General features: G+C 46.9%; 1 protein-coding gene, 1 long non-coding RNA gene and 1 pseudogene across 3 annotated transcripts; 2 read left to right on the top strand and 1 right to left on the bottom strand.

Moving 5' to 3' along the window:
• Positions 1 to 281499: 281499 nt before the first annotated feature.
• LOC146829228 (UAP56-interacting factor-like) lies at positions 281500 to 1082904 on the bottom strand. 2 transcript variants are annotated; one of them, XR_014962204.1, is made up of 10 exons: positions 1082663 to 1082904; positions 966049 to 966177; positions 926734 to 926834; positions 881130 to 881248; positions 803589 to 803664; positions 759601 to 759650; positions 759047 to 759118; positions 604613 to 604712; positions 523655 to 523756; positions 281500 to 282486 (listed from the first exon to the last, which is right to left on the bottom strand). XR_014962204.1 is itself a non-coding variant. In XM_085607860.1 (9 exons), exons 1-9 carry the CDS (start codon positions 1082715 to 1082717, stop codon positions 282391 to 282393), a joined length of 798 nt encoding a protein of 265 aa, XP_085463986.1. In that variant the 5' UTR covers positions 1082718 to 1082898; the 3' UTR covers positions 281500 to 282390. The 2 variants fall into 2 exon arrangements, 1 of the variants encoding a protein (XP_085463986.1); XM_085607860.1 differs by lacking the exon at positions 523655 to 523756 and having other exon boundaries at positions 1082663 to 1082898.
• Positions 832244 to 837404, top strand: LOC146829229 (protein KTI12 homolog pseudogene; annotated as a pseudogene).
• LOC146829227 (uncharacterized) lies at positions 1082523 to 1108075 on the top strand. The gene is made up of 3 exons (XR_014962205.1): positions 1082523 to 1082611; positions 1107125 to 1107485; positions 1107838 to 1108075. It is a non-coding gene; the product is annotated as an uncharacterized LOC146829227 (long non-coding RNA).
• Positions 1108076 to 1153433: the final 45358 nt, after the last annotated feature.

Genomic DNA, 1153433 nt, shown 5'->3' with positions numbered 1-1153433 from the left:
CCAAGTAATTCCATTTCAGTACGCCAAGGCTTGAAGAGTTGCAAAAGTGCTAAATAGTAAAATTGCCTTTTATCTGGAGTATCGCAACTTAGTTTCCTGTGATTAATGAGATTTCCTTTACTGTGTCTCACCAAACATCCATCACAACCAATCACTGCGTATTTCTCTTCATTTATACTCTCTGTAATATTTCTTTTAAAGCTGTAGTATTGAAGGACTTCATAGGGACATATGTTTTCAAGATAGGGACTTTAGAATAGTACATATCCAACATGATTTTTTAACAATATCTGTGCTGTCCGGTTCATTTAATGCTAAATATTCGATTTCTTGTATAAATTTAAGCACTCGATTTCGTGTTGCAGCAAGACCTAGACTAACCCAAATGATTCCTCTTGACTTTGAATATAAACTTGCAGAGATCAACCGATCCGAACATTCGTAAGATCTAATCTCTCGATGGGACAGTATCTTCAAACTAAAACTGTACAATTTGTTACTGAGAGTCTTCTCTTGGGAAATTTCTTCCCACATTTCTTTCAACTCCGTCTCTCCAGATTTTGTTATACTATGACGTTACATACTGAGCATCAGCAATGGAATTATCCGCAACATACTGGACATCCATATTTGCATTCCAGATCGACTAAATCACTGGATTATAATCATTAATATACTTTGATTGTTCACTTCTTTTTGAATTGTAAGTATTTTTTGGAGATGTTCTAGTTATTGTATACCTCACTGCTGACATGAAACTGTTGACTCTTCCTTTGGATATTAATGGACATGGAAATCCAAAATGACATTTAGTATAAAACGTTTCCTTTGACTTGTATTTCCGTCGACACTATTTGCCACATCGATGACTTTGAAACTGTAAAACTTGTTGTCTTGAGGTATTTTCTTCTCTTGTTTTTGGTATAGCACATGTAACTTACCCTTCAATAGAGCAGCAGAGCGGCGGAGAGCAGAGGAGCAGTAGTTCGTGGCTGTGAATTGCCCGAGGCAGTGAGCCTCTGTGCACGGCAGCACATAGCAGCCGGGAGCCGTGAGAGCCGTGAGCAGAGCTGGGCACAGAGCAGGACACAGAGACACAGAGAGGAGAGCAGAGGAGAGCCGTGCCGTGTTGTCGGCCTGGCGGCCTGGCGAGGGAGGTCCGATTCGGTCCGAACTACTGTTGGGTCCAAGCACAGTCACAGTCGCGGCCACGCCAGAGGAGGTGGAGGTAGGATTACAGCTGGTGGCCACGAGCGGGGCGACAGCAGCGGGGCAAAGCAGCGAGGAGCCTGCAGAGAGCTCTGCTGCCTCATCACCGTACCACACTAGACTGCACTAGATTGCAGAGTCCGCAAGCTTCAGCCGCGTCCTACTGCTCCCCTTACCCTTCCCGCCGCAGTGACCTCGGTGCTCTCTACTACAGCTTGCGGAGAGGGGAGACGTGAAGGGGTGAGGGAAGTGAATAGGGTGAGGGGAGTGTTTAACCTCCTGCACGGCTCCCCACAGCACCTTAGCCTGGTGTGCAGCCGGCGAAGCAAGCACCTGCGACCTGTGACCTGCGACCTGTGACCTGTAACAAGCGGCCAGAGACAAGTGGCAGAAAGGAAGCAGAAGTAGAGCCGAAGTGTGGGTAGGGGGTCTCGTGCTCTCGCCCGCCCTCCTGCCACACTCTCCTGTCACACCCGGTCTACCCAAGATGAGATCTGGCAAAGTGAGGGCCCTGGACCCACAAAAGAAAAAGAAAAGCAGAGGGAAAACAACGATTGTAAACACAGACTATGAGCCTGTACCTAATCTGCTGTCGTGTAATCCTGAACCCACAACTGCTAGCACGCTCCAATCCACCTGCAAGGACCCTGACAGGACGGCCTGCAAACCTTTCGCAACCAGCCAAAGATAACGTCAAAATTCACCTACTTAAAAGACGCCGGCTCAGCGATCTTCTCAAGTAACATGAACATCGCTGGCCTTCCAACCCCCCTAAGTCCCCTAGTGACAGTCATCAAGGGCAATTTAACGGCGAATGGGGGGACTTGGACCTCCCGAAGCAGTCACACGTCAGCCAGCGTTACTACCAAGCCACCAGAGGAAGCAATCAAGTCCTCCCCAATCGAGCAAATGCATCAACACAACTTAGCACTATCCTACGTCGCCAAACCCAACGCTGCACATAAGCCACTGGACCTACAAGTAGAACTAATTGGAGAAAAAACAAGTAATTTGGACGATTCAAACGACTTAAGTGATTTGCAAAATAAAGTCAGTTTCAGCATTCCATGCAGCCAAAATGGCGAATTTTCAAACTACCCCAAAATGGCTAGCCCTACGGTTTCGAGGACGGAAGGAGTACTCACCATCCTTGGGGACGGCGCAATAGACTCAGCTAAACAGGAACAACATAGAGCGAGGAAACCGGACCCCACTAAAATTATAGAGGACGCAGTTGAGGCAGACGGCAGCACGAAAGAATTCTCCTACTTCGAGTCAAAGGAATGGGAAAATATGCTGCATTCATACGGGAATACCACCTTTGGACACCCGCCGCCACCAGCGCCATCAAGGCAGGACAAAAGCGCGGGCCCTTCACAAGAGATGGCAGGAGCCACGGCCCTTGAAATTCTTCAAAAGTCAGCTGACGCTATGACTTATCAGGCGAACAAAATGGACATCCAAATCAGCCTTCTAAACACACTTGCCGTGTATGTAGTCAAAATTGACGACAGGATTTCAAACTTAAACAGCTTGATCAGACGAGCCCAAGAAGAGGCAGACCGCCCGCAACAAGGATGTGACTGCACACCAATAGTGGAGAAACTCAGCTCACTCCCAGGGATAATGGAAAAGCTAGTGGTAGACCTTAAAGAAATAGCAAAAGTCAAACCCATCCCCGGAAAAGGCAGTGACGTCGACTTAGGAGACCCATGCGAAGATCCTCAAGTAACAACAGCTCCTAACTCAAGGCCAAGAGGGGATGAAGGGATCAACTCTCCTCAACCCCAAGATCTATCTGGGCTTGTGAGCCGCAAGAGGGAACAGCAATCATCTCCAGTAAACAGCAGAGCAAACTCTACCTGCCTCACTTCAACAGAACAAGAGCAGGGAGTATCATCGGGGAAGGGGAAAAGACAAAGGAAGCAGAAAGGACGAAATAAAATGAGAAGGGGAAAACAAGACCTAAGCCTCTACCCGATGTTCAATACCCTCAGACGTCCGGCAGCCACAGGGGTCGACGATCTAATAAACTCTGCCGTGCCACCAATCATAAGGGAAGAACAACCAACCATGCAAGATAGCGAAAAAAGGAAGAGTGGCTTCAGCCCTCCGTCAACGGAAAAGGACCCAGCAATGGCACCTTCAGGAAAAAGGGCGCACAGTGGGACAAAAGAGATAACCACAAGCACCCACCTGGCTCCTCCAAACACACCTATTATGCAGAACATCACGACCCAGAGCCAATCATCCTGCCCCATGACAAATCATCTCGCTGGTACCATGACCTCAAATCAGGCATTTACAATTAGCCGCGCCAATAACCAACAGGGCGCAATTCCAGCTAGTAGCAAAGGGACTGTGGGACAAGGGCTAAATGAAAAGCTCGTTGGAGCGCTGAATGAAGACCAAGCCACGGGCCCTCTGCCAAAAGTAGCTCACACATCTAGGGCACAAAGAACAGAGGCAACTCCAAGGACGCTAAGTACAGCAATGAGTGGGGACGCCCGCTTTACCTACTTTTATCCAGAATACCAGTCAAAAGGCAGCCATGACATTCTAAATCGTGGCAACATCATAAAGCTGATTCAAGCATCAGGTCTGTCAAACCAAATAACCACACAAGACATAACATCGATAGAATTCATTGCACCGTGTCAGGGCCAAACAAACGAAACAACAAAGGTCACCTGGAGCTCAGTAGAGGCAATGAACAACATCCTAGGGCAAACTGACACCTTTAAGCAATGGGGTATACAGATAAAATCGGGCAGGGAACCGGGTTATCCACACATTCTGCAGGCAAGCCATGGCGAGGATCACAGAAGACCAGGGAGGGGTGCAGTGTATTCGGTCCTCAGGGGTGCTTGCAACAAAACCCCCACTCCTGTTCACAAACAGAGGGAACCAAGAGAAGATGGTATTACATCACTTAGGGATCTGGAAGAGGCCGGATCATGGTCATGGTTGGCAGGCACCCTGAACACAACTCGACTTTTACGATGACAGCCCAACAGGGAAAACCGCCATGAAACGCCTCCCTTAAAGATCTGTTCATGGAACATCAATGGCCTAACAAGCAAACTTGAGGATAATGCCACAATTTCTTACTTCCAGGAATTCGATATACTACTACTACTACAAGAGACATGACTCTTTGAACCGCAGCACATAGAAGGTTTTAAAACCCATCACATTCCAGCCCATAAATTGAATCGGCCGGGAAGGGGAAGCGGCGGCCTTGCAATCTACATATCAACTAAAAACGCAGTTACCTCTTGGGATCTTCTGGGCTCACCACACTGTCTCCAATGTGTGGGAACTTCTTACACCCCTAGAAAAGGTCAACGCTGGATCTTGATCTTAATGAACGCCTACGTCCGCCCAACTAAAGCATCAAGGCAATCCTTTATAGAAGAAGTGATTGCGACAGTAGTGAGAGTGAAAACTGGACCCCTTGATCCAGAAATCTTACTAACCGGTGACTTCAATATGTGGCTAATGTCAGACTTAGAGAAAAACGAGGTCACCAAATCACATGACAGCACTTGGGAGATACCACCGCTGGTCCGCCCAGGATGGCAGAAGAACGATCCAAAGGGACGTTTCCTTCAAGGCAATCTTGAAAATCTGGGCCTCAGAGCCCTTAACGGACGCTTTCCCTCAGACAAGCCCCCTCGCTTCTCCTACATATCGAAAAAAGGCACTTCACTAATAGACTACACATTCGCCAGTCTCTCTCTTTTCCATCAAATAATAGATTTCAGTCTAGGGAGCAGAACTGAAAGTGACCATTGTCCCCAAGAAATATCGTTGAGGACCAGTGTCATGCAACTCGACGAAGGAAGGGCACTGCCATCCGAGAGTTTCACAATCAATCTAAAACGAATCAAATGCTCCTTCAATAATCTCCAAAAAGTAGCAATAGAGGCTAAAGGACTTATCGAGCGCCACAGCAGATGCCCGGATGACACAATCTCCAACTGGACAATATTTGCAACTGATCTCTCCAACAAATACGCGCAACCAGTAAAGCATGCGATCCAGACTGGGCGGAAGCAGACGCCCAGCTTGAATCTGGAGATACAAGCTGCAACAAGATCCATGAACCGGTCTTGGCGGGCGCTAAAAAGAGATCCAACGGACCCTACAAACATAACAAAATTGAGAGCGGCCCGCAGCCATCTTAAGAAAGCCAAAAGAGAGCTACGCAGTAATCAATGAAACTCGTTCTGGGCGAAACTACAGCATGACATTAAAACGAACAACTCCGCAAGGTTTTGGAGGACAATTAACAGTGCATCTGGGTGCGCATCGAAAGTCGCTTCATCAAGCATATTGGAGTCAGAATGGGCGGTGTTCCTCCATCTCCACTTCAACGATCGGGATGCAAATATTCAAAATCAGAGGCTCCAAGTCGAAGACAAATCGGCACATAAAGCAGCCGACTGGGCACTTGTTCCGAACATCACAAATCCGCCAATGAAAGTATGCTGGAACGACGAACCAAAAAAGAAAATAACAAAAGAGAGCCCTCTGCCTCAAAGCAGTATTGAAACTACAACAATCCAGAAGGCAGATATTGAAAAACTGATTAAAAAGGGACGGAAGGACGTGGCCCCAGGTCCAGGAGGAATCCCTCAAGCCTTGTTCAAGGAAGATGCATCTTTCTGGGCTGGGAAGCTAAGCACCTTATTCAATTCAATTTGGCAGAATAACATCATACCGCCCTCTTGGCGGGGATCTATTCTCGTACCAATCTTCAAAGGTGGGGAAAAACAATCCCCGAGGAATTACCGCCTCATTGCCCTCATCGACAACGAAGCTAAGTACTTTGCGGGAGTTTTGCTTAACTCACTCAGGGTATGGGCGGGGCGGATGACAACTCTGTTACTCCCCCGAATCAGACTGGGTTTACAAGCAATACAGGCACATCCGTCATTCTCATGACCCTCTCCTGTCTGATTGACCAAGCTAAGTTTAGCTCCTGCCCACTCTACATGGGATTTATCGACTTCCAAGCGGCCTTCGATAACGTGAACAGATCAAAGCTCTGGCAGAAGTTGTCCAGCCTCAACATTCCAACCGACCTCCTAAGAGCTATACAACTTTTACATCAGGACACATGGGTCAGGCTCAAGGTCGGGGACGGCTCAAAATTATCCCGCCCAATTCCAACGGGAAAAGGACTAAAACAGGGCTGTGTCCTGGCCCCGACACTCTTTAACTTATTTCTATCCGACCTACCAGAAGCTCTAAATAAGGTCAATTCTCATCCTCCCAAAGTAACCGGCCTGTTGTTGTCAAACCTTCTATACGCCGACGACGTGGTCCTTCTGAGCAAAACAAAGATCGGAATGCACAGGCTCCTGGACGCCACTCTTGAATATTCAAACAAGAACGAGCTTGTGATCAACAACAAGAAGACCAAAATCCTGGCAGTTCGCCCAGGGAAAGCCAAGACTTTGTCCTGGACCCTGAATAAGGAAAGCATCATTAAATCCAACTGCCACAAGTACCTTGGAGTCACATACAACAATAATGACAAATACAAATCCCACTTAGAAGAACAAAAAAGGAAGGGTGCTGCACTTGCTTTTGCAATTGGCTCAATCCAAAAGAAACTACAAGGTCCAACTCTTGCACCTACATTACAGGTCGCGCAGGCGAAAATTATCCCTACCCTAACTTATGCCAGCAAAGTCCTTAAAGGACTAGACAGCTGCCAATTGGACAAAATAATTTCAAAGATCTACAGATCAGTATTCAAGTTACCAACCCAAACATCACCGGCACAAATCAGGTTGGAACTTGGAATTTGCCAGCAATCACTTGCCAGAGCTATGACTTTTCTCATGTGCTGCCACGAACTAAGGTCATCTAAGGAGGGAAGTCTAGGCAACCACCTGTGGGCCAGTCTCGACACAAACACATGGCGAGCAGGTCACAACTATTTGGTAAAAGGCTTAACAACTTTAGGCCTAAATGATCTCTGGAGCATGCACATAAGCCAGAAGGAGTTCAAACGGCTAGCGAAAACAAGCACAAAACAACTTTCAACAGTGGAAGACAAGGCTCGCCTAGCCAAAAGAAGTCACGGGTGGCTGACGCTGCAATCCTACGCCTCGCTGATCCCACAGCAGTACCTAACTGTACCCTTTACTGCACAAACAAAACTAAGTTTCTTAAAATTGAGACTGGGCGTCATTAACTTGTTGGTTCATCTGCCAAAATGGAAAAGAGAGCATGGACGAGATCTCTGCCGACTTTGTGGGGATCAAAAAGAAGACATTATACACATCATATGTCTATGCCCAAAATTACTGACTAAAAGACGGGCCCTCCTTAATCACCACTGGAACACAAAAAAGATTAGAACTTGTAGAGCAGCAGTCTTGGCCTGCTTTGATCCTAAGAACACTAAATTAAACTGTGCTCTAGTAAGGTTCATGACTCGTGCAGAAAAAAAACTCTGTGAGGGACCCTTAGTCAGCGATCCTCCGTCAGCATAACGTTTTGGCAGGCTCCACCCGACATCCCTACTTTTACTGGACTAAATTAATCCTATTTTAAATGAATTTTCGATATTTTAATTTTGTACTTGCAATGGTTTTTTTTAATCACACAATAAAGTATTATTACTGTACTCTTCAATAAAAGATAAAACAGTCTCATCTGAATCAGTTCCAAACTTAGGTGCATCTTTGATCCACAAAAACATATGTATACGAGGAGCACCTCTAACTTGGTACTCCTTTCTCAAAAAGAAATCAATAAATTCTCCAAGAGGTGTTTTTTTTTTATTGCAGATAAAAGACATCAGAGCTTGAAACCTACGATTAAAATATCTGAACTCATTTACTGGATCCAAGGAACACAGCTCTCCAGCTGTTTTGAATTCAATGTTTTTAATATTTGTATATGCTTCTCGAAGAAATTCAAGTAAATCGTCCCATGCGTGTTCAGCACAGCTTAGCGTGACAAACCATGTAGGCGTTCCTAAGTTACTTAACATACATTTAAGTTCTCCAGGTCGACAATACCAATACTCATTAGTACCACGTTGCCATGCCATCAAATTAATCAATTGAGATTCTAAATGATCGTCTCTCTGTCCTACTTTGTCCATGAACTCCTTTGCAGAAACATGTTGAAGATGAATTCCTGTTTTTAATATGTGGTTCACTGCATATGAAAGTCCAGACAAGTCACTTTCAAACAAAAGATGAAATATTTCTGGAATACATTGTCGAAATCTTGGATCTTCGGAGTACAATCTTGTAAAATATTCTGATGCTGGAATCTGTACTGGTAGTTTGTCACATCGTCCACCTTTTCCAGTGGGGAAGAGCTGTGGAAAACAACGAGCTTTCAAACTTCTTGCCCCAAACACTCATGGGAGTTCCCTTTGTTTTCTTCATTTGGAATAATTCAATGGTATTTCCAATCACTTCTTTTGAAAGTAAAGGATGTACACTATAATGTTCATAAATTTCTTCACTTTTGGAGATGTCCACTTTTTCAATTTGGCCACTTGAAATTTCGCTATCAGATCCTAAAACTATTTCTTCTTCCACATACAAATTTTTGTAGTAAACATTGTTTTTTGTGAGATATAACATAGCTTTTGCACTTTGCTGACATCTACTTATTCTTGCTATATTTTCCGACTCTTTGTAGGAACACCATTAACTAGAATAAGTACAGGTTCAGTTTCCTCTCTCTCTACACCAATAGTTTCAAGATTTTTTTTTTTTTTAATTCTAAAGGTATATAAACAACTCTTCCTTTTAAGCCTCTTTGTAAATCTGATGGAGGCAGCTTACCTGTTTTAGGTTCCATACGAACAATAGCTTGAAACGGGTACACATATTGAATCAGAATGGACTCATACGTGTTTAAATCTACCAGTTCTGGGGGAATAGCAACCAACTCTAGGTTATTATGTACAGCTCTAGCTGGCATTTTGTTTTCGTCTAATTTGGTATAACAATATTTACAAATACATTGATCACTACCCAACTCAAAGCAATCTTCCATCAACAAATAAGCTCCAAATTCCTTCCACTTATTATTTTCTTTTTCACTTTTTAAATGCAGATCAACATTCCTAGTTTGATTTTTATGGTGAGTTCGTCGACAACAAATACAAACATTGTTTGGTCTTTTAAAACAAATTACCCTAAACTTCAGAATTTCTTTTTCAAACTTCTCAGTACTACTATCTTCCACGTCTTCTTCAACACCTACACCTATCAAACTCTCACTTTCTCTACACTCTTGTTCAGGGCCAAAGTTATGAAACTCTATTTCATCACAATTTATTTTTACATCTGATACTGATCCTTGCAAAAGAGCACTGTTTAAGTCACTTAAAAATATTGCAGGACTTTTTACATAGTACAATCTTCTTACTAACTTTCGCATTTGAGAGTGATGTACTGCTAACATTCTCAAATGATGAAAAACACTTCGACAAGTCACTTTCAAACAAAAGATGAGATATTTATGGAATACATTGTCGAAATCTTGGACCTTCTGAGTACAATCTTGTTGTAAAATATTCTGATGCTGGAATCTGTACTGGTCGTTTGTCACATCGTCCACCTTTTCCTGTGGGGAAGAGCTGTGGAAAACAACAAGCTTCCAAACTTCTTTCCCAAACACTCATGGGAGTTCCCTTCGCTTTCTTCATTTGGAATAATTCAATTGTATTTCCAATCACTTCCTTTGAATGTAAAGGATGTACACTATAATGTTCATACATTTCTTCACTTTTGAAGATGTCCACTTTTTCAATTTGGCCACTTGAAATTTCACTATCATCTCCTAAAACTATTTCTTCTTCTTCCACATACAAGTTTTTGTAGTAAACATTGTTTTTTGTGAGATATAACATAGCTTTTGCACTTTGCTGACATCTACTTATTCTTGCCATATTTTCCGACTATTCGTAGGAACACCATTAACTAGAATACGTACAGGTTCAGTTTCCTCTTTCTCTACACCAATAGTTTCAAGATTTTTTTTTAAATCTAAAGGTATATACACAACTCTTCCTTTTAAGCCTATTTGTAAATCTGATGGAGGCAGCTTACCTGTTTTAGGTTCCATACGAACAATAGCTTGAAACGGGTACACATATTGAATCAGAATGGACTCATACGTGTTTAAATCTACCATTTCTGGGGGTATAGCAACCAACTCTAGGTTATTATGTACAGCTCTAGCTGGCATTTTGTTTTCGTCTAATTTGGTATAACAATATTTACAAATACATTGATCACTACCCAACTCAAAGCAATCTTCCACCAACAAATAAGCTCCAAATTCCTTCCACTTATCATTGTTTTCTTTTCCACTTTTTAAATACAGATCAACATTCCTAGTTTGATTTTTATGGTGAGTTCATAGACAACAAATACAACATAGTTTGGTCTTTTAAGACAAATTACCTTAAACTTCTGAATCTCTTCTTCAAACTTCTCAGTACTACTATCTTCCACGTCTTCATCAACACCTACACCTATCAAACTCTCACTTTCTCTACACTCTTGTTCAGGGCCAAAATTATGAAACTATTTCATCACAATTTTTTTTCACATCTGATACTGACCCTTGCAAAAGAGCACTGTTTAAGTCACTTAAAAATATTGCAGGACTTTTTACATAGTACAATCTTCTTGCTAACTTTCGCATTTGAGAGTGATGTACTGCTAACATTCTCAAATGATGAAAAACACTTCGACACACTTTTCTAGAAAGACAAGCCAGAGAATAACCTTGCAAACCAGTATTTTTCCCACTATGCAAGGATCTAGTCCTTGCAGCATTTTAATCTTTTGTTTAACACTTTTTTTACTATACTCTCGTAAGAAATTTCGTAAAATATCAAGACTCCTGTCGTATACTACAAATACTACTACAATCCCAAGTATACACTGGGGCTTTAGTACGTCTAACTAGAACTTCATCAGCTATCACTTCCTCTAGATTTCTAGGAACCATCTTTTCTTTTTCAATTGCACAACCATTCTTCACTTCATAAGCACGACCATTGGTATCAAGTGCATGAACTAATGTATTGCTTTGAAAAAAGCTCGCTGCATTAAAAAAAGGCTCTGAACTTGAAGTGTGCTTCCATTCACCCAAAACAAAAATCACAAAAGTTAGTTCTGTTAATTACTCTCTTCTTTTTATTTTTGTCCTTCATAGAATGCATTGGTTTATCTAATGTTTGCATTCTCTTTAAAACTAAAATGAACAATTCTCTTTTTATTTCAAAAGCCTTTTCAACTATAGTTACAATCTGTTTCTTCTTTTTATAAAAAGCAGATTTTTTTTATATTTCTTGCCATCATTCAATAAACTGTGTAGTACTCTACTTTTAAACATATGTTCTCATTTCATCAAATCGAGTCTTTCTTCTTTTAGCATAGATTGTTTTATCAGAACGTGTTTTGCCATTAAATTGTCCTTTTTTCATTTCATTCTTCTTTGTTCTAGAGGTGTTCTTTTTATTTTCTACATCGTCAAAACCTTTTCTAGTACTTGAAAGTCTTTAAATAAATTATTTTGTTCTATTACCGCAAGACTTTTTCTTTTTGCCCACATGTTGTACTTGATTTAATTCCTGCTGATGTCTTTTCTTTAAATAGTATAGTTTTTTTTCGTTTTTCTCTTTTTCATTTTTTTTGTCATGGTAAGTCTTACTTAATAATAATGAAGACTATCTGGCAAAAAATATGAGAATTACATTTAATATTATTTAACTATACACTATACTATAAGACTACATAGGTGTTTGCATGAGTACATGGATAATGCCTGCATAATTTGTTTTGAGGAGTACATGGGGAGTGACAGGATGATTGCTAGACTGCATGGGTACTACCTGGGGAATTGAAGGAGCAAATGAGTAGTGTATAGGTGGTTTGAGGATTACATGAGTAATGCTCAGGGGTTTGTAGCAGTGTATGTGTTAGTGCCTGGGTCATTACATGAGTACATGGGTACAGACTGAATGATTAGACTACTGCAAGGAGAGTGCATGGTGAATTTATAAGTGCTTGGCTATTAGCAGAGTGATTGAATAAGTACATAGTACTGTAGGGTGATTGGGTAGTACATGGGAAGTGACAGGGTGATTGCTGGACTGCATGGGTACTACCTGGGGAATTGAAGGACCAACTGAGTAGTGTGTAGGTGGTTACAGTACTGCATGGGTAGTGCACAGGGGATTGCAGCAGTGCATATGTTACTGCCTGCATTATAGTACAACATGCCTGCAAGGGTAATATGTGGTGATTTACTTTTGAGCTACATCTTGACCATTCTATCTACAAATATGCGACAACATTAAACTATACCTCTCAACAGACTTAAGAAAGAAGGCTAATTAACAACACCTTTTATGAGCATGTCTAAAACCACACTTTTATTCTATATCTTCACCTTTGTATTTAAAGTTATATGGCATCATTCAACTATACCTTTGTTCAGACTACAAAAAGAAGTTTAATTAACAGCACCTTATTTCACAATTCAATCTTAAAATATGTGGCATCATTTAACTTTACCTTTGTACAAATTATTAAAAGAAACCTAATTATTAACACCTTATATGATCTTTCATAGCTTGAGTATGTGGGTACTGACTGAATGATTAGAGTACTGCAAGGAGAGTGCATGGTGAATTTATAAGTGGTTGGGAATTGGCGGAGTGATTGGATAAGTACATGGTACTGGCTGGGTGATTGGAGGAGTGCATGGGCAGTGACAGGGTGATTGCTGGACAGCATGGGTACTACCTGGGGAATTGAAGGAGCGAAGGAGTAGTGTGTAGTTGGTTAGAGGACTGCATGGGTAGTATACAGAGGACTGTAGCAGTGCATGTGTTAGTGCCTGGGTCATTACATGAGTACATGGGTACTGACTGAATGATTAGAGTACAGCAAGGAGAATGCATGGTGTATTTATAAGTGCTTGGGAATTGGCGGAGTGATTGGATGAGTACATAGTACTGGCTATACCAAAAACAAGAGAAGAAAATACCTTAAGACAACACTCCCCTGAATGTGCATTAAACATTCAAATTCACACAGATGTTTAGGATCATTCAAGTGTAGAAGTATGGATGAATGTAGGGTCAGTGATTTCCCCTTACGTCCATGTTGCTCATGTTGTGGAACTTGAGTCATAGGGTGCAACATTTTCGATTGCGCTCCGGGTGGCGCCGACACTACAATAGAGACACACCCATTAGTTACTTCCTTGTCCACCCCAGGACGGAACCACACCCAGAGCCCCGGGGTCATTGTTCACACCTCTACGCTGGACTGGCATACACCAGGCCAGCCCACTCTGCTTACTCCTATGGGGGGGGGGGACGACAACGCTCCATGTCCCAGGTCTTCCCTGTAGTGATCTCCTGATCACAGGTCTAGTTGTCAGCATGCCACAGCCACTCCCTCAGGGCTGGTTTACGCCCACATCACACCCATCCAGCACAGGCGTCACAGGACATGTGACCCTGCCAATAAAAAGGACTGGCGCACGTGCTGGATGTCATTTCCACTCTCTACCTGAGTGTGTCCGTGTGGTTATTATTTATGTATGAGGGCCTAGGGACCTACTATATCACATTCCCCACTGCCGGAGGTGACATGATGGCGTCCGCACCACGATATTCAATCATAAAGGGCCCATGACTACTTGAGGTGCACAGAGTTGGTGGCAGCCGAGGCACTTTGGCCGACACGGGCCTCCCACGACGTGGTGATGACTTGATGTGCACAGAGTTAGTGGCAGCCGAGGCATTTTGGCCGACAAAGGCCACCCGCCTCGTGGCGATGACTTGAGGTGCACAGAGTTGGTGGCAGCCAAGGCACTTTGGTCGACACGGGCACCCGCCACGTGGCGATGACTTGAGTTGCACTGAGTAAGTGGCACCAGAGCTGAGCGGGTGTGCAGCCTGTGAAGATGTGTAGGCCTTGATACGCCATCCTGGCAATAAGACCCGATTTGAATTGTGAGCTCAGCTGGCCCGCGTGTACACCAAAGGCGGCAGGCTGTACAGACATGACTCCTCGGCACGCCGGTGGCGGCAGGTGAGCATTGAGGTCTGGGTGCGCAGGGTTTGTCAGTCATCGCTGGGCAGCAGACCAGTCTGGGGTGCTTGCAAAAGATATAGGAATCATGCACACTGTCTGGGAAGTTTGCAACAACATTAGTGTACAGGCCCTGGTGGTGCCAGTTTTGCCTGCACATCGTTAGAATTCGTGTGGTTTCTGTTGCGGTGATTGTGTGCAGTGTCGGCAGGGGGCACAAGTAGTACATGTGTGCAGTCAATTGCCCCCAACATGTGCGGGAAGGCTCCAATTGTGTAGTTACCTTGGTTGGTCTCCAGCTGTTCTTGGGCAGTGTGGGTGAAGTGAAGCTGCAGGTGCATCAAGCTGTAATGAACTGTGATTCTTACAGGTATGATAAATCCTGCATAATGAGACCGTAACAAAAGTTTGTGTGGTTGTAACCTTCCTTTTCTTTCCTACGAAGGTTACGACCACACAATCTTCTGTTAGGGTCTTTTGTGCAGGATTGATCATACCTGTAAGCATTCCGGTTTGTCCAAGTGCAATACATTGTACCAGATTACGTTAACTGACCATACTAACACTTGACCATTGTTACTGTTTATCCAACAGGTTTCTGAATACGGACCTTTTGAATATTTAATTGTATTGGGATTTCCAGGACGATCTGCAGTTATTTGGATCCACAAGTTGCCCTGATGATGTTCCCCGTTGGGAATGTCACTCGTTTGATGTTTTTGTGTTGTTAATCTATGTTTTTGTAATAAAGTACCGTTTTTCCACTATTGTTGACTACTGGAATTCATGACCTGGTGCACACCCACTTCAGAAACCACATTCTTGGATCTGGAGAACAGAGGCGCAAGGCAACGACTGGGGTTGGTTGCGCAGGAAGACTACGAATTGGGACAAGCTTGTGGTGCGGATACAGGGACCAGCCGTTCCTTTTGTGGACATGCATCCAAAACATGTGTGAGGAAGTTTAATAGGGCTGACTCTGGCAGTTGTTGGTTCGAAGGTACCAGAGGCCAACAGGTGCAGCACAGCCAGCAGCTTTGTATGCGGAGAGATGTTGGCTGTCCGCTCTGTGGGTACCGTCTGCCTGTGAGCAATGTGGCATTAAGCACCAACATGAGAATGCGACGATAATTCTTTCACCACTTTTTGCGCTAAAGTGGCGATAAGTCCCCACTGTTAGGTTATAGGGCGGCTCTAAATTGAGTCCTTGTGTTTATTAGGAATTTGTTGTAGCTACATGCGAATCTCAAGAAAAGAGTTTAAAAAACGGTGAAAAAACAAGAAAAGTGGGCAGGGTACAAACACCTTAGGCCTGCTCAGAGGATCCCACAAGGACCCTCAGGGTCAGAAACATTGGGGCGTATTCTCAAGGACTTATCGCCGACTTATCGGCACTTTAGCGCAGCAAAAGTGGTGAAAGAATTATCGTTTCATTGTCAACCTGGTGCAAACTGTCGATATCGCCAGTTTTCCAGTGATAGCTTCCGCAAAAAACATTGCCACGGATGAGACCGACAACTAACACTAATGATATGCAGAGTAGGCGTCCCCATGCAAAAAAACACGAAAACACTTTTTTTGATTGTGTGCCAGGTGGCGCCGACACTAAAACACAGACACAAGCATTAGTTACTTCCTTGTCCAGTCCAGAACTGAACCACGGTGCACAGGGCAAATCCTGCACACCCCTACACTTACAGGGGGGATGACAAAGCTAAATATCCAAGGTCAGGAGGGAGCGCGAACCCTCCTCGGTGCTCAGATATCGAAACTTTCTTTTTCTAATTTCTCAGCAACTACTGAACGGATTTACACCATTTAACAAAAAGGGCTCTTTCTGAAGCAAGGGCTAACTTGTTGCCAAATTTGGTGTAATTCCGTTCAGCAGTTTGGGCTGTAGCTTTGTCTAAAATTTCCTATGGAGGACAGTTTTCGAATCCATTCTTTTTCTAATATCTCAGAAAATACTGAATGGATTCACACCATTTAATAAAAGGTCTCTTTCTAAACCACGACCTACCTTCTTGCCAAATTTGGTGTAATTCCGTTCAGCAGTTCGGGCTGTAGCTTGGTCTAAAGTTTCCTATGGAAATTAACATGGGAAAAACGCGTTTTGGGACCCCCCTTTTTTCTCAGCCCCCGCTTGACGAATCACCCGAAACTTTCAAGACGGAAGCTGACCGGAGCTGGTCACTTTTTTGGACAATTTCACAAAGATTCATCAACCGGCGCCAAAGTTATTGGGAAAAGAAACAACGCTTTTCCTATGGAAACTAGGTCCTAACTATAACTACCTACAGGCGACCGCCAGTAGGTAATATATATATTCAGGGATAGATGCATACAAATCATCATCTGTCTGATGGAGAGGAATACTGAATCCATATATAAGAAGATGATATTCTTTTATCCTCTCTAAGATGGCCGCCATGTGTATATACAAAACAATGGTGTTCTTTTATCCTCTTTAAGATGGCCGCAGCAGATCATGTCTAAAGCAGCTGTTCGTAAGTCCGTTTTCTGTGTTCATAACAAGAAGCGGAATTTGACGTGTACTTAAACTTTATAACGCTGACATTGACGAAGGCCATCATGGCCGAAACGAGTTTGTCAGCCGATGGGAGAAGAATAAAGTAATTTCGAATACTACCACTTGAGTGTGCGCCACACTTTGTTGCTTCAAAGTGTTTTTGAAAAATTACCGCAGTGCGCCACTGCCTGTGGCAGCACCCACCCAGAAGTGAGCGGCAGCTGTGGTGACAACTTTGGATCAATTTCAAAATATATATATATATAGCCACTCACACAGCCACTTACTCACCCATACAGGCAATCACACATCACCCACTCTCCAATACAGTCACTCACACAGCCACTCACTCACCCATACGGCTACTCACATACCCACTAACATATCCATACAGCCACTCACACACCCATACAGCCACTAAGACCTCCACTCACACACTGATAGTCATACAGCCACTCCAATGAGATAAGTTAGAAACAGTATGACTAATTACTAGTACTGAAAGAATAGTAATTTAACTTATCCTGTAGCTTAGTATATATTGTTAAGTCTCGGAAATGTTTACGAAAAACTTACACTCGCAGGATAATGTCATCAGTGATGTCCTTTGAGAATTTGTCAGTGATGTCACTCACCATGTCATTAGTGATGTAATATGTGAATTCATAAATCAGTGCATTGTGGGCTGTAAGTTATAGATAGCTCAGGTAACTATAACTCTTGAATTTCTATGGTTGTACGAGTGAAATCTGAACCTCACTATATCGTCTGTGTAACCTTTAGTTTTTTTAAGTGAATTTCTAAGATTTTTTAAATTTATTTAGAACTATAACCTGCAACCATTTAGAGTGAGTGTGTGACTAAGTGCATGAGTGTCTCAGTGGATATGTGAGTGTCTAAATGTGTGAGTGAGTATTTAAGTGGGTCTGTGAGTGGGTCTAAGAGTGTCTGGGTGGATTTGTGAGTGCCTCCATGTGTGTCAGTCTGTGAGTGCATGACTGTCTTGATGGGTCTGAGTGAGTATGTGAGTGTCTCACTGGGTGTGTGAGTGGGTTGATGCATGAGTCTTTGAGTGGATCTGGAAGTGGGGGTGAGAGTGTCTGAGTGGGTTTGTAAGTGCCTCCATGAGTGTGCCAGTCAGTCTGTGAGTGACTGCATGAGTGTCTGAGTGGGTCTGTGAGTGAGTCCATGAGTCTCTGTGTGGGTCTGAGTGGATGTGTGAGTCTGAGTGTGTCTGTGAGTTGGGTGAGAGTCTTGAAGTAGAACTGTGAGTTTTGAGAGAGTATGAGTGATTCTGTAAGTAGGTGTTTGACTGGGTCTGGAGTGGGTTTGAAAGTGTCTGAGTTGTTTTTTGAATGGGTGCAAAAGTGCCTGAGTGAGTTCGGCTCGTTCTCGCCCTTTTTACTGCTCACTTCTGAAATACATTTTGCCTCTCTCTGCTCGTTTCTGGCAATTATTTTGCTTCTTTCTGCTTGTTTCTGTCCTTTATCTTGCCTCTTTCTGCTCGTTGCTGATCTTTGTCTCTTTCTCCTTGTTCTTGACGTTTATTTTGCCTCTTTCTGCTCGTTGACCTCTTTTTTTTGCCTCTTTCTGCTAATCTATGACCTCTATTTTGACTCATTCTGCTTGTTTCTGATCTCCGTTTAACCTCTTTCTGCTCGTTGCTGGCCTTTATTGTGCCTCTTTCTGCTAATTTCTGATCTCTATTTTGTCTCTTTCTGCTCATAGCTGGCCTTTATTTTCCCTCTTACGGCTCATTTCTCAGCTTTTTTTTACCTCTTACTGCTCATTGCTGACCTTTAGCCTGCTTCTTTCTGCTCGTTGCTGACCTTTATTTTGCCTTTCTCCTCTTCCCTCAGGAGTGCGGGGTGAGCCTCAAGGCCCCCGCGGTCCCAGCTTGCTCTCGACTCATGTGGGAGCCAGCATTGCTCGCGCGAGCAGGAAGCTACTTGAAATAGCAGCTTCCTGCTTGTGGGAGTAATGTTTTCATCTGTTTCCCTGCACGCATATTTGCATGTAGGGAAGCAGGTGAAAACACCGCTTTCTGGAAGCTGGAGCTGTTTGACAGCTCTGGCTTGCTGAAAGCGGAGTTATGTTTAGCTTTTGGTTGGTGGGAGCTGTCAGCTTCCACCAAGCAAAAGCAAACAGCTACCTCCAGACAGTGGGCAGCTTGGGAGATAGCAGAAGCCAGCCCTGGGGAATGGCGGTCCCTAGGGCCATAAATGACTCCACGAGGAGGGCCACGCGGCCCTTCTCCATCGTAAAAAGTTGTCCCAGGGAGGTGGTGGCCCCTGGAGACAGAAGTCTGTGACAGACCCCCTACATTAATTTATTTCAGCCCCGGGGAGATGGTGGTGCTCTCCTTGCTGTGGGGGCCCTTGCAGGACCCCCGTATTCAATTTCTACGTTTTGCTCTGGGAGGTGGCGGGCCACAGGGCACAGCCATCCGTGTAGATATTTTTCAAGTGTCCTGGGGAGGTGGCGGTCCCCAGGACTGTGTGGGGGGGTAGGCAGGGCCCTGCATTAACTTTACGTGATTTGCACTAGGGAGGAGGCGATCCCTGGGGCGTGGTGGGGCCCAGAGAGCCCGCATGAAAACATATTTTAAAGTGCTCCTGGGAGGTGGTGATCCCGCAGCTATCATAAGTCCTAGGAGGTGGGCCCCCTTCTTTATATAAATGGTCATGCCCCCAGGACCTGGCCCATCCAGGGGCTAAAGATTATAGAAGCACCATAGTCCATGCTTCTTTATTTAAAATTGTCAGCCGAAGCAACAGATCCTGCTTGTCTGCTGCAGATAAAAAAAAATGTAAATGATTTTATTGCCCTGTGGGACCCCCCAAGTGGCCCAGGGGGTCAGCGTATTCCCTTCCCTCTCCCTTCTCTTTTAACTTTTTAAAAAAACTTTTATTGTTGGACTTGGCTGAAGCCAAGTCCCAAGATGGCTGCCAACTCTTCCTTGTTTAAGTGCTGGCATCTAATTACATTTCAGCATGGGGACTGTTTGACCCTTGGAGGTTCCGCGTCCATATATGTACAAATTTAGATTTCCTTTAATATTTCCAAAACTACTGAACGGATTTACGTCACTTTACAAAAAGGTCGCTTTCTGGGCCAACAGCTACCTTTCTGTCAAATTTTGGGAACTCTCCGTTTCTTGGCCCCCGCTTGACGGATCACCACAAAATTTGCAACACAGCAGTTGAAGCGAGCATCGTAATAGTTTTAAAAATTTTGTGAGGATTCATCAAAAGACACCATAATTATAGGTAAAATTAAAAATGTTCTTCCTACGGAAGCTATGCCCCAACTATAACTACCTACTGACGACTGCCAGTTGGTAATGATTGATCCAGCCACTCTGGAGTTGTGTTTCTGATAGCAAATTTTTATTACAGACAGATGAAAACAGATAACGCGTTTTGACTTTGAGTCTTACTCATATGACCACAGCAATTGTTTTGGCCTTTAAATAATATGTCAGTGTGGCTGTGTTTCTTATAGACACAGACAACAGATGCTAGTTTCTACTTCACAAGCATATAATTTGCTGGTCACAGCATGAGACACGGTGTGCATATATATACAAAAACTCATGTGGAACACTTAATAAAGCATAAACTTATCAATAAATCAGACAAACAAAACTACACCTATATATACAACAGATTATTGGTATATTATACTTTGTTTCATTGTTTTAGCTGTCACATCGGTAGTCAAAAGAAATACATTTACCATAGTCCCTTCTGGTTTTAACTGAAAAAAACATGGTCTGCCCTTATGTATTGAATTTGATTTAACAACAATCATTTAATCAATATATGGGCATAACAGATATGACAAAAATGGTCCTAATAGTAGGGGATATCAAATATGGATTTTTCCTACAAGCAAGGTTAATTCATTAGTAAAATTAGTAAAATCGATATATATATATCGGATCCTCAGTGCTCTGAGGTCAGAGCACCGGCAACGGGACCTAAGGGCTCAAGAGTGAGTGAGTTTTTATTGGCAACATGCAGAGCCTCCAACTTTTCATCAACCCACTGGGCAATACTGTGTGACAGCAGCACCCACTTGGTTATAATTGTAAATGGGAACACTGCAATAACCAGAATGCCTTGCTCATCGGAGCAGTAAGACAAGCCCCACTGTGGCGAGGAATTAATAAAGCTGAATGGTGCTCCACATTTTGCTGCTGTGTTTTATTAGTGCAAGGCTCGTGAAAAAGGACGAAAGTTTGAAACGCGTTTGGGCCGCTGAAGCATTGATTGAAAGCAAGAGGCTGTGATATTCGGCTTTCACTTACCTTAGAGAGCAACCGTGAGGGAGGGCGTCCTCACAAGTGGCAAACTTTTATGATTGATTTAAGCGGCCTTTGCTTGGTCGCGAGGACGAACCGCCGCTGAAAAGCGGATCCTCGGTGCTCTCAGGTCAGAGCACCGGCAACGGGACCTAAGGGCTCAAGAGCGAGTGAGTTTTTATTGGCAAAATGCAGCGCCTCAAACTTTTCATCAACTCACTGGGGAATACTGTGTGACAATTTTAAAGACAGCAGCACCCACTTGGTTATAATTGTAAATGGGAACACTGCAATAACCAGAATGCCTTGCTCATCGGAGCAGTAAGACACGTCCACTGTGGCGAGGAATTAATAAAGCTGAATGGTGCTCCACATTTTGCTGCTGTGTTTTATTAGTGCAAGGCTTGTGAAAAAGGACGAAAGTTTGAAACGCGTTTGGGCCGCTGAAGCATTGATTGAAAGCAAGAGGCTGTGATGTTCGACTTTCACTTACCTTGGAGAGCAACCCTGAAGGAGTATATATATATATATATATATATATATATATATATATATATATATATATATATATATATATATATATATATATATATATATATATATATATATATATATATATATATATATATATATATATATATATATATATATATATATATATATATATTATCTACTGGCGGTCGCCAGTAGATAGTTATAGTTAGGACCCTGTTTCCATAGGAAATCCGCAACATTCTATTTGGAATAACTTTGGCGCCGGTCGATGAATCCTCGCGAAATTTTCAAAATAGGTGGGGCGCTACGCTCCGCTCCTACCCTGAAAGTCTCGGGGGGATTCGTCAAGCGGGGGCTGAGAAAAAAGGGGGGTCCCAAAACGCGTTTTTCCCATGCATTTTTCCATAGGACCTTTAGACACAGCTACAGCCCGAACGGCTGAACAGAGTTACTTGAAATTTGGCAGAGAGGTAGTCCTCAGGTCAAGGAAGTGCCTTTTGTAGGTCTGGTGTAAATCTGTTCAGTAGTTCCTGAGAAAATAGCATTTAAATCAATATATATATGTGGGCGGAGCCTAACCACACATCTCATCCTGAGATCTGATTGGCTGTCAGCACTTCATCCAAGAAGTGTTGGCAGCCATCTTGGGACCAATATACATGATAGCACCTCATTAAAAAGCATTGCAGTTAATAGAAGATTTTAAGACTTTAGTTACATTATAAATCATTTGTTGATGGTACCATACTCATTTTAGGAATTGTGGTATGTTCTAAGGTGATTTCACCATGTGAAAAAGCCTTCTGCTGGGATATCATGATTGAGAGAAAAATATTTTCTCATGCTTTTACCACAGAGGTTTGGAAGGTGATCTATAAGCTAAACTGAGAGCTTATTTTCTGTAAATTCACATTATCTTTCTCAGTCATGTGAGAATGAAGTCTGACATTCTCAGTAAAACATGTACATCCAACAAGGGCAGAGACTGTCAGTTGATTCCTTTGTGTTCTACTGCAGCTTTCCAGAGTGTTCCAAAGAACTACTAGAGCGCTAACCGTCCTACTTATGATAAATGTATGGCACACCTGAAGCCATCTTGCTTGGATTAAAGTGGTAACTCTTAAAACATTTAATTTAAAAAGGAACAAAATGAGGTGGTTCATTTTTCCATAAAAAGTATGATTAGTGCTGCATAAAGAAAAATTAGGGCACATTTTGAGTGACTTCTCAAATCCTGGCATGCAGACTGAAACATGCACTTTCAATACCAGCAGCAGTTTTCCCTGGTGAGCAGTAGCTTTACTACAGTGATCTAATGAGCAAAAAGAGTGCTAACATTCTGATTTTATGGCAAATGTGTGACACATTTGAATGCCTTCTTGATGGAATCAAAGTAAAAAACTGAAAGTATTTCCTACTGAGGAGACTGCAGTAAATGAGGAAATTAGGAAACTTCATAACAAATAAGTCTCCCAAGATGGCCACCAGAGACAAAAGAGCCCAAATGTAGCCCAAATATCACCCAGATGTAGCCCAAGTATAGCCCAATGACAGAATGTCCAAGAATGTTCTTAAAAACAACTAGAGAACTTACTGTCTTCATTATGACAAAAGTATGGCACACCTGAAGCCATCTTGATTGGAATAAACTGGTAACACTTAAAACATTTAATTTAAAAAGGAACACAATGAGGGGGTTCATTTTGCCATAGAAATTATGATTAATGCTGAAGAAAGAAAATGAGGGCACATTTTGAGTGACTTCTCAAATCCTCTTCTATTTCATTAAAAAATTCTGACATGCAGACTGAAACATGCACTTTTAATACCAGGAGCAGACTTCCATGGTGAGCAGTAGTTTTACTACAGTGATCTAATGAGCAACTAGAGTGCTAACATTCAGAATTCATGGCAAATGTGTGACATATCTGAACACCTTCATGATGGAATCAAAGTAAAAAACTGAAAGCATTTCCGACTGAGGAGACTGCAGTACATGAGGAAATTAGGAAACTTCATAACAAATAAATCTCCCAAGATGGCCACCGGAGACAAAAGAGCCCAAATGTAGCCCAAAATCACCCAGATATAGCCCAAATATAGCCCAATGACAGAAGTGTGCAAAACACTTATTATTTTGTGTTTTTGCAGTGTTATATAGTGCAGACTTGTCAGGTATTGGAGTGCTTTACATGAGCATTGGTTACATCACACAAGAACAAATTCATTTTGGTTGTAGACATGGGGAGACTAAGTGATTTGACCAGAATCACAGAATGTCGAGCTGAAGCAGAAACTTCAACCTGGTTCCCCAGTTGCAAAGTCTGCAGTTCTGGAAGTAACACCAAATCCTCTCCCCTAAGTGCAACATTTAATCAAGTTGTCAACTAGATAAAAAAACATAAAGATAACAAATAATTTAAAAGTGCTTTGTCGCTATTTGAAAACTCAGAAAATATGTCCTTATTTTAGTCTTTTAGAGCACTAACCATAATTTTGATGCCAATAAGACCCTCTCATATATGTAATTTCTAAAGGAATGCTCTAGGTATTACAGTTTTGATTACATCAAGATGATGTCAGGCGCTCCACACTTTTGTAATAAATATAGAATGTTAGCAATCTAGTTGTTCATTAGGATACTGTTGAGAGGCAGAGGCCAGGGGCACGGACTCTGAAAATTGAAGGCAGGTAGGAGGGTGCAAAGGCAACAATTTAACCACACTGAGCAGGCAGGAAGGGCCGTGGAAGCACAACAGACTATGGAGGGCAGTGGAAAGGGGGGCAGGGGCAACAAACCAACAATACAGGACTTGCAAGAGAGGCTGTTGGAGGTAAGATCTATTACGGGTCAAGGAAGCTAGGGGCGGTCCCCAGAGCCCCGGGAGCCACCACAGAACTGAGCAGGAGAATGAGTCAGGGACAAAAGGGGCACCTTAATTTGAGCCGGGGTGCCTAGGAACGCTTGCTCCAAAAATGAAGAAAACAGACATATGAGACATGGAATTGGAGGCAGAATACAATGGCAGTTTAATGAGAAGATGCAACTTCAAAGAAACCGCAGAATAGAGACCTAAAGTACAAAATACAGAATCCAGATAATCATACAGCTGTCATGATATTCTCTGTATCTCAATTAATGGACTGACAGAGAGAGAGAGAAAACACATCTATAAATGCATCATGAGAAACAAGTTACACCAAGGAAAATGTTACCTAGGGACACTCACATTTACTCTTAGAGCAAGCATTCCTGCAATTACAATACAACATCTTTTAAATGCAAAAGTAAAGAGAACAATGGTTAAACATAACATGACATTTCATATAGGTAAAATAGAATAAGATACTTCAAGCAAAGCAGAGCAAGACATTTTAAGCAAAGGAAGACAAGAGCTCCCAGTTCTTGGGGAAAACCTGCACAGCCTGTTAACCTACATACAGACGGCGAGGTTGTCCGTCGATATCTGTGGGTGCTCCCTTTTTATATCATTTTGTGGGCTCCTTTGCACGCTACATCTACCTACGTATGCTACCCAAAAGCTTCGTCTGCAGATTTTACCAGACATTTCGTCATTTACCCACTTAATGCTGACAATGGACTGGGTGAAAAGGTCAGTCTCTCAGGCCAATCGCTTATCGTAAGTTCCATAGAGCAAGCAGAAAATAATGGGTATTGTACAGGAATTCAATATATTCATGTATAAAATCTCCTCAGTTCTCCTAACTTGACGCTCTGCGGTTGCCACTTCCTTAAAAGCGGGAAACCTGCCCAGGAAGCAAGTACCAGTCCAGGATGCAGCCTACTGTATGTCGACAGCTTCAGGGGGATGTTGAACTTTGATACCGAGCACGGAGCACTCGGGTAGGGTGGGGGCTACTAGTTTGGAGCAGAAGGCCTCGCAGACCTGCCTTCAGACTGCTATACACTAAAATTGCAGAGCTATGGTCAATTTAACAAAGAGGCCTACATATTGAACAGAAGGGCCTACACAGGGGTTTTATGCTGGCTGAGTGGTAAGGATGTCTCAGGATAATTATATAGCAACACAGGACCCGCTGGTCAATTTAATACGGCCTACAAATGCGGCTGGCAGGGCAAGGACAAGGGTCTCATACTTCAGGTGTGGACAGAACGGGCCAGGGGCCCCCTGTGATACAAAATCTACCCTCCTTCAAGGCTGTGGCAATGTAATAGACCATTGTGGGCAGAAGGAAGAGGCAATGGTAGTACAACCATACATGCCAACAGACCCGATTCAGCCAGGAAACGTCCAATGTTTTTAAGCTCAAATGGGCTTTATTTGATCTGTCTCCTGTCTACAATATCCTCTTTTTCAATGTAACTCAAAGGGGAAAATCAATACCCCAGTTTTTTTTCAAAATCTCCCTCTTACCAAGTTCAAAATGTTCGCAAGTATGGTACATTGGATCATGGAAGGAAATGGGATAGGGACATGGACTTGGATAACAGAGGACAGGAGAGACATGGAGAGGTGCACCAAACTGACCCTGCAGGGCAGGCATCAGGGTTTGCAGCAGCACAATACACCACACAGGGCATGCAGGACGCGAGTGCAGCACAACAATCCATAGAAAGCAAGAGGGAGGGGACAGGACCATGCACATGGACAACAGAGAACAGAGGGGCAAGAGGCAATGGTAGCTAGCTGACCATAATGGACAGACAGGAGAGAAGGCTGCAGCATAACAGACCATAAAGGGCAGGAGGGACGGATCAGGGGCATTACAATGGAACAGACAAGCCAGGAGGGAGGGAGTAGGGGTCTGCACATGTAAACAGAGGGCTGGGGGCAAGGGGGCAGGGCAGGAGCAGCAAGATGGCCATGGAGGTCAGGCAGGATGGGCACTAGAAGCAAGACACAACATGAAGAGCAACAGTGAGACTGTGATGGCATACACACAGACCATGGAGGGAAGGTGGGAGGGGGTCAGGGGCAGCTAACTGACCACACAGGGAAGGTGGGAGGGGCCATGGCAGCACAGAAGACCATGCATGGCAAGTGGGAGGGTTAGTGGCAGCACAATGGCTATGATGGGCAAGAAGGAGGGTGCAGGGGCATGCACAAAGGACGATGGAGGATAGAAGGGAGGGTCAGGACCTGTGCACAGACAAGAAAGTTCAGGGGAAGGGGCCTCACAACAGACCACACGGGGCAGGCAGGAGGAGCAGTTGCAGCACAACAGACCAGGGAGGGCAGAAGGGTGTGGCAGTACAATGGACCATGTAGGACAGGAGGAAGAGGATAGAGGCATGGCATGTGGACAGGCAGGGTGGAGGTGGCAGGGACAGGTTACAGTCATCTGACAATGCTAGGCAGGTGGGAGGGGAGTGGCAGCTCAACAGAACACTCAGAGTAGATAGGAGTGGCAGGTCCATGGGACATGGTGGGCAAAAAGGATGGAGCAGGGGCATGCACAAAGACATCGGAGGGCAGGGGGAAGGAGAATAGGGGCAGCAAGCTAAGCACAGAGTTTAAGCAGGAGGTCAATGATGGGGCATAGAATTGGGCAATGGAGGACAGGAGGAGTGGACTGGTACATCATACTAAATTGAGGGCAGTGGCAGCACATCAGACCATGCATGGCAGGAGGGAGGAGGCTAGTCCATGGATTCACACAACAGAGGATAGGGAGGAGGGGGATGGGGCAGCAAGTTCACTGTTCAGAGAAGGCGGGTATTAGAAACTTTATTGTTTTTAAAACATTTTGTCTGTGCAAACTACTTAAAATATGAACAAGTATGCAGCATAATCTCACTTTTATTCAGGAAGAAGAAGACGTTAGTGACTGTGATTTCGGGCTCACTTGGCAAAAACACCCCCTGACCCTCCACCCCCTATCGCAAAATGTAATGCCCGTGAAAAGGGTAGGTGAACACAGTGTTATATAGAACATAGTCCTGAGAGCACGATTGAAAATGAAAACTAGATATAGTGTATGGTATAAACAATGCACCAAAAAGTGTGATATAAGATGAACCAGGCGTGAAATATAATATGCAATACATTGTGCGCAATGACAGATTCATTGGAGAGCGCGAGATAGCACAGGCACTAGCGTGTGCTATGCGATATGCGCCTTGGAGTGTAATATGCACAGGGCAGTGTTGTGTAACCTAACTAGTCTCTAAAGTTGTAATATAAAATATGTGCTGGGGAGTGTAACGTTGCATATGCACTGTGACAAAGATATGGATCCCAAATTGTAATATGTATGGCATAGCACTGTGCGTTATAACATAGGCATCGAGGAAGGCACGTTAGATGGGGCAATATAACCCGTGCGAAGACAAGTGTGGCATGACATTTTCACGGGGTGGTGTTACAGTGCACATGGGCTAGAGAGTGTCATAGCATATGCACTAGCTAGTGGAATACAATACAGAGGTGTGTGGCACTCGGCAGGCAATGGTGGGTGTAACACAGCATTGGGCTCTGTCAGGAGCGCGCTGTGACTCGCAAGTGATGTTCGTCCCCTTTCCAGAGAGTAAAATAAAAAGTATTACACATCCGGCAGTGGATGTGTGTTTTATTAACTGTGAGGGGGGTTTCTTGCATAGTTTTGGTCGAATTTTTGTCGAATCCCCTTTGAATGGCTTGGTGTGCATGTGTATTAAATGTGCCCGTCAATAGCTACCCATGTTTGTATAAATAAACGACAAGGGTGTCTACCGGGATTAGGCACGGTAGAGCATCAGACATGTCAGAGCTTCACTAGTGGTGTAAATACATTCCACGTGGATTAATTGCATGCATAGTCGCCTTTTAATGAATATCACGCAAATCGTCATGGTGATAGGTACGTACGGTTTGTCCAGCATGTCCTAGGTGTGTCTATAAATATATATTTTTTAAAAATAATAAAAAACAGTGGCCGGCCCTGGGGATTGGGGTCAAAAAAATATAATTAGGAGACAGGCCCTGGGGGATGGGGTCATCAGGGCCAATAAATTAGAATAAGAAGGGGAACCACACAGCCCCCCTTCTTAAAAAAATAAAATAAATAAAAGACTGGCATCGTGCCGGAGGCCATGCCCCCTCCATGCAGCACTCTGCAAACGCGCCCCCAACAGGCATCTCCAGTATGCACCAGGGAGCTGCGCTGCAGACAGGTGTTCTGAGGCCAAGCCCCTTTTTACACCTCTCTGCAACACAGCTCTGTGGTGCTTACTGGAGGTACCTAGTGGTCTAGTGTGACCCTAGGGACCCTTAGGATTCAAGGGGACTTAATCTCTCAACTTAGAACAGCCACAGGGCACGTTTACACAGTGGTGAAGGGAGGGGACGGGGCCTGAGGTGACGTGTGCAAACACGCACCATGGCACGTTTTAAATTGGGGATATAATTTCCCTTCAATACTGAGGGCCCCTGGGGGCTAACTAGCCCACCAAGTGCTTCCAGTAAGCGCCACTGAGCTGCATTGCAGAGAGGTGGTCCAGGCCGTGCCACTTTTTACACCTCTCTGCAACGCAGCTCTGTCGCACTTACTGGAGGTACCTAGTGGGCTAGTTGGACCCTAGGGACCCTCAGGACTCAAATGAACTTAATCTCCCAACTAAAAACGGACACAGGGCGTGTTTACACAATGGTGAAAGGAGGGGACGGGGCCTGAGTTAACGTGTGCAAAAACGCCCTGTGGCCTGTTTTAAGAGGTAGTTTTAATCCCCATGCCCTATTATATACTAGGGGCTTATAGAGGAGGTAAGGCTAATCACAGGGGGACCCCTACGCATAATGTTCCCTAGTGTATGTAGGTGTTTTCACTGTATTCTAAGTGTCTTTTAACATAGCACTGGCTCTAGGACTGGTTAGTCAGACTCAGTTACCACCAGTATCCGTCTGAAAAAGTTGAGGGTACAGGATGATTTTGCAACAAGGCTTCTTTCTGCTCTTCTTTTTGTTCTTTCTGCACGTTATCCTTCTTCCTGCACTTATCTTCGTATTTGAGGACTTCTGTTGCTTCTTTCTGCACTTCTTTTGTTTCTTTCTGTGCATTTTTTCTTCTTTCTTCACATGTCCTATCTCTGTAGGCATAGTTAGAAATTAGCATTTAAAAAACCTTTGAAATTAACAGAAAAAACCATAGGTTTCAGGCACGTTATAGTTAGGAATTAGCATTTAAAAAACCTCAGAAATTCACTGAAAAAACCATAGGTTTCAGGGGTGTTATAGTTAGCTGGACTTTTCACTTGTACAAAACCATTGAAATTCCCCCGTTATAGTTAGTTCAGCTAACTATAACTCGCGCGCCCGCAATGCACTGCTGATGACGTCACATATTACATCACTCATGACATGGTCAGTGACATCACTCATGACATCACTGATGACATCTCAAATGACATCACTGATGACATCACTGATGACATCATCCTTGTGATAGAGTGGCAGACCTCCTCTCACCCTAATATAACCTTTGATACACACATTCAAAAATAGAGACTAAAATTTTCAAAACAATGGACATACCAATACCAGTTACAACAACCTCTTCAGTAATTCTAAGATCCACATACACATCCACTCATTCACCAACAGTCCAATACAGTCACTCATACATGTACTCACTCATCATATGTACTCATACACCTATACATCCTGTTACACAATGCCACTCATCCATAGTTACTCACACACATAGTCACTCATGCTAATAAAGAATCAAACATACATTTACTTGCATATACAGTTATACACACACCACCACACTTACTTCTACGGAAACTTACACATACTTAGTCTTTTAAACAATCACTTATAGAAACACATACTTATTCATACAGGAACTCTTTCAATCTCTCACTCTCACATATACTCACATATATACACCAATAGTCACATATACTAGTTTAAAACATATGTAGTTACTCATAAAGACACTATTGAGACAGTCATTCACTCACTAACACACCCATACACACACTCATCCACCCATACAGTCCTGCACACATACTGTGTTCAACACATACAAACAGTGAGTCACTCATTCATGCACCTATGCACTACGTAATACCCCCACCGAACCATGCAGACACTCAGACTGATACTCAAAAAACCAACTAATAACCTATATAGACACCCATGTAGCTACTCACCAACCCATGCAGCCACTTATACACAAAGTGAGAGACTGATACAGATATTTACATATTTAAACATTACTCACTAAGCCATGTATTCACTATGATACACTTAATCAGTCAGTTACACAATCAATTTTTCAAAAACAAATCATCCATTTAGACACTTATATACCCATTTATTCTTCCATCGACCTTGAGATATACATATATAAAACATATTTAATTTTCAGAATAACACACATTCACTGGATGATGTCATCAGTGATGTCATGAGTGATGTCATTTGAGATGTCATCAGTGATGTCATGAGTGATGTCACTGACCATGTCATGAGTGATGTAATATGTGACGTCATCAGCAGTGCATTGCGGGCGCGCGAGTTATAGTTAGCTGAACTAACTATAACGGGGGAATTTCAATGGTTTTGTACAAGTGAAAAGTCCAGCTAACTATAACACCCCTGAAACCTATGGTTTTTTCAGTGAATATATATATATATATATATATATATATATATATATATATATATATATTTTATATCGGGGCAGCCCATGCAGGAAATGGGCTTGACCCCCCCCCCCCCCCCAATCGGACCCCCAGTCTTCAAATTATGTGTTTTACCACTAATTTAACCTCAAGTGTAAATCCCACTAGATGCCAGGGACAAGTTTATTTTCTTGAAACAAATATGGGATTGAGGTGACCCATCTAGGGATTTGGCCTAATCCCCAATGCTAAAGCCCCTAATGTCGCCATACCTCCCTGTGACCTAGAGCATCCCCAACCTCATGGCATGCAAGAGGAATTTTGGATTCTTTTGGGCACTTGTCAAGGTTAATGGCCCCCATAATTAGGGCTTTGGGTCAGCCATAAGCCAAAGAACCCTACAAACCCTCGGCATTTCTGAAGCCTAGGAACACAGACGAATTTGGGGTGCTGTGTCTTGCATGGATCTTGCTACACTCTCTTACCCAGAGTGCACTGCAAACCTCAAACTTCACTAAAATTATAAATCTTCCTTGCATTTCTGTGAGGGAAAGTTCCAGAATCTGCACACTACCTAGTGTTGAGGTGGCACTGGCAATGGAAGGAATAACCCGGCAGGAGCAGAGTGGAAAGCTTTATTTTGGGAACATATTGGACATGTTTGGACATGATAATGCACATGTTTGGATGATGTTGGTCACCAAAACCACCATTTGCGGTTTGCTAGTGTTTGTTGCATCCCAGGGTGCCCTGGTAATGGAGTGATGGGCACCAGGTCAAAAGCTTCCCGTCTCAGATTGTTAGTGCGGCTATACAATGATAAAGCAAACCATCACGCATGTAGTTGTTCTCTTTCTCCACCCACTTGTCTGTTTGCTTGATTATTGTATTGACCAACTTTGTCTAGAAAACGGGTCTAGTTTGTACAGTCCAATGATGTGTTATAGCGCTAGAATGTATTGTGGAGGTGCCTGACTCGTGTCCCGACCGTCATGTCATCATCGTGATAATAAATCAGCTTTTTCCTGTTGGGCTCCAGGTCTGGACGGGATTTAAAGTTTGAACTCACTAAAGAAATGGGGTCAAGGATCTGAAAAACTGAAGGATGTTATGATCCATGTGTATGGTGACAGTGTGTTGAGCTCTGAGTAAGTACTGCCGCCATTCCTGAAAGCAGAGTAAAATATTGAACAACTCACGTTTAGCCACTGTGTAATTCTGTTTGGCAAGCAGCAACTTATTGGAAAGGTAGACACTGGGGTGCATATGTCCTGTCAAACTGTCGAGTTGTGATAAGATTCCCCTACTGCCACCTGCAAGGCCTCTGCCTTCACAAAGTACGGCTGTGTGGGATCAGGGTGTTTTAGTATCGGGGCAGACATGAATTCCTGTTTCAAAGAATAAAAGGCTTTCTCCGCATCCTGCAAACAAATGAAGGCTACTTTCTTCCTCAATAATTTTTTAACGGGGCTTACACTGTCAGAGAAAAGAGTGATAAATCTCCTATGTAAATTGGCAAAGCCCAAGAAATTCTGCACCTCTTTAATGAAGGTTGGTACCGGCCAATCCAGAATTGACAAGTGACAGGATGCAGCCTAGAAACTTGACTTTTTGAATGTGAAACGTGCACTTCTCTACTGTGGCAAACAGGGCATGGTCTCAGAGCCACTGTAAGACTGTTCGTACATGAGTGATATGATCAGTCATGTTTTGGGAATAAATGAGGTTGTCATCAATGTACACGATGACACATACATCCAGCAGATCTTGTAGGATTTTTAAAGAATTGTAATGCGGCAGGGGCGTTAGACAGGCTGAATGGCATGACAGTGTATTCCAATAAACCAAACTTGGTAAAAAAAAGGCGTCTTCCATTCGCCATTCAACCCCCTCCTTCACCCTAATGCAGTAACACGCCCTGGGCAAATCGAGTTTAGTCTATACTGTAGAGTCGCAAATCTGGTTCAGTAGGATGGGGACTAAGGGCAACAGGTACCGTATTTTATCATTACCATATTTAGTGCCCTGTAGTCAATGCAGGCCTGCAACTCGCAGTTCTTTTAAATCAATCAGCATTTGTATAGCATAGCACTATCAACCCTAGCGGTTTCTGGGTGTGGAGATGCAGTATCTCCATTGAACAGACAGGTCTTGAGTTTCTTTCTCAAGTCTGCCAGAGAGGGTGCTCTTTAGAGGTGGAGGGGCAAATCATTCCAGTTCTTGGCAGCGATGTAGAAGGAGCGGCCCCTGCTATGGCTGCAACGGCTGCAGTGGACTGTGCGCGGGCAAGTGAGGAGGACCGCAGGGGTCTAGACAGTTGATGGAAGTTCAGTCGATGGTTGGTGTAGGGAGATACTTGATCATGGAGAGCTTTGTAGGCGTACGTAAGAATCTTTAACTGGTATTTTGTCTAGATGGAGAGCAAGTGGAGGTTTCTGAGGTAGGAAGTGATGTAGATCCACTTGGGGAGGTTCACGATGAGTCTGGCTGCAGCATTCTGTATGGTCTGGAATCTTCTGAGGAGCTGGGTGGGGATGCGGGCATAGAGAGCATTGCGGTAGTCGAAGCGGCTGCTGACGAGAGCCTGAGTGACTGTCTTTCGGGTGTTGACTGGGAGAAAGAAGAGTGGCAAGGATGCAGGAGAAGGTCTAATGAACCATAACACAAATAACTCATCTAGGTAACTCTTTAGATGCTTGGTCTAAGGATCTGACAAGGCATAGATACGACTACAGGGGAGGATTGCGCCTGGCAGTAAGTCTATATGATAGTCGAATTCTTGATGAGGGAGGCAATTGCATTGCCTTTTCTTCATCAAAAACATCCTGTACATCCTGGTATTCGATGGGTAGGGAAGCTACAGATCCTTGTTCAATTGCAGCACAAATTACGGGTGATACTAATTCCTGTGCTGTGGCATAGCAATGGGTTCACCAATAGTGTGAGCCCCCCAGAGTAACCAAGGGCAAGGCCCAAACAATATTAGGGTTGTGGAGCTGGAGCCAGGGAACTCCTAATATAGCCCTGAACATAGGTGTGTCTATCAGGTCAATGGTCAGAGTCTCAGTATGTCCGTTGTCACATACCGCATCTCCCTTGTGCTGCCTGATATTAATTATGCCCGTAAAGGGTTCTGAGTCATCCACCGATCGAACAGGTTCAGGTTCTGCCTTTTTAATCCTAGGAATCTTTAAGGAGCTAGCAAGGATGAGATCTAAAAATTTCTAGTTGCCCCGGAGTTGAGGAGCATTGGCACTATTTTCAGCTGTTGTGGATAGATAATCATGGTTACAGGTATGGTTAGGTGTTGCTGGACATTTACCAAATAGAATGAGGTCTTATCTAGATATGCAATGTTAGACTTGGCATCCTTGGTGTGGTTTCCCCTGATGTTTTGTCTTCTGACTTCCGTTTTTTCTGACTTCATTTTTACTGGCTTTAGGATTCTGGGCACTTTACCACTGCTAACCAGTACTAAAGTGCATTTGCTCCCTACTCAAAACATGGAAACATTGGTTTATCACCAATTGGCATATTTGATCTACTTAGACGTCTCTAGTAAAGTGCACTTATATGCGCCCAAAACCTGTAAATTAAATGCTACTAGTGGGCCTGCAGCACTGATTGTACCGCCCACTTCAGTAGCTCTTTAAACATGGCTCGGGCCTGCCACTGCAGAACCTGTGTGTGCAGTTTTAAAGTGCCATTTTGAACTGGCAAGCTTACACCTCTGAAGACGCCGCAACAATCTCCTCTCTCATTCAAGAATTTAGAACATTCAGTAAAACCTCAGGAACAGTAACTCACCTTTTGAAACAATTAGAATATACTATGCACAAGGAAGTGAATCAGAGACTCCATGCTACAACACTTATTAAATACCACAAAATCAAACACATTCCGCGTGAATTAAGGATCTCATTGAAAACAATGGTTTTTAAATTTAACAAGAATTTCATGTCAAGGTGGTATGCGATATTAAACAAATGCTCGTTAGATCTAATTCTTTTAATCATTTAAGAACTCTCACAAATTTTGAAAGACCTAGCAACAGAAATTTATGATTAAAAAACCAAGTTAGAAACAAGCATAGAAAGTGAGACTTGGACAAAAACCATGAATGACATCAACGAGAAATTGGACATTACGTGTGAGGGATTCACGAACGTAAGCTTCGTAATTTAAAACGTGATACAATAGACTACAATTCTAGATGAGGTCTATACATGGGACGATGCCTATGCACAACGTCGTATTTTCAAAAAATCGAATGCATCGGCCTCAGAAGAAAGTGTAGTCACAGATAAGGATATATCACCTTACGTGTACCTGGACTACAGGCAGCTCCAATCACTGAGAAATCTTCAACTGGCATTTCAGTACCAAGAACCTCTAAGATAACTTTTTTAGCCACAAGCCATGCCGCAAACCATCCCCCGGACAATGCAGATTCCTCCACGAACAAAAACTCAAAACATGCAGAAGACAAAAGAAAAGCAAGCGATTCAAGCCAAACACTAAGAAGCCAGACTAAGATCTAGTCATAAACATATCTTACAGACAATAATTGGATTTGGAATTGTCAGTTTTAACCAAAGGGATGCCATTTGTTTCTACCTACTATACAAACACTTTGCAGACTGAAATCTCCTTATTTAAATTAATGCAGAAATTATGTTTAAGTTGATTTTTCCTCAATCTACATTCTCCTGAAATTAGTTTGTATGAACCAGAATGTAAGAAATTAAAAAAAAAGAGCAAGTTGTTGGCACCCCAATCACATAAAACCTTTGATGCTTTTGAAACTTTGGTATAAAAAAAGATTTGCAAGGTTTGCACTATAATGCACAAGCCAAAAGAACATGATACAAATTGAACTTAAGGTGTTGAACAAATTGTGGAAGGATAAGGAGATCATTTTTCAGTCCGCTGACAAAGGTGGAGCTCTGGTAGTCATGAACAGATCATACGACGAACCAAAAGTTCATGCCCACGTAACTGATGAAGACAGATACAAAGCTGGATTATGACCCCATGCTGGTTGTCACTAAAATCCTTGTGATTCTGTTGGACAAATCATTGGAGATGAGATGGATTATTGACAACACTCCCAAATTTCTTTTTACAGATTATCCCAACAGACCTCATTTGTACATGTTACCAAAAATGCACAAAGATCCCAAGAACTATCCATTGAGACCCATCATTTCTGGATGCAGTTCTATACATGACCCGGCAAATACCTAGGGCCAGATGTACAACACCCAAAATAGCACCTCGCTAATTGTATTTTGCGACTCGCAATTTGTGAGCCACTATTTTGGATGTGCAACAGTGTGTAACACACTGTTAGCGATTCCCAATGAGGTCGCAAATTGAGCGGCTCATGAATATTAATGACCTCTCGCAATTTGCGACCCCATTGGGAATGGCAGGCCCTTCCAAGTATGGTGGCCTGCTGGGCTCAGCAGACCACCATGTCGGGGATTGCTTTTAAATAAAGCCATTTTTTTTAAAAAATGCAGCCCGTTTTCCTTAAAGAAAACAGGATACATTTAAAAAATAAAAATAAACGTTTTCGTTTAATTTTTTAACCTCTTCAGTGCCCCGCCCTTTCCCCGCCCTGTGCCGGGCGTTGCATTAGCGGGCGGGGTTCATGACGAGATAGTCTCGTCATGGGCACAGCGCAACCGTGCTCCATGACGAGACTATCTCGTCATGGGCACTGAAGGGGTTAAGGGCAGGCAGTGGTCCCTGGGACCACTGCCTGCCCTTAAAAAACATTTTCACCTGCATTTGCAAAGGGGACCCCATTACCACCCTCTTGAAGAAGGTGGTAATTTGCGAGTGTTTTGCGACCGCAATTGCGGTTGCTAAAACATTTGTACATGGAGTTGTGCTCGCTATTAGGAAGGGAACGCCCCTTCCTAATAGCGACTCGCAATTCCAAAATAGCGATTCGCTAATTTGTTATGGTACATACTCCTATTGGTTTTAGCATGCACAAACCGGTTCCCAAACCCGTTTGGGCATGCAAAAACCATCGTACATCTGGCCCCTAGACTACTTTTACAGTCGATGGTCAGAACATGGAAATCCTACATCCGTGACAGCACAGATTGTCTATATCACTAACGAAATTAGAATACACACCTAGTCAAGATTTTTGGTTATGTACCATCGATGTTTCACTGCATACGTCAATTCCGCTTCAAGAGGGATTAGAGGCGGTTCAATGGATGCTGCTCAGTAGTGAAGGTGTCAGGATCACGGATCGACAGCGCACCGACTGCCGTGTAATCCATACGCGGCGGCTCAGAGCGCGTCTGCCCCAAGACTACCAGTCCCGGCGGGCGTTGCGAGAGATGTCTCACGTGACTCGCGCAACGCCCGTCGCGGAAGCAAAAAGGGCACAGGTCGACTCCTTTGGAGCCGATAATTCTTCCTGGCTGTACACGAGGAGAGAAGCACCGTAGTTTCAAGGAACCGGCCAGCGAGAAGGCTGCGCACCTTCCATGGGACAACAAGACTAACGAGGTAGGCGTGCTTAAGCTGATCCCTACCTCCGCTCCTCTGGTGACCGAGACCCGGAAACGGTGGGTCTCATGCAGAGGAGCATTCGGGTTTTCTAAAACCCTCGAGCCAGCCCGCCCCACTGTTGGAGGAGACCATAACTCGAGGGTCTCATGCGTTTCTGGTGTTAAGGCTCCTCACCCCTCCAGAAAGGCCTCATGATCACTCCGTTTGAAGGGGATCACGCAAGGAGGGGGGGTGTAAGAGCATGAGTGATTATCAGCCCTGACTTTCCCCGAGTAGCTAGAGATCACGCTACCAAAACGACACCATTGGCAAATAGTCATATCGTTCATAGACTGCATTTCGGGGCAGTAAAGACAGATGCCAGTGTGCGTGGATTATCTAGTGTGGAATTGATGCTGCATATTTAATTCTGGCATAACCCAGTAACTGGCAGAAGCAAGGCGTTTAGCAAGTCATGTTCCAGCAGCCAGTCATCATTATTGTTTCTTTTTTTGTGTTCCGTCTATTAGATATAGGAGAGAGCTTCACAAGAAGGGGTGGTGCCATACCCGCTGGGCATGAGAATAGTGCTTCATACACAAGTGGGTATAGGCAAGTGAAGAGACTGAGGCATGTCGTGTTCCATGTGTCATTATCACTGAAGTGTCGATCCGATTTGTGTGGTCTTTGTTTCTTTTGTTTTATACTAGTTGCCTGAAGCATCCTTGCCACTGCCTCTTGCTCTCCCCTATACGTTAGGCTTCACCTCCTTTGCTTTTCAGGTGAGCTGAGCGAGACAGTGTACGTAATGCTGGTTTTCATGTAAACTGTTGATACAGAGGTATTACAGGAACGGAGCTCATATGGTGTTTGTCTTATCTTGCTTTTCAGATCTCCCTCCCCGCAGTCCCTACCCTTTCCTTCCCCCGCTCGATTACCCCAACAGTCCGTGTTAACTTACATGCCGGACTTGGGGTTGTCCAGAGGTGGGCCCCTTTAGAGCATCAGCACAGCCCTGAGGACATCGGAACGGAGGAACCTGACAGAAGGTGTCAAAGCTAATAAGATTTTTTTTCTGGAACTTCTCCATTTCTGCCTTTTTCGAGGGGCAGTTCATTGTTTTTACAGAGGATGGGAACATCTATGGGGTTTTCTGGGGCACCATCATATGCCAATATTTTCATGGCGAAAATTGAGCAACAATTCTATGAGAAGAGAACACGGACAAACAATTTAATCTCTTACATGCGTTACCTAGATGACATTTTGGTCATTTGGAAAGGTACTTAAAAGCAATTGCTGGAACATATTATAGAACTCAACCAGTAGAATCCTCGCATTCAAATTATATACAACCCGAGTCAACAGAGCATTCATTTTTGGGACATTTATTTGGATGTGACACCAAAGGGTCTCACGACCAAAGTCTTTAAGAAACCCACAGACAGAAATAACACGTTTACATTATAATAGTTTTCATCCACCAGCACTGAAGCAACATCTGTCAATGTTCCAGTTTATTCGTGTCAAAAGGATCACCTCAGAAACAGACACTTGTAATTCTTCAATACGGGAGTTTTACTCACAATATGAGAAATGTGACCCTGCTAAGTTACTGGATAACGCTCTCCGAAGAATGCATACTATGAAACGCAGGAGCCTATTACAACAATCAATAAAACCAAGTCAACCTAGAAAGGTTTACGTAGTGAAGCTTTTCACTAAGTCACCAGCCATTAAACAAATCATCAACAAAAGATGGAAGGTGATTCAACAAGAATCGGATTTTGGAGACCTCTTCAAAGAAAAATCTTTATTTGTGTGCACACGTTTCAGAAATCTTAAAAAAATGTTAAAGACACTGTCCATTCCACAGACAGAACACCACAAAGAAATGTGCAAAAGTTTAAAATATATTCAAAGCAGCAACGTGATAATGGTAAACACACTATCACATCCACACAAAGGATAAACCATCAAGCTACGTCACACATTGGACTGTAATTCAGATACATTGATTTTGCTATTAAATGTCCCTGGGGACGCGCTCTCAAGCCATTAAACCTTTGTGACATTGGAATCGCCCGGAAGATTGCCGTGAGGGGAACGGCCCGATCTGGGATCTAAATACAGAGGTTGTCAGCGTTTTCGCCACCGTGAGGGGAACGGTCCTTTGAACATCATTTCCCGGCGTTCCTTGCTCCGGGCGCTAGCCGCTGACGTCACCTGGCAGCGCCCGGGCTGCATTTAAGCCCCCGGAGTGCTCCGCAGCGCGGGACGTGCCCAGGCGAAGCCCAGGCCAAGGGCGGGCCCGTTTAAGCCCGTTAAAGACCGGGTAAGACTGGACTGGGCCCCCCCTCTTATATTTTCTCTAAGATCTGCCGCCCTGTCACATGTTATATTTCTTCCAACTGCTTAACTGTAATCTGCTAATTGTCTGGTTTTACTATCTGGCAGTCCATATTGTTGTATCTTTGGTATGATGACTAGGGGTAGTAGGAGCAAAACTGCACATGGGGCAGTGCACGCATCTGGCCCAATCGATCAATATATTACTAGGGCAAATGAGGCGATTAATCAAGGTATATCACTTTTGGAGCGTAGGGTCTCTCAGGATTTGGCTTTAGCCAGGCGATCTTCAATAGGCCCTTTGGCACTAGCCAAGACACCCACAAACCTAAGGGATATTAGGCCTCTAATTGAAGTTCAAGCTGAAACACATGGTGTGCCAAACATGGTTGATCTTTCGGCATCTCTGGCTCTTTCGGACATGCAATTAAGTGAGGCACTCAAGAGGACGCCTGAACTTTTTACGAGCCCAAGGCAGGAAGTCCCCAATATTGAGCATTTAAGGGGGAAGAGGGAGGGTGCTATCCCAAAACGGAAGAAGCCTAGGGAAGCGAAAAAATGTAAACGTAAACCTAATAAAAAAAAAACCACTACTCGTACGCTAAGTAAAAATGCATTCACACAGAGTGGCTCAATTAACATAGTTACGGATATATCAGCCCTTTCCTCGAATCCTATCAATCCCAGTGAGCCTGGTAGTTTGGGTGAGGGTTGTAAAGTTTGTGAGGCTAATAACCAACTTCTACTTAGAGAACTCATTAAAATTTATATGCAACCCATAGAACTATCTCTTTCTAATATTGAAAAACAGATAGCTTCTATGAATGCATCTCCTAAGACACAGACGGGTGCTGGGCTGGCTAAACCAGGGGAGCCAAAAGCAACTAATATAAATCTAATGACGGAGCGGAAAGTGTCGAAAGCACCTTCTAATGAACCGAATATAAAATCAAAGCCACTGCCAGCTGCATTGAAGAAGGTTGTAGAGCCATCTAAATCCCCAGTCCCTTCCGAAATCACGAAAGCTATACCACTCAAACCATCAGGGCCAGCGCATAATAATGATAAGTATAGGGGTGAGAACGGGCACCGCATACATTTACCAGTAGAAGCAGACCCATATGTTGTGATTATGACCGGTGTTCCCGAGTTAAGCCCAAATACAGAGGAACCGACGTGGTCCTTAAAAAATAAGGTACAGCATTGGCTCACTACCAACAGACCGCTTCCACCTCTTTGCGGTAGTAGGATCCTAATGGTGCGTAGGGTGCCCTGGTTAGGAAACAAGAAGAAAATGACTCGGGGGGGACTGCGTCATAGTTAATTTTGACGACCCGCGCACGGCTGATTATATTTGCCGTCGTGGTATGTGGGCTAAGTAGGATGGAATAGAGATGAGAAGGCTCTCTTTCTTCTATCCCCCTACAAATTGTTGCACTGCTACCCCTGATAGGAGCAGGCCACAAATAAGTAATTGGAATAAAAGAAGGGAGTGGGATGATTGGTCAGGCTATGAGGGTAGAGATACAGTTCTTTCTGTAGGTTGGAGAGGCATACCAGTTGCCAATATATTCAGCAGCCTAGAAGCAGTGGATTGACCATTATCGTGCACAGGATATGGCCCTGAGGGCACTGAACACACCAGTCCCAAATCACCTCAATCTATAGATAGCTCTATGACTAATAAAAGTATAGGCACTAACTATATTACTCCATCCCCGAAGACAATCGATCAAGAAATCTTGCAGGCCACAGCTCCATGTCCATGCCCTACTCCTGTATCAGGGCTTAGTATTGTACAGCCTATGCCCTCTACTGATTTTACGTCCCCCGTTGCATCCATGCCCTCTATTGAATACCTGAGTCTCCAAAATAGTGATGCTCATGATCTTATGGGCACTTTAAAGATCTTAAGCTGGAACCTAGCAGGCATCCAAAGGAAATTGTGTCTACCAGAGTGGAATGCCTTAGTGGAGGCGCACAAGATCTGTCTGTTTCAGGAGACCTGGAGCTTAGAACCACTTTAGCGAGTGGGATATGTTACCTACTTTGTCCCTGCAGTACTCCCCAGAAATGGGAAGGGTCGTCCTTCGGGAGGCCTACTCATTTGGGTAAGCATCGCCTTAAATTGCCGCATAGAACCTAAACAAATTAATTGCCCTGACATTTTAGGAATCTCTTTTAGAGGCCCTCGTAGGGGACCAACCCTCGACTTGTTCAATGTATATGTCAGAGGTACTAAACATGGCTCTATGTCCCCGACAGTGTCCATTCTTGAAACGGAATTTAGAGAAAATTCAGCTGGAGCCCAAGTCCTGGTTGCGGGAGACTTTAATTGCACCTATGAGCCTCTCACAACAGATGATATTCTCGACCCGGGCGAGGATGACGCTAGATGGGGTATCCCAGTCCTAACCATTCCTCCGATTAAAAAATGGTCCCAAACTGCGATTCAGCTGAATTCCCTAACGTTGGAGTTCGGTCTAAGAGCCACTAATGGCCGTACAAGTTCAGACCCCACGGGCGCGGCCACATTTAATAGAGTTAACCGTACCTCAAGGATTGACTACATCCTGCTAGATTTTTCACTTTGGGGTCTGGTACAGGATATGTTAGTCCTACCTACTGTCGAAAGCGACCATAATTCGCTTTCCTTGTCTCTCAAAAATCCTTGGCCCAATGAAACAATTAAAACATCCCCTAAGCAAGCTCATAAAATCTCTGTCTCCTCTTGTGGGAGACGATTGAAGTGGAATTTGGTCTCAGCTGATGAAATCAAACTTAACACTATCAATGCATTGCTTATTGCCTCACAAATGGAGCTGGATAACATCGACCCGGCCCCTCCAATTTTCGGAAGGGTCACATCCATCTTTGAGGGAACCCTTAGGACTATTGGGAATGTATTTTTGAAAAATGAGCGTGTGGGCAAGAATACGGCAATTCGGAACCCTAGGGGTAAGCATGAATGGTACACATCTGCTTGTAGGCATGCAAAAACTCTTTTGATTAGGGCCATTAAAAGCAAATCTCAAGTAGCGATACAGGGAGCTAGAAAAAATTATAAGGAAACCCTGGCAAGTGCAAGAAAGGAGTGGGAACAAGAGTATTGGTGCACCTTGAAAGAGGCAAGCTCTGGGAAAGATTCAAGGCGCTTCTGGGATACAATTAGAGCCAAAAGTAGACCCGATAGCGACCTTATACAATGTAATATCACCAGCCAAGTGTGGGTTAATCACTTTTCCAAATTGTATACTCGCCAAACATTCGTACTATTACGCCCCTTAAGGACTGGGAGGTAGATTTAGCAGATCCCGTTTTTTCTATTAAAGAAGTAGAGTATGCAATTAGTACCATCATGCCCCAAAAAGCAGCCAGTCCAGATGGCATCCCTGGGGATCTGCTACGCTCAGACATCCCGAAATGGGGTAAATTCATCTATTGCCTGCTCAATGCTATCAGTAGGGGTGCACCTATTCCCACATCTTGGAAAGGGGCGGAGGTTGTTCCTATTTTTAAAAAGGGGGCCAGGGACGACCCGTCGAACTATAGACCCACAAGCCTGCTGGACATAACTCAAAAGGTAGTCGGCAAGGTGTTGTTGGTTAGAATATTACAATGGATCGGCGAAAACAACATCCTTTCTGACTACCAGGCAGGCTTCAGAGCAGGCACTGGCACAATTGAACAAGCTTTTAGATTGTTGCTAGTGTACTGGAAGGTGGTGGGCCTAGGCAAAGGCAGTCTCTATCTCGCATTTATCGATTTAAAGACTGCCTTTGACCTAGTACCTAGGGAGACTCTTTGGAGGGTCCTTGCTGACATGGGGATACCCCACTACATACTATTGTTAATTGTAAGGCTGCATGAAAATACCTTTGCCCAGATTAGATGGGGCAGGGACGGAGAGAAAACTAGCAGAATCCCGGTAGAGAGAGGGGTTCGCCAGGGATGTGTTCTAGCTCCCACGCTTTTTTCTTTATATGTCAACGGTGTGGTCGAGCATCTGCTGAAAGATCCTTCAGACGAACCATCCCTGGCGGGGGAGCGAATCCCTACCCTCCTCTTCGCGGATGATGCACTCTTACTCTCCAAATCCCCAATGGGCCTCCAAAAATTACTTAACAACTTCCAGTTTTTTTGCGTAGCCTGGTAATCAACACTGATAAAACGAAATATCTTGTGATGAACCCCCCAAAAAAACCTGTACGCCCTCCGAAGTTGAACGCCGTACCTTTGGGGAGGGTGGATGTGTTTGATTATCTAGGGATCCGTTTGTCGCATAATGTGCAGTGGGCTCCTCATTTATGTAAGATGCTGCTAGCCCATAAGAGGGTAGCAGCGCTCCTGTGCAATTAGACCTATAGCCCCTGTTATCGAAATCTATGCAGCAAGGGGAGTCATCTCTGCTCTTTATGGGGCTGAGCTGTGGGGCTCATGCAATACTAGCGAGCTGTCAAGATCTGAGAGGAAGTTCTGTAGGGCCATTATGTCACTTCCCCAAGGCACCCCTATGATTCCATTGATGCTTGACTTAGGTTGTCGTCCCATTGGTGATTTGGCAAAATTTCGACCCCTACTGTTATGGGCTCGGTTGTGGCGTGTCCCGGAGCTAGCTAAATATGCTAAAGGCCTCTCTGAAGTTATGTCACTTCCCGGGTGGCATAGGATAAAATGGTTGAGAGACATGAAAGCCCTCCTGTGCAATCTGGGGCTAAGTGTAGCCTGGGAAAGTAGGTCTTCCCCTCCGAAAGCAACACTTAAGACTCTATACTGGAACTGGATTGCGACCCAACGGAATACTAACTGTACACTGGGCAGACTCACGGAGGACTTTCTGAAATTCAAGGACTTGCCGATCTGGGAATTATATCTAGATATTATTGAGAGACCTTTTGACAGGACCCTTTATTTTAAATTCAGGTCCGGGACTCTTCCACTTCATGCTTTTACATCTCGGTGGAAACCCCCAGCCCAGAGTCTGTGGCACACTTTTTGTTCGAATACCAGGAGTATGTACACCCAAGAAGAAGATGGCTTAAGCAATTGTGTCGCTCGTTAGGAACCAGGCATCACTCTGAGGCACTACGTATTCTAATGTCGGACTCTCGCCCTTTGTATGCTTGTGCCCTTTCAAAATTTCTATCATGGGCATGGTGTATCAGAAGCAAACGGCTTAAAGAAATTGTTTAATTTGTTTTTAACAATTATTTATGATGTGCTTCTTTTTACTGAAAAAATTGGATTTTAAGGTTAAATGTAATCAAATTGTTTTTTAACTGTGAAGCTTTTATGATAAGTTTTTATCGAAATAAAGCCTTTGACTTGACTTGATTAAATGTCCCTGTGGCAACTGTTTGTCGGTATGACAGAACACAAAATCAAAATAAGAATTACAGAACGTAAGAGCATGATTAGAACAAAGAATCACAATTCTTGTTTTATAACCCATTAGCTTGACAACAATCACAAGATAGCTCAGCTCCGCTTTACAGTTTTAGAGAGATTTATCATCCAACCAAACACCAATGTACAAAAAATCTTAAAGCAGAGAGAAACTTTTTGGATTAGATATTTAGACACTTTAATTCCCAAAGGATTACATGATAAATTAGAAATGCTATGTTTCTAATAACATGGAGACACGCATAGTCATAAACATGTAAGCACAACTAGATAAATCATTCTGTAGTTTATTACATGTTCCAAAGACCTTCCTTGGTCAATGCAATTCACCTGTCAGAGGATGTAATACCAGTATGAACCTTTTGTTTTATTGTCACGAGTATCAAACATCTACATGTACCATGTTTATTTTATTTTCTTATTTTAGCCTTTCTCGCATGTTTTATGTTCACACTTTGTCACAAGCACTATCTTGGCCTATTTGGATGTAAACAGATAAATCATGTCTTTAACCCCTTCCATGCTCATGACGGAACGGTTCCGTCATGAGCATCGGTTGAGCTGTGCTCATGACGGAACCGTTCCGTCATGGCCCCGCCCGCGCTCGAACCCTTCAGCACCGCGGAGGAATCCGCGCAGCGCTGAAGGGGTTAAGTTGGGAAGCTCATTGTGTTTTAAGATTTGGCACACTTCATTTTATGTGGGTTTTTTTTGTGCTTCTATAGCTTATTATGTGTTGTTATGGCTTAAAGCATTCAAGCGAGTCCCGGGTATGAATATTCCAGTAGTCTGTTTTTATAGTCTATTATAATGCAACCATGTGACATTCCCATCCGGAGGTTTATAACCACAAATGGTGACAGGGTTGCATTATGTTCGCGATGGAGATTTAATAATATCAATATATTGTGTATCAGGCGGAATCGGGAGCTGAAGGTAAATAGATGAAATAGGTTGCAAAGCAAGACACCCTAGAGCCTATAACCATAGGTCGTATAATTAATTCACTCACTGCAGATACCGCAGATAGAAAGCAGTGTTGAAAGCAGCTACTTGTTGTTGGTGGACCCATGACTTTGTTCCATTTCCACTTGTGAGTACCCGTTCTGTACTGAGAAATAAAACATGATGTACATCTATAAACATGCAGTGATCTAGGCATGTTGACTCCAACCTTTTCTTTTTTAGCCATATGGAGTTCGGAAAGTGCCTCTTTTCATGACGAGACACAGAGCACGACTTTATCATAAAAGTAAGGATTGTGGTGCATGCCGGTATTGGACACTATACACAATTCACTGCGAGGTCATGGACTGTTTTTGGTTAGACCGGTCAGCGCTGTCTTTCAGCGTGTGTTAATTGTGGTAGAGATTTACGGATTCATTCATAGGTTTCAGTTTCCATACTTCGCATCACTTGGCCGTTTTCTTCTGTTCTTTTACTTTCCTTGCTGTTGTGTTCCACTGGTATATCAACCAAGAACTAAAAGTGATTATGTTACAAAGCATATTATTTAGAGCTTTGCCACATTTTTTTGTTGCAAAAAAAGTGTGCTGTTCTAAAAAAATTCTAATATTACTATGATTATATTCACAGCGGCCCCTGAAGAAGGATTAATCACCAGAAATGCATAGGTAATCTTCCATAAGTCGTATTTTATCCAGAATATAATCATGATAACATTGTCTGTACATACAATGTGATGTAACATTGAGGGCTGTTTATGTGCAAAAAAGTTCAATGACATTTTGACACTGAATATTTGCAATTGACTTGAATCAAGTTATTTATTAAATGTAGCGGTATTCAGCAGATGTTCTGTTAAATTGGATTGAATATATAAATATGTTGGTATCACACAGGAACCCAAGGGTCCATTAAGTTGTGAACATCGTATTGAGTTCACCGAGCGGTATACTTTGATGGTATACAAAGTTCACCAACTTGCCAGGCCCAAACCTCCCTTTTATTACATATAAGTCACCCCTATGGCAGGACCCAGGCAGCCCTATGGGCAGGGTACAGTGTATTTAAAAGGTGGGACATGTACTTTTGAGTTTTACATGTCCTGGTATTGAAAAACTGCTAAGTTTGTTTTTCACTACTGCAAGGCCTATCTCGCCCATAGGTGAACATTGGGATTGACTTAAAGAATATTTTAAAATAAATTTCTATTCGGGAAAAGATGGATATTTGGGGTTTAGTGTCTTTGGACACACAATTTAAAATCACAATGTATGGTGAAGTCGGATTTTAAATTGTAAATCTGAACATGGCACATTTAGTATGTTGGCATTTTCTTACTTTAACCATTATGGGCCTCTGCCGGTCTCTGAATACATGTCTGCGTTGGGTGACAGCTGGGCTTTGTGCAGTCCCTCCAGACAGTCACACAAATGAAGAAGGGGTGTGACATTTGCATCCTGATGGGCCATCATCAGGCTGATGGGCCTTCCTGAGGTAGATTGAGATAGAGGAGCTGGCACTTGCACCTAAATAGGGCAGTGCCTGTTCCCACACAAAGAGCTGCATATCCCTGTAGTGAGTCTGGAGGCAGGGCAGGAAAGGCAGGGACCTTGGGATCTTCAAATGCCTCTTTAATGTCTCCCCACTTCAAAGGTACATTTGGTAACAAGTACTGAATCCCTGACACCACCAAATCAGAACTTTGCTGGAACCAATTGCATTCTGCCTGGAAGAAGTGCTGGTGTGCTGTTGGAGGGACTGCCACTTTGCTACCTGCAATGCTGTGCTGGCCTGCTGCCAGCTGATTTTTGTGCTGTAGGAGGGACTGCCACTTTGCTCCCTATTCTGCTGTATTGTCCTGCTTTCTGCTGCTTCTTGCCTGGGAGTAAGAGGAACTGGACTTGCTCTCTACATCCTTGAACCTATGTTTCTCCTGTTTTCTGAAGGTTCTGGGACAGAAAACATTTCTTGCAACTCTGCTGGTGCTGCTGGACTCTGCCATTCTGCGAGTTGAACCCTTGCCAGAGGTGCTCCCCCCAGTCATGGGTCTAACAAGTGGGTTCTGCAACTGTTTTCTGCAGCAATCAACACATTGACACCTTTGTGCCGATCGGAACGGACACAATGCCCTCCAAAGCAGTGCCGATTTGACGATGATGCGGGCCCCATCTCTTAAGTTCTACGACGACACAGTGGCGATCCAAAGATGGCGCTGCGAGGATCGACTTCAAAGCAAGGGAGTCCTAAACACTGACGTGTCCTCTGTACAAGATACTTTTTCAGAGAGCCCTGCGTGGGTCCTGTAGCCAGCCTGCCCTCCACCTGCCTGTACTTTGGATTTACCCCATCTAGCGCGACCTCAAGTAACCTTTTAGCGCTATTTAATATTAACCACTGTTTTGGGATTTAATCTTTAAGCATCCAGACCTCGACTTCTACTGATTGAATGCTTGTTGTTTTGGTCTTGTTTTACTCCGATTTTCTCTATGTCTTTAAACTGGTGTGGAGTCTTTTGTGGTAACTATGTTACTGCAATTAAAGTGTGAACAAATACTTAACATATTGCTTCTTAAGTTAATCCTGAGTGCTTTGTGCCAAGCTACCAGAGGGCGAGCACATGTTAATTTAGAATGTGTATATGACTTACCCTGACTAGGATTGTGGTTTCTTCTTGGACAAGTTTTATACTCTGCCAACCAGAAACCTCAATTTCTAACATTGGTGATCAGCAGTGAGGATAGGGTTGTGTTTGTGCAGTACCTTATAGTAATTTGGTGTACACTACTACCCACATCTAGACCAATTCAAATCAATTGTCTTTGATTCCTATTGACAAATGTTTTCCTACTCTCTTTAATTGGCATTGATTGTGCTAGTTCTACCCTTGCCTGAGGTACCCTTTAAGTCCTGGGCCTCAGAAGTAGGTTCTGCAGCTGTTTGCAAAAAGCAACGCAGTGACACCTTTGCGCCGATCGAAAGTGACGCAGTGTCCTCCGATGCTGCCGCAGAGCTGATTCTTTGGCGACGCAGGTCCAGACTGCAAGGTTTGCTGACAACACAGCGCCGATTCAAAGATGCTGCTGCGAGGCTCAACTGACACAGCATCGATCCTACAACAGAGACTACGAGGCTTGACTCCAATGCATCGACCTGACTGCGTGAATCAGAACCGAAGCAGGGAGTCCCTGACATAGGCTCTTGTTCCATACAAGTTTTTTTTCATTGGGCCCTCTAGCTGGCCTGCTATTCATCGTGGTTGGGCTAAACTTTGGATTTCCCCAGATCTAACGCAACCTCAAGTAATCTTTTAGTGCTATTGACTTTTAAGCACTGTTTTTGGATTTAAAATTTTAAAATTCAAATCTTGACTTCTACTGATTGGATGTTTGTTGTTTAGGCTTGTTTTACTCTGATAAATATTCTCTATTATTCTAAACTGGTGTTGAGTCTTTTTGTGCTGTTTCCACTATATTCTGTGCCAAGCTACCAGAGGGTGAGCACACGTTAATTTAGGTTGTATATATGACTTTCTCTGACTAGAATTGTGGCTTCTGTTTCAACAGGGCCAACCAGAAACCTCAATTTCTAACACAAACCTGACCCATTGACCTCAATGCTAGCGGGGTCTCTTAGTTGTCCTGTAATGTATAGGTGGTGGTTGCTAAAAGTTTACAAAATTATTTTGGTTTTGCAGTGCATTCTTTAGTGGAATATGTCCCACCTTGTCGCAATAGAAGCATATATTTAGTTTTCTACTGTGCTCTTTTTCCTAGGTGGTCAAAGGACCACAGACTCTCGTGATTTAAATGGGATCGAAGTGTCATGACTTTTGATAAGGGGTTCTTTTCGTTGTGACCAAACTATTAACAGCGTAAGCTCTCCACAAGGTCTTTCACCTCTTTGCTCGGATAACCTGTGATCTAGGTGCATGACTAAATCAATAGATACGGAACAATTCAATAGGGGAGACACAATGTGGGCCAACGAATCCTTGAGTTCAACCTTTAAGCCTCTATAAAATATTGATGTTCTGTTCTCCTCTGGCCAGAGTTTCCATGCCTAACCTACTGAATGGTGTAATGTATAAAATCAAATCCTTACTTCCTTGTTGTAGGTTCAGCAGCTCATTATCACTCGCTTGAAAAAAGGTGTTTTGAGCAAAGAGACGATGCATCGTCTCCTTAAACCTTCCAAAATCATGCAAAACAGGGTCATCATTTCCAATGAGTGGGGTGGCCCAATTGGCAGCAGTGCCTCCATATAAGAAGAAATGATGAAGAGAATTCTAGCCGTATCAGTGGTAAATGCTGTGGGTTTGCTCATAAACTGCAACTGGCACTGAGAATGTGTCGAACTTGGGGCTATTTCCAAAAAAAGTGTTTAGGCTGTGCCAGCGGAACCGGTGTAAGTGTGGTGGCAGTGACATTCACTGGGTGACCACTTTCCTGGTTTGAGGAATTTATAGACTGTGCTTCTGGGTGGCCACACACTCCACACTGAGCGGGTCGCAAAACCGGACGTGTGCCTTTAGGCACAGCTCCTGTATTAGGTTGGCAAGGAGAATGACGGGGGAAATACCTGAAGTGACCTGGTTCCATAGGTTGATGTGACAGAGCAGACGTAGCCAATATATATCTTTAGGTTATTTATTAAGATAGTAAAGTCCATAGTATAGCCCCACCAGGAGCAGCCTGCTAGCTGCTCAGCCCATCCTCTCAACTGTCTCACACCACACCAACATTCCAGTCACGTCATCATTCCACATGGAACACTCACACTGGCTGAGCAGCTAGTTACAAGATACAGGAGAACAGTTAACCTTATATGAAGATACTACAATATCTCCCTTTTTTCCAATTGACAATAAAACAAGGAATACTAAAAGTACATAGCAACTAGACACAAAATATAAACGAGATAAATAGTCCAAATCCCAAGGGTAAGATGAATAAAATATACCACGAAAGGGAACCAGACTATAAGACGGAAGGAAAAGGATAAGAAAAGGATGAAAAATAAGAATGAACTATCACCATCCTCCTCTTATATTAAGACACAAAAGAGAACATTAAACTCACACACTATCACCAACCTCCTCCTTCAATGAGACACAAAAAACAATAAACTACCCAACGGAGATTGCAAAGACACCACATAAGATACATGTGAAAGAAAACACAGAGAATCACAATAGAGAACGACAAAAGATACTCTAGAAATTGTAGAAACATACAGGAAGAATCACTCCCAAACAAATACACAATGGGTGGATGTCACCCATCACTAAAACGTAGGTGGGACTAACACCCCCTAAACTGTGAGTATGAGGGACTAACACCCAAATGTACAGAATACAGAAATGGGACTAAAACCCACAGACTAGTGCAGCAAGCATAACAGAATTGCAGCACAGTGAGGCATCACAAGACAGATACCCACACACACAACAGCTAATGTTTAAATGAAGGGACTAAAACCCAACACAAACATGAAAAAGGTGGGACTCACACCCCCTTAAAATTTAGTAAAAAACAAATACCCATTACTAATAACATAGGAGGGACTAGGACCCCCTGTACACAGGGTAGATGGGACTAACACCCATTACCAATAACGTTGGTGGGACTAACACCCCCTAAACTCTGAGTATATGGGACTTAAACCCTAAACCATGACCTAGGTGGGACTAACACCCCCTAAACACTATAGGATTAACACCCATAACTGATTAATAAGTGGAACACTCACCCCCCATAACTGGGTAAAGGGGACTGACACCCAACTTCAAAAGTCACACCTGAGTAACTGAACAGTGACTTACGACATGGAAATAGGGCTAAAACCCATTCCCAATAACAAAATTTGGAGCACAACCTTCAGAATGACCAATGTACAGCATAACGTGACAAAACAAACACACTAGTGAACCAAAATGCAGCACAAAACAGAACGACAACACAAACTAGAGTGATTATACTAGCGCTTAAAAACTCTAGCACATAGCTATTGTGAAACAAGCGCCGGTGAGCGACCTCTCACCCGAGCAGTAGGTACGCTCCCAACTAGTGTGCACCATATAACTCCAATGAAAGACAGCATGGTCCGTAGGCATAACTTCACCGTGTGTTCAGTAACTGTAAATAAATATGTGCATGTGTACCAAAATCGCGTCACCATAACACACATGTACCTCCTGTGTATCACCAGCTTCCACGTGTGTATTTACTGCAGAGCGTCTGACCTGAAATCGTCCTTCACAGACATATTGTAGATCAACCAGTGCTGTAAAAACAGTCCGGTGCTATTAATGCTGGTCCTGCTGCATTACTCTTCATGACAAAAGACTTGTCCCCACACACAGCGTTCCTGAAGACGATGTGACACAACCCCGAGAAACTTTATTGAAAATGCCATGCACGTAAGGAAAAAGACGTGGTTGGGAAAATGAGAATGAGCGCGTTATGGCTTGTGAATCGATACCATCCTGTAAAGAAAGTGCAAACCGCAAGATGGCGGCACGTACAGAAGACGCAATGCCGAGTGGTTCACGGCGCGCTCCTGCACCAAAACGTCCTTAGGCAGCATGGAAGACCGGGACGGAAAGAAAACGTCATGGGAGACTCCTGAGCTGCTCCGTGTGACTCCACTAATCAGGTAAGGAGCGAGCAGTATTTCAAATTCAAATTAGAAAGTAACTGTCGCTCTAGAAACCACAACATATGAAATACCCCGTTTTTCTCTCTGTAATCAGGCAAAAATGGGGTGAACAAGCACTATTTGAAGTCTTCAAATCCTGCATTCACATGGAGGCAAATTACTTTTAAAAATGTCACTCAAAAACGAGGCAAAATGCAGAACGGCAACATGACACAGTGCTCTCATGAGGCATCGCTATAGATATAACACGGTTCGCTTGTAGCGCTAACACAGGGGAGCACTGAAAAAAAATGACTCACATCCAAAACCAAATGAAGGGAAGACTTGAACTGACCTGCTCTCTTCCTTAAAACTTGACAGCTTGCATTTTACCGCATCCCTAAGGCTGTCACTTGTTACTTTTAGAACACTTTACTTTGGTTGAGGCACAGTAGACGCTATTGTGGTGCTGCAAAACACCATACTTTAACACCGGAGCTCGATTTTTGCCCCCGAACATATTTTCCCAACACAACATCACGCACTCGGTGATTAGCCATTTCAGTTGGGGGTCGACTGGGGAACTCCTCTCGATGGAGACACTCTCCCAAAACAGCAAAACAGCACAGACAGTCACAATTACCTTGACTATAGGGGCACGTTGTCCTTTAGTACTGGAGGCTTGAAGTTGGTTGTTGTACTGACCCTCCACAGACCAGCAGGTACTTCTACACAACTGTCACAGGGGCCAACAGTGATCATAAGACAGCCAACTTGGTCGCGAAAACATCCAGAAGACAACTCAGGGAGACAACACGCTGTAGTTGAAACAGAACTGAAGCAAACTTCAGTGCTGCACTAGGGAACAACTTGCAGCTCCACTCCTTGCAGCTCCACTCCTCGCTCCACCTGGCACACAGAGGTATGGGCGACCGGTGTTGTGGTCACTGGTGGGGCACACGGTGCTAGAAGGTTCCGATGAAGAGTTTCTTTTCTTTAAGTCAACATCTTCAAGTCACACTAGATCAGTTACAGACCAGTCTATTCAGGTTACACGCACGGTTTCTTTAGTCCAACTCGTCGCCAATTGAAGTGACCTGGTTCCATAGGTTGATGTGACAGAGCAGACGTAGCCAGTATATATCTTTAGGTTATTTATTAAGATAGTAAAGTCCATAGTATAGCCCCACCAGGAGCAGCCTGCTAGCTGCTCAGCCCATCCTCTCAACTGTCTCACACCACACCAACATTCCAGTCACGTCATCATTCCACATGAACACTCACACTGGCTGAGCAGCTAGTTACAAGATACAGGAGAACAGTTAACCTTATATGAAGATACTACAATACCTTACCAATTCGTTTTAAAGCAACAGGTTTTTTTGTTGTAAGGGCTGGACTTCATGGGGTAAGTTGCCTAATGCATTCGCCAATTCTAATGCACTAGGGGCCTCCTTTGTATGCAGCTGAGCCAGGTTGTGAACGCTGAACAGCTTGTTCAAGTCTATTTCGTCTGAGCAGAGAAATGCATGAGTCTCGGCTTTTTGGCGTGCTACTCACCTGGCGCTTTTCAGCAGAGATGATGCTAAACCTCCTATCTCTCCTAGGGTGGTGTCTGTTCATGGAATTGTAACCATGAATCATCTGCTGTCTGAAAAGGAAAGGGGGATTGTGGCAAAATAACAGAGAAACTTGCATGCCTTCAAGATCAGGCACAGTCTTCTTGGAGTCGTATGTACGTCTTTTCTCAGTTCTATAGTGCATTATGTAGTGCACCGTGAGTTGTACTGCAAATAACAGGAGCAAGGTTGCTCAACAAGTGAGTAGCTGTGAAATGTTTCCTCCCATATTTCGCATGTGTACCAACAGTCACTTACACAATAATTTAAATAATAAACTGTTACCCTTGCAATTGTGGCACTCCTGGCAGAAGCTATATCACATTTTCACATACCATTCTAAGGTATATCTTATTTGTTCAACACTAGGCACAAGGTGCACAAAAGTGTGCTTTTGGATTCACAGACTACAGCATAATAAAGGATGGCAAATAAGAATGTCACTGGGCGCTAATACCAAGGTCTTAGTATGCGTGTTAAATAATACCCAGTCTCAATGTTCAAGAGCAGTCCTGTTTTCTCATTTTCAGCATCATAAAAACAAGTCTTTTGGTTAATACGAGTTCTGTTAGTGCACTAACCTTAAGGATGGTACTTATGCATGTTTCCTCCTTTTATTTTATATGTGCGGCGCTGGAGGGATGGTGTTCGCTGCATAACTGGATTTGCAGTGGAGAAGATGTCCACAGCGTAAGAGATTGGAAGGAGAGCAGCAATGCAGAAGAAGCTTGGCCGGGTCGTGGAGACGTTCAGGTGTGTTGGATTGCCAGGTCGTGGAGACGGTTAGGAGAGCGGGATTGCTGAAAAGGATGCATCCTCTTCAACCGGTGGGAAAGCCAAGCACTGCCTCGTGATTTGGATACAGTATAAATACCATTCCCAAATTCAAGACAGCAAGGCAATCTGAATATGAGCTGCCCTGAGGGACCATGAGGCAGCCCAAATGTGTGTGGTCGATCCCGCAAGCCCCCAACACACACAACATACAGGAGAAGAGCGAACACAAGGAGGTCAGAGTCATGACATCACTCAATACGTAACAATGGCTGCTATGAAGGAAACAATATATGTCTAATTTGGAGGCCAGAAACACTTTAAGTATACACAGGAGACATTAGTGCCATTTAAGAGAAGAATTCTGAACAACAGAGAACTACATTATCTCCCCTCTGCCTGCTGACAGGCATCACAGCTTGTCTGCCTCCAAAACCCTACCCACCTCCTGTTGTCTGGTCTACCAGTTTGTTCAAATGGTTTCCCCCATTATATCTGTACATCCTATTTCTCACTGAGTGTTACATCCTGCTCCGGCCAGCCACACGTCTACATTAGAGAAAGATATCTATGTTGTTGTGGCGAGGTCTGACCAGACAATAGACATGGAATTTTTGCCTCCAACCAAGGACACCTACTCAAATGTTTTATGTCGGTTGGGGGCACTGATTCGCTTTACATTTGAACAATTAACTTTGTTTTATACATTTACCTTTGTTTAAAGACTTTTTGCTGTGTTACAAACTGCTTAGGATGTGTTAGAAATGGGATTTCTGGTTGGCTAAGGCTTGCGCCAAATCCAGGCAGAAACCACCACTCTAGTCAGGGCAAGGGAGTTACACGCTGAAGATAACCCCTGCTCACCCCCTAGGAAGCTTGACACGAGCAGTCAGGCTGATCTCAGAGGCAGTGTGTTAAGCATTTGTGAACACATACAGTAATACAGTGACAACACTACAGATGGACAGCACACAGGTTGTAGATCAAAAATAAGTATTCTTTATATAGGCTTATTACAAGACCATAAACGACAAAAATCCACAAAAGTGTACTTTTAAATGGTAGAAATAGCTTAGTTCTCTTTAGATAGTAAATGCGACACTTAACGTTCAATGTACCTTTGGATGCGTAATGCTATACAAACATAAGAGTTGCAGGGAAGGTGATGCGTCGGTTCCCTACTGCTGCGTAGGAGACGGTGATGCGTCGGTTCTTCTCGGCGTGGGGAGGTGATGCGTCGGTTTTTTACTGCGCTTCTGTGGTGATGCGACCAGCAGCACCGTGATGCGATGACGATCCGATGCAATGAAACAAAATGGCGTCTTCTTCTTGATGCGACAACGAAGCGGCAATGCGTGCACGCCCGACGGCCGTGCGGTGACTCAGTGAATCTTCTGAGCCGCGACAGGCCCTGCGACACTCTTCTCCGGTGATGCAATGGCATCTGCTGCGACGTTGACACTCTTCTCATGTGATGCGAGGCGCTTCGGTGATGTGATGCGACAGCGGGGGCACCCTTACTCAGTGATGCGATGACAGCGGCTGCGGCGGCAACACTCTTCTCCGGTGATGCGGCGGCGTCTGTTGTGGTGGCGACACTCTTCTCCGGTGATGCGAGGCGCTTCAGTGATGCGATGAGGCCGCACCCCTACTCAGTGATGCGACGACAGCGGTGTCACGCTTCTCCGTGAGTCGCGCTTCCAGCTCCAGCGACACGCAGTCTTTCAGAAGGCCCAGCACAACAGTAGGCACTTCAAATTCCCAGCAAGGGAACGCAGGGGAGCTGGTTGGTGAAGTTTGTTATTCCGGAGACTTCAGCAAGAGGCAAGCTCAATCTTCAAGCTCTTGGAAATCCTTTACAAGTTGATGAAAGTAGCACAAAGTTCCTTTCTCCTTTCTTTGGCAGTCAGGCAACAACTGAAGGCCAATCCCCAAAACAGCACTCAGCTTAGGGATAGGCTCCTCCTTCTGTTTCTCTCTGGTTCCTCTCCTCAGCAAAGGTTCTTCTTGTTTCTCAAAAGTGATCTAAAGTTCTGGGGTCTGGGTCCCCTCTTTTATACACCAAAACCATTGTCTCTGAAGGCAGGGGACATCAGACGCACCACAGGAGGTGGAGCAAGCATTTTGAACGGCAGGCACAGCCCTATTCAGGTCCCAGGTGCTCCCCTCCCACCACTCTACATGCAGATGGATATTTTCAGCCCTGTGCTGAATCACCCTGTCTCCTGGAATCCCCCAGCCCCAGTCACTCAAACTCCAGACAAGGAATATACAACCTAGCAGAGGCAGGCTTGGCTAGTTATGCAAGAAAATCCCTACTTTCTAAAAGTAGTATTTTCAAACACAGAATGTTAAAACCAACTTCACTAAAGATGTATTTTTATCATTCTGAGTTAAAGCATACTAAACTCGAATTTCCACCTAGTTCCCTGAGTCAGTTAGGGTTATAAGATGTTATAATCAAACTGCCCATTCTGGCCTATGGGAAACAGGTAGCCTTGCAATAGTGAAAAACGAAGATGGCTGTAATTCACTATTAGGACATGCCACACACATCAGGGCATGTCCTACCTTTTACCAACAATGCACCCTGCCCTTGGACCTACCATTGGGGTGACTAATATGCAGAAAAGGGAAGGTTTAGGGGCTGGCAAGTGGGTGCACTTGCCAGTCTATGTGTCAGTATCAAACTGCACAAAGGCTCTGCAATGGCAGACCTGAGACACACTTTACAGGCTGCTTCTGTGGGTGGCACAATCAGTGCTGCCGTCCCACCAGCAGTATTTGATTTACAAGCCCTGGGCACACGCAGTGCACTGTACAAGGGTCTGACAAGTAAACCAAACCAGCCAATCATGGAGTCACTAATCAATACATCAATTTAACATAGACAGCATATGCACTTTAGGACTGATCGGCAGTGGTAAAGTGCCCAGAGTCATAAAACCAACAAAAAAAGGTCAGAGAAAATACAGGAGGAAGGCAAAAAGTTCAGGGATGACCCTGCAAAAAGGGCCAAGTCCAACACAACCCCCTTCCAGCCAAAACGCAGAGGAGACCAATCACTACCCTGATGGGCTTCTCTGCTTTGGGCGATAAAACATGGACCCTGGCCCACAACAGCAAGGGCATATTCCAGTTCTAAGCCAATCTGAACATTTTTGGATCCATCTGTCCATACTCTCAGGGCCCATCATGCTAACCCATGGGGAACCCTTCTCCTCACCTGTGGACACCATCTGTGCAGCACCTAACCTTAGCTTGCTCATGCACCTAACCTTAGCTTGTTCACAGGTGTGTACCAACAGACAGACAGCAAGCCACAGGGGCCACTGACAGTAGTCAGTGATGAGACCCATGCCTTATGCCTCTCAGGGCTCTCAACACTCTGTGGCGTCAGTGAGCGGGGGGCAGTAGCCCCAGGTGCTTGGCACACTTTGTCCACTCTCCCTCCTGTCAGGTCAGGTATGACATCCTGATACTGACCTACCAGCCCCGGGCCTGTACCCGGCGGCTGGACAAGAGACTGTGGTGGGCTCTCCCACACCCGGTCCTCCTCCTCGGGGCTCTGCACCCTCCCACTTGGAGTGGTACCCCTTCCAGAATTGTCAGGGTGCCTGTCGCAGGTGTCCTGCACAATTCGCCCACCAGTTCAGGGGTTCTATCCTGCAACTGGGCTTCCAGGTCAGGGGAGACACCCTGAACCTGGCCCTCCAACCTTGGGTTTAAACCCTCCAGTTGAACCGGGGTCAGAGGCGAGGACTCCCTCCCTCTGCACCCCCTTCCAGAGTTCGGCACCCTCCCATCAGGGGTGGTACCCCTAGAAGACCAACCGGTCAGGTCACTGTTTACAGTTGTCCCACCCTCACGGTCAGACAACACCTGAACCTGGCTTCCTAACCCAGGGACCAACCCCTATGGTTGAACACTTGCCCAGCACACCAGGACTTCATTGGGAGCACATATATTCCCCCCAGGGGTGTCACATAACTCATGTGTCGTGTGACAGTCTGCCTGGCGCAGATCTCCCAACTCCTGTCCATCTGACAGGGCGTGAAGATCCCCCAGGACAGAAGTGGTGTCGCCATGGTCACTCCTTGGTGACTCAGCCCTTCTGGCTGGCCCCTGACCCACTGGTTCTTCCACTGGGGATTCTTTCCCCCTCTCAGCCCCCACTCTGGACTTCTGCACCCTCCACTTAGGAGTGGTACTGCCAGACACTAGAACTGATGGAGGTCCACTTACAGACACTCCCAGCTCACCTGACACGGGGAGATCCCCCTCAATGGACGGTCCATTAGGACAGACTAGGCTCCCTACCTGGTGTTCTCTCAAGGAATCACCCAGTCCTGGAGACTGAGGTTGGGGCACTTCGGGACACAGCCCAGTCTCACTCCTTCTCCTGAGAGACAGGACCTGAGGCCTTCAACCTCCTGACTATAAGGGGACCTAGCCGGGCTACTCTGAACCACTTCCACCACTCTGGGTTGGAAGATACCAGAACCACTCCTCTTAGGATCATTCCCCAATGCCTCTTCAGACCCTCTGGAATCCACCAAAAGGTCTGCCTCCAATGTGAGTTCGCTGGGGTCAGAGAACTCACTCTCCAACAGGTGTTGGCATAGCACTGGAAAACAGGGAATTACAATATGCTCTCCCGCAATTGGATCACACAGCCCCCTACAAGGGTTATCCAAACTATCCTTCACCTCTCCATCCAGTGCCTCGCACACATACTTCACACCACTCTCTTGAGATTGGCAAGACAGTATCTGACTGTCTGTCACTCAACCCACACTCTTCTGGGCGGTCTTCACACTCACCAGGACTTCAACCTTTGGCGAACCCCTCTCCCTGAACCTCTCCTCTAGAGTCAGTGTCCCTCCCACCACTAGGACCATGAACCCCTGTGTCAGTTTCCCCATACAACTAAGGGACACTGCGCACTACTGGAGCTACCTCACGTCCTTGAACCTCCTGGTGTATGTTAACCCCCTCCTTCAAGTCAGGCGCCAAATCTCTAGATGTGTGTGCTACTCTCTCAGCACTAGAAAATTCAATTTAGCTGCCACCATCTGAGCTGGACTCCACCTCCAACTCAGCAAAGCTCACTTCCTGAGCTACCCAAATTTCTTCCTCTTAGGCGAAGGCCCTTTTGGCCTCCTCAAGCTTTCTCAGCTCATCAATCTCTCTCAGCTTCTGGTAACAAGCCAGAAACCAGTCATCTTCTTCAGTTTTTTCCTCATTTTTAGAGCACTCCTCCTCCTTAGACTCAACTGGTAGTGTTGCCTTCCAGCAGGATAACTCATACAGAAACAGGGATACCTCTAGATCCTCCCTGGACCTTCTCTTTGCAGGCAGCCCTCTTTCCTTGCAAAACACACGTAGCTCCTTCTTTGTGTAGACAAACATGTGCCAGAAGTAGAGTTCCATTTTGCAACAACTAACCAGTCATAGTATCAACAATACTTCCAGGCGGACACCAGAAAACAGAAAAACAGTGTGTGGCTGCGTTTGGTCTGCACTCACTAGTAGTGTTCACCCATCACTGTATATGAGTCACAAATTCAAGTCCAGAATCCTCACCGCTGACCACCAATGTTAGATTTGGGGGTCTCTAGTTGGCAGAGGTAGGTACATTTGACCAAATAGGGACCCTTGCGTCGAGTCGGGGTAAGAGGCTACACTCCTAAAATAACCCCTGCTCACCCCCTTGGTAGCTTGGCAGAAGCAGACAGGCTTATCTCAGAGGCAGTGTGTAAAGCATTTGTGAACCACCAAAGCCAAGCTTATGAGTATCAATCCTTCCAAACGTTTTAAAAACAACATTACCCTAGATGCTATCCCATTGGGCATTGTGGAGGATTTTGACTATCTGGGGATCCGCATCTCGAAGGACATGAGATGGGGCCCCCACTTAGCCAAAATGCTTTTAAATCACAAGCGGGTATCGGGGGCAATTCTGAGAGAACAACGCCCATCCAGATGCAGGCCTGTTGCCCCAGTGCTTGCTATCTATGATGGTAAGGCTCTCCCGTCTGCCCTCTATGGATCTGAGCTCTGGGGCTTTCAAAACGTTGGTAAACTTGTCAAATCTGAAAACAAATTCATGAGAGATATGACTTCCCTCCCCATTTCGACGCCTTTGAAACCCCTATTCTATGATCTAGGTAGACACTCGATCTTAGACATAGCACGCCTGCGACCCCTTCTTTTTAGGGCCCACATTAGAAGGACGGCTGAATTGTCCAACTACGCGCTTGCCCTTGATGAATTGATCCTAGCCGACACAGGGAGTAAGATTAAATGGCTATCAGATTTGCGGAAAAGTTTAATTGCTATTGGTTTCAAGGAGGCTTGGGATAGCCAGATCCCCCCAACAAAGCAGGCTTTAAAAAGAAATTACTGGGATTGGGTGCAGACACAGGATATTCAGAATCCCAAACTAGAGAAGTTAACAGAGGGATTTTTCCAGTATAAAATCATCCGCAAGCCGGAACCCTACTTGGAATTTATCCAGACTCCCAGAAATAGGGCCTTGTATATGAAACTGAGATTTGGGACTCTCCCGATCAACAGTTTCATCACAAGCTGGAGAGGTATAAATATGGCATCGACACCCTGTCCAGGATGTGCCTACCATAATGAGTCTACTGCACATTTTCTGTTCGCCTGCCCAGCTTATAGACTACCCAGAGTCAGGTGGCTTAAACCAGCTTGCCAATTATTAGGGCCAATGAGCCATCGTAATGCACTCCGCATTTTATGCACAGACTCATCAGACTTATCTCTGATATGCGGGGTGGCCAAATTTCTAGGCTCCGCTTGGCTAATAAGAACCAAGATCCTGGCAAGGAAGTCAACCAACCAAGTTAGTGCAGATGTGAACTGTGATTAGAATCCAGTCAATTCGGGGGCTAAATCCTGTTTGTAAATAATCCTGCCTCTTTCTTAAACAGTTTTAAGTTTTAAATTTTAATTGTTTTAAATTAAATAACAAAAACCACGTGATGGGAAAATTTGTACTGTACTAACTGTAGTAGATCATGATTTAATCGTATTTTATAATCTTGAAATTTTTGTCTTTTTTTTCTTCTTTTCTGGAATTTGTACAGCTTTTATGATGTTTTTATATATCGAATAAAGCTAATACTACTACTGCATTTGTGAACAACAATGACAACACTACAGATGGACACCACACAAGTTGTATATCAAAAATAAGTTTTCTTTATATAGGCTTATTACAAGACCGCAAATGACAAAAATCCACAATACTGTACTTAAAATGGTAGAAATAGCTTAGTTCTCTTTAGATGGTAAATGCGACACTTTACGTTCAATGTACCTTTGGATGCGTAACATTATACAAAGCGAAGAGATGCAGGGAAGGTGATGCGTCGGCTTCTTACACGCAAGAACGGTGATGCGTAGGTTCTCCTCGGCGTGGGGAGGTGATGCGTCGGTTTCTTACTGCGCTTCTGTGGCGATGTGACCAGCAGCGCCATGATGACGATCCGATGCAATGAAACAAAATGGCATCTTCTTCTTGATGCGACAACGAAGAGGCGATGCGTGCATGCCCGACGGTTGTGCGGAGACTCGGTGAATCTTCTGAGCCGCGACAGGCCCTGAGACACGCTTCTCCGGTGATGCGACGGCGACACTATTCTCATGTAATACGAGGCGCTTCGGTGATGCGATGCGACAGCACCCTTACTCAGTGATGCGACGACAGCGGCTGCGACGGCGACACTCTTCTCTGGTGATGCGAGGTGCTTCGGTGATGCGATGCAGTAACAGCGGCACCCTTACTCAGTGAGGCGACAACAGCGGCTGCGGTGGCGTCATGCTTCTTCTCAGTGAGTCGCGCTTCCAGCTCCCAGAGACACGCAGTCTCTCAGAAGGCCCAGCACAACAGTAGGCACTTCAAATTCCTAGCCAGGGAATGCCGGGGAATTGGTTGGTGAAGTCTGTTATCCCTGAGACTTCAGCAGGAGGCAAGCACTATCTTCAAGCCCTTGGAGATCCTTTACAAGTTGATGAAAGTAGCACAAAGTTCCTTTCTCCTTTCTTCGGCAGTCAGGCAACCACTGCAGGCCAATCCCCCAAACAGCACTCAGCTTAGGGATAGTCTCTTCCTCAGTTTCTCTGGTTCCTCTCCTCAGCAAAGGTTCTTCTTGTTTCCCAAAGTGATCTTAAGTTCTGGGGTCTGGGTACCCTCTTTTATACTCTTATTCTCTTTGTTCTCTGAAGGCAGAGAGGCCTTTGCCTAGTCCAAACCAGTTCTGGTCAGTCCTGGAGCACTTTGTTTACATGACTCCTCCTTTCCTTTGACAGTGTGGGCCAGGGACATCAGACGCACCACAGGAGGTGGAGCCAGCATTGTGGAGGGAAAGCACAGCCCTATTCAGGTCCCAGGTGCAACTCCTCTCACCACTCCCCATGTAGATCTCTCTATTCAGCCTTGTGCTGACTCACCCTATCTCCTGGAATCCCCCAGCCCCTGTCACTCAAACTCCAGACAGGGAATACACAAACTAGCAGAGGCAGGCTTAAATAGTTAGGTAAGAAAATACCTACTTTCTACAAGTAGTCTTTTCAAACACAGAATGTTAAAACCAACTTCACTAAAAGATGTATTTTATCATTCTGAGTTAAAGCATACTAAACTCGAATTTCTACCTAGTTCCCTGAGTCAGATAGGGTTATAATATGTTATAATCAAACTGCCCATTCTGGCCTATGGGGAACAGGTAGCCTTGCAATAGTGAAAAACGAAAATGGCTGTAATTCACTATTAGGACATGCCACACACAGCAGGGCATGGCCTACCTTTTACCTACAATGCACCCTGCCCTTGGGCCTACCATAGGGGTGACTAATCTGCAGAAAAGGGAAGGTTTAGGGGCTGGCAAGTGGGTGCACTTGTCAGTCTATGTGGCAGTACCAGACTGCACACATGCTCTGCAATGGCAAGCCTTAGACACACTTTACAGGCTTCTTCTGTGGGTGGCACAATCAGTGCTGCAAGCCCACCAGTAGTATTTGATTTACAAGCCCTGGGCACACACAGTTCACTGTACTAGGGTCTGATAAGTAAACCAAACCAGCCAATCATGGAGTCACTAATCAATACATCAATTTAACATAGAGAGAATATGCACTTTAGCACTGAACAGCAGTGGTAAAGTGCCCAGAGTCATAAAATCAACAAAAGAAGGTAAGAGAAAATACAGGAAGAGGCAAAAATTTCAGGGATGACCCTGCAAAAAGGGCCAAGTCCAACAGGATGGGTTTAGTTTTTAATAACGTTTTTAATTTCTTTTTCCACTAGTACATAGACTTATTTCTCAATGCTTATTTCATTTGCCCATCCCAATTCAAATTATATTTACTGTTCTGTTTCAAGATACTGAGTTAATTTCACCCAACTCCAAGAACTGTCCACAAAAGATTTTATTTAACAATGGGTATTATTTTTTTCATAACTCCAACACAAAAAAATCTTTGGTGTTCACATTGTTTTGCAAGTGGGTGTGCACATAGTTGTAGGAAATATGATATTAGTGTAATTGGCAAAGTATACAGTGTTCGTTAATTACATATAATTTACATAGCAATAAGCGCATTAAGGCATAAACAAGTGGAAGTTACGTGCTTCAATGCTTTTTTCGTGAAGGTGGTCAACATGTGAGAGTATTAGACTGAAAGATTAGTGAATGATGCTCAAGGCAAAATGTGTTTTTGAGTGAGGTATACTGAAATTTGGGGAATTGTGTTAGTGTCCCAGGAAGGAAGATGGTGGAGAAGCAGGGATTGTGACAGTGGTTTATCCATGTCTTTAACTATACAAAACAAGTTGCATTTTAGCTTGTGGTCGTGATTATGGAGGGAGGTGGAGATCTGGAGCAGGTGAATGCGCCTCAGGGTTGTGAGTGAGGGCCTGAGAGATTGTTATGATGCCTCAGTTGCATACTATGCATGCCCTGGCCCTGTAGATTGACACTGGCACTTGTTTTTCATTGCCTTCAAGATATCTAAAGTGCAACCATGTCTTGGTGACATTTATCAACCTTCTCCAAAGCACAGGTTTGCTTATCAAACATCTGAAGGATTCCTAGTTTACAATTTCACATGGGTTTGTACTCATGTCACAGATGACTTGTTTGAAACACTGATCCTCAAAAGGTACATAGTTTGGCCAAGGTCGACCCAATTCCCTACTAAACATGATCATCTGACATGGTAAGCAGATATCTCCAATCATGGAGAAGGTTGCCAAATGGAAGGTTGGGGAGGGGGTGGTTGTGATTGATGAATGGGGGAGAACTGCTCTTCAACAGGGTTGTCCTCTCCCTCAGATAACCAGAGTTTCACTTGCATGAAAGAAGGATGTAAATGAGTTAACTGAGGAACCAGTAGGTTGAGGGCGCTATGGAGTGGAGTCCTGCATAGATGGGACAAGCATCCGTGGCTGCTTAGCTGATGACTGAGGACTCAGGCGAGTCCTTGGAGGAAAACTGCTAGCTTGTCATGAGGCAGTCTTTAATGATGATTTCTGGGTGAGGTCAACAATGTCCTCCAATTGCCTCTCTCTTTCTGCAGTGGCAGCCGCTAAAAGAGCAGCAGAGTACAGGATTTTCTCTTAAGATTACACACCCTCCTCAGCTTGTGGACTGTGTATCATTATTGTAAAGCACAGTGTCCCCAGCACCTGAAAGAAGAAAATGAAAACTGAAGACAAACATAATTTGTGCTTAGAAATTCACCAGACATGTTTCACAGCTGATTTCTAAAAATAAAAAAAGTCATAATTTAACTTACTCATGTAACAGCACAATGAAACATCTGATCTTAATGGTTGATAGATATAAAATACAATTATTGCAATTGCACGTCAATAGATAATGGTGTAGAAACTTGCTTTGTGGATGGACCCAACATCAGATAATGATCCAGTGTTCTTGAAGACTATGATGCTAATATCTCTTCTTATCCAGCAGCAATAGAGAAGATTAATTCCAAAGCTGAGTATGGAAGAGAGGAGAACATAAATAGTTGACACAAATGATATCAATGCAGACAGATGAACATGAGACATGTACCACATTGCATTTACGAGTATTAAAAGGCATAAACATACATTGCTACTTGACAAAAGAGGGGTGTTATTTGTTCTGTCAGGTTGTTACTGGGCGCTCTCTTTATTTACGTTTATATGTATAGTGTTAACAAAATATATCGGAAACGGTGCCACAGGAGAGGGAGAAAACCCCTAAACCCTCAAGTGGTGGGCCACGGCCCACTGTATGAACAGAACACAAACTGTGCACACGTTAAAATCTGTGTGATACGCGTAATAGCATTTGTTTCAGGACAGATCCATACAACTAAGCATCTGAAGAAAATGAGGGACCACAAGTTAAAGATGTATAATCAGTCTTTCTGTTTATGACGAGTTCAGATGTTCCAGCCAGCCAACACGTGTTTCGTCATGGGGCACAAAAACCCCCGACTTCTTCAGGGCTGGTGAAAAAACATATATGGGGTACGTTTCACAGATATGTACACATTTGATTTGTTATTCTCCAAACACGTACACCCTTATGTGACAACAATATGCGATGGGACATGCTACCAACATTAAAACGTAAATAAACCAGACAAAAATTCCAAGTGAATAAGTTATGCTTAGAAAGGTCCATTGATTTGGTTGAAATCAAACACCAAAAGAAGTACGAATAGTCTTGACAAAGAAAGAAAAAATGAGTGCAACGCCAAGCATGCATAAGGTCTATATCCTATATTGTCGATATTATCTATATTGTGAACATTCGGCCTGTAAATACAAGTAATATCGCTGTAACAACATACCCATACAGACCAGTTGTGTATGACAAATAGGCACAGTATATCAGTGTGACTCAAAGAGGAATTGTGAGGTGAGTGGGTTAAGACCATTAATAAGCCACGCGTGAGAAAATAAACGTGAGGGCGGTTTAAAATAAACCCTACCTTCTCTTACTACGGCAATTATGTCAGACCTGTACAACCGTAAAGGAACCAAAAGGAAATGAAACTTCACAATTCACTGGGTATCAAATACCCTACTATAAAAGCAATATAACAATGTCAAAGAGAGTATAAACCATACAGCCAGGCTTACCTCAAACCTGGTTGTAATTCCGACCCAGTAGGTCTAAACACTCGAACGGACCGGAAGCGATCAATCCAGCAAGTCGAAAGGCATGATGCATTTTCTATTCTTGTAATCGTTTTGTTTACATGTCTGCTTTACTTTGTACTCTTTATGTTAGACCGATGTTGATACTCTGTAGGTGTTCAGCCGTACTTGATGACTCTGCTCATTTCTCATGCTTTGTTATTGTATTTATAATACGTCGCCTTATTTGTTCCGCTTTTCTCTTATACTACTCGATGCATCAACTGTTTTTTGCATTTTCCTGTGATCCATTATTAGTTTTACTATCTGATCATATCTTCATTAGCAAATACTTTGGAGTGGATATCTCTTGACAAACATCGGGATACAGCACACTATACCTCACACATGCGTATTTGAAAGCAAATCCCTTTATTCACGCTCTAGTGTTTCTCCCGGTTTTCACTATAAAAATCACTTCCGGGTATGCGCACGGTGTACACATGTAACCACACGAGGAGAGAATTATGCTGTGATTGATAGATGTACTCGTCTTGAGGTAAGGTTTAGCTTATAGATTTCAAGATTCCCTTTCCTTGGTATACATCCATGATAGCGAGTTTAATAGTGACCGGGTGCATACTTTTTACAGATCTTTACAGATTTACATCCGCTTTACTTGGATCTTCGTACTACTCGGGATTAAACTGCTTCCCACACTCCTTTCATTGATCGCTTCCGGTCCGTTCGAGTGTTTAGACCTACTGGGTCGGAATTACAACCAGGTTTGAGGTAAGCCTGGCTGTATGGTTTATACTCTCTTTGACATTGTTATATTGCTTTTATAGTAGGGTATTTGATACCCAGTGAATTGTGAAGTTTCATTTCCTTTTGGTTCCTTTACGGTTGTACAGGTCTGACATAATTGCCGTAGTAAGAGAAGGTAGGGTTTTTTTTAAACCGCACGTACGTTTATTTTCACACGCGTGGCTTATTAATGGTCTTAACCCACTCACCTCACAATTCCTCTTTGAGGCACACTGATATACTGTGCCTATTTGTCATACACAACTGGTCTGTATGGGTATGTTGTTACAGCGAAATTACTTGTATTTACAGGCCGAATGTTCACAATATAGATAATATAGGATATAGACCTTACGCATGCTTGGCGTTGCACTCATTTTTTCTTTCTTTGTCAAGACTATTCGTACTTCCTTTGGTGTTTGATTTCAACCAAATCAATGGACCTTTCAAAGCATAACTTATTCACTTGGAATTTTTGTCTGGTTTATTTACGTTTTAATGTTGGTAGCATGTCCCATCGCATATTGTTGTCACATAAGGGTGTACGTGTTTGGAGAATAACAAATCAAATGTGTACATATCTGTGATACGTACCCCATATATGTTTTTTCACCAGCCCTGAAGAAGTCGGGGGTTTTTGTGCCCCAAGACGAAACACGTGTTGGCTGGCTGGAACATCTGAACTCGTCATAAACAGAAAGACTGATTATACATCTTTACCTTGTGGTCCCTCATTTTCTTCAGATGCTTAGTTGTATGGATCTGTCTTGAAACAAATGCCAATACGCGTATCACTCACACAGATTTTAACGTGTGCACAGTTTGTGTTCCATAAACATACATTGCTAAGAAGGGTAAACTACCGTGGAGACTAGGGAAAAAGAACAAAGCAGTGTAGGTAAGTTGGTCATAAACATGCATGTGCAACAAATAGTAGAGGGGAAAACTGATACAATTGGGGTGTCCCCTGATGACATCTGTGGGGGCTATTTGCAGTGTGGACCAAGGGCTGCTGTCTCAATGTAGGTGACAAAAGAGGACTATACTGAGTAACAAGACGTCAAAACCGCAGCTTTATGAAGATAAAGTGGCATACCACACACACATAACATTAACGAAAAATCACCTTTCCTACATGGTAATAACTGGAATGAATATGATATTGTACTGACACTACGACGATATATCAGAGGAGTAGATACAGTCATTAAGGATAACTAGGAAATAAGCCTTTTGAGCGTGGTCACCCTGGATTTTTCACCTTTTTCTGTACTCTATATTACTCTGTGCACTTTATCCCTGCTAACCAGTAGTAAAGAGCCTGACCTCGCCCTTTAAACATGCCACACGTAAACTGCATCACCTATTGTGCCATCCACTGCAATAGCAGCGCACACGCGGCTTTAGGCCTTTCGTTGTAGCCTGACTTCAGCAGTGTAAAAACTGCAATTTGACCTCTTGGAATAAACCCTTTGGACAGGTCAGTCAATTATCCTATCTTTATTTTGGTATACTGCCATAAAAGAACAATAAAAACAATGATAGCAAGCATAGAACTTATAAAAACATATAATAAAAAAAATAGATCCTAATATAAAATCGAGCACTGATTTCTTTTACAGGAAAACAGAACAGAATACATTTACTACTCCAATCGGACAAATGAGACATATAATTTAAGCTCCACATTTGACAGGGGAGCTGCATCAACAAAAAGAGTTATCAATAATGCTGGTCCCCTCAACCAAATAAAGTGCATTAGTCATAAAAGGAGGAGAAATCAGTAGCAGTTCACAACCACAATGAGGCCTAGCACAATGTATTGAAAAATAAAAGGTATGACTATTCAACCCAACAGAATAAAATGCAAATGTATTTAGAAGGGATCAACAGCAGGGTAATGCTACTTCAAGTACACCTGAATTAATTAATTGTAAACTCAGATTATGCCTAATACGCCACATCGATAACAACTACCGCGAGACAGCAAAAACAAAGTGTTGTCTAGTGTCTGATTGCAGGATTTGAAGGGACTCCTACTGCTGGCATACTTGGATTGGCCACTTTTCCGTGCCATGCCTGTATGCTGGACAAATACAGAGGGCGTGTTCCACTATTTCCTTTGTAGTTCTACAAGACTGATACACCCACTTTATTGGACATGAAGTACGGCCCATTTGGAAGTAAATGAGAGAAGTGGCAGGGCCCCAAATGTAAATTGGATATAAAGCTTCCTTGCAAATGCGGGTCAAATTTGATCTAGATACTGCTCTGCTTTGTATTCAACCTTTATCAGGAGAAAGGTATCTGTCAATGAACCCAGAGAGGATCGAGTCAGGAGAGAGAGTGCAACTTGCGTTGGCCATAATTTCTCTTGAGGTCTGATTTGGGAATAGTTAGTACCACCCTCGGTTCCTCTCACAGGTCAAATTCTCCCTTTTAATTATTATGTCACCCATGTAAAGGCATTGTAGTTCACAGAGCATGTTGCCAGGTTTTTTAAAAATAGGACATGTGTAAATGTTTTGTTTACGTGTCCTTACAGTGACTAACATCTAAAAGCCATTTTTCACTGATGGAGGCCTAGCTATTCCATGTAAAAAAAACTGAGTAAAGAATAAAATCCTAATACTGTATCTCATGATAGGGACTAGTGAGAAAAATTATTAAACAACTATTTTAAATAGTTATTAAAATATTAAAAATCCTTGTTTACAGTTTAGTCAGATGTTTTATAAATATTACAGAAAGGTAAACTTTAGAAATTTAGCTTTTTTCTGCCTGAAATTCTTGGATGCTAATTTGCCCTCCAGCTTTCCAAGCCAGTAATTAGACTCCAATATGTGTGAAATGCCTCTCAGTATCAAAAAACAAGCTGACCTGAAATGGCAAAGATGATTCCTCTGAACCCAATAGAATATGCAAGGTGGGGCTCTGGGCTTCCTTTTGTCAGCACAGTGTCACATCCTGTTTGACAGGCCTGCTGATCCCCATGTAAAATTTGAAAGGGAATGAATAGGAAGTCAAATGAACTCTTCTGTATCTGTATTGTTTATTGTGCCTTTGTCCTACCAGACTTCTGTCTCTGGGTGTATTGTGGGTACAGCGGCTGCCTCAAATTGGATTTTACTGTTAAGATCTGGGAGGATGCTAGAATTACCACAGTACACTAAATTACACTACACACACATATACCTCAGAGCCCAAGTTTAGTGTGGACGAAGACTATCAGCATCTTGAAAATGCCCACAATAGATAGAGAACACTTTTGTAGCTATGGGTAACCTCTGGAACAACGCAGAAAAAATCTTCTCCACAACAGCAAGGAAGGACCTGATAGAGAGCTATACTGGGCATAAATGTGCCCAGATACAGGGGAGGTCTATGTCTGGCTCATTGACCTTAGGGGTTTTAGAAGTAAAAGATCAGTATGGACTAGAGCCTGCCCTGGATGACATTCAACCTGTCCTTGCCAAGAAGTTATATTTGTAGTTCAGGCATGGGGTGCTACCGTTGCGTGCTCTTACAAATAAATGGGTGGGATCATCTAATTTGGGTTGTCCGGCCTGTAACAATGCAGCAGAGATGGAATATCGTGTAATATTTGTCTTCAAGGATACAAGAGGGTGAGACACCAATGGCTTTTACAGCTATGTAGAAATATGGGAACCAGCCGCTGCACTGAGGTCTTTTGGATATTGAAATATGACACCTACATGCCTATTGTGTCCTCAATATCACGTCTTTTATTTTCTATGTGGTGTTCACATAGTGCCATCCTAAAGATGAGGATATAGGTTTTGCCGGTATATTATTATAGCTTTCATAAACCGGGCCCGATCTTTTTTTAACATGAATGAAAGTATTTTATGATTTTTACACCAGTATTTTTCATTATAATGTGCTGTATACGTTGATTTTATATTTTTCATTTTGTACATACTTTTGAATGCTACTAGGTAAGGAGCCCTATGTCAGCATCACGAACCCCGGTTTTGGAATACTGCAAAGACCTTTATGCTGCTCGTGTATTGCACACACACTTTACCAAACCCGGTTTCCGAATACTGTAAAGGCCATTATGCTGCTCATGTATTGCTCACGCTCTTTATTGAATCCTATAAGTATAGGTTAATCTTTGGACCCCTGAGGTTGGCATGCGGGATAGTAGAGTGTTTCATGTAATACTACTATAAGGTTACATCAATTCTGTGTAATATTGGTGCCTCACATAGAGCAATGACTGTTTTAACTCAATTGAATGAAATGTATTGTATTTTTACTTGTGCTTTTATGGCCATGCAGGCCGAAATAAAGACTTTTGATGATGATAAATATTACAGAAAGGTAAACTTTAGAAAGTTATCTTTTCCTGTCTGAAGTTCTTGGATGCTAATTTGCATTTGTCCTCCAGCTTACCTAGTCAGTAATTGACCTTCAATAGGTGTGAAATGCCTCTCAGTAGCAAACAGGCAGACCTGAAATGGCAAAGATGAGTCCTCTGAACCCAATAGAATAAGCAAGGTGGGGCTCTGGGCTTCCTTTTGACAGCACAGTGTCAAATCCTGTTTGACAGGCCTGCTGATCCCCATGCAACATTTGAAAGGGGACAGGATGTCAAAAAAACTCTTCTGTATCTACTGTCTTGTTTATTGTGCCTTTGTCCTACCAGACTTCTGCCTCTGGGTGTATTGTGGGTACAGCAGCTGCCTCAAATTGGATTTTACTGTTAGGATGTGGGAGGATGCTAGAATGACCATAGTACACTAAACTACACTACACACACATATACCTCAGAGCCCAAGTTTAGTGTGGACGAAGACTATAAGCATCTTGAAAATGCCCAAAATAGGTAGGTTTGGCCTTGAGAACTATTCCCCCATTGTTTAGTGAGTACCCAGGAGACATTTCCATCCACAAGCTAGTGCCAGGCATTTATGAGCACCTCCAGATTCCCACTTTAGAACACTTTCTAGAATTGCAGAAGATCAGAAGAGGGCTGGATCTGCTGTCTGTGTTCTGTGAGGAGTCTTGAAGGAGTGGACATTCTCCCTCTCGTACATAGTACAAAGAACTCAATCAATCATGGAATTGTAAGAGCGCTACTTAACCATGAGGGTCTCAAGGCGCTGAGGGTGGGGGGGGACGCAGATCTGTTAGCTGAAGAGCCAGGTCTTGAGGGCCTTCTTGAAGGTATACCGAGAGGGGGCGTGTCTGATGTGTGTTGGTAGCTCGTTCCAGGTCTTGGCCCCGATGTGAGAGACGGATTTTCCGCCTGCTCTGGCTCTGTAGATGTGTGGGGTTTCGGGCCAGTGCGAGGTTGGCAGATCGGAGGTTTCTTTTGGGTACGTGGAAGTTGATTCTGTCGTTGAGGTATTTATTATTATTATTATATATGAATTTATTAAGCGCGCAGCTACCCTTGGGTTTCCCGGCGCTAGAGACACAGGTAAGGAGTGAGGAGGTCAGACAGACGTGTTAAGAGACAATTACAGAGAAAACAGCCAGGTCTTAACTCCTTTCCGGAATTTAAGATAACACGTTTCAGACCGTAAGGAAATGGGGAGCGAATTCCAGAGCGCGGGCGCCAGGTAAGAAAAAGAACGACCACCAGCTCTGACACGTTTAAAACGGGGAACGGAAAATTTACATTGAGTGGAAGATCTGAGAATACGAGAGGGACTGTATTGATGAACTAGAGTGGATAGATAATGAGGGGCTTTACCAGCTTTAATACGGTGCATGAAGCATAACGCTTTGAATTTAGACCTAGATTCTATGCGCAGCCAATGCAGGCTGCGCAGGGAAGAGGAAACAGAGGAGGTTCTAGGCAAGTTGCAGAGTAAGCGGGCAGCCATGTTCTGGACCACTTGAAGCTTACGGGAGACCTCCTTGCAGGCACCCAGAAGTAGAACGTTACCGTAGTCCAGGCGCGATGTCACCAAGGCCTGGACCACTGACTTCTGGGTGTCGGAGGGAAGCATCCATATGATCTTCCTCAGCCACCTGATGATGGTGGTACATGTGGCTGCTACTTTAACCACATGTTGCCTCATGGATAGCTGATTATCAAAGAGGACCCCGAGGTTACGTGCTGCTGTTGTTGGCACCGGTAAAGGTCCCATTTGCTGGGGCCAATGTTGTGGGCCCCAGAGAGCAGAATCCGGACCAAACAAGAGCAGCTCCGTTTTGTCGCCGTTCAGTTTGAGTTTGTTAGACAGCATCCAGTTGGCAATGTCAGCAAGGCCAGAACATAGAGAGGAGGAAGAGGAGTGCTGATTCGAAGAAAGGGAGAAAATAATCTGGGTGTCATCTGCATAAGAAAAAATAGATAGTCCCGACTGTTCAGCAAGAAAAGCAAGAGGTCTTACATAAAGGTTAAAAAACAAAGGACTAAGAATCGAACCTTGGGGGACACCATAAGGGGAGTTATGAACAGTGGACACCGCAGAAGAAGAGAAAACTTGAAAAGTGCGGTCAGAAAGGAAATTAGCAATCCAGGCAAGTGCGGGACCGTCAATCCCGACAGACCTCAAGGCAGAGAGGAGGATGGTATGGGAGACGGTGTCAAACGCGGCACTCAAATCCAAAAGGATGAGTGCCACCGTCTCCCCTCTGTCTACATGACGTCTGACTGTCTCGGACACTCCTAGGAGGGTGGACTCCGTGGAAAAGCCCGCTCGAAAACCAGATTGGGAGGAATGAAGAACATTAGCTGATTCAATGTGAGTGGTTAGGTAGCGGTTAACGTGTTTCTCCAATATCTTCGAGAGACAGGGAAGCAGGGAGATTGGGCGAAAATTAGCTGGGTTACTGGGATCCGCGTTAGCTTTCTTTAGGAGCGGGACCACCATAGCATGTTTCCAGGCATTGGGGACAATTGCCTCCATGAGAGAGGCATTCAGAAGAGCCAGGATACAGTCAAGTGAGGTGTCGGCAAGGGTGCGCAGGATCTGCGGAGGCATAGGATCCAAGGGGGAGCCAGATTTAATCTCTGCCAGCAATTTCTGAAAAACGGGCATAGAGATAGGTTCCCACTTAACTAGTGGAGGAAATGACGACCATGCAGGAATATCCTGATGAGGAGTTAGAACATGGTTCAGTGAAGCGGGACTGGATGAGGCAGCCGACAGAACATCAAAACCCGTATAGATGTTATCAATTTTCTTCGTGAAGAAGTCCGCCAAGGAATTACATTGGATATTATCCAGACATGGGGCTTTAGGAGCACAGGACTTACCAGATAGTTCTTGAACAGCCCTAAAGAGAGCTTTAGGACGATTCTGAGCTTTCAATATCATGTTATTAACGTGATTGGCCTGGCGGTATTACATGAGGCGTGATATTTATGTAATGCGAGTTTATAATTCTCTTTGTCAGCCGGAGAATAGTTGGACCTCCAAATGCGCTCTAGTCTTTTGCAACAGGACTTCTCAGTTTTTAATTGTTCATTAAACCAGGGAGCAGGAGGATGCCGAAAGTTATGTTTACATTTACGTGCCGGTAAGCATAAGTCAATTGCAGAGGTGAGCCAAGTACTAATCGTCCCAGCATCATCCGTAGAAATAATCGGGAGAGAAGGCATGGTCTTTTCAAGGAGACTATTGAAATGCTCCAAATTGAGTCTTTGCCAATTTCTACTTATTCTACAGGAATGTGAATCAGCAGAAGGGCAGGAGGCACCCGGTATCTTAATTTGAAACTCTACAACAAAGTGATCAGACCAGGTGATGGGTCTGGAAGGAAGACAGGTCATATTAGCCAAATTAGTAAAAATAGGGTCTAATAAATTGCCGCCTTTATGCGTTGGACCCGAGTTAAGAAGACTTAAATTAAGGGCGGCAAAGTCCTGTATAAGATGAGTGCTAATGGAGCAAAGGGTATCGTTAAAATGGATATTCAGGTCACCTAGTAACAAAAAATTATTAGATTCCAACAGTAGGGGGGCGATAAACTCAGGAAGGGCAGCTGCCCATGCGCTGGCTGCACCTGGCGGACGATACAGAAGGGCACCGGACAGTGTAAACTTCGGAGATAATAGCAATCTAAAACTGCCTGCCTCGCAATTGGGGATATCAAGGTCTTCCCACTTGCAGGAATAACACCTCTTCTAAATGATGGCAATGCCGCCTCCAGCCCCAAGATTTCTGTTACGTCCCACAAAGGTGTATTCCTCAGGGAGAGCAGTGGCGATGTCTGGCCCAGAGCAGTCATTAATCCAGGTTTCAGTAAGAAACAAGGCCGACGGCCTGGAAGAAGTGAGAAGGTCAAATATATCTCTCTTGTGTTTAGGCAGAGATCTGCAATTTAGACTAAGAAAACTAAAGTCGGAAGAAAAGTCAGGAAGGTGTACTGTCACTGGACAAGAGATAGTAGTCCAGAAGGAGGACGAAAGAATATTTAGTTCTGATGGGAGAGATGTGAGAGTCAGAGCACATATAGGGCACGACAAGGGGGCATCATTACAGTGCAAAAAAGAACAGCATATACCTGGTAACGGTCGAAGGCTGTACAAACAAGAGCGGGAGTATGTAAGTCTAGGGGTCGTGGAATCAGGAGCAGGGGTTGCGGCCTCAGGTCCCGTCAGGGCGCGGACGGGCGCAGACGGGCTTGCCTCTGGTGCGCCTCCGGCGCGCCAGCGGCTCGCCCGCTGCGCGCCTGCATTGGCCGGAAATATATAGTCCCCGGCAGTCTGCCCAAGCTAAGATGGCGCCCAACGATAGGCCCGGACCAGGGGGAGGAGTCTCGCAAGGCGAGTGAAGGTTCAAGTTTTTAAAGTGCGGGTAAGTGGGCCGTGCGAGTGTTAGGTACAATAAATACAACTCAAATACAATTTTTAAAATTCAGCTACAGGAAATGTATATATAAAACACACACACAACAAAATTAAAAAAGATAGCTACTTATGAAAATAATAGGGAGCAGTACAGCTCTGAGGCATCCAGCCCTCAGGTCGAGCGAGTTAACAATCCGGTGCAAACATTAATGCAATGTCTCCTTAGCAAGCTAGCGCGCTTGCATTGGCCGGAAATATATAGTCCCCGGCAGTCTGCCCAAGCTAAGATGGCGCCCAACGATAGGCCCGGACCAGGGGGAGGAGTCTCGCAAGGCGAGTGAAGGTTCGAGTTTTTAAAGTGCGGGTAAGTAGGCCGTGCGAGTGTTAGGTACAATAAATACAACTCAAATACAATTTTTAAAATTCAGCTACAGGAAATGTATATATAAAACACACACACAACCAAATTAAAAAAGATAGCTACAGATGAAAATAATAGGGAGCAGTACAGCTCTGAGGCATCCAGCCCTCAGGTCGAGCGAGTTAACAATCCGGTGCAAACATTAATGCAATGTCTCCATTTGAGTCCATTGTTGTGTAGGCATTTGTAGGCATGAGTGAGGATTTTGAAGGTGACTTCTCTATGAGGAGCCAGTGGAGTCTTCGTAGGTGTTGGCTGATGCGTTTGTTTTGGGGGATGCCGAAGACCAGTCTGGCGGCGGTGTTCTGTATTGTCTGGAGTTTGCATAGTAGGGACTTGATGCCGGCGAAGCGTGCGTTTCCATAGTCCAGCCAGCTTGTGATCAGTGCGTGGGTGACAGTCTTCCTTGACTCAGGGGGGGATCCACTTGAAGGTCTTGCGAGGGTGTTGAAGCAGCTGGAGTTGACGGCGTTGACCTGTCCGTTCAGGATAAAAGATGCGTTGAATATGATGCCGAGGTTCTTGGCGTGGTCTGAGGGGGTGGGTGGGCTACCGAGGGCGGTCGGTCACCAGGTACTGTCCCATGCTGAAGGGGTGATGTGCGCAGTGCCTATATAGGTGCCATCTCAGCACACCAACATCGGTTTTTTTACTTGACTTTCTGTGCAAGAAGCCCAGAGCCACATCAGAAGGCTGTGTGAAAAAACTAAGGGCCTACAGGGACCTTCTTAGGTAGTATGGCCAGTTCGCAGAAACAGGAAGCTGGAAGGGTTGGTAAGGAATCTGCAACTAGTTAGAGTAACTACCAGATAGCGCTTTACCGAAGTTAAATAGCTTGTTCATCTGATAGAGACTTCCAGCAGCTGATTTCTTACATTAGACTATAAACCAAAGCAATACCCCCCCCCGGAGTTGAGAACTGGTTCAGACCAAAGACACCTGGAGAACTGGACAGACAAGTGCCCATCAAGACGTACCGTACCTCACTGTCAAGGCAGTAGTGTGTGGTGAACGTGTGCAAGAATGCCCACGTAGCAGCTTGATAAATGTCCAGGATGGAGACTCCCCGAGTTAATGCAGTGGTCACAGATTTGGCTCTAGTGGAGTGACCGTGCAAGACCTCAAGGGGTTGCTTTTTTGGCAACCGCGTAGCCAATTTTAATGCAGAGTACAATCCATCTGGAGATAGTCTGTTTCTGCACTGCTTTCCCCTTCTTCACGCCAGTCAATTCAACAAAGAGCTGATCATCCACCCACAGTTCTTTGGTGCAATCTATGTAGAACAACAATGCGCTTTCTGAGTCCATGAAGTGGAGTCTCTCCTCCTCCTTGGAGGCAGAGCAAAGAAGGTAGGCACTGTGATTCTTTGGCTGACATGGAAAGGTGTCACCACCTTTGGCAGATAAGAGGCATGGGTACAGAGAACCAGTTTGTCTGGGAAGAACCTGGTGTTCGGAGGGTGAACAGAAAGCGCCTGCAGCTCACTGATCCTCCTGGCCGATGTGATGGCCACCAAAAAGACGGTTTTGATTATCAAACGTCTTAGGGGGCAACTATGCATAGGTTCAAAGGTTGAGCACATAGAAAAGGTACAAACCAAATTAAGGTCCCATTGGGTATAACAAACAGTTTTGGTGGGAACATATGTTGAAGACAGTCAGGAAACGTGTCACAACAGGTGACTTGAACAGGGAGGGATGATCCGGAAACCGCAAAGTAGCCGAGATTGCTGAAAATTGGCTTTAATTTGTGCCCAGAGCAAGGCTTTGCTGGGCTAAAGAATAAACAAACATCATCACTTCAGACAAGGGTGCAGAAAGAGGGTCTGTAGGAAAGTGGGTTTCTTTTGCAGTCAACCCCCCCCCCTGCCAGATTTCTGTTGCACTTTGACTTGATGTGCCCTGGGTCCCTGCCAATGGGGTTCCCAGGGCTTGTGTTCTTTCCCAAAACTGTATATTTGTACCCACAATTGGCGACTCTCTGGTCACATGTAAGTCCCTTGTAAAAGGTACCATGGGCACCAAGGGCAGTGTGACCCGGGAAGGCCTCTAAGGGCCGCAGCACATATTGTATCACCCTTAGAGGTCCTGTTCCCTAACGCACACACACTACCATTGCAGGCTGCATGTTTTGGTGCTGATAAAAGTGAAGAGTCGACAAGGCACACATACCTGTGTGCCATGCCTGCAACCCACTGCCTACGGTATAGGTAAGTCACCCTACTAGCTGGGTGCACTATACCACAGGTGAGGGTACAGTTTCACGAGCACTGTACCCCTACAGTGTCTAAATCCATTCTTAGACATTATAAGTGCAGTAAAGCCATAAGAGTATATGGTCATGGAGTTTGTCATTACGAACTCCACAGCACTAAAATGGCTTTACTGAATTCTGGGACGGTTGGTAGCAAACTTCTCAGCATAATAAACGTACACAGATGCCTGTGTGGGATTTATTATACAATGCACTCAGAGGGCATCTTAGAGATGTCCCCTGAAAAACAACCAGCCTCTGGTGGGTTCACTGACTGGTAAACACCAGCCTGCCACCACAAGACAAGTTTCTGCACACCTGGAGTGGGAGCCTTCGCTCCCTGGGCCCAGAAACAAAGCCTTTCCTGGGCGGTGGTGTTCCCACCTTCCCCAGGTCAGGAAGAGCCATCTGTAGCAGGGGCACTTCAAAGGCCTTGCCACTTTTGCACCATAACCCCAAGCCTCTCATGCTATCAGGACAAGGCCTCGTTTCTGTCTCACCCCCTTTTTGGCAGGAAGACTGGCAGGAAAAATTCGAACAGCCCGAAAGGTGTTCCCACCTATGCCAAGGGCATTCATTAGTGTGACAAAACTCAGCTCCAAAGAAACATAACCTAGAGATGGCCGTTTCTCGGAATTGGCAGAGAATCAGTTTCGATCATGATACAAAATGGCACCCTCCTTTTAGCATGAGCTAAGCAATTCTAATATAATAATAAAAAACATATCATTCAATAAAACATGGTAAATTGATTTAGGAGCATTCCATATCCTCAGCTTCAGGGAGAGAAACAGTTAGGAGTGAAGAAGTCTCAAAAATACCCTTGTCTATCTGCATAAGATCGTTTACTTCCTTCTGGATCATAATTGTTGCATTGGTATCATGGATCAATATTCTCTTAGGGGTGAGAAGGGTGGTGCAGTAAGAGCAACATAAGGGGAGACACTGCACCAGAATGCAACAAGCAATCAGAATTACAATAAAATTGATTACCCTCTCAAGAATCCAACCCCATTCACCAAAGACGGACCAACTCCAATTCCCGCTTTCCATTCCTTTAACATTTTCCAAGGTGTCTAAAATATGTTGGGTGATATTCTTTTCCGTATTAGTGATCCAGACTACACACTGGTCTCCTACTACTGCGCACACACCACCGCTCTTAGCTAGGATGAAATTAACAGCATATCTAGTTTGCTCAAAATATACCTGCATACTTTCTAATTGGGTGGTGATGTCACGCAGAGCTGCCACTGTGGAATTAGACAGTATCTGCAGCTTGCATCCAAAGTATTCCCTAGCCCTTTCACCCCTGCCCTGGAGGTACCACGAAACGTAATAATGGAGGAAAGAATATACCCAAAGGCGATACCATTGCTATAGTTATTAACCTCAAGGTCTGTCACTCCATCGCAAAATTCCTTCGTCGGTGTTATTTTAACCCATCTTATATTTGGTTTACTATACTTACAGGGCACACCAAGAGGAAGCACCATTCCTAAAGCAACGTCCTCTGTACCATTATAAACGTTTGAGTAAGTACCATTAGACAGAAAATAAAACCCTGGATATGCATAAAGTGGTCCTTGATAATCTACAGGAGCATATCTGGTGTTCATTCCCACTGTCCTTGGATCCTTCTTTTTTACTAAGGACATTGTACTATTTACTATCCGTCAACATGCGGGTTAATACCCAGCCTTTGAGTGACTGTTAAATCTTATAATGCCAGCCCACTAAGGTGATGTTCTGCTACTCCATATACAAATTGTTACAGTACATATTAGTGTCGCAACCTGGATATCCTTCCCTCGTGGCTTCCTATAATACAAACGAGGACCGGGATATCCCATTTCAAACTCACCCTTTACCTCTATAAATTGGGGTAAAATTAAGTATAATTAAGAGTGAAAATGGGTAAGCAGTCCATAAACTTGTAACAGTAGGGTAACAAGATGTACCTTCACCTAAGAATTTCTTATGTGTATCTAGAAATACATTGCTCGGGACTGTACTTTTTGTATAAACTTGAGAAACAATCTTGTGTGTAGTACATGATGGTGCATTCTGACAACATTCCAAAACCCAAGACACCCCACCAAGAATCAACAATAGCAGTAACACAAGAACAGCACAAAGTATCTTTTCTTTGGTAGTAGACTAGAGTTTTGGTATGTGAACAAGGGGAATTACTGGCTGCTCTTCGTCAGCAACCCTTCTACCAAAGGGGTGCATAACGAATGATAAAGCAAGGGGCAAATTGCCAGCAAGAGAAGTATACAAGTTCCCAGTGTCCATCAGAGCCTCACTGGTACAGGCTCTTATTGTTCATCAAAATGTTGGTGCTCTTGAGCACCGGCGGTGAAGCTTGCTCTGTCCTAAGCTCTTCAATCAATCAATCAAATAATTTGTAGAGCGCACTACATACCCGCAAGGGTTCCAAGGCGCTGAGGGAGGGGAAAGGGGGGGTGCTGTTGCTACTGGTCGAACAGCCAGGTCTTGAGTTTTCTCCTGAAGGTTAGAGGGTCTTCGGTTTGTCGTAGGATGAGGGGGAGGGTGTTCCAGGTCTTGGCGACGCGGTGGGAGAAGGATCTGCCTCCGGCTGTGGTTTTAAGGATGCATGGGACGGTAGCTAGGGAGACGTCTGCGGAGCGGAGTTTCCTGTTGGGTATGTAGAAGGAGAGTCGAGGTAGGCTGGGCCGGTCTTGTGGAGTGCCTTGTGTGTGTGGATCAGGAGCTTGAAGGAGATTCTTTGGTCGACAGGGAGCCAGTGCAGGTTCCTCAGGTGGGGGGTGATGTGGTCGCGGTGCGGGACGTCGAGGATCAGGCGTGCAGAGGCATTCTGGATTCTTTGCAGTCTGTTGATGAGCTTGGTCGGGGCTTCGGCGTAGAGGGCGTTTCCGTAGTCCAGTCTGCTGCTGACTAGGGCCTGGGTGACTGTTTTCCTTGTGTCTGTCGGGATCCATCTGTAGATCTTGCGGAGCATATGGAGGGTGTTGAAGCAGGTGGAGGAGACAGCGTTGACTTGTTTGGTCATGGTGAGTTTCGAGTCGAGGATAGGGCTATTGCAAATATTAGCAGTAGTCTCCTCAACCACTCCCTTACTAATCAAATCCTGTATAATTTGCAATGAAGCTCGCTCTGCGGTATTTTATACTGGGGATAGGGGCAAAATAGCACCATTCTTGACCTGTATCAAAACCGGCGATATCTGCAACAATCCCACATCTGTGTCGCCTGTCACCCACAGAGTGCGTGGCACATCTTTAAACTCAACAGGAAGGGGTGCATCTTTGGACAAACACTGCTTAGCATGTGCTACATCTAGACCCATTATCATATAGACAACCTGCCGGAGAACAATAAATAGAGGCATGCAATTTCTTCAACAAATCCAAACCCATCAGATTTTCACAATTAGATGTCAACAAGAATGGAGAATTCACAGTGAAAGGACAATTAGTCAGCTCAAGAGGGTTAGAAATGGGGCTTACAACCAGTATACCAAAGAAACCAACCAACACATTATTATGGCCAGACAGAGCCGCCCCAGGGACCATATTTCGAGAAACCGAACTTTTTGTCGCACCTATCAGCCCCACGACCCGACAACCCCGACCTCTAGGGGCTGCTACCTTCGACAGAAGCACAGGACACTCGCTACACCAATGTCCCTCCTCTTTACAATTAGCACACTGATTCAGACCCAAGGGCGTAGTTGTTGGCTGCCTACCAGTACATGGAAGCTATCTGGCAGGACCACCACGTCCTCTCCCATTACCTCTAAAAGCCTGCTGTAACAACACCTTTGTCCTTAAATCCTTATGCCTCTTCTCAGTCCTTTCCTTTTCCTCATTATCCCTCTGCTCATAATACTGCGCCATATTCAAAATAACAGAAAGGGAAGATGTGGATCAGATACTTTCAGAAGCCTACAACCGAGCCGCAATTTCAGGAAGCAAATTAGAGGCAAATGTATGAACAACCAAACACCTCCCTCAATAGACAAATCCTGCTCACTGTAGTCCAAAAATGTACCTTCAAATCGGGTGAAGAAATCAGACACACTCATCTTTCTTCTGCCGACAGGCTAACAATTTATCCCAATACACCTTTCTTGATGGAATAAGAGAATGCATGTATGTAATGATGCGGCCTGGCAAAGCAAGTATCTCTGACCGAGGCTTATCACCTGGCTTTCTTTCCTGATCCCATACCCTAATTTGATCCCATGTACCAGCCAATTCCGCAACATGATCCTGTGTATGAACCTGCCTCCAAATATCAACCAGAACAAGAAGACCAAAAAACATTTCAATATCACTAAGAGTCATTACCATCGAAGAGGCAGCTTCAGTCAGTTCCTTATAATAAGCAGTAGGATGGTTTTTCCTAGGATCGGGCAAATGAGTCTTAACAGATAAAACCTCACTTCTTTTCCATGGAGTATAAACCCATTGTTCTTGAAAACGGGCAGCTACACCCGCTCGAGTAACATTACCACTCTGGTCCGTTAACTCTGGTATCTCTGGGTGATATATAGGAGGAACCTCTCTTATCGGAAACTGTGGTAAGAGTCTTATCATGCAACCTGCCTCTATAAGCAACCAACGTGGTAATGTTCTCAAAAACGTGGCCTGGGTCCAAACCACTGGCATACACATAATCATTAATATCAAATAAAGTTTGTGCCGCATCCTTACCAAAATGTTGCTGAAACATGATCTTGAGTATGAACCTGCTTCCAAATATCAACCGGAACAAGAAGACCAAAGAACATTTCAATAGCAACGAGAGTCATCACTGTGGAAGAAGCAGCTTTAGTCAATTCTTTACAATAAGCAGTGGGATATATTTCTAGGGTCAAGCAAATGAGTTTTGAGGGATAAAACCTCACTTCTTTTCCACAGAGTATAAATCCATTGTTCTTGAAATCGGGCCGCCACTGCCGCTCGAGTAACATTACCTCTCCCATCCATTAACTCTGGCATCTCTGGGTGATATATAGGATGAACCTCTCTCATTGGAAACTGGGACACAGTAGTGGGACTCTTCTCAAGTAGCCTACCCCTGTAAGCAATCAATGTCGAAACACTACCAAAAACTTGGCCAGGCTCCATATTACTAACATATACACAATCTTTAATATCATTTAAAATCTGTGGTGCAGCATCCTTGAAACACTGCTCCCACATATTAATAAGCATAACAGGCATATGCTTAAGGGCATGCTGTTGTACAAAGGGCTCATAATCTTTCATCACAACCCAAACACTTTCCATACTGTAAATGGGATTACACCACCACTGCACAGCCTGATTAGCCACTACCTTTTTCTCATCTCCCACTTCAGACCGCACATACAGACCCATGCGCTCTTTAAACTTTGTCCAGTCGCTATCCCCCAAACCCGCACACTGGCGTCCCATCACCCAAAGAAACCGGAGGATGAAAAAGTAACAGACGTGCCGGGCACTATTGATGCTGAGGGTTGTGTTGCATGAGAGAGCTGGCGAAAGGGATGCTGAGACAATAGGTGTAGCAGGAGTACCAACCGTCGCTGTTGCCACAGACGGCAAAGAAACAGAGGAAAGAGGAGGAGGAGGCGCCGAAGCCACATCCGTTAACATAACAACGGTGGACAAAGGGACAGAGACAGTAGACGCAACTTTAACAGGCGGCTGTGAGGGGGCCGGAACAGTGGGATATATCCTCAGTGGTTCATATGGAGGCGGGGGTCGGGCATCCAACAATTCTTCCACAAAAGTATCATCTTCCTCCTGAGCCAGATATGATTTGTCAATATGTAATCGAAACCTTCTATCTTCACATTCAATACCCTTCTCCTGCTTTTCCTTGTCATATGCTACAGCCTTTTCAGTCAGCGTCTGCATTCTCCATTTCCGGGCCTGTTGCTCTGCTTTCATTCGTCTCTGATTAGCTGCTTTTTGCCACGCCCTGAGGGAATCAACCATAGACTGCCTACTTCTTTTCTTAAACAACTGTTCTTGTAAATACTCAATCTTTTGTTCATCGAAAGTACCCGTCAATGGCCACTGCAATTCGGCATTGTCCCTCGTATATTTGTGCCATAATGTACTAAACATAATAGGGCCAAGACCATGCTTCACATAGATTTCAAAATTCAGAGAGCCTTCTGGAGGCGCCGGCTGACTTTCTTCCAATCGAGCATCAGTAGAACAACAACAGCACAAAACAAACAATTTACTGAAACTAGGCATTTTCAAAAGAAAACAAGTTCACTATTCTATGCCAAGCAAAACACTTACAATTGCTTTTGTCCGAAAAACGGTCTTTAGACCACACCAAATACAAACCAAAATGGTACCAAATCCACAAAGAACCAAAACAAACTCACCCGATATATGCAGGTCAAAGCGAATCTATTCTCCACTACCAACTCTTCGGACCAAATGGTAGATCCAAGGGTTTCGTCTTTCAGGACTCCAGTCGGGATGACCACTGGGCGAGGCACCGAACGGCGTGACAGAAGGGGCAGCTCTTCGTGCAGGGATCCCAGATCCGTCCGTCTGACCAACATGACGATGGCCTCGACCTCTCCCACCCCCCGTCCGTGGAAGGGAAAGGGCCACTCAACTGAAGGAGTCCCTGTTCGGGTGCCAACTAAAGGAAGTGGCCCAATTCGGGTCACTCACGACCTCTGTCAGCCTTCTACCACATAAAGAGTCAGTCAGACAGTAGAGAATACAAACCAATATCAGTTTATTCAAAGTGCGCTCAGAGGGGAGCCCTGTCTGCCCAGTCGCTAAGAGTGTTGCAGAGAGAGTCTGACTTAAGCCAGTATAACAATACATTATGTACATTTCAGAATCAATGAAAACACGCCCACTATGGATTTTTCCAGAGAAACGCAGTTGGACAGTAAATTACGAAGGAGTAAGTTTCAGTTCTGCAGCCGGGCACACATTATCTATCAGTCAAGGCCATTCCACCTGTGCCCGCCAATAGACAGATGGGAGAAGGCTTACATCTAAAGGAAAGGTATTCGCTAATAAGAACAGGGCATTCATTAGTGTGGCAGAACTCAGCTCCAAAGAAACAAATTAAAGAAGGCAGTTTCTCAGAAATGGCAGAGAATCAGTTTTGTTTATGATACAAAATGGCGCCTGTACACAAAATGGCGTCACGAATGCTAACTTACGTAAAAAAATATAAAAGCATAAATTATACTCTAACATGGGGTGAGCATACCAAGGGTGTAGCCACCCTAAGGGCAGTAGCCCATTGGCGACTACCTCGAGACTCCTATAACGCCCCTAAATACAGTATTCCTGCAACCTATGAAGAAGAGGGACAGAAGAAATCGCACAGCAGAGGATACTACAGATGACTGACTTGGCCCCAGGCCTACTGCCTCTCAGCAGTTTCAGGAGATCCTGCGCCAAACGTCGACCTGTCCTACAGCCAGCAACCTCCAAAACCCCTGGGAGGACTGACTGCCTTCAACAAAGAACGGATATCCTGCGAGCAATAGAAATATCCTGTTCAAACGAAACTCCAAAGACAGACTCTGAGCCTGCTGAGGACGAAGAAACTAGATGCCTGGAAACCACCACTGCATCTGTCGCCTACAGCCCTCTCTAGTCCAAGTGGCCCACCAGTCCCTATGAGGTGCCCCAGTGCTCCAGAGTCTGAGTCCACCATGGGTTGACCCCTCAAGGACTCCCCGACGTCGCCTGCAGCCTCTGCATGGAGATCCCCCAACCGTGAGTGGCCCGGTAAGGTGAAATCTGACCTCAAAAGTCACCCTGCGCCCTGGAGAAGAGGATCAGAGGTGCACCTACCTCCAGAGCACTCTAAATTACCTGTCCTGCTGTTGGTTTCCCGGGAAGACTTCCTGAACCGAACCTGCAGCCAAATTCCACAACCGGCAACCTCCATAGGACTGCTTTGTGCTCCAAACCTCTCCAAAGCACTCTGCACCTGGTGGCCCCTGAGTCGCTGGTGGTGTGGACTTGGTGCTGACCTGGGACCCCCTTTGCCCTGACCTTAACTTTAGGAGCTTGGGTCCCGAGACAGAGTGGCCTCCCCGTGAGCAGCCCCCAACCAAGGTGCCCCAGCCCTTTTGGCTAACATTGGCATCCTGCACTCTGCTGCCCTAGTACCGCTAGTGGTGCAATTTCAGTGCCTACCTAGACCTTGGGAAACCTTTGTCCTAACCCCTAAACTCCCATTTGTAAGACGTTTACTTACCTGTGAAACCGATAATCACTTTTCTCTCATAGGAACCCATGTTATGAGATTTTAGGTCTAAAAATGTTCAAAATGTTGAATTGCTGTTTGGTATGGGAGAAAATAACTAACTCAAGCCAAGAAAAGTCTTACTTACCTTGTATTGTGAGATCCTTATGTGTGGTAACTATACATACCACCCCCAGTACTCAAAGTAATCTAAAAGTAACTGAAAGGTAATCTAAAAATAATTATTGTGTAATGTAAACTGCTTTTTGAATCAATACCAAAACGTAACTATTGCAATTCAACCACAACTGCATTTCCTTGTGAAGTGCTGCATTTGAGATTATATTTTACTTACCTGTGCCAAGTCCTGATTGGTTCTAGAAATAAAACATAAGTATAACATTTTTAATACTTACCCAATTGGTCTGGATTCAGTCTCTGAGGGTGTGCCTTCAGTCATGATTGAGTGAATGCAATAAATGCTTAACACACCCTCTCGATAGGTCTAACTGCTCGCCCACACTACCACAAAGAGAACTGGTAGAACTTACCTAATTTAGCCTCGGCTATACCTCTGGGGACTCCCTGGACTCTGTGCCCACTATACCTTACTTTGGTATAGTAAATGCAAAGCCAGCTCCCTACAGGGGACACATGTTTTTCAGTGCACCAAGTCACAAACTTTTTCCAACGGCAGGCTTATACAGTCTTTGTAGAGGGACGTCTGGCTGCCAAGGTGACTTCATGGACTGTGGGGAAGGAATCCAAGACTCGCCACTGCCGCTGCTCATTCTCCATGCATGAAGGTGGAACATGGCCAGGGTCGGGTGCACAACCCTGCCTGTAGCTGCAGCAGTAGATACTCCTGAAGGGGCAGCCTGCTCAGAGGACCAATGCTCATGCTCAGGAGTTCAAGATACCATACTCTCCATGCCGTATCCTGAGCCTCAAGGATGACTTGAGCCCGGTCTGTCTTGATCTTCTTTAGAACTCCGGGTAAGAATGATATGGGCAGGAAGGCATACAGGAGTCTGGAGCCCCACTTGACATGAAATGCGTCTCCAAAAAAGAGCCACCTTGGAATTTCCAACGTACAGAAATGCTGACATTGAGTGGTCTTGGTGGTGGCGAACAGATCTAACAAAGATTATCCCCAGTCGTGGAAGAGACCTTGCACCACCTCCTGATGTAGACGCCATTTGTAATGAGGGAGGCATCGATGGCTAACTGTTTGTGCCCTGACCTTACAGAGCCTCCTGGCACAGGATCCATGACACCAACCTGTTTTTTTGCAGTTCCACATGGCAGTGGTGTTGTCCGTGAACACTTAACCAGCCTTCAATTGATGGATGGGAGGAAGGCTTTCAATACCAAGCGAATCACTCAACTCCATCATGTTGATATGGAGCTGAGACTCTGCTAGAGACAAGAGTCATTTGTTCTCCATCTGTCCCAGATGCCTGTCCCGAACCCAGGGGTGATGCATATGTCACCACTGTGAGATCTGGATGGAGAAGGGAGAAGGATCTTCGCTGATCCACTTAGCCACCACTGCAGGTCTTTTGCATTTCCCTCAGATATCTAGACCAAGTCGGAAAGATTCCAGTAATGCTGCAACCATTGGGACTTCAGATACCACTGCCGATCCTTCATGCTTCACCAGCAGGATGCAGTAAGCCAAGAGACCTAACAGACTCTCAATAACTTCCAGGATAGAGGCTGAAACATCGGGTTCATAGCCTTGATATCCTGGACTCGCTGCTTCGGAGGCGAGGTCTGGAATTTCACGGTGACAAGAATGGCTCCAATAGAAGAGAGAGAGAGTCAGGTATGACTTTGGCATGTTGAAGACGTTTGGAGGTTGCGGCTGCCGGTGTGGCAGGATGTCAGACTGGGCAGATTTCTGGCTCTTGGTCCCAAAAGGATTTTAAGAGTCAAGTGTACAGCCATGAAAGAACTGGGGAGCCTGCTGGCTGTGGTGGCTGGGTGTAAATGGATGCAGCTCGTAGTCCTTACCATAGCCACAGAAGGAGCAGAATAAGGCTGTGGTGAGGCCATGATGAGTCCCAATGACCGGGCGGTGGCCCTACTGTCTTTGAAAAGCTCAAGTACTGAATCTGCCTTGTCACCAAACAGGCGAGGGCCATCAAAGAGCATGTCCATAAGATATGCCTGGACTTCACCCGAGAAGTCAGTTGACCTCAACCAAGTTTGGCAGCGGCGCATCGATGAAGCAATCGCTCTACCCAACTAGTCTTCTGTGTCCGGTGGGAGGCGTATTGTGAACTTTGCTGCATCCCTAAAATCAGCAATAGCCTGGGCAGGATGGCTTGGTCCCCCTTCGAGATCAAGAGTAGCATTTGCACGACCAAGTTCCACACTATGAGGGTATACTGGCTCATGAGGCATGCAATGTTCATGGACCACAGAGCAAGGTTGGTGGAATATAAAATAATTTTATCAAAGGTGTCTAGTCTCCTCGAGTCCCTGTCCGGATGCGTGAAAGAGAACGCAGCAGGAATAACCTTGGATGCTGAGACCATCCTGAGCAGGCTCTCTTGGGTAGGGCACTGGGTGAGAAAAGCTGAATTCCCAGGTGGCAGTGGGCAATCGTCCTGTGCACAAAAGTGTCTGTTCAGCGCTTGGCCAAGGCCCAAAGCAGGACAGCAGGGGGCCTTTATTGAAGGGGGAGGGGGGGGCAGAGGTTCAGTGGGAAAACCCTGGGTTTAATTACCTCTGTCAAAACACTGGTCTTGACCACCACCAAGGGCAGGGTAAGGTTCAGGACCTTAGCCAACCTTCGTATCGCCATAGCAAAAGACGCCCCTTCTCTACATTAGGTGGAAAGACCAGACCAGTGTCTTGCAAGGTGTCCAGACCACTGGCATCAGCATGTTTCTCATACAGTTGTCCTTGGTCAAGGGCTCCTCGAAGAGGTCAGGATAACCATAAGGATCCTGAGATCCGCCCCAAGAATATTCTTCACTGAGCCTGTCAAAAAATTGAGGCACTGTCTCAGACCCGGATCGTCTTAGTCCGGTCGGTGCTATAGTCGACGTCGTACGACACCTGCCTGGCTCCCTATCGGAGAAAGGAACAGCAATGGGGTCGACGCAACTTAAGGAAATCAGGGGCACTGTGCCACTGAACTGGAATCTGTTGAATGGAATGGATTCGCAACAGAAGCCAGTACGCATACAGGAACAGATCCAAAGTGCCTGACTGTCGCCAAGGGACGGCAGGAATCCAGCTGGGCACCTTCTGAACCCATGGGGCTCGAAGGCACTCCAGAAGTGTAGTCTCACCAAGATTGAGGTGCATAGCCTCATAGAATTTTTTCAATTAGGCAGGAGCATAACTAGTGTCAGACTCCATGGGTGAAGTGGAAAGTGGGGCCTAGACTTCTGGTGTTTTTCCTCCACAGCGTCTGATGATGTGGACCAGTGAGAACACTTCAACTTCTTGGTCTTCTTCTTCTTGTTTGACTTACCCGATGAAGATTTTGACCTCAACGACAACCGACGTGAACAACTCAGAGAGCGGGCCCTGGACCTTTCAATCGACCGGGACCTGGACAGTTACAGAGTCGTCGGTTTCTGAGTGACAAACTACTTCAACACACGCCCCTGGAGCACTTGAGGGGTCACCGCACAGCAGTAATGAAGTCATGGTCGGGCTCCAGACAGTATAAGCAAACCAAGTGGGGGTCTGTCACAGACATTTGCTTGTGACAGACTCCACAGAGTTTAAAATCTACAGGTTGCTTAGGGGACACCTCTAAGGTAGCCTACCCCTGTAAGCAATCAATGTCGCAACACTACCAAACACTTGGCCAGGCTCCATATTACTAACATATACACTATCTTTAATATCATATCAAATCTGTGGTACAGCGTCCTTGAAACACTGCTCCCAAATAAATAATAAGCGTAGCAGACATATGCTTAAGGGCATGCTGTTGTACAAAGGGCTCATAATCTTTCATCACACCCCAAACATCTTCCACACTGTAAATGAGATTACGACCCCACTGCGGAGTCTGATTAGCCACTACCTTTTTTCTCCTCATCTCCCACTTTAGACTGCACCTACAGACCCATGCGCTTTTTAATTGTCGTGTTGTGCTTTTTGTTGCTATTTCTACTTGAAACTTAAAAAAATCAGATCTCTGGATCCTCTAGCTCTGTTATTTAGGCATTGTTTTGTTTATTAAATGTTACTTTATTTTTCTAATTTGGTTTGGGATTTTTTACTTTATTACTGTTATGGTATTGCATAAACACTTTACACATTGCCCTAAGTTAAGCATGTCTGCTCTGTGCAATAGCTACAGGGTAGAGCTCAGGTTAATTTAGTGACCTTGAGGGTTCACCCTGACAAGGGTTGTGGTTGTTCCTTTAGGTGGGTAGTCCCCCACCCCAAATAATAATACAATTTCTTACAATAACACATTTAATGTTTGAGTACAATGTGGACATGCGTGGCAGGAGACAAACCTATTCTAGTAAATGGAAGTTAAAATAGCTACAGATACACATTTTGACATAGGTAACCAAATACATGCTCCATCAATTGACTACTAGACTTGTTGAAAAAAACATGAAGAATGTGTTGCCCACATAGTGTAACATTAATATGATACATGTATAACACATCACATATATTGAAAGAGGTCTGGTTACCCCAAACACAATGAGCATGCAGAAGACCTATCAGTCTATACCATCCATCTGCTGTCTCTGGCCAGTCCATACGGAGGTTCAGAGTTTGGAACAGATGTTGATGTGATGGAAGTTGGTTAATGGGAGGACAACACAGAATCTTGAAAGTACAGCAAGGAAAATAGTATTCTAGATATTTAGTTTAGAAGTATTTTCTATCAAAAACATATTTTAGCATTGCCATATAGCTTAATAACATACTGGTGTGTGTTGTATGGCTATTTTGAAAGGCCCTCTGTGATGCCTGGACATGGATGGAACTACACCTGCCCCATCTGTAGCAACCAAAGCACTCATAATGGGGCTATATAAGAGAAAGAACGTGTAAAAATGAATATAAAGAGTTTATTGCTTTAAGACTTGGAACTTTAGTGCATGTGTTAGAGGGATGTTTGTGTGATATTTGTCTTTCTTTGTAGGGTGGGTGTAGGACAAAGTAGCATGAGTGTAAAATGAGAACTAGTTGGGATAGAAATGTATGGATATCTTACCTGGCCTAACGCTGAGATTCTACGGACAGGTAGCTCCTACCGTAAGTGAGCATGCATAGCACAGAGGACATGCTACTTGAGGGTGGTGAGACGGAGACAGGTCTACAACCAGGAATTGCCTTTGTCACCCGAATCCGGAAAACCTCTTCACCCGCTGCCTCTCATACTGCCATTTCTTATTAATGTCGCCCAAGATGTGTGCCGCCTTCCCAAATGCATTAACTAAGACCATAACTTCCTACAACAGGGCTGCCTTCTCAGCTCTGCTGAGGTTGCATGGAGGAAGACCACAAAGTTGCCTACCATGCCTGTCGGCTACTCAGTGACATACCTTTTCATTTTGAGTAAAGCTTGCTGCATCACGAAGTGTGACTCGTGCAGATCCGGTTGCTCCCCTCTGTTCTCTTGCTGGGTATCGTAGCGCTTCTCCCACGCTGCTTGTAATATCTGCATTCTTCAGCTGGACTACCATAGCGCCGCATTGTGCATTTGACTCGCTCTGTCCTCAGCGCTGCTTTGCTGCTTTGTGATTGCTGCTCTGTGTTTGCTCTGTGCCCAATTTCATAGCGCCGCCTGTCACTCTTAATGTGCTGTGCTCATAGCGCTACTCTATGTCAGCCATTTCTTTTATAAAATATATATTTTGATCATTGCGCCCCACTGCTCGCCCCAACCTCTCCCTGCGTTAAGTGTTTGTTGTTGTTGCAGCCATTTGCTTCCTGTGACGTCCTAGCCCGTCCCTCCAATCACGCTCCCGCCTCCCAGCTGAGCCTGCCTCCCACAGATAGATTAGACCGACCCCTCCCCCCCGAGAGCTGTGACCGTCCTGACTCGTGCAGATCCGGTTGCTCCCCTCTGTTCTCCTGCTGGGTATCGTAGCGCTTCTCCCACGCTGCTTGTAATATCTGCATTCTTCAGCTGGACTACCATAGCGCCGCATTGTGCATTTGACTCGCTCTGTCCTCAGCGCTGCTTTGCGATTGCTGCTCTGTGTTTGCTCTGTGCCCAATTTCATAGCGCCGCCTGTCACTCTTAATGTGCTGTGCTCATAGCGCTACTCTATGTCAGCCATTTCTTTTATAAAATATATATTTTGATCATTGCGCCCCACTGCTCGCCCCAACCTCTCCCTGCGTTAAGTGTTTGTTGTTGTTGCAGCCATTTGCTTCCTGTGACGTCCTAGCCCGTCCCTCCAATCACGCTCCCGCCTCCCAGCTGAGCCTGCCTCGCCCCTCCCCTTCAACTATCCACTTATGACAGTGGCTTTTGCGCGCAGCGTTCACGCGCAGCGATCGCGCCCCATTCGCGCCGAAGGTGCGCCAAAGGTAAGCCCGTCTACGCCCGTCCGCGCCTGGACCGCGCCCAGCGCCAGAGCCCCTGGTCCTCGTAATGCCCACCCCTCCCGCATTACTTACGATGCCACCACCCTCCTAGCCCTTAACCCCGGCCGTTCCCCCAACTGCGTCCAAGCGGCTCCTGGACACACCCATGGACCCTTTTCCTGCTACTCCTGCAAGTTCGACGGCACCAAGAACAACTCCTCATCTACGAACACACAACAGATATCCGATCCCAACCACCTACAATGCATCCTGCTCAACACCCGCTCGGTCCACAGGCACGCCATTGACCTCTGGAATCTACTCGACACCATCTCTCCGGACGTCGCCTTCCTAACAGAAACATGGATGAATGCCTCTTCAGCCCCAGACATCACCATTGCCATCCCGGAAGGCTATAAGATCATTCGCAAGGACCGTACCGGCCACACAGGAGGAGGCATCGCTATCGTCCATAAGAAATCCATCCGCATCTCAACCAGCTCAGACGTCAATCTCGCCAACTCTGAACACCTTCACTTCCAGATCCACATCGACCCCAAGACCACACTCAGAGGCACCCTCCTTTACAGGCCACCAGGACACCGCGCACAATTTAGTGAAGACATCACGGACTTCATCACTCCACACGCGCTCCCCTCCGAGGACTACATCCTTTTGGGAGACCTCAACTTTCACCTTGAAAAGAACAATGACCGCAACACCACCACCCTTTTGGACAACCTCGCAAACCTCGGACTTAAACAACTTGTCACTACCCCCACCCACATCGCAGGTCACACACTCGACCCTATCTTCACCTCCAGCAAGCATGTTTCCTTCAGCCACACCACAGCTCTCCTTTGGACTGACCACAGCTGCGTTCACTTCACCTACAACAAGCCCACATCCAACAACCACCCCCAACCCACTCTGCAAAGAAACTGGAACAAAATCACCATCGACCAGATCTCCTCATCGCTTCTTCAAAGGCCCCCCGCCCACTCCTCAAACCCAGACCAAGCAGCCACCAACCTCACCCAATGGTTATCCAACAGCGCCGACATCCTAGCACCACTGAAAAAACGACAAATCAAACTAGGCAGCAAGAAGGCCTCCTGGTTCAACGATGATCTTAAGAAATCCAAGAAACTCTGTCGCTCCCTCGAGAAGGCCTGGAAAAAAGACCCAACCACCAGCACCAAGGACGCCTTCAAAAACGCCACCCGCATACACCACCAACTAATCCGAAATGCCAAGAAAGCAGCCCTCAAGGACCGTCTAGATAACAACGCCCACAACAGCAAGGAATTATTCAACATCGTCAAGGAATTTACCAACCCCTCAGCCAACTCCAACGACATCACCCCCTCTCAAGCCCTCTGCGACTCCCTAGCCTCATTCTTCCACAACAAAATTGCAGTCATCCACAACAGCTTCGACAACCAACCCGAAGACCAACCCACCCAATCCCCTGCAGGACCCCCACCCCCCCTGAACATCCTCAATGACTGGAAGCCAATCTCCACTGAGGACACCATCCGTCTGATGAACTCTATCCACCCAGGATCCCCCACAGACCCTTGCCCTCACCACATCTTTAACAAAGCAGACTCCATTATTGCACCGCACCTCCGAGACGTCATCAACTGCTCCCTCAACTCCGCAACCTTCCCGGAAAGCTGGAAACATGCCGAACTCAGCGCCCTCCTGAAGAAACCCACAGCTGACCCCACCGAACTCAAAAACTATCGCCCTATCTCACTCCTTCCATTCCCGGCCAAAGTCATCGAGAAAGCTGTCAACAACCAGCTCGCCGCATTCCTCGAAACCACCAAATCCCTCGACTCCTCACAGTCCAGCTTCCGAGCCAAGCACAGCACCGAAACCACCCTCATCGCAGCAACTGACGACATTCGAACTCTACTGGACAATGGAGACACAGTCGCCCTCATCCTCCTCGACCTCTCCGCAGCCTTCGACACAGTCTGCCATAGCACCCTTCTACAGCGCCTCAAAAACATCGGAATCCAAGGAAAAGCACTGGAATGGATCACCTCGTTCCTCTCCGGAAGAACCCAGAGAGTCCGCCTTCCACCATTCAAGTCAGAGGCCACTGAAGTCATCTGCGGCGTACCTCAAGGGTCCTCACTCAGTCCCACCCTCTTCAACGTTTACATGAGCCCCCTCACGGCCATCGCACGCCAACATAACCTCAACATCATCTCCTACGCCGACGACACTCAACTGATCCTATCACTCACCAGAGACCCTAACACGGCCAAAACCAACCTACACGAAGGAATGAAAGAAGTAGCCGAATGGATGAAGCACAGCCGTCTGAAACTGAACTCAGACAAAACAGAAGTCCTCATCTTAGGTACCTCCCCCTCCGCCTGGGACGACTCTTGGTGGCCAGAGGCCCTTGGAAAAGCACCCATCCCGACGGACCACGCACGGAACCTGGGCGTCATCCTGGATTCCTCACTCTCGATGAACAGACAAGTCAACGCCGTTTCTTCATCTTGCTTCAACATTCTTCGCATGCTCAAAAAAATATTTCGCTGGATCCCTACCGAAACTAGAAAAACAGTCACCCACGCTCTGGTCACGAGCCGACTGGACTACGGAAACACCCTCTACGCCGGCACCACCGCAAAACTCCAGAAAAAACTACAACGCATCCAGAACGCCTCAGCCAGGCTCATATTAGACATCCCGCGTAAAGAACACATCTCTGATCACCTGAAAAACCTCCACTGGCTCCCCGTCAATAAGAGGATCACTTTCCGGCTCCTAACCCACGCACACAAAGCACTCTACGAAATCGGACCCGAATGCCTCAACACACGACTATCCTTCTACACCCCCTCCCGCCAGCTACGATCCTCCAACCAAGTCCTTGCCACTGTACCTCGCATCAACAAAACCACCATGGGAGGTAGATCCTTCTCCTACCTAGCAGCTAAAACTTGGAACTCACTTCCCACTCACCTTCGCCTTACTCAGAACCACCTAGCATTCAGAAAGCAACTCAAAACGTGGATATTCGACAAGTAACTCCCCACCCTTCTACAAGCGCCTTGAGACCCTCTGGGTATGTAGCGCGCTATATAAATCTTTTGACTTGACTTGACTTGACTTAGTTAGGCAGTTCAAGTGTGAGAGAGCAAAGCCTAGGGTGTTCTAAGGACTTTACATGCTTGAAGCACAAGTTTCAAGCTTGTGAAGTTTTCTTAGAGTGTAGACTATTTCCCTATTGCCTACCATTCAGAAATGTCCGCCCATTGGCAGAGATGTCCTTCTCATTGGCCGCAATCTCCTCAAAGGGCAGAATGTAAGACACAAGCATAAAGTTACTAGTGGTAAATTTACGGTTGTGCATCCAGTAGTAAAAGTCTCCACCCTCTCCAAATGAGGAAGTGGAGACTCCTACATCTACATCTAGGTGTAAATTTACACATGGAAATTGTGAATTCCATCCATGAGATTTGCACCCAGGTAAAGGAACAGATCTACACAGGATGAGATCTACACACAGAAATGTACCTTTGTGAATGCTTCTTAATATAATGATAGTGTGCTTTTCATGTGTGTGTGCGTATATATATATAAAATATATATTACCTACTGTACCAGTAGGTAGTTATAGTTAGGACCTATTTTCCATAGGAAATTCGCAACATTCTATTCCCAATAACTTTGGCGCCGATTGACGAATCTTCGTGAAATTTTCAAAACTTATGGCCAGCTCCCATCTTGAAAGTTTCGGGGTGATTCATCAAGCGGAGGCTGAGAAAAAAGGGGGGTCCCAAAACGTGTTTTCCCCAGGCAATTTCCCATAGGAAACTTTAGACACGGCTAAAGCCCGAACTGCTGAACGGAGTTACACCAAATTTGGCAAAAATGTAGATCTTGGTTCAGAAAGAACCCTTTTTGTTAAATGGTGTGAATCTGTTCAGTAGCTCCTGAGAAATTCAAAATGAAAAAAGTTTCGATATCTATGTTCGCGCAGGATCCGCGCACCCTCCCGATTGCGAGCTTTAGGATAATTGGCTGTTAACACTCCAAACCAGGAAGTGTTGGCAGCCGAGGCACAGAAAATCAGTGAAACAAGTGCGCAAAACACAAAAAGGGGGCAGGGTAGAAACACCCTGACCCCCTAGGCCTACTTAGGGGGTCCCACAAGGACCCCCAAGGCCCCCCCAAAAAATAATATTTTTTTTTAAATCGGCAAAATGCGCGACGGATCCGCGAATCCAGACGTGAAAAAAAAACGGAGCGCCGGCTCTCGCGCTTCGTTGCTATTTAGCCCCCGGGTGGGTCAAGTACCGGGGGCAATATGTTCATTGTAATGGGCGCCCAGAGGGGCCCCCTAGCCCTGGGGACCGCCACCCCCCGGGGCTTTTCTAAAATATGTGCGGGGGGCTCACAGCCTACCCCAGCCCCGGGGACCGCCACCCCGAGGCTTCAAAAATAAATGGGTGGGACGGCTCAAAGGCCCCCCCAAGCCTCGGGGACTGCCACCCCCGGGGCTTCAAAAATACATGTGTGGGGGGCTCTAAGGCCCCCCCAAGCCCCGGGGACTGCCACCCCCGAGGCTTGTGTTGCATTTAAAAAAACAAAAAAACCTGTGTGGGGGGCTTGAGCCCCCCCCACACGCCCAGGGGACCGCCACCTCCCCAGGGCTCTAAATATTAAAATAGGGGGGTCCGTGACAGACCCCCCAGCCCCGGGGTCCACCACCTCCCCGAGGCTTTAGGAATGTTGGGGGGGGGCACGCGGCCCCCCTCCTGGAGCCCTGTCATGGCCCTGGGGACCGCCACCCCCCAGGGCCGGCTCCTGCAATGTTCTGGGTGGCCCACCCCCGGAAAACTTGGTTTTTGGAAGAGAGAGCAGGAAACCTGCTCTCTCTTCCAAAAATCAAAGCGGATTGCTTTTCCATACGGGGAGCTGCATCTTAGCAGCTCCCCATGTGGAAAAGCAATGCCCCTCCAATTAATAATACATTTTAAAAATGGCCATGCCACGGGGGATGGGGTCCCCGGGGCCAATTATGGCCTTGGGAGGGGGGCCATGCGGCCCCCTTCCAATTTTTTTTTCAATAAAAAAGGGGTCAGGCCCCCAGGGTCAAAATATTAGGAAAAGAAGGGGGCCACACAGCCCACCTTGTTTAAAAAAAAAAAAGACCACATCGCGACGAGTCCCCGCCCCCTCCCTGCAGCACTAGCAGTCTGCAAATGCGTCCCCTGGTGCGTTTGCAGATGGGGAACTAATTCCCCTTGAATACCGGGGGTCCCTGGGGTCCAACTAGCCCACCAGGAACCTCCAGTATGCGCCAGGGGGCTGCGTTGCAGAGAGGTGTTCTGAGGTCATGCCCCTTTTTACACCTCTCTGCAACGCAGCTCTGTGGCGATTAATGGAGGTACCTGGTGGGCTAGTTGCACCCCAGGGACCCTCAGGATTCAAGGGGAGTTAAGCCCCAACTTAAAATGCGCCACGTGGCGCGTTTGGACAGTGGTGAAGGGAGGGGGCGGGGCTTGAGGTGACATGTGTGCAAACATGCCCTGTGACATGTTATAAGTTGGGGAATTAATTCCTCTTCAATCCTGAGGGTCCCTGGGGGCCAACTAGTCCACCGTGTACCTCCAGTAAGCGCCACGGAGCTGCGTTGCAGTCTTGTAAAAAGGGGCATGGCCTCTGAACACCTCTCTGCAACACAGCTCTCTTGCGCATACTGGAGGTACCTGGTGGGCTAGTTAGCCCCCAGGGAACCTCAGGATTGAAGAGGAATTCATTCCCCAACTTAAAATGCGCCACAGGGCGTGTTTGCACACGTGACCTCAGGCCCCCGCCCCCTTCGTTCACCATCGTGCTAACGCGCCTCGTTGTACGTTGGGGAATGAATTCCCCTTCAATACTGAGGGTCCCTGAGGGCCATCTATCCCACCAGGTACCTACAGTATGCACCAGGGAGCTGTGCTGCACACAGGTGTTCAGAGGCCACGCACCCTTTTACTGCTCTCTGCAACGCAACTCTGTGGCACTTACTGGAGGTACCTGGTGGGCTACTTTGACTTTAGGGACCCTCGGTATTCAAGTGGACTTAATCTCCCAACTTAAAATGGCCACAGGGCGTGTTTACACAGTGGTGAAGGGAGGGGACGGGGCCTGCGGTAACGTGTGCAAACATGCCCTGTGGTGTGTTTTAAGTTGGGGAAATAATTCCCCTTCAATTCTGAGGGCCCCTGGGGGCTAACTAGCCCACCAGGTGCTTCCAGTAAGCACCGCTGCGTTGCAGAGATGTGGTCCAGGCCGTGCCCCTTTTTACACCTCTCTGCAACGCAGCTCTGTGGCGCTACCTGGTGGGCTAGTTGGACCCAAGGGACACTCAGGATTCAAGGGGACTTTATCACTCAAATTAACACGGCCACCGGGTGTGTTTGCACACGTCACCTCAGGCCTCCCCCATCCCTTCACCAGTGTGCAAAGTGCAAACGCGCCCTGTGGCATGTTTTAAGAGGTCGTTTTAATCCCCCTGCCCTATTATGTACTAGGGGCTTACAGAGGAGGCCATGGTAATCACAGGGGTACCCCGACGCATGGTGTTCCCTAGTGTATGTAGGTGCTTTAACTGTATTCTAAGTGTCTTTTAGCATAGCACTGGCTCTAGGACTGGTTAGTCAGTCAGTTACCATCAATACCCATCTGAGAAAAATTGAGGGTACAGGATGATTTTGCAACAAGGCCTCTGTCTGCTCCCCTGTTTGTTCTTTCTGCACATCTTCCTTCTTCCTGCACTTTTTTTCGTCTTTGAGGACTTCTGTTGCTTCTTTCTGCATTTCTTTTGCTTCTTTCTGTGTGTTTTTTCTTCTTTCTTCTCATGTCGTACCTGTGTAGGCATTGGTAGAAAATAGCATTTAAAAACCTTAGAAATTCACTGAAAAAAACATAGGTTTCAGGCACATTATAGTTACAAATTAGCATTTAAAAAACCTTAGAAATTCACTGAAAAAAACCCATAGGTTTCAGGGGCGTTATAGTTAGTTGGACATTTCACTCGTACAAAGCCATTGAAATCCCCCCGTTATAGTTAGTTCAGCTAACTATAACTCACGCGCCTGCAATGCACTTCTGATGACGTCACATATTACATCACTCATGACATGGTCAGTGACATTACTCATGACATCTCAAATGACATCACTGATGACATCATCCTTGTGATAGAGTGACAGACCTCCTCTCATCCTAATATAACATTTGATACACACTCTCAAAAATAGAAACTAACATTTTCAAAACAATGGACATACCAATACCACTTACAACACACCTATTTAGTAATTCCAAGATCTACACACACACACACACACACACACACACACACACCAACAGTCCTATACAGTCACTCATACATGTACTCACTCATCATATGTACTCATACACCTATACACACTGACACTCATCCATAGAGTTACTCACACACATAGTCACACATGCAAACAAAGTATCAAACATCCATTAAATTGCATATACAGTTATACACACACCAGCACACTTACTGCTACAGAAACTTACACATACTTACTCTGCTAAGCCATCACTTATAGAAACACAGGCTAATTTATACAGGAACTCTTCCAATCTCTCACTTTCACATATACTGACTTCTATACACCAATACTCACATATACTAGTTTAAAACATATGTGGTTACTCATAAAGACACTATTGAGACAGTCATTCACTCACTAACACACTCATCCACCCATACAGTCCTGCACACATGCTGTCTTCAACACATACAAACAGTGAGTCACTTATTCATGCATCTATGCACTAAGTAATACCCCCCACCGAACCATACAGACACTCATACTGATACTCAAAAAAACAACTAATAACCTATATAGACACTCATGTAACTACTCACCAACCCATGCAGCCACTTATACACAAAGTGAGAGACTGATACAGATATTTATATATTTAAACATTACTCACTAACCCATGTATTCACTAAGATACTTAATTAAAAAAAAAAAAATCATCCATTTAGACACTTAAATACCCATTTATTCTTCCATCGACCTTGAGATATACATATATAAAACATTTAATTTTCAGAAAAACACACATTCACTGGATGATGTCATCAGTGATGTCATGAGTGATGTCACTGATCATGTCATGAGTGATGTAATATGTAACGTCATCAGCAGTGCATTGCGGGCGCGCGAGTTATAGTTAGCTGAACTAACTAGAACGGGGGAATTTCAATGGTTTTGTACGAGTGAAATGTCCAACTAACTATAACGCCCCGGAAACCTATGGTTTTTTTCAGTGATTATATATATATATATATATATATCTATCTATCCAATGAGCTGCAGTATGTTATTCAAGCAGAGTTCTGTTTTGCAAACCACAGGTATATACGAATTTCCCATTATACCCTACACACAAAAATCCAGTGATAAGGATGCTTCATCACACCTGTCGTGCAAGAAGACAATTAGGACGCCATGCTTGGTCACAAGCAGAGATGCCATTCATTTCCGACAGAAATGATCATCATTCCAAAGATATCTTGCCTAACAAAGCCTACCACAGACTGTGGTTTGAGCTAGCTCAAAGAAATTCAATTCGCTCTGGGCTTCAGGTATGTAATTTCTGCATTCTACCTCTCACAAGGGTCAACTATTTAGCTGCTAATGATTATTAGTAAGTTGTTTGTAGTAAATAGAAACACACAATTAATGCTAGTTTTCTTTACAGCCACAGTGTGATGTTTGGAAATGTGACTTTAAATATGTTCTGTACTAGTCCACCAGCATGTGTTTCATCCTCTGAAACGTTAGGCAGTTTTTAAAGCGCTCGATTACCGGGGGGTGCCTTGGTGCCATCAGACATATAAGCACAACTGAAAAACCCTAAATTAGATTTAGTTATTAAAAATCCAGCTTTTTAGTCCCTTTCTGAAAGCAAGCATTGTAGGAGCAGCTTTAATAAGGAGTGGGAGCAAGTTCCAGCCCTTGATTGGTCGAAGAACGAAGCTGCTATAGCCCTACTTAGACTTCTTGCATCTAGGAACTAACATTTTTTTTAGCTCCCTGAAATCGCAAAATTCCACTGGTTGGTACCACTTGAAGGATTCTCTTCGGAAAAGAGGACCCGGTTCATGGAGAGCCTTGTAGACCAACCAGAGTGCCTTAAATTTTATGTGATTCCAGATCTTCAATGGCCTGAGAAGCCGACTGAAACTTGGGAATGCCTGTCAGGTTGAAGAACAAGTTACTTACCTTCGGTAACGATGTATCTGTAAGAAACATTAGTTAGTTAGATTCCTCACCTTAGAACATCCCCAGGCGTCAGACTGGATCCGGAAGATTTTTCGTCAGCAATACCCCTTGCGCAGCTAGGCGTCGTCTGCGGCTCCGCGTCCGTCGTCGGCGTCGTGCGCCGGAATGACGTCGGAGTACTTAGACGCCGCCCTCGCGCGCTGACGTCAGTTCTTGTACATAGCTTTCCGCGCCAGGAACGCAGAGCCATGCAAAGACCGACACTGGTGCCATAAATAAAATCTAGGGGCCTGAAAAGGATAACCTTAACCCTAGATGTCAGTTCGCAGAACGGGGAGGATGGGTGGGTCGGTGAGGAATCTAACTAACTAATGTTTCTTACAGATACATCGTTACCGAAGGTAAGTAACTTGTTCATCTGAAAGAAACACGTTAGTTAGATTCCTCACCTTAGAATAGGTACCCAAGCAATACCATCCCCGGTGGTGGGTCTGCGAACCAAGATCACACCAGAAAGTCCTGGAAGACAGAACGGCCAAAGAAGCCATCCCTCCGGACTTGGCTGTCAAGGCAATAATGCCTGGCAAACGTGTGTAGCGAAGCCCACATCGCCGCCTGACAGATGTCCTGCAAAGGGACACCCCGTCCCAAAGCAGTAGTAGCCGCCGTGGCCCGAGTAGAATGGGCGCGCAGCCCAACAGGAGTGTCCTTTTTTGCCAAGGAATAACAAATTTTGATGCACAAAATGACCCACCGAGAGATGGTCCGTTTGTGCACAGCTTTCCCCTTCTTAGCACCCACGTATCCAACGAAAAGTTGGTCGTCCACCCGGAACTGCTTTGTGCGGTCCAGGTAAAAGGAGAGCGCACGTTTTGGGTCCAGACGGTGGAGCCTCTCTTCCTCTTTGGAAGGATGCGGAGGCGGAAAGAAGGTGGGCAAGGTGACAGACTGCCCAAGATGAAAGGGGGTCACCACTTTCGGAAGAAAGGAGGGACGAGGCCGAAGGACAACCTTGTCCGGATGAACAGAGAGAAAAGGAGGCTTTGATGATAAAGCCTGGAGCTCACTCACCCGTCTAGCCGAGGTGATGGCTACCAGAAAAGCAGTCTTAAGCGTCAGCAGACGAAGAGGACAATTATGAAGAGGCTCAAAAGGAGCACACATTAGAAATGTGAAAACAAGATTCAAGTCCCACTGAGGCATTACAAAAGGGACAGGAGGGAACGTGTAAGTAATGCCTTTTAGAAAGCGTGTAACTACAGGGGACTTGAAAAGAGAAGGCTGATCAGGAAGCCGCAAGAAGGCAGAGATGGCAGCAAGATAACCTTTCAAGGTGCCCATGGCAGAGCCCTGCCGGGCCAAAGAAAGAAGGAAGAGGAGAACCTCAGAAAGAGGGGAGGAAAGGGGATCCACAGCCTTTGCTGTGCACCATGCCACAAATTTGTTCCACCGGCAGGCGTATACCGTCTTTGTGGAGGGACGCCTGGCTGCCAGAATGATATCACAGACTTCAGGAGGCAAGTCAAATGGCATCAACTGCCGCCGCTCAATCTCCACGCATGGAGGTGGAGGCTGGACAGGTTCGGGTGGAGGACCGTCCCCTGCTGCTGCGACAGAAGATCCTCCCGAAGGGGCAGACGTATCGGAGGATCAGTCAACATACTGAGTAGCTCGGGATACCAGTACCTTCGTGCCCAATTCGGAGCCACCAAGATGACTTGGGCCCGGTCGTGCCTGATCTTCTTCAGCACTCTGGGCAGAAGTGGTATAGGCGGAAAGGCGTACAACAGACCACAACTCCACTCGCGACGAAAAGCGTCGCCGAGCGAGTGCCGCCTTGGAAATTCCAACGCGCAGAACTGCTGACATTGCGCGTTCTCTTCGGTGGCGAATAGATCTAACCAAGGCTCTCCCCACTGCTGAAAGAGACCTTGCGCCACTTCGGAGTTCAGACGCCATTCGTGATCCATCATGCACCGGCGGCTGAGTTCGTCTGCTCTGGCGTTCAGAGAGCCCGCCAGATGTTGAACCACGAGGGTGATGCCCTGATGTTCCAGCCACGTCCAGAGGCGCAGAGCCTCCTGACAAAGGGTCCACGACCCCACCCCGCCCTGTTTGTTGCAATACCACATGGCGGTGGTGTTGTCCGTGAACACCTGCACGACACTTCCCCTGACAGAGGGAAGGAAGGCTTTCAGTGCAAGTCGGATCGCTCTCAACTCCAACAGGTTGATGTGGAGGCGAGACTCCGCCGGAGACCAGAGGCCTCTGATCTCCGCCTCTCCCATATGGCCACCCCAACCCAGGAGGGACGCATCCGTCACTACGACATGCTCCGGTTGGGGAAGGGAGAGGCTCTTGCCCGTGACCCAATCGCGGTCCGTGAGCCACCACTGCAACTGCCGTGCAGTGCCCTCCGAGATCAAGACATGGTCGGACAGGTTGCCGTGATGCTGGGCCCACTGAAACTTCAGGTCCCACTGCAGAGCCCGCATGCGCCACCTGGCGTGATGCACTAGTAGGATGCAGGAGGCCATCAGCCCCAGAAGCCGCAACACTAGCCTGACCGAAACCCAGGATAGAGCCCGAAAGATGGGAATCAGGGCCTGAATATCCCGGACCCGCTGTTCCGGCGGATAGACCCGGAACTGCGCCGAATCGAGAACCGCTCCGATGAAGAGGAGCTTCTGAGAGGGACTCAGGTGTGACTTCGGCACGTTGATGGAAAACCTCAGCAAATGCAGGAGATCCGCCGTAGTCTGGAGGTGGGAGACGACTGTCTGGGGCGAGCCCGCCTTTAACAACCAGTCGTCGAGATAGGGGAAGACTGGAACCCCTGATCTGCGCAGATGAGCTGCGACCACCATCATCACCTTCGTGAACACCCGAGGGGCACTGGTAAGGCCGAAGGGGAGCACGGTAAACTGAAAGTGCTCCTGACCCACCGTGAACCGCAGGTAACGCCGGTGGGCCGGCAGGACGGGGATGTGGAAATATGCGTCCTGCAAGTCCAACGCTACTATCCAGTCTCCCGGGTCTAGGGCAGCTAGAACCTGAGCCAAAGTTAACATCTTGAACCTTTCCTTCCGGAGGAAGGCATTAACGTTCCGGAGGTCCAAGATAGGGCGTAGGCCCCCTTTGCCCTTCTTGGGAACCAGAAAGTAGTGGGAATAACAACCACGTCCTACTTCCGGGCACGGAACGCGCTCGACGGCCCCCTTGGCCAAGAGGGCCGAAACTTCCTCGTGGAGAAGATTCAAATGATCCCCCGAGATACGGTGGTTCTGCGGTGGCATGGCTGGAGGGGACGTCTCGAAGGGGAGGGAGTAGCCCCTTCGGATGATTTGCAGCACCCACCTGTCCGATGTGATGGACCGCCAGTGGTGCAGGTGATGGCGAACTCTGCCGCCCACTGGCGTGGAATGGGCCTGAAAGCTCGGACTAGGAAGGCTTTGAGGCGGATGCTGCCGGGGTGGATGTGGGCTGACCGCTTCGTCCTCCAGAACCGCCTGGGCGGAAACCACGTCCGCGACCGCGCGCAGGTTGGTTCTGCGGCTGGTGGCTAGGCGGACGTGAGGAGGCACCCCTTCCTTGGCCACGAAAGGGGCGAAAGGCGGAAGTTTGCGACCGCGGGGCCGAGAGGCCCAAGGACTTGGCCGTAGCCCGGGAGTCCTTAAAGCGATTCAGCGCACTGTCCGCTTTCTCACCAAAAAGGCGAGTGCCATCAAAGGGCATGTCCATGAGAGTGCTCTGGACATCACCCGAAAAGGACGTGGACCGCAGCCAGGCATGACGTCTAAGCGCCACCGTGGTAGAAATCGCCCTACCCAGCGAGTCCGTAGTGTCAAGCCCACATCTGATAGCATGTCGCGCTGCATCCCTCCCATCGGCCAGAGCCTGGGTAAGTCGTGTCTGGACCTCCTCCGGACACAGGGGCAGCACGTCCTCCACCGTATCCCACAGAGAGTGGGAATAACGGTCCAAAAGACAGGCGGTGTTCAAGGACCGCAGGCCCAAACTAAGGGAGGAGAACAGCTTTTTGCCAAACTGTTCCAGTCTCTTGGAATCCCGGTCCGGCGGAGCGGTCGGGAAGGAGGATTGGGAGGTAGAAGCCTGGATAACCAGGCTCTCGGGGGTGGGGTGTTGGGACAGAAAACTGGGGTCGCACGGAGCAGGGCGGTGGCGCCTGGCGACATTCCTGTCCACAGGATGAACTGTGGAGGGCTTGGACCAGGTGCCCTGCAGAACGTCAATGAGAGCCTCATTGAATTGCAGCAGAGGCTCAGTGGAGCTTGCTGCAGACTGAAGCACCTCAGTGAGGACGTTCGTTCTCACAGCCACGGCAGGTAGCTCGAGCCCAAGGGCTGCGGCCGCCTTGCGCAGCACCACAGAGAAAGCAGCACCCTCCTCCGAAGCCACAGTCGGAGGAGAGATGAATCCAGTGTCTGGAGAGGTATCCAGACCACTGGCCTCCCCCAGTTCATCTGCCCAGTCCTGAGACAGCTGAGCCTGAACGGCCATAGGATCCTCGGACCCCTCCCATTCGCCCCCGTCATCCGATTCCTGGTAATCAGGAGGAAGGATCGGAGCCGGACGATAGACATAATGTGTCTCCAGCGGCGCCGAACGCGGCGTCCATCGACGCCGTAACGGCGCCGGGCCCGGAGTGGGGCTGAACTGGGGCACGACGCGGAGCGGAGCCGGCGTCGGAGGTGGAACCGGTGTCGACGCCGGCGGAGGAGGCGTGACGAGGTCGACCGGCGTCAGCGGGGACTCGGGAACGGGTCCCTCGGGCACTGCCGGCGTCGAGCCCGGAGCCGTCGACGGCGCCGGGGCCGCCGGCATGCAAGGTTGCCCAGTCGGGTCCGCGGGGCCCGAAGGCGCGCCAGCGGCCGACGACGCCGGAGCCAGGTTCCTCATGGCCGAGAGGAAGGCACTGACTTCCGCCGGCGTCGCGTCAGTCCCAGGGACCGGCGGGTATGGGGACTTGCGCGGCGCCTGCGGCTCCGCTGGAGCCGCGGGGGTGGAACCACCCTGACCCTCGGCCAAGTCGCGCGACCGGCGAGGGGAGTCCGAAGAGCGGTGTCGCCTCTTGGACTTCTTGGAGTGCTTCGACTTACCCGAAGACTTGGAGCCAGACGATCGATGATGACGTCGGCTGCGCGACCGATCCTTGGACCTCCTCCTGGACCGGGATCGAGAGGGGCGCGGAGCCGAGTGGCGAAGCTCGAGAAGCTTACGGGACCGCTCCCGTCTAGCCTTCGAGGTCAGGGCCTTGCAGTCCGAACACGACTCCGCGTCGTGGTCGAGGCCCAAACAGTAAAGGCACCGGCGGTGATGATCCGTAACCGACATCAAGCGGTTGCAGTCAGCACAGGCTTTAAAACCAGGCATCCTACCGGCACCGGAGTCGAGACAAGATCAAAAAGGATCAAAAAACTTAGTCAAAAAAGACTAAAAGGGGTAGCTCTCCCGGATCTGCGCTTACTGGCGCGGAAAAAAGAAGAACTGACGTCAGCGCGCGAGAGCGGCGTCTAAGTACTCCGACGACGTCATTCCGGCGCACGACGCCGACGACGGACGGGGAGCCGCAGACAACGCCTAGCGACGCGCAAGGGGTATTGCTGACGAAAAATCTTCTGGATCCAGTCTGACGCCTGGGGATATTCTAAGGTGAGGAATCTAACTAACGTGTTTCTTTCAGATCTTTTTGTTTGATACACAAGTGGCCTGGTAGTCTGCCCAATGTGTTTATGCTGAATACATAGAATAGGTGGTAAATGTACAACATCACAGGCAAGTTAAGCTTAGCATTCTTGAACCAACTTAGTTTGCAGGCAAACAATCTGAGCCTTTGATAGGTTTGCTACTGAAATGTATCTGTATGGATCTGAAACATGTGAAGAGGTCATCTTATGAGTAAAAAGGTTTAAAGGCCAAAACTTGCTGGTTGATTGTTAAAGTGTGGATTGTCAATAAGGAACTGTTTCAGAAAATAATTACATGACTCCTTGTTCCCTACTCTTGCGGATGCCCCTCATTGGATACACAGGGAAAATGAAAATTGCCGGCACTGCTGCTATAAAAAGCAAGACTTGATTCATCATGTATGCCACTGTAAGATACTGCAACCAGCAGGAACCACAATATTACGACGAGCATTCTGGACAGGGGCATAAAGTCGTGTAGAACAGCTATCATAAGAGGACTGGATACCACTGACCCCCAAATGAACTGTAAACTGGGACTCTGTCTACTGATTCCAGGTCCAGGACGTCTTACCTGTGTCTCTTCATCACCCGCTGGTCTCCCCTTGCCGCCGCTGTCGTATTTGCTTTTCGGCGTGGCCGCAGCGAAGGGGGGACTACACCTTCCACCATCCTTTGCGGCAGGAAGCCGCACACGCCTCTTCCGCGCCCAGAGGCGCATTTAGGCGGAGGAGAGCCCCGGTGGAGCGGGGACTCAGTCTACTGATTCCAGGTCCAGGACGCCTTACCTGTGTCTCTTCATCACCCGCTGGTCTCCCCTTGCCGCCGCTGTCGTATTTGCTTTTCGGCACGGCCGCAGCGAAGGGGGGACTACACCTTCCACCATCCTTTGCGGCAGGAAGCTGCACACGCCTCTTCCGCGCCCGGAGGCGCATTTAGGCGGAGGAGAGCCCCCGCGTCGCGGGACCGCGCGCGGGCGGCGCCGGGCTAAGCCCGGGACAAGGGCGGGACCGTCTGTGGCCTTCCGGGGCTGGCCGCCGCTGTGCTGGGCCACCTCCCTTGATTTTTCACCAGGAAGTTTGATTCTTGCAATTGATTGTGAAAAGTTTGCTTGCTAGGTAAGCGGTGTATTATATAGCTTAATTATAAGTGATAACGTAAGGATGGGCAAAAATACACCAATGTCAACCCGCTCCACTGCAAGGAAAAAAGTACAACCAACAACTCCATTACCAAGCCTGACTGCAATAGACAGGATGTTACAAAAAACTATAGGGGTTGTTGTCAATGCAATCGAGAGCACAGAGAGGCGTCTCTCATTACCTCCTAGTATGTGTTTCCCAACTCAACTTATTCAAGATAATACAACATACGTGAATACTACCTTGACTACGCTGTACTCGCAGGAATCAATTCTTATGGACTCATATGCGGATTTTCCTGTCAAAGATTCTAATTGTGTTATCATTTCGCAAGCTACACCCCCTGCTGAGTTCCTAAGTCGGGAAAATAGGCTGTCTCTTACTCCCAACTTACGGTCAAATGAGGAATCTCCCCTTTTAATCAATGTGTCAGATAATTTGGAGGAGCGAACTAATTGTACAAATAATGATATTAATACAGTAGGAAAATATATAATGCGATTTCCCCACAAAGTTTACATGGGAAAGGCTCAAAAACTAAAGCTGTATCGAACAGGAATTTGCGTATTGCAACTAAAAATAGAGGAAAATCAAAAGGTAAACAGAAGAAAATAGTATCGATTTCTCTAAAAGAAAAAGGGGAGAAAAGTAAGCCAAAACTTAGCATAGAAACGTATAGTAATAATGACAGGCATACTGCGCAACAAGGAACATCATTGCTAGACTTGGTGGATCTTATGACTAAAATTGTGCAGTTAATGACATCACTTATTTTGCCAGTAGTAGGAAGACTAAAAGTACTTGTAGAAAAAGTAGAGGGTCTAGAAAAGCAGGGAGTTGCTAACTCTGACACACTGAAGTATCTGAGTATATTAATTAAGCCTATAGCTACTTCTAATTCTGGAATATCTGATTATGTTGTTAGCGATGTCTCAAAGCCAGCCGAAACTACAATACCAGTGGTAAACTGTGATAAGGGCCGTGTACTTCATACCACACCCATAGGGACTAAATTGTCAATCCATAGGGACTCGGGACAAGAAGGAGCAGAGAGGGAGATAGGTAGGGGATCCATAGGGAAGGAAGGTACGACAGACTTGACTGCAATTAATCGAGATAAGGTTATAAATACCTATGATAAGGCCAAACATATACATATTAATCTGCCCCCCCCCCCAGTCAATCCCTTATACAGTGGTGTTGGCAGGGGTGCCAGAGCTGAGTAATGGAAAGGGAGAAAACTATCAAGAACTTAAGAATAAGGTAATGTACTGGCTGAATCATAACAGACCCTTACCTGGACAAACACAAGTTGAGATTCTAAATGTTAGGAGAGTACAGTGGATTGGTCATAGGCAAAAAGACTTACCTGGAGATTGTAGAATTGTCAATCTCAGAGATAGAAGAGCGGTAAGTTTCATATGTCACTGGGAACCTAATTACGGTAGTGGCAAAATTCAAACTGTAGATTTGACTTATTTTTATCCATTATTGAACTCAAGGAGAACTAATACATGGTACCAAGGGGAGGATAGGCCTAGATATAGAGATAATCTTATTCCCAATGTTGATGTCCCACTAGCAAATAGATTTAATATCCTGCAAGGGCTAGAAGATATTGACTGACTTAAAAAAGATAGTAGGCCTATTGATTTAATCCTCAGCGGGCAGCCGGAGACTGAGGATCGAGGGGTGGAAAACACCACCATAGATATAGAGACAGATATGGTGGCTGCTACTAGCAAGATGCAAGGCCCTATGTGTCAATATAGTCCACAAATTGATGTACCTCAAGGGGATATAGCATATTCAAATAGTAATACTGATTTAGTGGTCGGTCAGAAAAATGGGGAGGTATGGTCATTTCTGAGTTGGAACATTGCAGGGATAAGATCCAAATTGGGTAATGAAAATTGGGAAAAATTGTTAACTAATCACGATGTTATAAGTCTCCAGGAAGCCTGGACAATCGAACCAGTACACATTAATGGATTTAAAACCTATTTTTCCCCGGCAGTTAGCTCACCTTATGGCAGGGCTAAAGGAGGTCTGTGTACTTACGTTTCAAATTTGCTAGTAAGCACCAAAATTTAACTAGTTTTTAACAACACGTATTATCATATTATTAGGATCACAATTAATAAAGGGATGACTTTAGTTTTGGTTAATTTTTATAATAACATCCAAGGAGAGGACGTAGATGATGTCTCTAGAATATTAGGAAGTAATATTAAATCTGCCATAGGGGGAAGGTCCAAGGAGACTTGTATTATATGGGCTGGAGACTTTAATTGCCCAATATGTAGGAACGTAGAGAGTGGGACATGTGGGGTAAAACTAGATAAAGATATTAGTATCAGTCACTTTGAACATTCTAAATGGGGGGACCATTTAAACAAACTTATATTTGACAATGATATGGACTTTGTTAATAGATTGATTAGTCCAGAAGTCCCCTTTCTTCCAATATTTAATGGCAGAGGGGCAAACACAACTATCGATTATGTCATAATGACTACTAGTCATGGGGGTATGATACAGGATTATAGTATTCTTGATTGTCCACTTAGCGACCATTTTCCTCTCACTTTTACTATGAGAATGAGATCTAATGAATTTTTTGGTAGGGCCAAATCAAACGTGTTAGTAGATAATATTACTATGGCCCGCATAAATGGATACGCTTTAAAATGGACAAAAATTACCCCAGATGACTTTCAGCAAAAATTAATAAAAAGTATGTTGCCCCAATTCTATGCATGTACTGATGAGAATATTGATGATTCTGATATGATTGATAATTTTCTGATGATTATTGCCCAAACTAGAAAGTTACTATGGGTTGATACTAGAGGTGGAAAAAAGAGGCAGAAGGGGTGGTTTGACTGAGTGTACAAAAGCATGCTCAAATCTAAAGCAAGCCCTACATGCCTTGGTGAAAGACATTGACCTAATCAGAAATTGCAGGAATGTTTACAAGCAAACCCTTAAAACTAGAAAAAATGCTCTAAAGAAAGAAGCATGGGATGCTTTATGTGAAGCTTCACTGAGCAAAGATTCTGCATTATTTTGGAAAGTTGTCAATGCCCCTTTTTTAAATCATAGTAACATAGACCCACTAGATGTGGCAATAACAGAGAATGAGTGGGTTGAACACTTTGTGAAATTGTATTCCAGTGAACAAGATAAGAGGGAATGTGTAAATGAGAATATCCAAACGGGAGCATGTATTTACCCCAGTAGCACTTTTGCTCCCAAACTTACAGTAGCAGAAGTGCACAAATGTATTGATGCTTGCTTGGGAGGGAAAGCACCTGGCACCGATGGGGTTCCGGTTGATTTATTAAAAAATAACAGGGAATTGTGGGCTCCTATTCTTACACGCCTTTTTAATGCCACTCTACACAAAGGTGTTCTCCCTTCGTGGCGTGAATCCTTGATAGTCCCTATTTTTAAAAAGGGCGATCGAGAAAATTGTCAGTGCTACCGCCCAATATCACTCCTGGACTCCACTGTCAAAATCCTTGGAAGAGTAATTTTAAATAGACTTCAAGTACGGGCAGAAGAAACTAAAATTTTAAGTGACTTGCAGTATGGTTTTAGGAAAGGGCTTGGAACAATTGAACAATGTTTGAACCTGCACATTTTAACTGAAAAATATACTAAAGCCAAGGAAGGTCGAATGTTTTTAACTTTTGTGGATCTTACCTCTGCATTCGACTCTGTAGTACATAGTAAACTTTGGCTAGTTATGGGAAACATGGGAGTAGACATACTAGTTATTAATTTTCTCAGAGAGCTCTATTCAGGAGCTTCGGCCAAAGTCAGATATGGAAAAAGTGGTGAATGTACCAAATCTTTTGAAATTAAAAGGGGTGTACGCCATTGCTGCGTCCTGGCACCGTTCCTTTTTACACTCTATATTAACAATGTGGAAAAAATTTGCTGGCTGAGTGTAGGGACGTGTCGATGGTGGGAGAAAGACCAATCCCAACCCTGCTATATGCAGATGACGCGGTCCTAATGGCCAGAACACCGCAGGCCATGCAGAGGCTAGTTACCTCCTTTTCTGACTTTATGAAACGGCTTGATTTGAGTATAAATTGCAACAAGACATTTACCATGCACTGTGGGTCGGGTGCACATAGAAAGAGAAAAGTAACTTATATTGGTTCTACCCCGGTAGAGGCTACCTTAATGTTTCCCTATTTAGGGGTTTTAATCGATAGTACAGGTCTATGGAACACCACAATTAAGACTAGGAAACTTTTGTACTGTAAATCTATTATGGCATTGAAAAACTTTAGCCGTAAAATATGGAGGAAACCAATTAAAGATATGTTGACTGTATATAAAGCGACCTGTGTAGCTATTGTTACATATGGGGCAGGCTTGTAAGTGCTCTGCAACTGGTCGAAAATAATTTCATGAAATATCTCTTAGCTGTTCCACAAAGTGTCTCGACATATGTCTACCATGTGGAACTTGGGGAGCCATATTTGGAAGACACAATAAAAACAGCCCCAGTTCTACTTTGGCATAGAATATGGACTGTGGATGAGTCTGGATTGAACCGCTTGATTATGGAAAATGCGATGGGATTAGAGAAGTGTGGAAAGATTAGATGGTTGAACTACATTAAGAATTTCCTCATGCTACTAGGCATGGGGAATTATTATCTAGAATCATCCTCCCTATGCAATATTTCTAGAAAATGTTTAAAAGAAAAATGTATGACCTACTTGCATGAGAATAGAATCAGAAATGAAATTAAGAAAACTACGGTGGCAGTTCATGAGCAAATCGTTTTTTGCAAGAACATACAGCCGTATTTGAAGTTATTAATGAGTGATCATGAAAGGTTTTTACTAACACGTTTTAGATTTAACTTATTATTTAGATCACTCAGCTTTCCAGTTATGAATGACTGGTCAAAAACTTTGATTAAATGTCCTTGTGATGATTTATCAGTTCAAAATGATATGCATATACTTTTTTTTTGTAGATTCTATACTAGACCTAGACGAATGTATGTATGTTCCATTGCTAAAGATAATGGAAATCAATCGCTGTTACCCTGCCTTTTTAGCTGTTCAGAAATTGGATAGTATTTTAACTGTTGTATTTATGTCCTCATTTTTTAAAAATGCTTTTAAATTACGAAAAACAATCGTGATCTGAACTTACGTGGAAATTTCTCCTTTTGGTTTCTTTGTACTTTTTTGTACTTTTATGGTTATCTTGTTATAATAACCGAATAAAGTTTATTTGAACTTTTTGAACTGTAAACTAATTACATGTTTACGTATTCATGGACAAGAACCGAAAGCTAAACCTGAGCAATGATAGAACACAAAAGCCAAAATAAAGTTTAAATGTCATTTTTATTCACATCTGACATGTTCCTTTATTGTATCACACTCCCTTCACCAAAATCCCTTTAAACAATAGAGAGGAAGGGGTGGACAGACAAGCCCTATAGGCTGTCATTATGTGTCTGCTAAAAAGGATACCGTGCCTTTAAGGAACTCTCCAGAGACCCCCGGTATCCCAGGATGCACAGCCAAAGCAAGTTACTTTCAGTTCTTTTTGAAGGTGTATAACAACAGGCCTGATACTGTCAGGTTACTCCACCGGGGAGGAGGGAGGGTCGCTTATGACTATAACAGAGATACCCCTACTACAGAACTGGAGTTACAGGTAAGAAACTACTCCTTCTGTAGTAGGGGATCTCTGTGTATAGTCATAATCTATGAATAGAATGGCAAGCCCATCCCAACCAACAAACAGCGGTGGAGTAAAAACCGAACACCAACAAATTACTGTGCAAACAAATTCCTCAGCGAAGCCTGTCCAACCTGCACATCTGCCCTAGCATCAGAGTCCAGGCAGTAATGCTTTGTAAACGTATGGACCGACTTCCAGGTGGCAGCCTTACAAATGTCAGCAATTGGAACATTCCTAAGCAAAGCAGTAGTCGCTGCTTTGCCCCTAGTCGAATGCGCTGTAGGCTTACCCCCCAATGTCTTATTAGCTTTCTGATAACAGAGCTGAATACAGGACACAATCCATCTGGAGATGGACTGTTTCGAGGTAGCTAGACCAGTTCTTACTGAACCATAATTTACAAACAGTTGATCCGACCTGCGGATGTCTTTTGTCTTATCTAGATAGAATTTCAACACTCTACACACATCTAGCGAATGCAGAGACCTCTCCGCCGGAGAGGAGGGATGCTGAAAAAACGTAGGCAAAGTTATCATTTGATTTACATGGAAATCAGATATTACTTTAGGCAAAAACTTAGGATGAGTACGCATTACCACTTTAGAAGCATGGAATACAGTATACGGCTCTTGACAACAGAGAGCCTGAATCTCACTTACTCTCCTGGCCGATGTAATGGCCACAAGGAAGGCAGCCTTCCAGGACAAATGCTGCAGAGAAGCCTTATGAATAGGCTCAAAAGGCTCCCTCATTAATCTGGACAACACCACGTTCAATTCCCATGCTGGAGAAGGTCGTCTAACAGGGGGAAACACCTTACGCAAACCCTCCAAAAAATCTTTAATCACAGGGATTTGAAAAAATGAGGTTTGGGAAGGGCCCTTTCTATACGCAGTCAAAGCTGCGAGATGAACTTTAATAGACTGAAAATTAAGCCCAGATTGAGCTAACTGCAGCAGATAAGACAAAATAACATCTTCTTTACAGGATGTAGGGTCAATGTCCTTTGCCGTGCACCATAAGCAGAATCTCTTCCACTTATAGGCGTAAGAAGTCCTCGTAGACGGTCTCTTCGCCTCTTTCAAGTTCTCCATACAGTCCTGAGGTAGGTTCAAGTGTCCATACTGTACTAGCTCAGGAGCCATGCTGCCAAACTCAAGGACGAGAGATTGTGGTGAACCATCTGTCCTCCGAATTTCGTGAGAAGGTCCGGCCGACACGGCAGGCGCCGGTGTGGCAGAACAGACCGGTGAAGAAGGACGGTGAACCACCATTGCCTCGGCCACTCCGGAGCAATCAGGATCATCCTGGCTCTGGATTGCGACAGCTTGATCAGCACCGCCGGAATCAGGGGAATGGGTGGAAAGGCGTAGAGAAAGCTGTTGGACCAGCTGATCCATAGGGCATTCCCCAGTGTCCCTGGTTGGTAGTACCTGGACGCGAAGTCGCGGCATTTGCTGTTTTCTGCCGTAGCGAACAGATCGATATCCGGAGTGCCCCACTCTGCGAAGACGTCTCTGAGCACGTCGTCGTTTAGCACCCACTCGTGATTTTCTTGAACGAGCCTGCTGAGCGCATCGGCTTGGGCATTCTGCACTCCCGGCAGATGGGTTGCCGTGATCGTTAGGTTCCTGGCCACCAGCCAATTCCAGATCGTCTGTGCCTCCCGAGACAGCGTGCGTGAACGGGAGCCCCCCTGCTTGTTGAGGTAGTAATATTGTCCGTCTGAACTAGCAGGGAGTTCGTCTTGAAGGAGAGATGGAACGCCTTCAGGGCCAAGTGTACTGCTCTGAGTTCCAAAAAGTTGATGTGGTAAGTCATCTCCGTCTGTGACCATATCCCCTGAATCTGAAGAGGGCCCGAATGCGCTCCCCAGCCCTGGAGAGACGCATCGGTCACTATGGTCTGGACCGGAATATCCTTGTGAAAGGGAGTCCCCTTGCAGACATTCTCTGAGGAGTGTAGGAGAGTAGGGTCTGCAATCCTATGATCACCCAGATTTTTTGCTTTTGCTTCATTGGTTTACGACTTTCCCTGGCTGTGGGCCTGCCAATCAGACCCACAGCCTAGCTGTTCTCTCTCGAAATTAATACACATGTACATTAGGTGCATCCACTAATTGGAACTGGGCCGCCTTGTCAGTCCCTGTCTCAGCATACCACAGGTATCCAGGGCATCGGTGTACCCAGGGCCTACCAGGGGCTGCAGCATGTATTATGCCACCCCTGGATGGCCGCCCAAATTTGACACAACTGGCTGCACGACAGCTGGGGCAAGGTGGTGTAATGACCCGTTGCTGTAGGTGTAGTATTCCTATACCTAACCCTAAAATGGGCACATGGATTCCTATCAGTCACTCCTATGGCAGGCCTTATCAATCCTGAAGGCAGAGTGCTGGGGATCATGTGGGACGGTGCTCTTGCGCGAGCTGAGCCCGTCGACGGCTTGCGGAGCCAAGTCCTAAATAGCCGTTCCATGGTGACGCGGGCCAACTACCTTTAAATGCATTATAATCCTTGCGGTTATTTGCTAACTTTGGCATCGCATCACCTACACATGTCGAGTAAGGTGTCATACGAATTGGAATACAAACCCCTCGCCAGTTCTGGCGACGGGGTTAGCATTCCACCCTTCTAGAGGGACACGACATGGAAGTAACCTTGAACCCCGGTTAAAGTTGACTCAAGCCTCAGCATCACAAAATGGATGCTGCCACCAGACACAAGTCTGACCTCCTGCTGCTGGGAGACCTTCCAGCGAGGGGAGCTTGGACAAAGGGTTTCCTGTCGAGGGCGGTGTTAGCACCATCCCAGACAGGGTTTGTGTATCCCAGGTAGGCAGGGCTGAAAGGAAGGTGATTGCAAGTGGCACCCCGGTGCTCACTGTGCATAGCCCGGCTCAAACCAGTTTCGGGGGCACGCCAGCCCCTGAGCTGGGGCGAAACCGGACAAAGGATAGGGGTGTAACCACCCCCCTCCTGGTCCCACCCATAGGTAGGACCTAGTCACGGGCCAGCCCCTTTTTCCTAGAATAAAGGTGGGAGCGGGTCCCCTTCCCAAATTGGATAATTCTGAATCTTGAACTACTTTCCAAGAAAGGAACTCTTGACTATTTCTGAAGACTCTCCCTTGTGGCTAAGGAGTAGCCACCCTGCACCAGCAGGCACCACCTAAGCGCTTGCGGTTTGCTGTACGTCTCTCCCACGGATCAAGACTGCCCAGCTCGACGAGACCCGGGTTCCCTGCCATCTCTGACCTCTACCTACATCATCAGCCCAGCTGAGATTCGTAGGTGTGACGAGACCTGCGGGGCCGGCCATCTTCAGAACCTGCACGACGCTTATCTAGCACGCCCACCGAGGGACCCTCGAGTGAGTGTACCTAGGGTTTGAGAAGCCCTAACCCTGAGCGGCTCCAGCACCGAAGTCCGCCTCCCCAGCATCCACGAGATCTGCGTGGGGGCCCTTCTGCTCCTTGCTGTTCACCGCGTTGTCCGACCACTCGCCGACCGGCTTGTGGCCCTCTTCACGACGCACCACGATAGTTTGTTTTCATCACCGGTCTGGTTGCTCCAGACTGGCCCTTGCTCCCCTTCAACAGAGGAGTACCTCGGACCCTCCTGGTCCACTCCAGACGCCATCTTGACTCCCCCGCGTGGGTTTGCCACTGCCAAGACCTGCTGCCCCACTCCTGGGCCCAGCATCATCGACAGCAGACACCTTCGTGGGACAGCTCGCCCTCCATCCTGGTCGCCGCCGCGCCTCCTGGTCCGAGGAACAGCCGAGTCCGACGTCATCCACTCACCTGGTCGAGGTGACTTCAGCCGGTACCTTCCTGGTACCCACACGATCGCTGGCTAGCGGTTGAGAACTGAGTCCCCTCTGCTTTCAGGTTTCCTTCAACACCGATCCAGGCTTGGATCTCGCTGAAACATCGACACTGGCCGCCTGCCAGCAACTTCTTCTTTCAGGCTCCTGAGACTACAACGAGGACTCCCGACATCTTGCTGAACCTCACGCCGCCGCAGCCTCTGGGCTAGGTAACTCGAGCATTTCGGTGCTCCATCGCAGGTTCGCTCTACAAGTGTCCAGTTCCTTTTTCGTTTAGTCCCACTGATCGGATCACTCCGGAATCAGCAACCCCAGACTCTAACCACCCGCATTTCACTGTTAGCGTAGATGGTTTCTCGTGCCCTTCGGGCATTTGTGTAAATTGTGCAACTGAAGTATTTTCATAAGAGTTTTGTAGTGTGCTTAGCTCCCTGACTCATAAAGAGCCAGGGTAGTCTTGTTATAAATAAATATCTTTTATTTTCATAACAACTTGTGTGGTGTCCTTTCACTTGACGTTCAAGGGGTATATGTGATGGTAAACAGCTGGCTTAACACGCCCTCTAGAGTTTAGCCTAAAGACTGCTCGTATCCACGCTACTAGGATAGCTGGTCTATAAGGTTGACTTACAACCAATCATCAATAAGGGTCGTTTGGAATGATACACAGTGATCACTAGAATAGTGAGCACTACATATCAGGCCAACTTCTCACAAGGAGCACCACCATTTCAGAGACTGTAGAGCGTGTTGGGACAGATGAATCTTGTCCTCCCAACGCCCCCGCCTCTGGTCCCATTGATCCTCCAGACATTCCTGCAGAGGCCTCATATGCAGACGTGCATTGGGGGTGAGAAAGATGCAGGAAGCCATCGACCCCAGTAAAGAGGACACCGTCCTCACTGTAGGTGAGTGGGCTGAGAGGAGGTGCAGGGCCTTCCCACGGATCGATAAGCGTCTCTCCTCCGAAGGACACACGCTTGCGTTCAAAGTATTGACTGAGGCCCCCAAGTACTGGAGACACTGCACAGGGATCGGCACTGACTTCGACATGTTGATGTGCAGTCCCAGGCGATAAAGCAAGGCAGCTGTCCTGTTGAAATGACACTGGGCTTCCTGGTACGTGGAAGCTTTGATCAGCCAATCGTCCAGGTATGGATACACAAACACTTTGTTCTTCCGCAAGTGTGCTGCCACCACTGCCATGCACTTGGAGAACGTCCTCGGTGCAGACTTCAGACCAAACGGGAGTACTGTATACTGGTAATGGTTGTTGCCTACCAGAAACCTCAGGAACTTGCGATGCTTTTGTGCGATCGGCACATGAAAGTAAGCGTCCTGCAGATCTATGGCGCACAGCCAGTCTCCTCGATGCAACTGAGGGTAAATCTGATGCAGGGACAACATACGGAACTTTTCTCTGCGGATCCACTTGTTTGCTTGACGCAGATCTAGAATAGGCCTGAACTCGTTCGTGTCCTTTTTTCTGACGAGAAAGAACCTGGAGTAAAGACCTTTTCCTTTTTGCCTCAAAGGAACAGTCTCTATCGCCTTCTTCTTTAACAGAACGTCCGCCTCCCACTGGAGCTCTCGCACCATGTAGGGAGAGCGCACTGGTCTGAATCTGTGGAGGCGGGCTGGTGAAACGAAGACTGTATCCATTGCAAACAATATTCAGCACCCACTTGTCCTGAGTTATTGTCCTCCACTCTGCCAGGTAGTATTGAATACTTCCCCCCACCGGAGCGGGTAACGGATGAGGGGGAAGTGACCTTTCAGGGCTTCGACCCGGCCGGGCCTTTGTTCCCCGACGAGGATTGATGCTGGCCTCTGCCCCTCTGACGCTTTTGAAAGGACTGCCTCGGGAACTGTTGTTGCTGGTGTTGTTGTTGTTGACCAGACTGACGCCCTTGGCCGCGTTGCTTAGAATAACGCCTGCCATAGGAACGGAATGACCTCTTCTGTTCCTTGGGTTTTTCCAACCCCACGGCCTTCAGGGTTTCTGCCTCGGCCTTCATGCGGGCCATCTCGTCATCCGCATGAGACCCGAACAACATCGTGCCAGAGAAAGGCAGGTTAGCAATCTTTTGCTGCGCTTCAGGTTTTAGAGAGGTAAGCCTCAGCCAGGAATGTCTACTCATGTGTACTCCATGACCGTACCCATGGGCCGCCAGCAACGATACATCCCCCGCCGCACTGATGATCTGGTTGGAGACCATCATGCCCTCGTTCAACACCTCCTGGAAGTCCTCCCGTTTATCCCTAGGCAGGGAGGCAGCAAACTGTTGCAGGGAGTCCCAAAGCGATCGGTCATAGCGACCCAGCAGAGCGGAGGCGCTAGCAGCCTTCATAGTCGTGGCCGACGTAGAGCACATTCTCCTCCCCAAGGAGTCCATCTTGCGACTCTCCTTATCCGGAGGAGCCGTGGAAGAGGGCGTCGTGGAGTGTTGTTTCCGAGCCGCAACCACAATGACAGAGTCCGGGGGAGGGTCCACCCTGAGGAACGCCGGGTCCGAATCAGGGGCCCTGTACTTTTTCTGCAACCGTGAGGGAGCAGACTTCACCACGGCTGGTGTCAAGAAGACCTCCATGGCTGGTTCCTCCAAACCTGGAACCAAAGGAAGGAGGGGGCGTAACAGGTGAGCCTTGTGCAATGTCTCAAATATCACAGAGGTAGTGGGAACCGGGACTGCTACTGAGATTCCCAATTTCGCCGCCCCCGTCATCAGTACATCCTGGAAAGTGGCAATATCATCCACCGGCGAGATTCTAGTAGGCGGTGTTTCCGACAACGAGGGGGAGAGCCGTTGTAGGAGAGTAGGGTCTGCTTTCTATGTTCACCCCCACTTTTTGCTTTTGCTTTACTGGTTTTCGACTTCGATGTGGCTGTGGGCCTGCTAATCAGACCCACAGCCTTGCTGTTCTCTCTCTAAATTAATACTATGTACTTTAGGTGCATAACCCATTTGGATAGGATCACCTTATTGGCCCCTGTACAGTGTACCCTAGGTACCCAGGGCATAGGTGTACCCTAGGCCTACCAGGGGCTGCAGCATGTATTATGCCACCCCTGGCCTGGCCTTCCATTCTGACACAACTGGCTGATCACTCAGCTGGGGCAAGGTCGTGTAATCACCCCTTGCTAAGGTGTAGTATTCCTATACCTAACTTACATATAGACACATGTGTACCTATCAGTCACTCCTATGGCAGGCCTTAACAATCCTGGAGGCAGAGTGCTTGGTAACATGTGAGATGGTGCTCTAGCATGAGCTGAGCCTGTCTGCAGCTTTCGGAACTAAGTCCTTATAGCTGTTCTATGATATAGCCTACCATATACTCTTAAAGTGCCTTATAATCTTAGACGGTTATGGTAACTATGGTTTGGCTTTATCGAAACATGTCGTGTAAGGTGTCTAACACTGTGGAATAATACCCCCATGCCATTTCTGGACATGAGAATATTATTCCCCCCTTCTAGAGGGAAAGACATGTTAAAATCATACTTCAACTGTTAGCCTCTGACCAAAGCCTCAGCATCACAAAATGGATGCTGCTGCCACGACACGAGTCTGACCTCCTGCAGCTGGGAGTGATCCCAGCCAGGGAGGCCTGGACAATAGGTTTCCTGCTTGGGGAGGTGCTAGCACCTCCCCAGACAGCCTTTAGTGTATTGGGGCAGGGTGGGCTGAAAGGAATGAGACATGCCTGGGGCACACAAGGTGTTCCTTGCATAGTCCAGTTCAAACCGGCGCTGGGGCACTCCAGCCCCAGCTCTGGCGCGAAACTGGACAAAGGGAAGTGGGTGTAACCACCCCCTCCCAGGTCCCACCCATAAGGCGTGACCTAGCAGGTATCCCAGCCCCCCAGATTAGTATAAGAGTGGGAGTTGGGCCTCAAGACTTTAGATTATCCTGAACCTGCAAAACTGAACAGAAACTCTGGACCTTCGACATTCGACGAAAGAAGAAGACTGAAGAATCTCCCTTGTAGCCAAGGAGTGGCTACCCTGTGCAAACAGGCACCATCAAGAGACTACCCTTTGCTTTGCCCACGTTCTACGAGGAACCGACTGCAGAGCCCGACCAGAGCCTTGACTTCCAGACTTCTCCGACCCTGATCCACATCGACAGCAAAGCTGAGATCCGTGGAGGCGACGAGCGACGTGGGACCGGCTACCTGGGAAAAGTGGCTAGTAACTTAAAGCGCAGCTTCTGAGGCACCCTCGAAGTTGTGCACCGGGGATTGAGAAGCCCCAACCCCAAGCACCATCTGCACCGAAGATCAGCCCCCCACACTCCACGAGTCCTGCGTGGGGCCCTTCTGCATTTTCCTGCTTGCCGCGTCTGTCCGGTTGCTTGCCCGCTGGCTAGTGGCCTTTGTGACGACGCACCCTGAAATCTTCTGCGCTGGTTTGGCTCCTCCAGACTGGCTCCCGCTTCTCTGCAAAGAAGAAGCACCCCAGACCTTCCTGGTCTGCACCAGAAGCAAGTCCTTCGTTCTCCGTGGGTTCCGCTTGCCAAGGCTTGGTGAGTCCTAGTCCAACTTCGACGCCGCCGACAGCAAGAGCCTTCGTGGGACAGCTCGCCTCCTGGTCCTGGTCGTCCTCGACGCTTCCTGGTCCTCCTGGCTGCAGCGACAAGCTTCACCTTCACCTGCAATCTTCACGACATCGCCTGGTTCCTTCCTGGTCCCACGTGGTCACTGGCTAGTGACCTTGACTCTGTCCCTTCTGCTTGCAGGTTTCCTCTCTTCTTGATCCCAGCCTTGGGATCCACCGGACACTCTTCACTGACTGCCTGTCAGCATCTTTCTTCAGGCATCCATAGGAGTCGACGACGAAAACGACGCATCTTCACCCCTATGCACCCGCAGCCTGTGGGCTAGGTAACTTGGGTACTCCGGTGCTCATCAGGATAGTGACTATCCTAGTGTCTAGTTTTCAAGTCTCAACTTCCTAGCTACTCCGGAAGTGTCCTAAATCTACCGTTTTCTAAACTGTACTATTGCTATTGACTTTTACGCATTACGCGTGAGTGTTTCCACTCTGCACACGAATCCCGTGGGCCTCCCACTTCCTAACTAACGCTAGTGTAGTGTAGCCCCAGCGATTCCCTAGGCCTATTCTATTTCCGTGACAGTGGTCCTTATACCACTTACTTAGTATATGGTTTGCGTGGCCCCTAGGGCCTAACTGTATTACTTACCTGTGTGACTTAATGTATGCATAAATAAGACTGTGTTGTACTTACCTCTAATCTCATAAAGAGTGCTGAGGGTTTGACTAGAATAAATACACTTTATTTTATATATATATATCTGTTGTGGTGTCCTTTCATTTGGTATTCAAGGGATTATATATGGTATCACAGCTGGCTTCACATGCCATTCAGAGTTTAGCCTAAGACTGCTCTTGTCCATGCTACCACTAGGATAGCTGGTCTATAAGGTTGACTTTACAACCAATCACCATAAGGGTATTTGGACTGATATAAGGTGTACACTAGAACTAGTGACATCATACATCAGGCCAACTTCTCACATTGGTGAGCAGCGGTTGGGATCTGAGCTTGCTATTGTAATACCATTGTAATCTTGAGATACTAAATTGAGAGATCACACAGATATTGTCTAGGTACATATAACATAGATTATAATACTTAAGTCCTACTGGACTTTGTAGTTGTAGGTTGAAGGGAGTAACACACCCTGACTACAACTACTAGAGAGGTTTAGTAGATACAACTAGTGTAGGTAGGTGCACACACCACACCCTCACTAGATCATGTCTCTGAGAGGAGATCAAGTAGATGCTCTCTCAGGAGGATCAGGTCTGCAAAAGACCCCCTCTAGATATGATACCTTAACATTCCAGGAGATGAGACACTTGTGTACCTCCAGAGGAATAAAACAGGGTGCAAACCCTACCCTCCTTCAGTTAAGACAACTCCTAGAGGAGTATGACATTCTTAGGGCATCTCAGGCAGGTACCCTAGGTACAGAGGAGGGTCTACCCACCACAGAGGAGTCAGAGGAGACTTCAGATGAAGAGGTAGACAGCCAGGGCCAAGTAGGAAGACTTAGCCAGGCTAACCTAAGCTTACATGGGAGTTTGCATGGGGTCCCCCCTTACAGACCCCCAAGTAGGCTTACACAGAGAAGCAGGAGGGACAGATCCCCTTCAAGGGAATCCATCCACTCCCATGTCTCTAACATCTCTAATGCTTCCTCTCACAGGGGAATGACTTCCCCTGAGAGAAAGGAGCATGAAGCCAGAATGAGGGAAGCTAATCTGAGGATTCAGAGGGAAGAACTTGCCCTTGCCAAAGAGAAGCTTGCTCTGGCTAGAGAACAAAAGTTGAGTGGGTCAGAACCCACTGGTGGCAGCAATATACCTAAGGATAGAGACAGGCACTATGATAATAGAAACCTGAGCAAGATTGTCCCTCCCTACAAGTGTGGGGATGACATCCACAAATGGATAACTGCTTTGGAGAGAGCTTGCAAAGTACAGCAGGTACCCCAAAGTCAGTGGGCAGCTATCTTGTGGCTCTCCTTCTCTGAGAAAGGCAGAGACAAGCTCCTCACAGTTAGTGATGAGGATGCAGATAATTACACTGTCCTGAAGAGTGCTCTGATTGATGGGTTTGGCCTAACCACTGAACAATACAGGTTGTTGTTCAGGGATACCCAGAAGACACAGACTCAGGACTGGACTGACTTTGTAGATTGTGCCACTAAGGCTCTGGAAGGCTGGCTAATGGGAAGTAAGGTTAAGGACTATACAGGATTGTATAATTTGATCATGAGAGAGCAAATACTTAACAACTGTCAAAACCAGCTATTGCATCAACACCTGATTGATTCTGATCTGACTTCTCCCCAAGAATTGGGAAAGAAGGCAGATAGATGGGTCAGGACTAGAGTTAAGCAGAAAAACCAGAACCAGGGCGGTGATCAGAAAAAGGCAGACCAGAAGGGTAATGAGCAGAAACAAAAAGACCAGAAGTCTTCACCAGGCCCCCAAAAGGCTCAGGGGGAGGGTGGTCCCAAAAAGGATAAAAAGAAAGATGGCCAAAAGAAACCATGGTGCAACTATTGTAAGTCCAACTCACATTGGTTTAGTGAGTGCACCAAAAAGGATAAGCCCCCAGCCACCATTGCCCCTAAGGCAACTGTACCCCCTAGTTCAGCTGTAAGTGGTGGTTCCCAGCAAAAGGGTGTAGTAGGGTTAACCCTGGGAACTGAGGAGGATTCTGGCCTAGTCAGAGTACCTACTCAGGCTGTTCTGATCTGTGATGGGGACTTAGCTTTGTCCTCTACTGTAGGCCCCAGTAACCTGGGCAAGTACAGACAGACTCCTTTTATCAACCAAAGAATGGCTCAGGCCTACAGGGACACTGGAGCTAGTGTCACAATGGTGACACCTGCTTTTGTGGACCCTGGACAGATCATACTAGGTGAGAATTACCTAGTGACCAACGCTAGCAATGCCACTACCTCCCATAGTGTGGCTATTGTTAACTTCTCCTGGGGAGGGGTAACTGGCCTCAAGAAAGTTGTTGTTAGTTCAGACCTTCCTGTAGAGTGTTTACTGGGCAATGATCTTGAAACTTCAGTTTGGTCTGAAGTGGAGTATAGGACCCATGCAGAAATGCTGGGGATAGATGCACATGTCCTTGCTGTGACCAGGTCACAGGCCAAAAAGTGCACCACTGAACAAGTGCTGGATCCTGAAACTATGGACCAGTCACAACCCAAGAGAAAGAGCAGTAGGGTTAAGGCTGTGCCTTCCCCCCTGCCTCAGGTGGTGGATCAGCCCTCCCAGGAGGATGATTTTGAGAGCCCTGAAGGAACTGTCCTAGAAGAACTTGAACCTGATCAGGTTGAGTTTCTTGGGACAGGGGGACCTTCAAGGGCAGATCTGAGGCAGGCTCAATTAGACTGCCCCTCTCTTGAACCCCTTAGACAGATGGCTGCTGCTGAGGATGCAGGGAATGCTCAAGGTACCCATAGAGTGTATTGGGATGAAGGGCTACTGTATTCAGAGGCTAGAGACCCCAATCCTGGTGCATCCAGGAGGTTGGTCATACCACTGAAGTTCAGAGGCTTCCTTCTCACCTTGGCCCATGATATCCCCCTTGCAGGACATCTAGGCCAGAACAAGACTTGGGACAGGCTTGTCCCTCACTTTCACTGGCCCCATATGTCAGAAGATACTAAGGAGTTTTGTCGCTCCTGTGTCACCTGCCAAGCCAGTGGCAAATCAGGTGGCACCACAAAGGCCCCCCTCATACCACTACCTGTGGTGGGGGTCCCCTTTGAAAGAGTGGGCATAGATATTGTAGGACCAATGGACCCACAAACAGCATCTGGGCACAGATTCATACTGGTGATAGTGGACCATGCCACCAGGTACCCAGAAGCAATTCCCCTGAGGACCACAACAGCTCCTGTTGTGGCAAGGGCCCTGCTTGGAGTATTCTCCAGAGTGGGCTTTCCAAAGGAGGTCATTTCTGACAGAGGTACCAACTTCATGTCAGGATACTTGACTGCAATGTGGAAGGAGTGTGGTGTTAACTACAAGTTCACCACACCCTATCACCCACAGTGCAATGGGCTTGTTGAGAGATTCAACAAGACCCTAAAGGGAATGATAAAAGGATTACCAGACAAGCTTAGGCGAAGATGGGACATCCTTTTACCCTGCCTTCTGTTTGCTTACAGAGAGGTCCCACAAAAGGGGGTTGGCTACAGACCTTTTGAGCTTTTGTTTGGGCATCCTGTAAGAGGACCCCTGTGTTTGGTGAAGGAAGGATGGGAGAGACCTCTCAGACAACCCAAACTAGACATAGTGGATTATGTACTTGGTCTCCGCTCCAGGATGGCAGAGTATATGAAGAAGGCTTCTAAAAACCTTGAGGCAAGCCAAGAACTCCAAAAAGCTTGGCATGACCAAAAGGCTGTACTGACTGTTTACCAGCCAGGACAGAAAGTGTGGGTGTTGGAGCCAGTGGCCCCAGCAGCACTCCAAGACAAATGGTCTGGACCCCACACTATTGTTGAGAAAAAGGGAGAAGTCACCTACTTGGTGGACCTTGGGACTCCCAGAAGCCCCCACAGGGTGCTTCATGTCAACAGATTGAAGGCATATGTTGACAGGGCAGACATGGGGCTACTCATGGCTACAGATGAGGGGCAGGAGGAAGAGAGTGACCCTCTCCCAGACCTGTTGACTCAGAACCCTGATGATGGCTCAGTTGATGGTGTGGTCTTTTCTGACAGCCTCACTGTCCATCAGCAACAGGACTGCAGACAGGTTCTGCAATCCTACAGACATATGTTCTCTCTGACCCCAAGTCAGACAAACTGGTGCACCCATGAGGTGGACACTGGTGACAGTCTGCCTGTGAAGAGTAAAATCTACAGGCAACCTGACCATGTCAGGGACTGCATAAAAGTTGAGGTACAAAAGATGTTGGAGCTGGGAGTCATTGAACCTTCAGAGAGCCCTTGGACTAGTCCTGTAGTTCTTGTGCCAAAACCTCACACCCAAGATGGTAAGAGAGAGATGAGGTTTTGCGTGGACTACAGAGGTCTCAATGCTGTCACTAGGACAGATGCCCACCCAATACCTAGGGCAGATGAGCTCATTGACAGACTGGCAGCTGCTAAGTTTTTGAGCACATTTGACCTGACAGCAGGCTACTGGCAAATCAGACTAGCTGAGAGTGCAAAGGCCAAAACTGCTTTCTCGACCCCAGGAGGACATTATCAATTTGTGGTAATGCCCTTTGGTTTGAAGAATGCACCTGCCACTTTCCAAAGGTTGGTGAATCAAGTCCTTACTGGGTTGGATGATTATTGTGCAGCTTATCTTGATGATATTGCTGTCTTTAGCTCCACCTGGGAGGATCACCTGGTCCACCTGAGGAATGTTTTAGAGGCCCTGCAAAAGGCAGGCCTTACTATCAAGGCCACTAAGTGCCAGATAGGGCAGAGCAAGGTTGTATACCTGGGCCACCTAGTTGGTGGGGGTCAGGTTCAACCACTGGAGAGCAAGATCCAGACCATAAAGGACTGGGCTCCTCCAACTACCCAGACTCAGGTCAGAGCTTTCTTGGGCCTGACTGGGTACTACAGAAAGTTTGTTAAGAACTATGGGTCCATAGTGACACCACTTAATGACTTGACCTCCAAGAAGATGCCAAAGAAAGTTCAGTGGACAGTAAGCTGTCAAAAAGCATTTGATGACCTGAAGCAGGCCATGTGCAGTGCACCTATTCTGAAAAGTCCAGACTACTCCAAAGAGTTCATTGTCCAGACAGATGCTTCTGAGTTAGGTGTGGGAGCTGTTCTTTCACAACTGAATGTAGATGGTCAAGACCAGCCCATTGCTTTTATAAGTAGAAGGCTGACCCCTAGAGAGAAACGTTGGTCAGCTATTGAGAGGGAGGCCTTTGCTGTGGTTTGGGCCCTGAAGAAGCTGAGGCCATACTTGTTTGGCACTCACTTCAAGATTCAGACAGACCATAAGCCCCTCTTGTGGCTAAATCAGATGAAGGGTGAAAATCCCAAACTTCTTAGGTGGTCCATTTCCCTACAGGGGATGGACTTCACAGTGGAACATAGACCTGGGACTGACCATGCCAATGCAGATGGACTCTCCAGATATTTCCACTTAGAACATGAAGACTCAACTGGTCAAGGTTAGTTTAATGTCCCTAAGTTTGGGGGGGGGGGGGGTTGTGTAGGAGAGTAGGGTCTGCTTTCTATGTTCACCCCCACTTTTTGCTTTTGCTTTACTGGTTTTCGACTTAGATGTGGCTGTGGGCCTGCTAATCAGACCCACAGCCTTGCTGTTCTCTCTCTAAATTAATACTATGTACTTTAGGTGCATAACCCATTTGGATAGGATCACCTTATTGGCCCCTGTACAGTGTACCCTAGGTACCCAGGGCATAGGTGTACCCTAGGCCTACCAGGGGCTGCAGCATGTATTATGCCACCCCTGGCCTGGCCTTCCATTCTGACACAACTGGCTGATCACTCAGCTGGGGCAAGGTCGTGTAATCACCCCTTGCTAAGGTGTAGTATTCCTATACCTAACTTACATATAGACACATGTGTACCTATCAGTCACTCCTATGGCAGGCCTTAACAATCCTGGAGGCAGAGTTCTTGGTAACATGTGAGATGGTGCTCTAGCATGAGCTGAGCCTGTCTGCAGCTTTCGGAACTAAGTCCTTATAGCTGTTCTATGATATAGCCTACCATATACTCTTAAAGTGCCTTATAATCTTAGACGGTTATGGTAACTATGGTTTGGCTTTATCGAAACATGTCGTGTAAGGTGTCTAACACTGTGGAATAATACCCCCATGCCATTTCTGGACATGAGAATATTATTCCCCCCTTCTAGAGGGAAAGACATGTTAAAATCATACTTCAACTGTTAGCCTCTGACCAAAGCCTCAGCATCACAAAATGGATGCTGCTGCCACGACACGAGTCTGACCTCCTGCAGCTGGGAGTGATCCCAGCCAGGGAGGCCTGGACAATAGGTTTCCTGCTTGGGGAGGTGCTAGCACCTCCCCAGACAGCCTTTAGTGTATTGGGGCAGGGTGGGCTGAAAGGAATGAGACATGCCTGGGGCACACAAGGTGTTCCTTGCATAGTCCAGTTCAAACCGGCGCTGGGGCACTCCAGCCCCAGCTCTGGCGCGAAACTGGACAAAGGGAAGTGGGTGTAACCACCCCCTCCCAGGTCCCACCCATAAGGCGTGACCTAGCAGGTATCCCAGCCCCCCAGATTAGTATAAGAGTGGGAGTTGGGCCTCAAGACTTTAGATTATCCTGAACCTGCAAAACTGAACAGAAACTCTGGACCTTCGACATTCGACGAAAGAAGAAGACTGAAGAATCTCCCTTGTAGCCAAGGAGTGGCTACCCTGTGCAAACAGGCACCATCAAGAGACTACCCTTTGCTTTGCCCACGTTCTACGAGGAACCGACTGCAGAGCCCGACCAGAGCCTTGACTTCCAGACTTCTCCGACCCTGATCCACATCGACAGCAAAGCTGAGATCCGTGGAGGCGACGAGCGACGTGGGACCGGCTACCTGGGAAAAGTGGCTAGTAACTTAAAGCGCAGCTTCTGAGGCACCCTCGAAGTTGTGCACCGGGGATTGAGAAGCCCCAACCCCAAGCACCATCTGCACCGAAGATCAGCCCCCCACACTCCACGAGTCCTGCGTGGGGCCCTTCTGCATTTTCCTGCTTGCCGCGTCTGTCCGGTTGCTTGCCCGCTGGCTAGTGGCCTTTGTGACGACGCACCCTGAAATCTTCTGCGCTGGTTTGGCTCCTCCAGACTGGCTCCGAAGCACCCCAGACCTTCCTGGTCTGCACCAGAAGCAAGTCCTTCGTTCTCCGTGGGTTCCGCTTGCCAAGGCTTGGTGAGTCCTAGTCCAACTTCGACGCCGCCGACAGCAAGAGCCTTCGTGGGACAGCTCGCCTCCTGGTCCTGGTCGTCCTCGACGCTTCCTGGTCCTCCTGGCTGCAGCGACAAGCTTCACCTTCACCTGCAATCTTCACGACATCGCCTGGTTCCTTCCTGGTCCCACGTGGTCACTGGCTAGTGACCTTGACTCTGTCCCTTCTGCTTGCAGGTTTCCTCTCTTCTTGATCCCAGCCTTGGGATCCACCGGACACTCTTCACTGACTGCCTGTCAGCATCTTTCTTCAGGCATCCATAGGAGTCGACGACGAAAACGACGCATCTTCACCCCTATGCACCCGCAGCCTGTGGGCTAGGTAACTTGGGTGCTCCGGTGCTCATCAGGATAGTGACTATCCTAGTGTCTAGTTTTCAAGTCTCAACTTCCTAGCTACTCCGGAAGTGTCCTAAATCTACCGTTTTCTAAACTGTACTATTGCTATTGACTTTTACGCATTACGCGTGAGTGTTTCCACTCTGCACACGAATCCCGTGGGCCTCCCACTTCCTAACTAACGCTAGTGTAGTGTAGCCCCAGCGATTCCCTAGGCCTACTCTATTTCCGTGACAGTGGTCCTTATACCACTTACTTAGTATATGGTTTGCGTGGCCCCTAGGGCCTAACTGTATTACTTACCTGTGTGACTTAATGTATGCATAAATAAGACTGTGTTGTACTTACCTCTAATCTCATAAAGAGTGCTGAGGGTTTGACTAGAATAAATACACTTTATTTTATATATATATCTGTTGTGGTGTCCTTTCATTTGGTATTCAAGGGATTATATATGGTATCACAGCTGGCTTCACATGCCATTCAGAGTTTAGCCTAAGACTGCTCTTGTCCATGCTACCACTAGGATAGCTGGTCTATAAGGTTGACTTTACAACCAATCACCATAAGGGTATTTGGACTGATATAAGGTGTACACTAGAACTAGTGACATCATACATCAGGCCAACTTCTCACAGCCGTCCATTGCCAGAAGAGTCCGTATACCTCGTGCCTCTGGAACGAGATCTATATCTCCGTCGTCCATGCCTTGTGTGAGTGGACGATCTGTGTCTGCTCCGTGATCTCCGGCGAGATCGAGAGCGTGACCTCAGTCTGCGTGGAGCCTTAGGAATCACCGGTAGCCGAGGAGACGGCGGGAGCTGTGGCACCGGCGGTGGCGGAGGTGGCGTAGGTCGCTTAGGAGGAGGAGGCGGAGGAGGCTTCTGAGGCAGCGGCTGAGGGAGAGGCTGCGGAGCTCCATCACTCCTTGCAGGAGAACCCGGACCAGCACTGTCCGGACTCCCGTCCACCCTTCTCTTCTTGGCGGGCCTATCCCGTGCTGAAGTAAATGAGGGGGAGCGCCTTCTTCTCCTAGATCCACGACTGGAGATCGTAATCACCGAAGACGTGTTACCAGATGTCCTAGACGTCGAACTGAGCGTCGACCTCGTACGGCGTCTCCTCGCCGTTGACCGCAATCTGCGTCCCCTCGACGTCGAACGGTGGCCCCTCGACGTCGAACGGCGGGTCGACGGAGAGCCTCTCGACGTCGACGGTGAGCGATGTCTCCTCGACGGCGATCTGCTTCGCCTCGACGGCGATCTGTGCCTCGACGGCGATCTGTGCCTCGACGGCGATCTCCTTCGTCTCGACGGCATTCGCCGGTGTCTCGGCGTCGATCCATGAGTCGACGGCGAAGGAGACGAGCGGGGTCGCCTCGACGGCGAGCTGCGCTGTCTGTGGGGCTCGGTACGACGTCGATGGTGTGTCGACGTCGACTGTGGAATCCTCGACGGCGACCTAGTCCTAGGTCTCGCCGGCCCCTCTCACAACGTCGAACGTCGAGAACGCCGAGATCCAGAGCCCTGGATCGACGGCGAACACACCGGTGCTTTACCTCTCGCCGTCGACGTCGTCGCCTTCGACGTCGAACGCGACCTACCAGCCGGTAGGTGTCGTTTCTGCTCCTTTTTCTGCCCGGAGGTCCCTCCAATGGCTGAAGCATGGGCAGAGGAAGGGGAATGGGATCCTCCATGCCCCGAAGTCCCACCTGTCCTCTGCTTCTCCTGTCCCTGGAGGCGAATCTTCTCTCTGTCCCTCAGGGTCCTCTTGGAGAAGGTCTTGCAGATGTCACATGTAGCAGGGACATGTGAAGATGATAAGCAGAGGATACAGACATCATGTGGGTCCGTCTTGGCCATTTTCCTCCCACACTCAGGGCATTTATCAAATAAAGCCATGCTAAGAGTGGGTCAAACTGCACCAAATTGCAGGATGCAGTAGAGAAAGGCTCTAGACGTCGAATGAACAAACTTTTCTATCAAAAAAACCAATTTTTATCCAAATATCCACCCAAAAGGGTAGAGCTCAAGCTCCAGGGTCCTGCTAGCAGGAGCCGGAAAAAAGAACTGAAAGTAACTTGCTTTGGCTGTGCATCCTGGGATACCGGGGGTCTCTGGAGAGTTCCTTAAAGGCACGGTATCCTTTTTAGCAGACACATAATGACAGCCTATAGGGCTTGTCTGTCCACCCCTTCCTCTCTATTGTTTAAAGGGATTTTGGTGAAGGGAGTGTGATACAATAAAGGAACATGTCAGATGTGAATAAAAATGACATTTAAACTTTATTTTGGCTTTTGTGTTCACTTCAGATGAAGTGCTGGCCAGTGCAGCCATATTGTATTAGGCTGTATTATTTTGTCTGTCTCTTAAGTGTCTTTGCAGGTTTGCAAATGCAGGACACCTTAAGAGATATTTTGATTGCTCCGGGGTCCCCGCACATGGGTGGGACTATTCATAGATTATGACTATAACAGAGATACCCCTACTACAGAAGTATATTTTTATAATTACATACATTTTAAGATGTTTTTAGAGAAATGTAACTTTAACGCAATATGCTCTTTTTAAAATAGTGTTTGTAATATTGATATGGTTTTAATTAACTGAACAATAAATAAATTCAAATACATGACTCCTTGTTTCTGCAGTGTATGTTATTCTGGCTCGTGAGTACACTGCTTTAGTGTGGTGAAGTGTGCCGTCATTTGGTGTTAGCGTCAGTCAATTCAGCAGAAAATGTGTTTTTGCAGTAGTTTCCGAAAATGCTTCACCATGTCTTATGCCTCCAGAGCCCATTGAGCATGGCTTCTATGCTCATCATACTCTGGCTATAGAACCCGCAGCCCATAACCGCTGGCATTTCACAGCTCCTAAAATGGGCATGGACTGGACATCTTCCACACCAAACCCTCAACATGACCTCTGAACTCACCACACGTTCTACAGTTAGCACTCTGCTTCCAGTCCCTGGGACTCCTGGCCCCTTTTATCTATAATCTACTGACTAGTGCTTCAATAAGCCTAGCTTATCCTCCCCATTCTTACAGTGACTTCAGTAATTTAATTGATCTCAAAGGTGAGGTCACCCATGACGTGTGAGATTAATGGCAATGCATTAGCAAAGTTATAGTTTTGTTCCTAACTTAATGAGCAAACTAAAATGGCGCTTACATTTGAACTGTAATCATTGGGGGCCTTTTCACAAAGGCATTGTGGAGTAAATGAAGTAGTGCTCCTGTAGAACAAGTTACTTAACTTCGGTAACTATATATCTGTAAGAAACATTAGTTAGTTAGATTCCTCACATTAGAATATCCCCAGGCGTCAGGCTGGATACGGAAAGATTTTTCGTCAGCAATACCCTTGCGCGTCGCTAGGCATCGTCTGCGGCTCCGCGTCAGTCGTTGTGCGTCGGGATGACGTTGGAGTACTTAGACGCCGCAGTACTTAGACGCCGCCCTCGCGCGCTGACGTCAGTTCTTCTTTTTACTGCGCCTATCCGGGAAGAGCATACACTTTTAGTAATTTTTTGACTAAACTTTTAGGACTTTTTTGGTCTACTCTCGTCGACTCGACTCTGGTGCCGGTAGGATGCCTGGTTTCAAACCTTGCGACTCCTTGTATATGTATATGTGTATGTGCTTATATAGCGCCGAATCACCCCTGGGGGTATCTCCGCGCTGTACTCATACCGCTGTAGGAACCCTTCCTGGCTATCCGTGTGAAGTGTCCACTCCTGGGCACCCCCATGGTGAAGCCAGGCATCCCAGCGCTGTTGGGGCCGTTGTGGAGACTAAGCAAGCTATTGCCCAGAGTTGCAGCGTGGGACCCATGATTAGAATAGGCACTGATGCGAGAATATCAGGTCCGCGGAATTTATAGCCCGAGACCCTGCCGCGTCGGGAATCGAACCCTGGTCCCGGACCAGTGCTCTGCATCGAGGTCTGCCACTCTAACCATTGATCCACACTTCTCCTTGTACATAGCTTTCCGTGTCAGGAACGCAGAGCCATGCAAGAGACCGACACCGGTGCCAAAAAATTCTAGGGCCCTGAAAGGGATAACCTCAACCCTAGAAATCGGTTAGCAGAACGGGGAGGATGGGTGGGTCGGTGAGGAATCTAACTAACTAATGTTTCTTACAGATATATCGTTACCGAAGGTAAGTAACTTGTTTTTCTGAAAGAAACATGTTAGTTAGATTCCTCACCTTAGAATAGATACCCCAGCAATACCAACCCCGGTGGTGGGTCTGCGAACCAAGATCACACCAGAAAGTCCTGGAGAACAGAACGGCCAAAGAAGCCGTCTCTCCGGACTTGGCTGTCCAGGCAATAATGTTTAGCAAACGTGTGCAGCAAGGCCCACGTTGCTGCCTGACAGATGTCCTGCAAGGGGACTCCCCGGCCCAGGGCAGTTGTCGCCGCTGTGGCCTGAGTGGAATGGGCCCGCAGCCCTACAGGAGGTTCCTTTTTAGCCAAGGAGTAACAAGCTTTGATACACAAAACGACCCACCGAGAGATGGTTCGCTTGTGCACCGCCCGCCCCTTCTTAGCGCCCACGTAGCCAACAAAGAGTTGGTCGTCCACCCGGAACCTCTTGGTGCGGTCCAAATAAAAGGACCGCACCCGTTTTGGGTCCAGACGGTGGAGCCTCTCTTCCTCTTTCGAAGGATGCGGAGGCAGAAAGAAGGTGGGCAGGGTAACAGACTGCCCGATGTGAAAGACAGTCACCATCTTAGGAAGAAAGGAAGGACGAGTCCTGAGAACAACTTTGTCCGGATGGACAGAAAGGAGGCTTAGAAGAGAGAGCCTGGAGCTCACTCACCCGTCTTGCCGAGGGGATGGCTACCAGGAAAGCAGTCTTAAGCGTCAACAGATGAAGGGGACAATTATGAATGGGCTCAAAGGGAGCGCACATCAGACATGTCAATACAAGATTCAAATCCCACTGAGGAATGACGAAAGGGACAGGAGGAAACATGTGAGTAATGCCCTTAAAGAAGCGAGAAACAACAGGGGATTTGAAAAGAGAAGGCTGATCAGGGAGCCGGAGGAAAGAGATAGCAGAAAGATAACCTTTAAGAGTGCCCAGAGCAGAGCCCTGCTGGGCCATGGTAAGAAGGAAGAGGAGAACCTCAGAAAGAGGGGCGGAAAGGGGATCCACAGCCTTTGCTGTGCACCATGCCACAAATTTGTTCCACCTGCAGGCGAATACCGATTTTGTGGAGGGACGCCTGGCTGCCAGAATAACATTACAGACTTCAGGAGGCAAGTCAAATAGCATCAACTGTCGCCGCTCAATCTCCACGCATGGAGGTGGAGACTGGACAAGTTCAGGTGGAGGACCGTCCCCTGCTGCTGCGACAGAAGGTCCTCCTGAAGAGGCAGTCGTATCGAGGGATCGATGGACATACTGAGTAGCTCGGGATACCAGTACCTCCGTGCCGAATCCGGAGCCACCAAGATGACTTGGGCCCGGTCGCGCCTGATCTTCTTCAGCACTCTGGGCAGAAGTGGTATAGGCGGAAAGGCGTACAACAGACCGCAACTCCACTCGCAACGAAAGGCGTCCCCGAGCGAGTGCCGCCTTGGAAACTCCAACGCGCAGAACTGCTGACATTGCGCGTTCTCTTCGGTGGCGAATAGATCTAACCAAGGCTCTCCCCATTGCTGAAAGAGGCCTTGTGCCACGTCCAAGTTGAGACGCCATTTGTGATCCATCAAGCACCGGCGGCTGAGTTCGTCTGCTCTACCGTTCAGAGAGCCCGACAGATGTTGAACCACCAAAGTGATGCCCTGATGTTCCAGTCATGTCCAGAGGCACAGAGCCTCCTGACAAAGGGTCCACGACCCCACCCCGCCTTGTTTGTTGCAATACCACATGGCGGTGGTGTTGTCCGTGAACACCGGCACTACACTTCCCCGGACAGAGGGAAGGAATGCCTTCAGTGCAAGTCGGATCGCCCTCAGCTCCAGAAGGTTGATATGGAGCCGGGACTCCGCCAGAGACCGGTGGCCTCTGATCTCCGCCTCTCCAATGTGGCCCCCCCATCCCAGGAGGGACGCATCCGTCACTACTACGTGCTCCGGTTGGGGTAGGGAGAGGGATCTGCCACTGACCTAATCGCGGTCCGTGAGCCACCACTGCAACTGTCTTGCAGTGCCCTCCGAGATCAAGACATGGTCGGACAGGCTGCCCCGATGCTGGGCCCACTGAAACTTCAGGTCCCACTGCAGAGCCCGCATCCGCCACCTGGCGTGATGTACCAGCAGGATGCAGGAGGCCATCAGACCCAGAAGCCGCAGCACCAACCTGACCGAAATCCGGGATAGAGGCCGAATGATGGGAATGAGGGCCTGAATATCCCGGACCCGCTGTTCCGGAGGATAGATCCAGAACTGCGCCGAGTCCAGAACCGCTCCGATGAAGAGGAGCTTCTGGGAGGGACTCAGATGCGTCTCCGGCACATTGATGGAGAACTCCAGAAAATGCAGGAGGTCGGCCATAGTCTGGAGGTGGGAGACGACTGCCTGGGGCGAGTCCGCCTTCTACAACCAGTCGTCGAGATAGGGGAAGACTGGAACCCCTAATCTGCGCAGGTGAGCTGCGACCACCGCCATCACTTTCGTGAACACCCGAGGGGCACTGGTGAGGCCGAAGAGGAGCACGGTAAACTGGAAATGCTCGTGGCCTACCGTGAACCGCAGGTAACGCCGGTGGGCCGGCAGGACGGGGATATGGAAATAAGCGTCCTGCAAGTCCAACGCTACCATCCAGTCTCCAGGGTCTAGGGCAGCCAGAACCTGAGCTAAGGTGAGCATCTTGAACCTCTCCCTCCGGAGGAAGGCGTTGACGCTCCTGAGGTCCAAGATAGGGCGTAGGCCCCCTTTGCCCTTCTTGGGAACCAGAAAGTAGTGGGAATATCAACCACGACCTACTTCTGGACCAGGAATGCGCTTGATGGCCCCCTTGGCCAAGAGGGCCGCAACTTCCTCTTGAAGAAGATTTAAGTGATCCCCCGACATGCGGTGGTATTGCGGTGGCATGGCTGGAGTGGTCGCCTCGAATGGGAGGGAGTAGCCCCTTCAGACGATTTGCAGCACCCACCTGTCCGACGTGATGGAACGCCAGTGGGGCAGGTTATGGCGAACTCTGCCTCCCACTGGCGTGGAATGGGCCTGAAAGCACGGACTAGGAGGGCTTTGAGACAGATGCTGCTGGGGTAGATGTGGACGGACCGGCACGTTGTGCCCCTGTACCGCCTCGGCGGAATCCACGTCAGCGACCGAGTGAAGGTTGGTTCTGCGGCCTGTGGCTAGGCGGACGTGAGAGGGCTCACTGGCCACGAAAGGGGCCAAAAGTGGAAGTTTGCGGGCGCGGGGCCGAGAGGCCCAAGGACTTGGCCGTAGCCCTGGAGTCCTTAAAGCTCTCCAGCGCACTATCCGCTTTGTCGCCAAAAAGGCGACTGCCATCGAAGGGCATGTCCATAAGGGTGCTCTGGACATCCCCCGAAAACTCGTGGACCGCAGCCAGGCGTGGCGACGAAGCGACACCGTGGTCGACATTGCCCTACCCAGCGAGTCCGTAGTGTCCAATCCACATCGGATGGCATGCCGCGCTGCATCCCGCCCCTCGACAAGAGCCTGAGCGAGCCGCGTCCGGGCCTCCTCCGGACACTGGGACAGCACGTCCTCCACCGTATCCCACAGGGAGTGGGAGTCACGGTCCAAGAGACAAGCGATGTTAATAGACCGCAGTCCCAAACTAAGGGAGGAGAACAGCTTCTTAACAAACTGTTCTAGTCTCTTGGATTCCCGATCCGGGGGAGCAGACGGGAAGGAGGTCTGGGAAGTAGAGGCCTGGATAACCAGGCTCTCGGGTGTGGGGTGCAGGGACAGAAAACTGGGATCGCCCGGTGCAGGGCGGTGGCACCGGGCCACGTTCAGGTCCACAGGAGGTACTGTGGAGGGCTTGGACCAGGTGCCCTTCAGAACGTCCATTAGTGCTTCATTAAACTGCAGAAGAGGCTCCGAGGAGCTTGCTGACGGTTGGAGCACTTCTCTGAGGAGGTTAGTCCTCAGGGCCACAGTAGGTAGCTCCAGCCCTAGGGCCTCGGCCGCCTTACGCAGCACCACAGAAAATGCAGCACCTTCCTCCGAAGCCATGGTCGGAGAGATGAAGCCAGTGTCAGGAGAGGTGTCGAGGCCACTGGCATCCCCCAGCTCGTCTGCCCAGTCCTGTCATAACTGGCCCTGGTGGGCCAGAGGGTCATCAGACCCCCTCCCAGTCGTCACCGTCATCCAATTTCTGGTAGACAGGTGGAATGATCGGAGCCGGGCGGAAGATGAAATGGTCACCCATCGGCGTCGGGAGCGGCGCCGGATGGCACTGCACCAGCACCGTGCCCGGACCAGGGAACGACATCGTCCGAAGGCGGCGCCGGGGGTGGCACCGGAGTTGGCACCGGCGGAGGGGTCGTGAGGTCGACCGGCGCAGACTGGGATCCAGGCCTGGATCCCGCGGGGACCTGCGGCGTCGGGACCGGAGTCGATGGCGCCGGGGCCGGAGCCGCCGGCTCGCTAGGCCTCCCAGTCGAGCCTGCGGGGCCCGAATGCACGCCGGCAGGCATCGACGGCGGAGCCAGGCCCCTCATGGCCAAGAGGAAGGCACTGATCTCCGCCGGAGTCGCGTCAGTCACAGGGACCAGCGGGTATGGGGACGGACGCAGCTCCTGCAGCTCCGACGGAGCCGCGTGGGTGGTACCACCCGGACCCTCAGCCGAGTCATGCGACCGGCGAGGGGAGCCCGAAGAGCGATGTCGCCTCTTGAACTTCTTACTATGCTTCGACTTAACCGAAGACTTGGAACCAGACGAGTGGTGATGGCTGCGGCTCCGCGACCGGTCCCTCGACCGGGACCATGAACGGCGCGGAGCCGACTGCCGGAGCTCGAGGAGCTTGCGGGACTCGGCATCGTGGTCAGCCCCAAGACAGTAAAGGCACTGGCGGTGATGGTCCGTAACCGACATCAGTCTGTGACAGGAGTCACAAGGTTTGAAACCAGGCATCCTACCGGTACCAGAGTCGAGTCGACGAGAGTAGACCAAAAAAGTCCAAAAAGTTTAGTCAAAAAATTACTAAAAGGGTATGCTCTTCCTGGATCGGCGCGGTAAAAAGAAGAACTGACGTCAGCGCGCGAGGGCGGCGTCTAAGTACTCCGATGACGTCATCCCGGCGCACGATGCCGGATGCGGAGCCGCAGACGACGCCTAGCGACGCGCAAGGGTATTGCTGCAGAAAAATCTTTCTGGATCCAGCCTGACGCCTGGGGATATTCTAAGTCTTGTCTTTGTGAACTGGTCTTAAAATATCGATAATGGAAATATTCAGGGAATGTTTATATATATATCAATCAATCAGTACATTTGTAGAGTGCACAATTCACCCGTGAGGGTCTCAAGGCGCAGGGGGCGGGGGGGGGGGGGGGGAGGGGGGTGCTGCTACTGCTTGAACAGCCAGATCTTGAGGAGTCTCCTGAAGGCCAGCAGGTCCTGGGTCTGTCGTAGGCGGATGGGGAGGGTGTTCCAGGTCTTTGTGGCGAGGTGAGGGAATGATTTGTTGCCGGCGGTCGCTCGACGGATGCGGGGGACGGTGGCGAGGACAAGGTCAGCGGAGCGAAGCTGGCGATTCGGGGTGTAGAAGGCGAGTCGTTCGTTGAGGTATGCTGGTCCGGTGTTGTGGAGAGCTTTGTGAGCGTGGGTGAGGAGCTTGAAGGTGATCCTCTTGTTGATGGGGAGCCAGTGTAGATCTTTCAAGTGGGCTGTGATGTGGCTGTGGCTGGGGATGTCGAGGATGAGGCGTGCTGAGGTGTTCTGTATGCGTTCTAGTCGTTTCTGGAGTTTGGCTGATGTTCCTGCATAGAGAGCGTTGCCGTAGTCCAGTCTGCTGCTGACGAGGGCCTGGGTGACCGTTCTTCTGGTACCGGTGAGGATCCATCTGTAGATCTTGCGGAGCATGCGGAGGGTGCTGAAGCAGGAGGAGGAGACTGCGTTCACTTGCTGGGTCACGGACAGTGCGGAGTCCAGGATGACTCCCAGGTTGCGTGCATGGTTAGTGGGTGTCGGTGCAGTTCCCAGTGCGGTCGGCCACCATGAGTCATCCCAGGCAGAGGGGGTGGAACCGATGATGAGGACCTCCGTCTTGTCCGAGTTCAGTTTCGGGCGGCTGGTCGTCATCCATTCGGCAATGGCCTTCATTACTTTGTGGAGGTTGGGTTTGGCGGTGGTGGGGGCCTTTGTGAGGGAGAGGATCAGCAGGGTGTCGACGGCGTATGAGACGATGTTGAGGTCGTGCGATCTGGGCGAGCGGTGCCATGTAAATGTTGAAGTGTGTCGGGCTGAGGGACGATCCTTGGGGTATGCCGCAGATGATCTTGGTTTCTTTAGAGCGGAAAGGGGGGAGGCGAACACTCTGGGCTCTGCCGGTGAGGAAGGAGGTGGTCCAGTCCAGTGCTCTGTCGCGGATCCCTGCGTTGTGGAGGCGTGTGCAAAGGGTGTGGTGGCAGAGAGTGTCGAAGGCGGCCGAGAGATCCAGGAGGATGAGGGCCGCGGTTTCTCCATTGTCCATCATGGCCCTGATGTCGTCGGTTGCGGCGATGAGGGCTGTTTCGGTGCTGTGGTTGCTGCGGAATCCGGATCCAGGATGTTGTTGTCTTCGAGGAAGGAGGTCAGTTGCTTGTTGACGATCTTCTCGATGACTTTCGCCGGGAACGGGAGGAGGGAGATGGGCCGGAAGTTCTTGAGGTCCTTCGGGTCAGCTATGGGTTTCTTGATTCCGGTGTGCTTCCAGCTCTCCGGGAAGGTGGTGGTCTCGAAGGACCTGTTGATGATTTTGCGGAGATGGGGTGCGATGGTGGAGCTTGCTTTGTTGAAGATGTGGTGCGGGCAGGGGTTGGATGGTGAACCGGAGTGGATAGTGTTCAAGATTTTGATGGTGTCTTCGTCATTGACGTGGGTCCAGGACAGCAGGGGGTCGATGTCCATGAGGCTGGGGGGCAGCGACTCTGAGGTGTCTGTAGGGGGTGTCCAGTTGCTGAAGCTAATAATATAATTAGTACAAATAGAAATAACTGATCCTTCTTTGCACATCTACTAACAGGGAGTTGGATGTTTTGTGGCGCTTTCACAAAGACATGTTACAGTACGTAAAACAATACTCCTGTATTGCATGTATGAGTACAGAAAGTAGTATTTGTGAATTGGGCTCCTATGTGTATACAACTGAAGTTTTCTTAAAGGAAATATTGAACTTTTTTAATATCAGATTATTTTCTGATATGAGTAAAATGCAAAAACTTATCTTAAGCTTTCTTCAGTGATCCTGTGGGGGAATAAGAAAGATGAACTGCTTTTGCATAGTAACGTGCATCAAGAATGCAGAGGTCACAGCAGCTATATACATCAGCAGACGTACTGTACAGCGGCACCGGCATAGAATTTAACAAAATATTTACTTGTCTACAAAGGACTGAATGCTTCATAAATCTCCTTGCCTTGTGTAATAATCCACCTGAACCATCTGCTACCATGCAGAAAGGTGAAAATGATGTAGTTCTACTCATATCAGAGATCGGATAATATTCACTCTGATTAGGTCATGTTTTGGAATCCTGCAAGCCTAGGATTATGCCACACTTTTGATTATACCGAACGTTATAGTTCCATCAAATATTTGAATATTCACTTACTGTGTTTATGAATGGCCTCTGTTAATGGCAGCTTTTTGCTCACAGTTGCGTTCCGAATATTTCAGTGGAATTTGTATGCCAGAGTTCTACTTGCAAAAAGAACTATTGATGGACAGAATGCAGAACAATGTCATACATTCACCCCAGTACAGAGATCTGGGCCTAAATCCATCGTTTTTTGCTCACCATGCCATTCCACTTTGGACCCAGCCATATGCAAATCAGCCTTGACCCTGTGCCCCATGGGAACAGTCCAGCCCGAACTGCCAGGCCAGGCCCTCCCTGGACTGGAAAGTGGCATGGAGAGCACGGGACTCACGTCTGAGCATACCCGTCCCACTCGGGGTGACAATTGCAAAAAGAACTATTGATGGACAGAATGCAGAACAATGTCATACATTCACCCCAGTACAGAGATCTGGGCCTAAATCCATCGTTTTTTTGCTCACCATGCCATTCCACTTTGGACCCAGCCATTTGCAAATCAGCCTTGACCCTGTGCCCCATGGGGACAGTCCAGCCCGAACTGCCAGGCCAGGTCCTCCCTGGACTGGAAACAAGCATCCTAGGACCGGTTTCGGGGTTTCACCCCTCTTCAGCCAGGATAGCTTAATTCCAGTGGCATGGAGAGCACGGGACTCACGTCTGAGCATACCCGCCCCACTCGGGGTGACAATTGCAAAAAGAACTATTGATGGACAGAATGCAGAACAATGTCATACATTCACCCCAGTACAGAGAGCTGGGCCTAAATCCATTGTTTTTTTGCTCACCATGCCATTCCACTTTGGACCCAGCCATATGCAAATCAGCCTTGACCCTGTGCCCCATGGGAACAGTCCAGCCCGAACTGCCAGGCCAGGTCCTCCCTGGACTGGAAACAAGCATCCTAGGACCGGTTTCGGGGTTTCACCCCACTTCAGCCAGGATAGCTTGATTCCAGTGGCATGGAGAGCACGGGACTCACTTCTGAGCATACTACTTGCAGTACAGTTAAAAACCCTACTGTTCTAAAGGTATCATGTCTTCTCTTACGTTAATTTTAGAGGAAATTTTTGTTAATGCTTTGGCAAATTTACTTTTGAGAATATATTCAATTTAATAAAATATTATTATGAATAATGCAGATTATATTTGCGTGCCAGTGTCGAGGTTGGCAACGGAGGATCAACACGACCACTCACTGTCTGACATTCTTCAGTGAGCACTGTGAAAATCTTCGGCAAATCACTTCATCTGACTATGCCAGTTTGTCATGATTATGAGCATCTACCAAATCCTAAATCAATACAGGTTTATATTTTAAAAATAGATGGCCACTGTAGGTTCCTTTCAGAGTCAAAATATGATGGGTCTGATTCTTGAATTTATTTACTTACATAAGTATGACTGACATGCAAAAGTTGGTTTTACACTCAAAAATATTTATTCACATGAAGAATTTTGAGTAAGCAAATATTCACAGGTGGGAGGTGAAAGTGCATGGTCTGGAATACCCTGTGAATTTGTGTACATCCCCAACCTTACATGTTAAATAGCATTCACCAACTCCTTTGCAAACCATACTCACCCTGGAATATGTTGAATATATTCCAGACAAGGTCACAGGTAAAAACCTTAAGAGTAAGAGATATTCAAAAAGACTGCCTCCTCCTCCAATAAATAAGGCAGTGGTGTAGGGAAAGGAGGTTCTCATACTTTCAGACTGGAGAAAAGGAATTCACTAAAATTCGCTAGGAGTATACTTTCTAGGAATCCTTCTGTAAAATTTTGTGAATTCCTAACATTCGCAAATCTGCATCAACGCAAGGTCAGTACTAAAGGTGCACTTTTATTACTTTATTCAAGAACGGGGAAGCCTAATTTAGTTTACGTTACCTTTAATGTCTAGAACAGGGAAGCCTAATATATTTTACGTTACCTTTAATGTCTAGAACAGGGAAGCCTAATATATTTTACGTTACCTTTAATGTCTAGAACAGGGAAGCCTAATATATTTTACGTTACCTTTAATGTTTTACACTGATTCTCCATTATTATTTATTCTATCCGGGCTACTCGGTAAGCAGGGGTTTATTCAGCATACACTGAGGTTGAGGGCCTTTTACCACTGAAGTCCCAGGGCTGACACACTATTAGCACTGCAAACTCGTCTGCAAGTACACCCTTTCTGCATTGAATATATGGTTCTAAAATGGGTGCTACAGGCTTCAAAACAAACAAATATTCAGTGTAAATCTGCCACAGGTGCAAGCTCACTGTAATACAGCACATGCCTATGTGACCCACAGGCCGCTCCATATATATATCTCACTACTATAGGTACTCAGGGTGAATCAACCCCACTGGTTTAAGTAACTAGCTGGATCTTTACTAGGGAGAGCCTCAAACTCGTACGACACAGATTACCTCACATATAGGCAGTGGTCGAAGTGCGGGGAAAAAAGTAGGGGAACTGTGGGCGGAGAATCAGAGGGCGGGAATAACCCAAGGATTGGCTCAGTGGGCGGAGCCAGAGGTGTGGCCAGAATGCGCAAACATCCCAATTTTTTGTATTTGTTTGGCATTTCACTGCCTAGTTTAATCAACCAATGGATACACATGATTATATAAGGTTATAATGAGTTATTGACATTAAAACACATTCACAAAGTGGGATATGCTTCTAATCACAGAATGTTCCAAAATGTAGAAGCACAAGCCATTTGTCGCCGAGCCGTGAAGTTTGTCATCAGCACTTCTCCCTTTTTCCACATCAGTTCAAACATGAATGGCAAAATATCCTAGTTTGCAAATGTTTTCTATATAATTATGGCTCTTCCATATTTGTCTCCTAATGGGAAACGTGTTGCATGATCTGACCATCTGACCATTTAAACTAATAAATTGTTTATAGCTCAAACGTATCAAAAGTTAATAAAACATGTGACGTGTTTTGCTGTGGCGTGGATGGCTTATTGCAAAGGTCGACTGATCACCTTTCTCACTGTTGCATTAGTATGTTACACTGGTACTAATAAGGCAAAATCTTTCCAAAGACTTATCATGTGTACACATGTCAAAATAATAAAATATCAGAAAATATACTGCATTACGCTGCAGCCTTTTTTTTAATGCATAATTTAGTTAACACTGCGGCATAATTGTATCCTACTTTGCTGCATATTTAATTCCAGTGGCCCCACAGCAAGCAGCACATGTTAAAAGTGCTTGTGAATGAAGCAGAGAGACTGAAGTTTGCGAACTTAGTTTGGTGTGCGCGCAAATTCTGCATTGCCAATCCCTGGTGAGTTGCAGCTACAACTTCTGAAACAAGGCCAATGGAGCTAACTATGGGTGAGGCAGACTGGCCTCAAGGGCAGGGCCGGCTTTAGCACTGGTGGTGCCCTGTGCATTAATGTTTGTTATTACCCCCTGATGGCCACCTCTGCCATGGATTACCTCAATACCACCCTTTAACAGTGCCCCTCAAGTCTCCATAACCACACTCTCTCTCAGATGCATTTAATTTGATTTACAGAGCCACTCATACCAGTGTATGGTGTCAGAGCATTTTACATCACACACATTACTCAGAGACAATCAATATGTGTGTAAATCACTGTATAGAAAATGTTACATAAGACTAAGGACTAAGAGGTGTAGGAGTCACATGACAACCATACTACTAGGCCGTATAGTTTGATAGTGATTGGTGCGGAGAAACACAAACTCAGAATTTAAAACGTAATACCATGGTTGGGGGTTCTCTTTAATAATCAGAATTAATTTCTGTCCAAAAGAACACTTTTTGCAACATTAGGATAATCAAAGACTGGGGGGAAAAACATAACGTTCTAATTTATACCTTGCAGTTTGTATACAACTCTTAGATGAAAGTTAACAGCTCAGTGTTGTATGTTAGGATTTTAACTTATAAACTGCCAGTAACAAAAGGATCTCGCTGACAAAAGCAGTAGCCCACTGACCTATTTACATTATGTGCACTTTGTGATCTGTGTAGGAAGGTGGAATCTGACTGCATGGTTGCCCCCACTTTTTTCCTGGTGCTTTGCTGGTTTTCGACTTAGTCTGGCTGGGATTCTGCTATTCAGGACCCCAGCCTATCTGCTTTCTCCCTTAAATTGATTACAAGTACTATAGGTACCCTCCAGATTGGATTCTACTATGTACCAAGGGCATAGGTACCCCAGCGCCCTACCAAGGGCTGCAGCATGTATTGTGCCACCCCTGGGAAGCCTTCCAAACCTACACCACAGGTCTGCTACTGTAGCCTGGGTAAGGTGGTGCATGCACCCCTTAGTGAGATATAGGTTCACTATATCTCTCCATATCACTGCACATATAAACCTATCAGTCACCCCTATGGCAGGCCTTACCAATCCTGAATGCAGGGTGCTGTGATTTATGTGAGAGGGTGCCCATGCATGAGCAGAGCCCCTCTGCAGCCTTCTGAACCTTTATTCCGGGGTTGTTTGTGATGCAGCCAAACCATACAGTCTTAAGTGCATTATGACCAAACGGTAAATGCTAACTTTGGGATGGCTGCACGGAAACATGTTGTGTTTGGTGTCAAACACCTTGGAATCATACCCCCACACCAGTAACTGGTGTGGGAGTATGATCCCACCCTTCCAGAGGGAGAGACATGACATCACCGGTATACCCTGTACCAGCTAACAGAGCGCTGGCATCACAAAATGGATGCTGCCAGCCACAGACACAAGTCTGCCCTCCTGCTGCTGGACGAAACTCCGGCAGGGGAGGCCTGGACAATAGGTTTCCTGTCACAGGGAGGTGTCGCCACCTCCCAGACAGGCTTTAATGTATTGGGGCTGGGTGGGTGCACTCCAAGAGTGCTTTGAAGTTCAGCACTGGGGGCACATTTGGTGTCCCTGTGCATAGTCCAGCTCAAACCGGTTGCAGGGGCTACCAGCCCCTGCTCTGGCACAAAACTGGACAAAGGAAATGGGTGTAGCCACCCCTCTTTCCTGACCCTCCCATAGGTGGCTCCCTAGAGATTGTCCCACCCCTTCCTTGGGTATAAGAAAGGAACCCCTGGCTAAAGGACTTTAGATTACACCTGGACGGAACTCTGATACTGAATCCTGGAACTTCGACGATCTACATCGAACTAAATGAGTGAAGAATCTCCCTTGGCGTAAAGGAGTTCCTTCCCTGCAATGCAGGCACCAAAGACACATCTGACCGGTTTGCATCTCCAAAGCTCCCGCTCACAGTGTCCTGTGACCTCAGTGACAGAGTCACTGTCGCTCTAGGGTATGCTGCTTCATAGGCCTGTCTGCAAGACTGGAGGTGAACTTCAGTATGGATTGTGGTGGACAAACCTTGAAAGTTAACCCACACTTGCCATTGCTAGGGTCCACCTGCTGGTGCTAAGACACCAGGGCTTCTAAGGTCTTGCTCAGCCTTCCAAGGTCTAGCAAAGGAATGTGCTCCCTCAAGAGAGTGGTCAGGTGGATTGGTTATTAAGGCTGAACCTGGTTCCCCAGTTCCATATTCAGTAGCTCTGGCCATACTGCCACATCCTCTTCCCCCACTGAGCACCATACTGCCCCAATGAGAAAAACTCACACTGCCTTCAACTACAACTCAATTGCTGCCGGCTATAAACACCTGGATGCGGCTCAATTTAAATGACGCACTAGACAAGAGCAATATGCGGCCTACAAAAAAGAGTAACAACATCCTGGAAAAGGCAAACCCTCGTAGGGAATGCAAAATTTAGCAAACCATGTGAAATGTAAGCAGGAACAACATGGTTACCTTAACGCGTTCACAGTCACTATTCAGAAATCAGTGAGCGCTTATGCCTGAAAAGTTATGGACATGACTACAGAGCCCTGAATGGACCCATTTCAATGTTCATTGCTTATATTCTTACAAAACGTAAGCAGTATGGTAAAAAGACCACATCCCTGGACGCAGAGCCGCAGTACACATTTTGTTTTCCAATCCACACTTTGCAGTACCTCCAGGATTGGTGCACTAGTTGCAAGCCCAGGGAAAACAAAGACAAGAAAACAAAAATAGCGCTTTAAACAAAAATAGCGCTTTACTGGCAAACTCTGTAAAAGTGGCGCTAATGTGTTAGGGTGTAAATAAAATCAATCTGGCCAGTTAGCTACCACTCTGTCTTACTTTAGTTATTTTTCATATTTTTAACCTTTAATTCCAGATGCTGCACTTTGGAATTAAAATACGACATTTCCAGCAAAAATGTTTTTCTTTTTGGATCCATTTCACAGGGGAGCAAATAAAAGAAAGGAGAGGAAAAAGTGTGGAAACCCCGCTTTGAAATCTCGGTTTTCTGTAAGAGAAGAACTGCTAGACAGAAAGAGAGGGAAGAAGGAAAGAGGGGGGGGGGAGGGGGATGGGCAGCTGAAGCGGCAGGGCAGAAGTGGACACTGTATTTTCTTCTCTGGGCGAGAAGGAAAAGCCCTTTGAGTCCAATGGGTGTTGCGCGCCTGGGTGATGGTGATTTCTTGGTCCTAAAACCATATTGAACTGGAGTCAATATTTTTGAATCTTTGGCCCACGTTTCCAGTCTTTTTAAAAGCACCCTACTCAACACTTTTATTGAAGAGTCCAGTAGTGATATTGGGCGATAGTTACATGCTTCAGAGCGCGAACCCTTTTTATAAAGTGGAACAATTAATGATTTGGCCCATGATGTTGGGAAATTCCCCATAGCAGCAATATTAAAAATTCTTGTAAGGATTGGTGCCCAAAGGTCCATTTCGTCCTCATATAAATCAATCGGAACACCATCCGGTCCTGGTGCCTTGCCCCCTTTACTGTTTGCCATCCCTTCACGCACCTCCTCGACACTAAGTGTTAGTGCAAATGTAGGCCACGTAAAATCATTAGGTAAAAAGGAATTTAAAAATACCTTATCCGGATTAAAAATGTTAGAAAAGTGTTCAATCCATTCCGTGCAATTAACATAAGACGTCAGTTCAGGAATATGATCATCCTTTAAAAAAGGGCTATTTACAATTTCCCAAAAAAGTTTTGTGTTATTGGTTTCACTTGCCATACTTACTTTGTCCCAGGCATCTGATCTCATCACCTTTTTGTGCGCCAGAACAGCTTGTTTATAATCGGTTTGCAGCTTACGAACAAATATTTGGTTACGGGGCTTAGTCCTTAGTGCTGATTTTAATTTAAATAATATCTCAGTACATTCAGAATCAAACCACTTCTTTCCATCTTGCATTATTTATATTAGAAAATTCCATACAGAACATTTCGGGGGTAGCCTCTTCACTAAGACAGTAATTAATACTGTCTCTGCATGTACTGACCACATCCAATTGTATCTTATGTGGGTCCATGCCATCCCACTTAATTCTCGTACCATTGGGCCTGATAGGGAGGATATCCAAGATTGTATGAGCAGTATTAGTCAATCTGTTGCCCCAGGCCAACAGGACTATAGAGGTCACTAACCACCTGTTCTGATATCCAAAGGTTCGTATATGGGCTATTCTTCGAGAATAAGATATGGTCTATATTACTATTTGCATTCCTACCAGTGAATGTTGGACATTTGATATGGCCCTTTCTCATAGTACAATCTAACAGCTCTAGATCGAATTTTGCCATTAATGTATTAAGGGTCATGCCATATTCACAATGTGGAAAATGTAACATATCATCCTTAGTCCCCACTGCAACAGTATAGGTCTTCATATAGCCACATGAGTTAGTATATGTAGCGGGGCACGCTTGAATATTAAAGTCGCCTGCCCACAAAATAACCGCGAGTTTAATTGAAATATTCAGTACCCTATCTATCTCTTTTTCCAGTGGATTTTTCCAGTGGATCTAAAGGAGCTCCCCTATCTTTATGAAAGTTGTTATTATAATGATTAATTAGCACCAAATCCTCACCCTTTGGGAACGATAGTCGCAAAACTTGACTATGATTACCAATAAATGAATAGGTTACAATTCTACATCCAATCATTTTGGTGGAAATAAGCATCAGTAATCCACCCTTTGCTCTACCTATTAGGGAAGGTGTAGCATTTAAACAATATGATGTATAGCCTTCGACTGTGACATAGTCTGTGCTCCATGTTTCTTGTAAGCACATTATATCGCTACCGGAAGTGATAAAATCCTGCCAAAAAGGCGTACCTAATTTTTTCCTGAGACCTGCGATATTCCATGTTGTCAGTGTATACCCTTCTTGTGTTATTGCTCCTTTAGCATTATTAGGGTTTGTGGGCACATCCACACTCGTTAAAGGCTCTGCAGATGTACTAGTGGTTAAAATACCAGTCTCATTAATAACCAATGTCTTACTCATCGTAATGGATCCATAAATAAAGAATGGGTATTACTTATTTCACTTTGCCTTGTTGGTAAATTAGAACTCACCATCCTCCCCAAGTCAGTGGTCCCCGCTATATTTTTGTGTCAATCATTGTCCTCCATTTGGGTCAAACACTGGAACCTATTATATAGTGGTAAAGGGGATCGCACTGGACGGGTTACCGATATTGTGAGCAACCAGTTGTTACTAGAATGGTAGGCCATATGGTCAATGACGGAGTTATTTACCAACGAGTGTCTATAAAAATAGGCAAGTGGCAATAAAGTTGTATTAAATTCCCGGCAAGAGGGTGGAGGGGCCCTAAGTAAAGTTTTATGGGCCCAGACCGGTGACCTAAAGTTAACTATGATACAGTCCCCGTCAAATGTTTTCATTGTGGGACCTATCCAACCCACTCTTTGTGTAAGTATAATCTGATCTGCGCCTAGTGTTGAAAAACCACAATTTTTAGTTAACCAATGAAGGGTTTTATTTTTGAGGGTTTCGTTAGTTTCAAATTGCCCTTCCCGTAATCTGGGAACATTACAAAGAACTGTAACATATGCTCCACATTCTGGTGGTAAATTCATCACAGGTGGTACGGTATTACCTTTAAAATCTTCTAGGTGACGTATACCCTTTATCTGGTCTGTTGTTTGGTCCCCTTGTTTCCCATTGCCTTCCATTAAAGTAACACCATTTTCCATCAATGCTTTGTCCTTTTCTTCACATCTTCCACCATCAATAGGACGACTAAAATTATTACTGATGGTTTTCGGTAAGTTATTTGGAGCTATACGTTGTGTAACTGTTCCCCCTGACTTATCCTTGGCACCCTCGGTCGTATGTGGGACAAATTCAGACGCAACCTTATTTAGAGTGGGTACAGATGGGGGGGCGACTGTTAAGACTTGAGTAGTCTTAGTTGGGTAGGGAGTTTGTGTTGTGTTGTTCAATAAAACCTACCCTAGCTTCAATAACATTAATTTTCTCACAAATTGGCCCTAAGAGTGTTGATAACAGCGTTTCCATTCTTTCCCAAAAACCCTCTTCGCTAACCTCATTCTTCTTTCCATTAAGCTGAACATCTATAACACTTGACTGACCTTCACATAGTTCCCCCTTTCGGCCCAATGAATTCAGTGCCGTTTTATGATGTTTTCGGCTACCTTTACCCCTATGTTTATGTACAGGCTGCTCCTTATTGATATGCTTTTGTTTACTTTTGGCTTTTTGCCCTCTAGTTCTAACAAACGAGATTTCAGCATTTGTCCTGTCCGTACATATAGTGTCAGTCAGCAATTGGGTATTATTACCATGAAAGTCCGTTGGATCATTAATAAGTTCTATACTTAAATCCTGCTCCTGCAATACTGGTGTGATAGAAAGTCTGCTTGCCAGGGGGGACAAATCCGAGTGCAAGATGTGATGATTAATAAGTGTCTCAGGATTTTTATCTGCACCTGGAAGTCCGGCATATGATGTCATTAACATAGAGTCAAAGGAATTAGCCATTACTGTAGATGAATTAACAGGTAATAAAGGTGGGGCTGAGCCAATAGGAAGAGAGAGGCGTCTTTCCGTGTTCTCTATCGCTGTGGCAACTACCCCAATAGTCTTTTGTAGCATCCTGTCTATGGCTGTTAGACTTGGAAGAGGGTTATTTGTAGATTTGTTCTGCCTGGTGTTCGGACGGGATTGTTCAGGGGCATTTTTCCCCATTGCTACTAACTACACCAACAATATCTCTGTAATAATAACTAATATATATAGGATGATCGTTAACTAGACCCGTAACGGGAATATGTACACAACCAAACCCGTAGTCACCTCAGCGTAATTTTCCAAGGGTAGGCTAGTCTTATCTCCACAACGGGCACACGTACGACGACCAGCCAAGGGGGGAGGCCCAGCCCTGCCTCTACCTGCCCCGGACGGCCACAGACGGCCCGCCCTTTGCCAGGGCTTAGCCCGGCGCTGCCCGCGCGCTGTCCCGGGACGCGGGGGCCTAGCCGATATTTAAAGCGCCTCCGGGCGCGTAGGAAGCAACGCCCGCTTCTGGCGCTAGGAATCCTGGGGATTGAAATCCCCCTCCGCAAGGCGGCCACAAGAGTGAGAAATGCGGCAGCGGGCGGGAGAGAAGACAGCCACAAGGAGGTCAGTGGATCAAGCAGGGTCCCACAGGCTAGTTACGACCACTGCATATAAGGCACTTGAAACGCATAAGCACACGTTGGCTGGTAACCAAAGCATGGGTGAACAGTTCTGCTCGCAGTTCAAAAGTGCGTGCTGGTGGCACGCCTCCGACGACTTGAGGTTAGTGCTGGAGCACAATGGAGTCATGTGGGCAGAGCCGGCGCTAGGTACCGGCAGTGTGGGCGCCCAGGACCTCCGCAGCCGTCTAACTACAACAGGGCCCCCACGAGCCCTTCATCCTGTTGAAAATGTGCCATTGTACGAGTTCCAGGTGGGCAGTCCCCTACGTTGGGGGTTGCAGTCATGGTGAAGCGGAAAAGACCCAAGGCGGGGCCCCCCCTCTCCTGGGCCATGCTGTCAAGGGCTGAAGGGCAATATGACTCCCTCATCACTTTCAGCTGTGCCAGACTGGGCAGGGCAGGGTTTCTGGCCAGTATCAGCTCTACTTTACTGACACATCTTTCTCTTAGCCTAATCGCTGCATCTGCATGATAACAGTGGTAAGGCCGATGCTTGAACTCTCCTGAGGTGTGAAGTGAGCCCTGTCCCTGCATGAATGAAAAGCAGAGCATCCTGCAGGGCTCACAACAAAAACAATCATTTGGAATGCAACGGGTCTCGCGTTTTTAAGATTTAGAGCTATTGGCGTTGTATAAAATAACCTGGTCAAGCAAATCATGTCTGTTTAGTGCGAGTGATGCTACTTGCTGATTTACCATGTGCGTGAATTTTAGAATGCATAGGGCCTTCAAGAGTGGATGCAGACAAGCAGCCTTAGTAGCAAGAAGGGAGGCCAGTGATCAGAGATAAAAAAAAAAGTAGGAGGGGCTGAGGGTGAGTGGAAGGAGGGGGGTTAGGAAAGCAGGTGAGGGCATGGTGGATTATGGGAACAATAGGGAGGAATGATGGAGCTAGGGCAAGAAGAAAAAAATGGCATTTGACGGGAGTTGTACCGGTGTGACTTGGACTGCAGGGCAGGGAGATCAGGGCATTGGTGGGGGGCAGGAAGGCAACTTCAGAGGGTGGAAGGATAATGTGAGAAAGAGGAGAAGAAAGAAATAGGAGAAAGGAGGGTACAGGAGAATGGAGAAAGACCAGAGGAATAGAAGAAACAGGAGAGATAAAGCAGGAAGAGAGGTTCATGTGCGTTGGAGTGGAGGTATGGCGCATTATTACTATACAAACTGGTTGTCACTCACTGTAAACCCATGCGCCTCGACCATGCAATAAAGCCGAGGCGATAGTCTGTGAAGCACCAGAAAACAACCATCTCTGTACCGGGCTTCCGCTCTCCACTTTCTCGCAGCAGGGAGGAGTTGAGGGCTGGGGCAAGGGGACGGGGAAATGAAGTACGATAGTCTGAGTCAGCTGAAGAAGGCCCTTCCTGTGAAGCAGGTTTAAATCAGCACTCTGCTTGGATTAGTGACACATTCACAATGGTGCCCTATATATACTGTTTTATTTATGACTACGGCGGCATCGTATACCTGCCAATTCCTTTGTTGGAGAGGAGCATGGGTACTGTTACTGGCATCACACTGGGCTGATGGTATACCCAGTTTAGTAGGCACTTGCCAAAAAGGAACAGACACCAATGACTTGCATGCATTGAAGACTCGCTCTTAGGGGTTGTAGTCCACAGGAAAATTCCTCTTACTGGCAATATACCTCATTAGGACTACAATCCCCAGAGGGGCTTCTAAAGCTACTTTTACAGATGGGGCGCGCTGGACACAGTGAAGCATACTGGTGTTAAAACTAGTGGTGGTAATGCTGCTAGCAAACCGCAATAATGGCTGCCGGCCCTTGTCCCACCATACACTTCAAGCGAACTACGGGTATTGAACATAAGTTTGGGATTTGTTTCCACCCCTACACACGATCCCTTTAAATGTCGTATTGAATTTCAAGAAATGATGCGAAAAATTAAACTAAAAAAATTCTTTGCAAATAAAACACAGGATCCTCCTTCTCGTTTTTGTACCAATCTACATCGGTCCTCACAGTTTTGTCCCTCTACTTAGTATCTAGGTCCTGAAATTTTGCGGTTTGAAAATAAGGTACTTGATGAAATCAATTCTTTGGAATCTAATGTACAACATCAAGGTTTTAATAACATGAGCAAAGAGGATTGGCGGGCAGTGAGGAGTTTACAAGACAACCCCTTGATCACTTTAAAATCAGCGGATAAGGGTGGCGCGGTGGTTGTCATGAATACTATTGATTATGAAAACAAAGTCATGAGACTGCTAGGCATGCGCGAGAATTACCGGACAGTGCCCCGTGACCCTGTAAATGAATTGCTGGAAATTATCAAGCAGTTTGTAGGTGCGGCAAAAGAGAAAAAGGAATATGCTACTTACCAGTATGCATCTGTTCTTGGCATGTAGAGCTGCAGAGCCACACACTTGGCATAGTAATCGCCATCTGGTGTTGGGCTCGGATGCTTGCAGGTTGTTGTCGTCTTCGGAAGAAGTCTTTGGTCACGAGATAGGTGACTCCTCCCTTGGACGACAGTGCGCATGGTCATCAACTCCATCGCAAGATTGTTTTTCGCCATGATGGGAAATGATGGAGTTTGTAGAAAAGAGAGAGATGTCCATGTGTGATGTCTAAGTAAGACAATGCTGGAACAGATACAGGTCTCGGGGAGGTGGGTGGGCGTGTGTGGCTCTGCAGCTCTACATGCCAAGAACAGATGCATACTGGTAAGTAGCATATTCCGTTCGAGGCATATGAGCTGCAGATCACACACTTAGGATAGACTATATAGCAGTATCTCCCCTAGCGGTGGTCACCTGTATCGGTTGCAGCAGTTTGAAATAAAGTTTTAAGGACAGCCTGACCCACAGAAGCTTGTTGCTTTGCTTGCACGTCAACACAATAGTGTTCAGTGAAGGTGTGTGTTGTAGACCATGTGGCTGCCTTACAAATATCTTCTAAGGGAATGTTTCCTAAGAATGCCATGGAAGCCCCTTGTCAGGGTCCGGGCTCTGAGATACCCGTGTTACCTTCTCCTCCCCTACTCACCGATGTTTCCACCTTTCAGTCGCCGGACCCTGCCACGGTTTGGATGCCGTCATCAGAGTCCCCCCCTTCCGGGTACTGGCCCTTTCAGGAACAGACCGAAAACTACGGACTCCGCCCAGGGGGGTGGAGCCCCATCATGTCATCCAACGTGAAAAGCTCGGCAGCCAATGGAGAGGAGGTCGTCAGCGGGAAGGAGGAAGTAGAACGGCGAGTCGAGGAATGGAGAGGAGACGAGGACGCGAGGAATACTGCAGTATCGAGGACCCCGGAGGACGAGAGTACAGAGGAGCCTGGAGGCCAACGATCCCGTGAAGCGCCCTGCCACGGTCCCGGAGGACGGTGGCTTGAACAGGTACGGCAGCGTTTGCTGGGTACCGGGAGGCGGGTCGATCCTAGAGCCGAGGGAGGAGTGGGGCTGCCCGGTGGGGAATCCTGACCACTGCGCGCTCCCCTCTCTCACTACAAGCCCGCTTGAGGTGGTGGATCCCCTCCCTTCACGACCCAAGGACCGATAGTTGGTGATATCCCGCACACCCTTCCCTTCACTTACAACAAGACCTGAAAATTCCTAATCGGTCTCTTTTCTTATTTTTGTTCCACCCACGTAACACCGCCAGAGGAAGACTGATTCCTGGTCGAGGGGACAACGCGAGCATCTTCAAAGAGGGAGCACTTATCCCCCTGGGGGAAGAAGCCCAAGACTCTCCCCCCCCCCCCCCCCCCCATTTTGCATTTTGGGATCATTTGTTGCCTGACTTTGACGTTACTTTATTTGGAAACCGAGACATTGGAATATCCCCCATTAAACAACCTTAAAAGTACCCCGCCTGTGTCGCGCTGTTTTCTGTCCACTCTTACACCCTATTTTGCGTGTGGAATGCGCTCTAGTGTGCGTTTAGCCTTGTGGTAGCATATTTGGATACATTTAACTATCCACCTAGCTATCCCAGATTTGGAAATGGGGTTGCCTTTATGTGGTGGAGAGAAGCAACAAACAATTGTTTTGTTTTGCGGAATGATTTGGTTCTGTCAATGTAGTAAAGAAGGGCTCTTTTAACGTCTAAGGTATGAAGAGCTCTTTCAGCTACTGAGTCTGCATTTGGGAAGAATACTGGTAACTCTACTGATTGGTTAAGATGGAACGGAGATATGACTTTTGGAGGGAATTTCAGGTTTGTTCTAAGAACCCCTTTGTTTCGGTGTAATTGTAAGAAAGGTTCTTGTATGGTTAAAGGATGGATCTCACTTACCCTTCTGAGGGATGTGATAGCGATAAGGAAAGCCACTTTCCATGTGAGGAACTGTAGTTCGCATTTATGCAGAGGTTCAAATGGGGGTCCCTTGAGTCTTGTAAGAACAATGTTTAGATTCCACACTGGAGAGGGTGGTAATCTGGGAGGAATCATTCTTTTTAGTCCTTCCATGAAGGCTTTGATCGCAGGTACTCTGAAGAGTGACAAGTGTTGTCTATTTTGTAAGTAGGCTGCTAATGCTGCTAGGTGGAGACGTATGGATGAGTATGCCAAATGACATCTTTGCAAGTGCAGCAAGTAGCAAATGATGTCCTGGATGGAAAAATCCAGTGGGTTTATATGATTGTTAGTGCAGTAAATGGCAAATCTTATCCATTTTGCAGCATAGCAGGCTCTAGTGGTAGGTCTTCTGGCCTCTCTTATAATATTCATGCAGTCTGGTGGCAGGTTGAGGTAACCGAACTCTAGGACTTCAGGAGCCAGATCGCCAGGTCATTTGACCTGGATCTGGGTGTCTGATTTCTCCATGGTTCTGGGTTAATAAGGACGGGGAGAGATGCAGTTTTTGGTGTGGAACTAGCAAGAGTTCCAGTAGTGTTGGGAACCACGGCTGGCGTGCCCATGTGGGAGCTACTAGGATCAGTTTGAGAGACTGTTGCCTGAGCTTGCGTTCCACTAATGGAATGAGGGGGAAGAGGCAGAAAAGCGTACGCAAATCTGCCTGACCAGTTCATCCATATCGCAATGCCCTTTGACTCCGGGTGGGGAAACCTGGCGGCGAAGGTTGGGCATTTTGCGTTTGTGTGTGGCGAACAGATCTATGTCTGGTTGGCCCCACTGTTGGAAAAAGGGCAGTAGGACTTGGGGATGTAGTTCCCATTCGTGGATCTGTTGAGTTTGTCGACTTAATAGATCGGCAATTTGATTGTGAACCCCTGGAAGGTGTTCTGCAAGTAGGTATATTTTCTGGGGAATGGCCCATCTCCAAATGTTCTGTGCGAGCTGGGACAGCTGGAGAGAATGTGTGCCTCCTTGTTTCTGTATGTAACACATGGCTGTCATGTTGTCTGTCCGGATGAGGACAGTTTTGTTCTGGAGATGTAGTTGGAATGATTTTAGTGCTAGGAACACTGCTAGCAGTTCTAGGTAATTGATATGGAGCACTTTCTGTTGAGTGGTCCATTTGCCCTGAGTGGTGTGGCCGAGGAGATGGGCTCCCCATCCTGTGAGCGATGCGTCCGTTGTCAGCACTATCTGTGGAAGAGGCTCTAGCAACGGCCGCCTTTTGGAGAGGTTTGTTATGTTCCACCATTTCAGAGAGAGATGTGTACGGCTGTCCACCAACACCAGATCTGTAAGTTGTCCGTGAGCCTGGTTCCACTGACGTGCTAGACATTCTTACAAGGGACGCATTTGAAGTCTTGCATAAGGCACAATGAAGATGCATGACGCCATCATGCCTATGAGTTGCATGAACACTATTGCTGGAAGATAGTGTTGGATGTTGAATTTTGTGATAAGAGCTTGTATATTGGCTATCCTGGCTGGGCTGGGATATGCTAGGGCTGTGGAGGCGTTTATGGTGACTCCTAGATACTGATGTATGTGAGAGGGTTGGAGATGAGATTTGGGATAGTTTATTGTGAATCCCAAGTTGTGTAAGATTTGGGTGATTTGGTGAGTGTGTAGAACACATTTGTTGAATGACTTGGCTTTTATCAGCCAGTCGTCTAGATACGGGAAGACATGAATTTGTTGCCTTCTGAGATGTGCTGCTACTACTGTCAGGCATTTTGTGAATACTCTGGGTGCGGTTGTTACCCAAAATGGAAGGACTGTAAACTGGTAGTGTTGTCCGTCCACTACAAACCTTAAATACTTCCTGTGGGCAGGATGTATGGGAATGTGGAAGTAGGCGTCCTTGAGATCTAGTGTGGCAAGGAAATCGCCTTGTTGCAGTAGTGGTAGCACTTGTTGATGTGTGATCATATGGAAATGATCTGAGTTGATATACAGATTTAGGGGTCTGAGGTAGAGTATTGGTCTTAGAGTCCCGTCCTTTTTGGGGATTAGGACGTAAAGTGAGCATACCCCTGTACCCTGATGTTCTAAGGAAACTGGTTCTATTGCGTGTTTTTGAAGCAATGAGAGAACCTCTTGTTTGAGGAGCGTAAGATGGTCTGGTGACATGGAACGCTGTTTGGGCGATATGTGTGTGTGTGGGGGGTGGGGTAGTTGTGAGTTCCAGGCAGTAACCATACTGGATAATTTGTCTTACCCACTTGTCTGTTGTGATGGAATTCCAGACAGGTAGGAACTGTTTTAGTCTTCCCCCGACCGGAGTGGAGGAAAGTCACTGTTTTGTGGCAGGGGAGGTACGAGTGTTGTTATTACCTCGTCAATTGTTGTTGTTTCCTCTGTATCCGCCTCTTAAATATCCTCTACTGCACGATGTTTGGGTAGCGGTTTTGAATGTAGAGGAGGTGTCCGCTCCCATATTTTTGGAGGCTCCTCTTCCTCACCAAGGACCCTCACAACGCCAAAACCAACATTCACGAGGGCATGAAGGCCATCGCCGACTGGATGAGGAGCAGCCGTCTGAAACTGAACTCGGACAAGACGGAGGTCCTCATCCTGGGACCCACCCCCTCAGCCTGGGACGACTCCTGGTGGCCGACCGCCCTGGGGACAGCACCGATACCAACCGACCACGCACGCAACCTAGGATTCATCCTCGACTCCTCCCTCTCCATGTCCAAGCAAGTCACCGCCGTCTCCTCCTCCTGCTACAACACTCTACGCATGCTCCGCCGGATCTACAAATGGATCCCGACCGAAACAAGAAGAACAGTGACACAGGCCCTCGTCAGCAGCAGACTGGACTACGGCAACGCACTCTATGCAGGAATCCCAGCCAAACACCAACGGCGGCTACAACGCATCCAAAACGCCTCCGCCCGACTGATCGTCAACGCCCCCCGCCGCAGCCACATCACCACCGTCCTGAGAGACCTGCACTGGCTCCCCATCGACAAGAGGATCACCTCACCCACGCACATACAGCACTCCACAACGCCGGACCAGCCTACCTGAACAGCAGACTCAGCTTCTACACCGCCAGCTCCGCTCCGCCAACCTCGCCCTCGCAGATGTCTCCCGCATCCAACGTACGACCGGCGGCGGCAGATCCTTCTCTTACCTCGCCGCCAAAACCTGGAACACCCTCCCAACCCACCTACGACAGACCCAAGACCTACTCGCCTTCAGAAGACTCCTCAAGACCTGGCTCTTCGAGCAGTAGCGGCACCCACCCCCGCCCCTCAGCGCCTTGGGACCCTCACGGGTAAGTAGCGCGCTTTACAAGTACCCTGATTGATTGATTGAAGGAGGGCCGAAAAGACCCACGTCATTGGGGAGACTGTAATGCTCCCATGGACTTAGCCGTCTGTGTCCTCCTTCATTTTTTCAAGGGCAGTGTCTACTGCTGGCCCAAAGAGTTGTTTCTGATTGAATGGCTGACTAAGTATGGTAGTTTGTACCTCTAACTTAAAGCCTGAAATGCGTAGCCAGGCATGTCAACGAAGAAGCACACTTGTGTTAATTGCTCTAGAGGCGGTGTCTAGCGCAAATTTAATTGCTGCATTTGAAATAAGTTTTCCCTCCTGGATAAGGTCATTTGCCTGGGTTGTATATTGGTCTGGCAGATGTTGTAAGAGAGCCTCTAATTGATCGTAGTGGGCCCTGTCATAGCGTGCTAGTAGGGCTTGGGTGTTGGCAATACGCCAATGATTAGCAGCCTGTGCTGCTACTCTTTTGCCAGAGGCTTTCAACAGTTTGGATTCTTTGTCTGGGGGTGGTGTATCTCCTGTGGTTTGGGAGTTGGTGCGTTTCCTAGCATTGGAAACGACCTAAGAATCCAAAGGGAGTTGCCCTTTGATGTAATTAGGATATTCAGGGGCAGGCCTATATTTCTTTTCTATTCTTGGGTTGAGAACCCTGGCACGAACAGGGTCTTTAAATACTTCGGGGCGTGTTTTATGACTCCTTTGATCATGGGCAGAATTTGTACAGACTTTTGAGATTTTTCAAAAGTGTCTAGTAGGAAGTCTTCCTCTGGTGCGTCTGAGTGCATTGTGACGCCGTGGTAAAGTGCTGCTCTATTTAATAATTGGCCAAACACCAGGTGATCGTCAGGAGGTGATGGTTTTGAGGGATATGGCTGAGGGTCAGGCATGTCTGGTAGAGGGAATGCCCAATCATCCAGTGGTGAGGTGTCTGGATCCGTGAACGGATCATTAGGGTCACCTCCACCCCCTAGGTCATCATCATCATCCTGTGGAGGTGATGTATGTGATGGAGAGGGTATAGGCAAGGGCGGTGTAGGCAGAGGGGATGGGATAGGAGGCAGTATAGGAGAGGAAGAAGGCATAGGGGATGTTGCAGAGTCCTTCCTGTTTACAGGAACTGGTGCAGGTGGTGTGTCCAGTTTCCGTTTTTTACAGGGCACCGCGGTGACATGTCCAGTCTTGGGGTTAATATAAATCTTTTTCTGCCTTGGGTCGATGGGATCTGGACGAAAAAGTTCTTGTTCTTCAGGAACAGTCTCTGGTACCGATTTTTTCGGTTCCGATTGAGGTTTTGGTTGATCGGTGGATTGTTTGGCTTTAGGAGGCGTATGAGAGTCCTTAGCCGTTGGTTTCGGTACCGATGATGGTTTCGGTGCCGATGTCGGTTTCGGAGCCAAAGGTGTATCTGTAGGCTTGGGAACCTCGGTGCCGGTTTATCTATTGGCCTTGGTGTTTTCGGGGCCGAAGGTGTCGGAGACGATTTCGGTGCCGAGTGGTCTTTTGTCTTCGTTGCCGGATGGGCAATGACATGCGGTTAGCTCGGTCCCGAGCTACCGGAAGGCTTATGTTTCTTCGGAGCCGAGCCTGGAGGCAGGGCTTCTGAAGGATGTTTTCGGTCTCGACTGGGGCCAGCAGGTGAAGTCTTGACCAATGCCTTTGGTTTTGGTGGGGTTGGGGCAGGGGCAGTAGTACTCACACATTGCCCAGGGGTGATGGGGTCGTCTGAGTTGTCTGCTTCGGAAATTATTTGTAGATCTTCAGAATCTTCCGGGACATCGGGGCCTTCATCAAAGATGTCCTCTGGTTCCGGAGCTGTTCTTTGTGCCATGATGTGTCGTCGAGCCCTTCGATATCGAATGGTCTTTTTGGATCGAAAGGTTGCGCAGGCTGGACATCTGGACTCTTCGTGTTCAGATGATAGGCACAGGTTACAGACTTTGTGGTGTCACTGTGCGGAAATTTTGCTCTACACTGGGGGCATTTTTTGAAAGGCGTCCTTTCCATGAGCCGTAAGCCTCACGGCGTGGATAGGCCCAGCGGCCCGCGTCGACGTCCGGAATAGAGCCGATGAAATCTATGTCGAGAATGAAGGTGCTTCGAAAAGCTTGGAATTGATATTTCCAACCGGAGCGGAAAAGTTGCATCCGAACCCAATGGCGGAAAAAAACAATCTAACGATGGAGTTGATGCCCATGCGCACTGTCGTCCAAGGGAGGAGTCACCTATCTCGTGACCAAAGACTTCTTCCGAAGACAACAACAACCTGCAAGCATCCGAGACCAACACCAGATGGCGATCTACTATCCTAAGTGTGTGATCTGCAGCTCATATGCCTCGAACATATTGTTTTGGGTGTACAGTCGGTCCTTGAGCCCCTTTCACAATTTGCCCATTTCTTTTTAAGAGAATCAGTCATCAAGCAACCCTCGTATGTTCAGGATACTAGGGATATCCTCAACATGTTGGAGGATACGGTCTTTGATGCTCAGCAGGAGTTTATGGTGACTATTGATATTGAGTCACTACACTTGCATACCCCAAGATGCCACGCTGGTGGCAGCGGCGCAGGCACTTGGGGGAGCAATAGTGGTTTTATGATACCCCACAATCCTTTGTTTAACAGTGTATTGAAATTTCCCTTACTCGTAACTATTTTAATCTATAATAATTACCTTTTTCTGCAAGTCTCTGGGACTTCTATGGGTGTGACCTTTGCGCCCAGTCTGGCCAGCATCTATGTGAGCCAGCTTGAGGAACACTGCATTTTTCATTCGTCAAACCCCTTCCAGAGGAATATTCGCCTCTGGAAGCGGTATATTGACGATGTTTTATGTTTTTGGTCAGGCACTGAGAACAAGCTACTTACATTTTTGAACTGGTTAAATACCTTAGATGGCTGCCTGAGGTTTACCTGGTCTTACAGCAACCATAAAGCAGTATACCTGGATTTGTATATTACAGCGAGTGATGACAAACTTGTTACCACGGTACATAAGAAGGCAACTAATATGAATTCGCTGTTGCATTATAATTCTTTTTATCCTCGGGCACTTGGAGATAACTTGCCTGTAGGACAGTTTCTGCGGTATCGTAGAAACTGCTCATCCAGAAATGTTTTACAACAGTCAGAGTTGTTATGTGATAAATTGGTTGAGAGACAATACCACAGACGAACAGTTAAAAATGCCAGAAAAAGGGCTTTGAATACTCTACGAAGAGTATTGTTGGAGAAAAATGTAAGAGCTAAAACTGATTGCCTTCCGGTAGTCATGACCTTTGATCCATTGGCGAGTAAACTGCGACAAACCATTCGTAAACATTGGGCAATATTGTCGTCTTCGGACTTTAAGATGCACCCACTGAGATTTGTTTTTAGAAGGGCTACTAACTTGAAGGACAAACTGGTACATTCACGCCCGAAACCAGACCTTAAAGTGTCTACACTCCCTGCTGGACATTACCTATGTGGATCTTGTTCGGTTTGTGATCTTATGGTGAGGACCAATCAAGTAGAGCTTGTTGATGGGAAAGATTGGTACCTGACAAAGTTTACTAATTGTAATACAGTGAACGTGATTTACCTGTTGACTTGTGGATGCGGCCTTCATTATATAGGACTCACATCCAGGAAAGTTAAGATTTGCATCCAAGAGCATCTTAGTACGATTAGAGCAGGAAAACTTACAACTAGATTCGTACAATATTTCTAAAATGAAAAACATGATGCCAGGTCATTGACTTGGACAGTGCTGGAGAAAGTGGTGGGCGATATTTCAAATATAGATAAAACATTATCCAAAAGAGAAGCCCGCTGGATTTTTTGGGAAAAAGCGGATCAAGAGGGGTTAAATGATTGTATAGAGTGGAACAGAGTCAGTTATTGACCCACTGTATCAGGGCTCTGATATAGATGGAGTAATTCTGCTTTCCTACTTGGTACAGCAAGTGGTGTCTTGTTTCATATCAACAATTCTCCTTGAATACATAATCTTTCAGTTACCTGCCTTGCGATTAGAGTACTCTCAATGGAATTTGCTTGGTTCACGACCATTGTGAGGGCATGATTATGAAGTGGTTCGTTGGAGATCTAGAGTTGTAGTATGTAGTCTGGGCCACTCGAGCTGAATAGGGTGTTCACAAACCCTTGCTGGGCGTAAACAAGAATTTTTTTTTTAAATAGAATGATCTGAAACAATTTAGATGCTGAACGAGAAAATGCTGAATACTTGCTTTAGAAGAACGCAGCTGATTTAAAACATGGACTTTAGATATTGTCAACATTGTCGGGTATGGTGTAAAGTACCGTTCCAAGATGGCGCCTCTAGTGAAACGCCGATCATGTGATCTGTAAACGCAGCGGTTTTCCCGGGTTCTGCAGCCATTTGTAAATGAGGATTACGCGTCTGAGCGTGAAGCTGGAATGAGACAAGGCTCGCCTGTATGACAAGATGCGGTAAGATCGTCATATTTTAAACAAGGAGCTATGGTGAAATAGTGAATACCCTTATTATAAAAAAGCGTGTGCGTTCCTAGGAACTTTTGTGTCGCTCCGAGATGTAATTGATGAAAATCGGAGCTGGCTTTACAGGGCGTAGTCTGAAATTTGAAAGTTATACGCGGCGCCCTTTGGACATAAGGTGACACTGGGTCTCTGCTGTGTGGATAAATAAGGCCACTGCGGTCTGGTTAAATTTGGACATCAGCATGTGAGCATGATACAAAGGTGGCGCTCAAACTTGAATGGGTTCTTTAAGTGTCCTGATCGTGTGGCGATTGTTTGAATTTACCTTTAGTCAAATACAAGTTGAGAAGAAGGTCGCACAAGAAGTTGCTAAAATACGTTTTTTCTTGCAGAATAAGGACAACATAAGTGTCTTTCTAATGAAATAGGGCTATTAAAGTCTGATAGCTCCTGTGTGACGAGGTGGCTAGCTGGTACGAGGGGCCTTGGCTACCACCGGGTAAATACAAAGAATATGGATGCTTGTTGATAAAGTTACATAGTTTGAATGAATGAATTGTAATCAGAATTCTGTGCTGGCTGGTTGTGTTTTTAACGAACCTCCTTTTGTTTAAACAGTCACTGGGTGTTTACAATAAGGGTCCAGAGAAGGTGGACGAAGTCCTCGTGCCCTGAAGAAATTGCCGCTACGATTGACAGGCAATGAAACATGTCGGCCCAACATTATTTGGTCTGCAAACATGCAGTATGTTTTTATTGTTAATAAGCCCGCAAGTTCAGAATAAAGTGGTCTGTTGGTGACTGTGGGTCTTATCTCAATTTTAACTTTCACGGGGTTGAATTGTGTGACAGCTACAACACATATGTTCACCTGTTTCACTGGTTTTCTGGACAGCAAGTTTTTGTTTTCCATGAGGTAGCAACCTATGATGACAAACGTGGGCATACCTGGTGATACGTAAACCAGTAAGCCCCCATTGGTGGTGCGCACCTGAGGTGCTACCTCGGATTTTCACAATTTTCTCACTTTTGTACACATTTGTGTGTCGTATATACCTGTCAGAGTATGAGGTATTTCTTTTGAACTCAGTGCCTGGTGACTCATAGGTTAGTTCTTTTTTATAGTAAAATATATGGCGATTATGAGTAGGGACGACAATCCCAAGAAAGAAAAGGGCTGTTGTTGAGAAAGAAAAAATACTTCTATTCCCACTCATGAAGTAATTAAAATTTGTTGCCATAACAGATTAGGTCTAATTGTTGTGGTTCATGATTACGAGTGGGGGGGCTACCTAATCTGATGCTTCTTCCCCTGAAACTCCTAATTGTATGGAATAATAAAATTAACAAACCTTCAACTCAGCAGTCCTTTGTGTACTGTCTGGAGCATGCACCCTCTTTCGAGGTCAGCAGGGGTCTCCAACCTTTTGCCTAATAGGAGCTACTTATGTTACATTAAAATCCTTTTGCGCTACTATTAGTTTAATAATAATGACCACATCAGACAAGATTACATTAGTGGTCATTGATGACCTTTTCTACTCCACTCTGTTTGGCTAATCTCTTTATTCCACCATTTACCATCACTTAATTGGACTACTCTGTCCTTCACCACTAACATTTGCATAGAATTGGAAAATCTAGAGAGCCCTTTTAGCAATTATTCCAGGTAGCCAATCTCTGCTTTGAATCTTCTATTAGTCAGCTCTTTGCCAACATTCTTTTCTTGGGCCTTCTCACAACTGTCCCTCACCTGTTCACGTTTCCCATCAGACACTTTCAACTCACACATCCTAGGTCTAATCAGTTTAGAAGCAGCAATCCTACCTTTCAATAGGGTAAAAGGTGACTCATTGATAATGGCACTCTGTGTGGTGCATAAAGCCCACAACAAATCTTTCAGTTCCTCCCTCCAATCCAATCCATTGGCTACCGATATTTGAATACTGCCCTTCATGACTCAGTTGCACTGTTTCACTAAACCATTACTTCAAGGGTGATACAAGGTGGTCGTAATATGCTTTATGCCTCAATGAGACATGAACCTTTGGAACTCCTTTGATACAAATTGCACCCCATTGTCGGTAATACGTTCAACTGGAGAGCCTGGTCTTGAAAACAAAAACTGCAGAAATTCTACCACCTCCTCAGTGTTAGCTAATTTCACAAATTGTACCTCAGGCCATAGTGCGCCATAATCCACCTACACCAACACATACCTATCCTGTTCATCCAATACATAGATTGGTCCAATGACATCCAACCTCAGTTTGTACAATGGTTTATCCAGAACAGTTATTGCTTCTATAGGACTCAGAAAGGTGACTTGAGTTTTATCTGTGTCAGCACACGCAACATATTCTCACACAAAATGTTCCACACCACGATTCACTCCCGGCCACCAGAAAATCTCCCGAATCCTTCTATTCATGACTCTCATACCCATGTGTCTTTCATGGGCCAAAGCCAACACATAATCCTCCATTTTCCGTAGAACCACAAACAAATCTGTTCTCATCACTCCCTTCTTCATGCTTAATTCCGGGAATACATGCTTGAATGAGCTCACATCTCCGGTCATATCTTTAGGCATCAACATACTAGCAACCTCCTGAATCGTTTCATCCTCCTGCACAGCTGTTACCCATTCCTCCTCCACTATAAACTCAAAACCAGACTCTTCCAAAGGAGCTACCACGCAAAAATCTTCCTCCCACTGAGCACCAGTTTGTTCATTCCTGAGCTGCAATCTGGACAAAGAGCCAGTAAAAGCATTTTTAGCACCATGAATATATTCCAACTCGAATTTGAATTCCATCAACCTATAGTGCCATTTCGCTATGCGAGGAGTGGCACCGTTCCTGGTAAACATTCACAAAAGGCTTATGATTCATGCGGATGACAAATTCAGAACCCCACAGATAATTTCTAAAATGGTCCTCACCCCACCAGCAAGCCAGAGCTTCACGCTCAATTACTAAGTACATTCTGCACCCGCAATGCTCATGACGGAAATGCCACTACCTCTTCTCCGTCATCCCTTTTCTATGGAAAGACAGCACCAAACCATGCTGACTGGCATCAATCATTACAATTGATGGATCACGAGTATCGAAAGACTGAAAGGGAATTGCATTGTCTAATTGATGTTTAATTTCCTTGAAATCCCGCCCCTGCTCTGAGAAACGTACAAACTGGTGATTCTTCTTCATATGTGCTCTCGTGTTATGGGTTTTACCACTGCAGTCCGGAATGAAACGAGTGTAGAATTCCAAAAAATGATTATAGCTGATCTTTATTTTGTGGAACTAAGAATTCCTTCATAGCCTTTAAAAAATCCTTCTTTGGTTCCAGCCCCCAAGCTGACAACTTGTATCCCAAGTAATCAACAACATCCATAGTACATCTGCACTTTCCCCTCTTCGAGGTAACTCCCCTCTCCGTCAAAATAGATAACACTCTGGCTAACGCCTTGTCATGACACTCCATATCTTTACCATGCAACAGAACATTATCCTGGAAGCACTTTACATTGGGAACCCCTGCAAATATAGCTTCCACCACTCTCTGGAAAAACACTGAGGACGAAGCCAAACCAAATGCCATTCTTTTAAACCTATAAGCACCAACTGGGGTCACAAATGATGTTAAATGGCTACTTTCCTTCTGTTAAGTGATTTGGTGGTAAGCAGAAGACATGTCTAATGTGGTAAAAGTTTATGTTCCCTTCAATGAACCTCACATCTCTGTAATGTTGAGTGATGAATGACTATCCACCGATATTCTTTTTCTCAGACCCCTAAGATCAATATACATTCTGGGAGTGTAATTTCCTTTCTTGGCTAAGACTCAGGGAGACAACCACAGCGGGCTCTCAATGGGCTTGACAATTCCTCTCTGATATAGGAATTCCAGCTCAATTCAATTCCTTCCTGATGGCAAAAGGTACCAGTTTTGGTTTGCGAATAAGAGGTTGGACACCCTCCTTCAAAATTATGTGATGTGAAAAACCTTTAATCTTTCTAAGCTTTTTGCTAAAAAAAAAAAAACTTCCTAAAACTTCCGGAATGGACGCACTCTAGCCTTCCCCACACACAGCCCACACTGACTTGCATTCATCTTTGAGCAACACCTGGTCAGAGCTGTTTGGGACCAAATTAATTCCTAGACTCTTTTACTCTGACCACCCCAGCAGACAAGATCCATGTTTTGCCACATACACTCTGGCAGGGGTAGAGTGCCCCTTAAAACACTATCAAATTCCTCCCCAACTAGCACCGGTTTACCAACATGGGCTTGTACTGAGGCATTTGTTGACTTTGATTTGCACACCATTGCAAAATTACTTTTCCTCTTGCACTCTGCACACTACCTGTAGACTGCCAAACACAAAAAGCCATTACACAAATGACTCCTGCTTACACATCTATAAAAAACTAAAGGTTTCCGTCTGTCACCCTCCTTTTCCTACTTTTTTTCCATTACTGTCGGCAACAACTAGATTTCTCCGAGATTCCAACACCATCTGATCCATGTATATTGCAGTCGTTTCCACACTCTTGGCTATCTCAAGCGCTTTATACAAAATCAAGTTTTCTGTGGTCAACTGCTTCTACTGGATCTTTTTGCCATTAGTTTGTTCCACTAACTGATCCCTCAGCATTTCATCCTCATAAATTTTATAGTCGCATGTTGCAGCTAAAACTCTTAGATCACTCATAAAAGCATCCACTGGTTCCTCAAGAAGTTGCATGCTCATATAAAATGTGTGCCTTTCCATAATGATGCTGCACCTTTTCTTCAACCTAGCATACGTTGTTTTAATAGCTGAAACATATTCATCTATTGCATCACCCGCTCCCATTACAGCAGTTACAGGCAAATTGTTTAAAGTAAAAGTTACTTACCTTCGGTAACGATGTATCTGGTAAAGACGATTCTAGCCGCAGATTCCTCAACGTAGAATTATTCCCAGGCGTGCGACTGGATCCGGAAAATCTTTGCCACAGCACCTCTGCGTGCCGGGGGTGGTACCACGCGACCCCACCCTGACGTCGTCCGCGGACGTGACGTCAGCGAGGTTACATAAGTCCCACCCCGGCGCGCTGACGTCAGTTTTCTTTGGAGAACTTTTCCGTGCTACAACGTGGAGCCATCACCAACAAAACTGTGAGAGTATGGGAACAGTGTATGAAAAAAATCAGTGAAACCAAAATGGGAGAAGCGAATGGCGAAGAACAGCAACATTAGGGACAGTGCCAAGCACTGCGTTACTGAAAATCATGGAAAGGAAAGAGCAGAGCACCACTGTGAGTAGCAACCCTGCAAGCAAAGGCGAGAACCTCCCTGGAAGCAGAAAAAAACATGACAAAAATGACATGGCAGACGATATAAAGTCAGCAACCACAATCTAGAACAGTGAAGGGCAACAAGTCTGGAACAGAGGAGTAACGAAAAGCACCCCAAGACAACACCATCAAGGAGTGTCGTATCCCCTGTAAGAAGCGAAGGGCAGAGGCACAGCCAAGAAACCCCAACCTAGAGGATTGCGGAGTAGTAAAAAAAAAACCAAGCAATGAAAAAGAGAGATTATAAGTAGGCCTCACACTGGAATAACCAGGGTGAAGGGATGCAGAAGAACACATGAACCTACCGTCCAATGACCACAGACAGAACAAAGCATCCTGCCAGGGAGGAAGAGAAAGAGAGCACCCGCAGGAGACAAATGCCACCCGGAGGGAGGCAAGTGCAGAAGAGAAGCTGAAGGGTCCTCTCAGAACGGGGAGAAAGGGCGGGTTGTGAAGGAATCTGCGGCTAGAATTGTCTCTACCAGATACATCGTTACCGAAGGTAAGTAACTTGTACATCTGATGGAGACTGCTAGCCGCAGATTCCTTAACGTAGAATAGATACCCTCGCCATACCCAGAGGGGAGGAGGGTCTGCGAGAGAACCTCACCAGCTTGGAAGAACACAGGGCCCCAACAGGGGATTTGGCATGGGGACAGGAAGGACGGCCCAGCCCCCACCAAGCAGAAGTAAGCAAGAACAAGGAGAAAAGAGTCCGCCAGAAAACCCGGAGGGCAGACAGCACCAAGCGAGTACCAAGAGAAGGAAGAACCACCCGCACATCCAAGGAGAAGAGGTGGAATGGAGGCAGAGCCCGCCCCAGGAGAACACACACAGCGAAGGGCACAGCTGAATGGTGTCTATCCCGAAGTAGGTGAAAAGGCCGGAACGGGTCCACAGTCGAGAAGCGCAGACATGAGAAAGAAGACACAGACGCGCAAAGCTCCAACAAACAAGGGACAGGAGCACACGCTGACACGGCGAGTCCCACGGAGGGGGACCAAAACTACCATGCACACGCAACAGCTGGCAAATACCAAGAAGCAGTGGCTCAGAACAAGGCAAGCACAAGAAAAAGACAGACAGGCTCCAGCCGGAAGGGCGGAGAACAAGGTGGAAACCCCAAGACACGATGCTGCAATCAGCATGACAAAGGTCAGACCGATGACCCAGAGGCGAAGAAGATAGAAATATCAAGGAGATGGAGACCGCACCAAGCGGTATACAGGGACGCCAGGAAACCGATAGGAACCTGAAAAGGTATCCATGCCCGCCCAGCTTAAAACATGGCTACACAATAGCCAACAATTACCCCACCTAGGGTATGAATCGTCCCTGAACAAAAACAGGTAAACACCTCTTAGAGGAACCCACAGAAGAGGTCAAGAACATAAATGACCTGTGGGAACACCACAGACGGCTTACCAAGCAGCCAAACACCTCTCAGGGAAACCCACATCAGAGGCCAAGAACCGAAAACACCAGTGGAAAACACCACCGACGGCTTACTAACCAGCCAAAAAAGACACAAAGGGCCCAACCTGAGGACCTATACTGCTGCAAAAAACACACACCACATGCTGAAGGGCTGAACCAGCAGCCAAAAGAATAAAGGGCCAACTGAAAGACACTGAAGGCACTCAAAGCCGCACACAACGGGCCAACTAAACCCTAAGGCCTCCCATAAGGCATCGGAGAATCGAGCTTACGGAGGACGACGGACCCCCGCAAGGAGTCTCTGAATAGCCGAGTCCGCGTGGGTGTGAAATAACAAAGTCCCATCAAAGGGTAAATCCACAAGACGCTCCCGAACATTCTCTGGAAAGACACCATCCCGCAGCTAAACATGGCGGCGGAGGGTCACAGAACTCGCTATAGCACGGCCGAGGGAATCAGAGACGTCCAAGGCCGAATGGAGAATGAAAGTAGCTAACTTCTGACCATCCCGCACATGGTGCCGCAGATCCGCGTGGGCACCCTCTTGGGAGGCTCGAGACAGAAGGGACTCCGCGGAATCCCACAGATCGGAAGTAGCCCTGGCCAACACACAGTGTTGAGGGCACGCAGAGCAGCGCTAGTGGAGGCGAAAATATTACGCCCCCAGGAGTCCAGCCATCGAGCCTCCCGTGACGGCGGAAGCAGCACGGACGGCAAGGAAGGAAAATCAGCCCGCAGGACAGGGCCCTGGGCCGTGGGGTGGGGAAAAAAACCAAAGTGGATCGTGCAGAGCAGGACGGTGGCGGTGGAGGAGCGGTTGAGGCACCGGATCACCGTGGCAGGGTGCCCCCAAAAGAGTTATGGAGCGACGGTTCAAATGGGAGAAGCGGATCCTCTCCACCAGAGCCCTGGTGGAGAACCTCTAACAAGTGGTCCGAAGGGAGTGGGGCAACCGGATTCCCCATCTTCAGAATGCCAGTGGCCGTGGAAATGGCACTGACAAAGGCCACACTCGCCTCTGTAGGGCGACGTGGGGGGGAAAGCAACTCCTCCGTGGGCGAAGGCTGCAAACTGAGATGCCCATCCCTGTGCCCCGCTGGAGGGAGAAAAGACCAGCCCCTGAGGGATGGGAAACCCACGGATGAGTGGGGGACCGGAGGGGTCTCTGGAGAGGGTGGAGAAGCCTGCATGGCAGACAACTGCAGGGAACGGAAGAGCGGGTCCGGAGGCTGTGGACGTGGAGACGGCATAGAACCCGCCCTGGAATTCGCTGGAGAAAAGGCTACGACGTGGCGTCCAGTCTCCGGTGAGGAGACGACAACCCTCCAGAAACAAAGGGACATCTGGAGAATAGTCGACAATCCGACCTCGGGACGGCGCCGGGGAGTCTACCACAGGCACCAATAAGTTCTCGACTGACGCTGAAGTGTCCACCAGCGGTGCCGGGTCGACCACCACCACGTGTCGCCTTGGAGAGGGGGGCGGGATCGCAGCCGAAGCGGCCAATGAACGGTGCCGAAAAGGCACAGGCTCGTCCCCCAACAAGGCAGCCGCCTGTGCCGAGAGGGGCCCGGGGAAGCGTCCTGGGTCCCGGCCTCCACCCGTGGCACTGCCCGTGCTGGGGAGGAAAGCCGTTGACGCCGGAGAGGCGTCGGCTCGGCCTCCGGGAAGACAGCAGCCTGCCCAGAGGACCGAGGGGGACTGGAGGGCGAGCCCCGAGTTCCGGCGACCTCCTGCGACACTGCAGGGAACCCCGCGGGGCTTTGTGGCGAGACCGGGACACCATGGGCCGAGGAGGGGAACCCTGAAGGGCCGCACCTAGACGACACCACACCTCCAACATCTGAAGTCGAACGCGTCAGCACCGGGGGCGAAGCCGCCAGCGAGTCTGCAGAAGGCCCAGTGCACAGCGAGGAATCTACGGACATCGCAGGAAGAGGAGGAGGGCTCAAGGAAGCCTGCAGAGCCGTAGCGTAGGCTTGCATCTGGGCCCACGTGGCCTCAACACTGGGAAACGGAGGATAGGGTGACGATAGACGAGGGCGCACTCTGCCGAAGGAGGACAAGGCCTCGGCGGCAAACTGCATGACTTACCTGCGGGCGAAGGCCGCCCATGGGGCCTCAGCGAAGGACGATGCCGCAGCCAGAAACGGCAGCCCCTGGACCCGTCCGAGATAGGAGAACCCTTGGCGATCCCCCCTCTGACAACTCTCCTAGGCGCTCCCTCCCCGCGCGGTATCATCTCCAAACTCTACACTCTTGAACATAGTGAAAAAGCGTCTTCCCTTAGCGGCATTAGACGAGCTTGGCAGGCTGACATAGAAACTCCCATCTCTGACGACATCTGGTTTTATTGTTGTAAGGTTACTCGTGGGATCTCCCTGAATGGCCGCCACCGAGTGGTTCATTTTAAATTTCTCAATAGAGTACATTACTCCCCTTTACGGCTTTTTAGATATGGGTTGTTAGACTCTGCCGATTGTGAGAGATGCTGTGCCCCACATGCAGATTTTTTCCACCTTGCCACAATTTTCCAGAAGCTTAGCGATATTCTGGGGCTACTCCTGACCCCAGACCCCCTGCTGACGCTTCTTGGCTACACCAGACCCCTTAAGAATGCTGTATGCAAATTGGCTGCCATGGGCCTCCTGCTTGCTAACGATGCGATGGCTGAGGGGACGCTGCGACGACACCGACCTGGACAAGCGGGCCAACAGCAACTTCATCCGGTGCTCCCGCCAGGACTTCGGTTTGAGATGCTGGCTAGCCTCGTAGTCCATAGAGTCATGGTGCTCGCCCAAGCACTAAACCACAAAAAATACTCCAATAGACCAACAAGTGGTTGTGGGGCTGAGAAACCAGACTGCAAGAAACGGGAATTATCTATGTGAGGATATACCTGGACTCACCAACCGGTAAGGAGGGAAGCAATTCCCTTTTTTTTTTTATTATTGCATTTTATTATTTCAACACAATAACAGAGAAAAAGAAAATGAAAAGAAAGCAATCATACAAAAAGCCGACATAACAAAAAAGAAAATTACAAAGTCAAGCAGTGAAGGCATTAATATGGATCACCAAGGTAAAAAAAAAAAAAACAATAGCAAGGTCACGGTTGTAATGCAGAGCAAAGGTGCAGGATAATATGAGTGGCAGCAAAGGTGCATGCAGTACATTAACAGACACTCAGTACATTAATGGTGAGGTAGTGCGACAGAACCATGCAGGCGCCAATAGCTGCGGACAAGATGGAAGCCGTGTGTCAGAAAGAACCAGGAGGAGGGTATATGCAAAACTATCCAATGAAGCAGTGTAGTGAGATCGTACAGTCACACTTTAGACATCAGAATCCTCCATTGCTGACTGAGCAGCAGCTCGATATTGAGCAAATAGCCCCCAAAAACTTTTAAAAGGGGGGAGCAGTTCGCAGTAGACATCAGATTGGGTGTTGCAATACAACAAGTCACCCGCAACTGTAGGTAGCAGGCCCCTCAGCCATCGCATCGTTCGCAAGCAGGAGGCCCATGGCAGCCAATTTGCATACAGCATTCTTAAGGGGTCTGGTGTAGCCAAGAAGCGTCAGCAGGGGGTCTGGGGTGAGGGGTAGCCCCAGAATATCGCTAAGCTTCTGGAAAATTGTGGCAAGGTGGAAAAAATCTGCATGTGGGGCACAGCATCTCTCACAATCGGCAGAGTCTAACAACCCATATCTAAAAAGCCGTAAAGGGGAGTAATATACTCTATTGAGAAATTTAAAATGAACCAGTCGGTGGCGGCCATTCAGGGAGATCCCACGAGTAACCTTACAACAATAAAACCAGATGTCGTCAGAGATGGGAGTTTCTATGTCAGCCTGCCAAGCTCGTCTAATGCCGCTAAGGGAAGACGCTTTTTCACTACGTTCAAGAGTGTAGAGCTTGGAGATGATACCGCGCGGGGAGGGAGCGCCTAGGAGAGTTGTCAGAGGGGGGATCGCCAAGGGTTCCTGTAAGTCAACCCCCAACACAGCCTTCAAAGCGTGCATAGTAAGAAAAAAATGAAACTTGGTGAGGGCTGAGTGTATGCCGTCCGTACCCGTCACCTCATCCCAGGTGCCCAACCGTCCTTGACGAAATAGATCGCCCATTTGATATATACGTAGTTTGTGAAGGGAATCTAGGGTACCTCTATCTGAGCTGAGCATAAACCACGGGCACCAGTCGATATGCATACGGGGCGAGTATAGTTGCGCCCCCTCATATTCGCATCAGAGCATTTCACGCGTGTACTACGGAGTTAATGGAGTCTAATACGCCACTTCGTCGAGTAGGGGCCTGTGTCAGTAGTCGAGGCAATGAGTAGGGGGCGGCGACAACCCTCTCAATGTGGGGATGGGGCAGAGCTTGAGGACCATGCACCCAGCTATGAGCGTGGGAGGCCTGCGCAGCCCTATAATACAATTCGAAGTTGGGGGCGTTAAGGCCGCCAGCGGCATACAGAAGCATAAGCATGTCAAAGGCAACTCGCGGAGTCTTGCCCTTCCATGCCAGTTTGATCATCAGAGATCGCAAGTCATGAAACAGCTGTGGAGGAACCACGATCGGTATATTGAGAAACAGAAAAAGTAGGTGAGGTAGCACAACCATTTTCTTCAAGGATACTCTGCCAACTAAAGATAGTGGGAGACGTATCCATCTGTCCACGTCATCGCCTATCTTCCCCATCAATGTGCCATAATTCGCCCTAGGGACCTCCTCGGCGTCCGAATGAACTTGGATACCTAGGCACCGCACCGGTTCGGTGGTCCACTGGAGTGGGAAGTCAAGAGGAAAGTGGACCGTGGTAGGTGTCAATGGGAACAAAATAGACTTATCCCAATTGATCCTCAGGCCAGACAATCCCCCGAAGCACAATACCTCCCGTATCACAGGGGATAGGTGGGTCTCGGGGTCTCTGATGTAAAACAGCGTGTCGTCTGCGTATGCCGAGACAATGAGGTTGTGATGTGGAAAGCGAAGCCCTCTGTGATTGTGATATTCACGTAATGCCCCTAACAGTGGCTCGACAGCTATCGCATACAGCAGCGGGGAGAGTGGACAGCCTTGCCTCGTGCCACAGCGGATTGAAAAAGGGAGGAAACCACATCACCTGTGCGAACCCGAGCCACAGGGGAGTTGTACAACACCGACACCATTTGTATGAATTCCTCACCAACTCCAACGCGCCACAGCGCAGCATACATAAACTTCCATTCGATGGAATCAAAAGCCTTTTTGGCGTCAAGGAATAGTGCGTCGGCTTTGACCTCTGGACGGGTATGCTGCAATGCGCCAAAAACTTTGCGGATATTTTGTGTGAGCGTGCGACTTGGGACGAACCCAGCCTGTTCAGGGCCGATAAGTTGGTGAAGGAGCGGGGCTAGACGATTGGCAAGGATCTTTGCATACAGTTTAGTGTCCACATTGATCAGAGAAAGCAGACGGTAAGAAGGGCATCTACGGGGGTCCTTGTTAGGCTTCAAAAGGGTGATAATTAAAGCCTCACGCATAGAGGGGGGCATGATGCTGTTCGCGGCCATATCGTGGAACAGCGTTATAATATGTGGGATGAGGAGACCACTGAAGGCTTTGTAAAAGGGGACTGTGAGGCCGTCAAGCCTAGGTGCGCTGCTTTCGCGCATAGATCCAAGAGCTAGTCATCTCCGCCGCTTCGACGGGGCGCATCAAGAATTCCCTGTGCCAATTTTGGAGCCAGGGAAGTTGTATATATTCCAAGTAATTGGTGATGTCATCGTCACTCGGGGCAAGTTTGGAGCTATATAGGTCCTGATAGTAAGATAAGAATTGCATATTGACATCAGTGGGATGCGTCAGAGTCGTCCCGTCGTCGCCTTCTATCTCAACAGCATCTCGCGCGTCCAGTCGACGGAGGGCCATCGCCGCCAGAACCGAGCCAGGCCTATCTGTTTCGCCATACGCTCTGGCGGTAGCGTATTTACCCATGTGCTTGACCTCGCTATCTGCGGCCTCATGGAATTCAGCCAATGTGGACTTAAGGAGTTCTCTCAGTTCAGGGTCATCTGAAAGAAGCAGGCGTGACTATATCTGAAAGCCGGGCCTCCAGCAATGTAAGGCGATCACGGATAGCGCAAAGCACTCCCGCATGTTTACTAATAGCAATACCCCGAATGAAAATCTTAAATGTTTCCCACACCGTCATAAAGGAGTCGACCAAACCCACATTTGTATTGAAGAAGGAGGAGACAGCCTCACGCAGTTCAGAGCGAAAAACAGAGTCCAGCAGTGAATAGGGCGGGAATCGCCACAAGAATGGGGGCAGAGTGCAGGGAGGGACCGCGACCGTGGAGTGATCTGAAAAAGAGCGAGCTAAAACAGTACACTGCAGCACATTAGGCAATAGGGATTGTGAAAGAAACCAATAGACAATTCACGTGTGGATGTCATACTGTGCGGAATAGTGAGTGTACCCTCCACTAGTGGCAGAGCGGGTGCGCCACACATCTGCCAATTGAAGCTGCAGGGCAATATCCAGCACCGCCTTCGCCGACGCAGAGAGTGAACGGGTGGGGCCTCTGGAGCGGTCGAACGTCGTGTCCATAACACAATTAAAGTCACCCCCCCAGAAGATCGGCAAATTACAGTGTGCTTTAATTAAATCAAAAAGGTATTGAAAAAACCCTGGGTCGTCGTAATTAGGGCCATAGGAGTTGACCACGAGGAACTCACAGTGAGGGCTGTGACAGTGTGAGATAACGAACCTGCCTGCAGAGTGTGTGTAAAGGGGTTAACTTGAAGCCAGCCCTAGGGTTAAGCCAGGTCAAAACACCCCTGGCGTGGGAGGTAAAGCAAGCCGCGTGCGAAAGCCCTGCTAGTTGTTTGCTAGTCAGGAGTGCAGTGCTTGTGGCAGGTGCATCTCTTGCAGTAACGCGACATCAATCTCCTTTCGCTTTAAATAGGCTATAACCTTCCTCACCATGCGCTGGTCATTGAGACCGCGAATATTCCACGACGGAAGGGTCAGATTAGTAGATGATTGGGACCTAGGTCGGTAATCACACATATCTAATGCTGACAACAACATGGGGAATCGCAACCTGCACTGCAGCAAGCTGGACATCTATCATGTAGACAGCACGCCTGCATGCACACCATAAAGCAACGGGAAAAGGAGGGACATATAGATCCTTCACATACCAAATGAGGAAATTGGCGATCCAGATAACGCAAAAAAAAGGAAAAAGAAAAGACAATCCATAAACACTTGCCACCCCCCACCCACGCCTTGCAATTCCCAACTTTGCGAAGGCAATGCACACCCCACCCAAACAACATAGGGAACCAGTCAACAAACACCTCTCGGGATCCCCAACCCATTGTAGGTAAATCAGCGGTTAACGCAAAGGGGCGGATGTTGCCCAGCCACACAAACTGAGCATAATATGCAAACACCGCCTACATGTAGCAGGTCCGCCGCAAGGAGATAAACAGATAGGAATGCCAAAGGGTCAAAGCAACGTAGCTTAGGAGGGCTAAGGCCCACTGGAGGGGAACGGACCCATGTGGAGCAGCGTGGGGAGCCGGCCACATGCATCAGAGAAAAGAAAACATGGAAGCGAATGAGGCAAAGCCCCACAAGGGGGAAGAACCATAGTGCTCTGGTAGAGCTTCACCAAGCATAATATGCGCCCCGCAGGGTCAACGGCGAGCCAGCAGGGAACACAATAATACATCATGGCACCATAAACAGTAGCAACGGAAAGCATATGGAGCACATAAGTAACACACAACAAATCGTTCAGTCATTATCGTCCAGGTGCACAGGAGCAGTAGACTGCAAGGAAGGGGGCTTCTGACTGCCCGAAGGTTTGTTGGCTTTCTCCCAATCTCGGACGGCCTTGTGCAAGGATTGCGGGTCGGAATAAATCCTGGGCTTGCCATCAAAAAGGACCTTCAGGCTTGCTGGGTAGAGCTCCATCTGCTTTCGTGCGTCGGTCTGGGATTCCTCTACTTCAGCAATGCGACGCTCCGCCATATCCAGGCGCTTTGCCTGCTTATCAACACGCTCAGATACACGGTCCATACGATAAGCCACCGTATCAATCTTAGAGTCTATGGCAGTGAGGCCCTGCTGCATTGAGGCGATAATCTGTTTTATGTCACCTACAGGGTCGTCGGTTGGGGCGTCAGTTCCAGGGAGGGTCGTGTCCACAACCTCCGCCCCCTCCTCAATGCGACGGGATTTACGGTGTTCAAATTGTAGTTTGGGTTGATTACGATCAACCTTCCCCATAATGGCGCCAGAAGGAGCAGGCAGGCGCAAAGCAGAAGAGGGGGGCGCTGAATCTCGGGGCCAAGGGAACCAAATTCACCAGCTCTAGTCAGTCGGCTTCGTTGCAGCAAGAGGAATGGAAGACCCAGAGCCAGGCGAGGAGACGGGCCCCCAAAGACAGGAAGGTGCAGCCCAAAGCAGCAGCAAACACAGCAAGAAATATGGTGCTCACCGTCAGGAGCCTTATACGGGCACGTCAGGCCGAGGAAGTCAGACATGCAGAGAGACCCAGGGAGGTGAGCAGCAGGAGGCAGCACACCCCAGTAATGTCCAGGCGCAGCGCGCCCACATGCGCCACCCATAAGCCCAAGGGGAAGGATAGGCGCCAGCTGCAGCGCAGGTCCACGGGGCAGCAGCATCAGATGGCAGCAGGGGGGCCCCCAACAGGCAGGGCGCAAGGCAGCAGAGGGCCAAGCAGGCAGCCCCAGGGGAGCACGAATTGGGCACACAGCACGTCGTGGCCTCAAGCCCCCTTACCGGTAGCAGGAGCGGCAGCCAGAAAACAGGAACGGAGCAGCAGGCTTCGCTCCAGAAGACGCTGGTCCGGATGTCTGGAGGGCCGGCTGGCACCAAACATGAGGGCGGGGATTCTAGGCCGCACCTCATCGCGGCTGCCGGGAGCCCGCGGCGCGGGAGGAAAACAATGCCGCCGGTGATCGGGAGTGCCCCCCGAAGTCCGCGGGCACCCAGGCAGCCGGCGCCAGCGTCTGTGTCTCGGCTGCGGCTGGAATATGGCCGGATACCTGGCGGATGGTGGCGGTGATGTGCGGAGCTCTAAGTGAGTGCGGCCATATTCTTGCCAGGCAAGCTCCGCCCCTCCAATTCACTTTTGTTTAGTTACCCTCACACACCCTAGTGGGGTCATGCTTCATTATCGGGTCACCCAGACGCCTACAAGTTGGGGTGGGCTCAACCACAGTGTTGGGAGCTCTTGTGAAAATGAAGACCAGGGGGATTAAAGATAAATACCTCAGACAGGCCCCGGTTTCCCTTTATTCATGGGTCTGTCAGGGGTATTAAAATAATTAAAATTCGAGTCAGTCGGAGTATTATGGTCCTATGACCCTAATGCCAACATGTTTCAGTCCTTGGTCGGCCGTAAAGGTCCTGGACTTTCTTCAGGGCAAAGATCATCCACCCTGGGGAGAGAAGAGGAAGGGGAGTCCCTATCCTGTGAATTTAATAAGGGCAGAGTAGCTGCTCCTTATGTGGATACTAGAGATGTATTAATCTGTCATATTTGGTTATCCATCTGTGAAAAACAAAAACAAAACACCATACATAATTTCATGAGCATACTTCATTTAGGTATTGCTGTCATGTAATTTCCCAGTTAGGTGCATTGGTTGAGACCAAACACCTAAAACGCCAAGTGAATGTGCAGATAAATGATCACGCTCTCACTTAACTTGTGCCGTTCACATCTATATCTGTAACATAAATTTACTATGTGTCAGATAAATGTAAGGTGGCGATTTCACTCGCAAACTGACGTTATCAGCAAGCCAGTGCGTGTGCATTCAATAGTGTCAATACCGAATGACAATCTCTACAAACAGCACTATGCTGCTATTATTCAAAGTGAAATATAAAAACATGCACTCACATCTCTTTATATAAAACCATCCAATTTCTTACCCAAGTTGAGGAGAGAAACCATTTCTCTGGGGACCACTAGGCACGATGGAGTAGCCCTGTAGTCAAACCCTATTACGTTGCCCAAGGATAGGGGAAGGGTAAAAAACCGAAACTCACGTTTTTAGAGAATAGGGCTCAGAGTCTCCCTCGAAATGCTAAGTACTGTCTCTATAGTTGCCCAATCACAAAATGTATCAGTACTTACCCTGTCAAGGGTCCTGCCCCGCCTTTACACCTACTTGGTCCGAGTCCCCGGCTTTCGCTCTGAGGTGCCGGGGGCCGGAGTTTAAATTGATCCATCTAGCGCAAGAGAAATGTGAATTGACATCCCCGCCCACTAAAATGTAAGCGCATTACAATGCACGTAACCAAGGCGTGCACTGCATATTCATGGAAGTTGAAGTTTTTTAGATACGCTCTTGTTTTGAGGACAGCGATTCATTTAGGGTATCTTAATGCACGCGTGCGTGCGAAGTGTGTGCTTCAAATTCATGGGAGTTGAAGTTTGTTATGGGTTCTAAAGGACAACGAATGGACGCGCTCAGTCAACGCATTGGTGGTCTCTTAACATTGTATGTGCGACGTGTCAATATGGATCATTGGAGTTGAAGTTTTTTAGTGAGATATAGTAACAGGCCAGAGAACCGTGATCAGTTGTGCTTGAGTTTTTACACCAACACTAAAGTCCTTGTCATGTGACGGGGTGGAAATCAAAGGGGAGCATGATGAATTGTGTCAAGGAGATATTTGTAGTACTAGGTCATCATGTTTGGAGAAGATCACAATGATAGTCATTCAGACTGATTTCAAGTGTTTTCAGGCGGTACACCCTTCTTTATTCCCATTCTAAGAATCTATTATGCAAATTACCTGTGCCTCTCAGTTTCTCTATGATGGTCCACCTAATGTCTGTGTCTTTATGTTGTTTTTCCTTGTAATTTATTGAGTTAGATCACTGATTCAGAATTACGGCAGGTGTGAGATCTTTGTTCCCACGGAGAATGTAAGCCAAGGTCAAGGGTCTTGGTATGTTCTGTAAAGGGACATACCACACATGACCCACAGGGAAAGTGTCCTGTAACTGGTGGTTTGTTCCACAGTGTGCCCTGAATGTTGGTTCTCGTTTTGAAAGTGTCAGTGTGAACCAGTGTATATCTCGGGCTTCTATTCTTCCTAAATGAAAACATAGGTTTCTCGGAGGAGAGTTTGTTTGATGTAAGTATGGACCATTTCTTGTTTATTATTTTTTTCACGTCATTAGATGACGAATTGAAAGAAGTGACACAAATTATCTGATCGGGTTGGGTCTTTTGGTGGGTCTCTAAAAGTGCCTCTCTTGGGGTGTTGCGTGCTCTTTTTTTGGCCTTTTCTATAACCTTCTCAAGATATTTCTTCTGTCCAACTTTAATGATGGTGAGGATTTCAGCTTCTTTTTTGTAATCTTGGAGATCAGAACAATTTCTACGCACCCTCAAGAACTGGCTCACCGGTAGATTTTCCCTGAGAGCGCGTGGGTGCGCACTATCAAATCTTAACAGGCAGTGTCTGTCTGTGGGTTTTGTATATAGTGAGCTGACCAGAGTGCCACCCGCTGCCTTTAAGGTGATGTCTAAAAAAGAGATTTTCTCTCTGTTCATATTCATGGTGAAGAGGAGATGAGGATTCAGATTGATCCAGTTTAAGAAATCGTTGAGAATGGAATGGTTTCCTTTCCAAATAAGAAGGACATCATCGATGTACCTGTACCATTTACATATGTTGTCTGTGTAAGCATTTGCGATCCATTTATGTTGGTCTTCAAAATGTCTCATATACAGGCAGGCCAAGCTAGGAGCAAAAGTACTGCCCATTGAAGTTCCGTGTATCCGAAGATACAGCTGGTCCTCGAACTTGGAAAAAATCTCCGTAAGAGCCAAACGTATTAGAGTGATGACCCACTTGATGGGTGCCGCCCAATGCCACTCTTCTTGTTTTAGGATGTCTTCTACTACCTTGATGCTCTCCTCCTGAGGTATACTGGTGTATAGCGCTTCTACGTCAAGACAGACCAAGACGTTTTCATTTGGGTCATATTCAATATGTGTCAAAAGATTGAAAAGGTGTTTCGTGTCTTGTACGTATGATGTTATGCGTGTGACCAGAGGGTGTAGGAACTAGTCTGCGTATTTCAACAGAGGTTCAAGGATCGATCCAATCCCTGAGACGAGGGTCTGCCCAGTGGTGGTATTCTGCCTTTATGAATTTTAGGTATCGTGTAGAACAGAGGTATCCTTGAGTCATCTTGGTTGAGGAAGTCGTGATCCTTTTTGGTGATCCACTCTTTTTCAAGAGCATCTGTCGTCAGTGCAGATATAGTAGTCTTTATCCGTTGTGTGGGATCCCTGTTGATCTTTTTATAGTATTTGGTATCAGCCAAGAGATCAAGACAGGCTATTCTATATGCATTTGTGCTCTTTATTACCGTAGCTCTGCCCTTATCTGCTGGTTTTATGATTATATCATTTCTGGTTTTTAGGGTTTCAAGGGCTAAACGTTCCTTGGAACTCAGATTGTTGAATGTCTCTCTTCTCGGTTGTAACAGTTCGACTTCTCTGACCACTGCTTCCTCAAAGGCTAAGACCTCTGGAGGCATCATTGAGGTTGGGGGAAAAAAGTGGATTTCGGTCTCAGGTTGGCATGACTATCATCCTCCGGTCTTTCTTTGGCTAGAAAGAAAGTCTTGAGGCAGATCTTTACTGAAGAATTCGCCTAGTTCACATTGTAACTAGAATTTGTCTAGGTAGGTGGTAGGGACAAACCCTAGTCCTTTTTCTAGGATTGCCATTTCGTCCGTAGTCAGAGTCACGTCTGTGAGGTTAACCACTAGTCCCTCATTGTGCTCGTGCCAGGTTGCTGTTGGCCCTTGGTGTGGCTCCGTGTGTTGATTGGAGTCCTGTCGTCTTCCCACTAGACTCTTCTGTTCCCACGTCTTCCTCGTTTGCCTCTTCTTCCGCCCTGTCCTAAAAAATGCTGGTTGAAGTCGGGCTGGTAGTAGGGTGCTGTAGAGTATTGTGGTGGTCCGTGGAAAAGAACAGGGCCAAATTGGCCCGGCCAGGGATACATCTGTGGATGTATATATCTCTGGTTAAAACCCCCTCTTCTGGGTTTTCCTTGCCAACTTCAATTGGATCCATCGCTGGACCAATCATCTTGTCAGATGATACCGACTGTCCGCTGCGTGAAGATCCAAGCACCACATGCAAATAGTGTGAGGATCCGTCGCCAACATCTGGCGTGCACGCGAAGTGCACGTCTTGAAGCCCGAAGGCATGGTACACTGTTCCCAACTCAAGGCACTGAGAGGCCTGAAAACAGGCCAAGGAGCACACGCCGGATCCGCGTTGCACGCGGAAAAGAAGGAAACTGACATCAGCGTGCTGGGGCGGGACTTATGTAACCTTGCTGACGTCACGTCTGCGGACGACGTCAGGGCAGGGTCGCGTGGTTCCGCCCCCGGCGCGCAGAGGTGCTGTGGCAAAGATTTTCCGGATCCAGTCTCACGCCTGGGGATAATTCTACGTTAAGGAATCTGCGGCTAGTAGTCTCTATCAGATACCTTCTTTCTTTCCATGACCAAAGAATGGCATAATAAAGCCAGTTTTTTCTTTTGAGTGAAAAACTCTGCTTCAATTGCCTCTAAATAAGCTTCAAATCCTTCTAACCATAATTCCCACTCTACAAGGTGATTTCCCAGTGTAAATAAAAAGGGGGGACGGAGGTAACACTGATTGCTACATTATGCGACTGAGAGGTGAAAAGAAACTTACAAATTGCCCAACAAACAGTTACACTTGAAGACAATATGCAGAGGAGCTACCAGTTAACTGTAAAAACATGCACAAATATTTGCTTGAATAAACTATTGTATGAGGATCTGTAGGTGTGAAGATCACTGACTAAAAGGCACACAAGTCGCTCGTTAAACTATTAGGGTGAGGGTATCACAGGCACGCTTAATTCTCATATGGTTATTTAATGTGTAAAAGGTGTGTGTATCACCAAAAAGTGCACCTAGTACAATTTAAAGAAAGTACAGTACCTCTCGTGTGAGTATCTCTGACACACACAGTACCACATGGTAAAAAGCTTTACGATGTTGGAACTCCTTGCACACTGTCTGGTAACAGATGACACCAGCAGTGTGCGCGTTGCCAGGATGCAGTTGACCATGAGCACAGGCTTTACTAAAATGGACATCGCACTGTACGAAGCTCGATGCCAGGATACCATTATCAGGGGATGCAGAGACGTCAGAGATGACGTTGCCACAACTGCCAGTGGCAAACTGACGTCACTGCCACAGCAGAGTCACCTCCAATATGAGTTCTGTGACATGTGCCACCATGACAACTATCACAAAGGTGGAATGTAGTGAGGATGTGAAGGACAGTTGGTGGCTGTTGCCTGCTCTGTCCGGTCCTGTTGATATGATCTTCAAATAAACTCTTCTTACTCACCTGAGTTTCGAGGTATTTGGATCCTTTCAAAAGTCCACTGAAATTCCTGTCTTGAAGCCTGGCTTTATGTTTCATAGTAAAGTCCTTTTTAAGCAAAATACCACTTTTGCCCTTGGGGTTGCTCACCATTCACAGCCAATCCCTTGAGTGGTTAGTGACCCATCTGGACTTGGTACGAAACAAGTCAGGTAAGAACTTCCCTGGAGTTCACACTATTGCAAAGCGATCTGTTGCCCAGGCAGCAGTCTAATACATGCTACCAGATGGACTCTGATCAAGGACTGCTCCAATTGCCTTGTCGGAGGCATAAGTCTATGTCATGCATGGCTATCTATAGTGGGTGCTTTCAGCAAATGTACACTGCGTCTTTCAGGATCTTCAAACCCTTCTGATATTTCATAGTCAAGTTCACCATTCTCGGGTTTTCTTGGATGTCAAAGGCAGCAATGGTGGTCCCAGAGTTCCCCTTAACATTCCTGTAGTACCTTGTGAGTCCTAAAAAGGCCCTCACTTGGGTTTGTTCTATAAGGACCTACCACTGTAGGAGAGATTGAATCTTTTCGTCCATTGAGCAAATCTTTCTGTTGCAGGCCTGATGCCAAAAGTAGAAGTATAACTACCTCACCCGACACTTAGTTGCCTGATGGTCAGATTAGCCTCATTAATCAAGACCAGAACATGCTTGATTTAGTTCAGGTAGTCCTCCTACCAATTGCTAAAGAGATCAATATCAACCAGGCAGAACTCTTCAAGCCCCAATATAATGTAACCAGGCGTTATAAAGTAACAGGAGCGTTGCTGAGAGAAAAATGCATTGTGTCCGGTGCCAGGAATGCAGTCTTCCCCTTGGAATTAGGTGCCAATGCAATCTGCCAATAACCATTGGACAAGTTACATTTTCTCAAAGAAAGTGCTGCACCTAGCCTATACAAAACCTAATTAGCTAGAGGAATCTGATGTACATCTATCTTGGCTACTTAATTGAATCTAATAACCCACAAAAATGTGTAGGACCACTCTAGTTGACAATAGTTTGCACCTATGCCCAAATAGGGACCTTTCCTTCCAGTCAGGATAAGGGGGATACCCTCCTAAAATAACCGCTGTTCACCCCCTTGGTAACTTGGCACGAGCAGTCAGTGTGTAAAGCATTTGCACATAACCAACAGTAATACAGTGAAAACATTACAAAAGAACACCACACTAGTTTAAAAAAATATCCAAAACTTTATATATTCAAAACTAGACCAAAATGATAAAAACCCAACATACAGTAATTAAAAATATGCACTTTGCAAGAATAACCTTAAAATGCAGTTCCTTAAAGTTGGTAGCTCCGTCCAGTAATAATGCATTACTGAGAACAACAGAATCCATCAGTTCCATCCGACCGCATAGGTTGTGGTGTCGGCAGACTCGTAAATAGTACCGTTTCTCTGCGGCTGATCACATTGGTGCGGGCCGGTTGTGGCAACTGTCGCGGTTGCGATATGAAGCGTAGCGGTGTGGCGCGCGGTGCCCTAAAGGCGTGCTGCAGGCAGCGGTTCGGTGACGGTCTTCCAGCGGTGCCGGTAAGACCAAGGCTGGGGTGCGGAGTGTGGAGGTGCTCGTTGCGGTGCGGACAGATCATGGTGCAGGCGACAGAGCCGGTTGCAGTGAGCTGGTATTGGTTGGTCTGGACTACAGTGGGGGATGGGGCGGTGCATCATAAGACATACGAGCGGTGCCTCCAAGCCACGGTGCGGTCATGGGTGTCGAAGTCAGCGGGCAGCGACCGCGTCGGTGAGACTAGTGCGGCTAAGTGAAGCGAGGTGGTGCGAAGTGCGCTGGTCACGGTGCTAGCACCGGCTTGGTGGTGGCGGTCGTCATCAGTGAGACCAGGGTTGCAGTGCGAGATGCAGCGGTGCCCTCTGCGGTGCCTTCAGGACACAAAGCTATTGGCGGAGTCGGGTGCTTTCACCCCAATGTGGCAACTGAAACTACGGTTCCAGGGGCGGTACCCAGAAGCTGGTGAAGTCTTTGCGGTCCCTGAGACTTCAGAACAGTAGGTAAGCTCTAATTCAAGCCCTTGGGGATACTCAGCAACAAGTTGAGGAAGTTCAGTCCTTTCACTGCTCAAGACAGAAGCAGCAACTGCAGGCCAACCCAGCAAAGCAACAACACAGTAAAGGGGAAGCTCTTTTTCTTGGCAGGTTCCTTGATTCCAGTGAGTTCTAAAGTTCTGGGGCATGGGCCCCAATGTTTATACTGCATTTATCTGGGTTCTCTTGGGCAGAGAATGTCTGTGCCCAGCCCAAACTAGTTCTGTCCTCTCTGGCTCAGCTTCCTGGCAGGAGGTGGAGACAGCATTGTCCAAGGCAGACCAGGCCTATTCAGGTGCAAGGAAATCTCCTCCCAATACTCCAAACGTAGCCCTAGGTCTGTTCAGCCCAGCCCTGACTCATCCAGGAAAGGCAGGACATACCTCGACCCCCCATGTGGCTGTCTGTGGGGAGTGCACATCCCCAGCCCCTGTCACTCCAAAGCCAGTCAATCCACAAACCAGCAGAGGCTCACAGGATGGCTAAGCAAGAAAATACCTATTTTCTAAAAGAGATATTTTCAAACACAGAACATAAAAATTATCTTTACGAAAAAATGCATTTTTATATTCTGAGTTCAGGCATACTAAACACCATTTCTCCATCAAGTCCAAATCGGAAGTTATGCCTATAAGATGTTATAATTAACAACTCCCATTATATCCTACGGGACAGATAGCCTTTCTCTAGTAAAAAAATAAAATACACTGTAATTCACTACCAGGACAAGTCACACACACCAGTGCATGTCCTACCTTTAACATACACAGCACCCTGCCCGCAGGCCTACCATTTACCACAAGAAATCACTATGAACATATTAAGTTCATCACCAATCCTGCCAGTGGAGGACCCTAGTTCTATATATACAGTGAACTATAGGAGGATAAAATGCAAAACAAACCAAACAGAAAAATTGCTGGCCTTGGCCAAGTCACTTTGAGATGATTTGAAGGATGCAGATACAAACATATCAAACATATCTCTCCTCGATTACCAGACAAGCAACTCAATCACGTGTCCATCCTGAAAAACTAACTTAAGGGAGCTCAAGAAAGCTATAAACAGCACGCTACGGAGGCTCCGGCGAACAGGCCTAGACCCCACTAACCAGAAGGAGCTAACACAACTAAAAACAAATAAGAAAAAGGTAATCTGGCAGGCAAAAATGGAAGCAGAGGACAAGCTACTACACAACTCAAAGACTAAGAACAGTGCAAGATTCTGGCATTCAATAAATAGCTTACAGAACCCAAATGAACAGAGTTAATTCACTTTAAACGGAAGTAGCCTGGGCAACCTACCTTTTGCAACACCAATATAGAACCTGAAGGATTCATGATTGGAAACTCTATACCTAGGTGTATTCCCGGGGTAACACGGCCTGATCAAACGAAATCACTAGCAAGAGCTTTTTTTCTCTTTTTCAACCAAACAGATCAAGAACAGGATATCGAAAGGCAGGCAGGAGGGCGCGCCAGGCCCCAATGGGATTACACCAATCCTGTTTATAAAAGGCCCAGACAATTGGGTGGCTGTATTATTACCACTATTTAAACAGCTCTCGGCAGGAGAAAGCATACCTGCTTCTTGGAAGGGGTCGATTATATCCCCAATATAGAAAAAGAGGCAACAAGAACGAAGCAAAGAGCTCCAGGCTGGTGGCATTATTAGATAACGATGCCAAATGCTATGCCGGCCTTATCCTGGAAGTTCTTATAGACTGGGCAACTGAAAAATCAGTCATCCCTATTAACCAGACTGGTTTCTGCAAGGGCATGGGAACTTCTACGAACATACTTACCCTCTCCCTTCTAATAGATGCTGTTAAAGCTGCAAAATTACCACCCTACATGTCTTTCATCTACTTCTCATTGGTGTTCAGTAATATAGACAGGAAGAAACTTTGGACTAAACTCAATAAAAGAAACGTATCACCTGCTCTCTTAAACCAGCTGATCCTCTTACATACTAACACCTGGGTCCAAGTGAAGCTTGGAGTTGGCAACTGCCTGTCCAGAAAAATACCAACTACAAAGGGCCTGAAACAAGACTGTGTGTTGGCCCGACTATTTTCAATCTTTTTATGGCAGATTTATCAACAGAGTTGGATAACTGGAAATCACATGCCCCAAGGATGGGCGGGCTCTCACTTTCCAATTTACTGTATGCCGGCGACCTTATTTTGATCAGTTGAACTCCGATTTCAACATCTATTAGATGTCGGGGTGTGGCTTGGGGAATGGAGTGAGCAGCACAGCTCGCGAGTCGGGTTGGCGAGTCGCCACTGAGTGCCATCCTGACGCCCTAGACGGGACAGAAGCCCCTACGGCACACCCTCATAACTATACTGAGGGAGGTGCATGTTGGAGATGGAGAAACCCCATCTCAAAGACCGAAAACGGGGGAATAGTAAAATCTGACCGTGGCCGAAGGTGAGCCAAGATAGCGGCGCCCATGAAGATGTCGCGGAGCTGAGAGGACAACCCAGCCGACAGCACTGACCAGGTGGCAGCGGATTGAGAACTTGAGTGTCCCGCCCCGCCACAGGCCCCAGGACAGAGCCCGGAGAGTCCCCAGGACCTTATTGTTGGAGCGGAGCAGAGGCAGATCTGCCAGAGACCCCACGTGGCAGGCCTGAGTAGCAAGCCTGATAACCAGGGCCGGCTTTAGTGCTGGTGGCGCCCTGTGCGACAATGTTTGTGGGCGCCCCCCCAATGACCACCTCCACCACAGATTCTCTCACTAGCACCCTTTAACAGTGACGAAGTCTCCATAACCACACTCTCTCAGATGCATTGAATTAGTTATATAGCGCCACTCATACCAGTGTAGGGTGTCCGAGCACTCTACATCACACACACATTACACAGAGACAATCAATCATACGTGTGTAAATCAGTGTATAGGAAATGTTACATAAGCCAAAGGACTAAAAGTGTAGGAGTCACATGTCATCCATACTGGTAGGCAGTATAGTTTGAGTGCTTGGTGTGGAGAAGCACAAACAAAGTCGAAAAAGAAACAGCATAGTTGGGAGTTCTCTTTAATAATAAGAATCGATTTCTAGCCAAATTAATCCTTTTTGCAACATTAATCAATGTTCCAATAATGTATACTTTGCAATGTGTATGCAGTTTTAGGGTGAAAGTTAATAGTTCAATATTCTATATTAGGACTAAGTTATAAATTGCAAGTGACAAAAGGATGTCTCTTTTGAAAGCAGTAACCTGCTGATCTGTTTACATCATACCCACTCTGTAATCTACTTGGTACACGTTCTTTGCAGCAGGCATATTAACCCTCTGCACTAACTTCACATAAGTCAAATCATCAACTATGCAAAATGCTGATCTCTCTCCAGGACGTTAATTAATCACAGGGGTTATTGTGACATTTATGTGAGGCCTGGTAATTGCTGGGGGAAAGAAACGCTGCAGCAGGTGCTTCAAAAGCATAATTAACTTTCAAACACGGCGCCCCAGGAAGCCAGCACCCGGTGCGGTGGCACCGGTCGCACCGCCCTAAAGCCGGCCCTGCTGATAACCAATGGTAAAAGCGAGTGGGGCAAAGAAGACAGTCCGGCAATTCCTGGAGAACGTTTCGCTAGTCCCCAGTAGGTGAGCGGACTGCAGTGGCATTGATGTGACCGGCAGCGGCCCACAGCGAAGATGGAGGCAGAGAGGGCCTCCCCTCCCCTTCAGAGTATGGTCCTGGAGATTCTGGTGGGCGCCTGAAGGAGAGGGAGGCCCAGAGGAGCCTAGTGAGAGCAATAAAGGCGAGGGATCTGGACCGCGCTGCAGAGGGTCCTGAGCATCTTGGAGACTGGGGGACCCCAGAAATTTTATGGGAGTGTGCCCCTCTGGGGATCATAGAAGTGTGCCCAGGGCCCAAGCTGAGGAGACTTGCAACGAGAGGCAGGAGAAGCAGCAGTCCTTGCCCGAGTAAGCGGCGAAGAAGCAACTCAGGCATTGGGACCTGAGGAGAAGGGCAGATGATCAGCCGCATAAACGAGAAGGCCTAACATAGCGGAGTGGGCCCAGCGCCGTTGACAGGGTCTGAGAGCGGGCCTAGGGTTCGCCTATACCAGTGACTAATATACAAAACAGGGGAGAGACCACCCCCAGGGTACACGGCTCCAGGGATCACACTGGTAGAACGCAGAGCCCCGAACTGCGCGTGGACTGGCGGAGAAGAAGGGCAAAGCAAGTGAAGTGGGCCAGCTTACTAGATTGCGGTCTGAAAGCCCGAGGTGGTGGCAAGCGATAACATGAGCAGTGCATAATGGAGCACTAGACCAGAACACAGCCTAATCCGGAGACCCCTGGCAGACATTGAGGAGAGCGGACTCAGGCCCACATTGAGAATATAAGAAGCACCAGAAAGGGCTTGTGATGAGTGGCAGGAAATTGAGGCAGAGACAGACGCAACTCGCCTAAGTGCGAGTCGGAGTACATAACAGATCGAAGAGCGCTTGCCAGAAGAGGAGAACCCACGTACAACGAAGACTGCCTAGAGCGTCCTATGAGAGCACGCTGCACCCCCAAAAAAGGACAGAGAAGAGACCCCAATAGAAAAATCGATGGAGGAGGGGGGGGGAAGACCCAGCCACAGGCGGAGCACTTAGGAGATCATACGCTACAGGACATTCTACAGGCCATCACCACCTCCAGGGAGCGCCTGGAAACCAAAATCGACTCACTAGATCTAGATCTGGGCCTACTCAGGAAAGATCACAAAAAGTTGTCAGGCCGTGTTAAGAAAATGAGGGCCAATTATCCGAGCCTCTGCTGGACATAGTAATAATGAAGCAGCAATTAGCAGCCCTCAAGACAAAGATGCGGACATTGGAATTACGAGCTGAAGATGCGGAAAATAGATTGCGCAGAAGCAACCTCAGAATCATAGGCCTGCTGGAAAAAAAATAGAAGGCCGCAACATGATAGACTACCCGGAAAAATGGTTGCAAGAGGAAGTAGCGCCAGACTGCCTCTCGAGCTTCTTCGCCCTAGAGAGGGCGCACCAAGTCCCCGCGAAACCACCTGTACCAGGAGAGCCGCCACGGGTGGCGATAGCGAAGCTCCTCCATTTCAAGGACATAGACCACATCCTTGCCCAGGCACGCGTCAAAGGAGACATAGCGTTGGACAATTCAATGGTGGGAATCTTCCCAGATTTCTCCCGAGATGTACAAAGACGGCGGGCGATATCATCTAGACGAAGAGAGCTGAGATCCACTAAGAGCAAGTTTGGAGTAACACTAGACACCCCTGACCCATCAATGAGGTACTGGGGTCGATGGAGGGGGAGCGCTGTGAGGGTTCCTTTGGGACCACAGAACTGAAGGGCGGCGGCAGAGACTGGGAGAGTGGCAGACGATCAGCCCGCCCCCCCCCCCTGCAATTGACTGATAGAACTGAAAGCAGTCACTTGACGACTTATAACTTTAGTTTGGATGGGGGGGTGTTTTCCTGCTTATCCTAGGGAGTGGTAGTTGGGGTACCTGTTCAAATTTAATATGAGGGCGGGGGGGAGGAACACCCTGAGTTGCAGCGCACAAAGCACTATATGGGATCGAGTGGGGTGAGGAGACTGCATAAGAAGGGTGGCGGGCAGAGAATTTTAACATCATCCAATGGATGATACACAGCAGTACAAATGCATGACTTGGAATATTAGAGGTATGCACACAATGAGGAAATGCCATAAAGTCCTCTCATACATTAGAAGGCAGGCAGCCCAGATAGCCCTATTGCAAGAGATGCACCTAAAACCTAATAGAAGCGGTTCAGGGATCAGTGCTTTTAAACTAATTAATCGGCATATGCGCGGGGGGCGTTAATATGGGTCCAAGCAGAGGTCCCATTCCAATTGACGGACTCACTGGTAGGTCCAGAGGGTCGCTTAGTAGCCATAAGAGGGCGACTAGAGGGCCGAGAATGAAGTATAATTAGCATATATGCCTGATGCAATATCTGACGGGCGACGTTAATAATGTGAACAATACGCTTCTAGAAAGATCTCAACCTCCACTGCGAAATTCCCCAGCAGCACGCGCCTCGCATGTGTTCACCACCTGGAGACAGAGCTGGGAAGTGATCGATGCCTGGAGAACCTTACACCCCCCAACATACGGACTACTCCTATTTTTCTGGGGTACATGCGCGACTAGACGCTTTTTTAAGTTCAGTAGAAATCCAACGCCACGTTGCCACTGCGGAATATCTTGCGTACACAATATCCGACCACAACCCAATGGTCCTATCCCTGAGATAGAGGCAGCCTGTATCAGCGATTCCCACATGATGGCTCTGCCTGGACACCCTGGAAAACAAGGTTTTCCCGACAAGAGATAAGGGGAGAGATAGCGCACTACTTTGAGGCCAACGCAGGGACGGCCTCTTCGCTGAACGCAGAGAGGGATGCCTTTAATGTGGTCCTGAGGGGCCAATGCATAACACGTACCACAGGCATTAGGTGCGTCATCCTGGGAGAAGTAGAGGGAGCAGATACAACCCTTAGGGGACTGGAACGTAGAAGACCAGAACACCCAGAGTTTCAGCAGGCAGTTTTATAGGCCAAGGTAGAGGTGGCAGGAATAAGACCCCGGGCACTGATAGCCTACCGGCGGAATTCTATGCAACCTATGTGGAAGAGCTGGCCCCCGACTGGTTACAATGAACCAGGAGGCCTGGGAAGCGGGCAGACTGCCGGAGAGCGCTAGGGAGGCTCTCATTATTCTGGTGCCTAAGCAAGGGAAAGAGACACACTACTATACAGCCTACCGACCCTTATCAATGCTAAACATGGATTACAAAATCCTAAGCAAGGTCCTGGCAATGCACCTTCTCCCACACATGCAAGGGTTGGTCCACGTAGACCAAGCAGGGTTTATCCCGGGGCGAAACACAGCAATAAATATTAGACGACTTCTGGCTGTCATGGGCTCCAGCGGATACGATAGGCAGGAGGCGGCAGTGTTCGCTGTGGACATAAGCAAGGCCTATCTCTACAAAGTCCTGACCAAGATGGGACTAGGAGGAGGCTTTCTGGTATGGGTGCGACTATTGTACACGTCCCCCACTGCCCGGGTGCACACCGGGAGGACCATCTCACCCAGACAAGGAGTGGAGAGAGGTACAAGGCAGGGATGCCCCCTCTCTCCACTCCTGTTCGCACTGGCCATGGAGTCGCTGGCGAGCAGAGAGAGGAGTGGGCAAGACTATAACGCCTGGGGACAGGAGCGGGACAACATTCTATAGCCCTATATGCGAACGACCTCTTACTATTTCTCAGTGACACAACGGGTGAATTGAGAGGGGAGCAGGGCATGCTTGCCAGGTTTGGTAACATATCTGGCCTCAAAGTTAACTGGCAGAAATCCAGCCTATATCTTATGACGCCCAGTGTCCTTCCGCCACCTGAACTAGAGAATCTGAAATGGGAGCCCAGCTGTCTGCCATACCTTGGAGTCAAAATATACCACGGCTCAGCAGAGTTTGTAGAAGGTAATGTGGGTAGAGCGATAAGATCAGTGAGGACTGCGATAGACTTCTGGGGAACCCTGCCGCTATCGGCAGCTGAACGGGTAGCAATCTTAAAGATGGTAGCACTCCTGCGACTGCTCTATTACTTCAGGACTCTCCCGGTGTGGATCCCGAGAGCAGGATTCAAAGACCTTGACTCACTGGTCACGTCATTTATCTTGGGGGCGGGATGCAGAAGAGTAGCGTTGACCTCCTTACAGCGCTTAGCGGTCCCCGACTGAGGTATATTACATAGCTGCCCAGTTGTACTGGCTGATCCAATGGCTGGCAGCGAAACGTAATCCGGAAAGGGAACGGTACCCGGCTTCACCGGATGCCACAGCCCTAGCGAAGATCCTACTGTGGGTGCGACAGAACGTATCAGAAGACACAACGGAAACCAGGGTGGTGGTGCGCTGTTGGGGTATTTACCGGAGACGGGTAGGTGCCAAGATTCCCTATTCCCCCGACCTGCCCTTCACAGTAATAAGTTGTCTGCCACAGGGAGAGCACTGGACAAGGTTCGAGGACTGGGAGGGGGGATGGACTGAAAGTGGTGGGGGACTTATACCAAGATTCTACACTGCTCCCCTTCGAAGTATCACCAGCAGCATATGACTTACCGGGAGGCCACTTCCTGAAGCATGGGACCCTTACCAGAAGAATTAGAAAACACGTGGGAGGCATGGAGTCGCAAGCACTAGCCGGATGTAGATATGTTGCGCTATCAGTGGGGAGGATCAAGACAGTCTCCAGCCTCTACAAGGCAATCAAGCAAGATATGCAAAGGCCGCTAGAGCGCATGCGATTACAGTGGGAAGAAGAACTGGGGAAGCAGATCCCAGGAGAGGGACAAGATCCTAGTGCGCACCCTGAAAGTATCTAGAAATGCGCAATTTAAATTAATCAATTTCTATAGAGATATTTTGGGACCGAGACAGCCGCATGTCCAAGATGTGGAGAAAGTGAAGCACATGTAATTCATATGTTTTGGAGCTGTGCCACACTACAATCCTTTTGGGAGAAGATAAGGCAAGTGGGGAGTGATCTCATTGACAAAGAGCTCCCACATACCTCAGGGCACTTGCTGCTAGAACGGTTCCCACATACAGCCAAAAACAAGATAACTGGGAAGTGGCAGGACCTGGCCAATGTTCTGGGAAAAAGAGAGAGAGACAGGAATTGGAAGGCACCAGGGGGTGGGGGCACAGATGGTTTACTGGAAAAAAGAACTCGAAAAGTGAGCAGGAGCGGAAGGTAGACTACTGCTCAGGAAATCATGATGACTGAATATCTGAGAGTGAATGCGGCACCCCGTGTGTTGATTGTACGCAACAAACCTTCCATCTTCCAGCAGGGCAAGGCATTTAAGAAAGATTTGTCCCTAATCGCGTGCCATTGCACAAGAGATTGGTTGGTACTTATCATAAAAACAGCGGCACAGCTCTCAAAAGAGTTGAAGGTTGAGATCCATACCATCGAGGTTCACCTAAAATCTTTCCAATCAGTCTCAGAGCTGTAGAAAAGACTCGAGGAGCGAAATAAAACCATGATCGATTTGGAAGTAACATTAAGAGACACGAAATACCAGAAATTCAAGAAGGATTCAAGGAATTTCACATGAGAGGGTCTACCCCAACACTCATAATGACGACAACTCAACAGGCAGAAACCCAGGTTACAAAACCGACAGAGGGATCAGAGCTCACATCTCCGATACGGGATACAACAGGAGGGGCACCTCCAGGAATAGGCACCAGCAAGGTGTAAGGAGGAGGACCCGAGGTGGACAAGGACATGGATGGCCTACCTTCCAAGGCCCCACATCCTTCCCTGCCCCCCCTTTCTTCTATGGACCACCACAGTTCCAACATCAACCCTACACATACTGGAACTCGGCTCAACAACCCGAATACCCGGGACAATCAACTCCTTTTTTAGGGAGAGGCAGAGGGACACAGACGAAGAACAAAAAGAGGACAGCAGGTACAGTTGTCATAACCAATGGAAGCTATGAAGATGACAACGAGGAGCATGGACACCCCGAACAAACCGACAACCAGCAACCACCCAGTCTAGTGGTCAATCTGTTGGGCAAAACTTTATCACCCACCCAGCTGGGAGTACTGGAAAAAGGCTTAGGATTTGTCCCCACACCAAGCCTGGACAAATTCAAGTGAAGCTGCGAATTGAATTAATTTATCCTGAAGATCAAACTACAGGTCTACTTTGTTAACAAACCAACAACAGGCACCAGACATGGAGACACAGGCCAACATCTCAAATTCAATTTCACCCCATCAGCCACATTGCCTGTGGAACTCCTAGCCTTTGAAAAAGCTATCTTAAAGTAAGTAGGGGAGATTGATCCTAGGGCCATCAAAATGTTCCACAACACGAGCAAAATTGAACATGAAGCCATCCAACAACTGGCAGACGACACCAGCTTAGTTGTGAAACCGGCAGACAAGGGGGGGGCGCCATTGTGCTACAGACCTCTGAGGCATACCGCCGAGAGAGTATGCGACCACTTGAAGATGAGAGGAGCTACTTGCACATCCAAGACGACTCTACAGAACGCCTAGGAGTAGGAATCGTAAGCATGGTGGAGGAGGCAATCTTGCACGATTGGATTACCAAGAAAGAAGGGGATTTTCTGATCAACACCACCCGATAACCCCTTATTTCTACACCATACCCAAGATACACAAGTCACTAGAGGACCCACCCGGACGACCCATTGTTTCCGATGTAGGATCCATACTGGAACCCCTTTCAAAATTTGCTGATGCATTTCTACATCCTCTGATACAAGGAACAAGGTGGTACTTTGTCTCCTTAAAGACTTGCAGTTCAACCCAGAAACTAGCATCCTCATATGGTTGGACGACGAAAGCCTATATACCAGCCTACCACAATAGGAGACCCTAGAAACCATTGAGGAGGTCCTATAGGAAGATAAATGGACCTACCACAAACCAAGACTTCTGGTGTTGGAGTGCTGCAAGTGGACCCAGACACAGAATTCTTTTCCATTTTGAGAACAACTTGTTCTGTCAACAACAGTGTGGCTGGATTATACGTTCACCACCTTGAGAAGCACAAAATCCTGATAGACACCCACCCATATTGCCAACACATCACACTTTGGAAAAGGTACGTTGATGATATTTTGCTAGTTTGGGAGGGCGAAGAGTCCAGAATGGATGAGTTTATTGCCTGGCTGAAACTGCTAGACATTTTTCTCAAATTCACTCACTCCATGAAACATTGCAGCAGTAATGACACTTAAATAACTCCTTAGCAGGTAAAATACACATCCAGACTTCGGAGACAGCAAGCCATACACCCTGGGCAGTATGCCTGGAATCAAATCGAGCAGTAAAACATTACAGAGGTGGTCACATACACAATTTAGGATCGGGGAGCTCCCCATACACAGCATTGGAATGGTGGTCTTGAGCTATCAGGTCACAGCGTTTGCCCCTACTTGATCCAGGATAGCTTGTCTCTCCCTACTAAGTTCCACTGTTGGAGAGATACAAATGTCTCCCCGATATCTATTCCAACGCCCCCACTTACGATCCCACCTCCACGGACAGCCTCTACTTTTGTAAACCGTTTTCTCCGCCACCATGGCCTGATCCATATCTGTGGCCCAGTCGCGGCATGGTTTCTACTCCCCACTTCTGGGCAATGTTCCTTTTTGCAATGGCCCAACCCCCCGCCACCCACTCCTGTTCCACCTGAATGAGGTCTGTATCGTCCAACACATTAAGGAGGTAGAGCTGGGGGGAAGGGGTGACAGGTTTATCTATCGCCCTCACCATCTGTCGGGTGACTTTTATCCAGTATTGCTGAATGTGGGGGCATGTCCATAGTATGTGCAGGAATGTACCGGTCTGGTGACAGTGCCGTAGGCAGAGTGCGTCTGGACGTCTACCCAATTTATACAACAGTGTGGCATCGAAATACACCCGGTGCAAAATTTTGAGTTGCACCAGGCGGAGTCGCATTGGTATCGCCACCTCACAAGGGGAAGCTAGAGCGTCAATCCAGTCGTCACCAGCCATTTCCTCCAAGTCCGCCTCCCATCTGGCCCGCAATTTATGCATTGGGTCGGTACGATTATTAACTAACTTTCTATAGGTCAGGGAGATAGCCCTGCGGTCCATAGGATCCAGCAGCAGCCTGTCCTCCAGAGGAGAGGAGTCCGGGAGGGGGGCGCCGGCAGGGTGAGCGCCGTCGATAGCATGACTGATTTGCAGATACCGATAATATTCGGAGGGCGCGAGTTGGTATTTGAGCTGAAGCTCTGCGAATGACGCCTTTTTGCCTTTAATCCATACATCCCCCACCGTAGAGATGCCAATAAGGTCCCATTTATCGAAACCTGCGCAGGTGCTCAGACGCCCCAGACAATCAGACTCCCAGAGTGGGGTGGCCTTAGTCAGCCGCCCACGCCAACCCATGCGCCGCTGGAGCCTGTGCCAGGTTTCCACCGTCCGGGCCGTAGGGCCAGTCAGGTCTAGTTTTTTGTGATTTGAGTATAGCGCCCTGTTGTACCCTCCCTTCCCCAAAAGCCAGTGGTCAGTGCGGAAGCTAGGATCATCGTGGGCGCCGAACACCCACTGGTTGATCGCGATCAGTTGAGCCGCTTGATAGTAGAGGCGTATGTCCGGCAGTCCTATCCCACCATCGTACCAGCCCATTGTGAGTTTGTGCATTGCGATTCTGGGCGATCCAGTGTCCCATAATAGACCTCGCAGTGCCGCCTCAATCTTCAAGAAATAGGAGTCGGGAATCTGGATGGGCGTATTTTGTAAGACAGAGGAAGCGAGGGAGGGCCAGCATCTTGAAAAGGGCTGCCCGACCCAAGAGTGTGAGGGGCAGCGTCTTCCAATGGGCCACATCCACCCTGAACCGCTGCACTGGGCCCCTTAGGTTGTGTTCGTGAAATAGGGACGGGTCCAGCGTTATAAAAATGCCGAGGTATTGGAAACCCTGTGTTACCACCGGAATGTTATATCCCCTGGGACTATGAGGCGGGTCACCCCAGAGGGGGTACATCTGGGATTTGGACCAGTTGATCTGGTATCCGGAGTGGGCCCCAAAGATATGAAAAATATGGAGTACCCGACGGACTGAGCGCGCCGGGGAAGCCAGGTACAACAATATATCGTCCGTATATAAAGAAATGCGGTCTTCATGATCTGGTGTCCATTTAAGGCCTCTGATTTCGGGGTCCCCCCGGATCCAGACCGCAAGCGGCTCAAGTGCTAATGCAAAAAGAAGCGGCGACAGTGGACAGCCCTGTCTTGTACCACGGCACAGGGAGAAGGTGCTCGAGTGGTGATTGTTAACTGAGACGTGGGCCGGTTATAGAGTAGTCTGATCCATCCTATCAGCCGGGGGCCCAGCCCCACGCGGGCCAAGACAGCGAAGAGATACTCCCACGCCACCGTATCAAACGCCATCCTGGCATCTAGGGCGAGCAAAAGTGCCTCTTCTTGGAGTGTTGCAGCACGGCCCAGTGCACCGTGAACACGGCGCAAGTTACGCACAGTATTAAGCCCGGCATAAACCCTGACTGGTCTGGGTGGATCAATGCAGTGAGATAAGGAAGCAGTTAGTTGGCCAGCAACTTGGCCAAGATTTTGGCCTCCACTGTAATCAGGGATATAGGACGGTACGAGGCACACTCGTCCTCAGGCTTACCAGGTTTGCGGATAACCACTATGGTGGCAGTGCGAATATCGGCTGGGAGAACGCCAGCATCATAGCATTCATAATACAAGTTCAGCAGGTGGGGCGCAAGGTTCAGAGCCATAGGTTTCAGGAGCTCTATCGGGATTCCGTTGGGACCCATGGCCTTGCCAGAACGGACGTCTCAGATAGCTTTTTGAATCTCCTCAATCGAGATATCAACCTCCATGGCCTCCTTGTCTTGCTGAGAAACACAGCGCATTTCAGTAGTGGCAAGGAGATCCGGCGCCCAGCGTGCCTGTGAGTTCTGCGGCGCCTTGTATATTTGCTCATAATACTTTGCGAACGTCTCCGCAATGTGAGGAGGGTCAGTGAGCAATACACCATCCGGCCCTTTAATTGCGCCCACCCACCGCGCTGCCATTTCCTTACGTTCTAGCCATGCCAACAGCTTACCGGTGCGCTCACCCAGCTCGTATATTCTGTGCCGGGCCGCCAGACTGCGCCGATTGGCCTCCTCAAAGAGCAGTTGTCTATAGTCCTGTCTCTTAACATTGAGTAAATGTTGCGTATCTGGGGCAGAAGTATGCGGAGCGCCGCTCTCGAGGTGAAGTATCTCAGTTTCCAACTCGCTCACTCGCCGCCTACGCTCAGCCCTGTGCCCCACTATCATAGACAGCACCCGTCCCTTGATGACTGCCCCGTAAGCGCCCCATAGCGTTAACGCCGATTCCACTGACCCAGTGTTTTCCTCAAAATAGTGATCAGTATCTTGCCTCAAGGAGTCTCTAATGTGTGGGACTTTCAGCAGCCAGGGCTGAATCATGATGGGACCAGGCTGCCGCCTCCAACGGGCGCCAAAGGTAGATTTGACCGGGGAGTGGTCTGATATCCCCCGTGCTAAGCTCGTGGACTCAGTGAAGTGGTGAATATGTTGGGCCTGGGTGAACAGGTAGTCGAGCCGTGAGTGACTGCCATGCACTCCCGATTGGAACATGTAAACGTGTCCCGGGGATGCGACCATCTCCAGATGTCAACCAGACCGAACGCCTCCGTGAAATTACGCAGCTGCGAACCATGTGAGGCTTCCCGTCGAGGTGGAGTGCGATCTATGGCACCGTCCATAGTTAAGTTAAAGTCGCCGCCCACGACCAGGGCACCCTCAGGCAAGGTCATCAAGAGTGTCCCTACATCCGCTAGGGTCTGGCGCTGAAGGCCTGGAGGTGCATAAACAGAGAGTATATTGAGGACCCTCCCTTCCCAGCTACCGGAGCAAGCTACAACCTACCCTGTGGTTCAGACCGTGTCATGTGTATCACATATGGGCACCTAGGAGGATCCCCACTCCCCTAGATCCTGAGGTGAAGCCGGAATGCGCTATCATACGATCCCCCTTTCTATCCAAGGCCTGGCATGAGTTCCCTATAAGGTGTGTTTCTTGGAGCATTACCAGGTCAAGCCGGTGCCGAGGAATGTACTGTTGCACTATACCCAGTTTAAGTTTGTCGCCCAGCCCGTTGACGTTTCAGGTCATAAGGCTAAGTCCCTGAGTCACAGCCATGAAATCCCATCAGTACTATCCTAGCCTGGTCGGAGTGCCCATCGCATCGCGGCCCCTCGGTCACCCCCGCACCAGTCCCCGGCTCGACAAAGGAGATAAGGCCCTGCGTCTGTAGGTAGGTATCCCACGTAACATATTGACAAAGAATGCCATTTGGTACTGCTGCAAGAAAACAATAAAAAACAACCCCCCCCAACAATCCCAATCAAACCAAACGACACCCCCGAAAAGGCATCTCCCTCCCTGCTTCCCTGCATAACGGGACTAAAACCGCCCGCCTCCCCCAACATGCAGAGCGCCTGTCGCCCCCCCTGAACAATTTAAGGAAACGTGTGCCGCCCCACTCCCCACAAATTGAATAACATCACATAGGATCCGTCCCCCACCGCCCGACCCCCCTCCCGCTACAGAGAATTCGCAACATCAATTGGACTGCCCGAGCCCCTCCGGGCCAGCACCCTCATAGCCGCTATTGTCCCCCCGTGATGTTTTAAGAAAACAGTGCCAACGAATGAATATACAGTTGAGAGCCTCTCAACGACCGTGAAGGTCAGTCCGCTGCCTCCCCAGTCTGCAATGGGAGGCCACAGTGCCGACCTACCAAAGGGCAGGACACTCTTCAGTTCCCGAGGCACACCCATACAAACCATACTCACATCGTGAAGGTACCCATTCGACCCCTGCCTCAAGTTAGTAAGGTCCGTTGTGGCCATTCAAAGCACTATACCCTTTTTACCATCGTCCAGAGTTAGGGTTCCCCAGCTGGACCCGGGGCCTCTGAGTACGATCGTGACGGAGAACGCCTTTGCGGACGCCAATCTTCGGCCCTATCCGCCGCCGAGGGTCTCTTTCTCTTCCTTTTGTCCACTGTGCGCCAGCCCTCCAACCAGTCCCAAGCATCTTCCGGGCGAGTGAAGAACCAGGATTTTCCATCGGCCTCCACGCGCAACTTGGCAGAGAACATCATAGCGTATTTAACTTCCTGTTCCCGGAGGGCCTTTTTTACCTCCAGGAAACTGAGCCTTTGCTTCTGGACTCTTAGGGTAAAGTCAGGGAAGAACGTGATGTTGCTGTTCTCAACCGTGACTGGTGGAGCCGCCCTCGCCGTTTGGAGAATAACATCTCGGTCACGGAAGTTAAACACTCGGGCAAGAAGTGGTCGAGGAGGTGCCCCCGGTCGAGGGCGGCCCCCCAGCACGCGATGGGCTCTTTCAATCGAGAAACACTTCATTCCTCGGGGCTGTAGGTGTTTGAGAACAAGGTCCTCCACAAAGAGGATCGCTGACTGTCCCTCCGCCCGTTCCGGAACCCCAATGATTCGCACGTTGTTCCGGCGCATCCTGCCTTCATAGTCATCCAGCTGCCGGGCCAGCGCTTCATGGGCGACACGCATGTCCGCGACCTCTCGTTTGAGAAGGCCAGTGTCACTTGACACAGTTGTTATTTCTTGACCTCAATATCTATGCAGTGGAAGGGTACCTGAAGACAATGACACACGAAAAACCCACCACCAAAAACTGTTTACTCCTTTACAATAGCTTCCACTCAAGACATGTAAAGGAGAATCTTCCTCTTGGCCAGTTCCTCAGGCTGAGGAATTGCACTGAGTACAGAGACTTCAAAAATACAAGCCAAAAGGCTTATCAGATAAACTACTAACAAGAAAAAAACCCAGCAGGTCTGTTATCAAAAGCAAACAAGAGAGCAGTCAATAACCATAGGGATGCCCTACTTGAGACACATTCAAAACAGGACACCGGAAAAGACAGAAGACCTGTGGAAAATGTATTTTTTATCTTGACACTCGCTCAGCCGTTTTGTACCCTGTGGAAAAGTATGTCTGCTATCTTGCCACTCACTCCGCCATTTTGTGTTTCTCCCACCCTTCATCACTGACCACCTCTCTGTATCACGAACGTTCTGGGGCTTCACTCTTGACTTGCCTCATTCCTGCACGTACGCCCACACCTTGTTCGTGCCCCGGACTGCCTAAAACTGACCAACCCATGCTCAACCAGTCGGACAGGGAGTTTCCCAGATGCTTGTCGTCCTCACCCTGCCCTTCGCCCTGCATGGCTTGACAGCTACCATCTCCGGACTTATCAGATTGACCTATGCTTGTTGTGTAATTATGGGTTTCACCTATGCCCTGCAGGGACCCAACAGTGACCATCTCTGCTAGCTTATCAGATTGACCTCTGCTTGTTGTGCACTTATGGGTTTCACCTATGCCCTGCAAGGGCCCAACAGTGACCATCTGCTAACTTATCAGATTGACCTCTGCTTGTATAATTGTGGTGTTCCTTGTTTTACTGTACACATCTCCCTTTGTATAATTATGGTGTTCATCGTTTACTGTACACATTCCCCCTTTGCATAATCATGGCGTTTTTTCTTTACTGTACACACAGGGGGTGGGGATGAAGGGTATATAAGACGTGGAACCAAAGTGCTTGGCAGATTGCCTCCTCAGACAAGCTGCGGGTGTCTGTTACCGATGTTCTCTCTCCATCTCATGAGATTGCAATAAATATCCTTTCTGTCGTACTCTAGTGTTGGTCTCCTTTTGTATCCCGAACCCGTGGACGAAGGGTGATCCTGCACCTTTGGGTGGTCTTCTGAGGAGACAACCAAATCCACAATTGATGCCCAAACGTGGGCTCCATCAGTGACGCGGCTGCCCGGTCGAGGGGTCCCAACAAAGTTTGAATGGACGGTGATGGGTATACATACGCAAAGAGACCCTCGTCTTCGTAGCCACCACCTGACCTTCACTGCATCTGAGGAGACCCCCGCAAGTGGCGCCGGTCCTGACTGGGGCCCCCGATAGACTTGGATGATCCTAGCAGCAGAGACACCGCCTGGAGAACGAGACAGAGGATTCTGGTAGGGTCGCTGATTTGCGACACCTTTTTGTTTGTATTTGTTTTGGTTGTCTGGTTCTTGTTTCACTCTTTGCAAAAAGTGAAGGTAAGCGGTTAATGTGGACTTTTTGTCCAGCTTTTAGAGACTTGTAGAGATGTTTTGGTAAGATAACATAGAAAAGCATGCCTGTATGTGGTAAATTTGCACGATGGTGTTGTTGCTGCACATCTCGATCAAAGGTATTGGAAGAAAGTCAGCCGGCTCCCCGGAGGGTACCCCGAATAAAGAAATATAGATAAAGTACGGTATTTCTCCCATAATGTACAGCACATTATGGAACAAATTCACGTCAAAAGATAGGGATAATACCTGGCCAAAATATGGCTCTTTTGACCCTCAGAAAATAGAGGCAGTAGAAGCTCAATTGCATAGGCGCAGATCTAGACAATCCATGTTTTATTCCTTGGGGTTATGGAAGAAGGAAATTATAGAAAGGGAGAGGAGAGCTCAGGCCTGATCCCAGAAGGCAGTATGGAAATCAGAGTAACAAAAAAATTGGCGGAATTACAACTTCAAATATTGCCTGTCTAGATAGAGAACATCAGCTAAATGCCTCTGGCCAGTATCCTATGCGATATATCCCCTTAGCACAGTCAGACCCCCATGAGGACGAATTACTTCTACACCCCCCCGCCACCACCATATCACGTACCGCCCCCTCTACTTCCCGCTGAAGGACAAAAACTCCCCGACGCTAACGGACAACAACCTCCCAGTCCAGACTTGCGTCCCGACCCTACAGCTCCACCCCCATCTCTCTCTGGTCCCGAACCGGGTTGATTGCAGATTGACACATTTGTCCAAAGTGCGGAGCGACGGATTCCCCCACATTCACTTAGTGAGGTCGCTCTAAATGCATGCTTGCGCAATTGATTGAATTGGAGACACTCGTCATTTTGGGAGATTGGAGACTGGGATTATTCGTTTTCTCATTTATTGAGGGTCCCCAACTTTAGGGGACAATGAGTTAACTAAGGAAATGCATTTCTCATTGTTATGTTGTTTTGGAAGTCCATATTTGGACAAATTGCTCCACTCCCCACCTCAAATTGGAGGATGTAGGTGAAATTTGGGGTGAATCTATGGAATAGGTTTTTTGGTATAAAATATACAAAGGACAATGAAGATTTGAGTGGCTGCTAGACGGCTCCTTAGATTTAAACAAAAATACAGTATTTACGTTTTTTTAAGGGGAAAAAAAGAAGGTAGATAAATGGGAAAGCTTTCGAAAATGGGAAGAACATGCACCATATTAGCAGGGCTTGAAAGAAAAAAAAAAAAAAGACTACTCACAATGTTGAGCAAGATTTAATATGGACGCGCTATTTTAGGGATTACCATAGCGAGTTGACAATGGGTGTTCTGCTTACTCAGCAAACTGAATAAGAAATAACAATGCTTTTAAATATTATCTTGCAACATTTGCTCAGCTTTCAGAAACAGAGGTCAAAAGTCAGTTTGTTTTTTGTGACTGAAATTAAAGGATTTTGTAAAGTGTACTGTGTGACGATTGCACTGTGCAAAGCATGTGAAATGAAATGCTGTAGGTTTTCTTTTTCCCCAACGCAGTACTGAAATAGCTAATAAGTGAACAGTTCAAACATTTCAAATATGCTTCACCAATTATGAAGACACAGTTTTGTAAATTTGTGTTGAGAGAAAAATTATTTTTATAGGAGCAGAACAAATTAGAATGGTTTGCTTAGTGATGTGCAAATTTTAGGTATTCTTGCTGAATGCCGATTTCCAAACATTGTTTGTGCACTGTGTACCTTTATCAGTAAAACTACATGTAAGTGGGAAACCTGTAAGTGGCCATTTCAATGGAGAATATGCTATCTGTAATGACAGTGCACTCCTACAGTAGGCTTTGTTTTACTAATATATTTGTGATAGGAGAGTTTTAAATTAGTACTATTCCTGCCCAGATGACAATGCTATTACCAAGTCAACCACCGCAAGGTCCAGCTAGTCAACAGCCTGACGCACCCCTTTCCCAGGATGCGCAAAACATTGTGCTCTAACAGGGATATGTGCAAATGCTAGCCCATTCAATTGGGCCCTTTGTTTCAGTGAAGGCGCATTCCACCCCAGGTTCACAGCCTGTTCGAACAAGCTTTCTGGGGACCAGGGCACTTAGGGGTCACTATGCTCCAATTGCATCAACTGGAGTGTTCCCTACTCGTTTTGACTCTTAGGATAGCAAGACAGGGCAGTCCAAGGCTTACTCAAAGAGGTGAGGTGTGGTTAGATAATCAGAATACAGCGCACACTGTACTGCCAGCTGACAAACTCAATGTCCAGTCAGTGCTTTACTTTTTATAAAAGAAAATCACTTTAATACACCCAAGAGAATTATATTACACATGAAATTAGGACAAACCAGATGTCTCTACAACCCTCTAGGCCAGAGTTCCGACCCCAGACAGTATTATAGTGCCTAGATGCAAAGCACTATAAAAACACAGTTAACATGAAAAAGTACAATTAGCATTGCCTTTTACAGACCATGTTGCACAGGGTTGTTCTCAGACATATTCTTATTATGAAAGTTATTTAAAATTGAACAAAGAAAGTACTGATAGAGTGTTATTGCAACAGGTTTTTGTAGGGGAGACAGAAATTAATGGGAAATATGCAGAAGAGGAGGACGACAATGGAACAGGGGCTGGTCAACCTTCACTGGATCCGGTGCAGCAACGTAGAAGAGGATTAGGCCAAAATGAGTGTGCCTACTACTTACAGGAAGGGTCATTGAAAGGATGAATGCCCTAATCTACAGGGCCAAACAACGGTGGCGAGAGGAAGGGGTAATTCATTCACAAGGAGTACAAGCAGAAGTGGTGCAATCACTTCTCAGACTAAGACTTCAATGTAGAAATGAAGGGAGTAGAGAACAGATGCAGAAGAGGAGAGGGAAGATATTGATGATAGAGTGTAACAGATTAAGATGAAGCCGAACCGAGGGAGGTAGATTTGGCTAGGACGAGGGCAGATGATATGGAAGGCTATGCATTACATTTTGACTTTTTATTGAAAACACCAAGCTCTATGTATTGACAAACAGCCTTTGCCAAGGCATATTTGCTTGACCTTGGATTCTATGAGAGAATCTAAGAATCAAAATATGGTGATCAAGATTTCTGCACTATAAGCATACAAACAGACAGAAGCTTTTACAATGATGACTACTGACATTTGGTTATAAGACCTTTGAATACCCTCCATAGGGCATTCTAGGAAGGGCAGAAGAAGGTTCATGATACCAATTAATACAGATGGCCCCTGTGTTACTGTACCACGGGGGGGGGGGGGGGGATTTTCTGGCATCCGTGTTCAAAGTACTATTTTATATATATCTACCTAAAAGAAATAAATGTATATGTATATTAATGTTTTTATTTCTAGATTCTTCAGAGTTGAAGAGAATATTGTTGTAACAAATTACATTGTAAGGTGGAATGTGCTAAAATGCATTCTAAATTCAGTGCATTCACCAGGGACCACAAAGGATGGATAATATATAGTAGAAATAATTTATGTATTGAGGTTTAGTAATGAGAATATGAGTATATGTAAATACAGAAGGACAGTGTGCATCGAATAACTGTGCTTCATGTTACACTGTTTTGGGATACAGCAGGTATAGATTTAATATGTCTTTCAGTATACAGGTGCAGTCTTTAAAAGTGTTTGCAATTGGATTAGAAGGTAAAGGATTGGCACAGTTTGACAACTACGAGTATTATGATTCCCAGAGGTGTTACTATGACAGAGATTTTCAACTGTATTTGCTGTTGGGACAAGCTATAGTATAATGTTTTAATCCTTCTTTTGCAGATAATGGATTTCTTTTTAAGCCAACAAATACAGCATGCACCATTAATATCACAACTATTGCAAGGCCTGTTGCTACCAAAGTTTTAATTATAGAATGTGCTGCACCCACCTCCTCCGAGGACTATGTATCATGGTTGTGAGTACACAATGGTTCAAATTGCTTCTACTACATACGATATCATGGTATAAAGATAAAGGATGATGATATGTACTATGACCCTAAGTATATTATTGAAAGGGCTGGGTGGAAGAAAAGGAAGAAGGGAACAGGGGGGGATGTATGCAAACAGAAAAGGAATATGGATAGGCCCAAATGGAACGATATGTTTACCAACGAAAATGCTTGCCCCTACTTTTTCGTTGGTTCATCACTTGTAGGACGTCAAGGAATTATCAGACTGTTTTCCTAAAGGTTGGTACAAAGTTTAAATTGGAAAGGGTACTTCCACTACCCCAGGCCACTTCTCTTTCCCACGTCAAATGGACTTCCTCAGCATGCCCCCTACTCAAACTACAGGTAAGTGTTGGTTACTGTGTGCATGTTCAGCACACGGAGTGAGGCATACCGATCCAAGAACTGCAATGTACAAATGATTGCCAAATACCTCCTGAAAGAATTCATACTGAGCTTTAAAGCTTTTCCTTCTCCATCACTTTGTTTTCTTCATACTGAGAGTGCCTAAGTAATAGAAGTGCTAGTAACCTCTCAAATTACTTAAAGACAGGCACCAACGGTTACTTTTTCTGTTAACAGGTATGACCACTAAGGCTCTGCATTGTTCCGAAGGAAAGTTTTGAAAAGAGTAAAAGTACAGCAGAAAATAAGACAGTCTTCCAACTAGTCACACGAACCAACGATTGGAACAATGCCTCAAGACTTTCTGCTTCGCTCCTGTCAACAGGAAGGACTGTGGGAAATGTATTTTTTATCTTGACACTCGCTCAGCCATTTTGTACCCTGTGGAAAAGTATGTCTGTTATCTTGCCACTCACTCCGCCATTTTGTGTTTCACCCACCCTTCATCACTGACCTTCTCTCTGTATCGCGAACGCTCTGGGGCTTCACTCTTGACTTGCCTCATTCCTGCACGTACGCCCACACCTTGTTCGTGCCCCGGACTGCCTAAAACTGACCAACCCAATGCCCAACCAGTCGGACAGGGAGTTTCCCAGATGCTTGTCGTCCTCACCCTGCCCTTCGCCCTGCAGGGCTTGACAGCTACCATCTTCAGACTTATCAGATTGACCTCTGCTTGTTGTGTGATTATGGGTTTCACCTATGCCCTGCAGGGACCCAACAGTGACCATCTGCTAACTTATCAGATTGACCTCTGCTTGTATAATTGTGGTGTTCATTGTTTTACTGTACACATCTCCCTTTGTATAATTAAGGTGTTGATCGTTTACTGTACACATCCCCCCTTTGCATAATCATGGTGTTCTTTCTTTACTGTACACACAGGGGGTGGGGATGAAGGGTATATAAGACGTGGAACCAAAGTGCTTGGCAGATTGCCTCCTCAGACAAGCTGCGGGTGTCTGTTGCCGATGCTCTCTCTCCATCTCATGAGATTGTAATAAATATCAGTGTTGGTCTCCTTTTGTATCCCGAACCCGTGGACGAAGGGTGACCCTGCACCTTTGGGTGGTCTTCTGAAGAAACCCCCAAATCCACAGACCTATCTCCATCACAACCTTTAACATTGCCTTTGATTGTGTTACCAAGATAGTCAAAAAACACTGGTGCATTCTAAACAGTGGAAAACTCAACATCCTAAAACCAATGTTCTCCCACAAAAGGGGGAGGTATTTCAAAGACATTTTGGTACTTATCCGCCCAAAATCAGTAACGAACAGAGAATCAATCAGTTTTGGGTACACCACCCACAGGCCATTACCCATGCCATAATTGTAGTGTGTGCCACCTTACCACCGTTACCAAGAAAGTGCCATTCAATAACGTGATGAGCTGGGAACTACGTAAGCTAGCGAATTGTAACACTAAAGGCGTAGTATACATGATAACCTGCCCATGCAACCTACATTATATGTAGGTATGACTACAAGAAAAGTAAGCATCAGGATATGCAAACACCGCAGTAACATCAGGTGTCACCGAATTACCACAAAAATGTCATCATTTTTTATGGAACATAAACATACACCAAACGACCTGAAATGGGTGATTTTAGAACACTTTAGTCACATTGATAATTTGGGACATAGACTATCGGAAAAGGAGCAGCAATGGGTGTATAAACTCTGCACAGACACAGAAGGATTAAATGACAATATCCCTTGGGGGCTCTTCATTGGCTAATCCATGAGGAGTAGCCTGTCTGGCTCTCACCAAGCCCCGAAACCCATCCTCTGTAACGATATACCACACACCTATAAACCATTGGTGTAGTGGTATAACCTGAAAGATCGTTATTCTTGAGCACATGATGGTCCAGCGCCGTTAGGTTATATTCTCCACCTGGGGACACGTGTTACATGTATGACTGGTTACCAGAGGCTACACAGTGCACCAGAGTCATCATAGAAATGCCCTGGACATCATAAGCGGAGTCCGTAGCCCAGCTGGAGCATGGAACGTCAGTAGTCATCAGGAGTAATGGACAAAAAAGAAAACTCCCAGGTTCAGGCATACTGTATACAAACTAATACTTACAGGGGTCACTTACTAACAAACAAAAGCACCCCCTCCCCCTGTTGACTCACCACAGTTTGGCCAATAATCCGTTTTAAACGAAAAGTAAAGGATCGGTATATTACTAAGATGGCCCGCCATTGTCCCAATGGGGCGGCCATTTTGTTTGATAGTACACGGTCTAGTAGTTTAGTAGGATGACAAGGCGCTTCCACGCCGATTGCTTCAAATAGCAACCCGGCACACACACGCATTAGTATGTGGTCTCCAGGGACAGAAGTAGGTAACGAACAGAGAGGCGTGCTTTGATGAAGGAAGTACAAAGAGAAGGGGGCCTTGCTGTACTCCGGTGAGGAATTGCCATCCCCACGTTTTTATCTTTAGAACAAAATGGCTAAATAAGTGACTTATCTCCATTTCAAGGGTGTGACTACAAGTCCCTTTACCCCTGTTGTTGACCATGAGGCAATAGTATTGCCTAAATAGAAGTATGTGTCATCAAATGCTACATGTATTTCACGTATTGTTTGTCACGTGGTGTATTTTCTCACTAGTTTTCAATAAAAGTGTTTTCACTGACATAGTGTAACACATTCACTTCACACTAGATGAGCACACAACATAGACACTAAGTGCACCCACTATATACGGGGTGCATTGATCTAGGTAAGAAGCTGCATGTATTTACAAGCCTATATGCCCTACCGGCTTGTCCGGTGGGCAGTGTTGTTTTTAAAGTATCTCTGCTTCTTCTTTTACAGATACAGAGTATCCTTAAGTAACCGTATGTATTTTGCATATACACACTAGGTGTGCACTTCACTGTATCCTCATTATAGATTTATTAGGAGTGGTACGAACAGGGCTGGACCCTATGTAGTCCTAATGAAAAGCTTGTAGGGGACACCTCGAAACATGTTGACACAGACGCAATACTAGGGGAACCAAACTCATAAGGACAGGTTTCTCCCTGGTATTAACACCTGATTTTATCCATACCAGCTAGGGGCGGGAATAAAATAGTAGGTCACTAGTTAGGTATTTGTAAGACTTATCTTCCTTCCACTCCACATCACTGCAACTCACATAGTCCATAACTAAGTGCTCCTACGCAGTTTGCAAGTTGCAGCACGCCTCAATCCGTAGAGGATTTAGAGGAACCCCATAATGAAGCATGCCACCTAGGGGAAACCCTGGTGGGTGAGGGGTCTCTAGAAAAAGAGTATTTTTTCTAGTAAGGTGATTACAACAAACTTTCGTTGAATCCTAGTTCCTCCATAGGTTGGTTTATTTCCTCGATATACTCAAATTTTGTGAAACTACTGCTCAGCAAAGCCAGTCGAGGAATAGGTAAACTAGATAGGGCCAGGGCGTGTGAAAACCTAGTGAGTGAACTGACGACAGCTAGACAGGATAGTAGCAGGACGGGCTCCCCACATCGGGCGATGCCGGAACGGGAAAGAGGGAGAGATGAGCACCAGGAACAGGGACAATAGGCACCAGATCATACTGAAACTAAAACAACTCAAGAGAACCCAACAATACCTAGGGATTTGACTATGTCCACTTAACCTCAACTCAAGGGGGGAGGGGACCTGTTTTGTTAGTAGGGGGTGTTAAACTAAGTACACCAGAGAGTAACAATATTGGGTAATGTATACTGGAAATGACATGAATAATGCTTGTGTATGTCAATAATGTCTTAAATCCTATTAAAATTGGGTTGTAAAAAAAACAACATCTTTTAGATGTCACCAAAAGTTTCTCTCATAAGGGTCAAAGAATAAACTTAGACAAGTCACAAGTGATGCGATTAAACCAAAAAACAGAATGCATCTACTCATCGTTGGCATTTGGTTGGTCAAACAATAGAAGTTGTCGAGGAATACAAGTACCTGGGGGGGTCATAATAGATAACAAAGGCACTTTCAAGGCACAAAAAGACACTATCAGGTGAAGAGGAAACTAGTGCAGTTGCACTGAAAACCATCAAACACAAAACTGCTGGCCGGAGCCTCGTGCCACTGCTCCAGGTGCTCCAAGCAAAACTCATTCCAACCATCACCAATGTGAGCAAGTGTCTGAGGGGAGGAGACGGAGACACATTGGACAGCATAGTCATAAGAACATTAAGAATGATATTCAATATACCTAAATACGCCTCGCCTGTTCAAATCAGATTGGAATTCAGACTGCAGATACAAGAAATTTCCCGTAAAGGTGCCTATGTCAACATCCGAGACATCCCAACCCCAGACAGCACCCAATAGATCAATAGGGCCGGACGACAGACACAACAAGTTGGGTCGAACACATATCAGGGAGATTGTATAACAGTCAGCACAATTAGCATAGCCCAGCGATAACTTAGGAGTAGTAACCACACACCCCTACACCTGCCGCCGTAGATTGCCAGATTACCACGCACATTCAAACAGAGGACCCCCCCTTCCCGCCTGCACCCCCCAGCCAATCCCAAATTATTACCCCAGTTAAATATCAAAGTTACTAGTTAGAGATACAAGCTGGCAGCTATGGTATCTGCACCAGTTGGTGGGAAGAGTATCCCATTCACCTGGACATTATATAATGGCTCCCAGTAACGACGCAGGCAGATATAGCTCCTAATCCAGGGGAGCATGTACACCGGTATACCACAGAAAGCACATAATCCACGCAGAGTGAATCAATGTGCAAGTAACATCAAGAATGTAATAAAGATAAGCGGCAACTATGTACAAAGACAACTACCAATACAAATGCTGTCTTAAACTATACACGTATATCTGTGCATGTAATTCAAGTAAAAAGTTCTGCCTAACTGTATCTAAACTGTTAAAACCTAATAAACAAATTTAAACAAAAAAAAAAGGTGTCTATGTCAAATGCTGGCATAAAATTAAAAGGGCTGACCCTGGATCGCTGAATACCCATCGATGGAAGGAAATGCAGTCAAAAAATAAAAGTGTAGCCATGACCTATTAATTAGCTTCAATAGATCGCTTGGGCCTAGGGGAACTTTAGGAGGCCTCAGGGACGTATGATAGCTTCAAACATCTTGTAAACAAGACAGTGAAAAGGGTGTCCATAGTAGAAGACATGGCAGGGCTCAAAGAAAGGGCCCATGGATGGTTTGTCATGCAGAGCTACATCAATCCCTCCCCCCAAACTTATTTAGGTCTTGGATTTACGAAGGCAACCAAGGAAACAGTTCTTCATTTCCGAATGGGCATTCTTCCGACTCTGCTGCGCCTGCCTCCTTAGAAACGAATACAGACTTCGACCATCTGATGCCTATACGGGAAAGCAGAAGAGAAAGTTCTCCACCTACTGTGCATTTGTGGAGCGCTGCAACCTGAACGAGGACTGCTACTAAAACCCATCTTCAAGATCAAGGGGATAAGGTCTTGCAGGCAAGCAGTGAAAGCATATTTTGGAGGCGGAGACATTTAGTTGATTTACCCCTTTGTACGATTTGTGGAGAGAGTATGGAAAACATTTCCAAAATGCAGCAGCTAACAATGCGGGCATAACCTTCACTGCTAAATTATCCTATTGCACAGCGAAACAATTACTCTTCCCTATCACATGGCCCCCTTTAGCCTGCTGTTCTCATACTTATGATGCGATTCCCCATCTTGAACATAGGAACTCTCTGGTTCGGGAGCCTAAAACTACTTGCATTGCGGTCGCCAGCGAAATATCACCTTGGCTGCCTGGAGAACAGTCTTACATGTTGAAGGCCCTGCTCCTTTTTTTTACTGTCTTTACCATTATTGAGTCTTAAAATCCATTATGTGTCTCTTTTTAATAGAAATAATTCTAAATACAAACCTTTTTTTTTTTTAGCAAATCTTCTTAATACAGGGTGCAAATTCAGTAGAACTGCTCTGTATTTATATATTACCTACTGGCGGTCGCCAGTAGGTAGTTATAGTTAGGACCGTGTTTCCATAGGAAATCTCAAAATTCTATTTTGAATAACTTTGGCGCCGGTTGACGAATCTTCGCAAAATTTTCAAAACTAATGGGGCGCTCCGCTCAGTTCCTACCCTGAAAGTTTCGGGGTGATTCGTCAAGCGGGGGCCGAGAAAAAAGGGGGGTCCCAAAACGCGTTTTCCCCATGCATTTTTCCATAGGGACTTTAGTCGCAGCTACAGCCCGAACGGCTGAACAGAATTATGTGAAATTTGGCAGAGAGGTAGCCATAAGGTCCATGAAGTGCCTTTTGCAGGTTTGGTGTAAATCTGTTCAGTATTTCCTGAGAAAATAGCATTTAAATCAATATATATATCTGTAAGCGCGCAGCGTGCGCGCACTGAGCAAGTCCTGTGCGCGCACCTTGCAGTGCGCGAGCGCACTTCTGATTGGTTGTTAGATGTCAGTAAACATTCGAATCAGGGGAAATCAGGAAGCGGCGGCCGCCATTTTGTCTCTCGCATAAAGAGGGGGTGAGAAACAAAGGGTGAGAACGTGAAAAGGGGGCAGAGTGGGGAGATATTGACCCACTAGGCATTGTAAGGGGGTCACAGTAGGACCTTGTAGGGCAAAAAAAAAGATTTATATTTTGAAAAAAAAACATCGCCGAGTGCGCGCACCAGCGCGCACCCGAAAATTTTTTAAAAACAAAAAAATAATAAAAATTCGCAATTAAGTAAAAAGATAAAAGGTGGCTCTAAAAAGAGCCCTTGTGTTTATTGTGTGTTTTTCGGTACCTACAAGTAAGTACCGATGCAGAGTCTAAAGTTCAAGAGGAAGACTCTGTTGGCTTCATCAGTGAAGTGTACACCATCTCCTCTATAAATGTCTTGCATGTTGTAACGCAAGTTGTTGTGGTATATAGAACCCATACCAAAGTCTCTGAGGAAAGCAGAAATAGATTTGTTGACGTGCTTCCTTGCTTTGTCAATCTGCTGACAAAATTGGTTGGACCAGTTCCACTTTTGCCTTTGGCATATGTTAGAATATACAAAGGCAGTTTTTGGAAAAATCGACATCAATTGCACAAAGGTGTCCTTAATAAGCATTTCCAGACCTACCCCAGTTAAAGTGCCTAGGTCATTACCACCACAGTGCACAATAATATGGTTAGGCTGTGGGAGATGTAGAAAGGTTTTCACCAAAGGCATTAATTGGTGCCACTTTAACCCTCTCTGACCAATCCATTTAATGTCTACATTTGGCAAAGCAAGGTCTCTCACCATACCTCTTTTTTCTGCAAATTTTTCACTCCAGAAGACATAGCTGTGACCTACAATCCACACTGTGAACATCTTCCAAGGAGATCTGGATGCACTCAGGAGGTGTCTTTCAGTAGAAAGGCAATATGAAATGAAAGACAGTTGAAAAATGGGGGCACACATAGTTTTTTTTATAAAAAGAACTCATTGGCTGCTTGAAACCATTCTACACTAAAAACTAGGCTGTATGTTTAAATTTTAAAAAGCATGTTTTGTATTGGTACAGAATAATGTGTTACCAAAGAACATTACTATGGATTGGCTGTTAGGTTTGAAAAGTCAAGCACTCTTGCTCTTTGGATTTGAAACATTGTCTGCTGAACTTCTGACCTCTCTCCTCACAGCAGTGTTCCATGACCTGTTGCTATGGTAGCAGGCAGGAGACAAGTTGGGGGAAGGGTACATTTGGAAAGGGGTTGAAGTTTTCAACCAATAGAAATGTGTGATTTCATTTGAAAAAAAGTGGGAAGCACTGAGATTTGAAATTAACATGTATATGTGTGAAAAAAGAGGGAAGCATTGCCATTTACTGGTTCTGCAGAGAGGAGAGAGGTGTAGAGCTCTGATATTCTGACTGATAGTCTGCTGTTTGAGTGGCACATTTCTTAAACAACTAACTAATTTTAAAGGTGAGTTATGAGTTTGAGAGGGAAAGTATGTGGTGATGTTTGAGATAAATATTAGAATTGTGAATCTTCTTCAAAAGTTATGTTTTACATTTTGAGGTTTGGGAGATATTTAACTGTCTTGAACTTGTAAGATATTAAGGACTATGTTTTCACCATAAGTTAATGTGTACTGGTAACAATGAGGAATACTGTTTTGTGCCTACCATCAAACCATGAGTCTGTGTGCAGAGAAGAATTGTTGACAGAGATTTAATTTGTGTTGCTGTTGAAAAGTAAGACTTGCAGTTGAAAGAAAAGGACAGCTTCTTTTTAATTGTGATGGTTAGGATTTAGCAGAAATCACTTTGAAAGAAAAGAGAGGAAAATGGTAGCACATTTGAAATTAGCATTAGTTCTGTAAGAATTGCAGTCCCAGGAAAGGGGCAGCCTGTGTTTTGTGCCTACCAACACAGCATGAGTCTGTGTGCATATAGGAATTGTTGGCTGAGATTTAATTTGTGAAGTTGTTGTTCTGTAAGGATTGCAGACCCAGGAAAGGGGCAGCCTGTGCTTTGTGCCTACCAACACAGCACGAGTCTGTGTGCATATAGGAATTGTGGCCAGAGATGTATTTTGTGTTGCAGTTGTTCTGTAAAACATGCACTTGCAGGAAAGGGACAGCTTGTTTTCTTCAAATGTGGTGGTTAGCAGTCAGCAGAAATCACTAAATCGCAAATGAGAGGCAAAAGCTACAACATTTGAAACCAATAGGGTAGATTTTCAATTCAAAATAGCAAAGGCACAGGTAGTTGCCATATATTCAAAACTGAAAATAACCCTTAGCACACATGCACTGTTACATACATCCCAGCAGTCTTCATGCAGTTTTGGAAGTCTCTTTGCTCCTCTGTCTTGTACCAGACAATACGCAGTCTCAAGAAACAAACTCTTGGCACACACGCAGCAGCTTCTCTCACACTCCCATGTGTAGTACTCAGGTCTGTGTGGTGTTTCAGATAGCACTGTGTAACGCAAACACATTCAACGTCATCAAGGTACATTTCGTTTGCTCTAGTGTAGTCACTCACCCAGATTGCACATGCTCATGGTATGATGTAGCTGTTAGGACATGTGGTCTTTTCTGCCTCTGTGATCTAGAAGAAAAATGTGTCAGGCTGTAACAGTAATTATCACTTGTTCTACCACAGTAGTAAATGTGCTTTGAAATTGCAAATCAAATTCTGTTTTCTGCTTAGATGCACACTATGAGGTTGTGTGCGCACAGGAATTGTGGCCCGAGATGTAATTTGTGTTGCAGTTGTTCTGTAAAACATGCACTTGCAGTAAAGGGACAGCTTGTTTTCTTCAAATGTGGTGGTTAGCACTCAGCAGAAATCACAAATAGCAAAGGCACATGTAGATGCCATATGTTCAAAACTGAAAATAACCCTTAGCACACATGCACTGTTACATACATCCCTGCAGTCTTCATGCAGTTCTGGAAGTCTCTTTGCTCATCTGTCTTGCACCAGACAATACACAGTCTCCAGAAACACACTCTTGGCACACACGCAGCAGCTTCTCCAACACTCCCATGCGTAGTACTCAGCTCTGTGTGATGTTTCAGATAGCACTGTGTAATGCAAACACATTCAACGTCACCAAGGCCTCCTTTAAATTGATCTAGTCTAATCACTCACCCTGTAACACATGGTCATGGTCTTAAGGAGCTGTTAGGACATGTGCTGTTTTCTGCTTCTGTAAATGATAAGGGAAATGTGTCAGGCTGTAACAGTAATTTGGTACTATTCAGGAACACTGTTTTGTTCCAAAAAACATAGCATGAGTCTGTGTGCGCACAGGAATTGTGGGCAGAGATTTAATTTGTGAAGATGTTGTTCAGTAAGAAATGCAGTCCCAGGAAAGGGGCAGCCTGTGTTATGTGCTTAAAATGATGGCATGAGTGTGTGCGCACAGGAATTGTGGGCAGAGATTTAATTTGTGAAGTTGTTGTTCAGTAAGAATTGCAGTCCCAGGAAAGGGGCAGCCTGTTGTGTTTACACAAATTATCCCTTAGCACACATGCACTGTTACATACATCCCTGCAGTCTTCATGCAGTTCTGGAAGTCTCCTTGCTCATCTCTCTTGCAGCTGACAATACATAGTCTGCAGAAACACACTCTTGGCACACACGCAGCAGCTTCTCCAACACTCCCATGCGTAGTACTCAGGTCTGTGTGTAATGCAAACACATTCAACGTCACCAAGGCCTCATTTTCTTTGCTCTACTCTAAACACTCACCCAGGTTGCAGATGCTTATGGTATGAAGTAGCTGTCAGGAAATGTGCTCTTTTCTGTCTCTGTAAACTATAAGGAAAATGTGTCAGGTTGTAACAGCAATTATCACTTGATCTACCAGAGTAGTAAATGTGCTTTGAATTTGCAAATCAAATTCTGTTTTCTGCTTAGAAGCACACCATGAGGCTGTGTGCGCACAGGAATTGTGGCCACAGATATAATTTGTGTTGCAGTTGTTCTGTAAAACATGCACTTGCAGGAAAGGGGCAGCTTGTTTTTTTTTCAACTGTGGTGGTTAGCACTGTGCACAAATTAGTAAATCACAAATGAGAGACAAATGGAAAAACATTTGAAATTAATGAAAAGTAAAAAATATTTTAATGAATTATAATTCCAAAAAGGATTTTTTTTAAGTTTCTTGCAGGTATTGCTGAGCAACAGTGAAAAAAAAATGCCTTTAAGGACAAGAAAGAGGAAAGAAAAGCAACAACAAGTATATCTGGACAAAACTGGGAAAAAACAAATAGGAGGAGAAGCTGGTGATGGCAAAAAGAAAAAGTCTACTGGTAAGCAGAGTAGAGATTTCTTAAAAAAGATTTTCAAAAAACAAAAAAATGGCAAAAATAACTGTAAAACAAACAGTGTTTTATGTACAAAGCAACAACAGTCAACAGCAAAAAAAAAAAAGCTAATGTACAATCAGAAGTATGTCAAACTGATTTAACACGAAAATTAGATTTTAAAAACATTCGTCGAAAAATGTTTCAGAGAAGAGTGATGTTAAATTTGCTAAAAGATGTGAAAAAATATAAGAAAAAAACAAAATTTATTAAGAATTTTTTTTTTATAGAAAATATTGTAAGTAAGGCTTTGGAAATAAAAAGAAAACTTTTTATTCTAATTTTGAATAGGATGCGTAGATTAGATAAATTAGTGAATGCAATGAAGTCACAAAGCAAAAGGAAAAGAAAAGTGAAAAAAGTAACTTTTGTAAAGTGTTCTTGGGAGAATGGAAACACAGTTCAAGTACTGAACCATTTTTTAATGAAGAGAGTTATCTTCAAAGTAATAGTTTGTTGCATGCAGTTGACACCAATGGTAGAGCATATGAAGTTAAGGATGGTTGTGTGATGGAAAAAGAGAAAATGGTCCCAAGAAATGAGGAAGAAGTAATGGCTGCTGAGGCTATGGGGAGACGTCCAAAAGCCCCAGTGTACACTTGGAACTGTAGTAGTATTTGTACTGTGCGTCAGGAATCTATTGATAAATTACGTGACTTTCTAAGAGAATATAGTAAAAAAAAGTGTAAAACAGAAGATGAAGGTGCTTCAAACACTAGATCCATGCAGAGTGAGAGAGAATACTGGTTTGCAGGGACATTCTCTGGCTTGTCTATCTAGAAAAGTGTGTAAAAGTGTTTTTTCATCATTTTAGGATGCTGGCTGTTCATCATACTGAAATGAGAAAGTTTGTGAGAACATTGTATTTTGCTAAAAGTCCAGCAGTAAAGTTGAATGAGTTGAATAATGCTCTGTTCCGTGGATCTGTATCAGATGTAGTGAAGGTTACTGATGAGATTCAGTTTTGTTACTTTGGTCCAGAACAAGAAAGTGCAGAAAAGGACACAGTAAATGAGGAAAATGAGGAACAGAATGTAGAACTCATTATTACTAAAAATTTTGAGGATGAAATGACAAAATTTACTATCATCTCTAATGAAAGACCAAATATTACTTGTATTTGTTGCCGCAGAAGTCATTATAAAATTCAAACAAGGAATGTTGATCTGTATAAAAAAAGTAAAAATGAAGATAATTATAAGTGGAAGGATTTTGCAACATATATATTTCTTGAAAATTGTTTTGAATTGGGTGAAGATCAGCGTATTTGTAAATACTGTTATAACAAGTTAGAAGAAAATAGAATGCCGACCAGAGCTGTACATAATAATTTAGAACTGGATGCTATTCCTGCCGAACTTTCTGAACTAAATACATATGAGTCTATACTCATTCAATGTGTTCATCCGTTCCAGACCATAGTACGTATGGAGCCCAAAACTGGTAAATTACCTCCTTCTGATTTACTGAGAGGTTTAAAAGGAAGAGTGGTGTATTTGCCCTTGGATTTGAAAAAAAATATGGAAACTATTGATGCAGATATTTTGGAAACTGAACCATTAGTTATTCTGGTTAATGGTGTACCTACAAAGAATAAGAAGATTTGGCAGGAGCTGGTAGATGTACGGAAAGTACAAAGAGCAAATTTATATTTGAAAAGGAATAATAAATGGTATGAATCAATTTATATAGATGAAGAAGAAGAAGATTTACAAGAAGACACAGAAACACCAACTGGTCAAATTGAAAAAGTGGACAAGTCAAAGGAAGAAGAAATTTATGAACATTTTAGCATACATCCTCTTCATTCAAAAGAAGTTATGGGAGACATTATTGATCTGTTTCAGATGAAGAAAGCAAAAGGAACTCCCGTGAGTGTATGGGAGAAGAGCTTGGAAGCTCGATGTTTTCCTCAGCTGTTTCCTACAGGAAAAGGTGGACGATACGATGAACGCCCAGAACAGATTCCAGCTTCTGAGTATCGGACTACAAGACTATATGCTGAAGATTCAAGATTTCGTCAAAGTATTCCTTATTTGTTTCATCTTTTATTTGAAAGCGACTTGTCTGCATTATCATATGCAGTAAATCACATTTTAAAAAGTGGAGTACATCTACATAATGTGTCTGCTAAGGATTTTATGGAGAAAGTGCAGCACCGAGATGATCATTTGGAAACACAACTGATCAATCTGATGGCTTGTCAGCGTGGGACAAATGAATATTGGTACCGACGCCATGGTGAATTAAAATGCATGTTACGGAATTTAGGAACTCCTACATGGTTTCTAACCCTAAGCTGTGCCGAGTACGCTTGGAATGATTTACTGGATTTTCTACGAGAGGCAAATTCAAACATTAAAAACATTGAATACAAGACAGCAGGAGAACTGTGCTCATTGGATCCAGTTAATGTTTGCAGATATTTCAATCATAGATTTGAGGCTATGATGTCCTTCATCTGCAATAAAAAAAATCCACCTCTTGGAGAAGTAGTGGATTTCTTTTGGAGAAAAGAGTACCAGGCAAGAGGTGCTCCTCATATTCATATGCTGTTGTGGATCAAGGATGCCCCAAAGTTTGGAACAGATGCTGATGAAGCAGTGTTATCTTTCATTGAAGAATATGCAACATGTGCTATACCTAAAAGAACAGAAGAGAAAAAGTTAAAAGAACAAGTTTTACGTTTCCAAAGTCATCGGTGTGGAAAATACTGTCGACGGAAGTACAAGACCAAAGATAAATTCTACACAAAGTGTCGATTTGGATTTCCTAGACCTGTTCTTTCAAAAGGAAGAGTCAACAGTTTTATGTCAGCTGTGCGACATACTATAACCAGAAAATCTCCCAAAAATACATACAACCTAAAAAGAAAAGAAGAGTCCAAATTTATAAATGACTTCAACCCAGTCATTTTATCCATGTGGAATGCTAACATGGGAATTCAGTATGTGGCAGACAATTCTATTGCTGTTGCTCGGTATGTCACATCTTACATCACTAAATCTGAGAAAACAGAATTGAAGGAAATGTGGGAAGAGATTTCTCACGAGAAGACTGTCAGTAAGAAGCTGTACAGTTTCAGTTTAAAGATGTTATCACATCGAGAAATTGGATCCTACGAATGCTCAGATAGGTTATCATCTGCAAGTCTTTACTCGAAATCCAGAAGAATAATTTGGGTAAGCTTAGGCCTTGCAGGAATGAGAAATCGGGTACTGAAATCTGTTGGAGAAATTGAATATTTGGCCGAGAATGACCCAGAAAGTACAGATATTTTGAAAACAAACATGTTGGACACATATTACCCAAAAAGTCATCATCTTGAGAACATGTGTCTCTATGAAGTGCTGCAGAACTACATTTTTTCACGGAAAGCCACAGAAGACATCAACAATGGAAAATATAAAGTCATTGGTGAGGAAGGATGTTTGGTGAAGCAAACAAAAGGAAGTTTGATAAATCACAGGAAGCTGAGTTGCGACACTACTGACAAAAAGGAATTTTACTACTTGGCTCTTTTACAGCTGTTTAAACCATGGCGTTCAGAGGACGAACTACTGGGAGAATTTCAAAGCTATGAAGATTCTTTTAATGCTAGCAAAGACAGCATAGAATGCAGTACTTTCACAACTTATGTCCAAATGTTAAATGAAGAAAATGAACAGGAAGCAAAAATTGCAGCTGAAGTAGCTAGAGACAGTTCTCAAGACAGCCAAAGTTCAGGAACACTTAGTCAAGATCCCCTAGGACAACCAATCATAGAAAATGAAGCTGCAGTAGCCATGACTGAAGTAGAAACGGCTATGAATCAAGCACAGGAAGATTCAATCGACTTACTAAATCTGGAACAACAACTGAATGAAGAACAAAAACAAATTTATGAAGAAGTCACCAAAAAAATTGATCATGGATTACTACATGAAAACAAAGAGTGCTCATGCACATCATTTGAACCAATCAGGATGTATGTGAGTGGACAAGCTGGAACTGGTAAAAGTTTCTTAATAAAAGTCATCAGAAGCTACCTACAGCAAAGAACAGCTTCAAATTTGTCTTGTGTGGTAACTGCTCCAACTGGGTTAGCAGCCTATAACATAAAAGGAATTACCTTACATCGCTTGCTAATGTTACCAGTGGAGCATGAGAACAAAATAGAATACCACAAGCTAACTGGAGAAGCATGCTTCGAAGTTTCAAGAGTGTTGAAGAAGATGCAAGTTCTCATTATTGATGAGGTGAGCATGGTTTCAAATTTAATGCTTGCCTTTGTGCATTTAAGAATGCAACAAATTCTTAAGAGAGACTATGACGTGTTATTTGGAGGTAAACACGTCATAGTTTTTGGAGATCTTTTACAGCTCACTCCAGTTAAAGGACAACCAGTGTTTAATACTGTGACACATGAAGACACGAAGAAGTCATTAGGAAGCATTGGTAATGCGAATATTTGTTCGTTCTTTGAGTACAAAGAACTCACTACCAATATGAGACAAGCAAACGACGAAGATTATGCAAGTATTCTGAAAGATATCAGAATTGGACTACTCACAGAAGTTGGCAAAAAAGCATTACAGAGTCGGTTGCTACATAATTTATTTCCAAATGAAGAAATAGTTGCAGAGAAGATATACCAGAACATTGCAGAAAAAAATACTGTAATCTGCTTAATGCCAACACTACGTGAGTGCTCAATATTCAATGAGGAACTTTTGAAATTGGAAAAGGAAGAGATTAAGAAAATGGAAGCAGAGGACAAAATTCAGCATGAAAGAATTACTTTTACATTAACAGGCAAACTGAAAAATAAATTGGATTCACTAGAGAAGAACATTTCCAAAACAGCTGGATTAGAAAAAAATCTATATGTTTGCATGAATTGTCGAGTGATTTTAAGGAGAAATTTGGATGTAGAAAAAGGTTTAGTGAATGGAGCTATGGGAAGAGTTGTGGGTTTTATTAATTATCAGAAAAAAGAAGGAATTGAATGTTTAAAAATAAAATTTGATCAGATAGAAGAAGTTAAAGACATTTGTCGTTGTTCAGTTCGTTTCATGCTTGTGAAAGACTTATATGTACGTAGGAAGCAGTTTCCGTTTTCTCTAGCATATGCTGTAACTATTCACAAGTCTCAAGGATTGACTGTAGATAGTGCTTTTGTAAACATTGGTTCTACTGTGTTCAAAGAAGGTATGGCATATGTTGCTTTGTCACGAGTGAAAACATTATCTGGTTTATTTATGATAGACTTTGATGACTCAAAAGTTAGTGCTGATACAAACTGTGTAAAGGAGTATAATAGATTAAGAAGAACCTATGCTCCTCATTTAGGTCAGTATCCTGTGATTGAAAAACATGTTGTTTCTCGGAAAAGGAGATTTGAAAATATCTGTAATGTGGATGAACAGAACAAAAAAAAAAAAAAAGGACAGTGATGTGATAGCAAGGAAAAAGAAAAAGGACAGTGTTGAAGAGGTTGTTGGTTGCCATTTTGAAAATAGCTCTGGTGTCAACTGCTATGCAAATGTAGTGCTGAATGTTGTATTTTATCTTGAAAAGTTGCTAGAACAGATAATAGTAAATCATGGAAAAAGATTGTGTTCTCTGCTGAGTCTCCTTTTTGAGAAGCTGAGTACTGATAAAACTGAAATAGAAAGTGCTACTGATGTTAGAAATCTTTTAGATGTATGTTGTGGTTCTACACAGTTTAAAGAAAATGTCCAGCAAGATGCACAGGAATTCTTAATATATATTTTGAGTCTACTTGAAGATGAAGGAGTAGAAGTAGAAAACTTATTTGGTGTCTCTTACAAATGGGAACATTGCTGTGAAAACTGTATGAACACATGTAGTAGTAATGTTGATTCAGAAAGGTTCATATTCTTACCATTACCAGAGAGTAAATCAGTGACTTTTAGTAAATTAGTTAAAGATGCCAATCACAACATGGAATGTTCTGAATGCAAATCTGACATGTTTTCCACGTTATTTTTACAGAAATATGGTCAGTATTTAATTTTAATGATGCAACGTTGTAGAGCTGATGGTTCAAAATTTGAAACTTTAATAAAGAAGTTTACAGGACAACAATTATCAATTTCTGGAAAAACTTTTGTTACAGTTGCAATAATTTTTCATGAAGGACCTACTGTAACTTCTGGACATTACACAGTTTATCTTAAATGTGAAAAAGGCTGGACACTGTGTAATGATTCCCAATTGATTTTCAAGCAACGTTTGCCTTATGATTTACCCAATTCTTATTTAATTTTTCTGAAACCTAAATTTTGAAAACTAAAAACTGCATCTGAACAAAGCATTTTTTGTAATTTTAAAGGATTATAATTGAAGATATCACTTAAAAAGGATTTTGAAATTACTATTTGGCCTAAAGGAAAAGTAATAAAAACAATTGTGGACTCCTTTGACAGAAATTATTTGGGCATGTGTGCTTTTGCGACAAGGTTTAAAGACAGTTTGTCTAGAAAATTTTTATTCATCTAGAAAAGTACTTGTAATATATATGTAATATTTCTAACAAGGTATATTTTAGTGAGGAAAGTTTTAGGGCTTTTTTTAAACAATCTTTCAGATTGTTTTTTTTTTGCCCGCTGTTAAATGATGAATACAATTGTTTTCACTATTTTAAGTGAAAAATAAAAAATTCTGAAAACAGCAAAAAAAGGGCAAAAATTGCTTTGTAAAATATGTAAAAACATGTAATGCTTTTTGTAATGTATGATTGAATATTAATACTTTTCTTTTTTTGCAGAACTGGAAAGAAAAAAAAAAATAACTCTGTTCCCTTGCAAAATACTTTAAAAAAAATTCTCAAAATTGTTTTTTTTTTTTTAAAATAAGTGAAAAATATTAGTATTTCTCAATCCTCCCTTTTCATGCTTCCATTTCTTCACCTCTTTTTGTACATTAAATTAAAAAAAAAAAAATAATAAATTTTTAAAAAAAGCCTTGGGTGCGCGCACCCCCCCCCCCCCCCCCCCAAAAAAAAAAAAAATCCCCCCCAAAAATTTTTGGGGTTTAGTTTTTAAGTGGCTCTTAAAAGAGCCCTTGAGTTAATGGAGGGAAACAGGAAGAGAAAAACGAAAAAAAAGAAAAAACATCTATGGCCTACTGCACTCATGCGCATCAAATTTTCTCTGAATGAGATCAAGACTGGTCTCACACACAGAAATAAGTTTACCGCAATCAGTGCAGCATGTGGACGACCTCGCAAAACAAGGTGGTCCAAAACGAGGTGTGGAAGAAGGCAAAGGCACCACTGCAGAAGAAGTGCTCGGCTGAGCTGCCGAAGATGTGCTCGGCTGAGCTGCTGCAGATGTCGTCGGTTGAGCAGGTGGAGGGTTTGCTCCAGAAGCTCGACGAAAAGTCACTGGATGCATTTTGTCAACATGCCTCAACATAGTGTGAATGCTAAAAGAATACTTCTTGTTAGGATTCCCACGTGACAAGACTTTTTGACAAAGTACACATGTAACTTTAGGTGCATTTACCTTTTTTTGTCCCTCTGGAAAAGTGAAAAACTGCCATATAAAGCTGTCTTTCTGCTTCCTGCTCCTCTGCCTCTCAAGAGTGTCCTGGTCACTGTCTGAAGATGGTTGCTGTTCAGCCATTGTCTCTCAACAACAGAATAGCTCCTTCTCCAAAGGAATCAGAACTAATAATGAGGGGAGTAGGTGTGGTTTGGGAAGAATCTGGAACTGAAAGTACTTCAAACCAATCAAAAGTGATGATTCTTGATCACATGACTTGCCATGAGGGGATTGGGTGTGGTGTTGAAACAATCAGAAACTGAAAGTAATGATAACCAATAAGAAGTGTTGTTTTATTATGCATATAACCCGAGGTGCGCGCACTGCGCAAGCTCCGAGCGCGCACCTCGTGATTACGCATGCGCGAACGCGTAGGAGCGCATGTGCATACGTCATATGCGCGTACGTAGCGCGCATACGTTGAACACGCGTATACGCGAACGTTATTGCGCGTAATTTAAGCGTATGCGGAAGTAAACCGCGTGGAGCGCGTAGGACGCACGCACGCATGCGTACGTACGTACGCATACGTAGTGGGTGTGCGCTCCCAGCGCGCACTATGACGTATATATGCGTACGTAAATAACGTACGACGGTATTCATAAAAAACTTACGAAATTGTACTAGGAGCGCGCTCCCCAAGAATTTATATAAAAAAAAAAAGTGGAGAAAAATTAATTGCAAAAATTTAAAAAACTGTTCAACTATATCCTATTTGAAATTTTTTTTAAAAAGCAAAAACAAATAAAAGGATACAGATAATATATAAATGGATACATAGGAATTTTATTTTTAATATAAATTTTTTTTTTAAATTAAATAATTCAAAAATTAGCATTTAAAAAACCGTACAAATTCACTGAAAAAACCAAAGGTTTCACACACGTTATAGTTAGGAATTAGCATTTAAAAAACCTTGCAAATTCACTGAAAAAACCATAGGTTTCACACATGTTATAGTTAGCTGGACATTTCTCTCATACAAAACCAATGAAATTCCCCCGTTATAGTTAGTTCAGCTAACTATAACTCGCGCCCCCGCAATGCACTGCTGATGACGTCACATATTACATCACTCATGACATGGTCAGTGACATCACTGATGACATCACTGATGACATCTCAAATGACATCACTGATGACATCATCCTTGTGATAGAGTGGCAGACCTCCTCTCACCCGAATATAACCTTTGATACACACATTCAAAAATAGAGACTAAAGGGAGGAGCCTAGCGCTTGACCAAGATGGCCGCGTGAGCTTAGAGCTCCCGAGACCCTCGCGCCCTCCGTCGACTATCCTGTCTCTAATCCTGACGGTATGCATGGCACCGTGTTGCTGAGTTATCAGGGAGGCGATTGACACTATCCGCGGTCGGATCGCCCATCGGGAACCGGACTTACGACGGGCGAAAGATTGCGGCCTAACTCCCGGAGATGCCAGGGGCTAGAGTTGGCAGGATGCCCGACTCCTAGTTGATCAACAACGGCCTGGTGAGGTGTGAACTGTCGGACGGAGGCCCTCGCTCTTTCACTTTCGGTTTCGTTCCCTTTGTCTGCCCGGACACTGTAGAGCTCTGGGCGGCTTTACAACCCCAGGGACGCTCGGCGGGCTACTCTGGCAGCACAAGGCGGACTTGCTCACTCCTTATTCCTCTCTCTGAGAGGGAGCGGTCTTCACTGCATTGGACTGCCTGGAGTCCATTATGTCGGGCAAGGCAGAAGGGGATCGGTTGAAGACTAAGTCCACCAGGCGGGGAACGTATTCCCAAGTCAACAGTATGGACCGCTACGCCCTCCTGAAAACATCGCCGAGTGGACCGAGCCAGGCGCCGGATGCCCAGAAGGAGGACTCGCCTGGGACACCGGAGCTATCCCTGCAGGATGTCATGGGCGCGCTTGACGGGATGCAGACCTCGATGGGGAGGCAATTCGAGGCCCTGGCGCATAAGGTGGATGCCATCCTGGTGGATGTCAATTTGATCCGCTCGGACCTGGGCAAGACAAACGAACGAGTTAAGAACCTGGACCACAAGACCACGGGCCTCGCTGATGATGTCGCGGATTTGCAGAACGAGGTCCGGAAGCTGAGGGCCGAGAGTGACCTCGCCGCTCGCCGGCTGGAGGACTTCGAGAGCCGGTCCAGGCGCAATAACGTGCGCGTCATCGGGGTCCCGGAGTCCTCGGATGAGGCTTCGACGGACCTGCTTGTGGAAGATTTGGTCCTCAATCATCTTAAGCCTAAGGGCCTTGGAAAGTTTTTTGCGGTGGAAAGGGCCCATAGGGTGCCGGGCGGGCGGCCCAAGGCGGGGGCCCCGCCGCGGCCGATTGTCGCCCGGCTCTTTCACTTTCGAGATCGGGACGCTATCCTGCAAGCTTCGAGGGTGACGGGCCCAGTCCCCTTCCAGAATGCGTCGGTGAATTTTTATCCGGACTTCACCCAGCATGTGCAGAGACAGAGGCAGAGCTTCCTGGGGGTGAAGCGGAGACTTCGGGAAATGGACCTGAAGTATGCCATGCTTTTCCCCGCCAGACTACGGGTGGTGCATGAAGATCGGACATTCTTTTTTGACTCTCCCGTTATGGCCGACGAATGGCTGGACTCTTTGCCCCGGCGACGGACCGGGGACGACACAGCCGAGCATGGAGACAGTGGCCGGAATGGACAGGGCTGATATCTCAAAGCCGACCTGACTTGATTTAACCATACTTGAAGATTTGAACAGAGTGCAGTAACTGTGGAGGGTTGCGGGAGGACGAGGGGTGCTCTTTTCCCCCCTTAGGGTACTTTTTGTAGATTTTTGTTTTTGTAGGGCGACAGGCACACTGCAAGTTGGGGGGGCTTTTTAAGCTGCAGCAGGGGTGCAGGGTGGGGGGAGTTTTTGGGATTTTGAGTTTGTTGTTGGGGGGTTTATTTCTGCAAGGCATGATGATTATCCTCAGGGCTGTTCCATGGTGGCGCCTCGGGTGTGGGGTGGGCCTCTTTCCGTTTGAGGATGGGGGGTAGAGGCTTAAGTGTTATAAGCTGGAATGTTAATGGTTTGGGGGATCGCATCAAGAGGGGGATTGTGTTGCAATTTTTGAAACGCTCAATGCCAGACGTTGTCCTGCTGCAGGAGACGCATCTCATAGGCAATACGTGCTATGCCCTGAATAGGAAGGGGTATAAATTCATTGCACACTCGGGATTCTCTTCTGGGTCCAGGGGTGTGGGCATCCTCGTTAGAGCATCGCTGCCTTTTGAGGTGGCCTCCACCATTGTTGACGATAGGGGGAGGTTTGTGGCGGTGGCGGGGCGGTGGGAAGGAAGGACTTTGGTTTTGGTTTCAGTTTATGTCCCGCCGGCCCTGCAGGCCTCCACATTTGCTGAACTGGGCAGGGCTTTGCTGACTCTCCCGGGGGGAATGCTGGTAGTGGGAGGGGATTTCAACGCTGTGGGTTCCGGACTGTTGGATAGATACCCGCCCAGGGACACAGGGGGGGCTCAGAAATGGCTTCCAGACTTCCTGGATACATTTGGTCTGATAGATTGCTGGAGGCTCCGGCACCCCACACAGAGTCAATACACGTTTCACTCCGGGGCGCATGGTAGCCTCTCCAGGATTGACTACCTGCTCACTCTGGCCGCACATGCCTCGTTGATATCCGAGGCGAGGCACATGGCACGCGGTATCTCTGACCACTCGCCAGTGTGGATCCGGCTGGATCTAGGTCGGGAGGGAGGATGGCCCCCATCAACCCATGGTATTTCCGAGACCCCAAGATGCGCAGCGCCCTGGTAAAGAAGGTAGATAATTACTTTAAGGACAATCTGGGAACCGTGGACTCGGCGGTGTCGCTGTGGGAAGCTTTTAAGACCGTGCTTCGGGGGGAAGCCCTTTCCCTTGTGGTGGCTGCCAAGAACCGGAGGGATGGCGAGGTGCGGCGGGTGGAGGAGGAGATTGCGGCCCTTGAGGGGGATATGGAGGAGGAGGTTACAGAGTCCTCATTGCATGAGCTTTGCCTGAAGCAGGCGGAGTATAGGGACCTGGTGACGAACGCCGCTAAGACCCTCAGCAGGGAACAACAGGGCCGTCTGTATGACGTTGGGGATAAGGCAGGGAAACTCCTGGCGTGGCTGGACAGGAAAGAGCGGGTCAATAGAGTGGTGCCAGAGTTGATTGGAGAGGGGGGAGAGGCGATCGTGGAACCTGAGGGGATTGTGAAGTGTTTCGCGGAATATTTTCATAGGGTTTATTCCTCTGTGTCGGACAGGCCGCCCGAGGACTCGTCTGATCTCCTCCGAGATATCGAGTTGCCCTGCCTCTCTGACATAGATAGGGACGATTTGGATGGTGATATCACGGTTGACGAGGTGGCGGGGGCGATTCGCGCGTTGAACTCGGGTAAGGCCTCTGGACCGAATGGACTGCCGATCGACCTGTACAAACTGTTCCCGGATAGGGTCGCCCCTCATCTGCGCGCCATGTTTTTGGAGGCGCGGGGGGATGGGATCCTTCCGTTGGACCAGCGGCTGGCGTCGATCGTGGTCATACATAAAGAGGGTAAACCCCGAGATAGATGCTCCTCCTATCGGCCCATTTCACTCCTCAACGCTGAGCCGAAAATTCTGGCCAAACTCCTGGCTACCCGTTTGATTAGGGTACTTGGCGATTTGGTCCATCCGGATCAATCTGGCTTTATCCCGCACCGAAATACAGCATTGAACCTTAGGCGTCTTCATGGCGTCATCGCCAGGGCGGGCACGCTGCGTGAACCGGCTGTTGTGGCATCTCTTGATGCCACGATGGCCTTTGACACGGTGGAGTGGGCATATCTGTGGGCCGTGCTGGCCAAGTTTGGTTTCGGTCGCGGTTTTGTGAGTTGGGTTCGGTTGCTGTACGAGGGGCCACTAGCGAATGTGGTGGTGAATGGACGGGCATCTACTCCGTTTCAGCTTGGTAGGGGTACCCGGCAGGGCTGCCCCCTGTCGCCTTTGTTGTTCGCCCTCGCCCTTGAACCGTTGGCAGCGTGGATACGTTGGCACCCGGATATACGGGGCCTTCGGTGGTCGTCGGATCATGAGGATCATATCTCGCTCTATGCCGATGATATCCTCCTGTATCTTGCCTCACCTAAGAAGTCACTTATAGTGGTCTGTGACGTACTCGCATCGTTCGGTAGGAACTCGGGGCTTGTGATTAATTGGGGCAAATCGTACTTGTACGTCCTTAGTGGCGAGGTCCCACCGATCCCTAGAACATGTTCGATACAGGTTGCCCAGCAGGGTTTTGTGTATTTGGGGATTTTTATATCCTTGGATCCTGCTGTGCGCTATGAGAGGAATCTGCTCCCCCCCTTGGCACGCTTGCGGCGAGATGTGGAAGGTTGGCGGAGGCTGCCGCTCTCCCTCGTTGGGCGTGCGGCCCTGTTTAAAATGATGTCTCTTCCCCGCTTCCTCTACGCTCTCCAGAACACCCTGGACTGGGTACCGGCCAAATACTTTCGGGAGGTCGAAGGCCTCCAAAGGACATTGCTGTGGGATGGGCGGCCGCGAATAGCTATTTCAAAGTTGACGCTCCCATGGTACGATGGGGGCATCGCGCTCCCAGACATCCGACGGTACTATTGGGCCACGCAGCTGAGTGCGATCAACCATGGGCTTTATGGCCCTGCCCTCAGCCCTGGGTATGCCATGGATAGGTGGCTGCTGCGCGGCGGCAACTACTACAGGGCGTTGTATTCGCGGTCCTTAGACTCGTCCCTCACGGGGCCCACAGGTGTGGCGGTGCGCGTATGGAAGATGGCGACTGACTCGTTGGGCTGGAAGGATAGGCTAACCCTCGCTACCCCATTGTTTGAATCGGAAAGATTGGGAAGACTCTGGCACACGAAGGGCTTTGATAAGTGGGACCTGATAGGTATATCCAAGGTGGGAGATGTACTGCATAAGGGGAGGGTGAAGTCTTTCGAGGAGTTGCAGACTGAGTTTGAGCTAGGGCCCTCAGAGTATTTCAGGTATATCCAGCTGCGTCACGCCCTCCGATCAGTCCTTGTTGAGGGTGAGAAGGTGCCGGAGTCCTCTCCCCTTGAGGACCGAGTCCTTGATGGTCATATGCCCGAGAGCACGATCTCGCTCATATATAAGAAGTTGATAAACGTCCGGGCAGACTTGCTGTTGGGGCTGAGAGAACAGTGGACCAGGGATGGTCTTGAGTTGGATAATGAGGACTGGCAGTCAGCGGTTTCTTCGCCTAAGGAGGTTGCGATCCCGTCGCGTCTGAGGCTGGTGCAGCTTAAAATACTGCACCGGGTGTATGTGACGGGGCCAAGGCTGGTCCGCATGGGATTCTCGGAGGACGGCCTGTGCAGAAGGGGATGTGGTATGGTGGGCACTTTCCTGCACATCATTTGGGAATGTGGTGTCATTGTGGAGTTCTGGAGGAGAGTCCATGCAGTTATGGGGGAGGTGATGGGCATTGTGGTACAGCCGGAGGCGCGGTGCTGCCTCCTGAACGTCTGGGGGCCCACTGACCTCGATGAGGCGCAGACCCAATGGGTGACTCTGGGTAACATGGTAGCAAAAAGGGATATCGCGCGGCTATGGGGCTCCTCGGGACCCCCTACACTGACCGCGTGGAAGGAAAACATGGATTGGAGCATGTTTAGGGAGAAGACTGTCTACTGCTCTAGAGGTCGCCCCCGGAAGTGGCATGCCATCTGGGGGCGGTGGAACCAATACAGGGGGGGAATATGTCTTGCCCCGGATCTGGAACCTCCCGAGGAACAGCTTTCCCCCTGACCTACTTTCCAGCACAGCTTGGTTTTAGTAACTGTTCTGGGCCTCTGCTGTTCCCCTTCTTCCTCCGTACACAGTCTTGTACTTAGTAGACGAGTGGGGTCCGGTCTCCCCTGGGGGCCTCCGCCATGGGCTCACAATGTCTTTGCCTTGCTGGGGTTTGTTGTTAGTTTTTTATGTGTGTATTTAAAATTGAACCTTTTGCATTCTTCTTTGATCTGCATTGGGGACACATTACTGTATCTAACTTGTTATGCTGCCGAACCTTCGGGCTGTCGGCTGAAAAGCTGTGTCCTGAATCTTGAAATAAAGGTTTTCAAAAAAAAAAAAAAAATAGAGACTTAAATTTTCAAAACAATGGACATACCAATACCAGTTACAACAACCTCTTCAGTAATTCTAAGATCCACATACACATCCACTCAATCACCAACAGTCCTGTCTGTACAGTCACTCATACATGTACTCACTCATCCTATGTACTCATACACCTATACATCCTGTTACACAATGCCTCTCATCCATAGAGTTACTGACACACATAGTCACTCATGAAAATAAAGAATCAAACATACATTTACTTGCATATACAGTTATACACACACCACCACACTTACTTCTACGGAAACTTACACATACTTAGTCTTTTAAACAATCACTTATAGAAACACATACTTATTCATACAGGAACTCTTTCAATCTCTCACTCTCACATATACTCACTTATATACACCAATAGTCACATATACTAGTTTAAAACATATGTAGTTACTCATAGAGACACTATTGAGACAGTCATTCACTCACTAACACACCCATACACACACTCATCCACCCATACAGTCCGCATGGGATTCTCGGAGGACGGCCTGTGCAGAAGGGGATGTGGTATGGTGGGCACTTTCCTGCACATCATTTGGGAATGTGGGGTCATTGTGGAGTTCTGGAGGAGAGTCCATGCAGTTATGGGGGAGGTGACGGGCATTGTGGTACAGCCGGAGGCGCGGTGCTGCCTCCTGAACGTCTGGGGGCCCACTGACCTCGATGAGGCGCAGACCCAATGGGTGACTCTGGGTAACATGGTAGCAAAAAGGGATATAGCGCGGCTATGGGGCTCCTCGGGACCCCCTACACTGACCGCGTGGAAGGAAAACATGGATTGGAGCATGTTTAGGGAGAAGACGGTCTACTGCTCTAGAGGTCGCCCCCGGAAGTGGCATGCCATCTGGGGGCGGTGGAACCAATACAGGGGGGGAATATGTCTTGCCCCGGATCTGGAACCTCCCGAGGAACAGCTTTCCCCCTGACCTACTTTCCAGCACAGCTTGGTTTTAGTAACTGTTCTGGGCCTCTGCTGTTCCCCTTCTTCCTCCGTACACAGTCTTGTACTTAGTAGACGAGTGGGGTCCGGTCTCCCCTGGGGGCCTCCGCCATGGGCTCACAATGTCTTTGCCTTGCTGGGGTTTGTTGTTAGTTTTTTATGTGTGTATTTAAAATTGAACCTTTTGCATTCTTCTTTGATCTGCATTGGGGACACATTACTGTATCTAACTTGTTATGCTGCCGAACCTTCGGGCTGTCGGCTGAAAAGCTGTGTCCTGAATCTTGAAATAAAGGTTTTCAAAAAAAAAAAAAAAAAAAATAGAGACTTAAATTTTCAAAACAATGGACATACCAATACCAGTTACAACAACCTCTTCAGTAATTCTAAGATCCACATACACATCCACTCAATCACCAACAGTCCTGTCTGTACAGTCACTCATACATGTACTCACTCATCCTATGTACTCATACACCTATACATCCTGTTACACAATGCCTCTCATCCATAGAGTTACTGACACACATAGTCACTCATGAAAATAAAGAATCAAACATACATTTACTTGCATATACAGTTATACACACACCACCACACTTACTTCTACGGAAACTTACACATACTTAGTCTTTTAAACAATCACTTATAGAAACACATACTTATTCATACAGGAACTCTTTCAATCTCTCACTCTCACATATACTCACTTATATACACCAATAGTCACATATACTAGTTTAAAACATATGTAGTTACTCATAGAGACACTATTGAGACAGTCATTCACTCACTAACACACCCATACACACACTCATCCACCCATACAGTCCTGCAGACATGCTGTCTTCAACACATACAAACAGTGAGTCACTCATTCATGCACCTATGCACTACGTAATACCCCCCACCGAACCATACACACGCTCACACTGATACTAAAAAAACCAACTAATAACCTATATAGACACCCATGTAGCTACTCACCAACCCATGCAGCCACTTATACACAAAGTGAGAGACTGATACAGATATTTACATATTTAAACATTACTCACTAAGCAATGTATTCACTATGATACACTTAATCAGTCAGTTATACAATCAATTTTTCAAAAACAAATCATCCATTTAGACACTTATATACCCATTTATTCTTCCATCGACCTTGAGATATACATATATAAAACATATTTAATTTTCAGAAAAACAGACATTCGCTGGATGATGTCATCAGTGATGTCATCAGTGATGTCATTTGAGATGTCATCAGTGATGTCATGAGTGATGTCACTGACCATGTCATGAGTGATGTAATATGTGACGTCATCAGCAGTGCATTGCGGGGGCGCGAGTTATAGTTAGCTGAACTAACTATAACGGGGGAATTTCATTGGTTTTGTATGAGAGAAATGTCCAGCTAACTATAACATGTGTGAAACCTATGATTTTTTCAGTGAATATATATATATACTTTTTTTATCGCAATGGTTTCACGCAAATAACGTTTTTCTTACTATCTAGTCCCACTGACAAGATATACTTATAAGATGTTACAAGTTTGATTTACAGGCCTGAGTATGCTCAGTGCACTTTACTAGGGACTTACTAGAAAAACAAATATGCCAATCAGGGAAACACAAATCCATAACACAATTTACAATAGGAGCACTTGCACTTTAACACTAAACAGCAGTGAGAAAGTGTGCAGAGACACTAAACTGGACTTCACTGGCATGCTCTCCCTAAGGTCTAAGTCTGCCACACAGGCCGGTGTCAACCCTAGGGTCAGTGAAGAGAGAACTAAAAGATTGTCCAAGAACAGCTCTTCACTCTTCTTGCTATTTAGGAGTCAAGGGGAAGCTTTACCCCTACCTTCTCTGCTCAAGGGGAAACTAAACTTCCACTGCCTAAACCATTGCCAACCTACCCACTGCAAATTCATGGCTGCAACCAGTTCACACAGAACCAAGAAAAACACTTCAGAAACTATATGTACTACCTTGAATGGACACACCACTTATCCTCCAAATCTCAGGAATAAGTGGGCTTCAGTAAGAACACCTCCTTACCATTGTAAAACCCAGTGGGGCTAGCCTGGAGGTTTCTCTTTGCCCTACTTATGTATGGCACCATTAGCTTCCTGAGGTCAAGCTCAGTCCACCACCACTTTGTAGAACAGGCCATACAGAACCTGTATCCCAGTGCATCCCTTACCAGTTAAAACAAAAAAGGTCCAATCAGTCCTGGGTCTATAGTATGTCTACGTTTCTTATTAACAGAACATCAAGAGCCAGTGGCAGCAGGAAATGCCTGACCATAGCCTCTTGTTGGCTCCTCGGTCAAGGTTTACAGGGTCAAGATAAAGCAGTCTCTATTCTTCATCAACATGGTTCCAGATCACGCTCTTGTTAACCTGTTCTGGGCTTCTTTTCAAAGACCCAAAAAGTGTAGGGGAGTCAACTTGTGCTTGGCAGAATTTCAAGTGGGCGAGACTCTCAAACTCTGGTAACAATTCATTTTTCAACAGGCTGTCCGCTTTGGGTGAGTCTTCCTTCTCTATGCCTGGAGCAGGGGTGATGAGCACTATAGCTCCTCCTTTCCCAGAGTTTGCCCTGGTCTGATCCCTACCCTTGCAGCTCTAGGGTGATCACAGTTTCACCCTGAGACATTCATACTCGGATTTGGTCAAAACAGCTGACATTGTCCAACCCAGGTAGGCTTCTGACCCCGATATCGATAGAAAATTCTGGCCCTGATGCGAATAGTCACATTTAGACTGTTGCCCAAAATACATCCATAACTGTTTCTCTCTCACCCATACATTGACCAAGAACTTGCCATTGACCTCAACAGCATAAATCATACAGTCTCCACCGGAAACTAGGCCAGTGCTATTGGCACCATAGAACCTCATTTCATGTTTGTGATACTTCCTCTCCACCAAAGTTCCGCAACATCTAGTACCACTCCAGACAAGAACATTCCTCCCATTGATACCCTCCTCCAGTACAAACCTCATGGTGTTTGGGTGAATGTGCTTGAGGGCATATGCCCCCCCAGGTCTCCTTTGCTACAAGGTTGAATGCCATATGGCTTTCTCTGGCCCCCTTGCCCAGATAGCAAAGTACTCATGAGCAGTTGCTGTAGCAGGATCCTTGGTAGGGAAATCTCTCTTGCAATACCCTTCCTTTTGACCCTAATAGCAAGTCATCTTTCCTCACTTTCTCCTTGTGCTCCTGGCTAAGAACCCAGTTCACTTTATATCTGTCACCAGCCCTAGACACTTAAGAACTAGTCTTGCCTTGCCTAACGGTTTAGACCCAGTCTCCTGGGAGTTCTTCCCCACCTTTGGCTTATGAGAACAAGTTATTTACCTTCAGTAACACTATTTCTGGTAGAGACTATCTAACCCCAGATTCCTCACCCTTTGAATATTCCCTAGGCATCAAACTAGATCCGGATAATCGTCAGCAGTACCCATGTGCTGCAGAAGGTGGAACCAATGCTTCGAAGTCAACGTCATTCAGTTTCAGACTTTAAATGTGCATGCCTATATAGGCGCCACCCACGTGCCCTGACATCAGTTGCTTTCTGGACTCTTCCGAGCCCACAGACCCAAAAAATCAATTGGAAGTGACTAGTGTGCACATTTCTAAATAGAGATCTTATGTGATGAGTCCAGTTTACAAACATAGAAATGGAAGAATCAGTGAGGAATCGGTCGTTAGAGTTTCTACCAGAAAGGGTTTTACCAACGTTAAGTAACATGTTCTTTTGAAAGACTACTAACTGCATAATACTCATATTTTGAACATATACCTGAGCAATACCTCCAGGGCAGTCTGTGAACTGTCTCAAACCAAAAAGTTCAGAAGGACCAGCCAAAGTGCCCTTTCCAGACCTGGCAGTCTATATACTGTAGTGGCTTGTGAACAAATGGAGTGATGCTCAGGTAGCAGTCTGACAGATGTCTAGAACAGGCACCCTGGCCGCCAACACTGAGATAGCAGCCTTGGCTCTGGCAGAATGAGACTACAAACCTTCAGGGGGCTGATTTTGGGGCATAGCACATATTAATGCAGAGTACGATACAGCGGGAGATGTTATTTTTCTGCACCGTCTTCCTTTCTTTACTCCAGAGAATCTGATAAAGTGCTGATCGTCCACCGGGTGTTCCTTGGTACGATAAATGTAGAAACGGACAGCTCTTTTCAGATCCACAGTCAAGTCTCACCTCCTCCATAAGGGCTGAGGCAAAGCAAATAATGCAGGAAGGGTGATGTTCCGACAAACATGAAGGGGAGTTACTACCGTTGGAAGGGAGTGGTCCGAACAGGTCTCAAAATACTGAGATAACAGTTGCACTAACCTGTTATCAAACCCAGCAGGAGCAATGTTCTTATGTACTTGCTGCCAAGGCCCAACTACATTCTCCAAAATGAAAGACGAAGGATATGAGAGATTCTGTGCTGTTGAGTCAACTACTTCTGTCACTGTCAGCCTCTGGCTTCATACTTGGCCTCTCATTGGAAGATGCATCTCTCCCTTCTCATTCTCTTGGACGGCTGCAGTTGGCATAGGATTCTTTTACTTGACTATAGGCTTCACCCTTTCGGGTTAATCTTTAGCCGTTTGTTAACTTTTTATATCACATGATGTGCACTCGCACAGTTCTAGAATGTAATCACACAATGTCACAAAAGTCTGTGAAATTTTACAAGTCCTGGTTCCTTCACCAAATTAGTTTTTTGCTTTTTCAATCAACGGAATAACCGGCAAGAACTTGCTTAATGTTCTTATCTTAATGCATGTGCACGTTTCCATAAAGCATATTTACTTATCGATTTCCATTTTTTTTTTACCCACAGGATTTCGTCTGGTCTGGAATAGCCAGAACCACAGTGGTGCAGTGCAGCAATGGTGATTCTCTCCAGGCCGTTGGCGGGTTGCAGGTAAGTTTGATCAGCTACGCTGAAATTACTACTCCTTACTGCAGGCTAAAATTGCCAGGGTGTGGGCTTTTATACCTCTCGGTGTTAAGATGGCCGCGACATTTTCCAGATCTCACGTGATCTTTCTAGAATGTTCCAGAATTATGCGGACAATAACTTGCGCACTCAGTGGAGCATGATGTGAGTACTCTATCAAGGCATAACCACAAAAGGCCTCAGCACAGGGAAACGGCATTTACTATGTGGTCAGAAACCCGCATGCCTTTACAATGCAGGCTTTACAACACATGCGTCTTTACCACATGCATATATATATATATACACAGACACACACACACACACATATATGATGTATATGTACCTTTTACGGGGGTAAGGGTATTTTGAGGGTTTAGGGTGGGTATGGGTTTTTGGATGGTATGGGTCATTTTAGGGTTTAGGGTGCGTGTGGGTTTTTGCTGGTAAGGGTATTTTAGGGTGGGGTGGGTTTCTGGTTGGCAAGTATATTTTTTGGTTGGGTGTGGGTCTTTAGGTGGGAAGAGTATTTTAGGGTGGGTATGGGGTTTTAGGTGGCATAGAATTTTAGGATTTAGGGTGGGCAAGGGTTTTTGGGTGGCAAGGGTAATTGTAGCGTTTAGGGTGGGTATAGATTGGGTGGCAAGGGTAATTGTAGAGCTTAGGGTGAATAAGGGTTTTTGGGTGGCAAGGGTATTTTAGGGTAGTTAGGGGTTGTGAGTTACTAAGGTGATATATATATATATGTTCACTGTAAAAAACATGTTTCAGGGACGTTATGGTTAGGAATAAGCATTAAAAAAACTGTAGAAATTCACAGAAAAAAAACAAAGGTTACAGAGACATTATAGTTAGGCTGACATTTCACTCGTTCAAAACCACAGAAATTCAGCCATTATAGTTAGCTAAGCTATCTATTACTTGCACCCCCACAATGCCCTTCAGAAGATGTCACATATTATATCACACATGGCATGGTCAGTGACATCACTGATGACATCTCAAATGACATCCCTGAAACCTGTGTTTTTTTTCAGTGAATTCAAAGGTTTTTCAAATGCTCATTTCTAACTAGCAGTCACGTCTGGGCCTACGACCAGCTCTCAGGAATTCCGATATGTAGGACTTACAAAAGGTTCCAGGAGGGATTCTCAGGCCCTAAGGTCCCTCTGGCGTAAAGTGGACTTCATCCCCCAAGCAGTAAAGCGCCAGGAGGGGTGTTTGCAGAGTGGTGGAGAAAGTGGCCGTGGCCTCTGAGCACCTCTCAGCAATTTAGCTGTGTGGGGCTTATGGGAACAGTCCAGTCCCAACTGTCAAGCCAGGTCTTCCCTGAACCAGAAACAAGCATCCTGGACCGGTTTTTGGGTAACACCCTTCAAAAGCCAGGCTAGCTTGAATCCAGTGGCAAAGTGAGTAAGGGACCCACGTCTGGGCATACCCTGCCAACTTAGTGCGAACAAAGCAAACAAAAGGAGATGATGGACGAAGGGCTGAAACTTTTCAGACACTCACCCCCAATCACAGATCTGGGTTGAATCCATCATCATTCTTTAGCTCACTTCGCCACCTCAGTTCAGACCCAGCTATATGCAAATCAGTCTTGACCCTGTGCCTCATGGGAACATTCCAGTCCGAACTGCCTAGCCAGGTCTTCCCTGAACCGGAAACAAGCATCCTGGGAGCTCAGCACACTATCTCTTATTTCAGCAGCAGATGACAAGAAAGAACCTCCTGCTCACAGGACCTGTATGAGGTTTTGCGCTCGAGAAAAGCAAGGATGCAACCACCTCCATCAAGAATTACAGCAATCTTTTCACGGTGGAAATGAGGGGAAAGTACACCTTCTTGGCCATGATCATGCCCACGAAGTTAGGCTGATAAATGTGACTTGGGCACCTGCTTTTCTTATATCTGTAAATCCCGGAAGTGGTGCTCCCCGGGGCAGGGGAGATGGGGGGGGGGGCGTACAGGCGCCCTCCCACACAATTAAAAAGTGGCTCCATGGTAAGTGAGAACAGAAGTGGAGATAAAGGGCAGCCATGCCTCTGTGTATCTGGATACTGTCCGATGTCAGAGGACCAGTCCGAACTCTGACAGATGGCTGCATGTATAGCAGCCGGACCAGATTTAAGAATGAGTCGCCTAATCCATAACCCAGCGGGAAACGACCTTAAAAACGAATCCATAACAAGTGTACTAAACAACGAATCCTCAACAACGACTTTTACCTTAACCACGACCTCATTAACCACTACTGTACATGAACAACAACCTTAACCACTACTGTACACGAACCTCAACTTAATAAACCAGAGGTAATTGTCAATAATTACATTTTTAATCTTAAATGCAAGTGTAATTATATTAAAATATTGCAATTAATGCCTCTCGGACCCACCGCAACCTGACGCATGAAGCTACCTACCAATACAGCATCATCGACTACTTCCCCATTATTTATTTTTCCGGTGGACCAGGAATGGGGTGGGGGGAGGAGGGGGGTAAAATACGTTACCTTTATCATTTTCCATTTTCTTTTGACTTGTTCAGCTCATATTCTCCTGTTTCTGTTGTAGCGGTTTACCGCTACCAATGTCATATTGCTCTCAAAAAGCACACGGTCTTGTTTTTGTTGCAGAAAATTCAATAAAAGATTTAAACCATAAAATAATTACAATTAGGAACGGGATGTAAAGTATTTAATTATAATCACGCTGGCGATAGATTAGTCTCTCTTAATTTAACGCGTTAGGCCAGTAGATGGCACTGTTTGTTTGTTTTTGACAGATGCAAACTTGATCTGTGCTCGATGCGACTGGTTGTCACATTTGAAATAGTTAAAAAATGGAGGATGGACTTTTTAATATGTGTAAAATAAGTTAAATCTTTTAACAAATAAAAACATTTAATGAAGTACATTAAAAATATAAATATGTAAGAACTTGCTTATTTTAGTATAGTTTTAATTCGTGCATTTTGTAAAATTAAAGATTTATTGAGTTAGCATTAAAGAAAAAATTGAAGAAACAGATAATGGATTAGTATTTTATAGTTTAGAAGAGTTCATTAGTGTCTTTTTGTAAGTTCGTTCGTATCTGAAATAAATAATAATTTGATTGATAAATGAGAATGTAGTGGTAGATGCGGGTAATATTGACATTGATTATTTTTTTTCGTGGTTTAGAAAGTCGTTGTAAAGAACGTAGTAGTTTGGCTTTGGTAGTGGATTAGAGTTCGTGGTATAGGCATCCATTGTTAAAGTGGTAGTTGTTCACTCATACATCCTAACCCCGCAGCACCTCAAAAAAGAACGGCCACTTGAGGGAATCAAAGGCTTTTTCTAAATCCAAGAACAGGCAGCTGGGTCGGGCCATACCTACGCTGCATAATGTTGCACCCTGAAGAGTTGCCGGATGTTGAGGGCCGTGCTTCTAGTGGGAACAAACCCATTTTGGTCGACATGCACTAAAGTCTGAACCAACGGGGCCAGTCGGGCCGCTATAGTGGACGCTAGGATCTTATAGTCCGTATTAAGTGAGGCCAGTGGTCTATACAAGCCCAGCCTTTCCGGGACCTGACGGGGTTAGGGAGAGCGATCAACAACGCCTCATTTTGTGAAGCAGAAAGGGTAGAATCCGTGAACGTGGCATCATATATCTTTAGTAATTGGGGCGCTAGAGTGTCCGCATAGGCTTTATAAAATTCTGCCGGTAAGCCATCCGGACCAGGAGTTTTACCAGACGCTAATGAGCGTATACCTGTCCAGATTTCCTCCGACAGAATGGGATCATTTAATTCATCTCTTTGCTCGGGCGTGATCTGTGGTAGGGTGACGGCTGCCAGATACCCGTGAATGTCCTCAGTGGTAGCCGAGATGTGTGACTTATAAAGTAGTATAGTGGGCCGTAAACTCTCGGTGTATTGCCTGTTGGAAATACAACACAACACCCTGTGCCAAGCGGAGTTAAGTGATGGGTGAGGGGTTGTCCTCTTGTCGGATCAGATGTGTGATTGCACTTAAGCTTTTCCAGTAACTTAGCGAGTTCCTCCCAGCTATGCATCAGTGGCCTGTGGGAGCCCGCAATCGCCCCTCTCTCATGTAATGCCAACTTTCTCCCCACAGCAGTGAGGTCCTTCTCCAGTTCTTTACGCATACCTGCCTGAATACCCAGGCAGTGTCCCCGGGTCACTATCTTTAAAGCATCCCATTCCACCAATGGTGACGAGGCAGTGCCTGCATTATCTTCAAAATATTGTGCTATGGCCGCGCCCAGTGACTCCCAAAACTCCCCATCTAGCAGTGTGTCTGGTTGAAGGCGTTACCTTGGTATCAGGGGCGTACCACTGTTCCAGTCAAGTTGTAAGGTGAGAGGATTATGGTCGCCCACGATATTGAGGATCCGTGACTACCGGTAGGAGATCATCAGAAACCATTATCCGGTCCAGGCAGACAGGGAGGCCATGAGCTCCCGAATAGAATGAGTACACCCTATCATGTGGGTTCCTGTGTCTCCAAGCATCCACCAGATGCCACTGTGCCGCCCAGGTATTTAAGGCCTTCATGGCGGCAGTCGTGGGTGCGCTGAACAAGGGAGGAAAAGAGCGATCCAGGGACACATCAAGGATGCCATTGTAATCACCTCCAAAAATGAGCGCAACCCCGTGCAAATTAGCTAATTTATTTGATAGAGCATTAAAGAAGGAAGCCTGTTCTATATTAGGAGCATAGAGTGATACAATAATGACAGGCTGGCCATCTAGTCAACCCGTGCATATGCAGAGTATCCCGTGGCGTGGAGCGGTCCTCTCTACCTTCTGTTTAAATGTTTTACCTCAATCCCCGACACATGTGTCTCCTGGAGGAGAGCGATTTGAATATGATGGCGCTTCAAGTATGAGTAAATGAGATATCTACGGGAGGGGCTGTGTATACCTCTTACATTCCACGTACCTATTTTGACAGGGGCCATAGCTTCAGGAATAGGTAAGCGTGTGGACCGTTGTTGGTCTGGTGGTAGCGGGGACAGGTTAGATACATTTCAGAGACAATGAACAATTGCAGACTGGCTGAGTAGCTGGGGTCTGCCAAATGTGGTCCTAGCGTGCAACAAACTAAAACATACAATGCCAAAAGGGCGAGAGTGCAACATGCAATCGTCAAAACAATACAAAGAAATGACATTTTGTCCAAACTAAGGGGAGATCCCCTCACATGTCGGGTGCTACTATAATGTATTATGCATCGAACGATAAAGACTCCCTCTCCCCGCATAAGAACTGAGCGTCTGGGCCTCTACAGCGGAAAGTAAGAGCCATTCTTGTGGGGAGTTCTAAAGGGTATGTAACTTGGGACTATATCCTCCCATGCCCCAAGTCCCATGCCATACCCTTCTATGAGATCGGAATAGCCCTCCTATTCAGCAGAGAAAGACCAGCCGCGTAAAACAGTGATAAAGTCCAGTTATACTTGCATGTCCCACGATGTGTTCTGGAAGCTGCGTATACGTGGTTTACTCGTGGAATCTACATTAGGTCATCGGACATCTGAGGGGTGACCACCGGAGCATTGTCCGATTCCTGTGAGTTCAGAGTGTTGTCCGATACATCTCCGTCGCACCCCTGCAGGCCAGAAGTGGGAGACGCATCCCCGAAAGTCCCATTGATTTCAAGTACTACCTGGAGAGCATCGCGTTGTTCCCGTTTCATCTGGTCCGGGCCGAGGCCCTGAGAGGAGTGTGTTTTCCTGTTTCATCTGTCCCTTCTGCGTCGACCAGGGAGGCCATCCTGACCTGTGCCGCTGGCTCCGTCACAGTGGGGGTGTCACCTGCAGAGTTACACATGACCAGCCAGTCTCCTGCTTCCCTAGGATCATCAAAAAAGTGAATTTTGCCATTTGCAATCACCCTCAGGCGTGCTGGGAATAACAGGGAATACTTAAGGCCCTGTTGCCGTAGACGGTGCTTCACTGCCATGTAGGAGAACCGCTGCCTCTGCACAAATGCTGTATAGTCTGGGAAAAACATGGAGTGGTTCTCCACTTGTACACTGGGCATTTTTCTAGTTTCTTGGAAGATAACATCCCTGTCTCTATAGTTCATCACTCGTAGCAGGAGTGGCCTGGGATTAGCACCTGGAGGGGGACATTTGTTTGGGACCCCGTGTGCGCGTTCGATGACAAAATGAACAGAGTGATCCCGCCAGCAGCAGGTCATGCAGCAATGCTTCAGTGTAGGCCACCGCATCCTTCCTCACCACACCTTCCGGAAGGCCCATCACGTGCACGTTGTTGCGCCGCGACCGACCTTCGGTGTTTTCAGCGCACTGTTCCAGGAATCCAACACGGTCCTTAAGGTCGGTTAGGCGTTTCTCCGCTGGGGACACCTGAGGGGAAATTATCTTCATGGTGTCTTCTACCGGAGAAGTCCTGCCCGCAAGCTTGCAGTGGTCCGCATGCAGGAGGTTCAGGTCTAATAGCCACCTTGTTAATTTTGTTTTCGAACAAATTGCGTGTCTGTTCCATGGTCTCGTGCAATTTCTCCACCGCTGCTAGGACAGCGTCTAATTTGCTGGACATTGTGTCCATTGTCGCCTCCCCAGACATCTGATCAGACTGCGCCTGATTCAGGGGGGGGGGGGGGGGGGGGCTGAGTTGGTGGACCTCCATCGCCCATCCGGGGTCTGCCTCTGTGTGACATAGAAGTGTCGCCAGGTGGGTGCAGATGACTACTTCAGATTGGGGCATGCAGGAGGAGGCTTGTTTCGCAGCTCGGTTCCACATGCAACCACTGCCCCGCGTAGGCTATCCGAGCAGAGCACAGTCAGAATAGACCAATCGGGGGAATGACCAATGTCCCTCCCAGCGATGCCTCTTACAGTGATAAAGGGGTAATAAGGCCAAGATCTCTGCTGCTTACACCAAACAGTAACCAGAGGCGGTCATGCAAGTGCTGGAGCAATGGCTCAGTGGTCCAGGTGACTTCCTGTTATTTGCGCACTACCGCACCTCCTGTGAGGTCTTCTGTGCTCTATTCCTGTCCCAAGAGTCTGTAATGCCCCCACATAATTTATGGACACCCGGTTCAAGAGGCCTCTTGTGTACAATCCCGCTCCCCGTAGGAATCCCACCGGCCGCGCAGATCAAGCACGGGCCCCAAGGCTCGGCTCACCTCACAGCGCCAGCACACCGATACCTGGAATCCCGGTGCTGCTTTTGACCTGCAGGGTTCTGGATAGGTCCGGTCGCCGTTGCTCCCCACAAGGGCTGGGAGATCCTCCACGGCGGTATGCAGGCTCCTCCGCTGCCATCAGAGTCCCAGTCCTGGCAGCCCTTACTTGCTCCGTATTGCATGAGCTTGAAACTGCACAATGAGGGGTCGTCACCATGCGTCATCTTGTGGGTCTGCCATTTTACGAGCCTCCCACGTAGTCTGGCTCCATGGAAGCCGAGTGCCCTAATGCATTGGCGCTTGTTATGAGTGAGTGTTCGGGGCCCCCCCAGTGATTTGCAGGCGGGCACTAGAGACTGAGCCAGGAACCAGGGGCTTTAGTACTGCATGCTCTCCTCGTCACGGCCTGGTGGGCGGAGCCCAACACCGGCATTTCCTGCAGGGAGCCACCGGACACGTCGCATCCACAGTCAGGCTCCTTCACCGTCACTACACCGCAGGAACAATGCTTTCTGACCGCTGCGGCCACAGGCAGCCCAGCGTGTCCCCGCTCTCAGCAGAGGGTAGGCGGCCCAGTATCATGTTGTGCCAGATAACTGAAGCGGGCAAGGGAGAGTCTACGACTGAGCTCTAACAGAGCACATCAGGCTCCATTGTCTACGTGGCCACGCCCCCAGAATTAACCACACTATACGAAGATCTAGTAAAGATTTACAGAACCCTTACACAGTTCATAATGTGAACACTCACAATTAACCCTGCACGGACTGCTCAAGCTGCACAACCCCAATTGGCTGTTAGAGGTATCAGTCTTCAAACGCTGAATGCCTTAGTGGGAAAGATTCCCAACAGTCAGGAGAAAACTATGTCTGGATAGCACGAAAAAAAAGCCAGCTTGAAGTGTTTTTTCCCCTATACAGGCCCGCAGGACAGACAGACTATCAACACTTTGCTTGCCATTGGGGATGGCTCCCCGGTGGAAGATTGTGCCACTTGGGGTAGAGTCTTTGCTACAATTTACACCAGAACTCATGGTACCCCTTCACTGGCTGTCTTGCCTCAAGTACTGAAACAAGTACAGAATGAGTACGGGGCATCACCTGCCCTGAAAATTGTGATGAAACTGAGGGGCAATTTTGCCGGATCAGCCATTATGTGAAGTAAAATAAAAGGGGAAACAGCAGCATTGGATATACACGAACACCTGAGGGAGTTTACTCCTGCACAGCAGGAGCAGGAATTGCCTACATTTATCGAAGAAACCTATGCTACGCTAGGTAGAGATAATTTGGGAGCCAGACCTGGGAAACCACAGGTCGAGAGTAATTCCGAAAAGGATAACTAAGCATGCACCCGATTCTTCTAAGAAGAAATGAGACAAACAAAAAAATAAAAAAACAAGGCACAATCAAGGGGTGGGTCTCCACAACAGGAAACCACTGACAAGTAATAGAATATAAGAAACCGTGATAATATTAGAAAGCCTGACCGGTATCAGGATACCGATTCATGTTCCTCTCATTCTTTTCAGGATTCATCCGATACACGTTCAGAGTGACGTGGACGGGCAGAGCGCAGATCAGAAGAGTGTGTGAAGCCGAAGAGAGACATATCGCACTTCGGACTATATCCTTAAAAAAAAAAAAAAAAAAAAAAAAGAAGAGGACAAACTAAAGACACCTAAATCTCAATTTTAAAAGAAGTTAGTAAGGATTAAAATAAGGCATGCCCTGGCTACTGAGGACTCTGCTTCTGAATGGGGAATGGGCAGTGACAATGCTGAACAGCTCAGCGGAAGTCACAATAGTTCGCTGGCACCTGATGACTTATCTGGTGGTAGTAACACTTAATGACCATATCATGGTGGAAACAACTGCTACAAGGGTATGTGTCCCACATTGTTTATATGAAAAACGCTTCTAATGAAGGGGGGGCATTATCAGGAACATCAAGTCTCTTTTGGGAGAGCCTAACATATGGTTACAACATTTTTTGGGCTGAAAAAAACTGGCCACCTGAGTTCGTAATGGAGTGCCCAATGGGGGAAATGGCAATTTTACTGCTTTCTCTGACTTCATTCCAGAGTCAGTTTAACATTCATACGCCAAGGAGTGAGCATAAGCACTAGCTCCGGCACTTAACCGCAATCATGTTGGATGGGATGATGCGTCTCCTAATCACGAAATACCATTAAAAGCAGTCCCTCAACTGCAGACAGTACCCAATAAAGCATGAAGCAAAAAAAACAAGTTAGGGAAATCCTTGAACAACTTGAATACCAAGGTGTTATAGAAAATTGCACCTCATCCATGAATAATCCCTTGTTTCCTGTAATACAACCAGACAATTCATACCGTCTAGTCTTAAATCAGACATTTAAACGCATCCACATAAAAAGCACACCGTGCTGCACTGATGAATATCATTGTGCTGAAAAAACAACAATAGATGGCTCAAATGGATTCTTCTGCCAGAATATAGCACCAGAAAGCAGGTTTTTGACAGCATTTTCAGTGCTAGATTCACAACGGCAATTTTGCAGTTTACCTCAGGGGTCTAAGTATAGCCCTGGGCTGTTTTAAGCCAGAGAGACAAAGTTACTTAAAAATTTCATGAGGAGGTATTGTCCTCTATAAACAAGTTACTTACCTTCGATAACGCTTTTTCTCGTGGATACAGTGTTTGTCTGTGGACTACTCACCTTTTCCACTGAAACTTTTTCCTAGCTCTCCCACATCGAGGACATCAAAATGGCACGGCTCCACTCACGACTCCGTATGACGTCATCGGAGCTATAAGAAAACCTCGTTGGCATGCTGACGTCAGTTCCACCCATTTTTCCTGTGCCATTTCGAGCCGAACAGGCGGGATGACAACATAATGCAAGTATACCCAGTATACAATATATACACGAATACACACATTATATAATTAAGGAGGAAAATCTAAAAACCAAAGCATTTCCTAAAAAACAGTATAACCAGCAAATGACATAGTAAAACATAATGCTATACCATGAAAACTTTTTGGTATACGTAGGTGGACAACCGGGAGGAGGGTAGATCAGTGAGGAATCCACAAATAGGTACTTTATCCACCAGAAAAAGCATTACCGAAGGTAAATAACTTGTTTTTCTGATGGATAATTCTGCCTGGGGATTTCTCACCTTTTGAAGTGAATCCCACAGCAGTCCTGCTCCCCGGAAGAGGGTGTTCACCCACTCATACCAAAAAGTTCTGCAGCACAGATCGTGCAAAATGGCCATCCCTCCTCACCTCAGAATCCAAGCAATACTGCTTCGCGAAAGTGTGGAGGAAGGCCCATGTTGCATCTTTACAATAGTCCACTACAGGGACACCCCTAGCCAAATCCGATGTAGAAGACTAGTAGAATGAGCGGATACCTTCAGGCGGCTCCTTCTTAGCCTGGGAGTAGCATATCTTGATACACAAAGTGATCCACATGGACAGCGTTCTTTTGTGGACGGCTTTGCCTTTCATCTTCCCCACAAAGCCAACAACAAGCTGGTTGTCCAACCTCGAGTCCTTGGTCCTGTCCAGGTGGAAGCTTCTCTTAGGGTCCAGGCGGTGAAGTCTCTCCTCCTCCTTGGAAGGGTGGGTGGGGATAGAAAGTGGGTAACGTGATAGACTGTCCTAGATGAAAGGGAGTAACCACCTTAGGCAGGAAAGCAACTCTGGTCCTAAGAACCATCTTATCCACATGAAATGAGGTAAATGGAGGCTTGGAGCTAAGAGCCTGCAGCTCACTCACCCTCCTGGCAGAGGGGATAGACACCAGAAAAAGTCTTAAATGAAAGCAGCCTCAAGGGGCAACTATGAAGAAGCTCAGAAGGAGACCCAGTCAGAAATGTAAGTACCAAATTCAAATCTCACTGAGGCATTATGAAGGGAGTGTGAGGAAACCTATTGGTAAGGCCCTTAATGAACCTCCTTACAATGGAGGACGTAAATAAAGATGGCTTGTCCGGCAAATATTGCAGGATGAAAATACGCATCCTGCAAGACGTTCCACATCCATCCAGTCTTCGTGCTGCAGCACCGGAAGAACCTGAGCCAGGATTAACATCTTGAACCTTTCCTGCTTGAGGCAAAAATTCAAGATCCTGAGGTCTAGGATCGGCCTCAACAGACCGTCCTCCTTGGGGATCAAGAAATCCTGAGAGTCGCACCCCTGACCCAGTTCCTGCTCTGGAACCACCTCTATTGCACCTTTCTGTAGTAAGGTAAGAACCCCCTGCTGCAAGAGCAACAGATGGTCCTCTGAACACCAGCCCTGGCGAGGCGGGTAAGTAGGCAGAAACTCCTGGAAAGGCAGGGCGTACCCATTTTCTACAAGATTCAAAACAAAGATCTGAAGTAACAGATTTCCAATTTTGTAGGAAATGGAACCCGGCCTCCTATAGGTCCAACATGCTCAAAGATGGGGGATCTAGAGCTGCTTCCCTGTGGTACCAGTGGTTGGGACAGTGGAGGAAGAGGAGGACTGTCGCCGGGAGGCCCCCGAAGTCTGTCACTACCCTTTACTTTACAACCTGTACAGAGTGGTCTGCTGCTGCTGCCGACAGCCTCGAAAGGAAGCCGCCTTCCAAAGACCTCGATATCTCCTGAATCCGTAGCCCCTAGGCTGGGACTACAGGCCCAAGGAACTTGTGGTAGCCCTTCTGTCCTTTAAACGTTGCAGAGCTTAATCTGCCTTCACACCCAAAAGCCTGGACCCATCAAAAAGCAGATCAAGAAGAGTAGTCTGCCCATCCGGAGAGAATCCCGAAGACCTGAGCCAGTCATTTTTTTTTAAATCGGTTTATTATTTTGAAATACAATACATCATGCTGCCATCCTTAGCAGTGTAACTATAATGAACATCACATTACAACTGCAGTACAGTTCCAGATAATTTCACAAAAGCCAGAGTATATAACACAGATACAGTGCAGGTCCTGCGGTAACCCCACAGCGAGTAAAGTCGCGTATCAACAGCAGCAGCAATTTAACTGGTGCTAAAATGTCACTCAGCATCCATAGATGGTGCTCCCGCAAGGAAATGTTTGAGCGGACCCCAGACATCCTTCGGCCTGGAAGACCCAGGCAACTCTTCTGGGTATAGTTCCAGATTTTCCCTGCAATATACCATATCCTTCAGCCACCCATCCAGCTTCGGACTAGCTCCACTGTCCCACGTGAACAAGGTGCGACGTTTGGCTAATAGCAGAGCAACCCTTACACATCTGCCCGCAATGCCTTTCAATTGAGGGACATAAGTCAGCAGACACACTGTAGGCGTACAGGGAAGTAGAGCTCCCGTCATTTTGTGAACGTGGTGCAGCACCTCCCCCCAATACTTAAATATTGGACCACAACTCCAGGCGATGTGCACGAAATCCGCACCAGACTGTCTACATCGTTTGCATTGATCCACCTCCCTCAGACCCATTCTGTGTAGCCTGGATGGGGTGTAATATACCGGATGCATGAATTTCAAATGAATAATGCGTAGGTTTCCCATTGGGCGTAAGGCGGCCCGTCAACTGACAGATACGCTCCCACTCCTCCCCCGTGAGCTGGGGGTCCAATACATCATTCCATTTTACAAGACTTTTATCATGGGCAGTAATCATCTCCTCCTGCACAGCCCTGTATAATTTAGTAATCAGTTTTTTCTTAGTTGGGGCCACTAGTAATAACTGCAAGGACTTCAGCGTTGGAGGTTCAGCAGGAAAACACGGGTAGTGATCCCTTATGGCACATTTTAGACGATGGCAAGTGTACAAAAACAGAGATGTGGGGTTCTGTATGTAATCTAAATCGCTATTTTCGAGATAGTGTCCCTGATTATATAAATCCTCCATGTGAGTAATGCCAGCTTCTTTTAGTGATTTTAGGGGACCCACCTCCTGTGAGACAGATAACGCCGCGTACAGTGGTAGTTGGTGTGCCCTGCGTCCAATCGACTGCCAGGCAGCAATAGTCATGTCCAGTGTGTTGATTTCCGTCTGTGGTGTGTGCCTAGCAACGTGTGGAAGTATTCCTCTGAGCGGAATGGGATGGGCGTCCCCATCCTCCACCGCAACATGTGGAAGAAAGTCGTATGTTCTGAACCAATAATACGCATACCGGGCCTGAGCACAAAGGTAATATACATAGAAGTCTGGCGCTGCAAAACCCCCTTTGTCATATGATCGTGTTAGTGTTTGCCAGCTAATTCTAGGCGGTCGTGCACCCCAGATTAAACGCAGCAGTTGGGTGCGCAGTGTTTTAAAAAATTGCTGAGTCAGTTTGACCGGTATATTACAATACAGATCTAGAAAGCGGGGAAGGACGACCATTTTTATCACAGCAATACGATCCGCTAGGGACAATGGTAAGTGTAACCATCCATCTACCTGTCGAACCAGTGTGTCATAGGCTCGACCATAATTTTCTCTTATCACTACTTCGGGATCACGATGTACCCATACCCCGAGATATTTAACAGGGTCTGTCGTCCATAGTAAGGGGTATTCCAGGTGGGGCTGGGATGTAATCGTCGTCAGCGGTATAACAACCGACTTGTCCCAATTGATCGCGAGTCCGGAGAACAGTCCGAATCTAATATACTCTCGGAGAACAGGGGATAGATGCTGCTGGGGATCTCTTATAAACAGGACTACCCTGAGCCAGTCATGCCTTCTGGTGGCCACAGAAAAACCTATCACCCTGGTCACAGAGTTTGCCGTATCCAGCTCTGACTGAATAACCCGACGGCCAGCTGCCTGTGTATCTGCCAACACTTCCAAGAAATGTCCACGGTCATCCTCAGGCAGCTTAGGAGCCACCTCTTTAGCAGAGTCTATCAAGGCGTGGATATACCTCCCCAACAAACATGTGGCATTGGTCGATTTCAAGACCATGCTGGCAGAGGAGAAAACTTTCCTGGCAGACTGCTCCAGTTTCTTTGAGTCTCTATCTCCTGGAGTGGCGGGAAAGGATCCAGCTGACTGGAAGAGCAAGAAGCCTATTCCACCAAGCTCTCCGGTGAAGAGTGAGCAGTAAGGAAAGCCAGATCACCCACATCTAGCCACTCTTCTCGATACAGCAGGGGGAGATAAGGGCTTCTGCCACACCTCCATAATTGACTCCGTCAAAGCCACATGGAAATGCAGCATCGGCTCAATAACAGAATAAGGAGAGAGTAACATCTAATTCAGGACATTTGACTTGACCTCTGCCGTGAAAAATTGAAGAACAATGTATCAGCAGCCTTCCTGATAACAAAATGGTAAGGAGCAATGTCCTGAGGAAAAAGCTTTCGGGGAAGAAAGCTTCCACTCAAGGGAAGTGTCCAAGCCACTGGCCTCCTAAAGGCCCTCAAAGTCATCCACAGAGGCGAAGATCTCCCCTTCTTCAGCCTGATCCTGACAGTACTCCTCCTCTAGCACTGTCTGGACTTCCCTTCTGGACCGCAACTACAAGATCGGTGGCGCCGGGGACATCGGCGTGGCGCCGGGGAAATTGGCTTCGAAGGAAGAAGGTGCCGGCCCAACACCGGAAGGTGTCGACCCAACACCAGTTGGCACCGGAGACTGTGGAACAAGCGTCAAAAACCTCAGTGCCGGGAACTGCCATGCAGGAGCCGAAGGCATGAAGGGCACGAAAGGCACCTGGGCATATTGCTGGGGGGTGCCCAAGTTTTAAGCAAGTAGACTCATGGGACCATACTCCGCACTGGTTGGGTGAGCTGCCTTGGCAACCATACCAAACATCGCATTTAGGATACGCAACGGATCCGCTCCCGGAAAGGGTGGATATGGATCCAGAACAGCCAGGTCTGGATCCGACCAAGGCTGTGCTGCGGGCTTTGGCGCCGGGGACAAAATAGGTGAACCCACAGGAGAAGACTCCCTGGGATTCGCCAGCAAACCTATCAGTTTAGAGAGCGAGCTGGAGTCGCCTGCAGAAAAAGGTGAAGGCGACAGAACAACATCTTTAACATGACGCTGCTTAACAGGAGAAGCCGGCCTCGAAGCCTGCCCTTCGCCGATCGATGTCGAGACCCATGTTGGCGCTTCTTTAACTTTAAAGTATGAGAAGTTGACAGCCTCTACTTGGACCTCTTGCGGCCCCCTCTTCTCATTTTTCGTTCGGGCGTGAAAAGCTTCGCCTCCCGCTCTTTCAGTGCCTTTGGATTCATCCTCAGACAGGACGAGCAGTCCACGACGTTGTGATCTGACGACAGGGACCAGAGTGTCATCATGAGGGTCCGTGATCAATCAATCAGGGTCTTTTAAAGCTCACTACTCACCCATGAGGGTCTCAAGGCGCTGGGGGAATGCAGCTCCGGGTCAGCCGAAATGCGAGGTATTAAGGCTCTTCCTGAAGGTGTGCAGTGTAGGGGAGTGTCTGATGTTGACTGGGAGCTCGTTCCAGGCTTTAATGTAGGAGAGGGCTCTTCCACCTGCGCTGGTTCTGCGAATGCATGGGGTCTTTGCTAGGGGGAGGTCGGCGGAGCAGAGGTTTCTTTTGGATGCGTGGAAAGATTCTTTTGTTGAGGTATTTTGGTCCGATGTTGTGGAGGGATTTGTAGGCGTGGGCAAGTAGCTTGAAAGTTACTCTCGTCTCGATGGGGAGCCAGTGGAGGTCTTGCAGATTTTTGGGTCATGAGCTTATGTCCTGGACTGCCGAGGACGAGTCTGGCTGCGGTGTTCTGGATGGTCTGGAATTTGTGTAGCAGGGATTTGTTGATTCCAGCATAGAGGGTGTTTCCGTAGTCCAATCTGCTAGTTATGAGTGCGTGGGTGACGGTCTTTCTAGCTTGGGGAGGGAGGGGGGAGGGGAAGATGCACTTGAAGGTCTTGCAAAGGAAGTTGAAACAGGTGTAGCCGACAGCATTGATCTTGCGAGTTCTGGTGAGGTAGGAGTCTAGAATGATGCCTAGGTTCTGGGTGTGTTCCGTAGGGGTGGGTGGGTTTCCGAGGGTGGAGGGCCACCAGGAGTTATCCCAAGTGGTGGGGGATAGTCCAAGGACGAGGACTTCTGTCTCCTCCGACTTCAGCTTTAGACAGCTGTTGCTCATCCAGGCTGCAACGTCTTTCATTCCTTCCTGGAAGCTGAGCCTGGTGTCTCAGGGTTCTTCATGAGGGAGAGGATGAGCTGGGTGTCCTAGGCGTAGGAAACTATCCTGAGCCCATGCTGTCTGATGATGGCGAAGAGGGGGGCCATGTAGATGTCAAAGCGCATGGGGCTGAGCAATGATCCTTGGGGTACTCCGTGATGGACATATGGCCCCCACACTCCCTGCAAGGCTTGAAACCTGATTTCTTCAAAGTAGCCATTGCGCTGCTGCACCATGGAAGAAAGCAGTAACAAAGTTATATAAAGAAAATGGAGAGTCCCAGAAAAAAACGTGTGTCGACAGCACAGAGAATAGGGAACCAACGTCAGAATGCCAACGAGGTCTTCTTATGGCTACGATGACGTCATACAGAGTTGCGAGAGGAGCGATGTGTGAGAGCTAGGAAAAAGTTTCCATGGAATGCTGGCGCAGGGGCAATTCAAAAGGTGAGGAATCACCACCTTTTGATATAATTAGGTTGGATAGAACTAGTGGTCAGGGGGGAGCCATTGCATGCCTATATCGTAGTAATCTAACAGTGAAAATCATTCATGCCGACCTCCTGCCGTCTTGTGAATATCTATGCATTGATGTGATGGCGGGCAACAAGCACACATGCAACCTACATACGTTATACTATCCCCCTCGGGACAACCTTCCCTTCACAGAACAGATCATGGATATTATTTCATCTAACGCAGATTTCCAGGGCACTCAGATCTTCCTGGGAGATTTAAACCTCCAATGGAATGATATAAACCATATGATTGTCAACAGCCTCAAATCCTTCCTACTTGACCTTAACCTTACCCAACTATACGACAGCCCTACGCATAACAAAGGAGCCATGCTAGATCTGGTCATTGGTAAGCCCAATTCCCTCCTCCTGGAGGCGATCCTTCCATGTGACTGGAAGGACCACTACTGCATCACCTTCCTTGTCCTTGAATCGTTAAGAGCAAGCAGAACCCAACCTAATAACCCAAAACAGTTGAAAAAGAGGTCTAAGGAACATCAACTCGCAAGACCTGACGGCGCTCTGTGATAGCATCTTGCCACCCCCTTTGAACATGTTGGATGTTCATGACCTGATGGCCCACTATAACCATGCAATTCTTAAGGTACTGGACTCAGTAGCACCACTTCAGCTTAAACGAGTGTCCTCTAAATGACCCAAACCATGGTTCAACGATACTCTTAATGCCGAGAAAAGAAATGTAAGACTTGCAGAAAGGAAATGGCGATCGCATCCCTCCCTTGAACATCTGTCACCCGAGATGCTTGCAAAGCACATATAATGAACGCATCAGATGCTCGAAGGTCACCTTCTTCAGAACTCAACTGGATCAAGCAAAAAAAGTCCAATAAAACAGTTCGAAATCATCAAGTCCCAAGCTAACAATCACCCTAACCTCTCCTCTACGGGTCAAGGGGCACTCCCGAACTGCGAAGAATTAGCGGTTTTCTTCACTGATAAGTCTACCAAGATTGAGATGGAATTAAGCTAGGCCCGTGATTTTTCAAAGTGTTCTCTGAACACCCTAAGCCCTTCAGAGTCGACTAGCACTGACCCTTCACAGCCCTTCCTCCCCAAAAAGAATGCATTTTGGAGTTTGTTCCAAACCTTGGATGAACCCACTATACGCAAAATGCTGTTGACGTTGAAACCTTCCAATCACTACAACGACCCTTTGCCATCGAACTTGTTCCCGGAAGTGAGATCCTCGTTAATAACACTCTGGACGACGATTGTCAATGCTTCTCCTATGCAAAGTGCTATTCCGGATTGCCTTAAATTGGGTCAAGTTACCCCGATCATAAAGAAACCAAATGCTGATCCCACGGACCTCCTTAACTTTCGCCCAATCACTAACATCCCCACCTTAGCAAAACTCCTGGAGAAACGTGTGCTCGCCCAACTATGTCATCAGATCGACCACTTCCAGCTCCTGGATCAATGCCAATCTGGTTTCCGCCCAGGTCATAGTACAGAGTCGGCGCTAACACACATCGTGGATGATGCATTTAGAATGCTGGATCACAATGAAGCGCGTCTATTGATCCTTATTGACTTCTCATCAGCATTTGATACTGTCAAACACGATCACTTAATTGACCTCCTGGAACATAGGATGGGGCTGTCTGGGCAGGATTTAAACTGGTTCTCACAACAGAACCCAAAGCTTCAAGGTGAAACACTCCTTGTGTCAAGGTTCAGCACTACCCCCCACCCTCATTAACCTGTTCATGGAGCCTCTGACCGAAATTCTCTAGGATATGATGAATGCCCTAGTCCTTTTTTGGGGACCATATAGTAGCGGAGAATAGCAACCGCAGCCAACTTCTGGCACCAGAACCATCTCTTTGGCTCCCTTGGCCAAGAGAGCCATGACTTCTTCGAGGAGCAGGGACAAGTGATGCTCCGTCAGCTGGTCGTAAGACAGTGGCATGGAGGGAGGGGTAGTCTTGAAGGGGAGTCAAGTAGTCCCTTCGGACACTGCAAAACCCACCTCTCCGATGTTATGGACTGCCAGTGGGGGAAGCGATGAAGGATCCTCCTACCAACTGGACGCTCATGATCTTTAAGGGTGAGATTAGGAAGGTTTGGAGGATGCAGCTGTCAGAGGGGGGTGGTGGATGGACCAGACCCCTGGGTACCTGACCCGCCCTCCTCCATGTAGAGGCTGGGAAGCATGCGCTGCACAGTATCTGGTAGGATATTGGCGCAGTTGGATGCCCCTTCCGTAGCTACGAAATGAGCGAAAAGTAGATTGGGAGTTAAGAGGGGGCAGCTGAGATGCCCAAAGACTAGGCCATAGCCTGGAACCTCCTTACGCTCCCCTTTCGGCAGGGGGGTCTCGCAGCCCCGGACCTTGAGTTGTATGCGTATAGTGCACAGGCCCAATACTTGCACTATTGGCATCACCCGATTCCCTACCAGCCTCACGTGGCCATAGAGATAGACGTGGCGGCTCCTTGTCCTATACGGACAGCGGTGTACCAGAAATACAAGCGATCCCAGGAAGACGTTAACACCGTAGAGATGGTGCGTTGGGCCTGGTCCAACATTGCGAGGCGTGCGGGTATAGTGGACCTATATGCCCCAAGTATGCCATTGGAAGCCAACCCTCTTCTGAGTCCGCTTACAGACGCGGCAGTAGCGCGACGAGCGCACACATGTGGCCTGAAGGTGGCGGGGGATTTATATCCGGATGACTCTTTTCTTCCGATACACTCTCTAGCCGCGGCGCCTGAGCCGACGGCCTCGGAGCTCCTCTTGTATTACCAATTGCGGTCGGCTTGCAGGCACAAATATCCCATGTTCCCAAAAGCTCCACCGACGCTGGCAGCTCTGGAAGACATTCTGTCAAACTCCTCCCCACGTAAATTGATAACACGCATCTATAGGACCACACAAAGCACGACACCTGTTGCGCACGTTGATTCCAGGACCTTATGGGAGGACGACGCAGGCGCCCGTATTACAGAAAAACAGTGGGAATTCTGTTGCACCCAACTCGAACACCTGTCGCCTAATTATAGACAGACTGATACACTTTAATTATCTACACAGGACATACCGCACGCCCATACAACTGTATAGGATGGGTCTCCGATCAGACACGACCTGTTGGAGATGTGGGGAGAGCGAGGCTACGTTCTACCACCTAGTCTGGACATATGGACCAATACACAGATTTTGCGTTACAGTTTTCAACATCATAGGGAAGATAGTGGGAGCGGCATTGGTACCAGACCCGCTTGTGGCCCTCCTGGGCTTTGTGCTGAATGTACCTAGGGCATCGCGTAAACTCATTGCCCTCTTATTATTGCTTGCCAAGCGCCAAATAGCGATACATTGGAAGAAGAAAGCTCCCCCGAAGGCGTCTGGCTGGGTGGGATCAGCGGTATACTGTAGGGAGCAACTGACTGCTTACTGGGACCAAATGCCGCAGCGTTCACGACCTGATGATGTGTGGCAGCCGTTGGTGGAGTGGCTTGCAGGAGCGGAAGTGGAGGGGGATGACTGAGTTGACTGGTCGGATGGCTGTTGATGAGATGAAGACCGGATAAGGCTGTCTCGTGGGGCGCGCTTGCGGGGAAGGCGCTAGCCTGGTACGAGCGCCATGTTAGCTGAAACTGCGTATAGCAGAGATGGGAGAACTAGTGCTTGTGCGGATCTGATGGTGCGAGGTCGCAGGATGGGGGCAGCTGGGATATTTGCCCTTCGTGTTGGCAGGTTCCTCCCTGACTCTAGCTCAAAGTTGGTGTTGTTGGACTGTTCACAAAACTGTTATTATTTGTGTTGTACTCCAATATACGATGTGGAATCGCTCATGCGGCTTGCCGCACTGAAAACATGCTGCCTGCCTCCGGGTTGTTGGCTGAATAGCAGTGTACGAATTGATGCGACAAAGGTTTTTGAAAATCAAAAAAAAAAAAAAAGGCCGTAGCCTGCGAGTCCGCCTGGTTTCCAGAGACAGGTGCCATCGAAGGGCATGCCCATTAGGGAAGCTTTTACATCCCCCAAAAAGCCAGACGTTCCCAGACAGGCATGGCACCCGAGGGCCACTGTTGACAAAATCGTGCTGCCCAGCGATTTGGTCGGGCCCAATAAACAGCATACAGTGAACTTTACAGCGTCTCTATCATCTGTGATTGCTTGGGAGAAAATGGCAATGGCCTCCTTAGTGACTTGTGGCATCATTGCTCAACTGTGTCCCACAGCGTGTGGGAGTAGCGTCCTGATATGCAGGCGGGGCTCACTAACTGCAATGCAAGGCTGCCATAAGAAAACATTTTCTTTCCCAAGCTGCCCAGCCGCATGGATTCCCTTTCTGGGGGAGTGGCAGGGATCATGCCATGGGAAGTGGAGGCTTGGACCACCAATCTCTTCAGGATTGAGCTCCACACGTTGATAGTTAATCCCAGCGAGCGCAGGATGTTCGCCGTAGTCTGGAGGTGGGAGACGACGGCCTGAGGTGAGCCCGCTTTCCGTAGCCAGTCGTCAAGGTATGGGAAGACTGACACCCCTGACCTCCGCAGATGAGCTGCAACCACCAACAGAACCTTGGTGAATACCCGAGGGGTGCCGGTAAGGCCAAAAGGAAGCACAGTGAACTGAAAGTGCTTGTTGCCTACTGTAAATTGCAGATATAGTCAGTGGGCAGGCAGGATGGGAAGATAAAAATAAGCATCCTGCAAGTCCAAATCTTCCATCTAGTCTCCTGGGTCCAAGGCAGAGAAGATATAAGCTAATGTGAATATTCAGAATTTCTCCTTTTGAGAAAGGGGTTGAGAGTGCAGAGATCGAGGACAGGGCAAAGGGAACTAGAAAGTAGTGGGAATAACAACCACAGCCTACTTTTAGGACTGGACCTCTCTCTAAAGCTTCCTTGGCCAAGAGAGCCGAGACCTCTTCGTGAATAAGGGACAGGTGATCCTATGTCCGCGGGTCATGAGATGGTGGCATGGGGGAGAAGTATTCTCAAAGGCGAGGGAGTAGCCACTTCAGACAATCTGCAAAACCTACCAGTCCGATAATATGGACTGTCAGTAGGGGAAGGATGGTGAATCCTGCCGCCAAACGGGTACCTAAGGTGGTATAGGGGAAGACTAGGAGGATTTGGAGACTCCTGCAGCAGTCGGACTGACCAGACAGTTGGGCACCTAATCCAAGAGGTCTGTGGGTAATGCACACTCAGCCAAGCAGATGCTGGGGAGCCTGCATAGCACAGTGGATGGGCAGGAATGGGCATGGCTCGAAGCCCCTTCCAGAGCCATGAAAAGCAGAATTAGGCTGACGTAGGGTAACAGAGGCCTAAGAACCTGCCCATAGCACGAGAATCCTTAAATCCCTCGAGCGCCTAATCTGCCTGGTCACAGAAGAGACAGTTGCAATTGAAGGGCATTTCATGAGGGAAGCTTGGACATCCCCCCTTAAAACTAGCCACATGTAAGTCTTAAGCGCCACTGTCGTGGAAACCACTCTGTTGAGCTAGTCGGTTGTGTCTGCATCAAATAGTGAACTTTGAACGTCTCTCCTGTCAGTGACAGCTTGGCATACTACAGCCCAGGCCGCCTCTAGGACCTGTGGCAGCACTTGTGCAACCGTAGCCCACAAAGTGTTGGAATAACAGCCTAAAAGGCACATAGTGTTCAGTGCCAGGCTGGCGGAAGAAAACATCTTCCAAAATGAGCTCAGCCTCTTGGATTCCCTATCTGGGTGAGCGGTTGGGAAATCGCTTTGGAAGTTGGAGGCTTGGACCACCAAGCCCTTCAGGGCTAAGGTAATGCGTTAGAAAGTTTAGGTCCAAGGAGCAGGGAGATGGCGGTGGGTAATTGTCCTATTTACAGGAGCCCCTGTGTTGGGTTTGGACCTGGTACCAAACAGGATGTCAGTGAGGGTGTCAATAAATTGAAGTAAGGGTTCTGACGTGGAGACCACGGTTGCAGCACCTCTGTCAAGAGATTAGTCTTGACTGTCACTGTGGGTAGTTGAAGGCCAAGGACCTCAGCCGCCCTCCATACCACCATTGCATAAGAAGCTCCCTCCACTGTAGCCACAGTAGAGGGAGAAAGCAGACCAGCATCTGGAGACATATCCAGGCCGCTGTCCTCACCCAGATCTTCACACCAGTCTACACTTAGTTCTACCTCAAGGGGCTGGGATTCTAAAGGGTCCTATGACTACTCCCAGTCTTACCTAAGGCCTTTCCAATAAAAATAAGGCTCAGACTCCGATCTAGAAGACAAGGCTCCTGCTGGTGTCGGGCGATGCCGCTCCAGCTCTGTGTTGGAGATGAAAAAGAGGAGGTCCCCGCCTGGGGCACTGGTGCCAGGGAAGGTCAAGATGGCACAACCGGCAATCTGTATCCAGGAAGGGATCCCTGGGACCCAGCCGGGGCTGCCGGCGCAGAACCAGATGGGGCCACTTCCGACTCCGTGGGTCATGAAGACGAGTTGATGGGGTTGGGCCGCCCAAATCAGAGGTGCATGGCCTCATGGAGCTCTTCAATAGGTTCCGTGGAACAAGGTCTAGAATGCAAAGAATCACTTGTCTCGATGGCCGACTGATGAGAAGAAGTTGAAGAGTGCTTCAACGTATTGCTTTTTTTTTGTGCCTCATAACCAAGTGTCCAGAGGACTTCGAATGGGACTAGGATGAAATCGGACGCCACAAATGATCCCAGGACCTTCCCCTCAACCAGGATCTCGACTTCCACTGAGTCGCAGGCTGGGCCGCTAGCAACTTCAGGGACCGCTGTGTTTTTTCTCCATGTCCTAATGTAAATGTTATTTATGTAAGTATGTTCTGAATCTGATACACCTTGTTTCACATTGTCTCACCTTTTGCACTAGACAATCATATGTGTATGATCTGCTTTTAAGAAAATACATAAATTCTTCATTTTTTGCTTAAAATAAATTAGTTTATACTATTTACTTTGAATATGTGTTTAGACTAATATATATAGCATTCACTGACATCCCAACGTAAAAAGGGATTAAAACTCTGAAGTTGTTTAGCTTTGTAAAGTGAGTAGTGGCAGAATCACTGTTTGTTCTAAGACATTCCTTGACACACCAGGAGGTAAACATGAAAAATAGTTGACAAAAACAATGAAGAAATCCCATCGAACAAGTTACTTACCTTCGGTAACGATATATCTGTAAGAAACATTAGTTAGTTAAAGATTCCTTACCTTTGAATTACCCCCAGGCGTCAGACTGGATCCGGAAAGTTTTTTCGTCAGCAGTACCTCTGTGCGTCGGAAGGTGGCGTCGGTTGGCTCCGCGTCCGACGTTGGCATCGTGGTCGCCAGGATGACGTCACGGCAGCTACTTAGACGCTGCCCTCACGTGCTGACGTCCGTTCTGTACATGACTTTTCACGCCAGAAACACAGAGCCATGCAAGACACTGACCACTGGTGCACAAAACTAGGACCCTGAAAGGATATCCTTAACCCTAGAAATCAGTTTGCAGAATGGGGAGGATGGGTGGGGTGGTAAGGAATCTATAACTAATGTTTCTTAAAGATATATTGTTGCCGAAGGTTTGTAGCTTGCTCATCAGAAAGAAACACATTAGTTATAGTTACCTTACCTTAGAATAGATACCCCAGCAATACCAAACCCGGTGGTGGGTCTGTGAACCAAGATCACACCAGTAAGTCCTGGAGAACAGAACGGCCAAAGAAGCAGTCTCTCTGGACTGGACTGTCAAGGCAGTAGTGTTTGGTAAAGGTGTGCAACAAAGCCCACGTAGCTGCCTTACAAATGTCATTTAGAGGAACTCCACGTCCCTAAGCCGTAGTTGCTGCCGTCGCCCTGTTGAAATGGGCACGCAGCCCCCTGGAGGCTCCTTCTTTGCCAGAGAATAGTAAGCTTTGATACACAAGACGATCCATTGGGAGATAGTATGCTTGTATACGGCCCAACTTTTTTTGGTGCCCACATACCAAACAAAACCTGGTTGTCCACCCAGAACTGTTTGGTATGATCCAAATAAAAGGAAGCGCACGGTTTCGGGCCAGATGGTGGAGCCTCTCTTCCTCTTTTGAAGGATGTGGAGGCGGAAAGAAGGTGGGCAAAGTGATAGTAGCCCGATGTGGAAGGCAGTGACAACCTTGGGAAGGAAGGATGGACGAGTCCTGAGGACAGCTTTGTCCGGATGCACAGCTAGAAAAGCTGGCTTAGAAGAAAGCGTCTGGCAGAGGTGATGGCCACCAGGAACGCAGTTTGAGAGTCAAGCGCCTCAAAGGACAGTTGTGAAGCGGCTCAAAGGGAGCGCACATTAAATAAGTTAAAACCAGGTTCAAGTCCCACTGAGGCATAACGAAAGGAATAGGAGGAAAGAGATAATATGCCTTTCAAGAAACGTTTTACAACCGGGGACTTGAAGAGGGAAGGCTAAACTGGAAGCCGAAGGAATGCAGAGATTGCCAAGAGATAGCCCTTGATAGTGCCCAGAGCAGAGCCCTGCTGGGCCAAAGAAAGAAGGAACAGAAGAATCTCAGAAAGAGGAGCAGAGAGGGGATCCACAGCCTTTGCTGTGCAGCATGCAACAAATTTGTTCCACCGACTGGCGTATACCATCTTAGTGGAGGGACGCCTGGCTGCCAGAATGACATCACAGACTTCGGAAGGCAGGTCGAATGACGTCAACTGCCGCCGCTCAATCTTCACACAAGGAGGTGGAGGCTGGACAGGTTTGGGTGGAGGACCGTCCCCTGCTGCTGCTGCGACAGAAGATCCTCCCAAAGAGGTAGACACGACAGGGATCAATGGCCATGTTGAGCAGCTCGGGATACCAGACTCTTGTGCCCAATCCAGAGCCACAAGAATGACTTGGGCTCGGTCGCGCCTGATGTTCTTCAGCACTCTGGACAGAAGTGGTATAGGCGGAAAGAAGTACAAGAGATGCAACTCCACTCGCGACCAAAAGCATTGCCTAGCGAGTGCGGCCTTGAAAATTCCAATGCGCAGAATTGATGACATTGCGCGTTCTCTTCGGTGACGAATAGATCTAACCAAGGCTCTCCCCATTGTCGAAAGAGACCTTGCACCACCTCCGAGTGAAGACACCAATCGTGATCCATCATGCACCTGCAGCTGAGTTTGTCGGCCCTAGCGTTCAGTGAACCTGCCAGGTGTTGAACCACCATAGATATGCCCTGATGTTTCCAGCCATGTCCAGAGGTGGAGGGCCTCCTGACATAGGGTCCACAACCCCACCCGCCTTGTTTGTTGCAGTATCATATGGCAGTGGTGTTATCTGTGAACACCTGCACTACTCTTCCGCGGACAGAGGGAAGGAATGCCTTGAGAGCAAGACTAGTCGTCCGAAGCTTCAGAAGGTTGATGTGGAGCCCGGACTCCGCCAAAGACCAAAGGCCTCTGATCTCTGCCTCGCCCATGTGGCCGCCCCATCCCAGAAGGGATGCGTCTGTCACCACTGTGTGTTCTGGACGGAGGAGGGAGAGGGATCTGCAGTTTATCCAATCCTGGTTCGTGAGCCACCACTGCAACTGTCGTGCAGTGCCCTCAGAGATCAGTACACAATCAGACAGATTCCCCTGATGCTGCACCCACTGGAACTTCAGGTCTCACTGCAGAGCCCGCATATGCCATCTGGCATGATAGACCAGCAGGATGCAGGAGGCCAAAAGGCCCATCAGCCTCAGGGTCATTCTGACTGAAACCCGGGATAGAGGCTGAAAGATCGGAATCATAGCCTGAATATCCCGGACTCGCTGTTCGGAAGGATAGACTCGAAACCGCGTTGTGTCCAGAACCGCTCTGATGAAGAAGAGCTTCTGAGAAGAAATCAGGTGTTACTTCAGCACATTGATGGAGAACCCCAGCAAATGCAGGAGGTTGGCCGTAGTCTGGAGGTGGGAGACGACTGCCAGGGGCGAGCCCGACTTCAACAGCCAGTCGTCAAGATAGGGGAAGATTGAAACCCCTGATCTGCGCAGATGAGCGGTGACCACCGCCAACAAGTTCGTGCACACCCGAGGGGCGCTGGTAAGGCCAATGGAGAGCATGGTAAGTTGAAAATGCTTGTGCCCTACCGTGAACTGCAGGTAACGCCGGTGGGTCGGCAGGACGGGGATGTGGAAATAAGCGTCCTGCAAGTCCAACGCTACTATCCAGTCTTCCGGGTCGAGGGCAGACAAGAACCGAGCAAGTGTCTACACGCTGTCCCCCTGAACCACGATGGTTGCTCCCAAGGGCCCGGCTGCGCCAAGGTTGGGTAACTTGCTGCGGCCTGTGGCTCTGGGCGTAGCCACGAAAGACTGCGCTGGGCGGGAGGAGAGGCCCAAGGACTTGGCAGTGGCCCGTGAGTCCTTGAAATGCTTTAAAGCGTTGTCCGCTTTGTCACCAAAAAGGCGGCGGCCATCAAATGGCATGCCCAACAAGGTGTTCTGGACATCCCGAGAAAAGCCAGTCGATCTCATCCAGGCGTTGCATAGAAGAGCTACCGACGTGGAAATCGTCCTGCCCAAAGAGTAAGCAGTATCCAGCCCACAACGGATGGTAAACTTCGCCGCATCCCTCCCGGCAGCAATAGCCTGGGAGAGCACTGTCCGGGCCTCTTCTGGAAACTGACGCAGCACCCGAGCAACCGAGTCCCACACAGAGAGGGTGGGGTGTTGGGAGACGAAAGTGGGGTCGCCCGGAGCCGGGCGTCGGGCAATCATCCTATCCACGGGTGCCCCGTGTTGGGCCTAGACCACGGGCCCAAAAGGACGTTGGTGAAGGCTTCATTAAAGGGCAAAGGGTCTCCAAAGAGCTTGCCACCGGCTGAAGCACTTCTGTCAGGAGGTTAGTTCTGACCGCCACCGTATGAAGGTCAAGGTTGAGGGCCTCGGCCGTCCTACGCAACACCACTGCGTATGACGCTCCCTCCTCTGTAGCCACAGTAGGAGGAGACACCATGCCAAGGTCAGGAGAGGTGTCAAGACCACTGGCATCCCCCTGTTCCCCTCTCCAGTCCTGCTCAGTATCTAACTGGTCAGTTAAAGGGTCACCTGACCCCTCCCAGTCCGCCTCCTCTTCCTCAGGTTGCCAATCTTGCCGAAAAGTAACCCCAGGAGTGAACAGGGGCAAAAAAAACCCGCTTGGCGCCAGAAGACGCCGGTCCGGCTCCACTTTGGCCAGGGACACGACCGGCATTGGTTGTGGTGCCGGAGGAAGCAGCGCCGGTGGAGGTGTAATCCGGTTAACCGGCGCCGATCCGGATCCAGGCCTGGATCCACAGGGGCCTGTCAGAGCCGGAGCAGACGGCGGAGAAGGCCTAGGTCCCCCAACAGAGTCCACGGGGCCCAAAGGCACGCCAGCGGGTTCAGGACGCCCAAAGATGGCATGCATCGCTTCGTAGAACGTACGAAGTTGGGCAGGAGTCGCTCCGGGCCCCAGAAAGGGAGGGAAGCCCGGAGTCGACTCCTCAGACTCCGCGCCCGGAGCTGCGGGAGGCACTGCCCACATCCCTCGTCGCGACTTCTTTTTGAGCTTCGACATACCCGACCCCGAGTGCGAAGACTTCGAGGAATGGTGATGGTTCCGCGACCGGTCCCTCGACCTCCCTCGTGACTGGGACCTCAAACGGCACGGAGCAGACTGCCAGCGCTCAAGCAACTTTCAGGACCTCACCTGCTAAGCCTTCAGCGCCATCAACCGGTAGTCGGAGCACGACTTGGGGTCGTGGTCGCGCTCCAGGCAAAAGAGTGATCCATAATCGACATCAGTCGGGTACAGGAACCGCAAGCCTTGAAGCCGGGCATCCCTAAGTGCACCAGGAGTTGTAGAGACTCAGAAAAGAAGTCTACAAAAGTCGAGAAAAGAGTCAGTCAAAAAGTGACTGGAGGTACCACTCTCTCTGAACCTGCGCTGGCTGGCGCAGAAAAAGAAAGAACTGACAGCGCGTGAGAGCGGCATCTAAGTAGCTGCAGCGACATCATGTCCGGCGACCACAACGCCAACGACGGACGCCGAGCCAACAGACGCCACCTTCCGACGAGCAGAGGTACTGCTGGCGAAAAAACTTTCCGGATCCAGTCTGACACCTGGGGGTAATTCTAAGGTAAAGAATCTATAACAAACATGTTTCTTTCAGATAAAACATAAGAGGGGTAGCTCTTCTCTGGATCAGGCCTGGCTGACGCACAAAGAAAAGAACGGATGCCAGCACACCAATGTGGCACCTATATAGGCACTGCAACTTCATTTCCGGTGATTTAGACGACTGATGCGGAGCCGTTCGACACCACCTACAGGTGTACAGAAGTACTGCTCACTAAAACTCTTACGGATCCAGTCTGCTGCCTGGGGAAAATCAGAAGGTAAGGAATCTGCGTCTAGAAATCTCAATCAGATGCAGTCCCAAGACACCAAAGCTAATATTTTGCAGTATCAACTGAAAGTTCGGCCAGGTCAGAAAGATCGTCTTTGTCCTTTTCCGACTGGGACTTCAGCTCCACTGAAGAGCCAGCATATGTAGTCTGGTCTGCTTGAGTAGGAGTGGGACCGCCCTCTTCCCAGCAACACCTCCTCCTTTCTAATTGGGAGTGCACCAGTCATTTGTTTGCACCCATCTACACTACAGCATCACCATCACCTTGATGGGTCACAGTGCTGCTGGCAAACAACACGGCCGGCCGGCCGGCCGACCAGAGCACCCTCCTTCTCAGGCCAATACGGTCAAGTCGGAGGTCTGTCGGCCCAAAGAATACTGCCCGCAACCAACAGACCAGTCATCTCTGGCAGGGTTGGCACAGCTCAGGTCTGGGGCATGCCCATCCTCTTTTTCCATATATTTGTGCCTGCTGGGCAGCCTGTTGTTCCAGGGGGACTAGACATTGGTGTTTTGGCCTCCTGCTCAGAGGCCTTTTCCATTTCGAGTAAGTGGCTCCTAGACATCCCCCTCTGGACAATTGAAGACTGCGACAATGGGGTCCTGGTGATAGGCCCACCTGGTGCAATTAAGTGGTACATGGTTTGGTTTGGGCGAATACTCTCCCTCTGCCACAACCCTGCATACCGCTTGAAATTTGCCCCAGCACACAGTCTCGTGGGGAGGCACCACCCCTATGCATTAAGTCAACATCGCCTGGTGGTGCAGCCTACTTCCACCTGCCCAGCTGTATCACGACGTAAGAGAGTGCAGTGTATGTGGAGACTGACCAGGGTCTTGCTGTCTCATCACTGTATACCTAGACGCACTTGTCGACCCCCTACCGCAGACTACCCCAGTGGTTTGCTCTACCATGAAAAGGCCTCTGGGGCCATGACCCGAGTGGGGTGCAGTGGAATAGAAGGGCGTGCCAAGCGTTACACAGATTTCACACTGGAGAGCTACCGGTCAGACCATTCTTGCAAGTTAGACAAGATACTGCAGGCGGTCCTGGACTTTTAATCTACCCTCTAATTCAAAATCGATGCCCTAGGAATTAACATGGGCCTTTTGCAGGAAGACGAGAAGAAGTTGAAGGAGCAGGTGGAGGACTCAAGAGTCTACGCTGGCGATGCTCTGGTTCAGCGGTAGCGGATGCAGACTCACATTCAGACCCTCCAGAAGGAGGAAAACTACCTCAAAAAATGAGTAGAAGACCAGGAAGGGTGATCCCGGCTGCATCAACGTTGCAGCTAAGAAGCACAATGTGACTCTTTCCACTTCCTTGCGGAAACTGAAAGGCTTACCAGTGCTGGTTCAGAGACAGACCTGTGAGGGTCCTTGTTGGGTCTGCTCTTTACTCCCATGTCCGCAGAGGACTTGATATGAGATGGCCTGTGCCAGACTTGGGCCACATGGGTTGCCTGGTCCCAGGCTGTACAAGCTCAACGAAGATTATGTAAGCACTTGTAGGAGGCTGGCTTAGTATATGGTGGACAGTTATTTAAGTGATGCACCTTGCACTAATCCAGGAAACCCTTATGGTGCTTTTAGTGGTCTTAGACAACCACAGAAAGCTCTCTAAATGGTAGGGGTGGAGAGCAGCCTTCAGTCTCATTTTGGAGTGGTAAGCAGCTTGGTTTTCCAGTTTGTAGTGTAGGTTAAATGAAAAAGAACCACATAGTGAATATATAAAAATATGTCTATTTCTTATACAACACTCAGTAATCCATTGGTATATTTCCTACCTGGAGATATAAACACATATACACAAAAATACTTCAATTAAGGTTAGTAGCAAAAAAACTACAGTGGTCTCCATGGGGAGACCAAATTAAGTACAAAAAAAGTGGAATGTGAACTATGACCGAAGTCGGGACATGGACCAGGAGACTCAGGAGCCGGGGACACAAGGAACCACCCAAGTACTCAGAAACCCACGAAGGATGTGGGCAGAGTAGATACACAGCTGCGTGTCCAATAGAAGTCAACAGGGAAGCTGCGGTTTATGAAGAAGGACCCTTCCCAGTGGACCCTGAAGAAACCCCGTGGAAGACAGAAGGTTGGAGAGTCACCGCACCCATGGATACCCCAGGAACCAGGATACCTACACCAGGGAAGTCGGGTGCATAGGTGCGAAGTGACATTGGAAACCGCCATAGACAACAATGGAGGACTTCAGGAAAGATGCCACTGGAGAAAACTGTGCAAGAGTCAGGTGGAATCGAAGGGTGGATTTCTGAAGTGAAGAACCTGCAAGCAGAGGGGACAGAGTCTATACCACTCGGAGGTGACCAGGAGGTAAGGAAGAGCAAAGCCCATCAATGTAGGATGGTTCAAAAGAGTTGACAGTAACCGTGTCGCAGCAGCTGTGGGGACCAGGTTTGCGCTGAGGAAGACCGGGAGCCATGCACAAGCTGTCCTATGTCGGACGTTAAGAAACAGGGGGTCTCGACTTCCGGCCTGTGGGTCCTCTCATGGGAGCCGAAGACCCTCAAGAGGCGTTGCAAGAGGACCTCGAGCAGCTCACAAAAGATGATGGCCCACGGTGCAGAGGATTTAGAAAAGATGCTGTACTTGGCAGGGAGAGTTGCTGAAGGCTAGGGCTTCTTGTAGCCCGAAGATCTCTGAAGTGCAGAGAAAACAAGCCTTGGCAACGGCAAGTCGACGCAGTGCACAGAGTTCCAGCGGTTCCGACAAGGGATACTGGCCTTCAAACTGCAGAGAAGACAGGTCATGCCTTGAGGGAGTTGCAGAACCACCACCTGTGTTGCTGAGCCTTTCGAAGACAGTGGGAAGTACAGAGCAGCAGACCAGTCAGCTTCGCTGTGGTGCCTGCAGATACAGGGGGGTGACTCCTGCACTCCAAGGGAGATTACTTCGGGTGTCCTTGATGCCACAGGTCTGTTAAAGATCCTGAAAGAAGCACAGACACAGATGACTAAGAAGAGTTGCAGAACAGCGAGACCAGGAGCAGCAGGAGTCTTCCTTGGTGCAGTCTCGGTTCCAGGGGAAGTCCAAGTGTTCAGATGGTCAAAGAGTGGCATGGTTTCAGGCATGAGTCTTGTTCCACGACAAATCGTAGGACCCACCCACAGGTAAGCCCTTAAATACCCTAGAAAGGGGGTAAGGTCAACTCAGAGGTCCCTTCCAGAGGAGGGCAGGACAGAAAGGGGGAGATACTCCCATGCCCTTTATCCAGTTTTGAGCTAGAGCAGAAGTCAAGGCCTCCCTAAACTGACTCAAACCATAGTATGCAAGGAGAGCACCAAATGTGGCCTTCAAAGCAGTCTGGTGGTGCTCGCAGGAGCTCCCATCCCAGCTAAATACACTAAATCCCTGTCTAGGACGTGGTCACACCTCCCTGTGACAGGAAACCTATTGTTCTAACCTCCCCTGCTCGAGCGTAGGTCGGCAGCAGGAAGGCAGGATCAGGTATGGGGTTAGCTGCTGCACTAGCTTGCTGGTTGACCCTGTAAGACTGTTATCGGGTGTACTGGTGGCTTCATGGAGGAGCCTCCTACCAGTGCATGGAATCATACCTCAATCATCAGTAACAGTGTTAGGGTATGATTCCAACATGTTTGACAGCAAACATGCCAGGTTCAGCACAGCCACTACATAGTTAACCATCGCTATTGACGGATGGCCCCTATATGTATCAAAATAGCGGGCTGCACTTACAAAGCCCAGAGAATCGACTCGGGGCTTTGTATGGGTGTCCTGCTCATGCAGGGGCACCTTCACACAAACCCCAGCACCCTGCCTTCTGGATTTGAAAGGCCTGCCTTAGGGGTGACATAGATTTTACATGTAGTGACCTAGAATAGAAGAAAACATCTATCTGTCGTAAGTGGTGCTAGCACCAACTTACACAGGCTGCAATGGCAGACCTGTAGTCACAGTTTGAGTGTTCTCTCATGAGTGGCACAATACATGCTGCAGCCCATGGGAGTGCCCTGATGTACCTGTGCCCTGGGTACCTTAGTACCATATACTAGGGACTTGTACGGGTACACCAGTAGCTAATTGTGGAGGTACAGAAGTACTTACTATGCCAATTTAGGAGTAAGGACAGAGACTGGGGTCCTGATTAGCAGGATCCCAGTCAGGCTAGTCAAAACAAAAACATACTGACACCAGCAAAAAGTGGGGGGTAACCATGAAAGCAGATGCTACTTTCCTACAGTACTTCTTCCTAATGAGTCATCAGTCGGGTCCTTAACTTCAGCGGTGGACTGGTTGAGTGGAGCTCCTTATTGAGTGACTACATATTGTGAATGATCTTTAATTAGGTTTCTTTGCATTTTTGTGCTACTGGCTGGGTGCCCGTTGTTGCACTGGCCTGGCAAGAGGTTATGGGAAGTTATGTTTGCTTTTCGATGTTCATCATTTTCTTTTGTGTTATCCGACCAGGTACTCTTTATGAACACCTTGACCCCAGTGCTATTATAAGATACCCTGACCCATGCTACTTGGGGGGTGGGGGACCTGAGGAGGACACACTTCAACTGTGTCCCAGATGTGAGACTGGATCATTCTCATATGCCTGTATCTGGCGTGCAGCCCCTAACCCTGTTTAAACACCTGCCGCAATGGCCATCCCAAACTCAGGTGCCAGATGCCTGGTGCAGCTTACACCCCCACAGCAAGGGAATATTCTTACTACTCCAGCCTGCCCGACTTGCACATTAGAACTGACATCTTCTACTGTATAGCCGCTGCACTCTTCAGTCTTCGGAGCTGAATACCTAGGCCGCACCTCTGACCATAGCCCGATTCAACTCCTCTTGACACGGGGACCTGAACGGCCACGCACGCCAACCTAGTGCTTCACCTATGATGCCCAACAGGATAAGGTGTTTCGCACAACACTCTCAGACAATATTGAATCGTATTTCAAGGAGAATGATGTACTGCCTCAGATACCAAGGTGGAGTGGAATACTTTTAAGGTGGTCCGTAAAATGTTCTGCGGCACCAACATAGTGTTGGAGAGGGAGTTACAGCGTTTGGAAACCAACATCAGAACGCAAGAATTAATATTTCACACTGACCGGGCAGCCTCTCTCCGATTAGCACAGGTCAAACCTGACCATATGGCCACTTTGACTAAGTTGGGCGCCCTCCACTACAGGGACTATATGGCTAGGAAGCATGAAAAGGGAGACAAGGACAGACTTTCGGTCTTTCTCGTCCATTCCGAATCCCCATCGCCACCATTCCGGACGACTCTTGCGACATTGTTAATTCTCAAGAGGCGATTAGCCTCGCCTTCCGCTCCTACTATAGCAAGTTGTACATAGTGTCTGCAGATGCCAGTGCATTATGGACGTTCCTGGATGGGATACACCTCCCTAGTTTGCAAGAAACTCACCGCGTGGAACTTGAAGCTCCCACAAAAGAAGACAAGATATCTCTCGCAATCAAACAAATGGAACATGGCAGGACTCCCGGCGCGGACGGTTGTCCTGTGGAGTTCTTCGCATAAACTTCCTAGCCGACCCTGTGCCCTCTTCTGGTTTTTGAATCTGCATATTCAGCGGGCATTCTCCCCCCATCTTTACGCTAGGCAATATTAGTAGTCATTCCCATACAGGACAGGGATCTCTTGTTGCTGGAATCATATCGCCCCTTGTCCATCAAACACAGATTACAAGATCTTGGTGAAGGTGCTGGTCAACAGGCTGACACCCATAGCTCAATATATGACAGGTCCCGCCCAGAATGGTTTTATTCCTGGTAGGAACATCTTGAATTTGTGCAGTCTTCATGCTGATGGACTGGGTGAAGAACTGCAGCACCGCCCCCTGATTTGCGCCCAATTTAGTGAAGGCATTCGATCCTCAGTGGTGAGAATACCCCCGGGAGATCCTTCGCCGACTCAGTACAGGGCAGAGGTTTCTGAAATGGAATGCACTGCTGTAGAGTACGCCGATGGTTGCTACTATGTGCTCCTATCTCTGACCCGATCTACATTGAGCATGGCACACAACAAAGCTGCCCCCACTCTCGGATCATTTTTGTGTTGGTCATTAAGGCCCTTGCATATGCGCTCCACACTAGGGTCCCCAAACTAGAGCATTTGGGTGGAAGACTGATGGCACATACTTTCACTATATGCTGATGATGCACTGGTGTATCTCTACAAAGATGTGGATAACATCCCTCGACTTGTGGACCTATTCCCTTTTTTTGGTGAGGCCTCTGGCCTAAAGGTAAATTAGGACAAATCCCATCTTTTTCCTCTGACTGCGACAACGTAGGAGCAGGGACTCCCAGCAGGGACCCCCCTCCCCTTGAGCTGTGACATCTTTAAGTATCTGGGGATTAGTGTTTACCATATGGACAATGACCTGGTGGATGGGAATATTAGGAGGGCACTGACCAGGGTGCGCAGTTTTCGACAGAGGTGGTTCCCAAAGAGAATAGAAACTCCCTCATGCGGTTGGCCAGGGCCTGCTGGGGCACCTATACCATCAACCATTGCACACATGCTCCTTATGAGCCAGGACTGCCTCTTTGGGCATTGCCAGGGTGTTCAAAACTTTGCGCTGGGTCAGCATTGGCCCAATGGACGAAGGCAGGCCTCAACTCTAGGCTGCTTTTGCTGCTCCTGTATGAGGGGTGGGCCTGTACTAGTTTACCCAAGTACTAAACTTTAACAGGTGGGGCCCATGTCTGCCCTCCCGAGATACCTGGCCTTCGCTCTCTCCTGCTCACTGCTTCCCCCCCCCCCCTTACTCGCTTGACGGGGTAAACCCTACCGGCACAGTAGATTTATCCTGACAGGATCAGTAGATCTCATACAACATTGCATCCCAACCCCTCGTCCAGCAGACGGATATGTCCCGCAATTGCATGCCGGTTTGGTTCTATTAGTTACAATTTGGTAACTGCAGGGCAACTTGCTGCCACTTACGAACGATGGGTAACTGTTACAGATCCTTATATATGCTGCAAGGTCAGGAGCCAACCAGTCTACGTAAAGGGATTTGGGTAGTGCTGTTCACTCTACCTGCTTGCAATGTCTGTAAACACCTGTGACTTGCGTTCTTTATGTAATATAACATGTATACGAATTCAACCATAAAATTACCAATGAACAATAAAAAAAAAAGTGGCCTTTGCTCATGATTTGGTTGACTTTGTTGCCTACATTCCTTCCCTGCTATTCTTGTATCTGTCCATCCCAGGAGCATTCTGGTCATACATTTTCGAACTGGATGATGCATCCTTCCACTGCTGACATCAGACAGTTTCCACTGCATGGCAAGGACTATTTTCTTTTTCTCTCTCTATCAGATCTCCATCCTCCTCCCATCCAGCGTTCTCTTGCCCCCAACTCTGCTTTATTTAAGCTTTTTGCTATGCACCAAGTTATTAGCTGACATTCTAACGGGCCGCAAGTGCACGCATGCACTACTTGCATCTTCAAATGGCATTTACTTTAACAAATCTCATCAAAGATCGCTCCCACCACTGATGCGCGCACATCTACAGGGAGAATATTTAATTTGCTTTACTTAAACAAAACCTGTTCATTCAACGATGGCTCTCTTTGAGTGCACTTTTGAATAGTTAACAAAATGCAATTTAAGGACAGCTATGGAAACTATCTAGGACAACAACAAGCACCTGTAAAAAAAACTAGTTTTTGCAAGCTTGTTTTGAACTCAAACTTTTGAAGATGACTGTCGGGAGTTCAGGTATTGTTGCAAGATTTGCTCCTGCTTCCGAGTAAACAGCCAGAGCGGTCTCGTCCGTGGCAGAGATGCATTTTCTGAGTCCTCCAATTCAATCTCTTTATTAGTTTAAAATAAGCAATACACAGTTATTGTAGACTCGTAGTAGTGTTCGCCTGCAACACGAGTCACAATAGAATAATATCATATCTCCTCAGAATTACAAACATGCATAGATGGTGCCTTGAGCATGCCAATGCACAACATTGATGTCATTATTACACCCACTATTAGAAGGCATGATTCACTGTACATTTCCACTGCCGCTCTGATCCTTGACACAAACATTTTTAAATAATTAGAAAGTAAACACCAGAGCAACACTACAAAAACATTGGGAAACGATCTTGCACAGGCAATGTTTATTTGATTGTATGTATTAACCCTATTGTAAAATACGGTGGATAGCACTGTACCAAAATTATGACTGTATATGTCGGTGTTATTGCCATAATTTAATCCATCTTTGTCCTGCATGTTTTTTATTAACCAGTTCACAACCGGTAATCTGTTTTATTTTTTTGTACAACACAATATTTGACAAAATAATTAAACCAAATATAACTTTTTTAAATTTAAAATATCGCCATTTCTCAGTATTTAAATCAATGAGTTCACATACTGGTACCCAGAAAGGAACATCCGAGGGACCATTCAGTAAGCACTGTTTGACTATCCGCTGGATTACTAAAGTACTGTAATTCTGTTCAAGAATTTCAAAAAACACACATAGGCTACAACTTTCCTAAACATTTTAAACGTTGCTTACAACTTAACACTGAAAAACGAATTACATTTCGCAAAAAACATTGTTTAAATATTTCAATCAGAGCAGCTGCACTTAAGCAAATTAAACTGTGATCTTTTCTAGAAAGCAAACAAAAAATGTATAATTAGATATATATGATTCAAATGTATTCTATTTTGAACTGGATCATTAAACAAGAGTTACTGTTCGCCCTCTGTCCGTCAAAGTCGTAAACGGTCTTCTAGTCTTCAGGGTTGAAAATCGTTCATTAAGTGTATAGTTCGTCTGCAGAAAATTTAATGTTAGATTGTTACAGCAACATAAATGGCCATTTTTGGACTTCAGAATATAACAGTGGTAGCAAAAGTACTTTGACTTTACATTGGTTGAAATTGTGTAATTGAGAAAACATCCAATTAAATAAATATAACAAAAAAAAATCTTAGTAACACCTTTTTAGCATAGTTCGCCTTCATATATATTCTGTAATGCAAGTGAAAATAAATGTCGCCCAATAACTTATTTAAAGCTACTGCACTAGTAAACACATTCACACTTACTTCAGTGAATAATAGCAAAGAATAGAAAAATCGAAATAGGTTAATGACTGCCCTCCTCCAGTCTGTGCTGCTGCCAGAGAAAGACAAACACCATAACTCTAGTTCGCTAAAACACTTTAATACCACTACAACAATGATGTGTGTGCCCCTCAAAATCCAAGCTCAGCCAGCTGGATATATTAACAAAATTATGACAGCTGCATGGAGGGCAAGCTCTTTTTTGTGTTCGCACATAACTTCTGCCGTATCAAAACATGTACCTGCATCCCAACATGTAGGTGGGGCCAAATGGATAAATTATTTACATGTAATCCTACTTCTCTTCCAGGGGTATCCTCATCAAAGTCATAAGCAAGGAATATTCCCGCCCGTGCACAGGGACCCCGGAAACTATAAAACATTATATATGAAAACATATATATATACAGCTATATATATTACCTACTGGCCAGTAGGTAGATATAGTTAGGACCTATTTTCCATAGGAAATCCGCAACATTCTATTTGGAATAACGTTGGCGCCGATGACTAATCTTCGTGAAATTTTCAAAACTTGGTGATTCGTCAAACGGGGGCCAAGAAAAAAAAGGAGGGTCCCAAAACGCGTTTTCCCATAGGACCTTTTGACGCAGCTACAGCCCGAACTGCTGAACGGAATTACACCAAATTTGGCAAAGAGGTAGCCCTCAGTTCAGACTCGTGCCTTTTGCTTAAATGGTGTAAATCCGTTCAGTAGTTCCTGACAAAATTAGAGGTAAAAGTACAAACATATCTATGGCCTCGGAGGATCCGCGCACCCTCCCAAACACGAGCTGAATGCTAATTGGCTGCCAACACTCTGAATCAGGAAGTGTTGGCAGCCATCTTGTGCCTCGGTAGAACCGAGGCACAAGAACTCCCCCCCAAAAAAGGCACAAAACGCGACAAGGGGGCAGGGTAGAAACACCCTGACCCCCTAGCCCTGCTCAGGGGGTCCCAAAAGGACCCCCAAGGCCAATGGGAGGATGCGCGCTGGATGCACGGATCCTCCCGCTGAATATGGAAATTTGCCCCCGGGGGGCCAAATTCGAGGGGAAACTAACAAAAAACAAAAAAAAAAAAAAGAAGGTGTGGGGAGTCCCAATCCCCCCCCACACTGCCCTGGGGACCGCCACCCCCCGGGGCTTAAAACAATTTGATGTGGGGGGCCCTCAGGCCCCCCCCCAGCCCCAGGGACCGCCACGCCCCGGGGCAACTTGTACATGTGGGAGGGGGGCCACGTGGGAGTCTTGTATAGGCCCTGTGGACCGCCACCCCTCAGGGCCAGCTCCTGCAGTGTCCCGGGGTGCCCACCCCCGGGACACTGCTGTTTGCAATGGCAGGGCGGGAGCCTCGCGGCTCCCGGCCTGCCATTGAAAACTGCTTTGCTTCATTGAAACTAGAGCAGGGAAATCTGCTCTCGCTTCAATGAAGCAAAGCAGATTGCTTTTCCACATGGGGAGCAGCAGGTTAGCTGCTCCCTAAGTGGAAAAGCAATGCTGGCTCCCGCAGGAGGACGGGAGCCGGCTGGGACCGTGGGGGGATTGGGGAACCACCACGGTCTCCAACGAGAGGCCAGGCCCCGGGGGATGGGGTCTCCGGGGCCAGAAGTGACCGGGAGGGGGGCCACGCGGCACCCCTCCCCCATTAATTAAAAAAAAAATATATATATATATATATATATATATATATAACAATGGCCGGCCCCGGGGGATGGTGTCCCCAGGGCCTTAAGTGGCCACAGGAGGGGGGCTATGCAGCCCCCTCCATAAAAATATATTTTTTTTTAAACAAAAGGGCCATGCCCCGGGGGATGGGGTCCCCGGGGCAAATTATGGCCTCGGGAGGGGGGCCACGCGGCCCCCTTCCCGACTTTTTTTTTTTTTATAAATAAAAATTGGGGGCAGGCCCTGGGGGATGGGGTCCCCAGGGCAAAAAAATTTGCAAAAGAAGGGGTGCTACACAGCCCCCCTTCTAAAACAAAGAAGAAAAAAAAAACGGGATCGGGCCGGAGGCCACGCCCCCTCCTTACACCACTCTGCAAACGCGCCCCCAGGCAGAGGGGGAACTAATTACACTTGAATACTGGGTGTCCCTGGGGGCCAACTAGCCCACCAGGAACCTCCAGTATGCACCAGGGGGCGGCGTTGTAGAGAGGTGTTCAGAGGCCACGCCCCATTTTACACCTCTCTGCAACGCAGCTCCGTGGCGCTTACTGGAGGTACCTGGTGGCCTAGTTGGCCACCATGGGACCTCAGGACTTAATCCCCCAACTTGAAACGCGCAACGGGGTGCGTTTGCACAGTGGTGAAGGTAGGGGGCGGTGCCTGAGGTGATACTGTGAAAACATGCCCTGTGGCGCGTTTTGAGTTGGGGAATTCATTCCTCTTCAACCCAGAGGTCCCCTAGTGGCCAACTAGCCCACCAGGTACCTCCAGTAAGCGCCACGGAGCTCCATTTTCACAAACTAAAAATATTCCTAAAAAATAGTCTGTATGACTTAAACACATTCTTTCAACTGTTTACAGGAGATTCGCCTGTGCTGGATCCAGGATCCACCACGGAGTAAGAAAAAGTAACAATAACACTACTTACCTGCTAAGTGAATTTTCTGCCATAGGATAACATTGGTGATTCTATGTGAAAAAATTTCTAAGTGTCAACTTTTAAAATACAATAATAATCCTTAAAAAACACGACTGTAACCAAAACGCCTTTAATCAACTGTTTACAGGAGATGTCCAAGGACTGAATCTAGGATCCAGCCCTGTGGTTAGAAAAGTAATCCATAAAGTAACTAATTGCATTTGACTAGAAATTCACATTGAGCTCAATGTTGCTTTGGGTTTGAAATTGTGTTGCTCATTGCAACAACTAACTACTGTACTTAAAAGTCTATTGCCTATTTGCAAAGTATTTAAACTAAAGTAATTCATTCAGAGAAAGTATATTTTGTATTGTAATGTATAACGTAATTAAAAAATAAAATATCTAAAAATAAACAGTTTAAAAAATGTAGTAAATCAGTACAACAAAAAAAATCAGTATAACAATTAATACATTAAAAATTGTCATCTACAAAACCTTTGAAATTCACTGAAAAAACCATAGGTTTTCAGGCCTGATGTAGTTAGGAATTAGCATTTAAAAAACCTGAGAAATTCACTGAAAAAACAATAGGTTTTAGTTAGCTGGACATTTCATCCGAACAAAACCCTTGAAATTCCTCCGATATAGTTAGTTGTACTAACTACATCTTGCTCGCCCGCAATCCACTGCCGATGAGGTCACATATTACATCATTCATGACATGGTCAGTGACATCACTGATGACATCTCAAATGACATCACTGATGACATCACTGATGACATCATCCACGTGACAATCAGATACACCTCATCATACACTACTATAACCTTTCATCACTCACTGTAAAATACAGAGTGCCAGATTTAAAACCATTGACACACCAAAACAAGTTTCTAAACACCCACTCAGTGATTCCTAGATCTATACACACATCTAATCACTTACCTATAGATTCACTCATACATGCCGTCAATGATCAATAGAACACTATGAAATATACTTATACACCTATATCGACATTACACACCAGCACACATCCTAATCACTTATGAAGTCATCCTACTCACTTATGCAAACAATGGATCATACTTACTTTTACTTAGCTATACACTTATAAAAACACTTCATCTATTCATATAGATAACAGCTCATACTTAGTGTGTTATAAAATCACTATTACAACTATACAGTTATCCATACAGTCACTCATACAATCACTAAGTCTTATGTATACTTATTTATATACAACTGACACATACACTGGCTTTTATTTTTCTAGTTTGTTGGATATGTACGATTGAGACATATTTGCTCATCTCCACACCCATAAAGATATTTACTCACCCAAACAACATGTAGTTTTAACTTGATATACCTACTGAATCAACTATTCACACATCTTTGGGCAGTCACACCCCCTACCGAACCACACACACATTCACTCTCTCATACAAATACTCAGTTAACTAATCAATAAATAATATAGACTTTCACGTAGCTAGTAACCAACTGGTGCAGCAGTTTACACAACAACTGACAAAGTGATACAGATATTCACACAGTTTAGTCACTATCCAATATATTTAGTGAGACACTATAAATTAGTCAAGTAAACAGTCAAATCACACTGCTACTAAATCCTCCATCCAGATATTTATATATCCACTCATTCTTCAATGCAAATTGCTATATATATATATATATATATAATACATATTTAAATAACGAACCAAACCACATTCACTGGATGATGTCATCAGTGATGTCATTTGAGATGTCATCAGTGAGGTCACTGACCATGTCATGAATGATGTAATATGAGACATCAGCAGTGGATTGCGGGCCCCCCAGATGTAGTTAGTACAACTAACTATATCGGAGGAATTTCAATGGTTTTGTTCCAGTGAAATGTCCAGCTAACTATAACACCCCTAAAACCTATTGTGTTTTCAGTGAATTTAAGGTTTTTTAAATGCTAATTCCTAACTATATCAGACCTGAAAACTATGGATTTTTCAGTGAATATATATATATATATATATATATATATATATATATATATATATATATATATATATATATATAAAATGTTGCCACACATCAATGCAGCCTCCATTAAGACAAAAAAAAAAGGCTAATCAATGCACTGACAAAACAGTTTTTGCCACCATAGAACATAGACAACAGGAGGTAAAAAAAACCTCCATCTGCAAAACAGCAGTCAATATTAGCCTATAGGCTGCATTGAACAACACTAGTATATAAAATAAAAGCAATAGTAAACATAAAAACTGGCACTGTGCCTTTAAAGCAGCCATGATCACTAGCTTCCCATCATGCCTCAGGGATGACAGTCAGGTCAGTGCTTTGCGAGACCCGAGGGTCAGCGCACAAAGATATGGTTTAAAGAAAAAATCTCATTTGCCTGGGGAGGCGGGTGGATTGCTTATGACTGTGATGAGGATACCCCTTGAAGCGAACTAGGACTACAGGTAAGTAACTTATCCTTCTCTTCCAGGGGATCCTCATCAATAGTCATACGCACTGAATCAAGTAGCAAGCCTATCCCCTGCCGGCAGACAAATGAGAAGGGAACCAACCAAAATTATAATGGCCGAATAAACGTTGAAACTAAATTCTCAAAGAAGCTTGGCCTACTTGAGTGTCTGCTCTGGTATCCGAGTTGAGACAATAGTGCCTCGTAAATGTATGTATCGATTTCCATGTGGCTCCTTTGCAGATCTCAGAAATTGGAACATTGTTCAGAAAAGAGACTGTAGCTGCCTTCCCTCTAGTGGAATAAGCCTTGTAAAAAGAACCAAACGGTTTCTGAGCCAACTGATGACTGCTTGATACATGACACTATCCATCTGGAGATGGAACGCTTAGAGGTTGGGAAACCTGCTCTGATGGAAGCATAATTTACAAACAGTTGGTCAGATTTCCTAATTGCTTTAGACTTGTCCAAGTAGAATTTCAAAACCCTTTTCAGGTCTAAAGAATGAAGCGACCTCTCCACTGGTGTAGAGGGATTAGGGGAAAAGGTAGGCAGCGAGATGGATAGGTTAACGTGCAACTCCGACACCACCTTCCGAAGAAAGGAGGTGTGGGTCCTTAAAGACTTTTGTGATGAAAAACAGTGTACGGTTCCTTAAAACATTGCGACTATCTCGCTCACCCTCCGGGCAGAAGTGATTCCTACCAAAAAAGCCTCCTTCCATGTGAGGTGTTGGAGGGATGCTTTGTGAATAGCTTTAGAAGGGGGAGCCATGAGTTTAGACAGAACCAGATTTAGCTCCGAGGGAGGAGGAGGAGTTTGGATAAGAGGGTAAACCTTCTTTAACCCTTGCAAAAAATCCTTCACCACGTGCAATTGATAGAAGGTTGAGAAGGAGACTGCCTGTATGCTGTAATGGCCACCAGGTGTACCCTTACGGAAGAGAATTTTAGGCCTGACGTGACTAAGTGGAGGAGATACGGCAAAATTACCTCCACTTGCCCCTTGGTAGGCTGAAAACCATTCTGAACATACCAAAATAGAAACGTTTCCATTTAAATGCATAAGAATGTCTGGCAGAAGGCCTTTTTAGTTCTTTCAAAATGCCCATGCAGTCAAGAGGAAGTCCTGCCAAGTTCAGCGAGGGAAGGGTGGGGTGATGAATGCTCCCGCCCATCTTGGACAGCAGGTCCAGTCTGCATGGCAGTCTCTTGTGTGGACATTCCGATAGGTGTAGGAGGTCCGGGTACCACCACTGTTGTGGCCAGTCTGGAGTGATCAGAATCATTCTCGCCTTGGAGTGGGAGAGCTTGGTTACAACCTTTGGGATAAGAGGAAGAGGGGGGAAAAGCGTAAACAAAGTCCCCGACCAGTGGATCAAAAGGGCATTCCCTCTCGATCTTGGTCGGTAGAACCTTGACGCAAAGTCGCACCATTTTTTGTCTCGTCCGTGAAAAGATCGATACTTGGACGACCCCACGCTCGAAAAATGTCTTCCTCCACTTCATCGTGTAGAACCCAGTCTTTTTTTTTTTTTTATAATTTTTTTTTAATTGATTCTCACAAAATTACATAACCAACAAAACAAGCCAGTTAATGTTACAGCCGATTTACAATTGTAGTGCTTGACACATCATCCGTGTACATACATCCTTAACAGTGGGGCTTTCTGGCAAAGTGAGAAACAAAGAGGAAGGTGCACCAGATAAAAAGAGTCCAAATCCAAACAAATGTCCTTAATGTTTCCTTTTATTTTCTTCTAATATGAAGAGATAAAACCCAGCCAACGCGTTTCGTTCCACACTGGAACTTCAAGGCAAAAATAAGTTCTTTATTTAATTCAGACGCAGAATGCAGTTTGGCACCATCCCGTATGCATGGGAAGTTCCCGAAATCGAAAATCCAGTCTATGAGTATTAGGCTTGGAAGGCGTTTAATATACCACAAGTTTTCAAAGAAGGCGAGTTTGTCTGTTTAGTACAGTTCATTTTTAAAACTCCATAATAAGAGCAGGATTAGAAGGGTTCCAAGATTCTAGGAAGTCCCATATACCGAACAACCAGGAAATGAGTTCGTTCCCGCGGAAAAAGGAAGATTTGTGCACAGGAATGGAAGAATAGTTTTGAGACTTTGGGATTTTAAAGTGCTAAACCGGTAGTCAGTCATAGCTTTTTGTCACAATACTTTCTGGCACAGTGATAGACACAGTTAAACAAAAGAAGAGTGTATCCTTTAGGACTGAGAATTAGCAAAGAAGTGAAAATTAGCAAAGAAGTGAATCACTGTGTGTTAAAAGAACCCTCACTCACCAACCTAGTTGGTGACATGCTTCTTCATAGGGTTCCCACCAGAGAGGCCGAATGCCTCTCTGGTGTGCTGCGACGCCTGATTTACAGCGGAGCTGGATTTGGAGAAGTCAGTGCAAATTGTGAAAGTGCAGTTTAAAAAGGTGTCACAATTTTATCCAAAGATAATTTTAATAATGGAAAACTGGACACAGTTAAAAAGGGTGAGGTGGACGTGTAAGCTCTGGCGATTATTAGACTGGCTACATCCTAATATATGTGAAGGGTGGTCAACATGTTTCTGCTTCTGGAGATATTAAGTGAAGCATTCGTCAGGACCTTTTGTGGACTACCACGGCGGTATGCGCTCGCTAAGGCGAACCCTAACCTGTGGTGTCTGGAACCGCTTGAACTTACGTTTTTTAAATGTGGCCTTCAGGATTTCTGAAAGCTTTTGAACTCTGTTGAAACAAAAATAATAATAAAAGACAATCAAACAGTAATTAACAACATAAATATCGACAAATAGACAATATATGTAGGATAAACATGTCTGTAAATGCTCTACACTGGTTTTTCTGGTATTGTATATAAGAGCACCTGCATGCATACAAATACTCTCAGTCGATACGAAAACAGTAGTGACTATATGACTAATAATTCGAATTAGAACACTCTTATATTTCAAGAGGAAACCTGACTTAGGGTTTTTCTAGTGTAAAGTCTATTTACTCTAGCTTAAACGTTTAGTAGGAAAAAGCGCCATCAACAAAACTCAGCGCCAAATTATTGTGCTGGGAAAAGGAGGGTTTAGGAAAGGTCTCCAAAAATGAAGACTTTCCATGCTCTGTTTAGATTGTAACGTTGGACTCTACCAACTATTTACTACGTCAAAGTCTTCCGCCCGGGGGACACCTCCTTCATCCCTCCTGAGGACTCGGATATTAACAGGTCAGTAGACCGCGAGGGTAAAAAAGGAAGTGTCGCGCTTGCGAGGGGGAGGGCGTGACGTAAACGCGCTGGCGTGTCACTGATCAGACGCGCGGAAGTGAAAAAAACGAAACACTAGACCGCTAGGTCAATACGGCGGGCGGTCTTAGTGGCTTGGTAGACAAACAATGATGATACATCCACCCTGAGTGGATCAAGTGGGGGCAGTTATAAGTCCAGACAGCGAGGTAGAAGTAGGAATAGTCAACAACATTATCAACAAAACTGGCCAATTTTCCCCAACCAGGGTGGCAATTTTCCCAACCAGTATCATCAACATCATCAGTTTCCTATGATGGGCTGGAATCCCGCCTTCATGCCAGTTCCCCCTTACCCTCAAAATATGTACCGCCCCCCTTTTTTAGAGAGGGGCTGAAGGGGACGGGGAAAGAGAAGAGGTCAAAGCCAGGTGCATTGGGAACAAGACGAGGCAGTGGCGAACAACACAAGGAGCAAATCGGGGGGACAACAAGCAGGCCCCAGCAATCAGAGACCCTAGTCACCAACCTTTCTTCCCTTAACCTCACAGAGGTTGAACTACAGGTTTTGGAAAAGGGACTAGGTTTTGTTCCAACAGCACGCTTAGATCGTTCCTGCCTGCATTGCGAACTAGCGGATTTCTTCCGGAAACTTAAACTAAAGTCTTTCTTTGACAAACAACTGTCTAATGTTTCTCCTGCAAGCACTAGTGACACAGGAATGCGCCTAAAATCTACATTCACACCACCTCCCCACACAGTTCCAGCAGATCTGATTGCTTTTGAACAGGCAGTTTTTAATGATATTGAGGCATTTGTGGATACCGGAACCTTCAAAAACATGAGTGCAGTCGAGTTTCAGGCATTACAAGCACTCCAGTCCACCACTACTATCGTCATCAAATCAGCAGACAAGGGCGGAGGCGTGGTTATCCAAGACACCTCTGCTTATGATAGAGAATGCAGACGTCTCCTTGATGATAGGAATAACTATACCCCTCTATTAACTGATCCTTCACCCGAATTAAAATCGACTATCACCAATCTAGTCGAAGAAGCAGATGCGAATGGGTATATAAGCAGGCACGAGGCAGACTTCCTCACAAAGAGTGAGGGCATAATTCCATACTTCTATACGTTGCCCAAGACCCATAAAAACAAAACCCCCTCCTCCAGGCCGTCCTATTGTTTCGGGTATTGGCTCATTGTTGGAACCACTTTCCATATACTGTGATTTTTTCCTAAAACCATTGATCCAGGCTACCTCCACTTACCTTAAAGACACTAAAAGTCTCCTGACTCTTCTACAAGACATCACGGTGGAAGATGACTCGACCTTTTTGGTTTCTCTGGACATTGAGAGCCTGTATACTAGTATACCCCAGGAAGACACCATTAAGGTCATTTATGATACCCTGGAGACTGCCCCTTGGGATTTTCAGACATCTAAACAATTTGTTGTAGAATGTGCCACACTAGCCCTGTAAAAGAATTTCTTTGAATACAAGGGGACCCTTTTTTACAATCCACCGGTACTTCGATGGGGAGTACCTTTGCCCCCAGTGTGGCAGGCCTCTAGGTCTACGATTTTGAGAAAAGATACATCTTGGCTTCTAGCAATCCTTTCTCATCCTTTATATCTTTCTGGAAAAGATATATAGACAAAGTTTTTTTGATCTGGCAGGGGCCTGAATGTCAACTTCTGGGTTTCTTTGATTGGATCAACACCTGTGATTCCAGTCTTAAGTTCACCAATTCCTATGACAAAAAAGAAATGATCTTCCTGGACCTGGTCATTACAAAATCTGAAGGAAAGCTGTTAACTAAAACACACTACAAACCTACGGCAAAGAATAACCTTCTGGCTTTTTCCAGTTTCCATCCCAGGCCTATGAGAGAGAATCTCCCCTTTGGGCAGTATCTCCGTATTAGGCGTAACTGTAGTCGAATGGAAGACTACCGCTCTCAATCAGCGGGTTTATCTGACAAACTGAAAAAAATGAGGATACCCTGACAAAGTCCTAAAGCGTAGCTGTAAGAGGGCTAAAAATCAACACAGACAAGCACTCCTTGAGGAAACCCAAAGACCAGTGGGGGAGGTCCCACTGACGTGTGTCACTACATTTAGCACTGCATCTAATGCAGTGACTAAATCAATCCGCAAACATTGGCGCATCCTGGAAAGTAACAACTTAAAATGGGAAAAACCTCTTCTCTTTTAAAAAAAAGCAAGAAGTATCAAGGACGCCTAGGACAATAATGAACGACAGGGGTGTGGAATTTTCCAAATAATCTAGTTGTCCAAGGGACAAAATGCCACTGAGATCTACATGTCCTGTAAAATCCACTTGTCCCACCTACCCCCGTTCCACATCAAACCTAAGGGCTCCGGCTGACAGAGAAACATTAATATATTTTTGCTTTATTAAAATCAGTAAACCATTGAATGCTGTGCAATAATAATGCTAAAGGAAAACTTGTCAAGCGATATTATCGCGTCCCTGCCCCCCTGCGCCCCCTCCCCTTAACCCTGACGGCAATTCTTTTATTTCTATTCCCCTTTTTTTTCCATTTTTTTGGGCTGTGTATTTATTCCCACAAAATACGTACATTTCAAACCATACGTAATGTACTAATTTACCGTCACCCTTGGCTGTGTATTTATTCCCACAAAATACGTACATTTCAAACCATACATAATGTACTAATTTACCGTCACGCTTGTAAAAACGTATGGGTGGGATATAAAAGGTGTCAGCCAGCGTGCCTCCTGCCATTTCCCCCTCACTTTTGCAGCTGGCCAGACGTGAGCCCTACGTTCCTTGCGAATCGGTAAGTTGTATCGAAAAAGAAACAGCAAAGTTGGGAGCTTCCTTTAATAATAAGAATCGTTTTTTCGCCAAATGTACCCTCTTTGCAACATTAATCAATTTTGTAATGTATATGTCGGTGTGTTTATGCAGTTCTGGGCTGAAAGTTAATAGGTCACTATTCTATATTAGATCTTTAAGTTATAAATTGCAAGTCACCAACGGATGTCTCTTTTGAAAGCATTAATCTGCAGATCTGTTTCCATCCTATGCACTCTGTAATAGACTTCGTACATGTTCTTTGCAGCAGGCATATTAACCCTCTGCACTAACTTCACCGAGGTCACAACCTCAACTATACAAAACACGGATCTCTTTCCAGGATGGTAATTCATCATACAAGTTTCCTACACATTTCTGTGAGGCCTGGTAATTGCCGGCGGGAAAAAACGCTGCAGCAGGTGCTTCGAAAGCTTTTAGTGCTGGCTGCGCCGTGTGCGACAATGTTTTTTTGCCCATAAGCCAAAGGAGTGAAAGTGTAGGAGTCACATGTCACCCATACTGGTAGGCAGTAGTTTAAGAGTGCTTGGTGTGGAGAAGCACAAACGCAGAGTCGAAAAAGAAACAGCAATGTTGGGAGCTTCCTTTAATAATAAGAATCGTTTTTTCGCCAAATGTACCCTCTTTGCAACATTAATCAATTTTGTAATGTATATTTGTCGGTGTGTTTACGCAGTTCTGGGCTGAAAGTTAATAGGTCACTATTCTATATTAGGACTTTAAGTTATAAATTGCAAGTCATCAACGGATGTCTCTTTTGAAAGTATTAATCTGCAGATCTGTTTCCATCTGCGGTATGAAGGCTCCGGACCCGCGATGTTAAACCCGCGTTGCGATGGCAGCGCGTGAATCTGAATTCGTTGTAATGGGCGTTTCCCCCATGAAGCGGTGGTACCTCAGCGCGCCTGCTTGCGATACGCTTTTTTGACGTCCTCATCTGAGGCGCCGAGGCGGGCCAGGCCTAGGCTTTTGTACTAATTAATCTACCCACGCACGGTTGCTAAAAATATAAATAAAAGAAAATCGCAGCACCTCCGTCACAATATCACACAATTCAAGCAGGCAAAACTGCTTATTTTACCTGAATGCTTATTGCAAGCCTCGTGGCGGCCACGGACTACTGCTTGCAGAGGCTGAGTGAAGTTTCACTCCCACAGCCAATCACTGGCTAGAGCCCAGTCATGGGCTGCTAGCCAATCAGATGCCCCCAAAGGCTCTATGCAAGCTTCGGATTGGCTGTGAGCCCCAGAGTGCCCACAGCCTGTTGTTTTAACGTGATTAAAACGTGATTAATGTCTATATGTCCGTCGGACATAAATAGACAATAAATCTTCTTGCCAGTCAATATAAACAACATGGTTCGGGCGTCGGGCGATATGATTCCCCCACCCCTGGAACGACTACACACCATCAGTGCTCCAGTCCTGGCGTCTCCCAAAAGTCTCAGGGCATTTTCCCTGCGGCTCGTGCAGCGTTTGTCATCTAACTAAAGCCACTAAGACCCTGACACTTGAACAAGGAAAAGTCTGGACCCAACGCGCACATACCAACTGCAATTCGTCCAATGTTGTATATCTGATTACGTGTCCTTGTGGCACTAGATATGTCGGCATGACGACACGCAAAATAAAGCAACGCATTGGAGAACACAGGAGTAACATACGTTGTGGAAAGAACATCACCAAACTAACTGAACACTATGCGCAAATCAAGAATGATATTAATGATCTTCACTGGACAGTGATCGAACAAATAAAATCAGGAAATGGGTCTACCAACATTTTATTTGAGAAAGAACAGAGATGGATTTACCGCCTTTCCACTCACACGCAGGGATTTAATGATAATATCCCCTGGGGTTCAGTACTCCGACGTTAGGCGACACCTCTGCACTCACATTTGTAGATATAACAAATCTGAACCATTCTCTGACACAATCAGCTTGACTGCGTTGTTTGTAACCTTTTTCCCAATTTATGAATTTGGACCTCAACCAGCACCTAGTGAGATTATTTCAGTCAGCTCCATATGTTTTAGTTTCCTTGCTTGAGCGTGCCCTGAATGAGTGTTTCTTAATTTGCACCTTAAGAGCCCCTGAAGAATACTGGTCATCTTGTTCTGTATAAGTAGGACTCGCATTGATACCAACTCCCTTTCAACACACAAGGAATAGCGAGTGAGTGTAGTAATGACAACAACTTCCCTCCATTCCCTATGTCCTTTTGGAATAAAGCAAACTAAAAACAAAATCTGCTTTTTGTCTTGCATAATACTGTTAAATTCCCCCTCTCTAGATCCATACCAACATTATATGAGGTAGGATAAGTTCTTCCTTTTTCAATCCTCGTGGTGTTTTATTTATTTATTGTCTGCCAAGCCACGAAGACCGCTCGCCGTAACGGGTTAGCGGTATAGTGGTTTTTTCACGTTCGCATTTGATTGTTAATACGCTAGCGCATTCAATTCCTTCTTTTTAGTTTCAACACTAACATCGAATGAGGAAGGATACGTTTTTCTTCTTCTTTTCTAATCCTCTAGGTGCTTTATTGTTTGTCTACCAAGCCACTAAGACTGCCTGCCTTATTGACCTAGTGGTCTAGTGTTTCGTTTTTTTCACTTCCGCGCGTCTGATCATTGACACGCCAGCGCGTTTACGTCACGCCCTCCCCCTCGCAAGCGCGACACTTCCTTTTTTACCCTCGCGGTCTACTGACCTTTTAATATCCGAGTCCTCAGGAGGGATGAAGGAGGTGTCCCGCGGGCGGAAGACTTTGACGTAGTAAGTAGTTGGTAGAGTCGAACGTTACAATCTAAACAGAGCATGGAAAGTCTTCATTTTTGGAGACCTTTCCTAAACCCTCTTGCCTTTTTCCTATTTAGAGTGTGACTACAAGTCTCGCCCACCACCAGGACTCATGTTGTGATGTGCAATCCCACTTCACGTAAGCGTCAATCTAATATCCAAACACTTCCATTTTCCCTGCCATTACGATCAGATCAAATATGATTAGCCCTATGTTCTTCCACTATATTTTAAGTCTGCCTTGTCGCCTCCTTTTCCCAGCACAATAATTTGGCGCTTAGTTTTGTTGATGGCGCTTTTTCCTATTAAAAGTTTAAGCTAGAGTAAATAGACTTTAAACTAGAAAAACCCTAAGTCAGGTTTCCTCTTGAAATATAAGAGTGTTCTAATTCGAATTATTAGTCATATAGTCACTACTGTTTTCGTATCGACAGAGTATTTGTATGCATGCAGGTGCTCTTATATACAATACCAGAAAAACCAGTGTAGAGCATTTACAGACATGTTTATCCTACATATATTGTCTATTTGTCGATATTTATGTTGTGAATTACTGTTTGTTTGTCTTTTATTATTATTTTTGTTTCAACAGAGTTCAAAAGCTTTCAGAAATCCTGAATGCCACATTTAAAAAACGTAAGTTCAAGCGGTTCCAGACACCACAGGTTAGGGTGCGCCTTAGCGAGCGCATACCGCCGTGGTAGTCCACAAGAGGTCCTGACGAATGCTTCATTTAATATCTCCAGAAGCAGAAACATGTTGACCACCCTTCACATATATTAGGATGTAGCCGGTCTAATAATTGCCAGAGCTTACACGTCCACCTCACCCTTTTTAACTGTGTCCAGTTTTCCATTATTAAAATTATCTTTGGATAAAATTGTGACACCTTTTTAAACTGCACTTTCACAATTTGCACTGACTTCACCAAATCCAGCTCCGCTGTAAATCAGGCATCGCAGCACGCCGAAGAGGCATTCGGCCTCTCTGGTGGGATCCCTATGATGAAGCATGTCACCAACTAGGTTGGGGAGTGAGGGTTCTTTTAACACACAGTGATTCACTTCTTTGCTAATTTTCACTTCTTTGCTAATTCTCAGTCCTAAAGGATACACTCTTCTTTTGTTTAACTATACTAGCCCAGGGGGATTAAGAGTGGCTCCAATAATTTCCCTCTCTCTCTTGTTGTTAAGTTATACAGTGATAGACACACCCATAATATACCTCCCTGGTTATGCTCGGGCCAGATCGGCTGATATGCCTACTTATTAACATGTGTAGTTATGACTGGGTCTTTCAGGTACAACAGGAATGATGATATCAAAAAGTACCCGCACACACCCTCCCCCGTCCGCAATTAATCAAACACAGTATCCATTCCCTCCCACATATCGACAAGGCACAAAGCTCTACCTTCCCAGTCTCACTCGTCCAATGCATTCCCCTCTCCATCCATACCTCTTCGCTCTTGAGTCCACTGCACAAATGGTTCCCAGATGTCCCGTGGACGGGAGGTCGGTGGCATCAATTCCCAAAATGTGTTCAGTTGCGCATGACCATAAGTCACGTCTGCCAACCATCTCTTCACCGAGGGCACCCGGTTTCTACCCCAGTATAGTGCCACCTGCCTTTTAGCAAAGAGAAGGAGTAAAGCATGTAGTTTGCGTGATTTAGGTGGAGTGTTCTTCACGTAGCCCAATATCCCCAATTCAGGGGATGGGGCATCAGTTTGCCCTACAATCTGATTAACCAGTGTAAACACCTGGGACCAAAAATCCACAAGGTTGGGGCAGGACCACGCCATGTGCAAGAAGAGGCAGGCTCACTACCGCATCTCCAACATCTGGCATCCTCCCTGAATCCCATCCTATGTAGAGTAATCGGTGTCCTATACAATCTGTGTAAATACTTAAAATGTATTAGCCGCAGTTTATAATTTGGAGAGAGCTCCGCTAGCTGTCCACAGCAAAAGGCCCACTGTTCTTCTGATAGTGGAGGGCCGAGCTCCTCATTCCAGTGTTGAAGGGATTGCGGTCGGACCACCGGTGCCGCGTTTTGCATCGATTTGTACAGTCTAGTGACCAATCTCCGGGGAGACGGGGAACTCACCAGGTCCTCCAGTGCTGGGAGGACCGGGGGGCCGCCAGAAAATTCTCACTCAGTGCGCGGCAGCCCGCCCGCAGCCTGTGATATAAAAATAATTCGGAGAAATGCACCGTCCGCCCCTCCTCCGCCACCGGTGGCTGCATAAAGTTATTATCTGGAAATAGGTCTGCGAACGTATGGAGGCGCATCCTCCGCATCAAGGGCGGACAAATTCCGTCCCCGATGCAGGGCAACAGCGGGTTACTCGTCAGGGATAAAGGCGGGGCATACAAAAGCGGCACGCCTGCCCTTCGTCGCAGTTCCTCCCAGACCCAGCGCAGCATCTCAGCAGAGTCTACATCTCCCTGAGGGCGACGCGCCTTCACACAAATGGCCACTCTCAGCGGGACTGGCGCCACAATATCCTGCTCGACAGCTACATGAGATTGGAAGGGCGTCGGCTGCACCCAGAAGTGCAAAAATTGGGTTTGTGCACAAAGGGCGTATAAGCACATGTCTGGAGCTCCCAATCCCCCCGGTTTTAAAGGCAAGGTCAGCATATCCCAGGACGCTCGTGCCTGGCCGCCGGCCCATACCAGCGTGAGCAGATGTGAACGTAGCGTTGCAAAGAATTGCGATGTCAACGGGACTGGGATATTCTCAAATAAATATAAAAATTTAGGCAATATACCCATTTTAACCAGTGCAATCCTGCCCGTAACGGATATAGGTAACCTCACCCATAACTTCAACTTCTCCTCCAGCCACGCAACAGCCCTTCCGTAGTTCAGAGTCCAAATTTCCTGAGGGACACGACTCAACCAGATTCCTAGATATTTAACAGCTTCCGTTTCCCACCTTGGGAGTATTGTGAAATTATCCTCGGGGTACTCTCCGTGAACGGAAAGACCACCGACTTGGACCAGTTCACCGAGATCCCAGCTAACCCTTCAAATCGGATAAATTCGCGTAGGACTATGTCCAGGTTTTCCTCCGGGTTTATAAAATAAAGTGTCACATCATCCGCATATAGTGATATCAGCAAACTTCTGGAGCTGAACCCTATACCCCTCGCCGTGTGGTGCTGTCTAATGCGGGCCGCTAGGGGTTCCATCGCTATAGCGAACAGCAGCGGGAATAGCGGGCATCCCTGTCGCGTACTTCGCAAGGTAGGGAACGGATCCGAAACCATTCCATTCACCCTGACCCTGGCGCTTGGCATAGTGTATAGCAGGCGGATCTTTCTAATAGCGGGCTAAAACCTATTCGACTCAGTATTGCAAATAAATATGGCCATTCAAGAGTGTCAAAGGCTTTAGTAGCATCTAAAAATACCACCGCGGCATGCACGTCCGGATGTAAATAGAGTAGGGTAGAAAAAATCGTACGGAGATTGTGGGAAGTGGAACACCCCGGAATGAACCCTGACTGGTCCAGGAGAGCTATCAGGGGTAGCATTGGTTGTATTCTGTTGGCAAGCAATTTGGCAAGTATTTTCACATGCACATTTATTAAAGAGAGGCCTGTATGAGTCCATCTCCTCCACCGGTTTGTCTGGTTTTAGCAGTGTAATTATCAGTGCTTCGCGCATTGTTGCAGGAAGCATCCCCGCCTCCAAAGCCTCCTCATAGACTGCCAACAGACTGGGAGCTAGTTCCTCAGCGTATGCCTTATAAAAGGCAGTTGTCAGGCCATCCGGGCTGGGAGCTTTGTCCAGGGGCAAACTCTTGATTACTTGGGCCACATCTTCCGCCGTTATCGGGAGGTCCATATATTCCCTATGGGAGTTATTAAACCAGACCAGCGCTATGGACTCTAAGAATTATTCCATCCCTTCCAGGCTCGCCTCCTGAGTGGCAGTATACAGGCCAGAGTAGAAGCTCGAGAAGGCATTCAGGATGCCATCTTGCCCCCTAATCGTGACGCCCGATTTCAAGCGTAGTTCGTGGATGTACGTCGCGGATCTGGAAGGTCTTCTCATATTTGCCAGTGTACGACCTGGTCTATCCCCCTCCCCATACCTCCTAGCCTCGGCATATTTGCCCAAAAACTTAACTTTGCGTTGTGCCTCTGCAGCATAGTCTAATAGCTTAGCTTTTAGTAGACCCATGGTGTCAGGGGTGCTTGTTTCATAAAAGATTTTTCCAGATCTTTTATGTTCCCTTCTAGGGATGCAAGCGTGCCTCGTATCACTCTCAACACTCCGGCCTGGCGGGCGATGACCTGGCCCCGAATAACCACTTTGAATGCTTCCCAAAGGGAGGATTCTGTATCCACCGAACCTGTGTTCAGCGCAAAGTACTGTCCCCCCTAATCTCTTCTTTAAATGCCTCGTCAAGCAAGGCATGCGGTGGGAAGCGCCAAGAGAAACCGCGCGGGGGCAGACCAGGCAACGACAACCTCAGCAGACACGGCGCATGGTCAGACAGAGCGTGGCATATGCTCCACTCCCGCCGCCCACAGAGCCACATTGTAGGAGAGTAGGGTCTGCTTTCTATGTTCACCCCCACTTTTTGCTTTTGCTTTACTGGTTTTCGACTTAGATGTGGCTGTGGGCCTGCTAATCAGACCCACAGCCCTGCTGTTCTCTCTCTAAATTGATACTATGTACTTTAGGTGCATAACCCATTTGGATAGGATCACCTTATTGGGCCCTGTACAGTGTACCCTAGGTACCCAGGGCATAGGTGTACCCTAGGCCTACCAGGGGCTGCAGCATGTATTATGCCACCCCTGGCCTGGCCTTCCATTTTGACACAACTGGCTGATCACTCAGCTGGGGCAAGGTCGTGTAATCACCCCTTGCTTAGGTGTAGTATTCCTATACCTAACTTACATATAGACACATGTGTACCTATCAGTCACTCCTATGGCAGGCCTTAACAATCCTGGAGGCAGAGTGCTTGGTAACATGTGAGATGGTGCTCTAGCATGAGCTGAGCCTGTCTGCAGCTTTCGGAACCATGTCCTTATAGCTGTTCTATGATATTGCCTACCATATACTCTTAAAGTGCCTTATAATCTTAGACGGTTATGGTAACTATGGTTTGGCTTTATCGAAACATGTCGTGTAAGGTGTCTAACACTGTGGAATAATACCCCCATACCATTTCTGGACATGAGGATATTATTCCCCCCTTCTAGAGGGAAAGACATGTTAAAATCATACTTCACTGTTAGCCTCTGACCAAAGCCTCAGCATCACAAAATGGATGCTGCTGCCACGACACAAGTCTGACCTCCTGCAGCTGGGAGTGATCCCAGCCAGGGAGGCCTGGACAATAGGTTTCCTGCTTGGGGAGGTGCTAGCACCTCCCCAGACAGCCTTTAGTGTATTGGGGCAGGGTGGGCTGAAAGGAATGAGACATGCCTGGGGCACACAAGGTGTTCCTTGCATAGTCCAGTTCAAACCGGCGCTGGGGCACTTCAGCCCCAGCTCTGGCGCGAAACTGGACAAAGGGAAGTGGGTGTAACCACCCCCTCCCAGGTCCCACCCATAAGGCGTGACCTAGCAGGTATCCCAGCCCCCCAGATTAGTAGAAGAGTGGGAGTTGGGCCTCAAGACTTTAGATTATCCTGAACCTGCAACTTGAACAGAAACTCTGGACCTTCGACATTCGACGAAAGAAGAAGACTGAAGAATCTCCCTTGTGGCCAAGGAGTGGCTACCCTGTGCAAACAGGCACCATCAAGAGACTACCCTTTGCTTTGCCCACGTTCTACGAGGAACCGACTGCAGAGCCCGACCAGAGCCTTGACTTCCAGACTTCTCCGACCCTGATCCACATCCACAGCAGAGCTGAGATCCGTGGAGGCGACGAGCGACGTGGGACCGGCTACCTGGGAAAAGTGGCTAGTATCTTCAAGCGCAGCTTCTGAGGCACCCTCGAAGTTGTGCACCGGGGATTGAGAAGCCCCACCCCCAAGCACCATCCGCACCGAAGATCAGCCCCCCACACTCCACGAGTTCTGCGTGGGGCCCTTCAGCATTTTCCTGCTTGCCGTGTCTGTCCGGTTGCTTGCCCGCTGGCTAGTGGCCTTTGTGACGACGCACCCTGAAATCTTCATCGCTGGTTTGGCTCCTCCAGACTGGCTCCTGCTCCTTTGAAAAAGAGAAGCACCCCAGACCTTCCTGGTCTGCGCCAGAAGCAAGTCCTCCGTTCTGCGTGGGTTCCGCTTGCCAAGGCTTGGTGAGTCCTAGTCCAACTTCGACGCCGCCGACAGCAAGAGCCTTCGTGGGACAGCTCGCTTCCTGGTCCTGGTCGTCCTCGACGCTTCCTGGTCCTCCTGGCTGCAGCAACAAGCTTCACCTTCACCTGCAATCTTCACGACATCGCCTGGTTCCTTCCTGGTTCCACGTGGTCACTGGCTAGTGACCTTGACTCTGTCCCTTCTGCTTGCAGGTCTCCTCTCTTCTTGATCCCAGCCTTGGGATCCACCGGACACTCTTCACTGACTGCCTGTCAGCATCTTTCTTCAGGCATCCATAGGAGTCGACGACGAAAACCGACGACACTTCACCCCTATGCACCCGCAGCCTGTGGGCTAGGTAACTTGGGTACTTCGGTGCTCATCAGGATAGTGACTATCCTAGTGTCTAGTTTTCCAGTCTCGACTTCCTAGCTACTCCGGAAGTGTCCTAAATCTATCGATTTCTAAACTGTACTATTGCTAGTGACTTTTACGCATTACGCGTGAGTGTTTCCACTCTGCACGCGAATCCCGTGGGCCTCCCACTTCATAACCTTTGGTAGTATAGTGTAGCCCCAGCGATTCCCTAGGCCTAGGCCTATTCTATTTCCGTGACAGTGGTCCTTATACCACTTACTTAGTATATGGTTTGCGTGGCCCCTAGGGCCTAACTGTATTACTTACCTGTGTGACTTAATGTATGCTTAAATAAGACTGTGTTGTACTTACCTCTAATCTCATAAACAGTGCTGAGGGTTTGACTAGAATAAATACACCTTATTTTATATATATATCTGTTGTGGTGTTCTTTCAGTTGGTATTCAAGGGATTATATATGGTATCACAGCTGGCTTCACATGCCATTCAGAGTTTAGCCTAAGACTGCTCTTGTCCATGCTACCACTAGGATAGCTGGTCTATAAGGTTGACTTTACAAACAATCACCATAAGGGTATTTGGACTGATATAAGGTGTACACTAGAACTAGTGACATCATACATCAGGCCAACTTCTCACACACATCACGAGAGAGTAACCAATAGTCCAAGCGGGACCATGCACAGCGGTGATCAGAGATACAGGTACCCTCCCTCAGCCCACCATGCCTGTCCCTCCACACATCAACCAACCCCTCCTCTGCAACAATCGCCCCCAGGGCAGCGCCAGCCAGTGGGTGCAGGCTACGGCAGCACCCTGTCTATCAAGGATATCATCCAGAACGGCATTAAAGTTGCCCCCCCCAGAGAATGGTACTACACCCAGCTGCCCTCACCATCGCCCAGACCCCGTGAAAGAACTCAGGGGAGTCCACATTCGGGCCGTAAACAGCCACGATAGTCACTGATATGCCACATAAAAACCCCCTTACTAATACATATCTTCCCTCTGGATCACATTGTGCCAGCTCTTCCTTCCAATCCAACCCTCGCTTAATCAATACAGCCACTCCCCGAGCGTAGGTGGAATACGTGGCAGAGTATTTGACCCCATCTGGCATGACTAAGACGGGGAGGCACCCAGATGCGTTTCCTGAAGGAGACCTATATCTATATTGTGGCGGGCTAAGTAAGCGTGTACTAATCTAGCCTTTCTGCAGTCATTCAGACCCCGAACATTCCATGTTAAGCAGTTTAAAACATTAGTGGATTTGTGTGTCATGTCTATAACAGAGCGATAGGTCAATTAACCACCACATTTCCTAAATATGACTGCGACCACAGAGCAGATTGTATTACTACTGGCAATGAATACCAAAACGGAACCCCAACTGCCCTCCCTCCACCCACTCCATCCTCCCAATCAGGTTGTGAATTACTCATCCCAAAACAAAAGTCATATAACAAATCCGGGAACCTTCCCATGGGGATGTGGCAGTGCCAGCGTCTACCCCATATAGAACAGGGTGGCCAGAAGATCTGCGGACAGCATGGCCCGCCCAAGACCACATTAACAAAGACAGGTACACATCAGCGTGGCTAGGACTTATTAAAGAAGGAGCAATCATTTGCAACAGTAAGGCACAAGTTTCGCAAGTGGCAGGACCACTGAGGCAATGTACAGTAATACGATACCCTTGTTAGTCATTGTCACTCAAATTTCCGTCTGCTGCCTCCGCACCCTCAGTTGGCCTTTTGGGCCTCCTTCCACCCACGTGCTTGGCAAATTTCATCGCCGACTTGGCATCCGTGAAGAAATGTGTGGTGCCCTCAAATGCCACCTTGAGTTTCGCCGGGTACAGCAATGAATAGGGGACTTGCGCTTAAAGGAGAAGTCTCTTGGCTGGTAGGAACTCCCTCCTCAGCGCCTGTACAGCTGGAGTAAAGTCCGGGAAGAAAGAAATGGTGTTTCCCTGATGCGTGACCTTGCCCTTCACTCTAGCGAGCCCGAGGATAACGTCTCTATCTTGGTAGTTTAGAAGCCTTGCAATGATAGGCCGCGGAGGAGCCCCAACCGGCGGTTTCTGGACCAATGATCTATGCGCCCTTTCCACCACAAAGACCGCAGAGAGGTGCGGGTCTAATAGTTCATGAAGTAAGTCCGCAATGTAGGTCTCCATTTTGGATATAGCGGTTGTCTCCAGAATCCCTGTAACTTGGAGGTTGTTGCGTCGCGATCTGGCTTCCAAGTCATTATTCTTCGCTCTAATGACTCCCATCAGTTTATCCATATGTAGGAGTTGCTGCTTAGTTTCAACCTGAAACTCGTGGAAGGCCGTGGTGCGATTGTCCAGCGAGTCCAGACGCGACTCATGCATGGCAACCTGTGACTTAACCGAATCAAGATGCGATGTGAGGGTGTCCAGTTTAGTGTCAATGTTGCGGAGACTAGACCTCATCTCTAGCATGAGGGTCCTCAAGTCCTCCCCTTGATCTTCCGCGACGTGTTCACGCCTGCTCTCTGTCAGCGTCTCGGCTTCGGACTCCGCATGCTTTGTCGCTTGTTTATGATCGAAGGTGAGCTTTGGCTGCTTTGTGTCGTGTTTCCCCATCTCGGCAGCTTCAGGTCACCTCTCCGAGCCACAAGATAGAGGAAAGTCGTCGTCTCCCAAAGAGCTCACCCTCCTTCACTCTGCCAAACCGCCACAATGGTCCGTCGGGTGGATCAGGTGCGCAGAATAGGTAGGACGTTCTCCCAGCTGCGCGGCAGGATTGGGCCAGCAGGCTCCACTCAACCACAGGAGCACAACAGCCACCGCACCCTAAGCAGGCCAGGCCTCAAATCTACCCTGTCGGCTTGCACACCACGAGCAATCCGGTGCAAGTTCCTCAGCAGTGCAGCAGACAGTGGTTAGGGGAGTATATCCGGGTCACAACCACTATATTGAAAGCCCAGGCGTGATTCCTCTCCTGCCCAATGACGGTGCCTTCAGCGACATGGCGCCAGAAGTCGTGCGGATAAACTGTTCACAGTCCACCCATGCCTTGCGCTACAGGTGCACACGCCACACACGGGGGAACCGGCAGCACAGCACCACATCCCAGCACTTCCTCAACACCCGACAGGTTCGCGCTCCTCACCAGCCTCCATGCGACTGCCCATCAGGTACTGCAGCACAGTCCGGAAATTCACCTCCTTTTTCCCGCCGAATAGGGTGCACACATTGGATTCCTTGCTGCGCCCAAGTGAATGGTGGTATCTAAATGCCCCTTCGCAGGTTTAGCAGCGCTAGCGGAGCAGCATCACATATGAATATAGCCGCACCAGGCCCGTGTCATCGCTATCGCCGATCCGCATCAGGAGCACCCCTAGGCGATCTGGAAGTGCAGCCCTCACTTCACGGCCACCCCGGGGCCTCGATCGGTTCTTCAATCGCCTCCGTCAGCTACCCCAGCAGACCAGCGGGGCAGCGGCAGTCACAGCAGCATTAGCTCGCGGGCTCCACGCGATTGCCCAGCCAGGTCCACATCGAGTCGCGGGTGAAGGATGGTCTCACCGGCAGCAGGGCCTCCGGCGGCACGGGCGCCCCGGGCTCAATTTACACGGCGCCGCACTCGGATCGGAGCGGCGTCCGGTCTACACGCCGCCAAGGCCCCAGCGGTCTGTAACGCCGTACCCCGATGCTCCACGTCCACCAAATTTCACCAGCCGATGCAGCACAGCACGCGCTAGCTCCGCAGTGGGTCCGTGCGGGCTCATCTGGTCCGAAAGTGCAGGATTTGGAGAGGATATTTTTCCGGCCGGCGGAGCTCGCTCAGATGGCAGCCATTTCCCAGCTTAGCAGGCCACGCCCCCCAACCCAGTCTTGTTGATCGCTGAAATGACGACTGAGGGAATTTGCTGGAATTTTGCTCTCCTGGAAGACGTATGACTGATCGATAGTTTCCTTGCTAGGAGCCAATGCCAGAGCACTTGAGCCTCCAGGGACAGGGAATGTGATCGAATCCCTCCCTGTTTGTTTGTATATTACATGGTGGTCATATCGTCCGTCTGGACTAGTTTGGAGCTCGTCTGAATAGAGGGTAGAAAAGCCGTGAGGGCTAGGTGCACAGCCCTTAGCTCCAGCATATTGATATGGTACGACTGTGTTTTGGCCGACCACCGGCTTTGAGTCAGAAGGGACCAATATGCGCTCCCCAGCCCTGGAGGGAGGCATCTGTGATTAGCAATTGAGTTGGAGGAGGTTGATGAAAGGGAACTCCCACCAAGAGGTTCTCCTTTCGCATCCACCATGGAACGGATGATGTGACTGCTGTTAACAGATGGATCTTAAAATCCCATCGAGCAGTCCGTTGAACCCATTTGTCTTCCAGATCCTGCTGTAAAGGACGAACCCCTCAGCCTGGCATTGGGGACGAGAAAGATGCAGGATGCATTCGACCCTAGGAGAGAGGCAACCTGTCAGACAGAAGAAAAGGTAGTGCAGAGGATCTGCTTGCCCTTCAGAGTGATAGATGTTAGTCTCTCCTCCGAAGGAAACACTTTTCCTATTGCGGAGCCTATTGTTGCACCCAGATCGTGGATTCTTCAAGTAGGATGTTGAACTGACTTCTCGAAATTGACATGATGGCCTAGCTGTTGGCAAAGGGCTAGACAGTGTTGGTAGTGGGCCCTCACACACTGGGGAGACGGGCCCTTCAGAAGTCAGTCGTCGAAGTAAAGGTAAACAAACATTCCCTGTCGCCTTAGAGCAGCTGCTACTACTGCAATGCATTTGGTAAACACTTGGGGAGCTGACTTCAACCTGAAGGGTAGAACTCTAAACTAATAGTGCTTGGGGCCCACCAGAAAGCGCAGGAACCTCCGGTGATGTCAGTTGACTGGAATGTGAAAATATGCATCTTGCAGGTCTATGAAACACACCCAGTCCCCCTGCTGGAGATGAGGATATATTTGATGAAGAGCAAACATGCAACATTTTTCCTTAAGGATGGATTTATTGAGAGCGCACAAATAAGATAAGATAGGTCTGAATTCTGATTTTTGACCTTTCTTTCTCACTAGAAAATACCTTGAGTATACTCCTTGACCCTGTTGGGATATAGGAACTTCTTCGATGGCAGATTTTCGTAGGAGAGTGGATACTTCCTGCTGTAGTACGCGGACTTTACTGGAGCGATCTCCTGAGGTTGATGACAGAAACGTAGAGAATACTCATCCTGCTGCATACCCTATAGCCATTGATCATTTGTGATGCTGCGCCACTCTTCCAGGTGGTTGGCTATACTACCCTCCCCCCCCCCCACTTGAGTGGTAACCAGCGACGGGGGAAGAGATTGCTCATTGTTTTAATGGGGCTTTTGCTGAGGTAGCAGATTGGCGTGAAGCCCCGCTCTCTCTGGGGGTAAGACGACCCTGATAGTAGGTTCTAGCTTGGTGCATCTACCACTGAGGGGTTTGAACCCTCCGATGGAAAGGGCGGCTGTCGTATGGCCTGAATCTGCGCCTGAACTCCTTTTTCTCCTCAAGGCCTACCGCTTTCAAGGTGTCTAGCTCCGATTTCAGTCTTGACATTTCACCATCTGTATGCATGTTGAATAAGAAAGTTCCTGAGAAAGGGAGATTTAGGATCCGTTGCTGAGCCTCGTGCTTTAGTGCAGTAAGCGGAAGCCAGGGTGAACGTCTGGCACAGATCCTGTGTGCATAGGAATGAGTAGATAGGGTTGCTCCATCAGCTGCAGCACTAATGATTTGAGTAGCCACCAAACCTTCTTCCAACACCGCCTCAAAATCTCAGCGGTCCTCCTTGGGAAGTATGTCCATATATTTTTCAAAAGAGTCCCACAAAGTCCTATCATAGCGCCCCAATAGAGCTGAGGCGCTGGAAGCCTTCAGCATTAAGGCTGAGGTACCACAGACTTTTCTTCCCAAAGAGTCCTGTGCTCTGCTGTCCTTATCAGGAGGCACTGTTGAGGAGGATGCCACTGGGTGTGTCTTTTTAGCCGCCGCATGATCACAGAGTCTGGAGATGGATCGGCTCGATGGAAAAGTGGATCCTCTTTTGGAGGCCTGTATTTTTTCAAGATCCTTGCTGGTCCGGTCTTGATAGTTGCCGGTGTGAAGAACCCGTCCTTAACAGGCTGCAGAAGACCCGGTACCAGAGGCAACAAAGGTCTGGCCGCTCCGTGGTGTAATGTCTCAAAAATCACAGAGGATGCGGTCTTGGGGGTAGGCATATCAATGCTCAGTTTTGCTGCCCCCCTGGCCAGTACATCTTGGAAGGTACTGACATCATCCACTGGAGAGACACTCAAAGGTTGACTGTTCGGGTCAGAGAATAGTCCATATTCAAAGACTAAGTCGAAGAAGGCGAATGTGTCGGTGATCGGTGTCTTCATCGATGCCCCTGAGATGAAGACCTCTTTCTTGAGGAAGTTGTCACTGTACGAGCCTGATCTCGACCCCTTGAGGGAGTGGTAGGCGAGAGATCTACTGCCTGAACCAGACGAGCCAGTGGTGACCAGTGCAGAGGACTGGAGTAGTCCTGTGGTTCCCTTACCTGCCCCGTTGTGGATTTCTGCCAGTGATGCAGTGGTAACACCCACCTAGGAGGGAGATGTACAGAGTGTGATTTTTGCATCCTTGTCTCCTCTTGTGTAGGGGCCTCTGTCTCCTGTAGACGGGGGCGTTCAGGAGAAGATGCTGGTCTGCTCGACGTCAACAGGATAATCTCCGGTGACCTCGATCGGTCAGAATCATGGGTCGGCTGGAGTGAGTGTCACAACGTCGAACTCTCGGCGTCGGGAGAGAAGGAACCGATGGAGTGGTGTACCAGCTGTGTGATAACCTTTGACGTTGATCTCGAAAGCGTATGCCTGGACGCTGATCGAACAGATGCCGACGGAAACTGATGTCTCGACGTCGGATGATGTGTTGCCGAAGGCGAATATCTACTAGAAGTTGACTAACGTCACTCCGGTGTTTATCTGGGCCCCAACGCTGATCATCGCCTGGTTGACGTCACTGGAGGGGAGCGCCTCGACGTTGAGCGTCTATATGAGGAAGTAAACGGTGTCCAGTGCTTCGATGTCGACATTCTATGCTTTGCCGTCGACTGAGTCCTGTTCCTCGACGTCAAACGTTGGGGCAACGCAGACGGCGACCGATTTCTCGACATTGAACGCGGCCGAGTTGACATCAACTAACGTGAGGTGTACCGATACCGTCGACGGTGGCGGTCTCGACGACGGAGGTACTCTTTTCTTCGCCGCTGGAGGTCGATGGGGAACAGTTCGGGACCTCACTAGTCGACGTCTATTTGGACCTCTTCTTCTGCCTCAAAGGAGATCTTCCTCTGGAAGTGAATTTCTGCTTCTCTGAGAGGCCATAGAGACAAATTCTCTTCCTCTCCTTGAGAGTACGCCTAGACAGCTTTTTGCAGTGTTGGCAAGCGTCAGAGGAGTAAGACTCAGGTAGGCAGAGAATACACTGCGTGTGTCAGTCTTGGCCTTATTCTTGCCACAGGAAGGACACGGGTCGAAAAGAGAAGGCATTTTGTGACAGAAAAATACTAAGTTTCTGTCAGAAAAGTTAGTACCTCACTCTACAAGGTGAAAAACATTAAGTGGAAGGTAAAAAATAAAAATCACTAACAGAAATTCAAAATCAGGCACAGCTGAAAACTCCAGGGTCCTGACTTAATGAACCGGAAATAACAACTGACCTAACTGTCACCCCTGAGGCATGATGGGAAACTAGGGGTCATGGCTGTCTTAAAGGAACAGTGCCCGTTTTTATGTTTACTATTGCTTTCATTTTCTATACTAGTGTTGTTCAATGCAGCTTATAGGCTAATAATGACTGCTGCTTTGCAGATGGAGTTTTTTTAAATTCTACTCATTAGAGAGTTCAAGTGATACTTCTCCTCCTGTTGTCTATGTTCTGTAGTATATGGTGGCAAAAACACTTTTGTCAGTACATTGATTAGCCTTTTTTGGTCTTATTGGAGGCTGCATTGATGTGTTGAAAAATTATATAGAGCTGTATATATATGTTTTCATACATAATTTTTTATAGTTTACGGGGTCTCCGCACATAGGCTGGAATATTCAGTGCTTATGACTATTAATGAGGATCCCCTGGAAGAGAAACCCTCTTTAGTGTTGCTCACATAATTGTCTGGCACCACAGGCGAGTAAGCATACTAATGCACTTGTTTTGTGACTTTTCTTAAAGCTGCCTTATTTGATCTGTGTGAACTTCATACAGCTTACAATTACTGCATGGAGAAATACATTCCTCTACAACCAGTAGAAATCTTGGGGTGATCCGTTCCCTTTCCTATACAGGAAGAGGGCTGGTGTGACTTTATAACCATTGCCAAGATGGAACATGTCTAATTTCAATTTACAAATGAAACCACAACCATTTCCCACCCCTTGCATGGAATTTTATACTGTGGATTTCTCCACACTTGTGCTCCAGAAATACACTTTAGTAAAACCATTTAAGCCAGTCGGGGATACTTTTGTGAATTTCTAGTAGGCACAAAGGGAAACATTTTCAGGCATAAACATGTTATGGCTAAAAACACTTTTAAGAATTGGGCACAGAGTATCCATCGAAATAACTTTACCAAAGGTATTTATCCGAAACTGAAAGTATATAAAGGAAGGCCGGAGGAACCAGGATGTCAAAGTGTAAACTGTCAAATCATTGCATGACCAATACTGTCTCCCTAACCTCCAAAGGCAGCCAAGAATGTCTTAAGAACATATCAGAAGACCTGATGGCCAAACACAAAACAAGTTAATATGTCAATGCCTGAACAGACCAGCAGATGAAGCTATATGACTTACAGAAGAAGTCCTAATTGGTTATGTGTTTTCCTACTAACTAGCTGTAAGCAAAATGTATGGCCTTTAATTTGTCCCATTTAATTTATCTGACATTTACTTTCACGCGTTGACTATGGCAGCATCTTTAATTTGTATGCATTTATTGAGTTACAAACTTTCTTTCCACAAAGCAATATAAAAACAACTTTTAAGGTAAGTATAATTTAGTACTGATGTTAACAACTCCAATTATTAAGAAATCATTTACGTCAATGTACTTCTATTAGGTAAGTCTAGTTAGGACCATAATTCTATAGAAAAAAGTTTTATTTTTTTCCCTACATCTTTAGCGCCAGTAGACAAATCGTCACCAAATTTTCATAAAAAAGTGTCATAGTGAGTCTTGTTGTGCATGAAAAGTTTTGGGGTGATCTGTCAAGCGGGGACTAAAAAAAAAATCTGGCAAGGGAGCCAAAATAAACATGATTTCCCATGCTAATTCCCGTAAGACCTTTGAACACAACTACAGCCCGAATCGCTGGATGGAAGTACACCAAATTTAGCAGGAAGGTAGTTTTTGGTTCACAGCTCACGCTTTCAGTTATCTGGTTTAAATCCATTTGGTTCAGTAGTAGTTTAGAAATTTAAGAAAAAGCAAATATGGATATATGGACAGAGCCTAAGCACAGATCTCATGGTGGGATCTGATTGGCTGCCAACACTTCAACAGGACGTGTTGACAGATAACTTCTGCAGAGTCCCACAAAAAAGTTAAAAAAAAAAAAAAAGAAAAAGAAAGGGGGCTGGGTAGGAACACCATGAGCTACTAGGTGTGGTGGTGGGGTCACCTGTGACCCAGACGGGCCAAAAAAAAAAGAATTTGCAGCAAAGACACAGCCGTTAATCTGCAACAATTTAAAAAAAAGTTTAAAAAAAGGTTGGCTTCTGCACTTGCTTTGAATACATGTTACTAGATTGGGCAGGTCCAAGGGGCATTTATTTATTTATTTTTTAAAAAGGTGGTGGGAGCACGGGGCCACCCACCCTAAGGCTCACTGAGCATCTGGGACCACCACCTCCAGGGTGCGCTTTACAGCCCTGGAGACAACCACTTCCCAAGGGCTGGCCCATGCAGCTCGAGGGGGGGGGGGGGGGGGCACACACCCACCCTCCTGGAGTCCTGTCTACCGCCACCCCCAAGGCTGGCTCCTGCTATGTTCTGGGGTGCCCACCCCAGGACATCAATGTTTGCTCTGACTTAGCGAGAGCTTTGACAGCTCGCGCCATGTCAGCAGACACAAACTCCGCTCTCATCAAGCGAGAGCTGTGAAACTGCTCCCGCTTGCTGAGAGCAGGGTTTTAGTCTGTTTTTCTGCACGCTCTCAAGCAGGCAGGTAAAGAGATGAAAGGATTGCTCTGACGGATTGGGAGTTGCATGTTTAGCAGCTCCTTGTCTTTGAAAAAAACAGCAGCTCCCACAGGCGGCGGGGAGCCAGCTGGGAACGCGTGGGCCTTTAGGCTGCAAATGCAGTCCCAAGCGGAAAAGACTCGAAAGAAGCAGAATAAAGGTCAGCAACGAGCAGAAAGATGCAAAATAAAGGTGAAAAAAGATTAGAAAGGCACAATAAAGGTCAGATCAAGCAAACTAAAGGTCAAAAATGAGCAGAAAGAGGCAGAATAAAGGTCAGCAACGAGAAGAAAGGCAAGATAAAGATAAGAAACAAGCAGATAGTGGCAGGAAAAAAAAGGTGAGAAACGAGCAGAAAGAGGCAGAATAAATGAGAGAAACAAGCAGAAAGAGGCAAAATAAATTATGAAGTCAGCAGGAAAAAAGCAGAAAACTAGGGCAGTAAAAAACAAGTTACTTACCAGTATTTATATCTTTCATAGATGCACATGCTTGAACCTTTCCTGTTGTCATGGTGGGAGTCCCACTGTACTTTAATAAGAAGTACATTAGAAAGCACTGAAAAAGTAATTTAATTTGTTGACCAATTTTCGTCCTTATAAAAGTATCAACCTTCAGCCAATGAGGTTTAAGGCCTGAAACCACAAGCCCCTACAGAACCACTATACCTCAGATTTTGAGCACGGGTGTAAATAAAAGACTAGTCATCATGAGGTATAAAATGGCCAGCCTAAACAAGGGGTGAAAGACACAATTTATGGACGGAATGCAGAACACATCAATACATTCACCCCCCAGTCAAGAGATCTGGGTTAAAGCCATCATTCTTTTGCTCCCCATGCCACCCCAGTTTAGACCCGGCCATATGCAAATCAGTCATGACCCTGTGCCTGATGGGAACAGTCCAGCATGAATTGCCATGCCAGGTCCTCCCTGGACCGTAAGCAAGCATCCTAGGACCGGTTTCGGGGTTTCATCCCTCATCAGCTGATTGTGAATCTATGAAAGATCTAAATACTGGAGAACCACAGTGTACAGGTAAGTAACTTGTCTTTTCCCCATTATGGAATTTTTCCTAAATTCACATGCTTGAATCAATATAGCTACAGAACAAGATAACAAAAAGAAAGCATTTGAGGCAAGCTAATATTCAAAAACTGAAGAAAAAACAGGTAATCCACTATGAAAACAATATATCCATACTATACACATATATATATATAAACAAGTGAATACCTATAGCCATATAGAGAATATAAATAACTTCTTTCCAACAGGATTCCGGATACACAGGAAGCCAATGATGGACACAGACCCAAAGTAAGTGCTTACAAATTTTTTATACTTCCATTGTCCTAGATACGCGTTTCGGCTCTGGCGAGCCTTGTTCACTCAACATGGATACATTTTTTTCGTGAATTTAAAGTGACTGTGCAAATTAAACTTTCCCCACGTGATCGGTACCCGTAAGGACATAGAAAAAATACTCATACAATATAAAATTCATAAAACCTGCATTTCGAATGGTAAATCATAAGAACATATAACTGTTTCTAGGTTAATTAAAATCACCAAAATTGTAGAGTTGCAAATATCATTTTGTTGTACTATTTGGTCATATTGTATTATATATGTCTGGGTTTAAAACCAATTGCTACTTGTAAATTCTCGGTCACCCTGGGGAAGAGCATCGATATGTGCAAATAACAATAGTGAAATCATGTGAATATCTACATTGAAGTTTTTTTGTTAAAACTCGAAACAAGTCATGAGTGCAATTAAATATTAAAACCTGAGAACATGTCTAAAGTTTGAAGTATGTTTGGGTAGACTAATAAAGTGATCGTCAGCATAAAGGTAAAATACAGTGTGTAAAGCATGATAAGTGAAACATAGTGTATAAAATATAAAACGTCAGGAAACATGGTAACGATATTTGTGACCTTTAGATTATGACCATATGCTTTCAAGCAACATGAATTGTGTTCTAAAGGTCCGCCAATGTGTGACTCTAAATATTGGCTGTTCATTCAGAAATGTGCAAATACTGTGCCCAAATTGGATAATAAATATGGGGTAATTAAAGAGAAAAAGTTTAAAATTCCAAATCCTAATTAAATACTGTAAAAGATGAAAAAGGCAAAGTCCTACCCAATATCAACTTGGTGATAACTCAATTGAGTAATCAACCAGGTTGGGTAAACTTGTGTGTATATATTCCTGTATGAAAATACTTGACATATTATAGACACACCTACATGTTATTGACAAGAATACAAATGTACAAATAAATAAATATATGAATATATATATAGATCTGTTACATTCCATAAAATCTTACATAAAAGACACATGTCAACCATATTTAATATTGAAGGATAAAATACCCTGTGTGTATATATATTGGACTGCCTCTGGATGATACATTGGTAGTGTTGCTGCATCTATCGGGCACAAATAAAGAATTGCATAGAAAGTAATTATAAGCATGTATAAAGATCTTACGTTACATTAAGACCGTTAGGGTGCTTGGTATCTAATTGTATAATGCATCTTGTTTCAAGTCTCCTGAATTTGTATTCACGGTCACCACCTCTTCTGCTAGGGGGTACTGCATCTATTACGAAGTAACCGAGATCTCTATTATTAGAGTGGTGGAATTTTTTGAAATGCCTTGCAACAGGGTATGTATTGTCTTCATTAGTGATTGCACGGAGGTGTTGTAAGACACGCTTGTGGACCTGGAGTTTGGAACTCCCAATATATTTTAAGCCACAAGGGCACATCAAAACATAGATAGCAAATTCCGTTTTGCAAGTTAAAAGTTTAGTTATTTTGTATTTCGCATTGCAAAAAGGGTGGTATAGGTCACCGTATTAATTCCATAAATACAAGCTTTACACGTCTTACATTTGAAGAGACATTTGTGCGTTTGTAACCATGAGGTTTTTTCCATGATTTCAGGATTGGTGGATACCAAACAATCTCTCATGGAGGGTGCCTTGCTGTAGGTAATGGACACCCTCTGCGGTAGCAGGGGTCCTATTACCGGATCACACAATACTAGCGGCCAACACGATTAGATGATTTTGTGAATTGCCTTATATTGTTTGCTAAAACCTATAATGAGGCGAAACTCTTCCTTTGAATTAGTTTTGTCAGTTCCATCACTACTCTCAGAGCTGTTAGCTGTTTGTTTATCCTGCAATAAAATCTTTCTATCCACAGCCATGGTTTTAGAGATAGCTAGTTCAATGATTTTTAATGGGTATCCCCTTTCTAAGAATCTGGTTTTACTTGATTCTTGAGCGACTGAGATCAGTTAAAGTGCTGCATACCCACTTTAATAACAGCATTTCTCCATATGGTATGCTGTTTATTAGGTGTTGAGGGTGGGAGCTGTCAGCATGTAGGATTGAATTGCCAGCTGTTTCTTTTCGATATATGCGCGTTTCTAATTTGTTATTATGCACATATATCTGTGTATCTAAAAGGTTAACTGTGGTGTCACTTATAGTAGCTGTGAATTGAAGATTTAGTGAATTGCAATTAATGTTGTCAACAAATTGTTGCGCTCCTTCTATGCTACCTTGTTAAACCGGAAATAAATAGTCAATGTAGCGGAGCCAGATTTTGATATTACTCTCAACTACATGTTGGTAATCTATATTGAGGACCAGCTCCTCCCCACCAGCCTATGTGAAGACATGCGTAGCTGGGAGAAAAGCTGGCCCCCATAGCTACTCCCCTCATCTGTTGGAAAAGGAGATTGTTAAACATGAAGATATTGTTCCTGAGGCAATACTCAATAATAGATATTAGCATTTCATTGTGTGACAAAAATTCCACTGAGCGTTGTGACAGAAAAAATCTAATAGCATTGATACCATCGGAGTGTTGAATACTAGTATATAATGCAGAGACATCGAGTGACAACAGGAGATAATCTTTTTGCCATTTGAAGCCCTGAATTTTTCTGATAAAATCACTCGTGTCACGTACATATGACGGCAATTTTTTAACAAAGTCCTGTAAAAAGTAATGAACATAAATGGATGTATTTTCTAAGAGTCCTTCTTTTGCAGTTATTATGGGACGTCCCAGCGGGTTGGAGATGTTTTTATGGATCTTAGGAATGAAGTAAATTGACGGCGTCGTAGGATTGTCCTTTAAGAATTTAAATTCATCTTCACTGATCAGATCTTTTCTTCTCCAAGATGATAGTTTATTATAATAATCCTGATAAGTTGATTTTAGGTGAGCCGTGTTGGTACGACTGTAACAGTCTTTGTCATTTAGTTGTCTGAATGCTTCTGTTTTGTAGTCTTCCTGAGACCATAACACAATATTTCCTCCTTTGTCGCTATTGCGTATCACAATTTCTTTATTGAGTTTCAGTTTTGTCATTAGATTGTTATATTTGAATTCTTTTTCACGATATGGTTTCTTGGCCATCATGGTGGATTTATTAAGTTTTTTTACTTATATATATATTACTATGACATTAGTAAATAAAGTGCACCTTACTAAAACATGCGTTGTAACACTGCTTGCCCAACGAACAAATCTCCTTTTCATGCTGAATCCAAACAGTAGCATCTGGTAAAAGTATAGAGATTCGACCATGTTGCTGCTCTACAAATATCTGGAAGCGATACACCAGTGAATAAGGCTGTGAAAGTAGCCATCTTTCTCATTACGCAGTCACTTACGAGGACAGCGGTCTTCCAGCATTTTTGTGGCATTAAGTAATAGCAGAAGATATTCAACGGGATATACTGTTCCTTGTTAGAGCGTAACCCTTTCTAGGAGGTGCAAAAGATCTGATCAGATTTCCAAAAGGGTTTTGTCTTATTGATTAGCACCTTAAACAGCGTCTTACATCTAGTGAGTGGAGAGCCCTCTCCGCAGGAGATGATGGGTTCCTGAAGTAGGTTTGCAATATTATGAGCTCATTCAGGTGGAATGAATTTGGAACTTTAGGCATGAACTTAGGATTTGTCCTCAACAGTACTTTATCCTGTTTAAACTGAAGAAAGGATTCAGAGACCGAATGCTTGAAACTCGCTTACCTTTCTGGCTGGTGTCATGGCCAGCAAAAGCGCGGTCTTCCAGGATACATATTTGATGTCTGTCTTATGTACAGACTCAAATGTGGCATTATGTGAGTGAGGACTGTATTCAACTGCCAGAGAACTTCTGGATGCTTTACCGGTGGAAACACCCTGAAATAACCTGCTTCATGATTCTCAGTCGGGATTTAGGATGGGCTATAGTACTGAGACTGCTCTGCTGGAGGTGGTGGAAACCATCAGAGAATCCCTAGACCAGGGTAGCTGCGCCATGCTTGTGCTATTGGACTTGTCCGCAGCCTTTGATACTGTCTCGCATTCGATTCTTATAGACCGACTGGCACAGCTGGGTATCTCGGGGACCATCTTAAACTGGTTCCGCTCATTTCTGGATGAGCGGTCCCAGCAGGTCTTTCTGCGCCCTCATGTCTCCTCCTCCTGTTCCATGGTATGCGGAGTACCTCAGGGCTCGGCACTTAGCCCCACTCTGTTTAATGACCATATTGCTCCTTTGGCATCGGTTGTGGAACACTATGGAGTGAGAACAATATAATACGCTGATAAGCAGCTTGTGTTTTCTTTTAAAGACACTGCAAAGGCTGCGATTGACAGCTTCAGGATCTGTCTAGCTAAGATTGCCTCCTGGATGACAGACAACTGCCTGAAATTAAATGCTGACAAGACAGAGGTGATCTTTTTTAATCAACCTTCACCCCCACCAGCTGGTCTCTGGTGGCCGATGCTGCTGAATCCCCCTCCTACCCCTGTCAACTCAGTCAGAAATGTAGGTTTCAAATTTGACTCAAAATTGGCGGCCAAGGCCCAGATTCGTCAAGTTTCCAGATCATGTTTGCGAAGATTTCTCACTGATGGGCTACCATAGTCCATGCCCTTATTACATCTCAGCTGGACTATGCTAACAGCTTGTATTGAGGTCTTCCAGCTGCTCTCACCCATAGTCTGCAGACAGTCCAGAACGCCACAGCAAGGTTCATAAGAAATGTGCCCCTCCGACACCACATTTCCCCTCACCTGCGTATCCTTCACTGGCTCCCAGTGAAAAGGAGAATTTCATTTAAGGCACTGTCTCTTGCTTTTAGAGCCACAAGAGATAGAGGTCCAGGATACCTGAAAGCGAGACTTCAGAAATACCATCAGTACAGGAGTCTGCGATCTAACTCTCAGATGCTTCTCCACATCCCTCGCTTTTCTAAAGCCAGGATTGGCGGGCGAGCCTTTGCAGTAAGAACAGTCGCTCTCTGGAATGCTATGACTAATCACCTGCGTAAAGAAGAATCAGAACCCACTTTTAGGAAGGCATTGAAAACATGGCTGTTTGACTTGTCCTAGCGCATCCCTTCTCCCCCTTTCAGACCACTTAGTGCCGGGACACCGCCGTTGGTGGTAGCCGAGCGCTCTATAAATTGCTTGGTATGGTATAGTAAAATGCCTTTCATGAATTCCTTTACTACTCTGAAGGACAAAAGCGATATTGCTCCAGGCTTTCTTCGATATCTAGAAATTGCATACTAATAGACGAGTGCGCCAATCCTGAACTAGCCAATTGAAGCAAATATGGTAATAACTGATCTGGTGTAGACTAAAAAGGATGCCGATTGTCGTTTACGCACCAGTGACAGAATTTCTTCTGTTTTGCAACTTAAGTTTTATTTGTGGTTAAAGCTCTTGAGTGTTCTAGAATGGATCTGCATTCTTGCGGAATATTTAGGGATTCGAATTCCTGGCCTTGAGGTGCCTAGCGGATAAGCTGAGAGACTTTATTTGTGGGTGTCCTTTCTGTCCTTCGTTCTTGGATAACAGATTGTGGATCAGTGGGAAGCGAATGTGCAGGGACACAGCCATCATCAGAAGTTCATAGAACCAAAATTGTCTCTGCCATGCCGGAGAGAATATAATCAGATGGCATTGCTCTGACTTTATTTTGGATAGTAATCTTGGGACAAGGGAATGGTGGAAATGCATAAGCAAACATTACTGTCCATCGTAGTTGTAGAGCATTCCCCCGGGACCCTTTCTGAGGGAATTCGGAAACATTTTGCATTTCTTGTTGTTCAGTGTTGCAAAAAGGTCCTATTTTGGGGTACCCCATCTTTTGAAGACCCAGGGCAGCTGTACCCGATTTTATTCCAATTCACAGCATTGGCTGGACCTGCTTAGAGGATCTGCCCAAGTGTTGTGTATGCCTGGGACAAGCTGCACTTTGAAGCGAGAAGTTGTACTTCAGCAACTACTGCCAGAACTCCTGAGCCTGAGATGATTGTATTCGTGATTTTGTTCCTCCTTGCTTGGCCAGGTTACACAGTGTTGATGGTGTCTGTTTTTACCAGAACACGAGAACCGCAAATCCTGGGGAGGAATACCTGCAATACTAGAAACACTGCCTTCAATTCCAGAAGGTTGATATGCAATTGTGTCTTTTGGGTAGTCCATTTACCATTCATTTCTAGTTTTTGAAGATGTGGAACACGAGAACCGCAAATCCTGGGGAGGAATACCTGCAATACTAGGAACGCTGCCTTCAATTACAGAAGGTTGATATGCATTTGTGTCTTTTGGGTAGTCCATTTACCATTAATTTCTAGTTTTTGAAGATGTGCCCTGCATCCATGAAGGGAAGCATCCGTAGTCATAACTTAACTAGGACATTGGGCCTCAAAGGTTTTTTGTTGTATTTCGGACCATAACAGGACTTCTTTCATTGCTGGGGCGACGACAATATCCTTGAACGACCCATCAGCCTGGATCCACTGGACATCCGGTTGTTCAAACTGTAGTTTGGAATCAATGGAATGCACGAGGATAGCATCCCAGCATGGACTTGTACATTGTTACTGAAAGACTATTTTTTGTATTCGAGCCGTTATATGCAAGATATTGTGAATGCGTTCTGTTGTAGGGTAAGCTTTCGCTATCTTGGTCTCCAGAACAGCCCCAATGACTACCAAAGATTGTCTTGGGATGACAGATGATTTTTCCATATTGATCTGAAGCCCCAGCGATTTGAAGTGGTTACGACAAGCCCATGAAGAGTTCTTTTGCTGAGTGATATGTAGACCCCTTGACTAGCCAGTCATTTAGGTAGGGATAAACCTGGTGCCCCTGCTGCCTTAAGAAGGTGGCCACTGGCGCAATGCACTTTGTTAATATCTTGGTCCCCCTTCGGAGGCCAAAAGGCAGTGCTTTGAACTGATAGTGGCACCCTGACACCTCGAACCGTTGACGCTTGATGTGAATGTGGATGCGACTAATCGGCGTCTGTGAGATCGAGATATGTCAAAGTCTCCTTTGTTGATCCTCAATAGAATCTCCTGCAAAGACGGCATCCTGAAGGGCTGTTTCTTTTCATTTCCAAAAGATTTTTATTGGCTGTTTCCAAATAAGGCAATACTTACAATGTGATAAAATAGGAGCATACGAAATAGACATACAAAAATAAACAATGAAGGTAAAACAATGATTAAATGCTCAGCAGAGGGCATTGATAACCAAAATGACATAGCGTTACATCCCGAATTAAACATATAAAACATATGTAGTATCCGTGCAATGCCCCTCAGGCGGTGACATCCGCTAGCGATAGCAGGAGAGGTATCCAGAAGACCAGTATGGAGCAGGACCGTGAGCATAGGTAACAAAGTTCACAGCGGTTTGTATGAACTAAATTAATGGTCGAGAGTGTCCCATATATGTCGGGTAGGAGAGCGCCACAGTGAGTTCTGGAGTGTGACATTATCAGCCCCTCTTAGATTGGTGACCCAGTTTAGCCAGCAAGTAAAGGAGGCTTTGCGGGTGTCCTTCCAATTACTGAGAATAATCTTGACTGCTGCAATTAGGAGTAGATCTAGGAGCGCCCTATCATTGTCGTTGAGAGACTCAGCTCTGAGGAAGCCGAAAGCTAGGATCGATAGTTACCTACTGGGAGAATATGAGAAAAGTTTAGATCGAAATGCAAAGACCTTATCCCAAAAGGGCATCACACATTCGCACTGGATCAATAAGTGTTCCAGGTCGCCTACTTTATCGTTGCAATTACAACAAACAGAATCCTCTCTGATTTTGTGAGAGTGAAGTCGCGCTGGTGTCCAGAATGCCCTGTGTAGCAACCAGAACTTCGTCTGGGAGTGTGCCGGACTAATCTTATATCTCATAGTTGATGACCATGTTTTGGTCCATTCCAATTCCGAAATCGGAAAAGAGGCGTGTGATTCCCAGAAATGTGCGAGTTGTTTGAGGGTGGAGTGGTGTGGGCGTATTAATTTATAGATCCAGGAAACCTGATGGCAGAGCTTATTTAATTTTGAAAGATAGCTCGGCAGGGAGGGGGGCATGGGCGAGAGTTTTGCTTTAGTAACGGCTGACTTTATTTTTAAAAAGTTATAGAATTCTAGTGGGTCAAGGTTGTGTCTGGATTGAACATCTTTGAAGGAGAGAGGGTATGCGCCATCAAACAGTTGTTGGGGGAAATAGATACTCTTTTCAACCCATAAGTCGTTGTGTAATGGTTTCCCTTTATAGAGAATTTTATGATTATGCCAGAGAGATTCTAGGTTAGACCGCCTAATACTTATGTCAAGGAGTTTATCAATCTTTAACAGAGCGGATTTTGTGTTCTTGAATAAGGGTTTTGAGCATGTGACCGTGTTGAGGCTTGCGGTCAGGAGGGCCGCTGGGGAAAGGGTTTTGATTTTTTCGAGGTTGGTGGTTTCATTGCGTTGGAGCGTCTCTAATAGGGTGCTGCCAAATTCAATCCCCAAATTTTTAATGTAACCTGGCTGCCATGATAGGCCAGAGTCACCCAGAATTTCCCTAGTGCTAAAAATATTCAGAGGTTTGACTTCGGACTTATCTCGGTTCAATTTATAACCGGAGTGGGTGGAGTATCTTTCGATGGTAGTTATGAGAGCCTTGATGGACTCGCCCGTGTTCTCTGTAACCACGAAGATATAATCTGCATATGCAGCAAGTTTCACCCGTGTTCCTCCGAAGTCCACTCCCATAATTTCGTTGTTGCGTTTGATATACATAATGAGAGGTTCTAGGGCCAAGAGGAAAGTGCAGGGGAGAGAGGGCAGCCCTGCCTGGTGCCCTGCACTGGTGCCCTGCTCCAAACGAAATGAGTCCGATAAGATGCCATTTATAGCAATCCGGGCAGTCGGATTGGAGTAGAGAGCCAGTACCATATTAATGTAAGTTTCACCAAGGTTAAAAGATAACATACATTGTTTCAAGAAGGACCATGACACCCTGTCTAACACTTTTTCTGCGTCCAGGGTAATGGCGATAGAGGGAGTGACCATTATATCTAGTGTTGTCGTTAGACATGCGGTATTTGAGGAACCCCACCTGAGAATTACTGATCAGTTTTGGGAGGATTGCGTTGAGTCTGTTGGCTAGGATTTTTGCATAGATCTTGCAATCCAGGTTGATAAGTGATGTTGGCCTATAGTTTTTTGTTAAGCGGGGGTCTTTTCCCTCTTTTGGAATGACAATGATAGTGGCTTCTCCCATCGATTTGGAGACAGAGCCCTCCGTGGCAATAGAGTTAAATAGTTTTAGTAGGGAAGGACTGAGAAACTTATTAAACTCTTTATAAAAGGTGGCCGAGAAGCCATCTGGGCCTGGGGCTTTATTGTTTTTGATGGATTTAATAGAGATCAAGAGTTCTTGGTCAGTGATGGGGGACCCTAGTGCAGAGCTGTCCGTCCCCATTAGTTTAGGGCAAACCTCTGTGTCCAATGTCTGTTTGTTCTTATACAGGTCCTCATAGTAGGCATGGAAAGTGCTTAGTATCCTGTTTTGTTTGGTTTGGATAGCATTACTTGAATCTTTAATCGAGGATATAGTAAATTGTTTCTGCTTATGTTTGAGGTAAAACGCTAGCAGTTTTCCTGCCCTATTCCCCTCGCATAATTTGAGTGCCTTGAATTTATTTATCCACACTCCGGCACGTTTGCTCACTATTTTATTGTAATCCTATTTCCTCCTAACTAGTTGGTCAAGGATGTCTTTGTTGTCCGTATTTGCGGAGTGAGATAATTAGAGTAATTTGATTTCTTTCTCTAATGCTTCAAGTTCTAAGTTTAATTTTTTGTTGATCTGTGCTTTGATACTTATAATGACGCCCCTAACAGTTGCTTTGAGTGCGTCCCATAGAATGGGGGTGTTTGTATTAGGGAGGTCATTTAGTGTGATGTATTCCTTAATTGCGCATTCAATCTTTAGTTTGTTTGCTGGATCAGAGAGTATGTCGTCGTTGAACCGCCAATGTTTCGGGGGTAGAACAGTGTGGGTACCTGCGAGTGTTGAACTGATGCAGGAATGGTCGGAGACCAGCCTGGGAGCTATATCTGTTTCCTCTATGAGATGTGTGAACGAACTGAAAAGCAGGATGTAATCAATTCTAGAGTAGGAATTATGTGGCGCTGAATAAAATGTGTAGTCCCTCACATCTGGGTGTTGGAGTCGCCGTGAGTCTCTCAGGTTAAACTTGGTGCATGTTCGTCTGAGGACCTCATGTGAACGAGAGGATTGGTATGTGCATTTGGATTGCCGGTCTATAAGAGGGTCCATCAGGAGGTTGAAGTCACCACTAACTATAATGAGGTCTTCCTGAGGTAGACTCTCAAGAGTATTGGAGACTGACTCCCAGAAATCGGGATCGTCAGAGTTAGGCCCATATATGTTTACTACGTGTATGGGGTCGTCACCTCTCAGTAGGTGAGTGACTAAAAGCCTTCCATCCGTGTCATGAGGGTGTGAGGTAGTAGTAATGTTGGATTTTTTGGAGATAAGAGAGATCACTCCTCTTTTCTTGTGGTCGGCCGGGGAATAAAGAACATGAGAGAACCAGTTGTGAAGGATATCATCCCCTTTAGATTTTGCTAGGTACTCAAAGACTTTTCTGCGCTTCACCGGGTGGTCAAGGCCCTTGACGTTCAAGGAAACAATAGTAAGGGTTTTAGTCTGAGCCATCTAAGGATCTGTTGTCGCTATAGGTGTGAATAGTATTGTGGTGGGTGTAGGTGCGGAATTGTTGTCTGAGTGAGTATGATGGGATAATCGTGTGTAACAGGTCAAGGGACTAAACATTAGAGGGACATTCCCCAAGATGGCATAGTCATGAGGTTTAATTTTGAGCCAACGTACAGTATCGAGCATATGAGATACTACATTAGAACACAAGTCAACAAGTAGACATAACTGAAATAAAAACAGATAGGAAACAGCCACATTTATAATTACCCCCTGTCCCCACCTCCCCTAGCCCTTCCCTCCCTCCCCACCTGAAAATACCTGAAACAGAGACTTCAGAAATACCATCAGTCCAATAAGCGTCCTCTCGCACTGAAGGCAGGCAGCCAGAGCAGCAAGACGCGCTCAGCTCTTCGTCCCTGATTTCTTTAATAACGAACTGGGTCCGAACTTGAACTTCTACTTTAATACATTAGCACAGACAGTGATTCGCACGCTTATTACACAGCTGTCCCAGCCGACTGATACGTGAACAGAGCGATTTGGTACGCTCTACCTGGGTGATCGCCTATACCCACAGCCGCTACACTGAAGCAATTTTCTCTTTTCTCCTCAAGAATTACTGGACTAATTCAGTTTGCTCACTCTATATGTCCTGATGATGATCTCGAACAATTGAGATCGAAACGCCGTTGACCTCTTACAACAAAAAAACTCTTCCTATTGTATAAAAAGTTTCTAGAAGAGTTTTCTACTATTGTCAATGCGATGCCGTAATTTTTAATTTCACCATCACCCTGCATGTCACGCTTTTTTCACTTGTGTGAGCACCTGATTATTGTGGAAATAAATGTTTTACATGAACTGACTTACGTCCCCATGTACATTGTTCTTGCTCCTTGAGATAATTAATTTTTCATCTCTTTAGCCATAGTGCTCTCCCTAGGATCACTTTGCATTTGGACCTTTTAGGCCACACCAGAACCTTTGTTCTTATACCTCATTATCTGCCCCAGGTTCACATATTGGGGTACGCTTGTTTTTTCAAACAGTCGTTAATGAAAGCATCATGGAGCAACCTGTGTTGATTTTGCTGAAACTGAGATCCAGAAGCCTCTGTTCCGTTGCACAGGGACCATTTCCGCCAATGGCCATAACGTCACGGTATGAACGAGTTGCATGCCCAAAGAACAGTCCTGGTAATGGGCCACAGCGTCATCAACAGTTCGAAATCAAGGGCAGCTTGTGATGGCGTAGCCAGGCAGATGTCCCAAGCCTGTTGAAAAGGGCACAGGATGCAATGAAACAACGGTTGTAACAGATTAAGTATAGTGGAAGGTTAAACAAAACTCGGCATCCAGAGCGCCTAGAGCCAACTCTCCAAAGAGCCATAGCTTGCGCTCATGGAACAGCTGCAGAGATGCATGGCCTGGAAGAACCAAAAAGCGAACATCCACTGGAGAATAGCAGGAACAGCACTATAACGCCCAAAAATCAAGACAAGCAGCAGCGGAAACACTAGACAAAAACAGAATGAATAAAAGCTGGTTTTACTCCAAAAATAGTTTGAAAAGAGGTCACGAGGCCAGAGCCCACAAGTTTTAAAAAAGTGTGTCAGGCCCATGGTATCAAACACATTAAATATTTGACGCATCAGTTCAACGAAATGTAGAGGGAGATGTGTGTTTAACAAGGACTATATTTCACTGGAAGTTCTCGCCACCTGCAACTCTAAGGTTTCGCAAGCTGAAGTGAGAGCCACTTCTTGTTGAAATAAGAACGCTAGGAGTCAGCTTAGCTTATTGAAGGAAAAGTTACTTTCCTTTCGTAACGATATATCTGGTAGAGACATAGTCTAGCCGCAGACTCCTAAACTTCGAATTAGAATTTCCCCCAGGTGCCAGTCTGGATCCGGAGAATCTTCAGCAGTACCTCTGCGCGCTGGCGGACAGCGCCGCATGGCTCCGCCCTGACGTTGTCCACAGATATGATGTTAGTGGAGCCATACAAGTCCCTCCCAACGTCAGTTTCTACGGTGAAACTTTTCCGTGCCAGAAAACGGAGCCACCACTAAAACTGGATGTGGAAACACTGTGCCAAAAAAGATCAAAACAATCTTTGAAACAATAAATAACAGATGATGTGAAACATCAGAAGTGGATTTTACAAGAAAATATCAAAGAAATAAAACAGAAACAAGGGTTAGAGGAGAGCTCTCGCCCTAGAAAATAACCCATATAAGGGGAAAGCCATACCCTTTTGATGAGTTAACCAGTAATGCAAATGAATGTTATGGTAAATCTCCACAAATCCTGCAACAACAGGGACAGTCTGACCAAGCACACTAAATATAATCCATTGACAGTATCAGTGTCAAAGAGCAATACTTTCAAAGAAACATCGTGGGGAGAAGGATATTAAACACCCCCTGTAGGAGAGTAGGATCTGCACCTTATGTTGCCCCCACTTTTTTTCTGATGTTTACACTGGTTTCTGGCTATAGTCTAGCTGAGACCCTGCTAATCAGGGCCCCAGCCTCTCTGTTCTCTCTAAACAACTTGGAGTGCATATTAGGTGCACTAGTGATTGGATACTGTGGTACCTTATGAGCCCCTAGTATATGGTACCTTAGGTACCAAGGGCATGGTTACTTCACAGGCCTACCAGGGGTTGAAGCATGTATTATGCCACCCCTGGGAAGCAAACTAAATCTGACACCAAAGGCCTGCTACTGCAGCCTGGGTGAAGTAGTGTTAGCACTCCTCACTGAGATATAGGTTTGCTATATCTCACCCTACACACACATTTAAACCTATCAGTCACCCCTAAGGCAGGCCCTATCAATCGTGAGGGCAGGGTGCTTGGTTTCCATGTGAGGGGGTGCCTCTGCCTGAGAAGGGCCCCTCTGCAGCTCTCAGTCTATTCTCTGGGGCAGTTTGTGAATGCGGTCAAACCATATATTCTCAAGTGCATTATAACCTCACGGTTAATGCCAACTTTGGAATGGCTGCATCAAAACATGTGTTTGGTGTCAAACGCTTTGGAATCATACCCCCACACCAGTAACTGTGTGGGAGTATGATCCCCACCCTTCTAGAGGGATAGACATGTACCTACTATGGAAACACAGTAGAATCCTAAAGAGCCCTGGCATCACAAAATGGATGCCACCAGTCACAGACACTGGGTTGCCCTCCTGCTGATGACCGAAACTCGCAGTGGAGGAGGCCCAACAATAGGTATCCTGTCACAGGGAGGTGTGACCACCTCCCAGACAGGGTTTAGTGTATTGGGGCTGGGTGGGTGCACTCCTAGAGTGCTTTGAATTCCTGCACTGGGGGAGCAGTAGGCTCCTCTGTGCATATGCCAGTTCAAACCGGCTCAGGGACTACCTGTCCCTGCTCTGGCGCGAAACTGGACAACGGAAAGTGGGTGTAGCCACCCACTCCTTTGACCCTCCCATAGGTGGGGGTCATAGAGCTAGTCCCTCCTTTTCTTCTAGTATAAGTTAGGGAACCCTTGCCATTGCAAACTAGATATCCCTGGACGACTCTCTGAGAAGAATCCTTGACCTTCGACGTTCCACTACCTCTGGAAGACGGAAGAATCTCCCTTGGAGTGAAGGAGTGACTCCCATGCTTGGCAGGCACCAAAACTTTGCATCAACAGTCGCAAACTTTCCCGCTCCTGCCGGAGTCCGAAGTCCCTGCAGCCCAGGAAGAGGATTTCCTGACTTCTCCAAGGCCATCGTGCGACCCCAGCGACGCTGAGGCAAGTGGACCCCACAAGTAACGAACCGCAATCCCTGGGTACCGTGCACTATTTTCAAGTGCAACCCCTTCACGACGTTCTACAAACTTGTGCATTGGACCACGTGTGGTCCAAGCCTCCAGCAGGATTTCCCCCGAAGATCAGAAGCCTACCCCGTCCCGAGTGACCGTGGGCCACTGTTGAGTGAATCCTCCCGAGGAGTCTTCGCGATCCCTTGCCGGTTGGCTTGTGGGTCCCCAGAAGACTTTTCTACAGTTCCAAAGGGCTCCCCTGGTTGCTCCAGGCCTGCCCTGACTTACCCTCGCTGGGTGAGTCCCTCAGACCTTGCTGGTCTGCACCTTTGACTTTTTGTCCTTTCCACAAAACTTGCTGTTACCAAGGCTTGTTGGCTCCAATCTGGTCACCGACACCGCAGTAAGCTGCAGACTTCGTGGGACACGCCGAATCCAGCTCCTGGTTGTCGTCGACGCCTCCTGGACCACGTGGCTGAAGAGTGAAGACACCCGTGATCACCTGAAATCACCCGACGACTGTGGGCATCCAGCTTCCTTGCCCCGGGTCACTGCCAAGTGACTTTGAACACTGTCCCCTCTGCTTTCAGGTCTTCCTTCTTCTGAATCCAGCCTTGGATTCCACCAGACACTTCTCCTGTCTTCACAAGCAGCAAGTCTTCTTTGACTTCCATTGAAAACGACGCCACGACCCGACACCAAAAGACACCTATGCACCCGGCTTCCCTGGGTGAGGTAACTCAAGCACTAAGGTGCTCCTGTGGGTGTTGGCTCTAGAACTACTTATCAAACAACGGAAATCCTAGGGTCTATAAAATTACCGGAAGTACCGGCAAACAAGAGAGTAAAAGCGCAAAGACAAAAAACACACAGCACCACCTCCAATTTATAAACTAGACTTGTGCGGTGATGATCAACCTATTCGGTAAAAGTTGGCAAACACAATGTGTCAAAGGGCAAATCCCTTTTAGGACGTAATCCCTCACTCACCAATGGTGACATGCTTCATCATAGGGACTCCCCTCCCAAAGGAAAATCCTAGTTCCTTTGAGGGCTACAACCCCCTCACTGAGAGGGAGGAGCTCAGGGATGTTTTGTTTAAAGGATCAACTAAATCCACATATGATGAGCTAGAATGTGTGAGTGAGGATGCAGCGCAAATAATAAAGGTAAAGAGGTGAGTATGTGAGATCGTGAGATCAAGTGATGATTAAAACTGGCTAGGAGGCATCAAAACTATGCTTTAATCGGGAGATGCCTACTGTCAGGATTAAAAAAGCAGTGAATACACCTGCGGTATGGATTTATACCGCTGTGGTGTGAGTTTAGATGGTCAACATGTTCCAGCCCAAGAAGACCCAAACTGGATCAGGCTTTTGTCAGGACCTTACAAACAAGCTACTGCCAAAATGAAGTGAAAAACTGAAAAGGATATGGGGCCAGAACCATGTCTTGGCCTCTCATAGCAACTGCTGATACCCGCCAATGCTGGGTACAGGACCTCACCTCTACCTGGCAACCGCTCAGGAAGGCAACACCGCTCTATCCGTCGGTACTGCTGGCCCCAGAGAGCCTGCTGCCGGAGGTATTGTTTGGGGATATTATCCTTAGTGGTCTTTAAACTTATTCCCTTGGACTCTCTCCTTGAACTGTGTGGTTTGTTAGTATCTAGAACTACTTACCCTGTAAGTGACTTGCTTGTAGACTCCTAAAACCTTACATTTCCAACCGCGACTTGCTCCATAGAAGTCAATTGGGATCCGCGGCTGTGTTCTCACACTGCATGCGTCTCCCGTGGGTCCTTTACTTACCTGCCTTGGGTGGATTAGTGAGGCCCCAGCGCTTCTGAAGACCCTAGGCCTTGTCTCTTCTCAATTCGTTATTCTTAAGTCTCTTTTTTAGTATATGGTCTGGTACGCCCCTAGGGTCCCAGCCATATTTGTGCTTGACTTATTGTGAAATGTTGATTTGTGCATATGTTCCTGACTTCTAATCTCATAAAGAGATTAGTAGAGTGTGTCTATAAATAAATACATATATTTGATATATACCTGTGTGGTGTCCTTTCATTTAGTAATTCAAGAGATTATAAGGTAAAACAAGCTGCTTTACAATCCTCTAAAGACTTAGCCTGAAGGCCGCTCTCCACAGCTACCACTAGGATAGCTTTCTTTAAAAGGTTGTCTTAAACCTATCTACTATAAGAGTCGAATTGTACTGGTGCAAGGTGTTCACTTTAACTAGTGAACAGCATATACCAGGCCAACTTCTCACACCCGCCAACACTGAAGTATACGCAGGGTGCAAGAGTGTGCATGCATAATTGTACTCAACACCCACATTCTGGGAAGAGTGGTGAAAGCAACAGTTGACACGGAATAATTTGACCGGGTCAAGGATTTTGTGTAGAACAAACCCCGATTGAGACAGAGATCACTGGCGTAAAGTATAGTAAGAATCTAACCTGAAAAGACCTTCGCAGAGCGGGGAGGATGAGTGGGGTGTTAAGGAATATGTGGCTAGATTAGGTCTCTACCAGTTTTATCGTTATCGAAGGGAAGTAACTTTTCCATCTGATAGAAACATCTAGCCGCAGATTCCTTAACTCAGAATTAGATATCAAAGCTATACCCATTTGGCGGAGGGTCTGCAACTGAATCCCGCCAAGCTCTACAAGAGAAAAAACAAGTTACTTACCTGTACACTGTGGTTCTCCAGTATTGATATCTTTTATAGATTCACATGCTTAAATCTTCCCCGCCGTCATGGTGGGAGTCCTACGGTAACAGAAGAAAATAGTAGTACTGATAACATAGACCTCCATAGAAATAAAATTCAATTGAGAACTCTTTCAACCTCATTTTATAATATCCAAAGTTCAGCCAATCACAGCAGAGACCTCAGAGTAATCCTCTCCCCAGAACCCCTACACCTCATATTTCGAGCACAAGTGTGAAAATACATATAAATATCAGGTACTTTGAGGTAGCATGGTGAGCCTAACCGGGGAGGAGGGCAGGTCGCATGTGAATCTATAAAAGATATCAATACTGGAGAATCACAGTGTACAGGTAAGTAACTTGTTTTTGTCCAGTATTGTTATCCTTTATAGATTCACATGCTTGAATCCGATTATAGAGCAGTATATGTGTATATATGCGTGTGTGTGTGTGTGTGTGTGTGTGTGTGTGTGTGTGTGTGTGTATTTCGATCACGGTTTAAACAAAATTGTGCTTCCACTGTATGCTATTTTTTCAAAACTGTATATGGCTCACGACCAGAATCTAGCCAAGATACCCAGTTCTCGTCAATAGGTACTATACATAGACTGCCTGCAAACAACTATGAACTCTTGTACAAAATATTCAAAAATATGGTCTTAAAAAATTGTCTTTATTTTATGAACTGCACACCTTATTCTTGTTTTCAAATTTAAAAATGAAATCTAAATGCACTTGGGTGATCAGTAGTAATTCATTCAATTATTGAGCACATAATGATCAATAAAAAAACTGTACCAAAAATTGACATACTATACGTTTACAACGTAATATAACTTTAAAATGTAGGGCCATTACAAAGTTACATGAGAAACTTTTTACTTTTAAAATTGTAAAAAATGAATTTTCACTTTCACTACTGCACTTTATCACTTGTATGTATATATAAAAATTGCACTTTTTTCTATGTCCATTAAATATTCCGTCATGTTGGACGGGTTTAAAAGATAGCTGTAACACAAGGTCATGTGACCAAGACCCCGTGTGAGGTCAAAACACGTGGAGTGGCTCCTTCCTTACATGATTTTCTGGGGAGGAATATATTATATATATCGATCTAGCTATCTATAGTTAGAACTGGGGGGTCTCTAGTTCTCTAGTTGGCTGAGAAGTAGGGACCCTTGCTTCTAGTCAGGGAAAGGAGGGACACACTCTTCGATAACCCCTGCTCACCCTCCGGTAGCTTGGCACGAGCAGCCAGGTTTATCTTCAAGGCAATGTGTGAAGTATTTGCAACCACACTCCCAGTAACACAGTGATAACACCACAAATGAACACCACACCGATTTTCTAAAAATAGCAGTATCTTCATCAAAAGAAATAAGATGAGACCAAACTATAGAAATCTAACATATGCGTATTCGTAATATTTCACTTTGCCGGTTATTAGGCCAACAATCACTTGTAGGTTCTTGCGGTATTAATGAGCAAGTCACGATGATCTAATGCAGCCCTAATGCAATGCTATGCAGTTTGTAATGTAGAAATAAGACGGTCCTTAATGCAAGTACTAGTGCAGTTCGCAACGCAGGAATAATGCAGTTCAAAATGCAATAATAATGCGGTTCGTAGTGCAAGAATAATGCAGTTCTTAATGCAAGAATAAGGCAGTCCTTAATGCAAGAATAAAGCAGTTCGTAATGCAAGGAACAATGTGATAAGCCAATCTGTGCGATCAGCTCGGGCACCACTCTGCCCCAAGAACAGAGACAACGGTTGTTAACTTAATGAGGCGGCCCCGGTACTGCTGGGGAAGGAAGGGGCCACTCGGGGACTTAGCACGTCTTAACGCGGTCCAGCAGGAGAGAGATTGGAGCACTCCTGTACTCCTCTTGCTCGCCTCCCCAGGACCCACACACTTGCTGCTCCCTACCGGAGTCCAAGCCTAACCTGGGGGGTGTGCTGCCTCGCGCTCTCTCTCCCTGATCGTCGGACGCCCTGCTGGGCAGTCCCGATGACGTTGCGGCTTTGTTGCTAGGCGACGCTGTAGCAGGATAGGTTACGGCACTGCCTTCTCCTTCGTTGGCGATCTTGAGCAGATTCATCTTGGCGAACAAAGATCACGATCCCTTTCACCTTGCAGCTACCTTAGCTTCAAGAAATCCGTTAGCATGTTGCGGCTCGGACCGGCGGCGATCCTTACTCACAGCCTCAGTTACGATGACGGTTCGAGCCACGAACAGCAATGCAGCAGCGTGGATGGTGTTTCACGCTGCGAGGCAATGCGGTCACGGGGCACCATGTAAACAGTACCACAGAGCACACAGCAGTCTCAGGCGTGCAAAAGCACACGCACTAAGCGTCGCTGAGACACGGTTGGAAATTTTGATGTCCCGGAGTTTCCACAACAGGGGACCAGATCTCCTCGGGCCCTTGAAGACAAGTTACTTCAGGATACAGCACTCAGCAAAGCCCTTTCAAGCAGGGGGACACATCACACAGCAAAGTCCCTTGTCGTCTTCTTAGTCAAATCAGTAAACTGCAGGCTAGCCCCAAAACACACAGCAAGGGCAGTCCTTTTCTTCAGTCTCTTCACCTGTTCTTCTTTGGCCGAGGTTTCTCTTGATCATGAAGTAGTGTCAATCCTTTTTCAGTCTTGAGTTCAGGGGGTTTCAGCTCTCACATTTACACCCCTAAATTCCTTTGAAGTCTGTGTTCAGGGGGCTCTGAGCCAGGTCCAAACCAGTTCTGGTGTCTTCCTGCCAGTGCACACCTACTTCCGTTGATAGTGAGGATCTGGGCCTCAGACACTCCGCAGGAGGTGGAGCCATCCTTTTGTGGCAGCAGCACAGCCCTCTGTGCATCAAAGGGGCTACACCTCCCACCACACCAAATGCAGGCCAGTCTCACATACTCCTCCTTGGTGTCAGGACACCTCCCCAGACCCTGTCACATCCAAACCCACACAGACAATACACAACCAGACAGGGGCACACAGGACGGTTAGGACAAGAAACCAGCCACTTCTAAAAGCGTGGTTTCTAAACACAAAATTTAAAAACCATCTTCACAAAAAGATGTGTTATTAAATTCTGAGTTCAGGCACACTAAACTCCATCTCTCCATCTTATGCCTATGGGAAGATATGCTGGAAGCATATCACACAGCATTCCCCATTCTGTCCTATGGGCAAGATGGCCTTGCAACAGTGAAAAACGAAATTGGCAGTATTTTACTGTGAAGACATGGTACATACCTCAGTACATGTCCTACCTTTCACATACACTTCACCCTGCCCAGAAGGGTACATTGGGCCTACTATAGGGGTGTCTGATGTGCATAAAAAGGGAAGGATATGGCCTGGTAAGTGGGTGCACTTGTCAGGAGAACAAGGCAGTTAAACTGCGCGCAGGCACTGCGGTGGCAGGCTGGGATCTCTTTTAAGGGCTACTTATGTGAGTGGCACAATTAGTGCTGCAGGCCCACTAGTAGCATTTGCTTACCAGCGTTGGCACACACAGTGCACTTTACTAGTAAGACTAACAATTATGGACAACCCATTACCATAACACTTTATACAGGGAGCACTTGCACTTTGACACTGATCAGCAGTGGCAAAGTGCCCAAAGCATCTAAGCCGGCAACACCATGTCAGAAAAAGCTCTAGGAGGAAGGTAAAAAGTCTAAGGAACTTTAGCCAAAAAGGGTGTATGTGGGGGGGGGGGGGGGGGGGGGAGGGGTGTGTGTGTGTGTGTGTGTGTAGGTGTAGGTGTGTGCGTAGGTGTGTGTGCGCGTGTGCGTGTGTGTAGGAGAGGAAATTGTTTGCCAAGGCACTTGGGCACTAGCTGAAATCGCATGATGAATTAGGCCACATGTGCAAGGGTCACGGGACACTGATTTGCAGTATTTCAACTGCCAGTGGAAAAAAGGTTGTGAATGAATATGTATTCTTACAAATATGCAATTATCATCAAAGACAAAGACATTTAAAACGGTTTTATTTCTTATTTTCAATTATACATACACATTGAATTTTGCTGGCAAAAAGGAAGTGCATGGCCGATTTTTAACAGTCTATTTTCGAATACCTCTCACTTTATGTAACCATGAAACCCCCGACAGTATGTTTACTGGGTTCAGGATGTTTTGAAAATGCAGCACTTCCGGGTGTCTGATAACTTTGACAAAGACCGTTTATGTTGAAACGCATCAGTCATTAAATTCTATTCATTGTTGAAATCCCTGAGTGCGGCTTTTTCCTTGTGCAGCGGCGTTCAGCAGACGCGATGACAATTGGGGATGTACGCGGGTCCTCTCCCCGCCTAGCCGGCACCAACCCCGAGTGGTGGATGCAGTCGGATGATAAGCAGGAACTGTTTGCTTTGCTTCACTTTTCCGACTCCTGCCACCATGAGGTAATTACAGGTCTTGCAGGAAACTGATTCTGGTGCGAAGGCCACTGCTCGGCTCTTGCCGGGGCTGACTGGGGGCTTGATAGCCGGACTCGCTGTTTGGAACAGCCATTGCAAGGAAGCATTACTGATTTGAACAGCAGGGGTGCTACCGCTTCCACTGCACACAGGAGTGTGCGGTGTCAGAGAGCGGGTAGAGGGATTTCAAAAAACGAAGACTACAAGATCAGGATTTCACTTGGATACGGCTACATGACAATAAATACCCATCAGTCATGTTTGATGCGATTCGCAAAAGACTGGACGTAGCCAAAACGTTATTTTTGGAAACGAGCAATGACACAGGAAGCGCGGCAGCGGGGGGCGCTCAGGCATATACAGGATGGATGAGATCATTGAAACAGGATCTATTCTAGCTAGAGAAACTACGTAAGAAAGCAGTTAACCATAGATGGGAGGTGATCTCCCTCGACAATTATATTGGAGGTGGGGAGAGTCCGCGAGAGAACTAAGAATCCTCATCAAACCAACTGATCAGAACCAGAGCCCGAAACTATTGGAGGAATGGTCACATCTAATGGAATCGACGTGCAAACAAATGTTGGGTCTTCTCTCTAAATATGCAGCCTTTGAACTCCAACAAGTCAGTGAAGACATAAAAACACTAAAAGACACCCTTGAAAAACATGCCTCCCAGGATGAGATTAGCACCTTACTTAAGGAAATGGAAGGGCGACTACTAAAGTATTAAGAAGGAATAAAATCACAGAAAAGATGGAAATTCGTAAGAGATAAGAATGACTACGCTTTGTAACGCATTCTTACATTTTGCAAAAAATACGAAACAGCAAGAAGGGATTTCAGACAAACAGAATCTCAACGGCAGCAGGAGCCAGCCACGTTGGAATCAAGCTTGGATGCATGCTCGGATCTAGAGGAACAACGGGGCAGCATGAGGACAAAGCATTGTTCACCACACTTGAGGAATATCATTTTTTTGGTACAAAATCAGACTGAAAAAAAGAAACCTCCAAAAGGAAGAGGAGGAAGCAACGTAAAAGAAAAGCCAGAAGAAGAGGCACAAGTGCAAGACAGCGAGAAGCCACATGGGAGAGGCACACTGCAAAGCAGACGAAACAAATGATCGGTGAGAACACAAACCTTCCTATATTTAAGCTATCTTCCCATGTCATTACCCAAGATGAACGCTCTGGTTTAGAACTTGGACTATTTTTGCCCTATTCCAGATTTTGAATATTCTCACACTCGAATTGACTTTTTTCTTCATAAGAAATCTTAATTTACTCAAGATACATACCCTGAAAAGAAGTAGGGACACCATGGAGGTGGCAGAGCAAGGGCCCTCAATGAGCCCTTTAACTGCAGTCTTATCCATGAGTGACATTGAGAATTTGTCTTCACTGAGAGAGGAATTTGGGACTAGGGACTTGGAAATGGACCGAGAGTTGCTCAGCAGTATGGGCATTGGCACGGAACAAAGACCAAGGAGTGACTTCAAGCCCAAATTCAAGTTTAATCCCGTAACCTTACATGATGGGATTGACACATACCATGAAACGGTGATACATGACCTAGTGGAGCTATGGAGAGCAGGAAACCATCAATTTGCTACCAACTTGACTGAGGGACAAAGATCAGAACTGAAATCCCTTAAAGAAGCAGACACGTTTGTAATAAAGCCATCAGACAAGAGAGGCAACGTGGTCTTGTGGGATATCAATAAATACAGACTAGAAGCCAAACAACAGTACTCGGGGAGCTATCTGAGATCTAGCTTGTCCCAATACAGCATGACTATTTTTGAGTACCATAAACTTTTGGAGAACTGGCATGGGCAAGGTTTACTGAGCCTAAATGAATTCCAATTTTTACTTGTTAAGAAACCATTTACCCCTGTTTTTTACATGCTACCCAAGGTGCACAAACACCCAATGGACCCACCAGGTAGACCCATAATTTTAGCGAATCAGAGTCTACTGGAGAACAGTTCCTTTTACATGGATTACTTTCTGTGCTCGTATGCAATGAATTTACCTTGCTATTGAAGGGACACCATGGATTTCATATCCAAAATACAGGAAATCCCATGGAAAGATTCTTACTTTCTTGCCACAGTAGATGTCGTGGCACTCTATACCTGCATTGAGCATGATCTCGGGTTAGAGGCATGCAAAGTTTTCTTTGAGATGTCACCAGTGATGTCAATGACCATGTCATGAGTGATGTAATAGGTTGTTGTAACTGGTATTGGTATGTCCATTGTTTTGAAAATTTTAATTTCTATTTTTGAGTGTGTGTATCAAAGGTTATATTAGGGGGAGAGGAGGTCTACCACTCTATCACAAGGATGTTGTCATCAGTGATGTCACTGATCATGTCATGAGTGATGTAATATGTGACGTCATCAGCAGTGCATTGCGGGGCGTGAGTTATAGTTAGCTGAACTAACTAAAGCAGGGGAATTTCTATGGTTTTATACGAGTGAAATGTCCAACTATAACTTTCCCTAAAACCTATTGTTTTTTCAGTGAATTTCTAAGGTTTTTTTAATGTCAATTTCTAACCATAACGTGCCTGAAACCTATGTTTTTTCAGTGAATTTCAAAGGTTTTTTTAAATGCTAATTTCTCACCGCCACACAGCCCCCCTGTGTGCCCTGAGCCCGCCGCTGCTGCCGCTCGCATTGGTTGTGTCCCGCTTCGATCGCCTGCATGCCGATCTGCTGTAATAACTACTGTCTTTTTCCTCTGTATTTTTCTGTGTCCCTGTCTCCAGCACTGTTATCCTTCCCCCTTGTGCCCTCATTTTGCCCAGTATCCCCTTTTGCCTTCTGTGACCCCCTGCCCGCTCCCCCCTCCGTATTTCCCGCCGTTGCGTCCCCACCCCTCTGCTTCCCATTCGCCGCCCCGCTCCCGCCTCCCAGCTGCTCCTCCCTCCCTCAGCCCCACATACGGAGGCCGCGCCCAAGGCAAGCCCATCTGCGCATGGACAGTGCCCAGCGCCAGGACCCCTGGCCCCGCGAACACCACGACACCAGCCTCCACTACGACTCCAACACCCTCCACGCGCTCAACGCCGGACGATCCCGCACCTGCTGCCTGGCCGACCTGAAGCGCGCCCAAGGACCCTTCTCCTGTCGGAACTGCAGCTTCACCAGCATGCGGCCCTCCAACCCACCCACCGAAGAACCCAACTTCCTCAGATGCATCCTGCTCAACACCTGCTCCGCCCGCAAACACGCAGTCGAACTCTGGGACCTACTCGACACCAACGCCCCTGACATCACCTTCTTGACGGAGACCTGGCAGATCCGCACCAACCCCAACACCACCCTCAGAGGCACCCTCGTCTACAGACCCCCGGACCCCGACCGCAGTTCAGCGACTCAATCGCAGACTTCATCAGCACACACGCCTTCGCCTCCACGGAGTACATCCTCCTCGGGGACCTGAACTTCCATCTTCGAGAAAAACGACTCCAACTCTTCCACCCTTATCGACAACCTCGCCAACCTCGGACTCAGACAACTCGTCACAACACCCACTCACTCCGCCGGCCACCCACGTCTCCTTCAACCACACCACCGAACTCCACTGGACCGACCACTGCTGCATCCACTTCACCTTCCGGAAACCCACCACACACCACCACACCCAACAGATGCCTCGCCACAACTGGAGCAAGGTCACCGATGACCAGCTAACCACCGCCCTCGCCCAGATCCCACCCGCAGACCCGACCGACCCAGACGCCGCAACCCATAGCCTCACAGTGGATCGACAACTGCGCCAACAGCCTCGCCCCGCTCAAGAAACCCCCCAACACCCACACCAGCAAGAGAGCCATCTGGTTCACCGAAGACCTCGAGGCCCCCAAGCGAACCTGCCGAAAACTCAAAAAGAACTGGACCCGTGAACAAACACTGGAAATCTACACAGCTCACAAGAACGCCAACCGAAGACACCACCACCTCATCAGATCCGCCAAAAGGACCTCCTTCAAAGACCGCCTAGACAACAACGCACACAACAGCAAAGAGCTCTTCAGCCATCATGAAGGAACTCTCCAACCCCAGCGCCAACACCAACGACATCCCACCATCTCAAGACCTGTGCGACACGCTGGCCACCTTCTTCCATCGCAAGATCACAGACATCAAGGACAGCTTCAACACCCGTCACCACTCTGTGGTAAATATTTCGTTACCGGTACTATTTTTTATGCGGTAAAGTCTATTAAAAATAACTCAGTAAAATGAGAGGCAGAATCCGTGGTATTAGAGGTTTAAAAAGGCTTTATTCCTATACAAAGGAACACAATTCGAATTGTTTGCGTTCTGTTCCATCACCACGAAAGTTCAGGAAGGAAGGGCATATATTATTGACAGGTAATCATTTTTATAGAAAAGGCATTACAGTAAAACAGATGCAGTAGGCGTATCAACTGATAAGAAAAATAAACTATGCATGCGTAACTAGAATAGGCGTAACTAGACAACGTCATCATACATGATGTCATTAGTGGGTGGATCCATAAGAGAATCCTGCAATGTCAGCAGAAATATTTGGCAGAGATGCGTGCGCAGTCGCATGACGTGTGATTGACGTGCAACTAGAGGGAGAAAGGGACTTGACATTTAGCTCTACATGTGGAGACAAAAGTCTGGGGTTATGTCAACCTAATCCCAAATCATATCTAATATCCTATGTTTAAAGAACTGTGTTATCCAAAAAGAGGTCTCTTAGGATAGAATCTTATTCTATACTGACTATACTGACTAGTGCGTGTACAAGCGTCTAAGTGTCTACACTAAATGCGAGGGGGTAGGAATATTCCATGGTAACAGGGCTACGAATTACTTGCATGAGGACAGCGAGGCCTGGCCCCTTTGCACGATAGCTGGAGGAATGTTTACCTAAACTGCTAGACAGGAATGCATCGGATGAGGGGCGGAGGAGATAATCTTGAAGGTGAAATACAGTTTTTGGCAGGCGACGGGCTGGATCAGGCACCGTTAGCCGCGCAGGGAGTAAGACAAAGTTCATGGTCACAGATGCAGGCTCAGACTGGAGCTTTCAGAGGCAGAAGACAGAAAAAGGCTTGATGACAGAATTGGGGCCTACTCGCCTGAATCTGTAAAATGTGGAAAGTGAACCATATAAAGTCGGTGGCCTTTCATACTTAGGAAAGGGATATCTGACCCATTCATAGTGGATCTGAAAGAGGACATGTTGACGGTGGACACACATATATTTGCGTCTTCAAAACTGGAGCAGGAGGGAACATACATGTACTTATAGCATGTACATGGAGCCGTTGGGGTCTACGATAGGGGACATAACTGATCACAAAATTCATATTTCCTCAACTCCAGCAACCGCTGAGATCCCTGCTCCCACGACCACCACCCGCCTGCTGGCCTGGACCAACATCAACGACGACGACGACACCATCAAGATCATGAACATCGTCCACTCCGGATCCCCGGAAGACCCCTGCCCACACCATATCTTCAACAAAGCCAGCAGCACCATCGCACCCCACCTCCGGAAAACCATCAACATCTCCTTTGAGGCAGCGACTTTCCCGGAGAGCTGGAAGCACGCAGAAATCAAAGCCTTACTCAAGAAACCCAAGGCGGACCCCAACAACTTCCGACCCATTTTCCTTGTGAAGGTCATCGAATAGGCAATCAACAAACAACTGACCAGCTTCCCCGAAGAAAACAACATCCTGGACCCGTCCCAGTCCAGGTTCCGCAGCAACCACACCACCGAAACCGCCTTCATCGCCGTCCCTGACGAAATCAGGAACCTGCTTGACAACGGAGAAACCACGGCCCTCATCCTCCTGGACCTGTCAGCCGCCTTCGACACGGTCTGCCACTGCACAATAAGAACACGCCTCCACGACGCCGGAATCCAAGAGAAGGCCTTGGACTGGACCACCTTCCTCCCTCTCCAGCAAAACTCAGAGCTTCCGCCTCCCCCCCTTCAACTCCGGAGCCGCCGAGATCATCTGCGGCGTCCCACAAGGCTCATCCCTCAGCCCAACGGTTTTCAACATCTACATGGCACCGCTGGCCCACGTAGCACGATGACACGACCTCAACATCATCTCCTACGCCGACGACACCCAGCTGATCCTCTCCCTCACCAAAGACCCCCACACCGCCAAAACCAACATCCACAAAGGAATGCAGGCCATCGCCGACTGGATGATTAACAGCCGACTGAAGCTGAACTCGGACAAGATGGGGGTCCTCATCCTCGGACCCACCCCCTCGGCCTGTGACGACTCCTGGTGGCCGACTGCACTAGGAGCACCCCCTACACCCACCGACCACACATGCAACCTAGGGGTCATCCTCAACTCCACCCTCTCCATGACAAAGCAGGTCAACGCCGTCTCCTCCTCCAACACTCTCCGCATGCTTCAAAGGATCTTCAAGTGGATCCCCACCGAAACGAGAATGGCGGTCACCCAGGCCCTCGTCAACAATAGACTGGACGACGGCAACGCACTCTACGCAGGAGCTCCGGCCAAACTCCTGAAACGGCTCCAACGCATCCAGAAGGCCTCCGCCCGCCTGATCCTCGCCGCAGCCACATCACACCCCGCCTGAGAGACCTGCACTGGCTCTTTAACAACAAGAGGATAACCTTCAAGCTCCTCACCCACGCACACAAGGCACTCCACAACACCGGATCAGCGTACCTCAACAGTCTACTCAGCCTCTAAACCCCCCACCCGCCAGCTCTGCTCTGCAGACCGCACCCTCGCCACCGTCCCCCGGGCGGCAGATCATTCTCCCACCCCGCCAAGACATGGAACACCGCCCCCATCCGCCTGTGGCAGACCGAAGACCTCCTAACCTTCAGGAGACTTCTCAAGACCTGGCTCCTTGAACAATAGCAGCGTCCCCCCCCTCCCCCCCAAAGCGCCTTGAGACCCTCACGGGTATGTAGTGCGCTTTATAAATACTATGATTGATTTCTAACTATAATGCATCTGAAACCTATGGTTTTTTAAGTGAATTTAAAAGGTTTTTTAAATGCTATTTTCTAACTATGCCTACAGAGATAGGACATGTCAAGAAAGAAGAAAAAAAAACACAAAAAAGCAAAAGAAATGCAGAAAGAAGCAACAGAAGTCCACAAAGATGAAGAAAATTGCAGGAAGAAGCAAGACGTGCAGAAAGAACCAACAGAGGAAAAGAAAGAGGCCTTGTCGCAAAATGATCCTGTACCCACAACTTTTTCAGACGGGTACTGGTGGTAACTGACTGACTAACCAGGCCTAGAGCCAGTGCTATGCTAAAAGACACTTCGAAAACAGTGAAAACACCTACATACAGTAGGGAACACTCCGTTGCGGTACCCCTGTGATTAGCATGACCTCTGTAATGCCCTAGTACATTATAGGGCAGGGGGATTAAAACTACCTCTTAAAACCCGCCAGGGGCGTGTTTGCACAGTGATGAAGGGAGGGGGCGGGGCCTGAGGTGATGTGTGCAAACACGCCCGTTGGCCTGTTTTAGGTTGGGGAATTAATTCCCCTTCCACCCTGAGGGCCCCTGGGGACCAACTAGCCCACTAGGTTCCTCCAGTAAGCGCCACAGAGCTGCGTTGCAGAGAGGTGTAAAAAGGGGCATGGCCTGGACCACCTCTCTGCAACGCAGCATAGTGGTCCTTACTGGAAGCACCTGGTGGGCTAGTTGGCCCCCAGGGGCCCTCAGGATGGAAGGGGAATTAATTCTCAAACTTAAAACACGCCAACAGTCGTGTTTACACACGTCACCTCAGGCCCCGCCCCCTCCCTTCACCACTGGGATTCACTGCATTGCACGAGGTTGGACCCCATGGCCACTGCCCATCCGACCACTGATCATCGCCCACAGGTACTGTTTGTCTTGGCCAGAGAAGCCTGGCAGCGACTCTAGCCCCCTGCAGATGGGCAGCGGTTGTGGCACAGATGCGGTTCTAATGTCTTCCCAAAAAGCACCACCTCACCCACCACCCCTCATCGATACTCACTCGGGCGTGTCTCGGGAGAAGGGCGGGTGTCAAGGGCGCGGCGGGCGCTCCATAGCAATAGAGCCAGCCTTGCTGCTGCGACTCTGGATCAGGAGATGCCGCGGAATGTTGGACGTTCGCCTTCTCCAACTACCCTCGGATTGCCTCCTGCAGTGCCAGCTGGCAGGGCATGCCGGCGTTCGTGCAGGGTATGTCACACCGGCCCTCTTCCTCTGGAGACACAAAGAGCAGCGGCCTCTGCATTGGCACAGCCACACCGTCCTCCACCAATCACCGCACGCACATCCTGCCCACCAACCAAACGCAGCCAATCAGCGGGGCCCCCTACTGCTTGCTACCTTGGGTAGCTGGGCTTTGCACCTGCTGCCCTGGAGCCTTTCTCCTCATCTATTTCATCCATCTGAAGATAACATCTAATAGGGCTCGCTTCTGTATTCCCCACGAGTGCAGTCTGCTTGTCCTTCCGACAGCACAACCCTTTCTACAAGCCTGTCCTTTCTCGACAGAGTTGGAGGTCTGCCACTCACTGAGAAACTTACCTACATAGTCTGCCAGAAACCACTACTTGCAGAGTATTATACCATAGAGCCTAAACTACTTGTGTTTTCATTTTCCTTTCAATTTTAACCCAAAAGATGACACGCTGTTTACTGCGATCCTCGCTGTATTGATCGAGTACAAACAATGTCCAATGAAAGTCCAGAGTGGACTAGTGTTTCGCAAAGATATGACTAACTCTGAACACAAATCAATTTGGCATTGACCCCGGGACCTGACCCACCCAGGGCCTCTTTAACAAACAAAGCGCGGGAGATCGCGCTTTTTTTTTTTTTTTTAATATATAATTTCGGCTGGATTTGCGCACCCAGCGCGAATTCGGCCAAAATAACAAATGCTTTTTTTGGCCCTTGGGGTCCATGTGGGACCTCCTGAACAGGCCTAGGGGGTCAGGGTGTTTCAACCCTGCCCCCTTTCCTTGTTTTTTAACCTTTTTTCCACCCTTTTTCTTGTGACTGGTTTACAGAGTCACAAGATGGCTGCCAACACACTCTGGTTTCGAGTGTTGGCATCCAATCAGAATTGAGCTAGTGCTCCGGAGGGTTCACGAATCTTCCCTGGTGCTCAGACATTTATTTTTATAATTTCTTAGCAACTACTGGACGGATTTACACCATTAAAAAAAAAAGGTCGCTCTCTGAACCAAGAGCTACCTTTTTGCCAAATTTGGTGCAATTCCGTTTAGCACTTCAGGCTGTAGCCTGTATTAAAATTTGCTATGGAAATTAACAAGGGGAAAACGTGTTTTGGGACCGACCTTTTTTCTGGGCCCCCGCTTGACGAATCACCCCGAAACTTTCAAGATCGGAGCTGACCTGAGTGAACCTTTTGTTGAAAAATTTTGCAAGTATTCGTAAAACGGCGCCAAAGATATTGGCAAAAGAAAAAACGCTTTTTGAATAATAACCAAGTCCTAACTACAACTACCTACTGGCGACCGCCAGTAGGTAAAACATATTTATCTATATATCTCTCTATAGATATATATATATATATATATGACTCTAGATGTTACATCACTCTATACGTCAATCAATCATCAAGACGGACTACGAGCAATGAAACATTTTCTTGCACAGAGGGGTGTCCTATTTGAGGACCACAGTAACATGCTAGCCAACATGGTTGAATTCTGTCTTACCAATAATGTGTTTCTCTTTGAGAATTCTTTATATCAACAACAACGAGGTGTCGCTATGGGGGCCAGTTTCTCTCCCAGCTATGCACGTTTGCATATGGGCTGGTGGGAGGAACTGGTCTTGACACGACAACACTCCATGCAACTCAGGAACAACATAGTGAAATGGATCAGATTTATTGATAACTTGTTTATAATTTGGAGGGGTGACACCTCTGATGCTATTTCATTCGTGGTCAGTCTCAACCAGAACAGCTTAAATTTAAAGTTTACAGCAGACATCAGTTCAGTATCAGTCAACTTTTTAGATGTGCAGGTTTACATCAAGGAGGGTCAGATCCAGACTACACTACATAGAAAATCAACAGCTGGCAATTCGACACTTCACGCCAGCACTGCACACCCGCAGCACCTCATACAGAGTATCCCTTATGGGGAGATGCTGCGTCTTAAACGTATTTGTAGTGACCACATGGACCTTATACAGGTACAGACTGCCAGTAAGAACAGATTTCTGGCAAAGGTTATTGACAAAGCTATTCAAAAAACTAATGATCTGGATAGAGCAACCCTTTTTCAAACAAAAGGAGTAGCCAAGGGAACTGAGGATCAATTTAGAATTATCCTGAATTACAGCAAACAGGGCAGAACCCTTAGAAATCTAATCAATAAAAATTGGCCTATTGTGTTGGGGGATCCCATCATAGGCCATTTACTTCCTAAAAGAGCGTCAATAACTTTCAGTAGAGCGCCATCCATGCGGGATGCATTAGTCAGGAATGACCTAGAAAATCAGACTCAAGTCACCTGGCTAAGTCAAAGAAAGGGGTTCTTTCGATGTAAATCGTGTAAAGCATGTCAACAGGGCGTTAACACCACTGCCTTCAAGACACCCTTTACCAAAGAAGAAATCCCGATCACCAAATATTTAACCTGTAAAACAGATCATGCCATTTATGTGCTGGAGTGCCCCTGTGGACTAAGGTATGTAGGTAGTACCATCCTACAAGGGCACAAGAGGGTACTCCAGCACCTTAGGGCAATTAAGAATTCTGACTCAGCGTACCCTGTCGCTAGACACATTGAGGACCTCCATAAGTCCGATCCCACTCTGTTAAAATATTTTCTGATCGATAATATTCCACACAAAAAAAAAAAGAGGGGGTGATAGGGTCAGAGCGCTTAGACAATTAGAAACCAGATATATCCTAAATTTGGATACTAAGCACCCCAATGGTCTCAACCAAACCGAAGACTTATACACTTGTTTGTGAATGTCTGCCATTAACATCTTTCGTCATAGCTAAATTGGGGTTAAAAACTGAATAAAGTAGCTTTACTGTCCAATAATCGAGCTTTATGGGAAAAACCAGATTAATATAAGGAAAACTGAGATCTATAAGAAAACTAATAGGATGGAACATTATGTCCATATTCTATATTTCCTCATGCCGTTTTTGTACATTTGTACTTCTCAAACAACCACACTAACACATCGGGTTCTTTTTTTTAAATAATTTAAAAATCATTTTTTGAATTTGGGGATAAAATGTACACATAGCACTAAGCACTTTAGGTAAGAAAAAGGATTTTCTTTTGTTTTTCTTCTCTTCACATACACTTACCCCACATGCAACCAAGAAAATATGAGGTTGTCAAATAGTGATCAGGACTTTTTTTGATTTCACCGTAGTGTCCAAATCATAACCAGTCTACTTAGACATATTGCTACATGGTATTTATACCTGGACGGTCTTGGTGGCATTTATACATATACATATACATGTATACATAAATGATTATGGCCAAAAAGGAAAGGTTTTTTTTGACATATCAGCAATATTTATGCTTTTAGCTTTTTTATTTATTTAAATGAGATTGATTTTTAAATTTGACTGATTGTGTCTAATTAAAATGTTAAAACTGGCCACACAAATATGTACATTAAATTGACAAGGTCGATTATTGTAGATATTTTAGCATTGTTGCAATAATTTTAACAATTTGCTATTTGCACACTAAATGAGACAACTCAAAAATGTATAAACTCACATGTGAAATTTCCTCTATGTCTATGATCGAATCGAACCTCACCTGCATGTCCCCTTTAAATGAATTATAAAAAAATGTAAAAAAACGCAATTTAAGACACCGCGAGATGTGTAGCGCGTCATGTGATCAAGGTCCTTTTGGGGCCGAAACGCGTCATGTCGATCGTGTGAGCTGAGGCTGAATAAAAACTTTTAATGGCGTAAAGGATTTTGTGGTCCGCACTCTGATTTGAGGCAGTGAAAATCACGGCTGCTTTTGGAGACTAAGCGCGATATATATATATATATATATATATATATATCTATGTATAGTTATAGTTAGGACCTAGTTTCCATAGGAAAATCGTAACATTCTTTTCCCAATAAGTTTGGCGCAGGTTGACCACTCTTTGCGAAATTTACAAAACTGGTGGGGCGCTCTGGTCAGCTCCTATCCTGAAAGTTTGGGGGTGATTCGTCAAGCGGAGGCCAAGAAAAAAGGGGGGTCCCAAAACGCCTTTTCCCCATGTTATTTCCCATAGGAAATTTTAGACACGGCTACAAACCTAACTGCTTAACGGAATTACACCAAATGTGGCAAAAAGGTAGCCCTTGGTTCAGAGAGCACCCCTTTTTTTTAAATAGTGTAAATCCATTCAGTAGTTTGAGAAATTTAAAAAATACGGAGCCTAATCGCACGAGCTTGGCTCTAATTGGCTGGCAACACTTCCAACCAGGAAGTGTTGGCAGCCATCTTGTGCCTCGCATCAAGTGAAAGTCAATGTAACTGCCACCAACAGCATTTGAGACGCATGTCCGCCTTTTAAAAGTCCGCTTTTTTCATTATAAACACAAGATTGCCTCCCGTACGGCTGTTCAGTATGGAGCGGTCAAATCATGTAAGTTACTGGCTGCATTGCGTTGTTGCCCTTATCTTTATGTCCTCTTTTTTCATTATAAACACAAGAATGTCTCCCGTACGGCTGTTCGGGACTTCACTTCTCCACGCAGAGTTAGCGCGGGCCTTGTGTGCTGGTGTCAGGCCGCACTACCATTGCCCCTTTCAGTTTGCTGTCACCACAGAGCCACCACTATGAATAGGCAGATGCTGAATGGCTTCCAGGACGCCTTAATCGAAGAAGGCAGCTTTCTCTTTACCTTCGAGTCAGTGGGCGATATAAATATAAAATATGTAATCAAATCAGCGACGCTGTCCTGAATGCACACTTGAGACAGGATCCTGATGCCAAAGTTGCCTGTGAAACCGTTTCAAAGACTGGCATGATCCTCCTTGCTGGCGAGATTACTTCTAGAGCTGCCGTGGAATATCAGAAAGTTGTCTGGGATGATATTAGCACATTAGCTATGACGATTCTTCAAAGAGATTTGACTTCAAAACTTGCAATATGCCGGGCGCATTAGAGCAACAGTCACCCGATATTGCGCAGGGAGTACATTTGGACAGAAAGAAAGAGGATATTGGGGCAGGAGATCAGGGTTTGATGTTCGGCTAGGCTACAGATGAGACCGAGGAGTGCATGCCTCTGACAATTGTTTTGGCACACAGGTAAATGCAAAGATGGCAGAACTGGGGCATAATGGCATTGCCCTAGCTAAATCCAGACTCCAAAACGCAGGTGACAGTGCAGTACATGCAGGACCGTGCATGTAGGAACGTGGAGCTGTTATCCCGGAGGTCTGTAGCTGCTCATTTTGATACCAGAGTATTCCTTTTTAATTTAAAAGATAGTTTGAGAAACTCACACTGCACAAGATCTTGGGCCGCACATAGCCTTTTTAACTAGATCCCAAACATTATCATAACTAGGTCCAAAGTAGTGCTTTAGAGAGCTGGTGTAGCTACAGAGAAATCAACTTTCTTCAGCGCTCGGGGTTAAACGGGGTGGAGACGGAAATACCTTTGTACTTGAATAATCTTTTTTCTAAATGCATAATTTATTGTTTCTGGGGTGTTATGGAGCAAGTACAGAGTAGCCATAACCTCAGATGGCAGCTTTTTTCAACTCCTGATTACCTCAACTGTTTCCAGCATTCTCTGGTAGGCCAAAGTGTTCTACAGAAAAGCCTTGGGTCCAACCTACAGGGGTCTGGCTGGTGTGAACTGTGGACGGTAAGGAGGGTGCAGCTCGGGCGGCTGGCTGGGGATGGCACGGATTTGGATAGTGTACGGAGAAGCTGGCTTGTTTATATGCCCTTCCTATGCTAGCTGCCTGATGCTACTGGTGCCTTCAGGCTTTTTTTAAATTGTCTGAGCTCTTCTGGGGGGAGCAAAAGTATTGATCTGAAGAGTATTAAATAAAACGACAGGTTCTCCCTTTAAAAAATTAAATAATTTGCCACCCATACGGCTGTTCGGTTTGGAGCTGTGAAATCATGTAAGTTACTGGCTGCATTGCGTTGTTGCCCTTATCTTTATTGCCGGTTTCTCAGTTTGTTAACATTACCTGGCCGTCCTCTGTTATAAGGCGGTTTATCACCTCAGGATGAAATTTGCTATGTGCAGGCACAAGCATTATACCGGCATGAGTTAATGTGCATTGGCCATTTTATTAGTTTGTAACATTTGTACAAGACCTAGCGCTTATTCTTTTAAGACTTTGAATTAACGTAAAGCCTTTAAACACAGCTTTAGATGAAACGCCCTGACTTTTAAGCTGCCCCAGTGTGCCACAGTCACTTCATGCTCCAATTCTGCATACCATCGGAATTATTTATATCACCAGCAGTAATTGACATTCACTTACCATCTATAATTTTTAAATACTTGAGGTAATCTGCAGCGTGCAGGTACACGCACAAGCTATTTATCTCTTATTATGTATCAGTGTGGCACTCAGTGTATATTGGCTTTAAATAATGCACATTGGGCATTTATAAGCTTGAAGCATTTGAAAAGATCTAATGCTCATTCATTACAGGCTTTTAATCAGTGTAAAGCCTCTAAACATGGCGTGAAACAAAACGCCCTGATTGTTATGTAGTTTTCATGTGCTACAGTCAGGTAATGCCATGCCTTTTTATCATGAGTGGAAGCAACCACACAATTTAATTGACAGCCACCAACAGCAGCAGTTGGGGTTAGTTTGCTGCTCACCTTTGTAAAATACATTTTCGTAACAACAATGTTTGTTCAGGTGATTATAATTTTGGTCCTTTTTTCACTATTTCTAAGATCCACATTTCATGCAGGGAGTCTTACCTGGCCTCTAATTTGATAAAGGGGGGAGTTTAGTGCCAACAATGGGTCAAAATCATTGCCTATCAGCCCTTTAAATTTACCTCAGGAAGATAATATTTTACTACCCATAGATTTAAGGGGCTTAGCGCCATACAACCATCTCATTGTGCACAACATGGCAAAGTGTACATGAACTTGTACGTACTAGTGATGAGCAAACTCCCACTTTCACTGGGCAAGGAGGCTCTACAATGTTTTATTATATCATAGTTTCTCTGGGTTTGGGAAATTTCAACCTTGAAGTGGGTGTCAGGACGAGTTGCTCTATTGACAACAACCCTATAACAGTTAATGTTTAGTTACCAGTAGTTACGTTACTATCAGTTATTTACCAAGGGCTAACTCACATTTTTTAATTAAGTCCAAAGGCTTAAGACTCAATTGGAAACTTCCATATCCTAGCAACAAACTATTGCTTCCACATGGGACGAAATGATCACTGCTACAAACCCCTGACCACTACGCATGCAGTCCTTTAACCACCTACACACTTGTCTTTCACACCTTCAATTACCCAGGCAGTACCTATACACTCCAGCAAACACCCTGTCGCTCCCCATGCACTCCTCCAGTCAGCCATCCAGCACCATGTACTAATCCAAACACTGTGCCAAAACCCAAACACTTATAAATTCACCCAGGCACTCTCCTTGCAGTACTCTAATCATTCAGTCAGTACCCAAGTACTCATGCAGTGACCCACTTGCTCCTTTCTACTGCCTCTTGCTGCATCCCTGTTGCTTCATTCTGCACTTTCCATGCTTCTTTCTGCACCTCTCTTGCTTCTTTCTGCACCCCGTTGTCTCTTTATGTAGCTCTTCTGCCTCTTTCTGCACTTTGTGCCTTTTTCTGCACCTCTCTTCCCTCTTTCTGCATGTCTGTTGCCTCTTTCTGCACATCATTTGCTTCTTTGTGCACCCCTGTTGTCTTTCAGCACTCGACTACCCTCTTTCTGTATCTTCCATGCCTGTTTTTGCATCACACTTGTCTCTTTCTGCACTTTTCTTGCTTCTTTTTACACCTGTTGCTTCTTTCAGCAATTCTCTTGCCTCCTTCTGCACCTCTTAGTTAGAGGTAGTTTTAATCCCCTTGCCCTATTATGTACTAGAGCCATACAGGGGAGGTCATGCAAATCACAGGGGAACCCCATCCCATAGTGTACCTGTAATGAAAGGTCTCAGATCTCCCCTGGACCAAGGTATGTACCGTCACTTTCCCAGGGAGAGAATATCAGTTTCAAACTTATGGAATATAACATATACACAGCACTTCCTAAGGTGTGCAAACTTTCAACACTCCCCCAAAGGCAAGGCAAGAAAACAATATATACACAGCACTTCTCTAGAGCGAAATATACTTTGCACATCACTTGCCAGGAGTAGAACAACTTCCTATAACACAATTACCTGCTAGAAGGGAATTCACCCATCCTTCTACAAAAGAATACTTGGCCAAGAAAAGTCCACACCTCCTGCTACAAGGAAAAGACGAATTGGTATATCTGGGATGTATTTATTAGTAAATAGCAACACACGGTAAGCCAAATGCACCTATCATAGCAGACTCTAACATATCAATAGTATGATTGAAACACAATCAAGGCAAACATATATATAGAAATATATATGTATGGATATAAGAATCAGAAAATAAGAAGGAAAGAATCAGTAAAGAATCAAGAGACAGTTAGTAGCAGAGACACCTCACCTACTGCTTCATCATTTCACCCCACTTTGCTCAAGGGGAGTCCATTGCTTGAACCGGGTGAAAGCTCAGAGGTGACACCAGCCTCCACTCTTCCGTGACAACACGTCTGCTCCACGGCGTGAACTTCCACCAGGCCAGTATAGGCTCCCCTTTTAAATACAAATTCAAACACAACGAAGCTTCTAGAAAGCCTCGCCCCCTCGTTCTCATGAGAACGCGTACCAGCCTGCTCCAAGGCCACTGCATCGGTTGATCAGGCCTTTGCTATGGCTCTGAGACAGACTATGTACATTCCTCTGATAAGAACCAGTTCTCTCTAGTCAGTAAAGTGCGAAAAACAGGAGAAGAGCAAAACATGCCCTCCCCACCTCTGTAGCTTCGTGCAGGCACAGAAAATAGCTTCAGCCATGAAAATGGAGTTAGTTAAGCCATGCACACATAGGCCAAAAGCAAGATGGAATCAGAAAAGCAAGGATGAGATGAAACCATGTCAAAGGCAATAGTCAGCACTGCCATAAAGCAAGGTAAAGTCAGAAATCAGAATGAAATGAAGCCATGTCAAAGGCAAAAGTTCAACACATAATTCACATAACCCAAATAACACTATAGACTTTATCCCTCAGTATACAACATCGAGCACATGTGTACAACACTGCACCTCAACATCCCATACCTTCTATTCTTGGCAAGACTATTCTACTAAAAGACAGCAAGATCACAGGACAGAAGAGAAGCATGGGTTTCTACCGTCCTGGTCTGAAGCCATAGTCGTTCCAATTTTTAAAAAAAGGAGACAGAAACGACCCCACCTGCTACCGGCCAATATCACTTTTAGACGCACTAATGAAGGTAGCAGCCCGGGCAATTTTAAATAGAATACAACTTTGGGTAGAAGAAAATAAGGTAGTATCACATTTACAATATGGATTTAGCCCTGGTAAAGGCACCATAGAACAGAGCCTAAACTTGGCCTTAGTCCTATCAAAATACACCCAGGCAAAAAAGGGAAAACTTTTCGTTACTTTTGTGGACCTGAGTTCCGCTTTTGATTGCGTGAACCATGAGACATTATGGTCTATTTTGTGTGAGATGGGTATAGATTTTAATATTCTCCAATTTATAAAAGCATTGTATAGGGACGTAGGAGCCAGGGTACGCTTTGGAAACAAAGGGGAGTGCTCTGATAAATTTTCCATTAAGAGAGGGGTGCGGCAGGGGTGCATTTTCACCCTATATATAAACTCTATTGGTAAACACCTAATGGAATCACAGTATGACTATCCGATGATTCGGGGAACTCCGGCCCCATTACTTCTCTATGCTGATGATGCGGCCATCATGTCTCGAACTAAGATTGGCCTTCAGAGGGCTGTCCTGAAATTCGCAAATTATATGAAAGAACGAGGGCTAAAAATTAACATCTTAAAAACATATACGATGGCCTGTGGTCCCGGAACAAAGAAAGCCCCTTGCTCAATCTTCCTAGACAACAAGAGGATCGAGACCACAGATCAATTTTCCTATCTTGGAATAAACTTTGATAGGAAGGGAAGCTGGCATGTAGCTATTAATGCCAGAAATTTAGCCTTCATTCAAGAAATAGGCGCCCTGAAAAAGTTCTCAGCTAAATTAGGTGGCAGACCAGTGAAAGAGCTGATTGAAATTTACAAAGCTAAATGCATCTCTACTGCCATTTATGGAGCTGGTCTTTGGGGCATTGAAAATTCACACTTGATACAAAAAACAGAAAATCAGTTCTTACGCTATTTATTAGGTGTTCCCACAACAACAGCAACTTATTTTATACATATTGAGTTGGGTATGCCGTATATCTCAGATGTTATTAAAATTGCGCCTATACTACTGTGGCATAAAATCTGGGTCACGCCTGAGACCTCATTAAACAGAGACCTAATCACAGATTGCCTTAGTCTCGATGGATTAACCAACATTAAATGGCTTACCTATGTAAAAAACATGCTGACTGACCTTGGTCACTGAGTTTTTCGCGAGGCCATCAAGTTTGGAAATGGTGCACAGAAAAACGTTGAGAGTTGGCTCTCAACCATCTAACAATTAAAAGATGGAATCTGGAAAAAACTAAAACAACAGTCACAGATTTCCAAAAAATAACCATGCATGAAGGCCTTCAAAGGTACCTCTTAATCCAGCCAAATTGCTATGCTCGAATGCTATTGACCCGTCTCAGATTTGGTAACTTTTTTCGTATGATTACTTTTCCTGCCTGTAATATTTGGTCTAATGACATTTTACTATGTCCCTGTGATGACACTTCTGCTCAATCAAATATTCATTGTATTTTATTTTGCAAATTTTACCAGTTGCCCAGGGGAGCTTTTCTGAAACCAATCTTAAAGGCTTGGGGAATCCGTACCTGCAGACTAGCCATGACTAGGCTATTACAATTAGAAAATGAACGTATTATCTCTGCAGTAACTAGCTTTTTAAAATTGGCCATCAAATTTCGGAACTCAATGCAACCATCCTAAAATGTACTATGTCTTTGATCATTTTAATGTTTTGATCTGTTTTTACCTGTATTAAATATGTACTGTATTTTCTTAAATGTATGCTTTTATGATTTTACTCTGAAAATCGAATAAAACCTTGACTGACTGACTGACAGAAGAGAAGCAGGCATATGCAAACCCATCCTACATTAAGGCTAGGGTAACATAACACTTAAAATCAGATAACATGGTGGTGGTTGAGGGTCATCATAGGGTGTCAGACAACAAAAGTGGCTCATTCACTACAGTACCCTAGTGTATGTAGGTGTTTTCACTGTATTCTAAGTGTCTCTCAGCATATCACTGGCTCCGGACCTGGTTAGAGTCAGTTATCGCCAGTACCCGTCAGCAAAAAGTTGGGGGCACAGGATGACTTTGCAACAAGGCCTCCTTCTGCTCCTCTGTTGGTTCTTTGTGCACATCTCTTGCTTCTTTCTATGCCTTTCTTCCTCTTTCTGCACATGTCCAACCTTTGTAGGCATAGTTTGAAATTAACATTTAAAAAACCTTTGAAATTCACTGAAAAAGCCACAGGTTTCAGGGAAGTTATAGTTAGAAATTAGCATTTACAAAACCTTAGAAATTCACTGAAAAAACCACAGGTTTCAGGGATGTTATAGTTAGTTGGACATTTTATTCGTACAAAACCAGAGAAATTTGGCCGTTCTAGTTAGTTCAGCTAACTATAACTCGTGCCCCGCAATGCACTGCTGATGACGTCACATATTACATCATTCATGACATGGTCAGTGACATCACTGATGACATCTCAAATGACATCACTGATGTCATTTGAGATGTTACGCCACTGGAGAAGAAGTACGTGGGCAGTACTGAGTTTCCTGCAAACAAAGATAAGAGGTCTCCAGTGGCGTGACATTTTGAGGAATTACATAGAAGCAATCGCAATTTATTGTGCTTGTTTGTAATTGATCGGGTCCCTTCAACTATTAGAGGTGGGAGAGAGGATCCGAAGATTGCGCCAATTGGAGTCTAAATACATTTTGAAGCTAGACACCAAGATCCCAGGTGGACTAAATTCTGAAGAAGAATTGTCCTGGTTTTTGGGTGATTAAGTATTAGAGAGGGATCTGAGTTATTTTCTATTTGTAAGGTTGTCAGTGGATTTCGAGTGGTAATCAATTTGATTTCCACATCATTCGGTCAGGTTGACTATCAGAAAAAATAGGAACAACTATTAGGATTATTCTCAGTGCACTAATTAGTATGTATCCGAATTTTAACAATGATATTAATTTGCACATTCACCATTGCACTATGTTGTTACATGCACTATTGCAATTGTTGACCGTGTCATGATATGTAAATTTGTTCCCCTTTTTAGGTGGTGAGACAATGTGGATACAAGAATATGTTGAAGAATTAATTCATCATTGTTGTTGCAATATATGATATGCAGTAATAATTATGCCCACTAGGGCAATTTGAATGGAATTCTCTTTGTTGAAACTTTGTTTACTTTCCCACTTGGGAATGATGTGGATATATGAGACTTATACCGGGAGTGATCTCTCATTAAATTTTGAAATGTTAACAAAGTCGCTTCACTTGCAGAAACTTGTGTGAAGGCTACCAATAATTTATAGTTAAAATGCCTGATAATATCCAGATGTCTCAGTGCTGTGAATAGAAAGCTGAACAGCGTTATGAGTAGCTATTTTAGCAAAAAAATAAGTGGGGATAACATTTAAAATCTACATAATGGGAAGTTTACGAGCTCCAATTGTACTGGCCACCTTGAGGGTGTAACCTTTGCTTTTACAGTTATGAAATCTATCGAATGATTTTGGAATTGGTAAAAAGTAATGACAAAAGCATTTTACTTACTTTTGGTAAAATCACCTTATAAAATTAGCAATACTCTTGTATTAAGCAAGACATCAGGGATATGGCTAGTTTTGGATGTTATTGCAAAGAAATGAATATCAGGATTGTATACAATCAGTTGGTGAAATTTGCTCGTACTCCCGTTTTAAAATGGCTAACACTTTTGCAACATGTAAAATGTATGTTTCACTGTCTTATTCACTTTTTATGTTGTCACGTTTAGCACGTTGAACGTAATTGAAATGGTGTATATATGTATCAAACTAAAAAAACAATGAATTTACCCGTGCTCAAGGAATTTGTCGCCGAAACGCTTTGGGTTTGTTCCGGCTTGTACCGAAAAATAAAAACTTTTCCCAAGCGCTTTGGAGTTCTGCATGTGTTACGGAAGGAGTGCACGCGTGCAGTTTGTGCGACGATTCAAATTGAATACAGGACCCTAATGAACTCCTATTTTTATCATGCTTTTCTTGTATATGCTTTTATGATAATTCTTATCGAAATAAAGCTTTTTGACTTGACTTGACTTGAACACAGGACCCTGACGTGCACCGCCATGTAAGTGTCCCGGCACAACTCGAGGAGGTGGAAAGGCAAGATATATATATATACACACACATATACATACACGAGTGGATGCGTGTGTAGATCTTGGAATTACTGAATAGGTGTGTTGTAACCGATATTGATATGTCAATTGTTTTGAAAATGTTAGTTTGTATATTTGAGTGAGTGTATCAAAGGTTATATTAGGGTGAGAGGAGGTCTGCCACTATCACAAGGATGATGTCATCAGTGATGTCATTGAGATGTCATGAGTGATGTCACTGACCATGTCATGAGTGATGCAATATGTGATGTCATCAGCAGTGCATTGCGGGTGCGCGAGTTATAGTTAGCTGAACTAACTATAACAGGGAAATTTCTATGGTTTTGTACGAGTGAAATGTCCAACTAACTATAACGCCCCTGAAACCTATGGTTTTTTCAGTGAATTTCTAAGGTTTTTTAAATGCTAATTTCTAACTATAACGTGCCGAAACCTATGGTTTTTTCAGTGAATATATATATACTTATGTGATCAAGGCCCGAGTGGGGGCTGAAACGCGTCATGGCGGACTGGTACAGAGAAATTTAAATAAAAATTTCAGTGATTGGCACCGAAGTCTTGGGTCCGTTCTTTCGTCTTCCTAAACAAGGCAGCAATTAGAGGCGAATTTACATTCACTTATTATACTATGTATACATGTGAAAATGTCTCGGTCCACCTGTTTGCCTCGGTGACACAGAAAAAATGGGTGGAACTGATGTCAGCACGCCGACGAGGTCCTCTTATGGCTCCGATGACGGCATACGGTGTCGCGAGCGGTGCCGTGCTATTATGACGTCCTCATCGATGTGGGAGAGCTAGGATAGAATTTCCGTGGAATGCTGGTGCAGGGGATATTCACCTACGTGTTCAGGCTAGTCCTTTGGGAGCAACTGTTTATGTTGCCACTCCAGAAACCGAAACCAGTGATCCGAGGGCAGAGGCCCTGCAGATGGCACACGAGGTGGGGTGCCCAGTCGTGTGCACCAGCGGGGCAGCGAAGTGACAAGCACCACAACCCACAAAAAAGGTAACGAGGGCACTGAATAACACAAAATCTTCTCTTTGCATCTGGCAGGAACAACAAAGTTTAAATGCCCTAGTACCAAAACGTAGAATTTGTGCTACAACGGTCTTCAAGAGGACATGCAATGCCGCTTCTGTCTAAAGTACCCTGGAGGCAGGTACGGTCATACTACGGTAGGACGCACACTCGTTGACCTCTCATGGCACTGCTCCACACGTCAGGGAGGACGCTTTCCATTAGCTATGTTTTCTGATGACATGTCGCGCCGGCCCGTCCAACAACAGAACTCCTTTAGATTCAAACAGACTCTTCCACTTTCTCACCAGAAGTGAAACCAGGCCACACGGACACTTTCACAATACAAAAGCTGGGAATGCACTTTGGTAAAAAAAAAAAAACACATTCCTTCCTCCTAATTAATCAAATACACGTCTCAATGAATAACAGGGGCTAGCTTCGATCGGTAATGAATATGCTACTTACCAGTATGCATCTGTTCTTGGCGTGTAGGGCTGCTGACATTCATATCTGTGCATAGATCGCCGCCTAGTGTTGGGTCCGGATGTTTGCACGTTGTTGTCCTGGAAGAGTCTTCGAAGTATCCTTGGATAGGTGACTCCTCCCCTGGACTACAGTGCGCATGGGCATCCTCTCCATCCTCAGATTGTTTTTCGCCATTGTGGCAGTGATGGAGTAGATACAGAAAGTGATGACCATGCTTGCAGTAATTCTGAGAGCTGCAGCTGCGACAGGCGCCGGGGAGGAGGGAGGGCGATATGAATGTCAGCAGCCCTACACGCCAAGAACAGATGCATACTAGTAAGTAGCATATTCAGTTCGAGGCATGTGGGCTGCTGAATTCATATCTGTGCATAGAATACATAGCAGTGCCCTCTATTGGCGGCGGCTACCCGTGCCAGCTGCAGCGGTCTGAAAAAGTGTTTTGAGAACAGCCTGTCCTACAGCTGCCTGCTGTTTTGACTGCACATCTACGCAATAGTGTTTTGTAAATGTGTGTGTAGTGGACCATGTGGCTGCTCTGCATATATCATGCAGGGGAATATTTCCTAGGAAGGCCATGGAAGCCCCCAACTTACGTGTTGAGTGGGCTCGTGGTGGAATAGTTAATGTGCGTTTTGCTTTTTGATAACAGATTTGAATACACTTAACTATCCATCTGGCTATCCCTGCTTTGGAGATGGCGTTACCTTTGTGGTGTGGGGCAAAGGCAACGAACAGTTGTTTTGTCTTCCTGAAGGGTTTAGTCCTATCGATGTAGTACATGAGGGCCCTCCGTACATCTAGTGTATGTAGTGCCCTTTCTGCAACAGTTTGTGGGTTTTGGAAGAAAACTGGCAGTTCAATAGTCTGATTCATGTGGAACTGCGATATTACTTTGGGCATGAATTTGGGGTTGGTACGTAGTACGACCCTGTTGGTGTGAACCTGTATAAATGGCTCTTGAACGGTTAGTGCCTGGAGTTCACTAACTCTTCTTAGGGAAGTGATCGCTACAAGGAAGGCCACTTTCCAGGTGAGGAATTGAATCTCGCATGAGTGTAGAGGTTCAAAGGGTGGACCCATCAGGCGTGTGAGGACCAGGTTGAGGTTCCACATTGGAGCCGGTGGGTGGCTTGGTGGAATGACTCGTTTGAGTCCTTCCAAGAATGCTTTGATGGCAGGCACTCTGAATAGAGAGAGGTGCTGCCTGGTTTGCAGATAGGCTGAGATTGCGGTCAAATGGACACGTATAGAGGTGTACGCCAGATTGCATCGATATAGGTGTAAGAGATAACAGATGATGTTTTGGATGGATGCGTCCAGCGGGTTGATGTCATTATTACCGCAATAAATGACGAACCTTTTCCATTTGGCTGCATAGCAAGCTCTGGTAGTGGGTCTCCTGGCCTCCTTGATGATGTCCATACAGTCAGGTGGCAGGTTGAGATAGCCAAACTCTAGGACTTCAGGAGCCAGATCGCCAGATTCAGCTGTTGCGGATCTGGGTGCTGAACCTCTCCATGGTTCTGCGTCAAATGCGCGGGTTTGATCCGCAGCCTTTGATGCGGCACCACGGAAAGTTCGAGGAAGGTGGTGTACCACGGCTGGCGTGCCCACGTGGGAGCAACTAGGACGAGTGTCAGGGAGTGTTGTCGGAGTTTGCGGGCCACTAGCGGTATCAATGGCGCTGGGGGAAAAGCGTACGCAAATCTGCCGGACCAGTTCATCCATATCGCATTGCCCTGCGACTGCGGATGTGGGAATCTGGCGGCGAAGCTTTGGCATTTTGCGTTTTTGCTTGTCGCGAATAGGTCTATCTCCGGATGACCCCACTGCTGGAAGTACGGTTGGAGTACTGATGGGTGTAACTCCCACTCGTGCATCTGGTGGCTGTGTCTGCTGAGCAGATCCGCCATCTGGTTGTCCTTGCCAGGGAGGTGTTCCGCCATGAGGAACATGTTCCTTTGAATGGCCCACTTCCACATGCTCTGAGCCAGATGAGACAACTGTGGAGAGTGTGTTCCTCCCTGTTTCTGTATGTAGTACATTGCGGTCATGTTGTCCGTCCGGATCAACACGACCTTGTTGCATAGATGTACTTTGAATGCCTTCATGGCTAGGAAGATTGCCATCAATTCCAGAAGGTTGATGTGCAACTTCTTTTGTTGTGTTGTCCATAGTCCTTGCACTGTGTAGTGGAGTACATGAGCTCCCCATCCCTGGAGAGACGCGTCCGCTGTCAGTACTATCTGTGGGACAGGCTCTTGGAATGGTCGGCCCTTGCAAAGGTTTTGTGGATTCCACCAATGCAGAGAGTTGTATGCCCGACCGCTCACCAACACTAGGTCCTTTAACTGTCCTTGAGCCTGATTCCACTGACGTGCTAGGCACTCCTGAAGTGGGCGCATATGTAATCTCGCGTGCGGGACTATGAAGATGCAGGAGGCCATCATGCCTATCAACTGCATAAACACTCGCGCTGGAAGTGAGTGATTGGGTTTGAACTTGGAGATCAGCAGTTGTATGCTGTTGATCCTCACTAAATTTGGCTGAGCTGTGGCCGCCAGAGTGTCTATAGTCGCACCTAGGTACTGTTGTACGTGTGCGGGCTGGAGATGGGACTTTGGATAATTTAGTGAGAATCCCAGACTGTGAAGAAGGTGAATGGTGCGGGACATGTGGCTTGCACATTGCTGGGCTGACTTCGCTTGAACGAGCCAGTCGTCTAGGTAGGGGTAGACGTGTATATGCTGCCTCCGTAGATGTGCTGCCACCGTAGCTAGGCACTTCGTGAAAACCCTGGGCGCTGTTGTCACGCCGAAGGGAAGGACTTTGAACTGATAGTGCTGCCCCTGAACAGTGAACCTGAGGTATTTTTTGTGTGAGGGGTGGATGGGTATGTGAAAGTACGCATCCTTGAGGTCCAGTGTGGCTAGGAAGTCTCCCTGCTTGAGAAGCGGAAGGACTTGCTGTAGAGTGAGCATGTGAAAGTGCTCTGAAAGAATGTACTGGTTCAGGGGTCTCAGGTCTAATATAGGTCTGAGCGACCCGTCCTTTTTTGGAATTAAGAAGTAGAGGGAGTACACTCCCGCACCCTGCTCGTGGATGGGTTCGACCTCTATAGCGCCTTTTAGAAGCATACTTTGCACTTCTTGCTGTAAGAGCGTTAAGTGCTCTGAGGACATAGGACGGCTTCTTGGTGGTATTGTGGGTGGAGTGGAGGTTAACTCCAGACAGTAACCGTATTTTACAATATCTTTGACCCACCTGTCCGTGGTGATGGAATTCCACGTGGACAGGAACCTTTGTAGCCTTCCCCCGACAGGTGTTATGTGGTCGGGAGGAAGGGAGAGGGCGTCACTGCTTGTTCTTGGGGGAGGACCTGGTGTTGCCGTAGCCGCGTCCTCTGCCCTTTGTGCTGGAGCCACGATATCCACCTCGGGTGTTTTTATCATAGGTGGTCTGTGTATTGCCTTTGTTATATGTTTGTTGTGACCCCTGTCCTCTACCTGCTCCCTTGTTTCCGGGGCGACGAAAGGAGCCGCTCCGAAAGGACTGAGTTTGTAGGGCGCCCATGGACTTTGCAGTGTCCGTGTCCTTTTTTATCTTTTCGAGGGTGGAGTCAACCTCTGGCCCGAATAAGTAGTCGGGGTTGACGGGCTGGTTCAGTATATTGTTTTGTACCTCAGGCTTGAATCCTGAGATCCGTAGCCAGGCATGTCGTCGCAGCATGACGCTTGTGTTTATGGCTCTGGCAGCCGTGTCTGCAGCATCTAGTGCGCATTTGATGGAAGCGTTCGTTAGTAGCTGTCCTTCTCTGATGAGCATTTCTGCGCCTTCCTTGAACTGGTCAGGGAGATGTTGGAATATTTGCTCCAGTGTATCATAGTGCGCTCTATCATAGCGAGCAAGGAGCGCTTGAGTGTTGGCTATGCGCCATATGTTGGCAGCTTGGGCGGCAACTCGCTTGCCAGAGGTTTCTAACACCTTGGACTCTTTGTCCGGGGGAGGAGCGTCACCTGTCGTTTGCGAGTGTGCCCTCTTGCGTGCATTCGCTACGACGATGGAGTCGAGTGGTAATTGTCCTCTGATGTAAGTAGGATCCCCAGGTGCTGATCTGTATTTTTTACCAATCCTGGGGTTTATCACTCGTGCCCTGGTGGGTTCTTTGAAAATGTCCTTGGCTGGTTTGAGGACCCCCTTCAACATTGGCAGAGTCTTTACATGTCTTTCTGAGGATGCAAAGGTGTCCATTAGAAAGTCATCTTTGATGGTATCAGAGTGAAGCTGTACCCCATGGTTATTTGCAGCACGTTCGATAAGAGCGTTGAACGCCGCAGTATCCTCCGTAGGAGATGTTTTTGCCCCATAGAGTTGTTGGTCCTGTGCATCGAGAGGTGCACTGGGGTCTGCAGGGTCGCCCCAAGTTTGATCAGGGTCCTGCTGGTCATCAGGGTCCGTGTCTACATGGTAGGGGACTTGGTCATCCATGTAGTCCTCTAATGCATCCGTATCGGAGCGTGTGGGGGAGAACCGGTGTAGATCCTGGTAGGATGAATGGAAGGGTTCATAAAGGAGTGGTTCCGATTCTGCAGGCAACTTCCTTTTTAGTGGGATCCTGAAAGGGTCCAATGGCGGCTCCGAAGTTATCCTTCGGTCGTGGAGAATCATCCTGCCAGTGTCGGCGTCGATGATACGTGCCGGAGACGTCTCAGCAGGTGTGACCGTAGGTTGGGTGACCCGTGTCCTGAGTTGGAACATTTTTGGGATTGTCGACGGAGGCAAGCCGAAGGTAATATTGGCCGGCACCGAAGAGGCTGCTGGAGCTCCGATCGAACCGGAACCCGACGTGTCCTGGAGGACAGCTGTGGTTTTGCTGCCTTGCGTCGCACCAGGTCGTACTTGGGGCGCCTTCGAGGCTTTGGCACCGGCCAGGCTCGGAGAGGCGGCCGTGGATTTTTTCGGCGCCGGCGGTTCATCGAGTCGAGGTGCAGAGATCACCGTCGAAGTCTTCGATACCTGAGGCTTAGGTGTCGTCGAGGGAGTGATGCGAGACACAGCAGGCGGTACGGCCCTTGGTGTCGTTGGTGCCGGTAGCCGAGCAAGTTTGTCGGTGCCGATGGCTTTTTTCCGTTTGTCGACTCCAACGTCGCCCGCTTCAAGTTCGGCACCGAAGTCCCTCTTGGTGCGGTCGGTGCCGACGCGGTGCGCTGGCGTCGAAGGCCTCGATCCGACCAGCGCCACTTTCAGTTTCGGTTTCGGTGGAACCGGAGTAGCTTTCGGTTTCGGTTTTGTGGTAGGGAAACCAGCCTGTTTATGTAGTAATGGCTGCCGCTGAACGTCCGAGGCCGGGCCCGAGGGCGGAGCCGAAGAACTGCGGGATGGGTCTCGGGTAAGGCCCGAAGGCGATCCCTCGACCGGAGCCATAGGCTGTGGCACTGGTGTTTCAACGGTTTGAACAGGTAGGCCTTGTTCATCATTGGAGCTACTCTCTTCGGCCCCTAAGGCCTCCTCGTCGTCTCCTACCTCGGTGTCGTCTTCACCTCTGTGGAAGAGTGACTCGTCTACCTCGTCCGATCCGGGTTCGTGTTCGGAAACGGGACTGGAGGGCAAGACTTCTAATTCCTCGACGTCTTCGGCCTCGTCGAAGATGTCTGTTGGGGCCGGTGCCGCGCCTCGAGTCTCGCCGCTCGTCGATTCCGCAGAGTCTTCTTGGAACGGAACCGGGCACAGGCCATGCATGTCGATTCGTCGTGGTCCGGCGAAAGGCATTTGTTGCACACCGGGTGGACGTCGATGTGTGGGTACTTCGCATTGCATACCGGACACCTTTTGAATGGCGTCCTCGATTCCATCGTCGAAGTAGTCGATGGACAGGTAAATGCGAAAAAAAAAGTCGGTGCTGAAAGTTAGTAAACTAACAGGATTGTATCGAAACCCGATCGATAAACAGTACCGACGCAAACTAAAGGCCTTTTGGCCTCGAAAAAATATTTTCCTAACTTGAGCTAAGATAGCACATCCGAACCCAATGGCGGAAAAAAACAATCTGAGGATGGAGAGGATGCCCATGCGCACTGTAGTCCAGGGGAGGAGTCACCTATCCAAGGATACTTCGAAGACTCTTCCAGGACAACAACGTGCAAACATCCGGACCCAACACTAGGCGGCGATCTATGCACAGATATGAATTCAGCAGCCCACATGCCTCGAACATAGCCGTTACAACAACTTTTTTACTTCGCGATACCATTACAACGCACGCATTACCACGCATGCGTTGTACATCGCGAAGTCATTACTACACATTTTTTTTTAGAACGCATGTTCATTTACCACGCATGCCTTTACAACAAATTTTGTTGTAAAGGTATGTATGGTAAATGACCATGCGTTCTAAAAAAATGTAGACGATCCACGTTGTTGTTCAGTTTCCTCACAACGACGTGCACTGCCCCATAGACGACGTGAAGCAGGAACCACGAGGAGTGAGAGGTAAGGGGGATTGGGCATGGGGTGTTTTTTTTTAGGGTTGAGGGTAGTGCAGTGGTGTTTGGGTAGTGTAAGGGGTCATGCTGGGGTAGTGTTTTAGGGTAGTGCAGTAGTGTAGGGGGTCATGCTGGGGGTAGTGTTTTAGGGTTTAGGGTAGTGCAGTGGTGTATGGGTAGTGTAGGGGGTTGTGCTGGGGTAGTGTTTTAGGGTAGTGCAGTGGTGTTTGTGTAGCGTAGGGGGTAGTGTTGGGGGTAGATTAAAGGTTTAGCGTAGTGCAGTGGTGTTTGGGTAGTGTAGGGGGTAGTGTTTTAGGGTAGTGCTGGTGTGTTTGTGTAGTGTACGGAGGGTGCTGGGGGTAGTGTTTTAGGGTTTAGGGTAGTGCAGTGGTGTTTGTGTACTGTAGGGGGTCGTGCTGGGTTCTAGTGTTTTAGGGTCTAGGGTAGTGCAGTGGTGCTTGTGTAGTGTAAGGGGTCGTGTTTTGGGGTCGTGCAGTGGTGTTTGTGTAGTGTAGGGGATCGTGCTGGGGTAGTGTTTTAGGGTTTAGGGTAGTGCAGTTGTGTTTAGGTAGTCATGCTGGGGGTAGATTTAATGTTTAGGGTAGTGCAGTGTTGTTTGTGTAGTGTAGGGGATCGTGCTGGGGTAGTGTTTTAGGGTTTAAGGCAGAGCAGTGGTGTTTGTGAAGTGAAAGGGGGTCATGCTGGGGGTAGTGTTTTAGGGTTTAGTGTAGTGCAGTGGTGTTTGTGTAGAGTGGGGGTTGTGCTGGGGTAGATTTAGGGTAGTGCAGTGGTGTTTGGGTAGTGTAGGGAGTCGTGCTGGTGGTAGTGTTTTAGGGTTTAGGGTAGTGCAGTTATGTTTGGGTAGTGTAGGGTGTCATGCTGGGGTAGTGTTTTAGGGTAGTGCAGTGGTGTTTGGGTAGTGCAGTGGTGTTAGGGTAGTGCACCCAACCAGCCACAATATCCGTGGACAAAGGGGATCCTGACTCTTTTGAACGCTCCGCCAACTGAATAATTTGGGTCAAGGGCCCTACCACGTCCAAGACCTATCAATTCCTTTCTTGTGATCCCTCATATACTTGGAGAAAAATATACATAGTTTCTCATCAATTTCAAGCGCGTGTGCCACCTTCACCTTCAGTGAGGGCCTGGGGCATTCTCCCCTCATCCTATTCCTGCCCTCCCTTTGAAGGGGTTGATGGATTTTCCCCACCACATACTCTGCCACTTTGGTGTCAGGGGCCCACTCCGCCGACCTAGGATGGTAAATTTGAGTAGGCTCGAACATGTCCAAGTGGACTCCGTCCCCAAACCAGGACTGAGAGGAGTGGGACTCTGGATGCCAGGGACGCCCCGAGTCCTTATCCTCATCAGAGGAGAAATCGTCCTCAGATACACCCTCTCCCTCTAAGGGAAACCCGCCGTCGGGGTCTACAATAGTGGGGACAGCGTCGCAATTTTCTCCGGACTCCTCCTCCTCCCAGCCGGGTGCATGTTTTAGCATTCACGCATCCTTGAGGAAGGTCTCCGTAAGTTTATCAAATCCTTCCAAGTGCCACGCGTTCTGCTTAACGGCCCTTTTATTCCACATCTGGGAGCTACTGGGACCCGCCACCACCAGATCTGGGACACTGAACACCCCAGGGATGCTTTTCGCCAGCTTATCAACCTGATCCCTAAGAGGAGCCAGCGCCCTAGAAATAGCCAGAGAGAGGGCTTGGTCCACTGCTGGAGGGAGAAGTTGGGGGGGCCATTCATCCTCCACTTCCTGGTAGGAGGAGTAAAAATGGTCATCTGGAGAAGACATGATAGCAGAGGGTGTGAGCACAGAACAAATGCCCTTAAAATCCTTAAAACACACAAGATGATGGACGGAATGTTGCACATTGGCAAAACATTCACCCCCAGTCACAGATCTGGGTTTAATCCATCGTTATTTTGCTCACTACGCCACCCCAGTTCAGACATGGCCATATGCAAATCAGTCTTGTCCCTGTGCCTCATGGGAACAGTCCAGCCCGAACTGCCAAGCCATGTCTTCCCTGGACCGGAATCAAGCATCCTAGGACCGAGTGGGCTAAAGAACGGTGATGGATCAAACCCAGATCTGTTGACTGGGTGTGAGTGTTTGATTGGTTCTGATGCTCCGTCCATCACCACCCCCTTTTGTACCGCTTAAAATCCTTAAGGCAGCCCCCTCGCCGGTGCTCCAACAGCTGGGCTTTCCCCGAAGCTGTTTTAAGAATAGACTGAGGCGCAATACCACTTACGTGGCCGTGTGGGGAAATCACCGCGTTGCGATGTCAAACATAGGTGAGGGTTGGTTGAGAATCAAGCGGACACTTAAGGAGTGACCGGATTCCCAAACTCACGTAAAGACTAGCGGGAGCGCTCGAAGGAGCTGCCTCGCTCGGACCAGACGCGCCGGACAGGATCTCACCACGCGCAGAGCGTACAGCGGGAGAAACTGCGAGGGGGAGAACGCTCTCAGGCAAGAGCCTGCTGCGCAGGGAATATGAAACAATACCAAGGCAATAATGCGAATAACGTGCACAAGAAACCGCTATACAAACAGCAACAATGTCAGATTAAGCCAAGAATGTAAGGAATGCACTTAACTGACGAGCAGTGAAGCGGAAGGGACGTCACTATATTATATACGATGGACTGTGATATGATTGGACTATAGTTGCATAATCCTCGCCTCCGTCCTGCCATAGAATTCATTAAACTTTATTCGATCTGATTTAGAAACATAGATCATAGAAGTGTACATAAAAACAGTTTCCTATGGATAATAGGTCCTAACTATAACTACCTACTGGCAACCGCCAGTAGGATATAGATTATATATATATATATATATATATATATATATATCTATATCCTACTGGCAGTCGCCAGTAGGTAGTTATAACCAAGTCTCCATAGGAAGAGCATTTTTTGTTGTTCTTTAACTTTGGCGTCGTTTGATGAATCTTCATGAAAGTTTCAAAACTAATTCTTTGTTCTGATCACCTCCTATGTTGAAAGTTTGGTGGGGGGGGGGGAGAAAAAAGGGTGGGTCCCAAAACGTGTTTTCTCCATGCAATTTTCATTGGAAACTTTAGACAAGGCTACAGGTCGAACGGGTAAACGGAATTACCCCAAATTTGGCAGGGAGAAGCGTCTTGGTCTAGAAAGCACACTTTTGTTTATTTGGTGTAAATTCGTTCAGTAGTTTTTGAGAAGTATCGAAATTTACAGATATTGATATTTGGGAATTCTGCCATCTGATTAGCTGAGGCGTTACGAGCACGCTGGTTATTGGCTGCGAACGGTTGTAACTAGGAAGTGTTGGCAGCCATTTATTTTGTGATTCCATTGAAGCGAGTAAGGGAAAAAAGGGTGAAAAAAATAGGAAAGAGGAGGGTAGGAGCGCTGTGAGCTCTGTGGGGTGGTTAGGGTGTGCTATACAGAGTGTGAAGCGTAGTATTCACCCCTAGCGGTGTGAAAGTGCTGTTTTGCCCGGAGTGAGATGGTGCTGAGGTGAGGTGCCGGTACACTCGGGGATGAAACCGTGCGCCTAAACCGTGAGCTAATTGCTGTAAACTGATGTGCTCTGGGTGCTATAGCATACTGGCCGCTGTAGCATAGCTGTGCACGTGGTGTTAGTATGCGTTTAAACTTTAGCGGGAGTGGGAAGCGAACTACTCAAATCAAACAAAGCTTTATTTCGATTGTATTGTAACAATCATAAAAAGCACAGATAAAATAAATCACAAATTTAAAAATAGATACACATTTTTCTCTGATAGAAAAAGTACATTTCATGTATATTTAAATCACATAATCACAAGTACGATAAAAAGAATAAATACAATACATCTAAAAAGAGCCGCCTCCTCATTCCTAGATTGCAATACTCTTTCTTTGATGCAATATTTGTTTTAAGAACAGACATCCTCCAAGCTACATTCTCATTTTCTAAAAGCTGAAGCTTACTGAATGCAGGGCGGCATTGTCTCAAGCCATAGTTCTGTAAAATTGGGACTATCCAAGTCTTTCTTGACTCCTTATAGAGTTTACAGAATAAAACCAGATGTAGAGAGGATAGACAAACAATCGCATTGACATAGTTGTAACTCCCTGGCCCAGTCGTTCATATTGGGGAAAGAGACTAGTCTATGTATTGTCCCCAATCTAAATCTTATTAATAAAAACCTATCAAAAACACTGGGAACAAATACTAAATATGGCTGCAGATTAAAAGTTGTAAGTACCATCTGATGCTGTAGGACACTGGGCTTAATGAATTCACCCGTCAGTCGTAGTGTGTCCAGGAAAGTCAGGATCTTTTTTCCAAGGTCTTTCCTGGATACCAAAGTGATGGTGCTAGGGTTGGTAAAATATTCTGGATTACCCATATCTTTAGTAAAATCTCGAATATACTTAACCCATGCTATGCTTTGGGCACCGTCCAACCTAAGACTATCTTGTGATAGGTCCCTATTAAATTTAGTCTCTTCCTTAAACCGATCCTATGCCAAAGCAGAATTGGCTCAAGTTTTATGAGGTCGGATATATACGGAAGACCCTGCTCCGTATGACAGACATAGGTGGATGTACTAGTGGATGCCGAAAGAACATATCTTAAAAAAAGAGTTCTCAACCATTTGAATTAAGTTAGTGTCAGCAAAACCCCAAATCCCAGCTCCATAGAGAACAGTTGAGACACATTTGGCTTTGTAGATCTTCATAAGTTCCAGCTGTGGTTTACGTCCCAGTTTTCTTGCAAAGCTAACAAGAGCAGATGTTGTTCTGATTAATGCTAGCTTTTTGGCTGTAATGGCTTTTGACCATGTGTCATTATGGCTAAACAGGATGCCTAAATATGAAAAACTGTTGGTTGGAGCTATTGGAGTTCCCTCCACAAATATGTCCTTCGTTTCTGGATCCCATGACCGCATCTCATTATAAAAGTTTTTGAGATATAAATTTTAAGATCCAGATCCTTCATAAAGTTAAAAACATAATTTAGGGTCTTTTGTAGGCAAGTCTGGGTGCGAGACAATCACAGCATCGTCTTTATATAACAATGCTGGAATGGGGCGATTACCCATTTGTGGGAAGTCTTGAGCGTCTTTAAGGAGTGCCTGCCCTAACCCATTAATATAAAGATTAAAAAGGAAGGGGGCTAGGACACAGCCCTGCCTAACCCCCCTCCTAATAGGGAAAGAGGCGGTACAGTCTCCTCCCAGGTCAAATCGCACACGTGTTTGAGCTCCCTTATAAAGATGGCGAATAAAGTAAATTGTATTTTTGTCAATCTCCATTGCTTCTAAAATCTCCCAAAGCTTTGAATGCCTCACGCAATCAAAAGCGGCTGTGAGGTCAATAAAAACTAGATACAGGTTTCCCTTTTTGGCCCTGATATACTTCCCCATGAGAATAGACACATTTAGACTCAGCTCCACAGTCCCCAGACCTTCACGGAAACCATATTGAATGTCAGATAAAATTTGGGGTTCTTCTGCTCAGAGCTGGAGACGTTCCAGGATGATGTGACCCACCACCTTAGCCATTGAATCTAACAAGGAGATGGGCCTATAGCATGAGGATCTTGGCAGTTCCCCTTTTTAAAAATGGGCACTATAATAGAGTCCACCCAGGTTGATGGGAAGGCAATCTCACAACTAGCATTAATTATTTGCGTGATTATGGGTGTCCACAGGGTAACATTGGACTTATAGAGATCCACCGAAGCCTTCTCACCAGCACTTAGGGAGAGTGCCCCGCTTACTTCATCAACATAGAAGTGTAAATCTGGTGACTGCATATTAGCTCCGGATTGTTCACAATCAGAGGCCTGAGCGTTGGGGTTGCTATCATATATCCTGGAAAAATGTTCAATCCATTGACCCTCTGTGATTAACACTTCGATTGTTGGGCCCCCAGCCGAAGACAGAAATGGAGTTCTAACCGCTTTCCAAAAAGCGGCACCATCTTTCATTTGTGAGGCTGAGGTAAGCAGCTCCCATGCTTCATTTCGGAGGGCATTTTTCCTCTCAGAAAGGGTCAGTTTATAGTTTTTTCTGGCATGTCTGATTTGACAATATCCCTTATGCAACTCATGCTTCAAGATGGAATATGCACAAGTGCAGTTGGAGTCAAACCACCGCTGGGGGGCTAACCTTTTTTCCGCCTTGTTTAAACATTACTACTCTTACCGCTGCCACTACCTCTTGAAATGATGATAAAAAGCTCTCAGTGGATGCTAATTCATTCAGGCATGTGTCAAAGGCCGATCTACACCTTGTAAGTAGTTTAGTTACTACTTCGGGATCTAGCATATTCCAACGAAGGGTATATCCATTCGCTTAAGCAAGTTTTAAATTAGCTAAGGCCTCATCTACAACCTGATCGTCTCTACCTTGTCTCCTCATAGGGAGAATGACAGTAATACATAGAGGTAAGTGATCGCTAACTGCGTTCGTACCCACTGAGAAGGTAAGGAGTCTGGAAGCAGAAATATTTGAAAACAAAATATAATCTATAGTGGAGCCAAAACCCCTACCATTAAAAGTCTGTGGCATCACAGCAGGGATAGTACATAGATCATTTGCAAAGCCTAAGTCAAGATTAAGCACAAGTTCATTAAAAAATTCCCCTGTTTTTGAGTGGCAGAAGTGGGTATTACTTAAACCTTCTTCTACGTTAAAACCACATACTCTGCCATCATCATTGGGGCACAGAGCTCAATTGAAATCCCCACACATAATAAGCATTCTCTAAGTGCTGTTTGCTTCATAGAGGGTTCTTAGTTCAGTGTACAATGTATTAACCACCTTAGAGATACAATCAGCTGGAATGTTGTAATAGAAGTTGACCAGCATCATAGAATAGGAGGCGGTCGGAGCCAAAATTAGCAATTGATAATAAGGGGATTCAAGATGGGACTCGATATTAATGAGATTTAACTTGTTCGATACATATATACAGAGTCCACCTTTAGGTCTACCATGAGAAACCCCTACAGCTTGTTAAAAGTTCTGTATCCGTTTATGTGGATTACATCCTTCAACCATGTCTCCTGTAGACAAATAATTTCATAATTTAATATATATTCAGACCACTGGGGATTGCCAATCTTGGTTCGTAATCCAGATATGTTCCATGATACAAGACTACATCCAATGTTCACGTTAATAGAGGATGGGCTATCTACCCCCGAGACAAGAGTATTTCTAGGAACATAACTTCTCTGCTGCTATATTTCAGACTGTTCATTAGAGGGTACTTCAGGTGACTTCGGAGCCTTAGGGGCTAATCCAGTAACATGGGACACATCCCCTGCACTATATACAGTTGACTCATCCAAAGATGGAATCATGGGCCAGCAATAGGGCCGGTGGACCTTAACTTTATCAGTTTTAAGTTCCTTGGACAATATTAGATTTAAGTCCTCGGCTGGAGGTTGTAGTATATTTACTTGCGTTAAGGTTCTATCTACCTGCTGACCATCCTGCCCATCAACAAGTCTACAATGGTTTACATTGTGTGGTAGTCAGTCTATGTCCTCCAGAAAGTTAAAGATTTCAAAGTGATTGCTAGTTGGAATTGTGTATCTGGGCTGGGTGCCGTGAATAAACTCTCTTTCCCTAGGGGCCGTTCGTACTAGGGTAGGAGGCGGGTAAAGTACCCTAGGGGCAGTATAGCCAGCCCGTCTAAACTAACTGACCCGTTGCTCGCCCTATCTAGTATCAGGTGGACAAAATCCAGAGACCTAAATGACATGACAATGCAGTCTCCTTCGAGTGACTTCCTAGATTGACCCACCCAACCAATTCTACGCGCCATTTTGTATTCTGAGAATAGATTAATATTAATTCCAGTCCTAGCACTAAGGAAATGGAGTGATCCATTACGCAGGGTTGTCCAGTGTTCGAAGCTGCTAGCAGGCAGCATAGGGGCATTAGCCAGCACCACAGTATATGGGGTGACTCCTCGTCGTGTTCAAAGAAGGGCCACACCTGTGTCGTGAGCAATCAACCCTACTTGCATTATCACTAGATGGTTTATGTAGGGATAAAGGATGGCCCTTATGGGAAGCAAGCACATCGTTTCCATGTTCTCTATTGCCCAGTTTAGTAGAAAAGAATGTTGGACCCAGACGGCATAGAAGGCATGAATAAAAGACCGGGATTAAGAAGTAGCTGAGCATTATTAAGTTCACTATTACCTACTAGGTTACTGGGTAAGGCAACCTCACTCCTCCTCCCAGTGTTCTCCATAGGAATTTGCAAGGGGAACGGTATGGACTTTTCCAGGCTCACCAACCTAGCTTCTATACAGGAAAGTTTTGTACTACAGGCTCTAAAAGGGCAGCTATCATTAATTCCAGCTTGCTTAATAAGTCATCTTTAATTAAATTTGGTAGGGGTTCCCCACTGCCCCCTTCAATCAGGGCCGGTGTATTATCCTGGGGCTGCTCATTGTTGGTTTGGCAGGGTTTCCGACCTATATGTTTCAGTATGGGCTGGACTGATTCATTCCTGCCCTATGCTTTCCTTTTCTTACAAGGCGGTGCAAGGGTATGACCCTGCGTGGTCAGACTTCTGGGCCCTGGCTGTAATGGGGGACCTCTGGATTATCTTGCTAGTTACCGGTAAGGTCGTAACCACAGGGGCCAGGTCCGTGGTTCCATGGCCATTTGAGAGGCGTGGACGCCAACAACTCCGCTGCCACCGGCCGTACAAACAGCAGTGCACCGAGGCCAAGAGCCGCCCCGACAGCAACACAGTCACTCACTAGAATCAGCTTCGGACTTCCTCACGGCCTGCACGTCCTTGGTCTGGAGCTGCGTAGTGGGAACTCGGGCAGGCAAACTACTCAACCCCTACCAGTCTGAAGACTCGAATGGAGTGTTTTAGCAAGCAGGAATAAAGAAATAATCGTGAAGAATATAATGCAGAATGTTGCAATGCCACAGAAGACACATGGTGAAATGAGGTGTGTTTAATAAAGCAATGGAGTCTGCAAGTTATATAAAAAGTGTCTTAAATTAAGTGCCATAAATTGACCCACTGGTGCAAGAACTAAGGCATCCAGCTGAGGCAAACTCCAACCGCTTCTGCTGTATTCAAACCTAAGCTCCTCCATCAGACAATTCCACATTACATGTTACAGTTCCATGTGACAAACAATACCTATTAGACATGAATGACTGTAAATCGTATAATGAAAATAAAGGTAGGATACGATTTGTGTGCACAAAGAACAGACATGGTTTCAAAATGGATGTCGGGTTTAGGCTAATTTAGCAAGTAAATAGTGTATTTGCATAGGCCATAGATCACCCATCCCTGGTTAGGCTGGAGACGTAAAGGGCAATAATGAAAGAGTTCAAATGCCTAAGCATACATAGAAAGTTATTATATGAAAATAGTTCAATTGAAGTGTATTATAAAAATGTATAGGAAAAAGTCTAAAAAGTTGGAAAAAAAATCAATCCAAGAATAAAGTGAATTTCTTACAAGTCTTGGAGATTGAAGTCCGGAAGTTCTTCAGCGGCTTCAGATGCGTAATGTTCCAAGATGCGATTGTTCCCATCATGTGAGAAAAGCGAAGCGATCAAATTCATATCCTCGAAGGGACAGTAATGTTCCTCGAATGTTGGAGCGGCAATTTGAATTGGCAGGCAATCTGTGATGTTGTCTAAGGTCGCACATTGCAGGAGATCTTTCGCGGCTGCACAGAAATCCCATTCCGCCAGGATACCTTTTTGCGTTGCATCCGCCATTGCTCCACTGCCCGAACAATCTAGTTCATGGTTTTCAAGATACTCCAATACCTGCTGGATATCGGGAGCAGCGATTGTTGGGATGTTGGCAAGGCATAGATCCATTCACCAGTCGAATGGGCAAGTTTTGCAATAAAAAGATGGTTGCACACAGATTGCACATGTGTAAATAAATGTCATGTTGTAGCTGGCTCCGATAATAGATAGAGGCAGGCAGCCGTAGAGGCATATTCTGTCGGACATGATTGTTACCACAGGAGGCGCAGCCATGTTTTACAAGCAAAAATAGTAGTAGGATGGCCACAAACAGAACGAGAATTATGGGCACTGTTCCTGTTATTCCAGAGATGATCGAATGAATGAAGTTAGTTTGAAAGCCTGTGACAAGGCCGGAGAAGACCGTGTTAAAAAAAAAAATGTGCCAGATCTTGAGTGTCATATGTGTTGAAAATTGTGTAACAATTCACAAAGTCTAACGAGAGGTTCGTATTTAAAAGGGACTGTATTTTACATGAAGTTCGTGCTATCTGCATTCGATAATTTACTTTTCCAAAAGTGAGCGACACTTCTGTTTGAAACAAGAGCGCTTTGTTTGTTCAGTTTAATAAAATCTGTTTTCAAAGTAGGTATTGAAGGCCAACTTGAACTTTGGGAGTTACTTTATGTGGGTGGGAATAGAGATTGCCACAGAAAGTTACCCGGTTTGAAACAGTAAGGACATACGGTATGCCAGTTCACATTCCGTAGCAGTCCATGCTATTAAGAAGCAGATAACTGCCGTTAGAAAGCTGTGTGAATGTTGGTCTGATTGTGGGAGTTGGCATGCTTTTACAAAGCACGCAAGATTGGGGGCTGTAAGCTTAGAAGCTTTGTGCAGTTGGACATTCTTGCATAGTAATGAATGACTGCCATTGTGGTCGCACTTTTCACCTGTGAGAAAAACTTTTGTATCCGCTCTAAAACAGCAATATGTAAATGGGAAAAACCATTGCTCGTAAATAAAAGCGCATCCTTATATAATAACATACAACATGACTAACAACATGTACACCTAGCAGACACGACAATACGTACTGTGGGAACCGTGGCTAGCAATGTACACAAACCAAACATGGCATAGCACGTCTGCCAAACAATGCAGAATGCGGGGAGAGATGGGAGCAAAGTATGTGCTAAGGTGGCAAGTGATTCTCGATTATAAAAGTATACAATGCAAAGTGTTGAGGGGATGTACCGGACAGACTTGAGTATGCAGAGCACAGACATGTACAAGTCAACGTACACTAATGGTCTATTGAGAAAAGTGAACGCAACCATTATAATACAGTCAGCAGGGAAGATTACGAAAACATAGTGCATACGTGACCCCCCCCCAAATCTTTAGCATAGTGGGCTGGCTCGGCGTACGCAAGGCTAGCATAGGGGTATGAATAAAAGGCACGTGGAGTGCTCTGTATACTACTAACACAGTAGTCCAACAGGTACCAACAGTGAAACGGTGTCTTGATCCCACAATGTACGATGTTAGAACTGCATCTGACAGTGGAGATGAAGGTACTCCCTTCGACCAGGTGCAACCAACTCTAGGTCCCAACAATGGAACGGTGTCTTGATCCCACAATGGACGATGTAAGAACTGCATCTGAGAGTGGAAATTAAGGTACTCCCTTCGACCAGCTGCAATCAAATCTAGGTCCAAACAGTGGAACGATCGAGTGGTGATTGTTAAATTACGGAATCCAGTAGGCAACTAACTACAACGTCTATTGAAATAAACACAATATCCTTTTAGTATACTTGCTTGAAGAACTTTTTTTAGATCAGTTATAGGTTTAGTACAATGACCAAATTCTTCTTGGTAGTGGAAAAGAACACTGAATAACAGTCTACACTGTGGACAGCAGAGATGGCAATTCGAATTGTTTTGCTTTATTTATTGCAGAGTTTTTTTAAATTTATGTTGTTGTATTTTGTGAAGAGGAAGTGAGAAAAAGTATTCATGGATGACTGCTGACTACTGCCTTCAATTTACACTGCAGACAGCAGTGTTCACAATTCAGATCGAGTCGCTATTGTAGATGACGCAGTCCTGTAGGCAAAAGACATTGCTCCACTGCGCTCTGACCGCACCACGCATACCCATCATCGCAGGTTCTGCACATGGTTTTTGTTGCTTCGTGTATGACAAACTGGGCAGCTCAAGTCAACGCCACGTGGCTGCGGACCCTTGCTGACCGCTCTCTCTAGCCTGCACTGCATACAGCAGTGTTTACAATTCAGATCGAGTCGCTATTGCAGATGACGCAGTCCTGTAGGCAACAGACATTGTTCCTAGTACGGCCTGCCCGCAGCATGCATCATCGCTCGCTGTGCACATGCTGAATACGTTTGATGTGGCTATCTGAGTGCACTAGAACCAATGACCCTTTATAATACAATCTTTTTGTGTATTATTTCAGATCTACTGCCTGTATCTCAGTATACCACAAATTATGGTTCTTTTACGATAGAATCTTCTGTGTATTATTTCACATCTACTGTCCCTACATTACTGCAGCACAAACTATTGACTCTTTTATTATTGAATCTGTGTGTGATCCAATTATTACTGTTGTAGTTGATGCTAGCAGCAACCATTCCTTGAGGGCTGGTTTACACTCACCCCACACGCATCCAGCACAGACGTTACTGGATATATGACCCTGTTAATAGAGAGGAGTCGAGCGCAGGTGCCCGTACCCACTATCTATATGTGTCCGTGTGTTAATTATCTATGCATGATACTGCCCCTGGGCCGTACCACATTACCTTGTGCTGTGGACAGCGTATGTAACAATGTTACCTCTGGCAGTGGGGAAAACTTCGGTTATGTAACTTTTAGGTGCATGGCTATCACAGGTGGAAGGCTACTTTATAGGGCATGAATATTGATGAAGATGATGGTTGCATGTTGTGTGTAGTGTCGGATATGTGTAGTTAGCAAAAAGGTTTCATAAAAACTCTCTAAGCAGAAGAGGAGTATAGATATATAGATAGATATATATATATAGATACCAACAAAGTCAAAGTTACGTACGCTCCCAGGACATGACATCAAGGATCCGAAACAGAGTAAGCTTGGCAAAAGTTTGCCAAGTTTACTCTGTTTTGGATCCTTGATGTCCTGAGAGCGCACGTAACGTTGACTTTGTTGATATAATTGGAGCCGGTACACTCAGCCGACGTGTGCGCCACTTCCCCAGGGTCCCAGTGATTCCAGAAGGAGCTTCTTTGTGGTGGAGATATATATATATATATATATATATATAAAATCTACTGGCGGTTGCCAGTGGATAGTTATAGATAGGACCGTGTTTCCATAGGAAATCCGCAACATTCTATTTGGAATAACTTTGGCGCCGGTTGACGAATCCTCGCGAAATTTTCAAAATAGGTGGGGCGCTCCGCTCCGCTCCTACCCTGAAAGTCTCGGGGGGATTCGTCAAGCGGGGGCTGAGAAAAAAGGGGGGGTCCCAAAACGCGTTTTCCCCATGCAATTTTCCATAGGGACCTTTAGTCCAAGGTACAGCCCGAACGGCTGAACAGAATTACTTGAAATTTGGCAAATTGGTAGTCCTCAGGTCAGGCATGTGCCTTTTGCATATATGGTGTCAATCTGTTCAGTAGTTCCTGAGAAAATCAAAAGTAAAATCACATACATATCTGGGCGGAGCCTAACCACACATCTTATCGTGAGATCTGATTGGCTTTCTGTACTTCATCCAAGAAGTGTTGGCAGCCATCTTGGGACCAATATACATGATAGCACCTCATTAAAAAGCATTGCAGTTAATAGAAGGTTTTAAGACTTTAGTTACATTATAAATCATTCGTTGATGGTACCATACTAATTTTAGGAATTGTGGTGTGTTCTAAGGTGATTTTACCATGTGAAAAAGCCTTCTGCTGTGATATCACGAACCATGTTTGAGAGAAAACTATTTTCTCATACTTTTCCCACAGAGGTTTGGAAGGTGATCTATAAGCTAAACTGAGAGCATAAATTCTGTAAATTCACATTATCTTTCTCAGTCATGTAAGAATGAAGTCTGACATTCTCAGTAAAACATGTACATCCAACAAGGGCAGAGACTGTCAGTTGATTCCTTTGTGTTCTACTGCAGCTTCCCAGAGTGCTCTAAAGAACAACTAGAGCGCTAACAGTCTTACTTATGACAAAAGTATGGCACACCTGAAGCCATCTTGATTGGAATAAAGTGGTAACACTTAAAACATTTAATTTACAAAGGAACAAACTGAGGGGGTTCATTTTGCCACAGCAATTCTGATTAGTGCTGCAGAAAGAAAAACTAGGGCACATTTTGACTTCTGAAATCCTCTTATTTCATAAAAACATTCTGACATGCAGACTGAAACTTGCACTTTGAATACCAGCAGCTGACTTGCCTGGTGAGCAGTAGCTTTACTACAGTGATCTAATGAGCAACTAGAGTGCTAACATTCAGAATTTATGGAAAATGTGTGACACATCTGAATGCCTTCTTGATGGAACCAAAGTAAAAAACTGAAAGTATTTCCTACTGAGGAGACTGCAGTAAATGAGGAAATTAGGAAACTTCATAACAAATAAATCTCCCAAGATGGCCACCAGAGACAAAAGAGCCCAAATGTAGCCCAAATATCACCCAGATGTAGCCCAAATGTAGCCCAATGACAGAAGTGTGCAAAACACTTATTTTTTGTGTATTTGCAGTTTTATATAGTGCAGACTTGTCAGGTATTGGAGTGCTTTACATGAACATTGGTTACATCACACAAGAACAAATTCAATTTGGTTGTAGACATGGGGAGATTAAGTGATTTGACCAGAATCACAGAATGTTGAGCTGAAGCAGAAACTCCAACCTGGTTCCCCAGTTGCAAAGTCTGCAGCTCTGGAAGTGTCACCACACCCTCTCCCCTTGGATGCAACATTTAATCAAGTGGTCAACTGGATAAAAAAACATAAAGATTACAAATAATTTAAAAGTTCTTTGTCGCTATTTGAAAACTCAGAAAATATGTCCTCCTTTTAATTTTTTAGAGCACTAACCATAATTTTGATGCAAATAAGACCCTCTCATATATGTAATTTCTAAAGGAAATGCTCTAGGCATTACAGTTTTGATTACATCAAGATGACGTCAGGCATTCCACACTTTTGTAATAAATATAGAATGTTAGCAATCTAGTTGGTCATTGGGATACTGTTGAGAGGCAGAGGCCAGGGGCACGGACTCTGAAAATTGAAGGCAGGTAGAAGAGTGCAGAGGCAACAATTTGACCACACTAGGCAGGCAGGAAGGGCAGTGGCAGCACAACAGACTATGGAGGGCAGTGGAAAGGGGGGCAGGGGCAACAAACCAACAATACAGGACTGGCAAGAGAGGCTGTGGCAATGTAATAGACCATTGTGGGCAGAAGGAAGAGGCAGTGGTCACAACCATACATGCCAACAGACCCGTTTCAGCCAGGAAACGTCCAATGTTTTTAAGCTCAAATGGGCTTTACTTGATCTGTTTCCTGTCTACAATCTTCTCTTTTTCAATGTAACTCAAAGGGGAAAATCAATACCCCAGTTTTATTTCAAAATCTCCCTCTTACCAAGTTCAAAATGTTCGCAAGTATGGCACATTGGATCATGGTAGGCAGGAGGAATGGGGGTAGGGACATGGACTCTGATAACAGAGGACAGGAGGGACATTGAGAGGTGCACGAAACCGACCCTACAGAGCAGGCATCAGGGTTTGCAGCAGCAGAATACACCACACAGGGCATGCGGGACGGGAGTGCAGCACAACAATCCATAGAAAGCAATAGGGAGGGGACAGGACCATGCACATGGACAACAGACAACCGAGGGGAAATAGGCAAAGATAGCTAGCTGACCATAATGGACAGACAGGAGAGAAAGCTGCAGCATAACAGACAATAAAGGGCAGGAGGGACGGATCAGGGGCATTACAACGGAACCGACAAGCCAGGAGGGAGGGAATAGGGGTCTGCACATGGAAACAGAGGGCTGTGGGCAAGTCGGCAGGGCAGGAGCAGCAAGATGACCATGGAGGTCAGGCAGGATGGGCACTAGAAACAAGACACACCATGGAGAGCAACAGTGAGACTATGATGGCATACACACAGACCATGGAGGGAAGGTGGGAGGGGGTCAGGAGCAGCTAGTTGACCACACAGGGAAGGTGGGAGGGGCCATGGCAGCACAGAAGACCATGCATGGCAAGCGGGAGGGTTAGTGGCAGCACAATGGCTATGATGGGCAAGGAGGGTGCAGGGGCATGCACAAAGAACCATGGAGGATAGAAGGGAGGGTCAGGACCTGGGCACAGACAAGAGAGTTCAGGGGAAGGGGCCTCACAACAGACTGCGTGGGGCAGGCAGGAGGAGCAGTTGCAGCACAACAGACCAGGGAGGGCAGAAGGGTGTGGCAGTAAAATGGACCATGGAGGACAGGAGGAAGGGGATAGGGGCATGGCATGTGGACAGGCAGGGTGGAGGTGGCAGGGACAGGTTACAGTCATCTGACAATGCTAGGCAGGTGGGAGGGGAGTGGCAGCTCAACAGAACACTCAGAGTAGATAGGAGTGGCAGGTCCATGGAACATGGTGGGCAAAAAGGATGGAGCAGGGGCATGTACAAAGACATCGGAGGGCAGGGGGAAGGAGAATAGGGGCAGCAAGCAAAGCACAGAGACTAAGCAGGAGGTCAATGATGGGCCATAGAATTGGGCAATGGAGGGCAGGATGAGTGGACTGGTACATCATGCTAAATGCAGGGCAGTGGCAGCACATCAGACCATGCATGGCAGGAGGGAGGAGGCTAGTCCATGGATTCAGACAACAGAGGATAGGGAGGAGGTGGATGGGGCAGCAAGCTAACTGTTCATAGAAGGTGGGTATTAGGAACTTTATTGTTTTTAAAATGTGTGTCTGTGCGAACTACTTAAAATATGAACAAGTATGCAGCATAATCTCACTTTTATTCAGGAAGAAGAGGACGTTTGGCACTGTGACTCCGGGCTCACTTGGCAGAAACATCCCCTGACCCTCCACCCCCCATCGCAAAATGTAATGCACGTGAAAAGGGTAGGTGGACGCAGTGTTATATAGAACATAGTCCTGAGAGCACGATTGAAAATGAAAACTAGATATAGTGTATGGTATAAACTATGCACCAAAAAGTGTGATATAAGATGAACCGGGGCGTGAAATATAATATGCAATATATTGTGCGCAATGACAGATTCATTGGAGAGCGCGAGATAGCACAGGCACTAGCGCTTGCTATGTGATATGCGCCTTGGAGTGTAATATGCACAGGGCAGTGTTGTGTAACCTAAGTAGTCTCTAAAGTTGTAATATAAAATATGTGCTGGGTAGTGTAACATTGCATATGCACTGTGACAAAGATATGGATCGCAGATTGTAATATGATGGCATAGCGCTGTGCTTTATAACAGAGGCATCGAGGAAGGCACGTTAGATGGGGCAATATAACCTGTGCGAAGGCAAGTGTGGCATGACATATTCACGGGGTGGTGTTACAGTGCACATGGGCTAGAGAGTGTCATAGCATACGCACTAGCTGGTGGAATACAACACAGAGGTGTGTGGCACTCGGCGGGTGCAACACAGCATTGGGCTCAGCCAGGAGCACGCTGTGACTCTCAAGTGAGGTTTGTCTCCTTTCCAGAGAGTAAAATAAAATGTATTACACATCCGGCTGTGGATGTGTGTTTTATTAACCGTGAGGGGGTTTCTTGCATAGTTTGGTCGAATTTTTGTCGAATCTCCTTTGAATGGCTTGGTGTGCATGTGTATTAAATGTGCCCGTCAATAGCTATCCATGTTTGTATAAATAAACGACAAGGGTGTCTACTTGGAGAGTACCCACCAGCGGGGGCGCCGGGATGAGGCACGGTAGGGTGTCAGACATGTCAGAGCTTCACTAGCGGTGTGAATACATTCTACGTGGATTCATTGTATGCATAGTCACCTTTTAATGAATATCACGCAAATCGTCATGGTGATAGGTACATACGGTTTGTCCAGCATGTCCTAGGTGTTTCTATAAATATATATATATTTTTTTAAATAAAAAACAAAGGCCGGCCCCGGGGGATGGGGTCCCCGGGGCCATAAGTGGCCTGAGGAGGGGGGCAACCCAGCCCCCCTCCTAAAGAATAAAAAAATTTAAAAAAGGCCATGACCTGGGGGTTGGGGTCCCCGGGGCCGATTAAGGCCTTGGGAGGGCCAAATACATTTTTTTCAACAAAAAAAATTAGGGTGCAGGCCCTGGGGGATGAGGTCACCAGGGCTAATAAATTAGAGAAAGAAAGGGGGCCACACAGCCCTCCTTCTTAAAAATAAATAAAAGACCGGCATCGCGCCGGAGGCCACGCCCCCTCGTTGCAGCACTCTGCAAACGCGCCCCCTGGCCAGTTGCAACTTGGGGAATTAATTCCCCTTCAATACTGAGTGTCCCTGAGGGCCAACTAGCCCAACAGGTATCTTCAGTATGCGCCAGGGAGCTGCGTTGCAGACAGGTGTTCTGAGGCCACGCCCCTTTTTACACCTCCATGCAACGCAGCTCTGTGGCACTTACTGGAGGTACCTAGTGGGCTAGTTTGACCCTAGGGACCCTTAGGATTCAAGGGGACTTAATCTCTCAACTCAGAACGCCCACAGGCCCTGGGGCGCGTTTTTAAGTTGGGGAAATAATTCCCTTTCAATCCTGAGGGACCCTGGGGTCCAACTAGCCCACCAGGTGCTTCCAGTAAGCACCACTGCTCGGCGTTGCAGAGAGGTGGTGCAGGCCGTGCCACTTTTTACACCTCTCTGCAACGCAGCTCTGTGGCGCTTACTGGAGGTACTTAGTGGTCTAGTTGGACCCTAGGGACGCTCAGGATTCAAGGGGACTTAATCTCCCAACTTAAAACGGCTACAGGGCGTGTTTACACAGTGGGGAAGGGAGGGGACGGGGCATGAGGTGACATTTGCAAACACGCCCTGTGGCGCGTTTTAAGAGGTAGTTTTAATCCCCTGCCCTATTATATACTAGGGGCTTACACAGAGGAGGTCATGCTAATCACAGGGGGACCCCAACACATAGTGTACCCTAGTGTATGTAGGTGTTTTCACTGTATTCTGAGTGTCTTTTAACATAGCACTGGCTCTAGGACTGGTTAGTCAGACTCAGTTACCACCAGTATCCGTCTGAAAAAGTTGAGGGTACAGGATGATTTTGCAACAAGGCTTGTTTCTGCTCTTCTGTTTGTTCTTTCTGCACGTTATACTTCTTCCAGCACTTTTCTTCGTCTTTGAGGACTTCTGTTGCTTCTTTCTGCATTTCTTTTTTTTCTTTCAGTGCGTTTTTCCTTCTTTCTTCACATGTCCTATCTCTGTAGGCATAGCTAGAAATTAACATTTAAAAAACCTTTGAAATTCACTGAAAAAACATAGGTTTCAGGCACGTTATAGCTAGGAATTAGTATTTAAAAAACCTTAGAAATTCACATGAAAAAACCATAGGTTTCAGGGGCGTTATAGTTAGCTGGACTTTTCACTCGTACAAAACCATAGAAATTCCCCCGTTATAGTTAGTTCAGCTAACTATAACTCGCGCGCCCGCAATGCATTGCTGATGACGTCACATATTACATCACTCATGACATGATCAGTGACATCACTGATGACATCATCCTTGTGGTAGACCTCCTCTCCCCCTAATATAACCTTTGATACACACATTCAAAAATAGAAATTAAAATTTTCAAAACAATGGACATACCAATACCAGTTACAACAACCTATTCAGTAATTCTAAGATCCACATCCACTCATTCACCAACAGTCCTATACAGTCACTCATACATGTACTCACTTTAATTCATTACCATCATTATTTATATTCATGCTGTTGATGTTATCATTAGGCCTGTTGATGCTGTAGCCACGAACACTGTTATTTGAATTAGGACTTACTGTTCACCTATTTGAAATTGTTGAGTTAGTGGGAATATCTTGACTTGAAATAATATATTTGTATGATCTTATCGCTACTATCTTCCAACTATCTATAATACATGGTTTACTACATACTGTATACTATCTTTATCATCTTCTCCCTAGTCCACCTTTCCTATTTCTTCCTTTCCAGGTTTTATGAGTACCTCAACTATTGTATCTTTTGATATCTGTATTATCCTTTTTATATTTAAAAATCTGAGAAGGTAACATTTCATAGTAATTTATTGTGTGGCCATAATTTGATTTGTTTATACTCCCTTTTTTATGTATTGTTTATAAACTGACATGTACTTCTCAATAAACATATACCAAAAAAAAAAAAAAAAAAAAAAAATACATGTACTCACTCATCATATGTACTCATACACTTATACATCCTGTTACACAACGCCACTCATCCATAAAGTTACTCACACACATAGTCACTCATGCTAATAAAGAATCAAACATCCATTTACTTGCATATACAGTTATAAACACACCACCACACTTACTTCTACAGAAACTTACACATACAAGTCTTTTTAACAATCACTTATAGAAACACATACTTATTCATACAGGAACTCTTTCAATCTCTCACTCTCACATATACTCACTTATATACACCAATAGTCACATATACTAGTTTAAAACATATGTAGTTACTCATAGAGACACTATTGAGACAGTCATTCACTCACTAACACACCCATGCACACACTCATCCACCCATACAGTCCTGCACACGTGCTGTCTTCAACACATACAAACAGTGAGTCACTCATTCATGCACCTATGCACTACGTAATACCCCCCACCGAACCAACTTATACTGATACTCAAAAAAACAACTAATAACCTATATAGACACTCATGTAGCTACTCACCAACCCATGCAGCCACTTATACACAAAGTGAGAGACTGATACAGATATTTACATATTTTAACATTACTCACTAAGCCATGTATTCACTAAGATACACTTAATCAGTCAGTTATACAATCAATTTTTCAAAAACAAATCATCCTTTTAGACACTTATATACCCATTTATTCTTCCATCGACCTTGAGATATACATTTATAAAAAACATATGTAATTTTCAGAAAAACACACATTCACTGGATGATGTCATCAGTGATGTCATTTGAGATGTCATCAGTGATGTCACTGACCATGCCATGAGTTATGTAATATGTGACGTCATCAGCAGTGCATTGCGGGCGCGCGAGTTATAGTTAGCTGAACTAACTATAACGGGGGAATTTCTATGGTTTTGTACGAGTGAAAAGTCCAGCTAACTATAACGCCCCTGAAACCTATGGTTTTTTCAGTGAATATATATATATATATATATATATATATATATATATATATATATATATATATTACAGCAATTCCTTCTGAGTCCTTAGAAGGAAAAACGAAGCCGTGTGTGGTCCTTCAAAATTCTTTATTCAGCCACTCTGCCAAACGCGTTTCGAGTGCGAAGCACTCTTGTTAACTGACAAATAAAATCAAAGCGAGCGGCCATTTTTACATTGTTTACCACGTGATTGAGATAAACTACAAAAAAAGTGTATTAGAAAACAGACTTGTAGTTTTTTGGTTTCTTGAATTGAAAGGTAGCACGCGATGGTTGACAAAACCGCATTTGTTAAAATTTCACTTGATATAGAGTAAAACATGCGTACAACCTAGTTGTATCAAATATACATACTAGTTTTTTTATATATACACAAATATGTACAATAAAAATTGATTTATAAATATCTATAAAAGTTAATAAATATTATAAAACTCAATTGTTGGCAATACAGCCCCAGTGGGCTCACGTAGCCAGGTTTTTGTCACTTTCTAATACACTTTTTTTGTAGTTTAACTCAATCACGTGGTAAACAATGTAAAACTGGCCGCTCGCTTTGATTTTATTTGTCAGTGAACATGAGTGCTTCGCACTCGAAACGCGTTTGGCAGAGTGGCTGAATAAAGAATTTTGAAGGACCACACACGGCTTCGTTTTTCCTTCTAAGGACTCAGAAGGAATTGCTGTAATTTAACGGGACCCGCTCCTGTGGGGTCCTCCCGTAACGAAGCGACTTCCGTTGTGGTGGAGGCAGTTTATACACAGAGGACGCCTTTATATATATATATATATATATATATATATATATATATATATATATATATATATATATATATATATATATATATATATATATATATATATATATATATTTATTATCTACTGGCGGTCACCAGTAGATAGTTATAGTTAGGACCTATTTTCCATAGGAAATCCGCAACATTCTATTCCCAATAAGTCTGGCGCCGGTTGATGAATCCTCGTGAAATTTTCCAAACTTTTGGCCAGCTCAGCTCCACTCCTACCCTGAAAGTTTTGAGGTGATTCGTCAAGCGGGGGTCGAGAAAAAAGGGGGGGTCCCAAAACGCTTTTCCCCCATGCAATTTCCCGTAGGATCTGTTGTCGCAGCTACAGCCCGAACTGCTGAACGGAATGACACCATATTTGGCAAAGAGGTAGTCCTCAGTTCAGACTCGTGCCTTTCGCATAAATGGTGTGAATCTGTTCAGTAGTTCGAGAAAATTAGGGTAAAAAAGTTAGTGATATCTATGGCCGGGGAGGATCCGCGCACCCTACCCGCACCGTAAGCGCACCCGAACCGAACCGAACGTGCACCCTGACAATCACGCGCTGAATGCTAATTGGCTGTCGAGAGTGTCTACATTCTAAACTAGGAACTGTTGGCAGCCATTTTCTTCCTCGGTAGAAGCGAGGCTGAAGAAGCAAGGGGAATAAGCGGGTAAAACATATAAAGGGGGCAGAGTGGAAATACTCTGACTCTCTAGATCTGCTTAGGGGGTCCTCATAGTTCTGCACTTATACATTCACCATACGCTACTAATGCATGCATTCATTCAATTACGTACTACACATACATTCATCTAAACATTCACACACAAAAACAAGTATAGCTCTTTTTTTAAACCAGGAAAGTTAGTTCTTTCTGGGGGGTAAAAAAATAAAACAGGAGGAACAAAACAAACTTCAGGGAACAAAAAAGAAAAAAAAAAATAGCAATTGTGACTTCCTTGCCGGCGGCAGATCAGATCGATCGACTGCTCACCGTAGCACAAAGTCGCATTGCACTTCGTGCAGAGCACTTTTAAAAGTTGAAATTGAGGACGGATGTCCAAATTTTGGGCTGATGGATGCACTCTTGATGTGCTCGGCTGCGATGAGGTGGAAGGCGCAGGAGTGTCTCTCATCCGTCGGCATTCTTCTCGTGCAAGATTGTTAGGATGAAGGGTCCTTAGGTGCTTCATCATACTAGCCGTCCCGCAAGAGTATTTCTTGTTAGGATCCCCTCGAGACAGCACTCTTTTGCAAATCTTGCACATGACCAAGGTGGCATTGGTCTTTGTTTGCCCCTCGGGAAAAGTAAAAAATGTCCACACCACTGAAGAAAAACGTGGTGTGTGTGGTGTCTCCTCCAAAAATTCCTCCGCAGATGTATGAGGAGATGCAGGTGATGCTTGCTGCCCTGAAGCCATTTTTAGTTGGAAAAAGTTAGAGCTAAGTGTAAACTTAGTCTAAAAAATCTTCTTCTCTGCAAAGAGATGCTCCTCCAAAGAAGGTCAAAGAAGAATGAATGAATTGGGTGGGGTCTTTCAATAGTTAGAACAGGAAGTGTAATGAACCAATCAAATCTCTTTTTTTGCTGGTCATATGGAATCCGCGCACCGTGCGCATACGCAGCACGCACCCAGCGCGCATACGCGAAATTGAAATAAAAAGAAGCATAGGATTAGATGTAAAAATATATTACTTTTAAGACTAGTTCAGTTTGTCTTCAATTAATATTCACATGAAATACATATATGTTTTTTTTAAATGTTAAATATTTCGCGGGATCCGCGCACCTACCGCATCAGACGCAGATGACGCATCGCGGAAGCGCGTAAACGCCGCGTTACGTACATCGAACGCGTCGCGTATAGGCTGGGAGTCGCATTGCGATCGTGCACTAAACACGTACCTATCGCATACCATGCGCGGATGCTATCGCGTAGGGATCGAGAACGGTGCGCATAGGGTGTGCGGATCCAAAAAACATGTTAAAAAAATATATAAAATAAAGTTTGGACATATAGTTAAAAACATTTTTAAAAATATAAAAAAATATGTTTGAAAAACCCAATAAAAACAAATTTTTTAATTTTGAAAAGATTTAAAAAATAGGATAAAAAAATAGTGTTGAAGAAGAATTTCAAAAAAACATAATTAATGAAATTGACCATAGGTTTCAGGGGCGTTATAGTTAGCTGGACATTTCCCTCGTACAAAACCCTAGAAATTACCCCTTTATAGTTAGTTCAGCTAACTATAACTCGCGCCCCCGCAATGCACTGCTGATGATGTCACATATTACATCATTCATGGCATGGTCAGTGACATCACTGATGACGTCATCCATGTGATAAATTAGTGCATCTTCTCACACCCTTTGATATGTTCAATCAAAATTTCAGACGTCCATTCTCAAAACCATAGATACTCCAAAACCAATAACTACATACCCACTCATTGACTCTTAGATCTACACACACATCCACTCACTCACCTGTACAGTCACTCATACTTACAGTCACTCAGTACAGAACTATCATATGCATTTATACACCTACATAGACACTCACACACCACCAATCATCCATAGAGGTACTCTCACACCTAGTCAGTCATGCAAATAATTAATCACAATCCCATTTAGTCACCTATGCAGTTATACACACACAAGTTCACTTAAAAATAGTACCACATTCTAACGCTCTTATACAATCATTGATACAAGCACACACTCATCCATAGCAACTCACAATCACACACCCTCACATATACCCACTTACATACTCTTACACACATATATACTGCCTTTCACATATGTAGTTAGTCACACATGTACCACTGAGATATACATTCAATCCCTAACACACCCATACACACTCACCCAACCATACAGTTCATCACAGATGCACTCTTAAAACCATGCACCCATAGAATCACCCACTCACACATTTATGCACAGAGTCACACACACCCCACTCACACAAACACTCAGGCACCCTTACAGATACTCAGACAACCAATCAATAACCCACAGAGACACTCACATAGCTATTCACAAAACCATGCAGCCGCTTATACAACAGACAGACAGATACAGACATTCACACAGTTTAGTCACTAGTCTGCAGTAAGATACGTTTAATGACTCACTTATAGAGTCAGTCACGCACCTACTAAATCATCCATTCACACACTTATACACCCACTCATTCTTCCATAGGTTGTCCCCTATATATATATATATATATATATATATTAAACATATTTAAAATTTACAGACACACACTCACTGGATAACGTCATCAGTGATGTCATCAATGATGTCACTGACCATGTCATGAGTGATGTAGTATGTGACGTCATCAGCAGTGCATTGCGGGGGCGCGAGTTATAGTTAGCTGAACTAACAATAACGGGGGAATTTCTAGGGTTTTGTCCGAGGGAAATGTCCAGCTAACTATAACGCCCCTGAAACCTATGGTTTTTTCAGTGAATTTCTAAGGTTTTTTAAATGCTAATTCCTAACTATACACCCCTGAAACCTTTGGTTTTTTCAGTGAATAGGATGTGTGCTGGTGTGTAATGTTGATATAGGTGTATAAGTATATTTGATAGTGTTCTATTGATCATTGACAGCATGTTTGAGTGAATCTATAGGTAAGTCATTAGATGTGTGTGTAGATGTAGGAATCACTGAGTGAGTTTTTAGAAACTTGTATTGGTGTGTCAATGGATTCAAATATGGTACTCTGTATTTTACAGTGAGTGATGAAAGGTTATACTAGTGTATAATGAGGTGTATCTGATTATCACGTGGATGATGTCATCAGTGATGTCATCAGTGATGTCACTGACCATGCCATGAATGATGTAATATGTGACATCATCAGCAGTGGAATGCGGGCACGCGAGTTATAGTGAGTACAACTAACTATAACGGAGGAATTTCAATGGTTTTTGTACGAGTGAAATGTCCAGCTAACTAGAACAGCCCTGAAACCTATGGTTTTTTCAGTAAATTTCTAAGGTTTTTTTAAATGCTAATTCCTAACTATAACATGTCTGAAACCTTTGTTTTTTTTCAGTGAATTTCAAAGATTTTTTAAATGATAATTTTTAAATGTATTAATAGTTATATGTATTTTCTTATACTGATTTTTAGCTTAACTGTTTATTTTGACATATTTTAATTTTTAAATTACATTATGTATTTTTAATATAAATGGAAATAAAAATGTTTTTTAAAATATTGAAACTGAAATATTGTTTTTTTTGTTGAATGTATAAGTGCAGAACTATAAGTGTGTTGGTTAGTTAGGATACTGCATGCATAGTGGATAGGGGTTTGAGGCAGTCCATGTGCTAATGCCGGGCTCGCTGCATGAGTACTTGGGATACTGACTGAATGATTAGAGTACTGCAGGGAGAGTGCCTGGGTGACTTTATAAGTGTTAGAATTACTTTTCAGAATCAGTACTGGGCTCAAAGATGCAGCACTGTGGTTTCTCCATGTTCACGGGAGTACTATTAAACAGGAACAGGGGTGGGAGCACACCGCTTCACCTCCCAAGAAGATTCGCCCCTGGCACTGTGGTAAATGCAGTTTCAGTTACTTGCTTGCTTCAAGAGTGTTTTGTCACAGTTGGCGCAGATAGTACTGATCTCTAGACACGTGGTTCTGGTTCTTTAACTGTCATAGGTAGAGATTACAGTCTTTGAAATCTGGGGTTTGCTGAGTAGGCTGCCAACATCTTTCTCAGGTCAGGTACCTCTCACAGGCATGCGGGTGCTTCATCCACCAGCTCGTCAGCTCAATGACTCACGGGAGAACTATTAAACAGGAACAGGGGTGGGAGCACACCGCTTCACCTCCCAGCAAGGTTCGCCCCTGGCATTGTGGTAAATGCAGTTTCAGTTACTTGCTTGATTCAAGAGTGTTCGAGTGTTTCGTCACAGTTGGCGCAGATAGTGCTGATCTCTAGACACGTGGTTCTGGTTCTTTAACCGTCATCAGTAGAGATTACAGTCTTTCAAATGTGGGGTTTGCTGAGTATGCTGTCAACATCTTTCTCAGGTCAGGCACCTCTCACAGGCATGCGGGTGCTTCATCCATGAGCTCGTCAGCTCAATGACTCACTGGAGAACTACTAAACAGGAACAGGGGTGGGAGGCAATGATATCCTATGGAAGGAAATTCAAGTTACTGGTAAGTGCGGTTAGAATTACTTTTCAAGATCAGTACTGGGCTCAAAGATGCAGCACTGAGGTCTGTCCTGATAACATATGAGTAAATTGGAATTCGTAGTTCGGCTGGTTTTAGAGGAATATTTGTAAGTTCCAAAACTCCACACTTAGAAGAATTTCCAAGTGAAACCAGTCAATGTTAGCCTATGGAAGGAAATTCAAGTTACTGGTAAGTACGGTTAGAATTACTGTTCAGGATCAGTACTGGGCTCAAACATGCAGCACTGAGGTCTCTCTTGATAACAGGTGAGTAAATTGGAATTCGTAGTTTGGCTGATTTTAGAGGAATATTTGTAAGTTTTAAAAATCAACACTTTGACACTTTTTCAGCAAAAAGCAGGCAATGATATCCTATGGAATGAAATTGAAGTTACTGGTAAGTACGATTAGAATTACTTTTCAGGATCAGCACTGGGCTCAAACATGCAGCACTGAGTTCTCTCCTGCTAACTGGTGAGTAAATCGGAATTCGTAGTTCGGCTGATTTTACTTCGGTCCAGTATATGTAGAGACACTTTCCTACACCATCCAATCCCTTCACCACTGTGCAAACACGCCCTGTGGCGCATTTTAAGTTGGGGAAATAATTCCCCTTCAATCTTGATGGTCCGTGGAGTCCAACTAGCCCACTAGGTACATCCAGTAAGCGCCACAGTGCTTCGTAGCAGAGAGATGTAAAAAGGCGCACGGCCTGCACCACCTCTCTGCAACGCAGCGCAGTGGCACTTCCTGGAAGCACCCGGTGGGCTACTTAGCCCCCAGGGTCCCTCAGGATTGAAGAGCAATTTTTTCCCCAACTTAAAACGCACCACAGGGCGTGTTTGCACAAATCACCTCAAGCCCCGTCCCCTCCCTTCATCAGTGTGTAAACGCGCCCCATGGCGCATTTTAAGTTGGGAGATTAAGTCCCCTTGAATCCTGAGGGTCCCTATGGTCAAACTAGCCCACTAGGTACCTTTTGGCATAGGCGTACCCGCCGACGCTACTTCATGAACCACAATGCTTTGGGATAACACGCTGGTAGGACGAGCAGAGTGCGGCCAATCGGATTTTTGTTTATATTCAGGCTCCCTTGAGCCGGTGGGGCTGACGAGCCCATGGCTACGCACCTGCGCGCCTTGAGTGGTACTTTACCTGAGAATATTTTTCGGCAGCCTACGCAGCAACCCCACACACATACCTACTCCCTGCTGACGAGAGGCAACTACCTCGAAACACGTGTCCAGGGATGGCTAACGCGACACTCATTTTCATTTTAAACTTTTGGCATAGGCGTACCCGCCGACGCTACTTCATGAACCACAATGCTTTGGGATAACACGCTGGTAGGACGAGCAGAGTGCGGCCAATCGGATTTTTGTTTATATTCAGGCTCCCTTGAGCCGGTGGGGCTGACGAGCCCATGGCTACGCACCTGCGCGCCTTGAGTGGTACTTTACCTGAGAATATTTTTCGGCAGCCTACGCAGCAACCCCACACACATACCTACTCCCTGCTGACGAGAGGCAACTACCTCGAAACACGTGTCCAGGGATGGCTAACGCGACACTCATTTTCATTTTAAACTTTTGGCATAGGCGTACCCGCCGACGCTACTTCATGAACCACAATGCTTTGGGATAACACGCTGGTAGGACGAGCAGAGTGCGGCCAATCGGATTTTTGTTTATATTCAGGCTCCCTTGAGCCGGTGGGGCTGACGAGCCCATGGCTACGCACCTGCGCGCCTTGAGTGGTACTTTACCTGAGAATATTTTTCGGCAGCCTACGCAGCAACCCCACACACATACCTACTCCCTGCTGACGAGAGGCAACTACCTCGAAACACGTGTCCAGGGATGGCTAACGCGACACTCATTTTCATTTTAAACTTTTGGCATAGGCGTACCCGCCGACGCTACTTCATGAACCACAATGCTTTGGGATAACACGCTGGTAGGACGAGCAGAGTGCGGCCAATCGGATTTTTGTTTATATTCAGGCTCCCTTGAGCCGGTGGGGCTGACGAGCCCATGGCTACGCACCTGCGCGCCTTGAGTGGTACTTTACCTGAGAATATTTTTCGGCAGCCTACGCAGCAACCCCACACACATACCTACTCCCTGCTGACGAGAGGCAACTACCTCGAAACACGTGTCCAGGGATGGCTAACGCGACACTCATTTTCATTTTAAACTTTTGGCATAGGCGTACCCGCCGACGCTACTTCATGAACCACAATGCTTTGGGATAACACGCTGGTAGGACGAGCAGAGTGCGGCCAATCGGATTTTTGTTTATATTCAGGCTCCCTTGAGCCGGTGGGGCTGACGAGCCCATGGCTACGCACCTGCGCGCCTTGAGTGGTACTTTACCTGAGAATATTTTTCGGCAGCCTACGCAGCAACCCCACACACATACCTACTCCCTGCTGACGAGAGGCAACTACCTCGAAACACGTGTCCAGGGATGGCTAACGCGACACTCATTTTCATTTTAAACTTTTGGCATAGGCGTACCCGCCGACGCTACTTCATGAACCACAATGCTTTGGGATAACACGCTGGTAGGACGAGCAGAGTGCGGCCAATCGGATTTTTGTTTATATTCAGGCTCCCTTGAGCCGGTGGGGCTGACGAGCCCATGGCTACGCACCTGCGCGCCTTGAGTGGTACTTTACCTGAGAATATTTTTCGGCAGCCTACGCAGCAACCCCACACACATACCTACTCCCTGCTGACGAGAGGCAACTACCTCGAAACACGTGTCCAGGGATGGCTAACGCGACACTCATTTTCATTTTAAACTTTTGGCATAGGCGTACCCGCCGACGCTACTTCATGAACCACAATGCTTTGGGATAACACGCTGGTAGGACGAGCAGAGTGCGGCCAATCGGATTTTTGTTTATATTCAGGCTCCCTTGAGCCGGTGGGGCTGACGAGCCCATGGCTACGCACCTGCGCGCCTTGAGTGGTACTTTACCTGAGAATATTTTTCGGCAGCCTACGCAGCAACCCCACACACATACCTACTCCCTGCTGACGAGAGGCAACTACCTCGAAACACGTGTCCAGGGATGGCTAACGCGACACTCATTTTCATTTTAAACTTTTGGCATAGGCGTACCCGCCGACGCTACTTCATGAACCACAATGCTTTGGGATAACACGCTGGTAGGACGAGCAGAGTGCGGCCAATCGGATTTTTGTTTATATTCAGGCTCCCTTGAGCCGGTGGGGCTGACGAGCCCATGGCTACGCACCTGCGCGCCTTGAGTGGTACTTTACCTGAGAATATTTTTCGGCAGCCTACGCAGCAACCCCACACACATACCTACTCCCTGCTGACGAGAGGCAACTACCTCGAAACACGTGTCCAGGGATGGCTAACGCGACACTCATTTTCATTTTAAACTTTTGGCATAGGCGTACCCGCCGACGCTACTTCATGAACCACAATGCTTTGGGATAACACGCTGGTAGGACGAGCAGAGTGCGGCCAATCGGATTTTTGTTTATATTCAGGCTCCCTTGAGCCGGTGGGGCTGACGAGCCCATGGCTACGCACCTGCGCGCCTTGAGTGGTACTTTACCTGAGAATATTTTTCGGCAGCCTACGCAGCAACCCCACACACATACCTACTCCCTGCTGACGAGAGGCAACTACCTCGAAACACGTGTCCAGGGATGGCTAACGCGACACTCATTTTCATTTTAAACTTTTGGCATAGGCGTACCCGCCGACGCTACTTCATGAACCACAATGCTTTGGGATAACACGCTGGTAGGACGAGCAGAGTGCGGCCAATCGGATTTTTGTTTATATTCAGGCTCCCTTGAGCCGGTGGGGCTGACGAGCCCATGGCTACGCACCTGCGCGCCTTGAGTGGTACTTTACCTGAGAATATTTTTCGGCAGCCTACGCAGCAACCCCACACACATACCTACTCCCTGCTGACGAGAGGCAACTACCTCGAAACACGTGTCCAGGGATGGCTAACGCGACACTCATTTTCATTTTAAACTTTTGGCATAGGCGTACCCGCCGACGCTACTTCATGAACCACAATGCTTTGGGATAACACGCTGGTAGGACGAGCAGAGTGCGGCCAATCGGATTTTTGTTTATATTCAGGCTCCCTTGAGCCGGTGGGGCTGACGAGCCCATGGCTACGCACCTGCGCGCCTTGAGTGGTACTTTACCTGAGAATATTTTTCGGCAGCCTACGCAGCAACCCCACACACATACCTACTCCCTGCTGACGAGAGGCAACTACCTCGAAACACGTGTCCAGGGATGGCTAACGCGACACTCATTTTCATTTTAAACTTTTGGCATAGGCGTACCCGCCGACGCTACTTCATGAACCACAATGCTTTGGGATAACACGCTGGTAGGACGAGCAGAGTGCGGCCAATCGGATTTTTGTTTATATTCAGGCTCCCTTGAGCCGGTGGGGCTGACGAGCCCATGGCTACGCACCTGCGCGCCTTGAGTGGTACTTTACCTGAGAATATTTTTCGGCAGCCTACGCAGCAACCCCACACACATACCTACTCCCTGCTGACGAGAGGCAACTACCTCGAAACACGTGTCCAGGGATGGCTAACGCGACACTCATTTTCATTTTAAACTTTTGGCATAGGCGTACCCGCCGACGCTACTTCATGAACCACAATGCTTTGGGATAACACGCTGGTAGGACGAGCAGAGTGCGGCCAATCGGATTTTTGTTTATATTCAGGCTCCCTTGAGCCGGTGGGGCTGACGAGCCCATGGCTACGCACCTGCGCGCCTTGAGTGGTACTTTACCTGAGAATATTTTTCGGCAGCCTACGCAGCAACCCCACACACATACCTACTCCCTGCTGACGAGAGGCAACTACCTCGAAACACGTGTCCAGGGATGGCTAACGCGACACTCATTTTCATTTTAAACTTTTGGCATAGGCGTACCCGCCGACGCTACTTCATGAACCACAATGCTTTGGGATAACACGCTGGTAGGACGAGCAGAGTGCGGCCAATCGGATTTTTGTTTATATTCAGGCTCCCTTGAGCCGGTGGGGCTGACGAGCCCATGGCTACGCACCTGCGCGCCTTGAGTGGTACTTTACCTGAGAATATTTTTCGGCAGCCTACGCAGCAACCCCACACACATACCTACTCCCTGCTGACGAGAGGCAACTACCTCGAAACACGTGTCCAGGGATGGCTAACGCGACACTCATTTTCATTTTAAACTTTTGGCATAGGCGTACCCGCCGACGCTACTTCATGAACCACAATGCTTTGGGATAACACGCTGGTAGGACGAGCAGAGTGCGGCCAATCGGATTTTTGTTTATATTCAGGCTCCCTTGAGCCGGTGGGGCTGACGAGCCCATGGCTACGCACCTGCGCGCCTTGAGTGGTACTTTACCTGAGAATATTTTTCGGCAGCCTACGCAGCAACCCCACACACATACCTACTCCCTGCTGACGAGAGGCAACTACCTCGAAACACGTGTCCAGGGATGGCTAACGCGACACTCATTTTCATTTTAAACTTTTGGCATAGGCGTACCCGCCGACGCTACTTCATGAACCACAATGCTTTGGGATAACACGCTGGTAGGACGAGCAGAGTGCGGCCAATCGGATTTTTGTTTATATTCAGGCTCCCTTGAGCCGGTGGGGCTGACGAGCCCATGGCTACGCACCTGCGCGCCTTGAGTGGTACTTTACCTGAGAATATTTTTCGGCAGCCTACGCAGCAACCCCACACACATACCTACTCCCTGCTGACGAGAGGCAACTACCTCGAAACACGTGTCCAGGGATGGCTAACGCGACACTCATTTTCATTTTAAACTTTTGGCATAGGCGTACCCGCCGACGCTACTTCATGAACCACAATGCTTTGGGATAACACGCTGGTAGGACGAGCAGAGTGCGGCCAATCGGATTTTTGTTTATATTCAGGCTCCCTTGAGCCGGTGGGGCTGACGAGCCCATGGCTACGCACCTGCGCGCCTTGAGTGGTACTTTACCTGAGAATATTTTTCGGCAGCCTACGCAGCAACCCCACACACATACCTACTCCCTGCTGACGAGAGGCAACTACCTCGAAACACGTGTCCAGGGATGGCTAACGCGACACTCATTTTCATTTTAAACTTTTGGCATAGGCGTACCCGCCGACGCTACTTCATGAACCACAATGCTTTGGGATAACACGCTGGTAGGACGAGCAGAGTGCGGCCAATCGGATTTTTACTTTTCAGGATCAGCACTGGGCTCAAACATGCAGCACTGAGTTCTCTCCTGCTAACTGGTGAGTAAATCGGAATTCGTAGTTCGGCTGATTTTACTTCGGTCCAGTATATGTAGAGACACTTTCCTACACCATCCAATCCCTTCACCACTGTGCAAACACGCCCTGTGGCGCATTTTAAGTTGGGGAAATAATTCCCCTTCAATCTTGATGGTCCGTGGAGTCCAACTAGCCCACTAGGTACATCCAGTAAGCGCCACAGTGCTTCGTAGCAGAGAGATGTAAAAAGGCGCACGGCCTGCACCACCTCTCTGCAACGCAGCGCAGTGGCACTTCCTGGAAGCACCCGGTGGGCTACTTAGCCCCCAGGGTCCCTCAGGATTGAAGAGCAATTTTTTCCCCAACTTAAAACGCACCACAGGGCGTGTTTGCACAAATCACCTCAAGCCCCGTCCCCTCCCTTCATCAGTGTGTAAACGCGCCCCATGGCGCATTTTAAGTTGGGAGATTAAGTCCCCTTGAATCCTGAGGGTCCCTATGGTCAAACTAGCCCACTAGGTACCTCCAGTAAGCGCCACAGATCCGCGTTGCAGAGAGGTGTAAAAAGGGGCGTGGCCTCTGAACACCTCTCTGCAACGCAGCTCTCTGGCGCATACTGGAGGTACCTGGTGGGCTAGTTGGCCTCCAGGGACCCTCAAGATTTAAGGGGAATTAATTCCTCAACTTAAAACGCGCCACAGGGCGCATTTGCACAATGGTGAAGGAAGGGGGCAGGGCCTGAGGTGACATGTCTGCAAAAACGCCATGTGGCGCGTTTTAAGTTCACTCATACATGCTGTCAATGATCAATAGAACACTATCAAATATACTTATACACCTATATCGACATTACACACCAGCACACATCCTAATCACTTATGAAGTCATCCTACTCACTTATGCAAACAATGGATCATACTTACTTTTACTTAACTATACACTTCTAAAAACACCACTTCATTTATTCATATAGATAATAGCTCATACTTTGTGTTATAAAATCACTATTACAAGTATACAGTTATCCATTCAGTCACTCATACAATCTCTGAGTCGTATGTATACTTATTTATATACAACAACTGACACATACACTGGCTTTTATTTTTCTAGTTTGTTGGACATGTACCATTGAGACATATTTGCTCATCGCCACACCCATAAAGATATTTACTCACCCAAACAACTGTTATAACATGTAGTTTTAACTTCATATACCTACTGAATCAACTATTCACACATCTTTGGGCAGTCACACCCCCCCCCCAACGAACCACACACACATTCACTCTCCCATACAAATACTCAGTTAACTAATCAATAAATAATATAGACTTTCACGTAGCTAATGACCAACTAGTGCAGCAGTTTACACAACAACTGACAAAGTGATACAGCTATTCACACAGTTTAGTCACTATCCAATATATTTAGTGAGACACTATAAATCAGTCAATTAAACAGTCAATCATACTGATACTAAATCCTCCATCCAGATATTTATATTTATATATCCACTCATTCTTCAATGCAAATTGATGTATATAGAATACATATTTAAATAACGAACCAAACCACATTCACTGGATGAGGTCATCAGTGATGTCACTGACCATGTCATGAATGATGTAATATGTGACATCAGCAGTGGATTGCAGGCGCGCGAAATGTAGTTAGTACAACCAACTATATCGGAGGAATTTCAATGGTTTTTTTCGAGTGAAATGTCCAGCTAACTGTAACACCCTTAAAACCTATTGTTTTTTTAGTGAATTTCTAAGGTTTTTTAAATGCTAATTTCTAACTATAACCGGCCTGAAACCTAGGTTTTTTTAAATGAATATATATATATATATATATATATATATATATATATATATATATATATTCACTTAAAAAACCATAGGTTTCACACATGTTCTAGTTAGCTGGACATTTCACTCGTAAAAAACCAATGAAATTCCCCCGTTATAGTTAGTTCAGATAACTATAACTCGCGCGCCCGCAATCCACTGCTCATGACGTCACATATTACATCACTCATGACATGGTCAGTGGCATCACTCATGACATCACTGATGACATCTCAAATGACATCACTGATGACATCATCCTTGTGATAGAGTGGCGGTCGCGCGAGTTATAGTTATCTGAACTAACTATAACGGGGGAATTTCATTGTTTTTTTATGAGTGAAATGTCCAGCTAACTATAACATGTGTGAAACCTATGGTTTTTTAAGTAAATTTGCAAGGTTTTTTAAATGCTAATTCCTAACTATAACGTGTGTGAAACCTATGGTATTTTAAGTGAATTTGTAAGGTTTTTCAAATGCTAAGTTATGTATGTATTATTATATTTTTTATATATTTATTTTACAATAAACTACCTATGTATATAGTTATAGATTGACTGTATCCTGTAATATGGAATGGATCGTTTAAAATGTTTTTTTTTTTTTAAGGTTTTTCACCGTGCGCGCACCCCGCGAATTTTTGAAAAAAAAATAAAATGTTTTTTTCACCCTTCGGGGTCCTTCAGGGACCCCCTGACAAAGGCTAAGGGGTCAGGAACTCTCTACCCTGCCCCCTTTTGACGTTCTCCACCTTTCTTTTTCACTGTCACACACCAAACACACAAAATGGCGGCGGACACTTCCTGATTTCGACCGATTCGAATGTTGACTGACATGTAACCATTAATCAGAATTGCGCTCGCGCACGGTGCGCGCACATAGATATTTATGTACTTTTAAATGCAATTTTCCCAGGAACTACTGAACAGGTTGACACCATATATGCAAAAGGCACAAGCCTGACCTGAGGACTACCTCGTTGCCAAATTTCAAGTAATTCTGTTCAGCCGTTCGGGCTGTACCTTCGACTAAAGGTCCTATGGGAAAATGCAGGGGGAAAACGTGTTTTGGGACCCCCCTTTTTTCTCAGCCCCCGCTTGACGAATCACCCCGAGACTTTCAGGGTAGGAGCTGAGCGGAGCGCCCCAATAGTTTTGAAAATTTCGCGAGGATTCGTCAACCGGCGCCAAAGTTATTCAAAATAGAATTTTTAGATTTATTTCCTATGGAAACTCGGTCCTAAATATAACTATCTACTGGCGACTGCCAGTAGATATAGAGAGAGCTAGAGCTAGATATAGATATATAGATATATATATATATATATATATATATCTATATCTATATATATAGAGACAGAGAGAGATATAGATGTATATTACCTACTGGCGGTCGTCAGTAGGTAGTTATAGTTAGGACCAAGTTTCTATTCAAAAAGTTTTTTCTTTTCCCAATAACTTTGGTGCCGGTTGACGAATCTTAGCGAAATTTTCAAAACGTTTATCCCACTCCATTCAGCTCCTATCCTGAAAGTTTCGGGGTGATTCGCCGAGCGGGGGCCAAGAAAAAGGGGGGGGTACCAAAAGGCGTTTTCTTACACCAAATTTGGCAAAAAGGTAGTGCTTGGTTCATAAAGCGACTTTTTTTTGTTTTTTAAATGGTGTAAATCCGTTCAGTAGTTTTTGAGATATTAAAGGAGAAAAATGTTTATATATATGGGCGGGACCTAACTACACAAGCACAAGCTTGGATCTTATTGGCTGCCAACACTTCAATCCAGGAAGTGTTGGCCGCCATCTTGGTGCAATGCTTTTTAGGTCTCGCCTAGCAACGCGGCACATGCGCTGCACACTACACAAACACCACTGCACTGCCCTCGGGCAGTGTAGGGGGAACACCAGCCCGAGCACGACACCCTACACTGCCCGAACACCACTGCACTGCCCTAAACCCTGAAACATCACCCCCAGCAAGACCCCCTACACTGCCCGAACACCACTGCACTAAACCCTGAAACATCACCCCCAGCAAGACCCCCTACACTGCCCGAACACCACTGCACTAAGCCCTGAAACACCACCCTCAGCAAGACCCCCTACACTGCCCGAACACCACTGCACTGCCCTAAACCCTGAAACACCAGCACGACACCATACACTGATCGAACACCGCTGCTCTACCCAAAACCCTGAAACACGAGCACCAGCACGACCCCCTACACTGCCCGAACACCACTGCACTGCCCTAAACCCTGAAAAACTAGCCCCAGCATGACCCCCTACACTGCCCGAAAACCACGTCCCTGCCCTACACCCTGAAACACTACCCCAGCACGACCCCTACACTGCACGAACACCACTGCACTGCCCTAAACCATGAACCCAGCATGACACCCTACACTGCCCGAACACCACTGCCCTAAACCCTGAAACACTACCCCAGCACGATCCCCTAAACTGCCCGAACACCACTGCACTTAACCCTGAAAAACTACCCCCAGCACGACCCCCTACACTGCCTGAACACCACTGCACTGCCCTAAACCCTGAAACATTAGCCCGAGCACGACCCCCTACACTGCCTGAACACCACTGCACTGCCCTAAACCCTGAAACACCACCCCCTGCACGACCCCCTACTCTGCCCGAACACCACTTCACTAAACCCTGAAACACCATCCCCACACAACCCCCTACACTGCCCAAACACCAATGCACTGCACTAAACACTAAAACAATACCCCTAGCAGTACCCCCTGCACTACCCCAAACACCACTGCACTACCCTAAACCACTACCCCCAGCACGACCCCCTACACTACCCAAACACCCCTGCACTACCCTAAACCCTAAAACCCTACTTCCAGCATGACCCCCTACACTACACCAACACCACTGCACTACCCTTAACCCTAAAACACTACCCCAGCACGACCCCCTACTCTACCCAAACACCACTGCACTGCCCTAAACCCTAAAACACTACCCCAGCACGACCCCCTACACTACACAAACACCCCTGCACTGCCCTAAACCCTAAAACACTACCCCCTGCACGACCCCTTACACTACACAAACACCACTGCACGACCATAAACCCTAAATCTAACCCAAGCACGACCCCCTACACTACAGAAACATAACTGCACTACCCTAAACCCTAAAACACTACCCCCAACTCTACTACCAGCACGACCCCCTACACTACACAAACACCACTGCACTAGCCAAAACCCTAGAAAAGTAACCACCACCCCATGCCCAATAACCCTTACCTTTCACTCCTGATGGTTCCCTATCCTCGTTGTTCCTGCTTCATTTCGTCTGAGGGGCGGTGCACGTCGCTGTGAGGAAACGGAACAGCTTCTGTTTCCTTACAACGACGTGGATCGCCTACATTCTTTTTAGAACTCATGGTCATTTACCATACACACCTTTACAACAAAACTTGTTGTAAAGTCATGCGTGGTAAAAGACCACGTGTTCTAAAAAAATGAGTAGTAATGACTTCGCGATGTACAACGCATGCGTGTTAATGCATGCGTTGTAATGGTATCGCAAAGTAAAAAAGTAATCGTAACAGCTGTTTACCGATCGAAGCTGGCCCCTGTTCTTCACGGAGACGTTTATTTGATAAATTAGGAGGAAGGAGTGGTTTTTTTCCCGAAAAGTGCAGTCCCGGCTGTTGTAGTGTGAAAGTGTCCGTGTGGCCTGGTTTTACTTCCGGTGAGAGAGTGAACGAGTGTTTGGATCTAAAGGGGTTCTGCTGTTGGACGGGGCCGGCGCGACACGTCATCAGAAAACACAGCTAATGGAAAGCGTTGTCCCCGCAGTGTGGAGCAGTGCCATGAGAGGTCACTTTTGGAACTAGGGCATTTTAACCTTGTTGTTCCTGCCAGATACAAAGAGAAGATCCTGTGTTATTCAGTGCCCTCATTACCTTTTCTGTGGGTAGTGGGGCTTGTCACTTCGCTGCCCCGCTGGTGCACACGACTGGGCCCCCCACCTCGTGTGCCATCTGCAGGGCCTCTGCCCTCGGATCACTGATTTCGGTTTCTGGAGTGGCAACATAAACAGTTGCTCTTCAAAGGACTAGCCTGAACACTTACGTGAATATCCCCTGCGCCAGCATTCCGCGGAAATTCTTTCCTAGCTCTCCCACGTCAACGACAATGTCATAATAGCACTGCTCCGTTCGAAACACCGTATGGCGTCATAGGAGCCATAAGAGGACCTAGTCGGCGTGCTGACGTCAGTTCCACCCATTTTTTCCTTGCCACCGAGACATTTTCACATGTATACAGTTTACTAAATTATCTACTGGCGGTTGCCAGTAGATAGTTATAGTTAGGACCTATTTTCCATAGGAAATCCGCAACATTCTATTGGGAATATCTTTGGCGCCGATTGACAAATCTTCGCAAAATTTTCCAAACTTTTGGCCAGCTCCGCTCCTACCCTGAAAGTTTCACGGTGATTCGTCAAGCGGGGGCCGAGAAAAAAGGGGGGTCCCAAACGCATTTTCCCCATGCAATTTCCCATAGGATCTGTTGTAGCAGCTACAGCCCGAACCGCTGAACGGAATGACACCAAATTTGGCAAAGAGGTAGTCCTCAGTTCAGACTCGTGCCTTTTGCATAAATGGTGTGAATCTTTTCAGTAGTTCCTGAGAAAATTAAGGTAAAAAAGTTAGTGATATCTATGGCCGCGAAAGATCCGCGGATCCTCCACGCACCCTCCCCGAACCCTCCCGAGCACGAGCTGAATGCTAAATGGCTGCCAACACTCTGAATCAGGAAGTGTTGGCAGCCATCTTGTGCCTCGGTATAACCGAGGCACAAGAAAGCACAAAAACAAAGACTCAAAACGCAACAAGGGGTCAGGGTAGAAACACCCTGACCCCCTAAGCCTGCTCATGGGGTCCCACAAGGACCCCGAAGGCCAAAAATATATATATATATTTTTGTTTTAATTCACGGGATGCGCTTAGGGTCCGCGCATCCCGCTAACGAAAAAAAACAACGAAGCGCGGCCTCCCGTGCTTCGTTTAGATTTAGCCCCCAGGAGGGGGCCAAGTCCTGGGGTCAATATGGTTTTATAATGGGGGGCCCAGAGGGGCCCCCCAGCCCTGGGGACCACCACCCCCCGGGGCTTATGTAAATGTTTGCGGGGGGGCTCATGGCCCCCCCGCAGCCCCGGGGACCGCCACCCCCGGGGTTTTTGTTAAAAAAAAAAAGAAAATAAAAAAAACCTGTGTGCGGGGGCTCGAGCCCCCCCACATGCCCCGGGGACCGCCACCTACCCGGGGCACTGGTTATGTAAAATAGGGGGTTACGGACCCCCAGCCCCGGGGACCACCCCCCCCCCGGGGCTTTAACTTAAGTGGGGGGGGGAGAGGGCCCGCGCGACCCCCCCTGGAGCCAATGATGGCCCTGGGGACCGCCACCCCCCAGGGCCGGCTCCTGCAGTGTCCCGGGGTGCCCACCCCTGGGACACTGCTGTTTGCTATGGCAGGGTGGGAGCCTCGTGGCTCCCGCCCTGCCATAGCAAACTGTTTTGGTATTTGGAACTCTTCCAAATACCAAAGACGATTGCTTTTCCACACGGGGAGCAGCATGTTAGCTGCTCCCCATGTGGAAAAGCAATGCCGGCTCCCGCAGGACGCGAGGAGCCGGGGCCTTGGGGGGATTGGGGACCCCCCCACGGCCCCCAACGGAGGCCAGGCCCCGGGGGATGGGGTCTCCGGGGCCATAAGTGGCCCAGGAGGGGGGCCACGCGGACCCCCTCCCCACATTTTTTTTTTTTTTTTTTTAAATGGCCCCAGGGAATGGGGTTCCCGGGGCCGTAGGAGGGGGGCTGTGCAGCCCCCCTCCATAATATATATATATATTTTTTTAAAAAGGGCCATGCCCCGGGGGATGGGGTCCCCGGGGCAAATTGTGGCCTGGGGAGGGGGGCCATGCGGCCCCCTTCCCGTTTAAAAAAAAAAAAAAATCTTCAAAATTGGGGGCAGGCCCTGGGGGATGGGGTCCCCAGGGCCACAAAAAAAAGAAAGGGGGGCTACACAGCCCCCATTCTAAAAAACAGAGGGGGGGGATCGGGCCGGAGGCCACGCCCCCTCCTTTCACCACTCTGCAAACGCGCCCCCTGGCGCGTTTGCAGAGCGGGAATGAATTCCCCTTCAATACTGGGGGTCCCTGGGGGCCAACTAGCCCACCAGGAACCTCCAGTATGCGCCAGGGGGCTGCGTTGCAGAGAAGTGTAATGAGGCCATGCCCCTTTTTACACATCTCTGCAACGCAGCTCCCTGGCGCTTACTGGAGGTACCTGGTGGGCTAGTTGGCCGCCAGGGGAACTCAGGATTCAAGGGGACTTAATCTCCCAACTTAAAACGCGTCACGGGGCGCGTTTGCACAGTGGTGAAAGTAGGGGGCGGGGCCTGAGGTGATACTGTGCAAACACGCCCTGTGGCACGTTTTAAGTTGGGGAATTCATTCCTCTTCAATCCAGAGGTCCCCTAGGGGACAAATAGCCCACCAGGTACCGCCACTAAGCGCCACAGAGTTGCGTTGCAAAGTGTTGTAAAAAGGGGTGTGGCCTCTGAAGACCTCTCTGCAAGGGAGATCCCAGGCGCATACTGGAGGTACCTGGTAGGCTAGTTGGCCGCCAGGGGACATCAGGATTCAAGGGGACTTAATCCCCCAACTTAAAACACCCCACGGGGCGCGTTTGCACAGTGGTGAAGGTAGGGGGCTGGGCCTGAGGTGAGATCAGTGCAAACACACACTGTGGGGTTTTTTAAGTTGGGGAATTAATTCCTCTTCAATCCTGAGGGTCCCTGGGGACCAATTAGCCCACCAGGTACCTCCAGTAAGCGCCACGGAGCTGTGTTGCAGAGTGTTGTAAAAAGGGGTGTTGCCTCTGAATACCTCTCTGCAATGCAGCTCCCTGGCGCATACTAGAGGTACCTGGTGGGCTAGTTGGCCCCCAGAGGACCTCAGGATTGAAGAGGAATTAATTCCCCAACTTAAAACACGCCACAGGGCGTGTTTGCACACGTCACCTCAGGCCCCTCCCCCTTCCTTAACCATTGTACAAATATTCCTCTAAAATCAGCCCAACTACGAATTCCGATTTACTCACCAGTAATCAGGAGAGAACCCAGTGCTGCATCTTTTAGCCCAGCACTGACCCTGAAAAGTAATTATAAGCGTACTTACCAGTAACTTGTATTTCTTTCCATAGGAATCAATTGTGTGGTTTTCATCAGAACATTTTCTAAGTGTCCATTTTTGAAACGTACAAATATTCCTCTAAAATCAGCCAAACTACGAATTCCGATTTACTCACCTGTTATCAGGAGAGAACCCAGGGCTACATCTTTTAGCCCAGCACTGACCCTGAAAAGTAATTCTAAGCGTACTTACCAGTAACTTGTATTTCCTTCCATAGGAATATATTGTGTGGTTTTCACCAGAAAAGTTTCTAAGTGTCTATTTTCACAAACTAAAAATATTCCTAAAAAATCGTCTGTATGACTTAAACACATTCTTTCAACTGTTTACAGGAGGTTGGCCTGTGCTGGATCCAGGATCCACCACTGAGTAAGAAAAAGTAACGATGACACTACTTACCTGCCAAGTGAATTTTCTGCCATAGGATAACATTGGTGATTCTATGGGAAAAAGTTTCTAAGTGTCAACTTTTAACATACAATAATATTCCTTAAAAATCACTACTGTAACCAAAGCGCTTTTACTCAACTGTTTACAGGAGATGTCCAAGGACTGAATCTAGGCTCATGGACTGGATAGCCCTGCTCTATAATAATCCGACTGCGAGGGTCAAAGTAAATGGGCATATTTCGGTTACACTAGATATACAGCGTGGCACTAGACAGGGCTGCCCACTGTCCCCCATACTGTTTGCCATACCATTAGAACCTCTGGCCTGTAAACTACGGCAGAAGTACGCGTATGCAGCCCTGCGATTTAGCCAGAGGCCCATCATCTGATCGCTATATGCAGATGATATGGTGCTATACTTGCGTGACCCGGAGGACACCCTCCCACAAATACTACGGGAGTGTATAAAATATGGTCGGATCTCTGGATTATTAATAAACTGGAGAAAATCGGCAATAATACCACTAACAGCAAACACCAAAGAGACACGAGTGGAAATCTCCCTAGTCTGGCATGAGGATCCAATCAAATATCTTGGGATTTGGGTGCACCATGATGCAGAATTGGTGCGGAGACAAAATTATGGTATAGCAATCGACCGCATAGAAACACAAATAAGATGGATCTCACTCCCTCTAACCCTAGCGGATAGAATAGCATTAATCAAGATGATATTGCTACCCAAGCTACTATATCTCTTCATTAATATACCGATAAGGCCACCTTCCTCCATATTTAGATGCATACGATCAAATTTCAGCAGACTAATATGGGCCGGAAAGCAGGCCCGCATCGGACTAAATATCATGTCTTTACCATATAAAGCAGGCGGCTTTGACATCCCGGATGTATACCTATACTATTTAAGCGCGCAAGCACAGTATGCGCATTATTGATATCATCCGGTGATCTACCTAGCGCACTTAGCGGTGGAGGAGGGCGATGCAGACCCAATACCATTGCCGATTATAGTCACACACACTCGACAACACCTATCAAAGCGAGAAATAAACACGGTGCGGGTGACATCGGAAGCTTGGTGTAGTATAAGTCAGATGGCAGGCAAAACCCCAATGTATGCACCGGATATGCCTTTGGCGTGTCACCCGGAGCGGTCGGTAACACAGGAAAAGAATGGCAGGAGGATTCTGGAGGAAATTGGAATTACACGGATGGGTGATTTGTATAAAGGTGGACGCTTCATCTCCATAGAGGACTTATCTTATATTAGTAATCAAACGTTACTGTTCAGATTCACTTATCATAGATTGACGGCAGCTATAAAAGAACTGTATCCTACATTTCCAAACGAACCCCCAACGCTGAAGTCACTGCAAATGGTAATAACCACGCCTGTGCATGCTCACATAATATCCAGACTAGATGAGACACTTCAGACTGAAATTGGAGGGCACACACATAAAGCCCGGGATAAATGGAACACACTACTAGACTCTCCTCTTACAGATGCTGACTGGGAGTCATGCTGTGTGCTAATAACCCTACTTACCTCTAATGGCAATCTCCGCATTACTCACTACAAATACATACAGCAAGCCTATCACACGCCGGCAAAATTACACAAATATGGATTAAGGGATGATGCGCGATGTAGGAGATGTGGGGCGGACCGGGCTGATTTCATACATCTAGCATGCAATGTGAGAGGGTGCGGAGATACTGGGAGCTGGTAATACATCACTTGGGTATGTTGTCCTCCTGCACACTGGACTGCACGCCGCAGCTGTGCCTGCTGGGGTTGCATATACCGATGACCTCAAGGAAAAAGAACCTGTCTGCCATATTATTATTCCTGGCTAAGCGCAGGGTTTCTATGTGTTGGGACAGAAAACTAGCCCCTACACTGACAAACTGGTTAAAAGACGCTACCTATTGCAGAGACAATTTTATATTATATGCTGAGGAACTGCCAGACAAGTCAAGACCATTGGATATCTGGGAGCCATTTACAGAATACCTGCGCGAACACGCTAACTTGCTCCAAGAGATCGAGTGATTAGAATGTGGCATTGTATATGTAATATTTATGAATAACTGACAACGTCAATGTGTCGATCTGGGTAAAGTGATGTATAGAGTTTTACAAAGTACTGTGGCTGTGATAATGTCCGGTAGTGGACGATCGTATTGTATGGTTATGAAACAGAAACTAATTTAAAAAAAAGAAAAAAAAAATAGACGCGGCCAGCCCAATGTGGTTGTAGGCGGCTTGCTGTGTAACCCTTTCACTATTGCATAATCTCTATTCATTATATCGCTCCGCCGGCCCGCATGGGGATGTAGGCGTCCAGCTGTATCCGTGATTTCTAATTTTTTTTTCTTCTCTTACAATAAAGGTCTTTGAAACTAAAAAAAAAAAAGTAACTAATTGCATTTAACTAGAAATTCACATTGAGCTCAATGTTGCTTTGTGTTTGAAATTGTGTTGACCACTGCAACAACTGTAACTACTGTACTTAAAAGTCTGTTGCCTATTTAATAATAATAATAATAATAATCTTTATTCGGTTTTTTAGCATTGCAAAACCATAAAAGATATCATAGCATACAAATATTCACAGTAAAATTTGTTTAAAAAGTATAATTGAATATACAGTTAAAAAAAGGGAATGCAAACGGTTAGATGGTATGCGAATTAGTCCTTAGTTTTACAGATTGTTTCTGTGCCTCATGATACACTTTAAAAAATTCAGTACGTGGTGAACAGTACATTCGGAGTCCAAAGTTTGAAGTGCCAGCATAGCTGGACGGCATTGTCTGTGGCCCCATTTTTTTAGTAAAGGGATTAGCCAGATTTTTCGATGGGTATGGAAAAACTTGCAAAACAATATTGCGTGCATGGTGGACTGTTGGGAAAGATCACCACATGGGCACGGATCCATCCGAGTATTCCAGTTGTTTTTTTCAGGAAATGACACTAGTCTGAAGAAAAGATTCATTCTGAACCTTGTTAGGAGCATCTTTTCATAAGTTGTGATCTCCAGAGTCAAATATGGCTGGATTTTCGGGGACTGCTGTGTCATGATTGCGTGAGTAATAGATTTTTTCGCAATCAGCGAAGTCAGTCTAAGGGATTCCAAATGGCTCAACGCAACTAATTTCAGTTCTTTTTTGGATATTTTTCAAATTTTCTGGCGTGTGGTAGTATTTTTGTAGACCCAGGTCGGAAAAAAAATGTCTTACATAAGAGAGCCAGGCTATTTTGTGAGCGTGGTCCAACTCCATAGTGTCGTGTAGAATGCTTTTGGTCAGACTATTTTTTTCCGACAGCCAAACTCGCCTCCAAAGTAAAAGAGGTTGGATTTTCATTAAATCTTCGATATATGGGATTCCCAGTTCTATGTGTGAGGCATAGGTGGAGGTGCCTCTTGGAGTTGATAAAAGGAATCTCATGAAGATATTCTCCTCTTTTTGTATAGAGCCGGTGGGTGTATGTCCCCAGATCCCTGCACCGTATAGTGCGATGGCTTGGCATTTCGCAGCATAAATCTGTAGCAATTCTACTGGTGGTCTTTTCCCGAGTTTATTGGAGAATTTCATCAATGCCATGATCGCTCGTTTGAAGAGATGTCTCCTGGCCTCAACCGCCGCTTTCCAGTTTAGGGCGTCATCGATCATAATGCCTAAGTAGGGATATTGTGAGGTCTTTTCAATTTTTTGATCTTTCAGAAAAATGGACTTAGTTGCTTTTCTTGATCCACCGACTACCATGACAGAAGTTTTTTTGACGTTAATGTGCAGGTCCAAGGCACCCATGAAGTCTGCGTATTTGGATAAAGATTTCTGCAGTTCGATGGGGGTACGTGCTAAAATGACTGCATCGTCCGCGTAAAGCAGGGCGGGGATCAAGCGATCTTTTGCTCTAGGGAGGTCTCTCCCCCCTCTCAACATAGACTCTTCTAGGCCATTGGTGTACAAAGAGAAGAGGAAGGGGGCCAGGACGCAGCCTTGCCTCACTCCCCGCTCTACCCTGAATGGTGATGTCAGTTCTCCTTTTGTCCCGTACCTCACTCTCGCCGTGGCTTCACTGTATAGCTCCCTCAGAAAGTCCAAAAGAGGGGGGTCTACCCCCATTGCGCTCAACAGTGACCAGAGCTTCGCGTGCGAAACGCAGTCGAATGCGGAGGACAAATCCACATATACCATGTAGATGGAACCAGGTTTAGCATGGGTATATTTTGATGTTAACAAGCTTAGATTTAGGGCCTGTTCGACAGTTCCAAAGCCCTCCCTGAACCCGAACTGTAAGTCTGAGAGGATGTTTTTGTCTTCTACCCATTGCTGTAACTTTTCAAGAAGGACTCTGCCAACTAATTTGCCCAAGGAGTCGAAGAGCGAAATTGGTCGATAACACTTAGTGTCTTGTCGGTCCCCCTTCTTAAAGATTGGGACCATGATGGAAGATGACCATGACTCTAACAGGCCGAGTTTCGTTGTTGCTATGCAAACTCCTGTGAGTATTGGTACCCAGAGGTCTGGACAATGTTTAAATAAGTCGACTGGGACCCCGTCAGGGCCGGGAGCTTTCCCACTCTTACTTAATGATAACGCCATTTCAAAGTCCTGCAGCTCGACCTCCATTAAAATTGGGTAAACTACTGGGTTGGTGTTAAAATGGTGTTCTTCACTAGTAGATGTCAGTTTGAAGATTTTTGAAAAGTGGTTCACCCACGAATCCTCGTCAATGGCCACATCGATTTTTGGGCCGTTGAGGTCCGTTAGCAAGGGGGATTTAACAATTTTCCAGAATGCCTGGCTATCTTTCAGAAGTGCACTCTTGTGCAGAGCATTCCACAAAGATTGTTTCAGTTCTTTTTTCCTTGCTTTTCTAGCGGTGTTATACTCCCGTCGAAGAGATTGGATGTTTGTTTTGTCTCTATTTGGATTTCCGAGAGCTTTCTTCAGGTTAGTCTGTGCCTTGGTACAGTCTCGGTTAAACCAACCTGTGGAGCTTGTTTTGTTTTGTTTAGGTGTTTTAGTTAGTAGTTTTCTGACTTGCTCTATTATTGTCTTAAAGTTTTCCACAGTTTGATTCGGCTCTGCATGAGGGTCGAGACGGATCAAAATGTTATTAAAGGTAGATTTAACTAACTGTTTTGTAAGAATATTGGGGTCCACTTTTTCCCATTTTATGGTATATCCATTGTTTTTTCCCAGTTCTAACCTGTTCTGTGTTAGAGTTTCTGCTATAGTTGCCATTAGTGTTCTTGGTTGGTTTGTTTGGAAGTTTATGCTTAAGGCAGAATGATCACTCAGATTGTTTTCCAGAATTTTAAAGTTATTAATTTGATCTTTGAGGCCTTCTGAGACTATTACGTAGTCAACAGTGGTCTCGTGGCCCCTTCCTCTGTAGGTGGGTTCTAGTTTGTTATTTGACTGTTGGATGGGGTTTATAATTTGCAGATCCAGATCGGAAAGTATTTTGTTCATGGCTGGCCCCACTCCTGAATGGATAAAGTGGACTATAGGGTTCTCATATTCATCCACCATTCCACAGGTGTCGTTGTTGGGGCAGGGATGTAGGTTGAAATCTCCTCCCCAAATTATATGGGCATTTTCGATTTTCTGTTTGGGGTGCCAGTGTTCGGTTATTTTTTCTTGGATTAGGGAAAGAACGTTCAAAAAATTGTCATCCGCTAGGTTGTTATATATGTTGATTGTGATGAAGAGTTTTTTCCCAATTATGAAGGTGAGGATCTGGAAATTTGATAATAGGTCTACCTTGACGATCTTCAGGTCAGAAATTGTATTTGCTAGGTCGATTACCAGTCCCCCTTTAGGTCTACCTGAAATGCTAGGAAGGGCGGGGGATGTAAATGTCCTGTATCCCTCAAGGTGTAGGGGCGTCGTTGCCCAGGTTTCTTGTAAGCAAATGATTTGGGCCTCCTTCAAGAAACCAGCGGCCGAACCGTCCTCTATTTTGTTTCGGAGACCCGCCACGTTCCAAAAGATCACAGGAAGCTGTAAGGATGTGTTGTCTAAGGCTAAGGTTTTCAGTTGTAGAGCGGCTGGAATGGAGATGGATGGAGCCAAGGTTGTTTGTGGGGGCTCCGGGGATTTAATTATTGGTCAATCGACCATTTCCAGGCCACTGAACCAATTCATAGTCGGTATGCCTGGCCAGTTTTGCCCATTGGTGGTATCTCTATAATTGAATCCGTATGGTTGGTGGGGTGGTCTCTCCCACTGCTCCCAGTTTCTAGGTCTGTTTTGTGGGCCCATAATCTGCCACGGGACTTCTCTTTGCTGGTGATTCTGATTTACTGGCCACCAGGGGTTATCAGGGTCACTATATCGCGGCGGTAGTTTTGGTCCAACGACCTCTAGATCCCACGGCTGTGGAATAGGTTTCCGCCAGATGTTATCAGTGTCGCGCAAGTGATTATTGTTATTATATCTTTTTGGGTAAAAGTATGACAAAGATCTTGTAGCGATCCCCCCTGTGGTGTTATTGTATTCCCAGGAGCAGATGTACTCAGCTATACTGGGGTCCTCGAACGTGATTACAACGCAGTCTCCCCGAATAGTTTTTTTCCTATGGCCCACCCACGAGGTCCTGCTGACTGATGCTATTCTACTTTTCCAGGGTGGCGGGACGGGGCGGTTTGTATTCAGCCAGTACTGGACTTTGTTCTTCAGTGACCAGTTGGGTTCCGTCCCCTCACCTGTAAGTTCGGGGACCCCCGTCATGACTACCACATATGGGCATGCCTCAGGTGGCATGTTTAAGGTAGGTCGTTGATCAGTAGTCCCTTTCGGGGGTCCTTTTGTTTTTGTTGGATATGTGTTTGTTGTGACATGGGTTTTAGAGGCAGATGTGCCTGTGATTGGGGTATTTGCTATTGATATAGGTTGGGAATTAGTTTGTGGGGGAATGATCAGGGGCTTAAGGATTGGGTTTTTTGCAGTGGGAGTGTTTGGTACTGTAGGGGGTTTTACTGTGGGTTGTTTTTTAGTGTGCGGAAGAGGTAAGGTTACAAGTTGCTTAAGTATAGGAAGAGTAGTCGTGGGATTTAAGACTGGTTTTGGAAGGGCTTGAGGGGGTATAGGTTTAAAAGAACCGGAAATTTTTGTTAATTGACTCTCGATGTTACTAAGTCTAGTTTCTAAAGGGCGAATATAGGAATTTAGGAGGGAAGCTATCTCTTTGATTAATCTCGCTACTTCTCTTTCTTTGCCTAGTTGTTGTGGGCTTGGGGGATCTGGAATAGAGATGTCTTGGAGGTCATGTGGTGGCTGATGTATTACTACTACGTTGTTATTTGGGGGGACAGAGTGATGGGGCAATACTGCTGAGTCTGTATCACCAACCAAAACTGTGTGCTCAGTTGATTTGGTGTTTTCAGTGTGGTTTATGTTTTTCCTAGCGTTCCTTTTCTTTATGGCTCCCTCCCGCCTCCCTCTCATTTGCCTTACTTCTTCGGGGGTTGGATCAGGGAAGATGTCTGGGGTTTTTTCTAGGTCGCTTTCTGTGAAAGTTACACTGAATTGTGAGGCTGAAAGATCTACGTTGTTTGGGAGGCTAAGTCTGTTTACAGCCACGGAGGTTTGAGTTGGCGGTGGCTGTATGTCTGGAGTTCTTGCGGCTGCTAATAGTCCCATTGAGGATCGACGTGCTATTGCAAGTTCGGTTGAAACCCTCCCCTCAATTAGACTTAAGCTTTGGTCAATGAATGTATTAGCTTTGGCGAGGAAATCATCCATTGGGCCTAGCAGCTTTTCTCCTATCCCGTTTTTTTTAAAAGTTTTTTTTGCTTGCTAGATCTCGTATTCATTTTCCGATGAGTGTTTGTAGAGGAAACTTTATGTGGCGACTGTTAGCTTGTAGGGAAAGTCAGGGAAGTGATAGATACCTGTATTTGGATGTCCTAAATATAGAGCTTGGGAGGGTGGGCCGGACCGGACTCTCACGTTCTCGAACGGCCTCAAACGGCCCGCTCTTTGCCCGGTCTTCGCCCCGGGCTGCGACCCGCGCGCGTCCTGCGATGCGCGGTCCGGTGATCGCTTTTAAGATGTGATAAATTGTGGGGGCGTGGCACTGTGAGGGGGGGCGGCTCTCGCGGGAAGAGTACCAGCTGGAGCTGTTGTATGCTGGTCCTCGCAGTCCCGGGGCCAGCGCCTCACCCTCCTCTGCAGCCACGCGGTGTTTACCGGCGTCCTAGCCGATCCAGCAGCGCAGGGTGAGATGATTTTGCTACTCCTGTAGTGCAGGCAATGTTTTTAGGGCTCCAAAACAGTAAAGGCAACGGAGTCTGTTGCGAGTGGCACCCGCGAAGCGGGTGCCGCGAGAAGTTGAAGGGCTTGGCTGTGGGCGTGGCACTGTGAGGGGGCGCGGCTCTCGCGGGAAGAGGACCAGCTGGAGCTGTTGTATGCTGGTCCCCGCAGTCCCGGGGCCAGCGCCTCACCCTCCTCTGCAGCCACGCGGTGTTTACCGGCGTCCTAGCCGATCCAGCAGCGCAGGGTGAGATGATTTTGCTACTCCTGTAGCGCAGGCAATGTTTTTAGGGCTCCAAAACAGTAAAGGCAACAGAGTCTGTTGCGAGTGGCACCCGCGAAGCGGGTGCCGCGAGAAGTTGAAGGGCTTGGCTGTGGGCGTGGCACTGTGAGGGGGCGCGGCTCTCGCGGGAAGAGGACCAGCTGGAGCTGTTGTATGCTGGTCCTCGCAGTCCCGGGGCCAGCGCCTCACCCTCCTCTGCAGCCACGCGGTGTTTACCGGCGTCCTAGCCGATCCAGCAGCGCAGGGTGAGATGATTTTGCTACTCCTGTAGCGCAGGCAATGTTTTTAGGGCTCCAAAACAGTAAAGGCAACGGAGTCTGTTGCCTATTTGCTAAGTATTTAAACTAAAGTAATTCATTCTGAGAAAGTATATTTTGTATTGTAATGTATACTGTAATTATAATGTAATTAAAAAAATATATCCAAAAATAAATATAGTTTATTAAATGTAGTAAATCAGTATAAAAAAAAAATCAGTATAACAATTAATACATTCAAAATTGTCATTTACACAACCTTTGAAATTCAATGAAAAAACCATAGGTTTTAGGGGCGTTATAGTTAGCTGGACATTTCCCTCATACAAAGCCCTAGAAATTCCCCTGTTATAGTTAGTTCAGCTAACTATAACTCACACACCCGCAATGCACTGCTGATGACGTCACGTATTACATAACTCATGACATGGTCAGTGACATCACTGATGACATCTGAAATGACATCACTGATGACGTCATCCATGTGATAAATTAGTGCATCTTCTCACACCCTTTGATATATTCAATCAAAATTTCAGACGTCCATTCTCAAAACCATAGATACTCCAAAACCAATAACTACATACCCACTCATTGACTCTTAGATCTACACACACATCCACTCACTCACCTGTACAGTCACTCATACTTACAGTCACTCAGTACAGGACTATCATATGCATTTATACACCTACATAGACACTCACACACCACCAATCATCCATAGAGGTACTCTCACACCTAGTCAGTCATGCAAATAATTACATTCCCATTTACTCACCTATGCAGTTATACACACACAAGTTCACTTACTCATGAAAATAGTACCACATTCTTACGCTCTTATACAATCACTGATACAAGCACACACTCTTCCATACAGCCACTCTCACAATCACACACTCATATACCCACTTATATACTCTTACACACATATATACTGCCTTTCACATATGTAGTTACTCACACATGTACCACTGAGATATACATTCAATCACTAACACACCCATACATACACTCACCCAACCATACAGTCCATCACAGATGCACTCTTAAAACCATGCACCCATAGAATCCAGGCACCCAAACAGATACTCAGACAACCAATCAATAACCCATAGAGACACTAATATAGCTATTCACAAAACCATGCAGCCGCTTATACAGCAACAGACAGATACAAACATTCACAGTTTAGTCACTAGTCTGAAGTAAGATACGTTTAATGACTCACTTATACAGTCAGTCACGCACCTACTAAATCATCCATTCACACACTTATACACCCACTCGTTCTTCCATAGGTTTTTCCCTATATATATATATATATATATATATATATTCAGTGAAAAAACCATAGGTTTCACACATGTTCTAGTTAGCTGGACATTTTACTGATAAAAAACCATTGAAATTCCCCCGTTATAGTTAGTGCAGGCAACTATAACTCACGCGACCGCAATCCTCTGCTGATGCTAATACTGTATTTAGACACTTATTTGCCCATGTCTTCTTCCATTAAATTTTAGCTATACATATATTACAAATATTTTTTTTTCATAAAGACACATATGTCATCAGCAGAGGATTGCGGTCGCGTGAGTTATAGTTGCCTGCACTAACTATAACGGGGGAATTTCAATGGTTTTTTATCAGTAAAATGTCCAGCTAACTATAACATGTGTGAAACCTATGGTTTTTTCACTGAATTTGCAAGGTTTTTTAAATGCTAATTCCTAACTATAACGGGTGTGAAACCTATGGTTTTTTCAGTGAATTTGTACAGTTTTTTAAATGCTAAGTTACTTTACGCCATTCGTGGCGTGCACGCCCACTTAACGCAGTTCGTTCCGTGTGCGCACGGTGCGCTTCGCGCACCGTGCGCGCACAGTGAGCACGCGGTGCGATTCGCGCACCGCGCGCCCACTTTACACAGTTAGTGCCGTGCCCACGTTACGCTAGATGGGCCATGTACGCACGATGCGCTCCGCGCACCGTGCGCACATGGAGGACATATGATGCGCTTCGTTGTGAGAGCTAATATTTAAATTTTTAAGGTTTTTTATATGACATGCACAAATGGTGCCCTTCGGGCACCATTTGCACACGGGGTGGGGAGAGAGTGGATAATTTTTTTTTTTTTAATCATTTTTACCGTACGCGTACGGTAAGCGTAATCGGCGAAATTTTCGAAAAAATTCAAACTCCCTTTTTGGCCTGGGGGGATCTTTGGGGACTCCCACAACATGGCTAGGTGCTTAAGAGCTGTCTAAACAGCCGCTTTCCATGTTTTTGGCCTTTGTTTTTCAACCCCCTCTCAGAGTGCGAGAGAGAAAATGGCGGCCGCAACTTCCTGATTTCGACCGATTCGAATGTTTACTAAGATCTAACAGCCAATCAGATTCGCGCTCGCGCACGGCACCGTACGCGTACGGTAAGCTTACCGTAAGCTGCCACAGATATATATATTGATTTAAATGCTATTTTCTCAGGAACTACTGAACAGATTTACACCAGACCACTTCCTTGACCTGAGGACTACCTCTCTGCCAAATTTCAAGCAACTCTGTTCAGCCGTTCGGGCTGTAGCTGTGTCTAAAGGTCCTATGGAAAAATGCATGGGAAAAACGCGTTTTGGGACCCCCCTTTTTTCTCAGCCCCCGCTTGACGAATCCCCCCGAGACTTTCAGGGTAGGAGCAGAGCGTAGCGCCCCACCTATTTTGAAAATTTCGCGAGGATTCGTTGACCGGCGCCAAAGGTATTCCAAATAGAATGTTGCGGTTTTCCTATGGAAACAGGGTCCTAACTATAACTACCTACTGGCGACCGCCAGTAGGTAATTTATATATATATATATATATATACTAAACATTTAAAATTTACAGAAACACACACTCACTGGATGACGTCATCAGTGATGTCATCAGTGATGTCATTTCAGATGTCATGAGTGATGTCACTGACCATGTCATGAGTGATGTAATATATGACGTCATCAGCAGTTCCTTGCGGGGGCGCGAGTTATAGTTAGCTGAACTAACTATAACAGGGGAATTTCTAGGGTTTTGTATGAGGGAAATGTCCAGCTAACTATAACGCCCCTGAAACCTATGGTTTTTTCAGTGAATATATATATTTACAAATACATAACCAATACAGGCATAAAGAAATAGCAACAGATCAAGCATTTCTCACTATTAAAACATAAGCACGATTAAGACATATTAAAAACATTCAAGCCAAACAGTAAAAGCATCTTTTTGGTAGAAACAGGTTGACAACGGGGAGGCGGTGGGACAGTGAGGAATCCACAGGCAGATACTGTATCCACCAGAAAAAGCGTTACCGCAGGTAAATAACTTGCTCTTCTGATGGATACTTCTGCCTGTTGATTCCTCACCTTTTGAATAGAATCCTCAAGCCGTACCTCACCCGGAGGAGGGTGTCCACCTGACTAGACCAAAAAATCTTGCGAAACAGATCGAGCAAAATGGCCATCCCTCCTAGCCTCCGAATCTAATAATAATCGAATAATTTTTAGTCAAAATTATATTGAAAATAATACTTTAAAAATACTTTTATTAATAAATTTAGACAAACACTTAAAGGAAAACATGTCATGAATGATGTATTATCTGATGTCATCAGCAGTGCATTGCGGGGGCGCGAGTTATAATTAGCTGAACTAACTATAACGGGGGAATTTCTATGGTTTTGTACGAGTGAAATGTCGAACTAACTAGAACGTTCCTGAAACCTATTGTTTTTTCAGTTAATTTCTATGGGTTTTTAAATGCTAATTTCTAACTATAACGTGCCGGAAACCTATGTTTTTTTCAGTGAATATATATATCTATATATAAATATATATATATATATCTATTACCCACTGGCGGTCGCCAGTAGGTAGTTATAGTTAGGACCTAGTTACTATAGGAAAATGGCAACATTCTATTCGCAATAACTTTGGTGCCGATTGACGAATCCTCGCGAACTTTTCTTAATTAATTCTTTGTTGAGATCAGCTCCTATGTTGAAAGTTTGGGGGTGATACGTGAAGGGGGGCCGAGAAAAAAGGGGGGCTCCCAAAACTTGTTTTTTCAATGTTAATTTCCATGGGAAACTTTAGACAAGGCTAACGGTCGAACGGAATTACCCCAAGTTTGGAAGGGAGAAGGGTCTTGGTCTAGAAAGCACGCTGTTGTTTATTTGGTGTATATTCGTTCAGTAGTTTTTGAGAAATATCGAAATTTACAGATATCGATATTTGGGAATTCTGCCATCTGAATGGCTGAGGCGTTACGAGCACAAGCTTGCTGGTGATTGGCTGCGAGCGATGCGATCGGTTGCAACTAGGAAGTGTTGGCCGGCATTTTGTGATTCTGTTGAAGCAAGTAAGGGGAAAAAAGGGCGAAACGAGGAGGGTAGGAGCGCTGTGGTTTGTAGGGTGGGTAGGGTGTGCTATAGAGTGAGTGTGAAGCGAATTATTTATCCCTACTGGTGTGAAAGTGCTGTTTTGCCCACTGTGAGATGGTGCTGAGGTGAGGTGCCGGTACACTCTAGGATGAAACTGTGCGTCTCAACTGTGAGCTAAGTGCTGTAAAGTGATGTGCTCTGGGCGCTGTAGCATAGTGGGCGCTGCAGCATATCTGTGCAGGTGGTGTTAGTATGCGTTTAAAGTATAGCGGGAGTGGGAAGCAAAGTACTTAGTGGTATTGGTATGAAGACTCGGGGATGAAACTGAGTGTAAGTCGTGAGATAATTGCTGTGAAGTGATGTGCTGTGGGCGCTGTAGGATACTGGCCGCTGTAGCATACCTGTGTAAGTAGTGTTAGTGTGCGTTTATTCTATACAGGGAGTGTGAAACGAACTACTCATCCCTATTGATCTGAAGAGTCAAATGTAGTGTTTTAGGAAGCAGGAATAAAGGAATAATCGTGAAGAATATAATGCAGAATGTTGCAATGCCAGAGAAGGAAAATGGTAAAATGAGTTGTGTCTAAGAAAGTGGTTGTGTGTAATAAAGGGATGGAGTTTGAAAATTATATAGAAAGTGTCTTTATTTAAGTGCCATAATTGGACCCACTGGTGGAAGAGCTGGGGTATCGAGCTGATGCAAAGTTGAACCACTTCTGCTGTATTCAAACGTAAGCTCCGGCATCGGTGAATTGAATATTACATGTTACAGTTGCATGTGAAATAAACAATAGCTATTACACTTGAATGACTCCACGTTCTATAAAGAAAATAAAGGTAGGATACAATTACCACATGTATGGTTTAAGAAAATAAAAATAAAAATAATTGCAAAATGAATTCAAACTTTTTATGTACCTTGGCAGTGCTTTTTTGTAACAGAATATTAACAGTAGAATAGTTAGCAATCTGTTGTACAGTAGATTCAATGTGGTGCTTTTCAGAATTGGTACTAGTTCTACCCACATTGGAACTTTGAGGATGAATACAAACATTTTGTTTCTGAGAAGCACATTCGGTACCTTTGTAGTCAAACCGTACATTATTGTCTTCAGCCGTTTCAAAAAAACATTCTTGTGTAGAGAGCTAAGGCACTGAGCTTAGACAAACTCCAATTGCTTCTGCTGTAGTCAAATCGAAGCTCCTGCATCAGTGAATTGCACATTATATGTTACAGTTCTATGTGACCTACAGAATAGCTATTATACATGAATACATTGTATAATGAAAATAAAGGCAGTTTACAATTACCACACTGTGCCAACCAGTTCCTAAACAGTCTTTTTACATTTTTATCGTGAGGTTCTGAGCAGAGGCTGACTGAGTAAAATTGTATGAAAGGGCTTTGTGAATAACAGGCAGACAGAGAGGTGTGTGCACAAAGAATAGACGTGCTTTCTAAATGGGTGTCGGGTTTAGCTTAATTTTGGAAGTAAATAGCGTATTTGCATAGGCCATACATCCCAGATTCCTGGTTAGACTGGAGATGTAAGGGGGAATAACGAGGATAGAGTTCAAATGTCTGAGTATAGTTAGAAAGTTATTATATCAAAGTAGTAGGATTGAAGTGTATTATAAAAAATTTAAAGGAAAAAGTAAAAAAAGATGGAACAAAAATCCATTCAAGAATAATGTGAGTTTTACAAGTTTTGGAGATTCCAGTCCAGAATTTCTTCAGCTGCTTGAGATGCGTAATGTTCCAAGAGGCTATTGTTGCCATCGTGTGAGAAAAGCGAAGCGATCCAATTTTTATCCTCGAAGGCACAGTAATGTTCCTCGAATGTTGGAGCGGTAATTTAAATGGGCAGGCAATCTGCAATGTTGTGAAAGGTCGCACGTTGCAGGAGATCTTTGGCGGCTGCGCAGAAATCCCATTGTGTGCGATTCCTTTTAGCATTGCTATCGCCATTGCTCCGCTGCTACTGTGATTTCAAGATACTCCATTTCCTGCTGGATATCTGGAGCGATTGTTGAGATGTTAGCAAGGCATACATCCATTCGCCAGTCGAATGGGCAAGATTTGCAATCAACCAATGGTTGTAGCGCATTACCTGCTGCTGAGTTTTCAGAGAACTCCCTCCGTTGAGGTGCATCAGACTCTGGGCTTCCATAGCTAATTGCTGCACATGATTATTGGGCTTGGTTGACTGCAGTTGGTGAGGTACACCGTGGTACAGCAGGTCGAAACAGTGAAACGGGGTCTTGATTCTATGATTGAGGATGTCAGAAGTTAAAGTCTGTGATAATCTTGGTATACCCCCTCCGATCAGGTGCAACCAACTCTAGGTGCGAACAGTGGAACGGTGTCTTGATCCCACAATGGACGATGTTAGAACTGCATCTGCGAGTGGAGATGGAGGTACTCCCTTTGACCAGCTGCAATCAACTCTGGGTCCCAAAAGTGGAACGGTGTCTTGATGCCATAATGGATGATGTTAGAACTGCATCTGAGAGTGGAGATGAAGGTACTCCCTTTGATCAGGTGGAACCAACTCTAGGTTGCAACAGTGGAACGTTGTCTTGATTCCACAATGGAAGATGTCCGATATTACATTCAGCCTAATTTTTACAGAACTCCTTCCGTTAAGGTGGATTAGACTCTGACTCTGTAGTTAACTGCTGCACATGATTATTATAAAATTGCGACAATATCTCAGCAGGAATTATTAGATTATTTGCAATTGTATGTACAAGACATTACAAACCACACATAGAAGACAAGAGGCTTCAAAATAATTTGAGTAATGCGCCCATAGGCGTCATGTATTTAGAGAAGATCAATACAATCATGAAAGAATTATAACAGCACTAATTGGTCAAAATACCAAAGCAACCCTAAAGAAAAAGTGTACAATGTGCTCGTGACAATGGAGTGACGGCGCAAGTGACAACGTGAAGAGACCACAGCATGAGGCGCAAAGCAATATATACAAAATATATACAGAATAGAAAGGTTCAGACAATTTCATTATTATCTGAACCTTTCTATTCTGAATATATTTTGACCAATTAGTGCTGTTATAATTCTTTCATGATTGTATTGATCTTCTCTAAATACATGACGCCTATGGGCGCATTACTCAAATTATTTTGAAGCCTCTTGTCTTCTGTGTGTGGTTTGTAATGTCTTGTACATACAATTGCAAATAATCTAATAATTCCTGCTGAGATATTGTCGCAATTTTATTGTACTTACCCTGATCTCAGTTGGGTCTACGGGTTACACTCCTGTGGTTTCTTTATATTGCACATGATTATTAGGCATGGTTTATTGCAGTTGCTGGAGTACACAGTGGTACAGCATGTTCGAACAGTGAAACGAGGTCTTAATTCTATGATTGAGGATGTCAGAAGTTAAAGTGTGTGATGATTTTTGTGTATAGCTTCTGATGAGGCGCAACCAACTCTAGGTACCAACAGTGGAATAGTGTCTTGATCACACAATGGACGATGCCCGATATTACCTGTTGCTGGTTTTTCACAGAACTCCGTCTGTTGAGGTGCATCAGATTCTGTGCTTCTGTAGTTAAGTGTTGCACATGGTTATTGGGCTTAGTTGACTGGTATTGCTGGAATACACCGCGGTAGAGCAGGTCCAAACAGTGAAATGGGGTCTTAATTATATGATTGAGGATGTTAGGAGTTACAGTTTGTGATAATTTCCGTGTACCCCCTCTGATGAGGTGCAAGCAACTCTAGGTCCCAACAGTGAAATGGTGTGTTGAACCCACAATGGATGATGTTAGAACTGTATCTGAGAGTGGAGATGGAGGTATGCCCTTCTACCAGCTGCAACCAACTCTAGGTTCCGAAAGTAGAACGGTGTGTTGACTACACAATGGACGATATTAGAACTGCCTTTGAATGTGGAGATGAAGGTACTCTCCGATCAGGTTCATCCAATTTAGGTCCCAACTGTGGAACGGTGTCTTGATCCCACAATGGATGATGTCCGATATTACCTGCTGCTTGCTTTTTTCAGAAGTTTGTGTGTTGAGGTGCATCACAGTCTGTGATACCATAGCTAACTGCTGCACATGATTACTGGGCTTGGTTGACAGTGGTCGGTGGAGTATACTGTGGTACAGCAGGTGCAAACAGTGAAATGGGGTCTTGATTCTATGCTTGAGGATGTCATAAGTTAAAGCCTGTGATGATTTTTGTGTACCCCCTCTGATCAGGTGCAACCAACTCCGTGCTTCCGAATCCAACGGTATGTGGCTGTGAGTTGTGAATGACCACTGGATTTGGTGTAGACTGCAGTTCGCAGGGTTCACAATTTAGATTGCGTGGTGATTGTTTAATTACAGAATCCAGTAGTTAAGTAATTAGAACGTCTATTGAAACATACACAATATTGTTTTAGTATACTTGCTACAAGAAGTTTTTTTATATAAGTTATAGGTTTAGTGAAATGACCAAATTTATCTTGGAAGTCCAAAGCAACAGTGAATAGTGTAGACTGCGGAGAGATGAACTCCCAATTCGAATTGTTTTGTTTTATTCACTGTAGAGTTCTCTATTTTATGTTGTTTTATTTTGTAAAGAGGGAGTGAGAAAAAGTATTGGTGTGTGTGTGAGTACTGCTTTTAATTAACAATGCAGACAGTAGTGTTCACAATTCAGATCGAGTTGCTATTGTAGATGATGCAGTCCTGTAGGAAAAGATATTGCTCCAGTGCCCTCTGTGTGCACCACTCATTTGCAGGCTCTGCACACGTTTTTTTTAGTTTGTGTATTGCAAACTGTAAAGCTCAAGTGAATGCCATGTGGCTGTGGGCCCTTGTGACCGCTCACTCTGGCCTACACTGCAGACAACAGTGTTCACAATTGAGATTGAGTCGCTATTGTGGATGAGGTAGTCCTGTAGGAAAAGACATTGCTCCAGTGTGTACTGTCTGCACCATGCATATGTATCACTGCAGGCTTTGCACACTCTTTTTTTGTTGCTTCGCTGACGACAAACTGGGTAGGTGAAGTCACTTTACGTATCTGTGGGTCCTTTGTGACTGCTCTCTATGGCCTACACTGCAGACAGCTGTGTTCATAATTCAGACTGAGTCGGTATTTTAGATGATGCAGTATTGATTGCAACAGATATTGCTCCTAGTACGGCCTGTCTACAGCACGCATTATCGGTGGCTGTGCACATGCTGAATGCTTTTGATGTGGTTATGTGAGTGCACTAGAACTGATGGCGCGTTTATGATATAATCTTTGAGTATTATTTCAGCTTTATTGATTGTGTGTCAGTATACCACAAGTAGTAGTTCTTTTACGATGGAATTATTTCTGTATTATTTCACATCTACTGTCCCTACCTTACTGCAGCATAAATTATTGATTCTTTTAATATTGAATCTGTGTGTGTTATCCAATGATTACTGTTGTAGTTGATGCTAGCAGCAACTATTGTCTGAAGGCTGGTTTAGACTTACCGCACACACATCTAGCACAGACGTCACTGGATATGTCACCATGGTAATAAAAAGGAGTTGAGCGTACGTTCCTGTATCCACTTCCACTATCTATCTGTGTATGTGTGTTCATTATCTATGCATGATACTGTCTCTGGGCCATACTATATTACGTTGTGTTGTGGACAACGTATTGAACCAGGTTACCTGTGGTATTGGAGAACATTTCGGTAATGTAACTTTTAGGTGTACGGTTATCATAGTGGAAGGCTACTTTACAGAGCATGAATATTGATAAAAATGATGGTTGCATGTTGTGTGTAGTGTAAGATGTGTGTATATTGCAAAAGTCTTTGAACAAAGCTCTCTAAGCAGCAGAGGCTTGTCATGAAATGCAGTATAGATATTGACTAAAATGGGTGGTGTTTTCGAACGGTTACAATGGCAAATGTTATGAACTAATGAAATGCTTTTTTTTTTTATTGTTACATGGCAATCGAGCAGCCAGTGCACAATGAGACCGCACCCAATGTGTTAGAAAATATATTTATTAAAACATAAGTTTATTAGAGTTAGAAATATATAACTGTTTAAAATATTTTCAATTATCGCTTTCTCTCATATACACTTTAAAGTTTTTTGAGACAAAAAAAATGAGGGAATGGCGTATGCGGCACAACATCGTACGTCTATGACGCAACACAGGGTGTTGCAGCGCGCACTCGTCGCATAGCAACACGCAGCGGGCGCGACCCTATACGTACATGACATAACGCGCGGCTTGGTAGTGCGTACCCGTCGCATACCAAAGTAGCAGCTGGCACGACCTCATATGTACATGTTGCTATGCGGACGCGGTGCCACAAACCTGTCGGATACAAAATGCGCATCATTTAAATGTGGTGGATAGGATTTGCGTGTTGATGGAGCTAGGTAGACTACCAGTACGGGACTGTAGTTTTCTCAACAAAAAACAAAACAAAACTAAAACAAAAAATATACATATTTTGTGGGGAAGATATAAAAGATTATAAAATTTGTAAAGTTTAAAAAAAAGGATGATAGAGTTGCAAAATATTAAAATACACTTTGAAAAAATATAGGTTTTATAAATATAAAAATATGAAATTAACATTTAAAAAACCTTAGGAATTCACTGAAAAAAAATCATAGGTTTCAGGGACTTAGTTAGTTGGACATTTGACACACATAAAACCTGAGAAACTCGCCTGTAATAGTTAGTTGAGCTAACTATAACTCGTGCGCCTGCAATGCACTGCTGATGAAGTAACATATTACATCACTCATGACATGGTCAGTGACATCAATCATGACATCACTGATGACATCTAAAATGACATCATCCACGTCTGACACCTCTTCACACTAATATAACCTTTGATAGACGCACTCTAAAATACAGACTACCGTTTTGAAAAGCATAGACACACCAATACCAGAAACTAGATATCTATCCACTAATTCCTATCTATATATTGTGAGACAGATATACACTGATACAGTCACTCATACATGGTGTCACATCATTACATCAGTATAATATCCGTATATACACATTTACACAGTGCTACTGATCCATAGTTACCCACACATCTATTCCGTCATGCCAAAAATCGATCATGCACCCATGTACTCACATATGCAGATATATACACAACACCTGCCTTATTTATACACACATCACTTTCCTTATTTATATAGATACTATCACATACTTACTCTTATACAATCACTAATACATGTACACATCCGTGTACGTAGACACTCTTGCAATAACTGTCTTTCACGTAGTCAATTATACACCCCAACACTCATAGTTACTCCCATATATACAACTGAGACACCAATTCACTAATGAAGACACCTGTTCACAGTCAGCTATCTATACAGCTCTTCTAAGATGCACTTTTGAATATATAGAACCAGTGAATTGGCCATTCAGACATGTATGCACAGAGTCAGACACCACCCACACACCCATATAGACAGTCAGACCCCCATACAGATACTCATACAATCAATGGAAAACACACACACACTGATGTAGCTACTCACCAAGCCATGCACCTGCTTACACACCAAGTGAGAGACTAAGAGAGACATTCACACAGTCTAGTCACTAATCCATGCATTCAGTAACATACATTCAATTGTGACTTAGAGTCTGTCATGCATCTACTAAATAATGTTTTCAGGCACTTTTACATCGACTTATTCTTGAATAGACCTTGGCATAGATATGTATGAAAAATATTTAAACTTTACAGAAACACACATTCACTGGATGATGTCATCAGTGATGTAATTCCCACTCCCTGTATTGTATAAACACAAACTCACACTACTTCCACAGGTATGCTACAGCGCCCATAGCACATCACTTTACAGCAATGAGCTCACGGTTTAATCCCAGAGTCCTCAGACCAGTAGGGGTGAGTAGTTCGCTTCCCACTCCCTGTATAGTATAAACGCATACTAACACTACTTACACAGTTATACTACAGCGCCCAGAGCCAATCACTTTACAGCAATCAGCTCGGTTTGATCCCCGAGTCTTCACACCGATAGGCGCGAGTACTTCGCTTCCAGTATAGTATAAACGCACGGTAGAGGTCAGTAGTTCGCTTCCCACTCCCTGTATGGTATATACGCCTACTAACACTACTTCCACAGGTATGCTACAAAGACCAGAGCACATCATCTTACAGCAATGACCTTAGAGTTTAGGCTCTGTTTCATACCAGAGTAGCAGCATCTCAGCTGAGCAACACCGCACTTTCAGTCCGGTAGGAGTGACTACTTCGCTTCGTACTCCCCCACAGAGGTTACAGTGCTCCTATCCTCCTGTTTCCTACTCTTTTCGCCCTTTTCCCCCCCCTTACTCATTTCAACGGAATCACAAAATGGCTGCCAACACTTCCTAGTTGCAACAGCTCGCAGCCAATAAGCAGCAAGCTCGTGCTCGTAACGCCTCAGCCAATCAGATGGCAGAATTCCTAAATATCGATATCTGCAAATTTCGATATTTATCCAAAACTGCTGAATGGATTTACACCAAATAAACAAAAGCGTGCTTTCTAGACCAAGACCCTTCTCCCTGCCAAATTTGGGGTAATTCCGTTCACCCGTTCGACCTGTAGCCTGGTCTAAATTTTCCAATGGAAATTAACATGGAGAAAACACGTTTTGGTACCCCACTTTTTTCTCTGGCCCCCCTTGACCAATCACCCCCCAAACTTTCAACATAGGAGCTATTATTAACAAAGAATTAGTTTAGAAAATTTCATGAAGATTCATCAAACGACGCCAAAGTTATAAGCAAAACAAAAAATGCTCTTCCTATGGAAACTTGGTCCTAACTATAACTACCTACTGGTGACCGCCAGTAGGTAAAGTGTATATATATACTCACTGAAAAAAACCATAGGTTTCAGGGACGTTATAGTTAGTTGGACATTTGACTCATAAAACCAGAGAAATTGGCCTGTTCTAGTTAGTTGAGCTAACTGTAACTCGTGCGCCTGCAATGTACTGCTGATGACGTCACATATTACATCATTCATGACATGGTCAGTGACATCACTCATGACATCTCAAATGACATCACTGATGACATCACCCACGCGATAATCTGGTGCACATACTGATGCCCTAATATATACTTTGATACACGCACTGTAAAATACAGACTACTATTTTTGAAACCACACACACAAGAGTGCCAGATAGTACATACCACCCACTATTTCCTAGGTCTACACATATCCAGTCACTTATACATGCAGTTAATCATCAAAACAGTACTATAATATGCACTTATACACCTATACAGTCACACTCCGCCAATCACACACCTAGTCAGTCATGCAAAGAATCTATCACATACCCATTTACTCATGTCTACAGTTTTACACACCAATTATGTTATTTATACACACACACCACATCACTTATTTATGCAGATACTAACACATACTTACTGTCTTATACAATCACTGATATAAGCAGACACTCATTTATACACCCACTCTTCAAATAACTTACTCTCATGTATAGTCATTTATATACTCCAACACTCACATATACTGTCTTAAAACATATGTAGTTACTCACACATATACCACTGAGACATTTTCACTATCCAACACACCCATACACACACTAACTCACCCATACAGCCCTTCCCAGATGCACTTTTTAATCCATATAACCAGTGAATCACCCACTCAGACATCAATGCACATAGTCACACCCCCCTCACCCACCCATACAGACACTCAGGCACCCATACAGATACTCAGACAACAAATCAATAACCCATATAGACACTCATGTAGCTACTCACCAACCCATTCAGCCGCTTATACACCAACTGAGACACTAATACAGACTTTCACACAGTTTAGTCACTAACCCATACATTCAGTAACACATTTTCAATCACTCACTAATACAGTCAGTCACGCACCTACTAAATAATCCAGGCACTTGTAAATCCACTCTTCAATACACCTTGGCATAGAAATATATGAAAGATATTTAAACTTTACAGAAACACATTCACTGGATGAAGTCATCAGTGATGTCATTTGAGATGTCATTAGTGAAGTCACTGACCAGGTCATGAGTGATGTCATATGTGACGTCATCACCAGTGCATTGCGGGCACGCAAGTTAGAGTTGGCTCAACTAACTATAACGGGCAAATTTCTCTGGTTATATATGGGACTGTAGTGGCAGGGGCCTGGTGAAACTCATTGCATTTTGTTTGAATCCCGCGATCTCCCGGCAGACTGCTGCACTTTATGAACAGCGGGCCGTGAATAGTACGATGAAGTGATGGACCTGAAAGGTTGATTAAACGTCTGATAGGTGCTTTGAGGGTAATGTTAAAACCGCTGTTGGAACTGTGGTCTAGGTGTATACTGCCCTTGAACTCTGCCCCGAAAGGACTGGAAATGACGCTGTTGCAGAGATGCCAAAGACACAGCAGTGTTTGTATCTTTCTTTTAGATTGAAGGGCCTCATTTATATGGATGTCTAATAAACATCAAAAGGCATACCTAACACTTTAGCCTGAACCTCATAACGGAAGCTGGTCGCTTTCAGCCTCCCCTGATGTCTCAGCACCACTGCTCCTGCCATTTGACGAAAGGAAGTGGAAGCGACATCCCTAGCAATCTCTATAAGCTCAATGGAAGCAGTCTCTCCTTCAGTTAAAATATCCCTTGCTTCCTTTTTCTTATCTTCAGGAAGGTGTTCTAGTAGTGAAGAAAGGTCCGACCACATCTGTCGGTCTTACCCACCCAGAATGGCCATAGCGTTGGAAGCTCTTATAGATGTAGCTGCCAGAGCGGAAAATCTTTTCCCGATATTGTCCAGCCGGCGACCTTCTTTCTCCAGAGGTGCAGAAGACGGAGATGCCAGGATTTTTGCTCTTTTTTGTGCAGCGTGAGTAATAGCGGAATCCGGTCTAGGATGGCCAATGAGGCATGTGGATGAATTATCAGGGGCTTTGTACTTCTTGTCCAGTTTCAGTATCACCACTGAGATAGAAGTTGGTGTCTTCAACATTTTAAGAAATTCTTGCCACGAGCAATACACTATGGGAATTGCCGTAATGGATCGCGGAATGCCTGGCTTTAAGTCATACAAGAAACACTCCGCTTTTTTTACTGGCATAGGCAGTTCAAAGCGTTTTGATGCATGTTCAAGAAGGTCATGAAAGCTCCCGATGTCAGTAGGGGGAGAATATGTTGGAGGAGCGCTATCCTTCAGTGTCTTGGCCGAGAAAGTTGGGCAGTATTTGGATACCCTGGGCTTATGGTAAGGGTAGAGGCAATAGAGACTTTGCATGTGGGGATCTTCTGAGGAAAGTCTAGATTTCACACCAGTTTTACAGGGCTTAAACAACCCTTTTTTATCTGGCATTTTGAAAGTCACAGAATGAAATACCTTGAGCTGAAGCTGGAGGTCAAAAGTTGAAAAAAGTCAACTGTCACTGAGCAGAGCTCAGAGACTCCCAATCACACGACGTGCGGTAAGAAATCTGAGGTGTGGTGGGGTGGCTCAGGGGGGAGGGTTACTCTGAGGTCTCTGCTGTGATTGGCTGAACTTTGGATGTTATAAAATGAGGTTGAAAGAGTAATCAACTGAATTCTATTTCTATGGAGGTCTACGTAATGTATTCAGTACTACTATTTTCTACTGTTACTGTGGGTCTCCCACCATGACGACGGGGAAGATTCACGCATGTGAATCTAGAAAAGATACAATACTGGCGAACTAATCCATCAACAATGAATGACTAAAAACAGGTGGGAGCAGCAATTGCAAGCTTGGCTTTTACGAGAAACAATGGTCTCTGTAATAGAGGAGCATAAATATATAAAAGCAATAAGAGAACCGTTAGAAGACCGGATGGAATTCTTCAGCCCTAAGAAAGGGAGTTCTGAAAAAACAGATAACCAAAAGAGGCAATTGCACAATGGAAACAAATCTATAAGGTTTCAGGCAATAATAATAAGAGCTGTGTTACTGAATCATAGCGATCTGCAAAGGCCATTGGCCATTTCCCGAAGGAAAGGATAACAACCCATCTGTCACTATAGATATAGTGTGAACAAAGTGCAGCATCCACAACAGGGGATGTATACACACACTAATGTGTGTATATATATATATATATATCTACACACACACACACACACACACACACACACACACACACACACACACACACACACACACACACACACACACACACAGGCATACTGGTTTAAGAAAAACAACTTGCAAAACTCCCGGTCCCACACCACACTCCGGAGTACGCCAAGGGTAGCATCGGCAGCACACATGATATATATATATATATATATATATATCTCAATTCCTCCTTTCGCAACACCAGCCGGTGTTGCTGCAAGACACGGACACAGGTATGCTGGTACAAATAGATTGCTCGGTTTATTTTCTCCCAAACTCCATTCGGTTCTGACGCGTTTCGACAGACGCAGCGGTCTTGATCACATGATTAACACGCACAGAACGTGATACTTTTAAACAAAATGTGTGACACCCTACGTACAGACATGAAAAAAATACTTTACGTATAGGCATAGAAAAAATACGGTCGCTTAGCTGAGATTCTCTCTCATAGGTATATACCAGGATCAATCCTGTATGCTAGCATGTTCGACAATTTCCAGAAATATACGGTTATAGTGAATGTATCCATATATGATGAATATAGGTAAAAACCAAGGTAGTTTACTCATGTGCAAAAATACTAATTAGTATGATGAACTGAATGGGGAGATGTGCATAGAAGAAACTTCATTTACCAATAATGTGCAAATTACGCAATATATGTGCAAAATGAGCTTAATGGTAGTATATGTGCAAATACAGCTAGATATACAAATCTGCAAAGAAAATGTGCAAATCCAGCAAGTTTTACATTTGATTGTGCAAATACGACTCAATGTACAAATCCTCAATATGATGTGCAAAATATGTAAAGCATTCATTATAAACCAAAATAAATACCCAATACATTATTCATGGTACAATTCTAAAATGAGTCTGGAAAACTCGTAAAAACCCATATACTCATTCACTTAATGTCTGATAAAATCACAAAAAGATGGCACGCAAAAATAGTATAAGCATAACTAAAAACACACTGTGTATATATATGTGTTGGCCCCGAGGAAGCTTAAATACTTAAATACCCCTAATATTCACTCACAGATCTAAGGTATACAGAAAGAAATATAAGATGCCCTAGTCTCTCCTCTTGAACCATCATGATAGTTGATAAACTCACTCTGATATGACTATGCATACGAATATATGTGGACCGACAAGCGAACAGAGAGAAAACCCATATGTACAAATAAAACTGATGAACCCAACAGACTGCAATACAGTTCTCATAAAAAATGGTGCAGATCCTCCCCATTGTTCAATCCTCCTGGTATGCGCGTGTCTAACTCCAGTATATATTTACATTCCAATTGCCTAAGGGTTTTTTCACGATTACCCCCTCTCTTTTGCTTTGGTACCGAATCTATGATGAAGTAGCTCAGACAGCTCAGATCGTTATTATGGCAAGCTTTAAAATGTCTGGCTACTGGGTACGTGGGATCGGAGTTGACTATAGCACGTAAATGCTGCAGAATTCTGTTGTAAGCTTGTAGCTTTGTACTGCCAACATATTGAAGTTTGCATGTACATTGCAATATATATATATATATATATATATATATATATATATATATATATATATATATATATATATATATATATATATATATATATATATATATATATATATATATATATATATATATATATATATATATATATCACCAGATACTCATACTGACCAAACCATTCACAGATTCATTCTGGCCAGAGGACACCAGCAGGAAACAGGACATATAAAAATTTGCTCAGTTTCAGTATGAAAGACCGAGCAAGGAAACGGAACTTGGGGCTCAAGCAACACAAGATGCCGGAACTAATAAATCAGAATGTTTACTATTTTTTAAAAAAACCGAGAAGTAAAAGGGACGCAAGAAGGTGTAGGCCCAATACAAGTAGAGCTCTGCTTACAACAGGAACCAACGGACCCTGTGAGACAAGACAATATAATGAACAAAGCAGCACATTATATATATATATATATATAACATAACAATGATTGTCTCTGAAGAGAGACTGCTAAAGACAATGTCTGGCCAGACGCCATCAGCAGTGGGATCTGAACCCCTGCATGGGAAGTGCCTGTGAAACCCAGAGCACAAGACAGTCTACGACCAACCGCTTCTGGCCCAGGTCTCATTGCCAAAAGGGGAAGGCAGGCATGAAAGGAAAGGCGAAAGACATAAGCACCTCCTTACTGAAGATACTGTAGAATAGACAAGAGTACAAAAAACAAGCACAGCCAATCGTTTAGGATGCAAGTTGGACCAGTAGTAACCCTTTGCCTGTCAATATAACGTACCAGAACTGTAAGCATGGACGGATATTCTTTGAGGGGTGGAATAAAATAAACTTGCTCATAAGAAGCACTGACTTTACACCGCGCGAGAAATCACATCTAAAAAGCTTGAGTGGCATTTACTCGCCTCCAAGAAGCCAGCAGTGGTGTAACTCGAACAATGCCCTGAAGGAGTTGGTCATCAGAGGCAGGAACCATTACTACTGAGCTATTGTACCTTGTAAGCAAAACGCATTCAACAAATGCATAAATGTAAACTGTAAAATAGAGCAAAGTACGTCTTGTGTACTTCTCCAGTAGCGAAGTCCCACAAACAGTAAAACACGCAGAAACCACTGCAGTGGCAAAATGTATAGATGCATGAAAAAATGCAACTGCACCTTCTAGAGGGTATTGTAGGAAGACAATATCCCAAGGATGACACAGCTGGATCCTCAGCAAGGCAGTATACCACTCAGGAAAAACTCCTGATGTGGCCCTCTAGAGTAGCTATAAAATAGCAAACTAATACCCCACAGAGTATTTCTCATCCCCATTAGAAGGAGGGAGGAGGATCATCTCTTGAGACTAGCTCTTAGGCAGAGAAAATGGAAAACAAAAGCAAACCAGCTGTCCAGGTGTACAAGTCATCAGGGAATTAAAAGTCTCAAACTCGGAGACTAATTATGTTTTAGAAGAGAATAGTGGTGTGAAAACTGCAACACTATGAATCCAATAAAGTCCATAACAAAAGGACCACTGCAAAACTAACCGGAGTAAATTCCAAATATATATTACCAGCCATGAGGCGCTGGACTGCAGAATCAGCGTAGCTATCAAAAAGAGTGATCCCATCAAAGGGTAAGTCCTTAAGACTCTACCGAACATTGTCAGAAAAACTGCCACTACGCAACCAAACATGGCATCTCAGAGCTACTGATTTAGCCATAGTTCTACCCACAGAATCTGTTGTGTCCATGGCCGACCTTATAGACAATTTGGCCAGTTCACAACCATCCTGAATCAGCTGAGGGAGGTCAGCTCTAGGTCCTTCAGGAAGCGAAGGAAGGAGACGGTCAACAGAATCTCATAGGGCAAACAAGGATCTTCCTAACACGCAGTACGTTTTTAAAGATCCGAGGGCTGAACTAGTAGATGCGAACAAATTACGGCCAATTGTCTCCAACCGCCGGGATTACCTAGTCAGCAGAAGCAATGGAGGAACATTCAAATGCAGGAAAGCTGAAGCTGCTTGTACAATCAGCCCTTGAGCCTCAGGGTGTTGAGACAGATAGAAAGATCTTCTGGAGCAGGTCCGTGACGGTGTGCAATAGCACGCTTAACAGAGGCTCCTGATGAAGGTCTTGCCCAAGTCCCCAGAAGGATGTTGAATAGTGACTCTACGAAGGGCATCAAAGGCTCAACGTTCGTGCCGCCTTGATGGGGCAGATCCAGCAAGGGATCCAAAGGCACAGACAAAACCAGGGGCGGGATCTTTAAAATGTCAGCAGCCCTACTAATGACCCTAGCAAAAGACGCACTAGCCTCTGTCGCTATTCTGGACGGTGACAGTAAATCATGGGTAGGGGACGGTTGAAAACTAACACGCCCTCCAAGGCCCAATGAACCTCCTGTCTGAGGTTGGCCAAGAGTATCCAAATACTCATCCCCCACCAGTATTTGCAGAATCCTCTTGCAACACTGGGAAATTTCAAACAGTAGTGGCCTTATCCTCTATTTGTAGAGGTGCAGGAGCCTCAGTGACAGGAAATGGAGTTTCCGGCACCGACCGACATCGAGACGGCGTCACGTCGACGTCCATCACCAGGGGTGTGTCTGCCGAATGGTGTAGGGACGGCATTGTATCAACCTCTACTGCTAAGGACGACTGAGGTGTGGAACGGCGTAGAGGGGAAGACAAGTCCTTTGCAGCGGACGCCACTGAAGTCATAACAGGAAGCCCCACTAGACTGTCTCCTGACATCATAACTGGGCTGCGTCCTGACATCCTAACAGGAAGCCCCACTGGACTGTTTCCCGATGTCGCAGCAACTCCAGAGACGGAGCCAGGGTACTTGATCAGCGCCGAGGGCGATCCCGTTAGTGATCTCCGGATCAGCGTCCATTCCACCTCTGTGGCGTCTGAAGGCGCGCCAAGGAGAAGGGTTGACCCAAAAATGGCATGTAAAGCCTTATAGTACGTTACCATTTGGGCCCCAGTCGTCCAATCACCAGGAAATGGCAGATTTAAGGGGGTCGACTTCCATAGAGCTGCCTCCGGTAAAGACTGGACGGAACAAGCACTGGCGTCACGGCTTCGCGAGGCAGACAGCCTCCATGACTTCGTCGTCCTCTGCTTACCTGATGTAGGCAAACAGCGCCCACGGGAATTACTAAGCGACATGCCCCGAGCAGGGGCCCCATCACGGCAGCCGCTTGGACCTAGAACCAAGCACCACATACAAATAGCATGCGGATCCATTGCCGACATCTGTCGCGTACAGGTCTCACACGCCTTGAAGCCCTGACGCAAAAAGTGTTGTGAAGGCCAAAGAAACAAAAAGAGGAACCGCTTCACCAGAATCCGCGTTACAGCGCGGGACAAAAGAAAACTGACAGCGTGATGGGAGGGGGCTTATATGGCTCCACTGACGTCATATCCGTGGACGACGTCTGGGCGTAGCCATGCGGCGCCGTCCCCTGGCAAGCTGAGGTACTGCTGAAAATTCTCCGGATCCAGACTGGGGCCTGGGGGAAATTCGAATTCTAAGTTAAGAAATCTGTGGCTAGATGTCTCTATCAGATATATGTTTTCAAAGATGGAATGGAAGGCCCTAATGAACTATCTGCCCTCCAGGGAGGAGGGGGAACAGGACGTTGTTGCATCAAGTGACTAACTGGCAAACAGACAACACATACGGGATTCCTGCACGCAGACCATAACAGTCCTGATTATTAAGGACAAGATAGCTTCTATTAGAAAGCAATGGGAGAGTGGGAATAATTACGGGAACAGGAGTTCCTTTTAAATAAGCCAAATTAGAGGACAACAGATTGCAGGCGCCATGAATCTTGATATGATGACAAACAAGGGAATGCCCGGCAGTGGAGTACCTTCCTTTCCTGTAAGAAAAAGTTCTCTTTCAGCCAGTTGACAACGATAAGTAAACGGCGGAGACCACAACTCATGTATGTAGCTGCTCTTAAGGGGATTGTATCTACCATCTAGGAAATGTTTCATGCAGGCAGTGAATTGATAGGTCAAGCTGGGCAAAGAAATACCCCAACGTATTAACCAGACCGCTGAAGGGGTTTCTCCTATAGTGATGGGAAGTTGTTCAAGTTTCTCTATGTGCAACATAGTGTAACGTAGGAGTTACTTACCTTCGGTAATGATGTATCTGGTAGAGACATAGTCTAGCCGCAGATTCCTTAACTTAGAATATCCCCAGACTGGATCCAGAAAACTTTTCCTGCAGCAGCACCTCTGCGCGCCGGGGGGAGGCGCCATCCGGCCCAGCCCTGACGTTGTCCCCAGACATGATGTCAGTGGCGCTATATATGCCCCTCCTGGCACTCTGACGTCAGTTTTCGTTGGAGAAACTTTTCCGCGTCAGAACGCGGAGCCATCACCAAAAACTGTGAAAATATGGGAACAGTGTGCAAAAATGATGAAAAAAATTAGAAGAAATTGGCAAGTGAGAGAGCAGTGCTCTGAAGAGCCACCCCGGAAGAGCGAAGGCTCATGCAATGTTAAAGGGGGACAAGGATGTGGAAAAACAGCCTGGCAGAGGGCAGAAAGTCCACAGCCTGAAAGTAAAACCGTCAAGGAAAGCAGGTCCGGAACACTAGATGAAAGAGAATTCACCCCAAGACGTCACCAAAAAGGGACGTCGCAATCCTAATCAAAGATCCACAATGTACATAGCCAATAGACCGGAAGGAAAGCCCGCCGAGGTGGCAAAGACCACAAGGCAATGCAGAAGGGGAAAGCGGGATGGTGGGATAAAGCGTGTATGTATTTCACACCCTACAATCCAGGCCAAGGACTGGAAGGAACATACGATCTAGGAACAGAACAAATTAGCCTGTGTTGGAGTGAGAGTATATCACCTTGCAAAAGGGCAAGCCACCCCAAGGTAGGCAAGTATAGAAAAGCCTCTGCCTGAAAAGGCCCTCGCAGAGCGGGGAAGATGGGTGGGCGTTAAGGAATCTGCAGCTAGACTATGTCTCTACCAGATACATCGTTACCGAAGGTAAGTAACTCTTACATCTGATAGAGAAGTCTAGCCGCAGATTCCTTAACTTGGTATAGATACCAAAGCCATAACCACAGAGGAGGCGGGTCTGCGACCGAATCCTATGAAGTTCTAAAAAGAAAGTAGGGGCCCAAAAGGTGACTTAAAACCATAAGGAGGACAGAGCGCAGGTAACCACCTGAGCATGACATTCTAAAGGGAGCGGAAGCAGTGGGAGGCAAAGGCAATAGAAGCTGTTAGAACAGCAGGAAAGAACCCAGTTATGGAAAGTGGGTTGAGGCTAAGTGAAAGTTAAGGACTCGAAAGTGGGAGACGAACCCATCCAGAGCGGGAAAGATCTCCAGGACTTGAAGCAGCGACAAAAGCCTAAACAAGGACAGGTCATCCAAGAAAACAGTGTGAAAGAACACTGAGGAACTTGTGCCCGCAACTGCATGTGGGACAGCAGAGGCAATAGGGTTCCCTTTACCCAGAAAGTGCCAGCATTGATAAGAAACCATACCCCAGATATGGTGAGTTTTGTTGATGCAGATGGCAGCCAAGCCGTGAGATACAGCAGCCAGCAAGACAGCGACCTCATATACCAGCCTAAAGACCACAACAGGGAAAAGTAGCGCTGTTGAAACTGGCACCAGTAAGATATGGGCGACAGAAGTGGCAAAATGGCTATTTCTAGCGCAAGATGCTGGTAGCACTGAGGGTAGAAGACATGCCATGACCAGTTGATGGCGCCATAGTATGTGAAGGCAGAGTACAAGCAGTGGGGCTTCACCAACTAGAGCGAAGACAGGAAGGAACCCAATCACGATGTGTGGACTCTAGAGCTATACGAAGGACGCAATGACTTCGTGTTGGGTAGCAGAGCAGCCCAGAGGCACCAAAATGCAAGAGGGCAGCAGCCCAAAAAAGGGTACCAGGGAACCGGACACTTTAGGAAATGGCGGAAGCAGTAGACCGGGGCAGGATCCACGGACACAATATGAGAGAGAGAGCCTGCAGGAACCAGTCGGTTAAGAGCGCCGAGGGGACCTAGAGCAGGAGGGGAAACGTTGAACAATGAAAACGTGACCCAACAAGAGTCCCCCGCAAGCAAGAGTGGGAGAAAAAATGAGGCACAACCCTGGCAAAAGTTAGGCCAGAGGTAAAGATCCCCGCAATGAAGGAGGAAAAGACACCCCTCAGCGTGTATAGCATGAACCCCAAACAAAGCTTGGAAATCCCCATACGGAAAAAAGCAGGAATTAAGGAGACTGCTATATGAGAAGCGCCACCAAAAGCAGGGAGTAAGGACACTGCTATAGGATAAAAGGCCACGAAAACCAGGGATTAAGGACACAGCTATAGGATAAGCGGCCCCACGTACGGCCGACAACCTCTGCTAACCCAGTAGCTTGGAAGACCAGAAGTTGCAGGTGCACCCAGAAGGACCAACAGTAAGCAGGCCGCATAGCGGCAATAAGAAACAGGCTGCATAGAGGGTGCAGTTTGCAAAAGAACCGCCACAACTAGGCGGTGGACCAGACGTGCGAGATTGAACAGTACACGGCACAGGAGCCACGCCAGATCCTGATGCCATACAGACAGACCAACCCAACTTGCAATAAGGCAAGTTATACGAGGAATCCTGTAGTAAGAGACAAGGGACTTCGAGCAGGATCTCTGCTCAGAGACTCCATAGGAGCGTACCAAGACAACGGTAGAAACGAATGCCATCAAATACCCCACATAGGATAAGGCAAAGCAGTATGGGTGTCCTCTTGGGCTAAGCACACAGTCAGAGGACTGAAAAGAAAGGAAGCAGCCAACCGGCTGCGCCAAACAAACTGAAAAATGGCTATCCAGCCGTGAACAGTAACAAGCCCTGAAACCCAACCTGTGTATCAGGGCGGGTCCTGGAAAATAACGCCGAGAACACAGCAATCAGCATTTTTTTTTTTTAACATTCTTTATTGGTTTTCTTAATATTTCAACTTCCGCCGTCGTTAGAGTACATAACATATCAATACCGACAGATTCAGCAAAGAAGCACAGAAATAATAAGCAGTGAGACAAATAGCTGTGAGTTACCAGTGGCCTAATCCAGCAAGTGTAACCTTTAAGTTTTCGAGTTGTTGCGGTATCCGTAATTTCGTTATTAGGTTTTCTCCAGCCCTGCCGCTCACCTCCCAACCAACAATTCTACATTTCGTCCACCTCTGCTGAGGCGAGGAACCGCACATTAAAAATAACTGAGAACAACAATGTCTGAGTTCACCTCCGTGGAAAGTCCACTATCTTCAACATTATCTTCCGGTGTCTCGTTTGATACGCATTATCAAATCCAACTTTAGAAAATTCCCCCCTCCCACCTCCCATCCCCTCCCCTCATCCCAACATCCCCCCTTCATGCCCCCCCCCCCCTCTGCCGGGTCAACGTAACTCGAGGTCCATGTATCGAAGCACTCATGCGGGGCCGCCTTCTATCACCCTCCCCTGTCCTGGGGTCCCCCCCTCTCCGAAGGACATCTCAGCTGCACTGGATATGGTGACTTGGGAGGCCTGTCCCGCTATCTCCTGCATCATTTCTCCCCATGCCAGTAACACCTCAGGCAGTTTGGCATCCCTCCTGGTGCTCCGTATGTGCCCCTCCTCGGCTAGGGCCCACTCCCGTAAATCTGACCTCCATTTTGCCAATAGCGGTCCTTGCTGTGTTAACCAGTGAATTGCTATACGCCTCTTGGCTATAACTAGCCCCAGGATCAGGAACCACCTGCTTATCTTGCGTTTTGGGTCCCGCGGAATCGAGCTTAGTAGACATGCGCGGGGATCCAATGCAATAGTCCATCCGGTTATCCGGGTCAGATTACTAAGAACCGCCCCCCAATACGTCTGGATCGATGGGCACGTCTAAACCATATTCAGAAAATCTGCTGGATCATAATGACATCTGGGACATTGGGGGTCTCTGGAGCCATCAATGGCATGCAACCTTCTAGGGGAGAGGTACGTCATATGTATTATGTTGTACTGGATTTGCTTAAAGCGATTGCTCACTGCCACCTTCCGCACACACTCGTGTATCCTTTCCCAGTCTCGCGGCGTAACCTCCTGTGGACACACCTGCTGCCATTTTTCTTCTATTTTTAGGGGGACGATAAAAAGAACGGCCCCCTAAAACGTAGGCCATAATTGTCGTGGCCGCTATTTTTGCATATTGCAGGAACTGTCCTGCCCCCAACTGTCACTGCCTCCTGATAAGTGATAAATTAACCGTCCGGGTAAAGGTCGGACAACATCAGGCAGCCCCCCGTCTGCCATGCCTCTGTCGACATTACCTGGTCAATCTGAGCAAAGGGCGGCAGCTGCCAGAGGTCCGCCTCCGGGGCAAAAGGTCTGTCCTGAATGATTTTGCGAACCACTCGATTCCAAATTGCAGCCCCAAGCCACACCAGAGGCGGACCGGGCGCCGCAAGCCCCCCGGCCCGCAAGAACAATGCCCCGAGCTGTCGGTCCCCGTACGTACCTGCCAGCAGGGACCTCTCCCAAGAGGGATCCGCGTCCAACCAGGCTATGGCAAGTTGCAATTGCGATGCAAAGTAGTAAAGTTCCAAATCTGGGATCTCCAAACCCCCTTTACCCCAACTACGTTTTAGGACTTCTAAACTAACCCTGCATCGCTTCCCATTCCATAATAGTTGGACCAGCAGTGAATCGAGTTCCCGGAATACCCGATGTGGAATTTCAAAGTAAGAGCCTTGCATGGTATATAGACATCGGGGCAGGACTAACATCTTTATGAGTGCAATCTTTCCCATCAGGGAGAGGTTAAGAGAATTCCAAAAGGTAATACTACCCTGCAACCCACGGATTATCCTCCCCATATTGCGCTGATAAAACCCGCCTCGGACCTATCGAGCCATATCCCTAGATATCGGACCGTGTCCTCCGCCCATGGAAGTTCCAGCACCGGTCGTTGGTCCTCCCCCCCCCCCCCAATTGATCTCGGTGTCAATCGTGTAAAGCTGTGACTTTGTTCTGTTAATGTAAAGGCCGGAGGCATCAGCGAATTGGGCCAACGCTGTTAGCAATATATTAACGCGTCGTCGGCGTACAGTGACACCACATGCTCCGTATTCCCCACCCGCACACCCTGTCCTACATGTATCCTGCGCAGAGGACACGCCAAAGGCTCCATTGCCAGGGCGAATAGCAATGGGGAAAGCGGGCAACCCTGCTGCGTTCCCCTTGCTATACTAAATGCGTCCGACACGTACCGACCCGTGCCATCGGCCGAGCATATAGTAACTTAATCCAGTTAAACCCCTCCCCCAAGCCCATTTTAAGCAGAACCTGCCATAGGTAATCCCACCTGATCGAATCGAACGCCTGTTCGATATCAAGGAACACCAAGGTACTCTGTTGGGCCCGTCCTTCCACAGATTGCATAATGTGTGCCAGGCGACGGATATTCCGCAATGTACTTCTGCCCGGTATAAAGCCGGACTGGTCATCATGGACCAGCCGCCAAAGATAAGGGAGGAGCCTAGACGCCAACGCCTGACTAATAATTTTAAGATCCACATTCAGCATAGAAATGGGCCTATAGGAGCCGGGGAGGAGGGGAGGAGGGGGTCCCTCCCAGGTTTGGGGATCATCATAATCAATGCTTCCCCTCATGGAGTCTGGGAGCGTACCACGTTTCTCGGCCTCCACTGTGATCTCTAGTAGTTTGGGGACCAGCAGTCCGCTGCACTCTTTATAGAGCTCGGCGGGTATGCCGTCCATTCCCGGGGACTTTGCAGTCTTTAGGTGGGCGATAGCTGCCCGTAGTTCTTCCCCACTAAAGGGGCCCCCCAGGGCTTCCTGACTGTCCGCGTCTATGCTGGGCAGTTCCATCTCAACCAGATAGGCCTCCACCGCCTCAAGGTCCGAGGGAGACAGTGTATATTTTACGAAAGTGGGCCATGAATACGTTATTTATTTTATGTTGGGCATACACCATCTGTTCCAGGTCGTTTTTAAGTGCCAAGATTGGGTGAGGCGGAGTCTCCGCCCGAATCAGGGGCGCCAACAGCCGCCCTGCCTTAACCCCTTCCGTGTACCATCTACGCCTACTCGTAGTTCTAACATATTTACCTAGCGAGTCCCATAAGTCTCCTATCTGCCGCCGCACGTCGTCCCTTTCAGCCGACCTCTTACTATTCGCGGGGAGTTCCTTTTCCAACGCCTCCAATCGTTCCTCCTGCCGCCGCAGGTCACGCTCCAATACTTTTTTGACCCCTACCTCCGTGGACCGACATATTCCCAGAAGCACCACTTTAATTGCATCCCACTCAGTCGCCCTGTTGCTAGCGGAGCCCCAGTTGAGCTCCATATACTCATTCAGCCTAGTCGATATGGCGTCCTTACAAATCGGGTCGCCTAAGGCTTCAATATTGAGCCTCCATAGTGGTATCTTCGATCTCGGTCGGGCCAGTGAGTAAGCAATCAGGAGCAGGGAATGGTCCGACAGATATCGGGCTAGGTATTGCTTCTCCGTTACCCGATAGATCGCCGTCTTTTGAATGAAGAAGTAGTCCAATCCGCTAAAGGTATTGGCAGCAGGTATGTGGCACGAGTAGACTCTACGACTAGGGTTATGGTGGTGCCACACGTCCAGTAGGCCATAATTAAGAAGCATTTGGCTCATTGCTTCTCGGACATGAGGCTTGGCATCCAGTTTTGGGGGGAATCTGTCGAGCTCCCCATCTAGGGCACAATTAAAGTCCCCTGCAACCACCAATTCTGTATCAGGGTCCAGATCCAGCAATCCCAGTACTCGGCTTAAAAACCCACCATCGTCACTATTCGGGGCATAAACATTCACCAGGCAGATACTGCACCCATCTAGGGTCCCCTTCACCACCACATACCTCCCGTCAGGATCCTGTGTAACATGCAGAGCCTGAAAGGGGACTCCTGGTGCCACCCATATTAGCGCTCCCCGGGCAAACCCGGAGTAGGATGTAGCAAAAAGCTGACCCCTCCACCTGCGTTGGACAAATTTAAGACAGTCTCCCCATAGGTGGGTTTCCTGGAGTAGAGCTATACTGACCCCATAGCGCCTTAGGTATGATGCCACCCGGATCCGTTTCACCCTGTTATTGGGCCCCCGAACGTTCCAAGTAATCGGTTTGTAATTCTGGTTATCCCCGGTCATGAGTGAACAGTTGTCGGCATCCCAGTCCCCCGCCTGTGGTGCGCGGAACCCCCCATTATTATCATGGCTTGCCCCCGCCTGAGGAGTAAGTCTTCGATCCCCTGTGTGCCAACATAGACCAGACCCGGCAGCAACCCCAACAAACCCCCAACTGAAAACCCCAACTCCCTCCCCTTACAGGCGGTAGCCCGTCATCCTCACAACCAGTCCTGGTTTGAGGACTCTGAACCCCGCCCCAAAGCTCCACCCACCCCCCAGAATACCCCTCTCAACTTGAAAAAACAATTACAACCTCACTTACCCACCCAAGTCCTTTTAAACTTCCCTCCCTCTGACTCTGTGAATCAGCCAACTGCCTGGCACCGTGCAACCCCGCCCGACCAAGGTCTAGCCAGGCCGCCTCGGCACTCCACAGCCGGCGAACCTAACCAGCATGTAGGCGGAATAATGTACCCTCTTCCAACATTTCTCAACCCCCCCCACCCCTCAAGTCCAGAGGGCTCAATGCCCGTGCACCATCGTCTCACAGTAAAGTCAAGTGCCCAGCGGGCCAAACCCGGTACTCACAGTGTCTATGGTGGTCCAGCACTCAATCACAGCATCAGGGCTCTCCCTCACTTGTTTCCAGAGCCCACCACATCCGGGCCGGTGGCGCCCTCCAGATCCGACTGTGTTTCCTGCACCAGACAGAGTGGGGAGAACTGGTTCTGCGTCTGGATCACCTCTCTCTCCGTAAGGAGTGTGCCATCCGGTCCCACCACGATACGTCCCTAGTCTGCCCGATCTCGGTCCCGCCGCTGTCGTCCTTCGTCACGGCGTTGCTGGTTCCTCTGTCGATTGCTCCGGCGTCTCTGCTCCTGCCATCCCTGGTTTTGGTCCAGGCCGGCCAGTCCCAGCGAATCCATCCAATCTGCTGCCTTCGACGGGGTACCAAAGAAGTGGACTTTGTCTGCGTACTGCACTCGGAGCCTAGCTGGGAACATCAGGCTATATTTAATATTATGGCTACGCATCCGTCGTTTAACACACAGGAAGTCGTTCCGCAGGTCCTGCACTTTTTTAGTACAGTCGGGGTAGATGTGAATGTCTTGGCCTTCAAATCGAGGTGGGCCTTTGGCACGAATATGCTGTAAGATCATGTCCCGGTTCCTAAAGTTGAACATCCGGGCAATCAAGGCTCTTGGCGGGGATCCTGGTTTTGGTGGTGGCCCCAGCGATCTATGTGCCCTTTCCACCGCAAACATTGTGGATAGCCTCAGCTGGGGGAACGCTCTGCCAATCCAGTCTTCCAGAAAGAGGTCTGCTGCCGGCCCCTCCGCCTTTTCAGGAAATCCCAAAAAGCGGAGATTGTTCCGCCTAGAGCGTCCTTGGCAGTCTTCCGCCCTGTCCTCCAGTCGGGCCGTATGGTCCTGGAGAGCCGTCACCGTCTCCCGCAGCTGTCTGACCTCCGACTGCAGAGTACTCAGGTCTCCCTCCGTAGTGGTGACCCTGTCCGCCACCTTCCTGAGATCCAGGCGTAGGTGATTAAGGTCAATGGCCATCCCATCCATTTTGGTTTCTAATGCCACCCTGGAGTCTTGAATCGCTGCCAATATATCTGCTTTATCTCGTGCGGCCGAATCCTGGTGGGCTCCCTGCTCCATGTCCGCACGAAGGCGATCTGTCGCTGTCGGCCCCGGGACCGTGTATTGCACAATTTTATTCGTCTGGGCGCCTCTCAGGGGACGGTCTTTCCCCATCGTCTGCGAGGCCGTCTCAAGGGATGACGCAGTGGCCCCTCCGTCCAAACGAACCAGGGAAGGGGTTCCCTCCAGCAGTCCACCTCCCCACTGGGGATTCACTGTCGTCTACACCGAGCAGGCCACCCGTCCGCCACTTGGAGCAAATACCAGGCCCTCCGCCTCTGTTCTCCAGGCATGCCGGGCTGGTCTAGTGGAGTACCCTCGTGAGTCCGAACCCCGTACACGCAACTCGAAGGGGGGGGGGGGGTGGGGGGACGGGGACCCCTCACCCCACCTCCTGGGGTACAACCCCCGGCCTCCGGCACTGTGCACCACTGCCCAGCCCTCACGCCTTCGTCAAATCTTGATACCGATTGCCCCGCTGTAGTGGAGGTAGGCCTCACCTCGCCCCTTCTGCCTCTATCCGGGCCTATCTCCGGCCTATCGTTTCAGTAATGCCAGGCTTCCGGGGGGCAAGTCTTGCACTGGGCATGTGTGGGCAGCGCTCCTCCGCAGCCGGGCTCGAGATGCAGCCCCCAGACATCCGAGGCCCGCAGCCGGGCCCCCAGGCAGTCTCCACGTAGTCTTCAGGCCAATTACCAGGCAGGCTGCAATGCCACGGCCTCGCGTAGATGTCTTCGCCGGCCCGTGAGGTCCCGCCTCCTCCCTCCTGTGCTGTAGGCGCCGTCGCGCAGCCCGCTATTCAGAGCAGGAGCACCACTAATACACGTCTAACTCGCCATGTTACCAGGACACGCCTCCGAGTTCAGTAGGGACTTCAGGACATCCCCATATCACCGTACGTTATCCCAAGTCCAGGCCAGTATGCCTCACCATCCCATTTGTTATATCAGGGCCCATACACATCTCATTAGGGATGCACCTGTATTTGTCACCTTCGTTTATCGCAACTCGTGTCCCAAAGCAGATCGCCTCTCAGGCTTCCTCTCAGCACGAGGTATGCCAGTGTTCTCCCCGGGTCTCTGTTCGGAGCCATCTGCCCCTCCTCCGCAGGCTTCTGGCAGGGTATCACCTCCACCGAACTGCGTAGGGAGTGCCCTGGCCGCCGGCTACTGCCGCGAAAGCTACGGCCCAGATCGCCATGTCTGCTGGGTGCATAAGGGGGTGGCAGGCTCACCTCCAAACCGGGAGCCCCAGGCCTACAGTCCGGACTCTGCCAATCCGCGTGGACGCTGTAAGCCCGCCACCACCATGGGCAATTCCAGGCTTGTGTAGTGGGATATCGGGTGGGCCGTTCACGGCGTACCTCCAGCACCGGGCTCGCGTAGAGTGCACATCCGGGTCTCAATGCTCAAATTGGCCGGGGGATCCGCAGCAGCTACTCGCCTCCGATTTTACCTCCACAAGGCCCCCACTCAATGCGGCGAGGATAGTGGCTCCGTCTGGGTCCTCAACTCGGGTCTCCACCCTGGAGCCTGTTAGAATTGGCTTACAGAGAGGCCCCCGATCCCCCGGCAAGGGCCGGCGCCGCCATCTTTCAGTCAGGTAACCCGGCGCGTCTCCAGGTTTCTAGAGACGATTTCCCCAACTGTGGACTGTCTTCTCGCACTCAGTCAGGGACCCTCAGGGCAGGGGGGGGTCCCGATGCCAACTTCTTCAAAAAATATTATGATTCCGCCAGGATTACTGTAGGATTGTGCCATACGGGGCACTAGCTTTGCCGAGATGCGACTAGCTGGCCATGCTGTCAGGCCACACCCCCACGGCAATCAGCGTTATCGCAGGACCGACAAAATATGGGAGACCGCCGAATCTGCATGGCGGTCAAAAAGATACACTCCATTGAACGAAAGATCCCTAAGGGCATCACGAATATGATCAGGGAAGCAACTGTCAAAAAGCCAAGCATGGGGACGTAAAGCCACAGCGCGAGCTAGGACCCGTCCCATAGAATCAGTTGCATCCAGGAAAGACCGAAGGGAAAATTGCGCCATGCATCTTCCATGCAGAACAATGCGGAGCAATTCCATACAGGACTCTTCCGGAATAGAGGGGAGAAGGTGTGCAACGTAGTCCCAAAGAGCGGCAGATGCGCGCACAAACACACAGGCTGTATTTAAAGCTCGGAGGCCTGCGCTAGCGTAGAGGCGAAAAGCCTGTGGCCACAATCCTGCAGCTACCGAGACCCTCTCGTGGGAGGTAACAATGGTAAAGAGTGTGACGAGTGCAAATCAAAAGCAGCCTGAACAACTAGGCCATGAGCAGGCGGGTTAAGAGACAAAGAGGATTACCTGGTGGTGCCTACGGGCAATAGCCCTATCAACCGGGTCACCGAAGAGGGTCTGGACCAAGTCCCACGCAGAGTGTCAAACAGCGAGTCCCCGAAGGGCAGCAAAGGTTCTACCTCAACAGGCTCCAAATGGAGCAGATCCAACAAAGGATCAGAAAGTAGAGGCACCATAGGGGGTTATAGGCTAAGCACAGCAGCTGCACCCTGAATAGAGCGCGCAAAGGCAGAATTAGACTCAGTTGCCATCCGTGTAGGTGATAACAAATGGTCACTAGGAGATGGTTGACGGCTAAGTCTACCACTGGACATGAGGAGTAGCGAAGGCAGAGACCGACCAGAAGGCCAGGCTATACAAGGAACTTGCACCCTGGCCCCTCGAGCAGGGGAGTCCAGAGAAGTCCAGGATCCATAGGAGGAGGCTTAGATGGGAGCACCGGCGTGAACGAATGCCACGGGGGAGATCATCCACCAAGGGAAGCCAGGTCGACGCTGGAACTGACGTTTAACGGCGCCATGGTGGTGTAGCAAGGACGCCAACAACCTCCATAGAGAGAGTACAAGGCGCAGGGAACCCTACAGGGCTTTGAGCTGAAAGACGGGAAGGGCCGTGCTCTGGAATCCGAGTCGGTGCACGCAGCTGGCGCCGGGGAAAAGTCCACAGACTATGACCCGGCCTCAGTGCCTGCTAACTCTGTGGGGCCCGAAGACGCACCAGGAAGAGGGGGCGCCTGAAAACAAGCCTGGAGTGCCTTAGAATAGGCCTCCATTTGGGCACGTGTTGCCCCAACACCCGGAAAGGGTGGATACGGAGAACGCCGTACTCATTTAACCGGCTCACTACGAGCGGAATGGCCGGTAGCGTCACGGGTGGAAGAAGATCTCCGTAAGCAACGCCTGTGCTTACGCTTAACTGGTGTCACACGGCAGTCGCGGGAGCGAACCCGATCCCGAGAAGAAGAGCGGCGATGGGAGGGAGCCGGAGCGGACAGCCGTTCTAGTTTCAGGTCTGTGACAAAGTTTTATAAGATGGAGGGGGGGGGGGAGCTGCCACATGGTCCACAAGCAACCAGGATCTGCTCCGTCCTCCAGATCAGCAGGTGAGGGATGCGGGGTCTGCTTTTGTCGATCCAGGCTAGGGGGGGTTGGGGTGGGTCTGTGGCCCCAGAGTATTGCTTTTGTGGCAGTTGGAGTTCTTCGTGCACAGCAGAGTGAGAGGCCAGCCGCACGCAATGGCTGCTCTTACAAGGTGCGTCGGTCCCGGGATCGGGCCCGGCCCTCTGCCCCGAATGCTCCCACCATGGCCCCCCCACCAGCCTCCTCACCGTCGCAGTTGGTGTTGTGGTGTAGCCTTAACGCCTCTGGGAGATGGGCGCCCTCTTTGTGGATCTATGGGGATGCGGCAGCGTTTCTCTGGTGCGGCCTGCCTGCCAGAGACAGGCTGCGGTCTTGGCGCCGGTGCTACGCCGGCCTCGTGTCCGCGGCTTACTGCTGCTGCTGCCGCCGCCTCAAATATCGCACTTCCTCGGCTGCTTTAGATGTATATTTTGTGCCCGGAGGGCACGAGCCTCACTGGTGTGCGTCCATCTCGGTCGCGCGCCACCTAGCGCCCCAGGGATGTTGTACTCCGAGGAGACAGGTTCTTCCACTTCACCAGCTGAGCCATTGGGCTACACTCCCATACAATTCCTTGTACAAGGTAGAGATCTACCTCGACCAACACCCTAGGAACCACTCTGGCAAGGCAGAGTCATATGCCAGGTCCATTAAATATCCTCTCCCACATTGCAATGCACAAAACTGTAGTACACCATTTGAACACCATTTGAAGATCCTTTCCCTTAACGTAAAGGGTCTTAATGCTCCTGCAAAACGTCGTCAGATTTGGCGTTATCTATTGCTCCAGGACCCAGATATAATATTCTTGCAAGAGACTCAACTTCTTAAAGCAGACACCCACCTCATGGCCCTACACAATGGTGGGCGTCGTCGCCAACTAAAATGGCTGGCGTGGCCATCCTGTGAAAAGCTGAGATCACTAAAAGATATAGCGCGGGAGGAGAGGGCAGATTCATAAAGCTAGAAGTCCAATTGGGGACACTAACGTTCACCCTTTTTAACGTCTATGCACCCAACCAAGCTCAGGATCTTTTCCTCAGAAGCCTGTTGAAAGAGCGGATACAGCACTTAGACCACCCACTTATTTTTGGGGGAGACTTGAATCTGGTTTGGAGCGCCGAACACGATCGTAGCATTAGTTCATATCAGGGAACTGGGGCCATGTCGGCAGCACTAAAGAGCAAGTTCGATGACTTAGGCCTGATTGATACATGGTGATACTACTCCCCTGACATGCCCGGCTATTCTTATGATTCACACGTACACAGTTCTTATTCACGGATAGATCACATATTCGTCACTCACTCCTTTGTGCAAGATGTAATGACTGTCTCCATGTCAGATCTCAATTTCAGATCATGATCACGTGGAACTGACGCTGCGCAACCACACTCACTCCGCATGGCTTACCCCTCGCTGGCGCCTCCCTCCATATGTCTTGCGTGACCCGGTAGACCTGGTGGAAATCAAAAAGGCTTTATTAGCATACTTCAAATCCAATGATCTGCCCGATAGACCCCCACCCAATAGTGTGGGATGCCTTTAATGCGACCATTAGTGGAGAAATTACATTGATCGCAATAGCGCGTACCCGAGAAGCCCGACTGGTAGAAAACAAGCTGAATAGCGACTGAAATCTCTAGAGAGGGTAGACCAGGAAACCCCTTCACGTATCTACAAACGACGTCTGGCTATACTCCTGGGACAGTTAAGGGCACTTAGAACCAATAAGGCGGATTGGGCACTGCTGATTTTAAAACAAAAATATGTCGGAAGAGATAAGGTGGGGGCAACCTTGGCGCACAGATTGAAACAAAAGGCAGCAAAAGCACACAATTCCACAATCAAAACTGCAAACACTTGGGCCACAGTGGCAAAGGATAAATTGGCAGCCTTTCAAGCATACTTTACTGACCTCTACACCTAAGACACTCTCCAACCGACGCATATACGGGTAGTCTTCGACAATTGCTCATGGACCCCATTAGATAAACACTTGCAACTTCTCGAAGACCCAATTACACTAGTAGAACTTAAGCGGGCTCTAAAAGGACTGCCGAGAAGCAAAACACCAGGCCCAGATGGAATACCAGTCTAATTTTATCGCATCTTCCTACCACAACTCCAGGACCAGATGCTACGCTTTTTTAATTCATTCACAGAAACAACAGGCCCGACAACCACAATAAACATGGCAGAGATCGCACTTATCCCCAAACCTGGCAAAGACCAAACCCAATGCTCCTCTTACCGCCTCATCATGCTCCTAAACACAGACCTAAATATGTACATTAAAATCCTAGCCAACCGTATAGAGCCACACTTGCCGGGACTTATAGACCTGATCAGGTGGGGTTTCTTTGACACCGCAAGGGCGCAGATAATTTCAGGCGAATAGCACACCTAGTAGAAAAGGCACACCAATGGAACCATCCCGGTCTGTCTTCTATCCCTAGATGCGAAAAAGGCCTTCGACCGGGTGTAATGGGGCTTCTTAAGAGCGGTTTTACAGAAAATTGGGTTGGGCCCTATTATGATCACCAGGATAATGACGTCCTATGCCTCCCCACAAGTTCAGGTCAGAATTAATGGGCTGCTTACACATCCGATACACATTCACAGGGGCACTAGGCAGGGATGCCCTCTCTTTCCCTGCTCTTCACCCTCGTGGTGGATCCACTAGCCATGGCAGTGCGACAATCAGGCAAAATCAGTGGTATCCTCTTCGGGGTACTGGAGCACAAAATAGCTGTGTTCGCGGACAACTTATTGCTAACCTTATCAAAACCACGTACCTCACTCCCGGCCCTTCTCAAGCTTCTGCAGCTGTTTGAAGCAGCTTCGGGTCTCAAGATTAACGCCGCTAACTTCTGGGCATTGAACCTCATCATCCTTGCGGCAGAGCTACCAGAGCTAAAAATCTCTCACACCCTTTCAATGGGCCACACACACAATCCGATATCTCGTACTTAATTTAACCCCTACGGTGAACACATGGACTCAAGCTAACTGGCAGGACTATAGAAGAGCAATCCGTGAAGGCTTACGTGCATTGAGGTCCTTGCAGATATCATGGTAGGTCGGTTAAATGCGATCATAATGACTGCTACCAAAAATGTTATATTTACTCCAAACGTTGGCTACATCAATACCGCAATCACACATTTTAAGTCTACAACTGGATCTAAGGAGCTTTATCAGGGGGGGGGGGGGGCAAGCAACAGCGCTTCTCAAACTCACTCCTCGTGATAAAGTGGGACTAGCCTGCCCCAACATCTTACAACACTATTGGGCGGCACATTTATGGTATATTTCTGAATGGATGGTCCGTGAGAGCGAAAAGCACTGGTTCCATATGGACAGGACTGTCGCTTGCAGACCCATGTGGGATTTTTACATTTAGCATGGCTCTTGCCAGGCTTCACGCCGTATAGCACATACATTGCTACACCTACAAAAACTGTACTAGAAATCTGGGACAAAAACGCGATCTCTAAGGGTTTAACTTTCTTCCCGTCCCCTAACACCCCCTGGCACGTAACCCAAGCTTCCCACCAGCACTACAAACACATTGCTTTCCGGCATGGTCTGATGGGGATTGTCGTGTAATTCAAGACCTCTTTGAGGGTGACCTATTCACATCTTTTGATCAATGCAACAAGGAATTCCATATCCCGGAACACGCCCGACTGCTATATCTCCAAATATGACAGTGGCTGTATGTACATCCTAACACCCAGGGGACGGCCCTACCCTTCACTCCGTTCGAAACATTAGCCGGTCATATGATGGATCAGGGGCCTGATCTCCGGAACATATGTTTTGCAGCACTCTGCTCTGAGCAACCCCCACACTATCAAATACGCTGGCAATCGCACAGCCAGGCTGAACTTGCCTCGAAACAGTGGAAACACCGGTGGCGGGATATATCTACCACATTTAGAAGTATAGTGCAACGCGAGATGGTATATAAAGTCATGGCACAATGGTCCACAGCAATTGCATAAAATGTTCCCCAATACCATGCCTAACTGTTGGAGATGTAACAGTGCAATCGGACATTTCTTGCACATATGGTGGCATTGCTCGCTGCTAACCACCTACTGGAAGGAAATCCTTAGTCACATTAAAGATTTTGTATTCCCCATATCTGACAATTCAGTGGTGACCATTTTGGGGATCAGGCCTATGACTCTTCTTGCCATGACCCAAGCTGACTGGCGCGTAATATTACATATGCTCAGTGCGGCCAAACAGATAATAGCATTATACTGGGGAAAAACGGACAAATCGCCCATTGCCTTATGGTTCACACGCCTTTACCATGCAATGGCTATGGAACTTCTCACGGCTCATATTACCTTCACGACAAATAGATTCACAACTATATGGCAGCAATTGTTAAACCATTTTTCTAAATTGGAGTACACTTGCTTCAACCCACCCAAACTTAGGGCGTGCACTTTGAGGATGGCTATGCTTCCACTCAAGAGGAAGAGCAACCTACTGCTAGTCAGACACCCCCCGTAGATAGCCCAACACCTACTCACTAGCATGTTTACTACGTTAGCCCCCAACTCCCTCTCCCCTTCTTTATGTGGGAATTTCTTCTTTCTTTCATTGTTCTCGCAGGCATTTATCAACTGGATTCAAGAGTATATCTGAAAGTGAAATGTTAAAACATTATTGCGAATCAGTCATAGAAACTGGACAGTGCATGTCCACCTAGCAGAAAACTTTGTGGTAACTGTCTGATATTAATATTCCACAAGATTGTAATTTCTCCCCTTTTTCTTTCTGCTCTAATGTAGAGAATTACTTTATTGTAAATAAAAAGAATATACAAGAAAACACGATTCAGATATATATCCACGGTCGAACCAGATAAGTGTGTTTTAATCTGGAGATGAAAACACAAATCTGCGCTGTTGGTGGGGGCAAAACAGAAGACGACAATGAACTGTCTGAAGAAAAGTTATCTTGATCGATATAGTAACAAGAAGAACTCAGCTGGAATAAAGGAGTGTGTGATTCTGGATGGATTCTTGGTTCTTGTACCACAGAAGGGCCTCAGCTGGAGCATCAGAATTAATAATTTCCATTATGGAGTGTGACGATGGTGTAACAGGTACCAGGTCAATTGAAGACTCGATATCCCCTTCCTGCTGCCGGGGAGCATCAGCAAGGATGGTGCTTGCCAGTATAAAAGCTTCGCCACCAATAACGTTGTTTTAAGAGATAAACAGTGGCAGCCACTCCTGCATGCACAGAAGCAATACCTTCATGGGCGGCTATCAAAGATGGTCTGCGGTTGAGGCTGGGTATCAGACCATCACCAACCCCTGGAATAGATACAAAGGGAGCTTTGTCAGCTGTTAATTGGTAAGTATATTTAGAAGGAAATCCTTGAGGAAAGGAAGGACTATCACGAGATGCAGGGACGGCAGCTAGAATCCGTCCATTCGGTTCCGAACGCGTTCCCGGGAGTTCTTGGATTACTGCAGCAGCTTACTCGCTTGAAGAATGACAGATTCATGAGGCATATTCTGGCCTCTTAACACCTCCGCTAGCCCCTATAGAATATTCTACCACATAGGCTCGCATCACATTATCCGAGGCCTTTTATATAAGAATCACGAAGACTTTATATCTGAAGAGATACTTTGGTTTTCCTATGACCGGCAGGGTTGGAATTATCACCGGCTTATAGGTCTGAGAAGTTATTTGACTCTGCAGCCCTGAAGAAGTCTAGGGTCACTACCCTTAAGACAAAACACGTGTTGGCAGGACCCAGTGGTTTTCTAATTGAATTAAAACAAGGAGAACATCTGACAACACTTCATCTGTATACAACTGACTTTTTGTACAATACTATAGCGTGTGCATAGGAATTGCTTTCACATGTAACAGACTTTGGGTCCATATTTGAGGGTTTTGGAGTTTTTTCCCTCACCTTTTGCAAAGCAAAGAATCAGAACCATGTAATCGACGACACTTGGCGTGCGCCATTGAATTTCCTGTGTTTGTTAAACTCCCGTTTGACAGCAGCTAGAATGTCATCATCGATTTTAGTCATAGAAGGCGGAATCGCACTACTTTAGTTGTGGCTGCTGCAGATTTGGCTGCTTCATCAGCCATTGAATTACCAACAGCGTGTGCTCCAGCACGCTGATGACCCAATGTATGTACAATATGTGTAAGTAGCAGGCGATCTTTAAGACCAGCCACTTTAACTCAAGGTGTTTTATGCTGCTTTGTGCTACCTTCAAAATCCCTAAAGTCAATTGTTTCCAAAAATGTAAATTGTCAATAATAGACTGTACATAGTAAAAAGAATCACCCACCACAAGGGTTCAGTCACCAAGGAACTCAGTATTAATCAAAGTTGAGTGGAAAACTCCAGTGGTCATAGTGCCTATATCAATAGTACCAGCTGCAGAATACGTCTGCTTAGAACCAATGGCCGGTTGTGCCGAACCAAGAGTGTAAATTATACATTTCTACTGAACAAGAGGAAGAAGCGAAGAAGGCAGAGGATGAACATGTTCAAACTGAAGAAACTCTTGTGTTATAGATGTAGCCCACTGAATCCAACGTGGATGAAGGGCTTTAGAATTAGAAAAGCTAGCCATTGTGACCACCTCAAAGGCAAGCACAGGTGAAACGACAAAGATATGTTTACCTTGAGCAAGAGGCTATTCTTTAAGGATCGCCATCTGCACGGCTGTCAAAAAAATTTCAATAGAAGGAAATCGCATCTCAGCAGGTTTTCTCGACTTCCTCTTTGGAGGTCTTAGAAATTATCCCGGTACTGTGGTCAGACCATCTGCTGGCTAAATTTTTATCAAAGGCACAGGTAAATTGGCTGGTGCCGCCCTACAGCAGCATGGTCGTACCCATAGGGCGTACCATCGAGTGACCCCTGAGATGCTGGCTCAGGCGGCCCTGGATCACCCTTGCCCTCTTTCTGGCGACCTGTCAAAGGATCTGGAGTCCTTACAGGTATGGCTTTCTGACAGGCTTAACGATTTGGCCCCGGAACTGGCTCCTCGTCTTACTTCCAAACGAGTTTCCGCCCCTTGGTTTTCCGTAGCATTGTCGGCTAGGCGGCAGCAATGCAAGGTAGCTGAAAGAGCCTGGCGAGTAAAATATGACTCGGATGCTAAGTTGACTTATAAGAGCGTGGTTAAGGAGTACCACCGGGATATCCGCCTGAGCAAGAAAGCCTACCTGGCAGGGAGGATAGAGGCTGCCTCAAACTCCTGTAAGGAGATCTTTTCTATAGTTAAAGAATTTATTTCCCCACGGACTAACATCTCTGAGGAGAGACCCTCTGATTCTTGGGCCTCTGATCTCGCTAGTTTCTTTACTAGCAAGATCCAACTCATACAGGATTCTTTCCAATCAACTGTATCCGTGGAGCGAATTAATTCTGGGGCTATTCGATCGTCCTCTGCTTTGCCAGGTTTGACGCTGGACATATTTCCTCCCTTATCTGCGCCCGCCTCTTTAGCACTTCTGGGCAATTTGAAATCGGGCTCGCCCTTGGACCCATGCCCTGCTAAGATTTTGGCAAAACTGGCCGAGGTGGTCAACCCATTGGCTAACCCGTTACTGAATCTCTCGCTGAGTCAGGGAGTGGTTCCGCAGGCTTGGAAGCAAGCAATGGTCATCCCGCTGCTCAAAAAGCCTGGTCTGGATCCAAAGGCCCCAGTCAACTATCGGCCTATTTCCCTGCTGCCGGCTCTTACGAAAGTTGTTGAAAAGCACGTGCAGACGGTGCTGTCCAACTTTCTAGAGTCGAATGAGATTTTGCATGCCTCTCAGTCGGGTTTTCGTCCAAATCTTAGTACGGAGACTGCGCTCCTCGAGGTCTCAGAAACCATTAAAGGGGTTCTGGACACTGGGGGCAAAGTCATGCTGGTGATGCTGGATTTGTCAGCGGCTTTTGACACCGTCCCCCATGATGGTCTTCTCCTAAGACTCTATGAGATTGGACTGCGGGTGACGGTGCTTAGTTGATTTTCCTCCTTCCTAACGGGCCGCCGGCAAACGGTCTGGGCCTCGCCTGATTCCACCGAGATGCCGCCTCTGGGAGTCGGGGTCCCTCAGGGCTCTATCTTGAGCCCGACCCTTTTTAATATCTTCATGACCCCTCTGGCGGCGTTGGCGGAGTCGTTTGGGGCCCGGATCGTATCCTATGCAGACGACACCCAGCTCCTCTTCTCGTGTAAGAGAGGAGGAGACTTTGATGGGAAGAGTATCCGGGATTGCCTTGGGGCTGTGTTTCAATGGTTCCAACTGAACAGCCTCAAGTGCAATTCCGATAAGTCCGAGGTACTTTTCTTTGGGTGCGACACGGAGCCAGACTGGCAGGCTTGGTGGCCTGCCAATATGTTCCCCCCTATATGCTCATCCCAATTGGCTAAGAACTTGGGGGTTAAGATGGACAATGGGTTGACTATGAAGTCTCAGATCTTGGGGGTGTCGGGCATTTGCTTCGGCCTCCTGAGGATGTTACGGAGGTTTCTTCTCCTTTTATCGGAGGAGCACAGGAGGCTGACTGTGCAGGCTCTGATAGGTTCCAGGTTAGATTATTCCAACGTTCTGTACCTGGGCCTGCCAGACTACCTGCTACAGCGGCTTCAAATTGTGCAGAATGCTGCGGCGAGAGCTATTTTTGGCCTGAACAGACGTGTCAGTGCTGCGGGCTTGCTCCAGACCCTGCACTGGCTTCCAATCCGCAAGCGGATTGCCTTTAAGGCTCTGACCCTGACATTTAAGGCTCTCCATGCGACGGGAGCTAAGTATCTCCAAAAGAGAATTGCCTTCTATCGACCGGCGCGTTCTCTGAGATCAGAACATCTGTTTTTGGCTTCCGTCCCGCGAGTAAGGAGAGTGCGCTTGGGAGGTCGTTCCTTTGGTCTACTGGCGCCACAGTTGTGGAACTCTCTGCCTCTCAAATTGCGGGGAGCTACTAGCTTACTTGCCTTTAGAAAGGATCTTAAATCCTGGCTGTTTATTCAGTAGGTCCTGCTTTGTTGGTTGCTTCTCCTTTTGATTGTGTTACTTTTTTTTTCTCTTTTAATATGCTGTGTTACCATTTTGTAGTTTACCTTAAATAAAAGCGCCGGGACACTCTTTTTGAGTAGCCGTGCGCTCTATAAATACCATTTTAACATAACATACACATAACATAGTTGAGATTTATAACCAAGGGGAACCATGTCACCCTAATTAAATGTGACCTAAGTAAAACTAATTGCACCCGGTACTAGCACGATGACCAAATTAGTGTGTTAAGCCGGGTCTGTAAGAACTGCGTAGCAAGTAGATTAGACTAAGTCGTGTAAGAATGCAGTATGTTCCGGAAGCCAGGAGGAAGTAGAAAAAGTCAGGTGTATCAAGGCATGAAAGGGTTTAATTCGCTGAGTATAATCTGGAATGTGAGTTCTGCAAACTTTTTAAAAACCAAGCAGAGACTGCTATTTTTTTAGGGTAGAAGAGGGTTGCAATTGTGCACATTTCTCAAACAAATGGGGAGCCAAACCCCTTCCCTCCTTGGTTAATTCATAAACAAGAAAAAGAACTGCAATAAAGGCAATGTAAAACTTTGCAAATTCGGAAGCATAAGCATGCTTCATCTCATCAGGGACGAGATGTGAAAAAGAAGAGAAGATTACATCTTCGCTACACGGACAAGCGAGAACAAACGCGGGAGGCCACTAGATCTCCGCCAATAAAATGTCATAAGAAGAAGTCAAATTATCCCAGAAAAGAATATTGTTTGTGTAATAACACCTTCAATCTGAATATCTAAATGATAAAGGTGATCAGGGGGAGGAACGCTTTGTCCCTCTTTCGGCTACATCTGCCTTTTGCTAATTGATCACGCAGAGAACTGCACAAGATGGCCTGACGGCAAGCGAGGCAGTACCTCTCTGTACCATACTTCCAGCCACCCAGCACCAAAATCACTGGGACATGCAGAGCCCCCTGGCGCTACCCTCTGGGATGAGCCCACTTTATGCTACAATGTTGCCCATTTTCAGCCCATCTGGGATAGGGGAAATGTCTTTCAGCCTTGTTGGGTGGTTGAAGTGGGAGGGTATGATGGGTTTTCTGTCCCATCCCCCCACCCTCCTACCCCACCCCCTTCTCCCCTCTCTGGCCTCATATCAGCACATGAAGGGAGATGACAATTCACGCACACTTCGACCTCCGAGGACGCTCGCAGGGGTATGAATGCTATGAATGCAACAACTCTGAAAGCAGTAACGTGGAATGTGCGTGGACGGATGACTGCATAAAGAGGTGACCGGTAGCAGCATATCTTAACCGCCATAGGGTGGATATAGGTTTTCTACAAGAGCTGCACTTAACGAACACTGGTTGTACTGCACGCGCCTGGCGCGGGATGGATGGGAGAAATATTTAAAACTGGGTACTCTACGCCAGAGGCACAGCCATAATTCTGAGGAAGGGGCTCCCATGGCAAACAGATATGCGATCCACAGCGTTATGTTGTGGGGGCGGGGCTGCTTGGTGGTCACCCGGTCAGGCTTGTATCAGTGTATGGCCCCACACAGACGATCCTTCCTTCTTTGCCGAGGTTTGGCGACTGGCGGAGTCCCTTAGCCTGGGCGCGACACTCTGGGGAGGGGATTTTAATGTGGCTCTCAACCCGGAAAAAGATCAATCAGGCAGACCCTCCCGCGGGCAGCAGAACAGTTACAGGTCCCCATGGAGGATCATGATCTGGTAGAAGTCTGGAGTCGCCGACATCCCCACAGAAGGGAAGGAACTTGTGTATCGACCGCTGGACCCACGTGGTCTAGAATCGCTTATTGGTTGATGTGGACACTTGGGTGTGTAATAGTGCTCATTTCACTAGATCCCACTCGGATCACGCACCGGCCCTACTAGAATTCACGCTGCCCTACGCTCCTAGCAGAGCAAACACTTGGAGGCTCCCAGCTGGGGCGCTATGAGACCAGGTCTTCTGGGAAAAGATAAGGTCAGCAATCATGGAACATTTCAAAATAAACATGGGATTGGTAGAATCCCCGTCCATGCTGTGGGAGGCCTTTAAGACAGTTATCAGTGGCAAGTGTATTGATAAACAGGCAGGGGTCCTGCAAGTTCTTAGGGACAACTTCTGGCGCCTGGAAAAGGAGATACTAGAACTTGAATCCGAGTACTTTTCCTTCAACCAGCTAGCAATCCTAAGCTGAATCAGGGTCAAGATGGCACAGAGAGACACTGTATTTAGTTAAGGAGGCCAAAACCCGCCAATATAGAGAAGGAGACCAAGCCGGGAAAACCCTAGAGGGACTTTTAAAAGAAAAACAAGGGCAAATGACGAAATCAGTGAGTTACAGGTCGGCGAAGATGCCTTAGCCATAGGACAGGAGGCTGTACAAAAAGAAATGCTGGCCTTTTAATCCTCACTGCTCGCCAAACTGAGAACACTCCGATCTGATCTCTTTCCTTGACTTGATCAAATTGGTTTGGCCAAGCTATAGCCACCATAGAACCTGGACAAGCCATTCTCTGAAAAGGAAGTGATAGGTGTGATCCGACCAATACCCGGAGACAAAGCTCCTGATTCGGAGCATTTTATAAGGAGTTTGCGCCACTCCTTGTGCCCCATCTCCTCAACATGTATGAGGAGGCACTGGAGCAAGGATTCCTCACCCCCTTCCCTTCGAGAGGCACTGATCACAACTGTTCTAAAGCCCCTGCAGTGCGACTCCTATTGGCCGCTGTCCATGATCAGTCTCGATAATAAAATACTTGCCAAATTGCTTGCTTCCTGGTTACTCCTCCTGCTCCCCACAGTGCACAGACCGGACCAGTGTGGCTTTGTTTCCGGTAGGAAAATGTCCCATAATCTTAGTACCCTTTTTGCCACCATGCAAGAAATCGATCCCTTTCTCCCTGCGGATGCCATTTTTTTTTATGCCACCAAGGCATTTGACACCCTGTAGTGGCCTTATCTTTTCAAACTTCTCGCCTGTATTGGCTTGAGGCCGTTCTTCCTACAAAAGAGTGCCCTTCTGTATACGTCTCCGACTGAGAGATTACAGATAAATGGAGTGGTCTCACCCCCTATCAGAATGGTGTGTGGCACGAGGCAGGGCTGCCCGTTGTCACCTATCCTATTTGCCGTGGCTATGGAGCCACTTGCAGCCAGATTACGGCAACATCACGCACACCGTGGCCTCAATTTCACACCACGGGTGATCCTGGTATCACTGTATGCAGATGACGTAACCCTGTATGTCAACCGCCCGGCAGCAAACCCGGACCCACTAATCAGTGAAATCACTAGGTGTGGTGGCTTCCTGGGCATTACGATAAACTAGGGGAAGTCCATGATCTTTCCGCTGACTGCAGCCACTGACTAGTTCCAGTCGAAGTTTCCACTCAAATGGGCAGACTACCCAGTGAAATATTTGGACACATGGATCAGTCGCGACCCTGAAGAGCTTTGGAGCTACAATTATGGCAAATTGATGGAAGGGCTAGAGAGCCGGCTGCACCGGTGGAGGTCACTCTCGTTGACTTTGGCAGGCTGGATTGCTATCGCTAAGATAGTAGTACTGCCCAAGTTTTTGAATGTTGTATCAACCTCCTGCTGCCCCTCACTGCAGAATTCAAGAAACTACTCCGAAGGAATCTGATATCCCTTGTCTGGGTGGGCGGACAGCGGCGAATAGCATGGGAGACACTCTCATCCGTTTGAGCATGGGGGACTGAGCGCTCCAGACATGGAACTGTACTACAAGTGCGCGCAGGCCCAGTTTGGGTTTTATTGGGTCTACCCAACTCAGTTTACGGCGCACACAGTCCCAGAAAGTGATCAGGTAGATTCGGTCCTGCTGCACATGACCATGTTACGGCGACAACACCGCCCCCAGCCCGGAATAAATCCGGCCGGCTGCACAGTTTGGGTATGGCAGGAGTTTCGACACAGGGCACAGCTAGACACTATGTTCCCACCCTCTGTGCCACTCACTAGACACCCAGCATTCCCTTTTACGGCTGAAGCAGGAGTCTGTCAACTTCTGCGGAAGCTACAGTTACACACGCTAGAGACAGCATTTTCCTGACCTCGTGTTTATAAGAATGGATGAGGCACTAGGGGATGACCACACGTGGCTGATGGACAGATTAACATATTTCCAGCTCAGAGACGGGTTGCCCATGACTTATGACTCATTCCCGATAGCACCACCGACATTCGGAGTCCTGGAGGAATTTCTAACTAACTCGTCACCTAGCAAACTCATTACTTGCCTATACTCGAATATTGCTGCGTGTAGGCAAGGGAGCTGTCGCCCAATTACAGATTGCGATTGATTCACTTCAAATTCATCCATAGGCTATATAGGACCCCTGTTTATACGCACAAAGCGGGTTTGAGTGAGGACACAAACTGTGTGCGTATTAGGCCACCAGAAGCCTCCTTTCTGCATTTGGCATGGGAGTACCCAGAGCTCATGTCGTATTGGGGAAACATCTTTAATCACTGGAGGAAGTGACGGGGCACAGATGTGAACAATTCCCGCTGGCTGCCTTGTTTGGATATGTGCGCAATGTACAGTCTGAAAACCGTCAGCTGGCAGCTATGCTTCTGCTACTTGCTAAAAGGAGAGTAGCGATATTCTGGGGTCGCAGGCAAAAACCCCAGGTGGTTGACTGGCTTAGTGATGCAGCTTTATGCCATAACCAGCTATCAAAGTTTTGGGAACTAAAGCCCGAGCGCCTCAAAAACATTTGGGGACCATTGAGGAGCTACCTCGCTGCTCAGCCGCTCGACTGGGCGGAGGCCCCCGTCAATATTGGCTAAGCAGGTTCAAGACTAACGCCCCAATATGGTGCGATCGCACTGCTGGAATTCCATGATCGCTTTGATGGCCAGAGGGACCCACTTTCCCTCCCACCCTTCGCCTCTCTCGTTTTGTTTCCTTTCTGTCCTTTTCTCTTATTTGTTCTTTCTCCATGATAGCTCTATGGACTATCGCAATGCAGAATGGGCTGTGTCCAACATAACTACCTAATCAGCCTTGGATGGCCGAATGGACACAAGGATGTCATATGCTATGCTGGACTTGAAAAACAAACAGCCTGATGTATTCAATGTAGGAAGAAACTGCATTCCTTTATTGATCCTTTTTGACCTATCAAACCCTCCAGGTGTGTGGGGGACGATAGATGCATGTTTTGTTTGTTAGAAAATTATATTAAAACTTTTCTTTTTTTTAACTGAAAAAAATATGCTGTCCAGGGGAAGCACTCTCACTGTCAGGGGCATATTTCGCAGTTAAATAAGCAACCTTCTTCTTTTGGAAGGGGGCTCTACATGGAGGCGGTTCCTCTTTACTTTTTCTGCTTGGGCTGCCGGGACTCACCTTGTCTGCAATCTTGACGCCCGCCTCCGTCGTATTAAAGATTAGATGATTCCGGGGCGTGGCCGGGCAAGATGGCCGAACTGGTGTAATCCGTTATGGCTCCCAGTCCACGCGCATTTCAGACCCCCGGGGGCCGCCAGCAGCAGACTCAGATAGCGGAACATTTAGCGCGCAGGCCGGGGCCGCTCACCTGCTTCTGGATCCCGGAGAACGTATTTTTGCGGTCCTTAGAGACGTGGGCTAAGATGGCGGGTGTCGCTTGGTCCTGAGCGTCGGACCACGCACCTACCGGCGCCCGATACTGCCCCTGCTTACAGCTTCTTTCAGCCAGCCTGCGCACCTAAGGTGAGACGGCCGCCGGCGCGCACGGCAGCGAGCGCCTTTAACATGCTTATGCGGACGCACACCCGGCAGCGCCGCCTCGCACCCTCCATGCCCAACTTTAAAATGGCGGCGGAGCTCGCGTAAAGGCGCCAAGGACTGCTGCGGTTTGCCCAGTGAGCAACGGCGACCATATATCATCTAAAGGACCTTAGTAGTGGTTGCCTCAGTCCTGATTTTCCGCAGCCCGCTTATAATACATGCACCTCTCCCACTCCTGCTGGCTCAGATTCTCGCCTGCAGAGAAACTCCTGATTATGCCCTGAGGAGGTGTCCTCCTAGAGCATCTGCACTCTCGGATGGGGCCCCTAGCTGGTGGGACTAGTGGATGTTCCTAGCTGCCTATCCCCTACGACCTTTGGGATGAGTCTCTTGCTTCCCGAGTGTCTAGCACCACCCCACCCTGCAATCTCTTTCATCCCTTGGGGATCATCACTTCTGGGTTTACTCTCCGGGCCTCCCTTCTACGACCTCAGGCTCTGACGTTCCAGCTCGTCTCCCTCTTAAGCGACTACCAGGCCCGCAGTGCCTAGAGCCGAGGAGGAGCCCCCTGGGGCCGGCCCTTATGTCACCCAAAAAAGGGACGCCTGGAACAACCACTAAGGTCTCCGATTTCTTTGCGACATCGGACAAGCGTCCAGTCCTACGCACGGACGACGAAGCGATCGCCATGGCCCTCACAAAGGCAGATCTTCTGGCCATGTTTAAAGACCTTAAATCTGAGTTGCGCAAAGAGCTGGGTCAGAACATTAAATCATTCATGGCTCAACTACGACCTGACTGAAAAGCTAAACTCTCTCCAACACGATGTGGACTCTGTGGGCACCCGAGTAGTGGATCTGGAGGCGCACTCTCAAGACCAGGACAAGCTTGTGTCATTACTTCGAGATGAGGTGCGATCGCTACGTGACCAAGTCCTACAGGCACAACTCAAGTCAGAAGACCTTGAAAATAGGGCCCGGAGAGAGAACCTACGGATTCGGGATCTGGAGGAGGGAGCGGAAGGGCCCGACCTGGGGGCCTTCTTGGAGGGTCTTTTCGCAGAAATCTTGAGTCTCCATACCCTCAAGATAAAACTTGAACGAGCGCACAGAGTGGGAGCACTACATGGTGAAAAGAGAAGGCCTCGCAACATAATAGCAAAATTTCACTCCTTTAAAGTGAAAGAGACTGTTCTGATGGCAGCTACGTCGAAGGGAGCTATTGCATTTCAAAACCATTCCTGTACGATTTACCAAGATTTGGCACCCGCTACTCTTGCATGGAGACCGGTCTTCCGCCCAATCACCACTAAGTTAAGAGACGATAAGATCAAATATCATTGGAACTTTCCATTTGGATTAAGTTTTGAGTTCGCAATAGACAGCGCCATATTTCTGATCTGCAGGAAGGCTGGACTCTCCTTGGCATTTCCACTGAGGATCACGATTCTACTCACGCCGTGGCCAACAGCCTTTGTAACGCTACATCTACTGCATCGTCATGGTCAGAGGGTTCACGTGGGGGCCGCAGGCGACTCCTTGATGTGTGCTTATGGACAGATATCACCACTCCGACTTATGGGCCCAGCATCTAGCTTCATTATATTCTCTGTTTGCTGCTCAGAACACTCCTCTGGCACAGTGGGAGAGGAAGGAGGGTTTTCTCTCTTACTCGCCGCCCTGGCCTCCTAGCAGTCTTGTCCGCAGCTGCACCTTAGGGCAGCCTACATCTAGCCTCCCGGCTGCAGCAGGTCCTGGTGGGATGTTTCTTTGATACAGTTGGTATTGCGCAGTGGTTGGCCATGAATATGCACTCCGCTGTACCCCTTATCCCATGGTCAGTCTGATGTCCGGAGGCAGCCGCAGGGGACCAGGGCTAGACTGATGAATGGGGGCTCTCCTCAACAGTAACTCGTGGACATCACACAGATATTTTGCTGTCCAGTCCATAGGCATTGCTCCAGGATGTGTGCGGACGGGGACCTCGGTCCTTTGACTCCCCGTTCGCCTGTGGGGTTTTATCACCCCTATTGAAATATTGCGGATGTATTTCATATTGCTTTCACAATGGTTTAGATTACGTTTTTTACTTTTGTTGGGGTTTGTAGGGAGGGGATGGGTGAGTCATGGTGGCGGCTTTTTAATAATCTGTTCGGCACAACTTGCGGATTGCACAATACTCTTATTGCATTAGGGGAGGATGGACTACTCTCCTGGGTCACTTGTTCACTTGGGTCCCGATAGGCCTTGTGAGGATTTTACTGAAATGCTGCTTTTCCTACTAACATTAGGACACTAACCATAGATACATGGAATGTCAAGGGTCTTAACTCACCACAGAAACGCCAGAGGGTCTGGAAGTACATTGTGGATCACCACCTAGATGTGGTAGCCCTACAAGAAACTCACCTTGCTCGAGCTGAGGACTCACGGCTTCGCCATAAACACTACCCACTGATTTACAGGTCCTACGCATTAACGAAACATAGGGGGGTTGCACTCATATTTCGTTCCTCCACCAAATTCGAACCCTTGGATGTACAGCTTGATCGGGATGGTCGCTGGCTTATGGTAAAAGGCAGTATGATGGGGAAACTCAGTACTTTGGTAGCGGTGTACGCCCCCAACACGGGCCAGCCGGCTTTTCTACATGCCCTCCTGGGGACATTACTGGACTTCTCAGAAGGACAGTTAATTATTATGGGCGACTTCAATTTAACTTGGCATAAGGACTTGGATAGCACTCAGCCACAGCATCCTTTTCTGCAGATATCCAACAAAAATTCCACGACATGGGACTCCTAGATACCTGGCGTACCCTGTACCCTAACTTTCCGAGATTTCACATTCTACTCCCAAGTGCACCGCACTTACTCACGACTGGACTACATTTTTATCAGTCACTCACTCCTAGGCGACCTCCAAGAAGGAGTAGTTTCTTTTCTGTAACTCCAGTTCTGTAGTAGGGGTATCTCTGTTATAGTCATAATCTAGTGAATAGTCCCGCCCATGTGCGTGGACCCCGGAGCAATAAAAAATAATCTCTAAAAGGTGACAAATCATGCAGACCTGCATACACCTTTAAGAGAGAATTTAATTTAAAGACAGATAATGCAGCCTATACCCACAGGCTACACTGTCCAGTACTTCAACTAGAATTCCACCAACATCCACAAACAGCACTGCCTGTCTAGTTTTTCTCCACATAGGAAAAAACCCTGCCCCTACCAGCAAAAGCCTCTGGAATGATAGAGAGGAAGGAGTGGACAGACAAGCCCCATAGGCTGCCATTATGTGGCTTGGAACAGGATACTGTGCCTTTAAGAAAACTTTACAGTTTTCCAGAACTTTCCCCAGTATCCCAGAATGCCCAGCAGGTCCCATTTACTTTCAGTTCTTTTTGAAGGCGTAGCACGCCAGACCTGTACCATTCTACATATGAATAAGTATCTCTCCACCAGGGAGGAGGGCGGGCGCTTATGACTATAACAGAGATACCCCTACTACAGAACTGGAGTTACAGAAAAGAAACTACTCCTTCTGTAGTAGGGGATCTCTGTGTATAGTCATAATCTAGTGAATAGAATGGCAAGCCCATCCCCACACAACAAAAGCGGTGGAGAACACACAAGACACTACCACTACTGTGCGAACAAATTTCGCAGCGAAGCCTGCCCAACCTGAGCATCTGCCCTGGCATCCGTGTCCAGACAGTAATGCGCAGCAAAGGTATGGACCGACTTCCAAGTGGCCGCCTTACAGATTTCCGCAATCATAACATTACGCAGCAAAGCCGTCGTGGCAGCTTTGCCCCTGGTGGAATGAGCCTTAGGTTTACCCCCTAAGGTCTTATTAGCCTTTTGATAACACAATTGTATGCAGGACACAATCCGAGAAATGGACTGCTTAGAGGTCGCAAGACCAGTCCTGACTGAGCCATAATTAACAAACAATTGGTCAGACCTACGAATATCCTTGGTCTTATCCAGATAAAATTTCAACACCCTCCGAACATCCAGGGAATGGAGAGACCTTTCCGCTGGCGAAGAGGGATTCTGAAAGAACGTAGACAAAGTTATGGTCTGGTTGACATGAAAATCAGAGATAACCTTAGGAAGAAATTTAGGGTGAGTACGCATCACAACCTTAGCAGCATGAAATACAGTATAAGGTTCTTGACAACATAATGCCTGAAGTTCACTCACCCTGCGGGCCGATGTAATGGCCACTAGGAACGCCGCCTTCCAGGATAGGTGCTGCAATGAAGCCTTGTGAATGGGTTCAAAAGGCTCCTTCATCAGTCTGGACAGCACCACATTCAAGTCCCAGGAAGGCGAGGGAAGTCTGACGGGAGGAAACACTTTCTTCAAGCCTTCCAAAAAATCCTTGACCACAGGGATCTGAAAGAAGGAAGTCTGTGAAGGGCATTTCCTGTAAGCAGTCAAAGCAGCCAGATGAACCTTAATGGAATGGAAATTAAGGCCAGACTGCGCCAGATGTAAAAAGGTATGGAAGGATGACATCTTCCTTACATGTTGTAGGATCAAAGTTCTTGGACTTACACCATATACAGAACCTCTTCCACTTGTAAGCATAGGATGTTCTAGTGGAAGGTCGCTTAGACTCCTTCAGAATGTCCATACAGTCGTCTGGTAGATTCAGATGGCCATATTGCACTATTTCAGGAGCCATGCCGCCAAACTCAAAGACGAGAGGTTGGGGTGCACCATCCGCCCCCCGAACTTCGTGAGAAGGTCCGGCCTGCACGGCAACCGCATGTGAGGAAGGAGAGACCGGTGAAGAAGGTCCGTGAACCACCACTGCCTGGGCCACTCCGGGGCGATCAGGATCATCCGCGCTCTGGACTGGGACAACTTGATGAGCACCGCCGGAATCAGGGGAATGGGTGGAAAAGCGTACAGAAAGCTGTTCGACCAATCGATCCATAGCGCATTCCCCAGCGTCCCCCGCTGGTAGTACCTGGATGCGAAGTCTCGGCATTTGCTGTTTTCGGCGGTGGCGAACAGATCTACGTCTGGAGTCCCCCACCTTGCGAAGACTTCTCCTAGTACTTCGTCGTTTATGACCCATTCGTGGTTTTCCTGAATCAGCCTGCTCAAGGCGTCCGCCTGAGCATTCTGCACCCCTGGCAGATGCGTGGCCGTAATCGTCAGTCCTCTGGCCAGCAGCCAGCGCCAGATCGCCTGCGCCTCCTGCGACAGAGTGCGCGATCTCGACCCCCCCTGCTTGTTGAGATAATACATCGTGGTTGTATTGTCCGTCTGTAACAGCAGCGAGTTGGTCTTGAAGGACGGAAGGAAGGCCTTCAGTGCCAGGAAGACAGATCTGAGTTCCAGGAAATTGATGTGGTACGTCGCTTCCAAAGCAGACCACTTCCCCTGAATCTGCAAGTCCCCGGAATGCGCTCCCCAGCCCTGGAGAGACGCATCCGTCACGACACTCGTCGTGGGAATGTCCTTGTGGAAGGGAACCCCCTTGAGGAGGTTTTCCGCCGAACACCACCACTTCAGAGACTGAAGAGCATGCAGCGACAGGCGTATCTTGTCGTCCCAAGAGCCTGTCCTCTGATCCCACTGATCCTCCAAACACTCCTGCAGTGGTCTCATGTGCAGCCGAGCGTGAGGCGTGAGGAAGATACAGGAGGCCATCGATCCCAGTAGAGATGACACCTTCCGCACTGTTGTCGATGGAGCAGTCCTGAGGTCCTGAGCCTTCCGAAGGAGTGATAACCGTCTCTCCTCCGAAGGAGACACGCTTGCTGACCGCGTATCGATGGAGGCCCCCAAGTACTGTATGCACTGGACCGGAGTCGTGACCGACTTGGACATGTTGACGTGTAACCCCAGCCTGTGCAAGAGCTCGCACGTCCATCGGAAGTGTTCTTGCGCTTCCGCGAAGGATGATGCCTTGATCAGCCAATCGTCCAGATACGGGTAGACAAACACCTTGTTCTTCCGCAGGTGTGCCGCCACCACCGCCATGCACTTTGAAAAAGTCCTGGGCGCAGATTTTAGCCCGAATGGCAGTACTGTGTATTGATAGTGATTGGCGCCGACTTGGAATCGCAGGAACTTCCTGTGCTTCCTCGCTATGGGCACATGGAAGTATGCATCCTGTAGATCTATGGCACAGAGCCAGTCTCCCCGTTGCAGCTGAGGGTAAATCTGGTGCAACGAAAGCATACGGAACTTCTCTCTGCGAATCCATTTGTTTGCCTGCCTCAAATCCAGAATGGGCCTGAACTCGTTCTTGTCCTTCTTGCGAACGAGGAAGAACCGAGAGTACAGACCTCTTCCCCTTTGAGACAGAGGTACTTCTTCTACCGCCTTTTTTCTCAACAAGATGTTTGCCTCCGCCTGGAGCTCTCTCAGCTGGAATCGAGAGCTGACCGGCGGAATCGCTGGAGGCGGGCTGATAAACCGAAGACTGTATCCATTGCAAACAATATTCAGCACCCACTTGTCCTGAGTAATTTTTCTCCACTCTGCCGGAAAAAATTGAATGCTTCCCCCCACTGGAGTGGGTAACGGTTGAGAGGGAAGTAACCGCTCAGGGCCGAGACCCGGCCGGGCCCTTGGTTGTGGTAGTAGCCTGCTGGCCTCCTCTACCCCTCTGGCGTCTCTGGAAGGGCTTGCGGAACTGCTGCTGTTGTGGCTGCTGCTGTCCCGAGCCCTGCCCTCGCCCTCTGCCCGACGATCCGAACCTCCTTTGGAACGGGCGCTTCTTTTTCTCGGCCTTCTCCAACCCGACGGCCGTCAGGGTTTCCGCTTCAGCCTTCATGCGGGCCATCTCATCGTCCGCATGTTTCCCGAACAGGGTTTCCCCCGAGAAGGGCAGGTTGGCCACTCTTTGCTGCGCCTCTGGCTTGAGGGACGTCAGGCGCAACCACGAATGACGCCGCTGGTGGACGCCGTGACAGTAGGCGTGGGCGGCCAATAAAGCTACGTCCGCCGCTGCGCTGATTGTTTGATTCGACACCAGTATGCCTTCGCGCACCGTCTCCAAGAAGTCCTCCTTCTTGTCCCATGGCAGGAGGTCTGCATATTGCTGCAGGGACTCCCACAGGGCCCAGTCATAACGGCCCAACAAAGCCCCTGCACTCGCCGCCTTCATGGTGGTGGCGGCGGTGCCACACACCTTCCTGCCCGCAGAATCCAGCCAGCGGCTTTCTTTGTCGGGCGGAACCGTGGAGGCCGGGGCGGTCGCATGTTGTTTTCTTGCCGCCGTCACTATCACCGAATCCGGCTTCGGGTCCACTCTCAGAAATGACGGATCCGACTCCGGGGCCCTGTACTTTTTCGTGAGCCTGGAAGGAGCGGCCTTCGTCGTCGCGGGAGTAAGGAACAGTTCCAAGGCGGGTTCCACCAGTCCGGGTACCAAAGGCAGTAGGGGGCGAGACAGGTGTTTTTTATGAAGCGTCTCGAATATCACGGACGTCGTGGGTGTTGGAACCGTCACCGTGATACCCAACTTTGCAGCCCCTCGCAACAGCACCTCTTGGAAAGACACCAGGTCGTCCACCGGAGACACCCTCGTCCCCGGGGAGTCCGACAGCGTCGGGGAAAGACCTCTGTCCGAGGAGCGCGTGCGCGACCTGGACCTATACCTCCTACGGCGTCGTCTTGAGTCCGACGAAGACCGTCCACGGCTCCGTGATCTTCTCCTCCTGTGAGAGCGGGAGCGCGACCTCTTCGGCTTCGGCCTGTCCACCGGCCTCGCTGGTCCAGGAGACCGTGGGCGTCGTGGTTTCGGGGTCCCCTGCGGCGGAGTCGGGTACCGTGGAAGGGAAACCGACCGCGGAGGAACCGGCGGCGGCCCCACAGGGGTGCGTGGCAGCGACAGAGGCTGGGGCGGCGGAGGCAGCACCCGCGGCCTAGGTGGCGGTGGTGGAGGTGGCGGCGGTGGAGGTGTTTGTGGAGGTGGAGATGGTGGTGGTGGCAGTGGAGGCGGCGTCGGCGGGAGAGGAGGACGCGACGGAGGCATCCGCGGCGGCGTATACACCACCGAGTACACCGATCCCGGTGACTCTCTCTTCCTCGACGTCGATCGTCGCCTCGACGCCGACCTGCGCCTCGACGTCGATCGTCGCCTCGACGCCGACCTCCGCCTCGACGGCGACCTGCGCCTCGACGGCGATCTCCGCCTCGACGGCGATCTCCGCCTCGACGGCGATCTCCGCCTCGACGGCGATCTCCGCCTCGACGGCGATCTCCGCCTCGACGGCGATCTCCGCCTCGACGGCGACCTAAAGCGTCTCGACGTCGATCTCCTTCTCCTCTTCATCGACGACGAGCTGCGATCCCTCGACGGCGAATGCCGACGCCGGGTCCCATCTCGACGACGACCGCTGGACGGGGCCGACGACGGCGTCGTCGCCGACGACGCCGATGTAGTCGACGGCGGCCTATGCACGTCCCTCGACGGCGATCGTCGACGTCGCTTCTCCCCAGAGCCCTGGGGGGACGGCGAACAGACGGTGGTCATCCTCCTCGACGTCGCCCTCGACGTCGACTGGGAGTGGGAGCGTTTACTGGTCTTCCTGCCCCTGGGGAGCCCCCCAGAGGCCTCAGTATGGGCCAAATCAGCCCCTCCAGACCCACCTGGTGCCTTCAGTCTTCGTTCCTCCAGAACTTGAAGCCTGATCTTCATTCTGTCCCTCAGGGTCCTTGCAGAGAACGAGTGGCAGATGGTACAGCTTTCAGGCACGTGGGACTGTGGAAGGCAACCTATGCACACCTCGTGTGGATCAGTTTTAGCCTTCTTTCGACCACATTCCGGGCACTTGTCGAACAAGCCAGGCATGTTGACAGTACCAGCTACTAAACACAAGAAAAAATGACAAAAATTGTCAAAATCTCAATTAAACCCTTGAAAGGGGAGAGCTCAATGCTCCAGGGTCCTGCTAGCAGGAGCCGGAAAAAAGAACTGAAAGTAAATGGGACCTGCTGGGCATTCTGGGATACTTGGGAAAGTTCTGGAAAACTGGAAAGTTTTCTTAAAGGCACAGTATCCTGTTCCAAGCCACATAATGGCAGCCTATGGGGCTTGTCTGTCCACTCCTTCCTCTCTATCATTCCAGAGGCTTTTGCTGGTAGAGGCAGGGTATTTTCCTATGTGGAGAAAAACTAGACAGGCAGTGCTGTTTGTGGATGTTGGTGGAATTCTAGTTGAAGTACTGGACAGTGTAGCCTGTGGGTATAGGCTGCATTATCTGTCTTTAAATTAAATTCTCTCTTAAAGGTGTATGCAGGTCTGCATGATTTGTCACCTTTTAGAGATTATTTTTTATTGCTCCGGGGTCCACGCACATGGGCGGGACTATTCACTAGATTATGACTATACACAGAGATCCCCTACTACAGAAGCTAAGATATTCCCCCTTTCCATCTCGGATTATAGTCTCCTAGCAATCTCTGTCTTGGAGGGTGGGCAATCCTGCCCCCCCAGGTGGTTTTTCCAGTCTGCTCTTACACGAGATAAGGACTCCTGCACTAAACTGAGGGAGGCTATCATCGAATTTTTTGATACTAACTTACCTAAAGACACATCGGTGTTTACCACATGGGACGCCTTTAAGGGACATGTATTTCCCTTAATTCCTCACTCAACTCACAACGCACTGCAAAAAGGGAAAAACTGGAGGCAGAACTGGCCTCCACAGAACAAGCTCATAAACTGAATCCCACTAGGCAAACCCTCTGTAATTTAACAGCTCTGCGGGGTAAACTTAACGCCATTTATAATAATAGGGCGGAATTTACGCTATTGAAATTGCGCCATTTGTCTTACTCCCAGGGCAACAAGATTGGCAAACATCTCGCTAGGCAACACAAGGATAAACAGGTACAGGAATATATTGGCGGGATCTGGAAACCATGGGGACATCTCACCCATAGTGATGACAAAAGCGGAACTCTTTGGGTCTTTTTATAAAGCCCTATACACTGGTGATCATTTAGATCCGGATTCCCAACGAGATAATCTACAGTCCCTTCAGCTCCCATAAGTCTCCCCAGAGTGGAATGAACGACTTACTGCCCCTATCACTCACAAAGAGATTACCGTGGCTATTAAGACCCTCAAGCTACATAAGCCCCTGGCCCGGATGGGTATACTGCCCAATTCTACAAAACCTTCGCCCCGAAATCATCCCCCATCTCACTCGACTCTTTAACAAGATGGCGGAGATGGGCTCCACCTCCGGGTCTTTATCGGAAGCGGTGATTACTGTTATTCCTAAACCAGGGAAGGACCTGGAGGCCTGCGCTTCATACAGACCTATCGCTTTACTTAACCTCGATGCGAAGCTCTACTCCTCCATCTTAGCTAAACGATTGAACGATCCCATGCCTGACCTTATACACCCAGACCAATCAGGTTTTATCAAGGGGCCCCAAACATACGACAAAACCCGCCGCATCGTTCACCTAGTCGAGAAGGCCAATCGATGCCAGATTCCCGCGGTCCTCGTCGGGCTCGATGCGGAGAAGGCTTTCGATAGGGTGGACTGGGAGTTCTTGTTCCATACGCTGTCTGCTTTTGGTTTTACATCCAAATTTATCACTATGGTCCAGGCTAACTACCTTCAACCCCACTCTCGGGTGACAGTCAACGGTGTGCTCTCTCCCTCATTCCTCCACTCCAGAGGTACCAGACAGGGGTGCCCACTCTCCCCCCTACTTTTCGCCCTTAGTATTGAACCTCTTGCAGCGGCAATTAGAGCAAACCCTGCAATCCAAGGGATCCCCTTCACGGGGGAACAGCATAAAATGTCCTTATTCGCTGATGATGTCCTCTTATCCCTCGCTGACCCGGCGACCTCACTCCCACCTCTGCAATCGGAACTAGCCCAATTTGAAACGGTAGCAGGCTTCAAAGTAAACTTAGGGAAGTCCTTTATTCTCAACCTTACACTCCCGCCAGCAGACGTGCAGGGTCTCCAACCTCTCACACCCCTCCGGTGGACCTCCTCCTCTATTCAGTACTTGTGCGTCCAGATTACACCAACAGTGGGAGGTCTATACTCGGCCAACTTTCCTCCTATGCTCGCACATATCCAATCAGAGCTCAGCAAATGGAAACCCCTCTTTCTCTAGTGGTTGTGTCGTATTCATGCCATAAAAATGACTCTCCTCCCCAAGCTTCTTTACCTATTTCAAGCGCTACCTATTCAACTGGAGAGCGACTTCTTTCAGCGTGTCAAGACTCTGATCATGAATTTTACATGGCAAGGGCGACGGGCGCGCATCTCTTTTACGATTCTGCGCCGGTCTAGAGAGAGGGGTGGAGTCGGACTTCCAGATATCCACTTGTATTATAAGGCCGCCCAATTACGTGTATTGACAGAATGGTCAAAATATGACTCAGACAAACACTGGCTAAATATGGATCGAAGTGTTACAGGACGGACCATATGGGATCTGATCTGGCATCCCAAACAAGATAGGCCTAAGAATACTTATATTAGCACTCCTACGCGCACAACACTTAAGATATGGGATTCAGTGTCGGGCGACGAGAAATGGACATCCTTTCCCTCCTCCTTCACGCCATTGCAATTTAATCCTGCATTCCCTCCGGGACTACAGTCAGGTCCTTTCGATGCTTGGCGAGACGGGGGTGATGCCTAGCTCTAACACACCATTTCCATAACTTTGACCCCCTTTGTTTTGACAGTTGCAAAAGGGAGAACAACCTACAGAATACTGAGAGATACCGCTATCACCAGCTGCTACACTGGGCCCTCACACCACAAGTCCTGGAGGCCGCTACCCGTCCCCTGACAAAATTTGAATCCTTTCTCACTAAGGCGAGCTCCATGAAGCGTACGATTTCCTTTCTATACAAGTATCTCCTCAACACTACACTCACTCCACACCCACACTACATGTCAATGTGGGAGGGTATTCTACAACGAGATATCTCGGACGATGAGTGGTCCCATTTATGGTCTGACATCACGAAGTTCAACCACTCCATCGATCTCAGGGAGGCACTCCTCAAGACCATGGTGGACTGGTACCTTCATCCCTCCAAACTTCGACTGATCTTTCCCGGGTCCTCTGATTGATGCTGGAGGGGATGTGGCTTTTTGGGAGATTTCCAACATATCTGGTGGGATTACCCACACAAGGCATTTCTGGGAAGAAATCCTCGCCCATATCAAAGATATGCTGGGATATCCTATCCCAACTAATATGGCGGAGGTCCTGTTGGGACTTAGGGACCCATCCTTAGAACATCAGACCCAGGCGGACAAAAAGATTATATGGCTCTGTATAGGGGCTGCGAAGCTTACATTAGCAGCGGCATGGAAAAGGAGAGAGGCCCCGGCAATTTCCCTCTGGCATTCTAGGTTATGGAAACTCCTGAGTCTAGAGGAAATGTCAGACATCTTCAGGGATGATTTTAAAAACGTTGAATTCACATGGGGCCCCCTTGTCACCTTTATTTCCCGTGGTCTTTCATCCGCTGTCTGTCCTCCCTCCATTACGGCGCTCCACCTCTTCCAGATATTAAGTGCAACCTACCAAGCAATCTGCAGTAGGCGCTTTTTATCTTCTTTGATATCCCGCCACCATGTTGAGGGAGGGGGTGGGGAGGGGTTGGTTAACTACTTGCTGTTCATTGCTGCACAGTTAGGAGCCGTTTCTACTTTCATGGAGTAATCTCCACGCAATACCCTAGATTCCGAAGGACTCCTTAGAGAGCTGCCACAAAGGTCGATGGGACACTTCTAGCATTACTTGTCACAATGTGCAGAGAGGAGGGACTTTTCTACGCCCTATTATGTTAGATACTGTACCCCTAAAGTGTGCATTCCACTATGTTTGGGCTGGGGTCGGCCCCTAGCGATATGCATGCCTCTTCACGGTGTTAATTCTTGTGAACATTCTTTAACTTTACTCATGTGAAGAACGTGATGGTAATGCCATATGATGCACTCTGTCAAAAATCTTAATAAAGATATGTTTGACAAAGATTAGATGATTCCTGAAAGGACCAAAGAGAACAAGGATCAGGAACCTGAAAACGCTCCAGTCTTAATTTTTGTGCAACCACGCCAATATCGCTGCTCAGAAGCGTCCGGCAGCAGTGATCCGCCACGAGAGCTAGGCTTATGCTGTTGTTGCTTTTATTTATCCCATGACTTTTGAGGAAAGACAGGACGACCATCCTTTTCAGGTGGAAGTTTGTCCAGAGATTCAGCAGATGACCTGGATTCCAAACTATTACAACCCAATGATGTATAAACATCAGAGATAATAATTGGCAATTCACGTATGCAACTGACAGCGCCCCCTGCGTAAAGTCGCTGGCATATAAAGCCCCAACCAGAGCTGCCAGAAAGGCACGGGCAACAAACTGAATTAAGCGTCTATTTAGATGGACTACTTGAGCGTACAACAAACGCACATCCGCCACAATAGCAGTGGGATAATGTGGATATGGAGTAAAAGCAGCCAAAACAGGCCATGTGGCAGCATCACTACTTAGGGGCCTATTCGAACAGAAGCAAGAGGATGGGGGGGGAAGAGCGTCTTTAAACCATTTTTGGTGCTTCCAGGCAGTAAGAGGCAGTTCAATTACCACATAAGGGCAAAAAGCCGCAGGATCATTGGCCACAGAATAAGAATGAAAAGTATTATCGTTCACATCCACAGCAGGGAGCATAACCCAGGAGTAAAAAAACGTTGAAGTGGTACCCAGGGCCCGCTTTGACCACATAAAAAAACAGCAGACACTGCATTGGAGATTCCATGCTGTAACGAGTGTTAGGTAACGGCTTTGCAGCAATGAGTCGGAATCGCAACCGGTTAGAAAGGATTTGCAAACGGTTGCACAAAAAAGGCAAAAATCTTTTAAAATTCAAGCTCGAAAAACCTACAGCAATAGGAAATCCCTAAAAACTGAGGAGGTTAAGCCCCCACACCACAGACGTCTCCGGGAAACAGTGCAAGGGTATTGTGGACAGGAACAAGCGCTACTCAGGGGCCCAGCAAATAAGTAACAGACCAAACGTTGGGGGCACCATTATGCAGGGATTCTGCAAAATCACAGAACTATGCTTACCTTAGTAGGCAGGGACGGAGTTATCCTACCACCTTATAACCCATGAGCACAGGACCGACTAGCTATAGTGTCTCACTTGCCCTCCTACTCACTCACAAAGGAAAAAGTGATTAGAAATTCCGGAACAGAACACTCCTCACCCTCTAAGGCATCTCGGTGACAGAACAAACCCTTTCGCTCTCACACTCATACTTGTCCACAATAATATCTAACAGAGACATGAGAAAAGTATAAAAAAAATATTTCAACTATTGTGCTGTAGTATGCAGTATACTTGCCACAATAAGTAAGAGGATGCCTAACATAAATACGATCAGCATAGTAAGTAATCCATAAATCATACAAGGAGCTGTCATGGTTTTAGACATGGTAAACTAACCCCCCTTCCCTTCTACATAAGCAAGGGGACTATATAGCAGAAGATATCTGGGTGTTTGCAGCTGACCCACGTACCTTAGCAGGCACAGATGAAAGTTCTACATCTCAGTTGTAGTCGCGATCTCTTCAGTGTAAACTCTCTCTCTCCAAGTGTGTATTTGCATGTCTGTGCATAGATATATGACTAAATGTTCCTAAACAACAGATGCATTTGTATGTTTTGTCTAGGTGCTAGACCCTCAACAAAAGAGAATACCAAGGGGTATTGTTGTTTGACCTGGTCTACAGTGTTCAGACTAAATCCCAGGAAAGAATAGAGTGCAAAAACAACAATAGGTTCTGTGTGAACGTACAGCATGGCACAAAGCAAAATACATATGTATAGTAACGTGCGCAAAGGAGAGAGCAGTCTGCAACATGCTCATACTGACATGGGGAAAACGACAATGTGCCTGCATGGGACAACTCGTTCCAATAATCCATGAAACCCCCATAATGTCCTCTGGCGGAGAACTGGCACGTGAAGGAGACAGCAAGGATGATACAATGTAGTTATCCTACTCTCTACCTGCAGGGTGTGTGTCTTGAACCAACTCTCCTTCGTCCGGCTGCTCATCCAGATCACTTTCAATATAGTCATCACTAATAGTTATGACCCGAGGGGTCGCCATGCTCTCTTGAGCTGAAGGAGGTTCTGAAGCGTCAGGTAGTGTCGATTCACATTGCCTTTCAGGTCGTCTCGGAATTTGAGGAACTGGAGTTTGCGAATTCAGGGATGTTTATAATAATCATTCAGCATGTGCCTGGGATCTGTGACAAGTGAAATTGGCATTGCTATGGTATTACTCCGTGAAGGTAGCAAACACAAGGAGATGATGGGTGGAATGATGAAGTGATTAAACTTTTCAGACACTCACCCCAGTCACAGATCTGGGTTAAATCAATCATCGTTCTTTGGCTCACTTCGCCACCCCAGTTCAGACACAGCTAAATGCAAATCAGTCTTGACCATGTGCCTCATTGGAACAGTCCAACCTGAACTGCCAAGCCACGTGTTCCCTGGACCGGAAACAAGCATCCTGGACCGGTTTCAGGGTAACACCCCTCATCAGCCAGGCTAGCTTGAATCCAGTGTCAAAGTGAGCAAGAGACCCACGTCTGGGCATACCCTGCCAACTTAGGGAGAACAAAGCAAACACAAGGAGATGATGGACGGAGTGCTGAAACTTTTCAGATACTCACCCCCGTCACGGATCTGGATTGAATCCATAATCTTTCTTTAGCTGACTTCGCCACCGAGAAGGTGGCACATTATCATAGTCCTCCTCAGTCATTGTTGCTGGAAAGTCATTTCTGTGCAGCCTGGGCAGAGGACAATCTTTCAAAGAAAACTCTCTCCTTGTTACTTCTCCTCATGGTCAGTGTCTTGACACTTCACTGAACTGCGAAGCGCTGTACTCTGCTCCAAAAAGGACCTCATCTGTAGACTCCAGAAGATGTGACGGAGGAAGCGGAGATACCTTGCTCAGATCCTATGTCATCCGTGCAGTTTCCAGTTGTAAAGTTTTTTTCTCCTGTTCCGTTGACATCAGAAGGAGAGATGCGCTTTATGTTAATCAACATCATCGACCCCTGTATTGACATTGGGGATTTGAACACAGTCGTCAATGGAGCGGTCGTAGACTAGGTTGACGTCGGGCGGCCATCAACGATGCCGTCAATGAGGTAAGCGTAGTCACCCCTCTCACCGACAAAGCCGTTGTCACTGTTGTTGAAGCACACAGCAGCGTAAAACAATAAAGTAGCCGCTGAGGGCAACTTCGATTTTCTTGCTGTCGGCAGCAAAGCCTTTTTTGCCAACGAATATTTGTGAGGAGTGAGGCGCAGAAGTGGATGTCTCTTGTGACCAGACCTAGTAGATAGCTCTTTAGAGGCTGCTTTCCCAGATGCTTTTCCAGCCTTTAACTTTTTTGATTCTGCTCAAGATGAGCTAGAGGCCTCATTTTTAACCCTTATGAGTACAGCGATTTGACCTTTCCTCATTATTTGAGCCTGAATCAGATCTGGATTTTTTCTTCTGCAGCCATATTAATAATAGTCTGCCATCTCTGTCCTTCAGAGTATTGGCAGAAAAATGTCTGCAATGTTTACAATCCCTTGGTATATGGTTGGGATGTAAGCAATATAAAACAGTCCTTATGAGGATCCTCCGAAAACAGCCCCGTCTTTCCACAAGATATGCAAGGCCTGAACAATCTCTACTGGCATTTTAAAATGAAGCAAATCCACAATATTTTATGCTGAATTCATTCAAGAACATTCCCAAGAGGAACAGACCAGGATCAAAAGTTGACCAGTAGGAAGAACTGAGCAGAGCTCAGGGAGACTCCCCTTCACACAACGTGCGGTTAGAAATCTGAGGTATGGTGGCTCTGCAGGTGCTTGTGGTTTCAGGATTTATACCCTATTGGCTGAAATTTGGGAGCAAGGGGGCAGGGCCACCGACAAAGTCTCAGCAATCCTGCTGTGGGGGGGACAATAGAGGTTCTTGGCTACCAAAGACCTTCAGCAACCAAGAGACATCATCCCCCAACAAGTAGTGCACCAGGAGGTGTGTTTGCAGCGTGTTTGAGAAACGGGGCAGGGTCTCCTGACGAGGTCTCAGCAACCCCAATGTGGATCACTTACTAGTGGCAACAATAAAGGTTCTTCGCCCCCATCGACCCTCAGCAGCCAAGGGGACTTCATTAGGGGGTGGCCGAGCAATACTCCATCTGCTCATGGAACTCCGTGGAATTTGGTGGTTATTCTGCAACCCCGCCGAGTGAAACCCAGTGAGCTCCGCCCAGACCTGCAGAAAATGAGCATAACTCACTCAGACACTCATTCACCCACTCACAGAACAACTCAGACCCTCACAGAACCATTCACTAATGCACCCATTCATAGATGAACACAGACATGTACACCCACCCACAGACCCAGTCAGACACTCATGCTCCCACTTACAGAAAGAATACTATCCTCAAACTGTCTTCTCACCCACTCACAGATCTACTCTGACTCATGCACCGACTCACAGACCCTCTCAGACACCCACCCACTCAGTCATATACCCACTTACAGCCCCACTCACACATACTTATAAACCTCAGACACTCATACACCCACTGACACACTCCTACACACACACAGTGTCAAAAGTCAATGATTACAATTAGGAAACAACATTTTAAAAAACTTACAAATTCATAAAAAAAATAAAACAATGGTTACAGGGATATTATGGTTCGGAAATAGAATTAAAAAAAATCGTACAAATTCACTGAGTGATGTCATATGTGAGGTCATAAGCAGTGTACTGCAGGGCCGTAGGTTATAGTTAGATCAGGTAACTATAACTGCTGAATTTCGCTGGTTTTGTAGGAGTGAAATCGGAGTCCAACTATAACTTCCCTGTGACCTTTGTATCTTTCAGTGAATTTCTGAGTTTTTGTTTTCTATTTCCTAACTAGAACGTCCCTGTAACCTTTGGTTTTTTCAGTAAATTTATGGCTTGCATTAGTATAACTTTGCCTAATCAAAAAAGGTTAGTGTGACAATAACCTTGGTGGTACTCTCATTACATTTAGTTTAATGTTATATAAGGTTTGGCATTAGAATACAGTTTACAAATAATTTATGTCAGAGATAGGCTAGGGACTCATTTAATACAATATGATTTTAATTACTTAAACTTAACTAATGATATGATTAGAATTGAGGTTACAATGTTGTTTCATGATGTAAACAGATTAAAATAGTGATAAGAATTGCAGTTAGTAGTCAATTATAATAAATGTGTCAGTTTAGGCTTAGTGTCTGAATAGGGAAATTTATGCAAGGGATAATATCAATATAATTTATTATAATTAAACTATAAATAAGATTAGGTATGCAGTTAGCCATATGCTAAAGTTTAGAATTAGGGATAAAGGCCAAGGTGAAGTTAGGACGGAATAAAGGTCAATTCAATGTTAGAGAGAGGCAGGTGAAAAGATGGATGAAGTAAAAGCTTTGTGCTAAGCATGTGCTTCACATGATCACAGCTCTGTTTCAGAATACCAAGGAAATATCAACCGTGTCCTAGCAACAAGGGCTGAAAATTCTTCAGGTATGCGAAACAGATGGCTTACCCTTTTAGGCCACTTTGGAATACATGTAGTCTAGAATAAATATCAAGGTTGCTTTGCTAACTCCCATAGGTAGTAACATCATATAGCATGAAGACCAATGGCATTCATAACTAAGTGACAGTCTGGCTGAAATAGATACTGGCACCTCAAGGAGTTCCATCTATTCAATTTTCAATCAGGGAAAATATGCAGCACGTATAGCTCTAATTCTAACCTACATAAACTATGCTTACCCACTAAATTGTATGGAGTAGGGGCCAACCAGAGAAAATGAGGTTCGTCTGAGGGGCCAGGCTATACTTTTCCTACCATACTTCTGCTCCCAGCTGGGTAAAAGGATGGTTCCTCGCTATTTTCAATATTGTGTCTATTAAGCAATTAATAAACAGGATAGGTTCAGCCAACTAATCTGTATTGTCCAGATTATTTTGTTGATCTGTTTTATTTATATTTTTCAAACTGTTTATAACCAAAACCAGCCTCTCTCAATACCTTTAAATAAGAGGTATAGCAAGTGGGGAAAAATGCCTCTAGCAAAGAGTTTAAATACCCTGCATTCTGTGATACTAAATAAAGAAATGCATCAATTAGGAAAAGGAAACGATTCACTTTGAGGGAGTCCATCTCAGCATCAGAAAATTAAAGCTAGCCTGTCAACTCGGAAGGCTCGAAGATTGAGGAAACTCTCCTGAATGCCTCAGAAACAGTGGTGGCAGGTTCTTTTGTAAACAATCTCAGTTTTACCACAGGGGCAAAGATTGGCTACTTGACTGAAGTCCCAGGTTGCGGCAGCGTAACAAACCAGGTTGGCAGTAGTGCATCAAATCGTATACACTTTGGCAGAGCTAAAGGGCTCAGCCCCACAAGCATTGCAGCATAGCAAGTTGGATCCCAGAAAGAATATTTCAGAGAAAGTTTACGAAGTATCCAATCCCTGAGCAACTGCAGCATGGAACACTTTAACCTAAAGTTAACCATGCTAGATGAAAAATAAGGCGTTGGAGTGTCCCTGATGTTTTTACAAGGGTATACGACTACAGAGTAAGAAGTAGAAAGTCTCAATGACTTGGGTTATCACCCACCTTCACTGTCCGCCCGCACTGTGATGCACTTGGACAAAGACTGATGAAATACATTGACTTCTGTTTCTTTATACAGTGCTTCCCTGACTATGCAAGATGACTGGACTCCACAAATTTGCAACAACTCCACATTAAAGGGCATTGTGGAGAAGCTCTTCTGTCCAGGAAAGGCCAGAAAAACATTTACCTCCCTATAAAAGCCTTGCAGTTCATATTCATGCATGATCTACAAGCTACTGAGGAAAGCTCCAGACCTTAAGACCACATACACCTGGTTGGTAGACATTAACATCTGGAACTTATCTCTGCAAGACCTGCATCAAGCCTTAGGCATGATACCTAGCCAAAGAGGGTAAAGAATATTTAAAAAGGAGAACATAGGCTGCTGTCTTTCCCTCTAATGAATGAACCAAAATACCTTCTGGTGGGAATTTTATGTTTTAAGATGATGAATGAATAATTGTCACATATACACATACATATATATATTTATACACATATATACATACACATACATATATATATATACACACACATATATACACACACATATATATATATATATACATACACACATATATACACATATATATATATTCAATGAAAACACCATAGGTTTTAGGGAAAGTTATAGTTAGTTGGACATTTCACTCCTACAAAACCATAGAAATTCCCGTTATAGTTAGTTCAGCTAACTATAACTCACGCCCCTGCAATGCACTGCTGATGACGTCACATATTACATCATTCATGACATGGTCAGTGACATCACTGATGACATCTCAAATTACATCACTGATGACATCATCCAGTGACTGTGCGTTTCTGTAAAGTTTAAATATGTTTAATATATATAGGGAAAGGCATATTGAAGAATGAGTGGGTGTATAAATGTCTGAATGGTTGATTTAGTAGGTGTGTGACTGACTAAGTGAGTGATTAAATGTATCTTACTGAATGCATGGGTTAGTGACTAAACTGTGTGAATGTCTGTATCAGTCAGTCTGTTGGTGAGTAAGCGGCTGCATGGGTTTGTGAAAAGCTACATAAGTGTCTAAATGAGTTATTGATTGGTTGTCTGACTATCTGTATCAGTGCCTGAGTGTTTGTGTGGGTGGGGTGTGTGTGACTGTGCATAGATATGAGAGTGGGTGATTCACTGGGTGCATGGTTTCAAGAGTGCATCTGTGATGGACTGTATGGGTGGGTGAGTGTGTGTATGGGTGTGTTAGTGAGTGAATGTATATCTCAGTAGTACATGTGTGACTACATATGTGAAAGGCAGTATATGTGTGTGTTAGAGTATATAAATGGCTATAAGTGAGTGTGTGATTATGAGAGTAGCTGTATGGATGAGTGTGTGCTTGTATCAGTGATTGTATAAGAGCGTAAGAATGTGCTAGTATTTGTATGAGTAAGTGATCTGGTGTGTGTTTAACTGCATAGGTGAGTAAATGGGAGTGTAATTAATTATTTGCATGACTGACTAGGAGTGTGAGTACCACTATGGATGAGTGGCGGTGTGCGAGTGTCTATATAAATGTATGAGTGCATACGATAGTCCTATACTGAGTGACAATAAGTATGAGTGATTCTACGGGTGAGTGAGTGGATGTGTGTGTAGATATGTAGATATTGGTGTTGGAGTGTCATTGGTTTTGAGAATGACCGTCTGTAATTTACAGTGGGTGTATCAAAGGATATATTAGGGTGTGAGAAGATGCATCAATTTATCACATGGATGATGTCATTTGAGATGTCATCAGTGATGTCATTTAAGATGTCATCAGTGATGCCATCACTTATGTCACTGACCATGTCATGAGTGATGTAATATGTGACATCAGCAGTGCATTGCGGGGGCGCGAGTTATAGTTAGCTGAACTAACTATAAAGGAGGAATTTCTATGGTTTTGTACGAGTGAACAGATTTACCTCATTTTTAAAAAGGTCGCTTTCTGAGCCAAGCAGTACCTTTTTGCCAAATTTGGTGTAATGCCGTTAAGCAGTTTTTGCTATAACCGTGTCTAAACTTTCCTATGGGAAATTAATTTTTTCGACCTCTATTTTTTGATTTTCTGAGGAACTACTGAACGGATTAATACCATTTAAAAAAAAAAAAAGGTCTCTTTCTGAACCAAGGGCTACCTTTTTGTAAACTTTGGGGTAATTCTGTTCAGCAGTTCGGGCTGTAGCCTGTTCCAAAATTTCCTATGGGAAATAACATGGAGAAAACATGTTTTGGGACCCCCTTTTTTGTAGGCCCCCGCTTGACGATTCACCCCCAAACTTTCAGGATAGGAGCTGACCGGAACACCCCACCAGTTTTGAACATTTCGCGAAGATTTGTCATCCGGCGCCAAAGTTATTGGGAAAAGAATGTTACGAATTTCCTATGGATAAAAAGTCCTAACTATAACTACCTACTGGCGACCTAGTGCTGTAACACACTTTTTCAAAGGCATAGTTTGTTCAACAGCGCAAAGCAATTAGGGCACTCTTTTTCAAGTCCTGACACACGCCCTTATCGGCGTTGACCCTTTTCGCAGAGCCTGCCGGTATCCGTAGTGCACATGAGTATTTCTCTAGTGAGTTGCTTTCATGCTGCCACCATAAGAATGGATTAGAAATCCCCAGTGGGTATGTAAAGTGTCCCGCTCACACTGGGCTGCATATTACAGCACGAAACGCGTCAGCTTCAATATTTTGATGAAAAGTATCCTGCCTGCTGCGTTACAGCTTCCTGAATAAACTGAAGTATACCTACCTTTGTGTGGCCCTTCCGAGAGGGCAACTCTTTTTTCCCGATGGATGTTTTAAGGCTGCCCAGCCGTGGAAAGGGCCCCGCCGCATAAAAGCAGACCTGCGGTGATGGAAATCGACGATCACCGATCTGGGAAAGGAGGTTGTTTTGTGGAAGATACAATATGCAGCCCAGTGTGATCGGGACACTTTCAGTACGCCCTGTTTATTGTGGTGTCCAGAATTGCCCCTAAGAACGCAACGCTCTTGGAAGGCTGAGAGAAGATTTCTCCTTGTTCAGAGTCAGGTCTATTACTTCAAACAGTCTTGTGCATGCCACCATGTTTGACTGAGCAGCTGTGTGTTAAGGTGCTTTGATCAACCAGTCGTCCAGGTATGGAAATACCCGATGCCTTTGTTTACCCAGAACAGCTGCCATTGGAGCCAGACTTTTTGTGAAAATCCTTGGGGCGGACTTGAGCCCAAACGGCAGCACCTTTAACTGGTAATGGCTTCCGGCTACGACAAATCAAAGGTACTGCCTGTGGGAGGGATGGATGGGGATGTGAAAATATGCATCTTCTAAATCTAAGGTGGTCATATGATCTCCTGGGTTTAGGAGTAGCAGAATGTCCTGTAGGGAAACCATCTTGAAGGACTGTTGAGATGCATATTTAGAGCTCTCAGATCCAGAATAGGACGCCATTGACGAAAGTTCTTGTGAACCAGAAAGAAACAGGAATAAAATCCCTTCCCCCTCTGGGAGATTGGCACCCATTCTATTTCTCTTTTTCGGAGCATTGTAAGAATCTCCAAGCGTATGAGATGTAGATTTCTGACTTCCTGGTGCCCAGGGGGAGTACAAGGAGAGATATGAAGGAACGCCAATGTAGGGCCAAATTGTATTAGATTAAGGACCCATCGGTCAGTGGTTATTTTCTGCCACTGGTAAAGATGAAAAGAAATGTGTCCTCCCAGGGGAACTTCCGGAGAGGAGGGAATAAAAATAGCCGGAGTCTGAAGCTAGTCATTGACGCCTTGAGGTGTCTTTTCCCTGACAACCTGTTTTTCCTCTGGGCGCAGATCTAGAGTACGCCCCTTCTTGTTGCTGTCATTGAACATACTGCTGACGGTATGGTTGGAAAGATGTAGCGTAAATGGGGTATCTGTATTGTTGTTATCCTCCGCTATAGGAGGGAAGGCCTCTTCCTCTGGCTCCTCTAAAAGGCACTTTCTGATATTGCAGTGTCACTAGAGCCTTTGCTGTATCGGTATCTTTCTTGATATCCTGCAGCGCATCATCTATATGCTTTCCAAATAAAGCCTCTCCATCGAAAGGATGGTCCAGGATCTTATTTTGGACCTTCGGTCTAAATGATGTTGCTCGTAGCCATCCCAGCGATCTGAAAGCTGTGGTTGCGATATGCATCACACAATCGATTACTTCTCTAGAAGTTCATTCACCCTCCTGGAGAATTTTCTTTACCTCTGGTCTACTTTCCTCTGGAAGCTGATCCATAGACAGAGCCAGCTCACACCACATCTGTCTGTCATAACTGCCCAACATGGCAAGGGCATTACATGCTCTGAACAATAGAGCTGACATTGAGGAGAAACGCTTACCTGCGTTATCTAGGTGTCTGCCTTCTCTATCCGGCGGTGCTGTAATGAGTGCCAAAGGATTTTTGGATTTCCGTTGTGCTGCTTGGGAAATAACAGAATCTGGTTTGAGATGGCCCACCAAAAAGGCTGGAGCATCCTCTGGGGCCTTGTACTTCTTTTCCAACTTGGAGTGTACTGGTGTTACTGTCGCTGGTGTTTTCATGACCTAAAGTCCTTCCTCCCATACGTGACTTTATTGGGATGGCCCTCACCGAATTCCTATATGGCTCCTTAAAATCATATAAAAAGCACTACGTCTGTGTAGCTGGCATAGGTAGGTCAAATCTTTTTGCAGCTCTTTCCAGTAAGTTATAAAATCGACTAATATCCGTTGGTGGTGAGTCAACCAGGGAGAAGAGGGCGTGGGAATGAGGTAGTCATCCCGTTCTCTAATAGGATCTGTAATTTCTCCCTCATCTTTGTCGTCATCTGTAATAACTGGATCCTGTTGAGGGATTGGTGGAGGCGATCTCTGTAAGTGTTCCGTCATCACAGCTTGGCTCTTTATTAGAGTAGATGGTATAGATTGTGGGCGAGGAACTGCTGATGGCATTTTTTGAGAAACAGAAACTGGTGGAAATCTTTTCCAGTAGTCAGCCAACATAAATTGCAGGTCAGTCAACAAAAAGGACGGCATGCAAACCATTTTCTCCTTATAACTCTGGTGGTATTGTTCCTGAGGAGGGAATTGATATTTGCCATATTCCTCATCAAAGTCGTCCTCCTGACACGTAACATGCAGTTGGGTGCGGGCTACTCGCATATTCATAAGGTTCTTCGTCGTCTTCCTCTGAATCCTGCTCTTGTAGCAGGTGAGATGGCAAAAGAGGCGTAACTTTGCAAGGAGATGTGATTTCAGGTATAATTCTCCTTTTCCTGGCACTTTCTGACCTGTCCAGTGTTTTTTCCCTCTTAGACGAGATTGCAGATGTTGCAGCCGTAGGTGGTAACCTGGAAATCAACAGTGATGGTTTAGCCGCAGTCGACGATGTGGTTACTTTCGTAGTCGTCGACGACCCTGCCGTCGACGATACTGGCATCTCAATTGTTGTCGATGGTGATAAAATCTTCGTCTGCGGTGACTTAGTCGACGAAGCTCCCAACTTAGCCGTGGATGATGAGACCTTCTTTGGTAACAGGCGAATCGCAACCTTCGTCGACGAGATAGATGGTTTCTTCGTTGACGGTCCCGTCAACGATGAGGATTTGATCGAGGTTTTTACTTTTTGAAGGAGTGCCTGATCTGAGGGGGTGTCTTAGGCGGATCAGAACTCGCCTTTTTAGCAGTTTTATCCCCCGAAGCATGTCCCTTCATCTCCTTTTCATGTCTCTGAGGAGATTTTGAGGGACTGCGCCCATGAGACCTTCGATTGGTCTTTTAAGGCCTCAGAAGAATGAGTATGTGGTGATCTTTTATGGGACCTTCTGAATGAATAACAGGATGCCTCAACACTGTCACTAGAAACAACCTTCTTTCTGGCTTTTTGCTTTTGAAGTTATATCAAAAGGCATCCCTCACGGTCTTTTAAGGTTTTACTAGAAAAGGTACGACATACCTTGCAGTCCTTTGCTTGATGGTCTGGATAGAGACAATACAGTCCTCATGAGGGTCATCAGCATAAAGTCTCTTCTTAAAGCAGGTAGCACAGGCTCTAAACAGACCCTTTTTCTCCTTTCCGGCCAGTCAGAGTGATCTCCAACCAGCACTGAAGAAGAATCCTGCAGATGAAATCTGAGATGAAAGCTAAGAATACTGTCCAAACTCACTAACAAGAGAAATCTGAGCAGAGCTGAGGAGACTCCCTAGTACAACGTGCGGTATAACATTTGAAGGTTGAGGGTTCTAGAGGGTGAAGGGTCCTGATTAGTTCAAGGATTATTTTGTCTCTTTTACAAAACAAGAGTTATGGATTACAAAACCGAAAGGGGCCTAGGCCTTTTTTCTGCTATGTTTTCATTTAAGCATTGCTTTTTTGATATACCGGGGACTCCCATCTCGATGACAGGGAAAAATTCAATCATGTGAATCTATGAAAGTTACAATACTGGAGTAACTGACAAACCTTCCAGTTCTCTGAGCCACAAATGAAAAGCCCCATTTGGAGAAGTAATTTCAGTTATTCTGGAGTGCAGCTACCATTTGTGATCCTCAAGTGAGAGACGACTGGAAGAACACGTTACTTACCTTTGGTAACGCTTTTCCTGGCAGATATCCTATTTAACCGTAGTTTTCTCACCTCCAAAAACTCCCCAAGCAACACAGGTAGTGGTTTGTTGGTTCTCCAGAGGCCTGCAACTTGGGCGACTGTAATCCCTCTCCAGCGGACGGGAACCACCTCCTTGCGCACTGCGTCTGTTTGACGTTACCATGGCTTGTTGGCTCTCTTCACAAAAGGTGGTCTTGCTCCAAGAAGCCCCAGTCTCCAGCACTGCACGGATCAAAGAAGACATTCAACCTGCATCCTCTGCATCATGGGCCTTTATCTCCTGTGTGCTATTGAGGCTTCCTTGAGACTCCCTGTGGCTGCTGCCAACTCTGTCCCCTCTGCTTTCACGTTCTTCTAGTCTAGATTCCTCGTCCTGGTTCCACTGGTTTGGTCCATGAGGCGCTGCATCTGGGCTCCCTGGTGTAGGTTTACTGGCGTATCCACGTGTGGGGGGTGGCTCACCGTCCTTGATCCGAGTGGTTCTTTCGGGGTCCTTTGGGAAGGATCCTAGAACTGTAAAATTTCAACAGCAACTTACCCTGTGTTATCCTATGGATGTTTGATCTGGTGTAACAACTCTGCACCCAGGCGCCTTGGGGTCCCTGGCTACTCACCTTGGGTGGTTCAGTGTTTCCCTTGGGGTGTTCCATCCTTGGGTACTAGTCCCGTTTTGGTACTTACCTCACATTCCACTATTTAAGTGTATAGTTTGGCCCAGCGGTTGGGACCCATGTGTTGTCCCATGCTGCTTACCTCTTTCTAAAGTATTTCTTGTAATTGATCTCTCCAGGCAGGAGATATACCAAACTAGTGTCTAGTGTGTATTAATAAATACTAAGTATTTTTATACGTAATTGGTGTGTTTTTTTCTTGTGTGAAAAGCTTGCTGACTGACTAGAGATACATGCACTTGCTTTACAAGCATCCTGAATAAGCATTAGCTGCGCTCTGTGGCTACTTCCTGAGAGCTCTGGTTATCAGGAACCGAAACACTATCACTAATGCTTACCTGGAGTCAGTGCACAGTGCCTCACCATTGGTGGACACTATATACTGAGCCTGTCTCTACAGAAATTGCCACATATAACAGAATTTAGAGGAGCTCCTCTGAAAATTGATCAGTTGTGGGAGAAAATTTGGCAGAGCAAAAAAGAAAAGGTGGAGCAGGGACATGCTAAACAATTTGCATGATCCATCTGTCGAATGTGATGTATTGCCACCCTGGGAGGAAATACTGAATCCTGCCTTGCACAAGATGAGAATGCACTGCTCAGGGCAAATCAAAGCAGCCTTGTGACTTTGCCGCCATAGAAAGGGACTGAGAGTATTGGTGCCCTGTTGCCTGTCAGATCTACACCCTAGGCCTTAAAAGGACTGGGACTGTTGCAGCAGTTGGTCCTTTGGATTTTCTGACCTGATGTTGGGAATGCTTGGTAGGGTTCAAGGGAATCAGGGAGTGCACCATGGCTCTACTGTCCTCAATCGCTGCAAATACAAACATGAGCCATCATAAGGCATACCAATGAGAGAAACTTGTACGTTTTCACAAATTCCAGTGGAACACATCCATGTGTGGCAGTGGAGCACAACAATGGTGCCAATCGCTCATCCCAGGTAACCAGAAGTACGAAAGCCAACACTAATCATATATTTTACTGCGTTTTAACCATCATGACTTGTGTGGGCCAGATAGGGCATGTTGTCTTCCACGACCACTGGCAAGATGTTGCGGACCTTATTCCGCATGGAATTTGGATAGTGACACAAAGAATGTATTGACCAATCTCAATGCCAGGCTCGCCAAGGAGAACATTTGTTTTCCAAATGCATCAATCTTTTTTGACTCCCTATTTGAAGGAGTCATGAGGAATGAACGAAGGTTCACCTTACTGGTTGATGCCTGGCCCATCAGGCTCTCTGGGTAGGGTGTTTAGTGAGAAAATTAAGAGTCGCCCGGTGCTGGTCTTTGATGCCTGCCCACCTATCTATTCAACAATGGGCAAGAATCGGGCTTTGACCAAGTTCTCATCAAGGTATCAAAGAGGGCCTTGTTGATGGGAAGTAAGAGTTTCATAAGATCATTAGTCTTGATCTAGACTAAAAGCAGCTGTAATTTCAGGCCCTTAGCTATCCGTCAGACGCCTACTGCAAACAATGCACTCTTCTGTTGGTGGTCCACGTGGAGAGTACAACTCCACATAAGTAGCTATAGCAAGCCCACTGGCTTCACCTAAGCCCATGTAAAAATTATCATAATATGGGGTGGAGGTATCACCATCTCAGTCTTCGCCATCATTATTGCCCTCTGATGGTGCACCTTGGCCAGAGTCAGGGCCAACATGATAATGGAGCCTCTGCTGATGCGTCGCCAAGGCAGAGGCACTGGTACAAAGTCAGACTGTTTGATGACCAGTTGCAATTAGGTATTTTATAGCACATCAGTCAAGAGCAGGCTGAAGTCAAACTGGTGTCAGACATCAGAATTGGCACCGGATCCTCTCCTGGCACCGGTGGTGCTGGCATAGGCAGTTATGAGGAACAGCCCGGTGCAGGTCCTGGAGCCACTGTAGATATATGGACAGGAGTGGTAAGGGACACAGACAGGTCCTAGGGGCCGGATCGCTCCGGGATAGATGGTACGGGGGATGGCCCTGCAGGCGGGAATCCAACTGGAAGGCCCTATGGTTCCCTGGGGCACAAAAGTGATGCAGAGGGAACCGTTAGTGCTCCAAAAATCTCCAGTATGACCTCTCTGAAGGCCTTTTTCTATTGCGGTGTTGTAAATGCTCTGGGAAATTCAGGGTGCACCAGGATCAATTGGAGAATCAGCTCAGTGACCACGGACCCCGAAGGAATCCAACAGACTTCATGACTTCTTCATACTTCCTCTTTGGATATAGAGTAGCAGGATGAGGTTGAATCATGCTTTTTTTGTGTTTGGGCTTCAATTTGAACTTACCAGACGACTTTGACCATGAAGTAGACTTTTCAAGGTAACCAACTTAGGAGCAGGAAAGAGTCTGTGCTTGTGATCTGGAGTAGGTCTTATGCGAGGGCCACAACTTCATATGTTTGCCAATGTCCAACCTTGCTTTTCGATCCTCTATTTGCATGTGCGGGTCCATGTACAGCATTGGTTTCCAACAGTCACAGCATGGTTTGAAACCTGTAGAAGAGATTCTTCCCATGTACACTGGGTTTTGTTATAGGAGTCATCAGGAGGCCGACAAATTTGGGAGCGGAGCTGCAGATCATCACACATCACCAAAAGAAAGCAACTGAAGCCAGCATGCTGAGGTGGAGCTTATATGTGGCTCCACCTTGTCACTTATAGGGCCACATGAAGCCAGCAAGGTGTGACCTAGCGGCACACAGTAGACTTGCTGGAAAAAGTTACTAGATCCAGACTGGCACCTGGGGAGTATTCGAAGGTGAGGAATCTGCAGTTAGACATTTTCATCAGAAGCATCTGCCCTTGCACTGAGGGAGCCTATGAGATCAGCTGCTACTGGAAAGATCCCACTTCACTGCTTCCAACATCACAGACGAGATGCCTCCCAACATTAGGGGTTCTGGACCCCACACGGCCCAGTCTTTTGAAATAGTGGACGACAGTGGTATTTTCTAACAAAATTAGAATGGTGCTAACTAAAATGTAAAGGGGAAACACCTTCACTGCAGAACAGACTTAACATCTCAAGCACATTTATGCATTACATCTGCTCCAACGCCAGCCAAAGGCTCTGTACCATCATATCATCAAGATCAACACCCCAACCCAGAGAGACGGCATGACCACGGAAGCCACTTCTTATAGAGGGCTGAAATGGTGAGCCACCAAATGGTTGGTGGAGGTCTAGCCACCATAACAGATCTAGATGAACAACAGTGTGATCAGCACCTAACCCATGAGGCTCTCCAGATGCTGGAGCATCTGTGACCTCAGACAGCACTAAAGGACAATTATCCACCATCTGGCACCAATATCATGCACAAGCCCAAGAGGGCAAGCAGACAAAAATAGTAGAAAAGGGATTGAAGCAGGAGTAAGAAATATCAGACTAATCTCATGAAGATCTGTGAATATCTGAAGAGAAAAATAAATTGTCATGCTCGTTGTGTCCAGTGCCACCGCTATGAAGGTAAGCCTGTATGTAGAATGGTGGGACCTTTGAACTTTGATGGAAGAATCAAGTAAATCGATTTTAGACCCTGTTCTTCTTGGGGACGAAAGTGTAAAGGAAATGGAATCCTGTGCACCTTGCTTGCAGGGGTGCTAACTCTATGGTTCTTTGTTCTGGCAGGAATGGTATGGCAGAAAGGTGTAGAGGAGAACAGAGCTCCAAGAGACAAAACGCATCTCGGGTGGGGAACAGATCTAACCAAGGCTCCGCTTATTACTGAAAGAAACCTCTCACAACCCCTGGATGGAAATGCCATTCATGATCCGCTAAGCATCTTCGGGTGAGTTTATCTGCTCTAGCTTTCAGAGAGCTCACCTGCTGTTGAACCGCTAGGAAAATGAGCTGACATTCCAGCCAGGTCCAGAGATGCTGGGACTTTTGACAAAAGGTTCACAACCCCACCCAATCCGGTTTGTTGCAATACCACATGGCAGTGGTGTTGTCCGTGAACACCTGCACCAGTCTTCCCTTGATCGAAGGAAGAAAGGATTTCAATGGCAAGCGAATCCCCCGGGGCTCCAACAGGTTGATGTGGAGCTTGGACTCTTCCGGAGATCAGAGTCCTATGATCTCCACGTCTTCCAGATGCTCACCTCAGCTCAGTAGTGACGCGTATGTCACCACAGTCAGTTCTGGTTAGGGGAAAGGAGAGGGGTCTGCTACTGACCAAATTGTGGTTCGTTAAACACCACTACAGATCTTTTGCTGTTCCCTCTGAGATCTGGACCATGTCGGAGAGATTCCCCAGATGCTGTGCACACTGGGGGCTTCAGGTCCCACTACGAGTAACCAGCAGGATGCAGGAGACCCTGAGGCCCAACAGCCTCGGAGTCAGTCTCACCAAAATCCAGAATAGAAGCGGAGGCATCGGAACCATTGCCTTAAAATCTTGGGCTCACCGTTTGGCAGGATAGATCCGAAACCGCAGTGTCCAGAATGGCTCCGATGAAAGGAAGCGTCTGATAGAGAGTCTGGTGCGGCTTCGGCATGTTGATTGTGAACCCATCAAGTGCAGGAGATGTAAACTGTGGTTCTCCAGTATTGGTGTCTTTCATAGATTCACATGCTTGAATATTCCCCGTCGTCAAAGTGGGAGTCCCACGGTACATAACATAGCAATGTAGCAATAACACTACCATAGATAGTGGAGAAAAAACCATTAAGGAGCATTGAATCATAGAGCTTTTAGATAGAAAAAACTGGTCACTTTTATAACATATTACAGTCATTGTGAATAGTCCAAACTCCAGCCAATCAGGCATTAGCACCCTCCAGAATGTTCTCCTCAGAGGCTCAGGCCCTCAGATTTTCTACCGACACAAATTAAGAATTACAGTGTTAATTCTTGGCTGTTTCCTACATATGGCAACAGCCGTTTTTTTCATATAGCAATAGTGTGCTGTTTATTTTAAGAGATGGTTTACTTTTCTTATTTTATTTTGGTGGTTGGTATACTGTGTGCACACTTTGGTGTTTTCTTACTTTTTCTCGGTTTCCGTAACTTAGCTTTTTGGTTTTCATTTTGGTGGAGGTTAAAATTATAATATTTTAGAGATGTGGTAGATGGTATTGTGATTGTATATTTGTTAATTACAGCCCTGAGGAAGTCTTTATGGAAATTGTAACCATAGACGAAACACAGGTTGGCTGTTTGGCTGTATGATCCAAGAATTGAATTTGTGTTTCAACAAGTCCCCCATGAGAGACTAAGGAAATTGAAAATAAAGACTTGAAACGAATACTGGAAACTTCTTACCTTTCATGAATTGATGTCAGAAACACTTATGTTATAAGACTTATACTGATTGACATTGCTCAGGGAAATAACCTTGGATTGACTATAGCAATTGTTCACAATTGTAACTCAACAGCGTGGGGTGGTGGCTGTCTATATTTCCCTTTTGATGCAAATTTTAATAATTGTTTGTTGAGATCTTAACCATCAGACTTTGCGCAGCAGAAACCTCACTACTCATTTATAGAAATCACCCCCACCAAGCATGTTAACCTATTTTGCATTAGCTAGCTCACAGTGCCACTAGAAACTCCTTTAATCAGAGAGATTCGCTTTGGCAACCTCAGAACACAACAAACCTTGATTCCTCAGACTCATGGAAACAATATACTACTTTTCACCCAGTCACTCGTGCGTGCTCATTTTGTCTCAGAGAGATACACGGAAGAAACAGTGTTTACAATAAGAATTTATTGTACTGTTCTTCTAGTGTAAAATATATGCGCTGCTACAGCTGTTACACAGTAGCAGAGATCTAGGATCAGCACTAAAAAGGAATAGTACATTTCTACCATTTTGCAACAGTCATTAACAGGAAACAGCCTTTTCCACTTAACTGTTACAACGCATGCACTTACATCGCATGCCGTTGCAATGCAAAAGGTGTGAAGCAGTGGGACGAAGGTGTTGGATTTAACTCCAACACCTTCCCTACTGTTGCACACACTGGAGTTGGAATCGAAAATTCATCTATTCCAACTTCCAGCGCGTTCCCGACAGAAAGTCGGGGTAAAGTTTTGCGTTGCAACGGCATGCAATGTAATGGCATGTGTTGGAACGTCACATATTCGTCATGAACATATACATAAATATAAAATGCATTTATAAAATAAAGCACATACTCCTACGATGCCTGTCTAGATGTACCCAAGTGTACCTAGCATGTGAGTAGGTGTGAAAGAGCTATTAAGTCTAGGAGCCAAGACTCCCGCTAGGATTTAGTCGAACCCCATTACCTAAATGAGTGTGGGACCTCGTCCTGGTCTCGAGTTGGATACCCCCCAAGGGATGTTGAGACCCCTGTCAGCTGGAGCGACTGCATGCTGGAGCCTCAGCGTCTCCGGTCAGTGTGTCGGCCTTGAAGTTTCGGTTCCCTCCAACTACTGATAGCAAAGGGTGCTGTATTTATACAGTCCCTGTGCGTGTGTTAGGCATTGTTTTGTATGAGGATGAGGTATGGGATTAAACCTTGTGCGTAAATAGGAGAGGTGAAGTATACCCCCTGGGTAGTGTCCTCATAAATTGTTCATATGTGCGAAGGATGACATCTTAGCATTATTGATATGGGAAATACCCTCCCTCTGCATGGAACTAGATGAAAGGTTTAGTACATGAAAGGCATCAATCCTTATAAGGCGTTCTGTCCCTATAAGGTATTCTGGCCTTATTAGGAGTTATGTCCTCATAAGGTTCGTTCATGTGAAATGTAGGGGAGATGATGTAGGGAAAGGGTACAATGTTATCTGGACCTATATAAGAGTACCTATATGAAACACAACACCCACTACTCCTAATATTCAACAACGAGAATACACAATTGAGATACACATTTTAACAAGGTGTCAGTGCATAAAATTATCAATGAGTCATTTAAAATGTTTAAAAAAACGTTACAAATTTTTATTTAAAAACAGTTTAAAAAGCAGGGAGAAATTGTTCGCTTAAAATATGATGTCTGTTTTAAAGTTCCGCAAATTACAGTCCTAAATGAGTTCGATCATACACGTTGAACTACTGCAAGCATGTCCTAACAGAGAGCGGTTGCTGCCCTGCGGGTGTTTTCCACTCGCCGACCGGCCTTCCCTCGTTGGTGCTGGCGGGCCTGGCTTGTGGGGAGCCTCGGCGGCCTGGCTGTGACTCGCGGCGGGAGGCTCTCCTGGAGGTACGGCCGCGGCCTCGGCTGCCACTTCGGGCAGCGTGAACGAAAACTGCATTCCTGCTGAAGCCGGGGGTCGACGGCAGACCTGAGGGCCGCTGTTTGGGAGGCTGCGGAGCCGGTGAGTCCTGGTGGCGGTGGGGGTCCGGGACGGCTGCTGGGACCCCCCCCCCCCCCCTGGGTGGCTCCTCTCCCTATCTCCTGGCCTTTCCCCCCCCTCTCCTGTCAGCGCTGATGAACCTGAGTCGGTGCGTGGTATCCAAGTGGCTGGGCCTGCATTGTGTCCCGGTGAGCCTTCTACAGGGGCGACCGTAGCGTCAGCTGCCATATCGGACAGCAGCGGAGGAGGAGGCTGTACTTGGTTTGGCGGCAGGGGGACGTGGAGGAGACCTGGGGTCATCACACGAGGAGCGGAGTGAGTCCGGTGCGGATCCAGATGGTGGCTGGGGGCCCCCCCTGCGCCCGCATGGGACTGGTGGAGGTGGAGCCAGCCCTGTATTGTGCTAGAGATCCTGCCTGACTGGGGAGGCCTGGGCAGCCCCCCTTCCTGATCTTGCTGGTAGAGGCCCCCCGACATTTTTGGTGGCAGAGAGGTACTGGGGCAGCGCAGCGCTCTCATCTCATGCCGCTTCATCGTGTGGGCCCATTGCTTGCCCTGGTTGGCCCTTGCCCCTCCCTTCTGCGGATTGTGGTGGGGTGGGGACGACTGGGAGTCCCTCCTGACTTCAGTGCTTGGGCTGGTCTCACCTCACGGCTGCGCCCCCATCCAGTGACACAACCTGGGCTGTTGGCCGCATATCTGGAGCGGCGCCTGGGGGTCTTTAAAGACCTCTTCCCGGGGCTCCCCCGTCTCTCCCGCTGGGCTGGAGCCTGAGACAGTCCCCTCCACCCCAGCCAGCGTCCCTACCTGCTGCATCTTTACCTGGAAGGGGGGAGGCCTCCTGCTGCGCTGCGGAGGCGTGGGGCCCTACTCGTGATCCTGGCACTGACACTGTTCTTCCTCCCCACCTGCTTATCTTCACCTGTTCTTGTGGGGCCGCCCGTCTGGAGCGGAGGGCTCGGCTGCACGTACCGAGCAGCGGCGAACTGGGTTGTGCCTGGTCTGTGCATTGGTAGCGTTATTTGCTTGACCCCGGTCAACCTGACTGCATCCGCTGGCCCCAGGCTGTGTGGTCTGCTCCTGACTCCCCTGGTGCCACCATGGGCAGAACGGATAGGTCGGCGAGGCCCCCTGTCACCCAGACGAAAATGGATAGTTTCACTACCTCGGAGGGTGGGGCGACCGGGGGAGCTCTGGAGCTGGAGCCTCCCTTATCCGCTGACTTGTCCACTATTCTACAGGCCATCCAGGCCTCGCAAACCTCGGTCGAAGTTAAGATTGCAGAGGTGCGCGTGGACGTGACCCTCATCCGGCAGGACCTCCGGAACGCCACGGCCCGGATCAAGGAAATTTCAAGGATGATGTCCAACAACTCAAGGGGCAGGTGGCCAGTCTCCAGTCGCGTACGCAAGAACTGCACCGCCAGGCGGAGGACGCAGAAAACAGGTCCCGGCGCAATAATCTCCGCCTGGTAGGCTTCCCGGAGGGGGTGGAGCAGGGTCGCGCGGCGGGCTTCCTGGAGAAGTGGTTAAGATCGTGGGTCCCCGAGGGCTCGGTTTCTCCATGGTTCGCGATTGAGCGGGCCCATCGCTCTCTCGCGTCCAAACCGCCACTGGGCGCAGCCCCACGGCCAGTCTAATGAGGGTCCTTAACTTCAAAGATCGAGACGCCATTTTGTCTGAGACTCGCAAGCAACAGCGGCTCCATTATGAAAACCACACAATCATGATCTTCCCTGATTACACCCGTGAGGTCCAGGGCCAACGCCGCTCCTTCAGCGAAGCTAAACAAAAATTGAGGGCACTCAACTTCCAGTATAGGATCCTTTTCCCGGCAATCCTGTGAGTAGTGTTCGCTAATAAGACCATGTTCTTCAACAATCCTACGGAGGCCTGGGCGACGGAGGAGCACCCTCTGCACATTGCTAACCAGCCATCCCTTGTATGGGGTGGACGGGGAGCCTATTCGACCCGCACCCTTCACTCCCCAGCCTCAGTGTAACCGTTCACGCAGGCATCGCGGTCAGAGGCGGGCCAGGTCGGATTCCCCGCTGGGCCAATCCCCACGACAACCAATACTGCTCTCTGATGGTTCATCAGCCGGGAGACGCTCTGGCTCCTCTGGACATCTGGACCGTGTGAGTGCCTCGCTGCGGCCTTCTCCGATCGATCTCCCGGACACGGATCTCTCCCACAGCCCGATGCTCCTGAGGGACCCTGCTTGAGGGGGGTCTCTGCCTGCCGGGCCTGTCTCCGCAGCCGGAGACGGCCCCCCACACATCTGAAACATTTCTTCCTTTCTGATGAACTCGTTCAAGCACATCCTGACAAGAGGAGGGGCCCTCCATGCTTTCCCATTTCCAAGCGTTGTAGCTTGAGTGTTCATTCACTAGTTTATTGTTAGGACGACAGATGCTGCCGCTCCTGAAGTATAGGGTGGGGAGGAATCAGGGGGGCGGGGCCGTTGCCCCGAATGTTTTTCCTAATTTTGTTTATCTTGTTTTTTAAATTTTGTCTCACCAGCATTCACACAACACTAACCGGCGCACACATGTAGACTCCGCTCCTGCAACCTTGGTATGCCCGGCAATGTCTGCCTCTACTACCACGCTTCCCCCTTGTGGACCCATTACCGTACTATCACACCCGATATGCCTGACGCACCATCGCTAACCACCTCCCTTTGTATCATGTCTTGGAATGTTAATGGTCTCCTGGACCGTTTCAAGCGCATGGCTGTCCTACGGTACGCACAGCGTCTGGGGTGGACATTCTGTTGCTGCAGGAAACACACCTGTTGGGGAACCACTGCCCCTTTTTGGCGTGATATGGTATGACAGAACCTGGCATTCGGGGTTCACTCCTGGCTCTCGCGGGGGTGGCAATTATGGTGAAACGCTCCCTTCCCCTTGTGACAGTACGGACGACCCTCGATGCCCAGGGCACCTTGGTGGCCCTTAGTGGCACGCTGAATGGTCATCTCCTCAACCTCATATCACTTTATTCCCCTCCTGCGATGGTGACAACCGCCCTAGCCAAATCCGCAAGCCTTCCGGCTTCCTTGCCTCTCGGTTCCACTTTCCTTGGGGGCGACTTCAATGCAGTCTCCGCACCTGACCTAGACACAACTGGCCCCCCCTCCCCTAGTAGGGTTGCACACGCAAAACAGCTGGCGGCTTGAGCTGCATCCCTGGGTGTATGTGATGCCTGGCGAGTTTGGCACCCGCATTCTAAACACTTTACACAAACCTCAGCAGCGCACCACACTCAAGCGCATCTACGCCATCTTTGTTCCATCAACGGACTGCCTCCTGATTCAAGACGTCTCAATTTTCCCAAGAGGAATCTCCGACCATTCCCCAGTGATGCTCCGTATGGGTCCCCCCGCCGCCTTTGCCCGTCAAACATGGAGGCTATACGTCTGGTTCCTTCAGGACAACGTTTCGGAAGGTGGTGGGGCGGGAACTCAAGTAGTACTTTCTTTCTAACGAGGGGTCGGTCTCCTCGTCGGGAACCCTATGGGAAGCGGGCACGGCCACTAATAGAGGGGTCGCTAAGGGCCAGCTCATGATCCAACGGCAAGCCCAATTGGACCAAAATTACCACGCGGGAGGTGTGGGTTCTGTGCCTGGAGCGCACCCCGGCCCGATCCCTTGACGCTACCGATACGAGACTTCTAACCCGGCTTCGCGCAGAGATCAGGCAGTTGTCGCTGGATGTGGCCAAATTCCTTTGCCGTTCATCCGTGGCCAGGGTGTACGGTTGGGGTGATGATAACGGGTTGCTCCTTCCCACCTTGCTACATAACCGAGGGCGAATCGCATCATTCCCGAGATTGTGGCATGGGATGGTTTCGCTGTACCGCTCCCCTATGGATATGGCCCAGGCCTTTGCCATCTACTACCATCAGCTCTATGAGGCCAGACCTCCTACCCTCTCTCTCTCTCGGATTTGATGGCGGTGGTAGCCTCCCATGTGTGGGCCTCACCGTCCAAGCTGACCTTGATCGAGGAGGCGACCAGTGTGGGTTCATGCCCTCGCGTGGCAGCCGGCATTGTCTTCGTAGACTGCAATCCGCTCTGGCCCACTGTCATCTCCTAACGCCATACCTGGCGATTCTCCTGGTAGACTTCAAGAAGGCCTTCGACTCGGTGGATTGGGGGTTTCTTGGAGACATATTGGAGAGGATGGGCCTCGGTCCCCGGTTCCGAGCCATGGTCGGGGTGCTGTACGCCTCTCCGAGAGCACGAGTCCTTGTGTATGGGGTCCTATCGGAACCCTTCTCTATTCGCAGGGGAACGAGGCAGGGCTGCCCACTTTCCCCTCTGCTCTTCGCTTTGGCATGGAGCCCTTGGCATCCCTGATGTGGTCGTGTGAGCACGTGCGGGGTGGGAATGGCACAACGCCGAGCCGGACAAAATTGCCTTATAAGCGGACCACGTCCTCATCTACTTAGCGGATGCTGTCCAGTCGGGACCACATTGTCTTCGCATTTTCCACTCCTTCGAACGGGACTCCAGCTAAACCCCGATAAATCGATTCTGGTCCCCCTTCATCTGTCCAGAGAATGCTTTGATTGGCAATCTGTAATACCTCTTCGCCGTCAATCCTTTAAATATTTAGGGATCTGGATGACCCTGCTCCTTGAGCTGAGCTGGGTCCTCAATGTTACTCCTCTGGTGAAACGTGCCAAGGCACACCTCCAGAAGTGGCAGTTGCTGTCCCTGAACCCCATGGGAATGGAGGCCATTTTTTAAATGATGGTCCTCCCCCGCTTCCTCTACGTCCTTCAAAACACCCCTTGTGTTTTCCTATAACTTGGTTCCGCAACCTAGATTGTATAATCTCCAGGTTTTTGTGGGGAAAAGGTAGGTCCCGACTGGCGCTGAGTACCTGTAGGATTCCTTAGTTTGACAGGGGCCTAGGAATGACTCATCCATATTTATATTAACTTACTACGCAACTTCTCTCCTTACACGATTGGTTCAACGGGGGTTGGTCGGACCCGGCTATAGGTTTGAGTTGGGAGAGCTGGGCCTTGCTCAGATTCAGTCTATGATGTAAGGAGCCCCTATTTCCACTCGCCTTCTCGATGTGACGCGCTTGGTGTTGCTGGCCTGGAGGGCTGCACTGCAGCACACCAAGTGGACGTACACGCTAACACAGTGTACTCCGTTGTGGAATGGGACCTGGCTCAAAGAAGTGAACGAACTGCAGGGTTTCAGGGCTTGGGACCTCATAGGTACTTCGCAGCTGGGAGACGTGTGGGTGGGGGACCATTTGCGTTCCTTTGGAGACCTCCAAAATAGATTCTCACTACACCAGTCACAATTTTAAAGGTACCTGCAGCTATGACACGCCCTCCGCTCACACCTTACAACGGGTACACGGCTCCCCGACCACAGCCCACTTGAAGCTCAGATAATGTTTGGAGACCTGGGGAGGTGTGGCATCTCACGCATCTATTGAACACTGATTAATAATACTCCCACCTCCTTGGACCGACTGCGGGCTCAGTGGGAGGACTGGGTTGGCCCCCTAGAGGAGGAGGACTGGCGTGATGCTGTTATGGCCCCAAGAACAGTCACCGCATCCGCTAGGCTGCGCCTGGTCCAGCTCTATTTACATGCAGCTTATCTCACCCCGGCGCGCCTCCATCAGGCTGGGTTTAGTTCGACCCATGCCTGCACTAGATGCGGTCACAACCCGGCGGACTTCCTTCACATGGTATGGGCCTGTTCCGACCTGGCGCGGTTCTGGAAGGAAATAGAGGAAGAGCTTACTGAAATCTTGGGGTGGGAGGTTCCACACGACCCTAAGCAGACACTCCTGGGTATTACAGACGGGTTGGACAGGTCTAGGAACGAGAAAGTATTTCTAACTACAGCATTGGTGGTCGCTAAGAGGGACATTGCGGCCTCCTGGAAATGTCCGGAGTCCCTGATTATCAGAAGATGACGGGCTGGTGCGCCACGCAGGAGAAGGTTATGTACGAAGCACGTGGGTGCCCCAAGAAATATCGCAAACTGTGGGGTTGATCGTTGGGGAACTATCTATTTGTCACATAACGGTATTTAATGGTATCTGTCAGATGGGTTGTGCAGAGTCTTATATGCAATCCAAAACTTTTATGGGTCTATGATGTAATGCTGGTGTATTCCTTTACAAAATCAAATTTGTTTATAAAAAAAAAATAATTCCTGGCTTGGAGAAGCAACATTATCGCTGCCGTAGGGGACAAACATTGGAATACCTCGCATAGCACGTCAAGGGTGCATAGATAAAATTCAGTGCTGGCAACAGCTGTTGGAGAGGCAGCCGGTGCTGTAGTTGATATCTAAGCGCCAATGGTGGAGCTGAAGTTCAACTCGGTTGAAAAAGGCATCTACGGATCCTTGAGGAATGCATGTGTCAAGATGGGAATACGCCGAGGACAGTCTCGAGCATGGGACCGCAGTGGTTACAGCCTGGAGTCTAAGTCCGCTGGGTTCTCTATTAGAGGTGTCAGACAGATGTCCAACTCGCATTCTCCTCTGCAAAACAGGCATTGGAAAACAGGTACGATGCAGTCTTCAAAGACTGGTCTGAACGATAAGAAGCACTTAGTTCCCGGAGGCGAGGTGCACCCAGATATTGTACCATGCGCTCATGGTAATCTCTCTCCAGGAGAGCTTTTGCCATCTCGCTGGTGGTTGGTCCGTCCATTGCGTAGCAGGTAAACGAGTCAGGATTCCAGCTATTGCAAGCCGGATCAGAGGAAGACCCCCGAAAATGCTTCCAAATAGGAAGTGTATAAAGTTAGGGATAACTCCGAGGATTGTTTGAAAGGTGCTAAGGAATCCTGACTCTATGGTCCTAAATAGGTGTAAACTACCACTCGCATCTGAGATATTAAAGATATGACCCACCATTTCTACGAAATGTAGGGGGCAGTTTGTACGAATTAGCGCCTGTATCTCAGTCGAGGTCCTTGCGATTTGAAGTTGAAAGGTTTCTCGAGCGGAGATTAAGGGTACGGTCTGCTGTAAAAGCATGGCTTTCATTCTGCTCCGAGCATCAAATTGTAAAAAAAGAAACATTCAGTGAAGGCCATAGCGGCGCCTCCCGGACTATTTGTCGGAGGAAATAATACTTTCATACAGCAAGTCACCCTGGTGTTCACGGTGACCAGATAGGCGATGCCCGGAAGCATACCACAGCAACCCTGATCATTCAGCATCAAGTAACTCCCATTTGTAAGCAACTCTAACAACTGCATGATCACGGCAGCTGGAGTTCCTTTCATATGGCAAGACAGATTCGCTATTGAACCATTACATGCTCCGTGCAAAACAATATCTTGGCATATGAGAGAACAGATTAAAGCATGCTTGTAATTTGTATCACTAAGAAACATTTCTCGATCCCCACTCCAGCATCAAAATCTATATGGTAAATCACAGGAATTCTTAATGTATTCTTTACCCAATTTTTCATATCTCCTGCCTTTTCTCAAGGCAATAGTGAAACTGAAAGGTCACGACCGGAAGAGTAATTTGGCCATTAAGTAGCCATTCTGTTGATGGTAATTCCGCCACTATGAAAGGTAGCCTATCCAGTTTTTCAATTTTCAGCAATGTATATTTAGCTCCCCTTTGTGCCATTTCTATCTGTGTATCAGTTAGATTGTGTTCTGAAAGCCGAGACATACGGTTTATAACACGGCACGAAGCCTGCACGCAAAGATTGCAGCGTCCAGCTCAATAACATAATAGAACGTAACTGAGATTGGCCGTGTTGTAATATGGTTAAATCCTGTTCCAGTATGTCGCCCAGATATAATGTTGCCCAGTGAAGATATCCTGGAGGTCAAACTTGTTAACCCATTATCTACCACAGCTAAAGCTTTTTCTAAGTTTATATGGTCTATGTTCCGTATTCTAACAACAGCTTCTTGTTGGGACATCTTCCAGTTTTCATTATAGGCAGCATAAATGCCTGCACATATGAAACGTTTTTGACGTTGTTTCCTGGGTCCTTGGATAAAGTCCCTAAGATCCATGTCATGTGGGAGTAAAGATAAGTGTTGTTTCACTTCTTCAAGTGTTGAGGTTTCTAGCCAATCAAGGCACAGCTTCCCAACACTACAGGATGTCACTACCCCTGGATGTTCTCTCTATACATAACGTGGGTCTGGCCAATGGATACTGAGTCCCTCGGTGGTGTTCAGAAATCGCTTATGACATATGTTCGTGTCTAAGGGCCAACCACCCACTCCTTCCAATTTGAGTGTGTTCTATTTTACTTTAGTATGACATCTACTATGGCCCCTTGTTTTGTAGTTGAATACTGCCACCCCTGTGTTGGAAACCTAGGAGTGTTCAGGTCCTTGTTCTTGGCTAGACCAAGACAGGATGTCTGTTGCACAGTATCATTTAAAAAGATCATCTGCTGTGGAATGAGGCATGCTCTAAATAGTGCCTCTGTACCCTAGACTTGCCAGTCCCTCGAACCCCAAATTAATTTTGAGTCAATTTCGTCTTTCCATAGGTTGAAACCCTGTTTACACAATTGGGCCAAAAAGGAAGCAGAGTAAATCTGTTTAGTGTTTGTCGACATAATTTTCACGGCTGATGTTGGTGCAACCTTATAGTAGTACGAGGCTGGATCTGTGGTTTTAAACCCTGAAAAGTATGAACATTTCTGTGGAAACGCTTGTGAACTACTTTTTGATGGTGTTGGGCAATGTTCCCACTGATGGTACTCAAAAACATTCCTAGCTGACATGGATTTGTGCAGGAAATTATGACCATAATGTTGGTAAGAGTACAATGTGTCATAATCTGAAGAACCTTCTAACATTTCATTATTAGAAAATGCAGCAGTTCTCTAAATCAGACATGTTATTGATTGTTTCAGTGTCCCAATCAGAAAATGTACTTGAGGTAATGATATCACTTTTTTTAAAAATTTATATATTAAATTTTTATTGTTGAGTATTCAAGTGACCTATATGATATAAAATAGTATAGATGTATTCATAGTCAACATACAAATTAACGTTCAAACAACCCGTGGCCGTATTTATACAGTGATGGTTACCTTACCGGCAAGCTCGGCTAGCGAATGCTATACATGTGCACATATCAGAAAAATACATTGCATCAGTCTGATGAAGGAGAAGCAGTTCGGGGATTGTGCTCTCTCGCACCTAAATACTGCAACAGGGATTCCCAAACATCTTTAGTTCTAGATGTGGTCAGGAGTTCCTCAGCATATAACGTCAAGGTGTCACAGCAATATACCATATCCATCAACTATAGCTCAATTTTTGGGTTGAACTTGCTGTCCCATACCATGGCCACTCTCCTTTTGGCGAGCATTAGCACTATTTTCACAAGACTACATATCTTTCCCTTTAGAGATGGTATTAAATGCAACAGGCATACTTGGGGGATGCTGCTAAGTTGTACACTAGACATTTCTTGTAATGTGTCAATGACCCTTCCCCAATATTCCCTCACCTTTCCGCATTCCCATGCAAGAAGTCTGCACCTGCCTGCCCGCACCGTTTACAGGTATTATCTCTTAAGCCATATTTAAATAACCTGTGTGGCTTGTGATACGTTTGGTGCAGATACCTGAAATATATGATGAGTAGGTTCAAGTTCCATGGCCCTATTGTGTGATAGCGGTGTCTCGTCTCTCGCAGCCCTATATAATGTAGTTATTCTATGTCTCGAGGGCTAATAAGTAGGGCATGTAAAGAGCACAATGTGGGGTGTTCAGACGGGAATGTGGGGTAACGCGCCTGCAGTGCTTTTTTTAATCTGTGTATTGTGAAAGTAAACAGTGGGGTTTGATTGTGCACTTAGCTAAGATCTTCTGTCGTTACAAAGGTGCCGTTTGGAAAAACGTCCTGCATTTTGTCAAGCCCTACAGATGTCAATATACGCAATGCCACCCGCTCATGTGTGACCAAGGCAGGTGTGTGGTGTGACGGCAGTAGAAGCGGGGATTAGAGTGGCAGTTTCGTCGCTCTCCGACCTACAGCTTGCCAGGCGGCAACCGTGGAATCAACTGAGTTAATTTCTTTCTTGGGCGTACCCCTTTGAGTGTGAGTCAGCATGGAACTTAGGGGTATAGGGTGCACATCTCCGCCTTCTACAGCTACGTGCGGGATAAAATCGTGTGTATTGTACCAATAATATGCTTATTGAGCTGGAGCGCACAGGTAGTATAAGTACATGCCGGTCTCTAATTCAGCAGCTGCGCAATGATGGGGCGCAGAGGTGCACCCGGCGGGAGACGAGCTGCCAAAGAGCGGTGTGCACGTTCCACTATCAGCATTCGTGATAGATTTTCCACCCTGAAAACCATCTGTAGCAATAGATTTTCCACCCCTAAAACCGTCTGTAGCAGAGATTCCACGTATGTTTCAAGACGGCCAGTGTTTGTGGACTTCGGCAGTCCAGCGATGCGAATGTTGTTGCGCCGAGATCAAGCCTCCAAATCCTTGTTCTTGGCCTGTATCACGGCCAGCACTTTTTCCATGGCGTGGGTTTTCTCGGCTGTTTGTTGTAGGCCATCCTCGGCGTCCGATATGCGGGTTTCCGCTTCGCCCAGCTGCACCGCGTGTTTGTCCAGCTTCGTGTACATATGATCCATTCTGAGGTTGAGAGTATCTATCTTGCCGTCGATTGAATGCAAACTCTTCTGCACAGCGATAAGTGTCTTTTCAATGGCAGCTAGGGTGTCCAAAGGAGCGTCAGCTTCTGAGTCCGAGGCAGCTTGTTGTGGTTATTTGCTGGACTTACGTGGTCCGAATGTCAGGCGAGGTGGATTCCGTTCGGACTTCCCCATCTTCAAGCCTGTCTGCTACAATTCTCCGAGCGGTGGGGAGAGACAGCGCCACAAGCAGCAGACCAAGTGTACTTAGTATAGGAATGAGGCAGCTACCGGCCCACCGCAGTATCAGCGTTCGGGTGGTGTGGCCGTCACAGCGCACAGAGAAGAAGGTATGGGCAGTTCCAAGTGCCCCTATGTGTGCTCAGTCTCCGGTGGGGGCAGGCAGCGACAGTAGTGGCCGCGCCTGACGCATATGCGGTCTCACAGACCCAAAGTCACTCTATAGTTCACTGGTGTGAATCCCAATGCAGACGTGCACTCCAAAGGAGCGGCAGGCGCAGCGTGAGGAAGTGCTCTGCTCCTTACGCAGGCGGGACAAGGCGCTGCATGCCGATCTTTGCGCTGCCACCTAAAAGTGCCAGACAGAGTCTGCACAGGTCTTCTAGTTTGTGCTCTGCGCTCCGGGCACCCTTAGCCGCCGGCCGGCACTCGGTGTAGGCAGTTCAGATCAGGGAAGCCACCGAGCCAGTTTACCTTCACCACATGAGTCGTAGAGGCACCAGTGCCGCTCAGTAGTTATAATTCAGGGGCCCACCATGCGACAAATCCTCTGCCTGGGTCGCATTATGCCCAGGAGCGCAGCCGGCATCGCAGTCCCCAGTCCTTTGCTCTGCAATGCGCGCCCCTTCGCTCGCTCCAGTATCGCCGCTCTGTGGCTACACATGCACTCGGGGGTCCTCCGGCCCAAAACTCTACCGTCTCGGCGCGGCAGGTTTTTCACTCACCAGGGGTGCGTGTGCAGTCTATTTCAGGCTGATCTCCGCTGGGTGCCAGAAGGATACACTGCTGGCCACCGACGCAGGGCGCGCCGGTCATCTGTAGTTCCGAGCTCAGGGCACTAGACTCACAGCGGCACCATCTTGAGACCCCAGCCTCGTCGCAGATTTTCTTTTCTTTGCCCCCTATTGCAGGCAGCCGCTGCTACCAGACGCAGATCCTCGAACGCAAGGTACACTCCGCAGTCTATTCGTGAGGTTTGTGGGTGATAAACAAGGCAGGAACAGCAGGATTTTTAATGACTATTGTCTCCGTCCGGCGGAGCGTTTTCACGCCGCCATCTCGCCAAGCACCCTCTAGCGCCCCCGGTAATGTTATCACTTAATGAAATCTTAAATACATGATTAATTTTTAAAAGTTCGGTCAGGCTGAATATGTTAAAATCAACGTTGTCCCATACTATACCATCCGGTATAGGAACTGCTGTAATGTTCACTGATGAAAAGTCTCTTTGTTCAAGATGTGATGATGGATGTGGCTTCAGTAGGATGTTGACCTTTTGGGCTGTAGAACTTTGTTGAAGATAGTGTCCATTAATAAGCATACTAAAAGTTAGTACTAAGCCTAGCCAGAAAAGAAAAAACAATATCCCAGAAAAAATTACCCAGAGTTCTATCCAAGGTGATACAAGGTATGTCTTTTGAAGAAAGTGAAAAAAGTTATTTAATTGTTGCTTGAATGGTGTTTTGGCTGGCGTCGTTTCCGGCTCGCTTGGATCTATAGAACACGTATCAAAGTTAATGAAATCGCCAGAAGCAGTTCGATCAATTGTAGGAATTGCATAGGGATTAGTTGAAATGTTATTTTCCTCTCGAGGAGGCATGTTGATGCAGACGTCTGTATGAGGTCTAATTGCAACTTGTGAATTAGTCTGACGTTCATTTGGAATTTAAATGTCTGGTTCAAGTGGAACAAGTTCCATAGCATTGTTGCGTAGTCCTTCATTCCTTACAGGTGGCTCTTCAAACGTGATGAGTCTTTGTTTGAACTTCTTGGATTTTAGCTAGTGGAGGGCGTCTGCTACAGCGGAGCCCACGAGGCCTACTGTTTAGTATCAGCTACATAGTGTGGTTTAATTAAGTCGATTGAGACAAATCTTTTCTCCTTTTTTCCCACAAGAGGGGGAAGCAGCACCGCTCTTGTTCCGTGTACTGCAAGGACTGGTACAGGTTTCTGTATGAATGTCCAAATTCCTTTTTGGCCGCAATTTTCTCTCTGACCAGATCCCCTACTTTTGGGATACAGACAGGTCTTGCCGTGACCACCTTGACTTCTTCAGTGGTGGTCTGCTTTAGATGGACATTGCTTTGTTTTGTCCTGAATTCATTTAGATCCTGTAAAACAGCCAAACGATCATAGATATCAAAAGGTTTTTCATCCATCACTGCGCCTTCACCATCAAGATCAGGTACCCACATTCGTGTCCCAAAGAGTACTTCATATGGAGTGACACCCCCTAGAGAGTTTCTTGGCTGGTTGTTTAACGCCCGCTGTACCCCATGAAGGTGTGAGACCCAACTACCGCCCTTGCCTGATACCCTAGCTGTTAAAGATTACTAAAGTCCCGGTTTTTCCTCTCCACAACCGAATTTCTCAGGATGGTACGGAGAGGAGTACTGCAATGCTATGCCCATTCCTTCCATGGCCTCTTTGTAAGCCCAAGAGCTAAATGCAGGGCCGCTGTCAGAATGTAACGTGCTAACTGCGTATGTGCCGATAAAGACTTGCAAATCTTTGATAAAAGTTCGCGCGTCAGCCGACCGCGGAGGCCATAACCATAGGAATCTCGAGCAGGAATCCACTGCAACCATGATATATTTGTAAGACCTGTCCGTTTGTAAGGGGTCGCATTGGTCCAAGTACACACATGCGAGAGGTTTGTCTGATTTTAATAATGGTGTCTCCGCTGGTTTTGCCATCGTGGAGCCTTTCATCTGCTGACAGATGTCGCAATTCAAGACATAGTCTTTAGTTTGCTTAGTTAATCCTGGCCACCAATAGCGCTGTTTCAGTAAAGAAATAGTCGCTGTAACGCCTGTGTGTGCGCAGAGCCCAAACCCTCGTGTCCAGCTAGTATTGCCTACGATCCATATTTGGTATTACTCTTTCCCCACTCAAGGAATCTGAGCATATGGAATGTTTTGTGCATCTAACTTGTAGGAGTATTTGAGTGGAAATTGTTTAGATACTGCTGTGCTGCCTTTGCGTGATGCAATGACAGCTACCATACTATCTCGGTCTATTCTCGTTTTTGAACGAGTGCAGCTACGGAAGCCGTGCCAACAGCCCTATTTGCGGCTTCATCAGCCAATGAATTCCCTGCAACGTGAACGCAATCACGTTGATGACTCAGTGTATGGATCACGTGAGTCCTTGGTAGCTCGTTTTTTAACTCTGCAACCTGTTCCCACAGCATTTTATGCTTAATTGTGCCACGTTTCGCATACTTAAACCTGTTTTGTTCCCAATGATGTACGACTGTACACAGTAAAAGGAATCACACACGATTAGTGTGGGGAATTCGTGATCCGTATTTACAAGTGCCAGTATTAGTGCTTTTAACTCTGCCAACGGAGCCATGCCGTCTCATAGAGATTGCGTTTTTGTGCAACTGGGATGGAACTTGCCATCACGCACACACCGAACTGTATTGCTGCTTACTTCCTATGGCTGGTTGAGCAGATCCGTCAGTGTAAATAATATATTCAAACTGATCTAGAGGCAAGATTTCATGTGGTAGAGGATATTCTTGTTCCTATGCTTGAATGCTTGTGTTTTTAACCTGGATCAAATCTGTATGTGTCTGTTGCAGAATTAGCCCATTGTATCCATCTTGGATGTAAGGCTTTCGTATTTGGAATGCTGGCCTTTGTAACAGGTTCTAAAGCCGGTATCGGGGTTACGACAATAATGCGTTTCCCCTGAGCCTGTGACTTTCTCTTGCTACAGTAGTCTGAACAGCTGTCTGGATTTTTTCAGTTGAAGTGAATCGCATTTCTGAGTTTGTGTACAGGTGTGATTTGTATGCGATTGGTACTGTTTCTCCTTCATTAAAGGTCAAATAAGTGTACCCACATTGACCCACAATTATACGGATCACCAATTGGCATACATTTACGCGCGTTTGTAAGTGTTTGGAAGCAATCATGTCTTCCTGGAGTGAACGAAGAATATTAGTATGTTCTTGTGTCCAATTTGAGGCTGAAAAGTCAGGTTTTATTAAGTCGTAGAAAGGTTTTACCCTATGTGCGTAATCTAAAATGTATGTTCTTCTGAAAATTAGGAATCCTAGTATTGATTGTAAATTTTTTAATTATTTTGGAGGCTGGAGCAGCGCACATTTTTCTCAAAAGTTTGCTGCCAGACTTTTCCCTTCACTTGACAGCTCGTATCCCAAAAATAGGACAATGAGGTGGACTATGTTTGAATTTTTAAAGTTAAATTTGTAGCCATCTAAGTTGTCGTCCGTTAGAAAATTATCATCCATATAGGACAACGCTTCTTCATCACATTTTTTAAGTAACTTGCTGAAAATACCCCGGGGCTATTCTTATACCCTTGGGTGAATCAACAAAATTGCCGCTGTGAACCTAACGCACTGAATGCGGTCAGATACCTGCTTTCAGGCGCTATATTTTGGAAGAAAAATCCATTTGAGATATCAAGTGTTTTGTATTTTTTGCACACGTTATTCAATAATGCGGCACTATGTGCCTTTTGGACTGCAAATGTCTTTGTGCATGAGTTTAAATGTCTAATCTAAAACTAGACAATATGCATTGTCGGATTTAGATACGGGAAACAAAAGATTGTTCATTGACCCCCTGGTATTCAAGTTGATCCAAGATCACCCGGACCCGTTTTTCAGCTTCTTGCTTTTTTGGATATTGCCTCTGAGCAGTAGGTGAAACTTTAACGGGATCACGTGGTAGGTGGAGTCCTCATCCCACCCAACGTGATTTTTGTACAATGCTGGAGCTTGGGCTACTGCCCACTCCTTTGCATATGTATGTTTAAGGTGAACGGGAACGTGGTCGGAAAATGTAGGAGAAATTATACTTTCTCCCCTGGGGCACTCCATTACGAATGCAGGCAGCCAATCTTGTTCTGCTAACAGGATGTCATAACCAGATGATGAATTCTTCCCAAAAAGATCTTTTACTTTCCTGGGCTTGTCCCCCTCCATCCGGGTGTTTTTTCATATAACTTATGTGGGACACTCACCCTGGTGTCCGGTGTTTCCACCGTGACGTAATCATTCAAGTCCGCTGTCATCAGAAATTCCTTCAGGTTCTGGAGAGCTATTGTTACTTCTGCCGCACTGTCTAGCATCGTCAGAGCCCAGTCCCTGTTCAGAAGTTGTGTCCTCAATTCTGGGCATGTCTGATTTTCAGACCAGCAACTTTCTTTTTCTTAAATTGAGGTTTTGAGTTTTGCTTATCTTCTTTTTTAGAAGTAAAGTCTTAAGCGCGCTGCTCGTCTCTGGACTGTGTGCGCTCCTCTCTATGTTCTGACCGTGCTTCACTTTCAGAGCTTTAATTCGAGCCCTGAAAGACACGAGAGGAACGTGTATCAGTATCCCGATACCTGTCAGTTTCCTAATATTATCCCCATTCCCAAGGTTGTACCTCATTTCAGAGGGCTCCTGTGGAAGAGACCTACCTTGGGACTGAGATCTCTTGACTTTAGAGTTTTGTTTGTTATCATCCCACTTCTTTTTAGAAGTAGGTGTCTGCTTAGAAGTGTCATTTTTGGGACTGCCCAGTAGTTGAGGTTCTAAAAGGTTTTCACCCCTAACCATCCCTGCCTAATTCTGCATACGGAGTTTCAATTATTTTTGGTAGCTCATTCACCTGTTCTAATGGAGACAACTCCCACAGGCGTTGGCAGATTACCACTGATGCTGCTTCCCCTTTAATGTTAGCTAGGATTATGGCTGATACCTGGTTGTAGTTATTTAATAACTTCATCCCTAAGTTTAGGGCAGGCTCTGCTACATACACATTTTGTATTTGTCTTAATACATCTGGTATTACTGTGAATGAAGGAATACCAAGAGTGCTGGTATATATGGCAGTAAAGACTGTACCCCAAAAAGTACAATCCTCTAACTGTGGTGTAATCCCCAAGGTCAAGCAGATTTTTAACATTGTGTTTTTCAAATGGTGTTGTATTTGGGAATACTGCTTCTAACTGGGTTATTTTCTGAGCTACCCAGAAAGGAATTTGTTCACGTTTTGTGGGCAATTTACCCATTACCGCGTGTAATGTTTGTGGAATAATTTTAGTAGCTGTGCTCTGTGTAGGAGCTGCATTTGGTGTAGGTTGGACCGCAAGTGTCCACATGACGAATTGTGTCATGTTTCTGTAAAGTTTTATCAACTCTGTGTTGAACAAGCAATTCATCACGTGGCATTGTGTCAATGTCAGGATGTAGTGCATAGGTCGCTGATATCGGCCATGTTGCTCCTGGTCTTCCGAAAGGACCAAATCTTGTTCTTGTGTGGGGTAGGGCGCCATTACCCCAGAAAATATGTTCCTGGAAGCTAAGCGGAATTTCAATCTCCACAAACGGAGAGTAGACCACTGGGATATCTTCATGTGTGTAATAATGAAAAGTGATTGTTACAGCATTTTCTGCTGGGAATGTAACCCAGGAATAGAATGACTGTTTGGAAATCTTTGTGTGCCTCTATCACGAATATTACTACACCTCCTCTGGGTGGTAACCCATGTTTGATGCGTTTAACTGTCAATTTGTGTCTTACATTGGGTGCAATCTGTATAGCATTGGCATCTACTTCACCTCCTGAGATATTAAGTGCCTGGTCTAAATCTACTATTTTGGTAGTCATTGTGTTAAGACACTGAATAACTGTCCAAGGAAATTAAGATAAGGTGTTTTGCACAATTTTGGGAAAAATCTCCTTTCAAGCTTGATTAACCAACAGCCAATAAATAGGATATTTCGCCTACTCAGCTGTGGCGGACTTTGTGCCCACCCACTCCAGGCCGGAGTAGAGGTCTCTGAGAGTAAGCACGACTGAGCTAGTCAGATTCTACTGTTAAATAAGTACCAAACCAAACGGTGGCGCCATGTAGTGTAGTTCCTATAGTACCCTTTGCAGGACCTGCGCTTCTGGATAACGTACACTGTGGGTCGGGTGGTGGACTGACTAAGCACCCCCACCGGGTATGTTAGCCTGTTTTGCATTAGTTAGCTCACAGTGCCACTAGAATCTCCTTTTATCAGAGAGATTTGTTTTTGGCAACCTCAGAACACAACAAACCCTGATTCCTCAGACTTGTGGAAACAATATACTACTTTTCACCCAGTCACTCGTGCTTGCTCATTTTGTCTCAGAGAGATACACGTAAGAAACAGTCGAGCGTGTTTACAATAGGAATTTATTGTACTGTTCTTCTAGTGTAAAATATATGCGCTGCTACAACTGTTACACAGTAGCAGAGATATACGATCAGCAGTACAGTGAATAAAAAGGAATAGTACAGTTCTACCATTTTGCAATAGTCATGAACATATACATGAATATAAAATGCATTTATAAAATAGAGCACATACACCTACGATGCCTGTCTAGATATACCCAAGTGTACCTAGCATGTGAGTAGGTGTGAAAGAGCTAATAAGCCAAGGAGCCAAGAATCCAGCTAGGATTTAGTCGAACCCCATTACCTGAATAATGAGTGTGGGACCTCGTCCTAGTCTTGAGTTGGACACCCCACAAGGGATGTTTAGACCACTGTCAGCTGGAGCGACTGAATGCAGGAGCCTCAGCGTCTCCGATCAGTGTGTCGGCCTTAAAGTCTAGGTTCCCTCCAACTACTGATAGCAAGAGGTGCTGTATTTATACAGTTCTTGTGCGTGTGTTAGCCATTATTTAGAATGAGGATGACGTATGGGATTAAACCTTGTGCATAGATAGGAGGGGTGAAGTATACCCCCTGGATAGTATCCTAATAAATTATTCATATGTGCTAAGGATGACGTCTTAGCATTATTGATTGGGGAAACCCTTCCTCTGCATGGAACTAGGTGAAAGGTTTAGTCCATAAAAGGCGTCAATCCCTATGAGGCGTTCTGTCCCTATGAGGCGGCGGCGTTCTGTCCCTATGAGGCGGCGGCGTTCTGTCCCTATGAGGCGGCGGCGTTCTGTCCCTATGAGGCGGCGGCGTTCTGTCCCTATGAGGCGGTGGCGTTCTGTCCCTATGAGGCGGCGGCGTTCTGTCCCTATGAGGCGGCGGCGTTCTGTCCCTATGAGGCGGCGTTCTGTCCCTATGAGGCGGCGTTCTGTCCCTATGAGGCGGCGTTCTGTCCCTATGAGGCGGCGTTCTGTCCCTATGAGGCGGCGTTCTGTCCCTATGAGGCGGCGTTCTGTCCCTATGAGGCGGCGTTCTGTCCCTATGAGGCGGCGTTCTGTCCCTATGAGGCGGCGTTATGTCCCTATGAGGAGGCGTTATGTCCCTATGAGGAGGCGTTATGTCCCTATGAGGAGGCGTTATGTCCCTATGAGGAGGCGTTATGTCCCTATGAGGAGGCGTTATGTCCCTATGAGGAGGCGTTATGTCCCTATGAGGAGGCGTTTAGGAGGCGTTATGTCCCTATGAGGAGGCGTTATGTCCCTATGAGGAGGCGTTATGTCCCTATGAGGAGGCGTTATGTCCCTATGAGGAGGCGTTATGTCCCTATGAGGAGGCGTTATGTCCCTATGAGGCGTTATGTCCCTATGAGGCGTTATGTCCCTATGAGGCGTTATGTCCCTATGAGGCGTTATGTCCCTATGAGGCGTTATGTCCCTATGAGGCGTTATGTCCCTATGAGGCGTTATGTCCCTATGAGGCGTTATGTCCTTATAAAGTTTGTTCATGTGAAATGTAGGGGTGATGAAGTAGGGAAAGGGTACAATGTTACCTGGACCTATATAAGAGTACCTATATAAGAGTACCTATATGAAACATAACCCCCCTCTAGACAGTCTGGAGGATCCAGCGGTCTGATGTCTCTGACCACCAGTAGGCAGGTGAGGGCATATCCTGCCTCCCACTATAATGGTTGGAGGGCAAACTAAAGAGGCTTGGAGGCAGTGGCTTCCAGGAGGGGGATACTCACTCGACCGCTGGCCGTCTGTTACATATTGTCCATGGGACCCAGGTCGGGTAACTGGGAAGCCTGTTGGCCGTGGTGGCTAGGGAGGAATGGGCGCGGCTGGAGACCCCTTCTGTGGCCACAAAAGGAACAGAAGACAGATTGGAGTTGGCTAGAGATCATAGTCATGCCCAAGGACATGAAACCAAATAACTACCCTGAAATGGGGGGAGGAATGCCACCTGCCCCAAATACTGTAAAGCAGAATTATCTCGCTTATGAACTAGAGATTTGAATAATGGGTATGGATCGAGAATTCAAAAAGTACACCTCAATTCACTGTATGCCTTTTTCCAATTTATTAAATATTCCTTTGGGTGTAATATCAAAAATATATTATAGTTTGTAAAACAATATATATACAGAATACACATTTCATTTATGCTTTATTCTGCTTTTCATTTTTTTTTCTTTCTCTCTCACCCTTTACCATTCATAACTATCACGCACACCTCATCCACAACTCTGTCATTGAACAACTGTACTCATGCAACTGACAGACTAGAAACCAAAAGCCAACCAAATTAGGTATGTGAAACAAACGGAATAGCAGCAACATGTTTCATCTCAAAGAATTTGATCTAAACAGAAGAGATACCCTTTGCAAATTCATCAGAAAGAACCTTCAGCATTACAATTGTTTCTTAACATTACAATTATATGTTAAGCTCATTTGAACATTGATGGAAGGGTTTCCATATGCTGCACCACTTGAAGCGTCCAATTATTCCTGTCACGCAATATATAACCTGTAACTCACTGACTCTACTGATGTAGATGTCAAAACTACTTATACCTTCCGCGGGTCCCGAGCAACCTTGGACGAAGCCTGGTGGAGCTGTCCTTTGCAGCTATAGAGGAGTCTGGACCCTGGCCGTCACCTACCCAGCCGGTCATCTGACACTGTTCTCCTTGTGTCTCCTTCCCTCCCCCTCTTCCCTCCTCTGGGTTTCTTGATTCATACTTTGTAATCATGTATCCTGCAACTCGCTGATCCAACTGATGAAGACACCAAAACTGTTTTCACCAACTGCAGATACCCAGTGGAGCTGTCCCATGCAGCTATAGAGGAGTCTGGCCCCTGGCCGTCACCTACCCAGCTGGACATCTGACATTGTTTTCCTCGTCTGCCCGTTTAGTGTCTCCATGATCACCGTTACTCTTGCTATTCCTGACGAATTCCTGTAACATGGTTTCTTTGCCTGTGTTTTACTATGCTCTGGTAACGGTTTTAATTTGTAACTTGTTGACTCATTTGATCCTCATGTAAAGCGCTCCGATATCCTTCGAGATCTGGTTTGCGCTATATAAAACTTTAAAAATAAAAAGAAATTAAAATCTGTTCCTTTGAAACGAGTTCCGGTGCGGGCCAAGACCTTTCTCAGGGTACACTGATTTGATTAGGTTTCCATATCAGGGGTTGGGGGGGTGGGGGGGGTACGAGAGCACAACACAATATTTACCTCAAATGATCCTAGAAACATAAAAACATGGGTATAAGCAAAATATTCTCGATCCAATGCCAAGGACACAAATTACATATACAAAGTACCAGAGCATGCTCACTAGATCTAAAGATATAGAACGGAGGTGTAGAGGTGCATTTCCTGTCAGTCACCGAAAAAGTGCCCAAAATCAGACCATCCTTGTGAAAAATATCCAGAGAATGGATACTAGACCTAGTGCTCACGAAAGATTTGCAATACTGTGTGATCCACACAACAAACCCACACCTGTGAAGAGAACACGAAACTAAAATATAGTAAATAATAAATTTCTAAAAGAAAGTATCTCTTAAAGTATGCGGTTTATAGTCTGGATATCAGCATAATGGATGAGGGAAGGACTTCATTAACATCAAGTGGATGGAAAAAGTGAAAATAGGGAGGGTCCCAAAGGTCAAATACTCACAAATCCTCTCACAGGAGCGAGGATAGAGGAAGGGAGACAATATAATGATTCAGAGTGCTCGAATGGCACTCAATCTCATCACTATCCTATAGATGAGGTGACAAGAAATAAAGGACTGAGTAACAGGATAGCATTCAGTTTCCTCTTTCAAAAAGCGAGAATAGAACAAGAAAAGACTACCTCCCAAAATCCTGTTCCAGTAGGTACAGTTGGTTCACAAAAAACAGTCAGATCTCCATATTTTCTGGATGATTCTTGGAGTTAAATAGTATTAGGGGACACCTGTAGATGGAAGAAAAGGAGTAGACAACACTCTCAATGAGTAAGATGAGCAGTTTATATGGATCCTATATTTGAGCCATGCAGGAAACGCTGCTAGCTGTATGTTGCTGACACAAAAAAAATGAACCAATAACTAGAGATCTGGGGTGCCATTAAATGGAGTAAACTATAGGCCCATCCTAAATTACAAAATTATAGGAGTCCCACCGAGAAAAACTGGCCCCCATTATATGCCGACTTTGTGACCAAGCAGGAGGTATGCTCACACAATACAAACCGCCTGGATAAAAGATTAGAGAAATGCGGGAACTGCTCACGGAGAGTAGTTAAAGAGAGCCATACTGGAAAAACTCACCTGCAATTCAGAGCCTGTCATATATTGTTCCTCTACGTCACTCAGGACAAATGAGCCTCCGGGGTATGAATTTCGCTGTATTGCCGACAACGGTGTCATGGCGAGGAGCAATGCCACGCAAGGTTACATGGAGCAGAAAAAAAGGATATCCGCCCGATCACGTGATTATTAAGACGTATGAAGTTGGACAACTAGATTGTAGCGCTCTATAGGTAGATAGGGAAGAAGGGCGAGCGCCATATTGGAAAAGAATAGGTATGCATAGAATCCAGACTACATGGAACCTCCAAAACTGAGGGAGAAGTAAAAAAAAGGGTAAACAGAGAGCCACAGAAAATGGAGGTTACTATAGGTAAAAAAAAACCTTGACCCCAAAAAATCAGAGGGGGTGTCCACAGGCTCAAATTTCTAGGTGATCAGGATAAGATCGGATAAACACCAAAAAGGGACAATTATCAAGGAGAATAGGCCAATGGGAATATAAACCAACAAAATGGGGATAATTACCAACGAGAATAGACCAATGGGAGAAACCCTTCAAACAATGGACCCAGGTAAGCCGCAGTTGGAATGGGGCGAAGGTCCTCAGGAACAGCGACCCCACCGATAGTGACAAGTTGTCTTCCGGAGAAGCAAGGAAAAGAAACGACTCCTGGGGAGTGGAGAGAAACACCTCCATCCCCCCACGCAGATGTGGCTGATGGTCTATAGGGCATTCTACCATGATGCCATTTCGTTTAGGCCCTTTTGTTGCGTTTCTATGGGCCATATCCAGAAGACTTCCTTTTTTTATGGTATTTTGTGGCATCTCTGCCTTTCTGTGGTACAATCTTTTCTAGTATGGTCCATCTGAGTTCCTTGTCGGTATAACCGCAGCTCTATTGTCCATGAAGCTATCCAGCACTAAATTAATCTTCTCTCAAAAAAGGTGAAGCCATCAGAGAGGCCCCTCCTATTTGTCTCCCTCTCCAGGCCTATCAAACAAATAAGTCACTGGCTCCACTCCAAGAAGCATGGACCTGGTCAGCACCTGAGTCGGGCGACACCCATCCAGCTGCGTGTCCCGGGACCTTTCATGCGACCGGGACCTCAAGCACTGCGAAGTCAACCAATGTCAGGCAGCGAGGAGTTTGCAAGAGAACTCCGCCAGCGCCATGAGATGCAGGGCACGGCAGTCCTCGCAGGTCTCCAAGCACCACAAACACACCAAGTGGTGGTCTGTCATCGGCATTTGCCTGAGACAGGCTCCACATGGTTTGAACCAGCCAGTTTCTTGGGAAACATGACTTCACAACATGAGAAAATTCCAAAAACAGGTTTGACAAAACGGTGAATAAAACTAGTCAAAAAGGGAACTGAGGTGTATTTCAGACCAGCGCTAACTGGCATGGAAAGAACGGACGTCAGTGCACTGAGGTGGCGCCTATATAGGTACATTATATGTCTCTTCCGGTTGATGCCACCTACCAGCACAAAGGGGTGCTGCTCGAAAGTCTTCTGGATCTAGTAGGACACCTGCGGATATTCCAAGGTAAGAAATCTGCAGCTAGAAGTCTCAAACATATATACACACACATATACACACACACACACATATCTATTCAATGAAAAAAACAAAGGTTAAAGCTTGGTTATGGTTAGGGGAAATTTTGCCTATACAAGCCAAGTTTAAACTACATAAACCTTAAAAATTCTGAAGTTGTAGCTATAACTTTAAATTACAATTTAACCACCGCCTTTAAATTATTATAAGTAGCAGACCTCGTTACAGATGCTTTTCGGCTTGCTAACCAGACAACATTATAACTTTACATGTATGATGGAGTGCTGTAGACTGGAGTGGCGTACAGTGGTGTGGGGTAGAGTGCAATAGCATAGAATGGAGTGGAGTACATTGGAGGTGCGTTCCAGAAATAAATTAGACGGCATATGTAAAGTTTCAGATATACTACATGAACAACTGAAAGGCCCATTTATGGTCAAATGCTAATGGAAACCTATAAAGAAATTCTTAACAAACAGAATACATCTTAATCTAAGGAATATGCTACTTACCAGTATGCATCTGTTCTTGGCATGTAGAGCTGCAGAGTTGTACACTTAGCATAGATCGCCATCTGGTGTTGGGCCCGGATGTTTGCAGTTTGTTTTTCTTCTTGGACAGTCTTTGGAAGTCACGAGTTTGGTGACTCCTCCTTCGGTCCGTACTGCGCATGGGCTTCGGCTCCATCCTCAGATTGTTTTTCGCCAACAGGGAAATGATGGAGCTTGGTAATCACAGTGAGAAACCCATGTGTGTAGTATCTAAATAAGATGTACTGGAACGGATACAGGTAGCCGGGGAGGCGGGTGGGCGTGTACAACTCTGCAGCTCTACATGCTAAGAACAGATGCATACTGGTAAGTAGCATATTCCGTTCGAGGCATATGAGCTGCAGATTGTACACTTAGCATAGATTATATAGCAGTACCCAACCTTAGCGGCGACCACCGGTATCCGTTGCAGCTGTTTGAAAAAGTGTCTTTAGTACAGCCTGGCCCACCCTAGCTTGCTGCTTGGAATGCACATCTACACAGTAGTGTTTTGTGAAGGTGTGCGGTGTAGACCATGTGGCTGCTTTGCAGATGTCATCTAAGGGTATATTCCCTAGAAAAGCCATAGAAGCCCCTAACTTTCTTGTAGAGTGGGCTTTAGGAGGAACAGATAGTGTTCTCTTTGCCTTTTGATAGCAAATTTGTATGCATTTTACAATCCACCTAGCTATCCCTGATTTCGAAATGGGGTTGCCTTTATGTGGTGGAGAGAAGGAAACGAACAATTGTTTAGTCTTCCTGAAGGGTTGCGTTCTTTGTATGTAGTATAGCAACGCCCTTTTCACATCAAGTGTGTGTAAGGCCCTTTCCGCAACAGATTGGGGTTGCGAAAAGAAGACAGGTAATTCCACTGATTGATTGAGATGGAAGGGGGAAATGACTTTGGGCAGAAACTTCGGATTTGTGCGAAGTATGACCTTGCTGTGATGCATTTGTATGTAGGGTTCCTGTATGGTGAACGCTTGTATTTCACAAACCCTTCTAAGGGAAGTGATAGCTACAAGGAAAGCTGTTTTCCAGGTGAGAAACTGTAGCTCACATTTGTGCATTGGTTCGAAGGGCGGACCCATTAGTCGTGTGAGAACTAAATTTAGATTCCATACAGGGGAAGGTGGTGCCCTGGGAGGAATTACTCGTTTAAGGCCTTCCATGAAGGCTTTAATAGCGGGCACTCTGAAGAGTGATAAATGCTGTCTGTTTTGTAGATAAGCAGCGATCGCTGCTAGGTGTAGGCGTATGGATGAATATGCCAGGTTACACCTGTGAAGATGGAGCAGATAGCATATGATGTGCTAAATGGATGCATCTAGAGGGTTGATATTATTACGGCAGTAAATTACAAATCTTTTCCACTTTGCGGCATAGCATGCTCTAGTGGTAGGACGTCTGGCTTCCATGATGATGTTCATGCAATCAGGGGGAAGGTTAAGGTATCCGAATTCTAAGATCTCAGGAGCCAGATCGCCAGGTTGAGCTGAGCTGGGTCCGGGTGCCTGATTTCTCCATGGTTCTGGGTTAGGAGGCATGGGGATAGGTGCAGTTTTTGATGTGGCACCACTGATAGTTGTAGTAGCGTGGTGTACCACGGCTGCCTGGCCCACGTGGGAGCTACCAGAATGAGTGTGAGGGAGTGCTGTTGTAGCTTCCTGACCACTAATGGAATTAGTGGGAGAGGTGGAAAGGCGTATGCAAATCTGCCTGACCAGTTCATCCATATCGCATTGCCCTTGGACAATGGGTGTGGGTATCTGGCGGCGAAGCTTGGGCATTTTTTGTTTTCGTGGGTGGCGAAGAGGTCTATCTGAGGATGCCCCCACTGTTGGAAGAATGGGTGAAGAACTTGTGGATGCAGTTCCCATTCGTGTAGTTGTTGCGTCTGTCTGCTGAGCAGATCTGCCATGGTGTTTTGTACGCCTGGAACGTGCTGTGCCAGGAGAAAGATGTTTTGGGGAATTGCCCATCTCCATATGCTCTGGGCTAAGCGGGAGAGCTGGGGAGAGTGTGTACCCCCCTGTTTTTGTATATAATACATCGCAGTCATGTTGTCTGTGCGAATGAGGACTGCTTTGCCCGAAATCTGTTTTGGGAAAGATTTTAGGGCTAGAAAGATCGCCAAGAGCTCCAGATGGTTGATGTGGAGCGATTTTTGCTGTGGCGTCCATAGACCTTGCATGGTGAGGTGTAGGAGGTGCGCTCCCCAGCCGGAGAGCGATGCGTCCGCTGTTAGAATCACCTGAGGAACCGGGTCCAGGAACGGCCGCCCTTTGGAAAGGTTTGTGGTGTTCCACCACTGCAGAGAGTGATGTGTGCGGCCGTCCACCAACACCAGATCCGTCAGCTGACCCTGGGCCTGGTTCCACTGTTGTGCTAGGCACTCTTGAAGTGGACGCATGTGGAGTCTTGCATGGGGCACTATGAAGATGCAAGACGCCATCATTCCTATGAGCTTCATAAACACTCTTGCTGGAAGAGTGTTGAGGAAGGAATGTTTTGCGTAAGGCTTGAATGCTTGTGATTCTCGCTGAGTTTGGATAGGCAATACCCTTGGAGGTGTCTATAGTGGCCCCGAGATATTGCTTTGTGTGAGATGGTATGAGGTGGGACTTTTGGTAGTTCACCGTGAAGCCTAGCTGGTGGAGCAGTTGGATGGTGCTGTTTGTATGTTGCACACATTGGTCGTAGGACGCGGCTTTTATCAGCCAGTCGTCTTGGTAAGGGAAGACGTGAATATGTTGACGTCTGAGGTGTGCTGCTACTACTGCTAGGCATTTGGTAAACACCCGTGGTGCGGTGGTGACCCCGAAGGGGAGAACCGTGAATTGGTAATGTTGTCCGTCCACCACGAACCTGAGGTATTTCCTGTGAGAGGGGTGTATTGGAATGTGAAAGTATGCGTCTTTCAGATCCAAGGTTGTGAGAAAGTCTCCCTGGCAGAGGAGTGGGAGGACTTGTTGTAGGGTGACCATGTGAAAATGGTCTGAATGTATGTAGGCATTTAGAGGCCGGAGGTCGAGAATGGGTCTGAGGGTCCCGTCTTTCTTTGGTATTAAGAAATATAGGGAGTAGACCCCTAGATTTTGTTGATTGACGGGGACCTGCTCTATAGCGTGTTTTTGGAGGAGTGAGAGTACCTCTTGTTTGAGCAGTGTGGAATGTTCTTGAGACATTGGACGGTGCCTTGGTGGGATATTGGGTGGGGTAGATGTTAGTTCGAGACAGTACCCTGACCGAATGATTTGGGTCACCCATTTGTCCGATGTTATGGACTCCCATGTGTGGATAAAGTCTTGTAGTCTGCCCCCGACCGGAGTGGGATGGTCTGGGGGGAGCAGAGGGGAGTCATTGTGCGGGTGGGGTGGCAGAACGGGTGTTGTTGGTTTTGCCCCTGCCCTTATTGTTGTTGCCTCTGTAACCACCTCTTTGATTGCCCTTTGAAAAGGTATTTTGAGGAGGGGACTTGTAGGAGGTAGAGGCTTTATCGGTGGAGGAGCCTCTGCCTGTGCCACGAAAGGACGAGCGTCGAAAGGAACGTTTAGAGGCTTGTGTTTGGAGTGCCCCCATAGACTTTGCTGTGTCTGTGTCCTTTTTCATCTTTTCCAGCGCTTCGTCTACCTTTGGCCCAAAGAGAGTTTGCTGGTCAAAGGGGTGATTGAGTATGGACGCCTGGACTTCAGGCTTGAACCCTGAGATCCTGAGCCAGGCATGGCGACGAAGCAGGACACTTGTATTTATGGCTCTAGAAGCAGTGTCGGCTGCATCGAGGGCACACTTAATGTAGGTGTTTGTAATTAGTTTACCCTCCTGTATCAGGTCATGAGCCTTGCGCTTGTGTTTTTCTGGAAGGTGCTGCATAAGAGCCTCTAGTTCGTCATAGTGTGCTCTGTCATATCGCGCAAGCAGTGCTTGTGTGTTTGCAATGCGCCATATGTTTGCAGCTTGGGAGGCGGTGCGTTTACCAGACGCGTCCAGAAGTTTAGATTCCTTGTCTGGCGGTGGGGCTTCTCCTGAGGATTGGGAGTTAGCCCGCTTTCTAGCTGTGGAGACAACTAGGGAATCTAGGGGAGCAGGGCCCTTAATGTATGCAGGGTCTGTGGGTGCCGCTTTGTACTTCTTCTCTATTCTAGGGTTCAGTACTCTGGCCCTGACAGGGTCTTTGAACACCTCTGTAGCGTGCTTGGTGACACCCTTAAGCATGGGTAAAATAGAAGTGGATTTGTCTTGTATGTCAAATGTGTCCAGTAGGAAGTCTTCTTCCACTGGTTCACTGTGCATGTCCACTCCATGGTAGTGTGCTGCTCTCTGCACTAAATGATGAAACCCTAAGTAGTCCTCTGGAGGAGACGGCCTGGATGGGTATAGGTCGTCCTGAGGTATATCTGGTATATCAGGGTTATTGTAATCCTCCCATGGGTCTGGGGTCCCTGGTGGAGTGGGATCCATTGGGACGTCCGTCGGGTAATTGTCCGGGTCCCCATCATCCGGATCTGGGGATGGGGCCGGATCGTAGTGAGGTGGAGGTGGCGGAGACCTGGGAGGGGGAGGGGGTGGAGGTGGTGGAGGAGGTAGGGGAGGCGGTAGTGGGGAGGGCACTCTGAGGGGAGAAGTAGCAGAGTCCTTCCTTTTGGGTGGTGGAGGAGGAGCCGGAGTATCAAGGCGTCTTTTCTTGATAATTAAAGTCAATAGTCCAGTCTTTGGATCTTTGGACAGAGTCTTTTGTAGAGGGTCTGGTGTAAAACAGAGCCAGTGGCGTCGAATCGTCCGTCGGCACCGGTGATTTCGGAGCCGAGGGCTTCGATGGTTTGTGTGCGCCATGCTTTTTTGGGGCCTCCCGTTTTTTCGGCGTCGAAGGAGTTTTCGGCGTCGGAGCGTCGGTGCCGACAGATTTATGTTTGTGTTTGGTCGGCACCGAGAGTCCAGGCTTCGGCACCGGTGGCTTCGGAGTCGAGCTGGATATTGCTTTCTTCGGTGCCAGATGCTGTTTTTCGGCACCGGGCGTCGGCTGGCTCGATCCCGAGCTGCCGTGAGACTTTGGATGCTTCGACACCGAGCCCGAAGGTGGGGTGATCGAAGCTTTGGTCTTGGTTTTGCCCAGGCCGGCAGGCGAGGGAGTAACCTGAGTCTCTTTGGTTTTGGGCGCGGGGGTGGGAGGGGGCACAGTACTCACGGCCCGCTGCGCCGGTGTGATGTCCTCCACGTCGGAGTCGTCGGCTTCGGAAGCGCTGACGACGTCTTCTTCCTGCTCGGTGTGTGTTTGCCCCGAAGTTTCGGCGCCGTCTCCGAAGATGTCCGGTGGAGCTGCAGACGATGAGTGCGCCATGGTGCGTCGAGCTTTTCGATCCCGGATGGTTTTCTTCGATCGAAAAGACTTACAGGCGGGGCAGTCTCTGGCCTCGTGTTCTGGAGAGAGGCAAAGATTACACACCTGATGGAGGTCGGTGTGGGGAAATTTAGACCCACATTTTGGGCACTTTTTGAACGGAGTCCTTTCCATCGGCCGGGACCGGAGTCGAGGAGGGCCCGAAGGCCGGTGCCGATGTACGGGATGGAGAAAAGTGCCGCTTCAAGAGATGAAGATGATGATGAAGAAACTCGAAGATACGAGGATTTTCCGTCGAGGCTGGAACCGTAGAAGTTCGAAGCCGGAGCACGAAGTATCACATCCGAGCCCGATGGCGGAAAAAAACAATCTGAGGATGGAGCCGAAGCCCATGCGCAGTACGGACCGAAGGAGGAGTCACCAAACTCGTGACTTCCAAAGACTGTCCAAGAAGAAAAACAAACTGCAAACATCCGGGCCCAACACCAGATGGCGATCTATGCTAAGTGTACAATCTGCAGCTCATATGCCTCGAACATAAGTTTTCTATGCATGCTCTCTGACTAACAAAATAAAACTGTGCCAAAGCCAAGCAAAAACACTCTTCCTTATGTATTCCTGTGCAACAAAACGGAAAATTGACCTAGCAGTTAGCTACAAAAACTACTATATGGAGGACATGACAACTGGCCAATAGGAAAAAAAATAATCGTGATCTTTATAACGACTGGCTTTCATTCACTTTGGCCAGCATATGTAGCACAATCCTACTAAAAGAAGAAAGGAAGCCCAAACCATTAACTAGACTGAGAAGTAAAATGTCAGAATTACTAAATGAACAACTAAAAGACATTTATGGTCACATGAGTATGAAAACCATTAAATAAATACATAACAAATACAAAAGATAAAAGTAAACATGATATTAAACCGATTGCCACTCTGTAGTTATAGTTAGTATTACCCAAGGTAGGAATTCCTTGGATATTAGCTCAATAATAACTTTAAACCTTTTGATGAATCACCACAACATTTTCCAAACCTATAGCATTTTCTACATTTTGAGTAACTCTGGGCCTTCACACTGCGGTCCAAGTTCACAGAGTTTTTGCAACTCCACACACTGCTTCGAGTGTGGAGTTCGCCAAATTATCCGCCTACATAGTGTAGCAGAGTTAATCAGCAACTACCCCTACTTAAACATGCAGCTTTTCGCAGCACTTACTGTTTGGTGCAATTGTTTTTTTTTTGTTCTGTACCGTGCTCCAACGACCTCAAGGCATGGTACGTGCTAAACATGTAAAGAAATAAAATGTGCTATTTCACTGTACCAATATGAGGACAACTAAACTTCTCGAAGGAGGAAGGATCACATACCCAGTTCCTAGGTGTAGTGCAAGGACTCCGTTTCCCCCATCTTGGCGTCCAAATTATTCTGCATATAGTGATTTCTGAAGCTCCACATCTTGCAGAGGACAAATGTGCTGTGCGCGCCTTACGGCCTTCTGCACTACTTGTGCCCTTGTCCTCGCTCCTCACAGCACTCCTTTGCAGCAGCTATGCCCGTTTAACCCACGACTGAGATCTAGCGGAGCAGCTTCCGCCCCTCGGGCCATGACTCCTCACTACCGGAGTCACATTGGACGAGTTCCAAACTGGACTCTTTCTAGTATACTACGTGCAACGTGCTAATACTGCTATCTGCCATTTTCCCGGCACCTTCCGGTTCACCCGCAAATGCACGGTGACGATTACATCGTTAGTGTACTCGCTATCAGATCATCCTATGCCTAATATTACTGGTGAAAATAATAGTTTTAGATGATTAAACACCGGCATTACATTGAAGAAGTTTCACTAATCGGGAATAAAGCATCTGCCGACAATTTAGAAATCATAGAACCAGGGGCTAAACCCTTATTACAGCCGGGACGGAAGTAAAACCGGTGGGGAGAACAAAAGCATATTTTCACCTTCCCAACAGCCTTGAAGAAGTCGTTTGAGCAATCACCCACGAAGAAACAAGTGTTGGCTAGGCGATCAAATTGAATAAAAAACAAAGAATATTTCGCAAAATCCTTGAATAATAAGAATACGTGCTGAATATAATTGTTTGTTTCAGGATACTGGCTCAACTAGGGCCGAACTTACCAAACAAATAGCGTGCACAGGACGTGAGTTTTGTTTGCAGTGGACCTCATCTTGGGTCCATATCAGAGGTTAGGGTGTTAGCTTCCCTCGCCTATGCACCGTACTAATACTTGGAACAAAAAATGTCTTACACTAGGGAGGCGCCATTTCCTCACTCATAAAAACCCTGGAGGTTTTTGTAAACTAACGCCTTCTGGTCCTGCTGTGATCTCGCAACCCCTTTGGGTCTCCGGTTGGTTGCAGGACGATTCCTGCATGCTATCGCTGATCACGTCCAATGGTAGTCCAACTCCTTATTGGCAGTGCCAAGAAGAAAGCCCGTGGCGCACGAGCGCTCTTAAAAGGCAAAGTAACATCCGGAAACACTATTTCAAGATGGCTATTTAATTTTGAAAGCTCCCCCTAGCCAATAGAGAGGCAAAATCACTGCATTCAGGAATATCTATTAGCCATGTTTGCATCTAAAGGAAATGTGCAGTTTGCTCTTTGAACATAGCAATAAAATGTAACTCATCTGGTACCCAGTCTTACTACTACAGAGCACTGTAAAATCTATTGCAGTAGTGGTGATAAAGCGCTCTATGTCAAAAACATAGTAAAAGTGACCTTAATTAAGGGCTCTGGCCTGCCTACTGTCACATGGATGTTTTAAACAGGTGCCTCTAAATAGACACTGAGACAAGATAACTGCATTATCTTGAATCTGTTAAACTTTTATACTTGGACGTACTCCTGCAGGGAGGAAGATTTACTTCTCTGTGTTGCTTGGCCGTTACGCTTCGAGGCACGCAATTTATTGACTTTAGAAGGATGAATACCTGAAATGCACCTGCTGTAGTGCACATCTTTGACCTGTCGGTTATCCTTCGATTTCTTCAACAGGTTCTGTGAGCTCAATGATCACCTCTGCATCCGTACGAGAACTCTCTAGAGTCTATAATTCAGGAAAAAACACTTGTTTTTAAAAAGTGCATTGTGGCGGCGTAGGTATTATTACTAAGCCTGGGCAAAGCACTACGCTATGCTTGCGTAGTTTGCGCTACTTCGCACTACACGAATTGTAAGTAGCACAGTGCAAACACGCGTAGCGTAGTGGTCATTTTTTGCTTGCTCGCGGTACTCAATGTCAAGTTGGCGACCGCGAGCAAGCAAAATAACATGCCGGCGAGACTTTTTCGCCATCAGCAACATCAAGTTGCCGATAGTGAGCGTGGAAAATAAACCTCCCGGCGAGCTTCTCAACGCGGAGAGGTCAGGTTTCTCATTGAGAGTGGTCGCGTATGCTCACGACGGCTCGCGATGAGAAACTACCAGTACGTGTTGAGAAAGCTGACGCTCGAGTAGAAATCTACTCGAGGGGCAGAAAACGACCGCTTGCACTGTGCAAGATGCAGTTTGCATTGATTGCACAGTGCGGACAAGCATCCGGCACTGTGCAATCAGTGCGAACAGCATCTTGCACAGTGCACTACGCAGTTTGCAAAGCTACGCGTAGCTCGTGTAGTGCACTTCGCGTAGCGCTACTTCGCAAACTACGCCCAGGGTTAATTATTACACACCTTGGTGGTACTTAACTTATCAAACTCGAAAGAAAGGCTGAGCTTGTCCTGTTAAACTTCACTACTGCGACTTTAAGGTTGTGCACGCAGTTGCAGCAGCCCATTGGACGCATCATATCCCGGCCTTCCCTTATTGTTTCCATCTCTCCCGTGCGGATCATTTTGTCCGACAGCTGCTGCTTTGGTGAATTCAGCTGTTTAAGTGACTTATTAATATGCTTTATATCTCTCCCACGCCCCATATAGTAATGAAGTAAAAAATTATTGTATATTGGGAAAACAAAAAAGCCATATATTGCCTCAATCAATATTTCACGATAATGCCATCAAGCTGTACATCGCATGTCATTACTGTTCTTTTTTTTGAACTGAAAACAATTAAATGAAAATATTTGAAACAAAAAAATAAAAAAGTGACTATGACATCTAATATTTCATAGGAAACGACAAGATGACCTTTCTCCCCTTCAGCGGGATGCTCTCACCTCTGGACCCCAGTACCACTGCACCGCGGCTGCAGTAATGTATGATACTCGCTCTTGGAGCGATTCTTTGAATTTACACCATAAAATGGAGACACACATGTTTAACTGCGTTTCATAGAACACCGTACTCAATGAAACAATACCCCAGACAGAAAAGGAGGTGCTTTTCACAGGGTGAACACATGACTGCTGATTCACTCAAGTACCAGGGGTAACGGAAGTAACATCACATGCTCTTTCATCGCGTGATAGTAGATGTCCTACTCAATAGTTTTAAATCCTCTAGTTGATAAGTATATGTCTCCATAAAGGTTAGCACTCAGGTTCTGTATATTACTAATTCCAGTCAGTGCTCCTCCCCTGCACTATGATGTTTGGTGTGCACATGCGTGTGGGCAATAACTCTGGGCTCAAGCTCGCATGGGGCAGTGGGAGACGCCCTTTGTACACGCAGAAAGGACGGTCACAAGCTTGGTTTGACCTGGGGACAGCTTCTTCCTGCCTGACCCCCTAGGAATGGAGGTCAGAGAGAGCACCCACCAAACCTAACTCCTTTGTAGATCCCTCAAAGGTGTGTGGGTCGGAACACACCCCCCAGACATGCAGCAGCCCCCACTGCCGGGTGGAAGAGATGAGGATTCACAATGGGATGGCACCTTCCAGACGCTGCTGCTGGCTCAGTGTGCGTCGTCGTCTGTCTACCCAAGGCCTTCAGCGGGGGTCCCAAGGATGGGTAGATGGCTGGCAGAGTGACTAGGTGTCCAAGGGGTAGATGAGAACACAATTCTAGGCATGCATGCGATCAACAATGTTATCAGCATTGGAAGCAAAAAGTCTGGGATGCGTGGCGCACACAGACTCCACCCGCAAGGAAAACATTGCGGAATCGGCTGAATTTTTCGCTAAGTCTGCAGAGTGAAATTCCGCGAGCTACACCAAGGCCTAATTTTGAGATGATGTAAACTTTTGGGGTGAATCTTTAAGCGGATGCAAAGATAACGGGGTCCCAAAATGTGTTTCTCCACCAATTTATTTTCTATAGACTACTATATTTGATGTAGCAAACAGCTGAATGGATTTACAGGAAATTTGGAAAGTTTATTATAATGGTGCAGAGATGATGCTGGTTGGTTACTGTTGTTCAGCAGGGTAAGTATTTTTAGGTCAAGCCTAGAACCAGCGTGCATGCGCTGCTCTGCGAGACTTGCTGTGGAGGAGTAGCGAATAGAAACCCCACCCACTCTCCGCCCATATTTGTCATTGGCTTGCGTCATTGTCTGTCCTATATGCTGGTATCCGATTCGTAGTCTCGTTACTCCCTCCTTAGTACAGCCTCCTCTTTATTTGTCACCTCCCATGGCAACTGGCCCCTTCACTTTGGTTGTGACACGGTATGTGTTATTTGGCCTCCGAGCACTATTTTATTTATTCAGTTTCTCTTAAGCGCTTTGGTGCCTTCTTTACCCCCCCCCCCCCCCCCGTTGTCGTGCTTTGTTTACATCCACCCACCCTCCCTTCCATTGTCCATGCCTTCTCGCTCCCTGTCCCCCCCTCCCCCACCCCCCGCCCACTGTCCGTGCCTGCTCAGTGTCCAGTCTGGTGCCTATGGTTAAATCTACAGCTGAGGAATCTGCTGTTCTATTATCCGCCAGAAAGATCTTACCAAAGATAAATAATGTGTTAGTTTGTATTAATTTATCTTTTTTATAGTGCAGTAGATGCTTTTGAAAAAACTGGTTTCTTGTCTATGCCTACATCAAATACGGGAGATACAGGTACATAACACATTTTATTCACTCCAACCTCAAGTCTTCTTGGGTCATTCTGCAAAGTCGTAAGTTGTACTGCTGCTCAGGGGAGGCGCTCATGCACATACTCAGCATTGCTGCAGTTAGCAGTGCCATGACCTTGTCTATACATTGTCACTGGTGTGTAAATTTCTTATGGAGGCTGAAGGACCCGTCATTCTAGTTAACATCACGGCAACACTGTACTTTTTTTCGAACATAAATATTCGCACCATGGAAAAGACTCGCTGTAAAAGCATTTCTTGCAGCCTCCTACTTACTGGCTTTCTTGGATTTGTTTTTTTACGTGAAGTGTTTGTGATGGTTTGTGTTTTCCTGATCATAGTTGGGGTAGTAAGGAATGTTTCCTGCATTTCGGTGCACAGTAACACTTTACGTTGATAAGCCGTCAGGTCATAGGCACTATAAATAGCAATTGTATGCATTATCCCCGCTCACTGGTTCACGTTTCCTCATCTGGTTGAGGAAATGCAGCACCACTGTCTCTGAGGGCAGCCTCAGTCGTTTTGTCTGTCTGCCTCTGCAGCTTCAGTCTCTGGAAGGCCTAGGTTTTCCTCGAGACACCTCAGTCTCTTTCCGGTCTGTGGTTTCCCTTGCTCATTTACACTTCCCAATGAATCTACCAAGTCTATATCGGTGTGTCTCCTTGCTTACTCTGAAGCTGTAATGTGTCTTATCTACTCTGCTGTTTTCCACGCCTTCGTCTGTGCTACATTTCTATTACAACTTCAAGGTTTCTTTTATATATACACAATTTCTCTGATTCTTGGTGAGAAGCTCTACGCACGTTATTCTCCTACCTCTGTTCCCAGAGCACTCAACTGGAGTCAGTCTTTGTCCCAAACACTCATTGCCCTCACAGTCTCTGAATCGCTCTTCCAGGCTGGCAGTCAGTGCCTTAAATCTGACCCTTGCATTAATTTTTTCTGCCAGACACTGTCTAAATTGTTAGCGCTTTGTGACTGTATGGCAGTACAGTTTCTTACAGACACTCGCTATATGGAACTGTCACCCGTTTTTAGGTCGAGCGTGGGCAGTGCATGCGGTATTCAGGTAGGGACTTTAAGCTCTACCCATATTTTTCATTGGCTTGTGTCATTATCCACTGTAAACTGTGGCTTTCATTCGTCAATAGGCTTAGTAGTACCTCCTTAGCACCGCTTTGTCTCATTTTGTAACCTCCTATGATGACAACCCCTGTTAATAGTGTTATTACTCGGTAGGCTTTAATTACAGCCTCCAAGCACTATTTTTTTCAGATAGCAATAGGTCTCTAACTTGAGAGTTCAAGTTATTTGCATTGTAAATGAAAAGGCCTTTTATTTATCAGTTTTAAAAACACATTAAAAAAAGGCATTGTCATTTACAATGCCAATAGCTCAAACTCTCGTAAATGAGACCTATTGCTTTGCAAATGCTTGTTTAATTTAGAGGGCAAAACCAAAGGGGATGATGGACGGAGTGTTGAACATTGCAAGCACTCACCCCCAGTCAACTGATCTGGGTTTAATCCATCATCAATCTTTAGCTCACTCCGCCACCCCAGTTCAGACATGGCCATATGCAAATCAGTCTGACCCTGTGCCTCATGGGGTGAATGTATGACATTGTTCTGCATTCTGTCCATCAACTGTTGTTTTTGCATTTTTCGCCCCAAGTGGGACGGGTATGTCCAGACGTGGGTCCCGTGCTCTCATGCCACTGGAATCAAGCTACCCTGGCTGAAGAGGGGTGAAACCCCGAAACCGGTCCTAGGATGCTTGTTTCCAGTCCAGGAAGGACCTGGCTTGGCAGTTCGGGCTGGACCGTTCCCATGAGGCACAGGATCAAGACTGATTTGCATATGGCTGGGTTCAAACTGGAATGGCATGTTGAACAAAAAAAACGATGGATTTAGGCCCAGATCTCTGTACTGGGGTCAATGTATGACATTGTTCTACATTCTGTCCATCAACTGTTGTTTTTGCGTGTTTAATTTATAAGGCATTTAAACTTAGTGATATTTGTCACCACAGTACTATTGCAGAATTTCACAACATTCTGTGAAACTACGTTACATGGCCGTAAAATTATTAAAAAACATATACAAAAATATAAATACATTTCCCTACCTATTACCATGGGTCAGGACCTACTACTTACCTATGTCTAAGGCCCTAACATTGAACACAGCCAAAGCGTTCTAAAAACAATATGGCTGCATTTTCCTTCTCTAAATACAGCCATCATTCAATTATATACTGGCTAGATGCTATTACACTCTTCGCCATTCCACTCTAGTCTATGCTACTCCACTCTGCGCTATTCTACGCTATTACACTTTGCCACTCCGCCGTACGCTACTCCACTCTACAGCAATCCAGTGTATTCCTCTCTACTCTGTATAACTCCACTCTACAAAACTCTACTACACTATATGCCACTCTACTAGACTCTGCTCCACTTTATCACCGTACATTCCACTGTACAAATTTGCACTCTACTCTATGCCTGTCCACTATTGCACAACACTCTACGACAGTTTCCAACACTGTACGACAAAACACTCTACTTACTATATGAGACAACTCAAACTTCTAACCGTTTCTTTGACTCTATGCCACTTGAAGGTATGCCAAACCACTCTCCGAGAATCCACCGTACCCTACTTCTCTCTACGCCACTCCACTGTAAGCTACTACACTCTTTGCCTCTCCACTTTTCTACGCTATTCCACTGTATGCTACTCCACTTTATGGTAATCCAGTCTATGCCACTACAGTGTACGCCACTCCATTGTATGGCACTCTCCTCCACTTTATATAACTTCATTCTATAAAGTCTACCACACTTCATGGTACTCTGCAACATTCTACTCCACTCTATCCCTGCACACATTCCACTGTCTACGCTATACTCTACTCTGTACCCGTATACTCCAATGTCCAAAACTTTATTCCACTACACAACACGTTTCTTTTTTACTACATAAAGTCTACTCCATGTCACTCTATTCTACGACACACCAACACTCTACTGCATTTTACTCCGCACTATGTTACACCACTCGACTCTACTCCACTGTACACAACTTTACCTCACTTTAGGCTACTATAGATCAATTCACTCTATTCTTACATAATACTGTACTCTATGCAACTCCACTCTACAACACTCTAGTTCATTGTATGCCACTCTATGACATTACTCCGGTTCATACCCATCCACTCCACTCTACTGTATGCCACTGTACAATACATTGTACCCCACTCTTTGTATGCCACTGCACCTCACTTTACTCCACTCTGATACATTACTCCACTCTACTACACTATTCTACTCTGACACTGTACTCTAGCACTGTACACCACTCTACAAAAGTCTACTAGACTGTATGCCACTCTACTTAGTCTACATCCCTTTCCAATTCTGTACGACACCCCTCTACACTACTATACAACACGGTACTCCAATTTATGACACTTTACTCAACTGTATGCTAAACCACTCCATTATAGTCTACCACACGCCACTCCACAACACTTTACTCTGCTCTACACTACCCCACTTCAGTGTACTCCACTACATTTCACTCTACACTTAATCCCACTCTGTGACACAGTACTATACTTTGCTCCACTTTTTGACACTCTTCTCTACTGTATGCAACTCCACTCTACAACACTGTACTACACTATGACAATCCATGCTACGCTGCAGTACTACACTGTGACATGCTACTCAAGTCAAGTAAAGCTTTATTCGACTGATATTTTAACAGTCATAAAAGCACATAAATAAACAAGAAGACATATGGTCACAACATTATCCACATTGTAAAAACAACAGTCATATGATATTAAAATATCAGTTAATGTTAAAACAGCAGTAATAAAACCATAAAAATATCAAATGCCCATTATGCTATATTTCATTCATTGTAAAAAACATGGCTATGTACCAGCCCGTTTGTTCGTCCTCCAGGAGCTGTAGTCTAATTAATGCAGGGCGGCACTGCCGCAATCCTCGTTTTAAAAACGGTAAAATCCACGCTTTCCTCAAATCTACATAAAATTTGCAAAATAAAACCAATTGGGTAGAGTGATTGTCACAAGGACACAAAGGCAGATCCCGTGACCAGTCAATTTTTAGGAAAGTCACGAGTCTGGACAATATCCAGTCTGAACCAGGTTAATAACCGTCTGTCAAAACTGCCAGGTACAAATGTAAGGTAAGGTTCCATATAAGAGGAGGTTATAATTAATTAATTAACAGAGATCCTGAAGGAACAACAAGACTTTCAGATGGGAATGTGTTCTGAATGAATCCTTAAGGCAAATATATTTTTGTCTATTGCATCCACCAACTCGCAGCACAGCCTTCCAGGTTGAGCCACCACATCAACTGACCATTACTTGCACAGGCTACACCAACATGTAATAAGAATTAAACGGCCAGTGCAATGCAAGTTACAACAGGATGGAAGTGGACCATAGAGTGGATAATCAACAAGGAACAACAATTCTGTGCCCAAGAGAAGCTGTAGTCAAACTTTGGCCTGAAAGAAGGCATAATGACCCATGCTCATTCTCTGTAAACAATCCCTTACTGAATAATCCCTAGATCAAAGCCTGCATGTCGCAACACCACAAAAAAGATTAGACTAGATAGAGGATATACACAAAATCCCTTAGAGAAAATCAAATTAAGATGGAGGAAGCCAGAAGGTCTATAATTCAAATTGAAAGAACTAGAAAATACCATCAGTCAGTGCAAAAAAGGAAGGCCCTCCTGGCCCCGAGACTAATCTCACAACACATTTCCAGGTCTACAGGAAAAGCAGCAAATACCAAATACACAAGCCTACTAGTAGATACGGATATTCTGGTGATAGGTAAGAGACATTGAAGATACTGGATTGCTCCTTTAGAAAGGGGTGGAGAAAAAAGCTGCCATGCTTAAACAACCCTCATCTAATGAATCTAAAAGCAAAAGGCAGAGAGATTGTGGCTTCAAATAGTGCACGGGATACCATATTTACCAGTGGCATGAGCTATCCAAAATTCCGCCACTGCTAGAACCTTAAAAGGGGCAAGTCAATGCTAAACCAGGAATCAAAACACATTTAACTGGGAACATTGGAGCACAAAGTTCACCCACAGTGAATGCACAGAGGACAGAACCCAAGTGCCTCAGGGACAATGAACCTGTCCTGCTTGAAAGTGATGATGCCTTACACTTGGTTAAGATTCCTCATGTCATTCTCACTATAGCCCATAGCTCAAGGCACTCCTTTCTTAGGGCTTTTCTGGAGATTGTCTGTAAGGAGCTAGGGTCAGTAAAGTATTCTGGGTGCCCAATATCCTTCATAAAGTCACACACATACCTTACCCAGGGAATCTTTAAAGCCCCTTTCAGTTTTAGACAGTCCTGTATGATCTCCCTATTTAGCTTTGGCTGGTCGTTTGACCAGTTCCTGTGCCACAAGAGAATTGGTTCTAATTTAATAAGGTCTGAGATAAAAGGAAGACCTAGCTCGTCGTGACCGGCGTAAGAAGGTGAGGTGGCTGGCACCGATAAAATATATCTTAAAAAAGAGTTTGACAGTTTGTATAGGGAGGGTGTTAGCAAAACCCCATACTCCCAACCCGTACATTGCATTAGCAATGCATTTGGCCTTGTGAATTTGAATAAGCTCACCTGGCAGCTTCCTACCTAGCTTTCTTGAAAAAGATACCAGGGCGGCTGTGGTCTTGATAAATGTCAATTTTTTTTCCAAGAATAGCTTGTGCCCACGAGTCGCCTTGATTGAATAAAATACTCTTTACCTGAACTAATTTTTGCCTGTCCACAAACATGCTTTTCATCCTCTGAAGCCCATGTCCACAGCTCATTGTAAAAGTCTTAGAAATGTTAATAGTAAGGCCAAGGTCCTTCATAAAAACAGTAAAATTATCCAACACCCTCTGGAGACCCTATTGAGTTCTTGACATTGAAACTACTTCATCCGCATAGAGGAGAGCAGGTATGGGACGTCCGTTCACAGAGGGGGAATCTTGATACTTTTTGAGGAGTGCTTGGCACTGTCCATTAATATACAGGTTAAAAAGAAAAGGAACCAGCACACAAACTTGCAGAACCCCCCTCTTATCAGGAAAGGCAAGTGTGAGCCCGCCAGCCAAACCAAAACGCACACTCGCCGATGCACCACTATACAGGCACCTAAAAAAAACGTACAATATGAGGATCAACCACAACGGCTCCAAGAACCTCCCACAACCTATCATGTCTTTCTGAGTCAAAGGCTGCGGTAAGGTCAACAAATGCCAGATAAAGACAGCCTTTCTTGACTCTAATATTTACCCACGAGTAAGGCCAAATTTAAGCTCTGCTCAGTCATCCCCAAACCTTCTCTAAATCCATATTGTATATCAGATAGGACTGAGTTCTCTTCTGCCCAGGCTTGCAGACGTTCCAAAATGAACCGTCCCGCTACCTTGACCATGGAGTCTATTAAAGAAATAAGCCTATAGCACCTGGGATCATCTCAGTCGCCTTTTTTAAAGATTGGGACTATGATGGATTCCGCCCATGTTTTTGGCATAGGGGCCATACAGCTGGTATTAACTTGTGTTATAATGAGCCCCAAAAAGACGATGTTTGACTTAAACAAATCCACAGATACTCCGTCAGGGCCAGGCGCCTTACCGCACTGGCTCGCTGGCGGGGCTCTTTCGACTTCCTCCAAGGTGAACAGTAGATCTGCATAGTCAGTGGACTCCACTGACATCACTAACTGGGATGTATGGATTTACCTGCCCATTATACACCTTTGAAAAGTGTTTAATCCATAGCTCCTTGGATATAGCAATTGCTATTGTGGGGCCACCCCTGGATTGTAAAAACTGGCTTTTTACCGCTCTCGAAAAAGCAGCTCTATCTTTCAATTGTGCCGCACTATGAAGGGATTCTCAAGCTTCCCTTCTCTGGGCACATCATCTTTCCTTAAGAGCCAGGCTACAGTCTAATCTTGCCTGTCTGACCCTGGTAGGGTTTCTGGGTTGCCTGCATAGCTCGTTTTAGGTTGGTAAGCGCACATGTACATTTTGTGGTGAACCACCCCTGTTTTTTAACCTTGTTGCTGAGTTGAACAAATAACTCCCTAAACTCAGCCGTTATTTGCTGAAAAGACAATAGGATACCCTTTTGTAGGGCTAATTCACTCAGGCAGTTTTCGAAGGCAAATTTTACATTTTGTTACTAGTTGTTTTGTAACAACATCAGGATCGACCTTTGTCCACCACAGGTTGTACCCGTTGGTTCTGTTAAGTACTACCATTGTCATTATCCTGAGGCGGGGTTGAGATTATTGGAGTGGTATCCTTGTCAGGTGGATTAGATTCCGGACTAAACTCCTCCTCCACAATTTTAGTTTTACGACCTCTTTTGGGGAGGGGATGAGATTGCCTATTGAGACCCTGCCCCTTTCTTTTCTTGGACAGGGGTACAGGACTACTCCCCTGGCTAATTTTAACTTTTTGACCCCTAGTTGCTACTTTTGGCCTGGTTGAGGTGACGCTGGTCTTGGGAGCATCAGCAGACTGATTTGGATACCAGATTATGCAACTCATTGGTCGAGGAAGAATTGAGTTGGGAGTTAATGAGCACTGCAGGGCCAGAGGTTACAAGCGGATTTATGGGGGGTTGTGGCTCTAAAGATAATCTGTGCTCAGTGAGTGAGATTTCATGAATGGGCTGACTCTGCCCTCAATAAAAATGCATCCAAAGTCCCCACAACCCCCTGACCTAATAGTGATTTACGTTTGCTCAATATTTTCTGTGCCATTTACCAATGTTAATACTTATTATAATGACAACGTTATACCCTCATACCGTAAAGTCCAAACAAGGGCCCATAAAGAATCCGCAAGATCAGGAGGTGACAATAACGTGGCCCAGCCCGGTCTCTATCGGGCGCAGACTTGCCCGGGCGCGTCCTGTGCTGCAGGAGCCCTGGCCCCCTCTTAAGCACCTTCTGGCACGTTTCGCGACGTGCGAGAAGCGTGTGTGCCGCTGGTGCTGTTGGGGGATGTAGTCCCAAGCTCCCGGTCGTCCAAATGGCCCAGGAAGCAGCTGGCAGTAACGTGGGCAGAGTCCTACGAGACTCTGCGTGCTGTGGCAGATCACAGGAAAGTGGCAGGCAGTTGTGCAGACTATTGGACTCCCGCGCTGCAGGAGCCCTGTCCCCCTCTTAAGCGCCTCCTGGCGCGTGTGGAGACGTGTGTGGAGACGTGTGTGCTGCTAGTGCTGCTGTGGGATGTTGTCCCAAGCTCCCGGTCGTCCAAATGGCCCAGGAAGCAGCTGGCAGTAACGTGGGCAGAGTCCTACGAGACTCTGCGTGCTGTGGCAGATCACAGGAAAGTGGCAGGCAGTTGTGCAGACTATTGGACTCCCGCGCTGCAGGAGCCCTGTCCCCCTCTTAAGCGCCTCCTGGCGCGTGTGGAGACGTGTGTGGAGACGTGTGTGCTGCTAGTGCTGCTGTGGGATGTTGTCCCAAGCTCCGGGTCGCCCAAATTACCCAGGAAGCAGCTGGCTATAATGTTGGCAGAGTCCTACGAGTCCACGCGTGCTGTGGCAGAGCACAGGTAAGTGGCAGGCAGTTGTGCAGACTATCGGGCTCCTAAAACACTCCACTATAGTCTATCACACGCCACTCCACAGCACTCTACTCCGCTCTACACAACCCCACTTCAGTGTACTCCACTACATTTCACTACACTTTATCCCACTCTATGACACAGTACTATACTTTGCTCCACTGTTAGACACTCTTCTCTACTGTATCCAACTCTACTCTACAACACTGTACTACACTCTATGCCCATCCATGCTACGCTGCAGTACTATACTGTGACACGCTACTCAACATCTCTCCACGGTACGCCATTCCACTCTACAACACTCTCCTCCACTGTACTCTGTACCCCAACCCCTAAAATCCCAACACCTCCACACACCAGTGATTCAGACAAAATGGCAACAAAATAACGACCACTAGAAGCAAAAAAGACCTCAGGGCAAGTTTGGTTGAAATAAGGGTCCAAATGAACAAGTTACTTACCTTCGGTAACGATGTATCTGTAAGAAACATTAGTTAGTTAGATTCCTCACCTTAGAATATCCCCAGGCGTCAGACTGGATCCGGAAGATTTTTCGTCAGCAATACCCCTTGCACGTCGCTAGGCGTCGTCTGCGGCTCCGCGTCCGTCGTCGGCGTCGTGCGCCGGAATGACGTCGGAGTACTTAGACGCCGCCCTCGCGCGCTGACGTCAGTTCTTGTACATAGCCTTCCGCACCAGGAACGCAGAGCCATGCAAAGACCGACACTGGTGCCAAAAATAAAATCTAGGGGCCTGAAAAGGATAACCTTAACCCTAGATGTCAGTTCGCAGAACGGGGAGGATGGGTGGGTCAGTGAGGAATCTAACTAACTAATGTTTCTTACAGATACATCGTTACCGAAGGTAAGTAACTTGTTCATCTGAAAGAAACACGTTAGTTAGATTCCTCACCTTAGAATAGATACCCAAGCAATACCATCCCCGGTGGTGGGTCTGCGAACCAAGATCACACCAGAAAGTCCTGGAGGACAGAACGGACAAAGAAGCCATCCCTCCGGACTTGGCTGTCAAGGCAATAATGCCTGGCAAACGTGTGTAGCGAAGCCCACGTCGCCGCCTGACAGATGTCCTGCAAAGGGACACCCCGTCCTAAAGCAGTAGTAGCCGCTGTGGCCCGAGTAGAATGGGCGCGCAGCCCAACAGGAGGGTCCTTTTTTGCCAAGGAGTAACAAATTTTGATGCACAAAACGACCCACCGAGAGATGGTCCGTTTGTGCACCGCTTTCCCCTTCTTAACACCCACGTATCCAACGAAAAGTTGGTCGTCCACCCGGAACTGCTTTGTGCGGTCCAAATAAAAGGAGAGCGCACGTTTTGAGTCCAGACGGTGGAGCCTCTCTTCCTCTTTGGAAGGATGCGGAGGCGGAAAGAAGGTGGGCAAGGTGACAGACTGCCCAAGATGAAATGGAGTCACCACTTTCGGAAGAAAGGAGGGACGAGGCCGAAGGACAACCTTGTCCGGATGAACAGACAGAAAAGGAGGCTTTGAAGATAAAGCCTGGAGCTCACTCACCCGTCTAGCCGAGGTGATGGCTACCAGAAAAGCAGTCTTAAGAGTCAGAAGACGAAGAGGACAATTGTGAAGAGGCTCGAAGGGAGCGCACATCAGGAATGTCAGAACAAGATTCAAGTCCCACTGAGGCATTACAAAAGGGACAGGAGGGAACGTGTGAGTAATGCCTTTTAGAAAGCGTGTAACTACAGGAGACTTGAAAAGAGAAGGCTGATCAGGAAGCCGCAAGAAGGCAGAGATGGCAGCAAGATAACCTTTCAGAGTGCCCAGGGCAGAGCCCTGCCGGGCCAAAGAAAGAAGAAAGAGGAGAACCTCAGAAAGAGGGGCGGAAAGGGGATCCACAGCCTTTGCTGTGCACCATGCCACAAATTTGTTCCACCGGCAGGCGTATACCGTCTTTGTGGAGGGACGCCTGGCTGCCAGAATGATATCACAGACTTCAGGAGGCAAGTCAAATGGCATCAACTGCCGCCGCTCAATCTCCTCGCATGGAGGTGGAGGCTGGACAGGTTCGGGTGGAGGACCGTCCCCTGCTGCTGCGACAGAAGATCCTCCCGAAGGGGCAGACGTATCGGAGGATCGGTCAGCATACTGAGTAGCTCGGGATACCAGTACCTACGTGCCCAATCCGGAGCCACCAAGATAACTTGGGCCCGGTCGTGCCTGATCTTCAGCACTCTGGGCAGAAGTGGTATAGGCGGAAAGGCGTACAACAGACCGCAACTCCACTCGTGACGAAAAGCGTCGCCGAGCGAGTGCCGCCTTGGAAATTCCAACGCGCAGAACTGCTGACATTGCGCGTTTTCTTCGGTGGCGAATAGATCTAACCAAGGCTCTCCCCACTGCTGAAAGAGACCTTGCGCCACTTCGGAGTTCAGACGCCATTCGTGATCCATCATGCAACGGCGGCTGAGTTCGTCTGCTCTGGCGTTCAGAGAGCCCGCCAGATGTTGAACCACCAGGGTTACGCCCTGGTGTTCCAGCCATGTCCAGAGGCGCAGAGCCTCCTGACAAAGGGTCCATGACCCCACCCCGCCCTGTTTGTTGCAATACCACATGGCGGTGGTGTTGTCCGTGAACACCTGCACGACACTTCCCCTGACAGAGGGAAGGAAGGCAGGCTTTCAGTGCAAGTCGGATCGCTCTCAACTCCAACAGGTTGATGTGGAGACGAGACTCCGCCGGAGACCAGAGGCCTCTGATCTCCGCCTCTCCCATATGGCCACCCCATCCCAGGAGGGACGCATCCGTCACTACGACATGCTCCGGTTGGGGAAGGGAGAGGCTCTTGCCCTTGACCCAATCGCGGTCCGTGAGCCACCACTGCAACTGCTGTGCAGTGCCCTCTGAGATCAAGACATGGTCGGACAGGTTGCCGTGATGCTGGGCCCACTGAAACTTCAGGTCCCACTGCAGAGCCCGCATGCGCCGCCTGGCGTGATGCACTAGTAGGATGCAGGAGGCCATCAGCCCCAGAAGCCGCAACACTAGCCTGACCGAGACCCAGGATAGAGGCCAAAAGATGGGAATCGGGGCCTGTATATCCCGGACCCGCTGTTCCGGTGGATGGACCCGGAAGTGTGCCGAATCGAGAACCGCTCCGATGAAGAGGAGCTTTTGAGAGGGGCTCAGGTGTGACTTCGGCACGTTGATGGAAAATCCCAGCAAATGCAGGAGATCCGCCGTAGTCTGGAGGTGGGAGACGACTGTCTGGGGCGAGCCCGCCTTCAACAACCAGTCGTCGAGATAGGGGAAGACTGGGACCCCTGATCTGCGCAGATGAGCTGCGACCACCGCCATCACTTTCGTGAACACCCGAGGGGCACTGGTGAGGCCGAAGGGGAGCACGGTAAACTGAAAGTGCTCTTGGCCCACCGTGAACCGCAGGTAACGCCGGTGGGCCGGCAGGACGGGAATGTGGAAATATGCGTCCTGCAAGTCCAACGCTACCATCCAGTCTCCAGGGTCTAGGGCAGCTAGAACCTGAGCCAAAGTTAACATCTTGAACCTTTCCTTCCGGAGGAAGGCATTGACGTTCCGGAGGTCCAAGATAGGGCGTAGGCCCCCTTTGCCCTTCTTGGGAACCAGAAAGTAGTGGGAATAACAACCACGACCTACTTCTGGGTTCGGAACGCGCTCAACGGCCCCCTTGGCCAAGACGGCCGAAACTTCCTCGTGGAGAAGATTCAAATGATCCCCCGAGATACGGTGGTGCTGCGGTGGCATGGCTGGAGGGGTCGTCTCGAAGGGGAGGGAGTAGCCCCTTCGGACGATTTGCAGCACCCACCTGTCCGATGTGATGGACCGCCAGTGGAGCAGGTGATGGCGAACTCTGCCGCCCACTGGCGTGGAATGGGCCTGAAAGCTCGGACTAGGAAGGTTTTGAGGCGGATGCTGCCGGGGTGGATGTGGGCTGACCTCGTCGTCCTCCAGAACCGCCTCGGCGGAAACCACGTCCGCGACCGCGCACAGGTTGATTCTGCGGCTGGTGGCTAGGCGCACGTGAGGAGGCACCCCTTCCTTGGCCACGAAAGGGGCGAAAGGTGGAAGTTTGCGACCGCGGGGCCGAGAGGCCCAAGGACTTGGCCGTAGCCCGGGAGTCCTTAAAGCGATTCAGCGCACTGTCCGCCTTCTCGCCAAAAAGGCGGGAGCCATCAAAGGGCATGTCCATGAGAGAGCTCTGGACATCACCCGAAAATGACGTGGACCGCAGCCAGGCGTGACGTCTAAGCGCAGAGGTAGAAATCGCCCTGTCCGTGGTGTCAAGCCCACATCGTATAGCATGTCGCGCGGCATCCCTCCCATCGGCCAGAGCCTGGGTAAGTCGTGTCCGGACCTCCTCCGGACACAGGGGCAGCGCGTCCTCCACCGCATCCCACAGAGAGTGGGAATAACGGTCCAAGAGACAAGCGGTGTTCAAAGACCGCAGGGCCAAACTAAGGGAGGAGAACAGCTTCTTGCCAAACTGCTCTAGTCTCTTGGAATCCCGGTCCGGCGGGGCGGTCGGGAAAGAGGATTGGGAGGTGGAGGCCTGGATAACCAGGAGTAGGGTGTTGGGACAGAAAACTGGGGTCGCCCGGAGCAGGGCGGTGGCGCCTGGCGACGTTCCTGTCCACAGGAGGAACTGTGGAGGGCTTGGACCAGGTGCCCTGCAGAACGTCAGTGAGGGCCTCATTGAATGGCAGCAGAGGCTCAGTGGAGCTTGCTGCAGACTGAAGCACCTCAGTGAGGACGTTCGTCCTCACAGCCACGGCAGGTAGCTCGAGCCCAAGGGCTGCGGCCGCCTTGCGCAGCACCACAGAGAAAGCAGCACCCTCCTCCGAAGCCACAGTCGGAGGAGAGATGAATCCAGTGTCTGGCGAGGTGTCCAGGCCACTGGCCTCCCCCAGTTCATCTGCCCAGTCCTGGGACAGTTGGGCCTGAGCGGCCATAGGATCCTCGGATCCCTCCCAGTAGTCCCCATCATCCGACTCCTGGTGTGGAGGAGAAAGTAACGGAGCCGGGCGGTAGACAAAGTGTGTCTCTAGCGGCGCCGATCGCGGCGTCGATCGACGCCGTACTGGCGCCGGGCCCGGAGTGGGACTGAACCGGGGCTCGACGTCGAACGGAGTCGGCGTCGGGGGTGGTACCGGTGTCGACGCCGGCGGAGGAGGCGTGACGAGGTTGACCGGCGTCGACGGGGACTCGAGAACGGGTCCCACGGGCGCTTGCGGCGTCGAGGCCGGAGCCGTCAACGGCGCCGGAGCCACCGGCAGGCAAGGCAGCCCAGTCGGGTCCGCGGGGCCCGAAGGCGCACCAGCGGGCGCCGACGGCAGAGCCAGCTTCCTCATGGCCGAGAGGAAGGCACTGACTTCCGCCGGCGTCGCGTCAGTCCCAGGGACCAGAGGGTATGGGGACGTGCGCGGCGCCTGCGGCACCGCCGGAGCCGCGGGGGTGGAACCACCCTGACCCTCGGCCGAGTCGCGCGACCGGCGAGGGGAGTCCGAAGAGCGGTGTCGCCTCTTGGACTTCTTGGAATGCTTCGACTTACCCGAAGACTTGGATTCCGACGACCGATGGTGATGTCGGCTGCGGCTCTGCGACCGATCCTTGGACCTCCTCCTAGACCGGGATCGAGAGGCGCGCGGAGCAGAGTGGCGGATCTCGAGAAGCTTACGGGACCGCTCCCGTCTAGCCTTCGAGGTCAGGGCCTTGCAGTCCGAGCACGACTCCGCGTCTTGATCGAGGCCCAAGCAGTAAAGGCACCGGCGGTGATGGTCCATAACCGACATCAATCGGGTACAGTCCGTACAGGCTTTAAACCCAGGCATCCTACCGGCACCGGTGTCGAGACACGATCAAAAAGGATCAAAAAAGTTAGTCAAAAATTGACTAAAGGGGTAGCTCTCCCGGATCTGCGCTTACTGGCGCAGAAAAAAGAAGAACAAGAACTGACGTCAGCGCGCGAGGGCGGCGTCTAAGTACTCCGACGACGTCATTCCGGCGCACGACGCCGACGACGGACGCGGAGCCGCAGACGACGCCTAGTGACGCGCAAGGGGTATTGCCGACGAAAAATCTTCCGGATCCAGTCTGACGCCTGGGGATATTCTAAGGTGAGGAATCTAACTAACGTGTTTATTTCAGATTGGAGAAAATATTTTCTAATAGCTTGAAAATTAAAAAGAAAACATTAGGCGGGACATAGCGGAGGCCAAAACCAGCCTGCAATCTATGGATAAGTGAAAGCTGAGAACCAGCTACAAAAAACAGCTGAGTCAGACCAACTAGTACCCACAGCCATATTTCATCTTGAGTCGCAAGCAAAATCACTGTTCCCAAAAACAGGTCCTGAAGAGACAATATCTGCAAAAAGACATGAAATAGGGAATAGGAGGCTAAAACATAGTTAAATGAAAAATGGCACTCTTAACAGAGATCCTGAAGGAACAACAAGACTTTCAGATGGGAATGTGTTATGAATGAATCCTTAAGGCAAATATCTTTTTGTCTATTGCATCCACCAACTCGCAGCACAGCCTTCCAGGTTGAGCCACCACATCAACTGACCATTACTTGCACAGGCTACACCAACATGTAATAAGGATTAAACGGCCAGTGGAATGCAAGTTACAACAGGATGGAAGCGGACCATAGAGTGGATAATCAACAAGGAACAACAATTCTGTGCCCAAGAGAAGCTGTAGTCAAACTTTGGCCTGAAAGAAGGCATAATGACCCATGCTCATTCTCTGTAAACAATCCCTTACTGAGACAGTGAATAATCCCTAGATCAAAGCCTGCATGTCGCAACACCACAAAAAAGATTAGACTAGATAGAGGATATACACAAAATCCCTTAGAGAAAATCAAATTAAGATGGAGGAAGCCAGAAGGTCTATAATTCAAATTGAAAGAACTAGAAAATACCATCAGTCAGTGCAAAAAAGGAAGGCCCTCCTGGCCCCGAGACTAATCTCACAACACATTTCCAGGTCTACAGGAAAAGCAGCAAATACCAAATACACAAGCCTACTAGTAGATACGGATATTCTGGTGATAGGTAAGAGACATTGAAGATACTGGATTGCTCCTTTAGAAAGGGGTGGAGAAAAAAGCTGCCATGCTTAAACAACCCTCACCTAATGAATCTAAAAGGAAAAGGCAGAGATATTGTGGCTTCAAATAGTGCACCGGATACCATATTTACCAGTGGCATGAGCTATCCAAAATTCCGCCACTGCTAGAACCTTAAAAGGGGCAAGTCAATGCTAAACCAGGAATCAAAACCCATTTAACTGGGAACATTGGAGCACAAAGTTCACCCACAGCGAATCCACAGATGACAGAACCCAAGTGCCTCAGGGACAATGAACCTGTCCTGCTTGAAAGTGTTTAGACACATTTGCCCATGTTAAGGTTTTGGCTTTAGTTACCAGTGTGGTTAGGAAAGAGTTCTCTGCATAACTCACACATCACTTCTATTCCCATGATCAAACTAGCAAAAGAAAAGCGATAGTAGACTTAATAGTAGAAATTGTGTATTCAAGTTCATTTCTCTAAACGTAAGGGGCTTAAACTGCCCAAATAAAGAACTGTGAGTGAAGAGATATCAGTCATCAAGATTTAGATATAATCTTCGTCAGAGCGTGTCCTTTGTTGAGAAGTCATTGATTTTGAATGGGACATAAGGGATAGCCTACGGGCCTATGGGCTAGCTTACAAATTCTGGACATCAGGGAACTGTATACCTGCAGGGCAGCCATGCTCACAAAAGAAACAGTGTTCACATCACTAGACATCGATCATGACTCAGAGGGATGTTTTATAGAAATAGTGCCAAAGTTACAGGGCACCCATTATACGTTTATGAACACATACATCCCCAAAATGAAATATAGAGTTGGAGGAACAAGGAAGGGCCTCATTTTTTTTCTTGGGGGGTGAGAACTTTAGTATTGTATGGGACTAGACGTTAGACAGGACAGCCTCTACTGTAAGACAACGGTCAGGAAGCTGACATACAATTAATGAATAGGGCCAGAGTGACACTAGGATGTATTTTTTCCTGAAAGAAATGGGCCTTTTATTCTGATTACCACATGCACAAATCATACATTAGTATCAATTATATTTTCCTCACTAAGCACCTCTTGCACAGAATTCAAAGCTCCACTATGGTGAGAGCAAATATGTCAGACCAATTTGACATAGATCTAGAAAAAGGAACCGGGGGGGCAAGATGGAGGATGCTGTCAGCCAACTACAAGCGAAATTGGAAATTACATCAAGGCTTAGTATGGGGCACTCTGTATAGAGAAGTGGTATAAAGGACCTGAAGCTAGTTTGCCAGAAATTGCCCTAGCAATATTTCCCTTAATCGGGGTTGCATTTAAAGCCACCCACAGAGGCTTAGCAAATGCCAAAACAGTCAGAGCTCAGAGAGCTGAACCGATTTTAGAGACTGAATTGGTGTTGGGCTCATAATGGTTAGAGTGTACAAACAAGCAAATACCCTCAAGGACCAGAGACAGAGTATTGCGAAGGAGCAGGGCCAACGTTGGGTACTGAAAACTAATAACGCTGATTGCACCTAGAGCAAACTAGTTATGGAAAAAAAAAAATCATTCAGGTTGAGAGATCAGAGACCTAAAGATTACATGAGCAAACCCCAGGGGGACTCGCAACCAACAATGAATATCACAAGAGTGGCCTCTTTCTTACATTCTATCAAAAAACTGATACAGCGCAGGGCCAACCCTTTTATCATTGGTTATCAGATGGTGACCAAGAGGTGAAGAGAGTTAGCACTGGGTCAAACACATATATTTAACAGCATAACCGATTTGGCTAAACAATAAGGACCAGGAATTAATGAATACAGTTAAAGAATTTATTACAAATTAGTAGTCAAATTCAGGTATATGAATCTCAATACAACGCTGTAAAGATACAGAACAGGATTGCCCAGCCTTCTAAAGACATTCAGGCACATCGGCATAAGGCAAACAAGAAGCTCAGTTACAGCAATATGCTTAGTATACTTGAAGGTGTCAGCACTTCAGATGCTTGGTCAAGAGTCTTCTAGGGATAGGGAGATGGGTGTTAGCCTAAACCACACTCAGCAAAGAATCAAGAAGGTAAGCAGAGATTCTGCCAATGCCAAATGAGTCTGTTGGAAAGGAGTGTCCAATCTGGACTGCGGCCATGGCGTTGCCCGGGCCTGTGCCAGGGCAATCATCGCAGCTGGCCTGTACTGTCAATGGGGCTCTGCGCAGAGTAAGTGAAGCGTCACCCACTGTTTCTTCTCGTCTTCCTACTGTATAGTACATTTAGGAGTGCGTCATTCGGCCTGCCTGCAGTTACAGACAGCAGGTTTGCATGCAGTCTTCACAAACTAGTTGAATTCAGCCTTACAAGTAGTCAGTGGAGCAGTGCTACGGAATTTAACCCCCCCAGGGTTCCGGTTAGGGATACTACTCTCTGCCCGCACTCAGTATTTAGAGGCTCCGCTAAGTCACCATTTTAGCAGCACGACTGCGTGACTGCCAGCTCAGGCAGAGGTGTGCCAATCCAGGACGGCTGGGGCCTCTCTGTTGCCCCTTCTAACCTCCTGGGGCCTAGAGGGGAAACACCTAACTTTTGGGTACTTTTATCAATGGGTGTCTCTAGTTGGCAATGTTTTTCACCTTGTCCCATTAGGGACCCTTCCTTCTAGGTAGGATAAGGGAGTTACACTCCTAAAATAACCCCTGCTCACCCTCTTGGTAGCTCGGCAAGAGCAATCAAGCTTATCTTACAGGCAGTGTGTAAAGCATTTGCACATAACCAACAGTAATACAGTGTAAGCACTACAAAATGTCTGTCTCATTATGCCGCCTTCCTCAGCACTCCATTCCTCAGGAGTTGCCATCTTCTCCTCTATCCGGCGTGCCCGCTAAGCCATCTTATTAGCACAGCCCTAACCTCAGTACGCCAGTCTGGGAAGGCTGGGGCCACCAATCCATTTTCTCCACACTCCTCGGGCCAATGGGCATCCCCTCCCCTACTCCCCCCAGCCCCCCCCCCTCCCCCAGGGTTCCGGTTAGGGATGCTACTCTCTGCCCGCACTCAGTATTTAGAGGCTCCGCTAAGTCACCATTTTAGCAGCACGACTGCGTGACTGCCAGCTCAGGCAGAGGTGTGCCAATCCAGGACGGCTGGGGCCTCTCTGTTGCCCCTTCTAACCTCCTGGGGCCTAGAGGGAAAACACCTAACTTTTGGGTACTGTTATCAATGGGTGTCTCTAGTTGGCAATGTTTTTCACCTTGTCCCATTAGGGACCCTTCCTTCTAGGTAGGATAAAGGGAGTTACACTCCTAAAATAACCCCTGCTCACCCTCTTGGTAGCTCGGCAAGAGCAATCAAGCTTATCTTACAGGCAGTGTGTAAAGCATTTGCACATAACCAACAGTAATACAGTGTAAGCACTACAAAATGACACCACACCAGTTTAGAAAAATATCCAATATTTTTTATATACTTAAGACAAGACCAAAAACGATAAAAATCCACAATACAGTACTTAAAAATCTCCAGTTATCAAAATAACCTTGAAAAACAGTTCCTTGAAGTCGATAGCTCCCTCTGGGGCTATCACGGCCTCGTGAACAAACAAATCCAAACAGTTCGGGCTGACCGCGGCGTCGCGGGCCAGATACGGTGTCGGGAAGACCCGCAAAACAGTACCTTTAGAAATGCAGGGCATCGGCGACCTCTCGATGAGCTTCCGAAAGCACGACATCCGTTCCGAAGGTCAGTGCAGGAGTCGATGGGCCCTTGAAGTTACACGCATTGCAGAACAAACTCATCGCGGTTGAAGTCAGGAGCGCTGGCGTCGGCAGGCGTCGGGTGCTGCAGTGCGAAGTGCAGCGGTGCGGTATGCGATGCCCTCAGGTCACGGTGTGAGCAGCGGCATCAGATGGCATCGGTGAGGCCAGGGTGCGAAGTGATGCAGTGCTCGACGCGTTGCTGGCAGGTCACGGTACAAGCAGCGGCGTCATCGTTGCTGAGGCGCTGCCGTCGACTGACGAACTGTAGTCGATGGCGCCAGTAGGCCAAGGCTGCAATGCGCCGTGTAACCTCACGAGCGTTGCCCTCGAACCACGGTGCAAGCAGCGGCGTTGATTTCGTCGTGGAGCGGCGTCATCGGGGATACCAAGGCGGTGTCGTGAAGCGAGGCGGTCCCCACAAGTCGCGGTGCAAGCAGCAGCTCGGTTGCGGCGTAGTCGGTGGGACCAGAGTTGTGGTGCGGTGTTGCGGCGATGCCCTCTGCGGTGCCTTCAGGACACTGAGTTGGCAGCGGCATCATAGACCGCGTTGGGTTGCTTTTCTTCTGTTGCAGCACAAAACACACAGTCTCCGGTGCTGAGTGCAGAAGAGCTTGAAGTCTTTGCTGTTCCTGAGACTTCTTGAACAGGGGGGCAAGCTCTACCTCAAGCCCTTGGAGAAACTCACAAAAATAGATTGAAGAAAGTCCAGTCCAGTCCTTTCACCACCCAAGACAGAAGCAACCACTGCAGGCCTACACAGCACAGTGGTAGTTCCTCCTCACAGCTTCTCCAGCTCTTGTAAGTCTTCTTGGTTCAAAAGAGTTCTAAAGTTCAGGGGTTTGGGCTCCACTTTTTATAGCCAAAAATCCTTTGTTCTCTCAGGCAGAGTGTGTCTGTGCCCAACCAGAACCAGTTCTGCCCTCTTTGCTGTAGCTTCCTGGCAGGAAGTGGGGACAGCATTGTGCGGCAGACCAGGCCAATTCAGGTGCAAGGAAATCTCCTCCCCCTCCTCCAAATGCATCCCAGGGCTATTCAGCCCTTTCCTGACCCACTTAGACTATCCAGAGCCACTCCTGCTCCCAGCCCCTGTCATCCACAAACCCAGACAGTCAATCCACAAACCCAGGAGACCCAGGCCAGCTAGATGGCTGAGCAAGAAAATACCTACTTTCTAAAAGTGGTATTTTCAAAAAACAGAATGTAAAAATCACCATTACTAAAAGATGCATCTTTAGATTCTGAGTTCAGGCACACTAACCTTTATTTTCCTACCTAGTTCCCAGGGCCAGTTATGTTAATAAGATGTTATAAACATATTCCCCATTCTGTCCATTGGGGGAACAGGTAGCCTTGCAATAGTGAAAAACGAAATTGGCAGTAATTCACTATCAGGACATGGAACACACACCAGGGCATGTCCTACCTTTCACATGCACTGACCCTTGCCCACAGGGGTACCTTGGGCCTACCTTAGGGGTGACAGACATGTAAGAAAAGGGAAGGTTAGGGCCTGGCAAGTGGGTGCACTTGCCAAGTCGACACGGCAAGACCAGACTGCACCCAGGCTCTGCAATGGCAGGCCAGAGTTACATTTACGGGCGGTTTGTGTGGGTGGCACAATCCAGTGCTGCAGCCCACTAACAGCATTTGATTTACAGGCCCTGGCACACTCAGTGCACTTTACTAGGGACTGACACACAAATCAAATTGGCCAATCATGGAAACACCAATCCATAACAAATTTTACTACAGGAGCACTTGCACTTTACCACTGATCAGCAGTGAGAAAAGTGCACAGAAACACTAAGCCAGCAAAAACAGTCAACACCGGGAGGGTCAGAAGGCAAAAAACTCAGGGGAAACACGCCAAAGATGCCAAGTCTAACCGGTACTAACCCCCTCTGCTCACTTTTAAGTCAGAAAACTGCTGAATGGGAACTGCCGGCTGGGAGCTTCTATTTCTGCTCCTTACTCCATCAGCTCATGTCCACGTCCCCCTGCCGGTTTGTACGTGTCTGTCTATACGTTTGTGTGTTCGGTGAGGGAGAATTTTCAAAGATGTTCATCAAAATCTTGGTCAGGCATTCTCCCAGGTGAGGATTCAGGCCAGCCTGCCCATAACTGCCAAGGATTCAGATTGCTATGTGTGACATTTACATAATTTAATTGCCGTAGTCATTTGCACCAGTTTTAAGATCTTCTTAGAGTTTTTAGGTCTAATTTATGTTTGTCTCATCTTCCTTGCTTGAATGTTTTGTTTGCAAGAAAGTGTCACACATACTCATTGAAATGTCACTCATAATTGTATAGCAATCTGGAACCTTGTCAGCTATGAATCCACAGCTACCCACATTGCAAAAAGGTCAGTTTTCAGTGGAAAAAATTGACCTATATGTTTTGCTTTTTACATACAGCTCTGCATGTTCCTGAAATCTGGAAAGATGGTGCACATCAAAATTTTAATTTATGCCATTTTTAGGGGTAAAAACACTTGTTTGCTCATCACTTTTTCCCTAAAGAAAAAGAAATGGACTATTTTCTCAGTGGGAAAAAGGTATGAAGGATTTAAGCACAATGTACCCAGAGTAGCAACAAAAAAACAAAACAGGAGGGGTGGGGGGTTCTCAGCACAAAGGTAGAAAAGCCACAGCAGTTAAGGGGTTAATGAAGTGTAGGAAAGTAGGATCTGCCTCTTACGGTTCCCCCACTTTTTGTTAAATGTGGTACTGTTTTTAACTAGTCTGACTGGCATCCTGCTAATCAGGTCCCCAGTCTATCTGTTATCTCCCTAAACTGTTATGTAATGTACTTAAGTACACTCCACTACAGATTAGATACTGTAGTGGATACCCCAGAGGCCTCCCATGGGCTAAAGAATGTATTATGCATCCTGTCACAGGGAGGTGTGACCACCTCCAAGACAGGATTTAGCGTATTAGGGCTGGGTGGGTGAGCATGCCAGCCACCTAAAGTCTGCATGAGGAGCACATTTGGTGTCCAATTCTCTCCCGTGGGTACTTAAAGGCGTACCTGGCTGTAGGACACTAGATTCGACGTGGACAATATTCTGAACCAGAAACCACTGAACTTCAACCGTCTGGACACTGGAGTTTGTTTGGGCCCGACTTCGTGTCTTTCAGTCTGAAGCATCGTCTGTGCCCGTGCACCATACCGGCTCCGTGCAGGACCTGTGGAGCATCGAGGACAACCAAAGATATTTCCCTTGGAGTGTAGGAGTCACTCCGCTGTATCCGCAGGCACCAAATTATGACTTACCGGTCTGCTGCTACTGAGCACCTACGGACTCCGAAGGCTCCAGCAACTCAGGAGTTGGGTTTCTATGTCCCTCAAGGTCTGAGCTGCCCTCTTACCAAGTTTGAGGTCAGAATCCCTTGTGGGGGCAGCGATACCTGAACCCCTGTGCACCGGCTTCATTTGTAAGTGCATATGCTTGTTGGCGTTTTCCGAGCAGGTGCATTGGGCTCTGAGTAGCCCCACACTTTAACACCATTTCCTATCAAGAACTTCGGCCTCCTCACACCTGCTATGTGGGCTGCTGTTTGGCGATATCGCTCAAGGTCCTCTCCAAACCCCTGTGCTTCCGGCCTGCGGGTCCCCATTGAGGGTCAACTTTGCTTTTCTTGGGCTCCCCAGGTTGCTCCAGGCCTGATAGACTCCCCTAGCTTTGGTGAGTCTCCTGGACCTTGCTGGTTCAAACCGTAACCTTCTATGACCTTCTGCGTGGGTTGCCATTGCCAATGCTTGTTGGTGCTCCCGCCGGACGCCGACCCCTCAGCAGCCGACATCCTTAGTGGTACAGCTCGTATTCGGTTCCTGGTCATCCTCGACAACTCCTGGTACCCGTGGTTGCCGAGTCAAGAACTCCATCAACGCACTTGACGCACTAAATCGGTGTGCATTAGTCTACAGAGCTCCTGGTCACTCCTGAGTGACCCAGACTCTATCCCCTCTGCTTTCAGGTACTCTTCCACAGCAATCATCTTTGGATTCCAACTGACACTTTTCTTCCTTCCAGCAGCAGCTCTTCTTCGAAGTCCTCCACTGGGTTCGACGGCGGTTTCCACCACCACTTCAGACCTATGCACCCGGCTTCCCTGGGATAGGTAACTCTGGTACTAAGGTATCCATGGGTGAGGTGGCGCTCCAACTTCCTAACTTCCACGGGGTTTCTTCGAAGTGCACTGGGAAGAGTCCTTACACTCTAAAACTTCAACCGTGACTTACCCATAGAATTGTACGGAACACCCGGTCATGTTCCCACACTGCACCCGTCCTCCGAGGGGTCCCTACTTGCTCACCATGGGTGGGCCCTTGGGGTCCCAGCGATTCTACGTCCTCTAGATTCTGTCTTGACTCAAGTCGTGGTTCTTATACCACCATTTTAGTATATGGTTTGGTCTCCCCTTGGAGCCCACTGTGTATTAGGGTTATTTACTATTGTTTCTGTGCTACATTATCGTGTGCTTTGTGATTATCTCCGTGTAGGAGAGATACTGTGTCATACAAGAGTGTTATATCAATAAATATATATTTTTATAACTACTGTGTGGTTCCCTTTTCATTTAACCAATACTATTAGGTTGCATTCTGGTAAAACAAGCTGCTTAACATTCCTTCAAGACTAAGCCTGAAGGCTGCTCTCCACAGCTACCACTTGGATAGCTTTCTAAGGTTATCCTTAACCTCTTAAATCACCACAAGGGTTGTTTGGACTGGTGCAAGGTGCCCACTTTAATTAGTGGACAGCCTATATCAGGCCAACTTCTCACATTAAGTCTTCAAATGGCAATCTCTTGCAACAATAAAAATTTAACCCACTCCTGCCAGTCAATAATCAACTGAAACCCAGGGTGAAAAAAACGATTTCAATACTAACACTCCACATGTTGTGTTGCTTAAAGCCATCAACGATATTGACATAAATGTCCCTTCAATATAACTGAGCCTATGCATCCACACATGTAATTAGGGTAATAATACTTTGTTCAGCCAGTACTATGCTGCCTTTATCGCCATATTTAACTTCATACACATTGCTGTCACATTTGGCTTTTTCACCTATCTATACATAATCTGGCCATGAAAGCTGCTTCTCGCCTATGGTAATATGCCACATGCTGTGTTGCATACATTAATTTATAATAATGGCAACATTGTTCTTTTAAACGATTTCTTTCAAAATTGCTGTTGAGCACTTTCATCCTCCTTTCCCATCTTCTACCATACTTTTTTTTTTAGTAAGAAATATGTTACACATGCTGACAATATTAATTGTGTGCTGCTGTGTTTATCAAAATCATCCCTGGTCTTACTGTACAGATATCAATTTTGTACTATCTTCTCCTATCATCTGCAACTAGGGTTGAAATATATTGTCCAACAAATAACCTGCTGCATTTGTTGAAAAAGAAAAAAAAAAAAAAAAAAGAACAAAAAAAGTTGTGTGCTGTCATGTTCTTCCTATCCAAATGAAGACGGAATTCAATGTACAGACATCTATTTGTTTAAGCCAATGTATATCATGTTGTACTTCAAACGGAATACTTATGATATGTTCTAATAGCTCAACATATTTCCTAGCTATGACGAAAGGTTAATGGTGTACAATATTTTTGAAAAATAGCTCAAACAATTTTATATGATGCATCGCTAATTTTCCGTAATTCATAACCTCTTTTGTACCTGCTGCCTCATTTCTTAGGATGATCAAGTAATTAAAAAATTAGATTGGAAAAACCAGAATAGTCTAGTCCTTTAATGTACCCTGGTGCTGGTCACGTGATGCATGCTGTTGTACTGCTGACTGCATGCCCCCACCACACATGCGTTATGCTATAATGCACCAGAATACCACACTTGTAGCTTCCATGGTACATATATTTCAGAAATGTTACCCTGTCGGAGACCGTGTAATATGTGCCTATTTCTAATCTACTAAAAATGTGAGTTTGATACCTACTCCTTTTTTTTTTACTATCCCTTAAGGTCTCCACTCCTAGCGTATTAACTATTTATCCATCTTCTTTTTGTGTTATAGACCTGGAATCACTTCCTGTACAATCAGCACTTTTCTCTTTTCTTGTATTTCCTTAGCCCTCGCTCCTCCTTTATCAATTAAAACCTTCCCTTTTTTAAAGTCCTATCGCTCACAAGATTCTAAAAAGCTTAGAAGCTTCTATTTTTGTTATATCATTCTTGTACCAAGTGCAGAGTTCCTGGAGGGGTTGGCCTTCTTAGGAGTTTACTGCTGGGCACATGGAAGATATTGCGGGACCAATCACAGAACAGTAGGTTCAGTCTCCATGTCGCAGATATGTGATTTGTAAATCGAGCAGACTTAGATGCATTGCAACAAAATTCTAAAACACCTATATGGAGCTGTTAGCCCCTAGATTTGCTGAATTGTATAAACATGTGCTACTTGAAGGGACACTATCTCCTTCTATGAAAAAAGCCTTTCTGGTTTCCATCTCCAAGCCTGATGGGTACATCTTGGAGCTGTTCTCTTACAGGCCTCTGCTAATTCTTTTTTTTCCAAAGTTATGTTGATTAAGTTTAACTTCTTACAATCTGAAATAGCACCACACATGCTGCCACGCAGGGGATCCTAAAGCCTCAGCAATACCATAACAGTTAAACAAGAGGCAAAGATCAAGTAAACCAGCTCCTCTTCCCATTAAGTAAGCCGAATGGAGGATAGTCTCTAAACATACTGGAGCGTAAAAGAGTCTTTGCAGAAATACAATGTAGGCAAGCAGTCCTTATAGCAAGCTCAACTTCTGTCTGCGACAGTAGCTGCCCCAAGGTGCTCAGTTGAAGTGCTGAACAGTAAATGGCCAAAAACATGTGCAAACGGATCCCAACGTGGGATAATGTAAATAAACAAAAAAGAGAAAGAAAACAAAAAGGGAAAAGGAGACAAAAAACCCGAAACCCGAAACCCGAAACCCACCCCCCACCCTACCCGTGGTGGCGGCGAAACTCATACAATCAAGAAAGTGTTGGACATAGGGACGCTAATCAGAATTGAAAGAGAGGGAGGGCTCTTATGGAGGAGGGACACACAGCCGATGGGAGACCCCTGGAGAGGAAGGAGACCCCATATAAATTCAAAATTCTTATAGTTATCCCTGAAAATGTCAGCCATACGCTCCAAGCTAAGCAATCGTCAGAGTCAGGAGTGCCAGAGGGAAATAGCTGGGGCCTCCCTCCTCTTCCAAGCGGCTGCCAAAGTAACCTTAGCCGCTCCAATGCAAAGCCACATAATCGGTTTGTCAGCTCGAGTCTGGTGTTCTAAAGAGGAGTCACAAAGCCCGAAAAGGACTCCTCCCCCCCCCCCCCCCCCCCCATGTTAGTGGGGATGGGATAACCCAACATATCTTCTATACGAGCCAGGATTTCTTCCCAAAAAGGGTGGATGATCGGGCAGTACCACCATATGTGCCGGAAATCCCCAAGAAAGCCGCAACCTCTCCAACATCTATCCGAAGTGGTGGGAAAGATCTGCCGAAGCTTGGATGGATGCAGATACCAGTCCATCATGGTCTTCAAGTGTGCTTCCGTGAGGTCAGTGGAACAATTGAAGCGTGCAATGTTGGACCATAGGTGCGACCATTCCTCATCGGAAATAGGACGGTGAAGCAGATCTTCCCACATGGACATATACCTAGGGCGTGGGGACAGAGCCGTTTTAAGTAGGAAGCTATATATAAACAAGATCACCCCTTTCATATTAGTATTCTTGGTAAGAAAGGCCTCAAATTTAGTGAGGCCGAGTGGCAGCTTCTCGAACCGGAGGGGTGAGGACCCAGTGCATCAGTTGCGCATAGTGGTGTCTTTGTGTTCCCTAGGTCATAGTCCCGCTTACATTCATCGAAAGTGAGAGGGTCAAAACCATGGAACAAATTTATTAGAGCTAAGCAACCTACCTTTCTCCAAGCATCGAAAGGTCCCTCATGCTGGGCCGGAGGGAATGCTGGATTAAAGGGAACCAGGGTAAAGGGGGACGGGAATGAGGTCCATCTATCGTCACCTGAGATTGAATCCCATACTTTAAGAGTGGTGCGTGTGGGGGTGCTAATGTATGCGTTAATCCCATATGGTTCGCCCCGACACGCTACGATCCATGTGTAACCAATGTTTGTCGGACTCCCGTTGGGACCATTCAACCAGGACCCTCAGCTGCGCCGCTTTGTAATATAAGAGGATATCTGGGAGGCCTACTCCCTCATCAGCACGGGTCCGGCGCAGCAGAGACTAAGAGAAGCGCGCACGTCCCTCCTGCCATATAAAGCGCAGGATCATGGCCTTCACTTTCCGAAAGAAATCCTTCCCCAGTTCAATGGGTAAGGCCTGAAAAAGATAGAGAAGCTTGGGCAAGAGGGCAATTTTCACGGCGTGTATGCGGCCCAACCATGACAGGAAAAGAGGTTTCCATTTCGTAAGATCCGCCTGTATGCGCGCGAGGGAAGTTAGCAGCATAGAGCCCTTTAAGTCTCTGCGTCAACTGAACCCCCAGATATTGTATGGAGGAGGTAGCCCAGGACAGCGGGATGAGAGTTGGAGACGGAGAACCTCCGAGGGTGAGAGAGTAAGATTAAGAATGTACGATTTGTCCAGATTAATTTTAAACCCTGACACTAGTTCGAAACGCTCGAGTTCCGACTGCAAGTACGAGAGGGACGACGCGGGCTTAGACAGACAGAAGAACATCGTCTGCGAACAGAGAGATTTTATGGGATTCTCCTGTAAATGGAATTCCCTGAATGCCAGGGTTAGTCCTGATCGCTAGCGCTAAGGGTTCAATGCTAAGCACAAAAAGTAAAGGTGAGAGGGGACACCCCTGACGCGTGCCTCGTGCGTGGAGAAAGGGAGAGGATTGGATCCCATTAATCACCACTCTAGAGCGGGTGAGACAGTAATTAGCCCTTATCATATTGAGAAATTTGGGGGCAAAGCTGAATGCCTCAAGTGTGCGAAAGAGGAAAATCCAATCTACCCTATCGAAGGCCTTCTTGGCGTCCAAGCCCACTAGTACTGCAGGGATTTGGCGTCTATTAGCCTTTTCTTTTAAGTGTATAATTCTACGGGTATTATCGTGCGTTTGACAGCCTTTAATAAACCCCGATTGATCAGGGTGTATGAGGATAGGCATGAGATCATTTAGGCGGGTTGGCAAGAATGGAAGAATACAGTTTAGCATCCAAATTCAATAGAGCGATCAGACTATAAGAGGCGCAGCGCTGGGGATCTTCCCCTGATTTGGGAATCACTGATATCACCGCCCCAGACATGGAGCCTGAAGTGACACCGTCTTCCGCCATTTTGTTAAAGAGTCGTACTAGATAGGGAGAAATACCGTGGGCAAATGTTTTATAAAAAAGAGCCGTATAACAGTCCGGCCCTGCGCTTTGTGAGGTTTCAGATTCGTAATGGCCATGGTGACTTCGTCTATGGTGATAGGAGCGCTGAGCAGAGCATTCCATGTATCAGACACCTGGGGCAGAGGCAACGCCTGGAGGTATGCCTGTTGGGTGTCCGGGTCTAAGGAATCCCCAGCATAGAGGTTCCCATAGAAATTCCCAAAGATCTCAGCTTTGTCACCCAAAATGCCGCCTATGTATTCTTTCTCTCGCTTATCTTTCAATTGTCGAGCAAGGTGTTTACCAATTTTATTGCCCTGAGTGTACGACAAGTGTCGTAGCTTAAGATGAGTGAATTCTGCCCTGTTATAGATGGCCCTGAGTTTACCTCGGAGGGCCGTGAGATTACGTAACGTTTGTCGCTTGGGATTAGTTTTATGGGTATGTTCAAGAGTCATCACTTCGGTCTCCAAGAGCTCCCTCTCGCGAGCGCGCCGTTTATTTAGTGCCGCGTTATGGGCGATGCACTCCCCTCGAAGAACCGCCTTCAGGGTATCCCAGGTGACAAATTCAGAGGTGTCTTCTGGCCGGTTAGTATTAAAAAATTCAGTAATGGCGGTTCTCAACTTCGAGCAGGATTCCTTGTCGCGTACAAGCGGTGGCGGAAAATACCATTTGGGAGTGGACGGGGCGCTCCCTAGCAAGGTAAGACAAATCGAGAACAGGCTATGATCGGATACTGAGAGGGGAAAGATCTTAGCGTCCTGCAAAGACTGACTGATGAAGATGTAGTCCAACCGGGAATAAGTACGATGGACATGGGAGTAGAACGTGAAGTCTCGTGTAAGCAGGACCAGAGTGCGCCATGCGTCTAGGAGGCCCATATCACGTAGGCGTTGTTGTGTCTCCCCACAAAAGGAGGCCATGTCAGACCGCTGCAGGGAGGTTTTGTCCAAGTCTTTTTGCCATATCAAATTAAAATCGCTCATGAGAATTATGTCTGCAAAATCTGTCAATTTCCCCAAGAATGTGTGCAGAAAGTTCATCTGGCCAGAGTTGGGGGAATATATCACCACAAAAGTGTAAACTATTCCTCGCAGGCGGCCTTTGATCATAACCCAGCACCCATCCTTATCACTCTGAACCCCCATAGGTTGAAATTGTGTAAAAGAGCGAAACATAATAGCCACCCCCCAGTGTTTCGTATGGGCCGAGGATCTATAGATTAGTGGAAAGTGTTTGTGTTTGAGACAAGTGTCTTCAGCTCTAGCTAAGTGCATCTCTTGAAGGGCCACATTATCGAGGAGGCGATCCAAAATATATTTCCATGCTTTGTGGCGCTTTTGAGGAGAGTTGAGACCCTTAACATTCCAGGTTCCAATAAGAATCTGCATCACCTCACATGGAGAAAGATACTGCGCTCCCTAAGCCCAGAGGAAACCCTAGCGCCTCCAAACCACAACTGCCCCCTGCGGCGGCGGAGGATTAAAGCCCACCAATTGAGCCGTCCCGTAGATTCGAGAACCCCCCCGAAAGAGTGTTAAAAAACCACCACCACTACCCACCCCAACCCCCCCAGAAAAATAGAAACATGTACAAACAAAAAAACAATGCAAACATGACTTGAGGTCCCTCTATGGGAACGATATGACCCCCTGGAGACCATGGGGAACAACAGGTCCGAGGACCCCGTCCACGCCCGCCTCGGTGGGAAGTTTGACCAGAAGCGTAAATGTGCTGCTCTGCGAGAAGAACAAATACATAAAGGCCAGACCAAGCCCAGAAGCACGCACTGAGAAGGCATTCACATTGGAAAAACAAAACTATTATCAATATTGCGGGTCACAGTTAGTAGTCGAAAGCTAAGGAAGCCTTAACGGATAAGCCAGCGGAGCCAAAAGTAAAAGGACACAACATCAGTCTTACTTGATAGGTCCTAATGTCCAGGAACACCCTTCCGTGGGAGCAAGCTTCCGCAGCCTCAGCGGCAGGGGCCACGGCGAAGCACAAGAAAGGGACCCTCCCGGCTCCCCCGGCAGGAGCCGGCCCCTGCAGTGGATCAGCTGAGTCATCTGGAGCAGTCAGCCCTCACCGTGGGATGGCCAAAGGCCGCGACGTGCAGTCCCCGGAGATTCCAGTAGATATTCAGCATCTCCCCCTGCGCGACCAGGCCAAAGATGTTGACTCACCCCGGGTGGAATCTCCAGCTTTACCGCGGGTGGTGACATCCTCCCCAGAGGGAAGGCCTAACAAATCCAAACCTTCCTGGAGGTCAGTGATATGGCGTCTTTTATTCTGGAATTCGAAACGGAGTCCAAAAGGGTAAGTCCATCTGTACTTGATCTGGTCATCTCGTAGCTTAGTGGTGATGGGTCTGAGCACTTGTCTCTGAACTAAAGTCGATGGCACGACATCCTGGTAGATGGTGCAAGAGTGATCTTGGAATGAGATGGACTCCTTAGTCCTGGCCGCCTGCAGAACCGCCTCTTTGACTCTATAGGAGTGGAACTTCGCCAGGACATCGCACGGCCGTTTCTTCTCTCCCTGTTGCAGGGACCCCACTCGATGGACTGTCCAGTTTTAGTTTGAGAGATTGCGGAGACAAAATCTCAGAGAAGAGACCCACCACAAAGGCCTCCAGATCTGGCCCTTCAACGCCCTACTCAAGGTCCCTGATATGTATATTCTCTCGCCAAGCCAGATTCTCGAGATCCTCCGCCTTCAGTTGCAACTGAAGAAACTTGTTCCTTAAGTGAGCGCATATCCTCCCGAGGTTCAGCAGAGAAGTGTTCCTGCTCCCGATGTTGAGCCTCGAGATCAAGAACCCTAGTGCCGACATAGTCCACGTCCTGCTGCAAGGAGGACAGACGGGCCGTCAAGTCGGAACGCAGCTGATTAATGGAGGCTCTGATGTCTTGGCCAATGTCCTTGCGTAACTCAGATTTGAAGTCTTGGAACATGGACACCAGGTCTGCTTTTGTAAGAGCCATAGTGGCAGAGTTTGCCTCTCCCCGTACCGTCGAGCGCAAGCCTGTGGTAGAGAAAAAAAAATCAGAGACCCTATTGGGAGTCTTGGCCGATGGCTTCTTGGGCGGCATAGAGCGTCTCCTTCAACGTTGCTGTTGCGGAATGAAACTCAGGGCACCAGGCGCTGACTGGGAAACTGCCTCAGTTGGTGCCCATGGGATTATCCTCTTCGTCACGCCAATTCTTGCCATACAGCCTACGGATAGGCCCCCTCTGTAGGTCAGCCAGGTAGCCCCCTGGACACGGAAGCGCCACCGGCGCGGCATGGACGCAAGAGGGTCAGGCTCGCATCCAAGCCCTCCGCACACTCTCCAAGGTCAGCCCCCAGTGACTAGCGCCGTAGTGAGAATATGAGGGGACAGCCAGACCGATTGAAATTGAACGCTGATAAACCCACAAACCGGGGTATAGACAGGAGTCCAGTGAAGACGAACACGGGCTGCAGCAAGCCACAATTCCCCAGGTCCAAGCTAGAACGCCCCCACAGGACAAATGAGGCACTAATTGCAGCACTCAGAGGGGTCTACGTAACAATATCCAGCAGGCAGATCCGGTCAGCAAGCAGGGAGCCGAGACAGCAGCAATTAATTACCGCGCGGCCGCCATCTTAGAGTCAGGCACTCGAGATGGCAGCAGGGAGCAGCAAAGTCAGTCTGCGGGAAGAACCATCAGGATTGCCCCCGGACAGCCAGCATTTGCCTCACATGTCGCAATTTCGTTGGGGGGCTGGAGTCTCCACCGACGACGCGCGCGTCATGCCTCCATTTTCATGCAGCGAGGCTACACCCAACCAGGCAGCAAAGAGAGAATCCGGTATTCCGGGGCCGATCCGTGCCCACGCCACAATCCGCCAGACGGCTCAGGTGTTCATCCGTCCGCGGCCTCCGTTGACAGCAAGTAAGAGCCGCCACAACTGCTGCAGAACCCAAGACAGCGCATGGCCCGGGAGCTGAGACGGGTTACGTCCGCTCGGCCATCTTGCCCGGCCACTCCCCCCCCCCCCCCCCAGCCTCCCACCCCCCGCCTCTGGCAATTCTTAACAACAACTACAAGATCCTGAGTAAAATCTTGGCCACCAGATTGAAGATTATGCTGGAATTGATCAAAACTGATCAAAATTGCTTTATTCCCGACAGATCCATGTCCCTCAACATTCGTTAGCTCTACAAGCAATTAGAAAACAAAATGCCACCTCAGTGGCCCTTTGCTGCTTCTCTGGTCCTGGAACTTAAAAAAATATATAAAAATAAAATAAAAAAAACCTTCAACAAGATTTATTGGGACTACAAGTTCATTGAGCTGCAGAGGGCTATACTAGGCCGCAAGATAATGCATAATAATAAATTACTGTATATCCACCAATCTGTCAGAGTTAGAATTGGCCAACTCGCCTCTGCCACCATTCCTGTGAGGCGGGAAATATTACAGGGGTGTTCACTTTCATCCCTGTTATTCACGCTGCTGGAGTCTTTGGCTCTTCGTCTCCGGCAGTTAGGGAGTGACTGGGGGCATCCCCTGCATAATTAAACCCATGTGGTTCCTTTGTACACTAATTATATTTTGATCCATTTAAGAGACACATCAGGATATGTCGATCGTGGTGTCGATACTAATAAAATAAAAATAAAAAAATCATCAGGCCTAACATATGTTTTGAGGATGCCCTACAGTTCATCAGAATTTGGCCCCTTATGGATACCCTAGAAGGGACAATGAGCATAGGACTGGTGGGGAGGAGAGGGGGGTCACCCCTGAGGTCTATTTGCTGGGTGCTTTCCCACAGCCGGCCCTGAGCAAAGCAGGCACCACGCTAGATCGATCTGGTACTGGCGGTGGCAAAAACAAAATGAATTGCCGGTCAATTGAAAAAACTAGCGGGCCCTACGTGCCAGGGGTAGTATCAAGTAGAATACTGAGCCAGGGCAGAGGAGAAGTCGCTAGTCCATGAGGTGGGCCAGCGGAATACGTAGAAAGCTAATGGGTGGGGCCTGGAGAGAAATAACACCCTCTCTCCTGGAATATCAAGACAAACCGACAGGGAGAAACGGGGAAACAGGGAATTGCCAAGAGGCTCCCGAGAGGGGAGCACAGGAGATGGTCACTATAGCGGGAGGGTATGATAAGAGGAGGCGGTCGCAGACACCCACGCTCAGATAATACTGCGCAAGTACAGATCCGAGCTGCATAGATTTTACCCTGTTTGTGTTGAGGGATACCTTCTGCCTTATTTATTATTGTATTGTTGAAGTATGAAGTCTAATCCTCATCCTTGAGATTCATTAAAGTACACAACAGTACCAGATTATGTGGGAGAAGAACAATTTTTCCCATATAATGGTCCTGGATTGTGATTAATTAATATAAAAAAAAAAACAAGGTTAAAAAAAAGTCACAATTAGATGCCTTATAAAAATTTTAAGACCACAGGATTAACAGGCATCAAACAGAATTTCTTTGTCCCTGTCAGACACGGTGACAGTTTATTTTTTTTTTTAACAGACTTTTATTGAGTTTCATAAAATAACACATTCAATCCCCCCGCCCACTAACTGGCCATCAGAGGCAGCCAGGATGAAGTATAACGGCCAGCCCGCCAATCTAGAGTACAAAGTCACATCCCTCTTCCCATAAGGCGTCTGTGATGCAACGCAGTCCGTCCGCAGGGTTGATCCAGGACAATGGTGTGATGCAATAAAAAGACCCCCCCCACCCCTCTCCCTTTCAAAATCCCCCAACAGAACCGCCCCCACCCCAAACACCCTCCCAAGCATGTCGCCAGCTTCTAAGTTATGCAAGAGGGCAATGATGCCTCCCTTACCACCTGTCAGACTTCCCATCCCGCAGGGCACAGCAGTGAGTGTATCAAAAGCACAGGAGGAAGCTGCCTATCATGGATCCAGTGCCCTCCCCTCGTCCTATACTCCCACGAACGTGAAGGGTTTCTCAAGGGCCCGTGCCATATCCCCCGCCTCGTCTACAGCCGGATGTTTGAACAGCTCCAGGAGTGCCACCCATGCCCGGGCCATTTCTTGTGATTTCTCACTTCCATTACGCTGAGCCAACCATAGTCTATAGTTCCCTTCACTACCTGCCCATTTCACCATCTCCCTATTCCAGCGCAAGAGACTAGGCCCCTGCCTCGCCTTCCAGTGGGAAGTAATTTCCCGTTTTGCCAGGACCAGCCCCAGGTCAATGAACCGGCTGGTGACCTTAGTTTTGGCAGTGTGCGGGAACCAATGCAACAAGACCACCCCCGGTACCACCTCTAGCTCTCTCTCCGTCACAGTTAGCAGAGCAGTCGTCACCCCCCGCCAAAAGTCTCCCACCCAAGGGCAGTCCCAGAACATGGGAGAAAATTCGCCCCATCGTAGTCACAACAGGGGCAAGTGTCCGACCCCCCCCCCCCAAATACTCAGCAATTTTACTAGGCATGAGGTATGCCCTATGGAAAACATAGAATTGGATGAGCTGGAAGCACGCATTTCGGGAACATTTCCATGGCCGCTCCACGATCTCCTCCCAAGGTTTTTCTGCAATGGGTTCCCCCAGGTCCACCTCCCACTTGAGTCGCAATGCCGTCAGGGGTTGCCGCATATCGCAAGTAATCCGCCGGTAGAGGCAGGTCACCGCCTTAAAAGTACCCGCCATCACTACATATTGACAAGCGAGAGACGTATCCAGCTCCACCAGTCACTTTCGCCAGTGTTTCCTGACAGCCGCAGTCAGAGCTGCATGCAAGAAGAAGTCCCCACGCGGGAGATCGTGGCGCTCTCTAAGGTCGTTAAAAGGGAGAAGATTACCATCCTCATAAAGATCACCTATTGTCATAACTCCCGCCTCTTCCCAAGCCAACAACCGGCTCCAATCTCCCCCATGAGGCAACACCTCACACATCCGCAAAGGGATCTCAGGCGCATAAGGGGTCGCGACATGCGTCCTCCTGGCTAAGCGCGCCCAGCATTGTCATATCGTCCCCAAATCCAGTGGCACTGGAGCGCCTCTCATCGGGACTCGTAGCAACACACAAGACAAATGGTGCCAACTCGGATCCGACCCACCCTGGTCCTCCGGGTGCCTAATGTGACCCGCCACCCACTTCGTAAACCACTGAAGCTGCGCAGCATGGTAGTAGACCTCCAGGTCTGGCAACGCAAGGCCCCCCTCCCCCCTGGGTCTCTGCAGATTAATTAACGCCACCCTCCGTCTCCCAGCTCCCCAGATGAACCCTGTAATCAAAGTGTTCAGTTGTGCGAAGAGCTTACCCGGGATCCAAACTGAGAGGGTCCCAAAATAATAAGAGAAACCTGGGCAAGATGACCATCTTCACCAAGGCGACCCTGACGGCCACTGATAATTTAGAGAGTCCCCCAGAAATCAAAACAGATTTTCGCTCCGCGCACTGCCCGCCCCACGTTGCCCTCCAATAGATCAGCGGGAGCATGATAGATCTGAGTCCCCAAGTATGGCAAGCACCGGGATTCCCACGGGACATCCACTGGACGAACTATCCCGTCTGGCCTGTTAGGAAATCGACATGACTTGGTCCAATTCACCCGGAGGCCTGCCACCCTCCCCAAGGTCTCCAGCAAGTCCCTCGCTCCTCGTAGGGTTTCTCCAGCGTCCGGCAAGAACATGAGGAGATCGTACGCATATAATGCTATGGGTTGCACTCGTCCCACCACTAATAGCCCTGGAAAATACCGTCCTGACCTGGCGTGAGCAGCCATGGGCTCCATCGCCAGAGCAAATAATAAGGGGGACAACGGGCACCCCTGCCTTGTCCCCCGAGCGACCGCACAGGCGGCAGAAATCAAGCCCCCTGTCCTCACCCTAGCAGTGGAATCACTGTATAGCAGTGCCGTCCACTGTACAAAACATTCCCCCAGTCCGAAAGCTCATCTGTAAGAAACATTAGTTAGTTATAGATTCCTTACCTTAGAATTACCCCCAGGCATCAGACTGGATCCAGAAAGTTTTTTGTTAGCAGTACCTCTGTGCGTCGGAAGGTGGCGTCGGTTGGCTCCGCATCCGTCATAGTCGTCGTGGTCGCCGGGATGACGTTGCGGCAGCAAATAAAACGCTGCCCTCGCGCGAGGACGTCAGTTCTGTACACAACTTTCCATGCCACAAACGCAGAGCCATGCAAGACACTGACCATTGGTGCACAAAACTAGGGACCTCAAAGGATGTCCTTAACCCTAGAAATCAGTTCGCAGAACGGGGAGGATGGGTGGGGCGGTAAGGAATCTATAACTAACTAAAGTTTCTTACAGATATATTGTTAACAAAGGTATGTAAGTAACTTGTTTAACTGAAAGAAGCCCGTTAGTTATAGATTCCTTACCTTAGAATAGATACCCCAGCAATACCAACTCCAGTGGTGGGTCTGCAAGCCAAGATCACACCAGAAAATCCTGGAGAACAGAACGGCCAAAGAAGCAGTCTCTCAGGACTTGGCTATCAATTTGACAATTTTAATAATAAACTGCATGATTACTTAAAATCTTTACAGTATAAGATAAAATAAAAAAAAGAAAAAAAAAGAAGCTTTATGAACGTCCCGGCTCACCCCCTCACAAGTCCCATCCACACATAAAAGTGAAAGTCACTTTGGGTTAGATAATAACATATTAGTCCTGATTAGCTGTCCAAAGCAGAGTTCTTTTAAAAGGAGTGATGTATAGGTTGTACCAGTATTTCCCAACTGATAAGGGGAGGCACATGAAAGTTCGGTAGAGTCAATACATGTACCAAGGGCTGTTGACGAAAGATGGATTCTTCGTGGGTCTTTAAACCAGCCCAGGTTAGATAACTGGGGCGGAGGGCTTCCAGTTACTTTGCAGGCAATGCCGTTAAGTGGGAGTCGAGTGCCATTTTTACCTGGTATATAAATTTCGCAACTCTGGCAATCAAACAGGTCGTGGAGACTGAGAGGCACCAGTCTGAAGCCTCTCTGCAAGTTCTATAGTCCGTATTCCGTAAAATCGGAAGCAGCAAGCGATGGCGCTCATTGGCCAGCTTTGTGCAGCAGCACAGCAAGTGTAGCCAGGATTCTCTGCGGTAATTGCATAGACGACAGGCCAGGGTGCCATCCGTACGGGCCCATTTGGGGTTGAAGTCCATGATCCTGAGGGCCAAAAGTCGAAAGTACAAAATTTTCTTTCTCGCGCAAGTGGATACTGGATCTTGCAGGTAAGGTTGGGGTTTACCTGGAATATATGATTTGTCCAGGGCCTGAGTTAGTGGATTTTGCCGAAGAGATGCAAGGTCAAGACCAAAGGAGATGATCCGGACTTGGCGCTTAACTGCTTGGGCCCAGGCTGAGAAAGGAATTTCGTGCAGGGGCAAACTCCTTCTTTCGATTTTCAATGCTGCAATAGCTTGTCCTAGCTTTGAGTACCAGGGGGAGCCCACCTCATCAAAGATTGATTTTAGGGAGTGCTTTAGCGAATGTTCTGGTGCTTTCAATACTCTAATATAGAGTTTTAAAAGGTCCCCCAATAATTCCAGCTCAGGTCGCTTAAGGCCTATTTCTAGCCTTAATCTGGTGTTCCTTGCGTATCTAGGGGCCTGTAGCACCATCTTATAGGCTTTCGCTTGGGCCGCGTTTACCACTTTGTCAAATGCACCAGGGTAGGCTATATGCCCATATGCAATGGCAGGGATCAATTTTGCCCGGAGCACTGTCAACATTGGTTCTGCTGAGGGACTGTCCAAGCGGTGGCATAAGCGTCTTAGCGACAGAATGGTTTTGTTAATTTTAGGTTTAAGCTCCTTCAGATGATTGACTGCAGAGGCACTCTCAGAGACCCAGGTGCCCAGATAGTTGTAGGATGGGGCAGTGACGATACGGTGCTCCCCCAGAGACCATGAAGCTTCTTTTTTGAGGGGGTATTTGCCAAAAATGACGATTTTGGTCTTGCTCACGTTGATCCGTAGGTCATTTGACTTATTGTATAGGGCCAAACTGCTTAAGGCTCTTTGGAGCCCCACCCTAGTGTGGTCCATGATCACCGTGTCGTCTGCATACTGGAGAGTTCCCAAGACGAGCCTCCCCAGTTTTGGAGGTGCTAAGTTGGCATCTTTCAGAGCTAACCCCATGTCCGCAGTATACAAGTTGAAAAGCATGGGGGCCAAGACGCACCCCTGCTTGAGGCCCGAGTTGGTTTCAATTCTTTCAGGCTATCCAGGCAGTAGTGTTTCGTAAACGTGTGCAGCAATGCCCACGTGGCCGCCTGACAGATGTCATTTAGAAGAACTCCTCTTCCCAAGGCAGTAGTGGTTGCAGTCGCCCTGGTGGAACGGGCACGTAGCCCGAACGGAGGCTCTTTTTTAGCCAGAGACTAGCATGCCTTAATACACAAAATTACACATCCAGAAATGGTGCGTTTGTGTACGGCCCGAACTTTCTTGGCACCCACGTAGCCAACAAAGAGTTCATCATCCACTCGGAACTGTTTTGTGCGATCCAGGAAGAAAGAGAGCGCACGTTTTGTGTCCAGACGGTGGAGCCTCTCTTCCTCCTTCGAAGGATGCAGAGGCAGAAAGAAGGTGGGCAGAGTAAAGGTCTGTCTGATGTGGAAGGCAGTGACCACCTTAGGAAGGAAGGATGGACGGGTCCTGCATAACCAGCTTGTCCAGATGGACAGACAGGAAAGGAGGTTTGGAAGAAAGGGCCTGGAGCTCACTCAACCTTCTAGCAGAGATGATGGCTACCAGGAAAGCAGTCTTAAAAGTCAAGAGTCTTCAAGGGCAGTTATTAAGCGGCTCAAAGGGAGCGCACTTTAAATAGGTAAGAACAAGATTCAAGTCCCACTGAGGCATAAAGGGGATTGGAGGAAAAAGATGCATTAAGCCTTTTAAGAAATGGGTAACTACCGGGGACTTGAAAATAGAAGGTTGATCTGGCAGCCGAAGGAAGGCAGAGATGGATGAAAGATAGCCCTTGATAGTGCCCAGAGCCGAGCTCTGCTGGGCTAAAGAAAGAAGGAACAAGAGAACTTCAGAAAGAGGGGCAGAAAGGGGATCCAAAGCCTTTGCTGTGCACCATGCCACAAACTTGTTCCACCGGCAGGCGTATACAGTCTTAGTGGAGGGACGCCTGGCTGCCAAGATTACGTCACCGACTTCGGGAGGCAGGTCGAAAGATGTCAACTGCCACCACTCAATCTCCACGCAAGGAGGTGGAGACTAGACAGGTTTGGGTGGAGGACCGCCCCCTGATGCTGCGACAGAAGATCCTCCCGAAGAGGCAGTGTGATAGGAGGATCGATGGCCATGTTGAGCAGCTTGGGATACCAAACTCTTCATCCCCAATCCGAAACCACAAGAATGACTTGGGCCCGGTTGCGCCTGATCTTCAGGACTCTGGGCAGAAGTGGTATAGGCGGAAAGGCGGACAACATACAGCAGCTCCACTCGCGACGAAAACCGTCGCCGAGTGAGCACCACATTGGAAATTCCAACACGCAGAATTGCTGACATTGCGCATTCTCTTCGGTGGCGAATAAATCTAACCAAGGCTCTTCCCACTGTCAAAAGAGACCTTGCACCACCTCCGAGTGAAGACGCCATTTGTGATCAATCATGCACCTGTGGCGGAGTTAGTCTGCCCTGGCGTTCAGAGAACCTGCCAGGTGTTGAACCACCAGGGATATGCCCTGATGTTCCAGCCATGTCCAGAGACGGAGGGCCTCCTGACATAGGGTCCACGACCCCACCCCACCCTGTTTGTTGCAGTACTACATGGCGGTAGTGTTGTCTGTGAACACCTGCACTACTCTTCCCCAGACAGAGGGAAGGAATGCTTTTAGTGCAAGACGAATCGCCTGGAACTCCAGAAGGTTGATGTGAAGACCGGACTACGGCGGAGACCAGAGGCCTCTGATCTCCGCCTCTCCCATGTGGCAGCCCCATCCCAGAAGGGATGCGTCTCTCACCACTGTGCCGTCTGTTTGGGGAAGGGAGAGGGATCTGCCATTGACCCAATCCTGGTTCGTGAGCTACCACTGCAGTTGTTGTGCAGTGCCCTCCGAGATCTGGATGCAATCGGACAGATTCTCCCGATGCTGTGCCCACTGGATCTTCAGGTCCCACTGCAGAGCCCGCATATGCCACCTGGCATGATCGACCAGCAGGATGCAGGAGGCCATGAGGCCCAGCAGCTTCAGAGTAATTCTGACCAAAACCCTGGATAGAGGCTGAAAAGATCGGAATCATAGCCTGAATATCCCGGCCTCGCTGTTCAGGAGGAAACCGCCTCGTGTCCAGAACCTCTCCGATGAAGAGGAGCTTCTGAGAGGGAATCAGGTGCGACTTCGGCACCTTGATGGAAAACCTCAAGAGAATGCAGGAAGTTTGCTGTAGTCTGGAGGTGGGAGACGACTGGCTGGGGCGAGCCCGCCTTCAACAGCCAGTCGTCGAAACAGGGGAAGACTGAAAACCCCTGATCTGCGCAGATGAGCTGCGACCACCGCCATCACTTTCGTGAACACCTGAGGGGCGTTGGTAAGGCCAATGGGGAGCACGGTAAATTGAAAATGCTCATGGCCTACTGTGAACCGTAGGTCACGCCGGTGGGCCGCCAGGACAGGGTATGTGAAAATAAGCGTCCTACAAGTCCAACGCTACCATCCGGTCTTCCGGGTCGATGGCAGACAAGACCTTAGCAAGCGTCAACATCTTGAACATCATCTTCCGGAGGAAGCGATTGACGTCCCTGAGGTCCACGATAGGACACAGGCCCTTGTCTTTCTTGGGGACCAGAAAGTAGTGGGAGTAACAACCACGACCTACTTCTGGAACAGGAACGCGCTCGATGGCTCCCTTGGCCAAGAGAGCCATAACTTCCTGCTGGATAAGGACCAGATGATCCTCTGACATGCGGTGGTATCTCGGTGGCATGGGTGGAGGGGTAGTCTCAAAGGGGAGGAAGTAGCCCCTTTGACGTAGCCCCTTCGAATGTCCGACGTGATGGTGCGCCAGAGGGGGAGGAAATGGCGAATCCTGTCGCCCACTGGCGTTTGATGGGCAGGAAAGGTTAGACTAGGAGAGTTTGGAGGCTGCTGCAGAGGAGGGGGGGGGGGTTGGTGGACTGGCCCACCCGCAGGCCCCCAGAACCACAACTGCTGTTCCCACATCCCCAGCCGTGCGAAGGTTAGTTAACTTGCTGCAGCCTGTGGCTTTGGGCGGGACTTAGCGGGGCACCCCTTTCGTAGCCGGGAAAGGGGTGAAAATCAGACTGCCCAGGGTGGGTGGAGAGGCCCAAGCACCTGGCCGTAAAACGGGAGTACGTGAAACTCTCTAGAGCGTTGTCTGTTTTGTCGCCAAAAGGACGACAGCCATCAAAGGGCATATCAATCAAGGTGTTCTGGACATCCCCTGAAAAGCCAGTGGACCTCATCCAGGCGCAGCGACGAAGCGCTACTGACGTGGAAATGGTTCTGCCCAGAGAGTCTGCAGTGTCCAGCCCACAATGTATTCTAAACTTCGCTGCATCCCTCCCGGCGGCAACAACCTGGGAGAGCACTGCACGGGCCTCCTCCGGACACTAAGGCAGCACCTGCGCCACCGTATCCCACACCGAGTCGTAATACCAGCCCAAGATACATGCGGTGTATACGGACCGCAGTCCTAAGCTGGTGGAAGAGAAAAATTCTTACCAAGGTTGTCCAGCTTCTTCGATTCACTTTCCGTTGGAGCGGTAGGGAAGGCGCTTTTGGAAGTTGAGGCTTGGACTACCAAGCTCTCCCGGGTGGGGTGTTGGGAGAAGGAAGTGGGATCGCCCAGATCCGGGCTGTGGCGTCGGGCAATCATACTGGCCACGGGAGCCCCGTGTTGGGCCTAGATCACTTACTCAAAAGGACATCGGTGAGGGACTCATTAAACGGCAGCAGGGGCTCCGAAGAGCTTGTAGCCGGTTGAAGCACCTCTGTTGGGAGGTTAGTCCTGACCGCCACCGTAGGAAGCCAGAGGTTAAGAGCCTAGGCCACCCTACACAACACCACTGCGTACGACGCTCCCTCCTCCGTAGCCACGGTAGGAGGAGACAACATGCCAAGGTCAGGGAAAGTGTCGAGACCACTGGCATACTTCAAGTTCCTTTCTCCAGTCCTGGTCAGAACCTAGCTGATCAGTTAAAGGGTCACCTGATCCCTCCCAGTCCTTCTCCTCATCGTCTGGATGTCACTCAAGTTGAAAAGAGGGTCCAGGAGTGAACAGGGCCACAAAAACCCCTCCCGGCACCGGTCGATACCGGTCCGGCTCTGTGTCCACGACGAGATGGAGGCCGGGGTCGACGCCGGCTAGGGGCCGACTGACATAGCGCACAGTAGTGCTGCCGTTAGATTCAGGCCTGGATCCAAGGGGCCTGCGACGCCAGGGCTGGAGCTGCCGGTAGCGAAGACCTATGCCCCCCAACCGAGTCAGTGGGGCCCGAAGGCGCGCCGGCGGGGTCGGTCCACCCAAAGATGGCACGCATCGCCTCGTAAAACGTACGAAGCTGGGCAAGAGTCGCTCCGGGTCCCGGAAAGTGAGGGAAACTTAAAGTCGACTCTTCGGGCTTCAAGTGCGGAGCCGCAGGAGGCGCTCCACCCGCGTGGCTCATCATAGGCCGACCGACGAGGAGAAGTCTAAGAGCAACTATGCTTCTTCGACTTCTTCATATGCTTTGACTTACCCAACCCCGAGTGCGAAGACTTAGAAGATTTGGAACCGGAATGGTGGTGGCTCCGCGACCGGTCCCTCGAACTCCCTCTATACAGGGACATCGAACGGCATGGAGCAGACTGCTGGTGCTCAAGCAGCTTTCGGAACGCTCCCGCAAAGTCTTTGGCGCCATCGACCGGCAGTCGGAGCACGACTTGGGGTCGTGGTCACGCTCCAGATAAAAAAGACACACACGGTGCGGATCCGTCAACGACATCGTGCGGTGACTGGAACCACAGGCCTTGAAACCAGGCATCCTTCAGAGTTGAAGACTTGAAAAAGAAGTCGCCAAAAGTCGAGAAAAAGTAAAAAATGTCTGAGGTACCGCTCTTCCTGGATCTTCGCTGGCTGATACAGAAAAATAAATAACTGACGTCAGCACGCGAGGGCGGCGTCTAAGTAGCTGCCGTGACGTCATCCCAGCGACCACGACGCGGACGATGGACGCGGAGTCGACCAATGGCACCTTCTGACGCACAAAGGTACTGCTGACGAAAAAACTTTCCAGATCCAGTCTGACGCCTGGGAGTAATTCTAAGGTAACAATTCGAAGGTAAGGAACCTATAACTAACATGTTTCTTTCAGATCTGATGTTCACTGAGGTCAGAGCAGAGCTCTGTTAGGGGACTGCCCACACATGACGTGCAGTAAAAATCTGAGCTATGGTGACTTCTAGGGGGAGTAAAAGAGTTTGAGCTTCCATTTCATTGGCTGAAGTTTTGATTCTTTCTAATGAGGTGGATGTGCTACTAAATATATAACGTTGTTTCAGGCCTTATAGCCACTTTAAACTGTATTGTGTTTGTTATGTATATTTTATACTGTATACTGCTGTTTTAATGTAGCAGGGATTCTCAGCCTGACTGGGAGTGATTCAAGCATGTGAATATATTAAAAAAAACAATGTTGGAGAACTAGATTGTAGAGCTGGGAATTTAATCCGCACCAAAGCTGGTGCAAAATTTTAAACCTGTTCGAGAGGCACACAGAACCACGAGGTCAAACCTGCCGGCAGAAGCCCACCTGGAGTCTTCTGTGGATCTCTGGGGCAGAAGGAATACTAGAATGAGCTGTAAAAGTGTCAAAAAAACGCACATCACTTAAAAGCTTTAATTTACTGCAACGTCAAAGATTGGCCGAGAAAGTCAGAGTGCATCAGACCTAGACGGTGAATTGAATCTGCTTCTCAGGATTCTGGGATTGAGACAAGGTGGCACGCTAACTCCTTTATACCTTTCCTTAATATTTCGATAATGGCAAGAAGGGTCCAATACCCACTTGGACAACCTGATTTAAGTTTTGTAGAGCGCGGCTTATGTCCGTAGGTGTCTTGGCGGTGCCTTTTACCTGAAGGCTGAAACCTTCCTGTAGCCTAAAACATAGAAGAATAAATAACCAGGTTTTGAGATGTGTTCTGAAAATCTGTAGATTTGGGTGACTTCTCAAATACCATCGCATTTGATTCCAGAGAAGTAAGATAGCATAGGAGAAGCTTCTGTTGCCCCAAGAGGCTTTATCAATTTTTGGAACTAACGTTTTGGCTGTGGCTGACTGAAAGCATTTCTAGGGGTATACCATGAGATTTTGATCCTAAGGAAAACAGGGCCAGCGTGACTGAGGGCTTTGTGTGCTGTGCAGAGTACTTAGAAAGCTACTCTTTTTAACAGGGAGCCTGTGTAGTTCTTCCATAGCTTTTGAAACTGGTTCGAATTTCCTGGTATTCCTAAAGAGCTGGACTGATGCATTTTGCAGTCTATGAAGTTTTTTTAGTATTAAATCTGTTTTTATTGACATAACACAATCAGTGGAACATAAGCAGGACGCCTACAACGTAACAGGCCGGCTAGCTGCGTGTTGGGTATACCATCGGGGCAACGAACAAAGCAAAACTTCTTGTGATTAAACACAACAAGCCGCCTACAACCCATCCGGGCCGGCCGAGTACAAAAGGGAGAAATAGTAACTATTAAGCAGTGCCATGGACAAGCAGGCAAATCTGTTAGAGCAATGAGTCCATGTTGTCGAGAATGCGACCCGCTGAAGTCTGCAGGCTCTAAAAAGTGTTCCATATTTGGACATTAAACATAACCTAAAAATAATAGAGAAACAACAAGAAACCCCTAAAACCCATCCCACCTTTTCTCCTCAGTGAGCATTAAGGTAAATAGAGGCAGGTGCGTCATCCCGTGGGCCCTAGGTGCTGCAGGATGTCATCACCTCCGGGGAGGAACAAAAAAAAAACGACAATTCACGCCCTTATGGGGTGGCTGCCGTGGCATCCGGAACTAACTTCAGGATACAGAGGTATTGTGGGGAAGTCAATTCACAGAATTCAGTGGAGAGAATAGTTAAACAAGCATTTACAATGCAACGGTCTCGGCATTGTTAAAGTTAGAGCTATTGGCATTGCTCATGACAATGCCGTTTCTTTAAATGTTTTACAAACAAAAACATAAACAAAAATAATGTCATGAGCAATGCCAATAGCTCTAACTGTACCAATGCCGAGACCATTGCATTTTAAATGCTTGTTTATCTGTGCTTTTATGGCCATACAGGCCGAAATAAAGATATTTTGATGATGATGAAATGCCTGCCCCCTCTACAGTTCATACAGAGCCCTGCAGGTGAAAGGAGCCTTTCCTGAGGAGAATGAAAGGAGCCAAACGTGCTTTACTCCTTTGCTCGACGTGCCCTAAATTTTTCCTGCAGCTTCCCCAAGGAGTAATAGGGAATTGCTGTGAAGGACAACCAGAACAAACCCCCCCTTTTGTCCCAAATTGGTCGTCTAAAAACCAGGTGAGCTCAGGTCACGGCGGCCATCTTGTGTCACGCGCGCTGCCGACTCCCCCATCGAGCTATCCTTCCTGGGATATAAAACTAGTGCCTACGTTTCCAAACAGCGCTATGAAAATTTGCCTCTGACCTGCACTGGATTTATCATCACCCTGGCAGCACCGTACTGGACTCAGGGCTCTGTCACACACTGCGTGGATGAATGGAAGAATGACACGGATATGCCAAGGGAGGGTCTGAGGAAAGCCGGGCGCTCTGGTGTTCCTGTGAGTCCGAATAGCGAGTCTTAGCACGAACACACCCCAACACCCGACTAAGCATCTTTCAAGGTGAAGGGTTAATTTGTGTCCCGACCCACTGCATAGTACCTCCAGGGGCACCCCGCTTTCCCCCCTCCCCCAAATTAGGTTACCCAAAGAAGACACAAGAAACGGTTGTAAATGGGTAACAAATGCTGCAGGATTTATTACATAATTCCAGGATATGTAATAGGTGGGTTATCTTACGGGCGATCCAAGGGCAGGCGGCCATCTACTTCACCTGCCCCGCCTGATGAGCCGGGCAGCACGGGAACGACCCGCAAGTGCTGCCCCCCAAGTGATTCTTTTTTCGATCACGTGCCGTTGAAATTCTACTCACACCCCCCCTCTCGGGGCGGAGCGTCGCATAGCAAGCCCCCGGTTGTTCAGGCCCACAACCGCCCGCAGGCCTAGCGGGGCGCCTACCGGCTTCCGGGACCTCTCTGGAGGCTCCTCGTTTTGGCTCAGGCACCACGTGGTGCCGCGCAGAGGTACCCTTTGTACCGGCCTGCTTCCAGATCGCCCTGTAACTCCGCCACAGCCCTGGAGGCGGCTAACCGTCGCAGCCAGGGCCCCCCACCAACCTAGCTCTTTACCTGCTTCGCTTAAATCCAATAAAAACAGGTCCATGCCTATTTGGGAAAGGTGTACTCCATCCAAGTCGAAGTACCCCTTTACATTCCCCCGAATCATCTCATGGCGAATAAAGCCCAAACCCCTTTGGGCGGGACTCAAACCCTGTGAGATCCCTTATAACCACAGGCCCAAGACATACCAGTGAGCTATAGCTCCTGGATTGTAGATGGCCCCATCTATGTCCCCAATCCCTAGACGCTATCCCAATCGGATAGGGTCTGTTGAAATAGAGGGGCCTGTGAAGATGTGCGATAACTATTCGCCCCCCAGCGGGAAGGTTACACCTATTCACAATCCTGGGCCTGCCCGCTTTGACTATTATGACGAGAAGGGTTGCTTAACATTTGTACAGTCCCCTCAGATAGTTAACCTGGGGCACAGGAGTGCACCTCACTGCCAGCGCGTGACCATGGGCAAGGGGCGACTCTTGCCCCTGCCCACCATCCCTTATACGAATTATGCCCCTACGGATCCCTCAGTGATGATCCCTTAGGCATACCAGCTTCGGGAATCTGTTTGGCTTAAGCGTTGCGCGCTGTCATAATGTCCCCTTGTATTTGCCCCGCTGACACCCCAGATATTGGGACAGCAGCACCAGTCTCCTGCAGCTGCCGTACGCGACCAGTGATTCCGGTGGGGGGTGCCACCAACCGCAATGGTCCTCCAAGCATTACGGAAAGCCCATTTTTACCTGGGCCTCTCTCCAATTGATGGTGATTACACCCAGCTGAAGGCCAGAGGCCCGCCTAAGGAGCCTATGCACTTGTTTTGCTACCTGGCTCCCTTGTGGGAGGGCCACAGAGTTAGGGCAGCGCGTGTGCTCCCAGGGCACGGTGCTGCTGGAAAGCAGATATCTGATACTCACACACTGGTACCTTATCTGTTGCTAAATGCCCTACTGCAGGAAGTTTCCCAAGAACCGTAGACTTCGCGGTCCCACCTAACTTGATCCCATCACCTGGGGGGAACCCAGTGTTGGCAGGACCTGAATGGTAACTCCATCCCGGCGTAGCTATCGCTTATTTGTGCCGCCGAAGCAGGCAATGCCCCCCTAGTCTCAAGTTCTACCCCTAGAGGATAACCTTGGGAGCAGACAAGTCTGTGGGAACCAACCGGAAACTTTGGTGCAAATACCGGCCCTATTCTGAACGTAGCGAGTGCTGCACGGTCAATAATGCCCTGATGCCCTGGGGCTCTACGTGGTCTTTACCAAACCTTGAACGACCGCACACTTGCTATATAACAACCATACCACTCCTCCTGCAGGCCTAACTCTTGGTTATGGTGCCCAGCGCAGTGTTCTGCAGGCCAATCGGCTCAGAGGTAAACCACGGGTTGCAATCCGCTCGCGAGCGGCGTACCCGCCACCACTCGGACAATCACGCCGGTAACCTTGTGTCGTGATTTAGGCCCTAGTGATGCGCTATGTGGTGACCACTTATTCTTTTGCCGCTATGTCAGAGCGTCCCCGAATTCAATGCGATTGGGGCGCTGCTGCACCCATATCTAACCCATCTAGTGGCTCAAACCAGACTTCCTTTAGCCTTAGATAATAACTACCATTCTATCTCGGTTGCGTTGCCCTGCCCGACTAGGCACCCACCCGGGTGTCTAGGTTACAGTTAGATATGTGTGAGTTCCCCATGTCAGTGACCGTTGAAGGCGGCCCACATAAGCACTTCCGGCCCCCGACACGGAGGGGGGGCAACAATCAGGATCCCCGCCCCCCCCGAAGGAGGGAGTGGGGAGGGGTGACCGGGGCCCCGGGGCCACTAAGGCGCCGACCGCCGAGTGGCCCCCTGCGGGGGCCGCGGTCAGCGGCACAGCTGTAACATTCCCTGGTGGTAGGAGGACAAAATGACGGTAGCCAAGCGGGCACATGGGTGGCTGCTGCTAGACTCCTCTTAAGCCAAACAAGAATAGCCCTACTTCGAGGCGCTATATTATGTGACCATCAAGAGGGCATTTATGGTAATGAGATCTGGACATCTCTCTCCTTGGACTACATTCCAAGGTGTCAGAAGGAGGGTCATTCACAGGATACGAGGTGTCCTTTATGTCACACCTCAGAGCACCCCTTCTTGCCTCTGCCCAAGCTCACCGGGGCATCTGAGGGCCCTTAGGAATAAGAACCTGCCAGTGAGCGGCCACCACTCGAACATGACTGTAGTGTCCTGCGAGACTGTGCTTTAATGATCCCTAGACTTGGTCGGACGCGCCGAGTCCTTTTACCATGTTTATGCCTTTGTAACTGCGTAATGTATCTAGATCGATACTGTTATGTGTCCCGGGACAGATGTAATAGGATCAGGGCCAGGAAGAGAATTGGTCGCACCTTGCACTTTGCCATGCGCTATGCACTTTGTAGTGTGATGTATATGTGGCTATGTACCAGGTCTCAAAATCCGCTGCTATTCGAGGAGTGGGGGAATTTCTGTGAGTTCCGTCAAAACGTAAGTGCTGCGCCTATGCCACGATGCACTGCCCTGAACCTGGTGAGGCTAAATTGCTCTGAAGAGGCCGAAAAGTAGCGTGTCGGTACTACAGCAACAACCCGAAAACAATTTGGACAGAAGGTTCAAAAGACTGCCCACTCCCTCAAACCTGTGGGTGGATGTTCGAAGCAATTCGCAGGCTAAGCTGCAGGAGGCGTGCCCATGGCGGGAGTTGCCTTGCCCGTCTGAAACGGCACCTTGCTCCCCCCTTGGAACTAATGCAGGGTGCCCCCCCCCCCCCCCCCCGACTTGTAAAAACCTGCGTCATTGGAGTAATGCAAAACAGTGCTTGCACAACTAACAACCGTGACACTCCTATAAGTTAGACAATTCAAACCGCTCGGGCCCCCACAGCTCTAAGAATGGCCCTGGAGTAGGCACTAGTTATTTTCAATGTACACTGAATTAACAACAACCGTCGTGCTACATCTTCAAATCACACACAAATCGCACAAACAGCGCCACCATGTGGTAACAGTCATAAGCGCCGGTGACCGTGCCAGGCGCTAGAAACCCTCGGCTCAAATTAAGCGCTGCGAAATTACCGTCGAGGCGTCCGCATCCAAAAGCACTAGCGCTCAAAAAGTAACCTTAGGCTTAACATTCACCACGCTCAAGGTTTCTAAACTTGGAAGGGGTTGGCTCAGCCTTCCAATTTGCCAATTTTACTGAATAGAGTTGCTTTAAATTAAGTGAGAGCAACACGAATAGAAATAACAGAGTAGTATGAAGCTCTACTAAAACTACTATTTAAAAGTACCATACTAAATCTGATGCATCCATGCACCGGTCCGATTCCATACATTTTATATTAATGCGCAGTGCAACCTCGCTAAGGCACTTCCAGTGCTGTGGAGCAGCCCGAGCCTCCCGGACCACACATGCGGGCCGCGCCCGGTGCTGGCTGACAACTGCATTGTAACTCGGAGGGGGATCCCCTAATGGCTTGACCTACTCTTGCCCCGCCGGCCCGACGAGGAAGGACATCCACGCAGCTCCACCCCGCCCACCTGAGGAGGCGACACCCTGGATACAGCGCCTTGGACCCCAGTTATTTACCTTAACAGAAAACCGCTGCCCAGAGAAATGGCCGGTCGAGTTTCTCCCCCCTCTGCAGCCCCCAACATGCCGCCGCCTACGACCGGGGGCGTAACACAGGCCCCCGCGGGGTGGGGGTGAGGGTGGGGGCCGAGCTGAAGGCGTAATTTTACGAAATAAACATTTGCACTGAGTGCAGATGGGCCATTCACCAACTGTACGACTCATTGCTGTCTTAGCAGAATTATTATAAGTTCTCCGTCATGCTTCCACAAATTTGGAACAATTTGCCTGAGCATCTTCGTAGGGAACCGGTCCTTCTCACATTTAGAAAACAACTCGAAACGCTCCTATTTAAGGAGACGCTAGTCACAGTATAAGTCTGTTGCCTGCCGACTGTCGTCTGTGCTTCTGGTCACTCTTTCTAACAAGGAGATCAGGTGAGGGAGCAACGCCGGGACACCACCGCCTTTCTCCGAGGCAGAGAAGAACTGCCTCGGAGAAACGCACCCTCGGTTTCGGATTCGGGGGCGTGTTTCTTTTTAGGTCTCGGGACCATCCGGTCGGCAGACCGGAAGTCCGGAGATTTAATGTCTTTGAGAAGAGGGGCTTGCACCCGCCCCTCTTCTCTCCTGTTCTCCATTGGCTGGCCTCTTAAATGCTGGCCAGCCACTGGAGAAGAGGTCCAGTCACTCCCTTGAAGCCCCGTCCTTTTCGGATCGGGGGGCGTGTTTTTTCGTTGCTTTTCGCAGGGCGTGTTTTTCTCTCCTCCAGCCAATGGCAAGAGGAGAGAAAAAGAAACACGCCCCCGAATCCGAAACCGAGGGTGCGTTTCTCCGAGGCAGTTCTTCTCTGCCTCGGAGAAAGGCGGTGGTGTCCCGGCGTTGCTGGAGGAGAGAAAAACACGCCCTGCGAAAAGCAACGAAAAAACACGCCCCCCGATCCGAAAAGGACGGGGCTTCAAGGGAGTGACTGGACCTCTTCTCCAGTGGCTGGCCAGCATTTAAGAGGCCAGCCAATGGAGAACAGGAGAGAAGAGGGGCGGGTGCAAGCCCCTCTTCTCAAAGACATTAAATCTCCGGACTTCCGGTCTGCCGACCGGATGGTCCCGAGACCTAAAAAGGGGCCCTGGTTTTGGCATAGTCTTTACCCTTCCCTCCCGCCACCATGGAAAGTCTCTCCATCGCTAGGAGAATCCATAACTGGTGTAGACAGTGTGTGAGATCAGGTACTTGGTCCGATTTCCATCTTGTCAGAATTACCCTAGGTGCAGCATTCAGCGCAAGCGCCATCTGTCGCCCCCTATTCAAGCACAAGGGAAAGGTAATCGCATTGGGGAGGCCTAGGAGTGTGTAAGCAGGGAGCCGGGGTATGGAAGTGCTAAAGGCAAAGTCTATGTCATCTAGGATCTGTTCCAAGTAGCGGGATAATTTGGGGCAATGCCAAAGTAAGTGAAGAAGAGTCCCGGGGTTGCCGCACCCCCTCCAGCAGAGGCCGTTACATTGGGATTGCCATTTAGATAGCCTTTCGGGGTTTAGTACCAATAGGTAGCAATTTTAAAAGCTGTTTCAGTGTGGCTCGGGGAGTATGTAGTGTGGTGTGCTCTCAAGAAAATGTCTTCCTACTCTGTCTGACAATACGCAACCCAGCTCAGTTTCCTTGCGCTTCTGCCCGGCAGTGCGGGGCCATGGGAGGGCTGAGGTAAGGAAGGAGTACACTTCGGAGAGAAGGCTTTTATTATCTCTTTTGCTAAGGATCCATTTCTCAAATGGCTTAATTGGCCGGAAAGCCAGGTGACGCGTCCCAGGTTCCGAAATCCAATGAATCATCGGGATTGTAAGTAAATATCAGTGGCGGGCAATTCATAGTCTGATTGTAGTTCCTTAAAGGGATAAGGCCCTGAAAGTCAAATAAGTGCCCCATTCGCTTAAAACCCTTCTCCACCCATCGTGTTATGTTATGTTATGTTATGTTATTTACTTTTATTACGCGCACAGATACTCGAAGGAGTGTCCCGGCGCGGATCAGGACAGAATTAAAACCCAAATCTAAGAGAAGAGATAAGTTTTTAGCAGTTTCTTAAAAACCCCCGTATCTTCAACAAGTCGGAGAGAGAGGGGGAGCGCATTCCAGGCACGGGTAGCAAACACAACCAGGGAAGCACCACCTAATCTATGGCGCTGAAAAGAAGGCACCTTCATAAGCCTGAGAGAGGAAGACCTCAAGTGACGCCCCGGTATGTAAAACGAGAACCGTTTCTGAAGATAGCCTGGCCCCCGGCCATGCAGGGCGCGGTGGGCAAGTGTTAGGGATTTGAAAGCTATCCGGGCCCTGATCGGTAGCCAATGAAGGGAGCGACGGTAACCATGAACACTCTGCCTGTGACCCAGCCCACCCAGCAAGCGGACAGCCGCATTCTGGGTAACTTGAAGCTTATTTAGTGCATAAGCTGGGAGCCCAGCATAGAGTGCATTGGCATAGTCCAAACGGGACAAAATAAGAGCCCGGACCACAGATTCCCTAGCCGCTTGAGGCAGCAGCGGAAGGAATCTTCTCAAAATTTTAAGGAGACCGAAGCAACAACCTGTTAGACGAGTAACCTGGCTAGAGAAGGAAAGATTACTGTCAGAATAGATGCCAAGGTTCTTTGCGGTCTGACTGTTTGAAACAGGCAGTGGGAACTCAGGAGGCCAGATGGACTCTCTGAATCCTGAGGAAAAGTCACCAAACATCAAAACCTCGGATTTATCCTCATTGCACTTTAAATGTGCCGACGCCATCCATTCAAAGACAGAGGAAAGACACCTCTGCACATGGCCCACCGAGGAGCCCAGTTTGTCCCAAGTGAACAGAAGCTGCGTGTCGTCAGCGTAGGCAATGACCTTAGCCCCCAACCCCTCTGCTAGAAAGACCAGAGGAGTAAGATAAATATTAAACAGGAGGGGGCTAAGGGACGAACCCTGGGGAACACCTGTGCCAACTTGAAGAGGAGATGAGGCCGCAGGGGGTATCCAGACTTGCTGGTAACGGCCGTCCAGAAAGGATTTAATCCAGCCCCAAACCGCGCCCGACACACCAATCTTTGAAAGTCTGTCAAGCAGCAGTGAATGGGGAACAGTATCAAAAGCTGCCGACAGGTCAAGTAGCACAAGGGCAGCCTTCCCGCCGGCGTCTAGACACTCCCGTATGGCCTCAGTGATTTCCAAAAGAGCACCTTCCGTACTGAAGGAGGGGCGGAAACCCGATTGGGCAGGGTGAAGAAGATCCGCACTCTCGACAAACTCCGACAGCTGTCTATTTACTATCTTCTCACAGACCTTAGACAAGCTGGGGAGAAGAGAAATGGGTCTGTAATTTCCCGGCACTGAAGGATCGAGAGTCGATTTCTTCAGTAGGGGGAGTATTTTGGCCTGCTTCCAACAGCTAGGCACCCTGCCCTCCAGCAGGGATAAGTTAATAATAAAATTAACTTCCTCATTCACTGTTTCTGCCACCGAAGCCAGGAGTCTTGCAGAGCAAGGATCGTCTGGAGAACCAGACTTCAGACCCTGAAGTATTCTCAGAGTGCATGACAGATCCACCGGGGAGAAATTAGACAGACAATGAATGGTAGGCAGTACAGCAGGAGTGGTATGAGAGGAGACAGAAGGACCCAAGGGACCAGTAGAAACAGGCGGGGCAGAGAAGCTGCCCTGTATCTTTAAAATCTTGTCCCGGAAGAATGTAGAGAGCGTCTCGCACCAAGCAGTGGTTGCTGGTAGAATGCAGCTCTGCGCTGCAGGGGACAGAAAACTTTGAACGATAGAAAAAATTTCTTTCGAGTTATTCTTGGCTTGATCGATCCGAGTGGCAAAGAAGGCCCTTTGGGCAGAGGAGATTGCCTTATAGTAGGTTTTTTGACCCAACCTAAGCTGCCTCTTTGCTGACGAGCAGTAATTACTAAGACGCCAGGAGCGCTCCAATTTCTTACAGCCCTGTTTGAGGAGACGCAGATCCTCCGTAAACCAAGGCTTGGAGGGAGATGCCCTTGACTGCCTAGCCGAGGTAGGTATGGCAATGGCCGACCAGGAGCCCCGAAGCAAATTGGAAAAGGCGGCAAGACACGGATCAAGATCTTGTGACAGAAGCGGCCTATTGGCCGCCAGCGCCCTGGCAAAGAGTAGGGGGTCAACCTTCTTGAACGCTGGTTTGTGACTGACCCTTGGACTGAAACCGGGCGGGGTCACTACCCATGAAAAGGGAATTAGATAATGATCAGACCAAGGGACAGGGAGTGGAGCTTTGACAGAAATAGGGAAGTTGGAAAAGATAGGATCAAGAATATGGCCACCAAGATGAGTAGCCTGGTCGACCCATTGAGAGAGCTGCACAGATTGGCAGATATCAAGAAAATCGTGCCGCAGCCTTGGTGGACATTCCCGGAGGGAAGGCGGGATTTGAGAAAAGGGGGGTCAGGAGAGAAGGGAATGAGGTCAGGCTGAGAGACCCTGTCCCAAGCTAGCATTGGGTCGTGTGACTGAAGAGGAGTAGAGACCCCAAGCACAGGCCGACTTTGGCAACCAGGCATTCTGCCAGATGTGGTGACCCACGACCGTCTGATCCATGAAGACCCAATATTTCTCAGTCATGGGACTGTTCCATTCCACTAGGTAACGTAAGAGTGAAGCATGAAAATATCGAGTGATGTTAGGGAAGGCTTGACCCCCATATTTCTTGGGTCGTTGGAGTTGGGTTTTGCGTAATCGTGGTGGGATCGAGTCCCAAACGAAGCCCTCAATTGCCTCCTGTATTTGGTGTACGGCGTGTCTTCCAGCGGCAGGGTCTGGAACTAGTATAGGGCGTGGGGTAGGGTGTTCATTTTAATCACGACAACCTCCCAAACCACGTCAGGGGAAGGAGACGCCAGCGGTGGAGGTCCGCGCGAATCCGGGATATTAGAATAGAGTAGTTTGCCTCCGCCGTTTTCGCCAGGCTCTTGTGGAGAGTTAAGCCAAGGTACGCAAGTCCACCAGACCCCCAGTCAAAGGGAAACCGAAGCCGGAGAGCCTCTTCCGTTGGTTGGCTAGTGGAAAGATTGAGCACTTGGGATTTTAGCGTGTTAATTTTAAAGCCAGAAAACTGACTGAATGTTTGAAGGTCCCGCATGATGGCCGGCAGAGAGGACATCGGGTGTGCAATTGAAAAGATAATGTGTCCTCGTACAAGCTAATGAGGTGATCTAGTCCAAAGGGGATGCCCTGCGCTAGGGGGTTATCCCGAAGTCGCTGAGCCAAGGGCTCCATATAAAGTGCAAGAAGTAGGGGGGAAATGGGGGTATCCCTGCCGAGTTCCTCTTCCCACACTGAAGTGCTCAGAGAGTAAGCCATTGACTCGAACAGCCGCCCGGGGAGCGCTGTAAATGCTCGCGATCCATCGGAATCGGGGTCCCATCCCGAAGCGCTCTAGAGTGGGGAATAGATTCGGCCAGTGCACACAGTTAAAAGCCTTTTTGGCATCGATCGCCAGGAGAAGGGCCTCTTTTTTGGACCGTTGCACCTTATCGATTAGATGACAAAGGTGTTTGGTATTGTCCCTACATTGCCATCCTGGAATAAAAACCGGACTGATCTGGATTGACCAGGCCAGGCATGTGGGGATTCAACCTGTGTGTTAAAATACCGGAAAACAGCTTTGCGTCTATGTTCAGCAAGGAGATCGGCCGGTAGGAACTACAAAGGTCAGGATCCTTACCCAGCTTGTGGATAACCGATATAGATGCCTGTAGCATAGAAGGGGTGAAGGATCCCGTGTCTGCGAACAAGTTAAACAGGCGGGTGAGTAGAGGAGCGAGGTCAACGCAGTAGGTTTTGTAAAAAAAGGGCACTAAAGCCATCCAGTCCAGGGGCCTTCTGTAGCTTCAGCCGGGCGATCGCCGAGATAACTTCTTCAATGCGAATAGACGCTTCCAGGGCGGCCGCTTCGCCCTCGGGCAGAGGTGTCACTGCTGCATCACTTAGGTATTCGGTAGAATCGGGCAGTAGGGAGGGGTCGGCTGTGTTAAGGGTATTGGTAAAAGGTACAGAAGGACAAGACTATTTAGGCAACACATGTGAGAAGTCGACCTGACCCATCACACAGCGATTTAACCGAATGAGCCTCTTGCTGGCTGCGCAAGCAATGCACTAACATGCGGCCCCCTTTACTGGAGCCAACACAATATTTGTGTTTCAGGTGGATCACCGCATGTTTGGCCCGGTCGAGGTCCAAACGGCGGAGCCTAAGGCGCTCCCGTTCTAACTACCGCCACATGCGGGGCGCACCGGTGCGTTTATGTATGGTCTCTAATTCTTTAACAGTGGCTTCAAGCTCCGCGTGTTTCTCCCGCCTAGTCTTATTCTTATAAGCGGCTTTAGCAATAAGGGCACCCCGCGCTACTAGCTTAAGCGCTTTCCATCCCGAAGAGAGTGGTGTGTCAGCCCTGTCATTGGTTGCTAAATAATCAGTAATGCATCGCCTGACGTCGGTAACCACATCTGAAGACCGGAGCAGGGAATCACGCAGACGAAAGCACGGAGTGAAAGAAGGACACACAGTGGGGAAGCGCAGTGCAAGGGTAGTGTGTGCATGGTCAGAGATGGCCCAGGGTTCAATGGTAGACGCCGTAACTAGGGCCCAAGCAGCTGGAGTAACGAGGAAGTGGTCGAAACGAGCATAAGTTTTGTGAGCGGCCGAATAAAATGAAAAATCTATCTCGTCAGGGTGGAGACAACGCCAAGCATCCCTAATCCCCACCTCTCGCAGCCACTCCCCTCCCTGACAAAGCGCCAGTGCAAGAGCCAGAACGATCCTGACCGCCGTTCATCACCCCCACAACCACCGCAGAGTCAGGGGAAGGCATCACCTCAGCACAGGCCTCCAACAAAAGCTTCTCTGGGCGGTCATTAGGGGAGTAGATAGAAGCAATGGTGCAGGAGGAGGAACCAACGCGGAATCGCAGCGCTAAAAGGCGTCCCTTGATTTCCATGACCATCCCCACCACTAAGCCCCTACAGTGTTTGGCCACTAGAACGGCCACACCTCCCCTTTTACTGTTGGTAGAGGACCAGAACTGGTGAGGGAAGTAACTGTGGCGCATTCGGTGGGTGTCTGACTGCAATAGGTGGGTTTCTTGAATGAGACAAATGTCCCCCCCGGAATGTTCTAATAAGGACAAGACCGCCCTCTGCTTTACTGGGTTGTTGAGACCCCAAACATTGAGACTGACTATTTTAAGATCCAGAAGGGAAAGAAGGGGCCAACAGAGCTATGCGGAGGACGTGCAGTCCTGCAATATAAAAAGAGCAGAAGAGGGCCGTATACGCACGGCCGCCATGCATGGTATTGAAAAAAGAACTCTAAAGAGAGAACACACCCATACCCATGAAAAAAAGAACATATCAAACGTGAAACATGACTAGTGTCTGTCAGAGTGGGGAAAGTCCAGAGGGTCATCCGGAGTCAACAGACCTTGGTGAAAAGTCTCCGAACTCAATACCAGGCAGCTTACGAGCCGCAGGAGTGTCCCGGGAGTTATGTTATGTTATATGGTTTTATAAAGCGCACAGATGCCGCAGCCAAGAGGCGTCCCGGCGCTGGGGAGATGGTGATACAACACAACACACAATTTAAAAGGCTCCGACAGGAAAAAGTTATACTGTGGAAAATAGGAAGGTTTTTAAAGCCTTCCTAAACAGAAACAAATCTGGTATGGAACGGTGCGAGGTAGGCAGAGTGTTCCAAAGAGAGGCCGCCATCACAGCAAAAGAACGTCCACCTATTCTAGTTCTTCTGTAGCGTGGGACAATGGCAAGATTTTGCCCTGATGACCGGAGAGCTCTGGAAGGAGTGTAATAGGAAATAGTCCGGGCAAGGATGGGAGGAGAGGCCAATTTAAGGATTTTAAAAGTCAGGCATAAGGCCTTGAACTTAATCCTTTGCCCTACCGGCAGCCAGTGCAGATCATAGATAGTACGTCGAGCTGAACAAAATTTAGGGAGGCCAACCAGCATCCTGGCAGCCGCATTTTGGACACGCTGGAGGCGAACTAACTCTGCCTGATTCACTCCCAACAGGAGTGAGCTAGCATAGTCTAATTTGGTAAGAACCATAGCTTGGACAATTATTTGTCTGGTGGCCGCGTCAAAAAATTTGAAGACCGGCCGGAGGCACTGCAAGGTGCCAAAACAGACACCGGCCACTCTCTTAGTGTGGGGAGTAAAAGAGAGTTTGTCATCGAGCCACACCCCGAGATTTCTAACCTCTGTAACGGGAGTGGGGACGGAGCCCAATTCTGCTGGCCACCATTGATCTCCCCAAAGCTTAGAGTCCTTGCCAAGGACAAGGACCTCGGTCTTAGACGCATTAAGTTGAAGACAGTTCTCCAACAACCACCCAGCTACTTCTTTAAGGGCAGCCTGGAAGGCGGAAGCATCCATAGTGGTGTCACCATTAAGTGCCACCGCAAGCTGAGTGTCATCAGCATATGACACCATGGTAAGTCCACATCTACGGGCTACCTCCGCCAACGGCTGAACATAAAGATTGAACAGGGTAGGGCTGAGAGCCGAACCCTGTGGGACACCATGACAAATAGGGCGAGAAGAGGACTCATAGGGTGGCATGGAGACTTTAAAGGTGCGCTCCGCAAGGAAGGAGCAGAACCAATCCAACGCAATTTCCCGCCTCCCGCCTCAGAAAGCCGTTGAAGATCCAAAAGGATCAGTGCCACCGTTTGATCACTGTCTAGCATCTTCCTTATCTGCTCCACAATTGCTAACAGGGCGGTTTCAGTGCTGTGTTCTGCACGAAAACCCATTCTGAGAAGGATCAAGAATGTTAGCTTCCTGTAGATGTGAAGAGAGGATGTTATTGGCATGTGCTTCTGCTAGTTTTGATATCCAGGGAAGAAGGGAAATGGGCCGGTAGTGTTCAGGTTTGGCGGGATCAAGAGAAGGTTTCTTTAGTATAGGAATGATGGTGGCCTGCTTCCATTTAGTGGGCAGAGTACCTGAAGCAAAAGAAAGCTCAATAAGATTACAAAGTAGAGGATAGCAACACTCTGCAAGATCCTGAAATTGGGTAGGTCTTAAAGGGTCTGTAGGGGAACCAGACTTGACTTTCGTGGCCAGAGAACTGACCTCCTCCAAGGTAGGGCCCGGAATAGATAATAATACTTTTGAAGCAGTTGGCTTGTGAACTGATATTTTATTTAAAGCAGTGGACAGAGGGAACGACCTATATATAGCCTCAACCTTTTCAACAAAAAAGGAGGCGAGATCTTCACAATGGGCTAGGGTGGCTTTAACTGGAGTTGCCGCCTTTTTACTAGTTAGATCTTTACACACCTTAAAAATTACCTTCATTGGATTCGTGCTGTTTTTAATTTCCAATGAATAGTACGTAGCTCTGGCTTTGCATATGGCCCGATGGTATAGCCTAGTGCAAGTTCTGTAGGCTAACTTGAGATTGGGGTCATACACTTTACACCAGGCTCGCTCCGCCTTTTTACAGGAAGATTTAAATTGCTTAAGAGAGTCATTATACCATGGATTGGAAGAACCCGCTCAGGTTCTACACCATCTAGCAGGTATAAGCGAATCCAGAGCTAAAGTTAGCCATTCACAAAAGCTATCATACCCACGGGTGACTTCGGTGGGGAGGTGAAGATGGTATTTCATCAGAAGCTGATGGAGATCCGCTAGATTTAAATTTTTCCATGGTCGTTTGAAGATATTGGGGGTGTGATTTCTAAAAGAAGAAGTAGATGTAGTAATATGGGCCTCGATCAAATAATGATCGGTCCAGGCCATGGGTTTAGGCTGGAGCACCGAAATATTAGTAATATTTGTAAAAAAGGGGTCTAGTAAATGACCACCAATGTGAGTTTGTAATTCAATCAGCTGGGTTAGTTGAAGAGCTTCAAGATCAGCCAGAAGGCTGCGGACAGCGTTAGAACTCAGTGACTCCATGTGCAGGTTAAGATCTCCAATTATGGAGAAGTTGGCTGTCTTCAGCGCAAGGGAGGAAGCTATCTCCGGGAGGCTGTTACGAAAGGCTGCATCAGGGCCAGGAGGCCTGTATATGAGCAGACCCTAAAAGGTAAAATGAGGGTTTATAGAAATGCTAAATTGAGCACTCTCACATCCCGCAATAGAAACAGGCTGCCAAGCACATGGGTAGCATGATTTTACCGCCACCGCAATGCCACCCCCTCTAGCATTGCGATGGTGCGTGTACATAGTATAACCCATAGGTAGGGCTAAGTTTATAGTTACCATGGCTTGATCATGTAGCCATGTTTCGGTGAAAAAGAATACATCAGGGTTCTCATCCGTAATCAGAGAGAATACTTCCAGATGGTGGCAGACCAAAGATCTGACGTTCAGATGTAAGATTTTTAATGGAGGTCGAGCGGCATGCTCAACGACAGCACCAGCTGTATACAGCAAAGATAAACTAGATCGAAATATTAAACTTGACTGAGGCCTTTGAAGCTTAAAGGAACAGTTGGGGCACTGATAAGGGCCACTCAGTGGATCTATGGCATCGTGATGACAACCTCTTACCTCATAGCGCAGTTGGCGCAAGGCGTCAGCCGATATCATCCTGAGACAGCTAGCGTCCCCTGCCCTAGCCCTGCGAGCTTTAAATAGGCGGTGTGGCGGTGCAGCAGCGCTGGAGCGCTAACCCCCGAACCCAGGATGGGTCATAGACCTATCCAAGATGGCGGCGGCGCGTCAAGTGACCCCGTGAGCCCGGACCCGCAAAATGCGGTGCAGATAAAGATTTTATAGTGCGTGAGAGGGCCAGGGGGGGCGGGGGGGGGGGGGGGGGGGGCGCGCAACTGTCATAAAAGCAAGGATAAGAAAATAAAGTAAATCAAATACAGAATAGGGAACCTTAAAAATTGCATGTGCAAGCAACAACGAAGCGCTGTACGTATGACCCCAGCGCAGCGTGGAAGTCTGCGTGGTAGTCTGAAGGGATGGTCCACTACGGGCTCCGCAACACATCCACCATTCCCTTGGTGTAAGTGGGGGTGTCTCATGGGGTGCTCGGGCAGTCCTGGGACTGCGCAAGTGTTGCGAGGACATAGTCGCGCTCCTTCGCCATTTCTTCCGGGCCCAGTTTGGTGGAGGACGGGGGAGTTTTCTCCTGTCCTGCTTGGAGGGACTGACTTGTGGCGCTTGATTCGGATCCGTGGCAATTCCCAAGAGGTCCATGGCTTCCGTGAGGGAACATATCTGCCTCGACTTCCCCTGGTGCTTTAAGATGAGGCGAAAGGGATGGCCCCAAGAGTACAGGATCCCCTTGTCCCGGAGATGAGTTGTACCACGAGGCATTCCCACCGCTTAGCTAGAGTCGCTGTGGCCAGGTCTTGAAAGTGTGCTAGAGAGCGCCCCCGAAACTGAATCGGTTGTGCAGCTCTTGCCATGCGTAGAATCTGCTCCTTCAGCATAAAGTCGTGCACACAGACTAGCAGATCGGGATGGGGGGGCTTTCCCGCCTCTGGGGAGGCCCACGCGGTGGACGCGGTCCATCTGAATTTTGTCCAGACAATCTTCACGTAATATTTGCTGGAAGAGAGACACGACGTAGCCCCGCAAGTCCTCGCCCTCCGCGGCACCGCGCGGATGCAAATGCAATTTCTCCGGGATCGGTTTTCCAAATCCTCTCTGTGGGCCTGAAGGTCTAGATTTTGGTCCCACAGGCTTAGAACCTCCTGTTGTGGTTGGTGAAGATCATCCTCGCTCACCAGCTCATGCTCCTCCAGAGCAGCTACTCTCTCACCCACCTCATCTACGTCGCGGCGCACCTCCTTGAGATCGGATGCGAGCTGCCCTTTCAGTTCTAAGATGTCTTCTTTAATGGAAGAGAATAGCTCCAGCATGAAAGCCTTTGTGACTGGGCTATCTGCCTCTTCAACGAAATCTGCGTGACCTTGGTCCTTAAACGCTCCTTGGGAGGTCTCAGAGCCCGCCGGTTGCTTGAGCAATTCCACATGCCCCAGCGCTAAGCGACTCACCGGGAAGCAGCAGCCAGCCGTCAACCATCGGACGAGGAGTGCGTTCAGAGCCCAGCAGCCACGTGCAGAGTCATGATTGCTGCCCATGAAGGAACTGACCAAGGTGAAGCTGCCCCCTCCCCCCGTCCCAACACCTTCAAAGATTGGGCGGGAGGGAGGTGCCGACCCCTCCAGGGGCCCTCTAGCAGTGTTCCAAAGTCCTGAGGATCAATGCTGGCACGCCGCGTAGGTGCGTCAGGAGACTCCGCACGCCAGCTCCGCGCGACTCACCCGAAAGCAGACGCCCACCACCCGCAAGGTGGGGAATCCATCGCAGCCAGACGTCCTCAGCCCGCTGCAGGGCCGGCAAGCCTCTCAGTGAGCACTCTTCTCCCCGGCAGGCAATCAGAGCCCCCCTCCATCGGGCCGCAGGCCCCACAAGCTACAGCCGGGCGGGAAGCAAAATGGAGGCCTTTGGGTCCCCCCGGATGGGGCCCCAGACCTCAGGTATGCAGGGTAAGAAACACACCTGCTAGTCCTCTCGAGCTGTCACAGTGGTCTGCTGGATGTTTAGGCCCACATGTGGCTGCCACCAGTGTCAATGCAGACCAGTGAGGGAAGAACGAGTGGCTGGCGACGGCCCGTCTTGCCGCATCCCGGGCAGGCCCACCGCCTCCAGACAGGAGTCCACCAGATATCAGCGCCCCCCAATCAGTGATGCAGCAGGCGGCCGAGGAGTGGTGGGAGCTCCAGACTGTTGTGCACGGGAGACAGGCGCATTCGTGGAAGCCTTCCGCCAAGCGCAGCAGCCCACTTGACATCTCCCAGGTGGGAGTCAGCTGCCGCAGGGCAGAAGGCGCGGAGAGCAGCAAAATGGCTGCCGCCCGATAGGCTGCATCCCGGGCCCGATCCGCCGCTTCAGGAGATAGACAAGTACTGGCTCACATGACCACCAGGGCACGGTGCGGGCAGCAGTCAATGCACAGCGGGCGCTCCGGTGCTCCCATGGGCCGTGCCGCTTCACCAGTGCCGGGGATCTCGCCAGCGCCAAGCTCGTGGCTTCTGTCTCAGCCGTAGGAGCCCCAGCACGCACCGCCGAAGGCTCAGGTAGGCGAACTCATGCGATTCGGATTTTGTTATGTTATGTTATTAAATCATTTATTGAGCGCACGAACACTGATTAGTTTCTTGGCGCTAATTAGTTTCTTGGCGCTAGGATAAGCAGGAGTGGGTGCTCTTCGGTTAAGGAGAGGTCTATTCAAGGGAATGGGGCAAAAACAATGCTGATGATTTGGCAGGGCCGGATAAGCAGAGTCCCGCGTCCTACCGTGCCGCGATCTAGTTTTTTTTTTTAAATACCTTGCCCGCACCACAGTATATGGCATTGAAATCGCCCAGTCTTGATAGAAGAAGAGAGGTAATGCCTGTTTGCTGCAGGTCTAGTGGTAATAAGTAAAGCATTTTTTTCAAAGTTTTTAAAATTAAGAAACATGAAGACGTACGTACGTTGACTTGTCTGATCTATAAAAGTGAGATTGGAATCAAAAACGATTCCTAAGTTACTTACTTTCGATACTGTGGTAGGAAGAGAAGTGAGGGACTGCGGCCACCAAGAATTTTCAAAAGTTAGTGCCCGTCAAATAAGGAGCAGCTCTGTGTTTTTAGAATTTAGTTTTAGACAGTGGCAGCTCAACCAGCTGACTATCACAATCATACAATTCTTAAAACGCAAGGCCAGCCCGTCTATCTTGTAAGTGATAGCTATCACGATTTGGGTATCATCAGCATTAGAGACAGTAGAAAATCCACACGTCTTTATGAGTTTCAAAACAGGAACCACATATAAATATTAAATAACGTGATGCCACAGGGCAAAGGGCAAGGCTTAGAGGAGAAATCTCCCATAGTAACTGATTGCTCCCTTTCATCAAGAAAGGAGCATAGCAGATTGAGGGCTCAGCTTCAAAAACCTATCTCGGCCAACCGGTGCTTCAGAACCTAGTGACTCACCCTGTCCGTTAGGACCACCACAGCCTTGCCACCCTTATCGATGATGCCCATACTCTCTTCAGTAACTACTACCAGCACTGTTTCTGTGCTATGCTGTGCTTTCCTAAAGCCGAACTGGGCTCTATCCAGAATGTCATTATGGTCCAGATTTTTAAGACTTCAACTTTTTACCTGAAGACTTCGACCGCTAAGTTCTAGAAACTAGGTATAATTTTTTGCACTTCCTTCAAGGAAGTGTTGGGTGGTGCACGTTTTACAGAATCGTCACCATTAGAGGGGACATCCCCTGTAGAAGGGTGAAATATGTCTTTCTCCAGCAGCTTTAGTGCCAAAGCTTCTCAATATTTTTCAGAGTGAAGACTTATGCACAGGATTGAGGCAATAAATACACTGCTCGTGTGGCTCATCTATGCAGATTTTCTTCTGTCAACAGGAAGAGCAGAATTTGAAGAGAGATTAGTTTCTCATCACTCTTAATGACAGTGACAAGGAAGAGTGGAGATTTTGACACAGAATTACAGTAAAAACAACTGGCAGTATGTTGAAAGGTGAAGAAGGGGCTGGTTCAAGTCTCACAAGACCAAGAAATTATCAAACTAATGTCACGGATAAGTCCGAGCAAAGCACTTCTTGGCAACTCCCACACACAAGACATGCAGAAGAAATCTGAGCTATAGGGCCTCTTGGAGTAGCAGGAGATCTCCACACTTTCAATTCAGTGGGTAAACTTTGAGTTGCCTCAAAGTAGGCGGATGTGCTACTAAACCAACTGTTGTTGAGGCCTTTAGCCATTTTAACACTCAGTTTTTTTAATTTTTTTTATTTGCTGGGGATTCACAGCCTTTTTTGTTTTAAACAGAATATTGATTTTGCATACATACAAGTATGGGGCCAAAGCATCCCGCCCCTGCCAATTAGGAGAGTTACATTCAGGTTATTTGAGATACAAGTGTGGCAACATATAGTATCCATGGCTTCGAACCGTTCATGTGTGGAATCTAACACAATGTGTATTCTTATCAGCTGCAAAAACAACCTCCTCCAACTGCCCCCCCCCACCCTTCCAACTCCCCAGGTGTGTCACTTAAGGCCAAGTCGTTAAGGTACAGTAGCCCTACTAATTCAGTGGGGCGTCAACAGGGCATTCACAGCCTGATAACAGGAAATGATTCATGCATGTGAATGTATGAAATATGCAACTATGGAGAACATTATATTTCCCTTTTTTGAACTTAAAAAGGTAGCTACAAGCATGCGTAATATAATGTGGAATGGATGACCTAAGCACATAACCTCGTGTGTCTTGCAATTTGTGCATACAGAGCAAAAGAGGGGCTTTCTTGATTTACTATCAAACATGGGGCACACTACTGCACCTCAGTGATGTAAGATGAGCAAATTTGTGCATTACCATAGACATCCTCTTAAGTTAAATACACAATGACATTATGAGCTCACTTGCATCAGATTTCCATCCTCGTAGAATAAAGCAGTTATTAGCACCAAAGCAATACCTTTTTCAGTAGCCTGCTAGAGGTGTGGGTCTTGGCAGGTTATGCTGGCATAGGACCTTAACCTTAAGAGAGTCAACTGTAGCAGACGGAGACCCCAAAGTCTGTATCTTCTACAGTTCATGTGGTTTCTTTGCAGTCTCTTACTTTTAGCCTTGTTTACCTACCGTAAAAGTGGAACATGGAGACGGTATCTTGGAAACTTGATCGCTCAAGGTGGAGACCTGGAAGAAGTCAGTGCTGAAAAGGGGGTTCTTGCCTAGGGGAGATGACATGCAAGGGCCACTGCCTGAAGGAAGTCAATGCGGTCATGGGACCCCTAGGGTCTTGTCAAGGGGCCAAATCTGGAGGAAGTAGATGACAACAGTATACTTGGAAAAAATGCTGGCAGGGAAATCATGGTAATATTGGAGAATTTGGAGGGAGGTCAAGCTACTAGGGAAAGAATACTTATGGCATTAAGTCAGCCGCTGTTATGTTAATACCTTGTCCATGGGCCAATGCACCAATTTGGGAAAGTCCTTCAGTGGGGATTAAGAATTATATTTCTGGATTAAGTTCCTGTCACAAATAGGATGACATTGGTTTTATTTTATTTGGGCCAATGGTAAGAGAAGGCAATGTCACATATTAGCAGACTAGAAAGAGAGAAATGTAACTCAAACAGAATGAGAATTTGAAAGCTATGTTAGAATCTTACCTGATTTGCTACTGATCCCACGTTGAAGGAGAGTGGGACTCCCTTTGACTGAATAGGGCCTTTAATTCCTACTGCTTGGGGTCGTTTCCGAACATAGGTTCTGATGAAAGAATGGTTACTTCTGTTATTTAAGTGGTCTTTTATTACTTGAGCAAATTAACTGTAGTTCGTAGTAGCAGACATTGATCAAGTGAGAAATGTTGTTATATAAGAAATATATATTACTAATTTGTTCCATGTGAAACACTTTATTCAATATCAGAAATGGGCATAAAAAAAACAACAAAAAAAACCACAGAATAATCGTAAGAAATTTCATTTCACCACACGGAAGTTTAAGTGAATTAAAATCGTGTTAATGACAACCGTATGAACTGTAGGCCACAAATTCAAAAACAAGGTTCAACTTGGATAATCTCAGATTGCTCAAACTGAGTGATAGTATAGAAATATGCATCTTTTTGCATGATCTCCTTTTTTTTGTACTGATGTTGCTAGTTTTTTTTGGGCTCTGTGCACTTGCACTCTGCTAACTAGGCCCCAGTGCATGTGCTCTTACCCCTAAAACATGTCAGAATTGGCTATACTGCTAACTGGAATACATAACTTACCTATAAGTCCCTAGTTAGTATATGGTGGAAAGTGTACCCAGGGCTTGTAAATTTAATGCCACTCGTGGACTGCTGCACCCATTGTGCCACTCACTCGAGTGACCGTGCAAACTTGATTACAGGTTTGCTTTTGTAACCTGCCCGTGCAATTCTAAAACTACAAATTCAACCTGTCAAAATAACCTGTTTTGACAAGCCAAAATCCTCCTTTTCAATATAAATAAGTTATCTCATAGGTGGCCTTACTTCCCATATGGCAGGGTGCACACTATCTAAATGTAGGACATGTAAAAGTTCGATTTTACATGTCCTTACAGTGAAAGGACCCCAAAGGCTATTTTCATTGTAGCAGAGGTTAACTTTTCTATATGTACGTACGGCCTTGAAAAATCATAAAAATGTTAGTAGATCTGCAGGTCGGGTAACTTCAATAATCTACTCGACCTAACTGTAATGAACTCGACCCATAAACTGGTCTCAAATTGTGATATTGGAAAATATTTTATTTTACAGAGTTGCCTTTTTCTTCCTTCTCACATGAGTGCTCCTTCAAATATGCGAGGTCATCATTTCTACAGTATAAATCAAAAACCTCGTTTGATTATACAGACTAAAAGAATGCTCCATGTGTAATAAGAATCTAGCCCACATATAGGGTATACATGATCCCTGACTTGCCACTCGGTTTACGAATAGCATTGCCATCAGACAGGGGCAGGATGGTTTGTCAGTTTAGGTTTAAACACTTACTTTTAGTAAATATATTAAGGCATGATGTGGTAGCACACTCATTTACAGACAGTAAATATTTAAAAAAATTGACAAAAAGCTTCACACTACCTTGCAGTTTTATTGATAAAACTGCATAGTGTATTAATAATCGGGTTTCAGAAAACATATTTATCATTTGCACAAAGTAAAGTGTTCCGATTTGTTTATCATCCGAATAAAAAAAAAAATTCACCACACAAGAAGAAAAAAATGGGCTTTCACAACTACTGAAATACATTTTGAAATTTTTGTACAGTTGACTTATTAGCTATATAAATGCATTAGAAAAAACCCAATAACCTACAGCCTTTAATTTAACACTTCGTACAGCAGATCGGACAGTACACTTCAAACAATCCTGGAGCTCTGCAGTACGAGAAGGAAAAGTAATTGTAAACTGATTTGTGACATCTGCCTTTGAAAACAGAGCATATGTGACAAGGTAAAAACAAGATTTAAAGGCGTCTTTATTGCTCCTTCACTTTATGATTGAACAAAACACCTGTTCTTTGTCAACTTGCCAAAACAGGCAAGCAGGTCCTAAATATATCTCGACTTGATAAAATCGGACTCTACTAGCAAGTGGGCGAGTAGACTTTGAGGCCCAAAGTATAGGGATACAATATTAAAATTAATAATGTTATCTCTGGCTAGGAATCTGTCACAGGTATCATTTTTGGACTTTTATAATTTTCTTGCCTAAAGCCTCTGGAGGCCTACTTGCACAAACTTTAACTAGCAGCTGAACAGCCCCCTTAATAAGGTGAGAACTTGCACCTAGAGCTGAGTCAAAGGCCTTGTGTGTAGGGAGGTGTTATGTTCCTCTGGAAGGATGACCTTCTAGGCTCTGACAACAAACTTGAATAACTTCATAGAGACCTATGCTGTCAGACAAATATTAATCCCCCTCTCAGGCTACAATCCAAGTTGGAGAAGATGCCTCCAGAACTGGTATACGGTTCCAAAGAATGAAAACAAGTTACTTACCTGTAACTTTAGATCTCTAGTATTGGAATCTTTCATAGATTAACATGCTTGAATAATTCCCCGACGTCGAGATGGGAGTCCCTGGTATATAAAAATAGCAATGCAAAGCTATTACAAACTAGAAATCAGGCCTAGGCCCATTCCAGGTTTGTAACATTTCCAACTCTCTTTGCAAAAGAGACCAAATAAAATTAACAACCTATCAGATTAGCCTCACCGTCTGGAACTCTCCTGAGAGAACCTCAGAATTTCGTAGCCATAGTGCCATAGGATAACCAAGAAGATGCAGAAGGTCGAGCTTTCCCAATGGAGTAGGGTGGGTCGCATATGAATCTATGAAAGTTTCCAATACTGGAAAACTAAAGTTACAGGTAAGTAACTTATTTTCTTAATCGAGGATTGGTATTTTCATAGATTCACGTGCTTGAATCAGAGTAGCTAGCAGTCATGAGCACATTTTGTGTTCTTATTATACTGAACAACCGTAAATAATGCACAGAAAAGATTAGAGAAAGGAAAACATTTCCTCAATTTCAGATTTCACAAAATATCAAGACTAAATTAACAGTAATCCAACTGAAAATTTAAAGTAGAGAAACAAACAAGAGGCAGCATCAAAGCTTACAAGCCTACAGAATATATCCAGAACAAATACATTTATCAACGAATATGCGAAGATCTTAGGAAAGAAAAAGGAAGGAGGGATGAGAGGGAAAGCTCACCGCTACTGAAACAGGTTTCTCAGGACTGCTTGGCCCACTGCAGTGTCACTCTGCATCGAAGTATCCAAGCAGTAATGTCTGGTAAAGGCATGGATACTCTTCCAGGTGACTGCTCTGCAGATGTCCCAGATAGGTACCTCAGAAAAGAGGGCTGTAGAGGAAGAGACTGCCCTCGTGGAGTGAGGCCGTACTCCATCCTGTATGGGTTTTCCAGCTAATTGATGACAATAGTAGATAGAGCTGGCAATCCAACGTGCAATTCATTGTTTAGAAAGGGGAAAACCCTTACAAGGAGCACTGTAAGCCACAAAGAGTTGAGGTGACTTTCTAACGTGTTTAGTCCTCGGGAGATAGAATTTTAAGCAACGCTAATGTCTAAGTTTAAGTGATCTCTCAGGTTTAGGGAAAAAAAGTCTTAAGAACCACAGGCTCATTTAAGTGAAAATTGCGATTCTCCTATTAACATGACTAGAGAATCTGGATTTCATTAAAGACACGGAGGCTATCATTATGCATTAATCCTTTAATGCAGTCACAGACAGCCGCACTACATCATAAAGAAAGAAACAGTTCTAGAATGTAGTGAGCAGGGTACAAATGGCATGAGGCACAAACAGACTGCCTCTTTTAAATGCAATGAAGTAAATAAAGTTCAGAGGTGAGGTCCAACTTGGTCTTGAAACTGAAGGTAGTGAGAAGTCCGAAGAGAGGTAAGGTGAAAACTAGGTGATCATGCAGAATTATCTGAAAGGAAAAGGAGAATGATAATATGATGATATTAAAAAAGGGTAAGATAATAGTAAAGTCATGACTTGATATACAATGCAAAATACACATCATAAAAGTACATAGTTCAAGAATTATACCAACCGAGGGAGTGGTAAAAAAGGGGTGGGATAATGATAGCCTCCGTGTCTTTAATGAAATCCAGATTCTCTAGTCATGTTAATAGGAGAATCGCAATTTCATTACAAGACCGGAGGCTACATTATGCATGTTGGTAGCCATGAAGAACAACATCAGACATGTGTTCAATAGGTTTACAGTAATGGTGAGCGAAGGTTGAAGCATTAGACCAATCGGCCGCTTTAAGAATATCATCTAACTTACCTCCAGACCAAATGGATTTGCTTGCCATAGCACCTCTGAGAGAATGAGCTTGGAATTTAGAAAGATCAATTCCAGCTAGATTCATTACTGACTTGACCCATCTAGAGATGGAGGAGGAAGCAACTGGTTTAAAGGGTTTAACAAATGAGAAGGAGTTGTTTGGCGTCTAAAGGACGAAGGTCTTTCATTCTCAAGTCATATTCTCTCATACAGTCTATGACACACAATTTCTTGCAAAGATCAAAACGAGGATAAAATATAGAGTCCGACATGGTTTTACTCCTTCTAAATATATCAAATTTAACTCCAAACATATCATAAGATCTATAAGAAATATCCAGACATTTCACATCTGAAACTCTACGACAAGAGATTAGACATAAAAGAGTAGCAAGTTTAAGCGAGAGGTATTTTCTGTTAAGGTAGGCGTTATCTGGCCAAGAACAGAAAAGGTCTAAGATAGCTTTAACATCCCACATGGATTGGTACTTGGGTCTGGGAGGTCTTTTTAGTCTGATACTTTTCATAACTCTACAAATAATCTTGTTCTTACCTACCGTCTTACTATTGACGAGGGAGTGTCCAGCAGAGATTGCTGATCTGTAGCAAATAATAGATCTATAAGATAATCCCCTGTCAAATTGTTCGACGAGGAAATTAACTATATTGACTATAGGAGCTTCCATGGGATCCAAGTTTCTCTCCATGCAACAACAAACCCATTTTTTCCAAATGTTATTGTACCTATAGTGTGTTCCGGGTGCCCATGATTCTCCGAGGAGGGAAAGAGCTGATGACGAAAGGCCAGACAGTTCGTTGGATTGCCTGACACTTTCCAAGCAATAAGGTTCAAATTCCCTTAAGTGATTAGGTGGTGATCTTCAGTCTGCGTTGGTGACCAGACCCTTGCTCGCTGGAATGAGGAAGTGGATGTCGCAGGAAAGTTAGAGTGTGGTCGGGAACCAAGCCTGAGAGGGCCAGAATGGGGTTATCAGAACCAAGGAGCATTGGTCTATTCTGACCTTCTGTAGGACCCTTTGTATCATAGCAAAGGGAGGGAAGGCGTAAGCCTGAAGGTTTGACCAGCATTGAAGAAAAGCATTCACCGCTGGAGCTCCCGGGTCTGGCATCCAGCTGAAATATTTTGGGAGTTGGAAAGACAGTCTGCTGGCGAACAAATCCACATCTAGTGGACCCCAAAAAAGAGAGAGTATTGAAAATGTTCACATTGAGTTTCCAATCGGTACGGTCTGAGAGGAATCTTGAGTTCCAATCTGCAGAGAGATTTGACTTCCCGGGAAGGTATTCCGCCTTCAGAGAAATCTTGTGTTCCAGACAGAACATCCAGAGTTTTTTCGCTAAAGCAGATAAGTCTGCTGATTTGGTACCGCCAAGACGGTTGATATATGATACTGCAGGAATGTTGTCCATCTTGAGAAGAACAGATCTGCCTTGAAGAGTGTGTTTGAAGCTCATTAGGGCATATAAACCGGCTGTAAGTTCTAAGAAGTTTATGTGGTGGGAAGATTCCGCAAGTGACCATGCGCCACCAGTGTTTTGATCGAAGAAGCGAGCGCCCCAACCGTGGAGGCTGGCGTCTGATTCCAGGACGAATTCCGGGACAGAACCGAAAATTACTTTGCCATTCCAGGCATCCAGGTTCTCTAGCCACCAGGAAAGTTCCAATTTGCCCTCCTGGTCGAGAGTCACAGAGTCCTAGTACCAGAGACCAGATTTGAGAGCTTTCCCCTTTAATCTCTGAAGGGCGCGGTAATTCAGTGGGCCAGGGAAGATAGCTTGGATGCTGGAGGAGAGGAGACCTATAAGTCGGGCTAATTCTCGTAGGGTTATAGAGTCTTGTTTTAGAACGTACCTGATTTCTTTCCGAATTTTGGCGATTTTCGTGGTAGGGAGAAGGAGGAGACAGCTCGAGGTATCTACAGTGAATCCGAGAAATTCTATAGATTTGGAAGGTGTAAGGATAGATTTCTCTCTGTTTAAAATGAAACCAAGACTTTCAATAAGCTGGATGGTGGTATTGAGGTCTTTCTGAATTTGGGAGTAGACTTGAGACATGATCAGAATGTCGTCTAGGTAAATAATGAGGCGGATACCCCTCTCTCTGAGAATAGAGACAATAGTTCTCATGATCTTGGTAAAGCACCAGGAGGAAAGACCGAAGGAAAAGCTTTGAATTGGTACAGACGCTTTTTCCAGGTGAACTGGAGAAAACGGTGTTCTTGTGCCATCGGAATGGTAAAGTAGGCGTCCTTTAGGTCTAACTTTACCAACCAGTCTCCTTCCAAAAAAAGGTCCCTCAGAAGGTGAATACCTTCCATTTTGAAATGTCTGTAAACTAAGTATTTGTTCACTTCTCGAAGGTTTTTCACTAGTCTCCATCCTTTGTCCTTTTTTTGAACTAAGAAAAGGTTGCTGATAAATGTTTTTAAGGACCAAGGTACCTGTATGATAGCTCCCTTTTTGAGCATTGAAGAGATTTCCTCTTCGACGATCTTCTGATGTTCGACTGAAAGAGTTAAAGGATTTGGGGGATAAGACTGAAAGGGAATCTCTATAAAGTCTATTTTGAAACCCTGGACAGTCTCTAGAACCCAGGGGTCTTGAGTTAGGGACTCCCATATATGGTAGAAGAGTTTTAGTCTGCCCCCTACTTGGGAAGAAGAGGAAAGAGGAGGAAGACTTACTTGGAAGGTTGGAGATGTTTGGATTTCCGCGGGATCTGTAGCCTGTTACTTGGTCCTCTGGTTCGATGAGGGTAGAATTGTTGATTTGAGGGGTAGAAACCTCTACCAGAACCTCTGAAGGACGAGAAGGGCCGCTGGGTACTGCGGCCGGAAGAACGGCCCCATCTTCCAGCCTGTCCAAAAAGGTTTGTGTTGAAGACACGCCTCATATTTGATTGAGCCCTATCAAGGGCGGTAAAGGTGGCAACATATTTGCCGATTGATTTGATCATGTCTTCTCCGAAGAGAAGACCCTTAGGGTTGTCAGATGGTTCTTTTTCTGCCAGGTCACTGAGTTTGGGGTTGATCTTTGTCAGGATAGTTCTCCTTCTTTCGATGTTTAGACTCGAATTCGCATTACCAAGGAGGACAATAGCTCTTTGGCTTCATCCGCGAATGAGGTTGGTATCGAGAGGCGTATTTGAAATGTGTGACTCCTCTGCTAGGTCTAGGATCCTGGTGAGGGGGCCGAGGACGTCAATGTGGTGGTCCTGGCAGCCCTTGAGTGCTCTCTCCAGACCTCTTCTAGGGTCTTTCCCTAGTTTAAATAAGAATTTTATTAAGTCGGGTCGAGGTTAGGGGTTTGAGAGACCTGGTCATGAATGGTGGGTCTGGGGCACTCTGATTTGAGGGTATTCCTAGTTTCTCTTTCGAGAGAGTTTCATAGCCATCTCCTAATGAATTTAGAAACGTCTTCCTGAGGGAACCACTTTGAGCTATTAGGATGGGAGATACTTGGGGGGGGGGGGGGGGGGGAATTGAGAATAATGTTATCGGAAGAGGAGGGGGATTCTCCTTCGCCCGGATTAAGGTCTAGGTCTTGGTTTGGGTCGTCAAGGTCCAAGACGAATTCGTCATAAGGATTGTGGAAATTTTCTTCCTCTGAATCAGAGTCTGCGTCATCCTTAGCATCATAACGGGTTGTATCACGAGGGGCACCAGTCATATTTGTGCCGCTAGGGACACCCATCAAGTTTGTGCCGCGAGGGGCACAGTTCCCATTTGAGGCGCGAGGGCTTCCCAACATAGATGAGGTGCTAGGATCTGCAATATCAACTGAGGTGCTACGACCTCCTATAATTTAATCAGAATGATGTTCGTAGTATTTGGATTTTTTATTCTTTTTGGCAGGAATTGTGATGTCGTAAGTAGGGTCATCTTGACCAGAGGGAAGGGATCTTTTGGAAGACATCACTTCTTTAAGTGTAGATCACAAGCAGGATCGCATTTCTTTCTGCAAGAATTGTTTAAAGGAGTCATTATTGTGAAGGGGGGAACTAGCAGTGGCATCATCAGAGTCAAGGTCTGACATTTGGGCGATAAATGAAGATAAAATAAGCTCTGAAGAGTAGTTGTATAGGTTATGTTAATTAATAATTTTTTTTATTTTTTATAATTAATTAATTTGGTCAATATTAAATTCTCCCCTCTTCCTTTTTTGTTGTTGTTAAGATGGTAAAGATAGTATAATAAATCAAGTAACCTGAAAAATATCAGGTAAGAATGGGGTGGTGAGAGGTTGATTAAAGAAATATTAGAGTAGAAATTTAAGTTCTAGGCTTGTTTCCGCTATTAAAAGGTCTTTTTCCTTTGAAATCTGTTCAGATGCGATCTCTGCCAGCAGCTGATCGGAGCGGAGTAACTGAAGCTCTCCCTCGTGATCAGCTGCTGTCAGAGAGCCGTCAGGCTTAGAGGAAAGTGCCTCGGGGGTAGGCTTGTGAGCGTGCGCCGTTCCTAAGGTGCATTCCTTTAAAGGTTGTGACGCGCTCGCTCGGTTCTATGCGAGCGCGTCGAGAGCTCCGAAAATAATTAAAATTGTGGTTGCGATAAGAATTAGCTCTAAAGTATGACAAAGGTAACGGAAAAAGAGCTTAATGTTGGCAAATATGGTTAATTAGGAGAAAGACATTAAATACGCGCGAGGAGGTAAAAGATCGACAACCTTAGTAGGAAGTCGATGGGAAGGGGGGGTGAGGGGGGGGGGGGGGGTAGAGCCCATAGTCGGTCACACGATAGAGAGCTGTTGGGGTAAAACAGGTTAGTTACAAGAAATATTGGCATAACATTTAACCAGCAGCAAAAATCGATAAGGTAACGAAGATGTTAATGGTAGATCTTTTTTTTTTTTTTTTTTTTAAATTAAACAAAGATCTTAAAAGACAATTTGTAATAAGAGAGAAGGATTGTTACTTATCTGCCTGTGAGCCGCATTTAAAAGAGGCAGTCTGTTTGTGCCTCAAGCCATTTGTACCCTGCTCACTACATTCTAGAACTGTTTCTTTCTTTATGATGTAGTGCGGCTGTCTGTGACTGCATTAAAGGATTAATGCATAATGTAGCCTCCGGTCTTGTAATGAAATCCGAGAGAACCTGGGGGATGAACCTAGGGTTAGTGCGGAGTACTACTGTATCATTCTTGAACTGAAGAAAAGGCTCCTGGATAGTAAGTGCTTGCAATTCGCTAACCCTTCTAGCCGATGTAAGAGCCAGAAGAGCTACCTTCCACAACAGGAACTTCAAGTCCGCCTTATGGATAGGCTCGAAGGGATGTTTCATGAGCTGAGCCAAGACCACGTTAAGGTGCCACCGTGGTGGAGGAGGCTTAATCGGAGGAAAGACTCAAAAAATCCCCCTCATAAATTGCTTTATTATTCTTGCTGACCAAAGAAAAGAGTCTGAAGATGTTCTCCTGTAACGAGAGACGGGGAACCTTAATAGACGCATGAGCCCAGCCCGCTTTTGCCAAAGAAGGATTTCATTAGCCGTAGAAGAGAATGTATGAACTCCCGATTCTTGGCACCAGTGACCAAATCTTTTCCACTTCATGCGGTATGTCTTGTTTGTACTCCGAGCACGAGCTTGGGAAAGGAGGTCTCTACATTCTGCAGACAGCTTTAGGTCGGGAAACTCTCTGTGCTCAGGAGTCATGCTGATAATTGCAGGGATTTGGGATCCGGATGTAGTACTTGGCCCTGGGACATTGTCAACAATGATGGGATAAGATCCAAAGGAATCAGATGCTGCACTGACAGAAAAGGAACCTCCGTGTACCAGTACTGGCAAGGCCACTAGGGCGCTATGAGAATCATTTTGCAGGGGGGGGGGGGGGGGGGGGCAGGGGGGAAGCATAGACAAAGGCGCCTGACCATGCCATAGAACACGCACTCCCCCAGGATTCCGGATGGTGATGCCAGCTTATGAAGTACCGGCATTTCCTGCATTTCCTGTTTTTCGGAGTTGCAAACAGATCTATGGTCTGCCCCAACGTCCGACAATGGCGTCCAGTGTGCTCTGGTACAGCTCCCAGTTGTGCAGACTGACTGTAGCCTGCTTAGTCTATCTGCCGTCTCGTTGAGATTCCCTGGAAGATGATCCTCTTTCAGTGAAACCCCATGATGGATCGCCCATTTTCAGATACTCTGAGCGTCCACAGACAACAGACGGGATCTTGTGCCACCCTGTTTGTTGACATAATGCATGGCCGTGGTATTGTCTGTTCTTATCCGTACCAATGAATTTTTTATTCTTGGGAGGAACGCCTAAGGGGCTAAGCAAATTGCCCTGAGTTCTAGCAGATTGCTGTGCAAAAGACGATGATGCTGTTGCCATCGTCCACTTATCTGGAGGTCTTGTAAGACCGCTCCCCAAACCTCCAGGGATGCATCTGTCGTACTTATCTGAGGAGCTGGGGTGCCCAAGAAGGAGAGACCTTGGGAAACGTTCTCCTTGTGAATCCACCATGAAGCGGCTTCCCTCATTGGTGTAGTGACCGTGATCAGGTCCTTGAAAGATCCTTGCGCCTGATGCCACTGTAAGTCCAGTTGCTCCTGGGGAGAACACATTCGTAGTCTGCAGTGGGGTATTAGAGGAATGCAGGATGAAATGGATCCCAGAAGGGACTTGTAGAGGCAAAATAAATGACCTTTTTAGAAGTAGCCAGGCCATTAACATCAGTTTGGTTTACCTTTCGAGTGACGGAAATGCCCTGTTCAGGGACGAGTTCAACATGGCTCCTAGAAAATTGATGTTCTTGGACAGACACAAGTTTGACTTCTCCCTATTGAGGGTAAGACCTAGATTCTTGAACAGTTTTGTACAGGCTGTCACCAAATTCTTGGCTGAGGTTTTGGAGGGGGCCTTTAGGAACCAGTCGTCTAGGTAAGGGAACACCTGGTGCTTTTGTCTTCTGAGGAAAGCCGCTATCGGAGCCAGAATTTTCATAAAGATTCTTCGGGCCGGTCTGAGGCCGAAAGGAAGGACCTTGAATCGAAAGGGTCTATTGGCTACTGTAAAGCGAAGGAACTTCCTGTGCGATGGATGAATGGAGACATAAAAATATGCGTCCTCTCGGTCAACGTGGCCTTGAAATCTCCTGAATTTAGAAGTCGAAGTATGTCCTGTAAGGAGATCATTCAGAACGACTGATTTATGAGATGCGTATGGAGCTCCCTCAGATCTAGGATAGGGTGCAATTTTTCGACAGTCTTTCGAACCAGAAAGAACCGAGAGTTGAATCCCTTTCCTCTTTGGGATAAAGGTACTGGTTCATTTGCCCCTTTTAACAACATTTGTTGGACTTCTAGGCGCAGGAGACGAAAATGTTTTGCTAAGTGGGCGCGAGGAGGGGTGTTTGGAGTAGGATGAGCAAACTCCAACTTATGGCCATATTGAACAACGCTGAGCACCCAACGATCTGAGGTTATGTGTTGCCAATTTTGGAAGTATAGAGAAATCCTGCCCCCTACAAGTGTTTGATGAGGGGTAGGAACAATAGTCAGAGCCTGCAAGTCGCTATTAAGGTCTCGAAGAATCCTTCCCCTGACGCCATACTCTGCCTCTGGGGGCAGATTTTGAATAGGCCACTGACTGACCTTGTCGCTCATTATACTGCAGACGGTAAGACTGTGAGACAGGTGTGTAAGAGGAGTATCTATATTACTGGTACCCACCTCTATATGAAGGAAGCCCTCTACCCCATGCTCCTCGAAAAGGAACCTTGCGGTATTGAAGAGTCCCCAGCGACTTCGCCGTGTCTGTGTCCTTTTTTGTGTCTTGGAGAGCATCATCCACGTGTTTACCGAGCGCTTCTACATCGAATGGAAGGTCTAGGATCTTGTTCTGGACTTCTGGTCTAAACGAGGTAGCTCGAAGCCAACCCTGGCGACATAGAACCGCTGCTCCCACCAGGGAGCGAAAAGCGGTTGTAGCAATATCTATTGCACAATCAATGACCTAAGAGGCCCTCTCTCCTTCCAGGAGGATCTTTTTTGCTTCGGTTTTACTGTCGTCAGGTAGTTGATTGAGGTAAGGAGAAAGATCACACCACATCTGGCGGTTGTAGCGGCCAAGAATCTCTAACACGTTAGCTGCTTGGACTAGGAGGCCTGACAGAGGAGAATCTCTTGCCGCATTGTCCAGACGTCTGCCTTCTTTGTCCGGAGGTTTAGTTAGAGGAGCTGCCAGATTTTTAGACTTCCGCTGCGCTGTCTGTGATATGACCAAGTCCGGTTTCGGCTTACTCACTAGGCAGGCCGTGCTATCCTCTGGGGCTTTATATTCCTTTTCCAATTGAGGAAGCACCGGGACCACGGTTGCTGGGGTCTTCATGACATTAAGATCCTCTTCCCATGCATGATTTACAATAGGAATGGTTCTTACAGCCTTTTAATAGGGTTCTCTAAAATAATATAAGAAACAGTCTGTCTGCGTGGAAGGCATAGGTAGATCAAATCTCTTGGCCGCCCTTTCCAGCAGATTGTGGAAACCACCAATATCCCCCGGCGGAGAATCAACAGGAACCTGCGAAGGAGTAGGGATAATATAATCATCCCACTAACCATGCGGGTCTAGAAGATCCGATCCCCCTTGGTCATCATCCGAAGTATCTTGTTGGATAATAGGAGTAGTTGGTGTAGGATCTTCTATTAATTGCAGCGGTGGTGGCTGCACCTAGGGGATGGACGGCACCGAGGTTAGTCCAGTGGGAACTGAGCCCAGTCCCGGAGCCGAAGATGGTGTTGGAATCCTCCGTTTATAGTCTGACAGCATAAATTGCCAGTCAGAAATCAACAAGGACGGCAAAAAGACCACCTCCTTTTGATATCCTCTATGGTTGTCCTGGGGAGGATCATAGTCCTGTTCGACTTCATATCCCTCTTCAGAATCCTCCTCCTGGCACTTAACATGCAGTTGCTAAGGGCACATCCAAAAGGATAGTCATCATCTGAGTCCTCCTCTTCCAGGAGGTGAGGGTAGTCGAGGGGTCAACTTGCTGGGTGAAGTGACTCCACAAATCAACTGGTGCTTTGTCTTTTCATGCAGAATTTTTAATTCCCGTCGATGATGTCGATATTGCCATCGACAGCTCTGTGGTCCATACCGTCAACGTTACTGTCGTTGACACTGCCATCGCCGTCAACGCTGTCATCGTTCTTGTTCCAATCATCTTCGTCAACATTGTCGTTGTTGCTGTCGCCCTCGACAGCTTTGATGTCACTGCCGTCGTCGCTGCAGTCATTGATTGATTTGGAACTGCCTTCATCGATACCGTCAAAGCTCTCAGCGACGATCCAGTCGTCGGAGTTGATGAAAGTTGAAGTAACTAGGCCTTGTCCCTCCGCGTCTACTATGTCGATTTCTTCGTCGACGGTATCATCGACTGCTTCGTCAACAGTGGCAACTTTTTCCCCTGTCGCTCCTCAAGAGGAACAGAGGAGGGTTTTTTGAACACCTTTCTTCCTTCAGGAGGGGAAGTAGGAGGAACAGAGCTCGACTTCCTCACACCACTTTCTCCTGTTGTAAGTCCTTTCCTCTCCTTTACACCTCAGTGAGATTTAGTTGAACTGAGCTTTTCAGACTCATGGGAGGTGTTTTAAGAAGCTTTTTGAGGGCACTCAGAAGAAGCAGGGTCAGACCTTTTCTCAGATCTTCTAGAAGACGCATCAGATGAGGCCTCATCAATGTCATCATTAGCGACTGGATCTCTTCTGGATTTTAGCTTCTGGAGCCAGGTAAGGACACGTCCCCCACGATCCCTCAAGGTTTTAGTAGAAACGTTACGACATAACTTGCAGTCCTTGGCCTTGTGGTCCGGATACAGGCAATATATGCAATCTTTATGAAGGTCATCCACATAAAGCCTCTTTTTAGAGCAGGTGGCACAAGCTCTAAAAAGGAATTTTTTTTCCTGGTCTGTCATAAGGGAACAGACCAAAATTCTAGAGTGGTTTGTGAAATATGTAGCTGAAGAATTCTCACAAGTAGTAAAATAAGGAATAACTGAGCATACAAGTAACTTACCTTCGGTAACTATGTATCTGACAGATACGATTCTAGCCGCAGATTCCTTAAAGGAGAATTATTCCCAGGCGTGAGACTGGACCCGGAAAACTTTCTTGCGCAGCATCTCTGCGCGCCGGGGGCGGTACCTCGTGACTCCGCCCAGACGTCCTTCGCAGGCATGACGTCAGTGAGGTCACATAAGTTCCACCTCAGCGTGCTGATGTCAGTTTGCTTCGGAGAACTTTTCCGCGCCACAACGCGGAGCCATCACAACAAAACAGAGCAGCAGAGGAACAGTGTGCGAAAAAACACAGAGACAAAAGGTGAGGAACAACACCAGGCGGCACCGAGGCGCTAGGAGGCTACAACAGGAAAGCCAAAGCAGGAAGAGAGAAGACCACCTCTGAGTAACAACTGTGTAAGCCAGGTGGTAGCACCAGGCTGCACAAAAGTACCAGAAGACCACATCAGTAAAGTCACAGTAGGGAGAGCGGAAAGCACCCCTCCGCGGAACCACCGTGCCAGCCAAGGCTAGAGACGGGCTGGAGGCACAAGCACTGGAAAGCGCTGGAAGAGAGAGAGAGACTGCAACCATAGACCACACAGCAAAGGGCCACAATCCCGGAACAGAGGGGCAACAGCAATCCACCCCCAGACTACACAGTCAAGGAGGGCCAGATTCTTTGAAAGGAGCAGGAAGTCAAGGACAGGCAAAGGAACCCCCAGCGTAGAAGACTGCAAGGGGATCAGAAATTGTAACAAAGGGAAAAGAGTAAAAGCAGGCCCCTACACTGGAGAGAACCCAACTGGAGGGAAGTTCGACAGGCAGAAGACGAAAACGACCCCCACAGAAGACAAGCCACCCAGAGGGAGGCTAGTGCAGAAAACCAAGCTGAGGGTCCTCACAGAATAGGAGGAAGGGTGGGTCGTAAAGGAATCTGCGGCTAGAATCGTTACCGAAGGTAAGTAACTTGTACATCTGATAGAGGCTACCAGCCACAGATTCCTTAACGTAGAATAGATACCATAGCCATACCCAGATGGGAGGAGGGTCAACAGGAGAGACTAGGACCCCAGCAGGGGACATGGCACAAGAACAAGAAGGAAAGGGCCAGGATATCCAAGAACAACCAAAAGAAAGAGAGCGCCCAACACCCCTCAGGGGCAGACAGCGCCCCAAAAGCTTCAAGGAACGCAAGGGCCACCTCGAACCCAGTGAGAAGAAGTAAAACCAAAGGCAGAGCCCACCATAAGAAACACAGGCATAGAGATAGAGAAGAGCTGAATACACCTCGACCGCAAGCAGCGGGCAAGGCCGGAACGGCGCCACTGCCAACAGCACAGGCGGAAGAAGAAAGCACCGTTGCACGAAGCCCCAGCGGAACCAGAGGCAGGGGCGCAAGGAAACACATCAAGATCACAACAGAGGTGGAGAACTATGAATAGATATAGCTATTACAGCACAACCATGAATAATGTAAATGAAATCAAACTGAATAACCAATAATATACTCGTGCGTTATTCAGAAATTGAAACAGATATACATATATATCTCAAAAAGTTCATCTGTAGAAATTTAGTTTCTTATATATACCTTATCTGTTTGTTTACAGCCTTGAGAAAGTCTTTAGTACCAACATTGTACTGACGAAACACGTGTTGGCTGTTTTCGCTTTTGGAGTTTTGATTCTAATACTATCAAATAAAAGCAAGTTTTGCATCATAAAGAACTTGGACCTTTCATCCTAATTTCTCTCAACAGAGGATTTCTACAGATGAACTTTTTGAGATATATATGTATATCTGTTTCAATTTCTGAATAACGCATGAGTATATTATTGGTTATTCAGTTTGATTTCATTTACATTATTCATGGTTGTGCTGTAATAGCTATATCTATTCATGTTATATAGGTTGATTTCTTATCCACCTTACTGGCACTTTTTGGGTAGTGAGTGCCCATAGCTAGCCAAGCACCCAAATCTATTTTCATACTATCAAACGTTATACGCCTTTTTGACTGATTTATATATATTTGTGTGTTCTTTGATGTGCAGGTCTTTTCCTTTTAGGAACACCACTACCCTCCCTAGTTTGTTTTCAGAGGTGGAGAACTAGCAGGCCTGCACGGGCAGGCGCCACCAGTAACAGGCAACACCACGGAACAGCGCACCCCAGACAAGGCAGACGCCAGCCAGGACACACACTGACCCACAAAGAAGTGGAGGAAGCGGCAGAAAAAAAAAAAAGACGGAGGACAGCCTAAGCCTGCCACCAGAACACAGATGGCCAAGGAAAGCCAAACTCTCTGGCGCATCAGACCGAGGACCAAGCCAAGACAAAAATGCAGAATCACTACAACCCGATGCCACAGACAGCAGGCCAGACCGGCCAAGCGACATAGCGACAAGGGGAAGGACATATCTAGCACAAGCTGCTCCAACACAATTGGCAAGAAGATCGCACCTACAACATACTGTGACGCAGCGGAGAGCAAGGAACCCGGAAAGGGGGGACCAACCCTCCCTAGCACAGGACAGAGCTATGTAATAGCTCTAAATACACCACATAGGGTAGGTAACGTCCCAAGAACCGTGGGAACACCTCTTAGGAAAAGATTTCCGCAGCAGAGGATAAAACAGAAAGACCTGCAGAAAAAACCCGCCGACGGCTTACCAAGCAGCCAATAAAGAAGACAGAAAACCTAATCTCAGGGCCTACCAGGCTTATCAACAGCCAAAACCACAAGTCAACAAAGGGCCGGACCAGCAACCAACAGCACCAAGGGCCCAACAAAAGGACCCCAAGGGCACAAGAACCATACAGAAAACACAACCCTGGCTACCCGTTACAAGGCCCCAGGAAAAACAACAGAATACCTACCAAAACACAAAACCAACAGTCAGGTCACTGAGAAGGAGGAGGACGACGAAGCCCCGCAAGAAACCTCTGAATGGCAGAATCCATAGGGGCATGGAACAACAGAGTGCCATCAAAGGGAAGGTCAACCAGCCGTTCCCTAACCTTCTCAGGGAAAACACTAGCCCATAGCCAGGCATGGCGACAAAGGGCCACCGAAGTAGCCATGGGACGACCAAGTACCTCCGAAAAGTCCAGAGCCGAGCGAAGAATAAACGCCGCCTGCTCCCGGCTATCCAACACATGGTGCTGCAGATCAACGCAGGCACCCTCCTGAGAAGCAGAAGACATAAGGGACTCCGCCGAATCCCACAAGCAAGAAGTGGCCCTGGCCAACATACAAAGAGTGTTAAGGGCCCGCAAAGCAGCATGGGAGGAGGCGAAGATGTTGCACCCCCAGGAATCTAACCACCGGGCTTCCCGTGACGGGGGAGACAACACCGATGGAAAGGAGGGAAAGGCAGTCTGTAAAAGAGGGCCCCTGGTAGAAGGGTGGAGGGAAAGAGACAGGATCATGCAGAGCAGGACGGTGGCGGTGCAGAAAAAGGCTGGGGCGCTGGGTCCCCCGTAGCAGGACTCCCCCAGGCCCCCCCAAAAAAATTGCGGCGCGCAGCCTTGAAGGGAAGAAGCAGCTCCCGTCCACCAGGGCGGAGTCACGAGATACTGCCCCCCCCCCCCCCTAAGCGCGCAGAGATGCTGGGCAAGAATGTTTTCCGGGTCCAGTCTCACGCCTGGTGATAATTCTACGTTAAGGAATCTGCGGCTAGTAGTCTCTATGAGATACAACGTGCGGTAGAAAACCTGAGGGTCTGAGGTTCTCTCAGGAGAGTTCCAGAGTCAGGTTGATATGATTAGTTGTTGATTTTATTTAGTCTCTTTTACAAAAAGTGGTGGATATGTTACAAAACTGGAATGGGCCTAAGCCTGATTTTGAGTTTGTAATAGCTTTGCATTGCAATTTTTATATACCGGGGACTCCCATCTCGATGACGGGGAATGATTCAAGCATGTGAATCTAAGAAAGTTCCAATACTAGAGTAATTAGTAGGACTGTATCAGATCAACAAAACTTCATAATACAGAGTCCTAATATATCATCAGCAAATGTTGGTTTGGTTAGCTCACAATACCACATCTGAACTCCTAAAGTTCCAGAGTTATAAATGCTGTTGGCAACCCTGAACATGGCCAAAGAATTTGTGGAAACAGATCTAACCTTTTCGTTTGTCAATTTTGCATGCATAAGGTGTAATAAAGAAAACCGACAATAGTACATTTTCAAATGTTTATTGAAAAGATCTAATCCTTGTAAATAAAACATGGACTACAATTATTCGACAGATAAAACATCATTGTTACAAGCATTATTAGAATGGTGAAAAACACAAACAATTCAACCATGTTAATTGTTCCTAATGTCACTCCTATATATCACTAACACCCCTTTGGGAGTACCCTTCTACCAGAACCTGTTGGAATGATCTAACCTCATACCTTGGTATAATGTTTCTGGGAGCCGGCGTCAGTGCATTAACAAATGCACTTTATCTCAGTGTTCAAGTCTGCGCAGATCTCTGCTTGCGCAGCTATCTTCCTTCTTAGGATGAATGTTGGGGCATGAACAGCACATGGTAACTCAGGGGTGAAGTGCATCTCATCGAAATCAAAACGGAAAAATAAAACACTGGCCTTAATGCATTCCGCTAGAGAAGCAGATTAACATCTTTACTTAGTCAAGGAAAAAGAAGTCATCGCCTACGAGCACATAATAAAGCAAGGATAGCACGTTCTAGTATGTGTGCCCCTGGAACTTACAGTGCAGACTAGAGAACAACAATGTCTAGCAGAAAAAAATGCGTGTGAAAAGATTTTCATTTTTAGTGAAAAACATGTTCAAACCACAATTTAAAAAATATGCTAAGTTAAAAAGAAAAACTGAAGACGAAACCAAACAAAGGGGCTCACTACCGCCTTCGTTGCGGTGCCTGGACCGCCCACCATGCGGCGGTCCCACCCCTGCAATTAGGATGCGACCGCCATACTGGCGAGCGCATCCAGGGCATTTAATATTGCGGACGGTGCTGCTGGCTGCATAACCGTACGCAATACTAAAATGCCATGCTGTGCGTTTCCCTGCACTACGTTGCAGGCACCACGCGGTGCCTGACACACAGTGCAGGGAAATGCACCATGGTACCCTCCCAGTGCACCCCCCCAAACACACAGAGGGCCCGCAACGGGCCCCCGAATCCAGCCTCCGCCTAGGTTCACGGTGGGATGACCGCCGCGAAAACACAGGCAGAAAGGGACATCCTAATCCCTACGGCTGCTGGCCTGTGCGTGGTTCTGCAAGGCAGGCGGAAAAGGACCGCCTTGCGGAAGGAACCGTGGCGGACAGACGTTCCATCCGCCAGGGACAGATTGGGATTCCCACCGCCATCCTAATTCGGCAGTGGAAATTTCCTGTGTGATGGCGGAAGGGAAAGCCACCGGCGGTGGCAGTCCTTCCGCCATCTTAATGACCTGCATAATCCCTGTACCAAGACTAAATAAAAAATAGCAATAGCACTAAGTTTGTATATTAAACCTTGCATTTCATAAGAACAGTTTAACAGCAGAAGCCGACTCAAAGTCCACAAAAACTGCCAATTAAAAACCATGAATACGACAAAAAAGAAAGCTATTTCCTAAAATGACAATGCAGGAATCCAAGAGGAATCCATAGTGGAGGATGGCATTTCCGAAGTGTCCACAACATCCATATCAAGAGTGGCGGCATGGCCCAGGAGAGAACCTGTATCCACAAATAACAAATCATAAGAGGCCTGCAAAGCAAAATACAAGCTAGGCTGATAGTCAGGACCAGCCCTTTAACCCCTTCGGTGCTCATGACGGAACGGTTCCGTCATGAGCCACGGTTGAGCTGTGCTCATGACGGAACCGTTCCGTCATGACCACGCCCGCGCAAGATTCCGTCAGCACAGCGGCGGAATTTGCGCAGCATGGAAGGGGTTAAGCAGATTCCTTAGGCAAAAGTGCCAGAAGTGCAGCATCAGAAGCAAGAAAACCTTAAGTAAAAGAACCATCTGGCATTAGCAAAAGCGGCTCATAGTAAGCATCTTGCAGCAAAGGAAACCGCATCATTTGACAGCAAAAACGATGTGACCACAAATGACACACAAGCAGATTTATATCGGGAAACTGCGACAATTGTGTGGTAAGGCATAAGTCAAGCTCACAGCTGAATTAGAGCCATAGACAGCAAACCACAAGGTGAACTTTCTGAAGCTATACGAGCCAGAAGGACAGAGACTAGTTCTCGTTCAGTTCCAGTTATGTCGACTCTACAAAATACTATGTCATGTCATGTCAGTTAAAAAAACATCAAGAAAAGAAAGGATCCTATGACCCTAAAACCTCCAAAGGGATTGTCCCGAAATTGGAGTATGGTGATGACATCAAGTGGTTCACTACCTTTGAGAGGGCTTGTTAGGGCAGAAACGTGAGTAAGTTTCACTTGGGGGCACTTCTTTGGGAACTGTTCTCTGGTAAATGCAGAGACAGACATCTGACCCTTAGTAGCGCAGAAGACTATTCCTATGCACTTATGAAGGGCACCCTGATTGAGGGATATAAACTCACTACTGAGGAGTACTGAATCAAGTTCGGGGGGGATCAAAAATCCCAGAGTCAGTACTAGATAGAATTTGTAGACTACTCAGTAAATACACTAGGTGGCTGGTTGACTGGCTGGTTGGTTGGTTGACTGGGAATATAGTGCAGAATTATGAAGGTCTTTATATTGGTTTATGAAGGAACACATTTTAAGTAACTGAATCAATGAAAGAATTGGGAAATAAGGAGGACCACTCAGTCATGACAAGGGTAACCAAGACAACAAATGGATGTGACCAAAAGAAAAGTGTCACAAAGCCTCCCCAGCAGAAAGAGGGTGAGAAACCTAAATATAATATACAAGAGTCTTCTAAAGGCCCCCAAAATCCTGGTCAGAGGGATGCGCCAAAGAACTCTTCTGGGCCCACTAGTGGGTACAAGGGGAAAGATTTTGATCCTGCAAATGCCTAGTGTTTCCACGAACAAGAAGGGACACTGAAATGGAGTTGCTGCCCTAACTAACAAACCAGCCTCTAGTCCCCCACCAGTTTCTGCTGGTATAGCAAATCTCCAGATGGTTACAATAGTACGCCCTGACCAAATCCTGGATCACACTGAGGTCGTTTTAGTCTCGGAGGATGATGGAGGGTTAGCCACTTTGGCTGTCTGCCCCCCCCCTAATTTAAAGAAACACCTGCAATATCTCTTAATGAATGGAACTAAGACAGAAGCCCTGAGGGATACATGTGCCGGTGTCACTATGGTGAGAGATACACTGGATTCCCCAAAGCAACACCTAACTGGGAAAACCTATCCTGTTACCAATGCTGACAGTGTCACCACTAACCATCACATGGCTATGGTGATGTTAGATTGGGGGGACGGGTTCCTGGCCTGAAACAGGTAGGGGTCTCTCCAAAGCTCAGAGCTGCCTGTCTGCTTGTAAATGACCTATAAACCTCAGCATGGGCAGAGGTAGAAAGAGACATGCAGCCATGCTACAAATCCCTGAGATAGTGAGAGTGAAGACAAGAGCACAATGCCTAGCACAGGGTGAAAAAGGAGGATTGGAGCCTGAAATGATGGCCCAACCTCCCAAGAGGAAAGGTAGGAAAACTGGTGAAACAGTTTCCATACAGCAAAAACATCAGAACCCCTCTCCTCAGGAAGAGGACTTGTCAGGCACTGAGCCCTTGGAGCTTGAAGCTTATGAGGTAGAGCTCTTGGGACCAAGGAGACCCTCTATGGAACAGCTCTGCATTGGGCAGCAGGTCTGACCCACTCTTGAAGGCTGGAGGCTGCAAGCTGCTGCATAGGAGCTGGGAAATTACAGTGGCTTCCACAAGGTCTATTTGGAGGAAGGACTCCTGTACACGGAGGCCAGAGACCCCAGACCTGGTGCCACTAGGAGTGGTAGTACCTCAGTTGTATAGGGAGTTTATACTCACATTAGCACATTACATCCCTAGCTGGACATCTGGGCCAGACCAAAACTTGGGAAAGATTGGTCACCCACTTCTATTGGACCCAGATGTCCCAAAAAGTAAAGGAGTTTCTAGGCTCCTGCGTCCTGTCAAGCCAGTGGCAAGACAGGGGGGCACCCAAAGGCCCACGTAATTCTACTACCAGTGGTTAGGGTACCCTTTGAAAAGGTAGGGTGGATATAGTGGGTCCACCTGAACCCCCCAGAGCCTCAGAAAGCAAGTTCATACTTGTAATAGTGGATCTAGCTACTAGGTATCCTAAAACCATTCCCCTTAGGACTACAATAGCCCCTGTGGTAGCCAAGGCTCTCATTGGAGTCTTCACCAGGGTAGGGTTATCTAAGGAGGTAGTGTCAGACCGAGGTACCAAATTCATATCGGCATACCTAAAACAGGTGTGATGAGTGTGGAATGATCTACAAGTTCACAACACCTTACAACGCACACACCAATGGCCTTGTAGAGAGACTTAACTAGACATTAAAAGGCATGATAATTGGGCTCCCTGAAAAGCTAAAAACAAGATGGGATGTTCTGTTGTCTTGCCCACAGAGGTGCCTCAGAAGGGAGTCGGGGTTTCACCCTTTGAACTTCTGTTTGGTCACCCTGTAAGGGGACCACTCTCACTCGTGAGGGAAGGATGGCAGAGACACCATCACGTACCAAAGCAAGATGTGGTGGACTATGTACTAGGTCTTCGCTCCAGGATTTTAGAGTACATGCTGAAAGCATCCAAACACCTCTAGGCCAGCCAGGAGCTCCAGAAGCTCTGGTATGATCAAAAAGCAGCACTGGTAGAATTTAACCTAGGGCAACAGGTGTGGGTTTTGGAGCAAGTGACACCAAGGGCTCTGTAGGACAAATGGAGGGGCCCTTATCCTATCCTAGGGAAAATGAGTGTGGTCACCTACTTGGTAGACCTGGGCACTAGCAGATACCCCCCTATAAGGGTGATAGGTGTGAACCGCCTCAAACTCTATTGTGACAGGGCTGATGTAACCATGCTCATGGTTACTGATGAGGATCAGGAGACAGAGTGAACCTCTCCCTGACCTCCTCCCTTACAGTCCCAGAGATGGGTCAGTAGATGGAGTTGTCTACTCAGACCCCCTCTCTACCCAACAGAAGGCTGATTGCAAACAGGTTAAGGAACAGTATGCACAGTTCTTTTCCTTGTCCCCCAGTCAGACACCCTGGTGTACCCGTGATGTATATACTGGAGACCACAGAACCAAATGTGATTAAAGACTGCATTGATTTGTACTCGATTCAAAATGTGAAATTTTATTAACATTTGAGGGATGTTCGATTTCTTAATTTAAACTGAGAATTTTAGCCAACATTTGATCTTTGCTTGTACTTGCCCTGTCTTATACAAATCCCTTCTCAGTTTGGTTTGGTTTATTCCTAATAGCTCTGTTGAGCCGTCGAGATATTTAAAAATGGACGACAGTTTCCTCGCTACACACAGTGAGTTTATTCTCCCCTGTCCGGTTTTGCTTTTTAGCTACTCAAAGATGGCCGTCATGCTTTTAACACACACTCTGGGAGCCCACTTGTGTCACTTACTCCGGTGCTCTGAGGCTGGTATCTAGAGACGGCCTACCACAAGGAGAGATTTGTTCATCCCTGCAACAGTGAGTCTGAGATTTTCCCAGACCTTGGTGAGGTTAACTGTCTATCCCCGTTCTTTGCAGTTCGGACCGGTTGGTCCCAGTTATAGTACCGACATGGCCCTTTGACCCTTTTCCTGATAGCCCAGTGAGACTGCCTCGGACAGGGGAAGCTTTCTCTGGATACAAGAGCATTTTGGACGCAGCCAGAAGCGGTAGATGGTGTGTTTACACCCAGTCCATCTCCAAGTCTATGGGATTTTTTGTAGCTCCGCTTTTTGTTCACTGCCTTTACCCTTCCGCTTTTCATTTTACAGATTGTGTTCATTGGCCTAGATCAAGAGGGATAAGCGACAGCCTGTGCCCTAGCAGTATTTTACTAGGCTGGACAGTTGTACAGGCTAAGCACCCTTCCCCCAAGGGGAATCCATTCCCCTTTAGACACTATGGAAGCGGTAAGATTCTATAAGTGCTAGTTCACTTACAGATTTAGTCTCTGCCTGTGGCTCCATATGTTCATTTGCATGCGAGCATGCACGCCAAACTTTCGAACAGTCATCATTTCCTACAGTAGGAGAAACAGTTTTATTTAATCTGCATGCAGTACCAATCTTGAGTTGTGCAGCACAAGCATAGCTGTCCACATTGGTGGTGGGAATAAGCCTGGAGCACAGCATGAAGATTTTGACAAGCAATACTTTGGGCATGCTTCTCGTTCACTAAGTCGTTTATGCTAGCAATTTTTATGTGGACTGGTAGAGGTGACTGGGACAATCAAGGTCATGAGTTTGACACTGGTTGTGAGACATGAGGCCGATTTAAGAAGCATCGTAGTATTTAGTAAAATGTTTCTATCGACTCCCCTTTTTTTTTTGTTTAAGGAGGCCAACCAAAATTAAAATCTGTTCGTAAAAAACAGGAGACACCAAACTATTTTTTGGAGGACAGAACTTTCCCTCATGGGTGTTTCACCAATGGACTACCTATAATGGACTGCGTCTGATATTTAGAATTTGCAGCCATACATATGTATCTAAAATACTGTGGAAGAGAAATATTCCCTTGTTTAGGTGTGTGTGTGCGCGTGTGTGTATATATATATATATATATATATATATATATCACCAGGAATCTCCTCCCAAAGGAACGAGCAGAGGCCACACTGGGGAAACCAAGGAAACACCATTTATTCAGCAATTAAATCGGCGAATGCATTTCGGCTCCATTAGCCTTCATCAGCGCCACAGGTGTATGGGAGGCATTTAAAAACATCACTATATAACGGTCCCGCCTGATGCTGATTGGTTCGGCACCGCTCCACCCCAAATACGTAGAATCACCTGGTGCAGGTCGCAAGATTCTAGAAGCCTGCAAATCCCAGGATGCAGTTCAGAACCAGGTAAGTGGTACAGGGGTGTTCATAAAACCAAATGGATAAGCGGGCTTGTGCGGGACAGTCAGTGTTGCTGGAAAATGCTGTTCTCCTGTTTTGTAGCTGAAACAATGCGCCTCCTCAGCTCCCCAAACTGCATCGACCTCAGGGCTCAGAGATCCAATCGACGGGGGCAACAATGGACATCCATCTCGCCCTGTGAGGTAGAATACCTCGACACCGCCCCTTCTCCTTCCGAACACTGAGGTGGGACTCAAGTTTCTCCAATACCTCGGAGCACACAGAAAACGTTGCCGTAGCAGCCGCCAGTGAAAACAAGGCCGTCTTGTGATGCGGGGACCTCTGAAAAGCGTCTCTGGCTGACGCTTGTGAAATCACCAGGAATCTCCTCCCAAAGGAACGAGCAGAGGCCACACTGGGGAAACCAAGGAAACACCATTTATTCAGCAATTAAATCGGCGAATGCATTTCGGCTCCATTAGCCTTCATCAGCGCCACAGGTGTATGGGAGGCATTTAAAAACATCACTATATAACGGTCCCGCCTGATGCTGATTGGTTCGGCACCGCTCCACCCCAAATACGTAGAATCACCTGGTGCAGGTCGCAAGATTCTAGAAGCCTGCAAATCCCAGGATGCAGTTCAGAACCAGGTAAGTGGTACAGGGGTGTTCATAAAACCAAATGGATAAGCGGGCTTGTGCGGGACAGTCAGTGTTGCTGGAAAATGCTGTTCTCCTGTTTTGTAGCTGAAACAATGCGCCTCCTCAGCTCCCCAAACCGCATCGACCTCAGGGCTCAGAGATCCAATCCAATCTCGTGCACAATTTCTGCTGGATTAAAGCCTGGCATGGCCCCCAGCGGATGAAAGAGTCCTCAATCTTGCCTTACTTTCCCGCATTGTGGTCGGTGTATCCTGTCCACGCGGCCCCCTCTGTATATTGGGGTGGTGCTTCATTCAATCCGCTGGTACATGGAACAGCCTGCCGTCTTCGCCGACGCGTTTCGAGTGATCTCTTCTTCAAGGGCTCGACAACGGAGAAACAGCGGCCCTCATCCTCCTCGACCTCTCCACGGCCAGGCTTTAATCCAGCAGAAATTGTGCACGAGATTACTCATTATAATAAGGCACTCTAACTCCCAGAATGCTGATGACTGCCTAAGCAACCCTACTCAGGGGGAACATTTAAATATCGGAGGAGGAGCGCCATGAAGCACGTACCTTCCGTTAGAAGCCCTTGAAGAAGAGATCACTCGAAACGCGTCGGCGAAGACGGCAGGCTGTTCCATGTACCAGCGGATTGAATTTTGTCCGTACTTCACAATAAAGGCTGGTCACCTTTCTTACTGGTCCGAGTGCTTCTTAAACGGGACACCATTGTTTTGCAATATTAGGCGGCTGCCCAGTCGCGATGAAGCACCACCCCAATATACAGAGGGGGCCGCGTGGACAGGATACACCGACCACAATGCGGGAAAGTAAGGCAAGATTGAGGACTCTTTCATCCGCTGGGGGCCATGCCAGGCTTTAATCCAGCAGAAATTGTGCACAAGATTACTCATTATAATAAGGCACTCCAACTCCCAGAATGCTGATGACTGCCTAAGCAACCCTACTCAGGGGGAACATTTAAATATCGGAGGAGGAGCGCCATGAAGCACGTACCTTCCGTTAGAAGCCCTTGAAGAAGAGATCACTCGAAACGCGTCGGCGAAGATGGCAGGCTGTTCCATGTACCAGCGGATTGAATTTTGTCCGTACTTCACAATAAAGGCTGGTCACCTTTCTTACTGGTCCGAGTGGTTCTTAAACGGGACACCATTGTTTTGAATATATATATATATATATATATATATATATATATATATATACACACACACACATCCATACACACACAAACCAACGCTGTCTCCTTCAAAAAGCAGCATGCCATGGACAACAGTCTGCAACCCTACACGTTTCGGAGCTAAGAGCTCCTTGCTCGCGAGTAACTGTTTGTGTGAAAACTAATTAGTGTTTTCACACGAACGCAGTTACTCGTGAGCAAGGAGCACTTGGCTCAGAAATGTGAAGGGTGTTTTTATCAGAAGCCTAAATAAATACCGCTTGCCAAGACTGTTGTCCACGGCATGCTGCTTTTTGAAGGAGGAGACAGCATTGGTTTATGTGGAGGGACTAGCAAGCTATTTGTGGCTGGGGTAAGGCGATTGCGCTTCGCTGTGGGATATTATATATATATATATATATATATATATATATTTGTTCTGTATTATTTAATTAATTTTGTGTATTATTGTCTTTTGTAAGATATGTAAATATATTATTTTGTTCACTCCAACCCACGAGATAGGGACGTTTGCTTTAAAATAAGATTAATAAATAATATCTAGGGATTATATCCCCTTTCAGTGATCAATTAATACGTTCTAAGAGTGAGCAGTCATGTTATCTATTCCCACAGGTCAAAAAAACCCTTTCTTTTGTTTGATGCCATGTCCTAGTGGGAAGAATAGGGAAAACCCCTATTGATATACCCGTGGACACTGGAGACAGCTTGCCTGTCAAAACAAAAATATATCCCCAGTCTGACCAACTCAAGAAAAGCATCAAAGCTGAAGTCGACAAGATGCTGGAGGTGAGGGTCAATGAGCCTTTTGAGTGTCTCTGGGCCAGCTTAGTGGTTCTGGTCCCCAAACCTAATCCACAGAGTGGAAAGACAGGAAGAAAATGCTACTTACAAGTATGCATCTGTTCTTGGCATGTAGAGCTGCAGATCCACACACTCAGCATTAGATCGCCATCTGGTGTTGGGCTCGGATGCTTGCACCTTGTTGTTGTCTTGGAAGAAGTCTTTGTAGTCACGAGATAGGTAACGCCTCCCTTGGACGATAATGCACATGGGCCTCGACTCCATCCTCAGATTGTTTTTCACCATGTTGGGAAATGATGGAGTTAGTAGAAAAGAAAAAGGATGACCAAGTGTATATATCTAAATAAGACAGTACTGGAACAGATACAGGTTCCGTGGGAGGCGGGTGGGCGTGTGTGGATCTGCAGCTCTACATGCCAAGAACAGATTAATACTGGCAAGTAGTATTTTCCGTTCGAGGCATATTAGCTGCAGATCACACACTTAGCATAGACTATACAGCGCAGTCTCCCCTAGCGGTGGTCACCTGTATCGGTTGCAGTAGTTTGAAAGAGAGTTTTAAGAACAGCTTGCCCTACAGTAGCTGGTTGTTTGGCCTGTACGTCAACACAATAGTGTTTAGTGAAGGTGTGTGTTGTAGACCATGTGGCTGCCTTACAAATGTCCTCTAGGGGAATGTTTCCCTAAGAATGCCATAGAAGCCCCTAGTTTGCGTGTTGAATGAGCTCTAGGGGGAATTGTTAATGTGCGTTTAGCTTTTTGGTAGCATATTTGGATACATTTTACAACCCACCTTGCAATCCCAGCTTTGGAGATGAGATTACCTTTATGAGGTGGGGAGAAAGGTACAAACAATTGTTTTGTCGTTCAAAAGGATTTAGTCCTGTCAATGTAATAAAGTATAGCTCTTTTGACGTCTTGCGTGTGAAGAGCTCTCTCTGCTACGGAGACTGGATTTTGAAAAAAAACGGGTAACTCCACTGATTGGTTAAGATGGAATGCAGAGATGACTTTTGGAAGGAATTTTGGATTGGTTCTGAAAACCACTTTGTTATGATGTATTTGTAAGAAAGGTTCCTGTATGGTTAAAACCTGACTCACTTACTCTTCTGAGAGATGTGATTGCAATAAGGAAAGCTACTTTCCATGTGAGGAACTGAAGTTCACATTTATGCAGAGGATTAAATGGGGGTCCCATAAGTCTAGTAAGTACAATGTTGAGATTCCACACCGGAGAGGGTGGTAATCTGGGAGGAATGATTCTTTTAAGGCCCCCCCATGAAGGCTTTAATTGCTGGGACCCGAAAAAGTGATAAGTGTGGTCTGTTTTGCAAGTAAGCAGCTAGTGCTGCTAGATGTAGACGTATGGATGAGTATGCAACATTACATCTTTGCAAATGTAGTAAGTAGCAAATGATGTTCTGGATGGAGGCATCCAGTGGATGAATATTATTGTTAGTGCAGTAAATGGCAAATCTTTTCCATTTTGCCTCATAGCAAACTCTAGTGGTAAGGCGCCTGGCTTCTTTAATGATGTTCATGCAGTCTGGTGGAAGGTTAAAGTAATCGAACTCTAGGACTTCAGGAGCCAGATTGCCAGATTCTGCTGAGTTGGATCGCGATGCCTTATCTCTCCATGGTTCTGCGTTAGTAGTGATCGGGGGAGGAGTAATTTTTGGTGTGGGACTAGTTAGAGTTCCAATAGTGTTGTGAACCACGGTTGACGTGCCCATTAGGATCATTTTGAGAGACTGTTGTCGGAGCTTGCGTACTACTAGTGGAATGAGTGGGAGTGGCGGAAAAGCGTACGCAAATCTGCCTGACCAGTTCATACATATATATCGCATTGCCCTTGGACAGCGCATGTGGAAACCTAGCGGCGAAGGTTGGGCATTTTGCATTTTCGTGTGTGGCAAATAGATCTATGTCTGGTTGGCCCCACATTTGGAAGAATGGTAGAAGAACTTGTGGATGTAGCTCTCATTCATGAATCTGTTGTGTCTGTCGACTCGACAGATCCGCAATCTGATTGTGTTCTGCAAGCAGGTATATGTTTTGTGGGATGGCCCACCTCCAAATGTTCTGTGCGAGCTGGGACAGCTGCAGAGAATGTGTGCCTCCTTGTTTCTGTATGTAATACATGGCTGTCATGTTGCCTGTCCGGATGAGGACAGGATTACATAAAGATAGTAATGCCTCTGGATGAATCTAATGTACAGTAGGATGAAGAGGTAATTTAATTATCCCTTCCTAAAAGTCTTATTCTTTTTGAAAAATCTGTATTTATATTTCAATCAAACGTCAAAAGCAATACAGCAAAGAATATGTACTGACTTGTGTAAAGCAGATTTTTGGTATTTATTATACACTTTACATAGTTTGTATGTCTTTTTTTGATAGACATATATACAAATATTTATACCACAAACACTTTATGTATAATATTTACATTTTACACCTTTCTCCTTGCCCTACTAATCAATAAGGATGCTCTCAATAATATTTCACACCAGCATTCCTTTACACCGAAGAACACTTCTAAATAAACTCAGAGGTCTATTCCTTCCACCTTCAACTTGTTGAGTATTCATTATTTATTCAACCACGTTTTGAAATTCCTACGAGTGTCTTCAATTTAACTGTTGACGCGTTTCAGCCTCAATATTCTCAGGCCTCTTCAGGACTAGGGCAGTTGAATGTGTAATTTTTCAAAATTCAAATAGTAAGGGGTGGTATATTTCTACCACCACAGTATCTATAGAACTTTTCTTTCCGGAGTTCTTTGGGGCCAATTCTCATTTCCTTCACCCTCCGCTTTACCTCTTATGTTTGTTAAACAACTCCAGTTTGGGTCTTAATTCGATCTCGGTATCGCTTACTCCACTTGTATAACCGGCAAATTCCTTTTGACCTCGCCACTTCTGTATTTCTGTTATCCGGACTCGTCTTGTTCCATCATTAAACCGCGTACTCTACTCATGAGGACAGCCTTGTTCTGTACATGTAGTTGGAATGATTTTAGCGCTAGGAATATTGCTAGTAGTTCCAGATGATTGATATGGAGCACTTTTTGTTGAGTGGTCCATTTGCCTTGGGTTGTGTAAGTGAGGAGATGGGCTCCCCATCCTGTGAGTGATGGGTCTGTTGTCAGTACTATCTGTGGAACAGGTTCGAGGAACAGCCGCTCTTTGGATAAGTTTGTTGTGTTCCACCACTGCAGAGAGCGATGTGTGCGGCTGTCCACCAATACCAGATCTGTAAGTTGTCCTTGAGCCTCATTCCACTGATGTGCTAGACATTCTTGTAAGGAACGCATTTGAAGTCTTGCATAAGGTACAATAAATATGCAAGATGCCATCATGCCTATGAGTTGCATGAACACACTGCCTGGGAGAGAGTATGGGACTTGAAATTTGGTGAGGAGAGCTTATATACTGGCTATCCTGGCTGGACTGGGATTTGCTAGAGCTGTGGCAGAGTTTATCATGGCCCCTAGATATTGGTGTACATGAGAGGGCTGGAGATGGGAGTTGGTGTAGTTTACTGTGAACCCCAAGTTGTGCAATGTTTGGATGGTTTGATGTGTGGTGAACACACTGGTTGAATGACCTGGCTTTTATTAGCCAGTCGTCCAGATATGGGAAGACATGGATTTGTTGTCTTCTTAAGTGTGCTGCTACCACTGCAAGGCATTTGGTGAATACTCTGGGTGCCGTGGTGACTCCGAATGGAAGGACTTTGAACTGATAGTGTTGTCCGTCCACTACAAACCATAGATACGTCCTGTGAGCAGGATTTATGGGAATGTGGAAGTAGGCATCCTTGAGATCTAGTGTGGCAAGGAAGTCTCCTTGTTGCAGCAGTGAAAGCACTTGTTGTAGAATGATCATGTGAAAATGATCCGAGTGTATATACAGATTGAGGGGTCTGAGGTCGAGCATTGGTCTTAGAGTCCCGTCCTTTTTGGGGATTAGGAAATACAGCAAGAAAACCCCTGTTCCCTGATGTGGTAAGTGGACTGGCTCTATGGCTTGCTTTTGAAGCAGTGAAAGAACTTGTTTTAGATGCGCAAGATGTTCTGTGGACATTGGACGTTGCTTGGGTGGTATGTTTGGGGGAGTATCTGTAAGTTCTAGGCAGTAACCATACTGGATAATCCGTCTTACCCACTTGTCTGTTGTGATGGAGTTCCAGACAGGTAGGAACTGTGATAATCTTCCCCCGACCGGAGTGGAATGGTCTGGGGGGAGAGGAGGGAAGTCAGTTTTTATTAGCAGGGGAGGTGCGAGTGCTGTAACCTCAGCCTCTCCCTTTGTTATTATGTCCCCGGTATCCTCCTCTAAAATATCCTCTGTTAGGGGATGTTTGAGTGGTGTTTTTGAAGGAAGATGAGGTATCAGCACTGACGTTTTTGAAGCCTCCTCTATAAAAAGAGCGCCGAAAGGAGCCACGGGTTTGTGGAGACTGCAGTGCTCCCATGGACTGCAGACACTGCCTTTCTTCATTTTTTCAAGGGTAGTGCCCACAGCTGGTCCAAAAAGTTGTTCTTGATTGAACGGCTGATTTAGAATGGCTGTCTGGACCTCTTGCTTGAAGCATGAAATGCGTAACCAGGCAAGCCGTCTGAGTAGAACACTAGTATTAATAGACCTAGAGGCAGTGTCTGCTGCATTAAGGGAGCATTTAATGGAGGCATTCGTTATTAATTTGCCCTCTTTAATTAGGTCATTTACTTGAGTTTTATATTGGTCAGGCAAATGCTGTAAGGCAAATGCTGCAATTGAGTTTCCAGCTGGTCATAATGGGCCCTATCATATCTAGCTAGCAGTGCTTGAGTGTTGGCTATGCGCCAGTAATAGGCCGCCTGCGCAGCTACCCTTTTGCCAGATGCATCTAGTAACTTGGATTCTTTATCCGGGGGTGGTGCTTCCCCAGAGGTTTGTGAATTGGCATGCTTCCTAGCTGCGGACACCACTAGCGAATCCAAAGGCAGCTGTCCTTTAATGTACTCTGGGTCGTCAGGGGCAGGTCTTTTTTTTTTATCGATTCTAGGATTAAGAATCCTAGCTCGTAAAGGATCTTTGAATATTTCAGGGGCATGTTTAATGACCCCTTTAATCATTGGTAGTATTTGTACAGTTTTTTGGGACTGTTCAAATGTATCTAAAAGGAAGTCCTCTTCTGCCGTGTCGGAGTGCATGTGCACACCGTGAAAAACAGCAGCCCTATTAATGAGTTGTCCAAAACCAATCGTCTGGGGAAGATGGTTTTGTTGGCTATGGTTGGGGGCTTGGGCTGTCTGGTAGATCTATTGGGTCGCTGTAATCCCAATCGTCTTGTGGTGTGTCGTCTGAATCCGTGAACGGGTCATTAAGGCCTCCCCTCCCCCTAGATCTTAATTATCAGCATCTTGTGGTGGTGTATGTGGTGGAGAAGTTACAGGAAGCGGTGGTGTAACAGGTTTTCTCGAGAGGAAGGGGATTAGAAAGAAGGACAGGAGAAGGAGGCATAGGTGAATTGGCACAGTCCTTCTTGACAGGTACTGGAGGGGTATGTGCTATGTCTGACTTCCTCTTTTTGCATGACACAGCTGTAACATGTCCTGTTTTGGGATCAATGTAGATCTTTTTCTGTTTCGGATCGAGAGGATCCAGATGAAACTGTTCCTCTTCCTCGATAACCTCTTTTGGCGCCTTTTTATCGGTTTCGAGTGAGGCTGGGTTTTGTGATCCTTGGAACCGAAAAACTCGGACCTCGGGAAACTTGGTCCAACAGAACAAGAGACCCACCCGATTAAGAAGGAGGACACGTAGCCTCGAGGGGTTTGGGTTTCGATGTTCATCGGCCACCCGGTACGAATATATATATATATATATATATATAAAAAGAACGGGAAACGGGCAAAACAAAGGAAAACCGGCTCCATTATAGATGCGAGATTACCAAAAGACAGATTGGTCTTTCAAACTTTAAGAGTAAGATCGTGAGAGGAGCGTGCAACCCAGCAGAGAATATTAGCTCTCCGTATATACTAATTTGAGTATCAGAAATTTGCACTGTTCCCACCACCAGATAAGGAATAAAAGAAACAAATCAAATTACACAGGAGGCAACAAAATTGTGTCTTGATAAAGATGGCATTATCAATGTGAAGCCATCGAAACGCATCTACGCCTTTTCAGAGAACACAATCCGATGACCGGCACATATTAATTAGTAACAGATTTAAATTACAATTAACTGTTCTGCCGAGTTTTAATGTGATGTGTATTGGTAAAGAACAAAATTAGTGTCTTACATATGTGTTTGTCTCCATTATGCTGGCCATTTTTGGATTTTTGTAATGTTGTGTAATATTGTTTTTCAAACTGATTGTATTGTATAATGTTTAACAATTGTGTGATAATGAATGCGATATGAGATGATTTTATTAATATGAGGATTATAGATAAATATTTACTAAAATAAAACCTTTTTTAATACATGAGTAGTACTTCATAGTTTTAGTATTAGTTAGAATTTGCTTACTATAAAAATTGTAAGAGCAAGGGAATTCCCTATTTTTGTGTGGTTTTGTGATTCTTGGCCTTAGGAGGCGTGGTAGAACCCTTTGGCTTATTTTTCGGTTCCGAAGGCTTGGGTTTCGGAGCCGAAGTATGATCTTTCGATTTAAAAGTATTCAAAGCCGGTTTATCTATCGGCCTCGAGGTGTTCGGGGCCGGTTTGTCTTTTGTCGTGGATTTTGGAGCTGAATGTTTGAGTTTAAAGCATTTATAGAGCGCACGTTCACCTGGCGGTTTCATGGCGCTGTGGTGTACAGAATAAGAGGATCAGGGGGGAGGCAGAACAAGACAGTTGCAGTGGGAAGGCTTGTGCGAAGAGAAAAGTTTTTAGCGCCTTTCGGAAGAGTGAGTATTGAGTAGAAGATCTAAGGTGGGTGGGGAGAGAATTCCAAAAAGCGGGGGCAAGTGTGAAAAATGTCGTGCCCCCCCACTTTTTACGCCTAAAGCTGGGAACTGCCAACAAATGTTGGGAGGATGAGCGCAGCTCCCTAACGGGGGCGGTAGACTTTAATTTCCGAAGAAATGAAAGCAGGGGCTGCGCCAATCTGAGCCTGAAAAGTAATACAGCCCATCTTGAACTGAGCTCGTTCTCTGATAGGGAGCCAGTGCAAGGACTTGAGGAGAGGGGTGACATGGTGGAACTTAGCCAGATTATAAACCAGGCGGGCAGCCTGGTTTTGAACCAGCTGTAAGCGCCGCAGACTGTAAGCGGGCATGCCACAATATAGTGCGTTGCCATAATCGAGGCGAGAGATAACCATCGCCAGGACTATGAGTTTTAAGGCAGAAAAAGTAGAGAAACGGGAAACTTTACGAATGGTGCGGAGTGAAAGAAAGGAAGAGGACACCACTAAACTAACCTGGGAGTGCAGAGTGAGGTGATCGTTCAACTTAATCCCAAAAGTTTTCACAGAGGAAGATGGAGAAGGGGGGGGGCCCAGGGAGGGGGGCCAGAAAAGAGAAGTCCAGGGACTGGAGCAACCACCTGTCAAAACCAGCTCAGTTTTGTCTGGGTTTAACTTCAGGTGGTTGCAATTCATCCAGTCCCGGATAAAAATCATAACAGACTGGAACTTAACCATGGACTCAGGGGATGGGGACAAATTAAAAATAAGCTGAAGGTCGTCCGCATAATTGTAGACGGAGACCTCCATTTGCTGAAGGGCAAAAATAAGAGGGGCAATGTACAAGTTAAATAAAAGAGGAGAAAGGGAGGAGCCCTGAGGAACCCCGCATTGTACCTTCCGGAAGTCCGCCGAAAAGTCACCCAGGCGCACTGCCTGGTTGCGGTCCCTCAAGAAGGAGGGCAGCCAGACCAAGGCCGAGCCTCCAACCCCCGCCGCCCTGACACGGGACAGTAAGATGGAATAGTCAACCGTGTCGAAAGTGGCGGAGAGGTCGAGGAGGACCAGGGCCTGGGGATGGTTAGTGTCCATGCCCTCCCTGAGGTTGTCGAGGACCGATGTTCTTTTGGCTTTAGTATCGAAGGCACCGGTGGGACTATTACATGTGGTTTGCTCGGTCCCGAGCTACCGGAAGGCTTGTCTTTTTTTTCCGGAGCCCGGCCCGAAGGCGGGGCTTCTGAAGTGTGTTTTTGGTCTCGACTGGGGCCAACAGGCTTAGTCTTGACCAGTGCCTTCTGTTTTGTTGGGGTAGGGGTAGGGGCAGTAGTACTCACTCGTTGACCAGGAGTGATGGGATCGTCTGAGTCTTCTGCCTCGGACACGATCTGTAGGTCTTCCGAATCTTCTTCTGGGACATCTGGGCCTTCGAAGATGTCCACTGGTTCCGGAGCGGATCTCTAAGCCATGATGTGACGTCAAGCCCGACGATCTCGAATGGTCTTTTTCAATCGAAAAGTGGCGCAGGCTTGGCAGCTGGACTCGTGTTCTGCCGAAAGGCACAGGTTACAGACCTTATGATGGTCACCGTGTGTGAACTTCGCTCCACACTGGGGGCATTTTTTGAACGGCGTCCTTTCCATGAGCCATAGGCCTCAACGGCGTTGATAGACCCAGCGGCCCGCGTCGACTACTGGAATCGAACCGATGAAAGGCGCGAAGATTTCGATGCTCAAAGTCAATTCGAAGAGTTATAGAAAGTTTTGCGCGTCGAAAAAAGTTTCAAAATAAAGTTTCGAACCGGTGCGCAAAATTGCATCCGAACCCAATGGCGGAAAAAAAACAATCTGAGGAAAGAGTCGATGCCCATGCGCACTATTGTCCAAGGGAGGAGTCACCTATCTCGTGACTACAAAGACTTCTTCCAAGACAACAACAAGGTGCAAGCATCCGAGCCCAACACCAGTTGGCGATCTAATGCTAAGTGTGTGATCTGCAGCTCATATGCCTCGAACATGAGGTTTTGTGTGGACTACAGAGACCTCAATTCGGTCAACAAGACAGATTCACGCCCCATCCCCAGGGCTGATTAACTGATAGATCAGTCGAAGACTACCAACTACTTAAGTACCTTTGACTTAACTGCAGGGTACTGCCTGATTGGCATGGTCCCTGGAGCAAAAGAATGACAGCATTCTCCACAAGTGATGGGCACTTCCAGTTTACTGTGATGCCCTTTGGTCTAAAGAATGCCCCTACCACCTTCCAAAGGTTGGTGAATCAAGTCCTTGCTGGGTTGGAAGGCTTTATTGCAGCTTATCTTGATAATATTGATGTGTTTAGCTCTGCCTGGCAGGATCACCTGGTCCACCTGGGGAATGTTTTACAGGCCCTGTGTGCTGCAGACCTAACTATAAAGGCATCCAAGTGCCAGATAGGACAGAGGACTGCTGTGTACCTAGGCCACCTTGTAGATGGAGGCCAAGTCCAACCCTTCCAACCCAAAATTTAGACCATTCTGGATTAGGAAGCTCCAAAAACCCCAGCCCAAGCCAGGGCATTACTTGGCTTGACTGGATACTATAGGAGGTTTGTGATGGGATATGGGTCCATTGTGACCTCCAACAAGATGCCAAAGAAAGCGAACAGAACAGTTGGCTGCCAGAAGGCTTTTGACAACCTAAAAGAGCAAATGTGGTGAGCACCTATTCTCAAGGCTCCAGATTACTTCAAGCAGTTCATAGTGCAAACGGATGCCTCTGAGCTAGGGATAGGAGGTGTCCTATCCCAAACCAATAACTATGGACAAGACCAACCTGTTGCTTAATAAGCAGAAGGCCACTCCCCAGGAAGCAGCGTTTGAGTTCCATTGAGAGGGAGGCCTTTGCTGTGGTGTGGTGCCTGAAGAAGCAGAGACCCTACTTGTTTGGTACACACTTTATAGTTCAAACTAACCACAGACCTATCAGATGGCTGATGCAGATGAAACGAGAAAATCCAAAACTTTTAATGTGGTCCATATCCCCACAGAGAATGGACTTTATAGTGGAACATAGACCTGGGACTGCCCATGCCAATGCCGATGGCCTTTTCAGATTTTTCCACTTAGACAATGAAGACTCTTGGGAAAGGCTAGTCTCATCCTCTTTAATTGGGTGGGGGGGGGGGGGGGGGGGAGAGGGGTAGGCATGTGCCCTTCTTTGCATGGTTACCCTCCACTTTTTGCCTGACCTCTGATGCAACCCGACTTGATGTGCAATGGTTTCCTGTCAACCAAGTTCCCAGGGACTGTGTTCTTTCCAAAGGTTGTACCTCTGTACCCACAATGGGCACATCACTGGCCACAGGTCAACCCCCCTTGTAAAAGGTACCATGGGTACCAGGGGCAATATTAACAGACAAGGCACCTTTTGTGCCACCCTTAGAGGTCCTGTACCTTAACACCCACACACTACCATTGCAGGCTGAGTGTTTTGGTGCAGAGAAAAGAGAAGAGTAGACACGGTACACATCCATGTGTGCCATGCCTACAACCTATTGCCTGAGGCCTAGGTAAGTCACCCCTCTAGCAGGGAGCACAGTTGCATGAGGCCTGTGCCCCTACAGTGTCAAAGTCCATTCTTAGACACTTTAAGTGGAGTAAAGACATACAAGTATATGGTCTGGAACTTGTTCATTACGAACTCTACAGCTTCGTAATGGCCGTACAAAAAACTGTGACGTTTGGCAGCAAACTTCTCAGCAAATTAAACTCACACTGATGCCAGTGTGGGATTTAATTTAAAATGCACTCGGAAGGCATCTTAGAAATGCCCCCTGAAAATCGACCAGCCCTGGTGTGGTTCCTGAATGGGTGCCTGCCATTTGCCACCACCAGACAAGTTTCTGGACCCCTGGGTAAAGCGCCTCTGCTCTTTGGGTCCAGAAACAAAGCCCATCCTGGGCCGAGGTGTATTGCCTCCTCCCGCAGGATGGCCAGGGTCCACGAAGGAGAAGTTTCAAAGGCCTGGTGCGTTAGGAAGCTGCCCCTGCATTCTGCTGCCCACAGCAACCGGCTCCCACCGGTTCTGGCCCCCACTTTGGCGTGAGAATTAGTGTGAAAACCAAGCTAGGAAGAGGTGTGCATACCTTTGCCAACCCCACCCCTCAGGCGGGGGATACTAGATGAGGTGAAGCACATACGTCTGTCCCCTCCATTTTGAAGATGAGTGGACCCAGCCAGTCAGGGAAAGGCTCATGCCACCTAGAAGGTGGCTTAATAGGGGGTGTATTCCCCTCAAGAAAGGGACCCATTGGTCCTGACCAGCAAACCCTTTATAGCCCACAAATCTAGTATTTAGGGGCAATCCTGAACCATGCCTCCTCAGATTAAAGGAAGAACGAAGAAGGACCGAAGAGCTGTGCTGACCCACGAAGAAAAGGACACCAACTGCTTTGACCCCTGCCGGCCTGTTCCCACTCCGACCTGCCTACAGCGAATAAGGATTAGTTACTTACCTGTAATCCTAGTTCCCTTCCAGGGGTATAATCAACAAAGACATAGGCACTGAATATTCACCGCCCACGTGCAGGATCGGATCCCGCCTGTGGCCGGGGATTATTCAGTCCTTAGGTCTATTGAGGAGGATCCCCTGGAAGAGAAGAATTAGATACTTACCTGTAATCCTAGTTTTCTTCCAGGGGTATACTCATCAAAGTCATAGGCACTGAATAATCACCGCCCACATGCAGGATTGGACCCCGCAGTATTTATGACTATTGATGAATATCCCCTGAAAGAGAAACTGGTGCGTCCAGCAGCCCCCTAGAGCACTGCACTCACCTCACAGATTGTCTCCAGTGAGCACCGGATTTGCTCGAAAAAGACTCCAAGACCAGAATCCTGATTCAGGTGACTCCATGATTCTGCACCACTCTCCAACTGATGCCCACAACCCAGGTTCAAGTGGCCCAACACCACGAGGTCGTCTCCCCAGTGATCCTGACATGGGATCTGGTGATTCCCGACCTCTCTCAAGCTTCAAGACTCAATCTGAGGGATCCCCTGACCGCAACCGATGCTGCTAAGAAAACCTGATGCCAGAAGACACCTCTGCATCAGATGCCCCACGGCCTTGTGTAGCCCAACAGACGATGTCCAGGCATCCCTTAAGATACCAACTTACCTCTCCAGCTGTTGGTCGCCTTCAGGAAGAGTCCCTGCCTGAGCCTGCAATAACTTCACCAAACCGAAGATCTCCACTGAAAAGCACGAGGTCCCCAACGTCTTTGGCACACTGCACCCGGCCGCCCCAGTGCTGCTAGTGGTGCATCTCCTGTGCTGGTCGTTTGCCCCTGCAGTGCAGACTTTAACCCCAGGATCTTTTCACCCACACTCAGGTGGCCTGCTCGTAAGAAGTTCCTAACGGAAGCAACCTTAGCCCCATTGGCCAACATTGAGCCCCACACCCTGCACCCGGCCGCCCCAGTGCCGCTGGTGGTGCAACTCGAGTGCCTATCTAGACCATGGGAAACCTTGGTCCTATCCCCTAAATCTCCCACTTGTGAGACATTTACTTACCTGCAAAACCGATAACCATTTTTCCCAAAGGAACCCATGCTATGAGATTTTGGGCCGAAAACGTTTGTGTTGAACTGCTGTTTTTTATGGGAAAACAGAACTATAACTCAAAGAAAAGAAATGTGGTACTTACCTTGTATTGTGAGATACTTGGGTGTGGTATCTAGGCATTCCACCCCAAGTACTCAAAGCAATCTAAAAGTAACTTAAAAGTATTCTAAAAGTAATTATTATATAATGCAAACAGCTTTCTGAATCAATACCAACCTGTAATCATTGCAAAATGCAATCATAACTGCATTTCAATGTGAAATCCTGCATTCCAAGTATATTTTACCTACCTGTACCAAGTCCTGCTTGGTTCTAAAAATAAAAGACAACTATACCTTTTTTATACTTGACCAATAGTTCTGGATTCAATCTCTTAGTTTGTGCATCAGTCTTGACTGAGTGAATACAATAAATGCTTAACACACCCTCTGGACACTACTTCTTACTTGGGTATAGTATATACAGAGCCAGCTTCCTAACTGGGACGTATATTTTTTTTTGGGCTCCAATTACATCTATTTAACTGGGACAAACCTGCCAAGTCTATCGACAAAGGAACGTTACCACTGGGCCAGAGTGTCCGGTAACACACGCTCTGAGCTTTATACATGGAACAAATCGGTATGAAAGACACCTATGTATTTCTGAAATTGGAACAAAATATAGACTTTAGAAACAGTAGATATTGGCACATTTCCAAAATTGTGAGTACCCATACTAGCATGAGAATTATAGGTCATTTTTTACACATTGCCTTTCATTTGAAAGGCAGCAACGCATCAAAAGTGTAATAACAGTTGCTCTACAATTCTGTGTTGCCCCAAGTCTCCCGATATAAATGGTACATCACTTGTGTGGGTAGGCCTTGAGCCCACGACAGGAAACGGCTCAAAACGCAACGTGGACACACTTTATTTTTACAGTGAAAACTGACCCTTTTTTTGCAAAGTGCCTAGCTGTAGGTTTTGAACCCTAGCTCTGCCGGCACCTAGGTAAACCTAGCAAACCTATACATTTTTTAATAGTAGACACCCAGGGTAATCCAGGACGGAGTGACCTGTCTGGCTCTCACCAGGTTCTGTTACCCAGAATCCCTTGCAAACCTCAATATTTGTAATAAAAAAAATAAACATTTTCCTTATATTTCTGTGGTGGAAGGTACTGGAATCTGCGTGGATTCTCCAAATTCACCCCAGCCCGCATTCCCAAAAGTCTTCAGAAAAAAACTTTACCTCACTTGTATGGGTAGGTCTAGTGCCTAGCTGTAGATCTTAAAAACTAGCTCTGCCGGCACCTGGGGAAACATAGCAAACCTATAAATTTTTGCAATCTAGACATACAGAGGAATCCAGGATGGGGTGACTTGTCTGGCTCTCACCAGGTTCTGTTACCCAGAATCGCTTGCAAACCTCAAAATTTGTCCAAAAAACACCTTTTCCTCACATTTCTGTAGTGGAAAGTTCTGGAATCTGTGTGGATCCCCAAAATTCCCCCCACCGCGCATTTCCCAAAGTCTTCGGAGAAAAATAGTACCTTGCTTGTGTGGGTGGGTCAAGTAACCGTGACAGGCAAGGGCCCAAAACCTATTGAGGCGACATCAAAATTACCTATCACAAATAAACCTGGTTTTGCAAGGGGGTCCCATGGGTTTTTGGCCCCGGGGTCAGGGGCCATCTAGGGAAATCTACCAAACCCACACATTTCTGAATACTAGACTCCCGGGGGAATCCAGCAAGGTATGGCTTGCGTGGGTCCTCCAACATTTCCCTACCCAGAATCCCTTGCAAACCTTAAATTTAGCTGGAAAAAAAAAAATCACTTTTTTCTCAAATTTATACGTGGGAAAGTTGTGTGATCTGCTTGGATCTACAAATTTCATACCACCCAGCGTTTCCCCAGGTCTCCCGATAAAAATGGTACCCCACTCGCAGGGGTGGGTCAAGTACACCCGGGGGAGTCGAGCAAGGTATGGCTTGCATGGGTCCCCCAAAATTTCCCTACCCAGAATCCCCTGCAAACCTCAAATTGTGTTGAAAAAAATAATTTTCCTCACATTTCTGCGTGAGAAAGTTGTAGGATCACTGGGCGGATACAAATTTCCTACTACCCAGCGTTCCTCTCAGTCTCCCGAGTAAAATGATACCTCACTTGTGTGGGTGTCCAATGCAGAATTGGGCTTAGAATTGTCAGTGCTATACCATAAATCCCTATGTTTTGGGCTCTTCCCAGTCACAGGTCCTTGCCCCACCCACACGTGAGGTATCATTTTACTTATACATTTTTCAGAAATGTGTGGGTTTGGTAGGTTTCCCCAAGATGGCCGCCGAGCCCGGGGCCAAAAACTCATGGGACCCCCCCCCCTTGCAAAACCGGGTTGTTTTGTCATTTTGATGTCACCTTAATAGGTTTTGGGCCCTTGCCTGTCACGGGTACTTGACCTACCCAAACAAGTGAGGTACCATTTTTCTCCGAAGACTTTAAGGAATGTGGGGTGATTGGAATTTTGTGGCACCACTAAGATTCCAGAACTTTCCACCACAGAAATGTGAGGAAAATATATATATTTTTTTTGTTTTTACAATTTTTTAGGTTTTCAAGGGATTCTGGGTAACAGAACCTGGTCAGAGCCAGACAAGTCACCCCATCCTTTATTCCCCTGGGTGTTTATTTTTTTTAAATGTATAGGTTTGCTAGGTTCACAATGTACATCTAGGCACTTTGCAAAAAAAGGGTCAGTTTTCACTGTGAAAAGGTGGTGTCCACATTGCGTTTTGGGCTGTTTCCTGTCGCAGGCACTAGGTTTACCTACACAAGTAAGGTACCATTTTTCACGGATGACTTTGGGGAACGCAGGGTGGGTGGAATTTTGTGGATCCACGCAGATTCCAGAACTTTCCACCACAGAAATGTGAGGAAAGGAATATGCTACTTACCAGTATGCATCTGTTCTTGGCATGTAGAGCTGCAGAGTTGTACACTTAGCATAGATCGCCATCTGGTGTTGGGCCCGGATGTTTGCAGTTTGTTTTTTGGACAGTCTTTGGAAGTCACGAGTTCGGTGACTCCTCCTTCGGTCCGTACTGCGCATGGGCTTCGGCTCCATCCTCAGATTGTTTTTAGCCAACAGGGAAATGATGGAGCGTAGTAATAACAGTGAGAAACCCATGTGTGTTGTATCTAAATAAGATGGACTGGAACGCATACAGGTAGCCGGGGAGGCGGGTGGGCGTGTACAACTCTGCAGCTCTACATGCCAAGAACAGATGCATACTGGTAAGTAGCATATTCCGTTCGAGGCATATGAGCTGCAGATTGTACACTTAGCATAGATTATATAGCAGTACCCAACCTTAGCGGCGACCACCGGTATCCGTTGCAGCAGTTTGAAAAAGTGTCTTTAGTACAGCCTGGCCCACACTAGCTTGCTGCTTGGAATGCACATCTACACAGTAATGTTTTGTGAAGGTGTGCGGTGTTGACCATGTGGCTGCTTTGCAGATGTCATCTAAGGGTATGTTCCCTAGAAAAGCCATAGAAGCCCCTAACTTTCTAGTAGAGTGGGCTTTAGGTGGAACAGATAATGTTCTTTTTGCCTTTTGATAGCAAATTTGTATGCACTTTACAATCCACCTAGCTATCCCTGCTTTAGAGATGGGGTTGCCTTTATGTGGTGGAGAGAAGGAAACGAACAATTGTTTAGTCTTCCTGAAAGGTTGCGTTCTTTGTATGTAGTACAGCAAAGCTCTCTTAACATCAAGTGTGTGTAAGGCCCTTTCTGCAACAGATTGAGGCTGCGAGAATAAGACAGGTAATTCTGCCGATTGATTGAGATGGAAGGGGGAAATGACCTTGGGCAGAAACTTCGGATTTGTTAGAAGTATGACCTTGCTGTGATGTATTTGTAGGAAGGGTTCCTGTATAGTGAACGCTTGTATTTCACCAACCCTTCTAAGGGAAGTGATAGCTACGAGGAAAGCTGTTTTCCAGGTGAGGAACTGTAGCTCACATTTATGCATTGGTTCGAAGGGTGGACCCATTAGCCGTGTAAGAACTACATTTAGATTCCACACAGGGGAAGGTGGTGCCCTGGGAGGAATTACTCGTTTAAGGCCTTCCATAAAGGCTTTAATAGCGGGCACTCTGAACAGTGATAAATGCTGTCTGTTTTGTAGATAAGCAGCAATCGCTGCTAGGTGTAGGCGTATGGATGAATATGCCAGGTTACACCTGTGGAGATGGAGCAGATAGCATATGATGTGCTGTATGGATGCATCTAAAGGGTTGATTGTATTGTTACGGCAGTAAATTACAAATCTTTTCCACTTTGCGGCATAGCATGCTCTAGTGGTAGGACGTCTGGCTTCCATGATAATGTTCATGCAATCAGGGGGAAGGTTAAGGTATCCAAATTCTAAGATTTCAGGAGCCAGATCGCAAGGTTGAGCTGAGCTGGGTCCGGGTGCCTGATTTCTCCATGGTTCTGAGTTAGGAGGCATGGGGATAGGTGCAGTTTTTGATGTGGTACCACTGAGAGCTGTAGTAGTGTGGTGTACCACGGCTGTCTGGCCCATGTTGGAGCTACCAGAATGAGTGTGAGGGAGTGCTGTTGTAGCTTCCTTACCACTAATGGAATTAGCGGGAGAGGTGGAAAGGCGTATGCAAATTTGCCTGACCAGTTCATCCATATCGCATTGCCTTTGGACAATGGGTGTGGGTATCTGGTGGCGAAGCTTGGGCATTTTTTGTTTTCGTGGGTGGCGAAGAGGTCTATCTGAGGATGCCCCCACTTTTGGAAGAATGGGTGAAGAACTTGTGGATGCAGTTCCCATTCGTGTAGTTGTTGCGTTTGTCTGCTGAGCAGATCTGCCATGGTGTTTTGTACGCCTGGAACGTGCTGTGCCAGGAGAAAGATGTTTTGGGGAATTGCCCATCTCCATATGCTCTGGGCCAAGCGGGAGAGCTGGGGAGAGTGTGTCCCCCCCTGTTTTTGGATATAATACATTGCAGTCATGTTGTCTGTGCGAATGAGGACTGCTTTGTCCGAAATCTGTTTTTGAAAAGATTTTAGGGCTAGAAAGATCGCCAAGAGCTCCAGATGGTTGATGTGGAGCGACTTTTGCTGTGGCGTCCATAGACCTTGCATTGTGAGGTGTAAGAGGTGCGCTCCCCAGCCGGAGAGCGATGCGTCCGCCGTTAGAATCACCTGAGGAACCGGGTCCAGGAACGGCCGCCCTTTGGAAAGGTTTGTGGTGTTCCACCACTGCAGAGAGTGATGGGTGCGGCCGTCCACCAACACCAGATCCGTCAGCTGACCCTGGGCCTGGTTCCACTGTTGTGCTAGGCACTCTTGAAGTGGACGCATGTGGAGTCTTGCATGGGGCACTATGAAAATGCAAGACGCCATCATTCCTATGAGCTTCATAAACACTCGTGCTGGAAGAGAGTGTTGAGGAAGGAATGTTTTGCGCAAGGCTTGTATGCTTGCGATTCTGGCTGAGTTTGGATAGGCAATACCTTTGGAGGTGTCTATAGTGGCCCCGAGATATTGCTTTGTGTGAGATGGTAGGAGGTGGGACTTTTGGTAGTTCACCGTGAAGCCTAGCCGGTGGAGTAGTTGAATGGTGCTGTTGGTATGTTGCACACATTGGTTGTAGGACGCGGCTTTTATGAGCCAGTCGTCTAGGTAAGGGAAGACGTGAATATGTTGACGCCTGAGGTGTGCTGCTACAACTGCTAGGCATTTGGTAAACACCCGTGGTGCGGTGGTGACCCCGTAGGGGAGAACCGTGAATTGGTAATGCTGACCGTCCACCACAAACCTGAGGTACTTCCTGTGAGAAGGGTGTATTGGAATGTGAAAGTATGCGTCTTTCAGATCCAAGGTAGTGAGAAAGTCTCCCTGACAGAGGAGCGGGAGGACTTGTTGTAGGGTGACCATGTGGAAATGGTCTGAATGTATGTACGCATTTAGAGGCCGGAGGTCCAGAATGGGCCTCAGGGTCCGGTCTTTCTTTGGTATTAAGAAATACAGAGAGTAGACCCCTAGATTTTGCTGATTGACGGGGACCTGCTCTATAGCGTGTTTTTGGAGGAGGGAGAGCACCTCCTGTTTGAGCAGTGTGGAATGTTCTTGAGACATTGGACGGTGCCTTGGTGGGATATTGGGTGGGGTAGATGTTAGCTCTAGACAGTACCCTGACCGAATAATTTGGGTCACCCATTTGTCCGATGTGATGGATTCCCATGCGTGGATAAAGGTTTGTAGTCTGCCCCCGACCGGAGTGGGATGGTCTGGGGGGAGCGAAGGGAAGTCATTGTGCGGGCGGGGTTGCAGAACGGGTGGTGTTAGTTTTGCCCCTGCCCTTATTGTTGTTGCCTCTGTAACCACCCCTTTGGTAACCCTTTGAAAAGGTATTTTGAGGAGGGGACTTGTAGGAGGTAGAGGCGCTATCGGTGGAGTAGCCTCTGCCTGTGCTACGAAAGGATGAGCGTCGAAAGGAGCGTTTAGGGGCCTGTGATTGTAGTGCCCCCATAGACTTTGCTGTGTCTGTGTCCTTTTTCATCTTCTCTAATGCTTCGTCCACCTTTGGCCCAAAGAGAGTTTGTTCGTCAAAGGGGTGATTTAGTATGGACGCCTGGACTTCAGGCTTGAACCCTGAGATCCTGAGCCAGGCATGACGACGAAGCAGGACACTAGTATTTATGGCTCTAGAAGCAGTGTCAGCTGCATCGAGGGCACACTTAATGGAGGTGTTAGTAATTAGTTTACCCTCCTGTATCAGGTCGTGAGCCTTGCGTTTGTGTTTTTCGGGGAGGTGCTGCATAAGAGCCTCAAGCTCGTCGTAATGTGCTCTGTCGTAGCGCGCAAGTAGCGCTTGTGTATTTGCAATGCGCCACATGTTTGCAGCTTGGGAGGCGGTGCGTTTGCCAGACGCGTCTAGAAGTTTGGATTCCTTGTCTGGCGGTGGGGCTTCTCCTGAGGACTGGGAGTTAGCCCGCTTTCTAGCTGTGGACACAACTACGGAATCTAAGGGAGCAGGGCCCTTAATGTATGCAGGGTCTGTGGGTGCCGCCTTATACTTTTTTTCTATTCTAGGGTTCAATACCCTGACAGGGTCTTTGAACACCTCTGCAGCATGCTTGGTGACACCTTTAAGCATGGGCAAGATAGATGTGGACTTGTCCTGAATGTCAAATGTGTCCAGTAGGAAGTCGTCTTCCACTGGTTCACTATGCATTTCCACCCCATGGTAGTGTGCTGCTCTCTGCACTAAGTGGTGAAACCCTAAGGAGTCCTCTGGGGGAGACGGCCTGGATGGGTATAGGTCGTCCTGAGGCATATCCGGTATGTCAGGGTTTTGGTAGTCTTCCCATGGGTCTGGGGTCCCCGGTGGAGTGGGGTCCATTGGGGCGTCCGCCGGGTCATAATCTGGATCCCCGTAATCCGGATCTGGGGACGGGGTCGGGGAGTGATGAGGCAAGGGTGGCGGAGACGTGGGAGGGGGAGGAGGAGGCGGAGGAGGAGGTAGTGGGGAGGGCACGGTGTGTCAAGATGTCTTTTCTTGACAACTAAAGTCAATAGCCCAGTCTTTGGATCTTTAAATAGAGTCTTTTGCAAAGGGTCTAGTGTAAAGAGGTCCAGTGGCACCGAATCGTCCGCTGGCGCCGATGTTTTCAGAGCCGAGGGTTTCGATGGTTTCTGTGCGCCATGCTTTTTTGGAATCTCTGGTTTTTTCGGCGTCGAAGGAGTTTTCGGCGCCGGAGCGTCGGTGCCGACAGATTTGTGTTTGTGTTTTGTCGGCACCGAGAGTCCAGGTTTCGGCACCGGTGGCTTCGGAGTCGAGCTGGGTATCACTTTCTTCGGTGCCGGACGGTGTTTTTCGGCACCAGGCGTCGGCTGGCTCGAGCCTGAGCTGCCTTGAGACTTTTGAGGCTTCGACACCGGGCCCGAAGGTGGGGTGATAGAAGCTGTGTGCTTGGTTTTACCCAGGCCTGCAGGCGAGGGTGTAACCTGAGTCTCTTTGGTTTTGGGTGCGGGGGTGGGAGGGGGTACAGTACTCACGACCCGCTGCGCCGGTGTGATGTCCTCCACGTCGGAGTAGTCGGCCTCGGAAGCGCTGACGACGTCTTCCTCCTGCTCGGTGTGTAGTTGCCCCGAAGCTACGGCGTCGTCTCCGAAGATGTCCGGTGCAGCTGCGGTCGATGAGTGCGCCATGGTGCGTCGAGCTCTTCGATCCCGGATGGTCTTTTTTGATCGAAAAGACTTACAGGCGGGGCAGTCTCTAGCCTCGTGTTCTGGAGAGAGGCAAAGGTTACACACCTGATGGAGGTCGGTGTGGGGAAATTTAGACCCACATTTTGGGCACTTTTTGAACGGAGTCCTTTCCATCGGCCGGGACCGGAGTCGAGGAAGGCCCGAAGGCCGGTGCCGATGTGCGGAATGGAGAAAAGTGCCGCTTCGAGAGATGAAGGTAGATGAAGAAACTCGAAGAACGAGGATTTCCCGTCGAGGCTGGAACCGTAGAAGTTCGAAGCCGGGGCACGAAGTATCACATCCGAGCCCGATGGCGGAAAAAAACAATCTGAGGATGGAGCCGAAGCCCATGCGCAGTACGGACCGAAGGAGGAGTCACCGAACTCGTGACTTCCAAAGACTATCCAAAGAACAAAAACAAACTGCAAACATCCGGGCCCAACACCAGATGGCGATCTATGCTAAGTGTACAATCTGCAGCTCATATGCCTCGAACATATGGTTTTTTGGACAAATTTTGAGGTTTGCAAGGGATTCTGAGTAACAGCACCTGGTGAGAGCCAGACAAGTCACCCCATCCTGGATTCCCATTGGTGTTTAGTTTTCAAAAATGTACAGGTGTGCTAGGTTTCCCTGTGTGTCAGCTGCGCTAGGGCACAAAATCCACAGGTAGGCACATTGCTAAAAAAAAAAAGTCTGTGCCGGGGGGGTGGAGGTGATTGGAGGCTAATGGGGCAGAAAGACTGGAATTTGTGGGGAGTGGGGGCATTGGCATGCCCGTTTTGGGCAACCCCCACCCCTAACTGTAATTGCCCAAAACAATCCCTAGTTTCTAGTGGGCTTCCTGCCCCCGGGGGGCAAGATTGGGGGATACAGCTCCCATTTGCCTCCCGGGGGGGCAGAAAGACTAATTTTTTTTGGGGGGGGGGCAGAAAGGCTGTAATTTTGGCGGGGGTGGGGGCATTGGCATGCCTGTTTTGGGAAGCCCCCACCCTAAAACAAATTGCCCAAAAAGAAATACCTTGTGTCTAGTGGGCTTTCTGCCTCCCCGAGGGGTGGGGGACGGGGCAGAAAGACTGAATTTGGCCAATTTTTATTGGGGGAGCAAAGGCCCTTGCCCAAGGGGCCGCTCTCCCCAACCTGGTGTCTAGTTGGTGGATCCCTGGGGAGGGGTACCATTGGGAAGGGGAGATTTTCCCCTTTCCAATGACACCTCTCCCGTCTTTCTACATGCTCAGGGGGCTGAGATAGCTCCCTAAGCACGTAGAAAGTGAAACTGAAATGGCTCAATTCAGTGTTGGTTTCCATAAAATGACGTCATCCAGACGTGCGTGCTGATCGTCATTTCACAGAAATGGGTGGGGGAGGGGGGCTGGGGAACCTCTTTCCCAGCTCCCAAGACTTTAGGGGAGAAAATGAAATGCCTCTGGCACCTGCACCAAAGGGATTTCCTGTGCAATGGCGTTGGACGCGCGGAAGCCGTCCGACGCAAATTAGCACTTATGCTTCGGACGGCTCCCGCGCATCCAACGCATGCAAGGGGTTAAGCACTTTTTACAATTTTTTGTATAAATATTTATAGGAGCCGGAGGCGGATTAGCTTTAGAATAAATAACACCTATACCTGCAGGTGCCAGGTAGGAGAGTTTCTAGCTGCGTATTTTGACAGCATCCGAACTTTAAGGAAAACAATAACTTTGCACAAGCACTTTTGATATTTATCGCACTTTAAAAAAATCGAAGAAAAGAAAAAAACATAATACAGGTCTAAGCACTATGCACTTTACAGACTATGAAGGCGTAACCACAGATTTTATTGCATAGACATGATTTTAAAATGCATGTATTTATACCAATATTTATGCGATTGTGTTAGAGCAATGCTCCAACTATTAGAGAAATATCATAACATCAATTTTATCACAATATTTCTTATAGGATTTTTAATTGTAATTATGTCTTCAGTTATCAATACGAATGGAAAATAACCGTTTTCAACATTTACTAACAATGACATCAGAATGGATGAGCAATAATCAGGCATTAATGCCAAACTAGGAAATAGATTTACAAGACTTAATGATATATTTGTGATTTTGAATTGGTTTTTTATCAAATGTAATTTAGGAGGCAAGGCTATCACTAAAGTATCAGCAAGAATATTGGAGTGTCCGTGATTGCAGAAAAACGCAGTCTGTTTTTCACAAGAAAGTAGTCTGTTTTCACTACTATGATTACAAGGAGTCACATGGTGCAGAAATAGAATACAACAGCTGTCTCTAAAGCGCGTTTTAGTATGTGAGACATGTCAAGAAAAGTAAAAACGGATTAAGTACTCATCTTTGGTGCCCATGTCCCTGTGGTGCGAGATCAGCACATTATATATATATATATATATATATATATAAAACAATATCCTTTCAGGCATAGATGGATTGCACTGTGCTAATCCAATGCGTAAAGACTGATAGAAAAGCAGACATTTGAGGTGAGGAGATCTTGAGTGTCACTGTTGTTGAGAGTGCTCTATACAGGAGCTGCTTTCCACCTAAACTTGAGAACCACCTAGAGTTCTCCGCTTCTTTTTTGCATAATTTATGTGTCGCTCTATGCTTGAAAGGGTATTGTTTTGACTTATACTGGGTGCTCTCTTGCGTCTGGACAAAGCTTTACCTCTCAGTCAGGGGTTGCTTTTACTCATTTCAGGTTGGCTTGGTTGGTATTTTACTAATTCAAAGCTGTAATACTGTGCCTGGAGTGGTAATTGGCTTTTGTCATTATACGGATCGGCATGGACAGCACTGTGCTAGTCCTATTCTTAAAAACTTTGCTGTTGAAATGGCAAAAGACTGTTAAAATAAGATATGCTTCCAATCCTTATGGATTCTTTCACAAGTTTATTCCTTAGCAGTAAGCATAACAACCCTCACGAATCTCGATGCAGCACCAACTGCCAAACCGGGTTCCGATCAGAATCACAACAACATTGGAACATAGAACATTTTATGTCACGCACAATGACATAGCCAGAGTTCTTTAAAGTAGCATTGACAGACAAAACCATAACACATCTTCCCCCAATAATAAATTTAGAAAAATTTTCATTAATTATACAATTATAGATTACAATCAGAACCTACAATAAAACATAAAAAAAAAATTGACAGCAAATAGAATTTATTATGTAACCATCATACAAATAAATTATTGATGCAAAAACATGATAATCTTTATGCCACATAGGTCGAGTTCTGAACCTATTAGAATTTCTAGTAGTTGCATATCTAAACGGATTCACACCCACACGTTGGGAAAGTCTAGAATGTTGATGTAAAGCTCTTACTAATCTAGACATGTTCCAAATGTCTCCAGAATCCAAAACAACCACATTTCTTTTGACAGCAGAAATTACAAAAGGACCCTTAAATCGTGAATGACCCTTTCTCACAAATCCAGGCCTTCTGACAAGAACTGTGTCTCCAACACTCCATAAAGTTTGTCTGGAACAATGTTTATCAAAATTGGCTTTATACCTGTCTTGATAACACTTTCTTCGTAGATTCATCTCCAAAGTGGAAGGTTGATCAAGAATAGAAGTGTCTAATTTCATCCAAACAGGATTTAGCTTACAATGTTGTTTTCTTCCCCTAAGTACAGCAAAAGGTGACACACCAGTTACAGTATTTGGTGTGATCCTATGTGCCCACCAGGTCTCTCTTAAAGATACCTTTAAAGATTCCTTGTTCTGCAATGCCCGTTAGGCACAACTTTTAACAATTTGTTCATGCTCTCAGCCAACCCATTCGCTTGTGGCGAATAAAGAGCAGTTTTATAGTGAACAATGGCCAGATTGGAAAGAAACTGTTCCATTTCCAAAGACACAAATTGTGCCCCATTATCACTGATAAGTGTCTTCGGAATTCCTTCCCTAGAAAACTCATCCCTAAGGAATTCAATCACAACTCTACTATTCACTATCGATACACATTTTGTCACTACCCATTTGGAAGTATAGTCAACCAACAAAATTACATATCGTTCATCACGAGATAGCATCTCAAACGGACCAGCAATGTCTAAACCAAGCTTAGTCCAAGGCTCAATGGGTACATCAACTGGTGAAATTGGTGCCGCAAAAATCTTCTTGAATTGATCATTGTTGGCACACTGGAAACAATCTTTAACTACACTTTCAACCTCTTGGTCCATTCCTGGCCACCAGTACCATTCACGCAACCAAGACTTGGTTTTGTTGCGACCCAAATGCCCTTTATGAGCTAAATTAATCAACTTACATTTTAACACATCAGGAGCTACAATACGTTTTCCTCTTAAGATCTTGTCATCTAAAATGCTTAGCTCATCTTTCACATTAAAATAATTTTCCAAGGTAGAAGGCAACATATTTCTATCAGGCCAACCATTCACAATACATTTCTTTAATTCTACAATGTTATGATCATTTGCATTAGCTTCTCTCCTTTCTTTATCTTCAAGAGCAGTTTCGCAAATCCAATTAATGCTTGTAGCATTTAAATTATTATGATCAGATTGAATGGGCAACCTCGACATACAGTCAGCCATACAGTTCTTAGAACCAGGGACAAATTCAACCACAAAGTTATAGTTCGATAACCCATCCACCCATCTTGCAATTCTGGGAGAAAAATTGTTAATTTCCCTAGAGGAGAAAATCTTTGATAAAGGTTTATGATCAGATCGTACAGTAAAAGGTATTCCCCATAAGAAAAATTTAAAATGAACAGCCCAAAACACAGCAAGTGCTTCTCGTTCAATAACACAGTATCTCTCCTCTGCATCCCTCAACGCACGCGAAGCAAAAGCGACAACTTTTAAATCACCATTAACCATTTGAGAAAGAATAGCACCTAAAACAGAAATGCTTGCATCAGTGGATAAAATTGTCTTTTTGTTCACATCAAAGTGACCTAAAGTAGGTAAATTTGAAATGCACTTTCACACATGTGAAAGCCTCATCACACTCCCTAGACCAAACATATTGGGTGCCCTTTTTTAACAAATATCTTAAAGGTAAAGAAATGGAAGCGAAATTCTGGATGAATTTCGAGCAAAACTCTGCCAAACCCAAAAAAGAGCGCATCTGATCCTTATTAACTGGTTTAGGAGCTTCAATTATGCTCTTGGCTAGCTCAAACTTAGGGCTAATTTCTTCGCCAGAGATTGTGTGACCGAGATAAGTTACTGATGTAACTCTAAATTTACACTTCTCTTTCTTGATTACTAAGCCTGCTCCCTGTAACTTTTCTAGAACCTTCCAAATAACATCATGCTCCTCCAAATCCTTACCATATACCAGAATATCATCCTGAAAGATGAGAACGTTATCCAAGCCTTGCAACACCTGCTTCATTACCCTTTGGCAACAAGCCGCAGCAGACGCAAGTCCAAATGGCATCCTCACAAACTGAAAAGCACCGACAGGTGTAACAAATGAAGTCAGATGCTTTGAGTCCGGATGTAACTTAACCTGGTGGTAAGCGGAGGATAAGTCCATCACACTGAAAATCTTGGCATCTTTTATGAGAGTCAAAGTTTCAGTGATATTCGGTAATGGTTGTCTGTCAACCCAAATAAATTTGTTTAAACCTCTCAAATCTGCACACAGCCGAATCTCCTTACCACCATCTTTTGGTGCCAAAACTACCAGAGCCAACCACTCCGAACTTTCAATCTCCTCAATAACTCCTCTGTCTTTGAGTTTCCTTAACTCACGTTCGAATGGTTCCATCATCATATTAGTAACTTTTCTGACTTTTGCTACAAAAGGTGTTGCATCATTTTTCAAAATAATTTTGTGTTCAAAATTTTTCAAAAGTCCAAGATTATTGCTAAAAACAGTAGGACATTTTTCACAAATATCTACTGGCAAATCTTCCTTAGAAAGCAATAACACTTTCTGTTTACCATTTGGATTAAGTGTAATTCCCATGTCTCTCTGATGTCTCCACCCAAGGAGATTATCACCTCTCTTAGCTACGTAAACTTTCCCAACAATCTCACGATCTGCAAATTGAATCAACACAATACCCTAGAACGTCAATCCTTACACCACCATGACCTACAGGATTGATATCAGATGGTAGCAATTCAACATTGTCTGAACTGGGGTGGCAGAGTGGGCTAAAGAACGATGATGCAGAAACCAGTCCTAGGAAGCTTGTTTCCGGTCCAGGGAAGACATGGCTTGGCAGTTCGGGCTGGACTGTTCCCATGAGGCACAGGGTCAGACTGATTTGCATATGGCCATGTCTGAACTGGGGTGGCAGAGTGGGCTAAAGAACGGTGATGGATTAAACACAGATCAGTTGACTGGGGGAGAGTGCTTACAATGTTCAACAGTCCGTCCATCATTTCCTTTGGCTTTAGCAATTCAACATTCTCAGAACCAAATGTGTTTGACCAGTTTTTGTCACCAATCATAGTATATGGTGATCCTGAATCCGCCAAGACTATTATTTTTTTTCCACCCACCATAATTTCACATTCAGGCATTTCAATTGGATCTTCATCCACACTTCCATTCTCGCGTTAACTGGAAATTACTTTGGTATCACCACCCATATAGTTTACATTTTGCTGTTTTGATCCATGACATACACGGGCATAATGTCCCTTTTTGCCACACAACTTACAAATTGCGAATCTAGCGAAACATCCTGGACTGTTTGTCCAATGTCCTTCGCTGCCACATCTAAAGCATTTAGGCACATTGGGTCTGTTATCAGGATGATTATATTTTTTTTCACCTCTCTTTTCAATTTCTTTGTTAACTGGTGTACTAGTTTTTTCACTATTCTTATCCACTTGCTTATCTATTCTATTGATTTCATTTACAAAAGATTCTGTAGTTGCATTCTCCTTATCCACAGTCTCTTTACCTTTATCCTCTCGCATCTCACGCACCCACATACTAGTATTTTCCATTCCCTCAATAATAGAGATCGCATCCTTTAGGTTTGGATTCTTACTTAATAACTTTTCTTGAACTTTTACGTTATTAGTGCATCTCACAATTTGATCTCTGATCAAAGAATCTGTCAGGTGCTCAAAATCACATGTGCGAGCTAATGTTTTGAGTGCAGCAACATAACTAGTAATCTTTTCCGTTTTACCTTGAATCCTAGAAAAGAACTTGTGTCTCTCTAAGACTAGATTAATGTGAGATCCAAAATGCTTCTCAAGCATTAACACCGACATGTCAAACATTGCTAGGTTCACCAGCTTAATTCCCAATTTCAATTAAATCAACTCTCATAAATGCATCTCCCTTCAATACCTAAATTGTGCAAGAGAATGGCTTGTTTACGAAAGGCAGAACATTTTTCTCCTCCAATAGCTATAAGATGGGAATCAAAAATTAGTTTCCATCTCTTCCACGGCAAAACAGTTTCACCTTTCTCTGTTAAGAAATGAGGAGGTTCAGATGAAGTGGCCATAATGAAATCTTACAATAATTATTTGACACAAAGGCAAGAGAAGAGGAAAAAAAATAAAAAAGAAAATATGTAAGTATATATGTAAACTGGGTTCCATTCATCAATAACTACTCCTTAAGAAAGAAACTAACAGCAGTAGATTTAAAGTGCAGTGCGTAAGTCACGCTCCTTGTGAAAACAAAACAAAACAACCAAAAACAACTATCCACCATACATGCTAAGTAGTCTCAATGTTTTTTAATAGTGTGTGCATCACTGTGTGCACTGCAGTCACTGCTAAACAATTTACCTCACACTGACCGGTTATTCCACCGCTTCCTCGATGTTTAGAATTAAAAAAAAACACTGAGGAAAAAAAAATATCATGAGTGTAGGAATTAAAATGGCCACCACCATTTGCACATCACCACGTAACCATAAAACGAATGATAAATGTGCAGTCTAGATGTTGACTCCCAAGATGCATTGGGAGAGACCGTTTATTCCTGAATGCGTCATCACAATTGGTTGCAGAGCGAAGATGTGCACATCGGCCGGATCGTAGTTCACATCCCTGTAGACGTCTCCGTACACGCAGGTCAGTCTTCTCTACGCGTTATAATTTGAAAGAGCAAAGCCTTGGTGATAGATTGCAAAATGTAGATGTTTTTATTGTTTGAGTTGACCCGCGAATCGTAAACTACTCCTTAATTCTCCCTCACGCATGCATACAAACACGCCAACTTGTACCATTCACATGCAGAGTGCTCTCGACCTCGCCAGATCCCCACACAACTGCCAAGTCACTGAAATGTAGTACCTGATCTTGAGTCTCGGCAACGGAATGTTCCGATCAAACGCGCAGCAATATTCCGCTGAAACGCGCATAAAATCCCAGACACAACGGGACTTAACACCTTGGCAGTCAAGGTGCTCCAATTCTCATCTGAAACAGCGTAAATGAGTCCCGGAACCCCGTGGTAAGCTCAGAGTTGGCTGAGGTGGCTTTGGAGAGCAACTGGAAGCGTTCCTTTTTTTTCGCACAGGTTCATCCTTCAACAATATTCCGTGTAGGGTTGTTGTCCATATAAATCATCCCACCCTCGTCGCCAATGTTAAAATAAGATATGCATCCAGTCCTTATGGATTCTTTCACAAGTTTATTCCTTAGCAGTAAGCATAACAACCATCACGAATCTCGATCCAGCACCAACTGCCAAACCGGGTTCCGATCAGAATCACAACAACATTGGAACATGGAACATTTTATGTCACGCACAATGACATAGCCAGAGTTCTTTAAAATAGCATTGACAGACAAAACCATAACAAAGACTTTGTCCCTTTCTATCTCGGCGTGGACGGCACTGTGCTAACCCAATGCTTAAAAACTTTGATAGAAACGCAGACATTTGAGGTGAGCAGATCTAGTGTCGCTGATGTTGAGTGTTCTATACAGAAGCTGCTTCCCACCTAAACTTGAAAACTACCCAGAGTGAGTGATTGAGTATATACATATATATATATATATATATATATACATATATATATATATATATATATATATATATATATATATATATATATATAAAAAATGCAGTCCCAGATGCAGCTCCTTACACAGACTCTAAAGTTGTGTGCTTCAACAGAAAAAAACATGTCGATGTGACGCGTTTCAGACACCACATGTGGCCTTGATCACATAGTAATGCGCTACGATTCACAAATACTCATTAATTCCTTGTAAACACCACATGATAGACGTTACATATGGCCGTTGAAAATGGATTCTTCCACAGCAATAATGTTGGATCTATAAAATTCAAACAATGGTGGCATAAGTGGCGTTGATGCAGACAAAGATTTCCTGACAACCGCATTAGATGAAAAGCTACTGACGACTTACCGTCAACGGCGAGAGCAACCTTATGGCAGGACACCAACATCTCAAATCAATAAGGAGCTCAAGGGGAAAGAGATTGTGTCGTCCCCCACTCAAGTCAATACTACAACAAAGTGACCCACTCTACTAATACGAAAACTCTTTAAACACTGAGTGAAAAGGACTGAGAAGTGTAGACTTTACTTCATCTGACCAACTCCCCACCATATAGGTATGTAAGAGGGGTCCCTAAATTCACAAGACTCTGTACCTGTATAAAATTTGCAAGAACGTTATCCAAATGCAGTTAAAAAAAACAAAATTGTGAAAAAAAAACGGTGAAATCACAGATGTAAATAAACCAACCCGTGAATATCAGTGAAAAAATGTGTGCAAAACAAGGTAGAACCTCACGTGCGCAACACCACAACGGGCTTAAACTGGTTAGAGTATCACCACTAATGCCACGTTTCTCATCATAGGTTACTACCTTGGGCAAAAAACTGGAAACATATACCAGAAAAATTAATCAAAAAAGGTGAACATATGTGAACGTCACACACTTCAGTCCCAAATCTAAAATTGATAAAGATCCATAGCCACCATATTTTTAGGTCTCGCTGAGCCAAAGGCTCAAAGAGACATTTTGTATGTGGGATTTTCAAAGTGCTACCCACAGTCTTTTGGCTGGCCTAAACCTTGAGTGCACGATCACATGCACGTGCACAGCTGCTCCCACACCCCCTCCCTTCTCTATAGCTTTCTTTCACTTTAGCCGCTTTGACCCTTGCATTCCCCCCTCCCTTCTCACCCAGCCCTTAGATGCTCTGCTCGATTACTTTCACTTTCGCCGCTTTGATGTTTGATTTTGTTTACCTTTGTTTATGTGATGGAGATCCATTGCATTTGGCAGAACATTTCTGGGGCCGTATTGCATGAAATACACCAGGTGGCGCTAACGTGTTTTACAGAGCACCATACAGCATTTTGTTCTGCGTTAAAAAAAAAAGACGCTTTAGGAGCGGAAAGGAGCTATCCCTTTTACTTGTATTAAAATGTATTTTTAAAGGTGTCTCAAAGGATCCTGAACATAGTTTATACTAGCATGCTCCAATACTGTCCGTATTTCACTCCTGATTGCACTGGCCTTCCAGGTCCTAAGACTCAGACTCATGATTTTACTGTTATTTCAAAACCAATCTAACATTTGTTTTGTTTTAGGTATTACCTTAGTAAAGCATACCTATGTGATCTTACTCTCCTTGGTCAGTGTTTTATTATGGATGACAAGATGTTTTCTCATTGGGACTCGCACCATAAGCCTCTTTCATTCCAAACATATGGAAACGCATTCGTCTCTGTAACTATATAGTAATGGCTTTCAGTTACAGCTGGCGGAAATTATGCTACACACCTATTTATTGCCTTCACCAAACGATTCTGCTTTCACTGCTGTGACCATAACTTGCCAAAATATTTTACTGATGCTTTCGGCAGTGTCTCCACTTCTGTCTGATCACTCCTCAAACGACACCTTCCTTAATCCCACCCACAAGCAAGGTAAGCCACTCAATTTTATGCTAATTTCAAACACTTTATCCAAATCTAAACCCATCATCGCTCCATCTGACATCACACATTTCACATGCAAATCAGTTCGCCTCCTTGTAGATCGCTCTCTCATGTACCCATCTGCTGTAGAAAACAGGACCCCACTGCTCACTGCTTTCCACGTGATCTTCATAAAGACCTCACTTCAGTCTTGCACTACAGCTCATACAACTGCTTCATTATCCACCTTGTACCAAAGATAGGCCTCAGCCATGAATTACACTTGAAATAAGAGCGCATAACAGTAAATGAGGGCAGCAGGACATAAATGGCGAAAGCACATATTCACTGCTAACTTCTTGGTTAATAAGCAAGCCCTTCATACACAGCATAATGATCTAGGAGGTGTCAAATCTATCTATTTCCAGGACCTCATTACCTCACCATCCACAAGCGCTCTGTGCAAACCTTCAGCTCTTTACTCTCTCCATCATCTTCAATTATCAGTATTCTATTGTTCATCCTTATCTGCTCATGACTTCACCCTGCTACATCTGCTCCAAGATTAACACTATAATTAGTCCACAGTGTTCAAGTCCTAACTCGCCTCAACCCTGCGCAGTTACATTATTACGATTTAACACAACATCCTCCTAACAAACGTTTCCTCTTATGAAAGTAGCTAATCCACCCTGTGCCCCCCCCCTGTAACCATTTCGTCCTCCCTTCATCAAATCTTTGCCTCTTTCATCCAACAGTTTCCCCTGCGTTTCCCTTCGCACTGACTGCCTGTCCTGTAACCGACTACTCAACCCTCTCTTGTGTTCGGGACCCTTCATTCCACTATCCTATCCTCTCCTCTGTTCTTGTCTATGCTCATACTCTTAGATCGTTCTGCCTCTCCTTTGATATTGCTGGTCACCCCACACTTTTCTCAATGAGCGCACGGGGCATTAGCTGGGTACCAGCCCTTATGCTCCTCAATAATCAGCAGTTAAAGAAAGGGTAAACCCATACAAAGTCACTGGGACCTGGGTATAGAGCAGTATGAGAGAAGTGGTCCCAGCATACAGAATCATTCAAAACAAAACGTTAAACAATTAACCAAAAAATTCAAAGAAGTTCAAATGCCATTTTAATCACATTGAACAATTATGATTGTTTTACTGAGGTCCATAGTTAAGGCAACAATTTAAAAGTCATAAAAGTGCCCAGAAGAGGAGGAGTAGGAAGGTAAGTGATTGAGTGTGGGATTTAGAAGGAAGTGAATACAATAATAAATCCATTCAGAACACAATCAAATTGATCGGCATCATTAAATCTCTGCCGCGTATTGCATCCAAATCAAACCATGATTAGAATATCTCCAGTTCTGAGAAAAACCATATATATAGAAGAACACAGTGCATCATGTACTAGTGATAATATTGGCAATGGTGTTGTGTCGACGTTTCGACCCCTTATGTGATGTAGGTACTCATTGCGACCTTACGAGATGGGGTCTTCATCAGGACTGGGGTGCGTGTGGAAAGGGGGTGTGGGCACCCTATCTGTCAAAGGACAGGACTCCAAGACGTCATATAATCGTCAAAGGTAGGTTTCAACCTCCTGGATGGTAACGAAAAAGGGGCGAGGAGAGTGGTAGCCACTCAACCGCAGAAAGACTTTACTGTCGAGTTAAGTCCAGAGGCTCTCAATGATCAGCACTACCGGAGCCGTGTTCAAATCATAAAGGATAGACAGCTTGGGATTAATCGCCGCTATTTCACCGTCAGGGAATCAATCCTAGGTCTCAGGTCCCTGATGAAGACCCCATCTCGTAAGGTCGCAATGAGTACCTACATCACATAAGGGGTCGAAACATCGACACAACACCATTGCCAATATTATCACTAGTACATGATATACTGTGATCTTCTATATATATGGTTTTTCTCAGAACTGTAGATATTCTAATCCTGATTTGATTTGGATGCAATACGCGGCAGAGATTTAATGATGCCGATCAATTTGATTGTGTTCTGAATGGATTTATTATTGTATTCACTTCCTTCTAAATCCCACACTCAATCACTTACCTTCCTACTCCTCCTCTTCTGGGCACTTTTATGACTTTTAAATTGTTGCCTTAACTATGGACCTCAGTAAAACAATCATAATTGTTCAATGTGATTAAAATGGCATTTGAACTTCTTTGAATTTTTTGGTTAATTGTTTAACGTTTTGTTTTGAATGATTCTGTATGCTGGGACCACTTCTCTCATACTCCTCAATAAGCAGCAGCAATCGTTGCAGTTTCACCAAGGTGAGTTTAGTAAAAGTTCATTTCACTACTTTCGATACCTGGTGCCTTTCGCAAACAGAAAAGGTAATGACAATGTATGGCACATTACAAGATGGCACGTTTTAATACTAGGGCTTCTGATTATATGCATAACGTTTGATCTAGCAGACATGATTGAACATATGGTGAGACCCTTAAATGAAGGCTTATGGCTCAAATCACAAAGGGACTAATATGCAATAAAGTTTCGCGTCTCTTCACTCATGGCAGAATCTCCGCACTGCACTCACTGCAGTGCGCTGGACAGAGAGGCTGCCCAGAGTGCAGAGACTCCACACTTGTACCTTTACTACACGTAAGTCCCTTTGCAAATCAGACCCTTAACCTCTACTTCTTTGTGATTTTTAAAATAAAGAGAGGAAAGCATTTATAGTAAAAAAGGAAAACTCGTGTCTCTATTTACAATGCAGTTATTGGTTGTTTTTAACTTTCAAGAAAATAACACATTTGTTCTTAAACGACATCCATATCTTAAATCACACATTTTAGGATTTTGACATTTGGAATTTCATGTCATACCCTTCACTTGTGCCCATTCCCGACTTCTTATACCCTTGTTATCTAGCAGTGCTTTCAACACCACAGGCCATCAAATTCTTGACGGAACGGCCCTAAACGGTTTCGCCCATACCTCTAGAATCACACTCAAATGCTAACAAGCATTGGCATAGCCAATAGGTCTCGCCTTTGGGACCGTTTAAGTGTTTAGTTATCCAGCACAATATCCTTGGTGCAGTAACATTAACTGTTGCATGGCTAAACACTTATAAGGTCCCAAAGGCGAGACCTATTGGCTATGCCAATGCTTGTTATTCTTAGCTCATGGATCAGTCCAAAAGTAAAAAAGTACTGTGTCTTGACAGACCAATTGCCGATAAGCTGACATGTTTCATTGCCTTACTCTTATAGCAATTTCTTCAGGGCACCAGGACTTCGTCCACCTTATCAGCACACTTGTTGCGAACTATCAGTGACTGCATAAAACAAAAGGATAGGTTCCTACCATTATACACTGAAAGCCAATACCGAACACACCAACAAACACTGCATTCATTCTCTCTTGAATTGAAAATACATAAAACTCCATTATTACCCGATGTCAGCCAAGGTCTCTCATACCAGCTCGACACCGCGTCACACAGGCACTGTAATCTTTCAGTGATCCTGTCTCTCAAAACCTTTGCAATATGATCGTTCTGCAGGGGAAATAATTCAAATCAAAGTTTACCCAAATAGCACTATCATCGAGATGACTTTGTATGTTGATTACAAAATGATCATTTCCACCATTCCACAACCCTTTACTTCTATGAGTTGTTTAAATCTGCTATTGATTGTTAAAATCTATTATTGTCCTTTAATACGAGTCATTCTTTGAATCCCCTTTTTTTTCTCCTTTTTCTCAAATTTCACTCGTGAATATTTACAATGTAAGTCGGCACCTCACTGGCCGTAGCGAGCACCAAACTGCCTCGGTCTTCAGCCAGAGCTTCGCAGCTGCTCGGCTCACAAACCTGCCAGCTCAGACCCAACTTCATATAAAGTGCGAAAATATTTACTCCTACACCACCATCCTTAATTTCCCAGATCTTACCGCATATCAGTCGCGTCCCAAGCTTTGTCTCAACCGCGCAGCGCCTTCCACGCGCCCCGGATATTTAAAGGCTAGCTCTTACGCGGGTCACGTTTTCTTCTGTGTCACGTGACACCCGAAAGAGCATCAGCGCCATCTTTAAACGGGCAACAACTCATTGCCTTTCAACCTATATCATCCCAATTCAACCTGTTTTTCTATAAAACCGGGTAACAAATGTTATATCTTTAACAGGCATTTACAAAAACACGACTAGTGTTTATTCCTGTCAACAATTAACCCAGATTTATAAAAACGGAGGGGAAGAAAGAAAAATCGGGAAAACAAGATTCCCATCTATTACTATGAGTTGGTAAAGAGCAGCCCCTATACTGCATTTCGCCATTTTGCTTTCAACTTTTCAGAACAACTCTAGGGCAATTTCCTTGAGACACTTATACCTCAGTTGATCACAAAGGTTGTCTCTAACATCATACAGGACGTCTATCCCGCTAAGCATACTTTGAATCCAATTGGCATTTCACAGTGTATGTTGCCCCTCATGGTACCCCACCATCCATGGTTTCCTCTCAGGTAAAATACTTATATTCAGGAGCTCCCAAACAATTGCTTGACACAAAGGGACAGCCGTCCATTTCATGCAGAGATTCTGTTCCACTCAATACAATCGTTCAGCCCGACCTGGTCTGCTCTTTCAGAGAAAATCCAACGTGCTTCCTTACTAGCTAACAATCTAACCATATTGGAGACCTCACCTCTTATTTTCTCCAATACTGTCCATGTCCAGGATCTAGCATCATGCCTCTCAGTGATAAAATGCTGTACTAGTCTTGTGGTCAGTTTACCTATTCTAATGGTACTCAAATGTTCCTGTATGCGCACCTTGACTTTCCTCGATGTTAAGTTAATATAATGTAACCCACACTTACACGTGATGCGATAGATGACATTAGTTGTAGTACAATTAGTAAATTGAGTCAGATGCCAAACTTTGCCATCTATCAATGTTACTCTGTTGGTTTTTGACGTCAGCTCGCATACAGAACAGGAACCACAAGGGTAATAGCCTGCGGGTAGAGTGGATGTTGGTTTATCTATTTTCGAGCGTGAATGGACTAATTTGTCCTTCAAATGACATGCTCTTTTAAACGCAAATCTCGGAGGGGGCATCTTAAAGTCTGTCGACAGTAGGTCCCAATCTTTGCGCATGATCTATCTTAGTTTGCTGGCTAATGGGTCGTACGTCATGACCACTGGTACACAATCACTTCTCAGTCTATAGTTCTTTTCCAATAGAACACTCCGTGGGGTATTCAAAGCTCTTTCTTGCATTTTTTACCACAATTCTTGGATACTGTCACTGAATCAGCTTATCACACAGGACCTCAGATTGTTGCATAAAATCAATGGAAGAACAGTTTCTCCGATACCGAAGAAACTGTCCAACTGGCAAATTATCTCTGACGGCCCGAGGGTGGAATTAATTAAAATGCAACAAGGAATTTCTATCCGTAGCCTTTTGGTGAACCGTCGTTCTCAATTGGCCCTGTTCAGCATGGATATCAAGATCCAAATAGACAGCAGAGTGTCAGCTATATGCCCAGGTAAATCTAAGACTTTCATCTAGAGTGTTTAACCGATGGTGAAACAACAACATCTCATCCTCAGTACCTGCCCAGATGCACAGAACATCGTCAATATACTGCTTCCAGAGGCGAATACTCCTCTGGAAGGGATTGGCTGGATGGAAAATGTGATAATCTTCAAACTGGCCCACATAAATGCAGGCTAGACTGGGCGCAAAAGTTGCGCCCATTGAAGTACCCGAGACTTGTAAGAACAAGTCATTTTTGTAGCAGAAATAGTTCCTAGTAAGTGCAATTTCAATGCACTGTAATTCAAACGACTGTGGCGTGTCGTAGAACCATTCTTGTTTCCCCAGGGCACGTGCTGCTGCCACCAGCGTCGCATCCTGGGGTATAAAAGTGTACAATGACTCGATATCAATAGTCACTAAGAATTCAGATTGTATATCATAACTGATAGTCTCCAATACATTCAGAATATCTCTGGTATCCTGCACAAAAGAAGTCTGTTTAATCACTGACTCCCTGAGAAAAAAATCCGCAAATTGCTTAAGGGGTTCAAGAACTGATTGCACCCCGAGACAATAGGACGTCCAGGGGGTGGCCGAATGGCCTTATGAATTTTTGGTAAAATATATAACGCCGGTGTCCTCGGTTTAACATTAACAAGAAACTTGGCTTCTTTAACAGTGATCCATTTCTTTTCTTTTGCTGCAGATACCATGGTTTTAATGATATCTAATAATTCATTCACAGGATCACGGGCCAAGGGTTGATAATTTTCACGTTTACCCAGAAGCCTGAGGACCTCTCCTTCATAATCCTCAGTATTCATTACAACTATTGCACCCCCCTTGTCTGCCGATTTTATAGTGACAAGGGGGTTATCCTGCAGACTTCTGACCGCAAGCCAATCTTTTTTACTCATGTTGTTAAAAGTATGGTTGTTAACAGTATTCTCCAGTATATTCATTTCCTCAAGAATTTTATTCTCAAAAACAGCAACCCCCGGACCCATACTAGCTCCTGGAGGAAAAAAATGAGGACAACGCCAATCAGATGAAAACACAGAGGTGGGATCCCGTGTCTTATTAGCAAAGAATTTGATTTTAATTTTTCTCATTGTTTCATGGAATTCAATACGGCATTTGAATTTATCGTAAATTCACTATAATGTCATTCATAATTGGTTCCGTCCACGACTGCGGGTTATTTGAGGTGAAAAACCCTGCTAGGTCTGATCTTGATTGAGTCGAGTCTGGCCTCTGCCCCTCTGGCCTCCCCTTCCTCTGTGTTCTCTCGGATTCTGTCCTAAAAAAGACCTCAACAATGAACCTAGATCTTCATTAGATTGCTCAGGTTGATTAAATCTCACCCTATTGGTCTTTTCAGCTTGTCCACCAACCTCATCATCCTTACTGGATGTGTTGTCAAATGTCCAGTTGTAGGGTGTACGTCTAGATGGCTGTCTCCCTCCCCTGGCAGGGCCCCCACGTTGTCTAGGTTCAGTTCTCTGTTGGTAATAACTGTTCGACATATGGAAAAGCCCACTCGTGGGTGAAGCATTCTAAATTACGTTTCAAACCCTTTATTTTTTTATTTATCATATAGTTTTTATAGTCTGAGAGGTCCTCCTGTATTCTGGATAGCTGTACCTTTGTGTCAGCAAGTGTAGTATCCCTTTTGATACTCTCCTCTAATTCCAAGATTTCTTTGAGGAGGTCCTCACTTAGTCTCTTTGCCGTATTAATATTTAAGATTAACCAGTCACGGGTACACGGGGACACCAACATCAAAAAGGCGGCCCAGGACAACTGCTGTTGATGACCACTGTGGACAACAGACTACGGCAAAGGCAACGTCGACAGCGGGTCAGTAACATCAAAGCGGCCATACACGACCGCCGACGGCATAGGCAACATCGACGGCGGGTCACTGTCATTAAAGCAGCCATACGCAATCGCAGTGGACGACCGCCATTAACGATCAATGAAATCAAAGTGGCCCTACACAACCACCACCGATGTCAATGGCTTCGGAAGGAGGCTGACTCAGACTGCATGGTGCTGGCGGGCTGTCGTCAACCGAAAAGAAGCAGATCAAGTCGTCCTCCAGGGGCCAGGCTAAGGCAATGGTCATCACTGAAGGCATCCTCGTTGACAATTTAATTGTCGACTACGAGGAGTTACTCGTGGCAATGTTGGTAGCCCTGGCTTTACCATCGACATACCTGAAAAGGACACTTTGGGGAAAACTCCAGTTAAAGAGCAGGAGTTGCAGCCTTATAAAACAATGTTCAGAGGAGAAAGATCTCTCCTTAGAACTGTCCCCAGTGGACTCGGACTGAGCCCTTTAAAAGTACCTCTTGAGAGCCTACATGTGCGCTTGGCTCCCTGAATGTGACCTTTGTAGAGGTTAAAGAAATGTTATTTTCCTCTGCGATTATGAAAAAAACAAGAAAACAGCCTTCCTTAGTTAAAACCTTGTGACACATCCCAAAAGGATGTGTCCTCATGCCAGAGCCATTGGGACATTTAGTCATTCAGGCACAGAACTTAAAAAGAAGTTTGACTATTCCAGATGATAGATGGTTGAGCAGAGCTCAGAGACTCCCTGCACACGATGTGCGGCAGAAAATCTGAGGGACCAAGCCTCTGGGGCGAGTGTTCTAGAGGGTGCTGTTGGCTGATTGGCTAAAGTTTAGTTTTGATCTTTTTAAAATAAGGACATAAATGGGCTACTAAACTGATTTTACATTGCCTCTGTAGCTGATGATAGTAATACATACCGCTTTATTATGGTAACAGGGACTCCCACTGCGACGGCGGGGAATGATTCAAGCATGTGAATTTATGAAAGATCCAATACTGGATAACTTAAATTACTTCACAGTCTATGTATATTTATGCACAACACACATCCAAATGTCTGACCATCTAAATATAAACACAAATGAGAAATACGGACGTATATATAGGGAGTCTGCATTAGGAATAAAAGTTAAGTATAAAGAGCGAATGAAAGTATGCATATCACTACACACTTTGATTGCTGTATAGTTGTTCCCACCCTAACAGTTTTACAGAGGTACCTTCCTTAATAACTTATCAGCTTACCTTCACACCCCTTTGGGCTTACCCATGATCCATACGGACAGCACATTATATACTGTGAGCCTATCTGAGACCGGCCTAACTAATTTGATATTTAGATCCAACACAAGTCATCCACCATAGCGTAGGGCTGAAATTGAGATCCAGCTAGATGTACCCATTTTGTAAGTTGTTTTATTACATTGATGTGTAAACATGACAAATTATAACAAAAACCTCAAAAAACAACTATATAAATGTATAGAATACGTCACTATACATGTACATTTTTTTTTTTTTTTACTTACGGTACAGTATATTTGTGTATATATATTTCAGCCTCTGGCTACCTCGACTTTAATTTCTCCCAAAACTCTCTACCACGGACTGCGACTCATCCTCTCCAAATACTACGCTTTTTTTATCCAATCTATCCAACATGCAGTATTGTACGTCTCTCCCAGTAACACCTCACATCTTCCCTTTGCTTATCCACTTAAATCAAGCTGGCCCTTTCAAAACAATAGTGAATGCATGCGATAAAGAGCACACACCTAACACACATACGCAACTAATCCACATGGGAATAACACTTAAATCGGCTATCTTTGTACCACTACCATTGCTACTCGCTGCAAAGCGCCTTACTGCCTCGTCAGGGGTAGTAAGAACTATATAAAAACAATTTTTTAAAACAATGGGCGAGATTTTCGCTTTTGTTGCATCCAAGGTTAGGTTCATCCAAGTGTAATGTTTTAATATTCTCTAGCATTTTAAGTAACTGCACTGCTAATAAAGTTTACATGAAGTACAGTTAAAGGGTGACATTTAAGGGCACTTTGGGACAAGGACTACTTGCACGTCTATGTTTCCATTTCAGGCACTGCATTTATTAACACCTTAATCGGGTGCCTAGTGTCACCGTTCTCCTTAATCTAAATGATGCACATAATAGGTCTTAGTTTTTCCTAAATTAATTTTAAAAAACTTGCAACTGACTTCAAGTGCTGTCGAGCAACTAGGACACAAGCAGTGCTTTATATATATAATTCAAACACATTAGTTGACCATGTATTATAAAACCTGCAACCAGCAAGTCACAACCACTAACATCACCCAAACCACGGCTGAATTCACTGCGCCATCTTGCATACTATACACTTTAATTAAATGTGTGCAACTTTAAAATAATACATAGACAATACATTGCCGAAAAGAGATCGTACTACAGTATGGACGTTGATTTCCTCATTTGTGTAAATTCTCACGTTACTAAACCATTCTTTAACAGAAATGTAGCCAGTAGAGGTCGTTTTAGAGATTTGCTGCCACCTAGTGTCCCATATGTTTGATATTCACGATAGCTTGTTTTGTCCTGACATGGGTTCAGATTTAAAATGGATTATTTGACTTCAGGAACCAGTATTTTAGACTTAAAGACTATGAAATGGTGAGGTTTCATTACTATGCTGTTCGGATGATTTCGTAAAATTATTTGTTTTTTAGTTGCCAGCTCTACACTACTTAAGGAAATTCTACTATTAACAAGATTGGTTTTATTGTGCTGCAATATTGGTAATTCATTATTTCGCTTTCTGTCCGAATTTGTGCTATTCAAAATATAGTTTAAATATAGTTTACTCCGGGTCATTTTAGCGCACATGCTCTGGGTCTGAAGAGCAACATCGGAATATAAGTAAATTTGTTTCTATTTAATAATCTGCTAGTTTGCGGAGTACAATTACTTGATGTCACCGTTTTCTCCAGCGGATGCTAACAAGATGGACTAAAGTCACATTAAGATTTGAAGTCTACAATGTCCACTATGGGTTACGAACAGTGTAATTTAGCATGTACAGACAGTAGAGATACTTCGCAAAACACGTGCTGCTCTATGGTGGCATTACGGTGCCTATCCGTGCTTAAACAAACAAGCATTTGCAATGCAATCGGTCTCGCTTTTGGGATCTTAAACGTATTTAGCGATTCAGCACATTTAGAGTAGAGGCATGGAATGGGGAGACCAGCTGTGTTGAATAAAAGGCTAACATAGTTTGGGGCAGTGTCAAAGAGGGAGAGGACAGAGCTCTGTAGAAGGACAGAACGTGGGGGCAATGGGATAGCATAGACAGAGACCAACAGAGTTTGGAGGATGGCAGTCAGTTTATAAGAGATAAACACAGAGTTCGGAGTGAGGAAGAGGAGAAAAAAGAATAAAGGCGTACAGAGTTTTGTGTGGGAGGATCGGCGGGGGTTGCGTGCATTTGAGAGAGTTTAAAAAATAGAGGAAGCCAGAGTTCGGGGTTGAGGAAGGTGAGAAAGTTTTGAAGAGAGAGACAGGCAGGGGTTTGGGGTAGAGGGAAGGACCCGGGGTTTAAAGGGACTGCGCAAGAGACCGAGAAAGTGAGTTTGAGGGGCAAACAGTGAGTTTGAAATATTGTTTAGCGAGACAGGGGAGCGTTAGATGGAGGGGCAGACATCTAGGGCACAGACAGACCTAAACATGATTGTATGCCCCTTTCGGTTGCCACTAAGTACTGCCCCCAAGTTTTCAAGGACTTTACAAAGTTATCCCGTCCGTATTTCTTTTATGCGTCTACGGTTTTTGGGGGAAGCCTAAACTACAAGTACCCCCGGTATCTACTACAGTTAAAACATAGGCATTTCTAAAGTCAATTACTCTGGAAAATAAATCAGCTTAAAATCGCCAAATACATGGGTAAAATAATAGGCGTAGGGATTTTAAACGCAAAATTGCTCAAGAGAGTACAGATTGAACAAAAACACCAGGATGAATAGGTTTACCTAGTGAAATATCTAGGCACCCTCGTACGCACGGCACAAACCCTTAAATGTTCGTGAGCTCGAAAAAGCAGCCACCCTGGGCAAGAAGCAGAACGTGTTCAAAGTAAATTGATTCCAAGTTTTTGAACGCGTGCAAATGTTGAAGTGTCACAGCTGCCACGAAATCAAACTATTGGTGCAATCCACAATTGTAACCAAATCATAAGCGCACTTGTGAAATGACAGTTCAGAAGATAGGGGAAATATATGACAACACAACAGTGCTTTAATGATACCCTTATGCGTTGACACGTGTTTCCAAAGCTTCACAGATTCGAATCTGTCAGTTTTACATGAGGATCACAAATCTTGTTTTCTGCTGCAGAGGAATACATCTGCCATTTCTCACCTAAGGAGCAATCCAGGTAATGTCCTCCTTCACACCACTGGAGAGTCTTAAACAAGGGGGCACACACATTCCGAAGCCATTTAAAAAGTAAAAGGCTTGCAATTAACAAGTGCGGAAGAAACAAGCCAAGTACCAGGCCAGCAGCACAGGACAGCAGCAGATTTTCTGTTAGATATGTTCCCACCTGTGCTGCACATGGCAGTCCTGTACACCCAGCACTGCATTGCCCCCTATGACAGAGTTCTCAGTTTCTGCTGCAGCACCAGCATTGATAACAGACGCACAACACGTCATGGCCATAAAGTTATTTAAATTGAATCAGGGCCCTTCTTTCTCAGCAAAACGCCTAAGAGCTTGCTTTCTGTACTAAATGTTAACAGGCAGTAAAAGCAAGCAGCTTCCAAATATAAAGCGCAGTTGCGCCGATTGTAATTTAAAACAAGCATTGGCATGGCCAATAATTCTCGCCTTTGGGACCTTATAAGTATTTAGTTATGCAGCACAATATCCTTGGTGCAACAACATCAAGTGTTGCCTGGCTAAACACTTATAAGGTCCCAAAGGCGAGACCTATTGGCTATGCCAATGTTTTGGTTTTTTTTCCTTCGACAATGATCGGCACACAGGGCACCTTGATGTCACTGCAGTGAAAGTAAAACGAGCCGATGGGTTTGTTTTACTTTCACTGAATAGGTGCTCGGGAGAATGTCCAAGACGTTGGAAAAAAGGATACAAACTACTGGATACCTTATGCGGACAAAATAATATGGAGGCCCAAGCACGAACCACCCCAAATGGTCAAAAAAGGGCTCAGCACTGGAGGGGAACAGCAGCTAAGGGGTTAGTGCTCTCTTTCTTGATTACTTTCAACAAATACAATTTTTCATAATAGACACAAGCATTGCCAAAGATCAACTTGCATACTATTTAAAGCCTCACATCAGTGAAGTAACGCATGCAAGCTACCATTAATTTACATTTCAGTGAACGCAGACATTTTCAAAGTTGAAGCATATTTACAGACAACGTGCACAATTGCCCGAGTGACATATAATCAAACATGTGGTAATGGCAGCCCTAGCTCATAATTCGGTAAGCACTGGCCGAGACATAGTGCTTTTCTTTCATGCCTTTCAGTCATGACGAATACTAGCCATGCTGCTATACAACATGGCTAAAAGACATTAACACGGTTAACAGCTTCCCGGTTGCCGAGACGAATGCTTTGTTAGGTCTGGACGTTGGTGTACTTTCTTACAGGTTGCTTGTGGCCAGGGTAATAAACGTTTCTCTTTTACAGTCCTTGTATCGGTCTGGCTGCTGTGCTGTCACAGTGCCTTATAGTGACTAAAAGTTTCTTATGTAGGGGTCTGAAGAATGAGCTTATGTGACAGCTGCAGTGTTTTGGCATTTAGTTCCTCATCACTGACTTTTTCGTTATTTCAAACAAGTCATCAGATCATTAACTACAATGACACCACAGTGATGGACTGGGCCAATGGAATTATGCGTTTGTAAGGTACAGCGATTTTTGCATAAGTATAGATTTGCAACATCTGCCACATAATCCAACACCTGCTGCATAATCTTCTCATTTTAACAAAGAAAAACGGTTTCTAGCTCAAACGGTTCAAAAGTTACTAATAATCCAGCAACATGTTGCCGTGCAGTGGAATGCCCTTTGTAAAGCTGCACTGGTCACCTTTCTGTTGCTTATTGCTATACTTGGATGGTAACCATTGTCCAATGTGTTGCAACCAATGTCCACTGTTACCAAGTTTAAAAATTAAGAAATAACGAAGCAATACTATTCCAAAATGTGCCGCAGTATGTCGCATAATGTGCCTCTTCTTGCCACATAATTTACTCAGCTAAATCGCATAATGTGTCCCTCTCCTGTCGCATAATTCCAGTGTCCCTTCTTTTGGCTTTGCCGTTTCCCATTTCCTATGCGCGCTACAAGAGGCATAAAGGCAGCAATACACACGAGAGGGTTAAGGTAGGTTGCAGAGAAGTAAAACCACACACACTAACGAGAACTGGGGCGAGTGGTGGTTCGGGGGGGGGGGGGGGGGGGGACCTGGAAGGGTCTTGTACACTCAGCATTACAAGAGGGGCTGTTGAAGGTTCTCAGTTGGGTGCCTTTTGAAGAGAAAAGTTGAAATACTAGGCTTAAACAGCGTACCGAAATAAGCGTGCTCTTGAAAATAATATCTATGTATGTTTGGGCCCTTGTTTGGAGTGCAGAATGCCCATACTTCATTGCAGGGTTCTTAACTGCTCACGTCGGAAGAGACAAGATCATTAACTTTAAACAAGGGCCAAAGTCTGGCGGAGGTGTTTCAAATATTTGGCACTCTAAAATTATACGGTTCGCAAAACAACGTTTAAAAAGAGTTTACACCCACTTGACTCATTGCACTATAACCTAGGTAGAGCCAACGATAAGCACAGTCTAGCGTTCCTACTTCATTCTTCCTGTAACTACGCAAATAAAAAAAATTGCGTATAAAGTCAGCATAGTACGCCAGCATTTGCAATACAAAAGGACTCGCATTCACGCGAGACCTATTGCATTGCAAACGGGTGTGCTGGCAGGGCAGGGGGGCGAGAAGGCAGGGCAATGTGAGTGTGGGCAGGAGGGAGGCGAGAAGGTACAGAAAAAAATAGTGCTCTAAATAACACGTACTGTACAGTGTAACACTTGAAGTAAAGGGCCAACAGCCATGGGAAGGTACAAATGACGAAATGGCCATAATAAGGTGGGACTAACAAGCCTCAATCAATCAGAAGACAGAATTTACGGTGGACAAAGCCAGAAATCAATTAAAAATATGGGCGGAGGGTGAGGGCAGCTTTTCTCCCATACTCTACTATTGCACGTCTCGCAGAGCGAGCAGAGAATGTGAGCTGCTGCTATAGCTCGACCTTAAAACGTGGGTCAAGTAGTAAAATATTTTAATAGAAAACAGTGCCTAGAATAGACTGTATTAACAAGAGCGCTTGTCTTGTATTTCAGAGTAGTGCATGTTTATTGTTGTACGGGCTACCAGGGTGAATGTGTTTTATTTGTTGTCATAAAACGATGATTTTTTTTTTTTAATCAGCTGCAAACCATGGTTCCTGTGTGCAAATGTAACTTATCTTTAGCTTCCTCAGGCCATGCAGTGTTGCAGCACAAGAGGGAACTCTCCATGTTGATGAATGTGCAGAATTAAGGTATTTGTTTTGTTCTCTCATATTTTTGCATTAATATAACATAAGATTTCTTCTGTGCAACAGAAAATGTATTTAAATAGACAATTAAAATAACGTGCTGTCTTATTTTGAAATTAATAACGTTATTGGTGCTGTGCAGTTAAATTTTAGTGCAGCACGTTTACATTCAATCATGCCAGAAATGTGTGTTTTCTTGGGTATAACATTTCTTCGCTCAGTCTTTCAGACTTATGTGCTTGCTAGATGCTTGTGGTCTTTTCTGTAATTAACTGTATTTACTATACACAGTGTATTATTGCACTTTTTATGATTTACGTATTATGCTAATCTCCATGAATAACTATCTTTGCATTCTCTAATGATGCTATTATTCGAATAAATCTACCAACCCTGAGAGTTGGAAAAGCCTAGTTGTACAGGTTTTGTTAACGGGCTTGAGTGACCATTAAAGTTCAGGATTTTTCCTTTCATCACAATAAATGGCTAATTAGTGTTAATTAGGAAGCTATTTAATGAATAAATAGACCCTCAAGTTGGAAAATCTTATGTGTAGTAAAGTGATGGCACAGACATTGGGAGTCTGACAAAGGTGATCTAGCGGTGTAGTTCAAGATGGGGCAGTACTTAAAAGGGTAGCATAATTTGGGCCGTGTGTTTCGTGACGGGTGTTTGTGTGTTTCAGCGATTGAGTCCATATTGAGTTTTTGATATGGTCTCATGCCCGTTATGTGGAATATTGTGTTCTGTTGATGAAGATGCATTATTCAAATTTGTTGATTTGGCTTGACATTGTATTTCGTGAGAACACTTTAGATTTTTTGAGAACCTGAGTTAGGCATGGCTTGGTGGAAGTTTAAAGGTGGCGACAAGGTTTTTTGAAACTGATCTGGTTTACTTGCCGGTCCTGCTGCTGTGACCGCGGGGGCCAGAGGGTACCAGAAACCACAACCCCCTGCTTTCTTTGCGGCATGGACGATGCCTACGTAGCCTGCACGAGCCAGCAGGCGCTCCAATACCAGCCATGGCTCCCGCACTGCGGGAGCCCGATCTGATTTACTTCGCGCTGCTTTGACCGCGGGGGCCAGAAGGGACCAGAAATCAAAACCCCCAGCTTTCTTTGTGGCGTGGACGCCACCTGCACGCGCCAGGAGGCGCTCAAATACCGGCCAGGGCTCCCTCAGCCCGGGCTAAGGGCGGGCCCGTCCGCAGCCGGATGAGGCTGAGCTGGGCTAGGTGATGTCGCGTCATGCCTGACCGAGTCCTCACGGGCGGGGCAAGTGCGCGCGCGGTAAACGCTGTGAGGAGATCGAGAATAAAGGAAGGCAGAAAAGGAGCTCCTGAGTGCCGTGTATTATTTAGCGCATGCGACGCTAAACCTGGCGACGAGGGTGGGATACCAAGACACCCTGAACTCCACAAAATAAATAAATAAAAATTTTAAAAACGGCACGTTTCGAAGCAACAGTCAAACACTGCCACTCAGCCCAGCTTCACAGCAACATGAAGGAGCTCCTGTGAGACAAGTGCATGAGGCCCCAAATAAACAAGTGGTGCATAGCGCTGGGGTAAGGACTATAATCTTCATGTCCCTTACTGCACACAGACGTCCCGTCCGGCGGCCATCTTGGAATCAGGCAAGCCCATAGGAAGACATTGGCTGTAACTCGGCTGCCATTTTGAAGTCAGGCGAGGAAGAAAAAAGCACCCTGAGCCTACCACAAATAATTTTTGAAGCCCTGTAAAGCTACAAGGAGCATTAGAAGGAACAGTGAAGATCGCAGATTATCACTACGTCCAATCAACCGGACTCCAAGCACAATGCAGCACCCGGTCCGGCCTCAGCCGCACCACGAGGACACATATTCATGGGGGTATCGTCCCTGCGACCCCCCGAACCTCTGATACGGACGTCAGGAAACAGTATCCAAGTGGAAAAACTGGATAAAAGACTTCGAAGACTTTTTGAAAGGCTCAAAAGTAGATGATCATGACCATCAACTTATAGCGCTAAAAAATCTAGTGGGCAGAGACATTGGACAGATAATCAAAGAATTGCCCCCAGCGGATACCGCATCGTATGCCGACGTGAAGGACGCTCTGGACAGGAAATTTCTCCATAAACGCAACCTAGACTATGAATGTTACACCTTCAATCTCGCGTCCCAAGAACGCGATGAATCAATGGGCGATTTAATCTCACGACTAAAACGTCTGGCACGATATTGCGAGTTCGACAACTTTAACACCGAAGATGCACTGCGATTACGCATCATCGAGGGATGTCAATCCGAATCACTGCGACGTCGACTCCTAAAAAAACACTACTCGCGTGACGACATTGAAGAACTTGCACGCATAAATGACCAAGCCGAAGAGCACGCAAAGAAGATGGAGGCCGGAAAGACAGAAAAGCGGGAACAAGCTCTCAGAGACAATCCCAGACGGACACCAGACGTCGGCCGGATCATCGGAGGCCTGTCAAATTTACGAGCTCGTCCCACGGCGGGACCAGAAGCAGTACAACCCGGAAACAACAGCCGTACTGCTACAGATGTGGCCTAGAATATCCACACACTGGCACATGCCCAACCATGGGCCAACAATGTCATAGATGCGGGAGAGATAATCACTTCGAAGCTATGTTCCAAACTAAGCGTAAAGAAACTAGGCCAGGCAGACGAAGTGCCGTGACAAGTCACCATGCGAGGGCAGTGCACGGAAGAAGAGACCGATTAACCAGCTCCTCCAGGTCCAGCACCCAGTCCCAGTCGTCGTATCGTTCTCACAGGTCAACATCCAAAGAATCGTCCGCACTCACTCCCATATCGCAGGACAGTGACGAATATGCATGCATGGTGGCTGACCCAGACCGGCTGAAGAAATACCCCCGACTAGATATTCAAATGGGAAATTACTCTGCCAAGTTTGTTCTGAACACAGGAGCGTCACTGAACTATATCTGCGCAACGGAATATGAAAAGATGTGCCCAAAACCAAAGCTGGAGCCAGCTGCAGTGCGCGTCTACACTTGGATGTCCAAGGAACCACTGCCATGCCTAGGACGTTTTCCCACGACACTAACCTACAAGAACAGATCAATTCAAACTCAAAATCATGTCATAGAAGGCCCTGAAGCTGCCGACTGCCTACTCAGTTTACCCACAGCAGAACGGCTGAGACTGGTAGAGATCCTGTTCAAAGTGGATGACTCGCCCGCCATGATCAACAAATTCCCGAAGCTGTTCTCAGGCCTAGGAAAGTTAGCCAATGTCAAAGTCAAACTACACATCAACGAGCAAGTCACGCCAGTGGCCCAGCACCACAGGAAAGTACCTTTTCACCTCCAGCAAGCGGTCGATGATGAGCTTCAAGATCTACTGAGAGCAGACATCATAGAACGATCATCTGGACCCACCCCCTGGGTGTCACCAGTGGTAGTAGTGCCCAAGCGAGGGCATGAAAACAAAGTACGCCTGTGCGTGGACATGCGCGCCCCGAATACAGCCATGGAGCGGGAAAGACATCCCGGACCTCAAATTAGCGACATGATTACCCGCCTGAACGGAGCAACTGTCTTCTCAAAATTAGACCTCAACAAAGTATATCACCAGCTCGAATTCCACGAGAAATTGAGGTACATTACTACATTCACCACTCATCAAGGATTCTTCAGATATAAACGCCTCAACTTTGGCATCTCGGCAGCGGCGGCGATCTTTCAAGAAGCCGTTCGGCGAGTGATCCACCACATTCCCAACTCATTAACTACAGTGACGACATACTTGTATTTGGCACGACACGTGAAGAACACGACAAAGCCCTAGACCGTGTGTGCCATGACCTTCTAAGTGCCAATCTCACACTCAACAAAGGCAAGTGTGAATTTCACAAGTCAACCCTTAAGTTCTATGGACACATCTTCTCCAAAGATGGCATGAGACCAGACCCGGACAAAGTCTCAGCACTCGCTGACACATCGCAACCCCGCGATGTCAGTGATGTTCGGTTATTCCTGGGTATGGCCAGTTATTGTGCCAGATACATTAAAGACTATGCAACCATCAGTTACCCACTGCAAGAGCTAACAAGACCGGGTCAACCTTTTCACTGGTCCAGGACATGTGAACACGCTTTCAATAACATCAAAGGCACGGTGAGCTCTGCCGCCCACTTGGCTTACTTCAACCCCAAAAGGAAAACAGAAGTCACCGTTGACGCCAGCCCCGTGGGCCTGGGTGCCATCCTTGCCCAATATGACGACGAAGGAGACCAGCGTCACATCATAGCCTATGCCAGTCGCAGTCTCACAGACACGGAAAAGGCATATTCGCAACCGGAGAAGTAAAGCCTAGCTGTTGTGTGGGCGTGCGAACATTTCCATTTGTTAGTCTACGGGAAGCACTTCACTCTTATTACCGACCATCAGGCTCTAATCACCATCTTCGGCAACCCGCGAGCGAAGATGCTGCCAAGGATCGAAAGGTGGGGAATCCGCCTGCAGGACTATACCTACACCATTATCCACAAACCAGGAAAGGCAGAAAATCCAGCGGACTACATTTCACGCCATCCTCAGACACTGACAAACATTTCGCTGGCTGAGGAATATCTTCATTTTGTGATCGACCAAGCGTGCCCACCTGCCGTTCCACTAGAAGCTATTATTGAAGCCACTACCAAAGATGCCACACTCCAAGAGGTCATGCAGCGTATCCGAGCAGACTCATGGAGACATCTGGAGACTTCCCAAGCCAGCACTGATATCAACATGCAAGAACTCGCATCCTTCAAACATGTCAAGGATGACCTCACGATCAGTGCAGATGGGTTGTGACTGAGGGATAGGAGGATTGTCATTCCTCGGCAACTATGACAAGGGACCATCAATCTAGCTCACGAAGGTCACAGGGGCGTAGTGGCCACAAAGAAAGCGCTGAGAGAGAGTCTGGTTCCCGTCTCTTGACCAGATGGTAGAGGCCACGCTTCAAGACTGCCCGCAATGCCAACTAGTGGGGCGAGAAGAACCACACGCCCCATTACAAATGTCTGATCTCCCGGACGGCGTATGGCAACAAGTAGCCGTCGATTTCTTTGGCCCATTAAAATCTGGGAAATATGTAATCGTTGTCATGGACGAATATTCTCGCTTTCCCATTGCACACCAACTACCATCCACAAGAGCATCTGCAGTCAGACCAGTCCTTGACGAAATATTCGCAGCATGGGGGGATTCCACAGACAGTAAAAACGGACAATGGACCACCCTTCAACAGACATGAGTTTACAGAATTCGCAGACCACCTGAACTTTAGACACTGGATAATCACCCCCCCCCCCCCCCCCTTGGCCTCAAGCCAATGGGATGGTTGAGCGCTTCATGGCCACCCTGAAGAAAACAATACAGCAAGCGGAACTGTCCCAGAGGGACATACAACCGGCGCTCAACGAGGTACTGAGAGCCTATCGCACAACACCACACTACCACCAACCGGTGTCCTGCTACCCTGATGCTGGGGAGAACTCCGCGCACCAGGATTCCGACGTCGGACGCAGTCATACACTCCAGACTCCCGACCACAGATCATGAGACATTAATGAACATTGACAGAGACAAGAAAGCAAAGATGAAAGACTACGCTGACAATCGGTGCCATGCAAAGACATCAAACATCCAAGGAGGAGACTGGGTATTAGTGAAACAGGAGCAGAGAACTAAAGCCGACAGCCGATATCATGCTCACCTGCTGCAAGTAGTAAAAAAAAAAAAAAGGAACCATGATTACAGCAGCCTCCACGACAAAGAGAACCACGAGAAACGTCTCACATTTCAAGAAGTGCAATCCGGCGGTATATCGTCGAGAAGAGGAAATGGACAGAGACACAGACACCACAGACCCAGGAGCAGACAGTCTCGAAGAACGTTTTCATGTAATTAACATGGATGAACCCGAAGAACAGAGACTTCCCCGTCGGCCGCAGAGGGTCACACGAAGGCCGGTTCCACTCATTGAAGAACTTTAAAGACAGCGACCCAAGTCAAATGACAATGTACAAAAGGGGGAGATGTTGCGTCGTCATGCCTGACAGAGTCCTCACTTCCGAGTCAGGCACGACAGGAAGGGGACGACGAGGGGCGGGGCAAGTGCACGCACGGTAAACGCTGCGAGGAGATCGACAATAAAGGAAGGCAGAAAAGGAGCTCCTGAGTGCCGTGTATTATTTAGCGCGTGCGACGCTAAAGGTCCCTTGGCTTCATCTAGCAGTGAGGGGCAGTCATTGGAACATCTATAGCTGCACCTGCAGTCTGATAACAGCCTAGAAGCACCTCAAAGGGAGCGAGCGGAGAGAGGGGTAAGTTCACTTTGTTTTGCCTCTGTGTGTCTGACCATTTTCTATTTCCCTTTTACACAATTTAATTAAAACTTTATGAGTAATATAGGTAAACGGAAGGCGGGGGAGTGAAGCGATCGACCAAGCAGCCCGCCAAACGAACTATCATAGTCCTCTTTTTAGCACGAGCAGTTGGGGCACTGAATAAAGAAATTGACTTGGCAGAACGGTGTATGTCGCTCACTACAACAGCCCAAACCGGAGAGGCTCAATTGGCAACATCTACCGAGGGGACACTCAATACAGGCAGCATTTATGATACCCAGAGCGCTGAATGCTCAAGTGAAGTTGCGGGCAAAATTCTGTACCAGACACAGGCCCCACTCCTGATGTCTCAGGACTTTTACCCCTACAGGCCAAAAAAACTTATAATACTGCCTGTAAGCCTGCAGCCAAACGTAAAAGGAAGATGCAAGGAGATATATCTGCAGTCCCGGAGGAAATTATCCTGTTGGAGGGGGAGGGGGGAACAAGGGATTGGCCCGAACAATATAGAGAATCATATACGGGCCCCTTTCTGGGATAAATTAACAATGGTTATTAGCAGTTTATTAAGTCCACTTGGAGTATGATTGTTCAAAGTAGAGGAGGGTCTGAAAAAGGTTGTTGATCTGAGCCAAATACAGCTGGACCAGGGGCCATAAATAATAAGTACTGGTATGAGTAGTAATATAGGCTGCACACCCACTCTTGTCGACACCCTAAATCACCCGAGACAAGAGGGGTTGACGAATATGGATACACAAGAGCCTTTAACCGCTTGTTTGTTGGATGGCCCCCGGCTGTCTGACTTGACGGTGGGCGTCGGACGGCTGGGGGCCGTCCGATTTGCGCGCACGTAGAATTCCCCTGCACAGCAGGGAAATGTGCGCCGCAGCAAAGCGGTTAGGTAAACTTATCCGGAATTATGACCAAACATAAACCAGACAACTATAAATAAAGAAACCTACAATACCAATGCGTTTGCCCAAGAGATACTCACCAAATACAGTAATACTTTTTTTTTTTTGATACACTTTTTATTGTATATGAAGTTTGGCACAAGCTTAAAAAACAGTACAGAATGACAATATATCCAGACATCTTTGTTTTCCCAGGCAACCACACGGGGATTTTACAGGCATCCCAATTGTGAACAACGTCCCCTCCCTCAAACTTCAGCCTCTCCCTCGCTCCCGTCTTCAGAGTCCTCCTCCGCCCGCATCCCCGGAGGCTCACAGATAAATCCCCTGAATTTATTCCATGCCCCCCACACTCTGCTCCATTTTTTCGGACATCCTCGATGGATGAAAACTGCCCTCTCGGCCATCATAGCAGTGTCCAGATCTCTACACCATGTAGCCAGCGTTGGCGACTATCGCGCCCCATTTCTGTGCGATGTTGCGCTTTGCTACTAGCATCCCCAGCGTGACCCATTCTTGCAATGGGCGCGTGAGGTCGTTTGGTTCTTAAACATTTAGCAAGCATCTTCTGGGTTCCGGCGTCAATGACACCTCCACCGCCTGCGATATGGTCCTCATTACTTTTACCCAATAGTCCCTGATCTTAGCACACTCCCACACCGTATGAAAGAATGTGCCCACCTCCCCACAACGCCTCAAGCAGTATGGGTGCGACGCCAACCCTATCGTGTGAAGAGTTGGTCTCGTGTAGTAGATTCTGTGTAGGATTTTAAGTTGTACTAATTTAAGTGTGGAGGGTATTCCCACCTCTCGCGGTGATGCCAGCGCCTCCCTCCATTCGAATTCGTCAAAGTCTCCCACATCCCAGGACCACCTCTCCCTGAGCACTACATGCGGGTCGGGTAAATTATTTATTAATTTGCGGTAGGTCAAGGAGGTCGCCCGCTTCGGCATGTAGTCCGTCAGCAGCCTGTCCTCCAGGGGGGGTGGCCTCCGGAACCTCAGTGCCGGCCGGCAGGACCGCCTGCAATGCATGTTTGATTTGCAGGTATCGAAAAAGCTCTGACGGTACTAAGTCATACTGCGTCCGAAGGCGCTCAAAGGGTATCACTTCCCCCTTGTGCCATAGGTCCCCCACCGTGGAAATGCCAATGGCATCCCATTTGTTGAATCCTTTGCACTGTTTAAGGCCGCCCAGACGTTGTGTTTCCCATAAGGGGGTTAATTGGGTTATCTTTCCTTTCCAGCCCAGTTTGGCATGTGCCTCATACCACAGATTGACCGTTTGTTTGGTGGGTCCAATCACCGCCGGTGATCGTCTTCTATTATATAGTGCAGACATCATGCCCTCTTTTCCTAGCCCATGCCTGTCTGCCTGGAAAGCGGGATCTACCTGCGGGGCGTGTATCCATTGGTTGATTACTTTCAATTGAGCGGACCAATAATATAGCTTTATGTCGGGGAGTGCAATGCCACCATCGTACCACCATATTCGCGCCGGCCTGTTCCCCCACAACAGTCCGGAGACCTGGGCCTCTATCTTTTTGAAGTAGTCAGCCGGCACAGGGTAAGGTGTATTTTCTAGGGCGTACAGGAACTGAGGCAGCGCCATCATTTTAAACAGCGCCGCCTTCCCTAGCAGTGTCAAGGGCAATGTCCCCCAGTGAGCAGCATCTCTCCTCAAGCGCTCCAGTGAGGGCAGTAGATTTCTTTTTAGAAAGTCATCCGGATCAGCTGTGACATACACACCCAGATACTTATAGGGGTCATCCGTGATCTGGAGAGGACAGTCCCCTGGGAGCTGCGGTGGTGGGCCCCGAAGCAAAAAGAGCACCGACTTGGACCAGTTTATTGTATATCCAGACGCTCGGCCGAACTGGTCACATATATTCAGTAGCACTAGAATGGATCGCCTGGGTGAAGTCAAATATAATAGGACATCGTCTGCATACAATGAGATGCGGTCTTCCCAGCTGTCCGTCCACCTAAGACCCCGGATCATAGGCTCCCATCTGACCCATGCCGCTAGCAGCTCCAGGACAAGGGGCAAATAATAGCGGTGACATGGGCAGCCCTGACGCGTGCCCCGGGACAGCGGGAAGTCTTGGGATATGGGACCATTCGCAGTCACATGCGCCAGTGTGTTTGTGTACAAGAGACGCACCCATGCGCAGAACTTTGGGCCAAAGCCCAAGTGCGTCAGCACTGCGAACAGAAAAGGCCACTCCACCATATCAAACGCCATACGGGCGTCCAGCGATAAAAGAACGGCTGGCTCTTGAAGAGATGGTATGCGGGCCATCACTCCGTGCAGGCGCCTTAGGTTCAGTGCCGTATTTCTAATGGGCATAAAGCCGGACTGGTCCGGGTGAATTAAGGTGGCGAGGTGTGGTGTCAGCCTAATCGCGAGGAGCTTTGCAAGAATTTTGGCCTCTGCATTTATCAGGGAAATGGGGCGGTAGGAGGTGCAGTCCTCCAGGGGCTTCCCGGGCTTCGGAATCACCACCACTGTGGCCAAACGCTGATTCGGCAGGAGCTCACCCATTTGCAAGCAATCGCGGTACATATTGAGCAGATGCGGGGCCACCTTCCCCACTAGCCTTTTATAAAGCTCCACGGGTATACCATTTGGCCCCAACGCTTTTCCAGATTGTAGGTTACCAATTGCCACCTGTAACTGATCAGTGGTAAGGTCCGCCTCTAGTGTAAGGGCCGCCTCTGGTGTTGACTTGGGCATTGCTATATCTTTTATATATGTCAACGCCTCTTCCACGGACATCTCGGAGAGTGACGTGTAAACCTGTCGAAAGTGCTGCGCTAACATTTGCACTATAGCACGCGGATCAGTCACTGGTAGGTTATCCCTTGTGTGAAGCTGCGCTATCCACTTTCGGTCTCGCTCCCGTTTATCGAGCCATGCCAGGAGCTTTCCGGCTTTGTCGCCGGTCTCATATACCTTGTGTCTCGTGGCCATGAGTCGAAGGCGAGTCCTCTCTGTGAGATACTCCTTATGCCGCATTTGTTGTAGCTGTAAGTGCCGGGCAGTGGCCGGAGTTGGGTTGCGTGAGTGCCTGGCGTCAGCTTTCTGCTATTCTAATTCAATGGTAGTGAGCTCTTGCTCCCGCTCAAACCTATGTCCCGTGATAGCGGCAATAGCCTGCCCCCTCAGCACGGTCTTGTATGCTTCCCACAAGTGGGTCGGGGATTGGACCGACGCAACATTTTCTTGAAAGAAATGGCGCGTTGTAGTGACCATAGTTTTTAGGATCTTGGAGACCTCTAGGTAACCTGGGAGGATGGGGAAAACACGCTGCCGTCCCTTTTGACAATAGGTGTAAGTTAAAAGGACTGGGGAGTGATCCGATATGCCCCGAGGTCCAATTTCAATCTTGTCCACCTTCTTCAGACTATCTGGGGATGCAAGAAAATAGTCTATTCTGGATAAGCTGTTATGCACACTAGAGTGAAAGGTGAATTGACGCGCCATAGGGTGGCGGTACCGCCACACGTCCGCCAACCCCAATGCATCCAGAAAGCTCCCCAGCTGCGACACCCCTTGAGGTTGCTCCCTTGCGGGGTTTCTCTCTAATGTCCCATCTATCGTGGCATTGAAGTCCCCCCCCCCCATTAATAATTCTCCTGTCGGTAGGTCAAGAAGGAACTTGCTGAGTGCCGGGAGTGTAACTGCATGTAGCGCCGGGGGAATGTAAACTGACACTATATTGATTAGGTGCCCTTCCCACTGTCCAACAATAGCTGCAAAGCGACCACCCCTGTCCGTTTCCGTTCTGTGTATTATGAGTGGTGACTGTTTACGCACTAAGATACCCACTCCTCTGGAGCCAGTTGTAAATTCTGAGTGGACTGCCATTCTGAACCCCCACCGGTCCATTGCCCGACAGGCAGTGCCAGTGAGGTGTGTCTCCTGCAACATGACCACCGTCGGGGAGCAGCGCTTAAGATATTGCAGGACTAACCCTCTTGATTTTGTCCCCCAGTCCATGCACGTTCCACGCCACCAGCGCTAGAGTGGCCATCTGGGTCCCGGGAGCGTGCTCTCACTCAGGGGTCCATGTATCTGGCGCCGCCATTGCTGATAGTGTGTATGGAGGGTATCCAGCTTACGTGGGCCGTGCTGTTGCCACCCTGTGTCTTGGAAAGTGTTACCTATTTGTGCCTGCGTGGTGCATACTAACAACAAAACTCGTAACCAAAACATCAAATCCCTTCCCTCCACCCCCCTCCCTGCCTCCCTGCTTATCGGACTTAAAACTACCCGTCACCCCAACATTGCAGAGCGCTTAATCCCCAATCCCTATAACAGTACTTGCGGTTCGGGGGGGAGAAGTCCAGGGAACAGCGCAGTCTCCCCCCCTCCTTGAAGTTTATTGTTAATTCAAGGTTCGTCGCCGCCTCTTAGCTAGGCCCTCGGCCACCGGCCCGGGCCCGTCCCCCCGCCGTAAAAGACAGTCTCGGCAGACGGGAGCCGCCCGGCTGGGCCTCGCTGTGTCCCCCGGTGTTAACCCCCGGGGGCCCCCTGGGAGGCCAGTTGTGTCAATCCGTATAATGTCCCTTAGGATCAGTCTTTAGCCTCCAATCCAGGTGCGTTTTCTTCGTCCTGTTTCTTGACTGCTCTCCTTGGGTTGCCTCTCCGTCATTCGCCGTTGCTGACCTCTTCCAGCTCGTCCGGATCCGTCCCTTCGCTGCCATCCCTCGAGCCACTCATGGGCCTCGTCCGAAGTGTCAAAAACCAGGTCTTTCCCTCCGCCACCACACGCAGTTTTGCCGGATATAGCATGGAGTAGGGAACTTCTCTGCGCCAAAGATCTTTTTTAACCTCCAGGAAGCTCCTACGGCGCTTGGCGACTGCCGCCGTGTAGTCCGGGAAGAATGAGACTACCGAGTTCTGGATGTGAAGTGGTGGGGCCACTCTTGCTGCTTGTAGTATAGCATCCCGGTCGCGGAAATTGAATACCCGGGCCAGGATTGGTCTAGGAGGTGCCCCAGGTTTAGGCCTACCGCCCGGCACCCTGTGCGCCCTTTCCACTGAGAAATAGGCCGAAAGCCCCCTTGTCTGGAGTCTTGTTTTTATCAGTTCCTCTACATAAAGGTCCATGGCCGGGCGCCCTTCGCTTTCGGGTACACCCATAAGGCGGACATTGTTGTGACGGGAACGCCCCTCCTGGTCATCCAACTTCTCCGCCATTAGCTTGTTTTCAGTCTCCAGGAGGCTAACTTTTTAAATTAACGCTGCTGTGTCACCTACCAGGGTTTTCGTTATCTGTTCCACCTCCGTGACTCTCGCGGACATTTTCTGGAAGTCGGCCCGCAGAAATGAGACGTCTGTGGAGATGGTGCCCACCGTTGATTTTACATCGGCCAGAGCGGCCATTATGTCTTCCAACGTCACTTTTGCAGGTTTTTCTGCCTCCGGGGTTTTATCTGGCACCTCCCTGCGGTCCGCTGAGTCTTTCGTGTAGGCGTACTTGTCCAGTTTGCCCTGGGAGGCTGTGCGCCGGCCCCTGCCCCCCATTTACACCTGAGTTATTCTGCGCCGGCTGCTAATCGCCGCCGCCAGCCGTTGGATTTTACCTCCACACGCGGCCTGTCGGTTTTCCCACCGCGCAGAGTTCTGTTTGGGGCTGGGGTCTGGCGTCCAAAGGCGTCGTTTTATTTTGAAATTTACTGTCCGCGTGGGGGGGGGGGGGGGGGGGGGGTGTTACTCCACCCGATCCGGCGACCCCCGTTAGCCACTCCGGGCGCCCCGACAGCCAAGGTAATTACACATTTTAATTGTATTACTACGTCTATTAAATCACTTTTAACTAGGCAGATCTCTAAAATACCGAAAAATTAAAAGGAGTGGTTCGATGGTACCTGCACCACAGGTGCTAAAGTATGCACTACACCGCAAGATACATTGGCCATTAAATCCCTACGGCAAAAGTATAAAAATAGCTTTAGCAACCCAGAAAAAAAAATTACAGGAAGAAGCATGGGAAAATGTGATCATTTCACCAGGAACAATAAACACTTCTGGGATTCAGTAAATGCCCCGTTTTTAAAGAATGATGAAATCCCAGAATTTTGTTCCTTTATTTCAGCAGATAAATGGGTGACACATTTCGATGGAATTTTTAGCAACAAGGAGAAGATGCCAGGGGGACCTGATCAGGAGCCCCATGGAGGGAGGTCCTACGTCCTGGACATTACCTATGAAGAAGTTCTCCATCACATTCAGGAGAGCGCTGGGCGATGGGCACCAGGTCCTGATGGAGCCCCGGTAAATGTTATTAATTTTGAACCTAAATTATGGGGACCTATTTCAACAAGAGTGTTTAACTCAGCTGTAATGGACACAACACCACAAACATGGGGCGAGTCTATTATTGTCCCGATATATAGGAAAGGGGGGGAAAAAACGACCCCAAAAACTATCACCCCATTTGCCTCCTAGATACCTCTTTAAAAGTTATGAGGAGGGTCTTACTAAAGAGGCTGGAGGAATGGGCCGATTAGTATTTTAATGCCTGTGCAGTATGAGGGTTTGGAAATCGCCTGGGGGCAATTGAACAATTGAATAATGCCTTAATTTGGAGCTACTCATCGGTAAATATACTAGGGCAAAGACAGGTACCTTATATTTAGGTTTTGAAGATTTGAGTATTGCATTTGCCTTAGTGGACCACAATTCGCTCTGGCAAACCCTGACTTTTATGGGAGCCCCTAGGGCGATTATTGGCTTCCTTTCCCACCTATAGGAGAATCGAACTAGTCAGGTTTGTTTTGGTCCCCAGGCCGAATGCTCACCTAAATTTAAAGTAGGATGGGGTATACAAGGATGCATGCTGGCATCAATTTTATTCTCCCTTTTTATTAACGAGGTCGACAATTACTTACAACAAATACAAACTGATGCTCCGAGGGTGGCCGATCGTCGGATACCAGTAATGTTATATGCGGACGACACAGTACTATTGGCACGGACCCCGTTAGGCCTCCAAAGATTGATGATTGGTTTTTCAGATTTTATGAAAAAAAGGAGAATGGTAACTAATAAACTGAAAACATTCATCAAGATTTCTGGGGTCAAACAAAAATCTTGAAGAATTTTTTTTTTTATTGACTGAACGCCAATACACAAAGTAAAACCCTTCTGCTACCTTGGTTTTTTATTCTCAGGAAACGGTACATGGACCCAACATATTGTAAATACAAGAGCAAAAATTAGCAGGGCCAACCAAGGGATTTTCAAATTTGCCACAAAATTAGGAAACCGACCAATCAAGGAGATGGTAACTATTTATTAAGCTAAAGGAGTATGTACCGCCCTATACGGGGCAGGTCTTTGGGGTTACACCAATAGTATGGCCCTGCAAACAGAAGAAAACTTTTTTTTTTTTTTTAAACGCCTGTTTTTACCATCATCTGTATCAAATACTATCGTACACCATGAGGTGGGGCTACAATTTGTAGTGGATTCTCTGATGGTAGCGCCATTGTTATTATGGACATCAATCTGGAGACGGGAAAAGACGGCTTTTACTAGATCAATTATCTAAGACTGTTTAAATCTGGATGATGCTCTGAAAATTCATTGATTATCCTACATTAATGCCACATTAGGGAACTTGTTTAATGTATCTGTATGGTCGGATCCCGTAAAAATATTGTCCTCCACAAAGAAAGATTAAAGACTGCTTACTGTTACAAAGACAGAATCTCGGAGCAAAATCAGAGTTAAATAAACCAACCGTGGTTTTATATAAATCTTTTATGTTAGAAGAGGGAGCTAACAGTTATTTGTCACACATGACCTATGTACAGCAACGCTTTGTTTTACTGAGACTGAGATGTGGCATTGCACATTATTTTATCGCATTCCCTAAAATGAAATCACGTCCCTCAGATTCGATACCATGTCCGTGTGACAGTAAGAGCAAACAAAGCACATCGCACTTTCTATTATTTTGTTATTTTTATTGTAATTTTAGATGTTTTTACCTTAAGCCTCTGTTTGTTGCCCACAATATTAGGTCCCATAAAATTGCAATAACATTTCCGGTTACTCTAGAGGATACATTAACATGCTATAATGTTGCTCTTTTCATCCTGGAATCGATTAACTCAAGAAAAAGTATCCTGCTATAAATTAGAAATGAACCGTTTCATTTAATTGGTATTTTAAATGTGCTAAATTTCTTAAATGTATTGTATTGTGTGTACTTTTTAATAGCCGAATAAAGATTTTGAACTGAACTGAGTTTATCAATTTCTTAATAGTCTAGCTGTATGAGTAAGCATTAAGTGTGTGAGAAAATGGGTTGTTGGTTAAATGGGGTGAAAGCAAGCAACAGGCACAGTACCTGCCTGGGTGAACCACTAAAGTGGCTACATTAACCTGTGCTTAACCTTCTGTTAGCTTGGCACAAAAGCAGTCAGGCATAGCTTAGAGGCAATGTGTATCATGCAGCACACAGTAATAAAGTGAAAACACAAAGCAAGAAAAATCACACACTAATTTAGAAAAATAGAGTACATTTTAATAAGTTATTTGACACCAAAACAACAAAATACTAATGGTGGAACCGGAGACAAGTAATTTTAAAAGAGAAGGTGAAAATAGTGCTTAAAAGCACAAAGAGTCGAGGGGGCGTGGCTAACAGCCATGGAAAATGGCCGCAGACTAGAGAGGCTCCGTAATCCGAGGAGCCCTCCTTAACCATCCGATCATTTATCCGGCGGTTCTCTGAAGCACATACCTCGGCTGGTGGTGGCGGAAATCCGTGAGCGACCGATCATCCCGGTCTGAGGCTGAGCGGAGGGCGCAGACACCGTAGACAATGCGGCGTCGGCGTGGGGCCTACTCCCGGCGACTGGAGCCGGGGAGTAAAGTTCCGGCGGAGCGGCTCGTGAGGACGCGGGGTGCGCTGCGCGGGTGGGCCCCCCCACAGACGGTGCATTGGAGGAGGCGCCCCTGAGCCAGCGGCAGGCATAATACCGGCGCAGGCGACGGGGTGAGCGGACTGCCGCCCCGGGGACGAGACGCGCCCCCCACCGCTGCCATAACAGGGAGTTGGCAGCGCACGCACGCGGGCTGACCAAAGAGCCGCGACTGCGACCACGCGACCCACCGAAGGTGAGACAGCGGCGTTCAGGAGAGGAGTCGAAGGACTGCCCAGGTACTGTGGCGCTCTACAACGCCTGCCAAGTGTTATCAGGCAGCAAGCGACATCCCGCTGCTCCACACGCCCGCTAACGCGAGCAGCGCATCAGCGACTTAGACGGTGGCCACGGGGGAGGCCCTCTTTAGCCTGAACATTGAGCACACTCGTGGGGCTCCTCTGCCCCTGGTGTGGATAGCGCCAGAAGGGACGGAACGCGCTTAGTCCCGGCGTACGTCGTCGTAAGACAGCAGCCCCAGGGAGAAGCACAAGTGAGGGGGCGAGTCTGAATGTGGAGCGTGACCATAGCAACAGAGAGTGCCACAGCGTGGTACACGACGCCAAACTAGCCCAGAGCAGAAGTCCTGATCCGGAGCGCCAGACCGACGGCACGTTGCGCAGCACTGACCTAGCGAAGCAGGGTAGGAAACCCGACAGGCCGCTCGGGCGGAGTCAGCCCTTTAGCAGGCGGCGATAACCACTCCTGCACGTCTTACCAGTGCGAGCATACCCCCAGCGACAATGAGCGGCAGAAATGCGAAGGGGCCAAACCAGGCGAAGCTAGAAAAGTACACAAACACGAAATCGCAACAGGAGCCTGCGAGTCACGAGGCGGGGCCAGGACCGGGAACGACCACGGGGGATGCCGAAGAAGTGACGCTACAAGACATTATGGCCACACTGAATAAAGTGCACAAGTCACTGGATGCATGCATTGGATCCCTTTCGGCAGAACTCTCCCTGATCCGGGCGGATCTTAACAACATGTCCGCCAGGGTAACGGAGGTGGAAGTGACGGCAACAACTCACACCACCGACACGGCCACTCTTAAGCAGCAAATGCAGCAGCTCACAGCAGACAAACTGCTAGCGGCCAAGCTGGAGGACCAGAAAGGGCGTTCCAGATGGAATAACATACGCCTTATTGGGGTGCCGGAACAGGCAGGGGGCCCTGCCATTGACCTGTTTGTAGAAGATCTTATCACAAATCATCTCCGTCCCCGGGGCCTATCCAATTACTTCTCCGTGGAACGGGCACACAGAGTACCGGGGGGCAAGCCCAAGCCCGGGGCCCCTCCGCGCCCTATCCTAGCCCGCATTTTCAACTACCGGGATAGAGACGCGATACTGCAGGCTGCGCGTGTCGCCCCCCCTCTGAGACTTGATAACGCCAATATCACCATCTTCCCAGACTACACTGCTGCAGTCACGAAGCAGCGCCGCGGATTTCTTGAAGTTAAAAAACTGCTCTGTGACCGTGGACTCAAATACTCGATGCTGTTCCCTGCGAAGTTGAGGGTAGAAGCAGACGGTAAAGCATGGTTCTTCCTGTCGCCGGAAGAAGCACAGGAATGGCTGGAGGGATGGCGTATAACCCCACGTTCAAAGCGCCGAAAAGGAGGACACACTCACCGTGAGGAAACTGAAGAGCGAGAAGACGTAATGTAAAAAAGACTGCAGGCGAAGGTGACATTCGTAACTGCAGTACGAAGGAATAAATGGCACTGCCAAGGCGGACGTGGCCTAACTGCACAAACGGCTGCAATCTGGAATTCGGCCGGCAGGCCGGATACTCACTGACTTTGCTGGGCTACCACCGAGACTTCCTCACGCAGGGGATCGGTGGAGTCCCTACTGCGACCAGAACAATCCGAGGGAGAGAAGTGGGACTGCACCATCGCTCGCTCTATACGAACTATCAGAGAGGGAAAACGAGACCGCTATGAATCCAGAGGGAACGATGGGTCTCCAAGGACAGCGGACGATTGCTCTCGCCCCCAAGTAAATGGTATTGGGGAAGGGTTTTAAGCACTCTGCACTGTTGGGGTGGCGGGTAGTTCGGGGTCCGTCAAGCAGGGAGGCGGGGTTGGGACTGTTAGCACAATGTTGGATGCTACTAGTTGTTGTTTTTCTTAGGGCATTGGATGCAACTTGGTACACAGATATTGGTTACAGAGAATGCAGACGCTCGATGGCACGGACTGTAAGCTTCAAACGGGATAGAAATGATGGCTCAGGATCACTCAAAAGCTGAGACACTGCAGTCCCAGATGGGCCCAATTGTTCCGTTATCATTGGTTACATGGAATGTCCGCGGGCTAGGGGATAAGATTAAGAGCGGTCTAGTCTTGCAATACTTGTAACTATGTGCACCAGCGATAGCTCTCTTACAGGAAACACACTTAACAGGAACGAAATGTAAAGCGCTAGACAGATTTGGTTTTAAAATGGTTGTGCACTCCGAGTGCTGGTTCATACTGTGCTCCGTGATCCACAGTTTGAGCAGTGAAATCTGAAACATACCCTCCAGTCCAAGTAGTCAGCATTTCAAATAAACAAGAGGTTAACAAGTTGTGAGTAAATGTTCAAGTAAAAATAGATTCTGCCATAAATGAAAATGAAGTCGTGATTAGTGAAACCAGACCAGTTAATCTGTTGGGTCATGACATTTTGTACCAATCAAATTGTGCAATTTATTGCACACTGGGCAATGCCCACATTCAAACACAAGATCATGATTTTCACTTCAAGATGGAAACACAAGAAGTGAAAAATAGTATTTATTCAGGAATCAGAGATGAGGACTTACCTCCAGATATAAGAGGCACTGTGAAAATGGAGATTTGGGATTTTACTGGAAAAGATGTTTGGCTCATCAAAAGTGCAAATCCAGTACAGATTAAAGTAAAGCCAGATGTAGTGTATCCACGCATTTCTCAATATAGACTTTTTCGAGAAGCTGAGGAAGGAATTAGACCAGGGATTCAAAAGATGGTGCAGCAGGGAATTCTAAAGAGAATTTTGGAAAACCCATGTAACTCACCTATAATAGATTTGAAAAAGCTTAATGGAAAATGGAGAATATTCCAAGGTCTGTGAAAAATCAATGAGATTATCATCCCAGGATACTAATACCAGCAGTGATTTTTATTTCAGATTCCAGCAGACACAAAGTGGTTCACACTGATGGATGTGTGTTCCAAAAGTTTCTCCATACCTCTACATGAGGATAGTCAGTACAATTTTGTGCTTACATTTAAAGATATGGTGCGGGTTAGGGAAATAATTCTACAGGGGTATACAAATTCCTTCCAACTTCTCCCAAGTACTTGACAAACATTTGAAATCCTTAAAGATACCCTGTAAGTCAGTTTTGGTGCAATACATTGATCATTTGATGACTCATTCAATTAAGACACTGCACTCTCGCAATAAGGGAACATCTAACCAACAGTAGCTAAACTAAATAAGAGCAACTGATATTGGCAGCCCAAAATGTATCAATCAAAAGATGTGAAATACTGAATCTGGCTACTCTTATTGCCAAGAGGTGAAAGTGATGATGAAATTAATAATATTGATCATGACGGCATTGAGGTAACAGAATTATGTACAAAGCCAAGACCTGATGTTCAAGATGTACCACTCAATTTGGCCGATTTATTTTTATTTTTTGATGGCTCATGTTTGAGAGTAGTCCAATGAAGTTTATGAGTAACCGATGTAGTTTGCACATTGACATGCATTGTGGCGGCACCGTACTTGTGTAATAGAACTTCAGCACAGATGGCTGAATTGATTGTCATTACCAGAGCTTGCAGCATATCTAATACGCTGAGTGTTACAATCCACACAAATAGTATTGTTTTGGTGTCATGCACGATTTTATCAAGTTGTGGAGTTTCAGGACTTCCGCTGGGACAACAATTCGAAACAGGCTAGGTATTCTCAATTTGCTCTATGCTGGGAAACTGCTGAAGCAAAAAACGTTTGTGACCTATGTAGCCCATAAGAATGGTGTGATATGATTGTAGTTAGCAACACATTTGCTGACAAGATTGTCAAGAATTGTGCCACCATGAATATTCCACTGCCAAAAGAAAACTAATGACAATTCATAACTGTAGAAAATGCAAATGCCTTTTCTTATGTATTAGTGCAAGGACTTGACATGTTAAAAGATGTACAGAATGAGAGGCGACACGAGAAAAAGAAAAAGTGAGAAAAGGCAGAATGCAAAGTAGACAAAGACAACTTGTGCCGATACACTGATGGCTGGTTTGTCCTGGCAGATTGACTGCTTCTGAAGCTGGCACGATTAATGCATGGGCCTATACATGTAAGAAAATGGAAGATTTGCTACTTCTAGCTTTAGAGATTACAATCTAAGCCAATAAACCTTTGAAGAGATATGCCATGTAAGTAGTCGGCAGCCAAAATTTAAACTACATCCATAGTAGCTCTAACTGTTTGGTTTGCCAGCAGGAAATCCTCCTTAACCATTTACATATAGTCCTGTTGGCGAGATTTAGGCAAATCTTCCATAAAAGGTTTCGTACTATTCCAGATCTCCCTGTGGTACCTTCTGAGCAGTGCAGTAGAACTTACATTGGTAACATGTGTTGATGCAGTTCTGCACATCTTCTGCCAGTAGCATCAATAAGTTTGCTCTCTTTTTCAGGGGGAGCAGCCAACCCTGGTGCAGAATTAGGTCTTCTCCTGACTGTTGCTACTATAAGCGAATCAGGCTTCGGGTCTATTCTGAGAAAGGATGGCTCTTAGTCAGGAGGCATTTTTTTCTAGCTGGTGCAGTGTTCCCTGCATTAACTGTTGGGGTTCTTTTGCTAGCACAAGAAGACCTGGTACTATAGGCAACAATGGTCTTGGTGCTGCCCTAGGTTGTAAAGTCTGTAAGATACCAAATAGCAAAGGTTGAGGTTCGTCAAGAGAAATATTTACCTTTGCTGCTTATATGGCTAATATATCCTGGAAAGTGATCATGTCATCAACTGGTGAAATTCAGTTTGGTGAATCTGCAGCTCTTGCGACTTGCATGGAGATGGAGATTTCCATTTTCTGAGTAGGGATCTCAAGCTGCTTTGAATGCTCTGCTGGGAGGTGAAAGATCAAGAGGGGCTAAAAGTCTATACTGGGACTCAGGAAGGTATAATTCAGAGTGATTGGCCGATACGGTGACAGAGTTCGATTTGGAGATGAATTCTTATGATATAGGTTTGGAGGAGCAGATGTTAATTTCTCTTTTCCTGGATTTGAGACTTCGGATAGTGATGAGGACGTTTTTTCTACATCGCCGGCTAATGAAGCCTAGTCAAAGTAGACGCAACCAATGGTGTTTTTTACGATTAGGATTCATGTAGCCAATGTTTCGATGACCACCGATCTATGATCTCAATGTTGTTCTATGTTGTTGAGAGTGAGGTCATCTTTTCTCCCTCTTCCTCTGTGATATTTTTCAGAGGATGGACGGGAAAAGGAAGCTGGTTTAGAGACCGATCTTTTTTTATCTCTTCCTTTTCCTCTTCTGCCCTGATGTCTTCCATCATGCCTTTATGATGTATATCTTCTCTGTCTTTTAATGTTCTTTTGGATGTTTTCCTGCAAATACTGTAGTCAGTGAGAGTAGAAGGGAGGCCACACTGTCTCTGTGAGCATTTCTTTCTCCCACATGAAGGGCACTTGGAGAAAAGTGATGACATTCGGACTAGAAATTTATTTAGACAATGCTGACAGATAGTCCACTTGGAAGGGAATCTTAAAACACGTTGCGTGGAAACACCAGAATCATTTCTCTATCAAAACATAAGCTATACTTTGAATAAAAATATTTAGCAGTGTTACTGAGATCCATTTAATTAGCTTGAAAAAAACAAAATGACTGTGATAGAAGAGCCAGTACAAGGCATTCTGGGTAGTGGTGCCTTCAAGGCTCTTTAAGATGTAGGCTCTTTTTTACTGTCTGTTAAAAGAAAGCCAGCAGGCTGCATTTTTACATGCATATTCTCTGATTAAAACAATTATATTGAGAGATGCTGCAATTTAGTGTTATGAAAACATTTGTAAGGGTGCAACTATACATTTATGAAAAATTAGACATTTTCGGCTTTCATTTAACAGTCCTATTCAGTAGCTGTCCTTGTCACAGACATTCTTTGATGCTGTTTCCATGAGAATCAAATATGTAATGGTGTTTTGGTGTCCATTAAAACAGCAGAGAATTATTTAATCGCTTAGATCTATCAATGAAGACCCTACAATGCAGAAGTTTTGTTTTTAATAGGTTAGATTTTTTTAAGAACTGACTATTTTTGCACTTTCCTTTGAGGACGGAATTTATTTTGAAAGATTTAATAAAGAGATGGAGAGAATGCCAGAGAGAATGTGCATAGCTTTCCAAATAATTTTAATGTTCAATTTCGGCTCTACTTCCATGTGTGCTTATTTATACATTTTTTCTTGGCGGGCATCTCGCAAATACTACTAATAGCTTAATCTTGCCGCATAATAATAAAAACTATGAGGTCCAAAATAGAAATAGGTATGATGAAGAATGTGAAGAATATAGATTTGTAGAGGAATTATAAGGATATAATGAATGTCAGATTGTTGTATTTGTACTCACCTACTTCCATTTAACATGGAGTGATTTATATAGTTACCTCTTTCTTTTAGTTAATCATGCGCAGTATATTATTCTATACTCATGCACTAGGATTATATAGAATAAACTACTGTAGATAAGGATCTTCGAAAAAATGACTTGCCTGTTATTTCAAATCTTGAAGCAACTAAACAGTATGAGGGTTCAATAGCATTTCCTGGTAATAACATTGAAACTGCTAACACATAGAATGTGTTTAGACTGACTGATGTAGAGTGTAATTTTATTAGTGAATATAACCGGAAAATATTATTTGAGACATTCAGAAGAAATTAGTTTTAATTTGCTGGAAGAGGCTGTGATTAAAAAGTCAAAGTCCTAGAGTTTAAAAAGAGTAGGGATTGTATGTGTGTGTGTATAATGCAAATTCAAATGACTGAGGCATAACCTAGTTATGATAGGGAATATCGTGTGTATGTTTATAATGATATATCTAGGTTTTATATTATATATATATGTATTATCTACTGGCGGTCGCCAGTAGATAGTTATAGTTAGGACCCTCTTACCATAGGAAATCCGCAACATTCTATTTTGAATAACTTTGGCGCCGGTCGACGAATCCTCGCAAAATTTTCAAAATAGGTGGGGCGTTGAGCTCCGCTCCTACCCTGAAAGTCTCGGGGGGATTCGTCAAGCAGGGGCTGAGATAAAAGGGGGGTCCCAAAACGCGTTTTTCCCATGCATTTTTCCATAGGACCTTTAGACAGAGCTACAGCCCGAACGGCTGAACAGAATTTAATGAAATTTGGCAGAGAGGTAGTCCTCAGGTCAAGGAAGTGCCTTTTGTAGGTTTGGTGTAAATCTGTTCAGTAGATTCTGAGAAAATAGCCTTTAAATCAATATATATATCTGAGCCAGCTTACGGTGCGCTTACGGTGCGCTTACCGTACGCGTACGGTGACGTGCGCGAGCGCGATTCTGATTGGCCGTTAGATCTTAGTAAACATTCGAATCGGTCGAAACCAGGAAGCGGCGGCCGCCATTTTCTCTCTCGCACTCTGACAGGGGGTTGAAAAACAAAGTGCAAAAACATGTAAAGGGGCTGTTTAGACAGCTCCCAAGCACCTAGCCATGTCGAGGGTGTCCCCAACGATCCCCCAAGTGAAAAAAGGCAATTTTAATTTTTGCGAAAATTTCGCCGATTACGCTTACCGTACGCGTACGGTAATAAATAATAATAAAAAAAAAAATATCCACATTCTCCCCACCCCGTGTGCAAATGGTGCCCGAAGGGCCCCAATTGTGCATGGCTTATTACAGCAAAACAAAACATATATTTTACCTGTCACAACGATGCTCATCATATGTCCTCCATGTGCGCACGGTGCGCGAAGCGCATCGTGCGTTCATGGACCATCTAGCGTAACGTGGGCACGCGGTGCGCGAACCGCACCGCGTGCTCACTGTGCGCGCACGGTGCGCGAAGCGCACCGTGCGCGCACGGAACGAACTGCGTTAAGTGGGCGCGCACGCCACAAATGGCGTAAAGTAACTTAGCATTTAAAAAACCGTACAAATTCACTGAAAAAACCATAGGTTTCACACACGTTATAGTTAGGAATTAGCATTTAAAAAACCTTGCAAATTCACTGAAAAAACCATAGGTTTCACACGTTATAGTTAGCTGGACATTTTACTGATAAAAAACCAATGAAATTCCCCCGTTATAGTTACTATAGGCAACTATAACTCACGCGACCGTAATCCTCTGCTGATGACATATGTGTCTTTATGAAAAAAAAATATTTGTAATATATGTATAGCTAAAATTTAATGGAAGAAGACATGGGCAAATAAGTGTCTAAATACAGTATTAGCATCAGCAGAGGATTACGGTCGCGTGAGTTATAGTTGCCTACAGTAACTATAACGGGGGAATTTCATTGGTTTTTTATCAGTAAAATGTCCAGCTAACTATAACATGTGTGAAACCTATGGTTTTTTCAGTGAATATATATATATATATATATATAAATCACCAACTTTTGTAATTCCAAAAGAATACCAGGACGCTCAGGAGTGCGAGTTGTAAGGTTTTAATGGGCAAGGTAGCGCCTCACCAACGCGTTTCGCTTTGCAGCATTGTCACGGTGTGGCCACACGTTACAATTCCCTGTTTTTACATCCAGCCTATTTCATTATCATCAAAGACGGACTTCAAAGGTAAAATGGAGCTTGCTGATGTAAATGCAAGCACCATCTTTGCATGTTGTTTTAACTCAATTTTTATATCAAACTGGTTATTATCTGTAGCATGAGAACACAGGCAATTATCTATAATTCTTATATTGATACTATGATTATAATAATCACATCTATTTGCGAAAAATATATATATAACTCCACTCGACATGTAAATATACAAACGTCAATATCTATATGATGTGTGAATGGCCCCAGTGGGCTCATTATACTGCAAATAAACATTTCATTTCAAGCCAATCTACTCACCACCATTCGGAGAGAGTGTTACTGCTTCCGACCGTTTGCAGTTTACCGTCTCCTGGTGTGCGAGTAAACTCCATGCTGCGATAGGGGGCTGCCACTAATAATCCTCCTGGATCCACACAGTTTCTCGGTTGAGAGCGGCTGCCAACTTTTCGGGAGTGGGTCCGTGCGCGGAAGAAACCAACTTCCGTAATTTGCACATAGAACAGATAACTCTCCAACTTCCAATTTGTTTGATTAGTTAAATCATTACAATCCACATGTAAAAAGTCGAAACGTAGAAAAACATTCAAATAATTTTTTCACTAGGGTCCACCCATCATTCTCAAATGAAATAAAGTAAAGTAGTTGATATAAAGTTTCTTCTAATACAAGCTAACCTTCGCTTACATAAAACCACGTGGCAACATAGTATTGTTAAAACAATTAATAATAAAAAAGGAAAATAGAGGTTTACTTCTAAAAACTACAGATAAGGCACCAAGTTGTAAAAAAGTGTCCCAAAGTTAATGTCCAGTTCAGCGTGACAGTCATTGAGTTCGCGTTCCATATTGTGGCATGGGCTGAGTACACAGTTTTTGCCCGGATGCGGCTTTGTTGATTTACCGCTATTTTAGTCACCTGTGCACGTTCCTTGGCTTTAGTGCAGGGCCTGGAGTTGCTGGTTAAGCTTGCGATATGCAAGGTGGATAAAGATTGTGAAGCTTATGTTTAAAGCAGTGTTCTCCGGGTTCAATGCTGCAATGATAGCCTGCGTGCAAGACCGGACTCCCAATCTATTCCACTCTGCCCTCAGTTTTAGTCTGCACAAAGCCAGCAATGCTCGGCAGAGGCATACAACGTGCTCAAAAGACTCTTGCGAAGTCGAAGTTAATCCCCAGGTATTTATAAGATTTTCCTACCATGAGTCCCGAGTTGTTATATACGACCAGCCACCGCCTCCATAGTGCTTTGTGCCAAATATGCCCACTTGAGTTTTCTTTACGTTTACCTCTAGGTTGTTCGTGGCGGTGTAACTATTTAATTTGTTTAACAGTCGTTGCAGCCCTACTCGAGTGAGACTAAAGAGGGCGAGGTCATCGGCATACAGAAGGTTGCTTAGCTGAACACCATCAATCTTAGGGGGATGGCTGTTTATCGCATCTAGTTCCGCTGAGAGATCGGCGATGAACAGGTTAAAAAGCAGCAGAGCTAGCACACATCCCTGTTTGACTCCCCTTGTCGTACTGATTTTTAGAGACAGATGTGAGCCTGTGCCAAGCTTGACTTGTATCCAGGTATTGGTATATAGTTGGACTATTGACTCCAAAAATTTGACCGGGATTCCCCCCTTTGTTAGCTTGGCCCAAAGTACAGCCCTTGGGACCCGTTCAAAGGCAACTTTAAAGTCAACAAAACAACAGTAAACCACCTTGGATGAGACTAGCGTTTTATCAAGGAGTATTGATAGTGCCAGTAAATTAGACATGGTGCCAGAGTTTGCACTAAAGGCTGTTTGATTTTTTGGGATCAGTCCTTTCAGGTCAGGCCAAGAGCTCAGTTCTTCGAGTAAAATACTTGCAAAGTACTTTGCCTCGTTGTCCAGTAAGGCTATCAACCTGTAATTATTTGCGGACGAATGGGAGCCAGACTTATAGATTGAGTGGATTATTGCAACTCGCCAGGAGTCAGGTATAGTTGAACTCCTTAGTGAAAAATTGAAGAGGGTTGCTGGTTGTTTTGACCAGAGAGGGATATTCAATTTAAACAGTACCTGTGGCAGGCCGTTTGGACCTGGCGCTCCATCTGGTATTGCGGTTGATAGAATTTTAGCTAGCCTTGTTTGGGTGATAAGAGATTTTCTCACATTGATGTTGCCTCAACTCTTGTGAACAGTACTGGCAATCCATAAGGGCATCTTTAATCAGTATGGAATTATTAATTGCTGTAGGATCTGCTCCTCCCTTGGCCCTAAAATAGCCAGTCAAAAAGGTTTCCCATTCTGCCTCTGCAATGTTTGCACTCCCCTGGCTGGTAGTTCCGTTGATTTGCCAATTCACTAGCACCCAGAATTTTCTTGAGTTCCGGTTTTTGCTTTCCCAGAGAAGCTTACACCAGAATTGTTCAAGGTGGCGTTGTTTATTCTTTTGATATGCCAGTCTGTCATTTTTTTGTGTGATTTTGTACTCGTTCAGTAGGTCTATAGAGTCGGAGTGCTTCCTGGCTGTCCACAGGGCGGGGTTTCTGATCTTCTTTAGCACCATGGTTTGATTTAAAATAGGGGGCTGGGTGCGGCAAAAATCGGTAAGGGAGCGGGAAGGGATGGGAAAAGGCTTAACAAATGAGAACAGAAGTTTGACCAATCAGCGATGGGAGAGGCTGTCAATAGGAAACGGCCTGCTGTGAATAAGAGGCATTCCTTCATGATGTTAATGCCGATGTCATCGTTCCGTCTTAAACATTTTAAGTTTTCGGTGTGAACTCCCTTGTGAGTAATTGGAGCAAGATCGTGATAAACTGAGTTTAGGGTGGCAGTGATGACTTGTGGGTGGTGGTCACTCTCAGATCGTGCTATGATGCTATAATTTTCTAAGTGTGAGAACAGGGCTGAATTACAGAAGGTATAGTCTATGTAAGAGTGCTTTCAACCATTTGTCCATGTCCAATTCAATGGAATGTCCTCTGTGAACCTACCATTCATTATGATGAAATCGGCGCTGTAAAGTTGCAACTCACAGTGCACCCCTACCCTAAAACAAAATATAGTTGAGATGGGGGTTTAATTTGATCCTTCAATACCGGCGGAAGAAATGGTAGAAGACCTCCAAAATCTAACGGGAAAAGGTTGGTGTTAAAGTCCCCGGTAAGCAAACACTCTGCGAGAGGGAAGTCCCCACCCAGGTCACACAGAATTTTGAGCAATCGGTTTAAGTGAGCCCTTTTTGTTTGTGCGTTTGGGTTGATGTAAACATTGAAAAGCAGCAGGGAGCGCTGTTGTCTCCATGAGTTGATTTTAACTCTAAGCAGCCAGTTTAGTAACTTGGCATTTTAGACTTCAGGAAATGTAAATGGACAGACCCCCCTTGGGGCGTCCATAGTTACAGTCCCTTACAGCTGGTTTCCAGTATTCGATGTATCCTACTATGGGGCAGTTGAGAGTAGCCCATGTTTCTTGGAGGGCAAGTAGGGCATGTCAGAGGATAACATTACAGGTCTCTAATGAGACCATTTGATGATGAAGACCAGTCATGTTCCAGGAGCGCACAGATAAGCAAGGCTGCGACTGAGGGTTAGCAGGATTTACAGGTTGAAGCTGGGGATTGCTAGGTTTAGCAGCCTCCAATTGTTGATTTTAGCTATTATAAGGTTTATATGTATTTACCATATTTGTAACAATACTGCTTATTGAATTCTTCCACACGAGTGGGTAGGTTTGAGTTTAGCTTTAGTAGTATCTGAAATGTATCATGTGAATAGTGTATGATGGGATAATGAAAAGAAAAACTGTAGGTCAACAACTTTAGGATTAGTTTGGTGGTTTGATTCCTCCAAAAGGTATAGCTTTGAATGATGCAAAGACTAGAAAATTATCTACGAAATGCTCTACTAAAGTGGACAACACAGCAGGAGTTTTGGCGAAGATTAATGAAGGCATCCTAACCATTAGATCAATGACAGTGCAGAATAAAATGACTTAAGGTAAGCTTTTGGCAAAAGAGTTCTTTTTCATGTTGTGAAAACTCAACATTGCAGTATATTCCAGATATTAGCAGATATTAGCAAAAGAATTAACAAATACATTGATAACCTTATTTACACTGAATAAAATTCACCTATTAGGATATCATGGGGTCTGAAAAACTATATAGTTCATGAATTAGTGGGACAGGCAAAGATATAGTGATAAAGATTATTGCTGTAATAGTGATAAAAGTTATAGTGATAATGAGTGTTGTTCTAATGTTCAAGTTTTGTGAATTAGTTCTTGTTAGGTTTAGATGCAATTGCAGGAACAAGAAGCAGCAGACGATTGGACGAAGGATGAGATTGCTTTTGAATAGAAGCTGCCATCTATGAAAACTTGTGTGTTACAGAAGAAACATCCTATAAAATCAAGTAGGATGACAGATTTGCATGGGATGTTGTAATAATTTAAAAAACAATCATCAGAGTGGGGTAATGGTAGAAGTAAAATATTTTACTAGAAATCAGTCCCTGGCATAGGTTGTGTTTAGTTAGCATAACTAGGCTACTTTAACAACTGTGCTTGTCACACATTTCAGAAAAATGCATGTTTATTTACTGTGCATGAGATACAAGCTTTCATATTTTATTTGTTTATGTAAAATAATCGAAATTCAGCTGCAAACCATGGTCTCTGTCCTTGTGTGAAAATAGAACTTCTCTTTAGCTTCTTCTGGAAGGGATGAAACTTGAATGGCAACATTTAAAGGATAGGATTAAAATCTCAATTGTTAAGAAAGTGCAATAGTAGATTGGTTCTCTCATGATTTTGCATGATTAAAATCTATGATTTATTTTGCAGAACAGAATTTATTGAACAGACAATGAGAATTATGTGAAAATAAGTTATTTTGAAATTAATAATGTGCCTGATGCTACGGAAGTAAATTTTTTAGGGGTGACCATTTATGTGAAATCATGCTATGAATTTGTGAGTTTTTTCTTTGCAGATCTTTAAAAAAAAAAAACATGATTTTTGGGGAAGAGCCACATATTTTCTTCTTAGGCTTTCAGAAGGTCTGTAAGAGTCTCAAATATACATCAACGAAAAACAACATGCTCCCTCACCTCTAGCTGATTTTCCTGACAAACATATGACTGATTCTTAAAAAAAAAACTGGCTGTTCATTCCTGGTTTCTGTGGGAAACTGAGATCGCCAGAGGTGTGGAATCCCTATAGTCAGACGCCCAGGACATATTGTTTAGGGTGAAGGACAACAAGTTTAAATGGGACAAGTAGGCCCAACCTCCTGCAGCACAAACTCTTTGGCAGCCAGTTCATAGGGCCACACTATGGATCAGGGAAGGGCATTGTCTGTAGTTAAGGTAATATTTGTTTCCATATATTAATGATGTTCAAACTTGTAGTTATGGTTCATTAATGCAAATCATCTATTATTAAGCTGGGAGTTTTTATAACATTTTGCAAGCTTAGACTACACTAACAGTGGTTCCAGTATAAAAATGTATACACGTTTGCAAAGTTTAGCAATAGCCTACGTATAATGCTCCCATAATATTCTCTGAGTAGAAGCAAGTACCTGAAGAAGCTTGAAATCAAAATTGAGGTTTATTTGCTTTCAAAGTAAAATGTTCACAAATAAGTGCAACTAGGAAAAAAATGTTTTTGCTAAACTACTGTGACATTGTAAATACATTTCTTTGAAGTATAATTTAGTGGATAGATGCATGCTACTATTTCCATGGAAAATCAGTGTAACCAATTTCAACAAGAATATCGGAAACAAGAAAATAAAAAGACATTGCCAAAGCCAATGGGTCCGATATTGGTGGTCAGCCTTTTGGTTTTTTCAATGCGTCCCTTGTTTTGACATGGTTTTTGTAAAACTTTAAAGTTATGGGAGCTGCCCGGCCCTCACCATTATAACAAACCTAGGTAAAAAGGAATACTTTTTTTTTGGTCTCAAAAAGCACACAGTCACAAAGCACATATTGCCACAGTAATCCCTGGTACAGAACAAAACTATTTTGTTTGCCAATATGCCCCTTGTGAAAGAGCAAACATCTGTCACCAACAGTGAAGCTAGCAGATGGAGATAGAATTTTAATAAAAAACAAAAGGCCTTTTTAAAGACAGAAGACCTACATGTCGACAAAGCAGTCTACATATTTTTGTCGATGAAACCTTCAAAGGTTAACTTGATGGCTGATAAGGGAATTCTAGTGCATATTTTACCAGAACACAACTCACCAGGTAAAGTACCACCTTTCCCACCAGGGTAGTTACTGGAGAAAGAACTTTCAGATAAGAGTCCCTTTGGGACTGCTTACAGCCCTACTCAACTGAATGTTAAATAGAAGGTGGACAAGGATGATGACTATTTGGAAGGCAAATGTTCTAGACCTGAACAACCTCTGTCCCAGCCAAGAACACTGAAATAGAGAGAGGTAGAATCTTTGCAAAAAAAATGAATACAAACCTTTTGAAGAAAGTTAACCATTATGAAGGGGAACACAGGATGCATTAGTTAAGGACTTGTGCTTAATGCTCACTGATTCCTGTTAGAGGGACCCAGAAGAATAAACTCATCCCACGCATGAGGACATGTATTCTGATTAACTAAAGGAGGGCAGGATTCCACATGATCCCCCACAGGAATTAGTTAATGAATTGTGAGGTTATGTTGCACCTTTATCTGCTACGCCTGGCTCCCATCAAGATAACAATGGAAGGCGATTGTTTAGTCCTAGGTTTCAGAGATCCTGAGTGTGTACACTTGTTGTTGCCTTGTTTTGAGTAATGAGAGATCTAATTCTTGTAAAATAAAGGCTTGTCCTTTGTGTTACTTCTATACCTCCATATCCCCGGCACCATTTCTAACAATTGGCATATTAGTTTACAGAGTCAAATGCAACGACCCATACGATTTGCCCATGCTAATCGCCTTCAGGCATTAGCAGGCTTATCTGATATTGATTGACGTACCGTGTCATCTCTCACAGAACACAAAGCTAAAGTAGTGGAGGTTCAGGAGTCTCCTATTATTCACCATCATGCAGAGAGTTCTCTGATGCGAGTGAAGAGGACAATGGACAGTTGGTCAGCATCGCAAAAACTTTGGGTTTGGTTTTTGGATTCTGTGGAAGCGGTTACTGTGACATCTGGAGACTTGGACACTTTTCTTTCCATGCTGTCCTTGAAAATAGATTCCATTGATACAACGCTGGGAAATGAAGACTGGGCTGGATTTGTCTGAGATTTTGATCCAATAGCTTTTCAGGACACCTGGGCAGTTAAAGTTAAGGATTTTTACCTAAATGGTTCTTTTTACCTAAATGGTTCTCACTCATATCGCATTCCAGCAGTTCCTGCCACATCAGGTAGGGCAAAGGGTGGTTTGGCAGTGCTTATAGCTGTTAAACATGCACTGGTGAATATTAGACCTGTATGCTCATCCCTCTGGCATCAATTACTTTTACTGTTTAGACCAGGCATTGTGGACCTTCTAATCATTGATTTTTATTACATCTTTAATCAGGGCAATTCACATGTGGTAGAAACTTACAGGAGGAAATTTGTAGGATAGGATCATTGAGACAGCTGTTAAGTATTTTGTGACAGGGGATTTTAATTGTATGATCTGTCATTTCAGTCACTCACGAGTCTGTGGTAGGGAAAATAAGGATAGCCAGCCCATGAACAACTTTAACTGCTTTGTTTATGTGAATGCATTCAATAGTACTGCGATTTCGAATGATTTGATGTTTTTAAATGATTGTGTTAGCGACCCTATTATGCACTGCCTGACTTTTTGGGAGGAGGTCATGCAAACTCAATTGATTTCATGCTAATATCTAGCAAATTCATTAGCCTTGTGCAAGATTTTAATGCCTCCGCACATTGCGCTAGCAACCACAAGCCTTAAATAACGTCCTTAACTTAAGGCGAAGCACCTTCAAGCAAGCCCCTGAAATTCCCATTCGGTATGATCCTAATAATGGCTTCGGGCTGAAATGGGTTTGGGTTGATCCGCAGGTCTTTGAGCAAAACATTATGCACGAGAATTCTGATCTTATAAACAATTGCTAGAGTTAAGAGTGCCCGCCTGTTGTTGTAATATGGGACTTCAAAGCCCTTTGCACATTTACTTCTTCTGCCTTGATGGTGGGAAGTTCTTCTAACAAGGCCCCACCCGTGAGGTGGTTCAACAGCATCTGCACAAAACCTCAAAGAGTTAAAAGGAGCCCTTCATGCAATCACTGGTGATAAAGAACAAGTCAAGGTACTTGGGAAGAATTATAAACACAGCAATTGAGTAAAAAGGAAAAAAGAATGGAGAAGAGAGGACTGGGGTCAGATTTAACATTAGCAGGGTCTCTTAAATACGTTAAATCATTTGGGACGTTCTCAATTGCGCAGTGTTCTGAGAAGCCCCTTCCCAAAAAAAATGATTCACTGATCTTGGGCTGCCCACTTTACAGGTGTTATTACTCCCTCACCTTTTTTACGAATCCACAATATAGACTTTTATCTTACTAGACTCCACTTGGGCAGAGTGCACTTTTTGGTACCCTTAACGCATCAATGTGGTTGGTCTAATAACATTCTGCCATGTCTATGTGCTAACACAACTAAACAAACCACCCTGTAGTTTATTCTGTTTTGCGCATCCTACAAAACCTTGAGAGTTAAACTTCTGTTACCACTAGTGGATGCACACTGCCCTTGTTCTTATAAAGTAGGTTTTAGTTACTTGTATTCGCCGGGCTCTACTGAAATTTGTTCTGCTGGTATAAATTTTATAGGGGGAGTACTAGTAACCAGAAAGCAGATAGTACAGTTTTATGAGGTCCACCAAGCATTGTTAGTTTTTAGGAACTTATATCAGTACATCTATCTTTTAAAACACTAATGAGGGATACAAGTTGTTTTAAAATTTTGTGTGAGCACTGATAAAAATACAATGGACCAATGTTACTGAAGGTGCTTGATACATTTTTTATATTTTTATATGAATGCCTGTGCTAGTGCTCAGGTTTACACTGTTAGATGCTGACTTTATGGAGCACATATTCAGTTTTATATGAGGTCTTTTTATTCTATATTTTTAACATAATGAAATTTGTACTTGGTGCTTTTATGATTTGTTTCTAAATCGAACAAAGCTTGTGAACTGAAACTGCTCCACCTTTTCCGTCCACAACTATTTCTCCACCTGACAGAGGATTTCATGCATTACTTTAAAGGGCATGAAAGATTTGGCCTACCTCCACTAATCCAACCATCAGAATTCTTCCTTTATGATTTTAAAGAGTGATCCTGAAAGTCCTGATTATTTATTATATTTGGGTTGAGGGCTTGATGGCAATGAAAAATGCAGCAACAGTTGTAGCCATCATTGCCTGCCTACATAAAAAAAAATAACAGGCTCCAGAAAATCCTCAACCATGTCTCATAGGCCACTCTTGATATGACTATGTAGTGATGTAGGCAACAAAATCAAAAGGCTTTCCAGCAATGGCTGCTACCAGTGTCAGAGCTTCCAACTAAACAGCTATTCTGGGGAGATACAACGGACAGATGTGGTCTGATTTGAATTAAGTTCTAGAATACCTCCCTGAGGAAAAGAGGTACGAGGCGAACTCCATTATTCAGGAAGGAGAGAAAACATCCTCTAAAATTGACTGAGCAATGAACACAGCCTTTCCATGTTTCAGTCAACTCATACAGTCAGCCATTCATGGAAGACAGGGTTGGCTAAAAGCAACATCTTTTTACCCATAACTACAGACCAAGGTTTTGATGGGTACGCTCTGTTTGTAAAACATATTGATGATGCTTTCAAATCAATAAAAGGTGGATACTGATATAGCAGGATTCTTAGGTATTATGCAACAGAGAAGATAACGCTTTCGAGGGGCTGGGAGAGGGCATCTTCCCTACAGAGGAGATTACCAATTTTACCACTAAAGTTCCTATCAGCCAATTCAGTAGGGCTACAATCAGCAATACAGAGTGCCTTCATCATCTGGCTACTCCAGACAGGCAGCCCGCAGAAACAATACAGAGCACCTTTACCAGCCCTACTCTAGGCAGGCACTCCGTAGAATAGACAGGGAACAGCAAAGACCTCGGGAATCTTCCAGATGTCAAGGATGTTATCTGGACACCAGACACTCATTCCCTTCATTCTGCAGGTGGGCGAATTTCCAACAACAATAAAAAATAAGTTTCTTACCTGTACACTGTTGTCCTCCAGTATCAATATCTCATAGATCACATGCTTGAATCTTCTCCGTCGTCATGGTGGGAGTCCCACAGTAACAGTAATCACAGTAGTGCCAAAGCATCAACATTAACTTCTTTGAAAAACAATAGCATTTAGCAACCCTTTTACATTGTTTTAAAGCATTCAAATGTTAGCCAATCAGAGCTGAGACCCTGGGGTAGTCATCCCCTTCAGAGCCACCATACCTCTGATTTCGAACAGAAGTGTAAACCAACAATAATAGAGGTAGCAAAAGGTGAGCCTGACTGGGGAGAAGGAAGGGTTGCATGTGAATCTATAAAAGAATGCTGGAGCAGGATTTTCTGATGAAAATCTATTGGGTTTTTAAGCTCTGGTTTGTCTATTTGTCATAATTAAAATTACTAATTATTAAATTATTAATTATTTGTTTTGTGTATATGTTTAAACTTATCAACGTGAACTAATGAGAAGAAAACTGACACGAGGGAATGCTTTCGTATTGCTATTTAATAAATGTGCACGTTTTATTAAATAAACGTTGCTGAGTGCTGTTTATTTTAAAGCACGAAACGCTTTTTGAATTAATGCTTTTCTGTGTTGCAAAAGCTAGATAATTACATACACATAAGGGTATTAGTGGGGTTAACACTGTTTAATCACTATGCTGTGGTAACGTTGTTTTTGTCTCTTTTAATTAAGATGGTCCATTTTGGCCTAGCATAAAATGTCCGCCGTTTGCAGCCTGGCCTCGAGTGAAAGATTTGTGATGAGAGGGCCTTGCTGAATATGGTTGAATCATCTGACCACAGTCTTCGCCTGGTTAAAACTTTCCGTGAGGACAGTAGCAGTGCTGGGCAAGTCTCCAAGAACCAAGAAATGTTTGAATAGCCTTGGAGGACAAAGGAGCCATAAAGAATGAACTGAATGGACGGACTCTGAAGTCATCGTGTTAGCACTGAGGAAATGTGGATGTTAAAGGATACATTTTTTTAGTTCCTGTTCTGTCTTTTTATTTTTGTGATTTTTCCTGAGCGGAGATTTTCCAAATGTAGCGATGCTACATCCTTTCCTGCTCGCTCTGCTCAGCGGTTCGGCGGACGTGTAGAACATTTAATGTTTCTATAATATTGCAAGTTTCATTATAAATATTGTTAGCCTAGAGAGGGTGGGAGGCCACTTTGCCATTTCTTCCCAAACCTGCGTTGGTGAGGATCGATGCTGTGAGGACGGTGACTCGGGAGACTTCTACTGAGAGACTTGTCCTGATGACCCATTCTGACATTTAGCTAGAATAGGTAAATATGAGAAAATGATTTATTCTGATTAATTTCTTTGACTAATTTTAGATAAAGTATCATAATTTTAAATACGGTGTTGGTGATTATTTCTTGTCAATTATTGAGTACTCTATTTGATTATTGTTGTATAGATTGTTTAGATTATGACTCAGGACAATTACAATAACTAGGTCTTTTCGACCTCAGTGTAGATGTGGGGTGTTTAGGAGGTTTTCTTTCCACAGGTTCAGTGCTGGTGGAGTATTTGAGTGTATGTTAGTGAAATGGGCCCTAGTGTATGGTGAGTGTATGTGCGTGTAACTGTGAAATTACTCTATCCGTGGAAGTAGGGAGATTTTGTACACCCCAATACTGGAGAACCACAGTGCACGGGTAAGCAACTTGTTTTTTGTCCAGTATCATATCTTTTATAGATTCACATGCTTGAATCAGACTATTTAGCAGTATCCAAAGGCAGTAGGCATTGTGAACCATACCACCATGAGACAACTAAAATATAAGTAGCCAGTTAAATTTGTATGAAATTGCACAAAATCATAAGAGACCTATTCAGCAATATCAATTACTATATTATAACAAAGAACAGCTTAGAGCAGAACAGTAGCATACCTTGTGCAACGAGTCGCCAGAGAACAGCATGACCAACTGCTTCATTCCAGCCATTGAGGCAGAACTGCTTCATATAGATGTGGATGTGGATGTTCGCCCATGTCGCTGCCCTGCAGATGTTCAGTATAGATACTCCTGCTTACAGGGTTGAGGAAGCTGTAATCTTTCAAGTGGAATGAGCCTTCACCTTTGCAGCTAGTGGACGCCCCACCTTTTCATTGCAGAAGAGAATAGCTGAAGAGACCCAGCAAGCAATACTAGCCCCCATTAAGACCTGTCCTTTTCTAGGAGCAGAGGAAGCAATGAGCAACCGAGTTGATTTATGGAAAGTAGTAGTTCTTTGTAAGTAGAATTTCAAACAATGCTTAAATGTCCAGCAAGTGCAATGCTCTCTGACATTGAAGAAAGATTGGGAAAGAACGAAGGCAGAATCAATGGTTCATTGAGGAGAAAAGTTGACAGCACCTTGGGAATGAATGAAGGAGTAGTGTGCAGGACTACTCTGTCCTCCAGGAATTTGAGGTAAGGCTCCATTATGGTGAAAGCTTGAATTTGGCCAATACGGCTTGCAGATGTGAAGGCTAAGAGAAAAGCCACCTTCCAAGAAAGGAATTTTAGATTGCACTTATGAATTGGCTCAAATGGAGGCATCATGAGTTGAAATATAACAGTGCTGAGCTGGCGAATCACTGGAGGAGGCTTAATGGGTGGGTAAGCTCTGAAGAGCTTGGACAGAAGTTGCGCACTCCAAATTTCTCCAGGTCAATGTTTTAAACAATGTTTAGTTGGTGCAAACGAATTAATCCCCCTGAGTAGGGAATTCAAATCGTAGATAGTGATAGCACGTTCCTGAATAGGAAAATGTCTTTCGTTTTGCACTCAATCTCAGAGATATGATCTCTTTTGTGAAATTAAACTCAGGTAAATCGAAGTTTATTCAAGCATAACTTGGGTTTATTAACCGTTGTTCAAAATTAATGAAGTCAAAGAATTGTATTCATTCTTTATCAATGCATCATATATCCAACTGCCCAATGCATTTCGGGCTTTTTTAAGCCCTTCTTCAGGGGCGGTACTCTGAAAGGATAAGGTATAGGGTTCAGTATATGTATACATTTTGTAAACACTCAATAGAAAAGAGAAATCTTTGCCCAAACAATTATACAGTAGATGTGGATTGTAACAAACATAATCATGTTAAAACAGTATTAAAAATAATACGTTCGTGATAGGTAGAAAAACACAATACCAGTATGAGTAATTACCAAAATAGAGGCACGCTACACATCATGGTGATATGAAAATATCCACTTCTTTTACATGTTAGAACAACATACTGTGGTGTGCATTTACCAAAATCGTAGGAAAAAGTGAAGCCGAAATGGACCAGGAAAGTTTGGGTGGTAGTGTAAGTAAAAAAATGAATGAAAATGAAAATACCATGTAGGACAAAGTAATGTGGTGTGCTTTTGCCAAAATTGTGAGAAGAAGTAAAGACGAGATAAAAAGAAAAATCTAGATGGTGGTATGGGTAACAAAAATGCATGCAGCGTGGGGCCTTTTAAAAAAACTCAATCAGTATCTGACAAGTAACGGAAGATCAAACTTACAGTTGGTATGGTGATGTATAGATTCTCCTGAAACCGAAGAAACACATGTAATTCGAATGATTCGAACCAGAAGCGACAGTTCAAAAGATGTAGGATATTACCAAATCATGGAGCTTGTTAGGGGGCGTCAATGTAATTGTACAATGGTACATGTGTATAAGGTAAAATTAGTAAATAAAATAAAATAAAATGGCTGTGAGGTTCAACATGAACTGTAAAGTTACACAAGGTACTAGGGTATCACAAGTCGGGTGAAAGTTCAAATCTCCATTTTGAGGTGAATAAAGAAGACCTTAGTTACAGAAAACAGCCCAGATCATAACGCTCGTTGAGACCTTTCGGATGTATGGAATTCAGCTTGTGGATCCAAAATGTTTCTCTTTGTAATAGATATTTACTATTGTCACGTCCCCTCAGATGGGGAATCTGTTCAAGAACCAGAAATCGCAGTTGGCAGATGTTATGCTGATGCTGGTGAAAATGAGTTGCGATTGGTGATTTCGCCTGTTTGGTACGTATATTGCTTTTGTGTTCATTAATCCGTATACGGATTTTTCTCTCAGTTTTGCCCACATAAACTACAAGTCTGTTTTCTTTGTAGTTCTCCTTTTCCCGCATTTTTCCTTATCACATATCACATGATTACTTCATTGACCTCTTGGAACTACAAGTCTGTCTTCTTTGTAGTTCACCTTTTCCCGCACTTTTCCTTATCACATGTCTATATATCACATGATTACTATCCATTACACTTACCGGAGCGTTTCCGACTTGATTCTCCCGGTTTCAGGAGAATCTATACATCACCATACCAACTGTAAGTTTGATCTTCCGTTACTTGTCAGATACTGATTGAGTTCTTTTAAAAGGCCCCACGCTGCATGCATTTTTGTTACCCATACCACCATCTAGATTTTTCTTTTTATCTCGTCTTTACTTCTTCTCACAATTTTGGCAAAAGCACACCACATTACTTTGTCCTACATGGTATTTTCATTCATTTTTTTACTTACACTACCACCCAAACTTTCCTGGTCCATTTCGGCTTCACTTTTTCCTACGATTTTGGTAAATGCACACCACAGTATGTTGTTCTAACATGTAAAAGAAGTGGATATTTTCATATCACCATGATGTGTAGCGTGCCTCTATTTTGGTAATTACTCATACTGGTATTGTGTTTTTCTACCTATCACGAACGTATTATTTTTAATACTGTTTTAACATGATTATGTTTGTTACAATCAACATCTACTGTATAATTGTTTGGGCAAAGATTTCTCTTTTCTATTGAGTGTTTACAAAATGTATACATATACTGAACCCTATACCTTATCCTTTCAGAGTACCGCCCCTGAAGAAGGGCTTAAAAAAGCCCGAAATGCATTGGGCAGTTGGATATATGATGCATTGATAAAGAATGAATACAATTCTTTGACTTCATTAATTTTGAACAACGGTTAATAAACCCAAGTTATGCTTGAATAAACTTCGATTTACCTGAGTTTAATTTCACAAAAGAGATCATATCTCTGAGATTGAGTGCAAAACGAAAGACATTTTCCTATTCAGGAACGTGCTATCACTATCTAAGCTCTGAAGAGACCTTTCATAAACTCCTTGATGTGCCTGTAAGACTGCAAGGACAACTAGCCATACCCATATCTGTACCTGGAAATGGACGCCAAGTGTACCTTTATAGATCAATGGGAAAGACCTGATTTGGCAAGAGGCAGAAGATAATGTAGAACCTATTCAGGTGTTGAAGACCGGATGATATCACTGTGAAGCACACTATGCATTGACCCTCTCCTATTTTGCTGTGTAGCATTTGATGGTAGAAGGAGCGCAAGGTTTTTCAAGTATTGACTTGCATTTATCAGACATTATCAAAACTCCGAATTCAGCGTGGTGAGGAGTCAAGCAGGCAATTGAAGAGTGCAAATCCGATGGTGAAGTCCTGACCATGAGGTTCAGGAGATCCTCTACTGGTCGAAACTGAATGGGAGAGCACTCGACAGGTGATACAGCTTGGTGTACCAGTACTGTGTGGCCCACGCCAGGGCAAGGAGAAGGAGGTGGCACGGTTCTGGTTTTAATTTTCTGTAGAATCCGTGGCATGTGCAGGAACAAGGGACATGTGTAAGCGAACATCCTTACCCATGAAAAAAGGGAAGCCATTTACCAAAGATCCTGGCTATAGGAACTCTGCTGACAAAGAGACTGCATGCTGAGGAAGTAGCCAACAGATCTAATGTTGCATAACTCCACGACTGGAAGACTTTGTACTTCCTTGATGCTGAGCTCATACTGGTAACAGTGTTTGGTGTCCCTGATGCGGGAGTCAGCCCACTAGTTTTGTGCTCCTGTAACATGCGTCACCTTTAAGGAGATGCCATTGGCTATCAGCCACTCCCATATCTGTTGTGCCTTGGCTGAGAGAACTCAAGATCTCATCCCACCCTGTTTAAGCAGATGGAACAAGGTGGTGGTGGAGGTGACCGTACTGACCATAACTGAAGATGCCCGGATCCTTGGAAGAAAGGCTTGGAGGTGAAGAAAACCGCCTTCAGAACTGGATTTATGTGGTACAATGCTTCCTATTTGGACCACCTGCCGTGAATATCTAGATCCTTCAGGTGATCTCCCTATCATTCCATGGAGGCATCCCAAGTCATCACCATCTGTGGTGTTGTGTGGAGAAAGGAGAGGCCCAGATATATGTTGTCCTTGACCATCCACCATGACACCGCAGAGGTCACGTCTGAGGAAATCCGCATTGAGCTGTTTCAGCAGAGGCCTCAAGCATAGGCGGTAGTTGGGTATTAATGGGATGCAGGATGACTTACAGGAACTAATTTTTTTTTCAGGACAGTGAAAGTGTTATCTTTTGTAGAGGTGAAATACTTTCTGCTGCGGTAAAGGCCTTTGCAAACTTTGTATCTAGGACTGCTCCAAGGAAAATCAGCGACCTGGAAGGGATGAGAGATTATATTTCCTCATTGAGGTGGAGCCCTAGGGACTGAAAAAGCTGCAAGTAGGCTTCTGTAGACTGCTTGGCTGCTTCAAAGTATGAAGCTTTGATTAGACAACCGTCCAGGTAGGGGAATATCTGGTGATTGGACCATCTGAGAAAGGCTGCCACAGGGGCCATGCACTTGGTGATGACTCTGGGTGCTGACTTCAAGCCAAACGGTAGTACCTTGAATTGATAGTGGTACACTTCCACTTCAAACCGGAGAAACGTGCGATGGTCGGCAAGTATGGGGATATGGAAATATGCATCCAGCAGATTGAAGGAGGAAAGATAGTCTCCCGCATCCATGAAAAGAAGGATCTCCTGGAGGGAAAGCATCCTGAATGGCTGATTTTTGATGAACTTGTTCAACAACCTGAAGTCTATTATTTGCCTCCATTTCCCTGTCGCCTTCTTGATGAGGAAAAAGTGGTAGTAGAATCCCAGATGACACTGATCTCGTGGTACCTCGTCTATTGCCTGTTTAGAGAGGAGCGATTTAATTTCCTTTTTGGGAACAGGGAGATAGTAATGCAATGTCTTCCGTGGAGATAAATCTGGAAGTTGTTGAACAAATTCTCGTGTATGACCTTGCTGGAAAACATCTAAAACCCATTTGTCAGAAGATATGAACGTCCATTGATCAAAGAATTTGGACAAGGCAGGACTGAATTGAAGTGGGACTGTATTGGCAGGGGCCTGCAGCTTCTCATGGTCTCCTGCTGGTATACAGAGACCTCCCTGTCACTAGTGGATGTCAGTGCCAGGATGCCCTTGAATAAGCTGGCGTTGTGTTCGGGAGGTAGGCCTAGGCTTAATATGATGGGCAATAAGCCTGTTGGGAATAAGAGTGAAACCGGTGTTGAAACTGCGGTCAAGAGAGATATTGGCCTTCACCTCTGCCCCAAAAAGACTGACATTTCCTCTGCTACAAGCTGCCAAGGAATTTGGCTGCGTCAGTATCTGACTTGACTGACTGGGATGCATCACTGATGTGCTTACCAAAAGGAAATTCTCCATCGAAAGACATTTCACACACCTTAGCATGCACCTCAGAATGGAAAGTTGTGGCCTTAAGCTATCTCTTGCATCTCAACACTGCAGTTTCAGCAATCTGCCTTAAGGCAGAGGATGAGATGTCCATGCAATAGCAATCTCGGAAGAGGCCCTTTCGCCTTCTGATAGAATGTCTTTCGCCTACTTTATCTTGTCCTCATGGAGATACTCCAACAAAGACAAGCTGTCTGCCGGTCGTTATCTCCCAAGGATGGCCATGGCATTGAAGGCTCTGATGGTAGTGACCACCAGGGCAGAATATCTTCTGCCTATGTTGTCAAGGCAGCGACCTTTATTTGATGGGGCCCTGCATCGCAATGCAGGATTCTTGGCCCTACCTCTGTGTAGCCTGCATGACGACCGAATCTGGCCACGGTGGCCAATAAGACATGTGGTGGAATTTTCAGGGTCTATATATTTATCGAGCAATGGTAGGACAGCGTGAATAGACGCTGGTGTCTCCATTAGTTTATGGCCCTCCTGCCATAAAGAAATCTACAATGGGGTTAGCCGGAGTGGCCCCAGGTTTAAAATCATACAAAAAGCACTTGGCCTTCTTAGGGAGGTAGAAGTGTTTTGAAGCTCTCTAGAAGGTCGTGGAAACCGCCAATATCCACAGGCAGGGTAGAAGGCGGTGGCATTGGGGCAATATAGTCATCCCATTCATCCAAAGCATCAGGATTCACGTGAAGCCCATTCTCCTCCAATTGTTGATCATCACAGTCTTGCATAGTAGTCATTTAACATGAGATGCAAGTGCGTAACTAAGGCTATAAGGACACTGACAGATGTTCCTGGAATGGATGGTGCTCCTCCACCTGCTCCTCAAAAGGGTAATGCGACTGAAAGGTATCCATGCGCTGAGCGGAGGGGAGACCCATATCTGCAAAGGATAGTCGCCTTGTAGGTAAACAGATGGATTGTCATCTGCATCATCCTCTTCATCGGACTCCTGATTTTCAACCTTCAATTGAGAAGGGCTGCATGCAGGACCAAATAGGCCTTCATCTTCTAACTCTTAAAAATCCAGGATGCAAGCAGGTGGCAAAGGAAAGATGTTGTAAAAATCATGAAGCGATGGTGTTGGCTTTAAAATTATTTTTCCTGCCGCCGACGGGACCATTGACCTGTCTGAGTGCAACGCCGATAACGCAGCTTAAGAAGTCTTCGTCGATGGGGGAACTACAGGCACAGCAGGCGGTCAGGTGGTCGACAAGGAAATCTTAGTCAGCGGCGACGGTCTCCTCACCAACAGAGTTCAAATCACATTCTTGCTAGATGACGCTGTCGCCTTCTTGATCTTAGTAGTGGTTTCAGTCGCCGATGAGACAGTCAACGGTGTGCCGGTAACTGCAGTCTTAGCTGTAGACGTCAATTCCTTCGTCGAAAGGCAGTCTGACAATGTTGAAGGGTCTATGAAAGGGGTGGGAGGAGCAGAAGGAGGCACTGAACCAGATCTCTGAAGAGAGGTGGAAGGGCCAGCCTGGTCTTTTCAAGATCTTTTCTCCTCATATGTCTCTTTAATCTGAGACTAGGATTTTTTTTAATGACCCCGTGGGCAGAGGACAAGTCTCCCCCTTTTCTTCTTCAGGAAGAGGAGTGAGCTTTCTCCTTATGCTCAGAGCCTGAGTCAGAGTCTGCCTTTTTTTCTAGAGTCATAAAGAAGGAGTAGTTTCTTACCTGTAACTCCAGTTCTGTAGTAGGGGTATCTCTGTTATAGTCATAATCTATGAATAGTCCCGCCCATGTGCGGGGACCCCGGAGCAATCAAAATATCTCTTAAGCTGTCCTGCATTTGCAAACCTGCAAAGACACTTAAGAGACAGACAAAATAATACAGCCTAATAACAATATGGCTGCACTGGCCAGCACTTCATCTGAAGTGAACACAAAAGCCAAAATAAAGTTTAAATGTCATTTTTATTCACATCTGACATGTTCCTTTATTGTATCACACTCCCTTCACCAAACTCCCTTTAAACAATAGAGAGGAAGGGGTGGACAGACAAGCCCTATAGGCTGTCATTATGTGTATGCTAAAAGGATACCGTGCCTTTAAGGAACTCTCCAGAGACCCCCGGTATCCCAGGACGCACAGCCAAAGCAAGTTACTTTCAGTTCTTTTTGAAGGTGTGTAACAACAGGCCTGATACTGTCAGGTTACTCCACCGGGGAGGAGGGAGGGTCGCTTATGACTATAACAGAGATACCCCTACTACAGAACTGGAGTTACAGGTAAGAAACTACTCCTTCTGTAGTAGGGGATCTCTGTGTATAATCATAATCTATGAATAGAATGGCAAGCCCATCCCAACCAATAAGCAGCGGTGGAGTAAAAACCGAACACCAACAAATTACTGTGCAAACAAATTCCTCAGCGAAGCCTGTCCAACCTGCGCATCTGCCCTAGCATCAGAGTCCAGGCAGTAATGCTTTTTAAACGTATGGACCGACTTCCAGGTGGCAGCCTTACAAATGTCAGCAATTGGAAGATTCCTAAGCAAAGCTGTAGTCGCTGCTTTGCCCCTAGTCGAATGCGCTGTAGGCTTACTCCCCAACGTCTTATTAGCTTTCTGATAACAGAGCTGAATACAGGACACAATCCATCTGGACATGGACTGTTTCGAGGTAGCTAGACCAGTTCTTACCGAACCATAATTTACAAACAGTTGATCCGACCTGCGGATGTCTTTTGTCTTATCTAGATAGAATTTCAACACTCTACGCACATCTAGCGAATGCAGAGACCTCTCCGCCGGAGAGGAGGGATGCTGAAAAAATGTAGGCAAAGTTATCATTTGATTTACATGGAAATCAGATATCACTTTAGGTAAAAACTTAGGATGAGTACGCATTACCACTTTAGAAGCATGGAATACAGTATACGGCTCTTGACAACACAGAGCCTGAATCTCACTTACTCTCCTGGCCGATGTAATGGCCACAAGGAAGGCAGCCTTCCAGGACAAATGCTGCAGAGAAGCCTTATGAATAGGCTCAAAAGGCTCCCTCATCAATCTGGACAACACCACGTTCAATTCCCATGGTGGAGAAGGTCGTCTAACAGGGGGAAACACCTTACGCAAACCCTCCAAAAAATCTTTAATCACAGGGATTTGAAAAAATGAGGTTTGGGAAGGGCCCTTTCTATACGCAGTCAAAGCTGCGAGATGAACTTTAATAGACTGAAAATTAATCCCAGATTGAGCTAACTGCAGCAGATAAGGCAAAATCACATCTTCTTTACAGGATGTAGGGTCAATGTCCTTTGCCGTGCACCATAAGCAGAATCTCTTCCACTTATAGGCGTAAGAAGTCCTCGTAGACTGTCTCTTCGCCTCTTTCAAGATCTCCATACAGTCCTGAGGTAGGTTCAAGTGTCCATCCTGTACTAGCTCAGGAGCCATGCTGCCAAACTCAAGGACGAGAGATTGGGGTGAACCATCTGTCCTCCGAATTTCGTGAGAAGGTCCGGCCGACACGGCAGGCGCCGGTGTGGTAGAACAGACCGGTGAAGAAGGTCGGTGAACCACCATTGCCTCGGCCACTCCGGAGCAATCAGGATCATCCTGGCTCTGGATTGCGACAGCTTGATCAGCACCGCCGGAATCAGGGGAATGGGTGGAAAGGCGTAGAGAAAGCTGTTGGACCAGCTGATCCATAGTGCATTCCCCAGCGTCCCTGGTTGGTAGTACCTGGACGTGAAGTCGCGGCATTTGCTGTTTTCTGCCGTAGCGAACAGATCGATATCCGGAGTGCCCCACTCTGCGAAGACGTCTCTTAGCACGTCGTCGTTTAGCACCCACTCATGATTTTCTTGAACGAGCCTGCTGAGCGCATCGGCTTGGGCATTCTGCACTCCCGGCAGATGGGTTGCCGTGATCGTAAGGTTCCTGGCCACCAGCCAATTCCAGATCGCCTGTGCCTCCCGAGACAGCGTGCGTGAACGGGAGCCCCCCTGCTTGTTGAGGTAATACATGGTAGTAGTAGTAGTAGTATTGTCCGTCTGAACTAGCAGGGAGTTCGTCTTGAAGGAGGGATGGAACGCCTTCAGGGCCAAGTGTACTGCTCTGAGTTCCAAAAAGTTGATGTGGTAAGTCATCTCCGTCTGTGACCATATCCCCTGAACCTGAAGAGGGCCCGAATGCGCTCCCCAGCCCTGGAGAGACGCATCGGCCACTATGGTCTGGACCGGAATATCCTTGTGAAAGGGAGTCCCCTTGCAGACATTCTCTGAGGAGCACCACCATTTCAGAGACTGTAGAGCGTGTTGGGACAGATGAATCTTGTCCTCCCAAAGCCCCCGCCTCTGGTCCCATTGATCCTCCAGACATTCCTGAGGGGCCTCATATGCAGACGTGCATTGGGGGTGAGAAAGATGCATGAAGCCATCGACCCCAGTAAAGAGGACACCGTCCTCACTGCAGGAGAGTGGGCTGAGAGGAGGTGCAGGGCCTCCCAACAGATAGATAAGCGCCTCTCCTCCGAAGGACACACGCTTGCGGTCAAAGTATTGACTGAGGCCCCCAAGTACTGGAGACACTGCACAGGGATCGGCACTGACTTCGTCATGTTGATGTGCAGTCCCAGGCGATGAAGCAAGGCAGCTGTCCTGTTGAAATGACACTGGGCTTCCTGGTACGTGGAAGCTTTGATCAGCCAATCGTCCAGGTAGGGATACACAAACACTTTGTTCTTCCGCAAGTGTGCTGCCACCACTGCCATGCACTTGGAGAACGTCCTTGGTGCAGACTTCAGACCAAACAGGAGTACTGTATACTGGTAATGGTTGTTGCCTACCAGAAACCTCAGGAACTTGTGATGCTTTTGTGCGATCGGCACATGAAAGTAAGCGTCCTGCAGATCTATGGCGCACAGCCAGTCTCCTCGACGCAACGGAGGGTAAATCTGATGCAGGGACAACATACAGAACTTTTCTCTGCGGATCCACTTGTTTGCTTGACGCAGATCTAGAATAGGCCTGAACTCGTTCTTGTCCTTTTTTCTGACGAGAAAGAACCTGGAGTAAAGACCTTTTCCTTTTTGCCTCAAAGGAACAGTCTCTATCGCCTTCTTCTTTAACAGAATGTCCGCCTCCCACTGGAGCTCTCGCACCATGTAGGGAGAGCGCACTGGTGGGACCTGTGGAGGCGGGCTGGTGAAACGAAGACTGTACCCATTGCAAACAATATTCAGCACCCACTTGTCCTGAGTTATTGTTCTCCACTCTGCCAGGTAGTATTGAATACTTACCCCCACCGGAGCGGGTAACGGATGAGGGGGAAGTGACCTTTCAGGGCTTCGACCCGGCTGGGCCTTTGTTCCCCGACAAGGATTGATGCTGTCCTCTGACCCTCTGGCGCTTTTGAAAGGACTGCCTTGGTAACTGCTGTTGTTGCTGGTGTTGTTGTTGACCAGACTGACGCCCTTGGCCGCGTTGTTTAGAATAACGCCTGCCATAGGAACGGAATGATCTCTTCTGTTCCTTGGGTTTTTCCAACCCCACGGCCTTCAGGGTCTCTGCTTCGGCCTTCATGCGGGCCATTTCGTCATCAGCATGAGACCCGAACAACGTCGTGCCAGAGAAAGGTAAGTTAGCAATCTTTTGCTGCGCTTCAGGCTTTAGAGAGGTAAGTCTCAGCCAGGAATGTCTCCTCATGTGTACTCCATGACAGTACCCATGGGCCGCCAACAATGACACATCCCCCGCTGCACTGATGATCTGGTTGGAGACCATCATGCCCTCATTCAACACCTCCTGGAAGTCTTCCCGTTTATCCCTAGGCAGGGAGTCAGCAAACTGTTGCAGGGAGTCCCATAATGACCGGTCATAGCGACCCAGCAGAGCGGAGGCGCTAGCAGCCTTCATAGTCGTGGCCGACGTAGAGCACATCCTCCTCCCCAAGGAGTCCATCTTGCGACTCTCCTGATCCGGAGAAGCTGTTGAAGAGGGCGACGTGGCATGTTGCTTCCTAGCCGCAACCACAATGACAGAGTCCGGGGGAGGGTCCACCCTGAGGAACGCCGGGTCCGAATCAGGGGCCCTGTACTTCTTCTGCAACCTTGAGGGAGCAGACTTCACCACGGCAGGTGTCAAGAAGACCTCCATGGCTGGCTCCTCCAGACCTGGAACCAAAGGGAGGAGGGGGCATGATAGATGCGCCTTGTGTAATGTCTCGAATATCACAGAGGTAGGGGGAACTGGTACTGTCACTGAGATTCCCAATTTTGCCGCCCCTCTCATCAGTACATCTTGGAAAGTGGCAATATCATCCACTGGCGAGATTCTAGTAGGCGGTGTTTCCGATAACGTGGGGGAAAGCCGTCCAGTGCCAGAAGAGTCCGAATACCTCTGCCTCTGGATCGAGATCTATACCTCCGTCGTCCATGCCTTGTGTGAGTGGACGATCTGTGTCTGCTCTGTGACCTCCGGCGAGATCTAGAGTGTGATCTCAGTCTCTTAGGAGCCACTGGCAGCCGAGGAGAAGGCAGGAGCTGTGGCACCGGAGGCGGTGGTAGCGGAGGTGGCGTAGGTTGCTTAGGAGGCGCCACTGGGAGCCGGGGGTCAGGTGGAGGAGGAGGAGGAGGAGGAGGAGGAGGAGGAGGAGGAGGCGGCGGCGTAGGAGGCTTCTGAGGCCGCGGCTGAGGCTGCGGCCGCGGTAGAGGCAGTGGCAGGGGGTTCATTGGAGACTCTCTCCGTCCATCACTCCTTGCAGGAGAACCCGGACTAGCCCTGTCCGGACTTCCGTCCACCCTTCTCTTCTTTGCGGGTCTACCCCGTGAAGAGGCCGAAGTGAACGAGGGAGAGCGTCCTCCTCTCCTAGATCCACGACTGGATATCGTAATCACTGAAGAAGTGTTACCAGGTGATCTCGTCCTCTACGTCGAACTGTGCGTCGACCTCGTACGGCTTCTCCTCGCCGTCGAGCGCAAACGGCATCCCCTCGACATCGAACGGCGTCCCTTGTCTTTCCTAGACGTCGAGCGCCTTCGTCTCGACGGCGAGCCTCTCGACGTAGACGGTGAGCGATGTCGCCTCGACGGCGATCTCCTTCGTCTCGACGTCCTTCGCTGGTGTCTCCGGGTCGATGTCGTCGACCTATGAGTCGACGGCGAAGGAGACGAGCGGGCTCGCCTCGACAGCAAGCGGCGCTGTCTGCGGGGCGCAGTACGACGTCAATGGTGTGTCGACGTCGACTGTGAAGCCTTCGACGGCGACCTAGTCCTAGGTCTCGCCGGCCCCTCTCTCAACGTCGAACGTCGAGGACGCCGAGATCCAGAGCCCTGGATCGACGGCGAACACAACGGTGCTGTACCGCTCGCCGTCGTTGTCCTCGATCATCCGGCCGGTAGGCGTCGTTTCTGCTCCTTTTTCTGCCCGGAGGTCCCTCCAGTGGCTGAAGCATGGGCAGAGGATGGGGAAGGAGATCCTCCATGCCCAGAAGTCCCACCTGTTCTCTGCTTCTCCTGTCCCTGAAGGCGAATCTTCTCTGTCCCTCAGGGTCCTCTTGGAGAAGGTCTTGCAGATGTCACATGTAGCAGGGACATGTGAAGATGATAATACAGACATCATGTGGGTCCGTCTTGGCCCTTTTCCTCCCACACTCAGGGCATTTATCAAATAAAGCCATGTTAAGAGTGGGTCAAACTGCACCAAACTACAGGATGCAGCAGAGAAAGGCTCTAGACGTCAAATGAACAAACTTTTATCTCCAAAAAAACAATTAGTCCAAAACATCCACCCAAAAGGGTAGAGCTCAATGCTCCTGGGTCCTGTTAGCAGGAGCCGGAAAAAAGAACTGAAAGTAACTTGCTTTGGCTGTGCAGCCTGGGATACCGGGGGTCTCTGGAGAGTTCCTTAAAGGCACGGTATCCTTTTAGCAGACACATAATGACAGCCTATAGGGCTTGTCTGTCCACCCCTTCCTCTCTATTGTTTAAAGGGATTTTGGTGAAGGGAGTGGGATACAATAAAGGAACATGTCAGATGTGAATAAAAATGACATTTAAACTTTATTTTGGCTTTTGTGTTCACTTCAGATGAAGTGCTGGCCAGTGCAGCCATATTATTATTAGGCTGTATTATGTTGTCTGTCTCTTAAGTGTCTTTGCAGGTTTGCAAATGCAGGACAGCTTAAGAGATATTTTGATTGCTCCGGGGTCCCCGCACATGGGCGGGACTATTCATAGATTATGACTATACACAGAGATCCCCTACTACAGAACAAGTTACTTACCTTGGGTAACGATATATCTGTAAGAAACATTAGTTAGTTAGATTCCTCACCTTCGAATATCCCCAGGCGTCAGGCTGGATCCGGAAAGATTTGTCAGCAATACCCTTGCACGTCGCTAGGCGTTGTCTGCGGCTCCAGTTTCAACTTCGGCGTCGTGCGCCAGGATGACGTTGGAGTACTTAGACGCCGCCCTCGTGCGCTGACGTCAGTTCTTGTACATAGCTTTCCGCGCCAGGAACGCAGTGCCATGCAAGACACCGACACTGGTGCCAAAAAATTATAGGACCCTGAAAGGGACGACCTCAACCCTAGGGATCGGTTCGCAGAACGGGGAGGATGGGTGGGTCGGTGAGGAATCCAACTAACTAATGTTTCTTACAGATATATCGTTACCGAAGGTAAGTAACTTGTTCATCTGAAAGAAACACGTTAGTTAGATTCCTCACCTTAGAATAGATACCCCAGCAATACCAACCCCGGTGGTGGGTCTGCGAACCAAGATCACACCAGAAAGTCCTGGAGAACAGAACGGCCAAAGAAGCAGTCTCTCCAGACTTGGCTGTCCAGGCAATAATGTTTGGTAAACGTGTGCAGCGAAGCCCACGTTGCTGCCTGACAAATGTCCTGCAAGGGGACCCCCCCGGCCCAGGGCAGTGGTCGCTACTGTGGCCCAAGTAGAATGGGCCCTCAGCCCCACAGGAGGTTCATTTTTAGCTAAGGAGTAGCAGGTCTTGATACACAAAACGACCCACCGAGAGATGGTTTGTTTGTGCATCGCTCGTCCCTTCTTAGCGCCCACGTAACCGACAAAGAGTTGGTCGTCCATCCGGAACCGTTTGGTGCGATCCAAATAGAAGGAAAGCACCCGTTTTGGGTCCAGACGGTGGAGCCTCTCTTCCTCTTTCGAGGGATGCGGAAACAAGGTGCGCATGAACAGACTGCCCGATGTGAAAGGCAGTTACCACCTCAGAAAGGAAGGACGAGTCCTGAGAACAACTTTGTCCGGATGGACAGAAAGGAAAGGAGGCTTAGAAGATAGAGCCTGGAGCTCACTCACCCGTCTAGCAGAGGTGATGGCCACCAGGAAAGCAGTCTTAAGCGTCAACAGATGAAGGGGACAATTATGAAGTGGCTCAAAGGGAGCGCACATCAGATATGTCAATACAAGATTAAAATCCCACTGAGGCATTACGAAAGGGACAGGAGGAAACATGTGAGTAATGCCCTTAAAGAAGCGAGAAACAGGGGATTTGAAAAGAGAAGTGTTAGAATACGTGTTCTCTGGTTGGCACAGGTAGGTACTTGTGACAAGCAGGGAACCTTTCCTCTAGTCAGGGTAAGGGGTTATACTCCTAAAATAACCCCTGCTCACCCTCTAGTTAGCTTGGTGCGAGCAGACCAGGCCTATCTCAGAGCGTTATAGGTTAAGCATTTGTTAACACATACAGTAACCAAGTGACAACACTACAAATGGACACCACACAGATTTTTCTATTAAAAATAAGGATTCTTTATATAGAGTTACCGCAAGACCATTAAACAACAAAAATACACAATACTGTTACTTTAGATGGTAGAAGTTTGCTTAGTTCTCTTAAGTTCTTAAATGCGACACTTTAAGTCAATGTACCTTAGATGCGACACACAGGGCAACGAAAGTGTTGCAACGATGTCGATGCGATGAAGTTTTTGGTGCAAAGAAATAAAGACGTGAAGATCTTCCAGATGTGTTACGCTTCTCCGATGTTGCGAGAAGACTCGACGCGTCAGCTACAGCGGCGTCACCCTTTACGCGATCCGACGACAGCGGCCTTGGCAGCGGCACTCTTTTCCGACGTTTGCGAGACGCTTCCGTTCGATGTTGCAGCGGCGACAGCAGCTCCGACGGCGGCACGCTTCTCCGTGGATGTGAGGCCCTTTTCTTGATGCGGTGTGTTAGACCTGGCACCTTGGCGTGAGTCTCCCTTCCTCTTTTTGTCACTGTGCCTCATGTGTTTTTATGGTGTTGGCCGCTCAGCGCGCTGTGCCACTGCCAACCAGTGTCGCGGTGCGAGTGCTCCCTATGTAAATTGTATATGTTGGTTGGATTCCATGATTGGATTGTTTGGTTTACTGTCAGACCCCAGTAAAGTGCGCCGGGGGCGCCAGGGCATGTAAATGCGAACACCGCTGGTGGGCTTGCAGCACTGGTTGTGCCACCCACAGAAGCGGCCGGTAAAATATGTCTGAGGTCTGCCATCGCAGAACCTGCGTGCAGTCTGGTACTGACATGCTGACCGGCAAGTGCCCACACTTGCCGGTCCCTAAAACCTTCCCTTAGCTGCATGTTAGTCACCCCTCTGGTAGGCCCGCGGGCAGGGTGCGTTGTAAGCCTAAGGTAGGACAAGCCTGGATGCGTGGCATGTCCTAGTAGTGAATTACCGCCATCTTGTTGTTCACTACTGCAAGGCTACCCTGTTCTCATAGGCCAGTATGGGCGGCCTGGATCATTACACCCTATGATCCTAACCGACCCAGGGAACATGGTAGAAGATCGAGTTTAGTATGCCTGAACTCGGAATAATAAGGTACATCTTTTCGCAAGGTTTATTTTAATATTCCGGGTTTGCAAATGCCGCTTTTAGAAAGTTGGCCTTTGCTTGCCTAAACCTTTCAGCCGCCTCTGCGTGATGTGTATCTGATGTCTGGCTGGTATGAGTGACAGGGCTGGGGGAACCCAGATGGGCAGGGCTAGGTAGCCTGGTAATGAATAGGACGATCGACAGGTAGATGGGTGGGAGGAGTGCTCCTAGGCTCTGAATAGGACAGTGCTCTGCTACCTCAATGCCGGCTCCGCCCCCTGTGGAGCGTCTGATGACTCTGCCCTGCACTCTGAAAGGAGAAGCCTGCATCACGTAAACAAAGTGCTCAGAAACCGGACTGAACTAGGCAAGGGCCCCCCTGGCCTGGGAGAACAAAAGATTTGTGGTATAAATGGAGGAGCCCTGCTCCTAAGAAACTAGATCAGCTTTTGACCAAGAAGAATCTCTGCCTGAGGAGGAGGCACCGGGAAAGCTGTAGGAGGAAGACTGTCCCTATCCTGGGGGATTGGCCTGCAGTGGTGACCTTGCTGCCAAAGGAGAGAAGAGAAACTGTTGCTGAAGACTTTTACTTTACTTTCAAGACTTGTGCTTTTCCAAAACGATCTCCAAGGGCTTGGAACTGAGCTTGCCCCCTGAACTGAGCCCCAGGACCATTGGGCTCTACCTGATCTTCACTCGCCTGCTGCTGGACTGTGGTGTCCTTTCCCTCGCCGGAGCTGTGACCCTCGTGCCCAGTCCCTCCCTGAGCCGTGACCAGGACTGCTTAGCCGCCCCTGCCTTGGGAAGAGCCTCGCTCGATCGGAGCCGCTCCCCCTACGCTGTGCTGGGCTGCCCCGTCACCTCGCTCGTGGAGGCTCGCTGTGCACCTTCACCCTCCCGCCGGAATCGGCGTTTGTGAGCATCTCCAAGCCTCGGACGGCCCGGACGTATCTGCGTGCCCGGCTGCCCCGCTTTGTTCACCCGCCACCTGCAACACCCCGCTCTTGTCGTGAGCCTGAAGATCAGACACCCTCGTGAAGTGTGGGAGCCCCGGACGCCGCCTCGCTCTTCTGTCGAAGAGCCGCTGAAATCCCGCACCCGCCTTTGCTTCAAGAAACAAGGTACTGTACTTACGAACTCGACCGCGAGCTCGCATCGGATCCAGGGTCCGCAACGTTCTTATTTCCCTGTCATCTGCTGTGTGCTTCCTGGGCGCTGCCTCAGCCCCAGGTACGCTGAGGCCTACAGTTACCTTGTGCCCGCCTAAAAGAACTTTCCATAAAACCAAGAGAACTTTACCGTATTTCCAAGAAGTGTGGCCCCATCAGTTCAACGTTACTGGGCCTTGTATTCAACTCTGCTGAAACTACATAAAAGCTTATTTTTATATACTTCCTGATTGGTGTCCGTTTGTGGTGCCTGCAAGGGGTTTACTGTATGTGTAATTGCACTTGCTTAACCGTGTACGCCTGAGACTTAGCCTAGACTGCTCGCGCCACGCACCTAGAGGGTGAGCAGGGGTTATTCTGGGGAGTCATCCTTCGCCCTGACAAGAAGTAAAGGGTCCCTGCTTGTTGTGGGTTCACACCTGCGTCAACCAGAGCCCCCTCATTTCTAACACGGTGCAATGCGACAGCTATGATGGCCGCGATGGCGACACGCTTCTTCGGCGATGCGAGACACTTCTTGGAGGATGCGAGACCCTTCCGCTCGATGCGATGCTGCAGCGGCGACACACTTTACGAGATGCGACGACAACAGCTCCGACGGCGGCACGCTTCTTCTTGAGTCGCACTTCCAGCTCCTTGCGACACGCAGTCCCTCAGAAGGCCCAACAACAGCAGCAGGCACTTCCAAAGAACTTTGGGGGAGCTGGGGGGAGCTGGGGGGTGAAGTCTGTTGTTCCTGAGACTTCAGCAGGAGGCAAGCTCTATTCCAAGCCCTTGGAGATCTTTTGAAGCACAAGTTGAAATAAAGTCTTTGTAGTCTTTCTCCTCTCCTTCAGCAGCAAGGCAACCACTGCAGGCCAATCCCCCAGGTCAGGGACAGTACTCCTCCTTACAGCTTTCCCAGTTCCTTCTCCTCAGGCAGAGGTTCTTCTTGTCAAGCAGGATCTAATTTCTTGGGAGCAGGGTCCCAATACTTATACCCCTAATTCCTTTGTTCCTCTGGGGTAGAGGGGCCTTTGCCCAGTCCAAACCAGTTCTTGAGCACTTTGTTGACATGACTCTGCCTTTCTATTCAGGGTGCAGGGCAGAGACATCAGCCGCTCCACAGGAGGTGGAGCCAGCATTGTGGTGGCAGAGCACAGCCCTATTCAGAGTCCAGGTGCACTCCTCCCACCCATCTGGATGTCAATCTCTCTATTCACCACCAGGCTACCTAGCCCTGCCCCTCTGGGTTTCCCCAGCCCTGTCACTCACACAAACCAGACAGGCAGATACACATCATAGCAGAGGCGGGCTGAAATGGTTAGGCAAGCAAATACCAACTTTCTAAAAGTGGTATTTGCAAACACAGAATATTAAAATAAACTTTACTAAAAGATGTATTTTATTATTCTGAGTCCAGGCACACTAAATGTGAGAAGTTGGCCTGATATATTATGTCACTAGTTCTAGTGTATACCTTGTATCAGTCCAAACAACCCTTATGGTGATTGGTTGTAAAGTCAACCTTATAGACCAGCTATCCTAGTGGTAGCAGGGACAAGAGCAGTCTTAGGCTAAACTCTGTATGGCATGTGAAGCCAGCTGTTATACCATTTGCAACCCCTTGAATACCAAATGAAAGGACACGACAACAGATATATTATTAAAAATAGAATGTATTTATTCTAGTCAAAATACCCTCAGCACTCTGAGATTCGAGGTAAGTACAACACAGTCTTATTTAAGCATACATAAGTCACACAAGTCATACAGTTAGGCCCTAGGGGCCACGCAAACAATATACTAAGTAAGTGGTATAAAGACCACTGTCACGAACACAGGATAGGCCTAGGCAATAGCTGGGGCTACACTATACTACCAGTTGCTAGGCAGTGGGAGGCCCACGGGATTCAGGTGCAGAGTGGAAACACTCACACGTAATGCGTTAAAGTCGATAGAAATAGTAGGATTTAGAAATTAAGAGTTTTAGGACACTTCGGAAGGAACTAGGAGTTAGAGACTTGGAAACTAGACCCTAGGATAGTCAATACCCTTGTGAGCACCGGAGTACTCAAGTTACCTAGCCCACGGGCTGCGGGTGCATAGGTGTAAACTTGCGTTGGGTTTCGTCGTCGACTCCTATGGATGCCTGAAGAAAAGATGCTGACAGGCAGTCAGTGAAGAGTGTCCGGTGGATTCCAAGGATGGAATCAAGAAGGAGGATACCTGCAAGCAGAAGGGACAGAGTTTAGGTCACCAGCCAGGAGCCGGGAAGGAACCAGGAAGGAACCAGGCGATGTCGTGAAGATGCAGGTGAAGAGGTGAAGCTTGTCACAGCAGCCACGGGTACCAGGGGGCGTCAAGGACGACCAGAACCAGGAGGCGAGCTGTCCCACGAGGGCTCTTGCTGTTGGCGGCGTCTATGTCGAGTTTGGACCCAACAAGCCTTGGCAAGCGCAACCCACGCAGAATGAAGGATTCGCTTCTGTTGCAGACCAGGAAGGCCGGAGGTGCTTCTCTTTCACAGGGAAGCAAGGGCCAGTCTGGAGGAGCCAAACCAGCGGTGAAAAGTCAAGGGTTCGTCGTCGCAGAGGTTACTAGCCAACGGGCAAGCGACCAGACAGACGCATCGAGCAGGAAGATGCAGAAGGGCCCCACGCAGACCTTGTGGAGGGCTGATCTTCGGTGCAGATGGTGCTCGGGGTTGGGGCTTCTCAATCCCCAGAGCACAACTTCGAGGATGCCTCAGAAGCTGCGCTGGAAGCTAGTAGCCAATTTTCCCAGGTAGCCAGTCCCACGTCTCTCGTCGCCTCCACGGATCTCAGCTTTGCTGTGGATGTGGATCAGGGTCGGAGAAGTCTGGAAGTCAAGGCGCTGGTCGGGCTCTGCAGTCGGTTCCTCGTAGAACGTTGGGCAAAGCAAACGGCAGGTCGCTTGATGGTGCCTGCTTGCACAGGGTGGCCACTCCTTGGCCACAAGGGAGATTCTTCAGTCTTCTTCCGTAGTCGAACGTCGAAGGTCCAGAGTTTGTTCAAGTTTCAGTTATCAGGATAATCCAAAGTCCTAGGGACTCAGCTCCCACTCTTATACTAATCTGGGGGGCTGGGTAACCTGCTAGGTCCCTCCTATGGGTGGGACCAGGGAGGGGGGAGGTTACACCCCCTTCCCTTTGTCCAGTTTCGCGCCAGGACTGGGGCTGGAGTGCCCCAGCATCGGTTTGAACCGGACTATGCATGGGACACCTTGTGTGCCCCAGGCAGTGTCTCGTTTCTTTCATCCCTCCCTGCCCCAATACACTAAGTCCTGTCTAGGGTGGTGCTAGCACCTCCCAGGCAAGAAACCTATTGTCCAAGCCTCCCTCGCTGGAAGGACTCCCAGCAGCAGGAGGTCAGACTTGTGTCTGTGGCAGCAGCATTTATTTTGTGATGCTGGGGCTCTGGTTAACTTTAACCGGGTAGTAGATCTTCAACAGGTCTTCAGACACCTTACACGACATGTTTTGATAAAGCCAAACCATAGTTACCATAACCGCGAGGATTATAAGGCACTTTAAGAGTATATGGTAGGCGATGTCATGATTAGGTCAAAAAGAGGAGCTGTAGAGGGAAGACGTGCCAGAAAACCCTCCAATCAAATACTACTTAAACAAGAACTGGCACCGCGTAGCACATATTATTTTGTGTAATCTGGACTGGGTGGAGGAAAGACAAGTTGATCAAAAACCTCCAACACCCATTAAATCATATGGTAAAACCCCATCCAGTGTGCTACCAATACTTAAAAATTTCAGAACGACAGAAAAGGTAGAAACAAGAAAGTGAAAAGTCAGTCCTCAAAGTAATTCAACAACTAAACTCACTCTACACACACCCATATTCTTTAAAAAATAGGTGAAAAAATGTGTAAAGAAAGAGAAAGTATCTCACGTGCGCACCACCAGAGGAGCTACTGGTAGGTTCTCACCAGCTTGCCCACGTTTATTTCATCATTGATAACTTTCTCATGAGAAAAAAGAGTGATGTGTCCAGTGCAAAGAGAAAAACGAACACAACAAATAAATGTGCACCGTGAAAACAAAAGAAAAAATGTACCAACAGAGACGAAGAAGGGGTTAGACTCACAATTACTCTCTTATTTATTTCAATTAGGAGTCTATCCCACTGGTTAAAAACACAGCATGTTGTATACCTTATTAATGACGGCCAACATGTTTCATTGCCAATTTACTTGTGGCAAATTCATCAGGGCTATTGAGGTCAAAAATCACCTCCCTGGACACACAACAATAAAAAAGGACTAGTGGGAGCCATGGGCCCACATACCAGCTCCCAAACCAGTCACAAGGGTGTGTAAAATGTCTGCTATCACGTCCCTGTCCGACAACGCACACTCATTGCTAGTGCCTGCGTCGTCTATCTTCACACACGGGCGGTAACTCAACCCAGCATCTCATAGAACAGCGATATCATAGTACAGCTATAAGGACATGGTTCCGAAAGCTGCAGACAGGCTCAGCTCATGCTAGAGCACCATCTCACATGTTACCAAACACTCTGCCTTCAGGATTGTTAAGGCCTGCCATAGGAGTGACTGATAGGTTACACATGTGTCTATATATAAGGTAGGTATAGGAATACTACACCTAAGCAAGGGGTGATTACACGACCTTGCCCCAGCTGAGTGATCAGCCAGTTGTGGCATAATGGAAGGCCAGCCAGGGGTGGCATAATACATGCTGCAGCCCCTGGTAGGCCTAGGGTACACCTATGCCCTGGGTACCTAAGGTACACTGTACAGGGGCCAATAAGGTGATCCTATCCAAATGGGTTATGCACCTAAAGTACATAGTATGAATTTAGAGAGAGAACAGCTGGGCTGTGGGTCTGATTAGCAGGCCCACAGCCACATCTAAGTCGAAAACCAGTGAAGCAAAAGCAAAAAGTGGGGGTGAACATAGAAAGCAGACCCTACTCTCCTACACTAAACTCGAATTTCTACCATGTTCCCTGGGTCTGTTAGGATCATAGGATGTAACAATTCTCACAGCCCATTCTGGCCTTTGGGAACAGGTAGCCTTGCAATAGCGAAACACGAAAATGGCTGTAATTCATTATTAGGACATGCCACACACATCAGGGCTTGTCCTACCTTATGCTTACAATGCACCCTACCGTTGGGCCTACCATAGGGGTGACTAATATGAAGTTAAGGGAAGGTTTAGGGACTAGGAAGTGGGTGCACTTGCCCAGTCAGCATGACAGTACCAGACTGCACGCAGGTTCTGCAATGGCAGACCTTAGACACATTTTACTAGGCCGCTTCTGTGGGTGGCACAACCAGTGCTGCAAGCCCACCAGCAGCATTTGTATTTACAAGCCCTGGGCACTCCTGGTGCACTTTACTGGGGTCTGACAGTAAACCAAATAAGCCAATCATGGAATCCAACTAACATATACATTTTAAATAGGGAGCACTTGCACTGTGGCACTGGTTGGTAGTGGCACAGTGCTCTGAGCGGCCAACACCATAAAAACACATGAGGCACAGCGACAAAAAGTGGGAGGGAGACTCACGCCAAGGTGTCAGGTCTAACAAGAAGGCTGATCAGGGAGCAGAGATAGCAGAAAGATAACCTTTAAGAATGCCCAGAGCAGAGCCCTGGTGGGCCATGGAAAGAAGGATGAGGAGAACCTCAGAAAGAGGAGCGGAAAGAGGATCCACAGCCTTTGCTGTGCACCATGCCACAAATTTGTTCCACCTGCAGGCGTATACCGATTTTGTGGAGGGACGCTTGGCTGCCAGAACAACATCACAGACTTCAGGAGGCAAATCAAATAGCATCAACTGTCGCCGCACAATCTCCACGCATGGAGGTGGAGTCTGGACCGTTTCGAGTGGAGGACTGTACCCTGCTGCTGCGACAGAAGGTCCTCCTGAAGAGGCAGTCGTACCAGGGGATCAATCGACAGACTGAGTAGCTCGGGATACCAGTATCTTCGTGCCCAATCCGGAGCCACCAAGATGACTTGGGCCCGGTCGCGCCTGATCCTCTGCAGCACTCTGGGCAGAAGTGGTATAGGCGGAAAGGCGTACAACAGACCGCAACTCCACTCGCGACAAAAGGCGTCCCCGAGCGAGTGCCGCCTTGGAAACTCCAACGCGCAGAACTGCTGACATTGCGCGTTCTCTTCGGTGGCGAATAGATCTAACCAAGGCTCTCCCCCACTGCTGAAAGAGGACTCGTGCCACGTCCGAGTTGAGACGCCATTCGTGATCCATCATGCACCAGCAGCTGAGTTCGTCTGCTCTGGCGTTCAGAGAGCCCGCCAGATGTTGAACCACCAGGGTGATGCCCTGATGTTCCAGCCATGTCCAGAGGCGCAGAGCATCCTGACAAAGGGTCCACGACCCCACCACGCCCGGTTTGTTGCAATACCAGATGGCGGTGGTGTTGTCCGTAAACACCTGCACTACACTTCCCCGGACAGAGGGAAGGAATGCCTTTAGTGTAAGTCTGATTGCTCTCAGCTCCAAAAGGTTGATATGGAGCAGAGACTCCGCCAGAGACCAGAGTCCTCTGATCTCTGCCTCTCCCATGTGGCCTGCCCCCCATCCCAGGAGGGACGCATCCGTCACCTCTAGCGCGGGGATGCCTTTGGTAACCATGCGCTCTATAAATATTTTACAATTACAATATGCTCCGGTTGGGGTAGGGAGAGGGATCTGCCACTGACCCAATCGCAGTCTGTGAGCCACCACTGCAACGGTCTTGCAGTGCCCTCCGAGATCAAGACATGGTCGGACAGGTTGCCCCGATGCTGGGCCCACTGAAACTTCAGATCCCACTGCAGAGCCCGCATTCGCCACTTGGTGTGATGTACCAGCAGGATGCAGGAGGCCATCAGACCCAGAAGCCGCAGCACCATCCTGACCAAAACCCAGGATAGAGGCCGGAAGATTGGAATCAGAGCCTGAATATCCCGGACCCGCTGTTCCAGAGGATAGGCCAGGAACTGCGCCAAGTTCAGAACCGCTCCGATGAAGAGGAGCTTCTGGGAGGGACTCAGATGCGACTTCGGCACATTGATGGAGAACTCCAGCAAATGCAGGAGGTCGGCCGTAGTGTGGAGGTGGGAGACGACTGCCTGGGGCGAGCCCGCCTTCAACAACCAGTCGTCGAGATAGGGGAAGACTGGAACCCCCAATGTGCGCAGATGAGCTGCGACCACCGCCATCACTTTCGTGAACACCCGAGGGGCACTGGTGAGGCCGAAGGGGAGCACAGTAAACTGAAAATTCACCTGGCCCACCGTGAACCGCAGGTAACGCCGGTGGGCCGGCAGGACGGGAATGTGGAAATAAGCGTCCTGCAAGTCCAACGCTACCATCCAGTCTCCAGGGTCTAGGGCAGCCAGAACCTGAGCATCTTGAACCTCTCCTTCCGGAGGAAGGCGTTGACGCTCCTGAGGTCCAAGATAGGGCGTAGGCCCCCTTTGCCCTTCTTGGGAACCAGAAAGTAGTGGGAACAACAACCACGACCTACCTCTGGACCAGGAACGCGCTTGATGGCCCCCTTGGCCAAGAGGGCCGTAACTTCCTCCTGCAGAAGTTGCGAGTGATCCCCTGACATGTGGTGGTACTGCGGGGGCATGGCTGGAGGGGTTGCCTCAAAGGGGAGGGAGTAGCCCCTTTGGACGATTTGCAACACCCCCTTGTCCGACATGATGGAACGCCAGTGGAGCAGGTGATGGCGAACTCTGCCTCCCACTGGCGTGGAATGGGCCTGAAAGCACGGACTAGGAAGGCTTTGAGGCAGATGCTGCCGGGGTAGATGTGGATGGACCGACACGTTGTCCCCCTGTACCGCCTCAGCGGAATACGCGACCGCATGGAGGTTGGTTCTGCAGCCTGTGGCTAGGCAGACGTGAGGGGGCGCCCCTTCCTTGGCGGCGAAAAGCAGAAGCTTGCAGGCGCGGGCCAAGAGACCCAAGGACTTGGTCGTAGCCCAGGAGTCCTTATAGCGCTCCAGCGCACTATCCGCTTTGTCGCCAAAAAGGCAACTGCCATCGAAGGGCATGTCCATGAGGGTGCTCTGGACATTCCCAGAAAAACTTGTGGACCGCAGCCAGGCGTGGCGGCGAAGCGCCACCGTGGTCGACATGGCCCTACCCAGCGAGTCCTTAGTGTCCAGTCCACATCGGATAGCGTGCTGCGCTGCATCCCGCCCGTCGGCAAGAGCCTGGGCGAGCCGTGTCCGGGCCTCCTCCGGACACTGGGGCAGCACGTCCTCCACCGTATCCCACAGGGAGTGGGAATAACGGTCCAAGAGACAAGCGGTGTTAATAGACCGCAATCCCAAACTAAGGGAGGAGAACAGCTTCTTACCAAACTGTTCTAGTCTCTTGGATTCCCGATCCGGAGGAGCGGACGGGAAGGTGGTCTGGGAAGTAGAGGCCTGGATAACCAGGCTCTCGGGCGTGGGGTGCATGGAGAAAACTGGGGTCACCCGGTGCAAGGCGCTGGCGCCGGGCAACGTTCCGATCCACAGGAGGTACTGTGGAGGGCTTGGACCAAGTGCCCTTCAGAACGTCCACTAGTGCTTCGTTAAACTGCAGCAGAGGCTCCGAGGAGCTTGCTGACGGTTGGAGCACTTCAGTGAGGAGGTTAGTCCTCACGGCCACAGCAGGTAGCTCCAGCCCACGGGCTTCGGCCGCCTTGCGCAGCACCACAGAAAATGCAGCACCCTCCCCCGAAGCCACGGTCGGAGGAGAGGTGAAGCCAGTGTCAGGGGAGGTGTCAAGACCACTGGCATCCCCCAGCTAGTCTGCCCAGTCCTGAGATAACCGGCCCTGCTGTGCCAGCGGGTCCTCAGACCCCTCCCAGTAGTCACCGTCATCCGATTTCTGGTAGACAGGTGAAATGATCGGAGCCGGGCGGAAAATGAAATTGCCACCCATCGGAGTCGGGTGCGGCGCCGGATGGCACCCCTCCGACGCCGGGCCCGGACCGGGACTAAACTACGTCACCCGGGGACAGCGTCGGGGATGGCACCGGAGGAGTCGGCACCGGGGGAGGGGTCGTGAGGTCGACCTGCCTGGACACCCCCAGGGGCCTGCGGCGCCAGGGCCGGAGCCGCCGGCACGCTAGGCGCGCCGGCGGAGCCAGGCTCCTCATGGCCATGAGGAAGGCACTGATCTCTGTCGAAGTCGCGTCAGTCCCAGGGACCGGCGGGTATGGGGACGGACGGGACTCCTGCGGCTCCGACGGAGCCGCGTGAGTGGTACCACCCGAAGCCTCAGCCGAGTCGCACGACCGGCGAGGGGAGCCCGAAGAGTGAACTCGCCTCTTGGACTTCTTACTATGCTTTGACTTGCCCGAAGACTTGGAACCAGACGAGTGGTGGTGGCTGCGGCTCCGCGACCGGTCCCTCGACCGGGACCGTGAATGGTGCGGAGCCAACTGCCGGAGGTCGAGAAGCTTGCGGGACCGCTCTCGCCTAGCCTTCGAAGTCAAGGCATGATTCGGCGTCGTGGTCGGTCCCAAGGCAGTAGAGGCACCGGCAGTGGTGGTCCGTAACCGACATCAGTCGATGACAGGTGTCACAGGGTTTTAAACCAGGCATCCTACCGGCACTAGAGTCGACGAGAATAGACCAAAGGAGTCAAAAAAGTTTAGTCAAAAAATGACTAAAAGGGTATGCTCTTCCCGGATCGGCGCTTACTGGCGCGGAAAAAAGAATAACTGACGTCAGCGCGCGAGGGCGGCGTCTATGTACTCCAACAACATCATCCCGGCGCACGACGCCGAACGCGGAGCAGCAGACGCCTACTGACGCGCAAGGGTATTGCTGACGAAAATCTTTCCGGATCCAGCCTGACGCCTGGGGATATTCAAAGGTGAGGAATCTAACGAACGTGTTTCTTTCAGATAGTAATCTACCCTCTCTATCCTTGATGGTTTTTGCAGAAAACGTGCAACAGTACTTAACATTCTCTCGGTTTATGGTCCGGATAGAAACACAGCCAAACACATAATCTCATACCAGTATCTGAGGTACAGTCTGAGAGCAAGTGATATCTGGAACTCTAAATTCAAAAGGGTAACAGAGAAACACTGACTCAGCAGAGCTCTGGGAAGACACTAACTCACGACCTGCGAAAAGAAATCTGAGGTATGGTGGCTCTGCAGGGAAGGACTACTCCAGCTTCTCAGCTCTGACTGGTTGAAGTTTGGATGTTTTAGAACAATGTAAATGTGTTACTTAGTACTATTGTTTTTAAATAGAGTTAATGCTAATGCTTTTGCACTACTGTTATTACTGTTACTGTGGGACTCCCCAACATTACAACGGGGAAGATTCAAGCATGTGAAACTACAAAAGATACAATACACATTGGTAGTCATTCACAACGGACTGCTGGTCCTAGTATTAGTTCACAAAAGACACCGTAGAATTCCTCCAAACCACCCTAAAGGACTGTCCAGCAGCTTCCACTATTACAACTAGAGATAATACTGCTGCTTCAAAAGGGAACAATAGACCACATACCTAATTCCTAATGACACAGAGGTTTCTTTTCAAGTTTTTTCCTTATGTGAATGAAATCAGGCAAATGGAGACCGATAATCTACTACAGCTAAACAAATTCCGAAATTAACAATCGTTCTGCATGGTTAAGCTTCAGGAAATGCTCCAGCTCTCAAACTAGGGAGATCACATTGCATCTCCGAATCCCCAGGTGCATATTTTAACATTCCCCCTCTCAAAAAATAATTAAGAATCGAAGTGGTCCGCCATCATTATCAGTCCTTCTCTTCTGTCTCACATCTGCACCACACATTTTTACCAAAAGCATACACCCAGTGGCAGCTTACCTCTGGAAACTGAGCCATCAATTCTACCCTCATTGATAAACTTGTTAGTCGAAAGTACCATCCTTTGCAGTCTTCAAAAACTCGGTTGATCTATAAATCTTTTTAACACCCTTGGCTTAACTCCCAACAAGAACATTTTTTCTTAAAACCTAGCAGAAAAATAATATTTCTTGACAAAGATTACAGCTCTTGCCAATAAGCACCAAGAAAGGTAACAAAGGAAATGTCAAGCATTTACAAATCATTCCTAAGGGTGCTGTGGTCTTCCATTCCCTCGATTACCACTGCCATTTACGGATGACACCGTTCAATGAGGAATTAGACAACCAATGGGAGCAAGACAAAGGTTCTTTTGAGGACATCGTCAAAATCACACAGAAAATGAGACGCAATATCATGGTGGACAAAGAAACACCCTTCAATAGGATTGGCTTTCTACCTTCCACTTTAGTGATGATCATTGACACCTCCCTAAATGGTTAGGAAGCTCATCTCTAGGATTTAGAGGTCTATAAGAGTCTAACGCACATCAACCTTTTGAAATTACTAGCAGTGGCCTTAAGTCTACAAACATTCCTCTTGAGGATTTTCGGATCGCACAGCCAGTATAACCCTGTACTACATAACCAAACAGGGAGGAAATAAATCCTGTCTCCTATCTAGGAAATCCGAAGGGACCAGGTTCAAATTATGCATCCGATATGAAAGGAGTGTCCCTGACCGCTGCTCAGTTTTCTCCTCAACCACCTTTTTTCTACATTCACGAAGACCAAATTGATCTTTACTTCAGAATCACCCCCCAAACAGCTTCCCTTCACCCCTCTTATTTATGCTGAATTCGTTTTTGTTGGCCTTAGTACTCTGTGCCCTTTACCACTGCTAACCAGTGCTAAAATGCGTGTGCTCATTCCCTAAAACACAGTAACATTAGCTCCCACCTAATCAGCATATTTAATGTACTTTTAAGTCCCTGTTCTGAGCTACAGCGACACACGCTCCACAGGCCTCTTTGCAACTGACCAGCTGGTCTGCTGCACTGGACCTGCCGGCCTGGGCTGGAGCGAGCTTCTAATCTCCGAGAGGTGCATCCCAGCTCCTCAACATTGTGTGGCATCAGCTGACCTCCTAGAAGAAATGGAAAAATCCTAAAGCTTTGGGCACTTCGCATTCACAAACCGACCAATTCACGGCAAGTTTGTGGCGCCCACGCAGAGTACCAATGCAAAGGTCCAATGAACCGGACTCTTTATGCTATAGTGACTACCAGTGACACCAGATTTGCATTTCAGCACAGACAGCCCTTGGTGACCACCATTGCGAAGCTCCAGCAACGACTGTACGAGATACTTGGCCTGCTCTTCGCGCTACAGCAAAAACCATCCGAGATGCTCCGACTGCTCCTCCCGGCCTAACCCACTGTAAACCAGACTCTTCACGCAGGACTTCAGAAGTTAAGTTTTTCAGCATGCCTTAGATGGGTCCTGTATTCGGTCCGCGCTCCATCACGGTCAGCATGAATTTGTGACTTTCACCCAACCTTGCATGACCAGATAACCATTAGCAGCTTTTGGTGCCTTTAGGATCTCTACTATAAATCTTTGAAATGGCATATCTCTAGTTCTACTGATTAAATAGTCATTTTGGTTAGTTTATAAATTGGTATGGGATTTTCCTTGTCTTATGTCTTCACTTTATTTTGCGTTGTGTGCTGTACACATACTTTACACACTGCCTCCAAGTTTAGCTTCACTGCATTTGTGCCAAATTACCAGACGGTTAAGCATAGGTTAATTTATTGACTCTAGTGGTTCACACCGACTACAATAGTGGCTGTTGCTCCGCATGCCCCTCTCAATCAACAATACAATTGCTCACAAACGGTAAGAAAACTGATTCTTGGTGGGCCCTGAGGGGGATTGGTGTTGGTTTCCTGTGACTTGACTGGCTGAAGTTTAGATCTTTTTTTAACGATTGGAATAAGCAAACAAAGTGATCACTCAGAACTTTAAGAGCTCAATCTATCATTCTACTGTTTACCAAAAAAGACACAGTGAGACTCACACCTTGTCGGGGACAATTCAAGCATGTGAATCTAACATCCAATACTGGAGAAGGTAAAATATGAAGAGCAAAACCATTAAAGGCAACATGAAACCTCAATAAAGTTGCTAAAAATAACTTCGGATCAAGCTGCACCTATTAGGATATTAGTACATAGTTAAAATGCAAACTCAGGATTATGAAGCAGCCTTCATCCTTGTTATAAGCCTGTTTGTTCCAGAATAAAGCACTTTCCAGAATATTGTTTGTCATGTGTTGGACTTATTTTGCGGCAAAGTGATCTCTCTTCAAGTGTGCTGAGGTTATGCGATCCTGTAGTTTGCACTGCATGTGCCTTAGCCAAAGATATTGGCTATGCTGGTCAAATGATGCTGAGATCTGAAATCGAGGAATTCGCGCATCAGAGTGAGGTTGTGCCTGCTGAGTCCAACTACTGCAAGACCAAATTTTGAGCGAAATAGACTCCCTCAATGACAAAACATTTTTTATAATGCCAACTGTACCAAAAGTGAATTGATATCTCTTAAAAATGTGTTCAATAACCCCCCGGCCATAGTCATCAAGCCAGCGGATAAAGGTGGGGGGGGGATTGTCATCAATGATCAAGAGGTAACGAAGCAGCTAAACAATACCTTACATTATAGACCAATACAAACCCCACTACGAGGTTGAAAGCCCAAATATTACATCTCACAACAGAATCTTTAGAAGGGTGGATATACAAAAATGAATTAAAATTCTTAAATGTTAGTACATATAAAACACCCAATATATATGTTTTGCTCAAAACACACAAGAGTATTGATAATCCCCCTGGGAGGCCGATTATCTCAGTATGTGGTTCCTTATTAGAACCATTGGCAAAATATATTGACACTTTCCTTATCCAATTCGTTAAAACCACAAAATCATACGTAAGGGATACCATGTATATGATCTGAAAAATAGAAAGTGTCCCGTTCGAGACAGATAAACAACTATTAGTATCTTTTGATAATGAATCATTATATACCAATATACCCCCGGATTACGCATTATTGGTACTGAGGAATATAATTGATCAGAGAAAACAATCTCATCAGGTACCCACAGAATTCATAGCATCATTGGTTACCATATGTCTCAAGAATAATTTCTTCAACTTTAAAGATTCTCTTTATCTACAAGTAAAAGGAGTAGCCATAGGTTGTAGCTTCGCCCCAGAAATAGCTAACCTTGTCATGGACCACTTTGAAAACCATTGGATATACGACGACACCAATACCTATAAATGACATATTTAGCATTGGTGTTGTAGAGAGAATATTTTTATGGCCTGGGAAGGAGATGAGCCTACTATAACACTTTGTTATAAAAATGAGGGCACCAGATTTGAAATTCACAGTGTCCAGAAATAATGAAAAGATCAATTTCCTGGATGTTTGGATCCAACATTGCAACGGTAAGTTGGAAGTAAGTCTGTATACAAACCAACAGACCTCAATATATTATTGCATTTAACTAATGGACACCCAAGGAGCTTGAAAGAAAATCTGCCCTACGGCCAATTTCTTAGAATTAGAAGAAATTGTACTAACAAAGGACTAATTTGCCAACTCCAAGACACTTAAAAACAAATGTATGAACCGAGGGTACTCCCGGAAACTAGTAAAGAATGCATTGAAAAGGACCTGGTATATCAAGAGGGAAGAGTTACTGATTACAAAACAACGACCTGAGGCAACCCCACTGACCTGTGTCCTTACTCATAAGCCAAAGGCAAACAAAATAAAAAAGATAGTTTTGAACAACTGGAGAATGGTGAGCAATTTAGGTATTCCTAAACCCTTATTTGCCTTCCGTAAGGGAAGAAACCTTTGCCAACAACTAGCAACACTACCTACTCAGATGCCTAAAAGGGACTGGAGAGGAATGCTTGGACTACCGCCAGTGGTAGGCCATTTCAGATGTAACAATTGCGCAGCATGATAAATGACTGGCGATTCAAAACATGTCATGATCAATGGCCAAAAACATATACATAAATCTTTCTTGAATTGTTTCACAAAAAACGTGGTTTATTGTCTTAAGTTCCCTTGTAATATGTTCTACACAGGCCAAACCACACAGTCGGTAAAAAATTGAATTCTGCAACATAAATCGAGAGTGAGCTGTAACACTCAGGAAGCCCCATTATTTCAGCATTTCCAAAATCTACATCATAATGAGAATGAAATTCAGTGGTCTGTCTTGATTGTATTGCAAAACACCGACAAAGACAACGCACAGACAGTGCTGGATAAACTAGAAGCTAGGATGATCGAAAAATACCACAATGCCATTAATGGCTTGAACGACCGTGATGAAATATGGGCACCATTACAATAAGTATTCCATAGCTGTTTCACCCAATTTACCAATAAAGACCATAGCCAGATTATTTCTATATTTCTATGTCCTTCTCTGATTGTAGATCTGAGACCTTGAGGTTAAGTATTGATTTGTGCATATAAGCGGGGTTTATATATATTCTACCCAAATATTTAAAAAATGTGTTCTGTAATCTGAATATGTATATATTCATCTGTTGCCATACTGCATATTGACTGGTCGAGAATATTCTTCAATATGCACGTATATATATTTGTTAGAACATGAAGTGTCCATTTAGCAATATATTTTGACGGTTTTTTTTGTTAATATGGAATTGACATCTAGATTGTGAGGATGAGCAGTCATAGGAATCACAAGGTGATGGGTTGACTTTTTTCGATTCATTTTTATTTTGAACACTATAGATTTTAGGATTTTTTTTTCATTCGTAGTTAATAGACCTCCAAAAATAGGTGGTATAGTCCCCGGTATTCATACTCTGTGTGAGTTACTTTACTACCTATGGGGTATTTTAAGTTCCCCGACCTGACTCCCATTGGGCGCGAGGCAACACAACTGTGTTGTTCTGAGACGTTGCAAGTCTTTTTTCCCTTTTCAAGGCTTTAAACGTACTTAATACGTAATGGCACGCCTACAACAGCCACTTTGGAGGTTCCCTATTAGTTTAGCTATCTATAGGTAAGTGGATTGATTACTACCAGACACTTTACCGTAGGACTTCTCTGTAGAAGAATCTTATCGTTTGTATTTTCTTTTTCTGTACTGAGAGATTTACTTGCCACATTTGGAAATAAGGAGTTAATAACGCCTACAAGATTCTTCCCTTCTAAACTGGAAGCTTGAGCTCCATTACACTTTGATGTCTGTGTACATCGAAGTATGTTATACTCATTTAGCTTTTTGAATGTGAGTAATTAGTGCACCCCATTTTTTTTTTTTTTTTAAACAATTTTTATTTTTACACCAACCAAAGACCGGTACATACAATATACAGTCACTGTGAGAAATATCCATTGGAATGTGGACATGCCTTTCACATAGTGCCATTTACCCCTTGGCAAAATGGGGGTCCATGCTAAAAATAATTAGACATTTCCTGGAAATAATAAAAGGTCAAATTAAGCATCAGGTGCAAGCCAACAATGAGCAGGGAGCGGGAGACTGAGAAACCCAGAACATGCCCCCTAAGGGGGAGAAGCCAGCACCTCTGCCGTCAACTGGGCCATTCTCGCCTGTCTGTCCCTCCGGAGTTCCACCGTTGGTGAGATACAGATATCCCCTCTTTATCTTTTCCATTTCCCCTACTTCTGATCCCATTTTTTGGGGGCAGCCTCTATTCTTGAATACTAATTTTTCCGCTATCATGGCCAGATCCATGGCTTTTGCCCAGTCAGCCAGGCGCGGGACCGTGGCCACCCACCAATGTTGTGCAATATTCCGTTTTGCTATATTGAAACCCATGGAGGCCCATGTCTGTTCAGCCTCTGTGAGATCGGACGCCCCCCATATGTTAAGTAGACACAAATGGGGTGATAGCTCCAGGGATTTACCTCCCGCTCTCCTGAGTTGATGGCCGATTTTCACCCAGTAGTCGTGTATGTGTGGGCAGTCCCATAGAATATGGACTTTCACCCCATTTCTAATCATTTTTTTTTTTTTTTTGACTGATAGCCCTTTTTTCCGTTTTTTAGAGTGAGCAACACATGGATACCCCACCTTTAGGTAACTTCTCTTATTCTAAATAAAGAAAGACAGACACCCCACAAATTAGAGGTTCACGTGCCTCGATCTATACAAGCCTGTTTTTTAACAAATATTTTATTATATATATTTTTGGGTAAGACATTGGTGATTTAATACTTTTTGCTTATTTATGCTTAGTTTGGGACTTTATATACACACCACATAATTCTAATCTTCCTCATGAACTTTTCATAGCGGGTGACCACAATATATTTTTGTAGTGATTTTCACTACTTACTGCTCTTTCAAGAGAGGGCTCTCTCGCACATATAAGACGCGCGCTGAAGTCGGCCTGCCTGCTGTAAGGGAAATCATTGCTTGTGGATAGTGAGCGCCTGCCTTGGTTCTTGCCTCGCCTCACCAGCCCAAAGCCGTGAGGGGAACGGCTCTATTCCGGGCGAAAAACTCTAACTCCCAGAGGGCTTAGCGCTGCTAGCGCATTGGAATCAGCTGAGGGGAGGAGGCCCTCAAAAGACCGGGGACCTCCAGCAGCACGGGACGCGCGTGGGCAGCGCCCGGGCCAAGGGCGGGCCCGTCCTAGCCCGTCAAGGACCGTTCGAGGCCGGGCTGGGCAATCCCACTGACATCTGCCACAGACCTTCAGAACTTTGAGTGTTACAGTGTTTTGCAGTCCATTACTGTCCGAGTCTGTGAAACCTGACTTACTTAGATTGACACTGTGTTTCGTCTTTTACTGATAGGACACATTCCATCATCCCCTGGCATGGAGATTAGGCCTATTGCGGGCCAGTGACTTTGTTTTGGGATTATTATATTGTGTCACCCCTTGCCTAGGGCTATTTGCTCCCTTCTTTTCTACAGTGATTGGTTGTTTATCCATCATTTCATGGCTGGGAGTCAAGAATCTTTGTGCTCTGTAAAGCCTGGAGGCCTTGCTAAGGGTACTTTGGACCACTATTTTAGTAAGGCTACCATGGACTTAGAGCGGGAGGACACACTAGCTGAGCGAAGGGCTGTGCGTCGCCAGTCGATTGAGTGTCTGAAAAAAAGGCCACTAATTGATCTATCTCAACAAACTACCCTGCCTGTCGCAAATCCCCCTAGTGATGATTTGATTTCCTTAGATGATGTCCCCGCACTCCTTCGGGAATTATCCCCTTTACCTTTTTTATCTAATTCTCTGGAATCGTTACACCCGAACATTACTTCTTGTTTGAATGATTCTCCGCTAGGATTAGAAGTGATAACAACTTCTCCTTTGACAAACAAAGAGATTTCTAAAAGAAGGATTAGAAATCCATTGGTGCATAAGATTCCCGGTCCACCACTTAAAAAAAAGGAGAAAAAAGGGGGTAGATGTATGCAGATCTAGGACTAGCTATACTGATTTTGGGAAAAGCGACAAGATCATTAAACAAGCAGCCCCCATTCACAAAATCCCCACGATGTCTGCGCAAATTTCAAAGGTCGTTTCTAATATTGCATCAAACTTAGCAGAAGTAGGCACTCCCCAATACAGTTCCCCTAAGAAAACACACTTAACTGACCCTCTGGAAAGTATTGAACATCTCATAAGGTCCTTTATATTACCAATAATTGAGAGGCTCAAGAGGGTTGAAGAAAGGTTGGGGAACATCGAATTGGCCGTTAGTAATAAGGTGGGCCAAACTAGAGATAAAGTGTTGAAGGATTGCCCTTCCGCTGTAAGTAAACAACCCTCATGTTTTATCGTGGGCGATGGTCCAGCTAGTACTTCTAAGAAGATTATTGACCCTAAAGAAACGACTATGGGCCCTAAAGAGTTGGTTAAACTAGTTCCTGGACCTGCAAGACAGTCGGCTTCGCAAACCCCAAATGAATCCCGGAAGAGTGGGGACAAACGAGATGCAAGAAATACGGGCATTGAAGAGTGTATGAGTCCTAGTATTAGCAGGGATACTACTCATAGGGAGCCCCGGGTTGAATTACCACCAGAAGCGGTTCCCTACGTGGTAGTGCTGGCAAGAGTCCCTAAACTGCCAGATGGCAAGAGGGAGGGATTTTTCCAGCTTAAAAATAAGATTGTACATTGGCTGAGCCAAAATCGTCCACTCCCTTATCATGACAATGGTGAAATACTTCATGTACGCCGATTAGACTGGCTGGGAAGCAGAACGAAGGATATTAATGGGGATTTAGTTGTTGTCAATTTTAGGGACCCCGCAGCAGTGAGGCATATTCTTAATTACCCTGCAGGGACTCTGGGGAGCTCTATTATTCCCTTGGAGTTCACTTTTTTCTATCCTAGAAATCAAGTGAGTAGAGGCAGATACTTTGGGGTTCCCCCTTTGCCCATGCCTTTGATTAAATCTAGTGCATTTTGTATAAATAAGCACAAAACGTTTGAAATTAATCCCCAATCAATGACCCATGATAATATTCCAAGCTGGGACACTGTATTCCCACGGAAGTACGGGAATCGCTTTGGGAGGTTGGACCATTTTGTCCCATTTACGCCATTGGATGTCTCAAACCGATATGAGGCTCTTTCGAACCTTGACGGTTGCGATTGACAGATGAGACAAATAACCAAACCACCCTTAGTTAAAATTCAATCTGGCCCATCAATAAATTCTGGGCTACTGCACAAATCTGATCCAATGGAACGACAAATTCCATTGAAGGGGACCCTGAGTCCAGAACAAATTGCCCCCTCTTCTATTTTATGCCCTCCTTTTAATTGTGTATCCAGCCAGGGGGCGGTTGCCGGGTCTTCCATATTGGGTAATTTAGTTGGCCTATCGGACTCCCAAACACCTAAGCAATCATCTAATGTTGAAGGTGTTAAAATTATTTCCTGGAATGTGGCCGGACTCAAAAATAAACTCCCCAACCCGGAGTGGAGTTCATTTATCACTTCCTTTGACAATTGTATGCTGCAAGAAACCTGGATGCTTGAAGAGTGTGTGGCTCCGGGCTTTGCAACATTTGATATCATGGCATGTAAAAGTAGCAGGGGAAGGCCTTCGGGGGGGTTGTCCCTATGGGTTGGCTCCCATCTGGGAGTAAAGGCAAAGGACATCACAACTGACTCACGGGATGTACAACTCGTATTATTGGACGTAGAGAAGGGCCCGAGTATTGCTCTGATAAATGTTTACTCTAGACCTACTAAGAGGGGCCTTGAATCGGAGGCAATTACTGTATTGTCCAAACTATTACAGTCACTTGACTCCTCTACTGTACTAATCATAGGCGGGGATTTTAACTGCCACTTTGAGCCTCTACTGGATCCAAACACGGGAGATCGCGATGATGTGGATTCATTATGGAATATTCCTGATCCACTTACCCCTTTAGTTAAGGTATGCACTCCCCTTGTCTTGCAATTGCAGTCTTTCTCTTTAGCTGCATCATTGCGAGCATGCAATGGAAGGGTGATGCCTGACAGACCTGGGAAAGCAACGTTTAGCAGAGCTAGCTATACCTCAATAATTGACTACATCTTCATTGAAGCTAAATATTGGGACAGGCTCTATGAATTTGTGGTCATTGAGAGGTTGGATAGTGATCATAATGCTCTAGCACTGACCCTTAAACTAGGAAGTTTTGGACTTAAAAATCCGGTCTCGGGTGAAAACCTTGTGATTGATCCAATGACAATCAGTAATTGTAGAAGGAGAGTAAAGTGGCCAGAACTCCTAATGTCGAATAGTAAACTGGCGGAATTGTATGGAATAATAATTCCATTTATCGAAGAGATGGGGGAAGCTGGGCCTCTGGGCAGTCCCACTGATATCCACAGCAAACTGGTAACTGCATTAAGGGACATCTTGTACCCAGTAAAAAGGGTCACATACCCAAGGGTTGTATCAGCTCGGTGGTATAATAAAACCTGCCGTACGGCCAAAAAGGCCCTGTTGTTGGTAATAAAAACCAAGGATAGAGAAGCTATCAGAATGAATCGTTCCTTGTACAAAAAAGCAATTAGTGATGCCAAGAAAGAAGGGGAGGTTGAACTCTGGGAACAGTTGGGCCATGCGCTCAGTTGTAAGGACGCTAAGTCATTTTGGTCTATTGTTGCAACTGGAGTGAGTGGGTATTCATTTGTACCTGTCCCAAATATCGCAGCCTCAACTTGGGAAAGTCACTTTTGTGACCTGTATGGTATACGTGATTTTGATAACCTGTCTGTTGACGTCCCCGACTTCTCTCTAGTCCCAGTGGTACATGCCTCTCCTGAGCTCTTCACTTTGACTGAGGTGGAAAAAGCAATTGGGAAAATGCTTCCGAACAAAGCACCGGGTTTGGATAAACTGCCTGGGGACTTATTTAGGGCCCAGCCAAAGATTTGGGCACCCTACCTGGTTGTCCTATTCAATCGCATTTTGCAGGGGGGTGATGTACCCTTTACTTGGCTTGGGGCCGAAATAGTACCCATTTTTAAAAAGGGCTGTCCATTAACTCCCTCTAATTATAGACCTATTAGTCTTATAGACACCTCACAAAAACTAATGGGGAGGGTCCTTTTGGACAGGGTCCTGGGTTGGATTGAGGAGAACGGGATTTTGACCACCTTTCAGGGAGGCTTTAGGACTGGTATTTTCACTCTAGATCAGATTTTTCGCCTGCAGGTCCTGTATTGGAAAACAGCCTTGGTTGAGGGTGGCAGCCTCTACATGGTGTTTGTGGACCTGCGGGCAGCTTTTGATCTAGCTCCTCGAATTAAACTTTGGCAAGTCCTGGCAGATAGGGGTCTCCCATCTTACTTATTGGCTGTTCTATCTAGGCTTCACGCCAATAATTACGCCCAAGTAAGATGTGCAAAATAGGGTGAGCTTACCGATCGCTTCCCCGTTCAAAAAGGCGTACGCCAAGGGTGTGTCTTGGCCCCCACGCTGTTCAGCCTCTACATTAATGGTCTTATTGACCATTTGAATTGTATACCAAATAATGACGCACCTAAACTAGTATCAGGACGCGTGCCCGCATTGATGTTCGCGGACGATACCTTGTTATTGTCTAGAACGTCTTCGGGTATACAAAATACTTTGAACGGTTTTGCAAAGTTTTGTGAGTCTAGAGGACTTGAAATAAATCTGGGGAAAACTAAATACATGATTTTTAACCCCCCCAAGCGGGTGCGTCCAAACCCAGTTTTATTTAACATTCCCCTTGAGAGAGTCAAAACTTTCGTTTATCTAGGTGTGACCTTAACGGAGAATTTTAGTTGGAATTCTCAGATCACTAAGTCAACACTCAAGCTTGTTCAATCGGCCGGGGGTTTGAATAAAGTTTTTAAAAGATCGAGTTTCAAACCAGTGTCTCCCGCCCTTGAAATTTATTGTAGACAGGCAAGAGTGGCTGCAATGTATGGGGCCGAACTTTGGGGACATAAGCAGTCTGTATCTCTTTCAAGGGCTGAGCTATCTTTCTTAAGATCTCTTTTGGGGCTTCCCTCCAGCACACCGTCGATCCCTCTTAGGTTCGATCTTGGGTTAGTCCCAATAGAGGAGATTATTAGTGCAAGACCTATCTTGTACTGGAAAAAGCTGTGGTCAGTGCCCGAAATGTCCTCGTATAAACTAGAATTTGTAGAGATCTGGCCTGCACTTAAATTTAAACAAATCCCTTGGCTTCTGCATATCAATGCAGTTTGTACTCAACTAGGACTCCCGGAAATGTGGGCAAACCCGGAGGCAAGTTGTCCTGGGATTCCAAGGAAGGATATTCTCTCTTTGGTGTCCTCGAAAAACTTTTCTCTACATTCGAGCTCTTCAGCTATAGATAGATTGACCCTAGAATTCCTCTTGGTTAAACAGGACTCTAAACTAGAGGAATTCATGGATCAAATAGAACCCCCACTTGCCCGCAAACTGTACATTCAACTAAGGTATGGCACCCTACCGGTTAGGTCCTTTTCTTCTAAGTGGCAGGCACGAAATCTGGAAAGTTGTCCTGCTTGTAATTACAAAACTGAGTCTGTTGAACATGTGCTGTTTTTTTGTCCTGCTTACCATTCAATCAGGAAAAGTTGGCTAATTCCCATTTGTAGGAATCTGGGTTTTCGCCATTTTAAACAGGCTTGCAGGACTCTAATTTATGATACTGACCCACACATTGTTTTCGCTGTATCTCGCTATCTATACGGCATGTGGCGCAGGAGACAAACGATTTTAACCTAATTACCTTCATATTGATGACTTAAAGTTTAATTCCTTCTTTTAAGATTTTTAATCTTAAAATGCTATTTATTGTTTTATTCGTATTAACGTAATTGATGACATATGTATGTGCACTTATGGTCCTTTGACCGAAATAAAGTTATCAAATGAAATAATAACATCTGTGAAAATTCCGTCCATAAATGTAAATACAAATATTAAAAAAGTGTCAATTTGTTTGCATATTTACGTTGGAGGTGTCTGTTTCCTTTTGCCCCAGTCCTGATGAGGCCCAAACATATGGGCTGAAACGCGTCGACCCCACAGTTTCGAGAAGCCCAACAAATTACAAATTAAAAGAAATTGTTACACATTCTTCTTTAAGAAGAGGGTTGAAGTATCCCCTCGAATGTGTTTTCCCAGGGCTCCCTTGTTGTACAGATTGCTACCTGTAGTTATTGTTTTTGTATGTTTTAGCATTCGTAATATAAATTTGGGTTGTAATTACATATATATGTATATATATATATATCCATCCATCATCCATCCATCCATCCATCCATCATCACCTTGTGTTTGCTTTGTTCGCCCTAAGTTGGCAGAGTATGCCCAGGTGTGGGTCCCTTGCTCACTTTGCTACTGGATTCAAGCTAGCCTGGCTGATGAGGGGTATTACCCCAAAACCGGTCCCAGGTTGCTTGTTTCCAGTCCGGGGAAGACCTGGCTTGGCAGTTCAGGCTGGACTGTTCCCATGAGGCACAGGGTCAAGACTGATTTGCATACAGCTGGGTCTGAACTACGGTGGCAAAGTGAGATAAAGAACGACAATGGATTCAACCCAGATCTGTAACTGGGAGTGAGTGCTTGGATGTTTTCAGCGTGCCGTCCATCATCTCCTTGTGTTTGCTTGGTTATGTCCTTAGTAACGAACAAAATCAGAAAAAGCCCATCAATGCCCCAAAAGAGTGTCAAGAATGACACCAGAAAAATCCGGACACACTTTACAGTCAGTTCCAGAAATACAGTTAATAAACAAAGCAAGAGGTCACTGCCAGGAACAGCTTGTGAGAAACTATCTTTTCTTGAGCATGTTAAGGCGATAACATACAAGGTTCTCATGATGCAGATGAACTAATAAAGGAACATAGGACATTGGTGATGGAGAAGAAAAAATACCTCTGTTGATTGATAGGTGCTTTCTTTAATGTTATGGACTAATGCATAACACTGGTTGCCTTTAACTGAAACCCACCAAGTCAGATATTATGCACATGGACCCAATACAACTTACTCATGCAATAATTACTTCAAGCGAACTATGAAATATGAAGGTCTTTGCGAGGCACTAAGTTATTGTCAGGAGGAGACTGCTGATATGGTTTGGGTAAGTGTCTAAATTGTATATAAAAATAAAATGTGTGTATTGCAAATGGTGTTTGTTGAACAGCGGTTGAGATGGTGTGACAAAGTGGTTGGTATTGTATGTTTTGTCGGCCAGGAGGAGGGGCCACTGAGCTGCAGTATAATGATTGAGGCATGTTGGCACGTGATTTCATATTTAGAATTTTTGTGTCACTGTTGCCTGAAGCAGATGACTGAATGTGGACGACTGTCAGTACTCGAGATAAAGTACAAATATTCTACCACCCAAAACTCTTCTTTCGTATTTGCCTTTTCGTGGAGGACAACTATGGAACTACAATGAAGAGACATTTTTATTGCACCACTTGATTCTTATGATTCACAAAGTGCAGTTACAGAATCATTAAAAAAACATGTTGGAACAGGATAAAAAAAAAATATTGCATTTTAAAATACAGTTGTCTCGCTTAAAGTGACTTTTTACTTACTTTGTCTGCCCAGCTTTGGGATTAGGTACAGAGACTGTTAAAACAGATCCAAACACTGGTACAGCTTGCCGTCTGCAAACAAATAATTTTGTGTTACATCACGTTTCATCATTTATATTGCTTACTTCCCTATCCTATGTGGTTTCGGCTAAAAGTCTTAATTAAAAGCACTTTAAAAGGAACAATGAAACCATACAAACCAAACCACACAAAATAAATATCCACTAAACAAAGACAAGCAGTACATACAGTTCATAAAGAGAAAAAAAAGAATGATTCTTGTTTTCTTTTTCACACATTTACAGTATAAAATCATCATTCACTATGGTTCATAATGTTGTATATCCTAAATGGGAGTAACAAAATTACTCTGTAAGGTTTTTTTTTTTTTTTTTTTTTTTTTAAAGGTATGCGATAGGCAGTACTTACTAAACCTCAACATTCAGTTACAACCCCCTTGGGCAATTTCCTCAGAACCCCGTTCAGCAGTACGGTGCACCAACTCTACCTGGCATATCTGTTATCAAACACACAATAGAGGAAAAAATCGTTACCTTTGTGTTTTTGTTGTCTTCACTCTGTTATTTAATGTTTGCTGAGTAAACTAAATGTGGAAAAAACAAAATTAAGTATAATGTGTTGCACTTTACATATTTGCAAATAAGCTGAAAAGAATTCATAAGCTGCAATAAAAACTATTTTCTCTGTAATAATTCTATGTTTTACAATTGATGGGTAAAGTAACCTTTAAACATCTTAGTCAGTAGGCTGTCTCCCACTATTGACCTGCGGGCATCCCAGACACTAAGGATGCCCAACACCAGAAATGTGTGGGAGTGTTGCATTCTATTTGGCATGCACCCACCTCTGTGTATATGCAGACTTTCACCAGTTACCTTCAATATTAAAGAGCAGTGGCAAAGTCAATAGATCACGTGTGTGACACCCATTACTTTGCCAATACTTGTTCTTCCCCAGGCTGCAGCACTGCATGCATACAGAGTGATCATTCTGGAATTATTTTTCTTAAAGCAAAGCATAAATCAAAGAAAATAAAAATAAATTGACAATACGAATACATTTTACGTTTGCTTAGTCAATTGAGAATGCTCGTTTCCTGAAGTAATAAATTAAACTCGATATTCAGAGCTCACAGAATGAGGCAAAACTATTTTTACTGAAGATAAAACCTTAAATTCCCACTATAAGCATGAAAGGAAGCAAGAATGTTGTAAAGGGATAGCAAGATTCAGCACTGCAACATCAGCAATGTTAGCACAACGGGCCCAAACTAGAGAAAGCAGTGCATTCTTGACACCAGTCTCGCTGATCAAAAGTAATGAAAATTACAAGTTAAGAAGGGGGAGGGGGGGGGGTGCTACACAACCAAAGCTGGTGCATGGTGGGCATTTGAATTGGCATCTCTACCATTCTTTTCCCGCAATCCACCAAAATCTGACATCTACACTAGACTGATGGGCTGGGTTGATGTGCAAACATGCTGCACTAGTGAATCTGCGAGCTCAGGAGAGGGATGGAGTTACAGTCCCCCAAAGAACCAGCGACGAGGTTGCAACTAGTTGCAGCATAGCTAACCCTTAACCAGTTTTAACCATTCACATCACAGCACTGCACTTCCTTTAACACACCAGGCTCACATAGGGTTTTAGTACACCCGCCCTTATCAAAAACATCTGAGCTCATCCCTCGCAGCGACGGGGTAGTAGCCTGCTTGGAGACTAGGTCTCTCACGCGAGGAGGCACCCCTATGATGAAGAATGACACCTCTGGTGTGTGAGGGGAACTGTCCTGAAAAGGAAATCCCCTTGTATGCATAAGAGTACATCGAGTCACCTGTTTGACCTCCCTATCACTACTGTCCCGGGGCTTTGTTTGTGACATGATTAATGAGTGGGGAGTTGGCTCCCGCAGGTTTTTAAACCTCATCTAGCCACCTTGTGTGATTTCCTACTAATTACTCTACCTGAACGTGCAGCAATCGTAAGGTGTGCCGCTCACAATGGGGGTAAAAACCTATCGCAGGGACAAGTGCCTGCTAACCGTGTGGCGAAGGTCACTAGCACAGCTGTTGGGCAGGCATACGTGCTCCGCATACAACGTGCAGCAGATGACACTCACTGACGGACAGTCCCAAAGAGACCGCGAAACTGGATCAACACAGACTGAAAAAGACTGTCCTCAAGGAAGCAGTGATGGCCGTGCAGATGGGACCAATCTCTAAGGGAGCGTCACTGCAAAACCCCAGAGGGTTCAAAATAGGCTACGGCAGTAGATGTCAAGGAAGTTGGTAGCAACCAGACCCTAGGAAGTGCTACTACTCCCATAGGCCTGGTCACCTGGCAGAAAGATGCTGGTTAAAGGAGTACCATAAGCAGCAGAGATTCATGAGCCAGGGTCAGCCACCACTAAAACCCCACGAATGTCAGTCCTCTGCACTAAGCACTGGGGAATCAAAATGCAAACTACGTCTAGCCACAGGAAGGTCTGCCGGTCGCCACACAACGGCAGTAGAGATCCAGCAATTCAGAGAGCACGTGGCAGCAGCAGCCACAGATAGGGAATCTAACGGAGGAAGGGGTGACAGTGTGGGGAGGTAGAGCCTTCACGCAAACCTAGAGCTAAACTGCACAGTAAGATGAACCCCGCAGCACAAGTAGGAAATTCCCCCTTCAACTTAAAACCCAACTTTTAATAGCTAGCACCCACTTAACTCTGCTGGTGAACCCTCAGGTTGGGACTGGCTGGCCATGCCCAAGAGATTGGTCAGTCCGACGAGGGGACGTGACCAAGAACTACTTAAAAAAAACACACCCAGGTCCCGCAGCCAAAGTCACAAAGGAAGTGTTCTGAGAAAGTGGCTCTGTATATACTGTTCCCAAATAGGTACAGTGTGTACAGAGTCCACAGTCCCCAGAGGTTAAAGTTAGATATAACCTTACTCTCTAAAGTGGTAGCTTGGTCGAGCAGTAAGGCAGTATCAGAGGATAGTGTAAAGCATTTTGTTGCACACACTCAGTCAGCAAATGGTTTCACACACTCATAACTGAACTCTAGGCCAACGGTTTATATAAAAAATATATGCTTGTTTTATTTCAGAACCAACAATAGGTATTAAAATATACTTTCTCAGTATGAGATGCTTTAGGTAAACACTTTTGCAATATGCAACTGGCTTTTGTAGATAGTTACAAGTTCTTGCAATAGGCTACACAATTTCAAACACAATAATGCATTGAGTTCAATGGAAGTTTCAAGTTATTTGCAATAGATTACTTTCAGGATTACTTTTGTAACTCCAGGACTGGATCCTAGATTCAGTCCTGGAACAGTCCTTAGAAACAAGTGATAAAAGTCGACTTATTTACGGTTATGATTTTTAAGCAATATTTTGCTATTTTAAAAGTTGACACTTAGAAGAAATTTCATAGAAAACAGTCAATGATTCCCTCTGGAAGAAAATTCAAGTTGCAGGTATAGTATGTTCTTGTCACTTTTGTAATCCAGTACTGGGTGCCTAGACTCAGTACTGGGACCTCTACCTAAAATAGCTAAGTAATTACGTTTTCACAGTTAGCACGATTTTTAAAGAAGTTTGCAAAAATCGACACTTAGAAGAAATTTCACAGAAAAACAGTCCATGATTTTCAAGAGAGAAAATTGGGTTACTGGTAAGTACGGTTGTGAATATTTTTCAGGGTCAGTGCTGGGCACCAAGATCCAGCACTGGGATCTCTCCTAATAGCAGGTAAGTATTTTCGTTTCTCTGCTGATTTTTGGTGAATATTTTAAGTTTTAGAAACTCCACACTTAGAAGAAATTTCAAAAGAAACCAGTCAATGTTACCCTATGGAGAAAATTGAGTTATCGGCTTTTGGGTAAGTACTCGACTGGCAGAGTTAAGGTTCTGGGCACAGACTCAGGGGTCTTCCAGGGTCAGGTAGGTACAGTGGTTACACCTTCAGCGGCGCAGGGGCAGCCGGGTGCAGAGTGAGTTAAGCCCAATGTTATCCTACGGGAGGCAGGGGGGCCTTGGTTGGTGACTGCTGACTAGCAGGCCACGCGGTTGTGGGAGCTGGGCTCCTGGTCACTTGCTCAGGGCAAATGGGGAAGTAGATGTGTAGAGGTTACACTGCCAGGGCCACTCGGGCGGCTGGGTGCAGGGTGCTTTTGAGCCTTCGGGCGCTCAATTGATTTCAATGGGAAAGCTCCTGGTTGAAAAAAGGCTGCAAGCTCGGGGACGAAGATTCTTCAGGTGCCACCACCACTTTGAGAGGTAAGTTGGGTAGTTGGAGGATAGGTAGGTACCCAGGAGTTGGGCACAGGGGGCCGGAGGGTGCAGGGGTGCCTTTTGGTGTCAGGAAATCTTACCCTCAGTTGATCGCGGTTGGGGGGTACCTTGCTCTGAGGCTGCAGGCGTCTTCAGGAGCGTTGAAGGAAGTCCTTGGGTGCCGGACTCGGGGTCACAGTTGCCAGGGGGTCGTCCTCGTGGTCTTTTTTCACTCCGGCACAGGGCAGGCTTGGCGGGTGCAGAGTGTGCAGGGTTCGCGGTTCCGGGTTGATGTCAGGGATTAGAAGCTGGTTTTGAGCAGAGCCTCTGCTCATGGGAGTCCCAGGTGCTTAGAACTAAAAGGTAGCCAGGTCCTCCAGGGTTTGTGAGGTTGCAGGCCACAAGAAGAGCCGGGATGCAGCAGGAGCAGGTTCGAGGGTCGACAGGCCGGTAGGGCTGGGGCCAAAGCAGTTGGTGTCTTCCACTTCTTAGCAGCTGCACGGCAGGTCTTCTTTCTTCTTGCTCTTCTTTGTATTTTGGAATCTGAGTGCGTCTAAATACTAGATTTAGGGGCGTTACAGGTAGGTAAAGGGCAGGGACCAATGGGTCCCTTTCATGGGGTGGGTACACCCCCTATTCTGCCACTCTCCTGTGGGAGGGGGGCAGTAGCCTAGTCCTGATTGGGCAGGGCCTCCCATCTTCAGGATGGCGAGCGCCCGGAGATGTGCTTCACCTCGCCTCCCCCACCTGAGGGGTGAGATTGGCAGACTGGCACATCCCCTGTCCTTATTTGGGGTTTCTGGCCAGGCTTCCCGCCAGAGTGGGGGCTGCAAGTGGCCTGGGGAAGCTCTCAGAGGCGGCATGCCTTTGAAGCTTCCCCCTGTCCATGCTGGGGGAGGAGACCTAGCACCTCACCCAGGATGTGCATTGTTGCAGGCCCAGGAGAGCAGGGGCTCTCCTACCCAGGGGTCCAGCAACAGGTCTGCTGTGTGGCAGCCTAGGCAGCCTCCCAGACCAGACGTGGATTGTAGGTTAGGGGTCATCTCTAAGAGGCCCTCTGTGGTGCTTGGTACATTAAATCCCACACTGGCATCAGTGCAAGTTTAATGTGCTGAGAAGTTTGATACCAAACTTCTAAGTCTTCAGTGTTGCCATTATAGTGCAGTTAGTGTTTGACGAGCTCTCAGCCCCATATACTCTTTTTTTTTTTTTTTTTTACTTTCTTTATTGGCATTTATAGATAGTGAAACACGCAGGCACATGCGATATCGTCATTATCACATAGATTTACATTTCAAGTGCGCCTAGTCACAGTTCTTACGAACTAGCAGCCTCTCGGCCCTTCGGGCCGTTCATCTCTGTCCTAAGTTGGGCTGCAGATGTGTGCCTGGGTCCAGCCTCTGGGTGTGCCCTACTGGAGTGCGCCATGATCGCCTCGCCGCAGGGGTGCCGTGCAGTGTGACTGAACCCCCTGTGAGGGGCGTCGCAGAGGCTATAGAAGTGCGGCCATTGAGTAATCATGAACTAACTGGGGGATGAAAACCAGGGAAAGGGGGGGTGCACTGTGTCGCCCATCGGGAGTACTGGAAGCTGCGCGCTCTTGAGGCCGGACCATCATGTGGGAGAGGGCCGGTGTGGTCGCGGATGCGGAGACGGGGAGGGGGCAGGGGGGGGGCAGGAGCATCGCGCCTGGCCTAGGAGGACTCTGGCTGTGGGGCCTGTGGTGACAACCTCCGCGAGACACCGGGTGCTGGACCTGCCTGCGCATTACCCAGGGTGGATTCCGGAGTGGCGGGCGCCCCCGAGGGGTCTATCAGTCTCGAGCTCGCCGCAGCCTCAGTTTCCTGCGTGAATGTGTGCATTAGCATGGCCCAGGGCATGGAGATCGGGTGTTTGCGCATCCCACGGGCCTCCTCCGTTCTGAGTGTGGTTTCCTCCGCCTTGCCCCACTTCCTGACGGTCCCCACCCATGCTGCTATGGGGGGGCCCCCCCGGCGCCTTCCAATGCATAGCAATGCACCGTTTAGCGAGGATCAACATTAAGAAGGCAAACCTCCTCTCCACCTTCTGCCGCTTATGCCGTCCGTGAATTCCCAGCGCACACGCCTCCCATGTGCCTAGGTCCTGGAACCCTGTAACCGTTTTTAGGGCAGCGTGAATTGTGTGCCAGTAACTGCAGAGCGTCGGACAGTCCCAAAACATGTGCCTAAACGAGGCAGCAGGCTCCAGGCATCTAGGGCAGCCAAACACCCCCTCGGGGAAATATTTCTGCAACTTTTCGGGGGTTCGATACGCCCTATGCAGGATATGCAACTATGTTCTTAAACCGATAGTTGCGGGATACTTTCTTGGTGTATTCTAGAGCCCTCGCCCACTCCCTATCATGCAGGGGCCGTTGGAATTCATCTTCCCAGTGTTCTCTAAGGGTCGCCAGCGTAGGACTCCGCAGGGCTCTCACAGCTTTGTATATCCATGTGACTAGATGGCGGCCGGGCCCCATCTGGAGTACCGCATGGATGACCGGGTGTGGAGGGGGCTCCGCATCATTCCCCCCCACTGCCTATGGCAGTCCATGAGAAGCTGTCTATGCCGCAGGAATTGGCCCCCGGGGAGCTCGAAGTCTCCGACCAGCGCCTCAAAGGGCTGCAGGCTCTCCCCAGAGAACAGCATCCCCACTTCTGTTACCGCGTGATCCGTCCACACCCGCATCATTTGCTCCGTATAGTATGCCCGATCCCGAGGCAGCCCCACCAATGGCAACAACGGGGAGTACAGGGGAATACCCCGGCTAAGTCGATGAACACGCGCCAAGCAGGCACGCGCCGTCATGACCTGGAGGGGCCTCAGCCCCAAACTCTTAAATGGCAGTGCTGCACTTACAGTGCCCAGGAATGGACCTGGGTACTGTAGGGGCACAGGGCTCATGCTCCTGTGCCCACACCACTGGCATAGGGCACCCAGCTAGAGGGGTGGCTGATGTATGCCAGGGCAGTGTAGGTGGTGGGCATGGCACACAGGGAAGTGTGCCATGTCTATTCTTTGTTTAGTCTTGTACCCAGACACTCAGCCTGCAAGGGCAGAGTGTGTGTGTTAGGGTACAGGGCCTCTAAGGGTGGCACAATGAGTGCTGCAGCCCTTAGAGGCCTTCCCTGGTCACAAAGCCCTGGGTACCTAGGGTACAATTTACCAGGGGCTGACATGTGGCCAGGGTTTGCCAATTTGGGTTTGAGGTTTTTAGGGAAGGAACATAGGCCCTGGGCAACTGATTGGCAGGAGTCCAGGGCACACTCAGTCAAAGTACATTCAGCAATTCAGCAAATAGTGGGGGCATACCATGCAAGAAAGATGGCACTTTGACACACAGCACCTCTAAAAGTTCAAAGCCTCCTCACCAATGGAGACCCCCTTTCAGTTTTAAAAACAAAGCTATACTCTCTGGCAGGAACACAGATTCCTGGGCGCCTGGGATGGTAGAAATCAAACTCCACAAAAGAAGAGCCAGTAAGCTGAGAGGCCTCAGCATGATGTTGAGTCCACGCCCTCAGTTGGGGAAGGGGTGGAGGTGGTCTGGGTCACCAGGTTGACCAGGCTTCCAGGATATGCTGAGACAGTCCTGGTTTTTTGTCACTGGAAAAATGTTGCAATCTTTTGGGTCAAAAATCCCTGGTTTTCACGTTTTTCATGTTACAAGGCGAATACTAGCTCAGCCAGCCTTCTTCCATGTTTTGTGAACAGCCTCATTTTTGATTCCGGAAGTCCGGTCACTTTGCCCCACCCTTACAAAATTCAACAAGAGATGTACCAGTTTATTAGGCTATGCACTACCATAGAGACCCCGGTTACAAGCTAGGAACACAGTATAGTCCTGTGCACACATATACAATAAACCAGTAGATACTGTCGTGGAGAAAAACAGGAACAATCAAAGTCATCAATGGTTATCATTGCCCGACTTTTTAATTTTCGGGATAGAGACGCTATCCTGCAGGCGTCAAGGGTGGCTGGGCCATTATGATTTGAGAACTCTAATGTTAGCTTTTACCCAGACTTTACACAAGCGGTTCAAAAGCAACGGATGGGATTCTCGGCCATCAAACGGCGCTTGAGAGACATGGAGTTCAAGTATGCGATGCTGTTCCCGGCTAGGCTGCGGGTCGAGTTGGATGGTCGCTCCCACTTCTTCGACCGGCCAGAGGCGGTGGGAGAGTGGCTGGATGCCCTGCCCAAGAGTCGGGATCGGGAGGGTTGGATGGCGGAGAGCGGAGCGGGTTTGACGGAGTAGGAATGGAACTGTGATCCTGTGATAGACTGTATTGCACCTGTGGCTGCACTGGACTCCAGTTTGTAACGATTTGCCCCGTGGTATTTGGAGGTTGCGGGGGGGCTTGCTGGGGCCCTTTCCTCCTTCTGGGGTTTTTTCTTGTCCTTTTTCCATATTGGGGCGACAGGCACACTGCATGTTGGGGGGGCTGTTCGGGCTCACGCAGGGGTGCAGGGAGGGGGGGGGAGTTTTGTTGGGGTTGATGGGGGGGGTTGGGGTTCGTTTGTTTGTTTCACAAGGCGGGGTAATATTTTTCGCTGTGCTATTATGATTGTGCTCCCCGGGAGGGGGATATTTTGTGCTGGGAGGGATGGGGGGTAGGGGACTGAGACTTCTTTCCTGGAATGTGAATGGGCTGGGGGACAGGATAAAGCGGGGGGTAGTCCTGCAGTTCTTGAAACTTATTTCGCCTGACATTGTGTTCTTGCAGGAAACGCACCTCATAGGGAACTCTTTTCATGCCATGAACAGACGAGGATATCGCCTCCTGGCCCATTCTGGTTTCACCTCTGGCTCGAGGGGAGTGGGCATTTTAGTCAGGACCTCTCTCCCGCTGGTGGTGGATGAGGTGCTCCACGACGACAGAGGGCGCTACACTGCGCTGGTGGGGAGGTGGGAGGGTAGATTGATTTCGCTGGTCGCGGTCTACGTGCCGCCGGGCCTGCAGACGGCCACCTTTGCTGATTTGGGGCGCCTGCTACTTGGGGTTCCGGGGGGGTTTGGTCTTGGGGGGGGATTTTAACGCAGTGGTTTCCGGAGTTGAAGATCGACACCCCCCCTAGGGACCTCCCTCGGGCCCAGAACTGGCTGGGGGGCTTTTCGGATACCCTGGAACTGATATACTGCTGGCGGTTGAAACACCCTGGACAGGCGCAATATACCTTCCACTCTGGGGCCCACGGTAGTCTTTCGAGGCTTGACTATATGCTAGTGCCTGCGGCCCAAGCTGGTATGATCGGGGAAGTGCGACACTTGGCACGCGGTATATCTGATCACTCCCCTCTTTTGCTACACCTAGATATCGCCTTGGGGGCGGAGGGGAGGGTGGCGCCGATCAATCCCTGGTACCTACGAAACCCCACGATCCGTGCAGACCTGGTTAAGTCTTTGGAACACTATTTTCATGATAACGTGGGGTCGGTGTCTTCCGCCATCTCCCTTTGGGAGGCCTTTAAGACGGTGCTCCGGGGCCAGGCCCTATCTCTCATTTCCCATACCAAAAAATGCGAGGCGCAGGAGGTTGTTTGGCTAGAAAATGAGATCACCGAGTTGGAGAGTGAGTTGGAGCAGGGTGTTACGGATGACAGATTGCATGTGCTGGAGCTTAAGCAGGCCGACTATAAGGCGCTGGTTACTGAATCTGCTAGGAGTATGAGCAGGGAGCAACAGGGGCGATTGTACGATATGGGTGATAAGGCCGGGAAGTTGATTGCCTGGTTGGATAAGAAGGAAAGAGCGAGTCGAGTGGTGCCAGAGATTGAGAGGGTGGATGGTGTGCGTGTGACTGACCCCGGTGACATTGTTGATTGCTTTGCGGAGTATTTTCACGGGGTCTACTCTCCGGTCTCAGAGCGATCGGAGGAAGACTCTAGACTGCTGCTTCGAGACATTACTCTGCCTTCCCTATCTGATGAGGATAAAGTATTGATGGATGCGGCCCTATCGCCAGATGAGATTGCTTTGGCCATTCGTTCCATTGCCTCGGGTAAGGCCATAGGTCCTAACGGACTTCCCATCGAACTGTATAAGCTGCGCCGAGATGCGATAGCCCCGTATCTCCGGGACATGTTCCTTGAGGCTCGGGCGGCGGGCTCCCTCCCTTCTGACCAACGTCTTGCTACTATTGTTGTTATCCACAAGGAAGGGAAGCCGCGGGATTGGTGTACTTCTTACAGGCCTATCTCTTTGTTAAACGCGGAGCCCAAAATCCTCGCTAAGGTACTGGCCAATCGTCTGATCCGGGTTGTGGGCGACCTGATTCATCAGGATCAATCCAGTTTTATACCCCATTGCAATACCGCTTTGAACCTGCGGCAACTGCATGGCGTCCTTGCTCGCGCCCCATTCATTCGTGAGCCGGCCATCTTGGCGTCCTTGGACGCTACCATGGCGTTCGACACCTTGGAATGGCCATACATCTGGGCGGCGTTGGCGAAGTTTGGGTTCGGCCCGGGGTTTATCGGTTGGGTGAAATTGCTTTATGACAACCCACTGGCACAGGTAGTGGTCAACGGACGGGTGTCGGCTCCCTTTGTTTTGGGTAGGGGCACCCGACAGGGATGTCCACTATCGCCTCTTCTCTTTGCGCTTTGCTTGGAGCCCCTTGCGGAATGGTTGCGGTGGCACCCCTCGATACGTGGCCTTAGATGGACGCCGGAATACGAGGATCGTGTTTCCCTATATGCGGACGATATCCTCTTGTATCTTGCATCTCCGCGTAAATCGCACATTGTATTGGTGGATGTGTTGAGCTCCTTTGGTCGCAACTCCGGATTGGTAATTAACTGGGCTAAGTCTTGTGTATACGTTCTCTCCGGGGAGGCCCCCCCTTCCGCGGGGGTGCCCTATCCAGATTGCGGAGTCGGGGTTCACGTATTTGGGTATCTTTATAACCTTGGATCCGGTGGCCCGGTATGAACGGAATCTTCTCCCCCCCCTTCAGCGCCTAAGGGCGGATGTGGCGGGTTGGCGGCGGCTGCCGCTCTCGCCGCTCGGCCGGGCAGCATTGTTCAAAATGATGTCGCTACCACGTTTTTTGTACGCCCTGCAGAATACTATGGACGTAGTGCCGGCCCGTTATTTTCGGGAGGTGGAGTGTCTCCAGCGTCGATTGTTTTGGGATGGGCGGCCGCGGATTGCTCTTGCTAAACTGACCCTACCGTGGTAGGACGGGGGGGGTCGCCCTCCCTGACATTAAGCGAGATTACTGGGCCTCCCAGTTGGCTGCCGTCAATCACGGGATGTATGGCCCTGCTTTGAACCCGGCTTTTGAGATGGACAAATTGCTACTGCCAGGCGGAGACTATAATCGAGCACTATACTCGGGGTCCCTTGATGCGCGGTTGACGGGCCCGACGCGGGTCGCAGTGCAGGTGTGGCATGCAGCAAATGCGGCGATGGGGTGGAGGGATCGCTTGACTCGGGCTACGCCATTGTACGCGTTCCAGCGTTTGGGTTGTCTGTATACTACGAAAGGCTTCGAGAAGTGGGATACGATTGGTATCAGCACGGTAGGGGATCTCTGGACGAAAGGGAAATTCAAGACGTTCGACATGCTGAAAACGGAATACCAGTTGAATGATAGGGAATACTATCGGTATGTTCAAGTTAATCATGCCTTGTGTTCCGTGTTCTCAGACGTGGCGGCTATTGGAGCATTCCCCGTTGGAAGACAGAATATTGGACGGCTATGTGCCGGATAGCACCATTTCGTTGATTTATAAAAAGCTTATCAATGATCGAATGGGTTTGCTGGCCTCATTGCGGGAGACATGGATTGCAGACGGTATAGAACTGGACGACGAGGATTGGGTGTCAGCGGTGGCCTCCCCGAAAGAGGTGGCTATCCCGGCCCGATTGCGGTTCGTCCAGCTTAAGATACTGCATAGAGTGTACGTCACGGGGCCCGGCCTGATGCGTATGGGGTATTTGGTGGATGGTTTGTGTAAGCGAGGCTGTGGGCTACTGGGGACTTTTCTCCATATCTTGTGGGAGTGTCCGGAGGTGACTCCGTTTTGGTGCAGAGTGCATGCGGTGTTAAAAGACGTCACGCATGTTGCCTTGTTACCGGAGGCACGTAGATGCTTGCTGAATGTCTGGGAGCCGACTGATTACAATGTGACGCAGACGCAATGGGTGACCCTAGGCTACATGATAGCGAAGCGTGACATCGCACAACTGTGGGGCTCCCAGAGGCCGCCAACGGTCTCCGGGTGGAAGGAACACATGGACTGGTGTATGTTTAGAGAGAAAATGGTGTATGTGGCGAGAGGCAAGCCTGGGAAGTGGATTAAAGTGTGGGGTCCCTGGAACTCCTATCGTGGAGGTATTTGCGCCCCGCCCCAGACGCGTGAGATGGCCGCCGCTCTGTCTCCCTAGCCCCCGCATTCCTGTATGCTCCTGCGACATGCGACTTTGTCACTTCTGCCTTGCCCCCCTCCCCCCCCCTCTGTCTACCCGGGTTGGTTTACTCCCTCGATACGAGGAGCACATGTTTCTGCCATTAACCTCCTCTGCCTTGTGAGTTTGAGGTTTTCTGTTTTTCAAAAATATGAAACCTTTCCTGTTTGTTTAGGGACTGCGGCTGTGGCTGACTGCGATGATTAGCACTTTAGTAACTCTTTTGCTGCTTTATTGATGTGCATGTTAAGTCGTGCCTAGGTTTACACTGCGTTTAGCGGTCGGCCTGTTGGTTGTAGGCCCATACTTGTATCTTTTCGGAATTGTAATAAAGGTTTAAAAAAAAAAAAAAAAGTCATCAATGGAAATGAAGTTCTTTTATTCTTTTTGGAAGCAAAGACCAGCCGACACGTGTTTCGCCAGGGTAGATAATCCCTTGACTCTTCAGGGCAGAAAAACAATATATACGTCCAAAACAGCAATCAGCGCAAAATTTTCAATCCTAAATCAAACCGGTCCAAAGTAAACTAAGTCCGCTAAGACAATAAGTCAAAAAAGCGTGCCGCCGGGGGGCGGAGCTTGGCTCGCGATGAAGATGGCCGCCTGAGCCTCGAGCTCCTCCACGCCGCCAGTCTATCCTGAAAATATCCGACTCCCCTTCATCAATAAACGACATTTGGGAGCTGTATCCTTCTGCCTGAGTGCCTCCGCATCCCTTCGCTGAGACTCCGGGCCCCCTTGGCCGCCCCAATCCAAAGTTACGGGGCTTACCTGCAGGCGGAGCGCTGGGCCTCGGCTCCCCGGGCTAGAGTGACCTCGGGGCGGAGCTGCGTCGCCCTGCGTGCGGGACGGCACTTTGGAGCACGCCGGTCCCCGGCGTTGCGGAGACCTGACTCCCTTGGCCCCTTCCTGGTCCCTGCGGAGGGGGGGACGAGGCTTTGCCAGCTCTGGCTGGGGTTTTCACCGGTCCCCACTTCACGAGCGGGGGAGCCTGATCGGCGTGCTGGGAGCTTGGAGGGGAGTCTCGGTGTCCTCCCATCCCCCCTCCTGGCCTGGACGCGGCGACCTGATCGAGACCTGAGCCACGAGGCGGCCTGCGTCGGAGTGGAGGCATTGTGGAGGGGACTGCTGAGTGTGCGCTCCCACCCGGACTACCCTAGAACCCAGAAGGTGAGCGCTACAGCCATTTTGCGCCCGCCCTGAGAGACAGTGCGCACCCGATGCCGGATGCGCCCCGGAGGATGCCCGCGGACTGAGAGTGGGCTGGTGCAGGGAGCGCTAAGCCACGAATGAGGCCCTGGGGAAATAGTGCCAAGACCTGCCGGACGCTTGCTTGAAGCATCGGACCTCTCCCGAGCCCCGGTTGGGGTGGTGTCTCCCCCGGGAACATTGCCCTCAGACGCCACGAGAGGAGGACATCGCCCTCTTGGGGGGGGCCGTTGCCGCGTCCAGACTCGGACCGCCTCAGTTTAGACCAACACAGCTGCGTGGAACGGACATAGTGGGTGTCTAGAGGCGGCGCAGCCACCGCTGATTCTCGGGCCTCTCGTCCCGATGGAGGTCGTGCCCCCTGGTACGCCTGGCCTGCACCACATGGTCTGCTGCTGCTAGTATGCTTGTGTCATTGGGGACGCAGTGGATGGGTCTTAGGCGCTCAGATTGATTATTGCTGGTGATAACGCACCTGGAAGACTGCGCAGTCCTTGACGCCCGGTCGGCCCGGCATACAGCAGTGACATTGCAAGGAGCGGCCCGAAAGACAAACCATACTAGTCTATTCTGCCTCTAGTGGCACGGCCCGAGTGCTTCCACAACTCCTGTCTGCGACATCTCACATCCCCGGAAGCAAACGGAGCCTTCTCCGGGCTCACCCCGCACGCGTGCCTTACACACCCCGGACCTCCTGGAGCCCGGGCGGGCCTGGAGCGGACACGGCGAGGGCCGGACAACATGGGGGGAAAGGGCCACCGCGGAGGGGCACAAGCGAAGCTTGAGAAGTACGCCTTCCTTAAGGACCAGGGTGCGACCCCCCCCCGGATAAGACGGCGGAGTTTACGCTAGCGGATGTCATGGCCACGCTGACCCAGATGCAGGCCTCGATCGGCACGATCTCCACGGAGGTTACACTCCTCAGGGCTGATGTCGCTAAAATCAACTCCAGACTTACCGAAGTTGAGGCAACCACGGCAACCCTCACCCATGACACAGCCGACCATCAGAAACGCATACAATCTCTCGAACAGGTGCAGAAACAGCTGCTGGCCAAGCTGGATGATCAGGAAGGCAGGTCCAGAAGAAACAACGTCCGGGTCGTTGGTGTACCGGAGAGTGAACGTGGCCCGGCATTGGACCTCTTTGTGGAAAAACTAATCACCGAACAGCTGCAGCCTCGTGGGCTCTCAAAATTCTTCTCGGTGGAAAGGGCGCACCGAGTATCAGGTGGAAGGCCTCGACCAGGAGCCCCCCCGCGCCCGATCCTGGCCCGCATTTTCAACTTTCGCGACCGCGATGCAATCCTCCAGGCGGCCCGCGGTGCGACCCCACTCCGGGTGGACAACAGCACAGTCACCCTCTATCCGGATTACACAGCGACAGTGATGCGGCAGCGAAGGGACTTCACAGCGGTCAAGGCTGAACTCCGGACTCGAGAACTTAAATATTCCATGCTATTCCCGGCGAAGCTGCGGGTAGAGGCTGAGGGTCGCACATGGTTCTTTGCATCGCCTGCAGAGGTGTCGGGGTGGCTTGAGGGATGGCGTCCAGCGAGAGCGAAAAGTCGCACGGAGCGTGCCCCTGGCGGCCTCTCCGCCTCCCCTAGGAACTTGGAGGTCGAGGGGTCCGGAGCAGAGGATGGCGTGCCTTGAGGTCGAGCCTATCCACAAACAGCCATCATTGGGGATGGTGGATGGGCCTGGCCTGGGGCGCATGGCGTCCGTTGAGGCCTAGAGGCGAACAGGGGCTGCAGAATCTTGACCTTGTTGACTCACCGTACATTTGGACATATGAAGGGACGAACATATGGTGTGGGGAGCGGCGGCGGGACTGTGAGCGGCTTCCCCCCACACGCAAGTATCAAGTTAATGGGAACTAAGCACTCTGCTGAGTTGGGGTGGCGGGTAGTTCTAAATCCGCTGGGCAGGGAGGGGGGTGGGGGGTATGGGGTTTTCTCGGAATGTTGGTTTGTGTTTTCTTTTAGGTTTGTTAACTACTCATTGGTCCGCTAGGCTAGATAGACATGTGCAGGCACACAAGGGCGACACACGACCGTGCGCATCTCCCGCACCCATACAAGACTATGGCGTCACCCACAATGGCACCCGAGACTAATGTTAAACTACTAGACGTCCATACACAACAGCGCGGTCTTTCTTTCCGTATTCTGTCCTGGAACGTTAATGGGTTGGGGGACAAGATCAAGCGGGGATTAGTGCTGCAGTATCTTAAGCGCAGAGGGCCTGCGGTGGCACTCTTGCAAGAAACACATTTAGTGGGTACTACCACCAAAGCCCTAGACAGATGGGGGTTCAAGATGGCGATACATTCTGAGTTTACAACCGGATCCAGAGGGGTGGGCATACTGATCAACAAACGCTCCCCCGTGATTCTTCTTGACTCTCGTCGAGAGGAGCATGGTCGCTTTGCGGCACTGACCTGCCAATGGGAGGGGAAAGTGTACAACTTAGTGACCGTCTACATCCCCCCGACACTGCAACAGACCTCCTTCAGGGCATTGGGTGAATTCCTGTTGGCGCTGCCGCGGGGCGAGCTTGTCATGGGCGGAGACTTTAACGCGACTATGGACCCTTCGCTTGATAGGTCGTCCGGCAGGGCACACGGCGGTGACAGCTCCATTCTCCGAGAATTTACTGGGGCGCTGGGCCTCATAGACACATGGAGGGCATATAGGCAAGAGGAGAGGCAGTACACCTTCCTGTCCGGAGCACACAACACTCTTTCCCGCATAGACTATATCTTCACATCACCCGCTGGGTTCAAAGGGATGACTGAAGTGTCACACCTCCCATGGGGCATTTCGGACCACTCACCGGTGGTCATCTCGTTTGCCGCCGTCGACCTCTGTAACCGCACCGTATTCCCGATTCACCCTGGATTTCTCAAAATCCCTAAAATCAGTAAGACCCTTAAAACGGCGACCAAACACTATTTCACTGAAAACACTGACTCTGTCGGGAGCCCAGCAACCCTCTGGGAGGCCTTTAAAACAGTCCTACGAGGGCAGGCCGTTTCCATCATTACGGCACACAAGAAAACCCAGCGACTCGCTGTGCTGGAGCTCGAGCAAGGGGTGAGTGAGGCAGAAGCGCTTCATGCCACGCAGGCCGACGAGGACTCTGCACATAAAGTCCGCATGGCGCAGCAGGAATACAGATCCCATCTTTGGGAGGCAGCACGCGCTAAACAGGTGGCAACGCACCATACGATCTACGAACTAGGGGACAAAGCCGGCAAACTCCTGGCATGGCTGGAAAGAGGGGAACGTGCGGCGCGGTGGGTGGCCCGGATTCAGCTTGGACCCGGGGACTTTACATCGGAGCCCAGGCAAATAGCTGGGGCTTTCGCGGCCCACTACAAAACGATATACACTCCGGAGACCTCCTTTACCGTCGCAGACAATGAGCTCTTCCTTCGGGACATCACAATGCCTCGACTGCCCCCTTCGGGCGTAGCGGCCCTGGATGCGGACCCGACGGCTGAGGAGCTCACACTTGCTATTCTGGCCCTTCGCACCGGGAAGGCGATGGGGCCTAATGGAATCCCGATTGAATACTATAAACAAAACTCCTCCCTATTGGTCCCGCACCTGCTAGCTATGTATAGGGACGGGCTATCGACCGGGATCCTCCCCCGCGATCAGAGGATGGCCACGATAGTGGCGATCCCGAAACCTGACAAACCGACGCACGATTGCTCATCTTACCGCCCGATCTCATTACTGAATGCGGAGGCGAAGATCCTAGCCAAGGTGCTGGCGACACGAATACAGCCTTACCTCTCTACCCTAATACACCCGGACCAGTCGGGATTCATGCCCCACCGAAACACTGCCCTGAACATACGACGTCTACATGGCATTGTCGCGTGCCGCTCCTCGATAGAGGAGGACGCGGCCATCCTGTCACTTGATGCGCGGATGGCGTTCGACAGGGTAGAATGGCCTTTCCTGTTTGCTGCTCTTCGTCACATGGGACTGGGCCCCAAGATTTGCGCGTGGATCCAGCTTCTCTACACCCAGCCACTTGCGCAGGTAGTAGTTAACGGCCACGTCTCGGACGCCTTCCCTTTGGGCCGGGGGACGAGACAGGGGTGCCCCCTTTCTCCGCTCCTTTTTGCGCTGGCACTAGAGCCTTTGGCGGCATGGGTACGACAGGACCCTGTGATACGGGGCCTCAAATGGACGATGGGATGGGAGGACCGTATCTCTCTATACGCCGATGATGTCCTCCTGTACCTAGCCTCGCCGGCACGCTCCATTACCTGTCTCCTCGACATATGTGCATCGTACGGGAGGAGGTCAGGCTATGAAATCAACTGGGAGAAATCCATCCTGTACATGCTCCAGGGCTCCCCGCCTCGCCTTCCGAGGAGTTGTAATATCCGAGTGGCCCCTGATGGCTTCAAATATCTTGGCATTTATGTGACGGCGGATCGCGACAAATTTATGGCTGAAAATCTAATGAAGCCCATGCAAAGGCTACGTGCCGACGTCAAACACTGGCGCTCCTTGCCCCTGACGTTGCTGGGAAGGGCTTCGCTCTTCAAAATGCTGGCCCTCCCTAGATTCCTATACATGCTACAAAATACCCCTTTCCCGGTGGCACCCTCCTATTTCACGGCTATTAACGCAGAGGTTACCAGCCTCCTATGGGAGGACAAGGCACCACGAATAGCTCTACACAAGCTCACCAGCGGCTGGTACGATGGCGGCATAGCCCTCCCTGATATCAAGACCTATTATTGGGCGTCGCAACTTATGATCATAAACCAATGGCTCCATGCACCTCAAGATGACCCTGCTTACCGCATGGATAGGCAGCTGCTGGGGGGGGAGGGGGTGTTGGGAGCCCTATACAACCCCAAAAAAGGTCACCCTCCGGAGGGGCCCGCGTCACACACTCTCCGGATATGGTTCACGGCACAGCGCGCAATGGGCTGGGCCGGAAGGATTACACAGGCTACGCCCCTCTGGGACACGAAACGGCTCGGGGTGCTCCGCACCACCAAGGGATTCCATCAATGGGACCTCATCGGTATCTCCAGGGTCGGGGACCTCTGGAAACGGGGAGAGGTGGTTGCTTTTCCCCAATTGCAGACGGAGTACGACTTGGCTGAATCTGAATCATTCCGATACTTACAAATCCGCCACGCTCTCCGGGCGGCGATTCCACCGGGGACACGGCTCCCGGAGTCATCGCCCCTAGAGGACCGGCTCCTGACAGAACATCTTATTCAAAGAGCGACGTCCCTCACATACAGGAAAATAATAAATAATCGCCCTGATCCTTTCCTGACCCTTAAGAGTAAATGGGAGGCAGAACTTGGGGACTTAGATGAGACGGAGTGGCAGTCCGCGCTATCGTCCCCCAGGGAGGTGGGCATATCGTCCAAGTTCAGACTTGTCCAACTTAAAATTTTGCATCGCACCTACTACACCCGTACACTCCTATTTAAACTACAGCGTGCGGAGTCCCCGCAATGTCTCAGGGACTGTGGTCACGAGGGATCTTTCGTCCACACCATATGGGAATGCCCTGCCATCAAGGTCTACTGGAGGGAGGTGATGCATACGCTCTCCCAGGTGACCAGAATCGTGACACCCCCTGAGCCTCGGCGATGTCTCCTTAACATATGGGAACAAACTGATCATAAGAGAATGACGCAGCTATGGGTGACGTTAGGGATTATGCTGGCAAAACGCAATATAGCCCAACGATGGGGTTCGGGGCTGGCGCCTACCCTGGCGCAATGGATACGTGACATGGACCAAGTAATGGTGGTTGAAAAGTCGGTATATATACATAGAGGGTGCCCCCGGAAATGGTCACAGGTGTGGAGTGGGTGGAATGTATACAGAGGGAATATTTGTGAGCCCCCACCAGACGCGTCAGATGCTGAACTCAGTGATCAAGAGTAGTGTGCTTGTCGGATGCACGGGTGCAGGCTGGGAACGACGATATGCTACGTATGACATGTCTTTATGTCTCACTTGTAACAATACTGCACTGTTGAATTCCGTTTGGAGTAACCTCCTGCTATGCCTGAAGATCGATGAGTGGTGTTCATTTTCTTTTGTGTTTGCAAATTTAATAAAAATATTTAAAAAAAAAAAAAAAAAAGCGTGCCGCCAGGGAAGGTCAGCCTGGATGTTCGCTACAACGTTTACGAAATTCCGAAGAGGTATACTTGTGCTTTGCTACCAAGGTGGATACTAGTATTGTTGAACCATATTTGTAATTAATACTCCACTTCGGCCTTTTGGATGGCCACATCATCCATATGATTAAATGGATTTAACTCTGACCTTCCCTGGCGGCACGCTTTTTTGACTTATTGTCTTATGGTCACATCTCAAATGACCATAACACGACAAAAGTTATGTATAATTCTGTGCATATGTACCCTGTGTCTACTATAAGTAATCCAGGGGTGTGCAATTTGATAAATTGTGCTTGTTCAAGGGACAAAAGCCTGCAATAATGTTCTGGCCCTGTAAAGAAATCCACTTGCCACACCTACCGTACTCCATAAAAGTTATAAGGACTAGCAAGGACAGATTACTATTAAAATGTAAAAGCGAAAGTAAACTTGACCTCCTCTGCCTCTTCGCTTTGTTAACTCTTATTATAAAGTTTTACCTTTGGCACCATTTTCTTAAAGCATTTGCCTTTCCACTAACTTGCCATAAGGTCCAATCCAATTCCACATCTTCAATGCAAGTCTCCTCTGCCTTTTTTCTCCTTCCGAGACTCTGCATACACGGTGTTTCTGTCCACTCCGTCACCGATCACATGCACCTTCCTTGATTTAGTTTGAGAAAGCCTTCCCTGCTACTCTCGCACATGCAGGCTTTTCGTACCGCAGGGAAATCTGCACAGCACCACCAGCAGTGTCTCACCAAGAGCCCATGTGCAGCAACTTTTAGCACCCGGAAGCATAATAGTATGGGAAACAGTATCACCTACTGGTATCCTTGCAGTGTGGTGGCTCCGCCTCTTTGATTGGTGGTGAGCACTAACTTGCTCAAAGCTGTAGCCAGGCTTAGCTTGGTTACTGTAATTACCTATAAAAAGGCACATTTACTAAGATTACGGATTCCAATCTGAAATAACTTCCTTGGGACTTTATTAGATGCACAAGGGCAAAAGTGAATGTCTAATTGTCCAAAAGACTAAGTAGACAATAAAACTGCTTGTCCGCAACAAGAACCCTCATGTTCAGGGTGTTGGGCAATACAAATTCCCCACCATCCTGATCCCATACTTACCATTGAAAAACTACAGTCAAAAGAGTCACTAATGGGAAAATACTGCTCCAGTGTAGGGACCTTTCATATTTCACCTACAATTGCATCCAGCACGCATTGCTTAGGGCCCTGTTACAGAACACCTGGTACCGACACATGACCTCATTCGCCTCCCAAGCATCAGCCAGGTCATGTTACGTCTGTTCGCTCATCCCGCATGCAGTAGGCGCAGATAGGCTTTACCCATCTCAAAAGGTAGCCCCAAAAAAGCCAAATGCCTTATTCACCTTCACTTATGCAGGATAAGGAGCAAGATCCAGTCCAACAAGATAAAACCAATAGGGTAATTGTAAACCTGAACGGATACGACACCAACCCAACAGGGTTAAACACCTTCAATGAATCCAATGATATCCAAACCAAGCTCGATGGGAGGCATAGAAAGGGCACCATAGGGAAGTAATCGATTTGCCCCGGAGATTTTCCAGGGAAGAGATTTTTGGAGGTAGCAAAACCCCCAACTCCATGCATGAACACATCAATTCCTACATCTATCTCTGGAATGCGGGTGGCCCTTAGCTTATCTGTAGCATACTTCTTTAACAAGTAGTGTCCAAACATGGAGTTCCTGTGTAGGGTCATCCAGCTCGGGGATAAAAAGGAGAATGAATCACACTGGAGAAGGTTCAATGATAATATGGCTAACCCACGTCAGGAAATCTGGGACAATGAGGTGGGTGAAAAACACTTGGCTAGAAGGGAAAGGTCAACCCCTGATTGTACGGAAACACACACTGTATTCCTTATGTTTCAGAGGGAAAGGATTGCTTGGAATGGGCACAAATGCTAAGTGTGGAGTGATATCGCACAATCCGGATATGCAATGGGGCACCTTCACGCTTATGCATTTCTACTGGCAGTGCGGCGAACACGCCTACACCCAACTGCCTCCCGGTTGGAGGTGACTGTGCTCCCTGTTGGTTCGCGGGGTCGTACAATTGGGGTTTACTTGCTGTAAAAACGTAGTCCTCAAGTTAGGTGCAATGAAAATAACTAGAAAAATTGTCATAGCCAGAAGAGAACACAGGAAACAGCAGGAGCTTAAAAAAGTAATGGTACAAATGCAGTTGGATAATGCAGTTGAAGAATCAACTGGGGGGGGGGGGGGGGAGGGATGTTAATATGGATAACAATGTGTTTATCGACAAAAATGAACAATTGTCCTAATTAATAGAATCACCCATCCTGAACTCCACATCTCCCTCGACACGCACACCTCTAAGGTTTTTTTTTTTAATTCCACTTCCTAACTATAACATCCCTGTAACTTTTTTCAGAGTATTTTTATGATTTAAGTAGTAGTTGCGTTACAATAGCTTAAACTATTGCAAATGCGAGACATATTGCATTCCAAATGCTGGTTTGTAAAAGCGCCTCATACTACGCTTTCACTTTAGTGGCGGCCATTCCCCTTCTTTAGATGACCCGAGTCTAAAGAAAGGTGCGCGATCCACATTAAATTGAAAGCGTGGTGGTTCCTAAGAATTTGAGCGCTATGTAAAAGCAAGGAATACATTGAACATTACTACAGAGAGAAATTTGCAGAGTGCGTGTATGTGCCATGTTCAGCAATTGTAAATGACACAGAAGGTGATAAACAAGCTTAGAAATGACTCAAGGTAAAGAATGCCTAAAGGAACAGAAGGTTACCTTGGTAGCACCCCTAAAGGTGCTCTTTAACTAGATCAGTGAAAGTGAACCTTTTAACAGTGTGCCCAACGCTGAGTAAAGAAAATGTGCTGCTTGTAATGTATTTATCAAAGAGGATAACAACGTTGTACACAAATTAATTGCAGATATATGATAAATGGTGGCAAAAATTAAAGTGCAACTTCTCACTAAGACTGTGAAACAGTGAAGCAGTGTAAACTTTGGGAATGCATAACTTTGAACACACACAGGTCACCCCTCTTTTGTAAAAGTAGAAATGTGTCCAACGTGGCTTGGTTGCTATAATTTCATCCAGTTACTAAATATAGGTGCACACAGTTCACTTCCTATTATCCAGCACTCACAAGAGTGTTACTCCTGCTCACACTAGTGAACTGGCCCTTGAACCGTACCTTCTTGTGTAAACAGTAGTGAAACTGCCCTGGAAGCATGCTCATGCTCTCTCAATAAGTGCGATTACCTACCAGACTCTTGGCTTCTGTAATTTACTGTTGTTTATAGAAATAGGACTGTGTGCTGTATAACCCTCATTATCCTCCACTTAGAAGAGGGCTCTCTTGTGCACACACTAGTGAGCTGCTCTGGAGCCATGCCCTCTGAATAAGCTTGGTTTACAGGGCACCGTTGACCTTTGGAATTTACTCTCGTTTGTAGGAAAAGGTCAGCAAATACTCCACCCTTCAGTATCCGGCACTCACAGAAAGGTTCTCTACTGTGCACACACTAGTGAATCGGCTTTGGAGCCATACTCATATCCTTAGAATCAACCTCGCTCACAAGACGCCACTGGGCAGTTCTAATTTAATCCAGTTTGCAGAAATAGGACTCTGCACGGTATGCCCTTAGTATAAAGGACGTACCTACTTTTTAACCCTCATACACCACAAGGAGTGCAACTGTCTCTCTTCTGTCTTCAAACCCCCACTGTTCTCAGCCCCCACTTAACGAATGGCCCCATGTACAACAAGAATCAACGGAGCATTTTTGGGGAGGGAAATTTTGTGAAGATGCAAACGACGGCAAAGTTATAGGCAAGCTACACTGGCTGAAGAGGGATGAAACCCCGAAACTGGTCCTAGGATGCTTGTTTCTAGTCCAGGAAGGACCTGGCCTGGCAGTTCAGGCTTGACTGTTCCCATTGGGCGCAGGGTCAAGACTGATTTGCATATGGCTGGGTCCAAACTGGAAAGGCATGGTGAGCAAAAAAACAATGATTTAGGCCCAGGTCACTGTACTGGGGTGAATGTATGACATTGTTCTGCATTCTGTCCATCAATTTTTCTTTTTGCATTTGTCACCCCGAGTAGGATGGGTATGCCCAGACGTGGGTCCTGTGCTTTCCATGCCACTGGAAGCAAGCTATCCTAGCTGATGAGGGGTGAAACCCCAAAACTGGTTCTAGGATGCTGGTTTCCGGTCCAGGAAGGACCTGCCTTGGCAGTTCGGGCTGGACTGTTCCCGTGAGGCACAGGGTCAAGACTGCTTTGCCTATGGCTGGGGCCAAACTGGAGTGGCATGGTGAGCAAAAAAACAATGGATTGAGGCCCAGATCTCGTTACTGGGGTGAATGTATGACATTGTTCTGCATTCTATCCATACAATTTGCATTTGTATGGGTAAGCGGTTATGTGAGTGCTTGTATGGATGTGTGAGTGGGTATACAAGTGGTTGTGTGGGTGTATGAGTGAATGTGAGTGCTTGTATGGGTCAGTGGCTGTGTTGAGAGGCAGTTTGAGGTGGTGTGCGAGTGACTGTATAGGTGGGTGACTGGTTGTATTAGTAGCTGTACGGCTGTTTGAGTGAGGGTGTGTGTTTGAATGGCTCTATAGTTGAGTGACTGGGAGTACTTGTACTGGTCTGTGAATGGGTAAGTGAGTGGTTGTGTGGGTCTGAGAATGGGTAGGTCAGGGGTTGTACAGAGGTGTGAATGGATGCACGAGTGGTTGTGTGGATGATGTCAGTGATGTCATGAGTGATATCACAGACCATGTCATGAGTGATGTAATATGTGACGTCATAAGGATTGCATAGATAGCTCTGTTAACTAGAACTGTTAAAATTCACTGGTTTTGTATGAGTGAAATGTGAACTGGAGCTACGGTGGGGCAGCGAAGGCCCACTTCCATTCATTTCAGATTTGCCCTGGGGAGGTGGCGGGTACCCCTGCATAAATTGAAAGCACTGCCCCGGGGAGGTGGTAGTTCCCGGGCATTTATAAGCCCGAGGAGTGGGGCCTGTGTGCCCCTTCCTATTTTAACATAATTCCACCGGGACCTGGGACACCCAAGGGGTCATTTAAAAGCAAGCACAGGAGCAGCGCTTTTTTTTTTTCTCCACGCGAATATCGCAATTTTGCAGCATCTTGTTTTTCAAATACGTTTTGGGGGCTTGCAGGGTCCCAGGGGGTCCCCAAGGCTTGAGGGTCAGGGTATTCCTACTCTACCCCTTTTTCTTTTACATTTTTTGGTGGGACTCGGCTGAAGCAGAGTCCCAATATGGCTGCCAACACTTCCTGGTTAAGTATTGACAGTTAGTATTTTGAGGTATACATCACTAGAGATAGGGCGGAGTTCCTTACCAGGAACCTGGAGCCCCAACTGATAGGCCTGGGAACTGAAGTGAGCCATTGGAGGTCGCTACCTCTCTCTCTCATGGGCCGAGCTGCAATGTTTAGGATGCTAGCACTACCGAGACTCCTATATAGTCTACAAAATACGCCGTATCCGGTTCCAAATGGGGTATTCACGTGAATATCTCAGGCACTACGGACATTGCTTTGGGATGGTGGCAACCCAAGGATAGCGCTGCGCAAGCGGACGAGAGGGGAGTATGATGTGGGGCTGGCCCTTCCGGACATACAATTGTACTACTGGGCTTCACAGCTACAGGTGGTCAATGATTGGGTATATGCTTTATTCGGAACCGGCCTATAGAGTTGACTGGATGGTCATGCCGGGGGGAAAAATGCGAGCCACTGCTCTATGCCCGTAAGCCACGAAAGGACTGGCCTTCACACACAGGGGTGGTGGTTCAGTGTTGGAGGGAGGCAAATAAGTTCCTGGGGTGGATGGGCTCCCTGACTAGTGGAACCCCTCTGTGGCCTGGGGACCAGCTAGTAGAAGTGACTAGATGAAAACAAGTTACTTACCTGTAAATACAGTTATCCAGTATTGGTATCTTTCATAGATTCACATGCCTGAATCATTCCCCGTCGCCGAGGCGGGAGTCCCTGGTAAATAAAAAAGTTGTGCCAAAAGGTTTAGTAGTAGTAGTAGGCCCAAATAAAAGGCCTAAAGCCTAGATCTTAGCAGCCTATCTACCTCATTATGTAAAAGAACCAAGAATTTGGTAACAACCAATCAGACACCAGCACCCTTCTAGAACCCTCTCAGCAGAGCCAGTTCTCCTCAGATTTTCCTAGCACGAGTGGGAAGTAAATGTCCCAAAACAGAGAACTGACTCTACGGGGAGGAGGGTGGGTGCATGTGAATCTATGAAAGATACCAATATTGGATAACTGTAGTGGGGTATCTTTCATAGATTCACATGCCTGAATCAGAATAGCGAGCAGTATACCAAGTATACAGTCGTTTGCGGATGGTGGGAGACTAGTGCGGATACTCCCCAGATGCATCCACAACTCGTTTACAAAAGGTATAAGAAACCCAATCTTAAAATTCGAAACATGCAAGCAACAGAGAAAGTAGCATGTAATGCAATAACATTCAAAGTGAAATATATCATCATTGTAAACATGCCATTGTCATGCTAACAGATATCAACATATAACATGTGAAAAGTGGAGAGAAGGTACCTGAAATTATCTCAAAGAAAAAGATGTCCCAGGACAGCTTGTCCGACCGTTGCATCGCCTTGATGCGTAGATTGGAGGCAGTAATGTCTCGTAAAAGTGTGGACACTCTTTGATGTCGCAGCACGGCAAATATTCTCCAGAGTCACCCCAGCAAACTACGCTGTAGACGCTGCTACTGTTCTCGTGGAATGGGCCCTGGGTTTTCGTAACAACGGCCTGTGAGCCTTGTCATGGCAGAACTGGACTGTTGATGCTATCCATCTGGCAATAGTGGATTTTGTCACTGCATTCCCCAGGATAGCTTGGCCATAAGCTACGAACAATTGATCAGACTTTCTAAGGTTTTTTGTTTTCTGAAGATAGAATGAGACATCTCTTGATATCGAGAGAATGTAAGGCTCGCTCCACTGGAGTAGATGGATTAGGAAAGAAAGTCTTTAACTTCACCGGTTCATTAAGATGAAACTGTGACGGCACCTTAGGAATGAATGTCGGATTAGTTCGGAGGTGCACGTAGTCTTGAGTGAAGCGTAGAAAAGGTTCCTTCACAGTTAAAGCCTGAATTTCACTCACTCGTCTAGCTGACGTCAGGGCCAGAAGTAAGGCAACCTTCCAGGTGAGGAATTTGAGATCGGCCTTGTGGATAGGCTCGAATGGATGTTTCATTAATTACATTAAGACTGTGTTGAGTTCCCACTCCGGTGGAGGAAGCCTGACCGGAGGAAACTCCCAGAAAAGTCCTTTCATAAACTGCTTAATTAGAGAGGATGAACACAGAAGGGCCATGAGCCCCCTTTCTGAATCTGGAAAGTGCGGCTAAATGGACCTTGACTGAAGGGAAAGAAAGTCCAGATCTTGCCAGATGTAACAAATAAGGGAGGATCCGTTCTGCAGGAGGTTCCACCGGGTGAACCTGGTTTGTTTCACACCAACAGCAAAAACGTTTCCACTTTAGACGGTAAGTTTTTATCGTGCTGTGAGCTCGTGATTTCGCTAATATATGCCTACAGTCTTGAGGGATATCCAGATCCTTGAATTCTAAGAAGTCAGGAGCCATGCGTGTAAATGTAGGGACTGAGGGTCTGGGTAGAGTAACTGACCTCTGTTCCTTGACAGCATTGTGGGCGTCGGAAGAAGACGGATCGGCTGGTCCTGGGATAATAGAAGCTCCTGAAACAAATACTGGCGTGGCCATCTGGGTGCAATCAAGATGAGACGACAGCCCTCCAACTTCACCTTGCGTATGACTCTCGGTATTAGAGGTATCGGGGGGGAAAAGCTTAAGCACAAATCCCTGACCATCGCATGGACAGGGCATTCCCCCTCGACCCCTGTTGAGGGTATCTGCTGGCATAAAAGAGGCATTTTTTATTTTCTTTTGTTGCGAACATATCCAGTGTCGGTGTGCCCCAAGCTCTGAATACTCCGAGCACTTGAGCCTGCTCTAGCTCCCATTCGTGGCAATCCGATTGGGTTCTGGTGAGCGTGTCCGCTAATGTATTGCAGACCTCTGACATGTTCTGCTCTGAGGGTTATGTTGTGGAGTGTGACCCATTCCCACAACTCCTGAGCCTCTGTGGATAGAGTTGCTGATCTTGTCCCTCCTTGCTTTTTCACGTAAAACATGCTGGTGGTATTGTCGGTCCGAACCAGAACCAAAGAACCTGCTATCCTTGGAAGGAAAGCTTGCAGAGACAGGAAAATTGCTCGCAATTCCAGGCTGTTGATGTGCTTGTTCTTGTACTCTGGAGACCATTTCCCCTGTATCTGTAAATCTTGGAGATGACCTCCCCATCCTTCCATAGAAGCATCCGTAGTGAGGACAAAGTCTGGAACCTTCTGAATGAAAGTGAGCCCTTCTGCTAAGTTGGGTGTGTGGGACCACCACGTAGAGCGCACTTTATGCCTGGAGTGACTCTGAGGATGTCGTCGAAGGAACCCACAGCCTGCTGCCACTGAAGTTGTAACTCCTCCTGCAGGGGTCGCATCCGAAGTCGTGCCAAAGGGACGAGGTGTATTGCAGAAGAGCACATCCCTAGGAGCGACACGAACATCCGGACAGAAACTGACTTTCTTTTGGAAATCAGGATTGCCAACTTTAGAAGACGAACCTGCCGTTCGTGAGATAAGAATGCCTTGCAGCGGACGGTATCTATCAGAGCTCCCAGAAAAAGCAGGACCTGCCTTGGGTGTAACTGAGATTTGCTCCTGTTCACAGTAAGCCCCAGAGAGTGGAACAGACGAAGAGATGTTGTCACAGCAGTCTTGACTGAGCTTTCCAAAGGGCCTTTTAGAAACCAATCGTCTAAATATGGGAAGACTTGGATTCCCTGGGATCGTAACGCTGCCGCCACAGGAGCTAGGCACTTCGTAAAGATCCTTGGGGCAGATTTTAGCCCAAACGGGAGCACTTTGAACTGATAATGGGCGCCAGCCACGGTGAAGCGAAGATGCTTGCGATGAGTCGGATGTATTGGGATGTGAAAGTAAGCGTCTTCCATATCCAAAGAAGCTGGAAAATCTCCTTCGTTGAGACAACCTAGAATTCTGCTAGTGTGACCATGTGAAATCCCTGCTTCTTGAGGAATTTGTTCAGGTTGCGAAGGTCTAAGATCGGACGCCACTCACTTGATTTCTTCTTGATGAGAAAAAAGCGGGAATAGAAACCCGTCCCTTTTTGAAGTGTGGGAACCTTCTCGATTGCATTCTTGAGGAGCATCGTTAAAGCTTCTTTGAATAATAAGTGAAGACGAGGGAGAGGGGGTCCCTTGGGTGGTGTGTTGGGTGGCTTGGTGACAAACACTAAGGTATGACCGTTGTGTACCAGATCCAGAACCCATTGGTCCGACGTAATCTCCTTCCACTTGTTCAAGTTGAAATTTTCGCACCCACAGGGAGGGGAAAAGAAGTGGAAGGTGCCCTGCAGAAATCATTGCTTCCTTGAGGTGTCTCGTCCTTGATTCTGCGATCTTTTTCGTCCGCCTTGACAAGAGAAACCAGACATGTTGGTTTGTCTGTGCGAGGACTGATACGATTGTCTATACTGAGGCTGGTACCTATTCTGTTGGGTTTGATACCCTCCTCTGGATGTGAACCCACGGCCTCTTGCTCCTCTGAAGTACTGCGCTTATTCTGCAAAGAGCCCAAGGATCTTGCGGTAGCGGTATCAGTCTTCATTGCCTCGAGTGCGTCATCTATATGCTTTCCAAACAAACATTCGCCATCATAGGCCATATCCAATATCTTTGTTTGGACCTCTTGTCTGAAGGTGGTGGCCCTAACCCAACCCTGGCGTCTGAGTACGGCTGCACCAACCAGCTGGCAGAAATTAGTATTGACAATATCCAAAGCACAGTCGATAGTCTCGGACGCTGCACACTCACCCTCCAACAAAACCTTCCGAGCGTCTTGTCGGTTGTCTTCCGGAATGAGCTCAATAAAGCTTGCAATTTCTTTTTTTTTTTGAAAGAACATTTTTATTGACATTTTTAGGTTATCGTGATGAACAACTGAGAAAGATTACAATCCATTGAATTGCATACTACAGCACGTGGCACCATACATCAGTAGTCGTAGTAAAGCTTGCCATTTCTGACCACATCTGGCGGTCATAACGCCCTATTATCACTAGCGAGTTGGCTGCTCTGATAGATGCAGCTGCCATTCTGGAAAATGTTTTGCCAATTAAATCCAGGCGTCGCCCCTCCCTATCCGGCGGTGTAGTAATAGGTGCTGGCGGATTCTTAGATTTTTATTGGGCTGCCTGTGAAATTACCGAATCTGACCGAGGATGGCCAATGAGGCAGGAAGGACTATTGGCCGGAGCACGGTATTTGTCTATCCGCGGAAGAACCGATGCAGGATTTTTCATAATTTTTACTCCTTCCTTCCAAATGTAGTCGATGATTGGGATAGCTCTTGTGACCTTCCTTGACTCCTCCTTAAAATCATGGAGAAATCAGTCAGACTGTTCAATGGTAACCGGCAAGTGGAACCTGGTCGCGGCCAGCTGCATAAGATTATGAAACCCCCCTATATCCTCTGGGGGAGAATCAGATGGTAGAGGGGTGGGTGGCGAAGGTATAGGGATTATATATGAATCCCAAGGATCTGCTGGATCTGGTAGTTCACCCTCTTCCTCAGAGGTTGAATCTTGAGCTTGACGCGGATCCTGTGGAGGATCAGGAAGTTGAGGTGTTGGGACTGGATCCTCAGGCACAGGCAAAGGGTCCGGAAGCGGCGCAGTTAGCGGAACCTGCGGACTGACTGACTGCGGTGGAAAACGCGGTCTATAATCTGCAAGCATGGCTTGCAGGTCTTGAATCAGAGTTGAAGGCAGATGTGACATCTCGCTCTGATGAGGTTGTTTATAGTAAGGTTTATGATGCGGGACGATAATGTCCTCTTGATAGTAATGTTCTTGATAATTGTCCTCTTCCTCATCATCATCGTCCTCTTGACATTTGATGTGCAGTTCAGAAGGATGGCGAGCAATTCCAAAGGGCCCTTCGTCCTCGTCATCCTCAGTCATCATCCTCACCCTGCACATATATTTCCAGGAGATGTGAGGGAGTAAGCGGTGATATATCGCTACAGTCGTGCCTCTGAAAAGTCTTTAGTTGAAAACTCCTGGTGGATATAGGAGTGGAATGAAAGGACGCCATTGTAGATGTCGTAGACGGAACAGGCAAATCTCCTGACATCGTCGTCGACGGGCTCTCAGTGGATACTTTTGATGTCAACAGGCTTTTAGCGTCCATCGTCGTCGACGGGGGTGGGGTCTTCGACGGGGGTGGGGTCTTCGACGGGGGTGGGGTCTTCGACGGGGGTGGGGTCTTCGACGGGGGTGGGGTCTTCGACGGGGGTGGGGTCTTCGACGGGGGTGGGGTCTTCGACGGGGGTGGGGTCTTCGACGGGGGCGGGGTCTTCGACGGGGGCGGGGTCTTCGACGGGGGCGGGGTCTTCGACGGGGGCGGGGACTTCGACGGGGGCGGGGACTTCGACGGGGGCGGGGACTTCGACGGGGGCGGGGACTTCGACGGGGGCGGGGACTTCGACGGGGGCGGGGACTTCGACGGGGGCGGGGACTTCGACGGGGGCGGGGACTTCGTCGGGCGGGGACTTCGTCGGGCGGGGACTTCGTCGGGCGGGGACTTCGTCGGGCGGGGACTTCGTCGGGCGGGGACTTCGTCGGACGGGGTCTACGTCGGACGGGGTCTACGTCGGACGGGGTCTACGTCGGACGGGCTAGACGTCAACGGGGTCTTCGCTGGCAGAATCGTCGTCGACGGGACCTTAGATGACGAGATCTTTGTCGACACTTCTCTCTTCGACGACGAAGGCTTAGTCGACGGCACAGTCGTCAACATGGTTTGACGCGGACTTAGTCGACGATGACTTCGTCGACGATCCCTCGACGACGGGCTTTTTTGACAGGATAGTAATCCTCGTCGACAGAATAGGAGAGGTAATGGATGTCGTCGAGATGGTTTTTGTCAATGAAGGAGTAGAAGAAGTGACAAATAGTTGACAGAGAGAAAGCCAGAGACTTTGAAAGGCTTTTACTCACAGTTTTTGAGTCCTTGACAGCAGAATCCTGAGGAGAGTGCGCTGAGAAAATGATAGAACTCCTCTGAACAGAATCAGAAGTAGAATGGAAGTTTTATGGCGTTTCTTTCCTTCACTCAAAGAGCTGTCATGCGATCTAGCTCTCTTGCTAGAAGTAAAGGCTCTGTCACCATCCTCAGCCGAAGAGGATTTAAGCCACAATAGCACTATCGCCTCCCTATCCCTAAGAGTCTAGGTAGGGAAGGTGCGGCGAATTTTGCAATCTTTTGCCACATGTTTGGGGTAGAGGCAGTAGATGCAATCCAAATGTTGATCATCAACATGGACTCTCTTCCTGGCGCAGGTTCTGCAGGACTTGAATAAGGCCTTCTTGTCAGACATGTTGAAGAAAGTTGATAACTGAGTGGCACTCAGGGAGACTCCCTTCCACACGACGTGCGGTGAAAATCTGAGGAGAACTGGCTCTGCTGAGAGGGTTCTAGAAGGGTGCTTGTGTCTGATTGGTTGTTACCAAATTCTTGGTTCTTTTACATAATGAGGTAGATAGGCTGCTAAGATCTAGGCTTTAGGCCTTTTCTTTGGGCCTACTACTACTACTAACACTTTTTTGGGCACTACTTTTTTTATTTAACGGGGACTCCCGCCTCGGCGACGGGGAATGATTCAGGCATGTGAATCTATGAAAGATACCCCAATACTGGATAATGAATGGTTTCAGGGGGTGGGAACTAGTAGGCATTGAGTATTTGGGAGACGTCTGGCAAGGGGGATGACCCCCGATCCTTCGAATATCTTCAATAAAAATATGACCTCCACGACTCAACACTACCACTACATACACCTCTCTCACGCTCTAAGCTCACACATACGGAGTGGCACGTCAGTCCCGGAGTATTCCCCTATGAAGAATAGGCTGGTCTTTGACCCTATACTGGAGAAAACCACTTCCACAAAGTACCCCAAACTCATAAATAACATGTCTGATCCCTTGGCGTCACTGCAAGAAAGGTGGGTGAGAAACATAGGAGCCCTGGAAGATGACTGGCAGGATGCCCTGCAAAGCCTGCGCGTGATAGCAAATCGCGCTAGGTTCCTGTTAGTACAGCTTAAAATTTTACATCGAGTATACTACCCCCGTACTCACCTATATGCCTGAGGAAGAGGTCAGTCGGCCCTGCACGGGGATGCCGGGGGGAGGCACCTTGCACCATATATTATGGGAGTGCCCAGAGATAGTGCCCTTCTGGACTAAGGTCGCGGACACGATGGCAACGGTGGTGGGTTCACCGGTCCCACTAGAGCCCAGGTAGTTGCTGCTAATGATCAAGGGGGACACTGACTGGTCTAGATATAATGGGATCTGGCTGGCACTGGCAGCCGGGGTGGCAAAAAGGAACATAGCAAGAAACTGGGGGGCGCAGGCTCCTCCGCAGTGGGACCAGTGGTTGAGCGACCTAGATTGGTGCCAGAGAGCCTAAGAAACTATTTACAAGAGAAGATGTTGTACTAAGAAATGGAAGAAAGTTTGGGGGCCTTGGCGGAAATACAGAGCGCTGGGGAGAGGGTCAGGGTCATGATTTTAACAGTTGAATGCCCAGCTCGTGTCTTTGACGGCCTTACACTGTACTATAAACTGTTATTCTACCACATGCTATATGAACACTGTTCTGTAATGTATGATACCATGAGCACAGTTAAAAAGATTTAAATAAAAATAAAAAATTATTGACAGCCAATTAGAGCTATGCATTTCCCTGCACAAGCTTGTTAATTTTCGCGCAGCCGTCGCGGCCACAGATATCAATAACTTGATTTCCTTACATTTCTCAAAAACTACTGAAAAGATTTACTTCAAACAACAAAATGCACAATCTGCGTGACCAAATAATACTTTCTCCCAAATGTGGTGCAATTCTGTCCACCAGTTCGGGCTGCAGGCATTGTCCAAATGTCCTATGGGAAAACACACTTTTCCTGACACCCCTTTTTCTCACCCCTGCTTGACAGATCACCGGAAACATTCTATGCACAAGAGATACTATGACAATTTTTCAGGAAACTTTCATGAAGATTCGTCAACCAGTGGCAAAGATATAGGGATGTCAAAAATCCTTTAAAAACAAGTTACTGACATTAATTATAGATTCCTTACCATAGAATTATCCACAGGCTTCAGACTGGATTTGTAGAATTATTTTTCTTAGCAGTACCCCTGTGCGTCGGTATGTGGCGTTGGTTGACTGGCATTGGTTGACTCCGCATCAGTCGCTGGGGTCGTGGTCACCGGAACGACGTTGCTGTGTCCACTTAGACGCTGCCCCTGCGTGCTGACGTCAGTTCTGACACTACTTTCCACACCAGAAGCGCAGAGCCATGCAAGACACTGAACACTGTCATACGTAACTAGGGCCCTGGCAGAGAGTCTCTATCCCTAGAAGTCAGTTCGCAGAACGGAGATGATGGGTGGGGCGGTAAGGAATCTATAACTAACATATGTCTCTTACAGATACATGGTTACCGAAGGTAAGTAACTTGTTCATCTAAAAGAGACTGTTATAGATTACTCACCTTAGAATAGATACCCCAGCTATGCCAGCCCCGGAGGAGGGTCTCCAAACTAGGTTCACAACAGAAAGTCCTGGAGAACAGAATGGCCAAAATAGCAGTCTCTCCGGACCTGCCTGTTTAGGCAAACATGTTTGGTGAACGTATGCAGGGATGCCCACGTTGCTGCCCAACAGATGTCAATGAGTGGGACTCCACGTCCCAAGGCAGTAGCTGCTGCCGTAGTCCTAGTGGAGTGGGCACGCAGTCGCACTGGAGCGGGCACGCAGTCGCACTGGAGCTTCCTTTTTCGCTAGGGAATAGCATATTTTAGTGCATAGGACAACCCATCGAGAGATGGTGCGTTTTTGCACAGTCTGACTTTTCTTGGTGCCCACATCACCAACAAGGAGTTGATCGTCCACCCGGAAATCTTTTGTGAGGTCTAGTTTGAAAGACATCACATGTTTTGGGTGCAGACGGTGGAGTCTCTCCTCCTCCTTGGGAGGGTGCGGAGAAGGTGGGCAAAGTGACGTCTGCCCTATATGGAAAGAGGTAACCAATTTTGGAAGAAAAGAGGGCCTTATGTGAAGGACTACTTGGTCTGGATGAACAGCAAGAAAAGGAGGCTTTGAGGACAGAACTTGAAGCTCACTCACTCTGCGAGCACAGGTGATGGCGACAAGGAAGACGGTCTTCAGGGTAAGGAGTCTGATCGGGCAGTCATGTAGAGGCTCAAAGGGAGCCCACATAAGGTACATCAAGACAAGATTCAATTCCCACTGGGGCATTATGAAAGGAGAGATGAGTAATGCCCTTTAGAAATCTATTTACAAAACGGGACTTGAAAAGAGAAGGTTGATCGGGAAGGCGAAGAAAGGCATATATGGCTGAAAGGTAGCCTTTTAGAGTGCCCTGGACAGAGCCCTGCTGGGCTAAAGAAAGGATTAACAAGAGTACCTCCAAAAGAGGGGCAAAAAAGGGAATTCCCAGCTTTTGCTGTGCACCATGCCATGAACTTGTAACCATCTACAGGCGTATACAGACTTCATTGAGGGACGCCTGGAGCCAAGATGACATTACGGACTTCGGAGGGAAGGTCAAAAGTTGTCAACTGCCAACCCTCAATCTCCACGCAAGGTGGTGGAGGTTGGACAGAGTCGAGTGGAGGACCGTTCCCTGCTGCTGCGACAGAAGATCCTCTCGAAGAGACAGTCTGATCAGAAGATCGATGACCATGCTCAAGAGCTCAGGGTACCAGACTCTTCGTGCCCAGTCCGGAGCCACAAGAATGACTTTGGAATGTCGTGCTTGATCTTCCTTCAGCACTCTGGACAGAAGTGGTACATTCGGAAAGGCATACAGGAGGGAGCAGTTACGCACGGAACAAAAAGAGCTGCCGAGAGACTGCCGCCTTGGTAATTTCAATGTGCAGAACTGCTGACACTGCGCGTTCTCTTTGTGGTGAACAGATCTAACGAAGACTCTCCCCACTGCTGAAAGAGACCTTGCAAAACCTCGGAGTGAAGACGCCATTCGTAACCCATCATGCACCGATGGCTGAGGTCGTTTGTCCTGCCGTTCAGAGAACCTGCCAGGTGTTGAACCACCAGGGACATGCCCTGATGTTCTAGCCATGTCCAAAGGCGAAGAGCCTCTTGACATAGGGTCCACAACCCCACCCTGCCCGTTGCAGTACCACATGGCAGTGGTATTGTTTGTGGACACCCGCACTACTCTTCCTTTGATAGAGGGAATGAATGCCTTCAGTGCCAGATGAATCGCTCAGAGCTCCAAAAAGGTTGATGTGAAGGCCGGATTCCACCGGAGACCAGAGTCCTCTGATCTTCGCCTCTCCCAGGTGGCCGTCCCATCCCAGGAGTGACGCATTGGTCACCACTGTCAGCTCTGGTTGGGGAAGGGAGATCGATCTGCCACTGACCCCATCTTGGTTTGTTAACCACCACTGAAACTGATGTGCAATCCCCTCCGAGAACTGGATGACGTTGGAAAGATTGCCCTGATGCTACACCTACTGGAACTTCAGGTCCCACAGCAGAGCCTTCATATGCCACCTGGCATGATCCACCAGCAAGATACAGGAAGTCATGAGGCCCAGCAGCCTCAGGGTCATTCTCACCAAAATCCAGGATAGAGGCTGAAACATCGGTATCATAGCCTGAATATCCCAGACTCGCTATGCTGGAGGATAAGCCCTGAACTGGTGCGTATCCAGAACTGCTTCGATGAAAATGAGCTTCTGACAGGGAGTCAGATGTGACTTCGGCACGTTGATAGTGAACCCCAGCGAATGCAGAAGATCTGCCGTAGTCTGGAGGTGGGAAACAACATCCTGGGGCGAGCTCGCCTTCAACAGCCAGTCGTCGAGCGAGGGGGGGGGGGAAGACTGAAATCCCTGACCTGTGCTGATGAGCTGCAACCACCACCATCACGTTCGTTAACACAGAGGGGCACTGGTAAGGCCAAAGGGGAGCACGGTGAATTGAAAATGCCCGTGGCCTACTGTGAACTGTTGGCAACGCCTGTGGGAAGGCAAGACCGGGATATGGAAATATGAGTTCTGCAAATCTAATGCTACCATCCAGTCTACGGGGTCGAGGGCAGACAGGACCTAAGCCAACGTGAGTATCTTGAAATTCTCCTTCCGGAGGAAGTGGTTGAGGGCCCTGAGGTCAAAGGTAGGACGTAGGACTTTGTCCTTCTTGGGTACCAGAAAGTAGTGAGTAGCAACCACAACCTACTTCTGGCACAGGGACCCTTAGATAGCTCCCTTGGCCAAGAGAGCTGCAACTTCCTGGTGGAGAAGGGCCAAGTGAACCTCTGACATGTGATGGAAGGATGGAGGCATGGAGAGAGGGGTAGTCTCAAAGGGGAGGGGTTAGGCCCTTCAGACTATCTGCAAAACCCACCTGTCCAACGTGATGGTGTGCCAGTGAGGGAGATGATGGTGAATCCTGCCACCCACTGGCGGCCCTGAAAGGTCTGACTAGGAGGGCTTGGAGGCCCTGCAGGTGGGTTATGGGTGGACTGGCCCGCTCACTAGGCTCCAGACTCACAAGGTCGCTGGGTCCGGGAAACATCCATTACCAAGCGGGCATTGCATCGCAATGCCATTACCAAGCGGGCATTGCATCGCAATGCCTTTACATCGCGGGTAATACAACGACTTACGCTGGATAGCCCTCCAACCTTAGGAATAGTATGATTTACTATTCCAACACATTCCCTACTATACGTAGTCTGGTGTTGGAATAGTAATTCATACTATTCCTAAGTCCAGCGCCCTCCAGCGCATGTCGTCTTAACTACTTGCGTTGTAAAAACTGCGATGTAACGTTCCGTGATAGTTTTGATTGGGTTGTAGTGTCACCTTTCTCTGGGTCCCACGTCCGCGACCACACACAGGCTGGGCAGCTTGCATGAACCGGTAGCTAGACTGGGCCGTATGTGGTGGGGCACCCTCTGCGTAGCCACCGAAGGGGACAAAAGCAGACTGCGTGGGACGAGGTCACCACAAGGCCCAAGGATCTGGCGGTAGCCCTAGAATCCTTTAAGCGCTCAACGCCGAGTCTGCCTTGTAGCCGGAAAGGCAATGGCCATCAAAGGGCATGTCCAGTAAGGTTGATTTGACATCCCCAGAAAGAGCAGACATCAACCAGGAGTAGCACGTCCGGGCTACCGACGTGGAAACCAGTCTACCCAGAGAGTCGGTGGTATCCAGCCCACATCGGATTGTGAATTTGGCTGCGTCTCTACCCTCTGCCACTGAGCGAATCAAGACAACCCTGGCCTCCTCCTGGCACTGTGGCAGTACTTGCGCAACCGTATCCCATACCGTATGGGTATAACGGCCCAAGTGGCATGCGGTGTTCACCAACCTCAGCAGTAAGCTGGCGGAAGAAAACATCTTTCCAAGATGGGCCAGCTTCATGGATTCCCTATCTGGGGGAGCAGTAGGGAATGTGCCCTTAGGGGACGAGGATTGGACCACCAAGCTCTCGGGAGTCAGGTGTTGGGAGAGGAAAAGTGGGTCGCCCAGGGCCGGGCGGTGGCATTGGGCAATCATCCTGTCCACAGGAGCCCCTGTGCTGGGATTGGACCAAGTGCCCAGAAGGACGTAATTGAAAGGCAGAAGGGGTTCAGAAGAAGCTACCGCCGGTTGAAGCACCTCTGTCAGGAGGTTAGTCCTGATTGTCACTGTAGGAAGCTCCAGGCCCAAGACCTCAGATGCCCTATGCAACTTGACTACCACGGGAGGGGGCTAAAGCATGCCAAGGTATGGGGAGGTATCCAGACGACCGTGGTCATCTAGGTCCTCTCTCCAGTCCGGCTCATCAAGTTGGTCCGCTAAAGGGTCCACAGACCCCTCTCAGTCCTTCTCACCCTCCTCTGGTCACCAATCAGGCCTAAAAGGAACACTAGGGATGAACAGTGGCACAAACATGCCCTCCAGCGTTGGTTCAGACGTCGACCGATGTCGGTCCAGCACCGGGTCCAAGGCGGGGTGAGGCTGGGGTCGGGGGTACGACCGGTGCCAGGATAGACACTGGGGAAGGTACCGTGACCGGCGACGATCCAGATCCAGGCATGGATCCTCGGGGGCCCTCTGGCACTGGGGCCGAAGCCGCCGGCATTGAAATCCTAGTGGCCACAACAAAGCCTGCGGAGTGCCGAAGGCACGCCAGCGGAGTCGGGCGGACCAAAGATGCTGTGAAGCGCTTCTCAGAAAGCTCGAAGCTTAGCAGGGGACGCTACTGCACATAAAAAGAGTGCAGCTTGGGGTCGTTCCTGGAACAGGCTCCGAAGACTGAGCTGGAGAGCGATGATGCTCCGGGTCCCGCGTTGCGTCGGCCGACGGAGAGGAGAAGGTGAAGAGCAACGCTGCTTCGACTTACCTGAAGATCTTGAAGACTTGGATGATGAATGATGGTGGTGGCTCCACGACTGGTCCCCAGACCTTCCTCTCGACCAGGACCTCAAGCAACGCAGAGCAAACTTCCAGGCTTCCAACAACTTTCAGAGCCTCTCCAGCAGACTTTAGATTCATGGGCCAGCAGTTGGAGCATGACTTTAGGCGCGCAGGGGGTCATTCTAAGGTAAGGAATCTATAACTAACAGTCTCTCTTTCAGATACACTTTTGAGTAGTCACATTTTCACATTCATACATTGACTTACTTATTTAGAGTTAGATGATCGTGTCATCCAATTCTCTTTGATCCAGAACACAGGAGATATCCAAACTGTTTGAGATTTGATTAATGAAATTATCTACAATTATGGGTTAGAATACATCCAAAATGCAAGTTGATTCTAACATTTTCTTTTAGTAAAAGGCAGCTCATTCAGGGCTTTATTACCAATCAATGCATTTAAATAATAGGTGGGGCAACAGAGAATTTTTCTTTAACTTTCTTGTTGTATTTCTCTTTAATGTATGCCCATCCAGGGCTCTATTGTAAATCAATAAATTTGAGTAAGCAGATGGGGCTATAAATATGTAAAGCCTTTGAGTACAACAACATGCTTCAAAATTAATGGGTTTGTTAGCAGTATATTTTTTAGAGGAATGCAGTATTATAATTCAGCTGAGGGTTTTATTGATGCTAAACACACACAAATATATATGTGTTTATAAAAATAAAATCTTCTTGGCAGGCATAAAAAGTAATACAAATAGATATTACAAAATGGCTGCCATGTAATTCATGAATATGTGAGCAAATGAATGCATAGTAAGGGTGGACGACAAATTCCGTTCCGCTCGCGGAACTTGCGAAATTTCGGCATTTTCGCGTTCCGTGCGGAACGCGAAAATGTCAAAACTTCCACGATCCGCAGCGGAACGGAAAAATGCAGGGCAGGATTCATTCTGGCACGATGCTCCTGTCACTAAACCTCAACAGGAAGCACTTACAAATATAAATAAAGTAGGTGCCCGAGTTGAAGCGCAAACTCAGTAACGCATTAATCAGCCCAAAATCTCCGCGAGCATACGAAATTTCGCATGTTCGCGGAGATTTGCCGTTTAGCGAAATTTTGCGAAAGGCAATTTCGCAAATTCCGCCCACCCCTAATGCATAGTCCATCGTTTAAGTTCCTGCTTAAGCTGAAGAATACTGCCCAATGAGATTTGTTTTGCGAGAGGTTTTTGTAATATAAAGTGAAAAGAAAAAGATGTAAACTAACATTGAAGAAGGCCCAGTGGCTGAAATGCGAAGTAAGTGTGCGATATTCGTTTGGGGGGGGGGGGGGGGGGGGGGGGGGGGCAACATGGAAAATTAGTGCATGTCGGTAAAAATCACACTGACTTTTGGTGGATTATTTTTTTTTTTCCAAGAGTGGGTTTATTTCTGTTCTTCTCAACTGAACCCGAAATCCGAAAATCCTTTATATATTCTATCTGAGGCAGAAGAGTGAAAAGCTGCTGCTACCACCACTATTTAATTCTCAACACTTCTAAAGTGCATGGCTACATAACGGACTTTCCAACGCTCTAGGTTGTCAGGCTTTACATAGTACATGTTAGATCAACAGAATTGCCATAAGCAGTTTCCGGAACTCAGTTCCTCCTTCCTCTTACTTGTTGCACTGGTAGGGTGTTCCATAGTTTAGAGACTAGATATGAAAATGAATGTTCTCTATTCCAGGTTATTTAGATTTTGGGGACAGTAAGCAAACCTTGAGTTGCAGAGCACAATGATCCGCTGGGACAGTAGGGACTAATGAGATGACTTAATAGTTGTGGTCACTTCCTGTATAACACCCAGTGTGCTATACATAGCGTTTTGAACAGAATTTTTTTAATTTACTGGTAGCCAACGTAATGCTACTAGTGAAGTAGAGACAGTAGAATGTTGGTAGTCCTGGAAGAGTCCGATGTATTTCGGAACCTATGGAGTTTTTTTTTATCACTTATTGGGGGCTTGTAAGATGTAGTGAATTTTGACAAAATCAGACCTTGTATTATCACTCTACCTGTGGAAAAAGGTAGCCAAACCAATGCTTTTCTGAGGGTTCTCAGCAGGCGAAAACAGGCTGCTAATTTTCTGGCCTGGGCTTCCATATCTATTAGAACACCCAGACTTTTTACTGCCAATTTGAGGGATGGCTGTTCTGCAAAGGATCTTGGCCAGCAGAATTTCCTTCCAATTAGAAGGATTGTTGCCAACTACAAGAACCTCGGTTTTGTTGCCATTACATTTTAGGCTACTGACAGACATCCAATGCGAGATATGCTTAAGCTGGAGTTCGCATGAAATGGCCGATTTGTCTGGCATAAGTGAGATGATGATGTGCATGCCATCTAAATATGACACGATGGAGAACCTATGTGAGCATATAATCTCTAAGAGCAGAACGACAAAGATTGAGAAGTGTGGGGCTTACGAATGAGCCCTGTGATACCCCGTGTTTTAAAGTTTGGGAGGCAGAGAGGAAGGCTCCTCATACTTGGGAGCTTCTATGATCCAAAAATGGAGGCAAACCATTTTAAAACTGACCTAACAATTCCAGTCTCTTGAGTCTCTGAATTAAGATTGGACAAGAAACCGTGTGGAAAGCTTGACTTAAGGCAAACCGAATGAGTGCCGCTGAGTTACTGCAGTCAAGAGTCTACGTTTTTCTGTGGACACCAGTAGTGCAGTTTCCATGCTACTACCTGGCCCGAAACCAGTTTGGGTGAGATGTAAAAAACAAAGGCCTAACAATTGCATGCTTTCATGTGTCTGGGACACTACTGCTCCAGTAAGTGTATATGAATATTCATTAGTACGGGGAAGATTGCATTTTGATCTTTTGACAAGGTCTACAGGGGCCGGATCAAGCAAGGATTTGGACTGAACTGTTTTTATAAGTTATTTGAGTTTTTTTTTCTTTTTTTAGCCTAACAGGCAGGAGGATAGCTTGGCAGTTGCCACCTTAATGAGTTGGGACTTGTTAACCGTTCTGTTGGATCCCAAGGTCCCTGCCAATGCAGAACAAATGCTTTTGACCTTATCTACCACTGGTAGCCAGATCACAGGAAATGTGGCACAGAACGTTAAAATGCCACAGATCACCATGGTTTATGCATGAATCATCCCTGAAGGCAAGGAAAAAAGTCCAAGAACACTGCTCAATACATTTGCATGAACGTACTGGTATAGATTGAGGTGAGGGTTCTTGGCCAGTGCCACGGTTACTTCGACAGCTAATATTTCCACAACAAGATGAAGTCAAAGCCTGTGAATATTACGTAATTTTGTTTCTCATAACAGAATTTATCAGAGGTAACTAGAGCGGTCTGTTTTGACAGGCACTTTAACCCTGCGCAATGGACAGGCAAGAGGGGGTCTTCATTGTATCAAGTACCACAGTGTTTAGTTGCCACTGAACGGACATGCTTCAGAAACTCAAGCTGGAGGCAAGGAAAATCCTTGTTGAACCAAGTAAGATTCTAGAATTCACCACACACAAAGTATGGAAGCAACTGGTAAGGTTGTGCAGACAACAAGTGAACACCTTTCTCTGTGTACCAGATGCAGAAACACTTCAGTTTAGCTATGTATATTGCCCGGCCGTCAGCCTAGTAAGTGCTGTAGTCATGTAAGAACTCAATGCAAGGCATGATGAAGATTGTTGTAGAAAATCTGAGGAATGCATAGGAAGTGCTCTAAAGCTAATTCAACCACGTTGAGACTACCAGGATTAGTGTGCATAGATCCCTCTCAATCTTGCTGATCACTTAAGGTGTCGGGGAGAAGCTGGGGTGGAAGACGCCAACATGCTGCAGTAAAAGTATTGCATTATCATCTCTGGATGTCAGTGGCTGCTGCTGAAGAAGTAGTCTTTTTCACTGTCTCTTGGGGGATTGGAGTCGAGGTCTGGATGATCCTGCGCTATCAAATCCTCTGAGATGGTAGAATGCCAAGCTGCTTATAGTTCTATTTGTTGGCAAGCTTTCTGTCCACAGTATTATGCTGTGCGTGACATCTCAGTTATATAGCTTCAGAACCCTGCTCTCTGACATAGAACAGACATTGTGTTATTTGTTTCAAACCAGTAGCCCATCGAATTTGGGGAAAGGATGCTTTGTGCCACAGGCAGGTCCGTCTCTACTTTAGACATTAGTTAGCAATTGTTAGCTTGATTCAAAAGGTATGCCGCTAAATTATTGTTTCTTATGATTTTCCAAGACTTAAGCATGCTTAGTCACAGAGAAAAGAACTTTGAATTTGGTCCTGTAAACAAGCAGAGGCCTAGCAATTAATTGGAAATTGACATCTAAGACAGGCGCATGATACAACTGCACCAGACAGTTTTGTGAATGATTCCGTAGGTAAACAACCAAGACAAACATGCTAGGGAAACGAAGTATAGGCTACACAATATAACTAGTATGGATCACACAGGGTTACAAAAAGTTCATGACACCCACTCTACTTTGTCTTTTCCAATGTAAATGTTTGCTGCTCTTCATGTAGCATTAGGGAGAAACAAGTAATGCACTATGGTATTCCCTGGTCTTACTATGAAATGAATCAAGCAAATCTGTTGTAGTTCAAAAATGATCATTCTAAATCTTGTTAAACAAAGTGGTTACCATAAACATCTGGAAACGTGGAAATGTGCATAAACTACCACAATAACTGCTACAAGAATGAAAAAGAACTGACCGCTCTGCCCAAGTTGAATGTAGATCGTCTCTGAATCTTGTGAAAAGGCTGACGAGATGGTCCTCTTGATTCAGCTCTAATATGAAAAAAACATTAGCACAACAGTTAAAAAGGAAACAATTTAACATATTTGTAGTTATTGTAACGAATCAAAACAAGATCTGGAAGTGCAAAAAAATAGTATTCAAGTGAGTTAGTAAACGTTTGCTTGCCCATTACAAATTGTGGCATATTCATTCAAATATATGCCTGTTCTGTTAAAGAAATCAAAAATAACTACATGGAAAAACATAGAAATGAATATAAAAATTGAAACTGCAGCAATGCATCTCGCAGACCAGAGACCGTAAGGTAAAAAGCACTTATTTGAAACTGTTAAAAGGACCCAGTTAACTTTTTTGACCCTTGCTGATGCAGTTCTCAGGCATTGGACGAAACAGCATCAGGGAAGTGCCAGGCTAATTTAACTGGGTCCTATGACTGACTTCATATTTTTTGTTCCGTCCCACGCTGAAGCAGCATTAACTTGCATTTTGGCACTGGGTATGTTTTTCAACCGTTAACCAGACTACCTATCCTGCATGACATCTTGAACATAAAACAGGCCACATCGGACTGGCACAGATGAATTACCATTTGCCAAAGCTTTTTCTTAACGAAAACCCATTCCATGAAGGCCATTGTGAATATGTATTACTGACATCTTTTTTTTTTTAATTATTCTTTTTATTGAGAGTTCATAAAGACAAAATCAATAATACAGAACACATTTATAATAGAATTAATACGGTACAGGGCACGTTGGTGCAAAAACATTTTCAAATTGCATCAATTCGGAACTTAATTATGAAGTGCAAAGTATAAAAATAAAAAGCATAACAAAATTTCAATTATTCAGAACTTAATTGTAAAGTGCAAAGTGCATAAGAAGAAACAATCTAGCAGACTGTTAGTTAAGATGATATAATTAAGAATAAATGCTGTCAGAAAATATGATAAAAAAGACTAGGTTTTGAACACACTCCAAAACTTCTCATATTTCTTAAGTGCCCCTGATCTCAGTGCATATTTCCTTTCCCTGCCCTGGATTCGTAGTAGATTTGCCTTCCAAGCCTGAAAGGTTGGTACTTTATCGGTTTTCCAGGACTACAAAATAAGGGATTTAGCTATTAGGGAGGCTATGAAAAGGGACTCTTCATATGGAGTGTGGCTCGAAGAGCAGCCTAGTACAGGAATTAAATCGTCAAACATTATAGTGGCTTTAAGCTCCAGGGAGAGGTATTTTTCAATTTCCTTCCAGAATGGCTGAATTTTAAGACATTCCCAGACAATATGTTTCCAGTTCCCTTTCTCCTCACACCGGAAACATTTGTCAGCAACTAGGGGGAAGATACTGTGGAGATAGGAGGGAGTTCTATAGATCAACCCTTTATTATAAAATTGCATGCGTCTAAAATTAGCGCCGCAAGAGATTGTTTTATTAAATGTATTTATTTTATCCCATACATACTGGTTGATTACAATATTTTCCCTCTTATTCCACCTCTCAATGATCCTACTGGAGGATTCCAGCCCTTTGTCCTCTTTTAATTATTTGATCCAAATACTCATCTTTTTTCGAATTTTATTATTCAAAGCGGTCGAGATAATTTCTTTGTGGTATAGATTTCCTATATCCAACTCTTTAAGCCTTGGATTTAGCATACAGAAAGACCAATTCAAGGTGGAATAAGAGGTGTATCTGTCTGGAGATTTCATCTCATGACTTCCACCTATTTCCGGTAAGGAAGTCTTCAATCTTTACAAAGCCATTTTCTTTCCCGAGATTTATTGTTTTAGTGTCCATACCTCCCACTTCTCCCAAATTGAAGTTGTTCAAATCCGTTGGATTACTTATTCTAGGAATAGAGTAAAATTTCAAAAACTGAATTTTCTGTTTGAAAATCTACTGGAGGGATTTGTAACGAACTTTCTTTGGATCCTTCGTAGTTCTAATCGGGTCGGTTATATTTACTTCTGACAGCATCTTCTTCATAAAAAAATTGTCTGCCTCGTTAGTGTCGGAGAAAAAAAAACTAAAACTGTGATGTGCAAAGGATGCAAAGTAATATTCTCTAATATTTGGAAGGGACAACATTCCTTGAACAGAAGGAAGGTATAAAGTGTTACATGCAAGCCTCGGAGATTTTTCGGCCCAGAGAAAAGAGGAAATCAGGGCATCCACTTTAAAAAAAAAAAAAAAAGAGAGACCTGTATTACACAAGGTACAGCATCGAATAAAAAATTAAAAAGAGGTAGAACCGACATTCGTATTAGTGCTGCTCGCCCCATTAAAGACAGGGGTAATAAATTCCAACGCTCTAAAAGAGACCCAACCTTTTTTAACAGAGGTGAAAAGTTCAATGAAAACAGATCTTCCAGATTGTCCGATATGAATATTCCCAAATACCTCTTTGGGGATGGGTTATATATTTGCCTAAATTCTGGTACTAAAGTGTCTACAGTGCAGTTTACTAGAATAATTTCCGTCTCGTTAACATTAATTTTATAACCCCCTAGTTTTTGGAAAACCGAGAATATTTTTTAAATTTTCAATTGGCTAGAGGGTTTAGAATTTAAAAAAAGAGCAATGTTATCGGCGTATAATTTTATATTAGTCATGCATGCTACTGGGAATGTTTAGGTCCGTATATTCCTAATCGCAATCGCCAAAGGTTAGATAAATAACGCAAATAGAATTGGCGACAGGGGACATCCCTGTCGCGTGCCTCTAGTGACCAGACATGTCCCGATGTTAGAATTATTGATGATAATCTGTGCCCTAGAATTCATTTATAGATGTTTTAAAATAATGATAAAAACCTCCGGGAAATTAAAACTGTGCAAAATAACAAAATGGCAGTCCTATGACACTAGATCGAAGGCCTTCTCCGCATCTAAAAGCCAGATTTGAGCCTTCACTTTGTTGGATTTAAAAAAATCCAGTGCCTCCAATACAAACTTTGTATTTGAATAGAGATGCCTCCCTGCAATAAAACCACACTGATCGTTAGCTACCAGACATGCCACTATTTTATTCAATCGGTTTGCTAAAAGTTTTGTAAAAATTTTATAGTCTGCATTCAGGAGACTTATGGGTCTATATGAATTTATATTCTCCTTGTCCTTTCCTTAAAAATGCTAACCACCACAGCTGAATGGAAAGAGTCTGGCGGGGGGCCTCCTTGGAGTAGGTCATTCAGAAAATGTAAACATTCTTTATGTAAGGTTCCTCCAAATTTTTTTAAAAAATTAAAAATAGGAAGACCATCATCACCGTTAGCCTTACCGTTGGGGAGAGAACTAATCACCTCAAATAATTCTAACACTGAGAATTCCTCTGTGAAGTATTTCTTGCCCCCATCATCTAATTTCGGTATTGGCAATTGCTCTAAGAACTCCCCAATAGAATCAGGTGAGGCCCCTTCGGTCGCTTGATAGACTCCTTCATAGTGTTTTAAAAACAACTCGCCAATAGAGGCTGTGGTCTTAGCATGCAATTTAGTAATGGGGTTGATTAATTGATCTATTCTATTGCGAGCCTGCTTTTCTTTGGCTTGCCAGGCCAAGAGCTTCCCGGTGTATTCGCTCTCCTCATAGATCCTCTGGGCATAGAGATTACTATTAGTTACACCTAGGTCATAGTAAAAGTCCCTCATCCTGCTCTTAGCCTCGTAGAATTTTTGCCCGGAGCGCATTGATCTAACCCTATAGTGTTCTTGGGTTGCCTCCGTGACATCAGTTTGAAGTTTTATTTTCTCCTCCTTTCTTGCCTTCTGCTTTGGAATTTCTTTAGATGTTATTAACCCACGAAGAGTAGCCTTAAATGCATCCCAAATGGTATTTAATGGGGCAGTGCCTCTATTCTGTGCAAAAAAACTGCTCGATAAATTCTTCAATGTCTGCACACCATTGAGGATCAAGGAGGTTAAGATTATTAAAAAACCACCTTCTAGTAGGGTTTATATCTTGTAATCCCTGCTTTACCTCCATGGAGACTGCCGCATGATCGGAGAAAGCATTAGACAGATGTATATAATTATATAGCTCTAGAACATGAGAAGTTAAAAAAAAGTCTAATCTAGATGCAGAGTTATACTTTGCTGAGTGGCATGAATATTCTCGTTTAAGAGGATTAGAGAATCGCCAATGATCCATGATATCAAGGTCTAATTTACAAGTTTGGATAGCCAAAGCGGTTTGGGGTTTATTTTGTCGACGATCTTTTTTGGAGGAGTCCAATGAAGGATTCTGAAGAAAATTAAAGTCTCCCCCCCCAAAATATTAACCAAAGGAGCCCTGTTATGGCATTCTTTAACTGTAAAATTGGCAAAGAATCATCTAAAATTGGTGCATACATTGTAGCGAGAATTAGGTCTATATTATTTAATTTACCGTGTGCAATTGCCCATCTACCTCTATGGTCTGTGGCTGTACCAGCCAATGTAAAACCTACATGTTTTCCTATCAATATACATACTCCTCTCTGTGCCAGCCCAGCTGAGGACGATATCTTATGGCCGGCCCAGTTCTTCAAAATTTTATCTGAGTCATCCTGATCTCTATAATGGGTCTTTTGTAAATAGATAATGTCTGGGTTTACATTTTTTAACCAACATTCGATATCATTTTATTTACGAACATTGTTTAGACCATTTGTATTAAAAGAAATAAACTTCAACATACTATTAATTCTTTGAGAGGAGAATGATAAAACATGGAAAAAGGCAGCCGTAACAAATAGATAAAGCTAAAGGAATTTTAAGCCTCAGCCTGTGCAGATGAGCATTAAGCAACATATATAGATAAATAATCATACAAAAACTACAGCAGATAAACTCTGTGCAAATAGGCAGATAAGGAGTAAAATTATATGCTAACAGCGGAACCTCACTTTGTGCAAATACGCAAATAAAGAGCTAGAACATCTCTGAGCAAGTAGGCAAATGAGCAGTACGATTGTATGATACCAGCAAAGACCTTTCTTTGTGCAAATAGGCAAATAAGCAGTGCAATTATATGAAAATAGCAAAACCTCTCTTTGTGCAAAAAGGCAAATAAATAATACAGTTGAGCAACAATCTGCAGATGAGGAACAAGAACCCTTCCTCTATGCAAATAAACAAATAAGCAGTGCAGTTATATAATAGCAACAAAGACCTCTCTTTGTGCAAATAGACAAGTGTATTACTTCCATCTTTGAATAGCTTTTCTTAAAGCAGAGGCATTCCAAGATGCTGCCATGCATGCCCCCCTTTGCTCGTGCACACTTGGCTATCCTGGAATGTTTTTAAAACAACTTCAAGGGTCGTTCTCCATGATACAGTAAAGGGTGGAGTGAGAGGTCTGAGAATGGCATGCAATGGTGTGCGTTTATTTTTTTTAATAAAGAAAACGTGTGGGGGGGGGGGGGGGGAGACCGGCTCCGAGTTAGAGGGACAAAAAATACTCCCTCATGCATTACAATTCAAGGATGTGAAGACAGTAGTCTTTTACAACTCATCAAATTATGGGGAAGGCAAAATGTTCCTTGGGCAGGGCAAACACGAACATGGAGGAAAGCCATCAGATCAGGAGCAGAGCACGGAGATACACCAGAAAGCAAATTATGTAAGAACATGGAGCGAAAACAAATACTTTAAGTCTATACTAGATACAGTAGGCTGCCGAGCGACACCAAAATGATACGGTGAGCGAGTCTAGAGAGAGGAAATCCACCAATACAAGTGAACTACCAAGCAAGATTGCAGTGTGTCACTTCTCTGTGGAGATCTGGGCTAGCTACACTTATCCGGACTCCTGATCCTCTGGAAAAAAGTGGTGGCCTTCTGCACAAAAGATTTAAGAGGCTCGTGTTCGGAGTTTAAACATGTAATCTAACTATGTATTAACTTTAATGACACCTCAGACATTCTTACCCAGTTCAGTGGATGCCTTCAAAGGAGAACAAGTGGAAAAATGATAGCACTGCCAGCAGCTGATAGGAGAAATAGGGGTCAACTAAGCGAAACTGGAAAAGTTGACAGACTATGCTCACAAACACACAGGCTCCAGAATAGATCTGAAGACATTAATGAAGATTATGTTACAACTGAACATGCTCAACAAGCTAGAGACCGCACCACTGGCACTGATACACAGGCTCCTTAAGACTGGTAATAATGCACATACATTTTTAACTAACATCTTAAAAGCTAAATTAACCTGTGCTCGCGCAATAGGACTGAAAGGCAGGATAGCTTAGGTCAATTATGATGACCGAAGTTATGCTGAACTCTTTAGATAGTATAATTATTTTAATGTCACGGCCAGTACAAAAAAAAGCAAATCGCCTAAATCTGGTATTTTAAGCTCTTATCTGTACAGACTTCAAACAACAAATATAAATAGAAAACACTTTTAAATGTGTTCTAGAGCTGCGTTAGCAATCCCTGACTAATGATTAAAGTAAGCAAGGAAAGAAAAATCATGTTACTAATAAAAACTTACGATTTTGTTTAAAGTCCAACGTAGTAACATGTCCTTGCCTTTGTAGGCTCTACAGTAACAGGCTGGTATTTTTCTCTTGGAAATGTGGCAACCCTACCAATAGCAGAGGAGGGACATTTTAGCAGCAGTAAAATGGTCTGAATCATTTAAAGCCACAGGACCAGATAAGCTCTACTAACCACTTGCCTCAAGTTTTAGGTGGTGGTCCACAAAATAAATGCCTTTTATTTATGTTTTGGATTTTAAAACTTAAATAAAAGGCATTGTCATTTACAATACTAATAGCTTAAACTCTCGCAAATGTGAGACCTATTGCATTGCAATAAAGGGCCTTCTCAACTGCTTTTTAGATTTTAAATATCAGAGGAAGAAACCGGCCTGCAACACCTTCAAAGTAGTGATAAATAGTGCTGTGAAGATGTGCAAGTGTTGTAAATTACACAGAAACAAAGTGAGAGTTACAAATGATCAGAGCTATAAACACTAACAAAGCGTCCAAAACATTTCGCTCCGTGATTACACTGTTGCGACTCAGAAGGAAGAGCAGGAGGCTATTTCCTGCCCTCTCCGTGATTTGAGTGTGCAGCGTGGCATTGTGTGATATCATTGCTATCTTTGGCCTAATAAAAAGCAGGACCCTGGCTTCACCTCCTGGTGCAGGGCGGGCTGTGCTTTATGGCAGGCATGGAGGGAGGGATGGATGGATGGTCTCTGCTGTAGTTCCAGCCTCGTACAGTGCCCCTGGGGGTATTGGTATTGGTGGTGGTAGTAGTTTTACTGGTGGTGGTGTTGGTGGTGGTATTGGTGGTGGTGTTAATAAAACAAGATTTTGAAAACAACCTGTCAGGTGGCTTTAGTACAGTTGACATGTAACACAGATGTTATGTTGTCAGCTTCAGCCAATTAGCACAGGATTTTACATGACTCAATTCGCTAATCATTTTAAAATCCATTTTACATGAGGGGGAGGGGGGTGAAACAGACATGAGATAATGCCGGGTTAAAGTGACTGAAAGCAGGCGCACATGTTACAGGGCGGCCGTGCTGCTTAAAAAAAGACAAGCGGTTTCAGCGGAAGCAGCGCATGTCCAGCGTGCAGTAAGAGAAACTCAATAAAGTAAATAGTGCTTACAGACTAAATACGGGGGCATTTAGGGCTTGCGAGAAATATAAGTGAGCTGCCAAAGACAGAACACAAAAAGATGTTTTGCTGATGTAATGGAAATATCTGCTGGAGATTAAGGTACAAGCAGGGCACTTTTTTTTTTACTCAAACGTAATTGACAAGGATAACTTCCTCCCAATAAAGTAGGAACTGTCCATCGAATGTCGAGACAGGGTGACAATATGAGCTAAGTGCCATGTGAGAAAACGCATCACTAGTTGTTAGTTTAAGTTTACGACAACCCAACACACTCCTTTCATATGTCATAGAGCATTATTTTTGATCAAATAAAAACTATCATGCCCATTTATTTATTAAATAAAAACGATTACATCTCTGTTGATGTTTTTCTCTATATTCGCAATAGAAATGACACTGACGATTGTTCCGCAAAACAGATTTCAGCAGCACAATGAAGCAGATCAATAACAAAACTTTTGTCAACATCTGAGGACCCCCAAGGTGAAATAAATCACTTCTGGCAGAAAATGAAAATGTGTGCGTTCTGAGTGTGTTGGTGGGGTGAAAGTGTGTGGTGTGGGTTGGGGCGGAGACGTCAAACATGAATTTTAGTTTCAACATACCAAGGCCAATAATAATAAAATCCTGAAATGCAAACGGGGGCAGAAGTCTACATGCAACGGAAGCGGGGGCTCCTTTGCTCAGAGATGGGCTGTGCCGTGTGAAGGGGGCACCCACCAGCTCCCAGAACAGCTCTCATTTCAGAGATTTTTTTGTTTCCACACCTCAGATTCCTGCCTAAATCTCTGTGTCAAGCTTTGCTCTGCCATTTTGGAAGATGTGCCCGAAGACGATTCTCTGTCCTCTCCGCACACCCTTCCTACCCTTGAAATGATGTAGCGCCCCACAAATAACACCATGTCGCCGTGTTGCTCTGAGGAACGGAGAAAAGAAACACCTCGCATGGAGCCTCCTGCCATCACGTTCCTTTCCTTTCTACACTAATGACGTTTAAACAAAGAAATATTTGCAATGCCATAGGTCTCGCATTTAAATGAGACCCCTATGGCATCGCAAACAAACAGCCACCATTGTCCCTGCTTTGAAACTGAAAGTGGGCATGGCGCGCTGAATGTAAGCGAAGCACGTCGTCGTACCTAAAGTAGTCCTACTATGCAAATCCTACTCTGTGTGTACCTAGAGTGTGTGTACGTGTGAAGCCATGAATTCCCCCCCCGCCCAGGGATGATCCCACCCCTTACCTGGAGGGAGAGAATGTAGGAACTAACCCTGGGCGTAGTTCGCGAAGTAGCGCTACGCGTAGCTACGCAAAGTGCACTTCGCACTACGCGAGCTACGCGTAGCACTTCGCGAACTGCGGTAGTACCCTGTTTGCACTGTACAAGATGTCGTTTTCAATGATTGCACAGTGCGGACAAGCATCCGGCACTGTGCAATCACTGAAAACGGCATCTTGCACAGTGCGAGCTGTAGTTTTCTGCTGCTCGGGTAGATTTTTACTCGAGCGGCAGCTTTCTCAAAGCGGACTGGTAGTTTCTCATCGCGAGCGGTCGCGAGCATGCGCGACCACTCGCAATGAGAAGCCTGACCTCCCCGCGTTGAGAATCTCGCCAGGAGGTTTATTTTCCACGCTCGCGATCGCCAACTTGATGTTGCTGATCGCGAACGAGGAAAAAGTCTCGCCGGGATGTCATTTCGCTTGCTCGCGGTCGCCAACTTTACGTTGAGGACCGCGAGCAAGCAAAAAAATGACCGCTGCACTACGCAACGCTACGCGTGTTTCCACTGTGCTACGTGCATTTCGCGTACTGCGAAGTAGCGCAAACTTCGCAAACTACGCGAGCATAGCGTAGTGATTTGCCCAGGCTTAGTAGGAACCCATTCTTAGTCACAAACTGGACACCCCCTCACAGAGATGTCAGACCGCCGCGTGGTGAAGTCTCAGCATGAAGGGACCCTCGGTGTCAAATGAAGTGCCTCCTCTGCTAATCTTTTGGATGATCATTATTTATAGTGAAAGCATCCTTGTGATGTACGTATAGATTAGCAATGTAGACAGCCCTGTCGCTCCGTGGATGAAGATAAAACATTTTTACATTGTGAGCAAGAAGGCCTTGTACATGGTGTTTTAGGCATTGTGATAATGTAATGGGAAGCTAGATGTGTAAACATTAGTTTAGAGAAACTAATCCAACATTGTCATGCACGCAATTATGTGCAAAATGTTACCACAGAAATGTTATTGTGCAAAATTAGGACAATAAGAAAATGTGCAGCTTTGTTACTTAGGCCTAACCCGTGCACATAAAACTACACACCCTTATATCCCCGCAACCAGAAGGGTCTAGCGGACGTAATGGGAGTTTGCTTTTTTAAGTCTGCCATTGTGACACAAAGTTTCAGATGAAAACATTGTCACAAGTAGCCATTTTATGCTACTCATTTTCAATATCTCTTTATTTCCAACAGTTGGTTTCTTGAGGGTTCTACACATAGGACCCTTTGCTGAATTCGGAATTTTTTCTACTTTTCAGAAATCTATAGCCTTCCTGCAAAAACCATAGATTTCACACTGGTTTTCATCACAAACTGGAAGTAGGCTGACAGCCCTAAACAAAATAGGACAAATGGCCTACCTCTTTAAGAAAAATGCCAAAAATAGTTTGTTGGTTTTGTATTCTGGTCTGCATGTGCCTGAAAGCTGTGAAGATAGTGACTTTAGCACAGCAAACCGTTTGTTGATTACATTTGTAGGGAAAAAAACAGGCACTTTAATTCAGAGCACTTTGTTCCTATTTTTTCCCAAAACTCAAGATTTTGCTATGTTTTGCCCATTTTCTCAGTCCCTTCCAGGGGACAAACCCTGGATACCTTTAGAATCCATGGATGTTGGGGAAAAGGGACACAAATTTGGCATAGATACCTTTTGTGAAAAGTGATACAGCTCGAAGGCTACCTACCTCAAATACCCCAAAACGGTCTTAGCACCTGGTGGGGGAGGAGGGAGGGTTTGCAATTAAGGGGTTAACTGACAGACTACAACTTAACAAGAGAGCTGGATAATGGGCACCGTGAACACAAACAGCAAGAACAGAACAAACAATTACTGATGAGTGGGGGGCAGGGGATGGATTGGAGGTTCAGCAACAAATTGAAGGTGGCTGAAATGTAGGTCTCGATTTTAGCACTAGCCACACTGTACAACACAAGGATGTACGATACACACATCGAAACCAAATAAACATAGAACCACATAAGAAGTACAATTATGGCAACAGTCTTAATGTTTTTAGGCAAATGAGTTGCAATTAGATTCTGACCCTCCAAAGTATCTGCTTTGGAGTAGGAATCCACACAAGGTTTAGAAAAGGTATAGACTAACACAGTGTTTCCCAAACTGTGGGTTCAGCCAATTTTTGGTAAGTCGTCAAAGTCCAAGCAATGAAGTAGGATGGCTTTAATTTCTGTATTTTGTGTGTCACATTTCCTTCACTTCGAAGATAGAGATTAAATATCGGGCTAGGTCTTCTGACAAATTGCTGCGTATTTTATTTTTGAGGAAGGGACTGGTGTTTAAAAACTCCTCATACTTTGAAGTCAGAGAAAAAAAAGTAAATGAGTTATGTGACAATCTTGGTGGAGTACAAAGAGTGAAAATGGAAAGGCTGCAGGATATCACTTTTTGTAACACGTAAAAAAATGTTGATACCAGTAATTAAATTGTAGCAGTGTAGGTATTGCCCAAATCCTTCAGAATCCGTGGTGCATATTGTATGTTGTTATCCAGCACCGTTTCCCCCGAGGCAAGTCTATTTAAGGCACATTTTTCTGAAACATGGTGTAAGAACATGCAAGGAGGCATCCTTACATCCAACGCCCGATGGAACTGGCACGGATTGGCAAGTTTTTTGCTTTAGCAGGAAGGCTATGGTGAGACACTTGCACACTCCTGGGGACCTAGTTCTTATACTCTCAAGTACGAACTGAAGACTAGAGCTGCTTATAGATGTTGTTGAATCTGCACCTTTTACTTTAAACAGCAGACATGTTTACGAGGTTTGCTAATCTTGCTTATGGTCCCAGTGTCCTGTGTTGTTTGGTATGGCACAATGACTCGGCACCTCACTAGAATAGACCTGTTTATAATCATCGACAAATCAGCATGTGGCACTTTAGTGAATTTCAAGCAGCTGGCCTTAGTCGGGATCCGGTTTAAATTATTTGATACGCTTTGACAGCTTTGCACTTTTCACTACGTCTTTTTTTTACCCTGGGATGATGTGTTGGGTGTACGCGACCAGTTTTACTTTCTTGTTGGGTGTTTCCTCCCATTGCTTGCTTTCTGGTTGGGTGTAAGACCCCCGTTTGCTTTTTCTTTTTAAATATCAGTCACTTGTTGCTTGCTTTCTTTTTGGGTGTTAGCCACCCCATGCTTACTTTCTGGTTGGGTGTATTCCACCCTTTGCTTCCTTTCTGGTTGGGCTCATGTCACCTGTTGCTTGCTTTCTGTTTGGGTGCTAGACATCCCTTGCTTACTTACTGCTTGGGTGTAAGTCACCTTTTTGCTTGCTTTCTGGTTGGGTGCATTTCACCCGTTGCTTTTCGCTCGTTATCTTGTTTTCCCTTTTGGAGTTCTATCAGCGTTTTGTCATGTAGTATTGGTTTTTCTGGTTGTGCCTTATGCCCGTTTTCTGCTTTCATGTGGTATCCTTTTCCCCTTCTTTTGCTGTGGTCTGTGTTCCTTTTCTTCTTCGCCAGCCTGGCCAGCCAGTGTGGTTGTGATGGTACTCTGATGGTACTCTGGATCACTCTTTTCTTGTTTGTTTTCGTGGTTTACTTTTCTCTCTTTTTGAAATGTTCTGGTTTCAAATTTGCTCTGCTAAGGAAGGAGATGTGTCTTCTCTTTCTGGTATTCCATTTTCTCTTTGAATGTTTCAGCATTTTTGTATTGTCGCTATTTATGTGCCTGTGTATTTCACTAAATGCTGTTAGCATTTTTGCAGTGCGACATCTTATGCAAGTTTCTTTTCTCTAAATGCTGTGTGCATTTGCGAAATCTTATTATGCAAGTTTTTACTCATAGTTTAGTCTTTTGAGTTACTTATGTAATGCTGATTTCTTCTTGAATTTTGTGACATTTTCTCTTACAAGTTTCTTTATACTTGATATGTTTTCGTCTATTATATAAAGGGGGATGGTGCGTTATATCTAAGGTTTTATTCAATGCACCTTCCTTGTTTCTCTGCCTCTGCTGCTTAGAGAGTGTGAATGTAATGGGTAGAATGTTGGTGTGGATGGTGATGCCATTGGAATGGGTGCTTAGCTGTGAGGCAGAGCGTCAGTTGGATCCTGGGCTGAGGAGCAGAGAGGCTGATCCTGGTGGGGCCTTATTACATCTTTACTGGAAAACCTACATAAAATCTAAGACCAATAAATGTTTATCATCTGTAACCTAACCATGTCTACTAGAACTCCTTACTATGACACAACAATGTAGTGTCTGTCAATGCTATAGGTCTCGCATTTAAATGCGAGACGTATGGCATTGCAAACAAACGGCAGGTATTGTCCCAGCTGCTTCGAAAGTGAAAGTGGGCATGGCACGCTGAATGTAACCAAAGCACGTTGTCGTGATAAATGTATGAGAAACTCAATAACAACCAAGTCAAGGGGTCAGTAGCCATGGGAGGTTACAAATGAAGACATGGCCGTACTAAGAAGGGACTAACCAGATTATTTAGGACTCAGAATCCGGCATTTACGAAGGACAAAGACACAAGCCAATGACAAATATGGGTGGGGGAGTGGGTGGGGCTTCTCTCCGTACTGAACAACAGATCATCCACAGAGCAGCGCTTGCACGCTGGCTCAGGCTCGACCTAAAAATGGCTGTTTAAAATTGCTCCCGCTTCCCTGCGCATTTTCATGTGGCTTGACAACTTGGCATCTTGCACCTTGAAAGAAATCTGTTTTTTTAAACTACATCTGAAATGCCTGTTCCTGCTGTATTTTATACTCCTTGTGTTGCACTGTTATAATTTGGTTTCAGACAATACGGACCCTTGATTTTAAGTTGGCTTTCAATCTAAGACCCCATCGACTGTTTTCACTGCAAAATGTTATTTTGTGTGTGAAATAACTCTTGGATTGTATTGTAAAGATTTGAAGTTATCAAAAAAATAAAATATTTGACTGATTTGACTGTAAATAAATTATACAAATTCAGCAGTTAGGAAAGCACAAAAGTAGCACATTGTTTTGGAATTCTGAATTGTGATTAAAGCAAAGATTTTAATAGGATCAAAACAAATGAAAACACTTCACTTAGGGATGCACAAATGATAATCAATGATACCCGATTTCAAACAAATGATAATTTGAGTGCGATATTAAGAGTAAAACTGCAAGCCTGTAAAACTTTAGTGGCCATTTCAAAGGTAAATGACCTGTCTGTAAATTACCCTGTGTTTCCAGATGATGCTTTAGTTCTATTATAAGAAATCGCCCACCTAATTTCCATTAAAGCAAGGTGGGTCACGCAAGTTTGCAATTCTAAAAAGTGGGTTGTGGTTCTAAAACGTTTGGAAAGCACTGGACTAGACTGCATGTAGCATCCTTAGAGATTATCAGGAATGAGGATATTTCAAATCCGTTGCGGTTTTATAATATTGTTCCAAGTCTGATACGATAAGGACAAACTAGACTCCTCATAACAAGTAACAAGCATTTGCAATGCAATAGGTCTCCCATTTGTTAAAGTTAGAGATGTTGGCATTGAAAATGGCAAAGTGATTTACTTTTGTTTTTTTATTTGCAGTTGAGCAATTATATTTGCTTAGAGCTATGGGCATTGGTATGAAAAAATAAAAAAGCAAAAGTAAAAAACATGGTCATCTTTAATGCCAACAGCTCTAACTTTAACAAATGTAAGACCTATTGCATTGCAAATGCTCGTTTTTGTTGTGAGCTACAAAAATAAATCCTACACCCTCTCCTCTTATATGGGTATTCAGAAGGATTGGCACTTAAATTCTCTCACTTTGAAGTCAGAGAAATAAAAAAAGACACCAAGCTCCCGAAAGACAGAGCATGACATTTGACTTCTGTCTTTGAATGCACAGAAAATGTGACAAGATAAGAACAAGATGTGGGGCCTTATTATGAGTGCAATATGCTTGGTGGGGAAGCATTTTACACGTTTCCTCACCGCCACACTTTTCATGGCGGTGCAAAGTGTGGCGGTGGGGAAATAAAGGGGGCCCTTCAGGGCCCCCTTGTGCCTCACGCCATGTGGATGCACACAGAGGGCCACAACACGTGCCCCCCTGAGTACATGCACACCAGTAGCTGCAGGGCATGGACTCCAGCAGTCCATGCCGTGCAGGTACTGCCTTTCATGTTATCATTGCTGTGCCTATTTCATAGGCATTGCCCTGGGAACGCCAAAGAACAGCCCGCCAGACAGGAGATAAGTACTAATCTTTTGGGCAGTTCACAGGTGACGAAGCAGGGTCGTCCCACTCTAGCACTGCCAAACTCATAGTAAGGCCCTTAATGACCTGTTTTCCGAAAGCGAGTTTGTGAAAGAATAAAGTAAACAACGTTTGAGTAACAGGAGGGAAGAACTCAAGCTGGACGGCCTAAAACAAATAATGGCAGCAGTTTGAAAACCAGAAAAGTAACAAACCAAAAAATCAATGGAAAGCAACAGGCAGAATGCATTCATAGGTCAGCTTTCTAAATGTACCCAAGATGTATTTACCAAACCAGACAGCTGTGCTGTCTGCTAGGCTTCCACCTAAAAATGTTCTTTATGCAAGCTAAAAGGTCGAAAGCAGCCAAACCCACCAGAACTTTTCTCATTGTGAGAGCACAACATGTCAGTTCCACAGAACTTGAGGTAAGATTCCAGACACTGCAAGCTTCTACAAAGGTCATATGGCCGCCACTTGTCGCATTCTTAAACAGAACATCAGTGACAGAAGAGAATAAGACTTCATCATGGCCACTATAATGAAGAATGAGTTCCTGTCACTGTCTGGAGCACTAGACCTTCTACTGTATGTTCTACTCTAATCAGGGCCACTTGAATTATATGGCAGGGGAGGACCAAATTATGCTGCAGTCCTGACTAAATGAAGTGGCAACAAAAGTCAAATTGTCCAGCGCAATGCAGCACTGTTTTGATAGGATTATTTTATTATTACATCATTCTTTTACAGGTGAACACTGTCTGGGCAAAGTTTCCACCCCTTTATTAACTTTAGTAGCAGTTTAACACCCATATAAAGAAATAAACAACAGAAAGGTGAGCAGTACTGCGCAGTAACATTGTGTCTCTGTGGCTTCAGTAACTATTGGGGAGAGGAGTTGGACTAACGGCTAGGGCAGTCAACCTCGAATCTGGGTTTGAGTCTTGGCAATGACGCTGAACATCCTGTGATTCTGGGCAAATCACTTAATCTACGAGTGCCTAACAAAAAAAAAAAAAAAATTAAGGTGTCCTCTTGTAATGCAACTCTGATACCGGATTCGGGTCAAGTTCGCGTTATATAAAATTCTGTAAAATAAAAAATAAAAAAATAACTATTTGATCTACAAACAAAATTGTTTTTGTTAGCACCAGCAGATTATGCAGCAGAATATGGAGAATGCAGCACATTCAGCAAATTCATAATTATTACCGCAGCTGCAAAAATCACACAATTCCAGTGGCTCGGACTATGATCTCTATAACTGCTAATTATAAAATATATTTGTGTATTCTCCACAGAATCCCATCTCACCATTCTTATTTCCAATGCCTTGCTCTTGGCGTTTCTCTCTTCATTGTGGTCATGTCTTTTAGGATAGTCTCATTGATGTATACCCCATTTTACAAACATTATCTCATCCACACGACTATAATGATTCTATACAGGTTACCTTTAACTTAATTAGCTTGCTCTGGTCTCTTCGACACCAGGCTCTCAATCTTCTATCTGAATCCCTGTACCTGACGTACATAAACGTCCCCAGGCACGACAAATTTATTCTGTATAAGGGTCACCATCTTTTTTTCATCCCCTGCCAACAGCCAGCTGTACATGATCACACTTGTTTAGAAAAGCATCTGTGATTGTTTTCAAAACATTTATGATTGTATTCAAAACATCCATGGTTGTTTTAAAAACTAAACCATTCTAGAAAAAACCCTGGAGTGACCACTTTAGAAAAAGACCCTCATGCACCCCTACAAGTTAGAGAAATTCCTTCCAAGCTGGGACGGGGACCTGCAGGCCAAATCTTCGACACAGCGGTCTGACATCCCTTGTGGGTTGTAATCCTCAACGCAGAAACAGGGTCCTTCGTTACGAACCATCAGGTGAGGGGCTGGTTCTTCCCTAGGGGTTTCTTGGCTAAATATACAAATAGCGATATGCATATACACATACACATCCAGGTTAGGCTAGGTACATTTATGCAAAAAACTTAAGGCACGTATTTTAGGAATATGCAAGTGCTACTGTTTTTATCTGAACTGTTTCTGTTCATCTTATTAGCACTATGGTAGAAATGTATCTACTATTCACTATATTGGTACTAGCAATCTCTTTTGTATGCTTCTGTTTCCTGAATGTCACATATGTTTTACAGAAGACGGTCGCTGGACCAATAGATTCTTATTGAAAATTCCTAATTGCCATCCTGTCTATTTTCTGAGAGAAAGCAATAACGAGTGTATGAGCAAAACGTACTGTATTCCACAGTCCCTGAGGAATCAAGGTTGTCATGTTCAGTGGCTGTCAGAGACTACCTACACCACTGTAGAATACAAGGGGGTGGTAGTGGCACTGTAGAGCCAGCTGGTCTAACGGCTGACCTAACCTGTGGGGGTGTCCAGATGCCGTTGGGACATCAAGCCTTCAGTTTAGCTCATCCAAAACGCGCAGGTCCTGAGGGACTCCTAGGAACTACATGACATGGCGGCGCCAACGTTGGTTTGGTTCTTAAATTAACAGCAAAAATCTGAGTAGTTCAGTTGTACTTTCTCAGAAAACCCTACTCACACCTTTCAGAGATGTCTGAAGTGGGTAGGGAAATCCGCCTCAGCTGAACAGATATATTCTATGTATTGGCTGAAGGTTAAGCAAGCTTGTAAGGATAAAAAAATTCCCCCACATTGTGGAAAAGCCTTAGCTATTCTCTTTTAAAAATGACTGACCTCGCGAGTAGCTCTGGGGAAGACAAATTGGCTAACACTCTTAACATCACAGAAAAATGCAGCCATGCGGTTACTATGGAATTGGTAGAACACGGCATACCGGCAACTGGTGGCTGTGATAACTTCATGATCGAGGCACACGAGGTGTTTGGATCAGAGGTATTCTATTCTTGGGTTTGTTTACACCTGCAGATCCGGTCACTAAATTGTTCCACACAAACATTGTAGATGAACCACCAGATGAATACATTCCATACTAAGACACTGAAGTCCTGTTAACTTACCAGCAGCATAAAAGTTGGTTTAAAGATGCCCTCGCACACACAGCATCTGTCTTGAGACTCGGTCTGCTCAGCATAGAAGGAGCGACTTGGCCGGTCTTAGGGACATACACGCCACATCCCGAGATAGATACATTAGCAGTGGATGAAGTATGTAAAATATTCAAAGACATGGTCAGGTTACACAGACACACTGTCCAGTTTGTCATGCGAATATTGACAGTCCAAACCTACGAGAAATGCTCCAGCTGGTCCACATCAGACCACACCTACAATTAACCCACAGACACTGAAATCAATAATAGGGGACACATCTGGGCTGGATAGCACAAACAATTGCACAGCTGGAAGCAGTATTTCCCCATACTGGTCCACAGGAAAAACATAGAATGCTGGCCATTGCTTGCCAATGGGGATGGTTCCATCGATCGAGGATTCTACCACTTGTGGAACAATCTTTGCTTCTGTTTATTTCAGAATACACAGTACTCCTTCCTTAGCAGTTGTTCCAGAAGTATTGAAACAAACACAGAACGAGCACGGGGCAGGAACTTCCCTGGACTTGGGAATGAAAATGATGAGTAATTATCCCAAGTCTCTGCAATCATGCTGAGCAAAAAATAAAGGGGGAGGCAGCAGCAGTGGCCTACACAGCCGCCTAAGGAAATTAGCACCTAGAAATAGGGAGCGAGAATTACCAAAAATTAACAAAGAAACCTATGCTGAATCAGGTCGAGATAATTTGGGAACCAAAGCAGAAAAGCCACAAATGGTGAGTAGTCCCGACAAAGACAACTCAAAGCAAGCACCCACTTCTTCTAAAGAGAAATGGGAAAACAAATATTTAAAGAAATAATTCAGAAAAAAATTCACTATCAAGGGGTGGGTCTTCCCAACGGGAGTGCTCTGAAAAGAGGTACAACCTTAGGAATCGTGACATTAGAAAACCTGATAGGCGTCAGGTCACTGCTGCACATTCCTTTTGTTCCTTCCAGGGTTCATCTAAACACTCGGAGAGGGTCAGCCTCTCGGAACAAAAGACTGAAAATCGACCAAAGACAAAAAGGGAAACATCGCACTTCAGATTACATTATCAAACAGGAAGAGCAACCTAAAGGAAAGCCTCAATTTAAAAAGAAGAAAGTAGCTGGCTTAAAGATTAGAAATGCCCAGGTGCTCCGGGAGTGTGTTAAATTTGAGCAGTATTCGTGCCTCGGGATTAACTGGGCAAAGTCGGTGGTGTTCCCGCAGACGGCTGGTACAAGGGAGGTGGATCTGGACTTTCTGCTAAATGTGGACTCATGATCTTGTGCGATATCTGGGGGTATGGCTGCACAGAGATCCGGATAAGGTGATATCTGAGAATTATGGGCAAGCCATTGCGCTTATCACTGAGCAGGCAGAGCTGTGGGCGCGCTGGACCCTGTCCCTCGCAGATCGAATAGCAGTTATAACAAGCATTTGCAATGCAATAGGTCTCGCATTTATAAGAGTTTGAGCTATTGGCATTGTAAAATTACAATGCCTTTTATTTATGTTTTGGTTTTAAAACAAATAAAAGGCATTGTAATTTACAATGTCAGTAGCATAAACTCGCATAAAAGCAGTGTCTGGAGTGCAGCAGTGTGTGGAGTGCAGCAGTGTGCGGCGTGCAGCAGTGTGCGGCGTGCAGCAGTGTGCGGCGTGCAGCAGTGTGCGGCGTGCAGCAGTGTGCGGCGTGCAGCAGTGTGCGGCGTGCAGCAGTGTGCGGCGTGCAGCAGTGTGCGGCGTGCAGCAGTGTGCGGCGTGCAGCATGGAGCAGTGAGTAATGCAGCAGTGTGCGGCAGTGTGTGGCATGCAGCAGTGTGCGGCGTGGAGCAGTGTGCGGCGTGCAGAATGGAGCAGCGAGTAATGCAGCAGTGTGCAGCAGTGTGCGGCGTGCAGCAGTGTGCGGCGTGCAGCAGTGTGGGGCGTGCAGCAGTGTGGGGCGTGCAGCAGTGTGGGGCGTGCAGCAGTGTGCGGCGTGCAGCGGCATGCAGCAGCGTGCAGCGGCATGCAGCAGCGTGCGGCGTGCAGCAGCGTGCAGCAGCGTGCGGCGTGCAGCAGCGTGCGGCGTGCAGCAGCGTGCGGCGTGCAGCAGCGTGAGGCGTGCAGCAGTGTGAGGCGTGCAGCAGTGTGAGGCGTGCAGCAGTGTGAGGCGTGCAGCAGTGTGCGGCGTGCAGCAGTGTGCGGCGTGCAGCAGTGTGCGGCGTGCAGCAGTGTGCGGCGTGCAGCAGTGTGCGGCGTGCAGCAGTGTGTAATGCAGCAGTATGCGGCGTGCGGTAGTGTGCGGCGTGCAGCAGTGTGTGGCGTGCAGCAGTGTGTGGCGTGGTTTGTAAACAACAAGAAAAGCGGACACCAAAGGAAGGGTGGGAGGGAACGAGCATATGGGGTGTGAGTTATAACGAAAGTTAATTGTTATAAGAGGGGATGCAGGAAGTGAGGCCGCTGGCGCCAGGATCGAACCACAGGCTCTGCCGTCCGGAGTCCACCACTCTGACCACTGCACCACGCCTCTCCCTCTCTTTTGAAGAGATACCTCTGTGTCGGCGATTTGTATGTGTTGATGCATAGCCACGAGTGTCTGCGCTTGTGAAAGCGTTCCTTATCTTGTGCCCAGAATAATAGCCTTCTTTGTTTGTTTACTGAGAGTTTAGAAGTGTGATGCGTTAAGTGTGTTTCCCACAGATGTTGCGAGGCCAGTTCTCCTAAAGCCTCACTTGCCTTTGCCCAGCAATTTGTTTGACTGTTAGCCTGAATCTCCTTCCAGATTAATGCTTCTAGAGTGTTGAGAAGGCCCATTCTTACCGATGGCAGGTACTAAAGAAGAGCACTGTGCTGTGCTAGTGCATGCTCGCGGAATCCAAATTGTGCCGATGACGTGTGTTGTGGGAGATGGAATAGCACCACATAGTACACCCAATTCCCTCACATGAATGTAGTCTCTTTAAGTCCAACATTTAATTTCTGAGAGGATTGTTAAATACGAAGAGGGCAATGGACGCAAAATGGCGGCTCGCGTTAAGGTAATTAAAGTCTGGCGCCCTCAATCTTCCTCCGTCTTTGTGTTAGTCTCGCTTTCTATTTGTAAAGTTTCAGAATTTGTCCCTATATAGTTGCCAGAATTTGAGGTCCTGTGGCATTTCCTTTGCCAACTTTTTACGTTTTCCAGACGCTGTGGTTATAACCAGTGTCATGAAACAGTGCAGTGAGTAGCAAGGCATCTTTATTGCATCACAAATACCGCATTTACAGTACCCACCACTACTACATCGCCAAAGTAAGTAGATGTGAAGTTTTTGAATTTTGAATTGTAAATCTATACTTAGTATGTACACGCAAGTTGCCGATATAGTGGTGGCCAACATTGTGGAGGCAGTGTTTTTGTAACTCAATATTTCGACAACGATATAGTGGCATGCACCAATGCGATTGATAGTTGTGTGCCAACATTGGTTGGCATTTGTCAAGGTGCCTGCTAGAGGAGCAAGGCACCCACGACGAAAAAAAACGAGGAAGCAAAAAAACGGATTTACTGGTAAACAATGTTTTCCGGTCTGACGTTGATGTGGAGCACAGCTGAAAAAAAAATACCTCGCAATTTTACCAGTGTCATGAAACAGTGCAGTGAGTAGCAAGGCGTCTTTATTGCATCACAAATACCGCATTTACAGTATCCACCACTACTATATCGCCAAAGTAAGTAGATGTGAAGTTAGGAATTTTAAATCTATACTTCGTATGTACACGCAAGTTGCCGATATAGTGGTAGCCAACATTGTGGAGGCAGTGTTTTTGTAACTCGATATTTCGACAGCGATATAGTGGCATGCACCAATGCGATTGATAGTTGTGTGCCAACATTGGTTGGCATTTGTCACGGTGCCTGCTAGAGGAGCAAGGCACCCACGACAAAAAAACTCTGCTAAACTCACGAGGGAATGACTGACCGTGGTAGGGTATGTGCGTGTGTGAAAGTAATCGCGATCGCGATCACATCAAAGCGGCCGTGCGGCCCGCGAAAGTGAAAGCAAACAAGTGCTTTCAGGCCTCCAAATGGTGCGCGCGCCCGGCCGACGCACATGCACTGTATTTGGAGGCCTGAAAAGCCACTGTTTGCACTTCCAAAACTCGCTTACTATAAGTCTCGCCAGAGCAGCGCTAAAGCGCTGTCTCAGGCGAGACCTAAAAATGGCTTTCCTACCTAAGCTGCTCTATTATTTTGTTAATATCCCAATCAAGTTGAATATTGTGCTGTTTAAGACTCTCCAAATCGGCAATACTCACATTTGTATGGGGGCGAAAAGAGGCCCAGATACAGTTGGGATGTCCTGGTGCAGCCATTTGGCCGGGGTGGGTTGAGGCTCCTGACTTCCGACTATAACCATTTGTGCTCACAGGCACAGGTTGCGCACTATTGGCACTTTCCGCAACTGTTTCAACCTCATATTGCCATCAAATCCAATGCTGTCCTCCCAATGCCCCTGCAGGCAGCGACTCTCTTTCTGGGGGTTCGGGAGGCCCTAGGGCTGAAATTAACCCCGTGCAATGCACTGCATGGGCTTGGAAGACGCCTGCTAAAAGGGCACAGCTCCCGTACTTGTATGCCCCACTGCTGCCATTGGCCTCGCATCCGGACATTTCTGCGGCATGGGAGAAGCCCGTACTGCGGGAGTTGACCGGATGGGAGACCTGTATAAGCAGGGTTGGTTCAGGTCATTGCAAGATGCACAGGGGGGTAAAAATCATGGATTCATGTTGAGTTTTACTTATGTCAGAGTCCAGCAAGCTGTTAGAACCATTTACCTGAATTATCCGGATGAACCTACGACTGCTGGCACTGCAGGCGATGCTGGAGGGGGAGGAGCGAAAGGGCCTAATTAGCAAACTATATAATGCCTCCCCGAGACAGCGGGAATTGGGGGAACACCACCTATCTTAGATGCCGCCGTGCGCTGGGGTCTGTCCTCACACCGGATCTTTGGAAGGCTTGCTGCGAGCTAACAGTTCGCCTTACGGCGAATTGCAATCTTCCCATTATCCACTTTAAATACCTACACCAGCTAGATTACATCCCTCTACAACTCTGTAGATCTGGTTTGTGTGAGTCTGCTAGATGTGTGAGGTATGGGCAGGCAGATGCCAACTTCCTGCATGTGGCATGGATGTGTGCAGGTGTATTTGCATTTTGGTCAAAGGTGGCGAGTGTGCTCAACGATATTGTGCTGGAACCGGTGCATTGCACTCCTGAAATTTGCCTCCTTGGATATGTGAAAAACCTTTAAGCCCTTTAATAGATGCAAAGTTGCAGTTTACACTCTGTTTGCCAAAAGGGCTGTCGCGCAGTGTTGGGGAGCGAAAACCACTCCAACTGTGAAAAAATGGATCCGTGATTTACTTTACTGTAGGGATCAGCTGGGGGTCTATGCAGAAGAATTACCCAAAGCTTCACGTCGCAAGGATTTTGGGGCCCCTCTTACTGTATGCTTGCTGACCCACCCAGATTTGATATAACCTGTATTATATATGCCTCTTAATGTCTGTATGATAGTTGCCTTACTACGAGAGTCCTATCATTGTATGTGTTTATGCTACTCCACTCATGTTTGTCCATGATGTACAAGATTTCTCCAAATCCACAATTTATTGTTGTCTGCTCTGCTGGGAGGTGGGAGGGGGGGTTGTTCATTACTAGATATTGCTATTAAAAGAAATGCCCAGGTTACTGAGGACTCAGCTTCTGAACGGGGAATGGGCTCTGACGAAGTTAGACAGCGCGACAGAAGTAACAATAGCTCGCCAGAAGCTGAAGGATTTTCTGGAGACAGTAGTACTGAATAAGCACATCACGGTGGACACACCTGATACCAGAGTTAGTATCCCACATACACTGTATGAAATAACACTTCAAATAGAGGGGACATGTCAAGAAAGGTTAAAGGTCTCTTTCGGGAGTAGTTGACATAAGGATATGACCTACTGCTAGCAGAAAGGGATTGGCCACCTGAGTTTGTGATGGATTGCCTAAAGGGGGAAAGCGTCATTTTGCCTGCTTTATCTGACCTTGTTCCAGACTCTTTAAAACATTCATCCATGCAGGAGTGGGCAATAGTGCTAGCTCTGGCATTATACCGCAAACAGGTAGGGTGGGACGTGTAGTCAACTCACCACGAAATCCAATTAAAATCTACTCCAAGTCCGCAGAGACCGTAACCTATAAAAAATGATGCAAAAAGACGTCAAAGAAATCTTAGACCAACTCAAATACAAAAGGTGTGATTGAGACTTTCACCTCCCCGATCAATATTCCTTTTTTACCAGTAATGAAACCTGACAGTACATATCTTCTAGTTTTAGATTACAGACATATAAACACATGCACGCGAACATTTGCAGTTCAAAACGCACACAGTGCCGCATTAATGAATAACATTGTGCAGAAAAAACACAGAACTACATTAGATATCTCAAATGGATTCTTCTGCCAAAACAGCTTCAGAAAGCAGATATTTGAAAGCATTTTCTGAGCTTGGCACTCAGCGAAATTTTTGTTGTTTGCCCCAAGGGTATAACAGCCCGGGGCTATTCTCGGCAAGAGTGTCAGAAATATTACAAACTTGCAATGAGGAGGCAGTGTCCTATGTAGATTACATCTACCTAACTGACGATGAATTACTTAAAAACTTGAGCAGGATAAACAACATAATTGTGGGTTTTGCCAACTTGGGCAACAAATTTAGTTCAAGAAATCTAAGATTGCCATCTCAACTTCCCATTTTTGGGATATGAGCTATCAAGTGAAGGCGAGAGCCTGGCAGCCAACGTTTTAGAAAAATGTGCGCTGCTCCAACCTCCAAAAAATCTAAAAGGTTTGCAATCCATTTTAGGATTTCTAATTTTTGGCGGAACATACATTCTAGATTACGCAGAAAGAGTAAAACCCTTCTACGACTTAATCAGACCTGATTTTGCACCACACAGATACTCTCAGTTCAATTCAGGCTGCCATGATCACATCTAAACACTTATACACACATGTAAATTCTACAAACTTAGTGACTCGGGTCAACCCCGGTTTATCAGGATATAATTACCTCACGTTCAATGAAGGTGAGACAGTTCCAATAGCATACAAATCACATTTATACACAAATGCTGGAATGAGATTTGTGGCAACATAACAAATACTGACCACAGTACAGACTACTATAGGGAGAGAAAGAGCACTAGCACAGGGGAAACGCATAATCGTTGCAACCCCGGTACCAACATTAGCAGCTGTTACCAAAGCAAGCATTCCAAATGCGAAAGCATTACATCCACAATGGATACAATGGGCTAATTCTCTCACTGAAACGCATGTAGATTACAGATATGATTCTACACTAAAAACATAAGCGTTCCAGCAGTATGAACAAGAATACCCGCTTCCGAATGAAATCTTGCCTCTAGAGAAATATGAATACATCATTTACACTGATGGATCTGCTCAGCCTGCCATAGAAAGTAAACAGCAATATAGCGCTGTGAAGGGATGTATGGGGAAAGTAAGTTCCATCCCAGCAATACGACTACACAATCTCTAGGAGATTGTACAGTGTAGTTGGCAAAGCTGAAAGCCCTGATATTGGCACTACAGTACACGGATCGGGAATTCCCCACAATGATAGTGTGTGATTCGTTTTACTGCACGCAGTCATACAATGAATATCTTCATTACTGGGACCAGAATGGGTGCAGAGATTCCAAGCATTGCACAATTAAACAAATTGTTATGGGAACAAGTGGCAAAGCTGAAAGCATGCCTGCCACTAGCTCAAGTTATTCACACCTCGAGTCACTAGCGTGTTGGCGTACACATTGAAGGAAATTCACTGGCTGATGAAGCCGCCAAGGCGACAGTGCAAACTGCTGCTGTTGCTGCAATCACTCGTTCTAGCACGAGGACAGACGGAGACAATGATAGCCGTCAACACCTCTAAGAAGGGCTCTGCCATTCTGAAAGGCTTTCCACTCAAATATTCCTATAAATTAGATGTGCAAAACACGCCACATGCTCAAATTAAAGGAGTGGGGGATAGAGTTATACTAGACACATATCGCAGAGTAGGTTTAATTCTAGCTGCACAGGGTCCGGGATCTGCACACGCAGGAGTCACTGCTACAGTTTTGCTACAGTTTTGTCCTGAAGCGGATGATTCTGGTGGCCAAGTTGGTCTAAACGTCTATCGGCAGATGAAAGGTTCCACTGTAGCACGACTACCACAAACACCATTTACTAATTTCAGACAGACCACTTGTTTGTGTCTATTTGGATCACCGCGGCCCTTAAATTCAGACGGGGCTGACAAGTACATATTAGTGGCAGTGCGAGCGGTAGTTGGGTCAATCACCTATATGGGGTCCAAAGGGCACTAGACGATATGCCAAGAAAATCCTTGGGAGGAAGTATTCCTATGAGATCCAATTTGGGACAAGAATGTGGGTACCTGACCTCGATTGTGCCAGCACAGTGGCGGATGTAAAACCATTTGAATTGAATGATCATTAGGCTGTTTTACAGGAACTCAATCAATTTCGGGCATTACAAAGCAAAGTAAAATGCACCACCAGTGGGGAAGTGAAAACGGTTCCAGCAAGACCTATCTGGGTCCCAAAGGTTGGGGACCTGTTCAGAGAAAACATGGTGGACAAGGAGGAGTTTGGGCCATCTTACAGAAAACCTGTACCTGTCTTGGCGGTTCAAGGAACAAGAACAGTACTTCTTCCGCCTCTTACCGGCAAAAAAGAAACAAGATTGGTCTCCATTGATCTGATCAAACCACACTATGGAGGCGATCCTAAACGGCAGGCCGCATGGAGTCCTGAGTAGCCACAGATCTCTCGCTACTATACAGGAAGTTCAGATGTAAAGACTAATAATGTTTCAAGACTCCTCTGTGCAAGATGCCAGAGTAGCCAATAATGGAGCACGAATCACTTATGTTGAAAGTGAGCAACATACAAAAGAAACAAACACAAATCGCAATTCGGACCAATAATGAACTTTACATCAACGCGCCTTCACAAGAAGAAACTGCCAGTTCAGCAAACATTGCTGAGCTCCCAAGGATAGATTCAACTGTGTCAGGCAACTATCAACTTCACCCATTTCTATGCAAGAACAATTTCGACAATTCTATCTCTGGCTGAAAAATAATTACCTTCTGTCCCCTTGGTTGCATCTTTGGTTTGCATTTAAGGATCCTGTTCCAATTAATCTGGATTGGTATAGTGATTGTCTTTTTCCTACTACTGAATGGACATTACCTCCCACAACGCTCTTTAGTACTACCTGTGAACTTGGTCTTGGAACCACATACATCACACTGTGAACAAAGAGACTTGAACCTAGTGAACATTTCAGTAGTTCCAGTACCAGATGGTATCGTATGGTTTGGGATATATTTTCATATGATGCATTTGGTCCTACAGAACATTTAAAAATTCCACCTGTGATCGAAATTTCAATGAATGATTTTCATTACCCAGAGTACTCTCTCTGATGATTGGTACATTGAGACTGTAAATACCATGCTTTCAGATTTAGAACAATCTGCTGCATTTTCCTACAGGGAATTGTATGAAAATACACCTGACTACGATAGCATGTTTTGTTACCAACATTATGGTCATTACTTTTTGCACAGAGCAAGTGTTCCACGCACTGTAAACACTTACCATCAATGGGGTTGGTTTGGTATTGATCTATGGTAATGGAATGTGGGTCTTGTTAACATTACCTTGTTTAAAACTAAAACAAATTTAAGAAAAAAAATAATACCTTGCAAGTTATTTCAAATCATGGCGTGCATGAGGATTAAGGCGTCATTCCCTGAAGAAAAGGTGTGCCAATCAGAGAATGAGAAGGCAAATTGTTGATGAGAAGAAGAGTGTGCAGTGATTCAATAACCGTCAAGACGGAATGTGCAGGCAGACTGTTGTGCTTCTTTCCAAATTAAGGTGGCCAACATGCTATGCGGTGACGTGTGCTGGCGAAAAACATGTAGAAGAATGCACACGTAGAGGATGCACGCACCCACCAGGTGCTCAAGGGTTTCAAGGCAATGCACGTGGTGTTCCGCGACATAGTGGAAAGTGTTTGAAAAACAGCAAAAGAGTTCTTCCAAAGCAAACCGGATGTTGCACAGGGTACCAGCAAACCAGGGTACTCTTACCCAAGAATACCAAATGGCACTAGAGACACGCCTGTGCTCTGTCTTGACTGCGTCCTTTGTTATGCCATTGCTCAGTCAGCAAGGTTCCTCAGCCAGGATCTCCACTGGAGTACGAGGTCCAAAATAGAAAATCTGTAATAAATCTAAGGTGTGGGTGCACTGTTGAGCAAGTAACGATTGTTACCAAATGTAATAATATATGGCTCTACACAGCAGGTGCGTCTTCAACATAAATTTTTTTTGATAATCAATTGCCCACAATGTCGGATGCACAACAGCAACTGAAGGCTGCAGTTAAAATCCTAACCAGAGTTCCCTACGCGTCTGACCCATCATTACAAAGAACAGCACAATTCCTAGTTAACCATAACAAATGCGAGTAAGCGCGTAAATACAGAATGCATATGATGTGTCAAACATTCAATACACTACAGGCTCAGAGGGAGGGCCTGAGCCTTGCAAACACCTGCGTCTAATAACAGAATAGCAGGGAGATTGCCTTGCGACACGGACAACATATAGAGGACTGTTCACCTGCTCGACCCCAGCCAGTTCCCTGAGCTCCGGAACCCTGCTTGGCTCAGGAGTTCCTCGCTGTATACTTCTTGAATGAGCACATGGAGCTCACGAGATCTTGTTAACTGATAATAAACCATACCACAGTAGACCATTGCTGGGTTGGCCTTCTTTTTGAAGCTTGTGGCATGCCAGAGTACTGTCAGATTGCCGAGAACATAGTGTGGTTCGATCATAAGGCTGCTCCAAAGATGGGGACAACCAGCTCTTTATGCGACTCTACAATCAAAGACCTTCTCCAGACTAACAAAAAGGGAGAGGATGGAATGAAATTCGCATCAGCAAAAGGCCACTGCTCCCCTGAACGATGAAGAGACTATCACCCAAAACTTTAAACTACAATTACTTGCAGAGCTCAAAAATAAAATGGGGGCAGTCCGAAAAGACCTTTAACACAACATGTGTGAAATGAGGCACGATCTGAAAGACCTTGGCCATAGGGTCAACTCAATGGAGAAGACTTGAGACAAATGCCCTCTAGAGCTGGATGAATACTGTTCACGGCTGGTGACTGTTGCTAAACAGCTAATCAACCTCCAAGAAAAAAAGGAGTATCTTTGTTGGAGCCGGCCTCGTGGCGTGGTCCTGTTCCCCCCTCGCCAAGCCGCACGAGGTCCCCTGCACCTCGGGGCTCCTCCATTTTGGATTGTACGTGACTCTGCGCACCAGCCTACGTGACCCCGCTCAACCCGGCCTCGGCCCCAGCAAGCCCCGACATCAAGGCACCAACAACTGGCCAGGGGGTACCACGTGAACACTTCCCCACTCCCGGCGGAGGGCAGTATCGATGGGACCCCCAACCGTCCTCCCACACCTAGGTGCGATCGACCCACAGCTCTCCTGGGCCTGGCGCCTCTCCTGCTGAGCGTCTGGCCGCTCCCGAACCTGCCTCTCCGCCCCCCCCCCCGGGCGCAAGGGTCCGGACATCAAAGGGCTCCAGACCTATATCTGGGGCGACCCTGCAACAGGACAGCAGTTGTATCCCGGAGTCAAGAGCCCTGCTGATCGGATCGCGGCTGACCCTACGGAGAAAGACTCATCCTGGAACCACGCTCTGAGCCCTGCTGACTACGTCGCGGCTCCACCGTGCTTAAAGACCTTCACGAACCTTTGGGGCACTGCTGACGTTGTCGCGGCCCGACCTTGTTGAACTTGCCATCAGAGCCCAGCTGACCTAGTCGCGGCTCGACCGAAGCGGACCTACCACCGGAGCCCTGCTGACTGTGTCGCGGCTCGACCCAAGCGGAACTACCACCCGAGCCCTGCAGACACCGTCGCGGCTCTCCACGTCCGAGCTGCTTTGAGACCAGCACCTGCCGCTCCGGTCCCCGGAGCCACCTTCGGCCTAACGCAAGGTCTGGCGCAGAGCTTCCCCGTAACAGGCTGGTACTAAGACTGTCCCGCTACCCTGTCCCTACAAAGACATTGAGACTCTTTCTGGATCTCTCGATCCCCCTGTAAATATTTCGAATGTGCTACTATTGATAAAGTACCTAGATAAGCAACTGATACGGAGTCCTGTGTGGTGGTGTTACTGGGCCTAGTACGATCATAGGAGAAAGACCTCTCCTAGGAGGCTTCTCAGCGGCGCTCGGCTATAACTTTGCGGTAGGAAGGTGCCCCGGAGTGGTCCCCCTGACTCCCCGGTGGTCCTCCCTCCAACAATCTTGAAAATAGTTTCTGGAGATGCAACCTTTATATTAGAGGGGTCCAACTGGGCAATGAAGGCAGAGGTATCAAAGGGTTCATCCAGAGATTAGCTGAAATGCTTCTCATGAAGCATGGATCTGACAACCTGTGTATTGACAAAGCCCATAAAGCAGGCCCAAGCAATGAAATCAAAGTTATCTCCAGATCTTTTGGTCTGCTTTTACCGCTGACTAAAAGAAAACGATTCCGAAGGAAGCCCAAAGAGGAGGACCTATTCTCTATAATGGTGACAATCTGTTGACCTCTCAGTGAGGATTCATATCAGGTGTCCAATTTTACATGGTGTCACATCAATGTCCACTACAGATGGGGCCATCCCTTCCAGTTCCTGTTTGAGCGGCAGGGCAAATGGTGGGCCATCAAATTGATTAAGGATGTATGCGTATGCCGAGTTGTGAACCTCTCTCCAAGACACAGATACCACTCTATCCTCAGATCAACCACAACCGAAGAGCTTGGAATGGAAGATGGTGACGTCTCAGGTGTTCGAAGAAGTCCAGAGGGGAAAAGAGATGTTAGCAGAGCGTAAGGCCGACTTGGAGCGAATCCAAAGAGTGACAAGAATAAAAGGAGCCTGAACGATGATCTCCTTGCCCATTATCAGAGTTCTCAGGGGAAGGAGATTCCTGATCTGCACGAAAGCATCCCCGGGTCTGTTTGGCCCCAAAGGTGCACAAAGTGTAAGACAATCAATTGCTGCTTTCTGGGTCTGAACCTTTCTTGTGCTGACTTCGACAGAGGCTTTTCTCCCCGTATCTTTTATACTGGTATTTTTACTATTTCTTCCTCTTGTCTTCTGCTCTCTACATACAGGGCATTGAGAAGTTATATTGTTGTCTTATTCTCAGTTTACTTGCAGAGGTGTTACACCTTTTTTGGTTAACCATCAATATGTTTCGTATTTATTCCTGGGATGTTGAGGGGTTAGGGACCGGGGGATCATGCCAGCTTTGTGCTACTTTTGTTATACCTCCCACACTCAATCAGTTACAAGCCAAATACATCACTCATGACGCTAACCATATCTATATACCATCCAAGGTCTTATTAACCAGTTTAAACGTCTCTCCATCCTTCACAAAATAACTAACCGACCCTGATGTGCAAATCATTCAAGAGACCAAAATATTGCAATGAGACCAAATTCGCTTGTAATCCCAGGATTTCTATTGCCAATGTCCGCAAGTGGTGGAGACGACCCTAAAAGATAAAGTGAAACAACGGATAGCAATTATGGGAACATTCAGAGGAAAGCTGATCACATTAGCTTCCATATATAGCCCTAACCAGTGTCAAGAGTATTTTCTGATACAGCTGATCCGCTACCAACAGTGGGGTCACCCATGCCAATAATGATATTGGGTGAACTCAATCGTGTAATTATGATCCAAGCGTGGATGTGGGCCAATCAGAGAAGGGAGGGAGAACGACCCTTTCAACATCAGGAAAACTACTATAAGTAAACCTGGGGCTAGAAGACGCTTGGAGGACTCAAAACCTTCCGGAGGGGAGGGGAATGAAGGATACAGGCGTGGAGGGGCTACTCAGGCTATTCTGTGGCACACAAAACATACGCCAGACTTGACAACCTACGTCTCGATAAACAACTAGTCCAAAGCCTGGCATACACAGCCCAAAATCACAAATCTCTTTCAATCCATGGGACAGTTTCTTGCACACTTACCGTCCAGGGGCCCAAGCCTTATAGACATGCAGATTGCAGGAGGAACTCTTGCAGGTCCCAGTCACAAATAGCAACATAAAGACCAGTATGGCAGATTACATGTCCCACAGTGACAGGTGACATAAATGCTGACATTCTTTGGGAAGCATTAAAGGCTGTTCATTTAGGAAACTTCATTACAGAGGTAGCTCGATTATGGAAAACGCGCAAGTTGTTTGTGAACAAAGCTAACTGAGAAACTTGGAGCGCTTGACCAAGCACACAAACGTACTCAATTGCAAACAGTCTGAAGAAAATCCTTATATTAAGTGGCCAGATCAGAACCTTAAAATCGGATCGATCAACTTTACAGGGATGGGGAATTTTTATTGCCCACAAGCCCTGGACATGAGGATTCTTGTTGCGGACAATATGTTTTCTTGTCTACTTAGTCCTCCAGACAAGTAGACATTCATTTTTGCCCTTGTGCACCTAATAAAGTCCCAAGCAAGTTATTTCAGATTGAAATCTGAGATCTCAGTAAATGTGCCTTTTTATAGGTAATTACAGTAACCAAGCTAAGCCTGACTGCAGCTGTGAGCAAGGTTGTGCTCCCTGCCAATCAGAGAGTCGGAGCCATCACACTGCATGGATACCGGTGAGCTATGTGGGCTACCATACTATTATGCTTCAAGGTGCTAAAACGTGCTACATGTGGGCTCTCGGTGAGACACCAGGGGCATACCATAGGTGGTGCTGTGCTGATTCCCCTGCAGTGCGAAAAGCCTGCATGTGCGGAAGTTGCAGGAAAGACTTTCGAAAACTGGCTCAAGGAAGGTGCATGTGGTGGGTGACGGAGTGGACAGAAACGCAGTGTATGCAGAGTCACAAGAAGAGAAAGAACTCGGGGAAGCCTTGCATGCTGAAGTTGAAAGGAAGCTAAACAAAGGTTGTGGTGATCCTGTACTCCATTAATAGAACATAAAAGGTTACCAATAAGAGTTGTACTGTTTGATAAAAACATTCACAGATGCCTTCCTGCTTGATTTACTGCCCGACAGCCCCTGAAGTCAGGCTCTCCAGTGGTGTTCCACGCAGAGCTGACAACCACTGCACACAGGAAATATTTGATGCACTTGTACCGCGTTCCGAAGTCCCTGATTTCCACAGGAAAGTTCCTCCTCCCAACCAGGGACAAAAACACAATCACTTTCATCCTTAAATTTCTTGCATGACCTGGACAAAATTAAGCAATATGTGACAACATTTAAATGCATAGAAAACCAGTGTTCCAGGAGACTGGATTACTGTGCCTGGGGCTAATGAAAACAGAGCTTACAAGAATCCTTAGCATAGTAGAGCTTCAAAAAACAAGATGTCAGTTTATCAGCTACGTGAAGATGCAGCCAATCGAGAACATCTCACAACTAGGCAACATGTTTGTGCAGTACCTGAACAAGAGTATATATTAGAACAGACTGTCATGCTGCTTCCAGTCATCACAGAATGTCTCAGAAACAAAAAAGACTTTAAAACCAGCAGATGTAACTTTTTTTTTCAACTATGGACTGCAAAAACATTTATTTTAACCAACTGAAAATAAAAATGCGTTTGACAGATTCACATTGTCATGTCCCGGGCTTAGCTCATGCAATTCTTCACTCGCCAATGGACTGTCCTGAGGCATAGACCAGGGTAAGGGAGTTACACTTCTAAAATAACCTCTGCTCACCCTCCTTGGTATTGGCACGAGCAGTCAGTCTTATCTCAGAGGCAGTGTGTAAAGCATTTGTCCATAACCAGCAGTAAAACAAAATTCTAAACACTACAAAAGGACACCACAACAGTTTAGAATTTTTTTTATATATCCAAAACAGGACCAAAACGATAAAAAAATCCAACATACAGTGCTTTAAAAAAACGACCCCTTGCATGAAGATAGAATTGCAAAAATAACTTTTGCAGAAAAAAAAAAAAGAATACAACAGTTCCGGCATACCACATCAGTCAGGGGAATCAACTTGTGGCAACCGGCGCGGTTGTGAAGCATAGTGGTGCAGCGTGCGGTGCCCTCAAGGCGTGGTGCAAGCAGCGGCTCAGTGACAGTTGTGCAGCGGCGTTGGGGAGACAAGGGCTGCGTTGCTAAGTGAAGGCTGTGTTCGATGTGGTGCTGAAGATCAAGGTGAAGGTGACAGTGGCGGTTGCGGGGAGCTGGCGTTGGTCAGTGTAGACTGCGGTGTGGGACGGGGCGGTGCGTTGTAATACTGTACGAGCTGTGCCCCCAAGCCACGATGCGGTCACGGAAGTTGCGGTCAGCGTGCAGCGACTGTCAGTGAGAGCAGGGCGCCGAAGTGAAGTGAGGCAGTGCGTAGTGCGATGACCACTGGTCACCGTGCAAGCAGCGGATCAGTGGCACAGCCGATCGGCGGTAGCGAAACCAGGGTTGCAGTGAGATGCAGACAGTGCCCTCTGCGGTGCCTTCAGGACACGGAGCCAGGGACAGACTCGGTGATGGAGTCAGCTGCTTTCCCCCCCCTCTGTGGCAAATGCAACCAAGGATCCAGAGACGGTACCCAGAGTTCAGTGAAGTCTTTGCAGTTCCTGAGACTTCAGAACAGGAGGCACACTATACTTCAAGTCCATGGAGATACTTAGCACAAGTACAGAAAGATCAGTCCAGTCCTTTCACTGCCCAAGGCAGAAGCAACAACTGCAGGTCAACCTAACAAAGCAACAACACAGCAAAGGGGCAGTACTCCTCCTGGCAGATTTTCCAGCTCTTCTTCTTGGTATGTTCCTTGATTCCAGCGAGTTCCAAAGTTCTTGGGTCTGGGCCCCAATATTTTTACTCAAAATGTCTTTGTTCTCACAAACAGAGCGTGCTTAGTCCAAACCAGATCTGTCCTCTCTGGCCCAGCTTCCTGGCAGAAGTTAGAGACCGCATCGTTTTAACGCCCACTCCTCTAAATGCAGCCCAGGTCTATTCAGCCCAGCCCGGACTCATCCAGGAAAGGCAGGACACAACTTGACGACCCCAGTGGCTGTCTGAAGATAATTCACATCCATAGCCCCTGTCACTCCAACGCCAGACAGTCAATCCACAAACCCAGCAGAGGCACACAGGATTGCTAAGCAAGAAAATAGCTACTTTCAAAAAGTGGATTTTTACATCACGGTACAAAAATAATCTTTACTAAAAGATGCATTTTTACATTCAGAGGCCAGGCATACTAAACTCCATTTCCCTATCTTGTCCAAATGGGAAGTTAAGCTTATAAGATGTTATAAGTAAAACTCCCATTCTATCCTATGGGACAGTTAGCCTTCCCATAGTAGAAAATAGAAATACACTAATTCACATCCCAGGAAATGTCACACACACACACCAGTGCATGTCCTACCTTTAACATACACAGCACCCTGCCCACAGGGGTACCTTGGTCCTACCTTAGGGGTGACATATGTAAGAAAAGGGAAGATTAGGGCCTGGCAAGTGGGTGCACTTCCAGGTCAACATGGCAGTTACAGCTGCACACAGAGCCGGCAGTGGCAGGTCTGAGATACCTTTTCTGGGCTACTCATGTGGTTGGTATAATCAGTGCTGCAGGCCCACTATTAGCATTTGATTTACTGGCCCTTCACACACACAGTGCACTGTACTAGGGACTTTCCAGTAAATCAAATATCCCAATCATGGAAACAGCAATCCATAAACACAATTTACATGGAGAGCATATGCACTTTAGCACTGAATAGCAGTGGTAAAGTGAGCAGAGTTCTAAAACCCCCCCAAAAAAAACAGGAGGCCAAAAATCAAAATGTCTGGGGGTAAACCCGCTGAAAAGCCACGTTTACCAGCTGTGAAGACCTAAAGTAATGGTCTTATTGGAAGATATGGTGGAGATTAGGCACCAGTAGGTCACAGCTCTGCAGGAAAGACCGACCCTTATTTGCGCGGAATAGTTGGGGAAGTCTTGGAGAACTCCTGGCGCACGCAGTCTAGGCCCAAAAAAAAAATGGAGAAAAGAATAAGGAGCACAAGACGCCCCTGATCACTTTGCCTGCCCCTGCCTGCCCCTGCCTGCACAACGATGAGCCAATAGTAAGTAAATAATAAAAAGATCCGAAGAGTGTATTTACCCCATAGATGCATTTTCAAGCGAAAGACTGCTCAAATAAAGCTGTTTTTGCTACAAAAACTGGGAGTCTCCTATCTGAATCAGGTCTTTTGGCATTTTTGGCTCTGTCAGTTTTCAGGAGGTTCCAGATTGGCTTATACGGAACAGCAGGGACAAAGGGATGTGTGGGAGGATGGGGGCCTCTAAATCAGGCAGATAGGGCATAACAGTGTCCAGCACATGCCCACTGCACAGCGGGAGCTCTCAGGAGGCACTTGCTGGCAAGGTAAAAAACTCAACTAGATCAGACGAGTAGGAACCAAGCCACCACCTACCTTTGTCAACTGAGCGGCAGGCAGTAAGCAACGGAGTAGGCTATGGACGCGTTTCAAAATGCGCAAGGATTCTTTTACTACATTATCTCAAAGGCATTTGGTTCTCAGTGGTGGTCTCACTGAAAGAGTGCCATTCCTTCCTTTCTTCACTGGGAGCTTGCTGGTGCTGTTAGTGTGCACCAGCTGTGTCCCCCAAGCTGCCCATTTCTCCTTTTCTGTATCTTCCCCAGTTTCCTAACTTCACTATATTCTATTCCTGATGAAGTAACCTAACCAATCGGCTATTAACTTTGTGATTCACCATGCATGGATCACTTACTTTGAGTCCAAGTCTAGACTCTTACAGGGAGTATCAGACTCCCCTGGCCAAACGCTAATAGTCTGACAAGCGCTCGCTCCCCCGCTTTCCTCAGGTTTTTAAAATCCTTTTCTCCAAATACAAACTCCATGCACCCATATCTGCTCCGTATCCTTCAGTTACTTTTGCCCAGTCCTGTCTCTTCCGCCCACCACTCACTAAACTTAACACCTCAACCACATTGTATAGTGCTGTATCCTAGCCGTTCCAGAGTTCTCCCCTAATAGCCAATTCTTGTTGTTCATATTATAGGGCTTCACACTTCACTTATACACTTTTCAAGCACTATATAAACAGATTTTACCACTTCTCAAGTCAATGCTATTCAGCGAACTTAGAAGAATAGATGGGAGAGTCTGCCCTGCCAGAATTTGTAAGTTTCTTTTACAGCTGGGTCCCAAAAACAAAGAGCATTTAGAGTGCCATGAGCCCTCCTTTTGTTCGAGTACAATCCTGTATAGTATGGGGCCTAAAACCCAGATCGAAATATAATGGGGAAACAAAGGCACACAGCTTATCTCTGACTTATTTTGTGCAACTCCTATATGTAACAGATATGCATTCACTGTAAAATTGTCAGATGTATCAGTACACATTAGTATTTATAGCAATAACAATTTAAATAGCCTTTCCTAATTTTGTATGTAGTACCTGTATAGTGCTACACATTTCACTGTAGGGTGTCAGAGCACTTTACAACACACACACATTATACATTGACAATCATACAAGTGTGTAGTTTAAATCAATGAACTGGATCATACATAAGACACAGAGGATATTAGGGTGTAGTAGTCACACGTTGTCTTTACTAGTAGGGATTATATGCTAAGACTGTGTAGCTGGGAGAAACACAAATTTGGGGTTTAAAAGATAACAGTGCCTGGGATGGTACAGTATTAACACTCAAACCCCCTTTTTATGAGCCATGTAACAGACTGGGAACTAACTAGGTTCTAAACCTATGTCTTGCATTTTGCATGCAGGGTCTTGATGCTGGTTCATAGCTCACTGTGCTATATTAGAAGGAATGCACAGTATGAACTGCAAGTAATCAGATGTGTGTCAAACACAGTGACCCACTTACCAATCTATACAACATAATAATCTGTAATCTGCATGCTACCCAATGTGCTTTGCAAGAGACAAATTAACAGTCTATGCTTCAAAACAGTGACTAAATAAAACACAGAACTCTCCAGCAAGTGCTTTTAACCACCAGAGTTTTTTTATCATTATTATTCCTTGAGATTTGCTATGCACACAAAGCTCGCTACAGCATGTGTTTTAAACCCATAAAATATTTTAAAATGCAGTCTTGGCAACCAATTAAGCCAGAACAGATTTTGTGTCACGTTTCTTCTCCGTGGCAATTTCTTTGTGACAGTTTCAAAAAAAATTATAAGTTGTCTGTTAGACCGCTTTTCAGGACTCAGCCCTGTGTAGCTTTACGCCTTGTTTTTGCCCACCGTGTTCTCCCAAGATATGGGTTACCAAAATAAAGTGTCTAATTCCAGAACTGCTCATGACCTTTCAAGTTACGAGAAGCAAGTCTCAGCTCATCAAACCATCTTGCTTTTATGACCTTGCCTACCTCTCCTCACTGGATCACAAACAAAAGCCCTTATCGCTCCCTTTGAGGGGCGTGGCTTAAAACCGATAGTGAGAGACGTGGGTTGTGGAGCTCCCGCCCAGTAACCCCCTATTATCCTGAACATTCCGGCCCCCGTTAAGAAGTCACCGGGGACCGGGAACAAGAATGTACCTGGAGGAGACCAGCTGAACGCCTGGGGACAGCTCTAAAATAGCCCGAGAGGAATAACGTGAGGAGCAGCTTGCAGACACAAGATAGCGGCTGCCGACGGAGCTACCGGTAGGACGCCCCCATTCCTGCAACAGTGTAGGCGCTGCAGAGCCCAGTAAAGAAGTAGGCAACCCTGATGTCTTGGTGGCTGCGGAGCTCTGCTGTGTGCCGGGAGAAGCGGGTCCAGGTGGCAGGAGCCCCGAGCAAGCAAGATGGCGAAGTGACATCCATGGGAGGCGCCTGAGGGGATAGAAGCATTAGAAGCAAGTTTGCGTTTGCCACTGACAGTTAAAGCAGCATAAGGTAACAGAGATGACCCCATCCTTCATCAGAGAGGCCAATTATCCTTAGGACCACCAACCACGGAAAAGAAGAGCAACGCGATCCCGGTCCAAGAGGGATACGCATGTGACCACTGAGTCCCCCGTGGAGGTGAAATTCAGAGAAAGGCCAGCGGGTTTCCGACGTCGGGGCAGTCACCCTAGATGTACCGCTGCAAGTCAGGGGCACTGAGCGGCAAGAGCGCAGAGCGCAGGTACCTATATAGTGATCGTTGGAAATTACGCGACAGGAGGACGCATCTGTCACATGCGGTCCTAGGCAGCCATAGCAGAAGTGCTGGGGATCTGCCCTTTGAATCACCCACTCTTGGAGATTTTATGAGGATCAGGGTGAACACAAAAATAGGACCAAGTGAATTGACCTGCATTGCGAATTGGAGGTGACCGAATTGATGATAAACAATAACAGGGGGAGCAGAGAACACAAATGCTGGAGAAAGGGGCAAAGCGGGTAGCCTCAGACAAGCCCTCAGGAAAACAAGAGTCACTGGGGTGCGTAGAGCATATTGGCCAAAATTATGTTTCTTTGAAGCTTCATGAACACAGCGCGCACCCCCACTGGAGACAGCAATTCCCGGAGTAGATCAGAGCTCAACGTGCACAGGTCCGGGTTGAGCGAAAGGCGACCTGCTGCCTGGCGGCTACCACCAGAAAGAGGGATGGCATTGAAAGGGATTATAGAGGACGTCACCCAGAATGCATGGGGAAAAGCGTCCGAAAACATGGCCCAGAAAATCATAACACTGGCCCTATACACGATCAGGCAGAAGACGTCGGCGACAAGGAACTGACCCAACAGGAAGAATCTAAAGGGGACCCAACACTTGGCGAAATATTACAAGCAACAACGGCCACATGAGAGGCTCTTGAGTCTAAAATAGACAATATTGGGACTGAGCTCAATTTACTGAATGACGATCACAGTCGGTTGGCCAAGAGAGTCACCACTACTGAACGAACATTAACGGACATACCACATGAATTAGTCACGCTAAGGGAAACAGTGTCCCTCATCAAAAACAAAGTTAAGGTGTTAGAAATGCGGGCAGAAGACAGCGAAAATAGATCCCACAGAAACAATATGAATTCTGGGAGAGGGCCAATCCCAATTCTATGCCCTGGAGAGGGCACACAGAGTTCCTACCCGACCCCCCAAAGTATGGGCACCCCTACGCCCTATCATAGCCAAACATCTGCACTATAGGGACTGGCACCATATCCTAGCTCAGGTGCAAACACGACGTGACCTACAAATAAATAACAGCAAAGTGATGATCTTTCCCAATTTAACAAGGGAGAAGCAGCGTGCGACCTTTCTGGGGCAATGAGTCCCATATGCAATGTCGTTCCAGGTGCGCCTAAGGGTGGTCACTCCCACTGGCACACAATTTTCCATGACCTCACAAGATGCCTGGTATTGGGTCGAAGGAGAATCGAATGCCAGGCCAGGTGGTGACACTAGACATCCTGAATTACACCTCAGGAGGCCGAAGTCTACAAAGAAAGATGTTCCCACGTTTGCTGAAACTCAACGCGAGCGTGGTAAAGTGATCCAAGTGCTATCTGACCTCAGAAACAGACAGGAGTCCGCGTTCCTACTTTAGGGAGCAAGATAATAGGAATTCGGAAATTATAAGAGACACTAGCTCTGCAGAAGACACTGACACAGAACTGCTGAAGGTTATGCCAAGAACAGCGGACGAGATAATCTAAGGGCGATACCGACAGGCTATAAAAAGCACACCAACCAGTGAAAAGAGACCGCTATCTCTATAAGACTGTAGCCTCTATGTACTTAACGGGGACTGTACCTTGGGTTTGTACTCCTTGTGATGGGAGGGACCAGACCATCTGCTCCGAGGTTGTGCTACCAGCCCACCCTACTTAGTGTTAAGCGGGAGTGCCAGAGTTTGAACACCTGTTGGTGTCTAGTTTGGATGGGATTTGTTCTTACGCCTATCCTGGGGTACAGGGTTTATATTTCTGTTGGGGAACGGGGTTCATGAGAGGGGAAGGGCGTATATGGTGGGTCAAGCTGGGCATGTCAGTATCCAAGAGGAAAAGAATAGGTAAAGTAATTGCAACCCCTGGTGGGAAGTGGGGACTCGACCGTTGCAACAAATAGCAACCCTGTAGAATGTAAAGTAATCACATGGAATGGGAGAGGGATGCACTCTATGACATAAGGTATATGCCTTCTTGGCCAGACAGAGTGTGCAGATTGCCTTATTACAGGAGACATATCAGGGCTAAGGAGGGAGCAGCTCGTCAGCGAAGACGCAGGAGACAGGCCTATTTTACAGATTACTCGGCATTCGCCAGAATGGTATTGGTGTGGATTAAACCGGGGGTCCCATTTAAGTGTAGGGGGCAAATGACAGACCCAGAGGATAGATGTGTGGTGGTGCATGGGACTCGGCACAGCTGAGAGGTCACGATAGGGCGTATATATGGCCCCAATACCGACCACGTATCATTTTTGTCTGCCCTCTCCAGAACATTGACACCACACCTTATAGGCTCAGTAATAATGGGAGGAGATTACAATTGTATAGCAAACGTTGAACTTGACCGGTCCCATCCACCACTATGGGATGCCCCAATAGTCATTTCGGCAACAGCTTTGAAGGAATGGCAAACCCAATGGGGATAGATGGAATTGGAGAGTCCACCACCCAGAGGAGAGGGACTATTCCTTCTTTCCCCACTTGCATGAACGACTAGATATGATACTCTGCACACCTGATATATATATGATCTAGTAGGGAACAGTGAGTACCTGGCTAGGACAATCTCTGATCATAAACCTTTATTACTAGGAATGAAATAAGGTACACCTTGGGAAAGTATCCCTACATGGCGGTTGAAACCGGAAGCACTTGAAGAGCTCACAGAGATCAGAGCAGCAGTTAAAGCAATGGGCAGAAAAAAGACCCCCGGCACGGATGGCCTGCCGGCAAAATAAAATTTTGCTCAACATACATCGAAGAATTGGGCCTCAAATTAGTGAGACTACAAAATGTAGACTCTCCGCAATATCACAAGAGGCTCTAGCGGTGCCTTTTCTAAACCTACATAAATCCCCCAATGATAAAACAGCCCATAGACCACTGTACATGCTTAATATAGACTACAAGATTCTAAGCAAGATTCTTGCCATGCGCCTCCTCCCACATGAGTAACCTAAAACATAAAGACCAGACAGTGTTTAACCAGGGGCGTAACACCACTACCAATATCCGGATATTTTTAAGAATACCCGAAGCGCACAAATATGGTAAAGAAGAAGCGGTTATCTTTGCAGTTGATATTGAAAATGCTTTTGACAGCCTAGAATGGCCTTATCTTTACAGAGTAATGGAAATGTTTGGTCTGGGTCAGGGTTTCGTAACAGACAAAACTACTGTATGCAGGATCATTGGCCCGGGTTGAAAACTGGGAGAATGATTTCAGACAGCTATAATGTGACGAGGGGTACCAGGCAGGGTTGCCCTTTGTTGCCACTCCTATTTGCCTTGGCCACAGAGCCACTAGCCTGCAAAGCCAAGATCTGGGAAACCGTAGAAGGGCTTTTAGATATATGGCAAACAACATTATATACCACTATATGCAGACGATCTACAGCTTTTCCTCCACAATACGAGGGGTGACTTACGAGGGAGCATTTCGATTATCTGGGACCACCATGGGTAGCGACAGATCAGATATAAAGCAAGATGTAATATGGGAGTGAGTCTAGATGCTTATCGTACCTAGAAACTAGACTATATCACAATCCCTTTGGGTACCCTAGAGGGCAATGTACTGAAGGCCATTAGGGGACTTAAAACCAATATGAGCCTCCCTGCCCTTCTCTTTGATGGCAGAATAGCTCCTCTAAAAATGGTGGCACTACCACGACTGCTCTACCTTTTTGGTACCCTCCCGATATGGATTCCGGCAAGTGTCTTTCGGGACCTCAGGTCATTGGTAACAGGATTTGTATAGGGAGCTAGCAGAAGCAGAGTAGCGCCCACTACACTGCAACGGCCTTTAGTAGAGGGGGGGACTCGCACTCCCAGACTTTGAAGGTTACTATCTGGCAGCCCAAATCCAATGGCTCATGCAGTGGGTCGCGGGCAGGAAGGCAGGAGCAGAACAAATGGGCCGCAATGTCCCGGACATCCAACAGTTCGCCAGGGTGATAACGTGACAGACAGTCTCAAGAACAAACAATCTTACGTTCCAGGTGCTCTGTAAGTGTTGGGGTCGTTCCTTGCAGAAATTGAAAATTAAGAGGCCTTATGCACCGGACATCCAGCTAGAATGGCTCAGGGAACTCCCACATGAAGGGAATTGGCACCGACTGAGGAATTGGATAGTGGCAGGCGTATGCACAATGGGGGCTTTGTACGAGGACGGAACATTGGTATCATTTGAAGACCTTCGAGACCGATATCAACTCCAAGGGATCACTTTCTTTTGCATAGAGCAGTAACTGCGGCAATCCAGAAGCACTGATAGTCGGGCATGGAGGAACCTCCTTTGTCAACCGGGTGCCAGTACATAGGGATATACAAAGCAGCCATGTGCTTATACAGTCGTTTCCAAGGCAAAGGGGTGGCTCCCTTAGACAACTGAAGAGCACGGAGGGTGGGGAATGTGGGGATTCCCATAGAGGGGAAAGTATGGGATGGTCTGGTGAGTTGCTTCCCCAAGGTTTCCAGAAACCCGTGATTTAAGCTCATTAACTTATGTGCTACATAGGGCATATCTCACCCCGAATAGGGTAAACAGGTATTTTGTGACGGCAGATGCTGCATGCCCACGCTGTGCGGAGGCAGGAGTGGCATTCCTTAACATGTTTTGGAGCTTTCCAAACCTGGGGAGGTTTTGAAAAACTGACACACTGTCCAAGGTACTAGACAGGGAGGTCCACTGCACACAACACTGCCTCCTCCATTGGTTTCAATACACTCCCAAGACTAAAGTCACAAGTGGGATCCAAGACCTGGCACTTATCCTGGCTAAAAGAGAAATAGCCTATAACTGGAAAGGACAAAGGGGGCCTAGCCCGGAAAGCAGGAAAAGGGAGCTTCTACGCTGGTCGAACTATGAAGGGGCAGTTAGAACGTGAAATGCTAAGAGAGGGAAGGGCTCACTAGAGTCAGCCAGAGCCTGGACGGCACTAGTCGAGGAACTGAAAATGGAACTAGCCACCAGTTAGAAACTCCTGGGGACAATAGTTAATTAAAAGCACCTCCAGAGTGGATCTAGGAAGGCCTTACCACAACGTGGCGAGAAGCAATGATCCTCCCTATACATAGGGGAGAGAAGATTATCAAATTTGATTTAATTAACTGGCTTGAATGGATAAAATGAACAGTTGGGAACAGACAATGAGAATGAGGAGCTTGGAACCAGACCTTTGTCTGTTATTTTAAAACTGGCCTACCATGACACGCATAGAGATGAGGGAGGGGGAGGGAATAATGTTGTTTGTAGTATTTAACAAGATTCCTGGTGATTACATTTATCAATCAAGCCCAGACAAGTTGATTGTTAAACGATTATCACTTGTCCTGTTGCAGGCTGTAATTAAAATAGCTGAGCAAGAAGATCTTGCAACATGTAGGACATTAATCTAGAATAATAGACTAAGCTCTGTAAACTTTATAGCTCAAGATTCTGCATTGTAAGTGCTATATGGATGTATGTATAAATCAATTAAAATAGGTAATTAATAATCGCTCCCTTTGACCTCAGGGCTACATGTCTGCTCTTTCACTGGCTAAGATTATTTTATTTAGGGTTTGTTTGTACAGCGCTGCTAATCACCTGTGGTGATTTCCCAGTGCTTATCTGACCTATGTCCTCTGGAACGTCTCCCTCTGATCTTGACACAGCTCTCTCTTTCAAAGTTTCCAATTTAGTTTGTACTGCTGTGCCCTTTCTCTATACTTAGTCCTCTGCTTCTGCAATCCATCCCTCACAATAATTTGGTTTTATTTATAATGCTTAATAATCTTCTGGTTTTAGTTCTACAAATGATAGGGTTTAGTATTGCTTATGTAATAATACTCAACTTATGGTGTGCAGACAACAGTAGTTGTCTGAAGTAAATAAAACATTTCCTGGCTGTCGTAACAGAAAGTTTCAATTCTATTAAGGACTTGGAGGCGATGATTATGCTTCTCCTTTCTTCGTTTTTATTATAATAGCCATGTTAACAGTAAACACCAACACAAACAACACTTCATTTCCCATGAACAGCAAGGAAGAGATTGAAGTCAATCAGGAATCACCGCCTAGTATAATCCGTATTGTCCCCTGTCTGTTGCACATTTTCTTCCTGCCATCAGGCTGCCATCAGAAGCTTGCCAGTCCTGTTTTGACCCATCCGCTTCTGAAATATAGAGAGCAGCGATTAAGAAACCGGGAACAATCTCTTTAATACACAAAACAATCAATGTCCAGAGTACAGGAAAAGGCGCAATCCAAAGAACACCATAGAGCATGTCCAGAGACCCATAAGCTGAGATATTGGAAATCACATCAACAATCATAAACCACCATTTCCATCGCGCGGACGTGGGTTGTGCCCGTTGCGGGGAGCTGGACGCTGGGCTGGTCCACATGTTGTGGAGCTGCACCACGCTGACTTCATACTGGCGGGCAATTCACGGAGCGCTGAATACATGTACAAGTCGCCAGGTCCCATTTGAATGGTCAGCCTGCTTATTACACCTTTTACCGTAGAACTCCAGCAACGAAGGTCACGTCGCGGTTTATCGACTTGGGATTGGTGGTGGCGAAGCGATTACTTACTAAACGCTGGAAGGCGGCAGATCCTCCTCATACACGAGCGTGGCGGAGTTCGCTGCTGGTGTGGGTGAGGGCAGAGAGCACGGCCCTCCTGAGGGAGGAAACATTAAGCCTCATGCGAACGCCAATAGCAGCCGAATGGGACACAATTTTACAGGTTCTGACGCGCCTGGATGAGGACACTCTGGGGCGTGATGGGGGTTGCGGCGGAGATGCCCTTGCGGAGGGGAGGAGAGATGGCCAGCTGGCGGACTGGGCTCGAAATATGGCGCTTAGGGATTAGCCGACTAGGAGAGGTTCAGGGTGCCAGAGATGGTGTTGAATGAGCGACCTGAATGGAGGGGTACGGGGATGGCGGGGGAGAGAGGGGGAGGGGGGGATGGCACAGAGGACAATGTGAGGGGATGCTGACGTGAGGCCAGAATTTGCTGCTATTGTTTTGGTTTAATTGGGGCGCTTGATGTTTTGCCTCGTTTTCTTATGGCTAATGAAATAGAAGTGACCGCTTGACGGGGATAATTGGGTGCAATGCTACCAGTCCCCGTGGGGGAAGCACCTGATCTCAAGACGGTGAAGGGGACATTTTGAAGATGGTACTGGCGCAGGGGACCGTAATCTTATTCCCTTCTGATCAATGGGCGTCAAACCAGATTCCATTCATTACTGTGTACAAGATAATTGATGTATTACTGACTTTATTGCAATTATTAACCAATTGGACTCTACATTGTACTATGTAATTTGTTCGCAACTAAAATGCCAATAAACAGATTTCATAATAATCATAAACCACCATGAGCATACCTGAAATACTCTACTTACTCTCATACAAGTCTCAAACCCTTCGGCGGGTTAATCGTGCGGGTGGGTTAATCCTCGCCTCTGAGTCCTTAATAGAATGAAATATTTCCGTTACAACTGGTAGGAAATATTTCATTCTATGTCAGGACCCGGAGGCGAGGATTATGCTGGTTCAAAGCTTGTCCACCAAGAGAGCCGCAATGGAGGAGACTGGTTTAACGGTTCGGTTTGTACAAGCTCGCGAGAGGAGGTCCGCAGCGTCCTCCTCTTTCGATAGGCCTGGGACTTGCCATCTTGCCCTGTAATCCTTCACGTCATTAGCTGGAGGTTGCAGTTAATCATCCGGGGGGTGAAGTTTACCCACCAGGTCGGTGAGAAGAGTGGTGTAGACGGATTGGAGAAGCCCAAGAAAGTTCTATCATAACTGGAAACCACAGTTGTGACTTCCATAGAGGAATGATCAACACCACCTTCGCTTCCTGCCGGCGCACTTGAGCAGTCAGGCACATTATCATGGCCAACACGGGAAAAGGCATAACCCTGCTCCCGAGAAAAATCCTGAAGAAATGCATCAGTCGCCACTGCTCCCAGGTCCAGTGTCCAACTGAAGAACCGGAGAAGCTGGTAGTCAAGCCAAGATGCAAGTAAGTTGTTTGTGAAGGGGTCCAGCTGGAGCATCAAGTCTGAAATATCGTCGGGAGTAGTTGCCACATGCTGGAATCCCTTAGATGACGTGAGTGCCAGTATGCCAACTGGATGGCTGAGCCTGGCAGATGCGCTGTTGTCACAGACATGATGTTCTAGGCAAAATTCCCCAAATCCCTTAGCCAGGCTAGAAAGAGCTCGCGACCGCGTGCCCCTCTGATGGTGGATGTAACAGACTGCTACCACGTTGTCCATCTTTAACAAGAGTTAACAAGACACACAACTGAACTCGAACCTGGTCCAACCTTTGACTGCAAAGGAACCGGCCATCAGTTCCAGGCAGTTTATTTGAAGGATTGCTCGTCGGCAGACCGGACTTCTCCTGCAGTGAACCGACCACAGCGAGCCCCCTCATCCAGAACCGCTGGCGTCCAACTCGACAACCAGATCTGGTTGGGACCTGAACATGGAGCGACCGTTCCACGCCTCCATGTGGGAAAACCACCAAAGCTCCACCTCGTCTTCCTCCAATAGGGGTACACACTGGGAATCCATGAGATCTCTGCGAAGGTGAGACGCCTTCAGCCGCTGAAGCTCCAAAGTGAAGGGGCCCCAGGAAAATCGCATGGATGAAGGCCGTCTTAAGACCTACCACCCTGGAAATCTAGTGGAGGGAACCAGTGCTTTGCCAACGTCCTGCTGACATCGTGTTGTATCTTTGCCATCACCAACGAAGACTCTGGGTGGTCGCCACTGAATCGATCACAAATTCCAAAAAGATGACAAAGCATACAGGAGTCAGAGTGGACTTGGTTTATGATAAACTCACGATTGCAGGAGACACACTGCCCTCCAGAGGTGTAGAGATAGCCTCCTCGGGCATTGGTTCATCAGTAACAAATCAACCAAATAAATGCTCATGAGTATACTGGCCTACCGGGTCTCGATGGCTGGCCTCAAAAACTTGGTGAAACACCAAGGAACAGAGGAGAGACCAAAGGGAAGAGAGGTGAACTCGAAAGTTTGGCCCCGCCACTGGAATTGGAGAAAACTCCAATGGGAGTGAAAAATGGGTACTGAGGTAAGCATCTTTGAGGTCTAGAGGGACCATCCAGTTGTTTGGGCGAAGCAGATCCCCAAGGATGTCTATTCCCTCCATCTTGAAGTACCAGCCAATTGTTGAATTCCCAGAGATTGATCACTGGCCGTTGACCCCCGTCCTGTTTCTGCACCAAAAAATAGGTCTGACCAAACCTGCCGGGTGAGAGTGAGCATGTCAAATTGCCCCTTTCACCAAGCGTTCTTGGACTTCCGTTTTGATCAATGAGGCCTCCTGACCCGAGAATGGGGTAGGATGAAGTGGGGGTGGGGGGGATGAGTTGGTTGGCTGATCCGTAATGGAATCCCTGAACTGCCAGAAGAACCCAGACATCTGATGTGATCGCCCGTCAATGGTCTAAGAAACATGACAAACAACCCCCTAAGCGTGTACAAGAAATAAGAGAAAAACTCACCATGAGAATTTGCATTGGAGTCTCTTCCGTGGGGTTTATTCCGCAGGTCTCTGTGGTGTGAACACCCTCTGGTGGGGTAGAACTCCACAAATTGAGCGGGGTCCTGTCACTGTCCTTGCTGAGAAGCCTGTCCTCTGCCGGAGGCGGAATACTGGGAGCGGCCAGTCGAGCACCCCCTACTACGGCCAGCCCCTGAGAAAACAAGTGCATTAAAAATACGCTCGACTTTGGACTGGGTCTTGTCCAGCGAGTTAACGATTGAGACAAACTTGCCGAGCTCCTTAACAAGGGGTCGCCAAAAAGCCTCTTTTGGGCCACCTGCTCCGCCCCAAAGGTAGCCTACTCCCCAAGCTTTGGGTTGATCTTTTTCAACAACAACCAGCAACCCTCCGTAGAGATGGTGCAATTGGCGTTCTCCAAAAATATAGTGGCCCAGCTGGAAAGAACATCTGGGTGAATCAGGGCGCCTGAGGCCTTGGCGTCTTCCGCAATGTTGAATATGTTTACAAGGGGACTGGTGACATCCTGGAGTTTATCCTGGCATGACCACCATGAGCGGTCATTGCCCTTTTTAGGGTAGTTGATATATTTGGCCTGGAAAGTGGCCATACGTGCATCGATCTTCAGCATCAGGGCCACTTTGCCATCCAAAGATGGACAAGGACACTTTGCCCTAAGGCGGTTACGGACCTCCTGATTCATGGGCTTTCTAAGCCTGCTGGCTACATACTTGCCCACTTTGACACATGGGGTCCAAACTGAGGAGCAGGGAGTATGAAGGCCTCCAGGACCTGCCCTGCTCTCATCTCCATCAGAACCAGTACGGGAGTCATCGGGTATGGGGATGGAGGGGGTATTGGAAACCGCATCCTGAGGCTGGGCAAGGTATGGGGTAGTGGAGGTGGAGGGACAGCACCAGCACATACACGCCTTTTTCAGCCATCCAGGTCTACCCCTGCATCATGTGGGCACTTGTGCGGATCTCCATGTGGAAGGCGGAAACTTGCTTTTGAGGTTAAAGACCGATCCTTCTCTCGGGGTGAGGGGTTGTAGACACTGCTGTGCCATCTCCATCAGTTTCTTCTCCAGAGGGACTATCGCATTTGAGACCGCTTGAATAATGGAAGCATCCACTGCATCAGAGAAATCCTCTGTGACCGGGAAGTTCTCCACACCTTCCTCCTCCTCATAGTACTCTCCGTATTCTACCATACCCCTGTGGTCACAGGTAAGTATGTGTAAGCAGCTGGGAGCAACACCTGTTGCGACAGTTGAATGGAGGTAAGTAGAGGGAGGAGTAGAGGGTATATTGTGGCCAGCCACCAGGTAAGAGGGATGCAATGTGTGGGGAAGGGACGCCCTGTGAAGCGCTGCAGGACACCTGCAAGGGTTAATGAGGGTCTCAGTAGGCCCTTCCTGTAAGGGTTGATGAAGAGTGTCTATAGACCCCTTGCCAGACAAAAGTCTCTGAGGGCAAAACACCAACCAGGCTAGGGATGCACCCTAGGCCCTCACGACTAGGACTTGGCAGACTAATGCCCTGAAACTAACAAAGGCACTGGATCTCCGCCTGGGCCATCTGCCGATACACAGGAGTCAACGCTCCCCATGAGTCCTACTCCACAGAGTGTTCAGGCTCCAGGAGGGAGGGGCCAGGAAATTGACCGCTTGCCGCAGGTGCTCACAAATGCTGAAACTGATGCGCACTCCGCTGCAGGTCAACGACACTAGCAGTGTCGCGCTTTGACACAATATGGGGCGTGCCCTCCAGCGGCTGGAAGGCCACCGTGCACCAAGGCCCCACGATCCCCTAAGGGGACGCTCAACAATCGGAGCGGCCGCGAAGGAGTGGCAAGACGTTCCTGCGGCCGCTAATCCTGAGGTGGAAAGAACTCACTTCCCTGCAAAAGAAACATGTTAAGGCAAGAATAGCAAATTCAAGCCTGTGAGGCAAACTACATGCAAGAGAAAGTCAAAAGGGGGTGGAGTCTCACAATTAACTGGCGTGGCTGCGAGCATCAAAGAAAAAGGTCAACTGACAGGTGATGTACGGAATATACTAGGTAGTGATCTCCGATTGGATACTGGACTGTTCCTGATGGACTTCGATTACTTCCCTACTGTTGAAGGCGTGGTTTGTGTTGGTGTTTACTGTTAACATGGCAGCTATAATAAAAAAGAAGAAAGGAAAAGCATAATCCTCGCCTCCGGGTCCTGACATAGAAACTTAATCCACTGAGCCATCTAGCTAATTTACTGATTCTGCCTAAACAACTGATTTCTTTCTTTGTGCTGTCATCCAGTCACCTGCTCTACCTCTGTCCTAAGATTATCTAGCCTTCTATTGCCTGAACTCCATGATTTGGGTACCTTTATATTTCTATTACCAGCCTCATTTCCCTCCAACATCTTCCTGTTTCTGCCCTTGAATTCATCATGGTTTTCTCCAGTACCTGTGATATTCTTTCAATAATACGCAGCTTGGGTGTCTGTTCTCTATACCAGATACTAGCCTGGTCATCTCTGGTCTGCACTCGTGTGATCTATAAGTCTCATGACATTCCCTTCAATGATGCGAGTATTATCCTATTGAAATATCCACTCTTGGACCTGTATTGTACAAGCTGCTTCATTTTGACTCCTACTGGAAGGCGGAGCTTGCCTCTGCCCAAGATGGCCGCGTAGCTCGATAGCTCTGTGGAGCCGTCGTAATATCCTGCAGTAATCCAACATTGGTGCTGACTATGTTGCCTTGATTTCCACAGGCGCCCATCCCGGAGGGTGTTGTGCGTGGCTCTGTGCCACTGTGGAAGCTCTACGACTACTGCAGAGTCCTGCGGCCGAGGAGGACAGCAGCGCATCCGATCTGGGCCCTAAGCACCGCGCTCGAGTGACGCGGAGGCGGTGTGCTGGAGGCGCACTTCTACGCCTGCTGGCGCTTCGCCTGCTGATCCACCCCACCCCCGAAACCTGTGCCAGCTACTGGGGCAGGACACACTATCGTGGCCCTGAGAGCTGCGGCGACAAGGTGAGAAGCTTGTGGTAGGCACAGTTGGTGGTGGTGTGGTCCTCTGCTGCCGATGCTGGTGCCGGAAGGCCTTATGCATTGCGCATGGAATAGCTGCACACTGGAGACTGGGGACGCGGCCGTTAACTGTTCCGCTACTGTTTCCCACACCTACAGGGGATCTGTGCTATAGCCCCCTGATGCGGTCCGAAGAGGATGGAGATAATGGACTGAGGGCGTATTGGGCTCTCCGGACGCCGCCATATTGAGGGCTCGACCGGCGTTGAACGTTGAGGGCCGCGCGGCACAACACTTAACTGTGCTCGGCAGCGGAGGGGTGGCGTGGTGTTACTTTTGGCTGGCCATTGGATCTTTCTGCGCCCAGGCCGTGCGAGCTCGCACGTGCTGAAGTGGTACCTGCGCTGCTAGTCTGAGTCTCTGGAGTGCCCTGAGCGTGACGCATGTTGCTGGGTTTTGGCTGCGAGGAGGTGATCTGTGGGCGATGCTGAGCCAGTCCTCCGGCCCCGCGGTGCTCTGCTGCTGCTGTGCCCCATCTTGTGCGGCCCCAATACTGGACAATATGGTCTCGCACAAAGTCTAGTTGGCCCAGAGCGCAAACCAGGGTGTACACGCTTTGCTAACTCTCCGAACCACCAAATACCTCCAAAATATCTGGGATGCTCCTGTGGACTATTGGGACTGCTGTGGTGCGTTGCTGGCAGGAGTCCTTGGCAGAGCAACTGGCGAGTTGCGGGGACATACCTGGGAATCCCAAGATTGGTGCCCTGTAAGCTGATACTCCGTACCGTTTGCCACCTACGAGAAAACACACGACTCATCGGCCCGAGCCACCGGGGGTGCTGTGGTTACCAGTAGTCTGGCCGACATGGGAGAGTGGATAAATCGCAACCCAAACTCACTTTTGACCAACGCAAGTGTGAAGGCGGGAAGATGTCCTTGAAGAAGGTGACAACGCACAGGACGCACCGCAAGCAATGGCTGATAGTGGTATCCGCGGCGTACTGAAGACCATGGAAAAGAGTTTGCAGAGCAGCCTTTTGATACTTGGCAATAAACTGGATTATATGTCCTATCGCATGGACAGAATGACTGAACGGATGGATAAGCAGGTGGAAAGACTTGATATGGCCGAACGCAGAGCACAGACAGACCTAGACTCGGAACAGAAGCAAATGGGCATCACAACAAGGCGGAGGACCTGGAGGCGAGGTCTCGTCGCAGTAATCCTCGCATCGTGGGTCTGCCGAGACGACTCAAGTTGGAAACATGGAGCTCTTCGTCAAAAAACTCCTGGTGACACTTCTAGGAAGCGAGACTTTCTCCCCCATGTTCGTGGTGGAAAGAGCGCACTGCTCTCGGGGCCCGCGACCTGTCCTGGCGTTCCCCCGAAGTCCATCACTGCCAAACTGTTGAATTATAGAGACACAGATGGGGCGTTAAGGGTGGCTCGAGATTAACAGTCTTTGCAGTTCGAGGGCTCGACTATTTATTTCCAGATTTCACGATTCACGTGCAGGAGGCACGCCGGCAATTTGCACCATTGAAACGGCAGTTGCGGGACCAAAATCTGGACTATGCCATGTTATACCCAGCAAGACTGTAAACCGTCAGGGCAAGTTGCGGATCTTCACGGACCACAAGACGCTGCAAAAAGCCCTGAAAGAGTGGTCCAGGGATAAGCGGATAGACTTTGGGCAGAGCACCTTGGAAGGAGCGTCAGGAGGCAGTCTGGACAACCAAGGCTGAGGACTGGGCTGCTTGTGTCACAGATAAGATAGTGGATGGTGTGCATGATTGGGGGAGCCAAATGATATTGCCTGGAGATACAGCTCTGGCGGTTCACTAGCATTGCACCAGTTAGCGTGATATTGTTGTCTGGGGCGTTAGGCCCCAGCACCAAATGCAGACAGGGCAGACAAGAATCGCATGCCCTTTCAACTATCCTAGCAAGATATTAGTGGGACGACGTGGACAGAGTTATATTCTTGCATGATGCACCGTTTTTACATGTGGCCAGTCGGCTATGGGAGTACTTAGTTTCCTGTAGTTAGGTTTCCTCAACCTACTGGGCTGGCAACATCTGCCTACGTGTGAAGCACACTACTGGGGACTAGTTCTGTTTACAATGTCGTTATATTTTAGTCACTTTGTTGAGCATCTTGAGAGTCAGCAAGATATGCTCTGGGGTATTCTACCATGATACTGAAGCCTAATTCTGAAATCTTATTGATGTTCTGTTGGGTGGGAGGGGAGTCATACTGTGTGCGCACAGTTGGGGAATGCATGCCGTGGGTGGGGGAAGGGGGGGGTTCTACAGAGACCAAAGCGGTTTGTTTTTAAATATATGGACAGGATTGCTTCGACACACAGGGGCTAAGAGGCCCAACACGAAGTCGCACAGGTTTTGCACGGTTCTGAGCACCACACTTCGATTTTTACTAATGGTCTAGATGCAGGTACAGTCTCGCAAGTTAAAAATCCTAACTTGGAATGTCCAGGGCCCTAATGACCATAGGAAACAGCGGAAAATGATAGACTTCCTCACTAGACGTGGTGTAGACCTAGCACTCCTGCAGGAATCACACTTGCCCCCGCACAGTGCACTTTTACAACATAGAGGGTTACGGGGCAACATACACACTGCAGGGTTCACATCTCATGCCCGAGGGGTATTGACATGGGTCAATCCCAGATCTGAACTCCTCCTGGAAGCACTGGAGACTGATAAGGAGGGACGCTTTGCAGTTTCGCGCTGCAGTGGGAAAGGATTTGAACTGATTATAAGCAACGTATATGGCCCTAATTTTGAAAACCCTGCCTTTTTTACAAAGTTATTAGAGAGCATGAGACACAATGGCCCGGGTCCCTTACTCTGGGGAGGAGATTCTAATTGCGTATTAGACCCCACTTTAGACAGATCAGGAGGTCCGCCTAGACACCCAACTGCCTCCGCCCAGTCCATTATGTTAGCCACGACCCAATTAGATTTATGTGATGTGTGGCGCACACGCTCACAGGGCCCGGGAGTCTATACACACTATTCAGCCTATCATAACCTCCAGACTAGGATTGATTATTTTTCGAAGGATTGGCTCACACAGATCCGTGACTGAGAGGTCCTGCCTCGCACGCTGTCGGACCATGCACCCATACAGATTGACTTGGAAACCCCACGCACAGTTATACCTCCCTTTACTTAGCGTCCCCCCCCCGTATTCCTTATTAGATCCCGTTTTTAAGGCGCAATTGGCTGAAAATATAGAGACATTTTATGATGTTAATGTAGGCTCAGTTGACTCTTGCCACAGTGTGGGAAACTTTCAAGGTATATATCCGTGGTATTGCCATGGCCAAGCACTCTGGCGTCCTCCGCACAATACGTCAATGCCTCACAGACCTTGAATCCACTTTAGCTACCCTAGAGCAACAATTACTAGCAGGAGAAGACAATAGTATCACACAAGAATTACACCACACTCTGGAGGAGTATAACTCGACAGCGGACACCGAACGATGCCACTTAGGCAAATATGCGACAGCTCGCATATATGGGGAGGGTGACGGCCTGGGGTCAGTACTAGCTTCCCTGCTAAAAACCAGAAGAGAGAAGTCTAATGTTACCACTCTACATGATGCCGAGGGGGAGCCCCCAACAAATTCTCTCAACATAGCCAACAGATTTAAGCAATACTATGCATCCCTGTATAGTACGGAGGGCGGATGCGATGACAAAGCTATTTTAGATTTCCTCACTCATATTAAATTACCTTGGCTGCTGAATGGGCACAGGGAATTTCTTATGCGGACACTGCAAGTAGAAGAATAACGGCAGCCCTAGCTGGAAAAAAATCTAATAGCGCACCCGGGGTGGATGGCCTCAAGGTCTCATTCTACAAAAAGTTCAGGGACCTGCTGATCCCACATCTACAGACTCGGTTTCAGGTAATCATTGAAACAGGCGTACTGCCTCCTATGCAGGAAGCATTAATTGTTGCTATCCTAAAACCAGAGAAATGCCCAACTGCCTGCAGCTCCTATCGGCTACTATCACTCCTCAACGTAGATACTAAAATTTATGCAAAGGTCTTAGCGACCAGATAGTCTCCCCAAGGGCCGCTGCTGAAATCACCAGAACAAGCTGGTTTTGTCCCTGGGAGAAACCTCACTTACAATCTAAGAACCGTATTTAGGGCTAATCAACACACCCAACAGGATACCCAAGCAGTGGCGGTCTTTCTGGATATGGACAAGGCGTTTAACTCGGTGGAGTGGAAATTCATGAAGCATGTACTGACCAGAATGGGGCTTAGGAGTATCTTTTTGCAAATGATGCAAGTGCTTTATAACTCACCTACAGCTAGAATCAAAATTGGAGATCTGGTCACCGATCCTATTCATATCACTAGAGGTACGAGACAGGGGTACCCACTCTCCCCACTGCTATATGCCCTGGTGGCCGAACCCCCTGCATGCGAGATGCGGGAATATCAAAACTACAGAGGAATACGATTTCCGACATACAATTTGATTCTATCCAACTATGCGGACGACACTTTATTATACGTCAGAAACCCCAATCAGAATCTCTCGAGGGTGCTACGCGAAGTGATTTTGTTTGGGACCAGGTCAGGCCTAAAGGTGAATTGGAATAAATCACTAATTTTCCCACTTACGGCAGAGACAGTCCAATTTACACCAGACTACCCTTTAGCTTGGACGACAGACCCATTAGATACTAGGGCATCAAAGTGCATACTGACCCGGAGGTGGCTTTTAAAGAAAATTACGGGACAGCGATCTCCAAACTAGAAAACGATGTGGACAGGTGGATACAGATACCCCTATACCTTGTGGTGTTGCAGGGATTCTCCTCATGCACAGAACTATGTGCAGGAAACCAGGACCTCAGTGAATTGCGGTGTACCAAAAACTCACCTCAGTACCTGGAACCCCTATCCGACTAGCATCAGTGTCTCATTCGTTCTCCGTATCATCTCGAAGCTACTAATGATTAGACAACCCAGAACAAGCAACTTAAGACTACTCTCAGAAATGGTGGGACTCAGAAACACCTTTTCGTTATTATTTTCATATCAGTCCACAACAAGAGTAATCAGAGACACAGTAAAGTTTAAAATGTTTATTTTCAACTACGTGCCCTAAGATGCAGTACTTCGGCTAACATAAGCAGACAAATGATTAAAAATAAAACCATCAGCATTGTTACAAAACCATAGAAAATGAAGGGAGAAATCATATTACAAATGATAGTGGATTACAACCACCCTCCCTTCACTAGTAAGCTAGTATTATTAAACTTATAGAAGGTCTCCAGGTTTGAATGGGGAACCCCAAACCGTAAATATCAGCTTAGGCGAATCACATCACAGGATAAGCTTTGCTCTGTGTCTGGAAAAGGTCTTCTCCAAAGTGTCTAACTCATGCATGTAAACTGCAATATTAAAAGCACTCGAGTTTCAGATATTTGCAGCTGTGTGCGTGTTCTGGCTAGAGCGTGGGCCGATCAACCTTAATTCAAAAGCATACATTGTTTTTTTGGCCCTGACTGTTTCTGCACACAGTGTACAGTCCAAGGTCACGGTGCACGTCTAGGGATGTGAACAGACCATCCTCATGTGAAGGAAAAGCAAGCAAGCCGTTTTCTTATAATAACATCTACCTGCAGTGTCGTGGGCAAAAGCAGCAAAAAGTGGCAAGATGACGTTTTAATTCTAAGACGCTTATGCTAACATAGCAATGTGTGTACCTGTAGCTCCGCCTCCACTATACCCTCCCTTGATCGGCCCACGAACAAACCGGGATACAATCAGGAACGCAGAGTACAAGTTCGACAGAGACAGAACCAAGTGCATGTATTGTTCATCCATATAATTGGTAGTGAAAGTTCGAAAAACCCACTTGAAAAAGAAATGAAATATATAACAGCACGCAAAGGCTCGACAGAGCCTAGTCGTTGAGTTAATGGAAAGAAAGAAAAAAAAAGGGAAGAGGAAAAAAACTTCAAAACTTTTGGAATGTCAGCTCTAAGAAGGACAAAGTTCGAGTTAATCCATCAACGTGTAAGCACAATAAGTAGCAACAGCCTCCAAAAGGAAATCATTATAATGTTCTGTAAAAGATTCCACCATCCAGTCTAGCAAAGTAAAGGAACATGCATGTTCTTCGATAACTGGAGCCTCTAGCACAATCAGAGGACAACTTGCGTGTTCTTCAAGATAACTTCTCGCCAACAAGTCATGCGCTGTCGTATAGATATCCCAATTCCCTAGGACTCCATGTGCCGCTCCACAGGTCATAATCCCGATACCAGAACAGTCCAACTCATGAGCCACTAAGGGACTCATCAGCCGATCATAATCCAGGGCAGGAGACACAGAGTTCGACAGGTACAAATCCTTAGCCCATTCGAATGGACAATCTAGGCAATGAAAAACAGGTTGCACGCAAGTGAAGTATGAAAACCGGAAGGACAATCCATAGGCTACACTTAAAGTAGCCAGTGGTAATGTTCCATAGTATTCTAGCATCCGGTTACGAAGTTGGAGCAGCCGGGCTAGGCTGTCTCATGATACTAATTGTGCAGCCATTGCGCAGTAAGCAGACCAACAGGAGCACACCAGCCGTGAGTGCGAGAATCAACGGGAACCCACCGAAGACGCTGGAATAGAATGAAAAAATGCCAGTATCACACCAAAGATTGTTTGGAAGGAGGTCACGAGGCCGGAGCCCACAACTTTGAAACAATGCACCAAGCCAGTTGTTGACTAGGCATTGAATAAAGTATAAATCAGAGCCCCGAAATGAAGGGGGGGATAAGTATTCAAAAGCACGCGCACCTCAGTGCGGGTGTTAGCTACGTGAAGGACGAATGTTTCACGGGAGGAAGGACGAATGTTTCACGGGAGGAAGTCAATGCGACTTCTTTATGAGACGATAGAGCCCTTATTCTGTTCATCTTGTTGAACTCTGCTTTCAAGGTTGGAATGGAAGACCAGATGGATACATCCAGTCTCCCATTCGGGGGCGGGAAAAGGACATTTTTACAGCAGACTACTCGTTGGGAGACTGTTACAATGTAGGGAGTTCCCACTAGCATCCTGCAGCAAGCATCATTATTCAAAAGCAAATAACTGTTAGCTAATAATGTAAAAGTGGCCGTAATTGCTGGCACAGGATTCCCCTTTAGAACGCAAGCTAAATTCGGTGCCTGAACTTTGCATGCGCCATGCAACTGTATGTGCCTACATACAACTGAGTGATCAAGCGTGGCAGTGCATTCCTCACCTCTCAAAATTCTTTACCCTCTCTCATACATCTGTATGTAAATGGGAGTGACCAAACTTCATGCAGGAATGCAGTACCCAACGGTTCATATCTGCCTAGGGCATAATGTTTCATACACTAACTGAACTTAAACAAAGGAAACAGCAAAGTGATTAACCCATGGATAAGCCACACAGCTGAGTTCAATTCGGCCACAGAGAAAGGTAAAGGTTCCAACTTTTCAATATGCAGTAAGGAGTTCGTTTTATCTTTCATGGACAAATTGTTGCTTTGCAGTCAGATTAAATGGATGGAATAAAGAAGATGTATTCATGTAATCCCAGGGAACTTTCCCAGCCTTCAATGTTTGTAAAGTCCATGCAAACTGCATTATGGAACGCAATTGATTTTGTCCATGATATAAAGTAGACATATCATCCTGTACAATATCCACAACAGATGAAAAAATATTATCCAACGTGTAAATTCTGGAAGAAAGGGTGTTAATGCTATTATCGATGACAGCAAGCACTTTTTCCAAATTTTCTTGATCAATAGCTCTTAACCTGGAAGCAGCTTCAATATGAAATAGTTTACAAACTTCGTTATAAATCGCATACACCCATCTTTTGGACCTGCCACCCACATTACCCTTAACAAAATCATTCAAATCTACTTTGTCATGTAATTTCGATAAGTGAAGTTTAACAGATGCCAAGGTGGAATGTTGCAGCCAGTTCTGGCATAACTTCCCCACAGAATAGGTAGTAACTGAATGGGAAGATTCAAAGTGGGGGTCCACTCTAACCTGTGTATATCCAGGGTATAGACCCAGAAAATGATGTTGACAGGAATGTGAGCTCCTCTGCCATATCAACCATCCTTCAGGATCTAATTTGGATATGTTGAAGGATGTATTAGTAATATATGACTGCAATGCATCAAGGCACAGATCTGTGTGATTATTCCATTGTGGATAAGCACCCAGATCAGGAATAGAGGGAGTATTATTTTTTTGAGAATTAGCTAATCCAAAGCAAGTGGTTTGGAAAATGCTAGAAATAAAAAATAACATGAGGTTGGGGATAAGGCAAGCACGATGCAGAGCCTCTGTTCCCTGTACCTGCCATGTTTTAGAACCCCACACAGATTTAAGATCAATGGTATCTTTCCACAGCTCATAGCCCCCTATAGCCAATTCATCCATACAGGATTTGGAATACAACAATTTAGTGTGGGTCAGTCTAACTTTGGATGCTGACTCTGCCGCCACTTTAAAATAAAAGGATTTAGGTTCAGAAACGCTAAAATCAGTAAAATATGTAAATTTGCTCATTAATGTTTTGGAGCTGCCTTCAATGGGTGCTGGACAATGTTCCCATTGCGTACAATTAACAACATTTCTAAAAGTATTTGCCTAATGTAGGAAGTGATTGCCATAGTGTTGGTAGCAATACAACTCCCCATAATTAGCTGTGTCTAAATACAAATCTTCAGCATCAAAAGCAGCATAATATTTCAAATCAGAAAAGAGTGCCTCTATGGCCTGGATGTCCCAATCATCAGAGCGGATGTTTTGTGTCACAACATCCCCCATAGAAACATGAAGTACATTGGGGACATTAATCACCTCTGTGGGACCATGAATTTGAAATTTGACAGCATCCCACACAATCCCATCCAACACAGGCCAGGCAGTAATATTCACAAAAGTCTGGTCACTTTTCATGATGTGCGATGAGGAGTGGGGGACCAAAGTTCCATCAATTCATTTAATTGCAGATCTTTCGGGGAGATAGTGTCCATTTACAAGACGAAAAAATACCACCACAATCCCAATGGACATAAACAAGAAAATACTTATTAGCAACAGCCAAATGCAAGTCCAAGGGGGATTCAAACAATGTATTTTAAACAAAGCTGCAAAGATAGAAACTTTCGATGGGGGATTGGAAGTCAGAGTTAGTGTCAAATGAAAAACGGGACAGGTCAACTGCAGTTGATTGTAAACCAGGCAACGACACATCTGTGGGATAAGCATACTCAGTATCTTCAGATGGACCACCAGCCGTCGGGGGCAACAAAGGATTAGTAACCGTATGCATCTCGACGGCAATGTCCTGGTGGTAGATGCCGGAACCAAAACAGAATTTCTCAGCATCGCTGGACAAGAGACCGCTGGAGTCATACTAAGAAGAATCGGCCACTCGCTGTAGTTTGACATTGTCAATGGAGAGGTACTTGTTATCCTTGCGACCAGGAAGTGGAGGTAAAATGACTGTCCTTGTACCCTGCACGCCAAGCACCAGTACTGGTGCACGAATAGAGGGGACGAATTCCTTCTTGTTCTCAACCTTCTCACGGACCTGTCACCAACTCGAGCTAGCCAGGCGACTACCGGAATCTGAAGCGCAGCATCAGTTGTGGAGGGCAAGTGTTCCTTTGCAAGACTGTTTCTGGTCTCTTGTAGATTCTGTAATACAGCACAGTGATCATCTACGTCAAAGGGTGCGGTTGACACCGCCATGTCTAGACCATCAAGGTCCGGAACAAACATCTTTATGCCAAAGAGCATTTCGTATGGGGTCCACCCACCCAGAGACCTTCTAGGGAGATTATTAAGTGCACGTTGTACGCTATACAGATGGGCTAACCAGTTTCTGCCAGTGCCTAAAACCCTAGCTGTCAGGGATTGCTTTAAGTCACGGTTCATTCGTTCCACAACACTATTGCCCTCAGGCCGGTATGGAGACGAAAATTTGACTTGCACCCCCAAAGATCTCATGGCTTCTTTGTACGCCTTAGAGGTGAACGCAGGACCTTGATCAGAATGAAGGGTACCACATGCGAAAAGTCCCACAAAGACACGCAAATCCCCGATGACAGTTCAAGCATCAGCACTCCGTTGCGGCCATACCCAAAGAAAACGTGTGCACGAATCCACTGCAACTAAGATGTACTTATACGCAGTATCAGAGGAGAAAGGACCGCAGTGATCTAAATAAACACACCCAAGAGGTTTATTAGATATGTACAACTGTGTTTGTGGTGGACGCGCAGCAGTTAATTGTGACATCTGCCAGCAGATTAAACCTTCAAGAACATAAGCACGAGTCTGTTTAAACAACCCGCGCCACCAGTAACGTTGTTCTAAGAGAGTAACAGTCGCTAAAACGACGTCATGGTTCGTGAGCCGCTGTTATCAAAGAAAGTCTGTAGTCCGCGTTGAGAATCAATCTGTCACCAACGTCGTTAATTCTCACATAAGGAACTTTATCAGGACTTAAATGATAAGAGTATTTAGAAGGGAAACATCTAGGGTAATTACTTCCCTTCTCCGTTGCAGCAATTGCTGCCAAGATGTCAACATCAATCTTACTTTGGATCTTGTAACTGCTGCTACTAGATACGTTGCCACTGCTGGTTTCGCCGCTTCGTCAGCTAAGCTGCTTCCAACAGCGTGGACACCAACTCGCTGGTGCCCTAGAGTATGAATTACATTCACGAGAGGCAGATTCTGTTTAAGTTCTGCCACTCAAACCCAAAGCATTTTATGCTTGATTGTGCTACCTTTGGAATCACGGTATTTATTTTGAGACCAAAAGAATAAATTGTCGTTAAAAGACTGTACACAGTAAAATGAGTCACTCACTATAAGAGTAGTAACTCGAGGATCAGCAAACTCCAGTGCAAGCAACAGAGCACGTAGCTCTGCCAACTGTGCAGTACAATCACCCAATGACTGCGTATGCACGACAGACTTGAATTCACCATTCACGAAAGTACCAACCACAATTGCACAGGCCGCTGAATATGCATGCTTTGATTCCGTCGCTGGTTGTGCCGAACCGTCAGTGTAAATGACACAATGGTAATCCTCAAGCGGGCGCAAAGACAGAGGACCCGGATAAACGAATTAATACTGCAAATACTCCTGAATCTGCAATGAGGCATCAAAGATGTAAGTGACATCTGGCGATGTCAAAGAAGTGGCCCACTGTATCCAACGGGGATGCAAAGCTTTAGAATTAGGTACACTGGCTTTGGTCACTGCCTCTAGGGCAGGATACGGTGTAACAATCAACATCTGTACTGCAGTCAAAACTTTCGACTTTGGAAAAGCGCATTTCAGCCAAAGTGTACAAATGTGATTTGTAAGCAATGGGGACTGTGTCGCCCTCATTAAACTTTAAGTACGTGAAACCCACTGCACCAGGCACAATTCTTATCACCAAGTTAGTGTGGTTATCACGTGTCAGTAAGTACTTCGAAGCAAGAAGATTAGCCTGCAAAGATTGCAAGATAGCTGAATGCTCTGGCAGCCAGCTCGATTTGGAAAAATTAGGTTGTACCAAGGCATATAGCGGCTTGATATGCTGGGCATAATCTGGAATGTAAGTACGCCCGAAATTTTAAAAACCCAGCAAAGATTGTAGTTTCTTCAGTGTTGTCGGAGCAGGCAAACATGCGCACTTCTCTAGGAAGTGGGGGGCTAAACCTCGGCCTTCGTTGTGGAGTTCATAGCCCAAAAACAACACTGTATACTCTGCAATGTGCGACTTTGCAAAGTTGAATTTGTAACCAAAGTCCGCAAACATGACAATGATGCGGTCAACGCGACTCAGATGCGGCCATAATTCGTTATCTGTGAGATAGATATCATCAACATACGAGTACGCATCAGAGTCAATGCTCTCTAACAGAAACTACACGTGCGGCAAAGACGCCTGGACTGTTTTTATAGCCCATGGCTAATCTTTTAAACTGTTTTTGTTTGCCACCTGCAGTAAAGGCTGGCCATTGACTACTAATAGAGGACAGATTATGGCGATAAAAGCCATTGGATATATCAAGTGTGGTCTTAAACCCTTTTCTCATGAGACCATCAACGAGGGCAGAACTGTGGGTATTCTGTACGCAACAGGTCCGACAATGAGAGTTCAAATGCCGGTAATCCAAAACTAGGCGTTACGACCCATCAGCTTTAGTTACAGTGAATAGGGGATAATTCATGGGGGTGACACATGTTTCAATTACACCTTGATATTTCAATTGTTCAATGATTTCTGCGACGTGAGATCTAGCTTCGCGGCGCATGGGATATTGGGGTTGCGGCTGGGGCATAGACGGTAAAGGAACCTCGTGGCTTGGTGACAATTTATCCCACCCAACCCGAGTACGGTACAGAGCCGGAGCAAGCACCTGAGCCCATTCCTCTGCAAAGTTCTGAGCCTGATCCTTTGGCACTGGGTGCGCGAATGACGGGAGGATTATCTCCTCCCCTCTAGGGGCGGTCAAAACGAAAGCCGGGGGCCAGTCCGCCTCTGCTAATAGAATATCATATGTAGAGGTCAGATTTTCCCAAAAAATCCCTTTTATGGTACGTTGTATGTCACCTTCTATTAAAAGGACTATGTCATATAGTCTGTCGGGGGAGCCACTCTAGTATCCGCAGTTTCTACAGTTATAAACGTGTCAGTTGGTGTCGCCTCCAGATATGGACGCAGTGCTTGCCACACTACTGTAACCTCCGCTGCTCTCTCGAGCAGCGTTAGTGCCCATGTCAGGTTCCAAAGCTGCGTTGTGACTATCTGTGGCATACCTCGCTGTTAGCGCAGCAACTTTCTTCTTCTGAAACGGGGGACGTTGATGTGCAAACTCGTCCTGGTTGCCTTTACCATCAGGCTGACAGGGTTGCTCAAGTCCTTCTTGGACACCCCGACCCTTGCCACGTTCTCCTCCACCGGACTGCGAGGCTGATGTTTCCTGTGAAGAACGAGGAGAACGTTGTTCAGTAACCTGAAATCAATCAGGAGACCTAATCCTAGTGCGATCGCGCAGGTCATATGTGCGCTCACCAGTCGGCTGGACGAGATCCCTTGTTTCTGTTGCTGCTTACCCGGTTTCTTAGATCTCCAACTTTGTTAAGGAAAAGCTGGATGATCGTCTTTGAAAGACGAACCCATCTTAGTTTGCTGTTGCACATCTGCGGTCTGAACCTTAGGCTTAATCCCCAAACTACTGCGGCCTATAGTTCTATAGGCCTCCGCAATAATTTTAGGCAACTCTCTGGGTTTATGGACGTCTATGAGGGCTAAACCATTCGCCACTTGAAAGTGAACCGCATCTCCCTTGAGGTTACCAAGGATGAGTATGGCAACCACGTCGAACACACCGACAAGTCTCATTCCCAACTCGACCGCCGCCTCCGGAACGTGTTGATCTTGTACACACTTGATCACGGAGGGCAGTACGGCCATAGACGGGGTGCCGAAGCACTTCGAGTAGACCGCTGCGAAAACCTTACCCCAGTTCTCACAATCAGCCACTTCTGAGACAAAGTCTTTCTGCAAATTAATGGTGAGTATCCGGTGTTTCTCCACAGGAGTAGAGTGCGGAAATACTGCTTCCAGCTGGTCTAATTTCTCCATTACAAAAATGGGGTATCCCAGTGGTCAAGGACCTGGGCGCAAAATTAGTACAAAAAACAATGGTCCTGAACCAATGATTGAAAAATGCAAAAAATGTTTGCTCACTAAGTTAAATCATTTACTAACTCACGAGCAGAATTACTTAAAGTGGCTCACAATATTAAATATGAAATTTAGAAAGAGAGGGACAACATCCAGTATGTAAGTTACTATACATTTATTACTTAGAACGTTTTTGATTTCAATGTTTTAACAATAAAAACACACAAGGTTGCTCCTGAGGGAACGTGCAAAAAGCAAGAGGTGCTAGAGGGTGAATTGGTGAGACAGAGAGAGATGAAATATAGTAATGGAAAACTTTTTGAATTCACAAAATAAATCGGTTATAATTCACCGTCAAAATTACAATTGAGAAAGAAAGAACCTGGCCACAATTCAAATCACAAAATACATTTATGTAATTTAGAAAAACCAATTAATGGTCTGGCACAAGAAAAGGGGATTATGTGTCCCAGGCGATTAAGGGAGAGGCGTCGACGTTTCGACCAGTCTTGAGGGCCTTGCGGAATTTTAACCCTTGGCCGTGCGGGTCTTCATCAGGACCGGAGGGGCAACCTGAGTGACTCGGATTAATTTGAGAGCCTATAAATTAATTAAGAGATTGACGTAAGGATGTTGTCCTATAATTCATTAAAAGACAAAAGGAGAATTCAATGAGGCTGTTTACCTGGTATTAATCCAGGGTCCAATTCAATAGGGACGTATACCAATTATTCATAGAGGTATCTGAAAGGTTATGCAAATGTATAATTAGAAAAACGACTGCTGTTTCGAATTATTGAATAATGCTAGCACAATGAGGGACCCATGTTTACCTGGGAATCTTCAAAGGCCCATTATCACGTCTAATTGTTGAAAGATTCAAGGCTGTCAATTAATAATGAAGGGGGGTATTAGTATTGAATACTAAGGTAACCGGGAACAACGTACAAGTCACAAGAGTGACGAAGGATTACCTGGTGACTGAACAAATCAGTTGAAAAACATTCTCCCGAATTTGCAGCAGTGCACAGTTGAATAGAATCGGGTGCGGGAACGTGCACGCCAACCGTCTTAGAGCTGAAGGCTCACTATCTGTAAAGGATACACGGAACATGACTTAATGAGCCTGCTAAGCCACGGCAAACAAGAAATGCTAAGGCAGGGGAGTTTGGCCCCCGTTTACCTGAGATCGTGAGGGAAACTGCTTGCGTCTTGTAATAATGGCAGTCTGGGCTGGTGAAATAATTTAAAAAGCGAAGTATTAGAATATTGGTTTGGTTTAAGCCATTGGCAGTGTGTAACCCAAGGGATTCAAACGAAATTTACCTTGTGTCTGAGCTAATCGATCACAACCCGTCTCGCTGTGTAACCGCAGTGAATGCGCTGAGGCGCAAAGAATTCAATTACCGGGGCAACCGTCAGCGTACTAATGACGGTATCCGGGAAAGAGTTGAAAGACTACAAGGAATCTTCCGGTGACTTTCCAATAAGGACTAATGAATAGCTGTGCAAGGCGGCATGGTGTGGGCTTGTGATGACAATTTGTGTGAAGAACATATATACAATTATAAGTTTAAAATGACATACGCATGGCAATGTTGCATATAAATATGCTCATAATACAATTTCAGAGGTACAAGTTTGATCAGCAACTGACAATTGAAACATACAAAATTACATATATTTACACAACATATATGAGAATATTTACATATATTTACAAACAACATATATTTTAAAACAACCAACTCATCTGTGATATCAACACAGTAGTGACATCATGTATTTGCGTGTTTGGACACATTCAGATATACGTAAACGACTGAGGAGGGGTCAGATCTAATGGAAAGCCTATCCATATCTAGATCCACAGTGTAGAACCCTACAATAAGAGTGCGTCACGTATACTATATACAATGGATTAATTATGATTGGAGCGCATTACCCATTATTCATAATGGAAACCTGTTTACTAATTTCCTCAAGCTCGTTCAAACCTCGCGTCACAGTGTCTAGGGAATAAATCCATCTGCATTCGCGTTTGTTAAGTATATCAGTAAAGTCTCCACCTCTAGGATTGGGCTTAACTTTCTCAAGTACCCACCACCTCAGGCTGTCCACACTGTGTTCGAACTTCGTGAAATGTTCCACCAGAGGGGCACCCAATGTCCTACAACGAATGCGACTACAATGCTGTAGAATACGGCACTTCACCTTCTGGATTGTCTGACCCACGTACATAAAGTCACATGGGCAGACAATTACATAAATTACTCCCGATGTGTTGCAGTTGCTGTGTTCCTTCAGTGTGTAGGTCTGATTATTATGGGTAAATTCATTGATATTCTTAGTCAGTGGGCATGCTTTACATGAGCCACATTTGTGGTGTCCACTGACCGGAGTTCCCCATAAAGTTGTCTGGCCCGATGTCTGGGATGTTTATTGTTAAGATATTCATATTCCAACTTACTCAGAAAGGGGGGCGCTATTGTTCTACAAAATGTAGAGGATTCTAGCAAAGAGATCCTGTCCCAATTGGCTGTGGCAGGCAACTATATGAGACTGTCTAAAGATCCCACAAAAGACATAAGTAAGAACATCAGCAGTGTGACCAGAAGGGCTTTAGAAGATGGATTTCTGAGTAAGTTGGAATATGAATATCTTAACAATAAACATCCCAGACTTCCCACTATCTATACTCTCCCTAAAATACATAAACGGATGCAAAACCCTCCAGGGAGACCGATAGTTTCAGGATGTGGTTCAATACTGGAACCATTATGTAAGTACATTGATGTATTTCTGAAACCCATCGCTGAGAATACCTCCACCTATCTCAGGGATACCATGCAAACTATACTACTCATGGATGAATACCCTTATGACCCTGAAATGCATCTACTAGCCACTATGGATATAACTTCCCTCTATACTAACATCCCCCAACAGGCTGCCCTCAAATGTATGGAGATGGCGCTCAACTCCAGACCGGCACCACATTTAGTTCCGACTGAATTCATTATTACACTACTTCAAATAGCTATGACTCAAAACTACTTTACCTTTCTGGGCCAATTTTTTATTCAAACCAAAGGCGTGGCTATGGGGGCAAGCTTTGCCCCAAATCTGGCTATTATCTACATGAGTGAATTTGAACACCACTTTGTTCGTAGTGACTTGAATCCATATAGTAGATGCATAGAGCTATGGCGTCGATATATCGATGATGTTGTAATTATCTGGCGAGGATGTGAGGAAGATCTAAAAAAATTTCACCTTTGGTTGAATACATGCTCACCAGACATACAATTTACTATTGATTATAACAGAGAAGCCATTAATTTCCTTGACATTACAATAAAATCAGACTTGGGCAAATTATACACCAGTCTCTACAGGAAGAGTAGCGAAAGGAATACTTTACTGCGTTACTCTAGTCACCATCCCCGCAACCTTAGGGATAATTTACCCTTTGGACAGTTCCTGCGGATTCGCAGGAATTGTTCAAAAAAGGAAGATTTCTTCACTGAATCAGCAGGACTGTTAGCCAGACTAATTGATCGTGGCTATCCCATCAGGCTTTTGAAAAAAGCACGAAAAGGGCTTGGCACAATCATAGGGAGTTCCTCCTGACCCCAAAAACAAGGGAAAAGAGTAATGAGGAACGTTTGGTATGTGTGACCACATTTAACACAAAGAGTAAGTAACATTATCAAAAAGGCCATTAACCAACATTGGCATCTGGTGGCTGATGAGTTAGGAAATATCCCGACTCCACTACACGCTTTCAAAAAAGGCAAGAACATTAGGGATTATCTGGTTAAATCTCTACTACCCGCACCCCAGACATCGGGCCAGACAACTTTATGGGGAACTCCGGTCAGTGGACACCACAAATGTGGCTCATGTAAAGCATGCCCACTGACTAAGAATATCAATGAATTTACCCATAATAATCAGACCTACACACTGAAAGAACACAGCAACTGCAACACATCGGGAGTAATTTATGTAATTGTCTGCCCATGTGACTTTATGTACGTGGGTCAGACAATCCAGAAGGTGAAGTGCCGTATTCTACAGCATTGTAGTCGCATTCGTTGTAGGACATTGGGTGCCCCTCTGGTGGAACATTTCACGAAGTTCGAACACAGTGTGGACAGCCTGAGGTGGTGGGTACTTGAGAAAGTTAAGCCCAATCCTAGAGGTGGAGACTTTACTGATATACTTAACAAACGCGAATGCAGATGGATTTATTCCCTAGACACTGTGACGCGAGGTTTGAACGAGCTTGAGGAAATTAGTAAACAGGTTTCCATTATGAATAATGGGTAATGCGCTCCAATCATAATTAATCCATTGTATATACTATACGTGACGCACTCTTATTGTAGGGTTCTACACTGTGGATCTAGATATGGATAGGCTTTCCATTAGATCTGACCCCTCCTCAGTCGTTTACGTATATCTGAATGTGTCCAAACACGCAAATACATGATGTCACTACTGTGTTGATATCACAGATGAGTTGGTTGTTTTCAAATATATGTTGATTGTAAATATATGTAAATATTCTCACATATGTTGTGTGTAAATATATGTAATTTTGTATGTTTCAATTGTCAGTTGCTGATCAAACTTGTACCTCTGAAATTGTATTATGAGCATATTTATATGCAACATTGCCATGCGTATGTCATTTTAAACGTATAATTGTATATACGTTCTTCACACAAATTGTCATCACAAGCCCACATCATGCCGCCTTGCACAGCTATTCATTAGTCCTTATTGGAAAGTCACCGGAAGATTCCTTGTAGTCTTTCAACTCTTTCCCGGATACCGTCATTAGTACGCTGACGGTTGCCCCGGTAATTGAATTCTTCGCGCCTCAGCGCATTCACTGCGGTTACACAGCGAGACGGGTTGTGATCGATTAGCTCAGACACAAGGTAAATTTCGTTTGAATCCCTTGGGTTAAACACTGCCAATGGCTTAAACCAAACCAATATTCTAATACTTCGCTTTTTAAATTATTTCACCAGCCCAGACTGCCATTATTACAAGACGCAAGCAGTTTCCCTCACGATCTCAGGTAAACGGGGGCCAAACTCCCCTGCCTTAGCATTTCTTGTTTGCCGTGGCTTAGCAGGCTCATTAAGTCATGTTCCGTGTATCCTTTACAGATAGTGAGCCTTCAGCTCTAAGACGGTTGGCGTGCACGTTCCCGCACCCGATTCTATTCAACTGTGCACTGCTGCAAATTCGGGAGAATGTTTTTCAACTGATTTGTTCAGTCACCAGGTAATCCTTCGTCATTCTTGTGACTTGTACGTTGTTCCCGGTTACCTTAGTATTCAATACTAATACCCCCCTTCATTATTATTTGACAGCCTTGAATCTTTCAACAATTAGACGTGATAATGGGCCTTTGAAGATTCCCAGGTAAACATGGGTCCCTCATTGTGCTAGCATTATTCAATAATTCGAAACAGCAGTCGTTTTTCTAATTATACATTTGCATAACCTTTCAGATACCTCTATGAATAATTGGTATACGTCCCCATTGAATTGGACCCTGGATTAATACCAGGTAAACAGCCTCATTGAATTCTCCTTTTGTCTTTTAATGAATTATAGGACAACATCCTTACGTCAATCTCTTAATTAATTTATAGGCTCTCGAATTAATCCGAGTCACTCAGGTTGCCCCTCCGGTCCTGATGAAGACCCGCACGGCCAAGGGTTAAAATTCCGCAAGGCCCTCAAGACGGGTCGAAACGTCGACGCCTCTCCCTTAATCGCCTGGGACACATAATCCCCTTTTCTCGTGCCAGACCATTAATTGGTTTTTCTAAATTACATAAATGTATTTTGTGATTTGAATTGTGGCCAGGTTCTTTCTTTCTCAATTGTAATTTTGACGGTGAATTATAACCGATTTATTTTGTGAATTCAAAAAGTTTTCCATTACTATATTTCATCTCTCTCTGTCTCACCAATTCACCCTCTAGCACCTCTTGCTTTTTGCACGTTCCCTCAGGAGCAACCTTGTGTGTTTTTATTGTTAAAACATTGAAATCAAAAACGTTCTAAGTAATAAATGTATAGTAACTTACATACTGGATGTTGTCACTCTCTTTCTAAATTTCATATTTAATATTGTGAGCCACTTTAAGTAATTCTGCTCGTGAGTTAGTAAATGAGGTCTAATTTCTCAGCAAGCCAATAAGGCAAATCGTCCTTATTTTGGGGGCGCTTGCCCATTACCGAATTAACCATGACGGGACTAATAACAATCCCGGCCGGGCCAGCTGGTTGACCTGCAACAGGTGCCCCGACCTGTACATTGCGTGAAACGTATTGCACCAAAGCCCGATGTACTGAAATCAGGGCTGTATGTAATTGACGCAACTCATCCACCGTGGCATGTAGATAACGAGGATGAGGCGTAAATCCGGCCAGCACCGGCCATGTGGCCCCTGGAATGGACAAAGGGCCCAAACGAACCGGTGTCACTAGTGTGGGGGAGGGCGCCATTAAACCAAATACGATGCTGCCAAGCTGAAACAGGAATCTCCTGCGTCCTATATGGCGTATAATTCGCTGGGACCTGCGTAGGAGTAGAAGAGTGAAACGTACTATCTTCCGCATTCACCGCCGGTAAGGTAACCCAAGAGTAAAACAACTCATAGGGATATGAAGCATCGGCACTCACTACAAAGATAATAGCCATCCATCATCAGGCACCCCGAACTGCGCCAAATGACGCCAGAGAGGTGCGCGGCTATGCACCGCAATAGCGACTTCAGCCATAAGGACACAGAGAAGAAAAACCATCTATTATAACAGTACCACAACAAGGGTCCACAAAAATAAAAATCTTTTTAATTGACAAGCTTGATTGAACCTATAGAGAAACTATGTAGGTAGGTTTAACCGTCACTCCCGCTATCCGGAAACAAGTGTGAGGGCGTCGTGGACTAATACAAGCACTACTAAGGCGTTTCAAATCATAAGACCAAATGTTAGGTGCGCCATGTTGCAGGAATTCTGCTCATGCACAGAACTAGGCGCAGGAAACCAGGCCCTCAGTGAATTGCGGTGTACCAAAAACTCACCTCAGTACCTAGAACCCCTATCCGACTAGCATCAGTGTCTCATTCGTTCTCCGTATCATCTCGGAGCTACCAATGATTAGACAACCCAGAACAAGCGACTTAGCGTACTCTCAGGAATGGTGGGAATTAGAAATACCTGTTCGTTATCATTCTCATATCAGTCCACAACAAGAGTAATCAGACACAGTAACGTTTAAAATGTTTATTTTCAACTACGTGCCCTAAGATGCAGTACTTTGGCTAACATAAGCAGACAAATGATTAAAAATAAAACCATCAGCATTGTTACAATACCATAGAAAATGAAGGGAGAAATCATATTACAAATGATAGTGGATTACAACCACCCTCCCTTCACTAGTAAGCTAGTATTATTAAACTAATAGAAGGTCTCTAGGTTAGAATGGGGAACCCCAAACCGTAAATATCAGCTTAGGTGAATCACATCACAGGATCAGCTTTGCTGTGTGTCTAGAAAAGGTCTTCTCCAAAGTGTCTAACTCATGCATGCAAACTGCAATATTAAAAGCACTCGAGTTTCAGATATTTGCAGCTGTGTGCGTGTTCTGGCTAGAGCGTGGGCCGATCAACCTTAATTCAAAAGCATACATTGTTTTTTTGGCCCTGACTGTTTCTGCACACAGTGTACAGTCCAAGGTCACGGTGCACGTCTAGGGATGTGAACAGACCATCCTCATGTGAAGGAAAAGCAAGCAAGCCGTTTTCTTATAACATCTACCTTCAGTGTCGTGTGCAAAAGCAGCAAGATGGCGTTTTAATTCTAAGGCGCTTATGCCAACATAGCAATGTGTGTAACTGTAGCTCCGCCTCCACTACAGTGGGTAGAATGTCTATTACGAAAATGGCGGTACTACCACGGTTTCTATTTCTATTCGCTAACACTCCTGTTGTTCTACCACACTCTGTTTTTTCGGGTGCTGACATCTCTGATGGTTCGTTTAGCTTGGGCTGGGACACATGCTAGAGTCAAGTGGGAGACACTCACACTCCCATACAGCATGGGCGGACTGGGAGTGCCGGATCTAGAGCTGTATTATTGGTCTGCGCAGGGTGCTCATGCTTATCACTGGATAAACGGTCCTACTGATGCCCCACATTTCCAAATAGAGAGGGTAGTTGCGGCCCGACTCCATTGGCAGCGCTTCTGTTCAAGTCTCATGATCGTAAAACAGGGATACTTGATTCTATGAATCCGACAACACATGCTTGGCATAATCTTCTGAAATTACAAGCTGGTACTATACTTTACTCCTATATGACCCCGCTTGACTGGTGTAACTGGTTGCCCCCGCCTAGGGAAAAAGGGGTGGTTATGGCTATGAAAGCTATTAACATCTACACGGTAGGGGAGTTGTTTGACAAAGGCAAAGCAAAATCATGGGACGCCGTGATTCTGGAGGGTGGTACGGCAACTACACTAACCCAATTTCAATTCCACAGGGTAAGACATGCACTAAGGGAAATACTGGGCCCGGAGCTGGAGGAGCAGCCAGAGGAGGTGCCGCTCCCATATGTCAAAGCTGTGTCGCCTGAACGCATGGTCTCAAGAATCTATACTATAGCGCAGGGCTACAGAGCTAACCACGACACCAAGGCTCGACTAGACCTTAACCGGGTAATTGACGACAACTTTGAAGTACTGCTGCAAAAACACAAAACGAAGATCATTAAATGGGTGTCATAGGCCGATACACTTTACATTTTTAAATGGGGTTTATTATACGCCTGAGAGACTCCACAGGTATAAATTACGGGACTCTGCGGCGTGCGAACGCTGTAGAGCGGACCCTGCAGATTTTTATCACCTGGCCTGGTCATGCCCTAGGATAGCGTCTTTCTGTGAATTGATCTTTAAGACACTTGGCAAGGTCACGGACACTACACTTGAACCAGACCCTACGCTTGCTCTATTGGGCTTCTCAAAACATTTACCTAAGGGAATCAGGCGTCTGGTAGATATGGGGCTTCTTATGGCCAGACGTAGGGTCGCGATCTGTTGGTCTCGTGGCCAGATCCCCACCCGGACAGGCTAGACTCACAACATAACATACGGTAGTACGCAAACTGAATATTATGGCGCGTTATTACCTCCCCGCAATCGACCTAAAAACGTCTGGGGGTTTTACCAAGCTTACTTGACTACCAAGACTAACAGCACACACTGCACCGACTCTCCTGAAGTACAGTACGGGTGTAGGTGTCGCATGATATGCGGCTCGGAGCTGACTGGAGTGGGGGACCTGGCCTAAGGACCTTCAGTGTAGGCCACAGATTTATTAAGTATAAGTTGGGAACAAGATTGAACTGCAGTGTAATGGTTAGTGATGTGATCTGTCTAGTGATTATGTGGATACGGAGTATCATGGGTTGCTAGTCCTGTTTTACAGGGCTGATGTTCGTGTATTGTGTCTAACAACAAGAATGCTATATCTCTGATTGGATTTGTATCATCAATACATTTATAAATCAAGAAAATATATAAAAATGTTTGACTCCTCCTTAAATGGCAAGCCATTGTGCATCTTTGTGTGCCTAGCCACTCCCTTTTACTGCTCTTCCTGCACAAGTCTGAAACAGATGCATTTGCTTTGCCATTACTGAATTGCCATCAATGTCCTGTGCACAAAAAGTGTCTACATGTACATGCCTTGACCTGTGCTGCTCTTTACAACATGTCTTCACTACTAGGGTTACTGTAAGGGCAGTTGGCAGGGCTAATGGAGGGCAAGAAGCAAAGTGGGCTGGTTAAGGTAAAAGGGTTAATCAGAGCCCTTAGATGAGAATAGGTCACAGAGGGGGGTAAAAAAGCTGAGCAGCCTGTGATGAGTGGAGGGCAAGGTATCAGCCGTTGATAAGAGAATGATTTGGAAGGGATGAAGTATATGGATGTAGCCTGTGGCGAGACTGAAGTGGGCATAAAACCACTTCTAAGGGGAGGAGAAACTGTAGTAAAATGTGCAAGGGGTACAGAGCCTGAAGTGAAGGTTATGGAATGTGTAGGTAGCGGAATATTAATTCCAGTTTTAGTGCGAACGTATACGCGTAGCAAGGGACTTGTGTACTTTAACAGTAAGTGTGTGAAGCCCCTGTTGTGAGCAAATTGACCAGAAGGGTGATGAACCCTATGAAGAAAAAGTGGAATAGGATTGGGCCCTATAGGAAGTTAGTGGAAAGGCAAATGTTTTATTGCTGATCGCAAGAAAACAGCGCCGCAGGTACTACTTTATAACGAGCGTTTACAAGGGCGAAAAGGCAGGGAAGTCAAGTTTACTTTGGCTTTTACAGTTGACAAGTAATCTGTCCTTGCTAGTCCTTATAGCTTTTTTTTTTTTTTAGAGGAGGTGGCAAAAGTGGATTTCTTTACATGGCTCGAAGATTATTGTAATAATTTATTCCTTGAACAGGTACAGTATTTCAAAAATTCCACACCCCTGCTACTGATTAGCCAAACTAGATAAAAAGTATTATACATGGGGAAACAAATCTGGCAAATAATCAGCGAAAATCTTAGATGCACACCATGCTAAAAGCAACACAGTTAAAGTAAAAATCACTGGATGGGTAAACATACACCCACGACTCAGAGAAGGGTATATGTTTTCAAGAGTTTTATTCATGACTCTATACAAAGGAACCCACGGATCCACAAGCTTGAACCATATATATTTAATGGGAACTGCATTACCTAAGCTGAGACAGGCAAATACGGAACATCTTCACACACACACACTACAAAAGAGGAAATTCTCTTTGGGATATTTAACTAGACCAAGATAGCTTCATATCCGCATTATACAAATATTTAGCACTATCGCTCCTCCATCTACTTCACAAGGTTTATCAAAAGAGGATTCAACAAGGCCAGGTGACCTCAATGTCGGAGTCAACTATAGCCCTCATCTGCAAGGGAGCCGAGGTGATATGGATGGTACAACCAGATCTCCATTCTGAACGTCGATGCAATATAGCAACCCTAAGATTGCATGCATTTATGGGGGAATTGTAACCTGATCTAGACAAGAATGGCAGGTTGGCGACAACAATAAAAAGGGTCTACATCGTAAAGTAAGTCTATCGTGATCACCCTGGAACCTAAAAAAGCAGTAGAAATGATTGACTAGGACTTTATGGCAAACACATTGAGGATAATAGGGCTGGGAGATGGCTTAACTGTCTGGATTCTTGCAGGATATTAAAACCCTATAACCAAGATATGGGCTAATGGGTTACAGACTCAAAGGTTCAACATTACTGGAGACCCATGAGTGTCCACCTCCTCTTTTTCCTAACTGTGGAACTCTTGGCCCAGGGTATTCACGCCAATTCCTAAATTGAGGGAATCAAATTTGGCGTCAGGAAATAAAAATTAATAGATTTGCTTTAGTAGGCATGGCTTTATGTCACAGTAGAGAACTAACCTTTTTTATGTTAAAAAGGACTATTAACTTTAATGTTTGCATCTTCATTAATGCTTCAGATCATTATCAGGTCAGTATCATGGTTGCATATGTTTTAAACAAGAACAAAACCGCATTGTTTTCTTACTGTACCTCTTGTATAAACCGGTTCGGATACCTGGGGATCTGAATGCACGTTTCTGTTGCAGTCGTCTTCTGTTTATTTTTTCCTGCCAATTGTTAACTTTCACAACCTGCATTGACCAGCCTCCCTGGAAGACATTGATGAGTCACAATCTTACAAGCAGATCAGGCAATACAACCTACTATGCAATTCTATAAAAAAAAAAAAAAAAAAAAAATCAAGAGCGTGCAACACAATAGAAAAAGAAAATTGATAATGTAGCTCAAAGCTGCTATTTCCGAGTTCATCTATTTAGAAAGCTCTTAAAACCTTACAAAACTCTGAAAAATTATCAGAAACAGATTACTGTGTATGCTGGCAACTAACATGCTTGGCATCAAACATCATCCAGACACCAACAAAACTCCCCCTCATCCCCACAGCCAATCAAAAACACACCTCAATTCACGGTCCACACCACTACCCAAACCTCCACTCACAGTCTCAAATACGCCTCAACCAGTATTTTATAATAGCACCACTTGATGCCTATTCCAACAAACTACAATCATAGATCATTCAAATGAACCATCCATACTCAGATAGGTCCCTGATTTGGTAAATGATTTGGTAAATGACGTACACTCAAGCTCATACACTACCAGGTCAATCCTGACAAAAAAAAAAAAAATCTACTCATAACCATTGCTCTTCATTGTGAGGTCCCTAATGCTTGTTAGTTGTTGCCACTTATTTGTTCTTCGACCACTCTAGTACTTTTCAATAAATTCGAATTGCTAATTAATAATTCCTGTTGCGACTGGATGGACATCTGGGTTCAACTGAATAAAACAGAAGTACGTGTAAAACCTCACAAACATATTTCTGAATAAAGTGCAGGTTAAAAGAGCTTATGCATAGGGGACAACTTTTATTGTTTTCCTTTTTTAGGAGAAAAAAAGAGAGGGGGAAAAGGAAAAGGATGAAAACTGTCAGTTAAAAATCACAGGACACTATATAAAACGGGAGGCAAAAAAACTGACCTCTTCATACAGGCAAGTTAGCCCTTTCACAGCTGGGGTTTGTGTATCTCTGTGCTAAAGATTTTTTTTTTAAAAATATCACAATCGCTATTAAGATCACTATTAGGTTGTTTAATAACATACTATTCTTTGGTCTCTGTCAATTTATCATTGCAGCTTGAAAACAAAATTAAAAATTGAGACATTTAAATTTAACGAATTGACTCGATATTTTCCCAAATGGACCAACAAATACTAGAATGTAACCAAGGAAATGTTGCCCAGAATATCTAGAGTACAATACCAATCATGTGTGGGTATTTCTAGGCAATACAGTTTGCACGGTTGCTTACATAATAATAATACAGATTACGAAATGTTGGTAGGATCGTTGTTTATGATGCACTGTTCATTTGAGGATATAACAAATGTAGGACTATATCAAAAGCATAAAAACAATCTTCTAATTCTGTATGAACTAAAGAATCCAGACTTCATTCGCTGCACTGGGACAATGCAGCATGACGTTTGTCAGATTTCATTAATTCTTCCCACAAAACATGGCAGTTCCCTTCAGTCTTGCTCACTTGGGAACATATCCATTCCAAGGCTTGACCCAAATGTGTGCACCTCGGGTCGGGATATGGATTTAACAGATATGAGACTATCGCACCACACGTCCTTGCTGCGTATAATTTTCTCCTACTAGGGGGTTTTAACAATCATGCAGAACTATCGGATCCCCACACAAACTACCTCATCACCAGCCTAAATACATTGGGCCTAAAACAACTGGTAACAGGTCCCACCCATATCGCTGGTCACTCCTTAGATCTTTTATTCACAAATTTGCCCAATGTAGTGATCGAACAGTTACTTACAGTTCTATGGTCTGATCACCATGTGATTAGGTTTCACATACACGGGAAAACGACTAAACCGCAACCCAGGAAAGAACCTAAACTGAGTAGACCTTGGAACAAGATAAACTTAGAATCTTTCTCCACTCACTTTATTCCCCTCTCCCCTTCGGATATAACCCAGCCAAACAAGGCAGCTAAAGATCTGGAACTTGCTATCAATACGACACAATCACCCCCACGAAGACAACTAGATGCCCAAATACACCCCCCCCCCCCCAGTACACCCCAGATCTAAAACTTGTTAAACTCGCAGTCAGGAAAGCTGAACGCAAATGGTGTCACACAAAAAACAGACAGCACTACAAAACAATGCATCGGCTCTATATGGACCACATAGCTACAGCCAAAAAAGTTTACTTGGGAAATAGAATAAATAAGGCCTCCAATATACACATAGAGCCGTATAAAACAGTAGAGGAATTCACCAATCCCCCTTCATGCCAGCAACCACTTATTGCGTCCCAGGAGTGAGTCGATTCCCTCTTATCCTTTTTTGTAAACAAGATAAACGACATTCATAAACTGTTTCCCCAACCAACCGACACACCACCTAAACAGATAGCGAATAAGCTTCTTCCCTTGCACACAACCGCCCTCAGAGAATTCCACACTACCCCAGAGGAAGAAGTAGCCCTTACTCTAAACCAGATTAAATCTGGATCACCAGCCGACCCTGCCTCTTCGCACTATCAAGAATCGCACCCGCCCTTCTCCCAAATCTGACCAATATTTTCAATCTCTCACTATCACAATCCACCGTACCTTCACACTGGAAGGAGGCCATAATCAGACCAATCCTAAAAAAGCCATCAGCGGACCCTAAACCGCTTGCAAACTACCAACCCATCTCTCTCCTGCCCCTATTTGGCAAAGTCATGGCATCGTTGGTCAACAATCAACTATATAAACATCTAGAAAACAATCTGTTGGACCCATCTCAATCAGAGTTACAGGCCTTTCATAGCACTGAAACGGCCTTACTCGAGATGGTTGACAATTTGCCATCCTGATTTTGCTTGACTTGTCTGCTGCCTTCGACACCATCTCACATGGCATCGTCTTGGAGCACCTATCGGAGTTTGGTGTTGAGGGCCCAGCATTAAACTGGATCAAGAGCTACCTGACGGACCGGTCCTCTAAGGTCCAAATAGGAAATTTCTCATCTAAGAGCCAGATAATTGACAAGGGAGTCCCCCAGGGATCCATATTAAACCCCACACTTTTCAACCTATATGTGTCCCCATTGGCAAAAATAATCAAAGCACATGGGTTTGAAACAGTGTCATACGCTGACAAGCAGCTGTTAATCACCCTTGGACCAGATCCCACTGATACTAAACTTAGTTTCAAACAATGCATGATGGCCATAAATGATTGGATGACAAACAACCACCTATTACTTAATGCAAGCAAAACTGAAATCATGCTCTTCGGTGATGCACAGAAACTGGACAGATGACTGGTGGCCACCTTCTTTGGGACCCTGCCCCCCGCCTAAATCAGCAGCCCGAAATCTGGGTATAACAATAGACCATAAACTCTCCATGGCAGACGACATTAACAATGTAGTACATACTAGCTACGGTCTAAGGTGTAATCTCAGGAAAATCTTCAAATAGATTCCTCAGTCCTCGCGCATGCCCCTAGTACAGGGACTAATCATTAGCCGTCTAGACTACGGAAATGCACTACTTGCCTCCATAAATGAAGAGCATCTGACAAAACTTCAGGTCTTGCAGAACACTGCGGCAAAGCTAGTCCTAAACCTCCCTCCCCGCACTCCCTCCGCACCCAGTTTGAAAACCCTACACTGGCTCCCCATCAAAAAGAGGATCAAATTCAAATTATGATGTTTGGTCTATATAACACTTAACAGCAAAGGTCCAAAGTATCTATCTAAAAAACTGATAAAATACCAACCAGCCAGAACCCTTCACTCCACCAGTAAACAATTCCTAGCAGGACCAAAAGTACGTACAGTAAGAAATGGGGGAAGATCCTTCTCCAAAATTGCCCCTGAAATATGGAATACGTTGCCTCTGTATCTCCGATTGAAACCTGATCATAAGAGGTTCCGCAAAACCCTTACACCTCTCCTATTTTCTTTGAGTATCTGCTGGCACTGTGAGAGCTACGGGTGATATACGCGCCTAACAAATACCAAATACAAAATATGCACACACTTTGCCATCCAGTTTTGGTCAAAGAACGAGTTTCAGCTTTGAGGTTTCTCATGGTAAACTCCCCTGAAATCCACATGCACCAGGACACAAACTCCTCACTAGATTGTTTCCCCCCCTCCCCCCCCCAACTGTAAATACATCTGTGGAGATGTAAAGAGTAAAGAGGTCTGTGCGCTGGACAAAAAATAGTTACCAATTCTAATTTATACTTTGTATAGCAGAGTCCACGAAGGTGAGAAGGGCAAATGTGCATCTGTAACACTACATGCTGCTGACTGTTTAAACATGTGTAGCAGTAGGACACGTTGTGCATAAGCTGAATAGCAGTATGTAACCTCAAATGCTGTGAATTGCAAACAGAGGTTGAATGCATGTGGAGAAAGATTTTAGTATGGTCTGCCCATCTTATGTTCTTAACTGGGAAAAATGTCCACAGAACAGTGCTTAGTTAATGTGTGGACGGAAGTTAGTTTATTAGCCTTACAAATACCTACTACTGTGGATACTAACCAGGACACTTCGTGGCTCCTTATTTTCTCCAATTATTTTCCTAATAAACTGAGTACAGTCTAGGTAACACATGATAGCCTTTTGTACACTAAGGTACGTTATTTTTATTTTTCACTAGTGATTGTGGTTATAGGAACAAAAGGAGCCACCTCTATAGATAGACATGAAATGGCAGAGCGACTTTTGGCAGAAAAAGAGGAATTTGCGCTGTACAACTGTCTTGCGTATCTGCAACAATGGTTCCTTGACTGACAAAACTAGAAGTTCATCAACTCTACAGAGGAGCGTTAGCCACAAAAAAGGCTACATTTCAAGCGAGGAAGAAGGAGTAGTTTCTTACCTGTAACTCCAGTTCTGTAGTAGGGGTATCTCTGTAATAGTCATAATCTAGGAATAGTCCCGCCCATGTGCGGGGACCCAGGAGCAATCAAAATATCTCTTAAGCTGTCCTGCATTTGCAAACCTGCAAAGACACTTAAGAGAGACAAAATAATACAGCCTAATAACAACATGGCTGCACTGGCCAACACTTCCTCTGAAGTGAACACAAAAGCCAAAATAAAGTTTAAATGTCATTTTTATTCACATCTGACATGTTCCTTTATTGTATCACACTCCCTTCACCAAAATCCCTTTAAACAATAGAGAGGAAGGGGTGGACAGACAAGCCCTATAGGCTGTCATTATGTGTCTGCTAAAGGGATACCGTGCCTTTAAGGAACTCTCCAGAGACCCCCGGTATCCCAGGATGCACAGCCAAAGCAAGTTACTTTCAGTTCTTTTTGAAGGTGTATAACAACAGGCCTGATACTGCCAGGTTTACTCCATCGGGGAGGAGGGAGGGTCGCTTATGACTATAACAGAGATACCCCTACTACAGAACTGGAGTTACAGGTAAGAAACTACTCCTTCTGTAGTAGGGGATCTCTGTGTATAGTCATAATCTATGAATAGAATGGCAAGCCCATCCCAACCAACAAACAGCGGTGGAGTAAAAACCAAACACCAACAAATTACTGTGCAAACAAATTCCTCAGCGAAGCCTGTCCAACCTGCGCATCTGCCCTAGCATCAGAATCCAGGCAGTAATGCTTTGTAAACGTATGGACCGACTTCCAGGTGGCAGCCTTACAAATGTCAGCAATTGGAACATTCCTAAGCAAAGCGGTAGTCGCTGCTTAGCCCCTAGTCGAATGCGCTGTAGGCTTACCCCCTAACGTCTTATTAGCTTTCTGATAACAAAGCTGAATACAGGACACAATCCATCTGGAGATGGACTGTTTTGAGGTAGCTAGACCAGTTCTCACTGAACCATAATTTACAAACAGTTGATCCGACCTGCGGATGTCTTTTGTCTTATCTAGATAGAATTTCAACACCCTACGCACATCTAGTGAATGCAGAGACCTCTCCGCCGGAGAGGAGGGATGCTGAAAAAATGTAGGCAAAGTTATCATTTGATTTACATGGAAATCAGATATTACCTTAGGTAAAAACTTAGGATGAGTACGCATTACCACTTTAGAAGCATGGAATACAGTATACGGCTCTTGACAACACAAAGCCTGAATCTCACTTACCCTCCTGGCCGATGTAATGGCCACAAGGAAGGCGGCCTTCCAGCACAAATGCTGCAGAGAAGCCTTATGAATAGGCTCAAAAGGCTCCCTCATCAATCTGGACAACACCACGTTCAATTCCCATGGTGGAGAAGGTCGTCTAACAGGGGGAAACACCTTACGCAAACCCTCCAAAAAATCTTTAATCACAGGGATTTGAAAAAATGAGGTTTAGGAAGGGCCCTTTCTATACGCAGTCAAGGCTGCGAGATGAACCTTAATAGACTGAAAATTAAGCCCAGATTGAGCTAACTGCAGCAGATAAGGCAAAATCACATCCTCTTTACAGGAGGTAGGGTCAATGTCCTTTGTCTTGCACCATAAGCAGAATCTCTTCCACTTATAGGCGTAAGAAGTCCTCGTAGACAGTCTCTTCGCCTCTTTCAAGATCTCCATACAGTCCTGAGGTAGGTTCAAGTGTCCATACTGTACTAGCTCAGGAGCCATGCTGCCAAACTCAAGGACGAGAGATTGGGGTGAACCATCTGTCCTCCGAACTTCGTGAGAAGGTCCGGCCGACACGGCAGGCGCCGGTGTGGCAGAACAGACCGGTGAAGAAGGTCGGTGAACCACCATTGCCTCGGACACTCTGGAGCAATCAGGATCATCCTGGCTCTGGATTGCGACAGCTTGATCAGCACCGCCGGAATCAGGGGAATGGGTGGAAAGGCGTAGAGAAAGATGTTGGACCAGCTGATCCATAGGGCATTCCCCAGTGTCCCTGGTTGGTAATACCTGGATGCGAAGTCGCGGCATTTGCTGTTTTCTGCCGTAGCGAACAGATCGATGTCCGGAGTGCCCCACTCTGTGAAGACGTCTCTTAGCACGTCGTCGTTTAGCACCCACTCGTGATTTTCTTGCACGAGCCTGCTGAGCGCATCGGCTTGGGCATTCTGCACTCCCGGCAGGTGGGTTGCCGTGATCGTGAGGTTCCTGGCCACCAGCCAATTCCAGATCGTCTGTGCCTCCCGAGACAGCGTGCGTGAACGGGAGCCCCCCTGCTTGTTGAGGTAATACATGGTAGTAGTATTGTCTGTCTGAACTAGCAGGGAGTTCGTCGTGAAGGAGGGATGGAACGCCTTCAGGGCCAAGTGTACCGCTCGGAGTTCCAAAAAGTTGATGTGGTAAGTCATCTCCGTCTGTGACCATATCCCCTGAATCTGAAGAGGGCCCGAATGCGCTCCCCAGCCCTGGAGAGACGCATCGGTCACTATGGTCTGGGACGGAATATCCTTGTGAAAGGGAGTCCCCTTGCAAACATTCTCTGAGGAGCACCACCATTTCAGAGATTGGAGAGCGTGTTGGGACAGATGAATCGTGTCCTCCCAACGCCCCCGCCTCTGGTCCCATTGATCCTCCAGACACTCCTGCAGGGGCCGCATATGCAGACGTGCATTGGGGGTGAGAAAGATGCAGGAAGCCATCGACCCCAGTAAGGAGGACACCGTCCTCACTGTAGGAGAGTGGGCTGAGAGGAGGTGCAGGGCCTTCCCACGGATCGATAAGCGTCTCTCCTCCGAAGGACACACGCTTGCGGTCAAGGTATTGACTGAGGCCCCCCAAGTACTGGAGACACTGCACAGGGATCGGTACTGACTTTGACATGTTGATGTGCAGCCCCAGGCGATGAAGCAAGGCAGCTGTCCTGTTGAAATGACACTGGGCTTCCTGGTACGTGGAAGCTTTGATCAGCCAATCGTCCAGGTATGGATACACAAACACTTTGTTCTTCCGCAAGTGTGCTGCCACCACTGCCATGCACTTGGAGAACGTCCGTGGGGCAGACTTCAGACCAAACGGGAGTACTGTATACTGGTAATGGTTGTTGCCTACCAGAAACCTCAGGAACTGGCGATGCTTTGGTGCGATCGGCACATGAAAGTAAGCGTCCTGCAGATCTATGGCGCACAGCCAGTCTCCTCGATGCAACTGAGGGTAAATCTGATGCAGGGACAACATACGGAACTTTTCTCTGCGGATCCACTTGTTTGCTTGACGCAGATCTAGAATAGGCCTGAACTCGTTCTTGTCCTTTTTTCGGACGAGAAAGAACCTGGAGTAAAGGCCTTTTCCTCTTTGCCTCAAAGGAACAGCTTCTATGGCCTTCTTTGTCAACAGAACGTCCACCTCCCGCACCATGTAGGGAGAGCGCACTGGTGGAATCTGTGGAGGCGGGCTGGTGAAACGAAGACTGTATCCATTGCAAACAATATTCAGCACCCACTTGTCCTGAGTTATTGTCCTCCACTCTGCCAGGTAGCGTTGAATACTTCCCCCCCCCACCGGAGCGGGTAACGGATGAGGGGGGACGTAATCCTTCAGGGCTTCGACCCGGCCAGGCCTTTGTTCCCCGACGAGGATTGATGCTGACCTCTGCCCCTCTGGCGCTTTTGAAAGGACTGCCTGGGGAACTGTTGTTGTTGTTGCTGGTGCTGTTGCTGGTGACCAGACTGACGCCCTTGACCTCGTTGCTTCGAATAGCGCCTGCCATAGGAGCGGAACGACCTCTTCTGCTCCTTGGGTCTTTAAAACCCCACGGCTTTCAGGGTTTCCGCTTCGGCCTTCATGCGGGCCATCTCGTCATCCGCATGAGACCCGAACAGCGTCGCGCCGGAGAAAGGCAAATTGGCAATCTTCTGCTGCGCCTCAGGCTTCAGAGAGGTGAGCCTCAGCCAGGAATGCCTCCTCATGTGTACCCCGTGACAGTACCCATGGGCCGCCAGCAACGACACATCCCCCACAGCACTGATGATCTGGTTGGAGACCATCATGCCCTCGTTCAGAACCTCCTGGAAGTCCTCCCTTTTATCCCTAGGCAGGGAGGCAGCAAACTGTTGCAAGGAGTCCCAGAGTGACCGGTCATAGCGACCCAACAGAGCGGAGGCGCTAGCAGCCTTCATCGTGGTGGCCGACGTGGAGCACACTCTCCTCCCCAAGGAGTCCATCTTGCGACTCTCCTTATCCGGAGGGGCCGTGGAAGAAGGCGTCGTAGAGTGTTGTTTACGAGACGCAACCACAATGACAGAGTCCGGGGGAGGGTCCACCCTGAGGAACGCCGGGTCCGAATCAGGGGCCCTGTACTTTTTCTGCAACCTTGAGGGAGCAGACTTCACCACGGCAGGTGTCAAGAAGACCTCCATGGCTGGCTCCTCCAACCCCGGGACCAAAGGAAGAAGGGGGCGTGACAGATGAGCCTTGTGCAATGTCTCAAAGATCACCGAGGTAGTGGGAACCGGGACTGCTACCGAGATCCCCAATTTCGCCGCCCCCCTCATCAGCACCTCCTGGAACGTGGCAACATCATCCACCGGCGAGATTCGGGTAGGCGGTGTCTCCGACAGCGAGGGAGAGAAACGTCCAGTGCCAGAAGAGTCCGTCCTCGTGCCTCTGGAACGAGATCTATATCTCCGCCGTCCGTGTCTGGTGCGAGTGGACGACCTGCGTCTACTCCGTGACCTCCGTCGAGAGCGAGACCTCGGTCTTCGTGGAGCCTTAGGAGTCGCCGGTCGCCGAGGAGACGGCGGGAGCTGTGGCATCGGCGGCGTAGGTTGCTTAGGAGGAGGAGGAGGAGGCAGAGGAGGAGGAGGAGGAGGAGGAGGAGTAGGCGGTGGAGGAGGAGGAGGTGGTGGTGTAGGAGGACGCTGAGGCAGCGGCTGAGAGAGAGGCTGCGGGGCTCCATCGCTCCGTGCAGGAGAACCCGGACCAGCACTGTCCGGACTCTCGTCCACCCTTCTCCTCTTGGCGGGCCTGTCCTGTGTCGAAACGCACGAGGGGGAGCGCCGTCGTCTCCTAGATCCACGACTGGAAATCGCGATCACCGAAGACGTGTTACCAGTCGTCCTCTACGTCGAACTGAACGTCGACCTCGTACGGTGTCTCTTCGCCGATCGCCGTCCCCCCCTCGACGAACGGCCTCTCGACGTCGAGCGGTGTCTCCTCGACGTCTACCTTCTTCGCCCCGCCGGCGAGCCATGCCTCGACGTCGATCTCCTCCTTCTTCTCGACGTCAATCTCCGTCGCCTCGACGGCGGTCGGTGCCTCGACGGCGATCTGTGCCTCGACGGCGATCTGTGCCTCGACGGCGATCTGTGCCTCGACGGCGATCTGTGCCTCGACGGCGATCTGTGCCTCGACGGCGATCTGTGCCTCGACGGCGATCTGTGCCTCGACGGCGATCTGTGCCTCGACGGCGATCTGTGCCTCGACGGCAGTCGTCGGTGTCGATGTCGTCAGCGTCGAGCCAAGAGTAGATGGCTGTCCACGGGGCTCGGCGCGACGTCGATGGTGTGTCGACGTCGACCGCTGAATCTTCGACGGCGACCCGGTCCCGGGTCTCGCCGGCCCCTCTCTCGACGTCGAACGCCGAGATCCAGAGCCCTGGATCGACGGCGAACATACCGTGGCTTTATCCCTCGCAGTCGACGTCATCGCCTTCGACGTCGAACGCGACCTACCAGCCGGTAGGCGCCGTTTCTGCCCGGAGGTCCCTCCAGTGGCTGAAGCATGGGCAGAGGAAGGGGGAGGAGATCCTCCGTGCCCCGAAGTCCCACCTGTCCTCCGCTCCTCTTGTCCCTGGAGGCGAATCTTCTCCCTGTCCCTCATGGTCCTCTTGGAGAAGGTCTTGCAGATGGCACACGCAGCAGGGACATGCGAGGATGACAAGCAGAGGATGCAGACATCATGTGGGTCCGTCTTGGCCTTCTTCCTCCCACATTCAGGGCACTTATCAAATAAAGCCATGTTAAAAGTGGCCAAACTGCCCCAAATTGCAGGATGCAGTAGAGGAAGGCGCTAGACGTCGAGTGAACAAACTATTTTTCCAAAAATATCAAAATGTATCCAAATATCCACCCAAAGGGTAGAGCTCAAGCTCCAGGGTCCTGCAAGCAGGAGCCGGAAAAAAGAACTGAAAGTAACTTGATTTGGCTGTGCATCTTGGGATACCGGGGGTCTCTGGAGAGTTCCTTAAAGGCACGGTATCCCTTTAGCAGATACATAATGACAGCCTATAGGGCTTGTCTGTCCACCCCTTCCTCTCTATTGTTTAAAGGGATTTTGGTGAAGGGAGTGTGATACAATAAAGGAACATGTCAGATGTGAATAAAAATGACATTTAAACTTTATTTTGGCTTTTGTGTTCACTTCAGAGGAAGTGTTGGCCAGTGCAGCCATGTTGTTATTAGGCTGTATTATTTTGTCTGTCTCTTAAGTGTCTTTGCAGGTTTGCAAATGCAGGACAGCTTAAGAGATATTTTGATTGCTCCGGGGTCCCCGCACATGGGCGGGACTATTCATAGATTATGACTTTACACAGAGATCCCCTACTACAGAACTGCAGTTGACAAAAGTGGAGAGGCTCTTACACGCCTAGTGAGGACAGATAATATTAAGGTCCCAAGACGGAATGTGGGCATTCACAGTGGAATTATTCTTTTAAGACCATCCAAGAAGTCCTTAATGATAATTTTAAAAACTGACTGATGCCCTTTATTTTGCAAGTATTCAGCTACTGCTGCTAATGTACTTGGAGGCTCGCTCTAACTTTAGTAGATAAAACAGAGTACAGCCCATGTCCTTTACACCAGTCGTTAACGTAGTTAAGGGCTCACTGACACAACTGAATAGTAAATAAAAGTGTTTCCATTTAGCTGCATAGCATTAATGTGTGGTAGGTTTTATGGGTTTTTTTTCCATGTACAAATATCCAAACTCGAAGACTTCAGGTGACAAACTAAAGACTGAGCAACTTAAGGTTAGGATGCACTAACCACCCAGGAAGTTAACTGAGCAAGGCTGAGAACAGTTGCAGCTTTTCATGTGGATGAAAGGACATCTCAATGTACAGAGTACCGAGGCTGACGGACCCACAGTGGGGTGATGGGAATTCGTTTTGCTAGAAATTGCCTAATTTTGTGGACCACATAAGGAATAAGTGGCAGCGGGGAAAAGGTGGTCCTGCTGAGGAGATTGATGTTCACCACAGGGAAGTGCACTGCCAGCAATTTTATTTGCGGACACAGCATCAGATGCCAAATTGTTTAGTGTTAATTTGGGAAATTTGTGAATTGTGTGCCCTCTTTCTTTTATATGTAATACAGGTTGGTCATATTGTCTGCTCGAATCAGGACCACTTTGTTTCACAGTATGGTTTGGAAGTTTGGTGAGTTCAAACACACTAATGTGGAGGAGCCATTGCTACGAAGACCACTGTCCCTGAATGAAAAGGGTGCATAAATGGGCACCTCAACATGTGAGACCAGTCTCTGCTGATGGTTAGTTGCAGCTGTGGGTCGAGAAATTATCTTCGATAAGTTTTTGTTGGTCCACCAGTTTGTGATGAACACGGGGCTCCACCAACACTAGACCCTCCCAGTCCTTTTGACATTTGTCAGGCAAGATATTCCTCTAAAGCAGTGGTTTCCAAACTTTTTAGAAACAAACCACTTTTTAGAATAACAAACTTTCACATCCCATCTACCTAACATAAATATGAGGAGGGTTGGTTTTGGATGTAACCAAAGCATCCTGTGGTACCGCAGTCAATTACAGATTCCACATTCTATTGAAATTGCCACTAAATTTGCACAGACATACTATTTTACTGAAACTATATAGCACACAAAATGTATGTGTAAATAGTTTTTTCTTTTTGAAAATTAATCATTTGTGCATCTTCAAGTAAGCTTCTTTAATTGTTTTGCGCCTTTGAAAATCTCGGTTTGCAGCACACATTTCAGAATTACAAAAAAGGGCTTCATTAGGTCTCGCTTAGGTAGCGCATGCGCTGCCTCTACAAGGCATCAAGTAATCTGTATATGTTAGCAAGCAGCCTGTAGTTTCTCCTGCCGCTTGCCATTTGGTGAATGCTGGCACAGCTCCTGTTAGCTGGCTTTTTACTTTCTGTTGATGTCAAACTGACTTCCGTGTAGTCCGGAAGCAGCGGCCACCAACTACAGTTTTCATCCGCTAGATCGCATTTTTTTTTTGTCACGCATCTCTGCCCAACGCAAACATGGCAGCGGCGCATGCGCGTTCTACACCATATTCAGTGCTGTACTAATAGGCCCTGCGACATTGTGTGTTTGAACCTGGGCCCAGCTGGTGTCTGTCACGAAGGTTGCTTTGCCTGCACCTAATGGACCACACGGATCACCTCTATGGCTCGGTGCGCGTGTCTGCGCACAGCTGTTGACTGCCATGGGGTCTCCATTGCTAGCTGATTGCAGGATACTGAGAGCCGCCTGCGATTCACCGCATCCCGCCTGTGAGCTAGAAAGCGCTGTGTGTGTCACCGCTGCAGAGGAAGCGCTGGCAGCGTTGCACCCCGCCCAGCAGTACGTCGACAACCGGAAGAGGAGCTGCACTCGAAGTTGGGAAGGCTGCCCCGATCCCTCCGTGAGGCACCTTAGAGGGAGGAGAAGTCCCGTCTGCCGATCGCCCCGGGGAGGGCCGCAGTACCAGAATAGCTCCCCAGGTAAAAATCTAACTGCATTGCCGCTTCGCATATCCTTAGCGGGTTGGAAGCTAACGGGTCTGCTGAGGGTGGCTTGTATGACCAGGGATTATTGTGGACACTTATTTTGACTGCAGGCCTGCCTCAGACCGTGCCAGCATTGCGCCAGGGAGAAGCACAGCCCGTCCTGTTGTTGGCATTTGGTTTTGTCACGCCTGGTGGGCAGAGTTCACCGCGCACCGATAGTCCGTATCGAGGGCTGGGGATCGTGCGTGGTTTTAGAAAGCTAAAACAGTCCTTTACAAGAGTAACCTTGACTTCACCAAGTGCCGTATTCCTAATCAGATCATTTTTGCTCAAGTTACTGGCCAAATACGTCTGGAACAGTCTTTTATTGTGCTTGGATGCTGGTTTGGAAGTGGTACAGATGTGATTGAGTGTCAGAGTGAAGGTGTTGATGTACGCATGTGTGCGTCTGTTAATCCGTGTGAGCGTGTCTGTGTCCGTATTCAGATGTGTTTGTGTGCGTGTCCGTATACAGATGTGTTTGTGTGCGTGTGTCTGTATACTGATGTGTTTGCGTGAGCCTGTCTCTGTCCGTATACAGGAGAGTTTGTGTGCCTGTTTCAGTATGCAGATGCGTTTGTGTGCGTATATCAGTGTCAGAAAGCAGGCTGGCTGTGTCAGTGCCTGCAGGCGGTAGTCTGTGTCAGACAGTAGGTGTATGTGTTTGCACTTGTATTCCGCCACTGATAATGTGCATCAATCCTTCTGAAAGTGTGAGAGCCCCCGTGACGCGCTGTTTTTAGGTCCCAGGGAGGGTTAGGGGTGTTTGAATCCTCAATGCGTCTTGTGCTGTCCTTTTTACAGCTGCTTCTCGTCGCTCTCACTGACACATGATAACTGTTGACTGAAATGGCTAGCAAAGGCTTTCGTGGCTACACGATATAAATAATAGTTATCACAAGTAGTGAAAGGTGCACGCCCCTTCAGGGGTGCAGCGTTGGAAGAGAATAAGTTACTACTGGCCATGGAGGTGAATAGCTGTGCCTAACACCTATGGAGAAGCATCAGTGCTTAATTTGATCTGGTGGTTTCCGGTGCTCCGGCACTTATGACAATCCGGCACATGGTGGTGCTGTTCGTCTTATTTTGGAAAGAGCACAACAGCAATTGGTTAATAATTCTACATAGATTAACAATGAATAACACCGTCCCCACAAGCCATTCTTATAGCTTTCAGTGGCCTGGGATAGTCTGAAGTGTCACACTTGTAGAAGTGTCATAGTTAGTAACTGTCCTGCTATGGGTATTGGCAGCGCCGGCGGATGCAATGTGTGGTGCCTCCTGAAAAGGGCCCTGGCACATCTTTGTTTACAAATTAAGCACTGCCAAGACCTCTCCTACAACTTGACAGAACAGGGATGGATGCCCCAAACCCAAGTTTGTCAGTCCCCCTGCCTCATTTAGAGGGCCAGAAAGCACCTTTCCATTGGACACACAGTCAGCTCAGGCGCAAGTAATCAATATGTGTTGGCGAGCAGCCGGTAGTTTCTCCTGCCACTTGCCATTTGGTGAATGTTGGCACAGCTTCTGTTAGCTGGCTTTTTACTGGCTGTTGATGTCAAACTTCACACCGCACAATTCCACAACTAACAATTCGAACACGACCCATATAATTCCACTCCACCCAACATACCCCACTACACTCCAAACCAAAACACATAGGTAAAAGACATTGTCATTTACAATGACAATCGCACTAACGCCTACAAATGCAAGACCTATTGCATTGCAAATACTTGTTTTCGATTTCCTAACTGCTGGGAGCATACAGTTTATTTACAGGTATTTACATTTTGATGTATATTGCAGAAAATATCCCACATTGTCACATAATTCACTCCTCTCACTTTGCCGACAAAGAAAGAAAAGTAAACACCAAACCCCTTGTTGAAAGAATAAAGCAGCATTACAATTGATCGCGGTCTTTGGATCATGCAAATGTGACAAGTTAAACAGAGAATTTAAAAGCATCTTTATGTATGGCACTAACTTTTTGCGGCCCACCAAATACCAGCTTGTGACCCACAGTTTGGGAAATACAGCTCAAAAGGGCACAAATATAATCTTGAATTCAGAGCTAGAGGAATAATTAACACCATTATTCACAACAGTTTAGTTATTGAATAAAAATACTTTATTCGGCTCAAAGCCATAAAAGCAAAATACAGATACATTAAATAAAAACATACACATTCAATACAGGAGAATAAAAACAGGCATAAAATTACAGCATTACAAAGGAACTCTGCCACTTCCATATGGTAAGTGCACTCGATAAGCATATATCAGTTGAAAATTTCTCAACGGTATACCAAAGTAGCATGATGATTTCTAATATTTGCATTGCGTGGGTGAGGGACCAAAAAAAACCTGCGCAGGACGCTATAAATTGTGCAAAATAAAGTGGTTTGTGCTTTAGGATTGATCACAATGGAGAGTAAATCAAACCACCTGCCCCGAATTGGAAAAGTAATAAAAAAAATGCACAACACAAAGTCTAAAACGAGTGATATCAAATCTGTATTGAGAATCTTTGATAATAAAATAAGTTCCTTACCTGTAACTGTAGTTCTCCAGTATTGCCCTCTTTCATAGATTCATAAGCTTGAATTATTTCCCTTCGCCAAAGTGGGAGTCCCACAGTACCATAAAGCAGTTTATAACATTACCATAGCCTATAATGGCAATGAAACAATCACTTGAATAACCTATTCCTATCCATTAAAAGGAACAGAACTAGAGTCAATCAATCAATAGTTCTTTATTCGGTGGTTAAAAACCATCATAAAAGAGTACATATATATACAAATTAAGAAAAATATTAAATCATTTACAAGAACAATGACTGTGACTATATACATAGAGTAATTCCTTATTCGCAATGCGAACATAAAAATATAAAATCACAATAACAGTTAGGGGATCCTGTAAAATTCATAAATGCAACTAACCTCTAGTTACCCTAAGTCTTAGTGCAAATTTCAGGAAACTAATAACGGAGCACAAAGTTAACGGGTCGCTGGCCCTCTGTAAAAAGATCAATGCATCTTTGGCACGAGTGAACCTGGCCTTTTTTTAAATTTCCTTTAAAAATCTACGTCTTGGAGTTGCGTACAGAGGACATAGGAGTACAAAATGAAGGGTGTCCTGCAGAGACATATTGTCGCAGCCGCAGGCACCCTTCTGCTCAATTGAATGACTAAAACCCGCTGGTTCAGCTAACAAAAATGGTAAAAAATTGAGCCTAAAACGTGACATTAAAAACCTTTCTTGGGCGTTATACAAAACACAAAGGTAAGGTTCAATCCCATCGTTGGTTTCAAGTCTGCTGTGGGTGCTTACTGACGATTTGGCCCCTTCCACTGTGGATCTGACAAGAGATCTTTGGTCCCAAAAATTCCTCTTGAGGGTCTGCTTGTCCTGTAGAGTAATCCCTGAAGGGTTTAAATACAGATCCTTGCGACCCATACTATCCAAACTGGATTTCACGTAGTTCAACCATGGTATATTCAAGCTTTTATCCCTCCCTAGGCAATCTATTAGAATCTGCCTACTTAATGCGGCTTCCGGATTAAGCCAGATTTTCAGCCACGCCAGGATTGGTCTAAATTTGATTAAAACCTCTATGTAGGGTCGTCCTAGTTCTCTATGGGCTATGAGTGCAGGTGTGCAGTTGGGAACTTTCAGGATTGAGCGAAGAATTTTATTCTCTACCCTTTGCAGTGGGTCAAGGTTTATGAAACCCCATACTTCTGAACCATACATGGCTTTAGGGCAGCACATGGAGCCATAAAGGTTCATTGATTGTTCCGGGGACCAACGCCCAACTCTCCTCCCGTAGCCTGCTATTGCCCCAGTTGATGACACCAGTTTGCCACACCTTCTGGGGCAAAATTCAAGGACTCATCAAACAACACACCTAAATATGAAAAGGATTGCACCCTGTCTAGCGTGTGATTCCCAATTCTGTAAGCAAAGCTGGTCCATGGTTTGTGACCTACTGTCATCACATAGGATTTTTTTAAATTAACAGACAGGTCCAGTGCACCCATAAATTCGACAAATCCGTTAATTAAAATCTGCAGGCTCTTAGGGGTGCGCGCCAGAAGAACCGCGTCATCGGCGTACAGCAGAACAGGGATATTGCGTGTTCCTACCCTTGGACAATCTGCTTTTAAATTAATTAGAGACTGTTCTAAGCTATTGATATATAGCGAAAATAAAAAAGGGGCCAGTATACATCCCTGCCTGACACCACTAGTGCATTTAAAAGAATCAGTCAGCCCCCCTTCGATGTTATAACGCACTCTGGCGGAAGTCTCTATGCAATTCCCTCAGAATGCAAATTATACCTGGGTCAATTCCTAGGTGACTCAGCATTGCCCATAGCTTGTTCCTGTTTACGTGGTCAAATGCCGCAGCCAAGTCCATGAATCCCAAGTATATAGCTTCTTTACTGGTTTTCGTGTATTTGGCGACCAACATATAGAGGTTCAGGCATTGGTCACTAGTGGACCTGCCGGACCGAAAGCCATACTGAATGTCCGAAATGATATTATCATCCGCCCAGTCAGTCGATTCAGAATAGCTCTTCCTAGGATTTTAGCTGATACATCTATCAAGGAGATGGGGCGATAACATTGGGGGTTATCTCTGTCACCCTTTTTAAAAATGAGCACTATAATGGCCGTCGACCAGGACCTAGGCAAACCTACCACAATGGCTGCATTTATCACTCTGGTTAAAATGGGGGCCCATAATTCCACGTTACTTAAAAACAGATCCGGGGGCTCCCATCCGGTCCCGGGGCTTTATTTTTGGTTAATCCCTCCATGCCCAGGGCTATTTCTTCCAGTGTAAACTCCAGGGTCTGTCCCTGCGTAACCCCCCTCCTCTCCTCTGTATTATCCGCCTCCCCATGGTTATACAAGCCCTCAAAATGCGCTGTCCACTGCTCCGGTAGAATATTTGTGGCGGCCGAGGGAGAGTTTTTGTCTTGGAAGCAAGGGGTGTTTATTATTTTCCAAAATTCCGTTATGTCCCTTTTTTCAGAGGCCTCCCTCAAAGCCGCCCACGCTTCCCCCTGCAGTGCTGTTTTCCTTCTTTTAAGTTCCTTCCTATAGTTTAATCTACATTTGTGGACTTTTGATGGGTCCCTAGGGGTACTGCTGAGGGCTTTTTTCAACTTTCTCAGGGCTCGTGAACAGTCCCCATCAAACCATCTTGGGGAATTTGAGTTGGTCTTTATTGGGGCCTTACTCCGCAATAATCCATCCACCAGATTGGTTATTTGAGCAAAAGCTTGTATTAAGCTAGTCCCCTCAACTGAAAAATCTAAACATTTATCGATGCATGATTTACCTTTGTCCAATAGGGACCGGTAAAATCTTTCACCGTCTAGTTTCGCCCATCTCAGTCTTCTACCTTGGTCCATTACTTTCACGGAGATACCCTCAACTGGGATCATCTTGTGTTTAGCCAGGTAGAGAAACTCCATGACCAGGGGATTGTGGTCGCTGAAGGGACTCCACTCAATTCCTACTGTAATAATACGGTGCTTTAAGCATCTGGGGACAAAAATATAGTCAATATAAGAGGAGCACCCTCTGCCTTTAAAGGTGGGTGGGAGAGTGCCATCTGGCCCCAGTGGAATTAAGTCAATCGTGTGCTCCAAATCGTAAGATAAAAGGAGCTTTCCTAATTCTGCACCGTTAGGTGAGTGGCTAAAATGTGGACCTTTTTCCACTGGGCATTGTGACCAGTTTGTATTAATAGGAAACAGTAAGGGGCATAAATGGCAATTCAGATCACCCATTACTATTGTCATTGAGGTCACAGTGCTATTAACGGGCGCCAGCTCTTGGCTCAATCTGTGATCTAGTTCCCCCGAAGTAGGTCTATCATTTCCTGAAGAGCCCGTATTATACACATTAAACAACACTAACCTTGACCCTTTATTCCTAACTCTCAGAGCTTGGATATTCCAACCAAACCAGTCCACAGTGGACCAGGTGCCTTCTATTTTTAAGTCTGCATATATAGACAATCCTCCTTTGGCACGACCTGAGGAGGTTTTTTGTGCTGGTATAAAAAAACATTTATATCCTGCCATATGGAATTGGGAGTTATCTGTACCAAGTTTCTTGCAGGCAGATTATGTGGAAATGGGCCATGTAATGTCTCCAATCCACATTCTCGAATTTACCTGCCAGGCCAGCTATGTTCCATGAGATTATTCTCAGTCCCTCTTCCACTCTGTTGTCGTGCCTTAACCCGGAGATCCCTTGAGAAATGTGATGCAGCCCAGTTTTTGACCTGTTTAAGGAATTCTGATGATTTTTGCCCTGCTGTATTAAGTTTGGGGCTAAAGCTCCTAGTCCCAAAAGTGTGTGCAGGCGTCCCTTAGGCGAGTAATTAGGGGCTTCCGGGATCATTGATAGGCTCCTACGCCTACCCACCTCTGGTGGTGCCTGATTAACCTTGTTGGCCAAGAAAGAAGTAACTAATGTCCCCCCTCTGTTGTCTGGACCTCCCCCACACAGAGTCTCCCCGTTAGCATAAGCGTTATTAGTAGCATCGCGTTTTAACGGGTTGTGCAGGGACGTTAGTCAGTCGTTCTCATCGAGGGTCCTTAATGGGTTAAACCTATTTGCCCACCCTGGGTGTCCACCTTCCCGGGTTCCTACCATTCCTCGTGTACCATATGGAACCATATTTGGGGACGGGTGTAAACCCTCCCCTCTTCTCCATGTTTCGCACTGCCCTACATAGGTTTCCTGCTGCCTTGGGTAAAAATAACGGAGAGGCAGCGGCATTATATCACTCAGGCGCCCAGATGATCCATGTCTGATAATATGTTCAACCACCCCTCTGTCCCTAAAATTGGCAATAATACAGTTGCCTCCTATATTTTTATGTCTGCGTCCTATCCAATTCACTCTCCAGACCAATAACATTTCCCCATCTAAATTGGGTGCTAAAGGTCTGTTTAGAGTCAACCAGTGGGTAAGTTTATTTTTTAACTCCTGGTGTGTTTCGCTCTGACCATGTTTTAATTCCGGGGTCCCAGCGAACACCACCACGAGTGGGCATGACTCAGGTGGCAAGTTTATTGTGGGCAATGCAATGTTGGGGTTTGGTGTTGCAGCCCTCTCTATATTATGTACTGGACGCATTGTGGGGACCTCGGGTGGTTGAGATGGTTTTTCCTGGTGGTGTGTGCCTAATTCAAAAGTGGTATCTATACCTCTATCACTAAAATCAATAATCTTCTGCCCTTGGAGGTTCGAGACCGGGGCTTTATGAATCTGTGCAGTGGTTATGTGGGCGACCCCTTTCGTGCTGATGTTAGTTTCCCTTTGGGGTGGTACATTGATGGCTAGAGTAGTGGGCGGGGTGCTTAATTCCCCTCCTATCCCCGCTTTTCTCTCTCTATTTTTTAATTCGCTCATAATCTTGTCCAACCGGCTTGTCAATGGTTTTAGCTGATTTATGATGAAGATTTCTAATTGGGATTGTAAATCAGATGTGATTTGCGACAGCCATGTTGGGGGCTCTGTAGGAGATATTGTTTGTACTGCTCGCTCAACCCCAGCATTCATGCTGATCAGAGGGTGAGAGGGGTTAACTGTGCTTTTTTTGAGCTTCTGTATCCTAGGGCAGCCTTTCTTTTTCTTTTGTATGGTGGCGCTTTTGGTTGAGCCTATAGCCTTCCTAATCCTACTAATAGATGGTTGGGCACAAGGGATATCCTGCTCACTTGGCTCTGGGAGTATGGGCGATGTAATTCGCATAACCTCCTGGACATCATCAAAGGTGCCTATGGGTGAGTCCGGAACTGGATTTATGGAGAGACGCCTTTCTGTGCGCTCGATTTCACTCGATACCGCCCCTAATGCTCTTTTGAGCATGCGATCAATGGCTGTGGGCTGCATGATAACGGGAAATGGTGAACAGGTAACATCTTTATACGCCTGGGGGACAGATGGCGATGTCAGCTTTGCCCTTTTCGAGCATGTCACCGTTTTACCTGCCATGCTCCTAGCACCTATTGAGCCCTGCCCTTAGAGATGTAATGGGGGGAATTGGGCGCCCTCCTTCAGCCCAATCCTACACCGCTTCAAACGTTGTATAATAGCCGTTTTTATCCCACCACCCCTATCGCCACTAGCACATGACACAATCCTAGCAAGAATAAAGGTCCCAATGTCGGTATCTAACATGCAAGGGCAATGTGCTATGTACACCCCCTTTGTCGCTATCGGCTTATAACACGTACAAATACCAGTGATGGGAGTCAAGGGGGGTGGCCCGGCCCGGCCTCCTCTGGCCCCGGACGGCCACAGACGGCCCGCCCTCTGCCCGGGCTCAGCCCGGCGCCGCCCGCGCACATCCCGCGACGCGGAGGGAGTCACGAGTTATGAAGCGCCTCCGGGCGCGCTGACAACAGGAAGGGGCGGGGCAGTGGTGGTTCACGGGAGCTGTAGTCTCCCCCAACAGCGGCCTGCGGTGTCGTGGAGGCGGCGGGGGAGACACACAGCGTGGGCGCCCCGTCCAAAAAGCAGCGTTCCAGAGCCCAGGTTGGTCGTAGTGCGATGTAGGCTGGTGCAGTTCAGAGTATCACCCCCCCAATCAGACGACAGCACCCTATAGAGCACTACACCTGTCCCCCCTCCCGACTGAGTTTCTCAAATTTCCAAGCACTGGTGTGAAAGGTAATCCCGTAACAATACGAGTAGCCTCTATGAGGAGTAGGGTGAGTCGCATGTGAATCTATAAAAGATGCTAACATTGGAGAACTACAGTTACACATAAGTAACTTATTTTCTTTGAGTATTGGATCTTGCATACTTTCACGTGCTTAAATCAGAATAGCAAGCAGTTACAGTATCTGTACAATCATTATAATAGCAGATGGCAGGTATAAAGACATACAGATATATAAACACGTTACTTACCTTGGTAACACTTTTTCTGGTGGATACAATATCTGCCTGTGGATTCCTTACCTTTTGAACTGCCCCTTGCGCACCATTCCAGGGAAACTTTTCTGTATTTTCTGTACAGCTCTCCCAAATCGACGAGGACGTCACAATGGAACAGCTCCGCTTGCGACCCTGCGCGATGTCATCGGATACATAACACCTTGTCGGTGTGCTGATGTCAGTTCAACCCATTCTTTCCGTGCATTCAAGGTTAACAAGTTAAGTGACAACATTTCACAAGTATACACAGTATACAACATTTCCTCAAGTATACACAGTATACGATTCAAAGAAGAAAAGAAACTGGAAATTCTAAAATATAGACATTTCCTTGTGACAAGCATCATATTTTGAATAACAATAAAATACATGAATTTCAGACCAATTATTTTTCAGTATAAACAGGAAGACAACGCGGAGGCAAGTGGGTCAGTGAGGAATCCACAGGAAAATACTGTTTCCACCTGACAATGCGTTACCGAAGGTAAGCAACTTGTTCCTCTGATGGATACATATGCCTGTGGTTTCCTCACCTTTTGAATTGAATCTACAAGCTCTCCCACTCGTGGAGGAGAGTGCCCTCCTACCAATACCAAAAAATCGTGAAGCACAGAACGTGCAAAGTAGCTGTCCCTCCTCATCTCCGAATCTAAGCAATAATGTTTCACAAAAGTGTGGAGGGAGGCCAAAGTTGTCACCCTGCAGATGTTTGCAACAGGGACACCTCTAGCTAAAGCCGAAGACGACGACTTGGCTCTGGTGGAATGAGCTCAAATACCTACAGGAGGCTCCTTCTTGGCCAAGGCGTAGCAGATCTTGATACATAGGATGATCTACCTGAACATCGTTCTCTTGTGGACAGCTTTGCCGGTCATCTTGCCTACATAGCCAATGAAAAGTTGGTCGTCCAACCTGAAATCCTTAGTTCTATCCAGGTAGAAGCTGACCGCACTCTTAGGGTCCAGGCAGAGAAGTCTCTCCTCCTCCTTAGAAGGGTGAGGGGAGGATAGAAAGTGGGTAAAGTGATAGATTGCACTAGGTGGAAGGGAGTGACCACCTTAGGCAGGAAAGCAGCTCTGGTCCTAAGAGCCATCTTATCCACATGAATTGAGGTAAAATGAGGCTTAGAGCTAAGGGCCTGCAGCTCACTAACCCTCCTGGCAGAAGTAATGGCAATCAGAAAAACTGTCTTAAATGCTAGAAATCTCAATGGACAACTATACAGAGGTTCAAAGGGGGAACCCATCAAGAAAGTAAGGACTAAATTCAAATCCCACAGAGGCATGATAAATGGAGCGGGAGGAAAGTGGTTAATCAGACCCTTAATAAATCTCATGACTATGGGAGACTTAAACAAAGAGGGTTGGTCTGGTAAGCAAAGAAAGGCCGACAAGGCAGACAAGTAGTGCTCAACAGTAGTCAATGCACAACTCTGACAGACGGGCCTGCAAAGGATCAAATGATCTCTCTCCACACCATTTAAGAAACTTGGCCCACCTACCAGAATAAACAGATTTTGTGTTGTGTCTTCTGGCTGATAAAATAACATCCACCACATCCGGTGGGAGAGAAAAAGAACTCAGGTTGCCCTGTTCAATCACTGGGCATGAAGGTGCAAGCTCTGGAGGTGGGAGTGTAGAACCTGCCCCTGTGACTGCGAGAGGACGTCTGCCTTGAGAGGGAGATGGAGCGGAGGGCACGGCACAAGGTAAAGGTAGTCTGTGTACCACACCCTTCTTGACCAGTCCGGAGCGATCAATATGACTTGGGCCCGGTCTTGGCGAATCTGCCTGAGGACTCAAGGAATCAAGGGTATGGGAAGAAACGCGTAAAGAAGCTGTGAGCCCCAGTCTAGCTAAAATGCGTCCCCCAAAACTCCCTGCATCGGATACTGGAGACTCCAGAATGATGGGCAGTGTGTTTTCTCATGAGTGGAAAACAGGTCCAACCAAGGAAACCCCCTCATCCTGAATATGTAATGGACGACCTCCAAATTAAGACTACTCGCGATCAGCCAAGAACTGCCGATGGAGACTGTCCGCACTGACATTCAGCACCCCGACCAGATGATTTGCAATTACACATCTAATGGTCCTAAGCCCAGGACCAGAGACAGTGTTATTACACAACACTCATCTACACATTGGTACATCTCCTACCTGGAGATTTAAACACAAATAGACAATAACACTTCAATTGCAATAAGGTAAAGAGCACAAAATACAGTGATCTCCAGGGGGAAGACCAAACCATATATTAAGAAAATGGAATGCGAACTGCGACCGAAGTCGAAATTTAGACCAGGAGACTCAGAAGCTGGGGACATAAGGAGCCACCCAAGGTAAGTACCCAGTAACCCCACGGAGACTGCCCAGAGTGGAAACACAGCTGCAAGTCCAATAGAAGTCAACATGGAAGTTGTGATTGCAGTTATCGAGAAGAAGACACTTCCCAATGCACCATGAAGAAATCCAGTGGAAGACAGAAGGCAGGACAGTCACCCCACCTGTGAATACACCAGGCGATCTACACCAGGGAAGCCGGGTGTATAGGTGTGAAGTGACGTCAGAAACAGCCATAGACCACAATGTAGGACTACAGGAAAGATGCCTCGCTGTTTGTTTACGTACCACATCGTGATAGTGTTGTCTGTCAGGACCTGAACTGACTGACCGCAAAGGGAGGGAAGAAAAGTCTTGAGAGCCAAGCGTATCACCTGCAATTCTAGAAGATTGATGTGAAGCAATCTTTCCGCTGGAGACCAAAGGACCTTGTCCTCCAGATCCCCCAGATGAGCTTCCCACCCTAGAATAGAGGTATCCGTTATCACTGTGGTCAGCGGAGAAGGTTGTAACGGCTTCCCTTGAGACAGGTTGTCTGAAACACTCCACCAGAACAGCTCTGCTGCAGTGTCTTTGGAGATCCGGACCACCTCCCTGATATCTCCGTTGTGTTGAAACCACTACCTGCGGAGGCACCACTGGAGTGCCTTCATGTATCAGAGTGCATGGTTGACCTACAGTATGCAGGAAGCGAAAAGACTGAGCAGGCATAAGACCGTCAGGACTGCAACAGCCGCTATAGCTTAAAAACTTGGAATCATAGCCTGGATGTCTAGAATACTCTGAAGAGGCGGGAAAGCACAGCTGACAGTAGTGTCCAACACTGCCGCCAAGAACAGGCTGCACTGAGAGGGCACCAGGTGAGATTTGGGTACATACATCAAAGTCGAACAACAGCCAAGCTGTTACTTGCAGATGATGCAGCACCATCTCTGGCAACTTTGCTTTGAGCAGCTAGTTGCCCAGATATGAAAAAACAGGAATCCTCGATCTTCTGAGATGTGCCGCTACCACCGCCATTATCTTTGCGAAGATCAGTGGAGCGGATGAAAGACCAAACGGATGAACCAAATACTAGTAGTGTCGAGATCCCACCGTAAAACGGAGATGCTTCCGATGCGACTTCGGGATGGGAATGTGAAATACGCATCCTGTAAATCAATCCACATCATCCAGACTTCTTGCTGCAGCACCAGAAGAACCTGAGCTAGGGTCAACATCTTGAATTTCTCCCAGTCTAGGTAAAAATTCAAGATCCTGAGGTCTAGGATCAGTCTAAATCACAAGTCCTTTTGGGGATCAGGAAATACCAGGACTAGCATCCCTGACCCCTTTCCTGATGCGGGACAACCTCTATCGCACCCTTCTGTAGTAAAGACAGAACATCTTGTTGCAGTAGCAAAAGATGGTCCTCCAATCACCAGCCCTGGCGAAGGGAGAAAGGAGGGGGAAAGTCCCGAAAAAGCAGAGAATATACAATTACTACGAGATCCAACACCCAGAGAACTGATGTAACAGATCTGCAATTTCATAGAAAATAGGACATTGGACCTCCCACGAGACCAACATGCTCTAAGGTGGGGGGGTCTTGAGCTGATTCTCTGCTGCACAAGTTGGGGGAACAGGAAAGGAGGAGACTTGCTGGTGAGCTGAGCATCACAGGCGACCTCTACCTTTCCCTCTGTATGATCTATATAGTGGATTTGCCTGTTGCTGCTGCTGTCGGGCACGAAAGGGAGTAGCCTTGCAAAACCCTTGACATCTACAGTAGCCAAAGTCTCTAGACTGGACTTGCAGACCTAACGATCTAGCTGTGGCCCTTCTACCCTTAAAGCGCTGCAGCTCTGAGTCCGCTTTGGTACCAAAGATACGGGAGCCATCAAATGTCAAAAAGGGTGGCCTGTACATCCATAGAAAAATCAGACCCTCTTTGCCAGGCGTGCCTCCTAGTTGCCACAGAGGAACCCATCGCTCTAGCAACAGTCAGCTGTGTCAAGCCCAGATTAAATGACCGGAAGGGCTGCAGCTTGTGTGCCCAACAGAACCTCCATAAAACGGCCCTGAATGTCTTCTGAAAGCTTAGGATCACCTCCTTATACGAATCCATCAAAGCGTGATTGTAGCGACCCAGGAGACACGTCGCATTTATCGATTTTACAGCCATACTGGCTGAGGAAAACACCTTCCAAGGTGATTGTTCCATCCTTTTAGATTCCCTATCTCCAGGCGTGGATGAAAAAGAGCCAGAAGACTGCTTTGTAGAGCATGATGCCTGTACTAATAAGGTCTCAGGAAATGGATGTGCAGATAAGAAAGCCGGATCGCCAGGTGCTACTTTGTACCTTCTCACCACCGATCTGGACACAGCAGGGGCAGTCATAGGGCTTCTGCCATACCTCTAAGATGGGCTTTGGCAAAGCCTCATTAAATGGGAGCAGAGGATCTGTCACAGAAGGAGAGTGAAGAACCTCTGTCAGGATGTTTGACTTGATATCATCTGTGGGCAACTGCAAGTGCAGTAGATCCACCGCCTTCCTTGAGTGGTAAGAAGAGACCTCCTGCGAAGGAAGGCTTTTGGGAGAAAAGATTTCCCACTCTGGAGACGTATCCAACCCACTTGCTTCCCGCAGTTACTCAAACTCTCGCATCGGATCAATAATTTCCCTCACTTCAGCCTCTTCCTGTTGCTCCTGAAATTCTTCCTCCTGCAGAAGCCTCTTTGCCTCCCTTCTAGATCTCAACGAGGGTATCAGCGGCGCAGGTGACTTCGGGGCCGCGTCAATGGAGGCTCCACAGGGATAGCTGAAGGCACTGGTGGCAGAGACCGCGCTGGAGTGGAGCAATACTGTGCCAGAAAATACTCTATTCTTACCTCTAGGGATTGCACCAGTGTCGAGTACTTCGGTGGCATGAAAGATGCATGTGCAAAAGGAGGTGGCAAGCCTCCCAGGTTGGAAGACGGCGGTCCCATGGGGCCAACAAGCACACCAGTAGGGTTAGCCACCCTGGCAAACATGCCATACATCACATTCAAGAAATGCGAAGGATCTGTACCTGGAGCTGGAAAGGGTGGGTACGGATCTGGTACTGCCTGATCAGGAACGGCTCAAGGCTGTAAGAATGGCACTGGATACAGCGCCAGAAATACCGGAGCCGGAGAAGCAGTGGCCGGAAGCGAAGGCGTTGCTTCCCTCTGCGTCGGAGAGCCTCTCGGAGCCAGAGTGTGTGCAGGAGTCACCTGAGACGAAGAGGAAGGTAAGACTTCATTCTTTCAGTGATGCCTTAGTAGCGGGGACCTGGACCTCTGTGACTTATCTTTCTTCTAAAGACGTCTCTAACCATGACGCCGCTTCTTCTGGTGCTTCTTCGATGACTTAGAGGTATGTGGAGTCGGTGACTTGGATCTCGCCCTTCTTCGGCCCCTCTTCTGCTTCTTTGCCATGGCCATGAACATCTTGGTCTCCCTCTCTTTGAAGGCCTTTGGATTCATGTGTTGTGGCCCGACGACAGGTACCTAAGACAATCATCATAAGGGTTTGTGATGGACATATTAACTCCGAATTCCCTACAAGGCTTGAAACCAGATGTCTTCTGAGCAGCCATTGCACTGCTACAACTTTGAGAACCTGTAACAATGAAACACTCAGAAATGGAGATCCCTGGAAAAACCATTTAGCGTCGACAGCGCAGAAAGAAGGGAACAGACGTCAGCACGCCAACAAGGTCTTCTTATGGCTCCGATGACGTTGTGCAGGGTCGCGAGCAGCGCCGTTCAATTGTGATGTCCTCATTGACATGGGAAAGCCATGGAGTAAGTCTTTTTAAAAAGCTGTCTTCTCCAATATTTCGCAGTGAATGCGGTGATCTGGGGCCCAAACCAGTGAGGTGACGAACCACTGGAGGCCCCGGCTGTGGTGCTGCCAGCATTGTGGGGCTCAACAGGGGCGACGGCTATGCCTGGCTGTCTTGGACTACCCGCCCTGCTGACTTACGAACTACTTGCCCCCAACGACTGCTGATGCAGTCACCTGGAATGCGGCGGTGACACAGCAGTCACTGCTTCAGACCGGATGTTTTGGCAGTCTGAAACAAAGGAGGCGACAGGCGCCAAGAGAGGTCTTCAGCGGGGACTGATAGGCGGATGTTGGAATCAGCATTACGAGGTGAGCTGGATGCTGGGACTCTAAATTACCCCTGCCCTCCCTCTCCCGAGCTGCAATCCTTGTGGGAGCCTGGAGGTCGTGTTGGACCTAGGCTCAGTCACAGAGTTAGGTGGTGAGGGATGCCACGCTACACAGCACTTTGGCACAGGTTTGATCCGGAGCCCCTACCAGGACAGGCCCCAATCAGGAGACGGACTCTCTCTGCATGGATTCCTAGCCACACCGCTGCTGCAAACAGGTGAACTAACGGGGGCACAAGGCGAACATTGGGACCAGATCCCCACGCTCCAGTCATGTGTCGGAGTGGACGCACTCCCCTGGGCACGCAAGGCCCAAACCTGAAGATAAGTCTGGCGAGGTAAGCTGGATGGTGGGACTCCAGGATATCCCTGCTCGCCTGTCCTCCCTCCTGTGCCGCAATCCCTGAGGGAGCCTGGAAGCTAAGTCGGGCCTAGGCTCCACCCGGGGGAGGTGGGTCTGCACCACACTTTGGCACAGGCTTGGATCCGACGTCCCCTCCGGGACTAGCCCCAATCAGAAAACACTGCACCCTGGCAACAGTTCCCAAAATCACCATTACCGCAAGCAGGTGAACTAGCGGGGACACAAGGGCGTCATCGGTCCCATGTCCCCACCCTCCATTCAGGTTTTGGAGTGGGCCTGCGGCTATGAATTCACGACCCATCAGGCCCCATACCTGAAAAGGAGCACCGGACAGACCCCGCGCACTCCAGGACACGGCAGGCCATCGACCACCTGAACTGCTATGCACACAACTTACAAGTGGCAGTGCTGCTGGATATTCGCACACATGCCCCCCACCCCTCACCACCCCCACCAGGAAAGCTCTGGCGGCGGTTTCTTGTGCGCTACTTGACGGGATCATGCAGCAACCAGCCGGGCCTTCGAGTTGACGCCGCTCCTGCTCCACACCCGACAACTGCCACGTACGGACTGATGTGCTTGGGTGGGTGAACCCAATCTGAACTGGAGGTAATGAAACGCTTGCCTGCTGTGTACTATCCCAGATATCCATAGTGCAACTGTAGGAAGCTGGCTTAGAATATGGTGCACACTTAAGTGAAGCACCTTGCACTAATCCGGGCAACCCTTATGAAGATTTTAGTGTTCTTTGATAACCTTTGAAAGCACTCAAATTGGTAGATGTGGAGAACAGCCTTTAGGCTTACTTTGAAGGAGTGTTAAGCAGCTTGTTTAACCAGTTCTAATCAGGTAGTGTAGGTTAAATGAAAAGGAACCTCACAGTGTGTATATCTAAATAAGTCTATTTATTACACAACACTCACTAACACATTGGTATATCTCCTACCCAGAGATTTAAACACAAATAGACAATTATACTTCAAATGCAATAAGGTAAATAGCGCAAAATACAGTGATCTCCAGGGAAAGACCAAACCATATATTAAGAAAATGGAAAGCGAACTGCAACCGAAGTCGAGACTTGGACCAGGAGACTCAGAAGCTGGGGACATAAGGAACCACCCACGTTAAGTACCCAGGAACCCCACAGAGACTGCCCAGAGTTGAAACACAGCCACATGTCCAATAAAAGTCAACATGGAAATTGCAGTTATCGAGAAAAACACCCTTCCCAGTGGACCCTGAAGAAACCCAGTGCAAGACAGAAGGTTGGAGTCATCCCACCCGTGGATACCACAGGAACGAGGAAATCTACACCAGAGAAGCCAGGTGCATAGGTGTGAATTGATGTCAGAAACAGCCATAGAGCACAAAGGAGGACTAGAGGAAAGATACCGCTGGAGAAGACTGTGCAAGTGTCCGGTGGAATCCAAAGGTACATTCTTGAAGTGAAGAACCTGCAAGCAGAGGGGCAGAGTCTGTGCCACTCAGAGGAGCAATGCCCACTGATGTCGGATGGTTCAGAAGAGTGCAGCTGGGGAAGACCAGAAACCAGACACAAGCTGTCCCACGTCGGAAGCAGAGAACCAGAGGGGTCGGTGTCAGGTGGGAGCACCAACAAGCCTTGGCAACTACAACAGGCAAGGAAAGAGAAGGAGCAATGTTGGGACCAGCAAGGTCCAAGGGACTCACCACAAGAAGGAGCATCAGAGCAGGCCCAGAGCAAGTAGGAGAGCCCACTGGATCAGAAGACCCTTGAGAGGATCCACAGGCACTGGAGTCGCACGAGGAAGCTGTCCAAAGACGAAAGCCCACAGTGCAGAGGATGCAGTCAGGACGCTGTACTTGGCAGGAAAAAATGCTGGAGCTTGGAACTTCTTGTAGCCAGAAGATCTCTGGAGTACAAAGCCAACAAGCTTAGGCAACAGCAATTCGACGCAGTGCACAGGGGTTTGGCCCCAGCAGTTCCAACGAGGGATACTGGCCCCAAAATTGCAGTGAGGACAGTTCAGGCCTCAAGGGAGTTGCAGAACCACCACGTGTTGCTGAGCCTTTAGAAGTCCGTGGGCATCAGGAGCAATATACCAGTCAGCTTTGTAGCAGGGGGACAGAGGGGAAGAAACTCCCAGGTTATTTGGCACATTTTACAAAAGAGCAGGATCCAAGGGCTCCTTGAACTGGCTCAAACTAGAGTATGCAAGAAGGGCACCAAATGTGAGCTTCAAAGCAGTCTGGTGACGGTGGTAAGCATCACTCCCATCCCCCCCCCCACCCCCAACAGACCAATTCACAAAGTACTGACCACCACCCTGTGACAGGAAACCCATTGTTCTACCTTCCCCCTGCTCGAGCTCAGCAGCAGGAGGGCAGAATTGTGTCTGGGGTTAACAGCAGCACTGGCTTGCTGACAGACCCTGAAAGGCTGTTACTGGGTGTACTGGGGGCTTCCCGGAGAAGCCTGACCCCCCCCCCAGTGCATGGAATCATACCTCCAACAAAAGTAACAGTGTTGGGGTATGAATCCACTATGTTTGATAACAAACTGTTAGAACTGAGGGTCTCTAGTTGGCAGAGGTAGGTACCTTTGACCAAATAGGGACCGTAGCTTCTAAGTCAGGGAAAGGGGATTACACTACTGGATAACCACTGCTCACCTCCTTCGTAGCTTGGCACAAGCAGACAGGCTTATCTCAGAGGCAGTGTGTTAAGCATTTGTGAACACATACAGTAATACAGTGAAAAAACTACAGATGGACAAGACACAGGTTTTATAAAAATAAGTATTCTTTATGTAGACTTAATACAAGACCACAAACGACACATCCACAATACTGTACTCAAAATTGACTTAAAGATGGTAGAAGTAGCTTAGTTCAAGTTGATGGTAAATGCAACACAGTTCTCACAAAAGTACCTAGATGCGCAACGCAAAATAAACAAAAGGCTCGCAGCGTTGGAGCTGCGTCGGTTCCTTGCTTCGGGAGAGACGATGCGTCGTGCCTCAATGCTTGCGCAGAGTAGGGTATGCGTCTTGATCCTTACCGGGAAGGAGGTGATGAGTAGGTTCTCGTGCTGCAGCCCGGTTGCGATGCAGCAATCCGGTGCGATGCGATAAAATGGCACCCTTGATGCGACGACGTTGAGACAATGCGACACGCCCTGGCAGCCTTGCGGTGACTCTGTACTTTGGAGCCACGACAGGCCCTTCAACACGCTTCTCCAATGATGCGATGGCGCGCTTCTCCGGTGAGGCGACAGCAGACAGCTGCGGCGAAGGCACGCTTCTGGGAGATGCGACGGCAGCACGTTGCTCCGGCGATGCGATGACTACAGCTGCGGCGGCGACACGCTTCTTCTCGTTGAATCGCGCTTCCATTTCCCAGCAGCACGCAGGCTTCTACAGATCGAATTTCCAGCAAGGAAATTCAGAGGGTAGCTGGTGGTGAAGTCTGTTGTCCCTGAGACTTCAGCAGGAGGCAAGCACAAGTTTAAGCCCTTGGAGAAATATTCTACAAGATTATGAAAGTTCTGTAAAAGTTCCTTGGCAATGAAGACACCACTGCAGGCCAACCCAACAACACAGCACACTGGCAGGGGGGCAGTCCAACTCCTACAGCTTCCTTTGGTTCTTCTCCTTGGCGTCCAGAGCCTCAGGGTACAATTATGGAGAGGCTTGAAAGGAGAACACATCACGAAAGTTAACACCATATTAAGGTCCCACTGAGGCAGGATAAATGTAAACTGTTTTTGTTCTAGTCCCCCCCCCCCCTACATCCCCCCAACACACACACAAGCTTTTTGCCTGGCTTTTGATGAAACTTTGAAGAGTACTGGGTCCCTGCTAACCAGGCCCCCGTACCAGTGTTCTTTCCCTAAAGCTATGCCACAATTGGCACAACTTCAGTGGCGCTTAGCTTCCCAGTAGATTGTACCCCTGGTGCCTAGGGCATTGGCAATGAATAGGGACCCCAAGGTCTGAAGCATAAATTGTGCAACCCTAGGGTCCCCTCACCAAGGCCCTGCAAACTGCGTGCCTTAAGTGCAGCCAAAAATGACGAGTCGTCATGGCATACATACCTGTGTACCATGCCCACAAGACAATACATGGGATATAGGCAAGACAACCCTTTAGCAGGCCTGAGCAGATCTGCCCATGCCATGTCCTTGTTGATTCCTGGATATTGTAAGCTCCATGATGGCTTCACTGAAATATGGGATGTTTGGTACCTAACATCTTATAATAAATCTGCACTGACTCCAGTGTCAGATTTATAAATAAACTGCACACAGAGGACCCATTACACTAAGGCGGAAAAGCGTCGGCCAACAAGAAAAATAAAATGATAATGTTATTTTATTTTTCATTATTGCGGTGCGCTGTAAAGGTGCGGTGGGGCTGTGCCCACGGCAGAGCAGGGGGAGGAGTGGAGAGAGTGTACATGACTGTTTGGCCAGCTGTCTTGGGCAGGCCAAACAGCCATGCACACTTTGCATGTTCCCCACCAGGCTGCATTAACAGCTTGGTGAGGAACATGCAAAGCCTCCCAGTCCCCATCGGAGCGCAAAACCACAGCGCTCAGACCAATCAAAATGCAGCGTGGCGATTTGCTTAGGTGAGGGAGCATAGGTGCTTCCTGTTCCGGCGTGTGTCGTGGACGAAGAGGACTGACGAGAGCCTGCCGCCAGGAAGGTAAGTGAGTTTTTCTTTATTTCCCCTGCCTGCCCCACCACCACCACTACTTCTACTACTCCCCAATAGCAGCAGCTCCTGTTCACACCTCCCACCGGTCAGGAAGAGCTTTCTGTGGCAGGGAGCTTCGAAGGCCTTGCCGTGTTTGTAACGCGACCCTTGCCTCTCCTGTTAGAATCAGGCCCCCCACCTCCTGTCCTCACCCCTTTTTATGTAGGAAGACAGGCAAGACAGCTTAGCAAGAGTACGAGGTGTGTCCCACCCACCTTTGCCAACGAAACCCCTCAGGTGCTGGAGGCGAAGTGAAGTACACTTTTCAGTGCACACCATCTTGAAGATGGTGGATCCAATCTAATCAGGGCTAGAGCTATGCCTCTCTCCCCCAGTAGGTGGGTATATTTGGGGGTGTAGAGACCCCAAGTAAGGGGCCCATTGGCCACTCCCTGTCACTCCTTTGTAACGCCCCTCAATCTAGAATTTAGGTGGTACCCCAGACCCTGAAAGTCAGTTCTTCACGACCTAAGAACCAGCCACCAGCTGCACCAGCACAGAAGACTGCAGAAAATTACTGACTTGTCCCCAGCCCTACCAGCCTGTCTGCAGCCCTTGACAATCCTGCGCCAAAGAATGACTCGTCCTGCAGCCCAGCGACAAAGGATCTGCTCCCCAGCAACCAACTACAAGTAAGACTCCAACCTGAAGAACCGCAAAGCCTGTCCTTCGGTTCTATCTCTGCACTTGACGCCTCCTGCCCGAGTCCAAGTGGCCACAAGTTCAAACAAGATTCCCAATTGCTCCAGATCCAGAGTCAACCGTGAGTGGACGTCTCCCAGACTCCTTAACGTCGCCTGCAGCCTGTGAACTGTGACCCCCTCAACCGTGACCTACTCCATTAAGCTGTTTCCAACATCAAAAGACTCCCCTGATCCCCCTTCACCCTAACCCTTGGTGAACCGAACCAAAGGTGTCCCTATGTCCCCATGCATCGCAACTTACCTATGTAACTATTGGTTTCCTTTCACCAGTCTCCTGGCCTGAGACTGTGGCCCTATTTTGATTTTGCCTTTCTCCATTGCTTCACATTTTGCACCAGACGCTTTTTTGGCACCTTGCACCTGGCCACCTGGTGCTGTTGGTGGTGTAGCGTTGGTGGTGCTTTGGACCCTGTCCAGTGCTTGCTTCAACCCCTGAACACTTCCCTCTCCCCCCCCCCCCCCCAAAATCACTGCTATTTGCCTGTAAGCAGCGTCAGATTGCCCTAGTACTCATTTATTTGTATTGGGAGCCCAACCTCGAACTTGCACCCTGCACCCGGCCGCCCTTGTGCCACAGGTGGTGTACTGTTTGTGCAGAACTGAACCTTGCCCCACATTGATCTTAGCTCCCGAAGCCTGGTCTAGTAAGTTAAGTTACCTACCTGTATGCTGAATGTTTTTTCCTCCTACAGGTTAGAATGGCAAAGTCTGAAAACTGCACTAAGTGTCCACTTTAGAAAAGTATCTCTTTTGTAAAGCGTATTTACCCAAGACAAAGTTCTGTGGTTCTTCAAAATAAACATAACGAAGTATTTCTATCAATTGGTCTCGAATTTATTCACGGAGTGCGTCTCATTTATTGCCACTGTGTGTACAACAAATGCTAAACACTGCCCACAGTTAAGCCTAACTGATTGCCCACACTACCAAAAAAGAGAGCATTAGAATTATCTACTTTACCCTCTGTAAAGCCTTTGGGGATCCACTAGACTTTCTGCACACTATACTTTTTTTTGGTATAGTATATAGCGAGCCAACTTCCTACAGTGAAAGAGAGAAGAGATCAACAAGACCTTTTAGAAAACTATGTACAATAGGGGATTTGAGCAGAGAAGGTTGGTTAGGCTGCCGCAAAAAGGTAGAAAGAGCAGACAGATATTCCTTAAGAGTGCCCAGAGCAGAGACCTACTCTGCAAGGGAAAGAATTAAGAGCAAAACTTCAGAAAGGGGGGGAAGAAAGGGGATCAAATGAGCCGACATCACTTTCGTGAACACCCGAGGGGCGCTGGTAAGGCCAAAGGGGAGCACAGTAAACTGAAAGTGCTCGTGGCCTACCGTGAACCGTAGGTAACACCGGTTAACCTGCAGGACGGGAGTGTGAAAATAAGCATCCTGCAAGTCCAACGCTACCATCCAGTCTTCCGGGTCGAGGGCAGACAAGACCTGAGCAAACTCCAACATCTTCAACTTCTTCCGGAGGAAGCGATTGACGGGCCTGAGGCCCAAGATAGTAAGCAGGCCCTTGTCCTTCTTGGGGACCACAAAGTAGTGGAGTAACAACCACGACCTACTTCTGGGACAGGAACGCGCTCGATGGCTCCCTTGGCCAAGAGAGCCGTAACTTCCTGCTGGTGAAGGGCCAGGTGACACTCCCACTTGCGGTGGTACCTCGGTGGCATGGCTGGAGGGGTAGCCTCGAAGGGGAGGGAGTAGCCCCTTCGGACTATTTGCAAAACCCACCTGTCCAACGTGATGGTGCGCCAGTGGGGAGGAAATGGCGAATCTTGCCACCCACTGGCATTTGATGGGCGTGAAAGGTCAGACTAGGAGGGTTTGGAGGCTGCTGCAGAGGGGGGGGGGGGGTTGGTGGACTGGCCTGCCCGCTGGCCTGAAGAACCACGGCCTTGGTTCCCACGTCCCACGCCACGCGAAGGTTGGGTAACTTGCTGTGGCCTGTGGCTCTGGGTGGGATGTAGTGGGGCACCCCTCCATAGTCACAAAATGTGCGAAAAGCAGACTGCGCCGGACGGGTGGAGAGGCCCAAGGACTTGGCCGTGGCACATGAGTCCTTGAAGCACTCTAGGGCGTTGTCTGCTTTGTCGCCAAAAAGGCGACGGCCATCAAAGAACATGTCCATCAAGGTGTTAGGACATCCCCTAAAAAGCCAGTGGACCTCATCCAGGTATAGCAACAAAGCGCTACAGATGTTGAAATGGTCCTGCCCAGAGTCGGTGGTTTCCAGCCCACAGCGAATCGTAAACTTTGCTGCATCCCTCCCAGCGGCAACAGCCTGAGAGAGCACTGCCCGGGCCTCCTCTGGACACTGAGGCAGCACTTGAGCCACCGTATCCCACACGGAGAGGGAATAACAGCCAAAGAGAAATGCGGTGTTTACGGACCGCGGTCCTAAGCTGGCGGAAGAGAAAATGTTCTTGCCACTGTGGGCCAGCTTCTTGGATTTCCTTTCCGGTTGAGCGGTAGGGAAGGCGCTCGTTAGTGGAAGCTTGGACTACCAAGCTCTCCGGGGTGGGATGTTGGGAGAGGAAAGTGGGGTCTCTCGGAGCCGGGCGGTGGCGTCATCCTGTCCACGGGAGCCCCCGTGTTGGGCCTGGACCACGTGCCCAAAAGGACGTCTGTGAGGGCCTCATTAAACGACAGCAGGGGCTCCGAAGAGCACGGAGCCAGTTGAAGCGCCTCAGTCAGGAGGTTAGTCATGAACGCCACCATAGGAAGCTCGAGGTTGAGAGCCTCGGCCGCCCTACATAACACCACTGCGTATGACGATCCCTCCTCCATAACCACGGTAGGAGGAGACAACATGCCAAGGTCAGGGGATGTGTCCACATCACTGGCATCCCCCAGTTGCTCTCTCCAGTCCTGTTCACTGTCCAACTGGTTAGTTAAAGGGTCATCTGAGTCCTCATCTGTCCAGCTCCGTGTCCACGTCGGAATGGAGGATGGGGTCGACGCTGGCCAGGGGGCCGACCTGCGCCGGTGGAGGCGTAATGAGGTCAACTGGCGCCGATCCGGAATCAGGCCTGGAGTCAAGGGGGGCCTGCAGCGCCGGGGCAGAGCCGCCGGCAGCGAAGACCTAAGCCCTCCAACAGGGTCCACGGGGCCTGAAGGAGCGCTGGAAGGGGTCGGTCCACCCAAAGATGGCATGCATCGCCTCGCAGAACGTACAAAGCTGGGCGGGAGTCGCTCCGGGTCCCGGAAAGGGAGGGAAACTCGAAGTAGACTCTACGGGCTCCAGGCGCAGAGCCGCAGAAGGGGCACCACCCTCATGCCTTGTCGGATCGGCCCGACCGATGAGGAGAAGTCGAAGAGAGACGATGCTTCTTCGACTTTGTTATATGCTGTAGTCAATGTTAAGTAAACCTGAGTCATTCACCTGCTCCTAGTGGAGTGTGTGTGTGATGTCAGCTCGTGATGTTAGAATGTTATAATTCAACTGAGGATACTGACTGATGGTGAAGATGGTTGGCAGTTCAAGAGCTGTGTAGTCTTCAACTTCAATAAATTCACTTTACTTCTACCTGTTCCTGAGTGAATTACTACAGAAATTTGGCGACGAGTTGACTACACAGCAGAACCCACGGGAATCTATTATCAAGCCTCAATTCATCAAATCTATTGTCAACCATCAAGATCTACTCATCAAGAAATTATCTACTTCACTTCTATTTTTTAAGGAAAATCAGCTTTACCTTCACGGCGTTTTCTACGCATCCCTCATGGTTGTTGTGGTTTTAATGCTTTATTCTCACTAGCCTGCACTTGCCATTTTCAAGTGATCTCCACCTTTCCACGCTCTGGATTTCATTTCCTTGCTGATGTACTGCTGGCTTTAATTTTCTACACATCTAATGGTAAAGTACCCGTGTTTGACATGTGGAAAGTGTGAGTGACTTCCTTTTTCTCACAAGCAGTCGACTGAATTGGTAGAGAGAAGGGGGCGTTTTCTTTCTCTCGCAGCCTCTCTTGGTCGTGCCTCGAGTTCTTTTCATCTTCCTGTTTGATTTGGGAAATAGTGTAAGTTTGGGCGATTTCCTGGTGAGAATTGGCTGTTCGCGTCCAGACGGAGCAACTTGTTATTTTTCAAACCCCTGGCTGCTGGTCTTCCTCGCGTCGGCCATTCAAGGCGGCTCGTGTGTTTTCGCGCGCATGCGCGCGTCGAACTTGCTGTAAGTGGAGCTGTTGTCAACGCGCATGTGCTCGACGGAATGGCTCTGGCTCGAGCATGTGCGTAAGGACCTAGCATAACGTCACGATCATCGAGACTTGGTTGTTTCCGTGGCAACAAGTGTTAAAACGCGTCAAAGTGCGCGATCATCGAGAGCGACCATCGAGGTTTAGTTTTTTCTGTGGCAACAGTTGTCCAAACCTATCGGTTGCTAACCACGAGTTAGCACCTGCGCAAGGATCCAGCGAGTGTCACTGAGTACGTCCGGGCAGTATCGAGGCTTGGTGGTTTCCTTGACTACAGACTTCACAACAAATTGATTGCCATCTTTGTTCTTGTGCTAACCACGACTTTTTGCCAACCTTTGGATATCTGTCTTGTTTTAACAACTTTATTTTCAAAAGGGTAAATTAAACAGGTTGTATTGAAATGTATATATATTTATAGCAGGAAAAAGAAAAAAAATTTTTTTTTTTCTTTGTATATTTATATATACATTCAGTTTGTGGTACACGGGTATCTTATATAAGTACTCTACCAAATAGTTATTTCAGGCATATGTATGAGTGTTTTAGCTTCACTAGTTTATGTCTAAGTGTATTCTTAAATATCAAAAGATCTATATTTATTCAACTTAACGCTAATCTTGCATAGTAGATGTGCAATTGGTGTTTTCATTTATCAATTTCTATACATGTCAGGCATGCAATCAATCAATGCTCCTCCTGCGTTTTTGGAGTCTCCAGGTGAACCTCCTGTCAAGTGGGATGTTTGGTTCGATGCCTTCGAGACTTACTTGGGAGCAATAGGTGCTTTAAGATATCGTCCTGAAAGGAAAAAGTATCTATTATTACATTCACTAGGGTTCGAGGGTAGATCAATATTTAAACACCTACCAGAGTTAGCAGGCAATGGGGAGGAGTTAGACGACTACCGGGTAACAGTAGCTAAACTCAAGGTTCGTTTTGACAAACAACCCAGTTTGATTGTGTTAAGACAAATTCTTCAAGAGAAAGCAATCCGAAAATGAGGATGTTGATGGGTATATTTCCATTCTTAGGAAATTGGCTTCTGTGTGTGTGTTTGAAAACTTTTCAGAACAACTCATTCGTGATCAATTTGTATGCCATGGGAAAGATAAAGACATTAGGCAGAAACTACTTTCCATGGACAATCCAACACTTGATGAAACAATCAAGATTGCTAAAAGTATCGAGACTTCTCAAGTCTCACTAAAGGAGCTTGATGATAAACCAGTTGAAAAAGTCAGTTTTGTTGGGGGTGCAAAGAAGGATAAGGGCAAAGCAGGTAAAAGTGCCAATAAGAGTTTCTCAAATAATAAATCAGATTCTACTATACCTAACAATGTATGTTTGCGATGTGGTAATGCATCACATATCAAGGGAGGGAAATGTCCAGCTTTGAATTCAATCTGTAATTACTGTAAAAAAATGGGACATTTCGCAACTGTATGTCTTAAGAAGAAATTTCAAAAAAAGTCAATAGCTTGTGTTGTGGAGTCGGCTGATGAGTCTGATGAGGAAATTGTTTCTGTTGTTCATGATGAATGTTCGGTCAACGGAACGCATATACCTTTAACTGGTGACCCTTCATGCTGTGTTGACCCGGTAGTTGAAATAGTTGTGGGTGATAAGAAACTCAATCTTCTTGTAGATTCTGGTGCTAGAATCACAATGATAACCCAAAAGCTATTTCATGAAACCTGGGGAAATAGAGATTGGTTTCCTCCAGATAGGTCACCGGTTTCGTATGAAGGACGGAAAATTGATCTTTTAGGCTTCATTGAAGATTTCTTAAGTTTCGATGGTAGGAAAATAAAGGGTAAAATTTATGTGGCGGTTAAGGGCTTGAACATTTTAGGGTGGTTTCACCAAGGCCTCTTTGGCATGATATTAAGACCTGGTACTAAGGAGCAAGTGATGTTAGTCACTTCTGATGGAGTGTGCACCAAGTGAAAAAATGAATTTCCTTCCGTCTTTAGCAACCAACTGGGTAAAATTTCAGGCTTCAAACATAAAATCATTGTCAAAGATGGGGCTATCCCGGTCAAACACAAGCTTAGAGGTGTTCCGTTCAGTGTTCGAGAGGATCTTAACAAAGAACTTCATTAACTTTGTGAAAAGGGTATTATCGAACCCACAGAGTCCTCTCTTTGGTTGTCTCCGTTGGTTGTTGCTCGGAAAAGGGATGGTCAATTACGTGTGTGTGTGGACCTTAGGTCACTTAACAAAGAGATTTGGGTTGATTCCCACCCTTTGCCAAGAATTTCAGATCTCTTCACTTGTATCAAAGGTGCTTGTGTGTTTTCAAAGTTAGACCTGGCTAGCGCTTATCATCAAATAGAGTTGCATCCGGATTCATGTGCCTTAACTGCTTTTGTATCTCCCATTGGTACGTTTCAGTACCGGAGAATGCCGTTCGGATTAGCCTCCGCGGCATCAGTTTTTCAGAGGGTCATGCAAAACATGCTAAAAGGTGTGGAAGGTGTCATTGTCTTTCAAGATGATGTCCTTATTTATGCTAAGGATGATGATTCACATGATGCCATCGTCAGACAAGTCCTTGAGATTTTCAAGAAGAGTGGGGTTGTGCTCAAAACTGAAAAATGTAAATTTTCATGCAGTGAAGTTGAATATCTTGGACACTTGTTGTCTCACGAGGGTATCAAGCCTAGGCAGGGGTTGATTGATGCAATTCTGGAGCCCCCTGTTCCGGAAGACAAGAAAGGGGTCTCCTAGAGTATTATTCAAAATTTGTCCCAAATTACGCATCAATAGTCAGGCCCATTAGTGATTTGCTTAAGTCTTCAAGTAAGTTCAGGTGGTGTGTTGAGTGTGACCAGGCTTTTAGCAAAGTTAAAGAGGTTTTAAAAAAAAGTGATGCTCTCACCCCATTTGATCCGGATCTACCATGTTGTGTAACGGTTGATGCCAGTCAGAGAGGTTTGGGTGCCATGCTTACGCAACAGAATGGGAATGTTGAGAATACTGTTGCTTTTGCTTCAAGGGTGCTCAGGAGTGCAGAAACGCAGTACTCTGTGATTGAGAGAGAACTTCTTGCTTGCTTATGGGCTACTGAAAAATATCGACCTTACATATGGGGAAGACGTTTTAGTTTGCCAACGGATCACAAACCTTTGGTTGCCATTTTGTCAGCTGGGCCCAGTAAGTGTTGTACTCCAAGAATCACGAGGATGGTTAGCAAACTTCTTCAATATCAATTTGAGGTCCATCATGTTTCTGGTGGTAAGAATTTCAGGGCAGATTTCCTATCTCGTTTTCCTCAGAGCAGTGGACATAGTGAAGGGACCAGTTTTCAAGATCTAAATGATGAGGACAATGAAGATTGTTTGGTGGCCTCAATAGATATCCCAGTTCTTACGGTTGGTTCTGAATCTGATTGGAGGGCAGCATTGTTGGGTGACTGTCTTCTTCAGGAAGTGTGCCAGCTGGTCAGGGATGGATGGCCAAGTGAGAAATCTTTGTCTGCATCATTACAGCCATATTGGAAGGTCGAGTCAGAGATTTCAGTGGAAGATGGTTTATTGATGAGATGTGACAAGCTCATACCACCTCATTCTTTGAGGGTCAACATTATTAGAGAGGCTCATGAGGGACACCTGGGTATCACTAACTAAACGACGAGTTCGTCAGGACTTTTGGTGGCCCAGAATGGATGTTGAGATCTCTACTATGGTTGAAAATTGTCCGGTGTGTCAGACATCAGAGAAAAGCTTGAAAGTTTCCACTCCACCTTTACACCCTATCGAATGTCCTTCAGGGCCATGGGTTAAAGTGGGTATTGATATCATGGGGCCGTATGAGATTCTTCCCCTGGGTATGAAATACATCTTAGTGGTAATGGACTACGCGTCCAAGTGGCCTGAGATCAAGGTAGTCAGGGAGGCGAATTCCTCTTCTCTTGTCAAGTTTCTCAAGGACATATTTTTGAGGGAAGGGTTCCCACAATTCCTGGTTTCTGACAATGGAACCCAATTTCTGAGTGAAGAATTTGAGTCTTTCTTAAGTCTTAGTGGCATTAAACATCTCAAAAGCTCACTGTATCATCCTCAAACCAATGGCCTCGTTGAGAGAATGAATAGGGTTGTAGGTGAGTGTTTCAAGTGGGCAGTCAATGGGAGACATGATGTGTACAAGGCGCTTGAGAGTATGTTGTGGTTCTATAGAACTACACCTCATTCGTCCACAAAGGTTTCTCCTTTTGAGTTGTTAAGAGGTAGAAAAGCCAACACGAGTTTCCGTCCTGGTTGGATGGGTAAATGGGTGGAATCGCTGTGTGATGTTGAGGTACTTATGGGTAAAGTTAAAATCAATTCTGATTCTGCTCAAGGAAAAGAGAAAACGGTTTGATAACAAGAAAAGTGTAAAAATGGTTGCTCTTTCTGTGGGGGATTTTGTACGCTTTAAGAGGCCTGTACACACCAAGAAGGGACATTCAAAATTTGGTGATCCAGTCAAAGTTATTCGCATTTACAACAATGCTGCCCAGGTTGAAGGTGGTTGTTGGTGGAATCTGTCTAGACTTATTAAAACGAGATCTTGCTCTTTCTCTAAAGATTCAAGTGTGTCGAGCAAAGCACACACCAATTCCAATTTTCTTACTGGACAACATAGAAAGAGTTCAAGAATTCGTGTTACTCCTCACAGGTTTCGTGACTAAAGTTTTATGTTAGTTTTATTTATTGTATAATATGTTTAGTGTTTTAGTTTAGTTTATCAGGAGGAAAGGAGGTATGTTATATGCTGTAGTCAATGTTAAGTAAACCTGAGTCAATCACCTGCTCCTAGTGGAGTGTGTGTGTGATGTCAGCTCGTGATGTCATTGTTAGAATGTTATAATTCAACTGAGGATACTGACTGATGGTGAAGATGGTTGGCAGTTCAAGAGCTGTGTAGTCTTCAACTTCAATAAATTCACTTTACTTCTACCTGTTCCTGAGTGAATTACTACAGACTTCTTCTTATGCTTCGACTTACCCGACCCAGAGTGCGAAGACTTCGATGATTTCAAACAGGAATGGTGGTGGCTCTGCGACCTTATCCCTCGACCTCCCTATCGACCGGGACCTCAAACGGCGCTGTGCCGACTGCAGATGTTCAAGCAGCTTTCGGAATCGCTCCCGCAAAGCCATCGGCGCCATCGACCGGCAGTGGGAGCACAACTTGGGGTCGTGGTCGCACTCCAGGCTAAAAAGACACGCGGCGCGGATCAGTCACCAACATCATGCGATGACAGGAACCGCAGGCCTTGAAACCGGGCATCCCTCGTGCACCTTTTCGAGTCAAAGACTTGACAAAAGAAGTCGACAAGAATCGAGAAAAAGTTGTTCAGAAAATGACTGAGGTATCGCTCTTACCGGATCTGCGCTGAAAGAACTGACATCAGCGCGCGAGGGCGGCATCTAAGTAGCTACCGCGATGTCATCCCGGCGACCACGACGCAGAAGACGGACGCGGAGCCGACCAACGCCACCTTCCGACGCGCAGAGGTACTGCTGACGGAAAAACTTTCTGGATCCAGTCTGACGCCGGGGGTTAATTCTAAGGTAAGGAATCTATAACTCACGTGTTTCAGATAATCCTCTTCAGGAAGGGTACTCTAACATACGTCTGTATTTTTCCTAGATTGCAAAGAAATCTCAATGCATTGTATGCTTCAGGTGGCTTATGCCAAGGGTTTTTTTTATACACTGGAACTGCAAATAGAATGTGGTTGTCAATGGCTTATGGCATCGACGTTTATGTACTGCTTTGAGCTGCTAACCTGAAAGAAAGTGTTTCAACTTCCACGACATGCTAAACTTAAAAGTACATTTCCTTTCATTTTAAATCCACTGCACCCTGCACTAAGGGCTTTCCAGGGCCTACCCTATGGATGTCTTATATGTGGAAGGTTTGGGCCTGGCAAGAGGTTTAACAGGCCCGAGACATGTTAAAAGGGATACTTAAGTGGGTGGCACAATCAGTGTCGCAGGCCCACTAATAGCATTTAATTTACAGGCCTTGGGCACCGGTAGTGCACATTACTAGGGACTTATAAGTAAATAGTTTGGAAGAGCGAGCACAAACACTTTAGAACTGGTTAGCAGTGGTAAAGTGCACAGAGTCCGAAAGCCAACAAAAACTACTTCTGCCAAAAGGGAAGGAGGAAGGCAAAACGTTTGGGGACAACCTTGCAAAAATGGCAACTTCCAACATTGTACTACATTCAACAATACTGAAATTTAGCAAAAGAAAAGTGGTTAATGGTTTGCAATGGTACAATATAAAGTTCTCTCATAACACTGCCATCTATCAGGACAAACAGAAGTCTACCTGTCTATTTAATGGGCTTAATCCAGTTCCAGTTGTTTGGATAGTCTTCCACTTCATCCCAGAGTATTCTGGTTTGAAACCTCTTCTTAGACGGCCTACTCCTACGGGAAAAACATAGTGTTGCTGATTTCAAACTACTTTCCTAAATAGTTTATAACTAGGAGGAATTGCAAAATTTTAAAAAGTTAAAATGAGAAGGTAACACAATCTGAGCTAAAAATAGATTCAGTTTACATAGCAAATGCAAAGTTGAAATAAAAAGGTCAGATCATGATCATAAGAGACTTACCTGTTAAGGTTGTACATCACAATATTGAGTGGCAAAATATTGCCTTGCAGCAATATTGTATGCAGGATATTGGCCACAACTATATTGTCAAGGAAAGTTTAAACAGCCATGAAGATGAGTTAAGAATAGACAATATATACTCACCTATACATACCCATCTTGTTGACAGTGTTAGCAGAGGAGACATTTTTGTACACGAGTATTCTGCACTTTGTGGTACAAGGGCAATCTAGTCACTGGTCTTTTTAAGTCACTTTTCTCTTTATTCCAACAGCTCAACAAAACCCAAAAACATTTTTTTCAGCAAACATTTAGATCCTTTGGCGCATGAGCGATGCTCAATATTCTTCGGTACACCTCGGAGTCTCGGCCAGAATATGAAGGCAATGATAGACGTACATTCTGGTGAAATCCAGTTATTCATGTATACTTATTTCTCACAAAGGCTTTTTGGCCTTTTAAGAGCTCTCATGAAGATTTCTAAGTTGGCTGCTAGTATCGGCTCAGAGAGTGGTAGTTTAAGTCTTGGTACTATCCCCCTTGATTATAGGAATTCCCTATATTTGGGAAGTCCACTTTCAGTTAATTAAAACATTCAGGTAATCCAAAATGCGGCGGCTCAAATCCTTCTGGGTAACCCTAAATATCAGGCTGCCTCCCTTGCACTACCCACATTACACTACTTACCAATACACAAGAGGATCCAGTTTAAAGCTCTTTGCATGGTCCATCGTGCAAGGCAAATTAAGGGGTCACAAATCCTTTAACATCTGGCCCATTCATACCGCCCCAAAAGAGAGCGAAGATCTAGTAACCTGAGTAGACTCTCCATTCCTAGGTTGAAGAAAGCCCAGAGCAGTGGACGTTCACTTGCATACCTAGTTCCCCAAGATGTAAAACACCCTATCCCCAACTCTTAGGCTGAATGACACTTTTCAGTTTTAGGAAACTCTAGACATATCGGTTTGCTTAATTGTAGGAAGTTGAGTTTTTATCTGGTGGTGCCAATATAAGGGCACACTATGCAAAAAGTACAGATGACCCCGATTGGTTTACAGGGCTTAAATTAGAAATCCCAAGTGCTCTATTTGTGGTAATGATGTTGAGCAGTTTGACTCATCAGAGAGAAGTGTTAAGCATTTGAACTACACACAAGGTCAATAGACACACTCAAAAAACATCCGAGACCAATTTAGAAAAATAATTTTTTTAGATAATTTTAGACTCCAAGGTAATCGGGATCAGTTAAGTACTTTCGGAATATTAGATTTTTATAGAAATAGAAAACTATAGTTGATTAACGGTTCTGAGGTATGAGCCTCGAACATGGTAATTTATCCTATGGGAACAACATACAATGCATAGGTATACTTGCAAACATTTTTGGAGGGTGCCTTCTAGGACCTAATGTGCTTAGGGCCAAGCAACCACAAGCAGTTTGCGTTTACCTGTCCTGTGTCCAGGTGCAGAGGTGCTGGTTGTGTTGGTAGCCTTGAGTGCTACACGTTAAAGCCTATGCAAGTGGGGACTTGGGGACAGGTCTGGCAGAACCCAAAGTGGGCCTCTGCTCTCTAGGGTCTCTGGAGCACAGCAACAGTCGTTTACATGAACCTGGAGAAAACAGGGCAGCAGGGCCACTCTCATAAAGGCCTGTGGATCTGAGGCCCATCAACGGCAGGCCGTTGTCAGCATTGGTGCTGTCCATGACTGGATACACACGAAGCCTTGGTAGTTGCAAGGGCTCTGGTACCAAGGGTGTTGGTGTGGAGAGGCTAGCTTCCGGGACTCACGACAACCCCTTCCTGGCCAGTTCCTGTGGTCGGCCAGCAAGACGAAGTACCAGGTCAACGAAGTGGCTTCTCCCCTCTCCCCCAAAGGAGATGCTGCTTGGTTGTTGAAGTCAAGAACAGTCCTCCAAGGGTTTGGGATGACTGTTCAGCTTCTGGGTGTGTCGATCTTAGAGACTGCCGTAGTGCATGTAGCAAGGCAGGGTTTGGTGCCACTCTCGGCACAGGACCTCTGTTTCCACGACTTCGGCTCTTCTTTGTCCTTCCTATGGTTCCCATTATACGAATCTGAGTTTCGTGTCGGTGGACCCCTAAATACTGAATTTAGGGGCATTTTGGGGAGTCTATAGTAGTAATACACAAAAAAGGACCTGTTCACATAGTGATTCTGATACTCAATTCCATTCACGTCCGTTATGAATCATTCAAAACAATCTATTGGACCAGCGGTTACATCTACACCGTCTGTATTATTGGGATCTGGAACACTTTTATTAGGACACTTAAAAACTGTCAGTTGCGTTTGTTCTAACCAGTGTCTTCCACAGTTAAGCCCATCCTCATGTGATGTGACCTGCTCAGTGGAGCAAAAAATTACAGAAAATAAGTGAAAAAATGTGAGGGAGGATAGCGGTGCCTCACGGAAGTAACACCAAGGGAGAGAGCAGGATGGTACTCGTCGGCTTCCTCAGGTTCTCATCATCAGCACCACTAATCCTTAACAAAAAAACCGTGATTAGGCGAAGAGAAAAAATATCTATTTATATATGAGCAAGGTGCCAGAGTGTGATGTCAATAACTGCCTGTACACCAGATAATATCTCTCACTGTGCGGCAGAGTCAACCCAAATAAAATTAGGACAACGGAGGTAAGGAATCTCTAGCTAGAAGTCTCTATCGGAAAGGGTATTGTGGTTACACTTGCAGGCTGAGCCGTATAGGTATAATGTGAATCTTGATACTGGCCTACATGGCTGCGGTATAATGCTGGGTGTTGTGCATGGGCCCAACCGTGGTATTCACTAGTTTAACAGCTTCAGGAACTAACACTGAGAAAGATGGTAATAGATCTTCCCCTTGTGAGACTTTCTGAACAAACTCAGGTGGCCAACTCCTTCAAGCCAAGAGAATGCCATGGGTGAGTGTAAAATTTACCCACAAAATTACTTTAATGGTACGAGGTATATCACCCTCAATTAGGATGTCCAAATCATACAAGCCATCGAAGCCGCAGATCAGGTGTTTGAATAAGTATAAAATTATTAATTGCTCTCGCCACCAGAAACTCTTGATGAGTCTGGCAAACAAGCATGACCTCTGCCGCACTGTCTAGCAGTGTCAGAGTCTACTCCTTGTTCCGAAGCAGCGTCTTCAATAGGTGTGGCATACTTACCGGTAATACCTGTTCTTTTCTATTTAAATTGGGGCTTAGTTTTTCTTCCTTTTTTATGATGTCAGACAAGTGTTGTGAGACCTTTCTCCGTTTCATGTACTCTTCTGATCTGCGCTCTGATCATCGTCCTCTCTGAGCATTTGTTAGTTGTAGTCTGAGAGGAACGAGAAACACGTGTATCAGTATACTGATACCTGTCAGGCGGTGTAAGTGATTCCCAGTTAAGCAAGTTCTTGCGTTTGTCAGCAGACTCCAGTTGGGGAGATCCACCCTGTGCCTTTGATTTTGCGTATTGGGTTTATATCTCTGCGCTTTTAAGAAGATTCTGGTGCCTGTTTAGAGTTATCCTTTTTAGAATTACCCTGAAGTTGTGATTTATTTGGTTTGGCTCCCAAATTATATCGACCTTTATTTAGCAGAGAAAGAATAATCCCCAACACCACGGACGTCTCTGTATAAGGTGACTAAGGGCTTTGAGGAGATGTAGGAACTACTACGGAGACCTATTAATAAGTACCTGACCAGGAGACGGTGGCGCCATGTCATGTGGTTCCTATAAATCAAGTAGGACTGTGTAACCGGACAACATAAACTTCAGAATATAGGGAAAGAGTCCACTCATCATCAGAGTATGTTTGCCTAATTCCTAGCTAGCCACCATCTAGACCCCCAACCTTACAGGGTATCTGCAACCTCTCAACATGACAACACTAATTACCCAAGGAAATCGCGGAAACAGATTTACTGCTCCGTTATTACTTCGGCATGCCGTAAGAGAGACACGAAATATATGAATTGCCATTTCAAAAATGTATTGAAGCAATTGTATTCTTGTGTACAAAAGAATGGTGAATAAGATAAACCGAGTCGGACAGCAATCTAATCCTGCTGCCGACCACATGGACGATTCGGTCCTCCTGCTGCTGAGCCAAGCTCTAGCAGGGGAAGGTAGAACAGGTTTCCTGTCACTTGGAAGTGTGACCACCTCCAGACAGGACTTTGTGTATTGGGCTGGGGTGAGGTGAGGGCCAGAGCCACCAGACTGCTTTGAAGGGCGCATTTGGTGCCCTCCTTGCATACTCCACTTTGAGCCAGTTCGGGTAACCCTTGGCTCCCGCTCTGGCACGAAACTGGACAAAGGACATGGAAGTAATCTCCCCTGGGAGGGACCCCCCCCCCACAACAGAGGTGTTCCAGCCCTTTCCCTAGGGTACTTAAGGTCGTGCCTGTGGGTGGTGCCTTAGATTTGTGGAGGGACAAGACTCAAGCATGAAACCACGTCAGTCTTCAACCGTCTGGACAATTGGACTTCGCTGGACTTTGCCTGGAACATAGACTGCATCAAAGACGACTCCTGCTGCTTCTGGTCTTGCTGTTCTGCAAGTCTTCTTTGTCGTATAAGTCTGTGCTTCTTTTAGGATCTTCACCAGACCTGTGGGCATCAAGGACACCCGAGTGAAAGAATCACTCCCTTGCATCTGAATGCACCACAACGGAGCTGACTCGTCTGCTGCTCCTGACGTCCTACGGACTTCGAAAAGCTCAGCGACATGTGGTGCTTTTGCAATTCCCTTGCGGCCTGACCTTTCCTCTGTAATTTTGAGGCCAATATCCCTCACCACTTGGACCAAAACCCTGTGCACTGCGTTGATGGCGCTGAACTCCAGAGATCTTCAGGCTACAAGAAGCTCTGGCTCTTTTCATGCCAAGAAGAGCGTTCTCACTGCATCCTCTGCACAGTGAGCTGCTCAAAAACCCCTTGCTACTCCTGTCCCTTCGGCCTGTGGGTCCTGAGGCTCTTCTGCTTAAGTGGGCTCCCCCTGCTTGCTCAGGGACTGCTCTGGCTCTCCTGCTGTTGCTGAGTCCCTTGGAACTTAATGGTCCTAACATTGCTCCTTCTTCGTTCTCCATGCCAGTAAAGGCTACCAAGGCTTGTTGGTGGTTCTGCCGGTCACGTACCACCTAGTCACTGACATCTGACGTGGGACAACTCATGCACGTCTCCTGGTTTCCTCAGCATCACCTGGTCCTCACAGCTGCAGCAACAAGGACACCGTCAACTCTCTTCTGATCTGTCTGACACCAGCGAGCATTGTTCTTCTGTGCCTCTTGGTCATTCCAGAGTGGCATAGACTCTGTCCCCGCTGCTTGCAGGTTCTTCACTTCCAGAATCTACCCTTGGACTTCACCGTATTTCTTCACCTTCTTCTCCAGAGGCACTTTTCTCCAAGTCTACCACTGTCGTAAACGGAGGTTTCCAACATCTCTTCATCCCTATGCACCTGGCTTTCCTGGTATAGGTAACTTGGTCTCCAGGGCATCCACGGGTGGGGTGGCTCTCCAACCTACTGGCTTCGAAGGAAATTCTTCGGGGAAGGGTCCTTCTATGGCAAAACTGCAACCGCAACTTCTCCATTGACTTTCATTGGGCACACAGATGTGTTGTCACACTGCACACAGCCTCCGTGAGGTTCCAGGGTATTTACCTTGGGTCGTTCCATGTGTCCCCTGCGGGTCTTATGATCCAAGTCCCGTTCTTTCCTGCAGTTCGCATTCCACTTTAATATATGGTTTGGTTTCCCCCTGGAGACCACAATTTTTTGTGCTACTTACCTTATTGCAATTGAACTACTGTGTATGTATGTGTGTTCATGTCTCTGGGTAAGAGACATACCAATGTGTTAGGGAGTGTTGTGTAATGAATAGAAGTATTTGTGGGTGTATATATATATATATATATATATATACATATATATATACATACACACACACACACACACACATACATACATACACACTGTGTGGTTCGATTTTTATTTACCCTACACTATATGAATAAACTGGTAGAACAAGATGCTTAACACTCCAAGATAAGCCTGAAGGCTGATCTCCACACCTACCACTTTGAGAGCTTTCCATGATTATCAAAGACAGCCCGCTAAAATCAAGTCAAGTTTCAAAGCTTTATTCGACAGCACGTCATAAAAGCATGTAACATCCTAACATATATCATAAGGGTTGCTTGAATTAGTGTAAGTTGCATCACCTAAATAAGTGTACACCATATACTAAACCAGCCTCCTACAAAGCCGATCTGGTGGGGAGCAGGCTACCATCCTTAGCAGGATAGAGATTAGTCAGCAAGGCTGCATCTCAATCACAGGCGTTTCAGGATAATGATCAGAAGTGCTGCTCTGATTAAGGCGGCTCAGAGGTGGTTTATATAATTAAAGCCCTGTTCCAATCGCACTGTGTCAGAGGTGCAATGCAGATGTGATCGTTTGTCCTTCCGATTCAGAGCTGTCTCCAACTGGACAATGAAAGCAAGGGCACCGTGTTAAGTGTTCCAAAGCCTTGGGCTAATAAAGGTCATGATAAAATGATTACCAAGGAATGTGCTGTAAGCACAATACTTTCTAAATATGTTCTCTTGTACGTGGGAAGCATGTAAAAAAAAAAAGAAATCAGTTAAAAAAAATGTCAAGTTTAGACGTGTAGTTCAAAATGAAGGCTTTTGTGCACTGGGTTAACTTCCTGGGAGGTAAAATAAATCTAAAATTATATTTTCGTTATACCTTATATAGCACCTAGTTTAAAAAAGAAATCATTTTGCACTGCAATGGAGTACAGTGGAAAATTGACGTAAAAAGACTAATAAATCATACGACTGACTGCATGAGTGTTGCCATCCCATATGTTAGGCATTGAATTTGCGGTGGAGGAAGCGGCCGAAGCTACATGAAATAGTCTGGCGCTTAAAGTCCCAGGGCCTGATGGGAGTACCCATGGACTTTTATAAACTGGAGGTGGACATTTTTAACAAAAAATGCTAACTTAGCCTATCATAATGGTTCGCAAAGTCATGATGTTCTGCTATCATTGTTTATACACAAAGAAGGGACTATGGGGCTTTTTCCTCTCTCAGCATAGAGGGAGGTCCAGCATACGTGCCCAGGTTGAAGTCTTAGAAAAAGAAACCTTTTTCTAAGAATGCTATCATAGTTCCCATCTTAAAAAAAGTAGAATAGGGCCTCACCCTGCTGTTATATGCCCCTATCCCTTTTGGATTCCACAGTGAATGTTACTAGAAAGGTCATCCTAGACAGACTTTTGTTATGGGCTTTAGATAACCAAATCATTTTCGATGTTCAGTATGGATTCAGACATGGTTTGGGTACCCGGGAGCAATGTACCAATTATTAATAAATAAACTGTGGCCAAAGATGGCTCGCTTTCATGAACCTGGCTTGCGCTTTTCATAGCGTAGTCCAGTTCAAAACTTTGGGAACTTTAAGCATCCTTGGGGCTTGATCCTGGCTTGGTGGCTTTTCTACGCACTATTCATTATGATTTGACTGCATGTGTCCGATACTGATAGAATAGCGAGTGTACCGAGAGTTTCGGCCAGGGACTTTGGGTCCAGCAGGGTTAAGACCTCGCCCCAATTTGGTTTCTTTTTTATATCCTGGAATCAGATCGGACAGCCAAGAGCGGAGACTCGTAGACTGTGAAGGAGCGGCCTGTCTGTTCTTCTGTATGTAGATGATGCTGTCCTAATGTCCCTAACACCGAACAGCCTCCAGCTTTTGTTGGACTCTTGTTGATTTAATGAATAGTTTGGGGCTGAACAAGAATCTTGCCAAAACATTTGTAAATGCTTTATGGACCTAAACATGTGAAACTGTGCTGTCTTGCACTGAAGGGTACCCCCTAGGAAGAAATCACGAATTACCCTATTGGGTGGCCACTTGTGACTCGCAAGTGTCTTGGGCACCATGCTTACAACAGAGAGATCTTAAGTTCCATAATTCAGCTTGGTTTCTTTTTAGTTTGCTGTCAAATATAGGAAGTAAATCCATAGCAACCCTTGTAGAGAAGAATATCAGGAAGAATGTGCAGGTCCTCATTTATGGCTCTGGCTTGTAGGGGTATAAAGCGGTCAGTGTATTGCAGGCCGAGGAATATGGGGTCTGCAGATGTATCCTTGTAGAGTCACCAGGGTCTCCAACCTATGCTATTCATGAGGAATTTGGCCTGCTGCATGTAGTTGACATCATTAAATTGGCCCCTTTGATGCTATGATGTTCCATCTGGCACACCCGAAGGCCTTGCTGAATAAGGATATTATCTTGGATTGCCTTGCTTGCGATATTGGAGTCTGTATATCGTGGTTTAGGAAGGATATGTTTAACAAATTGGGCAGACCTGATATTTTTTCCTCGCCTGGTTAGATCACAGTGAGACCAAATCTGGTGTAAAAATGATTTTAGCGACCATATGATTAGGAAAAGGGAGGAGTCTTGAGACTTTTTGGCTATGGTTCCGATTGATAAAGATAGGGTTCTTCTCCCAAGGTTTAGGCTGTGGCTGATTAGGTGTCAACTCGTATCCCCTGGGCCAGTTTAACAGCAGGGAATTTTTGTCTGCCTTTGTGATGAGCGATCACTTAAAACCTTGGCGCATTTTGCAGGTTTTTTTTCCCCACAGCAATACCATGAATTTTTGATTCCACTTAAGTATACCCTACATTCTCAACACATCCCTGCTCTTTTGTATTTGCAGTCGCTCCCCACTCCGGATAATTATTTTAGCCTGGCCGCTTTTCATAAAAATGCACTACTGCACAGGCGTTCCTTGTGGTTTGTACTGGCTGTATTACTATTGTATAGTGTTTTTGCCATCAGGTCATGCACACAGATGACTTTGGACGAGCTGTACATGCTGTATGAAGTGGTGTCTTTCTATTAGTATACCAGAACGAGGTATGTTTTCTAAAGAGTCTAGGTATCCGTTATAAGTGGACAGAAGCTACCTTTAACAAAGGTACTCTATTTGTGGCAGTGTGGTCGAGCAGCCTGGGGGGGGGGGGGGGGGGAAATATATATATATATATATACATACATATACATATACATACATATATATATATATATACATATATATATACATATACATATACATATACATATACATATACATATATATATATATATATATATATATATATATATCCTACTGGCGGTCGCCAGTAGGTAGTTATAGTTAGGACCACGTTTCCATAGGAAATCCGCAACATTCTATTTTGAATAACTTTGGCGCCGGTCGACGAATCCTCGCGAATTTTTCAAAATAGGTGGGGCGCTACGCTCCGCTCCTACCCTGAAAGTCTCGGGGGGGATTCGTCAAGCGGGGGCTGAGATAAAAGGGCGGTCCCAAAACACGTTTTTCCCATGCATTTTTCCATAGGACCTTTAGACACAGCTACAGCCCGAACGGCTGAACAGAATTACTTGAAATTTGGCAGAGAGGTAGTCCTCAGGTCAAGGAAGTGACTTTTGTAGGTTTGGTGTAAATCTGTTCAGTAGATTCAGAGAAAATAGCCTTTAAATCAATATATATATATCTGAGCCAGCTTACGGTGCGCTTACCGTACGCGTACGGTGGCGTGCGCGTGCGCGATTTTGATTGGCTGTTAGATCTTAGTAAACATTCGAATCGGTCGAAACCAGGAAGCGGCGGCCGCCATTTTCTCTCTCGCTCTCCGAGTTGGGCAGCAAAAACGATGCCAAAAAATGTCTAAAGAGGCAGTTTCTTGAGATCCTAACCACCCAGCATTGATATAGGGGTCCCCAAACAAGCCCCAAGCCCAAATAAAAAAAAATATTTTTTTCGGAAAATCGCCGATTACGCTTAGCGTACGGTAAAAAAATTTTTACAAAAAAATTATCCACACCCTCCCCACCCAGTGTGCGAATGGTGCCCGAAGGGCACCATTTGTGCATGGCTTATTACATGTAAGAAATAAACAAAGAATACATTTCACAAAGATGCGCATAATATGTCCCCCATGTGCGCACGGTGCGCGAAGCGCATCGTGCGTACATGGCCCATCCCGCATAACGTGGGCACGCGGTGCGCGCAGCGCACCGCGTGACCACCGTGCGTGCACGGCACTAACTGCGTAAAGTGGGCGCGCGTTGCGCGAAGCGCTCCGCGTGCTCGCACGGAACGAACTGCGTTAACTGGGCGCGCACGCCATGAATGGCGTAAAGTAACTTAGCATTTAAAAAACCTTGCAAATTCACTGAAAAAAACAGGTTTCACACATGTTATAGTTAGCTGACATTTCACTCGTAAAAAAACAATGAAATTCCCCCGTTATAGTTAGTGCAGGCAACTATAACTCACGCGACCGCAATCTTCTGCTGATGACATATGTGTCTTTATGAAAAAAAAATATTTGTAATATATGTATAGCTAAAATTTAATGGAAGACATGGGCAAATAAGTGTCTAAATACAGTATTAGCATCAGCAGAGGATTGCGGTCGCGTGAGTTATAGTTGCCTGCACTAACTATAACGGGGGAATTTCATTGTTTTTTTACGAGTGAAATGTACAGCTAACTATAACATGTGTGAAACCTATGGTTTTTTCAGTGAATATAGTTATAGTTAGGACCGTGTTTCCATAGGAAATCTGAAAATTCTATTATGAATAACTGGCGCCGGTTGACGAATCCTCGCGAAATTTGCAAAACTAGTGGGGCGCTCCGCTCAGCTCCTACCCTGAAAGTCTCGGGGTGATTCGTCAAGCGGGGGCTGAGAAAAAAAGGGGGTCCCAAAACGCGTTTTCCCCATGCATTTTCCCATAGGACCTTTAGTCGAAGGTACAGCCCGAACGGCTGAACAGAATTACTTGAAATTTGGCAAAGAGGTAGTCCTCAGGTCAGGCATGTGCCTTTTGAATATATGGTCTCAATCTGTTCAGTAGTTCCTGAGAAAATTGCATTTAAAAGCACATAAGTATCTATATTCGCGCACCATAACGTGCGCAAGCGTAATTCTGATTGGTGGTTACGTGTCAGTCAACATTCAAATCGGTCGAAATCAGGAAGTGTCGGCCGCCATTTTGTGTGTTTTGTTTGTGACAGTGAAAAAGAAAGGTGGAGAACGTGAAAAGGGGGCAGGGTAGAGAGTTCCTGACCCCCTAGCCTTTGTCAGGGGGTCCCTGAAGTACCCCAAAGGGTGAAAACCTTAAAAACATTTTAAACGAGCCATTCCATATTACAGGATACAGTCAATCTATAACTATATACATAGGTAGCTTATTGTGAAATAGATATATAAAAAATATAATAAAACATACATAACTTAGCATTTAAAAAACCTTACAAATTCACTTACAAAACCATAGGTTTCACACATGTTCTAGTTAGCTGGACATTTCACTCGTAAAAAACCATTGAAATTCCCCCGTTATAGTTAGTTCAGATACCTATAAATAGGCCGCAGAGGGGGACTTGGGGTCAAATAGGGAGCTCCCAAAGGGGGGCTCAGTTTGTGAGAGTCTTGGAAGCAAGAGGGAGCAGTCGTGTTCGTGAACCCAGGCTGGAAAGCTCAGGTGCAGAGGGTTTTGGTAGACTGGCTCTCGTGCATTGTAGGGGGTCACAGTTCTCAGTCCGGACCAGAAAATGGGGGCAAAACATGACAGCTGGGCCACTTTGTGCTAGCCTCTGCAGATCAGGCGTCCCTCGTTGGCTGGTTGGTCTTTGGCTTGTTGAGAGTCCGGATTGTACTCTAAACAAGCGTTTGTTTCTGCAACGGGTCCGGTACGCTGGGTATTGATGCAGGGAGGTTCGTACAGGTCCTGCCGTCTACAAACTTGGTAAGGAGACAGATCAGACCCGTTTGAATACGCTGACCTCCTCCTGGCCGGCTGCTGCATTGGTGGACCCAGTGGTCAGCAGCTTCTTGGAACCGGAAGTCGCGGTCGGTGCCCACAGTATGCAGGGGAGTGGTTTCTCCACTGTAAGGAAGTTGCTGGCTGGTTTTCAAAGTACTGTCAACCCTCTAAGGCTTTTGAAGGATGCACAGATCCAGGTTGAACTGGGTCTTTGCAACTGTTAAGTCTGGGATGGGCAGGCAGGGTTTGGCGCCAAAAGTCCACAGCAGTCTACAGTCCTTGCATTGATCAGTTCTTCAGTGTCCTCTTCTTTAGTCAGCTCAGTCTTCATTTCGGATCTGGGGGGGAGGGGGGGGGGGAGCAACAAAATACTCAATTTAGGGGAGTGTAGAGTAGTAATGGGTTACTTACCTTTGAGATCACTGCGCCTACTATATGACCATTTCCTGAGGGAAGTGGGCATAACCCTGTCCCAGTGTTCCTAATTCTGCCATCTTCAAGATGGAAGAATTTTCTTAAGAGTGGGGCACATCAGATAGCTCACTTGAGGGGTGTGTCTGACCCTGTTACGCCACGGTCCGACTAGCGACCCGCAGCGCTACCCGTTTCCTCTTCGCCAGCTGTGGTGCTGCCCGCAGCGCCCTTCCTCCTCTTCAGGGGCGCCGCGGTAAGGCATCGCAGCCCGCTGTGGCACTTTCAACGGCATTGCGGAAAGCACCCGCAATGCCTGTTGGTTTTCGGGCACGCCGCATACTTACACGGCGGTCCATCTGCTTCCGGAGGCACCTTTGGACATTACACTCACCGGGTGTGGGCGTCTGGTGATCCCCCTTCCTTGGGGGCAATATTATTGCACTTCACTATTTTCCCTATCCAAGATGGCGACACCTCTCCTTCCCGTTTTGTCACTTCCTGTTCCTGTATGTCACTTCCTGTATTTAAAGGATCAGAACCTTTCCTTCCTTGCGTTGCAACACTACTTGTTCCTGCGTGTCTGTCCGCGCTCCTGGTGATTCCGTGGCTCCTCTTTTGGGGATTCTTTCCTTCTGTTGGCGCTTATTTTTCCCCTTGCGCCTTCTGTTCCAGCTTGTCTTCCAGTCCTCTCCTAGTTCCCTTTTGGGCTCCTGGTTTTCCAATGTTTTCTGGCTCCTTGTCTTCTCCTTCATTCCAGTAGTCTCATCAACATCAGAGGTTTTTTCCCTTCGGGGTTTTTCTTCTCAGGACTCCTTCTGGAGGGCACTGGCTGCTTAGGCTTTCATTGTTGGCAGCACCGTGGCTACCGGAAGGGGTCGCCCCTATCTCATCCAAACCAGGAGCTACAAGAACCGAAGCCGGGAACCGTCCCAACGCTTCGAGACTGCCAAGAAAGACCCTAAACCCGACAGATTGCAACACCCCAAAACCCGCATGGATACTTCACAGTCTTCTCTTACCGAAGGGTCGGTAGAAACAGCACAGGCATTAGTGCAGACGGTTCAACAACAAGCCCAAGAAGTACAACAGCTACTAGAAGAAAACTTAGCCTTACGTCACATGCTGACAACCAAGACATCAGATGTACCCATGGTCTCTGCCTCTACTCCTCGTTACTCTGGAGATCCCAACAAGCTGAAGGAATTCTTGGATTCCTTGACTGTTTTTTGCATTTCGTCCAGCCCAGTTTTCCTTGGATAGAACTAAATTTGGGTACCTGATTAGTGCCTTGTCTGGCCCTGCCCTAGAATGGGCAACACCCTTGGTAGCCACAGAAGACCCACTAATTTCTAATTATGCGTCTTTTCTTTAGTCATTTAAACGGATGTTTGAAAGACCTGGGCTGGAGACATCGGCGGAAGGAGCCTTGTGTGACATCCAACAAGGAAGTCAGGATGTCTTGCAGTACATCACACGTTTCAGGCAATTGGCGGCAGAAACTACTTGGGTGGAACGAACAACGGTAACCCTTTATCGCAGAGGGCTGCGAGAAGAAATCAAAGAAGAGTTACTACATTCTCCTCGTGCGGAGTCTATGGCTGAGCTAATGGACTTTACATTATTAGTTGAACATCGTCTCAATGAACGTCGTTTGGGGACTAAAGTCACAACTCCAGCAGCATACCGGAGTAACCCGACCGAACATTCATAAAACAAAAACCCCCATGACAAACTGCCTTCCACAGGAGAAGAACTTATGCAGATAGGCTTAACTAAGCGACCCTTGTCTGAGGCCTAACGTGAACACAGAAGAAAACAAGGACTGTCTGTATTGTGGCGTCTCAGGGCACATGATTCGCAATTGTCCTTCTCGTCCTCCTAAGCAGTCGGAAAACGCCAAATCCCGTCCTCTGTGAGAAGGGAGACGACGGGATGGTCTGGAATTCCCTTCGATCTGTACCTCGAACGAAACTTACACCTTTCTCTTTCTTCTGCCTAGCATTGTAAGGCTGTCAGATGGAGCAGAAGAGAAGATACTAGCATTGTTGGATAGTGGTGCCAGCGCGATGTGCTTAGATGAAGTATGGGCTAAGGAGAGATAAAGTAGTTGTGTCCCTAAAGAGAACCAGGAACAAGTCCATACTGTGGACGCAACTCCTTATTTCCGGTCCAGTCAAAGACATGACACCGTTATTACAACTTACATTTGGAAAAAACCAAGAACACTTGCCTTTTGATCTGATCGCCTCACACAGCCACGTCATGATCTTAGGTATACCTTGGCTAAACAGACATAACCAATATATCAACTGGGAGACAAGAACCATTTCCTGGTCATCTCTTTTCTGTCAACAATTCTGTTACCCCACTGAAGAATACTGGTCTAAGGTAATGCCTATAATAAGAAAGGAAGCCTGTACCTCAGTTAACTCCGTCCAAGGCGTACCAAGTCACTACAATACATATGCTGACATCTTTCAGAAGCCTATGAACGCAACGTTACCTCCTCATAGGGAGTTTGACTGTCATGCCATTGGAACCTGGAGCAACAGTACCCTACGGAATAGTAGATTCTCTCACTGAACCAGAGAAAGACTCTCAGACAATACCTTGAGGAAAATCTCCAGAGTGGCCTTTTTGTTCGATCCTCCACCTGCCAGGACGCCCCTCCTCTTCGTCCCCAAGAAGACTAAAGATCTCCGACCATGTATTGACTTCAGAGACTTGAATAAAGTCACCAATAAAGACCGCTATCCGTTGCCCTTGATTAAGGATATACTGGAGTTGAAAAGAGGGGCTCAAATGTTCACCAAGTTGGATCTCAAGGGTGCCTATCATCTCCCTTGAATTAAAAAAGGGGATGAGTTGAAAACCGCATTTCGAACCCTGTTAGGGCATTTCGAATACACAGTTATGCGTTTTGGGCTAACGCCCCTTCCATCTTTCAAAGGTTTATGGACAACGTGTTCTCGGACCTCCTAACCCAGATAGTGGTTATCTACCTAGATGACATATTGATCTACTCAGCAGCTCCTGAGTTACATCGCATGTACGTCATGCAAGTCCTTAAAAGACTATGCCAAAATAGTCTCTTCTGCAAACCTGAAAAATGTGAATTTGACAAATCTGAGGTAGAATATTTGGGTTACCGAATCAACAAGACAGGAACAGCCATGGATCGTCAAAATGTATAGGCTATTTTGGATTGGCCATCACCTTAGACCATTTAAGAAAGGGTTTCCTAGGTCTGGCAAACTTTTACCGTCAATTCATTGATAACTTTGCTCACCAAACCAGCTACATATCCCAAACGTTAAAAAAAGGAATATCTCCGGCAAGGGTTCAAGTGGACCGAAGCTGTCGAACAGGCCTTCCAGTCCCTAAAAAGACCTACACGCAAGCACCCATTTCACGACACCCTGACACAACAAAGACATTTTTTGTGGAGACACACGCGTCGGACAAAGCTGTTGGCGCCTTCCTCCTCTAACAACAAGATGACGGACTGGAACATCCTGTGTTTTACCAGTCACATGTCCTTTCAAGACTCTGAAAGTAACTACTATGTTCTAGAACGAGAACTACTTGCCCTGAAGCTGACCAGCCATGAATGGAGGCAGTTCTTAACAGGAACTAAAGAACCCTTCAAAATCAGAACAGACCATAGAAACCTCCAATGTCTCCGTAACATCCAATGCCAAAATAGCCGTCAAGCCCGGTGGGCTTACTTTTTTTTAGCCAGTATGACTTTGTCGTCTCCTATATAGCAGGATCTCACAACACTTTAGCAGACGCCTTGTCTCGTCGTTATCCCGAAAGACCTACGCCCCCATAACAGAACATAATGGAGCCACAAAGGATTGTTGGCATGGTTCAATCTTTCCTAGACAGGGTTCATTCTTAATACAAATCCATGAACCCAGATGAATGGAAGAAGCTAGTTAATATGGTTAAGCAACGCAACACACTATTACCATGGTAGGGCTTCATTTCTATCTACACAAAAGGTGCAGCTAGAGGCCCTCCAAATGTGTCACGATTCTCCCGTGGCGGGTCATCGTGGTTTCAAGGCTAACCTAAAACCGATACTTCGCTCTTTCTGGTGGCCGTCGATAACAAAAGATACTGAAGTCTATGTGCCATCTTGTCCTGTCTGTGCCCAAGCCAAAACATTGCATACTAAACCCATGGGACTGCTTCACCCCCTGCCTGTTCCAACGGCTCCATGGCATACCATATCCACCGACTTCATTTCCTCTCTGCCTCCATCTGCTGGTAACCGGGTTATAATGGTGACAATAGATTCTTTCACCAAGATGGCTGAATTCACCGCCCTTAAAAACTACCTACTGCAAGAGAACTCGGAAGCATCTTCATACAGGAGATATACCGCCTCCATGGCCTGCCACGGGTGATTGTATCTGATCGAGGCCCTAAGTATGCATCACGCTTCTGGAAACAGTTTTGCAAAGCTCTTCATATTGAGGTGGCCTTGTCCTCCGGGTTCCATCCCCAGATCAATGGACAAACGGAACGCTTAAATCAAGGGCTAGAGCAATACCTCCGGTGTCATTGTAATGCGACTCAGAGCGACTGATCCTCCTACCTACCATTGGCAGAATATTCCTACAACAACTCCGTCCATAGTACATCCAAGACTACCCCATTCTTTTGTTTATACGGTTTCCATCCTCGGACCTTTCCTTCAGTTCTGCAAGACAGGCCCTCTGTTCCAGCGGCAGCCTCCTTTATTCGCCACCTCCGAGCCATACGATCTAAAGTTCATGTCTACCTCCAAGAAGCTAAGGAGAAAATAAAGGACACTGCTGACGTCCGTCGCCGCCAATCTCCATTATACCAAGTCAATGACAAAGTCTGGCTGTCCTCGAAGTTTCTACCTTTTCAGTTATCATGTAGTAAATTAAAGCCACACTTTTATGGTCCTTTCAAAGTTACTCAAGTGGTGAATCCTGTGTCCTTTCGACTTCAACTTGAACATGCTTGAAGGATACATCCCGTTTTTCATGCCTCTCAGTTGAAACTCTAGGTCTCTGATCCCAATAGGAGAGTTTTTTCTCGTCCACCTCCTGTTTTGGTCAATTAGGTACCCGAGTACGAGGTCCAAGCTATCTGTGACTTACGGTTTTTTAGGGGCAGTTTGCAGTTCCATGTCCATTGGAAAAGCTATCCCCTCAGTGATATCACTTGTGAGGATGCGGACTCTGTCCACGCTCCTGTTCTTGTCTGCCGTTTTTTTCAGCTTTTTCCTGACAAGCTCGGGACTTCTGGTGGAGGGACTTACTGTTACGCCGCGGGCTGAGTCGCGACCCGGGGCGCTACCAGTTTCCTCTTCGCCGGCCGTGGTGCAGCCCGTGGTACCCCTCCCTCCTCTTCGGGGGTGCCGCGGTTTCAGCATCGCGGCCACTGTGGCCATTTCAACAGCATTGCGGAAAGCACCCGCAATACCTGTTGATTTTCGGCCATGCCGCATACTTGCATGGCGGCCCATCTGCTTCTAGAGGCACCTTTGGACATTACACTCATCTGGTGTGGGCGTCTGGTGATCCCCTTCCTTGCGGGACATATTATTGCACTTCACTCTTTACCCTATCAAAGATGGTGACACCTCTCCTTCCCATTTTGTCACTTCCTGTTCCTCTATGTCACTTCCTGTTTTTTCTGTATTTAAAGGATCAGAACCTTTCCCTACTTGTATTGCAACACTCCTTGTTCCTGCTGGTGTGTCCTCGCTCCTGTTGGTTCTCTGGCTCCTCTTTTGGGGATTCCTTCCTTCTTTTGGCGCTTATTTTTCCCCTTGCGCCTTCTGTTCTAGCTTGTCTTCCAGTCCTCTCCTGGTTCCTTTTTGGGCTCCTGGTTTTCCAGTGTTTTCTGGCTCCTTGTCTTCTCCTTCCTTCCGGGAGTCTCATCAACATAAGGTTTTTTCCCTCTCTGGTTTTTCCTCTCGGGACTCCTCCTGGAGGGCACTGGCTGCTTAGGCTTTCATTGTCGGCAGCACCGTGGCTACCGGAAGGGGTCGCCCCCATCTTGGCCAAACCAGGACTTAAAAGATCCGAAGCCAGGAACAGTCTCAACGCCTCAAGACTGGTGAAAAAAACCCTAAACCCGACAGAACGGGATGTGCACCACGCCTCCTTGCATAACTAATTTCCTACCTGTACTGGGGCCAAATGGGCCTCAGGGCATGAGGTGGCATCTTCCAGGTCTGGTGGATGCCGGGGTTGCATATCAAAGGAAGCAGAGGCTTTGAAATGTGGAAACTTGGTATGCTGATTTACAAGTCATCCTGCTGGAGGAGGTGTAAACCCCTCTTGCCAGAACAGGCATTGTTCCTGACCTGAAGCTCATGGCAATGGCAGTCGGCATGAGTATGGTGAGGGGACTCTTAAGGGGGCACAATACATGCTACATGCAGCCCTTAGGGACCAACTTTAGTACCCATGCCCTAGGTAGCAGAGGTACCATAAACTAGGGACTTACAGGGGTGCAAAAGGTCTTGCCAATTGGGGAACAATTATACAGTTTTAGGGAAAGAGACATAGAACCGGGGACCTGCATAGCAGGAACCCTGTGCACTTCTGTCAAAATGTCATCAGATACCAGGCAGAAAAGTGGGGGTGATCATGTCAAAAAGGGGCACTTTCGACTACATTGTCGGGAAGCAAGACCTCCTTAACAGAAACTAACAGGATGGATGAAAGACTCGTCATCCATTCTAAACAAGAAGCTAGGGAAGCAACAGACAGATGTTGACCAAGAAAATGTGTCATGTGACCCACATTGAGCAATGTTGTAGGATCGCTTTAACAATAAAAGAGACTGAATGAAGTAAGAGACATTGTGGGTCGGGACATAGGAAAATGTCCCAGACTAGTCAAAAATGAGTGTTTTCCATGGATAACACTGTTCAATTCCAGACCATAAGCAAACTTTGAACATTTACCAATGTTTCCAATGAAAAAAGATCTACAATCAAGATGTTCGAGGTTATTAAGATGGCACATACAAATCTCTCAATTCCTTTCTCGAGGAGCACTGCATTCTGATGAGACAATCCAACATTTATGTTCCCCGATGTGTGACACTACTGGAAGAATACTGCTGTTGAAAGGCCAGTCATGATCCTTTAGACAACAGAAATAATGAGGATAAGTGCCACCTGTATGATACAACAGAATATTGCAGTGCTGTGTCCCATGACGAGATGCATAGCAGCTGCTCTATAAAAGAGATGAAATGGACTGCAGACCTAGAAAAAGTTCTCTACCTGGTCTCTCATATGGGAGAGTTCAGAGGCAAGAAGTCTGATTGGCTCACAGTCAATTCTACACATGGTAGTCTTTGGTCAGAGTAATCATATAAATTGTAGCATTTGAAATGAAAATACCTTCCTAAAAAAAAAAAACAGGTCAGTCAATGTAAAGACTCGAAGTCCTACCCAAGAACAATTCTCAGTTAAAATATTGAGTAGGCTGCACATGCTATGAAGATCCAACAAGAACATTATACCACCATGTCAAAGTCCATGGAAGGCGTAAAAATATTCCACTATCTGCTGAAGGGATGTCAGCTTCTGCTGCAGTGAGAATGCAAGACACAGTAAATGATCTTCTGAGTTGAACCTCCAATATACTAGTGGATGAGACTTTCAGATTGATCGACAACCCCAAACTGAAAAGGGGCTAGAAAGCACTGCTACTTTGATGTCCCTGTTCCTTCTGTCGATCTGTGGGGCTGCCTCGCAGGTATGGTGCACCTAGCATAGGCATCCAGGCACTTAGCCGTTCCTCACAAACTGGTAATAGGTTGGCCACCTCTTCACTAATGGCATGGACTGTCTGTTCATAGAACCCAAATGTCCGATATGGACCTAACAAAAAACAGAATTTCTCTGTTAATTCACTATGTTTCACTGCCTTTAAGTAACAGAATGAGAAATATTCTCACAATATGTTGGCAACTTCATTCGTATTAACAGCAATCATGTGAAGCAGTCTCATTTGGACTGGTCTTGAAGTTGCGTCTAAGAAACTATCACTCAGTACTTCCAGCATCCCGTCAAAAGGCTGAACTGACTGTTCTGGCGAGACAGACAGTCAGCATGTGCATGACGAACAGAAGAGAAAACGTGTACAGTACATACAATGTGTGCGTGTCTGACATCCCTATTCTGACTTCGGGTGAGTGGTGGTAGGGACCACAACAGGTTGACCTATAAGTAAATTGTGTTTCCTTTGATGATCTTTTCTAGCAGCTGACACAGGATTTGTAAATAAGTACAATTTTACATATTTATTTCACTGAAAAGCCACATGTAAAAGTGACGATAAAGTTAGCACTGGCGGCTCGTACAGGTAACGCGGTGGGGCGGGGGAGGGGCCGGGTTGTGGAGTACGACTTACAACAGGAAAGTGAAATGGAAATAAATAAATAAATCCACTTAACTTGCGCTGGCCGCATCACCAGCTCTCGCTGTATTCTCCTATTCAATGAGCTGGCCCAATAATGCAGTAGACGTATTGTAGTGTCATCTCCAAAATGACTATCATCTCAGGTAGGTGCATGTAATTTAATAGTAATGCATGGATCAGGCAGTACGTCTACTACTATTCTCCCCTGAGCCCCACACTAAAGTACTCTGCTCTTAGGGTGCGCTGTGATCCTAGGTTTTCACTCTGACCCTACCGGACCCTACCTTATGACTGTTGCACGCTTGCCATGTCCTTCTACTTAACCCCCTCATCCTACCTCTACCCACCACTTTGGCCTTAAAACTTCAATTTTTCCTGACCCGTCCCACAGCCTGGCAGTCTGTCACAACTTTACTCTTCTACTGTTTTATCCTCAATGTACAACACTTATTATACTGCTCCCCCTACCCATGGTTATTTCCTTATCTCATAAATGCCTCTCACACTGTCCCTACCACCACTTTCTATTACCATTGTTGCAATCTGCTCCCAGTACCTCTTGCTCAGCTCATAAGCTTCCTCTGTCTGACATTTCAACCTCATGATTCCACTCCTCTTCACTCTGTTTATACTCATTTCCTAGCCCTTCTATTTCACTATGCTCATAGCCTGTCGTTATGCACCTACTCTGGCCCCAATTTCTTGAACTGCATTCTCTCTCCACATCTTGACTTTTTAATGCTGCCCCTGCTCTTCCTCCATCCCACTCTACCCCCATCTGGTCACACCTTTATGGTGCCACGCAGGTCTACTTTTTTCAGCATTATTTCTCTCACTCTCATCATATCCTATCGAACTGCCTACCCTCTAGTGGCGCTTTAACACCTCATCCTATGCCTAACCTCTCATTTCCTGCTAATGCACCACTGTGCCTACCCTCTCATTGTGCCCTACTGCGTCACTCAACGCCTACCCACGCATGGTGCCTGTACACCTTCTCTCTACTGAAAATTCACTATATAGATAAGACAGTCCCTCTGTCCTTCCATCTGTTGTGCTTTAAACCTTCACTCCAACGCTTCCCTTCACTGCTAGCTCATAGCTGTTGCTTCAATTAATGTGTCGTGCCCCTCACTATTTCCTTGCCTATGTCCCTGACTTAGCACTCACCTTCCATATATATCGCTCAATATAGTCCTTACATGTAAATGAGATGACTCTTCCTGTTCTTTCTCTGCTCCTACCCCCTCAAACTCCTCATAACCTGCAATACCCTTACTCTGCACTCATATTTCACATTGCTCCTACTCCCTCTCTCTCTTCTGGTAACTCCTAACCTTTCGATACCTCCTCACTGCGCTTCTCATTCTGCTTTTATGCTTCACTCATACAGAGTCTGCCAATACCGGTTTTTCCTTTCTCTGCCCCTATCCCTTACCTCTAACATCTAATTCGGTCTCTGCCCATTCATCTCTATGTACACACTGTGCCCCTGTCCCCTCAGCTTTGACTCTACCTAATGCGTGCCAAAACCAATAACTATTGCCGTTCGATTCTGCAGCATAAAAGACCTGATGCTGAGGCATATAACTGTGTATAAACTGCATCTCCCCCAATTGCACCTGTAAACTTTTTCTAGCACCACGGTTGTAAACAGTGAGCCTGTAGGTACCTCATGCTAAGCCATCCTATAAAACAAAAGGCTAGGTGCAACCCACGGATGGACGTGAGGATATTGCTGGATCCTTGTTTTATTTATTTCGTTTACACCACGTGCTGGCATGGAGACCCTGTGGAAGGAATTGCCGGGCTTGGCTGAAACCTAACCCGGGGCCATAGAAACATACATTTAATTACAGAGCTCCGTTTTAGTGGCACCAATTAAGACATTAAAGAGGCCACACTGTGAGCAGCATGCACAGGCAGCACAGATAATGCTCTCAAAGGCAGGGTGAGTAAGTGACGTCAGAGAGGCAGGTGAGGGCGGGGGGCTACGGATGAGAAAATGGTGTCGATTCCATGGGGGAACCATGGAGTGACCGCCGGTCTAAGGTGTCAAAACAGAAAAATAAGTAAACATTTGTACCTTTCGGTGGTGTTGGATAGTGTTCCCATTGAGTGTAATTATAAACAGCGAGTGAGATACTACCTTTGTGTAAGAAGTGGTGACCATAATGTTGATAGCAAAACATATCACCGAAAATAGATGTACCATCATACAATTTATCAGAAGAAAATGCAGCCGACTGCTCTAAGTGAGCAAACCAATTGTACACAGTTTTAATGTCTCAATCAGAGAAAGTAATGGAGGTGATATCCTTTAACCTCTTGAGTGCACATGACGAGCTGGTCTCGTCATGGGCCGCGGTTGCGCTGTGCCCATGACGAGACCAGCTCGTCATAAACCCCGCCCGCTAATGCAACGGCCAGCACAGGGCGGGAAAAGGGGCGGGCACTCAAGGGGTTAAGGAAATTTTAAACACATATGGCATTTGTAAAAGTTCAGTAGGAGCATACACATCATACGATACCCTGTCCCACACTATTCCTTCCGGAACTGATGCCATGTTCACCAAGGACAAGTTCACAGTGCCATAATACATGTGGCTTCAGAACCAAGTTCACAAGTTTTACTGCAGACAGTTCTGGGAAATAGTGCCAATTCAGAAGTAGGAAAGAGAGTCACCAAACCAATCTGGAGGACCAGGAATAGTAACCCAATTATAATCCCGGGGTGTAACCAAGGAGTAACAAAGTATGTCTTTTTCAGCCAAACCAAGCGAGCTCGCATTTGCAGGTTGAAAGATAGATTCAGTGGTTTCTCAGGTTCACATGAATCTGGATGAGAAGTCGTCGTAATGCACAAAGTAGCCACATAACGTCCAGTCTATTTTTGGGCGCTTAGCAGGTTTTGTGGAACTGTAAGAAGACCATCTGCGGCATAGACACGTAGACGTAGTCAATTTTCAAGATTGAAATTTGAGTTTATGTACTCATTGACTGTAAAGGTGTTTCAACAGGGAGAAGTAAAACTGCATAGTTGTTTACAGTTTCTCTTAGGAGAGGGAAATCTTCTGTAGTTATTATAGCTTCCATCTGAACTGCCTTAACAATAGCGGAAGGAGAACGGAGGCTCCCCAGGAGCCCACAAGGACTACTGTTAAAATCACACTATGTGGCTGATTCTCATCAGATCAATGGAGACAAACCTTTAATCTTGCCGGCCAGCAAGAGGCGGAAGTAGTGTAGTGCTGGTACCTTCGAAGATGGCCCAAATTCTCTCTTGTCCACAATTCTTTCACTGACCAGGTTCCCAATCTTCGGGACCGAGCTGAGTCTTCGCAGTACAACTTTCACTTCTCCAGTGGGCGTGCATTTTACTTGGTTGCTGTTTTGTGCCCCACGGAATTCATTGAGTTGCTGTAAAACACCCAAACGTTCATTGTTGTCAAATAGTGTTTCTGCAGCCACTGTGCTGACATTATCAAGGTCTGGTACCCACATTTTCACACCAAAGAAGATTTTCTATGGAGTACGACTCCCAGGGATTTTCTTGGCATGTTATTGAGTGCCCTCTGGACCCCATATGGGTGATTGACCCAACTGTTTGGAAGCAATCATAGCTTGTACAGAATGAAAAATGTTTAGAGTTACTTGTGTCCAACTGTTGATTGAAAAATCAGGTCTAATCAAATCGTAGAACGGTTTTACTCATTCTGCGTAATCAAAAATGTATGTTCTACCAAAATGTTAGGATCCGAAAAAGGTTTGTAGTCTTTCCAGAGTAGTTAGAGGTTAGCGCAATGCGCATCTTTCAAAAAAAATGTGCCACCAGGCTTTTGCCTTCACTTGACAACTCATATCCCAGAGACAGGACACCGACATGGTCAATTTTCAATATTTTGAAATTAAATTTGTAGCCCAAATAAGCAAACCCTAAAATTATATGGTCTACTCTGTCCAAGAGTTCCATCAATTCATCGTCTATCAGATAAATATCATCCACATAGGACAACTCATCAAAATTTGGAAGTAACTTTTCACTCTAGCTGAAAACAACCCAGGGCTATTCGGATACCCCGGAGGTAAACGCCAACATTGCCGTTGTGAACCTAGCACTGAAAATGTTGTCAAATATCTGCTTTGAGGCGCTATATTCTGCCAGAAGAAACCATTTGAGATGTCTAGTATTTTGTATTTCTTACACACGATGTTATTCCTCGGTGAGGCACTATGTGCATTTCATACTGCAAACATGCGGGTAGCGGTGTTTAAATGCATGTAGTCTAAAACTAGACAGCATGAATTGTTCAGGTTCGTTACAGGAAACGAAGGATTATTCATGGACGAAGTGCAATTTTCGATTACACCCTGGCATTCAAGTTGTTGTGGGATTTCCATAGCTTGTTTTTTAGCTTCATGTTTTATCGGATATTGTCTCTGTAGTGGAGGAGCTGATTTTAATGGGATCTCGTGATGAGGTGACTCATCATCCCACCCAACATGATTGCGATATAGTGCAGAAGCTAGCACTAATGCCCACTCCTTGGCGTATGAGTGTTTAATTGATTTTGGAACGAGGTCAGAGAAAGCAGGAAAAATTACTGTTTCCCCCATTGGGCACTCCATTGCGAACTCAAGTGGCCAATACTTTTCAGCCAAAAGAATATCTTAACCATATGTTAGGTTCCTTGAAACTAGAGCTTCCCGGGGGGGAGGGGGGGGGGGGGGGAGGTGTTTGTTTTTAAATCACTTTATGGGTTCTTGGTAAGATAATGGAATTTCTATGTCAACATATGGAATGTATTCATCTGGTGTTTCATCATCAATTCAAGTGTAAAACAATTTTCTGCAAGCATTCGCAGCCGGGAATGTAACCCAAGAATAAAAAGAAACCTCTGTTCTGAATGCTTAGTGTGCTTCCACCATGAAGGCAACTTCTCCACACGCTGTCGGGAAACTATACTATAGTAACTCCATAGTAACTGCAAGTCCGCAATTTTCTTTAATATTTAGAGTGACTACTTGTTCTTCACTCGCTTCTGCGTTTACCGACATTGTGCAAAGAGAGAAGAAATTTAGTAAATTAATTTATGGAGATAGGGTTAGCACAATGTGGAAAAACGTTATCATACAAGCTTGAATAACCTTCATAGGGTATACCTACTCAGCTGAGGAAAATTTCCCTACCACCACAGTCCTCTACGGTTTGGAGGTGAGTAGGGGTCTCTGAGAAAAACACAACTGAACAACTCAGAACGTTAAATAAGAACCCAACAGTTGCCATTGTGTAGTTCCTACTAACCCATAGGATCTGTGCGTTTGGGTGAGGTGCCTAGATTGATTCTAGGCACGCCCGTAAGATATGCTGGCCTAGAAACGAGCTAGCTCACATTGCCACCAAAAGCCCCCTTAAATTTACTAGGGAGTGAATGGTTTCTGGCAACTACTAAACATGACAACCCTGACCCCTCAGGGATCGTGCTAACAGATCAGAACCTTTCGCTCAGGCACTCGTGCTTACTTGCGCTCAGAGAAATATACAGAGAATACACAGTGAGACATTTTCAATATATTTATTGAACCGCCGTTATTCTTGTATAGATTACATGTGCTGCGATAATCAGTAGACAGAAGCAGATGAAAGTGATAACAAGCACCTAAAGAGTGAATAGTAGATATAGTTCTACCATGGGTCTAGAAGAGCGTATATATGCAGGCATATAAACAAGGCAGTAATCAGGCTTACTCCTACTATGCAAACTCTACTCTAGAGAGTGTGTAGGTGTGAAGCCAAGAATCCCCCAGGGGACGACCATACCGAATTACATGGCGGGAGAGAATGTAGGTGCCTGTCTTGGTCACAAACTGGGCACCCACTAACGGAGAGGTCAGACCACTGCGTGGTCTCTGCATTCAGGATCCCTCCGTGTCAGCTGAAGTGCCTCCTCTAATTATCTATTGGGATACTCATTTATACTAGAAAGCATCCTTGGGATGTACGTATAGATTATCAATGTTCTGGATATGTAGATAGCCCTGTCGTCCCGTGGATGAAGATAGAACAACATTTGCACATCTTGCATAAAAAGGCCTTGTAAATGGTTTTCCAGGGATTGTGATAATGTTATGTGAAGCTAGATGTTTAAACAGTAGTAGTTTCAGAGAAACAAATCCAACATTGTTGCACACACAAATATGTGCAAAAGGTCACGGCAGAAACCTTATTGTAAAAAAGAGGACAATGTAAAAAATTAGCAGCTTTCCCTACATGGGCCCAACTCCGGAACATAACAAGTGTTTCTATGTAGCCTCTTAGGGTACAAACCCAATATGGATAAAAATGATGCATCTACTTAACTATCTCGAAACTCCTGTATATACCGTTAAAAGCACTAGGTACCTAGGAATTAAACGTAATAATGCGCACAATTGACTAATTAAAACCAAATTAGTTAAATCTCTTGTATGATTATTAAGTAGGAAGGAATCACAATTTCAATAATGGGCAGAGTAAATGTTATCAAAATGATAGTATTGTACCCGATGTACCCATTACGATCATTACCTATATACAGCTTCTCTCTTTAAATTTTTTTTAAAAAAAAATAGTTATCTTAATGAACAAGTTACTTACCTTTGGTAACACCTTATCTTGTAGAGACTATCTAGCCACAGATTCCTTACCTTATAATTTTCCATAGGCATCAGACTAGATCTGAAAAACGTTTGTGAGCACTACCCCTGTGCATCGATAGGTGGCGTAATACGGCTCTGTGTAGCATCGTCCATATCGATGTGACGTGTGCACTGATAGTAGCCTTAACTCTGGTGAAATAACGGACACCCTCGGGGAGTTGCTTCTTGGCCAATGCATAGCAGATCTTAATGCAGAGCAATATCCATTGGGAGATGGTCTGCTTCTGCATTGCTTTACCCTTCTGGTCGCCCACACAGATTCTCACTTGCATTCAAGGTAGAATGACATAGCTCCTTTTTGGGTCCAGTCGGTGAAGTCGCTCCTCTTCCTTAGAGGGATGTGGCAGAGTGTAAAAGGTAGGCAGGGTGATGGGCAGGCCTAAATGGAAAGGAGTGAAAACCTTCGGGAAAAAAAGGAAGCTCTAGTGCGAAGAACCAGCTTGTCTGGGTAGATATTCAGGTAAGGAGAATTGGATGATAAAGACGGAGCTCACTAATTCTCCGGGCAGAGGTTATCGTTACGGGGAAGGCCGTGTTGATGTTAAAGAGCAGGAGAGGACAATTGTGCAATGGCTCAAAGGGAGCGCACATCAGAAAAGTCAAGACAAGATTCAGGTCCCACTAAGGAATGATGAAAGGTAAAGGTGGAAACGTGTTTCAAACCTTTCATGAAGTTATGTACAAAAGGGGATTTGAAAAGGGATGGCTGATCATGCAACTGCAGAAAGGCTGATATGGCAGAAAGATAGCTCTTTAGGATGTCCAAAGAAGAGCCCTGCTGGGCAAGACAAAGAATAAATAGAAGGACCTGAAAGAGGGAAGCAGAAAGATCACAAATTTGCCCCAACAGCAAGCATATACAGTCATGGTGGATGGACGCCCGACTACCAACATAACAGTGAAGACTTCGGAAAAAAGGTCGAAAGCTGTCAACTGTCCACGCTCATTTTCCACACATGAAGGCAGAGCGTTGACAAGTTCGGGTGGAGAGCTCCCCCCTGCTGCTGCGACAGAAGATCCTCCCAAAGAGGTAGCATGATTGAAGGACTGATAGCCATGCTCACAGCTCAGGATACCAAACTCTCAGAGTCCAGTACGGAGCCACAAGGATGACATGGGTCCCATCATTCCTGATCTTCTTGAGAACTCTGGGCAGGAGTGATATGGGTGGGAAGGCATACAGGAGGCTTGAGCTCCCATCGAGAAGAACAGCATTTGAGCAAGAGCTGCCTTGGAAACTGCAGTGCGCCGAACTGCTGAATTTAGGCATTCTCTGCTGTGGAGAACAGCTATAACCAAGGCTCTCGCCACTGCTGAAAGAGGCCTTGTACCACCTGTGGATGGAGACGCCATTCATAATCAGTTAGGTCTCTTCGGCTGAGTTAGTCTGTCCTGGCATTCAGAGAACTCACAGGTTTTGAACCACCAAGAAAATGCCATGATGTTCCAGTCATGTCCGGAGACGCAGGACCACTCGACAAATGGTCCACTATTTCACCTCACCTTGTTTGTTGTAGTACCACATGGAGGTAGTGTTGTCCGTTAACACCTGCCCACTAGCCTTCCCTTGACGGAGGGCTGAAAGGCTATTAATGTCTGCTGGATTGCCCGGTGCTCCAGTAGAGGAGCCCAGATTCCGCCTGAGACCAGAGGTATCTGATCTCCACCTCTCTCAGATGCCCCCTCCTAGGGATGACAAATTTGTCACCGTCAGATCTGTTTGGGGAAGGGAGGGGAGTCGCTAACCCAATCAAGGTTTGTTATTCACAACTGCAAATTTTTGCAGTTTCCTCAGTGATCTGTACTGTAGGAAAGTTCCCCTTTTTGACACGGTCACAAGTGAGTGGGAAGCCATCTTAAGTATATGTACTGGGCTCAGGTCATTACAAGTTCCCCACCTACATGATGGCTTCAAGGAAACCTATGGTGTTTAGATGCACATCTTAATAAATCCACTACTAGCATCAGTATGGATTTATTAAGACAAGGTGTTTGATGCCAGAGGGCACCTTAGAGGTGCCCCTGAAAACCTACCAGCCTCTTAGTGTTTTGGCTGACTTATCGTCCATTCTGCTACCACAGACATGTTTCTGACCACCATCAGGTGAGAGTCCACTCTCTCCTAAGCCAGAAACAATGCTTTCTCCGGAGGTAAGTGTTTACACCACCTCCAGCCGGAAGGCCACTGAATCTGCATACCAAGGCAAGGGACTTCAAAGTCCCGGTCGCCTTTCATAAGCCATCACGGCTTCCCACATACCTGGGAAATGCCACCCTATGCACTGAGGACCACTTGGCACTAGGACAGGAAGGAGATTTGCTATGCTAGGACGCGTGGTGCACTACCAGGCCAGTCACAACCCTAAGGTGGGCTGCCTGATGTGCCCAACGAAGGAAAGGTTCCATCATTTTGATTATGGTGGAAATAGGAATTCCGGGACATTGTTAGCCTACAAGCTGCATTGTAAACCAATAGCATAGAAAATGAAAGCATTTTCATACAAAACTGGCACCGCGCCTTTAAGGCAGCCATGACCCCTAGCTTTCCATCATGCCTCGGGGTGACAGTTAGGTCAGTTGTTCTTTGCGTATCCCTGAAGATCAGGGCACCAAGATATAGATTAACAATGAAGAAAATCTCATTTGCCTGGGGAGGCGGGTGAGTTGCTTATGATTTTGTTGAGGATACCCCCTGGAAGAGAACTAGGATAACAGGTAAGTAACCTATCCTTCTCTTCCAAAGGATCCTCATCAATAGTCATAAGCACTGAATAGAATAGCAAGCCCATCTTCCACCTGCAGGCAAATGAGAGTTAATGATTCAAGGTACAACAAACAGCCGCAATCAGCTGTTGAACAGATTCCTCAAAGAGGCCTGGCCTACTTGGGCATCTGCTCTGGTGTCTGAATATAGACAATACCGCCTTGTAAATGTATGGATGGACCTCCAGGTTGCCGCCTTACATATCTCAGATATAGGCACGTTATGAAAGAAAGTAGTCAGTCATAGCCGCTTTTCCTCTTATGAAATGTGCCCTGTAAGTAAACCCAAGAGGCTTCTGCGCTAGCTGATAAGCTAACTTGATGCATGAAACTATCCATCTGGAGATGGATCGCTTTGAGGCTGGAAAATCTGTTCTGCTCGACCCATAGTTAACGAAAAGTTGATCAGATTTCCTCATGGACTTGGACCTATCCAGATAGAATTTAAAAACTCTTTAGGTCAAGTGAGTGTAAAGCCCTCTCAGCTGGAGTGGAGGGCTTAGGGAAAAAGGTCAGTAGAGATATGGCCTGATTCACATGAAAATCCGACACCACCTTCGGCAGGAAGGAGGGATGAATTCTTAATACCACCCTATTGAGATGGAAAACAGTGCAAGGTTCCTTTGAGCAGAGGGCCTGTATTTTGCTCACACTGCGAGCAGAGGTGGTCGATATCAGGAAAGCTACCTTCCAAGTGAGGTGTTGCAAGGTTGCTTTGTGGATAGGTTCGAAAGGTGGACCCATCAATTTTGATAGCACCAGGTTCAGCTTCCGGGGTGGCGAAGGAGGCCGGACCGGAGGGTAGACCTTTTTCAGACTCTGTAAGAAGTCTTTCACAATCTGTAGCTGAAAGAAAGAAGGTTGAGAAGGAGAGCGCCTGTATGCAGTGATAGCAGCTAAGTGTGCCTTAATGGAGGGAAACTTCAAACCCGCTTTAGCTAGGTAAAGCAGGTATGGTAAAATGACCTCCTCCTGTCCCTTCGTTGGGTTTGTAATTGTTTTGAACACACCACATATAAAAAAGTTTCCACTTGCACGCATAGGAATCTCTAGTGGATGGCCTCCTTGCCTCTTAAAATGGACATGCAGTCTTGAGGCAGCCCTAAATGTTCATACTGGAGGACCTCAGGAGCCATGCTGCCAAGTTCAGTGAGGGAAGGTTGGGATGATGAATCCTCCCGTTCATCTTGGACAGCAGGTCCGGTCTGCACAGCAGTCTCCTGTGTGGGCATCCTGACAGGTGCTGAAGGTCCAGGTACCACCATTGTCTCGGCCAGTCCGGGGCAATCAGGATCATTCTCGTGTACAAATGAGAGAGTTTGGTCACCACCTTCGGGATGAGCGGAAGTGGTGGAAAGGCGTACACAAAGGCCCCTGACCAGTCTATCAAAAGGGCATTTCCCTTCAACCCTGGCCGGTGGAACCTCGAGGCGAAGACTTGGCATTTTGTATTTTCGTGATCCGTGAAGAGATCAATGCTGGGTCGGCCCAAAGTCTGGAAAATGTCCTTGACGACTTAGTCGTTGAGCACCCAGTCTGGTCTGTCTCCAAAGTGTTGACAGAGCATCTGCCTTGGAGTTCTGTTCTCCTAGCAGGTGTATTGCCGTGATCTATAGGTTCCGTGCCAGGAGCCAATGCCAGAGAACTTGAGCTTCCAGAGACAAGGTGCAAGAGCAAGTTCCCCCGTTTGTTCAGGTAGTACATGGTGGTGGTATTGTCTGTCTGTACTAAGATTGAGCTTGCCTGAATCGAAGGAAGGAAGGCCTTGAGGGCTAGGTGAACTGCTCTCAGCTCCAGTATGTTTATGTGATATGAGCACTCTCTTGCTGACCATTGCCCTTGCGTCTGAAGAGAACCCATGTGGGCACCCCAGCCCAGGAGAGCAGCGTCCGTGATTAGTGTCTGAGAGGGAGGCGCCTGATGAAAAGGTACCCCCTACTTGCATATTCTCCTTTTTCATCTACCATGGAATGGATGCTCTTGCTGCATTTGAGAGACTTATTCTTTCTTCCCAACGATCCGTTTGCTGATCCCACTTGTCCTCCAGATCCTGCTGTAGAGGACGCATTCGTAGTCTGGCATTGGGGACCAGGAAAATGCAGGATGCCATCTACCCCAACAGGTAAGCAATCTGACGACATTCTGTTGTCCAGAATTAGCCTGCATTTCTGCGTGATGGAAAACTCTCTCTCCTCCGAAGGAAAAACTTTTTCTACCTAGGAGTCTACAGAGCTCCTAGATAATGGATTCTCTATCTGGGTTCTGTAGTGGACTTGTCGAAGTTAACATGAAGACCTAGCTGGTGACATAGCTCCAGGCATCGTAGGAACTGATACCTCTGGCTGTGGGGGGGAGTGACCTTTTAACAGCCAGTCGTCCAGGTACGGATACACAAAGATGCCTCTGCGGCGTAGTGCGGCTGCCACCACTGCCATGCACTTCGTGAACACTCGGGGAGCTGACTTCAACCCGAAGGGTAGCACTTTGAACTGGTAGTGTGAAGATCCCACTAGGAATCTGAGATATTGTCTGTGATGATGACTGACCGGAACATGAAAGTAGGCATCTTGTAGATCCAGCGAACACATCCAATCTCCCTGCCTGAGATGTGGCTATATTTGAGGGAGAGCCAACATGTGAAACGTCTCCTTTTTGATGGATTTGTTGTGTTCACAGATCCAGAATGGGTCTGTACTCTGCTTTTCGACCCTTCTTCTTTACCAAGAAGTATCTTGAGTAGACCCCCTCATCCTCGCTGAGATATTGGCACCTTCTCGATGGCCAACTTTCGCATAAGGGTGGAAACTTCGCTCTGCAATATCTTTATCTGATGGCACGATGATTGAACCGGAGGAATTGAGCGGGGTTGGTGTCGAAAATGTAGAGAGTACCAATTCTGCAGCTTAGCCAACACACACTGGTCTTTTGTGATCGCTCGCCACTCTTCGAGATGATTTGCAATACTCCACTCACTCCCCCCACCCCCCCCCCCCCACACTGGAACAGTGAACGGCGATGGGGGAAGTGGGCACTCATTGCTTGGTCTGCGTCTTAGCGGAGGCGTTAGACTGACGCTGGTTCCCTCTACCTCTGGAGGAACGCCGGCCTTGGTATTGTGACCTTTGCTGTCCCTGCTGATCCTGGTTTTTCTGTCAATGAGGGGTTTGAACCCTCTGTTGGGAGGATCGCCTGTTGTAAGGCCTGAATCATTTGCGGAACTCTTTCTTCTTCTCCAGACCCACGGCTTTGTGTGTCTAGCTCTGTCTTCAACGGGACATTTCTTCATCGGTGTGTGACCCGAACAAAGATGATCCGGAGAAGGGACTATTGAGCATCCTAGACTATGCCTCTGGTTTGAACTCTGAGAGTCGGAGCCAGGAGGTTCTTCTAGCGCATATTCCATGCGCATAGGCATGAGCCGAAATAGTAGCTCCGTCAGCTGCAGCGCGGATAACTTTGTTAGCCACCAAGCTGCCCTCATGTAAGATCTCATCAAAGTCCTTGCGATCTTTTTGTGGTAACTTTTCCATGAATCTTTGCAGTGAGTCCCACAGAGACCTGTCATACCGGCCCAAGAGAGCCCAAGTACTCGACACCTTCACCATAGAAGCGGATATGCCACATACCTTCCTTCCCCACGAATCCTGTGTCTTACTTTCCTTATCTGGAGGAGGAAGCAATAGCATGGGTCTTTTTTGCTGCAGCAATCATCACAGAATCCGGTGGAGGATTTGAGGAAAAGTGGGTAATCTTCCGGTGAACGGTATTTCTTCAAAATCCTAGCCGATGCGGTCTTGAGTGTCGCAAGCGTGAGGAAAATGTTCATAACTGGTTCTATTAAACACGGTACCAATGGCAGCAGGGGTCTAGATGCTGCCCTTTGGTGTAACGTCTCAAAAATAACAGAGGACAAACTCTGTCGAGTCGGCATCGGGATGTTTAGTTTCGTCGCACCCCTGTCCAGCATGTCCTGAAAAGTAGTAATATCATCCAACGGAGAGACCCTCGACGACGGGCTGTCAGTCAGAGTAGGAGAATAGTCTCTGTGTGATGTGTGTGTGGAAGAGGACGAAGGTGTTGGAGATCTGCGCCTTCTCCTCCTGCTTCTGGATCTAGGATTTTCTTCTGAGAGAGTGCGCAGGAGTGCGACCGCGATCCCTGGCTCTTGATGGAATACGCTCTCTATCAACCGCCTGTACCAGACAAGCCAACGGAGACCTGTGAAGGGGGCTCGAGTACTGTTGTGCCCTTGCAGTTGGAGCAGTGGCCCAGTTATGTAATGGTCTGTGCCATCTTGGCGAAAGATAGATGGAAGGCAATCTTTGCCCTTCTCGCCCCTCAGGAGAATGTGGAGGAGGCGGAGAGTTCTCTTTCCTACGCAGGCCTGGTTGGCGAATCTTGATGTCCCATGGACACTGGACTGCTGGACGTCGAGATCACGACATCTGGGGATCTTGACGTTGAACCCTTGTGAGAGCTGGGGGACCCTGTTCTCGACGTCGGTGATGGGGACATGGACAGGCTTACCAGATGCGAGTCCTCCTTGGAGGGTTGCCTCGACGTTGATCTAGAACGTCTCTGGAGAGATTAACTTAGACGTCGATCGTAGTCTCCGTGACAGTGAAGCTTGCCTCGACGTCTGCTTTCTCTTCTTGGACGGAGGACTCAATCCTGTCGACCGGCCTTTCAACGTTGAACGTCTACCCGACGCCGACGGAGTACCGTGTTTCGACGTCAGCCGCCTCTGTTCTGGAGACCGGTGTCTCGACGTCAATCGACGAAGTGGTGCCGTCAACGGAGACTTTCGCCTCGGCGGAGATGGAGTCGTGTGCCAAGACTGCAAAGATCTTTGCACTGACTTAGACGGCGACTTCTGCCTCGACGTAAAAGAACTTTGGACTGACCTCGATTGAGACCTTCGCCTCGATGCCGATCGCCGTTGATGTGGCGACGACCGAGTGATGTGCCTCGACGTCGACCACCTGTCCAGCGTCGACGGAGACTTGCTCCTCGACATTGATAGTCGCCTGGTTGATGACAACGGACGGCCTTTTACCTTCGTCGACGTTGAGCGTTGTTGATTTCTTGGAAGAATGATGCGTCGGCACCACTGTAATATTCGATTATTTCTTCGTCGCCGGCAGCTTCAACATCGATCCCGACGCCAACGGAGAACAGGTCAGGACTTTGCCTCTCGAAGTCGACTGACTCCTCCTCTTCTGCTGCCTCACTGGAGACCTACCTCTTTCAGAGAGGTCATAAAGTAGAATTCTCTCCCTGTCTTTGATGGTCCTTCTCGTCAACTTCTTGCAATGATGAAGAGTGAGAATCAGGGAGGCAGAGGATACCCACAGGATGGGTGTCTGATCTAGCATTCTTGCCACAGGCAGGGCAAGGATAAAACAAGGAAGGCAGTTCCGACAGAAATAAACCTTTTCTGGGACTCAAAAAAGGTTTCACTCTCACTCTAAGGCTTAAAGATGTTGAGTGAAAGCAAAAAATCTTCAAAAATATCAAGTATTTTTTGACAGAAAGTCAAAAAAGGAAGACCTGTGAATCCAGGGTCCTGACTGAAGGGGCCGGAAAGAACAACTGACCTAACTGTCACCCCTGAGGCATGATGGGAAGCTAGGGGTCATGGCTGCCTTAAAGGCACTGTGCCAGTTTTGTATGAAAATGCTTTAATTTTCTATGCTATTGGTTTACAATGCAGCCTGTAGGCTAACAATGTTTGCTTTATTTTGCTGTTTTTTCTTCATGAGGTTTACTCATTAAAAACAGAGTTGAAGTACTACACGTGTGTGTGTGTGTGCGCGTGTACACATATACATATATACAGTCTTTTGCAAAAGCAGTTTATATGTTTATTACATTGTTTAGCCTCCTAGATGGGAGCTGCATTGGTATGAGGAAAAAATTATATACATGTGTGTGTGTGTATATGTTTTTCATATATATTTTTCGTTATTTCCGGGCTCCCCGCACATGGGCGGGAATATTCAGTGCTTATGACTATCGATGAGGATCCCCTGGAAGAGAAAAATTGCTATTACGAAAAGTACCTACCTAATCGCTTGTATGACACATAAGGCATTGCGTGTTACAGAAAACAAATGATGGACGGAAGGCTGACAATGCATACATTCTGCCCCAGTCAAAAGATCTGGGTTAAATCCATTATTCTTTTGCCCACCATGCCACCCCAGTTTAGAACCAGCCATATGCAAATCAGTCTTGACCCTGTGCCTCTTGGGAACAGTCCAGACCGAACTGCCAAGCCAGATCCTCCCTGGACTGGAAATAAGCATCCTGGAACCGGTTTCAGGGTATGTCACCCTTCAGCCAGGCTAGCTTGAATCCAGTGGCACAGTGAGCAAGGGACCCACGTCTGGGCATACCCATCCCACTTAGGGCGAAAAGTGTTACAGCAAACAAATGTCCATCAACTGTTTTTCCTTTTTTTCACCCTGAGTGGGACGGGTATGCCCAGATGTGAAACAAAAAAGTTTCTGCATCCAGTCTGACACCTAGAGATAATTTGAATTCTAGGGCAAACCGGACTAGATATTTTCAAGAACATGCATATACCCAAGTTACCTAGGCATACCAAAGTTAGTGGGTGACCTTTACGGAGACGCTGGTAGAGGAGGATGGGCTCCCGACAGGACAATTCCTCCTACACCGGTCTTTGATAGCCACACTCACGGTGCGCTGGTGAGACCTCACCACTGAATCACCCACGCACCTTACCATACAATACTTGCACGTCATGGGACAAGGCAGACTGACGAGGTAGTTAGCACCCTCGCTGCGCCAACACGCCGCGATCAAGTTAGATCCCCCTCAGACAAAAATGGGAGCAAGACTTAGGCAGGAAATTCTCAGAGCTGGCTAGCCCGGTCCAGATCCTCAGGAACACGAGGTTCAGACAAATCCAATTCTACATTATTCGCCAGCCAAAATGAACAGATATTTTCATGGTACAGATTCTGCCTGCCCGAGATGTTCCACTCTAGACGCAGACCTGCTACACATGCTGTGGAGTTGCACCAACCTTAGTACATATTGGTGAGAGGTAGCGGACGCACTGCATAATTGCACCGAACGAGAGATACCCTTTGACTGGTCGGTGTACTTGCTGCACGGATTCCGCAGTACGCGCAACACAGATTCTTGGATCGGAGTATAACAGCTGCAAAAAGATTAATCACGAAAAGATGGAAGGTGTCCGACCCCCCGCATTTTAAGGCTTGGAAGAATTCCACACTCAGATGGACCAGGGCAGAAGGTATAGCGATTCGCTGGGAAGAAACCACAGGCATTCGGAAAATGCCAATAGCCACGCAATGGGAAGCAATCCAGATTACACTACAACAATACACAGACAGGTCAACGTGACTCCCACTGATACCTAGCTCAGATGGGCAACATTGCACCAGTGAATCGAATCTCGAAGACACTAGCTCCAAAAACCGACATTGATATACTGTTGCCCAGACACATATTTTGATAGAGGACCTATGGTTAAAGAAACGAGCGCAGGAGCAACAGGCAACATATCCACACATGCACACAGACAGGTGGAGACACTCCAATTCGGCTCCTAGTTCCAAGCCCTTTCCCCAGTTTTTTTTTGCAGAGTTTTATATATTGCGAACTTGACCCGAAGCCAATCAGGTATCAGAGCGCTTTACATAGCACCAGTTACGTTACATGAGGGGACAAATTCATAATTTTTTGTTAAGCGACGGGAGATTAGGTGATTTGCCCAGAATGACAGGATGTTCAGCGTCATTACCGAGACTCAAACTCAGTTCCCCAGGGCCGAGGTCGAGCGCTGTAGCCGTTAGGCCAACTCCTCTCCCAAGTTCTTTTGTATCGCTGTTTAGCATGGTTATTCACACAGTTCAGAACTGTCAATGCCACTTTCTGCAGGTAATAATGGCAGACATCCCAACGGGTTTGGACTTCAAAGTTAATTGACTTAGGTCAAGCTATTTGGCACTGGCATGTCTACATGTCCGTTAATTAAATGCTTGCAATGTTTAAACTGTCAAAACTAACTGTTATAAAGAAGGCTAATGATGTTACATGCAAAACTTGATAGGCAATTTGTTATTATTGTCACCGCAAGGAAGAGAGAAAAAACATTTAAATAAAAAAAACATTTAAACGAAAGTTAGTGGGCTTTTAGCCAGACAAATAGATATACACAAAAATTCTGTATGGGGCAATATTCAGTTTGTGTATAAACTATTTGAGAAGGTAATGATTCAAACTTTTCGAACCATTCAGAAATACTTTAATATAACCTTCAAAGAATTATTTCAATACCTCCACATAAGGAAACTTCTATTGGGTTAAGGCCAAATAAACAATGCTGAGAAGTGTCCTAGCGCTTTGGATTGTCCTCCAAAGTTATACACTACTCATCTCAACCAAGGTCCGTTAAAAATTGCTGGATAATATAAGATCTTTTAAGAATTTAAATCTGATTACCTTTTTACATGGGTCAGGAAGTGATAAAATTGGTTAATAACAGATTACTCAAGACCAGGTTGTTCACTGTAAATTGACAAACATTAAGCATCAATGGCCAAGGCATTTGCAGATCACTAAAATAAGTTCACATTCCACTGTGACTGCAAATCTGTCACAAGGAGTGAAGGCGAGCAACACACAATCTCCATTTTGCCCAAGTGCACAGAGAAGAAACAATACTGTGTTCTATTTAACCCTAATGACAGCAAACCAGCGCCTGCAAACTTTGCCCCAAGATACAGATTAATGAGCAATGCCATTCACCAACCTGTAGAAAAAGAGTGCAATACACAGAACTAAAATAAAATATGCATACCTTGCAAACTTGGTTGAAACTGGTTTTCCTGATTTCCAAACGTATACTGCTTGATGTTCTTCTGTTCTATTGTGTTTAAATCAGGCAATGTGTCACTTTCTTCTTCCTTGTGGAGTTGTATAATGTCATCTTTTCACAATAAAAAAAAAAAAAAAAATTTGAAAAGGAAAAAATTGGGAAAACGAATCTGTTTCATGCACAATGAAAATTTGCCTAACAACGTGAAGGTAAGTTTCAATTCTATTAAGGACATGGATGTGAGGCTTATGCTTTAACTTCCTTCTCTTTGATACATTACTTCCAAATATCAGCTATTTTAAACATTTCCAAAACTACTTTCCACATGAACATCAGGGAAAATAAACAAACAGTTAATCATCCCTTCCTTAATGTCCACAGCATGGAACCCAACCCAGTCCCTTATCTCTGCCTGGGCTCCTACTATGTGTGCAATCACACCGTAAGTTCAGTTTTCACGAGTCTCGTTTTGATCTGCTGTTTCCTGCAAAGACAAGCTCTGTCAGTAATCATTTCGAACCAGATTTTGTTCCAACAGGTCACATTGCAATTATTTTGTACAAAGGCAGGGAAAACTTCAAAAGGTTAACAACCAGAAGGATTAAACTGTAATGCTCCCAATGATAAATGTACTTACTACTATACAGGGAGGGTCAGCATCTGAATTGATTTCCAGGTGGGATAATCGTTGCCTTCGTGTCTTTCATAGAATTGAAACTTACCTTCTCTTTGTGAGGCAAATTTTCTTTCTATGTCAGGACCGGAGGAAAGGATTATGCGAATTCAAAGTTTACTTACCACCAAATGAGCCCCTCCCACCACCGGCTTAAAGTAATATGTATTGACGGTGAAGTCTAAAGGACCAATCCGCTGCATGCATTAGGTCCTCCAAAGTGCTCACATATAGAATACTAAGGAGGTCATTGCTCCCCTTGCATTGTGTGCTCTGAACACCTTGGTATCTATGCCCGCTTCTGGCATCAGTCAAGGGTCCCATCAAGCTATTGTAGGGGATGAAACTGCCTTGTATGATTTTCTCAATGCTATGAAAAGCTGCTTTTCGCCCGGAGGGTGGACCACTTGAGTCATTTCATCATTTGCTTTGAGACAGCGCACAACACACAATTTGAAGGAGTCACTGAACGCTGGGTGTAGGAAAGTAGGATCTGCTTTTATGGTTACCCTTACTTTTTGCCTCGTGTTATGCTGTCTAACTAGTCTGACTGGGATCCTGCTAATCAGGACCCCAGTTGCTGTTCTTTCTCCCCTAAATTGGTATGGTAAGTTCTTGGGTATATCCCAGATTGGACACTGGTGTACCCTTATCAGTCCCTAGTATATGGTACTGAGGAACCCAGGGCATAAGTGCACATGGGGTCCCCCATGGGCTGAAGCATGGATTATGCCACCCATGAGGGACCACTCAAACTGTAACTACAGGCCTGCTATTGCAGCCTGTGTAAGCTGGTGCTAGCACCACCTACGGAAGATCTAGGTTTACCTATATCTAGGGCCACTGCACTTAAAACCTATAAGTCACCCCTAAAGCAGGCCTTTCAATCCTGATTTCAGGGTGCTCGGTTTTAAGTGTGAAGGTACACCTGCATGAGCAGGACTCCCTACAGCCTTCAGAGTCCATTCTCCTGGGCTGTAAATGCATCAGCCATTACGATACATAGAGTGGCCATGTGTCATTACGCAATGACCATCCATAAACTGGCTGCAGCGAACCCTATCATAGTTGGTATCAAACATGTTGGAATCATACCCCTACAACGCATACGGGGTGAGAGGTACGATTCTATGCAATGTAAAGCTCCTCGGAGAACCCCTTAGTGCTCCCGGTATCAGTCTTCTAGACCCGGAAAGCACAGCATGGCTGCTGCCAACCAGAGGCACGATTCTGCCCTCCTGCTGCTGAGCCAAGCTCGAGCTGTGGAAGGCAGATCAATAGGTATCCTGTCACAGGGAGGTGTGACCACCTCCCAGTCAGGGTTTAGAGTATTGGGGCCGGGTGGGAGCGCTTGCCAGCACCACTCCATCTGCTTGAACAGCACATTTGGTGCCCTTCTTGCATAGTCCAGTTCAAACCAGCTCAGACAGCCGTTGGCTCCCGCTCTGGCTTGAAACTGGACAAAGGACATGGGAGTATCCTACTCACGTTCCGACCCCTCCCCTTGGAGGGAACCCTGAATCATCCCAACCCTTTCCTTAGGGTACTTAATGGCGTACCTGAGGTGGTGGTTCTCATCTCTTGAGGCCTGCCCTGCCCTCTCGCCCAAGTTTGAGGCCAGTATCCCTCGTCGGAGCGGCAGTAACCGAACCCCTGTGCACTGCGTTGACTTTTAATTTGAAAGGCTTGTAGGCTTCCTTACACCAAGATCTTCGGGTTTCAAGTAGCCCCAACCTCAAGCATCTCCTATGACCAAGATCTTCGTCCTCACCGCATCACCTGCACAGTGGGCCTGCATCTTTGGTGAGCTGCTCGAGCTCCCCTCGTGACTCCAGTGCCTACGGCCTGTGGGTCCTCTAGAGTTCATCTATGAATTCTGTGGGCTCCCCCGATTACTCAGGCCTGCCACAACTCCCCCTGCTTGTGGTGAGTCACCTGGACCTTGCTTGTCCCTACACTGCATTCTTCACTTTCCACATTGTTTGCAGTTGCCAAGGCTTGTCACTGCTCCCGACAGACACCGACCCCTCAACTCTCAACATCAGACGTGGGACAGTTCATAAATGGCTCCTGGTCTTCCACAGAGTCGCCTGGTCCTCGCAGCTGCAGCTCCAAGATCACCTTCTCTCTTGCAACACTTAACTTTGGTGGGCATTCGTCTTCCGTGCCTCCTGATCACTCCTGAGTGGCCTAGACTCTGTCCCCTCTGCTTGCAGGTGCTTCTCAACTTGAATCCACCTTTGGGTTCCACCGGACACTTTCACCTTGTCCAGCAGCGGCATCTTCTTGAAGTGCTCCATCGAGTTTGACAGCGGTTTCTGACGCCGCTTCACACTTATGCACCCGGCTTCCCTGGTGTAGGTATTATGGTTCCTAGGGCATCCACGGGTGGAGTGGCTCTCCAACCTTCGGTCTTTCACGGGATTTCTTCAGGGTCCACTGGGAAGGGTCCTTCTTTAAAATTGCAACTGTGACTTACCCATTGACTTGTATTGAGCCCAGGGTCGTGTTCCCACTCTGCACACTGCCTCCATGGGGTTCCTGATTACTTATCTCAGGTGGTTCCCCAGCACTTCTACGTCTTCTGGGTATAGTCTTGACTCGAGTAGTGGTTCGCATACCACTATTTTAGTATATGGTTTGGTCTCCGCCTGGGGACTACTGAGCATTTTGTGCTACTTACCCATTTCTATTGAAAAGTATTGTGTGCGTAGTGTGTATCTCTGGCTAGGACATATCTGTATGTGTTATAGCGAGTGTCTTATAATAAATACATTTTTATAAATACACTGTGTAGTTCGGTTTCACTTAATCTATACATATAAGATTATGTTCTGGTAAAACAAGCTGCTTTACACTCCTTTTGGACTAAGCCTGAAGGCTGCTCTCCACAGCTACCACTTGAGCTTGCGAAGGCTGTCTAACCGGAATAAAATCACCATAAGGGTTGTCTGGATATGTGCAAGGAGCCCACTTACATAAGTGTACACCATATACCAAGCCAGATTCTCACACTGAGTAAGATACTGTAAGAGTGTTTGACTTACTACGTCTACTTACAATAAAGAATACCCCATAGGGGAAAATAAGTTGGCTGAATTGTCAAAGGCATGCACATCAGAGACCCGTGAAACGAGGCATAGCAGCATTGCTAATTTAGCCAAGAGCTCCTTTTTGGATAAAAATCGTTTCAGCTGCCAGGACAGAAGGTGGTTTAGGTCTAAATTCAAATCCCAAAGAACTGAGTAACGTGGTTCCCGGAGAGGGAGGGAAAGTCAGATGCCTCGAAGGAGCTGGCAAACCATGAGGTGTTCTCCCACCGGCGACCCATCTATGGGAGCGTACCCTGTCGATATGGCGGACCTGTATGTGTTAATTGTATGGCACAGTATCCCATCCTCCGCTAGGGAGGACAGAACATTCAAGATCTGCACCGCATATGCAGCTACTGGATCTAGACCCCGTCGCAGAGATCAACCAACTTATCTAGTCAAGGAAGAATAGTGTTTGGTAGTACTGTCCGCCCAGGGTTTGAACAGAAGAAACTCACATGTCACAAAAGACCTGAGAGCGGCCAGCATTGCATGTAATCCGCCACGCCTTTAATTGGAGGGAGCTCTCAGGTACCAGCCGATGCGTCATCCGATCTGGATCCAATAGAAAGTGTGAATACAGGGGGGAGTCGGATTGGAGAATACCAAGAATGTTCCACAAGAACTGGAAACCACACTTGCAACCTACAAATGAAGGTTATCAAGACTACCTCCACCAGTGATCATCTAGAAGGGAGGAACAGCAGAACCACGCTTCCGACTCAAATCCTGAAGAAATGAGTCCGTCGCCGCCTGGGCGTCTGGCCTCCAGCTGAAGAACCACGGCAGCTGGTGATCAAGATGGGACGCAAACAGATCGACTGAGAAAAGGTCTCTGGAGTCTTTAATCTACTTGAAGACCCGAGGGTCCAGCTTCCATAAACTGGAGTTGCGAAGATGTCAAATTTGCCAATCCGCCACCTGGGGGGCCTTGCCGAGAAGGTATTCTGCCATGACGGAGAGGTGATGCTCCAGGCTAAATTTAAAAAATCCTTCCGCATGTCTGCCAGAATTCTAGATCTGGTTTCCCCTAGGTGACCGATATATCTCACTGCTGAGACGTCCATTTTCAACAGGGCACAAGACTGGATTCGATCCTTCGTTGAACACTGGACCGCAAACTATCCCACTAGAAGCTTTAAACAGTTTGTGTGCAAGCTTTTTTCTTCTAATGACGAACCTCCTCCTGTGGAGAAACTCCCACAATGGGTTTCCCCAGCCAGGCCTGCTAGCATCTGATTTGATGACCAGGTTGGGAGTGGAACCGCAAATCACTCCAGTTCCATGCCTCTATATGGGTAAGCCACAATCAGATTTCCTCTCTGGCTTCAACCGTCAGGAGCACCAATTGGGCATGTGTCAAAACCCTCCTCAGGTGATGTGGCTTCAGGCACAGTGGGGCCCGGTAATGGAGTGGGCTTGGGAAGATTGCTTGTATCAAGGAGGTGAGGAGGCCTACCAGGCGGGCAATCTGCCTGAGGGATGTGTAAGATTTTGCTAGAGCCTGACGGAGTGTCTGACTTTTGCTATCTTCCAGGAGGGAAAGCTGAGGGATGCCAATGTGGAGTGCACGATGAAGTCCAAGAAGGTGTGCCGTATGCTGTGAGGAACTTAACTGCTGGTTTTTGGACCTTGGTAAAACACAACAGCGCCGGCGATAGACCGAATGGGAGCGTGTAGAACTCAAAAACCTGGGCTCGCCACTAATTGCAGAAATCTGCAGTATGGGAGGCGGGGGGACCGGGATGGACAGGTAAGCATCCTTGAGGTCCAGATGCACCATCCAATCTGACAAAAGAAAGAAATCCTTCCATCTTGAAGTGGCGGTAAACCAGCCACGTGTTGAAGTCTCAGATTGATAACTGGCCTACGACCGCCGATGAATTGGTCTACCAGAAAGAAGTTGCTGGAAAAAAAAACACTCGGAGTGCTCCGGGCCCCTCAGTCATCTGCTCACAGCGCACGCTATATTACAGAGTCAGAAATATTCTGAGCCTTCCTCCTAGGGCTACTACATGCCACAGGGAGAATCCAAAAGTTACCTGAAACCGCACTCTCACTCGCCGCCATAGACCGGTCACTGACGTCTGAAGGAAAGATGGCAGCTACCGGGCGCCTGCGAAGCCCTTACCTGCGCTAAGATCTTCAACCGCTGTGACTTGGTGCGACCATGGTGCGGGTTCCTGGGTTGACTTTACTTCAGCCGCCAGTCCTGGTGTGCGGTGGCCGCCAGATCCTCGAGAGGTCCCAAACAGGGTGTTGCTGTGAAGTGTAAGACTAGCTGCCAGGGGCTATCCCGCATACCGATGAGCGGCCTGGAGGCCGGAAACTCCTGACTCCCGGCCTGCGGCGATAGTCTTCGGCTGAGGTGGAGCACCGTAACCTGCCCACTGAGTTAATCATGATCGAGGCAGCAATTCCAGGTCAGTGAGGTGGGGCAACGACAGTGAAGCTCAGGTCTTGGGGACAGCCCTGGGGCGAACCCAAAGCCTGTTATTCAAACAGAGAGACCAACCCCCCCCCCATGAGCAACCGCAGCAAAGGCACCGAGGCTTGCCCTCCTCAATACAGAGTCATGGCCCGGCCCCGTGGCGGCCTGTCTTGCAGTGTAAACTGCAGAGGAGGCACACCGCACTAGGTGAACTGGGCCCTGGGGAGGCACCATCTGCCGGGGCTGGAGATTGCGTTTGGCCGGCCCAGAGCCCCAGAGATGTCAGTAGCTGCGGTCCCGACGTTCCTGGAGGGCCTGCCCTGAAGAAATCCCATTGCCAGAACCCTAGGGATGACTGCTACCCCAGTGGGGGGATACTCGTTGACGTTGGGACGCCCTGGGCGTGCCGCAGAGGTACTAGGACCCCTGACTGACCGGGCACCCCCCCTTACCACACACACCAGCTAAGTCCACCGACGCAGGCCCTCCGGTCCGGGTGTCTCCCACAGACACTTAGGATCTGAGCGATGAAACAGGCCTTCTAGGGGTGAAAGGGATTGTGTTGCTTCCCCAGGGGGACCCTGACGGTGCGGGAGGCTGTGTCTGCGCTAAGCCCCGCTGAGCTGCAACAGGAGAGGTATCGGATCTGGATATAGGGCGGAACACACACCAGAGTCCTCACTCCCGCCCTGCAGCCTACCCAGACTGCTGAAACCAGGTCTCTAGCCAACCGCTGGGGTCCGATTCATCACGGATACCTACTGGACCGCACTCGACACCACAGCATGGAAGAAAGATCGAACCTAGCGACAGCCATGTGCAAGAACTGACAAGCGAAACCACCCCCTTCCCACACACTAATGGAACAATTCGCCACGTGTTGCAGTCACCAATGCCGCCGCCACTAATAACATCCCGCTATCCGGAGGGATCTGGCCACCATTCTTCAGGCGATCCGTGAGTCACAAGATTCAGTAGAGACTAAGATCGGCGAGGTGATGGACAACATGGCGCTCATATGTCAGGATCGCCGCAACTCCACGGTCAGAATCCCAGAGGCAGAATCACTGTTACCCTTCTTGGAGGACAATGTGGCAACAATGAAAGGCCAGGTTTCTAAACTCCTCTCCCAAACATCAGAACTACACAGAAGAGCCGAGGATGGTGAAAATTATTCCTGCCGGAGCAACCTCCGCCTGGTGGGTTTTACGGAAGGCACAGAGCCCACACAGATGGCGCCCTTCATAGAAACCTGGCTTAAATCATAGATGCCAGTTTACCCGCATGGTTCGTGGTGGAAAGGGCCCACCGGGCGCTCTCACCTCGGCCGCCCCCCTGGAGCCCCACACAGACCCATCATAGCGCGCATCCTTAATTTCAAGGACAGAGACACTATCATGCACGAACCTGCCCTTTCCTATCATGGAAGTAAGGTTATGATCTTTCCAGGTTACACCACAATGGAGGCACAACAGAGATCATATAACGCAGTCGAACAGAAGCTACATGCTCATCCTCTCGTACCAACTTCTGTTCTCGACCCACCTAAGGGTAATTCACAGCAACAAAAGCTTTATTTTCAATACCACGGAAGCAGCATGGAGCTGGATCACTGGGGAGCGACCCCGGAGCTTACACGCCACGAGCCCCTCCGCTGCTGTAGTGGGGTAGCCCAACAAGGAGATGAGACGTACACCTAGGCTGCCGCGGCTGCATACCTGGTCCCACTGGGGGGACACAGCAAGTAGGAAGAAATCCCTACAGCACCTCTGGCTCCCCGACGAGAAGAAACATGCGGTTCCCTTCAGACAAGCGGGATCCTGATGTGAAGCGGCCCCGGACCAAGATCCCGGCGATGGCAGATATTCCAGACTTAGACCTCTCACACAGTCCAACAATCTGAACTAAGGTCCCTATAAGCAATAGATAAATCGGGAGGCAGCATTGCTGACTGCACACATTTCCAGACTCCTGAACTCAGATATCCGTAAACTTGGTGGGGTCCAACACCCTGTCCCTGGATTATCATGTTTAATTATGTTCCAGTTCTCTTGGCGACAGATGTTTCTGGGGTTGAAGTATGGGGTGGTGGGATGGTTGGGGGGTTTGTTTGGGGTTTTTGTTATTTGTTTAGTGTTTTTCTAGCGGGGCGGACCAAGACACACAACATGACAGGCCTGTATCACTCAAATGCGGACACTCCTTCTGCATTACCCCCATGCCCCATCTCCATTGGCACTTTCCACAAAAGCCTTACCACGCTCCAGGCCACGTGCGGCTGCCCCTTTGCCGACCCCACCCATGGCAACCACTCAGCTGACCTGCAGTCTCTGCTGCGCATCCTTTCCTGGAATGTTAACGGTCTCCTGGACAAGCTGAAGCTTGCTGCAGTCCTAAAAGCTTCCACTCGCTCCAAACCCAGCGTACTCATGTTGCAGGAGACCCATTTGTTAGTGGATTGCCTATTCTTCACCAGACAGGGTTTCAACAGGGTATGCCATGCAGGATTCACACCGGAGTCACGTGGAGTGACGATTCTCCTCCACCGATACTTCCCGTTTGTTCTGAGCCAAATAGTCCGGGACAGCCAAGGGCACTTTCTGGACCGCTCTGGTACAGTGGGAGAGCGCTCTCTTAACTTGATCACAGTCTACATACTTCCAGCGGTCCTTAACCCTTCTCTCCACGAACTTGAAAGCTTACTATCTTCTCTACCCCTGGGTGTCACTGTGGTGGGAGGAGACCTATGTAGTTATGAACCCTGATTTGGACGTATCTGGCACCCCCTCCCCTCGGCAAACTGGGTCCACCAAGCAACTCACAACATGGGCCTCCGGTCTGGGTGTATGTGATGTCTGGAGAACGTGGCACCCTTGCCTCTACCAATACACACATACATCCACTGCCCACTATACTACTTCACAAATTGATATGCTGTTCATGCCTGTCCCTGACTGCCGACAGATCTCAAGCATCCAAATGCTTGCGCATGGTTGCTCGGACCACTCCCCACTACTGTTGGACATAGGACGCCCTATGGCACCCGTCGCCCCATCTGGCGCCTTCATGCCTGGTTTCTACAGGACAGAAGCTGTAAAAGTGCGCTTAAAGGGAAACAGAGCCAGTTTTCCTGCAGAACGAGGGATCAGTGGCCTCCCCGGGCATGCTCTGGGCAGCTGGGAAGGTGACAATGAGAGGCTTTGCCAAGGGCTATGTGAAAAAGAAGTACCAGGCCAGAGACGACCGCCTCGCTCATCTGGAGGCCTGTGCAGCCTCCAGATAACCTTATTCGTGAAGAAATCGACACATCACTCTAGAATCAGCCAAGCAAATGTGGAGATCCTCCTCAGCGTGGGTATACGGCTTCAGGGAACAAAAACCGCAAGATCCTTTACTGGCTAGTATCCCGCCCCCTCGCCAATAGGATCATCCCCGAAATAGTGGACAAGGATGGCCACACGCACAGGGCGTCGGAGGCGATCGACTAGACATTTGCATCTTACAACAAACCGCTCTACTCCACTACCCAGACCTCCGTCACAAACCCTAGTTCACACGTCTCGTGGGATGTTCCTCTCCCCAGACTATCCAAAACATCCTCCCAGTCGCTGGACCAGCCCCTTTACATTGGAGGAGATTGACCAGGCTATTTCGTCACTGGCCACAAATAAAACCCCAGAACCTGATGGTTACCCAGTGGAATACGACCTGGCCTTTAGAGAGCTTCGGACCCTGCATCTCCAAGCCCTGTATACAGAAGCGGTGGAGAGAGTAGGCTTCCATCGAGACACTGACACAGCGGCAATTGAGGTCATTCCCAAAACAGAACCCCCCTCCAGCGAGTGCTCGGCCTACTGCCCAATCTCGCTCATCAACACGGAGGTAAAACTATACGCCTCTATCCTTGTGAGTCAACTGAAGAGGGTAATCACAACCCTCATACACCTTGATTAGTGTGGGCTCATGCCCTGTAGGAGCATGAGACACTGTGTCTGAGATGTCTACGGGTGGCCCTGGCTCACCGGCACCTCCTTCCACCGTACCTGGCTCTCCTGTTCGTAGACTTTGAGAACGCCTTTGATACGGTGGACTGGGGATACTTTGAGGCCATACTGGTCCACACGTGCTTCAGCCCCTACTTCAGAGGACTTGTAAAGGGTGCTATACTCAAACCCATCAACCCGGATCAGGACCAACGGGATCTCATCGGAGGAGTTCCAGATAGGCTGCGCACAGCTGTCCTCTCCCCCCCTTACTCTTCACCTTAGCCACTGAACCCCTGGCCCACCTAATTAGATCAGACACTAAAATCCACAGATGGCGATGGAACACATCCCACGAAGACGAATGCCTTATACCCGGACGATGTGCTCCTCTATATGGCAGACCGAGCACGCTCGGGTTCCCGATGCTTACAGATCCTCCAACTCTTTGGGGAAGCCAGAGGACTGAAAATCAATCCTACTACACCCTTCCCAGGCCTGCATGGATTGGCAGACGAACATCCCAATCTGACGTCTGAGTTTCCAATATCTGGGGATGTGGGTAGCAATACACCTGGAACTTAAGTGATCCCTCAACCTGACACCGTTGCTCAAGAGGACCAAAGAGGAGCTGCGGAGCTAGCAAACTCTTCCCTTTAATGCGATGGGGAAAATCGCTCTATACAAAATGATGATCCTTCCCCACCTACTGTACATATTACAGAATATTCCCTTGCACCTCCCAAGACACTGTTTCCGTGCCCTAGACAAGGGGTCAACCTCATTCTCTTTGGGAAAACTCGAGGCATTGCATGGCGTTGGCTCATTGCTAAATGGCTCCGTATTATGGGGCAGGGGAATGGGAAACCTATACCTCTATTATATCGCTGCACGCCAGTTGGTGATCAATGAGTGGATGTAAAGGGGGTGGGCTGACCCGGCATACCAGTTGGAAGTCAAAAGGATTAGGACTCCCACAGATCCAAGCTATGCCTTATGGTTCACCAAACTCCCACAGTATACCCTCTGTCACCAGATCCGTCCTCCTGGCCAGCGATCCGCGCTTCAAAACATCCAATGGGAGAACAAATTGACACTGCAGACGCCATTGTGGCAGGGCACGTAGATGGGTGCAGTGGCGCAGCTAGAGGGATCCCCGAAATGGAACCTTATTTGAATCTCCCAAATCAGCGACGTCTGGAGAGGCGGTCATCGCCGAACATTTCAGGACCTCCAACGCACATACTCACTTAATACCACACAATTTAACAACTACCTGCAGCTCCAGCACGTGCTTGCGACACATACCCAATAACACATTGCTCCCAGAGTTCAGCTCCATTGAAGCAAAGATACTCACGGGGGAACTTGGACAAGGAGGGGTTTCCCAGATCTACAAATCCCTCATCATCAACTCGCCCACCATGCTGGACCACCTTCAGACCAAATGGGAGGGTTGGCTGGGCCCTATCGAAGATGACTGGAGAGATGCTCTTATAGTCCCCCGGTTGATCACCATCTCAGCTAGACTGAGACTAATCCAACTTTACTACCTCCATTGTGCATACCTCACCCCCGTCAGATTACACCGAGTCAGCTGTCGGCCTGCCCCAAGCAGGCCCAGTTGTGCAGAAGAGCCTGCAGATTTCTACCATATTATTTAGTCCTGCACCCCCATAGCAAAATATTGGGCGGAGGTGGTTAGGGAGTTGAATATAACATTGGGATGGGAGGTTCCCTGTACACCCCAAGTTGTGCTCCTAGGGATCATGGAGGGTATGGGAGGCTCTATGTCAGACAGGACATTCTTGGGTACGGCTTTTGTAGTGGCTAAGAGCGACATTGCCGTCAAATGGAAGAACTACTAAAGTTACTTACCAGTAAACTGTGGTTCTCCAGTATTGGTGTCTTCCATAGATTCACATGCTTGAACATTCCCCGTGGAAGTGGGAGTCCCACGGTACATAATATAGCAATGTAGCAATAACACAACCATAGATAGGTAAGAAAAAAAACAGAGTAGCACTGAATCATAGAACAATTAGTTAGAAAAAACTTGTCACTTTTATAACATATTACAGTCAATCAGGCGTTAGCACCCTCCAGAATGTTCTCCTCAGAGGCTCGGGCCCTCAGTTTCATAGCACAAGAGTAACAAAGAGTCAAGGCCTCTGAGGGGAGGAGGGTGGGTCGCATGTGAATCTATGAAAGACACCAATACTGGAGAATCACAGTTTACAGTAACTTTTGTTCTTCTCCAGTATTGGGGTGTCTTTCAAAGATTCACATGCTTGAATAAGAGTAGTAAGCAGCGAGGTCAAAATAATGCAAGGTACATATGAAATCATCATAATACACAGTAAAACGAGATACTTTAGAATAAAGACAAAAAAATGGTACCTTGTATACAGGAGGAGGGAGGCAACAGAGGCTCACCTTACTTAAGAGATTACGTAGGACCGCTTGCCCCACGGCTGAATCAGCGTCGTCAGCATCTTCCAGACAGTAATGTTTGGTAAAGGTGTGCCTGCTGGACCATGTTGCAGCCCTGCAGATGTGTTGAAGAGGCACACCAGCAAATAGCGCAGTAGAAGAGGAAACGTGTCTGGTAGAATGCGCTCAAACATTTACAGTAAGTGGCTTCCCAGCTTGCTGATGGCAAAGGGCAATTGTAGTAGATATCCAGCGTTCAATAGTCTGTTTGGTGACTGGATGTCCCTTGCACATCCGTCCGTAGGACATAAAAAGCTGATCAGCCTTACGGATACTAGCTGTCCTTTGCAGATAAAATTTCAGACATCTCTTGATATCTAAAGAATGGAGAGTCCTCTCTGCTGACGTTTTGAGGATTAGGAAAAAACTTTTTTTAAATGACTGGCTCATTAAGATGGAAATCCGATGGCACTTTGGGGATAAGGACGGATTTGTGCGGAGCAATACAGAGTCCTTGGTGAATTGAAGAAAAGGCGGTTTAGTAGTAAACACCTGTATGTCACTGACTCGACGTGAAGTGAGAGCCAACTGCAGCGAAGTCTTCCACGTAATGAATTTTAGATCGACTTTATGGATGGGCTAAAACGGTGGCTTCATAAGTTGAGCCAATACAATGTTCAAATGCCAAGGAGGAGGCGGTAGACGAATTGGAGGAAACATCCTAAAAAGACCCTTGAAGAACTGCTGAATGACTCTGGAAGAGTAAAGAGAGGTGGAACCATCCTGTCGAAATCTTGAGATTGCAGCCAGAAATACATTAAGAAAAACATTAAGAAAAGAAAGCGAGAGGCCAGATTTTGCTAGATGTAAAAAAAGGCAAAAGTTGGTTTAGTGTGGAATGAACAGAATGCACCTGAGCAGCGTCGCACCATAGAAAGAAACGTTTCTATTTGAGCTTGTATGTTTTCACAGTGGAGGCTGCTCTAGCCTTAGCAAGAACTTCCCTGCAGTCGGAAGGAATGTTTAAATTGGCAAACTCATAGTGCTCAGGTTCCATGCCGCTAAGCGAAGAGAGGCTGGGTCAGGATGACAAACCTGTCCCTGATCCATGGTCAGAAGGTCCGGAAGTGGGCTGAGCAGACTCAGGTCACACTGCGATAGTCGCAGGAGTTCCATAAACCAGACTTTGTCGAGGCCACCTGGGAGCTATTAGAAGAATGCGGCATGGTTCTTTCTTCATTTTCCGAAGAACCCTGGGGACCAGAGAAAATCGGCAGAAAAGCTTAGGAATATATTTTTGACCAGTTCATCAAAAAGGCATTTCCGCACGACTGGTTGGGGAAGCCAACTTGCATAAAATGGGCATTTTCGGTTTAAATGGGTTGCGAAAATGATCCAGATTCGGGGGGCCCCATAATCCGAAAGATGCGATCCAGTGTGGGTTGATGCAACTCCCACTCGTGATTGGACGAGGTTGACCTGCTTAGAGAGTCCGCCAGAATGCTGGACGCTCCCGGAACATGCACTGCCATCAGAGTGACTTGATGCTGGATTTCCCAATCCCAGATTTGAGGAGCTTGAAGAGATAGCAAGATGGACCATGTGCCCCAGTCTGTTTATATAGTGCATGCATGTTGTGTTGTCCGTCCGGAGAAACACCGTGGCTCCCTGGATGATGGCGCGAAAAGCCCTAAGTGCCAGAAAAATGGCAAGTAACTCTAGAAGGTTGATGTGCCAGGTCCTTTGGTGGGTATCCCACCGTCCTTTTACTGTGAGGTCCTGAAGGTGTGCTCCCCACCCTTCGAGAGATGCGTACGTTGTGAGAGTGAAACTTCGTGTGTCCACCAGAAAGGGACGACCGGAACGGAAGTTGGTTTCGAGAGTCCACCAAAACAGAGCAGTTTGCATCCAAGATGTCACTTTGATCATATCGTTGAAGGATCCTGAGACTTGAGCCCATTGGTTGTCGAGTTCCTCCTGGATGGGTCTCATTTTCAAGCAGCAGTGAGGAACTAGTGGAATGCAAGAGGACAACATCCCTAGGAAGGACTTCAACTGCCGAACAGAAACAGACTTTAACCGGAGGGAGACCGCTAAGTTGCAAAGTCGTTGACGCCTTTCGTGTGACACAAAGGCTTTTGCCAGTTTGGTGTCCAGGATGGCCCCCAAACTTGTCCATGTTGAACGGAAGGCCCAGAGACTGGAAGAGGGACCTGCAAAGTAGAGCGTGTCGGGATGCCAGTTCGAACAACCGTGCCTTTAGAAGGCAGTCGTCGAGATGAGGAAAATGTGTACGCCTTGTAGACGAAGGTAAGCTGCCACCGGTTCAAGGACTTTGGTAAACACTCTGAGTGCAGAACGCAGGCCGAATGGAAGGACTTTGAATTGAAAATCTTTCCCTGCCACTCTGAATCCGAGGAATTTTCTGTGCCTGGGCAGAATAGGAACATGAAAAAAAGCATCTTGAAGGTCCAGTATGGTCATGTACTCTCCTTGGGACAGTAAAGGAAGGACCTCCTGAAGAGACAACATGCAGAATGTTTGCTTCTTGATGTATTTGTTTAGGGAGCATAGGAACAGAATAGGGCACCATTCTCCCAACTGCCTGTATTAGGAAGAACCTCGAATAGAATCCTCTGCCGCTTTGAAAGTTCGGAACCACTTCGATCGCGCCTTTTCTCAATAAGATTTTTAGTTGTCCTAAAAGTTCCTTCAAATGGGCAGGAGGAGGACCTCTGGGTGGAGAATTGGGAGGGATCTTGCCAAACTCTAGAATGGGCCCCCTGCGCACACTATATAGAACCCATTGATCGGTAGTAATCAGAGACCATTTGAAGTAGAAGCGGGAGATTCGACCTCCAACCTTTGCGAGGGTGGGAGGCATCAAGGATGGTGGATGGAAAAAGTCATTGTTTCTTGGAGGAATCCCTTCCTCTATAAGAGGATTTAGCTCTGTACTGCTGGTAAGACGCGGCTGGCGGTTGTCTGTACGACTGTTGATTCTGGGAGGAGTAACGTTGTGGGCCTTGAGAAGAATGGTATTGTCGATACTGATTGGAACCTCCCCGAAAGGAAGAGGAGCCACGACCCCTCACACCCCGAATGGGCTATTTTTTAAATTGAAGTGTACCGAGAGCACGAGCCGTGTCAGTGTCCTTTTTGAACGTCTCAAGGGCATCATCGATGTGTTGGCCAAACAGCGACTCGCCGTCATAAGGCATGTCTAATATTTTCATCTGCACCTCTTGACAGAAAGAAGTGGCTTTTAACCAGCCCTGCCGCCTGAACAGCAGCACCCGCCAGTTGCGAGAAACCAGTAGAAGACACGTCAACAGCACAATCCATAATCTCCGAGGAAATCCTTTCCCCTTCTTGAAGAATCTTCAGCGCCTCTGCTTTAGAAGGTTCTGGTAGTAAATCTACAAGGGGAGCAATGTCTGACCACATCTGTCAGTCATAACGGCCAAGGATAGCTAGAGAATTGGCCGCTCTGACCGTAGTTGCCGCCATAGTGGAGATTTTTTTTTTAACCAATGGCGTCAAGGTGTCTCCCCTTACGATCTGGAGGAGCCGATACTGGAGACGAGGGATTCCTGGCACGACGTTGTGCTGCCTGAGTAATAATGTAATCAAGTTTCGGCTGTACAATAAGACAAGCAGGCAAATTTTCCGGGGCCTTGTAATTTTTATCTAGTCGTGGCAGGACAGCAGGAATGGATTTAGGGTGTTGCATGAGCTGGAGACCCTCTTGCCAAATAAAATCGATGTGAATAGCACACACTTGTTTCTGTGGCTGATCCTTGAAGTCATACAAGAAACAAACCTCCTCTCTAGTGACCATCGGGAGGTGAAATCTCTTTGCCGCCCTTTCCATGAAGACATGAAATCCATCTACATCCACCGGTGGAGATTCAAGAGGAGCTGGAGCGGTAGGGGAAGGCGTTTGAATCTGATAATTGTCCCATTCCGGGAACAGGGATCTATCATCTAGCTCACCCTCCTCTGTCATCAGCATCATCATCATCCTCCGCCTCAGTGACATGAGGAGTGTCTTGGTGTGGCAACCTGGACGCCGAAGTAGAAGGCGTAGAAAACGGTTCTGTAGAAAGTGGAGGTGGAAGAGGCGCTTGTGGTGCTGGAGAAGCCTGGACCGAGTTCGGAAAATGTCTGTAATAGTCATCCAGCATGAATTGAAGGTTGGATATAAGGGACATAGGCATCTGCGCCATAGGAAGATCCGGTGCAGGCTGGTTGGCACGGTCTGCGAAGTCCTCATACTCCTGGTCGTCATCAAAATCCTGACATTTAATTAGAAGCTCAGAGAGACTGCGAGCAGCCCTAAATGTGTCATCCTCCGCAGATTCGTTGTCACCAGCTTCAGAAGAGAACAGTTCTGCTGGAGGATGAGAAGCAGTTTAGATTGGCGTCAAAGTATCCAAAGAAGACAGTCCCCGTTGAAGCAGAGAACCTGAAGACTTTAAAGGAACCAGATACATGGATGCAGCTGTCGACGCCGAGAGAAGTTGCCATCGTTGTTGAGCCAGCGTCGACAAAGCTGCTGCCGACGACAAAGCCGCCGCCGAAGCCGCCAGCGACGACTAAGCCGACGAAGCCGCCGATGAAGCAAACCCTTTCGTCGACGAGGAAGTGCGCGTCGACGAATGCTTCTTCTGCTTGTGAGTCGTCGACGTCAAAGGCACTGTAGACGACAGAGGCCTCACCTTCACTGGCACCATTTGACGGAGATGTCGCCGAAGACCGAATCATAGCTGGCATCATAGATGAATAAGTTGTTGTCCTCGTAGAAGCGACAGCAGTCCTCGTCGACGGAGGAAGCGACGATTAGCCCGTCGATGAGATAACCAGTTTTTTCAGCAAAAACTGCTCAGATAGAGTCTTGGACGCCTGAGAGTCACTTCTCGGGGGCATAGAGGGTGTAGACAGACTCTGGGGGGCAGGGGACACCCCTTTTGAAGTGGAAGGCCAGTCAGTGGACTTGACAACATGATGTTTCTTCGCCACCTTAGTTTAAGGAGAAACCTTCTCCACCTCACTGGCTCTCTTCAAAGATGAAGTAGTCTGGACTGGGTAAACACTCTCCACATCTGACAGAGGGTTATCCATAGTCTTCAACTTCTGTAGCCACAGAAGAGACGACCCTCCCTGTCCTTAAGGGTTTTGTGAGAGAAAGTCCTGCAGATTTTACAATCCTTTACCTGGTGTTCAGGGTAGAGGCAATAAATGCACTTCTGATGAGGGTCCTCAGAATGAAGTTGCTGCTTTCCACATGTCCCACAAGGTCTGAAGAGGGACTTCTTGGTTGAATACATGACAAAAAGCTTTCCTTGGAGAAGAAAAAAGAGAAAAAAAACTGAGCAGAGCTCAGGAAGACTCCCTCTCACACGACGTGCGGTAGAAAGTCTGAGGGCCTGAGCCTCTGAGGAGAACGTTCTGGAGGTTGCTAACGCCTGAGTGGCTGGAGTTTGGCTATTCACAATGACTGTAATATGTTATAAGAGTGACAAGTTTTTTCTATCTAAAAGCTCTATGATTCAATGCTACTCTATGGTTTTTTTCTAACCCATCTATGGTTGTGTTATTGCTACATTGCTACGTTATGTACCGTGGGACTCCCACTACGACGACGGGGGATATTCAAGCATGTGAATCTATGAAAGATACGCCAATACTGGAGAACTCAACCCCCCCTAAAATTACCCAATGGAGGAAGGGCTTGGACTGGTGTACCTCGCAGGAACAGCCAGTATACCTGGCTCAGGGCTGTCCAAAGAAATACAAACAAGTTTGGGGCAAGTGGCTTGGTTTGCTGGGGTGACAAGGGGAGGTGAGGCTGATGGGTCTTTGTCCTTGATCCTTCACCTGGCTACATAGGTGCATCATTAGTTATATGTGGGCGTAGTGCTGGGCATTTCATACGTGGTCCGAGTTAAACATCTGTAAGTCATGTACATGTGCTGTCCTGTCTTTATACAGTCTGTTAAAAAACAATAACATTTGAATATTTAAAAAAAAAAAAAACACCATTGGGATGCAGGTCCGACGGCGAAATACCTCCTTTTTGGAGGACAGCCAAGACATCCTTATCTGGAAGCATAGCGTCTCGGTAAAGTAACAAATGGGCCTTGGGAGGGTAACCTGAGAAGGGTGGTGGCTGTAGAACTCTATGTGGAAGCCCCGAATGGTCTGCAACACCCAAGAGTCTGAGGTGATGGAAGCCCAGGCCAGGAGGTACCCCACCAGATGCCCTCCCACCTTGATGTGAGTAGAGGGAAGGACACTTACAGTTGCGCTGGTGCAGCCAGCTTGTCCTCTGTATGGACCCAACCACAGAAGCGTTGCCCTCTTGTTGGGTAGAAGTTGATGCATGCGTTACTGATTCTGTCCCAGCCTGGAGCCTTGTACCTGGGAGGGATTTTGTTGGAGGAACGGCCGGTCAAGTGGCCCCTGCCTCGACCAGCCCCCTGGAAAACCAGTGCGGTGAATCTGCGTTTGATGTTGTATGTCACTTTATCCAACGATGTTAAGGTCGCAGCAAATTTGCCAAGTTCTTTTACAAAGGGGGCCACCAAACAGTCCCCCCTGCACCACTGCCCAGTCGGAGGACAGGTCCTCCATCTTATGCTACAGTTTGATATGCAAACAGCAGCGTCGCTCTGTGATGGGGCGCTGTTTATTACCAATAAAAATGAGTACGCAGAGCAACAAATTTGAGAGGACCATCACAGATGTGCAGCTCCATAGGCCCCATAAGTAGATTTACTGACCTGCAGATTGAGGTATTAAACGCCTCAAAAAAAATCTTCATCCCACTATAGGAAGGCCAGGAAATCCTGCACCTGCAAAGTGGCCTCAGATGACTCCACATTTTACTTAATGATACTTGTAATCAACGAACCCAAATCTGCTCTTTACTCTTCACAGACAGTGTATTTTCTGGGGTTTGTAAGATTCAAAGACCTCTCAATTGAGGCTTCCCAAAACAAAATTGAGGGACCTCAAGAAAGAACTCATATCAGTCTTGAGCAAACAATCGGTCTCCCTCAGGACACTTTCCAGAATAGTGGGGTTACTGGCCTCCTCCATACAAGCAATTTTCCATGGCCCCCTTCACTACCGAGCTCTTCAGAGACAAAAAATTCAACACCTCCGGAAGTGTCTGTCGTACACAGAACTCGTTCCGTTATCTCAAGAAGCAAGGGACGAAATGCAATGGTGGCTGGGACACGTAGAAGAGTGGAACGGCAGGGCAATCTTCAGTTCCCAGCCAGAGGTCATTATCGAGTCAGACGCCAGCCGTTGGGGCAGGGGGTGAGGTTGCGGCGATCTCTTCACAGGAGGAAGATGGTCCCTTCAGGAACTCTCTCTCCACATCAACTGCCTGGAGTTACCGGTGGGTTCCTTTGCGATACACAGTATCCCCAAAGCAGGTCTCGTGTTGCATCCTCCTCAGAATAGACAAGATATCGGCTATGATGGGCGGTACAAGGTAGTCTATACTTGTGGAGATAGCGAAGGACTTTTGGCACTATTGCCCGAGCGGACAGATATCGGTAATAGCGGAATAAATTACGGGACAGACCAACACGGTGGCAGACTGGAATTCCCGGTATCTGAAAGACTACAGCGATTGGCAACTTCAACCTCCGTTGTTTCTCTGGTTGCAAACAATCTGGGGTCCATGTCAGATAGATCTCTTTGCATCCAGACTGAACCGTCAATTTCAGGTGTTTTTCAGCTTGAGACCGGACCATTAGCAAATGTGACAGACTCCTTTCTTCAGGATTGGTCAGGGGGTCTGAATTATGCCTTTCCCTCCTTCATTCTGATTTCTAGGGTGACGTCCCAGATAGCCCGACAACAGGTAGAAGTGATTCTGGTGACCCCCTGTGGAAGTCGCAGCCTTGGATCCCGATATTATTGGAGATGAGCTGCGACTTCCCCAGGATGCTTCCTTGGCCTCAAACGCAACTCCAGGGCCCTCACGGAGAACAGCATCCGATGGTGACATTGGGGCAGTTGTCCCTGATGGCATGGAGGCTTTCCGGCAACCATAATGAATGCTGAAGCCTTGTCCGAAAATCCAGGCATTTCCCAAATAGGTCTGGACTCCTTCCACAAGGAAAAGATATTCTTCAGCCTGGAAAGGATGGGTATGTTGGTGCATAGAACGGCACGTAGATCCCGAGGGGGCAGAGTTATCCCATATTGTAAATTATTTTGTCGGATAAGGCCTCTGAAGGTTTAGGATACCGTTCAGTTAACAACTTCAGATCGGCCACTTCAGCAAGCCACACACAGGTCGATGGTAGGCTTGTCGTATGCATCCACTAGTATGCAAGTTACTTAAAGGAATTAGAGTGGCCAATTCCCCTAAACCTTAATATTCTTATCTATGGGATTTGTCATTAGTCATCTCTCTTTTTGATAAATGGCCAACCAATGCCTTACTATCCAGGAAGCAGTTGTCAGCTAAACTAGCGATGCTTTTGTGTTGATCAGCATGCAGACTGTCTTCAGATGTTCACGCCCTGGATCTTACAGGTAGAGTATTTACTCCGGAAGGTGTCATTACTGGTAGAACAAAGAATTTTAAGCAATTTTATTATAAACAGGTGGGTGATATAAATTCAGTAGTATTTAATAAGCGTTAAACAAGCAATAATCGGAAGCCTCCAGGTGGGGATACAAGATGGCTATCCATTCTGAATTTACCTCAGGGTCCTGTGGGGTGGGAATTCTGATTAACAAACGCTATACTCACCGCATCCAAAACGGATGACCAAGGGCAATTTGCAGCACTGACATGCCAATGGGAACGGCGACGGTACAATTTTTTTCTCAGTATATATCCCACCGGCGTTGCATCAATCGACTTTGCCAGCACTAGGCAAATTCTTACTATCCCTGCTGTTAGGAGACGTCATCATGGGGGAAGATTTCAATGCGATAATAGACGCATCTCCTGACAAACAGCCTGTCAGAGACCCCGGCAGTACAAATCTTAAATTGGTAGACTTCATTAAGGCCATCGGCTTAGTCAACGTATGGAGAACTAAACACCCACAAGATAGACAATACACGTATCACTCAGGAGTGCACAATAGCATATGCTCGATAGCGGCTGGATTAGATCGGATAGCAGAGATTTGTCACCTGCCCCAGGGAATATTAGATCACTCGCCTATATACACACACATGACCTACATGTCCCATACCGTAATTCGGCGGAAGGTGTTCCCAATACATCCAGGATATCTTAAAAACCGCGAAATAAGAAAGGGATTGCGTGTGGCGACAAAGTACTATTCCACCGAGAATTAACACTCTGTGTCCTCCCCTATAAAACAATACTGCGCAGTCAGGCGATTTCACTGAAAGCTGGACACAAGAAAACGCTTAGGCAACAGTTAGAAGACCTTGAACAGGGGGTGGCTGAGGCAGAGACAAACCATGCGCTGGATATCTGATGAAACAGCATATACGCTGGGATTGGCGCAGCAGGAATATAAAGCCTTTGCGTGGGAGGAGGCGAAAGCAAAGCTCACGGCTACAAAGCACACGATTTATGAGGTGGGGGATAAGACGGGCAAACTCCTCGCCTGGCTCGCAAAGAAGGACCAGGCTAGCAGGTGGGTAGCCCAGCTCCGTTTGGGAAGCAGAGAGGCAACCACGGACCCACAACGAATAGTCGATGAGCTTGCCACATATTATATGGGGGTCTACACGCCTACAGCCACAAATACAATTGACGACAACCTTGCCTTCCTCAAAGATATTTGTATGTCCACGCTACCGCACGACGCGGCTCTGGCGTTTGAAGCCGAGCTAACCACAGACGAATTTACTTTGGCAATTGGGGCACTCCAAACTGGGAAAGCACTGGGGCCCAATGGCATCCCGGTAGAGCTTTACAAACAAATGGCGACACAACTCACACAACACCTCCTGAATATGTAGAAGGCCAGTCTGGAAGTAGGAGAATTCCCAAAAGACCAGCGTCAGGCGACCATAGTCGCGATTCACAAGGCGGGAAAGCCATTGCAAGAGTGCGCGTCCAACAGACCAATCTCCCTCATTAACGCTGAAGCCAAAATAATGGCCAAGGCACTGGCCATGAGACTCAAGCCATATCTGACAGCATTGATTCAACCAGATCAATCGAGCTTCATGCCTCAGCACAACACAGCCCCGAATCTACGACGGCTCCAAAGTGTATTAGCTCGACAGTCCACTATTGCGGAAGATGCAGCCGTACTCTCGCTAGACACGCGCATGGCGTTTGATATGGTTGAGTGGCCCTCTCTATTCGCAGTGCTCCGGCATTTGGGATTTGGGCCCAAATTCTGTGCTTGGATACACCTACTTTACAATAAGCCCATGGCACATGTTGTGGTGAACGGTTGAACTTCAAAGGACTTCACTCTTGGTAAAGGAACAAGACAGGGTTGCCCAGTGTCCCCACACTTGTTCGCGATCGCACTGGAGCCTCTGGCACTCTGGATCCGCCAGGACCCAGTCATCATGGGGCTTAAATGGACTATGGGGTGGGAAGACCACATATCATTGTATGCAGACAATGTATTACTCTACATGGCATCCCCATCTCGATCAATTAATGGTCTCCTAGACATCTGTGCGGCATATGGCACGGCTTCAGGCTACACTATTAACTGGTCAAAATTACTGCTCTACATGCTACATGGCCCCCCACCCAAACTGCAGCGTTATTGTGTACTCCAGATTGCAGAGAGGGGTTTCATGTACCTCTGCATATATATCACCCCCCAAGTTGTGCATTTCAGAGAAGAAAGTATTCTGAAGCCTCTGGCCCGCTTCCGCCAAGATGTGAAACACTGGCGTTCCCTGCCACTTACGCTGTTGGGGAGAGCGGCCCTATTCAAAATGATGGCATTGCCTAGATTTTTATATGTCCTACAAAATTCCCCCTTTCAGGTCCCCTCCTCCTTCTGCGCATCAATCAATGTGGAAGTAGCTAAACTACAGTGGGATGGTGGGTCAGCCCGTATCACCGTCAAAAAAGTGATTAGGGGATGGTATGATGGAGGAATAGCCCTCCCACAAATACAAACTTATTATTGGGCATCGCAACTTACAGTGATCAACCAGTGGCTTCATGCACCGCAGGATGATCAGGCGTTGCAGATGGACCACCATATCCTCGACTCCGAGGGAATACTGGGGGCGCTGTATAATAGTTTACGGAAACAGCACTACACAGGCCCCACACACTACAAGTGTGGCACACAGCGCAACGGACATTGGGCTGGGAGGGGACAATTACGCTGGCGACACCACTGTGGGACACACAAAGATTAGGAAAACTACAAAACACAAAGGGTTTTCAAAAGTGGGATCCAATAGGCATCTCCAGAGTGGGGGACCTATGGAAAAAAAGGAGTTGTGCCATTCTCTCAACTGCAGGTCACCTACAAACTGGCGCAGATAGAAACATTCAGGTATGCGCAGACAGACATGCATTTCTAGCAGTAATTCCAATGGACACACAATTACCAGAGGCCTCCCCACTAGAGGACAGACTCCTCACAGAGCACCTTTATAAAAAAGCCATCTCCCCAACGTATCGTAAAATCATAAATAATCAGCAGGATCCCACGGCGGCCCTGAAGGAGAGGTGGGGGGTGGATCTGAGTGACCTGAACGAGGACAATTGGCAAGCAGCCTTGGCATCCCCAAGAGAAGTAGCAATACCCTCTGCGCTGAAATTAGTACAACTAAAAATCCTGTATCGCATATACTACACGAAAACATTGCTACACAAGCTAGGCAGATCAGATGCTCCTTTCTGCCTCACAATCTGGGATTGCCCAATAATAGCCAGCTTCTGGGAGGCAGTTCTACGCACCATGTCACAAGTTTCCAAAGTGGCGGTCCTGCCTGAACCGAAACGTTGTCTACTCAACATCTGGGAGCCCACGGATTTGAATCACGCAGACCAAGACTGGGTAACACTAGGAATGGCATTAGCCAAACGAAACATAGCACAACACTGGGGTTCGGAGCAGTCCCCCTCGCATCGTCAGTGGTACCGGGATATGGACACACGATGGTGACAAGGAAGTCAGTATATATCCACTGTGGCTGTCCCAAAAAAATGGACGCGGATATGCGGAAAATGGAATAAATACAGGGGAGACATCTGTGAACCTCCCCAAATAGAGCAGGTGTCGGATGATAGTGAATGATAAATCAAAGTAGAATGGCAAGACCGACCTCATGCCACAACCCATTTCGCATAATGATCACTGTGGGGTGTTTGACAATTGTATGTTGATGCGTAAACTGTACCAACTTTGCAGAAGTTTGGACTATAGTCGATGTATGCTAATGATTATTCCTCAGATGTAACGTTTGATTGTCAAGGTTAAAGTAAATGGCAATAAACATTAATTTAATTTAAAAAAAAATCCGAAGCCTTCGGTTCTGTAATGGAATAAAAAAAATTGCTAGCAGCCGCGCCAAGGATTTTCGATCCCATTAAGGTCACGGAGGCGAGGATGATCCCACCTAGTTGTATTTCAATGTACATTGTAATAAATATCCACCCGTATGTGATATGATTTTCTTGTAAACGGGAATTACGGGTTGTTTAGCTTCATATGTTTCAGGTTCTGAAAAGAAAGCCGAATAGGAATTCTTCCAGTTGAAGAAATTGGATTACGTCCTGGACTTGGTTGATTCTTCCATGTTGGAGGATAATGTTTATGGATTACAAGTTAAAATGTTCGCACTTGGACTAAAAGCTCGAGCAAAGAAAGAGGCTCATGGGAAGCAGAGGATGGCTCTTTTAGGGGCTGATGGAACATGATTGGTGCAAGAGCACCATGGGAAATGTAGTTTTATGTGAAATGTAAATCTCATTTGCTGCTGTGTTTGACAGTAAAGCAAGAGAAAGCAATAATCCTCGCCTCCGTGTCCTTAATAGAATCGAAAATTCTTGGCGCGAATGCTAGCAAATTTTTAATTCCCTTATTGGAGGGCTTCAAGGCCAGGGCACGCGGCAGTCTGCCGACCACTAGAGGGCACAGGCTCTTCCCGCGTCATGATCTGGATGCTCCCGGTCTCACCACAGAGCAGAACACGTGTCAGTTCCAGACATCGCTGAGCGCCTACACCAGCGGCAATAACGAGCTAAGTGCCCTGCCAGGCTGGAGCTTGAAGAACCTACGGGGTAGGACACTGTCCAGAGCAGTGACTCCTTTGAGAGGCAGACGTTTGCCCAGGCTGCCATTCAAGGTCCCATTGTGCCAATTTATTATCATACGGGCGAGTTGTCTTCCTGGCCCACACTTACTGCTGGGGCATTGCGGGGACTGTGATCCAACATTCTTGCGCCATACCAATAAAGCTGTACATAAACTATTCAGGATTTCAAGGCCAGTTGCCCGCCATTCTCCTACGCCTGCTAAGATCTAGGGCTAGCTGTCAGCCTCATCTATTAAGTACCTAACAAGGTAAGGTTCAGGCTATTGTACGCTACTGGGGTTTCTCCCCACATATTCCAAATGCCTCTTACCTGGTGGGTGGCCACCATCCAATACGTATACTTATACAAAAGGTATACTTACCTCACACCCCCCTGGATGGAAGAGTAGGGGGAAGATTATAAGGAGGCGGACGTTGAAAAGTTTCCGGTCACAGATAAGTTCTGTGATGCGGTTGACGCTTCCATAATTAAGGGGGTCTCAGACACAATGGCCCCTCTGGAGAACAGACTAATGGATATGGCACAACAATGCCTATAACCCCTCGCACCGAAGAAGACCTTCCTGGGCCTTTGGCCCCAAAACCTCGAGCCTCTGCCCCTCACTCTGAGAAACCGTGCAAATGCCTGCAAGAAAAAGAGGCGTTATTAGGGACCAAGCCATCTACGCCTTTGGAAATTCCCACACCAACCAGCTTCTCGTAAGCCAACGAGACAGCCTAATTCCCTGCTCCCCTCCACCTTCAGATGGTAACCCTATGGGTTAAGAGAGTGATATGGCAGAGGACAGCAAGGCGTCCAATGCTTGATTTCCAACCCCCTCCACCCCAAGACATACTGCAAGAAAGTAGGATCTGAATACCCCCACTTTTTGCTGGGGTCAGCATGTTTTTTTGGCTAGTCTGACTCGGATGCTACTAATCAGGACACCAGTCACTGTGCCTCCTTCCTAAATTAACTATGGGGAATCCTTCTGTACATCCACATTTGGCTACTGGTTTACCCTTGTAAGTCACTAGTATATTATACGAAGGTACCGAGGGCATAGGTTCAGGGGTCTCCCATGGGCTACAGCACATATTGTGCAACCCATGAGAGACCACTCAAACTATGAATACAAGTTTGCCATTGCACATTGAGTTGGTGCTTGCACCTCTCTTGACAGATGTTTCCTTATATCTGGGGTCAGAACACTTAAAACCTATAAGTCACCCCTATGGCAGGCATTTCAGTTCTGATGGAAGGGTGCTTGGTTATAAGTGTGAGGGTGCACCTGCAGGACACCCCTACAAACCCCCGAGTCGATTCTACAGGCTTTGTAGCCAGACATTTTGATACATATTGTCGCCATCCGTTATTACGTGATGGCTAACTATGTAGCGGCTGTGCTGAACCTGGGCATGTTTGGTATCAAACATGTTGGAATCATACCTCAACACTGTTACCGGTGTTGGAGGTATGCTTTCATGCACTGGGAGGGCTCCACTGGGACGCACCCAGTAACAGTCTATCAGGGTGTGACAGGAAGCTAGTGCTGCTGCCAACCCCAAACACGATTCTGCCCTCTTGCTGAAGATCTGAACTCTAGCAGGGGAAGGTAGAATAGGTTTCATGTCACACCTCCCAGACAGGACTTGGTGAATTGAGCTGGTGTGGGGGCGCTTGCCAGAGCCACCAGACTGTTTTGAAGGGCACATTTGGCGCCCCTCTTACATACTCTAGAATAATTTCTAGGAGTCCATGGATCCCACTCTGGCAGGATACTGGACTAAGGACATGGGATTATCATCCCCTCTGTTCAGCCCCTCCTCAGGAAGGGACCCACCGAGTCCCTCCAACCTTTTCCCTAGGGTACGTAAACTGTGGGTGGCTCTTCAGATCCGTCATGGCATAAGACTCCAGCCTGAAACCACATCACTCTTTGACCGTCTGGACACTTGGACTTCCCCAGGAACCGAGCCCGCGCCAAGGAAGACACCTGCTGATCCTGGTCTCGCTGTTCTACAAGTCTTTCATACCGTCTGTGTCTTTGCTTCTTACAGGTTCGTCAACAGACCTGTAGGCATCAAGGTCAACCAAAGTAATCTCCCTTGGAGTAAAGGGGTCACTCCCCTGCATCGGCAGGCACCGCAACTCAGCAGTCTGCTGCTCCCGACGTCCCACGGACTTCGAAAGGCTCAGCAACATAGGTGGTGGTGGTTCTGCAACTTCCTCGAGGCCTGAACTATTCTCTCTGCAATTGTGACACCAGTATCCCTCTTCTGAACTGCTGGGACCGGACCCCCGTGTACTGTGTCGTCTTGCCGTTGCCAAGGCTTGTTGGTTCTGCACTCAAGAGATCTTCAGGCTACAAGAAGCTCCAGCATCTCTTCTTCCCACGTACAGCATCCTCACCGCATCCTCAGCACTGTGGGCCTTCCTTCTTGGAGAGCTGCTAACGGTCCTCTTGCGACTCCTGTGCCTTCAGTCTGTGGGTCCTCTTGATGATCGCCTTCTGCTCCAGTGGGCTCTCATGCTTCCACAGGGCCTACTCTGACTCCCTTGCTTGTGGCGAGTCCCTTGGACCTTGCTCGTCCCACCTTGCTCCATCTTCGCCTTCCACACCCGTAGCAGCTGCCAAGACTTGTTGGTGCTCCCGCGGGACACCGACCCACTGGTTCTAGACTTCCGCCGTGGGACAGCTCGTGCATGTCTCCTGGTCTTCCTCACCGCTGCCTGGTCCTCACAGGTACAGCGAAAAGGTCAGTGTCAACTCTCCTGAACTGACAGTCATCGGTGGGCATTGGTCTTCCATTCCTCCTGGTCACCTCCGAGGGGCATAGACGCTCATTTCTGCTTATAAGTTCTTCACTTCGAAAATCCACCCTTGGATTGCACCAGACTCTTACACAGTATTCTCCAGCGATAGCTTTCCTCATGTCCTCCCTTGTGGTCCACGGCCGTTTCTGACGTTACATTTCACACCCAGCTTCACTGGTGTTGGTATCCTGGTTTCTGGGGATCCAGGGGTGGGGTGAGGTGATTTTCCAACGTCCTGCCTTCATCATGGTTTCTTCAGGGTCCACTGGGAGGGTCCTTCTCCAAAACGTTCCCATTGACTTCTATTGGACACACGGCTGAGTTTCCACTCTGCACACAGCCTCCCTGGGGTTCCTGCGCATGTACTTTGGGTGGTTCCTTGTGTCCCCAGCTCCTCTGAGTCTCCTGGTCAAAGTCCCGACTACGGTCGCAGTTCGCATTCCACTTTCTCCGTACATTGGTTGGTCGGCCCCTAGAGACCACAGTATTTTGTGCGCATTTACCTTATTGTCATTGAAGTATTATTGTGCATTTGTGTTTATATCTCCGGGTAGGAGATATACCAATGTGTTAGTGTTGTGTAATAAATAGACATTTTTATATATACACTGAGTGGTTCCTTTTCGTTTGACCTACACTACTTGCTTAAACTGGTAAAACATGCTGCCTAACACTCCTTCAAGATAGGCCTGAAGTCTGCTCTCCTCAGCTACCACTTTGAGAGCTTTCTAAGGTAATTAAAGACCACTGAAATCACAATAAGGGTTGTCTGGATTTGCGCAAGGTGCTTCATTTAAATTAGTGTGCGCCATATACTAAGGCAGCCTCCTACACAAGCTGCCCAGTTGGGCCCAACGGGCCATTACATTTATCAGCAACACCAAATATGCCATTTCCACGGAGAGGTGCAGATCTTTGCTAATTAAGACTGACCACTAAGATAGGGTAGTTGGCAACGTCAGAGGTAAGACACATGGCACAAGTGTGCCCTTTGACGGCCTGTTTGTCAAAAAGCTCAGCAAATTTGTCTCGACATTCAATTCAGTTGACAAGGCCCAATCAACTGTCTAGTGCATTGTAGGGGGCGCTTGGCTGGCCGTTCCCATTACTCCACCTCCGGCAGGGGCCAGCCAACCCAGCAAGGTCTATGGAAGGACTCCTTGCGCTTTGAGGGTTTATACAATACCAGGACACAGTCACACCACAGAGGTCACCGCAACGGACCCCGAGGTGGAGGAGCCAACTCCAATTCACTCATTGAGTTTTTCATTCATTTCTTGCAGTCTCGAGGAAGTGGGGGGGGAGGGGTAGGTTGATTAGCACAGTTTATACACAATGCCTGAGTGCTTTAAACAGTAACGGAATTTCACACAGAGTTGTACGGGTCCCCCTTCGAACTGGTTCCCCGCATGCCTAATCATTTTCTACAGACACGAGGCCAGTCTAATTCTGCGCAAGGTTCAGGAACTCTTGGCCAAAGACGCAATCTGTCCTTTCAATCCACACCCCTCTGGATTCAAGAGCAATTGTTGCTGGTCCAGAAACGGTTAACAATCTCGGGGAATTAAACTAGAGGTTCTCAAAATGGAGGGCCTCCACTTCCTTCCCAACAACTGAATGCTCCGGCTGGACCTCAAGGATGCTCATCTCATGGTCCCCATCTTTCGCCGCATGTTCAGTTTCTCTAATTCATATAGCAGGGCCTAACTTTCAAATTTACCTCCATCTTTTGGCCTGTCGTCGGCCCCTTGGTGTTTCACCAAGGTTCTGAGACCGGTGAAACAATGCTTTAGAACATCCAATGCACAAATGATAGTGTACCTGGATGATATGCTGCTAATGGATCAATGGCCTACAGATGGCAGTCCATCTACTTCAATCCCTGGGGTTTGTCATCAACCAGAGTCAAGTTTAGCTCCTTCGTGCTCAACCACCTTTCTGGAGTTTGTGTTCAATTCAGTGGAGACTCCGCTGAGCTCGACCTCCAAGAAGATTGCCAAAACTTAACACAAGGTGAGGAAGATGCTGCTGAAATAGAGGACCTCCCTCCGCCAGATAGCCAGGGTGATAGGCCTGTTGTCATCCTGAATTCAAGACATTTTTCCAGGGGCCCCATTATTTCGGGCCATGCAACGGTTGAAAGCATCTCACCTTAGCCACGGCCTCAAATACTCCCAGTACGTTCCCGTCAGACGAGGCCAAGGAGGAGCTCCAGTGGAGGCTCTCCCATATGGAGGCATGAATTGGTTGCAAAGTTTTTGGATCTCAACCGGCTTTCGTGATAGAGTCAGATGCCAGCAGTTCTGTTTGGGGGGGGGGGGGCTCGTCTGAAACTCACCACCAGCGGAGGATGGTCCGCCGCAGAACCGTCCCTACATTGAAAGCTTGGACCAAGGACCGGGTGCAATCTCTTGTACTGCTGCAGATGGAAAATATAGCGGCGGTCCGCTATAGCATTCATCAGGGAGATATGTGGTCCACGGCCCTCTTCAATCAGGCCAAGAACTTATGGGACTACTGCCTGGAGTACCAACTTTTGATGATGACAGAACATCTCCAGAGGTCAGCTAACCAGGTGGCAGATTGGCAATCTTGCCATCTCTGGGATTGAAGCCTATGGAGGTTGTAGGAGGCTTACTTAGTATATGGTGTACACTTAAAGTGATGCACCTTGCACTTATCCAGACAACCCTTATGGTGATTATAGTGGTCTTTGATAACCATAGAAAGCTCTCAAAGTGGTAGCTGTGGAGAACAGCCTTCAGGCTTATCTTGAAGGAGTGTAGAGCAGCTTGTTTTACCAGTTTAATCATGTAGTGTAGGTTAAATGAAATAGAAAAGAACAGTGTATATATAAAAATGTCTATTTATTATCCAACACACACTAACAGATTGGTAGATGTCCTACCTGAGATATGAGCACAAATACACAATAGCATTGCAATAAGGTAAGTAAGCACAAAATACAGTGGTCTCCAGGGGGAGACCAAACCATATATTAAGAAAGTGGAATGCGAACTGCAACAGAGGACGGGACTTGAACCAGGAGCCCCTGAGGAGCCGAGCCGGTGGCACAAAAACAACCACCCAAGGTAAGCATCCAGGAACCCCACGAAGGCTGTCTGCAGAGTTGTAACACAGCAGCGTACCCAATGGAAGTCAACGGAGAAGTCGCGGTTGCAGTTTTTAAGAAGGACCCTTCTCAGATAACCCTGAAGAAACCCTTTGAAAGACAGAAAATTGAAGTCACCCCACCCGTGGATGCAACAGGAACCAGGTTACCTGCACCAGGGAAGCTGGGTGCATAGGGGTGAAGTGACGTCTGACCCTGCCGTAGACCACAATGGGAGACTTCGAAAAGATGCCTTTGGAGAAGATTGCAAAAGAGTCCAGTGGAATCCAAGAGTGGATTCTGGAAGTGAAGAACCTGCAAGCAGAGCGGGCAGAGTCTATGGCACTCAGAGACGACCAGGAGGCACGGAGACACAATGCCCACAGTTGTCGAGAGATTCTGGAGAGTAGACTGTGACCTTGTCGCTGCAGCTGTGCGGACGAGGGGCCCTGAGGAAGAACAGGAGTCGTGCACAAGCTGTCCCATGTCGAGTCTTGGTGACTAGGTGGTCGGTGTATAGAGGGAGCACCAACAAGCCGTAGTAGCAACACCGGACGTGGAAGACGAAAAAGAAGCAGCGTTGGGACCACCAAGGTCCAAAGGACTCACCAACAGCAGGAGAGTCAGAGAAGGTCCTAAGCAACTAGGGGAGCCCACTGAAGCAAGAGAAGAACCTCAAGAGGAACCACAGGCCAAAGGCACAGGAGTTACAAGAGGACCTCAAGCAGTTCACCAACGATGGAGGCTCACGGTGCAGAGGGTGCATTGAGAACACTGATCTGTAACAGAACAGGTGCTGGAGCTTTTTGTAGCCCGCAGATCTCTGGTATGCAGAGCCAACAAGCTTTGGCAACGGCAAGTTGACGCGGTGCACAGGGGTTTGATCCCAGCTGTTCCAACGTGGGATACTGGCCTCAAAATTGCAGAGAAGCCAGGTCAGGCCTCGAGAGAGTTGCAGAACTACCATTTGTGTAGCTGGGCCTCTTAAAGTCTGTAGGACGACAGGAGCAGGAGACCGGTCAGCTTTGTTGCAGTGCCTACAGATGCAGGTGAGTGACTCTTTACTCCAAGGGAGATTTCTTTGGGTGTCCTTGATGCCCACAGGTCTGTTGAGGAACCTGGGTGAAGCACCAACACAGACAACGAAGAAGACTTGCAGCACAGAGAGAACAGGAGCAGCAGGAGCCTTCCTTGGTGCAGTCTCAGTTCCTGTCAAAGTCTAACAGAGTCAAAGTGTCGAGGCAATTGAAGAGAGAGCGAGAGAATTTCAGGGCAGAGTCTTGTACCACGACAAATCTAAGGACGCACCCACAGCAAGCCCTTATGTACCCTAAGGATTGGGTTGGTTCCCTTGTCCAGTTTCACGACAGAGCAGGAACCTAGGGTTCCTGAACTGGCTCAAACTTAAGTATTAAGGGGGGCACCAAATGTGCCCTTAAAGCAGTTTGGTGACAATGGCAAGCACTCCCACCCGGATGGATACACTAAGTCCTGTCTGGGAGGTGGTCACACCTCCCTGTGACAGGAAACCTATTGTTCTACCTAACCCTGCTCGAGTTTGGCTGAGCAGTAGGCTAGAACCATGTATCTAGTCGGCAGCAGCACCAGAATGCTTCCCGATCCTGAAAGGCTGTTACTGGGAGTACAGATAGGTCCCCTAAGGAGCACCCCAGTACATGGGATCATACTTCCAACACTGGAATCTGTGTTGGGTATGATTCTAACATGTCTCATACCAAACATGACCAGGTTCGGTGCAGCCACTTTACAGTTAGTCATATTGTAAGGACCTAAGTCCACTATACGTTTAAAAATGGCCGACCGCACTAACAAAGCCTGAAAAATCGACTCCCAGGTTTGTAGGGGCACCCTCACACTCATAACAAAGCACCCTGCCCTCAGGACTGAACAGCCTGCCATAGGGGTGACTTATATGTTTAATCTGTAGTGACCTCAGATAGAAGGAAATGTATATCAGTCGTGAGAGGTGCAAGCACCAACTCACACAAACTGTGAGTAAAGGCCTGCCATTGCAGCTTAAGTGGACTCCCATGGTTGGCACAATACATGTTGCCGCTCATGAGAGACCCCTGGTGTACATGTTAGTGTGGCAGGATGCACTCAGTTTTAATCCTTTTAGTCTTTTTTGTTCAAGCTTAACAGTGTGCGTGCTGACAGGTGCTGCGCCTAGCCCCAACAACGCCAACGTTGTAACCAAATATATGGAGCAGCATTTCACTCCATTCACCTATCGGACAGAAAATTCAGAAATTTTCAGTTTTTAATCCTTATTCATCGATCTTATACAATTAATTTAATCACATTTCTCAGTTCATATGGATGGCTGTGTGTATACCCAAAGTTTATAATGCTGCAGATAGGTCTAGCCAGGCCTTTTTCTGCAGCACATAGGAATCAACAGTTCATCCTGGGCAGCTAAGAACATATCACCCAATGCTTTTCAGGCTCATTTAGCCCTTCGTCAGGGATAGCTACAAATGTAATGTAAAACCATTGTTAATATTTATATCCTTTGAACATACATCGTAAGAAACGCGTTACTTACCTGTAACAGCAGTTATCCAGTATTGGTGTCTTTCATAGATTCACATGCCTGAATCATTCCCCGTCGTCGAGACGGGAGCCTCCGGTACATAAAAAAGTAATGTCCTATAGACATACATAGAGAAAAATAGGCCTAAGGGCCTCCCCTTAGCCGCCTATCATAGTCCTTATGTAAAAAGGACCAAACTCCTAGATCCAGCCAATCAGCTATCACCTCCCTCTAGAACCTTCCTGGTAGGAGCCTCAGTCCCTCAGATTTTCGTACGCACCAAGCTAGGTAGGCGTAATATAGTTAGAGAGAGGTGTGAGTCCTTCCAGGGGAGGCGGGAGGGTTGCATGTGAATCTATGAAAGACACCAATACTGGATAACTGCTGTTACAGGTAAGTAACGCGTTTCTTATCCAGTATTAGGGGTGTCTTTCATAGATTCACATGCCTGAATCAGAGTAGTTAGCAATATATTATGCACATTTCTGATGCAACATGCCATAAAGGTATTTGAGATAATACAGCATTATCATAACAGTTCGAAACATTGGCATACATCAAAATAGTAAAACAGTAAAGAATGTGCATACCAGGATGGCGGGATGTTGGAAGGCTCACCTCACTGGAATAGATGGCGAAGCACCGCCTGGCCCACTGCCGCATCCCTCGTAAGCTCGGCATCCAGGCAGTAGTGTCTGGAGAAGGTATGCGGCGACTTCCACGTCGCCGCTCTACAGATGTCCAAAATCGGCACTCCAGCGAACAGCGCTGCTGATGTGGACATCGCTCTGGTGGAGTGTGCTTCCACCCTGTCTCGCAACGGCCGTCCGGCCCCTTCATGGCAGAACGCTATTGCAGAAGAAATCCACCTTGAAATGCTCTGTTTTGTGAGAGGCATACCCAGCCTTGGTCTGCTGTAGGCCACGAATAGCTGCGAAGACTTTCTGAAGGTTTTCGTCTTGTCTATATAAAACTTAAGACACCGTTTGAGATCCAGAGAATGGAGCGTCCTCTCTGCTGCCGTGGTAGGGTTGGCAAAGAAGGAGCGTAGGACCACCGGCTCGTTGAGGTGAAAGTCTGAAGGCACTTTCGGTATGAACTTGGGATTTGTCCTCAGCACCACCCTGTCCTGTTTGAACTGCATGAAGGGCTCCTGAATGGAGAGAGCTTGCAACTCGCTGACTCTCCTGGCAGATGTGAGCGCAAGTAATAGAGCCGTTTTCCATGAGATGTACTTGATGGAGGCTCGGTGAATGGGCTCAAAGGGGTGCTTCATGAGTTGGTTAAGGACCAAGTTGAGGTGCCATGTCGGTGGGACCCGTCGGGGCCTTGGAAAGGACCTATAAAGACCCTTAAGGAACTGTTTAACAAGTCTGCTGGACCACAGAGACGGGCCTTGAAAAGTCCTGGTAAAACGTGAAATCGCCGCTAGATGCACCTTTATGGATGCATGCGCTAATCCGGACTGTGCCAAGTGCAGGAGATATGGCAATATCTGCTCCGGTGTGATATGAAGTGGTCTCAGGCCCTTCTCCGAGCACCAGACGCAGAAGCGCTTCCATTTGAGGGAGTAGGTTTTGTTGGTACTGTCAGCCCTCGCTTTTGCTAGCACATCCCTGCAGTCCTGCGGGATGTTCAAATGGCAGAACTCTCTGTGCTCAGGAGCCAGGCCGATAACCTGAGCGATTGGAGGTTCGGGTATCGCACCTGCCCGTTGGACATCGTCAGTAGGTTCGGGAGCTGTGTCAGACGAATCGGCGCCCTGATGGAGAGGCGATGAAGGTCCGAGAACCAGTGCTGCCTCGGCCAGCACGGGGCGATCAGAATTAGTGTACAGGGCTCCGCCTTCATTTTCCTGAGGACCCTGGGAATCATCGGGAACGGTGGAAAAGCGTACGCAAATACGCTGAACCAGCCTATGGAAAAGGCATTTCCGAGCGACTCCGGTTGGGGATGCCAGCTTGCGTAGCTTGGGCATTTGGCGTTCTCCCTGGTGGCAAACAGGTCGATTCTTGGGGCTCCCCATTCCGAGAATACGTGTGTTAGTGCACTCTCGTCGAGCTCCCATTCGTGGGAGAGAGATTTCTGCCTGCTTAGGGCGTCCGCAATGGTGTTGTCCTTTCCCGGGACGTAGTCCGCCCTGAGCGTAATCCCCTGGAGAACAAGCCAGTTCCAGATCTTCTGCGATTCGCGCGATAGCGTGAGCGAACGCGTTCCTCCCTGTTTGTTCAGGTAATGCATCGTCGTGGTGTTGTCCGTCCTGACGAGCACCTGAGAGTTCTGGATGCGTGGTAAAAAGGCCTGCAGAGCTAGATACACAGCCCTCAACTCCAGCAGATTTATATGGAGGCGTTGCTCCTGATCCGACCATTTGCCGCTGACTCTGAGGTCCTGAAGGACAGCTCCCCAGCCCGCTAGAGATGCATCTGTGGTGATCACCAGTGGTGCTGCTGGCAGCAGGAACGGTAGTCCTCTCGAGAGGTTTCTGGTATCCTTCCACCACTCGAGACTCCTGGATATTTGCGGTGTTATGCTTATGATGTCCTCGAACGAACCTGCACTCTGAGTCCACTGGTTCGAAAGAGCCTCCTGAAGAGGGCGCATCCGCAGCCTGCAGTGAGGGATGAGCAGTATACAGGAAGACATCATCCCCAGGAGTGACTTGAAGGTGCGAACTCTCAGGGATTTCCTTGATTGCACCGTCTTGGCCAGGGATATGATCCTGTGTTTTCTCTCGTCTGAGGGAAATGCTCTTGCGCATTCCGTATTCAAGGTAGCCCCGAGGAAGGTAATGCTTCTCGTTGGGGACATCTGTGATTTCTGAAGATTGAGCGTCAATCCTAGATGTTGGAAAAGATTGGTACAAGCGTTGAAGGATTTGGTTGCGCCTACGGCCGTAGGCGCCTTGACCAGCCAGTCGTCTAGGTAGGGGAAAACTTGGTGACCCATTTGACGTAGGAAAGCTGCCACAGGAGAAAGGCACTTGGTGAAAATCCGCGGAGCGGATTTGAGGCCAAACGGAAGGACCTTGAACTGGTAGTGTTGTCCTGCCACTTCGAAGCGTAGAAACTTTCTGTGCCCCTTGAGTATCGGGATGTGATAGTAAGCATCCTGAAGATCCAAGGATGTCATGAAGTCTCCTTCCTCCAGAATGCCTAGGATTTCTTGAAGCGTCACCATCCTGAACGACTGACTCTTTAGGAAGGAGTTGAGTGCTCTGAGGTCCAGGATGGGCCTCCACTTCTTTTCTTTCTTGCGTATCAGAAAGAAACGGGAGTAGAAACCCTTCTCCCTCTGAGCTGATGGAACTCGCTCTATTGCTCCCTTCCTTAACATCTCCGATATCTCCCGGAGCAGCAGCCGCAGATGTCTGTGTGGAGACTTGCGGGGAGGGGTTGCAGGCGGGATGGCAGTAAATTCTAGGGAGTGGCCGAATCTGAGAAGTTGGAGCACCCAACGATCTGAGGTGATGATGCGCCAATTTTTTAGGAAATGGGTCAATTTTCCTCCAATTTGTGAAGAAGAAGATGGTAGCTGGACTGGCTGGAGTAAGCGGTCACTGGCGTCCGCCGGTGCCCCTTTTCTGGTTCTTACCCCTGAAATTGGATCTTCCGTAAGATGATTGTCGGCCCTGCTGTTGCTTTTGCTGGTACTGGGTCTTATTCTGGAACGAATATGAGGACTTATTCTGGAATGACCCTCTGTAGGAAGACTGACCTCTAGACTTGTTGCCCCGAAAGGACTGGTTCCGCGCCTGTAAGGTTCCAAGCGCTCTAGCCGTGTCCGTGTCCTTTTTAATGGCCTGGAGCGCCTCATCAATTTTTTCTCCGAATAGATGCTGCCCATCGAAGGGCATATCTAGCACCTTCGCTTGCACTTCCTGCCTGAACGATGTTGCTTTGAGCCATCCTTGGCGGCGCAGGACTGCAGCCCCAGCCAGTTGACGGAAGCCTGTCATGGCTACATCTATGGCGCAGTCGATGATCTCTGCCGCAGAAGACTGGCCTTCGGAAAGGAGTGCCTTCACCTCATCCTGTACGGCACTCGGAAGTTCTGCTAAGTATGGGGCAATATCCTCCCAAAGTTGGCGGTTATAGCGCCCTAAAAGGGCTATGGAATTGGCCACCTTGATGGTCATTGCCGAAGTGGTTGAAAACCTTTTGCCTATTGTGTCTAACTTTCTGCCCTCCTTGTCTGGTGGTGCTGACAGAGGCGAGGATGGGTTTCGAGAATTTTTCTGGGCCGCTTGGGTCACGACCGAATCTGGCTTCGGGTGGCCAGTCAGGCAAGCTGGCGCCGTGGACGGTGCTTTATACTTCTTGTCCAGGCGCGGAACGACCGCAGGAACTGAAGCCGGCGTCAGCATCAACTTCTTCCCCTGGTCCCAGAGGAAGTCAATGATAGGGATGGATTTGGCCGTCTTCTTCGTCTGCTCCTTAAAGTCATGGAGGAAGCATTCGGTTTCCGTCGACTCCATGACCATATGGAACCGCGTCGCAGCCCGTTCCACTAACTTATGAAAACCCCCGATATCCACAGGTGGTGAATCCGCCTGGCGCGGTTGCGGGGAAGGTGGTGAAGATGCTACATAGTCCTCCTGCTCATCGTCATCCTGGTCCGTCAGGTCTCCCTGGACCTCGCCTTCCTCCATCTCCTCAGCCTCCTCATCTGTTGAGTCTATCACCTGAGGTGTCGGCTCGTGGCAGACCTGCGTTACCGGCCGTGATTGCCTTGGGGCTGTCGCTGGGGTGTTTGTAGCTGGCACTGGGACCCCTGTATCCTGTCTTGGTGGTTCCGGGAAACGTTGTTTGTAATCCCTGATAAGGAACTTGAGGTCCTTAACTATTGCCAGAGGGAGGCAGACCATTGGGGTGACCTCCGTGCGGACTTGTTCCTGGACGGGGCGCTCCTGCGCGCCTGAATCTTCCTGCTCCTCGTCCGTGCTTTGGCATTTGACAAACAGCTCGGAAGGGGAAGTAGCCTGTTGGAAGAACTCTTCTTCGGACTCTTCACTCTGCAGGATCTCCAGAGGTAAATTGGTTTGGACCTTGCTTGGAGATGTTGTTTCCGGGGTAATCTGTGGTCTGGATGCAGATCCTTGCCCAGAAATCGCCGTGGTTTTCCGTCCCACGGAAGACGACGACGTTACCGTCGACGGCTCGGGTGTCACCAACGGCGTCCCCATCGACGATATTTTCCTCGTCGACGAAGTCCTCGTCGACGATGTGGTCGTAGACGATTCAGTCGTCGTCGATGCCTTCGTCGTCGACGCTTCCGTCGTCGACGCTTCCGTCGTCGACGCTTTCGTCGTCGACGCTTTCGTCGACGATGCCTTGGTCGTCGACATCTTCGTCAACATCTTCGTCGACGATGCCTTCGTCGTCGACGCGCTCGTCATCAATATCCTCGTCGTCGACTCTTCCGTCGACGGAGGGCTCCTCGTCGACGAGGTCCTCGACGGGACCATCTTCGTCGTCGACGATGATTTAGACGACGGTTTCAAAAGTATAATAGACGAGATAGGGGTACCTGCAGACGATGATGATGGAGTCGTCGTCGTCGACGAGCGGGCCGACGCCGCTGTGGACGTGGACACCGTCGTTGTTGCTGTGGAGACGTGTCCTGATGGCCTTTTTTGCGCAGAGGATGGTGTCGCAATTTTTGAGGCCGACAGAGTAGGCTTCTTGAAAGTGGGAGAGACTTTACCAGACGCTGAGGATTTCGAAGATCTTGCCTCTGAAGACTTTTTGTGCGTCTTCTTAGGAGGAGCGTCTGAGGGGCCAGGAGATTTCACTCTCGGCCTCTTCAGGGAGACTTCAGAAGCTCCGGAAAAGCTCGCCTCTGAGGACACCACACTGTCTTTGTCCTTGAGCCTGTCCAGCCAGATAAGCAGGCGGCCCTCCCTGTCTCTCAAGGTCTTATGTGGAAAAGACCTACATATCTTGCAGTCCTTAGGGACGTGGTCCGGGTAAAGGCAATACAAGCATAGCTCATGCTTGTCGTCCACATGAAGCCTCTTCTTCCCACATGAAGAGCAAGCCCTGAAAAGGGCTTTCCTCTGGGAGTCAGACATGCCAGGAGTTGTAGATAAAATAAACACTCACTGCAGCAAAAAGAGGCCTGAAGTAGTCAGTGTTGAAATCCTGAAGAAGAAAGTCACCAAAAATCGTGAATAATCTGGTTTGAAAGAAATCCTGAGGAGAACTCAGGCTGGAGACTCCCTAGCACAACGTGCGGTAGAAAATCTGAGGGACTGAGGCTCCTACCAGGAAGGTTCTAGAGGGAGGTGATAGCTGATTGGCTGGATCTAGGAGTTTGGTCCTTTTTACATAAGGACTATGATAGGCGGCTAAGGGGAGGCCCTTAGGCCTATTTTTCTCTATGTATGTCTATAGGACATTACTTTTTTATGTACCGGAGGCTCCCGTCTCGACGACGGGGAATGATTCAGGCATGTGAATCTATGAAAGACACCCCTAATACTGGATAACCTATAGTGTGTATAGGTGTATATTACAAACTGTGATACATGCCGCCAAAAATTATCTAAGTGCAAACCCCCATGACAAATAACATCCCACCCAAACTTCCTGCGCACTACGATTAAAACTACCTAAACAAACCCCTATGTGAAACACCTTCCAACGCTCTGAACAACGATGAGAAAAAAAAAAAATATTGTTTTCTTAAAATTGGATTACAAGACATTTTAAGGGCTTCAGATTGGTTAAAAGAGAATATATTTATAAGTAGTTACTTTACACCTGCGGTGAATGCAATTGATAATGTTTTAGATGGACTTTAAACTTGCATAGTGTTGTCCTCCATTGCCTGAAATAAAATGCAGATTTCCCACAGCCTGGTGGGCAGAAAATCTGAATTTTATTAAAGGCACGGAAGTAAGATTAGCCCATTGCATTAGTAACTCACCTAATGGAATACACTCTGTTCGGACTTCTTTCAGTGTAACAAGACTTTAGAGAGAGTAACGTTGGAATATTGGCAGGAAAATATTTATTCAAGCTAGAGTTTTTCCCTTGGTTTTATGGACTTTATCTTGTTTTAGCGTTTAAAGAAGGAAGAGCGCTGCATGTTCATAGATTTTATAGGCTGTTAGAATGTTTTGAAGGTTCTAAGTTTTCGCTGCAGTGAACAGAGCAATACAAAGAGTACTGCATAATCTTAGTCTCTGTCTCTTTAATAAAATCCAGATTTTCTGTCCACCAGGCTGAATAAAATCCACATTTTTGAATTACATTACTGATCTTTATGCCAGATGTGACTCAAGGTTATTTGGACAATACTATAGGCTTAATCAAATTGCAGATTATTATTTTTATGCACTGTTTTGCCCTCTTATTAATTTGGGTTTAAATCTTTTCATTGAGCTTTGCAAACCAGTAGAATTTTGCCAGCATACCAGCAATATAATGGGTATCCCACCATAACTCCTAAAGGAAAGACTTTAAAATACTAAATTTGCCCCAGTCTCCAACTGTCAGATTCACTCCCATTCCCATAACTCCACCCACACAACACTGTCAAACCTAAGCCCCTCCATCAGATTCAACACATCTGTCATGTAGTGGCTTATGACGAAAACCCTTACCTTTATGCCCCTTCCATGTGCTTATCTTCAAGCACCCACAGCACAGAGGTCCCACACCTTCAATCCTCCAAATGTCTCCTGCCATTGCTGCTCTCAGTCAAGCTTATGTCAAATAATCATCAGGATACTCTGTTAGCAGGGACAAGTATTGACCCCTAAACTCCTTCACAAGGAATGCCAGTAACTTCCACAAATCTGCCTTTAACACAATATCCTCTCTCGATCCATGCAAACAGCTTTCTCGTTCACATCAATTCATATTTTCTGTCATCTCATTTAGGTATACAAGTGCATATTTTTCCCCAGTGAAGTTATTGCTTGGTATGCCACGAGGGCAGCCTGAGAGATTAGTTCCCCTCGCCTGAAGAACACTAGATAGTGTTCAGGGTCTAGCTTCTCCAGTAGCATTGTTGGAAGATGAAGCTGCAACGTCGATTAACAAATCTCAACAATGGGGAAAAAAGAACTCTTTCAGCATTACACCAATTTCTGGCATCTCTCCCCGCTACATCTGTTAGCATCGTTCCGATTTTTCCAGTATTCCGTGTGCAACTTCGTAGGAGCATAACATTAAAAAAAAAATGCCATTTTGCCCAACACTTACTTCTCCTCAGCTGTCCTGATAGCCGTTCGTTCCAGTCCCTGCTGGCCTGCTCTCCCCCAATTCACTATCTCATCTGTTGACAGAATGCTCATTTTAGCCTCATTACAGCAGAAACTGTAAATTAAGGTTATCAACCTAGTAGTACTTTCTTGGCCTAGAATCAACTTTTCAAACCCCGCTTCTCCGTTTTCTTGTGGCACCACTCAACTAGGTACATAAACCAGTACCAGATGCAGACTTCCATACCTGCCCCACCTCCAGTCAGCAAACGTATAACCTGTCTCCACGTTGCTCTCGGGCCTTCCCTGCCCAGAAAACATTGCTTTTTGCCATCTGAAGAGCTCCTATGTATAGTTAGGAATCAGTCCTTAGAGCGTTTGAAATAAATGCAAAATCTTAAGTGAAACCATCACTTTTATAGCAGCTATTCTCCCTGATCATGAGTGGGCCCAATTGTAGCATTCCTTCAGGTATCTCGGAATGCGTCTCCGGAGTTATGAGCAATTGTGCTGCATTATCTGTGCGAACGGGGCTACTAATTTAACACCTGAATACATTAAATGTCCCAAAGTTCATATTAATGTTAATGGGTGCTGGTTCTGCAAAGCATGGGTCCATTCTTCAGTGACGGATAGTGTAAGAACAGCCAACCTCTGGAGATGAATCTTAAACTCTGAAACCCACCCTGTAAGCCTGCAGTTCTGCCATCAGGGTAGGCAAGTGTCAGCCACCACCATCTTGCTGGGTCCTCTAAGCCTATTCCACTAACAAGAAGAAAAGAAGAAAAAAATAGAAAGAAAAAAAAACCTCCCACTGCCTCCAACACGAAGCCAGCTAAAAAGATCAACCAGCATTCAGGGGGTGGGGAAGGCGGGGGGAACTGGGGGGGTGAATGTGACAGTCATTGGTGTTAATTACCACAGATTACAGTCAAATAGAATAGCAGGATTTGTAAGACAATTGTCAAGAATTATAAAATCGTTTAATCGTGTCACTTCTGATGCCACCTTAATAATCCTACTTTTGCTGGGAAGGCAGTGGTAAAGCGACACTCGCTTTCCCTCATGGTGGGACACAGGAAGGAGAAGGTGGGAAAATTTGAGGAATTGGAGAGGGATACTCTGGCCATGTAACAGTCAGCCACACACATGCAAGACGAGGCTGCCAGACATTCTAGAACTAAAGCAAATGGAGTACAGGAATCCGACAACAGAAGCAGCACAACATAGAATATATGAATATGGAGACTGTGCAGGTAAACTGCTTGCTTGACTGGATAAGCAGGAGAGGGCGGATCAACTTTACGGGGAGAAGATTATGTGTTGCTGAGAGACCGGCATGCCATCCCAGAGGATTTCGCAGCCCACTTTGCACACCTCTACTCACCTGCGGCCTCGGCCATGACCGAAATTAAATTAGCTGTTAGCAGACCTACCGGTGCAGACCCAGTCGTGGGAGGACCGGCAGGCCCTTCACTCGGACCTCATGAACAAGGAAATATTGTTGGCCATACACAGTAAGCAGTCAGGAAAGGCTATGGGGAAAAATGGCCTCCCAATAGTGCTTCTCAAGATAGCCGCAGCCAAAGTGGCACCGCACTTGCTTAATATGTACCAAGAAAGCAGACAAGTGAGTATACTGCCTAGAGATGAGAGAGTGGACTCTATCCTAGTGATCCATAAGAAGGGAAACCCCGCAGAGGATAGTACTTCCTATCGCCCCATATCTCTGCTTAATGCGGAGGTTAAAATGCTGGCTAAAATATTATCGATGCAACTGCTCCCGGTCGTGACCAAACTAGTGCACCTGGACCAGTCCAGATTTGTGCCGAGTCGGGACAGTTCTCAATTTACAGTGGTTGAACGGGGTGCTTGGGCAAAGAAACACTATCCAGGAGGATGCAGCAATACTGTCACTAGACGCCCGCATGGCGTTCTACACCGTTGAATGTCCATATATGTTCGCTGTCCTATAGCGCATGGGATTGGGCAAAAACGTTATCACCTGGATCCAAATGCTATATACAGGGCCAATAGCACAAGTGGTGGTGATCGGACATACATCGAATACATTCACCCTATGCCGAGGGACAACAGGGTTGTCACCAATTTTATTCGTGCTGGTCCCTGAACCCTTAGCGAGTTGGATACAGGGAGATCCTTTCATCCTGGGGTTACGGGGGACAGCCGGCTTGGAAGACAAAATCTCTTTATGCAGACAACATACTGCTGTATGTAGAGTCGCCTTGGTTCTCCATCAGCAAGGTACTCCAGAGCTGTTCCAACTTAAGGAACTACTCCGGATATACTAGTATGTGGTTTAACCCTGCATGGCCCAGCCCCAGTCCTGCCAGCCAAATGAGAAGCGAAGATAGTGACAGAGGGATTTACTTATCTAGGGATATTCGCCACGGCAAGCACGTAACTCTATGAGTACAATCTCCTCGGCCCATTGACCCGTTTGTGGGGGATGTGCAACACTGGCAATCACTCCCGCTGTCCCTACTGGGATGAGCGGCGCAATTTAAAATGATGGCTCTGCCACGTTTCCCTCTCCCTCATGCCCTGCAAAACACACCATACAGAGTCCCTAAAGCATATTTTCAATCAATAGACTGAGAAGTTAGAACCCTACTGTGGGACAGCAAGCCGCCTCACATTGAAACCCATAAACTTATTACATGGGGATGGTGTGAGGAGGGGGGGGGGGAGGGGAATTGCTCTGCCCAACGTCCAAGCAGACTACTGGGCAGCACAATTATCAGTCATAAATAAGTGTATACACTACACACAGGATGATCCGTCCAGTCGTATGGATAGGTGATTGATGGGAACGGGAGAGTGACGAGAAACAGTGTATACAAACCCAACTAAGCAGCAGCTCACGGGACTCACTTCCCAAACAGCTGCCTTCTGGCATACAGTTACAAAGCAACTAGACTGGAATAACTAGGCGACACTTACTACGCCCCTCAGGCAGGCAGAGCAACTGGAGAGACTAGGCTGCTACCAAGGCTTCAATAAGTGGGATATTATTGGCATCTCGTAAGTGGGTGATTACTGGCCTAGGGGGAAAATAATCCCATTTGCCGACCTACAAAAAGAATATGAGGCCGAAACATTTAGATATTTACAAATAAGACAGGCTCCAAGTGCTGCGGTTCAAGCGGAGGAGGAAATACCAGAGGCATTGCCACTGGAGGTCAGACAGACTATATGGACCATAGGGCCATCTCCTTGACCTACCAAAAAATAATAACTTACCAGACCCACTTCAGTATCCTCGTGAGCGCTGGCAGGCAGATATAGGAATCCTGGATGAAGAGGACTGGCATGATGCACTTGCCTCCCCACATGAAGTTGCAATATCATCTCAGCTGAAACTACATCAAATAAAAATACTTCATAGATCATACATTTCCTGTACCACCCTGGTCAAAATGGGTAGGAGTGAGGAGGCAGGGAGCAGAAGGTTGTGTGGGGGGATTGGTACTTTATCATACATTCTGGGAATGCCCAGCAATCAGGGTATATTGGAAAGCAATACTCATGTATGAAGGACGCCAGTGGTGGAGCCCTTCAACTATCCCCTAAACTGTGCTTACTTAACATATGGGAGGCAACAGAGATGATCCGAACGGATCAACTTTAGACCATTATGGGAATCATAATTGCAAAGCTAAACATAGCCTGGAGGTGGGGGGTGGCCAAGTTACCATCCCTAAAGGAGTGGGAACGGGACATGGACTGGCGCATGATCGCAGAAAAGGAAGTCTATAAATAAGGGGGTGCATCTAGAAGTGGGACTGGGTATGGGGTAAATGGAATACCCATGGGGGCATGGTCTGTATTCCCCCCCTTTGTCAGTTGAAACAAATCAGGGGGAAGGAAATAAGTGGTCAATTACGAAGAAACGTGAGGATTTTGAGGTCTGAGATTGTAGGTAATCAACTTTCCTGTTTTTTTAAAAGGTGATGGTCATTCATGCCTGCTGTATAATTCAATAAGAAGATTTTTGTTTTGTTTTTAAATCCTACATATGACCATCCTTTATCTGAAACGGAAGGTGAAAAAGAATCAAAACTTTGAGCCAAAAAAGTGTGAGGTGATTCTCAAGTACACGGTTATCAGCAGCTAATTATGTTAGCAGAGTGACAGCTAGTGCAGAATATAAAGTTCAAAAAAGGCAGTAGCATTTACTAAACTCTACAAACTTCTATGTATATTTAGGGACTGCAAAACGGAATTCAATTCAGTGATAGCACCATTTTGTAATGTGTTGTACTCTAAGAAGACATATCCTCAAGTGTATCATAATAGTGTGCAATTGGATGGCCAATGATCGACTGTATGCAACTGGCTTTTTGTTTGCAATGTTTCTACTTTATTAAAATACCAATAAAGAAATTATTTAAAAAAAATAAGACATCCTCTTTTACTACATTAAGGGCAGGAAAAGCAATTTCAACATCTCCGTAAATGTTGTTCAAAATACATATTGAAAACATAAGCAAGACGAGGGCCCCAAAGAGCCAGCAACTATAAGATGTCATACTGTTCACTCTACAGACTAAACTGAAAAACTGAGCTGTAAAAGTAGACTGTCCTGACAAAGTTAGTCTCCTCACACTAGGGTTTATATGCAAGCAAATATCACATGATACACCTTCACACACTCCTTCCCCTGCTGCGCTGCTAATGGAAGTACAGACACTGCTGGTGAAATGAGTCCAGGACATTAAGAGACATTCTGTCTAACATCCTGGACCTTCATGAGCTGACACAATCTCCCTGCTGAGTGAGATCAGGCATGCCAGGATCTGCTAACAGCTGTGCTGCAGCCATAAAGGATAGGCCTAGGTGACTAAGAGAGGGGTCTGCTCGTCTCAAAGTGTGAAAGCAGTACTGCGGACCTTTCGGATCAGCTACAGGGGGCGCGATTGAAGAGTTGCATAGAAGATAGCTGGGCCTGCACAGAGACACAAAACATCTAGCTCTCGATATGTCAAGTAGATTGGGATGGATGCTTCTGAACTTATCTGCATTTTGACAGGTGTTAGAAATGGAGGTCTCTAGTTGGCAAGGGCTTGCAACTTTGTCCAAGTAGGAACCCTTCTTCCTAGTCAGGATAAGGGAGTTACACTCCTAAAATAACCCCTGCTCACGTCCTTGGTAGCTTGGCACGAGCCATCAGGCTTATCTTAGAGGTAGTGTGTAAAGCATTTGAACATAACCAACAGTAATACAGTGTAAGCACTACAAATGGACACACCACCAGTTTAGAAAAATATCCAATATTTGTATATACTTAAGACAAGACCAAAAATCGACAATACAGTATTAAGAAATCTCACAATACCTTGAATAATCAGGGCGTTGTGAACAAACAAATCCAAACAGTTCTAGCTGACAGCGGCGTTGCGGGCAGCTACTGTGTCGGGAAGACCCACAGATCAGTACCTTTAGAAATGTAGGGCGTCAGCGACCTCTCGTTGAGCTTCTGAAAGCACGGTGCCCTCAGGCATCGGTTCCGGAGGTCGCTGCAGGAGTTGTCGGCCCCTTGAAGTCACACACGTTGCAAATCGAACTCCTCCCGGTTGAAGTTAGGAGCGCTGGCGTCTGCAGGCGTCGGGTGCTGCGGTGTGCAGTGGTGTGGCATGCGATGCCATCAGGTTGCGGTGCGAGCAGCTGCTCAGTGGTGGAGTCAGATGGCGTGGTCGGTGAGACCAGTCGCAGTGCAAAGTGCTGGCAGGTCACGGTGCAAGCAGCGGCGTCTTTGCTAAAGCGATGTCGTCAGCTGACGAACGAGTCGATGGCGCCGGCGTCTGTAGGCCGAGGCTGCAGTGCGGGATGGGCGGTGCGCCGTGTACCTTTTCAAGCTGTGCCATTGAACCACGGTGCAAGCCGGGGCGTTGATTCCGGCGTGGAGTAGCGGCCTCGGGGAAACCAAGGCGTCATCGTAAAGCGAGGTGGTGCAGAGCCCACAGGTCGCGGTGCGAGCAGCGGCTCGGTGGCACCGTCAGGAGTCGGCGGTGAGACCAGGGTCACGGTGCAGCGTTGCGACGGTGCCCTCTGCGGTGCCTTCAGGACACGGAGCCAGCAGCGGCATCAGACTGCGTTGGGTAGCTTTTTCTTCTGCTGCAGCACATAACACACAGTTCCCAGTGCTGAGGGCAGAACAGCTTGAAGTCTTTGCTGTTCCTGAGACTTCTTGAACAGGGGGCAAGCTCTACCTCAAGCCCTTGGAGGAATTAGCAGCAAGTTCGGTAAAGTCGGGGGCACTAGAGGGCGCACAAGCAGTATGGCCGCACTCACGTGAGGCTCCTGCAGCCTTGACACATAATCCGTCATTTATCCTTTGAAACTGCCTGCCTTCCCGACAAAAACCAGGTGCGGATGTTGCTGTTCTCCTCCTGTGGCTCCGCTCGAAGTTTGGGACCCGTGTGATCAGCGGGGACGGAGCTAGAGGCGTCGCGAGCTGGACCGCGCCCTGGGCTGCTGACTGGCGGAGCGGGCGGCCGGGCCTTGGATCTACGCGGCGCCGCGGCGCGCCACGACGCTGCTGCGGAGCCCGCTGAAGCGCTGACTGTGGAGGGTGACTGCGGACGCAAAGCGGAGAGCGCCGCACGGACCGGGGACATGGCCGGAGCCTAGTGGAGCCCCTGGTGAGCACGCGTTTTGGGATGGACCGCGGATCGCGGAGGCCCGGAGCCTGAGGGGAGCACCGCCGCGGTGCCGGGTTGTATCCTTGGTCGGAGGAGCTCAGTGGAGTCGTGCGGGGGGTGGGTTGTTTGCCCCCTCCCCCCCCCCCGGACGGACTATTCAGGGCGGAGGTCAGTTGGATGGCCCCCTTGATATTGCGGAGCTGGTCGGCGCTGCGCATGCCTGCTGGGCCGCTGGATGCAATCAAGATGTGGCCGGGCCGACCCTACAGCGTCGTTTGATTGAGTACTCCGTGTGCGGTGGGCCTACACGCTGGGATCTCTGGTGAGGTGCACGGAGGTCGCTCGGAGGCGACATTGCTCCACCAGTGCTTTGCGGCTGTTGGCCTATGTGTCCTGGAGGCCGAGATTGAAGCGCGAGGGCGCAGATCTGCCTGAGCGGACCTTCAGGGCGACGCAGGAGATGCCCTGGGAGACACCTGGACACGACTTATCGCTCCGGGGCCGCTGTTGGGGCTCCCTGAGATTGCTTCCTGGGCCCGGTTCCTCCTCTCTTGTTGGGCGATTGCTGTCACCGGCCCGTGGGCCTCTGACGTGACAGGCTGCTGACGATCCTTGCGTGGGGTGGACTTACCACGCGGCCCTACCTTCCCACGGGGGGAAATACGGTCGATCTATAGGAGGTGTTGGCTGGCGCGGCCCCGGTAACGGCGGAGGTGGATGACGCACTCCCTACCGGTCTTTACAGCGGGGTGACGGCCCGGGCCCTCATACCTAGAGACACCAGCTGCCACTGCGACGAGCCTGGGATACTTTGCCTTTGTCCATCCTGTGGAGAGGGTGGGCTTCGCTCCCTCGTAGCTGACGGCGGCTCCTTACACCAGACCCACAATGGGTAAACAGGACAATAAACAGCCTAAGCTTACATTTGCTGCCCCAGCGGCTAAGACGGGGCTGCGGAATGCGCAGGATGCGGGGAGCTCACAGGGCCCTCAGGCGGCTGATGCGGACACGGCCTCTCCGCCTTCGGACCTACAACAGATGAGGGAAATGAGGCAAGGCTTTGCTACCGTAGTTGACAAGGTGGACCGCCTTTCATCGCGCATGGATGCGTTTGCCCAGAAACTGGATGCCCACGAAGAACGTCTGGCGGAGGCTGAGAGGCGGATCTCTGATAACGACGATGCCACTGCTTCGCATACCACGCAGCTTTCAAGAATGGACAATGACCTGCGAGTTATCGCTGCCAAGAATGAGGAGCTGGAAGCCCGCGTAATAATATCCGTGTGGTGGGTGTGCCGGAGTCCACCAACACTGGGCGCATGGAAGACTACGTGGAGAAGATACTTCTGGCCTCCATTGGCTCGGAGACGCTCTCTAAACAGTTCATTGTTGAGAGAGCACACCGTTCACTTGGGCAGCGGCCTAGACCTGGTGCCCCGCCTAGGCCCATCATCGCATGGCTCTTGAACTACCGAGATCGGGATGCTGCCCTGCGGGCCGCACGTACAAACCAAAAACTCTTGTGATGGTGTCAGCTTCACAGTTTACCCAGATTTCACGCCTGTCGTCCAAGAGCAGCGGCGTAAATTCGTTGATGTCAAGAAAAAACTCCGCGCCCTTCAAATTGACTACGCATTGCTGTACCCGGCAAAGTTAAGAGTCACCCATCCAGGAAAGCAAATTTTTTTTACAAACCCGCAACAGGTGGACGACTTCCTGAAGACTCTTCGTAGGGCAGGGGCGGCGCAACCGGACACGGAGGCAGCTGATAAGGGGGATGAACAATAACTGCTAGCCTGCTGATCTCTGGGGCATGTCCTTTGAACTCGTGGGCGGCTTTGCTGTCCTTTTTTCTGGAGATCCACCGCACAAGCCCCTCAGAGCCGGCGTCAAGGCTGATCGAGTCTGCCCTGGTTGAGTGTTGGTCGGCGGTTGGTAATGTATTCCAGGCACCACCCTCCCCCCTTCCTGTGACTGTGATGGGGAGTGGGACACAGAGGGTGGGTATGTGTGCCCCCTGGATGACCCCTGGAGGGTATACCCCCATGAACAACCTGACTACGTTGCTCCTGTTGAGCTATTTGGTGGCAATTGAGGGTGGGGGGTGGGTTTTTTCTTCTGGCAAGTTGGGGATGCTTCAGTGGGTGGGGGGTGGGGTAGGTGGTTTCGTGTCCCTTCTGGTATTTCCCATTTCCCTTCCAAGTGCTCGGCTTGTGGCTAGGCCCCGAAGCACTAATTCTTGGGGGATTGAGGGAGTTCCTGTCTGCATATGCTATACAACTGGTTGTCTTAGGTCTCCGGTTAGAATGGCAGTTCCGATTTGTAAGAGTTACATGTTGGGGGAACCTGCGGGTAGGGGCGGGGGGACAGGGATGCTTGAAACTGTTGGTACGATGCTGGGCGCAGCTAACACCTCGGAGTTGCTACTCACAGAGTTGACAAGGGTCTATGCTGAGGGATTGCGTAGCAGTCCCCTAGTGCGACATGTAGTGCACACACTTATGGTAGGGGGATGCTGCTTCATCCTGCGTGTTGGTGTTGGACACAGAATGCGCTGCTGCAGCGCGGGAGGAATAGGGCAGATGGCGTTCAGGACTGGTGGGGGTGGTGTGTTTGCGGGCCCACTACCAGTGCTCGATATCTCTATTTTCGTATTAACCCGCCTATGGGAGACACTGACTTGAACATACTTACATGGAACGTCAGAGGCCTGGGTGACCCTAGGAAGCGGAGACAAATTCTTTCTTATTTGGATCGCCATGCCATACACATAGCGTTTCTCCAGGAGACCTACTTCAAGGCGCAGGCCGCTCCGACTTTTGCCGGTAGATGGGCAAAATACACTGCCTTTTCGTCCTACTCTTCATACTCCCGTGGTGTTGCAATATTGGTTAAAAAGGGGACCCCCTTTATTTTGTCAGGTACAAAAAGCGATAACCTTGGCAGGTACTGCCTGATGTGGGGTAGACTAGGGCATAGGGCGGTTACCCTGGCCTGCTGCTATGGCCCCAATGTAGACGACCCACACTTTTTCACAGACCTCGGTGCACTCATAATAGGCGTAGGCTCACAACACCTAATATGGGGGGGGATTTCAACACCACAATCAATCCACCAATGGACAGATCCACCCTGCCCCACATCACTATACTCAGTCCCGGAGGGCACTTATAGAGATATTAGAGGAGCATAGACTGATTGACACGTGGAGACACCTACACGCAGCGGACCGGGAGGGTACACACTTTACGGCACAAGCAAGATCATGGGCAAGGCTTGACTATGTCTTCCTGGACCCACACTTTCATGCGGCGCTGGTCCGGGCACACCACCTCCCCAGAACCTTTTCTGATCATGCGCCGGTACGCGTTACCTTACGAGCTGCGGACCTTGGCCCCCCACGGTCGGCCTGGCGTCTACAGCCCACGATGCTGCTAGATGATTCTTTTCAGGAGGAGCTGCGGGAAGACTGCTTAGATTTCTTTCAGCGAAACAAGGATTCTGTGAAGGACGTTGAAACTATTTGGGACGCTTTCAAAGTTACCCTGCGGGGCGTTTGCATCGCTAAGGGGGCTGGTGTACTGAAGAGTGTACTGGTGCGACTACGTACCCTGGAAACTGACCTGAGGACGCTGGAGGCATCATTAGCTGTACATCCTGATGATGCCACGCTAGCGAGTATCCGTGACAAAATTACAGAGTATACTGATGAAGCCGCTAGGGAGTCGAAATTTAGAGGCAAATATTGGATCGCCCGCCGGTATGGCGAAGGCGAGAGGCCGGGGAAAGCCCTGGCAGCGACGATGAGGCTGATGCGCCGACTAATACTATCATGGAGATTATAGCTGCGGACGGCACATTATACAGACACACTGCGCAAATACTCAACACGCTCGTTGCACATTATCGCGAACTGTACACATCGACTAGGGCTGGGGAGTTGCAATTGCACGAATATCTGGAGGACGTGTTTCTGGGGTGGCTTAGCGATGCGCAACGAGAGTTTCTGAGCTCCCCTTTGAACTAGACTAGGTGCGGGAAGCTATGATGCACATGAGGTCGGGCAAGGCCGCAGGGCTCGATAGGATACCTATCAAATTCTATAAGACCCACATTGAATTTATGGCGCCGTTCTTGAGAGAGGTGTATGAAGATGCATTAGAGGTGGGCCACCTACCCCCTTCGATGCGCATGGCCCTCATCACGTCTCTCCTGAAACCAGGGAAAGCGGCGACTGCATGCGACTCCTACCGCCCCCTCTCATTGCTTAATTGCGATATGAAAATCCTAGCTAAGCTCATAGCTACTCGCATAAATCTGCTACTCCCTAACCTGATATTACCTGATCAGGCTGGGTTTGTGCCTGGAAGGGCAACGTCCCATAATCTGCGCCCATTCTTCTCGATCCTCAATTCGGTACATGATGACCAGCCTATGGCCGCTGTATTTCTTGATGCCACAAAGGCATTTGACTCCCTCGAGTGGGACTACTTGTTCCAGGTGCTGGGGCGCATGGGGTTCCCAGGCATATTTATCTCATGGATCAAGTTGTTATACACTGCTCCTACAGCTAGAGTACTGGTGAACGGCCAGCTTTCCGCTGCGTTCCCCATTACCAGAGGCACCAGACAGGGGTGCCCTCTATCGCCGCTGCTGTTTGCTTTAGTCATGGAGCCCCTGGCTGCAAAGCTGCGGCAACACCATAGGGAGAGGGCGCTGAGATGCTTCCAGAGGCAGATATTAATATCTATGTACGCTGATATCACTCTTTATATACGTGACCCTAGGGATAATCTCAACCCGATTCTTAGGGAATTTATCCGGTTCGGCAGTATCTCCGGGGTCCAGATCAATTGGAGCAAGTCTTGTTTGTTCCCCCTGACGGCCTTCACTGGGCGGTTTGAGATGGACTACCCCCTCACCTGGTGCGAGGGGGTCTTTAAATATTTGGGTATACACAGAGAAAAACAAGGAGGAGCTCCTGCGGGCTAATTATGGCACGGCGATGACCCGCATTACGGACTGTATTACTCGCTGGATCGCTTTGCCCCTGTCTATGGCAGATCATCGCTGATTAAAATGATAATATTGCCACAGTTGTTATATCTCTTCCTGAATATTCCATTTTATCCAGGCGCCTTTTTTTTTTTTTTTTAGACAACTCCGCACCGAGCTTATCAGACTAGTTTGGGGCGGAAAGGCGCCCCGGCTCAAATGGGAGGTCCTCGTTAAGCCATACAATCAGGGCGGTTTTGGCATCCCCAACTTTGAGCTGTATTATCGAGCAGCCCAGGCGCATTACGCTTACTTCTGGATACAGCAACCCAGATATATGCCCCAACTTGCAGCCGAACACTGGCTGGCGCACCCTATCCCTATAGAGGGCGCGTTGTACATCCCGGTGCAAGGGAGAGATAAGACGCCCACGACGGTAATTAGCACGGTGACTGCATGGAATGAACTGGCTGCCACGCTGGGGCTTGACTTGTTATATGCGCCGCTGTTGCACCTTGCTTACCACCCAAGTATGCCCCTGCTGCAGGAGGCGGGATTCAGGAAACTGCTTCACACTGTCCACGTGGTGACGTGGGGGGACTTGTACCATAATGGCATATTCCGGTCCATGGACCACTTCTTTGGGGGCGTACAGCCTTCTCCCCTTGACGTTTTCCTATACCTCCGGCTTAGACAGGGGATAAAGGCGCTTGCACCCTGCTTTCCACAGGAGCCCCCGCCTATGGCCCCGCTGCACCGCATCCTGGTGGATGAGACCCCGGCCAAGCTAGTTTCCAAAATATACCGATCGGTTCACTCGTTAATACCAGCGCCGCGGTTAGCAGCTAGGGAAAAGTGGGACCGTGATTTGCAGGCCCCATTGACGGACAAACAGTGGCAATTTTGCTTACTGCAGACGGAACGCATCTCCTCCAGTAGCCGATTCCGAATCATACATTACAAATACATTCACAGACTATATCACACACCGGACAGACTTCACAGCTATCAGTTCCGAGAAAATGACAGAAGCGATAGATGCCGGGCTCCTGGGGCGGATTTTCTTCACTTAGCGTGGGAGTGCGAAGCAGTGCACCGCTATTGGTGCCAGGTGTTTGAAGCGCTTTCTAAAATGATTAACACAGTGGTAGTACCCTCCCCTCTCCTAGCCCTACTGGGATATGTAGAGCCCATACAGGCGACACCACAAATTCATAGCGCTTGCCTTTTTGCTGGCTAAGAGGAGGGTTGCATGTCGTTGGGGCAGGGGCAGAGCCCCGAAATTCAAGGACTGGGTGCGTGATCTCACTTACTGCCAAGAACAGAACTGTACGTATTCTGAACTTATGCTGACAACATCACGGCCCACGGACATCTGGGCTCCGCTGAGATGCTATCTTCTGGCAGGGGAGGCTGCCGCAGACGACGAAACGCCTGCTTGAAGTTTTTTGACTGATGTCCTCAGGAGCTCTATACGGAGGGCTGCCTGGGTCTGTTGCCGTAGGTGTATTGTTATGTAGATACTGAAAACTGTGGGTCTTCACCTGGCTGGGACAGACGTAGTATTGTTGCGGGATATGTTGCATGAAGGGTCACTATGGACATGTAAGCATTACAGTTGCTTCTGTGGGTACCTAACTGCGAGATGTATTGCACTGTTTTGATGATACTGTCCACACCTATGCTGTCTGCGAGGTCATGCCTGGTTCTCCTCCCTGCTCCCTATGTATTGACCATGCTGGAAATGTGAGCTCATTGTCGCACTATCGAATGCAGCTGTATGTTCGCTCAGAAGTTCAAAATAAAATGTTTAAATAAAAAAAAAAAAAAAAAAAAAAAGTTCGGTAAAGTCCTTTCACTGCCAAGACAAAAGCAGCCACTGCAGGCCAACACAACAAAGCACACAGCAAAGTGGTAGTTCCTCCTCACAGCTTCTTCTGCTCTTCTTGGCAGTCTTTTTGGTCCAAGAGAGTTCTAAATTTCAGGGGTTTGGGCCCCACTTTTTGTAGCCCAAAATCCTTTGTTCTCTCAGGCAGAGAGTGTCTGTGCACACTTCTTTGGTGCGGCTTCCTGGCAGGGGGTGGAGACTGCATTGTCGGAGGCAGACCAGCCCCATTGAGGAGCAAGGAAATACCCTCCCCCTACTGTAAATGCAGCCCCGGTCTATTCAGCCCTTTCCTGACCCACCTAGACGATCTGGAGCCACTCCTGTTTCCCAGCCACTGTCATCCAAAACCCCAACAGTCAATCCACAAACCCAGCAGAGGCCTGCAGGATGGCTGAGCAAGAAAATACCTACTTTCTAAAAGTGGTATTTTCAAACACAGAATGTAAAAATCACCTTCACTAAAAGATGCATCTTTAGAGTCGGAGTTCAGGCATACTAAACTTTATTTTCCTACCTCGTTCCCAGGGACACTTATGTTTATAAGATGTTAGAAACCAACTCCCCATTCTGTCCTATGGGGAACACGTAGCCTTGCAATAGTGAAAAACGATATTGGCAGTAATTCACTATCAGGACATGCCAAACATACCAGGGCATGTCCTACTGTTCACATACACTGCACCCTGCCCACAGGGGTACCTTGGGCCTACCTTGGGGTGACGGACATGTAAGAAAAGGGAAGGTTAGGGCCTGGCAAGTGGGTGCACTTGCCAAGTTGACATGGCAGTACTAGACTGCACACAGGCCAGAGTTACATTTACGGGCTGTTTGTGTGGGTAGCACAATCCTGTGCTGCAGCCCACTAACAGCATTTGATTTAAAGGCCCTGGCACACTCAGTGCCCTTTACTAGGGACCGACACATAAATCAAATCGGTCAATCATGGAAACACCAATTCATAACACATTTTACCACAGGAGCACTTGCACTTTACCACTGATCAGCAGTGAGAAAAAGTGCACAGAAATGTAATTTACAGTGTACTCCTGTTTTAATTTACTGCTCTAATTCACTGTCTTGCTTTGCCCACTGCTTGTTTTCAGTGGTTTGTCCCCCCACTTCCCCCTCAGCCGTAAGGCTGCCTTAGCGTTCGCCTTCCCACCTCTACTCGCCCCGCTCCCGCCCCCCCATCCGCTCGCCCCTCCCCTACTTAAATGGCGACCGCTGCGCAGTCACGCACAGCGGGCACGCCTAAGGCAAGCCTGTCTGTGCCCGTCCACGCCTGGACCACGCCCAGGGCCAGACCCCCGCGAGCACCACGACTCAAGACGACGCCACCTTCCTCCAAGCACTCAACACCGGCCGACCCACCGCCTGCTTCCAGGCCACCCCAAAGCTCACCCACGGACCCTTTACCTGCCGCTTCACCAGCCAGCGTACATCAGGATGCCCAGTACCCCCCCCCCTCCCCCCAAAGGCAAACAGTCACCTCAGAAGCATACTGCTCAAAACCAACTCCGTCCACAGGCACGCCGTGGAACTCTGGGACCTGCTCGGCTCATCCTCCCCGGACATAGCATTCCTGACAGAGACCTGGATGAACTCCTCAACGGCACCCAACGTTGCCATAGCCATCCCGGATGGCTACAAGATCACTCGCAGGGACAGCACCAACAGACAGGGAGGAGGAGTTGCCATCGTCCACAGAAATACCCTCAGAATCTCGACCAACACCGAAGGCACCCTCAGCACCGCTGAACACCTGCACTTCCAAAAGCACATCTGTAGGAGAGTAGGGTCTGCTTTCTATGTTCACCCCCACTTTTTGCTTTTGCTTTACTGGTTTTCGACTTAGATGTGGCTGTGGGCCTGCTAATCAGACCCACAGCCCTGCTGTTCTCTCTCTAAATTGATACTATGTACTTTAGGTGCATAACCCATTTGGATAGGATCACCTTATTGGGCCCTGTACAGTGTACCCTAGGTACCCAGGGCATAGGTGTACCCTAGGCCTACCAGGGGCTGCAGCATGTATTATGCCACCCCTGGCCTGGCCTTCCATTTTGACACAACTGGCTGATCACTCATCTGGGGCAAGGTCGTGTAATCACCCCTTGCTTAGATATAGTATGCCTATATCTACCCTTATATATAGACACATGTGTACCTATCAGTCACTCCTATGGCAGGCCTTAACAATCCTGGAGGCAGAGTGCTTGGTAACATGTGAGATGGTGCTCTAGCATGAGCTGAGCCTGTCTGCAGCTTTCGGAACCATGTCCTTATAGCTGTTCTATGATATAGCCTACCATATACTCTTAAAGTGCCTTATAATCTTAAACGGTTATGGTAACTATGGTTTGGCTTTATCGAAACATGTCGTGTAAGGTGTCTAACACTGTGGAATAATACCCCCATACCATTTCTGGACATGAGGACATTATTCCCCCCTTCTAGAGGGAAAGACATGTTAAAATCATACTTTACTGTTAGCCTCTGACCAAAGCCTCAGCATCACAAAATGGATGCTGCTGCCACGACACAAGTCTGACCTCCTGCTGCTGGAAGTGATCCCAGCCAGGGAGGCCTGGACAATAGGTTTCCTGCTTGGGGAGGTGCTAGCACCTCCCCAGACAGCCTTTAGTGTATTGGGGCAGGGTGGGCTGAAAGGAATGAGACATGCCTGGGGCACACAAGGTGTTCCTTGCATAGTCCAGTTCAAACCGGCGCTGGGGCACTCCAGCCCCAGCTCTGGCGCGAAACTGGACAAAGGGAACTGGGTGTAACCACCCCCTCCCAGGTCCCACCCATAAGGCGTGACCTAGCAGGTATCCCAGCCCCCCAGATTAGTATAAGAGTGGGAGTTGGGCCTCAAGACTTTAGATTATCCTGAACCTGCAAGCTTGAACAGAAACTCTGGACCTTCGACATTCGACGAAAGAAGAAGACTGAAGAATCTCCCTTGTGGCCAAGGAGTGGCTACCCTGTGCAAACAGGCACCATCAAGAGACTACCCTTTGCTTTGCGAAAGTTCTACGAGGGACCGACTGCAGAGCCCGACCAGAGCCTTGACTTCCAGACTTCTCCGACCCTGATCCACATCCACAGCAGAGCTGAGATCCGTGGAGGCGACGAGAGACGTGGGACCGGCTACCTGGGAAAAGTGGCTAGTATCTTCAAGCGCAGCTTCTGAGGCACCCTCGAAGTTGTGCACCGGGGATTGAGAAGCCCCAGCCCCAAGCACCATCTGCACCGAAGACCAGCCCCCCACACTCCACACTCCACGAGTCCTGCGTGGGGCCCTTCTGCATTTTCCTGCTTGCCGCGTCTGTCCGGTTGCTTGCCCGCTGGCTAGTGGCCTTTGTGACGAAGCATCCTGAATTCTTCAGCGCTGGTTTGGCTCCTCCAGACTGGCTCCTGCTCCTTTAAAAAAGAGAAGCATCCCAGTCCTCCATTCTGCGTGGGTTCCGCTTGCCAAGGCTTGGTGAGTCCTAGTCCAACTTCGACGCCGCCGACAGCAAGAGCCTTCGTGGGACAGCTCGCCTCCTGGTCCTGGTCGTCCTCGACGCTTCCTGGTCCTCGTGGCTGCAGCAACAAGCTTCACCTTCACCTGCAATCTTCACGACATCGCCTGGTTCCTTCCTGGTTCCACGTGGTCACTGGCTAGTGACCTTGACTCTGTCCCTTCTGCTTGCAGGTCTCCTCTCTTCTTGATCCCAGCCTTGGGATCCACCGGACACTCTTCACTGACTGCCTGTCAGCATCTTTCTTCAGGCATCCATAGGAGTCGACGACGAAACCCGACGCAACTTCACCCCTATGCACCCGCACCCTGTGGGCTAGGTAACTTGGGTACTCCGGTGCTCATCAGGATAGTGACTATCCTAGTGTCTAGTTTTCCAGTCTCGACTTCCTAGCTACTCCGGAAGTGTCCTAAATCTATCGATTTCTAAACTGTACTATTGCTAGTGACTTTTACGCATTACGCGTGAGTGTTTCCACTCTGCACCTGAATCCCGTGGGCCTCCCACTTCCTAACCTTTGGTAGTATAGTGTAGCCCCAGCGATTCCCTAGGCCTAGGCCTATCCTATTTCCGTGACAGTGGTCCTTATACCACTTACTTAGTATATGGTTTGCTTGGCCCCTAGGGCCTAACTGTATTACTTACCTGTGTGACTTAATGTATGCATAAATAAGACTGTGTTGTACTTACCTCTAATCTCAAAGAGTGCTGAGGGTTTGACTAGAATAAATACACTTTATTTTATATATATATATCTGTTGTGGTGTCCTTTCATTTGGTATTCAAGGGATTATATATGGTATCACAGCTGGCTTCACATGCCATTCAGAGTTTAGCCTAAGACTGCTCTTGTCCATGCTACCACTAGGATAGCTGGTCTATAAGGTTGACTTTACAACCAATCACCATAAGGGAATTTGGACTGATACAAGGTGTACACTAGAACTAGTGACATCATACATCAGGCCAACTTCTCACAACATCAATCCCAACACCACCATCAGAGGAACCCTCGTGTATACACCCCCACCGGACCCTGGCCACAGTTCATTGACTCCATCACAGACACCGTCAGCATGCATGCCCTGGCCTCCACAGACTACATCCTCCTCGGGGACCTGAACTTCCACCTCGAGAACACCAACGACAGCAACTCCACCACACTGCTGGACAACCTCGCCAACCTCAAACAACTCGTCACAACTCCCACCCACTCCGCCGGACACACATTCGACCCCATCTTTTCTGCCAGCAGCCACGTCTCCATTAGCCACACCATCGAACTCCACTGGACCGACCACCATTGTATACACTTCTCCTTCAAGAAAACCACCGCACACAACCGCTAGCAAAGAATCCCCCACCGCAGCTGGAACAAGGTCACCGAAGACCAGCTAATCACCACCCTCGCCCGAGACCCACCCACCAACAGCAACACAGCCACCCGCAACCTCAAGCAATGGATCGACGACTGCGCCAACACTCTCGCCCTGTTCAAGAAACCCACAAACTGACGCACCGACAGAAGAGCCATCTGGTTCACCACCGACCTCCAGACATCCAAGCAGACCTCCCGGAGGCTAGAGAAGAAATGGAGCCACGAGCAAACACCAGACAACCAGGCAGCCTTCAAGAACGTCAGCCACAGACACCACCAACTCATCCGAACGGCCAAAAGGACCTCCTTCAAGGAACGCATCGACAACAACGCACACAATAGCAAAGAGTTTTTCAACATCGTGAAGAACCTCGCCGACACCAGCTCCAGCGACATCCCACCGCCACAAGACCTCTGCGACTCTCTAGCAACCTTATTCCACCGCAAGATCGCAGACATCCACAACAGCTTCAACACCCAGACCTCTACGACATCCGCCGAAGTCACAAACTCACCGCCCCCCAGTCACACCGGACGCCTGATTTCCTGGCACCACATCAACGACGAAGACACCATCACGACCATGAACACCATCCACTCTGGCTCACCATCAGACCCCTGCACCCACCACACCTCCAACAAAGCGAGCTCCGTCATCGCACCCCAACTCCGTAAGATCTTCAACAGTTCATTCAAGACTGCCACCTTCCCGGAAAGCTGGAAACATGCAGAGATCAATGCCCTACTCAAGAAACCCAAGGCAGACCCAAAGGACCTCAAGAACTTCCGGCCCATCTCCCTGCTCCCGTTCCCAGCAAAAGTCATTGAGAAGATCATCAGACAACTGACCCAATTCCTCGAAGAGAACACCACCCTGGAATCAGGATTCCGCAGAAACCACTGCACAGAAACCGCCCTCGACGACATCAGGGCCCTGCTGGACAGTGGCGAAACCGTGGCCCTCATCCTCCTGGACCTCTCAGCCGCCTTCAACACCGTCTGCCACCACACCCTACGCACACGCCTCTACAACACGGGGATCCGCAACAAAGCCCTGGACTGGATCACCTCCTTCCTCACCGACAGAACCCAGAGTCCACCTCCCTCCATTCCAATCCGAAGACACCAAGATCACCAGCGGCGTTCCCCAAGGATCATCCCTCAGCCCGACACTCTTCAACGTCTACATGACACCGCTCGCCAACATCGACCGATCTCACGACCTCAGTCTCATACGCCGAAGACACCCAGCTGATCCTCTCCCCTCACCAAAAAACCCGCCCCCGCCAAAACCAACTTTCATGCAGGGATGAAGGCCGTCGCCGAATGGATGAAGAGCAGTCGCCTGAAACTGAACTCTGACAAGATGGAGGTCCTCATCCTCGGCTCCACCCCTTCCGCCTGGGATGACTCCTGGTGGCCAGCCTCGCTGGGAACTGCACCGACACCCACCGACCACGCACGCAACCTGGATTTCATCTTGGACTCCTCTCTGTCAATGACCCAACAAGTCAACTCAGTCTCCTCCTCCTGCTTCAACACCCTCCTTTTGCTTCCCAGATCTACAGATGGATCACCTCTGAAACCAGAAGGACGGTCACCCAGGCCCTCGTCATTAGCAGGATGGACTATGGCAACACCCTCTAAGCGGGAACCACGGCCAAACTCCAGAAAAAACTCCAACGCATACAGAACGCCTCTGCACGCCTCATCCTCAACATCCCCCGCCACAGCCACATCACCGCCCACCTGAATGACCTGCACTGGCTTCCCGTCAACAATAGGATCACCTTCCAGAGGATCACCCACGCTCACAAAGCACTCCACGACGCCAGACCAGAATTCCTCAACAAGCGGCTCACCTGCTACACACCCAACCGCCAGCTCCGCTCCGCCAACCTCTCCCTCGCCACCGTCCCACGCATCCACCGAACAACTACCAGCAGCAGATCCTTCTCCTACCTCACCGCCATGACATGGAACACCCTCCCCATCCACCTGCGACAGACCCAGGACCTGCTGACCTTGAGAAGACTTCTCACGACCTGGCTGTTTGATCAGTAGGTGCTCCCCCCTCCCCTCAGCGCCTTGAGACCCTCACAGGTGAGTAGTGTGCTTTACAAATATCGGATTGATTAATTGAAACACTAAGACAGCACAAACCAAGTCAAAACCGGGAGGGCAGAAAGCAAAAACTCCGTGGAAACACGCCAAAAGATGCAGAGTCTTACATCAGGCCATTCTTCTGGTAGAATATCTAGACATGGAATGCTGGTAATGGCAGCTCCTATTATGTATAATCTTAAATGTTACCTCAGACAAGGATGAACCTCCATATAGTTTCAATGATTTTCTTCACATTTCTCCATAAGACTGGGGTTGGGGAAAATTACTGAAATATGGAAAATTCAGTGTGGGAGTTGGAATAGATAGATGAAGATGACTTCATCATGTGGTTCATGGGTTTTTGCTTGCACTACACTACAGGGTGCATATTCTATACTCTGAGGGAGATAACGTTGCGTTGAAAATAGTGAAAAATGACCAGACTTTCTGAATAAAAAACTACAGCCCCCCCTAATCATACATATGTTGTACGGGAATGTTAAGAGGATTAAATAATGCCAGGAAGGTCAGACATGTTTTCGTGTACTTAAAAAGATACAAAGATTGATGTAGTGTTCCTTCAAGAAACACACCTATCTCCTGGAGCACAGGGTAATTTCACCAGAGGATGAGGGTACGCATATTGTTCTTCTATAACAAACATGAGAGGCATTCTGTTTCTGAAAGAACTAGCAATGAGACACATCCAGACTATTATGGATGTGTCTACTTAGGGGAACTCATCATATCCAACACATACGGCCCCGAATACATACAGCTCCAATATGGGCACCAACCCCCACACATTTTAGGAGAGACATTAAAATAGTCCTTAATCCTGTGACAGATATCCATTTCTGCAGGCAGGCCTTTATCAGCAGCGTCAAGATCCTGCCCATCATCATGTAGCAGCACAAACTAATGAGGTCTGGTGTAAAAGATGTCCAAGCTGGAAGAGAATACACATATTACTCGTCAGGACAAAATGTACAGTCCTGATGTACTGTCCTGGAGAGACTACTGCCTTCTCATACAGGATTCTTGGACTTGCACAACGGAAACAAAAATTCAACCACACAAACTACCGAACCATTCCCATCCTTTTAGTAACTTTCTGTCTCTCAGTATGGAAGCAGATGCAGGATGTAGCGCTTCCTTTTGGAGAACTGAGTAATTCAGAGACTCTGTAGGCTATACAAGTTATTAGTGACATTTCACATGAAAGCAGATGTGAAGATTACATATTTCATTAAATACACAACTGTCTGGAATTATGGAGGGGGGACATTCAAGAAGAACTTTATCTTGGCTAAAAAGTCACAGTGGGCCTGAGGTTTCAGAGACTGAGGAAAATACGGAGCAGTCCTAATATCCTGGCAGCTTTCACCAACTAATTCATTAAGCTCTGTCCGTCTCAGGATATTGTCGCCAAAGACATTATTGCAATTTTGAGATGAAAGATATCAAATCTATGGCCTGGGGTAGAGCACCAGGTACTGATGACTTACCAAAATTTCAGAGTAAAAAGAAATACTAGTTTCCCTCCAACTTATTGCCCTGCTTTAGGAGGCTCGATTATCTGGTATCTATGGCAGAAAGGCTCAACTTGGAGGCAACATGGGTAGTATTTATGCAGTTTTCAAAACAATAATAAAATCGAAACAATACAAGAAAAATACCAAACCAATTTTGAAACACAGACTTCATTTTAATAAATAACACCAACCAAAAATGCAAACCAGTAGAACCAAGGTTATAATTTTTTTGAAAGTCTGAATTAATATAAAATACCAGACCACACCTAGCAACTCTCAGGGTAACACTTCTCAGAGGAGAGGAGATATTAAAATAAAAAAAAAGGGAATCCTACAGTGCACCGATCTGATCAAAAACCCACATGGCCATAACATTTCTCCCCTGTACAGAGCTCCTGTTCCACTCTAGAGGCACAGCCAGAGGCTTTAAGCAGGCAACGGGTAACCTTTCTAAGAGTAATTGTTCTAGATTTTCACAAATAAGACCCTAATAAGTATGTGGGCTTGTGATAAAGATTATCAAAAGTGTAACAATGAACACGATAGCTATTTCTTAAGCAAAGATAGCAATGTTAAAATTAATATTGCATCGCAATGTATTTCTATGGAATAACTAACACGGTTAGAGTAAAAATGGCTTAGAGGGCTTTTTCACTAAAGGACATGTTTAACAATATGCCTAGGTTTTCCCATTTTCAGTTTCCATTTTTGTAAATTCTGGTGGGGTTTTTTCCCCCCAGTGTTTTCCAGTGACTTCAATACTTTAATTAAACAGTGATTATCAGTGGTTACACATTTCTGCACCATTAAAACCAACAGAAACAGTGTTTTTCCGGTGTTTATGGAACATTTTGCTTTTATTATGGCTTGCTTTCTGCACCGATAGTGCATTGCATATACAAAGTGAATGTACAGTGTTTATGCAGTCCAAATACTTTAAAAAAATAAAATTATCAAACCTATTGTAGTAGACCATACAATACTTCTTCAGTGAGTCTTTGTTCATGTGCGCTTGCTCTTTCCTTCCCATGTAAACTTTTGTCTGTGAAAAGGCCCTCTCTACATTACCACTTGAGACAGGCAATGACTAACAGCCAATACATAATTTGCTAACTCTGGCCACTGACGCAGCTTTTCATGCCAATACTGGTGTACCTGAAGATTGTGATTTTCTGGGACAGATTCTGCAACATATGCACTGAAGGCATATGTGCTCAGTTAATAAAGAAGTAAAAAATGAAGCAGAACTTTTCAAAGTTTAGAGAAAATTCCCCTTTATGGAAGGGATATAGAACTTGTGAAGACCATCACAGTAAGGCTTCAGTGACTTCAAATGCCATGCTTTGGTGAAGGGACATTTCTATGCATCATTGCCAGCCATCTCTCGTGCATTGTAAAATAAAGTTTTCTTGAATTGCTCCTCAGCATTTCTTTGCTTACCAAGTGGCAAGCATTCTAACATGGAATATGTTGACATGTGCAGTGCCCAAAGTCACTAAAAGTGTCGCCCAGCCTACTCTAAAGGAGATGTTTCACATCTACAGCAATTACACCGAACATTTGGTAGACAGCAGTCATGTTCTCTTGTAAAAATCTAAGAATGCAGTAGTGTACTTTTTTTTTCAAATCACTATCAATATGCGACCGAAGATCCTCAAATTTCTTGCTTTGGTGTCATCACTAAGCAAACATTCTGTAAACGGTCACCACATGGGCAATACAGCATTCACGGCCTCTAGGACTGAAACCCACCAGCTAAATGACACAGTTGGGATGACTCTTTCTTTTATGTCACAAAGCACAAAATACATATTTGTGTTTCAGTTACCGTGCATAATAAAAAAGTGCACCAGAACGTGACTACAAAGTCAATAGCATTCTTCATTAACTCTGAAAATTTTAAAGATGCTTTCAGCGTACCATCCAGCAAGTGTCAAGGATCTCTTACAAGGAAGCACTTCAGCTCAGGTGTCGATTTTGACAGGTTATCTCACAACTTTTTTATATACGTAGCTGAATCACTGCAAATCCAAACAATATAACTAATCTTTGTTGAACTTAGTAAGAACTTTTTGCAGCAGCATTCCAAGAGACACTGCTCTGCAGGTTTCCAATACATTTTGATCTGCCATGATGGTGCGTCAGAACCATCCATTTTTTGCATCGCAAAATGTGATTAGCACTGCCACTGCTGGGTCGCCACTCATCTCTGGAGTTTAATCAATAGTAACAGATCTTTACACCACCTTGGTTCAATGCTGATAAGGTAAGTATCTCTGGGGAACACCTCTGGTGGGTACGTAATACATTTGTGATACTTTTGACAATGTTTTGAATGCTGGTGCACGCTTGCAGAACAAATTCCCAATCGGTCGATCGGCTTAGTGTAAACTGGTTCCAGATTGTACAAGAGAATGTAAAAAAAAAAAAAAAAAAAAAAAAATCATGGACCACATCCCTTTCTTCCTCACTTTTTCTATTGAAGTATGACATTGTCTCAGAGAGAGACATCTGACATAGGCTGTCGCTATTAGGGGGGGCTCTTTTAATTACCAGTGGATCTTGGTAACAAGATGTCCAGCAAATCAGCTTGTAGTCTTCCCACTTACTATTATTGAGAGTCACTCTGCAAAACTTGCAAATTAAGATACTTGGCCAACGCACTTCTTCAACCATGAAATGTATATTTTGTAGTGCATAGTCTTCTGACGTCTTTATTCTGCGGGCAGGTTGTTCTTTACAAACCAGAAGAATATAAAAACACTTAGAAACAGGTTGGCAAAGATGCAGAGAAAGGAGCAAACAATATGGACATCATTGACTGCTCCTGACAAAGTTGCAAAAACACAACCTACACTGTATCATTCTTCAAGAGCGTCCTTGCATACTGTTGAGAAAATAATGAGAAAGACAACATTTTCATGGTCTTCATGATTTTATCAAAGCTTGTTTTAGTTCATTTCCAAATAAAAGTTCCACAACGGAATGTGACATTATATGACGATTTACAATCACACAATATATTCCTCATGTCTGCCCTCCAATCTATGCTCCTGTAGGAGAACAACAAGCAACAAATTATTTATGTATTTAATGTAAAGGTGCTGGGGCAAGAGTAATTACATATGGTAGAATGAGGTATGGGTTGAGTCAAAGGGTGGAGGCAGAGGATATCATGAGAGAGGTACAGGGTGAGATTTAGGGTAGTGCATTGGAGATGCTGAATTAAGAGTAAAGAAATAAATATAAAAAGATACGTACATGTAAAGTATATATTTATAAGGAAGGTAATAGATCTTCTCGGTCGTTTGTTCACTGGGCTCTGTAGGGCACAGAGAGGTAGGGGCTACAAGATTAAGCGTACTATCTAGTTGAGAAACTAGTGTTGGTGCAGAACTGTCTGTGCAGAAAATCAGCCCGTCACTGGTGTCAAAATGTTACACACTGCAAGCGGCAATGCCTACCCAGTACCAAGTATGGAAGCAGAGACTAAGTAATGCTGCAGATGCAATAATGATTGACAGTCGGCATCTGCTAAAACAGGAGTGTTCACCACAGGTTGAGAAGGCCTAAATCACAGGCAGATCTTCAGGTCATCCACATAAAGTTACATAAAATATATGCAATGTATTCACCTACTGAATAGTAGTCCTAAAAGTGTGCTATGAATCTGGTCATTGGAAGAAATGCTCTACAATCTGATTATTAGGCTAAACATCACATAAAAACTGACAAAAATTAAAAGAAATGTCCAAGCCTTTGGTTAACCTGACACAAGAAAGAGACCATGGGCTATCTGACATAGTAAGGTTTAGCCCTGAGGATGTGAGTGCCAGGATTTGAAAATCAGAAGAGGCAGAGTCTCTTTACGAACATGCTATAGATTATTTTTGCATCAGGTGAAATAACAGGCTCTTTGAATTTCAAGTTTATAAGCGATTAAGTCACCGGTAACAAGACTACCACACAATGTGGCAGGTGACTTTGCTGAGGTGAATGATTTTCAATATCCGCTCGACCCAGTTGCAACTAGAAAATAGTTACTGAGCCGTGGTGTGGCAAGTCTTTACCACCTGTTTTGAAGCACATTTTAATATTCCCCTTCCTTCGCAGTGACTAATCCCCTACACTCCCCCATGGGCTTACAAGAATTGACCCCCTGGCATCATGAATCACATTCAATTACCAACAAGGTATTTTGCAGCATCAATCCCCAGGTCATCGACGTGATTCTGGTGCAGCACGCACTGCACAGTTTAAAGTTAAATATTTGCACATTTTTAGTCAAAATGAGGGCTTGTCCTTATTTACCATAAAAATCACAAAACTGGTTACGTAGTCATTAGGAATATGAACGAAAAATGCACAAATGGGAAGCTGCAGGGATTAGAATTGGAGAGGAATCATCAAAAGGGGTTGGGGATCGCTACGGGCGAAGAGTCATACAGTAGCTCTTCTCCCAAGATACAAAAAACACTTCCAGAACCCAGCATGCAAACAGCTTTCGAAGCACCAGCCTGAGCTCCCACACACAGACGACCTGTGCACCCCAGTGCAGGTTGCACTGTTTATCGAGCAATTTACCCAGGTCTTAATAATTAGCAAATTGGCATGGATCCATAAGTGAGGTTGAAGACCAAAAGAGACTCCCAGTGCACCAGGCATGGAAAGGGAACTTGCAGAATGAATAAAGTATCTCATAAAACACTTTAATCCATTGTTAATCCAGCTGCTATCAATAGTAATCACCTTTTTTACTATGCACAATGCTGTCAACTGAGGCGGGGGGTGTTAGGGAGAGTACAGCAGCATCCCGGGGGGAGCAGATGAGGTGTCGGTTGAGCCAGCTTCATCTCAGTCACAGCCTCGGCCACCTGAGCCAGGTGTGGCTCCGGCCCTGGGCCAGTCACACCTCACCCACCCCTCCCCCATGTGTTGGACAGGCCCATCAGCAGTGTTTTCCCCCCTGACACTTCCCTGCCAGACCACCACATTCAGACCGTAGTGGGCCAGATATTGTCACCTCATCCCCAGTGTCTTTTAGGCCTTGGTGTGCTTTTGCTTAGGCATTGCTGTGACACCACTCAGAGAGAAAAATAGAAAATATGGTTTCCTCTTACGTTCAGTAACAACCCTTCTTTACTTTGGGATCTCAGGTAAACTTTTATGTGGTGTGGTTGAGTTGTGTGTGAGTGCCGCATCACTGCGCCATCCCAGTTAGCTTAGACAGAGCACCCTACCTAGACCAGATTTGGACAACGGCAGACCGATCACAGCTGGCAAGATACATCTGGCACCCAGGTTTCATTGAACAAAACTGGTAACAAACACCTCAATGCAAAAACCTTGCCTGTGCGCTCCACTGCTCATTCTACTATAGGGCCTTTCTTCATAAGCGCTATAAACACGTTTAAGATCACGACTTCACCAGAGGTGCTAGGACTTACATGTTTTTGCTCACTCCTGGAGTACGCATTTCACTGCTCACCGAGCTTCATTTAGAGAGACTGGAATACTTTGTCAGTTCTGTTGGCTGCAGTAATAAGTACCCAAGGCACTGGGGTACCAGTGGTAGATAAATGTACCCTTCCCCCACTCCAGAAACTTTTCCGTACCAACTGACTGGCTCAGAGAAGAGGCGTCCCTGGCTTATCACTGCTTGTTGGCCGAAGCAGGAGGCCCAGGAGTAGCACGTTGAAGTTTACATCTATCCTCTGGGTGCCTAGTCATTGTTCAGCATGTAAGCTGAGCCCCTCTGATGGCTTAATTGTTAGTTCAGTTTGTGTGTGGTTTGCGGTCTGCGTACAGCTCTGCTCTTGTGACAAGTACTATGCTCTGAAAAATCTAACTGCACAGTGCTTGCTGCATGTATTCTTGATGGATGGGGAACAGCTACACCTACGGCTCAAAATTTGTATTCTAAGGCAGGATCCGAAGGAGAGGATTATGCTTTTCCTTTCTTCACAGCAGCCTTTTTTCAAATAAGGCATTGAAACAAAACTACATTTCCCATGTCACATTGGGAAAACCAAAGAGAAAACAGTCTATGCAATCAGGGTGCCCCTGCGTGCATAACAGTCCCTGCAGACGCTCCAGCAGCATTCAGATAAGTTCCTCTCTGTTCTTTTAATTTACAATGTTTACGCGAATATTCCTGGTATTAAGCATGTACTTCCAACCTCGCAGCTTAAACGAGCTTGTTTCCATGTATTGCGCCTTCATTTTTAGGTCTTGTCTGAGCCAGCGCTTTAGTGCTGCTCTGGCGAGAGCTTTAGAAAACGGGGATTTGGCAGTGCAAACTAGTGCTTTTCAGGCCTCCAAATACAGTGCATGTGGGCCGGGCGCGCGCACCATTTGTCAGCCTGCCTGATCGCTTCCACGGCCGCTTTGATGTTCTCAGTGAGCCGCGCGGCCACTGAGAACATCAAAGCGGCCGCGAAAGTGCTCACCATTTACCACCCTCTCCCTTATCCCACTTCCTGCTGGTTTGCTACTTGTGGGGGAAACAAGACCCTTCCGGTCTGCCCTCCTTAGAGACAGTTCAGAGACTTTCTCCAAGGGTGAAACCATTCACTTGTAGTGAAGTTTACTTCCTCTAGGCTTGGATTGCCTTCTGGAAAGAGTGCAGGGCTATATATCCGACTTTAGATTGAGTAAACTTTAAACGCATCGTGCGTCTAACTTCCAACATCAAGCAGTGACAACGGTGTGCTATGAATATTAAAAAGGAATGTTGACAAATGGGAGATCAATAGACCCTTCATATTTAATCGCTGAGGGCATTGGTGCAGCTTGACTTTATTAATCATGTTTTAGGAAAGAGTCTGTTCCAGAACGTGGCTTAGGATAGAAGTCGGTGTAATGTTACAGATTGTCTCGCAGTATGAAAAGCAGCCAGGGGTTCAGGAAGGAACCCACAGCATCATTGCCTTTTGTCGGTTTTAAATGTGCAGTGACGGAGCTTGGTGAGACTCGGTAGCCATGCGTGAATGCCATCACTCAGGGCAGGATTCCTCATGCCAGTGTCACAATCACTAAGTGAGATTCCGGCGAAGCTTGCCGACGTGCAAAATAAACACAATAAACTACCTTCACAGGCTCAGGGAACTTCACATGTGGTTCTGAAATAATAATACCAATCAGTCAAAACTCAGTGCCACTACACCAAAGAAAAATAGCAAACTTTAACCTTGGAAACGCCTCCCCAAACACTGCTGCTGATAACCTATCTTCGGTATCTCCTGCGGTGAGCCACAAACAGGCGCTAACCCTTCCGAAGGCCGGGGAGGGCTCTGGCACGCGGCCAGCTTTACAGCCCGTACACACCCGGTTTAGCCATTGGACGCAGGAATTCGCTTCACGGGGGAGTTGTTCTTTACTGGGAAACTTAGGCTAAGCTCTCGTTTACGTATTTGGATGTTTAACAAGCATTGGCATAACCAATAGGTCTCGCATTTGGGAACTTATACGTTTTTAGCTATGCAATAGTTGATGTTATTGCACCAAGGATATTGTGCTGCATAACTAAATACTTATAAGGTCCCAAAAGGGAGACCTATTGGCTATGCCAATGCTTGTTCTCTTCCAGCAACCGCGGGAGCCTTAGCCGCTCCTATGTGGTGGTTCACTGGTATTTACTAACCGTCTCTACCCCTCCCCCACTCCCCCGCATGCGTCTGTATCTGACATGGGGGAGGTTTTTAGCAAGGTCACTGCCCTTTCACTCGTGTTATTTAACTAGCGTTTTAGATGCTTTAAAAGCAAACGCATGCCTGAAGACAGACACCAGTATACGGGTAAGAGAATTGGCACGCATTAAGTGGGACAGTCCCAGGCAGACTAAAGACTTCCCTAGTAAATAACAGGGAGAATGTCCCACAACTGCACCCCTATACAACTTCCATCAAGAAGGAATAAACCCTGTCACAGTGACACAGACTTAGGTGAGATTGCCCCACCTGCCTCAAAATAAAGCAATGGAAAGCTTTGAGGGAGAGGAGTATATGGAGATGGAGGAGGTTACTTATCTCCCAACTGATGATCTTTTCGGTGAGGTAATGGATGCCTCCATCGTTAAAGCAGTATCACAGGTAGTGGCTCCCCTGGAGAAGAAACTTATGGCATTGCAAGCCCAATGCCAAAAAAAACTCAACCTATGGGAATATGCCGCGGGGTCTCGAGCCCCTTTACCTCCAGGGAACTCTACCAAGTCCAACCCAGACAAGTGTAAACACACAGAGGAGTCAGGGGTAGAGCTTGACTCTTTTAAGCATCCAAAGCAAGGGTTTAGTAACACCCAACCCATCCAAGAACCTTCAGGTCAGGACGCTTTTGGGGAACCCCCACACATTCCCCCCCCAAGGTACCCCAGGGAACAGGGACAACTCCCTGAACACTTCAAACAGTGACGGGGAACAATCCAGACCCTGGCGTCCCATCTAGTCTCCCCAACCATCCGGCTCAAACTAAGTCGCGGCAGCAGACCTATTAGATCTAGATGACTTTTTTTCTTCCTCTTAATTTTGCAGTTTATTTTATCACAGCAACTTATACAAATATTATCCGAGACATATACATCCTTCTTAATACAATATAAAATGAGCCGTGTGCCAAACCCAGATCGAGAGGGGAACAGCATCTAAAATATGAAGAAAAAAGAAAGGAAAAGACATTACAAATGCATTGTTGCATATTTATAGAGAATAGCGGAGAACGACACATAAGAATGAAAGGGGATAACTATCTCCCATAAACCTATTATTGCTGCTGGTTCTCCTTCAATATATTAATAGGCCCCCAGATGTGCTTTCCAAGAAATCTCTCCTTTTTCCCCCCTTTCTCTCATAGATACCTTTCTCAAGATTAAATGTAGACAGTAATCTAGCAATCCATTGCTGAAACGTTGGGGCTATTTTATCCAGCCGGGCTGTGGCAATGCAGATACGCAATACTGACATAGCCAGAAAGAGGAAATATTGTGACGAATCTTGCCTGCCCTCGTTGTGTATCCCTAGCAGAATACCCTTGGGGTAAGGGATACTTTAATTTCTAATGTTTTGTCCATAAACAGATCAATCGTATTCCTCAAGGTTTGTAGTTGTGGGCATGTCGCAAACATATGTACTATTTCCGCCCCCCATTGCACGATCTTTGCTGGTGTGTAATACAACGTAAACATTTTTTTATATTGTTGGGCTTGTAGCCCTGCGGAGCATAGCAGGGTACAACTGAACTCTAAAGAGGCTGTGAAGCTGTCCGAGTCTACTCCAAGTTTATCAGCCCACTTCTTCTCATACTTTTCAAGGTCATCATTTTTCAACAATGAGAGTTCAGCATAAATCCTTCGATTAGTACAATCTTCCCCATCCCGGATGACATCCATAATTTTATTTTTACTGAATCCACCGGGCCCCCCCCTTTTTCCAGAATATAAAACTGCAAATCTGTAGATATTTTAAAAAAGCTCCTTTTTTAGGGGAGGAGCTTAGCGCTTGACCAAGATGGCCGCGTGAGCCTTGAGCTCCCGCTACCCTCGCGCCCTCCGGCAATCATCCTGTCCTAAATCCTGATTTTCATGCACGGAATCCTGCAGATGAGTCACAGCTGGGGCGATTGACGTTGTCCGGGCCAAGATCGCCCACCGGGGACCGAAGTTGTGCACGGCGGAAGATTGCGGCCTACCTCCGAAGGATGCCAGGGGCTTGCGTTGGCAGGATGCCCGGCCACTAATTGAACAGCAGCAGCCTTGGGAGGTGTGAACTGAGGGACGGATGCCGTGGCACTTTCACTTTCACTTTCTCGCCCTTTGTTTGCTCCGGGTTGGGAGTGCGTCATACAGATCCTCTGTTGTCTGGAAGACCTCCACCCGGTCCTGACTGGCTGTTGAAGACCTAGTCGTACCTGTCTCCTCTACCTGAGTGAGGGACGTCCTCTTGCGACTGACCGTCCTGCTGTCCGAGATGTCGACCAAATCGGAGGCAGACAGGTCGAAGTCTAAGACTACCAGGCGGGGAGGCTATATCTAATCCAACAATATGGATCGTTATGCCCAGCAGAAGGGGTCGCCTGGTGGATCGGGACAGTCGCTGGAAGCACAGAAGGCCGATTCATCCCCAGCCTCGGAGTTATCATTGCAGGATATCAAGGGGGCGATAGATGGGATGCAATCTTCGATTGGGCGACAGTTCGAGACCCTGGCGCACAAGGTGGACATGATTTTGGTCGATGTCAACTTGATTCGCGCGGACCTGGGAAAAACCAATGAGCGGGTCAAGTCCCTGGACCTCAAGACTACTGGCCTCGCGGACGATGTCTCGGAACTCCAGGCTGAGGTCCGCAAGCTACGAACCGCGAATGACCTCTCCGCTCGCCGGCTCGAGGACTTTGAAGGTCGGGCCCGGCGCAATAATGTGCGCATTATTGGGGTCCCGGAAGCTTCGGAGGAGCTCGCCGTGGACCTCCTCGTCGAGGATCTGGTGGTGAATCATCTTGCGCCAAAGGGCCTCGGCAAGTTTTTCGCGGTGGAGCGGGCTCACCGAGTGCCTGGCGGACGGCCTAAGGTGGGAGCCCCCCCGCGGCCGATTGTCGCCCGGATCTTCCACTTTCGAGATCGGGACGCTATCCTGCAAGCATCGAGGGTGACAGGCCCGGTGCCTTTTCAAAATGCCTCTGTGAGCTTTTACCCTGATTTCACCCAGATGGTCCAGAAACAGAGGCAAAGTTTCCTGGGGGTGAAGCAGCGGCTTAGGGATATGGACCTGAAGTATGCCATGCTTTTCCCCGCTAAGCTGCGTGTGGTATATGAGGATCGGACTTTCTTCTTCGAATCGCCGGACATGGCAGGGGACTGGTTGGATGCACTCCCTCGGCGACAGCACGGCCGGGACAGCGTGGATGGGGTGGAAGGCGACCGGGATGGACAGAAGTGATACCTTCGGTGCTGGCCTGATTCGATTCAGCCCTGGACAGTGACTCGCACCTTATTGCAGTAATGGGAGGGCGGCGGGGGGAAGATAGGGGCTCTTTCCTCCCTTGGGGTGCTTTTTGTAGATTTGTTTTTGGTAGGGCGACAGGCACACTGCAAGTTGGGGGGGCCTTGTAAGCTGACGCAGGGGTGCAGGGTGGGGGGAGGGTTTCAGGTTGTTGGGGTTGTTGTTTGGGGTTGTTGTTTTTTCTTGCAAGGCGTAGCAATGATTGTCAGAATTGTCAGATTGTGGTTCTCTGGGGGGGGGGGGGGGGGAGGTCTCTGTATTCAGGGATGGGGGATAGGGGCTTAAACGTACTCAGCTGGAATGTTAATGGCTTAGGGGATCGTATAAAACGGGGGATAGTCCAGCAATTTTTTAAACGGACCTTGCCAGATGTGGTCCTCTTGCAGGAGACCCACCTTATAGGGAATATGTGTTATGCACTTAACAGAAAGGGCTACAAATTCATTGCTCACTCGGGGTTTTCCTCGGGATCCAGGGGTGCGGGCATACTTCTCAGAGCTTCCCTACCATTTGAGGTGGACTCCACCATTGCTGATGATAGGGGGCGCTTTGTGGCCGTGTCGGGGAGGTGGGAGGGCAGAATGTTGGTTTTGGTTTCTGTTTATGTCCCTCCTGCCTTGCAGGCCTCCACGTTTGCCGATCTGGGCAAGGCCTTGTTGGAACTCCCTGAAGGGATGCTAGTGGTGGGAGGGGACTTCAATGCGGTTGGTTCTGGAATGCTAGATAGGTACCCGCCCAGAGACACCGGGGGGGCTCAGAAGTGGCTTCCCGACTTAATTGATACTTTTGGCCTGGTAGATTGTTGGAGGCTGCGGCACCCCACTCAGCGACAATACACCTTCCACTCCGGGGCCCACGGGAGTCTCTCCCGGATTGATTATCTGCTCACTCTGGCGGCACACGCCTCTTTGGTAACTGAGGTTAGGCACATGGCACGGGGCATATCAGATCATTCACCGGTGTGGGCACGTCTGGACATAGGCCGGGTGGCGGGGGGAAAGGTGGCTCCCGTTAACCCCTGGTACTTTCGGGACCCCAAGATGCGCAGTGCGTTGCTGAAGACAGTTGACCACTATTTTCAAGAAAACCAGGGCTCAGTTGACTCCGCGGTGTCCTTGTGGGAAGCTTCTAAGGCTGTACTGGGAGGAGAAGCCTTGTCCCTGGTAGTGGCCGCCAAGCGGCGGAGAGACGCCGAGGTGATACAAGTGGAGGACGAGATAGCGGCTTTAGAGTTGGCCTTGGAGGGGGATGTTGAGACGTCCACGCTGCACAATTTGAGCCTGAAGCAATTGGAGTATAGGGATCTGGTGACAAATGCCGCCAAGACCCTTCACAGGGAGCAGCAGGGGCGGTTGTATGATGTTGGTGATAAGGCCGGGAAATTGCTGGCATGGCTGGACAAAAAGGAGCGTGTTAATCGTGTGGTGCCGGAGTTGTTGACGGATGGGGGAGAGGTCGTCACTGATCCCGACGGTATAGTCCGGTGTTTCTCAGACTATTTTCGTACGGTATACGCCTCGGTCTCGGATAGACCGACTGAGGACTCGAGTGATCTTCTGCGTGACATCGCTCTGCTCTGCCTTTCCGCCATGGATAGGGGGGACCTCGATGGTGATATCACTGTAGACGAAGTGGCAGGTGCTATCCGTGCGTTGCGCTCCGGCAAGGCTTCGGGCCCAAATGGTCTGCCGATAGAGCTGTACAAGCTTTGTCCGGATAAGTTTGCTCCTCACTTGACCGCCATGTTCGTGGAGGCGCGGAGGAACGGGTTTCTTCCGCTCGATCAACGGCTGGCGACGATCGTAGTAATACATAAAGACGGAAAGCCCCGGGATAGGTGTGGTTCCTATCGGCCGATCTCGCTTCTTAACCCCGAGCCGAAAATCCTTGCCAAGATTCTCGCGAACCGCCTGGTCCGGGTACTTGGCGACTTGATCCACCCGGATCAGTCGGGCTTTATCCCGCACCGTAACACTGCACTAAACCTTAGACGCCTCCACGGAGTGATTGCCAGGACGGGTACGATACGAGAGCCGGCTATTGTGGCGTCCCTAGACGCCACGATGGCCTTTGACACGGTAGAGTGGGCATACTTGTGGGCGGTGCTGGCCAAATTCGGCTTCGGGCCTGGATTCGTGGGGTGGGTGAGGCTGCTCTATGAGGGGCCTCTTGCAAGCGTCGTGGTGAACGGGCGGGCGTCGGCACCTTTCGAGCTCGGGAGAGGCACCCGGCAGGGTTGCCCCCTGTCGCCGTTGCTGTTTGCCCTTGCTCTTGAGCCGTTGGCGGCGTGGATACGGTGGCACCCGGATATACGTGGGCTTCGCTGGTCGCCTGACCACGAAGACCGTATTTCACTCTACGCTGACGACATTCTGTTATATCTTGCCTCGCCTAAGAAATCTCTGATAGTGGTTTGTGACGTCTTGACATCTTTCGGTAGAAACTCGGGCCTAGTCATTAATTGGGGGAAGTCACACTTGTATGTCCTGTGTGGGGATGTCCCGCCTGTTCCGCGTAACTGTTCGATCCAGATAGCCCAGCAGGGCTTTTTGTATTTGGGGATCTATATTTCCACCGACCCCATCTTGCGCTACGAGAAGAACTTGCTCCCTCCCTTGGCGCGCCTGCGGCGGGATGTGGCGGGCTGGCGGCGATTGCCGCTCTCCCTCCTTGGCCGCGCTGCACTGTTTAAAATGATGTCCCTTCCCAGTTTCCTGTATGCCCTGCAGAATACTCTTGACCTGGTCCCGGCCAGCTATTTCCGTGGGATCGAAAGCCACCAGCGCGCGCTCTTATGGGACGGGCGTCCGCGTATCGCAGTCGCTAAGTTGATGCTTCCGTGGTACGACGGTGGTATCGCGCTTCCAGACATTCGACGTTATTACTGGGCCACCCAGTTGAGCGCGATTAACCATGGTGTCTATGGTCCGGCGCTTAGCCCTGGCTTCGCCATGGACCGCTGGTTGCTCCGTGGGGGTAATTACCACAGAGCGTTGTATTCGAAATCGTCGGACCTCACCCTCACGGGGCCCACCAGAGTGGCCGTCCATGTGTGGAAGGTGGCGACGGACTCGCTGGGCTGGAGGGGTAAGCTTACCCTTGCCACCCCTCTGTTTGACTCCGAGATTCTGGGGAAGCTTTGGCGCACAAAGGGGTTCGAGAAATGGGATTTGATCGGCATATCCAGGGTTGGAGACCTTTTGGTTAAGGGTAAGATAAAGTCGTTCGAGGAGCTGCAGAAGGAATACGAGCTGGGGAGCACGGAGTTCTTCCGTTATGCACAAGTGCGCCACGCCTTGCGGTCAGTCCTTGTGGAGGGGGAGAAGGTGCCAGAGTCCTCTCCGTTGGAGGATCGGATCCTGGATGGTCACATGCCAGAGAGCACGATTTCGCTCATTTATAAGAAGCTTATCAATGTTCGGGCGGATCTTCTCCTAGGGTTGCGCGCCCAATGGATAAGGGACGGCCTTGAACTAGATGATGAGGATTGGCAGTACGCAGTTTCTTCTCCCAAAGAGGTCGCTATCCCCGCGCGCCTGCGGCTGGTGCAGCTTAAAATACTCCATAGGGTCTACGTGACGGGGCCCAGGTTGGTCCACATGGGTTTCTCTGAGGAGGGCCTATGTAAGAGAGGCTGTGGTATGGTGGGTACCTTCCTCCATATTATTTGGGAATGCGGTGCGATTATGGAGTTCTGGAGGCAAGTCCACGAGGTGATGGGGGAGGTGACAGGAATTGTTATGCAGCCTGAGGCGCGATGTTGTCTCCTGAATGTCTGGAGTCCTACTGACCACAACGCGGCACAGACTCAGTGGGTGACCCTGGGGAACATGGTAGCCAAGCGCGATATCGCTCGGCTGTGGGGCTCCAATAGGCCGCCCACATTGACAGCGTGGATGGAAAACATGGACTGGAGCATGTTTAGGGAGAAGACAGTGTATTGTGCTCGGGGGCGCCCTCGGAAATGGCATGCTGTGTGGGGGCCATGGAACCAGTACAGAGGGGACATATGCCTGCCCCCCGACCCGGATCCGCCTGAGGAGCAACTTTCCCCTTAGTCTTTTTCCGGCCTTGACTTTCCCGCTGATATGTGATTGTTTCTAGAGTCTCTGCCTTTCCCTCCTTTCCCTTACTATAGATCTGTGCCTGTTGGACGTGATGGGGCTCGTCCCCCCTGATGGGAACCTCTCTTGGTGTTTACAGTACCTTTCGCCTTGCTTGTGTTTAGGGTTGTATTTATGTTTATGCAAAATAGAACCTTTGGCTCTCCTGTCAGTGATATGTGGACGCAAGCATGTGTTGAATCTCTAAAGCTGCCGTACCTCCGGGTTGTCGGCTGAATAGCTGTGTCACTGATCTAAAATAAAGGTTTTTCAAAAAAAAAAAAAAAAAAGCTCCTTTTACTAATGCCATAGGTATTCTGTATATCGCCAAACTGTCGGATTCCGTGGTGCCCCATTAAATCCACCAGCCTCTGAATCCCCCACACTTCCCATTCTGCCATTATAGAATCTCAGAAGATGTCCACCGGGAGAGTGGGGTTTCTAAATAGTTGTGTATAGCCATTTATTCTGCCTAGGTCAGTGTTTTTTGCGGAATGCCGTCCAGACCTTATAGGCGGCCATCAGGGTCTTAAATCTAGTTCTTTTGAAATAGCTAGGCTCAGTGAATTTCAAAAAGCAATTCTCAGCATCTTCTCCCACTAATATTGCGTACATTTCAATTGATCCAGACTTAACTCCGGAATCATTCGCGTCACCCACAATTAACCCGCTTATATACTGAAAGGCGCTGCCCAATAATACATTTTAAAATCGGGAACAGCCCACCCTCCTCTCTCCCTTGGCAAAGACATAAAACGCAGTGCCCTCCTTGTTTTCCCATGTGCCAAAATAAACCTGTTGACCATGTGCTCCAGTGCGGTAAACCACTTTTTCTCTTATTTGAGCGGAATATCACAGAAAAGATAAAAACATTTTTGTGAGGTGGACCATTTTCACCGCGTTAAACCACCCCACTAGCGACAAATGTAAATTATGCGTTCTATCGAAATCTTTTTTTGCTTTACTAAGTATTGGCTCAATATTTCTTTCTACGGTCTTCCCCAAATCTGCTGATATGGTTATCCCAAAGTAAACAGCTGAGTCGAGCACACGTGAATCACTGCACACAGCCTCCGTATTCTTGATTATCTGTGTCTTGGATTTATTTAAGGCATACCCTGACATAATACCAAATATTTGAGGTTCTGTCTATTGCAACTAGGGCTTCTTCCGGGCTTGGGGTAACGAACGCTGTATCGTCTGCATATGCCAGAGTTTTGTATTCTAGGCCATGATATCGCATGGGTGTAATACCTCCATTTACTTCCAACTTTCGGATTAGGGGGGTCAATATATAGCGTGAAGAGCAGTGGTAAGCACAGGCAGAGCTGTCGTGTACCACGCTGGATAGCTAAATGTGCCGTATATCCCCCATTTACTATAAGTCGTGCAGTTGGGTCTTTATATGAAGCCTGGATTGCTCCAACATAGCTCACCCCAATACCATGCTTCATCACTGCCCAGAGATAGTCCCAGGAGATTAGGTCAAATCCTTTTTCTGCATCCATTAACATGACCGCCTTAGGGTCCCCTGAGACTTCAGCAGCGTCAAAAAGGGTTATAACCCGGCGAACATGCTGCGTTGTTTCCCTCCCTGGAATAAAGCCATGCTGAGTGGGGTTAACCATTTTACCAATTCTATTACTCAGCCAGGTCGTCAAAGTTTTAGAAAAGTCTTAGCATCGCAGTTCATAAGCGTTATCGGCCTGTATGATCCAGGCTCTCTTGGAGACGTCTCCTTCAAGAAGATTACTATGTCTGCTCCTGACCATGACTGGGAGCGAGCTGCCTGCTTGAGCTTGAAGTACTACGTCAACTAAATTAGGTCCAATTACCTCCAAGAAAGTTTTATAGAATTCTAAGGGTATCTGGTCGGGCCCTGCTGCTTTGCCAGAGGGAAGGCTTCTTAAAGCAGCATATATCTCTTCCACTGTCAGTGGGGCTTCCAGTGCATCCCTGTCATCAGCAATAGGCTGTATCAAAATTTCCCCGCGATACCTCTGTATTGCAAGAAGATCCTTCACCTGTTCTTCATTATATAGTCTACCGTAGAATTGCATAAATACCTCTCAAATCCCTGATGGATCGCCAACTATGTTTCCATTGCCATCCAGTATCCCCCTAATCTCCCCAGCAGCATTTTTTTTTATCTTAAGCGCACCGCTAGTGTATGCCCAACCCGTTCACTGAGCTTGCGGCATTGTTCCCTTCTTGTAAGGAACATTACTGCTGCCTTGGAAGCTATGACGTCTTGAACTACTGATTGGACTAAGGCCAGTCTGAGCAGTATGTCAAGTGCTACCCCTGCAGCTGTTGCCACGCTCAGCTCCTCCTCTATTCCCATTATTGCTTTACAAAGCCTTTTCTCTAGCAGAGTCTCTTGCTTCTGCAAACTATAACTCAGAGTCGCCCCACGCACCCCCGCTTTAAAAGCGTCCCAGACTACCCTCAAACTGGTGCTGCTTCTATTATTATCCCAAATGCTCTCTATCCAGGCCTTCAAATGTCGTACATATCCTGAATCCTTCAACAGTCCTCTTTCAAATGTCCATACGTATTCTGGTCTTCCCCCCTCTTCCTATAATCGCTGTTAGCACTAAAGGATTATGACAGGATATGATCCGGGGGAGTTTCTCGATCCGACAGCTAGTAACTAATGAGTTTGAAACCAAAAAATAGTCGAGTCGAATGACCAGTTTGTGCAGGGCTGACAAATACGTGCTGCATCCGCTAATGAGTTACTCTGAACGAAGCTAGAAATTGGTCGAAAAACCTTCTGCCATGCCGCATATCTATTTCCTGTCTCCGTCCAGAGTCCACCCAGCCCATTTATATTAAGATCTCCACACAGGATAACTGGCATAGGCCAGGAGGCGAGCTCCAGATCTAAAAATTCAAAGATATCAGGGTCATCCTCCGTCGAGCCATACACGGAGCATATAGTGAAGGTTTCACCATATAACATACATTCCACCATGACCCATCTACCTCACTTATCCTCCAACTTTCTCTTAATCATTATGTTGGCTCGCCTAGAAAAGATAGCAACCCCTCTGGTCTTGGTCCCCTGTCTAGTATGTGCAATAAGGCGGAACCCCAGCTGTTCCATTAGGTTGCCTCTTGTATCCTCTATATGAGTCTCTTGGAGACATAAAAGATCTAAGTGCATTACTCTTAAGATCACTGCTGCTCACTGTCTTTTAGCCAGGTCGTTTAAACCACAAACATTAACTGAGGCGATTCATAAGCTCATTAATGAACTTAAATTTCTGTCCAACCCTGTTACCCTTTAGAGTTATTTCCACCTCTATTGTCTTTATTCCTGCCCTCTCTCTTTTCTTACATTTCATTGCATTGCTGCTCACCTTATGTTTTACTGTATATCTCAGATTCCTCGCTGTGCTACCCTGTGCTGTGCCCAGCCCAGCCCTCCCCTCCCATATCCCCCCCAGAGACCACCCCCCTCACAGGTAAATAGGTCAACCATAACCTATGTGAGGCAGCCAAAGCCCACAGTTTAAGCCGCAGTGCCCCCCCCCAAACCTCCTATTATGCCACCGTGCTCTATGTAGAAAATATCTTAACTATACATGCAATTATGCATACATTTTGGATTCCCAAAATCACATCAGGCCACTAAAGAGCGCTTCTCCTCAAACTGCGATTGCCCAAGTGGTATTCCTTATTGTGCACGGCTGCTAAGCCGTCAGACCCCTCCCACTTTCCCCCTCTTATCCTGCAGCTTAGTCAGAAATGCTTGTGCTTTAATCTCGGAAAAGAACATTCGGACTTGGCCAGTAAGAATGACTGAGCCAGCAGGGTACAGTAGGTAGGCCTCGCAGCCAATCCCCTGAAAAGGGGTTATCAGCTGTCTGAGCCTCCGTCTCCTTACAACAGTGGCATGGCATAAATCAGGACGAGCGAAGAGTGTATTGCCCTCGAATGTTCGCCTGGCATCTGGTTTTGCTTTGTCCATAATAGCATGCCTTAAGAGAAAGTTGCCGACATACACCAAGATAGCCCTGAGCGGGTCTCCTGAGCCAACAGTGTACCCTTTCCTTTGAGTCAATGGGAACCGGTGTGCCCGCTGGATCTCGGCAACCCAGTTCCATGAAGCCAGGTTGGGGAATGCACCTTTCAGAAGAGTTACTACAAATGTCCTTGCGTCTCCTCCCTCAATATTCTCAGCCAAACCCAAAAGTGTAATGTTATCCCTTCTTTGCCTATTCTCGAAATCTTCTAGTTTCCACTGCAGATCCTCAGTTAGTTTTTCCTGTGTATCCGTAAAAGCCTGCCATTTATCCCTCCAATTTGCCAGTTCTTTCTTCCACACCCTATCCGCCATATCCTCATATAGATTGTTGACCTTCCATAGTGAACCCTGGAGTTTTTTGGTTGCTTGCAGTGCCCTGCGGCTTTCTAGCCTGGCCTGATCCAGATGACCTACTGCACCCGCGCTCCGCGGAATGGTTCCCAGCCCCCAAAGTTGTATCCTATATGGCTAGCAGGCTTATGAAGCCCTTGTACAAGGAGGTGAGAAACTGCCTCAAGGTTAATGTATACAGTTCATAGCATTGGCGTGGCGTGGACACATTTTACAGTTCAGCTGTGGTGACTAAAAAGTACATGACAAGATCGCATTCCATTTGTTTAGTGCAGATATACCCGATGCAACCTTCTCCCTCTGCGATGCCTGATATAATCTCGTGACCAGCTTGGCTTGTGACGTGGTAGTGTACAAGAGCTGCAGTGCTTCTAGCGCAGGCGGTTCCGCAGGAAACTGTGGATAAAGCGCACGCATAGCAGATCGCAGCCTAGTATAGGTAAACAGCTGCATGGCAGTGATGCCGCCATCAGCAGCCACGGTCGCTGATGTTATGAATTGACCACCAGAAAAGACATCCTCCATTTTTGTCATATCCATATCTTTAAGGGCCTTCAGTGCACCAGGCACAGCAGTAACAGAGTTTTCTGTATGGTAGAGCAGCGGCATACTGGGCGCATACAACAACAGTTTCTGTGCTCGTTTTCCCAGCTTCCGCCAGGCTTTGGCCGTGGTTTGAACAGTGTCAAACTCCCCTTTCTCAAAGACTGCGTGTTTATTCACTATCATGGCCTTAAGCGGTATTGGGTGGACAGCCCCCGCTTCCATCGCAACATGGGTAATGTAAGCCGGAGCCTGCTGCCAATAGTAGGCGTAGTGGGCCTGTGCACAAAGGTAGTATAGATTAAAATTGGGCGCAGTGAACCCCCCCTTGGTTGTAAGGAAGGCAAGGTTTCTTACACCCCACCCCCCATGCCAACGTAATTGGGAGGGAGCGGAGTGTGTTGAAAAAATGACGTGTCAGTTGGACAGGAATATTTAGGAGGAAATACAGAAAGCGCGGAAGAATTACCATTTTCATTAACACTATGAGGTCGGCGAAGAACAGGGGTAACTTGATCCAGCGAGCCACCTGCCCTTCAAGTCGTGTGATGGCTGTGCCATGATTCGATTGTATTATGACTTGCGGATCTCTCTGGAGCAATAATCCTAGGTATTTTACAGTGTCAGTACACCATACCAAAGGGATAATCCAGGTCGATTTGTGGTGTGCAATCAGAGAGAGGTAAAATGACCGATTTAGACCAGTTTATGCCTAGTCCAGTAAACCACTCAAAATCGGATATACTGGGAGGAGCCTAGCGCGCAACCAAGATGGCCACGTAGGTGCGAGGCTCCCGAGGACCTCCGCAACCTCCTACGACTATCCTGAATTTATCCTGTCTCGGACGAGGGGAATGTGTTGGTGAGCCTGAGCTGAGGTGGCACCCGTTTCCCGTTGTCAAATCGGACCTCGGACACCGGAGTGAGCACCGATTGAAGTCTGCGGCCTTCTCCTCGCCAGACCCCGGATTTGCGCTGAGGGGTGACCCAGTGACAAAGTGAACAACAGCGGCGGGCCGAGCCGGGCGAGTCGCGTACCCCGCACTTTCGCTTTCACTTTCGCACCCCCTTGCTGTCTCTGCAGGGTTGGGTCGCGGGGCTCTTTGTGTTGGTGTGGTCTCGCGGGGAGACTCGGCCTGCCCGCCGGCTGTGACCCACCCCGCCGATCTGAGGTGGCCCCCCCCGGAGCTTGAGGCCCGGATTGCCTGCTCTTCACGTCGTGGCTGGTGCGATCGGGGGACTGGTGGCCATGGCCACGAAACAAGATGGAGACCGGGCAAAGACCAAATCGACCCGGCGTGGCACCACCCATCAGGCCAACAGTATGGACCGCTATACCCTCCAGAAGGGATCTCCTGGCGGACCGCACAAATCCCCTGAGGGCCCTCCTGATGCCCCGGACCTGCCCACGGATCTGACTCTGCGTGATGTCATGGGCGCCATTGCCGAGATGAAGGCCTCGGTGGGCCAGCGGTTCGACACACTGGCACAGAAGATCGACTCGGTCCTCGTGGATGTTGGCCTGGTGAGGGCCGATCTTTCCAAGACCAACGACCGAGTTGATTCTTTGGCCCACACCGCATCGGGCCTTACTACTGAGGGGGCGGCACTACAAAAGGAGGTGCGCCGGCTTAGTCAGGCGAGCGCCCTTATGGATCGGCGCCTGGAGGACTCCGAGAGTCGGGCCCGGAGGAACAACATCCGCATCATCGGGGTGCCCGAGGGACGGGAGGAAGCGGCGGCGGACCTATTTGTGGAGGACCTGATCGCTACCCATCTCCAGCCACGGGGGCTGAGTAAATTCTTCGCGGTGGAGCGGGCCCACAGGGTTCCCGGGGGAAGGCCGAAGGTCGGAGCCCCTCCGCGGCCTCTCATTGCCCGGATTTTCAACTTTCGGGACAGAGACGCTATCCTGCAAGCCTCCAGACTGCATGGGCCGGTTAAGCTTGACAATATGGAGGTGAACTTTTACCCTGATTTCACCCCAGCGGTCTAGAAGCAGAGACTGAGCTTCCAAGGCGTCAAGCGCCGTCTTCGGGACCTGAACCTTAAATACGCTATGCTCTTCCCAGCCAAGCTGCGAGTGGAGGTAGAGGGTCGCACGCACTTTTTTGACCGTCCCGAAGCGGCCGGAGACTGGCTGGACACTCTGTCTGGGGATCGTGATCTGGGGGTCGGGGGGGGGGCGGCGGGGGGAGACGGCTCACTGGATCGGGACTGAGGGGGTAATATTCTGCTTCACTCTGGACAAAAATGATGCCGCTCTCGATTAAGCGTTTGTCTGTATAATTTCCCCTCCTATGGAGGTTGTGTGGGGTCTACTGGGGGTTCTCCTTCCTCCTCTAGGGGGTTTAGCTAGTTTTTTACTATATATATGGGGCGACAGGCACACTGCACGTTGGGGGGGCTGTTCGGGCTCATGCAGGGGTGCAGGGAGGGGGGAGTTTTGTTGGGGCGGGTGGGCAGGGATGGGGGGGGGGTGTTGTTCGTTTTTACCACAAGGCAAAAGTATTACTGTGCTAGCTCTATAGTGCTCTCCGGGGGACAAATGGTGGCTTCTGTCTACGATGGGGGGTAGGGAACTAACTTTGTTGTCCTGGAACGTGAATGGACTGGGGGACAGGATAAAACGAGGTGTGGTCCTGCAGTTCTTGAAGCGAATCTCGCCCGATGTAGTTTTTCTGCAGGAGACACACCTCATTGGCAACTCCTTCTGCGCCATGAATCGGCGTGGCTATCGCCTAGTGGCCCATTCGGGCTTCACGTCTGGCTCAAGGGGTGTGGGCATCATGGTTAAGAACTCGCTCCCGTTGGAGATTGATGAGGTGCTCCATGACGACAGGGGACGTTACGCGGTCTTGGTGGGAAGGATGGAGGGCAAAGTGGTCGTTTTTGTGTCAGTATACGTCCCGCCGGGGCTGTAGTCGACTACCTTTGCGGACCTGGGGCGCCTCCTCCTTGACCTTCCGGGGGGGATTCTGGTGGTGGGGGGGGGGGATTTCAATGCGGTGGTTTCCGGGACTGTGGATCGTCACCCCCCTAGGGACCTCCCCCGGGCCCAAGCGTGGCTATCTGGTCTATTGGACACCTTGGGATTGGTGGATTGCTGGCGTTTAAAACATCCCACGCAGTTACAGTATACCTTCCATTCGGGGACCCATGGTAGTCTCTCACGACTAGATTATGTCCTGGTCCCGGCGGCATATGTTGGGAGGGTGGGAGAGGTGTGTCATTTGGCACGGGGTATCTCGGACCATTCCCCGCTCCTGTTACACCTGGATCTTTTTCCGAGGGGTGAGGGTAGGGTGGTCCCGATCAATCCCTGGTACCTGCGCGACCCCACCATTCGCGCTGAATTGATTAAATCCCTCCAGCGCTATTTTGACGAGAATGTGGGGTCCGTGCCGTCGGCTGTCTCACTGTGGGAGGCATTCAAGACAGTACTACGAGGAGAGGCCCTGTCCCTCATTTCCCACACCCGGAGGCGCGAGCGGGAGGAGGTGACCCGGGTGGAAGCTGAGATAGCCGAGTTGGAGAGTAACCTAGAACGTGGGGTGACGGATGCCGTATTACATGTCCTCCAACTCAAGCAAGCGGCCTATAGGGCCCTCGTCACGGAGGCGGCCAGGGGCCTCAGTAGAGAGCAACAGGGGAGACTGTATGATGTGGGTGATAAGGCTGGTAAATTGATTGCGTGGCTGGACAAAAGGGAGAGAGCGAGTTGTGTAGTCCCGCTGCTTGAGAAAACAGATGGTGTGTGTGTTACTGAGCCGGAAGAAATTGTCTCCTGCTTCGCGGACTATTTCCGTGGGGTGAATTCCCCGGTGTCTTCCCGCTCTGAAGAGGATTCCCGTGCCCTGCTCAGGGATATCGCGCTGCCTTCCCTTTCGGAGGAGGACAGAGTGTCGTTGGACGCCGCTCCAACCTCCGACGAAATCGCCCTCGCCATACGTTCGGTCGCTTCCGGCAAGGCCATGGGTCCTAATGGTCTCCCCATCGAGTTGTACAAGTTGCGACCGGATACGCTGGCTCCACATCTCCGATCGATGTTCCTGGAGGCTCATTCGGTGGGCTCCCTCCCGCTGGACCAGCGTCTGGCTACAATCGTGGTTATCCACAAGGAGGGGAGACCTCGGGACCGGGTTACATCCTATCGGCCCATTTCGCTACTGAACGCGGAGCCCAAAATTCTCGCCAAGGTCCTGGCCAATCGGCTGGTCGGCGTGGTGGGCGAACTGGTTCACCAGGATCAGTCCGGCTTTATTCCCCATCGTAGCACGGCCCTTAACTTGCGGCGTTTGCATGGGATGCTCGCAAGTGTTCAGTACATCCGGGAGCCGGCCATTTTGGCGTCCTTGGACGCCACCATGGCGTTTGACACGCTTGAATGGCCATACATCTGGGCGATGCTTGCGAAGTTTGGCTTTGGCGCTGGGTTCATCAGTTGGGTCAAATTGCTGTATTCGGGCCCATTGGCGCAGGTGGTGGTGAACGGTAGAGTATCGGCTCTGTTCGAGCTGGGCCGGGGCACGAGGCAGGGTTACCCCTTATCGCCGCTCCTTTTTGCGCTTGCCTTGGAGCCCCTGGCGGAGTGGCTGCGGTGGGAGCCTTCCATCCGTGGTCTCCGTAGGACCCCCGAGTATGAGGACCGCGTATCCCTATACGCTGATGACATCCTTCTGTACCTAGCTTCCCCACGTAAATCACTGATAGTACTGGTTGATGTTTTGCATTCATTTGGTCGTTACTCCGGCCTTGTCATCAACTGGGCTAAATCGTGTGTGTATGTTCTCTCTGGGGAGGCTCCTATTCTCCCGCGGGGCTGTCCGATCCAGATCGCCCCGCAGGGATTTCGGTACCTGGGTGTCTTCATTACTCTGGACCCGGAGGCCCGGTATGATCGGAACTTGCTTCCCCCCCTCCTGCGCCTGAAGGAAGATGTCACGCGCTGGCGGCGCTTGCCGCTTTCGCCGCTCGGCCGGGCGGCATTGTTTAAGATGATGTCTCTGCCGCGTTTCCTGTACGCCTTGCAGAACACCATGGACCTCGTCCCAGCGCGCTACTTCCGTGAGGTGGAGAGTTTGCAGCGCCGCCTGTTCTGGGACGGGAGGCCGCGTATCGCGCTGGCGAAGCTGACGCTCCCATGGTATGACGGAGGGGTCGCCCTCCCGGATATCAAACGGTACTATTGGGCCTCCCAGCTGGCTGCGATTAATCACGGCCTGTACGGGCCCGCCTTAAACCCGGCATTCGCAATGGATAAGATGCTACTCCCGGGTGGGGACTATAATCGAGCGCTCTACTCCAGCGCGCCCGACGCTCGGCTGACCGGCCCCACGCGTGTCATGGTGCGAGTGTGGCACGCGGCCAATGTGGCGATGGGGTGGAAGGACCGTTTTACCCGGGCATCGCCACTATACGCGTCCGAGCAGTTGGGCTCCCTGTGGACCTCGAAGGGCTTTGAGAAGTGGGACATGATAGGCATCAGCAAAGTGGGGGATCTCTGGACGAGGGGAGGATTTAAAACGTTCGAGATGCTGCAGACGGAATTCCAGTTGCATGACAGGGAGTACTTTCGGTATTTGCAGATCCGTCATGCACTGGGCTCCGTCTTCCCGGACGTTGCATCCATCCCTGAGTATTCCCCCCTGGAGGATAGAGTGCTGGATGGACACGTTCCGGACAGCACGATCTCACTGATCTACAAAAAACTGATCAATGACCGCTCGGGATTGCTGACTGCCCTTCGTGAGGCTTGGGTTGCCGATGGACTGGAGCTGGACGACGAGGACTGGACCTCTGCGGTGGCCTCCCCGAAAGAGGTGGCCATACCGGCCCGCCTTCGCTTCGTCCAGCTCAAGATACTCCACAGAGTCTACATGACGGGGCCAAGGCTCCTGCGTATGGGTTATGCTGTGGACGGGTTGTGTAAGCGTGGGTGTGGCGCTTTGGGGACCTTTCTACATATACTGTGGGAATGCCCGGAGGTGGAGCGATTCTGGCGTGGTGTGCATGAGGTCTTGCGTGTGGTTACGCATGTGGTGCTGCTACCCGAAGCGAGGAGATGCCTGTTGAATGTGTGGGAACCTGCCGACTACTCGGCGCCACAGACGTAGTGGGTGACCCTGGGATATATGGCGACCAAGCGTGATATTACTCAACTGTGGGGATCCCAGAGGTCCCCGACTGTCTCGGCCTGGAAGGAACATATGGATTGGTGCATGTTTCGGGAAAAGGTGGTGTATGTGGCGAGAGGTAAGCCTGGGACATGGGTGAAAGTATGGGGCCCCTGGAACGCCTACCGAGGGGGAATTTGTGCTCCGCCGTTATTGCCCGATCCGTCGCCTGCCCCATCCCCTTAGCCGACCCATCTTCCTTGTTCCGGACATTGAGTTTACCCAGCCCTAGTCCTGATCTCTTCCCCTTCTTGATACTCCTATGGACTGGTAGGGTCCCCCTCTCAGGGGAGCACATGCTGCTATTTCGGATTGTGGATTGCCTTGTGGGTTTGTTTTTTCTGGTTGTTTTTCAGTGTAAAATGAAACCGTACAGTGGGGTCCGGATGGGGTGGCTATCAACGCTGCTAACTCCTGTGCATCTTCCTCAGCCGCAAAACACGCTCTACATTGTGTATCATATGCTCCTTTTGTCTACTAGCGGCCGGCCGGAAGGTTGTAGGCCCATCTTTGTATATTTTTTGAGTTTTGTAATAAACGGTTTAAAAAAAAAAAAAAAAAATCGGATATACTCCCTGATGAGGGACGCCAGGTGCATAGCGGGTTCACGAACATACAGCACCATGTCGTCTGCATACATAGAGACTGCTAGAGGGCGTTGGAGAAAATGTAAGGCAGCTTGAGCGTGTCGCTGTCGCAGGATACAGGCTACCGGCTCAAGTATGAGTGTAAATAGCAAGGGGGACAGTGGACACCCCTGCCGTGTGCCGCGCTGAATTTGAATTCCCTCCGACAATCGATCATTGACCCTTACCCGCGCAGTAGGACGTGTGTAGAGCAATTTTATCCAATTGGTAAAAATAAAGGGCACCCCCATACAATGCAGAATTGCAAACATATATGACCAAGAGATAGAATCAAAGGCCTTTGCGGCGTCAAGGAGCACCGCGACTGCCGGCAGGGCGGGTTCAAGTACATACATGACCGCAAAAAGTATCCGCAAGTTTTGAGACGTTGAGCGAGTAGGGACAAACCCAGATTGATCAGGCAGCACCATCACTGGAAGGAGTAGCTTCAGCCTGGTTGCCAAAACCTTTGCTAAAATCTTTACATCAGTATTTATTAAGGACAAGGGTCGAAAGGAATCACACCTGTCTGGAGGTTTTTCAGGTTTAAGCAATGTGACCACGAGTGCCTCTCGGAGAGTCGGAGGCAAACACCGAGTCTCATATGCTTCTTCATATACCTGGAAGAGACAGGGAGCAAGTATGTCTATATATTCCTTATAAAATTCTGCTGGTAACCCAATCCCAAGCCAGACGACTTCCCATTAGGCAGTGCAGTAATGGTGTCCCGTATTTCGTCTAAGGTAATAGGATGCATTCGAAACTCTTGCTGTCCATGTGAGAGTCACACCAGTGCTATATCGGCAAGATATTGTTGTAGTTCAGTTTCATCCGCGGATTGGCGATGAGCATACATCGCAGCGTAATAATTTGCAAAAGTTTGAAGTATATTGGGTGCGTCATAATGCGTTGCATTATCTGCGATGACTGCTTTAACTAGATATGCTTTGTCTCGGGGTTCTGTTATATGGTTGGCAAGCGCTCTACAAGGTTTGCCACCTTCACCGTAGTACCTAGCCCTACACCGCCGTGACATATGTCGTTTCTCCTGGTCGGCCACGTCATTATATTCTGTAATTTTTGTTTTAATGAGTACCAGCGTGGCGGAATCGGCTATGGCATCATATTTTCGCTCAAGGTCACTCAGCTTCCGTTCAAGCGAAGACCTAGTGCCGCGCAATGACTTCAAAACCCCGGCCTGAAGACCTATGCAAGCCCCACAAATGGTCCCTTTAAAAGCATCCCACAATGGTCCCACCATCTGAACAGAACCAATGTTATGCGAAAAATAGTTAGTGATGGCCTCACGAATCCCCCCACAAAACACCAGGTCTGAAAGAGAGGACTGCAGTCGCCATTGAAATTGGGAGGGGATATAAGATGGTAGTGACATACTGAGATATAAAGGGGAGTGGTCTGAGAGTGTCCGAGGTAGGTGCTTTACCTGTACTGTCCAAGTATTTACATCCTGTGTGACTAGTCAGTAGTCAATGCAAGACCATACTTGACAAGCATATGAGTGACATGTACCCTCTTTAGAGCCGGGGTGATGTAGTCTCCAGATGTCTGCAAGCCCCAAGGTTAGCATACCATCACGAACCGATGCAGTAGCTCTCTTAGGAGAGGGGTCCGCTGTAGACAGCCTATCCATGGCGGAGTCCAACACTACATTAAAATCACCCGCAAACAATAGTGGAAGGAGGCAGGTTATAAAGCTTACCCCATAGTGCATCATAAAAAGCAGGGTCGTCAACGTTCAGTCCATACACATTCACCATGACCATCTGTGTACCATATAATGTTCCCTGTACTATTATGTATCTGCCCCCTTCTTCTACATGATTCGGTACAAAGGGGATCCCCTTCTTAACAAGAATCATCACACGCGCATATGAGTAAGATGCAGCTAACCTCACCCCCGCGCATCTGGTGGCTATGGTGGAAACAGCCCGCTTAGTGAGGTGAGTTTCTTGTAGAAGGGCTATTTGGATATGACGACGGTCCAGGTAAGAAAGTACCGGTCAGAGTTTTTTGGGATTGTTAAAGCCCTCTGACATTCCAGCTTAGCCACGAGATAGTTGAGACTTTGGGATCAGTCATGTCTGATATTGGCGATAGGCAACAGCACAATCAAACCTAAGTATGAGCGCTGTACAAGCCATGCACGGCCAGTGTGATGTGACCAATGCTATATCCATGAAACATTGCCCCCAAACATCTCTTCCTACGCACTTCAGCAATGGAAGCTTCCTGGGACACCCTCGCTTTCAACAAGAAAACAACTGGGCAGTTGCATGCCTGAAATGGTGAATAAAAAAAAATTAAAAAGAAAAAAACCGGGAAAACAGATCAATACAACAAGGGCACCGGGAGGTGCTCTAACATAAGGAAGAACTCTGTGAAGAATTCCCGTACAGTGGGACGCTAGTAGCCTTTGACACCCCGTTTTAAAGCAGGGTGGGTCAAGATATAAAGTGATAGGCTGAACATTCATGAGCAGGAAGACAGTTAATTTGCTCTGACCCATAAGTACTCTTCTATACCATCATAACATAACAAGCAGTCTAAAGCTTTAAAATCATACACAGCATATAGTTTACATATGACATTTGCAGCATGTAGGAAATTGGCACTAGGGCCTGATTTGGTATATGAGCTGCATACCTTGGAGAGTAGTAGCAAGAGCAAAAACACATGCGAGAGATAGATGCAAACAGTGAGCAATACAATAATAAAGGTCAAACAGCAATGACAGTCTCACGTAATCATCCATCAGAATCCGTGTCCACCCCTCTCTCACATGTCGAGAAGATGCGCGCTTTCCCCATCGTGTTGAATCCTCAGACGGGCTGGGTACAGCATCGCATACTAAATGTGTAGGGATTGCAATTTTTTCTTGACAGATTTAAATTCCCCACGCGCTTGTTGCACCGCAACAGTGAAGTCAGGAAATAGTTCCACCTTTATTCCTTGGTAGTTCAAACTGCCTTTCTCTCTAGCCAGGCGAAGCGCAGTGTCCCGATCTCGATAATTTAGAAGCCTGGCTATAATGGGACGGGGCGGTGCTCATAGTGACTGGGGGGCCTCTCCGCGATTAACACTTTGGAGAAATGTTCCACCCCCAGTTGTATTGTGAACAGTGTCTCGACATAGGTCTCCATAGGCCCAGTATTGGTTGATTCCGAGATGCCAGTTATACGCAGATTTTTCCTGCGGGAACGCGCTTCGATGTCCTCATTCTTTACCCGTATTACCTCCAGTAGTTTCTTCATGCTAGCACATGATGTGCCGACTGTCTCCATACGATCCTCTGTAGTAGAGATGCGCTGCTCAGCCTCCGCGATCTGAGCGCCATGTTTATCTAACTTTACCGCCATACTGTCCATGCGCAAGTTCAGATGATCTATCTTGGCATCGATGGTATGTAGGCTCTGCTGCATATTCATCATCAGACGCTCCAGTTTAGTGCTCAAACCTGCTTCAGGATCAGGCTCCGTGTCGGAAGCATTTGGAGTTTGGGGCTTAGAGCTCTTTTTTGCCTCAAAATGTAGTTTGCTCTGCTGCTTATCCGTTTGTCCCACGTTTAGGCGTGATTTAAAGCGAGTACACACAGCGGAAGCGTATGTAGGAGCCAGAGGGCAGTTCACCAGGTGATCGCAGCAGTTTCTAGAGGGACCTGAGAGGTGGAATGGGATGAGATGGCTGGTGCACCTTCCACGTTCCAGATTGTGTCTTAACCCCTTCGGTGCTCATGACGGAATGGTTCCGTCATGACCCACGGTTGAGCTGTGCTCATGACGGAACCATTCCGTCATGACCACGCCCGCGCAAGATTCCGTCAGCACAGCGGCGGAATCTGCGCAGCATCGAAGGGGTTAACCACGAGTCCCTTGATATGCCGGGTCCCACGGTGCAGCGCGGAGTGATTATACAGTCGTCAATGCCCCAGGGACAGCTATGCAGCAGCTGCACAATAAGGGCGATTTGTAGTTCACCAGGCAGAGTGGTACTCTATGAATGCACAAGCTTCACACCCAAATACGTGGCTTCCCACTGATTTGCGCTCTTTTCAGCGCAGCTGCCACAGGAGTCACGCAAGTTACATCTCGTTCGTCTACCCTTGGGCAGAGTGGTGCAGCGCCCAGGTTAGTGTGCAGTTTATGGTGCAGCGCCAGGAAAACAGAATTATGGCAGAGGCACTAAAGAAGGGGTCAGGAGTAATGCAGGGGCCTCAGGCCTAGCGAAGCAACTACCATGTGGAGTGGCCCTGTAAAAGGAGAGGATCCCAAGCGTTCCCACTGTCTTATGAGCACCTCGGTATCATGCGAGTTAGAGCGTCCCAGGGAGCACAATGTTAACATTCCTCCAGTGTCCCACTGCCTCACATGCTATGCCGGTAAAGATAAATGCACAGGGCCGCCCGCATGGAGACTCCCAAATCTTGAGGGGGAGGTATCAATGCAGCATAGGGGCACAGCCACTCACCCGTCTCCCAGCAGCAGCCTCGAGCCTCAAGAGCGGCGGCGTCAGATAACTTGCTGGGCGTTCAGAGCGATTGCGGTAAGCGGGCGGACAGGCACCTCAGAAAGCCTTGAACCCCTCCAGGACTGCCCTGGGAGTCTCGCAGTCCCACAGCAGCAGGCCGGGCGAGGGGCCTCAGCGCAGTCGCCTCACCTCCACACACCAAACTCAGTGATGGCGGACGAGCTCCACGATGTGGGGGGGGTGCACCGGCACCGCCTTCAGATCTCCGGCCGTTCAGCTATGCCGCATCAGCCCATTAGCAACCCCACAACTCCGGACCGCCACCGCAGGATCCGGCCACAGCGTCGGGGCAGTCACCAAGCACACTTGGGGAGCTTAGACCGTATCCTCACACCGGGGCCGCCATCTTGTGCCAGGGCAGGACGAGATGAAACAGGTGGTTACAGGCACATTTCCGCAAAGTCAACGATCCCAAAGAGTGCCTCGGTAGTCTGGTAATCAGTTGACATGCAGCAGAGCCGTGATTGGCACCGATAAATCAGGATATTAGGCGGATGGTAATCTCGACCGGCAGAGCAGCACTAAGGTGTGGCCATCTTGCTCTGGGCTCTCTAGCACCCCCCCCCCAATCCAGTGATGATGGAACTTTCCTGGGATTTTGCAATCGCTCTACCCCTAGATCCCTCAGGAGATGAGGATTCCCAAAGCAATCCTCATCCCTTGATACTGGCAGGTCCCCTCCGGCTAATTGCATGAAGGATTACCGGGAACCATGAAAGTCCCGGGAATTTCAGCGGAGGCTTCCGCACTCCTCGTCAATACAGATCAGCTTGGTCTAGATGCCTATGCTGGTGTCTCCAAAGCCAAATGGATCCCGTGCGAGTGGAGGTTTTACACATCATACATTTTTTGGGGAACATGGCACCACAGGGCGTAGCCGACAGATCTATTAACGCCTTCAGATCAGCAATCTCAGCGGCACACCCTCCCATAGATGGCCACCCAGCAGGGGAACACCCTTCAGTATGCAAACTTCTAAAGGGTATTAGATTATCTCTCCCTAGGGAACCTAGATACTATGTGCTATGTAATGTGAATAAGGTCCTTAATCACATCATGGCTTTCCAACAGGTACTTGCCTAGAAAACAGCCATCAGCAAAACTAGCAATGTTGCTTTGCCTCATATCATGTTGCAGGGTCTCTGACCTGCGGGCTTTGGACCTTACAGGTAGGCATATTACTCCAGAAGGGGCAACATTTCATATTTCTCGCAGAACAAAATGCAACTCCAAATTGGTGTCCAACCCACAATTTCAGGGAGTACCAAGATTAGGTGTGGCCGAGCTTCGCCTCCATGCCAGATGGATTAAATGGGTAATGCAGGAAGCGGGGATTAATACCGCTCAGTTTGGCGCCCACTCAGTCAGAGGAGCCATGGCATCTAAGGCCTTCTCGCTGGGAGTACGTTTAGAGGATCCTCAATGCAGAAGACTGGTCATCCGATTCCACTTTTAAATGGTTTTACTTCAAACTGGTATTATCTCTGGCAACTATACTGGTGAACCAGCTTTATGCTATCTTAATCCTCGCCTCAGATACTTGCTATAGAATGAAAAATTTGCTAGCGATCGTAACAGAAAGTTTCAATTCTATTAAGGACACAGAGGCGAGGATTAGCCCACCCGTTCAGTCACGGACTGGCTCCCACCCACTGTAAGAGTTGGATCTCAACGTTAGAATGGTGCAAGAATGATTACATGCAACTTAACTTTAATCATCCCGATTGTTAATATTTGCATTAAGTTTATCGAATGATTATTCTTGCAATAATGAATTTCTATAATTGAAGTGATGGACTGGCACACATAGGGGAGAAGATCTCAAATTTCTATTTATGCATCTTTCCAGTATCGGAGTCCAATGAACAGGAGTAATCTTCAAACGGAGAAGCTGTGTTTGAGGGAAGAAAGAGGGAGTGTCTGTGGTGACCGTTATGCACGGAAAGGGCATCTTGATTGAATCGACTGTTTTCGCTTTGGTTTTCCCAATGTGTCACGGGAAATGTAGTTTTGTTTCAACACCTTGCTATTTGAAAAAAGGCTGCTGTAAATAAAAGCGAAGAAAGGAAAAGCCTAATCTTCGCCTTCGTGTCCTGAATAGAATTGAAACTTTCCGCTATGATACTAGGATTTTTTTCATTCATCCTATGCCCCAACTTTTGCGATATAAGCCTTGCAAACTCCCATTTTTGAACTCCAACAGCCGAAAAGAAACTGTCAGGCGTTACAGGTTCCCGGAGTTATTGTTTTCCAGGTCCAGCTAACCGGTCTGGTTTTCTACTGGCATGAGTCTCAGCGGCATCTCAGCATCCTGTGATTCTCGGCAACTCACTTAATCTCCCAAGACCTTAAATAAAAAAATTAATGTGGTCTTGTATAATGTAATTGGCACATATGTAAATCGCTTCAATGCCGTTGGGCCCAGTTCACGCTATATAAAACTACACAAAATATAGCGTTTGACCAGGCTAGGCCCTCCCTAAAGTCAAATGAACTAGCTCACTACCTGGTAGCCTGTAGAGTGCACAGCACATTTGCGGGTATGGGGGGGGGGGCGGAGGGAGAGTGGTGAAAAGTGTAATAAAACAGTTCCCTTGCAGAACTTACCAGCTGCGTCTTGGACCACTGGCGGTCGCAGTCTCATCATCTTATGCGGTGAGGTGTGAGGCGCCATAGTCCGAACAGTAATTTAAATAGGACCTGACCCCGACCACCAACCTTGTCAAACCAATGTGTCTCCCCCAATTTAATGGGGGTGACTCACATGGTCTCTAGTTTTTAAATTGCAGTTTTCATTACAGTGTTTGTACTGCTTTGGCTCCCTCAAGTGGCCCAGCAGTGTAACAAATTTGAAAAATCAGTAACACTTTGTTTAAACCAGGTCAGCTGATTTTCAGTCAGTAGGGTACTTTTGGGCACAATCTGGTTTAACAGATTTCCAGACAGCCTAAATATACCTTTACAAGTACTGCTGTTATGGGCATGTAGGGCCAATTTAGGCGTGACTTTTAATATTATGAAGGAGAGTTTAAATTTGTCAAAAGGGATTATTTGACAGGTCGAATTTGCAGCTTACTTCTGCCCAACCGGGCTACTGGTGGCAGGCCTGCATTCATGTAAACTCTGGCCAATGTTTTCAAAGGCGAAAGGGGGCAATCGAAGTGGTATTACTTGCAGGTAAGTAGTACAGTTTGGTAACCCAGTCTCTAGGGGTTAAGGTAAGCACTGATGTGGCCACAAAGCAGCACCAGACTTACACCTTCAGCGGCAAAAGGGCGGCTGGGTGCATGTCTCAACAGAGCATTGGGTGGTGAAGTTAAAACTGCCTTGTCAGGAACAAAAAAAATTCTAATAGCTTGTTCCTACTGACCGGGTTAAAAAGACAGTGCAAAAAGCAGTATGGATTTAAACTGCTTTGTGTTCGAAAAAGAGGTCTACATGTTTCAGCCCTAGTTAATCCAAGAGGTATCAGGGCTTTCGTCAGGACCTAAAAGAAAATTGCGGCTGCCAGTGACAGCGTATTCTTTAGGGGAATTTTTTCCTTGCAGGTCTCTAAATATTTTCCCTCTGACCCTCCTGCCATTTGTTGTGCTATAGATATAGTGCCTGACTATAGCCAAAAGGAGTACATTTATACAAGCACTTCTAGAGGGATCAGGACCCTGATGAAGGCCAGGGACCCAGTAGGGCTAAGGGGATTTGCTGAAACATGTCGGTAGGATCAGAAGGGGTGCTGGAGAGGTAACTTCTCCTACACACCCACCATTTATTTTTAAGTCCGTCAAGTGGGACCAAGAATAAAATAAACATAAAGGTTAGCACTTCGTTGTATTAGCTTCTTTTCTCTGTATTTCTGGGATACCTCATTTAGAGAACTATCACCTTTTCTTTCTCTCGAAAAATCACCGCTCCACTCAGTGTTGGTCTGCACCAGGGTACATGTAGCGGCCCAAAGATGAAGCATTCCATTATTTAGTGGGTGAGGGCAGTCTTTAACAAGTCCTTGGGCTTGCTTTCAGACTGATTTAAAACAGTTTCACCACCTTTCTGTCCTCGTCTCCCCACAATGTGAAAAATCTACAGTCACGAAGGGGGATACTTTCCAGGTTACCAGTTGGCTGTGTGTCCAGAGAACTGGACATAACTCCTCCTCTTTTTGTGAGTTTAGTGGTATTAACAGGAAAGCTAGAGGGGGCTCATTCTCCTGTCTCTTTAATTGTGTGGACACAAATTTAACCTACTGGTGCTGTTCACTCATTGTTGGACCACAAGAAGAAACTCAACCAAGATGAAACCAAAGAGGACCCTACAGTCTAGTATCTGCTTTAGGTGTGGTAACCCAACATATGGGAAAGGAGGAAAGATGTGCCCTGCAAAGAACATTTCCTGCTGTATGTATAACAAAGTGAGGCAGTTTGTTAAGATGTGCCAGAGTTCTAAGAGTACAAATAGAAAGACTGCATAAGTAGCCAAGTGAAGTGTAATAAAGCTGTGGGGGAGTATGAACAAGACGATGGAGAAGCTATGGTTGTATGCGAGGATCCTATCAGAAAAGGTAATGCTTCTCAGTGAGTGGACTCAATTGTCAGCATTACAGTTGCTAACAAGTACATTCATCGGTTGGTGGATTTGGGTGCAAAAGTCACCATGATTACACAGAAAATGGTTTCATACACATGGAGCGACATGGGATTTTTCCTACTTGATCGTGCCAGTGTGTCATAGGGGCATAGGACTAAATTAACCGGATACTTTGAGGAACTTCACAAATTCAAGGGGAGGAGCGCTGAAGGCAAGATCTTTGTCACTGCCCAAGGTCTATACATTCGGGGGTGGTTTCAGCATGTTTTGTTTGGGATGGTGTTGGGACCTGGAACCAAAGAGCATGCTTTAGTTGTGAAGAGTCATGATTTAGCTTAAGAATGGGCTCAGACAGAGGTTTCCAGAGATGTTCTCTGGAGACCTTAGCCAACTTAAGGAGTTAAAACACAGGATCAATATTAAAGAAACAGACTTTCCAATGAAGCATAAGTGGAAAGCTGTACCTTTCAGTGTTGGAGAAGACTTAGGAAAATAACTATTATCCTTCTGAAACAAGGACATTACTGAGCCAGCAGAATCATTGATTTGCTTGCCGCATGTGTGAATCTCACAATTTCAAATAAGGAATTTGGGTAGATTCTTATCCTTTGCGCAAGATCACTCAACTGTAGGAACTGGCTGCTGGTGCAAGATGGTTTACGAAGCTTGATTTAGCATCAGCTGATCACCAAGTGGAACTCTATCCCAAGTCTAGGCACCCAACAGCTTTTGTTTTACCAGTAGACACTCTTCACTGCTGCTGCAGGCCTTTCGATTTAGCATCCGAGGCTTCAGTTTTTCAGTGTGTCGTGTTTTAAAGAAGACGTTTTTATTTCCACTTCTGAATGCAAAATGTTAGCATGTTGGAAAATTTACTTATTTCACAGAACAGTGTGTAGTCTTGAGGCGTAAAAAGTGTACACTTTTAAAGACTTTGTGGAATATTTGGGTCATATCATATCCACAAATGGTATTCAACCAAAACCTGTGTTAATACATGCTATTCCTGAACAAGAGTTAAGCTTTTTGTTAGGGTGAAATTATGTTATTCTTGTTTCATTCCGTCTTATGCATAAAAAAGAAAAAGACCGATCAGCAACCTTCTAAAGAAAAACCTGCACTTCGTATGGGATAAGAACTGTCAGAAAGCTTTTCAATGGATCAAAAAAATAACTGATAGGAGTGAGAAGCCTTGAATCCCTATGATCCCTCTCTTACATATGGTTTGACTGTTGATGTGAGTTGTTATGGTTTAGGCGCAATCTTTACTCAGGAAAAAAATGAGTTGTTTAATTAACCATCAGTTCAAGAGTATTAAAAGGATAAGGAAGCTCACAATTCAGTAATCGAAAAAGAGTTTTTGGTGGGCTATAGAGAAGTTCCGCAGCAATGTGTGGGGCACATATTCTATATCCAACAGATCACAAACTATTAGTCCACATTCTTGGTGGATCAAGTGTAAGGAATAACACTCCTAGAACTGCCAGCTCCTTCAGTATCAATTTGATATTTATCATATTGAAGGTGATGGGAATGCCAGATTGGAATTTTTCTCCAGGTTCCTAACCAAAGTAATGTGGATGATGATAAGAATGTTGAGGAGACTAGTACAGATCAATTCAAGGATTGTTAGATCACTTCAGTTGAAATGAAAATGAACTGTTGGTAGAGGGCAGTTCAACAGTAAGGCGAGACAAACTGGTCCTTCCGTCTAGACTTACACCAGAAATGATCAGCAGGGAGCATGAATAGCACCTAGGGGCAACTTTTACCAAACTTAGATCACTGCATCATTTTGGTGGTCCCTAAATGGACAAAGACATTGATGAGGTGGTAAAGGAGTGCGTCATATGTTCCAGGCACGACAAATGATCAAAAGTCTCATCTCCTGTAAAACCCACTGTTTTGCCTGAATGATTTTGAAGGAAGATTGGGATTTACTTAATGGGTCCTTTTAGCTCCTTACCTCACAACTCGCATGACATCTTGATCAAGGTTGAGTATTACTCTAAGTTGACCGAGATAAGGTTTGTCAGTGATCCAAATTCTGAGACTGTTAATGATTTTATGAAAGATGTATTCATTAGCAAAGGCTTTCCTGACACTTTGGTTTCAGACAATGTTGTTCAGTTGGGAGTACAGAAGTAGAGGACCTTCTTAAAACTAGTGATGCAAGTCATCTCAACAGCCCCTTTTACCACCCTCAAACACATGACTTTGTAGAGCATGTGAACAGAGTTGTAGGTGAGGTGTAGGTTGGGCTCTAGGCAATAACTGTATTGTCACAAGTTCAACAAGAGCAACCCTCTGGTTTTATATAATCACTCCTCATTGTCACCTTTTGAGTTATTAGGGGTAGAAAAGCCATTACTGAACTTTGGCCTGCATGGATGTCAAAATAGCTTAATTAATAGGTGTCTTTGGCAGCTCTTAAATCTTGTCAGAAAAAAAAAGACTACATGCCCAATTTAAGAAGAAATCCTGGTATAATGAAAGGAAGGTGGGCAACAATGTTTTCCTCAAGGAGCGTGACCTAATTTGCATTAAAATAAAACAAATACATGTGGAAATATGGAGCAAATACAGTTTATGATCCTGTATAAAGGATTTGCAACACTGCTGTCAGGGAGAGTAGAGGCCATTGGTGTAATCTGTCTAAGGTTTTGAAAATAAATTCCCATAATGCTGTTAGTTGAGAAGACCCATTTTGAAGAAGCTGGTGGTCATCTAAGAGGTGTTTTTCTGATGGTCACTTATTTCAACTGGTTTATAGGAGTTCTCTCCAAGGAAGTGTACCAGTTAGGTTTAGAGACTTATAGTCAAACGTGTTTTCCTGTTATTTCTGTTTTATGCCAATTATTAATTTTTTTTTGCATTTGCTATAGTTTTCTTTCTAAAGAAGGAGGTACTATAAGTTATGTCTAATCTTTTTAGTTATACCTTCTGCTTGCTCATGAAAGCACAGAAGGTTAACTCATGCTATGTTCCATTAAAATGTTCAACTTTGAATCTGCAGTTGAAGCTTGAACCAACTGCTTGCCTTGTGCACACAGATGGCCTTTTGTGCAATAACGTAACAAATGTTATTTTAACTTCGCACTGAAGGTTCATTACAAAGAGTCTACTAACATTTCACACCTGAGGCATAGCATTATTGTCACACTTGTGATCCTGTAATAACTCTTTAATCTGAGAAACACCTTGGTTGTCGAATCAGTGAATGTGTGTGAGACCTGGGAAATAGCTTTGCTGTCAGGCAGCTTCTGGCATGATCTGTGATGTCACCTGCAAGAAACAGTATCCTAAGTTATAGTTTTGTTATGGTCAGTCCCAGCTTGTAAGATCTACAGATGTGGAGCTGTAAATAAGCTTCCAAACCCCGGAGCCTGTGAGACTTCTGTAACTTGACTGGATTCTGATGCCAGAGAAACGTTAAGATCTTTGTAACATCAAAGGTAGCTTTGTTATCAAAAGCTGTAGCCTGCAAGCGCTTGGTAACGTTAAGTGCAACTTCTCTGTCAAAAGCCTTAATGAACTACCTGTATAATTGAACAGAAAAACTAGTCTTATTTGAACTACGAATGCTCCAAAATCTGGGAAATTGTTTTATAGCTATTATCTTGTCTTCAGGGTTTCTTAAATTTGGTGATACTTCCAACCCGAATTGGGTTCTGTGGAATTGTCCTATAGACCGTATCAACTTCCCGTTACGAGGCCGTGCAGTGCGACCTCGCGGGTCGAAGTAACAGGATAATAACTAATATCTGTGCCGGATGGGGCACCAGGTTTAAATGTCACCTTTCTAATAAGGATACAGGGACCGGAGAAAAGATACGGCCTATAGGACAATTCCACAGAACCCAATTTGGGTCGGAAGTATCACAGAATTTAAGAAACCCTGAAGACAAGATGATAGCCCTGAAGAAGTTGCAGGTTTACTCCCTGTTAAGCGAAGAAATGGGAAAAATCCATTACCTCGCGGGCATTCCATCGCAATGCCTTTACATGGCGGGTAATAAAACGCAAGTCGTTACGACGACTTGCGCTGGATGGCGCTCTAACCTTAGGAATAGTATGATTTACTAGTCAAACACCTTCCCTACTGTATGTAGACTGGTGTTGGAATAGTAAATCATACTATTCCTAAGTCCAGCGCCCTCCAGCACAAGTCGTTGTAACGACTTGCGTTGTAAAAACTGCAATGTAACGTTCCGCGATCATTTTGATCGCGTTGTAACGTCAATTATTTCGAAGAAATACGTGTTGGCTAGGAACCTCAAGAACTAAGTGGAGTGCGATCAAACACCATTCACTGAAGAAAATCAAATAAAACAACCATGAAATGAAAACGAACACCAGTGTGATTTATAACTACCATTTTTGTCTGTATTTTCAAACGTGTGCAGCGGACTAGCATTTACTGTATCTGTGGCCAACTCGACCACAATTTATTTGGGATTTGGTGGTTATCCTTACCTTGTTGAACCGTACTAAATAGAAGCTAGAACTAGATTTTTAAGCGGTAATACCTTGGGGAGCCATATTCCTATTACTCACCACCACCTTGTATGTAAAACAAACCCAAGCATGTAAAATGTGTGTAACATAAGAAAATACAAAATCTGTGTAACCTATGAAACTGCTCTGCTGTCACACACCTGAGACTATTACATTTGTAATGTGAGAGATGGCTTTGCTGTCAAAAGCATTCATCTGCACAACTGATACAGACAGCTTTATTGTCAAATGTTAGATAGTGTAATATACAAGTAACCTAAAACAGCATTGCTGTGAAAACCCTGGGTCTATATCTTTATAATCAGATGGGTAGGTGCTATGCTTCAGACCTGAGGGATATAACATTGCTGTGCCCTGATGTTTAATATCTTTGCTGTCCAATTCCTTAGACTGTAATGCCTCGGTTTTCTGAGGAATTGTAGTGAAATTAAGGAATTAAATGTACAATGAGCAAAGTTAAAACACACTCCACATTCAGATGAAATGAAGAGAAGTATCCATGACTCCTAAACTTTTGTCATTTAAACATTTCTTCTGTGTTCAGGCTAAAAGGTGACCATGCGTCCTGGATTAGCCCAGACAACATAGGTGGACCAGCCAACAAATTAAAAGGGAGAGCCAAGCCAAGGGTCTGCCTGGGCTCAGAGCCATAGTAGAGTACTGACAACGTTTGCTACGTAATCTGTGCAAAAAAACACACCATTCAAAAATATGATGATGAAGCTTCAAAATAAACAAGCATTTGCAATGCAATAGGTCTCGCATTTGCGAGAGTTTAAGCTATTGGCATTGTAAATGGCAATTCCTTTCATTTATGTTTTAAAAACCAACACATAAATTAAAGGCATTGTCATTTACAATGCCAACAGCTCAAACTCTCGCAAATGCAAGACCTATTGCATTGCAAATGCTTGTTCTTTTTCTATGTGTGATTTGGAATGCTTTGGCCCATAGAAAAAGGAAGTAAGAAGGAGAAATAAAGATATTTCTCCATGTTACACCTGAGTCCGGGAGGCATACTATTTTGACGGATACCCAGGTTTACTACTGCTTCTGAATCTTGGAATGTGCCAAAATCCATGTGTGGGTGCCTGGGAACGCCGACACTTCACACATGGAACGGTTCCCTGCCACAAGGTAATGCAAGGCGGCAAAATGCTCTGCCTCGTGTTACCTTGGATTTACTAAACCACGTAGAGCCGAGCAAGGAGGCTTTGTGTGGCTTAGTGTATCCCAGTTAAGGAGTTGCATTGCCTTGTGTCATCTTGCGTGATGTAAGGGCAGCACAAGCCTTTTGTAAATCTGGCCCTGGGTGCACAATGGAAGAGGCTTCTGGTTCACCCTTCTGGATGAAATGTTGATGAATGTAAATACAATAGCACTGCCTCCCTGGACATAACACGTACTTCATTGATAAAGCACTGAGTCAAAGGTTTAAGGCACAATCATTTATGGAGCTGAATTGGGAAACTACGATAAAATCATAACCTAATGTATTCATAATCATAAAAGCATTGGCATAGCCAATAGGTCTCGCTTTTGGGACCTTATAAGTATTTAGTTATGCAGCACAATATCCTTGGTGCAACAACAGCTGTTGCATGGCAAAACACTTATAAGTTCCCAAAGGCGAGACCTATTGGCTATGCAAATGTTTGTTTACGTTTTTATGGTACTGCAATATATAGGGATGTTATTCGTCACAGTTACAGTTTGGATTAGATCATTGATGACACTATTGTTCATAAGATCACTAGGTCTCCAGTGACAACTTCTTGCTGCTCAGGTCGTGCCGAGGGGTTCCTTTTCCGGTGGTTCTGCTGTCCTGACCGAGCCAAAGTTCCTGCTGCAGTTGTCTCCTCCATTTGTGTGTGTGGTTGTGGTTGTGTGTGTGGTTGTGTGTGTGTGTATGTGGGTGTGCGTGTGTGTGGTTGTGTGTGGTTGTGTGTGTGGTTGTGGTTGTGTGTGTGGTTGTGTGTGTGTGTATGTGGGTGTGCGTGTGTGTGGTTGTGTGTGGTTGTGTGTGTGTGTGTGTGTGTGGTTGTGTGTGTGTGGTTGTGTGTGTCGTTGTGTGTGTGGTTGTGTGTGTGGTTTTGTGTGTGGTTTTGTGTGTGGTGTTGTGTGTGGTTGTGGGTGTGGTTGTGGGTGTGGTTGTGGTTGTGTGTATGGCTGTGTGTATGGTTATGGTTGGTTGTGTGTGTGTAGTTGTGTGTGTGGTTGTGTGTGTGGTTGTGTGTGTGTGGTTGTGTGTGGGGTTGTGTGTGGGGTTGTGTGTGCATGTGTTGTGTGTGAGTGGATCTAGAAAGCTACATCTGATAAAGTGTATAGCGCCTTTTCTAGCGATAATCTAGCAAAACCATGAAAAACTGCTGCGTTAGGCACCAGTAGATTTGAGATTTGTGGTTGCATTTTATGACATGCCTCTTCAAAGAACATTTATATCAAAGACAGAACCAGCCCCAAGCTGTGCGCCTACATTTATACTGGACTAACACTAATTCCGCACTATAATTTTGTAATTTTATTTTACAATGCTTGTAATAGGGTTGTAATAGGGTTCCCTAGTAGTGTGCTCAGTATAGTAGCCCGTAATCGTATTGATTGTTTTCGTTGGTGCCAATATGTGATAATCCACACAAAGTATGCCTATGGTTCGTTGTTTCCTCTATGCGCCTAGAAGTTCTTAAAATAATTCCTATCTGTACGAAGTTAGCTGCAGATCTATTTAATTTACTCAGAGCATAAAATACCCCAAACAGGATTTGTGAGGGCGGTGCACTACGGAAACAGCATCGAGTGACCCTGCCAAACGCCGTGCTGTGTATGGCACGTAAACTGTTTTTTTTTGCAGGATAAAGATGGCTGGACTCTGACCTTTGCTCTGCTCCGATCTTGACGTTTGTGGAAATAACCAGGAAATAAAGAGCGAGGGTCCCTTGCATTTTGGACGGTGAAGCTGCACTTTTTGTTGAAAAGCAGTTCTTGGTGCAATGCATCAGGTCATTAAAAGCAATAGCAGGTAAATTCGAAATCGCAGGACGTCAGGATTATAATTTCGTTGCATAATGCACCTGTCAGAAAATGCTCTTTAAAGCTGCGTTGATTTACCCTGCATATGTTTTGGCTACCAATGCATCTTGCAGCCCTTCGAGGTACATATATATTAGTGATTACTGAACTGTGTCACTTGCAAAGTACAGGTTGACTGCTGAATCTGGACACATAACTACTTTCTGCGAGCCAGTAACTGCCTTTTCCCTGGGTATGCTGTCCAGAAGGCTGGTGCTACCGGAATGGATGTGCAGCGGTAATTTCTGACACGGAGCCTTAGCTCTGTACGTTTGCAGCCCTTTGAGCAAATCGAATATGCTCACAACCCTGAAACAAAACGTTAACAAGGATGCGGGGGAAAAATGCTACCGCCGGCCACATCTTGCAGTGCCCTATTGCATTGCAAAGGCTTGTTTTAACAGTGAAGCGTGATCAAAAGATCTGATTGTGTCTTGTGACAGAAATAAAACAAACGGCCAAAAGCAACAACACAGAAAATGTATTGACATGAAAACAAAGCAGAATGAACATGTCCCAGAAGGGATATTATTTATGTACTTTACTTTCGCTATAATCGCGGCACCGGCGCTTTATTTTTAACACTAAAAGTAAAGCGCCGGTGCCGATTATAGCAAAAGCGCCTTCATGAAGTACAGTACCCGTGATGGAGACTTTTGGCGGCTGCGCGCGTTCACGCACACATGCACGCAGGCTTTAGGCCAGCGGCTGCAGCACTTTGAAAATCCCCTTTACAAAAATTCGAGCAACAGCGCATGCGCTGTTCTAGGCTCGACCTAAAAAAGTGAATTTCTTTAACATGCAGTAGCGTTTTAATTTAGTACATGAGCTTATGTCACTGCATCGAGAGACATTTGTTAAACATGGACTTAAAAATATTCATGTCACCCTCAACCAAACCATTACTCATGTAAACCCTACCCTGTATGTAGCCTTCATTCTTGTAGAAAAGAAGGATACAGGAACACTTCGGAAATGGAGCAGCGTTACAACATTCAAAGCAGACACAGGAGACTGCTTGTCTAGAACACACGAATTTCAAAGTTGTCTCAAACGTAATAAGGAATAAAAGAATCACAGTGAAATAAAATATTTGCCTAGGATAACAGTTTGATCAAGCAGGAGAAGCCTGGAAAATTCCTAGGTTCTTACTTCATATTGTGCCATTCAGTCACAAGGTATCTATTTCCTTCTCTCGTTTTACATTAAAGGTTGCCTTTTTTCTTTAATACTTGGCTCATTAGGTTAGAGCATAAGTGGTAGGTAAAAGTCACATTAAAGCTTGACTAGTTTTGGGCTCCTGAGACTTCTACCAGAAAACCCATGTGTACCAACACTTTCTGCAAATATAATAGCATGCCTAGTTTTGAGAGGGTCGGGTGAGCACGTATATTTATCACCGTGCTGTTAAGGCTCGTATTTACACCGGTCCTCTCATCACACCAGTGACCGGGTTTACTTGTGATGGAGCAGGATTTCGCAAAAGAATCCTGCTCAATTGAACACCCCTATAATACGTACTAACAGTTATTAGTGTTAGAATGATTAATGTGCACAATTACACAACATGTGGGAAGTTTGCTTTGCAAAATGCATGAACTAACCAGAATTAATACGTAAATAACGGGAAATGTAATACTCGTGTTTAGAATGATTTAAGAAGGTTTGCATGGCAAAGCCGCATGTGAAGTTAGTTAAAAGAATGACGTGTTGCTTTATCCTAATAAAATAATGCAGCTTTTCTACTTATGTTATGCTAACCGTTAACATGAAGTAGGACTAAAATAGGGGGGCGGGGGGGGGGGGGGGGTAAACAGTGAAAATTGCATTGTCACAATTAATAAATGCTTGTTTTCCGTTCTCTTAGTAATGGACGAGTCCTCCATCTTTTTAAATTAGCCTCACAGAGGGCAGGTGGAATTAGGAGTGAGCAGGAACCACGTGACTGAACTGCTGTGCAAAGCTGAAAAAGCGTGACAAGGTGAAAGACAGAACATTGACAAGCAGCCAATGCAAGTGTCATCGTGGGAACGGAACCTGAAGTTGTTGAATTTATTAAAATGTACAATAAATTGTTACATGTGTACTCATGAGAGAGAGAAGAGGTATTGAGGACTATGTAAAACAATGTTTAGAACAATGGTGTAGTCAAGAGTAGATGATTTCACAGTGGGTGACATCCCACCCCCTAGAATTCAACCAATCCCTTAGCTAGAAAATGCAAATTTTGCAACTATTGTGGGACGGTCATGTACATTTAGGGTATAAGAATAGGTGCTTTAGGGGTGTGGTTTAGCTGCTGCAGGTCGCTTAGGCTGAAGGTGTTAGAGAGAGAGGAGTGCGTCGCTGTTCGTTGGTGCAGAGACGCCTAGCTGTTCCCGTCCTGCTTTTTGACTCTTTGATCCCTGACTCTTGGTTCGGGGGTCCCCCACTGCTGCCTAGGCCTGGATAGGGGTTTTCCCTTACAGATCCTTTGGGTTTGTATTTGATCTAACATTGCAGAAATTATTTTGCAGTCGTATTCTTAATCACCGAACCTTTTGTCTCTTCATCTATCCCCTCAGAATTGTTGGTTTGAAATAGATACATTTTTACTTGCATTTAATGTCTCTTCCTCTAGCCACTCTATGCAACATATATTTGAAATGATAGTTCCGTTATTGCTATGATTAGATTGAAATAATGGAAGCCTCATGAGAGAGGGAAAAACAATCTATGAAAGTAATCGCTATCAGCATTTATTACTACTAGATAAAGTTTTTCAATCTTACCGAGTGTATGTGATTATTGTAGCCAGTTTTTTTTTTATGATTAATGTTTCTTTAGAATTTCCTTTGCCATCAACTCTTCAACTAATTGGTCCATCGACCAAGTAGATGAAAAGTCAATTATTTTTTCTGAGTAAATAGAGTAAATTGAGGCAAAGTTAACAAACTTTTTTTGGGTGAATGAGTATGGGCCAAAGTACGAGATGTTATTGACCATTTATCCCTGGTCAATGTATTGGTTTCGCGCTGGATCACTTGTTTAAAGATTCTCCTGCTGTGCAACCGGACCTCATTCAGGCAGCACAGCAGTATTTAATGAGGGGCGACAGCCTTTGTAGAGCCCATCACCCAGAGCCAGGATAGCAAACCTTTCCTTGGACCACCTCCCAGCATGTCTTTAATTGGAAATGTGGAACTGCAGGTAAGTGCACGGATTATTCCTTGCCAAAAAAAAAAAAAGAAAAAATTAGATAAGAGGACAGGAGAATTGCTGGTCCTCAGTACCGGACAGTAGTTGCCCATTTAAAGCACTGCTTAAGTGTAATTTCAAAAGAAGAAGGGCCAATTGTGGGCATAAAAACATCCCATCATAACATTTTGGGCCATTCACGGTATGTGTATTTAAGCCAGATTACCAAATCGGCGGTAAACAAAAAAGGTAAACAAAAAAGAAAATAAGGTGCATAGAAGAATTCATACCTAGTTTCCGAACTTCTCAAAATTACCATTTCTTTTTTTTTTTTTACATTCTGCTTGGGCAGGCAACGCCAACTAAACGCTAGTGATTAGTGACATTGCAAATTAAGAGCATCACAAACAGTAGTGCTAAAATAGTTGCCAAATGCTGTTGGCCCACATGTTAGCCCTACCTCCAGGGTGTATCTCGCTCTGTAAACCCTCAAAAAGGCTTCATAATATGTCACTGTACAGGGCATCAAAAATCCTTAAACATGATCTAGATTCCTTCTTCTACGCGATTTAGTACTTAGTGTGCTATGTCGCAAAAAAAAAAAAAAAAAAAAAAGATTAAGTTTACCCGAATTTCCCTGACCACCAATCACTACAAACAAACACTTCAGTTATTACCAATACAAGAGACAAAGACGATTGGCCGATATATGGGGCATATTATCAAGAACGGGGTTACAAATTATCGCCAGTTTAGCGGCAGAAAACGGCAGCTAAAGCAGCGATAATGGGCTTGATAATATGCCCTTGAGAATTCCAATAGAAGTCCATGTTCTGGCATCAACATGGGCTTCTATTGGAATTATCCAAGGCATATTATCAAGCCCATTATCGCTGCTTTAGCGGCAGTTTTCTGCCGCTAAAGCGGAGATCATTTTAACGCCGTCCTTGATAATATGCCCCCAAGTTCTTGCGTAGTGAAACCAAAATTCAGACATTGTTCTTCTGATGCCCAAGTGTCCAAATTATAGCTTTCACTGACTGTCGCCCATTATTAGGGGAGGTGTTCGACCTGGCACCATTGACGTGGGTCTCCCTTCCATTTTTCGCTGTTGTCTCCTCTGTTTTTGCTGGCAATAGATGCTCTGGGCGCTGTGCCACTGCCATTCAGTGCCACAGCGCAAATGCTCCCTGTGTAAATATGACATGTGAATTGGTATATCCATGATTGGCTTATTTGGTTTACCTGTTAGTCCCTAGTAGCGTGGCCTTTGTGTGCCCAGGGCTGGTAAACCAAATGCTGCTGGTGGGCCTGCAGCGCTGTTTTGCGCCACCCACAGAAGCAGCTTGTAAAGTGTGTCTCAGACCTGCCACCACAGAGTCTGCGTGCAGTCCAGAACTGCCATCTTGGCTGTTAAGTGCACCCACTTCCCAGCCCCTGAACCTTCCCTTGGCATCATGTAAGCCACCCCTATAGTAGGGTGCATTTTATGTGTAAGGTAGGACATGCTCTGATGTGTTTAGCATGTCCTGGTAGTGAATTACACCCAATTTCGTTTTTCACTACTGTAAGGCTACCGGTTCTCCATAGGCCAGAATGGGAGGTTTGGCTGTTACATTCTATATAGTCCTAACTGACCCACAGAACATGGTAGAAAAACGAATTTAGTATGCCTGAGCTCAGAATATTAAAATACATCTTTTAGTGAAGTTTATTTTTATATTCTGTGTTTGAAAATACCACTTTTAGAAAGTAGGTATTTTCTTGCCTAAGCCTTCCAGTGTGCTCTGCTGTTATGTGTATTGGCTGTCTGGTTTTGGAGGAACAGGGCAGGCTGAGTCAGACCTGGGTTGAATAGAGAGATCTGCATTGGAGTATGGGGAGGGGTAGCTCCTGGGCCTGAATAGGGCTGTGCCTGGCAAGGTGAATGCTGGCTCCACCTCCCACTGTGCGTCTGATGGCAGACCCCCTCTTTCTGAAAGGAAGGATGCAGCCTGGTAAAAAAAAAAAAAGTGCTCCAGGGCTGGGCAGAACTGGTTCTGGCTGGGTTCAGTGACTTGTAGCTTCTGAGAACAAAGACTTTCGGGGTGTAAATATCTGTGCTGAAACCCCTAAAATTTGTATTGCTCCTGGACAACAAGAAGAACCTCTGTCCGTGTAACTGAAGGAATCTGCAGGAGAGGACTGTCCTTGTGCGCTGTTTCTTGGACTGGCCTGCAGTGGTTACTACTGGACTTGGAATAAGAGGAAAAGGACTTTGAAGGAACTTTTATTTTTGCTACAGCAATCACCCAAGGGCTAGAAGAGAGCTAGCCTCCTGCAGGAGTCTCAGGCCCATCAGACTCCACCACCAGCCTCCTGTTTCCTCCCAGCGAGGATTTCTATCTGCAGGAGAGGCTCCTGTGAGTTCCAGGGCCTCTAGTTCTACTGTGGAGAAGAGAGTGCTGAAAATAGTCGCTACCGCCCGTTAGCGAGTCGCCGCAGTTGAAGAGCGTAAGGAAAATCATTGCGATGCTGCCGCTGAGTGCTCGCTACCGGAGATCATCGCATAGCCTGTCTGCGAGCTGCCAAATGCTCGCTAACCAGAAGATTATCGCATCACATGTTAGCGGGCCTCAAAGCGCTCGCTAACCCGAAGATTATCGCATCACATGTTTGCGGGCCTCAAAGCACTCGCTAACCCGAAGATTATCGCATCACATGTTTGCGGGCCTCAAAGCGCTCGCTAACCCGAAGATTATCGCATCACATGTTTGCGGGCCTCAAAGCGCTCACTAACCCAAGATCATCGCATCGAGTTAATCGCTTCACGACATCGCAGCGCGGACGCCGAGCATTCGCCATTTTCATCGCATCAGGATCGTCGCTCCCTCGCGGAGCGCCATTTCTTTTCATCGCAACAAGATCACACACGCAACAGGCTCGGCGCATCATCCTCCCTTCGCGGCAAGGATTCAACACATCGCTGGTTAGTGGAAGGAAAATCATCGCTACAACTCCTTAGCGACATTTTGGTTGCTTTGCTACAGAATCCAGGTATTTTGTGAGTAAAAGGGTCGCAGAGACCGCTGCCTTGAACTGAACTCCTCTTTGCACATTTTGAACTGTTTTTGCAGCCTTTCAAGAGTAACCCTATTTTTCTAGTATTGTGGATTTTTACTGTTATTGGTCTTGTGTTAAGTCTATATATAAAGATACTTATTTTTATAACTACTTGTGTGGTGTTCCTTTGTAGTGTTCCTCACTGTGTTACTGTGTATGGTCATAAATGCTTCACACACTGCCTCTGAGATAAGCCTAGCTGCTCGTGCTACATAACCACAGGGTTGTGCAGGGGTTATCAAAGGGTGTAGCCCGCTTACTCTGACTTAGGAAGAAGGGTCTCTACTTGGGACAGTGGCCAGCCATTGCCAACTAGAGACCCCCATTTCTAACAGGAGGTTATACAGCACCTGCTAAATAATGATACTACACCCTGCGTTATTATTCTAATTTCTAAATTATGCACCCTGGAACGTGGGTTAACAGTATCACTGTATTACCCTTTATCAAGTAACAAATATCAGAATATTGTGGTTCCCCCAACTCACACCTATTTTACCAATATTACTTCAAGACGTTGGTGCTAAAAATGTGAAATTTGTAATCATGATTCAGGCACAAACTCTTATATGCTTCTGAATCGGGATTACCAGCCCTCTGCAATGTTGGCTTCAACTGTAGTCTACATTCCCACATTGTCCAACTTTGAAAAGGATGAAACAAGTAGGGGTCCCAAAAAGGAGCATGGCCTGTATAAATTATGGGCGTGGCTTAAACATGTCAACTAAAATTCCCACAGCGGACTACACTACCCATACATTTGCACAGAATCACAACTGCTATAGGTGACCATTGCTTTGTGCGCTTTGTAGAGAGGCCAAGGAAACTCGCACTGCCTTCCGCAACAACACAGTCGTGGCTGTTACAAACACCTGGGTGAAACTCAGTCCAAACTATGTACTATCCAAGAGTAATATGCTGCATGAAAAAAATACGTCTCACAGCATCCTGGAAGAATCAAACACTCTAAGAGAATGCAAGATTAACTAAAGCATACAAAATACAAACAAGGTACGACATGGATTACCTTAACGTTTTTTACTTTCATTGTTAAGAAATCGATCAGTGTTTTTCCTGTAAAGTTAAGGCCATTATTAATACAAGGCCCGAAAGGGACCCGTTTCAATTACTACCGGGCCTCAAACCCGGCCCACTTAAAGCCCTGGCCCTGCTCTTCTCACCAGCCATTCCCTTAAAAGATAAAGTCAAGAGGATGCATAAAAAGTTTTAGAGCGTACATGGTAATATTCCTGCAGGAACATAACTCGGAGGAGCACTGCGGCCACCTCCGAAGTAGTTTTTAATACAGCTTATTTTATTTTGTCACATAAAATATTGACTCTCAAGCAAATGACCTTAGTAGTGATCCTGAATATATCTGATCCAGCTAGTTATGCTAGGAAAATGTTATTCCCTTGTTTGGAACTACACAATTTATCGTTTAATTCACCAAAGTAGGTGCAAACAAGTTAACCCATAACACGCATGCTGCACTAGCTCATTCAGTAAAAAGCTGAAAATGTGCACAAACCATGTTAAAATTAATGGTGGGAATGCATTGGTTATTGCATATGGTTGCAATCACTGACAAGATTTTTTTTCACACCCGCCTTCAGCGGCTATTTCAAGTGGGCAGTTTTAGGACGCTCATATGTTAGAAAGTTTTACGTTTCTCTAGAACTCGTTCTTCACCATACGTCCACTAAACACAAACTGCAATGCCATTCCTCCATCCCGTTATTTCTTCGCCCATTCCTCCCTAAATCCACCTCATCCGCTATTACCGCTTGAAAGAGTATTTATGAGAACGTTAGATCCAGAAGCAAGTGGTATAACCAATTGCGTGGCGGAGACGAACAGTTGCTGTGGTTCAAGAGCCCGCCACACACCCCTAAACATGGCACCAGCAGATGACGCAGCCCACCCGGCACCCTGAGCTATCTATTTATAGTGGCCACTCTCATGCCCATGGCAGTCCCCACCGCAAAGGAAAAGGGGGGGGATGGACGTTTGGGCGCACTCAGTGAGGACTTTTAGGGCTCTCATCGACTACAGCACTTGCGCTGGGCCCTCCCGTCACGCCCAGGTGAGACCGTTAACTTTTGAAGCCAGATTAAATTCTATAGGCTGAACGTACCTAGGGACATGTCGATCTCCTTCATGGCTGCAGACTCACTATCGCTCTGTTCCATTACCTCGCAGATACGAGCACTCGCAGAAGAAGCTGAAGCGGTTTTCTGTTGCACGTCGCTCAATTAACCATGCACCACTAACCCCGACACCGAAATGCCGAAACACCCTGTGGCGCATGCGCGTAAAACTCCAGTCAGTCCCTCCCAAAGCTTCTCACACCCAGACTACCGCGCGTGGTGTACCCTTACTCCAAACCCCTCCCACCTGTTGAAAAAGATAGTAACAGATTGGATTTGATAGCTGGGCCTATCCTGCTCTGGTTCTAATCCTTTCTCGGATTTTTGAACTAGCTCGTATTTTAGTTAACCCTTCATCACGATTTATTCCAAAAATGTGCTGGTTTTTCCCCAACATTCTGAGAATTCTAAAGGTAACAAGGGCTTGTAGATTCCACTGGAGTTAATTGAGCAAACAGATCTAGCTATTTTTTGGGGGCTGGGGGGGTAAAAAATTGCTCTGCAAAAAAGCTAATTTTGTCTAAGAATAGCATCAATGAAAAGTTTCTACAAACACTTTGCCCGCAACCACTCATAGACAGCATCAATACACTCCCCACCAACAGGGACCACAACCAAGCAACAATCACTACATGGGACACTCTTTTAACCCATACCACTGCCACCATCATGAGCTCCATACATCAGGAGTATCCAGGGACCCCTGCACCCACCCAGTAGCGGCCGCCACAAAAAAAGGGTGGTTGGGGTGTGGAGGGAACGCAAGAAGCGGAGCAGGAGGTGTTCACGCGGGGGGGATGTTAGTAATAATATATTCTTTTTTTTTTTTTTTAAATCTATCCTAATCCGCCTACCGCGTTGTACCTCCTGCCCTCTTCCTGGTCCCAGCAGCCCCTGGGACAGACTCCCATCCAAAGCCCGTGCTGCAGACCAGCGCGGGGTTTGGCATGAGCAGGCTGGAACTTCGCTCCGCTCAGACCAGGGAGTCTGTTGGGTTTCTCCAGCCCAGCTGGTCAGTGCAGCCGGGTTGGAATGTAGCCGGGCTGGAGAAACTCATGGGCTCATGTGAGTTTAGGCCGGGATGAGACGGGCGGCCAAACACATATGCACACTTAGAGAGTGCCCATAGCACGCCTTCTCCCCACTCCTTTGCCTCAGCCCGCCCCTTCCTCCACATGCTGACTCAGAGCCAGCAAATGAAAAATACAACGATGATAGAACATCGCTTTATTATTTATTTGTTGGCTCTGATCCAGACAGTGGGGCAATGCTCCTCCACAATTGCTGTGGAGACCCCGCTGCCCCCACCATTTGTTCAACAAGGGAATCGACTCTATCAGGGCAAAAACAAAAAGATGATGGACGGAGCGCTGAAACCTTTCAGACACTCACCCCCAGTCACAGATCTGGGTTGAATCCATCATCATTCTTTAGCTCACTTCGCCACCTCGGTTCAGACCCAGCTATATGCAAATCAGTCTTGACCCTGTGCCTCAGGGGAACAGTCCAGCCCGAACTGCCAAGCCAGGTCTTCCCTGAACCAGAAATAATATCCTGGGACCGGCTTCTGGGTAACACCCTTCGTCAGCTATGTTAGCTTGAATCCAGTGGCAAAGTGAGCAAGGGACCCACATCTGGGCATACCCTGCCAACGTAGGGCGAACAAAGCAAACACAAGGAGATGACGGACAGAGCGCTGGAACTTTTCAGACACTCACCCCCTGTCACAGATCTGGGTTGAATTCATCATCATTCTTTAGCTCACTTCGCTACCTCAGTTCAGACTCAGCTATATGCAAATCAGTCTTGACCCTGTGCCTCATGGGAACAGTCCAGCCCGAACTGCCAAGCCAAGTCCAGGGAAGACTTGGCTTGGCAGTTCGGGCTGGACTGTTCCCATGAGGCACATGGTCAAGGCTGATTTGCATATAGCTGAGTCTGAACTGGGGTGGCGAAGAGAGCTAAAGAATGATCATGGATTCAACCCAGACCCATGACAGGGGGTGAGTGTCTGAAAAGTTTCAGCGCTCCGTCCAGTATCTCCCTGTGTTTGCTTTGTTTGCCCTAAGTTGGCAGGGTGTGCCCAGACGTGGGTCCCTTGCTCACTTGCTCACAGGAGTAGCGTGCCCGAACATCTACGTTCATTTCACTGGCTTCCCGTGGCCGGACGGGTCAAATTTAAATCTCTTGTTATTGTACATCGTGCCCTCCATGGTCTGGGTCCCGCCTATTTGCGGAAACGGTTTTCCTTCTATGTACCGCTGAGACAATTACGCTCAGGAGCACTTCTTTTAGCTCAAGTACCCCGTTCCATTCGAACGCAGACTGGGCGGCTCTTCCCTTGTTGTGAAAGTTGCCCAGGCATAGAATGCCTTTTTCTTTGCGCTTCGCAATACCCAAGACCCTCTGGCCTTTAAGAAACATCTAAAAACCTACCTTTTCGTCTAGTGTTAGTTTGCTGACTCTTCTTCTTTGTTTCGCGACGGGATACTCTTCAGAGTAGCTGCACGCGTTATAAAATTATATAACATAACTTTGCCACTGGATTCATGCTAGCCTGGCTGAAGAGGGGTGTTACCCCGAAATCGGTCCCAGGGTGCTTGTTTCCCATCCAGTCAAGACTTGGCTTGGCAGTTCGGGCTGGACTGTCCCATGAGGCATAGGGTAAAGGCTGATTTGCATTTAGCTGAGTCTGAACTGGGGTGGCAAAGTGAGCTAAAGAATGATGAGGGATTCAACCCAGATCTGTGACAGGGGGTGAGTGTCTGAAAAGTTTCAGCTCTCCGTCCATCATCTCCTTGTGTTGCTTTGTTTGCCCTAAGTTGGCAGGGTATGCCCAGACATGGGTCCCTTGCTCACTTTGCCACTGGATTCAAGCTAGCCTGGCTGAAGAGGGGTGTTACCCCAAAATCGGTCCGAGGATGCTTGTTTCCGGTCCAGGGAAGACTTGGCTTAGCAGTTCGGGCTGGACTGTTCCATGAGGCACAGGGTCAAGGCTGATTTCCATATAGCTGAGTCTGAACTGGGGTGGCAAAGTGAGCTAAAGAATGATGAAGGATTCAACCCAGATCTGTGACAGGGGGTAAGTGTCTGAAAAGTTTCAGCGCTCGCCCATCATCTCCTTGTGTATGCTTTGTTTGCCCTAAGTTGGCAGTGTATGCCTAGACGTGGGTCCCTTGCTCACTTTGCCACTGGATTCAAGCTAGCCTGGCTGAAGAGGGGTGGTACCCCGAAACCAGTCCCAGGATGCTTGTTTCCGGTCCAGGGAAGACTTGGCTTGGCAGTTCGAGCTGGACTTCATCTTCTTGTGTTCGCTTAATCAACTCTTATCAGCCAGGAGTTCACCACCATCCTCAAAGCCTCTATCTCCTCTGCATACTTCCCAGCAGCCTAGAAGAACGGAGAGTTCAAGCCTCTCCTAAAAAATCCTCTGCAGACCCGAAAGATCTAAAAAACTGCAGACCAATCTCCCTACTTCCCTTTCTAGCCAAAGTCATGGAAAAAGTAATGAACCTCCCACTTACCAACCATCTGGAAGTCAACAAACTCCTAGACCCCTCTCACTCATGATTCCACATTAAGCACAGCACAGAAACAGCCCTTATCGCGGCCACAGACAGCATCAGAGGCCTCATGGACAAGGGAGAGAGGGCTGCCCTTATCCTCCTCGACATCTTCACAGCATTCGATACAGTGCCCCACTACACCCTCCTACACGGTCTCCTCCAGATGGGTATACAAGAGAAAGCCCTCAAGTGACTGGCTTCCTTTCTCACAGGATGAACCCAGAGCATCCCCCTCCCACCATACTCCTCGGTGCCCAAGGACATCATCTGCAGTGTCCCCCACGGATCACCTTTAATTACAACCCTCTTGAACACCTACATGGCCCGCTAGCTACCCTGGTCAGATCACACAACAGGAACATCATATCCTACACGGATGACACTCAGCTCACCCTGTCTCTATCCTCAGACCCCACCAACACCAAAGCTAACTTCCACAGATGCATGACCAGCAGAGCAAGTGGCTCAAGCTCAACACCGACAAAACCTAGGTAGTCGTCTTCAAAAGCACCACCTCCCCCTGGAACGACACCTAGTGGGTAAAAGAACTCGGACCCCTGCTCACAAACACCAAACACTCTAAAAACCTAGGTATGATACTCAACAGCATGCTCTCAATGAGAAAACAGATAAATGCCGTCTCTTCGGCATGCTTCTACATCCTCTGCGTGCTGAAGAAAATCTTCAAATGGCTCCCCACTGACACTAGAAGTACCATCACCCAAGTCCTCGTCACCAGACGCCTTGACTATGGTAACACCCTATATGCAGGGATCACCACCCAAATACTAGACAGACTCCAGATCATAAATAATGCAGCAGCAAGGCTTGTCCTCGACCTCCAGAGACGGACCCACATAACACCTCACCTCAAAGCTCTGCACTGGATCCCGTTAACAAACGGTGCCATTTCAAACTCCTCACCCACACCTACAAAGCCCTCTACAACACAAGCCCAATTTTCCTCAACCACAGAGTAAACTTCCACCAACCCACCAGACAACTCTACTCCTCATCCCTCTACCTTGCCCACACTCCTCTCATCCTCAGAAGCAGAAGTGGCGGCTGCGCCTTCTCCCATGTGGCCGCAAAACACTGGTTCACCTGCATCACCTGCGTGCAGCAGCCTGCCGGGGAATGTAGTCCCCCGCCTCTCCAACAGTAAAGTGCTCAGTGCCAAAACGATTACGGTCTCCCGCGCTGCGGGAAGACAGGGGCCTTGAAGTACGCCTCTAGGCGCATGTACACTTCACCTGCGTGCAGCAGCCTGCGGAGAATGTAGTCCCCTGCCTTTCCAACATTAAAGTGCTCAGTGCCATAACGATTACAGTCTTCCGCGCTGTAGGAGGACTGGGGCTTTGAAGTACGCCTCCAGGCGCATGTACGCTTCACCTCCGTCACCTGCGTGCAACAGCCTGCCGGGAAATGTAGTCCCGCCTTTCGAACAGTAAAGTGCTCAGTGCCAACACGAGTACAGTCTACCGTAGCAGACAGTTCAACAAAACAACTAGATCTCAAGATTATGAATCACAGCAAATCCTACCAACTTAAACCACAACTTTATATGGCAACTGCATTAAGCGTCTCCAAAGTAAGCTAAATAACACAATTTACACCCTCAAACCTCAAAGGAAAATATCAACAAGACAATAATCACAGAGCCTACAAAACCACAAGTCAAAACCACATAATATGTAAATTCAAAGTCTGACCACTGCATGACACTGCACTCTCCTTCACACTACAAATCCCAACATTCACCACTTATATTCACGTTCACTCACACTTTATGCATGCACAATGCTTATCCCTATCGATACTCACAATGTCGCTTCAGGAGTCTCAGGACAGCTCTTAAATCTCCCCACACTCTTCAGGGATCAGGGATGCAGATTGGGTCAGGGTCAATTTGAATCTTGGGGCAAACCTATCTGAACCATGAAGGGGCAGCTCTTGCATTCTAAAGCCAATTTACCCACTCTGGTATGCTCGGTACCAGTACAGTCTGAACCATCAACTCTGCTACCAGATCTGACGACACACAAAACCCATTAAAGATTTCCCCAGACGCACCTTGATGGATTGGGAGCAGTGCAGTCCCTAGACAGGCTTTGGTGCTTCCGGCCAGATTCATCTCCATTTAAGAAGTCAAAGGTCCTAGAAGAATGACAGACAATGAAGTTTCAACCTTATATTAGTCAATAAATCAGAGTGCAAAGCTCTGTTAAAGTACAGAATCAATAAATAACTCACTATAGTTCTGATCATTAAAATTCAGATTCTAAGATGGGGGAAATTCCAGCATAGATTTGCCTTCTGAAGCACATGGGAAGGGACTCACACCATATTAAGAAATCCTACCCTTTTCTATGGCTCTAAACAAAGGATGACATACTTTCAATACAGTAGTACATGGTTCACAGGCTCTAAACCAAACTGAATACATTCAACAGGTTTCTCATAGTTCCACTATATAGAGCTTTTCATGAGCAAGCGTCTGCACATGGAACAGTAAAGGTTTCACTGTATGTGATTCTCTCTGGGACAGCTAGGTTTAACCTTGAATGTGCATACTCTATTCAGAATGGTATGTGAAAGTCATTGTCCTTCTCTGTGGCACACCTTCAATTTTTATTCTAGTGAGCCATGAAAATACAGGTTTATTAACGTGGTTCAATGAAAAGTATCAGAAAATATGGCTTCTAAGGTCACGTTTGCCTTAACTTAGCGCCTGTACAAGTTTTCATTACTGCAAAGCATTAATTTCATTAAAAAAGCTATATCATCTTCAATGTGTGATAGCTCACAGCCCTCAACAGCAAAGATAAGCTATGGGCAACCTTGGGCCAAATGGTAGCAAAAAGAAACATTGTACGACTATGGGGGGCAGAAACACCGCCGAAGATCAAAGACTGGAAGGCAGATATGGACTGGTGCATGATCAGGGAAAAAACTGTTTACATGGCACGAGGCTGCCCTAAAAAATGGACCGCAATCTGGGACAAATGGAAGGCTTATTGGGGGGGATATCTGTGAGCCACCTGTCCCTCCTTCCCAGGACAATCCAACAGCACTGTAACTTTAATAACTTCTCTTGTCTCAATGTAACGATGCTTTGTACAATGTCTATGTCGTGTCCGCAGAACTGTAATATTCATCTAAGTGACAGTTTGAAGCTGTGATCCACCATTGGTTAATAAAAAGAATTATAAAACAAAAACAAAAAAGCTATATCAGTTCCAACCAAGAACCTTCAGGAAAGAGTATTCTTTCAGTATTATTTGTTTGGATTAACTAGTCATCCTGGTAAATCTAAAATAGTCCAACTATTACAATGTTTCTTTGGTGGCCATCTCTGTCAAAATATGCTAACGAATTTGTGGTATGATGTGAAACCTGTGTTAGAAATAAGAGACTACATCAATGGAGGATGGATATGCTACAACCTTTAGCTGTTCATTCATATCCTTGCCACTCTTTTTTTAGGATTATACTATGGAGTGAACCAAGGTTAAGAAGAGATGTGACACTAATCTTGTGGTGGTGGATCAGTCATGTAAATGCCTTATTTTGTCCCTCTTAGAGAGCTAGCTTCCTTTGGCTTTGAGTTTGGCTTCCCACTTTTTACAAAACATACTCCAAATCCATGACTTTCCCTCTGTGCTTATTTCTGACAGAGGGCGCAGTTCATTTCTCGTTTCTGGACAGGGTTTTGTAACCTGTTGGATATTATTGAACGCTTATCACCTAGCCATCACCCTCAGATGGATTGGCAGACATTTGTATTGTCAGTTAACATCGGATGTTGATGACTGGGTTGACTCTCTTTGGTGGAAGAGTATGCATGCAACAATCGCATGCATTTGTCTTTAGGATATTCCCTTTTTTCTGTTGTATTAGTTTTCTTACCAGAATTATTGGGGAAATTAACCTGCCTCCACAGAATATCCTCACAATTCAAGATAGTTTAAAAAAGATACAAGATATTCATTATAAAGCCCACTAAAATCTTAAGGCAGCTAAGATTCGGTGTGAAAGGTATTCTCAAAGACCAGCTCCATAATACAAGGCACAATATCATGTTCAGCTTTCAACCAAAAATATATATATATTTTTGTATTTTTATTTTTTCTTTCCAGAAAGCAATAATTACATTTCTTTTTCATTGGAGACAAACCAGTCCCAAATGAGCAATCCGGACAGACATAAAATAAATCCAGGGACCCCTGCACCCACCCAGTAGCGGCCGCCACAAAAAAAGGGTGGTTGGGGTGTGGAGGGAACGCAAGAAGCGGAGCAGGAGGTGTTCACGCGGGGGGGGATGTTAGTAATAATATATTCTTTTTTTTTTTTTTAAATCTATCCTAATCCGCCTACCGCGTTGTACCTCCTGCCCTCTTCCTGGTCCCAGCAGCCCCTGGGTCAGACTCCCATCCAAAGCCCGTGCTGCAGACCAGCGCGGGGTTTGGCATGAGCAGGCTGGAACTTCGCTCCGCTCAGACCAGGGAGTCTGTTGGGTTTCTCCAGCCCAGCTGGTCAGTGCAGCCGGGTTGGAATGTAGCCGGGCTGGAGAAACTCATGGGCTCATGTGAGTTTAGGCCGGGATGAGACGGGCGGCCAAACACATATGCACATTTAGAGAGTGCCCATAGCACGCCTTCTCCCCACTCCTTTGCCTCAGCCCGCCCCTTCCTCCACATGCTGACTCAGAGCCAACAAATGAAAAATACAACGATGATAGAACATCGCTTTATTATTTATTTGTTGGCTCTGATCCAGACAGTGGGGCAATGCTCCTCCACAATTGCTGTGGAGACCCCGCTGCCCCCACCATTTGTTCAACAAGGGAATCGACTCTATCAGGGCAAAAACAAAAAGATGATGGACGGAGCGCTGAAACCTTTCAGATACTCACCCCCAGTCACAGATCTGGGTTGAATCCATCATCATTCTTTAGCTCACTTTGCCACCTCGGTTCAGAACCAGCTATATGCAAATCAGTCTTGACCCTGTGCCTCAGGGGAACAGTCCAGCCCGAACTGCCAAGCCAGGTCTTCCCTGAACCAGAAATAATATCCTGGGACCGGCTTCTGGGTAACACCCTTCGTCAGCTATGTTAGCTTGAATCCAGTGGCAAAGTGAGCAAGGGACCCACATCTGGGCATACCCTGCCAACGTAGGGCGAACAAAGCAAACACAAGGAGATGACGGACAGAGCACTGGAACTTTTCAGACATTCACCCCCTGTCACAGATCTGGGTTGAATTCATCATCATTCTTTAGCTCACTTCGCCACCTCAGTTCAGACCCAGCTATATGCAAATCAGTCTTGACCCTGTGCCTCATGGGAACAGTCCAGCCCGAACTGCCAAGCCAAGTCCAGGGAAGACTTGGCTTGGCAGTTCGGGCTGGACTGTTCCCATGAGGCACATGGTCAAGGCTGATTTGCATATAGCTGAGTCTGAACTGGGGTGGCGAAGAGAGCTAAAGAATGATCATGGATTCAACCCAGACCCATGACAGGGGGTGAATGTCTGAAAAGTTTCAGCGCTCCGTCCAGTATCTCCCTGTGTTTGCTTTGTTTGCCCTAAGTTGGCAGGGTGTGCCCAGACGTGGGACCCTTGCTCACTTGCTCACAGGAGTAGCGTGCCCGAACATCTACGTTCATTTCACTGGCTTCCCGTGGCCGGACGGATCAAATTTAAATCTCTTGTTATTGTACATCGTGCCCTCCATGGTCTGGGTCCCGCCTATTTGCGGAAACGGTTTTCCTTCTATGTACCGCTGAGACAATTACGCTCAGGAGCACTTCTTTTAGCTCAAGTACCCCGTTCCATTCGAACGCAGACTGGGCGGCTCTTCCCTTGTTGTGAAAGTTGCCCAGGCATAGAATGCCTTTTCCTTTGCGCTTCGCAATACCCAAGACCCTCTGGCCTTTAAGAAACATCTAAAAATCTACCTTTTCGTCTAGTGTTAGTTTGCTGACTCTTCTTCTTTGTTTCGCGACGGGATACTCTTCAGAGTAGCTGCACGCGTTATAAAATTATATAACATAACTTTGCCACTGGATTCATGCTAGCCTGGCTGAAGAGGGGTGTTACCCCGAAATCGGTCCCAGGGTGCTTGTTTCCCATCCAGTCAAGACTTGGCTTGGCAGTTCGGGCTGGACTGTCCCATGAGGCACAGGGTAAAGGCTGATTTGCATATAGCTGAGTCTGAACTGGGGTGGCAAAGTGAGCTAAAGAATGACGAGGGATTCAACCCAGATCTGTGACAGGGGGTGAGTGTCTGAAAAGTTTCAGCTCTCCGTCCATCATCTCCTTGTGTTTGCTTTGTTTGCCCTAAGTTGGCAGGGTATGCCCAGACATGGGTCCCTTGCTCACTTTGCCACTGGATTCAAGCTAGCCTGGCTGAAGAGGGGTGTTACCCCAAAATCGGTCCGAGGATGCTTGTTTCCGGTCCAGGGAAGACTTGGCTTAGCAGTTCGGGATGGACTGTTCCATGAGGCACAGGGTCAAGGCTGATTTCCATATAGCTGAGTCTGAACTGGGGTGGCAAAGTGAGCTAAAGAATGATGAAGGATTCAACCCAGATCTGTGACAGGGGGTAAGTGTCTGAAAAGTTTCAGCGCTCGCCCATCATCTCCTTTTGTATGCTTTGTTTGCCCTAAGTTGGCAGTGTATGCCTAGACGTGGGTCCCTTGCTCACTTTGCCACTGGATTCAAGCTAGCCTGGCTGAAGAGGGGTGGTACCCCGAAACCAGTCCCAGGATGCTTGTTTCCGGTCCAGGGAAGACTTGGCTTGGCAGTTCGAGCTGGACTGTTCCCATGAGGCACAGGGTCAAGGCTGATTTGCATATAGCTGAGTCTGAACTGGTGTGGTGAAGTGAGCTAAAGAATGATGATGGATTCAACCCAGATCTGTGACTGGGGGGAGTGTCTGAAAAGTTTCAGCACTCCGTCCATCATCTTCTTGTGTTCGCTTAATCAACTCTTATCAGCCAGGAGTTCACCACCATCCTCAAAGCCTCTATCTCCTCTGCATACTTCCCAGCAGCCTAGAAGAACGGAGAGTTCAAGCCTCTCCTAAAAAATCCTCTGCAGACCCGAAAGATCTAAAAAACTGCAGACCAATCTCCCTACTTCCCTTTCTAGCCAAAGTCATGGAAAAAGCAATGAACCTCACACTTACCAACCATCTGGAAGTCAACAAACTCCTGGACCCCTCTCACTCATGATTCCACATTAAGCACAGCACAGAAACAGCCCTTATCGCGGCCACAGACAGCATCAGAGGTCACATGGACAAGGGAGAGAGGGCTGCCCTTATCCTCCTCGACATCTTCACAGCATTCAATACAGTGCCCCACTACACCCTCCTACACGGTCTCCTCCAGATGGGTATACAAGAGAAAGCCCTCAAGTGACTGGCTTCCTTTCTCACAGGATGAACCCAGAGCATCCCCCTCCCACCATACTCCTCGGTGCCCAAGGACATCGTCTGCAGTGTCCCCCACGGATCACCTTTAATTACAACCCTCTTGAACACCTACATGGCCCGCTAGCTACCCTGGTCAGATCACACAACAGGAACATCATATCCTACACGGATGACACTCAGCTCACCCTGTCTCTTTCCTCAGACCCCACCAACACCAAAGCTAACTTCCACAGATGCATGACCAGCAGAGCAAGTGGCTCAAGCTCAACCCCGACAAAACCTAGGTAGTCGTCTTCAAAAGCCCACTAAAATCTTAAGGCAGCTAAGATTCGGTGTGAAAGGTATTCTCAAAGACCAGCTCCATAATACAAGGCACAATATCATGTTCAGCTTTCAACCAAAAATATATATATATATTTTTTTTTTTTTATTTTTTCTTTCCAGAAAGCAATAATTACATTTCTTTTTCATTGGAGACAAACCAGTCCCAAATGAGCAATCCGGACAGACATAAAATAAACAAGGTACATACCCAAAGAGAGGAAAAGGAAAAAACAAGATAGATATTTACACAGGACAGAGCTGAACATACATAACAAACATAACAAATATAAGCATTTATCCACTTATTTCAATTACAGCTCCATCAGAGACCCCAAGATTAACTGACCCCTTGCCTTCCCCCTTCTGCCTTTGCATTTATATAATGCCATCTCCAAATTAAATATATGAAAAAGTCTAGCATACCAAGCCTGGTAGGTTAAGGGATCTTCATCCTTCCACTTAGACGCATTCATTATGCGATATACAGCTACTACCATAAAGCATAAATAGACCTGAGATCCTTCCAGCTGTTGCCCATCATCACATCCAAATAACAACATGGTTGGAGTTAAGGAAACATCCCGCCTCAGGGCCTGCTGTAAAAACAGCTCCATACCTTCCTGTAATATATCCAGTTTACAGCAATGAGAAAACATATAGATCATATCAGCAGGGCCCTGGCCACATCTTGGACACTTGTTGTTATCCCTTTTCCCTCATGCCCATAGTTTAGCTGGCGTAAAGTACAGCCCAAATATCGTTTTAAACGTTTGGGCTTTAAGATTAGCCGATAAAAATGCTTTTTTAGATAATTCTAATGATCTACACATGTCAATATCCGGATTATTCAATTTCTTCGCCCAGCTGCTTTCTACTCTAGCAATATCATTCGGGTTGACCTCCATCAATATTAAATACAAATCCTTAACTCAGAGCTGTTTTTTCATTAAATAATCTAAAAGCGGAATTTAAGCAAGATCAATAGATTTTAAATCCAATGTTTTAATTACTTCCCTTACTTGTATATATTTAAAAAATGTATTCGGATCTAGCCCATATCGTTCCTGTAGTTCATTGAACGGGAGAAGCCCATTCAGGTCAGTAATAGCCTCTATATTTTGAACTCCTGCCTTCTCCCAGGTTTTACTTACATTGTCATACAGTGGAGCCGAAAAGGCCGATGAGCGCCATAAAGCCACATATCTCTGGATTCTGGGTATTTTTAAGGCTTTGCTAGTTTTCCACCATACATTCCAGGCAGCTCTTAAGATCTTAAAATGTGTTTTTTTTATAGTAGCTGCCTTCTAGCTGCCTTAAAACTAACCCTGGTGCTAATTTTCCTACTGCTAGTTCGTAAATGGATGGCGGGATCTCATTATCCAAATCGAGTATCCTAGCCTGATCCCAGGCTTTTGATCTAAATAAAATAGTCATGTGTTGCAGCATTACAGCCCAGTAATATAGGAGATTAGGGACTGCCAGCCCCCCACAGTGTTGCGGTAAGGTCATCATTAATTTCAACGATCTCCTGATCTTCTTGTAGCCCCATATAAATTGTGAGAACAATCCATCTACCTTTTTTAATATTGAATTTGCTGGTTCCAAAGGTATACAGCGGATTAGGTAAAAATATTTAGGAAACATGGTCATCTTTATGACATTCGCTCTTCCAATGATAGATAGATGTAAGTTATCCAATCTCTTTAAATCGCCTCCAATTTTTTTTAATAAAGGTGCAGAATTTATTTCCCAGGTCCTTCCTACTTCTGCTGTAATAATGATCCCTAAATAGGTGGCTGACTTCATCCTTCAAAGATCGTAAAATTGTGTATTCCGAGTACATACAATTTGTGTTTTGTCTGTATTTAAGCTATATCCTGATTGTCTTCCAAATTCTGAGGCCAGCGTTTCAATCCTAGTTATTGCATTTTGTGGATCGGGGGTGACAACCACGATATGATCGGCGTAGGCTAACACCTTGGTGTTATAGCCATGGACCTTGATTGGTTTATTTAAATGATCATTTAATAGAGATCTAACTAGGGGATCTATATAGAGCGCAAATACAATCGGGGAGCAGGGGCAGCCCTGTCTCGTGCCACGACTCCTTCCCCATTAACTGTATTTTCGCATGAGATTCAACATACATGGCTTGGATGGCAGTTAAAATTCGTGGGCCGAAGACCTTAGATCTTAGATTTTGCCACAAATATGTCCACTCTACTTGATCAAATGCTTTTTGGGCATCCAACAATATCAAAGACATCTGTGTTCCTGTGGCTTTGGCTATATTGAATAAAGAGATTACCCATCGGACATGGTCCGTGGTTCCTTCACCTGGAATAAACCCATGCTGCGATGTGCTCACTAAGGACCCAATTGTCTTTGAGAGTCTTAAAGCCAAGATTTTAGAATATAATTTCTCGTTGGTATTAATTAATGAGATAGGTCGGTGTGAAGCGGGATCTACAGCATTCTTTCCCTTCTTCAGGAAGATCTCTATATTAGTTTCTTTCCATGATTGGGGCGGGATCCCCTTCTGCTGAACAGATAAAAATAGATCTAGTAATAAAGGGGCCAAATCTGTTTGTAACGCTTTATATAACTCCATAGGGATTCCATCTGGGCCCGATGCCTTGCCCAGAGCCATCGTCTGTAGTGCCTCTAAAACCTCATTCAGAGAAATGTCTTCTTCTAGCCCTTCCAGCTATGGGGATATATTCTCTGTTATTGCCCCTGTTAATGTTGATACCGTAACCCTAGAGCTATACAGATCTTGATAGAAATCCATAAGTATTTTTAATATGTCTCGGAGACCTGTAGCTATCCCACCGTCCTTCCCTCTGAATTTTAAAATGTTGTTTGCTGCCCCCATTTGTTTTAACCGGAGTGCGAGATGTTTCCCCGTCATCTCACCATACTCATAATTCTCCCGTGTATCAGTTTGAAATCTTTCGGCTACTTTTTTATTAAAAATTCCATTTATCTTGGCCTTAGTTCTAATTACTTTTAGCTCTAGAGATGTTTGCTGGTCTACCTGTTTTTGTCCCATAGCTATCATGTATTGTTTCTCATAGTTGCTCAATTCCTCTGTGAGTGTGTATATTTCATTTCTCTGTTGCTTCCTATTAAACCCAGCAAAGCTTACTCTAAGCCCTGCTTTGAATGAATCCCAAACATTTTCTCTTGAGGTGCTGTATCTATTGATATAAATAAAACTGTCATGTGCACCCCCTAATGTGATCAATAAAACCTTCTGTGCCGAACAGTTTTTTGTCGAAGGTCCACTTTGTAAATTCTTTTGTAAACGCCGATCCTCAATATTCAGCATCAACGGGTTATGGTCTGACAAGACCTTAGGGAGCTTCCTAATCTGTGCCCCCTCTAAAAGAGAGGCAGACACAAAAAAATAATCGAGTCTGACATATTTTCTATGTGGACATGAGAAGTATGTGAACCCCGGATCCCCTTCTTTTTTACATGACCACATATCAACCAGCCCATGGCTGTCCATGAGTGCCTTTAAAGCTTTAAAAACTTGTGGTTTCCTTCCTTTATACCCACCCCTAACAACATCCCCTGTATCTAAATGGTTATTAAAATCCCCACTTAAAATTAGGGGCGTTGGCCAAGAGGCCAATTCAACCTCAAGCTCTGACAACAGATCCGAATCATCAATGTTTGAGCCATATATTGTATAGATTGTGAGCTTATTTGGGATACAAGCAATAGCCCACCTACCCCATTTGTCCGACATGGCTTGCTTAATGGGTAATAGCCATTTAGAGACATGTATGGCCACCCCTCTAGTATTGGTGGACTGAGATGAGCAGATAACCTGAGAATAACCAGGGATGATATTCAGCCCTCTTTTCTGCCAGGGGATATGGTTCTCTTGCTGGCAGATGATGTCAGCCCCTATTGCTCGCAGCACCTCCCCGGCCCTATTTAATTTGCCCCTATCATTCAGCCCACCGATATTAATTGTGCAGACGGTCAGCCTACCCATATTTATCGCTTCCTTGTTGCCTAAGTTGCCCTATGGACCACTCCCCTAATTTTTTACTGACAGCTTTCTTCCTGCATTAGTACTTTGCTTTTCTAGATTTTCTGAATTTTACCCCCCCTTCCCCAACCTCCCAACCCCCCTCTCTCCCCTTCACCCCTCCCCCCCATACGCCTCCCCCCCACCCTATGTGAGGCAACAGACCCTCCTAGGTCTGGGTGTGATGAATGGTGGTTCTCACCCTGGTCACGTATTAACGCATATTAATACAATTGTGACTAAATATTTCCTGTATTGTTGTTCTGGCCTGTTATGGTCCTGGAGCCTTTGGGCCCTTCAGACAGCCATTAAAATGTCGTTCATCCGGGTTGATCTAGAGCGATTAATTCAGAGTATCTGCCTATAATGGGAAAAAAGATAGAAAAAACAAATTCATCTCCCCCCAGTGTCTAGAAACTCCTTGGCCTTGATTTCTGATGTAAAAAAACTCGTTTGATCTTTCCATATTATTTTCAATCGAGCCGGATTTAGAAGAAAGGCCTATGCGCCTTTCTCCTGGAACAATGTGATCATTTGCCGCAGGCGCCATTTACGTTCCACCGTAGTGTGGCAGAAGTCAGGCCTAGTAAAAAAAAGAAAAACCATCTGCCGTACGCTGTGCTTCGGGTCTTGCCTTTTTCGAACACATTTTGTCTCAGCAAAAAGTTGCCAAAATACACCAAGAATGCCCGTGGTTTGGCAACTAGGCGGGCTGACTGCCGAATGTTAAACGGGACTCGATGTGCCCTCTGTATCTCCTGCGACCAATTCCAGCCTGTCAATTCTGGGAAGGATTTCTCCAGAAGTTCGACCATATACAAGCGTGCATCGGGCCTTCCTTCCCTTCCGGAATCCCAAGAAAACGTAAGTTGTTCCTTCTTTGCCGGTTTTCACCTTCTTCCAGTTTCCATTGAATATCCGAAAGTTGTCCCTCGTGTGCTTCAATTTGGCCCTTTGAACCACCTATGTCCACTTCCAACGCTGCCGTCCTTGTCTCTAGCTCCGACATCCGATCGCTTATATCGTTGCATGTTTTTGTAGTTTTTCTCACTGCCCCCTGGAGTTTCCGGTGGCATTCTGGGAGCGTTTGCTTTCCAACCGGGCTTCTTCCCTGTGTGCCATTACACATTGTAGTATAGATTCTAGTGTGGGGGAGAGCGTGGGGAACCCCACTGCAGCTTCTTCTCGGTTAGACTGATTGCAGACCCCCACTAATTGGTCCCCCGTGGAATAATCCCACCTAAGATTAGTATGCTTAGGGTTGGTCTTCCTCCCTGTTCGGGAGATCGTATTCCTAGTGGTAGGAGTTGTTTTCAGACCTCTTGCTTCTGTGCCCGAGATACTTTCTTCCTCACTTGAATCTGTATTAGTCCCTTGATCTGAGCCCAATCCTGACGAGGTGGCATCAGAGAGAGAGTAATAATCATTTGCCTCCGAATCAATATCCCTCTCCCTGCCCTCTTGCATTATTCCATGTGTCTTTAGGGCCCCTTTCATATCTTTCATCTTTCCCTTTTGCTTCTGTACTCTGAGATGCTGCCCGATTTCTTCCTCCTGCTGGGTTTCTGTCTCCCCAGGCGAACCAATGTGCTGGCTGACATTACCTGTGGCCATCCCCCCCGGGGATTCATCCACTTGGGTTTCTGGTATATTGACACGCAATCGCCCCCCATCCCTCTGCAGCTTTACAGTCTCGTTCTCAACCTGCTCTATATTCTCCCCGGGTCCGATCGGTGGCTTACCAGTAATACTTTGTTCGATCTCCATAGCCGTCTGTGTGGTTTCCTGCTGCTCCTTTCCGGGTTGCTCCTTCAACTGGCCAGCGACAGGTCCAGCAACAGGTCCTGCCCCTACAGCCCGGAATATGTCGATGATCGTGGTCCGAGGCAGCTGAGGCTGTGCTCCCGCGCCCCTCCCCTTCCCGTCTGGGGGATTATCCGTCCAGGTCCTCTGCCGGCGTCCTTGCACTGCGGGGGCAGGTGCCGTTTCTGTGTCTACCGAGTTTTGCTTCGGGGACTCCAGGGGGACAGATTGCATGGGTCCTTTGCTTTTGTGGCAATTTTGGGTGACATACTATCCGCGCTAAGGGCTGCAGCGCAGCCACTTCTCCAGCTTGATTCTTGGACGAGCTCCCGCTCGAGTTCACGGCAGCCGATGATCAGTTGCTCCGCTACCGCCACCAATGCTGATACCCAGCGTCTTACTCCCGGTAAGAGATACTCCTTTTCAATACTATTAGTTATATCATGTTTCCCCGCCATTCAGGTCTTCAGCATCCTTGATTTGATATTATCCTGCTGTCACCAGGAGAGCCACCTACAGCCGACTTTCACTCGGCCGCCATCTTGCCTCAACCAAAAATATTAAAGGACAACACACAATTTATATTTTCATCCCGATCCAATTGATAAAAGCATAAATCCTGTAGTGGTAAAACGTGTACTTCCATCTAATCTACAAATTCACTCAGTTTTCCATGTGGACCTGGAAAAAAACTGTTACCTCAGATACTCAAATTATTCCAGTGTTACCACCAGTTGTAATTAGTGAAGAAGCTGTGTATGAAATTAAAGCAATCCTGGATTCTAAAACGTTATGGGTTAAATTGATGCATTTGATTGACTGGAAGGACCATGGCCCCAAGGAGCAATCATGGGAGTCTGCTAGCAGTATTAACACTCCTCAATAAATCAACAAGTGCGGGAGGAGCCTAGCGCTTGACCAAGATGGCCGCGTGAGCTTAGAGCTCCCGAGACCCTCGCGCCCTCCGTCGACTATCCTGTCTCTAATCCTGATGGTATGCATGGCACCGTGTTGCTGAGTTGTCAGGGAGGCGATTGATGCTACCCACGGTCGGATCGCCCATCGGGAACCGGACTTACGACCGGAGGAAGATTGCGGCCTAACTCCCGGGGATGCCAGGGGCTAGAGTTGGCAGGATGCCCGACTCCTAGTTGATCAACAACGGCCTGGCGAGGTGTGAACTGTCGGACGGAGGTCCTCGCTCTTTCACTTTCGGTTTCGTCCCCTTTGTCTGCCCGGACACTGTAGAGCTCTGGGTGGCTTTATTACCCCAAGGACGCTCGGCGGGCTACTTTGGCAGCACAAGGCAGACCTGCTCACTCCTTATTCCTCTCTCTGAGAGGGAACAGTCTTAATTGCATTGCACTGCCTGGAGTCCATTATGTCGGGCAAAGCAGAAGGGGATTGGCTGAAGACTAAGTCCACCAGGCGGGGAACGTATTCCCAAGTCAACAGTATGGACCGCTACGCCCTCCTGAAAGCATCGCCGAGTGGATCGAGCCAGGCGCCGGATGCCCAGAAGGAGGACTCGCCTGGGACACCGGAGCTCTCCCTACAGGATGTCATGGGCGCGCTCGACGGGATGCAGTCCTCGATGGGGAGACAGTTCGAGGCCCTGGCGCATAAGGTGGATGCCATCCTGGTAGATGTCAATCTGATCCGCTCGGACCTGGGCAAGACGAACGAACGCGTTAAGAACCTGGACCACAAGACCACGGGCCTCACTGATGATGTAGCGGATCTGCAGACCGAGGTTCGGAAGTTGAGGGCCGAGAGTGACCTCGCCGCCCGCCGGCTGGAGGACTTCGAGAGCCGGGCCAGGCGCAACAACGTGCGCGTCATCGGGGTCCCGGAGTCCTCGGATGAGGCTTCGGCGGACCTGCTGGTGGAGGATTTGGTCCTCAATCATCTGAAGCCTAAGGGCCTTGGAAAGTTTTTCGCGGTGGAAAGGGCCCATAGGGTGCCGGGCGGGCGGCCCAAGGCGGGTGCCCCGCCGCGGCCGATTGTTGCCCGGCTCTTTCATTTTCGAGATCGGGACGCTATCCTGCAAGCTTCGAGGGTAACGGGCCCAGTCCCCTTCCAGAATGCGTCGGTGAATTTTTATCCGGATTTCACCCAGCAGGTGCAGAGACAGAGACAGAGCTTCCTGGGGGTGAAGCGGAGACTTCGGGAACTGGATCTGAAGTATGCCATGCTTTTCCCTGCCAGACTACGGGTGGTGCATGAAGATCGGACATTCTTTTTTGACTCTCCTGTTATGGCTGACGAATGGCTGGACGCTTTGCCCCGGCGACGGACGGGGGACGACACAGCCGAGCATGGAGACAGTGGCCGGGATGGACAGGGCTGATATCCCTGAGCCGGCCTGACTTGATTTGACCATCCTTGAAGACTTGAACAGAGTGCAGTAACTGTGGAGGGTTGCGGGAGGGCGAGGGGTGCTCTTTTCCTCCCTTAGGGTACTTTTTGTAGATTTTTTGTTTTTGTAGGGCGACAGGCACACTGCAAGTTGGGGGGGCTTTGTAAGCTGCAGCAGGGGTGCAGGGTGGGGGGAGTTTTTGGGATTTTGAGTTTGTTGTTGGGGGGTTTATTTTTGCAAGGCATGATGATTATCCTCAGGGCTGTTCCATGGTGGCTCCTCGGGTGTGGGGTGGGCCTCTTTCCGTTTGAGGATGGGGGGTAGAGGTTTAAGTGTTATAAGCTGGAATGTTAATGGTTTGGGGGATCGCATCAAGAGGGGGATTGTTTTGCAATTTTTGAAACGCTCAATGCCAGATGTTGTCCTGCTGCAGGAAACGCATCTCATAGGTAATACGTGCTATGCCCTGAATAGGAAGGGGTATAAATTCATTGCACACTCGGGATTCTCTTCTGGGTCCAGGGGTGTGGGCATCCTCGTTAGAGCATCGTTGCCTTTTGAGGTGGACTCCACCATTGTTGACGATAGGGGGAGGTTTGTGGCGGTGGCGGGGCGGGGCGGTTGGAAGGAAGGACTTTGGTTTTGGTTTCGGTTTATGTCCTGCCGGCCCTGCAGGCCTCCACATTTGCTGAACTGGGCAGGGCTTTGCTGACTCTCCCGGGGGAAATGCTGGTAGTGGGAGGGGATTTCAACGCTGTGGGCTCCGGACTGTTGGATAGATACCCGCCCAGGGACACAGGGGGGGCTCAGAAATGGCTTCCAGACTTCCTGGATACGTTTGGTTTGATAGACTGCTGGAGGCTCCGGCACCCCACACAGAGTCAATACACGTTTCACTCCGGGGCGCATGGTAGCCTCTCCAGGATTGATTACCTGCTCACTCTGTCCGCACATGCCTCGCTGATATCCGAGGCGAGGCACATGGCACGCGGTATCTCTGACCATTCGCCAGTGTGGATCCGGCTGGATCTAGGTCGGGAGGGAGGAGGGAGGGTAGCCCCCATCAACCCATGGTATTTCCGAGACCCCAAGATGCGCAGCGCCCTGGTAAAGAAGGTAGATAATTACTTTAAGGACAATCTGGGAACCGTGGACTCGGCGGTGTCGCTGTGGGAAGCTTTTAAGACTGTCCTTCGGGGGGAAGCCCTCTCCCTGGTGGTGGCTGCCAAGAATCGGAGGGATGGCGAGATGCGGCAAGTGGAGGAGGAGATCGCGGCCCTTGAGGGGGCTATGGAGGAGGAGGTTACAGAGTCCTCGCTGCATGAGCTTTGCTTGAAGCAGGCGGAGTATAGGGACCTGGTGACGAACGCCGCTAAGACCCTCAGTAGGGAACAACAGGGCCGCCTGTATGACGTTGGTGATAAGGCAGGGAAACTCCTGGCGTGGTTGGACAGGAAAGAACGGGTCAATAGAGTGGTGCCAGAGTTGACGAGAGTGGGGAGAGGCGATTGTGGAACCTGAGGGGATTGTGAAGTGTTTCGCGGTGTATTTTCGTAGGGTTTATTCCTCGGTGTCGGACAGGCCGCCCGAGGACTCGTCTGATCTCCTCCGTGATATCGAGTTGCCCTGCCTCTCTGACATAGATAGGGACGATTTGGATGGTGACATAACGGTTGACGAGGTGGCGGGGGCGATTCGCGCTTTAAACTCGGGTAAGGCCTCTGGACCGAATGGACTGCCGATCGACCTGTACAAACTGTTCCCGGATAGGGTCGCCCCTCACCTGCGCGCCATGTTTTTGGAGGCGCGGGGGGATGGGATCCTTCCGTTGGATCAGCGGCTGGCGTCGATCGTGGTCATACATAAAGAGGGTAAACCCCGAGATAGGTGCGCCTCCTATCGGCCCATTTCACTCCTCAACGCTGAGCCGAAAATTCTGGCCAAACTCCTGGCTACCCGTTTGATTAGGGTACTTGGCGATTTGGTCCACCCGGATCAATCTGGCTTCATCCCGCACCGAAACACAGCATTAAACCTTAGGCGTCTTCATGGCGTCATCGCCAGGGCGGGCACGCTGCGTGAACCGGCTATTGTGGCATCTCTTGATGCCACGATGGCCTTTGACACGGTGGAGTGGGCATACTTATGGGCCGTGCTGGCCAAGTTTGGTTTCGGTCGCGGTTTTGTGAGTTGGGTTCGGTTGCTGTACGAGGGGCCACTAGCGAATGTTGTGGTGAATGGTCGGGCATCTACTCCGTTTCAGCTTGGTAGGGGTACTCGGCAGGGTTGCCCCCTGTCGCCTCTGTTGTTCGCCCTCGCCCTTGAACCGTTGGCTGCGTGGATACGTTGGCATCCGGATATACGGGGCCTTCGGTGGTCGCCTGATCACGAGGACCGTATTTCGCTTTATGCCGACGATATCCTGCTGTATCTTGCCTCACCTAAGAAGTCACTTATAGTGGTCTGTGACGTACTCGCATCGTTCGGTAGGAACTCGGGGCTTGTGATTAATTGGGGCAAATCGTACTTGTACGTTCTAAGTGGCGAGGTCCCACCGATCCCTAGAACATGTCCGATACAGGTTGCCCAGCAGGGCTTCGTGTATTTGGGGATTTTTATATCCATGGATCCTGCTGTGCGCTATGAGAGGAATCTGCTCCCCCCCTTGGCACGCTTGAGGCGAGATGTTGAAGGTTGGCGGAGGCTGCCGCTCTCCCTTGTTGGGCGTGCGGCCCTGTTCAAAATGATGTCTCTTCCCCGCTTCCTCTACGCCCTCCAGAACACCTTGGACTGGGTACCGGCCAAATTCTTTCGGGAGGTCGAAGGCCTCCAACGGACGTTGCTGTGGGATGGGCGGCCGCGAATAGCTATTTCAAAGTTGACGCTCCCATGGTACGATGGGGGCATTGCGCTCCCAGACATCCGACGGTACTATTGGGCCACGCAGCTGAGCGCGATCAACCATGGGTTTTATGGCCCTGCCCTCAGCCCTGGGTATGCCATGGATAGGTGGCTGCTGCGTGGCGGCAACTACTACAGGGCGTTGTATTCGCGGTCCCTAGACTCGTCCCTCACGGGGCCCACAGGTGTGGCGGTGCGTGTATGGAAGATGGCGACTGACTCGTTGGGCTGGAAGGATAGGCTCACCCTCGCTACCCCATTGTTTGAATCGGAAAGATTGGGAAGACTCTGGCATACGAAGGGCTTTGATAAGTGGGACCTGATAGGTATATCCAAGGTGGGAGATGTGCTGCATAAGGGGAGGGTGAAGTCCTTCGAGGAGTTGCAGACTGAGTATGAGCTAGGGCCCTCAGAGTACTTCAGGTATATCCAGCTGCGTCACGCCCTCCGATCAGTCCTCGTGGAGGGCGAGAAGGTGCCGGAGTCCTCTCCCCTTGAGGACCGAGTCCTTGATGGTCATATGCCCGAGAGCACGATCTCGCTCATATATAAGAAGTTGATTAATGTCCGGGCAGACATGCTTTTGGGGCTGAGAGAACAGTGGACTAGGGATGGCCTTGAGTTGGATAATGAGGACTGGCAGTCAGCGGTTTCTTCTCCTAAGGAGGTTGCGATCCCGTCGTGTCTGAGGCTGGTGCAGCTTAAAATACTGCACCGGGTGTATGTGACGGGGCCACGGCTGGTCCACATGGGATTCTCGGAGGACGGCCTGTGCAGAAGGGGATGTGGTATGGTGGGTACTTTCCTGCACATCATTTGGGAATGTTGTGTCATTGTGGAGTTCTGGAGGAGAGTCCATGCAGTTATGGGGGAGGTGACGGGCACGGCGGTACAGCCGGAGGCGCGGTGTTGCCTCCTGAACGTCTGGGGGCCCACTGACCTCGATGAGGCGCAGACCCAATGGGTGACTCTGGGTAACATGGTCGCTAAAAGGGACATCGCGCGATTGTGGGGCTCCTCGGGACCCCCTACCCTGACCGCGTGGAAGGAGAACATGGACTGGAGCATGTTTAGGGAGAAGACGGTCTACTGCTCTAGAGGTCGCCCCCGGAAGTGGCATGCCATCTGGGGGCGGTGGAACCAATACAGGGGGGGAATATGTCTTGCCCCGGATCTGGAACCTCCCGAGGAACAGCTTTCCCCCTGACCTACTTTCCAGCACAGTTGGGTTCTAGGACCCGTTTTGGGCCTCTGCTGTCCCCCTTCTTCCTCCGTACACAGTCTTGTAACTAGTAGATGAGTGGGGTCCGGCCTCCCCTGGGGGCTTTCGCCATGGGCTTTCAATGCTCTTGCCTTGCTGGGGTTTGCTGTGAGTTTTTTCTGTATTTATTTAAAATTGGACCTTTGTATTACTCTTTGAACTGTATTGGGGACACATCACTGTATCCAACTCTCAATGCTGCCGAACCTCCGGGCTGTCGGCTGAATAGCTGTGTCCTGAATTTTGAAATAAAGGTTTTAAAAAAAAATAATAATAAATAAATAAATCAACAAGTTAATTTGAGCTATCTTTCCAAACTCAAACCTGTAGTCGAACTCTTGGGAAGGATGTACTGTCATGAAGTGATAGCTAATGGAGGCTTGTTCACTCACTTTCGGGCATCGGAATGTTAAAACCAAACTCAGCATTTGCAGGATAATGATTGGATGTTGAATTGAGTGACGTCCTTCAGAAGCCTGCCGTTGCTTTGAGTCCTTTTTTTTTTTTTAACATAATTTTATTGTTTTTCAAACATACATCTTATTTTTGATGCAGTATATTCAAATCATCCATTTTCATAGTATATGTGCTACAAGACATTTCACAGTTTTCTGTGATATCCAGGACCTATATCAGACAGAAATTAGCTGTTAGGGAATAAAACACTTATATATTTCCAGCTCTGTCAATCCAGCGTATTCAATGGCGGAGCCCATAGCTGATGTATCTCCTGCTTTATCCCAAAATTAGCTTTCTCGTCTGTGACTGTGTGATGGGGAGAACCAGGAAAGCCAACAGGAGGACCCCGGGGGCACCAAGCCGTCTCGACTTGTGCTGACTCTACTGGCAGCTGAGGGGCAGAGCGTGGCAGGACTGAAAGAGCCGGAAGCGCACACAGGTGGTGTGGAACGCCAAGGAAGCGAGAAGCTGAGTGGAGAACCACAACGCGAGGACGACAAGAGGATGCAGAGAGAGCAGGCCGGAGAGGTGGACCCGAGGAGGGAGCGAGACGACAACGCGAGGACCCGAAGCAGCACCGGGACGTACCCCGAGGAAGGACCTGCAGACGAGGTGGCCGGGACCCTTTCATCGGATCCCGGCTTCAGGCAAGGTATCGGAAAGACCGGGCGGACATTGGTGGGCTGGTGGCACGCCCAGTCGACCTTCTCGGGCCTGTAAGGAACCACCCTTACGTAAACTAGGAAGGGGGGCACGCTGCGAACGGGCGGGTTGGAGAGCAAAGCCAGGGAAAACCAAACCTCCTCCTCCAACGGGAACGCACCTGACTAAAAGGGCCCGGGGACGGTAGAGAAGCCTTGAGAAGAGGGAAACCAAAGGGGGTGGGGTATCTGAATGCATATAGGTAAAAAGAGAGAGAGCGCTATATCGAAACCCGAGTATAGGAAGAAGTAGCAGTAGGAAAGAAAGGGATACTGAGTGTCTCATTTTTTCTTTCTACCAAGGAGACGACCGGCGGGACCACCCGTGAAGGAAGAGAAGAGGCAGAGATGACCACCAGGGGGAAAACCTGACGTCACCCTAAAATACGGATCACGACCAAGAACCTTTCCCCCCTATTTACCCGGCATATCCAATCCCGTACCTGTGAACTGCAATAAAAAGCGTACTCAATAGTCCCGTGCCTCGTCTGGTCTGTGGGGCAGGGCGTGACAGACTGCTAGCATGAACAATAACCCAAACCACTCCCCAACACCCTCCACCACAACAGTCCTATGCATGTTTAGATATACCCATGGGCGTAGGAAGTGTGGGGGACGCGGGGGATATATCCCCCCCAGATTTTGGAGTGGGGGGGACAAGGGGGGGGGGGGACGAGGTCAAGGGGGGGGGGGGGGGGGGACGAGGGGACAAAGGAATTTCCCCTCTCCCTTCTGTTATCGCAGGGCCATTAGCACGCGAAAGCGCTACCTAATGGCCCTGCACTTGACCTGCCTGGAGTCAGAGGCCACCCGCGCTCTGCCTTTTGTTATGCTGCAGGAAGGCTCAGCCGTTCTGGGAAGGACCGTGTCCACTACTCCTGATCTGCCTCTGGCGGCTGCCCTCCTCTCTTTATTCCTCCATCTCTTTCTGTCTCTGTCTCGCTCCTGCTTACGTGCTGATTTCAAGAGGCAACTCTTAAGGTACTCTCTCTTGCCTCTCCTTTTCTTTATTTGTTCCCCTGTGAAATTGATCCAAAAAAGGCTGAACACTTTGGCTGTAAATGTCCTCATTTTCTGACCGTTTTCTATTGAAAAGAAAAACCTCGGAATGGAGAGAAAAAATAGTTAAATGCCTAAATAAAGCAATACAGAGTGGACAGCAGACAGGCCAGACTGTTATTTACACCCACACACATTAGCGCCACTTTACAGAGTTTGCCAGTGAAAGCGCTACTTTCTTTTTATCTTCTTTCTGTGAACAACATTGTTTTCCCAGGGTGGGTAAGTGCGCCATTCTTAAAGGGACTGCAATAGCTGGTTGATGGGTAGAGTGGAAACGTTTAATATGATCGTTTTCAACTTTTTAATTATTTTAGCTTATAAAATGCGTCTGTGTTTGGGGATGTGGTCTTTTTTAAACCAAACTGCATACATTTTGAAAGGATATAAGCAATGGACATTGAAAGGGGTCCCTTCCTGGTCCTGTAGCCATGTCTTGAACTTTTCAGGCAAAATCACTCACTGATTTCTGAATAATGAGTTAAAAACCGTTAAGGTAACCATGTGTTTTTTCTGATTACAGTTCACATGCTTTGCTTATACTTGCATTCCCTATGAGTGTTTGCTTTTTCCAGGGTGTTATTCATTTTTTTTCAGGCAGCATTTTACTGTTGTCTAGTGCATAATTTGAATTTAGTCGCAGCACAATTGAGTTGTGCTGAAGGCAGTGCGAGTTTCTCTCAGTGGGGCAGTATGGTGTTCAGTGTGGGAGAGAATGTGGCACCCTGGCCAGAGCTGCTGGATTTGGAACTGGAGAACCATGTTCAGACCTTCATGACCAGTTCACCATACCACACTCCTGACAGAGCTTATTCCGATGCTGCACCTTAGAAGGCCCGATAGACCTTAGAAGCCCAGGTGTCTTAGCACCCGCAGGTGGACCTGTCCACCACAATCCATACTGCAGTTCACGTCCAGTCTTACGGGCAGGCATATGAAGAAGCACATCCTAGATCGACAGTGAGTCTGTCACTGAGGTCACAAGACCCTTGAGGCCAGTCCACCTCACCAATTGGTACCTCCATTGGCCTTTTTCCAGCACTAGCAGTGCAACTTGCCAGGGGTTGGCAATGTAGGATTTGCATGCACACCAAACTTAGGGGGTGATTATAATGGCAGTGGGACCGCTACGTCACCCCGTCGGTGGCGGTCCCACCGCCATTGGTGACTGCATCACAGCCCGCCATATTACAATGGCGGGTGGTTACCTGGCGGTCGGAAAGACCAACCACCACGCACCCGACGGGCTTCTTGAGCCCGCCGGTGTGGTGGAGGGGCTCGTGGTTCCTACAATGCTGGTGGTGCCTACCATGCACCACAGCAGGGATTACGATGTCCCTTACCCGCCAGCTTATCAATGGCGGTTCACCTGCCATGGAAATGCTGGCGAAAGGGACATTGGGGGCCCGTAGCAGGCCTCTTTACCCCTGGCCCTCAGACATGGGTCCTGGGGGGCATCTATGATGCCCCACAACATATCACTGCACCATGTGGCAGGCACCGATATATTTAACATGTTGCTTTTTTTTTAACTTTGCGGCGGATGATGCAGCCAGCAGCACCTGCTGCAATGTAAAAGATAGGCACTGCGAACACCGTAGTGGCAGTCGCATTGTAATGCCTATCGTGGGGCCTCCACCTTGAAGGCCAGCGGTCCCATTCCCCGATTCGATGGCGGTGGTACTGAAGTCCGCCTGCCATCATAGTCAGCCCCTAAGTTTGCACTTTATGAATATGATTCAGCGGGAAATAATTGATGTTTGCAATTTAATTGACTTTGGTTGGCCTCTTATCTATGAGATTTCCCTGTTGATTGTGCCTTTACATTATACATTTTTGGTTGTATGAATTGATTGCATACTACACTCTCCTACAGGTATTAATTTGAGTGTCATTAGGTGTGTCTGGGACCAATTGTTTTCTTAGGAATTGTTTTCTTTACTAACCTTTGCAAAGGGCCCTAAACTTCACAGCAACACAAGTCACATTTCTTTTAGTAATTTAGGATCCGTTTGAGCTACAAAATTGTTTTGGAGGAAATCGTTAGATTATGCAGCAGATGATGTATTATGTGGCAAATATGATACAGCCATAGTTAAGTGGAAAACATTTTTCCACTTAATTTTGCCCCAACATTGTAGTTGATCAATTTGTAAGTTCCCCAGACCCAAAAGTCGAGTTTGGGCAAAATTTGCATTTTAAAAGCAGCCCTATAACACAGGGCTACTTTTAAACTGACCTCAGGCTTCAGCAGTGCACACATGCAAGCGCAGAAAGGGCTGCTGGCCTCTAAACTGCCATGCCTTATTATATTCTAGGGACTTAAAAGTAGTTCTAATCCCCCTGCCCTATTATGTACTAGGGCCTTATAGGAGAGGTCATGCCAATCATAGGGGTACCCTAACCCATAGTGCACCCTAGTGTATGTAGGTGTTTTCACTGTATTTTTAAGTGCCTCTTTCAGAATAGCACTGGCTGTTTAGGCAGAGGCCAGGGTCAGTCAGTCAGGTACCACCAGTACCAGTCAGCAAAAAGTTGGGGAGTGCCCAGGTCAGCTTTGCAACACTAGAGAAACACAAACTCAGAATGTAAAACATAACACCATGGTTGGGGGGGTTCTCTTCAATGATCAGAATTGATTTCTATCCTAATGAACCCATTTTCCAACATTAGGATAGGGAAAGACTGGGGAAAAATCATATCGTTCTAATCTATACATTGAAGTTTTTATGCAGCTCTTTGATGACGGTTAATAGCTCACTGTTCAATGTTAGGATTTTAACTTATAAACTTCAAATACCAAAAGAATATCTCAGACAAAAGCAGTAACTCACTGACCTATTGAATTAAAACTTTCACTAGACAAGCCTTCGATCTCTCTCAAAAAAAGAACATTAATCACCAAAGTTATCTTCACATTTTTATTGTTGCCTGAAAATTGCTGGAGACCAAGAATGCAGCAGCAGGTACTTTTCAAACCCTAATGCACTTGCAAACACGACGCCCCCACCCTAAGTCAGCGGCCTTTGTTTGCTTTGTGCATTAAGATGCAAGATTCATATATATGTTTTTTTAAACATTTGGTCTCATTACTATATGAATGTAAATAACAATAAAGCATACATGCAAACTGTGACTACATGCCTGCTTTTCTCAAAATTTCACTTCGAAAGTATGCGATTGTATTTGTTTAATGGGCGGTGATTTGTATAGGGTCACTGGAAAGTGCACAAGGTTGTCCCTGTCCCCCCCAGAATTTTAGTGTCTCCTACGCCCCTGGATATACCATAGGTACAACGTATCTAATATTTGAGGCTCTTGGTAAAACTATGCACTTTAAAACAAAACCACATCACGGTACTTGGTTCTCGGGAAATGGTCTTCTCATTACACAGTCTATAGTGTGCAGTCAGGGGTATTATACTGGTTAATGTCCACTGCTTTGTGGGCCTCTAGCATAACATCCCATTCCAGTGTTATTGGGGTTCTGCGTAAGCCTCTAAGCTCCTCTCGACGCAAGGCAGCACTCTCTGCACTACCCCAACGGAGCAGCTCACTATGCCAGGCGTGTACAGTAGGGGGCCTCCGTGACTTTCAGCGCATAGTGATGGCACGTACTACTAAAATGAGCGCCAGGTCTACAAAACGGTATTGTTCTTTATGCTTGGACACATGTTTGTGTAGGCCTAATATACATTCCTCTACGGTATTTTGTGCCTCGCGATGTGCGACCGTACTGATTATGTGCCTGACGGTATCCCAAAACACTTGTATTCTTGAACATGCCCATATCATGTGTAGCAGGTCTGGCCCTTCCAATAGGCATCTCGGGCAGTGATGTTGCGTCTGTGGGAACATTTTGTCTAATTTATGGGGGGTAAGATAGGCCCTGTGGAGAATCATGGTCTGGATAAAATTTAAACTTTGCATTCCTTGATACATTTTTGGGGTGTTCTACAATACCCGCTCATTCCTTGTCCTCTAAGTCTCTCCCTGTGTCCCTAGCCCATGCCGCACGCAGTGAATCCAGAGCAACCTCAGTGTGAGAGCGTCTCCCTGTATATAGCCACTTAATAAGGTGTCTGCCTCTGCCCATATAATAAAGCATTTTGACCAGGTAATTTGTGGGAGGTTCTTGTCTCTGCGGGGCCCAGTGTATCTTTATATATTGGAACAGTGCGGCATGCAATAAATATAAGTGCGCCGGAGCTCCCATTTCGTTAACAAAAGTATCGTGGTCTAACAGCGTCCCATCTTCAAACAGGTCAGCCACCGTACTGATCCCTGCGTCCAGCCACGGTGTTATTTGTCGTTTAATGAGTCGGCCGACGGTCAGTGGAATTCCCAGTAATGGGATGTTGCCTGCATAAGCAGGGGGCGCACATGTATATTGCAGCGCTGCTCTCCAGCACTGAAGCGCAGTGCGTAATAAAAGGGGGAGGCAATTCGGGATCTTGCTATTTCTCCTTTCATTTTCTATGGTATTGTAACAAAGCTGATGGTTTTCATTTGTCTGCATCTTAGGACACGTAGTTTATAAAATAAACGTTTCAAACTTTATCGTGTCTCTGATTACTCTTGTTGTGGACTGATATGAGAATAATAGCGTATTTCTGATTCCCACCATTCCTGAGAGTACTCTAAGTCGCTTGTTCTGGGTTGTCTATACATTGGGACCTCCGAAAGAATACGGATAACAAATAGGACACTGATGCTGGTCGGATAGGGGTTCTCGGTTCTGAGGTGAGTTTTTGGTACACCACAATTCACTGAGGTCCTGGTTTCCTGTGCATAGTTCTGTGCATGAGCAGAATCCCTGCAACAACAGGGCATGTAAAGTGCCTCGATCTATATATTTTTCTGTAAACCCTATCTCTTGTAGGTTACGCCCAGCAGTCCAAAAGGACAGCCATTGTAATTGGCATGCATAATAGTATGCGCGTAGATCAGGAGCACCCAAGCCTCCCTTACGCGTGCCCAGCTGCAGTTTCTTAAGACTAATACTCAGTCTACCAGAACCCCACTTGAGATCAATAAGTAAGGTATTCATCAGCTTGAACGTTGTATATGGTATCAGTAGAGGTAAATTAGTGAAGTAATAAAGCAGTCGCGGCAGGACCACCATTTTCGCTAAGGCTACCCTACCCATGACTGACAGCGGCAATGTAGTCCAGAAAGTAACACTGGAACGCAAGGCTCTAAGCGCTCTATGTAAGTTACCGTCCAGCATGTCCATTTGTGTTCGGTAGATCTGGATACCTAAGTATTTAAATGTATATTGTGCAACTTGGAGTCTGGTGTCTCCAAACGCAATGTCAATGAGCCCTGCATGATCTGTGAAGAAAAAAGCATGCGTCGTGTTCCCTAGTTTTATGCCCATATCAATGAGGTCCTTACGCGCTTTGATTGCCAATGGTTCCAGGTCCAGTATGAATATGAGGGGCTATAAGGGGCATCCCTGCCTCTTTCCTCTATATATCGGGTATTTTGTTGAAATATTACCACCGGTACGAGCGCGCGCAGTAGGGGCATCATATAAGAGACGTAACCAGGCAATATAGCCTGTTGGGACCCCAAATTTCTCTAGCGCACGGAACATATATTCCCAGTTAATAGAGTCAAACGCTTGCCGCAGATCCAGGGATATGCAGCCAGCATGATCATATTTACTCGGGGCTTCCGTCAGGAGATAGTGGAGCTTCCTAGTGTTCAGTGATGTGCTGCGGGCAGGTAGAAAGCCAGTCTGGTCGATATGAACTTGTTTAGTCAGCGAGGTCAACAATCTATTGGCCAAAACCTTACTTAATATTTTGTACTCTGTAGTCAGCAATGATAACAGGCGATAGCTAGCCATATCTGTGGGCCATATCTGTGGGGTCTCTTCCTGCTTTCGGGATTGATACCACTAACGGTTGTGCTGTAGTGAGGAGTAAAGAACCCTTTTCTAGTGCTGTGTTGTACAATATTTCTAATTGGGGCACCAGGGAATCAGCATATGTAACGTTAAATTCAACTGGTAAGCAATCCAGTCCAGGGGTTTTGTTATGCGGGAGTCCCCTCATGGCAACCCTAATTTCAGACTGGGTAATGGGCCCTAACAGTTCCTTCTGGGCCTCTGCCGTGAGTTGTGGGTATGTGAGGGTGGAGAAAAAAGCCGCCATATGGGCCTCCGTGCTGTTACTCGGTGCACTGTACAGTGAAGCGTAATAATGACGGAATGCAGTATTAATATACCCTTGGGTAGTGACCTCATTTATGATAACCGCGGGGGGGGGGGTGTCTCGGATCAGTCTGGCAAGCAATGTCCCGGATCTATCTGCTTCGGTGTGGCGTTGCTGTAAATACTTTTGATAGTCTATGACCCGAAGAGTTTTGAGCAATTCCGCGTGCTTGATTCTAGCCTCCTGCAGTGCGGCCCGCTTGTCATCGTCACTTATTGCGTCCTGTTCCAACCTACCCATAGTGTGTTCTACCTCCACTAGGGACCTATGGAGTTCCTGTCTGATGCCTACGATCGTACTGATTGTCTTGCCCCTGATAACCATATTGAACGCGTCCCATTCAATCAGCCTATTCGATGCAGTGTTACTATTTTCTGCGAAATAATGTTCAATAGTGTCCGACAGCAGCATGGAACACTGAGTCTTCTAATAGTTGCAGCCACGTATGCCAGTGGGTACCGGGATAGGTACCCTGCCCCAATTAAGGACAATCTCAAGTGGGTTATGGTCGGAAAAAGTCTTTGCCAGGTGTGTAGCCTGTGACACTTGCATTGCAATCCTATTTGAACAATATATTCTGTTTATTCTCGTGTGAAGTACGTGAACCGAGGAATAAAAAGAGTATTCTCTGTGTGTAGGATGACGCATCCTCCAGACATCACATATTTCCCATCCTTCAGCCCATCTACCTAGTGCCTCTGCTTGCTTAAGCACTCCTGATCCACGTAGAAGCGGGTGAGACCTGTCCAAGGTAACGTCCAGTACTGTATTGCAATCACCCCTAAAATCCATGGGTGAAGTTCCCATCCCATCAGTGCAACGTTTAATATACCCCAGTACTTATCTTGCTCAAAATTAGGTGCATATATGTTACCCAGAACCACATGTTGGCCATCTAACGTCCCCCACACAAATATGTATCGCCCTTGCTTATCTATCCGCTGTTCCAGCGCTAAAAATGGTACTCCATGTCTAACCCAAATTGTGGCCCCTCTTACAAAGCTGGAATACGTAGTGGAAAAAATCTGACCTCTCCACTTCTTACGGAGCTTTACCACTTCACTGTCCACCATATGAGACTCCTGCAGATACACTATCTGAGCTTTACGGCGCTGCAGCTGTGTGTGTATTCTGTGTCGCTTCTGCACAGAACCAATCCCCGAACGTTCCATGTCAGTATGGTGTACTTGCCAAGTGTATGCATTGCGGTGCAATCTGTACCCGGTAGAGTTTCTAGGCCACCAAGCCTAACCAAGTCAACATCGCGGACCGGTTGAAGAACTATACCGGTCCATACAACTAAACTGAACATATAAGAACTTGTTAATTACATAAAGCGCTTTCACCATGTGGGGGAAATTGCCGGCATTTCGCATGTGGTGTGATCTCCGACTCAAAAGTACATATAAGCTCCTTTGGGACCCTGGGCCATATAAACGCGCTACTAAGCAACACTATCGCATATGTACTTAAAACCTAGCTTACAAAACCATATTACATTCTCATGTACAATAGAAGTAAGTGCCTAGTTAACCATATAAGTCATTAATTGTCTGTGGGGTCACAGTGGGAAACAGGGCCACTCTTCCCTCTGAGTCACGCGTATCTTCTCCTTCATCAGAGGAGGTTTTGTCCTCCAGCCTTGCATTATGCGCAAAGGTGACTGCTGCGAGAATAACCTGCGATTTCTTCTTTTGCATCTGCTGCGAGGTGAGGAACTTCCATATGGGATTTCTACGTGAGCGCCTACCACTGCGGGTAGCAGGTACTCCCGTACTGTTCAGACTCTTGGCAGTGTTTGGAGAGACAGACGTTACAGTGTTGGTTAGCTCCATCACCTCCAGCCAGTCGTCTACATCACCCGGGCTCTCAAAAAAGTATGCTTTTTGGTCATGCAAAATTTTTAACCTGGCCGGTAAAAGAAGTGCGTATTTTAAATTTAAATCTCTCAGTTTCCTTTTGACTGCCAGGAAAGAAGATCGCTGCTTTTACACCATGACCATGTAATCAGGATAAATCGATATCCTGGCATTCTCAAAGTTTATCTGAGGCAATTCACGAGCCTTTTGCAAAATGGTGTCCCTGTCCCGAAAGTTCAACAACTTTACTATGAGGGGACGCGGAGGGACCCCTGGTTTCGGATGCCCTGTGGGTATTCTGTGCACTCATTCTATACAGTTTCGAGTGGAGAGCCCTTCAGTTGTGACATGTCCTTGAACCACTGCTCCATGTAGCGTGTTGCCTCACTACCTTCACTCCTCTCGGGCAGGCCAATAACGCGAATTTTGTTCCTCCTGGCCCTTCCTTCCGCATCTTCCACATGGTCCAGCAGGGTGGCAACCTGGTCCTGCAGCTGTTTAATGTGAGTTGCACTCTGTGCCTGGAGAGGTGTCACCTCCTACAGCCTTGCGGTGTTGTCCTTGACCTTATCTGCGAGCTTCACGTGGTCCGCCTGAAGCAATCTGAGGCCAGTCGTCAAGGTGCCAATCTGGAGCTCAATTGCCTTCCTGGAGTCTCTCACCTCCTGCAGAATTACTTCCAATTTGTCCACAGGTTCGGTCACGGCAGTAGGCGGGACATAGCTGGGCGTCAGCTTGGCATCAGTGTTGTCCGTGGTGTCTGGGACCTGGTCAGGGCCTCCGCCCTGTTCTTGTTGCTTCCCCCTGCGGCGCTCCATCTCAAGGGTCAGCCGAGAGAAACTCACAGAGACTGGCAACGTTTTCGGTTGCCCCAGCACCTTGTCAGCGTCTGTCCAGCTCAGTGACCCAGCAACCACAGCCGCTCTTCTCCATTTCCAATCAGCGCCCTATGCCCCTATAGTCACTGTGTGTCTTGGTCCAGCCTGGCACAGTGTCCCTCCGCACCGCAGCTCTTCCACATAACCTCTAGTCTAGGCCTTTCCTGCAACAGGCCAATGTGCCAGTGGGGGCAAAAGGTCCAGGCAATCCAGCCCCACAGCACAGCGTCCTCACCCCCGGCAGATCAATTACGATGTGCACCAGTCACCACCCTCAACTGCCCACGCAAAGTCCCAACGCAGGTAACCAGATCGAGCAGGCAGCAATTAGGGCTCCACATTCACTCCGCCTCCTCTGATGTGTACTTTGCGTGATGCGTGGCCCTTCCGATGAACAAAGGCCATGTAGCTGGGACCCCGCACTCTTCCGGTGTTCTCCACTGCCGTTCCCACCATGCTCGGGTCTCCCTCCCACGGGCTCCGCTACCTCTTTCGGCGGCCGCTAATCAATATAGTGGGTGCAGGCTGCACTGCATCCCCGGGACTCAGGTGGCCGCTTTCCTCCAGACTCGGGGCCGCGTCCACTCCCTCTCAGCGGGTCACCAAACACAGCCCCTGCAACGTTGTCCGCCTTGGCAGCAGGGACACGCCGCAGCACTACTGTGCTCCGCTCCCAAGTTTAGGGATGGCAGCCGGGGCGTTGCGTATCTCATGTGTCCAGGCCTCCCCGCTCAGAGCCTGTGACGCCTCTCCGCCTCACAGCACACAGTCAGGTTCCAGAGCTGAAATCTTCCTCTACTCCGGCGTTCCGCTGCTGCAAGTCAGCTTCGAGTCTCGGCGCCGTCTCAGGCAAGATGTCCATGTATTTGCAGGCTCCGTACTATCTCGTGCAGTAGATTATTGCCAGGATATTGCAGCCCAGGTCCGGAGCTCGTCTAAAAGACGACCACCATGTTCTGCTGCTAGCCATGCCCCGTTGCTTTGAGTCAGAGAGGAAAAAAAATGGATGAGTCTTTGCATATGCATTTACCATTCAACTGAAGACTGCATGGTATTTAATACTCAAGTTGGAACCGACTTAATTTCTTCACTCATCATTGTTGAAGAATCCAGTTTTTTTCCATCAGCTGAACCTTCCTTAACTGTGATATGACCACTTCTTTACTGTTCAGAAACGTAGGTTTACTTGACAATCTTTCACAGTTTTCAGATTTTCCACAATGCGTACATACATTTTAAATATATGTCTTCTTTCCTTTTCTTCTTTAGAAAATGGTCCATTAGTACTACCTAATTGCATAGGCTCTGGATCTTCAGAATTTCTATTTTCATCTATTTTTTTTACTCAATTTCTATTTATTGTGTATCAGAATATCAAAACATACACATTGTGGTGTCGGCGTTAGTGCGTAGGAACGACAGGCAGTCCTGTCAAGGACAACAGAATGTCTTAATACATATCTGCGATTGTGATCAACTCATCTATTTTTTGATGTTCTGCAAACACTGTTCTGAATGTTATACTGGGTGTAGTAGTTGATAAGTATGGATGTAAAGCCTTATCAGCGATCAAATAGTGCCAGTTCTTCTTAATTTACTATATAGTTTGCCTGAATCAGGGTAATAATTGGTGATAAGACGTATTTTCTCTAACGTATCCCCTGAGCCCTTCTGTTTCTGTTTGTGTATCGAAACGCGAGATAGGTGACAGGCACTTTACTTTGCCTTTTCCACCACAATCCTATCATTGCCCCAGCACAGGATCAGAAATTCAATGTTTAACAAAGCTGCATCAAACAGTTTCTATGAGCCTTTAACATTTCCCCATAAGGGATAGTATTGATTTGCAGTTTATCATTGTCATTCCAACTTCCCAAGTGACATCATGCAGTAGGGTAAAAATATGTTTAGAGTCCTGGACATAGGACGGAAGGTTCTCCACGTAAGTCCTCAGAAAAATATCTACATACTGTGGAAGTTTCTCTCTTTAGGTCCACCTATTCCAGCCACTATGGGTTTTCCTGGATGAACCTTAGTTAAAGTATACAGGCTAGGGTAGAGTGGATGATCAATCACTAAGGAAAAATATTCGTCATCACTGAGTAGTCCTGCGCCCCGCCATTCCTTAAGTTTCACATTAATCTGTCTGGTAATCTCAGGAAATGATCTAACTACACCATCATATATAAGCTCCTCTCACACTGTAGGAGGATTAAGTACCTGTGCCAGCACACCTTCAATTCACTTTGTAATGCTTGATAGAACAAAGTAGATCTTTTCTCTTCAAGCCAACCATTCTCAACTACCAGATCACCTTTGTTATTTTTTTTTGGATCAAACAAGTTCTGCATTTGTTTTCAGAAGACGAAAAAATTATTTAACAAGGGATCATAATTTTCTACTAGTGGAATAATCCAGGTGGAAGCATTCCCACAAAAATAAGACAAGACAAATGCTACTTTGGTTTGCTTGTCTGGAAATGTTTATATAGGAAATTAAATTGGCATTGGTTAAGGAACAAAGTATATTTCTTGGGTATCTGCTAGATCTCTGAGGGAACAAAGTATATTTCCTGGGGTATCCACTAAATCTCTCAGAGAACAAAGTATATTTCTTGGGGTATCCATTAATCTCTCAGGAAGTGTTAAAGGTATTATGGGTAGAACTTGGGAGAATGACTGGACATTCGTTTTACAGTATTTTATAAGAAGTGACAAGGATCAAGGGTAAGTAGTCTTAGGCTCTGTAGGTAATTGTACCTGACTCACACCTTTCTTATCAAACATTCATAAATAAACTATTTTTTGTTTAATCTGTATTAATTAATTTTGTTGAATTGTAGTCTTACATCTGGTTTATCTGACCTCTTGCCATACAATATGACACAATGTTGCATCTGGATGCATAGCATGAGTAGGAATGATAATGTTAGCTAGGCAATCTGTCAAGATGCACTAACCTTGCACTGTCGATCCAATGGCAGCAATGTGATCTTCCACACTTCTGTGCATCAACAGCCAAATTAATCCTAGCAATATGTAGGTTGGAAGTACGCCAGGGGAAAGAGAACGAGATAAAAGAAAAAAACAGAGACCATTCATATTACAGCACAGCTTGGGCCTAGTCTGCACTGCAGAAACAATACTGTCTAAAGACCAAAGAATGCTTTTGGTATAGCTCTTCTATTGACATATTACAAATATTGGCATATAACTTCTATCATTGTATATGATATACCTGCAGAAACTATCTGTATCTCCAGTTCTCTAGTCTGGAATACAAATTGAAACGTTTCCTTAGCTAAAATGTAATTAACGTTGATATGATAACTGCGAACAGCACTTTGAAATATATATTATTTGGTAAAGAAAGCTACCTTCATTATTATGTGATACCCTTTCATAGCTTTGATTATATGCAATGTAACATGGGTTTTAACTGTATGTAATTGAAAAAGCATTTATTAATATTTAGTAGTTTGTCTACACACTCAGAAATTATAATACTTTTATACTATATTTGTTCTGCGAACAACAAGTCTGTATACACATGATTGTATTGACTTCTCTTGTAGGAAACGTGATGAAAAACATATCACTTTAAACTATGTGCAGTGGTGTTACACCATGATAATGCCAACCTGACCAGGTCCACTCAGGCCAAGCTAGGCGTTTAACCATTTCACTATGTTCAAACGCAATACAAACATTTCATTACAGTCTTTTATTGCATGATATTATTGATTTTAAAATTCTCACCCATATTGCCATCCAGGCCATAGGGCAAGATGGCCCTTAATCCCTTCCATGTGTTACTCATCAGCTGTTTCTTGTGGTGCCCCAATGGAGCTGGAAAGAACAAATTTTGTTTGTACTAAAAGCTATGTGAGGCAGAATTTCTAGAGAATAAAATCCCATAGGAAATAATATTAAATAAAAAAAAAAAATTTAAATAAATATAATTTAATGGTAAAAAACAAACATATACAGAGAGAGTACTTTTTAGTAACTAATTATGAATTATTTAACACATTTTGAATGTAAACATTAATGTAGCAATATATTTTAGTAAAATATAACTACATTTACTTTTTTGATTTTTAATGATTAATACTTTTTACTTTAGTTATTTTTTAATTTAAACATCATAAAAATAATTTGAATTACATTTTATATATTTCCATTAATTAAAGATTTATTTCGAAATTAAGTTAATAGTGCTGTATCACAATTTAAGTCTGGTGTTAACCAAAACCTTTTTATTTTACAAAAATATATATAAATTACTTACATATAGCGGCTTTCAGCCACCTCTCTTCATCAATTAGTCTGTTATTGTTTCATTCACATTTTGCTTCTGCCCACTACAGCATATAGCATAAGGCAGTGGGTCAGCCTACTTAAGCCGCTGGTTAGCTTCTCTTTCAGTGACTACATATTGCTAACTCACAAGCAACACATCTGCATTCAAGTTAGTTCCCTTTATTGACAGTGTTTTTGCTTTTACTTTACAGTTAACTTAGTGTTACATTTTTGTTTAAAGCCTGATGTGATATCAGGACTTACTGATTCCATCATTATCAGATTCCATCTTATGCCAATACATTTGTAAATTCCTATTGGAGTGTTTTGCTTTTAATGACTGCAACTATTTCTCAGATTGTATTCATTTGAAACTGTTCCGGAATAAGTTATCCTCTTGGCTCTTTTTTTCTGTCTTTTCTTCTTTCTTTCCTTCCTTCTTTCTTTCCTAGTTTCTTTTTTTCTCTTTCTTTTTTCTTTCCCATTCCTTGTTTCTTGCCTTCTATCATACTTACCTTTTTTCATTCTTTTTTTACCCCTTTCTTTCTTTTTATCCTTTCTTTCCTAATTTATTTTGCCTTCTTTGATTTTTCCTTCTTTCATTCCTTTTTTCCTCATTGGTTTTGTTTCTGTTTCCTTCCCTCTTTATTTCCTTATTTTTCCTTTCTTTCTTTCCTTCCTTCTTTCTCTCTCTCTTTCTTTCTTTCTTTCTTTATTTACCCTTCTCTCTTTCTTTTCATAACTTTCCTTCTTTTTTTCCTTCTCTCGCTCCTTCTCTTTCTTTCCTTCTCTCTTTCTTTCTCTCGCTTTCTTTCTTTTTATTTATTTTTCTCTTCCCCCTTCTTTCTTTCTGTTTCCATCTTTTGTGCCTTTTTTCTTGCTTTTTTGTGATTTTTCTTGCCTTTTTTTGCTTGCCTGCCTACTTTTTTCTTTCCTTCATTCTTACTTTTTTCTTTCTTACTGTCAAACTCACCCAGGACCTTATCTTCAACCCCGCGACGTTGCCTCACAGAGACGATATGGGCCGACTCCTCAAACCCTACCGTCCATCTCTAAATATCAGAGGATACAAGCATATCGCGGATTTCATGCTGCTCAAAGAGAAGAACCTAGCTTGCGAGAAGCCTGGAAATGGTCGTCCACCCTAGAAGACCCCAATCAAGTGGATCCCCAATTCTTTGAAAAAATGGGCTACTGTACCAAAAAGGAGGGAAAGGCCAACACCCACAATTGCTAGTCCCACAACAATACCGGGAACAAGTCCTGTTTCTTGCCCATAGCCATTTGTTAGGGGGACATTTTGTGGGGGGGGGAATGGAGAAGACCCTCCTAGAGAACCTCTACTGGCTCGGGGTGTATCATCAAGCCTGGAAATACTGTAGGGAGTGCCCCATCTATCAAAAGAATAGCCAAATACTACCTACCAAGGTCCCTATGAGGCCCCTACCAATAAAAGAAGAACCCTTTTCCAGGGTAGGGATGGACATCATAGGACCTCTTCTTCCATCCCATAGTGGGTGCCGATTCGTTCTGGTTTTAGTCAATCATGCCACCTGATTCCCTGAAGCTGTAGCCTTAAGACAACCTAAAATGACTCAGGCTTTCCAAAAGAGATTACAACAGACCAGGGAACTCCCTTTGTTTTGCGTCTAATGAAACAAGTGTGTCGCCAATTAGGCATAAAACAAATACGCACTACAGTGTGCCATCCCCGAGTGGATGGGCTGGTGGAAAGATATATTGCGACCCTGAAAATCACATTGAAAAAACTGCTTGAACTGGAAACCCGGAAATGGTAGGATATGCTGCCCTTGGCTTTGTTTGCTCTTTGATGCAAGCAGGAGAAAAGTACTGGGTATTCCCCATTCGAGTTACTCTATGGGAGACAGCCACATGCCCTGCTTGACATGATGAGAGAAGAATGGGAAGAAGAACCAGAAGGGGCTAAACCCCTATCTGAATATTTACTTGATTTAAAATCCCACCTACATAAAATTCGGAGTATAATCCAGGACCATCTAGAACGAGCCCAGGAAAATCAAAAGAAACAGTACGATAAAAAATACAAAGAACACATCCTAGAGATAGGAAATTGGGTACTAGTGATGAAACCCACTTTGACCATAAGCTTTTAGGGCAATGGCAAGGCCCCTATAAAGATATTGACAGAGTGACGCTTGTTACTTATCGTCTTGAGCTAGACCCAGGGAATAAAAAGAACACACAGATATACCATATTAATCTGCTTAAGAAATGGGAAGGTAGTAGACCAACTTTAAAGGGGTAAACAAACAGTGATGATTCCTTATTCCAGCAAAGTATAGATCCCGATCGACCTGTAGAACAGCGACAGGAGCTAAGCACTCATCTCTCTCCCCTTCAGGGCATGTTCTGCCTAGGACTTCATTAATTGAGTATGTCATTCAAACTGAACTCCAAAAGGTTATACGGTTACGACCATATCGTATACCCTCATCTCGAATTTCAATTTTTAAATTTTTTAATTTCAATCTCGAAGGGAGGCTGTTGAGAAGGAATCAAATATTGGATATGGAAATCATTGAGCCATCCAATAGCGAATGGAATTCTCCTATTATTATTGTTCCAAAACCTGATGTCTCTATTAGATTCTGTATCGATTTTAGAGAGATCAACAAAATATCCCAGTTTGATGTCTACGCCCTGCCCAGAATAGACAATATGATTGAAAGACTAGTGAGAGTCCAGTACATCAGTATACTGTAATTGTGTAGGGGTACTGGCAGGTACCCCATAGAGAATAGGATAGAGAGAAAACTGCCTTCTCCACCCCGGGAGGATTGTACCACTATAAAGTACTCCTTTTTGGTTTACATGGAGCCCCACTACCTTCCAAAGGATCAAGAACCTTATCCATAAACCTCACCATGCTTTTGCAGCAGCTTATATCGATTACATAGTCATCTACACTAACTCGTGGGGACAGCACCTAAGGCATCTAGAGGCCATAATTAGATCTTTAAAAGAGTGTGGCCTTACCATAAATCCAGCTAAAAGTCATCTAGCTGCTCGATCAGTAAAGTACCTGGGGTATCTCTTAGGAGAAGCGTTTATTAAACCACAAGAAGAGAAAGTGGCAGCCATAACCAGATTCCCCTTCCCTCAGAACAGGAAAGGCCTTCGTGCTTTCTTGGGTATCCTCGGATATTATCGAGGGTTCATCCCTTCTTTTTCCGAGATAGCAACCCCATTAACCAATCTCTTAAAGAAGGATGGAAAAACAGAAAGAGAACTTAAAGGCCCCTCCCTCGAGGTCCTACAAGCTTTTAACCAGCTAAAACATGCCTTACCGCTCAGGCCGTCCTCTTGAGTCCGGACTATGATAATCCATTCATATTACAAACCAATGCTTCCAATCATGGTTTGGGTGCGGTACTATCCCAGCGAGATTCACAAGGTCAGGAGAGACCTATACTGTTTATCAGCAGAAAACTATTTCCCAGAGAAAGGAAATATGCCGTCATAGAGAAGCAGGCCTTGGCTATGAAATGGGCTGTTAATACACTACGATACTATCTGGAAGGCAGGGAGTTCACCATGTTCACAGACCATGCCCCTCTACAGGGGTTGTCTAAAAATCGAGGACACAATGACCGAGTTTTGAGGTGGTTTTTAGCCCTTCACCTCTTCCTGTTTACTACATATAGAAAGGGCAAAGACCAAACCAATGCTGACTATTTTTCCCGATACCCAGTAGACCCCTATCTTGCAAGCAAGAAAGTTAGGGAATGGGAATGTGGGAGAGAGACACAGCCCGAATGTGAAGACTTACCCGGTGCTGACTACCCGCGGTTACAGCCAAGCGATGGCGTGGAGAGGAAGGGGAAAATGTCCAAAGGGTTATCCCTTTGACCTTCCCTGTACAGGTTGACAACCAGTCCGCCCCTCCAGAGAACCAATCAGCCACCCAGGGTGGCCTAGATGAGGGAGGACCTGGCGAGGAGTGGCGGCAGCTTCAGGAAGAAGATGGGCGTTTCCATTGGAAGCAGGAAGTCTGGCAGAGTGTCTACAAGCAACACCAAGACAAGTACCAGACGCCAGGTGCTGTAGAAGAAGCAGGAGCCCATCGGCGAGTCCAGGCAGGAGGAGACACTGAAGACGACATAACGGAGTGCTGGTAGGAGGAGTGGTGGACTCCTCAGGAGAGCCGATGCGGCGCCGCTGCAACTCAGGAGAGTTTTGGCCAACGCAGTGAGGACCGTGTGAGGGAGGAGCGTTGGTGGCTGACTGACATTACCCTGCCCCGGATAACCAACAAGATACGGGCTAAAACAAACAAGTACTAGACAACTCGGGAGAAGAGTTGCTTTTGCCTTTCTTTGTTTGTTTACTTTTTTTCTTTTGTTCATTGTCACAAACTAACATGGGGGAGGTGGGAAAACGGGGGGAGGAGGAGGTCCTTTGCAATCGTGTACCTGTGTTGAGCATTTGTTTTTGCCTTTATATTTGTCTATTGGGAGATCCAATGACCAAACCAAACCATAAGGGAAATAAAGCTATACCCTATATGAGAAGGGAGAAAGACCAAAAGAGAGAGAGAAGAGAAGTAAAGAAAGCCCTCAGTGTGTGCAACATTCTTTTTTTCCCCCTTCCTTTACTTTGTCGATTCCCTACCCCCCTCACTCCCTATAAAGAGATTTCTTTGTTGTTTGACACATTCTCAGTGTGGTGGAGGCCTATCCTGACAAAAGTCAAAGTAACCTCTGGGTACTCACCGCCTTCTCACCTTTCTTCCGAGCCTCCTGGGGTGTGTCCATCGTGAACATGAGGACCTGATAAAGACAAGAAAGAGTGAGAAGAAAAACATAAACACATGAACAACAGAGTCAAGTTTCGTCAAGACACAAAAAGGAACCAGAACAATTCAGAAACGCCATGGACCCATTAACCCCTTCGATGCTCATGACGGAATGGTTCCGTCATGAGCATCGGTGCTCCTGTGCTCATGACGGAACTATTCCATCATGAGGACAGGGGCACGAAATCCCTCTGCTGCAGACAGCAGAGGGATTTCCTTTTCTCCCCCAGAGCCTCAGGAGCTGGGGAAGATCTTTCCCAGCTCCCGAGGCCCCCTGCCTGGTTTCTGTGAAAGGACGATCAGCACGCACCTCGCGCTGTTGTCATTTCACAGAAACCGAAACTAAAATAAACCTTTAGGTTGATTTCAGTTTCACTTTCTACGTGCTCAGGGGGGCTATATCAGCCCCCTGAGCACGTAGAAAGACGGGAGAGGTATCATTAGAAAGGGGAGAATCTCCCCTTTCCCTGCTTGGGGATCGCCCCAGGAGGGCGATCCCAAAGCAGGGATCCACCCACTAGACACCATGGAGGGGGGAGCAGCCCCTTGGGCAAGTGCCTTTGTGCCCCCCATAAAAATGTGGGCCAATTTAGAATTTCTGCCCCCCCTGGGGGGCAGATAGGGCAGTAGCCCCCAATCTGCCCCCCCGGGGGGCAGAAAGCCCACTATATACTAGGGATTTTCATTTATATTTCAATTAGGGGTGGGGACTGCCCAATATGGGCATGCCAATGCCCCCGCCCCCCCCCCCCCCCCGGCCACAAAATCTCAGACAGCCCACTAGATACCAGGGATTTAAAAAATATATATATATGTAGGGGTGGGGGCTGCCCAAAATGGGCATGCCAATGCCCCCACCCCTCCCGCCGCAAAGATACAGTCTTTCTGCCCCCCCCTTGGGGCAGGTGGGGCAGTAGCCCCCAATCTGCTCCCCCGGAGGGGCAGAAAGCCCACTAGATACCAGGGATTTTAAAAAAAATTATAATTAGTGGTGGGGGCTGCCCAATATGGGTATGCCCATGGCCCCACCCCCCCCACAAAATTGCCAGCCTTTCTGCCCCACCTGGGGGGCAGATGGGGGCAGTAGCCCCCAATCTGCCCCCGGGGGGCAAAATGCTCACTAGATGCCAGGGATTTTTTGGGACAAATTGGAATTAGGGTGGGGGCTGTCCAAAATGGGCATGCCAAGGCCTCCACCCCTCCCCCACAAACATTACAGCCTGTCTGCCCCCCGGGGGGCAAAAAGCCCAGTAGACGACGGGGATTTTTTTGGGCACATTTTAATTAGGGTGGGGGCATTGGCATGCCCGTTTTGGGCAGCCCCCATCCTAATTAAAATATGTCCAAAAAAATCCCTGGCGTCTAGTGGGCTTTCTGCCCCCCCTGGAGGGCAGATGGGGGCAGGAGCCCCTAATCTGCCCCAACCGGGGGGGGGGCAGAAAGCCCACTAGATACCAGGGATTTAAAAAAAACATATAATTAGGGGTGGGGACTGCCCAATATAGGCATGCCAATGCCCCCACCCCTCCCGCCGCAAAGGTACAGTCTTTTTGCCCCCCCTGGGGGGCAGATGGGGGCGGCAGCCCACTAGATACGAGGGATTTAAAAAAAAATTCTAATTAGTGGTGGGGGCTGCCCAATTTGGGCATGCCCATGCCCCTACCTGCCCTGCAAAAATGACAGCATTTCTGCCCCCCCGGGGGGCAGATGGGGGAGTAGCCTCTAATCTGCCCCCTGGGGGGGCAAAAAGCCCACTGGTCACCAGGGATTTTTTGGGGCAAATTTGAATTAGGGTGGGGGCTGCCCAAAATGGGCATGCCAATGCCCCCACCCCTCCCCCACAAAAATTACATCCTTTCTGCTCCCCCTGGGGGGCAGATGGGGCCACTAGCCCCTAATCTGCCCCGCTGGGGGGGGCAAAAAGCTCACTAGACGCCAGGAATTTTTTTGGGCAAATTTGAATTAGGGTGGGGGCTGCCCAAAACAGGCATGCTCATGCCCCCACCTCTTTCCCCGCAATAATTACAACCTTCCTGCCCCCCCCGGGGGGCAGATGGGGCAGGAGCCCCTAATCTGTGCCCCCGGGGGGGGCAATAAGCAAACTAGACACTAGGGATTTTTTTGGGCACATTTTAAATCTGGTGGGGGCTTTGGCCCCCACCCTAATTAAAATGTGCCCAAAAAAATCCCTGGCATCTAGTAGGCTTTCTGCCCGGGCAGATGGTGGCATTAGCCCCCAATCTGCACCCCCGGGGGGGCAAAAAGCCCACTAGTCGCCAGGGATTTTTTTGGGGAAAATTTGAATTAGGGTGGGGGCTGCCCAAAACGGGCATGCCCATGCCTCCACACCCTCCCCCGCACAAATTACAGCCTTCCTGCCCCCCCAGGGGGCAGATGGGGCAGTAGCACCCAATCTGCCCCCCGGGGGGGGGCAAAAAGCGCTCTAGACAGCAGGGATTTTTGGGGCAAATTTTAATTAGGGTGGGGCTGCCCAAACTGGGCATGCCAATGCCCCCATCCCCCACCCGCAAAAATTACAGCCTTTCTGCCCCCCTGGGGGGAAGATGGGTGCAGTAGCCCCAATCTGCCCCCCCGGGGGGGGGGGAAAGCCCACTATACGCCAATGATTACGCTGGCTTTTTTATATGCGTGGGGGTGGGGGCTGCCCAGAATGGGCATACCAATGCCCCCACCCCCCAAAACAATAGCCATAGTGTTTATGCCTCCCTTGGGGGCATATCGGGGCAACCCCACCCCCGATACCCCCAAGGGCGTCAGAAAGCCGATTTGTTTTTAACAATATGCCTACCTGTGGATTTTGGGCCCTAGTGCAGCCGGCACGTAGGGAACCTAGCAACCCTTTACATTTTTGGAAACTAGACTTGACTGGCTCTCACCAGGTTCTGTTACCCCAAATCCCTTGCAAACCTAAAAATTTGTAGAAAAACCCCACATTTTCCTCACATTTCTGTGGTGAAAAGTTCTGGAATCTGCGTGGATCCACAAAATTCCAGCCAAACCACGTTCCTCAAAGCCTTCCGAGAAAAATAGTTCCTCACTTGTGTGGGTAGTGCGTAGTGCCCGCGACAGGCAAGGGCCCAAAACCTACTGAGGCGACATCAAAATTGCCGATCACAAAACAACCTGGTTTTGCAAGGGGGGTCCCATGAGTTTTTGGCCTTGGGCTCGGCGGCCATCTAGGGAAAACCTACCAAACCCACACATTTCTGAAAACTAGCTACCCGGGGTAGTCCAGCGAGGTATGGCTTGTGTGAGTCCCCTAAAGATTTCCTACCCAGAATCCCCTGCAAACCTCAAATTTAGCTGAAAAAATCACTTTTTTCTCAAATTTCTGTGTGGGAAAGTTCTGGAATCTTCGTGGATCCACAAATTTCCTCCCACCCAGCGTTCCCCCAGGTCCCTCGATAAAAATGATACCTCACTTGTGTGGACAGGCAAGGACCCAAAACCTATTGCGGCAACATCAAAATGACCTATCACAAAACAACCTGGTTTTGCAAGGGAAGTCACCTGGGTTTTTGGCCCCGGGCTCGGCGGCCATCTTGGGAAACTTCCAAACCCACACATTTCTGAAAAGTAGGCACCCAGGGGAGTCCAGCGAGTATGGCTTGCGTGGGTCCCCCAACATTTTCCTACCCAGAATCCCCTGCAAACCATACCTCGCTGGACTCCCCCGAGTGTCTAGTTTTCAGAAATGTGTGGGTTTGGTAGGTTTCCCGAGATGGCAATTTTGATGTCACCTCACTACGTTTTGGGTCCTTGCCTGGCACAGGTACTTGGGCCTCCCACACAAGTGAGGCACCATTTTGATTGGGAGACCTGGGGGAACGCTGGGTGGTAGGAAATTTGTGTGAGCCCGGTGAGGCCACACTTTCCCACACACAAATGTGTGAAAAAAGTTATTTTTCAGCTAAAATTGAGGTTTGCAGGGAATTCTGGGTAAGGAAACGTTGGGAGATCAACGCAAGCCATACCTCGCTGGAAGCCCCCGGGTGTCTAGTTTTCAAAAATGTATAGGTTTGCTAGGTTTCCCTAGGTGCCGGCAGAGCTAGGGTTCAAAAACTACAGCTACTCACTTTGCCAAAAAAGGGTCATTTTTCACTGCGAAATTGAGGTGTGACCACGTTGCGTTTTGCGCCGTTTCCTGTCGCGGGCACTAGGCCGACCCACACAAGTGAGGCATCATTTTTCTCGGAAGACTTTGGGGAATGCGGGGTGGGTGGAAATTTGTGGATCCACTCAGATTCCAGAACTTTCCACCACAGAAATGTGGGGATAATGTGTTATTTTGACACTTTTTTAGGTTTGCAAGGGATTCTGGGTAACAGAACCTGGTGGGAGGCAGTCAAGTCACCCTATCCTGGATTCCCCTGGGTGTCTAGTTTTCAAAAATGTATAGGTTTGCTAGGTTTCCCTAGGTGCCGGCAGAGCTAAGGTTAAAAAACTACAGCTAGGCACTTTGCCAAAAAAGGGTCATTTTTCACTGCGAAATTGAGGTGTGACCACATTGCGTTTTGCACCGTTTCCTGTCGCGGGCACTAGGCCGACCCACACAAGTGAGGTACCATCTGTCTCGGAAGACTTTGGGAAACGCGGGGTGGGTGGAAATTTGTGGATCCACCCAGATTCCAGAACTTTCCACCACAGAAATGTGGGGAAAATTAGTTTTTTGGGACAATTTTTTAGGTTTGCAAGGGATTCTGGGTAACAGAACCTCGTGGGAGGCAGTCAAATCACCCCATCCTGGGTGTCTAGTTTTCAAAAATGTATAGGTTTGGTAGGTTTCCTTAGGTGCCAGCAGAGCTAGGGTTCAAAAACTACAGCTAGGCACTTTGCCAAAAAAGGGTCATTTTTCACTGCAAAATTGAGGTGTGAACACGTTGCGTTTTGCGCCGTTTCCTGTTGCAGGCACTAGGCCGACCCACACAAGTGAGGTACCATTTTTCTTGTAAGACTTTGGGGAATGCGGGGTGGGTGGAAATTTGTGGATCCACACAGATTCCAGAACTTTCCACCACAGAAATGTGGGGAAAATGTGTTTTTTTGGACAATTTTTTAGGTTTGCAAGGGATTCTGGGTAACAGAACCTGGTGGGAGACAGTCAAGTCACCCTATCCTAGATTCCCCTGGGTGTCTAGTTTTCAGAAATGTATAGGTTTGCTAGGTTTTCCTAGGTGCCGGCAGAGCTAGGGTTAAAAAACTACAGCTAGTCACTTTGCCAAAAAAGGGTCATATTTCACTGCAAAATTAAGGTGTGACCACATTGCGTTTAGCGCCGTTTCCTGTCGCGGGCACTAGGGCGACCCACACAAGTGAGGTACCATTTTTCTCGGAAGACTTTGGGAAACGCGGGGTGGGTGGAAATTTGTGGATCCACGCAGATTCCAGAACTTTCCACCACAGAAATGTGGGGAAAATTTGTTTTTTTTGGACAATTGTTTAGGTTTGCAAAGGATTCTGGGTGACAGAACCTCATGGGAGGCAGTCAAATCACCCCATCCTGGATTTCCCTGGGTGTCTAGTTTTCAAAAATGTATAGGTTTGGTAGGTTTCCCTAGGTGACAGCAGAGCTAGGGTTCAAAAACTACAGCTAGGCACTTTGCCAAAAAAGAGTCATTTTTCACTGCAAAATTGAGGTGTGACCACGTTGCGTTTTGCGCCGTTTCCTGTTGCAGGCACTAGGCCGACCCACACAAGTGAGGTACCATTTTTCTTGTAAGACTTTGGGGAATGCGGGGTGGGTGGAAATTTGTGGATCCACACAGATTCCAGAACTTTCCACCACAGAAATGTGGGGAAAATGTGTTTTTTTGGACAATTTTTTAGGTTTGCAAGGGATTCTGGGTAACAGAACCTGGTGGGAGACAGTCAAGTCACCCTATCCTAGATTCCACTGGGTGTCTAGTTTTCAAAAATGTATAGGTTTGCTAGTTTTCCCTAGGTGCCGGCAGAGCTAGGGTTCAAAAACTACAGCTAGTCACTTTGCCAAAAAAGGGTCATTTTTCACTGCAAAATTGAGGTGTGACCACGTTGCGTTTTGCGCCGTTTCCTGTTGCAGGCACTAGGCCGACCCACACAAGTGAGGTACCATTTTTCTTGTAAGACTTTGGGGAAAGCGGGGTGGGTGGACATTTGTGGATCCACACAGATTCCAGAACTTTCCACCACAGAAATGTGGGGAAAATGTGTTTTTTTTGGACAATTTTTTAGGTTTGCAAGGGATTCTGGGTAACAGAACCTGGTGGGAGACAGTCAAGTCACCCTATCCTAGATTCCCCTGGGTGTCTAGTTTTAAAAAATGTATAGGTTTGCTAGGTTTCCCTAGGTGCCGGCAGAGCTAGGGTTAAAAAACTACAGCTAGTCACTTTGCCAAAAAAGGGTCATATTTCACTGCAAAATTAAGGTGTGACCACATTGCGTTTTGCTCCGTGTCTTGTCGCGGGCACTAGGCCGACCCACACAAGTGAGGTACCATTTTTCTCGGAAGACTTTGGGGAACGCGTGGTGGGTGGAAATTTGTGGATCCATGCAGATTCCAGAACTTTCCACCACAGAAATATGGGGAAAATGTGTTTGTTTTGCCAATTTAGGTTTGCAAGGGATTCTGGGTAACAAAACCTTTCAAAAAGGTTTGCTAGGTTTCCCTAGGTGCCGGCAGAGCTAGTGTTCAAAAACTACAGCTAGACACTTCGCAAAAAAAGGGTACATTTTCATTGTGAAAATGTGGTGTGTTCATGTTGGGTTTTGAGCCATTTCCTGTCGTGGGCACTATACCTACCCACACAAGTGAGGTACCATTTTTATCGGTAGACTTAGGGTAATTTAGATTTGTAAAGAAACTGTTATTACCTATTGATTTTTTATGCATTTCTGCCTTCCAAATGAAAGACATTGTGTAAAAAAGAAGTCATTTTGAAAAATGACCGATAATTCTCATGCTAGTATGAGTATTCCCAATTTCGAAAATGGGCAAATATGTACTGTTTCTAAACTCCTATAATTTGTTCCCATTTCAGAAATACATAGGTGTCTTTAATACCGATTTTTCCATGGCTACATTTTCCCACAGTAATTGCTATATACCCGGAACAGAATTAAAACCATTGCAAATTGCTGCTCAGTGTTTGACTCTGGGTTCGCGGGGTTCTTGGTGAACCTATAAGTCCTATATATCCCCACAACCAGGAAGGTCCAGCGGGTGTATCGGTATATTGCTTTCAAAGAGCTGCCACAATTAGAATAAGTTACAGGTGAAAACGTTGACACAAAAGGCTGTTTTTTTCAACTAATTTTCAATGTTTCCTTTATTTAACTGTTCGTTTCCATAAAGAAACCTTGATGGATCTACACAAATGACCCCTTGCTGAATTCCAGAATTTTGTCTACCTGTTTAAAATGTATAGCTTTCCAGGATCCATTATTACTTTCACACTCATTTCTACCATTAACTGGAAGGAGGTTGAAAGCACAAAAAATAGCAAAAATAGGCTATGTCCCAGAAAAATGCCAAAACTGTGTATAAAATGTTGGTTTTCTGTCAAAAGTCTGTCATTCCCTAAAAGCTGGGAAAATGGTGATTTCAGCCTCACAACCCCTTTTTTGATAACATTTGCAGGGAAAAACCCAGACGCTTTCATTTGCAGCCCGTTTTTCCCATTTTTCCCCCAAAAAGAAATTTGTTGCTGTATTTTGGCTAATTTCTGGGACCCCTCCAGGGGAATCCACAAATTCTGGGTACCTTTAGAATCCCCATGATGTTGGAAGAAAAGGACGCAAATTTGGCGTGGATACCTTATGTGGTCAAAATGTTACAGGGGCCTAAGCGCGCACTACCCCAAATAGCCAAAAAAAGACTTAGCATGGGGGGGGGGAAGGCCTAGCAGCGAAGGGGTTAACCAGAACAATTCAGAAATGCCATAGACCCATGAAGATACAGAGAGAAACCATGGATGGAAAAGACAAGAACATATAGGGAAATAATGATTCACTCTACCACAAAATCAAAGTTCAGTAAAAATTGAGCACCTCATTCAGACTCCTAGATTTTGTTTCTGCCCTTCCCTCCGACAAGTGGTGTCAGAAGTGAGATCTGGGAAAATGGAAGCCGCTTTGCACAAGATGGAAGAAAACCAAGAGAAATTTGGTCAGATTATGGAGCGGTTTCTTGTTGCAGCAGAAGGAGACCGCAAGAGGTTGCACAAGACCCTCACCGAGCAAGGTCAAGCCCAGGAAACATGGTCCAGAAGCTAACAGAGACTCTGGGGCAACCACAAAGCCATGCCACCCTCCCGTCAGTTATACTACAAACATATGTCACTGGGGAGGACCCAGATTTTTTATTCTCTAATTTTGATAGGATGGAGAGAGCCGCCGCCTGGCCTGTTGATCATTGGGGACCGTACCTGGGTCCACTCCTTACAGGTGACCTCTAGTCCGCTTACCAGGCCGCTAACCCTCTTGGTCTGACACCATATGAGGACAATGAGAAAATTATTCTGGAATTCATGGGAGTATGTGAGGAAACGTACAGGGTCCGGCTGTGCCAAATCAAACAAGGCCCACAAGAGACACCTAAAGCCTTGTATTATCGTGTCCGGGATATGACGGATCGCGGGATATGACGGATCGTTGGTTTCAACCCCAGGCCTCCACCAAGGAAGAGATAATGGAAAAGGTATATCTCAAACAATATCTGTTATCCTTACACCCCAATCAAAAAGTGGGTACAGCAGCACGCCCCCTTAACTTTTGAAAGGGCCATGGAGATCACCAGTGCCTATAGTAGGGCACAAGAAATCCAGATGGGACGTGAGGACGCCCCATGGAAATCTTCAGGGGGAGCCCTCACGAAACCAACCAAGAACCCCTCCCTTAGGAAGACTGTGTCCATTGCAATGTAGACGGGCTACCTGCACAACCTCCCATCTCTCTGGGACCGCAGTGTTTCCACTGTGGAGAGCAAGGACATATTGCCCGAGTATGTGCGCAGAAGTAAGAACCTATGGACATTATCTCACCAAGTCCTTTTTCTGCACTCCCTGAGAACCCAAGGACCCCCTATCATTCCATAGGAAAGTAAAGGTTAATGGAGAGAACAGACAGGCACTAGTGGATATGGGAGGTCACCAGAGTGTAATGCAGCCCAGAGCTATTCCAGGAGGGGTACATACCATTAAAGGACACGTGAACATCCAATGTGTGCATGGGGATCAAAAATGATGCCCTATGACAGAGGTCTGTGTACAGCATACACCCTCCAAGAAACCAATAGCCCTTAAGGTTGGACTAATACCAAAGTTACCGGAACCTATTGTGTTGGGGAATGATTATTCACACATGAACCAACTTCTCCAGGATATCGGGAAGGAGAAAGGGTGGAGAAAAACTGCCCCCTTTTACAGACTCGACGAGATGGACGTAACCCCAGGTAAACCAAAGAAGAGAAAAAACCTAAAAAAAGAGAAAGTGGGAAAAAATGGGAGTGGACCTGTGTGGCTTTGTCCAATTCCACTGTGTCAGAACTGTGGGAACATGATTGCGGATTTCATGCTGCTCAAAGAGAAGAACCTAGCTTGCTAGAAGCCTGGAAATGGTCGTCCACCCTAGAAGACCCCAATCAAGTGGGTCCCCAATTCTTTGAAAAAATGGGCTACTGTACCAAAAAGGAGAGAAAGGCCAACCCCCACCATTGCTAGTCCCACAACAATACCGGGAACAAGTCCTGTTTCTTGCCCACAGTCATTTGTTAGGGGGACATTTTGGGGGGGGGGGAGGGACGGAGAAGACCCTCCTGGAGAACCTCTACTGGCTCTGGGTGTATCATCAAGCCTGGAAATGCTGTAGGGAGTGCTCCATCTATCAAAAGAATAGCCAAATACTACCTACCAAGGTCCCTACCAATAATAGAGGAACCCTTTTCCAGGGTAAGGATGGACATCATAGGACCTCTTCTTCCATCCCATAGTGGGTACCGATTCGTTCTGGTTTTAGTCATTCATGCCACCTGATTCTCTGAAGCTGTAGCCTTAAGACAACCTAACACGACTCAGAATGCGAGGGCTACGATTACTATTTTTTTGAGGGTAGGCTTTCCAAAAGAGATTACAACAGACCATGGAACTCCCTTTGTTTTGCGTCTAATGAAACAAGTGTGTCGCCAATTAGGCATAAAACAAATACGCACTACAGCGTACCATCCCCGAGGGGATGGGCTGGTGGAAAGATATATTGCGACCTTGAAAATCACATTGAAAAAACTGCTTGAACTGGAAACCCGGAGATGGTAGGATATGCTGCCCATGGCTTTGTTTGCTCTTTGATGCAAGCAGCAGAAAAATACCGGGTATTCCCCATTCGAGTTACTCTATGGGAGACAGCCACATACCCTGCTTGACATGATGAGAGAAGAATGGGAAGAAGAACCACAAGGGGCTAAACCCCTACCTGAATATTTACTTGATTTAAAATCCCACCTACATAAAATTCGGAGTATAGTCAAGGACCATCTAGAAAGAGCCCAGGAAAATCAAAAGAAACAGTACGATAAAAAATACAAAGAACACATCCTAGAGATAGGAAATTGGGTACTAGTGATGAATCCCACTTCTGACCATAAGCTTTTAGGGCAATGGCAAGGCCCCTATAAAGATATTGACAGAGTGACGCTTGTTACTTATCGTCTTGAGCTAGACCCAGGGAATAAAAAGAACACACAGATATACCATATTAATCTGCTTAAGAAATGGGAAGGTAGCAGACCAACTTTAAAGGGGAAAACAAACAGTGATGATTTCTTATTCCAGCAAAGTATAGATCCTGATCGACCTGTAGAACAGCGACAGGAGCTAAGCACTCATCTCTCTCCCCTTCAGGGCATGTTCTGCCTAGGACTTCATTAATTGAGTATGTCATTCAAACTGAACTCCAAAAGGTTATACGGTTACGACCATATCGTATACCCTCATCTCGAATTTCAATTTTTCAATTTTTTAATTTCAATCTCGAAGGGAGGCTGTTGAGAAGGAAACAAATATTGGATATGGAAATCATTGAGCCATCCAATTGCGAATGGAATTCTCCTATTATAATTGTTCCAAAACCTGATGTCTCTATTAGATTCTGTATCGATTTTAGAGAGATCAACAAAATATCCCAGTTTGATGCCTATGCCCTGCCCAGAATAGACAAGATGATTGAAAGACTAGTGAGAGTCCAGTACATCAGTATACTGTAATTGTGTAGGGGTACTGGTAGGGACCCCTTAGAGAATAGAATAGAGAGAAAACTGCCTTCTCCACCCCGGGAGGATTGTACCACTATAAAGTACTCCTTTTTGGTTTACATGGAGCCCCACTACCTTCCAAAGGGTAATGAACCTTATCCCTAAACCTCACCATGCTTTTACAACAGCTTATATCGATTACATAGTTATCTACAATAACTCGTGGGGACAGCACCTAAGGCATCTAGAGGCCATAATTAGATCTTTAAAAGAGTGTGGCCTTACCCTAAATCCAGCTAAAAGTCATCTAGCTGCTCGATCAGTAAAGTACCTGGAGTATCTCTTAGGAGAAGGTTTTATTAAACCACAAGAAGAGAAAGTGGCAGCCATAACCAGATTCCCCTTCCCTCAGAATAGGAAAGGCCTTCATGCTTTCTTGGGTATCCTTGGATATTATCGAGGGTTCATCCCTTCTTTTTCCGAGATAACGACCCCATTAACCAATCTCTTAAAGAAGGATGGAAAAACAGAAAGAGAACTTAAACACCCCTCCCGCCGAGGTCCTACCAGCTTATAACCAGCTAAAACATGACCTCACTGCTCAGGCCGTCCTCTTGTGTCCGGACTATGATAAACCATTCATATTACAAACCAATGCTTCCAATCATGGTTTGGGTGCGGTATTATCCCAGCGAGATTCACAAGGTCAGGAGAGACCAATACTGTTTATCAGCAGAAAACTATTTCCCAGAGAAAGGAAATATGCCGTCATAGAGTAGCAGGCCTTGACTATGAAATGGGCTGTTAACACAGTACAATACTATGTGGAAGGCAGGGAGTTCACCATGTTCACGGACCATGCCCCTTTACAGGGGTTGTCTAAAAATCGAGGACACAATGACCGAGTTTTGAGGTGGTTTTTAGCCCTTCACCTCTTCCTGTTTACTACATATAGAAAGGGCAAAGACCAAACCAATGCTGACTATTTTTCACGATACCCAGTAGACCCCTATCTTGCAAGCAAGAAAGTTAGGGAATGGGAATGTGGGAGGGAGACACAGCCCGAATGTGAAGACTTACCCGGTGCTGACTACCCGCAGTTACAGCCGAGCGATGGCATGGAGAGGAAGGGGAAAATGTCCAAAGGGTTATCCCTTTGACCTTCCCTGTACAGGTTGACAACCAGTCCGTCCCTCCAGTGAACCAATCAGCCACCCAGGGAGGCCTAGACGAGGGAGGACCTGGCGAGGAGTGGCGGCAGCTTCAGGAAGAAGATGGGCTGTTCCATTGGAAGCAGGAAGTCCGGCAGAGCGCCTACGAGCAACACCAAGACGAGTACAAGACGCCGGGTGCTGTAGAAGAAGCAGGAGCCCATCGGCAAGTTCAGGCGGGAGGAGACACTGAAGACGACACAACGGAGTGCTGGTCGGAGGAGTGGTGGACTCCTCAGGAGAGCCGATGTGGCGCCGCTGCAACTCAGGAGAGTTTTGGCCAGCGCAGTGAGGACCGTGTGAGGGAGGAGCGTGGGTGGCTGACTGATATTACCCTGCCCCGGATGCCCAACAAGATACAGGCTAAAACAAACGAGTACTAGACAACTCGGGAGAAGAGTTGTTTTTGCCTTTCGTTGTTTGTTTACTTTTTTTCTTTTGTTCATTGTCACAAACTAACATGGGGGAGGTGGGAAAACGGGGGGAGGAGGAGGTCCTTTGCAATCGTGTACCTGTGTTGAGCATTTATTTTTGCCTTTATATTTTTCTATTGGGCGATCCAATGACCAAACCAAACCATAAGGGAAAGAAATGTATACCCTTTATGAGAAGGGAGAAAGACCAAAAGAGAGAGAAGAGAAGTAAAGAAAGCCCTCAGTGTGTGCAACATTCTTTTTTTTCCCTTCCTTTACTTTGTCAATTCCCTACCCCCCTCACTCCCTATAAAGAGATTTTTTTGTTGTTTGACACGTACTCAGTATGGTGGAGACCTATCCTGACAAAAGTCAAAGTAACCTCTGGGTATTCACCACCTTCTCTCCTTTCTTCCGAGCCTCTTGGGGTCTGTCCATCTTGCACATGAGAACCTGGTAAAGAAAAGAAAGAGTGAGAAGAAAAACATAAACACATGAACAACAGAGCCAAGTTTCGTCAAGACAGAAAAAGGAACCAGAACAATTCAGAAACGCCATAGACCCATGAACCAGAACAATTCAGAAATGTCATAGACCCATGAAGATACAGAGAGAAACCATGGAAGGAAAAGACAAGAACATATAGGGAAATACTGATTCACTCTGTCACAAAATTGAGCACCTCATTCGGCCTCCTAGATTTTGTTTCTGCCCATCCCTCTGACAGTCCGATGACATTCTCCATTGCCCCAGAGTCTATTAAGGCTCTCACTTTCCACACACTTCCTGAACTTGATTTTACGGTTATGGCTATGCTCACATGACGATGAAAGACACTATAAGTTCCATTTGAGGTCTAGCTAGGCAGGCTGACCTTAAATCCTACCAAGTGTATTTGTTTTCCTCCAGTTCTGTACTGGCTATTGGTAAGGATTGTGATCCTTACCTGTGATCCTGAGACTTGCCACCGCCCTACCACCAGAATACAAGTTATTTGTTATCTGGCAGGTGGCATGTGGGCACCATAGTCGGAACGCCTCACAAAGTTCTTTACGGCATGGACTGAAAAGTTGGTGCAGCGGTGGCTCGACCGCACCGCCATGCCCACGCGACTCTGGTGGTCCTCGGACTGCCAAACTCGTAATTTAGTAGTAGTTCGGCAGTGTTTTACGAAAAGGCCAGGTGTGCTACAATAAAGACTCTAATTTAGCATGCTTTGCTTTTCTTTCTCCTCTTTAGTCAAAGGGCCCCTAATCTATCCTAATTGCATGGGCTCGGAGGAATTTACCGTTTTGGACACTTTCCCTCTATGCTTATCACAAACTAATATGATCTTGTGTTCCACTGTTTTACCTTTCTCCAATTTTCTTCCTAGAAGGCGATGGTTTGCTTGCACCACCTGGGGCCGTGTTACAGAAGTGGGGTCGTGTTAGGGAAGTGCCCCAGGGGCACAACGAGAGTTTGCGCCTGCTTTGCACGCCACTGGGGCACTTTGATATTACAGAAGGGCCCGCAGACGCTTGTACGTCCCCTTCTGTAATACTGATAGCGCAGGCACACAAAAAGTGCCTGCACTATCGTCAGAGGGCATTCCCTCATTTGAATGGGGGCGTGGCCCCATGCAAAAAGGGAAAATTGGGAATCCTTTGCCCCTTTTCCCATGCCTTATTACAGACGCGGGCGCAGAGGCAAAGAAGCTGTCAGGAGGCGCACTTGCCCCCTGATTGCAGTCCTCTGGCAGGGGAAAGGGGATCAAATGGATCCCCCAGACATCCCCTTGCAGGCGAGTGCAGTAATTTACGGCACCTGCCTGCAAGGGGGTCTCTAATCCCCCTTAAAAGTGCAGGTGGATTGCTGCCCCAGAGCATGGCGAGTTTAGGACTGCCCTGGGGGCAGCACATTCATCCTAATACGTCACATTTTCCTTGTTTGCTCCATTAAAAGGTACGCCCGGCCCAAATAAGCAAAATGCACCATATGTATGATATGACCCCAGATTTATTTTGTGAGATTAATTCTTTTAATTCTTCAAGTAAAATAGCAATAGAATACTGAAATTCTAACCAATAATGTTTACCTTCAGAATATCATCCTCCCCCCGACGTGACATCCCTAACACCTTTAATCGTATTTCATTCTATTCCACCGTAATTGTTGGGAAATCTCTGACTTGCTTCTCTATGGAAGCTCGCGACAAATAAACCCAGGCATCAGAGCTGATATGTATAGTAGTAAATGTAAATGTAAATGTAAATGTAAATGTAAAGGAATTTATATAGCGCAAATCACCAAGCGGTCTCTAAGCGCTTGCTTAGGGAACCCGTCCTGGTATTCCCCTGTGAAATAACCCGGCAGGGCATCCGCAAGGTGAAAGCCAGGAATCCCACCGCGAGGGGCCGTTGTGGAGATTAAGCAAGCTATTGCCCAGAGTCGCAGAGTGTGAACCCATGAATCGAGTAGGCACCGGAGCGAGAATTGTCGAGGCCATGGACATTATGGACTCAAGACCCAGCTGAGCCGGGAATTGAACCCTGGTCCCGGGCTGACCTCTCCTTCCAGGTCTGCCTCCTCTAACCAGTGAGCCACACTTCTCAGTGAACGCTGCATTACCAGACCACTACCACTGACCTTAGAAGCTTCCAGAGCTGGCCTTTGCTATGATGGTGCCCTGGGCAGAAAGAAATTTGGTGCCCTCACTGCTTCTAAATAAAATTAGGCAGTAGGGGTTCCTTTTGCATTCACTGGACTAATTACATCACAGCAGTGACTGACCTCTGAACACAAACCTCTTCACACCTCCCTCAACTCACCTGAATCACTCACAGCTCAGGTTTGTCACACTGGGGCAAGTTGTTGAGGGTGTGCTAGAAAGGGGATGTCTCGAGTTGGCAGAGGTATGCACCTTTGACCAAGGAGGGCCCTTTCCGGGGATTGTACACTTTGGATAACCCCTTCTCACCCCATTGGTAGCTTGGCATGAGCAGACTGGCTTACCCAAATTAGAGTTACACCGTGAAAACACTACAAATGGTCACCACACCAGTTTAGAAAAATAAAGTATCTTTATCTAAATCCAACAAGACCAAAACGACAAAAATCCTTTTAATATAGTTACTTACAAAAATAGAAAAGTGGAAACAAAATAGCTCCACCTCGGGCTATTACAACATTGTGACAGGCACAAATCCAAAGTACGGCGATGACAGCAAGGTGCGCAGATTGGCGACAGAGTCAAATGGACCCCCAAAACTACAGTACATTGGACGCGAAGTCAACAGACTATGCAAGGCATCGTAGAGGTGAGGCGTCGTGGAGGTGAGGCGTCGGTGACGAGGTAAAACCAGTTCCCTTCTGCCACAGAGGAAGTGAGGCGCCGAGTCCATGAAGAGGCGAGGCGTCGAATCCAGGACAGTGACAATAGGTGGCATCGGCGGTGAAGCGTCGGCTCTGGTGAGGAGATGCAATGTCGAAGAGTTTGTGAAGGCACCCTTGTTGGTTATCGGCGCCACGATAACTGGATGCTGGCGCTGGCGGTGATGGCATCAGTGCGAGTGCTGACATCGGTAAGGCCGATAACTGCAGGTTGTGCAGGCATCAAAGGGCATCGGAGCTGCAGGGCGGTGCACTGTGTATTTCACGAGTGGTGCCCAAGGCCTCGGTGCATGTCGCAGGCTCACTGGTGGTGTCGCTGAAGGCATTGAAGTTGTTCTTGTTGCTTTGCAGCACCAACCACACAATTTTTAGGGCCCTGGACTGGAATTGGCACCCTTTTAATTACAGGAGTCCACAGAGGAGTCCAGGTGCTGGTCAGTGGGTTGCAGGTAAAGCCTTTGTGACCCTGAGACTTCGGAACAGGAGGCAAGCACACACATGCAGTTAAAGGTTCTTCTTCAAGCAGGTTCACAGCAAAGTCCAGTCTTTGCCTTCTCCTTGGCAGAAGCAGCAACTGCAGGCCAACTCAGAAAAGCACACACAACAAAGGGACTGTACTCCTCCTTACAGCTCTCCAGCTCTTCTCCTTGGCAGAGGTTCCTCTTGAGTCCAGAAGTGATCTAATTCTCTGGGGTTTAAGGTCCAACACGTATACCTCATTTCTCTTTGTGCAAGGGTCTCTGAGCCCAGACCAAACCAGTTCTACCCTCTCTGGCCCAGTTAACCTACAGAAGGTGGAGACAGCATTGTGTAGAGAATAAACTGCCTATTTAGATGCTAGGGAAATCCCTACTAACACTCTAAATGCTGAACAGGCCTAATCAGCCAAACTATGAGTCACCCAGGAAAGGCAGGACACACCTCAACCCCCCTTGTGACTGTCAACAGTGCATGCACATCCGCAGCCTCTGTCACTTTAAAACCAGACAGTGAATACACAAACAACCCGAGGCACACAGAATGGTTAAACAGGAAACTGACTACATTCTAAAAGTAAAACACAGAAGATGATGGACGGAATGTTGCACATTGGCAAAACATTCACCCCCAGTCACAGATCTGGGTTTAATCCATTGTTATTTTGCTCACCACGCCACCCCAGTTCAGACATGGCCATATGCAAATCAGTCTTGACCCTGTGCCTCATGGTAACAGTCCAGCCCGAACTACCAAGCCATGTCTTCCCTGGACCGGAATCAAGCATCCTAGGACCGGATTCGGGGTTTCACCCCTCTTCAGCCAGGATAGCTTGACTCCAGTGGTGTAGTGAGCACGGGACCCACGTCTGGGCATACCCTTCCCACATAGGGCGAACAGCAAAACACACAAGATGATGGACGGAATGTTGCATATTGGCAAAACATTCACCCCCAGTCACAGATCTGGGTTTAATCCATCGCTATTTTGCTCACCACGCCACCCCAGTTCAGACATGGCCATATGCAAATTAGTCTTGACCCTGTGCCTCATGGGAACAGTCCAGCCCGAACTGCCAAGCCATGTCTTCCCTGGACCGGAATCAAGCATCTTAGGACCGGTTTCGGGATTTCACTCCTCTTCAGCCAGGATAGCTTGACTCCAGTGGCGTAGTGAGCACGGGACCCACGTCTGGGCATACCCTTCCCACATAGGGCGAACAGCAAAACACACAAGATGATGGACAGAATGTTGCACATTGGCAAAACATTCACCCCCAGTCACATATCTGGGTTTAATCCATCGTTATTTTGCTCACCACGCCACCCCAGTTCAGACATGGCCATATGCAAATCAGTCTTGACCCTGTGTCTCATGGGAACAGTCCAGCCCGAACTGCCAAGCCATGTCTTCCCTGGACAGTAATCAAGCATCCTAGGACCGGTTTCGGGGTTTCACCCCTCTTCAGCCAGGATAGCTTGACTCCAGTGGCGTGGTGAGCACGGGACCCACGTCTGGGCATTCCCTTCCCACATAGGGCAAACAGCAAAACACACAAGATGATGGACGGAATGTTGCACATTGGCAAAACATTCACCCCCAGACACAGATCTGGGTTTAATCCATCGTTATTTTTCTCACCACACCACCCCAGTTCAGACATGGCCATATGCAAATCAGTCTTGACCCTGTGCCTCTTGGGAACAGTCCAGCCTGAACTGCCAAGCCATGTCTTCCCTGGACCGGAATCAAGCATCCTATGACCGGTTTGGGGTTTCACACCTCTTCAGCCAGGATAGCTTCACTTCAGTGGTGTAGTGAGCACGGGACCCACGTCTGGACATACCCTTCCCACATAGGGTGAACAGCAAAACACACAAGATGATGGACGGAATGTTGCACATTGGCAAAACATTCACCCCCAGTCATAGATCTGGGTTTAATCCATCGTTATTTTGCTCACCACGCCACCCCAGTTTAGACATGGCCATATGTAAATCAGTCTTGACCCTGTGCCTCATGGGAACAGTCCAACCCGAACTGCCAAGCCATGTCTTCCCTGGACCGGAATCAAGCATCCTAGGACCGGTTTCGGGGTTTCACCCCTCTTCAGCCAGGATAGCTTGACTCCAGTGGCGTAGTGAGCACGGGACCCACGTCTCGGCATACCCTTCCCACATAGGGTGAACAGCAAAACACACAAGATGATAGACGGAATGTTGCACATTGGCAAAACATTCACCCCCAGTCATAGATCTGGGTTTAATCCATCGTTATTTTGCTCACCACGCCACCCCAGTTCAGATATGGCCATATGCAAATCAGTCTTGACCCTGTGCCTCATGGGAACAGTCCAGCCCGAACTGCCAAGCCATGTCTTCCCTGGACCGGAATCAAGCATCCTAGGACCGGTTTCGGAGTTTCACCCCTCTTCAGCCGGGATAGCTTGACTCCAGTGGCGTAGTGAGCACGGGACCCACGTGTGGGCATACCCTTCCCACATAGGGCGAACAGCAAAACACACCAGGTGATGGACGGAATGTTGCACATTGGCAAAACATTCACCCCCAGTCACCAATCTGGGTTTAATCCATCGTTATTTTGCTCACCACGCCACCCCAGTTCAGACATGGCCATATGCAAATTAGTCTTGACCCTGTGCCTCATGGGAACATTCCAGCCCGAACTGCCAAGCCATGTCTTCCCTGGACTGGAATCAAGCATCCTAGGACCGGTTTCGAGATTTCACCCCTCTTCAGCCAGGATAGCTTGACTCCAGTGGCGTAGTGAGCACGGGACCCACGTCTGGGCAGACCCTTCCCACATAGGGCAAACAGCAAAACACACAAGATGATGGACGAAATGTTGCACATTGGCAAAACATTCACCCCCAGTCACTGATCTGGGTTTAATCCATCGCTATTTTGCTCACCATGTCACCCCAGTTCAGACATTGCCATATGCAAATCAGTCTTGACCCTGTGCCTCATGGGAACAGTCCAGCCCGAACTGCCAAGCCATGTCTTCCCTGGACCGGAATCAAGCATCTTAGGACCGGTTTCGGGGTTTCACCCCTCTTCAGCCAGGATAGCTTGACTCCAGTGGCATGGTGAGCACGGGACCCACGTCTGGGCATTCCCTTCCCACATAGGGCAAACAGCAAAACACACAAGATGATGGACGGAATGTTGCACATTGGCAAAACATTCACCCCCAGACACAGATCTGGGTTTAATCCATCGTTATTTTGCTCACCACGCCACCCCAGTTCAGACATGGCCATATGCAAATCAGTCTTGACCCTGTGCCTCTTGGTAACAGTCCAGCCCGAACTGCCAAGCCATGACTTCCCTGGACCGGAATCAAGCATCCTATGACCGGTTTGGGGTTTCACACCTCTTCAGCCAGGATAGCTTCACTTCAGTGGTGTAGTGAGCACAGGACCCACGTCTGGACATACCCTTCCCACATAGGGTGAACAGCAAAACACACAAGATGATGGACGGAATGTTGCACATTGGCAAAACATTCACCCCCAGTCATAGATCTGGGTTTAATCCATCGTTATTTTGCTCACCACGCCACCCCAGTTTAGACATGGCCATATGTAAATCAGTCTTGACCCTGTGCCTCATGGGAACAGTCCAACCCGAACTGCCAAGCCATCTCTTCCCTGGACCGGAATCAAGCATCCTAGGACCGGTTTTGGGGTTTCACCCCTCTTCAGCCAGGATAGCTTGACTCCAGTGGCGTAGTGAGCACGGGACCCACGTCTGGGCATACCCCTCCAACATAGGGTGAACAGCAAAACACACAAGATGATGGACGGAATGTTGCACATTGGCAAAACATTCACCCCCAGTCACCAATCTGGGTTTAATCCATCGTTATTTTGCTCACCACGCCACCCCAGTTCAGACATGGCCATATGCAAATTAGTCTTGACCCTGTGCCTCATGGGAACATTCCAGCCCGAACTGCCAAGCCATGTCTTCCCTGGACTGGAATCAAGCATCCTAGGACCGGTTTCGGGATTTCACCCCTCTTCAGCCGGGATAGCTTGATTCCAGTGGCGTAGTGAGCACGGGACCCACGTCTGGGCAGACCCTTCCCACATAGGGCAAACAGCAAAACACACAAGATGATGGACGAAATGTTGCACATTGGCAAAACATTCACCCCCAGTCACAGATCTGGGTTTAACCCATCGTTATTTTGCTCACCATGTCACCCCAGTTCAGACATTGCCATATGCAAATCAGTCTTGACCCTGTGCCTCATGGGAACAGTCCAGCCCGAACTGCCAAACCATGTCTTCCCTGGACCGGAATCAAGCATCCCAGGACCGGTTTCAGGGTTTCACCCCTCTTCAGCCAGGATAGCTTGACTCCAGTGGCGTAGTGAGCACGGGACCCACGTCTGGGCATACCCTTCCCACATAGGGCGAACAGCAAAACACACAAGATGATGGACAGAATGTTGCACATTGGCAAAACATTCACCCCCAGTCACAGATCTGGGTTTAATCCATCGTTATTTTGCTCACCACGCCACCCCAGTTCAGACATGGCCATATGCAAATCAGTCTTGACCCTGTGCCTCATGGGAACAGTCCAGCCCGAACTGCCAAGCCATGTCTTCCCTGGACCGGAATCAAGCATCCTAGGACCGGTTTCGGGGTTTCACCCCTCTTCAGCCAGGATAGCTTGACTCCAGTGGCGTAGTGAGCACGGGACCCACGTCTGGGTATACCCTTCCCACATAGGGCGAACAGCAAAACACACAAGATGATGGACGGAATGTTGCACATTGGCAAAACATTCACCCTGTTCGCCCTATGTGGGAAGGGTATGCCCAGACGTGGGTCCCATGCTCACTACGCCACTGGAGTCAAGCTATCCTGGCTGAAGAGGGGTGATATCCCGAAACCGGTCTTAGGATGCTTGATTCCGGTCCAGGGAAGACATGGCTTGGCAGTTAGGGCGTGACTGCTCCAATGAGGCACAGGTTCAAGACTGATTTGCATATGGCCATGTCTGAACTGGGGTGGCATGGTGAGCAAAATAACAATGGATTAAACCCAGATCTGTGACTGGGGGTGAATGTTTTGCCAATGTACAGCATTCCGTCCATCATCTTGTGTGTTTTGCTGTTCGCCCTATGTGGGAAGGGTATGCCCAGACGTGGGTCCCGTGCTCACTACGCCACTGGAGTCAAGCTATCCTGGCTGAAGAGGGGTGAAACCCCAAAACCGTTCCTAGGATGCTTGATTCTGGTCCAGGGAAGACATGGCTTGGCAGTTCGGGCTGGACTGTTCCCATGAGGCACAGGGTCAAGACTGATTTGCATATGGCCATATCTGAACTGGGGTGGCGTGGTGAGCAAAATAAGAATGGATTAAACCCAGATCTGTGACTGTGGGTGAATGTTTTGCCAATGTGCAGCATTCCGTCCATCTTCTTGTGTGTTTTACATTCTAAAAGTGGCAGTTTCCAACACACCATTTAAAAAACATTTTCCTAAAAAGACCTGTTATAAAATTCTGAGTTTAGAGTGCCAAAACTCCATTCCTCCATCTTGGCCCACTGGAAAGTTATACTTGTAAGATGTTATAGAGCAACCCCTACTAATGCCTATGGGACAGAGCGACCTTCAATAGTGAAAAATGAAATACAGTATTTCACTATCATGACATTTCACACACACACCAGTACATGTCTTAACTTTCATATACATTGCACCCTGGGGGTACCTTGGGCCTACCTAAGGGGTGCTTTACATGTGCAAATGAGAAGGTTAGGGCCTGTGAAGTGGGTGCCCTTGCCAGGTTGTTATGGCAGTTTAAAACTGCACATACAGGCACTACTGCAGTAGGTCTGACACACATTAAAAGGGCTACTCCTCTAGGTGGCACAAATAGTGCTGCAAGCCCACTTAGTGGCATTCGATTTACAGACTTTGGCACACTCAGTGCACTTTACTAGGATCTTTTCAGTAAATAAAATATGCCAATCATGGATAACCAATCATAATCACAATTTATACAGGGAGCACTTGAACTTTGACACTGGTCAGCAGTGGCAAAGTGCCCTAAGCATCTAATCCAGCAAAAACGAAATCTACCATACAGTCAAACAATGCAGTAGGTAGAGGCAAAACGTCAGGGGAAGCGACTCAAAGGATCCTAAGTCTAACAGGGTGGTGTGTTAGTATATGGCAGCAGGGGCTGAGAGGTGAAGGACAAGAAAAAGGACTGATGGGGTGTTAAAAAAAGCACCTGCTGCACTTTAATAAATGATTAAAACCACTGCAAATTAAATCACTGGAGCCAAATGAGATGCATGCTACTGTCTGAATGCCCTTAATGCCACAGCTCTATGCACCTGTCTCAAAACTGGTGCTCCAGTACTAAGCCCAACTCACTCAAGCCAAAAGCCGCACTGCAAGTGACCCCTCCTGATCAATCACCCGCGGTCTCACCGGGGCTCCCCTGCCATATTAAAACACGAGTGCTGAAATCATGACTTATAACGTTTTCAAAAAAGTGCAAAGTGTGAAAATTTTGTGTGCAAATTATTTCTCATGATTTGTGTTTCTAATGCTGCATACAGTGGTAACGGATGAACTAATGATGCTGAACTTGAAATTAGTTACTGAGGTAATATAGAAGATTTATAATGAGATAAATAGTCATGCCACATTCTAATATGGGTGCAGTTTCGGGTGTTCTGTTCAACTTTCTCCTGCTCATCCCCCCTCTCAATCAGTATTCTGCTTTAAGCCATCTCTCATTTCTGCGGAACATCAAGTGATGACATCAATGTAATCATGATATAAAACGTTGTTAGAAAGCCTGTATTTTGAATGACGCTTCCATTGTGTAGCTAAAGTATCATTTTCAAGGACTTTCACTGGAAGTGCTAGTGTGGATGTGCAACTTCTATGAACCATTTTTAGGGGATGTTTAATTTTGTATTGATCATCTCTGGAGGGCAGTTGCTGAGAGAGAAGATGGAAAACTTCTCTTACCTTAAGAAATAGTTAGAGCTTCAAAAATTACGCAGTTGTTTCTGACTTGCCAGTGCGACCTTAACCCTGATCTATGCTGAATTTGCTGAACCTATTCATAAAAAGTGTGATTTGTATATAAAACCTCTTGGCCTTTAGCTGTTCCATTTCCTTTTTGGTCATTGCATGTGGGGTTCTGTTGGAGTTTACAGCTGCCATTAGGACTGCTGTTGCTGGAGACTTTATTTTTCTATGTTCATTCATTTGACTTAGATTCTTTACGGGATGTGTCAATACTCTTTATGAGTTTGACACTTAAAATCTTTGCTTAGATTCTGTCTAACTAGGAACTAATGAGTCTTATGGTTTTGCATTATATGTAATTCTGTATTTGGGCTTTTATGGCATTGCATGCATTTTTTCTCTGTGGCACATTTTGACTCTTCTGTATTAAAATTTATATTTTTGCTGTATTTGTAGCCGGGAACTCTTTCTTTAACAACTTCAATATGTATTTCTGTTTAACTCTGCCAAATGGTGTTATTCTGATGAGGACTGTAGTCTCTAACTACTAGATGTACAGGAGACGCTGGAGCCGAATTACTTACTGCTATAACTGAGGTTTCTGGTTGGCAGAGGTATGTACACTGCCACTGTAGTCAGGGTAAGCTAGATACACACTAAAAGATAACCTAGGCTCACCGTCTGGTAGCTTGGCACAGAACAGTCAGTGTTATCTAAAGAGGCAATGTGTAAGGTATTAGTGCAACACACATACACACACAGTAACACAATCAAGACACAACACAAATACTCCGCACAGGGTTAGAAAAATAGATTATATTTGTGTGAGTTATAAAAAGAACAACTCAAAAAGTAGTGCTTAGAAGCAAATAGCACTTAGGAGTTACTTGAGGTAAACCCAAAGTTCAGGCGGATCATGAGGGCAGGCCAGCTACAGGACTCATGTATGTCCCAGTGAAAAAGTACCTTTGATAGAGCAAGCTTCAATGTCAAAGACTCAATGCGTTGGTTCCAATCCGTGCAGGCAATGAAGGCTTCGTTGCTGACCCTGTTGCGATGCAGTTGATGCATTATCATCGAGCCGTGCTGTCTGTTGTCTTTAAGCTATGCAGTCCGTCAAAGCAATGTTGTTGGTCGGCTTCTATGTCGGCGTTGATAGGCAATGCATTGGTTACGATCAGCGCTAAGCCATCACTGCGCTGATTTTGATAGCTCTGTACAGCAGAAGCTCACTTTCAAGGGTCCAGAACTGGATTGGCACCACTTGGCAGGGCAGGACTAACAGACGTCCAGGCGCTGTTGCAAAGTTGTAGAAAGACTTTGCTGGACCTGAGACTTCAGAACAGGGGACAAGCCAGCAAACCCTTGGAGTCACTCTGGTTTCAATTCCAGTCCTTGTCCTAAGCAAGGCACAGATCAGCAGGCAGCTGAGCAGCACAGCAAAGCAGAATAGCAGTTATTCCATAGCAGCAGTCAAGCAGAGTGGCAATTCTTGTAGCACTAGCACAGTAGTCTTTACTCCTGGCAGAGTTCTTCACAGGTCCAGTAATGTACTGTCGTGGTAAGGTCAGAGGCCCAGTACTTATACCCAGTTGTGCCTTTGAAGTGGGGGTGACTTCAAAGCAGGCTCTTGAAGTGCACAGCCCTGGCTCCAGACTATCAAGAAGGGGTAATCAGGCCTTTGTGTGGGAAACAGGACACTGCCTATACAGGTGTAAGTTTCAGACCCCCACTCTCTTCCTGCCTAGAAAGAGCTATCAGAATGCAGATAAATTCAGATAAGTTCTCTGTCACATCGACCCTTCCTGTGTTTGTCTACAGGGAATGCACAACATGTAGCTGTCATCCACCCCACAAGTGTTTTGGAGACAGGCTGTACGGCACACAGAGCAGTAAGAGCAGAGAAATGTTCACTTTCTAAAAGTGGCATTTCTAAAACAGTATTGTGAAATCCAGCTTTACTAGTAAAGAGGATTTATCATTACCATTCCAAAGTTATGATGCGATACAGCTACTCCTTTCGAATCAGGAATTACAGCTTACAAGTATATTAACCCCTTCGCCGCGGGGGTAAGTCCCCCGCAGAGCGGGGGGGGGCGGTAGCGGTGGCGCTGTGCTCATGACGAGCCCAGCTCATTAATGAGGCACAGTGGAGCTGTGCTCATGACGAGCTGAGCTCGTCACGACCCTGCCCACTGATTGATTCTCCCGCACAGGCGGGGAATCAATCGCGCGTGGGCGGGCCGCGACCGTTATAACGAGCCCAGCTCGTCATGAGCACAGCTCCACTGTGCCCCATGACGAGCTGGGCTCGTCATGAGCACAGAAGCTGTTAAAGAATTCCCAATTCTAACCTATGAAATGAGTAGGCCTCACAGCAGTGAAAAATTAATTTGGGTGTTTGTCACTACCAGGACATGCAAACTCACCAGTACATGTCCTACCTTTTACTTATGCAGCACCCTGCCCTATGGGCTACCTAGGGCCTACCTCAGGGATGAATTATGTGCAATAAAAGGGGATTTTAAGCATTGGCAAGTAGGCTATAGGAAAGTGTCTATTTTAGACATGGTTAGACCCCACTTTTTGCCTGGAAAATTATATAGTTTGGACTGGAAGTGTACAGGGTCCCTGCCAACCAGGTCTCCTTCCCTAAACTGTACCTATTGTTTCCACAATTAGCACCACTTTAGCTCACATAGAAGTCCCAAGTAAATGGTACCTCTGATAACCAAGGGCCTTTTGGTCAAAGAGGGTCCCTAATGGCTGCAGCACAAACTGTGCAACCCTAACAGACCTCTCACCAAGCACATGCACACTGCCACTGCAGCCTGCATGTCTGGTGCAGATAAAATTTAAGGGTCGACATGGTACACATCCCTGTGTGACATGCCCACCGACAATGCATGGGATGTAGCTAAGACACCCCTCCAGCAGGCCTTAGCCCTAAGGCAGGATGCACTATCGCTCCTGTGAGGGCATATTTGCATGAGCAGA

The sequence above is a fragment of the Triturus cristatus genome, chromosome 5_2 (assembly GCF_964204655.1).
Source record: "Triturus cristatus chromosome 5_2, aTriCri1.1, whole genome shotgun sequence".
NCBI classification, from domain to species: Eukaryota; Metazoa; Chordata; class Amphibia; order Caudata; family Salamandridae; genus Triturus; species Triturus cristatus.
The sequence above is the reverse complement of the archived record's forward strand: the minus strand, read 5'-3'. Positions and strand labels throughout refer to the sequence as shown.

What these genes read in the sequence shown, in the direction of transcription:
- LOC146829228 (XM_085607860.1), bottom strand. Translation starts at nt 1,082,717, where the DNA reads ATGGAACAGAGCGATAGTGAGTCTGCAGCCATGAAGGAGATCGACATG. An exon ending in AAGACAACAAAAACACAAAG is followed by an intron (nt 759,119 to 759,600) that starts GTAACGATTTTT and finishes ATTTGTTTGCAG; the next exon opens with ACGGCAAGCTGTACCAGTGT. An exon ending in TGGGATCAGTAGCAAATCAG is followed by an intron (nt 282,487 to 604,612) that starts GTAAGATTCTAA and finishes AATTTTCTGCAG; the next exon opens with ACGAACTATACACTTAATGA.